Source organism: Panthera tigris, chromosome D2 (assembly GCF_018350195.1).
Source record: "Panthera tigris isolate Pti1 chromosome D2, P.tigris_Pti1_mat1.1, whole genome shotgun sequence".
Classification (NCBI taxonomy): domain Eukaryota; kingdom Metazoa; phylum Chordata; class Mammalia; order Carnivora; family Felidae; genus Panthera; species Panthera tigris.
In genome coordinates, this window is record NC_056670.1 from 2,763,314 (window position 1) to 3,916,746 (window position 1,153,433).

The following is a 1,153,433-nucleotide window of genomic DNA, read 5'->3' on the forward strand; positions in this document are numbered from 1 at the left end:
AGAGAGCCTGAGCTACAATCTAAGTGTTTTTCTAAAATTTAAAGGTGGAGGAAAAGATCCACTAAAAAGATAGTGAAAAGGAACTGCAGAGGCACAAAAGGACACCAGGAGAGCGTGGTTTCTGGCAATCCAAGATACTCTAGTAAGAGAGCATCACAGGTCCCAAAAAGTACTGACAGGGCTAGGGAAGGGGAGAGTGGCAATTGTTAACACATCTAGGAGAAGCAGTGAGCTGTTTGGTAGGTGGTGGAATCCACATTGAAGTGTTAGAACAGTAAATGGGAGGTATGGGCGATCTTCTTGCAAAGAGTTCGATATTTGAGGGAGGAGATAATGATGTAGCTGGGGACAACCAATAGCTTTATTTGATTATTTATTTTTCTGGATCTTTTGGTTTGTTTGCCTTCTAAGCTGATATGGGGAGAAAATTTGAAGATCTGAGAGAGAAACTTCATTTTTCTTGACTGGGTACATACAACTTTTGATATTTGAGATTGTGGTAAGAAAATATTTTATATTTGATGTTGTCATAAAATTTCATCACTCCTGTTAGTGATGTGTCTTAATGTCTGGATCAATTAAGCACATATACTTTAGGGGCACCTGGGTGACTCATGGGTTAAGTGTCTGACTCTTGATTTTGGCTCAGGTCATGATCTCATGGTTCATGGATTCGAACCTCAGGTTGGGCTCTGTGCTGACAAGTGCAGAGCTTGCTTGGGATTCTCTCTCTCTCCCTCTCTCTCACTCTCTGTCTCTCTGCCCACATGCAGTCTCTCTCTTGTCTCTCAAAAATAAATAAGCATTTAAAGAAGATACAACTAATCTTTGGAGAAGGACTTACAATTATGCACCCTCAACAATTTGAAATCTGTTGAAGTGTGTTTATAAATCCTGGATAGGGTTGGAGGTGAAGTTTTAAAAAAAATAAAAAAAATGCTATTCTGAAGAAAACATGCTTTTTAAAACGTTTCTGGAACACATGATCACATTCATTTCTTTCAACGCATATGACAATCAAGTTTAGATTTGACTGAGAGTATTTTAAGCGTACGATTGGATTTTAAAATGTTAATAATGTAGCTTTCACTGAATTATTGCTGAATGCACCATTTCATAAAAATTGGCAACCTAGTGAATGCGACCACAGAACTGCACAGCGAAAGGGACTCAGAAGTGGAATGCTCCATGATGTTAAGTAAATGATATGTATACGTACACCCCAGTCAATGCAGAGGGGTCAGTGCGCGGACTCCTGGACAGCCTATGCTTTCTCCCTCAGAAGATTTTCTCAGATAAAAACATTCCATTTAATTATGTGAAAATGCTATTAGGAAGAAAAAAAAAAATGTCTGAAGAAAATGTTCAGATTTGTTTATCTTGCCGAAGATTGTGTTACACTTCTTCTTTGTATATTTTTCATAGGAGTAGTTGCGACGTATTTCAGACGCTCGTTTAAAAAAAGATTTAGAACAACTAGGAAGACAATTTTATACAAAAGTCGGTTTTCAAACGATGTATAGTGGGACCCTTCTTCTTACATCTTCCTGCAGATCCCTGTTGCTCTTGTCTTCCTTATCACTGTGTGCTTCAAAGTCATTGTCTTCCTAAGAAAGTCCAGGCTCTTCTTAAATTACCCTGAGATTTAAAATACCGTAAAGTTCGAAGATCGCCAACAGCTTGTTTTCGTCAGATCTGTTTGCTGAATAATTGGCCTGTATTTTGGAAAAAAACAAAAACAAAAACACATTTTATTTCGGATTCCGTTAGGTTGCAAATTCAAACCATACTACCACTATCTTACTTCTAAATTCCGTTTCCATCGTGAAAAGAGGAGCCCCCGTGTACACGCTCACAGGAGGACCCCTCGTTGATGCAGGTTGTTAATGGGGCATATTCACTGTCCTTCTGGGGGTGGACCTTGACTATTTTCCTTTACGTTTGCCTTGCTTAGGCTGAAATGTAGATTAGAATATAGTAGGGTCAATTCAAGAGGTTTAGGTACCAACAAAGCTAAAGCAAATTATGTGATTTCTTGGAATACATTTTGATACATGATTCATGTAGTATAAATGTGTGTTTTTTTCCTTCAGGAGGGGGAATTGATTGAATATGGGTTAATAAGTCCCTTCTTATAAGGATCAATGGTGATCATACATATTTTTAACAAGTGTGTGATTTGGAAGTCAAATGTCATGTCTAGGAAGATGTATAAGGTCCATGTATTATAGGTGGACAGCCAAACCATCAAAACACGATGATGCAGAAGGCACACACTCTTTTTTTTTTTAAGAGAGAGAGAGAGAGAGAGAATGAACAAGCAAGAGAAGGGCAGAGACAGAGGGAGGGAGAGAATCTTAAGCAGGCTGCACACTCAGCATAGAGCCTGACCCTGGGATCATGACCTGAGTGGAAGTCAAGATTTGGACACTCAACCAACTGAACCACCCAGGTGTCCCACACACTTCTTAATGTATGTTTTGGATAGTATACCAGTGGGATCTCACACCTCTGGTAAGGAAAGTACCAGAGCCAGGATAACAGGTAGAATTGTTCTTGGGTACACAAAGAAGGAAATTAAAAAAAAAAAAATACTAACAATAATGCTGCTGAGATGAAGAATGAGAATCCGAGACGTATTATGCCTCCGTATTACACATACATCTTCCTGTCTCAGGAGTCCTGAGGGTGACAGTGAAGGAAATCCATGGCTCTGTTTATCATTGATTTTTGAAAATTGACTAGAGCTTCCTGAGCGCTTATTCTGGGGGAGCATCTGGTGACTATTTAAAGCACACAGATAGTTTGAGAAAATATTGAAGAAAGTATTACTTTTCTGTAGAAAGTATATTAGAAGTTTCATCAGATTGAAGCCAAGAGATATCTGCTCCGAATATAAGAATTGTTTCCTCCAAACTGCAAGCACGCGTGGTTAGAGTGAACATACCCTCTAATAGCACAAGTGACTGGATGGAGCTTATTCAGACTTGCTCTAACCATTCCAAGGCGGGGTTCTGGCTTCAGGAACCTGACATCATCCTGACGTCCTTGTCCACCACCCGCCTGTCCTTCCTTTCCCTCCTTCTATGATCCAGACTCATTCTGAGGAATACCTGCTCTCTTCCATGCCTGCCCAAAGCAGCCCCGTTTACTTGCCTGTGGCCGGTTCCCACGCCTTCGCCTGGCCCATCGTTAACACTCAGTATCCAGTGAACACACATTCAGATACAGGGTATGTCTGGATTAAGAGCACGTGAGAGCTTGAACAATGAGATAATAGTATGCTAATCTGCATATAATCAACATGCCTCTACACAGGAGACTGGATTCTCACTCTCATTTTATTGAAATATGTGTGCTCAGCTTCTAATGTTTTATTGACTATGTTGGCACTTAATATGGCGATGCCAAGAGGTACAGTATTTACATACTTTCATTGCTTGCCAGGACATCCCTTCTGAATTTCCCCAGAGCTAACATTCATGGATTCACTCAGGACTATGTGAGAAGTACAGAGAGAATCTGTGATGTCAATAGACTGCATTTTATATTTTCTTTATTTTCACCTATAAGTTTAAGGAGAGCTAAATCTAGGAAGATGTTGCCCACAGAGCATGTTGACAGCGTGATTCAGATTGCAGCCATCTCGGTCAATTCTAGAATCTAACGGCTTGCCTAACATGCTAGAACTGTGGTCTAATACTGAAAAAAAAAGTATTCACACCTTGATGATGTGCAAAGAATATCCCCCAGTGTAATTTATACTCATTTACTATGGCCATTCTTATATTGGTTTTTATCATCTAGATGAGGAAAAAAAAAATACTGTTTCTCAGGCTGTCAGTGTTAGCCTGGCTTTTTAGTGCAATCTGTTTGTTTGGTTTTCAATTATTTGAATTCCCTGTAGAGCTGAATCAACATTCCCTGTAGAGCTGAGTGTAGTTAAAAGTCTGTGTGTCAGGGCGCCTGGGTGGCTCAGTAGGTTAAACGTCCGACTTCAGCTCAGGTCATGATCTCCCAGTCTGGGCGTTCAAGCCCTGCGTCCGGCTCTGTGCTGACAGCTCAGAGCCTGGAGCCTGCTTCTAATTCTGTGTCTCCCCCTCTGTCTGCTCCTCTACCACTCATGCTCTGTCTGTCTCTCTCAAAAACGAAATAAACATTAAACATCTTTTTTAAAGTCTGTATGTCTTGCAAGGTATCCCTGCTTCTATATTTCTACATGTTTCCATTAACTGCAGAATTATCCTGTCATGTCACTTTGAGTCTGGACTGAAACTTGACCTTGTTCCAAAATATGTGACGTGGTAATCTGTTGCTATGGAAATTATGAAGCCCTTTTAAATGAAGCTGTACAACAGTTATAAATTCCTTCACTACAGCAGGATATAGATTTGAAGGAGGAATATACATCTTGGAGAAATGTGGGTAATTGCCAACAAGTAAATTAACTGTCCATAATCCTTTAAGATCCAGGTGCCGGCAGTGGCTCTCAAAGGTGACTGTGGGAGTTCAAAAGAGACTGGCTGGGCTCTTGACTGGCTCCCCGACATTTGCGAGCTCCTTTCAGTCTAGGCCTCCATCACCTCCATCATGGGAGGCAGCTCACTGGCCTTGGCAATGGTGGACTCAGCCTCTGCAGAGTTTTGTTTGGGGAAGCCTGGTAGATGGGCCATAGCTTTGACAGAATGTCAGCTTTCCTTCAGCACCCTGGTCTCTGACTGCTTTCGGGGGAGAGGCAAGAGGCAGGAAAGGGCAGACAGAATGGACTCCCTTACAAATATGGGGGACAAATATGTCTCCCCACGTTCTGCTCTTTGAAATGGATTCACGTTGTGATTACTGAGTCAAAGAGAAACCAGTATAAACCAGAGATTAAAGGAATACAAGACTCAGTTATAGTAAACCTTCGTGATCTGTCTTATTTCATCTAAAAATAATATTTATGCAAATACACCTAACCTTGGATCAGGTATAGAAAGTACCAACTAAAAAAAAATAAATAAAGATAAATAAATAAGTAAAGGTAGCAGCTAATACTTGCTGGGACTAGGGCTCCTGAAGGATATAAAATGTGTGTGAATTTAAAATTATAATCTTAGAATTGTAGATAACTATAAAAGTCAGCATTAAAAAGTCAGCAAAACATCATTCTGAGGATTTCTTCCAATGTCTCCAGTGTTACAGAGTGATGAAAGTGATTTGTAAAACTCTTTTTTCCCTATCACCTAATGAAGAAAACTTTAAATGACCAAAATAATTCCATTATTTCCCATTGAACAGCCTCATACGTGTTTATATATTCATTTATTTTAGACACACACAACCTGTGTTTAGTAATAGGCTTTAGGCTCAAGGAATCTAAGAGGATACGTTGGTAATCTTCTGTGGGATTTTCTATGGAAGGCAGGGAAACAAAACAAATCTAATTGAAGTTTTATTTTTACTTAATATTAAACAAAAAAAAAAGTTCCTTTGGTGCATCAGTAGCTCAGTCAGTTAAGTATCCAACTCTTGATCTTGGCTCAGGTCATGATCTCATGGTTCATGGGTTCGAGCCCCACATCGGGGTCCGTGCTAGGTGTGACGTTGTTACTTAAACAAAATTTGACTTGGGGCACTTGGATGGCTCAGTCGGTTAAGCATCCGAACCCAGCTTAGGTCATGATCTCATGGTTCGTGGGTTTGAGCCCCACGTTGGGCACTCTGATGGCACCACGGATCCTTCTTGGAATTCTCTCTCTCTCACTGTCTCTCTGTATATATATCTAAGTAAATACACTTTAATTAAAAGATTTCCTGAGATGTTATCAAATTATACGAAAATGTAATTCATAGTAGGCACTACATATCCTACAATGTGTGACCCCTAAGTGCCTGTGTTACATGTAGCTTAAGGTAACGTTGAGGTTCTTTTAACGTTTTCTGTTCATTTTTGAAAATATTTTCCTCAACAGCTCTGGTCTTACATATTTCAACTAATTAAGTATCAAAGTGCTTGGATCTTCGTGGGAGTTTTCATATATATGTGTGTGTGTATATATATAATGTATAATATGTATATGTATATGTACATGTATACATACATGTGTACATGTATACATATGAATATGTACATGTATAATATACATATATATATGCACACACATATATATGTATATTTTACTCTGATAAAATAATATATAATTTGATATGTTAATACCTATGATGTTTTCAAAAATATTGAAATTAAGCTTTGATTATTTAGAATCGTTAATTACTTTCTTAAATTACTATTCATGCCTAGATCAATACGATTTTGTGTCTACTTGAATGTATTAAGTGCATTAGAATCAGCCCAGTGAGGTAGGTAGAATTCTGGGGTGGCCCATGATCTCTGCCAGCTGGTGTTATTTACTGCATCATCCCTCTCCTTGAAGTTGGGGGGCCCTGGACCTTCTAACCAATGGGATGTTGCAGGAGGAAGAGAAGGCTTTGTGTCACGAGGACACAGCCTCATGAGCTTCTGCTGGCCCTCAGGAAGTGAGCAGCGACCCTGTACACTAAGGAGAGGGTCGTGTGGCCTGGAACCTGATGGGACCACCTACCAACAGTCAGTAAGAAGTCCAGCCAGGACCCTCAGGCATACAGTCCCAACCACATGACCTGAATGGGCTTGCAAACAGATTATTTTCCTAGTGGAGCCCAGTCAACACCTTGATCACAGCCTTGTGTGGACCCCTGACCCAGACTCGTGACCCATATGAAGTATGAGATAACAAATGTGTGTTGTTTTAAGCAGCTAAATGTGTGGCAAGTTCTTATACAATGATGCAATACTAACAGATCCAGCATTTAGGACTTATAATGGAAAAGAGGTAACATAAGTTGTACTTTTTTTTTCTATTTAAAGAAATGAAACCTTTTTGTAATGGCTACATTTCTCTCCTTAGGGAAAAGTATCCCTAAGGCTAGCACAAAATAGCTTAAAAAATAAGCAGTTGGCATTTAGCAAATGCCAATTTATAAAATATTGTATAACAATTATTATCTATACTTCTTTTTAGTTTTATATTTCAGGTTTCAAAAGATTTTAGATTATATGAAATAGTCAAATAAATTGACCTTATAATGTCTAATCTCATCCAAACTTAAAATCAACTCATATTTGAAAGCCTGTCAGATATCCATGAAGGTAAATATCTTTCTAAACTCCATGCTCTTTAATAATTAAATTTAAAAAAAATAGTGACATAGGTCATCACGTTCACGTATTTTACTTAGTCAAATTGTAGGTGTACATGCAAAACTATGTTTATAAAATTAGTTGTTGCTTTCAGCATTATCCTTGAACTACTATATTATTTCCCAAATTACTCTTCTAAAATAATAAGCTGCCTGTTGGAAACTCAGCACAGCTAAGTATTAATTAGAGATTATGTTGTTCTTATCTCTGAAACTATAAAACAGGGAAGTGCTGGGTGGAAGAAAGGAAGGAGGGAGGGAGGAGGGAGGGAGGGAGGAAGGAAGGAAGAGGGAGGAAAAAAACAAGAAAGGTATTCTTGGCAAAAAAACCAAAAACGTGTTAACAATAGCTCCCTTGAATTCTGACAATAAAGGAGTGTCAGAATCAAAAATAAAGTTGTACAACATGAAATTGTGACAAAGGCTTGTCTGTGTGCATACAGATGACCCCCAGCCCCCAGGTCCCTGGTCGAGGGATTATTGTGTGGTTGTACCCAATAGCTTTGAATCTCAACTCTAAATGACCACTGGCGATAACAAGCCTAGAATGACTTGATCCCAGGCAACTTGGAGAGACACTGCTTGTAATGAGCAAGGCTATTTTGGTAATCCTGCTGAAGCTTTTGTTCACTAAAGCTTTAATCTGGGTTGGAAAAAAAAAACAAAAACCAAAACAAACAAACAAAAAAAGCTTCTCTGCTTCTCTTTACTTTGAACCTCCTGTTGACTCAAGGGCTCAGTCCTTATTCTGGAAGGATGGACAAAATCCTCTTATGTCTTGCTTTCTCAATGAGATAACATTTGAAAAGAATGTGTGAGCTAGTATTAGTTTGCTTAACTTGAATCAGATACTCTGAAACGCTTCCTGCCAGTGAACTGTAGTCTAAAGCCCATACAAAACACTCTGTTTCGTTAGTGTGGTCGTTTACCAGAGCTAGCGAATGGTACGAGCAACATTTCAAATCACTTGAGAACTGGAGACGTGGCTTCGCGTTATAATATAACGTAAGTCTCCTGCGTGCAGGTAGAATATAAACCCACTGTTAAAATAAGTCAAATTCCAGAGGAATTAGCTACAGAAAAAAAAACATCTTCCACCACGATTTGCTTTTCCTTGTTCATGAAATCCCAGCGCAGACAGGGACTGGCCTACGAGTGGAGGAGTTTATGGGGGCCTTCACAGCTGTGCTGGAAAGGAGCTGACGTGTACCTATCCCATGGCCCTGTAAAAGGCACAATTCATTTCTGTGAAAAAAAAAAAATTCTCACAGAATGCTAATATAATTAATTTTATGACTTTATAATAACAAAGTACACATTTTTCACAAATACAAAATACATGTTAGACATATCCAAATGGTTATCTATGGCAGAGGAGGTGAGTGAGGATTACAGGTGGTAAAAGGAATTTAAGAAATAAAAAATCAGGGGTGCCTGGGTGGCTCAGTCAGTTAAATGTTGGCTCTTGGTTTCAACTCAGGTCATGATCTCATGGTTCATCAGTTCAAACCCTGCGTCGGGCTCTGTGCTGACAGCCAAAGCCTGCTTGGGATTCTCTCTCTCTCCCTCTTTCTCTGCCCTTCCCATACACACACTCTCTCTCTCTCCCCCTCTGTCTTTACACCCCCATTGTGTGATCATTCTCTCTCTCTCTCTCTCTCTCTCTCTCTCTCTCTCTCTCTCTCTTCCCCCCCCCTCTCCCCCTCTCCCCCTCTCCCCCCTCCCACTCCCTCTCTCCCTCTGTCTTTACACCCCCATTGTGTGATTGTTCTCTCTCTCTCTCAAAGTAAATAACAAAAGAGAAATAGAAATTAATTAAAAGGAATGTTGGGGGGAATCTATCATGGTTTCTCTGTGACATAACCACCTTATTTCTATACACCATTGTATTGCCAGCCTATGTATACACGTCTCAATGCAGTTTCTAAGAGAGAATGAGTACTATTGGTCTTTGGTTTTAATATTTGATCATTTACTTTATTTCGCCACATTTCTCATGGATTTCACGATTAGTACTTTAAAGGCTGTATGTAATGATCCTTGAAGTTACATAACATAATTTGCATATCCATTCTCCATTGTTACTGACTTTATATTTAATGAATCATTTTTTTTTTAAGTTTATTTAGTTTGATAGACAGTGTGAGCAGGGGAGGGGCAGAGAGAGAGGGCAAGAGAATCCCAAGCAGGCTCTGCAATGTCAGTTGAGAGCCCAACACTGGGCTCGAACTCCCAAACTGTGACATCATGACCTGGCCGAAATCAAGGGTTGGATGCTTAACTGACTGAGCCACCCGGGCGCTCTTTAATGAATCATTTTTCATTGAATAGATAACATTTTTTCATGTTCTAAAATAAATGAAATCCTCATATTCAGTGTTTAAATGTTTTTAAATGTTAAAACTGTTTTCAATATTTAAAATCTTCCTGAAGCATCTAATATAACTAATTTCTTCTTTAATAAAGTAAAGTAAGGGGTGCCTAGGTGGCTCAGTCAGTTAAGCATCACACTTCATTCGGCTCAGGTCATGAACTCGTGGTTCATGGGGCAGTGAATGGCATGGAATTGCCTTTGTGGGGCCAAGAAGGTGCCTCTTCCTTGGATGGATGGAGCCCAAGCCAGAACGTAAGAGCTAAGGAGCTGCACATCGGGCTTTAGCCCCAGATAACCCCTACCCACGTACCTTTGCCATGACCTTGGTTAAAAGTAGTAAAGAAGAGCCTGGGAAGTTAGGTGGCTCAAACCAGGATTCAAACCTCTTTACTCTTAAGGCTCTTCTCTTTCCCCTTGGCCCATGAAAGATGGTCATCACTATATGGTTAACACTTGTTGAGCGCTTCCTATATACTTTGTGTGCACACAGTCTATGCCAGAAAGCTTGTGAAGCAAGACCTTCTAGGTACACTCTGTTTAATTTCACACTAGGAAGTCTCTCACTGTTGTATAAGTGGGGATAATTGGATCTTAGCAGTCAAGGAGCCTTGTGTGGCACCTCTGTGGGGCTTGTGGATGGGATCTATGGCCCGTATGCTCACTGTACCCGGGAAAGTAAGTGCACACAAACTTAGCCTCAGCTACGTACTCCTAAGCCCACATCAGACCTTTCGGTTCTGAGTCTCCCCAAGATTCTGCATTTCAACAATCACCTTGTGACCTTTAGGCAAATAAAAGCTTAGAACACACAACAAAACTGATCAGGGGCCTTCCTTGCCTGAATTTCTATAGGGACTTCTTCTGTCTACATGATAAAAACTCAACTTCAAAGCATTGAATTATAGGAATTGCTTTATCTGGAGTTACCCACATGTGTTGACACTCTCTTGTCTGCACCTGTAACTTCATCATGCAAAACTTTGTGTTAAAATGATAATACTAATACCTAAAGATTACCATATGCATGCAATGTTCCATTATATTATGAATATTTGCCAAATGTCTTCCATTCAAGTATCTTATTAAGCCTGTGAAGGTAGGTATCAGTGCTACTCTAATATACGGAATAAAAATCAGAGTCTCAGAGAGGTTAAGGGATTAGTTCAAGGTCATATCACCATTAGATCTCAGACGATGGCATCCTAGCCTCAACACACTGGCATGTGATGCTGATGTGTCTCCCGAATTGTGGACACATCCACAAAGCCGTGAGCAAGCATGGTGTGTTTGGAGAATGGTAACATAATTAAACAGCTTTGAAAACACCCTGGTTTTTTGCTTACTGTGCAAGGATGCTGACAGAGAGTTAAGTAAGCCAGGTTCCCAGTGGCCACAAGGGTCGGGACCAGAAGCCGCTCCTGGAGCCGATCCCTAGCCCTTCACGCATCCAGCCTCTCTGAGGCATGTTCTTTCTGGATGGCACGTGCCACTCAGTCCCTCCTGGAATCCCCTTTGAATGAGCTACGGATTTCCATGACTGTGCCCCGACCCTGAAGTCCATCCTAAATCACCATCAGACCGTGAGAATGTGTATCTGAAGCAACGGTGTTTTCTTCACTCTGTTTGAATTCTCCTACAAGCCCTAGGAGCCTAGTCCATAATGGCTCTTGTTCCCACCTGTGTCCCTCACGCAGCCCTAATTTTCACAGACATTTGTGTTCTCTGATTGGAGAGCTCTGTCTGGTCTCCTGTGCATCCTGCATTGCTGTTTCTGGCCCTTCGGAATTCTGCGTCCTCCACTCTCCATCTGCCACGAGATATACCTGCCCCTTCAATATTGGTAAGGGAGGGGGCATCTCCTAGTTTGCTACAAAAAGAGTATCTTACAGGATTTAAACCCATGTGCTCTGAGGACATATTAGACATGCCAGGGATTGGTGTAACATTTTTAGGTTACACCTCACTTTTCATGGGAGACACTTGGCTAGAGGCAGTGGGCAGACAGACAGAGATAGATGACACCAGACCCCGCCTTCATGTGACGTAAATCATTAGGGGTGGTGGTAAGATGCACCCAGGGCATCACGTGTCCTCTCTAAACGTCCACCTGCTAAACAATGACCACCTCCCTTCCACCAATTGTTTCCATTTGTAGAATATTGTGCTGATAGAAAAGAATAAAAGGTAGTTCTGCAAGTAAATTAAAATAAGAAACTAAATCCGAAAATATAAACATTTTGTAAGGTAAATTATGGATGTACATACGCATGTATATTGAAACATCATTAGTAATGATCACTTAAATCTAGATTTATTGACAAAAGGAATGCCCGTGGTATTTTGTTAAAAGAAAAAACACGTTAAAATGTGTGTAGGGCAGGATTCAATTTGACTTTATGTGTGTGAGCGAGAGACAGAAGAGATGAAGAGAAGTCAACACCATATTTTTTCCCACTGTCTCAGGATAGTGGATTTTTCAGTGACTTTTTCCCTTTTGGTTATGGCGTGTTTTATTTTTTTTAATTTTATTTGTTTTTAATTTTTTATGTTTATTTTTTAGAGAGAGAGAGACAGACAGAGCATGAGTGGGGAAGGGGCAGAGGGAGACGGGGAGACACAGAATCCGAGGCAGGCTCCAGGCTCTGAGCTGTCAGCACAGAGCCCAACGCGGGGCTCGAACTCATGAGCCGTGACATCATGACCTGAGCTGGAGTTGGATGCTTAACCCACTGGGCCACCCAGGTGCTCCGTTTTTTATTATTATTATTATTTTAAAATGTTTATTTATTTATTTTTGAGACAGAGACAGTGTGAGAGAGAGAGGGGCAGAGAGACAGGGAGACAGAGAATCCCACGTGGACTCCATGCTGGCAGAGCCTGATAATGCCTTGGACTCTTGAGTTGTGAGGTCGTGACCTGAGCCAAAACAAGGAGTCAGATGCTTAACCGACTGAACCACCCAGGTGCCCCTGGTTACTGTATTTTTAAATCAGTTCCCTAAAATTCATCTAAACTCGTCTTGTACTATATACTGCATTTGTTACATGTTATTACATATGTATTCTTCCCAAAATCTAAATATGGCCTTTTAAAGAAAAGACAATCAGCTCTTGTCACCTGTAAGAGTTCAGTTCATAATCATCTAATTCCTCACAGGAGGTGAGGAAGAGGTGAACTTTTCCAGTTATCCTTCTGATGTATCTCAGTTATAATTAAATATCGATAGGAATGAGGCTGACTTCGTCATTAATGAAAACTATATTTAATAATTCATACTGTTCCTGAAAAAATCTGCATAACACCAGCTGCTTTATTTAACCAGCAATATCAATGTATAGGTTATTCCACTTATGTAATTTTCGGTGAAATGATGAAAAAAACCTCAAACTAAATATACACACATTTGTTTAGACATTGTTGACAAAGACATCTTTATTAAAGCATCAATATTTAAACGTTCAAAATATCAGATCTTAACAACTGTGAAATGCATTTGTCCCTAACACTTCCTCACCCCTGGCCCCCAGTCTCCTGTGTCTTGAAGGGTGCAGATGATTCAGTTTGAGTCCTAACTAAAGTAAGAGCCCCCTGGGCTCTGCCCAAGGGCTCTGGGGGGTCATCAGTCATTGAAATGTGGTTTACTTACACATATCTTTCTGCTTTGCGTTCATGACACATTTGGCTGATCTCAGGTGATTTCCATATCCTTCAAGATTTTTTTTTTTTCCTCTCCTCTGGGAAACTGAACTTGAAAGGTAACGTGAATTTTGTATTAAATGAGATGTTACCCTCTGCAAACATATTCATATAAATATAGCAGCACTCTAGAGGCACTGTGTGATACACACACACACACACACACACATATATATATATATATATACACATATACATATACATATATATATGTATATATATATAACCTGCCTGATGTATATATATACATATATATTTTAATAGAATGAATCATAATGATACATAGTCCCCTTATCAACGAGGAAAACACTTGATACACTTCACCTTGTCATCTTTAACCAACCTCAGGACATTTGCTCTGCTAAAACCACTACTATAATAAGTTCCAGTGTTGTGTTCACTTTTAGATTTTTCTTCCACGGGTTTAGGGTGTGCAAGTGAACAAATTCTGATGTGGGCTTGAATGAATTCTAGGCATGGTGAATTCTTTAAGAACTGTGTACCTGATTTAGATAACAGAATAACTGTGTGTGTGTGTGTGTGTGTGTGTGTGTGTGTGTGTGTGTGTGCGCGTTTCCACCAGCTCACATGTCAGTTTTTAAAACTTTGTTGTGAGTATCTCCTGTATCATGTCTTTAAGAAATACGTTGTGACGTTTCTTATAGTGCATTTCTCCGTAATACCCTTCTGTGTCTCATACGTGCTTTTAAAAACCTGAAGGTTGTCTTTTTAGCTGCTATGGAATGTGTGAAGTTTGCACACGCCCAGGATATGCGGGGCTGCGGACAGCTTGATAGAAGAGGGTGGGTTTAAACAGAAAGTGGGGAGGGGGTGGAGGACGACTGACGGACGGAAGGTGGTTGAGGGATTATTCTGACTGGTCAGCAGCATTTTCGCTGAAAGGTAAGCTGCTGAACTTCTTAGTACTGATGAGGCAAAACAGTAAAACCCAGCCTCAGAGACGAGAGCAGGGAATCACAGGCCGAGAGGACACGGCACAATGAAGACGCCAACAGCGAGGATCAGCGGGACAGGGATTTGTCTCGGGGGCGCAGCACCTGCTCCTAACTGGTGCTAGGCGCTCCCCATGGCCGTGGGTCAGCGCTCAGCCCTCCTGGCTGGGCTGCCACAGAGGCTCCCGGCTGATTGCTGCTGCTCCCGTGCGGGTGCCCCCACGTGCTGAGCTAATCGTGACAGATAGAGGGCAGACAGAAGCCCGCTCGCTGCTCCCAGTTAGCTGCTTGTGACAAGTAAGGCGGCCGACGTGCATCTCAGAAAGGGGAGAAGGACAGTATCCTCCTGGGCTAGCACGTCAGGTGCTTTCTTCCCCTTGAACCTCTAGCAACGTTTTGTAGATGCTGCAAGACTGGATGTGAGTGCTTTCCAGAAACAAGGCGTGTAACGTGGGAACAGATCCTTTTGCACCCAGATTATGAACACTGGCTGTTTTGAAAGGGATGTGCAGGACGCAGTCTTGGCGAGAAAACTTGCTGCATGATCTTACGTGGGCTCCCGATGAAACTTTCAACCGGCAAGTAAGTTTTATTTCCCCTCCCTTTTCTTAATGCTTCACATTTAAGGCAGCAGCGGCAGAGTGCAGAGAAAGTTCCAACTCCGCTTCAGGTACAGTGGGTCTCCCGTCATGCTGGTTCAAAGAACAGACGGGTATGATGATGCACAAGTAATTATCTGCTGGAGGGACAGACAGACAGCCATCCGTCTGCTCCTTCTTCCTGATCACGGCAAGTGGCCTTAGACTGTTGCTGAGATGTCAATGCAATATTTAGAAAGACACATGCTTCTGAGTTGTGACTCCGTGCAGTTTGACGGGTTTTAAGAACGCTAATGCTCAGACATGCTCTTTGCTTCTCTCTCCCTGACAAAATGTAGGAGAGAGGGCAACGGTGTGGGCACGCCGTGCTGGGTCTGTGTGTGTGAACGCGTGTGTCATTTCGCTTCGTGCGTGGCAGTTGCCGGAGGTTACAGTCAGTGATACCTCTGCCCCACAACGAACAGTGTGACGGTCTGTGATCTGTTATAATCCGGGCGTCCTGAGGTCTGCACGACAGATGGCCCAGTGTATATGTGCTCCTTTACGGAGGCATCCAGGAGCATTAACCATTTAGAGTTTGAATCCACGGGGACTTTTTCCCCCAAATATGAAATCTGTACGAGGTGTTGCCAACAGCTCTCCTGCCCTGTGGCATGGCCTTTACTTTACACACACGGTTCGGAGCCCAGGTAGCAGGTTCCAGGCCCGTGTGCCGGCACTGGGACGGGTCTGCGGTGCATGTGGTCGCCGGCCTGACCTCACGGAGTCCAGGCGCGCAGGCACGCAGGGGGCCATGGTTCCCTGGGGGGTAACACGACGGCCTCATGTACGGCCCACTCCCAGTCAGAACTCATTTGCTTTCACAGACAGAGCCGACTGTCACATCTCGTAACCAGACACTCAAGGGGCAGTTCTATCAGAGAAGCCAATACTCCTCGAAGAGTTACGTGTTTAAGCACAGGATGCTTCCTGTCACTTTCACAGCAACTTTGAGGCTTTCTGCGTCTGCTCCTGTGAAGTTATTTTTCACTGCGCCGTGGTTTTTCTGTTGAGTTGCTTCAGTTTTGTTTTGCTCTGGTTACGTGTGAGTCCGTGCACTTATCTTTACGTGCGAGTCTTCAGATTTCAGAAACTTGATCCCCTGACTGTGCGCTTCTCCTCTGAAATAAAGGTACAGGGCACCCCGTGTCTGGTTGCACCGAGTGGGGCCGTCCTCCCCTCTCCGCTCCGGCAACGAAGGGCTGAGCAGGGAAGATGAAGCCTCCTGACTTTGTCATGAACGTGACCCCTGAGAGTTAACCCTTAAGGCGTCTGAACAGACCGGGGCTGCATTTGGGAATATTATGGGGTGAAACTTTGAGTACTTTTTATAAGGGGGTTTAAATAAAACCTTCCACTTTCTAAGAGACTTTAGAACTTATATCCACTAATGATACTGTTTGATGTGCTTAGTGGGCGTCTGATCTGTAACGGTACTTTTAAAAGGAACACTGATCATTTCGATTCTAAGCGGAAAAGAATTCAAGTTTAAGTTAAATGCCCTTTACAAGAATTCAAGTTCAAGTTAAATGCCCTTTACAACATTTTCCTTGGCCTCTCCGTGTTTCCCTTTTGCAAAGCCTGCTCGGTGCTTTTTTGTCATCCAAGTTTTATGGGAGACAGGCTGACATACACTGAAGCCATTTGCAAAATTCGCCAGGAGTTTTTGGTGCCCAGCCTCGGTGTGAACTTAAATGCACAAGGCAATTATCATTTTTCTTGTCAAGGGAAATAACTACTTTTCTTTGATCACAAAATGTGTGTCAAGTAAGAGTCTGTTGAGTAATTAATGATGCCTTTCAGTAATCACTTGATCATGTGGGCTTTTACTTTCTGAATAAATAATGAACCTTTACAATAAGAGTAAAGAAGTAAAAGAGAAAAGTAAAATAATTGTAGACACGTGAGTCTTTGTTTAAGGGCAGATGACTGTGCCCCCGTTGTTGTGTGTGTGCAGGTGTGACCGCAGACGGGACCGCAGTAGGTACTTCTGTTCCTAATCACATGGTGTAAAATAATACACAACTCCTCTCGTAAACCACCTTTATCTCAACTTTTCTCTGGCGCAGAAACCCCCTGTATACCTTTACATTTTATTGCAGGCTTAACATTGAAGAACAATGTATGGTTTTAAGTTTTCCTCTGAACCCAAGTCTAGGAATATATTCATATTGGCAGAAACAGTAATGAGTCTGGTTATCATCTCAAAGTTCAATCTTAACTGGGCCTCTTTGCTATGAGCGGGTGGTGTTCACATTCCTTTTGTTGTTTGATTTTTTCCCCCACTTTTTTAGAAAAGGGTCGTCCTTCCCTGTGGGATCATTGGGTCCCTCCATGTGTCTGTGACTTTTGCACAAATGCGTGGGGAAGACCCTATAATTACAATGTTGAAAAACAGTATTACTTGATAGGGTGACTTGCCAAGCTGGTTCTGTTACTCTCGGTGAAAACTTTGCGTGTTGATAAGTTTGCTTTTTTAATAGATGTTTTTATTTGCCATCACTCTGTCATATGACAGAGTTTGGGGATTTGAGACTCTCGACGGCTTGTGGGGCTTCATGCTCTAGTCCCATGCTGGGTGTGTGTGAGGATATATTTGGGGCAACTGTGGGGGCTCGTTAGTGCTCACAGCCAATGTGAAGTCAGAGAAAAGAGCTGCTGTGAGTGATTTATGTCAAGATCATGTTCTGTTGGTAAAGTCTGTAGAAAACCCAAAGGATCAAACCCCTCAGAAACAGAATTCACGTCTTCCATTTAAGTCAAATACAAGGGCCACTTAGATCGCAGTGTGGCAGGAGCAGAGAACACACACGGATACACGCACACAACCATTACATCCTTGCCCACATGGGAGGAGGAGAGAAGGGGACCTTGTGTCTGGGGTGAATGGGATGACCTTGCAGTAGGATCCCCACCTGTGATGTACAGACTGACGTCCGAGATGTATGGGACTGGGGAGATAAATGTGGCTCGGTTTCAGCCTGCAAATCAGAGACACCCCAAGAAGCAAGATGGACACCCCCCATACACACACATACACACGTTGTTAATTATAGAAGGAGCATAGAATCCTCGGCTTCTGGCACACAGTTCTTTTCCTTGGAAGCCCTGACACGTTCCCGAAACATGTTTGCCTCAGTGACCACATCTATAAAGTCAGCCCTTCAAAGTTTTTGTAAGGATAGGCTCAGATAATGAATAAGAAACCCATAAATTGCTAACAATGTAAAGGGCAATTAATTGTTCTAATCTTCTAGCATTTATCCCTCAAGACAATCGCGTGTGTGTGAACAAACAGTAACAGCAGCAGCAGACCGGCTAGCTCAGTGCATGGGAGTTTCTACCTGGGCGCCGTAATGGGTAAATTTCCTTTTATCTCGCAAGTTGTTTAAAGGTTGCACTCAACCTTAAATATCAGAGCATGGCCATTGAAGCTATAAATGTAACAGGCAAAAGCAGTCATTATTTCAAGAAACTCAAGGAAATAAAGCATCTCTTTCCTTTGGACTGGTAAATGGAAAAACTCAAAGCTTTCTTATTGTGCTCCTTGACGGATAAAAAAAAAAAAATGACAGGAGGTGTAACCTTCTTTAGGGCTTTTAGAGTGTAAGCATTCTCAGGCCCTGGCAGATGTGTGGTTCCTATTACTTTGAAAAGTCATTCATTCTCATGGCCAGTGAAAGGGCGGGTTTCAGACAGAAGTCAGCACTGTTTCCTGAGCGGGGAGGGGAGCTGTGTGCACCATGAAGCCTTCATTCACAGGGGGGCCGGCTAATGAATGCCGCCCCTGTTGTCTTCACGGAGGTGTCAGAATGAGCCTTTTCTCATTCTGCATCACTGAATCCTTATGGAAATGCAAATTGTTTATCCAAGGACAGTGACTTTCCTTTTTGCTCCATCATTTAAGGGACTGAGTTCTTCAACTTTGCAGCACGTCACTGGAATCCAGAGAAGCTTCATTAAAACTGGATCAGAGGTTGTTTTTTCTTTAGAGCCTTCAGTCCCTGTCTGAGAGCCAGACAGAGACCCGGAGACGTCACAGTGAGACACTCACAGACATACACACTCAAAGAGAGACCCGGAGGTTGTCCAGTGAAGAATGAGGGGAGTAGGGAGAGTTACAAAAAGAGAGACCAAGAAAGCTAGAGACAAGGAGTGAAAGGTGGGCAGACAGGGAACAGGGACAGAGAGAGACTGAGATCCAACTTGAGGAAGGGGGAGGGGCTAGAGGGACAGAAAAGGAGCAAGGCAGCCTCACAATGAGAGGAGTAGAAGAGGACGGACAGACTGGCAAGAAGCTAAATGGAGTAGAGACCAAAATTCCTAAGACAGAAAGGGAGATTGAGAGAGAGAGAGAAAGATGAAGGAGAGAGAGGCTGGAGGGCAGAGACAGGGCGGGGGGGCAGGGGGAGGAGGAAGAAAGAGGGAGAAGAGGGGAGAGAGAGGGAGGGAGGGAGAGAATCCCAAGCAGGCTCTGTCCTGTCAGCAAAGCCCAGTGCAGGCTCAATTCCATGACCTTGTGACCATGACCTGAGTTGAAATCAGGAGTCGGCCACTTAACCACTTGACCCACTGAGCCACCCAGGCGCCCCTCACATCCTACTTTCTTAAGAACAGGTCTGGTGGCAAGTTTGGTCTTTTTTTTATTTATCGACTTACTTAACATAGGAACAATTTGTACAACAGAGAGGTGTCAGGAACTTGGAAAGAATGAGTGAATGTCTATAGTAAGAAAAGTGGAGCTAGCCTGAGGACCAGAAGTGGAAAATGAAGTCAGGAAAAGGCATACAATGGAGAAGGGAGAAGGATTTTGTAAAAGTGAGAGAAACGTGCACTTTCTTTTCTGAACTCCAAGAAGAGCTGAGAGGAGGACACGTGAAAAAGAATGTGTGTGGCTTATGAACGAGAAGGCACACCACAAAATTCTGAAGTCCTTCCTAGCTATAAGGCAGGTGACGAGAAAATAAAAGTTTCCCAGAAAATGATAGAAGTTTTGAGAATTTCAACTGCAGTCGTCTTCTTTTGCTTGAATTTTTCTTTAGTTCTTGAATTTTTAAGTACTGAGCTCTCTTTGCTAGTTACATTCCTTATACATGCCTATATTTGGAGGAAAGCAATCTAAGAATATATGCAAGAATTGGATTTGAATGCCTTTTCTGTTTTCTTTGATGTGTTGTTGAATTTGTTTGATAACTGAATGAAGAAAAGAATGAATGTTGAGCGTCCACTGCCAGGGTGCCAGGAAGTAACCCTGGAACTTTTAAATAGGTCATCACCTCTGTGAGGTCAACAGTGTAGAGTGTAGAGCAGATTTCCCCTCCCTGGTTAATTTGACTTCTGAATATCTCTGCTTGAGTTTCTGCATCCGAGAGGTGCTGACAGTCTGTTCAACAACCTTACGTTCTGTCTGATGCCGTGCACAGGAAATAGAATGTTCTGTTTTGGACCATTAGTGATCGTTACATTGGTGTGCTAATAATATTTTACAGAAAATATTAGCAAAACTTTTAGGCATTTTTACAATGTTTATGGAGAAATCTCCACTCAGGATAGACTGAGTTCCTGGATAGCATCCATTATATGAATTCTTATTTTGTATTCATAAACCAGGATAAAGAACAGAATAAAATTCAGCAGAGCATCAGATATTAAGGCTTCACTTTATTATAGTCACAAATAATTTTTCCAAATAATGGTAACTTCAGTGGAAGATGTTGTGTGAATGAGATAATACTAAAGCAAAGAGCATCTCTTGTATTTTGGGGGAATAATACGTATTTAGGAAACAGTTGCCATTTGGGTATAGATTACTTCCCCTCTCATTTTTAAGCATGCACACACACACACACACACACACACACACACACATATATATGTAGTCATATATGTATTTATATACATATACATACATCAAAGCAATTCCTTAGAGCTCATGTTTGTTTTAATCAAAGCAGGTGTTCATGGTTAAAAAAAATCAGATTGTGCATATAATTAAATATATACTAGCTCCTGCTTCTCTGAGTCCCCATACACAACTTTGTTCAACTCTTTTTTGAGTGTTTCTTCTTTATTTCTATCTATATTTCTAGATAATAGGCTTAGGATGCTATCTCTTGGTTTATTTATTCAAAGTATTTCCTATTACACTACGAAACATTTGGCTGCTTTATATCACCACCACCTTTTTTATTCCATCCCGTGTTTGAAAGACAATAAGGGAACATAAATTCTAGTTACTCTAATATGCTAATGCTCTACCAACAATGGGCTGTGATTTTATTTTCTGCTTTTTGTTCTTACATCTATAATACATGGCTATTTTTGTGCTTATTATTCTGAATATGTCTCTTTAGTTATCTTTTTGTTTTGCAAGACATTCCACAAATCATGCAGCGCAATAACTTCTCCCAAGTTCTCTGAAACACAGGCCTCTCAGGACCATTGTTCTCCCAACACGGCACCCTCTTTCTGGTCATACTGGAACACAGACTTGCACGGCCTCTGAGTGGGGTGTGAGGTTAGCCTCCCACGGGGACCCCACAGCCATCGGGAATGGGGAAGGGGAAGAGAGGGCCGCTCCACAGTGCTTGGTGGCTGTGGGGCTGGGGGGGGGGCACTGTCTGCAGGTAACATGCTCAGCCTTGCTCTGCTTCCCTAGTTAAGTCTGCTGGCCTCTGGACCGGGGTGGAGGCTCATTGGGTGCACCTCATGGACGACCTCTCTGACAGGTATTTGTGACTCCCAGGAGAGTGAGCAGTTGGTTGGTTGGTTGGTTGGTTGGTTGGTTGGTTGGTTGAGGATTATAAGATGTCAGCTCATGCACTCATGGAGGCTGAGGTCCCAAGACCCACAGGTGAGCCCATAGTGTGCCTTCCAGTCCAGTGTGAGCCAGAAGGTAGGGGAAGACCAGTGTCCCATCCTTTTGTGTTCTGCTGTGCGTGTGAGAGTACAGGACACACAAATCAGACGACCCTGGGAGTGTGGGGCTCAGAGAGGAAGCTGGTGCTGGCTGGGTGCTTGGAAAGGGGTCTGAGGTCTGAGCGTCAGACTCTCGGAATCTTAGAAGAAGGGCCCATGTGTCAAAGGCACAATCTTTGTGCCATCTTTGTGTCACCATCTTTGACAAATGGTTCCAGGACAACAGACACTAGGGAATAAACACTGGTTTCAACAACTAAAGCTCATTAGTGACCACGGCAAACAGTTCAAGGGCTGTTGGGGATTGATGGGCAGTTGGCCTGGGAGTATTTTGGTAACTGTTGTCGTTATCACTTTTGCATTTTTATTGTGATAGTTTGCACTTTCAAGAGCTCCTTTCTTGTTCTCTGTTACTTCATTTGCTTTTTTTTTTTTATTAGCTTATTCTCTTTTTAGAAGTATTGGTTATAGCTTTATATTTTATTTTATTTTATTTTAATTTAATTTTTTTGAGAGAGAGAGCACAAATGAGAGGGGGAGAGAGAGGGAGAAAGAGAGAGACAGAGACAGAGAGAGACAGAGAGAGGGAGAGAGGGAGAGAGAGAGAGAGAGAGAACGAGAGAGAGAGAGAGAGAGAGAGAATGAGAATGAATCCCAAGCAGACTCTGTCAGTGCAGAACCAGACACAGGGCTCGATCCCATGAACTGTGAGATCATGACCTGAGCCAAAATCAAGGTTTGGACACTCAACCAAATGACCCACCCAGGTGCCCCAGCTGTTTATTTATTTAATGGCGTTTCATTTGATCCCCTCTGTAATATTTTCTCTTCCAGCCCCACCTTTTATTCCTGCCTCTCCACTTGTGTTTAAGAATGTATTAGTTGGGATGTGCAGGCCCTGGAAACAAATACGCCCTCACGTGTCCTTGGGCAACATTTATGTTTTGCCTATGTGAGTATCTGCAGGTGTTTTTTATGTCAATAGGATGTTGGGAGTCTGGGGAGTGGTCTTCAACATGTGGCCTCCAAATGTTGTCAGTTTGTCACCCGGACAGCCTTCCGTGGAAAACAAGAAAAATATTCAAGGGAGGGTTTTATGGGTCAAGACTGGATGGAATGGGGCACACATGACTTCTTCCGATATTCCTGTGCCTAGACCTCAGTCACACAAGCACTTGTAAGTACCAGGCAGGTTAAGACAAGTGCTTCTGTACTTTTGAAGTGTGTCCAGAAAGAAGAAGGAAATGAACTTTTATGAATAGTTAGGTGTGTGTGTCACGAAAGGCAAGTCATTGGAACGCTCTTTGGGGGTCCTCTGTTTGCTCAGAGCTTGTGGACAGCTGAGCGCCACTGGGATGTCTCCATGTGGAGAGATGGCCTTGTGTTTCGTGACCCAGAGTCTGGGGGCTCTGTGACAGCATCTTCAGAAAATTAATGTCTAAGCTGTGTGGCAGGGAAGGTTAGGGGAGGATTGCTCAGCCTTGGGGAGGAATCCTGCTAACTGAACCAAGGCCCTCCTTTACGATGTCCAGCTGATAGCACGCCCTCCCCTGTCTGTCCTGCCACTTCCTTTGCTAAGCGCCCCCACATCCAATGTCCTGCAGACCTGACCAGCTTTGTCATAACCACTGTCTCCTCACCATCATCATGTGCTAACTACTTTTTTCTACTCTGCTAAATAAGTTTCTGGTCTTTTGCTTTCAAATTTGTTGAAATCGCCCATTTTCTTTTGCCGTTTCTTTGTCACTGTGGTTTCACATTTCTTTCAGTTTCTGTACTGAGCATGTGGAGGATAACAGATAAGTTCTTTTGATCAATCTGTCTCTTAATATCGCAAACTTACACTTCAAACCCCCTTCAGAAAAAGGGGTTTTGTGGAACGATTGGGTTATACGGGATTACATTTAAACATGGACTCTAAAAATTAAAATGTTCGTTGAATATCTTTTATTGATGACAAGATATCAGAAATACTTCAGTTGCTGTCTGTAAAACGGTGATTATAATCATTGTTTCTTTGGAAATGCTTGATTTTGAACCCATTAAGTGTATGTCAGTTCCTTGTCGGTGAATTATATTTGCATGTATTAAGTCACCTCAAGCCTCTATGTTTTGCTTAACACACACACACACACACACACACACACACACACACACGCATACACACACACAAACACCAGGCTTCATATCATACTTATTTCTACTGCATTGCTATTTATTGTTGAACACAGTTGTTGAAGGCACATTGGGAGGAAGAAATAGCTGTTACACAGCTCATCAGGAAATTCTGTCTCCTGCAGCTTTTCAGAAAGTCACAGCGTAGGAATTTAACAAGGAACAAAACAGAAACAAGATTTTTGGATAAAGTACAGCATTCACACAAAGAGTATGCCTTAGGTTGTGTTTTTTTGGCTATAACACAGTGATTCTTGTAAATGTTATAAAATATCTTGGTTGTCAAATCAATTTTAAGTTATAAATGTTTTTGAAGCCACCCACCATGGTAGAGGTGCTTATTTTTGTCATGGAGTAAAAATCAGCCACAGTTTCTGAGACATTCACTGTCATTTCCTCCTGTTCCATGTAGCTAGAATTCTTCTTGTGCATAGTGATATTCTTTCTTGACAGCCTCGCCTAAGAAATGACCTGGTTTCCAGAGGTCCTTGATTCTACAGAGAATTAGATTTATGAGTTTGAATTCCACCTCAAATCCAGCGACCCACTAAGTGAATTATTGAAGCCATTCCTCTGTTTTGTTGTTGATGTTGTTGTTGTTGTTGTTGTTGTTGTTAGAGAGAGAGAGAGAGAGAGAGAGAGAGAGAGAGAGAGAGAGAGACAGAGCTCCAGTAGGGGGATGGCAGAGAGATGGAGACACAGAATCTGAAGCAGGCTCCAGACTCCCAGCTGTCAGCACAGAGCCTGACATGGAGCTTGAACTCACAAACTCTTGAGATCATGACCTGAGCTGAAGTTGGTAGCTGACCCAGCTGAGCCACCCAGGCCCCCGTTCCTCTGTTTCCATGGCAGGTGGACTCCAGCCCCACTGCTTGACTGGAATGCCCAATATCAGCGTGTCTCCCCCTCCCTGTACCACCTGCTGCCTTCAGGGGACTGCACAATTCAGTATCCTGGCTGTTCCTTGATCTCTGAACTTCTCTCGTCTCTTACTGTTCATGATACACATTTTTCTTTTGATTTATTGTTCCTGTAGTTTGTTTTCTTAATCGTATTCTTCAGGTCAGTTTTCAGGCAGCTTTTCCACTGTGTGTGTCTCAATGTTCATGTGCTCATCTCTGCTTCCCTACTTTCATCCCTTCATTGCCATTGGTTCCCATCTACCCCACCCACCCTTAACGTCCTCAGTGGTCCACAGCTTAAGGTGGTTGCTAAGGTCACACCTCCTGCATCTCCCAGCTTCATTCCAAGGCTCGGGACTGCGAAACCCACCGCATCTTGGATATGGCATGGGTATCTCGGGCTCACCGAGAGTGAGCCAGGTTTGTGAGCTCTCCCCAGCTCGCCCCCCACTCCCCTTCCCTGTATTCCTATTTCAGGGACTGACAACGCCCAGCATCGCATCAACTGGCTCCAAACCTGTGCGCCAGCCTTGAGATGCCCCCTCGCCTTTCTGCTCTTTTTTCATCCAATGTCACAGGTTTCCTGTCAGTTCAGTGAGAACCAAACCCTCCTCCCTCCTCCCCTCAAGGTCCCCATGAGATGCCCAACTTCCCAGCTTTTCTCCCTTCCCCCTCCCATGCTGCTCCTCTCCCTCTCCCTGCCTTTATTTCCTCTACAATGTGTGCACCTTAATTCATTGTGCTTCACTTCACTGCGCTTTGTAGATACTGTGTTTTTCACAGATTGAGGGTTTATGATGGCCGTGCATCAAGTGAGTCTATCTGTACCATTTCTTTTTTCCCAGCAGCACTGGCCCACTTCGCATGTCACATTTTGGTAATTCTCACAATATTTCTGGCTTTTTATTATTATATTTTTTATGGTGATTTGGGATCAGCGTCAGGTCCTTTTGGCTCTGATTTATATGAATTGGTTCATCAGCCCTGTGCAGGGAAGACAAAAAAACATAGACTGGCTCCTTCTATGTCCAAGGCTATCCTCCCGGGTTCCCGGAGCAGTATCACTCCTGGATAATAGAGCTGGAGTGTGCCTGGGTTTGCAAAAGAGAGCACTTGAAAGTAACTGAAGTGGTAAACATTTTAATAGCTTCTTATACTGAACCAAATTTAGTCTTTTATCACTCACATCGACTATCACATAATGATATGTGAATCCTTAGACATGTTCTCTAAAAAGTCTAATGCGAAAATTCAAATATATATACTTTTTAAGGGAAGGACTGCGCCCTATTTCATATGTATGTATCTGTATGGCAGCCACAGATAGCACATGTTCAGAAATATGTTATAGGTTGTGATGCTTCATCACTTGGATTCATGTGACAAGGTTTTTTTTTTCTTTTTCTTTCCATCTTGATTTAGAATATTTTCTGAAAACTTCTAAACCATGGAGTATAATTCTTAAACTGCTTTTAGCATGTTTTGTCTGCAAATTTTTAGATTTATAAGCGATTCAATTAAACAATATGATGTGGTTCACTTTAAAAGGGAGGTCATGTATTACTTTTTATGTCAAATTGATGTTCTGTCTGAAGGTAAGATATTTGCGGCCCCTGGGTGGCTCAGTCAGTTAGGCTTGTGACTCTTGGTTTCTGCTCAGGCCATGACCTCATGGTTCATGAGTTCGAGCCCTGCATCAGGATCTGTGATGACAGCACAGAGCCTGCTTGGGATTCTCTCTCTCCTTCTCTCTCTCTGCTCCTCCCCTGCTCATGCTTTCTCTCTCAAAATAAATAAATAAGCTTTTAAATATTGAAAGTAAGATATTCAAAATCAGAGACTTTAAGGGACAAGTTTTGGATGTTATTCTTCTAGGCTAGACTAGCAAAATCTAGAAAACACAACTTGAGTGATACTACAAGGTCCTATAAATATCTTTATGTAGTTAACCTTGGAAGGAGGTAGGAAAGGTACTTTTATGGGTACAAGCTGTAGCAGAACAAGTGTAGTGATAGGATGATATCAGGTCCTGCTATTCCGTGTTTGGTTTTATCCTCATTGTGTTAAAACAGTAATTGTTTCCTTAGTAAGAGATACTTACTGAGGGGAAGAAAATGCCAAAGGCACACAGTACAGAATAAATGCTAGCCAAGTCTGGTTTCCCATTTCTTTGTATCGACATACATTCAGGAACTTATAACTCATCATATTCTAGAAAACATCCTCCTCATTAGAAATTCTGCTACTATATTTATATTTCTCATATTTATATTCCCAACAGCAGTGACCTATATGGTGCCAACAAAGGTTTATTAAATGAATAAATCAGATTTTCAAGACAGCTCTTCCTTATGACTAATCTATACCTTGTATCTTTGATTTCTATAAACAGCATTATTAAAGACATTTGAAATTTGAATTGTCTGAAGTCCTGGAAAATATTGTTGAGACTATTTTTTTTTAATTTTGGCTTTTGAGTTCTATTATGGAAGATATTTTTACAGAAGCTCTTACTTGAACTAGTGGCAGAGAGTGAATCAGTGTGACAATCAAGTGCCTGTTCTTGGTGATGATACATGTCCTGTGCGATTCGTTCACAAGCTACATTTGGGGATTTAGCGGTGGACTTCCCAAATGATGTGATCTCCTTAAAATACCCACTAACACCGATACACTCATGAGAGGTGGAGGTCATGTTCTCACCAAGTTGCCAGTTTGCTTCATATGTTTTACAATCTGCAAACAGTGAGTGGCAGAGATGGTGACACAGTCCTGTCTCTGACCCCAGAAGGCAGTCATTGTCTTTATGCCCATGCACTTGGAGAAGGAGAAGAGCAGATTACGTCCTACGTGTGGCATGCAGTGTGTTCGTTGAATGAATGTATGGACAAATTGTGTTTTATATTCAATTAAAGTTGGATGTAATATCACATTAGTATTTGGGGATAATACAAATCAATATTAAAAGTATATTTGTTTGGGTCTTACTGAATTAAAAAGACACATAAACGGATGTTTAAGAAGTTCAGTGGGGTGCCTGGGTGGCTCAGTTAGTTAAACGTCCAACTTCAACTCAGCTCGTGATCTTACGGTTCATGGGTCCATACCCTGCAACAGGCTCTGGGCTGACAGCTTGGAGCCTGGAGCCTGCTTCAGATTCTGTGTCTGTATCTCTCTCAACCCTTCCCCTACTTGTGCTCTCATTCTCTCTCTCTCTCTCTCTCTCTCTCTCTCTCTCTCTCTCAAAAATAAATAAACATTAAAAAAATTTTAAAGAAAAGAAGAAGTTCAGTATAAATCATTGGAAAAGTTTGGGGTATTTATTGTTTTGATAGCTTATAGATATTGAACAGATGTGAATGTCCAAGGCAATGTGTTCTTGTTGTGCAGTGATACTTACAAAAGGATCCTCGTTGAAAAGAATTATAGTGATATTTACAAATGCATATACTTTTTTTCAAATCTCCAGAGGATTCTAGCTGAATAGTTTAATCTTCTTTAACCCACAAAAACATGGACAGTCCATTTGAATGAGAAGAATATTATCTAAATTTCTTACTCTTTTATTCCTTTACCTATACGAAATTCACCAAGCCCAGATCACTCTTGGTTGGTGAAAATTCTCAGAGGGAAAACTAGTTTTCAGTACATCCTACTAAGAATTTTTCTGTGGACATGAAAAAACAAAGTATGAATAACATATACCTTTATGCAAATGGAGATATCTGTATTCATTTTGGTCAATTATTATTTTACAGTATCTGTTGGCATTTTGATTATTAGCGTCATCATATGAATATATTGAAGAGAAAATAGGCTTCTCATTTGATTTGTTTTCCCTCAATAATATTTAGTGTAATACATACAAACCTGTAGGTCCTGGTTTCACTTACAATTACTTTGTCTTTATGTATTTAATCAGTATACTATCATTTTCCTGTTTATGTGTATTAATGTGATTGGATAGATAATTGCACTCAATAGTTGGTTCTTTCTGTTTTCAACAAATGTTTGGAGATTCTGGCATGATAATAAGGTGCCATTTTAAGGGACGTGGACACTGAGATGGGACGAGTGATCACATATTAAAAATCAGCATAGAACTCATGTATCAATCACCTATTGCTAAATTAATGCTGTGTAACAAATGACCTCAACACTGGCAGTCATTGCTCATGTACCCAGAAAACTGAAAACGACAGCTTTGCCTTGTCACCTGGGCTCAGTCTCAGCTAAGTGCTGGCTGCTTGTCGGCTGATTTCGACTGACCTTGGTCGAGAACACTGGGGCTACTTGGCTGTGCTTCCCAAGTCTCTAATACTCTAGTCTATCATGGTGTGGTAGCATGCCCATGAAAAAGGCACAAAAGATAGGGCAGGCTCAAATGCCCAAGTGTTTTATAGGCTTTCCATCTATTAAAGCAAGTCACAGGCTGAACTCAGAGTCAGTGTTGGCAAAGTTACCTGCAGAGTTCCCTGACAAAGTGAGAGGATGCAGGGAAAGGTAAACAATAGGATCCATTTGGGCAGCGTAATATATATATATATATATACATATACATATACATATACATATATATATATATATAATATATATAATGTATATAAATATATATATGTATATGTATATAAATATATATATGTGTATATATATACACATACATATATGTAATGTAGATGTATGTATACATATGTATATACATACATACCTACATACATCCACTAATTATCTCCAAATATTCCTGTTAAAAGATTATTAGAAAATTGTTTCAGGGACTTATATAGCACTTCCAATAGTTGAGCGAGGAAGCAGGTAATTGAAAGGTGGTTCATACTTGGGAATGATGTGGATGGCCTGCGAAATCTCTCTGTGAATGGAAGGACCCCAGTGACTGCCAAGGAGAAGCATCATGGCCTGAATAGCCACAAGTAGTAGATTAGGAATTGGGGGTGAGGTGGCCCTGTGGTACTCTAGAGCAGGCATCAGGAACTGGAGGCCATGGGGAGGGTGATGGCATGAGATCCAATTCCAGCAAGGAAAATTAGGGAAATCATTCATGACTCATCACTCATGACTCTGCCTCTAGATTCTGGACCAGAGTGGGAAGTTGATTTCTAGGTCCTAGGAGATAAGTGGTAAGGAAACTAAGGCTATTCCCTGTTGGTGGTGGTGATTTAAGTCTAGAATATTGGCAGACCACACAGGACTCTTTCTTCTCCTCAGGAGAGGAATTGGAAGGAGGGTATGGTAGGTGTTAAGTTTCCAGGTGTTTAAGTTCACATGGGGGACTCCTTCAGGAGTCCATCTGTCCTCATGCTGTTTCCAGCTCAGCTGTTCCTAGGTCCCCAACCACAGGAAGGAAACATCTACTGTTTCCACTTAGGGGAAAAAGGAGAAATAGAAATGGGGGGGGGGTGGAGAGTTAAGGGTAGGATGTATTTTCTAATTTCTGTCTCTGAAGAGATAGATGGAGGTAGCTGTCATCCCTGATGCCTGCATTTTTCTCCAGAGAACAATGCACTTTTTCCCCCCTTTTTCTTGCCTCAGCCTGAGGTTACAAGGGCTAGATTGGAGAGGTTTAAAGATGAGCAGCTGTGTGCCTTTATATTGATTTAAGCTGACCACACGGAGGAATTGTGAGTTTCTGCCTTGACTGGTAAAGGATGTTGGGGGACCAGCACATCAGGAATGTTCCTTCAGACCAACAGGGGCCCAGTTATACCTGTCATGGGCATCCAGGTAGTAATCCTGCAGGGCTTCCCTCACATAGGCTCTCAGGAAGGCTTATGAGGCATCCCCCATCTGGGAGATTATTAAGGGGATAGAAAATGAGGGTAGGGAAGGGGAAGGGGCTTGAAGGAGAGAAACACACTTTTATTCAAGAATTAATTCCGATCGAGGGGCATAGGCAGAGTGAAAAGGAGGGAGGCGTTGCAGGGGTTCCTGTGGTTAGGGAAGATTGAACAGTTATTTTCCCGAGCAGTGAACATTGTAGAATAGCCAATTATTTTTCAAGGGGAATAAGTAGGAAAGACATTTTTATAGTGTGGATCTAGGTTTATATTGTCTTTCCTACTTTTTTTTTTCTTTGTCTGTGCCTTCCTCTGACCTGATGTTTGGTCACATCTGTGTAGCTGAAGGCTTCCTCTGTTCTAAAATGCAGACACACTTCTTTTCTTAGTGTTATCTCAGGGCTTAGGGAAGGTTGACTGGCTCATGCAAAAGGTAGAAACCACAGGTGAGTTTAGCACGAGCTCAAGGGCGATGGGGGGTCAGAGGGAAAAAAATAACATAATATTTCATGTAAAAACTTAATCCTTTCACCTGTTATCAGCTTCTAATTGTTCGCGGCCCAAACCAGCATCATGTAAGGGTATAAAGGAAGTAAAAGTCAGTAACATACTCTGGTATATGATTATACAGGTTTACATGTAGATATCTACTGCTTTTGGCCTCCTATCCATTTTCTCCTTCTGGTAATAACTCCCCCCTTTTTCAGGCAGACAGACGTCTCCTGCCTCCATTCTAATTCATATAGTTCGATTGGTGCTATCCCATCCAACTGTTCTATGTGTGGACACCGGAGCAAGCATGGTGAATCTGAAGCTCAGTGATTGCCCAACACAGGAAATGTGTCCTACTCCCAGCCAAATAGAGCCTCTGTGTATCACACCTGGGCATTTTGCTGTAACTCCCAGGAGAATGCCACTCTGTTTCTCCTGGAACATATGCACACATGTACCTGTGTATATCATGTGTTTTTAAAGTTTATTTATTTGAGAGAGAGAGAGAGAGAGAGAGCACAAGTTGGGGAGAAACAGAGGGAGAGAGGGAGAGAGAAAATCCCAGGCAGGCTCCACGCTCAGCACAGAGCCCCATGCAGGGGCCAATCCCGTGAACTGTGAGATCACAACCTGAGTCAAAATCAAGAGTCAGAGCTTAATGGACTGAGCCACCCAAGCCCCCCATATCATATTAAAAAGCAAACAATGAGGTTATTGACTGTATATATTTATTTAGAAATGTGCCAGGGAAGGGTTACATTTTGGGGTAGGTACAGTGCAACCGAGGCCAGTGTTGTAAATTCCGCATGTTCCCCTGCATTTGCACATTCATTTTACTGTCTTCTCTGCGTAATCCCAGGGACAGCATGGATCTGAGTTCATAGATTTGGCACTCGTTTTATTCTGGGTCTGCTGAGGCTGCTTGTGCTGGCGGGATGGCCGAGTGTGGGTCTGAAAGGGGATCACCGAGAGCTGTAATTGTGGCGTGCAGCATGGGACGCTCTTGGAACAAATTCAAATTGAGAGAATGAGATCTTTGTCCCCAGAGGAAAATGGAGACCTTCCAGGGAGCTGGGCGCCTGAGGCATGTTCCTAGAGTAGACTGTTGGCTTTCCACGAGACTGGGGAGCCCTCTCTGCCTGCACTGGGGAGCCAGCCTGTTGCTCTGCTGGGCCAGCTGAGCCTCTAGAACACCAGGAAGGCTCTGCAGGAAGCAGGAGGCCAAGGGGGAGATGCCCACCTCTTTGCTACTAGTGTTGGTAAATTCCTCTGCAACTACTTTGAAGTACAGGAGATTTGATGGCTTAGTATTTTTTTCATCTTACCCTGTTTGAAATACATTAATTGAATGATGTTCTTTGTTAGTTGGTGGGGAAACAGTGGTGATCCTCTGGAGCTAACATTTCACAAAAGGCTTATGTAGACATTTCTAGCCTAATTTAAAGATGTAGAAACTGAAGCTCACAAAGTTTAAGAAAGTGAAATGCATCGATGGTAAATTGTAGAATCAGGATTAGAACCCACGTACGTCTGCTATACAGCCCATGTTTTTTCCCAGGGTGGTAATGCCAGACCATGGAGTCATCTGGCATTTCAAAACCCACCCTCCACTGATTGTATAATTGCTACTATTGAGTGAGTGTTAATTTCCTTTCAAAGCAGGTGACTCAATTATCTGTTTTATACATAATAGTTCCAAAGACTGGTCAATTCTGTTTTTTTTTTTTTTTAATTTTTTAATGTTCATTTATTTTTGAGAGAGAGAGACAGAGCATGAGCAAGGGAGGGACAGAGAGCAAGGGAGACACCTAATCCAAATGAGGCTCCAGACTCTGAGCTGTCAGCATGGAGCCCAATACGGGGCTCAAACTCACGAACCACGAGATGATGACCTGAGCTGAATTCAGATACCCAACTGACAGAGCCACCCAGGTGCCCCTGGTCAATTCTGTTTTGTAGATTGGTTCCATAACTTTGTCGATTAAAGATTACATTTTCTTGTATAGAACTCCCTTATCTCTGAGACGTACAGGCTTATTTGAATTATTTGCCAGTGTGTTTTGCCTACCCTGTGATAAATCTAAATTTCTTGAAGCTGCACAGTATGTCTTGGTAAGGTTTCTTCTGCCTAAATGTAAACACACAACACCAGCTGTTGAGGTAATTGTAAAAAGGAACCTTGTGTTTGAAACACTTCTACATATGGGTAATATTCTTTCAAAGCGCTGTCTTCCTTCCAGAAGAAAGGATGTGTCCAGAGGAAGCAGATGGAAAAGATAGTGAGCTACAACATTTAAATCCAGTGGGAAGGATAAACATTTAGAGAACTAATATCCCATAGTTCAAATATGGAAAAAAAAATAAAGTGTACTTGAAAAAAGATGACAATTTTTGTTTAGAAGTATCTTCTGGGCTCAAGGATTCATAGTACATTTACTGGAAAAATATATTAGTGTGACTGTTCCGAAAGGATTACTTCATTTCAGTGAATAACTTTTCTTTAGTTGTAAAATACAGCCTCATCTTAATAATAACATTACACACAGAAATAAAGTTACACTAAACGTAAATGCATTTTGAAAATGCATCTATCATTGTCACAAAGGCATTGAAATATGAAAAGGGTAAATCATACTCGGAGAAACATGGTTCCTTCCTGTAGTTGACATCTTAGATGTGTTATTTTTTGTAAGACATGTGCATGTCGTGTAACATACGTTTGACATTTCCCATATGGCCTAGGTCCCAAATATATTGTGCTGTAAACTACTGATGACATTTATTTTAAAAGAGGCTCAGTTAGAAGTGAGAGAGGGAGTAGGATCGGAGGTGACTTTTCTGTACTGCAGCTGCCATTACCCTTTACACAGATAATGAACATTGAGTTCTCTCCTTCTGTATTTCTATTTTGGGGATGTTATGGCAATGCTCTTTTTTACTGAGGTGTTTTCCATTTTGCTGCACTGGCTTTGACTTTTGTTGCCAGTCAAGGGTCTCTGTCTGTTAGTGCCACTGTGATTAATCAGCTACCAATGTCTCCAAAACACTTGGCTCTCATTTGTTAGAAGACAAAATTTCCATTCCGGAATTTTTTTTTGCAAATGACTTCTGATCTGATGAATACAAAAGAGGCCACCTATGTCCAGCTTTATCGAGATACAGTTTATATATGACATTGTATAAGTCTGAGGGGTACAGTGTGTTGATTTGATGCATTGATATATTATGATGTGATTAGCACCACAGCTAATACACCTCCATCCCGTCACATAATTACTGTTTCTTTTTTGTGGTGAGAACATGTAAGTTTTACTCTCTTAACAACTTTCACGCAAAGAATGCATTATTATTAGCTAGAATCGCCTTGCTGCCTGTTAGATTCCCCAGAACTTGTTAATCTTATTATTAGAAGTTGGTAACTTTTGACCGGTGTCTCCCCATTTTCCACACACTGCCAGCCCCTGGCCCACTATGTTCTCTGTTGGTCTGAGTTTAGCATTTTTTAGATTCTGAGTGAGATCATACGGTATCTGGCTTTCTCTGCCTGACTTACTTTACTTAGCATAATGCCCTCAAGATTCATCCAAGTTGTCACAAACAGCAGGATTTCCTTCTTTTTCATGAGGGAAGAAGCATTCCATCATTATTCATTCACCCATGACGGGCATGAAGAGATGCTAGGCCCCCCACGTCCCTTGCAGCATTATTCACAGTAACTACAGTATGGAAAGGACCACATTTTTATTCACATCTCAGATCCTGATGCCTCAAGCCCGTCTCCTTGGCTACAAGTCTATTAGTTTCAAACTTCTGCTGAGGTTTTCTTTCCTTAAAATGTTTCTAAGAATATCTGAGTTATGAGAACAGCTCACCTTTGTCAGATTATGTGGATTATGCAGTAAAATCTGACACTGTTTGTTAACAAAGAATATAAAGAATAATCCACACAAAAAAAGCACCCATCCTCAAAGGAGATATTCTTGGTGTCACATCTCCTTTTGAGGCCAAACAGTTCTCTGGTTCTTCAAGGCTTACAGGTTTTGCATTAGTGGACCTACAGTCCATGGGAGCTCACCATGTCTCAGAAATTTCTATATTTACATGAGGGCTCAGATTGATAACTGTCCGATATGATCAAGCTGTAACCACTGACTTACATTTCTATCTGAAGTATGTTCTCTTTGTTGAAACGGCTTTCCTCCCAGTCTTGCCCAGAAATGACCAACTGCCTCCCTAGAACAAATGTCTAGCGCCTTGAACTGAGGACTTCCTTCTCTCACACGGGTGACGGCGAGCATATTTGAGAGCTACTGTTGGGAAATTGTGCATTTGGTGTTGAGATCAAGCAAAACACAGTAAAGGACTAAATAATTTAGTATTTTTCCAGTGCTTTTTATAAGAATCAGTGCAAATCTTTTTCATACAGCAGATATGCTCTATGAGTTAGGATTTTTTGGTTGCACCAACAGAAACCAACACTGACTAGCCTGTCAGCTCCAGAAGGAACTCGTCTGAGGCTATTAACCCACAGAAAGGAAGAGAAGAAGGCTTCAGAATGAACCTGGCATGTAATGCTGTAGTAAGTCCTCCAGGGTCTAAACAGCAGAGTCACACTGACAGCGTTGACCAATGAAGAAAGTCCATTCAGAATTCAGATTACCAGAAATAAGAGCAGGATCTGCTTGAGCTCTGCTAATTCTCTGTTGTATCCAACTTTGGGCTAAGTGAGGGCAGGCCTCTTGATTTACATTCCAGCCAGAGCATTACGTAGCAGAGGAGAGTCAGGGTGCCCTTATCAACAGAAGGTGGAAGAAATGAGAAAAACATAACCAAAAAAAATTGTCATCTACAGCTAAATTTGCATATGTTTATGACTGAATTTCGGTCCTGGCCGCTACCAACCATGGCGGAGTTGAGATTACAATGGACGTGGCTTTATTCTCCTGGAGTTTGGCTCACCAGACCAGGCTCCGTATTTCGTCACCAGCAGCTTTTGGCTGGAGAATGTGGTGATCCGTTCCTACGTCTGTTCTTACAAACCTGCAGTGACATCTATTTTGTTAGCGTAGTTCTGCTTCAAAGAGCATCAGAATCCTCAGTCCTTCCTGAATTAGAAGTTGTAAATGGGTGGGGGGAGAAGTGTCTTCTCGTGCCAGCACCCTCTAGTCCCGTAAAACCAATGGGGACACTGGGGGCAAGAGGGAGATGAAACCCGTCTACCCTGGGCAGTACCCCTGTCACTGACAATGAACAGCCCTTTACATGCAGCTTTTCATCCTGACGTCTCAACCTAATGTGATCCAGACGATAGCATCTTTGACCTCTTCCTACACTCTGACTCTACATTTGTTCCTTGATTATCAAGGGCTTTTCAGCTTTTTTCAGTAATTAATGTGGAATTCATTCTCACCAATATAGAGTAGAGAAATATGCAGGAGCATTTATTTTAGAATTATATTTAATGAAACCTGAAATAATCAATGTCCCTAGATAGAGCCTCATTTTAAGGAGGATTATGTGTTATTCCAACCAGAAGTAAATGTGTAAACAAAAACCTGACCTCACAACCTCTACAGAAGTGACGAGAACGGAAGCTTCTCGATACTTTGGGCTTCCCTCAGTCCATCGTGCTTTCAGAGAGCGGAAAACTTAATGATACTTACCCGGGGAGATAATAGCTGCTCACCTCCCTGCAAGTATTGATGAGTTTGTGAATGGCATTTAGTAGAGCCACAGTATCCTCAAAATACTTGGCTGGTGTAGTACAAATAGGGAATCTGCAACAAACAGACAAACAAACAAACAACCAAACAAAACACCCGTCCCTCTACCCTAGAAATTCATGCAGGTAAAAGCAAGGGAATTCATCAATAAATCACCCTGAGAGTAAATCCTCAGGCTGAATGGACACATGCAAACACGTGGCACTTGTGTTAGCAATAAGTTTTTTATTTTATTATTTATTATTATTTATTTTGTCCAGTGTCAGTAGCTGGCTGCAAAGTCTGGGGAAGGGAACACACATCTTGGACCTAGCAATTAAGGTGTTGCTAATGACTCCTTCCTTATTTCCCATGTCTTGGCCGGTATCTTCTGATTGCTTCTGCACACAGTATGCACACAGTTAATAACTCTTCTCAGGACTCATTCTTTTGCTAGCTGTACTCTACTGATCTCCTGAACTGACTCCTTATTTCCAGCAGGACTGATTGCAGTAAAGAAAACCTCTAAAACCCCATGCTACTAGCTGACATACTTTGGAAAACTCTTAAGGGGTCCTCATTTCATGCTTGCTATAAATTGCCTGTATTTTCTGTTGGCAAAAAAAAAATCCTTTTTTTTCCTTCATTTTTCCCCTTTTCAATTATTCTTCACATAAGTGCACAGGAGAGTTTCAGAAATCATTTCAAATTAGAAATGGAATGAAAGTTTATGTGGAAATGAGAATAGTAGAGGGAAAAGAGCCCCTTGAAACTGCCAGATGAGGAGTGGCCTTAAACTGGCTGGATGCTGTCAGTGAAGCAACTTGAGGCCTCTCTGAGTCCACGTCACTTTCTCCACGTCTGCTGATGGTGAGGACAGCTCCTTGTGTCCCCGGAATCCTCCTCTAGCCCAGAGGGAGCGACCCTTGTATAGGTCGTCGTGGCTCTTGCTCTAACCCTTCCTTGAAGATGTGCTCCACTTTTGTGATGGATACCTCCAAGAGTGCTCTTTATTTTCATTGAAATATATTTGACACATAACACTGTGTAAGTTTAAGGTGCGTGAACTATTGTGTTGATACATTTATACATTGCAGTATGATTGCCTTATAGTATTATCTAATACCTCTGTCATGCCACATAATTGTTTCTTTTTTTGTGTGTGATAGGAATAATTAAGGTGCAGTCTCTTAGTGAGTTAGATTCTCATAATACAATACTGTCGTCTATGATCACTGTAGTGTATATTAGATCTCCAGCCCTTATTTATCTACTGGTTGTAAGTTCATACCCTTAACCAACATCTCTCCTATGCCCCAATCCCTCGGCCCCTGCTAATTACCACTCTACTCTCTGTTTTCACAAGTTCAGATATTTTTTATATTCATCATATAAGTGATATCGTGTAACATTTGTATTTCTCTGTTTGACTTATTTCACTTAGCATAATGACCTCAAAGTCCATTCATGTTGTCACAAATGACAAGAATTCCTTCCTTCTCACGGCTGAATATTTAATTTTACACACACACACACACACACACACACACACACACACAAACACACAAACGTGGACACACCCCCATATCTTCTTTATCCATTCATCCATTGATAGACAGATTGTTTAATAGACAAACAGACCAATGGAACAGAAGAGAGAGCCCGGAATTAAACCACTTGCGTGTATGGTCAACTAATATTTGACAAGGGAGACAAGAATGCCCAATGGATAAAGGGTAGTCTCTTCAACAAATGGTTTTAAAAAACCGGATAACCCCATACAGAAAAATGAAATTGCACCCCTTCCTTATACCATTCATGAATATTAAGTCTATATGGATCAAAGACTTAAACATGGGACCAGATACCATAAAATACCTGGAAGAAAACACATGGAAGACAGTCCTTGACATTGGTCTTGGCAATGATGTTTTGGATATGACCCCAAATGCTCAAACAGCAAGTAAACAGTCAACAAGTAGAACCACATCAAACTTAAAACTTCTTCGTGGCAAAAGAAACCATCAACAAGATCACACTTTCATTCTGCTAGACTGTCAGCAGCCTTGACCGCCGATGTCTCTCGACTGGAGTCCCAGTTTAGAAACTGCCTCTTCCACTGAAGAGAGCTGCTGTGACCAGGACCACACTGACACCCACCCGAGCTGAGCAACCAGCACCCAGTGACAAGTCCACGGTGGTGTGCTGACGAGGTCGAAGGTGCTACATAAAGATTTCCAACAGTCGCATCAAGGTGAGATGACTCACGGGCTAATTCTGAAACAATTACATGCAAACAGCTGTGGTGAAGTCTGTTTCCATGGCAACCAACCCAAGTCATCCTTCACGGTATCTCCCAAAACAAATCCAGCACATCAACCAGGAATGGATATTTGAAGGAAGTTGAAGCAGAAAGATAGACAAGAGAATGTATGTCATATGCTGTACAACATACAATTAAACATTGTCTTTTTGTTGTTGTTTATTTATTTATTTGGCGGAGGTGGGGGGGGGGGTGGGCAGAGAAAGAGATTCCCAAGCAGGCCACACACTGTCAGCATGGAGCCCAACATGCAGTTCAATCCCATGACCGTGACATCATGACCTGAGTGGAAATCAAGAGTCAGATGCTTAACCAACTGAGCCACCCAGGTGTCCCCAAAATTATCTTAAAATGTATTTATTTCCGCCACTCCCTTATATTTCTTTTCTTCCTAGAAACCTCCTCTTGATATGTGTGTCTCTTACCCTGCTTCCAGTCTCCTTCTGTTGTTGAACTTGGACTCTCTTCTCTTCTTCATGCCCGGCAGTGGCCTCACTTTCCCCCACCTGCAAGATAAATCAGGAACAACTACAAAATACCATAAACCAAGCCTAACACCTAACAAAACCAAGCCTTCTGTTAGGGGAAAATTCTGTTTGTGGGAATATTTTGTGTCCCCCACCCCAAACACTTTTTTTTTTTTCTTGCACTCCCTTTGGTTTGAATTAAACCCTGATGCTCTCATGAACAGTGTCTGTGGGAGGCTGTTTTCTCTCCCATGTGCACTGGACCATCAGTGCTCCCCTTCATGCAGATGCTTTATAAATATCATTAGCAAACCATTGCCCTCATATCTAACTAGAGGCGGGGCTGATGTCTCGGGCCTGCAGATAGGAGCTGCTATTGAATTTTTATTTTTACTGTTTTCATAGCATAGTTTCATTCTCATCCCACAGTAGGTAAATGAACTGTTCTAGATCCCAGATGACTTAGCTGGGTTTGGTCAGTTTTGTCACCAGTTTGACAAATCATTCCTTGAATTAAAATGTCAGTTGATAAATTCATTGTGTTGAGATCCTATAGACTGACACTGCAATAAAACCTCAGTCTATGAAGGCCTTAATCTCACTAGGATAAAAATACAATGATAGTAAAACAGATTATTTCTAGGATTACTATTCTGCCCAAGACTTTGTCGGCTACTTATTATCAAGTTTTTGAGGCATTTGTCTTCCTTGGATCCTCAGTAGGTTAAATGGTGTATTTTTAGGAGACAGTAACCACATCTGTTTATTTCCCACATAATTGGATTATACTTTTGTCCAGCTAAATTGTATTTAGGGTTTCATAACACATCAAGATGACTCAGTCCAGTTGCTTTGAAAAGCACATTATAAAAGTGATGCTTGTGTTTAAGTAAAGCTCAAAGAGAAAAAAAAAAACAGTATTTTTTTTCTTAAGTAGATTATCTTCAAAGCAGGCGAATCTTTAATAAGAAATAAAACTTATATGATAAAAAGGAGTAAATGTCAGAAACTTAAAGTAGTAAGCCCCTAATAATGACTTACCTAAGATTTCAAGAGCTATGGTTTCTAATATTTATTCACTCATTAAACACTGTGCTAAGTTTTGACATTTAAGTTTTGCCTACTAGTGGAATTTAAATGAAAATAATGCTCTCTGAGGCTTAGTAAGTAATACCGTCTGGAATAACTAGCTACTGATGAACTTGAGTATATAGGGTTTGCTAAACATAGGTTTCTTTTAACATTAATTTGTATGTGTGTATAATTATGTATGCCTGTGTGTGTGGGTTTATTCCTGGAGAAAAGTGTATTTACAATGTGTGATGCTTGTTTTTCCTTTGTATTTAGTTCCATGGTATAATAGATTCATATAAGCTCATTCATTCTAGATTTCAATCTGTCAGTTTATAGTAAACCTTGATTGTTTTTACTGCCCTTAATGATTATGACAGTAATGAATTTGCAGCACTATGAAGAATGCCCGTTCATTTAGACTTGACTTTTATGAAGTGGTAAGCAGCAGGTGTTAAGCAACAGATTGCCAGAGAAAAGATTTGGGTCTTAGTCACAAAGCTGACTCAGTAAGAAATCAGCTTATTCTTATTGTATGAGGCCACTAGATTTTTTTTTCCATCCAGATTAATTTGACAGCATTACTTGATATTTTCCTGGTATTTTTGAAAATGATAAAAATAAAAACAACTAGAAGCAATCCAGAACTTTGAAAAATAGTGTCTTTGGGGGGGGGTGAGAAGGACAAATTATTGACTTATTCATAGTCATTTAACATATTTATAGAAAAGCAAGAAGTGCTGGAAACAAGTCCCTGTGTGAAAATATGACAATTTATCTCTGCCACCTCCAAAGCACGCATAGTTAGATTTAACTAGATTTCTCCCTTCCTAACATGACACTGAAAATGAGCCTGCTTCTGCAGACGTGGGTGATGAACGACAACATAGAGCAAGGGGCCCGCAGCCCAGTCTTGGGGCCTGGATGCTCACTGTACCTGCTTTGTGTTTTGTTTCTTGTTTTAACTTTTTTTAATGTTTTATTTTATTTTTGAGAGAGAGAGCACATGCCAGCCGGGGAGGGGCAAAGGGAGATAGGGAGACAGAGGATCCCAAGCAGGTTGTCCTGATTGCAGAGAGCCCAACACGGGGCTTGAACTCAAGAACAGTGAGATCATGACCTGAGCTGAAATCAGGAGTCAGATACTCATCCGGCTGAGCCATCGAGGTGCCCCTCGCTGTACCTGCTTTGTGAAGATGCGAAATTAAGACCTTCTTGCATTTAATTTTTTGACCGCCCACATCACTGATGACCACAATATTAATCATGAGGAAAAAATATAATTGGGAGCACTGGGAATTTGTGTACATTTTTATTGTAATCCATGGCTCATTTTGATCTGGTTTCTCTGAGACAATATGTCTAAATTTATAACTGCATTATATGTTTGGTATTATACAATTATATAAGCTATAGCTACACTACACTAAGTCATCATCATAGCTACAATACAAGGGTTGTTTTAAATTACTTATTCAGGAAGTAAATCTTTAATTATTAGAAAAATGCTGGGGTGCCTGGGCAGCTCAGTTGGTTACGTGTTGGACTCTTGGTTTTGGCTCAGGCCACGATCTCATGGTTCATGAGTTTGAGCCCCATGTTGATCTCTGCCCTGACACTGTGGAGGCTGCTTGGGATTCTCTCTCTCCTTCTCTCTCTCTGTCCCTCCCTTGCATCTTAACATAAATTAATAAAGTTAAAAAAAGAGGCTCAAACTTGGACATTACAAAGATCAAAGCATATGTGAAAATGTGCACTTAATGTCTCTTCCTAAATAAACTTACTTAAGCTTTGGAATACAGCTGAAAGGCTGATAAATTAAAAATGGCAAATTAAATTTATATTCTTTGTGGCAATAAAAACATGTTGGATGTTTCATTGCTCTGAGGTTCTTAAATTTCTATTCCTTTCTATGTTCCTGACATATCTCTTATGAACCAGGGAAGAGAACATGCTATCTGAGTAGACTGATGGGTCACATTTCCTATTAGATGTTTTATATTTAACAGCTGACACTAATCCCACCAAATACTTAGTTTGCAGCATTCAAAACCTCTGTCTTTTGCAGTGTGGTTCTACAGGGAGGATTTTTAGACAGGATTCTGCTTGAATTCACATGGCTACCTTTCGCTTATTAATTTCTATTCAAATGGTGATACAGACCAGTCTACATGTGTAAGTAAATAGAAACTGCATTTTATAAACTTTTTCAGATGGATGTATGAATTTAAATCAGACTTCAACTGGCCTTCCTTATAGTGTGTTTAAATATCAGTCTACCAAATTTGATAATTATGCCTAATTTGTATTGATCAAAATGAATGCCCACCTTCTTGGTGTTGTTTCATGTTGGCAATTTTCTTAAGCTCTAAGCCCTTTTGAGTTCATGGGATTATTGTTGACATACCAGATTTTTTGTAGTATCTGAACCAATTCAAGCCTATTGGTAAAATTCACTTAGCAACTAAGCCCTATTATTTATCACTGAATCCTGATTAATTTAAACCATCAGGTTTTAGAGATTTGTCTTATGACAATAACCCTGAAGAGATCATTCAGGAAAATATATAGTCCAGTGTGTAGCTTAAAGGTATTAGATTAAATGCTGACATAGAAAACATGAGTCAAATATATGCTTTTGTTGTCGTTTTTTGTTTTTTGTTGTTTTTCCAAATTGATCACTTTTACAACATGGTTTCATTTTATTTTATTTTATTTTATTTTATTTTATTTTATTTTATTTTATTTTATTTTATTTTATTTTATTTTATTTTGTTTCTAATGTTTTATTCTTGAGAGAGAGAGAGAGAGCATGAGCGAGGGAGGGGCAGAGAGAGAGAGGGATACAGAATCCGAAGCAGGCTCCAGTCTCTGAGCTGTCAGCACAGAGCCCAACACAGGGCTCGAACCCACAAACCGCAAGATCATGACCTGAGCAGAAGTCAGACACCCAACCGACTGATCCACCCAGGTGCCCTACCACATGGTTTCTTTAAGTCTCCAACAGATTTGACAAGGTTAAATCTCTTGAAAGTAGTAGTTTCTCTTCTCTGTTCTCTTTGCCAACATCTCTAACAGCACTCACAGATGGAAATGGAGCTTCAAATGGCTGACAACTGTGGGGAGAGGAAAGCAATATTCTGGCCGAAGTGGGCAGAACCACGGTGGTTAGATCACCCCTGGGCGGCTGAATTCGGAGTCCACATCTAGGCCATGAGCGGTGGGTCAGTAGTGTGTGAAGCTGTTGTGGTGGGGGGCGAGGGGTGTGGATGGCACTTGAGGATGTCAAGTGTACATCCTACGTACGTTCTGATATTGATACGTGGCATTCCTTCCCACGCTAGACACTTTCCCATAAACCAACTGGTTATCTTAGAACCTGTTTTGTTTTTAAGTCATTAGAAGCTTATAGGAAGACATTTTTTTCAAAGAAAGATGAAACAATCAAATTTCAGGAAGGACCGAATGAGAACAGTCCTAGGGTCTAGAGAGGAGGAACTAAGGAGGTTTTGTTTCAAGTAACTGCTCTTGTGTAAACTAATTCGACTCAATTTTGCTCCTTGTGATAAATTCTTGCAACATAACGCAGTTGGTTACCTTGCTTCCAAAGTCAAGCACTAGGCCGGGGGAGGGTGAGTAGATCATTTTGATTGACAGAAACACCAAGGCTGTGTATATATCAGGGGAGATTTCAAAATTGGGGCACCATTAGCAAAAGGAAGAGACGTCCACGTGAGGCAGGTGACAGCAGTAAATGCACACCTTACACACTCCGTTCCAGGCATCCCTGGACCCAACTGAACACTCAAACGTAAGCCAGACGTATTTTCTGAACAGGATGAGCCTTTTAGTGTCAGCATGTAGTTTTTCTAATAGAGAATAACATCATTCACGAGGACGTTGCTCGGAGGAAGCCCTCAGTATTTGGTAATGAGTGCTAATGAGATTTGATTTTTGTTACTCTGAAATGAAGTGAGCGCTGCCTCTAATTTGATCACTTGTAACCTTACCGGCAAAATCAGATAGAACAATGGAGTGAAGGATGAATGTAATATCTCATGGTATCAAGGTTACAACTTGAAACCGTTAATAGAATCAATCAATCCATTAACAAAGGCTTCTCTAATCTAAATGCAGGCATGTGCGGTCTAGTCACATTGTGCCTTAGAGCAGGCTGTCCAATAGAACTTCCTTCACTGATAGAAACGTTCTGTTTCCGCATCGCCAAATATGATAGCTGCCAGCCACATGTGGGTGTTCAGCTCTTCACATGTGTCTGATGCGACTGAAGAAATTGATTTGAACTTAATTTAATGTTAACTAACAACGTAAAAAGCTACATATGTATATTGATCGTAATGTTGGACCGCAGGGACTTTGAGTGTTGCCTTTCATCTGACAAGCAAACCATTGTAGAGACCCACACAGGAAAAGAAGAAAAAGTGTCTGCTAAGGAATTCAAGGTAGATATTGCCAGAATAAGAGAAAGATGATGTCTATCAGTGTTCTCAGTTGCAAACAATACATTTCACACTAATGAGATCATACAGGAAGAAAATATCAATGAGGGATACAGACGCCACAGTACGCCCGCTGATTCTTGGGCACTCGTGTCACAACTGTTTCCCCAAGGGCGGATGTGTCCACTGTCGCCTTCACCAGAATGAGTTCTCTACGGAAACTGCGTTTTCATGCTTTTTTGTATTGATGTATCCTATGAATATACCACAAGTACGGATCCCAGGTCGCACCATAGCATCCGGCCCATAAGGAAATCGCAGTGATCGAGTTTCTCTGTTCTGGTTAGGGTGCACAGACTGCTGAGGTGAGCCCACAAAGGGTGGGCTGATTCCCCTTATCATGACTGTTCATAAGGGTGAGTAGACATAAGAATGAGAAAACTTCATTATGGCATCAGCCACCATGTTCTGAGAAACATCCCTATAGATGCTACAAGCATCTTTTAACCTAAAAAAGTTCAATTACATATGCTCGGTAAAAAAGAAAAAAAATCTTCCTCTGGGGATTTAAAAAACTGCAATTCAAATTCTGTTGGCAAACGTGCCTGCCATTCTGTTCAGTACGTGTGTGCCCTGTGGACACTGGCGATGTGAATCCACTGCTATCTTTCTCCCTGTTTCCTGTAGCTCTCAATGTGAAGTACTTGCAACTTTGATTACGACCAGTGCTTCAAGGTAGATATTTTCTTATTCTGCTTGGCCCCCCTAGAGGAACAAACTATTCTCAGAAATCTGATCTCTTATAGACAGCAATTTCATTCGTCTTCAAGTCATTTGGTTGATTGAGAGCAATGAGTTCTGTGTAGGCCCTGATGATGCAGATAGTCTGGGGAATTAAAATTAAGGAATGTTTCCATACCACGTCTCCAAGTTTCATCTTTTCCCAGCCAGAGCCCTGCCCTGGCTGTAGCAGAGTATCTCGGTTTCCCGTGTGACCCGCTCTGGAGTTCTGGAGTTTTAAGATTAAATCCTTCTTCTGGCCTTTACCTTTCTTTACTTCTTCTTTACCTGCTACCAGGAGGTGTTAGCCTACAGTGGATAACGAATCACCGTCAGCCTGCTCTTGTGTTTCTCAAAGCACCTGTTGCCTCAGCAAGAACCATTCCATTCCAGTGTTCTTGTATTTCCAGACACTTGGTAGGTGCCGCTTCCCAGGGCTCTTTCATCCACTAGGACCCTGTGTCACGCTACTGCCACCAGTGAAAGCCTGACAGTCACAAGCATCCCTGGTCCCCAGCTCTCGGTAGTGGACACACCCCAGTCACCAGCTCCCTTGTTCCACGCTTCTCTGTAGTGGACACACCCCAGTCACCAGCTCCCTTGTTCCACGCTTCTCTGTAGTGGACACACCCCAGTCACCAGCTCCCTTGTTCCACGCTTCTCTGTAGTGGACACACCCCAGTGACCAGTGACAGGGTCCTCACTGCCTGCTGGGCAGCAGCCAGCCAACTCTACAGTCTCATCTTCGTGTCGATCTGCTCAGGCCATTTGTCTGTCACACCGATAATTACCACTTAGTTTCCTCATAAAGACGACTCTGAAATAGAGGTTATATTGGAGGATGTGTTGTGTATCAGAAAGTGTTTCCCGGACCAGTATTTATACCTGTTGGTCTATTTCTGATGATCTCTGTTTATTTTTGTTATGGAGTCTATTTTCCTCATGCACCTTATTTGTGCATGTGTGTGTGACATAATAATTGTGAAACAATTGTAGAGATAATTTTAAGCTTAGGAAAATGAACTTTAGCTCCAGTGAGGAATTTCATTTGCTTCTGCCAGTCAAGTGAGGACCCTGGCAACCCAGGATCGCATCCATTCAATTTCTGCAACTGATAGCATGAATAGCTCAGCATCAAGCCATATACAAGGATTTATGCATCTGGTTCATTCTACTTTGTGGATGTGTACTTTCTGATTCCTGGTGAAAGTAAAGAGTTTATCAGTTCTTGTTTATCAGGCTATGTACTATAGTTTTTCTTTTTCTCCTTGGACCCACAACAATGGTACATCTCACTTCACCCTCTCAACCTCTCAGTGGTCTTGTGGGATCAGGAAATATCCTCAGGATTAAAACGTCTGAAAATGCTCAGCTCATTTCCCTAGATTTCTGTTGTACTCCTGGTCCTCACATGCTAGTCTGGTAATTCTTTGCTATTTTGATGACTTCACGCCGATTTTTTAAATGTTCTGTCCAGCTTTTCAAATGATTCTTAGAAGATAGGATTATGCAAATTATTTAGTCCACTGTTAGCAGAAGTCCAAGTTGGTGTCTTTCAAAGTGTGTTTACATTGTATCTGACCTTGCAGGCACTAATCTTCAGGATTTTTAGCTGAACATATGTTCTATTTATTAACCTAAACCCTATAATGCCACAGTATAGATGTGAAGAAATGCAACTTCCAATACAGATTACAAATATAGATTATAAATATTAGATTAGAATATAAGAATGCATATTAGAATACTACAATATAGAATATCATATAGACTATTAGAATCTCCATATTAGAACCTATAGATTACAAAGATTCCAAATGTAGATTACGATCAATACCATGCATTACACAACTTGTTCTGGAACATTATATGCACATATGTTTAAGAGTCATCTAATCAGAAAAAAAAATTACATGAAACATACTTCCTTCATGTATGCACAGCAACTGTGATATGGCTGTAGTTTGATTTAGGAAACTACATTATGTTTGAGCTGTTGAAGGAGATTTAGAAGAAGTCAAATCAAATAATAACCAGGGATGGTAAGGAACTATCACTCTAACGTAATGTTTCTCTTGGTAAGAATGTAATATGGTCCCTGTGAATTCAATCCAGGAAATAGTATCAGTGGCATTTTTATCATTGGTGTATAAAGAATAAAAAATGTTTTGCTGACTTAAGGACACGTTTTTGTTTTCAACAAATCTCCCTTGCCTAACTCAAGTTCCACCATTAAAAAGGAATTCAAGTTACAAACCAAAGAAAGCTGCATTTGGCTTGTGAGGCATAGGAAAGAAAAGGCCATGAAAGTAAAATCTTAGAGAATAAGGCAAGGGGGAAAAAAAACAGAAAAGGTGTTCATCTGACTTAACACCACACTGGGTGTTATGGTCCCCATCCTTGAAGACCTCCTAAGTATAGAGACACCTAAAATAAATAGCTTTTTTATGGTGTGATAAATGCTGTGATAGAAAGATATCCAAAACCCCTGAAAAAAATGCTGAAACTTCTTTAACCTGGATATAGGGTGTATAATAAGAAGGTAAAATGTTATAAATGCTTGATAATGATTTGAATAAAAGCAAAAGAAATCTGTTGTTATTCTTTTTCTTCCAACTGGAACATAAACTTGTTTTAGATACTTGATAATTGTTCAATAAATGGATGGGTGGGTTTTTATGCAATTACATGCCATATTTCAGCTACAGTTAAAAATCACAGGTCAGACATAAAAGGCAGTTGGCTGAGGAGCACACTAACGGCTTATATAATAGTTTTCTGAATGTTTTTAACCTAGTTTACTTGGTTCAGTTGAGTTGCTATTTTAAAACAGTTTCCCCAAGACTGCTTAATTAAAGCCTCTTCATTAATCCCTCAAACTCTCTTACGCGCGCGCGCGCGCGCGCACACACACACACACACACACACACACACACGAGAATATCTTCTTTGTAGTTCTCATTAAAATAAAAAAAATTGCAAGGGGATATCACAGTGTGTCATAACTTTTAACTTTAATTTCAACCATGTATAAAAATGATAACATACAGGATAAGTCCAGAGAACAAGGAAATGCAAAGAATTTGTAATTTCGTCTTGTATCACAGATCAGACAACAGCTGAGGACAGCTCCGAGTTCATGAAGTTGACTGTTACAGATAATAAACATGATCATTTATATTGCATGCATATACTTTTTCTTATTTTTTTAAAAAAAATTTCAATATTTATTTTTGAGAGATGGAGAGACACAGATTGCGAGCAGGGGAGGGGCAGAGAAAGAGAGAGAGACACAGAACCAAAGCAGGGGCCAGGCTCTGAGCTGCCAGCACAGAGCCCAATGCGGGACTCGAACTCACGGACCGTGAGATCACGACCTGAGCTGAAGTCAGACGCGTGACCGACTAAGCCACCCAGGCACCCCTACATGCATATGCTTTTAAACCTTAAGAAGCATTTAACATTTTAACCAAAATAACACAAAGAATAAGCATTATATAAAGTTTACTTTGCATACGTACTTAACAGAAATGCATACGTGACTTTTTAAGCAATGATAAAACAATGTGGTTTATGCCCAATTTGAGCAGAATTCTATTAGTTTAGAGATAAAATGGAGTACCTCTTGCCAGTCATACTTGCTGATGCACGCTGCAGATCACACATAGGCTTATGTACTTTGTTCAATCTCCTTTAAAAATAGCAAGGTGATGTCATTCTAATGACTTTGAGACATGGCATTATGGATTATTTCCCTGTGTGATTATGGGATTAACTGCAGTGTGAAGTTTAACTAAGATGTTAGAAATCTCAGTAATATGTGTGGGTACCTGATTTCTATTTACTTTTTTTTTTTTTTTTTAACCGTGGTGTAGAGTTGAGAATTTTCTCATGAAGGCCAAAAGAATTCCCAATGTTCCTATTAAGAGAGAAAGGTTTCCCTGCTTCATATGAATGTCCATCCCAGCACCCTCTCTCCTGGCTGGTGCAGAACTACCACGGGACCCGGGATGGGTGGCCAGAGTGAGGAAGGGAGTGCCAGGCACAAAACTGGACTTGGGCAGCCGGACAAGACGGACTTATGTTGTAAACTCCACTGGTAGAAATACAGGAATGCCGCTCCCGTTCATTGCCAGAATGACAAGAGTTAATATGACCTGAGAACTGAATTATGTACCAGGCACTTACTTTTATTGAGAACTTTTAAGGGACTGAGGTAAGGCAATGTGTTTTTTAAGGCTTTATCATTGTTTCAACTCTGAACAACCCCTATCAGTAGGATGTATTACCCCAAACACATGGATTTGAGTCTTCGAATTGTGTTTTGACCTTTGTAACTGGCTTTGAATCCTCTCAGCTTTCTGAACTCTAAGATGGGGAGATTTATGGATTAAAATATATTAATGGTCATTCACTTGGTAAATACTAACAGCCATTATTGTTGAAGCTATTATGATTATTTTACAAAGGAGAAAACCCAGGCCCAGAGAGGACCAGCAACTTGCCTTAGTTTCCATTGCTATTAAGTGTCAGGGTGGAGGTCTAAACCCAGACCTTTGTCTAGATCCAGAGCCCAACCCAAAGGACCCAAAAACAAAGACCAAGTCTAAAATGAGACTGTCATCAACCGGAGTTAGGGTAAAGAGTGAGAATTGTTTCAGGAACCTAATTGCGTGGGACCATGTGAAAAAGAAGTAAGGATTGTCCTCTGTGTTCAATGCGTTTTCTTTTGAGTTTCTGAAACTTATCCATGTGGGTGTATCAGATTGATTTAAAGGTCAGGAATGAGAATAGATGCTAAAAAATTGACTTTCTTTATATTTGTGGACTTGCATACTATTTGATAGCTAAGAACACTCTGTCTCTTCCCTGTAGAGGTTTTGATATGATGAATAGTTCAGTAGTTTGCCTCCAGTGGTATAAAACCCAATCTTGGAACACAGAAATTTTAATAGGGTACTGCTGGCTTTTCATAGCAATTATTAAGAATTGACACATATTTAATCAAACTTTCAGACATAGACTGCCATGTCTGTTCTTAGCTTATTTTCCACTTGTTCCCCAAAACTAACAGTTCTGCGTGCTAGAGAGGGTCATCCCGCTTCTACTGCTAAGGAAGTACACTCTATATGTCACATTAATAAATCCAATCTACTCTTGTTTGTTTCAAAACATATTTGCTGTGTTTTTAAACATATTGTCAAAATTCTATAAACATACACACGTATTTCTGGAAACATAAAATGCTTCTTTCATTTTGATGATTGAGAGACTCAGGCTCTTGTAGAAAATGATTTCTGACATTTGAGTTTTACCAGATAGCCACTGCAATTCTATTAAAATTAGGATTCTTTGAATTACAGATTCCATACATTGATATTGTGTAACATATGTAAATTAGTGTTTTCCATTTTCTTTTCTATTGCACTTTTTAGGTGCACCTGAAATTATATTTTTGAGGCATAGTTAATGCGGCCTAGTAGTAAGTTGTATGTGATGTTCAATTTATTAAATAAAAATACCAATAGTAATGCTAGAATTATTGCCAATTTGACGTGCCACAAGTTATTTATAAGTTCTACCAGAGGAAAGATGACGTTTGAGGTTTTGAATTTCCCATATGCATGCATGATATTTTCTTCTCATGAATTCCAGTTTAACTTGAATAACCATGTATCATCTCTGCATTCAACTACAACAGAACAGTAAAAACTACTAAAAAATAAAGTGTGGCATTTCAAAAGTGATTCTAGGCAAATTAGTCCTCATTTTATTTAAAAAAAGCCTTTATATTTTTTGGTAGCATGAGAAAATAGAGTCCAAGTATAATCCAGAATATAGCCCTAAAATCGTTTTAAAATAAAAGCCAAATGTAGTCTCTCCATTACGGATGTTGCCTCAGTTAATCTGGGAATGTCTAAGTAGGGTCAAGACCTGGACAGATGCCTTCACAATAGGATTCTTTCCTAATTTATACTTGATACTTGGCAAGATACAGAAACTGTGAGAACTTTAGCATAAAGAAATAAAAATAATAAAATCTTAAAATTAGGTATTTAAAGAAAACATTTTACTCTATTTTTTATTTTAGAGAGAAAGCACACATGAGTCGGAGAGAAGGGCAAAGGGAGAGAGAAAGAGAACCTTAACATGTTCCATGCTGTAAGCCCAGAGCCCAACATGGGGCTCAAACTCATGAACTTGAGCCGAAATCAAGAGTCAGATACTTAACCGACTGAGCCACCCAGGCGCCCAAGAAAATATTTTAAATTATTTGTTTTTAATAGACAATGTGATATTTCACATTGGAAGCTGAGTGAATTATTTTTTAGGATGTTTTAGAATGTACATTCTTTCCAAAACCTTGGCAAGCTATTACTCCATTGGGAATATTTTGTTTCTAATCATTGCTCGTTTCATAAATCACAGCAAATTGCAGTATATGTTCAGTAAGAACCGAAAAGTAAAACTCTATAGTAGATTAATATATAGATAGATTATATGATTTCATCTTTAAAGAAAATTAATTCAAGTATCATACTCCTAATTTATATTTTAATTTAAGTTCATAAAATAATTCTCAGTAATAAAGATTATTTTTAATTTATATAATTTACCCATATATTTAATATATTTCACTTCTCTGAAAATTATATTTTTATGGTTTCCTTTATGTACTCCTTTGGGAGCAATGCAGAATCATACTTAATTATTGAGAAAATAATAGAGTCTACTGGCAAAATTCTCCAGTTTCATTGATGTGATTTTCATCATATGCAGTCAACAATACAAAAGTAATTCAGTTTAAATCAACCTTTAGTGCTCTTTTTTTAAGTTTATTTATTCTGGAAGAGAGAGAACACATGTGTGCACAAGCAGGGAGAACATAAGAGAGAGGGCAGGAGAGAGAATCCCAAGTAGGCATTCACTGGGCCCTATTAGCACAGAGCCCGACTCAGGGCTCAATCCCACGAACCATGAGATCATGACTTGAGTTGAAATCAACGGTTGGATGCTTAACTGACTGAGCCACTCAGTCGACCCTGATTTTCTCTTACCTTAATAGAATTACCAACACAGATGTGTTTGTCCTTAAATTCAGTAGGCAGAAATCATTTGAGGAGACTTACAGTGATATATTTTTAATTGATAAGCAGACAAAGAATACAGAAGAGAAGAGCAGGTTAATGATAGAATGGGTCAGTGTTTGTTCTTTTTTAAAAATTTTTTTAATGTTTATATTTTTGAGTTACAAAGAGTGTACAAGAACGGGAGGGCAGAAAGAGAGGGAGACACAGAATCCAAAGCAAGCTCTGGGCCCCGAGCTGTCAGCACAGAGCCTGACGCAGGGCTCGAACTCACAAACCATGAGATCATGACCTGAGCCGAAGTCGGACTCTCAACTGACTGAGCCACCCAGGCGCCCCAGTCAGTGTTCATTCTTACTTGAATGTTTTTGAAGTTGTCGTGAAGCCCATCACTTTTGGAAGTGTTTGCACTTCCCGAGATCGGAAGCAGCAGTGTGATAGAAAACGTCAGTCCCCACTTCCCCCAAAAGAGCCACACGTTAAACCCCAGGATTTTGCATTTATCACCTCCCATGGAAAAAGGAATTTTGCAGGTGGAATTCTCGTTAGAGACCTCAAGGTAGGGAGCTAATTTTGTCTTGTCTTGGTTTAGTCAAACTAATCACAGGACCCCTTAAAAGAAGAGTGGTCTCTCTGGCGGGAGCTGAGAGAGTTTTGACAGCAGGAGAAGCCAGAGGGATCCCAAGTACCCAGAGGACTGAACATGCCTGCTTTGAGATGGAGGACAGGTGCAGGCAGCGATGGGAAAGAGCCTAGAGAAGGTACGGGTGGTGCCAGTGAAGGCCGGCAAGCGAGCACACTACAGTTTTACAACAAGAAGCTGAGTTCTGTCCGGAACAGCCAGACAGTAGATTCTTCAAGACTTCCTGTCAGGAGCCCTGCTGGCCAACACCTTACTTTCAGCCTTGGGAAACCCAGAGCAGAGAAATCAGCAAATCCAACCCAAACCTCTGACCTCCAGAATTGTGATATAATTAGTAATATGTTTCTTAAGACACTTAGTGTTTGGTAATTTGTTGTAATGGCAATAAAAAATCGGTTACAAGCAACGTCTGCCGATCTCACTAAGATATTTTAAATTTATTTAAATTATTAAATTTAAATTTAATAAATTTATTTAAAATATCCCATTCAATGCTTGGCGCCTGGGTGGCTCAGTTGGTTAGGCGTCCGACTTTGGCTCAGGTCATGATCTCACGGTCTATGAGTTCGAGCCCCGCATCGGGCTCTGTGCTGACAACTCAGAGCCTGGAGCCCATTTCGGATTCTGTGTCTCCCTCTCTCTGACCCTCCCCCATTCATGCTCTGTCTTTCCCTGTTTCAAAAATAAATAAACGTTAAAAAAATAAAAAATAAATAAAATATCCCATTCAGGGGTGCCTGCGTGGCTCAGTCAGTTAAGTGTCTGACTTCATCTGAGGTTATGATCTCACGGATCGTGAGCTCGAGTCCCTAGCCAGGCTCTGTGCTAACAGCTCAGAGTCTGGAGTCTGCTTCGGATTCTGTGTCGCCCTCTCTGTCCCTCTCCTCACTCACTCTCTCTCTCAAAAATAAAAATACTACTACTACTAATAATAATAAATATCCCATTTAGTGGCGCCTGGGTGTCTCAGATCATGATCTCACAGTTTCGTGAGTTTGAGCCTCACTTCAGGCTTTGTGCTGACTGCACAAAACCTGCTTTGGATTCTCTCTCTCCCTCTCTCTCTGCCCCTCCCCTGCACATTCTCTCAGTCTCTCAAAAATAAGTAAACATTAGAAAATTTAAATATCCCATTCAAACAGTTCCAAATAAATACATACTATACCTTATTTCATTTATATGAGATGGAGAACACTTAAGTTATTGAGCAAATGAAGTAAGTTTTCAAAATTTAAACCAAAATTCATAAATATGTTACATGCTCAGTAATCTTTTGTCAGCTCATTTGCACCCATGCTAAGAAATATTGCATTGTAAGTATCATCGATTTTGATGATTTTTAGTCATGCTTCATGTTTTAAATAAAAACATTATCTAAATGGAAGTTATTTAGGTAACTGGTGATTTAGCTTTGTTAATTAAGGTAATCACTGTATTCTTTACATCAATAGAAGTGCACTTTTTATACAAGTAGTATTCTGTTATAATGGAAGAACTCTCAGAAATGATTCTTGATTTCTTGGCAGCTGTTGTATTATCTCTTGGAATTCCTGGAGAAAAATAGGACTTGAGAGCTGAGGCTTTGATTCCATCTTCTTTCTAGTTCATTTGATGGCCTTTTCATGTAAAAGTTTCTTTATCATCAGTAGTGGTAATGAGCTTCTGATTAATGATTTAAACTTACATACATCAAGCAATGTGTTTTGTGTTCTACATTTAAAAATCTAAATAAGACCATGAAGGGAATACCATTATCTTCTCTCTTTTTCCAATTAGAATACTGAAGCCCAGTGAGTTTAACTGCCCAAGTATTCAAGACAAAGTCCATGCTTTTAAGTATTCTATCCCGCTTCCCAGTTAGCCAGTGTGGGGGAGCACTGAATTGCAATATCTTACTGCAACACCATAAACCAATCTGTGATAAATAGTTCCGATTTAGACTTGTTATCCCATTAAAAAACAGCATAATGCCAAACACCCCGGGTTTTGTATACATTCTGTGAAGAAATATTCATTTTCTTAATACAAAACATCTCTATTCAGCATTTGCTGTGTAACAGGTATTAAGTTTGATTATATAACACTGAAAAAATTTTTCTTTTTTTTTTAATTTTTTTTGACGTTTATTTATTTTTGAGACAGAGAGAGACACAGAGCATGAATGGGGGAGGGGCAGAGAGAGAGGGAGACACAGAATCGGAAGCAGGCTCCAGGCTCTGAGCCATCAGCCCAGAGCCCGACGCGGGGCTCGAACTCACGGACCGCGAGATCGTGACCTGAGCTGAAGTGGGACACTTAACCGACTGTGCCACCCAGGCGCCCCTGAAAAAATTTTTCAAAAACAGTCCAAACGAAGTTTACATACAACTCTGGGTCTGATGTGAAGTGATAGACAAATTACCAACTGAAATATGTAGATCATATGATGCAAAGAAAAGCAGAGCAGATAAATGAAATAAGGTGTGGTAAATGGAAATGCTACTTAAAATGCTGAAATCAGGTGAGACTTTTCCAGTGAGGTGACGTTTGAACAGAGGCTTGAAGAAGGTAAGCGGTTAAGCCAGGTGTGTTTCTGGAGTTAGAACTTTCTAGGAAAAGAGAAGAACAAATGCAAAGGTCCTGAGAAAGACATATGCATGGCATGTTGGAGAACATCAAAATTAGCATGATTTGAGGGGCGCCTGGGTGGCTCAGTCGGTTGAGCGTCCGACTTCGGCTCAGGTCATGATCTCGCGGTCCATGAGTTCGAGTCCCGCGTCAGGCTCTGTGCTGACCGCTCAGAGCCTGGAGCCTGTTTCAGATTCTGTGTCTCCCTCTCTCTCTGACCCTCCCCCGTTCATGCTCTGTCTCTCTCTGTCTCAAAAATAAATAAATGTTAAAAAAAATAAAAAAAATAAAAAAATAAAAAAAAAATAGCATGATTTGATTAAAATGAGCCAAGGGGAGAGAAGGATACTAGTTAGTTACAGAGTTTGTGAGGACTAAATCCTGTTATAGTTTGTTGATATGAATTAGAGTTGTGTGAGCTGACTTGCTTATGTAGAATTCCTATAGACACCGTGTTGTCAATGAACTCGGAATGGCAACGGTAGAGGATACCTATGAAGAAGCTAATCTGAAGAGGTGGTCATACAGGGCTTGGACCACGGAGGTGGAGCTGACATCATTACAGAGATGTTCACTGAGATTTAGGAGAGGATCGATGGTGCATCCATCAATGGCTGCAGTGTGAGAATAAGAGGGGTCAGGGATGGCCCCCAGGATTTCAACCTTAGCAAGATAAAAGGTATTGCCCTTGAGTGGAGTGAAGATGGAAGGATCTCGTTTGAGGGGGATCAGGAGGAATTTAGTTTTGGACATCCAATGGCGTCTCTTTTGGACATCCCAATGGAAATGAGGAGTAGAGTATGAGAGAAGTTAGGAGTATGGAATTCAGATGAGAGGGTCAGTTTGGAACTATAACTTCTGCAATTTTTAGATTATAAACAGGGTTTCCAGTCCTAGGACTAGTTGATAATATAAAGAGAGCGGGTACACATAGAGAAGAGTGGTTCTGGGCACTGACCTTTTGTCCCCCACAGTTGAGAGATTGGAGACAGGAGGACACATCAGCAGAGGACACTGAGAAGTTAGGCAGAAGGGAATTCTTAGAGGATGTTGAACCTGGACACACAAGGAAGATTTTTACTTGTAATGAGGAGAGAATAATCAGTCGTGCCCAGCGTTGCTGCTACTTCAGGTAAGACTCGTGGGAGAGTTGGCCATTGGCTTTAGGAATGTGGTTGTGGGCAGTGCTGTTTCAGGAGTGTGGTAGAGGTAGGAGACTGGTTAGAATAGGTTCAGGTGTGAATGAGGACAGACAAAGACCAAAGAGAGCATGGAGGGCTTGTGGGAAAGTTACAGGCAACTGTGGAGGTCGCTGTAAATGACTCCCGCGGGGTTTCCGTGGGCATAAAGACACGGAATGGGTGATGTAGGCTAATGGGTATGACAGGATAGAACTGGAGGGGCTAAGAGAGACAGCTGCTGGGCTGGTACCTTCGAATAGATGAAAGCCGAGTAATTATACCTGGAATAACTTCACATGAAAATCATAAAAGACCAGAGAGTCCCCTATCACTTCTCAACAGTGTTTGCATCCTCAAAATTCAACACAGCAAATGTTTTGATTCATGTTACTCTCAATTTGAGTAACTTTTTGTTTTTCTTAATTAAAGATTAACATGGATTGTTGTTTTGTTTTGTTTTGTTTTGTTTTGTTTGTTTTGCTTGAACAATGAAAGCAAAGTTCTTTCTTTAACTTTGGACAGCCTACTTGTAATGCATGAAAAGTTTTTATCACTGTATGATTCAGTTGTACAAAGGGACATGTTTTTTTTTTCTTGATTAGTAATGTCATAGTTTGCATTAATCACATTGACCCATGCAATAGAAATTTAAACTTAGCTTTTATGCTTGACAAGATGCTAACACTACTGACTTATAAATTAGCTGGTAGTAACTTCTAAAAAGTAGCAAAGCTTGGAATAAATTAAAGCAGAAACAAATCAGAAGAGAATTCCATTCAGTATATGCTAATTCTTTAGTGTAAAAGTGTAGACTATTTCACAGAATGCGGTGCTCTCAAACTGAAACTCTCCCTTTATTTCATATTGAGATAGCTCAATAGACAGGTAAGTAATTCGTAGGTAGGTAGATAGATAATAGGTAGATATATAGATGATAGATGATAGATTGTTAATAGATAGTCATTGGGTAGACCAGTAGATAGATAATAGGTAGGTAGGTAGGTATGTAGGTAGGTAGATACATAGATAGAAAGATAGGTAGATCAGCCAATCAGTACCGCACCACACATTCCTTTTTGGTCTACGTCATCTCTATTTTTCACCTGTTCTTTTTTGCATATTTTTTCTGGCAATGGAAACTGTAACATATTACTCATTGTTATTCTGTGTTTTTTTGTTGTTGTAATTTTTCCGTTATTCCCAGGTATATTGTGTGACTATTTTCCTTGAACTAGGAGATATACAGGGTGTACAGACCATATTTCACACAAAGACACTGCACATACCACTCCAGAGAAAAGGTAATGACTCTTGTGTTACTATTTAGACAATAGAGCATGAAGCACTTAGCATCAAGTTGTATATCCTAAGAGTGAAGATCAGAACTTCCTTGCCATGTGAGACATGGAAAGGAATGTGAGCATGGCCTTCTGTCTTCTTTGAAATTGGCATTTTCCTTGGTGATATTTTTTTCAGTACCGTTACCTTCTGGGAGATTATATTGGATGTGAAGGAAGGAGTCTGTATATTTTTTTAATGTTTATTTATATATTTTGAGAGAGAGTGAGAGAGTGTGTGTGGAGAAGGGACAGAGAGAGAGAGAGAGAGAGAGAGAGAGAGAATCCCAAGAAGGCTCTGAGCTGTTAGCACAGAGCCTGACATGGGGCTCGAGCCCACGAATCATGAGATCATGACCTGAGCTGAAACCAAGAGTCAGACACTTGACTGACTGAGCCACCCAGGCGCCCCAGAAGGAGTCTATACTTTGAAGTCAGCCTGGCTTTGGACAACTTCCTCATCATTTCTGACTACAGTTTCTGTTCTATAATAGAGGATATTAGCACCTTTCTCAGAGGCTTTCATAGTGATTACACAGGCCGATCTACATAAACTAGTTTGCACAGAGAATGGCACATAGTAGGTCATTGGGTAATTTATTCATTCTAATACAAATTATATTCTATTACACTTTGTTCCATCATTGAACAATTCTATTCAGTGCCTACCGTGTGCAAACACAGTTCTCATTAGTGGGGACACAGCAGATAGAAACAAAAAAAAAATCTGTTCTCATGAAGCTTATGTTCTGGTTCTTTTTTCTTTGTATCATTTTGGATTTATCCTTCCATCTGTGATTCTCATCTCCAATCTCTTGTTTCTTTTTAAGTTTTAAAATTCTTTGCCAAACAGGTTTGACAGTGGTTCATGGACATCATTATGCCTTGGGGTGTGTAATAAATTCTGGAGGGACATGGAGGAACACGGCTTGCCAGTGGATTTAATACACTCGGTCCTGCACCTCGTCTCACTACTGAATGTGCTCTTCTCTTCGGCATTGGCCTATTTCAAGACTTCTGTCTCTGGCCCAGAGACACTCAGGGCATCATGTTGGGATCTGTCCGTGCCTGGAACACGGCTAGATACTATGGATATTCACGTTCATAAAATGCTTAGGGACCCCTGAAAGACACAGCATTATTTTCCTTGGTCTTATTTTCCATTCCACTTTGCTTCCCTTGTTATGTAGTGAGCTCAGGACAAGGAGATCTTGTAAAGATTCTCTCTCCTCTTCAGGTTGATGGAAAAATCCCTCTTTTCACTTTTAAAAATCAGGCCTAATAGATCACATTTGTGTGGTTAATAGGCCACTCTCCAGTTTTCCTGGGAAATCTACGTTTCTCTTGAAACTTCTCAACAGGCTAAGTATTATGTATTAACATTTTCACCTGAAGACCACCTAACCCCGTAATTACTCCCACGAGCTCTTTCTGCAGATAGCAATGTAAGTACAGTCCCGTTGAGAACGGGAGGATTTCATAGTTGTATTTCATGAGGGTTTCATGCCCTTATTGCGCTCTGAAATTTCCTACCATCTGTGTTTGTATTGTTTCATGGAATCTGAGCTACGGAACGCGAGTCATATGCTGGCCGTGTACATAGGCCTGACACAGAGGGTCTCAGTGGACAGCACCTGTTGTAGGTACACAGCGATATTGCAGAGCTTTGCGGGCAGAGCCCCGGCGTGTTTTCCTTCGCTATTGTTCTCTGTATTTATCTGCACCAACCACCTGGCGCTCTCCAGCTTTCACAAAAAGCCAGGGTGGGCCCCTCATCAGAACGAGTCTCCCTATTCCCTGAGAGAAATGAAATAATGCCCTCTCACAGATGGTCCACGGCGTGCACCTCAAGTTGAATATCTAATTGTGACAAGTCCTCAAGGATTAGCTGCAAGTTGCTAGAATCAACTTAAATTGTCACACAAACCTATGTTCTAGAAGCACAGAGGAAAAAAAAAAAGAAAAAATATTCTCTCAACATGACCACATTGGCAACTATTCAGTATTGAAAATGTGCACTTGGCAATAGGCAATTTGTTTCATCGCAACATGTCTAAACATGTTGAAGAATATTCTTGTTCCATTACAAAAACACTAGTTTGCCTGCCTGTGCTTTCCTTACTGCTAGTGGCGGTGCTCAAGACTTTCATAAGTGCTTACTCTAAGAACATTTTAACTCCTAGAATGGTTTCATAAAATACATGGGGATTTACAAGGGCTGCTTTTTAAAGCAGACAAACACAAACTTACAGCTAAGACCTCAACAGTGTGGTGTTTGATTTGAAAGTTCAAGGAAGTTTTTGTTTTACTGAATGATCTGTCAGCTATGTCATAATAATCAGAAATATCAACTCTTGCATTTGTGATGTAGGGGAAGAAAATGTTTTCCTGAACCCTCTTTGGGTCCCTGGCTCCGGCTGAGAATTAAACTGGAAAAGACAGATGAACAGGAGAAAAGCATAAACGTGTGCTTAATGTAAGTTGTAGTGACAGGGGATCTTCAGAAGGAAATGAAGATCTAAAGAAACAGACCTGGGTATTTCTATGTGAGGTCTGATGAAGGGTGGATGGCAATGGAAAGATATGATACAGATCTAGGAGTATCGATGCAAGTGTGCCAGATGGGGAGACACTCAGTCTGTTTGCTAGGATTCTTTTCAGTATCCCTTCGTCTTCAGAGATAAGGATGCTCCTGCAACAGACATGACACCCCTCATATGAAGGTTTTATGACCTGTTTCAAGAGAGAAGAGTCAGGGGAGAATACAGTGACCTTCCTCCCTCTGCCATTTTCTCACACTCCTTCACCCTAACATGGTCAGTATGCCCAGGTGCCATATTTTGGGGTAGTATGTCCTGAGCTCCATTTTGATATCTTCATTATCGTCATATAATTACTTGAGAAGCTTAACCTAACTTTTCTTTTAAAAGACTACCCTACTTACAACCATATTCAACCCAGCCTCAACTAAATTTTTTTTTATTTTTATTTTTATTTTTTTTTTAACGTTTATTTATTTTTGGGACAGAGAGAGACAGAGCATGAACGGGGGAGGGGCAGAGAGAGAGGGAGACACAGAACTGGAAGCAGGCTCCAGGCTCTGAGCCATCAGCCCAGAGCCCGACGCGGGGCTCGAACTCACGGACCGCGAGATCGTGACCTGAGCTAAAGTCGGACGCTTAACCGACTGAGCCACCCAGGCGCCCCAACCTCAACTAAATTTTTGTGTTCTTTTTTTTTTTGTTTTTGTTTTTTCTGAAAGTGCAACATTTTTTATCGCCAATATCTCTGCAATATTTTTTCTTGAGCTTAATTTACATGGAAATATCTTTTAAATAAGAATTTTCACTCTAATTAGCATTTTGGTAAGCTAACAACAATGAGGTATAGAAATTTCACTCTGTAATATTCTTTATATGATTATGATTATATATGCTTCTGATGGTATGTTGCAAGTCCCAAGTAGGTAAAATGGGATTCAGGATTACATTGGTTCTCATTTTATGAGTAAGAAGATTGGTCAACTAACCCCAGCGAAAGCCTGCTATCAGTGGTGTGAACATTGTGTTACGTTATATATATATTTTTTTACCACTGCTTGACCTTCTGTTTTCTTTTATCCCTGTCTCTTCCCTAGAATGATCCAATTGCTTACACGTTTCAGTTCTGTGTTAGAGACTTCTCTTGTAATGCTTACATTTTAATTATAGAAAGCAGTTGTTTTTGACTGACCAAAATCCTTCCTTTATTGTTCTGGTAAGAGAACACTGGTTTTAATTTGGAAAACTACTTCTTACCTCTTCTGAGTCCATTGGTTTCAAAACCTGGCTCTATAGTTGCAGACTTGGGTATATTACCAAGGTCATCCTGTTCCCTAATACCTGTGACTGTTTAATATGCCATAAACATGACCCAAGCTAGGAAAAATTAGAATTAATCTTACGATTTTTACTGGAAATGCCTAGAAAGAAGGTTTTTCTTGGGGATAAGGCTGTCGAGAGGAGGGCAGGGAGTTGGGGTGTAAGAGTTTGTAATGATCGTCTTTGCACCATTATGGGAAGCCATCCTGGAAACTAAGGCATCACAGAAGAGGCCAGAAAAACAGAGGCAAACTTCTAATGACATTGTTTGAGGCTTTGAATCTGAGTTCTCTTCCTTTGAATTCCTCTTTGCGTCAATAGCCTCCCTGTATTTTATGAACTATTTTAGCATTGGATGTCTACATGCAAAAAAAGGCATGCTTGTTATTCTATCTTAGAATTCATGGATTTCAACTCAGATTGCCCCCTTCCTTCACCACTTCCATTCTGTCTCAGAAAGAGAACTTCTATTAACAAAGAGATAATAGATACATGAGAATTATGCTCATCAATTTTACCTAACTTTGCATTTTTCTGCCATCTAAACCCAGCATTCAATTCTAAACATCTTAAATTGTTTATGATGTTCACAGTCCTGATAAATAAACACAAAGGATGGATCATTGAATTCAGTAACTTCAAAGACAGAAAATGATCAAGAGTGCCAACATCATCAAACGCTGCTATTAAAACACAGGCCCAGGCAGCAGTCCGTGAATTGCATGGAGACTTCCACATTTACTCTGGGATCAGAGCTCATTTGAATAAGATACTTAGTAGCCACTTTGGCTCTTCTCATTATCCGAAGTGTTAACATGTTAGGTGAGGCACAGGGTGGTATGTGTGTGAGGAGGCTTTCCTTGACGTTATCGACACACAAAGAAAGAAAGAGATGCTCATCTCATCTGTTTTAAAACAGTTTTTCAAAAAGCAATGGTACGCAGAACTTCAAAGAACTAGCAAGATAAACTCACAGAAAAATATGGTCAGTTATTTACTTTGGTGATTTATAAAGGGATATTTTGAGAAAACAGATGAAGGTGCCCTTCCCTTGATAGATTGTAGAGTATTGCTTACTGCTTCTCAAACTGTGATCAAAGTTTTCAAAACTTTGTAAGTATGTAGTCAGGAAACCTCCTGAAAGTAAACATGGGCAAGTAAACATGGAGCATTCTTTAGTGAATACATGCTGCTCTTAAAGCTAAGTATCTGGGGCGCCTGGGTGGCTTGGTCGGTTGGGCGTCCGACTTCGGGTCAGGTCATGATCTCACGGTCCGTGAGTTCGAGCCCCGCGTCGGGCTCTGTGCTGACAGCTCAGAGCCTGGAGCCTGCTTCAGATTCTGTGTCTCCCTCTCTCTCTGCCCCTCCCCCATTCATGCTCTGTCTCTCTCTGTCTCAAAAATAAATAAACGTTAAAAAAAAATTAAATTAAAAAAAAAAAAAAGCTAAGTATCTGTTTTCCTAACTCCTGGGCTTGGTGTGAATTCACTGCCCTTCATCGCCCCACACATGTGAGGCTCAGCCACCCTTGCCCCACGTGCCAAAGGAGGAGTATTTCTTTCTGAAGCACGAGCAGAGGAGAAGGTACTTATCCATCCCTGTGAGGTTGGTTTTGCTTGGGAATAGTAGTGAAAGGATCATTCTAGGATGTAGCTACACAGAGTCACCCATCACTTCAACGGATTCACCCCAAAATAATGTAAGTGTAGGACAGAGGAGACAAACCACACATAAACCTGGTCCCCCCTGGAGTAACCTTTAGGATTTTCCAAAAAATCGGTGGATATATTTTGTGCCACCGTGGTGTGTATTATGGCTCCAATGTGAGTGTGCATCTTAGATAGTATGTTGTCTCTTCATTCATGGAGATAAAACAAAATGTCCCGTCAGGTGACACATGGTGTCCAATTCTGTTCACAGTCATGGCCTTGATATTTTCTAAATGAAGTCCTGGAGAATGGGCTCATGTATGGTTAAGGAATTTATGCAAATAACAAAAGCAAGTATGAAAATGCATATTTTTTAGGATTTGTCTATTTTGTGGAAGGCATTGATCTTTATTCTTCTACTTAACCATTTTCAGGAAACTAATCCATATTAATTACTATTAAATTTTTCATTCATGTTTTGAGGATTGTGTTCTGCTCTACTGCTAAACTGACAGAAAATTTTAAAAACTCGGGTTTTGCAACCTGAAGAAAAATTCAGGTGTTTGTTTGAATTCATGTTTGAGTGCATTCTAACACTTCTGGAAATGATTTGCTTTGAATATCACAGATCATGTTCCTCATTGTAAAGAAAATGATGGTAATATCCTTCAAATGCCTCCTTAAATTATCATATGAAGCGATAATTTTTCCCATTTGTCTATAAGGGTGCTGATAAGCAGAAAGACAGGTGGAGAGAGAGTGAAGGAAGGAAGTAGGTCAGGGGTAGAAGGAGGTGTAGAAGCCAGGCACTGTAAGAACCACCTAGGGGCACAGGTCAGAGACAGGAGAGCAGAGGAGGTCAGTGGGAGACCAGAAATGAGAGGGGAGAGGAAGCAAGACCCAGAGGAATAAAATCATGTGGAGAAACCGTAGAATCAGGAAGGCCTCTGCTGAAGAGAAGACTTACTGAATCTAATATTTACCAGATTAAAAAATTAAATAAATACATACTACTTTGCTGGTAAGAAGAGATGACTCAGAATTCAAGTCAAAAGTCCAATGTCTAGGTTTTTGTTTGGATTTCCCTGGGAATAATCTCATTGAGGCTACTCTTCGATATGAATCAACTGAGTATTCTCATGGATCTGGTTGTGCTTCCTTTAAATAAAGGAGAAAAGTGCCTACAATTTAAGTATAGATGAAAGGTCTACAATAATATATGAAGATACTCAAAATTGAGTGATTTGGCATATATACACACTAAGAAATGTTAATTTGAGAAACAATTACATCTAATGGGCTGTATAGTATATCATTTATAGCTTAAAATTTTTAATTAAGTTCATATCAAAAGCGTATTCATGTTTTTTTTATTTTTAATATATGTCTTCATCAATATTCTACTCAGCTAGTATGTTAGGGCTCCTTTGTAAGAAAAAGAAAACCAGCTCAAATAAGCTTAAGCAGTAATGAATATAGCACAGAGTTCTTCAGGTATGGCTATATCCAGGGACTCAAACGGACTTCTTTTTGGATGTCTGTGTGTGTGTGTGTGTGTGTGTGTGTGTGTGTGTGTGTGTCTGTGCATGCACGTGTGCACACATGTGTCTGTCTCCAATGATGTTAGACTTTTATTCTTAGTCAGGATGTGTCTACTCAGATAGATGTTAACCCTGCTGATGACCGAGTACTTAAACTCATGACTGTATTTACTAAGGAAAGGAGGCCCTCTCTCCTCTGGCATCTATTACTAAACCTTCAAGGAATTGTCCCATCCATGCATCCTATTTAGATTTCTTAGTTGTCTTGGCGGTAGGTGTGATGGTTTGACTACTACAGAGAGGACAAAGGAAGTTGTTCCCAGGGAAAAGTCAATTAAAAAAAAAAGAAAGAAGAAGGTTGCTAGGTTGGGGAAAAACAACAGGTGATATGTGCATCTCAGTTACTGATAGCCTGACATACACATAAGTTTCTAGTAGAAGCAATTTCGGGGGCAGCTGGGTAACTCGGTCAGTTAAGTGTACGACTCTTGATTTTGGCTCAGGTCATTATCTCATGGTTAGTGAGATCTCTCTCTTTCTGTCTCTCTCTCTCTCTCTCTCTCTCTCTCTCTCTCTCTCTCTCTCTCTCTCTGAAAGTAAAAAAATAAAGGTATTTTTTAGATAAAATTTTATATTGCCCCCACCTAATATAACAGCTATCCCACTTCAACTGAAGTTACCTCTACCCAGAAGGACAGCATCCAAAGTTGTGCTTACACTTCTCATGTATCTCCCATGTCATCTAGAAGACATCGCCATCATGTTTAGTAAGACTTAGGGTAATTCTGTCGAATGTGAGTTGCTTATGAAGGCCAATACTTACCAAAGCATTCTTTGTCTTCCAACAACATAAAAAGAAGTCCAAACACATTAAAACACTCCTCCCTCCTATTTATGAATTGTATTTTTTACTAAATTACTTATTAAATTTATTTATTATTTAATTATTATTGGATTTCACAATGCAAGCATGAAAGAATAACTCAGAGACAATTAGTTAAAATGCCCAACATTTACTTATATGTGCATTAAAAAAGTGTCTATGAAGTCTTTTGCCCTGAAAAGACAAAGTCCAAAAATCTTCTCTTGCAGAAAAGTGACTGGTTTGTTTAAGACATCATCAGTTCATCAGATGGGTTGTCCTAGAGTTCTGATCAAGCCCTTTACTGTTCCACGAAATCCATTAAATTGTGTTTTTTTTTAAAGACCCTTTTGGCCCATTAGGCTTAGGTTTTTAGTTGTTGTTTTTTTTTTCTTTTGTTTCCTTTTCCTTTTCCTTTTCCTTTTCCTTTTCCTTTTCCTTTTCCTTTTCCTTTTCCTTCTCCCCTCCCCTCCCCTCCCCTCCCCTCCCCTCCCCTCTCCTCTCCTCTTCTCTCCTCTCCCTTTCTTTTCTTGTCCTCAACCTGTGGCAGAAAAATCAAACTGGATCAGAAAGCCACACAAACGTGGAGCCCAGCACTGCAATCAGGACCCTTCTCTGTATTTACCTATTTAAGGTAAATGACTTTGCTCATCTCCTATTATGTCCCCAACTCTATGTAAGGATGGGTGCTAGTAGGTTATAACATAGCTTTTGTTCCAGCATTCACGCAGTTTATGTGATAGGAAGACTTCAGGTAACACTGAATTAGCATCTACCACATTCTGTTTTCTGCACTGTAATAAATAAACGCTCCCATGCATTTATTATTATGAATATTAGCCATAATAACCCAATCAGGAGAGCACTGCATTATCCTTATGAGCCAACATATATTGATATCTTTAGTTTGTTCTTATTAATCTTATGTAATCAGTTATCTAACTTTACTGGTTTAAACTTAAAAGTATACAGCTGGATCTTTATGTGTGGGGCTATGTTTAGATTGATTCGGAATCCATGCTTATGTTTAATGTGGTGTCGATAAAACCTGTAGTATCTTACCTTATTTACATTCTAAGATCATATATCTTGTTCTTTCCTGGTTTTCCCATTCATATTTCTTTTTCTGAAATGTGTCTGGGATTATAAGTAATTGTATTTTCCAATGATCAGACTTTGCACTAAGGTGTAGTAGATATGACTGGAGCAGGAGCCATAAGCATTTTAGGAATGGAACATATTAATTCAAGTAAATTTATGCTGTATTTTAGTTTGAATAAACTTAATTAATTCCAAGTAAATCCATATAATAGTAAGATGTGTTTTCAAGAAAAGAATTATATTAATCATTTCCTATAGACTTGGTACCCCATGAGAGAATTAAACTAGCATCAACATTGCTTGCTACCTACAGGAAAGCTGAACAAACAAGACAAGTCATGTTACCTTAATATATTTAAAAGATTCTAGCTTGAATCTGAGAAGAACATACATATGTGAATTGGCTATGTCATATTCCATACATATTAATAATCAATTGCTGGGTGAAAAGCAACACACTATTTTGTTACTTCCATCAATGCTTTTTTTTTTCTTTATTTGAAATAAAGCATTTTTAAAAGAACTGAATATCCGTATCGAATGCTTTCTTTGAATTGGAGTCTAAATCAAATTTGCCAACTATAACTTCTTAAAATTTGATAAATTGATAATAGTTCAATGATATGCTATATACTAGTGTCAAGATTTCTCACTTAGAATTTCTTTCTAGTGAAAATCTAATTCTGATTGCCACTAAAAAACTAAGATAAAATCCTCCTTAATTGAAGTTATTTGATGTATATCATAATAAGGAGATATATTGTTTTTGTCTTCCAACACTTAAAATGGATTTAATTTTAATTAAATGTTGAGCATCCTTGGTTCAAATTATATTTGGTTTGATGTGATCTTGTATATTTTTAATATATCTTGCAAGCCATGGAAAGGAAGAGTCCATCCATTCCTTGTCAAACAATAATTAACAAGAATAGCAATAATGCAGCCTTGGCCCAGTGTTTGTTCATCACACCATCTCAGTCCACTGGATTATCACTCTTAAACTGGAGTTTAATAAAGAGTTTGCAATTTTGGGGACACCTTAGTGGCTCAGTCAGTTAAGTGTGCAACTTCGGCTCAGGTCATGATCCCGCAGTTCATGGGTTCGAACTCCGCTTTGGGATCTTTTGCCAGCTCAGAGCCTGGAGCCTGCTTCAGATTCTGTGTCCCAACCCCAGCCCCCCTCTGCCCCTCCCCCGCTTGTGTGTGCTCTCTCTCTCTCAAAAATGAACACTTAAAAAATTTTTAAAAAAGAGACTGCAATCTAAAGATTCTACTTGCATGAAGTTTGACGACCAGTCTTCTCCAAAACCACTAGTCCATTTTCGGGTCTGCCACTCTAGTTAGCAGGAAAGAGCTGGGTAGTAAACTTCTGGGATAACCATATTTAAGGCAGTGAGCCAGCACCCTGTGGGGCCAAGGTCACATTTCTCTGCTCAGGGACATGCTACCAAGTGAGACCATTTTAGCCTCTTAGTCTGAAGTGTATCCGTTCATTGCTTCTTGCCTTTCAGAGAGCTTTTACAAATACTGTGACATTCCATCCTTAAAATAGCACAGTGGGAAGGAAAGGCACATATTCTTAAATTGCGGTTAAAAAGAATTTGAAGACAGAAATTCAGTGACTTGGTAAGATAAGTCGTTGGCGTGAGAATATAATTTGAGTAACTTTTTAAAAAGAATCCACACCTTTTTATTAACCCATACCAACCAGCATCCTCTGGTGCTAGATGTATCTGTATGATATGTACTCTACATATTTAACATACATGATGGGGTATTTATATGTGGGGAACTCCTTCCTTATGTGTATCTCTACTAGGTGATAAATATTAGGCAGTCAGTATATGGCTGCGGAATTAAAAACTAACCATTGAGAATTACAAAGCTTGGTATGTTTATATGATGTATGTTTAAAGTTCTTCCTTCTTTGTCTCTCTACTCAGATGTCTCTGTTACTAACTAATTTGAACCCAAATGGTGGGCTTATTCTGTACAAACCATTGACTTTCCCTCTGTTTTACTTGTTCAGACCATTCACCATCCTTCCCGATACCTTGCCTTGTATGCTGTTGATTACAGGAAAAGAAGGGTGGACGAGTCTGAATGCATGTGAATCCCTCGTGACGGCTGATAAACCAGCAGGACACCAGTGATTTCCTGTCTGTTGGCTACATGACATTTTCACCGCTTACAAATCCTAAAGATACATTGACATTATCTTTTAGGAGCATATAAGACGTCAAAGAATGTAATAGAATTAGCCAGTTGAGTGTATTCGTTCAGGGATTTATATACTCTATGAAGACAGTAAAGCAAAAAGGATTTGTATGACACATGAGAAAGAACAGGTTCATTCCTTGAGATGTTCAAAATGGTATTAGCCCTACACACTTCTGCGACAGCTGTTAGTGTCTGTATTCCTGGCAATACAGATGTAGTTTGTGAAGCAAATTAAAAGTACTAGAAATGTACTTTAGTTTTTATTTATCAGGGTAAAATATTTTGAATAATAGTCTCAGAAGAAAACAAGCTTTTTCTAGGCATTGTTCATTTAGATTTGAAACAGGACGTTGAGACTTATTGGTACATGATATTATTTGCTTTATAGTGCTAAGTAGAAACGTAGTGTTATATCCTCCCTAAAATATTTGGAAAGGCTTGTAAACAAAATGTTTTGTAAGTAAATTATTACTGAAATTATCATTTTTGAAAAGCTTTTGCTTATACCATGAGAGATGATAAAGATAACTGAAGAGTTCTGAATATTTTTCTTCTTGCTTATTAAGAATGAGCATCATTCACCTTTTAGATTGTGAAAATGAGCATTGTAAATATTATATCTAAATCTGCTTCCTTGCTACAATATAGAAAGCTCTAGAAAGGGATTGAAGAGACTGGTGTCAAGGCTGGACTTTGAAATTTGCTAAGTAACAGATGAGTTAAACCATTGAATTCTCTTCGTCCAAGTTCTCTCTAACATAATGTTGCACGAAACTGGTTTTCAAGGTTTGAACTAGGTGCCATGGTGTTACAATGCAGATTTCCAAGCTCTCTTCTTGTGCTGGATTCCCTCATATATTTGAAAATATCAGGGTATTAATGTCCATTATATGTTTAACAGGTGCCATCTGTTCGTGCATATTTTATAAGCAATTTTAAAAGCACACCTGTTTGGGCAGCACTGAGAGATACCAGAACAATCACAGACTTAGAATCATATGAACCTCATTATGAATTCTGGCCTTCCTACCTAGCAGGAAATACATCAGTCATAATGTTAACCACTTTGAGCCTCAAGTTTAAAATTCTTTAGCATAGTAGGGATAATCCTCATCTGGCAAAGTTGTAAAGAATAAACAAACTACTGTGTGTTATGCCTACACATAGAATACTTCCTATTCTGAATGATGCTTTGTAATTAGATACATTACTTTCCCTAATGTAAATATATTTTAACATTAATATTCATAGTTTCAAAAGTTCCTAGCTTAGTATTTAATAGAGACCATATGCCCAGTAAATGTTATTAACTCTCTTGCTATGATTTTAGTGCACTTTTAACCAATATTTATTATAAAGATATACATTTTTTAATGTTTATTTACTTTTGAGAAAAGGAGAGACAGAGCACGAACAGGGGAGGGGCAGAGAGAGAGAGAGAGAGATACAGAATCAGAAGCAGGCTCCAGGCTCTGAGCTTGGCATTGACCGCAGAGCGGGTAATTCTAGGCAAATATTAACCAGATAAAAAACCCACCAATGAAATTGAGAAATTACTCAACTTTTATTGTTGGCGATGATGTTTGAGTTAAGAATTTTGAATTTTAAGTGTCATTCAGTTTGCTGGTGGCAGTTTTCAAACAATCTTTTCTTATGTAAACTGACAAAAATTAGATAGTACCGGCGATGAAATAATATAAGCCTGTAATACTATTTCCACTAAACAACTTTCCTTACATATTTATATTTTATTCTGAATATAGTAGTATGCAATTTGCATTACATACAGAAAAATAAGTTTATTATTGATTTAAAATAACATTAGAAAAATGGTAATTCATAGCAAAGCATGCTTGAATTATCTCCAAAAATATTATTTTCAAATAAATTGAAGTGAAAATTTTTAAAAAAATAATTAAAAAGGAAATAAGACTTTGGGGCACCTGGCTGACTCAGTTAAGTATATGACTCGACCCCAGGGTTGTAAGTTCGGGCCCCATATTGGGTGTAGAGATTACTTTAAAAAAATCTTTAAAGAAAACAAAAACAAACAAAACTTGAAGATGGATTATGCAATGCAGTGAAGTACATTTTTCATTATTTGATTCATCATAGTGGAAATTAGTTCTTTATACACTCAACTCCCAAGTCGTGGCCCTAACTGACCGTATGCATTAAGGAGACAGTTTACTTCTGTTGTTTGACTGGAATGTTTACGGAGGAAAAGCAATGGCTATGGTGATTGGTTTTTTACCCTATCTTTAACTTCTTTTTGGATCCTGATTAATTTACCCAACTGTATTTTAAATCACTCTCAAATAAAGGAAGACCAAAAAAAAAAAAAAAAAGAGATAGAGAGAGAGAGAGAGGGACAGAGGGAGGAAAGAACGGAGAGGATGGGCAGTGTATCTGTCTGGGTAGGAACCTTGATAATGAGGTAGTAATATTTATTGCTAATGAAAGCATTATACACACACACACACACACACACACACCTCCCTTTAATGTGTGAGGAAATCAAGAAGTTAAAAAAAATAATAATAAGATGCTCAAACTAATTAATCAAGGCAGAGGCAAAACCAGGATTCAACCCAGCTCTGTGTTACTCCCAAGCCCATACTCTTAACTCATTTCCTCAAGAAAAAGCCCAGACATGCACCTAGGTTTTTAAACCTCAGACTCAGCTACCACACATTTAATTTTGTCAGTTACATTGACCTTTGTGATCTGTGCTTAAAGGTACAATAAAAGCGAATATTAAGCTGAAACACTTGGAGAGAAGTAACTGGCTGATGTCTGTTCACATTGAAGAAGAATGAATGGGGCCAATTTGAAGAGCCAATTTCAAAAAAAAAAGCATAGGCATTAAAATGAAAAAGAGGAGATCTGGATTTTACAAAAGGAACTGAAATGCTAGTAAAATATTTTTTTTAACTTTTTTATTACGTTTATTTATTTTTGATAGACAGAGAGAGACAAAGCACAAGTCAGGGAGGGGCAGAGAGAGAAAGAGACACAGAATCCAAAGCCGGCTCTGAGCTGTCAGCACAGAGCCTGACGCGGGGCTCGAACTCACAAACCACGAGATCATGACCTGAGCCCAAGTCGGATGCTGAACTGACTGAGCCACCCAGGCACCCCAGTAGTAAAATATTTCAAAAATAAATTATCTTCCTGTAATCAGGGCAAGGAATAGAGTTTTGCTAATATGTTCCTTAGGGTGAACTTTTATCATCATTCAGGATCCAGGAATCAGTGTATTTAAAAACAATGATCTGATCATGTATTTCTTCTTAGTTCTGAAAGTAACAGTTTCTATCAATTATCATCATTAACCATGCGTGTCTATTGTTACAAAAATACTACATTTAACTTAAATGTCTCAAGCAAAAAGTTATTTGAGTAGTTACCTTTGCATATGGAGAGTAAGTTCGGCCTGGAATTAGAAGGTTGTTCACACTGGCTCGTCTAGCTGGACCGTGCTTCCTGGACCACTGTCAGGAGGATGTTAACTCTGTGATCTCAGTCAAGGCACCCTTCCAGACATCAGCATTTGCTGAGCCCTTTTCACCTTTTGGAAAATAATGGGTACAGAATAGTTCCCTTAAGGTACAGTTCTTCAGGAAGAAACACGAACAGCACAGGTTGGAGGGAGAGAGGGAGGAGGAATAATCTACAAACAAACTCATGGCCAGGGGCCTGGGCCCAACGCACCCTCTCTGTCTAACCAGAAATACGTGCATTCAAAGGCATGAGGACAGCGTTTAAGAGCAAAGGGCTTCGTCTAATGAATGTTTTCCAATCCTGTTCTCAAAACATGCAAACACAGAAGATGCTATTTGTTAGGCCACGCTGTGGAAGACGCTTGTGCCTATTTATGTCAGAGGTGTCTACTACAGTGTTTTGGCGACCGAAGGACCTTCCCAAGCGCCGTCACGAATGTCACGAATGGTGCCAGAGTCCATCTGGAACCGTTCTTAGCACACCTTAGAATCAAGGAAACAAATCCTGAAAGGCCTGCTGATTTGTCTTTAATACACTTTTTGAAAATCATGTTTGCCTTTAAACAGGCTTGCCTTTAAACTAAAATACCCTGGGGGTATATGGACTCTTGACCGTGATCCCCTAAAGCTTTATTAAAATAAATAAGTTTGACGCAGACTCAGCAGGATTCTGGGGAGACCAAGGTGAGAGACAAGAGCAGTGACAGTCTTGCCCTTCATAAAGACTGCACGCGGGGTGGGGGAGGGTGGGTGGCCAAGACTCCTGCAAAAGTAAAACCCAACCTACCCCTGAGGACAGGTGTTATAAAGAGGGCCATATGGTTTCATTAGCATAAGAAGAGGGGCTCTTTCTCTTGTTTGAAAAAACAGGTGAAGCTAATTTTTGCAAGCCATCCTATTAATTACGAGCCGTTTGTCTGGACTGGAGGACAGTAGATAAGTCAACCATTAAACAAAATTTACCTTGAGTGATTTTACCTTCCAAAATGGCATAGACTTCTTGGAAGAAAAGGGTTGTTCATGTAGTCTAGATTTACACTGCTCATTCTCTTGGTGGTTGTGTCTGGGAATTTAATGACCAGAACATTACCATGTCCCATGTTCTTTTCACCAAAAATGGAGTCCTCTGTGACATATTGAATTGTTTAGAGATTTTCTAGAAATGCGTGTCAAGGGTGGCATAATTAACTAAAATCTTCTATTTAATTCTATAATTTGTGATTATATTTCATTGCTGGGAATATTTCCCTCTATGTAGCTAAGAATCCCTAGGAACAAAAGTCTAAATAAAGAAGTTTAATGGATTCTTATGGAAAACAAGATAGATTGATTACTTGGTTAACTCACTCATTCTGTAAATCTTTGGGTACCTAAAATGTAGTTGGCATTTCACAAAACTTTGTGTAGGGAAGTGTGCAGATCGAGTTAGCATAGCAGACTGGGACCATTATCCTTAGGAAGACCTGCTTACAAGGTTGAACCCTGGCTGGCATTTAGGAACTTGGATTTCTTGAAAATCCCCATCATTATTAACTAACAAGCATGGCGTACTGTACATGAATTATTTGTACAAACAATGTGGTTTTGGCTAAACAACTGCTTCCCTTCTGAGAGTCTGGAGTTTTCATACATGTTGGGCAGTGAACATTAAGTGCCTAATGAGCTCCTTTGATGGACAGAACTCCACACATTCTTACAACCCACTGCTGGAAGAATTAACTGCATCTCTGTGACTCCAAAGGGAAAGAGGTCTTGGAAGCTTGCACCTGGTTTCCTCTGAACTTTGATGTGCCTTTTCTCTTTGTTGATTTTGCTTTGTATCCTTTCACTGCGATAAATCATAGCTGTGAATATGCCAATATCCTGAGTTCTGTGAATCCTCGTAGTGAATCATCCAACCTGAGTGTGATCTTGGGGACCCATGACACAGGAAACACACACACACACACACACATACCCAGATTGTGATCTCTAGGACTATAATTTTATTTGTACATGAGATACAGAAGCAAAATCTTTTAGATTAGTGGTTCTTAATTAATAGTGACTTTGCCTAAAAGGAGACATTTGGCACCATCTGGAGACACTGCTGGTTATCACAGCTGGGGGAGGAGGAGTCATCCAGTGGGTAGAGAGAGGTTAGGGATGTTGTTGAACATCAGCATCAGCGGATAGGCCATCCACTACTACAAATAATTGTCTGGCAAAGAAAAAAAAAGTCAATAGTTCTTTCTTAAGAAATTCCATGTAAGAGTGCAAGATAACATTCAATCTAATACCCAAAAAAAGAATGTGGAACATAAGTACAAAGGCAGAATGCACAAAGAAAAATTATTTAATCAGAATTGAAGTAGCTCCACCCAAAACTCCTTGGAAGTCCTGGATGCTGAAATGTTGGTATCCCTTCCAGATAGTCTATGTACCTACATGGTCCCCAGTGTCTAATGAATAGATTGTTTTAAATACAGAATTTTTTTTTCAGTAGGAAAAGCACCAGAGAACCTCTCTTGCAAGATATAAATAACTCTTACATACTTTAAATGTAGAGGATGCAAATATTACACATGTATCCTATTGATAACAGGAAATGCATTTGGGACACAGAATTTCAGGTGCTTATGATCTCTGCTGTAATTCTGGCAAACTATATTCCTAGTATTAACAATAAATGGGCAATAAAATGATTACCTTATATTATTCCATCTTTAAATGAATTCTTACATTCTGTAGAAATAATATAAATGATAATGGCAGGGCTATGGGTTTAATAAATAAATAAATGAGAGTCTTTTAAACTTTGTACCCACAAATGGAGGCTATTCTCAATATACTGGTGTGGTGAGTTTAGGGGGAAAAGACAATGAGATAAGCCTTCAGGGACTTCCAGTTCAATAAGAACTTGGTCTTCATTGTTAAGCCGGCAGGTGGATAGTAGGCAAATTGTTGTAGGAGGGAATAGGAATGCATAGGTTCAGCCATGGTTGTTTCCAAGTAGAAGTTGATATATAACATAGATGGACATTTTGGAAGAGAATAAATCAGAGATCCTCTGGGCAATGAAATTGTACCAAATTAACCTTGGGATCCATCCAGGACATGTGAGAGCAATATTATGTAAATGTGGATTTTTGGTGATAGTTCAGGGTAAATAAAGCATTTTCAAGTCAGAAACAGTCATATTACAGAGTTCCTACTTACTGATTGTATGGCATTAGGGAACTTATTTATCTTTTTTTTTTTTTAATTTTTAAAAAAAATTTTTTTTAACATTTTTATTTATTTTTGAGACAGGGAGAGACAGAGCATGAACAGGGGAGGGTCAGAGAGAGGGAGACACAGAATCCGAAACAGGCTCCAGGCTCTGAGCCGTCAGCAAAGAGCCCGACGCAGGGCTCGAACTCACGGACCGTGAGATCATGACCTGAGCCGAAGTCGGCCGCTTAACAGACTGAGCCACCCAGGCGCCCCTATTTATCTTTTTTATATGTTTAAATGAGAGAACAAGCAGGGGAGGGAAAGAAAGAGAGGGAAAGAGAGAATGCCAAGCAGGCTCTGCACTGTCAGCACAGAGCGTGATGTGGGGCTCGATCCCCTGAACCTTGAGATCATAACCTGAGCCAAAACCAGGACTTGGACACTTAACTGACAGAGCCACCCAGATACCCAGTAGGTTATTTATCTTTATTGAGTCTTCTTATCTTGTAAATTTGTGATGTGATTGTGAGGGCTAGATAAGGCATCTTGAGGTCCAGCTTAAAGTAAGTGCTTAATTTCATATTTCGCTGTTGTGTTCTTGTAGTGACTTGTTCCTCCCATGTGATGCACCACAATGAAGGGAAGCATGGATACACTCTCCACTTCCTGGTAAACTTAGTTAGATCATTTGTGTTGGTGGACACATGGGCGGGGGGGCGGTGGGCACATGGGATACAATGACCTATGGACAACAGAAGCTGACAAAGCAGAAAGACATGTGCGGCCACCCCCATCACTCTTGCAGGAAGGCTCTTCACCTGGAATAAGCGATTGCCTCCAAACGGTCAAAAGTAGGAATGAGACACTTGGCCCTAGAATCACTGTTCTCAGTGATTAAGCAGCACATTCCTCCCCATGGCTGCCCATTAAGGGCTCCATGAAATACAGCTAGAATTAGTATAGAGTTCAGGTATAGAGTTCAGGTATAGAGTTCAGGTATAGAGTTCAGGAGTTTACTCTTTGGGGTAAAAGTGCTGAAAGACCACTTTAAAGCCAAAAATATCAAAGAATCTAAAACTTGGCGGCTTGGGGCATGTTTTGAAACGATAAAAAGTAATGACAACATGATAGCAAAAAGTTTAAAGAGGAAGATTTAGTCAATTTGGAGGTATTTCTCTCACTGTCCAGAGACAAGGATATTCTGACTACTATTCCTATCAATTCTATGCCTATTACCCTAAATTCATGCTAGACTACTACAGCTCCAAGAAAATATCCCATAAATATGTCTTTGTTTCTATAATTTCTGGCTCAGTCAACAATATTGTAACTAGTGATTAGACTTTCTAGACATTTAGAGGCTATTAAATGAAACATGCTTATTAAAGAAACGTGCTGTCCGATATCCAGGCCTTCACTGCACAATGATGTTGCTTGTGTATATTAACCAGTTTCTAAGCCAGTGAGTTCTGTTCATGCCCCATCCACCCTTTCCTAACCATAATCAATGTTATATTAGCTGATAAAAACCAAACCAAAACAACAACAGCAAGAACAACAACAGCAACAAAACAATTTCTAGACCTGTCTGCATTGTGAAAACCCCACAAGGTAATAGCACCAGTCTGATTTCAAGTTCAGCGCCACATTTGGTATGTTGTGAAAGCAACCCTTGCAGCCATCATTCATCAACAGACACAAGCCTACTTAGCCGAGGACTCTGCCCTTATGAGAGACGTTATACAGTGGTTGATTCTTATTGTCTGTTCTGTGCAACACTTGTGCTTAGATCACTTTCTTTCCTATTTACGTTCCTTTCACTGTGTATGTATAGGATTAGTTTCTGTTTTACCTTTCCGTGAATAGTGTTTCCTATGGTTACGGACAATCAGCAAGCTAATTTCATCTGAGCTCCAATCACAGGCAATTTATAAAATCTTAGAAGAACACAGGTATGTAGTCAGTAGTAATCAACTTAGCTTTGGTGGGACAATTTATTTTTATATTGTCTGCCTGTCATAAGCCTGGTGAGTTGATTTGAATCATCGAGGTATGATGGCTTTTGAAAGACTTTTGATTTTTCCCCTTCTCATGAAGTACTTATTAACAAAATGGTGGGAAAAGCCTGTATTCAAAAATTAACATAATTCCATATCATGAAGGAAATTTTACTTATGAAATACAGTTAGTGATGGAATTATTATTACTATTATTTTTTTAGGAAGGGGGGCCTTTGCAGTTTGTGGGTAACATTATAAGAGAGACATTTGTAAGAAAAGACAACATGTTTCTAGGGAAGTGTGTAGGATTGTCCTCTCCTATTTCCTCCTTAGAGGAGTGGTGTGTTTTTACCTGGATTGCTGCTTAGACTTCCCACAAATTTGTTACTCAGAACTCTATTTATTATAATATACTATCGGAGTAATAATTATTCCCAGAGAAGGAGGTGTGCATCTTTTTGGAATCCTTGCCATTTCCTCTAATATATAAATTCTGACTTTGATAACATTTTATTAACTACCTCCCATATCCTCTCTGTTTTCTATGCCTTTCTTAATTCACAGCATACATTTCTGTAATATTTTGGTTGTCTATTTGAGTGTCTAACAGATTAAAAGGCAAAGATGCTTTATGACAGTCACATGCTGCAGTCAAATAATATGTTAACTCTGATCATTTATGGCAGCTGCCTCCAGTTCCAGCATGTAGGGATTTTTCCCCCTAAAAAATGTGTTTTCTCTTGTGACTTGGTTTACTTTTGTGCATTGGTTCTATCTTTCTGTTTAACAAATTACCCCACATCTTAGTCACTAAGGCAACAACCCTTTACTGTCTCACAGTCTCTGTAGGTCAGAAGTCCAGGCAGTGCTTCACGGGGCTCTCTGGGTCTGAACACCTCACGAAGCTCAGGGAAGGTGTCAGCGGGGCCACCGTGGTCTGGGGGCTCCCCTGAGGGTGAGTGGACACGCTTCCATTCCTTACTCAAGAGGTCACTGGCAGGATTGTTTCTCCTGGGCTCTTGGGAGGGGTCCTCAGTCCCTTCCTTACTGGCCATCGGCCAGGGGCTTCCCCACTGTCAATACATGGGTCTTTTCCATGAAGCAGGTCACGCCAGAGACAGCAAGTTAGAAGCCAAGACCCTGTGAGCAAGAAAAGCATCACAGTGTTCTGGTATTTGATCTCAGAAGCCATTAATCTCAAGCATGATTCATCTCAAACCCTGTGTCATGGGGAGTGGAAAGGATATGAACATCAGGAGAGGAGCATCACTGAGAGCCCTTTCAGAAATTGCCTGCCCGTGTGCGTGTGTGTGTGGTGTTTTATGAAAATAAAATGCTTCTTTTAAAACAATCTGATTTTACTTTCTTTATCTTTATTTCTCAAATATTTTAGAATGTAACCCATCACCCTCATGATGAAGAGAAATTTCGGGACACATTATGCCACCTCCACTATGTAGGAACGCACACAGAGCACAGCATGTGTTACGTTACGGACATGACTTTTGCCTCTAACGTTGGAAAGGATATGTTCGTGTCTCCCTCTGCTTAGTATCTGAAGGGGTGGTGATTTACAATGACTGGATTAAAGTGTACTTAGAAACCAAATTAAGAACTGTACTGTTGGGTATTAGGATAATCTTTTTAAAGTATGGCTAAGTGGGCCCACGTGCCTTCTCATCGTCTATAGATTTCTTGCCCTATTGTGTCATCTTTTTCTATTTGCATGCACCAAATGTGGCTTTCAAAATAGGAACTTCAGATAAAATACAGGTCTGTAGCAGCATGCCCCTGACAGCCATATAACAACATGTAGGGAAAAGGGTTCACTTGGAAGACAAATCCTAAATAAACTTGTAAGTTCTTTCAGAGTATTTATTACACCTTCTCCTCACGTATCCAGTACTTACGTCTCAGATTTCACTAGTTTAAAAATCACGTTGTCCTCAAACGCCCGAGTAAAAACCATGACCCCGACTTTACTTGCTTAGATGTAAGAATTCAATCGTTTATGAGGTGTTTACAGATTTCCAGGGACGCGTGCCTGCTCCCAAGTCTGTATCGGTTTTTACATGACACCTGCATTTACCATCTGGCTCCAGATCAGAACCTGTAACCACTTTTCTTCAAGGTCCTCATCCTGCACGTCACATCCTGCTGGGTCTCTTGGTGCCCACATGGCTTTTTGTGAAACACTTCAACTGAGTGGGGGACACCTATCCATCCTTTCTGCAAATACAGCGAGCATAGACACAAGTCTTCAATTTTTAACAAAAATTATGCTGAGATTGTAAGATAGTGATGAGAATTTTATCACAAAGACATTTAAAATTCAGTATGTGATATGGCTATTCTCAAAGGACACAAATCCTTACATCTCTGCGGACGTCCTCTACTGCGAAATACATCACCTGTGAAAGAGGTGACTTCTTTAAATACAATCTTGAGATCTTATGGGTTTTTTTATACTTATCGTGCCGTGAACTCATAGGGACTGGGTTCCCGCAGCTCAGGCTCCTCTCTGTGTATTCTCACAAGGTGCACTTCTCTGGGTGGGGCAGGCTGGCGCTTCAGCTGAACCCAAGTACCTTTCTCTTTGGCTTCCTTCTTCCTCTGATCATTTTCCTTCACATGCTTCAGGAAGGCTCTTTGAGGGCTTAATACGCTCAGTATATACATTAATTCTCTCAGCAAGAATCTTACCCTCAACGTGCTTGGCCGATTACACAAATGCCAACAGCATGCTGGGTAACACGGTAGACCCTTTTAGTTTTGCCATGGGGACGTCTGGGGGGCTCTCCTTTATGAACACTGCCCATGCCCTTGATGTCCCCAATATCACCTTTCTTTTGATTCGCATGTATGTGACCAAAGGAACAACTCCATGTTTTCTAAAGGGCATAGAGAACATACAGCGGGTACCTCTCCTCTTTTGCTTTGTGTGGGTCATTTTGGTGAATTATTGGAAGACGGCAGTTCTTGCCAAAAAAAAAAAAAAAGTGAAACAGGTAGACTTCTTAGTAACCTAGGGCTGCCACCCTAAGGAATTATGGAAGTGCCCTTGGTATCACATTAGTTAGAGCCAGGTGTTACCTGTCTGGGATAGTGATTTGGTTATCTCGTGTACTTGGGTTACATAGAACTTTTAGCCACTCTGAAGGCCATGACATAAAGACCTAAGTTAAAAGATGTGGACTTGTTACCATCATTTTAGCCAGGTTATTAATTTTACAAGCATTGTTGTCAGATGTATCTTCTAGAAGCAGTTTGCTTCCTTGCCAATGTTCACCTCCCGGCCCCACTGTAATCCATTCTAACACAGCAGCCCAAGCTACCCTTGGAGTGCCAAACCACATCGTTCTTATGCAAAAAAAAAATTTAAAAAAAGTCAGCGACTCTCCATCTCATTCTGAATAAAAGCCAAATTCATCCAGAGGGTGCCACATGGCCTTACCTCCTCTTAACTCACTGGGATTGTGCCCACTGTAGTTGCCGCTTCTGTTCCTTGGCTCAAACCACAGAATTCTTCATCATTTTCCCAGCACATGTGACGCCCACGCCCCCCTGAGGGTACTCACACTGTCCTCTCTGCTGAGGACTCTCTCCCTGCGGTGTCCCTGAGCTTGGAGCCCTCACCGCACTCCCCGATGAGGCTGGCTCTGGCCAACCTGTTCAGCACTGTCCCCGCCTCCATGGCTGCGTATACACCTTGCCTTCTTTTCCTCTGTACTTGAACACCTTCTGACACACTGCACTTTTTCCCTGATGACTCCACACACTAGGATTTAACCTCCAAGAGGGCAGGACGAAAGGACATGTCTATCTGTTTTGTGTATTACTGTGCGTTGTTTTCTTCATTACTGTGGGTTTTTAAAATTTATTTATTTTGAGAGAGAAAGAGAGAGAGCAGAAATGGAGGAGGGGCAGAGAGAGGGAGACAGAGAGAATCCCAAGCAGGCTCTGCATTGTCAGTGCAGACCCTGACATGGGGCTCAATCTCAAGAACCATGAGATCATGACCTGAGCCGAAATTAAGATTCAGATGCTCAACCGACTGAGCCACCCAGGCACCCCTATTACTGTGTCTTCATACATGATGTGTACTTGATAATATCTGTTAAGTTCATGTTACTTCTTTGCCAATGATCACAGATCTTAGGCAAATCAGTTTCCAAGTTTGGAAAAATCTGAGATGTCATCAAAGTCATTCCTCACTTCACAGATGGAATAAATGAGGCCCAGAGAGAACACACAGCTATTTTCAGGAAAAGTGGAATTAGAAAGCTGCCCTTTTTTTTTTTAACTCTTTAACAAAGGTGGGTACAAGTGATTTACATAACTCCGTACTTAGAGTAGTAGGAGCCTAAAACTCATTCCAGTTTTAAACGTTTAGAAATTACTAACCTATCGTGTTCATTGTGTTTTATTTTACTCTTAATGGAATTGTTCACTTCTCATGTGACATTCTCTCTTACCTTTCCACCCCACTTCCTTGACTCTGCTATTTATTCAGTAATATTGTAATAACTGTGATGTATAAAATAGACTTGCAGTGAATGTTTCCAAGATGGGTTCTAGCATGTGGTTATGGCTTTATGATGTCCGTATACTAAAGCAGAAATGTCTCCCTGCCTCCAGGATGGAGGGCCACAAGACAGCAGGGACTGACTGGGGCTCACCTTAGGGGCTTCGCTCTTGTCACTGATGCATGCGTGCCTTCGGATCACTTAGCACTGTGTCTAGTAGTGGGGGGCGGGGGGGCTGAGTTGCACAGGGAGTTAATGCTCCCTTCGATCAGTGGGAAACAGGAGTTTGCCTATGATTTTTGTCCCCCTGAAAAGAGTTTATTTGGCCTCTTCGATGACAGTCCTTCAAAATCAAGTGAGCGATGGCCCATCACACCTGCAGAGACCTGCTCAGAAACACACTGTAATGTTGTCTCTGCCTCCCTCCCTGCCTCCCTCCCCTATCCTCCCTCCTGTGTCTCAGGGGCTGTACTCCTAACAGAACTATGGGGCTGCCTTTAAGGACCTTGAATGCTGCTAAGAAAATTATGTTCAGACATACGTAATGACCACAAAGTACCATGTGATCTGTCTTATTAAGTACATATAAAGGACACAAGTTCGAGGAAAGAGATCTCTTTAGTTTGAAGAGTGAGAAAGAAAGAGTGAGCAAGCAAGAGCAGGGGAGGGGCAGAGAGAGAGGGAGAACCTCAGGCAGGCTCCACACTGTCAGAGCAGAGCCAGATGCGGGGCTCTATCCCAACAACCCTGGGATCATGCCCGGAGCCAAAACCAAGAGGTGGACATTTGCTTAACTTACTGAGCCACCCAACAGTCCCCCTTTTTATGGACCATTTTTAAAGACAGGGACATAAAAGACATGGGCACTACCATCCACCCCCAACCCCAATGAAAAAAAAAAGGGAAGGGTAAACATGCAGATATGCTGGCACACCTCCTCTGTGACCCAGACAAGCCCTGGTTGAATAGGGAGTGTTCTGCCCCCAGTTTGCTTGATGATGCTTGGTGCTGTTGCCCACACGAGTCCAGACAGATTTGCGTGTAACTCATGCCCTGACCTGTGGCAGCCATCGGTGCACATCAGTAGTTGTCACCGCAAGTGACGGGCAGTCCCCCAGAACCAGGTCCGGCCTCCTGTTCTCCTCTTCACTGTCCTCTCTCATTATGCTTGGTGCTCACGTGGACATTATGCTTGGTGGTCACATTATGCTTGCAGCTCAAGGCTGCAATCAGTGCTCCAACAAAGTGAGGCACAACAACAACAACAACAACAACAACTACAGAATTGAATTATCAAGCTCCTCAGTAAGTTCTTAACTGACTTGGAGTAAAAGACAAGCTGTGGACTAGTTTTTTTGTTTGTTTTGTTTTTTTTTTATGAACAAGGCAGTGCAGTTGTCTTTTAATTACATGCTCCTTACATCAGAGAAATGAGATGCTGAATCTTTAACTTTGAATCAATGAAACTTAAACCCTATCACTTTCTCATAATTCCTGTAGCTCATCACTTTATACTTTACATCTTTATTTATTGTCTCAGAACATGAATGTTCCCTTCAATGTTTTTCAGCCTGGTACCTGCCTTAGCTTTCTACTGCAAATCAGTGTTCTTCATTCATAGGAATTTGTATTAGAAATGGTGAAAACAGATAGAGGTGTCTGGCTGGCTCAGGTGAAGAGCGTGCGACTCTTGATCTCACGGTTGTGAGTTTCAGACCCACGTTGGGTGTAGAGATTATAAATAAACTTAAAAACGAAAGAAATGGTCAAAGTAGTAGTATCCATTATTATTAGCGTCTGTTTTTCAGAATGGCTCATGAACCCCAAGAGTTTTATTTGTAGCTACCAGGAAGATAGATGGCTGGATAGATGGGTTATGGATGGACGGATGCATGGATAGATGGATGGATAGATAGATGGATAGATAGATTATGGATGGACGGATGGATGGATGGATGGATGGATAGATAGATGGATTATGGATGGGTAGATGGATGGATGGATACATGGATTATGTACAGATGGCTGGATAGATGGATGGATAGATAGTATTTTTTGCTTATGTTCCATCTTGCCTCTCTGTCCTATTCAGTAGTTTATTTCAGAAACCATTTTATTTTTTTAGTGTTAATTTTGTTTAGTGACTTTTAATATACTACCTTTTTTGAAATATCTGCTGCATTCTTTCTGTATTTGTTTTTATTTTTTAATATTTATTTTCAGATATAGTTAACAGTGTTATATTAATTTCAGGTTTACAATATCATGATTCAACAATTGTATGCATTACTCAGTGCTCATCATGACAAGTGTACTTAATCCCCATCACCTGTTTCTACCATCCCCCCCCACCTACCTCCACTCTGATAACCATCAGTTTCTTCTCTATAGTTAAGAGTCTGTTTCCTGGTTTCTCTCTCTTTTTTTTCTTTGTCCTGTTTCTTACATTCCACATGAGTGAAATACTATGGTATTTGTCTTTCTCCTACTGACATATTTCACTTAGCATTATATGCTCTAAGTCTTTCCAGGTTGTTGCAAATAACAAAATTTCATTGTTTCATGACTGAGTAATGCAGCTTTAAATATATATATATATATATATATATATATATATATATATATATATATGTATTTATCAATGGACACTTGGGTTGCTTCTATAATTTGATTATTGTAAATAATGCTATTATAATCATAGGGATGAGTGTATCCCTTTTAGTTAGTGTTTTCATATCCTTCAGGTAAATAATCAATAGAGGAATTACTGGATCCTAAGCTAGCTCTATTTTTAATTTTATGAGTAACTTGTATACTGTTTTCCATAGTAGCTGAACCAGTTTTCATTCTCATTAACAGTGCATAAGGGATCCTTTTTCTCACCATCGTCACCAACACTTGGTATGTGTGTTTTTTATTTTAGCCGTTTGATTTAGGTGTGAGGTGGTATCTCATATGGTTTTGATTTGTGTTTCCCTGATGGTGAATGATGCTGAACATCTTTTCATGTGTCTGTTGGCCATCTGGAGGTCTTCTTTGGAAAAATGTCTGTTTATGTCTTCTGCCAATTTTTAATTGGATTACTTGTGTGTGTGTGTGTGTGTGTGTGTGTGTGTGTGTGAGAGAGAGAGAGAGAGAGAGAGAGAGAGCGAGAGAGCGAGAGCGAGAGAGAGAGAGAGAGTTGTATAAGTTCCTTACATTTGTTGGATACTAATCTTTTATTGGATATATCATTTGCAAGTATCTTCTTCCATTCAGTACGTTGCCTTTTAGTTTTATTGATTGTTTCCTTTGCTGCGCAGAAGCTTTTTATTTTGATGTAGTCTCAATAGTTTATTTTTTTATTCCCTTGCCTCAGAAGATATATCTAGGAAAATACTGCTGCAGCTGATGTCAAAGAAGGTACTGTATGTGCTCTCTTCAAGGATTTTCATGGTTTCAGGTCTCACATGTAGGTCCTTCATCCGTTTCGAGTTTATTTTTGTGTATGGTATATGAATGTGGTCCAGTTTTCATTCATTTGCATGTTGCTGTCCAGTTTTCCCAGCATCATTTATTTGTTGAAGAGACTGTCTTTTCCGATTGCACATTCTTGCCTCCTTTGTTGATTAACTGACCACAGAGTTGAGGGTTTATTTCTGGGATCTCTATTCTGTTCTATTGATCTATGTGTCTATTTTTGTACCAGTACCATACTGTTTTGATTACTACATCTTTGTAATATAACTTGAGGTCTGAAATTGTGAAGCCCCCAGTTTGTTTGTTTTTTGTTTTTTTTTTTTCTTTTTCTTTTTCAAGATGTCTTTGGCTATTCTGGGTCTTCTGTAGTTTCATACAAATTTTAGGATTGTTTTTCCAGTAATGTGAAAACTGCCATTGGTACTTAGATAGGAATTGCATTGAATATGTAGATTGCTTTGGGTGATATAGACATTTTAATAATATTTGCTCTTCCTGTTGATGAGCATGAATATCTCCCATTTGTTTGGGTCGTCTTCAGTTTCTTTCATCAATATTTTATAGTTTTCAGAGTCTAAGTCTTTCACCTCCTTAAGTTTACTCCTAGGTATTTTATTATTTGGGGAGCTGTTATAAATGGGATGTTTTCTTAATTTCTCTTTCTGCTGCTTTATTATCAGGGTATAGAAATGGAATGAACTTCTGTACATTGATTTTAAATTCTGTGACCTTACTGGATTCATGTATCAGTTCTAGTAGTTTATTGGTGGAGTATTTAGGGTCCTCTGTCTATCTTATCATGTCATCTGCAAATAGTGAAAGTTTTCCTTCTTCCTGATCAATTTGGATGCATTTTATTTCTTTTTGTTGTCTGATTGCTGTGGCTAGGACTTCCAGTATTAATGATGAATAGCAGTGGTGAGAGTAGACGTCCTTGTTTTGTTCTGATATAAGGGAAAAGCTCTCCGTTTTCCCCCATTGAATATGATGTTAGCTGTATGTTTTTCATAGGTGGCCTTTATTATGTGGAAGTATGTTCCCTCTAACTTATTTGGTTGAGGATTTTTATTAATGAATATATGTTGTACTTTGTCAGATTTTTTTCCCTTCATATATTGAAATGATCATACAGTTTTTATCCTTTTTTATAGCTGAGGTGATGAATCACATTGATTTGCAAATATTGAACAACTTGCTACCCAGAAATAAATTCCACTTGATCATGGTGAATGATTTTTTAAAAAAGTAATATTGGATTAAATTTGCCAGGCTTTTGTTGAGAATTTTTGCATCTATTTTCATGAAGGATATTGGCTTATAGTTCTCTTCTTTTTGTGTCTTTATCTGGTTTTGGAATCAGGGTAATACTGGCCTCAATTTTTTGAAATAGCTAGAGAATTTATTAACTCTTCTTTAAATATTTGATAGAATTCACCTGTGAAGCCATCTTGTCCTGGAGTTTTGTTTTTTGGGTTTTTTCGATTACTGATTTAGTTTCATTGCTGGTTATCAGTCTGTTCAAATTTTTTATTTGTCCATTCTTCAGTTTTGGCAGACTATATATTTCTAGGAACTTATCCATTTTGTCTAGGTTGTCCAGTTTGTTGGCATATAATTTTTCATAATATTTTCTTACACGATTCTGTGCTGTTGGTATTTCTCCTCTTTTGTTTTTGATTTTGTGTATTTGAGTCCCATTCCCCTCTCTTTTCTTTTACTTTTTAAAATTAGTCTGGTTGGAGGTTTATCAATTTTTGTTGATCTTAAAAAAAAACAGTTCCTGGTTTCATTTATCCCTCCTATTATTATTATTAATATTATTTTCTATATCATGTATTTATGCTCTCACCTTTATTATTTTCTTCCTTCTGCTGGGTTTTGTTTGTTACTCTTCTTGTATCTTCTTGAGGTGTAAGGTTAGGTTGTTTGAGATTTTTCTTGCTTCTTCTGATAGACCTGTATTGCTGTAAACTTCCCTCTTAGAACTGTTTTTCCTGCCTCTCAAAGATTTTGGACTGTTGTATTTTTAATTTTGTTTGCTTCCATGTGATTTTTCATTTCTTCTTTGATTTCTTGGTTTACCAATTTATTGTTTAGTAGCCTGTTATTTAACTTCCATGTATTTGTGATCTTTCCATTTTTTAAAAATTTTTTAATTTTGTTTTTGTTTTTGTGGTTGATTTCTGGTTTCATAGTATTGTGGTCAAAATGAAGGTATGATATACCTTCATTCTTTTTGAATTGGTGAGGCCTCTTTAGTGGCCTAATATGTGATCTATTCTGGATAATGTTCCATTTGCACTTGAAAAGAATGTGTATTCTACTGTTTTACAGGAGTGTTATGAATATATTTGTTAAATCCATCTGGTCCAATGTGTCATTCAAACCCACTATTTCCTTATCTGTTTTCTGTTAGGATGATCTGCCCATTGATATAAGTGGGGTATTTAAGTTCCCCTACTATTATTGTATTATATTGATTACTTCCTTTATGTTTGTTAAACAGTGCTTTATGTATTTGGGCACTTCATGTCGGGTGCATAAATATTTACAATTTTTATATCTTGTTGGATCATTCCCTTTATGATTATATAGTGTCCTTCTTTGTTTCTTGTTACTGTCTGTTTTAACGTCCATTTTTTCTGATGTAGGTATCACTGCTACAGCTTTTTTTCTTTTCATTAAAAATGCTTCTCTTCCCTTCATTTTCATTCTGCAGCTGTTGTAGGGTCTGAATTCAGTCTCTTGTAGGTAGAATACAGGTAATTCTTGTTCTTTTATGTATCCCATCACCCTATGTCTTTTGATTGAAGACATTCAAAGTAATTATTGATATGTTTGTACTTGCTGACATTGTGTTATTTGTTTTATGGTTGTTTTTGTAGTTCTCTTCCTTTCTCCTCTTGTTCTCTTCTTTCATGGTTCACTGGCTTTCTTTAGTGATATGTTTGGATTCCTTTCTTTTTATTATTTGCATATCCATTAGTGTCTTTTGTTTTATGGTTACCATTCAGTTTATAAATAACATTTAATGCATATAACAATGTCTATTAAGTTGATGTTCACTTAGATTGAACCCATTCTAAAAGCACTAAATTTTTGCCAGCCCCTCACCGTGTTTTAGTATATGGTGTCATACTTTTACATGCTTTTAGTTTGTGAATTCCTTGACTAATTTTTATTAGAATGTAGTTAATTTTATTGATTTTGTGCTTCCTGCTTTTCTTACTCCTGTCTATGGTCTTTCCCTTCTGCTCAAAGAGTACCTTTTAATATTTCTTGTATGCCTGGTTTAGTGGTCATGGATTTCTTTAACTTTTGTTTGTCTGGGAAACTCTTTATCACTCCTTCTATTATAAATGAAAGCTTTGCTGGATAGAGTATTCTTGGCTGCAGATTATTTTTCCCTTTAAGCACTTTGAATATATCATACCACTCCATTCCGACCTGCAAAGTTCTGCTGGCAAATCTACTGAGAGCCTTATGGGGTCTCCCTTGCATGTAACTGTCTTTTCTTGTCTTGCGGCTTTAAAATGTTTTCTCTTTATCATTACATTTGCCATTTTAATAGCTATGTGTCTTGGTGTGAACCTCCTTGGAGTGATTTTGCTGGGGGCTTTCCTTGAATCTGGATTTCTGTTTTTTTCCCCAGATTTGGGAAAAACTATTTCTTCAAATTCTTTTCCTGGGCCCTTTCTCTCTCTTTTCTAGGGATCCATATAATGTGACTGTTTTAACACTTGATCTTTTCCTCAGTCTATTTTCATTTTTTATCATCACTTTTCTCTCTCATGTTCAGCTGGATTGCTTTCCATTACTCTGTCCTCCCGGTCACTGATCTGTTCTTCTGTTTCCTCTAGTCTACTGTTCATTCCCTCTAGGGTATTTTTTATTTCAGTTGTTGAGTTTTTCATCTCCGAATCATTCATTTCTTATGTTTTCTGTTTGTTGAGGTCTCACTGAGGTACTGTCCTCTTTTATCAAGTTCAATGAGTGCCTTTTTGACCATTACTTTATTTACTTTTTAAATATCTTTTTTTTTTAATTTAACAGAATAGTATACATGTATTATTGGACTTTATGACATGAAAATATGTTATGCAATGAGATATTCTGTCTTACAGTACTACTGTCATATGCACTGAGACCATTGTAACATGCCCATATAAAATCCAGCATAAAAAGTTCTCTTTATTCAACTTCTTTACTCAATTAAAACAAACCATGAATATTTATTTTGTGATTTGAAAACCAAGCTATTTTATGCTTTAAACTTCTGGCAAGTCATTTCTCATGGGGCCTTTCCAAAGCCTTATTTTCAATAATGGCTATCCTTTATTTTTTTGTGGCTGGCTTAAAGAATCTAAAAATACATATTTTAGTAATCTCACATTGTCTGCTATATCGTGGATGCTAGGTCATGGAGTTTTTGTTGTTGTTCTTGTGGTTGTTGTTGTGGTTATTATTGTCCTCATCTTAGCTGTAGAGGGCAAAATGTTATATATTATAAAAAATAGAAGGAACAAAACCTTATTATCCATTTGCAAAATTTTGCAATACCCACTCCCATTCCCAGTGAAAGTTCCTTCTACATCTTTCTCCACAACCAGGATTATAGAGCATCACATCAAGAGAGAAAAGAGCAGGCAGCCAATTTGTAAGGAATCCTGAATAATACACCTATACATTGATGAAGCACAAATTTGTCCCAAATAAGCACTCTTTGCATACACATCTAAATCTAAATAGAATTTTTCATATACACAATGCAGTCTCAATGTTTTAAATTAAAAAAAAATCAAAAATGTAAACAAAAAAATACATTTAAATTTAAATTCATAAATATACCATATTCTGGGGCAATCGCATTAGGATCTTATCCCCCTCTTTCAGAATTCTGACCATTATTTTAAAGGATCTGTCAGGCATATTAATTATCTCCCTTTCCTTTAGGTCTCTTGCTGTGATTTTGTCCTGTTCTTTCATTGGGGTATATTCCTCTGTTTCCTCATTTTGTCCGAGTCTCTGGGTCTGTTTCTGTGTTAGGAGAGTCAGCCGTGTCTCCTGCTCTCGAAAGTCGCAGCCTAACGAAGAAGAGGCTTTGCCGTGCCCCGCGGTGCAATGTCCCCTGTTCCCCAGAACTTGGTGCCACAGTGTGTCTCCTGTGTGCGTTGTGCCCTGTTGTGGCTGGGCCCCTTTCGCCTTCAGTACCATCATCTGCGACGGCTCTTGGTCGGCCGTGGGCAGGGTTTGTTCCCTGTGATGTTAGTGGACTTGTCTGGGGCTTCGTTGGCTTACATGGAGTCAGATCAGGTATTTGAGCTGCAGTGTCTTCTCTTTTTGTTGTCCCCTGCGAAGCTTTTGTTGGTGGGCAGGGCTGCAGTCAGACCAGATGTCTGCCCCAGCCCACTGATGGGGCTGCAGTCAGACTGGTGTGTGTGCCTATCTTCCTCTCTTCTTGAGGCAGCAGTCAGTCCAGAGAGGTGCAGGTGCACTGGAGAACACGGGGGAACTGTGATGGACAAAGTCCGTGCTGGCCTGCGGTGGAGGGGATTTGTAGCCACTGTGGACAAGTCCTGCTGAGGCTGGGTTGGAGGGGCTGGGTCTGCAGGAGGGTGTGGGGGTGGGGCACGTTGTCAGCAAGCTAGGTGTTGAGTGTTCCTGTTGTGGCGGTTCCCTTATATCTAGGCCAGGGGATGGGAGAGGGAGATGGCACCCACCAGCTCCTTTGTTCTTGGAGAAGTCTCCCAACAATCCCTGCCCTTCCAGCACAGGCCCCAAGATTCACAGACAAATTTCCCTACCATATACACAGATTTCTTTCAAACTCCTGCTTCTGTGCCTTATGTCAGCCAGGCTATCTGCTGTGCTATCATCCAGGGCCCAGAGTGCCTAGCGGGGCTCTGCCCCTCTCCCCTCTGTGCCTGGGGAACCTAGTGGGTTCTGTCCCCCCTTCTCCCCTGTGCCCGGGGTACCTAGTGGGGTTCTACCTGCCTCCCCTCTGTGCCCGGGGCACCTTGTGGGGTTCTGCCCCTCTCCCCTCTCACACATCAGGTGTTGTTCCCTCCTGCAGATAGTCCCATGGGTCCGTTTGGCTTCTGATCACATCTCCGCTCTTTTTCTCCTTTTGGATATGGCCTCTTTTGTACATCTAGCTGCAGTGAGTCTATTCTGCTGGTTCTTCAGGTCGTTTTCCAGGTTATTTACACAGAATTAAGTGTCGTCTGGTTGTATCCACGGGGCGAGGTGACCCTAGGATCCTTGTACTCGTCCATCTTCCTCTTTCTCTTAGGATGAGATCACTCAGGCTTTTTCAGTGTGTCTTCTTCATGCACTCACTAGCTGTTTTATTGAGCTAAGCCTTATTTCTTCCACCATGCACAGAAAGCACAGGCTGGTTAAAGGTCCCTTCTGTGCACGCAGCATTTGGTCCAAAACATGCTTCCTCTACCTGACCAGGTTTCAGGGAACAGGTTCTGCTTCAATAACCATTTTAAGAAGGAAAATGGCACGTATAGTTTTATTATAATTATATGTATTTGTTTGCTAGTTTATATTTTTTGTATATTATGTTGAGCCATACAGGTTTTACCCGTAGTCTTTCAGCGTGGGTACACTAATCTCTGAAGCTGATAGTAACTTATTAATGGATAGGAAAGTCAGTTCTATTCAAATGGTTCGTAGAGTCACCTTTTGAGAAGATAATTATTTTATTTTTTTAAGCGTTTTTTTTTTGAGAGAGAGACAGACAGATAGACAGACAGAGTATGAGCAGGGGAGGAGCAGAGAGAGAGAGAGGGAGACACAGAATCCGAAGCAGGGTCCAGACTCTGAGCCTTCAGCACAGACCCTGATGTGGGGCTCAAACCCATAAGTGTGAGATCATGACCTGAGCTGAAGTCAGAGGCTTAACCAACTGAGCCACCCAAGAAGATAATTACTTTAATTTAAATTCAAATCACGGATCGTACTGGGGATAAAATGGTGAACTAAAGCAGATATATGGGCTGTCGTTCTGAGATTCATTGTAGATTCCTGGTATAGTTTTGGTTTGGGGAGACACCTAGAAAAACAAAATGTATGAATTATCAATCTCAATACGTTTTATTAACAAGCATGCGCCTAGTAATTTTTGTTAGCTTAATCATGAAAACGTTTTTAACTTTTTGAGAAGATGCCTTCTCAAAAACTGAATAGAAAAGAATGTACTGCACTAGAGAATGTTAACATATTTTAGACATGAAAGTGTTTGTTTACATCACAGCATAAAAATTGCAAAAAGGTAGAGTTCACTGAACAGAAATTATGGATACATACATAGTCATGGTTTGGGAATGTTAAGAGGACCCCTATGAAGTATGAAGAGCTGTCAAGGGATGGCCTTGAAAGTTGACCCTCTTAGGCAAGGATAACTTCCTCCATCTCATGGCAAGTTAATGGAGCCATATCATAATGAAATGGAATGCTGTTTTTAATGGATTTCTTAGGTTATTTTAGAAGCCAAAAGATCATTTTAATTGTATCTTTTGGAAAAAGTTACTTAGCCAAATATACCTTGCCAAAAGTTATGACTCCTAAGCTGGAATTAGATCACCGTGCTATTAAATTCAATGATTAAGGATTTTTAGAAACCATTTTTGTGAGTCTTACGGAGGATAAAGATTGGCTGCTTTACAGGACATATATGTCTGATGTGCACATACGTGAGCCTACACGTGGGGTACATCGGACACAAGCGACATCTGAGTGTGACTGTAAGCTCTGTTATTTTGTGTACCCATCTTTCTGTTGAGCTCAACAGCACTGGAAAAGCTGCCCTTTGGTTTTTCCTGGAGAAGCTATTTACAGAAACTGGTGATGTTTTCAGGAGACCGTTCACTTCACAGGACACCTGGCACCTTTCTCAAAATGAGATCTCCTTCTCTGATTACTGTGCTGTGTCCCATTTTCAGCTGTCTGGCATGGTTCTTTCTAAGCAGTGTATCTGTGAGGTTGTGAAAGGAAAGATAACCGAGGAATAAGAGGGCAGCTAAGAAGTCAGCGTTTCTCATGCAAAAATTGAAGCTCAGAGAGGTTAAGTAACTTCAGTCAGATCGTCAGCCTCACAGTCTCTATCCGACTTACCATGTGTCAGCTTGCTTCACTGACAGAATTAAGAATCAGACACAGAATTAAGATGAGCTGCTTCATTCTTTTGCAAAACCCAAACACAAAATTTTAGTCCAAAGTTCATCAAAAGTCAAATTGGAGTTTTTACGAAAGGAGTTGTAATCTTTTTGATAAACTTGATATGTTTTTTTTTTCTGAATTTAGGGGAAAACATTTGGTATTTTTTTAGTTAATTTCTCAATCTATAAATAAGATACTTACAGAGTAGAATACACCTAATAGATATATGGCCAAATAAATTAAAAACTTCTTGGAGCTTTATCAAGAAATACTTAAGTGTTTCAAGAAAGAAACATTTAACTGTTTCATAGTAAAGTTTTTAGACGTATTGATAATTTGCATAGACATTGATTATATTCTTGAGTTAAAATATATACGGGCTTCTAAAATCTTCCATTGGCTATAGAATCTGGAAGAGTAAATCAATCCAGATTGTATTTAGACAGTGACTTCTTTAATTTCAAGAAGGGCACAAGAAAGCAGAGAGAAAGGATTAGCATGCCTTAGCAATTCGAGTGATACTTACTGGGCTGCTCTCCACAGTGGAATACACTCGTCCCCCCCGTTGAGTCTTGTTTGCTTACATGCTCGTGTTCCACTTCCGTCCACGATGCAAAGCTGCAGAATGACAACGCTGTGACCGTTACTGAAAACGATTGCGTTGAATTTTTTCTTTGATTAAGTGAAGGCAATGTTAAAGCCTTCCCTTTGCCATTTTGAAATGTTATTCAACTTCATTCAGTTATGAAGGGCTGTGTTAAGCACACAGGCCAAACTGAATGAATTCTATGAAACAAAACCCAAGCAACTGCTCTAATTGTATCCCAGCACACCGAGGGGAAGTTTCAAATGCATCTGCTTTGCTGCTGGTGATTTGTGTTGCCCAGTATATAAGAACCTAAAGAGACCATCTTTTTTTAAACTTTGGGCTAGAAACTACAAGGTATCTTTGTAAGTCTCATCCATGCCACTTTCTTCTGTCACACATCTATCATACGTTTATTTTAAGCCTAGAATGCTAAAATCTCTTTTTCCACACAGTGGAGCTTAAAGTCCATCCAAACTATCCATTTTAAGTAAAATTAAGGGAGCGAATCTTGGTGCAATGTAACTCATAAGATGATTAATTCTGTGTCGTTTCTGCCTAGACCCATATTAATCCCCAACCCAGTTGGTTAACTGCTGCTTATCTCTGTTCTCACCATCTTACTGCATTTCAAAGTACAGCCCCCAGGCCCAGTTCCCAGCGTTACTGTCCAGGACCATAGCAATGCTAAGTCACTGACCCCTCAGTTCTGTCACCCAAATCCCAGTGAGACCTCTCCGGGCCATGGGTCAGGCTCCACCTGTCAACCTCCTTCTCCCTCATTTGAACTGACCTGTGGAGTTCTTTCTCTGCTCCACCGTAAGCATGACATTTTTCTGGGAAACTGTCCTTGAACGTTTTCAAAACATCCCTGCTCATCACAACCCTTGTCCCTAATCATTGTCTCTTGCTTCAGTATTACTTCCTATGTCTCTTCTACTGGCTGGATTGGGATTACAGATCTTTCCTTTGAGCATAAATGCCCAACAAAAGATTCTGGCTCTTTTCCTGTCTTCCTCCTGGCACACAGTGAATTTTCTCTATCTTCTCTAAAGCTCATGTAGCAAATTGAAGACTAATAGGGGAAAAATCACATGATTTCATATCTTGGAAAGGAAAAAAAAACCCCAAATTCTTCTCTCTCAACATTCACATTTAGGAGGCCCTCAGAAGACCCAATTACCTTGACAGCACATAAAAAGGGAATATCTGTAGGTATTTCAAAATTCAACAGTGTGTAACATGTACTTTCATAATCAAGGCCAGAAAAGCCAGCCAATTAAACACCGTACAAGTCTAAACACCATTACTGACAAAAGATCCAGAAATTAAATCGTGAGAAATGATCATCAAAACAGCAGGTATTGTACATGAAAAATGGACACTTTGTTATCAATTTTGGTTGTTTCCATACCTTGAAGGTTAACATTTTATACAGTGAGTAAACTCTTACTGCATAGCTACAGACGTTAGAACTAAGATTAAGAAAATGACATATATTTGGGTTTCAAATGAAGGTTAAACTACATAAGTAACAAATGCATATATTTTTAACTGGGGGGTGTTTTGATATCTCTGGACATTTACATGCAGAGAAAAGTTCGCTATTAGAGGCGATTTTTTTAAGTGTATCATTGGGCTAAATAACAGACTCTGAGGTTTATACCTACTCAAAGTGATTTGGTTCTGTGATTCTCATCCGTGTAATAGATGAGAGGCTTTGTGTCTTCCTTTACTGTACTGCCCTGGAAACGGACTTCTGTGGCTTGTCAAAGGCCACATGAGTTCAAGAAACTCAGGTTGACAATCTATTCCATTTCGATAATGAAGTTCCCTTGTTGCCAAATGTTAAAGGTACAAGTTTGTCAGATTAAATGTCTGAAGGGGAATGTCGCTGGACCTAGTCACACTATCACTATTGAAAAGAAATTGTATCAGGGCCTCCTCAGTGGTGCTTCAGTAATATGTCCCAGTGACTCAGAGTATTAAAGCAAAGGCGTCTTCTTTCTTTACAGTGACAAATGGGTTAATCGGTGGAACTCTTCTGGATTATGGTTCAGGCCTAGTACCTGAATAGCCCGACTGGTGATGAGACACCACCTCTTATCTGTTTAGCAGATACAGTAACTGGCTGGGTCAGGGAGCGAACTTTAAAAGAACCTCGAGGCATTTCTGAGTCGAGCGTTTGTACACTCTCAGATATGCAGGTGATCCGATATTCTGGCTTTCCCAAAGCAGTCCTGGGATGGAAGAGAAAATAAACAGTCGTCTTACTGCTAATCATAGAATTTGAAATGAAAATAATGAGATGGTACATTCAGAAAACTTCTGAAAAATCAGATTATTATGTAAAGAAAAGAAATGAGATTAAAACTTTTCTTCCCCCCCCCCCACCCACATAAGTGAAAGTCTCATTTTGGTCTAAAATAAGTATTTCTTGGGGTACCGGGGTGGCTCAGTCAGTTCAGACTTTGGCTCAGGTCATGATCTCATGGTTTGTGGGTTCGAGCCCCACATCGGGCTCTGTGCTGACAGCTTGGAACCTAGAATCTGCCTCGAATTCTGCGTCTCCCTCTCTCTCTGCCCCTCCCCTGCTTGTGCTCTATGTCTCAAAAATAAGTGAACATTAAAAAATTTTAAAAAAGTAAACTATTTCTTCCAATGCCAATTAGAGAAACACTTCTGCCTCCTGTGCTCTGTGACAACAAGTTATGGCAGGATGGGAAAAGGAGCTAGAAGGAAAGTATAATTCAAAATCTTTCCGACACAAACAAGCTGAACTCTAGTCTGTGGCCATTACAGAGGCTGCTCTTTTCCACAACAGCCCAGAGATAATGAACCTGCTAATACTGCTATTGGAAAGCTCTGAATGACGGGCACTATAGTGTTAGGATTGTTTCACTAAGAAATGCAACTAACCGTGAGAATCAAATCATCACTGTTATTGAATGAGACTAAACTAAACATGATTAAGTTTGAAACTAGCAGCATCTATCACAATACTTTTCCAGTGCTATTTATTGATTTGTCAGTGTTTGTAACCCGTAGAGGCAAGCTCTTGTCACTAGATAACTGATGTTTTGGTTACCGGTTTTATAAAGAATGATCTCATGATCCTCCCCTCAATGGGGGCAGACAGCATCGATTGGAATTAGTACAATCAGAGGAAAAAGGATCACTCAGACTTTTGTTTGATGGGATCAGGCCAATATCTTTGTGAATCCCTACTTTATGCAAGATGCGATTCACATTTAGGGATTGTTAGTAATTGCTAAGACTCCTTGAGCATTTCCGTGGCCAAAGCACACATTAAGGTCTCTTTTCTCATTTAATCCGCACAACAATAAATGGTAGGCACTGTTATTTTGTATCATAATTATTATTAATATTTTCCTTATATCCACTATGCAGAAAGTAAAACAAGGTGAAAGAGATTAAACGCTGCACAGTTTAGAGGAAATGCATATTTAGTTACTAATATATAATAACGCCTGGACTGGGTTCATTTCCCGTTGTCCTCAATCCGTCCAAGAACAAGTGCAGACTGTTGGAACCAAGCACAACGTTCGTTATTTACATAGACAAACAATTATGTAAATAAGCTGTTACTACCACGTGTGATTAAATTTCAGACCCTATGAGGAATTGATTTGCCAAGACCTTCTTTCAGAGATCAAGGAAACAATTTCTAGTTGGAGGGAAGGGTAGCTTACATATGATGCGTCATTTACCTTTTTCCCTCCCTTTGCAATGAAAGAAGTCGGTCAGTGATTGTGCAATCTAAGGCAAAAATCCACAGCCACGTCCTCCTCGTCTTCCCCAAACTGGGCCCATCCCAACATGATGCCCCGCTCATGAGGCAGAAGCGGACAACTCCTCCTGGGAAATGGCGAAAACACACGTTTGCTTCAGACGTTGGGTTCCGTGTCTTCAGCGATGGCTACATTTCTTACCGCTCAGGGCCTGGGGGCAGAGTCGCAAGGCTTCACTTCAAGGACTGAAGGTGACGTCCCACGGGCGCATGCGCACACTGCACACACGCCTCGTTGTGGCCTCTGCCATTGTGAGGTTGTGCCTGCGGAAGGAGGTGTTTGCCCCGGTTTAGGTAGGAGCCTAGCGGGAAGCCCTAGTTGAGAACGAGTGCAGTGGGAGCTGAGAGACCATCTGGACGCCCACATAAAATACTTGTTATGGACAAAGGAAAACAAGAGTGACATTAAAACGAACAGCAGCAAAGTTCACAGAGCAAGCTGGATGTCAGAAAGTAGAGGTGATAAGAATGACCGGCACGTGTATTAATATGGAAAAGAAAATTACTTTTACAACTGAAACCTCTCTCAAAATATTTTAGAACTGTATTTCTTTTAAGTACAGGCTCCCCCTGGGGCACCTGGGTGGCTTAGTTGGTTAAGCATCAGACTTCAGCTCAGGTCATGATGTCACAGTTCATGGGTTCGAGCCCCACAGCAGGCTCTGTGCTCGCAGCTCAGAGCCTGGAGCTTGCTTCAGATTCTGTGTCTCCCTCTCTCTCTGCCCCTTCCCCACTCACACTCTCTCTGTCTCTGTCTCTCTCTCAAAAATAAATAAACATTATTTTTTTAATAAAAGTAAATAAATACAGGCGCTTCCTTACTCCAGTTAAATATTAAAAATGGAAAAGATATACTATCACCATTATTTTATTATCCTAATAAAATTAATTAGGTAGACAATCATTTCTCTGAAATATTACCAAACTACTTGTATTCCAAAGCTAATGACATTGCTATATCATATCTTAATCATTGCCTTCATTTTACATGTTTTAATTTATTTGCAATAAAAAGTTAATCTTTACAGTTTTAATTCATTCTCTGAAGACTTTAGAGGCTGGCACATGATAAACAGATCTTGTTGATACATATACAACTTCTTTCCCAAGATACTCCCTTGTCCAAGGAATTTCCACTCCAAGAATGAAGATCACACATCACAGATTCTGTTCCCCTGTCTGTGAGTCTCTCTCACACGTAAACTTTATTCTAGTTAATCATATAAGTGGGGGGAAAAGGCTATAAATCTGGTTGAAATATAGCCATGAGGGCAATAATCTATTTTTCTGTAGTTAGAGACTCATTGCATGCTCTTTTCAGCATCAAAACTGAAACTTTCTGCACGTTGTACATATTTACAGAAGTGATATTCGTGGCATTTACTAAGTTATATATTATAAAATATCAATGGAAACTACTCTGTTAGACTCAGCCTATGTGCCTTATTCTAACCTGGGCTTGTCTGCTTCACTGGGTGCAAATCGAATAGCAAATAGCAAATAGAAGCCACGTCCGTTTGTTTTAGATCTTATACCCCTGAGTCCACTGTCTGCATTGTTACCAGAGTGATTTATCTACAATATGAAATCGGCCTTATTACCCTGCTATTAAGCATGTCTGTGGCTCCATTGTGATTTTACGTATGACATACAGCATGTCCTTTGTATCATGGTCCCGACCTGCATCCTTGGCCTTATTTTCCAGCTCTCCCCAACCTGATGTTTATGTTAGAATAATATAGAACATCTACGTGTTTTATGATTGCCTACATTTACTCATGTTTCCCCCTTTGCCTGGAGCCTAATCGTTCCTAACATTTACTTATCTAACTCATTACCTACATTTAAGGTTTATGTTAGATACTGTCCTCCAAAAAGACATTCTCAAGCTGGTGGACTGGGCTGAGTTGACATGTGTCACCTCTTTACTTTCTCAAAATTATGTGTTTATGGGTTTCTTTCTTTTTTTGAGACTGCGAATTCCTTGCAGGTAGAGCAAATGTGTTTATTACATTTGCTGTATGGTCATCCCTGAGCATTGTATCCGGCAGACTTAGGTAGTAATGTATATTTGGTGAAATGAAATAGCCAAAATTTTTCATGAAATCAGAATTAGAATTTTGTCTCAAACAGATTTGGGCATTAACAAAATAATCTTGCATTACTTTGAAATAAAGCCCTAAATAAAGGAGTAAGATAGGCTAGATTTCTTCAGTGATCATAAATCTATACCCTGCCCCTTCTTTACTGCTTTCAGGCCATCCATTCAGTAATTCAGTCATTTACTCATTCATTCATTTGTTCATTCATTCATTCCTTCAATCTCCACCTTTTATTTATGTAACTTCTGAGGATGGTGTCTTGGTCTCTCTATTTTTTCAAACTGTAGTCAGGGATTTACTTCCAGTAGAAGCTACACCAGGATGTGATATATTTAAACCCTCCTTCTTCCTTAAGCCAATAAGGGCATGGGCAAGAACATTGGGATCTATAGTTCTAAGATACTGCTGTCTAATGCACTATCTATTTATCCTGGAGGAGGCTACTCTCCCTGGAGTTTGCTTGCAACAAATTTAATCACCTGTCTTACCTAACAAGTTCTCTCCTGCTTTGGGGCTGACCAGGTTCGCCTGCCACTTGAAATAGCTCTTAGGTCAATAGCTTAAGTAGATAGCTCAAGGTCCATTTCCATTCATCACCTACAGAGATCGGCAGTTAGGAGCACACCAAGTAAAGCCACAGGGCTCCATATTTCTTATTATAAACACGTGAAACCCTTTTAGAATTGCTTCAAAGAAGCAGATACAGAGAACATCATGAGCTCAGTTCTATGCTCTTAGCAAGATTGTCTGCTTTCATTTTTCTAAGGTCTCATAATATATCCTCTGATTTTTCATTCCCTAAGATTCAGACCTCAAATACCTGCATGCTCCCTAGGGATGATGAGTAAAAACTAAGGAATGAGGGAACATGACGATAATTACAAAATTTTATATTATCCTCTCCTATCCATCTAAGGTGTTGTCTCTATGGAGATCAGCTCTACCTATCACATATTTCTGCAAGATATCAACACAATCTAAATTCTAATGACTCTACAGCTCCCTCTACACATTACCTGTGTGATGCCTTCATGAGTATGTCCATGGTGTGTTAACTTACTGATTTGTACTCTAAAATGTACACATTTTTGTAAAGGGGGCTGTATTAGAGTTCTTCAGAGAAATAAGCAACAGGATGGTCGGATGGATAGATAGGTAAAAGAGGAAATTTGTTTAAATAATTGACTCAAAGTGTTATGGAGGCCAAGGGGTCCCATCAACTCCTGTTTGCAAGCTGAGGAACCAAGAAAGTCAGTGATATAATTGAGTTTGACTCCAAAGGCCTAAAAATTAAGGGGCCAGAACTGGATGATGCCCACCTAGCACTGATTTCCATAGACTTTACTCAGTTGACTGATGGAAATGCTAATCTGTTCCAGAAACACCCTTACAGATACACCCAGCGAAAAATGTTTTACCAACTGTCTGGGAATCCCTTAGCCCAGTCAAGTGGCCATACAATTAACAATCACCTATGCTGTGATTAAAATATGTAATATTTAAATGGTTTAGAACAGACTTACGGTCCAATGAAACCAATATTATCACTGGTAGTTAGTATGGATTTAAGTTGGCGTGAATGTTTATTCAGGGGATGTGTATAATGAATATAGAAATAGTATTAATAAACTCTACTTCTGTGAATTTGTCTAAAGAAAATGATCATTGCTACACTGATATTTATGACTAAGAATGTACATCACAGAATTACTTGATAGAGATAGTCATTCCTGTCTTAAAAAAAAATGACACAGTTATCCACCTGAGATTTGAAGCCCTAAATCTACAAACCATTATTATATCCCTCCTCTTTCCATTAATCCCACATCCAGTTTAATCCCAGAAAAATTTCCTTGTTGTTTGGTACCTAGTACTAACTTGTTTCCTACTCCATTCTTCCATCATCTCTGGCCTTCCTTGTTTCCACCCAACACTTCCTGATATCCAGGCTTCAAAAGATTGGTCTTAAAAAGATGCATCGTATTATATGCTTCCATGCATACCCACTTTGAGTAAAAGGAGGGACTATCATATAAAGTAGCCTTCTAGATGCTATCTGTCACAGTGTCCTTATTTCCCTTATAGGAATGATTACTTCATGGATTTTTACTTATTTTCTGGTTTGACTTCTATCTCTGCCACAGAATACAGGCTCCATGGGAAAAGAGTAATCTCAGTGCCATAAAACAGAAAGGAAAGATGATAGTGAGTTTGGAACAAATCAGAATGTCCATGCATAGTATAATTAAAGTTTAGATGAAAAATTATATAGGCATAACAAACAAGAATAAAGATGAAAATTGCTTCACACAGAAGAAGATTCAGTGTCTTATTTTCCTCTCTAAACCAAGATGGAAATTTTCCTCTCTAAACCAAGATGGAACAATCTGAGGACTTCACTAAATGTTAGTTGAACGAATAATTAGAAATAACCTATAAAAGTAAACATTCAGGGTCGCCTGTGTGGCTCGGTTGGTTAAGTGTCTGACTTTGGCTCAGGTCATGATCTCACGGTTTGTGAGTTTGAGCCCCACGTCGGGCTCTGTGCTGACAACTTGGAGCCTGGAGCCTGCTTTGGATTCTGTGTCTCCCTCTTTCTCTGCCCCTCCCCTGCTCACACTCTGTCTGTCTGTCTCTCTCTCAAAAATAAATAAGCATTAAAAATTTAAATAAAAATAAAAATATATACAAACTATTCATTAAGGCAAAGCTGATTTTTATATATCCATGTTATTCATTTCTCTTCAACTACATAGTGTCTAATTTACCAGTATTTATTAGGATACATTAAAAATATGAATATATATATATATATAAACTATCCCCTTACATTCAGTATAGGTATGCTGGATAAAATTATGGGAGGATGAGACGTATATGCAGCCATTTCTGTTTCTAAGGCCAACCTGTTCTCATCCTGTCCCTGTCACCCTCCACCTGCTCTGCTCTTGACCACAAGTTAGAGATGTTAGAACTGCTGAGCTCCGGCTTCACAGGTGAGATAGGACGGCAGTTGCCGTTATCATCATAATGCAGTAAAGGTCACTCACCAACCACACGGAACACATGCAGACGTGTTCTTCACAACTCTTGTAACTGCCGGTTACATTCACTTAAAATAGGGCCCTAATCATGAAATTTACAGGGCCACCAGGTCATACACCTTGATGACTTTTATTCAAAAAGGTGGCAGATTTTTCCTTCTGTGACATAGGAAATCATGATTTGAAGAACAAATACGGTACTTTTTTTTTCTTTTACAGGTGACCCGTGTTTCAAAACTGTCAAATGACATTACAAAACCCCTCACCTTTTAAAGGTAGCAACAGTATTGAAACAGATTCTGAAATATCATACGACTATTATATTGTCTGAAGCTTTTTTTTAATGCTTTGTCAAAATGCTATTACCAGTTTAGATATTAGATCTTTATCCTGAGAAACAAATTGTAGGCACGCATACCCTTCCTCACTTCCCAAGAAGAGGATATTACTTTCATGAACACAATCACTTGATTACTATTGATTTTCTTTCATAAATGGGGAAAGGAATTTCCTGTTTAGCTTATTGATCAAGGAGCCCTTTCCTGAGGGTGTGGGAAAATCACCAAAATTATCAAAGGTAACTTCAGTAAGAGTTATACACACATGACACTCGCCGCAGTTGAACGATGACTACTCTCGATGCAAGAGAAAAGGTGGCTCAGTGTTGTGGAAGAAATAATAATAGAAGGTACTAGGGAAATGTCTGCTGTTCTGTGCCAGGCACCGTGTTAAAACATTTATGTGTCTGTGATTTCTGAATTCCCTGTAGCTACTCACAGTAGCCATTATTATCTTCATTTTATAAGTGATAGAATTGAGAATAAAGAATTAGAGGGGTAATGGACCAAAATTATACAGCTTTTGAATGACCTGGAGGTGATTTAAACCAGGTTCTGGCCAGCATCACATTTGAAGATGTTTGCAGTACCCCATGGATGACAAATATCTGATCTCACTCCCTTTCCTCTGGCAGATGCAGCAAATAAATCATAGCTTTTGTTTCTGCTCAGGAACACATTCCCTTAAAATCGTCCTAAACACAGAATCTATATCGCACTGACCAGATTCAACACAAATGATAGAACCTAAGGAAACATCCTGTCAAACGTGCCAAACAGTCTTCTCTAATTTTCCTTGGGTGGTTCCATGTCACTGGATCTATGAGTGATGTTTTAACTGTTTCAGGAAACTCATTTATATATTACTTTATCCCAGCCCTTCAAATATTCTCTTCCTCCCTAGTTCTCAGACTTATTAATTTTTCTTCCAGCCTGTGAAATCAATCTGTGTGGGTGTGATTTCTAGCCAAATGAATGTAAACTCTGTTTCTCTTTAATTCTCTATTTGGATGGCTTTTCCTTTCTGTAGGTGGCTGTGACTGGATTGAATGAAAGGGTGATGATTCCGGATTAACATGGACCTGTTTTTCCTCTTGATTGCTTCATGACTTTTAAACATCACTCTTCCCATATTAAGGCTTTCTTTCTAGATAAGTATTGATTTAGGAGTCTCTCTGCCAAAGATAAGAAGGAGAGGTGCAAAATGCCACTCAATAGAGAAGTTAGCAAGTGGCCTAAATTGTATCTAAGTGTGGTGTGGAATAAGAAGTGACAAATAAATGGAAAAGAATTTCTATGTAAGAACTAAATTTTCCTTCCTTCTTCCCTCCCTCCCTCCCTTCCTCTCTTCCTTCCTTCCTTCATTTTTTGATACATCATGAGAAATTATAAATGGAATGAGCATAAATAAGTGTAAAGATTTCTAGAGAAAATCAAAAGTGTGCAGATATATATAATATATATATAAATATATTATACATATAATATACATATGCATATTTCCATATCCATAGCATTCTATATAGTGGAAAATTAGAAACAATGTAAATGTCTAATATAACATAATTGGTTAAAGTAAATTTCATTCTCAGCAAAGTCACAGGGTATGAAATCAATGCACAGAAATTGATTGCATTTCTATACACCGATAATGAAGCGGCAGAAAGAGCAACCAAGGAATCAATCCCATTTACAATTGCACCAAAACCATAAAATACCTAGGAATAAACCTAACCGAAGAGGCAAAAGAACTGTACCTGCAAACTATAGTAAGTTTATGAAGGAAATTATAGAAGACACAAAGAAATGGAAAACTATTCCATGATCATGGGTTGCAAGAACAAATATTGTTAAAATGTTGATACTACCCAAAGTGACTTACACATTCAATGCAATCCCGACAAAAATAACACCGACATTCTTCACAGAGCTAGAACAAGTAATTCTAGAATTTGTAGGGAACCAGAAAAGACCCTGAAGAGACAAAGTAATGTTACAAAGGAAAACCAAATCTGGAGGCATTACAATTCTGGACTTCAAGCTGTATTACAAAGGTATAGTCATCAAGACTATATATATAAACTTTAAGAAGTCACGTTATGTGAACAAAAAAAGTTTTGGGACACTTGAGTGGCTCAGTTGGTTAAGCATTTGACTTCAGCTCAGGTCATGATCTTGCATTTCCTGAGTTCCAGCCCCACATTGGGCTCTGTGCTGACAGCTCAGAGCCTGGAGCTTCAGATTCTGTGTCTCCCTCTTTCTGCCCCTCCCCTACCCATGCTCTGTCTCTCTGTCTCTGTCTCTCTCTCTCTCTCAAAAGTAAACATTAAAAAGAAAATTTTAAAGCAGATTATTTGGTGTGATGTCATTTTGAAGCCAAAACTATGTATTTTCAAAACTTACAGGAATGTGTAAGTCTCTCCTTATGGATTAACTATGATTAAATAAAAAACAATATTATATCTGGAAAGACCTGGTCAACAACAGTTCACTCTGCATCCTACAAGAAAACTGCTTGACAGGAAAGACACACTCACCAGAGAAAAACATCATCATGACAGTTCACAATGGCACCATTGTGTGTAACTAGCTAAATGTACTTGGGATAGTTACACAAATAAAAATCAAAACAAAATGTGGCACCTGGGTGGCTCAGTGGGTTAATCATCTGACTCTATTTCAGCTGGGGTCACCGTCTCATGGTTCATGAGTTGGAGCCCCACGTGAGCTTGAGATTCTCCCTCTCTCTCTGTCCCTGCCCTGGTCGCACTCTCTCTGTCTTTCTCAAAAATAAATAATATATGAAACACTTAATTTAAAAAAAAACAAAATAAAATCGTAAGAAATGATGGTGCTGAAGTAGAATTTAAAGTAGAAATTTAGTGTCAAAATTAAAGTGCTACAATAGTTATTTATCAGTAATAATCTCTGTTAGGTCAGGAGTGAGTAAGGGAAAAGTTTTAGCTTTCAGCTTCCAATACCATTTTGCTTCTTACTTTTTCTCTGACAACCATAGAAGGTTTAAAATATGTGTGTATAGTATGTGTGTGTGTGTGTATATATATATATGTACACAGTGCTTAACTCTCATACGAAGTGTGTTAATTTTTTTGGAGGGGATTCATTTAAAGTATTGGCTCATTTATTCCACAGGTCTTGTAAACATCAAGATATTTTCTTAAAATTTGAGTGAAAAATTGAATATTATTTTGTCCCATTCACTTTTGATATTGGCCATGTTGAATTTTACACTTAGCACTTAGTATTTGACATCCTTCTATAACACCCTGACATTTATTTGATTGCTCCATATATTCTTTTAAGCAGAATAAACCCTTTTAAAACTGACTATTGTTTTCATTTTCTATTCAGATCACTTTTTATTTGTAGTCTGAAAAGATATCATAATAATATTAGCACAAAACTTAATTTTTATTGAGAGTTTATTATGTGCTAAAATATGTATGCCTGTAATTTCATTTTAACCCTTGAACTGTTACAAGCACCCCCAATTTTATAAGTGAGACATCTCAGAATAGGTAGGTTTATGTAATTCACAAAGGGAAGTCCTGTACTCAAGCCCAGGCCTCACTGAATCTAAATTCACACTCTTCAATATGTTTCTCGGAGGACAAATCTATTTTCTTGCCTCTCTTTTTCAATCTCTCATAGCCATAGACATTTTATCCCATAAATAGTAGAGTCTGGCTGGGCACCTGGGACGCTCATTTGGTTAAGAATCCAATTTTGACTCAATGTTCATGGGTTCGAGCCCCGCGTCAGTCTTTGTACTGACAGCTTAGAGCCTGGAGCCCACTTCAGATTCTGTGTCTCCCTTTCTCTCTGTCCCTCCCTATTCATATTCACGCTTTCTCTCTCTCTCTGTCTCTCTCTCTCTGTCTCTCTCTCTGTCTCTCTTTCAAAAATAAATAAATATTAAAAAATTAGAAAAAAATGTAGAGATGGCTGACAATCACTGAAGTGTGAGAATTGCCCCCAGTAATGATCTTAGCATTACCTCCTGTTCTGGTAGACTTGAGCCCTCCAAGACTTTAATCTGGGAAATTCTTGATCTCAAATATATTCAATTGTCCTCAACCCATCTGTAAATAGTTTTTCTATAAAAAGGTGAGTGGTATAAAAACAGATTTCACTTAACGTTAAGTGACTGGAAAAGTAAAACACTCTCAGAGCTTATTTTTCCTTCAGAAACCAAGTTGGAGAATCAGTAGGCCAACACCTCTCTGAAGTTCCCACTACTGTTTTCTTTCATTTCCCTCCCACTACTATTTTAATTGGATAGGCTCAAAAAAGAGTTTGTACTCAATAGATTAAGAAGCCCGATCTCAGAAAATGCTACCTAGTTAGGATGTGATCATTTGTTTTTCAAAATAGAATGAACTAAAATACAGTGTTCCAAAGTGGAAATCTTCTAGAATTTGAATTGCATATTTCCTATGCATAGCTCATTTACTCATATGAAGCAAGGTATAACTATCAGGAAAGAAACAAGAGAACCTCAATTGTCAAGATTATAATTCTTCCTGAATTATAAGAAATAAGTAGCAATGTCATAGTAAGAATAGCTTTCATTCACTTGAGTACTCACTTTGTGTCTATGTTTATGTTAAGTGTGTGGCATCATTATCTCATTCAATCTTTAGTAGACCAGTTTCATTTTGCTGGTGCTGTACCTGACATTGGAGCTCTTGCCTGATTGGTGAGCTTATTGAGTTCTTCATCAGAGACATTTGGAATTATTCTGTTTTAATTTTAAAAGTAGCGTAGGCGTATGACATAGCTTACAAATTATGGAACGTATATTTCGACATCTTATGTCGCTGAAATCGGAAACTTTAACCATTTCTTATCTGTGAGCTATTTTCTATGCATGAGCTGACTCCAAAAAGGTTAATCAGAGAATAAATCGACTGTTTAACCCAATTAGATTTCATCTACAAAGCACCTGACTTGAGAGGAAATCAAAACTTAAATGCCAGAGAAGTTATTTTGATTTTCAGAGTTTAAGCCATAGGAAATAATTTGATTCTCTGAATTTTAGTAGAATTAAAATCCTACTGGAAACAAGTGCATGCTGTTAAAAAGCAGCGATGAGTTTCACAGAAAGATTGAATTTTTCATTGCTTTTTACTTCATATATGTACATATTGTCTTCACCTGTAGGTATGTACATATACACCCACACACACAGACACACACAAACACACAGAGTGATTATATTTATTTGGATTCGTAAGAGGATGCACGGGTAATAATTAGAAATATATTCCTTTACAAGTGGCATTTTCTGTGAGCTTGATCTAAATGAAGAAAGTAGTCTACAATTTCAGTTCAATGTATGCAGATGAATGTAATAAAGCTAAAAAAACACTATGAATCATGCTTTAAAATTATATATTGTTATTTCCCTCATAGCCGCAAGTAATTTGGGAATAAAAGTTATTGGAGACATTTTAAATTATCAGCTCTGAAATATAGATATAATTAAATGTTACCTTGACTTTCATATAAATTTTCAACAATACCCCTCTTTTCCTGTAAAATGACTGAAGAATTACCTTTATGCACTTAACACGTGAGGGACAAGCAATTTCTAGTCTTTAAATTTAGTGGGTTCTCCGTTTCCCACCCCCTCAAAAAAGTTTACAAAATCAGTAAAGCTACATTTCCGAGTGGCTTTACCCCATAGGTAGAAAGCCTAAAGAGGCCATGGAGAACCTCTCCAGGCTCTCACACTGTTTATCTAAGTGTCATGAAAGAATTTTAGGCAGGGTGTAAAGAATGTTCCTTTTCAGAAATCCAGTTTCTTTGAAGAATGACGTTCATGTGTTCAGGGTCTGTAAAATACAGAAATGCAGATGATCGCGTCGTTGAAAAGTATTGTCAATCCCCCGTGCTCCCTTTCCTACCAGATGGGCACTCCCTGGCTCCTGCCACAGAAGGCTTTCACAATTAATAAGTTAATGCGAAAGATCATTATGGACTCAGGATTTGTCACTCATGAGGTTTACAAAAGTTTAATCTGAGGCTGTGGTAGGGAAGGGGGATTATAGAACACAGTGGGTTCCCTGCTAAAGATTTTTCCAGTTGAAGAGTTCCATCAGGAGAATTTCATGCTCTGAAAGTTTCTAGTGGCCATGAACTCTACCAACCCAATCAAAAAAGCCACACAGCAAGGAAGCATACAGGAGATCACCACCCATTGACTTCTTTTCATGAACAGGATTGTTTGGAGACTACTCCCAAACACAGATAAAATAAAGCATCAAAAACAAGGAGTGTGGTGTTTCCAGAGACATAGCTACACATCTAGACACTGAAGTGACTCCTCTTTCAAAAGAGAAGCAACAGTTTGTGGGTTCTTATATCTGAAAGTCTATTAAAAATCCTTTGTTCATAAAAACTGATTAGCAGAACAGACTTTCCCCTTTCCTTCTGCTGTGCACTGTTATGAATCTGCAGCCCGAGGTAATGACTTATTTTGTTTTTTCATTGCCGTCATACCCTATTACCATCTCTTCTGGGACTATTTGCAAACCATGAGCATAGACCCCACCTCACCTGTTCAGAGCAACTCCTCTTCCTCATGGGAGAAACTTGAGGGAAACGCCTGGCATGTTCCTCACTGACCACCCCATCATCAGATTCTATCAAGGGTAGTATCTTAACATACCTGTTGCAGTATTTGATTTTCTGGAGAAATTGAGGTCATAAGCAAAGCTTCAAACACTATAAGTGATTTTAAAGTTAGTCAATGATGTTAACAGACCTGGAGAACTCTAGCTGGTCGATGGTGACGATGGCAATGACGACTATGATGAAGATTAATGGTTTAGATGAGACTTCCAATAGCTGAAAAAAGGAGAAATCTACTACTCTGGCCAAGTACCTGAGATCTTTGGTATTAGACCCCACCACCATCTCCCCATGCTGTTCCCCTAGGACTCCAGCTATGTGTGTGTGCACGCATGCACACACATGGGTGCACGTGCACACACACACACACACACACACCTTTCAGTACCATGAATGGACTGTTTCATGACTGGCTTTGACCAGGCATTTGAGTTTAACTGTGTATTAGCTATGAATTACCCCAAATTTAGCAGCCTGAAGACACACACCCATATTCTTCCAATATCCCATGGCTAAGAATCCTGGGAGTGGCCTCACTGGCTGGTTCTGGCTCAGGGTTTTGAACAGAGCTGCAGTCAAGCTGTTGTGAAGCGAAGTCGCTGGGCTGAGCTCTGCTTCCAGGCTCGCACAGGTGACTGTTGGAAGCTGCACAAAATCTGCTTCCAGGCTCCTTCACCAGTGTAGGGTGGGCCTCCATTCCTTGCCCCTTGGGATTTCGCACCAGGCTGCCTCACGACATGGCAGCTGGTTTGGAACAGTTGACAAAGTAAATCTAGTGTTTTGAGAAATTTCCTCATAACTGTGCTTTCTGTTGCATCTATCTGGCCTCAGCCTACTCTTCCAGCTGGCTCACACCCAAGGATCCTGAAGTCCAGTGAAACATACACTGTTTCCTGATCATACTGTGTCCTTTATACATTCGTGGTTTTGCCTGGCCTACAACCTGTGCCAGAAATGTTCTTGTCCATCTTATGGTCCCTCACTCATCCTCCAAGAATATGCTCCAATACCACATATTCCACGCAAGCTCGCCTACTGCCCTACCCCGTCCAGGAAGAATGTGTTTACCTTTCCTCCCAGGCCCAGGGTCTTGGTAGCTATTTGTATTCTAACACATACTCTATTGTATTATTATCTGCCTGTTTGTTTAGAGAAGGACAGCTCTAAGGCAAAATTATATCTTCACTGCTGTCTGCTCTGTGCCCACGGAAACTAGTATTTGTGGGACACCTGGATAGCTCAGTCACTTAAGCTGCTGACTTCGGCTCCAGTCAGGATTTCGCAGTTTGTGAGTTCAAGCCCATGTCAGGCTCTGTGCTGACAGCTCGGAGCCTGGAGCCTGCTTTGGATTCTGTGTCTCCCTCTCCCTCTGCCCCTGCCTGGCTCATGCTCTCTCTGTCTCTCTCAAAAATAAATAAACATTAAAAAAAGGAAGTAGTGTTTGATGTTTGTCTTTTGGGATGGACATTATTATTTAATGTTTTTGTTTAATAAATGGATGAATGCTAGTAAAAATGTCAAAATTTTCCAAATATATTTATCCCCTCAGTATTTTCTTCCTCCCTTAATTGCTGGCTTATGGAATGTGCTTTCTGTGTCTTATAAGTTAATAAGGAAAGGAGTTAGAAGCAAAAAAAATTGTCTCCTAGTGTATATGAACACTCATGAGTTAATGACAAATGATTGGTTTAGAGACTAACAGTTTCTATGAACACTTTACATAATACTTAGACTCTTCGCTTCTGGGAATTTTGCCATTACCATATCTAAAAAACACTGTTTTGTATTTAGATGTTTTAAATGAATAATACAACATTTCCCATATGTATTGGTGGAATTGCTTGTATTATCATCAATTAGGTCAAATACTTAGGCATGAGCTATTTTATACCCATGTAAATCTAATATACATGTAGGTAAAGAAATATAAATAGTAATATAGCAAGAATTCTACTTTTAAGATTGTGGAAATCTTGTCTCTACAACCTAGAAAAGACAAACCAACAACAACAAAAGCCCATAAATGTGAATAGAAGGGAAGAAAGATATTTTGGAAACATTACTGAGGAAGCAGGAACTCAACCTGGTAGATATAAAAATACAGAATTACTCTTTGAGCCCCGGAATTTTTAAGCAGCTGAGATGCCTTTACCAAATCATGTAATGTAAAAACAAACAAACAAACACCCATTAATTTTATTGTGCTTTCATGCATGCTCTCAATACAAACAGTGACTGGACGAGTCTAGACTTCCTCACTCACGGTGGCCATGTATGAATGCGAGCCTTGGTTCTTTTTTCTGTGGAGAGACAACGTGCCGCTGCTGTCCGACTTTCCTCATGAATTTTTCTTATTGAAAAAGTGATCGCCTTTCGTCATTGATTTAGAGGGGCTGCTTTTGGGGTTTAACTTCGGTGCGGTTTCTTAAGTTGGAATAGAAACTTTAATAAGGGCCATGGCTGACCTCTGCATCATCACTAACGAGTGACTCTAATCTCACACGCCTGCATTTTCTAAGATGAGGTTGTGGGGGGGGGGGGGGTAAAGGGAGCAAACTGGTGCAAGCGTGCCTGTCTGAGTGCATGCATGCTGACACATCCAGGGACATCTCCGTGTCATGCTCACAAGTGTGCACCTTTCACACTAGCCACCTTGCCCCTCTGCTCTAAAACTTCGGATTCCGAATCGCCAAGTTCATGCCATTAGTCTGCTTGTGTGAAGGCGATGAAATTGCATTAAATATTTTATTCAGTGTTTAGCTGGAGTCAGCACTGAATGACCGTGTGTGCTGGTGACCACGTTTCAGCTGGGCAGCAGCCTCTTGGGTGACGTGAGCAGCCCCGCTCTCCAGAAGCCAAACTGAGCCGTAGAGAAGTAGGCAGGTTGCCCAAGCCTACCGGACTGATGAATGCAGCTCTGAGGCTCAAGCCTAAGGTTTAGGACTTCAAAGTCTGTCCTTCCCATTATTTTCCTCTTTCCCCATTTATCCTCATTCTTGAAACCATGTCTTTGCTGGGCTGACAGTTTTCTCCTCTCAATTTAATTGAAATCTCAGAGGTGGATTTAAAATCTAATATCCACACTACTGTATCTAATCACTTTCTGATTTTCATCTTCCATTGGATGGCTGTTGACTTCCAGACAAAGCTGGCACTCATAGGCCTTCGAATTCACAACCTGTCCCCACTCTTGTCCTGAGCCTCATAGGATCCCAACCTGTGCTGCTACCCGTGGATAAACCGTGGATACGTCCTCACCTCAGTATGCATGGTCTTTCACAACAAGGTACCTTTGATTATTCATTTCACTTGGCCTGCGAATTTGTTCTCTTCTCTACACGTATCTTCTGGTCCTTAAAGCCCACTGTAACTATCGTAAATATCGTTTGATTTGATTTTCTTAGAAAAAAATTAACCATCTCTCCCCCCTTTCCTGTAGCACTCTATTTATAGAGCTTGTAGAATATTAATTTCAATATGGTAAGAAGAGCACTATGATAGAGATAAATCACACTGAGTGGTGAGGAGAAAGGAAAAATCAACTCTTGATCATTTGAGTTATGTAGACTGTGAGTTCACTGAAGGCAGCCTGTAATTAGATTTTATCATGCAATTAGATTTTTATCATTGAGACATGGTGAGTGTTACGTATACTTTTCTTAAATAGTCTCTTTGAAAAAAAATGTTAATCACTTATCTTTATCAGTGTTTTAGTATTGGATTTCATGTACTTATATATTCCTTCAATTGTCTAATGTGTTCAAGCCCAGTCTGCCTAATAGGAAGATGGCAAATTCCTAGAGGGGAGACATCCAAAAGATTCACACTGAATTAAATAATAATGTGAAACTAAATAAACTACCTTTACCTCAAAGTTAGTTTCCTGAATTAAAGTTTTTATCATTTCTGTATAAAAATAGTACTCTGTTAAGTGGTCATCGCCCAGTCTACTTGGAATAGGATTTGAATGTGTTAATATTTTGAGAATTTTTTTTCCAAGATGGTACATGAGGTGGATGAGTATCACAGAGTTGAGACAACAAGTTGAAATAGTTCTCATTGAAATTTACAGTGGCGATCATTAATTATATGGGTCTCATTAGTTATGTGGTAATCAAGAATAAGGCAGAGAAATCAGCCAGTAATCCTCACCATTTGAGGGCTTGCATAGTTGCTTACCATAGTTTATAACAATGTTAACAACCTGAATAGAGTCCTGGGAGTCTGTATATGCTTTTTATTCATTTGTTTTTTAAAATAATGTAAACCTAGGTAAATTCTCTTCTTTTATGAACTGTATCTAAAACTGACAGATTTCAGGGCGCCTGGGTGGCTCAGTCGGCTGAGCGTCCGACTTTGGCTCAGGTCGTGATCTCGCAGCTTGTGAGTTCAAGCCCCGTGTCAGACTCTGTGCGGACAGCTCAGAGCCTGGAGCCTGCTTCCCGCTTCCCATTCTGTGTCTCCCTCACTCTCTCAACCTAACCCACTCACATTCTGTCTCTGTCTCTCTCAAAAATAGATAAACATTAAAAAAATAACAATAAATTAATTAATTAATTAAATGGACAGATTTTAACCTTTTTAAAAATCACTTAAAATGGTTTAAAATGACTCCCAAGGTGGGCTTAGGCTTTTTATTTTCCTTGGTATACATTTATAAGAACTATTATTTTCAATAACTTAGAATTTTTATTGTTTAACTTTGGCTGAAATTTAACTTAAGACTTTTCTTGCCATCTAACTTCTAATGAGAGCCATTCGTAATTCAAAGTAACTGATTATATAATTATATTGTCCAATATTTAAACATAAAGTGAACTATGTGAACTATTGTAGGAAAACTCTTCCAAACTATAAAAAACTGTGCAACTAATTCATCACATCATGATACATATCACAAAGGTTAATATGACTCAAATTCTAAAAGTAAATTAAATATTATAAATATTAGACTGAATGTAATATTACAGAGTTTGAAAGACTATAGCAACGTAAAAAAATGCTTATGTGAATCAATTTTTTTTTTAATTTATTTATTTATTGGGGCGCCTGGGTGGCTCAGTCGGTTAAGCGTCCGACTTCAGCTCAGGTCACGATCTCGCGGTCTGCGGGTTCGAGCCCCGCGTCGGGCTCTGGGCTGATGGCTCAGAGCCTGGAGCCTGCTTCTGATTCTGTGTCTCCCTCTCTCTCTGCCCCTCCCCCATTCATGCTCTGTCTCTCTCTGTCTCAAAAATAAATAAACGTTAAAAAAAATTTTTTTTAATTATTTATTTATTTTGAGAGAGAGTGCAGAATGAGCAGGGGGAGGGGCAGAGAGAGAGGGAAAGAGAGAGAATCCCAAGCAGGGCCCACACTGTCAGCACAGAGCCTGATATAGGGCTCAAACTCATGAACTGTGAGATCATGACCTGAGCTGGAAGCAAAAGTAGGAAGCTTAACATACTGAGCCACCCAGGCACCCCAAATTTCTAAAAGCAAAAAAAAAAGTTATTTTTGATCCTATGAAGACATATTTTTGCTAAAAAAAATTGTTGAAAATTCCCTATTAGTGTTTCCTTAAAAATAACAATTTAGTACCTGGGTGGCTCAGTGGATTAAGCATCTGACTCTTGATTTTGATTCAGGTCATGATCCCAGGGACGCACGGGATGGAGCCCCACATCGTGCTCCACATTGGGTGTGGATCCTGCTTGGGATTCTCCCTCTCTCCCTCTCTCTCTGCTCCTCTTTGCCACTTATGCTCTCTCTGTTTCTAAAATAATTTTTAAAAAATTAAGTGAAAGAAAAACAAAAACAAAACAATAACTTAAAGCAAAACTCATTACATTAAACTTTTCAATAATATCCCCCAAAACCTGCCAAACTATTAAAGAGTCTTTAAACTTTTTCTTTCCAATAAATCAATCCTTATATATATAACAAGAGTCCCACTGGTACTAGACAGTTTTAATTTTCCAAAATATATCATCCCTGGGTGACTATTAAAGTTAGATACCCTGTTCTCTTGGATTTAGATTTCCATACAAAACTTAGAAAAGGATGGATGATAAATGGAGAAAAAAATATGCATATATAATATTATATAAATATATAATCAAGTAAGATTTATATATTTTTGCGTATTACGTATAATTTAGCTTGTGGATATGAAATATATGTATGTACACACACATATATACACACTTGTTCTTGGCAGCTTATTTGGAAACGGACTGAAGGGTAGGAGGCCAGGGTGCACTTTGAAAGTAGACGCCGTACAAGCTCAGGAATAGATTGGGGATAAAGAGGGTGAACTGATACAGGGAAGAGGTGGCTGCGGGGAGATGGGGAGACAGAGGAGCAAGTGAGACCTGAGTGCACATCCCCAGAATGACGAGCAAAGCAGACCAGTTGTGGACAGCAGACACCTTACTTAGCTTTTGCAATCCGCTGTGTTGTTTCCTGTTGAACAATGTAACATTAACGTATTTTTTTACCAGAAGAGTTATATTCTGTAAATGTAAGTATGAGAACACGATGAGAGAATTGCTGAATTGTTCATTCAGATACCTCTTACAGAGATGAGATGCCTTTTTTGTTTTCTATTTCTCTGTTCACATGTATACTGCCACACCATTGTCTTACATAATTCTATGTTCTATGGGCGACTACTGTGAACATTATTTGATTTGGAGATAAGATATAAATTATTGTTGCCGTTGGACTTTCTATGAAGAAAGTATAAACTTGGAAGATTTAAATATCCAGGTGATATTGGCATGAATGCTTTCCCGATGCCCTGAGGTATTTCCTACACATAGAAAATAAAACTTGAGGGGCGCCTGGGTGGCTCAGTCAGTCAGTTAAGTGTCTGACTCTCAGTTTCAGCTCAGGTCATGATTTCGTGGTTTTGTGAGTTCGAGCCCCGTGTCAGGCTCTGTGCTGACACTGCGGAGCCTGCTTGGGATTCTCTCTCTGCCCCTCCCTCCCTCACACTGTCTCTGTCTCTCTCAAAATAAATAAATAAATAAAAACTTGAAAAAAAATTAGAAAATAAAACTTGACACATCTTTATTACAATTCATTTTAATAAGTTTGACATATTCAAAAGCTACCCTTTTCTTTACATATCTCCATGTGTACAAATGAAAAAATAAAATCGGCTTATTTTACTATCATGGCTAGGTGTTAAATGGCTTCTGTTCAGAGGATATATACCTGCGATTGGTTTGTGAAAGAGGTTTTGCTTTAACTGATTAGTGCCTGGCTTTTGTTATAGTTTCAGCTTGTGTCTATAAGAGAAAAATTAAAGGAAATTATTTTTGTGATTTCAAGTAGAATGCCTCATAGTGTTATATAAAACTATCATGAAAATATATATTTGTATATATTTTATCAAATAGGGCATATAACTGTGTTAGATTTTCTTTTAGGAAAATGTAAAACTTTTAAGATTCCATATAAACATTTAGGTTTTATTAAACTGAACTTATTTTAGCATATCTTTGAAAATCTTTCCATTGTAGTGTATAAATGATTCTTTAAATAGATACATATAATATATTCTATTAATACTATAGAATGTCATTCACTTATATGTTATCTATCATCTTTCTTCTTTCATTCATTCATTCATTCATTCATTCATACATTCCTTATTGTTGTACATTATGGTTATTTCCAGTCTCTTGGTATTACAAGTGATACCTCAGTGAATATCCTCATACCTCATACAAAGTTATTTGGAGATTTTTGTGAGTATATCTTTAGGAAAACAAAGAATTATAGCTTAATATATGATAGATATCACAAAATTACTTTAGGGAGAAGTTGTAGCATTTACATTTATATTAGCAGTGTACGAGACAGTGTCTGTTTCCCCACACTTTATCTAATGTCAGTTACCAAGTTCGATCTTTGGCGATCTGATACATTAGAAATGGTATCTTCGGGTTTTATTATGCATTTTGCTCATTAATACTAGGATGTGTGTGTATGCATGTGTATATAGATAGGTAGGAAAATAGTGTGTGTGTGTGTGTGTGTGTGTGTGTGTGTGTGTGTGTGTGTGTGTGTGTACTAGGGGAGTATTAACAAATCATCCCCAAATCACAATGACTTAAAACTGAAAACTTTGTTTCTAACACATATAAGGTCTTCCCTGTATCCTGTATCCACCATATCTCTACTCCCTTCTAGTGATTCAGGAAATCAGAGTGGATTTGATCTCAAAGTTTAATATAAGACTTCTCCCATGATTCACACCCATGGGAAGGGAACAGCTATGTGGTGGAGTTGGGACTTTTTGTTTCCTCTGTACAGAAATAACATAGATCACCTCCTCGCATGGTCCCAAACGGTTTACATGTCCTGACAAATGTAGGAGTCAAAGTATATCATTTTCACAGGAAGGAAGGGAAAATGCATATTCGTGAATATTGATATTTTCTACCACATTAAATTTCTTTTACTGAGAAAATGCAATCAAATGTATTTTGGTAACAGGCCCATGGAGAAATAAAATTCCTCTCATAAAACACTGACTTGTCAAGCAACACGTCCAAAGACCAATTGACGTTTGTGGTCATGGTGTTTGCATGGTTGGCATTACAGTTAGATAATGTAACTCCTGGGGAATGTCTGTATCCCCTACTTGTAGCCACCATAACGCAGCTGGAGTAAATCTTACAATGCCTTCGACTGAGCATCATTCACATCAGAGGCAAATTCAGCCAATGTACGTTTTTCTCTATACAAATTTATATTTGGAAATGGTGTTGCATATTTTGTGCTTTGATTATATCTGTTCTAACTGGAAAGATAATGATATGGTTACTAGATTTTTCTTTCTGTGATAATTCTGAAAATGGTTAACTTTGTCAGTCTTAGATACCAGACTTGCCTACTGTGAGGACATCCAGTAAAAAACAGTTTATTCACATTTTGAAAAAGCAGATTTGTCATCAAGAAAAAGTTTTATAGACCAGAGATTTATAAACTTCATGAGTAATGAATACTTTTTGGTAAGTTACTGAGAAAATATGGAGATATTTCTCTATCTCACGCGTAAGTCCATTTATAAGAAACGTTGTACACAAAGTATTTTATTATACTTTGAAACTGGGGACTTATTTTACTCAAACAGAATATGAAGTTGTATTGCAATATATTATGTACTTTCAGTTGTTTTTTTTTTTTTTTGAAAACACTCATGTCTGTTTACTGAAAATAAATACATTTAAGCTCTACATATTTTTAATTTTTTTAAGTTTATTCATTTTTGAGAGGGGGCAGAGGAGCAGACACACACACACACACAGAACCCAAAGCAGGCTCCAGGCTCTGAACTTTCAGCACAGAGCCCAACGTGGGACTTGAACCCATGAGCTATCACGTCACGGCCTGAGCCAGAAACAGATTCTTAACCAGCTGAGCCACCCAGGTGTCTCCAAGCTCCACGTATTTTTGTCCTTGCTTTCTAATTTTATTTTATTTATTTTATTTTATTTTATTTTATTTTATTTTTTAATTTACATCCAAGTTAGTTAACATATAGTGCAACAATGATTTCAGGAGTAGATTCCTTAATGTCGCTTACGCATTTAGCCCATCCCCCCTCCCACAACCCCTCCAACAACCCTCTGTTTGTTCTCATATTTAGGAGTCTCTTATGTTTTGCCCCATTCCCTGTTTCTGTATTATTTTTGCTTCCCTTCCCTTATGTTCATCTGTTTCGTATCGTAAATTCCTTATATGCATGAGGTCATATGATATTTGTCTTTCTTTAATTTCTCTTAGCATAATACCCTCCAGTTCCATCCACATAGTTGCAAATGGCAAGATTTCATTCTTTTTTATTGCTAAGTAATACTCCATTGTATATACATACCACATCTTCTTTATCCATTCATCCATCAATGGACATTTGGGCTCTTTCCATACTTTGGCTATTGTGGATAGCGCTGCTATAAACATTGGAGTGCATGTGCCCCTTCAAAACAGCACACCTATATCCTTCGAATAAATACCTAGTAGTGCAATTGCTAGCTCACAGGGTAATTTTTTGAGGAATCTCCATATTATTTTCCAGAGTGGCTGCACCAGTTTTCATTCCCACCTGTAGTGCAAAAGAGATCCTCTTTCTCCATATCCTCACCAGCATCTTTTGTTGCCTGAGTTGTTAATGTTAGCCATTCTGATAGGTGTGAAGTGATATCTCATGGTGGTTTTGATTTGTATTTCCCTGATGATGAGCGATGTTGAGCATTTTTTCATGTGTTGGTTGGCCATCTGGATATCTTCTTTGGAGAAGTGTCAATTCATGCGTTTCACCCATTTCTTCACTGGATTATTTGTTTTTTGGGTGTTGACTTTGGTAAGTTCTTTATAGATGTTGGGTACTAACCCTTTATCTGATATGTTGTTCGCAAATATCTTCTCCCATTCTGTTGGTTGCCTTTTAGTTTTGCTTATTGTTTCCTTCACTGTGCAGAAGCTTTTTGTGTTGATGAGGTCCCAATAGTTCATTTTTGCTTTTGTTTCCCTTGCCTCCAAAGACATGTTGAGTAAGAAGTTTCTGCAGCCAAGATCAGAGAGGTTTTTGCCTGCTTTCTCTTTGAGGATTTTGATGGCTTCCTGTCTTACATTTAGGTCTTTCATCCATTTAGAGTTTATTTTTGTGTGTGGTGTAAGAAAGTTGTCCAGGTTAATTCTTCTGCATGTCGCTGTCCAGTTTTCCCAGCACCATTTGCTGAAGAGACTGTCTTTTTTTCCATTGGATATTCTTTCCTGCCTTGTCAAAGATTAGTTGGCCATATGTTTGTGGGTCCATTTATGGGTTCTCTATTCTGTTCCATTGATCTGAGTGTATGTTTTTGTGCCAGTACCATACTGTCTTGATGATTACAGCTTTGTAATGAATCTTGAAGTTCAGGATTGTGATGCCTCCAGCTTTGGTTTTCTTTTTCAAGATTGCTTTGTCTATTTGGGGACTTTTCAGCTTCCATTCAAATATTAGGATTGTTTGTTCTAGTTCTGTGAAAAATACTGGTGTTATATTGATAGGGATTGCACTGAATATGTAAATTGCTTTGGATAGTATTGACATTTTAACAATATTTGTTCTTCCTATCCAGAAGCATGGAATGTTTTTCCATTTTTTTGTGTGTCTTATTCAATTTCTTTCATAAGCTTTCTGTAGTTTTCAGAGTGTAGATTTTTCACCTCTTTTGTTAGATTTATTCCTAGGTGTTTTATGATTTTTGGTGCAGTTGTAAATGGGATCGATTCCTTGATTTCTCTTTCTGTTTCTTCATTATTGGTGTATAGGAATGCAACCGATTTCAGTGCATTGATTTTATATCCTGCAACTTTGCTGTATTTATAGATCAGTTCTAGCAGTTTTTTGATGGAATCTATTGGGTTTTCCATATAGAGTATCATATCAACTGTAAAGAGTGAAAGTTTGACTTCCTCCTGGCTGATTTAGATGCCTTTTATTTCTTTGTGTTCTCTCATTGCTGAAGCTAAGACTTACAATACTATGTCGAATAACAGTGGCAATTGTGGACATCCCTGCCTTGTTCCTGACCTTATGGGGAAAGCTCTCCGTTTTTCCCCATTGAGGAAATTAGCAGTGGGACTTTTGTATATGGCTTTTAAGATCTTGAGGTATGATTCTCCTATCCCTACTTTCTTGAGGGTTTTTATCATGCTGTATTTTGTCAAATGCTTTTTCTGCATCGGTTGACAGGATCATATGGTTCTTGTCCTTTCTTTTATTGATGTGATGTATCACATTGATCGTTTTTGCAGATATTGAACCAGCCCTGCATCCCAGGTATAAATCCCAGGTCATAGTGAATAATTTTTTTAATGTATTGTTGGATCCTGTTGGCTGGTATCTTGTTGAGGATTTTTGCATGTTCCCATGTTCATCAGGGAAATCGGTCTGTAGTTCTCCTTTTCAGTGGGGTCTTTGTCTGGTTTTGGAATTAAGGTAATACTGGCTTTATAGAAAGTTTGGAAGCTTTCCTTCCTTCTCTATTTTTTGGAAAAGCTTTAAGAGAATAGGTGTTAACTCTTCTTTAAATGTTTGGTAGAATTCCCCTGGAAAGCCATCTGGCCCTGGGCTCTTGTTTTTTGGGATATTTTTGATTACTAGCTTCATTTGTTTACTGGTTGTGGGTCTCTTCAAATTTTCTATTTCTTCCTGTTTCAGTTTTGGTAGTGTATGTGTTTCTAGGAATTTGTCCATTTCTTCCAAATTGCCCATTTTATTGGTGAATAATTGCTTGTTATATTCTCTTATTATTGTTTGTATATCTGCTTTGTTGCTTGTGATCTCTCCTCTTTCATTCTTGATTTTCTTTATTTGGGTCCTTTCCTTTTGCTGTTTGAGCAAACTGGCCAGGGGTTTATCAATTTTGTTAATTATTTCAAAGAACCAGCTTCTGATTTCATTGATCTGTTCTACTTTTTTTGTTTGTTTGTTTTTGTTTTTGTTTGTTTAAATAGCATTGATTTCTGCTGTAATCTTTATTATTTCCTATCTTCTGCTGGTTTTGAGTTGTATTTGCTGTTCTTTTCCCAGCTCTTCAAGGTGTAAGGTTAGGTTGTGTATCTCAGACCTTTCTTCCTTCTTTAGGAAGGCCTGGAATGCCATATACTTCCCTCTTATGACCACCTTAGCTGCATCCCAGAGGTTTTGGGCTGTGGTATTATCATTTTCATTGGCTTCCAAGTACTTATTAATTTTCTCTTTTACTTCTTGGTTAGCCCATTCATTCTTTAGTAGGATGGTCTTTAGTCTCCAAGTATTTATTTTCTTTCCACATTTTTTCTTGTGGTTGATATAGTTTCATAGCATTGTGGTCTGAAAATATGCAGGGTATGATCTCAATCTGTTTGTACTTGTTCAGGGCTTACTTGTGTCCCAGTATGTGATCTATTCTGGAGAATGTTCCAAGTGCACTGGAGAAGAATGTGTATTATGCTGCTTTAAGACGAAATGTTCTGAATGTATCTGTTAAGTCCATCTGGTCCAGTGTGTCATTCAAAGCCATTGTTTCATTGTTGATTTTCTGTTTAGATGATCTGTCCATTGTTGTAAGTGGGGTGTTGAAGTCCCCTACTATTATGGTATTATTATCAATGAGTTTCTTTATGTTTGTGATTAATTCATTTATATATTTGGTAGCTGTCACATTTGGAGCATAAATGTTTACAACTGTTAGATCTTCTTGGTGGATCGACCCCTTAATTATGATATAATGCCCTTCTTCATCTCTTGTTACAGTCTTTATTTTAAAGTCTAGATTGTCTGATATAAGTATGGCTACTCTGGCTCTCTTTGTTGACCATTAGCATGATAGATGGTTCTCCATCCCCTTACTTTCAATCTGAAGGTGTCCTTAGGTCTGAAGTGGGTCTCTTGCAAACAGTATATAGATGGATATAGTTTTCTTACCCTTTCTGTAACCCTATGTCTTTTGATTCGAGCATTTAGCACATTGACGTTTAGAGTGAGTACTGAAAGTTATGAGTTTATTGCCATTATGTTGCCTCTAGAATTTGAGTTTTTGGTGATGTTCTGTGGCCTTTTCTAGTCTTTGTTCCTTTCGGTCTTTTTTTTTTCCTTTCTTTCTCTTTCTTTCTTTCTTTCTTTCTTTCTTTCTTTCTTTCATTTTTTTCTCCCCTCAGAGAGTCCCCCTTAAAATTTCTTGCGGGGCTGGATTAGTTGTCACAAACTGCTTTAATTTTCATTTGTCTGGGAAACTTTTTATCTCTCCCCCTATTTTAAATGACAGCTTTTCTGGATAAAGAATTCTTGGCTTCATATTTTTCAGATTCAGCACATTGAATATATCCTTCCACTCCTTTCTGGCCTCCCAAGTTTCTGTGGATAGGTCTGCTGCAAACATGTTTTCTCTTCCCTTGTAGGTTAAGGACTTTTTTTTCCCCTTGCTGCTTTCATGATTCTTTCCTTTTCTGAATATTTTGTGAATTTGACTATGGTATGCCTTGCTGATGTTTGTTTTTTGTTGAATCTAATGTGAGTCCTCTGTGCTTCCTGGATTTTGATGTCTCTGACTTTCCCTGAGTTAGGAAAGCTTTCCACTATGATTTGCTCACATAAACCTTCTGTCCCTTTTTCTCTCTTCATCTTCTGGAACCCCTATAACTGTGATGTTGTTCCTTTTTCATGAGCCACTGAGTTATCTGATTCTTAAGTCATACTCTTTTGCCTTAGTTTCCCTCTTTTTTTTCTGCTTCTTTGGTCTCCATAAATTTGTTCTCTATATTGCTGATTCGGTATTCTGCTTTATCCATCCTTGCTGCCATGGCAACTATTCAAAATTGCAGCTCAGTTATAGAATTTTTATTTCACCCTGACTAGCTTTTACTTCTTGTATCTCCACAGAAAGGGATTCTAATCTATTTTCAACCCCAGCTAGTATTCTTATTATTGTGATTCTAAATTCTGGTTCATACATCTTGCTTGTTTCTAGGTTCATTATGTCCCTGACTGTTATTTCTTCCTGTTCTTTCTTTTGGGGTGAATTCTTTTGTTTTGCCATTTTGATAGAAGGAAAGGAATTAATAAGGTAAAAAATTAAAATTAAAAAAAAGCTACACACACAACACAAGTAAAGGATGCTAGATATTAGGTGTGTTTTGGTCTCGTTGTTGAAAGGAGATTGATAGATTAGAGAAAAAAAGGAAAGATAAGAAAAAGGAAAAAAAAAGAAGGAAAACATTTGAAAATTTGAATAAATGAATGCAATAAAATAGAATAAAGTGAAACAATGTAAGTAAAATAGAATTCAAAAAATTTACAAAATAAAAAATAAAGTAGAAAAAATTCAAGAAAAATATTTTTCATAAAAATGGAAAATTAATTTTTTTTCTCTTTCTATATTCATGAATAGGAAAAGAATAAGACAAGAAACTGAATACATGGACCAGCATACAGATTGAAATATGATTGAAATTATATCGTTTTCCCCTAAAAGTCACTGTGAAGCAATTTATAGTCTGTAAACTAAGCAGGCAGAGAGACTTGTGGTGTTCCTGAAGAGTGAGGTTGGCCCAGTTGGACGGGGCTTAGTGTAATGGCTCTGTTCTCCACTAGATGGCGCTGCTTAGCTTACTGGGTTGGATTGTTATGGCGCTTATAGGTGTGTATTCGCATGTGCAGGAGGGGTTAAAATAGCATCTCCCTGCTACCCAGTCTCTACTATTGGAGCTCTGTTCTCCCTGATCAGCAATCATGCACCTCCTTTGTGTACGGCTTCCATCTACTCCCTGCTTTCACACTGTCCGTGACCAAGCCATCAGGTTGTCAGATGGCATCTCCCACCTGAGTTTTATCTCAGATGTAGTTGTGTTTCCCGACTCCTTATTTCTGAGGGACTGTGGCTTTGTCCCACTCAGACCTTCTGGGGGAGGGTCTCACTGAGCAATGGCCGGGTGCCACTGCACCCAGGAATGTTCACAGGACTGTGCTGCTGCCAATGCCCAGAGACTACAGCTGGGTGCCAGCCGGCCCCAGAAAAAGTTTGCATGATCATGTAGCAGCAATGTTTCAGGGATTATGGAAAATCACAACATGCATCTGGCACCAGGCTTCAGCCCCAGCAACTTGTTCCAGCACCAGCAAATGTGATGGTTCTCCAGGGTCCACTGGGACTTTGCCTTTGGGGGAGCCGCACAGCCTCTATCCGCTGTCCTCCCAACAGGGGAAATGCCTCTCCCTGTGTGGCCCAAGGACCCCTTGGACTTCTGCCTCTGCTCCTGGGGATTTGCCCTTCCCACCAGAGCACTGCCAGGTATCAAGCTGTGGAGTTTCAGACTCTGCACCCCCTGTGTATAGAGTCTTAATGGAATTTAAACCCTCTCCTTTCTCCTTTCTCCGTTTTTTGTTCAGGTCCTGCGGCTGTTTCCACTCTTCCACTTTCTCTCCATCTGCTTTGGGGGTGGAGATGCTTTGCCCCTACTATCCCCCTGTCTCCATCCTCTCTCCACATGCAAAAATAGCTCCCTGCCCTTCGCGGCTTCTGTCTCCCCCAGTTCACCTCTTCCCACCATGTATCTGCCAAGTTCTATGGTTAGGTTGTGCAGATTGTTGTGTTACTCCTCAAATCAGTTTTCTAGGTGTGCAAGATGGTTTAATGTTCATCTGGCTGCATTTCAGGGACGAGAGATGCAAAAGAACCTTCCATGTTGTTTTGCCATCTTGGCCCCTCCCAAGCTCCACATATTTTTAAAAAGGAAATTTTGATTCTGATTAAAAATTATTTGCAATCAAATTACTTTTTTAAAAACGAAAATTTGAAATTTAGTTTTGTGTTTGGCATGACAGGTGCTCACACTCATGCATTTGTGATACCCCAGTTTTTATGATTCCTCTTTTAAATGACAACACTGGACTGAAATCATGGATTAATGAAAGTTTGTGCAACATAAGAAATCCAAACTCCTGTAACTGTCTCCGCCAAAAGACTTTTTTTTTTTTTTTTTTGGTCAGAAAGCAGAATTCTCCAGTTGCATGTTTGGCACGTTATTTTCTTTGTTTGGTAAAGACTAAATAAGGAATACCATTCCTGCCCTGTTCCCCAGCATTATTGTTTTTTTGCATCTTAAAATCTGTCATCTGACCAGAAAACAACTAAGTAGATTATTTCAGAGATATTGATAAGGTCTTTCACTGAGCCCTAATCTGTAGAACTTCTTTCTCCAGAATTGGAGCATTTAATAGTTTCTCTTAAATGTGGCTTCTTTGTTCATACATATCAAAAACGTTCAAATTTTTATATACTCACTTGCTTGAACAAATATTCAGACAGCCATAAGTCAGGTCATTAACTGAATCATTCCTATAAAATCCTTCCTACAGAGGGCTTCTCTGCGTTGTCTTCCAGTCTGTCAATTAATTTTAAATAAGTTCTTGAAATTTAGTCACTTACTTTAAAACACCCTCCAGAAACATCCACTAACAACTGGATGGCAGAGAGGAACATTATCAGCTCTCTTTTCCTGTTTAAGTCTCTTGACAAGGTGGAGGTTCAGAATCCTGTCACTGAGTTTCACGTGAGTAGGAAAGGACTTCCCATTCCTTCACAAGCGGTTGGTAGAGCCCACGAGGTCAGCCGAAAACAACATTGGACAGTAATAGGCGATTTGTTTTTTCACCAAAGAAGCAACACCAAATGAACTTCCCTACAGAGTGGATCTTTGACTATACAGAGGCTTCTGCCAAAACTTTGTGCCTTCTGTTAATGTGTGGCTCAGTATAGATACTTTCTGCCTATTTGATAATGTGTTAACTATTTTTCAAAATTTCCAAATGAAGATTTCCAGGGCCTTCTTTGCTGAACTGATTGAAAAGAATCATACATTTATTTTTATGAATACTGAAAGGAGTCACCATTAACTGTTCCTCCAAGCCAGGCTTCAAAATGTTGTATGAGATACCCGTAGTCTTGGAGCAGAGGTCATCTTTTCTTTGCCTCTTGAAAGCTGCCGACTAGCATGGGTATTTCCTGGTGTGCCACTGGATCCGTATATTTCCATTATTTAGATTTGTTTGATGACGTTTCACAGTTAAACGTTAGATTTAGGGAAAATCCAAATTTTAGTATGTTTACAACATTTTCAAAACAATACATTTTAATAAAAAATCTGCAGTGCCTAATTTATTTTCAGGATGGGCATATGATGTATTCTCTCTCTTTGATTGATCTCATCCCTGTGCTCCTAAGGAACTACCTGTGCATGAACTATATATTTATACCATCATATTTGACATACGAGAGCCCATTTTTTGGTCCTATGTGTCCATTTCACATTTTCTAACTTATGTGAGGTCTGTTATAAACAAACAGGTCTGTTATAAACAATCTATGATAAATGCATAGATTTCTAGTGGTAGGATAGGTTTCTTTAATTACTATCAGTAGGAAGACAGTATATTCGTTATAACACAAAACAGTCAGAACGTTAAAGCACAAAATAGCACCTGATATTCCTGTTAGAAATGAAATCTTAAAAAAATGGAAATGAAATTTTAGTTTAACGCTGTAATATGACGTTTCTTTTTTTATTAGAACAATTTTTAGAATATTCAAATAACATACATTGCTAATATATCCGGGGCAAATACTATATTGGTTTCTTAGAGCTGCCGTACACATTTCCATGATCTCAGAGGCTCAAAACAGCAGAGGTGTGTTTTCTCACAGTTCCGGGAGGTTGGAAAGCTGAAAAGGTGCCTCAGGGCCACGTCCCCTCTGAAGCCTCCAGGGGAGAGTCCGCCTTTGCGTCTTCCAGCTTCTGGTGCCAGGGGTTCCTGGGCTTATGGCTGTGACCCTCCAGTCTCTGCCTCTGTCTTCACAGGGCCTTCTCCACGCTTCTGTGTGCCCTGTGCTTTCACCTCTTCTAGAGTGTATAGCATTGGACTAGGGACAACATAGTCATTCCAGGATAGCTTCATCTCAAGATTTGTAATTTAATTAAATCTACAGAGATCCTTTTCCAAAATAATGTCATGTTCACATATTTTATGGGTTAGTACCTGGGCATATCTTTTTGGAGGGTCATTATTCATCTCAACACCAATATTAAAAAACTGGATCTGGAGGCACCTGTATGGCTCAGTCAGGGAAGCAACCATGCTTGGTTTCATCTGAGATCATGATCTCATAGTTTGTAGGATTGAGCCCCACATCAGGCTCTGTGCTGACAGGATGAAGCCTGCATGTGATTCTCTCTCTCTGCCCCTCCCTCCCTCCCTCTCTCTCCCTCTCTTTCTCTCTCTCTCTCTCTCTCTCTCTCTCTCTCTCTCTCTCGCAAAATAAATAAACTTAAAAAAACAAACAAACAAAACTGTGGATCCCAGCTAAAGAGCCCATGATGTAGAGGAAAAACCTATTGCCTAGAATACGATAGTAATTAAAGTTTTGACTTGGTTTTATGCTTAAATGTTACTCACAATTTACGCTTTCGTAAATAGCAATTTATATTTTAAATCATCCAAATATTATGTAGCCTTCTAAAGCTTATCTTGGGTGTAAGTTCCCTAAGAAATATTAGTTCTCTTCCAGATATAAATGGTCTTCTTATGAACTGAAAAGTCCTATACGTTTTTGTTTTTATGGACACTTAAAACTCTGTCTTGTGCTGTGGTGTGCTCAATACCTCTTCTAGACTGTTTTTCTAATTATCACCTTAAAACTTCACAAAGGAAAAACTGACGCTTTGAGAGACTCAAAACTTTCCCAAAGTGATGTAGCGGGTAACGGGCAGAGTCAGGATTGCAACTCAGATTAGTCAGACACTCATCTCAAGCTTTTAATCATCACGTATGCTGTACCTGAGTCACGTTGGTCATCACAGCACTGTGAAAACACGCACACAGACACAGATTTGAAGACCTCACTTCCAGACGTGCATCTCATGTCCAGTGTGTGATCTTGGTGAGGCCACCTGGCCTCTCAGTCTTGGCTCCTGCCTTGTTCACAAGGAGATGAAAACTCTTATTCTTATAAATCTGATATGGAGATTTGAAGATGACATTTATTTAATGTGCCCAATAAAAGATCTTAAAATAAAATACAGATGCTGAACTATTGTAGTAGCATCTGAAACTTGACGATAGGATTAGTTTTGAATCCTTCCCAAAACCTTGTCTGTGGGAAGTGTGTAATAAATGTGTACGGTATAAATAGACAATTCTCAAATTATTAGGTAGCCTGTGCTGCTGACTAGGAGCCACAATTCCTGTCAGTCTTCAAAGAGCCTAGTGCTAGTGAAAATGCTTACCCAACTGTTTTGAATAATCTCCACCTTTGAAAATATTTATTGAGGACTCCTTTATGATATTTAAAATATTTTCTCTAGTAGGAAAATTTTAAAGTAATTTAGTTTACAGTAAATTGTGTGTAAATATGAACAAAAAAAATCACTACCATTTTGCCTACTCTAATCCTGCATCACAATAGCTGACAGTGGCTAGAAAAAAAGAAGAAGAAAGAAACAAATAAGTAAGTGAACTTCAGGTGGCCTGGCATCCTCATGTAGTAACTATCCTACATTTTCCCCATTAATTCATGCTCTTATTTTCCAAAGGAGTGCTTCATACCTTCCTTTTTCTCAAACCTCCAAAACCCTTTCTCATCCCCAGACTTCTGCGCGCCCTGGGCATTGTGTCTAGAAATAATGAATGAACTGTGCATGTCTGCCAGAACTCACTCCCGTTGACCAAGCTCAGGTCTGCTGTCCTGCAGTCCTGCAGTCCTGCCCACCCTCTCCTCTGCTCCTGCCGTGCCTGCAGTCCCCTCTCCTGTGGATTATTCCCATCCGTGATTCCCCATTCTTAACCACACAGGCATGTACCCACAGACACAACTCCTAGACGAATCATCTCTTCTTGGCCCCATATTTTGCTACTCTCTTGTACAGCCAAAAAATATCAAAGAATCATCTAAACTCTATATTTCTTGAAAATCTCTAGGATAGCTTCTCTTCCCACTGCTGTCTTGAAGCCGCTTCTGTTCAGGACACCAGTGGCCTCTGTTTTGCCTCATACTCAATGGTCACTTCTCTGTCCTTATCTTTTTTGTCAGTTGCAAAACTGACACTTCACACTTTCACATCCTCTCCATTTTGGAAACCTCTTGTTCACTGGGCTCCAGAGAGTCCTTCTCATTCCTTCTCAGTTGCTTTAGCTGGACAGCCTCCCTTTTTCTGACCACAATGTATTTGCAAGTCTCCTTTCTTCTCCCTTTATACTCACCTCGTAGTTTGTATCGGTTGCACGATTACTCCATGAATGCCAACTTTGTATGTCACCCAACTTCCAAACTCATTGGTATCGGTTGGGCGGACATCTTTACTTGGTCTAATAGACATGTCACCCTTTAACTTTCTAAGCCAGACTCTTGTTATCTACTGTAATTCTGCTCTTCTGCCCAATAACACACCCAAGGAAATGGCACCCTCACTCAGCAAGCCCTCTGAGTTGGTTGCTTCTTTTATCTCATCAGTTTCTGGCTCCCTCTCAATTGTGCTGTAGTTAAACAGGACTCTTTGCTGTTTCTCAACCATGCCTGGCATCCTCCTAACTGAGAGCCTTTGGAGCGTGTGTTCCTGCTTCCCAGTGACTGGTCTTCTTCTCTGTTCAGGTCTCAGTTCAAATGTCACTTTGTCAAAGAGTCTTCCCTCATCACATACTATATAACGAGCAACAGTCTCTCTGCTCCGACCCTCACATCGGTCTTCAAGCATGAACACTGCCTGTGTTATGTTTGTGCTTTTGTCTTTTCTTACAAAAATCCAAGCTCCATAAAGGCCTCGTTAAATAACTTTTCAAACAAGGTGAAAAGGTTAAAAAAAGACAAATATGTCTGGCCATTGTATTTTTAATACTTATGGAGAAAGGCATCTCAGCATGAAATGGCAAGTATATACTTCAGGTTTGTTTTTAAGTTGTAGGATTTCACTCTAGAAGAGAGGAAAAATAACCTCAGACACTGACCCTGAAGAGCACCCTGAAGAGGATCTCTACAGACACGCTGCTGAATTATTGATCTTTTATTTCTGTTTGGTTTGGGGCCTCTCTTTATTTTCATCCATCTCCTACCACTACATTTGCCACACGATGTGGGAGAAAGAGAGAACTCATCACTATTATCCTGGGGGAGGAAACCTAACTTGCTTTCACAGACGAGCAGAATCTGTAAAGTGAATATATTTACTCAAAGCTCAGTTATATATGTTTGGATTAGATATATTTTTATCTAGGCAGTTTCACATATATATACACACATATAGATAAGTTAATAATCTACACAAGTAAACACAAATATCTTATAAAAATGTTCTTTTTAATTTTTATGTATTCATTTTGAGAGAGAGAGAGAGAGAGAGAGAGAGGTAGAGACAGAGAGGGAGAGAGAGAATCCCAAACAGCTCCACACTGTCAGTGTAGAGCCCTATGTGGGGCTTGAACTCATGACCATGACATCATGACCTGAGCCGAAGTCAGGAGTGAGACGCTTATCCTACTGAGGCACCCAGGCACCCATAAAAATGTTCTTAATCCATAAACTATGAGATAACCCTAAGAATTATATCCCAAATTCAGAAGTTTACAAGTCCCTACTTTGTTTTTTACGAAGCTAAGGTAGCAATAATATTTTTTTAAAATAACCAATAGGGATTCATTGCAATTTCCAGTAGTATTTTACTCCAGTAAAGAAATTTAAATAAAACTTTTCTTACCAGACTCAGTATTTTCATTCTTATTAGTTTCCTTTGTTGGTTCTGTAAACAGATCTCTATTACCAGACTCCCACCTCCTCTGTAATTACTGTTGCTTAAGAAAGCTCCATTCAGAATGAGATTTTAAGAAAATTATAGACATCGGCCACACTTAAAGGTGTTTAATATGACAGGGTAGCTTTTGCTCTGCATGTATTGCTTGGCTGTTAGAGGATAGTGCATGATACAATTTTAATTCTAACTCAAAGAATTAAAAACAGTGTACTTCTCATGTGTTGTCAAGAAAAATGATTTTGGAGGCTAATCTGTGTACACAGTATCTCCCAGTTTAATTAGCAATGCCTCATGGAACAGTGTATGTTGCTAATGCTTTTCTCTGTGTGAAGTCTGTTTTGGTAAGCATTATTAGGTATAAATGCCCTTTTTCTCTCCAATACAGTAATCTGCAGGGAAAATCTCTTAGATTGTAAGAGCAAATTCTACTCTATCATATGTATTTGTATCATATGTTTTGAAACTCACATTTGTGACAGAAGTGGTATGCAGATGTTTCTGGAATCCCAACTATATCATCAGGATTTTATTGCTCTACTCAATTCTTTGTTGCTATTATTTTCTACTATATCTGGACATTATTTTACTTTTAAAAAGTTATGTTTTCTCCAAATATAATACTGTATATCCCTTCTCTTTTCATGTTTATGGTTCCATAGATGATAACCTTATGGGTTCTGATAATAGTCAAACTAATTTAGTAAGGCTTCCTTTTAATTCATTTTATTGAAGAAGAAAAAAGAAATCTGGGGAACAAGTCCTGTGATCACAATAATTTACTTCTTTTTTTTTTTCTTAATGGATGGTGAAACAAAATGTACGAGCTTAGAATCAAATATAGACTCTCCCTGGAAGTTGAAATGCCAGTCGTAGTGATGCACACAAAAAGATAAACAGCAAATACTAAAAGCTGATTTAAAAGATTGTCTAGAACCACATGGACAGACCAAGAGGGTGCTATGCTAAGTGAAATAAACCAGACACAAAAAGATAAATACCATAGGATTTCCCTCCTATGTGGAGTCTAAAAAACAAAACAAATGAACAAACAACAACAACAAATACAAATAGACCCACAGATACAGAGAACACACTGGTAGTTGCCAGAGGGAAGGCAATGGGGTGGGGGAATGGCTAACATAGGTAAAGGGCTCATGCCTTGAGGCTCATACTTTCAGTCATGGATAAGTCATGGGGTTGAAGAATACAGTATAAGGAATATAGTCAATTATATTATAATAGCTCTTTGTATGGTGACAGGTGGCAGCTACACTTGCTGTGAGCATTTTGTAAAGTATATAATTGTCCATTCACTATGTTGTACACCAGAAACTAATACAGTAATCTATTTCAGCTATAGTGCAATAAAAAATGTTAAAAAAGAAAATTATTTAGAATTATCTTTGAGCCTAAAAAGAATATTAAAAACAATGGTAAATATCATTAATATGAGTTTAACCTAGAATTTGGTATGATTTTTAAAATGGGTCATTTAATTATACAATGTAGAACATAAATCAGTACTTGAGGTAATAGTTAAATTTGCAATGGTGATAAGTTTGCCCTAAAGGTGTACTTACTTTGGTAAGGTAGATGTGCATCTAAGAACACTTCTGTGACTATATGTGTATGTATGTGTATGTATATGTGTGTGTGTGTGTATGTATGTGTATATATATATATATATATATATATATATATATATATATATGGTATGTGTGTATTACTTTTTAAGATGACTACACAACACTTCTGAAAACTTCTTTTGAAAAAATGTTGAGAACAGCACTACTAAAGTTTCCTCCAAGGAGACCTGTGCGTCTTGGCCCATCATCTTTACAGCTATTGCTTTTATTACTGAGGTAGATTTTCCCAGGCAGAAAGACACTCTAAACTGTTAAAATTCTGAAAGACTGGATACAAAAACAGGTTTTGTGGGACATGATGACATCGCCACATTCCTAAATGCACACAGAAAGCTATGGTTATGTAGCAAGCGGTCCAGGGCAGACTCTGAAACCTGAGCTTTCAAACTGCTGCCCAGTGGCCTGTGCAGCACAGTTACTTTTGTGTTTTCTTGTTGTTGTTGTTGTTGTTGTTGTTTTGTTTTGTTTTTGTTTTGTTTTGTTTTGTTTTTTTGGCCAATACCGTATGTTAAAAGTAGTTTAATTTCAATAATTTAGTATTGTATAATTCACTTTAAAGTCTACCTGTTCTGCTTTATCTAAAAAATCAGATATCTAAGACCAAAAAAGGGGTCTGTCCTTCCACAAAGAACCCAGTATCCGTTTAAACTCAGCAGACTTTCCAGTTCACCATTTTCTCTCTGCAAACTTCACTTATTCACAGTATCTTCTTGATCCTGATCGTCTTATTCATTTGTCATCCTATCTTTAAACAAGTGTGGCTGCTTCCACTTGATAGTGCATGCAGTCTACTACACATACTTGGCACGGGCACATCTTCTCGTTCCCACTTCTCTCTTCTACAGCTTAACACAGGTTTTCATCCCACCACAGATATATCTGATTATCTTATCATCTTCATACATCCACTGTTTACAAGCTATTAGCAAAATATGCTTCTGCAGTGTATGGCGGATCGGTGGGGATAGACAGAGGGATGGGATTTGTTTATTTGATCCCTCCTTTGATGCTATCATTATTAAAAGTATTTGCAACTTCAAAATTATCCATACTATCTGATTCCATTGTTGCCCATGGTACAATATCAATGAGTTTCCCATCTTAAGACATCTCCTTCTTTTCATCCACAAAAGATTCCTGATTCTCATTTATTCACCCATCTCTGAAACTGGAAAGTGGGGGGGGGGGGGTTCTAGCCATCAATTTGCATGAAAGTTAGCACTCTTTAGAGATATTTTTCTAAGAGGAATATCTTACTGATCATGTGAAATAGGAGACTTTTTACAGTTTTGAAAGTTACACTGCATATTTTATGAGCAGTAGTTAAAAACTTGAACCTTTGAACTCTAGCAATAATTTTAAGGGGAAAAGCATTATTTTATAAAGTGATTGTTTAATTGGACAAGAATGCTGATTAAGAAAGAAAAAAGCTCCAACTTACATTTCCATACGTACTTTGAGCCTTTTTTGTTTTCTGAAAATTCTTAAAGGAGATACTTATTTTTATCAGTTCCTATTACTTTTTCTATTTCAACAAAAAATATTAAAATAGCATTATGTGGTTTATGTTCACTTATTTTTAGTGACTTTTCTATGAAGATTCGTAGTTTTCTTTTTTTAAATGTTTATTTTAGAGACAGAGAGAGACAGAGCATGAGTGGGGAAGGGATGGAGAGAGGAGACACAGAATCTGAAACAGGCTCCAGGCTCTGAGCTATCAGCACAAAGTCTGATGCGGGGTCAAACTCACAAACTGTGAGATCATGACCTGAGCCAAAGTCAGACACTTAACCAACCTAGCCACTCAAGCACCCCAGAAGATCCATATTAACAAATAATAATAATGTTTATTTTTTGAGAGAGAGAGTGACAGAGCACTAGAGGGAAGGGTAGAGAGAGAGGAAACACAGAATCCAAAGCAGGCTCCAGGCTCTGAGCTGTCAGCACAGAGACCTATCGAGAGCTTGAACTCAAGGACGAAGAGATCATGGCCTGAGTTTAAGTCCAATGCTTATCCTTAACCTGTGAGCTGTCCAGGTGCCCCTCTATGAAGACCCATATTAAAAATAGACATTACTATAGGTTAAAGAGGGCCCTGCTAATATCAAGGTGCTCAGACATATCGGGGCTTGTTCATTTTAATATTCTTAAAGCATAACCTGTGTGAGTAAGAGGAAATCATCTAAACTGTGTTTCCCCCTCAAACATAAAGAATGTATTCACCATACTGAGTTACTATTGATAGGGTGGAATTTTACAATTATAATACTGGCTGTCTCTTGTAAGGAATGCTCTGAGACCAGCTAATGGCCTTGTTTTGTGGTTGTGTCTTGCAAATATCCAGCAATTCTGCTAATATGTGTTTATATACGTATGTGTTCAATTGGAGGACATACCTGGAATAACAGTAGCATTCGACAGGATTTAGACACCTGTCACTCATTGTTCCTCCATCCATTACTTCTACATATTTCTACCGAGTGAATCTGCATATCATCTTCATGCATCTGCTTTTTTTTTTTAATGTTTATTTATTTATTTTTGAGAGACAGAGAGACAGAGAGCACAAGTGAGGGAGGGGCAGAGAGAGAGGGAAACACAGAATCCGAAGCAGCCTCCAGGGTCTGAGCTGTCAGCCCAGAGCCTGATGTGGGGCTCCAACTCATGAACCGTGAGATCATGGCCTGAGCTGAAGTCAGACGCTTCGCCAACTGAATCACCCTGGTGCCCCACATCTTCCTTTTAAAATATGTCAACAGTGGGGCGCCTGGGTGGCTCAGTCAGTTAAGCATCTGACTTTGGCTCAGGTCATGATGTCACAGTTCTGAGTCTGAGCCCCATGTCAGGCTGTGTGCTGACAGCTCAGAGCCTGGAGCCTGCTTTAGATTCTGTCTCCTTCTTTCTCTGTCCCTCCCCTGCTCAGTCTCACTTTCAAAAATGAGTAAACATTAAAACGTTTTTAAGAAATTTAAAAACATTGAAAAATAAAACATGTCAATAGGTCACTATGACTATATACAATACACAAAAATAAACAAAAAACTTTTTAGACTAGATTTTTCTGGTCCCATATAATTTGATTTGTAATATATTCTTTCAGGTTGTCACCTGCTAATCCACTATGTTAGCTCTATCCTAGGTAATTATTTTTTATCCTTTTCCTCTATTTTTTAATCTTATTTCTCCTACCTCAGTGCTTTTGCCCCCTTCCTTTTTCTCATCTGGATCTTGTTTGACTTCAAGGCCCTGAGGAAGTTCCACTATATTCATGAAATAATTCATTTTTGATACTCTACTTGTCAGGGACACTCCATCCACACTCCTGTTGAAGAACCACCTTACTCCTTTTTTATTCCACACACTATTATTTACTATGTTTTAACTTATATATATTTTATTCTCCAACCTAGTAATTATTAAATGGGTGCTAATAAAAAAAAAACTACAGTGTCTTAATGACCATTAAAGAATTTACAATATATTGATGTCATAATTTAATTTGTATTCAGCACAATAGTTAAATATTTAAAACTTTACATTCTCAGTTTAATGCTTTGATTTGCAAATGTCCAAATATTAAAGGTATTTTAAACCTTATATCTCTTGACAGCCCTTCCAAGGCACATATAAATTATATAAATTTAGATATAAAATGGTATCATGATTATTTTTCTAGTCTCTAGCAAAATTATTGCTTGCCAGAACTTCTGTATGATCAAATAAAACTTGGCATTACATTAGAATTATAGTCTCTTTGGGAAAGATCATAATGACCTTGATGGATTTTTTAGCATAAATGAAGGACTTACAGTTGCTTTTCTAAGTCAAATTATTCATCTTCACACTTTTGGCAGTCGAGTAGATTGAACACTTCCATAATCATATGGATTTATAAGATAAAAGGCTTAAAATAATTGCATCGAAATAAAGCATAAAATATTTCTTTAAAAAACACTTATTTATGTGTCTTTCCCTGTTAGACGTTATTTGAATTTTACTATTTTAAGATGACTTTTTTTTAGTTTTTAAATTTATTTTGATAAAGAGAATGCAAGCAGAGGAGTGGCATAGAGAGAGGGCGATAGAGAATCCCAAGCAGGCTCTGTGCTATCCACCTGGAGCCTAATGTGGGGCTCGATCTCAAGAACCATGAGATCATGACCTAAGCTTAGTTGACTGAGCTGACCAAGTGCCCCTAAGATGGTATTCCTGCAGATACTTTAGGGATAAATTTCACTGGTAATTTATTAGTATAAAGAAGAAAAGCACAAAGTGAAATTAAACAGAACAATCTACCATTTGTCAAATTAGGAAAGTGTGTCTAACAATTTTAGTGATAGTACTATCATACTCAAAATGTTTACCGTTGGCCGTATTTTCATCACATCAAACATACAGATTTAGTTCTTAACAGAATTTTCCAGTTTAAAGTTACGATACATGAGGTTGTTCTAATTCAGTTTGCCGAGGACCTTACCTAAAATATTATACAAAGACAGTACAGAGAACTATGTACAGTTTGTAGCTTTTGTACCTTCACTGACAATAATAAGCAACTTTATGATCCCTGGTCAGCATGTACATAATGTGAACTATAAATAAGGCCTAGAAAAGGTCCTGATTCTCTAAGTCCCTTATGATATAAAGAGGGTCGTTGGAAGATGAATTTAATTTTGTGTGTGTTTACTTATATCTCACTTAGAAAATTAGTTGAGTCACAAATTTTCTAATCTAATCAAGTTAAATAAAAGTTACTGATAAATTTTATAAAGTATATATTGAAACTACACAGTACACAAAATATTTTATTGACTGGGAATCCAGTCTCTTCTCACTCTAGGATCTAATATATATATATCTGAATAGTCAAGTAAATGTCCTAAAGGATGTTTTCTATTTTCACCAACTATATGTAATGAAAAATTATGTGCTTTATTGATCGATCACCCCTGGTGTTAATACATGCAGGCTTAGAAGGACGAATGAAAAATTTAAAGACTACGATTTGACATTTCATTTAACACTTGCAAGTATTTTTTTAAATTAAAAGTGTTACGAATCTTTCATTCTCAATCTGTCACTTATGTAAAAGTTTCTTATTTAAAACCATTATTTCCTACCAAATCTTAGCGATGGCAAAAAGTCAATAAAATAATATGAATAGATTCTAGGGCAGTTTTTTTTTTTCAATTAAGGAAACAGGAAGAAGAAAGGGATTTATCAGGAAAAATGAAGTTTGTCTGTAATTGATCATATCTAAAATAATTACGATCTCATCAGTTTGTGTTTAAATTCCATTTGTTTTCAACCTATAATTTATAATATAGAATGCAGTTTTCTATATATAGGGAATTATTTTAATTTTGTAATTTCTGATTTTAGTACAAAGTTACATTTAGTAATCCAATTTTCAATCTTATCTAAATAAAATATTAGCTCTTTGTTTCTTAAAAACAAATTGGGTGCTCAGTCAAGTTTCCATAGCCCAGAACACAGTATTAATTTGCATGTATTATTTGTATAGCTTTTTAATTATGGCATATAGCAACACTGTGCAACTCTAGCACCGATAAACATATTTGTTCGTTCTCCCTTTCTTCTATTCCTATAAATTTGTATGCTCATGATAATTGTTATTATGGTACTCAAAATACAATTAAATATATATTTTACTCTAAAAGGATTTTTACCCTGAAAAGATTGAAAGTTAAGGGAATACTATTTGAAAATATAGTTATATCATTCTGGTTAGTTCATCTTTTTTTAAGAGAGAGAGAGAGAGAATGCAAGTCGGAAAGGGAGGGGCAGAGGGAGAGAAAGGAGAGAGAGAACCACAAGCAGTCTCCATGTTCAGCGAGGAGCCCGATCATGACCTGAGCTGAAATCAAGAGTCCGAAGCGTAACGGACTGAGCCACTCAGGTGCCCCGTTGGAGCGCCTGGGTGGCGCAGTCGGTTAAGCGTCTGACTTCAGCTCAGATCATGATCTCGTGTGGTTCACTGGTTCCAGCCCCACATTGAGCTCTGTGCTCACAGCTCAGAGCCTGGAGCCTGCTTCGGATTCTGTGTGTCCCTTTCTCTCTGCCCCTCTCCCACTTGTGCTCTCTCTCTGTCTCTCTCTCTCAAAAAGTAAACGCTAAAAAAAAATTTTTAACAAACTTTTTTCATTTTTATTTACTTTTAATTTTTTAAGTTTATTTTTGATAGAGAGGGAGAGAGAGAAAGTGAGTGTGGGCTGGGGAGGGGCAGAAAGAGAGAAGGAGAAACAGAACCTCAAGCAGGCTCCTTACTGTCAGTGCAGAGCCCAGTGTGGGGCTCTGTTGTACCAACTGTGAGATCGTGACCTGAGCCGAAACCTAGAGTCAGACGCTTAACCAACTGAGCCACCCAGGTGCCCCTTTAAACAAACTTCTTACAAGAATTTACTTCAAGACCCAAGAAAATAGATAAAAGTAGTTAGAATTCACTATTTTTGGCCTCTTATTCTTTAGCGTTATTATCTCAGGAAGTGGTTCTGAAGCACAGGAAAACCCTTTTGTATGTGAGATTTCCATGAATACCCGGCCCAAAGCAACACTTGGAGAAACGCTGAGTGGTGGTGGCTTCAGACAGTGTTCCCCTTGGTGTGGTCTCACTCACCCTGCGGCCACTGGACTCTGTGGCCCAGCTCTGTTTTGGGGCATCATCTCCATTCCTGCCCTCAAGTCCTATGCCTGCTGATCCTCATTCTCCTCTCTGGGGTCGCTTAGGGAAGTACCCCTACAAAGCTGACTTAGATTGTTGACAGAATTCACTCCTTTGTACTTGTGTGACTGAGGGCTGTGGTCTGCAGGCCACCCTTAGACACAAGAGGACACCCATGGTTCCAGGTGTGTGTCCCTCTCCACAGGGACATGAGTATTTACAACATGAATATTTGTATCTTCAATCTCAAATGGAAAGTATCTCTTGAAGACTGGGTCTTCTTTTTTTTCTTGTTTTTTTTTTAAGATTTTATTTATTTATTTTGAGAGAGAGAGAGAGAGAACAAGTAAGCAGTGGGGGAGGGCACAGAGAGAGAGAGAGAGAGAATATGTCAAGCAGGCTTCGTGCTGTCAGCTCAGAGCCTGACATAAGGCTCAAACTCACAAACTGTGAGATCATGACCTGAGCCAAAACCAAGAGTTAGATGCTTAACCGACTGAGCTACCCAGGCACCCAGACTGGGTCTTCTTTCTGTAATAGGAATGAATCCGGGGGTTGACATCTTACTACCTTTACCATTAACTAAATACCATTAGTTACAAACAAGTCACAGATCTCCTGCGCCCTCTGTGGTGGGGGGCGGGGAGAATCTCACAAGTGCCTGATTCATAGTGGGGCACTCAGGGTGTGAGACTCAGGGTTCACACGCTGTTAGACTGAAAACTGCACACAGACCTTTTCTCATGCATTTATTAATTCATTTATTTTCTCTCATACTCCTGTGGTCTCTGCATCTTAGAAAATTCACTGCCCAGAATCAGCACCCAATAAACACACAGTAAATGTTTAAGCTAAATGCTCTTTAATATTCTTCTTCTTTTTATATTGATCACATTTTCATCTGTTTTCTTATGGAAAAATAAAATGGATTTTATCATCCTCACTTAATATTTTTAATTTTTTTTTCAGAGAGAGAGAGAGAGAGAGAGAGAGAGAGAGAGAGCGTGAGCGGGAGAAGGGCAGAGGGGGAGAGAGACTCTAAAGCAGCCTCAGCATCCAGCATGGAGCCTGATGTGGGGCTTGATCTTCCGAACCGTGAGATCATGTCCTGAGCCAGAATCAAGACTCAGACACTTAACTGCTTAACTGTTTGAGCCACCCAGGCATCCCCTATTGTCCCAATTTTAAACTGAGTCTTACAGTTTTCATTGTTTTATCATTCATAGGGCAAAGAAAGGGTAGTGCTAGGAAGGTATCATGAGTCTCTCTCATCTCAAAGCCTGGACTTTTTCTCATAGTACCTCAAAAAGTCACCGACATTTTCACACTTTCAGTTTTAATCTCTCTTGGATGACTTTATACTTTGATTTTTGTTTACCCCTAAGAAGATAATAATTGATATTAGCTTGATTTTGGGGTGTTTAACCTGCATCAAACAAAAATACCAGCCATAATCTGTTTCCTGTGGCAGTGAATGACATTACCCAGAACTCCTCTTTAAATTTTCTTTTAAAATCATGCAGGCACTTACCTGAGCTTTAAAACTTGGTTTTAAATGTACTTGGTTATATTTGTTAAGTTAAACACCCTATAGATGAATTAAAGCTTGGGCTTGTCCCATTTCAGAACGCTTGCTGGCTCCTTTCAATGTAAGTGTTTTTCCTGTTATTTTTCTCAGAAATTGTGGGATAAGAATATCCTTATATCCAAGACTAGTATTTAGATGATAGTTGATAAAACATAGATTAAATGGAAATCACTTTACATTGGGAATTAAATTTAATATTTCCATAATTTGGAATCATTTTACTGAAGTGCTTTGAAATGACTACTAAGCAAAAACATATGCAATAAGGTGCTGGCTCAATAGCAAAGGCATCATAGGAAGCTAATGTCGTTTATTTCTGCAGTAGAGGCAGTGTTTCTGACATCGCTCTAAATATATAGTAAATTTGTATTGAGTAAATGCATGTGTAAACACTAGGAATACCCAGTATAATAGCAATAGTGAATATAAGTATTGAAGTCCGCTCTCTTTTAAAATTTTTACTTACGTTACCGAATATGGCTAGAGTATTAACATATGCTTTGCACATACCACTGATTAAATTGAGTATTGGCTTTTCTAGGTGGATTTTTTTCAATTTGCTTTTAATGTTTGTTTATTTTTGAGAGAGAGGGAGAGAGAGAGAGCGAGAGAGAGAGAGAGAGGGAGAGCACGTGCGAGGGTGGGGCACAGGGCGAGGGAGACACAGAATCTGAAGCAGGCTCCAGGTTCCAAGCTGTCAGCACAGAGCCCCATGCGGGGCTTGGCCCACAAACCGTGAGATCATGACATGAGCAGAAGTCGGACACTAAACTGACTGACCCACCCAGGCGCCCATAGGTGGATACAATTTTTAAGTGGAAATTAAATAGACTAACTATATTTGTCAGTAATTTGTTTCTATTTTTTATTGAAGCATAATTCACACACAATGTTATATTAGTTTCGGGTGTACTTTGTATTGATCGAACAGTTCTATACATGACTCAGTCAATGCTCACCACGATAAGTGTAGTCCTCGTCTGTCGCCATTCATTATTTCAATATTATTGACTGTATTCCCCATACTGTACTTTCAACCTCCTTGACTTATTTATTTTATTACTGGAAGTTTCTACTTCTTAAAATTTTTATCTATTTTGCCCATCTATCTACCCACCTCCCGTCTGGCAACGAACAGTTTGTTCACTGTATTTAAGAGTCTGCTTTGTTTTTTAGATTTCATATATAAGTGAAATCATAAGGACATTTATCGTTCTTTATTTCACTTAGCATAACATACTCTATGTGCATTCATGTTGTCACAAATGGCAAGCTCTCATTGTTTTATATAGCTTTGTAATACTTTGTTGTATATATACATACCTTTTTCGTCTGTTCATCTATCGGTGGGCACTTGAGCAGTTCCATATATTGTTTATTGTAAATAATGCTGCAGTAGGCATAGGGGTGCACGTATCGTTTTGAATTAGTGGTTTTGTTTTCTTTGGGTAAATATCCAGTCATGGACGTATTGTGGTTCTATTTTTCTAGTTTTTAAGGAATCTCCATATTATTTTCTGCAGTGGTTGCACAAATTTACATTGCCACCATCAGTGCATGAGGGTCGCCTTCTCTACACATCCTCATCTACAGTTGTTACTTGTCGACTTTTTCATTTTAGCCCTCTGAGTAGTGTGAAGCGATATTCCTTTGTGGCTCTGATATGCATATATATATATATATATATATATATATATATATATATATATATATATGTATATATATATGTGTGTGTGTGTGTGTGTGTATTTGGTGTTGTTTTTTGTGAGTTTTTTTTTAACATTTTGGATATTAACCCTTTATCAGATATATCATTTCCAACTATCTTCTCCCACTCATTAGGTTGCCTTTTAGTTTTGTTGATTGTTTCCTTCACTGTACAAAAGTTTTGTTTTTCTTCAATGTAGTCCCAATAGTTTATTTTTGCTTTTGTTTCCCTTGCCTCAGGACACATATCTAGAAAAATGTTCCTAAGGGTGATGTCCAAGCTACGACCGACTATGTTTTCTTTTAGGAGTTTTATTATTTCATGTCTCACATTTAAGTCTTTCATCCATTTTGAGTTTATTTTTGTTATGGTGTAAGATTGGAATCACAAAAGACCCTGAATAGCTAAAATAATCTTGAGAAAAAAGAACAAAGGGAGAGGTATCACAATCCCAGATTTTAAGACATACTTCAGTGATATAGTAATCAAAACATTATGGTACTGACATAGAAATAGACATATAGATCAACAGAACAGGATAAAGATAGAAGTAATTTGTTTTCTTGATAAGGAATATTACCCCAAAAAACAACCAATGTCATTTTTTTTAAATATAGATCTTTATGATCGAAACTAACATTTAAAAAAGGATAGACCCCTACAGACATGTTAAGGTACTGATTGAAATTTCCACAATTCCAGCAAAATTTGTAGAAGAAAAATTTCTAAATTTGGACTCTCCTTATATACATCATGTAGTTTCAGGTAAGGTAGTTTGAGTTAAACCAGTCTCACTTAATGCTTACAACTATTGAGTACATATTTAAAATGTTTAAAACTGAGATGCAACACATTGTCTATAAACAATTGCAGCGATGACAAGATTAGCTCTCATGGATTTATTTTCTTCCCCATTTTGAAATTATTTTTATCAACTTTATTTTATTCCACCATAGTGACAACGCATGTACGCATGTACACACATACACACTCACAGAGAAACAAATACACATATAAAAAATAAACATTTTTTTTTTAGTTTTTATATAATTCCGGTTGGTTAACATATAGTATAATATTGTTTCAGGTGGACAATATACTCAACACTTCCATACATTGCCCTGTGCTAATCATGACAAGTGCACTCCTTAATCCCCATACCCCCCTACCCCCCACCCCCGGTGACCATCAATTTGTTCTCTATAGTTAAGAGTCTGTTTCTTGGTTTGTGCTCTCTCTCTTTCTCTCTCTCTCTCTCTTTCTTTCTCTTTCTCTTTTCGCCTTTGATCGTTTGTTTTGTTTCTTAAATTCCACATATGAGTGAAATCTTACGGCATTTGTTTTTCTCAGACTGACTTCTCTTAGCGTAATACACTCTAGCTCCAATCACATTGTTGCAAATGGCAAGACTTGATCCTTTTTGATGGCTGAGTAATATACCATATCTTCTTTAGCCAGTCTTCAGTTAGTTGATGCACACTTGAGCTCTCTCCATAGTTTGGCTATTGTTAATAGTGCTGCTGTAAACATTGGGGTACATGTATCCCTTCAAATTAGTATTTTTATGTCCTTTGGATAAATACCTAGTAGTGCAATTGCTGGATAGTAGGGCAGCTTTATTTTTAGCTTTTTGAGGAACCTCGATACTAAATAAACGTACATTTGCAAATAGAGAGCCAAGGTGCACTCAGACATGGTGGGGTATCAACAAGCTATAGAGTCTAGCAAAGGTCAGGTAAGCCTGGTCTGTCTGGGCCAGGCTGAAGGGCTGGCTTAGATTATAATGCCCAGTGAAAACAAAGTTGTTTTCCTACCTTTACGTAGAATTGGCTACAGGCTGGCTATTTCTTTCCTTGAAACAATTCAACCTTTGACTAAAAAAAGTAATAATAATAAATGAAAGATAATATCAATGTTTAGGTAGCTAGCTATATGTAGTATAAATTTAATGGTTTTATTTATTTTTGAAGGTGAGAGAGACAGAGCATAAGCGGGGGAGGAGCGGAGAGAGAGGGAGACACAGAATTCGAAGCAGGCTCCAGGCTCTAAGCTGTCAGCACAGACGCGGGGCTCCAACTCACGAACCGTGAAATCGTGACTTGAGCCGAAGTCAGACACTTAACCGACTGAGCCACCCAGGAGCCCCCTGTAGTATAAATTTAAATAAAACATAAGTGTATCCCTTTCTATAGATATTATGTTTAAACTATAATGTAAATTTACATAAATATATTTATTATATATAAATACATAAAATGTAATATATTTTATAATCTACATGCAAAATATGTAATTATATTTTCTGTATTATATAGGTATATTTTATAAATAAAATATATGGAGATATTTAATATAAAGTTATCTATAAACATAAATACTTTATAGGTATTTAATATAAATGTATACATAATTTGTAATAAGGGAAAACATACAACATGATCTAAAAAGAAGGAAATATGAAAGAATCTTTAAAAGTTTATGTTTTTTGAAGTTTATGTTACAAAGAAAAAAGAGAAATGAAGGATGATTCATCACGTCATGCTTAGGGGTGATAAGTGTTCTCTGTAGCGATGCAAACATTCTTGGTGTTTCCCGCCATGGTGAGATAGAAGGAAGGTTTCCAACCAGTCAGCTGAGGAAATTCCTATTTGGTGTGGGGAGATGTAGTGACTTTGGAAAACCTTGTGTTTTCAATTTGATAGTTGAGGTTGCTTTGAAAGGAAATTTGCTCTTTTTCCTGAAGTGGAGAGGATATGTTTCTTGCAAGGAATGTGGACCCATGACAGGCTATTTTTATAGCGCCATCTAAATGTCAGGGATAGAAGTTCCATAGCCTCAGTGAGCAGACTGTGAAGGACGGGTGCACGCAGACAGCCCCCACTGCACCGAGAGAGACCCCAGCTTCCTGACGCAGCATCAATGTGGGATTCTTCATGGGAGTATTGGCAGGACGCTCCAAACTTCGATATATCAAGGAAAACTTCTGGTGTTTTTTTTTTTTTTTTCTTTTCTCTTTTTTTCTTTTTTTCTTTTTTCAGATAGCAGTCAGGGGCAGAGACTTAAAAAGAAGTATATAGTTGATGTTTTCAAAAATTTACCAGCAGGAAGACTGCTGTGACGTGTGCCGTGTGGCACCACGACCAACCTGGACACAGGGAGCAGGGATAAAACCCACAGGGCAGAGCTTTGTGTGTTTACAGTGTCTGGATTTATACTTGAAAGTGAAAGGCGGTGAAAGACCTTTATTCTTCTTCCAAGGGATGAACAGCAGTCTGTCCTCAGGACACTAGATACGGTGGAGGATGCTTTCGCTTGGGGCTATGGGAAGAGCTGTGCTGTCCTTGTAAAGTTCTCCTTCTGTTCTAGTATCAGGAAGCATATCGGTTGCTTCGTACAATGTTACTTCATTTTCTGAAGGAGAATTAAGTGTCTAGTGACCGCATAAAATTTTGGAACTGCAAGCTGGTATTTTCGTGTCTCTTATTACCTTTTAGCAAGTTGTATAACATGTTTGTGTTTATTGTTTGGTCTAGCTTCACGTTCCTAGAATGTAAGATAAATGAGAGTAGAGATATGAGTGGACTTTCTTTATTGCTATTTTCTAGCTGCCTTTAAGAGTGAGTGATACCTCATAGATCCTGCATAAATTTTGTTGAATAAATGAATTTCTGAGAACATTGGGTGCCAGAGAAATAAATATGAGGTTTAAGTGGCTGTGAATCTGAATGATCTGAAAGTCAAAATGGATATATTATATGTTGAATAATTGTGGTAAAATATTCTTAAGCCTTTGGGAAATATACTGTAAATTTCATGAAACTCAGCCACTTACATGTAAAATTATAACCTAATTGGAAAGCTTCCATTTTCCCCAGTATGTCTGACGATAGCATGCTATTTCCAAATCACTATAGGGAACACATGTCTTTATTAGGTGTCCCCAAGTGTGGACCTTACCAACCAATGTATCTCTTGAAAGACAAGTACAGTGAATTTATTTGTAGGTCTGCTCCATTCCTTTTTAGAAAAGGGCATGTTCTAGATTGCTAGAGAACAACATTACTGGCCAAGGAGATTTGGAGGAAAGATTTGCACCCAGAGAACATGGCAGAGTTTGATATGGGACTTATCACAGAAGTCCGACACCACATTGGAGGTCTTGTTTGGGATGTGTTTCACTCACCTGTCATTTAACAAGATGTGGGGTTCCATCTCCTATAAGAATTTCGCCTGCAATTCTACAGCCTGTACAACTAGCAATGAAAATGTTATTTTGATGAAAATGTTTGATCTGTTCCAACTTCCTTGATGACAGAAGAGCCTGCCGGCTGACCGGCACACTAAGGTTATTAACCATGGGGTCCTTACTCTCTTGTGTGTAGAAACATAGCCTCTTTCAGGGAGGTATCTTCTCATGATAACTTCCTTTAGAAACCAAGATTTTCTTATTAAGTCAATACGTGCACTCTGTTTTAGGGTATCAGGATGACATGATGAGTCATACCATTCTTTCAGGTTGCAATCAGTGTTGAGCCCATTGGAATGATTAAAACTGCCTTGGAAATGATGAAGATATAAACTGAGTAGTAAAAACAAATCAGAGAAGTTCCTATCTTTTTCATTATTCGAAACAACATACTCTCCCAAGTATTCTTATTACTGCAGGAAGTAAGTACTCTGCCCATTGTAAATGAATTTTTATACAAGGTTTCCCTGTGACATTTTCAAAAGTATAGGTACAGTTCTCTAATAACAATATGCAGGATTGCAGATCCAGACATTCTACTTCTAGAGATATCATAATGCAGTGACTTTAATAATTTTACAATTATGAGCCATCTGGCGGTTTTCATTTTGAAGGTTGTTAAATGAAACCAAATAGTTTGAGTCAGAAGCAAAAGAAAAAATAAGGGGCACCTGGGTGGCTGAGTTAGTCAAGCCTCCGACTTCAGCTCAGGTCGTGATCTCATGGTTGGTAGGTTAGAGCCCCGTGTCAGGCTCTGTGCTGACAGCTCAGAGCCTGGAGCCTTCTTGGGATTCTGTGTCTCCTTCTCCCTCTGCTCCTCCCCCACTTGTGTTCTGTCTCTCTCTGGCTCTCTCTCTCTCAAAAATGAATAAATATTAAAACAATTCAGAAGCAAAGGAGAATGGCATATTAGTGAGCACATAAAAAACTAAGCCAGTAAGAGGGTAGTCAAGTTGATTGATTAAAGATTCTTGAAGGAACACAGCTTTGCTCTTTGTCATTTTGCAAGATAGTATTGCTTTTTCTTTAAGTTTTGTTGTTTGTGTTTTGCTTTTTGCTTTTTGTTTTTGGATCAGTATTCTTTATTTTCTGTCTGTATATGCATATATATATATATATATATATATTGTAATTTTATGTACCATTTTCTGTTTCTTAATGTTACCACATTTCTTAGGGAAAAAAAAAATTAAAGCTAGTATTTGAATAAATCTTAGTGGAGCCACATCCAGGTTTGGGAACAGGCCTTCAGATCCCGTGAAACCTTCCGGGCCATGTGTTCTGCTTAGAATTGTCTAGTCCTTTTCTGTAATGCATGGACAGACCTTTCAGACTCACCACCTGTCCCACCTCTTTCGCCACTCACCAGTCTGTAACCTTAAGCCAGTGAATGTGACCTTTCCTCCAAGACTGGAGATAATCTAACACCTACCCTAGATGCTGTGCTAAAGACAGATTGAGACAATATGTTTAAGCACTTGGAAGACTCCATAGAGGCTGAGTCAGAATTACTCAGATTAAGCTCACTCTGTCAGAGGCACTGAGCCGTTCACAGGGTGCCTGGGTGGCTCAGTCAGTTGAGGGTCTGACTTCGGCTCAGGTCATGATCTCACAGTTCATGGGTTAGAGACCCACGTCAGGTTCTGTGCTGACAGCTCGGAGCCTGGAGCCTGCTTCGGATCCTCTGTCCCCACCTCTCTCTGTCTGCCCTCGCCCTGCTTGCTGTCTCTTTCAAAAATGAACAAATAAACACTTTAAAAACATCCTATAGCCGTTCACTTAATCCTCAAAACAAACGTACAAAGTAGATATCATTTTGTCTTCATGTTAATGATGAGGCGAGTAAGATAGAGATGCTTTCTCATTTGCTCAAAATCATGTAATCGGTGAGTTTAAGAACTTGCATTTACGAAGAACCCACTGCTGTTTCGTGTGCTAGCGTTGGCCAGTCGTAAGCATGAACTGTTGTGATATCTAATATCAGGCTCTCCTGGGGGCTCCCTAGGCCTGGCATTTACAAAAGTAGAGGCTGAGTCTGTTGCCAGTAAGGGGGAAAAATGTGTGAGAGCCAGGTAATAAGAAAGTGCCTCTTTTTGTCTGTCTGTTGTAGGTAAGGAAACAGAATAACTTCCTTTCTAAAATGTGCATGTTCCAGTGCAGTGACCTTTGAAATTTAAGCACTACGCATCCTATGAGTAAAAGAGAAAAAAACGGGCTTGAACTTTTCATACAAGTTTAAAGTAAATTATGTATATCTATATATGTTATTGTGCAAATAAACTATAACACACACAAATAAAACAGAAACAGATGAAATAAACTGCATGTAAAGGCAGAATTAAAGTATTTCCTTGGCACATTCTGATGAACCTTACTGCTAGTCATCTAGGGGAGAGAATCCTGGACAGGTCTGGTTGACTGAAGGCCCTTGGGGTACAGGGTAGCCGGCCAGAAGCACCTAGTTTTGAAGGTTGAGCAATTATCTAGACGACTGGGCAATCCCTCATGGAAATTTGGATTTCTACAATATTCTGGAAACTCGGAAGGCCTGGCAACACTGTACCAGCTGACCTCTGCAGGCAAACCCTGAGACTCCCAGTTTATTACAGCCTCACCGTCCCTGGTGTCCCTTTAGCCTAATTCACTCTCTGCTTTGGTCTTCTTGTCCCCCATAGGCATCTGAATGTAACGCTTTTGAATCAGAGAGACAGGGTTCCTATCCCTGTTCTTCCCTGATCTATACCCAGAGTCACTTTGAACAAGCCCGCATCAATGATTTTTTTCAATTTACACGGAAGCTTAGCACATCATTCTTTCAATAAGTTTTTTTTTTTTTTTTTGGTGTGCTCACTGGCCACTAATATTTCACCTGGTGTCTTTACTTCCTGGAGATTGCAAAGAAAAGCAAAGGGATTGAAATGAAATTCATCCAAATGCTTTGGAAGACAGATGTGGTAGAAATGGATGGTGTTCCCTTGTCTTACTTGGCACAGTCAGTCCCTTGCTCTGCCAGGAAGCAATTAGAATTGTAATAATGCGTTTTTCTATTTAATTATATAAGACAAATGCCCATTGAAATGTTCACGTAGGATACTAACAACTAGTCTGCCAGCTGAAATCATCATGAAACAACGTACACGCTATCACTGACCTATGCTATGGCTACGATAAATGTAATAACTTCATAGTTGATTCACTCATAGGGTCTCCATTTTTAAAAGGGCGATGTCATCAGTATGTTAACTTCTCAACTTCCTTGCTTACAGAGTAACAGAAAATATTTCTTTCCTTAGAGATCACTTGCGTGTAAATTCATGTGGGTAAAGAGTTGCCGGGCATTGAGCGGGTGTGTTATTTGTTAGTGGATGGTGTGACACAGGTGATTACCTACGAAGTCATTGAGGCTTTTCTGTACTGTCACAGTCGTGTGTATAAATCCTATAATAGACTAATGAACGTGTCACCTGTTTCCTTCCCCTTCCTGTGATTTCAGATCAGCCTTGAGCAGAATTTGACCGAAGATGTTACAACGGTTTTACCTCTGGAAATGCTTAGCTTCGGGGATCATCCTGGGAGCGCTGTCTGCAGTCTGCTTCGGCCAGTACGATGATGGTAAGTCTGCTCTTAGTCTGACTTTGAGAGTTAGCCAGGGTTTCTGTAATTAAGTGGAAAAGGGAGCACAGCACAGAAATGAATAATGCTAATGTGTAGTTCGTTGTTAGAGGTTAGTAGCTGTTTGCAATAATTTACCTTAATTAAAATAGTTCTGCAAAAGTGGCATCCGATGTACTTCGTTTCTTAACAAGGATTGCAGTGTGGTGGAAAATCCAGAGCGAGGCCTCCGTTTGAACACTTACTAATTATCCCTGAGCAAATGTGTAATTGCTGTGGAAAACAACAACATTAGATGCTATTTACTAACCCTTGAATTGACACAATTAATGGACTCCGATAAAATTTAAGACTGTAAAGTGTACCAAAATCTCCTGTGAGGAAAGATCTCTCTGAAGGAGTCAAAAGTAGGTGCTCTAAGTGATTTTACTGTTAGCACTTTCATTGGGTATGGCATTATTTCATCCACCGCTATTTAATTTGGAAAGAGGAAAACAGCGTAAAAGACTTGACGTTAGAGTTTGTGAGTTCCTTCCTAATACTCAGCCAGTCACTTTAGAAAGAGATGTTGGTCATCAAGGTCCCTCAGGGGACCATTTAACACGTTCCATGTGCAGAACCTGAAATGTGCATGTCTCAGATATTTTAATAGTGGGGAGATCTGTGTTTGGATACCTCATAATGAAAATTAGGATATGTATAATACTTTAATAGATGGAAGAAATGGACAAATTCCTCCACTCTAGGAAGCTGAGTTTGGTTTTCTTTTTCCTTTTCATTGTTTTTACTTGATATTGTTTAGCATTCAGGGTCCACAGGCACCAGCCGCCTCTTCCCCCCTGCCGCTCTGTTATGTGGCCACACTGAGTAGCGGCAAAGAATGGCATTATTAGTATTTTTATGCTTTGCTTGGCTAAACTGAATGATCTGAAGATAGATGAACTGATTTGACTTTATCTCAAACAGTATTCAAATTGTACGTGTATTACGGCATTCTTAGTCATTCATGGTTAGAAAAATATGACTCTTTTCAGACTTGGAGAATAATTTTCAAGAACAATTATTTTCGTAAATCAATAGCCTGATTCCTTGAAAAGTTTTGCTAATTGGTCACCATTTACTTTAAGTGTGCCTGAACCCAGTGTTTCTGTTGTTGCCATTTATTGCGATGGTAAATCTCCATTTGAAAGAAAATTTAAATGTTGAGATAAATAAATAATGTAACAGCTACTTTGAAGCAATAGATAGATAGATAGATAGATAGATAGATAGATAGATAGACAGACAGACATGAATGAACCTTGGAAGAGCATGACTTTCTATTAAAAGGAAGTATTTTAAATTTGCCCTGGGGAATAAGTGACAAATGAGTGTATTGATAGTTCTTGGCACCATAAGGCTTTCTATTTTTATTCATATTTGGCCTTCACACTGAGCAGGGGAGGGTTCACCATCATTGCTGACATTAGACATTTGCAAGCCCTGTACTTTTAAGCAATGTTAATTTAGGTTATCAGAGGAAATGACTCCATGTTTAGCCCATAATGCCGTAGATCGGTTTCCTTAATAAGCTCATTATAGCTCTTGCTCTTTCTAAATGTGCTCACATAGCCTCCAAAATAAGATTACCAGGTAACTGCTGGCCCAGGTGGTCTCCCGTCTGGAGCAGGGAGCTTCACACCTGCCACGTGGCAGGGCCAGGGTGCTGCCGGGCTGTGGAGGGGTGGCCCCCTGCAGCCCTAGAGACCTGCTCAGCCCTCCTCCTTGAGGTAACTGACTCATTGTCAGCAAGGCTGCAGGGGTTTGACCTTGGCAGAGACATATGCTCTGTAGTGTTTTGTGGAGACCTCTTCACCTTATGTGCATTCTAGCATCCCTTCCAAACTGGCCTCCTCCAGGGAGCCCCCGTGGTCCTACCACATCCAGGGGTACCTGAGCAACCCCCCACCCAGGTCTTTACTTCTCTCTGAACTTCCGCAATTAGGGTCTCTTGGCAATCACTTTTATCCAGTTGTTCAGTTATGTGTGACTGAAAATGGTTCTTATAGTTGCTGTTTTTTTTTATTTTTAAATCTATATGAAATCGTGAGCCCATGCTGTGAAGGAATGAATCAGAACTCGGCAGTGTATGACTATCACACGAAATAACCCTAAACTGGAATATGCCATGAGAATCTCTTGAAGCGATTTTTTTTTAAATCCAAATGCTGGGGGATGGGGGTATGTAGGATCAGATGGAAGGAAGAAGATGGTGAGGTCATAAACATGCTGACAGCCTGTGAGAAATTAAAACTGGAAAGAACTCTTTGCCACAGCTGATGATCTGCTGGTTGGATTAGCCCATTGTGAGAGTTGGCGACTGACTGCATACATGGCTTGGAGCTTCAGATAGAGAAAAATAAAGGAGAAAAAAAAATGTAAACTACTTTGAAGCTATTAGGATAACAGTCTATTAGGATAAATGTCTAGATTTTTCTTGTATGAAATAATAGAACTCTTCTGGCTTGTATTTAAGAACAGTCTCCGACGCTTTTCTGCATATTTCCTTACTTAGCCATAAGGGAATTATCCTGAAATAAAGTATTCTAGGATTAGCCAAATGTGTGGAACTGCTTGTAAGGAAAATATATTATCTAATTATTATTTAAAATACTTTAAACAAAGTTTTTAGTTGAAAACTTTGGCAAAGTTTTGAGACTTTTCATATTCTCCTTTCAAATGGCTGAGAGAAGTTTTTAAGGTCAGTAATAAAATTTGTAGATGGCCTGTTCCATAAGGGATATTTCATTTGGTTGATGACTACATCTAAGCAAGCATTAATAACATAAGTAGGATTGATTGTATTATATTAAATTTTAAAAGTAAGATTTTAGCTGATAGAAAATAAAAGAACATGATCCATTTTTAGTTGATGGTCTCTTTCTACCCTTAAGACAGCGTTGGGATTGCTATTTTAGCTGTATTGTAATTCATTACCAGTAGTGACCAATTTATTTGACTGGGAACATGTGTCCTGATCCCCACTGACTTTGGGGGTGCTGGGGTGGAGGAACCACCGAGGAGCAGAGGAAGCAGGGCCATCTGGTAAGCGGTGTGCACTGTGGGGAAACAGATACACGAACGATGTCCCCCGTTCTAACACACAGGGACATCAGTAAGGCAACTTGTGCACAGGCTTGGTTTGTTTTGTTTTGATTTCTTTCGAGTTCATGAAGGAATCATGAAAGGGAAAGAGAGAGAGCCAGAATGGGAAAATGACATATGGGTAGTGAATATGTTTTTTTTTTTATTATTTCCTCTGTATTTTCAAATTGTCCATATTAAGTATGTACTATTGCCATAATCAGATAGGAAAACAACTTAAAAAAACTATATACTGTAACATCATGGCTAAATTTGAACCAAAGTGTTAGAGGAGTTTTAGAAGTGTGTGTGTGTGTGTGTGTGTGTGTGTGTGTGTGTGTGTGTGTGTGTATGTCTGTGGGAGAGGAGAGGAGGGGAGGGGAGGGGAGGGGAGGGGAGGAGAGGGGAGGAGAGGGGAGGAGAGGAGAGGGAGATTCTCTAAGTGTGATCGCACTGTGAAAGCCAGCTGGACTTTATTAAAGAAAAGGTTCATTCCCCCTGGCTGTGCAAGCATTCGGCCTGGAGGCCAAGCATCCTCTGTTCTGACTTTGAGCTATTACACCGATTCACACGTGTGTGTGAGTGAGGGGAACCACTGTGTAGCACAAGCAGAACAACTACATGAAGGGGCTCTGTTTAAAAGCCCGTCACGAGCTGGACCCGTTCCCTTATAAATGGCAATAACTCTTGAAACTCAGTTTTGAAGTGTAGCATAGCACCTGGTATATGGCTCATGGCCAATAAACTGTTTACCTTTATTGCCATGGTTACTTCTCATCACTTAGAAATAATTATACTTCTATTTTTATAAACGTACATATTTGTTTATAAAGAAGTACTTTGTATCCCTGTGCTTGTATGTGTGTTTTCTTATGTCCCCCCAAATTTACCAGATACCTTGAAGACTTTGTTAAATGACACTTTCTCCTGAAAAGTGTTACTGATTGCATTACCTCCCTGGAGAGCTGACTGATTGCCCTGAAACTGTAGGTGAAGTTTGAGGAACATTTCCAGCTTCATTTTCATGCTTGCTGTTAGGTAATCCATGCAAGGTCAGCGAAGGGCAGACCGTCACTCAACGAAGACTGTAACTGTCTGACGTCTGATGCTAAAGCCTGGAAACTTCTTTTTTATCGGTGCGTCCAGAGGTCATGAAGCAGTGTGACCCTGGCTTATGCTAATTAACCTGAGAAGAGAATGGGCCACCAATGACATTGCTGATAATGGAATTATAAGGAGATTCTAACTATCCAGTGAGCTGAGCTGAAACCCTTGGGTTTCCAAGCAGGATGTATCCCCACTTGGGGTGCCTTGAGGAGAGGTGGTTAAATAAATTTCATGGCTCTGCGACAGGAGTAACATGGTTTTAATGGTTCGTATTCCCAGACTTTTCTAGACTGTCATGTAGGGCAATGCTATAGCACTCTGTCTACCTCATGTGTTCCTCTGCTTTCTATTCATGGGACTCTCATCATCTCCCCAGGATCATGCTGGAAACGTTTCCAAACTCCTGTGTCCTTTGAGTTTGCTGTTGCTAAGTGGAATGCCCATTATCTCTTCTTAACAACCTTATCTTTCTGGAAGTGGTACAAGGCAACAGTTTCCCTTGTCTCTTTCAGTTATAATCAAATTAAACTCAAGGTGATTACTGAAGACTCTAAGTAATTTTCAGTGAACTGGGTGGTCTGAAACATCATCCTTCACTTAAATATGATTTCTTTTTTTAGATTTTTTTTGTAATGTTAATTTATTTTTGAGAGACAGAGAGAAACAAAGCATGAGTGGGGGAGGGTCAGAGAGAGAAGGAGACACAGAATCCGAAGCAGGCTCCAGGCTCTGAGTCGTCAGCACAGAGCCCAATGTGGGGCTCGAACCCATGAACCGTGAGGTCACGACCTGAGCCAAAGTCAGCGCTCAACCAATTGAGCCACCCAGGCGCCCCTAAATATGATGTCGTTCATAGAGAGAAATTGAGCAAATATATTTGTACACCCATGCGCATATACTCATACGCACACACCTACACACATAGCACACAGATGTCACTTTAGACAAAAATGAAACCATTAAAGCATATATTGTGATGCAAGTTTTTGCCTGAACATGTTGTGAACATCTCTTTCCGGTCTGCCCTTTAATTTCTTCCTCTTACAGAGACTATTTACATTATGAGATGAAAGCTTAGCTGTGTCCTTTCTTGATGTTGTACCCACACTGCATTTCTTGTCTCCTCTTTTCTGAAGATGAGTGATCATGTGGGTCCTTGTTAAACACGCCCCCCCATGGAACTAGTTTTAAACATTTGGAAATACACACCTTTTTAGGTTGTTTGTTTCAGCAACAGTTTTCTAGTCAACAGGTTCAGAAATACAAACTCAGTGCCTTCTCTGAGCTCTGACCTTGTGTCTAGAAGGATTACTTCTGTGGCTTTTGTGTATTCTAGTAATCGGCTCACTTAAAGTCCATCTGTGTATGTATTCTGGATGGCCAGAGAGCTGAAGAGCCAGGAAAAAAACCTCTGACAAACAGAAGACCAATTGTTGTACTTAGAAGATTCTCTTTTTGCTTGCCTACGTGCATGCTCTCTCTCTCTGTCTCTCTCTCTCTCTCTCTCTCTCAATCTCTGTCTCTCTCTCTCTCTCTCTGTCTGTCTCTCTCTCTCTCTCTCTCTCTCACACACACACACACACACACACGTTATTTCCAATATAACTTGGATTAACTAAGTATGGATACTTCAGACACCCCGTTTGTCCAGTCTAGATGGGAAAAGAAGTGAAGGGTCTAATTCAGTGTTCAAACGATGCTGACAAAATTCACGGTACCTGGCCAGGTGCATGCTTCCCTCTGTGGTTCTAACCACCTGAAAATGTTCAACCCACTGAGAAATAGAATACTCATCTCCTAATGGTGTGAAAAGGCAGAACTCATTTTATATATCCGCAATGGAAACTGAGATTGAGCAAAAATGTCATCATAGTCTTGCCGGGCTCCCAATCATCGGCGACTCACACAGCTCGTGACAGAATGGTTCTGTTCGTTGGGTCTTTTCCTGTGGCGTCTCTATGCCTGTTACCACCACTTCCGCCCCAATTCCCTTAAGCTCCTCAATTAGCTTTTTCTCACAACTCTACTAAAACTGTACCCTCTAAAGCCTCCAATGACTACTTTCTTGGACAGATCCTATCATTTTCTAGCATTTCAGCAAGTGGCACTATTGATCTACCTTTCTTGCAGCTTGGTTTTTCTCAAGGATTCTGACTTTTTATGATTGTCTATATATCAGACTTCTCCATCTTCCTGATGAATATTCTACCTCTTCCTTTTTGAAATTGAAATTGCCCCACTCTTGTTTATTTCCATAAGGAGCTATATTTTTTAAGAAACAAATTTTGATATTTTTTGATAGTTTGGTCATTTTCTGCCCCAATTTCCCTCCCATGGTGTGTTCCTCTCACTGCATACCATCTATGCACACCGTCACTTTTCCTGCAGTCCACACATTCAGATTCACTTATTTAGTTAACATTTTATTTAAATTTTCTTCTTTAACATTTATTTATTATTGAGAGACAGAGAGACACAGAGCATGAGCAGTGGAGGGGTAGAGAGAGAGGGAGACACAGAATCCGAAGTAGGCTCCAGGCTCTGAGCTGTCAGCACAGAGCCCGCCGTGGGGCTCAAACCCACAAATTGTGAGATCATGACCTGAGCCGAAGTCGGTCTCTTACCCAACTGAGCCACCCAGGCACCCCTTAGCTAACATTTTATTGCATATCAACTCTAGGAAAGACACTAGGGCATCAAAACTGAGACAGTCTCTTCATCTAACAATGACAGAGATACTCAATACACTGTGAAGTATATCATAATAGAATTGTGTGCAGTGTTTTGGGAGAACACAAATGGAAAATCTAAAAGATTTGGAGTAGGTACAGTAAGAAACTGTTTGCAGGACAAAACCTGAGTTTTCAAGTGAAGGAACTTAAGGAACATATGGACTTCCAGAAAAACCGTGTAGAACACTGAGTTGGAGTTCTGGTTTCAGATGTATACACGTATCTCCACAAAACACCAAGGATTGTGCATGCTGTTCTCTGGCCTCATTCAGGAAATGTTAGGTATTAAAGTATCTGAAGGCAACAAAATAGCACGTGCTCGTTTGTGATCATGAGCTGTCCAAGCCTCATTTATAAGTTCATCCCCTTCATGGAACCCCAGCAAACCACATCCCTCTGTCTGTTTTTGTTTCAATGTGTGTGTTGTGTGTGTGAGAGAGAGACACACGGAGAGAGAGAGACAAATAGAGACAGAGACAGAGAAGAGAGAGACATCCCTGGAAGCAATTTCTCGAGTGTTTGCAGTGCTCAGTTTTTGTAATTGATTGTATCTAATGCCTTCTCATAAACTATAAACAAGTGTCCCTACATATCATATATGCATCATTCCTACATGATCAGCAAGTTCTTCTAAATCAGGAGTCATACTGTTACTCTATCTGTAAACAGCATCTCTTAATAATAGCCACTAACATTTATTTACCATCTACTAACCAAGCCCTCCATAGACATATTATTATTTAATTTTCACAGGAGCTCCATGAAGTCCTGGAGATGATATTAATCACCACATACCATTTCACTACAATTTCACCTCCTTCCTAGACCAGAAAACCATAGCGGCACAGAGAGGCGGAGTTGGTCTCCCCAGGTGCCATACCTGGAAGGTGACAAAGCCAAAACCAGACCTGTTATCTGAGCTCCACGTGCAAAAACCACCTGCTGGGCATCAAAATCTAGTCTTCCTCTCCTGACTTTATTCAAATTATCTTTGTTCCTTGGTAGTAACCCATTCATTGTTATTTGGTGTTGCTACTAATGACACTTAATCAAAATTAAATGTGGAGAAGTTAGTCAAAGGGTAGAAACTTCCAGTTATAGAAGAATAAGTTCTGGGGCGATGATAGTTAATAATACTGCACTGTGTTCTTAAAATTTGCTGAAAGAGTAGATATTGGGTGGTCTCACCACAGCAAAGTACACACAAGCATGCACACATACATACATACACAGCAAAGTAAATACATAAATACATAAGTAAGACAACTATGCAGGATGAAATTGTGTTAATTTGGTTGACTATAGTTATCATTTTGCAATGCTTAAGTATCAAGGCATAGCACTCTATACCTTAAATATGTACAGTTGTTGTAAATTATAGCTCAGTCAAGCTGGAAAATGTCTGTCTTCCCCCTTTATATTCTAACACATCATATGATGTTTGTTTTATGTTTAGATTATAAATTGCTGAAGACAGAGACTGTCTCATTTGTTTTCCTCAGCCCTTGATGGAATGACCCAATTAGTGGTTATTGAAATAAGTAAGCATTGAATTAAAAAAAAATTGAGAGATGAAGTACCTCTTTTGACAAAATAGGGCACGCCAGTGAGGTTTGAGAATACTGACTGAGTTCAAACCACAGTTGAGAAATGCACTTGGTGAGGGTTTGATGTCTATGGCGGGGCTTGCATTGACAGGGGGACACAATCACTGAACACCCGTGTACCGAGATGCTGCACGGAGCTACTCTTTTGCATCGTGTTGGGAAAATGGCTTAGGTGAGCTATAACTACACACAGATACGTCGTGTTTTAGAGATTCCGCTGGCATTTATCCCATCGTGGCGTGCCATTTAGAAAAGTCTGTGGAAACGTCAGACCGAACCCATCTTTCCTCAGGTGTGCTTCCTGCCTTTTTTTATCTGATCATCAGCTGCCGTTCTGGGCATTTGTTCACGAGGTTGGCGGCTCACACAGTGGTGTTTATTCCTAGATCAGTAGCCCCGTTCTCACCACTAATCTTTCCTCCTCGTGGAAGCCTCGACACCGCCCCTCAGGGCCACTCAATTAGACTGTTCAGCGAGGACTGTCCAACTACTCTGAGTTTATTAAGTGTCTCTAGTGAACAGTCGGAATACTGATGAGAGCTGTTCAGACTGAGCCTGAGACCTTGTGTGAAGAGGGAGTGCCAGCCCCCTCGTCCAAAGTGTGTGGCTCCATCCCAGGTGTGGCCGTAGCTGGTCCAGTGGGTCTGTGGGATGCACTTCCGGTAATGTCTCTACAGGGAAAGGAACGCAGCCCTTCAAGGAAACGTCAGCAGTGCACTGTGTCCTTTATTTCCCTTCATTCATTCATCTCTTCAGGTGTAACAAGCATGTGCAGCGCCTGTTACGTGCACAGCAGTTTTCTGATAATTGTAGCTGTGTGGTTTCTGTGTGCCAGCCACCCAACACACGCTACGCACTCTCCTCTGCTCACACTGCATATTTATTTACCCATAATCCGCATAAATGTGTGTGTATGTATACATCTTTCTGAATAGGAGGGCAGTGCTATGGGAAAACAATCTCTGGGAAGAGCCAGATTTCTAGGACAGCAGGAAGCAAACAGGAGTGTTCAGCTGAGTATATATTCTCTTGTTTAATTTATTTAACCTTCACTAAAGTCCCATGGGATAAATTCTCTTATTAGTCCTGTTTCCCAGATGTGAAAATTGAGGCTTTAAAGATACCAAGCTGTCTTGGTTCAGAGTGCCACGATCGTCCTTCAGGCAGCCTGGCTTATGCTGCCACAGTCGTAACTACTATATTTCATGGTTTTAGTACAGAGGGTTAGAGGACTCATGGAAGTTAAACAGTGTGGACCCTGATCCTTCTTGGATCCTTGGAGAATGATGGAGCCATGATCAACCCCTGTTGTCCATTTAGTCAACATATATGTATAACATCTATCATGTGCCAGCTTCTTGCTAAGTTCTGGGGATACAAATATCAATAAGGTACATTTCTGACCTCGCGAATGCTACAGCCTAGTTCGTATGAAACATCCGTGCAAGGGACAAACAGATTACACATATTAATCAATATACTGTACATTGTGAAGGCTGGAGTTAAAAGGATGACAGGGTGCCTGGGTGGCTCAGTCAGTTAAGTGTCTGCCTCTTGATTTCGGCCCAGGTCATGATCTCACCATTTGTGAGTTTGAGCCCCGTATGAGGCTCTACACTGACCTCACATAGCCTGCTTGGGATTCTTTATGTCCTCTCTCTCTGCCTCTCCCCAGCTCATGCTCTCTATCTCTAACTGTCTCTGTCTGTCTCTGTCTTTCTGTCTCTCTGTCTCAAAATAATAAACTTAAAAATAAACGGATGGCATTCTTACAAGTGTGTTCCAAGTCTGTGCTAGCTGTAGCTAGCCCTAGAAAGATTTTAGGATGAGATAGTTTAAGTTACTTGGAAACTGAGTGACGGGATGCATTAGATCCAAACCTGCTATATTAAGCATTCATGTGTGCAAAGCCAAGGGGAACATGGGAGGATTAACAGATGATACCCATTGGTGGTGTGTGGATATGGAAGATTATCGGTGGCACAGTAGTTGAAGCATGAGCTTTGGAGTCACATAGACCTTCTTCAGATCCTGGCACAATCAATGGATGAATTTTGATGAGTTATGTAATCTCACTAAGACTCAGATCTCCATTCGTTAAACAAGGGTAATAGCAGCTCTGATTAGATTGCTGTTAGGATTAACTGATGTGCACGAAAACTGCTTTCTATGCTTCCTAGCATATCGGCAATGATTAATACATGCGTTTTAGTATATTATAATAATTATTACTATTTTCAAATTAAAAGTAAGGTCAACTCAATGTTTCCTCATCATTACTCAGTATTTATTTAGGTTCCCTTGGCCTGAAGACATTTACACACACACACACTCACCTGCTACATCTTAAATGGACCGTACCTTTCTTAGAGCAATCAGTTGCCTTCTGCATCCTTTTTTTCTGGGAACCATAATTCTCTGCATGATTTTCTGCTCATCGAGCCTGGCATTTCTGAGCTGCACTTGTTAAGGCGTCTGGTGTAGAGTAGAAACTCGGTAACCACTTGGTTGTCTGTACCCTTTCCACATTTTTCTTTCATGTTCTTTACCTCCTTCACCTCTTTGTCAGTTTTGATTAGTTCCTTTTACATGCAGGACTTTCCTTTAGTTCCTTCCTACTACCCTTTCTTCACTCAGGCAGACGTTTCTCTTATCACTTTCTTCGCATTTTTTCCTCACAGTTCATGCAACCCTCTCTCGCTTCCTTATTTCTTCTTTTTCCTGTTTCTTTGTCTTGTCTCTCTGTTTCTCTCTCTCTCTCTCTCTCGTACACAGCACCTGGTCTACTCTTGTCACCTTCCTCTCTTTAGATCATTTAAATCCTAGAAAGTACAACAAGCATTTTCCTGGCTCCAGTCACTCCAAGCTTTTAACCGTTTGGTCAACATTAAAAAAGGCAATCTTAACTGGACTTTTAATCTCATTTGTTACAGAAAGGAATTAGGATAGCATTTTAGAAAAAAAATTCCCAGAGTACACGTACACTTCAAAACCTCTAAAGCTTCCTTCTGTTATCAGTTGAGCACTTCAGAGGAGATGCCGTCTGATTTCCTTCCCCCAAGATAATGAAGTTTGAAAACATTTTCAATTTAATCTCTAAATTTGTAAGATTTAAACCCAAACTAGGACCGTTGCCAAATAGCACCTGTTAAATTATCAGTTCCATGGGAGTTCATTTAAATATGGAAAGTGAGATATATTCTCAGGAAAAAACAGAACCTAGAAGGACAGCTGCCCAGTGACCTGAGGCCACTGGACCAGAGCCAGTGCAGGCGGCCTTCATCGGTCACGGGCGCTCCCTGCCTCCATCAGACCTGACACGAGCAGGCCCTTTTTTTCAAACCATTTAATGTGGCTTTGGGAGCAGACATCCACAAATGTGACATCTGAAGACAGGCGTGATGTATTTCTGTGTGTTGTATGATACCAGCCGCTCCATTCCATAGCATAAACAAAAAATACACAGACTAACGTACCTATTAAAAATCATATGAAAATCAGCTTCCATGTACTGCAACTTCTTGAAGAGTTTTCCAAGTTCAGTGCTCATGCTGATGTTAAAAGACAGTATTATGCAAACAGCCTTGCCCAGAAACTCTTTAATTCTGGATTTTCCACCAGCCCCATCCCTTCACTAGAGATTACTGGAAGGAACAACTGACCAGTGATGGGACTGCTAATAAGAATAACTAGAAACTTCTAATGAAGCAGTTTAAAAACAGAAGAGATTCAACCATGTCCCCCAACATAGGGAAGTGTCAAATGGCAATATTCCTTGTTGACCTTGGACAATGCCCTCCAGTAGGAAATGCTGCAATTTAAGATTGCTGACATGTTTTGGTAGAGCAAATAAGTAATGAATAGATTGTTAAAAAAAAAAAAAAAAACCAGTGACTTACACTATAAAAAAACATATTCAGTAAGCGTTGGATACAATTGAATCTCATTCAGAGTTTTATGCTTATGGGATTCATATGGCCATATTTAACTTTTTTTGGCTCAGTTCAAGTTTAATAGAAACAACAAAAGATGGCAAGGGAAGCCCGCTCCTGGACACAGCAGTTGGCTTGCCCCACGGCACAGCTCAGGCCATTCTGTCCAGAGGAAGAAAGGCTGGTGTCCCCAGTCCCTGCGGGAAGGGCCTGTCCTGTCCCATTCCACATCTGCACCTAAAGTTTTGTGTTTTAAGTATGACAATTGTACAAAACAGATTTTGTTTTCATGGCTGCCTACCGCAGCCAGGCCCTAAAATGGCTCTGTGCTCACTTCTGCCTAGAGAATTATTCCTTGCTCTTCTGGATATCAGGCTTGATGGAGTCACGGCCAGGCTTCCAGCCAGCTGGGCACACTTCCTGTGCCTGGCAGTAAGCTGGAAGGCCTGAACTAGTCTGAGAGTCTCATCCACAGAGCAGCCAACAGGCAGGTCATTCACAGTCATCTGCCCAAAGGCAGTTCCATCATCAGTGATAGAGGCCCCTGCATGAGATGCCCTCATCAGCCTTTAAGACTCCACTCTCCTGAGTGATGGTTCACTTGGGGTCTGATACCAGGGGAACAATGATGGGTCCCAGTGCTCTTTGTTTCTCGGGTGTGTTTATCCATGCCAGGTGACAGAAATGGGAGCCTGCAGGAGAACTTGGCAGTTGACTTTTTAAAATTCTCCTGCCCTGGATCACCTGGGTGGCTCAGTCGGTTAAGCATCCAACTTCAGCTCAGGTCATGATCTCACAGTTCATGAGTTCGGGCCCCATGTCAGGCTCTGTCCTTACAGCTCAGAGCCTGGAGCCTGCTTTGGATTCTGTGTCTCCCTCTCTCTCTGCCCCTCCCCTGCTCATACTCTGTCTCTCTCTACCTCTCAATAAAAGGAATAAACATTATTTTTTTTTAAGTTCTCCTGCCCTGTCACTGAGAGCAGTGATCTCCATCGGGCACACAAAGGTTAGGTCAAGAGCGTAGAAGGGTACAGTATATTTTCCTTTGTAGTCAAGGGGGCTGATGTCTGAACTGGCCATCTGGAATAATGGTCATGGCTTTGATGTTGGGGGGCAGGATGCTTAATTTCAGCCTTTCCTAAAGACATCTTGCTGTCAGCAGCTCTGAGAGATAACACGGCAAAAAGCAGTCTGGAAGAAGACCCCTACACCCATTTTTAAATACATTTTTGAATCTATACCAAATTACAAAGACATATTGCTCTAAGAGGGAACAGAAAGCCTGTACATATGAATGAATGAATGAATGAATGAATGAATGAATATTTCACTTCCTTTAATGAAGGATATGTAGGAGCAAGTGAATTTTGAAAGTATGCACAAAGAGAAAATTGTATTCTAACTTCGGAAATTCTCAAAATAGGCTCTTCTCAATATGCTGTATGTATGACAAGTTTGGCAACACTTTTATTTCAATACATTAGCCAATTATACTGATGGATTGGATTGTAGAATTTCATTGTATAAAACTAGAAAAAAGGAAATAACTTTACTGGTACTTCTGAAATACATTTCTTAAGTATTTTTTGAAATTTCTTTCAGGTTTGAGGTTTGGAAATCATTTTAAAAAGTATGATATAAAGTTATTTGAAGAGATGCTCTTAAAGTAAATTAAAAAAAAACTTATGTTAGAATAGGTTTATCAAACTTTATCATCAGTCTTCCTCCTTCACTTTGGAAGATAAACAGATACTTACAAGGGATAAACATAGGTCAAAGTCACTTTAGTAAAGACTGATACTTTTTATAGAAAATATATTTCAGGTATTTATTGGCAAATATGCACTTTTTCCTTTTTTCCTTAGTTTCAATGGATTTTCTTTAAAATATACAGAAATAAGAACATGTGAAATGAAATGAACTGCTACCTCTAAACTGAGCCATTATGATTATTCTGGTTTAGGACATAATCGTTATTGCTTCAGAGAAATGAATTTTTCTATGAATCACTTCATCTCTGTTAGTGAATATTTTTTAAGAATTCATTAAATATCTGTTAGTGAATATGTAATATATATCTTGTGCTAATTACTTTCACTATTCTTTCATTTAATTATTTATTCACTCAACACAGTTTTATAGGATTGCTACTCTGTGCCAGGTTCTGTGGAGAGCACTGGGACAAAGAGTTTATTCCAGATGGAGAGAATAATATCCCCATCCCGATGGAGAGAGTAAGGCCCCATGATCAGAAGTAAGCATGGTGTGGCTAAGAGTCTGAATGAAGGCCTGTGTAAATCAGATGCTAATGAAACTGAGGAAATATGCAGGGACCAAGGTTGTTGATAGTCAAAGTGATAATAATTTTAGTTTTAATTGTAAGTGAAGCCATTGGAGTTTTAAAAGCAGGAGTGCAAGAAAATATGTGACAATAAAATCCCATTTGTTCTAAGACAGATCACTAGATACAGTGAAAAAATGGATTCCCGTAAAGATTGATGCAGAAGACTCACACAGGCAAGATACACACCTGTGACATAGTCTAACCAGGAGATGGTATGGAGGAGGAGGGTTGGGTCGAGAAGGAAACCGGATCTAGAGACTGGTGGAGAGATTAATACAAACACACACAATGCACACACATACACATACACATACACATGTGATGTGTGATTTATTAAAACCAAGAGTGAGGGGAGTGAGGGGAGGCAAAGATGTACGGAAGTATTCCCAGAGCTGGTCCATTCACTGAGATGGAAGCCCTAAAATGACCACAGATAGAGGAGCGATCATGAGTTTAGTTGTGGGTACGTTGAGTTTGAAAGAGCAAGTAGTTAATTTAGAATGGCGTTAAAATTTTGCAAAAGTAATAATAAGTAATCCTCAATGCTTTGCTCTGATTTTTCTTAAAAAATCACCAATGGGGTAGGAAATTATCAATTCTTACAATTATTCTTTGTTTTTTGTTGAAAGAAATATATATTTAATTTTGATTCCTCTCTGGATCCTTGTGTACAATTCAATGAATTGTTTTTCTTTATAAGAATGTCTAATATACAATTGGTAAGGTAACAATTGTATATTGGATATTCCTACAAAGAATAATAAACATAATTTTTCTCTCAAGAAAGAAAAAGACATTGATATTTTGTGTTTAATTTGTTAAAATAATCATATAAAGCCAAAATGATAAAGAAATAAACGAACATCAATCTAGCATTCTGGAATGCAGGATTTTTCTCTAAAAGTTTAGAGTTTGTAGGCCTTTTGTTTCCCTTTTAATATTATAAAATGAGTAAATTTAGAGCCCGCTTCAAGAAACACCTTTTAACTCTTAACCGGTTGACCAAATAAGATTTTAAGAATAACATCAAAGAAAATATGTATACTTTCTCATGGACTCAGTTTTTGAAGTTATGTTTGTCTGAATAAATCATATTATAAACTATGGAAATTGACAATAATTTTATGGGTGATGGGTATTGAAGAGGGCATCTTTTGGGATGAGCACTGGGTGTTGTATGGAAACCAGTTTGACAATAAATTTCATATATTAAAGATTTAAAAAATAAAATAACATAGCTAAAAAAATTTAAAAAATAAATAAAAAATTCAAAAAAAGAAGAGAATTTTAAATTTTGTTGTAGCCCCTTTATGTAATACAAAAATTGAATTTGTAATTAATTAAAAAATACATATATATGTAAATTTTTTAAAGACTGTAAGTAAAATGGTCATGAATTATTTTCCATACCCATTGTAATTCAATATGAAAACATCAAAAATTACTATTTTGAAAGATTAAATGTAATACTCCCTAACAGTTTTTGTCCTCCTCAGGAGACAGGAGGGGTAAAGGACAGGGTTTTTGGTGTAGGGATACAAGTGTGAAGAAGGGAAGCGAGGCACCCTCCTAATCCCATTAGCCATCTCATTTTTCTCTTTTTCTCTGTTGTTTTGTCTGGGTAAATTTTTACCTGAGAACTTTAGGATGTTAATTATCATTAAATGCCCTTACTGAATGTAACTAAATATACTCTAGATATATTAACAATGTGCAGAGATTCCTGGGACAGATTTCTTTCCCCATAGTACAAATTTGAATTTTGAAAAAAACAATCGTATTTGTAAGTCTGTCAATTATTTCGTAGACCATATCCTTCTTTTCAAAACATACTCATTAGATTGCAATCAAAATAGAGTAAAATACATAGTTTCTCCCTGAATTTAGTACCCCATCCTAAGTGTCATAAATGCCTGTCTAAAACATATGGTCATAAAAGCTGAAAAGAATTCTTTTTTTCACAAAAGATCCCGAGTCCCCAGAGTTTAAGGAACTCTACTGTGTTATGAGAGGTACAAAATGTGACACAAGTGGGGGAATGAAGTAGTCTCCCCACTTCTGTGAGGAACTAGAATGACGTCAGAATATTAAGAATTTCTGTGCATAAGGTATCGCTTTGATCCTTGAAGAGTTTGCAAATTTGGGAACACCGAGACAAAATCTTAATATGGACATTGGTGACCCACTGTGCTTCCAATCACAGCATTGAGGTGATGCCTTCAAGTGACTTTGAGAGCAGAGATTCATACACGAGTCCACTTATATAAGACCATATTGCCAAAGGGATATCCAAAAATGACAGGGCTAAGATTTGAGAAGACAGAAACTTCAGCTATTCCACTAACAAGCTGGATGACCTTGAGAACATCACTTCCCCTATCTGGGACATAGTTTCCTCACCTGTTACATGAAGAGCTTAATTTAATGTAACCCTTTGGTAGGAGATTCTTAAAATAATCTAGTAAAATTGACCTGGACATTGTCCATGTAGAAGGTCCTCATGCTTCAAATGTTCAATAAAATAAAATATATCCTCTTCTGTCCATGGTACTGAATAGATGAGCTAACTATGTCCTGAAACTTGATTGTTTCAGTACCATAGTTATTGAATTCATGACACACACCAGACAATTCATTATCCCCTTGGGATAAACAAAACAATAGCTTTCCAAAGATTCCACATCCTAATTCACAGAACCTAGGAATATATTACATTACATGGCTAAGGGCAAATAAGATTTCAGATAAAACTAAGTTAGCTAATCACCTGACTTTCAAATAAAGAGATTATCATGGATTGTCCAGAGGACCCAATGTGATCATCAGGCTTCTTAAAAGTGAAAAACTGAAGCCATTTAATTCTGAGTGGGAGAGGAACGTGAGTGTGGAGGAAGTGACAGTGATGTGCTAGGAGAAGAGATTATCTGGCTGTTATTACCTTTAAAGATGGAGAAAAGACCATGAGCCAAGAGAAGTGGACAGCTTCTGGAAGCTAGGAAAGGCAAGAAAATGGATTCTGCTGTAGACCCCAGGAGAAGAACACATCCCTGTCCACACCTTTATCTTATGCCAGTGAGACTTGTGTCTCACGGAACTGTTGTTCTGAGCTACATAGTCAGTGGTGGTTTGTTACATCAGCCGTAGAAAAGTAACACATCCCTTAAAGATTTTATAGCATAGTTAGGGACGCAGACAAGAAACCTCATAAAGCTGTCAAAGTGGCATTCACAGAACTTTATGGGAAAACAAAATTGCTAACAAAACCATTCTGGAGTTAGCCTTGTTAAATTGTTTTTCTTAAAGAACAGTTGTAAGTTGTGCCTTGAACAGGACTAGGGTAAGCAGAGGCAGAGATTTGTGATAGAGGGAAGAGAACTGAACTCAAACAGAGGCAGTAGCAGATGCTATGACATGAAGGTGTGAAGGATGTTCGTATACCTGGAAGAATCACAGCTTACTGAAATCTGTTTACTTCTGTTTTACCACCGTATGTCAGTATTGCCACAGTTTTCCTTTACATGATTTCAGGTAAAACAACCAAATCTCAGCCCCGTTCCTAGGATTAGGAAGCAATAGGACTATACTTGCAGACTTCGTTTCTTATTCATAGTTATAAAATTAAAGCTTTTAAACTATCATATTGCATAGACTTGGGCCTCTTTGTATCTTTCTGCCATTCCAGTTATTAATTCTAGAAAGAGGAAAAGTGCTACCAGGCTGTGACCTGGTGCCCTTTCCACGGTCCTCCCATCCCTTGTGCTCATGTCACTTCTTTCTGTTCTACACATTTCAGAGACTTGATCTAAAGTCTTAAAGCACATTGAATTTTTCACACATGTGGCTTCTTGAAAATATATTTGCTTAAGATAGCTTCATGGTTTGTCAATGCATGACGTTTATAAATTTCAGATCAGAGGGAAGATGTGATACCTCCAAATTCAACGCAATTTACTTGCATAGTATGCAGAGAACAGACACCACGGTCCATAGCAAGGTCTGCTTACAGGGTTGGCCCTTGTCTGGCATCTGCAAGAGAGATTGCATCCTGGAGCAGAGAGGAGGGGGTAGGGCACCACAGAGGTGCAGGTGCGTGGTATTGGTATTATTGCTTGGGCAAGTAGGCAAGGGTCATTACGTCATATCAGTACGTACTTTTTAAGAAGAGCCCTGTTCATCTGGTAATGATTAGAGGGTATAATAAATTGCTTATGATTAGTCTAGTAAAGTATATTTAATATGTAATTAAAATGCTAACAATGGAAGAAAAGGCTTTGGAAACATTAGTATTTAATTCTGAGAATTACTGGATGAATGCTTTTTTAAATGTTTAGATTTTATTTATTTTTCTTAATGTTTTGTAACATTTATTCATTCTTTGAGAGACAGAGACAGAGCATGAGTGGGGGAGGTGCAGACAGAGAAGGAGGCACAGAATCTGAAAAGCAGGCTCCAGGCTCTGAGCTGTCAGCACAGAGCCCATGTGGGGCTTGAACTCACAAACTGTGAGATCATGACCTGAGCTAAAGTCTGACACCTACCCTACTGAGCCACCCAGGTGCCCCTGGACTCATGATTTTATACTGGTTAACTGTACTTCATCTCTCTAAGCTTTAGTTTCCTTCCTTCACAAATGCTGATCCTGAGTCTCTCGTAATGGTTTTGTGAGACAGGTTAGCCCTTAGACCAAGTAGCAAACATTTCTGGTTCTCCGAATAGGCATGTTACAGGATGGTACTTCTGCACGTGTTCTGCTCTTCTTTTTGTTTTCTTTGGTGATGTGCAGCCATGATATCTGTGATTACAGCAGTGAAATTACACAAATCAACTCTGAAAGAAAAGTTTGAGATCCAGCTACAATTCGCCACATTTCCTTCCATATGCTGAGTGTGCCATCATTCGCTTTGGCTCATCTGGTCTTCTGAGCAACTTTGATCACAGAACCATTTGCACATGGAGAATGAGAGAAAGCGTATACGCTCTTTGTTGTTTTATTTCTGTTTGTTCGTTACCACAGCATATCTTTGCCCATCCTAACTGGTCAAATTTTTACTAAATGAAATAAAATAATGCAGCACACCCAGCAATAATGCTTAATGTATTATATGTGATTCGCAAGTAATAGCATTATGTGTTCCACTTATGTACCAGAGCTCGAACAGAATACCACAATGAATGGGTCAAGTTTAATAAGCAAAAGTGTAGCGAATTTATCAGTACATGGAGAGGCACACTCACCTGACTGATAGAACAGGAGGCATTAAATACAAATTCTGTCACCACCATTTTTTTGCCTGGAGGTGTTTTTTTACTTGAATTGTTAGAGCAAAGATCAACTAAATAACTATGTGTTTTACATCAATTTCTTAATGACTGTTTTTACACCAGCTTTGCCTGACCATGAGTCAGGAAAACAAGTTTCAGATGATTTCTTTCTTTATACAATGAGATTATTCTTACAAATTTCAAAAAGAAACAATACTCTGGGGTGCCTGGGTGGCTCAGTCGGTTAAGCGTCCGACTTCAGCTCAGGTCACGATCTCGCGGTCCGTGAGTTTGAGCCCCGCGTCGGGCTCTGGGCTGATGGCTCAGAGCCTGGAGCCTGCTTCCGATCCTGTGTCTCCCTCTCTCTCTGTCCCTCCCCTGTTCATGCTCTGTCTCTCTCTGTCTCAAAAATAAATAAACGTTAAAAAAAAAAAATTAAAAAGAAACAATACTCAATGGTATGCTACGTAGGCAGACTTATATATGTGAATATTGTTTTAGGAAAGAAAAATATAGACATAAAATTCTGGTGAATGATAACATCTGGCCATGAGAGTTCAATGGTGAGCTCATGATTAGAAATCTTTATCTGACTAAAGATGCTGCTTACACTTAGGAATCTACTTAAAAACAAAAAGAATCTCCATTTGGGCTTGTTATCCAAAGTAGTCATGGCCAGTATTGTATGGCATTTTAAAAGTATAGAGTATAATAAACTGTAGTTTTAGAATTGTAAAGAAGCCTAATTATGTGTCTTTTAAAGTTCACTGAAGTTCAAATGTTTGTTTTGGCGGACCCACAGCCAAAGCAGTTGGAAGACAGTATATATGCACAGGCATCTTTAAAATTAACTGTTTTAATTACCAAAGTTAAAAGAAACATATAAATTTTCTTCTTAGTCTCTTTTCCTGCAGTTTACTTGCTTTCCCTTATCTTCATCCTTTTTAAGGAAGATTTACAGAGCCCTGATTCATACACCAAGAACACAACTGGCACTTAGATTAACAAATTAATAATGCTGCACATTTTCACATAAAAATGTGTAATTTTGGATAAAATGCAGTAAGTCCAGAGATTTATACAACCTTCAAGAATTAAAATAAGTAGAATATTCTTCATTTTCCATAGCTATAATCAATGAAATATTTTGAAATTTTAATAATTTTTAAATGTTTTTATTGGCTGTATTTCCAGACCATATAAAGAGCATTCTTAAGAATACAAAACTGTGTAAATATCTTGTAATGTCCAATATGAAAAGTTCCTTTCCTTTGAAATGCAGTACTGTGTTTGTCCTTGATATGAATACCGCGAGTATACGATACAAGTATAGGGGCGTGAGGAGCCTCGTGAATTGAGCGTAGACATTTGGCTGTGGACACAGGGAACTGAAAGTATAGAACGTGTCTGAGGAACAGCTCAGACGAGGAGACACAGGCATGGCTGGCGTGTGGGTGTCTTGGATATCAGGGGATGCGTGGCCTCAGGGGGGAGTTCTACCTGCCTCATTTGTCAGTTTCCATAAAATCTCTCTGTGTGCCTACACTCTTTTTAGGACTTAGAGTCCGTTTTTATGACCTGCATGTTTGTCGTGGGGACATCTCTCCACAGTGAGCGTATCCATCAGGTTAGAGACATAACTGGTATATAGACCCTGTGGAGATCACAGGGAGCCCTGCTGCCCTCACGGGGTCCTTACTTGTGTGCTGTGCCACCTCATTGTTCCCTTCCGCAGCTGCCCCCTTCTCACAGGGTCCAGGCAGCTTCCACTACAGGTTGCTCTGTGCTCTGTCCAGCCTCCTTGGATGCACACGTGACCCACCCGGTACACCACCTCCCTCCTCTGCTCCAGCCAGACAAACCATGTGGCAGACACCCAACCTTCTTTGCTCTTGGGCAACACCACTCCCTATTTTTTTACAGAACAAATCTACGAAGCTTCAGTATCCTGGAAATCTCATTACTGAATGATTAGATCAACTTCCGAAAAGAGTCAGAATTTTAGAGGGAAGAGTTCAAGTTCTATCTAAAATGCAGTATTCTTTGCCTCTCACAAAACAATACTGCTAAACACAAAGGCATTCAGGAGAAGGTACTTAGGGGACCTCTGTCCACTTCTTCCACGGCTCTCTGACCTTCGGGTTGACCCATACTCCCTTGTTCAGGTTACTCTGTTTAAACAAAATATCACGTAACTCCCGTGACCAAAACTCAGGTTTTTCTCTAGTAACCAGAGATTCTCACTGAGTTCTAATTTAATTTGAGCAAGTGAGAATATACCTTCCGTTCCCTGCTTCCATTTTATATCCCCAAAGCCTACTCAGTACCTCCCCCTATTGCCCTATAAACTATGCAAAACTCCCCCCGCCAAAACTGGGAAGAATACAACTCCCAGTCCTTTTGAGGCAGAACCTAGGTCTGATTTTACAGTCTATGGCATATTTTTTGATTTGGAAACTTAAGGTAAGTGATTTCATAAACCTGTGTCTACTCTCCTTTTGATCCAGTCTTTGGGGAAGTATGCATTCTTATAATTTCCCTCAGGATAGAAAATTCAAGAAGAAGGATGCTGGTGCCCTTCATCCTCAAACCACATTTTGGATCTCTTCCCTTCAATGTAGGGTTGTTGCATTTCTTCCTTTATATCCTTTTAAATTATTTCTATGGAGCTTTTAGAAATATTTAATTAAAGGTAACACAAAGAAATATTCACTAACATTTTATTAAAAACCAAAATATCTCCGCTTCGGCCTGATTAAGACGGGTTTTTAAGGTGATTCACATTTTAACTCACGAGGACATCCGCATGCAGTTTAGGGTTGTAGAGAACAGAGGCTTGGTGTTAAGAGCCCGAGATACGGCATTGTTTCTTTCTCACTGAAAATTAAAAAAAAAAAAAAATGAGTTGACATTTTCCCCCAGTAATGTTAAACCAAACTAATAATAAAATAACACACATCCAATTAGAGAATAACTGAGGAAGAAATTACAATTAATGATTTATTTTTTTAAATACTGATATATTTTTAACCTGCGCCTTCAGGGGAGATGAGAAGTAAGATTAATCGGAGAGTTCATGTCAAATGGATCTGTATGTGTGCAAGCTGTTTTCTATTTATCACTTAAAGCCCTGCGTTTAAGGGTTGGTGTGACTAGTGCCCTTTTCCTGGGATCAGAAATAGCCATTTCCCTGAGATCGGTTGTCCGCAGCTCGTACCTAATGCTGTGATAGATGCGAGAAAACCAGTAACAATCGTGTGACAGCCACTGGCAAGTGACTAGCAAAAATGGATGTAATTTTATATCGCTCATGGCTTGAATTTCCCCCATTATATAATGGATGTGCCTTTGTAATTATTTTAGGATGTTAAAATTCAGCTGCACTGAATATAGTTTAAGTAGCTATTGACCATATAATTTTTCTGTGATTCGATGCACACGCACATAATGGGTAATTACAGTACTATAGTGCATTGTATTTGTAGTTGTTTTCCCAGAACAGGTGAGATGACCCTATTTATTCACCCTAGTGAGTTTCACCCTCTTGAAGTCAAAATAAATTATAATATATGATAGAAAATTGAAGAACTATAATGCAAATTGAAGGAATACAACCAAAAGTCCACTGAAAGATTTTGTGTTTTGAGTGGATGTCAGATTATTTTCAGCCTATTTTTGACCATTTGCTTGTCTGCTGAGTATCTAGTCTAACTTCTCAAGTTAAATAATCATCACTGCCACCACATTCCTCTATTTATTCACTCTCTACTTAATTGCTTAAGCCAGATTTTGAGAAGTACCTTGGATTTGCTTTTGCCATCTTTCTCATATATGGATACCCACCCTCTTTATCAGCTCTGGTGGTTCTGTTAGTTATTTATTGCATCAGTGCCTTCCTTCATGCCTCACTCTTTTATCAGTTAAGATGCCCATGCTCTGTTATTCTGAGAAGTAGAGCGGTCTCCTGGATGGCCTCACTGTCTCATCAAACTTTCACGGCTTTCTTAGAGTACTCTTTCTGAAAAATAAACACTAAAAAGGTAATTTAAAAACAGTCAAATCTATTAGCCTGGCCTATAAAGTGTTCCCCGTTCAAACTTACCTACTCAGCTTTTACCTGATTATCATACAGGCCACACAAGAGTTACTCAAACAGAACATGCATTTTACGCCTTGATGTCTTTCCTAGAGTTTGTCCAGCATCTTATTCATCTGTGAAGAACCAGCTTGGGTGACTTTCCCTAGAAGTTTTCCTTTCTCTCCATCCCTTGGAGAGTTACTCATTCTCTGCTCCATCCATCGAGTATGCCTTGCAACTAACATGATGTTTATCACACTGGACAACTCATCCTTTTTTCCAGCTGGACCATCCAAATCTTGAAGGCAAGAGCTGGGTCACATTTATCTTTATATGTGGCTATTTTATATGAAGCTCACTCTGCAACCTAGTTTCCTTTTAAGGATTACTTACTTAGCCTGTTGGCTTGGCTGTCAACCCTCTAGTAAAGACTTCTTGCATCCTTTTGAGTTAATATCTCTGTGGTTGGTGTCGTGAAATTACTTGCTTTATGTACCTGTCCTCTATAGCTGACCCTTCAACATGGATTCCATTCTGTTTACTGCTGTGTGCTCTTGGACATGACTGTTTCGGCTGTTTCTTTTTCTTGAGCCTTTCAATGTTTGGTCTGGGCAACATGGCCACTAAGTCCATTTTTACTCCTATAAAAAATTCAGCCTGAGTCTCTTCACATTGCTAGATGAATAAATTACACATCCACATGTATACCAATAAAGATGTGTTGAATACGTTAATGGCTAGATGAAAATATGTGTGTGTTTAAAAATATCTTAATGCCTGAATATTTTTCTTAATTCTAGAAGCAATGTCATTCTTCCCCATTTACAAAACTATTCCTCTTACAGTATGTAAACAAGAAAAACAAATCATTTAAACTCTGAGTTTATATTTTCGCTCATTCCTTTGAGAGGAAACTGCACAGATATCAAATCCCTAGTTTTATTTTTTAGACATGCTTTATGACATTCCAAACATTGAGTACAGATAACAAACAATAATAATTAATCAAAGTTGATTTCAATTGCCTGAAGCATTATCTGTGAGGAAAACAGCATAGCAAATGTTCTCATAAAAATGTATTGCTAATGTGTCACTGAAATACAATAAAACAAAAGATTAAGGATTTCCCCTCACATACTGTGTTTCAACCTCTTATGTTGGCTGATTCCTTTGCCATATTTTGGAAGTTTCTTTTCCCTACAAATGATAGTTGATGTTTATAGCATTCTAGACTTTCTACGTTTCCATCTAACTCTTCATCCCTTCTCCTTTTGTGTGACCATTGTCAGCATGAGAGGGAAAAATACTCAAATACACAGGCTGACTTCCATGAAAAATTACGGATAATAAAACCCCTCAGTGTGCTGTCATCAAAGCAATTTTGTAAAGTACTGGGCCTCTAAAGGAGAAATTAATGTATCTAACCAGCAGTACGCTGGGGAGGTGGCAAAAAAATGAGCCATCTTGGTCTTGCCAATGAAAGGTTCTCTTTGCTCTGTTCCAACATGCTGGCCACCAGCTTCCTGTCAGGAAGCACCATGGCCTTAGAGATGCATCTGATTTCCTGTAGAGCAACCCATGCTCTTTATCCCCATCAGAAGCAAAGGGCGGACTCCCACATCTGTGGCCTCTGGAGTTGTTTACTCTTGCCAAGTGGTTTGTTTGTGAAATTCTGAGTGGAACTATCACCTATTCAATGTGAAACATTGCCAGGAAGGGACCAAGTAGGTTAAAAAGGAGGACATTTGTTTACCTACAGACCACCGATGTCATTGTGCACTAGAAACGTGCACTGCCTTCCAAGCAAAACTCTTTCATCTCTGCCTTTCCATTCACAACCCCCTCCAAAGGATGTGCCTAAATTCCATTAATCTGTGAAAATACATGTCTTCCAGTTACATTAAGGAAAGCCAAATAACTTGGCAAGTAGGATGCGTGAACGTGGCAGGTAATAATTTTAATTTATGATTCTGAATAGATTTCAAAATTTTTGAAAGGAAACACACACACACACACACACACCCCTGGGTAATATGCCTTTATAATTTTTCAAATGTAGGAAAGGCAACAGTAAATGAGAATAAAATTGGTATCATCAGATGAACACTTTACAAGGTTAGTTGTTGAAAATATTACAACAATCATTGAGGAACCATGGACTCTTCACAAACTTTACATTTTAACAATACTTGAATTGCCAGATATGTGCTTTGAATCCTCCTAATTATCCATTGATATGTCAGCTCATTCATAGGTACTTATGTATCTTCTGTATTCTGCCAGATTATGTACTCAGGAAAATTACAATAATAAGATGTATGAATGAACACAAATTACTTTTGTCTGGGGTTTTTACTAGACTCTTCATATCTAGTAACCATCATTCTAATTAACACTTTATAAACACCCGAGGCTTATGCAGACTGAGTGATACAAGCTCCTTAGTTGAGACAGTCAATGTGCAAATGAAGGTGCATCTTATTCCAAAGCCCTTGGGTTTTCTTCCACAAACCACAACAAGCACTGTTCTCTGCTTGTTCTACTCACTTGCCTTCCCTCCTCTCTATTTCCTTCCTTTTTTCCTGTCCCTTACACTCTTTTGGCTTTTAATCTTTGATTTTTCATTTGTGTCTCCTTTCATAACTATGGGTGGTAAACAAAACCAAAAAAACTAAAATTAGACTCACAGTCACATAATAATATTCCCTGTGAATATCATTTTTACCACATCAGATGTAACAAATTCTAGATGATTTTAAAATTCTATTTCGGCTTTAAAATATTGTCTCCTTCGATAGCCATTCAATGACAATTTGGAATCCATTTGAGTTTTACGAGTAAAGTTCAGCAAAGCAAAATATTTATATTTGAATTAAATGTCCTAATTATGAATTTTTAAGTATCGCTTTTCTTCATGGAAAATAAGGATCTTTTAGCTTGTAACAGACTTCCTGTTTTTAAGATTCTCTTTTGCATTTATAAACATTTTCTACATTATTTTAGTTAAAGGGGCATAATTTTCCCTCTGCTTATCTCATGTGATTTGTATTCCTTGTAAAACATCAGTATAAGGGCAAGGTATTTTTTTCCAAGATGGTGTAAAAGAGAGTTAAAATATACAAATGCAAATATTTCCCTAAAGTTATACATGAGATAACTTGTATAAATGAGGCACAATGGGCATATATGGGGTTTCCAGTCTCAAAACCTGTGCAGGGTCAAGGGTCAGCATATAGCCAGGACTTACTTTTCACTGCAGTGGCTGGTGTTTCACTCAGATGTGTGGATCTGAAACAGCCATGTTGGGGGCAGCTGTGTGGGACAGCCATGTTGGGGTCAGATGTGTGGGTCTGAAACATTCATGTCAGGGTCAGATGTGTGGGATCTGAAACAGCCATGTTGGGGGCAGCTGTGTGGGTCTGAAACAGCCATGTTGGGGGCAGCTATGTGGGTCTGAAACAGCCATGTCAGGGGCAGATGCATGGGTCTGAAACAGCCATGTGGGGGTCAGATGTGTGGGGTCTGAAACACCCATGTTGGGAAGAAGTCAACATAAGAAGAGACCGGTTTGCCTAGAATAGACTAATGGAAAGGCAGGCAGGGAAAGTAAAATAATTGGACCAAACTGTGAATAATTTGGCTGGTAAGATTGGACTTTATTCTGAGATAATGGGAATCAAGTAGGCCTTCAGTGGAAGCACTAACCTGAAAAGAGGTGTGATGCGTGAAGAAAATGCATCTGAGAGGGGTGAGCCAGGTGGGTCAGGCCTTGGGAGACTGCCAATAAGGAAACCATTGGAGGGAAACCCCAGGAAAGAGGTTCTGGGAGGCACGGGTGGAGACAGGGATGGAGAGAAGCTTCCAGACTCTAAAAGTATTATAGAGAAAACAGCCATGAGCTCCACTCATGGCCCCGCAGTGGGGAAGGAGGAAAGGAACTCAGGTCACACTGCAACTGGACAGTAGGATTTGGAGTCAGGTGCAAAGGTCAGAAGCCGTCTTACAGGACATAAGTTCAATGCATTAGGATAAGTGACACCAAACCAGTCACAGGTCCTTGTTGCTCAGGACCTGCGGGACATGAAGGTTAGCGTCTTGCCAACGATGATGGTATCTTTCTAAGTCAGGGGCATCAGTAAGATCTCTCTGGGACTTAGTTCCCCTGGAGCCACAGACTACCCTTCAGAGGCAGAAAAGCTGGGGACAGGGGGCACTAAGTGCCTCTGACCACCCCTCACACATGCACACACACATGCACGTGTGCCCACGCTCACTGCCCACAGCACCTTACGCCCTGATGGCCTTCAGGCAATGTGAAAACAGGACCTGCTTTTCCCTCCCCGGGCAGCAGGGGACGCTACCACCAACCCCTTTTCCAGTTCCCTGCCCCATGGCTGCCCCCACATCAAGTCCAACACCCTGAGGGACATCCCTTCCTTCTCTTTCTCCACCGACCTCCCCACCCCCGCTACATTTAGCATGCATTAAATTTTCTGTGTGGGTCTTCATCTCCCTGAAGGGTTGACTCCCCTGTCCTGTAAGATGGGTCCTTCCAGCCAAAGGTGTGTGAGATTGCTCAGAGCAGCTTGGGATCTGAGTGCAGAAGAGAGAAGGTGAAAGCGAAAACAATGTTGAAACGCCTGACTCTTGAAAGAAAAAAATATATACATATTCTTTAAGAAAAATGGATGGGGCCTGAGTATTCACATGCAGAGGAAATAGAAGGTGTTGAATACCTTCCAGTGTCTGGCTTTAGGTGGATGAGAGAATTCAGAAAAATGTACTGTTTGCACGTATCTTCTTGATTTTCTCCTACAAAGTATACCTTTTTTTTAATTTTTTTAACGTTTATTTATTTTTGAGACAGAGAGAGACAGAGCATGAATGGGGGTGGGTCAGAGAGAAGGAGACACAGAATCCGAAACAGGCTCCAGGCTCCGAGCTGTCAGCACAGAGCCTGATGCGGGGCTCGAACTCACGGACCGCGAGATCATGACCTGAGCCGAAGTCGGCCGCTTAACCGACTGAGCCACCCAGGTGCCCCCAAAGTAAACTTTTCTTACAAAATAATCTTGGAGAGGTGTGTAGATACCAGCATATTTAATACATTGAACCATTTAATATGCACTAGGGGATGCATTTTATTACTAATAATAATTATTGCTGTTAGCCTAAGGTTTGGAAAGTCACTAACCAATAGATGTTCATGTACTTGAAGTAATACATTAATGTATTTTAAGATAAGTGTTGCTTTTGTTACATAAATAATTGCAATCAGCTTTTATGAGTGAATCAGATTTGTGTTTACAGAGTTTATAAAGTGAAGTACAACTGTATCATTTAAAATAAATAATAATTTTCTTTACATTCACAGTAAACCTTAGGGAACATGTTTAAATCTACTATTTTGATTTTTTTCAAAGAAAGGGTGAATTTTCTCTTTTTTGAATATTCAGAGATTAGACATTTTTATTCTTTTACAATAAAATTAATACTAGATTTTTTTTAAGGAGAGCATGGTGGAATGTTTAATGAACAGGTTTTTAGTAGAGGAAAATAATAGAAACATCATATGGATAGTATTTCTGTCAGTATGGCAATGGCATTAATATGGACTGCCTCTTTTTCCTTTGGAAACAATTCTACTCAAAATATAAGCAACCCTACAAGGTATGTAGGAAACATATAGAGATGCAGATAATACAGTTTTACAATTTTAAAAGCTATTCTGTTATGACTGTTGTAGTTAAATACTAATAAGAACAATTTCTGACTCAATTTTTCATGGGCATTTATTGTAAAATGTGGTTTTCAGCTTTCCCAAGAAAGCAGACTATACTGGCATTCAAAGATTTCCATGTGCTGATACAGACTTTTTACTGACGGTGATCTGGCATAGTTAGTATCCTTGACCTTTACAGAAGCATAAAAAGAATCAATTTTACACTGCCACCTATATAATTTGTTTTACATGCCAATTTTCCCCGAAACTTTATTTGGGCTCAGTTTCATTTATCAGACTAGAAATAACAGTATCATTTTATCATCTAATATCTGCCTACTAGAATAAATTCATTGTATTGGATCTTTCCCATATGACATGTGATTATGAAGTAATCAGATGGTTTTTTTATCACACTTTTTCAGGGTAACTTTCCATACCCTCTAATTATATCATCGGTTCGCAGTATGATTCTCTCCACAGTTATTTCCAAATCTATGCATGTGGAGAATGATTTCCTGGAGCAGGAGTCTGTAAAGACCAGAGAGTAAATAATTCAGGCTTTGTGGGCCAGATGGCCTTCTTGAAGTTTCTTCACTCTGCACTTGTAGCCCGGAAACTATCAACAGATGTAAACGGATAGACAAGGCTGTGAACAGCGAAAGTAGAATTTTGTGTAATTTTCACATGCCAAGAAATATGATGCTTCCTTTGATATTCTCCCCAGCGATTTAAAAATATAAAAACGGTGGTGCCTGGGTGGCTCAGTGGGTTAAGCATCCCACTCTTGATTTCAGCTCAGGTCATGATCTCATGGTTTGTGGGTTGGAGCTCCACTTCAGGCTCTGCACTGACAGTATGGAGCCTGCTTGGGATTCTCTCTCTCTCTCTCTCTCTCTCTCTCTCTCTCTCTCTCTGCCTCTCTGCCCCTCCCCTATGTGTGTGTTCTCTCTCTCTCTCAAAAATAAATACATCAACTTAAAAAAATGTAAAAACTGTTCTTATTTTATTGTCCATGCACAAACCAGGGAATGGACTGGATTCATCCAGGAGGCTGTAGTCTGCAGTGTCCTCAGTCACACAATCAGCAAACCTCGCTCCTAGAAGCCCGGTCACAGCTTTAGAAAGGTACACATTTAGAAATGGAGAGGGGGACACGTGTGAAGCAGAGGAATATCATAAACTTGGTCCACACAGCAAGGGATCCAAGAAGGAGAGCGTAACTGTGACAGTCTTGAAAATTAAAGGTGGTAATCTGCTTGACAAGGGGTTGTGATGTAATGGCACAAGCTAGATACTTGCTTTGAAGTCAGTTTTGCAAAGGAGGCATGCTAATGTACGTAGCTCTTGTGTTTGTTTAGGGTCCCATTGGTGGGACCTCTGCCCAGCACCCCTGCAGCGATCTGTTCTCCACTCCCAGCACTTACTTAAACATGAGCGAGCCATGAGTACACACGATAGTGTACTTTCATGCACACAAACTACGGCAGAAAGTGTGCTTCTCAGCAATTAGCAATTTTACTATGTGCAGTAATTGTGTTAAATTCCTCAACCTTCAACACTTATCTCAATGCCACTGAGAAACCATTGGTTTCTCTCTCATTTCCTCTGTGATCCCAATCAATGAATCATCAACCTTCCTTTCCTTAAGTTATTTAAGAGATTTTGTTTCTTATTAATGGATGTTAATTAACAGTCTGCTTTGCAAGAGAGTTGAGGACTTCTTATTAGATATCTTTTGAAATCTGTAGATTCTGGGGAGGCAGGGCCTGTCTTAGGATCCTCATTAGTTTCTCCAGGAGAAGGTTTTGTTTTTAATTGTTGTCACTGGAGCATTTTCTTTTTCATAACTGAATTAAAACTATAAAATGAAACGTGAAAAATATCCAGGCTCTTATCTATTATTGGAGATTTGTGCTCAGCTTTCTTTTCTCCATTTAAAGGGAACATTTCATTAAAAATAGTAATAATTAACAGCCTGAACCAAAAATGTTTAAGTCTCTCCTTAAAAATTTCACATGAAATGTTTCTTTTGAAAATTTTTTAGTGTTTCTATTTTTGAGAGAGAGAGAAAGAGAAAGAGAGAGAGAAGGAGGGAGCGAGGGGGAGGGGCAGAGAGAGAAGGAGACACAGAATCTGAAGCAGACTCCAGGCTCCCAGCTATCAGCACAGAGCCCAATGAGGGGCTCAAACCCATGAACCATGAGATCATGACCTGAGCCAAAGTTGGGTGCTTAACTGACTGAGTCACTTAGGTGCCCTTAAAAATGTTTCTTTTTAAGGAACATTTCCACCTGAAACGTTGGTATCTTCCTGGAGTACCCTTTAATTTACAGTTATGGTTTGTTTTTTCACATAGAATAACATTATTGATAGCCCCATGTAAAGCAACCTCCGTGTATCTTCATGTACAATTCTTTATAGTGAGGTTACCTTGACATCAAAGATCTAGGTCTTTTGAATTTTTTTAAACACATGTTTTTGGGGTACCTGGTGGCTCAGTCAGTTAAGCACCCAACTTCAGCTCAGGTCATGATCTCACGGTTCATGGGTTCAAACCCTGCATCAGGCTCTCGGCTGTCAGCATAGAGCCTGGTTGTGACTCTCTGTCCGCTCTCTCTGCCCTTCCCCTGCTCACTCTCTTACTTTCTCTCTCTCAATAATAAATAAAATAAAAAATTTAAAAGTAAAAAATAAAACACATGCTTTTATAATATTTCCACATAACCCCTTTTCCCCAATTTTTAATTTAAATTCCAGTTAGTTAACATATACGGTAACATTTGTTTCAGAAGTAGAATTCAGTGATTCACCACCTGCATGGAACATCCAGTGCTCATCCCAACAAGTGCCCTCCTTAATGCCCATCCCGCATCTAGCCTATTCCCCATCCACCTCCCTCCATCACCCTCGGTTGTCCATCTTTCAGAGTCTCTTATGGATTGCTTCCTGCTTTCTTTTTTCTTCCCCTTCCCATATGTTCACCTGTTTTGTTTCCTACCTTCCACATATGAGTGAAAACATATGGTATTTGTCTTTCTCTGACTGACTTCGCTTAGCATCGTACACTTATTTTAACTGTAGAAATCGGTCCCATGTAGCAAGTCATGATTCCACACAGCCCACATCTGAATGCATGCATACACATGTGCAAGTGGATGGCATGTATTGTTATTAGGATACATACGTGCTCACATACAGGGGTGGCCAATGAAATGCCACTAAACGGTGATCATCCTAATCATAGTGCTGCATTTGTTGAGTTCTTACTGTTTGCCAGACATTATGGCAGCACCCCACTTGCATTTTCTTATTTGGTGCTCCCAACAATCTTGTTGATAAAAACGACTTCATAAACATTGCTTAATTCTTCATTGTTATTTAGAATGAGTTTATTTGAAATATTTCCCCGTGTCTCCCTCACAATATACGTCCTAGCATCAGGCTGGCCGGCCATGCGTATTGGAACATCGGAACTGCGCATTCAGCATAGGAAGATGCTGAACTTAATGGAGATATTGTTATAGCCTGGATATCACTTTAGGAAGAATGTTTATGTTCATGGACCCAGACAGAGGCCCATGCTGTTATATTGATAAATACATGTCAACCTCAAATACTCATGTATTGTGTTCATATAACTAGCCAATAGCAAAACTAGATATCAAAATATATGTTACCTCTTTTCATAGCATGCTACAATGATAGGGATTTAGAACATATTTTTACTGGGAAATTGCTCATAATGTAGATGAACTTCTTAACTGTTCAGTCTCTCCTGAAAATTAAAAATGAGATTTGGGCTGGAAGCTCACATTTTAGATGCTTATTGCGATGACCTCTAGCCTTTCCTCTAGCTCCTCCTCATCCTCTTCTTTCTCTTGATATTTTTTTAAATTGTATTTTTACTTTATTTCTATCTTATTTTTATTTATGTTTTTATTATTAAAGTATAGCTGATGTACAATGTTCTATTAGTTTCAGGTGTACAACATGACAAGTGTAGGTACCCTCTGTCATCGTACAGCATCATTACGATATTATTAACTATATTCCCTATGCTGTACTTTTTATCCCCATGTCTTATTTACTTCATAACTAGAAGCTTCTACCACTTAATCTCCTTCACCTATTTCACCCAACCCCTACCCACTTGCCTTTAGCAACCACCAGTTTGTTCTCTGTATTCATGAGTCTGTTTCTGTTTTGTTTGTTCATTTGTTTTCATTGTGAAGACATATATGTGAAGACATGATACTTGTATGTCTTCTTTGTATGACTTCTTTGATTTAACAAAATCGCCTCTAGATCCATCCATGTTGTCACAAATGGCAAGATTTCATTCTTTTTTATGGCTTAGTAATATTCCATCATATATATGTGTACCATATCTTCTTACCTATTAATCTACCAAAGGACACTTGGACAATTCCAATATTTTAACTATTGTAAATAACACTGCAATAAAATAGGGGTACATGTGTATTTTAAATTAGTGTTATCATTTTCTTTGGGTAACTACCCAGTAGTGGGATTATACTATATTTTTGAATTTTTTTGAGGAACCCCATACTGTTTTCCACAGTGGCTGCATCAGTTTGCTTTCCCACCATCAGTACACAGGGCTTCATTTTTCTCCACATCCTCATCAACACTTGTTTCTTGTGTTGTTGATTTAGCCATTCTGATAGGTGTGAGGTGGCATCTCATTATACTTTTGCTTTGCACTGCCGTGAAAATGAGTGATGTTGAGTATTTTTTCGTGTCTGTTGGTCATCTGGATATCTTCCTTGGAGAAATATCTTTTCATGCCTTCTGCCTATTTTTAATCAGATTATTTGTATTTTTGATATTGAGTTGTGTTCTTTATATATTTTGGGTATTAACCCCCCTTGGTTATATCATTTGCAAATATCCTCTCCCATTCAGTAAGTCTATTTCCCATTGCATATTCTTACCACCTTTGTCATAGATTAATTGACCATAAAAGTGAGGATTTAGTTCTGGACTCTCTGTTCTGTTCCACTGATTTTTATGTCTTTTTTTTGTGCCAGAGTCACACATTTTGATTACTACAACTTTGTAGTACATCTTGAAATCTGGGTTTGTGGTACCTCCAGTTTTGTTCTTCTTTCTCAAGATTGCTTTGGTTCTTTGGGGTATTTTGTGGTTCCATTCAAATTGTAGGATTATTTGTTCTAGTTCTATAAGAAAATGCCATGATTTTCCCTGCTATTCTACTCTCTGCTTTCTTTTTATATTATTTCTGTTTCATTATGAATAGGAATGGCAAGTTACATTGTATACTTCATTGCTTATAAGTGATATAGATTTATAATCTCTCATTTCCTCACTTAGATTAAGTCCAGGTGCCATGTCACAAAGTTTTTTAGGTATATGGACCTCATTTTCCACATGTATAATGAAGTGTAGATTCTCTTCATCTTATATTAATATAATTTCTTTCTAAGTAAGATTATTTCTAAAACACAAATTTACTCTTATTCAATGGCAGGCCACATAATTAAGAAATTGCTAAATATGTCATCTTGAGGATCTAAAATTTAATCCATGAGTTTTTCAGTGGCAATCACAGCACTAGAAATAATCTTAATAGTCTCAGCCCATTAATGGATTTAAACAAATGCCCACGTTTTAAAAGTTGCAATGAAATTGAATTTGCATGATGATTACCAACTAGGCTTTCCCATTATGCTGGTTTTTAACTACGGGTCTAGAAATTCTATTTCACAAAGAAATGAAATAGTTTGAAATTACCAATTTTATTAATAAAAACAGACATCCAATAGACATTAGATGTAAGCCTGAAGACTGTAATGCAATAGAAGGTAGACTTCGTGAATCTGAACACACCTTGAGCTCATGCAATTAAACTTGAAACAAATACAGATCTCTTGGGTCCCATTCCTGTAGATTCTTGTAAGTCTGCATGGGGCTCAGAATCTCTAATTAAGCAAGTGCCCTTGGTGGCCGGTCTGTGGCCATTCTGTTTTTGAGAGACAGAGAGATAGAGTGTGAACTGAGGAGGGGCAGAAAGAGAGAGAGAAAGAGGGAGACACAGAATCTGAAGCAGGCACCAGGCTCTGAGCTGTCAGTGTTTGAGAAGCTGTGAATCGAGTGGTATAATTCCAAACAGTGACTGTTCTTAAAATTATTTGGTACCTATTTAAAACTCCAGGTTTCTGTGTCAGGTCAAAAGTATTCGGTTTTATAAGTCTGCAGTGGTATCGATGAACATGTATGTTAACAAATGCAGGTGACTCCCAATACCAGAAATCCATACACCCACTCGGCAAAATCAGGACACACTTGGACCAACTTTATTCAAACAATCCCAAACACATTAAACATGTTAAATTGTAAAGCCTCCCCAAGAAGGAGCATCTGTGACTTCACTCCTTTGAAGGTCTGTCATCTATTCAGCAATGTTTTCTTTGTTATTGACCTGGTTGCAGAGAAAATGTAACGAATGTTGCTCTTCCTGTTTTCTTTCTGTGCTTTCTGTGCTTTCTCTGCAGTTTCCAGAGATCTTTTTATTTTTTTCATAATTCTCTCTCTCTTTTTTAAAAAAAAAAATTATGTTTATTTATTTTTGAGAGAGAGAGACAGAGTGCTAGCAGGGGAGGGGCAGAAAGAGAGAGAGACACAGAATCCGAAGCAGGCTCCAGGCTCTGAGCTGTCAGCACAGACCCCAAAGTGGGGCTAGAACCCAAGAACCGCAAGATAATGACCTGAGCCGAAGTTGATGCTTAAGGCGTCACCCACTGAGCCAGCCAGGCACCCCTCGTGATTGTCTTTTGTACTATAATTTCTTTAATTCAGGGTCAAGTACTGGAAGCCTGAAAGTTGATTTCACCCACAGACATAGTTTTGGGATTTTTTTTTTATGTTTTTAAATTTTTTGCCTACTCAGGTTTTGTGTTTAAATTGAACCAACCATTAAAGCCTCTGTGTGCACACAGGTACACATTCACACACATACACAGATTCTGGATTTATGTCCTCTCTTTAAAACTCTGAGATACTTTGGTAATGCTGAGCCTGCATGATTGTATGGCAGTAATTTCTGAGTGGAAGCCACCTGCTTTAAGCACGGTGTGATAGCTCTGGTTTACCGGTGTTGCTGTCGCTACTCCTTGTAATTTCCCTGTCACTCAGACCACATATCCGTGGCCATTTCTCACTGGAAATATTTTTTTTATTATTATTTTTGAGAAGTTTCTTTCTGCATTCACATTTCTATAAAAAATCATAGACCATAAAATTGGACAGAAAAGGCTGCATATTTCAAGGATATGTGAGGGAGATCATTTTTTTTATGAAAGTAACAATATTTTATGTGTTTATTTTATAGACCTGAAATGCTTCCCTCATCTTGTTACATGCTGGCCCCTGAGTTTCCAAGTTTTGGTTTCTGTATTTTCTCTTGCACCCGCATGCTGGTCTGTGATGGTTTTTGTGCAGATGGACACCGTGCCTTACCCGCCTGTGTGTACCAAGCACCAGGCTAACCATTAGCATATGGCTTACAAGAGATGCATATATGTGTTTCATGGATTAATACCACTGTTTCTTTTTTATTATTTTTAATTTTTTTTATTTTTGAGAGAGAGAGAGAGAGACAGAGAACAAGCAGGGGAGAGGCAGAGAGAGAGGAAGACACAGAACCCAAAGCAGGCTCCAGGCTCCGAGCTGCCGGCACAGAGCCCAATGCAGGGCTTGAACTCACAAACTGCGAGATCATGACCTGAGCCAAAGTTGGTGGCTCAACCGAGCCACCCAGGTGCCCCAATACCACTGTTTCTTAAACTTTCTACTAACACTATACATTGTATAAGCCCAATTGTTTTATAATTTTTGTGGCCTTATTTCCCAACCTGTCGGCTTATCTTTTAAATGTTTTACTCCTCCTACTTCTTGCCCCATCCCATAATCTGCATGAATTTGTCTTTACTTCAAGGAACACATATGAAAAAGTCTGTCGAGCATCCTTCCACATGGGGCAATGTATCAAGCACAGAAGAATGATCTTTTGGCCGCCATCCAAAATCATCCACCTCCCGTTTTCTACTTTGTGTACTCAGTTCATGTCACCTTACCACTTCCCTGGTGCATGTTTATTCTCACCTGACTCATATTCTCTAATCACTCACCTGATGTGTGCTTACTGTTTATGTCACATCCACCTTCTTGTGTGCTTTTATCTGACTCTTCAGGAGGCATGGTGAATACCTAGCAAACATGGTGGGAAAGCATAAATACATACCCGAGCACCCCATAAAATCACAAACACACAAATTAAAATCTGAGCCCGAGTGAGCAGTAGCAGAAACCGTCACTGTTTGCTGAGTACCTATGATACGTTCGGCACTAGACCAAGACGTCTCTGCACAACTTCTCCTCGGTCCTCCCTACAGCTCTTCACCGTGATCATTGCTTCTTCACTGAGGAGCGGACACGGGTTCGGGATGGGGTGGGAGTGGGCAGCACCCGGAACAGAACTGCAGACTCTGACCCCGAATCTTTGCCCTGCCCCATGCTGTGCAGGGAGACCTGGACGCCCGGTGGAGCCTCCTGGGCTCCTGGTGGACAGGTGTGCAGGCAGTCCGGAGAGCGCAGTTGAGGAACGAGGAGGGCACCCTGACAGGATGTTGATTTCACTGCCAGAACACTTCCTCAGCGTTTATTCTATTTAAAGCTTTAGTATTTGGGTCCAATAGGGCAAGCCAAATTGTAATATAAAATCTTCATTTTGTGATTATGTTAATCATGAAAGTTAGTCAAAGTCTAAATGGTTTAAAACTTCCAAAAAGACACAGTTCTGACTTTCGAAACTCTTATGATTTCATTTACATTCCTTCAAAGAGTAGGGCGTGTGGGTGGCTCAGTCGGTTGAGCATCTGACTTCAGTTTGGGTCATAATCTAATGTTCATGGGTTCAAGCCCCACATCGGGCTCTGCGCTGACAGCTCAGAGCCTAGAGCCTGAGTCTTCAGATTCTGTGTCTCCCTTTCTCTCTCTGCCCTTCCCCTGCTCACACTGTCTCTCTCTCAAAAATAAGTAAACTTTAGGGGCTCGGGTGGCTCAGTTGGTTAAGCCTCTGACTTCAGCTCAGGTCATGATCTCACAGTTCATGAGTTTGAGGCCCGCCCTGGGCTCTGGACTGACAGCTCAGAGCTTGGAGCCTGCTTTGGATTTTGTGTCTCCCTCTCCCTCTGCCCCTCTGTGTCTCTCTCCTTCAAAAATAAACATTAAAAGAAAAAATTAAAAAAAAATAGCACAGATTTGGTAACAACAGAGAAATACTCGAATCATCCAACAGATGGTAAATCTCAGGCTCTCTTTTGACCTCACAGCCCCTCCAGGCTAGTGACGGCTCAGTGTTTTTAGGGTCTCATTTGGGGTATTTCAAGAACCATTTCCTGTTACACTGGTATTTAATTATAATCACATACTCACAAGCATAATATATGTGTGTGTGTGTGTGTGTGTGTGTGTGTTGCTTATTAATTCCCTTGATAATGGCCTTTTACCCCTTTGTCTTTATATGTCAGTAGAGTAGTTATCTTTATTAAGAAACAGTCCTCTTTACTGAGAAAAAAGTAAATAAGCTGATAACTCTGGTGAAAAGTTGGTGGGAAATAATTTTGAAGTTGAATGTGGTCTTGGATCGCCTTAACCTCCCCCATTGTAGAGCTAATCTATGCAACAGTCATGGAAGTTCACCCAAGGCTGAGGAGCTCCTAAACTCACCAATAAATCTAGATTGCTCATTAGGTTATTATTTTTTTGCAGGATAGTTTCCAATAATTAGTCAATACATTTCCTCTTCTGTCTTTTTGGGTACATGATTAGAGTAAAAGTCCTGCTGATCTCCTCTTTTTAATCCTAGATATAGTCTATTAATCTGCTGAAATATTAAAATTATCACAAATGTGCTTAATTAGATGTCTTCTCAGATTATTTCAGAAACCATGATACACACCGACTCTTGGCAAAAGTATTCCACATTGCTCCCAGCCTCAGTTACCTTGTGTGTGTGGAGTGTGTGTGTGTGTGTGTGTGTGTGTGTGTGTGTGTGTGTGTATGTAACAGAGAGAAAGAAGTAGAGACAGAGACAGAGAAAGGGAGGGAGGGAAGGAGGCTGAAATCCTGAAATTGTGATGTCACATGCTTCCCTGTTACTTATGCCACAGAGTGAATCACATGTGCAGTGACCTCATCATTATCCCACAAATACAGACTCTCTCCAGAACAATGAATGGCCTTTTTCTCGCCTTGTTCACACTCCACACATAGTTGAAACTTTGCCTTTACAAGGTGGTAACATTTCTTTTCCTTGAACTGAGTGTGCTTTAGGTACATAGTAATGCCATGTTCACCTAAAACAAGCAATACAAAATATAAACATTTGTTTAGACATAAATCAGTATTTTATCTAATCATCTCTGTTTCTTTAGTTTCCCACATATTGTGACTGTGTTAAATTAAAATGTAAAAGTATGCTGTGCTTCTTACATGGTTAAAGTGTAATTAAATGCAAACATACACTCTTTTTTTTTCAAAGGGTAGTATTTGTCATGCAACTGAGAAACCTATGAGAAGCTAAAAAAGATGTAAATAGATTCATTTGATGTGTAAGGACCCGCTGCTGTTCTAGAGGAAGCAATTAAGCACAAGAAAATAAATATTCAGCTGACTTTTTTAATGGCTAAGGGCAACTAAATCCTTCACACAGAAATCTAGTAATATTGCATAGAATAAGTATTCTAGTTAAAGAATCAATAGCTGTATATTCCTTGCTGACTTATTTATTTTATTTGTATGGCCAGCATTCTTGTAGGTATTAGGGATAGGGCAGTGAATCGCACAAAATCTCCTACCCCCTTCTGGTGTACAAAGAGCTGGAGTTTCACTGATTATTGTATAATACGATTGTCCACTCATGTCCTTGCCTCTGAGGGCCAGAAAATTAATGTTAAAAAGAAGTATTGAAAACATAAATATTAAGATGGACATTACAAAGTAAAACTAATAGTAATAAGAAACTTGCTTGGAACTCAACCGAATGCATTCAAATTAGCTTTTCTGCTGTATAAATTAATACTTTATATCCCATATCAGTACAGCTTTTGCCCAACTGTTGGGTCACACAAGACAGTGTCTTTCCAAAGTGAGTTGTGTTTACCTCATACAAGTAAGTCAGAGGGAAAGCTTTTAGGAAAAAAAAAAAGAACCATAAATTAGAGTTTGCTTTTTGTTTTCCAAATTTTAAAATTATGGTTTTCTCTAAAGGTTGCTAGTTTTACTATCTGTAAGAGAGTATCATTTGTCCTCCCAACCCAACGTGATCTAAAATTATTCTAAGTAAATAAAAATTAGTCATTTACTTGATGGAAGAACAATTCTTAGAAGTTTAAAAATGCAGGGGCGCCTGGGTGGCTGAGTCAGTTGAATATCCGACTCTGGGTTTTGACTCAGATCATGATCCCAGGGTCAAGGGATCAAGCCCTGTGTCAGACAAATTGTCTCTCTCTCTCTCCCTCTGCCCCTCTTCCCAGCATGTACACTCTCTCTCACTCTCTCTTAAATAAAAAAAAAAAAGAAGTTTAACAATGCAAAGAGAAAAGTAGATCTTCTGTTGGTTATAGTTTTGTGCTAGTGAATAGCTAAATTTAAGTACATTTTCATGCCACTGTCTGTAGTACCAAATTATACATATATGTTTATTTTGAGAGAGACAGAGAGAGAGAGAGAGAGAGAGAGAGAGAGAGAGAGAAAGTCCACATACATGTGGGGGAGGGGCAGAGAGAGAGAATCCCAAGCTCCACACTCAGTGCAAACCCTGATTTGTGGCTTGAACTCAAGACCAGGAGACCATGACCCCAGCTGACATCAAGAGCAAGCTGTTTTATAAGGCTTTGGAAATATGTCTCGTATTTCATTACACACAGAAGGCCTTCACAAGATAGGCATTTTTTGTTAAGTCTAAGATAACTAATTGTATTACGTTGTTCATTTTATTTCATTTTTTGCCTCTTCTATTTTGAAGATTATATAATTCTTCCTATTCTCCCAACCCGCTAGAACCACTGTATAGAAATAGCCAAAGCATTTTAAGACTTTTTTGAAGACAAAAACCTTAAGACCGTAAGAAAAGAAATTTAATAAATGATGATGGAACCATTTTCATGAATTTAGTTTTTGTGTTTGTTTCTGTGGTTGTTTAAATGCTTTGAAGAGTAGAATACTATACAAGAGGGATAACTAAGAAAGGGGGGTATCAATCGGTCATATAATTTATTCTTTTGTCCTCTTTCTTCTTATTTTTTTTCTTCTTACTGGAGAGAGTTCTAAGTACAAAAAGAGTAGGTATATGGCTAAACTAGGAAGACTGATGTCACACGTCAGATGTGAAATGTCGGTCAGATGCCCATTTACTAGGCTATTCGCCCATCTGGGTTGGGTGTGGTTGGGACTCCCCCAAGGTGCTTGCTACCATGCAGAGTCACTAAAGCTTGATTTGGTCGCCCCCTGACACTGCTCCTTGTGTCCCAGATGTCTGGCTGCCTTCTGCGTCCTGTCACTGTGCAAATAGACCCTTGAACTCTCTCCCTTGGACATGCCCTTCCTGGAAGCCGTGATCCCAGCCTGCAGACTCAGCTGCTGATTACACTCTTTAGGCAAAACAATGCTCGCGAGGGAGGAATAAGCCTAAATATCTAATGGGAATTTTTCTTGTAAAGACGACTTTAAAAGCACATGCTAACAGACTCTAAAGGCATCAGAGAAGGTGCTTCTGAGGACAGGTGCTTGGTTACTCTTGCCCTCACCCTCATTTCCTCCACTGTAGGTATCGAAGTTAGAAAAAAGCATAAAAACATCAACATTCCTGATCTAGAATATCATCATGTTTTTGCTGATGTTTGCAAAGAGTCCCCACAGTGCCTAAACACACGGAAAATGGTACAGAGAATTACCAGCTTTCAAAATGGGGATTGCAAATACTCAAAATCAAAACTTTAAAGCCTCAGCGGAGAGAAACAATGTGACGTTGTGTTTGTTTCCTTTTTTTTTTAAACGTTTTTTATTTATTTTTGAGAGAGAGGGAGAGACAGAGCATGAACAGGGAGGGTCAGAGAGAGGGAGACACAGAATCTGAAACAGGCTCCAGGCTCTGAGCTGTCAGCACAGAGCCCAACGTGGGGCTCGAACTCACGGACCGAGAGATCATGACCTGAGCTGAAGTCGGCCGCTTAACCGACTGAGCCACCCAGGGGCCTCTGTTTCCTTTTTTTTTAAGTTTATTTATTTGGAGGGAGAGAGAAAGAGTGCATGTGGGCAGAGCAGGGGTAGAGAGAGAGAATCCCAAGCAAGTTCCACACTGTCAGCACAGAGCCTGGTGCAGGGCGTGAACCCACAAACCGTGAGATCAGGACCTGAGCCAAGATTAAGAGTCGGATGCTTAACCAACTGAGCAACCAGGTGACTCTGTTTCCTTTTGGTTTTTGTGCACTGTACTTCACATTGGTCACTATGTCTATATCAGTTATTACTTATCCCCTTTGGATGTTTTGACAAAATTATGTTTACAAAGATTTCCAGAAGTCATGCACCTGTATTGTTCTGTCCTGGAGCAGAGTTGCCATTTAAAGAAGCAAACAGCAGAGACAAGATATAGAAACAACATGAAACAGAACAAAAAGAAAAACAGACAAAAAGTCATGTCCCTTACATGTACTTCTCAAGTAATACAACATCTTGTCCGAGAAGATACCTTTCTGTTTCTTTGTCATTCACCAGCTCTCTTCAATCCAGCTCTCCTTCCCAAAGCCTCCCCAGGTCCCAAGCCTTAGGGTCTCTCCTTCTTCAGTTACTCCCTTTTTCTTATCATTACCGTTATTTTATTTTCTTTAATGTTTATTTATTTGTGGGCGAAGGGGCAGAGAGAGAGGAAGAGAGAGAATCCCAAGCAGGTTCTGCCCTGTCATCATAGACCATAACCTGAGTCAAAGTCAGATGCTCAACTGACTGAACCACCTTGGTGCCTCGATCATTGTTCTTCTGGGAAAAGTCCAAGAAGAACCAGTGTAGCACAACATAACTCTAGGCAGAGGTCAAAGTAATGGAAAGATTGAGTCGGCTAAGTGGGAATGTTTTACCAGACAGGGCAAGGAAAGCCCGGGGAGAAGGGGAAGGGCTCTTGGCCACAGGGGCTAAAACTGAGCGCTGGACTAATGTAGTTAACAGTATATACTTTGGGATCAACACAGACCTGGTTCTGAATCATGCTGTGCCAGATACTAGCTTTGTGACTTTGCACAAGTTAGCTTCTTGAACTTAATTTTCTTTAAATTGTAAAATGGCTGAAATGTACCTATGTCATGGGATTAGTATATGGGTAGAAGGAGATGATCTCTGTAAAATGTTCACATGGTGCCTTGTACTAAACAGCATAAGAAAGTATTTTTGAGATGCCACGTGTTTTAAAAACAAGTTCAAGAAGTAAAATCTTAGGATAAACAAGCCAGTAGTTTTTAAGGCCTAAGAGCTAATACATAGCTATGCTGAAGAGATTCTTTGAGAGAATCAGGATCTGCCCTAAGAGCCCTTTCACCTTGCACGGCTGTGCTCTGACCAAGCTTTACACATTCCCTAGAAGGAGGAGGAGTGACCTGTGGCCGTGAAGGTTATGGTCATAACAAAACCAATGGAGTGAGATAAACATAAATGCAATAGCTGATAATTCCCTATAGTGATTTTACCCAATACACGTCAATATCACAGATGGAACTATCAAGAAATGCAAAGGAAGATAAAGTTTTTTAAACAATATTTAATTTTTTTAATGTTTTTATTTATCTTTGAAAGGGAGAGACAGAGACAGAGCACAAGGTGGGGAGGAGAAGAGAGAGAGGGAGACACAGAATCAGAAGCATTGGGTCCAGGCTCTGAGCTGTCAACACAGAGCCCAAAGTGAGGCCTTGAACTCACGGACCGTGAGAACATTACCTGAGCCAAAGTCAGACGCTTAAGTGACTGAGCCACCCAGGCACCCCTGAAACAATATTTAAAGAAATTATTTTAATGTCATAAGTATATGAAAATAATAGAACTACATAAGAAGTGTTAAGCCAAATTTAGCTATCTAATTCGTTATAAAAAGCTCTGTCTTTGCACACATTTTCCCTAGGGAGCAAATGGAGTTATTTACTTTCTATAAACATTTAGTATTCTTCAAAGTGTCTTTCATACAAAAATGTTAAAGTAATCAGGGTGGGGGAGGTGGTTAAGAAAGCAAATTGCTTTATCCCCGCACATATAACTATGTGATTTATATAATAAACACAAGCACAGTAGCAGTATATTTTCTAGATGTTAATAGCCTGAAATTTCTTTTAGTGGTAGCATTAATCAGTCAAGGATGGGTTATTTTATGGCCTTTAATGGCCTTTGTTGATAGATGGAGATTTTGTTTACAGATTATTCTTCATTGGACGGCCATACATTGCAAGCCATGATTCTTAAGTGATGTCCTCAAAATACAAATTGCACTGCTGAGAATCTGTTCTCAGTGAAATTAAATTAGATAGATGCATTCTTTATGAAGCATAGGTAATGGGGCCGTATGCTGAAAACGCCTTTTCCTGAGACATCCACGTGGAATGTCTTAAACATACCATTTTTCCATAAGAAAGATTTCTCTGCTCGTGTGCAAGTTTATGAGCCTACTTGTCGTTGCAGAGTAATTTATGGAGAATACATAACATTTGAAGTTTACTTTATGATGTTTGACTGTTATAATGAATATCTGCCTTCGGGTCACACATTACCCACAATTTTCCCTTTTAAAAAATGAACAAAAACAGTGCCAATTTATATTTTCCAAATGTTTTAATAATGTTGACTATACGGAGAGTGCAGGGGAAGGAGTTTTAGTAATTTCCACAGTCAATGTTTTGTTTCACAGAGAGTAATTGTTTATTGTCCCTCTGAGGGCAGCACAATTCACACGCTTGTAATACATCATCATCATTGTGTATCTTGGTTTGAATAATGTTTTGCTCACGTAAGTCTTACAGATTGAGTAAAAACCTCAACGTTTGGGTATGATGATATTACTTTAAAATACATTTTTATTTCCCCAAAATATTGACTTTTAAAATCTCTGCCTAGGGATTCAATGTGGGTTTTTGTTCACGTTGTGATTGAAATGTATAACTCAAGAAACAAAATGGCTGTTTAACTGAACTGATAAAGAAGTCAGCCTTTCATTGAATTCCATGTAGAGCTTGGATTTCTAAGAGAATTTAAGTGCCTGGCTTCCTAATCTGACCAGATGATATCATTTTATCTGTGGTCTCTTCTCTCATTTTGAGTGAAGTTTTACGGAGAGAGCCCCTCAATCATGTTTCCATTTTTGGCGAGAGAAAAACGTTTCCAGGTAAAGTTTTCACTTCGAAACTTCTGATCATTTGGCAGGTCTTTTCACAGAAACCAAAATGGGGCAGCGTGGACGTGGTGTTGGGTGGTGGCCTTCCCGTCACCTGAATACTGGCTTTGGGAGAAGGGTTCTTTGCCCTAGACAGTGTAAACTTTTCCAAGTTGCCATTGACTTACTGAGGTTGTCTCCTATTAACTCTAATATATAAAGATGGTATAAATGTGAAAATCCCCATTACTCTCCGGTCCATAGTAGTTCCTGACTGAATGGAGAGCTTTTATGTAAAAGCAATTGTAACGCGAAAGATCAGCGTTATTTTTACTCCGAACCTGAGACTGGAATAAAAGTTGCAGGCGCACAAGTTGGCAAAATGTGCAAAAGGTGAACGTATGCCAGGAAGTGAGGGGGTCCCCGTGAGCAGGGTCGTGCACTTCCTGTGGGCTTTCCCACTCTTACCCTGTTCTCTCCTACCTCTTCCATATTTAATAATTTCACACACTGTTGTGGATGTGGTAGGGGCAGGGGGACAGGGAGAATCAGGAAACTGGCCCCCACTTAGATGTTGTACACAAAAATTCTGTAATTAAATCCTGTAATCATCTCATGACTAGATCGACCCTATTGTGTCATATTTTTTTTTTGATGTATATAAAAATGTCTTAATTTCCTAAATGCAAACATTTAAAGCAACTTATTTCACAAATATTTTTCAGCATGATTTTCATTTTTAATTAATTAATTAATTAACTAATATATTTCATGTTTGTTTATTTTTGAGACAGAGACAGAGCGTGAGCAGGGGAGGGGAGGGGAAGAGAGAGAGGGAGACACAGAATCTGAAACAGGCTCCAGGCTCTGAGCTATGAGCACAGAGCCCGATGTGGGGCTCAAACCCATGAACCGTGAGATCATGACCTGAGCCGAAGTCAGATGCTTAACCGACTGAGCCACCCAGGTGCCCCATTATTTTCATTTTTAAAAATTGCATTAAATCTAAAAATATAAATAGCCCAAATGGCTGAAGACTCAATTACTATCTCAATACATATCTCCTTTCTCTTACCCACATTGGTATAATCTCTCTCTCTTTTCTGTTTAACACTGCCTTTTTATAGATTTGCAACCAACTGCCATTTGCCCTTAGGACAAGGACACTCAAGAATTGTGAAATAAGAGCTTAAGAACAGTCAGACTGTAACAGAAAGCAGGGCATTTTAAGGATTTCCTCACACATCTCTGTTCCTATATCATCCTTCCCTTAGAAATTCTGGTGTTCTCTTGGTTTCTCATGTGACTCTGCCTTGAGTTCAGACCACCCTTTCGACAACCTACTGGTGGTCTCTGCTCTGTGAATAGAAGGAAGTCACCTGGCTTCTCTGCTTGCCTCATTTCCTGTCCCTTCTCCCTAGTTAGGTTCATGGTTGCTGATTCTGTTTGAGGGGCTTCCTCATTTTCCTCTCTCCAATGTAAACTCTGGCCTTCCCCCATCGTCTTGCACCTGACCCATCGCTTCCTTGTCTAAGGCAGCACACAAGTAAAAAATCTTTTTGTCTTCCATTTCCTTCTGTCCTCTTGATAGCAAGCAAGATGCCGATGAGGAAGTGTCTCTAGGCTCCTGTAGTGCCGACCAAGAGAGCTGTACTTACCCCTGTAGATGTCAGAATTGAAGAAGATTCTTGTCCTGCATGAAGGGTCTCTGGGGGTTGCTTTTAGAGTTATCAGTTTGTCTTCCTCTGTCTCCCCATCCACAATGGGCATTCTCTGGGGGCGGGAAATGGGAATCACAGCCATCACACCTGAGCCCACCTTCTGCAGGTGAGTGAGGCTATGTCAAGAATACATCCCCAAGGAAACATGAGCTGCAACATTGAACAATGACATTTCTTTCTATGCTTTTGTGTATTTAATTCTAACTTCCACATTGATAACCTGAGTCACTTTTGACACTATTCATCGTCCTTCCTATCCATAGAAGACAATATCTATGCACTGTTGTGTATACTGTGTCTTCCCCACTCTGTTCACAAATGTAAAATGCCGCCATGAGGGTAGAATCTCCTTAGGAGAGGAGAGATAAGGCCAAAGCTCTCTGGTTTGGACATGTGTTGTCGCCACACATCCTGGGGAGCATCCGCTGTCAGATGTAAGTTGGGTTCTTATGAGGCTGGGTTATGTTGGGTGTAGTTGGGACTGACTGAGACATACTGATGCCATTTTTTAATGCGGATAGAATGACAAGTTTAAAATGTTGCTTTCAGGAGCTCCTGGGTGGCTCAGCTGGTTAAGCATCAGACTTGATTTTGGCTCGGGTCGTGATCTCATGATTTGTGAGTTCAAGCCCCGCATCTGGCTCTGGGCTGACAGTGTAGAGCCTGCTTGGGATTCTCTCTGTCCCTCTCCCTCTGCCCCTCCCTTGCTCTCTCTCTTTCTCACTATCAAAATAAATAAATAAACTTTTTAAATCAATCAGTCAATAAATGTTGCTTTCAGATGAATGACGACTGGAGAAACTATTTGTTTATTCATATTTTTGAAGGGAATATATAAAATGCCATGGCATTTTAAAATAAGTCAATTTTCTCAAATACTTAATATAGAAAAGCTTTAAGTGACATTAAGTTTTTCATTTTTTGTCATACTTTGGGTTTTAATTTGTACATCAGATTTTGCTATATTGGGTGCATGTGCATGATGTAATTTGTATAAAAAATATTCTCTAGTGGTGCCTGGGTGGCTGAGTCAGTTAAGTGTCCAGCCTCAGCTCAGGTCATGATCTCGTGGTTCCAGAGTTCAAGCCCTGCATCGGGCTCTGTCCTGACAGTTCAGAGCCTGGACCCTGCTTTGGATTCTGGGTCTCCCTCTCTCTCTTCTCCTTCCCCACTCATACTCTGCCTCTCTCTGTCACTCTCTCTCTCTCTTTCTCAAAAATAAGCATTAAAAATAAATATTATCTAGCCATATCACTTATCTGTTGTTACTGTAGTAAATTACCTCACATTTAGTGGCTCAAAACAATTCCAATGTGTTGTGTTAGTGTTCTGTCAGTCACAGTTAGATACGTTTCAGGGGCTAAAATGACATGTTAGCAAGGCTGTGTTCCATTCTGGAGGTTCTAAGGGAGAATCTATTTTCTTGGCTTTTCCAGCTTCTAGGGGCCACCACATCCCTTGGCCCCAGGCCCCCTTCCTCCATTTCCAAAACCAGCCATGTCGGATTTTCCTGGCTATTTTTTCTACAATCACACCTTCCTCTTTGACCACAGCCAAGAAAGGCTTACTACAAAGACTCATGTGATTAACCGCCCACCCCCTTGACATTCAGGACATTCTCCCTATCTCAACACTTTTAACTTAATCACACCCGCAAAACAAGGTAACACTTCCATGTAAGGTAGCATATTCACTGGTTCTGGAGATTAAGGCATGGACACTTGGGGGTGGGGGGGCATTATTTTGACTGCACAATAATTACTGGATTCTACAGGTTTTAGACAGCTGCCTTGTAACTGGCTGCTAGGGCTGAAATAGAGAAGAATCCAATATGTAGGTATGTATATGGAAATATATATATATACATTTCCCTCTATGTCATTAAATATTTACCAACGATGTATACCTATAAATACTGTTCTCTCTGAGTTTTTAGCTATTTTCCCAAATGTAGTAAGAGAAAGATTTTTGTATTTTGTTCCTGTTGTTTTTTAGTTTAGTTTTTTGTTTTGTTTTTTTTTAGTTAATGTTTGTTTATTTGAGAGAGAGAGAGAGAGAGAGAGAGAGCACGAGGGGAGGAGAGGCAGAGAGAGAAGGAGACACAGAATCCAGGCTCTGAGCTGTCAGCACAGAGCCTGTCGCAGGTCTCGAACTCACGGACTGCGAGACCATGACCTGAGCCGAAGTCAGACACTTAACCGACTGAGCCACCCAGGTGCCCCTAGTTTTTTTTTTGTTTTTTAACACTAGGTTGCCACATGATAATGTACATCTGTACAGAGTGCAAAGTGTTTTCATGCAAATTAACTCATCAGACTCTTACAACAATCCCTTGGGATAGAAAAAGCAAGTTTTTTTTGTGTTTTGTCTGCTTTTAACAAATTTGGATCCTTAACAGATTAGTAAGTATAACTTAGAGTTGTACAGCAACTAATATTGTGGTACCTTTAACTGTTATCCATATAGCATATCTAATTAACTTTCTTGGGAAAGACAATTCTTCAAAGAAGACATTTGGCTGCCACAAGTGTTTAAACCATTTCCATAATGTTGGTCCTGAACATTTGCAAAACCCTGTACTCCAAATAGTACTTTATCTATCATAGATAATAAATGATAGAACCCAGGAAATTACCAGAGTCATCCAAAACACCTAATTTAAGCAGGAGGTAATTTTTGGATCAATATAGCAGATCTAATGGACACCGAGACATGATGGAATCAGCCCAAGTTGGAGTCAGGCAGTTGAATTTCAGCTTTGGGCTCTATCACTTCTTATTAAGTGATTTTGGGCAAGTCAGGTACATTCTTTTCACTTGAAATTTTCTGTCAATAAGATGACTCTAATAGTATTTGGTGGTCGTGTGGGTACGGAATGGCATAAGGCAAGGCGTTCAGTTTAAAAAAGATTGTTTGCCCTAAATTGTAGAAGTTATTAACATCATGCTTAGTAACACTTAATGACTTTTCATCTAGAAATAATTAAGCAACCCAAGCAGCCCTTGCTGTTTTCGGACTCTTCTTAATTTCCTGTAAGACGTAAGTACCAGCAACGGAGATGTTATCAACACTGAAGGCAAGGTGTTGTAATACTGGCTTGAAGGATGTGAAGCAGTTACCACGTTTGTGAAGCAGTTACATATCTTGGGGAAGGGTGTTCTAGGGAGAGAGAACGGCAGAATTTGATGTGCTGGGAGAAAAGCAGATATGGCACAGCTCCAATTGGATGAGGGAGGGTGGATTGCTGTGAAGTGAGAAGAGAGAGAGAAGGTAGGGTCTTTGCAGTAGTAGGGGTATCAGATCCTGGTCTACTTCAAACATCCCTTAGAAGAGTTATTTATTGATTACTTGGGCTTGGGATGTATCAGGGATTAAAACAAAGATTCTATTACTTTCACAAACTCTCAAAATGTATTTGAAAGTATCCCCAGGTTGGCAGCATCAGTGTTTTCTCTCACCAGTGAGTGGCCATTCTCCATTTTTCTCCAGAGTATGGCACACACTGATTTTTCCCAACATAACTGTATGTTGCCTTACAGATCCCCATACTTTCAACCTCTGTGTTATGGAAAATGTCTGTGTTCAGTATACACGGTAATGGGAAATATGTATCTTAAAGTATAATTACAGGGGTGCCTGAGTGGCTCAGTTGGTTAAGTGTCCGACTTTGGCTCAGCTCATGATCTCGTGGTTTGTGAGTTCGAACCCCACGTTGGGCTCTGTGCTGACGGCTTGGAGTCTGGAGCCTGCTTCAGATTCTGTGTCTCTGTTCTAAGCCTCCCCCGTTCACAGTCTGTCTCTCTCTGTGTCAAAAATAAATAAACATTTAGAAAAGTAAGGTATGATTATAATAAGAACATTGGTAAGATGGCTTTAATTGTGTACATGAACAATACAGCCCTACCTTGCACATTTTAGGAATTTTTACATTGACTAATCAATACATGAATTCATTATTTTTACTGACAATGATTACATGACCATTGGGGAAGCCTTTCCCATGAATGTTTTGAGCAAGATGATGGAGAAACATGTATAGTAAAAAAAAATTATCTTAAAATTAATTTAGTACTGTTCTTTCTTTAATAACATTTTCCTACTGATACTAAACTGGGTGTCTTCACTGTAAACAATCAAATATAAATGAATCCTGGCAATCCTTGCTGTGCAAGGGACCACAAAAAAATGACAATGTAAGTGAAAACCATGTCATATAATCACACTCGATGGGAAGAATTATGATTATTCCATGATCTTTAAAATTTTTTGTAGAAATATTTTTAAACAGTTTACTATAATTTATAGATTCATCTGGAGAGTTTAAAAATAGTAAAAATAATATTTATTGAGCCCACTGTAGTTTAATTGACAATTAAAAATTTTAAATCAGCTTTTTTTTTTTTTCTGACTCTCAACTCAGACTTTGCTTCCAGCTCTACTGTTCATGTTATCCTTTTTCATTTCTCAGCAATGCTTTCATGTTTGCTGTCCAGTCCTCTCTTTTGATTTCATTCAAATTAAGAATTGAGGTTTTTGTAAAAAACATATTAAGAGCAATCTGGATGGTGCCTACTTTCTTCTCATCTTACAGACTATTATCTAGAGAGCATCTTGTCTGTGCCTTGACAAATTGTCATAATTATAAGTTTGGAACATCCTAAGCTTCCGAAACTTGTGTTTGTGCTTTAACGTTATGAAGTATCTCTGTGAGTTTCTTTAATATAAAGCTTTTGGTTTTGTTTGCTGGGGTTTTTTTTACAGACACTTGCTTCTCTTATGCTGATTGGTAAGTCCGTCTTTGCTATGTGGCTTTGGCTGCAAGCCGTGGGTCCCTAGAACGGTGGCAGTGTCTGTGTCCCCATACTCAGCTGTTTCTCCTGTGGCCACATTTTCATTCAGTTCAGACTTCACTTGCTTTGTTTTTGCTTTCGTTTGTGAGTCTTCGCTCTACTTTCCTCTGTGTCCTCCATCTGGCCATTTCAATCATCTATGTCTGGGCATTATCTTATTTTAATTTTTTTTAAGTTTATTTTTGAGAGAGGGAGAGAGTGTAAGCAGGGGAGGGACAGAGAAAGAGAGGGAGACACAGAATCTGATGACTCAGGCTCCAGGTTCTGAACTGTCAGAGCAGAGCCAGACGCGGGGCTCGGGCCCACGAACTGGGAGATCATGACCTGAGCCCAAGTTGGACGCTTAACTGACTGAGTCTACGTCCCCTGTCTGGACACTATCATTTGGACTTGTCACTGGAGAACAAGGAGGTCGCATGACTGCACATTTCCCTATCTGTGTATGAACTGAGCAGTGGACCTGCGTTGATCAATCGTGGGAGGACTTTGTAAGAAATGGCATGATTGGTCACTGATCGTAGGTACATCTCTTGTTTACTTGAGATTTTGGGCTAAAGAACAGGAGCAAGTGTCGTACTTCATGTAATTATTCACAGTTAAAATGCCATGGTAACTGAAATTTGAACTTTGTCGTTAGGGAACTGGTGTCATCATGCTGTTATAAGAAAACATCATAGAGTGGTGGTTTAAACAACCAAATTTATTTTTTCACAGTTCTAGAAACTGCAAGTCCCAATGATGGGGTTTTGGGTTGCATGTGGCTGCGTTTTCACATAGCCCTTTCTCCGTGCTTTCCCAGGAGAGACAGGGAAAGGAAGCAAGCTCTCTAGGTTTCTTACATGGGACACTAATCTCATCATGAGGATCCCAGTGTCATGGTTTCATCTACACCTAAAGGCATAGGGGCCTCCTCTCCATGTATGACCGCATTGGGAGCTATAGCTTCAACGTGGACTGTTGAGGGGACACAATTCAGTGCGTGTCTCAGCGCGTAACAGAGCTTTGTGCCTGTAGGGGCTGTGTCACCTAAGTGCTGCTGGTAGCTAGGAGTCCGTCCGGGCCGTGCAGCCAGATCCCGTTTAGATCCAAACCATAGCGTTGGCTACTTACCGGCTTCAGGAGGAAACAACGTTTACGAGCACAGTTTCCACACCTGTGACATGGGATGAACTATGGTCTAGAAGACTGTTGAAAAGGTGAAGTCATGCGATGAATGCAGAGCAAGCCCTTGAGAGGCGCAGAGTAAATATCCAGTACGCGTTACTTATTTGGAGTTTTCTTTCTGCTCCAGCAGACCCGAGCCCCTTGAGGTCAGGGACCAGCGCGTCCTCCTTACTCAGCACGAGGCCCTGAACACAGTAGGCACTCAGTCAGGCTATTCTAAATGAATGAGACTCCGTTTCTCCACTGTTAGGACAATGCCATCAATAGATAGAATCTGTGTGGCTCATTTTCTTTCCCATACCTTGCCAAAATTTAGTTTCGGGAAAATGTCCAGATTGAATCTACTCCATCCCCTCCCCACGTAATGGAATGGCAAAGGCTGACCCTTTTTAAGTGACAATTATGTGACCTGTGTGAGCATAATAAATACTGTAAAACTGGGTCTAATTTTCCTGAAAATTAGCCTTAAAGGAAAAACTGGGAGCACTTTGATTTCCGACTTGAGTTAGCTATCAGTTTTATTAATCCTCCTCCCCGCTCTTGGGACAAGGCTGTGTTTGCACAAATCTACTGGGGTTTTCTACATATCACCCGATTAACTCACTTGTGCCTTCGAGGCAGAGATGAAGTGGCTATTTTTCAAGTCTCAAGTGCTCTGCCCACAGGAAAGCAATATTATTTTTTCACCGAATGAGCTTTAGCGCACGAACAATTAACAGGACATAATTGAATGGAGCTAATCAGCAATAAGCAAGAGCTTGCCCCCGGGAGCCTGTGGAAGTTGGCTGCAGCTGTTATCTGGCGTGTTATCTGTTAAGGTGGCCGTGCTAACGGGGGCAAAGGACTGACTAGTAATTGTACCGCGTTGGTTCCCTCAGGTTTTAAAATTGCTTTTTAAAAATACGTATTGCTGGGAGAACCTGCTTTTTAAAAATACGTATTGCTGAAAATAGGAGCATGAAGCCATTGGTTAACCTACAACTGTCAGATTATTAAAGAAGGCAAGTAAAAAACATTAGTTTCTTTTCTCTATCTAGTTATTAACATCTGCTCCGAGGGCGAGCTTTAATTACTGCAAGAAAACCTCCCTTATCCTAAGGTAGGGGGTCAGCCACTTAATGAAGTATAGCTTGATTAGAACTTTCGTTCAAAACTTTAATAAAGGCTGAGTTTTACAGTATTCAGCTCCCAGAGAAACTTGAGATGTCTGCCCCTCTGAGTTGGAAAATGATAATTCATAGGAAATTGCTATATTGGGAGTACCAAAATCAAGAGCTGGAAAACCTCACTGGATTTATGTCCCAATTAAAGTAGTTCAGCCCGCAGTTGGGGTGTGCACTGGGTGGCTTATTTAAACCAAGCCTGTAGGGCGGCCAACGTCTGTGGGTCATTTCCAGCTTTTAAGAGACTTTGAGAACCTCTGTATCTAGAGTTCCAGAAACGTGGCTGTCTTCAACCAGGCTTTATATTACAGTGTATTCACATATTGTTCTGGGGATATTTGTATGTGTACAATTTGGTATGTTTTATATTCTCACACTGTAAATATATATTTGCTAATTAGATTTTCACAGAATCGAAGCAAACCTACTGTTTGTTCAGTGCCTTCTTGTATTTGTAACTGCTTCCTACATTCCTTTCTTCCCTTGTCTTTTTCTGTTTGTTTTATTGCTTGAAAATAGCCATTTTTTTTTTCCTTTAGATGTCTAGACTACCATTGCTAATAGACATCTGGCCAAGTTCCTTTTATTTGCAGCCATGGTTTTAAAGTATTTCCACTCACCACCCAAGGGTGTCGGTGTCTACCAGCACAGCCAAATCCCCACATAGGCAGGGAGACAGTACATGAGAAGTTAGAGGCTGGACTGGGGACGGGAATACAGAGAAGGCCATGTAAGAAGAATACCACAGGAAAAGAGACACGAAATCAGGAAGAATAAAGAGAATGCATACAAATTGCTGACGCAGAAGAAAACAGTTAAATGATACAAGAAAAAAAAATACTAAAGGGCCTTACTAGAGATAACCTGTTTCCCATGAAAAAAGAGTGGGTAGGGGCGCCTGGGTGGCGCAGTCGGTTAAGCGTCCGACTTCAGCCAGGTCACGATCTCACGGTCCGTGAGTTCGAGCCCCGCGTCAGGCTCTGGGCTGATGGCTCAGAGCCTGGAGCCTGTTTCCGATTCTGTGTCTCCCTCTCTCTCTGTCCCTCCCCCGTTCATGCTCTGTCTCTCTCTGTCCCAAAAATAAATAAACGTTGAAAAAAAAAAAATTTAAAAAAAAAAAAAAAAAGAAAAAAGAGTGGGTAATTTTATCAATAGTGTAGAATTTTTAAGACTTCATATAGCTCACTTTTGAGAAAATGCCATAAAGAGTGTTGGCAATTTTTGGAGGGCAGTTGGGTGGCTCAGTCGGTTAAGCCTCTGCCTTCGGCTCAGGCCATGAATGATCTCACGGTTTGTGGGTTTGAGCCCCGCCTCGGGCTCTGTGCTGACAGCTCGGAGCCTGGAGCCTGCTTCAGATTCTGTGTCTCCCTCTCTCTGTCCCTTCTCTGCTTGTGCTCTATCTCACTCTCTCTCAAAAACAAATAAACATTAAAAAAAATTAAGAGTGTGATCTTTTTAACACAAGCGATTCTCTTTCTAAAGCATTTCTTCTGCAGTCATAAATGAGGTGATTGACCTATTCGCAATTAAAAGTAGAAGCCTTTTTTTTCTATTCTCAAAGTTCTTTATCTTTATGGTTAGTTGTATATATTTTTATATCTTAAATGAAGTCACATATGGTATACTAATACCTTATAATCAAATATCTTCCTATTGACCTTTTAGTTCAGTCTTAAATTGATAAATAGGTGCTTACATTTAGGCAATACTTGTCTACCATTTTCACTTCAAGTGTAGTTGTAGCTAAGTAGATTCACCTTTGAAGAGATCTTGTGCAGGTGTTGAATATACCTTGGGGAGTGTCTATTTTCACACATCTCCACTGTGATAGCAGAAAATAAAATCAAGTTCTTTCCCTTTCAGACTTGTAGATGAGGTTGATAATTGAAGCAAGTAATGTAGTTGATTAGCACAGGAACTTTTTCAGGTAATTTTTGAGGGCTTATGATCTCATGTACCACAAGTTCAAATTTCTGTATGTTCGGATACTATTACATCCACAGTTCTACATTTCCCTTTACTATCTTTAGGTCAAAGAATGAAGTAGTGATCGATTGCAATATCCCTTGTGAGTATGAAACTCTCCCCATGCTCATTTTAGTATTACCTACATGCCCAACCCACACTCTAGGTCTGAAGTATCTTTAATTTTTACCTGACTGTGAAAAGGTAACATAAAGACAGCATTCCAATTAGTATAATGAAATGGAGGAAAAATGCAATTATCCAAGTAGCAAGGAAAAAGTAAATGAAAGAAAGTTTAGAGAACATTTGAATTTTTTAGTTACTGGGTACAGTACTCTGTGTGTTATGTTCATCGGGTCAAGCATGTTAAGTATCACATGGATCAAATATTACATATCGGAGGATTTGGTCTGTTTGACCTATCAAAAGCACGACTTCATTTATATACATTTTAAAAAAGCAAAATTAGCCCACGTATTGTCTAGAAATGCATACAGCATTAGGTGGCATAAGTAACGAACAGGATGAAATTCAGGATAGCGCAAGAAACAGTAGGTGAAAGATTCTGAGGTACCAGCAATGTTATTTTTCTTAAGTGCCATCAGATGTACATTTTTAAATTTGGTATTTGTTATATAAACAGCAAATAGAAATACATACTGTTTTGTGTTCATACTTTTTTCCTGACAAGAAAAAGCATGATTAAAAGAGTGTATGTGATTATGACAAGAAAAGTAATGTCCTAATTGTGACCTGACAACATACAGTTCCCTGTTGGGTTCTAGGTTTACTACTGAATCATTTTCCACCTGACGTCACTGAAGCCACACCTTTACCAATCACAGATTCGGTGAAATAATCAGATGATCAGACAATTTTTCTGCAAGTGAATAATGTTATTTTATATGATCATAAAGATACGCCTTTAAGTAGTAAGCATTCCCCTTTTCTTTTTAAAGGTAGAAAACAGAACATTTATAGTTTCAAAAGAAAACCCTTCAAAACAAAACAAGACAAAAAACAAAACAAAACAAAACAAAACACTAACTGGGGCCCCTAGGTGGCTCAGTTGTAACTGAGTTGGTTAAACACCCACTCTTGGTTTCAGCTCAGGTCATGATCTCACAGTTCATGAGTTTTAGCCCCGTGTGGGGGCTCTTTGCTGACAGTGCAGACCCTGCTTGGCATTCTCTCTCTCCCTCCCTCCCCCTCTCCCCCTCTCCCCCTCTCTCTCTGCCCTTCCCCCATTTGCACTCTCTCTCTGTCTCAAAATATAAATAAATAAATTTTAAAACATTAAGAAAAATTTAAAAAACACTAATGGTATAGTGAATTCTTATTTTAAAATATTTATATTTAAAAATAAAATTATTGGAAAATATCCTAGGTAATCAAGAAAATACCCTATGCAATAAACACATATTATTGTGTATTTTTTAGTGGTTAATGGTCCATCAAGTATTTTACATGTGTACATATGTATGTGTTAATCCCAAGAACAATACAGTATATCTTGTATTATATAGAAAAGTATTTTTTAAATGGTTTTATTTATTTTTTATTTATTTTTTTAAGGTTTTATTTATTTTTGAGACAGAGAGCATGAACAGGGGAGGGTGAGAGAGAGAGGGAGACACAGAATCCGAAACAGGCTCCAGGCTCTGAGCTGTCAGCACAGAGCCTGATGCGGGGCTCGAACTCACAGACTGCGAGATCATGACCTGAGCCGAAGTCATGAACCGACTGAGCCACCCAGGCACCCCTAGAAAAGTATTTTAATCCTTATTACACAGGTGACAAAACTGAGACATGAATGCCCTGTATTACACTCCACATAAATGGCATAATTTAAATGTAAGCAAGTATTTCTGATTTCAAATATGTCAGTTTTTCAAATGCCATGATAAAATCTAAGTATCAAGTAATCTTTGAATAACAGAATAAATGTTCACTAAACTTATCTCCTTATATCTAGAATGAAGATCCAATTCTTTAAGAGAATATAGAAATAACATTTTAAATTGCATAATGTTTTTAATATCCCTAAATAAACCCCACTTATTTAATTCCAGCTATCACAAAACACTAGTTATCCTAAAACACAGACACTAGATTTCACAATGCTGTCCTGGGGTCCAGTTTTTATAAGGGATATATTTTTTCTTAAAAAAAAAAACATTTTATGCCTTTATAGTTTCAAATAGACCTTGCTGTGCCTTTTGGAGAAATTTCTATTGTTTCAGTTGTGATTGTTTTAATCTGACAGCTCTAGACAGAATGCTTTTTGGTATTAAACTATGGGCCTTTTGATATCACCTTTTCAAAGGTTTATTTCCCTCTAGGATGACTTATGTGAGCAACCTAGGGACATTGTGGTCTTGTGGAGTTTGCTTTAGCTACTTGTTCATTTTATTAACTCTCAATTTCAAAACAGTGGAGAAAATGGGGGGAAAGGGTCAAATTATGGCAATAGAGATGATGCCAAACTGTTTCAGTCTCAAGACAAGAGTATAAGCTCCGTATGGGGCACCTGGGTGGCTCAGTTGGTTAAGCATCCGACTTCGGCTCAGATCATGATCTCACGGTCTGTGAGTTCGAGCCCTGCGTCGGGCTCTGTGCTGACTGCTCAGAGCCTGGAGCCTGTTTCAAATACTGTGTCTCCCTCTCTCTCTGACCCTCCCGCATTCATGCTCTGTCTCTCTCTGTCTCAAAAATAAATAAACGTTAAAAAAAAAATTTAAAAAGCCAGTATCTTCCCCTAGAATTTTATCCATATGGACTGGAATAGTAGACACTCAAATAAATATGTGTTGAGTGAATGAATAAATATATAAACTGGATTATATTACTCCTGAAAATGCATTTGACTCTAGATTTTTAAGAATATATGAAGGTTAGTGACCTCATGAAGACATTGTATTTAAGAGGCATTCTCCAGGTAGTTTTTTTTTTTTTTAATTTTTTTAATGCTTATTTATTATCGAGAGACATAGAGCATGAGCAGGGGAGGGGCAGAGAGAGGGAGGGAGGCACAGAATCTGAAGCAGGCTCCAGGCTCTGAGCTGTCAGCACAGAGCCCGATGCGGGGCTCGAACTCACGAACCGCGAGATCATGACCTAAGCCAAAGTCGGACGCTTAACCGACTGAGCCACCCAGGTACCCCTCCAGGTAGTTTTTTTAATACTCATTCTCCCGAGTCAGACATCAAAACATGGATTCAAGCTCCAAGAGACGAGTCCAGGTGAGAACAAAATTGTGGGAATTGGGAGAAACCAGTGCAGTTCTCACATTTCGTAACGTGTCTTTAATTGTTAGAACCATTGCTTTTGTCTTCTGAGGCCCACACAAACATGGGAAAGATCCAATCAGTCCTCTTAAATAGTTCAAAAATTACTCTTTGACAACTCTCTTTGTGTAGAGTTGGTAGCTAAAAATAAAATAAAGGAAAACCATTTAACATCTGTGTTTCAAGTGTGTTCTGTTTGTATCATGACCAGTGCTCTATAAATGTCACTTTCCCCTCTTCCGTTCTATTCTAGTGTTCTTTATGATTCACCATCTGTGCATCAGGTATGAGGAAGATCTTGGGTGACTGCCCTTTAGTATTATTAAAATAAGCAAGTAAGTAAGTATAGAGCGGCTGATAAAGTTCTCAGTGCGTTTTGCTCTAAATATTGCTTAGTATTTTTATACTAACAAAACGGGGAAAAGTGGAAAAGTGTCACTTTGATATAAGCCAAAAGTCCCTGGGTGCCTGTGCTGAAATGAGTTAGAATAGACACTAGGGACTCTATTGTTTCTGTTCTATATTTTTCAAATAGATCAGCAATCCTGTGTGTGTGTGCGTGTGCATGTGTGTATGTGGGGGGGGGATGATTTAGGAATATATGGAATGATTAGGCTATAAGAGCAGTCAACACTTCTTAAAAGTGCAGAACAGCAGTGAAGTCTATTCTGTAAACTCCTGTGTATCAGCAGGGCCAGCCTTAGGAGTGGGCAGCTCCAATATGATGAACTATGTGGGAGTCCATGTGCAACCCCTCAGCTTCCGATAGTTGTACCTTTGGCACATTGTTGTTCAACATTAACACTTTATTTCTTAAGGTCTTGTTGTTTCTTAAAGGTCATCTGATAAGATGGAAACTTCTCTAAACCTTATAACTAGAGTTTTCAATCTAGGTTGCTTAGTCTTTCATCCATGCCTTCATTCATTCATCTACCCACTCATATGTGAAGGCGTTCGTTGGTCTCCAGGTGAGTGGTGAATTTGATCCATAGGTCAGGTCCCAGCTGAGTTTCCTGTGTTATGAAACCTTTCATAGTTCCCGCTTTCCAATCTCAATCCCCCCTGAGTAACCAGTCACTTCCTACACTTTTCTTAATGAGTTAGGTTTAATTTAAGTTTCCCAACTGTCCACACTCTATTAAATTATTGGTTCACTTATCTCCCTCCAGTAGAATTTGCGCTCTTTAGGACCATGCTATTGTCTATCTAGATCCTTCTATTCAATCAGTGTAGTGTCTCACACCCAGTGTTGTTGAGCATTTGTGTCATTGATAAAATAAATGTATGAATAAGTAATAAAATAAGAGTGATAGGGTATCTACTTTGACGGCAATGTTTTTGGAGACAGATATATAGCATAAATAAATCTATTATATAGCAGGACATTTGTGCCACAAAAAGCTCTTTACTACAAGTGATCCCCAACTTACGAAGTTTGACTTATGAGTTTTCAACTTTACAAAGGTGCAAAAGCGATATGCATTCAGTACAAACCATACTTTGGATTTTGAATTTGGTAATTTCCTGGGCTAGTGATATGCCACAGGACACTCTCTGGTGATACTGGGTCTGCAGCTCCCAGTCAGCCACACGATTATTTTTTATTTTTTTATTTTTTTGCCACACGATTATTAAGGGCAACAACCAATGCACACAACTATTCTGTTTTTCACTTTCAATTGATTGATGTATTCAATCAATTACATAAGACATTCAACATTTTATTATAAAATAGGCTTTGTGTTAAATGATTTTGCCCAACTGTAGGCTAGTGTATTGTTCTGACCATGTTTAAAGTAGGCTAACCTAAGCTGTGATATTTGATAGGTTAGATATATTAAATGCACTTTGGCTCAATAATTTCAACTCAGGATGAGTTTATTAGGACATAATCCCATTGTAAATTGAGGAAAATCTGTACTTTCAACCCAAGAAATGGTTCAGAGACAGGTTTTCTCCAGCGTTATAATTCTGATGACTAGAGTTTTCATAAGTACTACATCAAATATAAAATGTAGCTCTTTAAGATTAAAAATGTTTTACTTTACACATATGTATTTCTTTCTTGGGATTGAGTTTGTTGGCTACTTATTTGAAAAGCTTGTAGTTACATAGTTGGAAAGCAAAACGTAAAATAGTTAAAATTTCAAATCATTATAAAGATTTGTTTCATCTTTGATAGGCTCTTTGGTCAACAGAGAATCACATTGATATTTTCCAAAATTGGAATGGAATTTATTACGCAAGTAGATTATTACCATTAAACTTTTGACAGTAATTGAAGTTCTCACCTAAGTATTTCCAAATCATTTATGCAATTCTAATTTTGTAGAGAAGAGGGAAGGTTAAGTAGAATTTTAAGAATGGTTTATTTAGGTTAAGTTCTTATAGAAGAGTTTAGCTGTTCCTCATTAGCCTTCAGCAGCAGAAGGAGCTACACAATTATCTTATATATCTTTTTATTTCTGACCAGAAAGCTGACACCAGCTTACCAGTTCTGAAGACAGAATAAAGTAGTTTCTTGACTTAAACATACTATGTTTACGATTATTTTTTTTTTACTTTGAGTTTATATTTAAATTCCAGTTAGTTAACATACAGTGTTATATTAGTTTCAGGTGCACAATATAATGATTCAACACTCCCATACAATACCCAGTACTCACACAACAAGTGTACTCCTTAATCCCCATCACTTATTTAACCCATCCCCCACCCCCACCTCCCCTCTGGTAACCATCAGTTTGTTTTCAGTAGTTAAGAGTCTGTTTTTTGGTTTGCCCCTCTCTCTCTTCCCCCCCCTTTACTTATTTGTTTTGTTTTTAAATTCCACATATGAGTGAAATCACATGGTATTTGTCTTTCTCTAACTGACTTATTTCATCTAGCGTAATACTCTCTAGCTCCATCTATGTCATTGCATATGGCTGGATTTCATTTTTAACGTCTGAGTAATATTCCATTATATGTAAGTATATATATGTATATGTATGTATACATATACACATACATATACATATATACTAAGTATATGTATACACACACATACACATACCACATCTTCTTTATCCATTCATAAGTCGATAGACACTTGGGCTGTTTTCATAGTTTGGCTATTGTAGATAATGCTTCAGTAAGCATCGGGGTGCATGTATCTCTTTAAATAGTATTTTTGTATCCTTTGGGTAAGTATCCAGTAGTGCAATTATTGGGTCATAGGGTGGTTCTATTTTTAACTTTTGAGGAATCCCCATACTGTTTTTCACGGTGGCTACACCAGTGTGCATTTCCACCAACAGTGCATGAGGGTTCTTTTTTTCTCCATATCCTCGCCAACACTTGCTTCCTGAGTTGTTCATGTAAGCCATTCTGAAAGGTGTGAGGTTTCGGTTTGTATTTCCCTGATGATGAATGATGTTGAGCATCTTTTAATGTGTCCGTTGGCCATCTGGATGTCTCTTTGGGAAAATATCTATTCATGTTTACTATCATCATTTTTAACCATAGGGGTTATTTATTAAATCTTAGGGGCCTATTCATAAAAAATATTTGCTGAAACCGGCTCTTTACCATTTCCTATAAGGTAAATACTTCTGGAAGAGTTCCTTTAAATTAAAATATAGAATGTTTAATTCAAACTCCAAATATCAGAATACTGTAGAGATTAGCTTCTTTACCAACCGTGATGCTCTCACATTGATAGAAATGGTTGATGGCACCACTTTAATCAGAATAAGGGGTGATTTGTATGCCCATGGCCAGTGGCTCTCAATGTTTGTGGGGCAAAAAAACTGCCTTATAGAGATTTTTCCAGAAACACATGTTTGAGTTTACTTCAGTGACTCAGAAAGCACTTCAGAAAGTGTAAGAAGTATACAAATAAATATTTTTAATTGTTTTTAATGTTTATTTATTTTTGAGAGAGACAGAGACAGGATGAGAGTGAGTTAGGAGCAGAGAGAGAGAGGGAGACACAGAATCCGAAGCAGGCTCCAGGCTCTGAGCTGTCAGCACAGAGCCCGACATGGGGCTTGAACTCACGAGCTGTGAGATCATGACCTGAGCTGAACTTGGACGCTCAACCAACTGAGCCACCCAGGTGCCCCACGAATAAATACTTTTTAAAGGCTCTACAGGTAATTCTAATATGCATGAAGGTTGGGAACTATCGTGATCACATATAAAATATTGCAAAATGTCCATAAATCTACAAAGTAATCAGTGAATCAGTGTTCTATAATTTCAGTTTATATTAATTTGATTTGGCTTAATTTCTCTAATAATGCCATGCTCTTGAGGAGGACTCATTGGGGCTCTGGGTAAACTGCTAGAATAGTCATAGAAGAAGAGTTGTTCTGGAAGCCAGAAGCTAAAGGATCCACCAGTGGAGCTCCTCTGAGTGAGGATGGGGCCTGGCGGAGAGGGCCTCCAGCCAAGACTGAGCCAGGACCCATGTGTGTCATCTGACCTGAAGGTTGGTTCCTGCAAGGGCTGTAACCTGTAACTGGATCCTGATGAAAGATCAGTATAGGAATGGCTGACCTTGAACTTCATCTCTATAAAGATGACAGTTCTTAGTTTTCATAGATTAATGATATGTGATCAGTTAAACTCAACATTATTATTTTTCTCTGCATTCTCTCCAGCACAGTGTTTTAAGATCAGAGGTTACCTGAAGGCACTCTCTGAGCACGGAGTTTCTGACAAGAGAACTGTTGACGTTTGTATATTAACTTGCCTTCACATTAATCTTAAAAGCAACGAAGTCTTGGAACAGGGTGGGCCAAGGAAGACAAGTTGAGAACATTATTTCTTTTTGTCTTCAGACCCTCCAGGTTCCCTTTCTTTGTCTCCTTCTGTCCTGGCTGCATTTCAGTCTCCCAGGTTTTCAAGCATCAATCCAGACTTTTTTTTTTTCATCTTTGTGTCTGAATTTCCTGGAGGAAAATAATGTAATCAACTCTACTAGACTGCACACTCCTCAGCAGATATACTGATGCATGTTTTGCTAAATTCTTAACATAGTGTAGATGCTCAAAAATATTACTTGCAAGAATGGATGAATTCTTTAAAGTGTAAGTTCTTCATTATGCTAAATATTTTATGTGCATAATGCCTTAGGTCAAAGGGTTATAATTCAAGGTTTTGATTTGAGAGGCTGAATTGGGTAAGGAGAGAGGTATAAGATAGGGTAATCACTTTGATCATTAACAGAACCATTAACAGAACATAACACTATGATGTGTTACCACACCATATTTTTTGAGAGTGATGTGGACCATAATGTGTTGATCAGTTTCTAAAGTTCTGTATTTTTAGGATCTGGATGCAATTTTGCAATATTTAACATCTTCTAAGATTGATGGAATCTGGTTGAATTCCCTCCACTTGAAAAATCATAGGAAAAGTACTGTTGTAACCTACAATTCACTTTGTAATTCTTCTCTTTGATAACTTCATGACATTAACAAAGATTATCTCTCACACAAATGTAAGATATAGTCCAAGAAAGCCTTGTTCTGAAGCATGGCAGTGGGAGGTCTATTAATCTTCCTTTTCATTTTCAACAAGTTGTCTTTAGGTGATTATTATCATTCGTAGGACATAATCTCACTTTTGTCAGAAGATGCCACCAATCCAGTATTTCCATACTATCTCAATATTTATTTCTTCAAGTTCTGGTTTTCAGTAGAGGAGTCTAAATATCCAATTCTGATTTTTCTAAGCAGTGAACCATTTTGTATCCAAGCCATATGTTTTAGTAGTTCTAGTTCATAAGAGAGGTGATAGAATGACTTCTGTTTCAAACAATTATTAAGCATCAAATAGCTACTAGCAATGCATCCTTCATTATAGTGTACTTATGTTCATGACACTACTTATGTAATATATTTCTAATAAATAATATGCAGAAGAACTAGCAGAACATATTATATTTTATAACAAATTTTATACAAAAAAATGTTCTTGGCTCTCTCTCTCTCTCTCTCTCTCTCTCAAAATAAACAAGTACATTTAAAAAAAAATAAAAGTTCTGAACCATTTATGAAAAGAAAAAATTATAAAATAAGTAATAAGCAAAAGACAAACCATTAGCTATACAAAGAGCAAAACAAGAGAGAGAAGGTGCAAATAAATAAAATCAGAAATAAAAAAGGAGACATTACAACTGATTACACAGAAATACTAAGAATCATGAGAATCTACTGTGAACAATTACATACCAACACATTAGGTAACCTAGAAGAAATGGACCAATTCCTAGAAACATACAGTCTAAGAATGAATTACCAAGGAAAAGAAAATCTGAAGAGACCATTAATAAGTAAGGAGATTGCATCAGTAGTCAAAAACGTCCCAAGAAAGAAGGGTCCAAGACAAGATAGGTTCACTGATAAATTCTACCGAACATTTAAAGAATAATTAATACCAATCCTTCTCAAACCTTTCCCAAGAAATAGAAGATGAGGGAGCACTTTCAAACTCATTTTAGAAGGCCAACATTATCTTGAAACAAAAGCCAGACAAGGACACCATAACAAAACTACAGGCTACATGATGAACATAGGTGCAAAAATTCTCAGAAATGTATCAGCAAACAAAATTCAATAGTACATTAAAAGGATATTTGGCCAAGATCAAATGAGATTTATTTCTGAGATGCAAGAATGGTTCAATATACACAAACCAAAGAATATGATATGTCACATTCACAAAATGAAGGGTGAAAATCACATGATCATCTTAGTAGATGCAGAAGCAGTATTTGACAAAATTGAACATTCTTTCATGATAAAAATTCAACAAAGTAAGTATAGATACAATATAGCTTAACATAATAAGGGCTATAGCTAACATCTAACTCAGGAATAAAGCAAGGGTGTCTATTCTCACCACTGTTATTCAACATAATACTGGAAGTCCTAGCCCAAACAATTAGGTAAGAAACAGTTGCTATCATAAAAATCAATTAAGAAAACAATCCCACTTACAGTTGCATCAAATATTGTTAAAATGTCTACACCACTCGAAGAGATCTACAGATTCAGTGCAATCCCTATCAAAATTCCAATGGCACTTTTTCACAGACACAGAGAAAAACAATCCTAAAATCTGTATTGAACCACAAAAGACCTCAGATAACCAAAGCAATCTTGAGAAAGAAGAACAAAGTTGTAGGAATCACATGTCCTGATTTCAAACTATATTAGAAAGCTGCATTGATCAAAATAATATGATGTTGGCATGACATAGACACTTAAACGAATAGAACATAATTGAGAGCCCAAAAAATATACTCATGCATATATAATCACATAATTTTGGGAAAACTGGGCATCCACCTGCAAAGAATAAAACATCACCCCTATCTTACACCATACATAAAAATCAACTCAAAATAGGTTAAATAATTAATACCTGGAACTGTAAAATTCCTAGATGAAAAATGTAGGTGGTAAGCTCCTTGTCACCAGACTTGTCAATGTTTGGGTTTTTGTTGTTGTTGTTGTTGTTGTTGTTGTTGTTGTTGTTTGGGATTTGACATCAAGAACAAAGGTAAAACATGGTAGCTGTAGTTGATAATACTGCATTGCATACTTGAATTTGCTAAGAGAATAGATTTGTGTTTATACCAAAAAAAGAAAAGAGATTAAAAGGTAGCCGTGTGGGGTGATGGATGTTGATGGATAATGGGAGTCCTTTCAACAAGGTTTACATATATCAAATCATCACATTATATGCTGTAAACGTATAATTTTATCAGTCAGTTATAACTCAGTTAAGTTCAAAAAAGGAAAACAGTGAGGCAAAATGTATTTATATAACTTGGAAATCGACCATGGGCTAAGACACTGAACCGGCCCTCCAGAAATCCTGCTGGGACTTTGCTGACCACTCAACACTGTGCCCTCACCAGCACACCTGGAAAGCTGGTGTCGTAGAGAGTAGGTGGGATACAAAACCATAGGTCATGGCTCCAGGGCCAGTCTTCTGTGACACTGGCCGTTCTCCTGAGAAAGGCTCTGAGCTCCACGCTAAAACTCTCGTTGTTTCTTACTACAATGTGGTCTTCGGTTCACTTTTGCATTTCTTTTCATTTGTTTTTCTTTTCGACTTAGGAATTATCAGTAGACCTAAACACACTTGAGAGTAAACACAATCAACCAAGGCATTCCAGGCGTTAGGAAAAAAGAGAAGCATCCGGACTGTTCAGGTATAGATGGAAAAGATGTCTATCTCTAAGACACATGGTGAAATCCTATTATCACAAGCGTGAGCACAACACAATTTCTTCATATTTTGTACTTTGAATTATGGCTAAGTATTGAAGCCAGTTATTTTCAGCTATAATACTTGTTTTTGATAATTTGGTCAATATTTAGGAATTAGTTATAATGAGATTTGATATAGTATGTCAGCCAAAAATTTGGTTAGAAAGAAATGAAATAACAAAACAGAGCAATTGAGATTATTTTAATGAAGAAATTATTTACCTGTATAGGTAAGGACCTATTTACTGGTAGGGATAGAATTTAGAGACCCCTACAAAGGATGATGTCACATGAAGCTACATTAGCAGGTCACTCTTTCCATCCTTGGATCCAGAGTAAGGTTTGATTACCAGAATCTGGAGTCAGAGAATGCTCTAAAGGGAAGGTCACATGATAGATGTGTGACCTAGATATTGACCTATGCTATAACGAAGTATCTGTAATTGTTCACAGTGTTTGGACATGCCTTTGTAATCAGCTTTACAGAAATTCACCATGAGGCGTAGAGAGTTAGAAACTGTTTTTTAGCAAATGGCTCAAAAATCAGAATTTACCGTCAGGGAAAAGGGACCAACGGAAATCATCCAAATTGCATGCTTTGTTAGAGACTGAATACTGCATGTTTATGAGCCCTAAATTGGTGTTACCTAAATTTAGGTTTTTCCTTCTAAATCTGTGTGTCTCTGTTTGATGATGAAAGAGAGGTGGAAGAAACATAGCCTTGTAGATTCAGCTTGAGCACTCATATTAAACATCTTTCAGTAAAAATCATGAAAAAAATCAAGAAAAAAAAGCAGAGATGGGATATTTTTTAAACTACACTAGTGCTGCAATTTCTTCAATTTGGAGTATGTGGGTCAGAATTTCTTTTGGGAGGAGATTTAGCAAGCATGTGGGTCAAGGTCCTCATTTATCCACTCTTCCTAAAATTGGGGGTAAGTTTAAATATACACATATATATGCATATATTTATATACCGATATATACATATATAAATATAAACATAATAAGGGCTGTGTGTGTGTGTATTTCTAGCAGTTGCAGGGCATAGTATAATTTAAAGAAAACATGAAGAAACAAAACACTGATATATAAATAGAGCCAAGAAGAACATGAGGTTATAATTATAATCTTTGATTCACAGTAGGTTTCAATAAAAACTTAAAACTTGAAAAAACATATGTGATTTCCTCAAGGATAAAAATTAGCGCCAGGCTTGAGTTTCTCCCTGCCTCTTTTAATTTTGTTGGATCTAATCCCATACACAGGAAACACAGGAGTTGCAATAAAAAAGCGAGTATTTCTTTTTCTCTTTTACTTCCCTGCTTATCTGTTTGAATTCATCTTTTCTTCGCTATGCATTTTGAGAATGCTTCCCGCAGGCCAGGGAGTAAAACTCATTAATTTATTAAGTAGTAAAGGAACTAGAACTCTCTGTAATAATACTTGAATCAGCAGCATAATAGATTCCATTTGGATGTGCAGACTAAGATCATTGTCATTATCATCAAAACACATTTGGTATGTTTCCAAAGGCAGAATGCTTGACCTCCAGGAGTCTCCCTCTCGTCACATTTAAAGAGAACTTGACAAAGTGAAGTATTTGCACAAGGCATGACCTTCCTTTTATATTTCTCTCTTTTTGCATCCCTTTCAAATTATTTTGTTTGGAAATTTCTGAAAATAGCAAAATGAATCATTTCATCTACTCTACAGAGATTGGGATTAATGCTATTCCTCTGTTTCTAGAAGGTAAACTATGAAATAGAGTCTGCTTTTTGAGATTCTCCCAGTATTTGATGTTATTAACAATATTATTAGTTGGAATTAATAGCTGTTAAACTATAAATGCTAAAGAAGCAATATTTGGCTTGTTTTTAAGTTTATTTATTTGTTGAGAGAGAGAGAGAGCAGAAAAGAGTCAGAGAGAGAGGGAGAGAGAGAATCCCATGCAGCTTCCACACTTGTGGGGCTCTAACTCATGAATCCTGAGATCATGACCTGAGCTGAAATCAAGAGTTGGACATTCAATGAACTAAGCCATCCAGGTGCCCCTTGGCTTGTTTTTTTAAACTGCTTTATTTTAACGTAATAGTTAATAAATAATTGTTAACAAATGAATAAATGTATTACTCCTTCCCATATGGCAGACATGACATTGTCTCATTTAATTCTTGCAGTAAACCTGAAGGGCATTATTAAGCTTTAATTGTTGATGAACAAAAAGAGAGGTTTTAGGAGTGGAGGTAACTTGTCCAAAATCCCCAACTAATAACTTTCAGAAAGCACTTAAGACCAGCTCTATGTCATTCCAAACCCTCTGTCCTTAACCACTGTACTTCAGCTCACACCCTGTTGTTGTTGTTGTTGTTGTTGTTGTTGTTGTTGTTGTTGTTGTTTGGCTAAGTCCTGCCATCATTCATTCTGGAGATTTTCAATCTTTGATTTTTAAAATCGGTACCTCAGTTGAGAATATAAGAATGTCTGTCTGAGCTGATAGAACAGCAACTTTTGAAGCAGAACTAGGAGAATGTGAAACGCATGAAGTGGGTATTTAGTGGGTATTTAGCTGTACCCTCTCCTTTGTCCAGACCCTGCCCCCACCATGTCACACCTAGCTCATCACGAATCCTGCTTGTCATGCAAAAGCTAATTTTTCAGATCTTCCACTATTTCCTCAATATTTTTTTTTAGTTCAATCTAGCTCACTAAGCCTGTAGTGCTAATGGGTAATATGTTGCCTTTCCAGGTGTCATAATTGTGTTTTAATGAGGGTATCATGGAGCTAGCATATTAATCCTTCGCATCACTTGTAATGATGACATTTATCAGACACTGACATATTTAACAGAAAACCCATTGTACTTACAGTAATCATGCTTTCCCTCAGGAAAGCGTTTCTTTGCAGCTTTTCAAATTATGGTTGTCTCCTAAAACCGCCCGCATCCCAGAGCCAGGAGGTCAACCTCGTATCCTTCTCCTCTACCCACTTACTAAAATCCTTGGTTTTTCAGCCCCATGTCTTCATCTCTTGTTACCTGCACCTGCCAACTTCCAAGTAGTGTTGCCTCATTCGAAGTTCTAGTTCAAAGGTCATTTTCTCTACCTCAGATTCTCCCATAATCCTGGCGCCTTTACCATCTACACGGATAAGGAGAACATTAGGCTATGAGTTCCTTGATTTTCTTCCAGCACCCTCTATTGCACCATAGGTAGGCACCTACAGTCCACAGTCAAACCTTCAAACCATGGTTGGGATTAGGGTTAGATCAGTGAGGCCCTCACTGTGGGCAAAAATTAAAGGGATGCCAATGAAACTCAATAATCAAGATAAATTATATTTCAATGCAGTATGTCAAAATTTTTAAAGTGATATAAGAATTCTACAACTAATAGTTTATCAAAATACTGAATAAAGTCAGGATCAGTAAATTGAAGTTAATAGTTATTTAAGATCTTGGTCAAGAGAAATTGTCAAACCTAGCAAATGAGGTAGGCAAAGGACCAGATTTTGAAAATAGTATTGATGAAAGCCATGGAAGTAAAATTATAATATATTCTCACTCTGGAGTAGAATAATATTTTAACTAAAAAGTAATATTGTGTATTTGAATACTCTGCACTTTTTCATTATTTTTTCAATAATGAAACTGCATGGGCATGAGCTGGAGAGGGACAGAGAGAGAGGAAGAGAGAGAATCCCAAGGAGGTTCTGCGCTCTCAGCATAGAACGAGACACAGGGCTTAATCTCATGAACCATGAGATCATGACCTCAGCCCAAATCAAGAGTCTGATGTTCAGCTGAGTCACCCAGGCACCCCATACTTTTTCAACAGTTCTGCTGTCCTCAAAAAAATAGCCATGAAATAGCACATGAAAACACATATATGGCAGCACGCTTTTATTTCTTTGCCTCCGATGTGGTTGCACAAGGTGCTACTTGTTGCTGCTTGATATTGCCCCATGATGACTATGGATTTCCATCTCTCACACCATTGCCCACTCCTGGGAGAGCGGGGTACCCACATAAGTGTAAAGAAACCCTTGTCGGATGGTCAGAGGTTCTGTTGCTCGTGAGAGATTATCCTCACTGGGCCCGCATCTATAGCCATTAGTGTGGTGAGTTAGTACTCCTGAGGCCAACAACTACAAGAAATTTTATAATAAGATTTTTATGTACACTAATGTCTTGGGCCAGAAACTCTAAAAGAATCTTGTGTGTGGTAATTTACGTCATAGCATGGCTCTCTCCTTACCTTTTTTTAAAGATTTCTCATTTCAGTGATGCCAGGATCTCAGTGGTTCCCAGTGAGTAGAAATTATTGCAAAGTGACCTATTGCCCAAGTGTTGGCTTCTAACTTAGTCTGGAAAGCCCCCAAACCCAAATCTGTAATTTCTTTTGTAAAAACTCCATTAAGAATTTATTTTGGCACAGTCATCTACTTCCAACTTCCCTAAGATCTGCTTTCTGGCATGGAACACTAAAGTAAATTAACTAAAAAATAATTATCCTTGTGTGCTATTGATTGTAATTTTTTGGAAAAATAAACACCTCTGTTCTTTCACAAATATTCAAGACATGTTAATTTTAGGGAGTTTTGTGACAGAAAGTTTTCCTATGAAAATTGATAATTAAAAAAAATTCTACAACCATCAAGCAAGAGTGGATAAAAATGAGATTAAAAAACACAGGAAATAAAATGGCTTCTGCTGAATATTGCTGCATAGGTTTCCTTCACAATGTACTTTTTAGTTTATTTCTTGGCATTTGCATATATATATACATGTTTATATATATGGAAATATTTATAAATAGGTGATAGGTACCTATATAGATAGGTGATAGGCATCTTGTTGTGATGAGCACAGCGTATTGTATATAAGTGATGAATCACTGAATTCTACTCCTGAAACCAAATGTGTACTATATGCTAACTCTCTCTCTCTCTCTCTCTCTCTCTCTCTCTCTCTCATATATATGTTTAAATTGTTATTTGAATTCTAAACCAAATGTGTACTGTATGTGAACTAACTAGAATTCAAATATTTAAATATATATTTAAAATATTATTTGAATTCTAGTTAGTTCACATACAGTACACATTTGGTTTCAGGAGTAGAATTCAATGATACATCACTTGTATGCAACAACCCATGCTCATCACAACAAGATGCCTATCACCTATATAACCCATGCCCCCCACCTCCCCTCCATCAACCCTCAGTTTGTTCTCTGTAAAGAGTCTCTTGTGCTTTCCTTCCCTCTCTCTTTTCTGCCCTTCCCACAAGGTCATCTGTTTCGTTTCTTAAATTTCATGTGAATGAGATCATATGGTATTTGTTGTTCTCGGACTTATTTCACTGAGCATTATACCCTGTAGCTTCATCCACATCATTGCAAACGGCAAGATTTTATTCTTTTTGATGGTTGAGTGATAGTCCAGTGTGTGTGTGTGTGTGTGTGTGTGTGTGTGCGCGCATGTGTGCATATCACACATCTTTATTAATTCATCGCTTGATGGATACTTGGGCTCTATCCATAGTTTAGCTATTGTTGATAATGCTGCTATAAACATCTGGGTGTGTGTATCCCTTCAAATCTGTGTTTTTGTATCCTTTGGATAAATACCTGGTAGAAATCCAGCAATTTCTGGATAATAGGGTAATTCTGTTTTTAATGTTTTGAGGAACCTCCATGCCGTTGTCCACAGTGGCCCCACAAGTTTGCATTCCCAACAACAGTGTATAAGTGTTCCCCTTTCTCCACATCCTCACCAATACCTGTTGTTTCCTAAATTGTTAGTTTTAACCATTCTGACAGGTGTGAGGTCGTATCTCAGCATGGTTTTGATTTGTATTTCCCTGACTATGAGTGATGTTGAGCATCTTTTCATGTATCTGTTAACCATCTGGATGTCTTCTTTGGAAAAGTGTCTATTCATGTGTTCTGCCCATTTATTCACTGGATTATTTGTGATTTAGGTATTGAATTTGTAAGTTCTTTATAAACTTTATTTCCTAACCTTTTATCGGGTATGTCATTTGCAGATATGTTCTTCCATTCCATAGGCTTATTTTTAAGTTCATTGATTGTTTTCTTCACTGTGCAGAAACTTTTTATCTTGATGAAGTCCCAATAGTTCATTTTTGCTTTCGTTTCCCTTACCTTCAGTGATGTATCTATAAAGAAGTTCCTACAACTGATGTCAAAGAAGTTATCACCCATGTTATCCTTTAGGATTTTGATGGTTTCCTGACTCACTTTTAGGTCTTTTGAATTTATTTTTGTGGGCGGTGTAAGAAAGTCATCCAGTCTCATTCTTCTGCAAATTTCTGTCCAGTTTTCCTAGCACCATTTGTTGAAGACACTGTGTTTTTTCCATTGGATATTCTTTCCTGCTTTGTTGAAGATTAGTTGACCATATAGTTGTGGGTCCATTTCTGGGTATTCTATTGTGTTCCATTGATCCCTGTGTCTGTTTTTCTGGCAGTAACATACTGTCTTAATCACTACAGCTTTGTAATATAGCTTCAGATCTGGAATCCTGATGCCTCCTGTTTTGTTTTTCTTTTTCAGGATTGCTTTGGGTATTCAGGGTCTTTTGTGGTTCCATACAAATTGTAGTATTGTTTTTTCCAGTTCTGTGAAGAATGCTGGCAGTATTTTCATAGGGATTTCATTGAATGTATAGATTACTTTGGGTAGTATAGACATTTTAACAATATTTGTTCTTCTAATCCATAATCATGGAATGTTTTCCCATTTCTTTGTGTCCTCTTCCATTACTTAAATAAGTCTTCTATAGTTTTCAGAGCACAGATCTTTTACCTCTTTAGTTAGATTTATTCCTAGGTATCTTACTGTTTAAGGTGAAATTATAAATGGGATAAATTCTCTGATTTCTTTTCCACTGCTTCATTATTGGTATATAGAAAGGCAACAGATCTCTGCACATTGATTTTATATCCCACAGCTTCACTGAATTCATGTGTCAGTTCTAGCAATTTTTTGGTGTGAATGTTTGACTTCTTCCTTGCCCATTTGGATGCCTTTTGTTTCTTTTTGTTGTCTGATTGCTGAGGCTAAGACTTCCAGTTCTATGTTAAATTGTAATGATGAGAGTGGACATCCTTGTCTTGTTCCTGACAGGGTGGAGGCTCTTACTTTTTCCCCACTGGAAATGATGTTAACTGTGAGTCTTTCATATATGGCTTTATGATGTTAAGGTATGTTTTTTGAGGGTTTTTATCAAGAATGGATGCTGTATTTTGTCAAATGCTTTTTCTGTGTCTATTGAGAAGATCATATGGTTCTTATCCTTTTATTTTTTTTATTTTTTTTTTATTTTTTTTAATATTCATTTATTTTTGAGAGATGGAGAGATCAAGAGAAAGAGCAGGGAAGGGGCAGAGGGAGAGGGGAGAGAGAATCCCAAGCAGGCATCATGCTGTGAGCACAGAGCCTGATGCAGGGCTTGAACTCATGAACTGAGATCATGACCTGAGCCAAAATCAAGAATTGGATGCTTAACCAACTGAGCCCCCAGGTGCCCTTATCCTTTCTTTCATTAATGTGGTGTATCACATTTATTCTCTTAAAAATATTGAACCACCTTGCAAGCCAGGATTAAATTTCACTTGATTATGGTTAGTAATTCTTTTAATGTACTTTTTGATTAGATTTTCTAGTATCTTGTTGGGAACTTTTGTATCCATGTTCATCAGGGATATTGGCCTATAATTCTCCTTTTTAGGGGGGTTTTCATCTGTGTCTAGTTTTGGAATCAAGATAATGCTCATTTAATAGAATGAGTGTGGAAGTTTTCTTTCCATATCTGTTTTTTGGAAGACTTTGAGAAGAATAGGTATTAACTCTTTTTTAAATATCTGCTAGAATTCCCCTGGGAAGCTATGTGACCCAAGACTCTTGTTAGTTGGGATATTTTTGATTACTGATTCCATTTCTTTGCTGGTTATGAGTATGTTCAAATTTTATATTTCTTCCTGTTTTAGTTTTGGTAGTTTGTATGTTTCTAGGAATTTGTCCATTTCTTTTAGATTGACCATTTTTTGGCATATTTTTTTCATATTGTCTTATAATTGTGTGCATTTTTGTGGTATTGGTTGTGATCTCTCCTATTTCATTTGTGATTTTATTTATTTGGTTCCTTTCTCTTTTCTTTCTGATAAATATAGCTAGGAGTTTATCAATTTTGTTATTTCTTTCATAGAACCAGCTTAGTTTCTTTGATCTGTTCTACTGAGATTTCTTTTCTATATTGTTTATTTTTGCTCTAATCTTTATTATTTCTTTTCTTCTGCTGGCTTTAGGATTTATTTGCTATTCTTTTTCTAGTTCCTTTAAGCGTAAAGTTAGGTTGTATATTTGACACCTTTCTTGCTTCTTCAGGCAGGCTTGTATTGCAGTATACTTCCCTCCTAGGACTGCCTTTGCTGCATCATATAATTATTTTAATGTAAAAACTTTGAGACATACCAAATTATTCAACTGTACTTAAGCATGTGTGTGTGTGTACACACACACTATAAATATATAATTATTATATATAAGTATGTCTATGTAATTTACAATTATATATACATATTATAATTGTTATAATTATAATTGTATAAATATATAATATAACAATATATATATGTTTCAGGATAAAACATGTTAAAATTAATTGTTTTCTGTAAACATCATGACTGTTTCAAAATTTAAAAAAAGCTATTTAAAATTACATTCTAGCAATCTGGTTTTAAAGATTATTCTTTGAAACCCAGATTTCAAATCTGACTAACACATGAAGAAAAAATAAATTATGTATTAAAAATATAAAATTACAATAGGCAAATTATTTTAAATGGTTCATGAAATTTACTAAGATATTAATCTTACACTAATGGCAGTTATATAATTTAATATGATAATGATAAGATTAAAAAGTCCCATTTGCTGTTATAGATCTTTTGAATTAAAAAATAAAATAGTAAAATTTTTAAACGAGTACTGATAGAGAATATATATGGAATATAAACATAACACACTATCAAACTAAATTCCATCTGTATGAGTTTATACAACAGACAAAAGAAAGTACAGCAATAGATCAGACTAGAGACGTGCCTCCATTGGGAGGGGAGGTATTGACCAGAGAGCATGAGGGAACCTCCTGGGATGGCGGATGTGCTTTGCATCTTCCCAGCGGAATTAGTTCCACAGGGTGCACATTTGTCCGAACTGTAAACCATAATACTTAAAATCAATGTACTTTACTGTTGGTTAACACTATCATAATAAAAATAAGTAAACAAAACATACTTTTAGCTGTTTTACTGATTGCTTTAAGGTTTAAAATGTCTACCTTTTGAATATGCTAGTATGTCAGGTAGTGATATGTAGTATTAAATTTAAAGAGGAGGGTAACATGTCATCTGTGAAGAGTGAAGTATTGACTTCTTTCTTGCCAATTTGGAGATGACTGTTATTTCTTTGCGTCGTCTGATTGCTGAGGCCAGGACTTCCAGTACTATGCTGAGTAAAAGTGGTAAGAGTGGACATCCCTTCTTGTACAAGATCATAGAGGGAAAACTCTTGGTCTTTCCACGTTGAGGAAGATATTAGCTGTAGGTCTTTCATATATGGTCTTTATGATGTTGAGGTATGATACTCTATATAGAAACCCAAAAGACTCCACCAAAAAATTGCTAGAACTGATATATGAAATCAGTAAAGTCACAAGATACAAAATTAATGTACAGGAATCAGTTGCTTTTCTTTTCACCAATAATGAAGCAACAAAAAGATAAATGAAGGAATTGATTCCATTTACAATTGCACCAAAAACCATAAGATACTTAGGAGTAAACCTAAGAAAAGAGGTAAAATATCTGTGCTCTGAAAGTATAAAAGACTTATGGAAGAAGTTGAAGATGACACAAAGAAATGAAAGAACATCCCACGCTCATGGATTAGAAGAACAAATATTGTTAAAATGTGCATACTATCAAAAGCAATCTACACATTTAATGTAACCCCTATCCAATACCACCAACATTCTTTTTTTTTTTTTTAGTTTTTTTAACGTTTATTTATTTTTGAGACAGAGACAGAGCATGAACGGGGGAGGGTCAGAGAGAGAGGGAGGTACAGAAGCCGAAGTAGGCTCCAGGCTCCGAGCTGTCAGCACAGAGCCCAACATGGGGCTTGAACTCACAGACCGTGAGATCGTGACCTGAGCTGAAGTCGGATGCTCAACCCACTGAGCCACCCAGGTGCCCCACCACCAACATTCTTTACAGAGCTAGAACAAATAATCCTAAAATTTGTATGGAATCAAAAAGGCCCTGAATAGGCAAGACAATCTTGAAAAAGAAAAAGCTGGAGGCATCACAATTCTAGACTTCAAGTTATACTACAAAGGTGTTGTGATAAAGACAGTATGTTACTGCCATAAAAACAGACACATAGACCAATAAACAGAACATAAAACCCAGAAATGGACCCAAAATTATCTGGTCAACTAATACTCAACAAAGCAGGAAAGAATATCGAAGGGAAAAATACATTCTCTTCAATAAATGGGGCTGGGGAAACTGAACAGCAACATGCAAAAGAATGAAACTAGACCACTTTCTTATACCATACACGAAAATAAATTCAAATGGATAAGACCTAGATGTGAGACAAAATCTTAGAGGAGGACACAGACAATAACTTCTTTGGCATTGCCTGTAACAACTTCTTACTAGACACGTCACCAGAGGCAAGGGAAACAAAAGCAAAAATGAACTATCTGGACTTCCTCAAGGTAAAAGTTTCTGCACAGGGAAAGTAGCGATCAACACAACTAAAAGGCAACCTTTACAATGGCAGAAGATATTTGCAAACGACATATCTGATAAAGAGTTTGTATCTAAAATCTATAAAAACCTTATCAAAGTCAACATCCAAGAAATGAATAATTCAGTTAAGAAATGGACAGAAGACACAAATAGACACTTTTCTAGAGAAGACATCCAGATGACAAACAGACACATGAAAAGATGCTCAACATCACTCATCATCAGGGAAATATAAATCTAAACCACAATGAAATACTACCTCACACTTGTCAGACTGGCTAAAATTAACAACTCAGGCAACATAGATGTTGGATGTTGGGGGGAATGCAAATCTGTGGGGCCATTGTGGAAAACGGTATGGAGGTTCCTCAAAAAGTTATAAGTAGAACTATCCTATGAACAGCAATCACACTACTAGGTATTTGCCCAAAGGATACAAAATACAGATTCGAAGGGGAACATACACACTGATGTTTATAGCAGCACTGTGAACAATAACTAAACTGTGGAAACAACCCAAATGTCCACTAACTGATGAATAGTTATAGAAGATACACACACACACACACACACACTGGAATATTACTCAGCTATAAAAAAGAATGAAATCTTGACATATGCAAGTATGGGTATGGATAGAGCTAGAGACTCTCCTGCTAACAAAATAAGTCACTTGGAGAGAGATAAATACCATGTGATTTCACGCATATATGGAATTTAAGAAATAAAAAAATGAGAAAATTAAAAAGAAAAGAGAGGGGCAAACCAAGAGATAGACTCTTACCTATGGAGAACAATAGAAGGTTGGTGGAGGGAGGTGGCTGGGAGATGAGCTAGATGGGTGGTGGGTACTAAGTAGAGGACGTGTTGTGATGAGCGCTGCGTGTTCTGTGTAAGTGATGGATCATTAAATTCTACCCCAGAAACTACTATTACACTGTATGTTAACTAACTGGAATTTATTTTTTTTATTTTTTTTTAAATTTTTTTTTAACGTTTATTTATTTTTGAGACAGAGAGAGACAGAGCATGAACGGGGGAGGGTCAGAGAGAGGGAGACACAGAATCGGAAACAGGCTCCAGGCTCCGAGCTGTCAGCACAGAGCCCGACGCGGGGCTTGAACTCACTGACCATAAGATCATGACCTGAGCTGAAGTCGGCCGCTTAACCGACTGAGCCACCCAGGCGCCCCTAACTGGAATTTAAGAAACAAAACAGACGGACATAGGGGAAAGGAAGGAAAAATAACATAAAAACAGAGAGGGAGGAAAACCATAAGACTCCTAAATACAGAGAACAACCTGAGGGTTACTAGAGGGGGGATGGGCTAGATGGGTGATGGGCATTAAGGAGGGCACTTGCTGGGATGAGCACTGGGTGTTATATGTAAGTGATGAATCATGGGAATGTTCCGGATACTAATATTATACTGTATGTTAACTAACTAGAATTTAAATAAAAGCTTGAAATTACAAAGAAAGAAGAGAGGAAGGTAAGACCTGACAGTGTGGATGGTGGGCTATTTTAGCCAAGGTGGCAGAATAGACTTTTTAAAGAAAGTGACACTAGAACAGAGACAGGAAGCGAATGAAGCCCTGAGACATTCAGGCATCTGGAAGGAACACTTTTCAGACGAAAGAAATACCAGGAGCCAGACTAAGATGGGAGAGTTTGAACTGTGCTGAAATTACTAGCAAAATGACTGTAGCCCAGGGGGGGAGAGAGAGGGAGAGAGAGAAGAGTTAAGTTTTGAAAATATGCTTTTAAATGTAACACAGCATCTTGTGAATCAAAGTGTAGGAATTGGTCATCTCCCTGTGAGATATAATTTAGCTTTTGAAGTGCATGTGTGTGTTCAGATACATGTATGTCACAGAGATGATTTTAACAGCAGAGAGCCTGTCACAGGAGTTTCCTCAGATGCTGGAAACCATGCAGGATTCAGGCATCTGTGTTACAGGAAGGAGCACCATGGGAGAGCCTTCCACAATAGGACTTCACAGCTCTCACCCCTCCGCTGACTGCCCCTCGACATCTTCATACGATTACTTCCATTCCTAACCCGCTTTGGCCTCCTTATCATCTCCTCTAGAAAAACAAAATAACTTAACTACTCAAAATATGTATCATATATATTATATATAAATATATATATAAATAAAATTTAAAAAGTATATATATTATATACAGTATAAAAATCATTTTTGGAATAATTAGAAAATTCTGCAGATGGTAAAATAATCAGTTTCAACATTATAATGCTTGATTATAGAGCATAGAGTCCTTGAAAATAGATACAAAAGATTATGCTACTCCATTGTAGGGATTTTTTAGCCTTGCCTTTTGAAAAGATAAATTATCATTTGCTTTTATAACAATAAAAATATGATCACTTAATAATGGTGTAGATGAATTAAAAGCATTGATAAAAAATGCGACGTGAGTATTGTACAATTAAATTTAATTATATTTTTCCATAAGTACTATTTTTATTAAAAACAATTATGCCAAAAATTACATGGTCTTTATTCAAAATTTCATAAACCGTGTTATTTATGCACAAGAAATACTATAGAGATTTCTGCTGCATGAGCCTATTGAGGTGTAATTTACATAAATAAAATGCAAGAAATTAAGTATTCAATTTCATGAGTTTTGGCACTTGCATACACCTGTGTAAATACGGCCTCAAACAAGGAATAAAACATTTTCATCATTCCAGAAAGTACCATCGTGCCCCTTCCCAATCAGTGTTCTCTTCCACTGTGGTTATCATCGGAATCATTCGGAAATCTCAGGCGCATCCTTCCTTGACCTTCAGTTTCTGTTAAACAGTTTTTTGACCTGTAGAGTCAGGGCTGTAACAGGAGAAAGACAGGCTGAAGCCGTTTTCTAGGCCAGGCCTGGGGAACAGAAGCACCCAGGTGGGGAGGAAGGCAGGGGCAGAGCTGATCCACAGGTCTAGAAATGGAATTTTTGTCTGCATTCTGAGATGTGACTGGGCTGGCATGGTATCACTCTAGCCAAACCCACTCCACACCTACTGGCGTGACAAGTCAGTTGCTGCTTACAATAAGAAATATAACTGACAGAGGGCTGGGACATTGGAATCCATTAGCCAATGTGTTTTCTCCCTGTACGGACATAGAAATAGGAAGCCAGAATCAACTCAAACACTGCAATTAGAATCAGAGTAAGTGAACTGAGTTTCATGCTGACAATGGCTTGGGTTCATCAAATTCTCTAGCCTAATGCATCCACTTGTGTTACAGGAATAGACATCTCCAGTATTTTTGTTCAGAATATTCTTTTTCTTTGACAGTGCTGAAGACAGGGAGGGAATGACATTTTTTTCTCTGAAATTTGTGTAGTGTTTTTCCAAGTATGTGGCATTTCCGTTAATATCCACATTTTTGAAAATATAATATATATTAATAAGTGGCATGTGTAATAATATGGAAATAAACAAAGATTGTACAGTGTTTTCTTTCTACTTGGTTCTATGCCGAGGGATTCCCGCATGTTGTTTTAACTCATTTTTCATGGCAACCCAAAATAGAAGTATATTCCCATTTTATCTGTGAGGTAACTAATGAGATATTTGCCAATCCTACTCTGAGATGTACTGAATATTCATTTACTAGGTTATATTGACATCTGGACTTCTTACTAAATAAGTAAATAAAAGGAATAGCCATCTAATTTCACATTGGATGTCACAGCCTCAGTATGCAAATGAAACTGGTAAATATAGGTGATAAATTGGATTATAGTTGCGATTTTTTTAAATTAATTATTACAGGGTAAAGTTTGCTATCATTTTAGGGAGAACAATTTGCTTAAAATAGGCTCTATGTGTTACACTAAAGGTAAATCTAGAAATAGCTTTCGAAAGATTGTCATCTGCTTTTTTAACATGGCACAGTTTTAATACAATTTTGTTAATGTAAAGATTATGCCAATTTTACTCTAATTATTATTTAGCCAGACTTCTGAGTCCAACTCTTTTTCCTTAACTTGGGTGTTTTAGTTCTTCCAGATAAAAATGTGTAATTCAATTTTAATCTCTATTAGGAATCTTTTCTTACATAAAATCATTTGGAATGAATAGATCAAAATTAGCAAGCTTTAAGATTTTGATGGTAATGTTGCCAGATTCAGTAGCCTGTGGAAAAATAATAAATCTATAAAAATTACTCTGTCTTATGTTATGATTCAACATTAATTAATTTGGAATTTAGGCAATACCACACTTGTTCTCTCTGCCATTTATTCTGTGTGTTCTTGAGAACAAGCCAATGAAGCCGCTCTTGCGGTTTTTCATTTGTTTTGCTTTGCTTTTATTTGTAATATTTTATTTTATTTTCCTATAAAGCAACCAGCCAAATATTTGCTTTCCTTCCACCTTGGCCATATAAGAAGTGATGCTATACCTCTAATTTCTCAGGGTGACGGTTGTGTTTTAAAGTGTTTTGTTTCAGTGGAGCTGTGTTGATTTTTGTTGCTTCGGTAGCCACAACCAGAACAGGAGGTGGCTCCTGGCTGTCACCTGAGCAAACCCCAAACTGGAGCCCCGGTATGGCAGGTACCCTCCCTTGCTGGAGCAAAAATGCCTCTGTCTTTTCAAAGGCATTGCTAATTGAGCTGCATTCCACTAATGGAATGACACCTGCCTATAGGTGTTTCCAGAGAACTTTTGTCTGAGACTTTGTCCACACTATTTAATTAACCTGCTACTCTTTTGCCAACTCGGGAGAACACTTGGGCCCCAGCAGGCAGCCTAATGGCTGGCTGGCCTAACTATTTTCTTTGGCTGAAAAAGTAACACAGGACTTGGAGTGAATTTCCTTCTGGATCTGCTGCCATCAGCGCCACCTGGCCGGCCGCCATGCCGCTGCTGTTACCTGTGTTGTAATTGCGTTCAACTGCAAACCCAGCAGGAGAAAAGTGGTGCCATGCTGGTGGAGCCTAGGCCAGAGGACTGTGGGACCAGAGCCTTAAGCTCACAGCAGATGGAGACTCAGGCTGGACTTCAGTGACTTTCTAAGTCCACTGAGACCTAAGTCATTAATCTTTTTTCTCTGATACAGCAAGGAAGGAAAGGAAGGAAGGAAGGAAGGAAGGAAGGAAGGAAGGAAGGAAGGAAGGAAGGAAGGAAGGAAAGAAAAGAATGGACGGGGGGAGGGAGGGAGGGAGGGATGGAGGAAGGAAGGAAGGAAGGGAGGAAGGAAGGAAGGAAGGGAGGAAGGAAGGGAGGAAGAATGGAAGGAAGGAAGGGAGAGAGGAAGGAAGAATGGAAGGAAGGAAGGAAGGAAGGAAGGAAGGAAGGAAGGAAGGAAGGAAGGAATGGACGGGGGGAGGGAGGGAGGGAGGGAGGGATGGAGGAAGGAAGGAAGGAAGGAAGGAAGGAAGGGAGAGAGGAAGGAAGAATGGAAGGAAGGAAGGAAGGAAGGAAGGAAGGAAGGAAAGAATGGACGGGGGGAGGGAGGGAGGGAGGGATGGAGGAAGGAAGGAAGGAAGGAAGGAAGGAAGGAAGAATAGAAGGAAGGAAGGGAGAGAGGAAGGAAGAATGGAAGGAAGGAAGGAAGGAAGGAAGGAAGGAAGAAAGAAAGAAAGAAAGAAAGAAAGAAAGAAAGAAAGAAAGAAAGAAAAAGAAAGAAAGAAAATATAATTCTGTATTGTTTCTTAAAAGCCCACATCCAACAGGCTTTAGGGTCCCAGGTATCACTTTTTGGCAATTCACATAGACGAGTTCATACAACTGGTAAGTAGACCTGACCTACTAGAACTGGAAAGGCCCTTGTATTTTTTTTTTATCCTGAAATCACTCAGTTACTTTCTCATATGTACAGAGGAAGTATATATATCATACATATGGTGTGTATACACACACGCACACACACACACACACATATACATACTTGCATATATTACATATATTTTCTCTGGATTATATATTTGTAGACATATTTTGAGCTCCATGTAGGTATTTAGATTTAAGTTATACGTAGCTGTATATATTACACGTATGTGTGCATGTGTGTGTCTCCTCATACTCACCTTTAAATAATCTTTCCTAGAATTTGATAGGTAAGAGATAGGCTGGTCTCATGGCATGCTGTTGCCCACCCTGAGAGACGCTTTGTGAAAGTATCACCTTCATTATGCACAATGCTGTATTTTGCTTTCTCATTTCTTGACACACAACATTGAATTCCTGCATTTCATTCTAATGCATTTCACCGAATCCTTACAACTTGTATAAGATTTGATAAGATGATATAACCCCTACACAGTGCAATTAGAAATCACATCGGATAGATGTTTTAAAAAATCAGTGAGTTGATACTGTTGTTTTTTGAGGGAGGGGGGCATCCCTGACCACTTAGCTAAAGTCGTCCTTCCCGCCAGATGTTTTAGTTTACTTGTTAAAGTTTTAATATTCTGCTTATCACTGACCCTACTTGCTTTTGACCCTTGGTCATTATTAGATCGCATGTCTACAATTAACTTTTTTTTTTAAGGGAGGAAGAGAGAGAGCCAGTGTGTGTGCATGCACAAGCAGAGGAGAGGCAGAGAGAGAGGGAGACAGAGGATCTGAAGCAGGCTCTGCACCCACAGCAGCAAGCCTGATGCTAGGCTCGAACACATAACCATCAGATCATGACCTGAGCAGAAGTTGGTCGCTTAATGATTGAGCCACCTAGGTGCCCCTAAAATGAACATTTTATAATATGTGTTTTCAAGTTATAAGCCTTCACTTGGAAAATCAATGCCTTTGTTTTTTTTTTTTTCCCAAATGCAAATGATGACATTAAAATCATATCAGAAATACTAATGGGCGCCAGGGTGGCTCCATCAGTTAAGTGTCCAACTCTTGATTTTGGCTCAGGCCATGATCTCATGGTTCGTGGGTTCCAGCCCCGTGTCGGGCTTTGTGCTGACAACATAGAGTCTGCTTGGGATTCTCTCTCTCCCTCTCTCTGTCCTCCCCCACTCACATGCTTCCTCCCAAAATAAATAAGCAAACATTTAAAACTAAACTAAAAAAATAAAATCACATTATAAATAGTGAAATGAACTTCCTGGTAACTTGATGTCATGAGCGTCCTACATTTGTGTGCATTGTTTCTGAAATGACAGTTCCCCATGGTGAGCGGCTAAAACAGGCATGCTGGAATTTTAGTTAACATTTTTGTAAGTGTTTTTTTTTTAATATTTTTATTGAAAGATAGAGTGCAAGTGGAGGAGAGGCAGAGAGAGAGGGAGACACAGAATCTAAAGCAGGCTCCAGGTTCTGAACTGTCAGCACAGAGCCCGACATGGGCTTGAACTCATGAACCACAAGATCATGACCTGAGCTGAATGTAGTTGGATGCTTAAATGACTGAGCCACCAGATGCCCCATAGTTAACATCTTTAAGCATTTTAATTTCGTCTTTCATAAATCTTGGCTGGTGGTGGGTTATTTATGTTTATCTTCTTACTTTTGACTATTTAAGTTCATTTACTGTGCTTGCATTGTTGGTGAAGGAGAAAGCAATTCCAGCAGTAGCTTGTCAGAAATCACTGTGCAGAGGGTAAAGGGTTCATTTCCCATCACACTTATTAGTTGGCAGGGACAGAGCTAAGCCATCCAGTGTCTTGCGTGGAAGCTCATGTGAGTCAATTTTTAAAAATACAACATCCCTGGATTACTTGGGGGTTAAAAGAGAGAGGGATGTTTTTACTGGTATCATAACATGTAAATTTTTAAGTAAGTATGCAGGGTATATTTTTTCCAGAAATCAGAGCAAGTTTTCTTTATAGTAGGAAAGAGTAAAAAATTATAAAACAAATAGATGTTTTTTATTTAAACTGTTAGGAGAATATAGGTGATAAGATCACACATGAAATGTGAAAAATTAAATACATGTATGCTTTTAGGAGGACAATCTGGAAGATTTTAAGAAAATTCATACCAGTATAGTATTGGATGTAAAGAACCAAGGGGTGCCTGGGTGGCTCAGTTGATTAAGCGTCAGACTTTGGCTCAGGTCATGATCTCACTGTTTGTGTGTTCGAGCCCCATGTAGGGCTCTATTCTCACAGCTCAGAGCCTGGAGCCTACTTTGAATTCTGTGTGTCTCTCTCTCTGCCCCTCTCCTTCATGAGCTCTCTCTTTCTCTCTCAAAATTAAATAAACATTAAAAAAAAAGAACTCAATTCTAGGATTCTTGCACATGATCACAGAATATAACATATAAAAAGTATTCCTTGCAGCATTGTTTTGGTGAAAAATTGGAAACAACCTACTTATCCATCAATAGGGAAATAGTTCAATATTGTGCAGTGACTTTACATATCTGTGTACTTTGTAAAGTGTCATTCAAAACACTCAGGAACACCCGCTTTTGAAATCCCTATCTAAGCCAAGAAGTAGGAAAAAAAACACATTAATCATACTTAAGAATTTAGAGAGGAATTATCATGATAATTAGATTGTTTTCTGATGTGTATTAATCCTCAGGTCACCGTGTGCCAACAAATACTTCATGACAGACATTAGGACATTTGCAAAGGAAGGAGAGCAGAGGCCCAGAGAAAGTCACTTCCACAACAGGGTTAGTGATGACTTAGCCCAAATTCTTAAAGCTCCAGGAGACCCATTTCAACTTCTAGCTCAAGTGCAGTAATGCTCTGCTTTAAAGGCAACAACATATCATGTCACATACATGGATTTCTGTTTTTAAATAGACATTATGACATAAACAGTAACATGCATACAGCATTGCATAGAGTAAGAAAAATTTACTTATGGAATTAATTTAAATTGTTTTAACAGCATTGAAGGAGAGAGTAAACACCTTTTTTTAAAATGTTTATTTTTGAGAGAGAGACAGAGACAGAGCATAAGGGGGGAGGGGCAGAGAGAGAGGGAGACACAGAATTTGAAAGCAGGCTCCAGGCTCTGAGCTGTCAGCACAGAGCCCAATGCAAGGCTTGAACCCACAAAGTGTGGGATCAAGACCTGAGCTGAAGTGAGACACTTAACCAGCTGAGCCCCTTTATGGTAGCCATTCTAACAGATTGTGATTTTGATTTGCATTTCCCTAATAATTAGTGACATTGAGCAACTTCTTATATACCTGTTAGCTGTATCAGTATCTGTTTTGTAAAAATGTTTATTCAGGATATTTGCCAATTTTTAAATTGATTTTGCTTTGCTTTTGAGTTGTGTTCTTCAGATATTTTAAAACTTTTTTTAAAGTTTATTTATTTATTTTGAGACAGAGAGAGCACGAGCTGTGGAGGGCAGAGAGAGAGGGAGACACAGAATCCGAAGCAGGCTCCAGGCTCTGAGCCGTCAGTACAGAGCCTGACATAGGGCTCGAACCCACGAACTGTGAGATCATGACCTGAGCTGAAGTCAGATGCTCACCTGACTGAGCCACCCAGTGCCCCCCGTCCTCCTTTTTTTTTTTTTTTTTTTTGTTTACTTTTAAGACAAATTAAATTGTTGAGTGAAATTTACCTTACTGCAGCAGGGACATAATTCTCATTTAAGCCAATCATCTCTGAAGTCAGAACCAAATTCTGTCTAAAGCATGCTTGTTTTGTTTCCAAGAAAAAGATCATCATTAAAATATGTACATAGAAAGTGGTATTTCTCACTGGTGGTCTTGGAGGACATTCATTGTTAGACCAACTGACATTCGTTTTGTCCCTGAGGGCTTTTGGAGGAAACAAAAAATTAGTCTTCTATTTCATTCTCTAAAGGGGATGCGGAAAATGTGGTCTCAGTAATTCATCTTCATAGTGCTAATTAGACCACATCCACAAACACACACGCAGTGCCTTGCACTTGGCATTTTAAGAGCTACGACCTGTTCTTACTTAAGATGCATCTTTGAATTTCTGTGAAATATTTTGAAAACCTGACCTCTGCAAATGGTTTCATTTACACAGAGGTCGTTGGTCCCCCAGAACTCAATAACAAGATTAATAGCTGTTTTTAAGAGAGAACAGACTAGGGGCTTTAAATACATTATACTTTGGCCTCACGGCAGCCATTGTCAAATAATGAGGACCATCACTAAGCACTTACGATGTGTGAGGTCCTGTGCTAAGCTCTATCCTTGTTATAGAATTTATGTGTTTTAATGTTTGTTTATTTTCGAGAGAGAGTGGGGGAGGGGCAGAGAGCGAGGGACAGAGTATCAAAGTGAACTCACAGTGACAGTGGAGAGCCCCATGTGGGCTAGAACTCAGAAAATACAAGATCATGACCTGAGCCGAAATCCAACACTTAACCCACTGAGCCACCCAGTCCCCAATCCTTGTTGTAGAATTTAAATCTCACATGTGATCTGTGTCATAGGTTGCCAAACTTAAAAGAAAAAAGAAATGGACTGAATAAGCAGGTGAATAAAGTCTATGTAAAATAGCACATGAAAAAATAATCAGAAAGAACAGAACAATGTGGGGTTTTTGGAAAAATATACAAAGGAGACAAAACACTGTAGTTTTAGTGAATGAAATACGTATAGATTTTTTTCACATTTTCCCACAACAGTAAATGATGGAGAAATACCATAATGCTAGCAGTGAAAACCATAGAAATAATAATAGCAGTGACTATGTTTACTCCGAGGCAAATACCGTACTAAGATAATCTCAATTTTTTGCAAGCTCCTCCTATAGGAGTAAACACTCCTCTGACAAAAGTCTGCCGATATCTCAGAAAGAAAAGTCCGAAGGGAGACACAGAGGAGTCTTTGAGGATGGGGCTCAGTGATTCAAGGCAGGGAACTCCCTGGGATTTGGTGAATTTCATGATACGATATTGAAGTGATGGATATATGGTCATGGGGTTTGATAAGTGAACCATTGTTCGATAAGTAAGTTCTTATTCAGATGAGCAGAAGTCTGTCTCTAAAACAATTAATCTTTGGAAACTTCCTGAGGCAGAGAGTACCTTGTTGAATTATGATCTTATCTTCCCATGAAAAAGGGTTTTGAGGGAGACACAGAATCCGAAGCAGACTCCAGGCTCCGAGCTGTCAGCACAGAGCCCGACACGGTGCTCAAACTCATGGACGGCGAGATCATGACCTGAGCCGAAGTCGGACACTCAACCGACTGAGCCACCCAGGCGCCCCGATTTTTTATTTCTTTTATCTCTATTTTAGTACCATAAAAGACTCTAGAAAAAACTGTAAGAATAGAAGTAGAACATTCTTCTAAAATGCTTCATGTTCCCACCTGAGAGGCTGATATTATTTCTAGGGCTGCTCTGTTTGGTGAGCATCTTCTGCCCAATATTAGGAAATTCTCATACGATGGGATCTGTGTGCTTACTGGTATTTTCCATTGCCCCTCACAAAATCTGAGGCATGGCATGGTTTCAGGACAGAAGAAAACTAGTCAGAATTATACATGGACTTTTTAATGAGATTTTACCTTTATGATACCTACCTTCTTAAGAAATTCATTAAGCCGTTGATAACTTCTATTTTCTGCTGAGGTCCAAAGCCCTGTTGTTTCCACAGCATTGCAAAATCGTGGACTATCCCAAAGAGATGCCTGTACCCTCTCTCAGTATTTGCTAATTGACAAGCTCAGGTTAGTGGAATATATTCTGCCACCTGGGTGATTTTATCCCTGACTGTTCAACACAGAGTCGAGTTTGGACAGACGTAGACAATCATGGAATTATGGAATTTCTCTTTTTGAACGGAAGAGAGTGGCAGGATTTTCAACATCACAGGGACGACTCGAAAGGGGAGCACTTGTGAAAGTTCAGTAGCAAGTGTTTAACTCTCTTGATCTGAAAGGGCCAATAGGAAAACAGAATGTGGGTTTGGAATGATAAAACACATAACCTCAGGTGGCAGGGCAATCAAAATAATACAGGGTTTGTTGAGCACGGAAAAGTAAGAGTGAATGTTTTATTCATGGTCCCAAAGTCCTGCACCAATGGGGACCCCAGTGCCTTAGATTTCTTGGATGCGGGCAGATTGTTGGCAGGATCAACACAAGGTATTTTTAATTGTTTCTCTATTAGGCTCGCTTATAGGTTACTTTTTGACAAACACTTAACATAAACAGTACATCAGCTTAGTGACTTGCCACTAAGTGACTTCCATTCCCAAATGATCACCATAAGACTCGTTACTATCTGTCCCTAAAGGCATTACAATATTATTGGCCTTATTCCCTGTGCCACACTTCACATCCCCACGACTTACGTGTTTTATAGCCACAAGTTTGCACCTCCTAATCTCGTTCACTCATTCCACCTGTTCACCTGTCCATCTCCTGGCGGGCAGCCACCTGATTGTTCCCTGTATATAAGAGTCTGTTTGGGGTTTTTGGTTGTTATTTGTGTGTTTGTTCATTTATTTTGTTTTCGAGATTCTGCATAGGAGTGAAATCGTATGCTATTTGTCATTCTCTATCTGACTTATTTCTGAACATCATACACCCTAGGTTCATCCATAACCCTGGCCTTTGTCCTCCTTTTGTTTTGGGGATTAGTGGTCAAGTTTTGGGATTAGATGGGTCATTCAGAATGTGGTGGGTTCTTCTTCAATTATTCTGCCAATGTCAGTAGCTTGTCTTGCCACAAATACCCAAAGCCTTCTGGAGAAACTCAATTTGGGTTTTGTTTAGTGAGAAGGCTACTGGAAGCCATTGTCCAAATGGGGTCCAATCTGATTGTAAACAGATAACCTTAAGGGAACTCAGAGAAAGGTCCTCCTGAAAAACTTTTTTAATGTTTACTTATTTTGGGGGCGCCTGGGTGGCTCAGTCGGTTAAGCGTCCAACTTCGGCTCAGGTCACAATCTCACCGTCTGTGAGTTCGAGCCCCGCATCGGGCTCTGTGCTGACCGCTCAGAGTCTGGAGCCTGTTTCCGATTCTGTGTCTCCCTCTCTCTGACCTTCCCCCGTTCATGCTCTGTCTCTGTCTCAAAAATAAATAAACGTTAAAAAAAAATTAATGTTTACTTATTTTGGAGAGAGAGAGAGACAGAGCGTGAGCGGGGAAGGGCACAGAGAGAGGGAGACACAGAATCTGAAGCAGGCTCCAGGCTCTGTCAGCACAGAGCCTGACGCGGGGCTAGAACTCACTAACTGTAAGATCATGACCTCAGCCGAAGTCTGACGCTAAACAGACTGAGCCACCTGGGTGCCTCTGGAAAGCTTGTAAATGGGCAATTCCAGGAGCACCTGGGTGGCTCAGGCGCTTAAGCTTCTGACTCCTGATTTCAACACAGGTCATGATCTTGCAGTTTATGAGTTTGAGCCCCATATCTGGTTCTGAGCTGGCATCGTGGAGCCTGTTTGGGATTCTCTGTCTGTCTGTCTCTCTCTCTCCTTCCCTCCCTCCCTCCCTCCCCTTGTCCTGCTCATAGGCACTCTCCCTCAAAATAAATAAATAAACCTAAAAAAATAATTGGGTAATTCCATTTTCATACTACATCTGTACTCATTGAATGAATAGGTATGCGGTCCCAAGGGAGGAAGTCATGTTAACGGTCTGAGGGTAAAAGGGGGAGCGTCTGTGGGGTTTGCAGGTGTCCATCCCGAAGCCCCCTGTTGACTCTGAGGGAGACAGTGGACAAGTGCATCAGGGCTTGAGGGTTAAATCACTGTGCTGGAGTCAGTGAAAACCTTCAAGACTGTCAACATTTGGAGAAATCTGTCCTTTCAATTTTAAGGATACAATGGTAAATCAGGTACATAATTGCCACTCGGGCCAGCACTGACTTCTCTGATTACATCCTTTTTGTTTGTTTTCCTTTATTTTCACAGTTAGTGTAGAATAATTGTCAGTCTTAAATATCCTTTCTGCTCACAGAATCTCCAGTGTCTTTATTAAGGAGGCTTCCTCCTCTGGTGCTTGATGAATTGGGCGGACAGGTCTAGTGGTTTTAACTGTAAGGCTATTTATTCTGAGTCAAATTCTGCTGTTGTTTCAAGCGTTCTTCACAGCATTCAGCGAGGGACTGGAGCTCCGTCTGTCCGGGGGCCGTTCCCACTCCAGAACCCCCTGTGTTTTGCACACCCTCGCCGTGGCTTCCATTTCCTCACAGAAAGCAGGCAGAGAGTCTGGGTTCCTCTGTCAAGATCTACTCCCAACTATTTTCTGAGGATGTTAGAGAATCTATGCTTCACATTTCTAGTGGACTCGCCTTTTCTGTTTTAGGACTGGATGAAAGTCTTATTTATTTTCACAGGAAAAACTTAGGGGTACACACACTTTAAAATAGTTTCTTTACTATAGGCAGAATTCCTATATAGTTCTGGTTTTCTATAAAATGTAGGGTCTCTCAGTCACCCTGGAATTGTCCTGACTGCATTTTTAACACCTAATTTTCTTACTGACTTAGGAAACATTTATGTAAATCTGGCAGCCTTAGAGTACACGTTGCTAGAACAATTCTAAATTCCTCTGTCAATTTCTCTGACTCCTGTCTTGATTTTGAAAAGTCTTGCCCAGTGATTCTTAGTTCACATGTAGATGAAAGCTAAAATTAACCTGTCAGAGGCTTGGCCAAAGCTGACAGGGATTTGATGTTCATGAATCTCAGACTGGCCACATGGTAAGAGAAGCAGGTCAAGAAAGGGGGTAAAGGAGATGATGAGGAACAAAGAATGGGGGAGATGATGAGCAGGGAAGAGGACTTTGAGTTCAAGTTGTGATCGGGGTTTTAGCTCCTTTCTTTCCAATGACCACTTCCCAAATTTGCATTTTTGTTCTTATAAAAAATTTGCAGAGTGGCCCCTCTGATTTTAGTAAAATTATGCCTTTTGAAAGATAGTCACATGAATTAGATTTATAATGTAAATATGTGAGAGAAACAAGAGTCCAATGGCCAAAGGCAAAATGTTAGATCTGGAATGAGACAAAACCATGAGAATCTGGCAACAAATTGTTGAAAATGTTGATTTCTCACATTGTTCCTGGGACCCCCAAGTTAATGGTTGGCTTTTTTAAAATCCCCAATCCATTTCTCCTTACCTTCCCCTATGTTCATCTGTTGAGTTTCTCAAATTCCACATATGAGTGAAATTGTATGGTATCTTATCTTTCTCAGGCTGACTTATTTTGCTTAGAATAATACCCTCCATTTCCACCCACATTGTTGCAAATGGCAAGATTTCATTCTTTTTTGTTGCTGAGTAGTATTCCATTGTGTGTGTGTGTGTGTGTGTGTGTGTGTGTGTGTGTGTGTGTGTGTACATCTTCCTTATGTATTCATCAGTCAATAGACATTTGGGCTCTATCCATAATTTGGCTACTGTTGACAGTGCTACTGGAAGGGGGGATGAGGGGTGTGGGTTAAATGGGTGATGGTCATTAAGGAGGGCACTTTTAGGGATGAGCACTAGATGTCATATGTAAGTGATGAATCACTGGGTTCTACCTCTGAAGCCAAGACTACGCTGCATGTTATCTAACTTGAATAATAATAATTTAAAAAATCCATAATCTAATAACCTGAGATTATTAATGAACAGAAACTTTTCACAGTAAATTTCATATACAACCAAATTGTCACAGACTAAACAAGATAAGACTCAGGAACATTCACATAAGGTTTTGAAAAGTGACCCCACGCAAATTTTGTCCTAAGGATACCAGCCTGGGAAAGAAATTTCTGAACTTGTCTGCTGTGGATCTGGATCTGAGAACCAGTTTATCAGTATAAATTTCTGGCCTTTTTCCTAGAAACTTCCTCTTAATAGATGCATATAAATGATGAGGATAGAAGGAGGCAATAAGTAATATTGATAATAAGGCAGATCTCTATCAAGCATTAAAATTTTCAAACCTGACCAGATTATACAAGAGACCCTAAATAGATCTTATGTCATAGTAGACCAAATAAAATTAGCATTTGGTGAATTGATGAAAACAAATGAAAGTTCAAATTCAGTATCAATATTATACTCCACAATCAATTGAAGATACTTCCCCAAGAATCCCCCGGTAGAGCATGGTGTTTCCAAGTCAAGGGTGTTGGGCCATAGTAGAGAGGTGATCTGAAATGGATCATAGTGATGCTTCCAGGGTGTCAATCTCAAAATATCACCAGATAATCTGTTGGCAATGAATACCTATCCATTTATTAGATAGGCATTCATTTATTAGGCAATGAATACCTATTCAAATTTATTAGAACATATAGTAATCAGAGAGAACATCATCTTGAAAGAATTTTACCAGTGTCTCAGAAGGGTAAGGAAGAGTGGGATATTTTTAAAACTTTGGAGTCTGGACTGAAATTACTCTACACAGATTGTTCAAGGCAAGGAACTAATTGAGATTGGGAAAAGTTCATATGATATTTTGGGATTGATGGGCATTGTGAAGTCAATATTTTGAACCAATAAACTATTGTTTGGTCAAATGAGCAGACTATTACCTACAATAAATTGATCTGTAGGAATTTAATGGCAAAATAAATGACCGTGAAGTTATATATTGATTTACAAATAAATAGGTGGCTAAAGATTTCTTGACAACATCTAAGTCATTGTCATGCACTCTTACCTGAGAAATGTTGACATAACTGATCAGCTGGTCTCAGTTCTCACTATCCTATGTGATAGATATGAATAGTTAATACTTACCTGGCACTTCTGTGCCAGATATTGTCCCTCCTGCTTTACAATGACATCACTTAATCTTTGCTGCAATTCTATGAGGTAAATGTTCTTATTGTCTCCTTTGTACAGTAAGGAAGCTGAAACCCAGGAAGTATGAGTAACTTTCCCCAAACCCTGGCAAGACTGAGCCATCAGCTATGATTCAAACCCAAGCAAACTAGTACTAGAGGCTGTGTTCTTAATTATTGTATTTTAATTCCTTTAATATATTAATGCCAGTTGAGTTTTAGCAACAATAGAGAGCTGACAATGTTATTAAAGGGGTTCATCTATAAGACAGCATTAAGCATACACATCAGACAGGCCCTCGGTGTCTCATAGTGTCATTTACAATTGGGATAACAATGTCTGGAGAAAATTAGCATCAGTGTAGAAGGTGATCTACGAATAAATTGCAATTCCAATCTAAATTCTTGAGCTATTTTCTCTGGAACTTGACAACCTGATCCTTGAATTGATTAGATGGGTGGGGGTGGGGGGAAATCAAGGTTCATCAAGAAATTCCTAAGGAATAAGAATTAGATGGGCGTATTTTTTCTACCAGTCATGGATGCTCATTTTTAAAGCTGTAATAAATCAATGTGTTATTAGTGTAGGGAGAGACCAAAGAAATCAAAGAAACCAAATGAGAGGTGTAAAAACTTATCCACACATGTACCATGGATAAATAGAAATATAAACAGGGTGGCATTTGCAGATTAATTGGGATGTTGATTAAATCTTTCATAAGTTTTTCTAAGATAATCAATTTTTCACATAGAAATTGAAAAATGTTCTTCAGGATTTATTAAATTATTACAACAAACAGTTGCAAAAATATTAATGTCTTAGATGTGAAAGACACAAATACAACACTGAAGAAATTTCAGAAAAATATCCTGATGTCCTTATGACCAAGGTTTTCTTAAGTCAGCCACATAAATAAAAAATGTATGATGATGTTACATTAAAAATAAGAATCTTTTTAAAGTTTATTTATTTTGAGAGACAGATAGAAAGCACAAGTGGGGGAAAGGCAGAGAGAGAGAAGGAGGGGGCGAGAGAGAATCCTAAGCAGGCTCTGCACTAACAGTGTAGAGTGTGACATAGGACTCGACCCAGGAACCATGAGATCATGACCTGAAAAAAAAAAAATTAAGAATCTTGTTGAAAGACCCAAAAGAATATGGTAATATATTCCATAAACTGGTAAAATATATTTCCTTTCCTCTTGCTTTCTTTCTTTCTTTCTTTCAATTTTTAAAAATTTATTTATTTAAATTTAAGTTCTTTAACATACCACATAGTATTGGTCTCAGGGGTAGAATTTAGTGATTCATCACTTACATACAACACCCAGTGCTCATCACAACAGGTGCCCTCCTTAATGCCCATCCCCCATCTAGCCCATCCCCCACCCACCTCCCCTCCTGCAACCTTCAGTTTGTTTTCTGTATTGAAGAGTCACTTATGGTTTGTTTGCCTCCCTCTGTTTGTTTGTTTTTTTTAATATATGAAATTTATTGTCAAATTGGTTTCCATACAACACCCAGTGCTCATCCCAAAAGGTGCCCTCCTCAATACCCATCACCCACCCTACCCTCCCTCCCACCCCCCATCAACCCCCAGTTTGTTCTCAGTTTTTAACAGTCTCTTATGCTTTGGCTCTCTCCCACTCTAACCTCTTTTTTTTTTTTTTTCCTTCCCCTCCCCCATGGGCTTCTGTTACGTTTCTCAGGATCCACATAAGAGTGAAACCATATGGTATCTGTCTTTCTCTGTATGGCTTATTTCACTTAGCATCACACTCTCCAGTTCCATCCACGTTGCTACAAAAGGCCCTATTTCATTTTTTCTCATTGCCACATAGTACTCCATTGTGTATAAAAACCACAATTTCTTTATCCATTCATCAGTGGATGGGCATTTAGGCTCTTTCCATAATTTGGCTATTGTTGAGAGTGCTGCTATAAACATTGGGGTACAAGTGCCCCTATGCATCAGTACTCCTGTATCCCTTGGATAAATTCCTAGCAGTGCTATTGCTGGGTCATAGGGTAGGTCTATTTTTACTTTTCTGAGGAACCTCCACACTGCTTTCCAGAGCGGCTGCACCAATTTGCATTCCCACCAACAGTGCAAGAGGGTTCCCGTTTCTCCACATCCTCTCCAGCATCTATAGTCTCCTGATGTGTTCATTTTGGCCACTCTGACTGGTGTGAGGTGATATCTGAGTGTGGTTTTGATTTGTATTTCCCTGATGAGGAGCGACATTGAGCATCTTTTCATGTGCCTGTTGGCCATCCGGATGTCTTCTTTAGAGAAGTGTCTATTCATGTCTTCTGCCCATTTCTTCACTGGGTTATTTGTTTTTCGGGTGTGGAGTTTGGTGAGCTCTTTATAGATTTTGGACCTCCCTCTGTTTTTATGTTATGAATTTGAAATTACTTCGTAAATTTAAGTATGTACCATACTTATGACTCAGCACTTCTGTTCTTAAAAATGTGCCTAAAAATATTCCTCTAATTACTGACCAAGGGAAATATGCCATAGTGTACTTTGTTCCTAACACACTTTGTTCATCACACACACGCGCACGCGCGCGCACACACACACACACACACAGACTCACACAGAATCTCGTCACAACAATACCACCAATAGGAGAACGGGAACCTGGGTGTAGTCTGGTTATATGATAGACTAGTCTAGAGCATCGAGCCCATAAAGGTACATGTGTCAGTCTTGATTAATCTCAACAGATAACATTGCCGAGAAAGAGACAAGTCGCAGCATATATGCAATGTGATTCTATTACACGAAGCACAAAGACCTGCACAATCCTACCACAGGGCACACAGAAGATTTATGATGTGCTACTAATCTTTTAGGTCTTCTTGGGGGTGGTCAGGGCTTAAATATTCATTTTATTATAATACTATTGATTCTTAAACTCTGCAAATATATTAGGTGCCCTTTTTTGTGTATCTGAAATGCTTGACATTTTTAAAAAAGAAAAACAAAGCAATAGTAAACAAAGAACGGTGACAGAAGATGGATGGCAAGACGGCTTGCTGTGTAAATAAAACATTTTGCTTGCGAAACATAAAGTAGTGTTAAATGTCATGTTAAGCTGCCTGCTCGACTATTTTGTTTTTTGGAGGCTTTTTTTGAAAATATTATTACCTTGCTTTATTCCTACTGTCCATTAAGTGGAAGAAAAATAGGGTAGCAGTGGAGGAAGGAGAGCCGACGTGTTTTGAACACAGCTGAGCGCCAACAAATACTGAGTGCCTGATGGCTCTTCCCTGGTGTATAACTTGCTTTTGATCTGAACGTGATCCCCCTGCCCAAAGCTTTCCCACAACATCACGGCAGCATCGTGGAGCTGTGGACTTGAGCTCAGCTGCCCAAGCTAACTAGAAGTCATTGACCCTTTGAGATTTTCTGTGGCAGGCTGCCATTGGTACCCTGTGCCAAATTGCAGTTTGAATTGATGGGGATCATGCTGAGCCGAAGGAGGGATCAAGGAGTATGTGTTACCCACAGACTCATAAGATGGCAGCTTCTGGAAGTCTTCAATCTGGCCAGGTGACAGGAAGGCATTTCGTATGACCTTAGCAGATTGTAAGCCTAAATGTGTTCTAATAAAACAGATTTCACTGCATTGCAACATTCTATATTTTATATGGTTTATAGGGTTATTTATTTTACTTGGAATCTTTGTGATAGTCTCTATATGCACTTTTCTAGATAAGTGAATGTCTTTCTTTTATATTCCAAATGGCATTTAGCTCAGGTTTTCTAATGAATTCAATGCATGAACAATTTAGGATAATTTTTTTAATGTTTATTTATTTTTGAGACAGAGAGAGACAGAGCATGAACGGGGGAGGGTCAGAGAGAGGGAGACACAGAATCTGAAACAGGCTCCAGGCTCTGAGCTGTCAGCACAGAGCCCGACGCGGGGCTCGAACTCACGGACCGCGATCGTGACCTTAGCCGAAGTCGGCCGCTTAACCGACTGAGCCACCCAGGTGCCCCAATTTAGGATTTTTTAAAGCAATTGGAAAACACCAGTAACAATGAATACGATAATAATGAGTATTTACTAGAATTTTATTGAAAGATTTTACATAAATCCACTTAAAATAAGGTCAGAATTTCTTCAATAACATGAATATACTTTTTGATGGCTGATTTCAAGTTGTCAGATTTTATAGTGCAAACAACAGAATCCAAATAGCCTGATTCATCTGGAGAGGATGAACATGTGTCAGGATCAGGACGTGGAAGGATCAGAAAACCAGGCTTGGTTGCTCCAGAGACAAGGTCAAGGAAGCCAGAGAAACACTCAAGTGCACCCGGAACTTGTAGTGGAATCCGCACTCCCTAGTACCTGGGAGACCGGGGCTGCACACGGGTTTCCAGATTTCTCAGCTCCCTAGAAGAAGCACACGCCTCTCACATCGTGTTGATCTGAGCTCCTGGCTCATTAGACCCTCTCTTTTATCCACGTGCCATCGTCATGACTCCATCCTCTTTGGCAGGTTACGAGGCAACCGACGCCTACCTGCAAACAAATGTGACAAGTGCAGCTTCAAGCTTCACAGCCTCCGTGATAGAAACATCCGAGCTGGACAGGGGGTTGGAATGGGGGACCTGTCTGTGGTATCGGCCACACCTGGAGAGTCCACCCGAATCCTAACCACTTAACACAATTGTTTAATGTTTTACTATCATGGGTGCTTTTAGCAGTGGTTTCTACTTGTCTGATTGTCTCTGTGTCAGTATATTCCCCAGAGTAACATCCCCTGTCAAAGGACACTTTTCTTAACAATCTTGCCATTTTTTTCTTTCCTTTTTTTTTGGAAGTCTGTAGCTCCCCCTAAATCATCTACTCATCTGTATTTCCTTACTTTCTAGCCAACCCTCGCTCTTATGCTTTTAATATTTTTTTAACTATTTGACTGAACAAAACTATCACTTTATTTTAATTAGGGCTTGTTTTTATTATAAGCCCCGTGGATGTAAATCTTTCTAAAATATATTGTATACTTTTCTATTATTGATAGAGTTGGCATAAATTAAATATTATGAAGATGATTTAATGTCATTAACAGAAGTATTAATTAGGAGAATGTGCCAGGAAGCTGTACTTGAGCTATTTCAGTGCAGAACATAAGAAGAACATTATTTGCTTCAGACAATTATGCCTTGGGAGTTCTTGTATATACTCTTAATTATTTTTACTCTCTCTGCCCTTGCTCTCCCATTGAAATTATGACTTCCTCTATGCACTTCTGTTTTCTCATACATTCTCTACATTTATTTGTATTTTTAATCCATTTTGGATTAAGAAAGAAGAAAATACATCTTATTATAAGAGTATGGAGGGCATCTGGGTGACTCAGTCGGTTAAGCATCTGATTCTTGATTGCTGCTCAGGTCATGGTCTCACTGTTCATGGGTTCGAGCCCCAGGTTGGGCTCTGAGATGATGGTGCAGAGCCTGCGTGGGATTCTCTCTCTCCCTCTTTCTCTGCACTTCTCCTGCTCCCCCTCCCCCTCTGTCTCTGAAAATAAATAAATAAACATTTAAAAAAAAGAGTATGGAAAAGTAGGTTTGATTCTGTGTGAAAGTCCAGAGCTTTCTCTACTAGAGTGTCAAGTTCATGACCTTTAGTGTATAGATATTTGGGATCTTGGGGAGATAATAATCTTATTTTCTGGTTCTTGACTCAGACTGTGGTCATTGAATCAAAAACAATGAAAAATAAAAGACCTCTTGATGATAGAGGGACCAAAATGAATGGGGGAAAATCTGACAACGGATTAACAGGTCCATTGCCATATTCAAATGAACTAATTTGAAGAGAGAAATAACAAAGTCCCCTTAATGTAACAGAAATTCTGACTTGTATTATTATTTGTAGTTGTTTGTAGTTTTGCACACTTATAGAAAATTGTGGTGTGTCGGGGCACCTGGGTGGCTCAGTCAGTAGAGCATGCAACTCTTGATGTTGGGCTTGTGGGTGGGAGCCCCATGTTGGGTGTAGAGATTACTTAAAATCTTTGGGGTGACTGGGTGGCTCAGTCGGTTAAGTGTCCATCTTTGGCTTAGGTCATGATCTCACGGTTCACGAGTTTGAACCCCATGTTGGGCTCTGTGCTGACAGCTCAGAGCCTGGAGCCTGCTTCCTATTCTGTGTCTCCCTCTCTCTCTGCCCCTCCCCTGTTCATGCTCTGTCTCTCTCTGTCTCAAAAATAAATAAACGTTAAAAAAAAATTTTAAAAAGAAAGAAAATTGTGGTGTGTGTACCGTTAGACATGCTAGGGAAGGAGGGCTGATTGCAAAATAAGAAACCATGTAGCTTAGAAAGCAACCAGGCAAACAGTTATAACTATAACGTCTTCTCTGGACTCACTCTTGGCAAAATGTGTGATGTGAGCAAACACAGAGAAATAAAATATGGAGTCCTGCCCTTGAGAAGGTCCCTTAAATCGCAGCAGATCTGTGGGGTGCCTGAGTGGCTCAGTCGGTTGAGTGTCTGACTTCAGCTCAGGTCACGATCTCACAGCTTGTGAGTTCGAGCCCCGAGTCGGGCTCTGTGCTGACAGCTCAGAGCCTGGAGCCTGCTTCGGATTCTGTGTCTCCCTCTCTCTCTGCCCCTCCCCTACTTGTGCTCTGTCTCTCTCTCTGTCTCTCAGAAATAAATAAATGTAAAAAAAAATTTTTTTTAATCGCAGCAGACCTTCTAAACTACAGGCCTCTGTACAGAGGAGTGTCTAAAAATGAACTTGTGAGTGGTAACCTCTATGGGACACAAAGCTTCCTTAGTCATGTGTTGTACATGTGGATAGCAAGCTGTCAAAAATGTCATCTCTAAGTGCCAAGGGTGGTAAAATAGTTATCATCAATATTTTGTTATTTTCAGCTTTTGAGAACTCTAAAGAAAACTTTCAAGCCAAAAAAATTAGTTTATCAATAATATGATTTTACTCTTTTGACCACATTTAAAATTATTGTCCTAGCTGACTTTTCTTGAAAGAATTCATTGGAAACAAACATTTGCATGTTTTAACCTACGGCCTCAGTGCCTTCTGCCAAATTTACCAGCAGAAGTTTTCTCTCTGCCCAAGAAATGTCAGATTGTATTACTGCCCTGACTCATTTTTGATGTCAATCTGCAAGGTTTATGATTCGGAAAGGGATTATTTGTTAAGTGAAAGAATATCATGTTAAGAGTCATTGACACAGGAGACATTATCCCTCTGACACTTGATATTCATTGTGAAACAATGGAGAGACCATAGATTCATTTGGAGCTTGTGGTTTTCAGCTTTCTTCTGGAAGGACTTCTGGCTGTATGGCCTTAAGCACATCATGCTGCCAGGTGGAATTGTACCTGGGGCAGCACCCTGATCGTGAGATGAGACACACAGAGAAGAAGGACTTGGGTGTTTGGCGGGGGTGGGGGGGTGTTATTTTTTTAGATTCTTCTGTTACTCTCAGCTTCAGCCCCTCACCCATCCCACTCTCAAGACTTGCTCTTTGATAATGGCTCCTCAGATCCAACTTTCTCCCTGGCACTTAGAAATGGGAAAATAAAGCAAAGGAAAAGCATTTCTGAATTTCCCATAATTTATATATTCAAGTATATAAACAGTGTACAGCACACAGTGAAGACACACACTTTCCCCTGCCTCCTCTCACACCTCTCACGCTTCATGCATCCAGACAGTCACATCCTAGGTGATGAGACAGAAAGTTCAATATTCAATATTGTCACACTCTTCTGGGGGTACAGAAATATCAGCTCATATTATTTCACGTAAGTAGCAAACTTATTCCAACACAATGGATCTTGTAACTCTGGTGGATCAGCTTTCTGTTGAAGTATTTCTACACCTGGAAAATATACATCAGGCTCCCAGACCACACTGGTGCCAGCTGGCCCTCCTGACACCTGGCGGGCCTCCAGCAGCCTCCACAAAACGGGTTTCCTAGCTTACCCTGGTGTTTTCCATTTCCTGTGGCACCACACTCTCCATCAGCTCCTGCACACCTAGGCACAAGGTAGGCACGTGCAAAGATCAGGCTGACTTTTACAGACCCGGACTTTTAACGCACCCCAATGCCAGGCCAGCCTCCATGGACCTAGAATCCAGACCCAGCTCCTGCAGACCAGGCTGCCAGGGTAGAACCAACTGGCTGGCCATCCCTCACAGACTATGCTCCAGACTCATCTTGGCACCAGCCTGGCCCCATTGCCCCAGCCCTCAGGCCAGCCCTCATGAATCCAGATGCCTGGCTTATCCCAGTACTGGACTGGACCCTGGGCACTCAGATGCTGTGCCCCCACCAGTAGTAACTCGTACCTGTGAACCCAGGTTCGAGCTCATGTTCACAGACCCAGGCATCAGGCTGGTCCCCTTGTACCAAAGAAGCAGGCCTGCCCACCTCCTGACACAGGCACACATCTGCCCACCCAAGGACTCCCAACGGCAAGCCTGCCCACAGATTCCACCAGAAGCTCTGGATGGGCTTTGCCCGCCAAAGCCAGTCTGTAAAGACTACAAGAGGTATCTACTTCCTCATATGCACAGACGCTAATGCAAGGCCATAAGGATCATGAATAATCAAGGATATTCTGATACTCTAATGTGGCGGTGGGCTAATTACTTAACTAGTATAAAGGTCAAAGGACAAAGGCATTAAAAATAACTATAGCTGGGGTGCCTGGGTGGCTCAGTCGGTTGGGCGGCCGACTTCCACTCAGGTCATGATCTCGCAGTCCGTGAGTTCAAGCCCCACGTCGGGCTCTGTGCTGACAGCTCAGAGCCTGGAGCCTGTTTCAGATTCTGTGTCGCCCTGTCTCTGACCCTCCCCTGTTCATGCTCTGTCTCTCCCTGTCTCAAAAATAAATAAAACGTTAAGAAAAAAAATAATAACTACAGCTACAATAATCAGTTATGGATACACAATATAAAAGAGGTAAGTTGTGATGCCATGAAATGCAAATTATGGGGGGGGGGTCATACTAAAAGTGTAGAATTACTGCATGCAATTCCAGATAAGCTGTTATCACATTAAATAGACTGATATAACTGTGAGATGTTTTATGTAAGCCTCATGGTAACTAAAAAGTAAAAACTTTCACTAGATATACAAGAGAGAAGAGAATCAAAGCATATCAAATGGAAGAATTACTAGAAAGAAAGCAAAAGAGGATGAAGGGAACAAGGGAGCGAGAAAACAATCAGATGCAACTATTAAGTCCAAATGTATCAATAATTACTTTAAAGGAAAATGGATTCAATTCTCCAATCAAAAGACAATGACTGAGTGGTTTGAAAAACAAGATCCTTCTGTTTGTGAAAGACCCAGTTTAGTTTCAAGGACATATATAGACTCAAAGAAAAGGGATGGAAAAGGATATTCCATGCAAATGGAGACCAAAAGAGAGCGTGAGTAGCTATACTTACATCAAACAAAATACACTTTAAGTCAAAAACTGTAATAGGGACAAAAAGGGTCAATATATGATGAAGAAAGGGGTAAATTCAACAAGAAGTTACAGCAATTATATATGCACCCAGTATCAGAGGATCTGAATATGTTAACCAAACATAAAAAGATCTGAAGGAGACTATAGACAACAGTACAATAATAGAGGGGACTTCAATATTCCACTTTCAACAACGGACAGATCATCCAGACAGAACATCCATAAAGAAACACTGGACTTGAATTATACCTTACATTAAATGGAGTTAACAGACAAAAACAGCACATTCCATCCAACAGCAATAGAACACACAGTCTTCTTATTTGTGCAATGAACATTCTCCAAGATTGGCCATTTGTGAGGTCACAGAACAGACTTTAGCAAATGTACGATTTAAATCATACCAAGTATTTTTTTCTGACCATGGTGGTATAAAACTAGAAATCGATAACAAAAGGAAAACCAAAAAGCTCACAAATGTGGGAAAATTAAACACATACCTGAACAACAATAGGTCAAAAAATAAATCAAAAGAAAAAATTTTAATCTAAAAATAAGTGGGTTGCCTGGGTGGCTCAGTCAGTTGAGCGTCCGACTTCGGCTCAGGTCATGATCTCATGGTTCGTGGGTTCGAGCCCCGCATCGGGCTCTGTGCTGACAGCTAGAGCCTGAAGCCTGCTTCGGATTCTGTGTCTCCCTCTCTCTCTGCCCCTCTCTGACTCGTGCTCTATCTCCCTCTGTCTCAAATATAAATAAACATTAAAAAAAATTTTTTAAATAAAAATAAGTGAAAACAGGTACACAATATACGAAAATTTATCAAATACAGCAAAAGTAGTGCTAATGGGAAGACTGTAGCAAAAGCCATAAACAAACAACAAAAAACTGCTTACATTAAGGAAAAAAGATCACAAGTAAAAAACCTAACTATGCACTTTAAGGGACTAGAAAAGAACAAACTAAGCACGAAGCTAGCACAAAGAAGGAAATAACAAAGATCGGAGCAGAAATAATGGACATCGAAAACAGAAAGGGTCAATGAAACTAAGGGCTGTTTCTTTGAAAAGTTAAGCAAAACTGTCAAACAGTTTGCTAGACTAAGAAAATAGAAGATTTAAGTAAATAAAATCATAAATGAATGAGTTCACATTACAACACCACAGAAATACAAAGGGTCATGGATTACTGTGAACAGTTGTACACAAACCTACAAATTGGATAAACTAGGAGAAATGGATAAATTCCTAGAGACATACAGCCTACTAAGATCAAATCATGAAGAAATAAAAATTTAGAACATATCGGGGCACCTGGGTGGCTCAGTAGGTTAAGTGTCTGACTCTTGATTTTGCCTCAGGTGATGATCTCACAGTCATGGGAATGAGCCCCAACATTGGGCTCTGTGCTGACAGTGTGCAGCTTGCTTGGGATTCTCTCTCCCTCTCTCCATGCCCCTCCCCCCCACACCTGCACATGAATACACCCTCTCTGTCTCTCTCCCAACCCTCTCAAAAATAAATAACAAATAAATATTAAGACATCAAATGGTTATCTCAGTAGATGCTGAGAAAACAATTAATAAAATTCAGTATTTATTCATGATAAAAATCTCAACAAATTGGGTATACAAGAATGTATTTCAATACAATAAAAGCCATATACAGCAAGCCCACAGCTGACATCATGGTCACTAGTGAAAAGCTGAAAGCATTTACTCAAAGATCAGGATCAAGACAAGGTGCCCTCTCTCACCATTTTTATTCAACATAGTACTGGAAATCCTACTCAGAGCAGTTAGGCAAGAACAATAAATAAAAGATGTTCAAATCAAAAAGGTAGAAGAAAAAATTTATTTTCAGGTGATAAGATCTTATACAAGAAAAGCCTAAAGACTCCACCAAGAAACTTTTCGAATAAACAAATTTAGTACACTGTAGGATACAACATCAACATAGCAAAATCAGTTGTGTTTCTATACACTGTCAATGGACTATATTAAAAATAAATAAAGAGAGGCATCTGGGTGGCTCAGTCTATTAAGCATCCAATTCTTGATCTCAGCTCAGGTCTTGATCTCAGGGTCATGGTTCAAGCCCTGGGTTGGGCTCTGCACTGGGCATGAAGCGTACTTAGAAAAGAAAAAAAGAAAACAAAACAAAACAAAACTATCTCATTTATAATACCATCAAAAATAAAACTCTCAGGAATAAATTTAAGCAAGGAGGTAAAAGACCTGTACACTGATAACTATAACATATTGACGAAAGAAATTGAAAAAGCTACAAATAAATGGAAATATATCCCATGTTCATAGATTACAAGAATCAATATTATTAAAATGTCCATACTACCCAGAGCCATTTATATATTCAGTGCAATCCCTATAAAAAATTCCAATAGCCCTTTTCTCAGAAATAGAAAAAAGACATCCTAAAATTTGTTTGGAAACCCAAAAGACCCTGAATAGACACAGCGATTCTGAGAAAGAGCAAAGCTGGAGCCACTATCTAACCTGATTTCAATCTTTGTTACAAAGCTACAATAATAACAACCATATGGTAGTGGCATAAAAAAACAGACATACGGTCCAACGGTTCAGTTTGAGAGCCCAGAAATAGACCAACATAATTTATATTTGACAACAGAGCCAAGAATACTAATGGGAAAAGAATAGTTTTTTCAGTAAGTGGTGTTTGGAAAACAATAATCACCTGTGAAAGAATACAACTGGATCCCTGCATTATACAACCCATAGAAATTAGCTTAAGATGAATGAAAGACTTTAATGTAAGACCTGAAACTGTAAAACTGTTGAGAAGAAAACATAAGGAAAAGTTCTTGACCTGGGTCTTGGCAATGATTTTTTAAATATGACACCAATCAAGAGTCAGTGAAGTGTCTGTCTCTTGATTTCAGCTCAGGTCTTGACCTCACTGTCGTGAAATAAAGCCTTGCATTGGGCTCCGTGCTGAGTGTGGAGCCTGATTAAGATTCTGTGTCTCTCCTTCTGCCCCTCCCCCACTCAGTGCACCTGCCCTACTGTTTACTGTCTCTCACTCTCCCTCAAAAACAAACAAACAGAACTCCTAGGAACAGAGTAGAATGTAGTTGGTGGGAGCTGGAGTGTTTGGAAAATGAGACATTGGTCAAAGGATGCCATCTTTCAGCCCAAAGGTGACTAATTTCTGAGGCTCTGATGGACAACATGGTGAGTGCAGTTAACAATACAGGATTATATGCTGAAAGCTGTTAAGAGTGTAAAGCTTAATGTTATTATCACACACACAAAAGGAAGCGATGTAGCGGTATGGAGGTGTTAACTGACCTTAGTCTGGCAATCATTGCACAGTCTGTATGTTTATCAAATCACATTGTACACCTTAAAGTTACACATGTTGTATGTCAAAATATCTCATGAAAGCTGGGGGAAAAAAAAAGAAAACAGATGTGAATTTCCTAGGATATAGTGTTTCAGGGTGTAAGTAATTAAATGATTAATATTTTGTCTCCATGATTTAATCCACAGTTTGCCTTTTTACTGAGAGTTTAGGTGTTCATAATTACCTTGTGGCAGGAATAGGACTTAAATAGGCAAAGCAGGCTGTAAACAAAGACTTATGAACAATCTCTCTGAAAATGCAGTTTTAGACAGTGATGTTGACATGCAGCTTTAATCCTTTGACCTTGTTGAGTATCTTAGTAAGAATCATGAATGAGAATTTCCTCTGAGCTACCTCATGAATAATTAGTAAATAAAACAAATTAGCTTTCAGAAACAACATAGATCTAAAATCTTTAACCGCTTTTTGTAAAGTATTTTTGAATAATTTTGTGTTCCTCATTGACACAAAGACTTACGACTTCTTTTCTCCTTTGTATTTCAATTGTAAAACCTAAGGCCAAAGTGGATAATATGGCAACACAGGCTACCCATCAGAAAATGCCTTTTAGGAAGATTCTGGAATAACAGCAAAATCCTGCAAAGAACTCTTAGAAGGGATACATGATTTATTGTATATGACATTATTAGAAAAGACTTTTTATTTTAGTTGTAAGCATTCCTCAGACAATTTTTAAATGGAGAAACTTTGCATGATTTAGCATCACTATATTTCCTTAGCAATCTGTGGACATATAATTAAATGTACTGTTACTGTACCAGCATGTTAAATGCACCTCAAAAATACATATCATAAGTCTATTTTGATCTGCTAATATAATACAGCTTTCTTGTGAATGTTCAAAAAGGTAAGAAAGGGCTACTTACATAAGTTAAAATATGCAAAAATCATCGCTTTAAAAATGTGGAGATATACACATTTTGTATGTTGTTTTCTCATTTGGATAGAACAGAATTTACTTGCAGGAAATTCTAAAACACCTCTGTGTGCCAGGAACTCTTCTCTAACACAGCTTCTGTTTACCAATAATACAACTGGCCTATAGAGAATTTAAGTAATGTTTAAAGGTGCCAAAAGCTAGCAAGTGGTAAAACGTGGCCAGTGTTGAACCCTAACTGTCTCCCAAGGCCATGTCCATAACCATAATACTGGCTGCCGCTTCTCATGTCAGTGTTATACGTTACACCTTGGGCCAAGAATGATTCTATACATCCCAAAGTCCCCAAATGTAGTCATGGTTGCCTGCTGGAAGGTTGCACAAATAAGGAAAAACTGTCACCATCAACGGAAGAAAAACCCAAATAGCTTCTAACTCATGTAGTATAAACTAGATGTAAGGAAGTCACATTTGGGTGCAAAGACTAACATGTTTGGCAATACATTTACATGAAATTATAAAATAATCAAGTATAGTCATATTTCAAGTGAACAAAAATAACTTTAAAATATTCACTTGATCTTCTGATCAGACTTCCCCTGACAATTTATTTTCTGCCCTGCCTTTGTTGTACAGCCCCTGACTTATCTTTATTTCAATTATTTAGACCATTTAATTTCTTATTAAGAATGTGTTTGCCTCTCTCACCAAGTGTCATCCATGCACAAGGCTACTGTTGTTGATAGACCAATTAGAATGAAGTGAATAGTTTCGGAAGAAAACAGTGGCTGAGAGAGCCCTGGTCTCTCTAGTAAATTGTCCTAATGGAAGCAGTGATGGAGAGCGATACTCCTTAATGACATCAGTAGGCATTACCAGACCATGTTGTTGGAACGTCTTAACCAAATTATATCATCCAATTAATAATGACACTAAGGCATCATAAAATATGTGTTGCTTCCCCCACGGTCAAATTTGAATCCCTAAGTGGTAATGCTGGCAGAGTAATCATAAGAACATATCCTATTCTTGAGCTGGAAATGATGTACTTACTCACTATGCCCTGGAGTTTAATCCATTCATTTTGCTTTTCGTCAGTCATGGCCAAGTCCATGTCTTTGTTGACTATAGTTTTAGATAATACACCTTAAAGTGTGGTTCCACTGATCTTATAACTCAACGTCTAACTCCTTTTCTTTTGGATGAGAGAATCAAAATGCAAAGCAAGAAGTTTCTGTCTTCTGACGCCACTCCTATGTGTATTTTCCTGGAAATTAATGTTTCAAAGATCAACAGAAAAGATGAGGGTAGTCCCTGTGCTGCTACTTGTGACAAGCGAATTGAAGCTAAAATATTTGTGTACAATGAAATTTAAGCAGAGCACAGCACCCCTTTGAATGAGAGGCCAGATTGCTAGGAACTAAGCAACTGATAAAGTGTGTGTGTGTGTGTGTGTGTGTGTGTGTGTGTGTGTGCGCGCGCGCACACACACACACACACACACACAAATGCAAGCTTCTAAATGAGAGAGTCCAGACAAACTGATAGCAGAGGGATGTTGAGAAGAATAGGGATTTCAGGAAATCTGAAACTTGTTCTTGACCTTTCTGCTTGATCATTTGGCCACCATTGCATCTGAGGACCACAGTGGGACCCATGGGTAACTGTGAGCATCCCTTTACTTTCTTAGGCTGGGGTTCAAAGATCCTAGTTGTGTCTAGTAAATTTAATACAGGACAGTGTGTCTACATTGATATGTAGAATAAGAATTGTAGCATATTTTTGTCCCTACAACCACGAGAGACATTTCATGTGACTACTTTTATCCTTAATGAGAATGTACTTTATGATCACATGCAAAGATAAGATCAGCCCTCACTGAATATGTAGGGGAAGCCAAGAGATTCTCTATTGTCTTTTGATCATAGGAAAAAAAAATAGGAATAACTTTATAAATATATTGCTTCCAAAATAATGATACTGTAAAAATGAAAGTTGTATCTATTCTGCCTGTACATTTTATAAGGGAGCATTCTTAGAAATTACCATATATTATTTTATTCATAGTAAATCTATGAGGTAGTTGTACTTACTATTATTCCTATTTGTATAAACTAAGGTACAAGAGGTTAATACTCTGTTGAACATTCTATTACTATTAAAGGCAAAAGTTAGGATTTGAATGGAGGTTTTCTGATATGTCCTTATTATACTAAGAATAAATTCTATTATTATCTGAAATCACTCCCCCAAAAGATTTCAAATGACTAGTATAAAGAATTTGATGGGCTATTTCTTTTATCTATTTTTCATGAAGAAGGTTAGTCCATAGTTCCACCAATATGTTAAATGAAGATTGTAACATGTCAAATGCTCTGCTGGGGGATAGAATAATTCCCTGATAATCATAGACAGCTGGTAAAGAAATACCTGCATAAAGATTCTAAGGTGACACAAAAGTATTTGTGACTTTTGATGTCGTAAAAGATTTGGTATCTGAAGTCTTTGAGTTTTATTTCTTCAAGTGCATTTTGACCACGTCATGAAAGACCTTGGAACACATCTTGCTCTTAGGATATTGTTGTGATCTTGCTCCATGATTTTTTGCCATGTAAAATTCTAACAGAAATTACAGTCAGTTGGAGGAAAGGGAAAGTCTTCTCCTCCCTTCTCTTTACGCCCCTTTCTCTGGTATTCTCAACCCTCCATGGTCTTCTGTTACTACCCCCACAGAATCTCAAAGTGCTGTGTAATTCCTCTCTTACCTTCTTTACTCAATGGTAGATTATTCAAGTGTAGGGGGGGAAATTCATTTTCCTCTTCCTCCCTAAGTCCTTGACTGAGACACCTTGTAATAAAATATACAAATTAACAGGAGAAAAACAAAATTACTCACAAAGATATGAGACTAAAAGGCAGCCAGGCAGTTGAGGCTTATATACACACCATCCTGGCCTAAGGAAATGGACAGGGGTCGGGGCTTCAAAGGGTAAGAAGGCAATTCATAAGAAGATGTGAAGAGGAAATTTTTGGTAAACAAATGTTTGCCTTGACATGCAGATAAGTCTCTCCAATGAAAAAGGTATCTCTGGTAATAACTCTCTTGCTGGCATAGGCCCCCTTTCTAATTTCTTTACACTATAAAAAGGAAGGTTAAAAAAAGCTTTTCCTGAATCCACTGGGTCTCTATTGCCTTCACCTCTGGATGCCCAAGTGGCATATTTTGAGTAGCACATCCTCTCCCCTCACACTTCTGGTGAGGTAGCCTTAATGATCCTGTCTTTAGACCATTAGTTTGTTGTTCATTTCTTCCGCATTACTTGTTTATGAGAATATTTCAAATATTAAATAAAGAAGGGGGACGGGGCACCTGGGTGGCTCAGTCGATTAAGCTTCCGACTCCGGCTCAGGTCATGATCTCACAGTTTGTGAGTTCAAGCCCCACATCGGGCTCACTGCTGTAAGCAAGGAGCCTGCTTGGGATCCTCTGTCCCCCTCTTCCTGCCTCTCCCCCTTTCGTGCTCTCTCTCAAAAATAAATAAACATTTAAGAAAAATAAAAAAGATTCAGTTATAGAGTTTTATTTTTTTTAATTTTTATAAATTTGATTGAAGCCATAAATTTCTGCATTCAGTAAATAACTGCTGAGAATCAATTATGTTCTAGAAAATTTGTCCTTGGGACACAACCCTGAGGAATAGAAGTAAGATCTGTAAGTGAGTCATCATATATTCATAAACTGGTTCTCGAAGGCAGAGCGATGGGAGTATATACATCAGAGAAGCTCAGGGTCAGGCATGGTTTCTTTGAGAAACTAAAGAATATACCAGAATCTAAAAGATATACAAGTAAATGATGGGCTGAGAGTAAAGATGAGAAATAAGAAATACTGTAATATGTAAGGGTCTTGAGGTAGCTCATGGTGGAACATAGAATGATTAAGGAAAAGAAAAACATTTGTCTGGAATGCTGAGAGCAAGTGAGAACTCGGAAACAGACAAGACAGGAAAGAAAGGAGGGGGGGCATATCACATAGGACCTTGGAAGCCATGTATTTTGGTTTTCATTCTAAAATCATGCAGAAGGTAGTAGGTCATAAAAAGTTTTAACCTGAAAGCAATGACAGATCATGAAAAGGTAAGTCAGTTGCTACTTATAAAAAGATCACTGTGGATACAGAGAAAATTAAAGAGTGGGGCAAGAGTGTCCATAGGGAAAGTAGTTAGGAAAATGTATTTGATGAGTAAGAGATCGGATCAGTGTGGTGACACTGGAGACTGAAAGCAGCAGGTAGATATGAAAAGTTTTTCTGTAGGAATTAAATTCAAGGCTCATTGATGGGTTCAGTCTAGGCGCCTGAGGGAAATGGGAAGGCTCACAGGTGACCCTCTGCTTTCTGGTTTATGCAGCTTGGTGCACAGTTGTGCTATTCGCTGAAATAACGCGGGCGGGAAATGCCAGGTGTGGGCTCAGGGGAGCAGTACATTTAAGGCACCTGTGAAATTGCAAGTGTAGGTGTTGGTTGGGCAGCAGGGCCCAGACTCAGAAGAGAGGTCTACAGGAAACACAATATGCAAGGTATCGACATGGCCAAGGCAATTACAATATTAATATATGCAAAAAGCCAAGTCAATAGGCTTGAAATTTTATTGAAAACACAATGTTTGGCCTTAAAATAACATTTTGAGCATAGGCTGCAGTGGGAATGGGGTTTTCCTGGCTGTTCTCACTCCCTGTGAGGAATGAGCGTGTGTAGACAAGTTTGGATTATTGCCTTTCTGTGGCCCATCAGATGCACGCTCTGAGCTCCAGGCTGCAATAAGAATAGCATATCACACGTGTAGTGCCTTTGAAACCAAGTCATTGCATATTTTTCTAATACTTCCTTTTGGGATTTATCTATTATTTAGTTAGTTTTAGTTTTTAAAAAATATTTATTATTTTTGAGAGAGAGAGCACGTGCAAACAGGGGAGAGGGGCAGAGGGAGAGAAAGAGAATTCCAAGTAGGCTGTGCACTGTCAGCACAGAGTCGGATGTGGGGCTCGATCCCATGAACTGTAAGATCATGAGCTGAGCCCAAATCAAGAGTTAGACACTTAACTAACTGAGCCACTCAGGCACCCCTATTATATATTTTTTTTAATTTGAATTCTGTTTAGTTAACATAGTGCAATACTGGTTTCAGGAGTAGAATTCAGTGTTTCATCACTTACACACAACCCCCAGTGCTCATCCTAACAAGTGCCCTCCTTAATGCCCATCACCCATTTAGCCCATCCCCCACCCCCTCCGTCTGTCAACCTTTCATTTGTTCTCCATCCTTAAGAGTCTCTTGTGGTCTGTTTCCCTCTCTTCTTCCCCAACCCTACATGTTCATCTGTTTTGTTTAAATTCCTCATATGACTGAAATCATATGGTATTTGTCTCTGACTGACTTGTTTCACTTAGTATAATACATTCTAGCCTTATCCTTCTCTTTGCATTTTAAATCCAACTTGTTGCATGAGATTATTTAAAAATATATGGCTTATTTTTAGCTTGATGACAAATTTGCAGGAATAAATCACACTGAGCATTCAGGCATTTGTATTCATATCCTGCACTTTACAATAAATTGGATATGGGAATCAGGTAGGGGCCTAAGAGGTTAGAAATTTGAGGCATGAAAAACAATGAATTTGTGACTTAACCAGGACAGTCAAGGATGAAATTAAATAGATTAGGGAAGTCCATTTCCAAAGTAGAACGTCATCAGCTAACCTGCCTTTCATGTGGTGGACAAATTATCCATGGACCATAGAGAACACTATCATTCAGCCCCCAAAATGCTTTCTAGTCTTCATTTTGATCTCCATTTTGATATTTTGAGTAGAAAGTACATTACTGGGCATTCCACCCAGATCACTTTCTTTTCAAGACAATTCTGAATATACTTCAATATTGAAAATATTTTTGTGCATTTCAAAACTAATCAGTTATGCTTTCATGAATGCATGATTCCAAAACAAATATTTTAGCTGTTGTTAACAATGCTATTAATGTATTCTTTTTAGAAACCTACGAGTCTCTCTTCATTAATATTGCGGTCTAAAAATGTTAAATTACTTTTGGTTTGATCTCAAATAAAGCACTTTTTAGACATGAGAACATCTTACTGGGGGAGGGGTGGAGCCTGCTGGAAAAGAAAGCTTAGGGAAAGTCTCCTAATGGGGACTGACAGGGAGGAACCACAGCTGGGCCTCTATGCCTGGGCTGTTTGTGCTGCTGGGGACATAGTGAGAACACAGATTTCTCGGCAGCTCTCATGTTCAATGGGAGGTGGTAGCTGGCCAGAGTGTAGTTCAGAAAAAATCAACACACGTTCTTTTAGGACCAGGTCTTAAGAGAGAGTACTAAGAGTACTAAGGTTTGAATATTATAAATACGATGGTTTCTAAGATGAATGTGATACAACTTTGGTCTGAAGGAGTTCTTGTGAGAAACACACACTGATTTTTTTCAGTGGGGTAATTTATCCAGTGGAATATAGTGTGCACTGAAGGACTATAGAGAAGAGGCATTTAATCTAACCAGCAATGAGGAAGATCTTCTAGTGAGGTGATGCCTTGCCAGGTTTTCTAAAGAGAAATAGAGGTCAACCAGGGGAAGAAGAGGACAAAGGGCATTTGAGCAGATGGCAGAGAAAACACGAATTTGGGTGGTTGTGACTAGAGAATGGACTGAGGGTAGAGAGGGTAAGGCATTTAGGTAGGGTTGGGGATGGGGAGTCGCATTTGGCTTAGCTGAGTAGAGAAAGTGTATCCATACATATAATGGTAGCCGCCTGACGAAGGAATAGTCTTGAAAAGTAACTACTCTGTAAAAGACAAACAGAAGAGATGTTTGGTAATCCAAGAACTGTGCCTGGTAAGAATTGGTCAGGTTTCCTTTATTCTCTTCTCCACAGATCACCTCCTCCTTCTTGTGTATCTCCTATCCACTTACGTTGTCCATGAACTTATTAAGGAATTGACTCCACAAATACCACATTGTACTACACCTGTGTAGTAGGTTATGCGTCTTTGTTCTAGCTGGTCTCTAACCTTTTTCACCTGAGACCCTAGAAGAAAGGAGCTGTTAATTTTATATTCCCATGTTCACAGTAATTCATCTACAGATTTGACTAACCAAATGAATAATGTTTGAATACATACAAGAATACAATACCAGATGAACAAAATATTATGAGAACATGAGGTGGGAGATAAATTCTGACTGGGGGTGTGGACAAGTTCTCATAAAACAGGAGAAATCTTGTGCCATCAAGAAAGAGAAAAAGAAAGAAAGGAAAAAAAGGGAAAGAGAGGAAGGGAGGGAGGGAGGGAGGGAGGGAGAGAGAGAGAGAGAGAGAGAGAAAGAAGAAAGAAAGAAAGAAAGAAAGAAAGAAAGAAAGAAAGAAAGAAAGAAAGAAAGAAAGAAAGAAAGAAGCGGAAATATTCTGGACAGAAGAGAGGCAGAAATGAATTCAGGTAGCAGAACTTCCCTCAAAATACAGAATAGGTCCCAGCAAGAGTAAAGGGGTCTGATATGGCTGATGGGCACAGGGCTTAATTCTAAGTGAACCATGTTGAGACTTGACATCTTTTGAAACATTATCCTAAAGCATTTCTGTTTGAGAATCTTTCAATGGTATCATAAGAATTTTTTTTTCTTTACTCCAAAGGAAACATGTAAGGTTTTGTGCAGAGATGTGCTATTATGTTACCTTTGATTTGGGTGCATGAAAGTAATTCTGATGGGAAGAATGGATGAACACAGAGTGAGAACAAAGCTTCTGGGAAGTGGTGAGGTAACCATTGCAAGAGTAGGGGTGACAAACAGTGAGCACTTGTCTTATGTTGGGGTGGAGAAGTGTAGTGGACATGAGATATTTTAGACCTAACAATGGTGTGACTTCAAACCCCTTCAATATTGACAAGGATGGAAAGAAAAATACTGGAAATCTCCGAGATATTGAGATTCACGTGAGAGAGCACGTACCTTACAATATAGAGTAGTGCTTGCCAAAGGTTCTATTGTTCATGTATATGCACATAATACATAGAATTTGAGTGAATGAATGAATGCATGAATGAATGAAAAACCTTGAAATCTACCCAATGACACACGTGCTTGGATGACATTAAGCAAATGTGATTTATGCTGCAGTCACAGGAGTGTGCCATGGATATTTAACTGCATAACACAGCCTCATCAGGCCTACTGAGTACCTCCTAAAAGTGTGGTTTACACCCCAGAAGTGGACATTTGACATCTTGCTGGCAAAGCTTTCCTATTTTAATGGTCATTCATATTGTAGCTCATGACACTATTTTTATGTTCCTTATCCTTAGATTCTTAAAAAGATACTAGTAGCGTTTGAAATAACAAATTAGTCATCTCTACTGATTGACAGGCACTAATCTTAACATTCATTCAACATAGGGATACTAGACTGTTCATAATTAATTTGTATGTACCTTTTCATAGGAAACCTATAAATGTACTTTATGTTTTTTCAACTCTATCCATAATAGTAATTTTTCAATATGCTAATGACATATTATCAAGTTAATGTGTTAATGTTATATTAGGATTAAAAAATCTGATACCAGGATTTTATGTATATCTTTTCTGGAAGTTATTATGTGATGTATCTGTTATTATGTAGTGCTATTTATATCTTTCAATCCACACTAAATATGTACATCTATTCTTTCTTCCTTTCTTTCTTCCATTTTTCTGCTCTGCTTCCATTGATGACTCTATACTTTTGACTCCAGACTGGCAATATGAGGGTAAGATGACAAAAATAAAAATGCCAAACAACCTCATGAACATTGCTTGTCTGTCTTTGTTTTATTCTCTTTAGAACATTATTAAAATTCTATTCACTCCCTTTAATTAGACCCTTTATCACAATTAAAGTCCAATTATGTTTGTTTCTGTTGTGAAGCTTTAATTACAATTTATCCTTGTTAATCATTCCTTTATGTTATTTCTTTGGGTTAAATTACCATCCCATTATCTCTGTCCTGAAGGACTTCTGCTCTCCAGTGGTCTCTGCTGGTGTTTTCTCCATAAGATTTGAGTAGTTTGGTGGTGCACAAAGTGAACGTGTTATGATGTTGTAAGGGGTCTCTGTGGCTGTTCTGAAAAAAAAATTAATATAAAATATTAAAAGTAATGATGCATATCAATTTGATTGTGGGATTTTTCTTTTTAAATATCAATATATATCCCAGTGAATTTGATCTCAAGGTTAATGCTCATGCAATTGTTACTTCTTACGTATGGTTGTTTTCTCTCCTTAGATTGCAAACTAGCTAGGGGAGGACCGCCAGCCACCATAGTTGCCATTGATGAAGAAAGCCGGAACGGTGAGTGAGCTTCATGTTTTGCAAATGACCTGTCCAAGAGGGATTTCTTCCCCTTTCAACCCTAGATTTGTTACATGTGGAAGTACTAAATGAAGTTAACCCAAATCTACAAATAGTGCTCCCCTAATTTCTTCTCTGTATGAGTTTAAATTGGGCCACACGCGCAAAATGCTTTACCTGGATCAAGAGACACTTCCGTGACTGGAAAGGTTGCATAGTCTTGACTGTAAAGGAGTCACTGCACCCAGTCAGTCCCAAGAGTGAATCCAGATATGGCTGGGGTCTTTCTTTGTCACTAGGTAGAGTTGACTGTCACCCACACAAACATCTAGCCACCTAAATAAGACACATTGCATCCCTCCAAAAGAGGTCTACCGAAAGGTAAGCCTTCCCCTGGCAGCTTACGCTGGTGGGAATCTGGTAAGGATTACCCTTATAGCCCACTAGACATGGTGATATAGGAATGGTTATCGGGAGAACTGAAAATCCTTGGGAAGAGAGAACCTGACGAAGGTTCTGAGAGCAGAGGAAGAAGCTTGACTGTTCGCTCAGTTGGTCTGCCATCATTAAGTAATAGGGAATCCATACTAAGTTCTTCAAAAAGTACTTTTCCTTATCAAAACCAAAAATAAATACAGCTGGTGCTTTGTTCTGCAACGCTCTCTTAGCCTTTTAAACTTCAGTGTGTTTACAGATTCTTTTCTGTTAGGTTGCAGTAAAACGGTATCTCTCAAGTCTTGGTTTCTATTTCAAACTAGTGTAAGTGTGAGAATGTGCTAGGAGGCTCAGTTTGACTACTAATTATGTGATGGACCTTCCATGGGGCTTGTTCGCTTTGTACTTTGTGTCTATTGGAAGCAGTCTGTTTTCCAGTTCAATAAATAAATAAATAAATAAATAAATATTCATATATATACACACACACATATAAAGGAGTTATGTCAATTGGCTTATTACAGAATGACATTTTTCCTGGAATTTAACCCTACATATATTCTGAAAATTCTATAACATATGCAATACCTTCATTGTGCTGTATTAGAAGCATTCCTTTAGAGGTGCCTGGGTGGCTCAGTTGATTGAGCATCTGACTTGATTTCTGTTCAAGTCATGATCTCCTGGCTCATAGGATGAACCCTGCATTGGGCTCTGCACTGACACCACAGAGCCTTCTTGGGATTCTCTCTTCCTCTCTCTCCATCTCTCTCTCTCTCTCTCTCTCTCTCTCTCTCTGTCTCAAAATAAATAAATAAACATTAAGATAAAACATTCCCTTATCCCTTTGAAGAGTTGGCATAATTTTTTTTTCTTCTTTTTCCATATCCTTTGGAATCATCCAAAAATGTCCACAGCATTGCTGGTCTCCATTTAAACAAACTTAATTACCTATACTAAATTTTAGCAACACTTAAAAATACCACAAAAATTTGGATGTTTTCATTATTTTTAAATGTCCAGTATATATTGAGCATGAAAGCATATGAAGTTAATGAGTTATTATGATATATTTGAATAAACTGGAAGTAAATCTTAGATGTGTTTATAGAAAATAAAAAATACATGAAAACACTATATCAGGAAAATTTTCTTTTGCCTGTGTAGAAAATTATGGTAATGATACAATTATGTATCATTAACTATTTTCCAAATACAAATCTGTAATATTTCAAAATCAAATCCGTATTTTCTAAATATTCTCCAAGGAAAACAGTTGGCCTTTTAAACCAGAGACCAAAAAGAAAAAACCTGATAGGAGACCACTCTCTATTTTCGTTTCCCTGTTGTTCACAATTAACTTGAACTTACAAGCTGAGTTGAACTAAAACACTTAATTTTACTAAATAATTTCGTTTTAACACGTGATCCTTTACAGAGATTATTTGCCAAACAGGTGATTATAGACAGTAATGATGGTGCTATTTTACCACCCCCCTGTGTGGACTAGATCCCACTTTCAAAGGATCAGGAACTCTGGGAAGCCCTTGCCACAGAGTGCTGTGTACTGCATGTGGTAGACGTTCAATATTTGTGTTCTAGAAGAATGTGACATGATTCAGCGTAGTAACGTTGTGTTCTTTAATTGGCATATTTTGTAGAAACTGCCAACTACTCAGAATGCTGCCAAAGTTACTTGAGTGTCATCACAAGCAATATAAATACTTGTCTGGAGACTAAATGTTTGCATTTTTGTTTTACATTAAACTTCTAAAAATATGATCAAGTGAACCTCTGCCAGAGATTATAATGCGGTATGCTGTCATCTTGTCTTGAATGTCTGAAGGAAGCAGCGTATGAAAGCGTGTCCCATATTTTTCTTCAGTCTATCTAAGGAACTTCCAGTAAGACAGTTAATTCTGACCCTGCTGTTAACCTCTTTTAATTTCTCTTCCCCACCAGTTTTTAATTGGTTGTAATAAAACCTGGGGATATTTGATTTTACCGGTTTCATAAACACTCATTTTAAAGAACAAATCCTTTCTTAAGTCAAACTGGTAAGTCTATCGTGTGTCAGCTTGCCTGTGGTTTACTTTATTAATGACTACAGGTAAATAATATCTATTGCTAAAGACCTCTTCCCACTGAAGTATAGCTTTTAGTAGCTTACTTTTCTTTTTAAGTCTATACTTAATGTTCTTATGTAAGTCGTTGAGGTCCATATATAGAAATGTCCGTTATTTGTCACATGCACCTGCATCTTTCACAACTTTTATACTGCATGGGATGGGACTATTTCCTCGTTGTGAATACGTGTTATAATTGCATTTTCACAAACGTGTATGTTTGAAAGATAAAAACTGTAATAGGTAAAGATCCATAAGCTTCTTTGTAACCCTGGGCTCTGTCAGATTCTTCCCCTCTTTGATCATTGTTCTCAACAGAATATTGATAACAGATGCTTCATATAACTCTCGACCTGAACCAGGATAACTATAGAAAAACAGAAGTTATGCTTTAAGGACACAATGTCAACACATAAATGGACATGTGCTGGCCCCTGACAACCATGAGAAAAGCCTTGAGGTGGTGGGTATGGCATGTTTAATGTGCAGTTACATTTAGAAGGGAGAATGCATATGGAGAAACAGACTTAGGACATATTCTCTTATTTAATAAAATAAGAATATCTACAAATTCTTTCTGGAAAACTTTTGTCCCCACAAAAGCCTACACATGGATGTTTATAGCAACTTTATCTCTAATTTCTTTTTTTTTTTTAACGTTTATTTATTTTTGAGACAGAGAGAGACAGAGCATGAACGGGGGAGGGTCAGAGAGAGAGGGAGACACAGACTCTGAAACAGGCTCCAGGCTCTGAGCCGTCAGCACAGAGCCCGACGCGGGGCTCGAACTCACGGACTGAGAGATCGTGACCTGAGCCGAAGTCGGACGCTTAACCGACTGAGCCACCCAGGCGCCCCTTTTTAAATTTTTTTTTAATGTATAATTTCTAAAACTTGGAAGCAAACAAGATGTCCTTCAGTAAGTGAGTGGATAAACTGTGCTACATTCAGACAAATGTAGGGATAAAAATAAAGAGCTGATGAGCCAAGAAAAGCATGGAAAAACCTATTCTTGTTTTTTTTTTTTTAATTCCAGTATAATTAACCAATTATATTAGTTTCAGGTGGATAATGTACCAATTTAGCTGTGCTATACATTACCCAGTACTTATCAAAATAAGTGTGTTCTTAATACCCATCACCTCTTTCACCCATTTCCCCACCCACCTCCCCTCCAGTAACTATTGGTTTGTTCTCTGTAGTTAAGAGTCTGTTTTTTTGGCTTATTTTGTTTGTTTGTTTGGGCAGTATAGACATTTTAACATTTTTTTTTCCCATTCTATGAACATGGAACATATTTCCATTTGTTTGTGTTGTCCTCAGTTTCTTTCATCAGTGTTTTACAGTTTCAGAGTATAGGTCTTTCATCTCCTTGGATAAGTTTATCCCTAGATATTTTATTATTTTTGATGCAATTGTAAATGGGATTGTTTTCTTACTTCCTCTTTCTACTACTTCATTATTAGGGTATAGAAATGTAATGGACTTTTGTATGTTGATTTGGCATCCCACAACTTTACTGAATTCACTTATCAGTTCTTGATTTTTGGTGGAGTCTTTAGTGTTTTCTATAAATATTATCATGTCATATACAAATAGCGAAAGTTTTTTTTTTTCCTTCCTTACCAATTTTAATGCCTTTTATTCCTTTTTCTTGCCTGATTGTTATGGCTAGGACTTCTAGTACTATGTTGAAAAAAAGTGGTGAGAGTGGGCATCCTTGTTTTGTTCCTGATCTTAGAGGGAAAGCTTTCAGTTTTCACCACTGAGTATTATGTTAGCTGTAGGTTATCCAATTGTTGGTATATATTTTTTTTCATAATATTCTCAAAGTCCTTTGTATTTCTATGATGTCAGTTATGTCTCCTTTTTCATTTCTGATTTTGTTTATTTGAGCTCTCTCTCTCTCTCTCTCTCTCTCTCTCTCTTAATGAGTCTGGCTAAAGGTTTATTAATTTTGTTATTTTCAAAGAACCAGGTCCTGGTTTGATTGATCTGTTCTATTGTTGTTTTGTTTGATAGTTTGTTTAGTTTCGATTTTGTTTATTTTTGCTTTAATCCTTACTATTTCCTTCCTTCTACTGGTTTGAGTTTCATTCATCCTTGTTTTTTTAGTTCCTTTATGTGTAAGGTTAGGCTGTTATTTGAAATTGATTTTGCTTCTTGAGGTGGACACATATTGCTCTAAATTTTCCTCTTGAGTAGCTTTTGCTGCATCCCAAATATTTCAGACCATTATGTTTTCATTTCCTCTGTCTCCCTGTATTTTTTTTAATTTTCTCCTTGATTTCTCGGTTGACCCATTCATTGTTAAATAGCATGTTATTTAACCTCTATGTATTTGTGTTCTTTCCAAATTTTTTCTATAGTTGATTTCTAGTTTCATATTGTTTTAGTCAGAAAAGATGCATAATATGACTTTGATCTTTTTGAATTTGTTGAGCCTTGTTTTGTGGCCTAACATGTGGTATATTCTGGATAATTTTCCATGTGCACTTGAAAAGAATGTGTAGGATGGAGTGTTCTGAATATATTTGTTAGATCCGTCTAATCCAATATGTCATTCAAAGAGACTGTTTCAAAAAAGGAAGGAAGGAAGGAAGGAAGGAAGGAAGGAAGGAAGGAAGGAAGGAAGATAGATAGAAAAAAGATACTGTTTCTTTGTTGAGTTTCTGTTTGGATGATCTACCCATTGGTCTCTTATTGGGAGCATAAATGTTTATAATTGTTATCCCTTCTTGTTGGATTGTTTTCTTTATGATTATTTAGTGTTCTTCCTTGTCTCTTGTTATAGTCTATGTTTTAAAGTTTATTTGTAGACATGGAGAGATCCTAAATACACATACCTAAGTGAAAGAAGCCAATCTGAAAAGTCTACATATGTATTATTCCAACTGGAAATACAAAAGTATGGAGACATTCTTGAAAAGGCAAAATTACAGAGAAAATACAAAGTTCAGTAGAGTCTGAGGGTGAGTGGGAGAGAGATAAATAAGCATTACACAGAGGATATTTTTTGGTGGAAAATACTCTATATGATATTCTAATGATGGATTTATGTCATCATACATTTGTTCAAACCCATAGAATGTATAAAACCAAGAGTGAACCCTAAGGTAAACTATAGACTTTGGATCATTATGATGTGTCACTGTAAGCTTATCCTTAATTTCTAAAAAAGTACCATTCTGATGAGTGATTTTGATAATGGAGTAGGCTATGTGTGTGAGAGGATATGGTGTATACAGGAAATCTCTGTATGTCCCTTTCATTTTTTGTTGTAAATAACATGGCTCTAAAGACGTCTTTAAAAATCTTTCTGGAAATATGTTCTAGGTTCAACGGACTCTTAGCTGTTTGTGGCACTGAGTCTGTACTGGAAGGAAGGAGGAGGAGCAGTTATACCAGAACCATTGACAGTCTGTCCTCAAGTGCCAGCTGTTGTACAGGAACTGTGGCATGGCTTCCAGACAGGTTTTAGTACATCCAGTTTGGGCTTATCCTTAGGAACTGGACAGATCCATAGGCACAACTGAGGCAAGGGGACCAGAAAATGGTTTTAAGTGATGGTTAAATCATGTAACACTGTGATTGTACAAAAAATGGAAAGATTCAGAGGCAAAGGGGTTTTAAGTGAGGGATTAAAGCCCATCCTAAAGGCCCTTTATAGATTTAAAGTCAAAAAGATATTGTGAGCTGAGAGCAAATTTGAGAAATGAAGAGTGATGCTGAACGTATAGTTTGAAAGCAGCCGCCAACAAAGGATGCCACAGCTGACTCAATGGGGAGTTCCCTTTTCACTCTCAGGGAGCATTCGAGAGTCAGGGTATGAGTGAGGTTGAGGATTACAAACCCCTACCTGCTTCCTGAAAGGGAGAGGAGGCCACAGAAAGAAGCGGTGACTTCAGTTGGTCACCGCTTCCCCAGAGTGGCTCTGGTCCAAGTATGCAGTTAGGGTAGAGGAGGAAGGGGTGTAGAAGTTGGTCCTTTACTTGAGACAGTCATGGTATTGAGGGGTATTTAGGAGTTCCTCAGTGTTCTTTTCCTCCCATTGTCAAAACCACTAGGCTTAGAGGAGGATATTACATTTTTTGTTGATGTTTCTCTTTCCCTGTAGTTGCCAATTGCATGCACTTTAGTTTGTCAGAAGGAGTTAGTCAAACTCTGCTCTGCACACCTCCAAAGGTTTTCAAGGGGAATCACACACATTCCCAGGGAGACAAAAGAAAACAAAACAAAAGCAAAACCTTGCTTACACTCATAGACACAAAATCTTCAAATAACCAACAGTGTTTTAATGAACATTCCCAAAGTATAAACAATGTGTGATGTGATAAAAATCTTTGGCATCCAGATGTTCATTCAAATGTTTTGCCCATTTTTAATTTATTCTCCTTCATTCCCCAAAGAGAAAAGAGTCCACACTGGCTGAAGGTTTTTACAATCTGAGGGGAAGAAGGGTTGACTCTGTAGAGTAGCACATGATAGATGAGTTGAACCACAGATGTGAGACTGCAGGTATTCAGGACAGAGGAAACTAAGGAACCAACATGGCCGGTGTCAGGTAGCCTGGATGACTGTGTTCTATTCAGGTAAAGTGAGAGACTCCCAAGAAGTGGTGGCTGCTGGACGTGCATAGTAGATGCAGAATGTTTCAGTAATAAGTTGTCACAGACAGAGTCCTTGGCTCTTGTAAATAGTTGAAGAAATGGTGTTAAAGATTGAATTTCTTATCTGGGCCTGTCCCTGGGCCATGCTTCTTGCAATGTGTCAAAACTAGGACACTGGCTTAAGATGTCCCTGGATTTAACTCTCTGTCTCTCTGTGCCTATCTCTCCTTCTATCAGTTCTATGATAAATAATTCTTTTGGTTATTTCAAATAAGCGTAACGACTGAGAGTTGCCAACATAATTTATATATTAAATAAAATCTGAATTCCAAGATACCTTCTGAGATATTAAGCTTTTGGAAGTTGTATGGAGCTTTACTCATGAAAACAAGGGGAGGGAAAATCAAGTGAATATGTCTTAGGAGAGGGTTAGTTCTCAACAGCTACTTTCTGCAGGCGCTTTAATTCTGTCTCTGTTTTGCACTGTTGTCTCATTGCTAGTGGAAACAGTGTCTCTTTCGTTGAAGTCTTAATTGCTAAATCCAAATTGAAAACAAATGAAAACAAACAAAATGCAGCAGACTCTCTACTATACGCTATGAAACACAGCAAGTGTAGCAATAATAGAAGCTCAAAAATTAGGGGAAATTAATGGGTGACGGCACAAGCTTATAAAATACTAAAATAAGACTAACGTTTTGTATGGGTTCATGTAAGATCATCAGTGCTGACATCAAACAATTGTCTTCAGCCTTGTATGGCGGTTTTTGTGTCTTCTGGATAAATAGGAAAAATATTTTCTTTTCTGTAATTTATAACATCCTAACTTGATTCTTAACTGACAAAAAACTTACATATTTTTATAAGACATTAGTGGTCTTCGGGCTAGATTGCTTCTGGATGTTGCATAGGACCGAAAGCATGATCACAGATTCCTTTATTGTCATTTTATTGCTTATTTCACCCAGTCTTCAACGAGTCATTCTGAGTTGTTTCCGGTGAGAAAAGAACATAGAGATGAGGAAAGAGGTTTTTTTTCCATAAATTATAAAGGAGTTAAATTAAGCTATCCAAAATCCATTTGCCAATATCAGACCTAAGTTGATGTAAAAAAAAAATCGTGTTCAATTCCTCATGTATTTTAATCCTCTAATTGCCCCTATAAGACAACTGTCATAAGAGAAAACAATTTGGCTCTGTTCATTACTGGTGAAGCTATATATGCAATGAGGCATTCTGCTTCTTTTCATTTGTGCCAAAGAATCATTTTCTAAAAGGTCAGCAGCTGCAAACCTTCTGAATATATAACTGAAATGATAAGTAAATAGGAAAGTTTCTAAGCATTAAGGAAATAGGTTGTTACTTATCTCAAGTTATCTAGAATTTTATTGACATTAAATCATATATTATGTTTCATTTATGATTTTTTTTTGCTTGTCTGTTGACTGAATAGCACCCAATATGCAGTGGGTTTGCCAGAGGCTGGAGTAACGGAAGGATCATAAAACAGGAGGCAGGGGAAATGCACAAAGCAGACAGAAGTCAGAAAGGCCAGCAAGCTAGGGCACTTTAAGATAAGGAAAACAAGTCTGTGAAACTTAGTAGCCCCTCATTTACTGTTTAAATTTCAAAATGCTAATGCTATTACCAATGATGAAAAGATTAAAGAGTAGAAAATGACCCCTGGTCTCCAAGAAAATGAAAGGCATATTTAAGAAAAAAACGTTCTATCCTAATTGTATTTTTCCCGTTGCTTAAATCCTTCATGTTAATCACATATCTAATAGGAATAATCTGAATTACGTAGAATTAAATCGTGTCACACACATAGACTTCCACACAATGCTGTTATTGTACTCACCCTTTTTTCTATAGATGGCATCTAAATCATAAGTCTTTAGGGCAAATGGTGGGAACTGGTATTGATTTTATTTGCAATAAAATACTGTTGGAACGTGGGCCATGGGCCACATGGGCAGTAAGCAGTATTAGGAGGGAAGGCCTATGAATGTTCTTTCCACTTGTAAACATGAAGGAAAGAAGATACTCCATATTTTTTGTCAGAATAATAGGAAAATCTGTATATTAAAGATGTCATTCTAATTTAAATTTTGATTTCTTTTATGAACTGAACAAAGCATATCTGTGTGCCTCATGTGGCCTGCAGGCCACCAATATTTTGACTTCTAATTTGGGTAACAAAGACCAGAGAAACGAGTTAGCCTGATGTAAAAGACAGATGGTTCCACACGGGAGAAGCCACGTCCAGAGGATGAGGCTTTGGTTGGAAGGAAGCAGGAGACCTTGGCTTTGAGCTTTCTCTGCATATCCACAGCACTCTTTACCTGTAGCTCATTCAATGTTTGAGTTTCATTGGGGAGTGAGTCCCTGGTGGGAATTATTTAGGATAGAAGAGACAGCAAGGTTTAATTACTGGTTTTAGAATCAAGCTCCTGGGGGTATTCTCTGCCCAGAACCTTTTTAAGAAATGTCTACATCTGATTTCTCCTGTGCCTTATGACAAATATTGGCCCCTAGGTTACTGATCCTCATCACTGGGACAGCAGGCCTATGGGTTTTCCCCTCTGTGAGGACACAGAAATCTGAAGTCGGTCAGTCTAGTCACTTCTGAATAGAGGAGAGTAGTACACATTTTAAAGGTTATGCAACAGTAACCTGGATGATATGAAATGTTTCTTGGACTTAAAATAACTCCTATAGCAGTTTTCAAAACAAATGTTCAAATGCCCTGTATTTCTAATTGGAATTGTTGATGTAATTCAATTAAATACGCTTGCACATGTGCTTTATGGATTAATGAACGTGAAATAGGTGGTTGCCCTACACCTATAGCTACTTCATAAAACCGTGAGGGATATACTGGAGCTAGCGTTTATTTCCTGTCTGTACCAGAGGATGCAGCACAAGCAAATAGTGCATACTTACTCCTTAGAACAAATAAAAAAATGAATCTCTTAACTGTACTCCGTCATGAAAGATTTGGGGAATCGTCACAGCTATGCACCATTACAACACATTCAGCTTGGCTAAAATACAAAGGGCTTTATTAAACAGAATGTGGAGATATGCTGGGCCGCCTGGGTGGCTCAGTGGGTTGAGCATCCAACTCTGGCTCGGGTCATGATCTCACAGCTGGTGAGTGCGAGCCCCATGTCTGGCTGTGTGCTGACAGCTGGGAGCCTGGAGCCTGGAGCCTGGAGCCTGCTTTGGATTCCGTGTCTCCCTCTCTCTCTGTCCCTAAGCCACTCGCATTCTGTCTCTGTCTCTCTCTCTCTCTCTCTCTCTCAAAAATAAATAAATAAATAATAAATATAAATAAATAAATAATAAATAAATAAACAAAATTAAAAGAAAAAAGAATGTGGAGATATGCTACCATGTTTAAGATGCTTTCTCTTTAATCTACTCAGAGTACTTGCCATTGTGATTTGTTTTGTTTTGGTTTTGTTTTGTTTTGTTTTGTTTTGTTTTGTTTTGTTTTGTTTTGTACCAGCTCATCATTATTTTCTAGCCTTCACATTTTGCCACACAGTAATTCTTACTTCTTAAGTCTCCAGTGCTGGCTCCTTAGCCCTAACACTCCTTCTTAACTCTGCACACTCTGGAAACAAGGCTCTTTCCAGAAATCTTCTTTTCCCTGCTCTTCTTTATGCTGGTCTTCTTGTGTGTTTGCTTTTCCTTTTGAAAATTTACAAATCTACAAAACAGTTGTTTAAACTTTTCCATTTGTATGTAGTTGAGAGGGTTGCTTCTGAAAATGGTTTTGAGTAGGAAAGGAACAGTGCTTACCAGTCAGGGTGTGCAAGAAAAGTTCTCTCCCCAAGTGTCTCTACCGAGTTCATTTACTGTTCTTCAGAGTATTTATTTAGCCATGTGAGAGCTCTTATCATAAACGGCCAGACCAAAGGTTATAAATGAATTCAAAACAATTTGAAAACAAAATGAATAATTTAGAAGCTACCCTTGAGACTTTGTCTGTAAACTTAGAAGCAGCCTGTTGAAGATGTTTGTAGTGAAGAAGCTTTATGCAACACTGTTGTAAACAAAGATGTGCTTTCTTTCTTCTTTTTTTGTTTTTTTTTTTTGTTTTGTTTTTTTTATTTCTAATGACCAGTTTATATCTCTACTACGTTTACTCGCTGTGTCAGGTAGTGATTATTAAAATGAATGTTTAATTCCTAATATTTGAAAATTCTTTTGACACCTTCAGTCTTGATGTCTCTAAAATGAGGCCCAATGCCGAACAGGCTATTGTCACTTAACCCCAATCCGTTATGTGTTCCAGAAGAGAAGTGATTATTTCAGCTTGATTTCAGTCTGTTTCAAAATGCCAGCTAAGTCCCACAAAATATCATTTTTCTCCATCATTTTCACTCTTTACCCAATGCTACTCTGGCTTTTTTTTCCAGTGGAAGCAAAACAATTAAAATGATATCTGACTTTGAGGAAAGTAAATATCAGCAATTTGAAATTGAATAAAGAGATTATTTTTATCTTCCCACATAGTCCCAGTTTAGCTGCTCACATGATGCATTTCTAGATTGGAAATCCCTATTTTGTATATTAAAACATCTTTTCATTGTCAACAAATGAGACATTGATAAGAAACTAAACTAAACATCCTTGTAACTGTTTTTTTTTTGTTTGTTTGTTTGTTTGTTTGTTTGTTTTTTTAAGAAACCTCAGATATTACCTTTTGGGCTTTAGTTTTATAAAAGCGTAATGCTAAAATTAACATTTTTGAAGTGTTGTGTTGTATCTTGAGTATCAATAAGAATTGAGCGTTCTTTCCCCTGGTATGTCTGTTTTTAACTTAAATTTTAATTTTTAACTTATTGACCATTAGTCAAAATTAAGTCTCTAGGAAAATGTAGCTTCTTAATTCTGTGCCACAGTCATTCAGGAATCACACAAACATCCCTGGAATATGTGAGAGAAATTTCTTCTGTGAGTCTTATTACATGGGGTAAGGCATACAGTTGTATTTCTATTAACCCAGTGGTGGAGAGACCAGCAGAATGCCCTGTAAATATACAGAATTCAGTTAGACTATAAATATAAATCCATGCTCTAGGGGAAAGACAGGATGGAAGGGGAACATGTAAGCCTGTGGCTCATATTTTTCTGCCCACAACTGATGCAACCTTTTATCTTAAAACGGGGAGTATTAGGATCATTTATAGTAGATTGCAAGTTTCCCGAGAACAAAGACTGTATCTGCTTTGATTCATTGCTGTGATGCCAGAACGTAGCGAAATGCCCGCAGGCATTTAAAAAAAAAAACAACCTACTTTCTTTGACAGAGTGAATCATTAACATGAATCCCACAAACACCCGCTATCATTAGAGTTAAATGGCACTCACCTGTCTGTTTCGGATAGTTTGGAGCATTTTCATCATTAAGATTTTTCAACATAATCGACCATTAATCACAATTCACTGTGCACATAGAAGGAAACTGTGTCCTTTTTAATTTTAAATGTTCTTTTTTGCCTGCATGACCGTGTCTACAATGAGACAAATTTCTTTTGTATTTATAAAATAGTTTTGACATTAATCAAAAATAAGTGAATGCTAATATGTATAAAATGAGGAACCTCATCCATCAGTGCAACAAGTTACAGAAACCACCCCCCAGGACTGAGGAATCAGTAGAGCCAGAACCTCACCCACCAGTGCAGGCAACAAGATATAGACAAATCCCCCTAGGGCTGAGGAGCCAGTGGACCAGAAAATGCCTAGTCCCTCTCCCTGTTGTCAGGCAAAAAAATGGGTGAGTTCAGTCCTGGGCAGGCAGTCATGCATGAGATAGAATCTGCAGAAGCCTAGCCTTCCCAATGGCTGACTCCAGCATAGCATTAGAGAAAAAAGGCAAGAAGGAAGGAAGGAAGGAAGGGAGAAAGGAAGGGAGGAAGGAAGGAGTTAAGGAAGGAAGGAAGGGAAGGAGGAAGGAGTTAAGGAAGGTATGAATGGAAAGAAGGAGGGAGGGAGGGAGAGAGGGAGGGAGAGAAAAAATTGATCATAGCAGAGGCAGTAAGAGAAATGTCCCTGGTCCACCCCTCCTCCCAGGAGACCTGGGAAGAGGCTGGCTTGGCCAGTGGAGGTGATCTCTCCCACAGAGGGAAAAGGAAAGCAGTGAGTAACAGTCAGGCTACTCCAGCTGGGTGTTTGGTTGGGGGAAGCCCACCCGTCCCCACCAGCTCCTGGGGCTCTGCAAACTGGGGGAGGGAGGATGCTGAGAAGCAGATAAGCATGCCAGATGGTGGTAACAGGATTGTGCAGAAAGTCCACCCACAAGCCTCTGGGAGTTCCACTCCCAGAGTTCTTTCTGCTGGGTCTGCAGGCACTCCAAACCCATGCTAAACCTGCATCCCCCACTCTGCCATTTGTTCCTTGTATGTGCTCCCAGGCACACCCAGGAACAGGAGCCCCAGCAAACAGGGAGCTTAAAGAAAGCAGGCCTGGGGCCAAGGTTGGCAGACCAGGGACAAACTGCAAACTTGAGCTATAGCTCCACCTTCTGGATTCCAAAGAGAGATCTCTAATAACAAGTTGGGTGACCTGGAAAAATCAAATAGAGGTCTCTAGTAGCCAGCTGGGTGACCTGGAAAAACCAAGGAGAGGTCTTTAGTAGTCAGCTAGGTGACCTGGAAAAACCAGAGAGGTCTCTAATAACCAGCTGGGTGAACTGGAGGAACCAAGGAGAGGTCTCTAATGTCAGCTGGGTGAACGGGGAGAACCGGAGACAGAAAAGCTCACAAACTGCCTACAAGAGCAAACAAGAAGAGTAGAGAAGCTACACTTTCTCAAGGACAGAAACCAAAACAAAACAAATCTGCCATAATAACACCACCGTAAGATCTAACAATGCGTGTGCTGAAGGCTAAGGGCAAAGAGTTAAAGAGGTGTCAGCTACTCCAGATAGGAAAGCAAGCATGCATAACAACAAGCAATATGAAAAATCAAGGTGACATGACCTCACAGAAAGAACATAATAAGTCTCCAGCCACCAAGTTCAAAGGCAGAGAATATTTCAATCTAACTGATAAAGAATGTAAAGTAGTGATTTTGAAGAAACTTGGGAAGTTACAAGAAAAACTATGAGAGATAATTCAATGAAATTGGGAATAAAATATGTGAATAAAAAAAAGGACCAAATAGAAATCCTAACCTGAAGAGCCAATGACCGAGATCAGGTGAGGCAGCATCAGTAACTGGGCAGACCAACTAGAAGGAAGAATGAGTGACTTGGAGGATAGGAGTTTTGAAATGACACATGAGAAAAAAGGGAAATACAATTTTGAAAGAGCAAAAAGAGTCTATCAGAACCACCAAAACCCAGAGAATGGCAAATATTAGAATAATCAGGACTCCAGGAAGAGAAAAGGAAGACAAAAGGACAGTCTCTTTAAGGAAATAACAGCTGAGAACTTGCCAAACCTGGGGAAAGATTTGGACATACAAGGCCATGTAGCTGCTGGAACACTTTATTATCTCATGTGAAAGACTGTCTCCAAAACACGCTGTACTGAAATTGTCAAAATACAATGATGGAGACAGGGAAAGGCAGCCAGGAAAAAAGTGTATAGGACACCCAGAGGAACCCTGTTAGGCCATCAACAGATTACTCCGCAGAAACTACAGGCCAGGAGAGAGTCGAATGGTGCCTTCAAAGTGTTGGGAAACAAAAACAAAAAGAAAACACCGCCAGCCAAGATACTTTATGCTGCATAGTTGTCCTTCAGGTACGAAAGAGAGATAAAGACCTCCCCAAACCAACAGAAGCGGAGGGAATTCGCCACCACAGGAATCGCCTTGCAAGAAATGTGGAAAGAATTCTTCAGGCTGAAATGAAAAGATGCTAATCCATGACACAAAAACATCTGAAAGTATACAACACAGACAAAATGGTGAAAAATATACAGTGAGACCTGGAAAAACTCTATTTTAGGATAGAGTATTAACCACTCATTTGTGGTAGAAAGGTTAAAGGAAAAGTAGTAAAAATAATTATAGATACTATAAATTGTTGAAGAAATTACCCAACATAAAAAGAGATAATTTGTGATGTCTGTAATATAATAGGGAGGAGTAGGAGGCTAGATCCTTTATTGGTGATCAAAGGGAAGTTGCTCTCAGCCTAAAATGGACTGTATTATCTATAAGATGTTTTATGTAAATTCTGCTGTAACTACAAAGCAGAAACCTGGAGTAGATCTACAAAAAGGAACAGGGAAGCAGGGCACATCTCAACAGAAAATAATCAATCTACAAAGACATGCAAAAACAGAGGGAAAAAGAAACATTGGAAATACAAAACATCCATATAGAACAATTAATAAGATGGCATTAGTAAGTCCTTTATGTATCAATAATTACTAAATGAAATGGGTCGAATGCACCAGTCAAAGGCACAGAGTGGCTGGATGGATAAAATGCAATATCCAACATAGACTCAAAATGAAGTAATGGAAAAAGACATTCCTTACAAGTAGAAACCAAAAGAAAGCAAGGTAGCTACTACCTATATTGTGCAAAATGTAGACTTCCAGCCAAAGCTGATAAAAGAGCCAAGGGAGGTCAGTATGTAATGATAAATAGATCAATCCATTAAGAAGATATAACAGTCATAAATATATATGCACCCAACACTGGAGCACCTAATATATTAAGTAAATACTAACAAATATGAAGGGAGAAATAGACAACAATACACTAGTAGTAGGGTATTTCAACACTCCACTTTCAACAATAGATAGATCATCCAGACAGAAAATCAACAAGGAAACGATGGACTTGAACCATACGTTAGACCCCATGGACCAAACACATGTCTTTAGAACATGCCTTTCAATAGTAGCAGAAGACACATTCTCGTCACGTGCATATAGAACATTCTCAAGGAAAAATCATATGATAGGACACAAAGTATGTCTCTACAAATGTAAGAGGGTCAGAATCATACCAGTATCCTTTCCTACCATAATGGGATGAAACTAACAATCAACCACATGAGGAAAGCTAGAAAACATGTACAAGTATATGGAGACTAAACAACACACTCCTAATCAATCAATAGGTCAAAGAAAAAATCAAAAAGGAAATCCAAGAATACCTCAAAAAAAAAAAAAAAAGAAAGAAAAAGGAAATATAATGTATCTAAACCTACAGGACACTGCAAAAGCAGTTCTGAGAGGGAACTTTACAGTGAAAAATACATATAGAATTCAGAAAGATCACAAAAGACTAACTCTATACCTCAAGGAATTAGGAAAAAGAACAAATTAAGCCCAACAGAAGCCTAAGCAGAAGGAAGGGAATGAAGAGCAGAGGGAAAATAAATACTATAGAAAAAAAATCACCAACCCTAAGTGCTGTTTAATTTTGATTTTTTTTAACAAAAATTTTTAACATTTATTTAATTTTTAAGAGACAGACACAGCATCTGAAGCAGGCTCCAGGCTCCAAGCTGTCAGCCCAGAGTCCGATGCAGGGCTCGAACCCATGAACTGTGAGATCATGACCTGAGCTGAAGTCAGAGGCTCAACCAACTGAGCTACCCAGGCCACCCCCCCCCCACCTTAAGTGCTGGTTTTTTGGAAAGGTAAATGAAATTCACAAAATTTTAATGAGACTAAGGACAAAAGAGAGACAATTCAAATAAATAAAATCAGAAATGCAAGAGGATATGTAACTGGCAGCACAGAAATACAAGCAATCATAAGGGACTGTTATGAACAATTATACAACAACAAATAGATAACCTAGAAGAAATGGATAATTTTCTAGACTCAGACATTCTACCAACAGAATCAAGAAAATAAAAAGTCTGAACAGAAAGATAACAAGAAGGAGATTAAATTAGTAATCAAAAACTTGCCAAAGCAGAAAACCCTAGGACCTGGTGGATTTACTGGAGAATTCTACCAAACATTTAAAGAAGAATTAACACCAATCCTTCTCAAGCTTCTAAAAAATTAAAGAGAGGGGACACTTGCAAACTCATTCTATGAGGCCAATATTACCCTAATATCAAAGCCAGACAGTGGCACCACAAGAAAAGAAAACTGTAGACCAATATCCCTGATGGCCATAGATGCAAAAAATGTCAACAAAACATTAAACTGAATTGAAGAACTCAGTGAAAATAGTACACACCATAGCCAAGTGGGATTTGTCCCTGGGACACAAAGATGGTTCAACATATGGAAATCAATAAATGTGATACACCACATTGATAGAAGGAAAGATAAACATCAGATGGTCATCTCAATAGATGCACAAAAAATTTTTGATAAATACATCTTTTCATGATAAAAAAAAAAACTCTCAACGGAGCAGGTATAGAAGGAACATACCTCAATATAATAATGTCCATATGCCACAAACCCACAACTAACATTATACTTAATAGAAAAAAAAAAAAAAACTGGAAAGCCTTCATCTAAGATCAAGAATAAGAAAAGATTTCCCATTGTTACCACTATTATTCAACATAGCATCGGAAGTTGTATCTAGAGCAATCAAGCAAAAAAAGCAAACCAAAACAAGATAAAATAAAAGGCAATCAAAACAGGAAAGAAAATCGTCATTATTTGTCAGTGACACAATTTTATATATTCAATATGCCCTCCAATTAAAAAAATGGATCTAGTAAATGAATTCAGTAAAGTTGTATGATGTAAAATAAATCCACAGAATTCAGGTGTATTTCTCTACATTAACAAGAAATCTTAAAAGGAAATAAAGGACACTGTCCCACTCATAATATCATCAAAAACAGTAACGTATCTGAAAGAAATGTATCCAAAGAAGTGACGAATCTTCACAAGGCCAACAATACCATTCTAGAAGAAATGAAAGAAGAGACAAACGAATGGAAGTGTATCCTGTGTTTGTGGATTAGAAAAATTAATATTGTTAACATGTCCATGCTACCCAAAGCCATTTGTAGATTCCATGTAATCCCTATCAAAATTGCAAGGGCATTTTTCACAGAATTAGAAAAATAATCTGAAAACTTGTAGGGAGCCACAAGAACACCCAAATAGCCAAAGCAGTCATAAGAAAGAAGAATAAAACCAGAGGTATCACACTTCCTGATTTCAAACTACATTGCAAAGCTATAGTAATTAAACCAGTATGACATTGGTATAAAGATATTCACATAGATCATTGAAACAGCCTGGGATTATACCTTCCCATATATGGCCAACTAATATTTGATAAGGGAGCCAAAAACATCCAATAGGGAAAGTGGTGTTGGGAAAACAAGTGGTGTTGGTAAAAGTGAAGAGTTACCTGCAAAAAGAAGAAAAAAGGAATTGGAGCCCTGTCTTACACTGCACACAAAAATTAACTTGAAATTGATCAAAAGCAAAATATAAGACCTGAAGCCTTAAAACTCCCAGGAGTAAACATAGGGAAGAAGTTCCTCTAATGCCACGCCCATTGGTCTTGGCAATGTTCTTTTATTTGTTTGTTTGTTGTTTTGTTTTTGTTTTTGTTTTTTGGATATGACATCAACAGCACCGAAACAAAACAAACATCAGAACAAAAGGCACTACATCAAACTTAAAAGATTCTGCACAGCAAAAGAAACAGTCAAAAAAATGATTAGGCAACCTACTGAGTGGGAGAAAGTATTTGTAAACCAGGTCTTGGATGAAGTGTTCATATCTAAATTTATAAAGAACTCTTACAACTCAATAAGCAAAAAACAAACAATCTGATTTAAAAAATGGGTGGAGGGCCTTAACAGACATTTCTCCAAAGAGGACATCCAGATGGCCAACAGGCACTTGAAAAGATGTTCAGCATCACTCATCATCAGGGAAATACAAATCGAAACTGCAAGGAGATACCAACTCATACCTGTCAGAATGGCCAGAATCAAGAAGAGGCAAGCGTTGGTGAGGATGTATGAAAGAAATTTTCTACACTCTTGGTGGGATTATAAAGTGGTTCAGCTAATATGGAGAACAGTATGGAGGTTCCTCAAAGAATTAAAAATAGAACTACCATGTTTTCCAGCGATCTGACTTCTAGGCATATAACCAACGGAAATGAAAACAGGTCACTGAACATGTATGCACTCTCATGTATTTTGGCATATTATTCGTGATAGCCAAGAAATGCAAACAATCTAAGTGTCTCAATGGATGAGTGAAGAAACATGTGGTGTGTATATACAATTGAATATTATCCAGCCATGAGAAAAAAAGAAAATCCCGCCATCTGCAATAACATGGCTGGAACCTGAGGACATTATGCCAAATGAGATAAGTCAGAGAAAGAGAAATAGTATATGATAATCACTTACAGGCAGAACCTTAAACACAATGAACTTGAACAAACAGTAAAATGGTAGTTACCAGGAGCTGAGGGTGTGGTAATGGGAGAGATGTGGTTTAATGGCACAAACTTGCAACTTGCAGATAAATAAGTCCCAAAGATCTAATGCACCTTGCAGTTATTATAGATAACTGTATTATAAACATTACACTTGTGAAGACACTAGATTTTCACTGTACCCACCACTGGTAGGGGAAAAAAAAATTCTTTAACTCAGATACAGTAGGGTTTTTTTTTTTTTTTTCCAACGTTTTTGTTTTTTTTTTTTTCCAACGTTTTTGTTTTTTTTTTTTTTCCAACGTTTTTGTTTTTTTTTTTTTTTAATTTTAGTTTTTTGGGACAGAGAGAGACAGAGCATGAACGGGGGAGGGGCAGAGAGAGAGGGAGACACAGAATCGGAAACAGGCTCCAGGCTCCGAGCCATCAGCCCAGAGCCTGACGCGGGGCTCGAACTCACGGACCGCGAGATCGTGACCTGGCTGAAGTCGGACGCTTAACCGACTGCGCCACCCAGGCGCCCCAGATACAGTAGGGTTTTAATTCCAGGTGTTCCATTTGCTATTTGCGTAGTTTGGGGAAATTGTTTCATCTTTCTGGTAATTTTCCCAATTATATAATTGGAGATAGAATATTTATTGTGGAGAACTGTAATGAAGATTAGGTGAACTAATGCCCATATTGCTTCCAGTAGACAGTAGGTGCTCAGTAAATGGAAGCGACTCCAATCAGCACCACGACTTCCACTACTAAGACCACCAGTATTCATCTAGACTGAGTGTTTGTGTCTTGAGTAGCCTAGAAGTTGTAACATGACTACCTGAGTTTTCCTGAGGAACCAGGAACCCACACAGGGGAGGTGACTTTAAAGGTCGAAATAAAAATTAGTTGGGGATTAATCTGGTGTTCAAACACCAGACTCTAGGGGCACATTATCACATTCCAATGGACTCTTGCTCATTAGTTCACTTGCCTTCTTGGAGAAATTTCTTTGTGCCTCAAAATCCTTATCTGTAAAATGGGAACAATTACATATCCACCTCAAGAAGCTGATGTGAGGAATCATATGAGTAAAATGCATGCAAACTTGTTATATACTTTGTAAAACCTAAAGAACACCTAATAAATATAGCTCTCAGTATTGTCAGCTTCTCATTTCTCGGTTCCATGTACCTTTGTCAGAGCAATGCTCATGAAATAAAATTATATTAAGAAAAATGTAAAAGTATTAAATGCATGTAAGATATATGTGTAGGGGCACCTGGGTGACTCAGTCAGTTAAGCATCTGATTCTAAATTTTGGCTCAGTTCATGATCTCACGGTTTGTGGGATCGAACCCCATCTTGGGCTCTGGACTGACAATATGGAGCCTGCTTGGGATTCTCTCTCTCCTTCTCTGTGCTTCTCCCCTGCTCAAGCTCTCTCTCTCTCTCTCAAAATAAATAAACATTTAAAAAAAGGATATATGTGTATCTATTACATATGTATATACACACACATATAGAATATATTATCTCTATATAGATTTATCCATGTCTAGATATGTCTCCCCATATATTCTTTGTGTATGTATGCATATATATGTGTATATATATAAATATATGATATATAAATATATACCTCATATATAAATATATATTATATATAAATACATATGTATATGATGTATAAATATACATATAAATATAAATATATATGTATGATACTCTGCAGAAATAACGGCGTTTTACTATTTTTACTTAAACGGAAGTCTGCAAAATGAAAAAGCAAGAGACTTACCACAAAAGCACACTGGGATACCCAAACAATGTGAGATTATTAAAGTACACTGCAAGTATAAAGTGCAAAACAAATGCTTCCAATAATACTCTGAAATGTTCTCGTAAGGAACAACTGGTATTTTTCTTTATACATGCTTCAGGAGCAACAATAGTTTATTAGCCTTGTAATTATTAGAGGGACCCTAAAGCATGCATTAGAATTATGGCCTTGCAAAGAAAATGCCTTTGGGTGTTTGGAAATAACCATTGCTTTGCTCTATTTTTTTTTTAAAGATCAGTTAATAGGAGAACAAACTGAGGGTTGATGGGGAGTGGGAGGGAGGGGGGGGGATATAGGTATTGAGGAGGGAACCTTTTGGGATGAGCCCTGGGTGTTGTATGGAAACCGATTTGACAATAAATTTCATATATTGAAAAAAAAATCAGTTAATAAAAAAAAACATGTTTTGGACTTTAAAAATCTCTCTACTGAATTTATGTCTACATATTTATTTGTTTCCAAGTGTTGTGATATCCTGGCACCTGTACACAGTCATTAGAATAAAAACAGGAACTTCTATGTACTTGTTTGTTCATTAAAAAAAATATATATCCTGCTACCCCTGGAAAGTATTGCTTCAGAATACTGATGAGTTAACGAGTGACTATATATTTTATATTCACTTTATTCACATGCAAAATTTTTTTCTAGTCCAGGTTTTGCAAGCAGTTCAGTATCAACTCATTTAGTCAATTGAAAAATATCTCGGGTGTCTCTACTTTATTATTCTGCTAGACAATCGTGTTAATCTTCAAGCTGTAAACTTTAGGGCAGATAAATTGTCATTTATTATAGTGTTTCCAGGTATATGTTAGAAATTTCTTTCTAGGCATAAGGTCAAAGATTTCATACATTTTGAGATATATTATTATGTTTTTAAGACCCAAATATCAGTACTTTCTCACATAAATTTCCGTGTAACATAGAAATAATTTGATTTCCACTTAATATCTGAAAAAACAGCTCCTTTCAAAATTTTGAATTTTAGAAACCCAATGTAATCGGTCCCTTTGAATTACCCATGAAAGCACTAACTTTATAGAAATTATTTTAAGCCATTTTGCATATTTCCAATATTCTTTACTGGGATTGAAGGAAAAAAATATCTATGTCTTATATCCCACTCTTCTCTCCAAAATCAAAGTTGCTCGATGTGATTCTCTGAATTTATCCTGCAAACATCTCAGGTTTAGTAGGTGCTGATTTCTTGAATATTTAAAAGAACTCATTTGACCCATGAGTTGTGCATTTGAAATAGCAAATAATAGGATGGATGGTGTAGATGGAAAATGTCTAATGAGATGAGCTATAAGCTCATCTTTAGTGTCTGAAATTCTTCCAAACAGCATGTCCAAATATGCTTTTTCACTATCTGCTATTATCATGAGGCAATGATCATGTGCAATCGTATTACTACCACAGGAGAAGGAAGAAGTCCCATATTTCTGAGAATATTAGTTGTAGTATGGTTAGGTCTACTTCCACAATTTAATTTTGTCCATCCTTAAAAATAATTTCAAACTACAAATTGGCATTCTGCTTTGAGGATGCATAAAAACTGTTTGCTGTTATTTGAAGTACATTTGTATGGTCAAACGAGACAGTACTTGGAGGGGGTGATGTATTGACATGCATTGAAAATCTGTCTGGGTCCTGTGTTAGGATTTGAAGGTTATTTTTGGGTAGATGGGTGTTGTATCTTTGGACCAAGGGAAACACCCCTTCCTTCTTTTCACTTTTGTCTAAAGACGTATATATGAGGAACTACACGACTTTGGGATATTTGTATAGTTTCTGTGATAAAGGGCATATGACCATGGATAAGGGGCGGGGGGGGAGGTAAGAAGGGTTTTCTTGGAGTAACCCATTTAAGAATGTGGCTACACCTTCTCAATCTGCCAGTACGGGTTATCACTTACAACTCCATGATGTTAAGACAATAGCCAAAAGGAGTGGTAGCAATTTAGGAAAACAGCAAGAGATAAAAATAGGTCTTTTTATTTTAAAAGCATCTTCATTCCTGGGGTCCCACAATTCACCAAGCAGCTTGCTCTGGCTCTTTCTTTGGAATTCCCAGGTTAGCTCCCCTATTCGGAGTAAGTGTCCACAGTGTAAGTAACAGTCTATTAACATCATAAATCAGTTCCTCGTAAGTTATTTTCCCCAGCCTGATTTATTTATTGATGGTGAGGTTCTTGAGTTAATGTTCTTCTAGATCAAACATCATGGAGTGCAGAGATGATGGTAACTGCTTTTCCAACCTTCAAGCCCTCTCTCCTCCCTGCAAACTAAAACTTGGATTCCGAGAACCCTGTGTAGAAATTGATCAATGTGATGGGGATACACATATAGAACCAAGACCTGCCCTTTGCTCTTTTTGGGTGAGCATCAGAAATGCTAAGTTTCCATAATGATGTAGTACTCGTTTAACGTGTACCAAGCACAGTGTTAACAGCTGGGGGTGGGGAGGTGAATGAAGACATCAAATCACCCCCTCAATAGCCTATACTTTAGTTGGGAAAGTAACAATGGAGACAATATAAGACATTAGGATAAGAATCTACAAGGCACAGAATCAATACAGAGGCAAAATTGACTAATGTCTGGTAGAGAGAAGGAGGAGTAAAGGGACATTTGGGAAGAGGGTAATAGCAATACCAGAGCAGGACTAGGAAGAATTTATAGCATTTTTTTCTGAGACAAAAATATTGAGTGGGAAGGGAAGGTGTCGTAGGCAAATTCTCATGGAATAGCATACTATTTGGAGAACCTGGCAGGATTGCCTGGCTCTGTGGTGTTTTATCTCACTTCCTGGGGCACATGCTAAATATTAAATTGCTGGGTCCCATCCCAGAACTATAGAATTTGAATATCTGAATGTGAGACCCAAAGATGTGCATTTGTAAAAGCTCCCTGAATGACAGTGTGCATTTTATTATTTAGTTAGTTAGTTAAGTTTATTTATTTATTTAGAGAGAGGGGGAGAGTGTGTATGAGCAGGGGAGGGGCTGAGAGAGAGGGAGAGAGAGAATCCCAAGCAAACTCTGTTTTGTCAGCATGGAGCCCAACATGGGGCTCTACCTAACCAATCATGGGATTGTGACCTGAGCCGACATCAAGAGTCAGATACTCAATCAACTGAGCCTCCCAGGCGCCCCTCCACTCTTCTCTCCTTTTTTTTCCTTAACATTTATTTATTTTTGTGAGACAGACAGAGGCAGAGAGTGAGTGGTGCAGGGGCAGAGAGGGAGGGAGACACAGAATCTAAAGCAGGCTCCAGGCTCTGAGCTGTCTGCACAGAGTCCGACATGGGGCTCGAACCCACGAACAGTGAGATCATGACCTGAGCTGACTGAGGCCACCCAGATGTCCCTAAAATTCTTGTTAATGTTTATTTTTGAGAGAGAGAGAGAGAGAGAGAGAGAGAGAGAGAGAGAGAAAGAAAGAGAGAGAGAGAATGAGCAGGGTAAGGGCATAGAGAGGGGGAGACACAGATATGAAACAGGCTCCAAGCTCTGAGCTGTCAGCACAGAGCCCAGCAAGGGGCTTCAACCCACAAGCTGCGAGATATGACTTGAGCTGACATCATGAGTCGGATGGTCAATCCACTGAGCCCCCCCCCCCCAGTGGCCCACGAGTGTGCATTTTAAAGTCAGGTTTGGTTATGTGAGTGGCCCAAGACAAAGGTGAGGAGACAAGAATGGACCAGTCCTCACCAGGTGCCACAGTGGGAGTGTAGGGGTGGGTGGGATGGGCCACCTTGCACTTATGAGGACAATTCTAGAGACCGTGGATTGGCCTCTGGAGGCTGAGGGACGGGAGGCAGTGTTGACACAGGGGGTAAAGACACAGCTGGGCTCCACTGGCGACAGTGAGAATGGATTGATGGGAACAGACGTGCTGGCTCGTGAATATAATATGGGGTCAACTGTGAGTGCCACATAAGACACCAACTGTAGTTTTGCCAGCCAGGTGGTTTAAGAGCACACACCCTGTACAACGAGCAGCATTTGTGTGAGTCTTGAGGGAAGAGTTTCAGAGAGTGTCAGAGATCTCTCGGTTCAGTCTCGCCTCAGTACAGCCATCTGAGCCAAGCGTATTCCAAGCACTAACTTTCTAGATGCTTAAAAATTCTCTCCACGCTGTTTCTCTCCTTGCCTATTTCTGGCTGAAATATTCCACCTAATTTCCCTGGATCATCATGGGGCCCGCACAGCACCTGCCCTGGTGTCTCATACTGTGCAAGCCACGGCTGTCTCCGGCTCCGGGATGGCTGTAACATGAACTGTGTTCTCTCCCCGTTGTCTCCTGGCTCATTTCCTTGCCTGGGATTCACTTTCGCTCTGCTCTGCAGATTAGGGTTCAGAAACCGTCATTGTCTCCCAAGAGTGCCATCCACATTTCACGCATACCTGTTGCCAAATTGATTCTAACCACAAGCATCTAAACAAACAAGGTTTTATAGGAAGCTTAGAAAAAATCATTTTACATATATCATGCAGGGGGCAAAAGCATAAACCCATGAAAGAGGGAATCGCTGCTCACGACAAATGCTTATTGCATACTTCTTCTGAGCTACACATTGTTATATAAACTAGAGACAGTAACATGCTTGATTTGAAGAGATTTACAGTCTCATTGAAGAGGCTGAATATGTGAATGTTAAAAAGATAAATAACATTTAAGAAACAGGAAAGACCTCTTGACATACAGAAAGATTGGATTCAAGCTCAATTCAACAGCTTACTATAACTTTAAAGAAAGCGTTTAGCTTCCCTTCCATTATTGATAAAAATGAGGAAATGATATCTGTCTTTATGGGTTACTCTACTGCCAAATACAAAATGAAGTCATTCATTCATTCAAGAAGTATTTAAGGGAGAAACACTGTCTCGTACATGCTATTAGGCAATAGAGACACAGTGTGGAACAAGAAAACCCAGATTCCCACTCTCTGAGAGCTTATATTTTAGTGAATAAGATGAGAAAAAAATGCATAAATAAATAGATGGTAAAATACCAAAGAGAGAGGTGGCCAATGCTAAGACCCGAAGAGAAAGAGTGGCCTGTTTAAGGAACAGGTAGGAGGCCCAAATGTGGACACTGTGATCCAGGTAAGAAATGTAACAAGACAAGCTGGAAAGAAAAGGTGAGCAGGGGACAGTTAATATCAGCTCACGTTGCTTACATTCTTTCTACCAGAGAACTTATTAACCACCTTCATATAGGAATAACCTTAATACAAGCACCCTATAATGCAGACAAAGCTATCATCCTCAATTTACAAGCAAGGGAATGGTGTCTTGCTCTAGACTACATGCCTGGGGGACCCAAGATTTGAAGTTAAACATTTTGATTCCAAACCTGATATTGTTAACCAAAGGCAGGAGTAGTTAAATAAAAAAGATAAAGGGGAAGGAGGAGGAAAAACAAAAAACAACAACAATTAAAATCGTACATTAAGAAAAGCAATCTAGCATTGCATTATATACTCTAGTTTATGCAAAATTATATATGGACATGTATGCATGCAGAAATTGGAAACTATAAGCATTTGCTGACCATGGCGTGACCATATTTTAGGATAGGAAGTCATAGACTAATATAGAATGACTTTGTTTAGTTAAAAAGCAAAACAGATCGTATTTTTTAAATTTGTTGTTGAAGTACAATTGCCATTCAATTCATAATAGTTTCAGGTATACAACAAGTTGATTAGACAATTCTATACGTTGCTCAGTGCTCAACACCAACAGCGTGGTCACCATCTGTCACCATACGGCGTGATTATGATGTTACTGGCTATATTCCCCATGCTGTATTTTTCATCTCAGTGACTTAGTCATTTTGTGAGTGGGAGTTTGTACCTGTTTCCCCCATTCCCCCAACCATCTCTGCTCTGGCAACCACCACTTTGTCCTTCATATTTAGAAGTCTGTGTTTTCATTTGTTTGCTCATTTTTTATATATCAGATTGTGCTTATATATTTGACTATGCAGCGTCTAATCATGGAGAAACAAGCACATCAACCTTACTAACATTGGCTATTTCTAGAGAAGGAGTTGAAAAGCACCATATTAAGAAAGAAGTTGAAAACAGAAACGTAGAGAAGGGGAAAGCAAAGTATAAAACACAAGTGGCCTTTCTTCTCATCTGGCATTGGCTATGTTTATCACATATACGGTAGGTCAAAACACGGAAAGCGAGAAAGAAAGGCAGGGACATAAGGAGTTTGGCATCAGGCTGGACTGTGAGACTTTTTTCAAGGTTGTTGGTTAAACACTGTGCAAAGCAGTTATCACTTTGGAAGGAGTGATGTGGCGTTTACTTTATTAGTTGTGGATTGTTAACAGAACGCTCTTGGTTTGCAGAGATAGTTTTAATCTGTCCTGAACATCCTTCCGTTTGCAGCTCTTCACTACTCTCAAATATGTTTCATCCCTAAGCCCTTCGATAGCCAGTGCACAAGTCTTCCATTATAACCGTGCTTTGATTTTCCCCTGTGCCAAATGGAAGCCTCTTTTTGAGAGGGAGCATCATCTTATCCCAGATTCCCTCCCTTTGTAAGTGACAGTAAATGATTTAGGGGTGAATTGCTTTAAGCGTTCCTTGCTAATATGTTTATTACTGAACATTACTGCAAGCAAAATAATACTTTAATCCAATTTGCACTTTTAAGATAACCATTGATGATTAGTTTAGAAAATAAATGGGAGTCGGGGCAGAGGAGGTGAAGTTATGGATAAAAGGACAGTGACCATGAGTTGATCCTCATGAAGATAAATAGGACCATGCATTTGCTGCTTTTGTACATGTTTGTGTATGTTTAAAATTTTCTGCATTTAAAAAGAGAAAGGAAGAGACCGAAAGATTGAGAGACTGAAGTAAACTCTTATAAATTTTAAGTTTCCATCATCATGGTAGTCAGCGCTGAGCTTAGTAGAGATGTTGGAGAAAAGATGAAAAGAACTATTATTTGTATTTAAATATGTTTTTTAGTTTAAGTGCAGTTGACACACAATGTGACGTTAGTTTCAGGTGAACAACAGTGATTCACCTTCTCTATAGTCATTCTGTGCTCACCACCAGTGTGGCGACCGTCTGTCACCATGTAACACTATTATAGCACCACTCACCCTATTCCCTGTGCTGTGCCTTTCAACCCCATGACTCACTCATCCCATAACTGGAAGCCTGTCTCTCCCTCTCCTCTCACCCCTTCTGCCCATCCCCCTCACCACCATCCCCTGGCCACAGCAACCATCAGTTTGTTCACCGTGTTTATGCATCCGTTTCTGAAAAGCTGAAGACAATTATTAGAGTGTCCCTTGGTGTTTTCATAACACATGAAAAGACAGCCTCCAGGAACAGTGACTTGATGAAGTGAAGAGTTACCTTTTTACAGGTGAAAACATTCTGGAGATGGGTAGCTCAGGGCTGGTGCATTGTCCCCATGATGTCGCAAATGTCCAATCTTCCCTTCCTCTTTCTGCTATGCTGTCCTTAATGTGTGACCTTTGCCTGAGTGCTCACAAGGCAGTGGCTGTATCTGGAAGTCCCACAACATCTTCCGGGCACCGTGAGGAAGAAGGAAGTAGCAAAATGGGGAAAATAGTACCTGTGAAATAAAACCACCACTCACCTTAGCCAACTTCCTCTCCAGGTGTTTTGTCCAGAATCGTGTCAGGTGGGACCTCAGCTGCAAGGGAATCTGGGAAATTTAATTTTCAGCTGGGAACACTGTCCCTCCCCAGAAAAATTATATAGACACCAGAAAGGTATGTGGAGATACCAAGGAGGATGACACTGACCGCCAGTCCACCCTTTCCACTCTTTATGCAACATCTTTAGGTAAAACTTCTTCCCAAAAATAGAGAACCATCCTCCCCTCTCACCTCCTCTGTCAGAGACAATGACCTGAGATCTAATATATTTTTTTTATATTTTACTCAAAGCCCAGATGAGCACTGGGTGGTGTATGGAAACCAATTTGACAATACATTTCATATTAAAAAAATAAAAGCCAAGAATTTTACTCTTATCTGAGACAGAATCCTATTATTAAGATTTCTGCAAAAAAAAAAAATTGTTAACACGGGGATAGTCACAGATTGCTTACTAAGAGGAGAGCCCATTCAAGGGAGTGCGTGGAAGAAAAATCTGATTTGTAAAGGACCAAGTCGGAGGCTATTGAAAATCCAGATGAGGCATGGTTAGGTAATGTGAAACTGAGCCACAAGAGTGGCATGTTAAATAAAAGCTTTGGACATAGACTCACTAGATACAATAAACACCAACTAGGAGGACACAGTAGCAGAGGTGGTTAACCAGAAAGAAATCAAAGGCGATGCCAAGGTTTCAATGAGTGATGAGTAGAAAAAAGGAAAATTCCCCATTTGTCTTTTCTACAACTTTTATTAACTCTGTGGAAGGTACAGAGATTATAATTTGCAAATTTTCCCCGGGAAATAATAATATACTCTCATACTTCTCAATGCCACTCTTCAATTTACAAAGTATGTTAATGATAATAATAAATACCATTTGCTGAGTGCCCATTATGGGCCAAACTTCCGTGCAGACCATTTCAGCATTATCCCATTTAATCAGGAAAAGAATCTAATAAGAAAGGAAATAGATTCCCTTCCTAGAGATGCAGAATCTCGCTTAGAAAAGATCACACAGCTGGGATTGAAACTCCCATTTGCATTGCTACAAAGGATATGTCCTTTCTCCACTCCACTGCCTTGCATACGTTATCATTCATATACATTTGCATATTTGCATTTTTGCAGATGAGCTTTTAAACATAGAAGCATCTTTGCATTTTCATGTGGATGGAGGGAGTACATGGGAAGAGAAATCCCCTTCTAGAGATCTCTGACCACTGTTAGCACTTTTCCTGCTGACTCTCATTCCGTCTGTGTTGGCACAAAGGGAATTTCTACGGATGACATTAACATTCTGGAAAGTTTAAGACTTCAGATACAAACATTTCCAGGATTGCCAGAGGAAGTAGGCCCCTGGGAAGAGTAACAACAAGTGGCTGATGGAGGTAAAAGCCATTGGGCCGCAGACTCTGTGAAAGTCAAAGTTTGTGGACTACACGATGCACAGGCTTTAGGAATGAGGGCCTCCAGAAGTAGACCATGGATTCAGCACCCCCAGGACAACCCGTTTCACTTCTCAACCTTCCTTGCCCATGCTTCTCCTTGGTTGTAGCCCTCGGTCTCTTTCAAACAGAAAATAAACCTGCACTTAGTAAGGAGAGATGTTATTCCAAAAGATTTTTGCAAGGAAAAGGAACTTTTGCCATAGGGAGAATGCTCTGACGGTAAGATCTGCAAGCCTCACAAGGGTTGGGTTAAAAACAAAAAAATGTCAGATTTTTACCTGAATGGTAGTGTTGGCAATGGCATGAAAGAAAGACATGGCTGGAGAGTAGATCAGAGCAAGTTTTACCTGACACTTGCTTCTTCTCAGGTGGCAGATGGGTCAGAGTTCAGGGGTCTAGAAGAAGGAGAAAAATGTAAGTTTGGTTAACAAGCACTTTGCTCGGATTGATCAGTGGGGCTACCATAGCTAGTCATGTATGAGGTGGAGATTATGAATTGGGAGGGTCTGCGTCTGGCCTGCGCATGGATGAATGAGGGAGGTGTCCATGGGTCTTAGACAAGGCATAGGGAAGGGTACACGGGTCTTTGTAGTTCACTGTTCCCTTGGAATGCAAGGATAGAGGAGTTTCTTAACTGTCACGATTTTCCAGGATCAAGGATTCAGGTGAAGTTCATCATCGCCATCCATCCCAGACAAGTCTTCTCTTTTCGGTTCTTCTCCCCAGACACACTTTTAAAGTTAGCTTCAGAGGGAAAAACAGACCTATCCATTCTCTTCTAATGTAGAAAATTCTGGGCAGGGATTCCAGGCGCCATATGCCTTAACTCTGCTGGGTGAAGACAGGGTGCGAGCGTGTAGAAGGCCGATTCCATGTGGTCGGGTGGGAGTTGAGGTGCCACGATTCCACCCTTACAGGATGTCTTTCCTGACGATATGCTGACCCGAGCTAGTCACATGATCAATTATTCTGGGCAACTAAAGAGAGTCGCTACCATGCGAGTAATGGAGAGTACCATGAGAGTAATCCACCATGCCTTGTTTCTGGATGAGCATTTTGTAAATTTTATTTTGACACATGTACAGCTGGGAAATGATTTACCGAGGCCCGGAGACTCATAGTATTGCCACAACAGCTGAGTGTCTTTGATACTTGGATGCCTCCGCACATGGCTCCACTGGGAGTAGTAGAGGTCTTTGAATCTCTTCTTCAGTGCACTTAGAGATGAATGTCTGCTCCTGTTGACACATCTTGCCTCTTCCATTATTCAAGGGACGCTGCGTGATGCTGACATTGTAAGCTAGTCCTGGAAATAGGGTTCAGCTTGAGGTCTTATATTGCACTTAAGATATCCAGCTTTGCTGTTATTGTAGCCACCCTGCTCCTACTGGGAAACAGAAAAAGTTGTTATCAAAGAACTAGAACACCAGACGTTACAGAGTAAGAGATGCTTATAGAGTAAGAAATGGCATAACACTAAATTTGGTTTATCAGGGCATGTGTAATAGAAGCTTAGAGTATATTATGTACTCTTATAACCTTTTTTTCAAACATGAAAAATTAGATTCTGATTTGGTTACAAGAGATTTCTCAGTGAGATCTGTCCATCCTTCATTTTGCAGAGAAATTCATAATGAGCAGATAAGAACACTTTAAAAAATATACATTCCTAAGAGTAAGAGCAAAAACCAGAATTTTGGATTTTTAGAGAAGGTTATAAAAATTATACCAGGGTCACTTTGATTTTTACAGGTGAACCTAATCGCATTAACTGAACTGGATTTTCAAGTTTCATTATTTTCAAATGAGTATTTGGAGACTCAGAGTCTTTAAAAAGATTTTTTTTAAAGCAAAATTGGTTCTAAAGTACTAAAAACCAATCACTAACAGAACATTGCTTTTGAATAGTCTCTGCATTACTCTTTCAACTAAAAAGTAAAAATAAAAATATTATACTCAGTTTCAACTCCAAGAAATTATCATACTGCTTTCCATATTTTTCCCTAGAAGTATTAAAAGGATGTGATAGCTTTCTTAACCTCTTAAGCGTGTATTACTTTATAAGCATATACTCCATAAGTATAACACATGAGGGATTAGTTGATATTAGCTTAGTTATTTTTTTTAACTATGTGGATTGTTGAAGAAAGAACTAAGACCTTGAAAAAAATGTTTAAATCCTGAATTTACCAGTGGCCAAGTGTGTGAATTAGCACCAATTTTTAGGTGCTTGTTTTTTTGAGCCACCATGTAGAGATAATACTTGTCCAGTAAATTCTGTTAAGAATTTTCAAAGATATAAAAAGCCTCGCATGGTAGTTTAATAGTTGCATAGTAACTATTAAAATTCAATCTTCGGATTTGAACTTGTCCTAAAAAGTACTTTTTTTTCCTGATGACTTTGAAATGATCTCTCTATCTCTCTCTTTTTTTTTTAATGTTTATTTATTTTTGAGACAGAGACAGACAGAGTATGAATGGGGGAGGGGCAGAGAGAGAGGGAGACACAGAATCTGAAGCAGGCTCAAGGCTCTGAGCTAGCAGCACAGAGCCTAACGCAGGGCTCAAACTCACGGAGTGTGAGATCAGACCTGAGCCAAAGTCGGATGCTTAACCCACTGAGCCACCTAGGTGCCCCTGAAGTGATCTCTTGACTGCTAGCATGTTGGGATGCGATTGTGGCCAGTTGACTTTTGCCCTAAGTAGGGGGTACCTAGTAGGTAGGTACCTCCAGAGGGGAGATTGCTCACAGCTGTCTACTTTTATATGTGCTTCCTAAAGCCCACAGTTTAGTGAAGAACACACTGTTGTCTCTAAGGAAATATGTCTGGTCGGGATGGGCAAAAATAAGCCACCCACATGTTCTGCCGAAGCCCAACCATGCTTCCCTGGTTGTATTTAGGAAAAAATGTCATCTTTGGAGCCTCTGGGTAAAACATTCTCTCCCGATTTTATGTCATCACAACTAAATTTGTTTGGTAAAGCCTGAATATGAGTCAATTGGCAAAGAGTTGTTTGTATGAAATCTTCAGTAAGTGTTGTCACTATTTCCACCTCTGCTACTTTTTCAGTTCTTTTGTGGAGATGTGTAGACTTACTCTCATTCAGACTTTCTGAGTCAGCACATCTGGCCCACATCTGCTTTTCAAACCCTATTGCTATCTCTGCTATGCAGCAAGATATTACAGCTCTAGTCTTTACATCTTCAATGTAAAGTTGAAGACACGTATACCTACTGCTAAAGTTTTCATAGGAAGAAGTAGAAAGTAGACACATAAGTATAAAGATGCCCAGGAATTGGTAGTTTCACGTGAATAGTTAAGTCTGTTTATCTGGTTCCTGATTCCTCAACATTTCTCCTTAATTAAATATAAATAGTACTAACATGACAGAATAGCTGAGATGTAATCCTAATGCTCCCCCATTTTCAATTTCCTTTGTAGGATAAGATTTATAATATAGTTAATTTTTATCTCATGCCAGTTATTGAACTAAACATTTTATATAGATTACCTGGGATGTTAGTCTCCTCATCAGATGCCTAAGGAGAGTGAAGCTGTCAGGTTAAGGATTGCTGAGAAATGGCCAAAGTTCTCATTCAGAAACATGGGGCAGAAGGATACCAGCCCAGTGCCACCCAATTCCAACATCGTGATGTCCCTTGTCTAACCTTCTCATCCTCTTCAGGAGCCAAATGAACAATTCCAGCAGTTAGTTTCTGTGTTCCTTCTATCTGCTTTCTAGCATTCTTCTTCCCTATTCTTTCCAGTGAGGCCCTGAAACTGTCTTTTGTTGAAGGTCTCATTTCCAGCCCATTCCATATAACAGAGTTTTTAGGCCAGCATGAAAAGAAAGCAAAGCTCAGCTCTTGGGGACAGAATGAAACAGCAGGGGTGCATTTACTACAGGACAACACATATCCGAATGGAGGATAAAGCAAACTTCTGTTAAGTACAATCTGTAACTATTCATAAGAATTTGTCGGGGCACCTGGGTGGCTCAGTCGGTTCAGCATCCAACTTTGGCTCAGGTCATGGTCTCGCGGTTTGTGAGTTCGAGCCCTGTTGGGCTCTGTGCTGACAGTTTAGAGCCTGGAGCCCGCCTCAGATTCTGTGTCTCCCTCTCTCTCTTTGCCCTCCTCTACTGGTGCTCTGTCTCTCTCTCCTTCAAAAATAAATAAACATTAAAAAAAAAAAAGGTTTACAAGCTTCCTTAATATTTTCAGTCTTAACAGACCAACCAAAACTGACCCAATCTTGGCACAATTTATCAAATTCTTCTGCTTTTTTTCCCACGAGATTTATATTTTTCAGAAATTATAATACAATTGTTATTATTATTATTATTATTATTATTTATTATTATTATTTGAGAGAGAGTGAGGGGGGGGGTGAGGGGTAGAGGGAGAGAGAGAAAATCTCAAGCACGGTCCATGCCCAATGCTGAGGCCAACCCAGGGCTCGATCCCCCGACCCTGGGATCATGACCTGAGCCAAAATCAAGAGTCGGATGCTCAATCAACTGAGCTAACTGGGCGCCTCCAGAACTTACAATGTAATTAAGTTATCCTTCCACAAACTTTATATTAGTTAAAGTTTTATCATTCATGATTCTCTATCACATCCTGAAAACATCACTTTAGAATAAAACTTTCTTTTACTTTTAATAAACAAAAGCACATTTTCTTTCTTTGCATATACAGTTCTTCTTGTCTGCCACTACTGAACATAATATATTCTCAATCACCCATATTAACGTGATGTTTGGTAACTGTCTTCTACCTTGGAGAGTTAAATGAGATTAGGTCTGTCTGATACAGCCATAAAGCTAACAAATACTAATAATATCGTGCCCCACAGCCATGCATATCCTCTTCACAACTTTTTAATAAGACAAACATGAAGACATGTGCAAAACTGTCCCAAAGACATAACTATATAATATATAAAAATAAAAATGAAAGAAATAGGTATGAAATCCATATTTTAGTATTCTGCCTTAGTTAAAAAATATAAGTATCCAAAGATAATTGATTTAATATTGGTTCAAAATTACATTCTATTAGTATAAAAATGTTTGTCAGAAATCTAATCAATCTAATTGAACACATACTTTATTTTTTTTTTAATAATTCTAGGTGGCAGAATGTTATCTCAATCTATTCATTAAAGAATATGGTAAAAAGTGTAGGAATTTCATGTTAACTAATATTTTAAGGAGAAAAATACAAATCTTATTTTAAAATAAAATATAATGTATAATTCTATTCTGCATTCCTTTAAAATCAGGGAAAATAGGTGCTTTAAAAACCCAAATTATCATAAGAATTTAATTTGTCCAAGGACTCTTTGATTATGTGACTTTGGTTTATCTGAGGAAATGCCTGTCAGATAATATTTTCAGTAATGAAGCTTTCTATATGTACGTACAATTTTGTTGTTATTTTCCAAAAAAAGGCTAGCGCCTTAAAGAGTTAGAAGTTCAGTTTCTTTATTTTCCGGATTCAATCAACAAAACTATATTATGTATTTATACTTCTAGCACCTCCTGGCAACTTTTAACCATGACTTTATATCAGGGGATGGGGCCTCTGATTAATATGTGGGATCCTTTCACAAACTTGGCCAGTCAATTGCCTTTGAAAATCATTGATACACATAATATCCTTTGTAGTCATTTTGGCTGAAGACACGGTTGACCGAAGACATTACTTCATGGGAACTTAACCCTTATAAAGGGAATAAAGTAAAAGTTGTTGTTGCAGTGACTTCTAAGACCTTTAAAATGCTCTAACTTGTAATATAAACTACTTTAAGATATGTCTTAGCGTCATGGAACAGAAAATCCCAAAATGCTAATAACTTAAGAATGGCAGTTTGGCTGTCTAGGTACAGGGGGCACACATCTGTGTCTGCAGCCCTCAGTCCTTTCTAACTCAGGCTTCTCCTACTTTACTGCCCTTCCCTTGCTGAGGTCTGATTCTCCTCGTGGTGGCCTACCAAGGCTGCTGGAGCCCCAGCCACTAGACCCACATTCCAGGAAAGAGAAGGAGAGAAATGGCAAAGCCCCATGCTCCAAAGTCACCTTCTGCAAGCTTTACACAATGTGGTGCTTACATGTAAGTCATTAAAAATCAATATCAAGATCACAAAAAGCTGAAGCAGGGAATGGATGGGTTTATGGTCCTTTTGATTAAAAATAACATTTTTTACTGGTAAAGAACAGGGAAAATGGATACTTGGTGGCAACTAGTAACCTCTACCGCATAAAATTATCTAAGTTTAACATCATGGATGTAAATCAATTACTTAATTGTTCATTTTAAGTTGAATTACAAAGTAGAAACATCACATCAAAAAGCAAATTCTTTTAATTATTTTAAGAACATATAATGACAAATAATCATAGATTCCAGGTATTAGTACTCTAGCATGGTTCTCTTTGATATTTATAGACATAATTCTAAACCTTTCCAGGGTAAAAAAAAAAAAAAGCACTCACTCTTGAAGGAAACCCATTTGTATCACAGTTGAGTGTTTGCGGTGACCGCCTGGGCTGTTTGCAGTATCCCCTCAGCTTGATCCGATTCTGGATGTCCACCAAAGACCTGACCTGGCTGTTGACTGGGTTCTTCTCTGTAACACTGATGGGAGTCATTGAGCCCTGTTTATGGTTCCAATGTGAACAGGGCTTCTCATTCTGTATTGTCCATTCAAACCACTGCCTACCTGCCTGGTCTGACCATTCAAGGTCAACATAGAGATCGATAACTTTACCCAGAGTCGATTGTATTAAATGTCTTCCCTTATAACCATTACAGATCTCTTCTTCCCGGGGCTTTGTCTTTGCCCCAAGCTTTATGCCTTTCCACTTTAAGGCTTTATAGCATCATTCTACTTTTAGAGCTTTAAAAATTATCTCAAGCTTCTGGTGTCCAAGGACACGCCTCAAGAATCTGTGTTTGCCAAATTTATGGGCAGTCTTGTCTCAGAACTGAATGTGAATTGCACACACCCATATGGATGTTCCTGCTGAGAACTGGACTTTTGAAAAATAAATGGCTAAAAAACTGAAACAGTAATTCTATCTGTTCTGTTCACTCCAGGCTGAAGTTCTCCAGCTTGCTTCTTGTCGTGAATATATCACAGGTGATTCTTGGCGACTGGCTAGCGTCTAGCTTCATGAAAAATAGAAAAATACAAGTGGACAGAACTGGCTTGTTGTTTTGATTTTTCATGGGACAGAGACAAAGTTCTTCCTAGAAAGAGACAAATATGAGATGCAGCAAGCAGTATACAATTTTGCTTTTTTCCCCCTAAATATTACATATAAATGACTTTACTCACTTCTTCAATATTCAACTTCGGCTCTATTTCAGTATACTGCTTATGAGAAGAAGAGACAGTCACTTGCTTTACAGAGGAGCTAGACTCTCATAGAACACATTTTGCAAACTCTGAATCCATTTTCAGGTAATAGGGTCTTTTATACCCTAGGATGATGAAGAAAGATTTCTGGCATACAGAAATATGGAAGAATTTTATTACTTAAAACAATTCTATCATTCAGAAAGTTCTGAGTAGCACTCTTGGCAGAAATTGTTTCTGTTTGATTCTAAAATGGATATTCCAAACAAAATTTATGAGAGGGAAAAAAAAAGTCTTCTTGTGTGGAATCTCACCATCTCATCCCAATATCAGCCTCATTGGATGACTATGACATTCAGGGGTCTCTTTACAGGAGGAAACTTGCTTTCCCTGTTGTGACTTGTGTATGTAAGATATTTGGCTGAGAATTAATATTTATACACATTATTATTATTATTATTTTCTTATTACTATTACTATCATCACTCTGATTATCCACATACAATTATGCAGTGTATTTAAATTTATTTTTATATTTATTTTTATTTGTTTTTATTTTTGAGCTGGGGAGGGGCCGAAAGAGAGAGGATCCTAACAGGCTCCACATCCAGAATAGGTCCCGATTTGGGGTTCAGTCCCACAACCCTGGGATCATGATCTGAGCTGAAAACAAGAGTCAGTTGCTCAACCAACAAAGCCACGCAGGCACCCCTGTGCAGTGTTTTAAGGGATGTTCAAAAAAGCTGAACAGTCACGTTCACTGTGAATCAAGTTAACACTATCAGTTAAGACTTTTTTGGAACTTCGAGACTGTTGCATTACGCAGGAGTACACGCTTTGTCTTTGTTTTTCATTGTTTTTTTTTTTTTTTTCTAAATGTCTACATTGTCACGTAATTTCTGGCTATGAGTCTGTTATACTCTTTTTTTTTTTAATTTATCTGAAGATTAAAAGAAAACCTTCCTTCCCTGCCTGAGGATCTGGAATTCATCTAACTTCATACTTCCTGCCTCAGTCCATTAGTGAGACTTGTATGTCTCTCATGGCTCCCATTCTCACTTCTGTTCCGCACCTGCCCGACTGCTACTTCTGGTGGCCTTCCCACCTGAGATATCCCAGCTTTCCTTGGAAGGTTCTTCCAGGGCATGTGAACAGTATTAAAAAAAAAAAAAAAGAGGGGTGTCTGTAAAAGCTGCAGCTGGGGCCCCTACCCAGAAAAGTGGAAGCACTAACTGGCGAATTCCATTATGAATGCATTAAAGGTTGAAAAGCACTATTCGGTGTTTGAGTGGGTCCCATGAGAGTACGAGAGGAAAAGCAATCTCCTTGCTTCTTGCTCAAAAAAGGATCCTTCAGTTCCTCTCTACACAGGTACAGCCAAACAATTTGCAAAAATGGCACTTATTATGCTCTGTTCACATGGTAGAGATTTTTTTTTTCTCCCTCTGTCTCTGAAAAAAAAAAAAAAATCATTACTGCCTTCCTGTTCAGTTCTAGGGGCTGGTAGAGTATGGTCCATTGCAACAGCAAAATTGTGATTTTGGATTGTATAAGCTATTTTTCCTCCTTAAAGGAGCAGGGGAGACCTTTCTGAAGATTAGAGAGAATGTTAAGCAACAACAACAAGAATCTACAACCAGGTTTTGGACAGAAGGCAGGGGTGGGGGGTTCAGGAGGGGGGGGGGGTCACCCAAGACTGAGTGTGGTAGATCAGAAGGGGCACAAGGATTGCACATAAGTCAGAGTTGAAATTTTGTACCAATTACGCTGCTTACTCGATACATCACTGAATGATCAGATGTAAATTTTCTTAACTTTCAAAACGCATTCATAATAGTTATGTGATATGACGAGGGGTAATCTGGAAAATATTTTTAGAGCACCTGGCATAAAACCATAAGACAAAAACTAAACCAACAAATGGCTAATTCCCTTCCACACAGTTTGGGAATTAGAAGGGTTACTCTCAAAATTAAATTAATTAATTAATTAATTAATTAAATAAAAAGTAGAGAAAATGATGGAAAAACTTGAGAGAACCAAGGTGTGGAATTCATTTCTTTGTGTTTTCTGTTTACTCTCTTTGTTGGTATCAGCTTCCCTGAAGCCCTACCTTCTTCCAGTGCATGGGGCCTTTTGCCTGAGGAGATGTCCTTCCTCCCCTGTGATGTCCCCTACTGGGACTCTTCATTCCTGTGCCCTCTGCTAATTTAAGAAACTAAGTCACAAAATGATGAAAGGCATTATTTGCTGACCCAACCTGATGGAAGCTTCAGAAAAGAAATTTCATAAATCCCGGCCAATGGAAAGACAACTAAAATTTCATACCCACTCCTCTCCCTACAGAGAAGACTTTCTCAGAATTCCACAAGTGTAACTTGTCCACTGTCCACACATGACCTCTGGGTTGCGACTCTCCCCGCGTTCCCATTCCCGATTCTCGTGGCCCCCGATGGATCCTGTGGAGAATGCCCTCCAACGCTGTTTCTCCCCACACCTCTGTGTTCCTGTTGGCCATTTCTCTGACGCAAGAATCAAGAATTGTGTATTATGATCCTCATATTTTTTTTTTTCCTTCCACTAACTGTTTCTCTCACATGTAGGAATTTAGAGGGTGATACTGGAGGAAACAGGATCATTTTTCATCAGAATTCTCTTTCTCATTTTGGCACCCTGATGTCTTTTGTTAATCTGCCTGCCTTCCTACCTCGAACCTCTGCCATGCCTGTTTCTGACAGCTGATAAATATGTCGCCGCTTATCATCATTCTGATACCGGCATCTGCCTCGCAATTCATCGTCTGCCATTTTTTGTGCAGTCACCCGGTCAGCCAGTATCCGAGTTGTATTCTCTGGCCCATATGCTACCTCTCTGATTCTGGCCCACAAATGATTGGAGAACCGGGTGAGCATGTGACGTTCTACCACAATCTCATGTTGTCCCACGTAAACCCAGACCTTCTGCCTATAGATACCCTTGGTGTTCATTTCTTTTAAATGCCCTGCTGATGGACTCACCATTTTGCTTCTGCTTTATCAAGAAGTGTGGACGTGGCCATAAAGCATGGGAAGTACCTCAAAGAAGAACCATTTGGATCTTCTTCATACTAGCTGTGAAATCTCAGGCAAGTTATTTAACCTCCCTGAGCTTTTCTTCTCTCATCTTTGAAACATGAGTAATAACACAGCTTTCTTGTTATTGCCTCACAACACGTAGTGGATGTTTAACAGATTTATGTCCCCAGGGTCCATGGTAGGGGAGGAAACATAATTTTACCTCCACCTTTTTGAGTTTTTGGCTGCAATCCCTATCATAAAAAGGCAGATTCATAAGAGAAAAGCAGGTAGAAGTTTCTTAGCATGTATGTCTCATGTGTTTATGGGAGTTACTCAGAGAAAAATGAGTAACTCTCCAGCGCGACTTGGAATTCAGACTTAAATGACATCTTAATAGGGAAGGGCAGAAGGGATGTAGCCTCTCAGGGGAGAGTAAATGTGCTTTAGGGAAGATGAACAGACTCTTGGAAGAAGAGATGGCAGAAAGTTTGGGTGTGGTGTCATCTTCTGATGTCTACTCCTATAATAAGAGTTCCTCTTCTTTGGTGATAAAACTCCTAGGGAGGGGATTCATGACAGTTGAGTTCCTTGGAGGACCTGTCTTTAGGAGGTAGATAAGTGGAGCTCAGAGAAAACCTCTGTCTGCCTGTGATGTTTTTCAAGTGCCTACAGCTCAAGATAATCAATAGGCCACCAAAGTGGCCTATTAGGGGGTGCCATGCCTGAACTGCCACATATTCTGACATTCCATATGATTGCTACCCTTCAGTGCCTTCACCTCCCTACCCACTCCTTTCTTCCTCTCTCCTCCACCCTGTATACTCATTTCTAATTTCTGTGTGATGGGCGAGTTGTGAATGGGAGAAATCTAATGTCTGTTGACTGTCCTTAGGGGAGACAATTTCATGTCTAAATCCCCTACAGGTGTTTCATTTAATCCTTTTATTTCGAATCCCAACCTCACCCACATTGCCTGCTGAAGTGCCTGGTGCTTTCTGTGCCTGAGACCTTTCTGAGAAATGGGGGGTACAAATTGTGTTGCTTCTTCTTGACTCTGCCCTGCTAGGTACTTTGGCTTCCATTCTTTTTGCTCTGCTACATCCTCTAAACACTTGTTATTATCTGCCAGTCTTCATTAACTTTGTTGGCATCTCTCCATCATGACTCTCTCCTTCCAAATGCCTTTTTTCGTAGAGATTAGATCTTTTTTATTCCTTTAGGTAGGGCTTCTGGAAGGAGTCCTGGTGAGTTCACATCTGTACCTCATGGTATCTGGAACTCCAAGGAGATAGTCCATTAGGATCCTTCATCTAAAACTATAATGAATTGCACTCTGTGATTTTAGTGTGGCCTGTATTTTCGTAAGCTTTATTCACATTTAACATATATATTAGATGTTGATTATATAACATTGCCCATGCCCACTGAAAATGTGCTATTGCTTTGGGAGTCAACAGAGTTTTTCTTCTGTTTGTTTATTGAAATGGCTTTAAGTATGCATTTGTACCTAATTTCAGAAAATAATTATGTTATAAATTTGTTTTAATTTTTTTAATGCATAAATGTAGAAAAGCTGGGGATGAAAGGTAAATTTATACTCTGTACATTTCTACCAAACTGAAATTTCCTTTGTGCTCCAGAATATATGTGGGGTCTCAACACTGGTTATTGGAATTGTGTAATGTTGATTTTTTTCCTAGTGGGTGGTTTGTATTCTTATTATAACTTTGGAGTCTTAGAGGATATTAAATGGCATGTGTTACTACAGGGATGCCAGTGGGGTGTATTGAATAAATACACTCTCTGCTTATCTACTCATAATAAGCTTGGAGAAGTATCCCTTTTTATGAGAAATTATGCTAATTTTAAGGACACTCGTAATTTAATTGGGGTATCAATTCTTACCTCTTCCTGCATTCATTTCTCTAAAATATAACATCCGTTTATATGATGTATTTGATATTGCACCCCCTTTTTCAACATTATTTTGTTCCTGAAGAGAGTTTCAGCTTTGAATGCAACTCTTCTGGGAACGCTTTCTTGTTAACTTAAAAAACATATAGAGTTAGACTTCCAACCAAAAATGCCAAAAAAATTTAAGTTTAACTTTTTTTTAATTTAACTTTTTTTTTTCTTTAGTAAGCATTAGAAGTTCAAATGATTGCCACAACAGACATGGCTAATGTTCAAAACTCAACAGACGTGGCTGTATTTCCAAACATCAATGTATTCCTAGTGAGCCATACTCTAGAAAAGAGCTGTTTTTCTGAGAAAGTCTTTGTTTCTTCAGTGCAGTGATGATCTTTCTGATACCTTATGACATTTGGTCCTAACTAGGATGGTTCATCTTTCCTCTGAATGTACGTTTGCCTGTGCATTAATATTAAATTCCAACTGAAGGAACTTTGTTTTAAATTTTTTTTTAATGTGTATTATTGAGAGAGAGAGAGAGACAGAGCATGAATGGGGGAGAGGCAGAGAGGAAGACACAGAATCTGAAGCAGGCTCCAGGCTTAGAGTTGTCAGCACAGAGCCAGACACGGGGGTCGAACACATGAGCCATAAGATCATGACCTGAGCCAAAGTTGTACACTTAACTGACTGAGCCACCAAAGTGCCTCTGAAGGAACTTTTAATATACATACTATAGACTGACTTGCTTTGGACATTGAAATCTAAGAACTCTCTGAAAGTGCCATTACTCACTTAACAAAGCTTGTTTAAAAATTAACAACTATTGATCAATAAAAACAAGAGAGAAGTAGCATAATTTACTTTTTTCATAATGTCTTAAAAATCATATTTGTATTTGTTCATTGTAGAAAAGATGGGAAACAAAGAATAAAATTGCATACAGTCTCATCATCTAGAAATTAGCAATGTTAACATAAGAACCTTTATCTTTCCAGATAAAACAATCATTGGAAATGTGGCAGCTCCTAGAATAGGCTCTGGATTATTGAGCATCCAGTAAAAAGAAGCTATTATTGCAAGTTGTGATTTTTGGTACAAAAATTTACAAAATCATAATAATATTATGATGTGTATAATTGCTAGTATTATTTTCATTTTAAATAGATTTTAAATATTTGTCAATTAAAATCTTATGGTATACTTAAATAGGACTGGTATTACTTTATATGAAGAATATAGTTAGCTGAGGCAAATCACTATTATTGATGGCTAATTTTCATATAATTTGAAATTACTTGCCAGTAAAGCCAAATTTAGTATGTAATGAATATATGTTAGAGAAAAATATATGATAGAAGAATTTTATGCAACAAAATGTTTCTTCAAAAAATATTTAGGCCAGGAGTGCCTGGGTGGCTTAGTTGGTTGAGTATCCGACTTCAGCTCAGGTCATGATCTCACAGCTTGTGAGTTCGAGCCCCATGTCGGGCTCTGTGCTGACGGCTCAGAGCCTGGAGCCTGCTTTGGATTCTGTGTCTCCCTCTCTCTCTTCCCCTAACCCACTTGCATTCTGTCTCTGTCTCTCTCAAAAAAATAAATAAACATTAAAAAAATATTTTAAAAAAATATTTAGGCCAGACCACCTGGGGGGCTCATTTGGTTAAGCATCCGGCTTCAGCTTATTTCGTGATCTCATGGCTCATGGGTTCAAGCCCCGCATTGGGCTCTATGCTGACAGCTCAGAGCCTGGAGCTCTGTGTCTCCCTCTCTCACACACTCTCTCTCTAAAAAATACATAATCATTAAAAAAATTATTTAGGCCAACGTTAACTCAGGTTAAGCATAAACCACGTGACTGCTTTATTCTATTTGTACATAAGGTAATCAAGTATTTAATGAATGGGTAAGAATCCTTACAGTTCCTTTAAATTCAAAAATTCTGTGATACTAAAATCTGAGTTTAATATCAAATTATAGAATCAGAGATTATTAGAGTAGGAAAGAACATAGACATTTATTTGCAAAGAATGTTGGTCTCCAAATATAGACAACATAGGGCTCTCATACCTCTATCCAATTTTTACATTCTAGTAGAAAAAAAGTTGAAAACCACAGTTTCAACCACAGTTAAAAATGGCTACATTTTCAAGAAATATACATTTCCTCATAAACATCCAATATATATTATATATGTTTGGGGAAAATGCTTGTCTTTAGAATAATTATAATTATCTGATTTTTTTTTTTATCTTTGAGAGACAGAGCACTAGTTGGGGAGGGGCAGAGATAGAGGGAGACACAGAATCCGAAGCAGGCTCCAGGGTCTGAGCTGTCAGCACAGAGCCCGACATGGGGCTAAAACTCACACATGGCGAGATCATGACATGAGCCAAAGTTGGACACAACTGACAGCCACCCAGGCACCCTTATAATTATTTGATTTTAATTTTATGTTTTAATCTATTAAGTTGCTGAACATTTTTTTCTTTTTTTTTCTTTTCTTTTTTTTTTTTTTTTTTTGGTCTCAGAAAAGTTTAGGAAAGATGACATTCCTTTTTCCTCTACTCAGTTGCTATAACTGTTGAAATACAACCAAACATATTCACTCTCCATGTGCATTCATGTTAAGTCTTTGTCTATGGGAAAGTTGGGCATATTTGGCAAGCGTAACATGTTTTATTTGGGGATACAACTTCTTTCTCCTTTTTGTATATTTTGAAGAGAATCTATTTGGATTTTAACTGGTAAATAACACTTTGATTTTGATTCGGGGTCTTTGATTTAGGAAAGATGATGAGTCCTCTCTTGGAATGATACGTCAGAATCTCGCAAGACCGCTTTTGGTTTTGTTCAAGTCAACTATTGCCATCGAACCTGTTTGGCACTCATAAGCTGTCCACTGAGGTTTTAGGTATACATAAGCCTGTTGAATATTTAGTAGTCCCAGAGGTCCAATCTTGCATCCTACTTTGTCCACTGGCATAGACTAAAATAAAAATCACTCAGTGCTACATAAGGATTTAATTATGCAGTTAATTTAAAATTTGCTGTTATTAATGCTTATTAGCATCTTTTATTATAGTCTACTAATGGCTGGTCAAGATGGCTTTGTGTGTTGTAGCCCAACTGTGCTCCTAGTAGAAAGTAGTGAAATGAGTGACCTAGTCAGTGCACGTCAAGAAGAACCACCCAGCAGAACCTAGGAAACACACATAATGCTGACAAAAAAAAAAAAAAAAAAAAAAAAAAAAAAAAATCAATCATTGTTTTAAGCCAAAATAATAATAATTAATAATAATAAAGATAGCATCATGTTACCCGATCACTGTTCCATCAGCTAGCGTGCAAATCTACCGTGCTTTACGACACTATGTGGACTTCCTAATTTTGCTCCCAGGGTTTATTTTAATAATGACTTTTATTCTGACAACTAAGTGAGTACTTCACAGTTACAGTTTGAACCTAAGAATGTCACACACACTGTCTTAGTTTAGGATGTCAGAACATAAATACCATAGGCTGGGTGCTTTAAACCACAAACGTTTATTTCTCATGGTTGTGGAGGATGGGAAGTCCAAGATCAAGGCACCAGCAAATCTGGTGTCTTGTGAAAATCTGCTTCCTGGATTGCAGACAGCTACCTTCTCACAGTATGTTCATATGGCCAAGAGAGAGACCGTTGCTGAATATCTCTTCTTATAATCTCACTGATCCCTGTCCTTATGAGAGGCAGATAGTGAGGGCTCTACTTTCATGACTCAATTACCCCACCTCCAAATACCAAATAATTGGGAATTAAGACTTCACTGCACCTAAACCAGACCACTTAGAACAGAATCTCAAGAGGGTTGTTGGTATTGATTATTCAAGTTGTAGTGGATGAGGTAGTGAAGTGTGGATAGAAGGTGTAACACAACATCATTTATTCCCACAGTTGTAAGAAAATGCTTACTAAGTGTTTAAGTAATGGAAAGGGTTTTCTTTTTTCTTTATTTCTTCTTTTTTTCTCCCTCAGATTCTCCGCTCTGTTGGGGATAGGTGAGGTATATTTTCTGTCCATGAAGAGAAGTCAGGAAAATTTTAGTGAAGCAATTGCACAGTTACGTGTCAAAGGGCATGAGCAGTGGGAGGGCAAGTAGATAGAACCACTAGTTTTACCAAAAATACATGGTTTAGATTTATTTTCATTTTTGCTTTCTTGCCTTCTATGGGGAGAGGGAATTATTTCACTTTTTCGTGTAACAAATAGGAGTTATTACTGTAGAAAAAATTCCTTCTGGAACAATCCAAACTAAATGCAGGTTTTTAGTGGATTATATAATGTGTCACACACAATTTAGGGGATTAACGAAGTGTGTGTCATCATCACTGGGTGAATTGGGGAAACCAGTTAATGAATTGTTTGTCATCATTCACTGGGTGAATTGGGGCGCCCTGCGGCCTTTACCCAGCCCATCCCAAAGGAGTCCCAGAAGGTTCTTGGTCTTTCTTGTCAACAGAAAGAATTCAAGGACAGATATGCAGCACAGTGGACAGGTGACACAAGTGGGCAAGTGTATTTAAGCCCAAAGTACATTTTAAGGATATGGGAGGTGGAGAGAGAGAGAGAGAGAGAGAGAGAGAGCGAGCGAGAGAGAGAACTCGCACACAATGTGTGCCCTGGGGGTTGAGTTTCTTTTATTGACAGCTATTAACTAGGGGGTGAAATATTTATTACTTGGTGCTGGAAGCAGGGTTTTACACCTCTTCTTTCTTATTTAGTCAGTGGTTTCCAGCCATGGCACCCGTCATCTAGGGCCTATCTGGTTTGATCCGCTGCCAGGTCAGGCCCCTGGACTTGCCAATAGCTGGCCATGCCTCCTCCTTGCTGACCTCCAGGCTTCCTGTTACAGCCTAACTAGCTGCCTCTAAAATCGTTAGAAACATTACATTGAGTTATTTAGTCAATAAATTATACATGCACCTTTAATTTCCAATCACAATCATAATGTCTTTTTCTTAGGTTGCTGCCCAAACCAGATCAGCAACGCTACGAAGGCCCTAACAAGATAAAGAAGCACCTCTATGAATAGTTTTCAGATAGAATTTCATTAGGTCCGAACTAGTAATTTCACTAAATTAAAACGGATCTTAAAAATCTCACAGTCCAAAAAACATTTTAGAGGACGATATTGCTTTAGAAGAAATTTCTCTTTGATTGAAATTTTAATAAGAAATCCAAGTAGCATACAACTTGTTTTCAAAATTTATTACCAAATCTAGATTTACATGTTGCTGTCTTTCTGTTCATGTCACTGACACCATTTCCCTTCTCTCCCCCTCCCCCTTTTCTTATAGTCTTTCCTCAGGTAGAGCATATCGTGCTAATTTTGTGAGACTGGATTCCAGTATGACAACCATAACTCTGAATTTATATTGCATCTGTTATTTCTATTTTGCCTCTAGACTTGACTGCTATCCCAAGCAACACAATATGTTACCATTTAATTTTAAAAGCCATTTGCACAGCTTTTTTTCTTTGCCTTTTTCTTTATTTCTTCCCTTTTATTATTTATTATTTTTTTTGGCAATAGTTATATTAACGGAGCTTCTAGAATACGTCTGTTGAAGACATCGGCAAAAAGGGAAAATGATGCTACCGATGAGAATTTAATTCTTCAATTATTTTTAAATTGCTTGTTAGTTTCACTCTTGGAGAGAAAGGGGTGAAATGGTAGAAAGCAAGGCTGAGACAAAGCAGCACTTCTGCTAGTGACTTAATGTGCACTCCCCAAATTAGGCAAATGGTTATTTTTATGTTAAATATGTGCTTTATGTCACTTCCTGTAGCAGCTGAAATTCCTTTTCTTATCAAGATTTGGCTTAAAGCAATGAGATAGCTCTCTACATTTTACATTTGGCAATATACACTTTTAACATCTTTCTTTACTTTAAAAAATACAGTGTAAATAACAGATTGGATTTGGGTGCTCCTGGCTCTCATTACAGCTTTTGGGCATGTAACTTTTGGGATTTATTAGTTTACTGGTTTCCAAGGTTGTTTTCCTTAGGACATGTTTAAATGATTTCCTCTCTACAAAGTCTGTACTTTAAAATTTTTATTTTACTTTTTTGGAAACATTTGCAAATCTATGTATGTCTGCCAACCACATGTCTCATCAAAATGGCGCCTCACTGTCAACAGAGAAGCTGGGTGTTTTTGGTAGTCTATGTAGCTTTAGGAGAGAGGTGGGTAACGGTTAGTAAATACATGGTCAATATCTTTAGGCTTTTGTAAAACACTAGAAATATTGGGGTAACAAATTGTTTTGGCCCTTTGTATTTGACCCCATCTAAAATCTGTTATAGCAATAAAAGTACAGAAATCTATAAAACTGGGGCGCCTGGGTGGCTCAGTCGGTTAAGCCTCTGACTTTTGATTTCAACTCAGATCACGACCTCGTGGTTCATGAGATCGAGTCCCACACTGGGCTCTGTGAGGACCGTGCCAAACCTACTTGAGATTCCATCTCTCTCTGTCTCTGCCCCCCCCCAACTTAACAAATAATAAATAAATCTATGAAACTGTACTTTGATATTCAAAATTAGTCTCAGAATTAGTCTCAGGCTTTCAGGATGATTTGATTGCATAACAGTGGACCACACAAATGTAATATACATTTAGGAATTGGATGATAAATTGGAGATGAGGGAGAAGAGTCAAAGTTACAGGTCCAGCACCACATTCGTAGATGCCACAGCCCAGCAGACAAGCACAGATGACCCCTGAAAGAACTTGGATGGTGGAAAAGTGTCGGGACCCCCTCCAAGAAAGAAGGGGATTGTCTTGATCCCTTAGATGAGCTACCTGTTTCTGAACACAGGGATTGAGGAACTGGAGACACAGTCAAATGCCTGTGTTCTTTCAAGGAGGCACGAGGGGCCATCAGGCGTGTGTGGTAAGGACTCATTTTGCCTGGTTGGAAATCAGGTTCTGCTTCTCATTGTCCTGGACCAGGTAGCTAGGTCAGAAATGACATCCTCCTCAGGGTGTTGTGACAAGAACATACAGTACACGATGAATGAAAGTGGTAAAGAATTTAGCGCAGACCCAGGAAGTTCCCTCGAAAGGTCACCCCCGTGCATGCACACGCTGCACGAGGCCTTGGGAAGGTTGTCTGTCAGCTTCCATGCAGACGGATCAGTGTGAGATTACTACCGCTTTTGAAAAGATACCCATGACATTCCCTGACAATAATAATCATGTTCACCTGAAGCTGGGTACACACATTTCACAGACATGAGTTGTTTCTTAGAAGTTTCTCCTCTGAAGCAATGCAGAAATGATAATGAACTACACTGATTTCTGTCTTTGCCAATTGACTTACATTTTGTTTATCTGAGTAAGTCAGTATTCTTTGTAAATAAGATACATTTCAAAAAAAAACTGTATAATTGCCGTGATGTTTAAATGTGTCTGTAGGTCCAAAACAGTGAAATGCAAATGAATTGAGATTTACTGAATATGTAGTATGTGCCAAACACCTTGCTCATTGCTCTCCATGCATTATCTGTTAACATATGTATGGATCTTGCAGGTAGGATTGTTATAGAATTTTCAAGATAAAGGTATTATTTAAAGGAGTGCCTGGGTGGCTCAGTCAGTTGAACATCCAACTTGGGCTCAGGTCATGATCTCACAGTTCCTGGGTTTGATCCCTGTGTTGGGCTCTGTACTGACAGTTCAAAGCCTGGACCCAGGTTTGGATCCTGTGTCTCTGTCTCTCTCTGCCCCTCCCCCACTCATTCTCCCCCCCCCCCACCCCCTCCCCGCTTTCTCTCAAAAAAAAAATTACATTTTTTAAAAAAAGATACTATTTAAGGATATTAAATAAGGGGTGCCTGAGTAGCCCAGTTTGTTAAGCATCTGACTCTTGATTTTGGTTCATGTCATGACCTCATGGTCATGCTATTGAGTTCCACATTGGGCTCCGTGCTGAGCACAGAGCCTTCTTGGGATTCTGTGTTTCCCTCTCTCTCTGCCCTTACTCTTGCTTTCTCTCTCTCTGTCTCAAAAATAAATAAATAAACATAAAGAAAAGGATATTAAATAAATTGTTCAAACGTATATAGTTAAAACACTGACAGAATGAGATGGTAATTTTCCATATATTATCGTGCTTTAAATGAAGTTTAGGTTCCAATGAAAAGAAACATTGAATAACGTAATAATTGTTGCAAGTTCCATGTAGTACAATAATCATTGGCATTAATTATTATTGAAATATTAAATGAGTACATCCGGTGATTCCGAGCTAACTCAATTGCTGCAACACAGCTTAAATCTTCATGGTAAAACCTAACGATTATACCAAATTTTTGAAAAATAAAGTACGGTAAAAGCCATTGCCTTCCTTTTATAAATACTCCAATCTAAGGCAACTAATATACTTCTAAAGGACATTGCAGGGGAATCATTTCTAGGCTAGTTAATGTATTGAAAATACACCAGCATAAGCTTAATTTTATACCATCTTCCATTTAAAACAGGTTGACTATATCTGTAAAAAGGCATTACACTTTATTTTTCGACTTTTAAAGAATTTAGTTCACTGGTAAAGAAACTGAGGACTCAGCATTAACGGTCCTGCAATTTATTCATAATGAAGTATGCCAGAGTTTCAGTCATCTGTCATTTGTAGTTTGATGGTGTTCATGGTTTGTTTTGTTTTATTAACAAATGACATTTTTCCGGAGTATGGAAGAAATATCTGTAGATAACATTTGTCTTTTTAGCAATACGTTTGTCTTAGAATGTTCTGCCTTCTTGCCTGCCTTTAGACCCGTGTCTCTTCTTCGGCAGCCTGTCCTGAGAACATGTTATGTGCTCAGCCCTGCTTGTGGGTAACGGTGTGCGAGCTGGTTCGATTGTAAGAGCGTAGTGACCAGACGAACACCTGAGCTAGTACTTTCTTAGGGGTGACTCGGTGACCTGGGGGAAGCTCGCCTGAGGGTCTTTCACAGAGTATTCAGCTCCAGAAACCCTGCCTCTTCCTGATCCTGACACTTCATGTTTTTGGATCCAATTTTTCCTTATCTGTGAAACAGATTGATTTGAGATTTTTTTTTCCTCACTTCTAAGAATCTAACTTTTGATCTCTCTCTAAACATTTTTTTTATTCCCAAGTTTTCATGTATTTGAGAAATCGGGACACCATCGAAGTGAATCTGTTCAGCAGATGTCTCTTGTTCATTTTTCATAAGCAATACAAGTGGCATATTCGTTGTTGCCAAATTCCTTGCAGTTTGAACACAGAAATGAAAGTTCTGTTTCTCTATATTTGTGTTTATGATAAATTTACTTTGGCAAGAATTTTTCTTTAGGTTTTAATTGTTTGAAAGGCTTATGTGCTTAATCTATCGTCTTGCTAGGTTGTAAATCATTGTGACTAGTTAATTATTTGATCAACTTCACAATTATGCTTATGAGGACTTTTTACATAATGAAATGTATAACACCTTGGAAAATCTAATAGAATTTTGGATAATTATACCCATACGCACAGAAAATAATTAGTTTGAATTCTGTGTTTATAAATTTCCTATAAATTTAGAGACCTAGTTTTACATTTTTATCCAAGGTTTATATACGCATTCCTTATTTATTTGGAGGTGATAAAATGCTGAACTAACGACAAAATATTTACAGATCCCCTTTTGATTGATTGTTACATTATTTTCTTTAATACCTCAATGATCCAAAGTCCTCTAGTATATTGAGGAAGAATGTACTATTTTAATGTTGAATATGCAGACATATATTTAAACACTTATTTTGCCAGGCACATTAGTGAGAAATGAAGGGTTAGCAACAAAATAGACGTAAAACTTGCATCTAAGTAATATTGTTTTGGGGGAAAAAGGAGAGAGAGAGTCCACTCTCTTCTCCAATGGAATGACCATTACGGCTCTCTCCAGCACTTTTCATCATTGCTTCAGGCAACGTTGCTAAGGCCTGAACATTTCTGAATCATCTTTCTTCCCAAGGACATCTCTGTGTATGCCTCACTTGGCAATATTTCGCTTGACTTGGTCCCAAATAGCTCCTTAAGAAGACATTTTTGCTCACTATCATTTTATTGTCTTAGAAACCACCCCCCCAAGAGGAATCTGTAACATACACCTGGACAAATTTCATTCCATATTCACCACATACGTTTTCCTTTAGCTCTTCTTAAACTAGTGCTTCTTAACGTTTTCTAGCTCTTGACCGCTGTTCTGGCCATCACTTGTACCAGCCTGTAAAGTCCTGTGTGAGAAGCAGGGCGGCGTCTCACCCCAATGCACCTGTCCTGTGGGCCCCAGTGAAACACCGCACACAATTGCACTGTGGTCTGCGTGTGTATTTCCCCACCAGCAGTTCACATCCCTCTGAAAGTGGTGGTGGGTAGTGACGTCAGAGCTTATCGTGAACATTACTGTTTTAAAACTGTGCCAGTAACTCCTACATCCTCCCATTTATATGACACAGTTCACCATCTGGTTTTTATTTTTCCATGCCTCCGACCACGTGCCACCCTGAGAATGCCTCTCTGCTTTTTTCACTCTCCACCTCATCCTCCAAGACTGTGGTCAGTGTGGTCTGGAAGCTTCTCATAACCCACGTCTTTCCTGACTACAGTCCACCATTCCCACTGCTGTCCCCGATCTGCACATTTTTTAACTTTTATTTTTCTGGTTTTCTTTCTGTCGTGTCCTGTCTCTAGATTGTAAAGTTCTTTTGGGTTCTGATGCCTAGAACATAATAATAAGTAATGCATTTCTTATGTCTAATGCATGGGGCTTTTTGTTTATTTACTTCTAACACGGTGGCTTTCTGACTAGGGCTTATGAAGTGAAAAAACATGTGGCCTATAACACCTTGGAGACCTTCTTTACTGTCACTAGAATGGCAGGTATTAAAGGTGACCAAAATCAGGGGAAAGACCTTATAAACTGAATACAAAGTGACTGATCTGACTAGGTTTCCCATCACAATATTTTTTTAATGATATTTGTAACAGCAACCAACAACCAAAACCTTTTTTTTTTTTTTTTTTTTTTGAGACAAATAGCTGGCAAGCAGGGGACAGGTGCAGAGGGAGAGAGAGAGAATCTATAGCAGGCACCTTGCTCAGCACAGAGCCCAGTGTGGGTCTTGATCCCACCACCTTGGGGTCATGACCTGAGCTGAAATCAAGAGAAGGAGCTCAACTGACTGAGCCACCCAGGTGCCTCACAAATACCTTTTTTTTTTTTTTTTTTTTTTTTGCTGATTTTCAGAGTTGTGCAGTTTGGAGAAAGTACGTTTATACAGTCCTGAATTTAGCATTTTAGAAAATTAGTAGAATATTTTTGCAACAGGGAAATATGTAGTCTGTCTTAAAATTCATTTCAGATTTGTAAAAAACATTTCATATTTCAATAATTTTAGATATCATTTTAATAAGATTTGTATAAGACAAATATAAGGCCACACTTGTGTTAGACCTCACTCAAATCCTACTAGTTGTCCCACCTTCTCCTATTTGTATTTTATTTCAACGTTTATTTACTTATTTAGAGAGAGAGAGAGTTGGGGCGCCTGGGTGGCTCGGTCGGTTAAGCGTCCGACTTCGGCTCAGGCCATGATCTCACGGTCCGTGGGTTCGAGCCCCGCATCGGGCTCTGTGTTGACAGCTCAGAGCCTGGAGCCTGTTTCACATTCTGTGTCTCCCTCTCTCTCTGCCCCTCCCCTGTTCATGCTCTGTCTCTCTCTGTCTCAAAAATAAATAAACGTTAAAAAAAATTAAAAAAAGAGAGAGAGAGAGTGCTTGGGCAGGGGAGAAGGGCAGAGAGAGAGAGAGGAGGCGGGGAGAGAATCCCAAGTAGACTCCACCCTCAGCACGGAGCCTGACAGGAGGCTTCGTCCCACAAACTGAGATCATGACCTGAGCTGAAATCAAGAGTCAGCACTCAACCGACTGAGCCCCCCAGTGGCCCCTTCCCTCTGTCTTTGTATTGGAAAGTGATGACTATAATTTTTCTAGCAATGATGAAAAACTAATTATCTTCTCATAAATCAGATTGTCCTAATTAAGCTGTGTTTTGTTTTCAACATAATTACTTTTTTTTTGGAAAAAAAGATACGTTTAAAAATGTATTCAACATTGTTTTAAAAATGCTTTACAGCGTTTATCAAAATGCATTTTTTTAATTTATGAAATTAAGTCTTCTGAATTGCTGATTTCCGGAAATAGTGGGTTCCGCGTGATGCAGTTTCACGGGTTAATTATCGACAGGTCTTTTATCATGCCTCCTTTTTAAAATCATTAATATGTAGGAAACCACATTGTATAGCAAACAAAAGTATTTAAAAAGATAAATTTTTAAATGCCAGCTTATGCTCACTTCAGTCCGTCAGCCATTTGTTAAATGCCTGTTATGTGCCAAGAGTATAAAATATATTTCAAATAATTTCAGAAAAGTAAAAAGTAGATTTGAATAGCTGCTGGCATAAAAGGATTTGGTACAAGGCATCATATGAGTAATTGCTAAATAACAGTATAGTCAATAACTGCTACAGCAATTAAAAGAAAGAAGTATGGATTCAGATTTGGAGAGCCTTGGAAGTGTTTTTGGAAGAAATGGAATATAAAGGGAAGGGAAGGGTATTGCAGAGAAAAGTAACAGTGTCATTGGCGTCAAGAGGACAGAGACAAGGAAAGGTAAAATTAGGGCAAAACTAGAATTCATCCTGTAAGTCAGGACATACTAGTCTATAAACTTTGCATGGTAACCGCAACCCCAATGCCTGACCTTAGACCTCCCTCCTTCACTTAATTTACTGAAGCATCTTCTTTTAACTGTTCACTTTCTGTCTTCCTGGCAAGCACTGCTCTTTTTTTTTTTTTTTTTTTTAATGCAATCAGGTCACTCCTATTTAAAATAGACCAATAAACAGATAGTAGGTAGGTAGGTAGGTAGGTAGATAGATAGATAGATAGATAGATAGATAGATAGTAGATAGATAAGTAGATGATGGATAAGTAGATAGATAAGTATATAGGTAAGTAGATAATTAGATGATAGATAAGTAGATAATTAGATAGGTAGATAAGTATATAGATAAGTAGATAGATGATAGATAAGTAGATAGATAATTAGACAGATGATAGATGATACATAGAGTAGACAGATGCTGGAGAGATGCATAGATATTCAACCTTGGGAATGAGGTCAAGTAGAAAGGGACAACACCGTCTCAGTGTCATACTGGACACTGTTGATGAGGCCTATGTGAGGATTATTGAACCATAGATGTACCTGAGTTTGATTTTACCATTTGCTGTTTGATAAGAGCCCAGACACTGTTAAGGTGCATGTTTACATGAAGATTTCTGTCCAGTAGGGACCATAACCCCACAGCTCACGGCTGCACCGCCTGAAAGTGACTAGAACATTGCACTTCGCTCATAAATCTTACTCAAGCATGGTTTCCTTAGAATGCATGTAAATACCCAGTTCTTCTAAGTGCTTTTCAAAGCAGATAACCAGATTTATCATCTTATAAGTTCCATTAATAAATTAATATTGTTGACACATTTATATTTATAGAAGCACCTTGTTTTGAAATCTTTGAAAACTTCATAGTCTTCAGTATTGAAATCTCCCCTCCAGTGACAGTCATCCTCCCCCCCCCCCCCACCAATGGCACCTTTGTCTTTTATTCAGATTTGCAGGGCTCCTGTAGGGAGAGATTAAGTTTCAACCACACTGAGACACAACTACGATAGCTTTAGGGCTGTGCCCAGTTTTTTCCATAGCTTCCAGAAACTGCTCCCATTCTCTGGACTGATCCTGGTGCACCGGGGCCATCCACAGCTCAGCAGAAGGACCACTGTACCCAGCATTAAGGCTGTCCTTCCCCAACCACTAAGGCTGCCTGTCCAGAACCTTCCTCCACACGGGCTCTGACTTCCCTTACACCCAAACACCGTTCCCTCCGTAGAGCTAGTGCCTTCCCATCTTCAGGCCTGTGGTCACACATACTTTTCTGTCTGAAATGTCCTTTGCCTCCGGAGTACCTGTGTTTATTTTCCAAGACAGAGTTCAAGTGTCACTTTATATATGAAGCCTTCTTTCTCTGGCTCTCTTTGCGCCTTGTCAGCACTTGGCCATAAGACAACGGCACACATTTAATGAGGTGCTCCATGGGGTGGGCGTTGTGAAAACCTTTTGAGAATAAAAAGTCAAATAAAACATAATCCCTGCCCTTGTGGATCGTACAGTGTGGCAAAAAGCTAGCAGCCTGGTGAGAGTGTGTGCTCTGCATTCACAACACTCAGTTTTTATTAAAAGCGTATATTTACTTGGCTTTCCACTGGAAGACAGTAAGTTCTTCCCGGCAAGGATGTGGCACAAAATTATAAAATAGTTCCTAGACCCTGAAGACCCTGAAGTCAGTCCAACTGACTGTGTGTCCTTGTTCAAATACTTACTCTCACTAGGTCTCCATTTTCTCATTGATAACCAGTAGCTATTGGTTTTCGTTTTACCATTATTAGCATGGTTGGTGCAAAATAATTATTGTTAATTGCTGGGCTCAGATTGTAAGTGATGCTTAATGTCACATTATGTATTTTAAAATTTACCCTACAATAAAAATTGAATTCATTTTACAAAGCATAGAAAGAATATTGGTAATCAAAGCAGCATTTTAAGACATCTCTACATTAATATGGATGGATCAATAATAATTAATAATTAATAATAATTGATGCACTCAACTTAGAACTTTTAATCTATACAAAACTTTATTTACATAGAATAGTTTCCTTATATAAGCTTCTTGAATGGGTGAGCAGAGTTGAGCATAAGCTTCGGCTAATTTCAGAGCATGGATATGGCCAGACTGATCTTTTAACCAATTTGTTTTCCTTTAATGTCCAGCCTGTGTAGAAACTGCTCTTATTAAACTACTTAGAATATTGTTTTATGTTTAATACAAGTTTTAAGATGTTTTAAAAAGTTTTGGTGCTTTATTTAAAAATCAACACATTACAGGAAGCCTGGTGGCTCAGTCGGTTGAGCGTCTGACTTTGGCTCAGGTCATGGTCCAAGGTTCTCGGGTTCCAGCCCCGTTCCCGGCTCTGTGCTAACAGCACGGAGCCTGGAGCCTGCTTCGGATTCTACGTCTCCCTCTCTCTCTGCCCCTCCCCCGCTCATGCTCGCTCTCTCTCTCTCTCTCTCTGTCTCTCTGAAAAGTAAATAAACATTAAAAAAAATTTAAAAATCAACACATTATAAGCTGAAGGGTAAGAATGTGAAAATATGTGTCAGCCAAAGAGCTGAGCTGTGACACCATCAAGGTTTGCGAACAGGAGCTGAAGAATCGGGGTGTGAGGAGTTTTTGTGAGAGATTTGTGTTCAGCTGGCACCAGACTGGTGTCGTTCATGCAAAATAAACACTGCAAACAGATGTCCGGTGTGCACTTGTGGCTTGGAAAAGTCGGCACTCACAGAATATGTATGTCCTCTTCCAGAGATTGGGATATAAATGTTAAATACAGTGGTTCAACTCCTTAAAAACCAATTTCGCAGAACAAACTAATGCTTGCCAACGATGCCAAGAATTATAACACATTCAGAGATTCTCAGATTCAGGAAGTTAACTACTGGCTGTACTAACTTACTCTGAGAGGCTTGGAGAAATGGATACAAGGCCTAATAACTTGACCTCCCCGCCAAGTTGAGATTATTTAGTGTCTGTGTTAACAGAGACCCCAACTCAGGTGACGTGCTTATATACCAAGCACGTTATCGGAGACAAGCTAAACTTGACTAATTGTTTTTTATCACTTTCCAGTCAGTATTCTTAGAGCTTTCCGTCTGCCAAATTTCTGAATTCTTACAAAAGCCCCACGAGGAAGGTTTTGTGTCATCACTGGTTTCATGTTACACATGAGGAAACAGATGCTCAGACAGCTGAAAAACTCGTTCAAGTTCTTAGTCGTTATTTAAGATCCGCACCCAGTGAATCTAACTCCAGGGCTCCCTACCTATGTGACGCGTCAAAATCGTTGTTGTTAACACGCGCTCCCGTGCGTGCTTGGAAAATCCTCTCTCTGGGGCGCCTGGGTGGCTCAGTCGGTTGAATATTGACTCTGATTTCGGCTGAGGTCGTGATCTCGTGGTTCGTGGGATTGCGCCCGACGTCGGGTTCTGTGCTGACAGTGCTGAGCCTGCTTGGGATTCTCTCTCCCCCTCTCTCTGCCCCTCCTGACTCACAGACTCACACTTTCCCTCTCAAAATAAATAAATAAACTTAAAAAAAAAACAAAAACAAAAACAAAACCTCACACAGCTGAATATTCTGAGCATAGGCTCATAAACCTGAGAGATGATCTAATCTCAAGGTGTTAGAACTTGGCAGTTAAATGTCACATGAGAAACCCGCTTGAATGTTTTCAGCAGCAGTGCTAAGATTTTGTAAAAGTCTTTCTGGCTAATCCATGCAAAAAGCCTGCTATTGGTGAATACGTGTGATCGGCTTTACATGAGGATAAACTGTTGCAGATAAATGTGTTTCTGAGCTTAATTATGTTGCACCCAGTGCTGAAATAACCCAAATGTGTACTCCTTCTTTGTCGAAGAAGAATTACCAGAAGATACCACCAGGCATTACATAGTATGTATGTATGTATTTATTCATTTAGGGCAGCATTTAAAAACACAATGAAAAAAAAAAATCTGCCGCTGCCGAAATTCATAACTGAGGACGAATGCCAGGGGCCATTATGTGTCACTCTTATAATGGGTGGCATTAAGTAGCAATCCTGTATTATGACATTATTTAACTAATAAGTTAATAATTTATACAAAGGGATCATTTTGGCACCTCATGTCTCTTTGTCCGGCGGTGTTATAACCGGTGCTGATTCAAAGTACATTTCTTCTATGATTTCACTTCACCCTTTTTCATAGAAATATGTGTTTCAGTGAGTGTGGCTAGTTGCGTTTGATTGGAAGTGTGCATAAAACTCTCTAACACCCCCCTTGAACTTCTCAAGTGCAGTTCAACCCTATTTGTTCGAAGTTCACACCTTCCTCCATCACCCCTGCCCACCCACAAAAAGGGACTTTCCTCCCGTGTCCCCGTCTCCCCCTCTGGATGCATCATGGCATCCTGTCTATTACACCTACTTTGTGTCTCTCAGCACTTTCTACTTTTCTCTTCCGATGCAGCCAGAATCCAAGTGCCATCGTTTGATTAACAACAGACCTGGCATGTGGCTGGTGTTTAGTACGTTTATTAAACAAATGAATGAATAAATTTAGTCAGGAAACCACAATTTCCATACAGTTCAGTATGGAATCATGAATGCCTTATCAGGCTTCCTCCTACCCTATTTTATTTCGGTTTTAGTTCAACTGACGGCACGCTCAAAACTGAGATCAGGCTGTGTTAATCCACTTTTGCTCTTCCCCAAGCCTTTCTTTGAGAAAGGAAGGGCAGTTGAGTGCTTTCTATGTTTTTTTGAAGGACTTCAATGCAGGCTTTCAGTATCCATGTGAAATAATGGAAAATGAAGGTGGCTGAGCCTAGTGGCAATGAAAAGTAGTAAAATGTCAGAAAATATGAACAGCAAGATTTGCCACAATTAAGATATGCCAGATTTTAGGCAAGGATAACACAAAACGCTGGGTGAAGAAACCACTAGAATAGAAACGGAGCCCTAAATCTGGTTCTAAACTTCTTGGGGGACTTCAGTGAGGTCTAGTTTCCTGTTCTTTTTTTTTCCTTTTTGAAGTATCGTTGCCACCATGTGACACTAGTTTCGGGTGTACAACATAGTGAGTCAACACGTCTTTCCAGTTACGCTGTGCTCATCACACCGTGGCTGCCGTCCGTCAGCACACATCACTGTCATAGCAACACTGACTGTTTTCCCTGTGCTGAGCCTTTCATCCCCGGGATTCCTTCCATACCCGGACACCTGTGTCTCCCTCTCCCCTCCACCCATTTTGTCCATCCCCCCAACCCCCTTCTTCTCTGGCAACTATCAGGGTGTCCTGTTTATGGGTCTGTTTCTGCTTTTATAATTAATTTGCTTGCTTACGTTTTGTGTGTGTGTGTTGTGTTTTGTTCTTAAGGTTCCACATATAAGTGAAATCAGAGGGCATTTATCTTTGCCTTATTTCTCTTAGCATTACGCCCTCTAGGTCCCTCCATGCCGTTGCAAATGACGTCTCATTCTTTTTTGTGCCTGCATACTGTTCCATTGAATGTATGTGCGTGTACATATGTCCCATCTTCTTTATCCATTTGCCTACCAGTGGACACTTAGGATGCTTTCATGTCTTTGCCATTGTAAATAATGCTGCAGTAAACAGAAGGGTGCATATATCTTTTCTTTTCAAATGAGCGGTCGGTTTCCTTTTCTTTGGGTAAATACCCAGGAGCGGCATTACTGGATTGTATGGTAGCCCTATTTTTAATTTTGGGGAGACCCCCCCCTATTGGTTCCCATAGTTGCTGCCCCAGTTTACATTCCCAGCAACAGTGCATGAGGGAGAGCTTCAGCTTCTCGATCTGGTCCTCGGTGTGAAATCCTGCAATACTAGAATCCTACCATTACTTACAAAAGAATTATTCCTGCATAGGAATAAGTCTGTTATATTTCTTTCCCTTGTACTTATGCTGTCCCACACTCTTTGTAGCCGGTAATGATCCTCATGAAATACTGGCTACCTCTCAGCCTCATTTCTAAGATCTTTACACATACCAAATCGTACAAACCTAAGGAGGCATGTGTGCTGTGAATTTGTCCTTGAGTAAATTAACCAGAAAAGTTAAGTAAGTTGTCCAAGGTCGGCTCATAGCATATGGCCCTGGGATTCAAAGGGAGGAATCTTGGCTCTAGAATGTGTTGTCCCAACCACTGGGCAACACTCCCTGTCGAATTCAGGAACTGAGGTATGTCTTGAAGGAAGTCAGAGGGAGGCCTGTCATCAAAGACTGTGTGCTGCATAAGAATAAATAATTAAAGCCAAGAGATAATCCACGATAAAAGATGTTTGTGTAAAGTGTTAGGTAACAAGGAGAGAAGATTGACTCTGCACGCATCGGAGAGTGTGTTATCAAAGAGATGACATTTGAAGCACCTGTCTAATGCTGAGTACACCTGACAGGTGGAGAAAAAGTCACGAGGAGGCAAGTTGCTGAGAAGGCATATGGAAATGGCTAGGTTTTCAGGTGGAGTTCATAGTATAAGAAGAAGAAAATTTGTGTTGAATTAGAGTCTGAAAGGCTGTAAATGTCAGGACAGGTATTTAATCTTCAGGCCAACGGTGATGTGGAATTGTTAAATTTTTAAGCACTACCATCACACATTTGGAATTTTTAAAGATGGTAACTAAATTTTATGGTAGCGCAGAAGGTAGTGATTGTCCGGGACTAAGGGCTGCTATTGACCCCGTCTTCATGCCCAATTCTGGTTGGTGAGAAACAGAGTTACAGAGTAAGCAGTAAAATGTTGTTGTGCAAAAGTAAAGAACAGAATCTACAACTCTAATAAGAGACAAGCATATGGGAAGGCGCATCCTTCAAATAATAGAGGTACATAAAACACACATGAGAAGCTCACGTACCATTGTCAGACTCAAGTCTCATTTGGCGGTAGCGATTACAGGCATGCCTTCACGAGAACACTGTGTTTTAGTTCCATTCAGGGCCTGTTGATATACGGTAACATCCTGCATACAGCCCAGACTTTTTGCCTTGAGGCGGGAATATTGCATTATGCTCATACATAAAACAGTGCTGAATGCATAGTAGAAACTCAGCACATAGGTTTTATAGACTTCGTAAAGTGAGAACTTTTGTATTACATTCTTCCCCGTAGCACACACTTTTGTGTTCATACTTGTCATTTTGATACTATTTCATTTTATGCCCTTACAACTATGATTTATCATTAAATTTTAAGTATAGTTTTTAAATATTGTGTAGCAATTTTGTATAGCTTTTATGCCTAGAATTTTTCCGTGGAAACACATTGCAAATTAGCTTTTATTTACCAGAAGAAAAACATAAAGTGTTCGAGAAACCAGTTTTCTCTAAACATGAGCTGAGAGCGACAGCATGTGGTGCCACCACTGGGGAATCATCTGATAACATTCCAACCGTCAGGCAGGAAATTTTGAAAGGGGGAATACCGGAGTGGGGTCCGAAGGCTAAGGAGAGCTTAGTGGCTTAGCATGTGTTCCTCTCCTTTTGAAAAGAAAAGAGGACACAAAAGTTAGCTGAAAAACAGAGTATCCGGAGGTAACTGAAAGGAGAAAATGTCAAACGTCCTTAGCTGTCATCCATTATACTACATAATGGGTTTCGGTTTTCCTAATATTACTCATTGTTTAGATCTTTCTGTTTGTCAGAAAAACGGCACAGACATCTGTGGAGAAGGCTGCTCATTTTCCTGTCACTTTGATGGTTGGAGTCGAAATCAGTCACCTGTAGTAGATCATTGTGTACCACGCACAATATCGTTGTCTGTGTTAGCTGCTGGATTGTGAGTCTTTGCAAGGCTGATTTACACTTCATTATTCTTCCCTTGACCTGAATTGCATCCTTAAGAAATAAAAGTTGAAAAGATATGGACAAAAATTGTCAAAATACAGTAAAATATTTTCATACTAATGAAATGTAGTCAAGATACCCTTGGAAGGTGTTGCTTGAAAGAGTCAGAGGACAAAAAAATAAAAGGTAAATGTATTGGAAAAGCTCTTTTTGCACACAGATTGTGTTTGTTTCATTTTCTTTTTGGAAAGCAAGAGGGTTTCATTTCAATATAAACATGTACCTTTTTTTCCTGGAAATGACAGGCTAAGAATAAAACACCGTGATGAACCTATACGTACATGTATGTCTATGCATCTACATACTTTTAAAAAGAATTCAAAGGAGAAACCTATACACGTATCCCTTAAATCTTGGCTTAATTAAATTCTGAATATATTAAATATGATATGATACCTTCATGAAATATTTTAAGATGTTACCATGTACTATTTTCTCATCTGCAATTTAGGCTTTAGAATTGGAGAATTCAATGTTCTAAACACAAATTTACATTTTTCATATGCAGACAAAAATACCTACTAAAAATAAAAAACCTAGTTTTCAATAATGTTGAATACAGAAGTAAACAGTGTGTGCATCAATGTAAAATCCTACATTTTATATAAATTATAATAAAATGAGTAAGTTCAAGCAGAAAATACCCCATAATGTTTGGAAGCTATATATTTAGTAGTATGCTATTTTTGAAAAAGTTTTTTGGGTACCTGCATGGCTCTGTTGGTTAAGTATCTGAATGATGATTTGGCCCAGGTCATAATCTCACAGTTCGTGGGATCAAGCCCCACGTGGGATTCTGTGCTGCCTGCATGTAGCCTGTCTAGGATTCTCTTTCTCTCTCATTCTCTCTCTGCCCCTCCCCTACTCATGCTCGTTGTCTCTCTCTCTCAAAATAAACAAACATTAAAAAAAGAAAATAAAAAGTTTTTATTTAATTGTCCCTGAAGACTTTTTATCGTCTATAAATATAAAGCAATACCATTATTTTACATAATAAAGAATGAGTATTATTCTGTTTGGTCATTGTATTTGGCCTTATTGTTTGGGATTCCTCTTGAAAATTTTAGTAATTCGAAAATGAAATGTGTGTATGTATTTGTATTTACAAGACTGTTAAATATGTTTATACATATACATATATATGATTACATTTTTATAAATATATATATATACATATGCGTATATATATGTGTATATATGTGTATTTTTTTATTTAAAAAATGTGTATATATATACACATACATATGTACATCTATATATGTATATATATGAGCTCCTGAAGACCAGTGGTTAGGAAAGAACAACACCATCTATATGAATTTTCTAGAGCTGCCATAACAAATCACCATAAAACTGGTACCTTAAACAACAGACATTTCATTCTCTTCCAGTTCTCTGGGTGGGAGGTCTGGAATCAATCCATCAGCGGGGCCAGGCTCCCTCTGAGGGCTCTAGGGAAGGAACCTTCTTACTTGTTCTGAACACTGATGTTGCCTGCTTGCCACTGCATCTGTGCGGTCCCTGACCCCATTCTTCCCCGGCCTTCTTCCCTGTGTGTCTCTGTGTCTGAATTTCCCTGTCCTTTCCCTTATGAAAACACTGGCCATAAGATTTAGGGCCCAGCCTGCTCCAGTGTAACTGCCTCCTAACTAATTACATCTGCAAAACCCTACTTTCAGGAAAAGTCACATTCCGAGGTTCTAGATGGACACGAATTTGGGGGAACACATTCAAGCTGGCATACCACTGACTGTGCGTGTGTGGTACCTGCCGTTGTTCAATCATGACTCCAAACAGCCAGGCCCAGTCTCCAGCCTTGTTTCTTTCCTTATTTCTTTTTCTCCTCCTCCTCCTCCTCCTCCTCTTCCTCCTCCTCCTCCTCCTCCTCCTCCTTCATTTATTTTTGAGAGAGAGACAGAGCATGAACAGGGGAGGGGCAGAGAGAGAGCAAGACAAAGAATCTGAAGCAGGCTCCAGGCTCTGAGCTGTCAGCACAGAGCCCAACGCGGGGCTTGAACTCACGAGCCATGAGATTATGACCTGAGCCAAAGCTGGATGCTTAACTGACTAAGTCACCCAGGTGCCCCTCTTCCCTTATTTCTATGTTGAGTTTCAAGAAAATAATTGAACACTTGAAAAATTATGGCCCCTTCATATCCTCATTGCCTGTGTAAACAAGAGCTTTGAGCAGATTCCAGGAAAAATCCATTTAACTGTCTGAAGGATTTCTGTGAATGAACCTTAGAGTAGAGATAAAAAAAGTGAAGGAAAAGGTAGGAAGTGCAGGAAATTTGGGCAATTCACTTATTTCTAGTAATTTCTTGATCATGCAGTCTTAGGAGTATATATAAATTCTTTAAAATATAGCTGGTTAATGGAGTGCCTGGATGGCTCAGTTGGTTAAGCATCCAACTCTTGATTTTGGCTCAGGTCATGATCTCACGATTTGTGGGTTTGGGCCCCTCGCCAGGCTCTGTGCTGATAGCATAGAGTCTGCTTGGGATTATCTCTCTCCCTCTCTGTGTGCCCCTCCCCTGCTTGTGCTCTCTCTCTCTCTCTCAAAATAAGTAAATAAAACATGAAAAATACAAAAAAAAACTATTTATTAAAAAAAATTAATGTTTTTTTTGAGAGAGAGAGAGTGTGAGCAGGGGAATGGCAGAGAGAGAGGGAGACAGAATCGGAAGCAGGCTCCAGGCTCTGAGCTCTCAGCACAGATCCCGATGTGGGGCTTGAACCCATGAACCATGAGACCAGACCCGAGCCGAAGTTGGATGCTCAACTGACTGAGCCACCCAGGAGCCCCCCTGAAAAAATACAAAAAAAAAAAAAAGTAAAAAATAAAATATAGCTAGTTAATCCATTTATTACGGTAAAATATGAGACAAATTCTATCAATTGTCATGAAAGAAATAGAGAAAACCAATATCTAGGTGGTAGAATTTGCTAAATCTAAGAAGACAAAGGTAAATGTAAAATTCTGCATGTAAACTCAACATGCACATTTTGATGTGTGTCAAACATCAACATTTTGATGATTCAAATACAGGACGGAGGAGAAGCATTTTATAGGGACACACGTGAGACTCATGTTTTCTTTGGCTGAAAGGTAACAAGAATCAGCAGTATGTGTCCATGTGTCATATATATACATATATGTATGTTTGTACAGCATGCATATATTTTGGTTATTCTAAAGTAAGAATAGGGGTGCCTGGGTGGCTCAGTCGATTGGGCGTCCGGCTTCGGCTCAGGTCATGATCTCGCAGTTCCTGAGTTTGAGCCCCGTGTGGGGCTCTGTGCTGACAGCTCAGAGCCTGGAGCCTGCTTAGGATTCTGTCTCTCCCTCTCTCTCTTCCCCTCCACTGCTCACACTCTGTCTCTCTGTCTCTTGAAAATAAATAAACATTTTTTTTTTCTAAAATTAAAAAAAAAAAATAAGTAAGAATAGAAGAATATCAGGCCTGACTTTGTCTTTCTGTCAAGTCAGAATATGCTTTAAAACTGGGTGTCAAAAATTAAACGGTGAGGTTTTGAGGGAAAAAATGGTATATATGTATCCTGTATTATGAGGGATATTAGTAAGATGACTTCTACATAATTTAGATCTCTTGAAATTAAGCAATCTAATGATCACTTGAAGGAAGTAAGGGTATCTGTATCTAGTCTGGACAGGAAAATTCTTCCAGGTGTATGCAATAGTTAATTTTAAATACTAGGAAGACTGCCATGGATTACACTGAATGGACTTGCTCTAGGCCAGTGAACGAGTGGCAGAGTCGGGTTCCAACTAGATATATGTGAAGGGGAACGTTTCTGTTGAAATCATTCACAAGGTCTACTGGAGATTTTAAAACTAAACGAATTTAAAGATATATTAGATATATCTTTCTAAGATCTACAGCTCAGTGATATATTTGTATTTGTATCAGAACTTCAGAGTAGGACTAACTACTCAACTATTAAACAATGGTGAGGATGGGTCCCAGATCTACAGATGGAAAAGCTATTCAAACTTTGAGCATTTTTACCACCCCCACCAGTTTTATTTAAAGTCAATTTAATAGAGTTACCTCGTTCCCAACCTACTGGGGAAAGTGGCAAAATAATGTCTGGTTTAACTTTCCAAAACACAGATGTTAATCGTATAAATAAAACTCCAAATCATTTGACCAGAATCCATAAAACAGAAACATCTGTTGTTCAGACTCATCCAAGCTATACCTTATTCTGTATTCTGTATTTATAAGCCACAAAAAGATAATGCACACTGGTTGTTGAAGTCTATAGACTTTCATGCATTATTTATAAAGTCAGTAAAAATTTCAACTATTTACATAATAATTGATGTTAGCAGTAAGAGTATGAGGTTATAAATAGTTCCCAAGTGCCAATAAATGCCGATGGTGGAGATAAATAGAAAAAGGTGATTTTTATCACAGCTGATTTAATGCTGTTTTTCTTTTATATTTCTACAAAGCCAGTGGGATCTTGGCAATGGAAAGATAAATAGGAACACATTTTACAGTGTTAGAAATAATGTTTAAATTTTATTTGTGTATGTGAGCATTGTGAGGATGATGTGTATAAGACTTCTAGGTTTTTGAGGTATTAGGTAAATTTCACTATCTTTTGAATAATTTAAGTTTATTGGCAAGATTTAGTATATTCACTCAAGGAGAACTTCACATTGGATTGCTCATCCTGCTTCATTGGTTAGTAAAGCCAGCTGACAACTTTGAAATGCATCTTTGAGGCAAACCCAAGATGTATTGCTATTGTTTTTTTTTAATTTTTTCTAATGTTTATTTATTTTTTGAGAGAGAGATAGAGCATGAGTGGGGGGGAGGGGCAGAGAGAGAGGGAGACACAGAATCTGAAACAGGCTCCAGGCTCTGAGCTGTCAGCACAGAGCCCGACGCGGGGCTCGAACTCACGGACCGCGAGATCGTGACCTGAGCCGATGTCGTATGCTTAACCGACTGAGCCATCCAGGCACCCCTACTTTTTAATTGTATTGCATCAAGTAGGTTCAAGAGGCATTTTTTTATAGAGAATTATTAAAACAAAAGTGATTAAATTTGTGGGTGATTTAAGTTTATTTTGTTTTTCTTTGAATGTGGAGGTGATAGAAATAAACATAAACTGCATAGGATTTATGTTGTATTAAAACTAATTATAGTAAGGTCCCTTTGATGGATATCTCCATAGATCTGAGCCAAGTTATTCTTTGTTACCTTTATTCATAACTTTGTGAGTTGGTTTTATTTACCTGTAAGTGTCCTTAGGATACTTCGTAGCTCATTGTCTAGTAGCTTATTGTCTAAATGACTTCATTTAGAAGACAACTCCTATACCTTAAAACAAACAAAACAAAAGGAAAAAAGAGTAATTTTAAAATAACACTTTTATGTCCTAGTACCTTTTTACTACGTGTCCTCACCTTCAGTGCCTCCTTAGAGTGACACACTTCCTGACTGGAAGCCCAAGGAAGTTTTTCAGTAGAGAAAGGGACAGTCATCTGCTGCTTTGAATTTGCCTCTAAAAATGGAATATTTGTCCCTAGAGGTTTTCTTCTCTTTTTTCCACGTGATTTCTTCGCATCGTGTTATCTTTAGCCCCTATTCAAGTCTTGGGAGGATCCAGGCTTTTCAGTACTCTCCACACCAAGGAAATAGCATGTCTCCTTTGTTAGAAGCCACAATAGATCAAATAGGTGATACACTTGTGTGGATTCTACATATTTACCAAGAAAAAACAAGAAATATTTGTGTGACAGTAAGGGAATATTACCCTAGGTTTGTGTGTGTGTGTGTGTGTGTGTGTGTGTGTGTGTGTGTGTACGAGTGTTTCATTTATTTGCTGGATGCTGGGCACCCCCACCTGCCGTCCCAGGCCTAGAAATTGATGGGTGTCAAGATCAGTGACTCAAAGGAAACAATAGATTTGAAGTAAACTTGTTATTCACATTTCCTTACATAATGAACATCAAAAGGAATCTTTAATGAAGAAGGTTCAGGTTCAGTGAACGGGACGCATCAAAGGGTGTGCTGTTGTTGCTTTAAAGTAGTTAAGGGGTTGGGCCCAATGGAGCCCCCCTCCTCTCCCTTTCCCAGCAAAGGGCTGGGGTGTGTGTGGCCTGGTCTTCCCCTTCGTACTAAAGGAAGGAGATTCCTGAGTTTTCTTATTGCTTGCCTAGATGCGAGGCAAGGGGAAAGGGGGCAGGATGGCTTGAACATTGTTGACAGTCAACATCAACAATGAAAGAAGACCATCTCAGGGTGAGAAAGGAGAAAGATGAGGTCTCTAGAGGATTGATCACTCCATACTGTGCCAGAGGGACTAAGCATCATTCACTGAGCAGTTCAAGAAGGAAAGAAATTGGTTTGGTTAACTGACAGCATAAGTGTTACCTGTAAGACATCTTCCATGCTTTCCGAGAAGAAAGTTGGGGGCATAAAAAGATTGTTAGTACCTTACTTGTTTTTGAAGATTGGAGAGGATTGCAGTCAGCATTATAGTTTTAACAATAAATTCTATTGCTAATTGTTTGTTGTTGTTGTTTTATTTAGGAATTCCTGATTCTCTACCATAAGAACCTATGTTTTAAGTTTTCCATTAATTTTTTTCTTAATTTTGGACAGTAGGAAGGGCTGGAGGTGACTCCATTATCCACTCTAAAACTTATCTGTACCCCCAACCCCCAAATTTAAAAATTGAGTGTTTGATTCCTGACAGGCAAATGATTCTATGATATTGGCAACCCTTCAAATTGCTTGAGACAGTAATAAAAAGATCAACCATCTAAGATATGATTAATGGGCACTGCAGATCTTGGCCTCTTCTTCTCTTCCCTACTCTGATCACCTTTCTCTGGACATGTCACCAAAACTTAGTCTATAGGTGAGACAAGGTGTTTCAGAACATTGGTACCTGTTCCAGTTCCAGAACTGAGGTTAAGCTGAGGAGGCAGATGCCAGTCTAACAAGGAGAAATAACAAGCTGTCTGTTTTAAATATGCACGGTTTCCACGTGGCCCAATTATCACAAGTAATGGGCAAGACAGTATTCTTTGAAGGTTAGATAAATTCTGTGTATTTTGGAGAGGATATACTTTTAACATTACCAAACTGAATAAGTTCTATTTTTCTCAGGGAGAAAGATTTTATACCCAATTCAATGTTATAATTAGTTACTATATTTGGAATATCTCTAGGGAAAATTGAGTAATGTACTTTCTTGAAGTTTTAACTTAAGAATATATCTTTCCCCATCAGATGATGAGTGCAAAATTGTTTTTGTTTTTATAGTGTTTTTTGTCAAATCAAAATTCATTCAAAACTTCATGTAAAATATTTGTTTACTAACTTTTACTAATTTATTTGATGAAATCTGAAGAACCAGAAGTTCAAACCTAAAATACTTTGGCAATATTATCTGTATTTTTAATGATAAAATTAATTAATACTTATATTCCAAATCTGTTTCCTAGACTGTTACTACCATATGCCCCTTTATAGGCTGTCATACTTCTAATTTATTCAGATGGCAAACGATTGTCAAATGAGTTTGGATGGTCTCAGCTCTATAAAAAAGTTGATGGGAAGAACCACAAACCTAGGAATAAAGGAATAAAGGAAATAGTGAATAAAGGAATAGTGGAATAAAGGAAATAGTGAACAAAGAAGAGAAAAAAGTTAAATGAGTTTCAAGTATTCAAAACAGTGATATCTTTTGAAGGATCTTGAAAGTTGGCAAAGGTAAAATTTAGAAGATGAATCTGGTTTTATAAATATTGATCGTGAGACACAACAACGAGTTCAGGATATGACAGAATGTAAAATGGAATGTAAAATATATACTGGAATGGAATGGAAGGGGAATATCAGTTTGGAAAGTAGATTTGGAGAGTATTGACATGTATTCCTAGTCAGGCCCTTAATAACCAACAATTTATGTAGAATAAAAATGTAGCAGCTGAAAACTGGTATCTTTACCTTGTACAGTATATATCTGATGCTTTATGTAATCACTCTGTTTGTGGAAGTCTTGGACCTAAGATGAATTGGAGAAAAACAAATGAAGGCTTTTCATTTAATCCAGGGCAGAAGGCACTGTCTTTGTCATGGGTCCCAAGGTAAGAGAGAATTCCAAAAAAGGGAAGGATCACTGGATGATGTACAATAGGAAGGCATACGTAGTAGAAGTCATTGTCTAGAAAAGCACTGAATGTGGAATGCAACTTCCCACTGATAAAGACAGACATGGAGGAGAGATGTGAAATACGTTGGATGGAGGTGAGAAGCACAGTGAAAGGCTTTTAGGAAAATGCCTGAGAAAGAAAATAAGGTTAGAGGAAATCATCAGAGAAGTTAAATAATGCCTGGGGTTTAAGACTTGGGTGAAGGAAGAATATGGCAAAGTCCCTAGGAACAGGAAAAGTGAGAGCATACAGACATTCAGAAACGTTTAGCGGTTTAATTTCACAGGAAAACCGAAGGTATTTGTTACAGAATGTGTTTATAAGGAAAACCCAAGAGGGAGAGACGCGTTAGCTTTACTCCACTTCAATAATCCCAATTATTGGATTGGGAATGAGATATTTTGCTGGCAGAATTAATGACAATATTTTCCTGAGTGTGATCGATACTAAAGTATGTGGACACCACCACTGCCCCTTCTACTCCCTTTAGGATACAGTTTGTGCAATGACAAGCCCACAGATAGAAACCTATGGCCACTCCCAAGGCACCGGGCGTTACAGAGCGTTGTGCTGTGCTCAGGCTCATGATTCGACTCCCCGTTTTTATTCTGAACAGAAATTTCCTCCTGTGTCCTTCAAAGAGAAATCTACTTCCCTGTATGACTTGGCATATGAAGAAAGGGTGAGAGAAAATATAAAAGATGGGGAAGCTTCAACTTGGACTCTCACATCGTGTATGAAGAAAAAATAAAGACAAGCAAAAAAGAGAAAGCAAAGAAAAGAGAAAAAAGGGAAAGAAAGAAAGAAAGAAAGAAAGAGAAAGAAAGAGAAAGAAAGAAAGAAAGAAAGAAAGAAAGAAAGAAAGAAAGAAAGAAAGAAAGAAAGAAAAGGAAGTGAAGGGGAAGGGGAGGAAAGGAAAGGAAACCCACAAAAGAAACAATTGACAATTGTCAAATGAAAGGCCAAAGTCCTTGACTCTGATTGACTCGAAGATAAATACCAGAGGGGCTCGTGAGATGTGAAAAGATGGACAGGGTACAGAATGGACAACTGACAGCTGAGGAAAGGAGAAACGTCTGGAAGTGGCAGGGGAGAATTCTTCCCTTGTCATCAGGAGAAAGAAAGCTGGATACCTTTTGTCAGAGTAAATAGGGAGTTCTGTGGCTGCATTAAGACACACATGTGACTTCATCAAGAACACTTCTTGCATGTGGCGAAACATGGAAGACCCTGCTGATGAAAACACATGAGGAGCTAAACCCACTGCCTGAGTGTAGGAAAGAAAATGGAATCGTCCTATGAAGTGTCAGCCCCTGCACTTTTCCAAGGCCTTCGTGTCATCCCTGGCCCATTGTGAGCTCACCATCATATCAAATGAATAAAAGATTATAGGTGATTAAGGGAAGAGTAGATACATGACTTAGATAAGTGGCCAAAAATTTAACAATGTGAAAAAATAAATTAATTAAAATTTAACGATACGACAAGCTTCTGCGCCCAGCGTGAGAGAGTCTGTGTTAGCTTTGAGGGACAGAGTTTGGTCAGGGTGTCAGGTGTTTGCCAGGGAGACATAGCATGAAAAGGAACTAGTCAGATTTCAGAAAAATGTGGGCAGTGTGATACCAGTTGGAGAATAAAATACCCCTATCTGAAGGAATATGAATGGAAATGCCTAGAAAATGGTCTCTTAGGAAGTACATTAAGTTAGTACTGCTTTTTATTGGGTTCTTGGTGAGGGAGACGGATCGTCTGTGTGCGCATCTGTGAAGACCTGAAGGCAGGTGGCTTCTGGGAGGTATGACTCCTGAGTCCTACTGGTGCCATGCTGTTCCGGGGGTGGGAGGGGCCGTGCTGAAGGCGGGAAGGCAGCCCTTTCCCATTGTGTCTTCTGCTCTTGATTTTTATTTTTCGCTTTTACAACAGGAATTCATTCAGGTATATCTTTTAGGAGTGACAATGATACTGAGAGAAAGAACGATCAGGGAAATATTTCCCTGCTTTCTGCACTGAGGTATGTGCACAGTTTGAATTAGTTGTAGGGAAATGTAAAGATTTTCTTCACAGTATGCTTTTGTTTCAAGGCAGGAGACCCATGAGGACTTTGTGCATATGTTCAAGGAGAAGGTTTATAAGATGTGCATGTGTATGTGGCACACACAAGCCACTTCTGTCTGGAGAGGTGGTCAGGACACAACAGAGCAGTGACAGAGTTTAGAGTCCGTGGAAGACACTCCTGAACGGGGGGGGGGGGGGGGGGGGGGGGGGGGGGGGGAGACAGGCAAGAGGCAATGGTGAACTGATGGATAAGAGCGGCCAGGAAAATTAGGACTCTGAATAAACACTTGAACAGAAATAAACAAGAAGGTAATCCAGTGGAGTATTGAAATAAAAGTCAAGGAATCACTAGAGAGCCATAGCCCTATAATAAAATCAACAGATTTGGTAAGAAAATTAGCAACAGGAGAGAAAGGAGTATCTTATGGAAAGAGAAACAGCTTTGTGGTCAAACAGAAGGAAGTTGAATTCTTGAGTTCTCCACTAATAAGAGCTGGTTTATCTCCCTCTTTGAATCTTAGCTGCCTCTTCCATAAAAGGGGGTTTAATAATGATTATTTTGTAAAGGGTTTTTGCTGTGTTATTAATGCACCTGTGTGAGTTACATGGCTAGTGTATGTCAGTGTATCATACATTTCCTGGCACATAGATGCCATTAAATATTAGTTCTGTATTTTGCTCCACTATCGAGTCTAAAGAAATCCCATTTTCCAAGGGATTTTGGAAGAAAGTCACCTTAGAGCTAAAATGGCAGGCAAGATTATGTCAGAAAAATATCCCAGTCTAGGTATTAAGTGTAGGGATTTGGAGACTTAACTAAAGATTGGAAGGTCTAATGGGTGCAAAGAAAAAAAATGCTCCTATTTTAATGAAAACCAGAAGTTGAAGAATCTTAGGGAAGTTGCCACCAAGGAGTTCAGGTGCCTGTCAAGCCCAAACTAGGACGATGCTGTAAACCTCTCCACTATGACTTGCATATCTCACTGTAGAGCCTCTCTCTGGCCTGATCTCACCTGGAATCAGTGGCCAAGCAATCCTAGAAAATTTCTTGGCACGTTTCTCCCTGAAACTTCAAAGGGTGACATAGAAGTTAGAGGCAATGAGTTGGTAACAAGCAATTCGGTGCAGGTGGAGAGTAGATCCTCACTGTACGTTCATTGGTGGAGAAAGAGCCAGCAAACCGGGATGCCCCTTTCTTCCTAGGACTTGGGTGGAAGTTAATTAATTGTGTGACTCTTTCCTTAATGCCTCATCTCTTGCTAGACCTTTAAGCACCATGGGGACAAACACTAGGTTTGTGTTTTTCATTATTGTTTAGACCTCCACCACTTCAGTTAATCAAAAAACAAAAAGAAGATTCTGGTTTCCTTTTTTCTTTTCTTTTTTTTAATTTTTAGAGAGAAAGAAAGAGTGTGTGCATGTGGGGAAGAGGGAGAGAGAGAGAGAGAGAGAGAGAGAGAATCTTAAGCAGGCTCTGGACCTCTGGACTCAGGACTTGATCCCACAGCCCTGGGAACTTGACCTGAGCCAAAATCAAGAGTAAGCCGCTTAACCAACTGAGGCCCTGCAGGTGCCCCATATTTTGTTTTTTGCAAATGGAACCATCTGCAGACATAAAACTCCATTCTGAAGGAAGAAAGCTCTTTACATAATTATGCAGAAACTCCCTACTCCAGAATTGGGTTTTTGCTGTTCCTTTCCATAAACAAATTATTTTTAAATTATTTTTAATAAAAAATAAAAGAATAGTACCCCCCAAAAGTGACCTGTAGCTTCTATCCATCATATAACCAAGCCTTTCTGAACTGTTGAATGCATTAACTTTCTCTAAGATTTCAAAGATCCCAAGTCCAACATAGTCAAAGCTCAAGATCAAAGAACCCGGATTCCCCCTCACCCTAGCCCTGACTTCCATACCCCACCAAATACCACACCCCAAGAGTGTCTGCTAGAGTAATTTACCTACAGATGTGGCCATGAGGTAGGAGATAACCTTGAGATATGCATGTAGGAGAATATAGTACCCCATCCAGGGCAAGTCCTCTTTACTTATTCTTAGTTAGATATTTTTACTGTCCTGAAATATCATTATTTTAATAAATGTTCAGAGGTAGATGAGTATCTCTTAGGTATTCATCATAGCGCGATGCTGTTAATTCCCTTGATAGTGAGGGGAGGTGGAGAGAAAGGAAAGTTTCTCTCTCGAATCCATTCTGTGTTCTTTTAAGCAACACTGAACTTCTACTTGAAGCTTATTTCTTTAATTGATAAATCTGCTTCTGCTACTGTTTCCCTAGGTCTCCCTGTCTCTCAGCCACTGTTGCTTCTTATGTCTTATCGCCATAACAGTATGTGCAGTGATTTTACGTCACTGAAATATCCTGGAAACGCAGTAAATACAGATCGTGAGCAGACAAGTGTTGTCAAATTTGCGAAGACACAGGACTCTACAGTTACTAATTCTCAATCAGCAAACATTCATTGATCCTAGACCTTTTACTTAGTTTAGCTCACTGAATTCTGTATGTTAACACCTCACGGACTTACTTAAACAGTGCCCTAAGGGCTCACCCACAGCTGTTTCTCACAGAAGCCAGAATCAGCTAGAAGGTTCAAAATCACTGACTCTGGCAGCCCATCCAGAGGCCAGAAGAGCTGACTCACGGATATTCTCACTGTAGGTAAAGGACATGTTGGGTTTAATAATAGGTCTCATGCCTTTAGTTTCTTAAAAACAGTGCTGCTATTCTCCTGGTTAAGATGAATCTTAATCGTGAGTTGGGATCTAGTAGAAGAAGTATGCAATAACAATGCCTTCGGTGTCCTTTGCCCTGCTGAATCAATTCATTAGTGAGAAAATTTGAATTATTGCACATTAATATCTTTTGCCAGCCCTCATGCCTGAATGAGTCTTGGGAACACAGGGCAGTGAAAGGAGATTGAGGGTGTAGCCCTTCCTTAGAATATGATCAGACAATTGTGCATTGTTAAATGATCAATTGATACTTCAGAATGTTTCCAGTAAACTTGCAGCACATTTCATGAAATGCATGCTTAATTCTGCGGTCACAGCTACGAGAGCTGGAATGCTTCTTAATAGCACGCTCTTTGTACAAGTAATAAAAGAAAGCCTAGAAGAAGCAGGTAGCATACCTAAGGCCACTTGGAGAACGGATGTCACAACTGGAAATGCGGCAATGGTCTTGCACTTCTGATCCCTCTGCATTTTTGTTTTATTGGTTTTCAACATAAACTTCCTTTTATTCTTTTTCTTCTTATATAGAACAATGTTATGACCCGGTCTTTATTTTTTGAAAGTGTGATTTTTTTATGACTTATTGAATAGATTCATAAACAAAAAGTATGGAAAATGATAAGTGGGGATCATAAATATTTATCAAAGTGGGAGTTTTTATCATCGATAACCTATATAAAGGGGATTTAGTGAGGAGGCATGATGCAAGAAGAATATCTTAAATGTTCAATTCCATCTTAAGAATTTGATTCTCTCAATTAAAGAAGGTATATAAAATCTGATACCCCACTAGAGAGCTACATGCTCACAAAATACATCTAGAGTCCTTTAGAATAGCCTAATTAGTCAACTAGAAGGCAAAGAAGTTTTACAGCATTTGAAGTGAGAAAGGATAAGTGACTTAGTATTCAATTTACTTCAAAACAGCATAATAAAGTTTAAGGAGGTATTCCTGAAGCTCTTAATTTTTAAGCATAGAAAAACTTGACCTAGTTTCTTAATGATATTTTACCTCCTCTCTGAAAGCCACCTGCAAATAGCTTATTTGCATAGAGATAAAACACAAGGGCCTTCAACTTTTTTTTTACTTATTACTGGGGTAACAAACCTCCGTTCATAGAGTACAGCATCGTTTTTGTTATAAATGAAGAATCAGCTACTGATCTATATGCTTTGAATAAACAGTAGGCATTCAATTGCCAGCATCCATTCTTTAAAAAAAAAAGATAGTTTTTTTTCCCCACCCAGTCAAATCACCCTTTCCTTTCATCTTTCATAACAACCAAGACTTTACAAAGATACCAGGTTTTATGGTGCAGGGTGGAAAACATTTATTAGATAATTTAAGGACAAATCTATTTGTAGTTCATATACTAAATTTTTCCTAATGTCCAATTATCCATGAAAGTTAAAATGGTTACTACAGGCAGAATATCTTCACAGTAAAAAAAAAAATGTTGCATTTACATCAAAAAGTAATTTCTGCTCCTTTTTTGAGAGACTTATAGCAAAGTTGTTAATTTTATGAAGAATGTAGAGTCAACCTGAGTGAAATCCTAATGGCTTTCTGCTGGGCAGAGAAAATGGGGGCAATTGAAACACAAGAGCTAAAGAGTATGGCATTTTAAAAGTAGATTTAATTGAAAAATAAAGACATGACAGATTCCATAAAGTTCAGAGTCCAAAATTAGCATTTCCCCCCTCTGATTCCCAGCGGACCCCTCTCCTCCTTCTCTTAAACCTTCACAGTGGTTGTCTGCAAAAGGTGTTATTAGTCACAAAGTTATTACAGGGACATGTGTATCAGTGCAGCTTCATGAAAACTCACGAGGGCAGGGATAAGCGAATCTTTCTGTAATGGAATGAATAGGAGTGCCGCATGAAAATACTGCACCAGATGGGATACGACCACAAAATACAGCAAGACTGTTCTCATGACTTGTTTTCTTTATTAATAGATCCTGATGCTATGATAGCCTTCTTTTTAACAGCCACATCGAGCTGTTGAGGCCCATTGCATTTGTATATCAGTAAAACATATTTCCGTTCATTTTTCTTTTTGGCTTCTTCGAGTTCTCATTTCATTCTTCAACTTCTTCACTTTTATTCAGGTCCTTGTTTCAAACTGAAATCATGTTGGATTTTTATGTGTGTTTGTTATTGTCTGTCACACCCAGCTTACTGAGATCTGTAGGTTATACTAACTCCTTTTATAATTGATCTACTTTTTTTCTATCTGTGATGGATAATTTTCATAGGAGCTAGATTGAATGTTTTCTCATGTCTTAGAGTTTTTGTGCAATCCCAGTACATGATGGTTACTTCCAGATTCCAAAGAATGGACAGTCTGTGCAGGATTTAATAATAAGTGGCCTGATAAACTCTGACTCCTCAACCTTCAGTGACCTCAATCAGCTATGCTCTGACGTGGAGAGAGCACTAGACGTTTGGGGAGGAATCCTGCAGAAAGGGAGTCATCCGCCTGAGTGAGAGCGCTTGCAGACTAAACTTATTTTCCACGCCGTGGCCAGGTTCAGAGTTCAGAGAAATTGGAGCCAGTTTCAAGGACAGAATGAGTAGCACTCTCCTGTTGCACTGCCCACACTTACAGGTGCCCTGTGCTACAGTGGGACCAGCACGGTGACAGAGTTGTAGGAAAGTCTGGTGTGTGTCCTCAAGAGTTTGAAGGTGAAGCCGAACGTGGCCAGACCAGTCCTGGTGCCTGCCTCTTGCCTTCAACATCCTGAAGCGGTTTTGTGATGGCAGCATGAGGAAGGGACAGGGTGTCCTATGGCACATTCACATTTTGGATGAGGGCATATCTCACAAGGCCAAGTAGGTGCCACAGAAGATGTAAGGCACTTGTGCCCTCAGCCTGTATCTCCGCAAAGGCAGTTGCTAGAAGTCGGCAGAAGAACAAATTGTCCATGTTAGACCATCTCCAGGTGGGGGTGGAATCCCCAATAACTCACAAATGCACTCTCTGACAGAGGCAGTGTCTGGTGGTCCTCTCAGGAGACCAAAGAGTAGATTAGTTAAGGAACATTCTGCTCATTTCTTTTAATTCTTCATGCCCTAAATGTCCTGCTGCAAACCTGGGGAAGCCATAAACAGGAGGGAGAAGGTTTTGATTCACATTCAACTAGACCTTTTAGAACGTGAAAAATAAGTCACATTTACCACAGTTAAATGTGTTTCTAGAACTTAAAAATTTGTCAGAGGGTCTCTTGAAAATTCCTAGGTAGCTGGAGATTGGCTGGAGTTAACAAGGAGTGGGAAAGGGGGTGGCAGGGGCTGTGTTTGCAGGAGGAAATGGGAGGGGGAAAACCTTGGAGTTCAGACCCACCCATACACCTGCTGTATAGGAATTATGCAGACCTTGAAGAGAGCCACTTTCTTCTGTAGTTGTGTTTCTTTCTCACATATCTCAAAATTTTGTCAAATATCTGTTGTCAGGTTCCTAAGTGGCTCAGTCAGTTAAGCATCCGACTTCAGCTCAGGTCCTGATATCCCATTTGTGGGTTTGAACCCCATGTCAGGCTCTGTGGCTGACAGCTCGGAGCCTGGAGCCTGCTTTGGATTCTGTGTCTCCATCTCTCTCTGACCCCCCCCCCAACTCACAATCTGTTTCTCTCTCAAAACTAAATACATGTTAAAATTATTTTTAAAAATCGTTGTCAGCATTATTTGAATGTTGTTTATCTTGTTTCTCATATAGTAGGGATAATTTGTCTCTCACTCTATATATATATATACATACACATATATGTATACACATATATATATACATACATACACATATATTTACACATAGTTATATTTACTTATGTAATATTTATTTATTTGGTCCAGTATATATAGTAAAAGTACACCCTGAGTTTCCTTCCAATATATGACAAACAATGAGGATCTAAATTCATAAGGTATGTGCTTTTTAATGAAAGTTCTAAGATAGTTAAAGGGTAATGAGAAACCTACAGAATACAGTACCCTCAACCATCGATTGAACATGACTTTTATTGCATTCATCTATCCAGGCTATAATAAATCTCCATTTTTCTCAAACATGCTGTTTATTTTCAGGAGCAGATTGTTCTGTCTGACGTGTGTGTGTGTGTGTGTGTGTGTGTGTGCGTGCGTGCGCGCGTGCGCGCATTTGTGTTTTGCTGCTGTTAAATTTTTATGGTTTATATAGTTGAACACTGCTTTGGGAGAGTTTCTTCTGTAGAATTCAGGGAATAGATATAGAACTAGTTGACTGTCATTTCCAAATTAGTTATAGAGAGAACACAATAATTTTTAAATAAAAGAAATTAAAATTTGCTTCTATGCTAAATATGAACATATGTGGTTCACAAGGAGGTCCAAACAATACTAAAAAAGGAGACGTGTTTATTCTCTGTAGCTTATTTGTTCTCCTTCCCCCTGTTGCTGTTTGTCAACTAACCCAGGAATTTTCCTGAAAGGATTATGAAACAGGTACGTAGATGTGCAGGGAAATGTTAGGCCCCTAGAGCAGAAGACTAATGGGCTGAAAAATGGAAATCAGTACTGGAGAAGGAGAGTTAGGTTGTTGGGAGGCACACGAGAGAAAACAAGGCAGGGGAGGACGCTTTCTGTGGTTGTTGTTCAGCAAGATAACACGGAGACAGTGCTGTCCCCAAAATCGAGATAATAAACCCATACCTTTTCCAGTGCTCACTGTCTGTTCCCTGAGTTTGCTAAAGAAAAAAAAAAAAAAAATAAGAAAAAGATGAATCCATAAAACCTCATTCCTTATTCCATCTCCTTACTCTCAGTGACCTTAAGGCATTTTACTTTTTTTTATTCTCTGTGTTTCTTTATCTAGTAAGTGGGAAGGCGTTACTTCTGAGCAGACTGACCAAGTGCTTAGAAACCTATAACTGACATAACGTATGCAGGAATTTGCAAGTTAAAAATCGTTGTGTATAGCCTTGTCCCTTCCATTTTCACTCGCCCCATACCCTTCCTCCGCCAGCCCCCTGGCCCCGGAGCCTTGTTTCAGACCCATCAGAGAGCGTCTGCTGAGGCCAGACCAGGTGGCACACATACAGCGCAGCGAGCTTGAATGTGTAAGATGTGCTGGGGTAGAACACCCGCGGATCAAACTCAGAAGAAAATGGAGAGAACCAGTGAGAGTTGTCCTTTGCATATGAGTTTTCACAACAGTAACAAGTATAAAAAACAAACAAACAAACAAAAACCCTCAAAGGCTTGTTTGCTTTAGATTTGAGAACATACGGCCTATTGACTAATTCTATGCAGAATCCCATGGTCTTAATTTCCCCTTGAACGGCCATTTTATAAACCAAGCAGCACATTTTAATCGCCCCATGGTCTCCTAGCTGCATCCACGTACCTGGCCTGCCAAGCCCAGCGTAACCCCTCTCCTCTACAAGACAGGTGGGAGTCAGATCGGGAATCAGAGCTTACATCCAGATAATAAATAAGTGCATAGACCTTATTTGCATCCTTTATGAACGGGGGTGGTATTTTTCACTCACTAGTCAATGTATTAGTGTGAGTTCCTTTTATAATGAAGTGGTAAATTTCTTAGCTGAGATTACACAATATTGGAATAATTATTAAGGAGTGCATTGTAATAAAAAGTGTCTTTTACCAGGTTTGAAATAAACTATTTTTAACTGACTCATATTAAAAATATAGATCCACCAAATATTCCTAATCGGGCCCAGAGACAAATAATTATGAAAATACATAGCAATTATGTGAAGTCTAGTTAACTATATTTCCCAATCTAGTCTTAAATTTTTCTAAGAAGAAGGCATTTCAGCACTAGGGTCAGATTAGCACCAGGTTCCTTTCTTCAAGGGGAGTGTGTAGAAAGACATGGCGTTGAAAACAGAAGAAAGTGTAACACAAAGAAAGCATTTATATTGTGTATAAAGCATCTTTTTTTGATATTTTGACGATGGGTTTTTCCCCTGTGCTCTATTCTGACAGTCACTATTTCAGGTGCTTCAGATCTGCATTTCTATCACCCTCTTGACACCTCAAGACTCAAAATATCCTAATTGGTCAAGTTAAGGAAGAACCCAAAGATGAAATGTTTCAGATATTAAGATATCAGTTATAAAGCCCGTTTTTAAAAAAAAAAGAATACGTAATTAAAACAGCTTTGATAAATAGTTTTTACCTTCTCAAGACTACTCTTTTGGTAGAGACTTATTTTAATCTCCATGTTGACAAGAATTCTGATGCCCTATTCAGACTCAGACCCCATCAGACGTTCTTGACACAGTCTTTGTTTACTTTCTGTGGCTCTCTGTTTCGGTTTACTGACGTGAAAATGAAATGACCGGTAGATCCCTGTTTCAGTGTTGACTGGGTTAGTACATGTAAGGTGCTGAGAAGCGTGTCAGTATACAGTTACAGACATGGTGAGTAGCATCTGTTAGTAGTGATGCCCTCTTGTCACTTTGGGACAATAAAACCTACATCTGTGCAAAGATCATTTTATAAATGGGACTCAATCTTCACATTAGTTTTGACCATTCAAACCGTTTCAGCTCACAATTTCTTCACACCCAAAACTCCTGTGACACCAAATTAGACATGATTTTCAGTAGGCATACAGTTACGTCTAATAAGCTCCAAGACATTATGAGTAAGGATTATGAGTAACTTATTCCGTGAATGTTCTGCAAAATGAGCAAACATTTCTAACAAATTTTAACTTGATAAACTAGCGATGTCTTCCAATATGAGTAGTACATGATGCCCAATGTCACATGATCACAGCTAAGCCAATGGTTCTTGAAACTCGCTTTGATATAAAGTACTTTGGATTTCAAGCATGTTTCTGAAATGCATTATGCTCGCAAACCAAGGTTTTACTGTAAGTGGTTTCAGATAGGTGTCCACATAAATAGCTACTCAGGATAAGGGGGAAATGTTGCATATTTGGTAAATAATGGATTTTATTTAGCATCTATTTAGTTAGAGTGATTTTTCCTCCCTTGTCCTCTGAAGAAACCATTTAAGAAGTTGAGGCAGCTAATAATATACCCAGTTGCCGGATATATTGCCAAATTTTGGAGTTTATTGTTTCGGTGTTTGTTTTTCGATGTCAGGCATTTTGAAAATCGTTTTTAGTTCAAGGCAAAAGACAGAAAGCTAGTTTTGTGAACTAGGGAGGGGTTTGCTGAAAGCACATGGCCACGTTTATGAAGGCAGTGCTTTGTGTTTGTAGCCTTCCTCCCCACCTGATGCAGGGGATGGTGTGTGTGTCCACAACACGACCTGCAACTGATTTTGTCCAGCACATGGCTGGATGCTCTTGGGTTGATGTTTGCCGATTTGAGTTCTTCTCTTTTAGAAATCCCCATATCCTTTGCTGTGGGTGCCTGTCCACTCTGCAGGGTATGCATAGCAGTGTACCCTCGATGCCCCGGTGGGAGGGAAGGGATCTTGTTCCAAACAAAGATTATGCATTTTTGTGATGGATAGAAAAATGCATGAATTTTCCCAGGAACAACAAAATTCCTTTTTAGGGATTCCCTCCTCAATTTAGGACCCATGCTTACTAGCCAGAGGGGAGAAGAGAGGCCTTGTTAAAATTTTCCGTGTCTTAAGTCAAGACGTTATGGGTTTTAACAATATTGTTCTCTGGTCCACTGTTAATAACCATTCTCTGTGGATCAAGTGGTAATCCATTTCTTCTAGTGCAAACCAGGGTTGGGGAGGGGGGTCTCAGTAGACACAGAGGTGTGCATTTTAATATCTTCAATTATTAGACTACCATACTTTGTGTTTTTTCCACAAATGATAAGCAATTTTGAACTCAGGCTTGTAATAGATTATCTATTTCATCATAAAGACATACGTGGTAAATACCATTAATGGTATCCAAAGCTTAATAAGTACTTAATAAATATATTTCTTTTATGTTTTGGAAGCAAAATGTATATGAGCTTTCCCTTTTTCCTTACAGCATATTTGGTGTGTAGGTTAAAGAAAGGCAGAAGTAGCATAAAAGGTGAAAACATATATAAATATCAGTTAAATAAACTTCCTGTGTGTGTTTAAAATTTTAATGAGTTCTTTAAGAATTTCCAGATCTATAATGGCCCTTGGACTGTAACTTCTCAAATCATTTCTTATTGGTATATATGCCTTAACTCTTTAATATTTCAGAGAACCATGCTGTTAAGTTCTATGTTTTTTTAATGTTTTCTTTTCTTTAGAATACTTATTTTGTTCATTAATAAATTGTGTTTTCTGAGTAGTAAACCAAATATATAGAAAGGTCACTGCTTTGGCTTCCATTATAATATCTAACTTCGTTATAAGCCAGGCTGACTTTACTCTTTTCAGTTAAGTTTGCAAAATAATAATAATAATAATAATAATAATAATAATTCAGTCAACAACCGTCATTAAATCAGGATGTGTGTTCTTTCTGGTTAGTGTTCTAGTTCATTCTTATGACCGACTTGCCTTTCCTTCACTGTATCTGCTGTGCCGAATTCTAATACCCTCTTTCTGCTTTGTGTCTGTTTGTAGCTTCTAGGTTGCCTCAGGTTAGAAAATCAGAAAAATGAACTTGGGAGAGCTGCATGATACACAGGGTTAATGAGACCAGAGTAGAGGTCTGAAATAAAGAATGCTCTAGGCTTTCAGTAGGTATTTCCTTTTATTTATTTATTTATTTTTACTTTATTGCCAAACTTTATTATTTATTTTTTTTAATTTAACTTCCAATTAGTTAACATGCAGTGTCTTAGTAAATTCCGGTGTAGAATATAGTGATTCAACACTTCCCTCCATCACCCCTTGCTCACCATGGCAAGTGTGCTCGTGAATCCCCATCACCTGTTTCACACATCCCCCCACTTCCTCTCTGGTGAACATTAGTGAAGAGTCCATTTCTTGGTTTCTCTCTCTCTCTCTCTCTCTCTCTCTCTCTCTCTTGTTTTTCCCTTTGCTCATTTGTTTCTTAAATTCCTCATGAGTGAAATCATGTTATTTGTCTTTCTCTGACTTATTTCTCTTATCATACTCTCCAGCTCCATCCATGTTCTTGCAAATGGCAGGATTTCAACAATCTTTCTTTTTTTTTTTTCAAATTTTTTTTTGTCAACGTTTTTTATTTATTTTTGGGACAGAGAGAGACAGAGCATGAACGGGGGAGGGGCAGAGAGAGAGGGAGACACAGAATCGGAAACAGGCTCCAGGCTCCGAGCCATCAGCCCAGAGCCTGACGCGGGGCTCGAACCCACGGACCGCGAGATCGTGACCTGGCTGAAGTCGGACACTTAACCGACTGCGCCACCCAGGTACCCCTCAACAATCTTTCTTGACCACCTACCTTGGTATCTGTCCTCTGTAGCTTCTGTACAGTTCGGGAAACATGGCAGCTACTCACAATACTGACCAGCCCCAGAGGTGCCAGGAGACTGAACTTAATCTAGGTCGTGTGGTGAAGCTTCCTTGCAGAAGGAACATTTTAGCTGAGATCAAACAAATAAATAAAATTAGCTAGAAGAAGAACAGTGGGGAAAGCAAATCGCAGGCAGATGGCATCATAGATAAAGGCTTCACAGTATGTAGCAATCTGTTAAGAAGGTGGGTGCGGCTGGGCCATGGGGGGCCAAGAGACATATGGTGTGAGACAGAGCTGGAGAAATAGGAAAGGAGTGACATGAATTACTCAAGAATTTATAGTCCATGGTAAAGATTTTATATTTAATACTAAAATCGTCAAGGAATCTTAAAGAGTTCTCAAAAGGCATATAAATTTTAAAAAGGAGAGGGTCAGGGGCACCTGCATGGCTCAGTTGGTTAAGCAACAGACTCTTGATTACAGCTCAGCTCATGATCTCACAGTTTGTGAGTTCAAGCCCCACGTCAGCCTCCTACCTGACCGCATTAGCGCAGAGCCTACTTTGGATTCTCTATCTCCCTCCCTCTCTCTGCCCCTCCCCTGCTCTCTCTCTGTCAAAATAAATAGACTTTTTTTTAAAAGGAGAGGGGCAGCAAATAAATACATATATTGTTTCTCCCTGGTCCCTCTCCTAGATCCAGTGCTTGTATTGAGGGTAGTTTTAATTGTTCACATCAATTTTGTCCTAATAAAAATCAGATGTGTTCTCAAGAGCCCTGTCCACAGCCACAGCATCCCAAGCAATACCAATTTATTGCAGTGGTTAACAGGAAGAAATGTGTTTTCTGTCTTTGACCTAAAAGAGTGAAACGTGACAAAATTGTGGCATGTGTGTGTGTGTGTGTGTGTGTGTGCACGCGTGAGAGACAGAGACAGAGAGAGAGAGGAGAGGAGCGATCCTTTTCACCTGTTGTTGACTCCAGAACTTTTTTCTAGAGACAGAAGTTGTCAGAGGCTGATCGTAGATAAGTAAGACAGTCCGGTACACGTTTGTCAGGTGCACGTGTGTGTGTGTAAAATCGCACACTGCACTGTCTTTATTAGTTTATTTCTTACTCCATTTTTAAGAAAGGAGAAATAAAATAAGAAAGGAGAAATAAAATTTGATGAGTAAAGCTTACAGCATCAGTGTTTGTGTTATAAGGTATAATGAAAGCTATTTAAAACAGCACAATAGATATTAGTCAATATAAATAAATGTATAAAAATATTTTCATGTGAATTGTCTTGAAAGATACTCCCATCTTACACTGAATTCCTTTGAAATCATCTCTGAGATAATATGTGCAAATGTTTACTGGAATGCTCTTGGAATACGCACCTGTAAAGAAGTGAGGCAGGCAGAGCAGGGCAGAAGGGATGCTCACCAGCAATGCGGATGCGACCTCAATGAGGCTGCTAGGTTTAGAAAAACAAAAACGAAACAAACAAACAGGATGTCTAGTTGAATTAGCATTTTAGATACACAATTCAGAATATTTAGTGTGAGTAATTCCCAAATACTCCATGGGGCATACTTACATTTAGAAGTTATTGGGGCGCCTGGGTGGCTCAACTGGTTAAGTGTCTGACTCTTGATTTTGGCTCAGGTCATGATCTCACAGTTCATGGGATCTGGCCCCATGTCGGGCTCTGTACTGACAGCCTGGAGCCTGCTGGGGATTCTCTCTCCCTCTCTCTCTGCCCCAGCCCCAGGCACTCTCTCAAAAATAAATGAATTAATGAAATAAAATAACATAATAAAATAAAAAAAAGTTCTTTGTTGTTTACCTGAAATTCAAATTCACCTGGGAATGCTGTGTTTTATCTGGGAGCCCTACCCTGAGTCCTCAGCCACTCCTACTGGACGCCCATCAGATTTGTCCCAAATCCAGATGAAAGGGGTATGCATTTGTTTGTATTCCTACATTAGCAGGTCTGGGCCAATGGCCAACCTCCTGAAACCTTGGGCAGATTAGTTCCTCTTAGGTGCCTCAGGACACTTCTTAGTGAAGAGTACAGATGTGAACAGTGGACAGCTTGTATGTGCTAAGCTCATGAAATGGGTGTGTTCACATGAAGAGCGTGTTTGGGTGGTCAATCACATTATCTACCGAAGTAACCGCTCTTATGTCAGTGTCCACAGTGGTGGGGAGGTCATGTTTCCATCTTGGCTTTGTTTGCTTGTTTTGTGGTTTCGAGTTTATTCTTTAAACAGTCAATTTTCCAGTTTTCTGTCTGTTACAGAGAATTGAGGAATTGTAGGTACAAATGGCTATTACAGTATAGAAGGAGGAAAATTTATGCTGATTTGCTTGGCGGATTTCCTCTCTTTAGCTTTTACCAAGGCAGAAAAAAATAACGAAAATGTATGTATACGTTTATATAGTTTTGGTCTATTGGATTTCTTGGTGAAAGTAAAAGACACTATAACTACTGCTTGTTTTATCATGAAAGAGAAAAGAGAAATATAAAATTCAGTATTTGTGGCACAAAAATAATTTTAAATGACCCTAGACTGTTTGTTACATAAGTGACTTAATTTGACATCCCCCTAGAAGTAAGAGAGGACAAGTCTGAAAAAGATACAAAGAGTAGCGTACTTAAGAAAAACAAAACGAAAACAACAGGTGATAACCATGGGCTGCACTGGACCGTCCATAAAGTGAACACCCAGGTTTGATGAGATATTAGAGCAACAGATCTCTAATTTTATAAAAATACTAGTTTTTGTAAAACCTTATTTATTCTTATATGGCTATTAAATTTAAAAGATGGAACTTTCTACAATTTTCTATTTAGTCAAATATTAGATTAAGGAAAGCACGTTGCACAAGCTCAACAAAGGTGGCTTTTGCTGTTTCTTATATTGTCATTACAGTCATGTGGAAAAACTACTACTTTAAACACTCTGTAATCTCTGACTGTGTCTTATCAAGTTAAAGTATCTGAAAGCAGCTGTGTTTTGATACTGAACATAAAAGAATTGCCCTAAAGCAGGAAAAGCGAATTCAAAGTCAGCATCCTCCAGGCCCACCAGACCGATGATACAGAAGACCATGGGATTATGGTGAAGACCCAATGTGAAGATATTCTAATTTAATTATAAAAATAAGAATCTACTTCAAGAGTTGCCAAACTTGAGTCAAGACAAGCGGGAGACCATCGGAGACCTGTATTCATTACCGGTTTGGAGATGTGGCATGTAAAACGTGGTTAAAGCCATCACAAGATGTGGAGATGTCCTAGATAGCATTTCCTTGCAAGAGACAGGAACTCACTGAAGTTTGCCTTAATAAAGCAGGGGTCAACCGAGAGGATGAAAGAATTTCTTGGACTCCTAGAAAATGGAGAATGATTAGATGGGTGCCCACTCCTCCCTATTTCTGAGTCTGCATGTTTCTGGTCTCTGTCCATCTGTCCACATGTCCTGTCTGAGGCTTGACCCCTGTGTGGGGATCTTAGGAGTGAGTCCCCTTAAGTTGGTCCGTGGCTTTGGGTTGCTGTGATACCGCTTCTGGTCCCATGCTGGTGGATCCTGGTTTAAATGCCTACAATTAACACACTAGATTATCCCATCTCCTGAGTCAAATTGTTGAGAAAAAGTCCGCTCGCTCTGCTTCCCTTTGCATCCGGCTTCCATTCCTATCTTATCATCAGAGCTGTCACCAGGGAGCAAGTTCCCGTGAAACAAACCGGACCTGCTCTAAGTCACGTGCTGCATCACAATGGTGATTAAGACATTTAAAGGCTCCATGTGCTGGAAAGATTACGACATCCGCTCATTATGTAATTCAAAACCAAAATATTTTGCAACTATAAATCACTCCCTTGCTGAAGCTAAATAGCTAATTCCTGTCTCAAAGTCCTGGATAAGACCGTGAAAGTTGGGCCTCTTTAACTTCCTGTATGTCTGTACATCTAGGGCCCTACATGTGGAAGCGTATCCCAGCCTGCTCAGAGGAGGCCCACATAGGCCAGTCACTTGTTCAGGCCTAATTTCATTCTATCTCTCAACCTCCATCAAACTTCCTAAAGAGAGGCCATCCGTGTCCTGACAGAGAACACAGATCGTAGGTGTGTCCTTCCCTAATGGTAAGGTGGGAATAGCTTCCTTGAGCAGAGAAGATCCAAGTATAAACTGAGCACCTACTCCACTCTGTTCTCTTCAGACTGAGCCTCCAACGGGCTCAGACTGCATGACTGCCTCACTAGGGCCAAAGTCACCATATACGGTCCATGCCTTTCCTAGCTGCCTTCATCCAGACTCTCTTTCTATTTCCCCGCCAACATTTATCTACTTCTTCCCACTCTGCCTTTTCTCTCCTCCTACCTCCTGATGTCGGCAAGTTAAATTAAAGTCAGATCCCCAATTCATTCCAAGGGAACGATGGGTGGGAGTAAGGGGATAGTATTAGGTAAATGTGCAACTGTGCTGTCCTACTTTTCCCCTTCCTTAGCTGGGAATCGTCAGCTCACCTAGTAACCAACGGAAATGTATACAGTTTCTCCTGGTGATCTGATGGCAGGGTGGCCCCTGGCCTGTGTGACTCCAATCCTGAACTTGCAGATGTTGCCTGCTGAATCAGACACTACAAAAGAATGTTGACCTGCTGTTACAGAAGCTGGAAGAGTCACAGGCCACCACCTTAGAAAATATGCAGAGAAGAAACCTCGGGCTTAGAGGGAAAATGGCTGTAGGGAGATGTGAGGCCAAACAGAGAAGACTCATGGAGTACAACAGGATCGAGAAGGAGGAAGTTAGGCAGATGGGATCTGTGTCCCTAAGTTTCCTGGGGTTCTCAATTTCTCCATGCTACCGTTTAATGAAAATCCCCACTGTTTGTGGACATAGAAGGCAGACGATAACCTCTTTGATTTATAGACCATGAGCGCATGTGCAGATGCACAGAACGTGAAGTGTCTGTTGCTCTGACTGGCAGAGGCAAGATAAGTCTGGAAGGTAAGGCTATGCTCCTCCAGTGACACTAGTCAAATCCAGCCAGAGGGTTTGATGTGATCTTCGAGTGGTTACTATAAATCTCCATCTCTCAGCCAGGGGGCAGTTTGACTTTCTAGGGGATATTTGGCAAAGTCTGGAGGCATTCGTGATGGTCGGAAATCAGGAGGAGGGCATATTAGCATCTAGAGGCCAGAGGTGTGCTTAACATCCTGCAATGCAAACAGCCCCCTCGTAATGAAGAAGTCTCCTGGCCCCAAATGCCAATAATGCCACTGCTGGTGAGCCATGCTCTAAATTGTCTCTACTTCCTTAACCGGTAATGTGTGTGACGTGACGCGTGTAATCGACAGTAAACAGTATTTTACTGGACGTTTACCAGGTGTCCTTCTGAGAACGTCACATGCACTAGCTCAGTGCATGCTCGCGACGGTATAAATTAGGTCACACTGTCATGCTCATGTTACAGACGTGCAGATTGAGACACAGAAGAGGCAACATGCTGAGGAGGACATAGCCCGTGATGGACCTGTGGGTCGTGCCAGGCAGCCTGGCTCCGGAATCCTGCTCTTAGCCAGTCTGGTGACAGGAGTCGCATTCTGCGTGCTGTCTCCCTTCACTTCTCTCCACGCTCTTGCAACCATAAGAGAAATACGTCTACAAATCTGGAGCTACGGAAGAACTCATGATTCTAGGCGCTTCTCAGAAAAGAGGAGCTTTATGCAGTGTGCAGGGCCCCACCACAGGTGCGCTAGGCTTTATCTGCAAAGCTAAGTTTTGTGGGGTTTTTAGTGAAAAGATAACTCATTCGTTGGTCATTCCCAAATCTGTGTTAACTCAGATTTATGAATAATCAGATTTTTTAAAGTTTATTCATTAATTTTGAGAGAGAACGAGTGAGAGAGTGAGCAGGGGAGGGGCAGAAAGAGAGGGGGCCCCTGAATAGTAAAATTAAAAAAGAAAATATAGGAGTGTTTGTGTGGTTCAGTAGGTTGAACATCTGACTCTTGACTTCAGCTCAGGTCATGATCTCACATTTCATGAGTTTGATCCCCACGTTGAGCTCTGTGCTGACAGCACAGAGCCTGCTTGGAATTCTCTCTCTCTCTGTCAATCTCTCTCGCTCTCTCTCTGTCCCCCTTCTCTCTCTCTCTCTCTCTCTCTCTCTCTCTCTGTGTCTCTGTCTTTCTCTCTCTCTCTCTCTCTCAAAATAAATCAACTTAAACAAAAAGAAAATATAGCCTCTAGCTCAAATCATTAAAGCTTTAATTGCTTAGGTCAAAGGTATAAGTAGGTGTGTTTATAAGACATTTTACACTAAGAGCCTAACATGTTACTCCTTTGTACTTTATTGGAATATATGCTCACTATTTTTATTTTATAACATCCATGTGAAAGTTCAATAGTAAATGGAATTTATTTTATATACTCTAGTGTTTTAATATACACTAATGCCTAAATGATAATAGTAGCTATTTTTTGTATTATAATTTTCAGAGGCAAACTCTAGTCAGAATCCAAATATTGATTTCATGTTATTGAAAAGCTACAGAGACTTTTTAAAAAATATTTCACTTATGGTTTCATCCAATTGAAATCGTCTCATATTTTAGGTTATCATTTTTGGAATAGCATTCTGAATTTTTTAAGTAAAAACAAGAACATTATTTTTTTTCATGCGATGCTGGTGTTCAATGCTTCAGTGATAATTCCTACAGATGTAATATTTAATAATAGACAACACCATTATTCAGTGAGGCTCTAACTGCAATGGCAGAAAGTTAACTACAGGGTACAGTAATAATGCAGCATGAGAAGCAAGGTGCTTCACATTTTATGACGTTCCACGTCCAGAGCAGAAGCCCATTAAATCCCAGGCCTACCCACGGTCATATCTACGCCATTCTGTATTGGCACACTTGTGTCCCACTGGCGATATGTGAGCAGTGTCCATTTGAAAATATTTATGCACGGGGGCCCCTGGGTGGCTCATTCAGTTAACCGCACGACTCTCGATTTCGGCTCAGATCATGATCTCACCATTCATGGGTTCAAGCCCCACATCTGGTTCTGTGTTGATGGCACAGAACCTCCTTGGGGTTTTCTGTCTTCCTCTCTCTGCCCCTTCTCTGTTATGCGTACTCTCTCTTGCTCTCTCTCTCTCTCTCTCGTGCACACACTCTTAAAAATAAATAAAAAACCTTAAAAAAATATTTTTGTGTATAATCTCTATTAGGAAAAGTGCACTGGTTTCTGCCGGTGCTGAGCATGTTAGGAAAGCCAGTGCACTCTTCTGAGATGGGCCTCCACCCTCCACCTGCCGTGGCCGCTGGGATGCAGGCCAGCGTCGTTCCCTGCTGATGGGCACGTGGTGCTCTCTTACTGCCTCTCTCAGCTCGCATGCCTACTCCTTTGCTTCTGTCCTCCACACGCAGGCAGAGTGGGCTCTGCAGGACCCAAGTCTGGCCCCTGCACCCCTCTCCTGTGCTGGGTCACTCAGGAGCTCATTCACTCACTCAGGACGCCCATTCCTCCAACCCCATCACTTCAACTCTACTGGTTCACTCTTCTCCAGCAAAATGGCCTCTTTTTTGCTGTTCCTCAAATGTCTTGGGCTACTTCTTTTCTTAGGACTTTTTTTGTGAGTTCAAAGTTTCTTTGTTTTTGTTGGTGCGGTTTGGCTTCTTTTACTTAATTCAAGTTAGTTAACATATAGTGTAATAATAGTTTCAGGAGTAGAACCCAGTGATTCATCACTTACGTGTAACACCCAGTGTTCATCCCAACAAGTGCCCTCCTTAATGCCCATCACCCAGTTAGTGTATCCCACACCTCTCTGCCAGCAACCCTCAGTTTTTTCTCTCTCTGCATTTAAGAGTCTCTATGGTTTGTCTCCCTCTCTGTTTTTACCTTATTTTTCCTTCCCTTCCCCTATATTCATCTGTTGTGTTTCTTAAATTCCACACATGAATGAAATCATATATTTCATTCTCTAACTTGGCATACCAACCCTCCAGTTCTATCCACATAGTTACAAATGGCAAGATTTCATTCTTTTTGATTGCCGAGTAACACTCCATTGTATATGTATACCACATCTTTATCCATTCATCCATCAATGGACATTTGGTCTCTTCATACTTTGGCTATTAACGATAGTGCTGCTATAAACATTGGGGTGCATGTGCCCCTTCAAAACAGCATACCCGTGTCCTTTGGATAAATACCTAATAGTGCAGTTTCTGGATAGTAGGGTAGATCTGTTTTGAGGAACCTGCATACTCTTTTCCAGAGTGGCTGCACCAGTTTGCATTCCCACCAGCAGTATTTTTATACTAGCTCTGCCCTCTGCCAGAAGCATTCTTCCTCCAGATCTCCTGGCCAAGCCCCCCGGAGGCTGCAGCTTACGTGAAATCCCTTTGGTATCTCTCAGAGAGTAGACATTCCATGACAGGAGGCTGTTTTATGAAGAACACTTTTTTTTTTTTTAGTTTTGTATTTTTCAGAAATAAAGTGTTATGATGGGCAACCTATTAAGTAAATAAAACATGACAGGAATGCTGTACCTGTCTTAATTTTACACCTTTTCTGCAAATAGCATTCTGTATACCCATCACCTATTGTTTGCTAGAAACTTCTCAAGATTTCCATCTCAGCAATATGCATATTGAGTTTATGCCTTCTGATGACAGTCTATTCAATGCCTTTTATTTTCTAACTCAAGGTGGTTTACTTGCACCTGTCATTCCCTTAGATTCCTAGAGAAATAACTTCAAAGAGCCAGATTCTTCGTACCTCCTGAACACACCTTTGCTCTTTCCCTCCCAACAGCTGCAGGAGGGCTCTTTTGCATTTACTCTACCTCACATTCCTTTTCCTCTTCCAGGGCTTTGTGGTAAAAACTTCACTTCTGCTCTGCCATCTGCTTTTACTATTTTTTTTCTTTATTCATCCCCCAATTGCCACTTCTACTGATTATCCCCAGCAGGATAAAGCATTTTTAGTCAAATTCTACTTAAAGGGAATGGATGGTTGGGGACAGATAACTGTACAGTGTTGGGTAGTATTTATTGGAAGGCAAATTCATTGAATTAGAAGAGAGAAACATACTACTGAACAGAATATCTGGAATCAGGAATTTGGCAAGGTATTTGGGGTAACACTTTTATAATGTAGAACAGGAATTTGTACTTAAATTTTTGAACTCTCAGGGTTGAGTTGAGCAAAGTAAACAGAGTTTGACCAAGTAAAACAATGGGTCTAGGGTCCACTGGGTGGCTCAGTCAGTTAAGCATCCAACTCTTGATTTTGGCTCGGGTCATAATCTCAGGGTTTATGGGTTCGATCCCCACATCAGACTCTGCACTGAAAGCACAGAAACTGCTTGGAATCCACTCTCTCTTTCTGCCCCTCACACTCTCTTTCTCTCGCTCTCAAAAAATAAATAAATTTAACAAAAAAAACAATGAGTCTAGTTAAGAGAGTTCTGGCATCAGTCCTGTTTGCCCCATGTAAGGGCCCAGAAGCAGAAAAAAAAAGCGAATGAGGGAATTAGAAGTGGAGTAGCACTTACAGTTGTTGACTTTATACTGGGGAGACATGGAGAAGAGTTTGGGAGACATCTGTGTGCTGAACAAAGTCTGCTTTATGAAAAGGTTGGAGTTGGACTTCAGTTGTGAATGTGTGTGTGTATGTGTGTGTGTGTGTGTGTGTGTGTACTGACACAGAGGTACACTCATGTGTATATTGTGTTTGAGTATGTACATACATCCACATGAAAGTACATGCATGCATAGTGTATGTATGTGTATGTGTACCCACGGAGTAGTACATGTGTGCATATTATGTGTGTACATAAACCCACACGGAAATACATGCATGCATGTTATATGTCTGTGTACATGTGCCCACACAGTAGTACACGTGTGCATATTATGTGTGTACACACACCCACATGAAGCACACATGTTTGAGTATGTACATGTACCTACGTGGATGCACGTGCATGCATATTATATGTATGTGTACATGCACCCACACAGAAGCACATACATGTGTGTGTATTACATGTGTGTTATATATGTCTAGAGTTCTAGATCCAGGTAAAGTGCCTTGATAAATGTAGGTTTTCCAATAATAGGCTCCAGTAATACTTACATTGTAGACTTCTGCATTTGAGTGCATTAGAGACTGGGTAACCTGGGACCCAGAAGGAACTCATCTTGGACAAACAGGTAACCGACCATGACACTTACTTTCGTTCTTTGGTTACCAGCCTCCCTCTGTTCTGAGCTCCTGTCTCCTTTACCAGCCACGTGCCTTCATCCCCAAACCTACTCTTCTGCTTACCTCCTGAGAGCTTTTCTTCATGTGCTTCCATCATGCTCCCAGGTCACTATTAAAGGTGAATAAACAAAGGTTTGGGCCCCGAAGAGTTGAATGGCCAGTGTGGTGTACCCGCCTACTATCCCTCACTGAAGTACAAGTGGAAAACCAACCTCAGATTTTGCCCCACATTGCTACAAGCCAATGGAGCCAACTCCCTTATTGCCGTTAGCTGAAGTAGAAGTCAGAGAGCAAGACAAATAATCGAGTCAAAGTAATGAGGGTAAACTGAGGATATGACCATGATGGACTCAATATTGGTCTCTCTGGTGAGTCTTATCCATTCAGCTAAGCTTCTGGTGTGACTGCTGTGTGACAGGCATGCTCTCAGATGCTGGGAATCCAGAAGTGAATAAGACACAGTTCTTGTAATCAACACACCTACCGCCTAGTGTTGTATGAAGAGTATTAGTAGTTATCCAGAAATGCTCTGGCCATTATGGCAGCAACAGCCAGCACTTACCAGGTGTTATTCCAGACACAGTTCAGGAGACAGACCTGTAGCTATGATATGATTTCCAGTGTATAAATCTGGACACCATGGGTAGAGGGTTTAAGTAGCCTTCCCAGGATCACATTATTAGTGAATGATAGGGCTGTGAGTCAAAGCCAGCAGTCTGATGCTAGATCTTAAAGGCTCAGTACTTTCCAAAATATGATCTACAGCTTGGTCTTCTTATTGGCTTTTAAAAGATCAGTGATACTACAGTTGCCCCTTGTATCTCTTTCAGTTTTGATTGTGTGACTAAAATGATTCTGCACGTACACTGGAAACTGGTGTTTCAAATCTGCCAGAAGAGAAAGCCTAGTTCATCAGTTTGTAAGTGTAATGGGCCCTGTATGTATTGGAATACAGGCGTGCCTGTGGTTAAATATTCTATTGTTAATGCCCCACTACCTATGCAGACAGCATGGATCAACCTGGATCATGCACTGTATGATGAAACCAGGAGATTTTCCTTTGAGTAACTTCCAGAGTTTTCCATAGTGCACACACATCCACACACACACGTGCTCTTAGACCCTGTATACCATTTCTCTGTAAGTTCTACCACGTGTATGTAGAGCAGCACTACTCTGGCTCTTTCTGTAATTGAAGCCTGCAGGGCCCAGCAAATCAGACCCTCGCTTCTACAACGCCAGCTCCGCCAGACTCATTATTTTCTCTCTTTGGCTCACAGTGGGGCTGTCACTTCTGAAAGTCTCTGTTGCCTTTGCATTTCTAATAGAATCCTCACTAAAATTTACATTTTAGCCTCACTTGCAGGAGCCTACCTTCAGGGTTTGAAGTCAAGGTAATCATATTATTGTATCTTCAGGAGGCTTCCTGCTTCCGTTTTCCTCAGAAATTGTGTAGATGGTGAGTTTCTTCAAAAAGTGAACAGACTATGTGGAAATAGATAAAACAGGACTCTGAGTAATTTATTCCAAAAGAAAGGTGTTTCTGTGCAATTATTTACATAAATGCTAGCATTTCAAAAGCTTTTATAATACGTACAAGAATTATTAAATGCATCGAATATTCCCAGCTAAGTATTTTCTTTGAACACATGATTGCCTTTGAACGCTAGCTCCCAGAGCTGCACAGTCAAGCAAAGCCTAAAAGAGATAAATGAAAAGTCATGGCCAAATTCAAAGCCATGATCATTCTGCATCCCGACTTGCTTTGTTAAGAAAGGTAAGTCAGGGAGCTGTGATGTGCTTTAAGCAATCAAATGGAAAGACGAGACCAATTTTCCCCTCAGGATTGCGCACATATAGGCAAACATACCTGGATATGCAGGTAGAGATCTCTTCTTCACACCCATTCCTTCCCAGGCTTTCAGAGGCAGCACACTTTACGCCCTTATTATTAACCCATCCCTCTTCTCTTCCCTGCTCAACAGTGGAGATTGTGTCTACGTTCTATTTTGATAGATGCCTTTATGCGGGATGGTTATAGTTGTGGGATTCCCACAGGCGTGTGTGAAACTGGGTAGGAGATGGGCGATGGTTTCAGGAAGACTAAAAAAGCAGTCGAACATGTTGTAAGTGGTGGTAGCCATAAATACTATCAGAGTATTTCGAGTGTGAGGCTGCTAATGTCCCCAGCGGGGGCCAGCTACTCCTGAAATCGGGTACTTCGCCAGGATTACTGACTCTGTTCCGTATCACATGTTCCTTGGGAGAGAGCTTACACCTCTTGTCGCTTATATCCGACAGAAAGATTTTGTATGAAATCTGTCATGTTGGTCCTTCCAGGGACCTTGGTTAGGAAAAAGCAGAAGTCATTCTGGCTACGTGAAACAGAAGGGGCTTGTTGAGTGATATAAATAGCTCACATATTGGAAGGGCAGAAGAGGCCAACTCTGTTTTGACCTTTCAGAAGCAAGTTACAAAATTACAGCATAACAGGACTGCCGTAGGAACTTCCGCCTTGACGATTCGAAATCCTGAAGTCAGAAGGCTGCCTCCACAGTTGCTAACTGCACAAGCGCACATTTCTGCTGTGATCCAGACCTGCAGACACACGTGCCTGTCACCTGCTTTTCCTCTTATAATCCCTTCTGAACAATGTCTCGTGCAAGAAGCGTCTTGTCAGAGTAGCCTCACCACGCTCAGAATCCGAGCTCCAACTCAGTCTTTTAAGTACGGTTTTTAGCTTCTCAGCGTATGCATTTCAGGAACATGCGAGAGAAGGCAGCTGGAATAAGGACCAGGTGAGCTTAGCCACAGCGTCAGCTCTAGCTGTCACTGGCTGGCCTCTGTCTCTTCTACGTGATGTAAGTAGAGCCCAGGTGACATGCAACAGTGTGTTAGCCTTTGTGGAAATAACAGACTTCCTTTTCAAAACCACCTGGACTGTGATATTCATTAGGCAAATTATTAATGTGGAATGCATAACCTTTGTTGTTACATCCATGATACCAGCACATACTTTAAAGAAATGGTGTGGGGCGCCTGGGTGGCTCAGTTGGTTGGGCGTTCGACTTCAGCTCAGGTCACGATCTCGCGGTCTGCGAGTTCGAGCCCCGCGTCGGGCTCTGGGCTGATGGCTCAGAGCCTGGAGCCTGCTTCTGATTCTGTGTCTCCCTCTCTCTCTGCCCCTCCCCCGTTCATGCTCTGTCTCTCTGTCTCAAAAATAAATAAACGTTAAAAAAAAATTTAATATAAAAAAAATAAAGAAATGGTATGATCTCTTTGTCACTCTATATGTAGACATTATTCAATGCTCATCTCTATGGTAGTACTCTTTTAATGTTTATTTCCTTATTTTGAAAGAGCATGCAAGCAGGGGAGGGGCAGAGAGAGAGGGAGGGAGAAAATCCCAAGCAGGCTCCGCGCTGTCAGCAGGGAGCCTGACGCAGGGCTGGATCTAGCAAACATGAGATCACGAACGGAGCGGAAATCAAGAGTCAGACACTTAACTCTGATGGAGCCACCCAGGAGGTCCTATGATAATACTTTTAAGAGAGGAAATATCGCTGTTGTGGAAGAATATCATCACCTTGTAAACATCACTAAAACCTCTACATGGTGCATGTCCATATGTAAAGAAAACAAGCGTGCACGAGTTAGTTTTAGCATAGTTAGTTATGTTCTTAAATATACTGAGAGGTGCTGCTCAGAATTATCATTCAGGAAGTAAGCTTTCTGTTTTCTTTGCCCCTTGGCTCCTTTTCTTCTGTAGACAGCAATCAATTACAATACAATACAATACAATACAATACAATACAATACAATACAATACAATACAATAATGAAATTTCAAAAACTTGGACGCTAATTTAAGGGCTCAGGAAAGAAAAATATAATCCTGGATCACTCGTTACCATCAGTGACTCAAGTGGATAACTGTAGTCTTATTTTTCTGTAAGGTAAATCACCTTTGTAAATCTTTTTAGTAAGGTGAGAAGTTGGAAAGACCCAGCGTTCTAGAAAAACGATGTAACAAAATACTTTTCACTCAAGGAGTCTTACAACCCTGAATAGTGTCTATGCAATGTGAATCAAATGCCGTGACGAACCCCCATCAGCTCATTACCTGGCTTCGACAGTGACCAAAGTTCTGCTATTTTTTTGAACTGTATCTTCACCTTTTTCCCACCTCCCATGTGATTATTATGATAATGGCGATTCGAACTTAGATTTACTACACTGAAATGCACAAGGGTTAATTACACAATTTTGACCCTTATATACAGCTGTAACTGTAACTACAGCATGATTAAGATCTAGAACATCTGTGTTCCTCTCAGGAGTTCCCACCAGCCCTTTGCTGTCATCCCCACACCCCTCCCCAGGTAACCACTGATTCCCTTTCAATCACTATAGATTAATTTTGCCTCTTTCACAATTTCATATCATTGGATATCAATCACTTCATACGGTTATTAGCCACTCACACGTCTTCCTTCATGAAATCTCTTTCAAATCTTTGGCCCGTTTACAAAGTTCTTTTCATATTGTTTGGTTGTATCTTTATTCCAGATACAAGTTTTTTGTTAGATACAAGTTTTGCAATTATTTCCTTCCAGTGTATGGTTTATGTAGAGATGTCATTTGAAAAACAAAATTGTAAATTTTGAGAAAAGTCTAAATTTTTTTTTAATGATTGTTGCTAACGTGTCCTGCCTTAAAATTGTTGTCTCGATTCAGGCTATGAAGACACTTTCCTCTGTTTTCCTCTAAATGCCTTGTAGTTTTGACTTTTACACTTAGACCTTGATCCTTCTTACATGAATTTTTGTGTTCAGCAGGAGGTAGAGATTGAGGTTAAATTTTGTTTTTCTTACGGATACCCTGCTGCTCCAGCCATTCTCTGAAAAGATTGTCTTTGCTCCACTAAATAAATTCCTTTGAAGTATTGTTGGAAAGGCAACTGAGGGTCTTCTTCTTGGCTCTGTTCCAGGCATTGCCAAACTATGACTCATGGCCTCAAACTAACAGCAGTGGATACATATTTAAAGTGTTATCAAAAAAAAAAAAAAGAAGAAGAAGAAGAAGAAGCAGTAACAGATATCTCATATTTTAGGCCCACAGAGCCTAAAATATTTAATATTTGGCCCTTCACAAATTTGGACAATCCTTGATCTAGCCTGTTCAAGTGATTTGTTTGTCTACCCTTTGCCAATCTCTCCTTATTTCTGTCCCTTTATGGTCCTTATTAAAGTCAGATACTGCAAGGCCTCTAGTTTTAGTCGTCCTTGCCGAGACTGTTTTGTCTACTCTAGGTCATTTGTGTCCTCATGAAGATTTTTAAGTCAGATTATTAATTTCTGTAAAAATTTGGCTGAGATTATAATTGAGATTTCATTGAATCTATAAATACATGGGTTAAATTGCCATCTTAAGAATACTGGTTTTTCCAAACTATGAACACGGCATATCTCCCTTTTGCGTAGATTTTCATTACTTTATTTCAGCCACATTTGGGTGTTCCCAGGGCTGAGGTTGTACCGTTCTTTTGTTAAATGTGCTCCTAGGTTTCCTGTGCTTTGCATGACATTGTCAGTGACATCTTTTTAGATGTTAATTTTCTATTTTTTCTGTTTATAAGATTTTCCTCATCATCTATGTTTGAGCATTTACCTTGTGACCTGAGACCACGTGCAGCTTCCTTATAAGTTCTAGTAGTTACTTTGATGATTTTGGAAGATTTGGCACATACGCAATCATGCTGCTATAAACAGGAGCCATTTGTTCCTCATTAGATCCAATGTCTTCTGTTCTCTGCCTGTTGGCACTGGGAGTGGGAAGACAAGGCTGGAGGCTGTTGTCACCTTGCAGGTGTTAGCTGTGGCTTTGTTTTGATTTTTACATGTTGTTCATCAGATTGAGGAAGTTACCTTCCTCCTAGGTGCCGAATTTTTTAATAGTGACAGGTGTCTAATTTTGATAAATGAATATTCTGTGTTGTTTGAGATTTTTTTTCTCCTCCATTCTGTTAATAGGTTTTGATTTATTTTAGTTCTTAAACGAACCTTCCGTTCCCAGTGTAAAAACCATGCAATGTATACCGTCCATCATGTGTATTGGAATCATGTGTTTCATCAAGGTCACATGCTCCCACACAGAACTCAGAAGTGCCCATGTTTACTTACAGGACCACTATCAGGAGAGCCTGTGTCACACCAATGTCCCCGATAGGCAGGGACAGAGGTGTAAGTGGGATCTTCAAGTACGCTGGACCCCCAGCACTTGTGGGTAAGAAGGGACTCAGGCTGAACTGAAGCGTGTCACTTGCAAAATTCAGTCAGCAAATATGTATCAAGCACCTATACTGCACAAGGCTTTACGCAAGGACGCAATTAGGAAATAAATTGATGGCTGGCTACATGATCATTGACAACGGTCCATACCTAAAAACTCAATGTTGCATTCTGAAATAAATTTGTTGTATCCTATGCATTTTCCTCTTCTCCTCTTCTTTCATTATCAGCCAATATCCAAATAACATTGTTAGTTTTTTAACCCCTTTAACCACATAACTTGTTTTTTCATCCTATAATTGTGGTATAAAATATAACTTTCTGTTCAGGGCAGTGTTATTTCAAATATCATTCTATCACCATGTATTGAACTAAATCACCTATAATTTGTTGTAATTTGGCAACAGCAGATAAAAGACATTCATTTTTTTAATGTTTATTTATTTTTAGAGAGAGAGAGACAGAGCGTGCCTGTGGGTCTGTGTAGGGAAGGGGCAGAGGGAGAGAGAGAACACCAAGCAGGCTCTGCGGTATCAGCACAGAGTGTGATGCGGGATTCACACCCATGAAACGTGAGACCACGACCTGAGCTGAAATCAAGTGTCAGATGCTTAATGGACTGAGCCACCCAGGCACCCCACCATTTTCCTTAAAAAAAAAAAAACCAAACATGCACTTGTCTTAAGTTTTAAAAAGTTACTGAATTTTAGTCTGCATAAGAAATGCACAATACTTGGTAACTTTTCATGAAATGTACAAAACTTCATAGTCACTGCCAATTTCAGGAAGTACTGAATACCCTGTACACATTCCTTCCAAGATGCTTACTCTTGCCTTCACAAGTAACCAGCCTCTTGATTTCTTGAGCTCTAAGATTATGTTTCACTCTACATTCATTTCTTTGCTGTCTAAATCCCCCTGCATGATTATAAAAATGAATGTATCCGTTCTATTAAGGATGGCTGTGTCCAGTTTGGGACAAATATAAATAATGCTGCTATGAACATTCTTGTATGTGAATTTGGCTGTACATGACACTCATTTGGGTTGGGTACATATACCTGGCAATGTAATACATGTGTCACCAGATTTGCCTGTGTTCAACTCTAGGACTTAATGCCGAATTGTTTCTCATAATAATTTTACAAATTTGCACTTTCATTAGTGTTATATAAGCAGACCATTCCTGTCAGTACTTGCTATAAGTAGCCTTTTTAATGTTGTTCATTTTCCTGGTGTTTGAATTATATGATTATGAATTTAGTTTGCATTTTTCTGATTTAAAAGATGAGCAGACTGTCTTTCCATATATTTATCGACCTTGTAATATCTTCCTGTGGGATATGTCTATTAAGATCTTTTTCCCATTTTGTTAACTTCGTGGGTTTTTTTTTCTTTCATTCTTTCATTTTTCTTATTGAATATTAATTCTTTATATGCTCTGGACACCAGACTTTCTCAGTTATGGATCATTCCATACACTGGTTTGGTATTTTTATTTTCGTAATGCAGCCTTTTGATGACATTATCAACCTTTGATAAATTCTTAATTTTATTGCAGTACATTTTTTCTATTCTTTTCTTTGGTTTAGTGGGTTTTGTTTTATGCTCAGGAAGCTCTCAACCTCTCCAAAGATCTTGAAAATATTTGCTTATCATCTAGAGGTGTTCTTTTTTATCTTTCACATTTATGTTTATAATCTGTTCTGTGCTTTTGTGAGGTAGTAGTCAGATTTCATTTATTTTAAATACCCAGGTTGAAGTGGCTCAGCATTGCAAATCCCTTATGAGTGAGTCTCTATCTAAACTCTATTTTGTTCTCATTTACCATTTGCCAACCCCTGCCCCCAAGCCGTGCAGTCTCAATTGCTGTAGCTTTAGAATCCACATTGATACTTAGCAAGGCAGATTTCCAATGTAGTTGGCTTCCCTCAAGCTGATCTTAGACATACTTGGCACCTTGAGATTTTATACAAATTTTTTTTTTAATTTTTTAAATGTTTATTTATGAGACAGAGAGAGACAGAGCATGAGTGGGGGAGGGGCAGAGAGCGAGGGAGACACAGAATCCAAAGCAGGCTCCAGGCTCTGAGCCGTCAGCACAGAGCCCGATGGGGGGCTAGAACCCACAAACCGTTAGATCATGACCTGAGCCAAAGTCGGTCGCTCAAACGACTGAGCCACGCAGGCACCCCTACACAAATCTTAGATTACACTCTTTAATTTCTTCACAATTACTGGGATATTTGTGGGTAATATGTTGAATGTATTGATTAATTTTAGAAAATTTTAACATTTTTCAGGGTTTCAATCCATTCATATGGCATATCTCTCCATTTCTTAGATTCATTTAATCTCTCTCATTCATGTTTTATTTATTCATTTATGGGTATTAAACATATTCTTTGTATAGATTCTTAGGTATTTGGTGTTTTATTGCTATTAAGAGCAGCCTCCGTTTTAGCATCTTATTTTTTTCTTGGTTGTTAGAATAGGAAGTTATCTTTTTTTAACAAGCTACTTCTATATTTTGGTTCTATAAATCTTGTTTGAACACTGAAAACATAATTAAGTTAAAATGCCTTTTTTTAACTGAAGATACCATGACTTCCTTATTTTTCTTGCCACAAATCTCTCATTTTTTTCTGAAGCTCATATGCAACGTTTCTTTGTGAGGAGTTGTTTCAAGTCTTCATTGTTCCGAAATGCTAACACTGACACAGAAAAATCTTCAGGGGGAGTGGCCATCAGAGTTCGTTATTTTCTTTTTTTTTTTAAGTTATTTTCATGCAAAGCAAGGTTTTAGCGTAGAATACAGGGGAAAGGATCTATGAAAACTAGGACATACCTCTCCATCTCTCCAAGAATTAAAAGAACTGTACTGTTTTCCTTCTATATTTCACAAATGTGACTAAATATATTTAACTTATTTATTTAGTGAGTCAGGTACACATGTCCTACATTGAAAATCAATGACTACTTGTAAGCAAGAAATTCTCATTAACACTGGTTCTCTGTGTATAGCCATTACATTCACCATAAACTGTATGAAAAATATATGATCTCTATAAAAACCAGTGAAGGAATTCAACTCACTTTTATTTGCATGAAACATTCTCTCTCTCTCTCTCTCTTTTCAGTGACTGTTTGCTGGCAGATACCTGGAGGAAAAATGGACTCTGAGTTCATTTTGTTTGTTTTCATCTAGTCTTTGTCATGGAAATGACACTTTGATGTTGAATAAATAATTTTTAATTAATTTTCACAGTGCAAGAATAACGAATTCTATTAGATTCATACTGCAGCCTTAGTAAGGGTACTGAAGAGTACATAGTATTCAGAATATTAATTTATGATGCATATTCATAGCCTAATTGCACATTGACCAAACATTTGACTTAACTGAGGATGACTTATATGCTGCTTATATTCCCATCAGATATGACATGATGGGAATATAAGCATCTTATAACTATCAACTGATGGTGAATTTGTAGTGAAATAATTAGGGGTAGCAAAATGAAACTCATGTAAACAAAAAAGATAGCAGAAGGGGCTATATTCATATCTGTTAGCGGAACAAGAATGTATTGTCCAAAATTTTCATCAGAAAGCTATCTGGTAGGAAAAAAGCACATTTATTGTCAAATTAGGGTTCATATTGCCTCATATTTATTGCCTACTGGATTGGAGAATTGATAGTTTTTATTTTATTTTATTTTTTTATTGTGTTAATATACCTACTTTTTTTTCAACATATGAAATTTATTGTCAAATTAGTTTCCATACAACACCCAGTGCTCATCCCAAAAGGTGCCCTCCCCAATACCCATCACCGACCCTCCCCTCCCTCCCACCCCCCATCAAACCTCAGTTTGTTCTCAGTTTTTCAGAGTCTCTCATGCTTTGGCTCTCTCCCACTGTAACCTCTTTTTTTTTTTTTTTCGTCCCCTCCCCCATGGGTTTCTGTCAAGTTTCTCAGGATCCACATAAGAGTGAAACCATATGGTATCTGTCTTTCTCTGTATGGCTTATTTCACTTAGCATCACACTCTCCAGTTCCATCCACGTTGCTACAAAGGGCCATATTTCGTTCTTTCTCATTGCTCTGTAGTACTCCATTGTGTATATAAACCACAATTTCTTTATCCATTCATCAGCTGATGGACATTTAGGCCTTTCCGTAATTTGGCTATTGTTGAGAGTGCCGCTATAAACATTGGGGTAAAAGTGCCCCTATGCATCAGTACTCCTGTATCCCTTGGGTAAATTCCTAGCAGTGCTATTGCTGGGTCATAGGGTAGGTCTATTTTTAGTTTTCTGAGGAACCTCCACACTGTTTTCCAGAGCGGCTGCACCAATTTGCATTCCCACCAACAGTGCAAGAGGGTTCCCGTTTCTCCACATCCTCACCAGCATCTGTAGTCTCCTGATTTGTTCATTTTGGCGACTCTGACTGGCGTGAAGTGATATCTGAGTGTGGTTTTGATTTGTATTTCCCGGATGGGGAGCGACGTTGCGCATCTTTTCATCTGCTTGTTGTCCACCCGGATGTCTTCTTTAAAGAAGTGTCTATTCATGTTTTCTGCCCATTTCTTCACTGGGTTATTTGGTTTTTGGGTGTGGAGTTTAGTGAGCTCTTTATAGATTTTGGATAATAGCCCTTTGTCCAATATGTCATTTGCAAATATCTTTTCCCATTCCGTTGGTTGCCTTTTAGTTTTGTTGATTGTTTCCTTTGCTGTGCAGAAGCTTTTTATCTTCATAAGTTCCCAGTAATTCATTTTTGCTTTTAATTCCCTTGCCTTTGGGGATGTGTTGAGTAAGAGATTGCTATGGCTGAGGTCAGAGAGGTCTTTTCCTGCTTTCTCCTCTAGGGTTTTGATGGTTTCTTGTCTCACATTCAGGTCCTTTATCCATTTTGAGTTTATTTTTGTGAATGGTGTGAGAAAGTGGTCTAGTTTCAACCTTCTGCATGTTGCTGTCCAGTTCTCCCAGCACCATTTGTTAAAGAGACTGTCTTTTTTCCATTGGATGTTCTTTCCTGCTTTGTCAAAGATTAGTTGGCCATACTTTTGTGGGTCTAGTTCTGGGGTTTCTATTCTATTCCATTGGTCTACGTGTCTGTTTTCGTGCCAATACCATGCTGTCTTGATGATGACAGCTTTGTAGTAGAGGCTAAAGTCTGGGATTGTGATGCCTCCTGCTTTGGCCGTCTTCTTCAAAAGTACTTTGGCTACTCGGGGCCTTTTGTGGTTCCATATGAATTTTAGGATTGCTTGTTCTTGTTTTGAGAAGAAGGCTGGTGCAATTTTGATTGAATGTGTAGATAGCTTTGGGTAGTATTGACATTTTGACAATATTTATTCTTCCAATCCATGAGCAGGGAATGTCTTTCCATTTCTTTATATCTTCTTCAATTACCTTCATAAGCTTTCTATAGTTTTTGGCATACAGATCTTTTACATCTTTGGTTAGATTTATTCCTAGGTATTTTATGCTTCTTGGTGCAATTGTGAATGGGATCAGTTTCTTTATTTGTCTTTCTATTGCTTCATTGTTAGTGTATAAGAATGCAACTGATTTCTGTACATGGATTTTGTATCCTGCAACCTTGCTAAATTCATGTATCAGTTCTAGTAGGCTTTTGGTGAAGTCTATCGGATTTTCCATGTATAGTATCATGTCATCTGAAAAAAGTGAAAGCTTAACTTCATCTTTGCCAATGTTGATGCCTTTGATTTCCTTTTGTTGTCTGATTGCTGATGCTAGAACTTCCAACACTAAGTTAAACAACAGCAGTGAGAGTGGACATCCCTGTCGTGTTCCTGATCTCAGAGAAAAAGCTCTCAGTTTTTCCCCATTGAGGATGATGTTAGCTGTGGGTTTTCATAAATGGCTTTTATGATGTTTAAGTATGTTCCTTCTATCCCGACTTTGTCAAGGGTTTTTATTAAGAAAGGGTGCTGAATTTTGTCAAAGGCCTTTTCTGCATCGATTGACAGGATCATATGGTTCTTATCTTTTCTTTTATTAATGTGATGTATCATGTTGATTAATTTGCGAATGTTGAACCAGCCCTGCATCCCAGGAATGAATCCCTCTTGATCATGGTGAATAATTCTTTTTATGTGCTGTTGAATTCTATTTGCTAGTATCTTATTGAGAATGTTTGCATCCATATTCATCAGGGATATTGGCCTGTAGTTATCTTTTTTTAATGGGTCTCTGTCTGGTTTGGGAATCAGTAATACTGGCTTCATAGAATGAGTCTGGAAGTTTTCCTTCCCTCTCTATTTCTTGGAATAGCTTGAGAAGGATAGGTATTATCTCTGCTTTAAATGTCTGGTAGAACTCCCCTGGGAAGCCATCTGGTCCTGGACTCTTATTTGTTGGGAGATTTTTGATAACCGATTCAATTTCTTCGCTGGTTATGGGTCTGTTCAAGCTTTCGATTTCCTCCTGATTGAGTTTTGGAAGAGTGTGGGTGTTTAGGAATTTGTCCATTTCTTCCAAGTTGTCCAATTTGTTGGCATATAATTTTTCATAGTATTCCCTGATAATTGTTTATATCTCTGAGCGATGGGTTGTAATAATTCCATTTTCATTCATGATTTTATCTCTTTGGGTCATCTCCCTTTTCTTTTTGAGAAGCCTGGCTAGAGGTTTATCAATTTTGTTTCTTTTTTCAAAAAACCAACTCTTGGTTTCGTTGATCTGCTCTACAGTTTTTTTAGATTCTATATTGTTTATTTCTGCTCTGATCTTTGTTATTTCTCTTCTTCTGCTGGGTTTAGGCTGCCTTTGCTGTTCTGCTTCTATTTCCTTTAGGTGTGCTGTTAGATTTTGTATTTAGGATTTTTCTTGTTTCTTGAGATAGGCCTGGATTGCAATGTATTTTCCTCTCAGGACTGCCTTCACTGCATCCCAAAGTGTTTGGATTGTTGTATTTTCATTTTCGTTTGTTTCCATATATTTTTTAATTTCTTCTCTAATTGCCTGGTTGACCCACTCATTCTTTAGTAGGGTGTTCTTTAACCTCCATGCTTTTGGAGGTTTTCCAGACTTTTTCCTGTGGTTGCTTTCAAGCTTCATAGCATTGTGGTCTGAAAGTATGCATGGTATGATTTCAATTCTTGTATACTTATGAAGGGCTGTTTTGTGACCCAGTATGTGATCTATCTTGGAGAATGTTCCATGTGCACTCGAGAAGAAAGTATATTCTGTTGCTTTGGGATGCAGAGTTCTAAACAGACCTGTCAAGTCCATCTGATCCAATGTATCATTCAGGGCCCTTGTTTCTTTATTGACCGTGTGTCTAGATGATCTATCCATTTCTGTAAGTGGAGTGTTAAAGTCCCCTGCAATTACCACATTCTTGTCAATAAGGTTGCTTATGTTTATGAGTAATTGTTTTATATATTTGGGGGCTCCCGTATTCGGCGCATAGACATTTATAACTGTTAGCTCTTCCTGATGGATAGACCCTGTAATTATTATATAATGCCCTTCTTCATCTCTTGTTACAGCCTTTAATTTAAAGTCTAGTTTGTCTGATATAAGTATGGCTACTCCAGCTTTCTTTTGGCTTCCAGTAGCATGATAAATAGTTCTCCATCCCCTCACTCTCAATCTAAAGGTGTCCTCAGGTCTAAAATGAGTCTCTTGTAGACAGCAAATAGATGGGTCTTGTTTTTTTATCCATTCTGATACCCTATGTCTTTTGGTTGGCGCATTTAATCCATTTACATTCAGTGTTATTATAGAAAGATACGGGTTTAGAGTCATTGTGATGTCTGTATGTTTTATGCTTGTAGTGATGTCTCTGGTGCTTTGTCTCACAGGATCCCCCTTAGGATCTCTTGTAGGGCTGATTTAGTGGTGACAAATTCCTTCAGTTTTTGTTTGTTTGGGAAGACCTTTATCTCTCCTTCTATTCTAAATGACAGCTTTGCTGGATAAAGGATTCTCGGCTGCATATTTTTTCTGCTCATCACATTGAAGATCTCCTGCCAATCCTTTCTGGCCTGCCAAGTTTCAAAAGAGAGATCAGTCACGAGTCTTATAGGCCTCCCTTTATATGTTAGGGCATGTTTATCCCTTGCTGCTTTCAGAATTTTCTCTTTATCCTTGTATTTTGCCAGTTTCACTATGATATGTCGTGCAGAAGATCGATTCAAGTTACGTCTGAAGGGAGTTCTCTGTGCCTCTTGGATTTCAGTGCCTTTTTCCTTCCCCAGTTCAGGGAAGTTCTCAGCTATTATTTCTTCAAGTACACCTTCAGCACCTTTCCCTCTCTCTTCCTCCTCTGGAATACCAATTATGGATAGATTATTTATTTTCAGTGTATCACTTAGTTCTCTAATTTTCCCCTCATACTCCTGGATTTTTTTATCTCTCTTTTTCTCAGCTTCCTCTTTTTCCATAATTTTATCTTCTAGTTCACCGATTCTCTCCTCTGCCTCTTCAATCCAAGCCGTGGTTGTTTCCATTTTATTTTGCATCTCGTTTAAAGCATTTTTCAGCTCCTCCTGACTATTTCTTAGTCCCTTGATCTCTGTAGCAAGAGATTCTCTGCTGTCCTCTATACTTTTTTCAAGCCCTGCGATTAATTTTATGACTATTATTCTAAATTCACTTTCTGTTATATTATTTAAATCCTTTTTGATCAGTTCATTAGCTGTTATTATTGCCTGGAGATTCTTTTGAGGGGAATTCTTCTGTTTGGTCATTTTGGATAGTCCCTGGAGTGGTGCGGACCTGCAGGGCACTTCCCCTGTGCTGTGGTGTATAACTGGAGTTGGTGGGCAGGGCCACAGTCCGACCTGATGTCTGCCCCCAGCCCACCGCTGGGGCCACAGTCAGACTGGTGTGTGCCTTCTCTTCCCCTCCCTAGGGGCGGGATTCACTGTGGGGTTTCGTGGCCCATCTGGGCTACTTGCACACTGCCAGGCTTGTGGTGCTGGGGATCTGGCGTATTAGCTGGGGTGGGTAGGCAAGGTGCACGGGGGCAGGAGGGGCAGGCTTAGCTCACTTCTCCTTAGGTGATCCACTTCAGGAGGAGCCCTGTGGCAGCGGGCGAGAGTCAGACCCACTGCCGGAGGGGTGGCTCTGCAGCGTTGGGTGTTTGCGCAGAGCAAGCAAGTTCCCTGGCAGGAACTGGTTCCCTTTGGGATTTTGGCTGGGGGATGGGCGAGGGAGATGGCGCTGGCGAGCGCCTTTGTTCCCCAACAAACTGAGCTCTGTCCTCCGGGGGCTCAGCAACTCTCCCTCCCTTTGTCCTCCAGCTCTCCCATTCTCCAAGCAGAGCTGTTAGCTTATAACCTTCCAGATGTCAAGTCCCGCTTGCTGTCAGAACACACTTCATCTGGCCCCTCCACTTTTGCAAGCCACACTCGGGGGCTCTGCTTGGCCGGCAGGCCGCCCCTTTGCCCAGGCTCCCTCCCGCCAGTCCGTGGAGCGCGCACCGCCTCGCCGCCCTTCCTCCCCTCTTCCGGGGGCCTCTCATCTGCGCTTGGCTCCGGAGACTCCGTTCTGCTAATCCTCTGGCGGTTTTCTGGGTTATTTAGGCAGGTGTAGGTGGAATCTAAGTGATCAGCAGGATGCGCAGTGAGCCCAGCGTCCTCCTACGCCGCCATCTTCCGAAAACCTGAATTGATAGTTTTTAATAGTTACTATATTCACATTCCTTTCTTCAGATCATTTTGCTAACACTATTCTTTAATAAAACCAATACTCCTACCTGAAATACACTAAACATACAATACTTGCAAGGTTTAATGGAAATCAACTGTATTATTTCCCCCCAAGAATATCACTTTTGGGGGCCTGATTCTTCCTCGTTGCCTTGGATTCTGGGGTTTGACAATTTTGCTGTCTCTTTACTTTATTCTTCTCTACCTGTTCCTCCAAGTTGCTAAGACTTTCACCTCTCGAGATTTGACTCTGGGAGAGGTAGGAAAGGGACGAGGAACGAATGGTCCTATTGCCATACTACCTTGGGCTGGTTTTGCCTACCATTGAGAATCATTCTGGGAACCCTTCGGGTAGCTTCTTTGGAGGCTCCCAACAGTGGATAATTCCTGGATCAAACAGGTGGTGCATTCTGAGTCTAGCTGCCTACTGTCACTATTGCTGTGGGTTGGGCTGTGCAGCCCAGCATCTCACTCTTCTTGGTGGCTCTCTAGGGCTGGACCTAAGATCATTTTATTCTTATTCTCTGGGTGGCCTACATCTGTGACAGGCAGTACACACTTTAGACCTATCTTTAGTTGGAATGCCCAGTTACCCCCCCCCAACTGCAGCCCTGTAATATCTTGAAAAAGACCTTCATCAAGACCTTCCCCCTAAACTTTAAAATTTCAGCCTCTAGTCAGACACCAGCCAACAAATTTCGCTAAACCCCATGAACTCAGTTCTCAGAGATCTCCCTCAGCTCCCTCTCATCAAGATTGTGGAAGACACAGTCTGGTGCCTCGCTCTTGGCAGGTGGGACCCACCACACATTAATGTCCTACTCCATTCCAGTCCTTATTTCTAGCTCTCAGAACTTCCTGTCATCAAAGTACTCTTGGCTTTTTCTAAAAGTACCCCATTTGAATGACTTTTGTCATTGTCATTTTATACCTAAACTATAATATATTGGCTACCATTGTTGGCAAAATTATATGGTGCATAAAACTGATAGATATGGGAATCTCAGTCATTGTTTGTGAGCATCCTTGGGGTTACTTCTTGACTGATGAGAGTTTACACTGAGATGCAGAGGCATGGAGCTGTGTTTTCTGATGTATGGTACATAACTCTACCTCAGGAGGATGGCGTAAATCATTTACAGATTTATTTTTAAATACTTTAATGGTACTTCTGTGTTGAAGTTGTAATGAAAACCAGAACAAAAAAAATTTTTAAATCATAAACACTAAAAAAATACAAATCATATGCACTCTTTCTGTTTTTAGGAATACACTTAAAAATTAATTTTGATTTCTTTCTATGTGTGAAATCTGGATATTGAAGTGAAAATAAAGCAAATTATTCGGGAATAAGTCTGACATGGAAACAATCACTTAAAGCATCTTACCATCTAATTTCTGCCTGAACTAAGACTTAAAAATTATTTCTAGTGAGAATTGCATAAGACATTTTCAGTAGTAACAAACACTCATACCCATGACCTGCTGACACATTCAGATTGACTTAGTAAAACCTGATTCAGCTGAGTATTTGAAATACAAGGGGCAACAGATCATTGAACAGGTCACCATGAAGCCTGCCTTTAACTTTCAAGAACCTAGAGGAATTTGTACCATTACTTTCAAACAGATAATCCTAATTTTGAAAGTTCTAAAATACTTGCCATGATAACTCAGACTTCTGTTTTGCACAAGTATCTTTAGGCCAGTCTGCAAGAATATTTTTTTAACTGTAGGCACGTTATCACATCCAGTACATTTAGAAAAACTCTTTAATACGAAAACTTTTATTGTGACTTTCTATACCTTTGATATGTAGTGCCAGGTTTGATGGGTATAATGTTTGTAAACACATATATTTGAATTTTAGTTTACTTTTGTGATGATTCTGCGTTTTTAGAATATGTGAATAGGGGCACCTGGGTGGTTCAGTCGGTTAAGCGTCCGACTTCGGCTCAGGTCACGATCTCGCGGTCCGTGGGTTCGAACCCCGCGTCAGGCTCTGGGCAGATGGCTCAGAGCCTGGAGCCTGTTTCCGATTCTGTGTCTCCCTCTCTCTCTGCCCCTCCCCCGTTCATGCTCTGTCTCTCTCTGTCTCAAAAATAAATAAACATTAAAAAAAAATTAAAAAAAAAAAGAATATGTGAATAGGTTCCAAAATGGAACCTGATTCCAAAACAAGTTTTGACTCATTACGGTTATGTCAGAGAAAACTTGTACTGTATGGAGTTAAACAGTCAAGGAAGACTTTATTCAAGATGGTTGCAATAGAGGACAGAAACTGAACTCATCAGTTTTGAAACAAAGGACAAGAGAGTTTTTATTCTGGGGTAAACACTAGTAGAAAAGTACCCAAGAATGGGGAGGCTGGCCCATGTGATTAGGCCTTCTGTGTTTGCTAATCGTTGCTCTGGGGAGCTCGGTTCCTCTTTTCCCATGGGACTGGGGGACAGGGCACTGTCTTGCTTGCTGGTTATACTTTAAGAGGATGGCTATGAGAGAGACATCCCTGGGTTGTAAACCCAGCAAGACGCTGGAGAAAACTTACATCTCAAAGAGGCAGAGGGGGAATTTACACTGGAAGTTTTTTAAAGGAAGTGCTCTGTTGGAAGGGAAGTCAGACCCTGGAGTCAGGAGGACACCTGTCTAGAGTAGAGTCCACCTGAGTGAACAGGAATTTTAAGTCCATGTTGATCAGTTCGACTTTTCATTGTGATTCAAAAGCAGTTATGGAGGAATTCAAAGATACGCAGTATTGTAGAATAAAATTACCTAAAATACACTTAAAAATACTGAGACAAGGAATAGTGTGTAGATTCTTTTTCAACTTTTATTTTTAGGAGTATTTTTCACTGTGGGGATATTTGGGAAGAACATACTAGAAAAGAAGTGCGTCATATCCATACTTGTTTTCAAATTCTCTTTTACTTAAAATCGTATTTTGAGCTGTGAACTTCACCTTTCCACCAGTCTGAGTACTCCTTAATGCTTATATTTTATTAGGATATATCTGTGCTCCACATGAAAAATATCTCAAGATATGTCTCTGCTTTCCTACTTTGCATTTGCACATTAATTTCCAGAATTTAAAAAGTGGCATTTCCCCCATATTTCATGTGAACTGCTAACAGGAAAGTGATTTTAAGAATGATAATGAAAAAAGAAAAAAAAAAAAAACAGCGCTGAAAAGAGAATGAATGTGAACTCTGTGTTAATACCATGATTCTCTCAGCAGGAAAATACTACATAGGCATATTGGTTCAGTAGGAACCTTTTTTATAAATGACTTCTCTCAACACATGCACACAGCACACACAGACACACACGTGCACCCACACATACACACGCATGTATGTGCACCTGCTCACACACACACATGCATGCACATGTACACTTTCATATAATCCATCTACAATCAGATGTTGAGTATTTATATGCCGAAAGGTATTAAATGCCCTTATGGGACTTAATAAATCATTTCATTAGCACAATTAAGTACTTTGAAAGTGGGATATTCATATATTGTTACAAGATAGAAAAACATAATGTAAGGCAGTATATTTTGTATAACCATATTTTCATATGTATCTACATGGGTATGTAATATTCACAAAGAAGGTAAAAGCAGTTTTTCCCTTTTTATTTATGTGTTTTGTCTAAGAAGTCTACATATCAGGTAATATAACATGTACTATAGTATAATATGTTGGACCAAGAATGTGAAGATGAATGTAATTCATGTAATTTATGGAAGTAATTCTGTCTTAATGCCAGATTTTGTTTTTAAATGGGCTATAATTAAGGCAAAAGTATTACATATATTTTTAACTTTCTTTATAATCTGTTCAAATTTTATTGTGCGTGACAACTATTCTAATTGTAGATTTATAGTGTATTTGGGTTTGAGACTTGCTTATCCACATATTCATTTCCTTTATTTTTCATCACTCTTTTACTTACTTGTCCTCCTTCCCCTCTCCCATCCCCCTTCTCCTTCCCTCCCTTCCTCCTCTCCCTCCCTCCCTTCTCCCCCTCCCTCCCTTCTCCCTTCCTCCCTCCTATCCTCCTCCCCCCTCCCCTTCCCCCTCCATTTCTCCCTCTCCTTCCCTCATCCTCACATCCCTTCTTTCCTTTTTCCATCCCAGAACATGTTTTGAGCCACACTGTATGAGTGTAATGCTAGGTGGCATGGCCAATACAAAACATTTCAGAACAGCTTTGTGCATCACAATTGGGCAACCAGGAAGTTGAAATGACGTGTGCATTAATAGCTACAGGTTTGTGTATATTAAGAGCATTAGGAATTGTGTTACAGTGTCTATTTGTGTTTTCTCTACAAAGAAGTGAGGGGGATTTTTATACTGAGAATATGAGGTAAAGCTTGATGAAGAAAGGGACACTGTGTGGATCAAAATAGTAGATACGATATTTTTAGAGACAGGACACTGTAGATTATATTTCAAAAATAACATGAAGGCCCTCCAGTTTCATTTATGAAGTTTGTGAATGGGAATATATGTGAAAGAAATGAAGCTTGAGAACTAAGCCGAAGATGGGTGATCTGAGTGATGTATTCTCCTGTACCTCTTTCCCCTAGAATTCACCAACAAATCTGGTATTCTTTTTCTGTATTCCATTTTGCGTACTCCCTACCGTTTCCCTAGCTTTCATGGTGCCTATTAAGTTTCCAGAACATCTCTCCCAGCAAATAATGTGTTACGTGCTAAGAACTTGATAGTACCTCCTGGTGATATGTCTATTTCACTAGAGATATTGCTGAGAAAGAAACTGTCAACCACCCAACACAGTAGCCCCAGTGACAGGTGTTGTAATTTCTCTAGTATAACAATCAGGGAGACTGTTAAATTGCCCTATTCAACAAGCTTACAAGTCCTCTGCTTTTACTTAGAAATTGACCAGACCTCATAGCTCTAGTTTGATTAGAGCAGAGTTTGCCCACAGCTTGCATGTGGTGAGGCTGACTTTATGTAGATTTAAAATATACAGACTTGCAGAGTGTCTGAATCTAAATTCAAGTGGAAAGGAGCCACTCATCTTAAATCAATTAAAATTCTCTCAGAACTTAACAATTATGTTAAGAATTTCAGTCACATTGATGACAAACTATTGTGATGCACTTTTCTTAGGCACACTCTGGCTGGATGCGAAGCTTTCTCATTTTGCAACAATGCAAGTTCTTTGACAGGCATCTCATTACGTTTTATAAGGAAACAGGAATAAGATAAATGACTTAGAATGCTGCGTCATTATTTTTTGTATTAAAAAAGTCAATTTGTCAATTTGGGAAACGTAGGAGATTACAAAAGCAGAGGAGAGTTAATATATTTATAAAATGGTTAGGTTCGTAGAGGAAAAAACGTTATCCTCGTTTTTAGCCTACTGCCGTTTCTTCTTCTACGCAGTAAGACAACAGTTCTGCCTTGTCAAAACTTTTAAGAGTGAGATTAGCAACATATCCATGAACAATCACTATTATATTGAGGAAGTGAGGACTCTATTCATGTCTTTTCAAGTCCTTCTCAATCCCAATACCATCATGCTGGCATTCACGTCTCAGAATCCTTTGTGTCATGAAAACAAATTTTGTGCTCAGATTGCTGCCCTTCTCAGCATTCACTCTCGCTGGGGGCGCCCCCATCTTTCCCCCTCTTCCCTCCCCCACCATGTGCATGTGCGTTTGTATATATGTCAGTGGTGATGGGTGATTTCCCATAATGCATTCTGCTTAGTACATTGGATGTTCAGGTATAGGTTTAAGGCTTCGACAGAAGGAAATTACCACTATTAACATAAGAATTTTTATTGTTGGATGAGGGTCTTAGCTTGAAGGTAAAGAAGAGGTTTAAAAATGGAATGGTGTGTAATCAAACCCCTGGGGTCCAGAGATGGCAGTGGTAGCAATGAGGTTCATCCATGTCTCAAATGTTAAGAGGAGACATGAGATGAGAAAAATATGTAGAATTTAAGAGGAGTAGAAGAGTGATTATCATTGAATATCCCCAGAGAAAATGAGAGAGAAGCACTTAGCATGTACAATTAGTTCTGAACATCTGTTACATGATCTTCTAGTCTTTTGTTGCTATATCGGAATCATTGTTCAAGCAAAACATGCTTAGCCTGAGGGTAAGGAACATAAATTATTGTATAATGTGAATAGTCTTGAGTAGCATCTTTTACTTACTATCTCTTGAATCCTGTGTATCCCTCCTATAAATAAAGCTAATGAAGAAATGAAAATGGGGCTTAGTATATGCTTCAGTCATTCACTGTGTTGATTTTCTCCTCATATGATTACTGGTAGACATATAGCATTGTGTAAACGAACTTCCAAACAAAATTAGCTGAATATACTTAATTGGACAACCTTTAGTTTACTGTACATTACAAAAAGTGGTACTTTTGTAATTATTTTATAAATATTGAAATATTTCCTCGGGATTATATAAACATGGATATGCCTGAGTTACGCGGAGTCTGGTGAGAGAATACAAGAGTGTCACATGGCATAACTTAGTGCCAGAATGAACAGCATAAGCTACCGTCTTGAGCGCAGTTAACCCCTCCTACGTCATCATTCCCTACGCCATGCTATGACTTCGGTGCCATCACACACCTCTGTGCGTATGCACGTCTGTTTCCTGTCCCCCGGAACAAGTTTCTACAAAAACGGCAAACCTGAGCTCTGTATTTAAACTACGGCTGGGGCGCCTGGCTAGCTCAGGTTGGGTGTCCATGATCTTGTGGTTTGTGAATTCAAGCCCCACATCCGGCTCTGTGCTGACAGCTCGGAGCCTAGAGCCTGCTTCCGATTCTGTGTCTCCCTTTCTCTCTGCCCCTCTCCTGCTCATGCTCTTTCTCTGTCTCTGTCTCTCTCTCTCTCAAAAAATGAATAAACATTAAAAAAAATTTTAACTGAAGCCACATGAAATGGAACCCCCTTTTCCTTCTGGGACTCAAGTTCATAATTCTAGGACAGAGCTCTCTGATTGCTAACCCTGTGCCAGATTCCCAGGGGATTCATGAAGCTCAGACAGCTGTAAAGACATGGGAGAAAAGCATTCCTCACTCTTAAATTTATCCTATTGTTACACTCTACATTTCAAACAGAAGAGGCTGTTTGTGCATATAAATAGGTTTCTAATAATACATGTGAGTGGACGTATGCACATGTTCATTTTTCTAAAAACTTACATGATTTTTCCCCATACTTGGCTCTCTTTGTTATACACACGCACTTGCATACACACACACACACACACACACACACACACACGGCTTCGGATGCACACGAGCAGGGATTTGTATTCAGTCTGAACCCAGAGTACAAGTACTGTCTCACAGAGAGAGATGAAAACTTTCAGTAACCATCTCAGTGTAAGCAGAGCTTATGGTGAGGAAGATTGCTAACAGAAACCTGGGCGCATACGACACACGCCATGTGGCGCTAAGTAAGAATTCTTTTTTTTTTTAATTTTTTTTTAAATGCTTATTTATTTTTGAGAGAGAATGAGACAGAGTGTAAGCCGGGGAGGGTCAGTGAGAGAGGGAGACACAGAATCGGAAGCAGGCTCCAGGCTCTGAACTGTCAGCCCAGAGCCCGACAAGGGGCTCAAATTCACTAAGAGTGAGATCATGACCTGAGCTGAAGTCGGACGCCCACCCAACTGAGCCACCCAGGTGCCCCACTAAGTAAGAATTCTTAGAGCAGGTGAGAAAATAAGATGGCTTTGACCCATTTCAGTATTTGAGAAGCTCTTTTTTTTATTTTTTATTTTTTATGTTTATTGATTTTTGACAGAGAGAGCATGAGCAGGGGAGGGGCAGAGAGAGAGGGAGACACAGCATCCAAAGCAGGCTCCAGGCTCTGAGCTGTCAGCACAGAGCCAGACGCAGGGCTTGAACCCATGAACCATGAGATCATGACCTGAGTCAAAGTTGGATGCCTAACTGACTGAGCCACCCAGGCACCCCTTGAGAAGCTCTTTTAATTGTCTTGTACTGACCATAATTTTGCTTGTTGAAACGGCAGGCTATGTATCAGGTCCAATAGCCACAACACCAAGAAAAGAAAAGCAAGGACAACAACGGCCAAACAAGAAGAAATAATGTATAAGCCTATTTGCATCCCTGCATCTATATCACGCTTGTTCTGCTGGTTAACTTTTAAATGCATAAAATATTATAACACAAATGAACATTGAGGAAGAAGAAGAAAATAAAGATGGTGATAAGATAGAGTGAAAGTTGAGGCTAAGAGAATGCATATTATGATAACACATTAACCTGTTAGTGATGAGACAGGCTTCTACATCTAAGCTCTCTGATAGCCAGTCAAAAATAAATATTTCCAGACACAAATCTCAAAATGCCTATGCGTTGGAAAGAAATCCATTACTTAAGAAAACTATAATTCCCAATGGATCGTAAAGGAGTCAGCCCAAGAGGAAAAACAAAACCTGCTATAGGGAACAGGAAAATATCACTTAGTATGGTTTGTTGTATGGTATGTATGAGGACGTGTCTTGTAGAAGGAAGGTCCAGGTAGAGGGCCCAGGACAAGGGTGCTAAGCTGGGAGACTGCTTCATGTATTGGACAAATATCTTCTAGGCAAATGGCTGAAGAGACAAAGTTAAGCCAGGGATTTTAGAACAATATAAGGATTTGGCTTTTATTTTCAAGGGCATTGGGAGCCACTAGGGAGTTTTAAGCTGACTTATGTTTTCTGTTGTGTTGAGAATGGTCTGAAACAGAACAACGTCTAAAAGAGGAAGATCACGGAATTTACTGCAATACTCTAGGCAAGAGATGTTGACACAGACCAAGTTGGTAACAATAAAATGAGTAGAAAAAATCAAATCTGGATATATTTTATATATAATTATTTTCTCACAAACTGGATGTGGGGCATGAGGGACAGTGAATCAACAATGACTAAGAATGATTCTACCTGGAAAGCCTGGAAAGAAGGAGTGTCCTTTGACTGATGTGAGAAAGACAACAAGAGGAAGAGACATAGAAATGTACAGAAAGATCCAAAGCTCATTTTGGTCAGATCTCCACTGGATTGGCTTAGTAGACATCTGAGTGGAGGGGGCAGTTAGGATGTGTAGCTTGGTCCAGGAATGACACTTGGGCCTGAGATTTACATTTGGGAGTCCTGAGTCAAGGGTATGGATAGCCTTGAATGAGAACATCAGAAAGAAAGAAGGTATAGAAAGAACAAGGATGAATGAGAGGGGCCAACAGTGATGTGGAAGTGAGTCTGAAGAGTGTGGTGTTCCAAAAGGTAGGTGACAAGGTGATATGAAGGATAACGTGATTGTGTGAAATGTTGCTGGTAAACAAAGTTGAAGGTTGATGGCTGGTTACTGAATTCAACAACACGGAGGCCACTGTATCCAAGACAAGAGGTGTTCTCGGGGGGCAGTGTCAGGGGTTATGTTCAGAAGCATGTTGTGGAAGAGAGTGTGGGAGCTATTCTTTTGAGGAGTTATTCTGTGGATTGAAAATTCTCCAGTCCCTAACGCAACCATGTCATGTGATGAGCACGTCATTTTGAATGTGCTTTCGTTAGATTAATGCCGTTGTCATTAGCTATGAGAGCAAGGGAATTTTACGGGGCCATGTAGTCATGCGGTGGAGGGATTCACCTAGAGATAAGAGGAAATACTTCCTAAGGTGAAGTGTATGGCACACGTGGTCAGCAAACTGAATCCATCCAAAGAAGGTTACACCTAACTTATTCTCGAGAAAGGAGAGCCCACTGCCCTACTTGGGAGTAGATCCAACACTCAACCAAATGGGAATCCTCAATGCCATTCACTGGAGACCATAGAGACTTCTTTGGTGGTAGCCTAGGAGTTCTCTTCTAATTAAAAAAAAAGTAGATAGCGGGATTGTTAAATGGAATATTGTACATTCTTCTAGAAACAGCCCAGTGAGGTTTTTTTTTTTAATATTTATGGCATGTTCGAGAAAAATGCTGTAAGATTATATAATCTTACAAGTACTGTCAGTAGGATCTAAGTTTGTGAGCATAACTTGTATTGCTCACAACAGAATCTTGTTCTTTATGAACTCTAAATACATTTGTTTTTCTTAAGCATGAGTTTAAAAAGGTGTTTGCAGTTCTGATAGGAGGGTAGATTGAGATGGAAGCAAAGCATATATAATGCAAATTAGACAAATCAGAAATGATTTTACATGAACACGTGGAGAAAACTACAATAAATAATGTCAGACACCCCAGCTCTATGATGCCTCATACTACATGGTCCTTACTGTCGTAAGCCTATCACTCAACTTTTATTTCACAAATTCCCTCTTAATTCTACCTGAATCTATGTTCCCTAATTAACTGCTCTCAGATCCTTTCAACAAGATACATTCAGGAAAGATGACCTTGCTCTGAGGAGATAAGTATGCAGACACAGACGTTTGCCCTTCACGCCCAGTGTCCACCTGCATGCTGTGATGTGGGTCACATCTAAAGGCTCCTGAGCCCTCTGACTTTCTATTGGTTTCCCCCAAAGGGCAAAGTAAAAAGAAACTGTGGAAAGAGTGAGGAGTCAGTGCCAGGTGGATCTTCTCTTAGCTCCCCAGGCTGGTGCCTTCTTCTCTAAGTGTGGCTTTTACATTCTCCTTTTGGGAGTCTGTTTTATTTTGTTTTGTTTTTTGTTTTGTTTTGTTTTGTTTTCTGGTAACTTTCTCTTTTGCGTATATCTTGTGTTTTCAGTGTATGACATTACACCTTGTAGTTTCCTATACCCTGCACACACCTCTGTCAAGCATTCCTTCACTAAATCCATATTAGTTTAACCCAACCCGAGGGTGTTCTTTTCTGCCAGTATGCCAACTAATACAGCAATTGGTGCTTGAATTCCCCCCTCCAAGAGAAAAGAAACTTGAAATGAGGCTCTTGGATTGCATTGTGCATATATTTGGGAAGTCAGGGATCATCTCCATTCCTGGAGTTGGGAACTGCAAACAGCAGATGGCTAATCCGTGCCAACGATGGCATGACAATTATTCAAATTAGCACCTGTAATAGCCTGAGATGAAGTGCAGGTGTAGAGTCTTGAGCAATCGAATGGCTGAAGCCTGTAATCACTATGGAAACAGTAGTAATTATAGTTACATTCGGTTTTTCTGGACAACTGGAGAATATATACATCGGGAAAATGTCAACTTAGCAGCTATGAAATACCATAAGAATACGTGTGGAGAACCAGAAAGTCTTCATGGCAGCTTTGAAGGAGCCTTACGCCGTTTTGTAATTGTACGTGTTTTGCAGACAGAGGTCCACCTCAATTCTATACATGTTCAAGTCTCTTAAGCCAACAAATGGCACTGAATAGGAATGAGAGAGTTGTTGAGGTGGGAAAATAACAAAGCTGAGAATATTGAATCTCCGAATTCCTCGGGCCCCTTTGGTCAGTAAAGTTTCTCATTCTCTCTCTGTCTCTGTCTCTCTGTCTCATCCCCAGAAAATCAACCCTCCTCTCTTCTTAACAGCCTTACAATGGCTGTACTTAGTTTCTTCAGAGGCCGATGGTGAGTCTTCTCAGGATCTACCCAGCCCTCATCACCTCTAGGCCCCTAAGAAGTGTTAGTTGCAGACAGCTCAAACAGAAAAATAAGACCAGCTCAAAACAAAGTAGCCTATACACCAAAGTAGGTACAGGGCATTGTCAGGCCCTATTGGCAGGGAGCTAGAGAGCATCTATGGGAGTGAATTCTAAAGGTACGAGATAACAGAAAGTGAAATGGAAGACTTGCCAGGACTGACTTATTTTTTATGAGTGCACTCACCCTGGATTCAGGGTGTAGTATGCTGTCTAGCACACTGACAAGTGGTGTTAATAGTCTGCTAGATCGGATAATAGAAGCCAGGTCTCAACGGTAGCTTATACATGATGAGGTCAAAATATTGAAACTGTCCCAGCATGTTACAAACAGAGGTTCTAAATCATTAGCAAACACCAGAATCACATGGGTGACCCTCAAAACACAGATTCCTGAATCCTACTCTTCAGATTTAGATTATGCTAGTGTGGGGTGAAGGCATACATATATGTTTCTAAAAAGTTCCCACGTGAAGCTGACTGTCTGGAGACCACACTTTGCAAGTCATTGTGATGCAGCTTAGTTACTGACAGTGGGATATGCAAGCAAACAGCGTTAGCATCAACAAGACTGTATGTAGTATAAATACTAAATATATCTTCTAAACCAGAATTTGTGATTCCAACAAGATCCTTGGAAGATTCATACCAATGTTGAGAACCACTGCTTTAGAGGAGTGTAAAGGCTCTGGGTGGTGGAAAATTAAAATGGACTTATTTTTATGCGTGACCTGATAAGATAGCATAGACTCATACCCTTCGAGGGTCCCCAGAGGACATACACTGCAACAAGGCTTGACAAATATATTATCACAGGGAGTCCCCAGCCTCCTGGGAGAGCTCTACAGACTGATCTCTGTAGATTAGGGATGGCAGCAAAGGTGCTGTCGTGGAAGGTGGTTTTCTGACCTCAGCAGGAATAAAGAAGCGACTCGATGAGCAGAATGACCACAGTGACGGGAATTGAATTATATACAGGTTCAATGAGGTGGCCTCTCTAAGGCTGGCCTGGTTCCTTCTATTACTAATTGTTCAATGTGCCAGCCACAGGGACTACATCTGAGTCACTAATATGGTGCCATTCCCCAGGGGAGCTAGCTGGATGTCTGTGGACATAGACCCTCTTTTATCGTGGAGAAGACCACACATTGTTCAGCATGGATTTTGCATTACCTGCCTGTGGTGCTTCTGCCTGAATCTCCACCCATATGCACAGACAATGCCTTTTCCAATGTCTTTCCCATTTTATGGTGGCAATACAACCTTATTTCCAGCCAGGGGATTCATCTTAAAGCAAGAGAGCATAGCAAGCAACTCACATCCACGGGATAATTCAATGGTGTTATCACCACGTTCCATCACCCAGAAGCAGCTGCCTGCACAGGATGAGGATACACTGCTGAAGTCATAGATTTGGGTTAGCTAGGAGAGGATATTCTGTGAGCTTTTATTGTTCTCCTATGGTGTGTGGTCATGCCTTAAAAAGTAGAGGTCAGCACGTTTTTGCTCTCTGCCGTGAGACCTTGGGCTGGGTGGAATTTGAGTTTCTCTCACCCGGGGATGGATGTGTCCGTCAGGAAACTTAGTCATGGCTCAGAGAATTGGAAGCTCAGAGTGTCCCCTGGCCGTTGGTGAACGGTGAACCTCTGGTGCTGGTGAACCTCTTGCGGGAGCAGGTGTTTTCTGTACAGGCTGGGGGTGATTCGTCTCGGTGCCCTCAGGCAAGTGCAGTACGGACAAGCGAGGAAAAAGGACCAGTATAAACCCCAGAGGTTTACCAAGATGCCCCCTAGCCGTACCTTGCCCCAATGCCCTGTCAGTGGAGAACTACAGTAGGCCATTAAAACAAGACCACCACGGACACAGGTACTGCACGAATGGAGGTTTGTGACCTCCTACCAGGTAAACCCCACTCAGCCGAGGTAAGGAGAGGACGGAGTGAATGGGGGAAGAAGGCAGCTGTGTAACAACCTGGGCCTCCCGGCCAGTTCCTAGACGGGGATTCTGGCAGCTGTGTTCTACCTTATTTTACCCTCGCCTTGCCCCTTCCTGTGCCCCCTTACGTGAAGACCACGAGAGCGGCTGACCTTCAGGGACTGGGTGTAATGACACGGTAGCCTATTGGCTTCTCATTTCCTCTTAGGAAGAACCCACATTTTCGCTTCCAGGTTCTCTTTGTCCATCCACCCTGTGCCGTGCTCTGATGCGGCAGAGGAAGCTATGGGAGGCCTGTGCTGGGCTGCCAAGTTCCTCACTGTTCTGACATGCGAAGTGTGAGCCGTGCAGGACCTGTGACCCCGCTGTTACAAACTTACAGCAATTTGCTGTGACAGCTGAGTGTGACAATGGACTCGTGGTCCCCACGAATGGACCAGTGGGAGGTCTCTGTGCTATCTTATGCAGTGTGGCCGTGTCGCAGCGTGTGATGATTTGAGATTAATTTTCCAACTATAACCGAAAATTATCCCAGATTTGGAGAAAACACATTTTGCCGCCTAAGTGTATAATCGTGTACATGATTATTGAAAGCTTTTCTTGACTAACACATTAACATATTAGATTTACTCAACATGAGATTTATCGTAACTTCAGTAAGTTGATGACGAATATGATTTATTGGACTTCTTTGTCACGAAAAGACACTTTTCTGAATAGGACCGTAAGAGTTAACCGAAGGATGGTGATGAAAATTATCTTGAAGAAATAAAGACCAGAATAGTTCGTGTTGGTTTTCCTTACAAGGATGACCCCGCATATCCCACGTACAAGTTTGACAAACAGCAGACGAGGAATTAGAAAACCCATGTAGTTTACCGAGCTGAGGTGTGACAGAAGGCACTGTTTAAGCAATTTGCAAGAACGAAGTGATAACCAAAGAATACAATTTAGGTAGTCAGCACTATAGAATCTATTTTAATTTCAAAACTTGTGGTTTATTAGCTTTGCTAGGACAGTCCATCCATGATCAGCTTTATTCTTGTTTACTTTTGTTTCTTATTTGAGAGAGGAGGAGAGAGAGAGTGCAGGGAGGAAGGCGCAGACAGAGAGGAGAAAGAGATTCCCAAGCAGGCTCTGCACTGTCAGGGATCATGACCTGAGCCGAGATCAAGAGTCAGACTTTGCACAGACTGAGCCACCCAGGGCCTCTCCTATTGTCTATCTGAACTGTCTCGTTGAAGGTACTAAGGAAACATCCACTCTCAGATCCCAGGGACTCTTCTCTTCCCACTTCACCAAACCACGGGGTCTGTGACAGGTGTGGCAGTGAGGAGAGCCCCCTCCCTACTCCTCGTAGACAAGAGCTTGCACAACCAGGATCCAGGGAGTCCTTATGGCCCTCAGCCTGGCACATGGGGCTTGGCCGGCTTTCTTCCAAACAGACTTGTTAACTTCAGCCACCCCAGGAAGCTTGGTTTAAATTTATGCTGTGTGCGATCCTCACTACGGTACAGCACGAGGATCCAGATAAATCCTGGTGAACCTACTCCTTTGTGAAATAAAGCAATTCTGGGGCACCTGGGAGGCTTGGTTGGTTGAGCCTTTGGCTCAGGTCACGATCTCGCAGTCCGTGAGTTCGAGCCCCGCATCGGGCTCTGTGCTGATAGCTCGGAGCCTGGAGCCTGCTTAGGATTCTCTCTCTCTCTCTCTCTCTCTCTCTCTCTCTCTGTGCCCCTCCCCCACTCATGCTCCATGTCTCTCTCTCTCACAGATAAACATTAAAAAAAAGAAAGTAATTTTAAGTTATGAATTAATTCTTTCACTCTTTGATTTTTAACATCATGAGGGATGTTTTATTTTTAATTGAAGAGTCCTTTTCCTATGCAAAGGAGACTATTCGTAGTTTCTTGGGTGTTAAGTAACACTAGGTTATTAAGAAATGCAAATGCAAAATAATAGTTTTCTTGTAGTCTTAATTAAGCTTGTACAACTTCAAATTTTATTTGTGGTGCTAGTAAACTAAATACAGAAGGTGGACACTTTCAAGTGAATCTCTGGTTAATATTGGATCATGTTCAACAGGCTTCCTCTCCCTTAAATAAGAAAGTGCCAAGTAACAGATTGTGTGTGTGCTGTTTCGGGGTTTTAAAACAGCTTCTGCAGTGAATAAAATGCTTTTCTCCAAAATTCATCATGGAAACCGAGCAGATAAAATAACCTTTTAAAAATATCTGAAAGAAGTTCAGTTAATTTGATTTATTTAATTTTAAAAAAGGAAATTATCTACAGTATGGAAAAGTGATAAGACTTAGTAAGTTTACTTCATTAGTCTTTAGTAGTTATAAAGACTATGAAATTAAATGTGTTTAGTTTGATCACCTTCTCATGTGATGCACCTATCTTCCTACACCTGTTACAGATTTTTTTTTTACTGTCATTAGGATCATGTTGAGAAAAGTACTTTAAGAAGTAGTCTTTTCTAGAAATATATTGTCATTTGAGTGCATTTGTGGCTCTCTAAGAATAAAAATAGAGCTTATTTACTTTCTATGCAGAGACATTGTGACAAAGAATGACAGAATTTACTGTCTTAATATGTGTCTTCTTTTCTATAAAAAAGCAAAATTTTTCTTGATCACAAAATGGGCTAAACATGTCCTCCAATGAATTGGTTGCTTCCAGGGGCGAATTACCTATTGAAGTAAAAGAGTCTCCTGTGACGTCTTTCTAAATGAAATTTAGTATAGTTGTAGGACGCTCGTCTTTCATTCTTTATGCCAATTCCTCATACAAGAAGCTCACTTATTGTTGATGGCATGTTCCTTTGAATGATTTTGGAGGTAAGAAAACAGATTCAACTTTAGAGTTATGACCACTCAGGAGTCTCCCAGAGGTACTAGAAAACAATGTCCTTATTGCACAAATTCCTCTACATAGTAAAATATTTTAAATATTCCACATTACATCTGAGGTTAGAAATGGGAGAACACTGTGATAGGACCTGTCTTACTGCCTAGAATACAAATCCCTTTTGAAACAACCAGAAACCCAGAAAATATAGAAAAATAAGTGAAGTTGGAAAGTAGATTCATTGTTTCATTACTACCATTAATTCTGCCCCCATTTATTTTACCATCTCCTTTCTCTTATGTAACTCTTTCTGTGATTCCATATTAAATGAGGTGCTTTTGCATTGATTGATTGATTGATTGCATAGGTTTTACCTCCTGCGGGGAGCCCAATCAGGGCTTGAATTCATGACCCTGAGGTCAAGACCTGAGCTGAGATCAGGAGTCAAACACTCAAAGGACTGAGCCACCAATGCGCCCCTATTTAATTTTTAACAAGGGGGATGTCTGCACATGAGAAAACTGCTTGGGTCTTCACTAAAATTTATTCAAGTGGTACATTTCAAATAAAATCATATTTGACCTTAGACTCAACTTATAAATTATATCATTCTTGTAATAAACATAGGAAGCTAGGAAAAACAGAGAAAACACCTTCATTTGTTTTTTGATCAAACTTCTATTAATTCAAAAGTTTAACAAACTTAATTCTTCTCTACCAAGAATTGTACGTGTCATCTATAATAATTGAACTCTTGCAAACACTTTAAATTATATTACAAATTCAAATAAACTCTTCAAATACCTAAAGGGGTTGACAGACATCCTAAATACAGTTGTTCCTAGATGGCTAAGTCACACTTCCAATCTGATTGATCACATTGAGAAATGTACTGAATGCCGTTCTCTAAAATACTGAAGTCCTGTTTAAAAGCTCTATCTCGGGCACCTGGGTGGCTCAGTCGGTTAAGCATCAGACTCTCTCTCTCTCTCAAAAAAAAAGTTCCATCTCATCTCTTTTAATTTTTTATTATTAACTTGATTTACTTTTTATTTTTTAAAATTTACATCCAAATTAGCATATGCAGCAGTAGATTCCTTAGTGCCACTTACCCATTCAGACCATCCCCCCTCCCACAACCCCTCCCATAACGCTCAGTTTGTTCACCATATTTCTGAGTCTCTTCTGTTTTGTCCTCTCCCTGTTATTATATTATTTTTGTTTCCCTTCCCTTATGTTCATCTGTTTTGTCTCTTAAAGTCCTCATAGGAGTGAAGTCATATGATGTTTGTCTTTCTCTGACTAATTTCACTTAGCATAATACCCTCCAGTTCCATCCACGTACTTGAAAATGGCAAGATTTCATTCTTTTTGATTGCCAAGTAATACTCCATTGTGTGTGTGTGTGTGTGTGTGTGTGTGTGTGTGTGTGTGTACACATATATATAGCACATCTTCTCTATCCATTCATCCATCGATGGACATTTGGGCTCTTTCCATACTTTGGCTATTGTTGATAGTGCTGCTATAAGTATTGGGGTGCATGTGTCCCTTTAAAACAGCATCCCTGTATCCCTTGCATAAATGCCTAGTAGTGCAATTGCTGAGTCGTAGGGGAGTTCTATTTTTAGTTTTTTTGAGGACCCTCCATACTGGTTTCCAGAGTGGCTGCACCAGCTTGCATTCCCACCAACAATGCAAAAGAGATCCTCTTTCTCAGCATCCTCGCCAACATCTGTTGTTGCCTGAGTTGTTAATGTGAGCCATTCTGACAGGTGTGAGGTGGTATCTCATTGTGGTTTTGATTTGTATTTCCCAGATGATGAGTGATGCTGAGCATTTTTTCATGTGTCAGTTGGCCATCTGGATGTCTTCTTTGAAGAAGTGTCTATTCGTGTCTTTTGCCCAAGTCTTCACTGGATTATTTGTTTTTTGGGTGTTGAGTTTGATAAGTTCTTTATAGATTTTGGATACTAACCCTTTATCTGATAATGTCATTTGCAAATATCTTCTCCCATTCCGTTGGTTGCCTTTTAGTTTTGCTGATTGTTTCCTTCGCTATGCAGAAGCTTTTTATTATGATGAGGTCCCCATAGTTCATTTTTGTTTTTGTTTCCCTTGCCTCCGGAGACATGTTGAGTAAGAAGTTGCTGCGGCCAAGATCAAAGAGGTTTTTGCCTGCTGTCTCCTCGAGGATTTTGATGGCTTCCTGTCTTACATTTAGGTCTTTCATCCATTTTGAGTTTATTTTTGTGTCTGGTGTAAGAAAGTGGTCCAGGTTCCTTCTTCTGCATGTCGCTGTCCAGTTTTCCCAGCAACACTTGCTGAAGAGACTGTCTTTATTCCATTGGATATTCTTTCCTGCTTTGTCAAAGATTAGTTGGCCATACATTTGTGAGTCCATTTCTGGATTCTCTATTCTGTTCCATTGATTTGAGTGTCTGTTCTTGTGCCAGTACCATACTGTCTTCATGATGACAGCTTTGTAGTATAGCTTGAAGTCTGGGATTGTGATGCCTCCTGCTTTGCTTTTCTTTTTCAAGATTACTTTGGCTATTTGGGGTCTTTTCTGGTTCCATACAAATTTTAGGACTATTTGTTCTAGCTCTGTGCAGAATGCTGGTGTTATTTTGATAGGGATTGCATTGAATATGTACATTGCTTTGGGTAGTATTGACATTTTAACAATATTTGTCCTTCCTATCCAGGAACATGGAATCTTTTTCCATTTTTTTTGTGTGTCTTCTTCAATTTTTTTCATAAGCCTTCTATAGTTTTCAGTGTATAGATTTTTCACCTTTTGGTTAGATTTATTCCTAGGTATTTTATGGTTTTTGGTGCAACTGTAAATGGGATCGATTCCTTGATTTCTCTTCCTGTTGCTTCATTGTTGATGTATAGGAATGCAACCGATTTTTGTGCGTTGATTTTATATCCTGCAACTTTGCCGAATTCATGAATCAATTCTAGCAGGTTTTGGGTGGAATCTTTTGGGTTTTCCATATACAGTATCATGTCATATGCGAAGAAAGTTTGACCTCCTCCTGGCCGATTCGGATGCCTTATATTTCTTTCTGTTGTCTGATTGCAGAGGCTAAGACTTCCAATACTATCTTGAATAATGGTGGCGAGAATGGACATCCCTGTCTCGTTCCTGACCTCGGGGGAAAGCTCTCATTTTTTTCCCCATTGAGGATGATATTAGCGTTGGGTCGTTCATATATGGCTTTTATGATCTCGAGGTATGCTCCTTCTATCCCTACTTTCTTGAGGGATTTTATCAAGAAAGGGTGCTGTATTTTGTCAAATGCTTTCTCTGCATCTATTGAGAGGATCATATGGTTTTTGTCCTTTCTTTTATTGATGTGATGAATCACGTTAATTGTTTTCTGAATATTGAAACAGCCCCGCATCCCAGGTATAAATCCCAGGTCATGGTGAATACTTTTTTTAATGTGTTGTTGGATCCGGTTGGCTAATATCTTGTTGAGGATTTTTGCATCCATGTTCATCAGGGAAATTGGTCTATAGTTCTCCTTTTTAGTGGGGTCTCTATCTGGTTTTGGAATCAAGGTAATGCTGGCTTCATAGAAACAGTTTGGAAGTTTTCCTTCTGTTTCTATTTTTTGGAACACCTTCAAGAGAATAGATGTTAACCCTTCCTTATATGTTTGGTAGAATTCCCCTGGAAAGCCATCTGGCCCTGGACTCTTGTTTTTTGGCAGATTACTAATTTTTGATTACTAATTTTGATTACTAATTACTAATTTTTGATTACTAATTCAAGTTCCCTACTGGTTATGGGTCTGTTTCTTCCTGTTTCAGTTTTGGTAGTGTGTATGTTTTAGGAATTTCTCCATTTTTTCAAGATTGCCCATTTTATTGGCATATAATTGCTCATACTATTCTCTTATTATTGTTTTTATTTCTGCTGTGTTGGTTGTGATGTCTCCTCTTTCATTGTTGACTTTATTTATTAGGGTCCTTTCCTTTTTCTTTTTGATCAAACTGCCTAGTGATTTATCAATTTTGTTAATTCTTTCAAAGAACCAGCTTCTGGTTTCATTGATCTAGTGGGGTTTTTTTGTTGTTTTTTTTTTGTTTTGTTTTGTTTGTTTTGTTTTGTTTTGTTTTGGTTTCGATAGCATTAATTTCTGCTCTAATCTTTGTTATTTCCTGTATTCTGCTGGTTTTGGGTTTTATTTGGTGTTCTTTTTCCAGCTCCTTAAGGCATAAAGTTAAGATTTCTGCTATGATTTGCTCACATCATCCTTCTATCCCTATTTCTCTCTCTTCCTCTTCTGGGACCCTTATGATTCTGATGTTGTTCCTTTTTAATGAGTCACTGATTTCTCCAATTCTTAACTTGTGCTCTTTTGCCTTAATCTCCCTCTTTTTTTCTGCTTCGTTATTCTCTACATATTTGTCCTCTATATTGCTGATTATCTGTTCTGCCTCATTCATCCATGCCGCCGCTGCATCCATCTGTAATTGCAGCTCAGTTACAATATTTTTAATTTCATTCTATTTTTTATTTTTATCTCTGCAGAAATGGATTCTAATCTATTTTCGACTCCAGCTAGTATTCTTATTATCATGATTCTAAATTCTTGTTCAGACATCTTGCTTGTATCTGTGTTGGTCAAATCGCTGGCTGTTGTTTCTTTGTGCTCTTTCTTTTGGGGTGAATTCCTTTGTTTTATCCTTTTGAAGGGAGAAAGGAGAAAAATTAAAATTAAAAAATATTAAAATTAAAAAATATTAAAATTAAAAAATTAAACACACACACACATACACACACACACACAAAACTAATAAATGATGCTAGATCCTAAGTGTGTTTTGGTCTGGGTGTTGAAAGTGGTTTGACAGATAAGAGGGAAAAAAAGAGGGGGGGGAATCGTTTGGGAATTTGAAAAAAAAGAATACACTGAAGTAGACTAAAATGAGATGATAGGAGTAAAATAGAATTTAAAAAATTTACAAAAAAGTACAGAATATAGTAGAACAATTAAAGAAAAATATTTTTATAAAAATTAAAAATAAAAATGAAATTTTTTCTCTTTCTGTATTCAAGAAACAGAAAAGAAGCAAAAAAGAGAAAAAAGAAAAAAAGTCGTTTGAAAATTTGAAAAAGTTATTACACTATAGTAGACTAAGATAAAATGGTGAAAGTAAAATCGAATTTGAAAAAATTTACATAAAAGCAAAAAATATAGTAAAAAGTTTTAAAGAAAAATATTTTTAAAAGAAACAAAGTAAAAATGAAGTTTTTCTTTTTCTGCATTCAAGAAAAAGAAACAAAAAAGAAAGAAAAAGAAAAGGAAATCGTTTGAAAATTTGAAAAGGTGAATACACTGATGTAGACTAAAATCAAATGATGGAAGACAGAATTTGAAAAAATTTACACAAAAGTAAAAAATATATATATACTATATATAGTATATATATAGTATATGTATAGTAAAAAATATATACATAAAAAATATATATAAATATGTAAAATATATATAATATAAATATATAAAAATATATATAGTAAAAATTTTTTAAGTTATTTTTAATAAAACGTGAAAATATTTTTTTTTATTTCTGTATTCAAGAAAAAGAAAAGAAGTGAAAAAGAGGAAAAAAAAGACAATTTAAGAGATGGACCTGCTATAAGATTGAAATAGGACTGACATCACTTCGTCTTCCCCCAGAAGTCAGTCTCTGAAGCGCTTTATAGTCCATTAACTAAGTAGGCGGTGAGACTTGTGTTCTTGAGGAGGGAGGTTGGCCCAGTTGGGCGGGGCTCAGTGTAACGGCTCCGCCCTCCACCAGATGGCGCTGCTCGCCTTCTGGGGTGGAGTGTTGCGGCGCTCTTGGGTGCGTATGCGCATGCGCGGCAGAGGTGCAAATGGCGTCAGCCACCTACCCGGTCTGTTCTCCCGGGTCAGCAATCGCTCACCCGTCTCCTGTCCTCCGTCTTCAGCTCTCGGACACTCCCCGCTTTCTCACTGTCCGTGACCAGGCCCCGGGCAGTACCTCTCTCCCGAGTTCTGTCTCAGACGCGGCTGTTTTCCTGGCCCCTTACTTCTGAAGGACCGCGGCTTTGGCCCGTTCCGCCCTCTGCGGGAGGGTCTCACCCAGCAATGGCCGAATGAACAATGGCCGAATGAGCAATGGCCGAGTGTCGGCCGCACCCAGGAACGCTTGCGGGACCCTGCTGCTGCCGGTGCCCGAGACTGCGGCCGGGTGCCAGCCCGCCCCAGAAAAAGTTCGTGAGATGGTGTAGCAGGTGCTTTTCAGGGATGATGGAAACTCACAACACGCATCTGGCACCAGGCTTCAGCCTTAAGGACCTTGTCCCAGCCCCAGCGAATGTGGCCGTTTTCTGGGGTCTGCCGGGACCAGGGGGCTTCAACAGTCTCCAGGAAATGTCCTTCCAGCAGTGGAACCGCTTTTCCCCGTGTGGCCAGAGAACCTCCCGGACCCCACCCTGCTCCTGGGGATTCGCCCTTCCCATCAGAGCACCGCCAGGTAGGGAGCTGCGGAGTTGCAGCCTTTGCGTCCCCCTTGTTTACAGTCTTAATGGAATTGAAACCCTCTCCTTTCTCCTTTCTGCCTTTTTGTTTAGTCCCTGCAGCTGTTTCCAATTTTCCACTTTCTCTCCAGCTGCTTTTGGGGAGGGGTGCTTTTCCCGTATTCTCACACCCCCCCCCCAGTCTCCCTCCTCTCTCCTCCTGCAAAAGTGGCTCCTTGTATGCCGTGGGGTTCTCTCTCCCCAGGTTCACCTCTCAGCACCGTGTACCTGCTGAGTTCTGTGGTTCAGGTTGTGCAGATTGTTGTGTTAATCCTCCAGTCAGTTTTCTAGGTGTGTAGGATGGTTTAGTGTTGGTCTGGCTGGATTTCATGGGCGCGAGACACAAAAAACTTCCATGCTGTTCAGTCATCTTGGCTCCTCCTCTCATCTCTTTTATGTTTTTAAATCAGCTAAGACTGGTGAAAACTTCCTGCAGCTGCAGTTTCAAAGGAGAAAGCACATGCACATCCTCAAGTGATGTTTTGGCAAAAAAAAAATTAAAAAAAGTGGTATCCTTATCTTGCTGGAGATTTGATTTATTGTTGGAGAGTTGGAGAACAATCCAGGATTCAGGGTTTCTAAATGATTGTAATGGAGACCAGGATAAAATATTGATCCTCTTGAAGAACATCTTAGCTTATATCTTTTTAAAGCACTCAATCTCTAATACACATTTTAAAAGAGTATCTTCAGTGATTTTTGTTTCTCTAACTTCAACCAAATAGATTTTTTTGTGAGCAAGTGCTTGATGAGTCCATGGTTTTTCCAATGGTGGGTGGGACTAGAGATGTGGCTCACGTTTAAACTACCTTTTTATAATCATCACACTTAAAAATTGTATAGTCTGTCTCTTCAACTGCATCAACTTGTTGTTCTGAAAGTAACAAGATCTTGCAGAATTCTAAGAGTATGAACCTTTATCACTTCAGTATGTCCATGAATTGAGTACGTTGTAATTTACTTAGTCTATGTTTTACCATTTGGCCCAGCTGATAGCGTAAGCAGATGTTGGTGAGCATTTTGACCTCAGTAGTATGACTTCTGGGCTTGTTCTCTTGTTCACTTTTATTTTTGCTGGGAAGAAATGGCTTTTGCTTCGTGACACATTCTCCGTGATAAGTGAATGAACTGTTGCCCCCTCCTACCCTTTTATTTTATGTTCTGCATCTGCATGGTTTTCTTCTTGTTTTCTCCTGGCTTTTATGTATATTCTGTGCTTCTTTAATCGCAGTTGTAAAAAAAAAAAAGTGATATTTTATTTTAAAACATCGTGGCTAATATTTCCAATTAGCCACAAAACAAAATGAAACAAAATGAATAAGTCCTTTCACATGCTTTAGTCTATATAAACTCCCAGTGGCAACAGGGTGAACAGTATTATTCATTGAGTAACAATGTGCCTTTGCTTACATACATTATTCCTCATGATAATATATATTCATTAATGTGTATTAATTATACATTAGTATATACCATGGCTGTTCCAAGGGACTCTGGGTTAGTGTGTTCACTTTTTTTTTTTAAGCTTATTTATTTATTTTGAGAGAGCAAGAGTGCAGGAGTGGGGGAGGGACAGAGAGAGAAGGAGGGAGGGGATCCCAAACAGGCTTCATGCCGTCAGTGCAGAGCCCAACTCAGGGCTCAAACTCACGAACTGCGAGATCATGACCTGAGCTGAAATCGAGAGTTGGATGCCCAAGCAACCGAGACACCCAGGTGCCCCCAGTGTGTCACTTATTAAACTAATAAACTAATTTAACTAATAAACTAAATATTAGTTTAATAAATAAACAAATAAATAAATAATAATAAATAATTAATAAATAAATGATAAATAATAAATAAATAATAAATAAACTAAATAAACTAAAATTAGTTTAATTAATAAACTAATTAAACTAATGCTCCCAGTCTCAGTGGGTGATTTATTGGGCTATCCCTTAATGCCAGCTATTTATTCTCTTTGATGAGTGGTAAGCTATAAGGTCAAAGGCTATATCTATACCTATGTATAATCTGGAAAAACTAGTTCTAGGGTCAGTTCATTGATTGCATGGTACCATGCTCCCTATATTTTACTTTAGAATTATTTCCATTTTGACCCTTTACGTTTTGTCAAGAAAATAAAAGGGTACAGAATTCCACATAATCCATCTATGCCCTGACAGGATCTCTGTGTGGGTTTCCCATGATCCCAAAACAAAATTTCCAAGGTTTTTATCATTTCATATTTTTTTTTAAAGTTTACATGTTTCCAGTGTGATAGCAAGGCATAGAGAAAGGAGATCTAAATTGTGAACTAATAAAGCTGGAAAACTGGGGTTCAGTCCTGGGTATGTGTTTATGAGCTACACCGCCTCGGTCAGGGCATTTTCAGGGCTTGGGATAAAGACGTGGAGAAACCAGAAGGTCAGCTTCATTTTATTCATGAAAAATTATGATGAAATGGCAGGGTCTCTTTTGTTTCTAAAATTCTATGATTCTTTCTGTCTTTCTTTCTTTCTTTCTTTCTTTCTTTCTTTCTTTCTTTCTTTCAATTCATTTACTTAACATACAGTGTAGTATTGGTCTCAGGAGGGGAACCCAGGGGGTGGATGGTAGGATAGGTTAAAATTCTGTGATTCTATTTTTAGTTGTATAAGTGATGTATAAACAAAATAAACCTGCCTAACATACCTTCTACACCAATATGTATAATACATATGTATTTGCTTAATACTTTATTCACACCAGAATACAGATACTAGCAATTGTCTAGAGGGCCAGGTATTCATATTAATTTCTAAGGAAAGAGTGAAAGATAGAAGGAAAAAAAACCTATCTCATTCCTGAAGTTTTATAATTGTATGTCCGTGCCATGCTTGTGGGATCACTATTGACCATTATGAAATAGGAATCACATGTAAGTAAAAGGTCTCGTCCCTCAAGTAATGTGAGTGAAGTGCACTTGAACAAAGCTGCCCATTTGGCAATGGTTTGTTCTTTTGAGGTGAATAAAATATAAATTAAAAGACCAAGGTCACTTTGCAAAGCAGTGTACTTGTAATTTTGTAAGTTTAACCGCTGTTGACTTGATTGGTATCATTTTCAATCTTTAGCATATATTGTGTGTGGTTAATATATCCTTAATATACAAATCCTAGCCCAATCAAAATCTATGTTTTGTATGAAGTTGTTGAATACTCATGTGTTTCTTTCCCTGAAGGAGTTTACCAAGTAGCTATCTATCTATAAGAACATATTCTTAGCTGAAATGTATACTTTATAGAACCGTAAACTGAGAAGTGTGAAAAAAATCAAAGTAGACAGACTACTTCCAGGAAAGTCCTAGAAAGTCTTGACAAAGAAGCAGATATGAGCATGAGAAGAACCTCCCTTAGCCTGTGAATCTTGTAATCTAGATTTTACTCAATAACAACTATATCATGGGCATGCTTACTGGTTAACCTCACTGAAAAACTATAGATAGCTACATTTTCATTTTCTTCTTTTCCTTTTTTTTTTTTTTTTTTGAGAGAGAGAGAGAGAGAGAGAGAGAGAGAGAGAGAGAGAGAGAATCCCAAGCAGGCTTTATGCTGTCAGTGCAGAGCCTGACCCAGGGCTTGAACCCACAAACCATGAGATCATGACCTCAACTGAAATAAGAGTCAGATGCTTAACCAGCTGAGCCACCCAGGTGCCCCATTTTCAAATTTGTTTTGATCAAATAATACACATTTGGTAGCTTTGTTTATGTTTTCATTTGCAGGGAGTAACATGCAATGGATTCTTCCAGGTAGATCATGTAGCTGAGCATTCTTCCAATTGGCTTAAACTGGGCAAAGATTGTTGCAAGAGATTTTATGCAACCCATATTGGTTGTATATCTTGAATAATTAATTGTTTCATAGCAACAAGTGGTTTCTGTGCACAGAGTGATTTTCTTTTTTTTAATGTTTGGAATGAACCCAAACAGGCTATTACTCTGTCTCCCTGTAGAACTTACTTTTTCAGCTTCATTGAATTAGGTTAATTAGAAAGGCAATGGACCCCCTCCCACTGCCACCCCCGTGGCATTTTTAGAGAGTAATTCACTTGTGTTATAACTGCCTATTTAAAGAAGCAAATGACTTTCACAGGAAAAACATTAACTATCCAAATTTTATTTATGCTATATAAAGTATAGATAAATATATGTAGTTAATCTAAATATAGATATAATATATAATGCACTATAAAATGATATATAGTGATATAAAATAATATAATATTAATATTATATATTTAATATGTATAGTTACATATAATATATAATACAATATGAATAATGTAATATAAAATAATATAAAATGATATATAATATACAAAATCAGATAATAATGTAAATATATATGAATATAATATAAATATATATTTTGTTACTATAATACAGGTGTTTTCGATTTTAGTTCCTATCAAATTAAACATGTTCTGGGGATAGGAAAATAGTGTTCAGTCTGAAGATCACTATTAGTATGAATTTGTGAAGTAAGACCTTTTTTTGCCATCAAATCTAATCTGAGTTCCTATGAGAAAAAATCAGAATTGTCTGCAGTTAGGAAGTGGAAAGAGTGGGTACCACCCCCTCAAAATAGTAGGCCCAAACACATTGCCCATCAGTTGGATCAAGAGGTTCTGTCTACACTTTTATCTACAGAAAGGATTCTCTTTCTACCTTCTAACTTCCCAGAATAATTATTTGGGACTCAAATCTTCAGAGTCCATAAAAATTCTTCCAGACTGCCGCCATGTCTGTGTGTTGACCAAACATGATAATCCTAGCTTTGTGAAATGAACAGTAGACTTGGTTAGTAAAGAACACTGGGACGTAAAATAAATCACTTTGCTTTAGCTTCGGGTCATTTCTCTTTCAAAATGGTGTTAATGGCATCAACAGCAGTAACCATAATTACAAATGCTCAAGTCCTTCTTCTGTATGAGGGATAGCAATCAGTGCTTTGCCTGTATTATCCGGTTCAGTCATCCAGGAACCCAATAGGCTCTTCTTTGATACACTTACATTATGCACATCAGTAAGTAGTGAATGGCATTGGTATAACAAGGAAATTGTATTGATGCATAAGTTACTTTATAATATGTTTATGTTTTGAAATATTCTGGACAAGCTTTTTCCATACTTAAGAAGAAAGACTTGTGAGAAGATCTTAAGAACAAAGCTGAAAATCTGCAGTCCCTTTATTTAGTACAAGTAGAACCTGAATTAGCATCTACACCTGATAGATATGTCTGCTTGGAGAAGTTATAGATATAGATGAAGTGACTGCAGAGTTATTTTTTTCTGAATTAGAATAATAGATTCATGAAGAAAGCTAAACACCCAACCAAGTTTCTACTTTGGATGAAAAAGGTCTCTACCTAGTAGCAAATCACCCTCAATACTTACTTTTTGAAGGAAGGAACACAGACCCCAGGGTTTAAGTTTGGCAAACATAGGCCATGATGTTTTGTGAAAATACCATTAAGTATTTAACTGTTCTAGTGTTTTTATTGATTTTCGACTACTTTGGTTTCTGTTAGTGCTCTGGATACAAGAATACGTGTGTCTTTCAGTTACGTACGTACAGCATTATAGAACTATCTGTCCTGCTTTCGTCCTGATTTTATAAAAAGAGAAATTGAAGGTGAGTGGGGTTAAGTAATCCAGCCACCTTCACACAGTTGGCAAGTGGTGGACCCAGGACTGGATTCTGTCACTTCCAGGGAAGGCTCTCTTAACTTCTGTGACATGAATATCAAACTAAGTTTAATTCCTTTTTCCTGATTGCAACTGTTTATTATTATTATTATTATTATTATTATTATTATTATTATTATTGCAAAAGGAAAATTTCACAGAAGAGGAGCCTGTCTTGGGTCCTAACATATTCTTCAAGACAGATCTCTTCAGGTTAACACCTGTTGATCAATGGATCCCTCTACTTTGATGCAGTATGTCTCATCACCTGTAATAATAGCCTTTGTTCTGGTCTGCTCTCTGGTAATAGAGCCATCCAGCTTCCTTAATCAGTGCTGCATTATGTATCCTACCCTTTTCTTTGTCATGTATCTGTGTCTTTATATTCCAGATGGAGTCAGGGGTAGGAATAGATTTTCAGCATCACACAGGAGGGGTTAAAAGGAAGGTTTTACTGGAAAAGGTGGAAGCTTGCAGAACAAGAGAGGAGGCAAAGTTACCATGCTCTCCCCAAATGCCCAGATTTCCTGCCAGACAGCTGTTGGCCAGCCTTGTCTCAGTACCCAGATGCCCAGGCTCACACCCTGACCTGTGGCAAGTGTAGTCCCCACCACCAGGTTGCAGACAGACCCTCCATAACCCTGGGCCACAAGTCCCCTGCTCTACTGGGAGGAGGTAGAAGACGAGGCTCTCTGGGAAAACCAGAAGGAATACCTACATTCTTCTTCTTCCTCCTCCTCCCCTCTCCCACCCCTCCTCCTCCTCCTCCTCCTCCTTCCTGATTTATGCATTCATTTTTTCTTTTCTTTCTCTCCCTCCTCCTTCTTCTGCTTCCTGCTTCCTGCTTCCTGCTTCTTCTTTCTTTCTTCCCCTTCCTCCTCGTCCTCGTCCTCGTCCTCGTCCTCGTCCTCATCCTCATCCTCATCCTCATCCTCATCCTCATCCTCATCCTCATCCTGGTCCTCGTCCTCCTCCTCCTTCTTTTGAAAAATATTGCCCTTTGTGTCATGCCTCCTTCAGCCATGCTCCATTCTCTCTGGTTCTCCAAACTTTTGCTGCAAGGTAACATGGCTTGTGAAAGTATTGAGAGATTTTGGCAACATGAAGGCATATTCTGGTGAAAGAGAAGCTCTTCTTCTGTCGCCATACCAGCACTAGGACCAGTTACTGATGAGTCCCAGTCACCAAAACCACAGAGCTGACAAGGAAGCAAGAAAACAGTTAGATTTTCTCCATGAAAATTTAAAAAAAAAAATTAAATAAAGTATAAGTCCAGATACGTTGTTTTAGTTTCACTGTGTGAATTGTCATTAACATAATGATTACACCTTCCTCTGGTTACAACCCATTTGGACCGTAAAGGGGAGCTCACTGCCCCATCCTTCCATGTGTCCCCATGGTGTGTCCCCGTGCCTTCAGACACTGCTGCCCCTGCAGTGATGCATGGGTGAGTCAAGGCATAAACCTCCTGTTAGTTCACCTGCTATTGTACATTCCTTTGTTTATTTATTTTTATTTATCTAAACCCAAGTTAGTTCACATACAGTGTAGTATTAGTTTCAGGAGTAGGGGCGCCTGGGTGGCTCGGTTGGTTATGTGTCCGCCTTCAGCTCAGGTCATGATCTCACAGTTTGTGGATTCAAGCTCTGTGTTGGGCTCTGTGCTGACAGCTCAGAGCCTGGAGCCTGCTTTGGATTCTGTGTCTCCCTCTGTCTCTGCCCCTCCCCCACTCATTCATTCATTCATTCATTCTCTCTCTCTCAAAAATAAAGATTTAAAACAATTAATTAAAAATGGAGTAGAACCCAGTGATTCATCACTTACATGTAACACCCAGTGTTCATCCCAAAAAGTGCCCTCCTTAATACCCATCACCCATTTGGCCCATCCCTCACCCACCTGCCCTCCAGCAACCCTGTTTGTTGTCTGTATTTGAGTCTCTTATGACTTGCCTCCCTCCCTGTTTTTATATTATTTTTACTTCCCTTCCCCTATGTTCATCTGTTTTGTATCTTAAATTCCACATATGTATGAAATCATATGATATTTGTCTTTCTATGACTGACTGATTTCACTTAGCGTAATACACTCTAGTTCCATCCACGTTTTTGCAAATGCCAAGATTACATTCTTTTTGATTGCCTAGTAATACTCCATTGTATCTCTTATGGTTTGCCTCCCTCTCTATTTTTATTTTATTTAAACAGAAAATAGAATCCCATTGACTTCCCTAATATTGAAAGTACTTACCACATAATTTTTAAGGGTTAGTTATATGAATTATTTGTAAATAAGTGTGTACTTGAGCCTTGAACATATTACTAGGTCAGAAAATGCCATCATTGGGACCCCTGGGTGGCTCAATCATTTGAGTGTCTGACTCTTGATTTCCGCTCAGGTCATGATCTCACAGTTCATGGATTCGAGCCCCTTGTAGTACTCTAGGCTGACAGCATAAAGCCTACTTGGGATTTTCTCCCTCCCTCTCTCTCTGCCCCTCCACCCCTAGCACTCTTTTCTTTTGCTCAAGATAAATAAACTTAAAAAAAAGAAAAGAAAATGCCATCATTGTCAGACTGTACTTTTGGATGTATTATCTATAGCTAGTCATTTGCCATTTCAAAAAAAAAAAAAATAGAAGAATCACTTTCACTCAATTTTTATATCTATGTGTACTAGTATGTGGAAAAAGTAGAAGGAAATAATCTTCACTTAGACATGCATTTGTGTGTGTGTGTTTAATCATTATTCAGATTTATTGTTACAGAAGAACAATTGTTCCTTTCAACATTCCCTAGGCAGGTAAAACTGACTGATAATAATGTTATAAAGAAATATTACAGCTATTACTATTGTTATTATTACTATTACTATTACTATTAATTTGCTGAGAAAATCTTCCAAAGAGACCCCCCCCTTTATTTGTAACTATACAATGATATAACATTTGGGCCTTAAGAAAATGCAGCTGTCACATTTTGCATTATTATTCAAGCTAGATTTATATTTATGGATTATCTATATATTATTGTGTGTTATCCTGAGGCAATGGGTTCTGTAGATATTCCATTTATTCTAATGTTTTTCAGGGGGTACATTTTTATTTGCATAGCCACATCTTTTCTAGATGCCATAATTTTAATAAAATGGATGGGCTGAAAATGATTGCCCTAAGCTATAGTGCACTATTCTTTGGCAAAGGGATTGTTGGTGTGTGTGTGGGCAGGGGGGTGCGGAATGGGATTTGAATTGCATCAGTGCTGTTTGCATCCAACTTGTAAAATGCATGGAATCTTTAACAAAATAGGGAAGGTTGGAGATGTCCTGTCTTTTCAACTCATCCAACAAATGTCCACAATTTAGCCTGCCGAAAGGATAATAAGAAAGCAAGCATCACAATGCCACATTGGACTAGCATGTTGTTCTGGTCAAGCACCCCAGACGAGTCTTAAAGAAGAATGGACTCAGTCATGGGTCTGCACACTACTTTTGACTTTCACATTGAGATTTATGTTTTATGGATTTGCTCTAAGATGAAAGAAGAAAGAAGCAGTTCTCACCATGGGAGACCCTGCTACTTCTTTATCTCTTCCTTTTCTTCCTCTCTCTTATTTTCAGGACATCTCTTTTCATATCGGAAGTCTTACTGAGTGAACTGAAGTATCAGCCTCTGTTACTTCAGGATCTCCTTTTGTTCAGGGTGAAACCCAGTGATGGCTCCTGTGAGAAGCGATGGACAGGGAGGGGAGCAGGTTTAAGTTGTCCAAAGGGAAACAAGAAATAGATGATGAAACTCACCAAGTGGCTGAATCTCTGCCTGCCACCCTCATCTCCAGATAAACATCATTTATAAATAGTGGAATAAAGGTGATTTTCACCCTTTTGAAACAGGACGTCTTCTGTATCATGCCAGATGTTACGTTGGATGTTTTTTGCTTTAAAACAGACTTGCCGGTCAGCTGGCATTTAAGCGTATGATCTTGTTAAAGATGCTGTACAAGTAGGATATGTCTTCAAATAACTGTCTCTGGCCCGCAGGTACGATTCTGGTGGATAACATGCTGATCAAAGGGACTGCGGGAGGACCAGACCCCACCATCGAACTTTCCTTAAAGGACAATGTGGATTACTGGGTGTTGCTGGACCCCGTCAAGCAAATGCTCTTTCTGAACAGCACGGGCAGAGTTCTGGATAGAGACGTTAGTGACTCTTTTTTCCTTTTGTCCCTGTGTTACAACCTTACTATAGTTTTCATCACTGCATGTGTTTGTTGAGGATGATCTTGGACTTTCTTTATATGATTTGAGATTCTTTTCTGTGCTTATCAACAAAAACATTTGTTTAACTCCTTGAAGGAAGAATAAGAAGGGGAGGGGCCATCTGTGTCTGGGAGAATGATTGTATTTCCCTCTGACCCCCAGGAACGCGTGGAGGGTAGATGTTCACACTAAGGAGTGGTGACTTTGGAAGAGCAGGGGAGGCAGAGCGAGGGCCCACGCCAGAGTGTGGGTGTGCAGCAGGTGTTGCTTGAGGATGCAGAGTGAGAGGAAGAGCACAGGGTCTGCCGTCACTAGGAGTGAGCACGGGGTGAGGGGTGGGTTTGTGGCCGTGCGCGTGTAGGGCTGGGGAAAAAGCAAAAGAAGGTGAGCGTGAGTTTCCTGGCGATGTGCCAGTCCAGCTGTGACCTAAGCAGTAAGGCAGCCTGTCCTACGTATTGTGTCATGAAGAATAGCTCAGCTACCAAAGCTGCTGAATGTGTCATTTCCGAAAAAGTGGGAAGACTTGGGTAGATTTATGTAGGCTTCTAAGTGTTGAGTGCAGAGATGAGTGTGCGTGTGCGTGCATGTGGCCGGGCGTGCACGACAGTAATTGTGCAGGACCTTGGGAGTACATCTAAACGTGTGTACTCCCAAAGTTCCAGGTCATGAAATCCAAATGTCAGACCCTCAGCGTAATGAACCTGAATCATCTCCCTGCATCACTCAGATTTATGATCTGCTCTACAGTACGGTGTGTGGAGTGGATGACCCCTGACGTAGTTCATGTCTAAAATTCGGAGTCTCTTAGAGCTTTGCGGTCAGGGGGTGGGTGGGAGGGTATAGGACAGGATGGGTTGTCTTTGTCCACTTGGGGGCCCCACACGCAGCTGACTGAGCAGATGTGAAGCACCGGTGGCAGTGGACAGTATGAGTGACACTGTCAGGCTCAACATGGGGGAAAAAGTCAGCCTGGATGCTGCCCCCGGTCCCCCACCACCCCCTACTGACTGCTGTTTATACCCCACACTTTGCAATTTTGGCCGGGCGGCTATGAGAGTATAAAATGGAATGGGAACCATTATTATCTATTATTGTAGCTTAATTTACGTCCTAAGTCATAACTTTTGTGACAGTAGTGTGGATAATGGCACCCAGGCTGCACCAGTGCCCCCAACTGCGACCATACAGGCTCCCTTTCCTGGCCTTCATTAGGGGCATTCACATCCATGTCACATGGATTTCATTATGTAACCTGTTAGGAGAATTATAGAATACTCATCTAGATCACTGTTATTTTATAATGTTTCCTTTTCTTAAAATCACCTACTACCTAAGTATAGTAATTTACTAGTTTACTGGCAAATTACTTTCTTTTTGACACCATTTTTTTCATGTGATATTAAAAGCACAAGTTCTAGAGTGAATGAGTAGAGACAAAGGATATACTTCAGTATAAATAAATGGTGTTCTGTGTCTCCAACGTAAAACATTATTTAATTACTTACTAAAGATTGCCTTTACCTTCAGAAAAAAGTACCTGCTTCCCTAGTATTATTTTTTATTTCTAATAAGGGCAGCATTTATTGGACATTGGCTCAACTGAAACAGTACCGTGGGAATACACTTAAAATTGTTTGACTTAAAAGTAATAATTGCAAAAAATGTGAATGAATACAGTTTATGTGTTCATCTGGGCTGATTTTTGGTTTATTTATTTATTTTTGAGGGACAGAGCAAGCAAGAGAGAGAGAGAGAGAGAGAGAGAGAGAGAGGGAAACACAAGCAGGGGAGGGGCAGAGAGAGAGAATCCCAAACAGGATCTATACTCTCAGCACACAGCCCAATGTGGGGCTCAATCCCATGAACTGTGAGATCATTACCTGAGCTAAAATCAGGATTCAGATGCTTAACCAAATGAGCCACCCAAGTGCCCCAGGCTATTTTTATTTTTTAAACACAATAATAAAGCTAATTTCCACCTACTTAAAATGTTCTTTGGACTAGGAATGGTATGGTCAAGTTAAACTTGCCAAGGTATTTCCTAAATTAAAGTGTTGTCAGTGGATACTTACCTGAATTATCTAAAGATGCAGATTAGAACATCTAAAGAATATTAAGTGTGAAATGAATATTGCAGAGGAACATCTATAAACGAAAAGCAAAACATATGCTCACGTAGGTGCGACATATTAGCAACTTGGCAAACAAATTCATTGAAATAATGGGAAGAAATAAGTAAAAGACATGATGATAGTACATATGAGGTCAAGGTTAGGTTCACTAAATACAGTATGTACTTTCAATGTAGTATTTTTTAGAGTTTGCTGATTACAGATGCTTTACAGAATCTTTGGATTTTAGAGGCGGAAGGACTCTTAAAGTTTTGCTAATTCAATTTTTTGCCCATAATCTGTGCAGTAGATTTAGACCCAGTGAGTCTTTAACATTTAGCACTTGCCTGTGGTGAAATGAGAATAATAAAACAATGGGGTGATTTTGTTTCTTTATTTTTGTCTCCAAAGCTAAGTGTGTTCATTTTATTCTGATATCATGCCCTCTTTGCATTTTTTATTTTCTGTGGACCTTGTAGATTATAGATGGCTTTTGCTTTAAAAAAAATTAACGTTTATTTATTTTTGAGAGAGAGAGAGACAGAGCATGAGCAGGGTAGGGGCAGAGAGAGAGAGAGAGAGAGAGAGAGAGAGAGCCAGTGAGCAGAATTGGAAGCAGGCTCCAAGCTCCAAGCTGTCACCACAGAGCCCGACGTGGGACTCAAACCTACTGACTGTGAGATCATGACCTAAGCCGGAGTCGGATGCTTAATCAACTGAGCCACCCAGGTGCCCCTATGGCTTTTGCTTTTTGAAAGTGTTTCTTAAAGAAAGAAAAGATTATCTATCTCATGTTAGCTTTCCATGGTTTTTGCTGGCTTGTTCTTTTCTGGTATGTTGTTGTTGTATATTTTACTCGCCTGCTGCTCTAGTGTGCTGTGTTTAGGTGAAGAGAGTCTAAGTCCATGCAGCTAATTAACTAGTTCGCCATGCTGCCCAACAATTGGTCTTTGGTGTCAGGTAATTCTTCTTGGATAAATGTGTGAGATGGATTTAAGCGAAGCATCAGAAGTCTAAGTGTAAACATAGTAAAAAGAGAAATGTGGAAGAAGTAAGAAGTGTAAGAATAAGAGTAACAGTGTGTAGTGTCAACCTGCTGGCTAGTAATGGGGGCCATCGAGTTAAAGAGTGACCATGAAAGGGGAAAAGAATAGTTTGATATAAAAAAAAAAAACCCTGCCAAATCTTTATAATATATCAGAAATGAATTGTGTCATTAAGAAATATTTTCTTGGGCACCCATGTGTCTCAGCTGGTTAAACAACAGACTTCATCTCAGGTTATGACTCACGGTTTATGAGTAAAGCCCCACATCAGGCTCTGTGCTAGTAGCTTTGAATCCTCTCCCCCCACCCCCCAAAATAAATAAATAAACTTAAAAAACAAAAAGAACTATTTCCTTGGAGGCTCACTGTATTGCTGGTTACTAAGTTTTGATGAGCCAAGGAAATAATGATAGGCTGAAATGAATCTTTCATTGGTGGATTTGTTATTAAGTCTTCATTTTGGGGAGATAGAGCACTTAGGATTACCATCAAATCTATGGACTCATTTCTCAAGAAAAAGCTTATTTGCACATGAATAAATTGCCACCAAATTCAAGAGTTTCACTAACTACCAAGGTTACCTAGACCCCAGGTTATAGGTTTTGCCTTGGGAAAGCATCTTCCTACTTTTCTTACTCTTAAATTGTTAAGAGGGTTTTACATCTCAAAATCAGTAATTGTAAACAGAAGCAAGAAAAGGAGTTGTTGGCTGTACTTTCATATCTATACTTTCATATAGCAGCCCACTAGAGTAACTGGCTGTGGTCCTAATGCTTTCCTGAGCCATTAGATGCCTGCCACGTTTTCCATAATAGAAAGTGATCTCCATGTGACTCAGAAAAAATAAATCTCAGTATAAGCTCTTGCTTCAATGCAGCTTACTATGTCCTATATTAATCTTTGAATTTTTTAAATTCTTGTGAATTGCTCTCTCTGACGCCATGACACTTTTACGGCTTTATTCATCAAAGTCTAAAGGTGTTTATTCTGAAAATTCTTAACCCAGCGCCCATCTGTTTTATGTGAAGCACAGACTATTGCTGCTAGTAAAGGAGTGTGGTAAACCCATGTTTTCAGTCCAAATCCAATCACAACTGGAAATTTTAATTTTATTTAACAGTAAAATAATATCAGCTTATGGCACACATATCAGAAAATAAAAATCATATGTGCAAACATTATTTTCCATCTAAGGAAAATATTTAATATTTATCCTGCTGTATATTATTTCAAACATATATATGTGTTGGCATGTGTCTTCATAGTATCACACTGGGTATGATGTTTCAGCCTTTTTTAATGTGATTTGTAATATACTTCCTTTCATGTGAATGAATGTATATATAATCATTTTTACTGGCTGCATAGTGTTTCATTGGATGAATAAATCGAGATTCTTTTTCAAAACAGTCTCCTATTTTGGACATCAAGTTGGAAGTTATTGATGATTTTCTTTTCTTGCCGTATCTTTGTCCAGTTTTGATATCAGGGTAATGCTGGCCACATAAAATGAGTTTAAAAGAATTCCCCCTTCTATCTTGGAAGAGTTTGAGATGGATTGGTCTCCATTTGTCTTTGAATGCTTGGTAGGATAGAGCAGAAAAGCCATCTGGTCCTGGACTTTTATTTGTTGGGAGGGTTTTGATGACTGATTCTATTTCCATGCTAGTAATCATTCTGTTCAGATTTTCTATTTCCTCATTATTCAGTCCTGTTAGATGGTATATTTCTAGGAGTTTGTCCATTTCTTCCAGTCTGCCCAATTTGTTGAGACATAATTATTCATAGTAGTCTCTTCTGATCCTTTGAGATATCAGATGTAATGTCTTCTTGTTTCTATTTTTTTTAATATACGAAATTCATTGTCAAATTGGTTTCCATACAACACCCAGTGCTCATCCCAAAAGATGCCCTCTTCAATACCTATCACCCACCCTCCCCTCCCTCTCCCCCATCAACCCTCAGTGTGTTCTCAGTTTTTAACAGTCTCTTATGCTTTAGCTCTCTCCCACTCCAACTTCTTTTTTTTCCTTCCCCTCCCCCATGGGTTTCTGTTAAGTTTCATACATATCTTTCTCTGTATGGCTTATTTCACTTAGCATAACACTCTCCAGTTCCATCCATGTTGCTACAAAAGGCCATATTTCATTCTTTCTCATTGCCACGTAGTACTCCATTGTGTATATAAACCACAATTTCTTAAAATTATTTTAATGTTTGGGGCGCCTGGGTGGCGCAGTCGGTTAGGCGTCCGACTTCAGCCAGGTCACGATCTCGCGGTCCGTGAGTTCGAGCCCCGCGTCAGGCTCTGGGCTGATGGCTCGGAGCCTGGAGCCTGTTTCCGATTCTGTGTCTCCCTCTCTCTCTGCCCCTCCCCCGTTCATGCTCTGTCTCTCTCTGTCCCAAAAATAAAAAAACGTTGAAAAAAAAATTTTTTTTTTAAATTATTTTAATGTTTTATTTTATTTTTGAGACAGGGAGAGACAGAACATAAACAGGGGAGGGTCAGAGAGAGGGAGACACAGAATCTGAAACAGGCTCCAGGCTCTGAGCTGTCAGCACAGAGCCCGATGTGGGGCTCGAACCCACGGATCGCGAGATCATGACCTGAGCCGAAGTCAGCCGCTTAACCGACTGAACCTCCCAGGCGCCCCAAACCACAATTTCTTTATCCATTCATCAGTTGATGGACATTTAGGCTCTTTCCATAATTTGGCTATTGTTGAGAGTGCTGCTATAAACATTGGGGTAAAAGTGCCCCTATGCATCAGCACTCCTGTATCCCTTGGGTAAATTCCCAGCAGTGCTATTGCTGGGTCATAGGGTAGATCTATTTTTAATTTTTGAAGAACCTACACACTGTTCTCTAGAGCAGCTGCACCAGTTTGCATTCCCACCAACAGTGCAAGAGGGTTCCCGTTTCTCCACATCCCTGCCAGCATCTATAGTCTCCTGATTTATTCATTTTGGCCACTCTGACTGGCATGAGGTGATATCTGAGTGTGGTTTTGATTTGTATTTCCCTGATGAGGAGCGACGTTGAGCATCTTTTCATGTGCCTGTTGGCCCTCCGGATGTCTTCTTTAGAGAAGTGTCTATTCATGTTTTCTGCCCATTTCTTCACTGGGTTATTTGTTTTTTGGGTGTAGAGTTTGGTGAGCTCTTTATAGATTTTGGATACCAGCCCTTTGTCCGATATGTCATTTGGAAATATCTTTTCCCATTCCGTTGGTTGCCTTTTAGTTTTGTTGATTGTTTCCTTTGCTGTGCAGAAGCTTTTTATCTTCATGAGTTCCCAATAGTTCATTTTTGCTTTTAATTCCCTTGTCTTCGGGGATGTGTCAAGTAAGAGATTGCTACGGCTGAGGTCAGAGAGCTCTTTTCCTGTTTTCTCCTCTAGGGTTTTGATGGTTTCTTGTCTCACATTCAGGTCCTTTATCCATTTTCAGTTTATTTTTGTGAATGGTGTGAAAAAGTAGTCTAGTTCCAACCTTCTGCATGTTGCTGTCCAGTTCTCCCAGCACCATTTGTTAAAGAGACTGTCTTTTTTCCATTGGATGTTCTTTCCTGCTTTGTCAAAGATTAGTTGGCCATACTTTTGTGGGTCTAGTTCTGGGGTTTCTATTCTATTCCATTGGTCTACGTGTCTGTTTTTGTGCCAATACCATGCTCTCTTGATGATGACAGCTTTGTAGTAGAGGCTAAAGTCTGGGATTGTGATGCCTCCTGCTTTGGCCGTCTTCTTCAAAAGTACTTTGGCTATTCGGGGCCTTTTGTGTTTCCATATGAATTTTAGGATTGCTTGTTCTAGTTTCGAAAGAATGCAGGTGCAATTTTGATTGGGATTGCATTGAATGTGTAGATAGCTTTGGATAGTAATGACATTTTGACAATATTTATTCTTCCAACCCATGAGCATGGAATGTTTTTCCGTTTCTTTTTATCTTCTTCAATTTCCTTCATAAGCTTTCTATAGTTTTCAGCATTCAGATCTTTTACATCTTTGGTTAGATTTATTCCTAGGTATTTTATGCTTCTTGGTGCAATTATGAATGGGATCAGTTTCTTTATTTGTCTCTGTTGCTTCATTGTTAGTGTATAGGAATGCAACTGATTTCTGTACAATGATTTTGTATCCTGCAACTTTGCCGAATTCATGTATCAGTTCTAGCAGACTTTTGGTGGAGTCTATGGGATTTTCCATGTATAGTATCATGTCATCTGCAAAAAGCGAAAGCTTAACTTCATCTTTGCCAATTTTGATGCCTTTGATTTCCTTTTGTTGTCTGATTGCTGATGCTAGAATTTCCCACACTATGTTAAACAACAGCAGTGAGAGTGGACATCCCTGTCGTGTTCCTGATCTCAGGGAAAAAGCTCTCAGTTTTTCCCCATTGAGGATGATGTTAGCTGTGGGGTTTCATAAATGGATTTTATGATGTTTAAGTATGTTCCTTCTATCCCGACTTTCTCAAGGGTTTTCATTAAGAAAGGATGGTGAATTTTGTCAAATGCTTTTTCTGCATCGACTGACAGGATCATATGGTTCTGTTCTTTTCTTTTATTAATGTGATGTATCACGTTGATCGATTTGTGAATGTTGAACCAGTCCTGCAGCCCAGGAATGAATCCCACTTGATCATGGTGAATAATTCTTTTTATATGCTGTTGAATTTGATTTGCTAGTATCTTATTGAGAATGTTTGCATCCATATTCATCAGGGATATTGGCCTGTAGTTCTCTTTTTTTACTGGGTCTCTGTCTGGTTTAGGAATCAGAGTAATACTGGCTTCATAGAATGAGTCTGGAAGTTTTCCTTCGCTTTCTATTTTTTGGAATAGCTTGAGAAGGATAGGTATTATCTCTGCTTTAAACGTCTGGTAGAACTCCCCTGGGAAGCCATCTGGTCCTGAACTCTTATTTGTCGGGAGGTTTTTGATAACTGATTCAATTTCTTCGCTGGTTACGGGTCTGCTCAAGCTTTCTATTTCCTCCTGATTGAGTTTTGGAAGTGTGTGGGTGTTTAGGAATTTGTCCATTTCTTCTAGGTTGTCCAGTTTGTTGGCATATAATTTTTCATAGTACTCCCTGATAATTGCTTGTATCTCTGAAGGATTGGTTGTATTCATTCCATTTTCATTCATGATTTTATCTCTTTGGGTCATCTCCCTTTTCTTTTTGAGAAGCCTGGCTAAAGGTTTATCAATTTTGTTTATTTTTTCAAAAAACCAACTCTTGGTTTCATTGATCTGCTCTACAGTTTTTTTAGATTCTGTATTGTTTATTTCTGGTCTGATCTTTGTTATTTCTCTTCTTCTGCTGGTTTAGGGTGTCTTTGCTGTTCTGCTTCTATTTCCCTTAGGTGTGCTGTTAGATTTTGTATTTGGGATTTTTCTTGTTTCTTGATATAGGCCTGGATTGCAATTTATTTTCCTCTCAGGACTGCCTTCACTGCATCCCAAAGCATTTGGATTATTGTATTTTCATTTTCGTTTGTTTCCATATATTTTTTAAATTCTTCTCTAATTGTCTGGTTGACGCATTCATTCTTTAGTAGGGTGTTCTTTAACCTCCATGCCTTTGGAGGTTTTCCAGACTTTTTCCTGTGGTTGCTTTCAAGCTTCATAGCATTGTGGTCTGAAAGTATGCATGGTATGATCTCAATTTTTGTATACTTATGAAGGGCTGTTTTGTGACCCAATATATGATCTATCTTGGACAATGTTCCATGTGCACTCGAGGAGAAAGTATATTCTGTTGCTTTGGGATGCAGAGTTCTAAATAGATCTGTCAAGTCCATCTGATCCAATGTATCATTCAGGGCCCTTGTTTCTTTATTGACCGTGTGTCTAGATGATCTATCCATTTCTGTAAGTGGGGTGTTAAAGTCCCCTGCAATTACCACGTTCTTATCAATAAGGTTGCTTATGTTTGTGAGTAATTGTTGTATATATTTGGGGACTCCCATATTCAGCGCATAGACATTTATAATTGTTAGCTTTTCCTGATGGATAGACCCTGTAATTATTATATAATGCCCTTCTTCATCTCTTGTTACAGCCTTTAATTTAAAGTCTAGATGTCTGATAAAAGTATGGCTACTCCAGCTTTCTTATGACTTCCAGTGGCATGATAAATAGTTCTTCATCCCCTCACATTCAATCTATAGGTGTCCTCAGGTCTAAAATGAGTCTCTTGTAGACAGCAAATAGATGGGTCTTGTTTTTTTTTTTATCCATTCTGATACCCTATGTCTTTTGGTTGGAGCATTTAGTCCATTTACATTCAGTGTTATAGAAAGATATGGGTTTAGAGTCATTGTGATATCTGTAGGTTTCATGCTTGTAGCAATGTCTCTGGTACTTTGTCTCACAGGATTCCCCTTAGGATCTCTTGTAGGGCTGGTTTAGTGGTGATGAATTCCTTCAGTTTTTGTTTGTGTGGGAAGACCTTTATCTCTCCTTCTATTCTAAATGACAGCTTTGCTGGATAAAGGATTCTCGGCTGCATATTTTTTCTGCTCATCACATTGAAGATCTCCTGCCAATCCTTTCTGGCCTGCCAAGTTTCAAAAGAGAGATCTGTCACGAGTCTTATCGGTCTCCCTTTATATGTTAGAGCATGTTTATCCCTAGCTGCTTTCAGAATTTTCTCTTGTTTCTAATTGTGTTTATTTGAATCCTCTTTTTTGTTTTTGTTTTTTTTTTTTCCCCATTGGTGAGTCCAGCTCAAAGTGGCTCAATTTTGTTACTCTTTTCGAAGAAAGCTGTTAGTTTGGTTGTTCTTTTCTGTTGTCTTTTAGTCTCTATTTCATTTATTTCCAATCTGAAATTTGTTATTTTCTCTCTTCTACTAACTTTGGATTTCATTTGCTCTTCTTTTTCTAGTTCATTTAGATGTAAAGTGAGATTATTTATTTGAGATTTTTCTTATCTTTTGATGTAGGCATTTATGAACTTCACTTTTAGCACTGCTTTTGCTGTATCTTGTCAGTTTTGGTACATTGTATTTCTACTTTCAATTGTCTCAAGGTATTTTTTTTTATTTCTCTTTTCATTTTTTTTCTTTGGTCCACTGGGTTTTAAGTTGCATGTAGTTTAATCTCCACTGTATATGAATTTTCTAGTTTTCTTCTTATAATTGATTTCTAGTTTTATACCATTGTGGTTGGAAAGGACACGATACAATTTCAATATTCCTATATTTATTAATGCTCATTTTATGGCTTACCGTGTGATCTATCTTGGAGAAAGTTCCCTGTGCACTTGAGAAGAAGTATATTCAGTTGCTCTTGAATAGAAGATTCTGTATGTGTCTAAGTCCATCTGGTCTAATGGGTCGTTCAAGGCCGATGTTTCCTTAATGATTCTCTGTCTGAATGATCTATGCATCGATGTTAAGTGGGGCATTAAAGTCCCCTACCATTATTGTATTGCTGTCTATTTTTCCCTTTATGTCTGTTAATATTTACTTTATAAATTTAGGTGCTCTTATGTTGTGTGCATAAATGTTTACAAATGTCATATCCTCGTGTTGGACTGACCTCATTATCATTATTAATGTCTTTCTCTGTCTCTTATTACAGTCTGTGTTTTGAAGTCTTTTTTTCTTTTTTCTGATATAATACAGCTTATCCTGCATCTGATTAGTTTCCTGATGTGCAGTTACTTAGATTGTTGCCAAAAGTCTTTGTGTTGTTTATTTCGTGAGTATAATGAATCATCACAAAAAATGTAGGGATGCTCTGAATAGCAAAACAGAGCCCACAATCAGGGGTTGACCCTACTAACAATGCCAAAGCTCCATATTATGGTCACTAGGGTAGAATTCATTTTAGTGTTTCTTAGGGGAAAGTTGCTCTGGAAATTTTTTATTAGTGGGATTTTTTTCCATGGAGCTTTTCAAATACAATGATGCTTGTCTAAGTGTCTTAGCCCATCCGGGCTGCTGTAAAAAATGCCAAAGGCTGGGTGCCTTATAAACAGCAGAAACTTCTTTCTCACAGTTCCAGAGGCTGAATGTGTGAAACCAGGTGCCAGCACAGTCAGGCACAGGTCCTCTCCAGGTTGCAGACTTCTTTTATTCTTACATTGTGGAAAAGGACAAGGACTCTGTCTTAGGCCTCTGTTAGAAGGGTGTTAATCTCATCACCTAGTCACCTGATTCATGTTGTTAAAGGGGGAATAAGAAGTAGATGATGAAACTCACCAAGTATTAGAATTTCTGTCTTTTACCTTCACCCCCTCCCTAAAATATATTTTATGAGTAGCATAATAAAGGTGTGTTTACCATTGTTAAATTATGCCTAAAGTTGAATAAATTCTGCATTGAGACTTACTTTCTTTTTTCTTTTTCTTTTTTTTTAATTTTTTTTTTAACATTTATTTATTTTTGAGACAGAGACAGAGCATGAACGGGGGAGGGTCAGAGAGAGGGAGACACAGAATCCGAAACAGGCTCCAGGCTGTCAGCACAGAGCCCGACGTGGGGCTCGAACCCACGGACCACAAGATCGTGACCTGAGCTGAAGTCGGCCGCTCAACCGACTGAGCCACCCAGGTGCCCCGAGACATACTTTCAAGTGAGCCAAAGACCCCACCTCCTAATACCATCACATTGATCATTAGTATTGCCACATGTGAATTTGGGAGGGCCAGAACATACAAACTCTTGCATAGGAATATTCTTATTTTATTCAAAATTCTTTGTCTTATAAGGAAGGCACAAAAATGCCTTCAAATTAGCTGAAGTTGATTGGTGAAAAATATTAAGAATATCAACATCATAGGTGCACCTGGGTGGCTTAGTTAGGTGCCGGACTCAACTCAGGTATTGATGTCAGGGATGTGGGTTCAAGCCCTGCTTTGGGTTTGTTGTTGGGCATGAAACCTACTAAAAAGAAAAAAAAAAAAAGGAATATCAACATCACAGAAATGAGAAATAATTTGATTTTTTTTTGTGTTGTATTGAATATTGTAAATTTGCCAGGGACAGAGGAAACTATTTGTTCTTGGACCACATGATCTGTACATTTCTTTGTGTATGTGCTGTGTTTCCTTCTTCCTACAGTTCAGAGTCCTCTGTGTATTTCTAATTCTCTCACCCCATTTCTTTGGTTGTATGTGGCTTTTTCTCTTACCAGCGTCCGCTCTGTTGCACCAGGCCCTGTACACTTTTAATGGAAAATGACCACAGTTACTGTGTTTTATCTAATTGATGAGAGAGAGCATCTAAATCCTCACAGGCTTGACTCAGTTACAGCCGGGGGAGCCAGGCGCGGCCACACGGTACATCCTTCTTCCACCTGTTCCTTCTGCGGTAGTGAGGGGAAAGTGTGTGTTCCAGAGAAGGAATTCTAAAACATGTCTTCTGTGCTTTGTTCAATGAGGCCATAAACTATCTCTTAATGGAAACATTTGGGCAGTTATGGCCACCTAGAACTAAAAGAAAATTTAATAGGAATAGATGCACATTTTTAAGATTGAATGCTAAAAAAAATAAGCTAATAAACAAATGATCCCTACAAAAATTTCCAAGGATAAAAATAATCTTTAAAACTTCTCCAGCATCCAATGTTTGCATTTAATTAGAAAACTTGTATATGACATTGTATATGACTTTTGACAATTTTTAAGCTTTGTCCATAGGTCTTTCCCTCATGGTCATTATTTTTTATTCCCTATTTTTATTTCAGTTTACTAAAGTTACCTCGATTTTCTTCATGAAAAAGAGAGACAGAGAAGGAGAAGGTGTAAAATGAAGAGTCACGAATGATAAAATAACCAAAACATGTTGTCTGGCATGAAAATTAGGTCTCAGTAATGAAGGAGCATCACAGTCAAAATGATGGTCTCACTTGGCCAATATTACCTGGTCACTGTTGGGCATAATTGTCATAATGACATCAATGACTAAACAGTAATAGAAAGAAAAATAGGATTGTGGCATGGTCTTATTATACTTATCTCAAAACTCTGGAAAAACTTTCATAGCTTGACCAGAGAGAAATCGTGTTTGTGGAAATCCCCAACATCTTACCTTCTCCTCTTTCAGACTCTAAGTTCACAGCTGTACAGAGGGCATGGACTCTCATGCCTGTGCCTGAGCCAATGTCCCCGTGACTACCAAGCTGCCCGCTTTCACTTCCACGGAGTCGTCCTGATGGCTCGCACTTGGACTTTGGGACAGTCTCCTAATAGTCCTCTCAGCATATGTCAAGACTCAACCTGTTTTACATTCAAACACAGTTCTGACCTTGTCAACAGATGACTTTTCATTGCTATTATGCCTTCCCTGATATTCTTTTATCTCTGTGATTAGAATCTACCTTTAGCCTTGGCCATCAGTTGAATGTTATCTACTACCAAGACACGCCTTACATGCCACTCCCTACGTAAAATATTCCTTTAAAAAAATTTTATTGTATATTTTTTAATTGGGAGAGAGAGAGAGAGAGAGAACAAGTGGGGCAGGAGCAGAGAGAGAAATTTCCAACTAGGTTCCCTGCTCAGCACAGAGCCCAATGCAGGGATCAATCTCATGAACTATGAGATCATGACCTGAGCCAAAATCAAGAGTCAGGTGCTTAACCAACTGAGCCACCCAGGCACCCCCTACATATCATAGTTCTTAATGTTACACTGTTATGAAATTTCTTGCTCTAAACTCTAAAGTCTTCAAAACTCTTTGACTTGCCATTGTATTTAAGTTCATCTCACATCAATTTTATGGGATTTGCTTACCTCACATCATATTAATCCTAACTCACATTGAACTTTGAATTTAATAAATACAAGTCAATAAACTGAATGCCCTTAATAGTTGATTATAAAAAATTTATCGGGGCGCCTGGGTGGCTCAGTCGGTTGAGCGTCCGACTTCGGCTCAGGTCATGGTCTTGTGGTCTGTGAGTTCAAGCCCTGTGTCAGGCTCTGTGCTGACAGCTCAGAGTCTGGAGCCTGCTTCAGATTCTGTGTCTCCCTCTCTCTCTTCTCCTCTCCCACTCATGCTCTGTTTCTCTCTCTCTCTCTGTCAAAAATAAATAAACATTTAAAAAATTTAAAAAAATTATCTTAATATTACATTATACCTAATTATAGTTTCAAATTGGTAATTTCTTCCTTAGTCAACTTATGTCAATATACCATTTATTATGATTATGGAAGTTTAATTTGTGAGGGGAAACTCATAACTCCAGCCAGCCATTTCCTTTAAGTCTTTTCATTATTTAAAAATAATTCAAAAACATACTGTGTCTTATTTCCTTTCACTGTCTTATAGTTATTTGTGAAATAATGAAGATTTTTCACTTTCTGAAAGTAGTGAGTACATAGGAAGAAAAAGCATGACAAAATCCATTCATTCCTGTGAGGATTGAGGTTGGCCTTTGCTTTAGGAGAAATAAAATCAATTCTTTTATACAGGTTTGCTAAAAACATGTTTTCTTATTAAATCAGTGAGCCCTCCAAATAACATGGTTTCTGGAGAAAACTCAATTCCCCTTGGATGTAAGATGTTTGCTACAATCAACAATGTTCACATCAATAAATTTCTTACAAAAATGACTTTGCATGTTAAATCCTAAGTTATTGTCTGAACACCTCATAATAAAATTTTAAATTTTTGTCTTTTTCAAATCACAAAATTCATACATATTTGTTGGTAATTTTTCCCTTCTTACTTTCTACCCTCAACCTTACTCTTCAAAGCTAACCTCCATCAACTGTTGGTATGTATCATTCCCAAACCTTATTTATGCGTATCAAAACTTATACTCGATATACACTAATGTATAAAAATGTGCAACTATGCCCTCAGGTATCATGTTAAACATTCATTTTCAAACTGGGAGAATAGTTGGCATGTCTAGGTATAATACGAATGGTAGTTGTTTTGAATAATTAGCCCAAAACAATTTCTACACAGGTTTTTTTTTTTTCTTCGTTATGAAGCAATTGAAGAGAATTAGGGAAGGTAAAATTGGCTGAACAGTTGTGAAAGATAAACCAAAATTTCCCTAACAGATTCCTAAGCCTTTTGTGGTCCCCAAACTCTCACTGACTTGTAGAGCTGCACTTGCTATATTTATGACCTTCTTATGCGGCAGAATAGAATCTATTCCAAGGCAAGATTACAACGTGTGTTATATATGAGCCGCAGGGAATTCTGGCCTTCAGCACGATCCATTATGGTTGGAATTTATTGCAAGCTAAGGTCTATCCATGCTGCTCACAGTTGCAAGGGAGCTAGAGTCGAGAGTGACAAGAGTTCCGAGTGACCTGGTTACATCTAATTTATGGGCACTTCACGGGACCAAGTAGGGGCTCAGTGCACAGTGCATTTGATTCCCTACCTGCAGAGATTGTGACCTCTCTGTCCAGTGCTAGCACTCACTACAGCATTAGAAGCTGAGAGGAAATGGGTTTGTAGGGCTCTTTTGTAATATTCAGAAGATAAATAACTTTAGAAGAACGTAATTCGCCCAAATGTCTTCCGAGAGATGCCAAGTACAAACACAGTACAAGTATTTGGTTTCCTTTGGTTGTCTTTGTGGCTTTTCCTCTTTTGCTGCTATTGTTGTTTTTACTTTACAATTGAAATACACAGGACTTGGCTCAAAAATCTATTGAAGAAAACACTTTAAAACTGATAGTAAAAAGGGAGAGACCTAATCTTTTTAAGTGATCTTTTTGCCTCGAGGTTCCTTATTTTCAATGATGTCTTGCTTGTCAGATGGTCCCTTCTATTCTGCACTGCCTTGCATTAACACAAAACCTCTACTTATATTGAAAAGAAATGCTTTGTGGTATTTTTTTATTCATTGTTGTTATTTCTTCTCTCTGAGACTACAGTGAATAAGCTTATATATCTTTTCAAAACAACCATTTAGGTGTGGGGTGCATCTTGAGTGTTTTAGATTAAATATCCTCAGATTGTATCACACGTTCTCAAGGTGTTCAGACTTTACATCCTATTTGCCCATAAAATAGTGCTAACTAGAGTCTGGCCATCTCTGCATCTGATATTACTAACGAATATGAAGTTTGTACCAAGGCTCCATTGTCCGTTGACAGCATTGATGCGAAAACTCATCTCTCACTCATCGAGATTTCACAATGATATTTTTGCATTAATGTGTGTAGCCATTTATTATACTTGGTTAATACCAATAAGGTGATTTAAATTTATTATAAAAATATATCATTGTGTAACCTATTATTCTGTCTTACTAAAATGATTTTGAATGTTGTCTTTTGTCATTAAATGTATGCTATATCCTTCGGAGCTTTGTGGCATTCACAGATTTTTTTACACATGACCTTAATGTCTTCATTTATGTCAGTAATTAAAAGTGGAATGAGGTATATATCAGAACACTGAGTTATATGGCACTCACCAGATAACCTCCCTGCGTATGTTAATGATTCTTCAATTGATTCTTTCTGGGTACATTTATTCAGTCTGGTACAAACAGATTAAAATGCTTTTTTTCCTTTTACACTGCGTGTAAAAATATCTCAAGATTAAATAATGTTTGCTTCAGTTTAGATACGGTTTCTACAGTATTCTTCTCACTTAGAAATGTGGCATGTGGGGTGCCTGGGTGTCTCAGTCAGTTAAGTACCCGACTTCAGCTCAGGTCATGATATCACAGTCCATGAGTTTGAGCCCCACATCGGGCTCTGTGCTGACAGGTCAGAGCCTGGAGCCTGTTTCAGATTCTGTGTCTCCCCCTCTCTCTGCCCCTCCCCCATTCATGCTCTGTCTCTCTGTCTCAAAAATAAATAAATGTTAAAAAAAATTTTTTTAAATGTGGCATGTGACATTTTTTGAACCTATGCTCACTTCCAGTAAGTGATGCTATAACTTTAAATTGGTTTCAATCCAAATATTTAATAATTTACTTCATAATCCAAAATTATAGTTTATATTTTAAAAATTCCATGTTTTTTGCTTTCTTGGGTATTTAGCTTTTTTTTATAATTAAAAAGATAATTGGGGCACCTGGGTGGCTCAGTTGGTTAAGCATACAGCTTCGACTCAGGTCATGATCTCATGGTTCGTGGGTTTGAGCCCTGCATCGGGCTCTGTGCTGACAGCTCAGAGCCTGGGGCCTGTTTCAGATTCTTTGTCTCCCTCTCTCTCTCTGCCCCTCGCTCGCTCATGCTCTGTCTCTCTCTTTCTCTGTCTCAAAAATAAATAAAACATTTAAAAAAATTTTACATCTGCTAGCTGTGCCTAGGGCAGGGTAACCTCATATGATACTCAGAATGATCCTATCCTATCGGTCTTTAATTTTATCTCTGTTTTTAGAAATGAGCAATCAAAGCACTGAGAGGTTTTGTACGGAGCGTGCGGCTAGTAGGTCTCTGTTACTGGCCGGAAGTCACGTAGTCTGACGTGGGGAGTCCACACCATTATCTACTCCAGGCACAGTACTGGTTACTGGGCGGAGAGCTTCAGTCATGACAAAACGCCACACCAGGCTTTTTGGAGCTGCCAGTGCAGTGAAGGGGGACCAACAGAACTAAACGTATAAAATATGTCATATGCCAAGTGGTGGGTGAGAAACGTAGTACAGAAAATAAGTAGTGCGGGGAGAAGTTGAAAGGGGAGAGCAGGCTGGAAGACGACGTGTCAGAATATGTCATTCTGATAAAATGATGTATTTTGTGCGACAGCTTTGTAGGCTCAAAAAAGGCTTGAAAAGCACAAAGAAATATTTTGTAGTGTTAAATGCTTTGACTCGAGGGTCAAACAGATGTACGTCTGCGCCCGACTTCTGAAAGGTCTTGGCCATGTGACCTGAGTAATAAGTGCCCTTTGGATGACACTTTTCCCCTTCAGGAATTTATCATTAAAAATAGGGGCAAGTTGGCACATATTTATGCGTAGAATATTTATTGAAGTATGGTTTATAATGGGAAAAGTGGACAACATAGAGCATCTTGTTGTAAGTTTCTACTAAGACAATTATGCTATCAACTATATGAAATCATATAATATAGCATCACAGTAGATACCTAATTACTGTAGTCAATCTGTATTTACAAATTTGGGATGCTATTCGTGTGTGTGTGTGTGTGTGTGTGTGTGTGTGTGTGTATGTGTGTGTGTATAACAGGAGTATATTTGTATTTGGAGAGAGATTAGCAAAATAAACACTTAAATGTATAGAATGAGTAAATATGGTTGGTGGATTATGAATGGATTCTCTTCTTTTGATTATATTTTAATTTTTATCAGATATGAACACATAATATTTTAGCAAAAGTGTAAATGAGCACAAATGTTACACAACGCCTTTTGCCCGAGGATTTTATCATGAACACATTGTTTTTATAAATCACAAGCTCATGTAATGAATGATATTTTAACTTTTGGACAGAATTCGTTTTACCCCCTCTGTCTTGTGACTGTGCTCTCCACTCGTCCTCCCATGCTGAACATGCATCCCGAGGTCCTGTACTTTGAGACACAAAATGGAGAAGCAAAATAATCATGGTTGTCCTCTCTTGTCCTTAAACAGGGCAAAATGGATCAATTTTCATAAATTATCTTTATTGTAAAATGAAGAAGCATAGAAAGTTTTATGAAACAGGGGCACCTGGGTGGCTCAGTCGGTTAAGCGTCAGACTTCAACTCATGTCATGATCTCACATGTGAGTTCCAGCCCCAGGACAGGCTCTGTGCTTTACAGCTCAGAGTCTGGAGCCTGCTTCGGATCCTCTGTGCCACCCCACCCCCACCACCCCAGCTACTCTCTCTGCACCTCCCTTTCTCTTAGTCTCTCTCACAAACATAAACATTAAAATTTTGTTATGAAACAAATGTGCTTTGGCCATCATGAGATGCTTCAGTTTCAACTGCTTTTCTTAAAAAAGGATGCAATTAGGGGCACTTGTACCCCAATGTTTATAGCAGCACTCTCAACAATAGCCAAATTGTGGAAAGAGCCTAAATGTCCATCAACTGATGAATGGATAAAGAAATTGTGGTTTATATACACAATGGAATACTACGTGGCAATGAGAAAGAATGAAATATGGCCTTTTGTAGCAACGCGGATGGAACTGGAGAGTGTGATGCTAAGTGAAATAAGCCATACAGAGAAAGACAGATACCATATGGTTTCACTCTTATGTGGATCTTGAGAAACTTAACAGAAACCCATGGGGGAGGGGAAGGAAAAAAAAAAAAAAGAGGTTAGAGTGGGAGAGAGCCAAAACATAAGAGACTGTTAAAAACTGAGAACAAACTGAGGGTTGATGGAGGGTGGGAGGGAGGGGAGGGTGGGTGATGGGTATTGAGGAGGGCACCTTTTGGGACCAGCACTGGGTGTTGTATGGAAGCCAATTTGACAGTAAATTTCATATATTGAAAAAAACAATAAAAAATAAATAAATAAAAAAAAATAAAAAAGGATGCAATTTCTGCGTTGCAGCCCCCGGTGAACATACACTCGATCGTGGTGCAGGTACAGTGTGTCAACAAGAAGGTGGGCACCGTCATCTACCATGAGGTTCGCATCGTGGTGAGGGACCGCAACGACAACTCTCCCACGTTCAAGCACGACAGCTACTACGCCACGGTGAATGAGGTCAGTGCCCTCTGCGCGTAGGTCGCTGTGTACTGTGGATGCTTTCAAATGATGCTTACAGCAGGCTTAACTGTTCAGAAATTGAAAACAAAGAAACAAAAAGACATTTTACAGAATAGTGCTTCGGAGGAAATAAGATCTGGGTGACTTTCTAGTAAGATTCCAGGGATTCATTTTGCTGCAAAAAAATTTTGATTTGTGTGTAATAATGACCGAAATATTGGTATTTTTGATCATCGTGGACAATTTAATGCCAGAATCCACGTATATACTTATTAAGGGTTAACAGGAGATATTTATTATCATTATAACTTGTTGGATTCTTTGTTTTCCATTATCTCTAAGGTGGGAGCAGGAATTAAATCCTGGAAGAAAATATCTATTCAAGATTCTTTTAATTTAAAGTTATTTCCTTAATTTTAAAAGTTCTGGCATATTCAAATATTTAAATATAAATAACTGCTCAATTCTTATGCTGATTAAGTAATTTTTAAAAATTTTAAGTATTACTGCTTTTATTACAACATGATTTTTGGTTGTTTTTTTTCTTTTGTTTTCCCTTTGAGCCAAAATCCATGGGCCAAGAAGCCCTTTTATGTTTTTTTAAAAAGTGATGGTTACTCTGTTAATTTTTTGTTACTCCACTATGAAAATATTTCTAAAATATCTAATATCATCTATTATAGATGCTTTAGACGCATAAAAAAAATGAACCATATTTAAAAAAAATAATTTTAGGGGCGCCTGGATGGCTCAGTCGGTTAAGAGTCCGACTTCAGCTCAGGTCACGATCTCACGGTCTGTGAGTTTGAGCCCCGCGTCGGGCTCTGGGCTGATGGCTCAGAGCCTGGAGCCCATTTCAGATTCTGTGTCTCCCTCTCTCTCTGCCCCTCCCCCGTTCATGCTCTGTCTCTTTCTGTCTCAAAAATAAATAAACGTTAAAAAAATAAAATAAAATAAAATAAATAATTTTAATGTTTATTTATTTTTGAGAGAGAGAGTATGAGCAGGGGAGGGACAGAGAGAGAGGGACACAGAATCCAAAGCTGGCTCCAGGCTCTGACCTGTCAGCACAGAGCCTAATGTGAGGCTCGAAATCACAGACCATGAGATCATGACCTGAGCCGGAGTCAGACGCTTAACCGACTGAACCATCCAGGCGCCCCTGAACCACATTTTTAATAGTCCATATACTAGCAGATTATTTTTACTTCCCAGATTTTGTTTTAACCTCAAAAGCTATGTACCTACTTTATAGGAGGAAATGTGTAATTTGGGCGTTAAGCACAGCAGTGGGCCTTTAACCTCTACGTGCTTGTTTTTTGAAATTATTTAAAATGTATCTTAATTATCTCAATATTGTTGTATTCATAAAAAATTGAGGAAATTATGTGTCTTATAATGTGAGACTTTGTAGGTGGAGTTAGTAAAAAAGAAAAAAGCCCTGAACTGCCCTTTTAAGGTTAACAGGACAATTTTGCTGGTCAGTCGGTGTTAACATTTTACTCTTATTTAACTGGTTCTTGCTAAAACAAACAAATGTTAATTAGTGTAATTAACTGTTTTACATGATCAATTATTTTAGCATCTGAAGTACACTCTTTGACTGAGATTTTGCTTTGAGTGCTGCCTTCATTTGTGAATAAACTGGTATCAGATAGATTATCTCAGACAGCAGATCTAATCGCAAAATCCACTCATGCACCATATTTCACTGTTCCTGGAGCTGCGGCTTTGCTTCATTTTTTGTGAAGAAATTTGCAATGTTCAGCTTGCATTTCAGAGTGCCTTGTGTGATTTGACTGCTTCCACACCCCTCCAACCTGCTCAGCGCCTTGCTGAAAAAATAACCTTTTCAAGTACTATTTTAATCTTATTATTCCCCTATTCAGAAATTGTGTAAAATCTCTCATTATTTTCTGAACAAAGGTCATGTGTCTCCACCGGCTGACTTTCAAGACATTCTGTAATCTGACCTATTTTCTGCGTATTCTTAGCATTAGGTTGTGAATGCATCGCCATCCAGGTTAATTTCTGCGCAACTCACAAACTTTTCTTTTTCCAGGGCTTTGCCTACACCGTTCATTGTACTTATAACAGGATCCTCCAATTTTTATCCATCTTTTAAAGTTTAACTCAAGACCTATTACCCATTTCCTATTTCCATAGTCATCCCTGATCACTCCAGTACACCCCTGTGCTGTCTCCCTAACTCTAATTTTTTTTTAATGTTTATTTATTTCTGAGACAGAGACAGAGCATGAGCGGGGAAGGGGCAGAGAGAGAGGGAGACACAGAATCCAAAGCAGGCTCCAGGCTCTGAGCTGTCAGCACAGAGCCTGATGCGGGGCTCGAACTCACAGACTGTGAAATCATGACCTGAGCTGAAATTGGTCGTTCAACCGACTGAGACACCCAGGCGCCCCTGTCTCCATAACTCTAAACTTCTACAGCATCTGGATAAACGTTGGTTGGAGTGATAAAAATTTACAGAAAAGTTAAACCTTTCTCCTTTTAAAAAATATTTTTAAGTTTATTTATGTTTGAGAGACACAGAGACCATGTGAGTGGGGGAGGGGCAGAGAGAGAAAGGGAGAGAGAGAGAATCCCAAGCAGGCTCCACGCTGTAAGCACAGAGCCCGAGGTGGGGCTCAATCTCACAACCATGAGATCATGATCTGAGCCGAAACCAAGAGTTGGACCCTTAACAAACTGAGTCACCCAGGCGCCCCAATAAGTTAAACCTTTTATCTTAAATGTTATTTGGAGAAGCCCGGGTTTCCTTGCAAAGCTGCCATTTGTGGTTCTTCTCACTCATTTCCCTAAAGTCTGCTGAGGCAGTCCCACCTCTGCGATACTTTTGCCATACCTTCTGTGGTTGGATTCTGAGGCCATGTGTAGTTGATGGCCACGTTCCCCTGTTTATATGTGTTTTCTTGGAAAAAAACAAAATTTTCTTTAAAACGCAAAACATAATCACAAGGAAAAAAATGAAATTTAGCTATTTTTTTTCATCCTTCATTTATTTGAGTGGATCTTCTACAGTTCTCAGTATAATTTGCTTGGATACACACACACACACACTGTGCAGTTATATGTACATATATTACATATGTATGTACGTGTGTATATATGTTCACTCATTTATGTCATATAAATCTCTCATAGTCTCCTTCAACTACAACACTGCCTGTGAAATTAAGTTAAATTACATTGCACTGAATAGATTTTACTGTGCGCCAGATTGCAAGACATTTTCCATGTGATTTCTCCTTTTAGTACGAGACATACAGTTAATGCATTTAAGACTAGGAGGATCTAAATGTTTCTCAAAAAAATTAAAAATCGTTCACAGTTTAATAGATTGTTGATGTCAAAATATTTTACACTTCATTAAAATCCGAAAGACAGGTATAAAGTCATTATCACAGATTCATGAATGAAGTTTCCAGAATTAAAGTCCCGATGACTCACTCTCATTTGCCGTGAGAACAGACGTCTGTAGCAAGAATTGGCTGTGTTACACGGTGAACTGGTCACAACCTTGGGAGTAAAACCCAAGTCCTTGGTCCAATCATTTCTTCCCTAGTTATTAATAGACATCCTATGTGCGAAATTATCACCACTCTCATGTAACTGATTTTAAAAATAAATATCAGGGATTATACTTATGGTATTATAATATTATAATCACAAACAGTACCTTAAAAGATGCATTAAATGTCAGTCTTTTTTTACTCTTTGTAAACATATTCTTCTATGTGTGTCAAGAATTTACTAAAATATTAATGTCTGTATCTAAATACCAAGCAAGGACTGTTACAAGTTTATAATTCCTTGTTTGTGAGCAGGACATCAGATGTTGCAAGTATTTTTCTCTCTCTGAGTAATTGGAGACTCAGTTAATTTTGGACAATCATAATATCACTAAGTAATTAGTCTAGTGGGTTTGAAGAAGAGATTGCACAGTCTAATTGTTGCTGATCGTCCTTAAGCGATTTTTGAAGATAAATATTTTCTGGCGTGATCTCTTTAATAACATATGCATTGCACCCTCAAAAATTTCTTTTGACATTAAAAGCAAAGAAGGGCAAGTCAAGGCAGACATTTGAGCCACGAAGAATTAATCTCCAAATTATATAGAGATTATATTTGTCGTGATCTTTAATGATCTCTTCACAGATGGTGCACTTTTTAAATCAATATTAATTTGTTCTTTCCATCACCTTACATATCATCTTAAATGTACTTTGCTGCTCTGACATGATATGTTTTATTAGACATAATTTGTTGGCAGTTTCTGGAGGAATGTTTCCTTGCATATCTCTTGCATAGATAGATGGTTTACAGTCTCTTGAAAGGAAGGAGGGTAGGTAGAAAAAGGGAGAGGGAGGGAGAGAAGGAATTTAAATTTTGTTATTTTAAGCCTGTAACCTTAAGTTCAGATGGCTCTGCAGCTTTCCAGTTAGATAGCTTGAATTTTCTTTTACTTTCCTTTGAAAATGTACTTACTGCAAAATGTTTTGTAATTCATAATAGATGAAAAGATGTGCGTGATTCCATTGTATTATGTAGGGCACTTTATTGCAGTGATATTTTCTATCCTTTTACTTACACTGAGACTAATTGTAATCTTACAGCTTCAGAAGGGAAAGGACTCAGTTCTGATGTCACCTGTGCTTTCTAGAAAATGTGTCTTTCTTCATACTTCACTAGTCTGTGTTGTTGAGATTAATTATGCTTTACTATTTTATCATTTCATTTCATTTAGTTAGATTATTCACTTAGATTCAAATATCAATAACTGAAGTATTTGATTCTAACAGTGACATTAATAAATAAAATGTATTCTCTTTATTATATTCTTTCCATATTTATTGTAAAGATTTAATCCTATATTCATTCCTTAAAACATTTTTTACTACTGAGTCTCTTATGGTTTCTAAAATAATTTGCTTAAACAGATACAGAAAATATTTGTTTTACCGTGTTTCTGTTCCACTAAATACCTTAGGAGTAGGGATCCCATTTTTAATAAATTTAAAACTGACATCTTTTCTGCACATATTACTTTTAAAATATAAGTTATCTGTGTGGTAAAATTGCCTTATGTTGGGACAATAGGGATTGAGTTAGAGTTCTAGAACTATGGGTGATTTTTAAAATCTGATGATTTCTGAAGTGTTCATAATGAGGTAATGTTTTGCCTATAATATGTACAAATTCTTAAGACTGGCATTTAATATAAAATATTCTGTTAAAGTGGTGACTTTAAATTGAAAGATCTGCTTCATTGTTTCTTATCACTGTTAATGATACCCTGACGGCCTTTTGAGATTCGTATTTTTAGGTAAACTACAGTTTACAGGTAACATTTGCCCTACCACTGTGTGCTTCTGAATGGACCATGCAGTTTCGGTGTCCATAAGTAAAGTTGTATTACAATGCAACCATGCCCATTCATCATATACTGTTGTGTGCTGTGAACAGACCTGAGTAGTTGTGTGACCGTTTGGTGTCCTGGGGAGTCAGAAGCTGTACCAGGTGATTGACCACACAAAAATAAACTTTATTTGCAGCCAATAAGGATCACAGGGAGTAGTTTCCAAAGCCATGAGTTCCCATGAATCCCCATGAGTGGGTGAGTTCCTTTTATGTAGGGTTAGAACAAACATTTAGACAGGGGAGCCTCGTCACCATCCATAGAGATGGCAGGCAGCCACGCGTGTGCCTTAAGGAAACCTGCGTGGGTGGTGGGTATTAAGAAAAAACAAAACAAATGCCAAACAGTAGCTATATTTGTGCATATGCAATTTTCAGGAAGAGAAATTACAGCTTTTATCACATTTCACAGGGATCCATACACTAGTGAGGGCTAGTGACCACTAGCCCAAGGTAGTTTGCAAAGTAAGGAGACAAGCCAAAGAAAGGCGATTCAGCTGAAAAACAGACCAGAGAGGTAGCAAGAGAATAAAGGGGCATTGTCCCCAAAGGAAAGTGCACTGAATTTACAAATCCAAGTCCTACTTGGGTAAATTAGTAACAGTACAAATCAGACGGTGTTAAATTAAGCAGTGCATTGAAGTGCATTGAAAATAAGGACAGAGGGTTAGTGGCTATGAAATGCATTTCAAGATGCTGGCTGGAAGGGAAAGGGGCACAGGTCAGTAGTGAGTTTAAGAGTAGAAGACACTTTAGTGTGTTTATAAGATAGTCCCACACACCAAATATTGTATTAAATTTACATTCGCGATATATAATAATCGGTAAAATAGTTTTATAAAATGGACCAGTAAGTCCCCACACTGAAGGACGCTAAGACTGGCAATTGCTTACTTCCACCTGCCATTCTAAACTCCACTTCCTGGAATAAGTAGTTGCTGGAACTGGCGATGAAGTCTTAGGCTCCAGGGAAATCCTTGCCAGGAGAATTGGAGTGGAACTTTTTCTAACCCAACAGACCTACCAGAATACACAAACCGGGTGTCAGCTTCAGGATTCATGAGGGGAGAGGCTGAATGCTAGGTGTCCTGACCTAAGTCTGTGCATCAAATTTTGAGGTAAACATCGGCTCCATAAGTTTGCCTAGTCTTTATACCCGCTCCCCCAACTGCAAAGATTCAGGCTAAGGTGGACAGTTGAACTCAAATGTTTCTCCTCTTAAATTTATGAGATTTAAGAAGGCCAAGAAGGAGACTGTCCTCCATACACTTTACGCAGCCCATGGGATCAAAAAAACAATTTTGTTTTTTACCCATAATCATATTGTGAACTCTGTTTTTATCCAAAGATCATAACTGGTAAATGAAAATGGCGAATGATACTAATAATAGTGGACAGGTGATATTTATTGAGCACTTACATTATCGCAGACCTGTAAATGTGATACTGTTTGACCCTTCCAATAATACATTTTACAGAAAAGAAATTCAGTTTAGAGAACTTAGGTAATTCGTCCATAGTCGAGTGTCTTGGATTTGGCGCTCATAAGGTTGAAAAGCAGGTCTCTCTCTCTCTCTCTCTCTCTCTCTCTCTCTCAAACACAGACACCTTACAATACCATGTTCCATTGGGAAACCCTAAAAAACAAGCTTGTGCTGGAATAGCATTAAAAGACTGTGTTCGTGCAAAGGAATGCAGCTGACTGAACAATGCAGGGCTTAGGGGCACCAGACTCCCCCACCGCCCAACCCCATGCAGTCAAAAATCCATAACTTTTGATACTCCAAAAACTTAACTACTAGTAGCCTCCTGTTGACTAGAAGCCCACTAATAATATAAACAGTCAGTTAACACACATTGTATGTGTTACATGTGTTCTATGTTGTATTCGTCCAGTAAAGTAAGTTAGAGAAAGGAAAATATTAATAAAAAATGATGAGGAAGATGCAATGTGTTTGCAGTACTGGACTGGAAAAAATCTGCAGGTCAGTGGACCCATGAGGTTCAGACTGATGTTGTGCAAGGGCCGGCTGCACTTTCCACCACTGACACCAGCAGCCACTGTCCACAAGGTACCATCCTGCCATTATAGCCACATAGTTTTGTGATCGAAAGATGTACTTTGGGGCTCCTGGGTGGCTCAGTCGGTTGAGCGTCCGACTTCGGCTCAGGTGATGATCTCGTGGTTGGTGAGTTTGAGCCCCGTGCTGGGCTCTGTGCTGACAGCTCAGAGCCTGGAGCCTGCTTCGGATTCTGTGTCTCCCCCTCTCTGTGCCCCTCCCATGCTCATGCTCTGTCTCTCTCTGTCTCTCAATAATAAATAAACCTTAAAATTTTTTTTTTTAAAAATATATAATATGAATAGCTAATTTATGAAATTTGTTGATAAAAATAAAATTGCTTTTTATATAAAATTTATATTTTTTATATATTTTATATAAAATTCCTTTTCTCTTATGAAAATATCTAAACATATATTGTCTGTGCAATTAAGGGACAACACAAAAAAAAATACAAAATTTACATTTCTTCCCTCATTCCTGTTGTTTAAACGACTTCAGCAGGTTTCTACAACATTGCCTTGTGGTTCTTGTCACCTGGGTACAGAGATAGCACCGTGCGCTTACTTGGGAAGCTTTACTGCACAGAGATAGTTCTGCACGGTTATTCGGGGAGGTTTGAAGTCACATAATCTTCATTATTTCCAGTCACACAAAACACTGACATCTTCTGCTTCTGATTGAGATAGACTAGGTAGTCAGGCCCAGTTATTCCCTTTAAGATATAACTAGAAGAATTAGAAAATCTAAATAAACAAGCAAATGAACAAATAAGTAAACAAAATGAAACTGAATAATTGAGTAAATATATATATACTTGAAGTCATCAAAGAACTAATAAGGAAAAATAAAGATGAAAACTTGAGTATATATGACTAAATCTAAATATTCACTGAGTAAAATAATAATGCTTTCTTTTTTTTTTTTAATTTTTTTAATGTTTATTTATTTTTGAGACAGAGACAGAGCATGAGGGGGGGAGGGACAGAGAGAGAGGGAGACACAGAATCGGAAGCAGGCTCCAGGCTCTGAGCCATCAGCCCAGAGCCTGACGCGGGGCTCAAACTCACGAACCGTGAGATCGTGACCTGAGCTGAAGTCGGACGCTCAACCGACTGAGCCACCCAGGTGCCCCAATAATGCTTTCTTTTGAAGTGATATATATATATATATCAAATAGATGAAATTATTTATATATATATATATATATATATATATATATATATATATGACTTATAGAACACTTCAGTTATAAACCAGGACTGACAAATGTATTTTAAGGTCTTTATTGCCTAGAAAATGAGTAAAATAATGAAGAGTATGCGTATTAATCAAAGTAAGGCAAAGGGGCAATTGAAAAGGAGTACAGAATGGACAGGATAAAATATATACAGGAAGAGTAGATTTAAATGATCCTGTTCAAAGATTGCATCAAAAGTAAAGGAGAAAATGCTCAAAATGAAAAGAGTTTTCAAACTAAATTCAAAAATAAAGCCAAATGAAGGCAGTTGACACGAAACCCAGTTAAATATAAGGATTCAGAAATCTAAAATATAGAAATTTGAAGTAGATACACCATGTAGTCAGTTTTTATGTAATAGGTGTTGTAGCTATACTATTACCAGACAAAATGGACTTTGTGGGAAAAGACATTGGTAGAGAATAAAAGGAACTTTCCCTCATGATAAAGATTCAAATTGCCAGAAAGTTAGAATAATTATGTATTCAATTGCACTTAATAACATGACCTCAGAAATAATAAAGTGTTGAAAGAATTAAAGGTAAAATGGAAAAATCCATGATCCTAGAGTGATATTTTAAAACCTGTGGGAGGTAGGATGATAGTGCCCCAAGATGACCATGTCCTAATCCCTGGCAAAAGAACTTTGCAGATATGATTAAGGTTATGGAAGTTAATCGGGGGATTATCCCGGATTATCCTGCAGAGTCCAGTCTAGTCATGTGAGCACTGAAAAGAATAGAACTTTCTCTGGCTGGAGTCTGAGAGTCCAGGACAGAGAAAGCAAGAAATATGAAGAAGGGAGGGAGATCAAAATGAATAAAGAGTGAGAAACAGTCAACCCACCATCGCTGGCTTTGAGGATGAATGGATCCATGAGCTGGATATACCTTCTACGGACAGAGACACACGACACACTAAGAGCTAGCAGGGAATCAGGTCCCTCCTCTCTACACTGGCAAAAATAACTCAGTCCAGCCAATAACCTGAATGAGCTTGGAAGTGAATTCAAAGGAATCCAGCCCTGGGGATACTTGGTTTTAGTTTGGTGAGACTGTCTCACTTCTGACCAATCAAACTATGAGATAATTAAGGTATACAAAATAATTTATATAAAAATAATTTAAGGCACTAAATGTATAACAACTTTTTATGGAAGCAATAGACAATATAAAACCTCTTTTATTGACTGACAAATAAGGGATAAAATAGGTAGGACAAAACAGGTGGAGGATTTGAATAATGAAATTAGCAAATTTGACCTGGTGGATTTTTATGGAAGGGACACTGAATCTGACAACTGTAGAATTCATCCCTTTCAAGGACGTGGAACACTTAAGAACTTACCAAACACTAAGCTATAAAGGAAGTGTCAACATATTCCAAATGGCTGAAATTACACAGAGTCCATTTTCTAATCATGGTACAATTGAGCTTAAAATTAATAAAAACAACAGAAACAATATAGAAATTCCCCACATTATATAGAAAACTACATAAAAACCTCTCATTAGTCACTAATGGTGAATATATGTAAAACCAACAGTATTTACGTACAAACGATTGCAGTTAAAAATGAGTTTCCTAAGTTTGCTGGGGCCAAGGTCAATATTTTTTAAAGAGATTTTTTATACATAAGCAATAAGCATAATGGATTTAAACAGGAATACCTTGTTCATAGTAACTACCAAAATGGAGATCCAATTGTAACTATTTTAAACTAAATTCAGTTGTTTTTTTTAAATTTTCTTTAAAGTTTATTTTTAGAGAGTACATGGGTGAGGGGCTTAGGGAGAGAGAGAGAGAAAGAGAGAGAGAATCCCAAGCAGGCTTCATGCTCAGTGCAGAACTCAACTTGTGGCTCAATCCCAGAACTGTGGGATCATGACCTGAGGGGAAATCAAGAGTTGGTCACTCAGTCACTCAACCAACTAAGCCACCCAGGCACCCAGTGGTAAAGTTTTTAAAGAAACAAATAAAAGCTTTCTGGAATATTGTGGTAAATTACGTAGGTTGACGTTTCAGTGATGACAATAAAAGAAACACACTTTTTTTCTTTAACTTGATAAATATGAACTATGAGAATTGTAGTTATTTTTACAAACTCTTGGGGAAACTGGATTTATGTGAATTACCACTCTTTTTATATAACTATAGGGGGAAATTCTGTGTTTATTTAGATATGACTATTATACCACTTTAGAATCTGTACCCTACTTTTCACCCAGAGACACTGAAGTCCTATTTATGAAGTGATATTAATGATTCCTCTTTGACCAAATATCCTTTCCTTTCTCTGCAAAATTTTTCTACAGGCGCAGGTTTGTGAGGCTCGATGCCGACGGTCTCAGGAGCATCAGAGTCAATTTAATAAATCTGTGTTTGATCAAGTTCTCTAAGCTATTAATAATAAGAAACTTTAAGGAATGTTTCATTAATCTAAATTTAAAATGGAGTTTGTAATTTAGGAAGGTGAGGGTTTGGAGTTGAAATAACCTTGGGTTTAGCGAACAATCAAGTTATTTCGTGATTATTGACGTTACTAGTACATTGTAAGTCGTGTCCTGATTAACAGCTTAAACGTCTATAAAGTTTAGGTTTATAACAATTCTAGTATTTTTCTTTACTTTTTTATTATTAGGCATACTCATTACAAAATAACTTCACACCAGAGTGCCTGGGTGGCTCAGTCACTTAAGCGTCAGCTTCCGACTTCGGCTCAGGTCATGGTCTCATGGTTTGTGGATTTGAGCCCCGTGTCGGGCTCTGTGCGGACAGCTCAGAGCCTGGAGCCTGCTTCAGATTCTGTGTCTCCCTCTCTCTCTGCCCCTCCTTCTCTCTCTCTCTCTCTCTCTCTCTCTCTCTCTATCTCATAAATAAATAAACATTAGACAAACTTAAAGAAATAACTTCACACCAGATAAATCTTAAATTTATTCTTATCCAGGTTTTGTTCACAGAAAGATTTCTACATAGATCTCCTTGCCACTCTGGTGACATCATTTCTCCTGATATTGAATGGAATAAGGAAGATGACAGTGATAATGGTAGATTGATTCTACCCTACTACCAGATAATTCATGACAATTGTCATTAAGTACATGTATTAATGGTAAATATTTTCCATGAAGTGTGTCATTTAAGACTTACCTGCACCCTCACATAGATGTACATTATGTGAGTGCTGCAGAAATTGCAGAACTAGAGAGCTATTTATTCATTTGCACAGAACCTCACTGCTAATGGCTGGTGGCTCTAAGCCAGAGACAGAGGCAACCTTACTCCTAACCCAAGCGCTTGATCACCCCACTGTACAAATGCATCAAGGAAGAGAAGGACAAATTTAGCAGATACATATGAAGAAAACTCCATGCAGTTTTGAAAATTTATATCCCTTCACCATGGCTTAAAATAAGGTTGTCAGGGGGCGCATAGGTGGCTCAGTTGGTTAAGTCCGACTTCAGCTCAGGTCACGATCTCACAGCTCATGAATTCAAGCCCCTCGTCGAGCTCTGTGCTGACAGCTCAGAGCCTGGAGCCTGCTTCGGATTCTCTGTCTCCCTCTCTCTCTGCCCCTCTCCTGCTCATGCTCTGTCTCTCTCTGTCTGTCTCTCTCTCTCAAAATAAATAAGTAAATAGACAAACATTAAAAGATTTTTTTAAATTTTTTTTAAATAAGGTTTTCAGGAGCACCTGGGTGGCTCAGTCGGTTCATAGTCTGACTCTTGATTTCGGCTCAGGTCATGATCTTACAGTGGGTGCAATGGAGCCCTGCATCAGGCTCTGTGCTGACAGCACACAGCCTGCTTGGGATTCTCTCTCTCTCCCCCCCTCTCTCTCTGCCCCTCCCCCACTTGCAAGCACGCTTTCTCACTTTCAAAATAAATACATAAAACTTAAAATAATAAAAAAAAAATAAGGTTTTCAGAAAGACTGAGGAGTATGTAAGACCAGTAATACAAACAGTATTAGTACTAATTTGAAAAACAGTTACCCTTACTTGTTGGGTCTAAATTATTGTTCTGGTTCATAGTTCAGTAAAAGAATGATGTGCTAACAGAATGTTAGAGAGAATGGGGCACCATGTTTTGAATTGTCAAACTGAGGTGGTGATTTCAGGAAGGGGCTGTGCTTCTTATCTGTGTGATCACAGAAAATTGAATAATTTCCAATAGGTTTGGTTTCCTGGATGGAAGAGATAATAGTGTATTTGGGATAGTTTACTGAAGACGAAAGGATACGGAGGAGGTAAGGCCAAGCCTCCAATTCTGGAGATGCTCTGTGAATTCATGGAATGGTCGGAAGGGTGTGATGGCCAACTACTTCGTTAGATCCTGCACTCCCCACATTCGTGAGGTCATGCTTCCCCAAATTTAATTTTCAATGTAAAATACACATGATTATTTTCACTATGAAACATTTCTTTTTTTTTAAAATGTTTTATTTATTTTTGAGAGAGCACGAGTGAGGGAGGAGCAGAGAGAGAGGGAGACACAGAATCCGAAGCAGGCTCCGGGCTCCGAGCTGACAGCGGGGCTCTGAGCCCGATGGGGGGCTCAAACTCACAAACTGTTGAGATCATGACCTGAGCCAAAGCTGGACACTCAACCAACTGAGCCACCCAGGCACCCCTGAAACATTTCTTTTTTGCTGAAATGTTTTATTAAATTTATTTTTATTTTTACCACATTTTTAGGTTAATAACTATATAGCTTATACCCTTTACTTTTAGATTTTGTTTTGTTTTGATTTGTTTTAGAGAGAGAATGCATGTGAGTGGAGGAGGGGCAGACAGAGAGGGAGAGAGAGAATCTTAAGCAGGCTCCATGCTCAGCAGGGAGCCAGACTTGGGACTCAATCCCACAACCCTGGGATCATGACCTAACCTGAAATCAAGAGTCAAAAACTCTGGGTACCTGTGTGGCTCAGTTGGTTAAGTGTCTGACTTCTGCTCAGGTCATGATCTCATGGTCCGTGAGTTCGAGCCCTGCATCAGGCTCTGTGCTGACAGCTCAGAGCCTGGAGCCTACTTCTGATTCTGTGTCCCCCTCTCTCTCTGCCCCTCCCCCATTCATGCTCTGTCTCTCTCTGTCTCTCAAAAATGAATAAATGTTAAAAAAATTAAAAATAAAAGAATCAAAAACTCAACCAACTGACCCACCAAGGCCCCTTATACTTATTCCTTATACTTATCTTATACCTTATACTTATTCTAATTATGTCGCTACTACTCATATTTCTTAAACTATGGGGAAAATAATAGACTAATTAAAAAAATGAGAAAGACTGAATCCCATGTAACACTGAGACTAATAAATACAGTTTTAAAATTTATCTTATTCACTTTCCTTATGATATGGTTTTCAACTTCAAATCAACAAAGATTCTCTCTTTCACTTTGTTTAAATTTTGTGAGATTAATAACCTTGAAAACTCCCTTTAATGCATTATGGCAGGGACACTAAAATACCTTATTTATGACTAATAACTATAAAATATAAAGTAGGTTGAGGGATGGTGATGGCATAACATCAGATTTGGACTGTAAGAAAAGGAGATATATATATATATATATATACACACACACACACACACACACATATATGTCATTTATGTATTATATATATATTATATATTTTATATAATATATATGTCCTATATATATATATGTGTATATATATATATATATATCCTTTTTATATATATATATGAAACTTTTTCTATAGAATGCCTGTATATTCATGAAGAATTATAAAAAGTGACATGATGACCAACATACCAAGATGACCATCTTGCCCAACTACATGTATAATAGTTTACATACCATAGAAGGTATTTCATATTAGCTGGTATCATATGCTGGTTAATTAGGATTTTTATTTTATTTTATATTAAATGCCATTACACATTTTTCTTCTGACATTGTATAGTACTTTTCTTCAACAATACCTGTTAAGTTAATGTGCTCATTAATTTTTTTTTAATTGGTTTCGGGGCACCTGGGTGGCTCAGTTGGTTAATTAAGCTCCTGACTTGGGCTGAGGTCATGTAGTCACAGTTTGAGGCTTCGAGCCCCGTGTCGGGCTCTGTGCTGACAGCTCAGTGCCTGGAGTCTGCTTGGGATTCTGTGTCTCCCTCTCTCTCTGCCCCTTTGCTGCATCACACTCTGTCTCTGTCTGTCTTAAAAATAAATGAACAGCAAAAAAAAATTGCTTTCTAAATGTTTTAAAGATTAAGTTAATGATTAAAAACATTTTAATGTTCATACCTATCAGAAACTAGCAGCTGAATTCGGACAAATTAAACCATAGAAAAGTATGAGAATCTCTTGCTCTCTCTTTTGTTTCTTCTTTCACCTTCAGGTGTACCTTATTTAATGTTTTGGCTGAGAATTGTTCCAAATATATACTTTATGAATATAAAAATTAAATGTAAAGGAACACAGCTTTATTATTTTAAAAATATTTTTCATATAATAAATGATATACTCAAGTCTTGGATTTTGTTATGAAAGTGCCTATGGATATGGTCTGTTTTACGATCATATTTTCTATTATTTATTTAAACAATATCAGAACTTTTTACACCTAAATAACATTTTAATAGAAGTAATGGAGTGCCCACATCACCAACATCCAATTTCCTGTATTGTTAACAGCTTTTATTAGTATCGGACATCTTTAACAACAGTGAAATACAATTATTAACTAAAATCCATATTTATTTGGATGTCGTTAGTTTTTACCTAATGTCCTTATTGTAGTTCCAGGTTTCTAGGATGTCATATTATTTTATTTTAGGCATCATATCTCTTTTAGTCTTCTCTAGACTTTGGTACTTTTATTGTTTTTGATGACCTTGACGGTTTTGAGGAGTACCAATCAGATACTTTCTTTCTAGTAGTTAGATGATTGATAGATAGATAGATAGATAGATAGATGATAGATAGGTGATAGATGATAGATAATAGATGCATGTGTCTATATATTGCTTATGTGTATATATGCCATATAGTCATATGCATAATATATATTGTATATCATATATAGGTCTATAGACCCTTTTTAATTTTTGCTTATTTTCCCAATAAAATCCTCTATAGGTCAAAAACCTTACCTAAGATCAAACGTTGCATTTCGTTACATGGCTTTGAGGTCTCCATCTCAGCTCCTTAGTATTCCCTTGCCGTTAATGACTTTAATTGTCAAGAGTAGGGCAGTTTATAGACTATTTCTCAATTTGCATTTACGTGATACCTCTTCATGATTATAAATTTTGTTCAGAAATACCACAAAGATAATAGGTGTTTTTCATAGGACATAACAAAAGAGACACACACCATCAATGTGTCCTGTTACTGATAAGGGTGGCTTCTTCAGACATTTGCCTAACATTTTTATTAGTGATTTGTGAAACACTGATTTGCTGAAAAACCGTTGATGAAATGCACATCACTGTGGTCGGGTACTGCTACTTCTCTTTGCCCCTTGAGCATTTGTTGAGTGCTTCTTTAGGCATTATGCAATAAACTAGCAATGAAGGTTTGATTATGAGTGAAAAGGTGAGTATACTGAAATGATAATTTGGGAATTTATGAAATAATCTGCTTGCTGAGAATGTACCTGTTTTCAATGGCAATCATAATATGAGTTCTCTGAAATGCAGACACTAGCTTCGTTGAATTCTTTGTCTTTCCATAAGATATCTCAAGACTATTTTTCCTTAGGGCCAAACATAATTTATCTTTGATGAAATACATAACCTAAATTGCATCATTTCAGATTATCTGTGTGTTGAGTTCTGGTATGTGCCACATTGTGTTTATTTCCTCTTTCATTTCTCCTTTACTCCAAAGTTTATTAATAGCAGATTATGAAATTTCTGAAATAATGTATTTCACAGTGCCTGGGAATTTATACTCTGAAGTCAGACAGTCTGTGTTGTGGTCCTGATCTACCAAGCAGTAGAATTATGACATCAAGAAGAAGTTCTTTGGGGCGCCTGGGTGGCTCAGCTGGTTAAGCGTCCAACTTCACTCAGGTCATGATCTCACAGTACGTGAGTCCGAGCCCCGCCTCGGGCTCTGTGCTGACAGCTCGGAGCCTGGAGCCTGTTTCAGATTCTGTCTCTCTCTCTCTCTCTCTGCCCCTCACCTGCTCACACTCTCTCAAGCATAAATAAACATTAAAATTTTTTTTTACATAAAAAGAAAGAAGTTCTTTGCCTGTGATTCCTCAACTATAAAATAAGTATAACAACAAAAAATAATGTTACAAAGTTGTTTAAAGGACGAAAAGAGATAATACTTTTGAAATACTTAGTATAGGTTCTGGCCATCGTTTCTTGTGGTTCACTTTGCCTTGGAACTATGCTTCAAACAAAGTTATGTATTTGAAAATCAAGATGTCTTGACAAATGAAATGCAAAATGTAAATCTGTAAACTGGCAGTAATTAGTAGAACAACACTGACAAAGCCAGATTTTTCTCACAATGGTGAAATGACATCAACTCTGAATGTATTCCATTTGGGCGGTCACTGTCCTGATCAAATTCCTAGTCTTGTGCTCTTCTTTCACATTTCATCATGGCAGCATCCTCTGCTTCCATTAATACATGTATTTTTAGACACCTATTCTTATCAGTCATTTTACTGGATCTAAGAGCACAGATGGTGTCCTTGAGGAAGCATAAGAGTGAGATTTTGTCTGTATTTAAGAATTTTTACCACATTTTATATATGTATTCCTTATATTTTCTGGATATAACGTGATTTTTAAAATTTATATATTTTATATATTGGAAAATACCATATATACATACACACACACACACACACATATGACATGTATATAAAATATATATGAAACGCTCATGTATTGGAAACTTGATAAATATCTTCAACTATTCAAGGAATAAAAAAAAAATGACTGGACCTTCAGAGCCATGCCCGTGCATAGAATTTCTTTGAATAGACAGCACTGGCATGTAATTCACAGCACACAAAAGCTCCCAGAGAAGAAGACTAAGCCTCAGTTCCTTTCACTGGTCCCCGTTTTCCTCCTCCAGGGAATTAGGCACATTCTCTCTGGGAAAAGGAAGACAAGCAATAAAAGAAAAAAGAGAAGGAGAATAAGGGACAGGAAAGAATCACATAAAATATATATTCTCTACTTTAAACATGGAAATGGGTTTCAGCTGTTTTAAAGGATTCAAGTATCCAGCTATTCAAGAAATTTCAAATTTAGCAAGGTCATACATATACATGTACATTCTCTCTGTGTGTTTGTATGTATAGATAAACATGCATAAATTCAATTTAAGCTTACTTGCTTAAATTTGCTTTAGTTTTTAGTGAAGATGAATAGAGTTAATTATCACTCTAATAATAAATCCTCTTACTTTGAAGATACTTATCTACATGAATTTGCCTTTAATGATTTCTTCAGAGGAAGCACTTTTCAATAGTAATTATGTGGCTTTCATGACCAAAATAGGGAATCCAGATTCTACACACAGGTGCGAAAACAATATGATGTTAAAGGGAACATGAAGAACATACATAATGTTTTTCTAACTCTTTTTTCTTTGCAAGGTAACTTCCACTGAATTTGAATGCAGGAATGTGTGTTATTTGCAGTTCTGGAAAGTTTTAAGATACACTTCACATAGACCTTTGATTTGGATAAATGTTTGAATAAGACAAATATTCTATTAATGAGTTAATATAACACCAACGCAATTGTCACAGAAACAGTGATTATAATAAGCTTTCGATACATAAGCAGAGACTCAGAGACTATGTGATTTAATCATCCTAAGAAAAGGCTGAAGTCCTCAACAATGTGAAGCCGTGTACAAATTCATTACTACACTCCGTTTGTACAGGCTCTCTTGGTTTTTAAATAGATCGCTGCTCTAAAGCATTACTTCCAAGGCAGGGTGACTTTCAAGAAAGATCATACAATTATTTTATCTGAGGAGGAAGTTAAAGGAAGAATAACAACCAAAGAATGAATGGCTTCTAATTTGGAGAGATGACAGTGATGGAAGAGAATCTTCAGACCATCCAAGTGTAATTGAGGAGACCCTGAAAATCCGTGCAGGCACAAGAAGATAGCAGCTCATCATTTTAAAATAGGTCCATTTTCAAGGACCACATAAATGAGAGAGCAGGGATTTCTAACACCGTGCAAACACTACAGCTTATCTTCAAAGGATCATGAAGTATGATCAAAGCACCGGAAGACTGTCCGGACCCCGGTGCAGATAAGTCAACGCCCATTCAGAGTGCTGAGGCGGGTACCGCCCTGGGTGCATTAGAACATGGAGGCCGACCCTCACCTCTGCAAAATCAACCTGCTGTACCTCAGGGACAGAACTTGGTATTTTCACTGGTACTAATTTTAGCCAGTTTGGTGGGCATTGAGTCATGTTCCATTGGTGTTTTAATTAGGATTTCCTGATGCCTAATGAAAGTCTGCACTTTTTATGTGTTTATTGGCCACAAGCTTACGCTCTTTTTTGTGGATTTTCTATTCAAGTGTCTGTCATTTGCTTGTTGTATTGTAGAAGTTCTTTATATGTTCCGAACATAATTTCCTTGCTGCATATACATACTGAAAGGATCTCCACCACTTTTTTCTTTATATTTTTACTTTCTTATTAGTGGTAATAGATAGGGGTTCTTATTTTTAATGTAGTACAATTTATCCATATTTTTCATGGTTTTTTTCATATTTCTTATTTAATATTTGCCGATTGTAATATCTCGAAGATAGGATCTTGTTTTCTAAACTGTATCTTATAATTTGCAAGTTTTATTTCAATTTTTGATTTAAATTCTGGTTATTTGACATACATGGCAAAATTGGTTTCAGGTGTAGAGTTCAGTGGCTCCTCACTCTTGTGATTTGTATTTTTATAGATACGATCGGCACATGATATAGTAATCTCAGACGTACAGTGAAATGATTTGGTGTACGTGCATATTTGAAATGATCACCACAATAGGTCTAGGCAACAGTCATCACACATAGACTTAGACTTTTTCTGTGTGTGGTGAGAACTTTGTAGATCTACTTGCTCAGCAAGTTTCACACATGTAACACCGTGTTGTTCACTAGTCATCACTCTGTGCACTGCACTCCCGGGCTTACCTCTCTTAAGGCTCGAGCTTTGCACCTTCTGTACCTTTTGACTGCCTTCATCCAGGGGGTGTGAAAACACACACACCACATTCATACCTCTGGCAACCACCAGTCTGCTCTCTGTACCTATGAATTCATTGTGTGTATGTGTGTGTGTGTTGTTTTTTTTTTTTTTGAGGATTCTTGTTTATTTGTTTTTTTTAGATTCCACATATAAGTGAGATTATATGGTGCTTTCTTCTACTTATTTCATTTAATGTAATTCCCCCAAAGTCCATCTGTGTTGTGCAAATGGCAAGGTTTCCTTCTTTTCTACGGCTGAGTGATTCTCTCTTACATATATACGTAGATACAGTTATAGTCATAGGTGTAGATATAGATAGATACAGATATGCACATATGCATACCTATATACATGCACACACATACTTTACTATAATATGTATCATAAAAGATGCATGTTACTCCATTGTGTGAGTACATTTGTATATCATATTTTTGTATCCATTTATCTACCAATGGACACTTAGGTTTTCCTGTGTCTTAGCTGTTGTAAATATTGCTGCAATGAGCATGGAGTTGCATTTATCTTTGAGTTAGTGCTTTCATTACTTTTGGATAAATACCCCAAAGTAGTATTACTGGATCATAGGGTAATTCTATCTCTAATATTTTTAGAAACCTCCTTACTATTTTCTACAGTGGCTGCACAAATTTATCTTCCTATCCACAGTGCATAAGGCCACCTGGAACTTAGATTTGTGGTTTTGGTGTGTTTATTTTAAGTAGGCTTCACTCCTAGCACAGAGCCCAATGCGGGGCTTGAACTCACGACCCTGAGACATAACCCGGCTAAAATCAAAAGTGGGACACTCAACCTACTGAGCCACTGACATGTTCCAGAATTTTGTATTATGTAGGCTGTGAAGTATGAATTGGTATCATTTTTTTTCCATATGTATCTTTTTTTTTTTTAAGATTTAATTTTATTATTTATTTATTGAGACAGAGAGAGTGCAAGTGGGGAGGTGGGGGGAGAGAATCTTAAGCAGGCTCCACACTAAGTGTGGAGCCTGGGATCATGACCTGAACTGAAATGAAGAGTGGGAAGCTCAACCAACTGAGCCACCCAGCGCTCCCCCCCCCATATGGATTTCTAATTAACATAGCACCATTTATTGAAGGGATCATTGAATTCACAACCACTGTTGTCTTTTTCCATGAATCAGGTAACTACCTAGAGGGATTGTTTTTGGACGTGATATACTGCCCTCTGGTATATTTGTTTACTCTCAAGCCAATACCACAGTATCTCAGTTTCTGAGATTTGTATTAAAGTCTAGAAACTGGGTATTGTTAGTCTTCCAACTTAGTTCTCCTCCTCCTCCTCCTCCTGCTCCTCTTCTTCCTCCGTCTCCTCCCTCTTCCTCTGTTTTTTTTTTTCTTTCAAGTAGACTTCACACCCAGCGTGGAGCCCAACGCTTGGTTTGAACTCACAACCCGGAGATCAAGACCTGAGCTGAGATTAAGAGTTAGATGATTAACTGACTGAGCCACCCAGGCTCCCCCAAACTTAGTTCTTCTTTAAGACAACTTAAAATTTTAGAATCAAATTTCCACATCTATTGATAAATTTGTAAAGGACTGACAACTTTACCTTATTGCTAAGACAAATTTATTGACACAGCATATCTTTCCATTGATTTAATTTTTTATTAAACAATGAAAATACAGATCTAAAATGTTCCTCATAAGAGCTTTAATCCAATTTTGACATTCATAGGCAGGAAACAGTTTCAGAAGAATGGGGATCATGGAGCTAAGTGGACACAGATGATACCCAATCCTGCCTCAGCTTCTGGTAGATTGAGACTTTTAGTCACGCTGCTAATACATTACTAGTGTTGCTTGTCATGTACGGCCAATCTTCATTACCACTGATTCTGTAATTGCAACTTTGCCTAGTTGCTCAAATTTATTTATGAGTCCAAATTCAATAATGCCCAAACTTCTGTGGTCATTCACAAACGTGCACAAAGGGATGAAGAATTAGGATCACCCCCTGTGGACACTTCTAACTAAAGCCAAACAAGGTAACACTGTGCCCATTGTTTCACCTCTCACTATAAACAAGTATCCTTTTTTGTGGTCTAACTAGTGCCACATTGTTTACACCTGTGTACCCTCTGTTGGTGACTTTGCTGTTTAAGATGGCCCCCGAGTGTAGCGCTTCCATGCCGTGTAGCAATCCTAGGCCAAGAAGGCAGTAATGTACCTTCTGGAAAGAATATGTGTGTTAGACAAGTTTTATTCAGGCATCAGTTATGGTGCTGCTGGCTGTAAGCTAAGTGGTAGTGACTCAAACATACATATTAAATAAGGCGTCTTTAAACAGTAGCACACATGAAGCAAGGTTATATATAGATTGGTTGATGAAAGTGTTGTGACCAGAGCCTTGCAGGAAGCTAAACTTGTGTCCCTCCCCACCCCCCCCCAGGGGTGTAATAACCCTGTATTCTCTCTAGAAGCAATGGCTCAGTATTTGTTAATTCAGTGTTCACAGTGACTTTATAGAATAAGATTACCATGGGTAATGAGAATCAGTTTTATTTACATGAAACCATGAATGCAATGCTTCTGTGGGGAAATACTGCAAATAAGATTGCATGTGAGGACAAATCTCTCTTTGGAGCACTGTTCATAATGTTTAGGTTAGCTTCACTACCATGGATCATGAGATACACAGACGGTTAACTGAGAACTGTTCATTTTTTATTTTCACATTCTAATTTATCTTATGCATCTTCTTGAAATACTGAATTTTCTTGCTTTGATTTTCTTTAACTTTTACATTTGCACGTATCTGTGCATTTTCTGTATTTCCCAGTAGCTGTACAATCATCTGTGGGAAAAGATATGAACTAAATAAGTAAGTGATGCCCTCAGGCAGCTGCCCAAGCCAATGATCATCCCATGCATAGAATGCCCTTCAGAAAACCAAATGTATATTTCTGAGACTTGCTGAAATGTTAACACAGAACATGCCCATCTGCATGGCAGATGTGCCCTGAAAACCGTTAATAATAATGTATAGGGCAATGTAGTTTTGTAATAAACAGCCTGTCATGTTTCAACCGCTACATCATATTCAGAAATTTACAAAGCACCACTGTGTGGTTTGACATTTATGAAGTGTGTGTGTGTGTGTGTGTGTGTGTGTGTGTGTGCGCGGATATATGCTTTCTTCTACTGGGTATAGATATAATGAACAAAATCTGTGCTGAAAACTTATAGTGTTTAAAACCATGTCGCGTGTCCCAACTCCCTTTTGCTTGTTAGCAGCTAGTGAACCCTCTCACTGGAACCTCTTCATCTCTCCAGACCTTGCTTGTTAGCACAGAATGCCATGCCTTCTTTTTTCTTAGCTGTTTTTCTTATGTTAGCTTTCAACATTCCTAACACTTGCCTGTATCTGAACAGGCCAACCATGTGAGCAGTAGACCACAGATACAAGTGTGCAGGCTGCATTTTACCCCTGTGTGTCTGCGGGGGAAATTTGGAAATGAGGAGAAGATGTGCCAACATCTTTGGCCTGGACATACAAGTATGGAAGAGAACAGAACTCACCAGTCAACGCAAATGCTGAATGAATGACGTGGCATACTTCTGAGTCCTTTGCTCTCCACAAGTAAATACCACATTTTCAAAGTTGGAGTGAAAGTCTTTCTGATCCTTACTGAAATTGTAAACACAGACAGCACCCGAACCAAATGTGGTGCAGAAATCTGCTGCTGTTATAATAATGCTTTCCATTCCATTTCCAAGGCGCTAATTCTCCTTTTAAGAAGAGCTTATGTGGCTCAGTAGGTTGAAGAGCCAACTGTTGATTTTGGCTCAGGTCATGATCCCTGGGTCACGGGATCGAGCCCCACATCGAGATTCATGCTGAGCCTGGAGTCTGCTTGGGATATTCTCTCTCTCTCTCTCTCTCTCTCTCTCTCTCTCTCTCTCTCTTTCTCTCTCTTTCTCTCTCTCTCTCTCTCTCTCTCTCTCTCTCTCTCTCTCTCTGCCCTGCTTCTGTGCACGTGCATGCTCTATCTCAAAAACAGAAGAGCTTATGTAAGTAATGAATCACTAAATTCCACTCCTGAAACCAATATTACATTATGTGCTAGATAACTAGAATTTAAATAAAAAAAATTAAGTAATATGTCAAGAAACATGAATAGCAATACATTATATTGAGAAAAAATGAAAATAAATAAATAAAATGAGCTTAAAATTCTATTTAGATAGAGGTCATTCGTAACTTTGATATCATTATGGCAATGGTAAGATTGATTCTCTATGTATACAACTAGGCAACTGTTTCTCTTTTATTTTCCATCCAAACACATAAACTAGTAGAATTTATTGTATAATCATATTTCAAGGAATTATATATAATTATATATAATTTCAAGGAATTATAAAAGTATATATGGTCACATAAATTCTATTGGGGCCAGGTATGTGCAGCACCCCAAAATAATCTTAAGTCCTAAAACGAGCATGATTGAAATTAAATTACTTTTTCGACCAACCTTAAATTACCACCATAAACAAATGCATGGTAAGTCCTTTTACATGTAGTCTAACAACCATCTTTGTTGGACTTTGTCACTGAATGTATTTTTATAAAGGCAACCAAGAAAATAACGTGGGGTTTATTTCGAATGACTAGCTATTAAAAATTATACCTCCTTATAAATTTTTATTTTTATATTTTAAATTTTATGTATTTAGTTTTGCATGAGAGAGAGTGAGCAGGAGAGGGGCAGAGGGAGGGAGAGAGACAGAATCCCAAGTAGGATCTATGCTCAGCATGAAACCTGACACGGAGCTAGATTCCAGGACCCCCTGGGATCATAACCTGAGCCAAAATCAAGAGTTGGACGCTCAACCAACTGAGCCACAAGAAGCCCAGTGATGTTTCCATCTAAAGGAAACATGTTGGGGCGCCTGGGTGGCGCAGTCGGTTAAGCGTCCGACTTCAGCCAGGTCACGATCTCGCGGTCCGTGAGTTCGAGCCCCGCGTCAGGCTCTGGGCTGATGGCTCGGAGCCTGGAGCCTGTTTCCGATTCTGTGTCTCCCTCTCTCTCTGCCCCTCCCCCGTTCATGCTCTGTCTCCCTCTGTCCCAAAAATAAATAAAAAACGTTGAAAAAAAATTAAAAAAAAAATAAATAAAGGAAACATGTTAGTGAGGAAGAGGAAAAATATTAATTGGTCGTAGTACATTAAGGCACCATAGCAATTTTGTGTTGCCTTTTTTGAGTCTCAAAAACATTTGGATAGCTGGAGAAAAATACAGATCTTTTCACGGTTAGGGTCTTTGAAGTAACATCCTTCAAGTCATCCATTCCAAACAAATACTATATAGAATATTTATTTCTAGAAACTCAATCTTGAAAAGTCTGGGTAATAGATAATGTTGAGATTTAGAGAATATTATGCTTTATTTTCTCCTTGACTAAAAATAGTTCTTTTCATATAAAACTGCCATCCCATCACTTACACGAATCATCAGGGAGGTTTCATTTGCATCTTGGATTCTGAGATTCCAATGTGAGCTTAGGTGTTTTTGTTTTTGCTTTTTTTTTTACGTGGATAGATAATACTTCAAACTTTACATCTAGTCAACTTGAATTTCTATTATTAAACCAGCATGGAGAAAACTGTCAACCTGTCTACATAATGTAAAATTTCCAAAAGAAAATAATGTCACTGTATAGTAAAAATGCACTGAATGTTAGATAACTTGTTACATTATCAGGTGAGAGAGTCCTAAGGTTTTTCTCTTGTCTGTTTTACTTTTTTGTTTGTTTTACTTCTAAATAACTTTGATGTGGTGCTGTGGGTTGAAGTCACCATGTTTCATAATGTACAGGTGACTAATTAACTGATTGTGTTCAAACTTCTTCCTTCAGTTTAAAAACACTGGGGCACCTGGCTGGCACAGTCAGTTAAGTGTCTGAGTCTTGGGTTCAGCTCAGGACATGATCTCACAGTCTGTGGGTTTGAGCCCCGCATCAGGCTCTGTGCTAACATCAGGGAGCCTGCTTGGGATTCTCTGTCTCCCTCTCTTTCTGCCCCTCTCCTGCTTGTGTCCTCTCTCTCTCTCTCTCTCTCTCTCTCTCTCTCTCTCTCACACACACACACACACACACACACAAAATAAATAAATAACATAAAAAAACATGTTAAAAAATAAAAACTAATTGGTTTTAGTAATAGTGAATTGGTATAAGCAGTCAGTGTTCTGGCACGTTGTCCTCAGTGCGTACTGACTGGGCTGGCAGGGCTGATGACACACGAAGGCTGTGATTGTTCCAGAACATACTCGCTGTGTAGCTCTCGCTCCCCGGCCACCAGCCCACTCGCTGGTGTGAGGGTCTCCAACATCGGGCATGTGGGCCCAGTTCCTTGACCTCCTGTTCCTTCCCCTCAGTAGGGATGCTGTGCCCGTGGCTTCGGGACATGAGGGACCCTGTCTACCATGAGTATATTCTGTTTGGCCCCTCTAATTCATAGTTCAATTCTCTAGAATCTATTGCTGACCTTAGGACCAAGACATTTCGTATAAAATGAGAATATTAGAAGACCATATTCCATGATGGCAAGAATTTGTTGGGGCTGAGTTGCAGCTACCAGTTCACAGAATGTATGTGCCTCTCCGTTCACCCCCAAGGCCATCAGGCTTCTCTCATTTCCGTGACCTGTGGATCCCCATACAGATTTGGATCCGTACCCACTGAAAACAGAAATAAATGAGTTAACTCCCTTTTTTTTTCTCAATCTCTGATACAATTTCTCCATGAAAGAATCCCATTGAACAACTACCAAGACATATCTAAAAATAAAAATACAAAAAAGTAAAAGCCTCTGCTCTGTAGAGGCAAAGAGGTCTGTTTATTGACAAAATTCATTTACACATTATTTCAGTGCGGTGATGAAGGACATAAAGTAATAAATGAAAGCACAACAAGAAGGTCTCCTAACTCAGATGCCCATCAGAGAATGCTCTGTTGGGTGCAGCCTAGGAGTGGGTGATACCTAATTAAGTCGAAATGTAAGTAATGAGTAGGATTCCAGCGAAAACCTGAGGACTGGAAGGTCTGGACATAGGAATGCACTCCCTGTACTGAGGTACCCCACAGGTCATGGAAAATGACAGCGAATCCCTGGGTTTCATCCAACATGAAAATACACGGCCGTGTTGCCAACACCCTGCAAGGACAGAAGAAGCCGTCAGCCCCCTCCCTCCTCTGATGGGCCAGGCACCACTGTCCCCAGCCTCTCGTCCTCAGATTTCCACAGGCGTGTTGTTTCATTGGTGTCTCTGAACGGGTTTTTGATTTTAATGTAAAGTCGCTAACTCTTTCGTACAATTTAAATTCCAGCTTGTCGATAACTTAATGCATCGAGGTTTTTTATTTAAGGAGGAACGGCAGATACATTTTCTCCACAGGGCCTAAGATGTTAATGGTGATAGATTGGTCCACAAGTGCTCCCGCTGAATGAGGGCCTTTTATTTTCCACCCAAAGCAGGGACCGTGATGATGGAAATTGCAGCCTTTGCGAGAACTCCCATGTAAGGTTTGCAAGTGTTGTCTTGAAACGCTTCAGGTCTCTGGCGGTGGACAGCTGCCTCCTGTATTCCTTTGTGTGACAAGAGGCTGGGTGGGTGCTGGGACACTTCTGCTGTGCCCTGGATGAATGAGAAGTGACCGTGTCTTTCTCGTTTTACTTTCAGCTCACTCCGGTTGGCACCACAATATTTACAGGGTTTTCAGGAGACAATGGAGCTACAGACATAGATGATGGACCAAACGGGCAGATAGAATACGTCATCCAGTACAATCCGGAGGACCCGGTATGTGAGCCCCCACCTGCAGTGTGGACTCTCTGAGGGGTGTTTACTGCAGCTGGTACTTACCGTATCGTCACAACCCTTACCTCCTCCAGCCACCTTAGTGTCCTCCCGCTGTTACCAGCCATCCCAGAATTACAGTCTTGTAACTATTTGTGGTATACTTCTAAAACTTTTAAGAAGGTTTTGGTGGGCTTGGGAAATAACAATTTAGAAATATTTATAGGTGTAACATTCCATTGTCACCTCATTTCCATTTTGTGTGCGGACTCCTAAGCATCGTAAATAAACCACCAGGGATGACGTCACCAGTGTGATGCGTGTGCTTTGTGGCTCTTACAAAGTGACATCACTGCCCCTTCTCCACCAGTGAAGCCTCAGGAAGACAAGGGACAAAGCTGTTTTTTTTAATACTTATTTTTGAGAGAGAGAGAGAGAGAGAGAAGGACAGAATGTGAGCCAGACACACTGGCTTTTTTATGCTTATTTATTTTTTAGAGAGGGAGGTGCAGAGTGTGAGTGGGGGAGGAGCAGAGAGAAAGAGGAAGAGAGAGAGTCTGAAGCAGGTTCCAGGCTCTGAGCTGTCAGCACAGCGCCCGATGTGGGGCTGGAACTCACAAACCGCGAGATCATCACCTAAGCTGAAGTCGGACGCTTAACCGACTGAGCCACCCAGGTGCCCCAAGTTTGTCTTTTTAAAGATTAATTATTTATGTTTTTATTAGACCGTGGGATTTCTGCACCATGTCTCCCATGGGATTGTGAGAGTGTTTCCCCCAATATGGTACGTGAGAGAGCACGCTGATAAAGGCAGAGTTGTTCTGTGGCGACCTGAGCCTGGGCTGGCATGACCGCCCTCTGTCTTCCTCCTCCTCTCAGCCCAGACGGGTTGTCAGGGCACCGTGGCTGCCCCACAGCACTTCTGAAGTGAACTTTCTCAGTGAATACTTCTCCTTTATGTTTAATATTGGGAAAATGAAAGGTGTTGAAGTTAATGTTCTGTCTTTACTTTTAAATTATGGTTTTGGCATATAAGCTTTAAACAAACATGAAAACAAACAAAAACATTGAGCTTGTAGAGACCAAGAATGGCCAACAGGACTTACCTGCCAAATCTACCCTCAGAACTCTGAGTCGTGAAAGCACAGTCTCATTTTCTTTTCTTTCCTTTTTTTTTTCCTCAAGTTAGTTAACTTACGACACCCAGTGCTCATCCCAACAAGTTCCTTCCTTAATGCCCATCCTCCCCACCCAACAGCCCCCTCCCCGCATCAACCTCAGTTTGTTCTCTGTATTTAAGGGTCTGTTATTGGTTTGCCTCCCAGGCTGTGTGTTATTTTTCCTTCCTTTCCCCAGTGTTCATCTGCTGTGTTTCTTAAATTCCACCTGAGTGAAATCATGATATCTGTCTTTCTCTGACTTGTTTCTCTCAGCATAGCCCCCTCCAGCTGTATCCTTCTGGAAGCTCAGTTGGTGGGTAAGAGGGAGCTGGGCTCGAAGGTGGGTGGCTGGCCAGTTCTGCTTGGTGCCTCTAAGCCCTGGAGTCAGGACCGGGTTGAGGTCAGCATGGGCTCCACCCTGTCTCCACTGCATCCTGATAAAATGGTTTAGTCCTCATGCTAAACTTTTGAAAACAGTTGGGGAACAAAAATGGAGAACAGAAAATCCCCTGGGCATAGCAGGGTCTAAGAAGGGACTGGATGGTTTTTGTGTGTTCGTCTCACCCCCTGACATGTATGTCTCTACGTGTTTGAAGGCAGAGGCAATGAGACAGAGAAGTGGGGAAGTAATGAGAATGCGAAAGGGAAGGACAGTAAGTAGGAAGGTCTGCTCAAAAAATCGAGTGGAAAAGATCAAAGAAGGAACTGAGGAAAAAAGGACAAGAGAAACGCTTTCCCTTAACAGTAGGGACAGGCAGCTGACTTCACGCCCCATGTTGGAACTGTTTGTCTTTCTTACTATTTAGGTTTTTGAAAGAATTAATCGTATGTGCGTGTCGTGTTTCTAGCTTACATTTTACGAAGGCTGTTTCCTAACTTGTATTCTTCAAGCTGTAAAAATGGAACAGCCAGGCCATGGATTTTAGGGAAAGGATTATCACACTGCATTAAAAACAAACCTACCCTGGGGCGTCTGGGTGGCTCAGGTGGTTAAGCGTCCAAGTTCAGCTCAGGCCATGATCTCACGGTTCGTGGGTTCAAGCCCCACGTTGGGCTCTGTGCTGGCAGCTCAGAGCCTGGAGGCTGCTTCAGATTCCATGTCTCCCTCTCTCTCTGCCCTTCCCCCACTCACACTCTGTCTCTCTCTTTTTCAAAAATAAATAAACGTTAAAAAAAAAAAAAAACTATCCAAGGTTTAGAAATAATGTGAGACAAAAAATCCATTACTTAGGAGCCGTCTTTTAGAAGTTTCGTGAGGCCGAAACTCCTTGTTACCCGTGCAGTAATTCCTTCTGCAGTCTTCCCCCCTTTCAGAGATTTGTGAGCTCACCGTCAAACATAATATGTACCTTTTACTACCTGTAGTTTGGGTAAGCCCATCAGCCACATGCAGTGTCCAAATTACAGAATGAGAAGAATGTACTTGAGCCAGCTAGCACTACTGTGGAATAAATAAAGACATCCTCTGGCCATGGGCCTAATTCAGTGAGACAAAAGAATCAGACACCACACGAGCACTTACCTTAATGTTATCGGGGGGAGAAAGCATTGACCCAGCCATATCCTTACAGAGATAACCCACCTTTAAACTTCACACCGTAATATTCCAATACTGATTTCTCCATTTCAGAACAACAAATATATTTGTATTACAAATATATTTAACCTGAAAACATGGCACCTCTGGCTTTTGTAGCCACAGTCATGATTTCTTTCATGTTAGTCCCACAGGGAATGGGAATGGTAAAAGTGTAGACTGGTTTGTTCTAATTAAAACTCTCAGGGTTTTCATTTGTCTGTCTTCCAACTGACGCTATGTTAATCACTGGCAGAAATCACAAATTAATGACCTGGAGTTTCGTTCAATTCACAAACATTTTGTTTGGCCACATTTTAATTTAAATACTTTTTCAGCCAATATCTAAAAACCATGAAATTTCACATTCAAATCTAGATTTCCCTTCTCTCTGAAGAAATAGAAATATGACAGCAGGGGTTCTGGTTTCCAAATGAATCTGTCCAATGTGTCAAGTGGTCTATTTCTTTTTTCTTCATTTCCAGCTAGTATAATCCTCAGGCCTAAATTTTCTACATTTTTATTTTTATTTTTTTATTTTTATTTTTTTTAATGTTTATTTGTTTGTTTTGTTTTGTTTTGTTTTGTTTGTTTTTTTGAGAGAGAGAGAGATAGAGAGCAAGCAGGGGAGGGACAGAGAGGGAGGGAGACAGAATCCCAAGCAGGCTCCGTGCTGTCAGCACAGGGCCCGATGTGGGGCTTGAACCCATGAACCATGAGATCGTGACCTGAGCTGAAATGAAGAGCTGGATGCTTAACCAACTGAGCCACCCAGGCGCCCCAATAATTTTAGAGTTTACATTTCTTTGCTAAGATTTCTCTTGTTTTCCCTCGTGGTGAGCATTTTTTTATATCTCTGAGCACAGACATGGTTAAAATAGCTGCTTTAAAATCTGTGTCTACTTGTCCTGACATTGGCCTTTCCTGACTTTCTCCCTCTTTTGAAAAGGGATCACATTTCCCAGTTCATCATTGGTCAAGTTGTTTTGAGCCCTCTCCTGGACATTGTGAATGTGATGTTCTGAAGAGACTTTTAATTCTATCATATTCCTCTGAAAAGATTTTTTTGTGTGTTTTTAATCTACCAGAGAACATGGTTGGACTTAAGTTAAAAAACTCTTGGGGGTAGCTCAAATCTCAATTTAGTATACATTTTTCCTTAGTCCATCTATTATAGTCTTCCTCATGCAGGTGTGGTATGGAGTTCACCTACAGACCTGAACACCCTTTCTAAGTGGGATTTTGTCCTCTCCCTTCCTGGCTTTCTCCTTTCTGATCGCCCCTCCCCTCCCCTTCCATCAGCTTTGATTGTTCCAAAATCTATTCCCTGATTCTTCAGGCCAGATAGACTTTCTGTGAGAGTTGTAACTGGCCCTCAAGCTACTAACTACCATAAAGCAGCAAACTCACCCATGTTATCTCTTCTTTCAAGTGTGTGGCATCTCCCAGAGTGTGTCTGCTTTGGTTATCTCTTGAGGGGTATCTGGTATCCTTTGCCTTTTGTGTTTTTCCCAGAGTTTATAGGTGTTGTCTGTGGAAAGGCTGAGTCAAGTAGGAGATAATCAACCATATAGAAACAGAACAATTAATGCCCAATAAGTTCCTTTCTTCAGTATACATTTAGAAGACAAGGGCACATACTTGTTTTTGCTTCTGAACCATTCTGGCCTTCCCGAATATCAGGCAACAATGATATAATCATTTCAAAGTTTTAATAACAATGGAAGAATGTGCCTCCATTTCCTTGATGGTTGTGGATCTTTAGTGACGAGTTATCAGCTCGTTTGCCGCTGGCACCAGGTTTTTCTTTTTTTTTTTTTAATGTTTTTAATGTTTGTTTATTTTTTAGAGAGATAGAGACATAATGCGAGTGGGTTAGGGACAGAGAGAAAAGGAGACACGGAATCTGAAGCAGGCTCCAGGCTCCGAGCTGTCAGCACAGAGCCCAATGCGGGGCTCGAACTCACGAGCTGTGAGATCATGACCTGAGCCAAAGTCGGATGCTCAACCGACTGAGCCACCCAGGCGCCCCTACCGCTGGCACCAGTTTATAACCAGAAACACTGGAATTCCAAATCTGTGTCGAGCTGTTTTCTCTTTAAGAAAGGGAGAATTGGAGGAATTGTTGAAAACCAAGGGGACATGTGTTGTCCATTTGTCTCTGTATTTTAAAAAAGAGGATGATTCTAACACAAGAACATGTTTGAGTATATCCTCATGTCTGTGTGTTCCTAAATATTAGAGAAATAACAAACATAATATCACTTGAAATTATTACGTTGAAGACTCAGCAATCATAGCAGATATCAGTTGCCATTACTATATGTCACCAGTGATCCCTTAGGTGAGTCTTGGGGATTAGCATAGTGTGTTAGTTATCTACTACTGTGTCACAAACCATCACAAACTTAGTGTCTTAAAACAACACACACTGATGTTTGCACAGTTTCTGTGCCTTAGGAGTCTAGGCTCAGCTTAGCTGGGCTCTCTGCTTAGGCTCTCACAAGGTTGCAGTCTAGGTGTTGAGCATGTTGGTTCTCCGGTGGAGGTTCAACTAAGGAAGGACCTCTTTCCAAGTGAACTCAGGCTGCCGTCAGAAATTGTTTCTCTGTGGTTGTAAGACACAGGCCCTTGGCGTCTTGCTTGCTGTTGGCTAGAAGCTTCTCCCAGCTCTGAGAGACCACACTTAGTTTTTTGGCTGTTTACCCCGTGACTTCTGCAAGGAGAGTGTCTAGACCATGTCTCTTGGCAACATGGAGTCTTATATGTCATAATGCGGCCATAAGAGTGACAGCTCATCACCTAAGCTGTACCCTGATGATTACAAGCAGGTCACAGATCCTGTCCACACTCAAGGTGGAGGGTTACACAAAGGTGCGGATGCCCATCAGGAAGTGGGGAGAGAGAGGGCTCCCATAGGGATCTGTCTGCCACACCTACTGTTACGTCATCATCTTTGAATGTCCTATAAACATCTACTTTGGAAAGTCTCTTTTTGTTTGTTTGTTTGTTTGTTTTTCACAAATCTACACAAAATAGAGGAGATAAAGGTTCTATTTTGGCTATAATGCAGGGTAAATTGAAGATGGTCACCTGCCTTGTTAACATCTTTCTTTTTTCAATGTTTTTATTTTATTTTTGAGACAGAGACAGAGTGTGAGTGTGGGCGGGGCAGAGAAAGAGGAAGACACAGATTCTGAAGCAGGCTTCAGGCCCTGAGCTGGCAGCACAGAGCCCAGCATGGGGCTTGAACTTGTGAACCATGAGATCATGACCTCAGCTGAAGTGGGTCGCCTAAATGACTCAGCCACTCAGACGCCCCTACATCTTTCTTAACCTACCTATATTTTCTTTATGATGTGAATGAACATTTATACTACATGTGAAATAAAGAAGAATCAGGCATTTTTACTAGCCAAAATCATAAAATCGTAATTACCAACATTGCAAACTCTTTTAACCCATGAGCAAAATCAGAGTAGTTAACATTGAGCTTTCTTCTCTCTTGTTTCTTTTCATTTTTCTTCTCTTGTGCCATCATTGTCATTGAATTTTATCTAAAATAAATAAGGAATTGGGGCACCTAGGTGGCTCAGTAGGTCGAGTGTCCAACTCTTGATTTTGGCTCAGGTCATAATCTCACGGTTCGTGGGGTCGAGCCCCACATCAGGCTCCGCACTAGCACGGAGTGTGCTTGGGTCTCTGTCTCTCTCTCTTCCTCTTCCCCTTTCCCCACTTTCTCTCCCTCTCTCTCAAATAAAAAAAATATAAAAATACAACACAATATAACAAATAAGGAACAAATTTAGGGATTAATAGCTGCTCAGCTGATTAACCAAATTCAAAGCAAAAGCATTTGTGCTCGTTTCCAAAATGTTCTTGTTCTTCCTCTCCTTGGAGATGTGCCAGGAACGCGCTTTCTTTTGGTTGGAAGAATGATGTGTTTTGGTTAATGATGCGCGAGCTAACAGAACCACGTACAGGTCACCATCCTCCTCCTCCATTTCTTCCCTGACAACAACGTTGAAAAGGGATATTATGTAGAGATCACAAATTGCGATGCTTGGGGCTCTTGGGTGATAAAACAAATGGTGGTAATAGAGAAGATGTTTAGATACTTGCACTTTGGTTGAGAAGTGTCCCAGGGTAACCCTAAAAATACATTAAAAACTCACAGGTGACGAGTTTCCGGGTCGTTATCAAATGACTCTGGTAAAACCCATTCATCAACATGGAAAGTTTTTAGACACGATAGCAGTATTAAATCGGAAGCTTACAGGCAACATTCAATTTTCAGGTGATAAACCTACTATCTGTAACTTTCTGGGAGACTCAGCTGCAATACTGCATTCTCTAATTCATCTTCTATTCAAATGAGTTGATTCTGTCTCTCTCCCTGTTGGCAGACATCCAATGACACCTTTGAAATCCCCCTCATGTTGACCGGGAATGTGGTGTTGAGGAAGAGGCTCAACTATGAAGACAAGACTCGGTACTTTGTCATCATCCAAGCTAATGTGAGTATTCATTCCCCCTCGCTTCCCTCCTGGGAGCTTAGGAATAAAGAACTCTCCCAAAATGTGTCAGTGCTCGCGGAGTGCCCGCTGGAATTTATGGCCTCAACGGGGTAGGCTGCCCACAGCACAATTGATATGTTCTGTTCTTCTAGATGGAGAATGGGGCGGAATGGAACAGGAGGAGTGTTTCTACCCACTGTTCCCTTCACTCTGAGTCACATTCCCACCCTTCGGTAATTTGGCTTTAGTTCGCCCTGAAGTGTTTCTCAAATTGTGACACAGAATGTGACACAGAGTGTGACCTGCAGGAGAATCCCCTCGGTGCGTACTAAACATGTAGGTTCCCGGGCTCTGCCTCAGACCCTGTGTGCAAACATCTCACAGGATGGAAGTGGAATACCTGAATGTTTTACTCCCTGGGGGATCGCCAAGTATGCCGAAGAAAGAGAAGAAGCGTCCAGTTGGTATTCTTTTCCCCCTTGGCTGTCATTTCTTGAACACCTGCTCACTAGATGTCAGCTCCTGGGACTGTAACCAGCATGTATGTACAGCAGGAAGGGACAAGCTGAAAACCAGTTGCTTATAGAACGTGGACTTTTATTGTTATCTTAATAAAGCCCCAGCTGTGTGTGGATCAGGTGCTGGTTTGACACCTCAGGTATATCACCGAGGACCGGGTTTCTTCTGCCCTCACACTGGGCCCCTTTCCTGACACTTGGCCGTTTTCCCAGCGTCCTGTTCGTCAGCTGCTAGTGACTACCACAGCCTTAAGCACCACGGCTGCATTTCAGGTCTGACTGCCAGCAGGTGGAAAGGGGGTGAAACCAGGACTCTTCTTGTTTGCTGATCATCCTTCAACTGTGAGGAAACTCCTGCCCAGAGCCCTCTCCCTTCTAACTTCCCTCTGCAGCCTGGGATCACAGAGTCAGCCTAGAGAAAGGAGGCTGAGGAAGCCTTATGTAGCAAAAGGGGTGAGGTAGCCAACTCTAGATTACACCAAGTTCTGTGCATCTCCTGGTGCTGGACACACTGATAACGTGGGGAAGTGGGTGGAGAGGAGGCAGAGGGGGACCGGGAGGGGGAGGGGGAGGAGGAGGAGGAGGAGGAGGAGGAGGAAAAGGAGGAGGAGAAAGGGGGGGAGGAGGAGAGGAGGAGGAGGAGGAGGAGAGGAATTTGTTAACAAGAAGAATAGAGCTAGTATTTCAGCAAAATTCTGACAGGGCTGGCTACAGATAGCTTCCAATATTGAAAAAGTCCACACAAGTGACAAGATCATGTTACAAATAGGTTATTAGACTCTGAAGCCAGCCTGTGCCTTAAAGGATTCCTAAGCAATGTCATTCTACTCCTATAGCAGAGCATGAAGACCACTCAGAGTGGAAAAAAGAAAGCATCCTCCATCAGCTGTTATGAACAAGTTTATATGTGATAAGGTGTCACTAAATGGCCATTTTTTAGCTAGAGATATTTTGCCAGAAAGGAGGGGAAAGTTTGTCTGTGTATAATTATAATTAAATATATAATATATATTTACATTAATGTTATTTTATATATTTATTATATATAAATATATTTGCTTATATAAAAGTATATTTATTTATATATATGAATTTAATTTGCCTATTTTATATAGTAGGTAAATAGTAGATATATATAGATAGAGATCTAATTTTTGAAGCCAGATTTCTAAATTTTCGTTCAAAATTCTCAAGTCAGTATCTTGGTGTCCACGGTTAGAGATTAGAGTGCAAACAGCAGATATAGGAGAAACCAATATCTACTGGGGGGGGGTCCTCTCAGAGCTCCTCAAAACCCTGAAATCTTTTTTTTTTTTTTTTTAATTTTTTTTTTCAACGTTTTTTATTTATTTTTGGGACAGAGAGAGACAGAGCATGAACGGGGGAGGGGCAGAGAGAGAGGGAGACACAGAATCGGAAACAGGCTCCAGGCTCCGAGCCATCAGCCCAGAGCCCGACGCGGGGCTCGAACTCACGGACCGCGAGATCGTGACCTGGCTGAAGTCGGACGCTTAACCGACTGCGCCACCCAGGCCCCCCTGAAATCTTTTTTTTTAAATAGTTTTTCTACACAGTGAAAATGAGAAGAAAAAAAACACAGCTTCTCTTGTTTGACTCTGAATCTCTAATAAAATTTAAGGAAAAATAAGATTGCTGTGGAATGTATCAGTTTTTCTTGTGCTATTTAAAATGAGCTATTTTTTAAAAAGAAGTTCAAGTAAAGTGAGCTATTTTTTTAAAGAAGTTCAAGCAAAAACATTTGAATCGATGTTTAATTTAAAATATTTTTGAAGGCTCCTGGAACAATTTGTATGCAATTTGCTAGACTGCCCACAACTGAGAGAGAGAGAGAGAGTGTGGTAAGTGGTTAGCATTTCAGGGATAAACTTATGAAATACGAGGATATGCGTGAATCAGCAAGAGGGAGGATTAGAACTGGAAATAAGTGAAAGAAAAGGTTAATTTATCTGTAACAGTTTTTATTATAAATTTAAATCCTACACTATAAAATGGGAATATTAAATATAGGAGATTATAAGCTTCTTGGTGTTTTTAAAAGCTGTCAGAGCTATATCCTTTTAATAGTTTTATTTATTTACTTATTTTTAAATGTTTATTTATTTTGAGAGAGCAAGTGGGAGAGGGGTAACGAGAGAGGGAGAGAGAATCTCAAGTGGTCTCCGCATTGTCAGCACAGAGCCGGACATGGGGCTCAACCTCAGGAACCATGAGATCGTAACCTGAGCTGAAGTCAAGAATCAGTTGCTTAACCGACTGAGCCACCCAGGCGCCCCCCCCCCCCAGAATAGATAATTTAAAAATGGAATCACTATGGGAAAATTATATATGCATGTGTGTGTATAGGAATATACTTTTAATCTTGGTAAACACTGCCATATTGTTTTCCAAAATATTACAGCACATCACTTTCCTACAAGATAAAGAATGGCACATTGCCTCTGCTTTCTAGATAAAATAATTTACTAAAAAAAGTGTATTGTAGGAGCTGAAAAGCTGACTCCTACTTGCTTGAGGACTGATGGTGAGCTCCCTTCCCTACTCCAAGTTCAGTGACCTCACCTTTGTGGCCACGGTGGCCACTGTGAGTATGGACAGTGACCAGTGCTACTAATCAGGACTTCTCGTCCCAGAGATGGTCGTTCAATGTTTACTGCTTTGTGAATACCCACGTCTGTGTCAGGGAGCAAGAATCAAGGTCCTTCTGGCCAGACCAAGTATCAAATTGACATGAGACAGATTAACAGGAGGAAATCAACATTAATAGGCATATGTATGGGAATACACATAGACATTCCAAACACAGGCACAATCAGAAATATATGTCCTTCTGAACTAAGGAGAAGGGGGCAGGGGTCTAGGATTTTACAAGAAGACAGTGCAGTTCATAGGGTGATAAGAAAAGCAGATGTTTGCTAATTGGCTGTTCTACATACAGAGGACTCACTCAGGTAAAATTTATCTCCAATAATTCATATTCTGTGAAATACCCCAAATGAGATTTTTCTGTGTGGCTAAGAGAGGGACAAAAGTATCTCCTGAGACACAGGGTCTCAGGGGCTTTGTGTTCACAATAACTCACATGTCAAAGTGGCACATTCTGGGAGGGGCCACTCTGGAACCCTTTCATCTATATAATTTACACTTTTATATTTATATAGGATCATGAAGTCCACAGACTGTTACATGTTTCTAGTTACATTTTTATATCCTTTGGTGGTTTTTTATTATCATTTTGTCAATGCTACGTAAACTGTCGTACAATGTAGATCACGTACATTCAAAATCTACATTTTTCTCTTGGAGTCCTAAAGACAGTTGAAATATGAACAGTTTTGATTTTAAAGTAGGTGGTATGTAAGTGGATGGACGAGTGCTTTGACCTGGCTTTGCTTATGGTACAAAGATTTGATTGATGTACAAAGGAAACTATTCTAATTTCATGTAATTAGGAAGTTTCTTTTTATCCCTGTGGACATATTAGAATTCTTTTTTTTTTAATTTTTTAAATTTGTTTTTTAGAGAGAGAGAGACAGAGCGTGAGTGGCGTAGGGGCAGAGAGAGGGAGACACAGAATCTGAAACAGGCTCCAGGCTCTGAGCTGTCAGCACAGAGCCCATTGTGGGGCTCGAACCCACAAACTGCGAGATCATGACCTGAGCCGAAGTCAGATGCTCAACCGACTGAGCCACCCAAGTGCACCACATGTTGGGATTCTCAAATAAGCTGGAAGAGTTTTGGTTAACAAAATTAAGAAAACTTGCCACTTGTTTACGTGAGGAATATTTGCAACATTATTAACCATGGTTTAAGTATGAATGGGCAATGAGAGAATGATTAATTCTAGAAAACAGAAGGAAAAGAAATCTAGAAAAGAAAGTTCAGAGATTGTACAAAGATCCCTAGATTTTCTTACTGTTGAAGTTTCCAATATAGTCTGTACCACAAACTCCAATTTTGTTATGTTACCCTAAATCACAAACAAATCGAACTTATCTCCTTATACATGGATATTGTTCCAAAGCAAGCTCTCCTTTGTATTACTGTTATCCTGAAGGAAATACTGAGGACTCTTCCATACTCCGGAGCCCTTAATTAGTTGTCAGAAAAAAAAGTTTACATTTAATTTAGAATCATAGCCAGGGTAGGGATGCCAGGGTGGCTCAGTTGGTTAAGCATTTGACTCTGATTTTGGCTCAGGTCATGATCCCAGGGTTGTGCGATGGAGCCCCACATTGGGCTCTGTGCTGAATGTGGAGCCTGCTTGGGATTCTGTCTCTCTCCTTCTGCACTTCCCACTCTCTCTCTCTCTCTCTCTAAAATAAATAAAATTAAATAAAAATTAAAATAAAATAAAATCATAGAGTAATTCTAAATCATCTTACCAATAACAGGAAGAATTTCATATTTTCTGAAATATCAAAAATCTAGAGAAGGAACGCTTAGTTGTCTTTCATAACAAGATATTCTAATTCATAAGAATGCCACTTCTTTCTTACTCTGTCTTTTCTCCCAATGTATGAGTATTCAGATCAGTGTGTAAGCATTGTAATTATATGGGCTTGTATGTAAAACAATCACTTCATATACTTCTGGATGTCAATTTCTGTAAACAACTTTTCAGCAGTAGCTCCCACTCTGACCTTCCCTCACCTGTCCTTCCTACTGCTTGTGGAGTAAGTGCTGAATTTTACACCAGTTGTTCTGAGCTCCGCCCATTCTTGGGCGTACTCTGGGGAATAGGCGTGAAAGAGGGAGATGGTGATGGCACCTGATGGCTGACACAGATTTATACAGTGCCCAGTGGTCAGGGTGTGTAAGCATGTGGAGATGCAAAGTGTCATGCTATTCTGTCTACCAGTGTGCATAAAAATTAAGGAAAATCATTAAATGTCTCAGTCCAAAAAAAAAAAAAAAAAAACACACTTTCCAGGAAAAAAAAATCACTTCTAAAATGGTTTAGACCCACACAATCTTGTTGCTTCTTTATTTTTTTTTTTCCATTTTGAATAAAACAATGTAATGGAATCAAGTTACTCTAGGATAAGTTTCGTGTTTCCAGTCAGGGATCGTCCATCTGTCATTGGTGAGCAGAGCAGGGCAAACACCCCCATGGTCCTAGGTGAAGAGTCAGGGTCAGAAGATTCAGGGCAAACCTAATTATGTTGCATTTTTTTTCTTTCCCTACTGCAAATAGCTGATAAAGTAATGAAAGAGTCTGTAATATATGTATCTATGAGTGAGTCTGGGAGGTGCTTGCTGCTAGCCAGTGTGTGTGTGTGTGTGTGTGTGTGTGTGTGTGTGTGTGTGTGTGTGTGCACGCGCGCGCGTGCGCGTGTGTGTTTTAGCTACAAAGCACTTGAATACTGAGTATGTAAATGTTGGAAGTCTATGCCAAGTCTTCTATGGCAGCGGCTCAAAAACAAACCAAAACATCAGCATGTCTGTTCCGTACTCATTTCTTTTTTTTAGTTTTTTGAAAAAAAAATAATGTTTATTTTTGAGAGAGAGAGAGAGAGAGAGAGAGAGAGAGCTCACACAAACAGGGGAGGGGCAGAGAGAGTGGGAGACACAGAATCTGGAGCAGGCTGCAGGCTCTGAGCTGTCAGCACAGAGCCCGACGCGGGGCTTGAACTCATGAGCTGTGAGATCATGTATGACCTCAGGCGCAGTCAGATGCTTAACAGACTGAGCCACCCAGGTGCCCCTAAAAGCTGTTTTTTTTTTTATGTTTATTTATTTTGAGAGAGAATGAATGAATGAATGAATGAACGAACATGAACAGGGGAGGGGCAGAGAGAGAAGAGAGAGGGAATCCCAAGTAGGCTCGGTGCTATCAGCACAGAACCCGATGCAGGGCTCTGTCTCATGAGCTGTGAGATCATGATGTGAGCCGTACTCACGAGTTGGACACTTGGCCAACTGAGCCCCCCAGGTGCCCCAGCGAAGGCTGTTTTTAATGAGGACTACCCCACTGGAGAAACCAACTGAGCCACCCAGGCGCCCCTGTTCCATCCTCATTTTAGAACTGAGATTCACAGAATTTCTTAGTATTTGCTGCAGTCCACATCATCCCTAGCTCCTCCCTGACAATATTTAACTGGATACACTTGTAAATAGAGAGCAGGTACTGAGTGAATCACAAATTAGCATTCATCTCCGCTGATCAAAGAACAGTGGACAATGAAACTATTTTCTAGAAAGAAAGCCTTTTGATTAGGATAAAGGGGTGGGACCTTACTTCTCATCAGACGCAGGAGTTTTATTTCCTTAACACCGTCAGTTTAAATATTTGCAATTTTATAAAACTGTGCTTTGTAAAAAGTGTGGACTGTGATGATGAATCCGTTATCTCTGAGCTATTTATAAAAGTCAGTATCTCTGAAGTTCTAAGCACATATCTCTTTTTTGAAGAAATAAATTAGTTCTTCCTAGCAATATGTTGATGAAAATTTCTACTTACTTAGTAAATACTTCATTCAAAGACAGTGGGTGTCTTGGCTACAGCAGCCATCGTGTTACAATGTGGTTCTCAAGGTTTGTAGCTTGTGTTGCCGTCATATGGGACCAGTGGATTGAGAATTTGAATGCACATGCTGAGGATTCAGGGACCAAGTCAGTGCTGCTTTCCTGTTCAGCCCAGACAGAATATTCCAGCTAGGTCAGATTCCACACACTGCTGAATATTCCTTATGACCTTCTTGATTCTGTGTTGAATATACATAGGCTTTTAAATTACTGGATTTTGGCTTTTACACTGGATTATTCTTCATATCACCTGCACTTCCTTGTAAGCTGAACTCAGTTGTTAAGTAGTGACCTATTTGTATGGCAGCTAATTAAATGTTTCATGGACGTTAATGTTTAATGTTAGCAAGTGTGTAAGTGATATGTGAAATAATAATGCACACTGAGAAAATACAAATTAAACAGTCATACTTGAATAAATAAAATAGATATATTTTATTTATATCTTATATCTTACATCTTATATATTATATATTATATATATCTTATATATAATGTATATTATGTATTATGTATTTATATATTATATATTATATAATATATATTTTATATTATATATATTATATACGTATCTTATATATATCTTATATATATATCTTATATATATCTTATATATATATCATATATACCTTATATATATCTATCTTATATATATCTTATATCTATATTATATTTATATAAGATATATATATCTTATATCTTATATATATATATATATATATATTATAGAATAATTAAAATAGATATATTCTTGGGATGCCTGGGTGGCCCCTTTGGTTCGGCGTCCGACTTCAGCTTCAGGTCATGATCTCACCGCTTGTGAGTTCAAGCCCCGCGTCGGGCTCTGTGCTGACAGCGCAGAGCCTGGAGCCTGCTTCCAATTCTGTATCTCCCTCTCTCTCTCTCTCTTCCCTTCTCCCACTCATTGCTCTCTTTCTCTCAAAAACATAAGTAAACATTAAAAAAAAATTTTTTTAAAGATATATTCTTGCTTGACAGTTACAGTCATAGTTTTTAAGCTAATGAAGTATCTTTTTAAAAAATGTTTAAAAATGTAAAATACCTTACTTTTGTAAAGGAAATAAGAAATGAGGAATGAAAATGGGAGTAAAGAAGGAAGGAATTTGGCAGGGCGGGGAGGGGGTGGTTAGTTTTTAATATGTTTTGGATTCTCACATAGGAATGAATGGAAATACAGACTTCAGAAAATCACATAAAATATTTATGCAAATAATTATGTTTTATTTATGCCACTCCCAATTTAGAATGTTATTTCTTTTATCTAGAATAATCTTCAGCAGTAGCATTTTACTAGAAAGAGCGAAAGTTTCTTTTCATTTTGGTTTTTATCTCAATTTCCAGGGGCTGTGTTTTAGATGAATTTTTAAGGTCAAATTTGGTTCTAAACTGGGAGAAGAACATCACAGATTAAAGCCTTCCATGGGCTCACAAGTGCACAGTGAGCTGGAGACCTACTTTCATATTCATACCCCTCACATTATATAATATATATTAATGACAAATCCTGCAGAATATCCGCATGCGTAGAGGGACTGTGGGTATCTGTCAGTGCTATCTCTGTGTGTAGACATGGAGAGGAGCAGAATTTGTCACCACAGAATATGCCTCACTGGCATAAGGATTATGGTTTCAAAACAGCAGACAACAGGGAAGCTCTGAAAACTAAGTAGGCAGTTTATGCCTACACGGGACTCTCCACCTGCAAGGGTGTCCCTCCCGCTCCAGGAAGAGGAGAATGGCTAAATCCAGAGAAGCTTCTGTCAGAGGGAAAGGCTTGTTTTACTGTGCCTTGCCTGAAACCCAGTTCTCCCCACTCTCCATCCCCAACGTCTTCTTTTGTCCTTTGCTGAAGCCTGGGTTTAAGGTGACAGTTTGGGCCATTTTGGGGAGTTGCCCAGTTTTCCTGGATGTATGTGTGGGTACATATCATTAAAGCATTTTGTTTGTTTGTTTTCCTGCTAATCTGTTTTCTCTTGTGTGGGGTCTCAGCCAAGAAGCTACAAGGGTGGAGGGAATTTTTTTTTCTTCCCTGACAGTAGCTTCTTTACTATTTTTCCTCCCAGTAAAAAGTTCATATTTTATAAATCAACACTTTGTAAACAGTATCTTTTCCCAATATTATAACCAAACCAACGTGAGCTGCTCCTTGGTGCATCAGAAACTGTACCTGATGAGTTGCCACACAAAGAAAACTTTATTTGAAGCAAACAAGGAGATCATGGGGAATGACTTCCAAAGCCCTGGCTCTCTGGGGAGGGAATGGGTTCCTTTGTTTAGGGTTAGGAGGGATATTTAGATAGGGGAGCCTCGTCATCATCTGTAGATGCAGACATAGGGTCGTGCGTATGTCCTAGGGAAACCTGCCTGCACACACGCTGTGTGTTATGTAATGAGACTTGTGCTCCTCCTTGGGCGGAGATTTTAGTATTGCAGTGAGTAGAGATAGTTGTCAGTCTTTCTAGAGGTCACACCGTGGACCATTGGCTCAGGTGTGAGTAAGGGGTTGAGCTCAAACTGGTCAACATGATCTGGGCTGGTTGGAGGTCTTGTCAGGACAGTCGCTCGCTTGCTCACTTGAGGGAAGGTTTTGCTTTCCATGCTTTCCATGCTGAGTTAAGAGATAAGCTGGAGAGAGGAGCTCAAGGGAAAATGTGAGATAAAGGTCAGTGAATGCAAGCAGATGGGCAGTCAAGGTCAGATCTTGGGGTCTAGCTGGTAAAATATGACATAAAAACCTAAATTATATATTTTGGTAATCATACATACACCCACTCTTATGCACTTGTACTCCATTTTAAGGAGTCTTAATGACCCAAAGAGGTAGAGAATAGTTAGATTTGTTGCTGACAGATTGAAAGAAAGAGTTTGATAAACACTCAACTGTATCTACCATTGACTTGGGGATGACATATAAGGGGTAAGGTTGTGTGGCATTTAAGTGCAGAAATACTGCTTATGGGATATTCAGATATTTTTCCACATCCATATCACATGAAATGTTATCTAATATTTTTTATCAGCTTTGATTGATTTGGCATTTTGAAAAACTTTATCCTAAGCAACCATAATTTTTAAAATGTCAGATTTGATGAGCCAGTTGTGTTTTTTAAAATTTGCAAGAAATATATGAATTTATGCCAAATTAATATTTTCAACAAAATAGTGATTGCCAGAGGGGAGATGGCTGTGGGAGGGCAAAACGGGTGAAGGGGAAAGGGAGATACAGGCTTCTAGGTATGGAATGAATAGTTCATGGGGATGAAAGGCACAGCACAGGGAATACAGTGATTCTGAAATAACGTTGTGTGCTGACCAATCATAGCTCCAGGTGTGGGGGGCATGGCATAAAATTGTACTTTGCATCACTATGTTGTACACCTGAAACTAATGTGACATTGTGTGGCAACTGTACTTTAATAATAATTTTTTCCGTATGTACTCAAAACTCATACATTTACAGTATAGTATTTAATTTTTTTTTTAATATTTATTTTTGAGAGAGACAGAAAGACAAAGAACGAGTGAGGGAGGGACAGAGAGAGAGGGAGACACAGAATCCGAAGCAAGCTCCAGATGCTGGGCTCAAACCCATGAACCATGAGATCATGACCTGAGCTGAAGTCAGAAGCTTAACTGACTGAGCCGCCCAGGTGCCCTAAAGTGTTAAGTTTTAAAGCTAATTTGTGGAGCACCAAAATTATCTCATATGCCATTTTCTGCTCCTACTGTACTTTCAACTATACTGAATATAATAAACAGACAAGGAAAATTTACAATTAAAGAAGGACTTCTTAAAAATCTCTATCCCCTATACATTCAACCAATCATAATTATTAGTATAACCTTGTAGTGATTAATCTTGATTGTATTTATCCCTTTTTTGAGAAGGAAAACCTGTCCTCTGCTTTCTTAGATTTACTAACTGGTGACCTGCAGATTACAGGTCCAGTGTCTTCCTTGTGTCCTCCTGATAAACACTCTTTAGATAAATATAATTAATATGAATTTCTAGTGAAATCACTTCCACTCCTTAACATGGGCTTCACATAGCGATTTCTTCCCAAAGAAATGAAAAAGGAAACAAGAAAGAATAACTTTACAATGGGGAACCATGATGAACAGAAGCTCAACCAGGTGATCAAGGTTAGCCTAAATCATGAGTCGTGTTAATAATAATATACTCTTGATATAATGTGATGAAATGATGCTGGACCTCTCTGGTCTTCCTCCCCAAAATGTACCACCCCAGCCTGATCTTGAAAAAAACATCAAGTCCCCATTGAGGAATATGCTCCAAAGTGCCTGACTCGTTCTCAACATTGTCAAGGAGATGAGAGACAAGGGAAATTGGAGAAATTTTCATAACCAAAAGGAGCCTGAGGGGACATGATGGCAAAATATAAGTGGAGTCCTGGATGGGATCCAGAAAACGGACATTAGATAGAAACTAGGGAGATCTCAGAAATATGGATTATAGCTAATAACAATGTATTGTCACAGCAAGAAAAGCAACAATGACAACACGGGGCCAGTTTAAGTGAGTAGACAAGATCTTAGTCAAGGCTGTTTCATAATGAAGAGACCAGAATGCGTTCTGAACTCAAGTCGGATGAAAGAAGGGATAGAGCATTGTTAAGATCTGAGATAGGAATTCTCTTCACAAGAATTTCTCTTTCTTTTTCTTTTTGTTTTCTGTACATGTAGGAGATGGTAGATGCTAACTAAACCTATTGTAAAATCATTTCACATATATGCAAGTCAAATGTTGTGCATCTTAAACTCACGCAGTGCTATATGTCAGTGGTGTCTTGGTAAAATAGGGGAAAACAAAACAAAAATCCCTGTTCTCATTGTTCCATAACATAGTGGAAAAAAGAGAACATTGAATAGATAGTTCCCATTATTGCTACAAGGGTACCCTTCGTAGAAGCTGTGGTTTTAGAATCCCAAAGAATAAAGAACAAAATAAGACAGTTATAACCTGGAAGCTTGGAAAACTAGGTTATTTCAATGACAACATCATCCTACCAGAAGACAAGCAATGCTGGTCTCAAAATAATTTATAATAGAAAAGCTTATGTGAATCATTAAACAGCATTTCTCCATTAAGAGTATAGCACATCTGGTGGGGTTTTTTTCTCTTTTTTCTCCCTTCATTTTACTCTTTCTTTGTTTCTTTTTTTCTTTCCTTCCTTCTTTCTTTCTTTCTTTCTTTCTTTTTTTTTTTTTTTGTTCAGGATGTGGGTTTTTTGTTTTCATTTTTGTTGTTGTTTGTTTTTGGAAGTAACCAAAATTCATCTAAAATGTATCTAGATTGCTTGAAATATCATCAAAAGAGAGAGAGAGTGAGCGAGCGGGTGCATGTGCGTGCACCAGGCTGGGCTTGTGGTGGAGGAATCAATAGCCAAGGGTTTTCGCTAATCGGTCTTCCCAAAGGAGAAGTGAAATGGCTTAATTTCTTAAGGATGGGAGATATTTTCACAATGTGGCGCAAGCCTCGTGTGGAGGGTAGGCTCCTATCCTCCCACGGAGACAGGGATGTGGGGGCTCTGTCTTCTTCAGTGATTACTTTCCGAAGGGACAGCTCCCAGGTCCTTGGATGAGGGTGCTGGATTGTAAAACTGGCAGAGGTTTGAGCTGGGAGAAGATTGCCCTCTCAAAGGGCTAAGAAAGTATTGCAGCTGCAAGTTTTCTAAAGTAAATGCTCTAAGAGAGGCCAGGTGCCTACGATCAGGAAGAATTCTGTGTCCAGTCTAGTCAAGCTGATGGGAACGTGAAGTCCATCTTGTTTTTTTGTTTTTCTTCTCTGTTTTCCTCTCTCCCAGGACCGGGCACAAAATCTGAATGAGCGGCGAACCACCACCACCACCCTCACGGTGGATATTCTGGACGGAGACGACTTGGGTCCGATGTTTCTTCCTTGTGTCCTTGTGCCGAACACTCGTGACTGTCGCCCGCTCACCTACCAAGCTGCCATACCTGAGCTCAGAACTCCGGTAAATATACTCCCATTCTTTCCCCTTCACTTGCACCTCTTTGACCTCAGTGAGACCCCATTCAAATATTTTGCAAACATGTCAGTGGAGAATAGCAAACTGCACGGTGCGGGGGTTGAAAGTATTTATGTCTAAAACCATTTTCAGAGAGTATGGCAGAGTTTGGTCACCACACATTATGGCATCATTTACAAAGTCAAAAGTGTGTCGCAAAGCAACCACCCATTTGACACTGATTGTTTTATTTTATTCTTTCCACCTATAGATCATAATAGAGTTCAGTTGCCAACATGTTCTAGGAAACTCTAAGAAATAATTTCAGTATTTCCTTAAATTTATAAGTCCTAAGTCAGAAGACATACAGGTCAATAGAGTACTTTTCAGCCTCTTAAGAGTTGTAAAATCTTATTGAAGATTGTGCTTGGTTCTTTGGAGGTGGAAGCTAATGAATTCTGAATGCACATTTCTATTCTTAAAGATGTGTTTTAAAGAAGCAGAAAGGTAAGGCATGAATACTTATCTTCTACACTTGATTCTACATCTGTTTTTTTTTAATATTCTAATAGAGCTGTAAGTTGCTGTCAGCTTGGTATTCACACCTTGGGCCTGGGTAATAAATATTTATACCTAAGAATAAAAGTTATAAGGCAAATATATATCCTACTTACACTAAAATATCAATTTCTCCCTTAAAAATAAAAAAATAATAATAATAATTCTCCTTAAAAGGAGCCAAATTCTTAGGAGATTAGTATCTTTTCTTGACTAATGTCTTTGCTGTTCTTCTGTTAAACATTCAGCTTTTTCTGTGTTGGAATGTGTCTCAGGATGTCAGACTTTGTTGGGAGGTATTTGAGGTGTTTTTTTTTCCCTCTCAAACACATAAGAACTGTGGTTTGGGGAATCCTCTCTGTTTTTGAGATTTTGAAAGAATAAAAAAAGAAATTCCTTCTCCTGAGTGTAAATCATGTTGCATTCTGTGCGCTTCTAAGGATCATTATCCAATGTTGCATCTCTGAGCCTTACTTTGAGATCTAGTAGATCTTAAATGGTTGAGATTTACTCCTGTGTCTTCCAGCATAAGTAACTAGTGGTCCAGTTGGCTTGTGTGAAGCAAAGAAGCTGGGGGGGGGGGGGGGAAGAAATGTTGTGATGTGCATTTCATGAAGAAAATAATGTAAATTTTCAGCTAAATGGAGTAATTTCAAAGACAAAAAGGCTAATGTAGAACTTGTCGGGACAAATAGTTGTAGATGACCTAAGGTTATATGTCATGGTGTGATTTTGTTGACTATACCAGCAAGAAGACTATTAATGAGAGTGAACATTATTTTTTGAAAGCTTAATTGAAATTATGAGGAAAATATTTTCAGTATTAATTTATCTTTGAGTTGATTTATGTAGCTATCATACCAATGAGGTCACAAGAGAAGGGGCATAGAGACACAGTGACTAAAATTGGTGGCTCAGCATGATGACTGTTTAACAGTATTTGATGTATTGTTGGTGTTTGGGAAGCAGAGGGCATTGGTTTTATAAAGCACCTCTGAGCACCCTTCCTGTCTCTTCCAGATAGCAGACTAAGCATCTCTGTCATTCCTATGCAGTTTCACGGTAGGGACAAGGCCATGCTCTAGATTTGGGGGAATAAAAATAAATTATAATAGTGACTAGCGGTTATAGAGATTGTTCAGATTGTCGTGAACTGTGCTAAACTCTACGGGAATATTAACTGAAATCCTGGTGGGTAGCTACCACTATTATGGTCACTTGGCACATGAGATGTCTGAGATAAAGGGTTTACATAACTTTCATGGTCTTACAACTAATAAGTAAAAACTGTCTTCTTGTTTTTTTTTTCAAAAAAATTTAATGTTTTCTTTTTGAGAGCCTGGTAGGGGCAGAGAGAGAGGAAGACACAGAATCTGAAGCAGGTTCCAGGCTCTGAGCTGTCAGCACAGAGCCTGATGCAGGGCTCGAAATCACGGACTGCAAGATCATGACTTGAGCTGAAGTGGGACGCTTAACCGTCTGAGCCACCCAGGCACCCGAAAAGCTGTTTTCTTTTAAAGTCATGTATCTTGAATTAAATACTATGCTATAAAATCCAGAATGATCAAGCTTTATGCTTCATCATCCTTTTTAACAGATTGACCCATTGTTTAACATTCTGTGAAATGGAGAATTTTAATTTTACAAATTTCAGTAGTTAGGGCAAATATTTGTTTAATGAGGGGCATATTTTTATTGCCACATAGGAAAATTAAACATATTTACTTGCAAAATTAGGCGCTTGATCTGATTATCAATCACTGCATGAAACTACCACCAAGATTCGCATGTCTTCACATTACAATTTTTAAATTTGCTCATGAAAGCTGCAGTTTTGCCAGACTTGAGGGACCATCCCATCTGTGCTCCATCAACTGGGACACCTTGCCTGAGGCCTGGGTACCACTTTCAGAATGCTTAACTTAGCAAGTCGACTCTGACTGTTGGCCGGAGCTCAGCTGGGGCTGTGAGCTGGAGGCTTCATTCCGCCTCCACACGGGGCCCTCGTGGGCTGTTTGGGCTCCCTCACAGCAAGGCACTGGGTTCTAAGAAGGGGCTTCCCAGGGGAATTGGGCAGAACTTTCATGAACTGGACTCCTAATTTGCACTGACCCCTCTGTGTCATTAAACCTGTGCCACTTTCAGGGACTAACAGTATGTACCAGCTCCCGAAGGGAGGAGGGTGGAAGAAACATTGTAAGAACATCTGGGGAAGGAAATCTTGTCGTGATGACGGCTGGAAAGTAAGATCTGCCATGGAGCCGCCATCCGGGTTTCTTGTGCTGTTCCACCTGCCGCTTGGGGTCCCCTCTGCTTCACTAGGGTTAAGAGCTGAAGCTAGGTTTTGAGTTGCACATTCACATTGCTGTCTTTATGTCTGTCTTTTTATTTTTTTTACTCCTTTTTAAAAACTTCCCTTTACATATTTGGCTAAATTTTCTGGCAATTTCAATAAATAAAATCTTGCTATTTAGAGCAAGAGAACTAACCATTTATATCAACTAAACAAGACATGATGACTGTAATTATATACTTGCTGATCCTTTTCTCAACAAATTCTTCAAATTTTGAAAGCTTTGACACCTGTTCACCTTCTGCGTTGATGTGAAATTTTCCACCAATTACCTCACTGGTATTCTTGACTTGAAAAGCCATTCTTAGCTCTGCCACAGTGCATGCAGAATTTATCAGCTCAGAAAAACTTTACAACATGGTCTGGCACAGTGTTTAACTCATGAACCAGGATATAATAAAAGTCTACTGTTCAGTGAAATGCAAATAATCATGTTTAAATATAAACTTATTTAATAAATATTTCATATGTTTTTCTTTAACAGAAAACTGTCTTCAGTAAAAGTTAGTGTCTTCACTAACACCAAACTTAATATTATATTGAATATGTAAATATATATACCTGATGTCTCTGGATACTAATGCAATTTGCAGCCCTGTGCTAATAGTCATTCATTTATTAATTTGATGAATATCTAGTGGTCCCTAATATATACTCAACTCTGTGCTAATTGAGGAGATGACAACAGGGAGGAGATGAAAACTTTCCAGTATTGTGTAAATTTGTTCTCACTTTTTTTTAAAGTCTATGTATTTATTGAGAGAGAGAGAGAGAGAGAGAGAGAGAGAGAGAGTGTGTGTGTGTGTGTGTGTGTGTGTGTGTGTGTGTGTGTGTAAGTGGGGAAGGGGCAGAAAGAGAGAGAGGAGAGAGAAAATCCCAAGCAGGTTCAGCACTGTCAGCGCAGAGCACAATGTGGGGCTTGAACTCACAAATCATGAGATCATAACCTGAGCCAAAACCAAAGTCTGTCAGTTAAACAACTGAGCTACCCAGGCGCCCTTATTCTCACTTTATGACTCTATTGAGTTGTTATTCTGCCTATCTAGTTGAAGTTTCTTAGTGTTACAGAACAATTCTGTAGAATTTGGAGAGTATAGAATCCCCAGCTCTATTTTCCTTACTTTCTGTTGAAGTGCAAAGATACCGTGGATCCGTACACAGTTTTGTTTTGGTTTTTATTTCCTTTCTGAATTGAAAGGTTAACATACTGTTTGGTTGACTGGTTGGTATTTTGCTGGGTAACCTGTCCCTAGAGAGAAGCACTGTAGTATTAATATGGTAATATTGACATATTATCTATGTGAATACTAGATGTAATCAATTCATTACACTTTTTTAAATTTACTGTTTATTTACTATGCCGCGTAGTGTCCTGTGTTTCAGCTCTAGTGACTGGCCAGGTGTGATCATCTGGTAGCTAGGAGCCGTGCTTGAATGAGTTTTTCCCGTCCCTGTTGGGTTGGGTGGCGGGAATATGTGGCCTCGAGCACCTGCACCACTGTGATCTGTCTTAGCGAACGCTGGTGTTCACCTAACTGTCCAGAGCAGCTCCTGTCCTGATTTCATAGCGCTCTCCCCTTCCAGGGAAGCTTTCCCAGTATTACAGGAGTGGTGGCCATCTTCAGGAAATTATACAACACTTATAATTTCCTCCAGACTCGTGCTTGTTACAATCCAGGAACTTCCCCTTTTCACCTTTTATGAAACTACTGGTTGTTCTGCCCTGGGTTTCTTCTCCTATGTCTTTGATGGCCCTGGGTTTCTCCTCCTATGTCTTTGATGGTCCTGGGTTTCTCCTCCTATGTCTTTGATGGTCCTGGGTTTCTCCTCCTATGTCTTTGATGGCCCTGGGTTTCTCCTCCTATGTCTTTGATGGTCCTGGGTTTCTCCTCCTATGTCTTTGATGGTCCTGGGTTTCTCCTCCTATGTCTTTGATGGCCCTGGGTTTCTTCTCCTATGTCTTTGATGGCCCTGGGTTTCTCCTCCTATGTCTTTGATGGTCCTGGGTTTCTCCTCCTATGTCTTTGATGGCCCTGGGTTTCTCCTCCTATGTCTTTGATGGCCCTGGGTTTCTCCTCCTATGTCTTTGATGGCCCTGGGTTTCTCCTCCTATGTCTTTGATGGTCCTGGGTTTCTCCTCCTATGTCTTTGATGGCCCTGGGTTTCTCCTCCTATGTCTTTGATGGCCCTGGGTTTCTCCTCCTATGTCTTTGATGGTCCTGGGTTTCTCCTCCTATGTCTTTGATGGTCCTGGGTTTCTCCTCCTATGTCTTTGATGGCCCTGGGTTTCTCCTCCTATGTCTTTGATGGTCCTGGGTTTCTCCTCCTATGTCTTTGATGGTCCTGGGTTTCTCCTCCTATGTCTTTGATGGCCCTGGGTTTCTCCTCCTATGTCTTTGATGGCCCTGGGTTTCTTCTCCTATGTCTTTGATGGCCCTGGGTTTCTCCTCCTATGTCTTTGATGGTCCTGGGTTTCTCCTCCTATGTCTTTGATGGCCCTGGGTTTCTCCTCCTATGTCTTTGATGGTCCTGGGTTTCTCCTCCTATGTCTTTGATGGTCCTGGGTTTCTCCTCCTATGTCTTTGATGGCCCTGGGTTTCTTCTCCTATGTCTTTGATGGTCCTGGGTTTCTCCTCCTATGTCTTTGATGGCCCTGGGTTTCTCCTCCTATGTCTTTGATGGCCCTGGGTTTCTCCTCCTATGTCTTTGATGGCCCTGGGTTTCTCCTCCTATGTCTTTGATGGTCCTGGCTTTCTCCTCCTGTGTCTTTGATGGTCCTGGGTTTCTCCTCCTATGTCTTTGATGGCCCTGGGTTTCTCCTCCTATGTCTTTGATGGTCCTGGGTTTCTTCTCCTATGTCTTTGATGGTCCTGGGTTTCTTCTCCAATGTCTTTGATGGTCCCGAGTTTTTCCTCCTATGTCTTTGATGGCTTGCCCCCTCTACCCCCCAATTAGATGTCTCTCCTTGAATTTTCATTTACTTATTTGTTTAATTTATTATTTTTTCTTTGCTTATTCTTAAATCTTAGGGATTTTCCAGATTTCTGTCCTTCGAAACAAAATTTTTTTCACTATAATTTTCATTAGGATTCATCAAGCCGATACCAGTGGGTTCTATTTTTCTCCAAATAGGGATGATCAGAATGTTTTCTGACTTGAACTCTTCCTAGACCTCCAAGCTTACATTTCTCACTCTTTCTTGATATTTTCTACCTGTATTTTTCACAGATGCCTCCTTATCCTTTCTAATGCATGCATCCCTCTCTTGGGTCACATCCTGTTACCCTTGAAGACATCATGGATTTGGACCTTGATTTCAATGACCCCTATCCCAAACTCCAGCAGTTTACAAAGAAACGTTTGGTCCTGTCTCTGAGACGTTGCTCACATATGTGTGATGCCTGCTTCCACTGCCAAAATACTCGTTTAAAGACCTACTCTCAACTCTGGACCCTCGATCATCATCTCACTGAAGGCAGTTATGTTTTTGAAATACATTCCAATCTGATCTTTCACTGTTTAAAATAAAAAGCTTCAATATTCCCATCATATACCAGATAAGCTCCAAAGCTCTCCGCATGTCACTAAAAGTAATTTTATGTCTATTTCCAGTCTCATCTCTTATAACATGCATAGTACAACCTATCTAGTGCACGGAGCTTTGCGTCTACACCTGAACTTCTCTGACAACCACCCTCCCTTCTCTTCACTTAGTTCCCTGTACTAAGCTTGTATTTGTTGTTCAAGGTTCATCTCAGTTCATCCAAACTGATGGGCTCGCAGATTTAAGTTTTTCCATGTCCCCATGTATTCCTGTTGGAAGTGCCACACTTAGTCGTTTGTCTGTTCCTCTCCCTAGACGGTGTGCTCTTCAGTTTTCTATTTTTCGTTATCCCCTACTGTGTCATGTATCCGCTTCATGTAGTAAATGTTCAGTAAATATTGAATTGTATTAAACCGTGAGTTAAAATTTCAAGAAATACATTCCATGCACTAGGGTACTGGGTATAACAATACGATCAAGCATGGCTCCTCCCTTCTCACTCACAATGCGTGTTTTTATCACAAATAGGTACATGTAAAGAACATGTATGTATCTTCTATATATGTAGATGATATATAACTTGGATGCATGATCATTTATTATACGTATATATTACCCAAATATTAGTCATGGTAACATATAAGTTTTTAATACACTTGCAGTGCTTCCAAATGCAAATAGAATGGTAAGCACTGCCCTACTTGGTCATTATCTAGTCAAGCATTACCTCCAAATAGGGGTCTAACAGGTACTCTAGATGAAGTATGCAGATTTCCCCGCTGTCATCCAGAGTTCCAGTTTATAATTGTTGTCCCCAGACGTTCGTAAAAATGCCTCCTTTTCCTTTCAGTAATGTTCCAAATATTAAATTTTATCTTCTCTCAGTCTTTAGGCAACATATTTTCAAAATGTGTTCTATGGGGCTCTTGTTAAGGCAGCCCACTGGTGGATTAAGAAAGAAACAATTGGCACCTGCCAAAGCACCGATACCCTTCCAATGCGAACATTGTCAAATTGTCGAGTAGGTTGAAGGGGAAAGCGATAATTCACACATCTAGACTGAACCTACTGCATCACCGACCATTGTTTCCTTTTGCCAGTAGTCACACCCAGGCCCACAGAGGAGGGAAGAAGTTCAAGATTGAAGGTGGGGAAACACGAGTTAAACACCGGACAAATGAACCAACAAAAGCTAGAGTTTAGCAAATATCGTGTAGAGTAAGACATAGTATCGTGGTGATTCTTCTGAAGGTGGTGTCTGAAATTGGATGTGAGCAAAGGAATCCTTTGCTCTTTCCATCACTGGCCAAAATTTACATTGAATAGCCTCAACTATTACTGTATCTCCACTTATAAGACAGCGTGAAGATATTTTCCAATGTTTGGAACAATTAAAGAATGAAAAACAATAGGAGGAACCGAGTTTGTGAATATCAGTTACAGGGAAAAAGTCACTATTCTTCTCAGTAGTAAAGTAGAAGTCTGACTAGTCTTGATGAACAACTTGTTCAGATACTTTTTTTTCCAAATAGCACTTTAACATCAGAGATGTGTTTCCTATTATATCTGTTGATATAAAGACAATAGACAGCGTCCTTCAACTTGGACTTGATGTCTATAACTTTGTGAATGTCTATTCTGGAACTTTATGATGGGAAGTTCCACACAGGTGTTCACTGTCACAATGTAGGGCAGTTTGTGAGAACTTGAAGTCCAGCTTGAACCTTGGGTGATGTTGCAAATGTTCCTTAAGGTCTCTAAAGTTCAGTTTGAGTTTGTCCTCTCTAAAACGGGGATAAGAAAATCCAATATGTGGTATTTCACGAGGGCTGTAAAGGAAGACTTGTACAGTCCACTTAACTTGTTCCTAGCAAACAGTGCACATTTGGTAATACTGGCTATTGATACTGTTATCATTGCCCCTGGAGTTCCTTCACCTGGATGGGTCTTTACTCAGAGACTCATGGGAGGAAGTAGCTAATTCACACTAGTTGTTAAATGTCTAACTATTTTTAATTGAAATTCCAGGTTTAAAAATTGATTTGTGTATGTTCCAACTGTGCTATTCATAATTAATTCAGTATGGTCCTTTAAAAATAATTCAGTACCTTTATTGAGAAGAAGAGTAGAGTTGTTTTTGGTTTTTATTTTAAATAAACTGATTTGGCACAGTCACCACTTGTGCCGAATTAATTATGCAATACATTATTGCTTTGGGAAGAGGCAGCAGCTGATGCAAAATGCCACAAGGTAATACTGTGAGCCAAAAATATATCAATGGATCAAATTGTAAACGTGCTTCTGGGAAACAAGGACCCTGTTCTGTCTTTCTTTTTTTTGTAAACACAAAAACAATGGATTTCAATAAAGTTTTTCAAATTGTCCCACAAAAACCTTCAGTTCTACAGACTTGCCTCTGGGGCTTCTACTGCTATGAAAGATAGGAATTGCACTGCATACAGTATTCAGAATTGTGCTTTCATTCCACTTCCTCATTTAGATATTGTTTCATTATTTTAATTTAAAAAGGATTGGTTGTTCATTGTAAATTACGAGGAAAAAATTTTTTGTAATTATCCACATTAAACGTTGGAACCCCTTCATCCTCGAGGTCCGATCTGCAGAATGACCATCAGTAATCTGATTCATGTCTTTTCAAATATCTGGACCCTGCTTGAGGCAATTAGAGTTTGTGGGTTGTTTCCCCCCCCCCCAAGCAAAACAGATTACTCTGGCCCAGGTAAAAGCGAAGTGTTGGATGTTTTCTGGGGCCTCCAAGAATCGACTAATGACTTGATTAAAGGGATTCATAATGGAGATTGGAAAGCACAAGACATGACTATGTGTTAGGGCAGAGGGGCAGGGTCATATGGTCTGGGTGTGACTAGGGGACAGGATTTACTTCTGTGACCCCTACTCAGGTGCACAGCACCTGCTTGACCTAGCTTGAACGACATGCTTGCTCTTTGTCTAGAAGGGATAGATCCTGTGATGGTTACTTCTTTATGTTAACTTGGCTAGGCTATGGGACCCAGATATTTGTTGAAACATGTCTGGGTGTTACTTAGAAGGTATTTTTTTTACATCAGATTAACATTTAAATCAGTAAATTCTGAGTAAAATAGGTTATCCTGTATAATACAGGTGGGCCTCATCCAATCAGTTGAAGGCCTTAAGATAATAGATTGACTTTCCCCAAAGAAGAGGGAATTTTTCCAGCAGATTGTCTTTGGACTCAAACTGTAATGTCTGTTCCCTGGATCTTCACCCTCCTGACATGCCCAGCAGATTTTTGACTTCTCAGCTTCCACAGTTGTGGCATGAGCCCATTCCTTAAAATCAATCTCTGCCAATCTCCCTCTCTGTAAATAGATACATAAATAGGTAGACATATGTGCCTGTATCATCGAGAGAGAGAGAGAGAGGGAGAGAGAGCGAGAGAGAGCGAATCATGTACTCAAAATCCCATTCTGTTCTGTTTCTCTGGACAACCCTAATACAGAGTCCCTGATGAAACTGTCTAATGGGCAAAGGTAGTTTCTCTGAGACAGATATTCTTAAGAAAGGAGTAATAGATCCTGAGTAGCTGAAAGCCCAAATAAATGTAGGGTAAATATGTAATCAAGCCATCACAAATTCTTGCCTAGAGCCCTACTGCACTTGGCCGTCAGGTCTGCCTAAAATCTATTCGGAATAAAGACATCAGAGCATGTCACTTTGAGCCTGCCTCGACACGATGATAGCCTCTCATTAAATGATTGTATCTAAGTGTCTTCTGATAAAACTTTATGTGGCCTGCCAGTCCTTTGTGACTGACTGTGTAGACTAAATGCTCGTGTCCCCAGAATTCACAGGAGGGAACCTAATCACCAATGTGATGGCAGTCAGAGGTGGGGCTTTTGGGAGGTGCCTGGGTCAAGAGGGCAGAGCCCCCATGGATGTGAGGAGTCCCCTTATACAAGAGACCACTCCTTCCACTCAGGATGGAGGACACAGGGAGAAGGTGGCCATCTGTGGACCAGGAATTGGGCCCTCACCAGATACTGACCAGGCAGATGCCTTGTTCTTGGGCCCCCAGCCTCCAGAATCATGAGAAATGCCTTTTTATGAGCCATCTAGTCTGTGGTACATACTCTGTTACAGCAGCTCAAATACATGGACACTGACCTCTCTTCCCCCTGCCTCCTGGCCCTCTCTCTGTCCTTTATCATGTCACACTCTTTCAGGTGAGGGCATGGACCCTCCTCTGCCTCTTTCTGGACTCTTCTCTGCTGATATTTTCCTGTGTTTGGTCTTTTAGTTATTTGGTTTCAGCTCAAATGTTACCTCCTCAGAGAAGCCCTCCAGGACCACACAGTGCAAAGTTATCTTGCCTTTCCATGGATTTGGTAATATATGACCTCGTTTTATTTTCTGCAGATCCGTGTGCTGTGTGGAAATGTTTTGTACATTTATTTGCTTCGTGGATTAGTGTCTGTCTGGTTACTTGGAATTCTGCATACACCATGAACAGGATCTTACCTATCCTCTTTGCTCTCTTATCCCAGACTCCTGGAACAGTGCCTCAAATGTAGGATACTCAGCAAATATTTACTTTTTGGAGTAAATTGAAATTTTCATTTTCTTGAAGATATATGTTACTTTAGAAATAACTGCAGAAAAATAATGGCTGCTTACTATGTCTTTATGCGAATGCATCTAAATTTATTTATCTGTTTTATGTTTGGAATTTTATGTACAGTATTACTTGAAAAAAAAAGTTTAAAAAACACCTACATAAAAGTTATTCTCCAAGGCATCTGAGTGACTCAGTTGTTGGTTAAGTATCAGACTCTTGATCTCAGCTCAGATCTTGATCTCATGGTCGTCAGTTCAAGCCCTGCGTTGGGCTCCACACTGGGCACGGAGCCTGCTTTTTAAAAAAGTTATTCTGTAACAAATATATTTATATCTGATATGTTTTCTTACGAGCAAAATCAACTTTATGTCACATATCCCGTTGTTTACTTCCTCTTGATAAAAATGAATAATGAAGGACATGATCATGCATTTCAATAGTTTTAACTGTCTTGAGGTGTATGTGTGGCCATAAGACAGTAATAAAACAGGCAGTTCAACCCAGGTCACCACAAAATAATTAAGTAAATAATACCAGGAAAAGTGATAAATGCAGCCTATAAGACTGTTCACATATGGCTTTATTTCTTTAGATACCTCAAGGGACACCTGGGTGGCTCAGTCTATTGAGCATCTGATTCTTGATTTTGGCTCAGGTCATGATCTTACGGTTCTTGAGTTTGACCCCCGCATCAGGCTCTAAGCTGAGAGCAGAACCTACTTAGGATTCAGTCTCTTTCTTTCTCCGCCTCTCCCCCATGCATATTCATTCATTCATTCTCTTGCTTGCTCGCTCCCCTAAAATAAATAAGTAAACATTTAAAAAAATAAAAATAGAAATCTCAAGTATGTGGAGCTGGCTTCTTGGTAGAACTTTTTCTGGAAGCATATTATTTCTCTGCTGCAAAAGCCCTAAAGCAGTTTGATTTGTAGGCAGCCTGCCAGTAATCCCTCTGATTTGCAATTTATTTACCAACATTGTCCACAGAGGTACTCAAAAAAGGGAAATAAATGGACCATAGGCACCCCCCCCCTGATTTATTTCCTCCCCAGGTGGCATTAGATCATGGTGCCTTCACGACCTTCGGAGGACATCTCCTAGAGGCCATTGCCACCTCCCGTTCCCCCTCCCACTTCTGCCTCCTCCAGCCCATCCTTCACCTGACAGTCAGGGCAGTCGTTGAAAAGCATCAATCAGCTCAAGTCACCTTTGTGCTTCAAATACTCCCGTGGCTTCTTATTCTGGTGGGAATACAATCCCAGTGGCAGAATATGGCTTCCGAGGCCACCCGTGATTTAACCCCCAGCTATTTGTCGTTCTGCTGGCTCTCTTGTCCTGTTCCTTGGGACTTCTGAGTTTCCTCTCCCGTCCAGCCTTTGCTGTTCACGCCATTATAAAACACTTCTCTCAGACCCTCCAGTGCTTGGCACATTCTCATCCATCAAATCCAGCTTGCAGCCAAAGCAGCATGTCCTCAAAGGGACCTTTCCTGACATCCCTCCCCACTATGGATTTTCTCTAAACAGCACATTCATATGGATTAATAGGAGGGGTTTGTGTGTTTCCCGTTGTTAGAGAAAGGTGAATAAAATTCATAAGAGCTCTGTTGGGTTTTCAGTGAGAGTTTGTTGAAGCTTACAGCTGTTTTGTGGCAATGTTGGTGATTTAAGGTGAGACAGCGGTCCAGGTTAGTAAATAATACACAGGATAGCTGTTTTCATCTTAATGAAATTGAAAACAAACACTGAATGTCAAGATAATGAAAGAATAATTATTATAGGTACTGTAGACATTTTCACTGATAATGTCAAAGACTTTTAATAAATGCCCAAAGAACTTGAAATCCCCTATCAGTAAAATCTTGGCAGACAACTTATCTGAAGATACTTGGAATAAAAAAACAAAACCAAAAAAACTCCACTCATTCCTGAAAAAATTATTCTTAAGGTGACATTTTCACATGAGAGAAAAAGGAGGAAATGTGGAATGATTTAAGTATGTCTCTGCCAAGAAGTGTCTCTTTAATTTGATTTGAGGGTCATATAAAAGTGTTTGCATTCATCAGCATGGCATGCGTGCATTGTGTTCAAGAGTTATTTTAAACATTATTTCCTACTCGGAATGCTTATTTCTCAGTCTGGTTGCTTTGATATGAAGTGTCATAAATAAGGAACTTTTCGGTTGGTACACTTAAGTTATAAATATTTTCTGTGTTTGGAAGCAATTTTATACCACATAATGTTTAAAGAGAGTACGTACCAGATTGATAACTCACATTGTGCCCTTATAAATTATGCTTAGTTGTATAAAGCGTGTGTGATAAATTATGCTTAGTTGTATAAAGCGTGTGTGATGTGACTTTCAGCTGTGATACTCTACATTTTGAGTTCTCGTTGTTTTCACTAGGAAAGAGAAATGCATTATTACTATGTGAAGAAATCTGCAGAGGAATTTAGGCACACATACTTATTAGGGACAAAAGAGAACAAAGGGAATTATCTGCCTTCAAGATAATTGTGCTTCCAACATTGGTTTAAAGTTATTTGTTTGGAACGTGGGAAAGTTTCCCTTAGAAACAATGTTATTAATGGTTTTTAGTGAAACCTTCTAGAACAGAAAAAGGCTGTGTGTGTGTGTGTGTGTGTGTGTGTGTGTGTGGTGTAGACACATATAGAGGTGATTTTCTTTGGGTCAAGAAAACAGAGAGAGGGACTCATATTGGAGGAATAGCAGTGAGTTCCCCAGAAGAAGGGCTCTGAGTGGTAGTTGCCCAGATGCCACACTGTGCACCTGCTGGTTGGTGGACGCAACTCTGAGTCAAGGGTTGTATTGTTTCTTTTTTTTTTCTTTTTTTTAACGTTTATTTTTGAGACAGAGAGAGACAGAGCATGAATGGGGGAGGGTCAGAGAGAGGGAGACACAGAATCCGAAACGGGCTCCAGGCTCTGAGCTGTCAGCACAGAGCCCGATGCGGGGCCCAAACCCACGGACCGCGAGATCATGACCTGAGCCGAAGTCGGACGCTCAACCGACTGAGCCACCCAGGCGCCCCATGGGTTGTATTGTTTCTTAAAGCAGCTTCTGTCTGAAGCCTTGATGCTCGCCATGGAAACACTACATAGAAGATAACACAAATTCATCATTCAAGGTGTCTTTTTCTTTTTTTTCTTATTACTTCTATGGAAGTTGGTTACATTTAAACAGGGTGGAAACGTTTAATTTGCTTGTTTGTTTTTTTTTTTTTTTTAAGTGGAATAAGTTTTTAATAGTGTCCCAAATTGTGGCCTGAGGTTCCAGTAAGAGCCAACCAGCTAAATGCCTACTAAATGTTAGGTGTGTTATATAAACTATCTGATCACCACACAGGAATCATTAAAACTAAGACTCTAAAGTAATACAATGGAAGTACACATCATCCGTGCTTGATACATGCTGCATTTCCTCTGGAGACAACCATACTTAATAGCGAAGGATCCCACACAAGTTACAGACCTGGTGTTGGCAGTCTTGAAGTAACACAGTACCACACTTCATGGAAGTGGACAAGCAGGAATCAGGAATCATGTATCTGAACCAGTAAATATCATCTTGAAACAAACCACAAAAATAATTACTTGTAAGGTCAAACTGCCAGTTGTCACCATCTGAGCAGTTAAAGGTAGTCCTATCGCTAAGACAAGCAGTGTGTTGCATTGATATATGAGGACATTCAAAGACATCGTTTTTATATTTTAGCTGAAGAGTAATACTTTGGGCGCTAAAAAGACCACCAAAACCACAATGTGGTTAGTATACTGGCCATTGCAGCATTCCTGTGTTGAGTTAAAAGGGTATATAAGAAAAAATGAAGAAAGATCAGGAAAAAAAAATTCCCGTGAAAATATTCAGTCCTTTTAGATACATCAGATTACCATGGAGCATCCCCTGGGTGTCCTCTTCAGGACGGAACTACTGAAATCCCCCTTCCCCACTGCCCCTTCACCAGGGCCACAAATGCTGTGGAAAATGCTGAGTTCCTCTGGAGGAATTGTCTTTGTTCAAAGAGAGCCGCTCCACCCAATCTCGTGCCCCATTCCTGGATCACCTCGTCCAGTGCCTTGTCAGTGAGACTGGGCAAGGTGCAGATACCCAGTCATCTGGCCCGAATGTGTGAACCCTTTGGAAAGTATTCCCTTGAGATCTCTGGTTTGTCGTATCTACCTGGATGGTAATATGTTTCAACTCCTACCTCTTGTCAATATGGCTTCCTCCATCCACTCCCTTACAGGTTTATTCCCCTATAAATCATCTACGTACAAATCCATCTGAATCTGTTCCCGAGGAAATCATTCGGAGACAGTAGACTGTGTTTATGTTGGTCCCTAAAGAAATACTTGAGTTAGTTTATTTTGTACAAAGGAATGACAGAAGACTCATATTCTGAGCGCAATTAGCATTTTACCTGGATCGTAGGACTCATGTGATGAGTTTGTTAACATGCATGGCCAACCACCAAAGCTGACCTAGGCCTTCAAGGCTTCCACCTTAGGGAACTTGGATTCAGGATGTCCAGGATGGGATCTAAGAATCTGTATTTGTTAATACAGAAAATTTCAAATGTATACACAAACAGAGAGAGTAGTAACATGAACCGCCGTGAAGTCATTACTCAGTTATCAACTCACCGGCATTCTCGGTTCAACTTTGTCTCCTCTCACCCTTCTCTCCCCTGTTGTTTGAAGCACATCTCTGATATCACATCATTGTATCTGAATATGTTGCAATGTGCATCTTGAAGTGATAAGTCAAACCACAATGCCATCATCACTAATAAAAGAAGTTACAGTTAGGAATTTATATTTTAAATTGTGTCAGAATAATACAAGTGATCTAGAAACGCTAAGATCCAATGGGCTAATTAAAGATTTGGTGTGTAATTCTTGGATGACTAGCGTAACAGAGGGTGTGTGTGTGTTGTTTTCAAGTGAGCATCTTTGAATTATGCCAAGTGTGTGCTTGGTCATGTCCTGAAACCATCAATTATGCAGGGTGACTCTTGGTGATTATACCTCTAATCAGTGGAATTCTATCTTTGACCATCTTGATGAGTTTTGCTTCAATAAGTTTAATATGTACAATAACAGTCTTCAGATTTTCCTGGAGAAGTTTAGGATAGGTTAGTCAGTCAGTTCCAACCCTTCTATTTGTTATTAGAGCTTCTGTCAGCAACTCTTATGCTCTACAATAATGGAATGTTCTTCAACTTCTTTACGTTTGAGAAAAAGTCTTTCTCTCTCTCTTTTTCTCAAGCACATATCACCATCATCATGATCATCATCATCATCATGAACTATTCAAAAATGCATAACATGAACAATAGTTCTGTTTCCAGCTCTCCCCCCCCCCATTATGTGAAGAAACATCCAGAGGGATGAATTCTAAGGACAATTTTTAATCGTAGGCATTTTAGCCAGTGTCCAGAGTCCATCTTTAGCCAGAACAGATGGTATGTATGTCTACTCCAACTATGAATGTGGAGAGAACTTTAATTATCTTAAATAGAATTGAATCTGAGTTTCTATCCATGTGGTGTTTAGATTCAGACTGAACTAATATCTGTTAATGAAAGTAATGTCATGCAAATTAGTGGTATTAATCTTGTCAGACTGGCATGAATACAAAAACAGCAGAAAGACCTGTAAACATCTCTTTTCATCCCCAGTCCTTGAAGCATCATGTGATGACTAGTCTCATAATAAGCAACATAGGAAAAATGAATTTTGTCTAAAAGAAGTTAAATAGACACCCATAGGTTAAATTGGATTCCTGACTCCTGAAGACCCCTAAGGAGGGAAAGATCACTAGTCAACTAGAAGGGATCCAGGCTCACCAAATTAACAAAGTAAGTTTAAATATTGGAATTCAGCTTTGTAGAAAAATAAATGAGCAGCACTGTGTGGAACTTCAGTACTTCTAATATATTCTCATGTTCCACAGAGCAAGCACATAAACAAAACAGTAGAATTGGTACATGTCATAAAAAATCCTGATACATAGCTAGAGGGAAGCAAAATTGTTTTCAGATGGCGAGGACACGCTTTGGGGGCAATTGTAGTTAATGCATAGATGGTTTTATAGCTCATTAAAACTTGAAGACAAGTTTTGAGATTCAGTAAATTTTACCAAAAGTATAATCAAATTTTGAAAATGCACTATGCTTAAGAACAACAACAAAAGGTTTGGAAGTGTTAGAGATCTGAAGCACAAATCAAATGAAATATTTAATGTGTAACATGTCAGTCTGCATCAAGCCTCACACTGTCGTGTTCTTCTCCACCTTAGCTATGTTCTGAAAGAAGATAGAAGGAAAACCAACGGTTTACGAACCATACAGAAAGAGAATGAGAAAATATAATGATAGAAGTTCACCTCTAAAATCCGTTTTACCCCCTCTCATACCAAGAATAGTCATGTATTCCAGAGGACTGACAGCACAGCTTTCTACTATAAAATAGTTAAGCTATTCAAATTTTTATTGTGTTTATCCCATCACTGTTTGATGGATCTACAGATGCCATTGAAAGACAGTATTTTGAAAGGCTACCATAAATTATCTTTGCTAGTATCTAAACCCTGACTCTTGGGGGGGGGGTGGGAAACATGGGCCTAGGAGCTAAGAGATATATTCTTTACAGATAATTCCCTTCTCAAATGAATTCCAAATAGGGAGAACAGGGCCCAGCAAGTACTATGTTCCCAAGAAATATTCATTGAACAATATTTGCTGTTTAAATTTTGAGTAACATTTGTCGACAGCACTTTGTTTCCCACAAAAACTTTGTAAGCAACAGAGGAACCTGTTTTATTTGTAAGATTTTGATGAATGCTCTGTGTTGTTTGCTTTATTTGTCCTTTGCCTTGAGCCTATTGGTTAGACTAAAATATTGAGATGGTAGAAATCCAGAAAACTGGATCTGTTGGACACTCTACACCTGATTAACTGTCTACTTTCCCTTTCAAGGCAAAGGGGTTTTAGATGATGCTGGGTATCACGAGCGTTTTGGCGGGATGAGGCTTTGAACATGCTGTAACTGTGCATCATCTTGTACTGGTGGCCATCTCCACCGCAGTGTCCGCTCTGTGAGTGCCCCAGAGGCAGCTGACCCCAGGGAGGGACCACGTCTGAAAACTCAGTTTTGCTTTTCCCGTGAACAGTTGAACCTTCAAGTTAGTGTGGGCTTTTATGAAGGCTAAATAAGCTGGGTATCAAAGAGATACCTGTGGGACAGGGCAGTGGATTCCTTGAGTTATTTTTTTCTATCTTGCTTAGCTCCTTAGAGTATCACTTTGTTAGTGTGTCCACAGCACACTGGGGATGAATCCTAAGATGCGCCATGAAATACCTAGTTGTAAGAATAAGGGCTTGAGTGTGGATACCCTTCTGGAAAACTTGAAGAGCCAGACTCTGACGTTCATAAGTGTAATTAAAATAAGGGGTAGCTTCTTTAAAACAATATTTTTATTTTTTTCTCTAATTTAAGAGGAACAATGATTTGACAGGTATTCACACACAGACACACATACCTACAGGCATTCCCCCCTAAAGCTTTGATTTACTGGCCTTATTCTCTGTTTCATTTGAATCCATTTTACCAAAGATCATGAGAAACCCTTTATTATAGCTTTAATTTCGGCATTTCTTTACTTAATCCAGGCATTTCCCCAATTCTCCTGGGGGCATCCAGTGAGGTGCATGTCCTAATCTATTTCATTTCACTGAAAATGGAAGCTTAGTTTTGCTTTTGATACAATATTGCAGTATGTAGTTTTTTGTTAGTATTTTTCATTTCTTCTTTTAGTCAATATTCTTGATTATTATAATGAACATACGAAGAAATAATTATTTGTCTTTATTGCTGTTACTGCGAAATACCAACGTGTATAACCATTTCTGAGAATAATCTTAAGATCTCAGTGTTCTCATGAGACTTGACCTCTGAGTCTCCTCTGACCTATACTCAGCTCATTTTCATATGAGTGCCCATACCTGTAGTTTCCACACAGTCTTACAGGAAACTGCCTGTGTTAAATAGTAAGTGTGGTTGGGGCACCTGAGTGGCTCAGTCAGTTAAGTGGCTGACTTCAGCTCAGGTCGTGATCTCACAGTTCACGGGTGCTAACCCCATGTCGGGCTCTGTGCTGACAGCTCAGAGCCTGGAGCCTGCTTCGGATTCTGTGTCTCCTGCTCTCTCTCTGCCCCTCCCCCGCTCATGGTCTGTCTCTGTCTCTCAAAAATGAATTTTAAAAAAAATTTTAAAATTTCAATGTAAGTGTGGTGAATTACAAGAAGGGCTAGAAGTTCAGGTTAATTGTATTTCCTAAGCATTATAAGAGGAGGTATAAGAGTAAAAAGATAAGGGTGAAACAGGAATTAGATATACTCCCAATTCTCCTCAACAAACAGGACACTGCAAATAGTCCACCTTGACTGAAATGTCCTCAGACAGTGATGGAATAAAGTTGCAACCTTCCAAAATACTGTATAACCATTACCCCAGGTTTTCTACTCCATCATCCTCTGCTGGCTATGCGTAGCATCCCTATATTTTGGGAGCCCTTCACACAGGTTTTAATGGGAAAGACTAAACTTTCTCTTTTTAAGATTTGGTTTTATTTTTACTAATCTCTATGCCCAATGTGGGGCTCGAACTCATGACCCTGAGATCAAGAGTCACATGCTCCACTGACTGAGCCAGCTGTACCCCCCCCTCCCAACCCCCACACACTACACTTTCTTTTGCTGCATTTTTCCCTTTGGGAAGTCTGCCTCTTCTAACTTTATCCAATGGATCTATCCTTTCATCTGTCTTTCAATATATTGATCATGACTTTTTCTTCACAACCTCACATGAAAATCCTCATTTGCATTCTTCTCCCCCCCCCCGCCACTGACCATTGGTTACCCATAAAATCATAAACTTAAACATGATACAACTTATTAAAATATCTCAAGTCTTTCAATACTTTCATCTACAATGTAATCATTTGAATCTGTCTTTGGTAAAGAGTTAATTCAGACTTCCAGCCTCATTTTTAGTAGTGTCCAAAAAATGCAGAGCTCGTGACGCGCATAGTAAAGTATTTATTTTCACCAGAAGCTTCATTACTTGAATTTTCCAGTGATTTTTAAAATTTAACATGCATTGGAATGACTCGGAGAGCCTAAGGAAACAGTGATTGTTGGCGTTACCCTTAGAGTTTCTGATTCAGTAGGATTGAGGTGAAGCGTGAGAATCTGCAGGTTTCTCGGTGATGCTGAGAACCACTGGCCTTGGAATCAATGACTGGTTATAATTTATATCATTGATAAAAGAAACAGATAGAAGAGTTATCCTGAAGTTCTAACAAAGGTTTTCAGTAGCAGATCAAAGAGCACTGAGCTGGCCCAGCAAGTCGAATGTTACCGTTGGCTCCGGAAATTAAACTGTTATTGAAGACTCTGGTTTTAACACATTTAGGTAAGTGAATGATAGTCTATTTTGATGGACACAGGCAGATGTTATTGCTTTTATTACCTTGACAAGAGAATATTTTTGATGAGTTACTAGATATTTTATTTAATGCCTGCAATATTACTTTAACTTAAGGGCTTGATAGTTATCTGCAATTACATAATAGTTATGCTGTGTTGGCATGGGTAAGAGTTACAGTTTAATTATAGAGTACCTTCCTTCTAGATTTATTAATCTTTTTTATAGATGATAGTGCTAAAATTATCCTTCCTGGCATGCAGTTACCTTGACACCTGTTACAGCTAAATAGGATTTAAAAATGCTACACTGAGGAATATTATAAAATAAATTGTAAAACAAAAGGTCAACTTCTCCTACAGGCGGATTCGGCTCCATTGTGCAAACTGAATACATTCAGTTATGACTTACATTGTTATTGACCACATGGAGTTCATTCTCAGAGAATATTCCCAAGATAATTTTACTTTAAAATAGTGTTTCAGATGTTGAACGGAGGATGGTAATATAATCAATACTTATGTTTTTATTTAATTAAGTTTTGCCCAAAATGAAGAGCATGAACTAAGTTTCGGAAGCAAATAGAATTGTTGCCTTATTTATAAACATTTTCTATTATGCTTTCATACACTTTTAGTCATGATTGGAGGTGGTGTTCTTTAATTGTGGGTTTTTCTGGCATTTTTATTTCTGTATTTTTTTCCACTGTGGAAAATATGAAAGTAGATGTTGTAGCTAATTTGTTTAAAAATGTTACAGAGTTGTTGCTAATACAAGAAATTTAGCCCATGCTCTCCAAATTGAGAGCAATCTGTGTAGGTAGGTTCAAAACTTTATCTTATTGAAAACAAGGCCGTGTTCCTTCATATAATTGTGTTTTGGGAAGCTTGCCATATTGGCAAGGTAAAAATTTGCATGAGGCAGCCCATGGTTTATAAACATACATTTTTTTTAAGGTTAGAAAGCAACTAACCTTGTTTTAAGCAAAGGCATTTAAAAATATTTTTAAATAGTTTACTTAACTTTTCGGGTTGTATTACGATTCAGTTAAGCAAAACCTTGTATTTGTATAAACAAAATAATTACAACACCTGCCATGATTACTTTTATTTTTGTTACATCTATCGGCCAGCAAAAATTGAGACACAGGACAAGGACTGGATTTAAGGTGTCAATATGAAAGATCCCCTTCCAGCAGGAGCGTCTACAAAAACAGGTGATGACAATCCTTTGAGGCGGACAGGGAATGATCAATAGGGCTGAGTACTTTATAGGGTACAAACAGATGAGAAGTTAAAAAGGAATGTAGGAAGAAAGAACCCATCCATGTGAAGATAATATATGCCCACTGAGAGTGAAAATTTCTGCGCGAAGACAGCAGGTTGAGACGTAAACCACCAGAAGTGGAGTGGATGAAACCATTATCATAGGTCACTCATTCCAACATTTAGTAATAAAAGAAACAAGATTGAGACATCGGGGGTCGAGAGTTGGGATGGTGGGTGAGAAATCACAAGTCGGTGAAGGCAGTAAGAATGACGGAGAGAAGGGTGTGTGGAGTACAGACTGTATAACTCCCTAAGGATAGAGGTGCCCAGTTGTGGTTAGAGGCACAGTTTAGAAAAGGTCTTTTATTCCACTGAGCTGCTGTACAGGTAAAGAAAAGCTAGAAATGTGACTAATTGATTTCTAATCATCATATAGTAACCGCATGAATTGGTGATCTTCATTCATTCCTAAAATGCAAAGGTATTTAGAAGGAGATCAAGTAGAGGGTTATATTAATCCTGTGACCTTCTCGATGACCTTGATTTTATTATTTTGAATATTGCTCTCTGTAATCTGCAGAGTTCCTTATCATAATTAAAAGGTAGGGGAATGGGAACTTTGAACACATTTTCACCATAAATAGGTGAGGTGATGGCTTAATGACAACAGTGATCTTACATTAATACCATTTTAATGGGATATGTCTTCCAGCTATGTCAAAACAAGTTTGATGAGCTAATAATTTCTAGAAAAGACTCAAAGCACCATAGAAAGCTTAATGTCCTGCATTTCTTTTTTCTCCCCCACCCCGCTTTGATAAATCAGATGTCTACCATATGCAGTCACCTGATAACTGTGTTTAAATAAATGTCACTATAAACAAGTGATGCATAAAAAGGTTAAAATTATAAAGATGTGAGTTCCAGGTAATTAATTTTTATATATTTGAGACTGCTCTAAGAAGGGCAGTGATAATTAAAAGAAACTACTGCTAACTGTAATGGGAAAGTGAGTGAGATTTGAGAAGGCAGCCAGTATCACACCTTCTTTAAGAAATAAATTATATCTCGCAACGCTAACAGTGTGCCATATCTTCTACCATATTGGGGCAGCAAATTACTAAAACGTTGACTTAAAGTAGTAAAATGGTTTTCTTGCTATCTAAAACTGATACCAATCAATACCCTTCTCCTCTCTAGAGCCCTCCCACAAATGGAGTCCTTTTTTTTTTTTTTTTGAAGTTGTGAGTTTCCAACGGTATTTAGTTATTAACATACCATAAAGCTATATATTTGCTCTATTGGGGGACTTGACAGATAATTTGAAGTAAATCTTTTTAAGAACATATTTAGAAGTTGGAGTCATCTTCATATCGATATATACTTCTTAATTTTGTTGGGCAAGTAAGGAATGACTTTACCAACAGAATATGCTTCTATGTTACGGAATTTAAAGCTGAAATCCTAATATTTTGCCCACAAAAAAATCTTCCCAGCTTAGCACATCCAACTATTTTTAACATCCATTTATTTATTATTTATGCTTATATTTGTCATTTAGTTAATATTTGAATATAAACATTCATATGAATATTAATTTGTTATTTTTGTTCATCTTGCCATCTTCTAACACTCAGCAGAGAAATAATAGGAATATAGTTGAGCAGGAGGTTTACAACCAAGGTCTAAATTGTGTCCTACTGTGTGTATAACACATAAAGATATAATTCTAGAGATATAACAAGCAAGTGCAGGAAACTATGGATGAGGTAGGTTGAAATAGGTCTCAGACTAAGAATTTAGTGCAAATTTTTTAAAGTAGGAAAGAGATCTTGGAACATTCTGGGCAAATACAATGACATGAGAAAATGAACATAGATGGAAGTTAATTCACTCTATTTTTTTAAAGTTTATTTGTTTATTTTAGAGGGAAAGAGAGAATCCTAAGCAGGCTCCACACTCAGTACAGAGCCTAACATGGGGACTGAACCCAAAACTATGAGATCATGATCTGAGTCGAAACCAAGAGTCAGTCGCTTAACCCACTAAGCCACCCAGGCGCCTCCATTCACTCTAAAATGTATGAAGTCAGGATGTCACCAGTGTCGTCAGCCATATGTAGATATGGAATCACACCCAAAATATAGTGCTGTAGGAGACAAAGTGTCTCAATTCCCTGTCACCCAGCATCTCTTCAGAGACCCCCAGGATCATGATGTCTCAATTACAGGTCTTACTTAAGTCAAATTACTCCATTTTACTTTCCCCCTGCCCCTAATCTCCAAGGACCATAATCTCTTGGGCTGCTAATGTACCATCATGTTGACAGGGAAGTATGAGGGGAGAAGAGCTAATTTATCCCTTTCTATACCTAAAGAGACTCTTTAAACAGTCACCACAATATAGATTATTCAAGCCTAAATTTTCTACACGGTGTTATTAGAGGTTCATGAATAATGAGAGAATTACAACATGTGAGAGAATTTTGCAGTACGAGGGATCACTGCAGGGTTCACTGACTAAGAAATCACTAAAAATTATTTCACAGATCAGACAGGTCACAATTACTAGAGATTCGGGATGAATATAGGCTAAGTCCCAATTTCTAATATGATATTTTATATAATGTAATAATAATAGAGCCAATATTATAGGGTTGTTGTAGAGCTAAAATGGTGTAATATATAAAACATTCAAATCAAAGATTCATCCGTAACAAGTTCTTTATTAGTAGTAGTTTTTATTTCATTATTTTTAAGTCATTTTATCCTTATTACCATCTGAGTACCTCATCGTCTATATGCTAACAATACTCACGTTTTTTAGTTCGAACCTCTCCCCTGAACCCCAAACTTATATACCCAACTCTCTATTTGATATTTCCAGCTAGATGTCTAATGAGCATCTCAAATTCAAGGAGTCTACATTTTCCTCAGTCTGAGATAACAGACATTCTGCCTTTCCAATTCTTCAGGCCATAAATTTTGGTGTTATCTTGGGTTCCTCTATATTCCCCTCACTGCGCAGTTGTTTTTCTGAAATCTGCACAACCCCACCTCCAAACCTGACCTACCCACGTCCAAACCCATAATCTCACCTGCAGTATCTCAGTAGCCTTGTCGCTGGGCTCCCTGTCTGCCACACTGCCTCCGTTTTATTTTCAAACAGGCACCAGTGCGATCCTGCAAAACCCAAATCAACTATGTCACACCTCAGTTCAAAATTTTTCAGTGGTCCCCCATCTCATTAGAGAAGCCTCATGTTTTTTGTTTTTTGTTTTTTTTTCAAATGACTAGTGTTTTGCCCGCTTCCTTTCTGACGTATAGTCCATCATGGAATCTTGTCGAATAAATTTAACATTACCAAAGATACTGCTATGGTTCGATTTTATAAATCTCCCCCTTAAGTTGCTGGGTGAAATATGGGACTCCCACTTAAATGTGAATTTCGGATAAACAACAATTTTTTTTTCCTTTAGTATAAGCATGCACAATTATTCAGTATAATATTGATTGCATGGGGCGTCCACTAAACGCTATTTGCTGTTTATCTGAAATTCACATTTAACTGCATCTGCTGCATGATTATTCGCTAGATGTGACAATCCTACCTGGAACGTCGAGTTTATTAGGAATTTTAACTGCCTGCCATTCCTGCCGGTGGAAGTCTCACCAGATACTTGGCTGCCGCAGGACATGGGCCATCATACTTCCAGCCTCAGAAACAGTTCCTTTGTCCCTGACAAATGACCACTCAGGCAATGCCACCTATTTGGGGATGTGTGGTGGGAATTAGAGTATCAGTCAGGATACGTGAGGTTCTACTGTGCAAAGAAAGCTTGTAAATGTCAGTGGCTGAAAACAAGCCTCATTTTACTCCTGCTGCATCCAGTCACAGAGGAGGCAGGAAGCATTTCTCTGTGTTGTGCTCACTGAAGACCTGGGAGGGGAGGGAGGGCCCCTCTGTGCTTCCACGCTTTCCGCAGCAGGAAGAAAAAAACAAACAACTCTGCTCAATGCCAACCAGATCTTAAACTTGTGACTCACATAATTTTAAGAGAATAATCATAGCGACACATGGAGCCATCACCCTCTCTACCCAGTCCTGTTTTTTACTTTCAGTGATGAGAGAGAAGAATTTATACTTCTACTGTTTGTCCACAGAACCACAAAAATATAGTGATATTTATTTTGTTGGTTGGTATAGAAGATATAGTTAACACGTCTCCTGAAACTTGTTCTCTTTACTCAGCCTTATGTTTTTGCAGCTTATCGGCTTATGGTTTTCCACTGTAGGAAGAGTTTGCAATCTTTTGTCCTTTATTCGGGATCATTTAAAGCTTTTCTAATCTTCCACTGCATCGAGAAATGTTGCGATATACATTCTTCTGTAGATTCTGTTGTGCAAGAGTTTTTCTAAGGTAGACACTTAGTTGTGGAATTTCTTAGTCCGAGAGCATGTACATCTTCAGACGTGTTACATGCCGTCAGTTAGTGTCCTGTTTGCTGTCTAGTCTTTTACTGACACTATACCATCTGGTACTCAGGATTTTTAATTATTGCTGACTTGATGGAAATAAACTGTATTGTATTGGCATCTTAATTCGTATTGCTCTGATAATCTGCCAGTTGAACACTTTCATAAACTCCCTTTTGCAATCTGGACACAAAATCTTTGCTAGTCGGGGCACCTGGGTGGCTCAGTCAGTTAAGCGTCTGACTCTTGGTTTCAGCTCCGGTCATGATCTCACGGTTTCATGAGTTCAACCAGCTGTGCTGGCAGCTAGAAGCCTGCTTGGGATTCTCTGTATCCCTCTCTTTCTCTCTCTGCCCTTCCCCCACTCATGCTCTCTCTGTCTCTCTCAAAAATAAAGAAATAAACTCAAAAATGTTTTAAATAAAAAAGTGAATAATAACGTTTGCTAGTTAAATATGGTAGCATCTCTTACCACCTCTCTCTGCTTCCTTTTCACTTTGACGTTATTTCATGTAAGGAAGTTTTAAATTGGACATCATCAAAAGTAGCAGGTGTTTTGTTCTTAAGGCTTTTACTTTTTTCTGTCTTAACAAGTGTTCTTTATTCATCTATCCTAAAGATAGATCCCTACATTATTTTATACACACCTTAAAGTTTTACTTTTTGGTTATGGTTTTATTTTATTTTTTTTTATTTAAAAAAAAAATTTAACATTTATTTATTTTTGAGACAGAGAGAGACAGAGCATGAACAGGGGAGGGTCAGAGAGAGGGAGACACAGAATCGGAAACAGGCTCCAGGCTCTGAGCTGTCAGCACAAAGCCCGACGCGGGGCTCGAACTCACAGCCCTCACGGACCGCGAGATCATGACCTGAGCTGAAGTCGGCCGCTTAACCAACTGAGCCACCCAGGCGCCCCTGGTTATGGTTTTATTTTAAGTCCATCGGGAATTTATTTTTGTGTGCCATGTGAAGTAATGGTCTGTCTGACTTCACTCTTTCCATATAGTCAGTTGTCTCAACTACTTTATATTTTCTCATTTCTTTTCTGATCTATATGCCACTTCGATCATAACACGAGTTTCCTTACATGGTTCTGTCTGTTTTGGAGCTTTCAAAAATTTTCACTGGCCTTTTCTTAATGCTGTGTCACATCCAGCATGTGAGACACCCTGGCTGTTATTCTTCTTCCAAACACTTGGATTTTTAATCCATGTTAATTTTTAGGATAAGCCTGAGAAATTCTTAAGATTTAGTATTGCAATGACCACATTTTAACATTGAGGGAAAATGATTCTTTATGAGGAAACATGCCCCATCCGTGCACTAATTTACATGTGCTTATATTCTCTTGTTTACTGCATGAAGCGTATTCATGATGCCTAGAGACACAGCATATCACCGTGGATGTGAGTTTGTATGCTAGACCAAGACTGTTGTATCTGAATCCCACTTGGGCCACTTGCTAACTTGAACCTCATGCAACTCAATTTCTCTCTGTGTTTCAGTTTCCTGAAAGAAATAATGTGCCATTTACCCCATAGGGTCTCAGGGAACATTAAATGAATTAACATTTATGAAACACTTCAGCCACATACTGAGTACCATGTATGTGCACTTAGTTTTTAATCTTTAAAAATTTGTTTTATTGAGATATAATTGACAAATAAAATTGTGTATATGTATGTGTACGTTTCAAGTGGACATAATAATTATATGTATATATTATTACCAGTGACATTACCACTGATTATTACTAGTGAATATATAGTGAAATGTTTACCGGAATCAAGTTAATTAACACGTCTATTGCCTCACACACTTACCTTTGAGAGAGTGGTAAGAATCCTTACTACCTACTCTCTTAGCAAATTCAAGAATACAGGAAAATATTATTAACTAAAATCTCCATGCTATACATTAGGTCCTCAGAATGTATTTATGATAACAGAGAGCTTGTTCTGTAGGACGACGCTCCCCTATGCCCTCCACCTCCCCAGCCTTGGGCCTCACTATCTATTAACTGTTTCTAGGAGGTTTTGTTTTGTTTCATTTTTTGCGTCCACATGTAAGTGATCCCATGTGTCTCTTTCTCTGTTTGGCTTACTTCACTTAACATACTGCCCTCACATCTCAGCTATGAAATTTCACAAATGGCAGCATTTCCTTATTTTTTAAAGCTGAGAAAGTATATTGTATATATGCACACTCCATCTGTCTTACCTTTTCTTTTTCTACTCCTCTGTCAACACACATGACAGGCACTTAGACCCATTTCTATATCTTGGTTATTGTGAATATGGAAGTCCAGAGATCTCTTTGAGATCCTGATTTCACTCCTTTGGATACGTACCCAGAAGTGGGATTACCAGAACATAAGGTAATTCTATTTTTAATTTTTTAAGGGATTCCATACAGTTTACTTTCCTACAACCATACACAAAGGTGCCCTTTTCTCTGTATACTCACAAACATTTATTGTCTCATGTCTTTTAGATAATAGCCATCCTCACATATGTGAGATGATATCTCATTGTGGTTTTGATTGACATTTGCCTGATTCATGATACTGAGCAACTTTTCATGTAGCTGATGACATTTCTATATCTTTTTGTTCATTTTTTAATCAATTTTTTTTGCTGTTGAGTTATAACATTTCATTGTATATTTTAGGTATTAATCTCTTCTCAGATATATGATTTGGAATTGTTTTGTCCCATTCAGCAGGTTGGTTGCCTTTTCATTTTGCTGATGTTTTCCTTTGTTGTGCAGACTTTTGGTTTGACATAGTCCCACTAATCTATTTTTGCCTTTGTCGTCATATCCAAAATCCATCGTGAAGACCCTCGTGAGGGGTTTACCTCCCATGTTTTCCTCTAGGAGTTTTACAGTTTCAGATCTGACATTTAAGTTTTAATGCATTTGAGTTCATTTTGTGAGGGATGTAAGAAAATAGTCCAGTTTCATTCTTTTTTTTTCTTAATTTTTTATTTTTTTTTATTATTTTTTTAAATTTTTTTTTTTAACGTTTATTTATTTTTGGGACAGAGAGAGACAGAGCATGAACGGGGGAGGGGCAGAGAGAGAGGGAGACACAGAATCGGAAACAGGCTCCAGGCTCTGAGCCATCAGCCCAGAGCCCAACTCGGGGCTCGAACTCACGGACCGCGAGATCGTGACCTGAGCTGAGGTCGGACGCTTAACCGACTGAGCCACCCAGGCGCCCCTTTTCTTAATTTTTTAAATGTTTATTTATTTTTGAGAGAGAGAGAGAGAGAGAGAGAGAGAGAGAGAGAGAGAGAACACATGAGCGGGGGAAGGGAGGAGAGACAGGGAGACACAGAATCTGAGGCCGGCTCCAGGCCCCAAGCCATCAGCACAGTGCCCATCGCAAGACTCGAACCCATGAACTGCGAGATCATGACCTGAGCCAAAGTTGGACACTTTTAACCGACTATGCCAGGTGCTCCTAGTTTCATTCTTTTGCATGTGGCTGTCCGGTTTTACCAACACCACTTATTGATGAGACTGCCCTCTCCCCAGTGTATGTTCCAGGGTTCCCTTGTTGAGGATTAATTGACTGTGTACATGTGGGCTTATTGGGGGGTTTTCTCCTGTTCCGTTAGTCTAATGTCTGTTTTGTACTAACACCATTCTGTTCTCATTACTACAGTTTTGTATAATAGTTTAGAATCAGGAAGTGCAATGACTCTGTTTCCTTTGTTCTCAAGATTGCTTTGGCTTTTTAGGGTCTTTTGTAGTTCCCTAAGAATTTTAGAAATTATTTGTTTCTATTTCTGTGAAAAGTGACATTCAAATTTGGATAGGGATTGCGTGAATATATAGATGGCTACAGGTAGTATGAATATTTTAACAATGTTATTTTTTCCAATCCAAGAACACAGGATATCTTTCCATCTGTTTCTTTCTTCTTCAACTTCTTTCACTGTTGTTTTATAGTTCTCAGTATAGATGTCTGTCACCTCCTTGGTTAAACCTAACCTAAATATCTTATTCTTTTTGATGCCATTGTAAATAGGATTGTTTTATTCAATCTCTTTCAGATAGTTGGTTGTTAAAGTATAGGGATGCAATTGATTTTTGTATGTTGATTTTGTATTCTGCAACTTACTGAATTCATTTATTAGTTCTGTCTTTTGGTGGAGTCTCTAGGATTTTCTACATATAAGATCATGTCATCTGTAAGTAGAGACAGGTTTTGCTTTTTCCTTTATGATTTAAATAATTTTTATTCCTTTATCTAGACTAATAGCTCTGGTTAGGATTTTTAATGCTATGTTAAAAACTAGGAGCAAGAATGAACATTTTTCTTTTGCCCTGATCTTGAAGGAAAAATTTTATAATTTATTCACTGCCAATTATGATGTTAGCTATGGGCTTGTCAGGCGTGGCTGTTATTATGTTAAGGTACATGTCTTCCATACCAAATGGGTTTCAGTTTTTACCATCAATGGATGCTGAGTTTTATCAACAATCAGAAAAGATACAGTTATGAGTTCGAGTCTTCTTAAATTTACTGAGACTTGTTTTATGACCTAACATACAATATGTCCTGGAGAGTATTCCATAAGTGTGGAAGTTGAGAAGAACGTGTATTCTGCTGCAGGTGGATGGAATGGTCAGTATATGTCCGTGACATCCATTTAGTCAAAAATGTCGTTCAAGCCCAATAACTCATATTGATTTTCTCTCTGGATGATATATCCATTGTTGAGAGTAGAGTACTGAAATCTCATGCTATTAATGTATTGTTGTCTGTCTCCACCTTCAGATCTGTTAGTATTTGCTTAATATGTTTCAGTGTTCCAATATTGAGTACATATGTATTTATAATAGTTACCTTCTCTTGATGAATTGATCACTTTATCATTATGTAATGACCTTTGTTGTTACCTTTTTGACTTAAAGCCTATTGAGTCTGATATAAGTGTAGCTTACCCCTGCTTTCTTTAGTTTCCATGTGTATGGTACATCTTTTTCTGTCTCTTCACTTTTAGCCCATGTGTGTCCATAAAGCTGACGCAAGTCTGCTGTAGACATATATAGTTGGGTCTCCTTTCTTTGTTTGTTTTGTTTTGTTTTAATCCATTCAGCCACTCTATGTCTTTCAATTGGAAAATTTAGTCCATTTACATTTAACATAATTATTGATAGGTAAGGATTTTATTATTGCCATATTGTTCATTGTTTTTAGCTGCTTTGTAGTTCCTTTGTTTCTTTATTTCTATCTTTTTGTGTGTTATTTGATGATTTTCCATAATGATATGCTTTGATTCCTTTCTCCTTATTTTTTTGTGTATGTACTATCTTTTAGGTTTTTACATAGGGGTACTTGGGTGGCTCAGGCACTTAAGCATCTGACTCTTGATATCAGCTGTATTTCTTTGAGATCAGTTTTTTTGAAAATTCTTCTAAGAATAATTTTTGGTGTTCTTTGGTCATGGTTTATTTTCTTGAATTGTCTTGCACCACAGACTGGCTGTAAAGTTGAGGTCCAGAGCACATGCTTTGTTCATAGGGACCACAGGGTCGGGATCTGCAGTGAAGGCCCATGTGAAATAAACACAACTCTGTGGCCTGCGGCATGCACAGGACAGTGGGGGCAGGCAGCCCTGATCTCCAGGCAGTGCCACAGCATCTCCTTCTGAGGGAAGGGCAGCAGTGACTCCTTTTCCAGGGATCTTCAACAGTGTTGGCTATTGATTACCTCAGTGGCAAAATCTGTTGTTGTCCTCTGCCAAGCAGGCCACTAAGTTCATGCTTCAGAACACCATGAGGAGTCAGACCTTGCCCGTTGGTGCAGCTGTTGACGTCCTCAGCAGCAAAGGCTGTCAGTGTAGACCACTGGGACCAAGGTGGTACCCACCATATAGCTGGTACTGACAACCCCCCCTTCATCTTTGTTCTTTCTGCCACTGACGTCTCAACTAAACCTGTTTCCCCACCCACACTTCCCTTGGGTTTATGCTCTGGGTTTTGCTGCACTGTGTTGCTGGAGGCTTCTTACTGGACCCTTGAACTCCCCAGAGTTATTTTTGCTCATGGATAGCTATCTAACAGTTGTTTGTGTGAGGAATGAAGGCCAGTATCCCCTGCTGTGCCATCCTGCCGATGTCACCTTGAGCATTTCACAGGACGTTTTTATCCAACTTGCTGATGTCTGTCCGACCATAATCATTTGTAGCTTCTCTTGTAATCTCTATGTAGACAACTTGATTGCCTACAAATAATGTCATTTTCTATTTTCTTTTTGGTGCAGATGTCTTTTACTTCTTTATATGATTTGCACTCTTGAAACTATACTGTTTGTTGAAAAGCCATGCTGCTAGTCATCTTTGCCTTCTTGTTATTTTAAAGGAAGTGTCTCTAGGATTTAATTTTTAAGATGACATATATACTATAGGTTTTACAAATACTTTACTTTTGTTATTTGTTTTATTTATTAGAGAGAGAGTGTGTGAGCAGGGGAGAAATGTAGAGGTAGAGAGAGAATCTTAAGCAGGCTCTAAGCTCAGTGCAGAGCCCAATGTGAGGCTCAATTCCATGACCCTGGGATCATGACCTGAACTGAAATCAAGAGTCAGACACTTAACTAACTGAGTCACCCAAGCACCCCAGTTTTATAAATATGTACTTTACAGGCAATTATGAAAGCTCTATTTATTTCTAATTTGTTAATAATTTTTATCGTGAATGAATAATAAATGTTTGAAAGATTTTCCTCATTTATTGAGACTGTTTAGGGGTTCAATCCCTTCCCGTGAAGATGATGAAATGCATTAATAGACTGTGGAATATTAACACACGACTCACTCTGAGGATAAAAAGTATGTGTTTGTGGGGCGCCTAGGTGGCTCAGTCAGTTAAGCGTCTGACTTCAGCTCAGGTCATGATCTCACAGCTTTTGAGTTGGAGCCCTGCACTTGGCTCTGTGCTGACAGTTCAGAGCCTGGAGCCTGCTTCAGATTCAGTGTCTCCCTGTCTCTCTGCCCCTCTCCTGCTTGCTCATGCTCGCTCTCTCTTTCTCTCTCTCTCTCAAAAATAAATAAAACATTAAAAAAATTTTTAATGTCTTTGTGCTGATTTTCTACACACACACACACACACACACACACACACACACACACACACACACAGTATTTCACTGGGTTTCTAATGCCTTACTTGACATTTTGTACTTAAGAACTGAAGTGAAATTGACTTATAATTTGTTTTACTGTCTACTTTAGGTTTAGAATCATGGGTATGTATGCTCATATTCAGAATATAGTGTTTGCTTCTTATTATGTCCCAGACCCTGTTCTCGGTTCTGGTAGCCTGAGGGGGTTTGGGAAAAATTGAGGGAAATAATAGAACACTACATGGGTGGTCTTGTTAGTCTTCATTGAGAATGGGACATTGGAACAGATAGTAGAGAGGAAGAGAAAAGTTGTTTCAGAGGAAATGGCCAGCATGAAGCTCTGAGTCGGGATTGTAGCTGATCTATCCTAAAATTGCAAGCAGTTAAATCTGAGAGTTCTTGCATGAAATGTGGTTTATGTTCTCCTGTCAAACTATCTGTGCCTCTTCTTTTGGAAGACCATTTGTTGACTAGCTAGCTAGCTAACTATTGGATCATTCATTCATTCGGTTGATGAAATATGTATGTTAATTTTTTTCTTTTAAAATCCTCCTGAGTCATGTTTATTCTATTATGTTTTTGTAAAAAAAAAAAAGTATCTTTTATCTATTTATTCAAAAGTAGGTTGATAAAGTATTCTTATGCCTTTTGTTTTTAATCTCTGCTACACCTAGACTAATGACCCTCTTTTTATCCACTGTTTTACATCCTGCTCTCTATCTTTCTGTCCTTTTTCTTTTTTCTTAGTAATCAATTTGGCTACATGCATGTCTATTTAATTTGTGTTTTTAGAGAGCCACATTTTTTAAATTTACTATTTCATTTTTCTCTTTCATTTATTTCTACTTCAAAATTATCTCTCTTTACTTTGTGTATTTCCTATACAATTTCACTTTTTGCTTTATTCAATAGATTCTTCCTTCTTTTTATGTGGCATTTGCACTGTCATTCTGTTCTAACTATAACATGATTTCCATTGGAATTTTTCATTGAACTGCAATTATATACAAGGGTCTATTTGAGTTAACAAATATGACATTATCTGGCTCTCTCTTATGAGTTTTTAAGTGTCTTACATTTGGATCATAGAATATGGTCAGTGTGAAATAGTTTGATTAACCTGTGAACTTTTTTGTTAAACTCATTAACAACACAGTCTGATGATCAATTCGTTAGCCAAGATATTTTCTCTTATATGTTAAATTTGTCCCCTTTCTGGTCAATATTCTCAAAAATAACTTTCAAGAACACTTTTGTTATCACTTTATGGAAATTTAAAAGTATTAAGTGAATTTCTATCTAGTTCTATTACACTGTTTAGTATGATTTTATGAGTGGCATATAAACTGAAATTAGTAATTGCTTCCTTTGAATATAGAGGTTTCCTATTTGCCCCAAGCTAGCCAAGAGAAGAGTCTGGTGTAATTTAGGATGCATAATTGTAAGAAAAATCATGCTATCTATCTGTCCCACTTGAGAAAACCTATCTTACTTTTAAAAACTGCATTCATTTACTGCAATATCAAATTATTTTAATTTTAGGTTATATTCCCTGTGGGTATCAATATTGTGTTTACTTGATCATATCCTTTAGGATGTAATCAAGTTAATGAAACACTGCCCCCCTCTTCTGTAAAATATTCTCTCTCACATGGTATCCATTGGCAATATGAATAACTGGAATTGTACCAGTGAATACTCAAAAGTAGGCACATGCATAGTGAGTACTCAAAAGTATTGTCAGTATAATTTCCAAAAAAAGATACTGTGTGTCTTTAATTGCTTTTTGCCAGTTTTTTTTATAGGAGTCCGCAATCGAATTGCATACATATGAGGATTCATGTTAAAATATTCAAAAAAATATTTCTCTCAACATTAATCCATAAATTATATTCTAAGAATTAAAAGGATTACCTTTTAAAAATATTTTTTATATTCACAACTTCCCATTGACTTTACTTTCAGAATGTTCTCTTGCTCTTAGGTTACCATATCTAATAGAAAACATTTTAATTTCAATATCAATTGCAGAATATTAATTTAGACCATAAATAGCTGCATATATACAGTGGTGAAAGAATATTTTTCCACTGTTGTTGAAACAGTGAGAACCCTGAATGATTTGATAGCTATATAATTAATCAAATAATAGGCTACCTAATTGAATCTGAGTTAGCTATAAATAGAAAATATATCTGTGGATAGCTGTAAACAAAATTAAAATTATATCCTCTGTGTCCCTGGAGCCCTAAATGCTATGAAAATCAGCAGGCATGAATTTAAATGATGATTCACATTTCTTTGCTCCTGGGTAGGGGGTCTGGTAGCAGGTTTTCTTTCTTCCATGGGAATAAGTGTAGTGCAATCCAGCTCTAAAGTTGATAATCACATTAGGTGGTGGGCACCTGCCAGAGCCAGAGCAAAAGATTTTATTTCTGTTAGCCAATGCCCCGATAATATTCTAAGACCAAATAGATAGATAGAGATAGAGATAGAGACATATAATTTAAAGTTTTCCTCAGTTTCTCTCTCTAATTAAGTTTTATAAATATAAAAATGATGTATGGTTGAACTCTTACATGATGTAAGAGCAAACAATGAATATGAGAATCATTACTTTATTCATCTGTATTTCATATATTTCTTCTATAGGTAAAGAAAGGAACCTTTAGAAAATACTTGCTAATAAGTCCAGTACCTGACTAAAAATAAAATCTTGTGCTCATGGAAAATCATGCAGTACTTGTGGTGGGGAGAAGGGAATCTGATTAATATCTGGTATTTATATGTAAGAAAACCATGTATTGGGGCACCTGGGTGGCTCAGTCAGTTAAACGTACAACTTTGGCTCAGGTCATGATCTCGCGGTTCTTGGGTTCAAGCCCCGCATCGGGCTCTGTGCTGACAGCTCAGAGCCTGGAGCCTACTTCGGATTCTGTGTCTCCCTCCATCTCTGCCCCTAACCCCCTCACACTCCATCTCTCTCTGTCTCTCAAAAATAAATCGCAAAAATAAATTTAAAAAAAGAGAAAACCATGCGTTAATGTGAATGAAATATAAAGTTACATTTTTTATTAAATAAAAAGGCAGACCACAGCTACAGTTGTAAGAGAAGGTCAAATTAAAATCAGTTGCCTATTATCTTCTCAGTGCCTCACTTTTTAGAAAAAAAAAAAGAGCTGTTTGCAAGGGATTCACTCGTAAATATTTTCCATTCTCATTTCTCTTTATAATATGATGGACATTTTGGATATGTATAATAATTTACAAGCAAATAAAATACCCAGCCAATTCATATACTCATTGACAGTATGAGTAATTGGAACAAAAGCATGTATAATAGCATTATCAATAAGTTATCAATGTAAAGGAAAGGAAATTTTATCAAATTGTAGATGTACTCTTTCTTTAGTAACTAATATTTAAATGATGTTTCTTTTAGGATCATCTGTTAAAATTTAGGGATAACTGGAAAATAATTTATATTCAACTTGACTGTTAAAGTTCATAGAAAAGACTGAGGATTCAAATAAAATCTTAGTAAAGGAAATTTACTAATCCAAAGGTAATATTAGTAAAAGAAGAAATGTAGACAGAAGTTGTAGATAATCACTATTAGGGACATGCACTCAGCTTCAGTGTAAATTTAGAGTAATGTGCTATGGCCCAAACTGTGTCCTCCCAAAATTTATACACTAAAGTGCTAAGTGTTAATGCGATTGTACTGGAGTTAGGGCCCCTTGGAAGGTGACTAGGTTTAGATGGTGAGCCCCTCTTATGTTAAATGCTTTTTCTCTGCCACATTTGGACACAGTGAGAAGGCAGTTGTCCACCAGCCAGGAAGATGGCCTTCACCACAGACATCTGACATATTAGGTGTTTATTTTTGTTGTTATTTTCTGACTTCCCCCATAAAATTCATTACAATGGATGGGGCACCTGGGTGGCTCAGTCGGTTAAGCGTCTGACTTTGGCTTAGGTTATGATCTCATGATTCATGGGTTAGAGCCCCGTGTCGGGCTCTATGCTGACAGCTCAGAGCCTGGAGCTGGCTTCAGAGTCTCTCTCTCTTCCTGCCTCTCTGCTCCTCCCCCACTCACACTCTGCACCTCACTCTCTAAAAAATAAATAATCATAAAAAAGATTTTTTAAGCCACAATGAAGATATCCTGATTGAAGTTTTGGGGGAAGAAATAGTGCCTTTATAGCTTCATTCCCCCACAGATCCCTATCCTCTTCCAAAGAATTCTTAGGGCTACTCAGAAAATAGTTGGCCCAATTTGGGAAGTGTTTATCTTGAAACAGTAAGAATGTTCAAAATTTTGAATGTGTTCATTTAATCAAGAGACAATAACCAAAAATCTACTGTGTTCTAGGCAACATGTTGGTTGCTGTATTGGATATGATGATGGAGATAACCCTCCCCCAAAGGAATAAACATCTAGCAGGGAATGTAATGTAAGACCAAAGTTAAAGGACTATCCAATAAGCCAGTTTATTTTATTACCACATGGTACAAGGTAATAAAAGAATTCAAAGACAAATAGAATGAACACCTCTGAGATAAAATGTACCACGGTTCACTTCAGGTGACATATTTTTAAATTATAGGCACTATCCTGGGCATAATCATAATCACAATTATCTACAAATTTATTATACAAATCATTAAACTCTATACAGAACAATTTGAAGTTTTTAGTATATTTATGGGCTTTTTTTCCATACGATCAAGTGGTTATCCAGAAATAGTTAACTGTAGTTTCCCTATTCCTGGAAAAGAGAAACCCAATATTTATAGGTAACACCACAGTTAAGAGGAAAGAAAACTAAAGAAATTGAAATAGACTGCTTTTGTGAAGAAACAAGGAAGTGTCAAAGAGAAAAATTTTAAGGCTCTTTAATCGCAATCATCATATTGTAACAAATGGGACTGTCAATCGAATCCCTCACTTTAGCCTGAATTTCACGTGAGACTATACCTGCGTACCGAGTGAAGAATCATATTTCATAACGTATTGCACTGGGCTTTCACAGTTTCTCCATTGGAGACTTTTCTGAATAGCTTGTCAGATACAGAAAAAGCAACTTAATAAGCACTATGATCAAATGCCTATGTAATTCATTTCACCTATTTTTTTTTCAATTTCAGTGCCCATGATATCATTCCCAGAATAAAGTGTATCATTTCCTCTTCCTTCTGATTCATTAAACTGTATTCGTCATTCTTTACAAAGTTGTTTTTGTACACCTCACCACTGTCAACTTGACGAAAAGGTCAGTTATGTTTTCAGTAAAAACACATGCTCTTTAATAGTATTATTTCCTTGTTTTTAATTTTTGAGCATTTTTTAGTGTTTATTTATTTTTAGGAGGGAGGGACAGAGAGAGAGAGGGAGACACAGAATCTGAAGCAGGCTCCAGGCTCTGAGCTGTCAGCACAGAGCCGAACATGCGTGGGCCTCAAACTCACAAACCGTGAAATGATGACCTAAGCTGAAGTCGGATGTTTAACCGACTGAGCCATCCAGGCGCCCCAATTTTTTCTGAAAAAAATACAGATTGGCTGGTTTTCTGTCAGTTTCTCATTTATCTCCCTTTGCTGAAAGTTGTGCATGTATGGCCTGACAAGAACTTGAACTACTGAAGTTCGTTTCTTACCCGTTGTCCAAATTACATTTCTGTTGTTGCTTTGCCATGATCGCAATATTCGATATTGAGAGATGTCATTGCACTCGGTAGTGTCACAAGAATTCCTGAGAGATACTCAGAGTTTCGTGCAGGATATGTTTCGAGGATTTTTGGAAATAGAGACAGTGTCAGTTACTAGTTTGCATCTAAGGCAGATAGGAGATGAAAGTGTCTGCCATCTAAGGCAGGCAAGGACATGCTCTTCCAATAAATGAATGAATGAATGAATGAATGAATAAGTAAATAAGTAAGTATGTACGTAAGTACATAAGTCCTAGACAGTCTTCCCTTGAAGATTTTTGGAAACCCCTATTCATCAAGGAACAGCTAAAATCAATGAAGACTTTCTTGAGTACAAGTCACAGTTATCGGGGTTCCTAACTCTTTCAGTCAATAAAACATATGTGATGAGAAGCTGGGGCATACGTTACAGATTCTTCTTGAATCCTGGCATCCGGCCCAGACTCCAGCAAATGGTTACTGAGTGAGTAAAATCAGGGGCGGAGTCACTAGAGTCTACACTCCATCTCTTGCACACAGTCTCTCATACTATCTTCCACTCTGTCCCCAGTGCAACGTGGGAAGCCATAAAGAGAAAACGGGAGCGCTTTGTGCCTCCACCAGCCTAAGTCACTAAGTAAGACCTTAAACTTTGAGTGAGAGATAAGCATGTGTTACACCGGGCCACAGAAATCGCAATACTCATCTTGAATAGCAGTGAACACGCACTTGCTCGTGCAGGGTACTTAGTACATTTGTAGGTAAGAGCGAAGGTAAGAGGGCAGTAGTACTAACTCCCCATAGCACATACATCTCCTTCCACCTTGACCAGGTTGGCAGTGCTGAAAAGACACGAGTCAGCGGTCTTCCTGGCTCACGCCTCATCAGGGTGCAACCTGTTCTCACAGCCCGCATCCCCGGGGGGATGAATGCGGGAGCTGTCCTCAGGCCAGCACCCAGCATTCTGATGGGCAAACACCATGCTCAAGGCGACAACACACAATTCCGTTTCTGAGGCCTTGACCATGCAAGTTTCCATCGTCCTCTCTTGTCTACAAAAGAAGAATCACCTTTTCACCAATTGCTTTTCTACCCAAGGATGCTAACTAAAGACCAGGGTCAGGAGAAGGGGAAAAGGTGTTTAACTGCCACTGGCATGGAGGTTCTTAAGGGCAGAGTGGGTAAATGACTTTGATTTGTTTGATAAATGACTTTAATTTAACTAGGGAGGAAATTTAAATACTTGGATCTTTCTTCTTGGTGGAAACTATTTCAACACCATGTTATCCTTCTTTTGTTCTCATTAATTTTACATGTTATAATAATAAGGAAGGAAATAAAATCTATGAGGAAGGAAACAAAAATTCCTTGACATCCTACCACACAGTAATGATCATTTTTATTCATTTATGTATTTATGTAGATAAAATTAGATAATTTCCCACATACTCATTCCTGCTGTTTTATTTATGGAAATCATTTTTGTGCATGTTTTCTCTTTTTGCTTTCTTCCTCTTTATTTGTCTCAGACTGATGGATATGGACTCTAACATCTGATTCTTAACACTCGTGTAGTAAAATGTGTAATACGTATGTTTCTGTTCCTTAAGAAAAAAAATTATACTGGGGCACCTGGGTGGCTCAGTCAGTTGGGCATCCGACTTTGGCTCAGATCATGATGTCACAGCTTGTGAGTTTGAGCCCCGCATCGGGCTCTGTACTGACAGCTCAGAGCCTGGAGCCTGCTTCGTATTCTGTGTCTCCCTGTGTCTCTACTTCTCCCCTGCTCACGCTCTGTCTCTCTCTCCTTCAAAAATAAATAAACATTAAAAAAAAAAAAAGAATAGAATCATTATATATACAGTTTTAAGTACCTTGCCTTTCTTTTTAAGAAATACCTGTAGGAAATCCCTACAGGTGCTTGTAGGAAATCCCTACAGGTGCTTGGATAAAGATCTGATACATCATTTTACTGCTTACATCCGTTATATCCAAAAATATAATGAATCTGAGCATTTAAAAAATATTTATAGGTCACATGATTTATTCATCTATGATTTATCTATTCATAATTTGTTTCCATTTTTCCACTTGGTCATTTCATTTTTTTATCTATATAAAGGAGTATTGTTATTATTAGGTTTATATTAGTATTATTATAAGTTTTAGGCTTTATTCTGGTAAATAATAATATTTTCCCATAATATGTAAGTTATTTGTTGATTGTATTATATATTTTTCATACAAACGTTTCCATTTTTTATAATTGAAATTTTATATCTTTTTAAATACCTATTGGTTACCTATTTTATCCATTGGCTACAGAAAAGATCTCACATATTTTATATTTTGTATATAGTGATCTATATTTTCTTCTAAAATTTTATATATATATATTTTCTAAATAGTTTCCTAATGTTGTCAATTCTTTGCTCTAAAAGTCTAAGACCACAAAAATAGTCAATATTTAGATAAAAAGAATGCTCATAAATAAAGTACCTGTTAGAAGGTTAACTGTCAAAACAAACAGTAGACATTGTAGGTGATGAAACCTAAAGCTATTTAAAAACATAAGAACATAAGAATCCACACAGAGATGCCCACAAGAACCATTATTAAGATGTTTTAGAAGTTAATGTGAATTTACTAAGATTAAAAAATGAATCTATTTTTTTGTGTGATAAAAGACAAATTTTGGCAATGATTGATGGCAAATCTGAATACCCATAAGATTCTCTTAAATTAAATAAAAACTACTAAAATTAATAGTAATGCAGTGAATTTAATTTGATAAACCTTAACTGTATATAAATTAAACATGAAAAAATGTTAATAGGCTTCCTACTGTATTTTGTAGGAATGGACATGATGTAAATCATAATAGTGACAAAACTATAATAAACTTTAACATTTAATTAAATTTTATTAAATTTTAATGCAGTATATAGTAATCTGGTATTCATTGTGTTTAAAATTTTATTTTATTCTTCAGTATTTGTTTAAAAGCTTATTATGATTTTATATTACTTATAAATATTATTGCTGTCATTGTGTAAGTAAATGACTCAAAACGAATTACTTTTGTTCTTCCTTCCTTCTAGTATCATGAAATTAACAACCTTGCTCCTGAGACTATCACAGAAAGTCTATCTTAATTCTTACAATTCTTTGGAACTTTTTTTTTTCGGCTAGATTGAGTTCATACTTATAGTTCTTTTATTTTTTAGGTTTATTTATTTGTTTTTAGAGAGAAAAATTGCAAGCGGGGAAGGAGCAGAGGGAGAGAATAAGAATCCCAAGCAGGCTCCACACTAAGCAGGGGCTGGAGTCCACAAACTGTGAGGTCATGACCTGAGCCAAAGTTAGAAGCTCAACCAACTAAGCCACCCAGGCACCCCAATATTTATATTTCTTTTATTTTTTATTATTATTTTTTATTTGAAAGAGACAGTGTGAGTGATGAAGGGGCAGAGAGAGAGAGAGAGAGAGAGAGAGGGAGAGGAGAGAGAGAATCCCAAGCAGGCTCCACACTGTCAACACAGAGCCCAACCCGGGCCTTGATTTCATGAACTGTGAGATCATGACCTGAGCCAAAATCAAGAGTCGGAAGCTTAACCGACTGAATCACCCAGGCGCCCCTGTATTTATATTTCTTGTGCAAATAATCATCATCTCCTTTTCCTTGATCTTCTGTGGAACATTTCTAAAGCTTATTTGGGTTACATTCATTGCCACTTGGCCCAAGGATTTCTGAAAGTGGTAGAGATACAATAATAGAACATGGAAAATGAGTTTTTATTTTCTTTCTTTAAGTTTCTTTTAAAGTTTATTTATTTATTTTGAGAGAGAGAGCGCGCGCGAGCAGGAGGGGGCAGAGAGAGAGGGAGACACAGAATCCCAAGCAGGCTGCACACTGCCAGTGCAGAGCCCAGTGTGGGGCTGGAACTCAGAAACAGTGAGATCACTACCTGAGCCAAGATCAAAAGTCAGGCACTGAACTGACTGAGCCCCCCAGGGGCCCCGGAAAAAGTGTTTGTAACAAACTTGAGTCCTGTCCCACAGCCTCCTGTATGTTGCAGGAAACCCCAGAGAGGAATCCATCTATAGCGACACCCACATTCTTTCCCCTGGAGTTTAGTGGAACAGCACATCCCATCCGTGGAAGGAGTCATAGGAATTACAATAAAAAGCGCTGCCCATGCTGGCTGCATGCCATGTGCCTCTCCTTCCTTCCTGCCTCACCCCTTCCCGTCTCCTGTCTCCACCTCACCTGGATTGTTGGGATGACCACACTCCCCATGTGGCTCAGGGGAGATGGGTCCCACTCACTGCATGCCTACCTGGGTTGGCCTCCCAGGTGCTGTCCATGGTAACCCCTTCCCTCTCTTTGCCACCACCAGGAGCAAGGGGCACCCTGCCCCTGAGCCCATCAGGGCCCCTGGGGACACAGCACAGATAACCTGCCAGGGGCCAGTGGGAGAATCACTGCACTGGAAAGAGCGCCAACATCAAAAGTAATTTTCTTTCCAAGGCAGTGGCCTATTTAGTCAAGGCCTATTAAAGGCAGTGCAATTTGTTATTTTCTAAAAGTGAAACTTTTAGCCCTTGTGTGGCATTCCATTATGGTGGAGATTACTTTTAAAGTAATTCTAGGTCACCGTGTCCTCAAATGCAGAAATTCTGTAATTTTTCAAGAAGCTTTTCGATAATGCATACATTTTATAAGATTGAAAGTGAATGAGAAAATTTTAAAGGATACAAAGCAAAAGAAAAAAGCATTTTAATTTGCTCGTATTAGCATACGTTTCTTATTTTGAGTAGAAATATGACACACAAGTGCTAAAGGGAAATTAAATAGGTTTTTAAAAATGTTTTGTGTCAAGACTTTGTGGTGTGAGCTGTATTAAAATTAGTGTCTAAAAAATTTGCTAAATAAGATTTTTGGAGAAATATGGCTATTACAGTAGTTGAAAAATATGTTCCCTTCCAATTGGGGGATGTTTGTTATATTGGTTATTATTTTTTGTGTTTACTTTGTATCAAATTGTTTTATTTTTATTAGAAAAAAGTTAAATGCAGAAACAAGTGTTTCAAAAAAATTAAGGAGATGCCTGTGTTGTTCAGCATTATGCACCCAAGTTGTTTTCACATAGAGAACTCAGATTAAGCGTCAGCCCCACTGCGCTCCTGGCTGTGCCCTTAATCCAGGGTTATGATGTGATTCTGTTGGCCCTTCAGCAGCCATTTATACTTAAGGTTAGTTTGGGAATTTGCCTCAGTTGAAACTATCACTCCATCCAGTTTGATGGAAGAAATAGTAAAGGTTTAGGTTCATAGTCTCTCTATTCTATGTGGATTATTATTAAAATAATATTCACTATGCTTTCCCTTATAGCTATCATTCCTTAGTGAATTTCATCTTCCAGCAAAAATAATATATCTTCCCTTCCTTGACTGTCCATATTTTCTTACTCTGTCAGCAAAACAAATAAATTCTGTTTTCAAACAAGAACAAGACATCAATCTAATTCACTCTTTGACCTTCATGTTCCCCTTGCCTGTACAGGATTTGCTGTATCTAAGCAACCCCATCTCTACTTTTCCAGCACTGGCAGAATGGCTCTGGAATATTGGGTAAAAATCAGAGCACAGAAAGATGTCCCCAAAAACGAAAAGAATCACTGAAAGACTTGGAATGTAGCAATTTACCAATTATCTTTTACATGTGAAACACCTGAGATTCTTTTCATCTCCAGGCCCTTCTAATACAGAAGAGGTGACATCTGATAGGTGCGTTCTGGGCCTGCCACGTGCATGGACTGATGCATGTAGAGGCTGTCCTTAACCACCTTTGAATTGCTTATCTGTACATATAACACAGAAAAACATGGATTTCTTCCATGTTATGTCACTTTGGCAAGTATGTTGTATGATTTATTTTAAATCAGTGGCTAAATATATTCGTGTGACATCTAATTCTGGTGCCATTGATTTATTAGAATATGCTGAAAGTGTATGCACATGCCCTCTACCTGTATACGTATAAACCCACACGTTTTCTTATTTTAGCAGATAGATCTGGGATGCTTCCCCCAAGCTAAATACCAACAGATATTAATCCCATTGTAACAGTAGCACATTTCCTCTTTTAGTCCTCACTAGGCTTACTTTGCCCAATTAAGAGTAGTTCTGTATTTCTGAAAAATAAAAGAGGGTAGTATTTCCACAAGTTCTGTCTTCATTAGGGAGCCTTATGTCACCACTGGATTTGTGCTTTTCATGTCATTTAACCTTTCTGTTAAAAAAAATCGTAATTCTCTTTCTGTTACATTGCTTCCGTGAGTCTCAAATGAAATAAAATATATGATAGGCTGTAAAACTCTTCAGAAATGAGAAGTATGTTGACAGGACTAGGGTTTACACTTAGCACCCTACCCTCTGCCCTCTTAATAATTAGTAGAAAGTGCCATTGGGATGTGCCTTTAATTATTAGCTCTATATTAATATTAATTGATTTTGTCTTACAGTTATATTTTAACTCCTTGACAAAGGAAATCTTTTTTTACTGTTTCATCACTCAAAAAAAGAATCATTCCATCACTTATAGATGTATCTATACATCTAATTGATAGATAGATAGATGTATCTATCACAATGAGAGGGGAGAGAGAATAAAAGGGAATAAGAGAATAAAAAAGACTTTTATTGCAGGGCAATATTTTGGATGGTAGAGATACAGAGATTGTGATCATGTACCTGTAAGGAACTTACATTTTAGTACAGAGAGAACATTGAACGTTAAATGAATAAGGAAATAAGGCTATAAAACTTATATATAAGTGTATATAAACTTATATATAAGTGTATATAAACACTGCTATATACCGTGGAGAACACGGTATATATATATATATATATATATATATATATATATATATGTATAAAAACTTATATATAAGTGTATATAAACACTGCTATATACCGTGGAGAACATGACAAATAGTGATATGATGAGTGGGAATGAATGAAGGAGTTTTCATAGGTAGAGCAGTCAGGGAGGGCTTCTCTGAGGCTTTGAAACCTGACTTGTGAGGTAGAAAGCTAAATAGATAGCAGATGTAAAAACCCTGGGAGTGGAACTGTTTGAGTTAGTTTAATAAGGAAAAGTAAAACTTGTGGAAAACTCCTGTGTAACTTACTGCTTCAGGAGACATCTTTGTCTCCATGTTTCCCTTCCCTGTGCTTCGATGGGTGGCTGGGTGCTCCGTTCTCCTGCTTTGTGTGCACTGCTCAGGTTGATCACATCTGTCAGGGGCCACTAAGAGAAACAGAGCCCATGGCACCTAGTTACACAGAGGGGATTTGATGCAGGGAGCCGGGCAGCAGAGGCACAGAAGAGGGGTGGGTGACTCAGGAACAGCCATAGCAGGAAGCATCCCATAGGAGCCCTTTTCCCTCCATGCTTATTTTGGAATTCTGCAGCTGTCTGCTGCACATCTCTCTAGGCACATACTGAGGGACACACAAAAATGAACAAGATGTAGACCTTATGTTCAAGGATCTGAGGGTCTAGTATGAGAATATGCGTGTACAAGTGGGGGCACCCGGGTGGCTCAGTGGGTTAAGCATCCGACTCTTGATTTCAGTTCAGGTCATGACCTCACAGTTCAAGAGATCGAGCCCCCTGTCGGGCTCTGCAGTGACAGCACAGAGCCTGCTTGGGATTCTCTCTCTCTCTCTCTCTCTCTCTCTCTCTCTCTCTCTCTCTCACACACACACACTCTGCCTCCTCCCCCGTGCTCTCTCTCTCTCAAAATAAATAAATAAAATTTTAAAAAATCCAACTACAGGTGATCAGAAACAAGCAATACCAGTTCTGTGAGTATTCAGAGGAAGGAAAGATCAACTCTAGTTGGAGGGTCAGGAAGAACCTCAAGAAGGAGGTGCCATTTGAGCAGATCCTTGAACTTTTTGGATATTAGGAGGTCACAGAGGGCACAGCGGGGACCAAGAGGTGGACGGAGGGAGTGAGGTGGGTTACAGTCAGTCGTAAACATTTTTGGGTTTGGCTGCAAGAGTATGCAAATGGAAGCAATGGCAAATATGTACGGAAAGGGAGTAGGCTGGAGCCACCTTTTGGAAACCTTTTGCAGACCAAGCTTCAGAATATAGACTTCAGGCACTGGACCTTGGTTTGGCAAACTATAGCCCAGAGGCCAAGTCTGGACTTGGCCTGGGAGGGAAGGGAGTGTGCTACAGATGAGCATTTGCAACCTGCTTGATGATAGAGAACCACTAGGATTGAACCCCAGTTAAGTGAAATCTTATCTTCCCTGAGAAAAGATTTCCACTCTCCTCATTAACATATCTGTATTACCAAAAAAGAAAAAAAATCATTATTATATATTGATTTTTTTTTGTCAATAAACATTTTTGGAGAAAAAGAAAAAATAAAGAATGCCAGAGATGCCTGAGTCTGCTGGGGAGGAACATGGACATGGGAGGGTGCAGTTGGACAGCGGGGTACCCAAGGGCCCAGACTGCTCCTCAGGGTGCACGTTTCCTGAGGCTTGTAATGGGTTTCTCAGCAGTGCTCTTGTGAAGGGGTGCCTGGGTGGCTCATTCGGTTGAGAGTCTGACTCTTGGTTTTGGCTCAGGTCGTGATCCCAGGGTCTTGGGATCCAGCCCTGCGTCGGGCTCCATGCTGAGTGTGGAGCCTGCCTGGGGTTCTCGTCTCTCCCTCTGCCCCTCTCCCCTCTGCTCTCTATAGCTCTCTATCTCAAATAAATAAAATTTAAAAAAAAGAAAGAAAGAAAAGAAAAACACTGATGTTGTGAAAATTAAAGAGAACCCGGCACAGCCAGAATATCAGTAAGTGTGATTCCATTTCTTTTCACTTTCTTTCAATAAGTAGTTGTGGGTTGAACAACCAATCTCAAATATTTTGTAAGTAAATAAAGCTGACCATCCATTCCTCATCACGTAAAACAAAAATATTTAGGAGTTTCCTTGTTCTTTACTGATCCCTGTGGAATAGTTCAAACTCTTTTTCCATTGAGATCTGCACTTTTTCCCTCTTTTTCATTCCCAACCTTCTACCAGTTTACTTCAGTTGAAAAGCAGCATGTACACTTTCGTTAAGTTGTGGGTCTGTGTGTCTTCTGATGCCTTTCTAGTAGTTTGAATACTTTGAGTTGGAATTTGAGGAATAAACAGCAACAGGATCCCGAAAGTAGGCTTACCATTATTAAGTTTTGATATTCGGAAACATTACATCATAAGACAATCATGGTTTCCAACAATGAGAGTAAATACAGGGGCACCTGGGTGGCTCAGTCAGTTAAGCGTCGACTTCAGCTCAGGTCATGATCTCGTAGTTCAAGTGCTGTAGTGCTGACAGCTCAGAGCCTGGAGCCTGCTTCAGATTCTGTGTCTCCCTCTCCTCTCCTCTCCTCTCCTCTCCTCTCCTCTCCTCTCCTCTCCTCTCTCTCCCTCTCTCTCTCTCTCTCTCTCTCTCTCTCTCTCTCTCTCTCAAAAATAAATAAACATGAAAAGAATAGATAGAACTTCTACAGGAGTCCTCAGGGACAAGAGCTGCAAAAGCGTGTGAGTTCCAGTGTGGTGTGAATTGTTGTTCATAAGGTTTTAAGGAGGTGGCTTGCACAAACCACACCCCAAGGGACTTTGCGCAGGGTCAGGATTTGGGACAGATTGTCAGAAACGGTTAGAAGGGGGCACGTGGTTTGCATAAATCTTTACACAAGAATTTCCTGAGCTGTGTTTCCAGAGGCAGATTACCTAGAGCTACCCTCACCTATTACTATCAAATTTGCTTTGTGGAGTCAGGCCTGTCAAGTGTGATTCCTGTACCCACACTTTGAAAATTGTCAACATGGTGGCAAATCAGCACATTCTGTGTGGAAGACATCCTTGCTACCAGCACGGGAACAAGGGAAGGAAAAAACGATTTCACTGAAGCTCTGAAGACAAGTTGGGAAGCTTGGCAGATGGTTCCAGAGACCCTGTGAGCAAGATCAGCAATGCTATTTGAAAAAGACCTAGGAAGCATCCATCAGAGCCCTGCAGGCACCTGTATCCAGCTACTGAGGTCTCCCCTGTTGTGGTTTAAGTAGCCTCTGTTGTGAGGACAAAGTAGCTGAAAACCAGCCTGGGTCATACTTCTTCAAACAGTAAAACCAAGGGTTTCAGTCTGTGTTTCCACAAAAAGAGCCCAGACTTTCCAGGGTCCTTCAGGGCGCTGGGCATGTAAATGTCGCTGGTTTCATTTTGGGAAGTTCATATTTTGTTTGCGATTCAGAAGCAAGAAGCTAGCCGCAGGAACGGGATGAGAGCGCATGGGAACCAGACCTCGTGTTTATTCTGTTCTGTGACCTGAGGCGGACACAGTCCGTGAAGAGAAACAGGATGGCTACACCTGTCATGCAACGAGCCTTTCTCTTTCTCGCCTCATATTGTCAGGAAATCCCCGTAGCGTGAGCTCTATAAAGAATTAGGAGCTCCTTGTACTCGTGTCTCCTGGTGTGTATTTCCGTGTCAGTGGCCTTTTATAGATTTCCTGTTTGTCAAGAGGAGGCTGGTGTAATCTTTACAAATTCTTCTCCTTGCTGATTAAGTCGTGAAGGATAACTCTGGGTGAGAGTCCTGTTGGAAACAAGAGGATGTTTCTTTTGCTTTATTCACCTTTCATTAACTGGAAACAGATCAAGAGTTGAAGGCATGTTGTGTTCCAAATGAACATCCAATAGGGTAAGTTCAGTTTCTTCAATGCCTAGGATATAATACGTACGATGAAACTGGCCATCTAAAATTACTTATTTATATTCCCCATCTTATTAATCTCAGGAATGTTTCTGCAAAGAAAAATGGCAGTGTGGATATAATTGCTGCTGGTATACTTTTCCTAGAGCTGATACACAAATGGGTTTTATGTTTAAAATTTTCCACAATATCAGATTAAATAAAACTGGAAAATGCCACTAATATCTTTTTTTAGCTAATATTACATATCTGTATGGTCTATTAAATTAAAAATACCATAGTTGATATCTACAAAGGTTAAAAAAAAATTTTTTTTAAGGGCACCTGGATGGCTCAGTTGTTTAAGTGTCCAGCTTTAGCTCAGGTCATGATCTCGTGGTTCCTGAGTTCGGGCCCCGCAGCTGACAGCTAGGAACCTGGAGCTTGCTTCAGATTCTGTGTCTCCTTCTCTCACTGCGCTCTCTCTCTCTCTCTCTCTCTCTTTCGCTCTCTCTCAAAAGTAAATGAACATTAATTTTTTCAAAAATGTATTATAAGAAACAAGTTATTTATTAAAAAAAGTTTGTTTCAAATACAACTCAGTAAAGAATGCAATACAATGTGACCAAAGAGAAGAAAGTAAAACTAAGGAGATTAAAGACAGAAAAAAGAGGACTAAAGATGCAGGAATGAAGAAGGCATCATTAATAATGAATAACTGTTAATACTTAGCACTTGCTAGGAGCTATGTGATAAGGATTAAACTTTTCTTCAGTTAATTACCAACCCGCTCAGGGAAAAAACTAGAACTCCTTTATTTACTTTACGGACCAGCAGAGGGTGAAGCTCACAGAAGTTAGAGAACTTGAGAGGCAGGACCCTGTGTGGTCCTCGTGGACACATGAATACTGCCCCTGCCATGCACCTGTCTCCTGGGGTACCTTCCAGGAGCCCAAAGGTCCATGGGGGATAAGACAGTAACCATCAGATGGCCAAATAGAAGTATAACTAATTGGTGTTGACAAAGGCATTGGGTAAAGTGGCCAAATGCAGTAACAAAGATACCATAGAATGAATGAGAATAAATCTTCGAAATTTTATAAAACACCTAGGTTTGCAGATTGAAAATGTTCAAACCATGAAACACAGTGAAGGTAAGGAGACCAATACTTAGAAAAGGCTGGTATGCTATGTTTACTTCAAGATAAAAGCAAATTTTGGGGCGCCTGGGTGGCTCCATCGGTTAAGTGTCTGACTTCACTCAGATCACGGTCTCCTTATTGGTAGGTTCAAGTCCCGCATCAGGCTCTGTGCTGACAGTTCAGAGCCTGGAGCCTGCTTCTGATTCTGTGTCTCCCTCTTTCTCTGTCTCTCCCCTACTCACTCTCTGTCCCTCAAAGATGAATAAATGTTAAAAAATTAAAATAAAAGATAAAAGCAAATTTCTATTGGATAGTAAAAAAAATTAACAAAGAAAGAAAATATTAGTTATAATTCAGAAATCTGCTCCAAGAGAGACAATAGAGGAAATTTTATTTATTTATTTTTAATTTTTTTTAACGTTTGTTCATTTTTGAGAGGCAAAGCATGAGCAGGCAGGGAGCAGAGAGAGAGAGGGAGACACAGAACCTGTGTCTGTCAGCACAGAGCCCGATGCGGACTCAAACTCACGAACTGCGAGATCATGACCTGAGCTGAAGTCAGACTCTGAACTGACTGAGCCACCCAGGAGCCCCTATGGAAGAAACTTTATGAAGGGAGAATATAAAATTCAGTCATATTTTCATTCAAGTGTGAAACAACTGCCATTCTCACAGCTGCAAGGACTCACAGGTTCTTACTGAAAAAATACTCAGCGACTTATGTCACTTGACTGTTGAATAAAAATAAAGAATTTAGAAAGAAGTAAACCATGATATAAATGTTTAGGTGTGAACATCAAAACCAGTAAAACAAAGTAAAGTCTATAACCCAACAAAACTTTAATCTAAGTATGTTAATTTCTCGCTCGCTGTCTCTGTCTGTCTGTCTGTCTCTCTCTCTATATATATATACAATATACAGAGAATATATGTAATATAATATAATATATAATAAAACATGACATAATATATATAATACATATGTAACTGAATGCAGGAATATAAAATAATTCTTAAAGGAAATGTAAAATACAAATAATAGGTGGTTTCAGTTCTCAAATTTTATTAACAAGGGCAGCAGTTGGCTGTGTGTGTGTGTGTGGCGGGGTGGGGAGGGCGTTTAGGACCTGGAGGAAGAATTGTCGCAAATTAGATACGACAAATGCAATGACATGGTATTTTCTTGTTTGGAATGCCATCATATTCATTTTCGACCAGTTTTTTTGCTGGTTTTCTGTAAACCCAGATTATTTGGATTCAGTTCCTAATTTTAAGTCATTGTACGTCCTTTCCATGCCTGCTTTCCACACACTCACATTCCTGAACTTCACAGGTCTTATAGGATAGAGCTGGTCTGAATTGCTATTTTAAGTCTTTGTGGTGATAGACAAATTAATACTATTAAAACAGTGTAATAGAATATGATAGAAACAGGATTATTTGGTTTTGGGAAGGGATTGAATTTTCTGCTGATGTCCATTTAAGACGGAGAAGGGCGAAAGCAAAGAAAGTGTACAAATAGTTTTACTTTGCTCACAAAAAAGGAAAAAATAGTTAAAATTCCAGCCACATTTTGATGACTATTAAGTCCTTAGTATACAACTTTCTTGATAGACTGAAACATTAAATTTAAATGTTGGAAACATAATACCTGAGACTAAATGGAATTCAGCATTTAGAGAACCTTCAGATGGTGAAAGACTAAGCAGAAATCAAACAGAGAAAGAGGGATAAATTTGAATACATAAAAATGCCAAGTTTCTAGATGTCAAACACAAGTAACATTAAAAGGCAAACAACACACTAAAAAAATTGTAAGACTACTAACAAAGTGTTGATTTCTGCTCTATGCACATATGCCATGGAAATAAAATTTTAAAATATCAAAATTAAAAAAGATAGGCAAAGTAAATGAACAGAAGAATCAGCAATAGATATATCACATAAATTATGCTAGCAACCAAAGAAATGTAAAATTAAACCTTACACATATTTAGCAATACTCTAGGCATATATCACCCTCAGCATTCACAAATATGTGCTGTTATAAATACTGAGGAGGAAATAAACCATCACAGTCTGTCTCTCACACTTTCTCTTCTGGAAAGCCATCTGGCAATTTGCACAAAGGAGTTCAACATGTTCTCGTTCCTTGATCCAGAAATTCTGCATCCAGGAATCTAACGCATGGATAGAATTAAAGACACAGAATGGATAACAAATCCGATATAAGCAACTCAAGTGTACAACACTAAAGCCCAATTTATAACCCTAGTGGAGGTTGCATATTGTTGCCAGTTGTGTTTTTGAAGCATATTTATTGGCTTAGAACTATGATTATGAAGTAGTGAGAGGTAAAATAGCAAAATTCGTACATGCAAAGTGGTGAAATATCATGTACGTAAATAGATGATAGATACGTGGGTGACAAATACTGATGGAAAATACCTCACCATGTTGGCAGTGGGCTATCACTGGGTTGTTTGGTTTAAAATACTTTTTCTTTGTATTTGTTTTTTTTTAACTTTATTTATTATTTTTTAATATGAAATTTATTGTTAAATTGTTTTCCATACAACACCAGTGCTCATCCCAACAAGTTTCTTCCTTAACGCCCCTTACCCATTTAGCCCACCCCCCCACAACCCCTCCCGTAACCCTCAGTTTGTTCTCTATATTTAAGAGTCCCTAATGTTTTGTTCCCCTCCCTGATTTTATATTACTTTTGCTTCCCTTCCCTTCCTACAATCTGTTTTGTACCTTAAAGTCCTTGTATGAGTGAAGTCATATGATATTTGTCTTCCTCTGACTGACTAATTTTGCTTAGCATGATACCCTCCAGTTCCATCCACATAGTTGCAAATAGCAAGATTTTATTATTTTTGATTGCCGAGTAATACTCCATTGTATGTATACCACATCTTCTTTATCCATTCATCCATTGATGGGCATTTGGGCTCTTTCCATACTTTGGCTATTGTCGATAGCACTGCTATAAACATTGGGGTGCATGCGCCCCTTTGAAAGAGCACACCTGTATCCCTTGGGTAAAAACCTAGTAGTCCAATTGTTGAGTTGTAGGATAGTTCTATTTTTAATTTTTTGAGGAACCTCCATACTATTTTCCAGAGAGGCTACACCAGTTTGCATTCCCACCAGCAGTGGAAAAGAGATCCTCTTTCTCCGTATCCTTGCCAACATCTGTTGTTGCTTGAGTTGTTAATTTTAGCCATTCTGACTGGTGTGAGGTGGTATCTCATTTTGGTTTTAATTTGTGTTTTTTGATCATGAGTGATGTTTAGCATTTTTTCAGGTGTCTATTAACCATCTGGATGTCTTCTTTGGAAAAGTGTCTATTCCTGTCCTTTGCCCATTTCTTCATTGGATTATTTGGTTTTTAGGTGTTGAGTTTGATAAGTTCTTTATAGATTTTGGATACTAACCCTTTATGTGATCTGTCATTTGCAAATATCTTCTCCCATTCTGTTGGTTGCCTTTTAGTTTTGCTGATTGTTCCTTTGCTGTAGAGAAGCTTTTTACCTTGATGAGGTCCCAGTAGTTCATTTTTGCTTTTGTTTCCCTTGCCTCTGGAGACGTGTTGAGTAAGAAGTTGCTGCAGCTGAGGTCGAAGAGGTTTTTGCCTGTTTTCTCCTCTAGGATTTTGATGGCTTCCTGTCTTATGTTTAGGTCTTTCATCCATTTTGGGTTTTTGTATGGTGTAGAAAGTGGTCCAGGTTCATTCTTCTCCATGTCGCTGTCCGGTTTTCCCAGCACCACTTGCTGAAGAGACTGTCTTTATTCCATTGGATATTCTTTCCTTCTTTGTCAAATATTAGTTGGCCATACATTTGTGAGTCCATTTCTGGGTACATGCAAAAATCCTCAACAGGATGTTAGCCAACCAGATCCACCAACGTAATAAAAGAATTGTTCACCCCGAGCAAGTGAGATTTATACCTGGGCTGCAGGGCTGGTTCAGTATCTGCAAAACAATTAACATGATTCATCACATCAATAAAAGAAAGGACAAGAACCATATGATCCTCTCAATAGAGGCAGAGAAAACATTTGACAAAATACAGCATCCTTTCTTTTTTTTTTTTTTGATGTCTATTACACTTATCTTTATTTTTTTTATTATTATTTTTTTAATATATGAAATTTATTGTCAAATTGGTTTCCATACAACACCCAGTGCTCATCCCAAAAGGTGCCCTCCTCAATACCCATCACCCACCCCCCATCAACCCTCAGTTTGTTCTCAGTTTTTAACAGTCTCTTATGCTTTGGCTCTCTCCCACTCTAACCTCTTTTTTTTTTTTTTCCTTCCCCTCCCCCATGGGTTTCTGTTATGTTTCTCAGGATCCACATAAGAGTGAAACCATATGGTATCTGTCTTTCTCTGTATGGCTTATTTCACTTAGCATCACACTCTCCAGTTCCATCCACGTTGCTACAAAAGGCCATATTTCATTCTTTCTCATTGCCACGTAGTATTCCATTGTGTATATAAACCACAATTTCTTTATCCATTCATCAGTTGATGGACATTTAGGCTCTTTCCATAATTTGGCTATTGTTGAGAGTGTACAGCATCCTTTCTTGATAAAAACTCTCAAGTAGGGATAGAAGGATCATACCTCAAGATCATAAAAGCCATATATGAAAGACCCACCGCTAACATCATCCTCAATGGAGAAAAACTGAGAACTTTCCCTGTAAGGTCAGGAACACTACAGGGATGTCCACTCTTGCCACTGTTATTCAGCATAGAATTGGAAGTCCTATCTTCAGCAATCAGATAACACAAAGGAAAAAAGGTATCCAAGCTAGCAAGGAGGAAGTCAAACTTTCACTCTTCACAGATGACATGATCCTATATACAGAAAATCCAAAAAATTGCACCAAAAAACCTACTAGAACTGATCCATGAATTCAGCAAAGTTGCAAGATATCAAATCAGTGCACAGAAATTGGTTGCATTTGTATACACCAATAATGAAGCAACAGAAAGAGAAATCAGGGAATTGATCCCATTTACAATTCCACCAAAACCCATAAAATACCTAGGCATAAACCTAACCAAAGAGGTGAAAAAATGTATACACTGAAAACTATAGAGTACTTTAAAAAATTTTTTTAATGTTTATTTATTTTTGAGAGAGAGAACATGAGCAGGGAAGGGGCAGAGAGAGAGGGAGACACAGAATCCGAAGCAAGTTCCAGGTTCCGAGCTGTCAGTACAGAGCCCAGTGTGGGGCTTGATCTCATGGCCAGCGAGATCATGACCTGAGCCAAAGAGTCATGCAACCAACTTAGCCACCCAGGTGCCCCCGAAAACTGTAGAAATCTTACAAAAGAAATTGAAGAAGACACAAAAAAATGGAAAAAGATTCCATGCTCCTGGATAGGAAGAACAAATATTGTTAAAATGTTGATACTACCCAAAACAATCTACATATTCAATGGAATCCCTATCAAAATAACACCAGCATTCTTCACAGAGCTAGAACAAACAATCCTAAAATTTGTATGGAACCAAAAAAGACCCCGAATAGCCAATGCAATCCTGAAAAAGAAAATCAAAGTAGGAGGCATCACAATCCTGAACTTCAAGCTATACTGCAAAGCTGGAATCATCAAGACAGTATGGTACTGGCATAAAAACAGACACTTAGATCAATGGAACAGAACAGAGAACCCAGAAATAGACCCACAAATGTTTTTATTTGTATTTGTACTTAACAGTATACTCCAAGATGATTTTTTTCTTTATCAGAAAGACAAGAAAATAATTTTTTGCTATGTATCTACAGATGTCTTCCATGGCCAATGTGAAAATTGTGGAATTTTATGTGAAATTTTTATGTAATAATAATGAAAATTAAGCTATACTGTTTTTATGGCACTTTAATGGCTCACCCCAAAATATTCCTAGATTATCTGTCAATCTGTCATATATTTATCTATCTACCTATTGATTGTGGGTTCTTCTAACTCCCTTATCCAGCCTCCATCAGATGCAACCATATCCTGCCTTTCCACGAGTCTCACCTCTGCTACATGGGTCAAAATTTACTTTCTTCAAGCTATGCATACTTGAATTTCTCTGATTCTTGGTATTTTGAATATCTCACTCGGAATAGTTTAACATGTGAGTTTTCTGTCCGAGCTCTCTCTTAATATTTATCAATAGATGTCTTTATTAAAAGAATTCTAAATGAACCTGTGTACCTGTACTTTGAGTCCCTGTGACTGAGCGCTTCTCCATAAGAACTTCTTAATAAATTAGGGAATTATCGCAGACTTTCTGTAATCAAAGTGTAGGGAATGAGTTTATAAATTGGATGTAAAACTAATGCAGCTGAGTATATTCACTGAAAAGAATTTCACTGAAGCTTCTGTTTAATAAAGTGAAATGTTCATTTTAAGTGAATATTCAACTCTGTGATACACCATCTTAAAGTTATGTTTAAGTCTAATCATTAGATAATTTTCTTTGCAGCTTTTAGATCTAAATCTTGGTCTAAAATCAAATAGTAATGATAGGCCCCCTTCATTCCCTCAAACATTTGATCAGGTATGCAATTCTAAATAAAACCTTCAAAATTCATGTCAGTGTCACGTTTCAAGAAAAATATGCAAGATATGGTAAAATTAGCTTCCAGCTAGAAATGAAAGAAATCCCATCACTCTCTCTCTCTCTCTCTGCTTACAACTTGAAGCCAATTTTAATGCTAATATAATACAATTAAAATAATAAAGTAATCTTAATACTACGATCTATAATGACTTCCATTACTAAGCATGGCCCTTACTGTTTTATTCATTTATATACTGTCTTTCATGAATCCCTGTACCAATTAATGAAATGTAGATATTATTAACTTCACTATGAAAATTATGATTAAAATGCTGAGGGATTAAACAACTTCTCAAGAGGTGATATTGCAACTTATTTGGCAAGATTGGAATGTTTTACTTAGGATACAGGAGCTCGTCACTCAGTCTCCTGGAATGTTTTAGAGACTGTTTATTACACCAAAGGCCATCGCTGTGAAGCACTTTGAGCCGACATCTGTGTATTCTGAGAATTCTTGTGGCCACCTTACTCTTCCCTTTAGGTGGGTGTAGTATTCTTTGTGAATGAAAGATGCTCATACAGCCTCAGTATGTGTATTTGGATGTCTTACAGGAGCCCAGAGAGCAAGGCTAGGTCAATGAGGCTCGTGAATACCCTGAATAATACAGAACTGAGAAGTCTCTTATTCAACAGTTCTTAGTGCCTGTGTAACACATGTATTTCTGGTGCTGTCGATACAACCGATCTCTGTTCTCAAGAAAGTTCTAGGCAAGGAAACTCAGACACATGGTTCTAGTGAGTGTTAGATAAATTTTAATAAGGAAGAGTGCAATATTCTCTGTATAGAAATGCATAAGGGAAATTATCAGGTATACCTCAGGTCAAAATATGTGGATGGGTAGAGGAAATAGACAAGTATAAAGGGAAAGAAAAATGGGGAACTGGGAGAATGAGAAACTTTTCTTCAGCAAGACAACATTAATAGGGTCTAAATAAAAGCCATAGAGTAGGATATAATATTTATTGAACAGTAAGCTGATAAAGACTTACACTGTGATATATGGAGAGCTCTTATGAACCAGTAAGGCAAAGTAGGAGAACGGACAAAAGACATGAAACAACACTTCACAAATGTCCAACATTCTAAAACAGTTCAAATCACTGTGAGGTAACGATGCGTACCTACCGAATGGCTAAACTTACAACTGTCAGCAGAGCAGTGGACCACTCACAATAGAACGTGAGCTCACACAACAAGTTTAGAAGACTTAAAACGGCAGGGACCTAGCCCATATATGCGTGTCTGACAATTATATTCTTATATTTCACACAAACGCCTTCATGTGTAAGAACACACGCAGAAGGACATAGTGCTGTTTGTCACGGCATGCCCTGGAAACAACCCAAACGCCATCACCAGTGTGAAAAGGAAACAAAGTTGGGGGTGTCTGTCTAATGGAACACAGTACATCCATTAAAACGAGAGTGCAGGGACTACACTTGATGTACCTAACTCCCACATGCATGCCGACCAGGTAAGACATAATAATACTTGAACAAAGTCAGTAATTAAATGACATTGTATAGTTCTATTTGAAATTAATCTATGATAATAGAAAGCAGGCCATCTTTAGAGTGGAAGGAGCAGGAGCGATTGATAGAAAATATGGAGAATAGAGGGCTTCTGAAATATTGACGATATTCTAGTTCTTAATGTCATGGCATTTAGAATTAAATACGACTTGGTGATAGTTCATCAGGTTATGGATTTATGGTTTATAAAAGTCTGTCATATATAGCCCTTCCATACAAAGTTTAGTTTTTGAAAGCAAGTTGTATTTTGTTGCAACAAATAATCCTTGTAAACACATCCCTGAGCATACGTTTCATTATTTATGTAAAATAAATTGCTCAAAATGAACTACTGGGACCTTATGAAGATAAAAAGCTTCTGCACAGCAAAGGAAACAACCAACAAAACTAAAAGGCAACCAACGGAATGGGAAAAGATATTTGCAAATGACATATCGGACAAAGGGATAGTATCCAAAATCTATAAAGAGCTCACCAAACTCCACACCTGAAAAACAAATAACCCAGTGAAGAAATGGGCAGAAAACATGAATAGACACTTATCTAAAGAAGACATCCAGATGGCCAACAGGCACATGAAAAGATGCTCAACGTCGCTCCTCATCAGGGAAATACAAATCAAAACCACACTCATATATTACCTCACGCCAGTCAGAGTGGCCAAATGAACAAATCAGGAGACTCTAGATGCTGGAGAGGATGTGGAGAAACGGGAACCCTCTTGCACCGTTGGTGGGAATGCAAATTGGTGCAGCCACTCTGGAAAACAGTGTGGAGATTCCTCAGAAAATTAAAAATAGACCTACCCTATGACCCAGCAATAGCACTGCTAGGAATTTACCCAAGGGATACAGGAGTACTGATGCATAGGGGCACTTTTACCCCAATGTTTATAGCAGCACTCTCAACAATAGCCAAATTATGGAAAGAGCCTAAATGTCCATCAACTGATGAATGGATAAAAAAATTGTGGTTTATATGCACAATGGAATACTACGTGGCAATGAGAAAGAATGAAATATGGCCTTTTGTAGCAACGTGGATGGAACTGGAGAGTGTGATGCTAAGTGAAATAAGCCATACAGAGAAAGACAGATGCCATATGGTTTCACTCTTATGTGGATCCTGAGAAACTTAACAGAAACCCATGGGGGACGGGAAGGAAAAAAAAAAAAGATTAGAGTGGAAGAGAGCCAAAGCATAAGAGACTCTTAAAAAACTGAGAACAAACTGAGGGTTGATGGGGGGTGGGAGGGAGGGGAGGGTGGGTGATGGGTATTGAGGAGGGCACCTTTTGGGATGAGCACTGGGTGTTGTATGGAAGCCAATTTGACAATAAACTTCATATATTGAAAAAAGATAAATAAAAAAATAAAGACAATATCACAAAAATAAATAAATAAAATAAATTTCTTTAACTAATTCAAAAAAAATAATAAATTTCTCAAACTACATTTATTAGGTCTAAGCAAATAAACAAATATCAAAGGCAAAGGCTCAAAGAAATGTTTTGTAAACAAGGTAGGTATTAGAACTATAGATCAAATATGCAATTGCAAGGATGGTCAGATGCACTTTTGGAATACAGCAGCCCATCACAGGATATATGACAAAAAATCTATCTCAAAAACTTTTTCAGAGATACTTTAGAATAAAACAAAAGTATACAATTGAAGAACAGTGTCTTTAATCTTCTGTGCTTGCCAATACATTTATTTATTATGTGTATAAATAGTTACAGATATATCTATACATAGACTACAATAGCAGCATTCTGACTGAAACTTGCTTTCTCATTCTGGTGTTGAAGATGTAGAAGGTGGAGCGCCTGGGTGGCTTGGTCGGTTAAGCGTCCGACTTCGGCTCAGGTCATGATCTCACGGTCCGTGAGTTCGAGCCCCGCGTCGGGCTCTGTGCTGACAGCTCCGAGCCTGGAGCCTGCTTCCGATTCTGTGCCTCCCTCTCTCTCTGACCCTCCCCCATTCATGCTCTGTCTCTCTGTCTCAAAAATAAATAAACGTTAAAAAAAAAAATTAAAAAAAAAAAAGATGTAGAAGGAGTAACTAACCCTCACGTACCTCAACAGTCCAATCGCCTCTTGTTATTTTCTCAAAAAGAATTCAGTAGTTGAACCTGAAAGCATTGTCTTAGATATACTGAAAAGACAAGGCACCCCTCCAGAAGAGCTAATTGGATACGAAGCTTATGTCCCTGGGGGAATAATCTTGGGTTTTATAATCATAGAATTATGCAGCATTTCTACTGGAGACAATCTTTTCGTTATTGTTTAATAGTTTCTATGATTATCTTCACGACATGAATCTCTTTATATGGAATCACCATCACTAAAGATGTCAGGGAATTTAACTCGGGGGACTCAAAGCAGTGAAATGTGAATCCACTCTTCTGTGCACTTTTAACATGTGCGCATCAGCACAAACAGAATTCAGGAGATGGGACTTCTTCTCAAAGATAGGAGTTCTTCTCAAAGACAAAGAAGGCTGCCTTCTCTGCAGAGAAGACAGATTTGCTTTAGGGGCAAGGTGCCCAAGAGCTTTGCAGTGTTTGGATGCCTTTTTTATGTGTCTCCTGGAATTCAACTTGATGAAGCAAATATGTTGCAAACAGTTCCTCACTAGGCTAGGCGGTGGGTTATTAGATATTTTGTGTGCACCTGCCAACAGAGCCTTCTGTGAAGACTAATTGAGCAATTACTGCAATTATATGGTCATAAGGGAACCTTGTAATCCTGTCCTTAAGGATACCCAAGCATAATTAGGCCATGGGTGAATTTCCAAGTTCTTCAGCATAATTCTTCTTCTCTAATCCAGTGGTAAAATTAGAAGCTAAGAGAAATAAGGGGGCGGGAGAGGAACGGAGCAGTAGTTACTGTCTGCTTGAAGAGGATGGTTCTTCAAAAGAAATGCGTCTCCTAGTTTTTCCCCTTTTCTAAGGCCTGGGGAGCCTGCTCTGGCAGTGGTCACCTCGGGCCGGTTTCCTTCAGGTCTGGATCCGTGTGGTGATCTGCTACCAGGCTGGAAAATTCAGTACAATACAAATTGACATCAATGTATTTAGTAAGTAGATATTAATTTGCCAAATATTATAAATGATTGCATGTTTTTTTCCCCCATAAAATTCTTTTTTTTCTAAGGAATAGTTTCTCGCTGGCATTTCCTTGGTTAGTTGTATGTCCTTCCAATGGCTGGCTATCTCCCATACAGAGATTTTTGGTGATGGAGAAGTTCAAAACTTGATGCATCTTATTATGTTGTTTCTTCTAATGAGTCCATGTTACATTTTCCAACTCTGGCTTAAATGCTACTTATCTTTATAAAAAATTGCATTACATATTGTAACAGTAGCATTCTACACAAAACACAGTATCCTTTAATGTTACATATTACCAGTGTTAGAAATTCTCAAGATTCAAACACCCCAATCTACTTGGGAGGTAATCTTAGGAATCATAGCTGAGAATTCATCCTTTTCACCTTTAAACGTAGATTTTCTAAAAAAAAAAAACAAAAAAACAAAAAAACAAAAAAACAAACCTCATGAACAGTAGCCTAAGAAAAAATTTTTCTTAAGTCGCTAGTCTTTGTAAGAAAAGACAGAAATCAGTCCTAAGAAGTTATATAAGACAACTGTACTCCCAAATTTCCAGAAACTCATTGAAGCCTTCACCAAGAGGGTTTATTTATTGTATTCTCACTAGTACAATTTGCTAATTTATAATATTAAAAATAGTACAGAGTATGGAAACTACACAGTGAAACAGGACTGAACGGCTTTAAATACATTTCATCCCACCTCCCCTCTTCACTTCTAGGCCCACTCTCCCGAGACAGCCACATGCTGGTATTTCTAGTTTCAATTCTTCTGATTCTAGATGTCACGTAATTATAAACGGAGCACTTGTTTCTTTTTATTTCTTCAGTTCTCACCATACATTTATTAATAACCAACTATGAACGATGAGGAATTTAATTAGAACCTTTCCCTCCCTTTTGGTTTTGTTTATTGTGTTATTTTTAGTTTTTTTCCCCTGTTGTTCATATGATTTTTAAAAATATGACTGAAACTCCATTTCTCATCCCAGCAACTTGTACAGGAAGAGGATTTTAAACTATGTGTCTCATTACCCAAACTAAAACTGTATATGTGTTGGTCACTGAGCAGAGAAAGGTGTCAGCAGAGAAACCCAATGTGATCTGGTCATGTTTAGCACTCTCCCAGAAGACCTCAGGTGCAGTTTTTTTTTTTTCTTGTTTTGTTTTTTGTTTTTTGTGTGTTTTTTTTTCTTTTAATTCTAGGTAAGTTTTTTCAAAAAGCAGGAGTCTAGGATCCCTTAGTATATTTCTCTGGCCATGGGAAGGAAGACAGGACTGCAAAACATCCTGAGAGTTGAATTCCCTTCGCAAGATCTGCATGCTACTGTACTTTTGGAAGACCCACCACAGATTTATTAGTTGAACCAGAACTGCAGTAGCTTGGCTGCATGCTGACTTTGGCTAACGCCATCAGGCTGCTTTGACAAATGTCTAGGATGACCTATCAGCCCTCCACTCCTGTGTTCAAACATACAGACTTGAAGAGCTTTGGATGCTTTCAGTGTCAGGAGAAGTACAGGGTTACAGAGGAAGGAAATTGTCTGTTGGGCAGGTGTGTGTGTGTGTGTGTGTGTGTGTGTGTGTGTGTGTGTGTGGTGTGTGGTGTGTGTGAGAGAGAAGTGACGCAATGATAGAGTGAAATGGAGAACGAGGGACAGAAATAGGGAACAAGGGAAAGAGTTGAGGAAGACTGTTGTATTGTGATGTGTTGTATTGTGCGGAAAGAACAACAACCAAAAGAACAGTAGTCATCCTGATTTAATGGAGTGATTTTGATATTGGTTTGACATTTTCATGGATCTGAAGACACATGAAAAAGGTGAATACAGTATTGCAAAGTTATCCCTACCAGGAGCTCTTTGTTTTTAGGAAGATATTAAAAACGTTTAGGCTATGGAGAGCCTATTAGAGATTTTTAAGTCTGCAGAACCCCCAAGATGTATGTGAACTCCAAATATTTGCTCAATGATTACCTTTAATTATTTCAACTTCAAAAATTTAACATGTTTTAGCAATATACTTGTGTTTAATATAACTTACCATAACTTAATCACAATTAAGTATTCCACATTACAGTTTCATATTCTTGCATTTCTTTTCAGCAGGCCACTACTCTACATTTCTGCTGAGATTAGAAAGTACTGATTTCATATAAAAGTACATGATACGTTTCAAGGTTCTCTCATTTGAGAAGATATAATATAAAATAACGTTGCAGTGACTCCTTAGACTGTGAAGTCAGATATTGAAATAGACATTATTTCCCTTTAAAATTACTATTATGTTTGGACTGAGGGCTTGCAGAGACTTAAGGCAGTATTTCTCAAACTGTGTTCTAAGGCAATGTAAGAGTTCAAGGAGATGTTAATGGATGATTCTAGAAAATGTGCAAATAACACCCCCTTCTTAGATGGCCATTATGCAAATTAGCACAAAAGTCTCCGAAAAGACCTGCAGGAAAGTGGATTCACTTTTTGAAAGTTTCTTCCATATCCTGTGTCGCAAGCTTATCTGTGAAGAGTGCACGTTTGTTTTTTCAGCATATTTGTTACAAATAATGATTGATCATTCAGTACAGGGGCCAAGAAACTCTGTCCTACATACCATTCGTCTTTGTAAATAAAGCTTTATTGCAGCATAGTCATACCCACTTGGTTGATTTTGTGTTACAGTGTCAGAGTTGAGAAGCTGACACGGAGACTCTCTGTCCAGCGAAGCCTAAATATATTTATTATCTGGTCCTGTACAGAAAACTGCTTACCGGTCCTGATAGTGGAACAGAATACCACTGGACATCACATTGGCAAACACTGGCTTAGAGAAATATATTATGATTTTAAACAGAGTCCTCTTGCATATAATTATAAATTAAATTTATATGCATGTACGTACATGCATAATATATAATCAATTTCACTATATGACATTTGCAGTGATGGGGCTTTGATTTCTATTCAGTTAAAGCATTGATTTTTAAAATTTTGTTTTTAATGTAATTAAGTGATTACATTTTTAAATGTAATTTTTTTAATTTTTTAAATTTTAAATGTAATTAAAAAGTAATTTTTAAAATATGAGTTAGGAAGAAAAAGAATGTAAATATTCTTACAAATCTTGTCTACAGACAGATAAAATTGTATTTGATAGCCTCATACTTCTGATTTAATTATCTAGGGAAGATGCAAATTCATTGATCTCTTTCTTCCTCGTCTTCCTCTTAGGAGAAAACCCTGATATAGTGTAATTACTATGACTTTTCATTCTGACCCTGAGGACACATTGTTCCCTCTTTGAATTCAAAATTAACTAGTCTAATGTGTTAAATTTCAAATCTCGAAAGCTGAGTTTAACTACTAGTTCAGGTATTGCCTAGCTGTCCAGACTGTAATGTCTAATATCTGAGTGTCAGTTCTCCATGAGGCGTTAAGAATAAAGTGAGACTAAACGCTCCCATTTTTTTTTTCCAGGAAGAACTGAACCCCATCGTGGTTACCCCGCCCATCCAAGCTGTTGACCAGGACCGGAACATTCAGCCACCAGCAGATAGACCAGGCATCCTCTATTCCATCCTTGTTGGTTCGTATCTGGTAACATTTTACACTCTCACTCATCGTTGTAGAATCATGCATAAATAGTTGTATCTAATCAAAGGAAACACCTTTAATAACAAAGATGGCCTTCTTAGAAGTTATTATTTTTATGTAAAAATAAATTCAGAAATAATAATTTTGGGGGTGCCTGGGTGGCTCAGCAGGTTAAGCAGACGACCCTTATTTTCTGCTCAGGTCGTGATCTCACTGTTGTGAGGCTGAGCCCAGCCTGCGTTGGGCTCCACGCTCAGAGTGGAGTCTGCTTAAGATTTTGTCTCTCCCTGGGGCACCTGGGTGGCTCGGTCGGTTAAGCGTCTGACTTTGGCTCAGGTCATGATCTCACGGTCCATGAGTTCAAGCCCCGCGTCGGGCTCTGTGCTGACAGCTCAGAGCCTGGAGCCTGTTTCAGATTCTGTGTCTCCCTTTCTCTCTGCTCCTCCCCTGTTCATGCTCTGTCTCTCTCTGTCTCAAAAATAAATAACGTTAAAAAAAAAAAAAAAGATTTTTCTCTCCCTCTCCCTGTCCCCAGCTTGTGCTCTCTGGCACTCTCTCACAAAACAAAACGAAACAAAACAAAACAAAACAAAACCACATCTTTCCCCTCAGAATTAGCTTTAGTGAGATGTGTTAAACAAAAAATGGAAAAATTCCATTAAGGAAGTGAAACAACTTTAAAAAAATAGGATATTAATCTACATATTGGTAACTTTGTCTGTGTTCCGGCACAAAGAATTCTCTAAGAAAAATTTGAAAAAAATCCATTGAAAATGTACAGTTTGCTCTACTAGTATTTTATCATTGGTTGAAGACAATTATGTAATTCTGAGACAAACTGAATGAATTAAATAAGGGCTTTTGTCACCATATGGGAGAAGGATCACGAGTACCCAAAGGGTCACAACACATTATACCCTTGGCTGATTTTTCCTTGAAAAGTTTCACAGGAGCTCTTCTGGCTCATCCTTGTACATGGACTGGTAATTGCACCGAAGCAAAAATGATGAGAATGTGATTATGCCACTCTTCCCAAATTGCTTTTGCTAAAACATGGATGTTGCTGCTTTTCATGGTTTAGAGTATCTAGAGAGACAGATGCATGGAGACCATACCTCTCTTAGTGAGAAAGGGGTTGCTCTTGAAATGGGCTTCAGAATGACTGTTCAGTGGAATTCAGCACTACTCTCAACTCCTGAGCCTTTAGTCTGTGTGTATGTGCACATACATAACAATACAGCAGCCTACAAGACACCAGACAGATTGCCAAATATGATCCTATATCCTACTTAGAAATGCTGTCTGTAAAGAAAATAAAGCAGTTCTGTTTCAAGCCTTTGGTGTGTAGAACTGTGCACATATCATAACCCCATGGTAGAGATGAGATCATTACATTTTTAAAAAGTCCTTATGAACATAAGCGTCAGTCTTTGAAGTCTGTAAGGGCCTGGAGCATAGATCAAAAGAAATAACCATTGTTCATTTCATCAACTGGAGGTTTGATCATATGTCAGTCACTGTGGTACATGCTATAGATGCAAAGGTGAGAGGTAAAAGTTCTAGGTTAGGGAGGGGTAGAGAAAATTACGTAGAAAGTTATTTCAACAGAAGGGTCAGGGTTCCCAGGTAGAACACAGGAGAGAAATTACCTAGAAAGATGAGACAGCATGTGTAAAGTCCAAAGGATGAACTTGAAAGCCAGTGTTGGAGAAGCCTGCTTCCCATGGTGGGATGAAATCCAGTGGTGTTCATGAGTTTCTTTCACTCTTAGAAATTATATTTATTTTTTCTTTTGATAAATGAGCACCTACTCTGTGGAGGGAGACAGATTCCTCACTTCGTGGAGCTGGTGTTCTGGCAGAAGCAATGGCAACAAGCAAGAAACGCATTATGTGTTTATTGTAGAAGAGAGAAGGCGGTCAGCACTGTGGGGAAAATGGAGCACAGAGAGGTGTTGTAGTATAAACTGCAGCATTCGATAGGATGATCAGGGCACACCTCACTGAACAGATGAGATTTGAGCAAAGTCTCACAGAAGCTGTGAGTAGGTAACAACAGTTACCCCTGTTGATGTCTGGAAGAATAGGCGGAGATAAAAAACTGGAGCTTGCCTGCTGGGTTTCAGAAGCATCGAGGAGACCAGGAGCGTTGGAGATGAGTGAGTGAGAGGAAGTAGAAAGAGGAGGTGAGACACAGAGGGGTCAGAACTTACAGAGTCTAGTATGCTGCTGATCGACTTTGTCATTTACTCTGAGCGAATGGAGAAGCCAAGGTAGTAATGAGAGCAGAATGATGCATTGGCAGCCTGTATCACCAACCACCAATGTAGGATGATGGATGGTCCTAAACAATAGACACAACCTCTAGCACTGTCTTTGTTTTTACAAATAAGTTAAATAAAATGATGTCATTTATAGCATTTGCACTTCTAGAGGACGGGGCCTTGTACTGATAGTTTGAACTATATTCAAATCCTGACTGTAACACTTATTAATCATATAATGCTAGGTGAGTTACTCATCTCTCTGCTTCGGATGGCTCCTCTTTAAAATGGAGGTTAGGGGCCCCTGGGTGGCTGAGTCGGTTAAGCGGCCGACTTTGGCTCAGGTCACGATCTCGGGGTTCACGAGTTCGAGCCCCTCTGTTAGCACAGAGCCTGGAGCCTGCTTCAGATTCTGTGTGTTCCTCTCTCTCTCTCTCTCTGCCCCTCCCCTGATCGCACTCTGTCTGTGTCTCCAAAAATAAACAAACATTAAATAAATAAATAATAAATAAATAAAATGGAGTTATTAAAAACAGACCTTCTATAAAAAGGTTTTGAAAATTTGATTCAATATAGGTAAATGTGTAATAATGCCTGGGAAAAAGCTAGTGCTCAATAATGTTAATTCATGTCACCATTACCATTAGGAAGAAAAATCACATTTCCTAAGTTAGACAAGACTGGTAAGAACAGAAGCACACACACACAGAGAAACGTACACAACAGGATTTCCATGGCTCTGATTTTCCTTACTTGGCAAGACCTCTTCATTTTCCTTAAGTCCCCCCCGCCCAGTAGTTCTGAGTGCAGGTCCCTCAGAGCTAGTTTTCTCAGCCTTCATGTGGACAGCTCCCCACTGCTCTCACACATTCTTGGCGGTCTACTTACTAAATGGGAGGAAGTGCATGTTCAGGTGTGCAGAAGGGCCATCCAAGGACTGTTGCCAGTTCCTTCACTGGTCCTACCGTAACTATCGTCAATGGTGGAATTACTCTTCTACCACTGATCATCCCCAACAACCTCACCCTGTGTCACCTCAATTCACTATTTCCTAGAGGTGTCCATTGGCTTTCTTCACAGAAAAATGATACCATTCTACCTGTGAAGGATGGGATTAGCAGGGATACTCTGAGTGAAAGATATTCAGAGTGTAAGCGATTGAAAACTCAAAAAAAAAAAAATCCCTCAAAATTGACTCCTGCCTTAAAATGGAAATTCCTTTATCCCAAAATGGGATGACTTTTGGAGGGAATAAGTAAAACTCTGATAGTCAGCCTAACTGATGCCCCTTCTGTGTTTTACTATTAGGACGATGAAATTTAGGTTTAAGTTGGAGCATTCACTAAAGGACAACAACAACAAAAATGACAATAAAATCTCAAATGATTAAGTGCAAAATAGAATTTTATGGTAAACTAAAATTTTCCATAAAACTGACATAAATTTATATGAACTGAATTTTTGGGGGGTACTTACCATTTCACAAACACTGAATTATATATTTAAGAAAGTCCTTGTTACATTCAGTATAATAAAATCACAGTACAAGTAATATTAGATTAATATTTTAATAATTTAAGGACTTATTCCAGGTGAAGTCATTGAAAATAATCAAGGAAAGACTTGTGAAAATTTTCCCTTCCCTAAACGCTGTGACAAACTAGTATAAACAAAAGTGAAATCATAATTTTGGATCATTAATTGCTGAATTAACCAAGTCTTACAGCAACCCAGGGAACATTTATTCAAGAAAAACAGCTGACTCTTGGTTGTGTTTTTTTTTAGCTTAGTGGAATTTTTCATTTGCCTGAGTCACATTGCCTGCTAGTTAGTTCAGGAGTAGCATTAAATACACCAACCTTGGAACACCTGGGTGACTCAGTCGTGTCTGACTCTTGATTTCAGCTCAGGTCATGATCTCATGGTTCATGAGTTCGAGCCCCATGTCAGGCTCTGTGCTGACAGTGCAGAGCCTGCTTGGGATTCTCTCTACCCCTTTCTCTCTGCTCCTTCCCTGCTCACACACACACACATGCTGTCTCTCTTTTCCAAAATAAATAAGTAAACTTAATAAAAATAACAACCTGCATTCCCAAAGTATCTTGACAGTCTCTTGAAAAACAGAACAAAACTGGAGCTCTTCCAAAGCCTCATTTCCAAAGAAACATCATGTGACCTGGCTGGTGGGTTCCCAGAAGAACCCATATAAAAGGCTAACTCACATTTCACCCAGCACAAAACGTCTTGTTTGAGGGATGGTTAGGGAGCAGTGGGGAAGGAGTTTCTCAAAAACAATTACAGGCAAGTGTTTTAACTTTGTTGCTGCCTGAAGCGATAGACAAAAATTGGAACACGCAATTGGCTAACCAGTAAGCTTAAAAAGAAAGTTAGGAATGATGTCCACAGGGTTTGCAAAAACTTTGACATATTTGTAGGAATCTTGGAAGGACAACAGTAAGAATAGTAGCGTGTGAATTTTCAGAAAACACCTGAGAAAGTCTTAAGTTTTCATATCTGGCTTACCTTGAGTTTCTGCCAAAGCAGAAAGAAAAGACTAGGGCGGAGCTCTAAACAGCAGAATTAAGGACTAACTGTGATCTAACTTCAGCCAAGTGCTCCCAAACAAAGACTAGGATACTTATTGTTTCCAAGTATGTAAAAAATCTCTGCCCCATCATTAACTAAACACTAAACTGAGTACAGGATTCAGTGGCCCCACGTGACAAAGCAGGCATATTTTAGAGGTATCAGTTCAGAAAGCATTACTTGGAAAAACAAATGAGCAGCATCTTCAGCAGACGCTGGGGAGGGAAGAAATCTGATGTTCAGTGTTGTCACATAATACTGTTTGAAATGACCAGCTTTTAAGAGAACCTGGGACACTGGAATGAAACAGGGAAGAATGGCTGATACACAGGGAAAATAAATCAACAAAAGTGTTTCTGAGAGATTCTAGGCATTAGACTTAACAAGACTTTCAGTTGGGTGTTTCAAAGATGTTCAAAGAGCTAAAGATGATCATGTGCAAGGCTCTAACGAGACAAAGAAGGGCATTTCCATGACCGTCCCCACATCGTCATTAACAAAGATATGATAGAATATGTGTTTATGTCTAATAATGTAAGAAGGTCTCCTAACTTTTAGTTTATAATAGCAGCTTGTAATATTAGTGTTTTGTAACACTGGATGCTCATACCAGAGCATCTACTGTATGACAAATAATATGTATTAAATACAACATGTAGATAAGCATTACATACTAAAATGTAAATATAAAAATATGATTAATAGCTACTTTTGCTTATTATTCAAAGTCAGTGTGGTCATTATGATAATATTATGTATATTCTGGCAATTAAAGAGTTGGTATAACACATTGGTGAATAATGGAGACACCACATGCACCTGGGTGGCTCAGTCAGTTGAGCCTTCGATTTCTGCTCAGGTCATGATCTCGCAGTTTGTGGGTTCCAGCCCCGTGTCAGGCTCTGTGCTGAAAGGTCAGAGCCTGGAACCTGCTTCGGATTCTGTGTCTCCCTCTCTCTGCCCCAACTCCCGCTCACACTCTGTCTCCCTCTCTCTCTGCCCCAACCCAGCTCGTGCTCTGTCTCTTTCTCAAAATAAATAAACATCTAAAAAAATTTTTTTAAATAAATAAAAGAAGAATGGCAATACCAGGGGCTTCTGGGTGGTGCAGTTGGTTAAACATCTGACTCTTGGCTTCGGATGAAGTCATGATCTCACATGAGTTTGTGAGTTTGAGCTCATGTTCTCTCTCTCTCTCTCTCTCTCTCTCTCTCTCTCTCTCTCTCTCTCTGTCTCTCTCTCTCTGTCTCTCAACAATAAATAAATGTTAAAAAAATTTTAATAAAAAAAAGAAGAGGGAAAATACTGGGCGGCCTACGTGGCTCAGTCGGTTAAGAATCAGATTCTTGATTTTCTGCTCAGGTCATCATCTTATTGTTCATGAGATTGAGCCCCGCATCAGGATCCTTGCTGACAGCATGGAGCCTGCTTGGGATTCTCCCTCTCCCTCTCCCTCTCCCTCTCCCTCTCCCTCTCCCTCTCCCTCTCCCTCTCCCTCTCCCTCTCCCTCTCCCTCTCTTTCCCTCCCTCCCCCTCCCTCCCTCCCTCCCTCCCTCCCTCCCCCTCCCCCTCCCTCCCTCCCCTTGTCTCCCTTCCCCTGTGCCATTCTCTCCCTCTCTCTCTCTCTCTCTCCCCCACCCTCCCTGCCCCTGTGCCATTCTCACTCTCTCTCTCAAAATACATAAGTAAACATTTAAAAAACAAGAGGGAAAATAGACTCTGCTTCTTGGTGGGAAGCTCAGAATTTGTAGCTGTCTCTAATCTACTTCAGGTCATGTGTGTGTATGTTAGATTAAGATAGTGAATAGTTGTATTGAACAAGTTTTTCATTCCTTGCCCCATGAGTTAAAAATAGTTGAGTAAGCCCTGTAATGTTTAAACATTGTGCGTGCATTACCATTAGTTCAAACTTCAATGCTCACCAGTTGCATAGAGTACTGATTACTATTAATTACATTGGATGTAAGTCCGCATTTCAAGTAATTCTACAAATTGTTTAAAAATGTCAGGCTGGGGGTGCCTAGATGGCTCAGTTGGTTAAGCTTCCGATTCTTGATTTCGGTTCAGGTCATGAACTCGTGGTTTTGTAAGTTCGAACCCTGTGTCAGGTTCTAGACTGACGGTGCAGAGTCTGCTTGGGACTCTCTCTCTCTCTTCCTCTCTCTATGCCCCTTCTGTGCTCATGCCCACCCTCTTTCTCTAAAAATAAATAAACATTAAAAAAAATTGTCAGGCTGGGTTGATGTGCTTGGGTCTTGAGGATGTGACCTAATAGCATGATTCATTTAGTCCTTGTACTAGGAGCATGGGAGTGAGCATCCTGTCCCTTCGTGGTGTTCACTTTTGCATACATCATTAGTGTTCTTTTCCATGTGAGGTTCACTTGAAGAAATAGTTCTCAGCTATTTATTCATTTTTATATTCGTTTGGTGAAAAATGAACTCTACAAAACACAGGTCACTTTAGCCAGATATGAACCCAAGCCCACTGCCATGTGCTGAAGGCAGACAGGGGACAGTGCTTCTGTCCCCCTGTATACACTGCATAGTCCCCATGCCTCCCTCAAGACTCCTTGCCTGTGTCCCTATACACATGCCAAGAGCAGCAAGTGTCATCTTGAACAGTAAATATTTGTTAAGCATATTTTTGTATTGTTTTTGGACAAAAGAAATGTGAAATTAAAGTTTTGATATGGGTGGTGGTTATATAGGTCTATACAATTCTCCAAAAACATTGAAGCTTATCTGTGCATTTAATTGTAGGTAAATTGCACCACTAAATAACACCTTGGGCATCACTGCAGTAAACAATATATTAAATTTTGTCTAGATAATTGGGAGATTAAAGTGGCATTTTAGCATGTTACCTTAGTTATTATAAACGCATGGAATGTCAGAAGATTGAGGAAGCTATCAGAGCAGTACATGAATGAGAGGGCAAGGCTTTAGGTGAGGAAGCAGAGTAGGACCACAGAAAAACACAGGAGGAGAGAATGGTGAGGACACAGGCAAGGAAGAATCACATGGGCAACACATGAAGAGTCATAAGAGGAATTTGGAGATTGGAACCTGCATAGTCAGAAAAGTGGTGGTATTATCAGCAAAAACTCAGTTCATGGTTTTTATACTTGTTTCAGGTTTAAATAAAGGTATGGGCATTTCATACACCGTAACGCGGTTGTTCTCAAACTTTAGAGATTTTCAGAGGTGCATATTTCTGACCTTGCTTTTCAGGGATTCTCATTCAACAAAACAGGATGGGATCTTAGCTTTTCCCATGCAAGTGGACCAAGATCTACATTCTCAGAAGCACTGCCATAAAAATGCATCAGGAAAATAACCCAGGAAAATCTTTGTAGTATTTTCCTAAATTGAGAAATTGGATACTAATGGAGTAACTTTGATTTTTTTGAAAGACAAGTAAAGGCAGATTTGAGGTTTTATGTTCTTTGGTGGGGGATGGATTACAGAATTTTTGGCAGTGTTTTAGAACAGAAAAGAAGAGTGTATTATTCATTAGAAATAGCTCAACAAAGAGATTGCAAAGAGGATGGATAGACCTGAAGAGATCTGGAAGACATGAGAGTAGGACAAGGAGAGTTTACTGTTCTCAGAACAATCAAAGATGCACATGAAAAGTGGGACAGCTATAAGGCAAAATGATAAATTTAAAACTAACAGTAGCGAATGGCAAGAAATTAGAGGCGATATCTATCATCTGGGCACCAACCTAGGAATAATGTGATAAGAAAAAGAAATGTGCTTTGAAGGCATAGATAAAAATATGGTTGAAATTATTGACAACATTTTAGTTATATAACCAGGGCAGCAGGTGCATTGAATACCAAGAGAATGGAATTTTAATACACTTAACCCCAAGATTAAAATCAAGACACAAACTAAATAGAGAAAACTCAGAGCTTTGGAGAGATTTTGAAAAAAAAAGGACCTTTTTAAAGTAATTTTTATTTACGTTGATAATGGGAAAAGAGCAATCTCCTCATTATTGTTGTTGTTGTCATTTCAATGTGAGTGGAGCTGACACAGGCTGTTGCATTAGTTTCAGGTGTACGACATAGTGATCTGACACGTCTGCACGTCACCGTCTCCCAAGTGTTGCTACCATCTGTCGCTGTTACCGTGTCATTGACCGTGTTCCTTATGCTCTGATTCTAATTCCCATGGCTTACTCACTCCATTACTGAAGGCTGTATTTCCCTTCCCCTTCACCCATGTTGTCCATCCCCTACCCACCTTCCCTCTGGTAACCATCAGTTCTCTGTATTTATAGGTCTGATTGTGCTTTGAGTTTGTTTTGCTCATTTATTTTTAGATTCCGCTTGTGAGTGGAATCATATGGTGTTTGTGTTTCTCAGCCTGATTTACTTATCATAAGACCCTCTAAGTTCATCCACGTTGCCTCAAATGGCAGGAACTCATCCCTTTTTATGGCTGTGAAATATTCCATTGTATGTATGTGTACATATGTGTATATAAATAATATATACCTTAATTTCTTCATCTATTGATGGACACTTAGGTTGCTTCCCTGTCTTGGCTATGTCTTGGCTATTGTAAATGATGCTGAAATAAACATACAGGTGCATATATCTTTTCAAGGTCCTATTTTCCTTTTCCCTGATTAAATACTCTCATGTGGTAGCTCCATTTTTAATTTTTTGAGGAATCTCCACACTGTTTTCCACAGTGTTTACACCAGTGTGCATTGCCACCAACAATGCACAAGGGTTCCTTTTTCTCCACATATTCACTTGTTTCTTGTGTTTTCATTTTAGCCATTACTTTATGTGTGAGGTCATATATCATGGTGGTTTTGATTTTCATTTCCCTAATGATGAGTGATATTGAGCATCTTTTCATGTGTCTGGTGGCCATCTCGATGTCTTCTTTGAAGAAACGTTTGTTCATGTCTTCTGCCCATTTTTAATTGGATTATTTGTGTTTGTTGCTATTGACTTTTATAAGTTCTTTATATATTTTGGATACTAATCCTTCATCAGATATGTCATTTGCAAATATCCTCTCACAGTCAGTAGGCTGCCTTTTTGTTTTGTTGATTGTTTGCTTTGCTGTGTAGAAACTTTTTATTTTGATGTAATCCCAACAGTTTATTTTTGCTTTTGTTTCCTGGGCCTTAGGAGACATATGTAAGAAAAATGTTGTGATGGCTAATTCCAGAGAAATTATTGCTATGTTCTCTTCAGAACTTTTATGGGTTCAGGACACATGTGTAGATCTTTAATCCAATTTGAGGTTTTTTGTGTGTAATGTGTTAGAAAGTCACCCAGTTTCATTCTTTTACATGTAGTTGCCCAGTTTTCCCAGTACCATTATTGAAAAGACTGTCTCTTTCCCATTGCATATTCTTGCCTATTTTGTCAAAGATTAATTGACCTTATAAATTGTGGGCTTATTGCTGGACTCTCTATTCTGTTCTGTTTACCTATGTGTCTGTTTTTTTGCCAGTACTGTACTGTGTTCATTACTACAGTTTTTTTGTGATATATCTTGAAATCTGCAATTTTGATACCTCCAGCTTTGTTTTTATCAGGATTGGTTTGATCACTTCGGGTCTTCTATGGTTCCATACAAATTTGAGTATTATTTGTTCTAGTTTTGTAAAAAATGTTGTTGGGGTTTTGATGTGGATTGCATTGAATCTGTAAATTGCTTTGGGTGATATGGACATTTTGACAATATTACTTCTTCCAAACCATGAGCATGGATGATCTTTTCATTTGTTTGTATCATCTTTAATTCCTTCCTTCCTTGTTTTCCTTCCTTCCTTCCTTGTTTTCCTTCCTTCCTCCCTTCCTTCCTTCCTTTCAAAAGAAATTGAAGATGTGAAACCTATAACGTGAAATTTTATGGTTTTCAGAGTACAAGTCTTTCACCTCTTTGGTTAAGTGTATTCCTGCATATTTTATTATTTTTGATCTGATTGTAAGGTTTTCTTTTAAATTTTCTCTTTCTGCAACTTTGTTATTACTGTATAGAAATGCTACAGATCTCTGAGTATTGATTTTGAATCCCACCACTTTACTAAATATGCTTATTACTTCTAGTAGTGTTTTTGGTGGAGTCCTAAGGTATTATATGTATAGTATGCCATATGCAAATAGTGACAGTTTAATTTCTTTACTGACATGGATGCTTCTTATTTCTTTTTCTTGTTTAATTGCTGTGACTAAGGCTTCCTGTACTATATTGAATAAAAGTGGTGAGAGTGGACATCCTTGTCTTATTCCTGACCTTAGAGGGAAAGCTCTCAGTTTTTCACCATTGAGTATGATGTGAGCTGTGGGTTTTTCTTATATGGCCTGTATTATGTTAGGTATGTTCCCTCTAACCCCATTTTATTGAGAGTTTTTGTCATGAATGGATCTTAACTCTTGTCAAATTCTTTTTCTGCATCTACTGAGATAATCATGATTTTATCCTTCATTTTGTTGGTGTGTTTTATGATGTTGATTGATTTATGAATATTGAACCATCCTTGCATCCCAGGAATAAACCCAACCAAATCATGGTGAATGATCTTTTCAATGTACTATTGTATGTGATTTGCAAATAGTTTGTTGGAGATTTTTATATCTGTGTTCATTAGGGATATTAGCCTGTAGTTATCTTTTTTTGTGGTCTCTTTAATTTTTGGTACTGGGTAATACTGGCCTCATAGAGTGTATTTGGAAGATTTTCTCCCTCTTCTATTTTTGGAATAGTTTGAGAATAATAGGTATTAACTCTTCGTTAAATGCTTTTTAGAATTAATTTGTTATTCCGTTTAGTCCTGGACTTCTATTTTTTGGTAGTCTTTGATTACTAACTCAATTTTGTTTCTTGTAATCTGTCCAGATTTTGTATCAGCCTAGTTCAATTTTGGAAGATTATATGTTTCTAGGAATTTTTCCATTTCTTCTGGGTGGTCCAGTTTGTTGGCATGTAGTTTTTCCTAGTATTCTATCATAAGCCTTTGTATTTCTGTGGTGTCAACGATCATTTGTGTGTGTGTGTGTGTGTGTGTGTGTGTGTGTGTGTGTGTGTGTCCTTTCTATGTATTTCTTGATGAGTCTGGCTAAAGTTTTGTCAATTTTTTTTATCTGTCCAAAGAACAAGCTCCTGGTTCCATAGATTGTTCTACTGTTTTCTTGGTTTCTACTCATTTATTTCTGCTCTGATGTTTACTATTTACTTTATAGTCACCTTGGGCTTTGTTTATTCTTTTTCCAGTTTCTCTAGGCATAAGGTTAGATGTTTATTTGTATTTTTTATTATTTCTTGAAGTAGGCCCATGTTGCTGTAAACTTCTCTCCTACAACTGCTTTCATTGCATCTCAGAAATTTGGGACCATTGAGTTTTCATTTTCATTTGCTTCCATGTATTTTTTTTTTTATTCATGGACTGCTTCATTGACCCTTTGGCTGTTTAGTATCATGTTGTTTAGTCTGCACATGTTCATGTTTTTTTCCAATTTTTTTTATGATTTATTTCTAGTTTTATAACATTGTGCTTAGAAAAGATGCATGGTGTGATTTCAAGCTTCTTAAATTTATTGAGATTTATCTTATGACCTAATGTGTGATCTGTTCTGGATAATGTTCCTTCTTTGTGCATTTGAAAAGAATGTGCATTCTGTTGTTTCTGGATAGAATGTTCTGTTTACATCTGTTATGTCAATCTGGTCCATTGTATCATTAAAAGACATTGTTTTCTTGTTTTTCTGTCTGGATGATCTATGCAGTAATGTAAGTGAAGTGTTAGAGTTGCCTACTATCATTTTATTACTATCAATTTATCTCTTAATGTCCATTAATATCTGCTTTATGTATTTAAATGTTCCAGTGTTGAGTGTGTAGATATTTACAATTGTATTTTTTTCTTGAATTGATCCCTTTATAATTAAGTAGTGTCCTTATTTGTCTTTTATGACAGTCTTTCTTTTAAAGTCTATTTTGTTTGATATAAGTATTACTATCCTGGATTTTTTCCACTTCCATATTTGCATGGTGAATATTTTTCTGTCTCCTCACTTTCAGGCTGTATTTATCTAGGTCTGAGGTCTGTCTCTTGTTGTCAGCATATAGATGGGTCTTCTTTGTTTGTGTTATCCATTCTGTCACCCTGTGTCTTTTGATTTTTGAATTGAACATTTAGACAATTTACATTTAAAGTAATTATTAATAGGTATGTACTTATCAACAGTTAAAAAATTTGTTTTCTGGTTTTTGTTTTTGTTTTGTTTTTTGTTTCTGTTTTTTAGTTTGTAATTCTTCTTTGTTCCTTTCTTCTCTTGCTCTTTTTGCGGTCAGTGAGTATCTGTAGTGATTCTTTGCCTTTCTCTTTATTTTTTGTTTTCTATACAGGTTTGGGGTTTGTGGTTTCAGTGAGGTTCATATGTAAGATCCTAAGTAAATAGCAGTCCATATTAGTTTGGTCATTCAAGTTCAAACATTCTGAAAAGAAAAGAAAAAAAAAGAAAAGAGAAAAAATCATCTTTCTTTTTCCCCTTCTATTTTTTTTACTCCATTCTCTCCATGTTATATATATATATATATATGTTCTCATATTTTAAATCTTTTTATTCATATTGTTTAATGTCTAATTGTGGTCATATCTTTTCCACTTAAATGAGTGGTCTTAACATTTTGTATTAGGCTGATTTAGTGGTGATAAACTCCTGTATAATTTATTTGTCTAGGAAACTCTATCTCTCTTTCAAATCTGAATGATAATCTTGTTGGGTAAAGTATGCTTAGTTGTAGGTTTTTGTTTTTTGTGGTTTTTTTTTTTTTTTCTTTCTTTCAGCACTCTGAATATATCATGCCACTGCTTTCTGGCTTACAAACTTTCTACTAAAAACTCAGCTAATAACCTTATAGGTTTTCCCTTCTAGGTAATTTTTTGTTTCTCTCTCACTGTTTTTAAGATTCTCTCTTTATTGTTTACCTTTGACATTTTATTATGTGCTATGGTGTAGAGTTCTTGGGTTCATCTTGTTTGGAATTCCCTGTGCTTCTTGGACTTAGATGTCTATTTCCCTCCCTAGGTTATGGAGTTTTTTCAATTATTATTCAAATAAAGATTCTACACCTTTCTCTTGTTCTTTTTTTTCTGAGATCCCTGTAATATAAATGTTTGTTTACTTTATGTTGTCCAAGAGGTCTCTTAATCTGTCCTCATTTAAAAAAACAAAAAAACAAAAAACTCTTTTCTCTTTTTGTTGTTTTGCTTGTGTGCTTTTCATTACCCTGTCTTCCAGATGGCTGACACATTCTTCTGCATCCTCTCATCTACTATTGATTCCCTATAGTGTGTGTGTGTGTGTGTGTGTTATTTTAGACATTGTATTCTTCAACTCTGATTATTTCATTTTAATATTTTCTGTCTCTTTACTGAAGATCTCACTGAGTTCTTCCATTCTTTTCTGCACCCCAGTGAGTTTCATTATGATCATTACTTGAAATTCTTTATCAGGTATATTGCTTATCTCTGTTTCATTTAGGTTTTTTTGTTTGTTTTTGCTTTTGTTTTATTTTGTTTTAGTTTTTTCTTGTTATTTTTTTTTTGAAGCATATTATTCTGTCTCTTCATTTTGTTTGACTTTCTGTTTGTGTTTCTATGGATTGGGAAAAAGTTAATTGTCCTAAAGTTGAACAACTGGTCTTGTGTACAGTGTTCCCTATCCAGACCATGTATGCTTGGTGAATTTTAATGGTTGGTTGGAGCTGTGGCTATAAATGCTAGTTACACTTTTAAACCATGGCTTTTTACAAAAAGAATAAATGGGAAGAAAAGATAATAATAAAAGAAAAGAAAAAGATTAAAAATGAGGAAAAAAGAAGAAAAGAGAGAAGGAAGAAGAAATAAAAAAAGAGTAAAACCAAAATAAAGCAAGACAATTTTAAAAAGTAAAAACAAAAAGTAAAAAAAAAACATATAATAATAATACAATAAATATTAAACAACAAACAAAACCCATAAACCACAGCTTGTTTTCTGTGTTCAGCACTACAGGGTGCCTGGTGTCGATTTATGGACACTAGGCACCCTGAGGACTCAAGCTCACTGTTGAGCTGAATTCTGCTCCTGTCTGGGCTTTTAAATTGAGGGGGAAAGAATTTTTCTTCAGTTCCCTGACTCTCTTACACCAGTGTTTTTTTGTTCTGTGTCCCAGCATGCAAGGAGCTGGTGTGGGCTTGCAAATCCTAGGCTTGCTGCAGTTGCCAACTTTCTGTGACAGTCTGACTTTCCAGTTATGGCATCAGCACCCACTAATTATGGCATCTGAACCCCTCCCGTATAGCTTCCAGACCCTGTTCTGGTCTGGGCTTCTAAGGGGGAGGGGGAGAGAGCATTTTCAGAGCTCCCTTTTAAACCCTGGCTTTGTTTTCTGTGCCCCAGTATGACCAGGATTGTTGTGAGCTTGTAGACCCTGGGTTCACTGAAGTCACAAGCTCACTGAGATGACTGGACCCACCTGTCATGGGGTCTGGACTCTGCTCCTGTTTAGGCTTTTAAGGTGGGGTGGGAATGTGAACCAGGGACTATCATTCTCTAGTCCCTCTGACCTGGAGAGCATTCTAGGGTTCCTCTGCTGCTTTCCGGAGTTCTCATGTTGTGTCTTCTACATGCTAGTTGCTCTTTTAAACCACTGCTTTATTTCTGTGCCCAAAGACAGAAGGTTCTGTTCCTGGTCCCTCAGTACTGTCCCTCTCCACTGCCGTTGGCAGCAGTGGGGGAGGGGAGTCCCTTCCTTACTGTGTCTCCGTCTCTCTTGCTTTTCTCTTGCTGTTCTCTCTCTCTGGTTGTTCAGTAGCTGTTCAGTCAACCCTCAGTTCTTCTTCAGGAGCAACTGTTCTCTTAATAAGTGTAATTCAGTGTGCTCCATGGAGGAGGTGAGTTCAGGGTCTTCCCATATCACCATCTTGAACTGGAACCAAGAAGCAACTTTTGTAAATGAATTAAGTATAGCTTTGCTAAGTGGAATGAATATCACATCTTCTAAATGAGAAAATTAAGTGAATCTATAGGGTCCTTGAACTTAGACATGCACTTCTGTTCTTGGAAACATTTTTATACATCAATAATAGCCTGGCTTTTGTAAGATACTCAACATTCAGGGGTCACTTGAAAGTTTTCATTGAAAATCATCTGGATATAAGTTGTATATCATAATTGCTTTTGCTCTACCAAAGGAGAGGTTATAATGTTATTCAGCAGTAACATTTGACTGGGACCGATTATAAATTCCTACATGGCCACGATATAAAAACTTGGGAAATAGGCATAAATTTCCTTAAATTTCTATGGCAATCCAATTTTCTTTGATAAGAATTTAGTTTTTAACACAGGGTGATAGAGTTAAGACATCACATTACTATTCATTTCATTGCTGGCAAAATGCTCCCATAACCATCTTAGACTAACAACGCTAACATGAACAATATTACTACTACAGACTCTTTGTTTTTGTTTCTGTTTTTATAATTTCAGTTGTTGTAGAGCTACATTATACTGTGAACAAGACATTAAGGTACTATCTTTGAAAGTTGTCTGGAATGGTCGTTTTCTATTTGTATTTATTTCACCAAATGAATAAACACTTAGATTTTTTTTTACATTGATTTATTTATTTTTTTTTTTAACGTTTTTTTATTTATTTTTGAGACAGAGAGAGACAGAGCATGAACGGGGGAGGGTCACAGAGAGAAGGAGACACAGAATCTGAAACAGGCTCCAGGCTCTGAGCTGTCAGCACAGAGCCCGACACGGGGCTTGAACCCACGGACCGTGAGATCATGACCTGAGCCGAAGTCGGACGCTCAACCGACTGAGCCACCCAGGCGCCCCTACATTGATTTATTTTTGAGAAACAGAGTGAGACAAAGCGTGAGCGGGGAAGGGGCAGAGAGAGAAGGAGACACAGAATCTGAAGCAGGTTCCAGGCTCTGAGCAAGCGGTCAGCATAGAGCCTGATGCGGGGCTCGAACTCACAAACTGTGAGATCATGACCTGAGCCGAAGTCGGACGTTCAACCGACTGAGCCACCCAGGTGCCCCAAACACTTAGATTTTTAAATTTAATATTTATTTTTGTGATGTCCTTGTATTCAATGTCTTATAATGATATATAATATTCATATGGCTCTAAAATTTAAAAAAAAAAACAGTGGTGTAGCTCGTTTAATCTAGCTTCATTGCCTATTCCCTCAAAACATTCGCTCTTTCTCTCATACATAACACTTTTTTAATGTTATATTTTATCATTTTTCCTAACATCCATATATACACATTTATGTGTATATATTTCCTTTTATTTGTATGTGTGTATACTCCTCTTTCTTAAAAGTTAGTGTATATATGCACTTTTCTCCAAGTTGTTTTGTCACTTTCTATAACTAAAGATAATTCTATAGTAATAGGTAAAGATATTTATCATTAATTTTTACATTTCAATTATTATCTGCTTGAGGATGTATCATCATTTACTCAACCAGACCACTCTTGATGTATATTTAAATGGTGACTACTTATTATGAAAATGCAAAAATTTCCTTGAAGTGGGATTTCTGGGTCAAAAATAGATGCTACTATGACTTTCTTCAATTTTTTAATTGTCGTTAAATATACATAACATACAGTTTCCCATCTTAACCATTTATAGGTATACAGTTTAGTGATATTACTTACATTTATAAGGATGTGTCTGCAACTCTTTTCATTTTATAAAACTGAAACTTTATACACATTAAACATCAATTCCCTATTCTCTTCTTCCCCATGACCCCCGGAATACACAATTCTACCTATTGTCTCTGTGATTGTGACGAAGTAACTTATATAAGTAGAATCATGTGGTATTTATCTTTTTTATGATGAGCTTATTTCATCTATCATAATGCCCTCAAGCTCTAGCATATGTCAGCCTTTCACTATCCGTTTGTGTCTTGACATCTAAACTGAGTCTGTTGTAGACAACACATAGTTGGATCATGCTTCTTTCTCAATCCATTTGGTCAATCTCTGTCTTTGACTGTAGAGTTTAATTAATTAACATTTAAAGTCATTACTGCTAAGGAGGGACTTCTGTCATTTTGATTTTTTTTTTTCCATAGTCTTAAAGTTTTCTCATTTTCATTTGCTTCAGCACTGTCTTCTTTTGTGTTTAGTTGATTTTTTGTAGTGTTTAAATTCTATTTTTTTTTAATTTTCTTTTGTGTGTATTCTATAACTGTTTTCTTTGTCTTCATCATGTGAATTATATTTAAATCCAAAGGCCATAGCACTCTAAGTTAAATTTATGCCAGCTTAAATTTAACAATATATAAAATTCTGGGGCACCTGGGTGACTCAGTCAGTTGAGTGTCTGACTCTTGATTTTGGCTCAGGTCCTGATCCCAGGTACAGGGGATCAAGCCCTGCAGTGGGCATTGCACTGAGCATGGAGTCTGCTTGGGACTCTCTCTTCTTCTGCCCCTCTCCCCTGCTCCTGAACTCTCTCTCTCTCTAAGAGAAATTAAAAAAAAAATGCAAAACTCTGATCTTTTCCAGTTAAATCCTCACCTTTTTAGTCTGTGTAACAAAATTACATGTTTGTATATTGTGTGCCTGAAAACATAAAGTAATAATTCTTTTAATTTTCTTAGTCTCTTAAATTATGTAGAAATCACAAATTAGAGTTACAGACTTTGGTACTATAATACGAGCTTTTGTGATTGCCCATACATTGACCTTTGCGAGATCTTTGTTTCCCCGACTGCTGGACATTATTGCCTGGTGCCTGCCCATTGTAACCTGCAGGATTCCCTTGACACTTCTTGCAGGGCTGGCTGGATTAGTAGTAATGAACTCTCTCAGCTTTTATCTGGCAAGTCTTAATTTCTCTGCCACTTTAGAGGACAGTTTTCCCAGGTATAGAATTCTTTTTTGACATTTTTTTTTCTTTTAGTACTAGGAATAAATAGGGTCACTGTCTTCTGGCCACGAAAGTTTCTTTTTTTTTTTTTTAACGTTTATTCATTTTTCAGACAGAGAGAGACAGAGCATGAACAGGGGAGGAGCAGAGAGAGAGGGAGACACAGAATCTGAAACAGGCTCCAGGCTCTGAGCTGTCAGCACAGAGCCTGATGCAGGGCTCAAACTCACGGACCATGAGATCATGACCTGAGCCGAAGTCGGACGCTCAACCAACCAAGCCACCCAGGCGCCCCGCCACCAAAGTTTCTAATAAGAAAGAGGCTGATGATCTTATTGAGGATCCTTTGTATGTGAGGAGTAATTTCTCTCTAGCTGTTTTCAAGATTCTCTTCTTGTCTTTGTCTTTTGTGTTTGATTATGAAGTGTCTTGGTGTGAGTCTCTTTACATTTATCTTAATAAATTTCATTGAGCTCTTTGGATGTATATCTCTATCTCTATCTTTCATCAGACTTTGGCAGTTTTCAGCCATTATTTTTTCAAACATTCTTTTTCTTTTCTCCTTCTGAGACTCCCACAATGTGTATGTTGGTCTTGTTAATAGTGCTCTATTGGTCAATTAGGCACTGTTCCCTTTTATTTAATCATGTTTTTTTTTTCTTTTTCTGTTACTCAGCATCAATAATTTCCATTGCCCTAGCTTCAAGTTTATTGATTCTTTCTTCTGCCTGCTCAAATTTGCATTTCAACCTCTCTAGTAAACTTTTTATTTCAGTTCTAGAATTTCTTATAGTTTCCTGTAGTTTCTTTCCAGGTTATTTGTCTCTTTTCCGTTTTATTAATACATAAGTTTCTTGACTTTCTCTACATCGATTTTTATTTCTTTGGGCATCTTTAAGGCAGCTGTTTTAACATCTTTATCTAGTAACTCATCAATCAGGTGTTTTTCAGGGCCAATTTCTATTCATTTTTTTCCCTTTGAATGGGCCATACTTTTCTGTTTTTATGTATATCCTGTGTCATTGTTATTGTTGCTGTTGTTGTTGTATATACCCTGTGTTGTGGTTGTTGTTGCTGAAAACTGGACATTTGAATCTAATAATGTGGTAATTCTGGAAATCAGAAGTTTTCACCTTCCCAGAATTTACTGGTTTTTATATCTATTTTTGTTTAATTGTGTTTGTGTGTGTATACATATACATATACATATACATATACATATACATATACATACACATGCACATACACGTATACGCGTGTGTATGTATATACATGTATATATGTTTTCTTTATTGTAGTCTGTCTCTGCGCTCAGGACTAGTCTGAGGTGTAAACCTAAGGTCTTCTCAAGTAGTTTCTGAGCTATGACTTCCCCTGGGTATGCACGTTGACTTGCTAATTTCCCTCCATGTGTAGTTGCTTTTAATGCCTGGCTTCCAAAGGGAAAAGGGGAGAAAAAAGAATAGGGTAAAAAGGTTGCTAGCCCTTTGAGTTCCCTGGAAATTTCCTCAGTCTAAGTGGAGTGGCTTACAGCAAGAAGGGTAGGTGTGACAATAGTCACCTGCATCTCTGTGATTAGAAACAGCAGTCACTGATGAGGGCACAGATCTCTGATATTTAGAGGACATGGTCCTTTTTGCCCATAATTACTCCCAGCAGCAGTGTGCAAGCTGCTACAGGAATATGTGCCCAGCTCCCTGCCAAGTGGCAGAGGGGTGGGAGATGTGTAACTGCTACTGTGCTAAGAGTTGTAATTGATGGAAATTAATCATATTTTACTGTCCAAACCTTACTCCAGAAGTTGGAACACTGAAATAAACTCCAGAGTTCTAAAATAGCTGTGTCAGAAAGATCTTGCCAATTCTTGTTTACATGAAGATAGATTCCTGATATCATCTTCTCAGAATTCCCCAATACTCACATCGTTCTCATATACTATGCCAGATTTTCCATCATAAGTTTGTAACACTCTTTTAATAATACCAGGAATGTCTGGAAGTACATTTTTTCTCACAGGCTCACCAATAGAGTGGAGTGTCCACTTGGGACCATTGCTAATCTAACAAGTAACAAATGGAATTTCGTTGTGGTTTTCATTTGAATTTTTCTTCTTGTGTATAAAGGTGAGCATCTTTGTGTATGATGAAGAGTCATTTACCTTTCTCTTTCTGTGAACTCTTTTTATTCTCAGTGTTTTGTGTGTGTGTTTTTTTTTTTTTTAATGTACAGATGATGTTTTTCCTTCCTAATTTGTAAATCTACATATGTTAGGGATTTGAACATTTTGCATCTGTTGTTAATTGCAAATATTTTCCCTAGCTTGTCACTTGTGGCTTTACTTTGTTTATTGTGTCTTGCCAAGCCATTTTGTAATGTCATCAAATTTATCTCTTTATTCCCTTATTGCTTCTTGATTTTGAGCCATAGTTAGGAGAGATATGCTCACTCTCACATTATAGTAGAATTCATCTGTTGTTTCATCTATTACTAGCACTTGTATTGTTTTATTGTTTATTATATATGAATATCCTCTCTATTTGAGATTTACGCTAGTATAAAGAATGGATGCAATTTGATCATTTTCTGTATGGCTCTTCTATTTGATAAATGATAGTATTCAAAAATCCATTTTCCCCTACTGTTTGGAGATGATTCCTTTATCATCTGCTAAATTGTCATGTGCAATTTTGACTATTTCTGGATTTTCAAGTCTATTGTACCGGCAAACTTTTTTATTTCCTCTCACATAATGCCCCAGGAGAGTTTCTCTTCTTGTCTCAGTGTTGAAGCAAAGAAGTAATAGAAATTAACCCATTTTTTGATATGTCTGACTTCTCGCACCCTGGATTTGAATTCAAGCTCTATCTTACATTGTCCCTTTGATCTTGTACACATTATTTAATATCTCAAAGTTCTCAAGTCCTTCTCTGTAAAATGGGAATGATTTACAGACTTATTGATGATAATTTACATAAAGCATTTAGCACAAAGTAAGCTTTAATAATTGGAAGCCATAGTTATTTTATTCTTACAGTTACTGTTTTGCCAAATGCATAATATATTCCATAGTTACATGATATGACTTCTACTGTTTCTTCACTTTGAGACAAAGAATATCATGTTAAACAAAGGAAGATAATGAAATTGAAGAAAATTTCTGCAGGAAGAAATGTGCTTCAATTCACTATAATGCCTGTATTTAAGAAATATCCTCTGTAGGCATTAAGAGTATCATCAATGTATTTTGATTTAATATGATTGATGTAATTGGCTGGATTCTTGCCTTTAGAAAAATATTTTACCAGCTGGAACAGAATATGTTCATTTTAATTTTCAAGCAGCTTGATATTTGGTACAAATTACTAGTCTTTGTTTATTACAAGATATGGTAGAAGACCATGCAGACCATAATTAAGATTTATGCACCATTAAAACACAATTTTATAATTCAAAATTTGCTCTCCCTACACTTAGTATCTCTTTTCATGTGATGAAGTTTCAAGTTAATTAAAGAGCTCTCCTAATAAAATATATTTAGAAAACCATCCAAACAAGAAATATTTTCCATCTTTCTTACTCATAAGCTAATTAATTACATACTACATTTGTGTCTCCTTTCCCTAGACTGCATAATTTTGAAACTTAATTTAATAATTAAATTGTGATTTTGTTCCTCGGTTGATGAAGAAAAACAGATATAGCACACACACATATTACCTCTTGTTCTCAATTAATACTGAAATCTCACTGTCTTTCAGGGACTCCGGAGGATTACCCACGATTTTTCCATATGCATCCTAGGACGGCAGAACTTAGCCTCCTGGAGCCCGTAAACAGAGATTTTCACCAGAAATTTGATTTGGTTATTAAGGTAAATTAAATTAATTTTTTATTACCTTGTGTTTCTAAACTGCTAATCAAAGAAACCAATAGCAGCTACTGTAGGCTCTTTTATGTTATAAAACATAAAATTAATCTGACAGCAGTTAGCCAATGTTTTTGTTAAAAAAATTGAACTGTGGCAGTTCTATTGTGTTGTGTTCTTTTAAAATATCTGTTTATATTATGATGAGATTCAAATACTGAGCATTTTTATATGTAATAAATGTCCTGGTCAAATGTATATACTACTACATAATATAACTTTGTTACACTTCTAGGGTTTAATTTTTCTTGCCAAAAAAACTAATTTTTGACCACAAAACTTTCACTAGTAACTATATTTTAAATGTGCATGCATTCATATATTTATTTATTTTAATAATGTATTATTTTAAAACTATTGTTGCTCTTTCTAACATAAAAACAAAAGATCTTGCCTTTCCATAAATTCTTTTAATATATGTCTCATTATTTTCTTTATTTTGAAAAATGATCCCAGACTGGAAAAATTATCAAAGCGAGGGGAATGCACTTGGCATTACAACAACAGTTTAATAATATTTACTGTATTGTAATAAAATCATTTAAAAGGTACTGTGGAAATCCAGATGATCTGCCAGTTAATTCTGATAGACTTTGCTGGGAAGGTAATATTTGAGCTGGACAGGGAAGGAATAATGGTAATTTATGGAGGGCACTCTAATTAATAGAACAGACACAGGCAAGAACATGGGATAAATCTAAACAATGGGTATTATATGACTTTCTCATATCTACACACAAAGAACCATAACTATAGAAATGAATCCCTAGGATATTTGTTTTTTAATTTAAAAGTGTTAAAAGGAAGTAAGATGGGGAAACTTACTGAGCAAGTACATTGTACAAGTTAAGTTCATTTTTCATTGAATTAGAGCCACAACCTTAGTCGTATGCTCACTGGTACAAATGTGTAACTAAGCTCAGGTAAGGTGAGTGATTGACTCACAGTTAACCTCACTAAAAAGCAGCATCTAAGTGAGGGCCATACTCTTTCACTCCACCCAGATGCCGTTGCTTAGGAATGGTTGTGTGGCTTAAATATGTGTCACCGCAACTGCAGACAATCATACGTAGACAAACAGTTAATGTTAGCTCAAATTAGGATGTATTTTGTGAGCACTGATCCTGTTGTGCATTGCCAGATCCTGAGATTAGTTGGTTGTCTTCTGTCCTTGAAGAACTTGTAGTCTATGAAGGCAAAGAGTTATATAGGCTGATAAATCAAATATAACACATCAGCCTGCTAATAGGAGGACCACTAAAACGTGCTGGGAAAGCACAGAATACGGAGATATCAATTAATCTGGGGACTCAGAGAAGATGTTCTGCAGATTATGCCAAGCTCAGTGTTGCTTCATAGGAAGAGTTCGGCCAATGGGTAGAAGTTCCTTATGTTTGAACATAAGGAAGAGCAGAAGTGAAAACGAGGAGGCATGATGTAAGCGGCTATGAGTGGTTAATGGGGAAACGAGGTATAGAGGCAGAACTTGGAGGAGTCTCATGTAAGACTATTTCCTTGGATTTTGTTTAGTAGGACTTGGGACTCATTCCACAAAGACAGACTCCTTTTACCATTTGTGTAAAATGGCCACGCATGAGATTTATCTTCTTGCACTGACTATTTTAATTATCATGGAACTATATAAAACTCAAAAATATGTTTCCATTGTCTACCGGCGATCTGCTTATACTCCTGTGGTGCTCCTCTCTGTGGGAGGTGAGAAACCCGATGAAGCAGTGTTTCCAAACCGCCTCATTTCAAACCTGAAATCCGTGATTTTCCTTTATTACAAGGTTAGTTGTCCTGGCATACCCAGGTATGGTGAAACTCAGCCCATCAATCACAGAGACCAAAATCAATTAGAACAGGCCATAGATAATTTTTTATGGTTTAATAACACTATATATTATTAATGGAAGTTTTTACAGACATTATTAGATTCAAATTACTGTGTTTTGTGTGCAGTCAAGGGGATAATAAGCAAAGGTATCAATCTATAAGAATAATAATGTGCCACCTGCTTAAATAATAGCTGAATATTGTGGCTTTGTAGAGGGATCCATTGAAATGCTACAATCTGGCAGTTCTCTCTAGTAGGTCTTTCAGCTTCTTCCCTTTTTCTTATTTTAATAATGCTTCATTTTTCATTGGCCATAAAAGTTTTTATTGGATTTGATCCCAATTTCTGTTTTGGAAGCTAAGTAAAAATAAAACAAAATGAAGCATTTTCTCCTAGACTTTGAGAATTCTGCTTTAAAAAGATACATGCACATTTCACAGCTGGTAAGTGTCATGGTTAAGAGATTTATCATCTTTATTTCATTCGGCTCAGCCAGTGATTCATTCAGCATCCTACAAAAATGGAAAGGTGAGACTAGGAAGAGAAAATGGAGTAGTTCACCAGCTTTAAGATATTACAGGATTGGAACTTGTCCAGTTAAAAGAGGAAAGGGCATTCCATTTCTAGACGCTATTCCAAATCTAAAATAAATGTCATCACTTAAGCATTTTTAAAATGAAGCACACATTTTGAATAAGAATCACACATTTGGTTGGCTCAGGATGGTTCATATTCATGCCTGTTGTCTTTGTGTAATTATTCATAATATCTCTTTCACTTTCGAAACCATCCCAGTTTGGATGAAAAGTTACGTGATCACCATAGTTACGAAGCAAAAAGCAACTATGAGATAGAAATACAAAAGCATATTTTAGATTCTGGGTGATCATGAATTAGTTCATGCATGAAGTCTCATTAACAAAGCCCAGAAAATTCTCTTTTGTTATTTTAAGTGTAGTATTAAAAAAAAAAAACAAAACTATTAGTACATATGTTGGTGCTCCAGATATCTAATACAAACATCTAATGGATAAATTATTAACAATTCACTGCCTGGCAGTTGCTGAAACATTTTGCTTTTTATCTAAAAAGGAATTTGCTTTTTATCTAAATCCCATGGGTTCAAACAAGGCTCACAGACAGGATTGTATTATGGTCTGTCCGATTTTTACGTTTTCCCACTGGCTTGCTTCTCCCGTCTAGCACGCTGACCTGTATTCCTTGTCCATCCACACCCTGAGCCTATCAACCGGAGCCCTCATTAGTCTACCTGCACGCTTTCCGTCTGGCCATCCCGGAGCACTAGCAGTACTCTCCAGTCGCCCTGTTCTCTCTGCCTCCGGGCATTTGTAGACGCCCCCTTGCCTCCTGAATCATCCTATCCTTTCTCATGGGAGGCTGGTTCACACCAAGGCACCAGTAATTAGCATCAGTGGGCTTCACTTCCTCTGGAAAGGCGTGGCCACCAGTTGGAGGCTTCTTCTTACATCCCTGCTTGTCCCTATGGTGGCTCTGATCACTCTACATTCAGTTTTTCTGTTTATTTTCTCTTGACCTCTGCAGTAGTGCAGATTGTAATATATGTCTTCACACTGTGGCCCAAGACCCTACCCCATCCGTGTATACTGCATACAAGGTACTCGATGAATTGTCGTGTTAGTTTTCTCCCTGGCACAAGAAAACTTGTAAAGCTGCTAGATTTATGTACCTACATTGTCACTATATTTACATACATACTTTTTTTTATGAAATTTATTGTCAAATTGGTTTCCATTCAACACCCAGTGCTCATCCCAAAAGGTGCCCTCCTCAATACCCATCACCCCCCCTCCCCTCCCTTCCACCCCCCATCAACCCTCAGTTTATTCTCAGTTTTTAAGGGTCTCTTAAGTGTCGGCTCCTTCCCTCTCTAACCTCTTTTTTTTCCTTTCCCTCCCCCATGGTCTTCTGTTAAGTTTCTCAGGATCCACAGTACATGCATACTTTTGAAAGTGTATGCGTTCAGTACAACTTTATCTTGTGTCTATTGCCAGAAAAAAAGTTGCAATTAACTTTTCAAATAAATTCAATCACTTGGGGGTGAGGGGGAGGGCTAGACCTATGTTAAGGCAGAGTTTAAAGCTATTTATGACTATATTAAAAAAAGAAAAAAACCTCCTCCTAAGGAAAAGATATATATTGACACAAAAAATGAGCCACAGAATTGAAACTGGCGAGCTTAAATATTAGTGCTGATGTGACAGTTATCCTGGGGAGTTACTTTGCTCCAGTCATGTGACAAAACAGTGCATCTAGGAAGGACTGAGGCTCAAGAGAACAGCTACGTGGCACATGGGTTTCTGATGCCACAGATCGTTGGGCTCTATCTGAACGGGGATACTCATTACGCTCTACTTCACAGAGATTCAGTGGAAAACTCAGGCTCGCTTGTTTTTAAGGCATCTGGCATTTGCTGGTTTTCAGTTTGCCACGTCTTTTCTGAGCCCTTAAGAGGTGCCTGACATTTTGCTTGGTGGTGAAGAGACAGAAATGTGTGGATGCTTTGCCTCAAGGAAACCGCAGGTATGGAAACGACGATTTTAGACTGACCTCCCTTCTGAGGTCTGCATCAATGTTTGCAATTACCGGCTGGATAACTAGTCCCAGGGCAATGCAAGAGTGTCGTGTTGAGAATGCAGCACACTCAGCACCTGTGGAAACGTGAAGCCTTCTATTCCTGCTTTTCTCTTGGCTCACCGCCACCGCAGTCGGCCGGGCACCCCATCTAGGAGATGCCAGCTCCCCAGACACCTGTCCTGCGGTCCACGTCCAGTCACCATTGGGTCTTCTCCACGTAGCTCTGGGGTTTCTCCTGCCTGTCTCCCCAGCCCCTGTGCCTATGGCAGTTCTCCGGCGCCCACCATCAAGGCCACCCTCTCACGCAGGTAGTCTCTCCAACCTCAGCTGCTTCTCCTACCCCGGCCCTGCACGTTCCCAACAGAATGTTGCTAAAACAGAAATAGGTCAAGTCACTCCATGTTGCCTTCAGGACACTGGATCATTTACCCACCACACGTATTTTCCATGGAGAACTTTGCTGATTCGAAAGATCGCAGGTGTCAAAAGCAGACAGGCGGAGCTGAGGGCCACAGACATCAGTCATCACGTCTCAGAATAAGAAGGGTGGCATCTCCCGTGAAAACGGAACTGTCAAAATCAGTTACGTCTGCTGAGGAGATAGTGAAGTATAAGTTACTGTTCTTTCTGCTGCCACATGAGTCTTGTCAGACTCTCAGAAAAAGGAGAAATAAAGAGGGGCAAAGAAAGGCGTGCATACTCCCTTTAGGGAAGATTGACTAGGAGTCTCCAGTGAGCCGGGGTTAGGACCGAAAACCTCGGACCTGATGTTTCCATCCACAGGAAGCAAGACAAATGCTATGGGGGAAATACTCGAGCTGAGTGTGCTCTCCCTGTCCTAACAGATCCCTGCTCACAGACAAAGCACAGACATGCCCCACATCTCAGTTTGGCAGGTCAGTAGACAATAAACTGTGTCTGCCCTAGTAGCAGAATCACTAAGGTGAGGAAGTTGGAGTCCATTAAGAGTGAAAGTTCTTTATATATTTTAGAGAAGTTATCCCACAAAAATGTCAAGGATTAGTTCTTATTAGTAATGAAATAGCAAACGCTGCATGGATTTCTTAATGACTGATACTTTTGGAAATTCATCAACACGTTTGATACATGCTCATCTTTAATTTTAGGTTCCTTTTTTAATTTAATTAATTAATTTTTAAATTTATATTCAAGTTAACATATAGAATAGTCTAGCCTTCAGGTCTAGAACCCAGTAATTAATCACTTACATGAACACCCAGTGCTCATCCTGAAAAGTGTCTTCTTAATGCCCATCACCCATTTAGCCCATCCTCCACCCACTTCCCTTACATCAATTCTCAGTTTGTGCTCTGTATTTAAGAGTCTCTTATGGTTTGCCTTCCTCTCTGTTTTTATCTTATTTTTGCTTCCCTTCCCCTATGTTCATCTGTTTGGTATTTTAAATTCCACATATGAGTGAAATCATATGACACTCGTCTTTCTCTGACTTATTTCACTTAGTATAATACATGCTAGTTCCATCCATGTCATTGCAAATGGCAAGATTTTATTCTTTTTTGATGGCTGAGTAGTATTCCATCTTCTTTATCTATTCATCTGTCAGTGGACATTTGGGCTCTTTCCATACTTTGGCTATTGTGGATAGAGCTGCTATAAACATTGGGGTTCATGTGCCTTTGAATCAGCATTTTTGTATCCTTTGGATAAATACCTAGTAGTGTAATTGCTGGGTCAAACAGTAGTTCTCTTTTTAATTTTCTGAGGAAACTTCATACTATTTTCCAGAGTGGCTTCACCAGTTTGCATTTCCACCAACAGTGCAAGAGGGTTCCTCTTTCTCCACATCCTCACCAATATCTGTTGTTTCCTGAGTTGTTAATTTTAGCTACTTTGACAGGTGTGAGGTGGTATCTCAATGCAGTTTTGATTTGTATTTCCCTGATGATGAGCGATGTTGGCATCTTTTCATGTGTCTGTTAGCCAACTGGGTACCTTATTTGGAAAAGTGTCTTTTCGTGTACTCTGCACATTTCTTTTTTTTTTAATTTATTTTTGTTTTACATTTTATTTATTTTTGATAGAGACAGAACACAAGTCAGGGAGGGGCAGAGCGAGAGGGAGACACAGGATCCAAGCAGGCTCCAGGCTCCGAGCTGTCAGCACAGAGCCCGACGTGGGGCTCGGACTCAGGAACCATGAGATCATGACCTGAGCCGAAGTCGGACGCTCAACCGACTGAGCCACCCAGGAGCCCCAACTCTGCACATTTCTTAACAAACCCAACACACACAAAACAAATTTTATGTTCCTTCTTAAAAATTTGCACAGTAAAGATCAACACATAAAACATTATTTTTGTTTCCTCAAAAGAACACTGTATACTTGTACATCCTTCTGGTTGTCCCCAATTCTAAAAAATTCTAAGCGTGAGCCTGAATTATTTAGTAATATGACAATTATGGAAATTAATAAAAGGAAAGAACATATTGTGCCCTCAGAGCAGAAATACAGCATAGCATTTGAATACAGTGTCTATCGAAATGTGCAAGCTGCCGACAGAAACACGGAGGTGATAGTTTATTTGGCCTCCTTCCTTCCTCACAAGGTGACGTGCAGGTGCTTGGAAGAGGAAAAACAACTTATCCATTCTCATCAAGGTGCCTTGATTTCGGCAAGTCCCCCTTGTCTGCAAAGGTCATTGTATGAGTACGGCAGCAAGTGAAAATACTGTAAAATGTTCTAATGAAGCTGCTTTCTGAGTGGTCCTTGCCATACCTCCCCAGTACGTGCGTCTACGTACATCTGCAGCCATTCCCAGGGGATCTTCATAAGCTCCTCTCCCCATGGAAAACTTTAGACATACTCTCAACCTTGTGAGTTCAGTAGGTCTACTCACTATTTTTTCTCAAGAGTCACCAGGTACAGGGGCACCTGAGTGGCTCAGTTGGTTAAGCATCTGACTCTTGGTTGCAGCTCAGGTCATGGTCTCACAGTTTGTGGGTTTGAGCCCCACGCCGGGCTCTGTGCTGGCGGTGTGGAGCCTGCTTGGGATTCTCTCTCCCTCTCTCTCTCTGTCCCTTCCCAGCTCATGTTCGCTCTCTCTCCCTCCCTCTCTCAAAATAAATAAATAAGCCTTTTCTTTAAAAAAGAATAACCTGGTATATAGGTGAAACACTAAACTCCCGCTCTCCCTATTTTCCAGGCTCTGAAAAATAACCCACTTGGGGATCAGTTTTTTGGGCTATTGATGGGTTTTTGTGAAATTCAGATATTCCAAGATGAACTTTTCCAGTTGACCAGTTCACATAAGACACTTCAGCTGTTGGGAGAAAACCCAGTCGGAACAGGATCAGAACCCTGCATGGGCCTCTGCTGACTGGGGAGGCAGATGGCATGGCAAAATGAGGGAGATAAAACAGTCAGGAGCATTCCAGAAAAAGTTACTACTTTATCACTATCATAATTCTGTCTCTGGCTGGCCGTGCTATTTATAGCCAAGATGATTCCTATGTTCAAAGCACCAGCCAATGAGTCTGACATATCTGTGATTAGCAGGGGTTCCTGAGCTCGTGTCTTCCCTAAAGTGACTGATTTTTTCCTTCTTTAAATCATTCAAAATTGGTTTAGTCACTCTGGTGCCGGTTTGTATCTCAGACACGAAGAAAGATTTTTATTATTGAAAGATATACAGGAACTTTGCAGATTCATTGCAATAAATTATAAACAGAATGGGCATATTCTTCAAGTGAAGATACAATATACTTCACTTTCTTAAAAATATTCCTTTGGTGGGAAGTGTGTCCAAATTATTGTGTTGTCATATTATGAACTTTTGCCGCGTGTGCATTGTCTATCTTCTGTCTAGTGAAGATATTTTTCTTGTTGGTCAAACAGAAAGTGTATTTATTTCCAGCCAAGGATGTATTTCTTTGCTACACTTATGACATTACAGACAAACCAGTATATGTGTGTAATAAAAAAGCGGTGTTTTACATTTTATCTGGTAAATCATTATATGGCTTTTTAAGTCCTCAGATATTTTTTAGTGACTTATAAATCCACTTGCTGTCAAACTCTTTGGACATCCTTTGATTCCTTAGAGTATTAAAGTTTAAATAAAGAATGTCTGTAAATTTAAGGCACTATGATTTTATAAGAAGGGTCAAAAAGCAATGAGATACACTTATTTCAATTATTAATTAGTTGCTAATATTAATATCATCTTTGACCTGGGCAACACAGGCTTGCCACATCTCCCTAAGACATTTCAAAAGAAGAGTGCACGTTCACAGAAAGGAGATGTAACCTACTGTCAGTAGAGCTTTGGCCCCAACACCCTGTAGGACTCTAGTGAGCTGAGCTGGACCCTAAGGAGAACTCCCTCACACAAGCAAGGTCCCCCCCACTATTCATGTCCATCCGTTCCATCCAGTTGAAATACAAAACTTTGCTTAAAGCCGACAAAGGAACAGTTACTTGCCCGTGAGGCCAGAGCAGAGTTGGGCTGAGGCCACCCTTAGTGTCACAGCTTCCTGGGAACCTGAGTGAGAGAAGACAAGGTACACGGACCTAACTGATCTGCGGGGGGGCTAGCAGCTGGACAGGACCATATGATGTGTTTGTTTCTGAAGGGCAGATTTCAGGGCTCCCCCAGCTCAGTCAAGATGCCCCTGTGTTTCTCAGGGCACCAAAGTGTGAGAACCAACCGTATATTAACGTCATTTGGAGCCCAGTAAGCCAGGGTAACATTAAAATAATAATAAGGAAACAGACAAATAAATGCAAATGAGAAAGTCTGACTGAGCCCCAGGAATCTGCCTTAACCATAACCTCACGTGATACTGAGGCATCAGAACCAGGGCTCAGGAAACACAGTGTTTGAGAAGCACTGAATGGAAAAGTACAAAAGGCAGAGCCTACTTCTGGAGCCCGCCTTTAACGAAACCATGTACTAGAAGAGGCAAGCGTCTGTAATGCTTAAATAGCTTTGCAGTGTTGGTTGTCGAAGCCCCTTCCTGGATCAGCCTTTATTAAACTGTACCATGTGCTCTGGAGTGGCCGTAAGTTAGTTGACTACCTTGCTATAAACTAGTGGCCATAAACTAGTTTACTAGTGGTGGGAGGAGGGGAAACCTATGTGCATGTTTTGGGAGAGCAAGTTGATGGTAGTTCTTTAGTAACATTTTTATTGAAAAGTGTGTATCTCGATGAGTTTTCACAAATAGGAGCATCCATATGTACGGAAAAAAGGGTATTACAAACACCCCAGATGCCTCACCACCCTCTCCTGGTCACTGCCCCTCACACACCTGAGAACACCCACTGTATGCCTGTAACAGCATAAATTACTTTTGTCTGTTTTAAACTGTTTTTATAATTGTGTTAAAGTATCATATTTTTTGTCAGAATCATAGTAGTGCTATGCCCCATTCTTTTTGTTTGTTTGTTTGTTTGTTACTATGGCTAACTTCAGAGGTATCTGTTCCACAATGATTCACTTTGCCCTTGAAAAAGAATTCAATAACAACATGTTGTCTTTCTACAGGGAAATGTTTAGACTTTTGTAAGCACTGGCTTTCAAATAAAAGTCCAAGGAATTCATGCTTGAATCTCAAGGCAGGCGTGTCTAAATGCCTCGCTCTTTGAACGTTGAAAACGAATAGCATTGTTAGTGCTAATAAATAAATTATTTGGTTGGAGTAAATGTATTTTAGCAATCTAAATCGATTAGGAAAAAAAGTGTTAATGAATGCAATTCCTAATCAAAGAGAGAAAGTGGAAGCATAAATTTAGCCCTCCAGCGAAATTCTCCAAAGCAAGTGCTCTTCTGGTCTGTTTGAAAGTTGCATTTAGGGTGGGCTAAGGGATAGGGGTCTGTGAAGCCCCAGTGGCTGGGGGGGGGGAGGGGGTCAGGTTCGCAGTGTCAGCCTCCTGCAGGTGTAAAGAAGTAGCCTGTGTTCAGCTGGGAGACAGGGGTGTGAGGAGTGGCATCCTTTGTGCCCCGAAGGCTCTACTCTGGAGGAAGGTGGGTCCAGGAGGGGCACACAGCAGGCCTAGTCAGAAGGGTGCCAGAATGGAGGCCTCGCATGAGGGAGCATGATGAGATGAGATCCTGTAGGCCCAGGAGAAGTAAAAGTCGATGAAGGGCTTTGGTCGGGGAAGTGACCCAATCCAGGGGAGGCCGGGTGGCTCTGTCGGTTGAGCATTGACTCTTGATTTCAGCTCATGATCTTATAGTTGCTGAGATCAAATCCTATGTCAGGTTCTGCACTGACAGCGTGGATTCTGCTTGGGATTCTCTCTCTCTCCCTCTCCCCCCCCCCTTTGCTCTCCCATGTGTGCTCTCTCTCTCTCTCTCTCTCAAAATAAATAAATAAACATTTAAAAAAAGAAGAGGTGACCCAATCTGGCTATTCTTTAACAAAAGTGCTGGCCTCCCTTATGGGGTGTGGGCTCCTGATGAGGGGGAAGCTGACAGGTTAAATAATTAGGTAACAGATGATGATAGTGGCATCATCGTGGAGAAGGTGAAGGAGGTGAGGAGTGGTTAGGTCCTGCTTACATTTGGAAGTTCACAGTCAATAAAATATGCTCATGGATTAGCTGTGAGGGGCAAAAGAAGCAAGGTGGGTCCAGGGTCTGAGTATCCTGGCCGAACAGCTGGAAGAAGGGACCGCCAGGAGTCGTGAACACCCCCCAAGCAGCGGGCTTGTGAATTGAGACCCCCCCCCCACCTTTGGCACAGGTTACAGGGGAAATGTTCTTCAGGCCCCAGGCACAGATGTGCGGTGGCCATGTACACAGGGGCTCACGTGGCAGGTGAGGGCAGGGCTGAGCTGGAGTGAGGACGTTGCTGACATTTCTACGGCCATGACATTCGCAGGGACCCACCAGCACCTGAGTGTGAGGATGAATAGGAGATGGCCAAGCCCTCTGGGGCTGGGAGAGACCAGCAAAGGACAATGGGGAGAGGTCAGGGGTACTACGAGAGGAAACCAAGACAGAGTGTCGTGTTGAAAGGCTATTGAACAGTGTTTTCAATGCTGAAGACAGGTTCGGGGGTAAGGACAGTGTAGGAGTGTAGGAGTCCTGATGGCTTGGGCAACTGACCCTGCCAGGGGCCCCGCTCAGCAAAACCTGTGAGGAGTGAGGTCCTCACAAGTGAACGTGTGCAAAGTAGGCTCCCTAGGCCCTCGAGTGGTAAGTCCTGTCTAGCAGAAAACAATTTCTTTCTTCTTCCCTAGAATGTATGTAAACATCTTGATAATCTCTCCCATTTTCCCGTTCTGCCCTCAATTGTTCTATCTCCTTGAGAGGGTTCCTATCAGAGATGGTGGGATTTGTTCACGTGCTTGCTCCCCTCCGACAGGAAAAGTTATCCTGCTTCCTTAGTCCCCAGGTGCAGGCAGCTATGCCATTATCAGCACTTGCTTGTTTTAATACCGAAGATCAAGTGGTTTGTCTCTTTCAGTGTTCTGCCCGCCAAAGTAGCTGAATAGTGCATTTTATTTTATTTTTTTTATACTTCTGCTTTCTTATCTTTTAGTTTCATTACTGAAAATGGGACTCATGCCCAGAAATTCTCCCAAAAAAACCTGGCTTTTAAATATAATATTTAACTGGTAACTACAGACTCTGTAGATATAAATACAGTTACCTAATGGGGCTAAGTGACTTTTGAAAATACCACCTTCTTGGGGCGCCTGGGTGGCCCAGTTGGTTAGGCATCCAACTTCAGCTAAGGTCATGATCTCACGGTTCGGGAGTTCGAACCCTGCGTCAGGGTCTGTGCTGACAGCTCAGGGCCTGGAGCCTGCTTCTGATTCTTTGTCTCCATCTCTCTCTGACCCTCCCCTGCTCATGCTCTGTCTCTCTCTCTCAAAATAAATAAAGATTAAAACAAATTTTAAAAAAAAAAGAAGAAGAACTGTTAAAATACCACCTTCTTTCACCTGACCTGCTTTTTGCACTTTTCTTCTCATTGATGAGTGGTTACCAGGGATCAGAACAAGTCAGATTTTTGAGAATTCCTATTTATATTGTACAGAAGAAGGAAGGATTGGATGACAGGTTTGATGCATGGTGTCACTGAAGAGTAAAGTGTAATGGTATTAATTTGTGTTAAGTGCCATATTTTAACTCTAATTAATCTGGAGTATCTACGTTATTAATATTCTTTCCTGCCACTAATTTCTCCCATCAGTCTTACATTGGAATGTTCATTTGCATCCTCTGAATTGGAGAAAGGTGGTGAATTTCCCTGAGTAGCCTCTCATAAATCAGGAGACTGGAGTTTTTGATGCTTTCCTGCCTGGTATTTACATGTGATGTGGCCTTGAACTTAAAACTAACCTTTTTACTTCTCCATCAACACAAATGTATATGTTCTCACATTTAGAGAGGGGTATACAAAGTAGGATAGAGGTTAGGAATGTGGACTTTGGAGACAGATGCCTGGTTAGCACACCTGACACAATATATGGCAGCAATCCAAAAATATCAGCCATATTAACAACAAACTAATGTGAGGGTTAAAACGGGGCTTTTGCATGTTATTTTTAAAGACATGCAGAATTTGATTGTGCCCAGAGATCTAATTTGAGTTTCATTTCCTTTTCATTGGACCACTTTGTTTTCATCATGCAAATAATACATGTTCTTCCTGGCGTCACAGCTGGCAGTAAAAAATAACAACCTATGAGCTGAATGTAAGACATAAGCTTCTTTCACTATTATAAAATTAGGCTTTTTGTCTTCCCCTCACCATCCATAAATTGTGTGTTTGTGCGTGTTTATCGTGGGGGAGGGAATACATTATAGAGTTTGTGACTTTTCGCAGCACTGCTGGCATGCCCAGGATGTGGCATCATGGCTTTTGGAATAATTAGCTGCAAAATAAAGGGAGAGAGAAAGGTCCTGCTCACAATGACTTGCGTCTATGAACTGTTCCCGCTTTAATCAGATCACAGTTGCTGGGTCGGAAGCCCGTAAGGACCAATTAGTTTTGTCCGGTGTAAAAGTGATGTTTTCTAGTCAGAGTCTGTCCCTCTCACCCTGATTGGCTGTGTCCAAAAAGCCTGCTGTGTGTCACAGAGGGAACTCCTGAAGAGCATCTGTGGCTCAGCGCAAATTAATGACAGCTGCTGGACACAGAAAGAGCAGTCCATACTGATGGAGGGCGGGGGGGGGGGGGGGGGGTTTGGCGCATAGGCGTATGTGTGAGAAGAATGCGTAAGTCCAGAAAAGGCTGTGCATTATTTCAAGATTGTGGTTCCCCGTGCGGATCAGGGCTCATTGAACCTTTTGTCCCATGGACCACTTTGGCAATATGTTCCCCAATGAAAATATAAATGCGTACAATAAATGACATAGCATTATAAAGGAAATCTAATGTATTGAAATAGAATTCTCAAAATATTAAAAAGAAGAAAAATACATAGTTTTTATCAGTGCTTTAAATAACCTAATTTTACAGTGGGTTTATTAATTACCACGATTTCAAATTAGTAATTAGCATAAATGATGTTTCAAAATAGTTCAATATTAATAATAATATGAAGTGAAAAAATATTGTGAGTTTTCTTGGTTCAAAGTCACCAGTCCTCCCAGACTGGTAACTGTGATTTGTTACTCACCCTCTTCATTGATGAAAATACTAAATTATGATCAGAAGAAAGTGTACAATTATCTTCTAGAAGCTCGAGTTTCTGCCCCAGATTGAAAAATCAGAGATACCTATCTGAACCACTTGTAAATTTTCATGGCTAAAATGGTACTATTTCATCCAGGAAAGCACTTGAGTGTTTAATATAAAATATTTAACCTTCAGTTGGAGTTGATTTCAAAACACAACTATTGCAAAAGTGGGGAAAACTTATCAGTAAAAATTTATGACAGAAAATTTGAATCTATTTCAATAAATACATTCTATTGAATTGTGTCAAGGTTTTTCTTGACATTTGGAGGAAATTTTCTAGGAGTCAGTTGTGATGAAATCTTCCCTGAAATAACTTCTGGATTGCTATACAATAAGGTACATTTTCTAAAAGAAAGACAAAAACAAAACCCAGAAAGTCAAGGGCTGGTGTTTCCCCCATTCACAACATGACCACGTACTCATGAAAAGAAAATCTATTGGAAATACAAATTGTCATCAATTTTTTTAACTGAAGAGGAGAAAAGACAAGAAAACAAACATATTTCTAGTACATGAGTCTTAATTATATTTTAATAACATATGTCTAATTAAATAATATTTGGAATTCTATAGCTATTTAAAAATACTTACTTGAAATCATCTCTGTCCGTTATATGATGTCTTTGAGGACTTTCCATGGGCAAAAATGTAGCCTTAATCTATTAACTTTATATAGAAATATGAATTATTTGGGGATTTGATCATTAGTGTGGAATGAGAAGACAAATAGGAAAATAAAGTAAATATAATACTTTAGGTTATGAATTTTTTTCTCTTTTACTTAAATATTTTATTAGCAGTTTACCAAATGCCTTTGCTTCTCAATTTTCTGTCTACCTGTTTTTAAGCACAATTTTCTCTCCTAACAATATATAATGCAGATACAATAATTCTTTATTAGTGTTTTTGTTTGTTTTTGTTTTGTTTTGTTTTTAATATATACTGAGTTTGAGGACAGGAGACCAAAAAGTTGATGAGCTGTCTCTGGACTTTCTTGTCCTCGTCGACTCGTTCTAAGGGCCCCAGTCCCTTGACTTGAAAGCATTTCTTCTTTCTGTAATGACTCCAGATCAAAAAAGAACCCTCCTATATGATGTGAAAAGCAACATGCCAAAAGCATCCAATAACATAGAATTTTTTAACTTCTCAAAAAATTACTTTCTAGGCTGAACAAGACAATGGCCACCCTCTGCCAGCCTTTGCCAGTCTACATATTGAAATACTGGATGAAAACAACCAGAGTCCCTACTTCACTATGCCCAGTTATCAAGGCTACATTCTGGAATCTGCCCCAGTGGGAGCCACTATCTCCGACAGTCTGAATTTGACCACCCCTCTTAGAATTGTGGCTCTGGACAAGGACATAGAGGATGTAAGTTCAACCTTCATTTTGCTCTTGTTTTCTTAACACATCTCTTATTGTCTTTATGTCAACAGGAAATTTTACGAGGACATAGTTACATGAGCCATAGAATAGAGAACCAAGTCTGTATAAATAAGAGTCTCAGAAACGAGGATCTTAGTGTTGTAATCTAATTTCACATCAAGAATACTGTGAAAAAGAGTATGTTTGAATTCAGTGACTGTTTTTTTGTTTGTTTGTTTGTTTGTTTGTTTGTTTTTCAGTTTACAGATCCTGGGTATAAGGATGAAAAGGAATGTTTCATTTATAGTTTGCTAAACCACAGGACAATCTTTTTTTTTTTTTTTAATTAATATGGGTTGAAAACTGTTTCTATAATTGCTGATAGGGGAACATAATCGCATTACAGAATAAATATTAGAAAAAAAAAAACAAAAACATGAAGGCAGCCCTGTGGTATGGTTTAAGGAACTTTTCCGATGCTATGTTATTAGGCAAAAACACATTTGGAGGCAGCTGACCGGCTCACACTGCCACCGGTGGCCGTGTTGATGTCAAGGCTCCATCCGCCATGCATGCCAGTGCCCTGTGGTGGACATGCCACTGGCCACACGGGTGGTTGGCCGTCCAGGCTGGGCGGGTCAGAGTTCTTGACCTCTGTACCCCCACTTGTACTGAGAAGTGGGCAGCCAATCTATACCAGGCCAGTCAGAGCTTTTCCAGGAAAGGAAAATCAAGGAACCAGGGCGGGGAGTCTTTGGCATCACGTATTAAAGAAATGGAAACGGATCTGAAGCCACAGTGGCCGCGTTAGCTGACATCATGGAGGAAGCCTGTCACCACAGAGAGGAAATGAGTCCTGACAAAGTCACACACAAGGGAGTGGTGTTGGGTCCTGTTGTCTTGGGTTAGAAGATGCCCAGGCCTGTACTGATCTCTGATTTTTCTTCCTTTCGTTCTGTGGTTCTGTGACCTGCCACAGTATTTCCCCATGCATCTTTTTTATTTTTTTGAAAACATACTTTCAGTTTGAATTCTGCCCCTTCCAAAGGGAGAAAGACCTGACTCAGCCATTTCTCCCTCTTCAACAGAGCTGTTCATAAATGTCCTGCAGCCACGCTGTCCCCGATGGCAGCCACCAGCCACACGTGCCTGTGGAGCCCTGGAAACAGGACTACACTGACAACTTAATTTAATGTTTTGTTTAATTTAACTAACTTAAACCTAAGTAGTCACCTGCCACTACTTGGGCAGCACAGCCGTAGAGTGTTCCCCAAAATCTCATTACAAGGAAGCTTCATCATCCGTCTAGTAAATGAAGAGGGAACTTTCAGATTTTTTGTCCCCTCTTTCTGGAAAAAGTTTCTAACACTTCGCAGAGGCTGTGACAACTCTGTGTGCACTCCGCTTCTTTCCAGATGCCTTTCTACCTCCTGATACTTTCTCTCTCCCCTCATCCCAACCTTCCTGTGCTGCTTAGTCTCTCCTCTTTGGTCTCATCACGTTTTAACAATAACTGTCAGGGAGTTCTTAGTACCGGCCAGACAATCTAGTAAATACTTTATCTTGCGTTAATTCCCTTAAATCTCACAGCAAACATAAAAGATGCAATATCCCATATTGCAGAAGGGGAAGTTGAAGCTATTTTAAATTGATTTCTATGATCACAGACTTAGTAAATGGTGGAGTTGGTCCTTGAGCCAAGGTCTATGGGAAGCAAAGTCCTTGATTTTAAGCACCAAACTAGAAAGCCCATGTCTACTTGATAAAGCATGACTATAGTCTGACAATCATGACAGCTGATAAATGCTACAGACATTCTTCCAGAAAAGTGCATATGCAAACACCATTTCCCATCCCGATGTAGGGGGTTAGGGATCCCCTGAATGTCTTCATCTAGTGAGTCCTCACTAGAAAATTCAGAGTTACCTTAATAAGTTTTATATAGGCTAAGCTACTATATTTTGTAGGCCTGGTGATGTCCCATAGATTTTGGAATGGATTTTATTTCATTTTTAAATTGGAATGCGTAATCATATGTTAAGCAGAGACTAGTCATTTTGGAAAATTATAATAGTGTAAGTCATACCTTCATGAACACATCAGTTAGCAAAATCTGAATCCTGAAAGAAAATGCAGCTGAGAGTTTTTCCATAATTGCAAAATGTATGTGTTTGTATTTACTTGATGTATTTATATTATTGAATAGTTGCATGCTAAACTTGCTTGGGTACATTCTTACTTTCCTGGATTGCCATTTACTTTAACATTATAAATGTGAAAATGCATTCTAAGAGACTTTGTAAAGGATGATGAGACTTACAGGGTATTGGTGAGATGGAGGTGGGGGAGCTCCTAGGTGTAAAATGTCTGGGAAACACTACTTGACATTCTACTCATAGAGTTGACCATCCCACTTAGCCTATTAAATGCTCTGTGCATTTCCAGGGCTGGGGGAGGAGTTTGGGGCAGGAGGCTGTCGTTCTTAAGAGTTTGTTCTTTGGAGTTACCCCCCAGCCCCGGCTTGTGTGACCCTTGGTCCTACTCTGTGATAGTTGAATGACTCTGTGGGCCTCGTTTTCATGAGTCGCCTCTTTTCATTCAATCACCTGTGATGCAAACAGGTATGTGACAGGATGCCGTGGCCTGTCCTTCCCTTGGGGTTGGCAGGAAGGGCAGGGAGAGGACAGTTCCCTTAAATGCTGCCATGCACTTAGAGAAAGGCACCTTTAATATGTCTTGTAAAAACGTCAAGTAATTAAACAATGTGTATCTTGCCATTAGTTTTTTAGGCCCATCCTCTTTCCAAAATTAACTACAGTGAGTGCCATTGGGTACCTAGAAAGTGAGCAAGTATCTCTACTCTCCTAGTGATGAAGGTTTCTAAAATACTAAATATAGCTTCTATGTATCTGTAATGTAAACAAGCCCATAGAATGTCAACATAGTTTAATCCAGTTTCCTATACCATGTGAAATATTCTCTTAAAACCCACTCCTCAGGCACTGATATAACCCCTCATCATGCCCCTCAGTCTTGAAACCCAAGAGTCTTTGGTTTTTGTTTCCTCACTGCAGCTGAAAATCTTCATATTCTCCCTGTTTTATCCTCTGGATATTTCATGACTGTCTTTATGTCTCATTGGAATTACCTTCTGATGTCCTTGCCCTCCTATTTTTTCTTACTCGGGTGTCTCTTACCCAGCCACTAAGAGTGATCTAGTTAAGAGGTCAGATCAGTCTACATCACAGTTCTGCCTCACATGCTTTTGAGATCAGTTTTCCCGCAGAAGAGAATGGCTGGCTGTTATCTCATGCCTGAACATTCATACGGCCTCATTTCCTGAAACTTCCTCCTCACCTGTTACATTTAGCAATGGCTTGTAGTTTCCTGCGTAGCTTCTTGTCTCATTACCTTTTTTGTGACATTTTCCATGCTTTGAAATATTTTCTCTTTCATCACCCAAGCTGGTTTGGACAACTTCCACTCAGTGTTGAGAGTTCTGCGTGGGCATCCCTCACTCACATCATGTCCAGACTCCGCTTCCTCTCACCTGAGTGGGGTGTCTCTCTCATGCTATCCTTGCGACATTGTAGGCACCTTGCACTCTCTTTGAATATAAACTGAGAACAGGGCTTAGATCTCAGTCATTCTTGTATCTTCAGGATCTAACACAGTTCCCAGAACTTAGTAGTTTCTACTAATTGTTGAATGAACTTGTACATTCAGGCATGAGTAGAGGAATGAGGATATCTAACATATGATCAAAATTCTAGTGCTCTTGATTTAACTGTTTCACGATATGGCCCGTTCCAGGGTTGGACAACCACTTCCTAGAAAACTCTTCATCCTATTGAGTTGAAACGAGCCTTCTCATAATTCATCTTGTATTCCATATAACTTCCATTTTCCAGCACTGAGAATAAATCCATGAGATAGTCTGTAATAGGTTTCAAGATGGATTGATGTCCTTTGGAATCACCTCTTTCCCCCAACCCCCCCAGGCCAAGGACTCTTTATTTTAAAAGCAAAATATGTTCACTACTAGATGATTTAAAGATTTGTGTTAACAAAAAGAAACCTCAAGGCCCTTTCAAGGCAAGAATTTTACTGCCTGATAAATTCTCGCTGTTTTTGAGTGCCAGAATAATGCAATTACTCAGTGTATGGGCAAAGGATTTAAGAATAACGACAGAAACACATCACCGCCTTCAGGTGTTACCAAAAGAAATGGAGAAGAACGGTTAGGCATGGAAAGAGAAGTCATCACAGCAGGAGTTAGTTTCCTGAGTAGCTTCAAGAATAGGAGAACAGACTTGGATTGTCCAAAAATCAGCGTCTTCCTTCAGTTCAGTAGAAAGGAAGAGTTTTAAGAAATAGTAGTGGGGATCAGTGAGTGGAGTTATCAGCAGTGTAGATTTTGGGGTAGAAGGAATATTAACGGTCACAGTGAAACTAAAAAAAAAGAGTAAACAAAAATATTTGTGTCAGTGTTCCTTTTCTATTGATGTATAAATGTCCACATAAAGGTACATATGTCATATAGAGAGGTAATAGGAGTCACATTCCGGGTTTTTTTTCTTTTTTTTTTAAGTGCTCTTACATCATACTGTCAAAATAGCCCAGCAGGTAGATAGGGCAAGACACGCCCAAGGTATTTAAGACGATGTCTGAAACCACCATGTTTTCAGTAAGCAGAACTACTAAGAGATGATGATTGGATTCCGGTTATAAAAAGTAAGTAAATAATGGGGAATAGTAATCAACCAAGGGTACCCATTTGGCTCGTAGGAAGGCAGCAAGTCATTTAGAATTCCATGTGGGTTCACGTCCTGCATAAAGCGTTACTGTTTTCAGAATAAAGGTGTCCTTAAAACTTAATGCAATATGGTCTTAAAGGTCCACGGTCCTGGTATGCTTTATACATATCATTATGCTGTCGTATGTATGTTATGTCAGAATATTAAGAAAAAAATACACCTTGAAAAAAGTTATTAGTTTAAATGAGCTAGAAAACGTTGTTGCTGTTGTTTATTTGTTTTTTAATAGAGTATACTTATAAGCCATATGTATGTCTGTGGTCATTTATGCTTACATGTTTCTATTTAATGTTTAATTTGCATATAGGTTCCTCCAGGGGGAGTTCCTGTAGGTACTAGGCATTCATTTTGTGTTTGCTCTTTTGTGAATTGCTGTGGTTCATTTCCTAGTTCTCTTTCTTTTCCGTAAAACAAGTAGACACTTCCTTCAGTATCCGTTATAAAGACATCTACAACGACTTTATATATGTCTGTGTAGATGTTAATTTAATTTTATGTTCATATTATTGGTTATAGTAGAATGAATTGTATGGAATCCAAATTTCACGTGAACTTTAGCAAAGATTGTTCAATTTTTTAATGTTTTTCAGTTTATGACAAACATTAGTAATTCATCATCGTATTTCTGAAAGACTCTAAGCTTGGGATTGAACTCTTTTGAACAAGGTTGTCTGAAGACAACTACTGTTGACCAGTTCACATTGGCAGATGAGATTCATTTCTGTCATTTCCCCTTATGCTTCATAATTTACCTAAGTATGCATATGTATATATGTGCACATATACATACATTTTTGTGTTGTATGTGTATATATATATGAGGATGCATATAAACGTGTGTGTGTGTGTGTGTGTGTGTGTGTGAAAGAGAGAGATACAGTATTCTGGTTCTCATTGGAAACCCCAAATTGGCTTCAAATCCAGTTGATTGTTATATTTGAATGGATTTCTTCTATATGATAAGATTTTTTTTTATATGATAAGATTTTAAATTTTACATTCACATGTTGTTTACCTTTCATTTGTATATGTCCTTACTTTTGTCTTCAATTTTTCTGTGCTGTGAGTGAATATCAGAGTTTATTTTACCCTCCCGGAGAATAATACACAAACTAATGAAATGACACACTTATCGTGTATAGTTACTATATACTTCAGATAATATAATATTACCTTATGTCAGAGGGAAAATGAAAATTTATTAATCAGCCTTCTGTGTATATACTGATTTTAAAAAAACTAATGTGTATTTTAAACAAATTTTTAAACACAAGGGCTGCATTAGAAGTACTGACCCTGTAAGAATAAGAAGTCAGATGGAGTGCCTGGGTGGCTCAGTGCGTTAAGCATCCGACCTCAGCTCAGGTCATGATCTCACATTTCATGGGTTCAAGCCCCATGTCAGGCTCCGAGCTGTTAGCACAGAGCCTGTTTGGATTCTGTGTCCCCCTCTCTCTCTGTCCCTCCCCTCTCATGCTCTGTCTCTCTCAAAAATAAATGAACATTAAAAAAATAAATAAGAGCATTTTCTGTCCATTTTACACTCATCATATACCACACCCAAAACTAGTATTAGCCTTAAAAATAAGTCCTAGGTATTAAGCTTTGAGTAGTAATTGGCTACATATTTCCAAATCTGCCTTCTTCAATTCTTGGCCTCAAAGAAATATCCAGGTGTTCACCATTAGCATCTAAGTACCCTGTACATAGATTTTGAAAGTTACTATGGTAAGTATCCGTAAACTTCACAAGTTATAATTTAGCCAGAGATTAACTGAGCAGGAAAGATTGGCATGAGCTATAAGATGACATTGACAATGATAGCTTTATGTGTTATATTATCTTTTTCACAAAAAAAACCAATCCACAGGTCTGGAAAGTCGTATTTTAGTCTCTAGCTAGTTGCAACGGGACTTGAAGTGAAGACCAGCAAATTATCAAAAAGTCTTTAATGTTTCTCATTATCAAACGTAAGAGTCTGTTTCTGAAGTCCTGGCGGGTGTGTCATCTTGAAACAGGAAGCATTTGACATTGAGGGTCTCGTGGCTTTCATAAACCGGGAGAACGAACGGCGTGGTCAGTGGCACGACCGGGTGGTGCGGTGTCGCGTGTGTGTACCGTGGCACACGGCCCAGCGCTCACCGCAGTCCTGCACCATCACCACATCTGACATAACAAAGAAAATGCTCACAGCATGTGGTGAGTCTCTGAAGGAATTATACCCAACAAATTTACCAACAGAGACTCCAGGGGGAAGGAAGAAAGAAATTGGGAGAACATTAGTTATGAGGAAGGTAGAGAAGGACTGAGGGATCTGAACAAAGGGAAAGAAGCAAATATTTGCTCTATTAGGTCACAGGGCAGAGCTTGCTCAGCTCGAATTACTGGCCAAGTAGAGGTTTGAGTATAGGATGCTGCATTCCTCAACATCACTGTTGGGACACTTGGAGAACAGGAAAAAATACATGAATTTAACAGCCTAGTGATTTTACCCTGGTTGGTAATTGCTGTTAATTGAAACTGCCTTTTAACTTTCTCGATCACTTAAAAATAACCATCAAATTTTATTGAAATTGACTTTAAAGTACACACACAGTAAGAAGGAACCTCAAAATATGGCTTAAAATATGTTGAATTTATATGCATTTTATCATCTATTTTTTAAAATAATTTGACTTTTTATTAACTAATATGTTTGATTAATCAACCCCCCCCCACCACCACCTGCTAGCCATGCTGAGCATATGGGGTCATGATGCTGACACGGAAACTGAGGTTCCTGTTTGAAAGTATCCATGTAAAGCCTCTGACTTTTCACGGCTCTGAACAATTTTGATTATTTTATAATAAAGAGACCAATAGAAATTATTGTCTATCGTATTCATTTTTTTATTTTTCTAGGATCAATAAATGTAGCATACTGGACTTCTATCAAAATCTTCCATAGAAGACTTTCAGGAAGCTGCAATGACATAGCTAAGTGATATCTCAAATATCTAAGGAGATATCACAAATACAGAACTGTGTGAGGTTCAAATGAAACCATTCATTTCAAAGTTATTCAGAATATGTACATACAGAAGCTTTAACAAGATGTATAGATTTCAGCATCTGTGGGTTGCATCAGGACCACCTTTTAATATAGCAGTACAGATATCAACTTTCTCAATTTCACATAAAAATGTTTAAAATGTGAGTGCTAATTTTTTAAGTCAAATTTAACATGTCTTTAACAATTTTGAAGTCTATACTCTGCCCTCAGCCCCCGATTTCAGACGTAGAAAAGGAATCTATGATATTAAATTGCATTTCACACTACGCTATGCATACCATGTGTTGGGCTTTTTTTTGAATATAGTTGACACACAGAGCTACATTAGTTTCAGGTGCACAACACAGGGATTTGACTTCTGTCTGCATTATGTCATGCCCACCACACGAGTACCCGCCACCTGTCACCGCATGATGACACTGTTAAGGTACCACTGACTATATTCCCTGTGTGGTGGCGTTCATCCCCACGACTTATTCCTTCCATAACTGGATGCCTGTATCTCCCAATCTCCCTTTTCCGTCACTGCATAATTTTTAAAGTTGCCCAAATCTATAAAAATGCCTCGCCTCCCTGCGTATCTCTGTTGCTGTTGTTGTCATAGCCTTATCAGAAGCCGTCCGTCCCAAATACCCTCTTTCCTTTGATGCACTTGCCCTCGGACTCCACTATGCAGACACCAATGCACACCTCCCCACTCCGTGTCCTTGTTCTTTCTTGAAAATGCAGAGATGGATGTCTTCTCATTCAGGGACGTCAATAGACTGTGAAGGGTTTCCACTGCTTAGTGAATGTTCTCTGTTTTGAACTTTTGCAATCGCTTCTCTATGTACATATCATGTTTCTGGGCTCTTTTATCAGACACACGCACCCAACTCATACACCTTCAATCTGATTATCAGAAATTTTTAAATTAAAATGAACATTATGTTTCCCCTTGGAGAATCTTTACAGCATTAAAATAAGAAAGAACGAGCATGATATTTATAGGTAATGAATTATACATAACCAATCTTATTTCTATTTTACATTAAACATGAGAACAGAATAGAAATATGCATGTGGGTGCTTTGTTACCACAAATCAAGTAGTTGTACAAACCTACAGCTAAACTTTGGGGCTCCAATTTTCTTCTCTTGCATTTACTTCTTATTCCTTGAGCTCAGTGAAGTTCTGGAGAATATTGATATCATAAACCAATAAGAACATATTCAATTGGATTGTTATCTATCTTATTTATTTCTTTTTTTGCATTAATTATACTTACAGTTATTCCACTATGTTGTTTTCCACAAAGTGAGTCATTGTCTTTGCATAATTCAGCTCAGTGATGAGTAAATGTCTAGTAAACCCTATCTTTTCTTTGGAAATTCTTTTGACACTCATGGATGGTTTTGTAACAGATTTGTCAAATTAATTTACAGTTCATGAACTAATAGCTGCATTGTTTATTCAACTTTTGTTTGTTTTCTCAAAGACGAAAGACCCAGAGCTTCACCTTTTTCTCAACGATTACACCTCAGTCTTCACCGTCACACAGACCGGTATCACTCGCTACCTCACCCTACTTCAACCAGTGGACCGGGAAGAGCAGCAAACTTATACTTTTTCGGTAAAAAGATTTATTATTTATGTGTGTTCATGTACGTGTAACGGAAAGTGATGTCTGTTTAAAACTGGAGAGGTCCGTGGGGCGCCTGGGTGGCTCAGTCAGTTAAGCGTCCTACTTCAGCTCAGGTCACGATCTTGTGGTCCGTGAGTTCGAGCCCCGCGTCGGGCTCTGGGCTGATGGCTCAGAGCCTGGAGACTGTTTCAGGTTCTGTGTCTCCCTCTCTCTCTGCCCCTCCCCCGTTCATGCTCTGTCCCTCTCTGTCTCAAAAATAAATAAACGTTAAAACTGAAGAGGTCTGTGACTTAAGAGGGGAAAAATGCAGTATTTTCAAGTAACTGAGAATTGAGACTATCAGTAATAAAATTCTTTACATGTGTTTCTCTTTTTTCTGTTTATAAGTTTGTACAGCTATGTTATCATTATTTACCAAAAAAAAAGGAAAATAATTTTCAAGACGAAAACAGGAAAATGAGACTTTCATTCTTCACCATGCACTTATAATTGACTTAAATTGAGATAGTATAAACTAGAATCCACAAGTAAAGAATTATTTCCTAACCCTTACTTTATTTTAATTTATTTTATGGTTTTTGTTATTACATTTTATATTTTGACATAGGGTTAGGCCAGTGGTTCTCCACTGGGATGATCCCTGCACCCCCAAGCCCTGTCCCACCCCCATCCCCCCACCCCCCCCACCCCCCCCGCCGAGCCCTGGGAACATTTGGCAATGTCTGCAAGACAGTTTTGGTCATCACTACTGGATCTACTGGCATCAGGTAGGTAGACCCCAAGGATGCCGATATGCATCTTGTAACACACAGGACAGCCTTCCCTCTCTCCAACAGGGAATTATCTGATGGAGGGAGCCTAGTTCAGGTTAGTTAAGAAAAAAAAATGGTGAGGGGAGATTATTAAAGCTGTATATATATAATAGAATATACACATTCTGTATTCTATGTTCTATATATTCTATGTATTCTGTATTCTGTTACACAAACACATACATGATTTGTGGGGGTGAGAGGTGGATATAGATAAAAAGAAAATTGTATTATCCAAATTTATGAGCCATATTTTATTCAGATATAAGAGGAAAATGAGCCAATGGAAAGGATTTAGGACCTACAGAAGACTCCTTTCTGGAGACCCTTCTTTACACAGCAAAGCCACAGCTTCCAGAAACCCTCAGTGACATTGCGGACTTAGGCACAGAGTGGATTTCAGAAGTCATTCAGAACAAAAATGGTGGTGTGGCAGTGCGGACTTTGTTTGTCAGACCTTCCTAAAATGTTAACGATGTAATTAACATAGCACTATTAAGTAACATCAATAAGTCCTTTAAAATTGCCATTTTGTAAATTACCGGAAAAAGACATCGCATCCCTAGGGCGCCTACTTTCTTGAGTTATCAATATAAGCATGTTGGCTCTAAAAGCATCTATGGAATTATATATAAAATATGTAAAATGGAAGAATATTTTCCTATTAATTTTTAAAAATTAAATAGTAGTTAACGCCTAAGAACCAATGTTACTGGCCCACTCCAAGCTTCTCGATAACACTTTACATATCTGCTTATTTACATGTGCTTGGAATTGAATACATTAAAAATAAAACAGAATCCTTTGTAATTGCTTCTTAGTGCATTAAAGCACGTTGCTTATGTGCATTATTATGTTTGTTATTTCTATCAACAAAACATTTTGGCACCCTTTTAAAACTGAAATTATATATGAGAAATGCCTTAAATCATAGGACTGAATTCAGTACTGCTTATGTTTGCATGACTTATCTGTTACGTGTGTTTTTCATCCCCAAAGATAACAGCATTTGATGGTGTGCAAGAAAGCGAGCCAGTTATTGTCAATATCCGGGTGATGGATGCAAATGATAACACTCCAACCTTCCCTGAAATATCCTATGATGTCTATGTTTATACAGACATGAGCCCCGGGGACAGCGTCATACAGGTAACTACCCATATGGTACAAGGCACTATGCAAAATGGTTGTTTCCATGGGCATTGTATAATGTGACGCTTCAGAAATTGCTTAAGAAATGAAAACGAGGGGCGTCTGGGTGGCCTAGCTGGTTACCATCTGACTCTTGATCTCAGCTCAGGTCATGATCTCACAGTTTGTGAGTTCAAGCCATACATCAGGCTTTGTGCTGACAGTGCAGAGCCTGCTTGGGATTCTGTCTCTCCTTCTGTCTGACCCTAGCCTGCTTGTGTTCTTTCTCTCTCTTTCTCAAAATAAATAAACTTTAAAAAAAAAAAAAAAAGGAAATGAAAATGAACTTCAGGCTCATTATATGGCATAATCTAGCTTAAAAAGCTTGAGACTTATGTTTACTTGTCACATAAAAATGTATTTATATTGATTTTAAAGGAGAATTAACTAGTTATTAGATGTAAACGCAGCTATTTGGTCAGTTTATACTTGATTTTTAAGAGTTTAATACACTGAATACGCTTAATATAGTAGTATTTTTAATATGTTGATGTTTTCAAGTATTAGATGTATAGTTGAAAATTTCAAATTGTTTGGAACTTTTGTAAGTATGGGTTAATTTTCCCGTGGCGATAAAGGCAGAGGACTACGTTAATAAGTTGGTGGATGACATTGTCAGACGGTGGTTACCTGGACATAACGTGGAATCATCACAACAGAGAAAATTTGGATTTCATAGTAAATGCTATCTTTGAAAATACAGAAATCGGCAAAATCTTTCTCCTTGACTTGTCTTATTTTTATTATTAACTGCATACTTACTGCATTTAAATTAATTATAAGTTATCTCAAACTATGTTTTTTTTTTTTTTTGTATTCTGTGCATAAGTCATAAAGAAGTAATCATATTCTTCCTCGAGGGTTTTTAGGATAGTTGAGTCTAGTACTTTCCAAATTGGCTGTACTGCGGAATTATCTAGGGAGATGTTTAGAAACACAGACAACCAAGATGTCACTTTACCTTTCTGGGATCTGAGGTTCTATGAGCAATACTGAGGTTATTGATATTAAAATAATAAACCCGAGGGGTTCAGTGTCCAGACACATAAAGACCACTGATGTAGATTGTCCTCAATATCTGAGACTCAGATTCAATAATTTTAAGTTACTTTCAGGCCAGGAAGGCCATGATTCTTTATACGTTTTAGAACATTTGAATGACTCCAAATTGTTACTAAATGACATATTGTATGTTATATAAGTATGTCATAATGATATGTAATAACGTATATATAATGCATACTAAATATGCACCAGTATAGTATATAATTAATGCACATAACTCAATTTACTTGTCTACATGTCTTAGAATATAGCATATATAAATAGTTCAGAATAGTAGAGCATCAGCCTAAAGACCCTGACGGCCAAACCTAAGCCTTCACGTACGCCTCCCGATTCTGCCAGCTCCGCGTTTGCCTTCTTTTCCTTTGCACGTGCTTTGCTCCTGAACCACCAGCTGCACCTAACCGAAAGCACGTGGCTTCCTCTTTCTCACTTCCTCCAGTTAGCCGCTTCCCTTCCATGTACAGCTTGATGAGCCTTCTTGTCCTTCACATTATTTCCCTTCTGAGGACGCATGCCTTGGCGGTGTTCATCCTTCCTTGATGGTCCCTACTCTTGCACCCCACCTGGACACAGTGCTGTGCAGCCACGCTTCTGTGATCCACTGCTGTGACACAAAACACTCATCACACCTCGTCCCACATCATCACTCCTCATCGGTGTGAGACATTAGGGAAGAAACGGTTCACGTTCTTCTCAGTGCTTCTGCACACTGTTTTCTGTCAACCAAGAGTACTCTTCTTAACCCAGATTTTGCAAGGCTGGCTCACTTTCTTCGTACAGAACTCTGCCCAAAATGTCACCTCCTCAGAGAAAACTTCCCTCGAGGCTTAGTGCTCACCCCCTTCCAGCTCACACACTCTCTGTGACTCCCCTTCTCAAATGATCCTATTTTCTTCTCTCTTGCCCTCACCCCACGCTGAAGACCCCAAGAGGTCAGTGTCTTTTTTTTATCACCGTGCTGCCTCAACACGCAAGACCTTTCACCCATGCGGTACCTAGTCATCCAAAGGATGAATTGTTACCAAATTCACATGGCGCTGTTGTTAACATAGTCTAGAAATAATTCCGTGCTATCTCTCGTTTATTGATTGGATTAAGATATACTTTCTTGGGTGATAAAAGGGATGACATTATAGCATGGACAGTGGAAATTCACATGTACACACTTCCATGCGTGGATACCCCCTGCTGTATATGGCAGTGGAGAAAAGGCCACAGTACATTTTATTCCTATCTTGCTTATGGCATGTGTCATGGTGACGAAATCCACCCTTTCAACCGTTTGTCTTGAGGGCAGAACTCTCAAGACAATTAAAAATTAGTTTATAGCATCCACATCAATAGTGCCTCACATATCACAGGTGCTCAATAGAGTTGATGCTTAATATGTTTATTCCAGGATGACAGAAGGGAGACCTGTGGACAAGCAGAATGAATGGGAAGGTATAAACATATTGGCCTCTGTTTCTAGTTGATTGGTGGACCCCAAGAACTACATTTGTCTTTACCGAGGCACTTATATGGGCAGCAACATTACAGTGTATACAGATAAAGGAATGACACTCGTTGTCATGTTATTATTTAATTAGACCTGATTCTTATCTCTATAATAACATAATTGGAAGTAAAAGTAAGTTTATACATAAAAAATAAAAAAATTAAAAAAAAGCCAGCAGGGAGCTGGAAAGTGTAACTGAGAAAATGATAGCAATTATGTGGTGGAACTATATCTCAAAAAATGTCTGCCTTGGGGGATCAAAAGCTGATTTCTGGCATTTGCTGGCTGAAACAGTTAATTTCCCTTATGTATCTCTTTATAAAATAGATCTTTCTTTGCCTTTAAAGATTCATATTTTATATAACTTCCTGAACCATGCAGATTATGAAGATAGAGTGTCATTTGTGTTTATATGGCTCTATCTTTAAAAGTTACTTAAGCACCAAGAGATAAAGACTTATAATTAGTATTTTAAATGTTATTCCTGGCATGTGGTAAAAGAGTGGCATGGCTATAAAACATCCTTCAAGGGCCTGGAAATAGAAGGAAATCGATTTCCTATTGAGAGAAAAATGTGTAAACAAAGCAAAATGATTTAGAACTGGGACCTGTCCCTGCCTCATAAGAATGACAAAATAAATTCTGTGCTGCACCCACCCAGCCCTTGCCAGCCCTGTCTTTCCGCACTGACCCAGCACGATATCACCTCATTTACTTTTAGTTACTATTCTGGTGTCAGAAAGAATAAGAACATTAGAAGCAAAGATGACAGTGAATAGAGACTGTCCAGCAGAGAGCTCCTCGGATAACAGATTTTAAGTACATTTTATTTATTTTTATTTTTTTTGTTAACTTGTTTTATTTATTTATTTATTCAATTTACATCCAAATTAGTTAGCATATAGCGCAACAATCATTTCAGGAGTAGATTCCTTAGTGCCCCTTACCCATTTAGCTCATCCCCCCCCCCACAACCCCTCCCATAACCCTCAGTTTGTTGTCCATATTTATGAGTCTCTTCTGTTTTGTCCCCCTCCCTGTTTTTATATTATTTTTGTTTCCCTTCCCTTATGTTCATCTGTTTTGTCTCTTAAGGTCCTCATAGGAGTGAAGTCATATGATTTTTGTCTTTCTCTGACTGATTAATTTCACTTGGCATAATACCCGCTGTGGAAAATAGTATGAAGGTTCCTCAAAAAACTAAAACTGGAACTACCCTACGACCCAGCAATTGCACTACTAGGATACTACTGGGTATCCACGGGATACTATCGGGTGTGCTGTTTCGAAGGGACACATGCACCCCCATGTTTATAGCAGCGCTATATCAATAGCCTAAGTATGGAAAGAGCCCAAATGTCCATTGATGGATGAATGGATAAAGAAGATGGGGTATATATACACAATGGAGTATTAGTCGGCAATCAAAAAGAATAAAATCTTGCCATCTGCAACTACGTGGATGGAACTGGAGGGTGTTATGCTAAGTATATTTTAACCAGGACGTTCCGAATCTATTATTTTCAATGTGGCCCCGAGACTGCCTTGGCCTGAGGAAGTACATTCTCGATTATTCCAGCACCTTCTTGGTGGAAACATCCTTGACTGCGAGAAGCAGATAGGTTAGGCATAAAGGTGTGAGTAATCAGGTCCTTATAAATTGGTCCTCTGACTTTATATCTCTGATACCTGAGTATTGAAACAGGAACAGCGTGATTCTCATGTGTATGGGTCCTGAGCACCCCGCCCCTGCCCCGCCAGGGCAGTGCTGTCACAAAACACCATCTGTACCTTCCATACCTGGAAATGAGGTGCAATCAGAGTACTAGCATATCTCGTGTTGAGGGGGAAGTTGGGGGCATGAGTGAGAATGATTTTTGGCCTGAAAGAGCTTTTTGTAGGCCATCAGTGAAACTCTGCAGGTTTGACACCAACGAATATCATGCTGTGTTGTCTTAGGTCTCATTTCACACATTGCTGGTTTTCTCGAAAAACCAACTGCTGTGTATTGAAGATACAGATCTTGGTATGTAATTTTAATATTTTGAAGATGTAGATTTTCATATCAGTAGTTAAGTCTAGTCCATACTCTATGGATGCTGTTCTTAAAATTGTACAACTTTCATTGGTGTTCTTGATCCTTAATGAATATAGAGATATTCCTGAGCAGCCTTTAAAAATATCAGTCAGGGGGCACCTGGGTGGCTCAGTCGGTTGAGTGACCGACTTCGGCTCAGGTCATGATCTTGCAGTCTGTGAGTTCGAGCCCCACATTGGGCTCTGTGCTGACGGCTCAGAGCCTGGAGCCTGCCTCAGATTCTGTGTCTCCCTCTCCCTGCCCCTTCCCCGCTCATCCTCTGTCTCTCTCTGTCTCAAAAATGAATAAAAGTTAAAAAAAAATTTTTTTAAATATCAGGCAGTTAAGGGTCTGACTTCGGCTCAGGTCATGATCTTATGGTTTATGAAGTCAAGCCCCACATTTGCTGACAACTCAGAGCCTGGAACCTGCTTTGGGTTCTGTGCCTCCCTCTTTCTCTGCTCCTCCCCCACCCCTCTCTCAAGAAATAAACATTATTTTTTTTTTAATATTGATGCCTAGACTTCACCCTGAGGTATTTTTGTATATGTGATGTGCCAATCACAGTAGAGCCACTGTGAGAGATTTGATTTAACAAAACAAAGCAGCTCTAATATGCAGCCAGTTTTGAGAAAACCCATCTTGAGCCCTCCCAGTGTTTCACACGTGTGAAAATTGGAATCCCTAATGTATCAAGATAGAGTCTTATGTGGTGCTGAGTCCTTGGATCCTTACCCCCATCTTTCCATTTTTCTCATTCTTCAGTTCCCATTTTCTTCTGTCCTGCTTCTTACTCATCCCCCCCCCTTTTCCTCACCTTCACCCGTGCTCTACTAATAATTCCATTTCTCTCCATTTCCCTCCACTACAGCCATGTCCCCTCTGTACTGACGCCATCCTGTTGGTCTGTCACTGTTCCTGAGTCTCCCCATGTGCTGGTCTCCATGCCCTTCCCAGGTCCAGCCTCACACTGCCTTCCCACCCTGACCCATCCAGGCACTTGGATTGATTGATGCATTTGCAGAACTGATTAACTTATTTCCTTATAATTATTCATTGTTATTATTTTCTTTCACTGACGTGGTACCATGAGAAGTATACAAAATGCAAGCCATGTGAGTCCATCTTTAATTGTCAAATACAAGAGCACTTCTCCTTCCTCCATCGGGGCAAAGCTCTCATCTGTACCGTTTCATAGAAAACCTCCCTGGTGACTGAGGTACTTTGTCGCTGGCTCCCTGTTCACTTCTCATTCTTTAAATATTAACATTCTCCAGAAATCAACGTGCAGTTTTCTTTCTGTGTCCTGTATTCCCATGTTGTTAGTCATTAGCGCTATGCGTACTCACACCTCCCAAAGTTAAATGCCCCGTGGCCACCTGAACATCAAGCTGGTGTTCAAGTATCTGTTGCACGTGGTAATGCAGGCTTTTGACAGGCACTTCAGATTGGACACACTCCGAGATAAATGAGCTAATCCATCATCTTTCATCTAATACAGAAACACAGACTCACACACACGCATCCTGTCTTCTTAGGCAGCTGCTACATTGGGACGGGCCCCGTGAGCCTAAGATCATACAGGCCTTAGCAGCAACCTCAGATTTCTGTCTTGTATCCCCTCCTTCACCTACACGGATCCAGATGTCCAGGTTCTGGAATTGCTCTTTCAAAATGGATCTGCCATGACTTCCCTTTCTGTGTCTATGCCCTGTGGTGAATTAGGCTACTACAGGGGACTCTGACCCCCCTCCCACAGGTGGTTGTTCCAAAACACGAGGCAGGACAGGTCCTCATCCGAGGAAGGGCCCAATCTCTACACATGTCGTCTAGCACATCTCTGTCACACCTCAAATATGTTCGTCTTCTCCTGGCACATCCCTCCATGTAATTGACTTTGACATCATATAGAGGGTTTTATTTTGTTCGTTTTGTTTAACTTCAGCATGAAATATCCCTTCCCATTCTGTGGTTACCGACATCTCTGAAATTTCAAGGTTTGAACGAAATTATATCTTGCACAGTTCAAATGTTACTTTTTAGAGGGTTTTTTTTTTTCCTTTTTAATTTTGTTAATGTTTATTCATTTTTGAGAGACAGCGAGACAGAGCACAAGCTGGGTAGGGGCAGAGAGAGAGGGAGACACAGAAACTGAAGCAGACCCCAGGCTCCGAGCTGTCAGCACAGAGCCCAATGTGGGTCTCGAACCCACAAACCGCGAGATCGTGACCTGAGCCTAAATTGGATGCTTAACCGATGGAGCCACCCAGGTGTCCCTCAAATGTTATTTTTTAAATAAAGCCTTCGTTTCTCTAGCAAGTCAGAATGAATTGTTCCTTTCAGCATACTCCCACACAACCATCTGGCAACTGTTATCTGGCTCACATTTTACCGCACCTTGCAGTAAGCTTAGCGCCTACATGCCTGTCCCCCTGCTGAACTGTAAATTCCTTTAGGACAGGAACTCTTCTTGATGTCTAACCACCACTGGTCAGCACATCACTTCCTCATGGTAGGGCTTCGCCAGATAGCCATGGAATGTATTCCCCCAAAGCTTTCTCAGTCCGTTTAGAAAAAGCCTCATTCTACAAATACATTTTGTTTCGCTTCAGAATTCCCTCTGCCATTCAGAGTGTTATCCCCCAGGGCCCTCTCTCTAAGTCCACAGTTTCAGCCAGGCTACGCGTTTATTGTGCTTCATATAGAAAACACTCCAGTGGGGTGCGTGGGTGGCTCAGTTGGTTGGGTGTCTGACGGCAAGCGGTTCATGAGTTCAAGCCCTCGAGATCCCTGGCGACAGTGCCCAACCGGCTTCGGATTCTCTATAAAACCCCCCTCCCTGCCCCTCTCCTGCTTGCTCTCTCTCTCTCTCAGAAATAAATAAACATTGAAAAATATATATTTTAGGAAGCACTCTGCACTGAAGATGTTGCTGATACATTTAACTTAGGCTGTGTCACAGGTCACTGCATATTAGAGCTTGAAACTACTTTGAAAATATTTCTTGTTCATATCCTCATTCAATAAAGAATTTGAGTCGATACACTGATACATGATTGGTCCAAATTCACAATGTTTATAAGTGACAGAGTTGATACCGAATCCAATTTAAAGACAAGAGATTCTGGAGCCCAACTAGCTGTGTCCCCACTTCGGATCCTTATGTGTCTCCATACAAAGAGCTTAGTCATCTCTGCTTTCATTTTCTAACCTGAAAAAGGTGATAATTATAGTATCAGCTTCACAAAGGTGTTCCGAGCTTTAATTAGTTATATAAACTACTGCTACATGTGTACTTGAAAATATGTCTCATATAAATGTTATCTAGTTATTATTATTATTGAATTATTCTCATGGAATATATAAAACATTTATGATTATTAATAACCTTTACTGCCTTATCTGTATATATCCTTCTCTGTTATGGGTACTAGTTAGTACTATGTGGAGGAACATACACACTACACATAAAATTATATATTAAAATGATTTTTCATAATTTCCAACAGTATAAAGAAAATTAGGATAAACCCATGTCATATATCAATGCCTTTTGACAATTTACTTTATGTCAAATAATGACATTGTTCTCTGTGGTGAATGTGTGTGTTGTGTGAGTGTGTGTTTGGGTTTGTGATATCATGACTAACGTCTGAGGGGTATATTTATTCAAAATCTTGGTGGAATTTAGTATTTCAGCAAATACCTGATAGATTTGATGAGGAAAACTTACAAAAATGTAAGCATATTTTTACATTTGTAAAAAAAATTTCATTTATTTTTGGTATTTGAAACAATTTAAATTTTTTAAATTTATCTTTAACATTTATTTTTGAGAGACAGAGACAGAACACAAGCAGGAGAAGGGCAGAAAGAGAGGGAGACACAGAATCCAAAGCAGGCTCCAGGCTCTGAGCTGTCAGAACAGAGTCTGACGCGAGGCTCGAACTCACGGACCGTGAGATCATGACCTGAGCCGAAGTCGGACCCTTAACTGACTGAGCCACCCAGGTGTCCCTGAAACAATTTAATTTTAATGAAGACCATACAATTTCTTACCCAAGCCCACTTGCATTAGAATGAGAATATATGCCTAAAATCACAACTCTTAATTTATATGGGTTAGTTGCCCATGTTGAATTCGAAACCTCATTACGCGATCTGTATTTTGTTCATGTGGATGAGATTTCGCACCTGTGAAAAAGCAACACCTTCCCTTTAGTTGCTCAGGTTTGAAAGCGGAGTCATTCCTGCCACATTATTTACTCCCTCCTCTCTGTCGGTTACCAAGTCCTACTGGTTCCTCCTTATGTACGAGCCAAATGCACCTGCTCGAGTCTTTTCCCACAGCCTCCATCCTCCCGAGAGCTGCCTTCATCATTCATGCTGACCAGGCGGGCCCTTCTTTGGGCTTCATTCTATCTTCTGTCTCCCCTTCTCCATTTGGCAGCCACAGGACTCTTGCAAACCTGGAAGCATATCAATCATTGCCATGCTGATGCCTCTGGGGATTTCCCACAACTCTAGGAATAGAGGTCAGTCACTGTCTCACATGACCAGTCTGCTGATTACTCTCCAGTTTGATTCTTACCAACTACTTTTCTCTTGTTCTTTGAATGCTTCTACTTCTATGCGTATGCCGGTCATCATTAAGATCTCAGTTTAAGTGTCTCTTCCTCAAAGAAGCCTTCTAGGACTCCCTTCCTAAATTATGCTCCCTCTGTTATCCCAGAGCATCCTGATTCTTCCTTCATAGCATATTTCAGAATTTCTTATTATAATGTTAATTATCTGTTTCTCACATTAATAGTTAATAAGCTCAAATGCAGCGTAGACTTGGTTAGTTTCTCTCTCTGTCTTGTTTCACTAGAATTTGTATATGACATCTGGCCCAACACCTGGTACATAGTAAACCTTTTATGCATTTTTATTTAATGAACAAATGGATAAAGGGATTAATGGATGCAGGTAAAATAAGTGTTCTTTAATTTATTGTATGGCTGTTGGGAAATTATCTATATTTCAGGTTAAAGTGATTTAAAAACTAATCAACTGAACTTCAGATGTATTTGCATTCTTGAATAGCATCCTAGAATGTAGTACTTTCTAGCTTGATTAGTCAGAAGAATTTTTCCAATGAAAGCTCTTGAGAGGCTAAACAATCTGACAGAAAACATGTCATGAGAAAGTAATCACATATGCTTTTAGAGAAGCAAAGGGGAATAATTAACACACTTACTGGAAAATCATTCATTGTGTTGAGTATCATAAGGAGAAAAGGAACCACTAAGATTTAATTTCTGACCTTCAGTCATAGGGAAAAAGGGAATATAATATTTTTTGTTTTATCATGATGATAAATATGGCTCAGATAATCCAGTTGAACATTATGAAATGTTTTAACATGTAAATGGCTCTTAAGACCCCAAGAGTTATGTTGTGTAGAGTAAGCTTTCCCATTTGATAAACTTGGGGGAAATATTAATGAAATCAATACAGTGATCACCAACATCTGCATTTTTAACTTGTATATGTAAAAATTAATTCTTGCATTTGGCTTTTATATTATTTTTCAATCATCATCCCCCTTCCCTGATATATATAGAAACCCAGATTTTCAAAGAAAATCTATTTGTAAAGGCAATTAAGTTAATTTACTTTTATATTTATATAGCATGTTTTGGATTGTCACAGTGAAAGCTGTCCGTGGTGAATTTCAATAAGTAATGCTTAAATGCTTGCATCTTTATAAAGCTTTTTGTTTAATTGTATGTGATTGCTTTTAATATCATCTACATTGTACATTTTGAATTCTGACAATATTATTTCTCATCATTACAGTTCTACATATTTCTGGTTTACTAGGTAATTGATTTGAAACTTAGAAACTAGAAGAAACAAAAATGTTTAATATATATATATTTTTTCTTTATACCAAAGTATGTTAGCTTTTTTTTCCAGCTATTGTTTCAAACAAAGAATAAAGGTATCTTCTCCCCTCAACTCCCTCTTGCAGTAAATTATGCTACAATGTCAAAGCATAATCATTTGAGTATAAGAAAAATACTTGCATATTGAGACATTTCAAAGATAGGGAATCTTAGGAAAAAGCCAATATTTCAAATAGAGCAGAGGAGATTTCTTGGAAGCATAGTAAACTTCCTCATTCAGTTTGGCAAATAAAACAAGCAAAAATACCATTGAACAAGCCCTAATATACATGCATGTTACAAACACATGTTAAATATGTATTTTCTTAGACAAATTATAATTTAATTTATATAGATTTTTATGTGCCTGGTGCTAACCTAGATGCTCTGGAAAAGGATGAAGAAAGTGCTAACCCCTGAGGAGTTCCATATATATTGTAAGAGGTCATCTCCATTCACAGTGGAGTTACCAGAAAATATCTCAAACCAGGGCTCCAGGGAGCTCAGTCGGCGAAGCGTCCGACTTCGGCTCAGATCATGATCTCGTGGTTCATGAGTTCAAGCCCCGCATCGGGCTCTGTGCTGAGAGCTCAGAACCTAGAGCCTGCTTCGGATTCTGTGTCTCCCTCTCTCTCTGTCCCTCCCCCGCTCATGCTCTGTCTCCCTCTCTCAAAAATAAACATAAAAAAAAATTTTAAGAAAATATCTCAAACCATTATTGAATTTCTTTTAAGTTTATTTATTTATCTTGTGAGAGAGACAGAGAAAGAGAGGGAGGGAATCCCAAGCAGGCTTTGCACTGTCAGCACAGAGCCCAATATGGGGCTCAAACCCATGAACCATGAGATCATGACCTGAGCCGAAATCAAGAGACAGACACTGAACCAAGTCAGCCACCCAGGCCCCACAAACCACTATTGAATTTTCTATATTACATGGAAAAGAATAAGAATATTATGAGTGTCCTTTAGAACATGAGTGGGGAGGATGGTCTGTTAGGGCCTGAGCAGCTGGGAGGGCTTCATTGCATGAACCTATGAGGACAGTCAGTGCACACAGGCAGGGAAGGGGGTGTGAGGTTATTGGAGATGGATGCGTACAACCAAAGGTAAGGGAGATACCACTCCGAATGCCGGTGGAGAGGAGAGGAACTGAATGGTAAAAGTTTTGCCTTTCTTTCACTAAGCCAAGTATGCACTGCTTTATTCCCCAAGCCCCTGTCTTTATAGGCATTTCTGCCTATAGGCAATTCAGCAATTGTAGACAGTGGAAGATTTATTAAAGAAGTATTTTAGACAGGGTCCTTCAATTGATGAGTTAAGGCATGGGCTATGGCAACTTATGGAAGCCAACTTTGAGGAAATCTGTATTCGAGGTAATGAGGTAGGAACTGAGCATGAGAGAACGTACAAGCTTGAAAGCATCGAAGGTCTACAGTTCACAGTCTCAGAGTTTGAGTAATGAGATTCAGTGAGCCTCTACACAAGGATTATGAAGTTGCCACAGAAAGGGAGCGAGCCCTCCAAATTCTCAGGCAATATAAAGAAACACTTTTTTTTTTTTTTTTTAATTTTTTTTTTTTTCAACGTTTTTTATTTATTTTTGGGACAGAGAGAGAGACAGAGCATGAACGGGGGAGGGGCAGAGAGAGAGGGAGACACAGAATCGGAAACAGGCTCCAGGCTCCGAGCCATCAGCCCAGAGCCTGACGCGGGGCTCGAACTCACGGACCGTGAGATCGTGACCTGGCTGAAGTCGGACGCTCAACCGACTGCGCCACCCAGGCGCCCCAAGAAACACTTTTAAAAGTCTTACTGTTGCAGCTTTATTCTTGGGCTTTTTATCGGGGATAGGAACACCAAGAGAGTAACCATCTCCAGTAACAACCCTTTTAATGGTCCCTAAAATATTAATGATCATGGTGGTGTTAATGATGTTCATACCTCCTCCTGAATTATACACCGGAAAGATACCTTTGCTAAACACCCACTCAACTGACCTGACTGCCATCTTAGATTAGTCTGGGACATGCCCAACAGAAGAGGGCTGACTAGTAGCCCCATATGTTTTTTAGCTTCAAAGTTCACATTAAGGCTGCAGAGAGCATAATCTGGAGATGCCTAGATTACATTGCCCAGTTTGCTTGACCAGAGTCAATGGTCTTAGGTTCAGACTGACTGCCAACCTTGAGATCCAATAGGCCTCTTCTAGCTCCAAGTTTATTTAGCTTCAGGTTAGGATACAGGGCAGTTAACAATGTAATTTGTATGACAATAGCCTAGTGGAAGTTTTGTGTCTGAATGCAGTTTCTAATGTCTTCTAAATCATCGACACTCAGGATATTTTACCCCCTTGATACATATACGTGAGGCATTCTCCTAAAATTTTTGTTGTAGCAACTTCTATAATACCTAGTAAATAAAAGCAGACTTCCTAGAACACTGGTAAGCACGAGAATATCTTTTATCCAGTAAGGAGTTAGAATTCCCTCTGCAAAATACATTTCCGACTGTATCTTTCCCTAAGTAGATTATCTAATATTTCTTCAACATTTTAAAGATTAGTTATTTCCTTCATCCTTTTTTACTTACACCTTTTCGTAAGTGTTAACGGTGATATTCAAGTCTGTATGAAATTTTTTCAAACATAAATTAACATAAATTAAATTCTTTCTCCAACAAATCTCTCTCCACGGTTATTACCTAGCTGGTGAGTTTTAGGTTGCCTTCCCAAATAATCTTTCTATCCAGGAGATCAATATCCACTCAAGTTTCATTTTGATCTGACTGCATAAGTGAACCAGAAATCCTTTATTATATCATAGAGCTGAGGCCAAGAGGTTAAACGTTTAACACAGCACACTTCAATTAATATTGCTATGTTTTCTCCACTTTCCAAAAAAATCAGGTTTTTCTCACATATCATGCATTTTTCAATACCAGAGTAGGCAGTAGAGACTATCTCTCAGGAAACTCTGAGTTTCATCTGGTCTGGCATCATAACCATACACCATCCCCCAGGTACAAGTTTTCACAGACATAAGCTTCTGGGCATGATCTTAGCGTACCAGGCATTTGTCTGTCGTGAGACAATACCGTGTTGACCCCGAATCTGTCCAAACCACACAGAAGGTACCCTGGAGAGCTACATTTCCAAGTGATCCCAGGTGGGTCTTATACGTTGGCTTCATACAAAAGCCAAATGCAGTGGCCTTCTCTAGCATCAGCCACAACTCAATATCACATCTGAGAGGAGCCTTTGACAGGGTTATATTCTTGCTCTGAAGTGTTCTCTCAGAGAAAAGTATAAAGATATGCTTCCTTTAAATCTTTGTTTATTCTCATTCCATATTCCACATTTTTACCTGGTTTACCTTTTATTACTTTTCTTAACACAGGCTCAGCATTCCAGAGTGGGATTTGCTGATTGTGTTCTACCTTTGTTCCCTAAGGCTGATGTTTCCTTGCCTTCCAGAACTTTCCCTTCTGTCCATTCTCAGGAAGAAGGGGTAGGTTTGCAAAAGTGTCATGGAATAACATGGAGCTGAAGACAATTACCTGAGAGTAGAGGAGGTCATAGTGGTTTCAAAGATAGAAACACCTGTTTATGAAATACAACCAAGACCTAAACTTTGAAATGTGCGTTGGAAGAAGAAAGAAAGGAGAAAAGTGAATCAAATCACAAGACAAGGAATGAATAATTAGAATGGTTCTGGTCGGCCTGAATGATATCCTGTCAATGCATTAGAAAGGCAAAATGGGTAAGGACGGGTAAAGAGTCTACATTCCTTCGTAATTTTGGAGAGCATCCTTGAGCATAATTTACATGTCCTAATACACATTCATCATCAGGGTGATTTTCTAGTAAATTTAGACACTTATGTAACAGTGACCACAATCCAGGTCCAAACATTGTCATCACCCAGAATGGCTCCTTGTGCCTGCTTGCAGTTAATTCTCCCCCCAGCCCTGACTCTGGGACCCTAGTTCTGCTTTTTATCTCTAAAAAAATGTGCCTTATCTAAAAATCTCAAAAATATGGAATTGTACAACATGCGGTAATCTTTTTGGGGGGAGGAGAGGTGGTGTCTTTCATTTAGCATGACTCAATAGTATATTTAGTAGCAGCACTGTGACTTTATTTAGCCATCTATGCTGTAGCGTGACTCAGTACTGTAGTTCTCTTTCTTGGAATTTCTCAATAGTATTCCATTGTATAAAAACACCAGGTTTTATTAATCTGTTCAGCAACTGATGAACATTTGAACTGTTCCAGTTTTGGAGAATATGAATAACGTAGCTATGAATTCTCTGTAGGCCTTCCTATGGACACACACTTTTTTATTTCTACTGGGTGTATACGTAGATACCTGGAGTAGACTTGCTCAGTCATGTAAGAGATACGCACTTACCTTTTCAAGAAACTGCCAAACCCCTTTCCAAAGCGACTGTACCATTTTACATGTCCACATCATCACTGACACTTGGTATCGTTAGTCTTTATTAAGCCCACCGTAGCAGGTATCTTGCCATATCTCATTGTGGTTTTAATTTTCATTTCCTGAAGGAGTCTTGATTTTGAGATCTTTTCATGTGCCTGTTAGTGATTTTTCTATTTTTGATATAATGTCTATTCAAATCATCTGCCCATTTTCTTATTTGTACTGCTTATCTTCTTCATATTGACTTGTAATTCTTCTTTGTAAGTTATGACCACAAGTCCATTATCCGATATATGATTACCACATACTTTCTCAAAGTCTGTGTTGTGTCTCCCATATTCTTAGCAGTGGTTTTAAAAGATCAAAGCTTTTAATTTTGAGAGAGTTTAATTTATTATTTTTTTTCTTTTTTGTGTATCATGCTTTTGATGTCATTTTTGAGAAGGTTTTGCCAAGTAAGTTCATGAACATTTTCTCTTATCATCTGTGAGGCTCATACTTTTAGCTTTTATGTTGTACAAGTGATCCATTTTAAATGCTGTAACATAAAGGTTTCAGTTCACCTCTATTTTTTTAATCTTCTGCATAGAAATATCTAATTGTCTCACCATGTAAAAACTATCTTTTCATCCTTGCATTACCATGGTATCTTTGTTGGGAATCAGTTAGCCATAAATGGAAGAGGTTATTTCTGAACTTCTGTTCCATTAATCTATATGTTTACTTTATTCCTAAACCACATTGTCTTGATTATTGAAGGTTGATAATATATTTTGAAATCATATAGTATAAGTCTTTTTAAATTATTTATCTTTTCTAAAATTCCTGTGGCTATTCTGGGTCCCTTATATTTCCATAGAAATTTTAGGATTAACTTGACAAATTCTACAAAACAAAGCCTGATAAGGATATTGGTAGAGGTTATAGTGAATTTATAAATCAAATAAATTGTGGAGAATTTCCATCTTAACAGTATTGAATCTCTCAATCTATGAACATGGACTCTCTTTCCATATACTTTTACATTTATCTCAGCAATGTTGTAGATTTTGGTGTGTACATTTTGCACATACTTTGCTAAATTTATTCATAGTTATTTTGTCATCTTTGAAGCCATCATGGATGGAAATATTTTATTTTGGGATTGCTCACCACAAATGCAAAAAAAGAAAGAAAATGCAACAGATTTTGTTTAGCTTTGGTAGTCATTTGCTAGCTTTCATGGTTTCTTGTAGATTACTTAGCATTTTCTACATAGATAACCGTATCTTCTTCAAATAAGTATGGTTTTACTTCATCCTACCAATCCGATGCTTTTTATTGTTTTTGTTCTTTTACATACTTTATTGCACTGCCTGGGACCTCCAGTACAATGTTGAATAGAAGTGGTGAGAGCATCCTTTTTATGTTCCTGATCTTAGGGGAAAGCCTTGAGCCCTTATCTTTAAGTATAATGCCAGCTTTTGGTGGCTTTGTAGATAGTTTTTGTCACGTTGAAGAAGTTTCCTTCTATTTCTAGTTTGTTGAATCACCTTTTTCATAAATGGACAGTTTTACCAATTGCTTTGTCTGTATTTATTGAGATTATCATGTGGTTCCATCCTTTGTTTCATCAATATGATGTATTATATAAATGATTGAATGTCTTTATTTTGCCTTCAATTTGAAGGATTGTCTCACCAGATATATTATACTTGGTTGACAGAGGGTGGTTGTTTTTCATCCCAACCCTTTGAATATGTCATTCCTATGCTTACTGACCTCTATTATTTGTAATGAGAAGTCAGCCGTGAATGACACACTGTTTCCTTTTATGAAATGAGTCCTTATTTTTTTTCTGCTCTTAAGATATTCTTTGTGTTTCAGCAATTTGGGTGTGATGTGTCTAGGTGCACTAGTGTTCTATTTGTATCTATTATTCAGATCCATGGACCTCTTAGTTCTTGACAAAAACTCTCTTCCTGAGCAAAGTTTAGTTCAGCTATGGTGAACCTTTTCAATTAGGCCTCATGGTTGGGCCTTGTCTTTGGTCGGCCCAGCCCAGTTTCAGCAAGAATCCCATTCCCCTCGTTATAGACAGCCCCTAACCTCAGTATCCGATCAAATCCCTCATCGCCTACCCTGGTATCTGATCACCCTCGCCTGCCTTCTGCAAAAATCCTGCTAAGTTGTTTTAACAAAAATCCCCCTACACTTGATGTCTTCCGTTAATAATTTTCCATCCACTCTGGTCAATAGCTGGAAGTCCTCAGCTGCCTTTACCGCAGCTGGAGTTGAGCTGAGCCCTCCTTCTCCCCTACGCTGATAGTCCTGACACATATCACAAAGGGCCTGGACGATGCCTTCCTGACCATGTTAGCAAGTGTCAGAATAATTTTTTGTTTAACAATCTCTAGATTTATTTTTTAATTACCACGTTTGTTTTAACTTACATTGTAGTACTTCTGGATCTTGATATGAACTATGAAGTGTTTTTGTTTTCTTTTAATAACATATACAGACTTCATCTGCTGAACCTGTCTCTGTTAGGTTTGTGGCTCCTAACGTCTGTGCATGATTTTTGCTTTGATTCTTATTTTCAATTTTTAGCTGGCTTTTTAGGAGTTGTTCTTGTTTCTCTATATCTTAATGCCAGCCAGTGATTTCCACTGAGGTTTGCACAAACACCTTTACCGGTTGATCTGAGCATAGGTTGGGCCGAGCACAGAACGTTCAGGCCGTGCTCAGGATGTCCTGTAGGCATGGAGATTCCCCAAACCTTCCTGTGTCTCCTGTCTGCATGCCAGTAGTTTCAGACATGAACAGAGCCTGTATAGCCCTTCTATTGGGCTCTCATTATCTGTATTTTCTGCTAAATTTCTGGCTTGGTCCCAGCTTACTTCAGCTGAGACACCCCCAACTCCACAACTCCTATGGGCAGAGCTGAGAAGATTCCTCACTCATTTCCCACTGTGCTTCAGTCTTTTTTTTTTTTTTTTTTAATATAATTTATTGTCAAACTGGTTTGTTCTTGGGTCTTTTAACTCCACACCAAATTCTGTCTATCTTCTCTTAAAGCAGATCTGCTGCTTTTCATGGCCAGCCCCGCTTTTATAAACCTTCTGTGCCAAACCTTCTGTACTTGAGGGATGTGGGGGGTAGAGTGATACCCAAGCACAAAGGCCACTGACCCCTGCTTTCCTTCCCTAATGTCACAACAGTTTTTCATGAATAATTTCTCTCAATTTCTCTACTTCAGTGAATTTGTAGAGCCCTAAGTGGTGTTTTTGATAATTTTGCTTAGATTGTTACTTTTTGGGAAAGGGATTATCCAGCCTCCTCCTACCGCAAGAGCCAGAAGTCCTGCCTCCTAGATGCCCCTTTGAAAGAGCAGTTTCAGTCAGGAGTAGTGATGGGGCCACGTGTATTGTATAAAGGAAGGAATAGAATTTTGAAAATAGGGATTCCTGTGATGAATTGGAGAGAAACACATGAATTAAATAACATAAAGGCATTGTATTAACAGGAAGAAAGCACTTTTCTTTCTACTGAAATAATTTCAGTGAGTATTTTCATGAATCAATTACAAGTCGTGATTGTAATTTATGTTTATCAGAGGAAAATTCCATATATTTTTATATCACTTCTATGCAAATGTATTCATTTTATAAGACCCTACATTTCATACTAGGCATCGTCTATGTGTCTAATAAGAACTGTAAGATAACAGATGTGCTGGGGCACTGAGTCCTTGTTCTGCTGAATTAAATAATCAAAGGGGATTATTTCAGTAATCCCTTACTGTCTGAAGAGAATTGGAAAATCACAAATTGTTTAGCAGAAGCGTAATTCTGCAACATATTACACAAGCCTTCAAGAACCGCAGTTGTGATATTTTCACAAATAGACCAAGAGAGAAACAGAAGAATAACCTACATTAAATGCAAAATACAAAATTAAAGGAATCCGGCATGACATACTGGGAAACAGAAGTGAATGTCGGGTGGCCCAATGCGGTCTTGTCTGCCTTGGCTAAAACTCAAACTAGACCAGCCCCAGACACTATCTGAGGTTCTTGAAATGACATAGAGTGCCTTTCACAGTGAGTATTTCCTAAGGAAGTCCTCACCGCAGCACCATTCCTGTAGACTCTCCAGGTGAAATGCATTGGAAGCTGGAATACCAAGAAATTCCTTATTAATAGATTATCTCCCTTAATAATAAAAAGCACTAGATTGAAACGGATATTCAGGTGGTGAGGGTCCCAGAGTGAACACTTTGCATCATCAGGCAGCAGAAGGCTAGGGGAGAGCTGGAGCCCGTGCGCCCCACAGACAAGTACGGCCACATTCTTCATTATCGGACCGGGGTCTGTGCTGTTGACCACAACTTTTCCTCCTTCAAATTTATTTTGTTCTCTAAGTCAGGTGTGCACGTTTTGATCCATTTTTTGGAGATAAGCACAGTTGTAATTTTTGTCATAAATAAGAACCATTCAATGGATTCACTGCTATTCTCTGTAAACTTCTGACCCACTATGATGGCACTCTCTCTGGATTTTCCTACCATATGGATCAGATCTCAAATACCAGTAAATCCTTTCAGTATTCAGTTGTCACACACTGATTCAAGTTCATCACTTGCCTCTACATGTCGCCCTTCTTCGTCACGTGTTACTCTTTCTCCAGGACATCACATTCAGGGTCCCCAAGACCCTTATCCACTGCCCTTTCCTCAGGGTCCTCGCACATGCCCTTCCCTTTTCCAATGACTGTGTGTAATCCATCTTCTTCAATCATGTGCCCATCTTTCACTCCCAACTTCCACGTGACCCATGCCAATGGGCTTTCACACCTCCCCTGTAGCTCAATCATTGTTTATGTTCATTTCTAGTAGTACTTGCCACAACATGTCAGTATAGATGCCCTAGTTTTATTAATAATTTTCTTCTGTTGGAGTGCCTGGGTGGCTCAATCGGTTAAGCGTCTGACTTCAGCTCAGGTCATGATCTCACAGCTTGTGAGTTCGAGCCCCGCATCACTCTCTGTGCTGACAGCTCGGAGCCTGGAGCCTGCTTCCGATTCTGTGTCTCCCTCTCTCTCTCTGCTCCTGCCCTGCTCATGCTCTGTCTCACTCAAAAATAAAAATAAAAAACTTAAAAACAAAATAAATAAATAACTTTCTTCTGCTGATGGTTAATTCCAAAAATAAGGAGAAGAAAGGAGGGGAAAGGAGGAGAAGAAAGAGGAAGAGGAGGGGAGGAGGGGAGGGGGAGGAGAGGAGGGGAGGGGAAAGAAAGAGGCAGAGGAAGGGGAGGAGGATAAGGAGGGGGAGGAGGGGGAGAAGGGAGGAAGAGAAGGAAGACAGGGAATAGGAGGAAAAAAGAGGAGGAGGAAAGAGGAAGGAGAAGAAGGAGAGCCCATTTTTTATTGACCACCTTTAACTTACCGCCAGCTCCTAGCACAGCACAGTGCTTAGGACCATTGTATGTTTTCATTAATTATTTAGAAATGAATGTTTTTCTCAAGATTATTATTTTCCCTAAATTAAGTTCAGGAATTAATTCTGCTTTTATGATTATCACCAAGTGATCTCAGTTGGCTTACTTCTATAACTCTTGTGGAAGGATACAGAATTTTCCAGACTCTTCTAAACTCGGCTTTACATGTTTTCACATGCCATCAATCCAAAATTCACTTTGCAAATTGAACTTCATTTTAAAAAGAACTAAACATGAGTATTTATGACCTTACCTTGGACTAAATATCTACAAAACTTACACACACGTCTCGAGTTTTTTGTCTGCCTGGTTTGAATAGTTAACATGAGTAATAACAGGAGGAAGAAAGACATTCTAAGAAGCATACATTTTTATAAATTCTTAATTAATTTAGATAATTTGCTTTGTTTGAAAAAGAATTGCTTTACTACAGGGAAACATATACTTGTTGTTATTTATCTGTGTGTACCTATTTTTTTATTATTTTTTAAATAGCTAATCATGATTTCTACACAAGGGCAACTCTTCGACTTGCGTAGCGTGACCCTTGACCGTTGTCGTGAATAATCACACATTAGATCAAAGATGGTTGATGTATTAATGACCACATGGCACCACACAGCAAAACCTCAAAGTACAAGACCCCTGAAGAATAGTCACAAAGGAAGCCAAGGAGAGTAACTAGTCATAACATTTTTTTCCTATAATATTTGGTTTTTTTAGGGTTGAACTGACATAATTTCAAAGTAAACTCGCTTTTTCTTTTTTTTTTTAAGTACATTTTTGGTTCATATATCCTAAAAGTTCAGTGGTGAATTTGCCTCAGGTGTAAGTAGAAAGAGTGTCATCACTGCTATTTTCTCCCTGTTTCCTGGCATCATCTTCTTCTCATGGACCTCAGTCTTGGAAAGACCCAATGCAGACACAAACATGAGGAAAATGTCAGATATGAATTGACCAGTAGGGTCCTCAAGAAATGCAGAGCTACCCTCTCCTGTGGTTCCAGGAGTCACCCTGAGTATGCAGCCTGGATAACTTGCCAGTTGTGAAACCAAGCAGTGTCCAGGCCAGAATCTCACCCCGATTGCCGGAGCTAAGACCAGCCCCAGCCAAGCGTGGGCTGCGAGGCAGTGAGCAGCTCTCCGAGGAAAGCGAGTGGCTTTTAGTGGAAGCAAGGTCCAGGATGCCAAGGAGGCAAAAACGTCAACTGCTCGACATACTTGGTCATGGTCACTTTAGCCACCATGCACGTAAAAATACCGTGTTCACACTTTACTATAGCTTAAGTCTGATGATTCTCTCTGTATGAACTATGACTTTTGTTTAATCCTTTCTTCTTTTGTGAGACTCCTATTTAAGTTTTTGTTCAGTTTATGACCCAACATTCTTTATATTTGTCTTTTTACATAAAGCCATATTTTTTTCCATTTCTCAGGCACAAGAAAGAGATTGAAGAGAGAGATAAACCACAGCCAGACCTAGACAGGAATAGCAGGGACAGATCAGAATGTTGTATTTATTTATGCATCTTTATCTTTATTTCTTGTGGCAGCGAGGGGTGGCTCGGGCTGTCTGGAGCACGCACATATAGGAATAGCAAGGAGGAGGCGGTTAGGGTCCTCCTAACGGGTGGGGGTTAGGGTCACACTTCATGAAGAGGACTGTAGCACACTGCAGAAAAGAGCTATAGACACACGACACGCAAGGTCTCACCATCTCAGTATCATAACGTTTCAGTAAAACGGTTACAAATCATAGATTTTATTTTAGTTTGTGGTAACTTGCAAGCGACACTTTGGCCTCTCCGTGTAAGTCAGCCCCTCCTCCACTCTCTTTGACTTAACAGGCAGATTTCCCTCTGCTTTGGGAATACCTTCAACACCTTCATCTCAGAGATCACCGATTGCAGTCCTTGGGGCGTGATTGAATGAAATCCCCACCACAGTGGAGTTGCTGAGCTCTTATGCAGGGGAAATTACCATTTTTTGGATATTCAGTCACTGTGTCCATTCCCTTTTCAAATCTTGGACCACCAATAATTTCTTCCCAATAGTTTTGTTTGATGTGTGGGGACTCACTTATGTAGACTCTTAGCCCACTGTGTTAAGATTTAGTTCTAAAAGACTGGAAAGGAGTATCAAGCTGTATACGTCACTTACATGTGGAACTGATTTGGGGCTTCTTTGTTAAAGTCTCTGCTTCCGGATGGTTTCTGTGGAGCTAGTGATATTCCCTGAATATATCAGCTCCTCCGTGGTTGGCTGGCTATGCACTTTGGGGACTGTTTTTCTCATCTGTGCGTGGCCGTCCTATTTGCTATTTATAGCACCTCCCAGACGGGTGCCTTCCTCAGTTTAATTATTATCCAGTTTATCCTCCTTTCTGACATCATTCATGAAAATGTTAAATAAGACCGGCCACAATACCTACGTCCCCCCAGCACGCCCCTCAACACTTCTTAACTTGATGCCTTGCCATTAATCATTAAATTCCTTTAGCCAATTTAAGTCCCAGGAAGAGTGTTAATATTGAATCCAGTTTGAGCTAAATTTTAATTAAGATTTCCTGAGACATTATGTTAGGTGATTTACTATAATCAAAAGTGATATCTCCTCTGCTCCTCCACTCACTAGTTTTCTAATGTTACCCACATATGAAAGAGAATTGAGTTGGTCTGGCTTGAATAGTTCTCCATAAATATACATCACTCATCTGCTCTGTTTCTGCAAATAGTTTCCTTCTCCCTTGCCTTTAGGCCCATGTCAGTCATCTCCCATAAGTCCAGAATGATTTTATAAAATGCTTTTCCTTCTGGCAGCCACATCTGTCCACCCCCAAATCTCAGCTAACTGAATGCCAACCTCTCAAATTCCCTTCTTTCCTCTCAATTATTTTTGTAGCTGCTGTTTCTATGCACATTATCATTCTAAATGCAGTTGATAATGACAAAAGGAACATAGTATGCATAGCATTTCCCCTTAGGCATGATGGCGTGTGTAAAGTACTTTGTTTACGTTTTATTAGGATGGGGAACATGGAATTTGGGCATTAATTAACACAGCGTTCTTAAAACTGAATTCAAGTGAAAATTAGGGGCTAGAAATTGATATAAAATTGTCACAAATTTTTTTCTATAATTTTTTTTTTTTAACGTTTATTTATTTTTGAGAGACAGAGCACTAGCAGGTTAGGGGCAGAGAGAAAGGGAGACAGAATCCAAAGCAGGCTCCAGGCTCCAAGCTGTCAGCACAGAGCCCGATGCAGGGCTCAAACCCATGAAATGTGAGATCATGACCTGAGCCAAAGTTGGACATTTAGCTGACTGAGCCACCCAGGCGCCCCTCTATAGTTTTATTTATTACAATTATATATTTTTTTTCTTTATTCAACAGGAACCTTTCTTTAAGTTTAAAGTTACTTTTTTTTAAGTTTATTTATTTATTTTGAGAGACAGAATAGTGAACATGCATAAGGAAGGGGCAGAGAGATGGGGACGGAAAATCCCAAGTAGACTCCAAGCTATCAGTGTAGAGCCTGACATGGGGCTTGATCTCATGAACCATGAGATTGTGACTTCATCAAGAAACTTTTGTTGTTTTCCCCATATGTGTAAACTATATGAGGTCAGCTTTCTTATCTCCATCCATCAGTTTTGGAATGATGAAGACAAAAAATTCTGTGTATGTTTGTAAAATGCATAAGATTTCCCAGTAGAATCTATTTTTTCTCCATGCCCCCATCCCCACTGGGTAAATTTATATTTATCAGCAAGTCAAAGAGGCTTATTTAGCACATTAGGTTATTCTTACCTTAATTTTGCTTTATTAAATTAAATTATTAACTGTTTTCACACATAATAACCCAAAACTAACTTGTATGCAGTAGTTTTAACAAATGTCTATAACCACATGCGAATTAGCCTTACAAATGCTCGTGTGGTGTTATTTCAGGGCCTCTGAATTCAATCCCTTTTCTCAAAAAAATCTTTCTTGGGCTTGACAGTCTAATTTTTAATAAGATTTTCTACAATCGCAGAGGCATTTCTGTGATTTTGCAAAAGTAATACCCTAGGCCTTTGCAGTCTTGCATAAATCGGTGCAAATAAGATTTAAAGACCTTTCCTTAAACTAAATGTAAATAAAGAGGGTACAAGGACAAGAGACTTTCTGAGACAGAAGGAAAGCCTTATGGATGTAAAAATCAAGAGCAAAGGGAAGAAAGGGAGTAATGAAGGCCAACTTCACCCACGTCATTTTCTCCAGTGTCACCGGGCAGTAATATGTGTTTATGTGTCCAGAACAGGAGGGAAGGTAGAGGAAAAAAATTAAATTTCCCATAGTGATATTAGATTTTCTGTTAGAGCTTTCCTCTTACTTCCTTTAGTAAATTAAAATAAAGATACTCTTCGAGATCCAAAACTTTTATCACTTTCATAAGAAAAAAAAAATCCTTCTTGCCGTGATGGCTTCGGAATCCAAGCACTATAACATTGGCTCAAGACAACAAGAGTGAATGTGCCAAGAGATCTTTCTTTACCTACTTTTATTTTTAATGTTACTTTCTTTGTTTCTTTGGGGGTTTTGTTTTGTTTGGGTTTTATTACAATAAACATTTTTTTAAATTTAAATTTTGGCTAGTTAACATGCAATGCAATATTGGTTTCGGCATAATTCAGTGATTCATCACTTACTTACAACATCCAGTGCTCATCCTAACAAGTGCCGTCCTTAGTACCCATTCCCCACCTAGCCCATTTGCCATCTACGTCCCTCTGTCAACCCATAGTTTTTTCTCTACCAATAAGGGTCTCTTGTGGTTTGTTTCCCTCTCATTTCTGTTTCTGCCCTTACTTCCCATATGTTCATCTGTTTTGTTTCTTAAATTCTACGTATGAATGAGATCCTATATTTGTCTTTCTCGATTAACTTATTTCACCAGGAATAGTATACTTCATCCATAGGTCCATCCACACTGTTGCAAATGACAAGACTTCATTCTTTGTGATCACTGAGTAATACTCCATTATATATATATTACCACATCTTCTTTGTCCATTCTTTAGTCAGTGGACATTTGCACTTTTTCCACAGTTTGGCTATCGTTAATAGTGCTACTATAAACTTTGGGATACAGGTGCCCCTTCAAATCAGCATTTTTGCATCCTTTGGTTAAATACCTAGTAGTACAATTGCTGGGTAATGGGGTAGTTCTATTTTTAAGTTTTTGAGGGACCTCCATACTGTTTTCCAGAGTGCCTGCACCAGTTTGCATTCCCACCAACAGTGCAAAAGGGTTCCCCTTTCTCCACATCCTCACCAACTTCTGTTGTTTCCGGAGTTGTTAATTTTAGCCATTCCGACACGTGTGAAGTGGTATCTCATTGTGGTTTTGATTTGTATTTCCCTGATGATAAGTGATGTCGAGCATCTTTTCTTGTGTCTGTTAGCCATCTGGATATCTTCTTTGCAAAAGTGTCTGTTCATGTACTCTGCCCATTTCTTCACTGGATTATTTGTACTTTGGATGTTGAGTTTGATAAGTTCTTTATAGATTTTGGATACTAACCCTTCATCTGATATGTTGTTTGAAATTATCTTCTCCTACTTTGAAAGCAAGCTCCTTTTGTTGGGGGAGTGGAATGACATGGTGGTGGAAAGTTAGTTGAGCCCCGAAGACTGATGTTGTGATTTCCCATTCCAGCTCACCGCGGTGGATGCAGATGAAGGGTCCAACGGGGAGATTACCTACGAAATCCTAGCTGGGGCTCAGGGAGACTTCACCATCAACCGAACCACGGGGCTCATCACCATCGCTCAGGGGGTGGCGCTGACAGTGGGGCGCACCTATGCGCTCACAGTCCAGGCTGCAGACAACGCGCCTCCTGCAGAGAGAAGGTAATTCGGAGTGCAGGCAGTTGGCCTTCCGGGTGCCCGGTTACTCACTGGTACATCAGGGAAGCACAGCAAGCATTCGGTTACTCTACAGACCTCTACATTAGACCAGACAATGACAGGGACAGGATTCTCAGGAACTGCATGTTCTTATGTGGTTATGTTGTGGGGAAAGGACGATAAAGACAAGATTCAGCCACAAAATAAGTAACCGTGATTTCACAGATGTGAGGGAGGCAGGTGTCTGCTCTTGGGTGGAAGTGGGGACTGGGAAATATCAGAAGCATGTAGCAAATCTATTGCTGAAAGGCAAGGTTGATGACAGTACGAGGTCACAGACATAGCAGTGACGTGAAATGTCTGGGGTTTGAAACCACCTCTCAACCTCTGAGTAACTATTCAAATATATACATGTGGACATATATATACACATATATATTCTATCTGTATATATACAAATTCTGTACATGCATATATATATGCATGTATACAAGTATGTGTTCTCTATATATTCTATCTATAGGTTTATTATATAACTGATCATTTACCTGTAAAATATATCTATATGTATTCCATATATACATATACAAATATATAGATACATAGATGGTGTGAGAGAGTAAAAAGCAAAAGACTATTATAACTGCATTTATCTAGTCCCCCACCTGAGATACCTTTTTTATTAATTCCTTGCTCATTTCCGATTTCCAGTAAGCATTTAAAAATATATATAGATGGATGAATAGTAATTCATTCCTATACCTGCTGGGTTATTTCCCTGCTCACCACATATTCTGGGGTTCTTTCAATATGAATACTGAATAATTTCTTCAAAACTATTTTCACAGCTACATAATATTCTTCCATATGTATATAATACTGTGTTAGAAACCCACTATAGATGGAATTTTCAATTCCAGTTACTCTTTTACTGACAATGAAGAAATAAATGACACAGAGCCTGTGTCATCTTGAATGTGTGCTGATATATTAGTGCAGTAAATTCTCATTTACCAAACGGCATATACAATTGTAAGTTTTAGTGATAATGCCAAATGCATTCCATGGGGCTCATGATTTACAGTTCTAACTGTCAGGTCTGAGAGTGCATAAGTCTGCGGTCTCCCCAGCTATATGTCCTATCCAACGTGGATTTTTGCCAATCTTATAGATAAAAATAACATCTATTTTTTTAATCCATGTCCTCATGAGTAAGTTTGAGTATGTTTCCTATGCTTACATACAAGCCCATTCTGTTACTTTTTCTGTAAAGTCTGTGTTCATCATCGTTGTCCGTCTTTCTATTGATATGCCAACCCCAGGTTACAATTATTTGCTATCCTCTATTAATGACTTTATAAATTCATGCTGTACGTTTCAATCATTGTTGCATTTGGAATTTATCCCAGGGTACCATAGGAGGTGGCAATCAGCAATTATAGTTTTAGACTATTCTGCCATTGTCTACATGCAGTATGTTAGATAGTTCACCTTTTCCCGCCAATTTGAGATGTTGCATTTATTATATCATACACTTTCTCATTTATTTGGAGTTCACATGAAACTTTCTCTTCTATCCCATTAGTTCTTTTCATGAGCTAATGTCACAGTTTTAATTGTTAATCTTTATTTTTGTTGTTGTTGTTAATGTTTATTTCTGAGAGAAAAAGAGACAGAGCATGAGTGGGGGAGGGGCAAAGAGAGAGGGAGACACAGAATCCGAAGCAGGCTCCAGGCTCTGAGCGGTCAGCACAGAGCTCACCGTGGGGTTTGAACCCAGGAACCACGAGATCATGACCTAAGGCAAAGTCAGAGGCTTAACCCACTGAGCCACCCGGATGCCCCAACTGTTAATGTTTTAAACTGTGCTTCATAATATGGTGCTGCTAACTTATCTCAGTGATGTTTTTCCCTAAAAGTGTCCTGGTTACTCTTTCTGTTAATGTTTTGACTATATGTAAGCTTGTTACATGAAGTTTTTAAACTACATTTTTATTAGAAACACATTCAACTTATAAATTAATTAGAGTAAAAATGAGTGTTTTTGATGTCGAGTATTTCTGTCCAAGAGCTTTCTGTTTCTGTATCTGTCCTTGCTTTTGTGTCCTGTAGGAGTTTTTATTTTTTAAATATTTTCTTTATATGAACCCTGTGCCTTTCTTTGTTGGTCTGTTTCCATATCTTTTGTTGTTATTATACATAACAATATACAGTGATGTTATATATGTGAATTTTATTAATTTTAACCCACTTTTTTAATTTAATTCTCTTATATTTTTGTAGTTTTCCAGTCAATTCTCTAGTGTTATCCAGGAATGTATTTTATAAACAGTAAAAATTGTGTGTCCTTCTTTCCATTTTTTTCCCTTTCATTTGCTAATTGTCTCAATAAAAATGCTTATCTTGTTTTTAACTCACGTGGAAACATCTCCCAGATTCCCCATTATATTAGTTTATGTTTAAAAAAATTTTTTAATTATGTGAAGAAAGTTTTTATTCCCATTTTTTTGGCTTTTTAAAATAAGAAATAATATCCATCATCTATGAAGACAGTAATGACTGTTGTCTTCAGCTAATCGTATAATGATTGATCTTAATATAGTTCCTGAATAAGTCTGTTTTACATTCTTGGTACGAATCTCACTGATGTTTTAATCTTGAATTAAACTGCTGGATTATGTTTATTTTATTTAGTGAAAGGAGTCTGTGCTTCTTTTTTTGAGAAATTTTTATGAAGATTTGATGTAGTTGTTCTGATACCTCATAAAAGAAGCAAACAAAAACCACCAAGAAATGCAAGGAAGAAATAACAAGTGTGATGGCAAGTGCAAATAAGTGCTAAACATCTCTAAAACCAGCAAATAAATCCAATTTGCTTCTGTGAGAAAAAGAAGTAAAAACTAAAAACATAATTACATGGAAAAAGCACCAGCTCACTTAGTCAAAAAAGGGAGAAAGTCCAATAATGGCTTCTAAGGAAACATACAGAAACAGGAAACGAAAGGAATTGTAAGAGACAACTTTGCTTTAATATACGCAAAATTTGAAAACATGAATGAAATGGGTCATGTTTCCAGAAGATACGGTTTATCATTATGGATCCCAAAGAGGAAGAAATCAAAGAGATCCACCTCATAGAGGAAATAGAGGAAGTTTTCAAAGAGCCACGCCCGGAAACTGTGTCAGGGCCAGGCAGTTTCCCAAGAGGACTGTAACACGACCAGTAACAGGGAGTCATTCCGCTTTGGCCACCCCTCCCCAGAGCACCCCCCCATGCCCCCACACCCACTGGGCATGTCTCTTGCCTGTCACGGTGGAGATGCGGTAGGGCGCTCCCTGCTCCTCACGGATGTCTGTGCCCTGTTCCTCCTCTCCCTCTTGTCCTCCCGTTGAGTCTCATATCTCTACTCCCCCTCCTTGCTCCAGTCACCTGTAGATGACAGGCCCCTTGACATCAGTTCCTCTTCTCTCTAACTTCATCTCCCACCATCATGTACAGACGTGCAGGGAACCTCCACAGGAATTTCGTTCGCAGCTGTATAACATTCACTGCCACAGTACCTGCGTCAAAACTTCTCAGGGTCTCATGGCCAGGCTTGCAGCTGCTGTGTTCAAACACCCCGGAGCCATCCTCAGTGCCTCCTTTCTCTCAGACCCCAAGTACGATCTGAACTGTACCCTAGAAACAGGTTCAGAAACCGACAATTCCCTGCTCTCCTTATCGGCATCCCGGTCCAGGCCCGCTGTTGTGCCCCAGTGTGGCCCCAGGGGTCCAAACCTCTTCTAAACTTCTGCAGTGCACCTTGAGTCCCTCCTCTGTGAGGGGGCCCGAGTGATCCTAGCAACATGGGAAGCACACTTTCAGGCTCTCCTGGGGTCTCACATCTGACTCAAAGGCAATGACAAAATCTATAAAGGCCAATGGAGCCCAGCAGTTTCCAGCTACCACCAGCTGCAGGACACTACGTAGGGTCACCTCTTCATAATAATGTCATGTCCTGCTCCCCCGGCTTCTCTTAGTCCACTCCAGCCCTCATGCCATGTCCCCTTGTCCCTGAGGCCGGCAGCTGCCTTCAGACCTTCAGCCTTGACTTTCCTCTCTCAGCCTGGATGGCTCTTCCTCCCATTTGTCCACAGATCATTTCCTTCTGACCCCTACCCCTTCTTTCTGAATCTTTTCCAACAAACTATTTACAACTGCAACAGCCTCTCCATGCTTCCACGCCCTTTATATCTACTGTACTTGTCACCATGGGACAAGCTATTGTGTGCCTTCGTTTAGGATATGACGTCTCTTGTGTGCCCAGCCTCCTCTCCACTGCAATTTTAGTTCACAAGGACAAGAATTGCTCTCATTTGGTTGTCTCTTGTGTCTGCAGAAGCCAAAACAATTCCTGGAATGCCCTAGGTTATTAAAAATATATATATATTTTTGTTCTTTTCCAAATTCTTAAACATTTTTCTGTTTATTTTAACAATGGCATGAGAAAATGAGACCATGTAATACAAAACTCAAATAATTTAAAGAGCCCCCAAGACGAGGAGACAGATTTGAAATTATTCTGCCTTCTTTCATAGTATGCACCAATTCTATCTAATTTTGTTGCTAATAGGTTTTTAAAAATTTTAAAAAGCATTTTAAATTATGACTTTCTGTTCAGTCCAAACAACTATTTGTTACACAAGTGCCATCTATTGTGTCTTGGAAGTGCAAAAATAAACATGATACTGTCCTTTGCAGGAAAAAAAAAATTCAGTAAAGGGTGAAAAGTAAAACTAGAAATAATTAAATTCAGTTCAGCATGGTAAATCTGCGCTTGACCCAGTTTCTCTGGTTTCTAGGGCATTGAGGAGGGCACTTGTTATAATGAGGGAGTACTTAGAAGGTCTCCCAAGCAGACTAGTTTCAGAGATTGAGTAAAGGTTGACCAGGTGAAAAAAGTATGTCACATTATTTGCACAGCCTGGAAGGTCTGAAATAGTTTAATAATTATGGGTAATTACCAGTCTAGTCAGTGTTGCCAGTGCATAAACTGTGGTTCCAGAAGGGACAGGAGAGTTAAGGGTCATTTCATGGAAAATCTAATTTGTTGTTTTCTTTTAAGAAGCTTGGACTTATTATCCAGTCTGTGGAGGGTACTCGTGGAAGGACTTTAAATTAGAAGTCGAGTAAGACAAGTTGGGTTTCTGGAAAATCCCTCTGGTGTCCCTGTGGGAGATGGATTTGAGAAGAACAAAACTGACAGCAGAGAAATGACAGAGAACTCTACCACTGTCCCAATCCAGAGGCAATGTTTTGCTAATGGCTTGAACTGGGAATGTTTGGAAAAATGGACAGATAGAATCATCATAAAAATGTTTAAAAATCTCCTAGGATTTTGTCTAAGGTGACAGGGTGGTGGTATCAAGTTGGCGTGCATGGTTTGGGTGAAGGAGATGAGCTCAGTTTGGGGCACGTTTAGGTGGATTTGGCCATAGTGCATATAACCCAAAAGGAAATAGATGTATACGTCTGAATGTGAGAAAATAGTTAAGGGCTGTTCCTTGAGAAGAAACACATAGAATACTTTGGTATATTGAATAGTTACAGAACCTGAAGTAAGAGAACAAGTTTGAGTGAATTTAAAGAATAGCTTTACTGGGGTGCTTGGTTGGCTCACTTGGTTGGGCGTCCGACTTCGGCTCAAGTCATGATCTCACAGTTTGTGAGTTGGAGCCCCGCAGCGGGCTCTGTGCTGACAGCTCAGAGCCCGGAGCCTGCTTCAGATTCTATGTTTTTCTCTCTCTCTGCCCCTCCCCTGCTTGCATTCTCTCTCTGTCTCTCTGTCTTTCTCAGAAAGAGAGAAAGAAAGAGAGAAAGAAAGGAAAAGAAAGAAAGAAAGAAAGAAAGAAAGAGAAAGAAAGAAAGAAAAAGAAAAAAAAGAAAAGCTGTATTCATACATACTGGTTTATTCTAAAGAGGATTTAGGGTGATTGATGCTATTTAATTAGCATACAATAGATACCATGCAGTCTACTCTCTGTACATAAGCTCTGATCTTAACATCAGCACTGTGACTTTTGTACTACTTGATTTATTTTTGCAGACCAGAAATCTGAAGCCGAAGGAGGATAATAGGCTTGGCTAAATGGTCCCTTGGCCACACTCCCACCCACCCCAAAACAAATTGTAGAACCTTCACCTGAACTGGGACTATTGGATTCTAAGACTTTCTCTTCCACTCTGTTCCATATCCATGACCATTTATGATGATTATCCTGGAGGAAAACAAAACTAAACTAAACTAAACTAAAATTGCTTACTGTCAATGCTAATTTTAAGAATAAAGGTACCTTTTGTTTTTATCATTTAAACTTTTATTAAAATCCCTTAATAGTCATCAATTCGTTTTATGACTTTTTATTTTCCTTGAGGATAGCCCTGTACTATATAGATCTGGTCAAATCTATATATGCTTCTACATTATGAGTGATGACTTTATAATGACCTTATAATTTAATGAGTGAGACTTTATAATCCACTTCTTACTCAGCTCCCATTGGCAAGTCCTATCACTGATTTGCTTCGATAAGCTCTTGTCTGCAATAAGAGGATTTCACTTGAGTAAAATTGTATTCCACTTCAGGAACCAAGATGCCATCCTCAGAATCTGAATTCACAGATCTTTTCAGCCACACTAAACATATAGTTGACCTGGCCTCATTGTTTTCCTTAGAGACAATGGTTTGGGCATTGAAAGATCACCTTATAATGTTTGGTCAAAGATCAAGTGGAACCTACAGAGAATAAAATCTGTATACATCCTTTCTACCTGCTGGGATAATGTCATGTTCCCTGTAGGATACTGACATTTGCTATTTTCTGCAGGAAAATTAATCCTTCAAATTGACTTGAAGGGATGAACTGAAGAGTTGTGAGGTTTTGCTTTCAGAGTTTCCTTTGAAAGGAAGATGCTATTTGAAAATTATCACCATGAATGTATGGACGGGGGATGTATTTCACAAATGGACCCACCAGCAACAGTGGTATTAAACCTATTTAAATAACAACACAAAAAAACAATGGTGATTTTCCATTTTATTCTTTTCTTGGATTGGCAATCTTAATTTGTAAATTTAAATAACAAAATAAGGCCCATTGAATTAACTATTCATGTATTTATTATTCTAGTTCAGTGAACTTGCTAAAAATTCTGAGTATAAGGAGCAGTAGTCTATAATTTTTGTTCTGTTTTCTTGTAGTCTTTCATAAGCATAAAAGGACAGATAAAAACCAACGGATTTAAAAAGTAACCACATTCTGAGATAGTATTTAGTTTATTGGTGTATGTAGGTCTTATACTTATTGAATTAAATTAACTTACTATTTATTTAATCTTACCATGAATAAAGTATTACTATTAGGTATTTATAAAGACAGAGAATAAAGGACAGTCCTATCCCCAAATACCTTATAATACAATTATGAAAAAGTGATCGGCACATGGCAGGGAATACTTTTTTGATTCCCAATTTTTTTTTCCCACGGAATCCAAGGCTATCCCTAAATAACAAAAGGTTAATAAAATCATTTTTTTCAATTGCTAATTTCATTTTTTAAATAGCTTAATATATTTAGCATTAATAAAAGATGATGGGAATATTCGTGTTAACAAAAATTTACTGAGTTCTCACAGTTTTTAGCCTCTTGGGAAGGCAAGGCGTGTAAGACGAGGTGTCTGCCCTCAGAGTGTGCATATGGAGGCAGTAAGTGTGGACATACAGTAGTGGGTAGTTACATGTGCTTAACTTGGACAGGAAGGGTAATACGATATCCAAATAGAAGGCACAATAAAAAAGACACAGAGACATGATGAAGAATGGCATGTGTGGGAACATGTGTTACTTGGCCCATGTGAGCATGTCACTAACCCGCTTACAGTCTATCAGCCAATGCCCACTGTTGTCGAGATGAACTTTAAATCAAATCAGTATAGCACAGGAGTCCCTGAATGATCTGGGCTCTCTCTACCTCTCAGGTCTTAATGCCTACCATTTCCCTATTTATACCCTTCTTTTTACTAGCACAAAACTTACACTTTTCTATTTTATTGCCCTGTGAATATGCACAGTGAATATGCATTTTCCCCTGTCTGGAATGTTCTGTGGTCTTTAAACCTAAGTACATCTTGTGTCTTCAAACTCTGTCTCTGTAACTTCCCCTGAGAAGTGTCTCATACTTATGCTGTTGGTTTTACATCTGAAACCTTTGCTCCTATAGATTCCCATATGCGCCTTCCAAACTAGTAAAACGGAACCTGCACACATTGATCTGTAAATACAGCTTCTCCAGCACAATGTTGGTGGGAGACAGAGGAAAAAGGAAGGCAATTTCTGTTTTAAGTCTACTAGGGAAAGCAATATACACACCTTCACCTTAGAAGCAAGGTGGAAATGTAGAGTTACAAACACCCTGTAGCAGACGGTGACACATTCATTTGAAAATTACAATACAGATTCTACAGCCCACACTCCAGCAACATCATCTCATTACGACTGAGTACTAGTGCCCCATCAAAACAAACTGACTTTTTCCCCTTTTTAAATATTTCTGAAAAGTTAAAGCCCCTTAAATCTATCTTCCCAACCTCTTCTTCATTCGTATTCTATTTTGGTCTTACCAAAAAAATTCTAAGAAGTTTCATCCATAGTATAGTTAAAATTAATTGTGATGTCATATCCTAAGCCCAAGATTTGAAACAATCTATGATTTCTTGTAAGATAACATCCTTCATTACAAATTTCTTCAACCGAGAATGTCTTATACTCACACACAGAAACACCCACATTAGATAAGTAAACTATCTCCAATTTACTGCCCAAATTTGTTCTTGTAGGATGTGGGGGCAAAGTGCAAACAGATTTGGAATTTAGAAGCCTTGCCTTATAGTTTATGTGCGGTTCCTAATTAACTTTTTAACCTTGATTCAGTCACTTAATCTTTCTGATTTTCTAATCCTCTTTTGTAAAACGAGAAGAGTTAAATTAGATGGTTACTAGGGTCTTTTAAAATCGTTAAGATCACCTGCGAAAATACATCAGCTCCTGTGTTCTACTTTGACCTTCATTACCAAATGAGAAAGAGAAAGCTTTATGATTTTCATTTTTTTAGGAATAGGGATTCATCTTCATCATACCAGTTGTATTATGAAAGTGAAATTTGTATTATATAACTGTTTGATATTATGCATTTAAGACTAGCTATAAAACGTTAATATAAAATGTTCACATAAAACGTTATTATTTATCTAGTGACTATCCTGTTTTATTGTATGCTCAACTGATGCTGTTGAATAACTACTATTTATTGCAACGTTAGTGGTATCATTTTATTGGGAGCACTGTTGGTGTTTCGTGTTAGGAAAGCTAACTCCGACACAATGCTGACATCAGGGATAAAAAGGAGACAGCACAGTAGAAGGCAGTAACCCTCAGGAAGGCTGCTGCTTGTTTACACGGGTTGTAGGAAGTGCCAGGAAGTTTAAGATGAAAAACGCTAGACTTTGAAACATGATCTTTCTCGAATAATTCCAAGAACCAAGTGCAGGGGTAGGGGGCAGAAACGTATGTAATTAGCAATTTCAGCATTTGATTTATTGTGGAAAGGAACAGAGGAACCTAAGGAGTGAGGCTGGAGGAAGGAGAAGCTTGTGTTGAATCAGGCTGTGCTCCATGGTTGCTCTGCCTTGGGGTACAGCGCTTTGTGATTGTTTGTTTTGCATTTCAAAGTTGTCTTCTCTGTAGCAGACACACCAGCCTCATTGGGTGTAGAGGTCCTGAGTGTGGTACTGTGGATATAAACAGTTTAGCCCCGCAATGGGAAGGCAGTCGAGGGGGAAGAGTAAGAAAACACACCAAGTATAATCAGCTTAGTGTAAATCATACTTTCTTCACTGGAAAGAGCCTCACATTCTGGGAGACTTCATAAAGTATTCCACACCAGTAAGCTGAAGCTGCAAAAAATGTCAAAAGCAGGAAAGGCCTAACTTCTTGAAAGAAAACTTTGAATTTGGAGTACAAGTGTGTTCTAGGTCAAAAAAAGTGTTGATCAGTGAGGGACTCTCTTACCTCCAGCGTTACTGAGGTGAGCCTCAGGTCAGTTTATAGAGGAGCCCTGAGGCTACAAGAGCTTCCGGGGCAGTGGTCTTCAAAATCAAGTGTGTGTGTGAGAATATTGTATATCCATAGAAAATGTAGACTCTTCAAAATCAGAAGATTCTAATCCAGTAAGTCCAAACCCTGACACCATCGCAACCCACTTTTGGGAGGCAACCCTGGTATCATGCCCATAGGTATTTAGCCTAAAAAGGTGAAAAAGATGCAATTAAAATGTCTGATATATTAAGGCGCCTGGGTGGCTCAGTCGGTTAGGCATCCAATTCTTGATTTTGGCTCAAGTCATGATCTCCCAGTTCATGAGATTGAGCCCCGCGTCAGACTCTGCACTGGCAGCGTGAGCCTGCTTGGGATTTATATTCTCTCTCTGTCTCTGTCTCTGTCTCTGTCTCTGTCTCTCTCTCTCCACTTGCCCTGCTCTGTCTCATTCTCTCTCTCTCAAAATAAATAAACTTAAAAAAAAACAAACATAAAATATCTGAAATATTCAAAGAGAATTCAATAAGGTATATGCAAATTTATTTACTCCATTCCATAGAAAAAGACTCCTTATTTTGAACAGTTATCAGTAATAATGGATAAATATGCTTTCAAATGTGCATACATATACATATATATACACAACATACATACACATGCACACACACTCACAAATATATAACCTTGTTTACCTCTTATGCTAACCTTACATGTTATCGTCATTCTCATTTTTTAGATGAAAGTGGTAAAACAGATGTAATTTGCCTAACATCCCACAGCAGTAGCTTCCAAATTCTGACTCAGGAATGTGTGTTATAAATCCCGTGCTCAATGTCACTCAGCCAGCGTTATTGCCAATATGGTACAGGGCGTATGTTATAAGACTTCTTATGTGTAGACAATGTGCTGGCCAGAAAAAGGAACAGATTTTTTTTTTAGTTTATTTATTTATTTTGAGAGAGAGCCAGGGGGGTTGGGGGACAGACAAAGAGGGAGAGAGAAAATCCCAAGCAGGCTTTGCGCTATTAGCCAGAGATCATGACCTGAGCTAAAGTCAACAGCCCATCCCTCAACCGATTTTGAGGCACCTCAAGGAACAGATTTATAAATGTTGAAATAACTTGATGAATAACAGACACTAAGAGAAGCCAGGATGGCGAGGGGAGCATCAGGCAGAGTCTGTGTCTCGTGGCCTCTGTGGGAGCCAGTTCACCACCTGGAGGTACTAGGTCTGCTTCAAAATGGTGGTTCCTTTGTTCCTACAGTATGGGAAGCGGGGCTCCGCAGTGCACGTTAAATTTGGTAACTTCTGGATATTTTTCTTCCTACCGTGTTTTCTTTTCAATCTAGCCATGAGATTAATACCTATAAATATATAAGTAACGTTTCATTAACCATTTTAACCTACTGTAAACATCTTAGTCTTGAAGTCCAGTTGAAAAGAAAAATCAATTAGAATTTTCTTGAAAAGAAAATCAATTAGAATTTGATTAATTTTATTGACAAATTTTTAACAATAAAGCGATAAACCCAGAGGCAAGAATGAATACAGATACTCTGATTATAAATTTTAAAAATACTAATTATAAAAGAGATTTTAACTTAAAATGAGATTATTTCAGAACAATATTTTGATAAATGTTAAGTGTGATTTTTTTTTAATTCACTGCAGCTTTTTAGAGGTGTTTAATATTCTGTAGGTATCTCATCTGTGGAGAGCATGTTCAGAAGCAATTTGGACATAGGCATATTATAAGATGATTAGCTGAAACAAGTTTTCAATGCCTCTGATCTACAGTTCTCTGCAAAGCTTTTCAAAAGGTAGACTGGGGCGCCTGAATGGCTCAGTCGGTTAAGCGTCCGACTTTGGCTCAGGTCATGATCTCGCGGTCCGTGAGTTCGAGCCCTGCATCAGGCTCTGTGCTGACAGCTCAGAGCCTAGAGCCTGTTTCCGATTCTGTCTCTCCCTCTCTCTCTCTGACCCTCTCCCGTTCATACTCTGTCTCTGTCTCAAAAATAAATAAACGTTAAAAAAAATTTTTTTTAAAAGGTAAACTAAAAATAGTCTAAAAATAGACTAAAAATAGGTACAATAATCTCTGAAAACCGTTTTGGTGACGATGTGTTCTAATTGAAACAACTAATATAATGAACTTTGGACTGCTTTAAGAAAATTCTAGTGCCCATATAGCAATGACAACAAATGTGTTTTTAGTAAAAAGTGGTGATTTTGTTAAAATAAGTTTAAAGCGCACAGTGTAGGTAGTGGCTGTATGTTCCTCATGGCAGAAGGCTAACTTCGTGGTCAGACGTCAGTGGTGACATATTATTCCAGATGGACCACTGACTCTCTCACTAACATAATTTTAGCCAGTGTCACTTCGGTATAAACTTGGAATATCTGGCTCCTTTGGCTTTTGTTGCACAAAGAAATTGCAGAGTTTAGACATGTCAAAAAAGTTGATTATGGCAGCACTAATATTTTTGTCTTTACAGTAATAGAATATCCTCTTGTCCTTCAGAAAAAATTCCTATCAATGTTAGGCTTCAATTAAACCTAATTTCTAGCCATTCAGAATGTAGTCTTCAAAGAAGACCCAAACCCACCTTTAGTTTTGTCTGCGGCTGTTTGGCAGAACGATTACTTTATGAGCCTGACTCTTGACGTGCATTTGCATGAAGCCACTGATGTCAGCAAGAAAACTAATAAAACACACCGCATATTTTGTTTTGTGTATTGTTTTAATCAATACTCCCTCTGCTGGTTTAATAGGAAGAGAGCCCCAAGGACAGCTCATTTTACCAGATATTTATAGAATGCTTTTTGCTATTAGAAAGACATTAAAAAGTAAAGTCAGGAGTCGAGGCTCCTGTGAATTTATTAGCTTTATTTGTATAGCTATTCCTTTTTAATTCACACTGTTAATCTACGTAGGAAAAATCGGTACCCCGGGGCATTTCTTTTTTCCAAGATAATTTCACGGAAACATGATGTGGTGGTGGTAGCTTTGATTTTTCCATCCTTCCGTTCTGAATTATTTTGTCATTTTCTCTAGAAATTCAAAGCGTCCTCTCCTGTAAGCCCAACAACGGAACGCCGAGTGCAGTCTGTCGTTCAAGGTGATGTAGACTTGTACCCATCTCGCTGTGTTCTCGTTCTCTGCAGGCACTCCATCTGCACCGTGTACATTGAAGTGCTTCCTCCAAATAATCAGAGCCCTCCCCGCTTCCCACAGTTGATGTACAGCCTTGAAATCAGTGAAGCCATGAGGATTGGTGCTGTTTTATTAAATCTCCAGGTATGCTTCTTAGTAGATGCGTCAAGTTCTATGGGGACAATCTCGAAGGCTAGTAGGTCCGTATTTGGGCGTGGAGGGAAATTCACATGGCTGCCGCCAACACTCTAGTGAAGGAAAATTCCATCTGGAAAAGAGCGTAGAGGTCATACGGACGGAGGGTTTCCTCAGCTAATCTATTCTATTGATTGCCACCGCTGAAGGACTAACACGAGCTGGCACGGATTAGCGGCAATCGTTACAAGAAAGAATGAAGGGATTGAAAACATGCACTTGAACATTTTGTACTTTGCACGCAAAGAGTCTGCAGCCGACTATTATTTTCTGTCTCGGAGTCCTGTACCCCAGCAGGATTTATTTTTGCTGCAGTGCTGTATGGAGAAAATAGCTTTGGGTTCGCTGGCAGACGGTAGGCACTCTAATTCCAAGGCAGACAACTTCGCTCCGTGGCCAGGGGCAAACCTTGTGATTTCTGGGCCTCGTTTGTTCATTTAGATGAAGGGAGGAGGTTTAGCTGATATTCCCATTTGTAGCTCCAGATTCATGGGCGTGTGAGTTACTTGCAGGATTACTGCTTGCTTTTCACTATTTATACATTCCTGACTGAAGCACATTTGGCCGGGAAAGGCTGCCTCTTCAACTTAACCTGCAGCTGCAATTCGGGCCGCCTGTGGTGTTGCTAATGGCCACTTGCTGCACAAATCCTAGCGTGACACCTCACTTCACCTGTGGATGTCTGCAGCACAGGGAACGTACCTTCTCCTGGGGTAACATGGGAATGGCCGACATGGCTGACCAGAGAGTTCAGGAAGCTGGCTTGACAGTTAGGAGAGAGTTACCGGGATGCTGGAGGGAAATCCCAGCATCTATCTGTACCACCAAATGAGGTGATATCTCCAGTATTTATTTTGTCACTTTTCCCCAGGTAACTAGAGAGAATTTGCTTTTGTCGTTCATTTACTATTAAAACACGTGGGGAATAAAATTATGTGACGGTAGACATATTAGCAACAAGGACATTTGGAGTATTTTAAGGGAATAAAAGAAAGAAGGGAACCACATAGTCTCTTTAGGAGGGAGAAAACAGCCAGTTAAATCATGAACATTAAAAAAATAGGAAGACTAAATAGGAAGACAAGTGCATTTAATGGAATGATGAAAATCTTTTCTAGATAGACAGACAGATGGACAGATGGACATTTATTTGTGTAAACAAGAAGAAAAAATAAATAAATCCTAGATTTGTCAGATTCAGGCTAAGAAATTTTACATGTTTTACATTTAAATAATCCTTCAGAATGTGCCTTTGTATGATTTAACTTTCTATGAGGTAACATAATCTTACTTATGAGATGGTCTAGGTCTCATTTCAAACAAATCCCAGAAAGGTCCGGGAACAGTATTATAGAAGAATAACTCTAACTGTGAGTGAAAAATGAAAAGGAGTTGGTCTTTTTTATATCTCAAGTTTCTCTACTGCAAAAGCTGAGAAAATGCTTGAAATGACATTTCTATTCACCCTTTCTGCTTCTGGTAGGAGCAAAAAAAAAGGGTGCCAATTGCAGTGCTGTCGCTGGGGGAAGGAACGCGGGTGTCCTCATCATGGCATTTTTCATAAGCCACCAGCCATTCACTTTTGCTCATGATCAACTGAGATTGAATTTAAACTGGGGACCTAAAAGCTGAAAAGCTTCCGCCAAATTACTCTTCCAGAGACTTCTAATAACAACGCACCAGAAGTACCTCCGGCTCTGTCCTCATCTTTTTCCCACGCGGCACTGCCCACTGCCGCTGACTCACTGCTCAATTTAGAAAGACAGATTTGTGGAGAAATATATTTTTGAAGGTAACAGCAGCCTGGCTTCCGAATAATCTGTTCTGGCTGAGATCAAAGTGGTTTCTTCTGAGGAAACAATCCTTGTTTCTCCCCTTCCCCTTCCCCTTTTAAGTATTTTCCTTTTATCTGTCTAAAAGCTGCTGGGGAGGCAGTGATTTTCCTTGGGTTATGAAGGCTGTCCTGACTGGCTGCCGCATCGAGGGTGTTCAGTGGAGAAAGCGACCCAGAACTCTGCTTTCCCAAATTCCTGTGCCGAGGACGGTCAGCATTAGCTGGCATTTTTTTTTTTCTCCCAGAGTTGGTCAGATCTTTCACCAAAGCATGATTGTGCATCACCCTGACTCACCAGTGAGTCCTCTTAGAATTCCTAGATTGTGCCCTGGGATCATGGGACCATGGGAGCCCCCCGTGCACAGCTGTCCCCACTCTGTTCCGTCACGTCCGTCACTAGCCTGAAATCAGCCATGGTGGGTGCATTTATGCCACAGAAATTACGGGTGCCGCAAATCAGTACCTCTCACTGCATCCACGGCTGGTTGTTAATCCTTCCCAGCACACCACTGGATGTGGAGCTTAAATCAGGAGGATGAAGTAACTTCGTCAGCCTTCTGCATCTTTGTCCCTCTGAGATGTTGACATCCGCTCACACCATCACCATCACCCTTATGCTCGTATAACGATACTCATAGGTAACACGTATGCGGCACTTAATGAGATACGACTGAAGTTCTTCACTTACCGGTCTTTACGGAAAGCTAGGTTATATTCCACACACTCTCAGACTCAAAATTTCAACAATTTGCTACTAAGAAGGGTTATTTCTCCCACTGTGCGTCCGCCACGGGTCCATTCCTGCTCCATTCTCCACCATTTTCTCCCGACTTTGCAATGAAGGGACTGCCTCTATCTAGGGCAGTGGTATTCTTCTGACAGAGTGAAGGGACAGACACAATAAACCACAATTTGGATCCTAATGCTTCTCCCAGAAGTGACGCCTGACCCTTCAGCCTGCGGCTCATCCATCACACTCAGGCACAGGCTTCTCCTGGGCCCCTCATCCCAGGGATGCATCATCCCCCGATGGGAGGCATGAGAGAACCACCTGGCTACTCTGATGTTGAGAGCTATGAGGTCTGGTTCATCGCTTGCCTTCCAAGTTATCGCAGGCAACCATTTTGCTAAATGCGTTATCTCTGCCGACCATGGTTTCCCATCCTGATAGCCCCCAGTAACAGTTTTCTCACCAGCTTCCCATCTCTTGGAACCATACTATCTGTTTTCTGGGTGCACACTCCACTTTTAAGTATCAGGCTGGGATCAGTTAGGATAACTAGGATTCTGTTGCCAGGCTCCATGTTCAGTGCCATCAGAAGTTGACATAGACTGTGCTGTATTCAGTCTTTGCTCCACAACCCAGCTGATGAGGTGGCCTCTGTCTAGAACAATAGATCTCTTGAGGTCAGTGTTTGCTGGGGAAACAACAACGAAATAAAACCCAGTTCTTTGTTGTTACCTACACGTGCTGCACATGATACCTACCATATTTATTTTCCCCATTGGCCAAAGCAATTCACACAGTTCCTCCTGAGTTAAGAGGTCCAGAAAGTATAATCTTCATGTAGCAGATGGCCTCAAGGGTTGCATGGCAAACATTGAGGTCAGTGGAGCTGAGATGTCTTACCTCCCCTAAGAAAGGGACTGCCAATACTCCCAAAATATTTACTTTGAACATTAAAATGTATAAATTGATTAACTTTCATATAAATAAAATAACAATGTTAACACACATTTGTTTCCCCATTTGATTCTTAAAAAAGCCCAAAGCAATTGGAGCTATTATCATTGTCATTTTATAAATGGGGAAACTGAGTCACAAAAATAAAAAAGATGATTTTTTTTCCATGCTCATCATGCTTAAAAGTTGTACACAAAGGACAAAACCTACACAGTCTGGTTAAACACACGTGTTTACCCATACTGCTCCTGTGCCTGTACTGCTTCCTTATACTTGAAGTATCTGCAAACCCTCCGTTTTCTGTTCTTTCTCCTGCTCACGTGCTGGGAGGCAAGGTACTGCTTCCTCGCTGAGGCCACTTTCTAGCTTGGCTGGTAACCACTGTTCCACATTCAAAAGTCTCCTCCACCTGTTAAACACCTTCCGCCACCCCTGACTGCAGAACCCTGCCTGTTCCACTTCTAGACCAAGGGAAAAATACATATTTCCTTTACACACAGCTTATTGATAAACATGCTTTTTAGAAATAGCTGACTAGTTCATATGTCACGTAGTCCATTCTTACAGATCGAAGGTTCAAAGTTAGTTGTCAGAACACCAAATCCTGCATCACGTCCATTGTTTCTAATAACAAAGACATCAATAAAAAAAAAATCACTTGGTTCGGTAGAATTAGATAAAGCAGAGTGTTTACCAAGTTCTCATCTTTCAAATTTTTGCCTCTATTATAATATTTCTCAGTTATTTATTTGATTTTATTTCTAATTTTCCATGTATGCATTGGGATACATTGTTGAAAGTCAACTACTTTAACCTGCTGAAAAACAGTTCTGTGTCCTCAGCTTTAAGTATAATGCATCATTGCATTCGGTTGTTACCCTGGCCTAGTGCGTAGGCAGATTTTGTCTTTATGATCTGGCAAATGAGGAAGTGGAAACTCAGAAATAGCAGGGTTTGGGAGCCAGAGTAGTTTTGGGGGTTTGTTTGTATCTTCCCCCCTTTGGCTCCTAAATGAGGACCCTGTCTACTACTATATCTACTAAAATAATATAGGATATTATTTTAGTTTAGGCTGTAGAAAAACTATTAAATTTCATTTTTCCTATTTTGGGGGGAGTGTTGTTTTTTTTTTATATTACATTAGTTTTGTGATTTCCAAAGGTTAATTTTATGATGCTTATGAGGGCAAAATATTTGAAAGGTTTAGGGCAAGGCAACGATTTATTACGTGGCCTCACAAAGAAGCAGTTAAGGGAAATGTTAACAATTTCCACTCTGACATAGAGATTATAGATAGAATAAGATTCTAACCTGGATACAGCATGGTTACGTAAAAAATTAGCAAAATTCCCAGATCCTACCTCAAAGAATTCCTTGTTCTTAGTAGAGTCCTCTCCAAGATGCCAAGTAAGAGAGATCCTGTATGGTTTTGGAGACCTTTACCATAGAAATAGGTGAGAATGGATGTTTTTGGTGCTCCAGTGTTTGATTTGTCCAGTGTCTCCCCGAGCCCAAGACTGAGAGGAGAAAATCCAAGAGGAAGTAGGGGAGATTGGCATCCAGTTCTTTAACTGAATGGCTGCTGGGACTTATGTCCGTGCAACTACACAAGGGGGAAGATACTAGAAAGAGATGTCATGGTGGAGCGGGCAGTTGGCAGGAAGGCCTGGACTGCTCCCCTGAAGACTTTGCCCATGCTGTCGGTAGGATGGACCCTGCCCGTTACCATAGACCTCAGAGTTGAGGCCGGTGAGTGTAGACAAAAATGAAGGGAACCACAGCTTGTAGAGAAGAGAGACATGCACGCACCCGGACGTACAAGAGGCCACCGACTGAGCATTAGGCACAGGATTCAGCAGACGTCACAAGGCACCATCAATCCTGAGGACGCCACTTGGGATCGAGCCCTATCAGAGGGAGTCTCCTGGTGCCAGTCTCTCCCGCGCTAATTCTCAGGTGACCTCAGCACAATCCCTTTAAGAAATGTGTTTTCCCCTCCGTGTCCTCTCTATACCAGCATTAGAAGGGAGCAAGATGGATATGAGCGAGAAAATCACACACACACACACACACACACACACACACACACACACACACACACACACCACATCCCTAGAAACGAAATTGGTTTTAAAATAAAAAGGTGTCATATTAGTAAGAGAGAGTTTTACTAAGTGACAGTTGTAGACTTTTCAGCTGAGACACAGTGGAAGAAGCCCACTGGACAGGAGAGAGGTGGAAGCGATAACACAGCAGCTCCATAGCAGCCTGGAAGAATTGAAGCCATTTACCTACTCTCCAGGAGATTCCTTATACAAAGGAGGCATAAGATAATGCAGAGTTGAACTCTTGTACTTAAAGCGGAAACACCCAGGAAGGAAAAATTTCGGAGAGTGCGTGGAGGTGTTTGGCTCTGGCCCTGCCTCACTTCCGAATACCTACGCTTGCCTGCATTGCGTATTGAGCCAAGTGAAAATGAGCATTATTCTCAGGGCTCTGACTCTGTTTCTAACATGGGTCATTCACGATGGGGCACTTAGTTTCTTTCGCACTTCTACAAATAGTCAAAATATCCAGTCATCAGCTGTAAGTTCGTGCCTGACTGCAAAGAACAAATCTTAGTTATAAACAAGTTTTGAATCAAATGATCCATTCACTTATTGCTGATGAGGTCATCCCAAAGGAAAGTTCAAGTACATTTTGCAAATGTTAAGAAACACGTAAATGGGAATGGAAAAAAAGTATACTCCTCCTTGCACATGATACATTCCTTGAGAAATGAAGAATTGGGGCTGGGGGAAAGTAAGTGCTGGCAAATGTCCCTTGTCTTTGCCCATGCTATCTATTTTTGCTGGCACACCTCTATTTTATTGACATGTGGACTTATTTCTGAAAATGAGTGGTAGTGGAAACAATAATTTGCAGTGTTGATTTTTTTTTTTAACACATGAAGAATGGGTATAGTAGGGCATAGGTTAAGAAACTACAGCCTGTGGGCAAAGCGACCTGTTTGTATGGCCGTAAACTGAGAATGGGTCTTAGGTTTTCAAAGGTTTGTTTATATAATATAAACAACAACAACAAAAAACAAAGAACAACCCTCCAACGTACAATGGTGCCCACCATTATACTTAAATAAAGTTTAAAGGCACTGCTAAAAGAGATAAGGCATAATCTCCTTATCTGTAAAGATAAGATAATACGTATCTTTATAGACCTAAGACCTAGGGCTATAAAGTTGAATAAGTGTATTGAATTTAATTATTTAATCTGCATCAGAATATCTGAGATGGGTCTCACATTAGTTAGCTAGAAATAGAAGCAACATCAGTTGTCAGGATAACTTGTGTGTATATAAATACTTAGGTCAATATATATTAGTTAAATAAAATAATGGAGACTAACTTATCCATTGGTGCATAATAGAAAGCATAATTTTAAAAGCTTGGCAAACGAGAGAGATTATTGTCTTTGGGTTAGGGAAGCTGAGGTTAAGTGAGATAGCATATAAATGGCTTAGCTCAATGCCAGAAATAAAAAGAGAAAGTGCTTAGCTCATGGTAGTTATTTTTTTTTCCTATTCATTACCATTCTTGCTTTTCTGTTAACTCGTGCTATGATATGGGGTTTTAAAGTGTGCAAGAAGGTGCCAGGCATTTGGAAGAATGAGTAGGAATAGTGGAGTGTCAAGGAACACGGGACAATGGATACATTGCCAAGAATGAATTCACCTGCTTTATGACTTTACTGGTTCTTACATGATCACTTTCAAGTTAGAGAACAAAGTGACACTTTGGAAGCCCAAGAGATAGGTGGTTAAGAGATCAGTATTAATAAAAATATCATCGGGGTTCCTAGGTGGCTCAGTCGGTTGAGCGTCCGACTTCGGCTTAGGGCATGATCTCACGGTTTGTGGGTTCGAGCCCCACATCAGGGTCTGTGCTGAAGGCTCGGAGTCTGGAGCCTGCTTCGGATTCTGTGTTTCCCTCTCTCTTTCTCTGCCCCTTCCCTGCTTGTGCGCGCGCGCGCTCTCTCTCTCTCTCTCTCTCTCTCTCAAAAACATTAAGAAAATATTTTTAATTAAAAAAATAAAAATATCATCATATCTGATTTTAATTGCTGCTATTAACCAGGAACCACGCTCAGCATTTGGAAGCTTCCCTGGCTTTTATACATTTAACTAAGTGCAGTAGAGCCCTGCTGTGGAATGGGGCTTCCAAGTCCAGCCACACAGCCTGCGAGTCGGTGCACTAACTGTGCTCCTCTCTGCCTTTCCTGGGGCCTGAAGTTCACTCCGTGCCCTCTGCTTTGCTGGATCTTGCAATCACTTCGATAGCAGTGTAGATCTGCCCACAAAGCTAATGCTTCTTTTCTTTTTGAGAGCTGCTTGATCACAGTTGATTTTATTTTCTTGTGGTTGCTTCTTGCCTCGTTCCAAGACTGAAGAAAACTATTGCCCAGAGAATGACGACCGATACTGGGAAAACTTCAGGTAGCCTCTGCTTTAAACTTGCATCTTGAGCTGACTGGCTCCTGCGGTTTGAGCCCCCTTTCCTTGTCCTGGCTCCTCTTGCCAGAAGCCGCAATGGGACAGCGGACAGCTCAGACGCAAATCGCAGGAGGAAACAGGAAGCAGTGAGAAGCAGCCCAAGAAGTCAGACTTGGCACGTCTGGTTACCTGAGGAAAAACATACATTTTTCTAAGGAAACTGCCTAGGGAATGAGTGTCAGGAGGTCTGGGTCAGCCTGCTGCACGCAGCTCCTTTTCATCGTCATCCATTCTTCTCCTTTTTAATAGTTCCAAAAAGTTGTAGAATTTAAAGTGTGTGCCTCAAGGAATTATTAATTTTAGTCCTGAAGAAAAATGCCTACCGTCTTGATTTGATACAGAATTGATCCATTTCCAGAACAGTTTGAAAGAAATGCGGGCCATTGTATAGCATGCCCTCTGCACTAACAGGTCCTGTCGGAGGTGCTAATTCGTTTCTCTGACGTCTTTCAAATGTTCGAGAAGGTTTGGGGGTTCTTTCCTCTCCTTCTTTTCTGATGAATATTTCTTGTATAATGGGATAGTTTTTTTTTTTTTCCCCTGAAGATGATAACAGTTTATGATTCATGGATGTTTCGCCGCTGGTGCCGGTACAGCGTGTGTGAATCATAAACTCCGTGCCGCAGAATCTGTGATGTCATTTATATTATGGGGATCACTTTGGATATGTCACTTGCTCTTCTGTCATCAAAGAAGCTATTCTTTCTGCAATCCGTTTCTTGAATGTGTTACTGCAAAGATTAACACCGCAGATTATATGAGAAGATGGCTGGTTTTCCTTCAGCTTCATAATGTATGACTTGTCTATTCAGTAGGTTTCTCTGAGTTTGATAAGTGTGAGAAATGAAAGTCTCATTTGTGTTCTTTATTTTCATTTCAAGTAGGGGGAGATACATTTTCTCGTCTTTCCTTCCGCTAGATTTCAGATGGCTCTTTCATCATCAGTGGTATCTGAAATGAATAATCTCACTGTGGGCGCCTGCAGAGAAGTGGAAACACATTGAACACGGATACTGGCCATCTGCTTCCAAAGTATAATTTATACTTTGTGTTAAGAATAGATAGATAGATGGATGAATAGACAGATACATGTTAGAGTAGAGAGATGTCTCACAATGCCAAGCATCTCCTTTTTGCAAAAATGATATCTTATCTGTAGTGCTCATTTTTCTCCTTTAAAGCAGATGTTCTGATATGTCTAAGTTTCCAAGGGAAAAAAAAAAGTTCAATCCCCTTGACAGTATGGGATGTACATTATGTGAAATGATTTTTCATCTACAAGCATATAAATTTGTCAAAAATGAGAAAACACATTTTTAACTGTGTTCTTTATTCATATATGTGTGTTCCTCTTCCCAAACAGTTATTTGGCCTCTGTAAATCTTCCATAGACAGCAATATGCTCACAGGCATAAAGCCAGACAAGTGTGGCGAGGGTGGGGAAAGGAGAAATCTAGGTCTGAGGCATTTAAAACAGCTAGCTCCTAAATTATTTTTTTTCATGACCTTCTTCCTCAAGAAGGAAATAAAAAATGATCCAAAAAAAATGTGAGCTGTTGCCCCAGAAGAGTCGTAAGCTATCCATGTTACCTCATACCTTGCATATCTCTTATGTACATACACACGCACTGTCACATTGAAGTGTATATTTAAGCGGAGCTAGACTTTACTTCTGCTCAGATTTACGCTCTCACAAGTAGTAGGACGTATAGGAAATGGGTGAAAATTATTTTCTTTCTCTTTCAAAGAAGACAGCCCATTTAGGAAACTTGATGTGGTAGGAGAGATAAAGCCACATTCTCAAATGCTCTTAAAAATAATTACGGGCCTAAAAATAAGTTTAATAAGGTAAAATGGTGTTTTCTGATATCACCGAGCGTGAAACGGAAGTGCTGTGGCCCACTGTGCAGAGGGACGCAGATCAGGATTTGCGGTGCAGACGCAACGCAGAGGCAGCGATGCTCTGGCAGGAGAAGAGCTTTATCGTGGCCCCCCTCCTGCCCCATGTTTTCATCAAACCCTTGGAAGAAGACTTTTACAGCCTCTGGTCACCACTCTACCCATATCTCTGCACCTGTATTCATGTATTTTGTTTTGACTTCTGAGATGAAACATTAGCACTCCTTGTGTCTATGTAAACTGTTCACCCGCATACTTGATCAGTCCTTCTGAAAGCCTCTGTAATGAAGGATGCATCTAAGTGAATTACTAGAAAAATGAAATACAAGACAAAAAATACAAGCCCATTTTTTTTTTACTATTGGATTTGACAGATAAAAAAAAATAACTGTCAAATCATGTTTTTTTTTCCTAAACTACTCTAAGTTCTACTCCAGAGGAATTACTCTAAATTTCTTACATCATGATCCATAGTAACCACAATGCAGAATTGGCACTGTGACCTTGGACCACACTTTGAATGGCACTCAGGGACTGGCTATGTAGTTTGCAAGGCCCAGTGCAAAATGAAAATGCAGCCCCTATTAAGTGTGAGTGCTGTGCACCGACCCAGAAGCTCTTTCCTACACTCTGCCCACTCTGGCCTACTCATCAAGGACGTTGCTCCAGAATCACCCTTTTACCGCCCTGCAGCAGGAACAGTTCTGGCCCCATCTGGTAGTTTCCATGGACATGAAAGTCTACGGTGGCGCCTCCCAATTAGAGACAAGCAAACAACACGAAACGCCCTTGATCTCATAACCCGCTCTAGCTATTTATCTATTTCTGTGCTTTCCTTCGTTGTGGAAACTACTCAAATCCAATATCCATGCTGGCTTGAAGAAGGCCTTGGTCATTGTCTCTGCTGTTCTGTCTTGACCGCATTACAGACAGGATTTCAAACACACCAATCACTGATGCGGCTCTTTTTGTCCTAGTGCTTATTGCCAAATCCATTTCCCATCTTACTGCCCATCAGCAAGGTGGGGTAGAGCCGATAATCCCCTCCTTAATTAGAAACTTACTCCAGCACACTGGCGTTCCGGGGTTTTCCCCATCCTCCCCAGCCGCTCTCAACTCAGTCTGCTCTGACGTTCCTCTTCATTGCCCTGACTCTTAAAAGTTGGAATGCCCCAGTGCTCAGGCTCCTCTCCTCTCCTTACACTCGGTCCTGACATCAGTTCACCTGGTCTCATGGATTGAGCTTGTGACATGCTCATACCTGCAGTTCCTGTCTCCACCCGTGCCAGACTGTAGGGTCAGTATATTTTTGGATATGGAATAGGCGTCCCTCTTTGGTGGAGTTTCCAGAGAAACAGACTTTGAGATGAAGAGTCAGCTGCAGATGTTCACCAAGGGATGTTTTTGAAATCAACTCCTGTGGAAAGAAGAGGAACGTAAGCAGCATTAAGTTGAAGGTGAAGTGGAACTTCAGCTGACCCCACAGAAAGCTCTCGAGCTGAAAGAGCCCATTAGAGTTAGGAGGTTGGCGGGGTGGGGTAGCCCCTCGACACACCTGTGTGCGTGACTTGGGTGCAGGCTGCCTCAGAGCCCAGCTCGGCCATGGCAAGGTGGCTCTCGTCAGATGCTCTCAAAGAGGACCGGCAGTGCAGGCTCTCAACAGGCAACGTTTCCAACACATCGGGAAATAATTTCTTTATATGCTTGAAGGGGAATTTGGGAGGTATATTATAGTGTTATCACATGAACGTGATAAAAAGCATCTTATCCCGCAAGATCATGACCGGAGCCGAAGTCAGATGCTCAACTGACTGAGCCACCCAGGCGCCCCATCCTTCTGATAAAAGATCTTTCAACAAAGGTTTCTGAGTATAGTATGAAAGTGATGATTTTCATTTACTTCATGCCAGAGGTCTATTGTAGGATTCAAAGAAAAGTTTACAATTTTTAAATCTGCTCCATGAAAAGCTTTTGGTGTTTTGGTGCTTGTTTGTTTTTCTTTTTAATTGACCAGAGTTAAACCATTCTGCTCTCCCTAAAAGTTAGATTTTTAAAAAAAAACAGATTAATTTGAGATCTGTGTTTGAATGTGGAATAACATTTGGCTGAGCAAGTCTTTGATAGCTGCCGGTATTTTAATAGCAGTAATCAGTATTACCTTTAGTAACTTGGCAATAAACGATTCTGTGCGCGGTTTTCTAAACAAACCTCACAGTTTATTGCATGCCTCGAAGCTGCCTCTTGCTCTGCACTCTGTCAAGTATTGATGATTAAAGCTTGAGTATGCGAACGCAGTTATCTCCCTGAGATTTTGATAAATGAGACAAGAACAGAAACAGTGTTCCTGAGGTATACTCAGTAAACAGCCACTAGGTATCAGCTATGTAGGGAGAAAGACCAGGAGACCCAGCTGGGGCTGAGCAGTGCCTGTGGTCTTGCTACACTTAGCTGTCTGGAATTAGCAGATTCGGAGCAAAGTAAACATGTTTTTTAGGTAAAAAGAGATAAAGAATATTTGCTTTGGAATAGTTACTTCAGAAAATTGAGGAATTCAATTACATGTCTCTTGTTCTAGTTGTGAATACTTTTTTCTTTTACATGGATTCACGAAATCCTGTAGCAGTGTGGAAAAGAAAAGGAAGGAAAAAAGTCTTGATTTCTTTGATCCTCAGTCACGTACTCGCCTCGCTCCATACACACAAAAACAGATTTTTTTTTTCTTTAAAGAAGCTCCAGATTAAGAAAACATATGTTTCAAAGACAGACGCAGAATTATCTGGCAATAAAAATTAACTGAGCTTTGCAACAGTTGTTCCCCACTACCTACCCCCAAATGAAACAAGATAATTTTGATTTCGATAAACAAATGATTACAAAGAACAGTAAGGCTTGATTGCAACCACAGTTCTAATTTAATCAGTGCGAGTGGGGTGATGTGAATCAGAAGTCGCCTTTGTGAGTCAAGAAGAAAAACTCAAAAGATTAATGCCAAAAATAGCCAGCTGAAAAGACCCGCTGTTCACATTCCTCTTTCCTTGTTTGATTTTAGTTTTTACAATGAATATGTGTATATTAATAGGTGCAATCATATCGTGCATGCTATTTCTTCTTTATGCAGCTTTCTTTTCTATTTTCTGTTTTTGCTTCACTTCCCACTTATCTGTCCCCTTCCCTCCACCAAACCTGCCAGCCCTTCATCATGAGGGAACTCCTGTTCACCAGGTGCTGTGCATCTTCCTGGATTTTTCCTATCCTGGTCCTATATGATTGTGTAAGGCACAGAAGTGTGTGTGTGTGTGTGTGTGTGTGTGTGTGTGTGTGTGTGTGTGTGTGTTTATATATGAGCACAGAAAGGACGTACACACATGATATACATATAGATGTTTTCACTATTGTCATCATACACATACATTTATGGTAATTTTTCTTGGAGATGATATAAAACTTGACAACCGTTCAAAAACATTGGAAAATAAGTTACCAGCACCATGTGCCATCGCCAAGTACAATTTCTAATTCTTGTGAAGAGTTTAGTCTCCTATTAACCACCACGCACCTGCAGCTGTTGGAATTCGGAAATAACTTTGATACGTCACCACAGTCTTGCCCTGTGACTCCATTCAACTTTTGTGGGTTACACTTATAATATCCTTCAGAGCAAAACAACCCATCACATGGGACCTTTACCTATCATGCCTTGTTGTTCTCCTCAATCTGCAACAATACTCCGTTGATACTTTTGAAGACTACAGGTTGCTTATTTTGTACGTTTTTCTTCTATTTGGTTCACTGGTGTTTCTCAACGATGGGTTATGTATATTTCGGCAAGAATATCCCGGAAGTGATGCTGCATTAACCTCATTGCGTCCTGTCACATTACATGTGTCCCATTTCAGGGAATATTACTGTCGACAACCTGATCTAAGTTGCATCAGCCTTCAAGTGTGTTAATGACTTACCTTGAGATTACGTGAACATTCTTCCCTCGTTTATTTTCACTCATTTTTAACATCTTGATGTTCTTTGAATTATTGTTATGATTGTTGCCAAGTGCTGATTTTCTAATGTCATCATCTCTTCGACATTTGTTAGTTGGCACTCTGCTAAAAGGAAAGCTATCTTATTCATCTTAGTTAATTATAATCCATTACAGTCATTATTTATTCTGAGGTTCAGATTGTCCCAGAATTAGTCTTGGCGAGCCCATTCAGGCAGGCTCTTGTGTCCTTTTAGCACGCCCCGTCGTGTTTGGAGCACCTGGCTACTTTCTAGCTCAGCAAGGTGGTCCAGATTCATCTTATACTTTCCTTATCCCAGCCCTGGGTCTAACCATTTCTTGACAAAGTTCTGATTTCTTTAAGTGGGGATGGAATTTAGAAACCAAGTTGGGGCACCTGGGTGGCTCTGTGCTGAAGGCTCAGAGCCTGGGGTCTGCTTCAGATTCTGTGTCTCCCTCTCTCTCTCTGTCACTCATCCACTCATGCACCACCCGTCCCCTCTCTCTGTCAAAAATAAATAAACATTAAAAAAAAAAAAAAAGATCTGAGGGCACAGAATGTTCTCCGCTATCAGATATCTCTGCTTGCAGTCCTCCTCAATGACCAAAGCTCGGCAATATATGGATGTTAATATATGTGTATGCACACATGTACTCAAGTACACATATGTCCACGTGCCAGTACATAGGCGTGTACAATATATACACATACGCTTATTTGCATCTGTATTAATGTTACACCTCCATATTTTTCTGCACACGTACATACATATGCATATTGCATGCAATATTGTATGTATACATTTTTATATATTGTGAAATAGCATATATATAAAACCATTAGTTCATACTAATAACTGTCACAATGAGAAAACTGGCCCTTATTATCTTCAGTAAATTTACTTACTGGAGGTAACCAGCCTCCTGTTTCTGACCTCCATACTGATGTCCTCTTCACCCCACTCATATTCTAATGCCACTTACATGACCTCCCCTCCTCTTCTCCTGCAGGCATGTGCCCCACATCCTGCGTGGGCTCTGGTGGGCTGGGCAGGACGATGCAAACACCTTCCCACCCGAGTCCAAACATCAGCACCTCTCACTACCAGGTGCCACCACCTTACACTGAATGGTGGCTTCTTCATGCCACCTGCGCCGTGACATCCCACTGTAGATTGTCCAGCCCCTTCCCACGCAGACGGCATCATCACCTCCTAGCACAACACCCCCACGGCAGCCCAGGCAATGCCCTCATCATCCTGTTGGAGCTTTGCAGCCACACCACGCCACAGCTCCCTCCCACAGAAGCCCAGCTTATTTGCCCCGGGTTCTACCATTAATTCCAGGCATTGCGAGTGCCTTCCTTCACCCTGCTTGGGTTTGGATGCCCTGTGACAAGCCGCCAACACCCACCAGGCTCCTTCTGCCTCCCCACATCAGTCAGTTCCAACAGTGTTTTGGAATTTTCAAATTGCAGTGTTTCTGCTGCTCTCATTAAAGTTATTCCTAAGGATTTTGTTTTTTAATTTTATGAAGTGGCATTGTTTTCTTCGTATCATTTTTGATTGTTTGTCACAATATATAGAAATACTATGGATGTTTTTATATTGGTCTCATATCCTTCGTCCTTTCTGAACTCGTTTGTTATTAGTCTCATAGTTTTTGAGTGGATTCTTCAGTATTTTCTTTTTTTAATGTTTTTAAGTTTATTTATTTTGAGAGAGACAGAGTGAGTGGGTGAAGGGAAGGGGGGAGAGAGAGAGGAAGGGGGGGAGAGAGAGAGAGAGAGAGAGAGAGATTCATTCCAAGCAGGCTCTGTGCTGCCAGCACAGAGCCTGATGCGGGGCTTGAACCCACGAAAACATGAGATCATGGCCTGAGCCAAAACCAAGAGTCAGACACTTACCTCGTGAGTGAACCCCCCAGGTGCCCTAGGATTTTCTGTTTAAAAGGTATCATCTGCCAAATGGAGGTGATTGTACTTCCTCCCTTCCAAGATGACTTGTATGTTTTTTTTCTTGCCTAATTACCCTGGCTACAACTTTCAGTAGAATGTGGTAATAGTTTTTAGTATAAATCTTTGTTTTATTCCTGATCCTGGGGAAAACCGTTAGTCTTTCAACATCACTACAGTGCTAGTTAGGAGTTTTGTGTGATTGTCCTTTGTCAGTGTGAGGAAGTTCCCTTAAATGCCTTGTTTATTAAGCATTTCTATCACAATAGAGTATTGCATTTTGTCAAATGCTTTTTCTGATTTTTCTGAGATGATACTTTTTTTGGAAAAAATGTATCTGTTTATTACATTAATTGATTTTCTTCCGTTAAAAAGCAACTTTGCATACCTGTGACTAATCACATTTGGTCTTTGAGTATAATAATTGCTATATATTGCTGAATTTGAGTTGCTAGTATTTTGTTAAGGATTTTTACTTCCATATTTATAAGATAGACTGATCTATAGAATTCTTTTCTTGAGTTACCTCTGTCTGGTTTTGGTAAGAGGGTAATACAAGCCTCCTAAAATTAGTGAGTGTTTCCTCTTGTTTTACATTTTAAAAGAGATTGGGAAGGTGCTGTCAGTTCTTTACATATTTGGTAGAATTCACTAGTAAACCCATTTGGGCCTTTTCTTTTTCTTTCTTTCTTTTCTTTTTTATTTTATTTTTTTTTTTTTTACATTTATTTATTTTTAAGAAACAGAGAGAGATAGAGCACAAGCAGGGGAGGGGGGACAGAGAGAGACAGGGAGACACAGAATCTGAAGCAGGCTCCAGGCTCTGAGCTGTCAGCACAGAGCGCAACATGAGGCTCAAACCCATGAACCGTGAGATCATGACCTGAGCCAAAATTGGACACTCAACCGACTGAGCCACCCAGGTGCCCCTGGGCCTTTCTTTTTATGGAAGTTTTTTTTTGTTGTTTTGTTTTTAAGATTGCTAATTTAATCTTTTTTATTCATTATATGTCTATCCAGCTTTTCTTTATCATCTTGAGTCAGTTTTGGTAGTTTGTGTATTTATTCATTTTATCTAGTTTATTTAACATGTTGGGTTACAGTTTTTCATCCCATTTTTTCTAAAATCTGCTTCATTGCTGTGAAGCCAGTAGTGATGTTTCCTCTTTTGTTTCTGATTTTAGTAATTTGAATCTCTTTTTTTTTCTTTATCTGACTAGAATTTTGTTGATTTTGTTGATCTTTTCAAAATACCAACTTTTGACTTCATTGATTTTTTTTCTAATGCTTTTCTATTTTTATTTTATTAATTTCCACTTTAATTTTTATTTTTTTTTACTTCTGCTTACTTTAGGTTTATTTTACTCATACTTTTCCATTGTCCTAAGGTGCAAATTTATTGCCTTGAGAACTTACCCCTTTTTAGACATAGATGCTTACAGCGATTAATGTTTTTCCAAGAGCTGCCTTATACTACTGCATAAGTTTTAGTGTGGATTTTTGTAATTTTTTTTAAAATTTATTCATTTTGAAGTGTTTTCTAATTCCCTTTCTATGATCTTCTGAGTACATGTTTAATTTCCGCATGGTTGTCAAACTTTAGACTGTATGTTATTGGTTTCTAATTTTATTCCATTGTGGACACAGTAAAAACAGTAGACCATAGGCACTGGGTTTCTGAAACATGGGGTGACAGGGGATCAGAAGGAATGATGTTGGCCTGTCCCTCCTGGGCAGATACCATAGGCGGAGACTGGAGCTGTGGGAGAGGAGTCCTGTGATCCTGCATGCACCTGCTAAGAGGGGAGCTTCCGTCATGCTGTGCTGGCTGAGACTTGGAGGGAAAAACAACTTGTAGCTCAAATTCCACAGACTGTTCCTCTTCTAACTGAGGTTTCATAGTTTTTTTTTAGAAAACATTTCTCCTATTACTGTGTGTTCGTAGTACAACTTCCAGAGACTTTTAACTTTTTAAATATTTTTTAGTAGTCATGGTTGTTTTTGTGGGAGATCCACAGAGCTCCTCACGCAGCCATTCCTGAAGTATTGCCCTTGTGTGCTCTGTTCCTGTTAATTTTTGAATGGATGTATCATCTGCAAAAAGTATTAATAATCTTTACATGCAAGGTCTGTTTATTGGCTTAGAATAATTTGTATTGGGTATTATTTGTAGTGAATTATGGATATCACTGAATTTGTCCTTTTTAGCTCCAAGTATCAAGGACTTTTTTCCCCATCGTTTCTGTATGCTCACCCTGACCCCAGCCCATCCCTCCCCTTCCAAGAGTAATTTATTAATTAACCAAGGTCACATTTTCTGATGCATTCTGATCAAACATTCTGATACATATGTGGTTAGGAGGAATGTGTATGTTTTAGGTTTAAATTTTATGTCTTGCTGATATTGGTAACATATCATGTGTGCTACATGGTCCAGCCTTCCATGGAGTGAGTTCTATTGATGACCGAAGGATACTCTCTTTAAAAACACTTTGCAGGGGCGCCTGGGTGGCTCAGTCGGTTAAGTGGCTGACTGCGGCTCAGGTCATGATCTCACAGTCCATGAGTTCGAGCCCCGCGTCAGGCTCTGTACTGACAGCTCAGAGCCTGGAGCCTGTTTCGGATTCTGTGTCTCCCTCTCTCTGACCCTCCCCCCTTCATGCTCTGTCTCTCTCTGTCTCAAAAATAAATAAGCACTAAAAAAAAAATAAACTAAAAAAAATTTAAAAAAATAAAAACACTTTACAGATTTTTTTCCTAAATCTGTATGATGCATTTTTAGTCTTGCTATTAACATCAATAGTAAGTGTATATTAAGTGTATGCTATGCACTGGATAGATACGAACTATTTTACCACTGTGTAATCATCATACCAACTCTGAACTGGATGCCATTCTATTTCAGCATCGTACAGGCAGTCCTGGAGACATAAACAGGTTTAGCAATTCACATAGCTAATAAGTGACAGATTTCATCCTTACTGTTTTTTGTTTTTTTGTGTTTTTTTTTTTTGCTGTAAAACTCAAGATTTTTAGCTACCAAATTAAATTAATTTCCTTAGATAATACTTTCTGTCTGAATAGAATTCTAGAGTTTTCTAAACATCTATTTCCTCATCTGATTCTACATTCACTACATAGACTTCCCATTTCAACTGTTGTTTATCCATTTTTGTGGTTGCAAATGTCACTTCAGAGGCAGAGCCCAGTTCAGGTAGTTAAAAGTGACATAATTGAGACTAGGTCCTCAATCTTATGATTACTAGCTCTAGGTTATTTTTTAATGTTTATTTATTTATTGTTGAGAGAAAGAGAGACAGAGAGCGCTAGCAGGGAGGGGCAGAGAGAGAGGGAGGGAGAGAATGCCAAGCAGGCTCCACACTGTCAGCGCAGAACCTGTCTTGGGAACAGCCTCACGAACCATGAGATCTTGGCCTGAGCCCAAATCAAGAGTCGGATGCTTAACCAACTGAGCCACCCAAGCACACTTCTGGGTTATTTTTTATAATTATAGGCTTAACCAAAGCATACTGAACATTATTTAACTCTTTCTCAGTATTAATATCACAAATGATCAGAATTTTCTCAAAGGTAGAGACTATAATGCATAACATATAATTCCTGATTCCTAACATTAAATATGTTCTCTATAATGGTTGCCCAATACATTTTTGGCTTAATGAACTCAGTATAATGTGATTACTAGTTTCTAAATTAGATTCTATATTTATATCAACAGATGTTATTGTGGTACATGCAGCTTAATGGGTCTCTATGCTTCTTGATACCTATGCTCTTTGTAAAGTAGATTTTTCTGCCCCTTTCCCTCAGTACCGTCAGAGCATGAGCTATATACTTCATTCAGTTGGACTGGCTGTATTAACTCCACTATTTTGAAAATCTGGTTTTAATGTGCTGAAGTCTGGGAGCTACAGTATGTAGGCTGTGGGGAAGGCTTGAGAAATCCTTGAACTAGTGTGCAAGAGTTCAAGTGTAGGCTTTTTTTGTCTTCAGATCTCCACAGGCCTGGAAACACACCACACACACACAGACACACACACAGACACACACACACACATACACACACACACACACATATACTTCAATTTATTTAAAACTGAACAAGAGTCATTTTGTTTAGCTATTTTAGCATTAAAACTGTTGTTTCCTATTTGTATTTATTCATTTTATTAGCAAGTGTTGAGTGTTGAGAACTGGCCAGAACTAAATATTGTTCCACAATAATTAGACTATCTTTAGAAATTATCAGTAGCCGCCAAGAGGCGGCTAGTAAGTAAGAGAGGGCTAGTGTTCACTGTCACAACATGCTACTGCTTAGAAAATTATGTCTCAAGCCAAATACTCTTACACACAAACTTGTATATCAGCAAGCAAGATATTCCTTTCATGTGCCTGACAAGATTTTACGCTTAAGTTCACTTTAGACAAACTGAACAGTATTTTAGAGAGAGCTTGGTTAATGTTCTATTTAGTTTCAGACAACAAGAAACTGAGTCATTAGATTGAACCCATGCTCTAGTGGAATCAACTTTTGGGGAGCATTCCAAATGACAAAGGACTCCCTGGGTTCTTACACTTTGTTCATATAATCTACCTATCTTCAATTATTACTTATTTATAGCATTTATTAATGTAATAAGCAAATCTTCTGGGGTTATAGATAAAGATAACTGAAACGTTGATTGGCCCCAATGAAATGCTTGCTGTAGAATAAAACTAACACAGACATACACACACACACACACACACACACACACACACACACCCCTATATGTTACCCCTCTCTCTTCTGATTCAAGTTTGGAAGACATTGAGACAAAACAACATGAAGTATGTAAATGAAAATTAAAGCACACTTTTTACTGTAAATATAGTTGATCAATGTACAAAACAAAATTGGATCACTGTACTTCCTTCATTCCATTAAATTTACCCTCTCAGCCACAGGAAATGCAAAGGCAAGCCCAAACTGTAAATAATAGTAACACTATAGTAACAAAGCAGACAAGTGACCTGCTCATACATTCTAGTACGAAAGAGAAACATTAACAAAATATATAAGTGGGTTATATAGAATGTTAGAAGGTGAGAAATGCTATGTGGAAACGTACATGGAGAAAAATGGAGAGGGATATATGGGGGATGACAATTTGATCAGTGACGATTTTGCTAAGGTGACATTAGCAAAGAACTGAAGAAGGTGAAAAGATGAACCATACAGATGGGGGAGGAGTGCTTCAGGTACATGTGGATAGGTCCTGAAGTTCAGGCCCACCTGGTGTGTTTGAGGAATAGTAAAGGTACTAATGGGACCAGAATGAAGCAAGAGAGGAGGAAACCCATAGAAAGGAAGTCACCCAGTGATGGAGGAGGCATGGAGATAGCTGCTCTCAGTGAAATCAGGTATTAATGGAAGAATTTGAATAGAGCACTGACACGAATAAACTTAAAATTGAAAAGGATCATATGGATTCTGTAATGAAAATGGCCTGCAGTGAGGCATGAGAAATTGTGCAAATTAGTTAGGGTGCTATTTCCATCTAGTCCAGACTAGACCTGTTGTGACATTTCTGGAAATGGTGATAGGTGTTTTTTTCTCATTATATTTTGTGGGTATAAACATCAGAAGATTTGTTAGTGATTAGGTGTGGGAGAGAAGAATGACTACTAAGATACAGCCCGAGCAACAGGCAAGAGCAGATTTTCATTAGCCAGAGTGAAAAGAGGAACAATTCCATATTGGACATATTAAATGTGAAATGTCTTTTGACATCTAATTAAAGCTATCGAGTCGGCAGTTGGGTATGGGTTTAGGGAAGAAGCCTGGATTAGAAGTATACGTTTGGGGTCTTGAGCATTTAAGTACTACTTAGAACTTGGAGGTTGGATAGGTTATTAAGGGAGTCAACGCGGAAGACATCCAAAGACTGATTTGGAAATGCTGAGGTGGTGACAAGTACCAGGAATGGGGACCCAGAGGAGCACATGTCCTGAAGCTGACTTTGGGGGAAAAAAGCATATCAAGGACAAGGGAGAGATCAGTTCTGTCTAACGCTGCTCAGAAGTCCAGTTAAAAACAAGCAAACAAAACAAAGAACAGAAACAAAGACTGTGAACCAATGAGTGGTTTTACTATTGTGGAATTTACTGGAGGTGTTGAAAAGAGCAGTTTCAGTGCAGAGGTTGCTGGAGGGTTGGAAACATGATGGAGATGGTCTCGGGAGTGAATGAAAAGACAACAATTGAGAAAAAGTAGAATGCAAAACTCTGTCCCCAAATTTTTCCCTAAATAGGGGTCCAGATGGCACATTATCACTAGTAGGAAGAAAGACAAGAGTGGATGGGTATGGCAAGGTATGTCTAAGAAATCTGGGAAATTGTAGATGGTAACTTCAATGGTCCCAGTGGGACAGTGATCAGGGCCACCAGCTGAGAATAAAGATGCAGTAGGATGGCTGGAGACCTGAGGAGAGAGTCTCAGGCATGTAGGAAAGTGAGTAAAGTAGAGAAATATACTTTAATAGCTGGACAGAATTGCAGGTCTTAAGGCGTGCTCAGGTATCACAGAGACATTCTACGTTAGCTGCACATCCGACTTTCAGATACATCATGTTTGCATTTTCCTACTACTTACATTTTTCTAGAAAATAAAATCAATTGGCTTTTTTTTACACAAATGAACTTCTTTCAAAAAGGAGGTTTTACGAGGATCACAAATGACAAAACAAGACTTCTTGACATTAAAAAGTCTTCATTGTTCATCGAAATAGATTCCTAAACATTAACATTTTGTGAAAGGGCCAGCAGTTTAAAGCCAGGAGGGCACACATACACATTTTTGGAAACGCCGCTGCCCTGAATTGAAAACCTCCGTTCTCGCTCTCAGTTTAATAACATAAATCAGAACTCGTTTGCCTAAGTGAGAAAAGAAAAGATCATCTAAATCCGTTGATTTTTATCTATCTTAGAATCCCTCAGGGCAGGTGGTTTGTCTTAATGTCCTGTGAAATGTGCAGAATCATTCTGTGCACATAAAGTGCACTCTACCAGATGGTACTTGATGGCTGTATTCCTCTTTAACATGAACGAATATTAGTTTAGAGAAGATTTGTTTTCTTTTTCAAAATTCCTTTTTTTCCAATGCCTAAGCACAGCGCTTATTGAGACAAATACTTTTGCGCCCCTGTTGGTGCTTCTGAAAAATGGGGGAGCTGAATTACATGCAGTGAGCTGTCTGGGTGAGCAGTTAGAAACAGCAGTGGCCTTGGTCTTTAAAGATATTCTTTGTCCTGCAAGCACAAATTAAAGGAAAATTAGCTTTGCCGTAGTTCACCATGTTGTCAAACATCTATCAGAAAACCAGTGACTGAATTCCATGATGTGCTAGCTATCCAAAGTGAGCATCGCTCAATCATGTAACCAAGGATATTTAACCTCGGGTTGTTTACGTGAGGCCACACAAAACATGAGCTGGTTTTCCATTTGCTTACCATTCCTTAAATTCATGAGGCATGTCCCCATGTCACTGCCTTTTCCTTGGCCGTGCCCTCTGCCAGAATTCCCTTCCCCACATGACTTGCTGTCTCCCCTTTCACAAGCGTCTGCCAACTTTTCACATTTTCCTGATGACCCGTACATGATGGCAAGCCTGCCTCCTCCCCTCCCTGTATGTCCTTCCCCAAATATTTTATATTACAGCTGCACTTACACAGATCTGAAAGCTGTATATTTTCATTAATTATTCTGCTTGGTCTCTGGCGCCCCCCCCTTACAGTACAAGCGGCACGAAGGAAGAATCCTTGTCTGTGTGGCTCCCGGAATTTTGTCTCATTGGAGCCTCAGTGCTTATTCACACAGCACAGACGGTTAATGAATATTTGGTGCATCAATGAGTGAATACTGTATGCGTTATTCTTGTTAGCTTCCTCTTATAGTCGGGCGTCCTGTCTGAGCGGAGGTGGCTCCAGGGCTGTGAATGAGGGGGTGGTTCTGGAACCTTCCCAGTTCATGCTGGGATAACCCCCCAGGGAGATGACCGCTCCCCCCCAGACCTTGCGTGAGAGGCTTACATTGGACTCGGCTCATCGAAAATAAAGGCATAGAAAATGTATGTGTACAAAGGATGAGAAATTCCCTTCTGTTCTATATGTCTAGTGTCTTAAGTGACACTAACCTCTCCCTTAAAAAAAAATTAAGTGTAAGTGTATTTATTTATTTTGAGAGAAAGAGAGAGCAGGAAAGGGGAAGAGAAGGAGAGAGAGGGAGGGAGGGAATCCCAAGCAGGCTCCACACTGTCAGTGCACAGCCAGGTGTGGGGCTCGATCCCATGAACCATGAGATCATGACCTGAGCCAAAATCAAGAGTCAGAGGTTTACCCGACTGAGCCACCCAGGCGCCCATGCCCTCTCTATTTTTCAGATGAAATGGTAACTATTAATTTCCATGTTAAAAAAAAAAAAAACAGATGTATCTTCCAATGAAGTAAGTTATAGGGAACTCTAATTGGAGTGGTAACAAAGCCCTTGGTCTTTCTCTTTCACCTACATGGTTACTGTGAGGTTTAAATGAGATGATGCATGCAAAGAACGTTCCCAGCACAAAGTAAGGAGTCAATCAATGTTAACTTAAGGATTCGCTGTTCAAAACCATATTTGAATTTCTGCCCATCATTCAGAGACAGCTGGCTAGACTCACATATAGAAAAAAAAAAAAGGACTATGTATAAAATGTTTTCAGAAAGGTATTTTAGGTCATAAATATGCATATGGTCAAATCTTATTACAAAGATCATTGCTTTTTCTGACTTTTCCATGTTTACCTTTTATGTCTTATTTCTTCCTTTAAAGCATGTCTTTCCCTAAATACTGACAGAAGGAGACACAGAGTATTTACACAAGTGCCGACACTTATAGTGGTTAGATTTCAGAGCTCTCGTCCAGATAACACCCTTCCCCCTTCCTTCCTTGACTGAGAAATTATAAATCCTCCCTAATTACTACACCACTGGCCACGGGTCCTAAAACAACCACAGAGGATTGGCTATAAGAATAAAAGAAACAAAACAATCAGATAAGGATTTCCTTCCAAATCCTGGGTCTTCAAGCTTTCTAGTGTGGGCACAACCTCATATAAGAATGAGGTAGTTGGGGGCACCTGGGTGGCTCAGCCGGTTAAGCTTCTGACTCTTGGTTTCAGCTCAGGTCATGAATGGTCTCATGGTTTGTGAGATCAAGTCCTGCATCCATGGAGCCTGCGAGGGATTCTCTCTCTCCCTCTCTGTGCCCCTCCCCTGCTCGTGCTCTCTCCCTCTCTCAAAATAAATAAAGAAACTTAAAAAAATTAAGTAGAAAAGAAGAATGAAGTAGGTGAGGTGCCTGGGTAGTTCAGTCGGTTGGGCATCCGACTCTTTATCTCAGCTCAGGTCTTGATCTCAGCTCAGGTCTTGATCTGAGTTCAGGCCTTGTGTTGCGCTCCATGCAAGGCATGGAACTTACTTAAAAATAAACCAACCAACAAACAAATCTTTTTAAAAAGTATGACATACGCAAAGTACCGGCTCTCACATTTCTTAAAGTCTCAGGCATTTAAAGGGCCAAACAAAACTGGAAGAAATATTTCAAGGTACCTCGGGAATTGAAAGTAATTAATGTGGATGAAAAAATGGGAAGCTCTTTAGGAATTTCTCTTTGTTATTATTTTGGTAACATAACAATATAATGACTTACATAAATACAATGATGCAACATTCACCATGCTCTCATCCCACAGCAATAATGTTAAGTGTTAGGGTAGACCTGATACATTAGAAGAAAGGCTAACATTAATCTGAACTTAACTGTATCCACACAAATCTATCTTGTTTCAGAATCCATTACTTCTGGCTCATTGAAAATACAAACAATAAATTGTCTCTCAGGAAACAACAACCACATGCCAATGAACAAATAAAAAGAAATTGATTATATCTATAACTATATGACAGGTAAAAATGACTGAGGAGCACCTGGGTGGCTCAGTCAGTTGAGAGTCTGACTTTGACTCAGGTCATGATCTCCCAGTTCACGGGTTCGAGCCCTATGTAGGGCTCTGTACTGACAGCTCAGAGCCTGGGACCTGCTTCTGTGTCTCCCTCTCTCTGTGCCCCTCCCCTAATTGCACTCTGTCTCTCTCTGTTTCTCAAAATGAATGAACATTAAATTTTTTTTTAAATGACTGATTGAAAGAGAAAAACAACAGAAAAAGTTCAGTGTGCACTTTTTAGTGGTAAAATGCAGTCTCTTAATGATGTAGGCAGCCCAGGTCTGAGGACACTGAGTGGGTCTCACAGGACCAGCCAGCCAGGAGGGTCCCTGACGTGCATAGGACAGAAGTGAAACATGAGCCAGCAGGAGGTGAGGGCACACTTTATTGAAGGTCCAGAGAGACCAGGTACGTACGGATAGAATGTCGGGGAGACTCGGAAAGGAAAGGAGAGAGAGTCTCCTCTTTGTTTAGAATCTGGGGTTTTTACTGAGGATCGTGGTCTGATGTACACTTCCCCTAACCAGTCAGACCAAGAAAAAACGTCCAGGTGTCCTCCATAGCTGACTTATTCCCTGAAGCCAAGAGTCTCGGCGTTGAGGTGTCTAACATTTCTCGGCGTTGAGAAATTCTAACAGAATTTCTAGGGTTCTGAAATTTCCCTAGCATGGCCTCAATCAGCCGTTCTTGTCCAATCACTCCTTAGATGTTTCTGTTATACTGGAAGACTCCAAAGAAATCATTAACTCCTTGTGCCTTGCAAGGATATAGTACAAGACGTGAATAAGGTGAGGGTCGGTCTTAGTCAGAAAGGAAGCTGGAAAATGAGTAAAAAGCAGATTTTTATGGACTCCTTTGGTCTCCCTGTCTCACCAATATAGCATAATTCTGTGTTTCTTCAAAAGTTGACTGTGTCATTATTTGTAGTTCTGTTTTATCTTTTTTGGCTAATACTTGCCTGGCAAAGAACAAGAAATGATGAAAATATGAAGCATCTGCGATCAATTCCATTGAGCCTGTTTAAAAACGATATTTTTTTTCTTGCTCTCTACTCTCAGATTTCTATTATAATTAATTTTAGATTTTAAATTAAAAGTTTAGATTTAGACATATATGGAATGTTTCAAAGATATTACCCTAGGTAGTTTATTATTTCATTGTATCTTACTATTTTATTCCATTGTGTTTTATTGTGTATCTGTAATAATGTAATAGTGTTACTCAAAAGAAATAAAACGTAGGTCTGAAAAAAGTGATCACTTTGCTTAATTTGGGGCGCCTGGGTGGCTCAGTCGGTTAAGCGTCCGACTTCGGCTGACGTCATGATCTCTCGGTTTGTGAGTTCGACTCCTGTGCTGGGCTCTGTGCTGACCGCTCAGAGCCTGGAGCCTGCTTCCGATTCTGTGTCTCCCTCTCTCTCTGCCCCTCCCCCGTTCATGCTGTGTCTCTCTCTGTCTCAAAAATAAATAAACGTTAAAAAATTTTTTTAAAAAAATAAAATAAAATTTGACTGCAGGGAGGGTACAAGGGAAACATCAGGGCCACCAGGAAGATGGTCATTATTGGGATCCATGAAGAAGACAGTAGTGGGGAAGGGGATCAGATACAGATTTACACTGCAGACAGTTTGGGGATGGACCCAGTGGGATTTGCTGATGGGGTGCACTGGAGAGTAGGAATGAGCAATTAAAGTCAAGATATGAGACCTGAGCAAGAAGGGGGGTGGGGGTTGCAGTCGCCACGATCACTGAGATAACTAAGACTGAGAACAGTAGGCTGTTGTTTTCTTGAGGGCAGAGGAGGGAGAGAGAGAGAGCAGGATTTGGGGTTTTGAACATTTTAAATTGGGGATGATTGTCACTCATCCAACTGGGTGTTCAGGTGGGCAGGGGATATGCCTGAAATGCTGAGGAAAGGCTGGGGTTAGGGATATATACTCAAAGTCCAAAGCTATAGGTTTTGTCTTCTCTGAATTGAGTGAAGGTGGGGAAAAAGAAAAAAAAAAAAAAGTAACAGTTTTTGGAAACTTTCAACGCACCAGATGTTAGTCTGTGTGCCCAGACATAAATCATTTCAGTTAAACCTCCCAATAGTGATTAACGTTTGTATTGTTCTAGTTCTCATTTACAAATGAAGAAATTGAAAAATAATCACATATTTAGTCAGTGGAGCCAGTTTTGAATTCGGGCTTTTGGCTTCAAGTTCGAGATTCTTAACCACAAAGCTTCCTGACTCAATATATTCTCAGCAGAAAAAGGAATTTCTCTGCACTGCAAACATTTATGCAGAGTGTAGCGATACTCTCGGGTAAAATTAAATACACAGACCTTAGGAAAGTCATTACTATATTTCCACGCCAGGTAGGATTACGTATGTGTGAAGAAAATACTATTCTTACTCACTACTTTCACATGAGATAAAATGACAGGATGCTGAGGTCAGATATGAAATTCTGTATTTTACCTCCTGCCATCAGCTCATTGTTTATTCTTTAAGAGTCTCATGGATATCCTGTAATGTTGGTTTCAAGCTTCTATATTATACTGTACTGACTAGGAGGGCATCAATCACTTGATAATTTAGTCGTGTTTTCTCTCTGAAGGCAACTGATCGAGAGGGAGACCCAATAACATATGCCATTGAGAATGGAGATCCCCAGCGAGTTTTTAATCTTTCAGAAACGTAAGTTAAAAATGATTTCAAAATTTATTTAAAAAAAAAAAGCATTAAACAATGTATTGGTACCAAGGGAACAGACTTCTAATCAGAGACTTTCAGCTGTTTGTAGTTTTATTTTACTTTTTGTTCCCCGTGAATGTTAATGAGGTCTGGGGGTGGGGGATAATTCTGAATTCAGAAATATTACCCAGGAGACTATTTATTTTAAACATTTTTACTAGGTAAAATCCACTGAGGTGGAAACATTTTATTTGTAGGCTGGGATTAATTAGATCCCTTTAAAGTTGTCAGTTACTCATAATAACAAGGGCATTTCTACAAAGAGTAACGTGGCGCTAAATTGTTCATTCAAAGAGAATTGTGTAAGACAAAGCATAAATTCCAAGTTAAAGTACCACCAAAATCCATCCTTCAGTTTTTGAGTAAAGTACATATAGTCTTAAACAGCTCACACAAAATATTGAGTGTCCCTGCCATGCCTCCTGGGGTCTTATCAGTGTGGCTGTACCCAGCTCTCTGAGCACAGCAGAGACATGTTAGTCATCACCAGGAGAAAGTCAGGAGGAACACTGAACCCTTGAGAGATCACTGGCTTCCTTCTGCAAGATCACAGTAGGCTTGCTTCTGTCCCACATGGCTGGTCATTAAAGAGTCATGTTCGCTACCTCTCTGGTTCTTTCTGTGCGGCCCTGAGTTGCTTTACTCCCTAAAAGTATGGAAGCCTAAAGTTGGCCCATGGTTATAAAGTGAACATTTTGACAAATGACCCAGGCATTGCTTCAGTCTCACAAACATGTGGTACATAAGGCCAACTCAAGGGAGCCATGTGTGGTCACTGGTCTTGGGAAAAGCACCTACAATGTCAAGTCGACTAGGATGTTCCAACTGTGAGTTAGTACACAGTTAGAAACAGTATTGCTCAGACTTTTAGATTTCACACATGAGTAAACTTCCATTTAAAAAATGGAAAGACTTAACTATTTTGAATTTTATCCAATAGGTATGTACAGATCTCAAGTAGCTAAAGTTTACAATCATCCTGAAATGAATAAAACTTTTTCAAGGGACATTTTTCACTGTAATCAAGACTGTGTGGTACTTGTATTAAAATACAGGTACAGATCACTAGAATAAAGGTAAGGGTCTAGAATTAACCCCTAACATTTATGGCCAATCGGTTCCCTCCACCCAAAAAAAAAGTCCAAAACAATCCCATCAGGAAAGAATAATCTTTTCAATAAATCAAGTTTGGGGCAACATACAAAAGAATGAAGTTTTATCTTTATCTTCATGCCATTTGCAAAGATTAACTCAACTGGATTATAGACCTGAATATTAGAGATAAAAAAATTTGTATAACTGTTAGAAGAAAATACAGTAAATCTGTAGGCAATGTTTTTTTTAGATATGACACTAACATACAAGTGATTAAATGTCAAGATGAATAAGTTGGACTTCAACAAAATTTGGAAAATACATAATTTAGAGGACACTATCAAGAAAGTGAAGACCACACTCAGCCTGAGAGAAAATATTTTCTTTAAATCTTTATTCATTTTTGAGAGAGAGAGAGAGAGAGAGAGAAAGCAGGGGAGGTCAGAGAGAGGGGGGACAGAGGATCCAAAGAAGGCTCTGAGCTGTCAGCACAGAGCCTGATGTGGGGCTTGAACCCATGAACCATGAAATCGACCTGAGCGGAAGTCAGATGCTTAACTCACTGAGCCACCCACATTCCCCTTAAATAAAGCAGATAATAAAGGACATACGTATAGAGAGAGTATATAAAGAACCATTACAACTCAAAAGTAAACAAAGAAATAACCCAAATAAAAATGGACAGGAATTTGAATAGACATTTCTCCAAAGAAGCTACATGAATGGCCAGTAAGCACATGGAAATTCAGTCACGATCAATTATCATTAGGGGAATGCAGGTGAAAATCACAAGGCACTGCTTCTCACCTCCTTTGAGTGTCTATACTGACAAAGAAAGGAGGTGGCTGAGGACTTGGAGATTTGAGTCCTCATATATTCCTGGAGGGGTAGTAAAATAAGTGTGTACTTTGGAAAACAATGTGTCGTCTTCTTTTTAAAAAATTTTTTTTTTATGTTTATTGATTTTTGAGACAGAGAGAGACAGAGCATGAACAGGGGAGGGGCAGAGAGAGGGAGACACAGAATCCGAAACAGGCTCCAGGCCCCAAGCCGTCAGCACAGGGCCTGACGCGGGGCTTGAACTCACGGACCTTGAGATCATGACCCGAGCCGAAGTCAGACGCTCAACCGACTGAGCCACCCAGGTGCCCCACAATGTGTCGTCTTCTAATGTTACACACAGAGTCACCATATAACCCAGTAATTCTACCCGTATCTGCTCAAGAAATGAAAACATACATCCACATAAAAAGTTGCACAAATATATGCACAACAGAATTATTTACAAGAGCAGAATGTGGAAGCAACTCAAATGTCCATGTACGGATGAATGGATGAACAAAATGTACATCCATACACCGGAATCCTTTGTCAATAAAGGAGAACATAGTGCTGACACCCACTACAACATGGATGAGCCTTGAAAACATTATACTGAGTGGAAAAAGTTGTTCACAAAGGACCACACATAGTATAATTCCACTTTTACGAAATGTCCAGAATAGGCCAATCTCTAGGGACAAAAACAGGACACTAGTGGTTGCCTAGGGCTGGGGGTGGGAGAGAATAGGGAGTCACTGACAGTGGACCATGCTAACAGTGAAGAACGCATTCTAAAGTTGATTGTCCTGATGGTCAGACGGCTCTGCAAATAACTAAAATTCATGGAATTGTACCATGAAATGGTACGAATTTGATCACATGTGAATTACATATGAATAAAACAAAAATTCATGGAATTGTACCCTGTGAATGGGTGAATTTGATTACCTGTGAATTACACGTTCCTAATGCTGTTTTTTTTTTTTTTAACGTTTATTTATTTTTGAGACAGAGAGAGACAGAGCATGAACGGGGGAGGGGCAGAGAGAGAGAGGGAGACACAGAATCGGAAGCAGGCTCCAGGCTCTGAGCCATCAGCCCAGAGCCCGACGCGGGGCTCGAACTCACGGACCGCGAGATCGTGACCTGAGCTGAAGTTGGACGCTTAACCGACTGAGCCACCCAGGCGCCCCTTTAATGCTGTTTTTAAAAAAGACAAGAATGAACCTTTCACCTGCCCTCATGAGCAGGAAGCCCAGGCCTTACTGTCTGTTAAGGATTTCCATGCCTGTGTTTACCTGCTTCTCCCTTGAGGCTGAAGGATTTCCAGCTGCTAGCTGTGACATCTGATGAGCCACCAACTTTACCAAAGCAATTCTCCACCCAAGCTGCTCCCATAGCAAGGGTTTCTCTGCTTCTTCTCTCATCTCAGCTTTTGTGTGACCTAACTAGGTCACAGAGGTTCTTCAAGGTGTGAAAGATGTCAGGGCAGCCTCCTCCTTGTCTAAATTGACCACAGTTCTTGATACTTGGCCCCCACCTCAACTCAGACAGCCATCTTCTTAAATGCAAGATGCTTCTGGGACAGCCTGTGTCCAGAACATCCCTGTGATGACGGCACGGTCTCCTTTGATGATCATTCTTGATTCAGAGTCCACGACGCTGGGTTTGTTGCTTTCTACCTAGGGTCATTTTATTTCAGCCACCTCAGAGCTGTTGCTGTCATTATATTTGCAGGCTGCCCTCGACCATTACCAATATATTTCAATATTCAATGAATATATTAATTGAATATATTCGTTACCAATATATTCCCCATTTGAAATGTGGGAAAATTGAAATTTTAATCCCTTCCCTCTCTGAAATTTCTGGGCTAATTGTGAAAATGAGTGCCACTGGTTCTGTGTAAGTTTTAAGGATTCAAATACTTCAGGTACTCTTTTAGCAAGTAATAGAAAATAGGGGCACCTGGGTAGCTCAGTCGGTTAAGCATCTGACTCTTGGTTTCAGCTCAGCTCATAATCTCACAGCTCTTGAGTTCGAGCCCCGCTACTGGTGCAGAACCTGCTTGAGATTCTTTCTCCTTCTCTCCCTCTCTCTCTCCTCCTCCCCTCCCTCTTTCTCTCAAAATAAGTAAAATAAACCTAAAAAAAAACTAATAGGAAAGAAATAATGGTCTACCTTAGGAGACACTATAAGTTATACAGTTAATGTTTCCAGTTACATTTTCCTTCTTCAAACAAAAAAAAAAGTATATATTCATGTTTACTTTAAATATTATATTATTTTGTGCTATGATACAAATTTTAGCAATAATCATTATTACAATCCCATTAACTTACTTTTTTCTATTGAAATAAAAATATGCCAAAGGTTTTTGTAAATCTTTAAAAACATCAGTAGTGATAAATAATCACTTCAATGCTAATATAGATCTACAGAATGTTGCACTGTTATATACATATTAATGTATTGGATTAGTCATTTAGCCATGAAAGGAACACACTCTTTAAAGGAAATAACTTGTTCTTCAAAATCACAGCCATCTTTCATGAAAATCATTCCATGCCATGCATTAAATGACCAGATCTGTGTGGTTCTGTAACGTACTGAATTATTTTAACAACTTCTCATGGTGTCTTGTCACTAGTTGCACATGATACAGCAAATATTTATTCACCAAACATTGACAGAGAAGTAAACATTTAAACAAAATATATTTAAAAACTTCCTTTATAGTACGATGGCCAAATATCTAAGTTACTATTGCAGGACGGTGAGGAATTCCTATAGACAGAATTGTAAAGAGCATATGAGTTTAATGCAAAAGTTAAAAAGCTAAACAGAAGACCCTCAAAGAGTTATATCTGCCCGTGGTTAGAATTTTATTTGAAAATTCTTTTACCTTCACTGCCATTGTGCTCATTTTCTACATGACTACATTCATTTTGATACCAAGTTTAAGGCTTGATTATACTTTTCACATCAGTGTGAACTTTATGATTTCCCTGAAGATTAAATAACATATAACAAAGTGATATGCATTTGCTTTTCTGTCAACCCTACTTTCAAAATACGTATTCAGACGAACTGCTTCTCACGCCTTTCACCCCCCCTTTGCCCCTGCCACAGTCTGCTTCCCTCAACCGCAGCCCACACCTGCCTCCTCCTGTCAGTCTGCCTTTGTTAACCACTAATCACTATTTAACACGAACACCATGTCCAACGTGCAGCAACCACACACTTGCGGGTACACTCTATCCTCTCTCCGTGTTATTTCAGGTACACTCTGTCCTCTCTGCATGTCATTTCAGGTACACTCTGTCCTCTCTCGATGTCATTATTTCAGGTACACTCTGTCCTCTCTAGATGTCATCGTGAAGCCTGAAACATGATGCCCGCAGGCAACATGATAAATCTCTGAATGACACAGATACTTGTGAGTGTAAACAATATTAAATCACAGCCAGTAGAATGTACTGAAAACGCTTAAAGGAAGCGTACAGTAGGAGCATGGAATCTGTGAGATCATTTTTCTCAGCCCATGACGCGGCTACTCTACAGTGTTTCCTCATCAACAGGGCAGTTGGAGAAATGGTAACTTGGAGATGCAGGTTCTCAATGCAGACTGGTTTGTTTGGAAGAAGATACCCTCCACGACATTTTATTTGCATTGTGTAAACAAGTTTGGAACTCCATCATTATGGTTAGGCAAACCAACTCATGTCTTACAGAGCTTGATTTTGTCCAGCACGACTCATTTCAGAAACATAGCCTTCACGTTTGCTGAGGGGATTCTGTGCGATATAATTAATACAGTTGAAGTGAAATTCACATGGCATAATACGAACCATGTCAAAGTGAACGATTCAGAGGCATTTAGCAGACTTACCACATTGCACAACTACCCCTTGTATCTTGTTCTGGAATATCTTTATTACTCCAAAATAAGTACGTGGCTGCCGACCCCCCTTGTATCTTGTTCTGGAATATCTTTATTATTCCAAAAGGAGACCCGACCCATTATGTAAGCGGCTGCCCCCTATCCGTCCCTCCGTTTACCCCTGGCAACCAGCAATTTATGTTCTGTCTCTACGGATTTATCTATTGTCCATATTTCCTATAAATGGAATAATACATGTGAATGTTGTGTCTGGCTTTTTTCGCTTAGCCTAAGGTTTTGCAGTTCAGCCACGTTGAAGCATGGGTCAGGACTTCATTCCTTTCTATACCTGTGTAGTATCTCATGGAGTGCGTGTGCCCTCTTTTCATCCATTCATAATTGGATGGCCATTTGGACAGTTTTTCTAGGTCTTGGCTGTTGTGAATACTGTCACTATGAGCACATATGTACATGTATTTAAGAATCTGTTTTCAGTTCTCCTGAGTATATTCCTGGAATTGCAATTGCAGGGTCATACTGTCATTTTATGTTTACTTTTTGAGGAACTGCCAGACTGTTTCCCACAGTGACTGGACCATTTTACATTCCCACCAGCAATGTGCTAGCATTCCGACTGATTCCTTTCTATCTTTCTCAACATGTTATTTTCCCATTTGTTTTGTTAATGGTATGCATCCTAGTGAGTGTGAAATGGGAGTTCATTGCAGTTTTGGTTTAGTTCCCTGCTGATTCATGATGTTGAGTATCCTTCCATGTGCTTTTTGCTCACTTGTGTATCTTTGTTGGAGAAATGTCTGTTCAAGTCCTTTGCCTAATTTTTTTTAATGTTTATTTATTTTTGAGACGGAGACAGAGTGTGAGTGGGGGAGGGGCACAGAGAGAGGGAGGCACAGAATCCGAAGCAGCTTCCAGGCTCCGAGCTGTCGACGGAGTCACCCAGGCGCCCCTCTTTGCCTAATTTTTAATTGAGTTGTTTGTATTTTTGTTGTTGAGTTTTAAGAATCCTTTATCCGTTTGCTGAGCCAGACTCTTATCAGATATAGGATTTGCAAATCTTTTCTCCCATTTTGTATATTTCTTCCACTCTATTGGTGATGTCCTTTGATGCCAAAAATTCTTAATTTTGGTGAAGTCCAATATACCTATTTTTTTTTTCTGTTGCTGCTCAGGCTTTTAGTGTCATATTTAAGAATCTATTGTCAAATCCAAGATCATGAAGATTTATCTCCAAGTTTTTGTCTAAGAGTTTCATGGTTTCAGTACTTATATTAGATTTTTCATTCGTTTTGAGTTAACTTCCATCTATGGTGTAATAAGACAGTCCAAGGTCATTCTTTCACGTGTCGATCTCCACTTGCCCTGGCACCATTTGTTTAAGAGACGAATCTTTCCCTGTTGAATAATCTTCATGCTTGTTGAAAACCAACTGGCTGCAGATGCATGGGTTTATCTCTGGACTCTCAGTGCTACCCCACTCCCCAGTATATGTGGGTGCTTCTCAATGTCCTGGTTTCCCAAGAAACTCTCTGCCCACCTTTTCTTCCAGGCCTCCAGCACTCTATTGTACACCTCAGCTGTAATCTTTTGCCTCAGGTGACTGCAGGGTGCTCCCCGCCTTACAGTGTTTTCTAGAAAAACCCACTGCTTTTCTGCCTCTAGTAAGTTCTGGGTTAGACGAAATAAAGGCAAGAACCATGCATCATTCCTTCAGGCATCCCCCAGACCTACAAACACAATTCTTGGTGGATAAGGGTAGCACTGGGGATGCTGGCTTCCATCTTCAAGACCACTGATGTCACCCCTGTGTGATACATTTTCAGTCATGCAAAATTTATGTAGCACTATTATTGTTTTAACATAAACGGTTCTTACATACTTTTAATATATGAACGTACAAGATTTACTGCATTCCTAGATGCAGCCCAGTGTATTTGAACTATAGTTCCAGCCAGCTGGTAGGAACACTCGCCCTTGCCAATTGTTTCAGGAATTTCAGGAAAGCATGCTTATGTGTATCCATCAGCTAGTCCTTCAGCTATAAATACCAAAAGATACTACTTATCCTTTCTCTCCTTCTCTGTCTCCCAAATATCCTGCCCAACTGCCTACTGCACTGGGCACAAGGCACACATTGTATTGAGCAAGGAGCTATCTTTGTAACAATTACCAGACCATTAAAAATTAGCTGTTTAATTATAATATGGCTGTAAATGGGAATACTATATAAATTTCTAGAGATTTTCTAATTTAATGTACAAGGAAGAACATAGATATTAGAACCTGAAACCAAGGGGAAAAACAGAAAGCAATAACTCAGTTTTCTTTTTTCTTTCATTGTCCTATGGCTAGGGCTTTCAGATTTTCTGTTTAAGTTGCTTGTGAGTAAGTCTCAGAAGCAATAATGTCTTACTTTTGTCTTGAAGTCATTTTAGAATGAGATTATCTAAACCATCTGAGGTGTGGGAAGTTAATCCAAAAGCCATTGTTATGAACAACTCTGGGTTGTCAGTTCTTTTGACAAAACATTTAAAAATGTACCACTAATGGGGCGCCTGGGTGGCTCAGTCTTTTAAGCGGCCGACTTCGGCTCAGGTCACGATCTCGCGGTCCGTGAGTTCAAGCCCCGCGTCGGGCTCTGTGCTGACAGCTCAGAGCCTGGAGCCTGTTTCAGATTCTGTGTCTCCCTCTCTCTCTGCCCCTCCCCTGTTCATGCTCTGTCTCTCTCTGTCTCAAAAATAAATAAACGTTAAAAAAATTTTTTTTTAAATAAAAATGTACCACTAGTAAACTTTGTTTTCTGTAGTTATACCATATGCTAGAACTTTTTAAAGTCCATTCTATCAACAACAATAATATAAAGCAAATAGAGTAACCGTGACTCTGACTTTGATTCATTGGTGTTAACTCTTTTTACCCAACTACCATGTATGATGTGAATTGCTTAAATTCCGCTGTAACAATAAAAGCACTTGTGTCAAAATGTGAAAGCCTTCTATCAGTCAGAAACAAATTATGTTTTTATGCTTGAATAAATATTTTAATGCTTTATTATATTAATATAACCTCTCCTCCACAATAGATACTCGGTAGGCCTTTATTAAAATGTCACATATCAGATGTCAGATTGTAAAATCTGAGATAAAAATTTGGGGATTTGTTTTGGAGAGGACTAGAAGTAACCAAACTGTTATAAGACAAATTACATTGGAGAAGAAAGTATTAACTATTTGGACACATTGATTTTAAACAGTGAAAGGGTAAGAAGTAGTATTAAAATATTTTAATTATGAGAATTTGTCCAAAGGCTGTTCATCTCCCATTATATATAATAAATAAAATAAAGAAATATCTAAATTTCAAAAGAATAACAAAATGATACAGTTGTTAGTATATCCAACAACTTCTGTTTTTTTATAAATTATAAAATGGGAGAGTGAATGCTCATAAAATTATGTTTCCTTAAAAAGAATATAAAATATTGCGGTCTGAATCCTCTTTGGAAAATAGTGTAATGTATCTAAATCTGATTACTATGGAGAATAAAAATAAATATTACAAAAATAATCCTAATACCCATGAAAGTTTTAACATTTTACTGTATATTTTCTAATTTTCTACAATGAGCCTCCATTGTTTTGAAACTGGGAAAGAAAAAAAAATAAATGTTAATCACTAGGGTTTGTCAAAGATAGAATTTGGATATTTGCATTTCCAGTATGGGCACATACATGAGGATGAACAAGAATGATGCTATGTATTAGTTCTAACAAACTATTCCTTGATTCAAAGGGTTATGAAACTACTAACGAGTAATGCAGCCTTTTACCTTTGAAATAATCATAAACAAGATAGATATCTTTCTTCCCAAAATGAATTAAGAGTAGTTTTATTTTTCTCTTGGAGGCTGGAGAATCAGCTCAGTTATCTCATTCAGTTTGGGAGTTTTTCATTGTCACTAACAAGCTCATCAGCCTTAAAGGGTTTTTTTTAATCATCAACATGAATCCTAGAATCAGGCATCTTAAATATTGAGGCTACATTTGCTGAAGGGGCAAAACCTGTCAAGAGTAGTTCCCATGGGAGGAAGACTCCCTGTGACATAAGATCTTTGTGTGTCTTATCTGTTTGTTTGTTTTCTCTGTCACTAGTACTGGGATTCTAACCTTAGGGAAAGCCCTGGACAGGGAGAGCACGGATCGCTACATTCTGATCGTCACTGCTTCCGATGGCAGGCCGGACGGGGTGAGTACTTGGCCTGGGGACCGATGGGTTGTAAGCACAGTGCAGGAGAAACCGAGAGACTTGTAGTCTGATACTCCGAAACAATGTGTCACCATCCTGAGTCCGGGAATAATCTCTTTCACGAGGAGCAGCTCCTTAAATTACTTGGGGAAGTGGCTTTGTCTCCAATGCACTCTTTTTTTTTTTTTTTTTTTTTTTTTTTAATTTTTTTTTTTTCAACGTTTTTTATTTATTTTTTTTGGGACAGAGAGAGACAGAGCATGAACGGGGGAGGGGCAGAGAGAGAGGGAGACACAGAATCGGAAACAGGCTCCAGGCTCCGAGCCATCAGACCAGAGCCTGACGCGGGGCTCGAACTCACGGACCGCGAGATCGTGACCTGGCTGAAGTCGGACGCTTAACCGACTGCGCCACCCAGGCGCCCCTCCAATGCACTCTTTTAATAGATGAACCTATACTCTGAATCTCTTAGGAACAGAATAGATATTTGTGATTGACATTCTTACCCAACTCGTGGGGAAATTGAAGTCTAACAGCCTAGAATGCAGTCCATGGACAGCATCACCTGCCCTGCGCCCCAAAATGTGTCCTGGCTGTTTTACCCTATCGCAACCTGTTCCCTTTAATGTCAGTTTTTGGTGGGGGTGGCGGGCTGCAGATAAATGTCTTGAAGCACTTAGGAAACCAAGTTGACTGATTCCACAGGTCATTTGTAAGCAGCACTCAGGGTCCTGACTAACCCTTGGTGATGGAAGTGCTTTACATGGCCCATAATTCCAGACAGGATAAATTTTGTTTAGTCCTTCTGGAGTGTTTTAAAATCATTTGACTGTATTCTTTAAACCACCTTGCTTACAACCAAAACTGTTCTAATTTTTAAACACTGTAACATTTCAATTGTTGGTAACAGGTCATTAGACTTTTTTCAACATTTCTATGACACGGAGTAGTTTTCTGTTTAGTGAGATGCTTACAGGCAACTCAGCACGTTATAGGCCAATTCAGTACCGTTCTCTGGAAATAATTTCAGATTCAGGTTGGGAGCATAGGTGAGGCTCACCCAATTACAATAGCAGCATAGCTCCACCTGACTTGAAATTAATTGATTGATCTGTATGGTAGGTTGATTGGGGGCGTATGATGCTCTCCTCACACTTATTTGAAGAGGATTGCTCAGAAAATTAATCAATGCATCTGCCAATAATAAGCCATTTGCCATTTCTCAAACATTAGGTAGAACAGTTATGTGTAGAAAATAAAATAGAGTAAAACCTTGGTTTGCGTGCATAATTCGTTCTGAAAACATGCTTGTAATCCAAAGCACTCGTCTATCAAAGCAAATTTCAAGAACCATTGGCTCAATTGTGATTATGTGACATTCAGCATCACGTACCACTCAAGTATTACAAGATGTCGCTCATTTATCAAGTTACAATTTGTTAGAAATGTTTGCCCATCTTGGGGAACGCCCGCAGAACAAGTTATTCACATTCCAAGGTTTTGCTGTATACAGGACAGTCTGAGTAAATAGTGTGGCCAGGACAAAGTACTTAGCTGTGTGAAGAAAAATAAAACTGAGATTAAGTTTTAATCCTTGATTAAGGATTAATCAAGGTGTCCTTGATTAAGAGTGTGCCTGGGTTAGAGCTACATGAAGAAGGCAGTGGGAGTCTCAAGAAGAAAACAAGTGAAGGCTTTGCTGTATGGTGGAAGACTAATTGCTAACTTGGCCAGGAAATAATGGAGGGAGGATCCTGAAGAATTACTCAGCATGGAGGAAGGGGTGTCATTAGATTGAAGTAAAATAAACAAGGAGCACTCAGGTCAGCTATTAGAATAGAAAAAAAGAAAACACAGCTTTGGGATGCATCACGTTACAAATCAGATGTTAAAGGCAGTGATATTAGCTAGGAACCTTTTAAAAATCATTCCTTAGACAAGAGAACAGATAGAAAATAAGTAGTATATTAAGATATCTGGTATAGTGTCAATCCACTGATTATGGGTTTGTCCACATCAAAAACAGAGTATCAATTATGGGTTAAATATAGTGGTTTAATTTCTTCTAGAGCATTTTTCTTTCTTTTTTTTAAAATTTTTTTCAATGTTTATTTATTTTTGAAGGAAAGGGAGAGAGAGCATGAGCGGGCGAGGGGCAGAGAGAGAGAGAGACACAGAATTAGAAGCAGGTTCCAGGCTCTGAGCTGTCAGCACAGCTGACACAAACCACGAGATCATGTTCTGAGCTGAAGTCGGAAGCTCAACCGACTGGAGCCACCCAGGCATCCGGAGAGCATTTTTTTTTTTTTTTCTGGTTACTTGTGTATTTCAGACCCCTTGGACAGGTCATTTAGCATTTCCAGCTCCCCCACATTTTCATTCTTATCATCAATAAGGTCTCATTCAGCTTTAAAATTATGATCCTTTTAAGTGAAGGTGTTTTATTTTCAAAAGTTTGTATTGAGAGTACCAGTAGAGAAAGGAATTAAAAAAAAAAAAAGCTTCTTTAGTTAATTCCATTATTTATATAATGTTAGGGATGGACTTACAAGTGGGTACATATAGTGGGTTCCTGAAGAAGAAAGTGATTACATAATCACAACTGTCTCACACTTTGATAGCATTCTTCTTATCTGTACATTTAAACTTACTCCTTTGTAGAGTTATGGTAAAACTAACCATTCAACCTTAATGGTTATGGTTTTCAAGAAAGATATTTAATGGGCAGTGACCCCGGGTGGATGGACTCTTCTTAAATCAAAATGATTACCAGCAATTTGTGTGAAACAGATTGCGAAGATATAATTTGATTTCATCATAAAAAAACCACCTCCCTGCCACCTTCAAAATGTGGTTAGGGGAGAAGAGAGCTAATATTCTAGTGGTCATTGCTGATGTGTTGTAGACACAGTTGAGGAAACTTTATTTGATGTTCTTGTATTTTTTTTCTCCTTTTCTAAATGTAACTTTGTCAAGAGTAGTTAAAAAAAAATCTATACGTGTAAGTTACATATCTCATTATTATAAATAGACTTCTTTAGCTATATGACTACAGATAAGCTCATACTTTCTGGATTTTAGTAGTTATCTACAGTTACTTGGAATTACTTACAAATCTGTGAAGTTGAAAATTCCTTAATGAAGCTTCTACCATATTTTATTCCAATATTTTCACATTTTAGGTGAAATAGACTTTGAAAATTTTATATATAGTACACATTTTTAAGCAGTTGTGTTTTACCTAATTTATAATAATAACATATAGGATAGCTCCCAAATGCATTTTTTGGAAGGAATATACACTCAATTTCTTTTCAGAAGCTTCTTTTTCACATTTATTTATTTATTTCACATTTATTTTACTTATAAACTAAATTTCACATTTCACATTTATTTATTTCACATTTATTTTACTTATAAAGTAAACTAAATCCAAACAATCTGAGCTAAAAATACATTTTTTGGGAAAATTTTATTGGAAAATATGGGCAACTTTATTATGCTTATGGATACAATTTGATCAACAGAGAGGGAGAATTTTTCCTCGACTCTTTTATGGTCCCTGGCTGGGTCTGAAAATTAAACTGACAAAGTCAGACTAACAGGAAAAAGCGCATTTATTTAAGTTTTACATGACATGGCAACCCCCATAAGGAAACGAAGACCCAAAGAATTAGTGAAATCTACTTGCTATAATAGTGGGTTAAAGGATCAGAGGCAGGTGCAGAAAAGCAACTAAACTACGTGGAGAGGCTGAAGGGAGCTATGAATTATTTTAACAAGGTCAGCCTACATAGAATTCTCTCCATCTCAATTTCTTGCTCTTGTTGGGCATAAAAATGTTACCTTCCTTCTCAAACAGGGAATACATCTTTCACGTAGCAATTTAATATCCTGCTTTTAAGAAAAAGAAAGAAGGACTGAGCGTTTTTCCTGTATTTGTTGTTCTTCAAGTACCTTTATCTCAAAAGTCAATACACCGGAGTGGCATATTTTGGGGTGATGTCCTCTGAACTCCTTCAACGGTCAGTGGTAGCAATAGCCTGTAGGAATAGGCTTGTAAGTACGGGGAAGCCCAAACAGCAGGGGCTTAAACAAATCAGGGTTTGTCTCAAATATAAAGAAGCGTTGAGGTGGGCAGGAAATGGTTGGCGCGGGGGCTCCACAGTGGCATCAGGGTGCCCTCTGCCTCATTTCTGCTCTGCACTTAATAGTGTTTGCTTGCATCTTCATTCCTGGTACCTAATGGTCTTATGGTGGCTGATGGAACTCCGGGCACCTACTCTCCATTGCAAGGAGCAGAGGGTAAAGATGCCCTCTTTTCTCATGGAGCTGGAGCTTTTCCAGGGACCACACCTAGCATACTGCTTCTTATCTTATTATCCATACTGGGCTGAAAGACAGCTAGCTAGGGAGTAGGGCTTGTGGATTACAGATGTCCTTAAACCAAAAACACGGCAAAATACATACATATGCAAATCACAGTGAAAGATGTAAACATGCAAATTGTGGGCAGGATTTCCTCTTTTGTTGTTGTTTCTTTAAAACAAATGTATCAGTTGTCCATTTCCAATAGGCTGATTCTTATTCAAAACCCAAAGTTGTTCTGTGGGTGTGGATATTTCTGACCAGATCCCATGAGTTCAGCAATCTTGTTTGCTATATCTGTAGAATGTTCTAGAATGCCTAGCTTGACTTACTCAGTTATGGCTTTTACAGTGAATGTCGGTGATGTTTTACAATTTCAGATTGGCAATAGGCTTAGCATCTATGCTTGGGCCTTGAACTAGTATTATTCCCTGAAAGTCTTTTAAACATGACGATATAAATTAGCAATTAGAATCTAGAAGGTGAACAATTAACTGTTTAATCAAACTATGGGGGAAAAAAGAAAGGAAAAATATATATGCAAGAAGACTTGTGTGGGAAATTCAAATAACTGAATTTTAATATAGTTGGTTTAATAAAATTGTAGAACGAAATAATTCTGCCTATGTATATGTGTGTCTACAATAAATATATATCCTGATATATCCTGGTGTTATTTGAGAAAACAAAACCGCAGTGGGTTTGTGTGTATAATTTTGTAAAGAGATGTGACCATGTAATTTTAAAAGAGAATGAGCTACTTGTTCATTCTCTTTAAAAAGCGTAGATTCGTATTTCTTGGTTTGGGGGAACAAAATACTGATATTTTAGTGTTTTCTGAAGGAAATATTCCAGAAATTTGATATTTTTTTCATTGTGAGATAATCTATGATATTCTTCTAGTTTCTATTATGTTTCTATTATATGTGATATATTAACATGTATTATTACAATATGTTACATATACTATAAAGTATGTACTCTCCTCATGCAGTGCTCAGATGTGCAACAGAGTTGAAAGCTCCTGTATTTTTTACACCTAATCCAATCTTCATGAGCCCACTCTGCTACCTAGATTGTAATGTGTATCTGGGCTGGGTCAGGTCCCACTTGCTTAAAACAACATCCCAGTGTCTTAGGTTTTAAATACTCTTCTAGGTGAACACTCACCAATGCAGCTGCTGATTGTCTCCTCCTCTCTTCCCGGCCCTCACCCTAAAATTGTACAGGGGCAGGTGTGATTACTAGTTCTTGGTGTGGGGAGGGGGGCACCCAGCTTGAATGCCTCCATCTATGCTGGCGTCTGTTTATATGGTGCGTGTGTGTCTGTTTTGGCCTCTCAACTGCGGGCTTTTTAATTTGATCCAGTTCCCTAATGACCCTTTGGGTGTCTGGTGCATCCATTGCCACATAGAGCTGACATGAATTGACGTGAATTGACATGACCACCGAGGTCCTCCGCCTTCACCCCAGGCCTTGCTCAGGTAGTGATCTCTCAGCATCTGCAATTCCTGAGCACACAAAGAAACCCCGATTCTCTCTCTGGCCACCTGTCCTCGCCACTGCTGCATATTCACCACGAGGTGCTGTTAGATGTGACTGCCGTGGAGATTCTCTGGAGGCTTCCATATTCCACGCGAGTCAGCCATTGTTTCTCCCCAAGTTCTCTTACTTTCTCAGCACCTATCACCACGTTCCCTAAGTGCTGTTCCAGTGCCTCATGGATGTAGACGTGGCCCAGAGTGGTGGAGGACAAGGGGTGGAGAGGAGGACCTTTGCATCCGATCTCCTTGTCCTCTCTGTGTCTCCCCTTCTGCTCCCATAATCCAGATAGGAAGGCACCCCCTTTTCCTGCTTTTCTGGGAGACATTTATACTCTTTCATTCTCAGAAGGGGAAAAAGCCTCCCACGTCAGCCTCACTGCTAGGAAGGTCGCCCTCGGTCATCGGAGACACTCTATAATCTGGGTCAGCCTGATGATCTGAACATCAAGGCTTGCCTCTTGATGTCGTAGCCACAGGATGATTTGTAGCTATGAATAAAAATGTTTTGGATTAATACTGCCTAAAAAGAATGCTCATTGCAGAGTATATATCTTCTCCTGTCCTATTGACCGAAAACAAAAATGGTCAGATCCTAGACGCATCCTCATTATTTCCATTTTTACTGAAAGGAATTAAATGTACTAATAAAAGTTATTTTGAACATGCATGTCCATAGAAACTTGTAAAGGGTGCGTGTGTGTATGTGTGTGTGTGTGTGTGTGTGTGTGTCTATGGATACATTTCTACATTGACAAAAAGAAAAAGGCAGCTACATCATTCCATTTTCTAGTTCTCAATTATATAGTATATAATGCACATTCTTCTGTCAGTTTATGAGTATATAGTTTCATTTAGGCCCATGTCAGTAGAAATCATCATAATTATATCTTCTGTAACTGGAGAATGAATATATTTTGAACACCCTAAATATCTTCTAGTTAAACCAAGTTTTCAATAATTTAAGAAATTAGCTTGATAGATTCAATAAAGTCCATAATGTAAAATCGAGGAAGATTACAAAACATTTTTTAAAAAAAGTTCTCATGAATAATAAAAAATGGTTTGTGTAGATGAACATACATATGTTTGTATTTTTTGTTTGTTTGTTTTTGACTTTGACTTTACATCTCACGTGTTTTATACTATTCCAAACCAAATATACCATATCAGTGTCTTTATTTCAGGGCCATACAGTTTCTGAAAATAAATGTGTATCCACATTGTCTCTTACAACAACCTGCTTGCATTGTTGAGAATTTAATATGTGCTGTAAGGATTTATCCATGATGTAAAACAAAATAAAAATCTGTGACACATTATAATTAAAATAAGTAATGACCCCAAAAGTGATAATTTGGTGGAATGTAGTATTTAACTGCAACTATTTCCAGCTGGTGTAGTGAAATTAGAAGTCGGTACAACTTTTGAGAAAATAGGCAGTAAGACAGATCTCCTTAATGCAAAGCAGGTAGCTTTGCACTGATCAAGCTTGTTAGTTTGGTATCTGATCTTTTTTATTTAATTGGAATAATATAAATTGATTTTCAGATTAATTGGGAACATGTGTTAGCTAACATAGTGTTCTTTTTATCTACTTTACCTAAAATGACCTGAGCTGATTTCCTAAGTATTTCATCTTAACCAACTGAAAATCTGTGCTTGGTAAGATACATAAACACCCTGTAGGGCACAGAACCATGTTGAAGTACGATTGCCATCTTTCTGAACCAACCAAAAAATGTACATGATTGTGCTTTACAACTAACGAATCTACTCTTTCAGTAGATATAAATGAACAGAATCAGTAGGTCTAAGGTGTCACCTGGGCATTTTTAATGATTAACCAAGTGATTCTGATGTAAATGGTTTTCAGACTACACTTCAAGAAATACATAAGCTAGGAATTATTCTATGTGCATTTTTACTTAATTCTGTAAAGAGAGACATGGATTCTCCTCATGTCATACACAGTTACTAAGATATGGAGAAATACATCTACACGGTCCGTAAATTTCAGTCCCTTTAGCACAAAATGGCGGACTTGTTTAACTTTCCAGATTACTTGGTGATCCAGCTGTCTTCTGCATTACTCAACTGCAATCCGTAGTCTTTGAGCACCAGAACAGTCTGAAAACATCATACACCACAGTGTCAAGAATGGGGATTTGAAAGAATAGGATGGAAATCCATTTAGAAGATTGACAAGGAAATACAGATAGACTGGTATAAAGAGGGTCAGACAATTTGAAGGAAAGTCAGCAGACTCTAGTGTGGCTGCTCTTAGGTTTTGACTCCACGCTGTCACTTTTAATGTCCTGTTCACCCTCAGGCAAATTGGGAACTACTACTATAAAAACATCCTTTTACTGGTTTTATCTCTTACACAACTTTGAGAGAAATAACATTTGTTAAGCTGTTTTTTGTTACAAAAGCAAGGTAGCCTTGTTGGAGAAAATTTGGAAAATATATAAAAATTAAAAGAAGCAAATTAAATTTTCTGTTTGTCATTGAATCAGATCCTATTTGGCTTTATAGAGACCCACATATATCTACATACAAGTGTGAGCTTGTGCTCGTGCATCTTTTAAATTAAGTAGTTTCATGGAGATACGCACACAGAAGAATGCTCAAACCTCACTTGTGCAGCTTAACGAATTTTCACATAGTGAACACATTTATGTAATCAACACTTAGAGCAAGAAACAGAAATTAATTGGCCCCCAAAAGCCCAGCCTTATGGCTGTGGCATTCCCAGCCCACCTTCTTCACAGACATGACCCTATTCTGACTTCTCTCACAGTGGAGACATTTGCCAATCTTTGAAATGTATACCCTGGGAGTCATATGGTGTGTAGTGCTTTGTGTCTCGTTTCTTACACTTTGCCTTATGTTCATGAAGATCATCTGTGTGGTTACTTGATACAGTGATTTGTTCATTCTCAGTACTGTATATTCTTCTGTACACAGAAAGCAATCTATATAAGCATCTTTATGCGTGGGCATTTAGGTTGTTTCCTCATTTTGACTAGACAACACTCTTCTGGTCATCCTTGGCATGCCTTTAAATAAAAATTTTACTGGACTTTTACATATAAAAACATGTACAAATCATACTGAATGGTTGTATGAATTTTCACAGAATAAACCCACCAAACGTAGCCAGCACACAAATAGAGAAAGAACCCATTATGGATACCCAAGAATTCCCTGCTATGCATGGTAAATTTAATGACTCCTAGATATTGCATGTGAAAAAATAATAAATCTTGGGGTAAAGTCATATTGCTCAAAAGAGGATATACTTTTGCCTCTGTTATAATAGGAGAAAACCACCCTAATTCAATCAGTCTGAAAGTTGGGTTTTAGTCACAGTGAGGCATGGTCTAGACCCCATGAAGAATTATTAAGAGAGTGTAGAACTTCAGTTATCCCAACGGGAAGGAGGGGACATTTCCCAGGTCCTTGCCTCCTTGGTGGCTAAGGAATGCAGTGTTTGACCCCTCGGTCCCTGATGGCTGTCTCCTCAGCCACTCCCTCTGAACCTCATATTTCTGCTCAGCATGTCAGCAACCTTTCACCGCACATCATTTGCAAGTAGGACAAACTGTGTTGGTATCTTTTAAAACAAAATTTGGGTAATTATTTTCTCCTGCTTTTCTTCTACTACTTTTTATTTACATCTTGTCACATAGTGTCGTAGCATAACAGATTTTTCAAGTTTCAGCTGAGAACTCTTTCTTTCTCTGATTCTGGCCCCAGGCTTCTGTGATCTACCCCACACTGTGACAGAGCTGGGGGCAGGGCATTTGTTCTCAGGCTTTGATTAGAGAGAACCATTTCCTGCTTGGCTCACATCTGATGTTCCTTGATTGTGCAAGTCGTTGACCTACATAATAGACTCTGGTTGCAACAGGCCAAGGACGTACATTTTCACCAGGTAGCACATACTACTGGTAGATGTGCCTGCTTACCTTTTTCTTGGGCTGTATGATCCCAAGGTAATCACTTCACTCATGGTATATGATGCTCAGACTCTTGGTTTATATGTGAACCCCGAAAATGATGACTATAGTATTTTCTGATAGCACTTACCTGAAAATACCCACTTGATGCACTGTGCTCTTTTATAATGTACAAGTTTTATTTTCTAAATAGTGAAAAATGTAAGTGATCAAGGCTACGGAAATGTTACATTTCAGAGAAAAGGAGGTACGCGTGTATATAAACAAAAGTTTACCACCCGTAAAATGTGAACAAGATAAAGGCAAAATCACTTCCTAAAAGTAAGCCTCCAGGAAATACTTGACATTTTCAAGAAGATGTTTGCCCTTTAATGTCATCATTTGCTTTTTCCATGTGGGTTTTTGAGGTGCTTGAAAATTGCAAGCTTCCTCCTTTTTTTTCTTCTTTTTCCTTTTTTGGAAAGCTAGGGAGTAGGAATAGTAATGAGATGCTCTTCAGCTAGACAAATGCCAAGATGGCCAATTAGCTGACATCAAAACAAAAATAACTCTTTTCACATGGAATCTTTTTTGTTGTTTCTTTTAAGACCTCAACTGCCACGGTAAATGTGTTAGTGACAGATGTCAATGACAACGCCCCAGTGTTCGATCCCTATCTGCCTCGAAATCTGTCCGTGGTCGAAGAAGAAGCCAATGCGTTTGTGGGTCAAGTAAGGGTAAGTGGCGTGTATATATCAAGTGCATTTTTTAAGTGAATACGTTTCATATATTTTAATTTCAAAAAGACATTCAGCTAATGCAGGGTACAGTGGGCCATTAGAAGTGTTGAAAGTGACCAGTGAGATCACTTGGGTATGAGGCGAAACACCAGTAAAGTGCCTTCATTCTCAATCACAGTGCTGCATACTCTTCCAGATTTTTTTCCCCGTAAATCACATTGTGTCCATTTGGCTTTACCTCGTTAAGCTTGTTGATTTACATTTTAGGACCATCAGGGGTTTTAAATGTTGATTAATTTAAAATATTCTTTTCTTACTTAATATATATTTTTATTTTCTGGAATTATACTAAGATATTTGTAGAGAAATATGTGATAGCTCTACCATTAACTATGAATTTGTAGGTGCATCCCTCAAAATACAGATGTTTGGAGGTAAATTCATCTGGTTGTGTAAACATGCCCTCAGCATTCTCTGGGTACCTGTATTTCACACACAACTTTTGTCCAACGTGTTCTCCTTCTTGACTCATTTATTAGCCAGTTTTTATTAGCCAGTTTCTGTAGTTCCTTTGATGCATAATCCCATTTTTCTTATAGCAGGGGCAGTGTTTCCTCAGCTGGGCCATACTTGGTCTTGAACTTGGTAAAGGGTCTAGAAGCCATAAGCTGAGGGCACATTTTGAGGATGACACCCCTATTGTGAAGCATCTACCTGAGATGAGGCATCTGTGTGGGCCACAGGCAAGGGAAAAACCCTTCTCTCTGAAGGAGTGGGGCATCCCAGTGTGCGAGTCCAGACTTTGGGATCGTACCCTTTCCCTGTTAATGCCGCGAGCCATGAACAGGAGGTTTTCTGGTGCTTTGAAGCAAGCCTTCTCTACCAGACAGCTGCACTTCCAGTCAGACATAGGGTCTGGCATCCAGTCCAGTTTCCTCTCTGGCTGCAGAAGAGGAGGGCTTCTTTAAACAATGTCACAAAGACCCTCTGCCTTCCACACCAAGCCCTGGGGGGTTTCGCTAAACAGTTGGAGCTCATCAGTGTTTTCCCTTAGAGCTTTGATGATAACTTACAACAACTTCACAGCCATTATCGTCATCATTGTCAGACTCTCTCTCAAATCCTGCGGAGGTCACATAAGGCATACGTTCCCTTGTGCTTTTATGCCACCCCAGCTCGCCGCAGGGGAGAGGTTTGTAATTGTGCCGTGACAGTGCGCCCGGGAGTCTTGATGTCATGTAGCCAGCAAGCCATCAACTCCAGAACCCTGAATAATAATACCTCTGGCGTCAAAACTCTCACCGTGAACTCGGCCAGAAAAGACCTGTAGACAAAAGATCGAGGAGTTCAAGTGACACTAACAGGAAAGTGAGGAAGTGATGCAGGGAAAAGACAGGTACCAGTGCAGGGCTGGCTACTGCACAGGTCCTCGTGAGGAAAACTGGAGCTCAATCCCAACAACAAATCTAGGAAATCATATGGCCCGGAGTTATCAATCCTGAGAAGCGAGGGAACTGGCAAATTCATGCACGAGACCCTGACAGTTCTCGGTCACTGATGCTTTGGAGGGCATTTTCAGTACTTCTTGCCTCCAGTGCAAACAAGCGGCCAGCTCTCTGCAGCTCAGATACAGGAGTATTCAGTCAAACTGCACACACCAGCAGGTAGAAGTTGGCCAAAGAGTATGCCTGCTCTGAGGGCCACGGGTGGGGCACTAGAAGTTTCTATAACACCAAGCAGACAAGATGATAAAATCTGAGCGGCATGTGCAGAAAACACAGAAAAGGAGGCAGTGCTGGCATTTACTCATGAAGGATGAGTATTGACGAGAAGAAAATTGGGAGGGGTTGGAAGCTGTCTGGCAGGTAATTGCATGAATAAAAGCACAGACACAGAGCACTGACATGTCACATTACAGGAAATTAGATGTGCCACATCGTAAAGATTTCTCTGTGCGTGTTGGAGAAGGTGGTGGGGGGACCCCTGCAGGGCGTGACGGATGGCGTCATTAGATTTTTATAAAGCTTACTCCTGGGTCGATTGTAATGGGAGATTCTAAATTCAGAAAGCTGTATTTAGTCACATCTACCAATTATTCAGAAAGAATAAACAGGTACTGAAATCACTTAGGAAAATTATCTTTTCCATTTCTCATACTTTACTTAACATTGGAGAGTAAAGCCCATATGGAATATATAATTAATCATAAGTAAGTAGGCATTAATATAATGATTAATTTTTCATTATTTTTATTTTTCCTTCCTCTTTATTTTCATCACTTTCCCTAGTGATTCTTCATCTTTGAAGGGATTATAGCATTAAGTTTGTTTCTTGTCTCCTACTTCTAAAATTCAACAAGGAATGGTCTTTGTAATGTATTTTGGCATTAAAAATTGAAGTAAAAATCCTGGCACTCATAATTTGATAAAGCAGTAATTGTCATGGACTTTAGGCAATAACGTCTTTTCACAAAAACCTAAAATGGCTGAAACTAAAAAGGAACATGAAAATGTGCAAAGCAGGTGCATCTACTGATTCCTCCCAGTCCCACAGAAGTTGTAACATCCATAGGATGGGATTTTCATGCATCCTAACAGTCTCCTGTTGCTACCTAATGAGAATTTTATGATACATTAATTGCACTAAATGACTCCTGCCCTGCTTATAGAATTTAATTCTAGTTGTCACCAGAACTCTATGAAGACACACTTAAAACCAAAATACATATGATTATTTATTGTACTGAATTTGAGTTACCGACTCCAGAGTTTTTGTTCTAATGATGTGGTGGTGTGTTAATCCACTGTTTGCATTCCAGTGCTAAAGGCACTTTTTATTTACTTTTTAATGTACTAAGGCAGTGTCGTAGTAACTAAACTTTATTAAATAGGGAATACTTCTGAAGCAATATTTTTGGATCGTGCAACGCAAAGTTTCATCAGCATGTTAAAAAATAAACTCCCAACCTGTAACGTTTTAACGGAGAGCTCACTATATGCCAGCACCATATACCGTACTTAACTTTGAAAACTATTTCCATATTCCCAGGGCACTTGTAGCAGTGGCATTGTTGGGGAGAAGAGAATGTGTGCAGAGTGAAACCTAGGAAACACAGTGAGAACACACTCTGTGTCTATGTCAAGTGTCAAAGTGTCATCCTGGTGATTTACTGAAGGACGAGGAACGCCACAAAGGAATAAGTAGCTGTGTCAGTGTCCGTGGGAAAATGTATTCATCTGCAGTATCTGGACAAATTAGTGAGATTCTAGGTTGGAACAAACAAGGCAAAGAAAGATACCAGGTGGAGATGACCCAGGACAGAGCTGGCCTGAAGAGGCAATTTGAGAACAAGTCAACAGTCTGACAATAATGGAAGATTTGTTGAGAGGAGTTCTGGAAAAGTGATTAGGAACATGTTGAGTTCTGATGGGGAAGACCAGGGGGGCTGCTAGAGAGACTCGGTGTGTCGGCGTAAAGTCTTGTTTAGTGTTTAGTGCCCTGCACGGCATGTCACGGGGGGAGCATGTAGGGGGATCTGCGTGCATATTCTGATGGTGGACCACAAGCGTGCCAACAGGGCATCCCTGGTGAGGTGTTGGGTGTAAGAGGCCTCACACCAGCCACGGACAAAATCCCTGCCCATTCCAGATCCCAGGGTATGCAGAGAAGCAGCAGAAGACACATGCTTGTATGTGAGAGAGACACAGAGAGAGATTGTATATTAGAGAGGATCTCATAGATAATATATATATATATATACATATATATATATATATATATATATATATATACACACACACACACATATGTGTATATAGAAATACTTAGGTATGTAGGTATTGTTAAATAAGGTCAATAGTTGAGGGTAAAGAGGCTGGGTCTACTGTTGAGATTATGTCATTTCTTTTTTTTTTTTTTTTTTTTTTAAGTTCAGTAAACTGCTTAGATGTGTTTCCCAGACCCTATTTATCGCTAAATCAGAAGGACCCCCAGGAAAGGTTCACCCTGATGTGTGAGAGTCAGGCGGCCAAGTTTGGTCCCACCACACACCCTGGGTCTACAGACGTGGGCCCTCAATGCCATGGATGCCATTTTCATTGATCTGCTCAAAGAAGGTCTGACAGATGGACCCCCGAGTCTGGGTGAGGAGTGCAGAGGAGGTAAAGGGGAGACCTGTTTCAGTAAACATGGTCTTCACTGCTGGGTCACCCAAAGGACCTCTTTGTACTTGTCTGACAGAGTTTAGCCTGAGGGAGGAGAAGCTGTTTTCACTTTGGGACACATGCCCAGGAGGCACTTTGTGGAGATTTGGGGGGAGTGGGAGGTGAGGCCCGGGAGGCCTTGGAGGCTCGTCCAGCTGCCTGCCCTCGGACAGCAGCTCGTGGAGAGGTTCCTCAGGGGCCACAGTTCTGCTGAAACTTGTTCTGTTTTTCAGAATAGCCTTGGGCATGAAAGCCCACACAGCAGCAGTGAAGGCACACTTGGAAACCACACTGTCTGTTACGTTTAAAGCAGGTTCTTAGCAGTGTAGATGATACAGAGGGAGCCACTTCCTGGCAAACCTCTAATCGGTGCCTTGCAGAAATTCTCACGCTGCATGGACTTCTTTAGCTCTAAGTGACAACAATAGAGGCCCTGAGTCAACAGAATGTTCTTCCAGTTCTAAAACAAAACTGGCTGTATTTGTTTAAGCTGAAACATAAATGCAGTCCCAGTGTGAGGTCTGCACGCTAAGTCCCAGCTACGGGAAAGTGCTAGCAGTTCAGTTTAAACCCTGAAAGCAATTTTAAAGTCATTAGTGCACGTCAGTGTTTAGAAGGGGAGGGCAGGTGTTCACTTTAAAAAGAAATTGGTGGGGTGTCTGGGTGGCTCAGTCGGTTGAGCGTCCTACTTCAGCTCGGGTCATGATCTCACAGTTCATCAGTTCAAGCCCCGTGTTGGGCTCTGTGCTGACAGCCCAGGGCCTGGAGCCTGTTTCAGATTCTGCATCTCCCTCTCTCTCTGCCCCTCTGCTGCTCGTGCTCTCTCTCTCTCTCTCAAGAATAAATAAACATTAAAAATTAAAAAAAAAAAAAGAAATTGGTGTTTCCTCCAAATACACAATTTAATATGAAGCAAAGTAAATCTGAACCTCACTGCTGTGTCTCTGATGAATGTCCTTGTTGTCTCTCTGTGTGGGGCTCTAAAAATGAAATGAAGGTGGGGAGCTTTATGGTGTTTTATTTATTTTTTGTAGCTCACTCTGACATTCAACAGTGCCTAAAACTATAATACTTCTTTTTTAAGTGGGCCACAAGTGGGGGATTTTATGGGTTCTCTTGTCAAGTCAAACTATATAAGGCAAATACTATACTCACTCAACTAAAGAAAGAAGCCTGCACAATTTGAAAAATTGGTGACCTGTATTTTAATGCTATTACCTAAAAATATTTATAATGGAGATTTATCTGTTGCCCGTGAATATTTTTTTTTATTTTTTAATGTTTATTTTTTTTTAAGTTTACTTATTTATTTTGAGAGAAAGAGAGAGAAGATGAGCAGGGGAGGGGCAGAGAGAGAGGGAACTTGAGCAGGGGTGGGGGATGGGCACACAGAGAGGGAGAGAGAGAATCCCAAGCAGGCTCCGCTCTGTCAGCACAGAGTCTGACACGAGATTCAATTCCAGGAACCATGAGATCATGACCTGAGCTGGACGCTCAACCGACTGAGCCACCCAGATGCCCCTAAATATTTTTGAAACTCAATCTTTCAGATTCAATTAGCAATTCATAAATGAATTAGAAAATTTTGTGCTTATATTTTTGCACTGTTTACTTGAGACCTGTCCTTGGATCAGCTTTTAGTCTTTCTATCAGCTGTTATAATAAATACATGTGCGTGTGCCTGCGTGTGTGTGTAAACATTCATAGGTGTGTATAGCCCCAGAAGTACAATGCATGATATCCACCCCCAACCTGAGGGTCACCTCCATATTGCCAAATGTCATCTTTATCTGGATAACTTCACTGGTACATTTGAAGCCGATCTCTCTTCCCTTTTTCAGACCCTACTAACTATCTGCTCTCGGTTTCCATGTTGAAGCACACCTGATTCCTCCTGCCTTTCCCTGGCTTCATTTGCTTCCTAAACCTTTTATTTTAATATGTATAAGTCCCTTTTTTCTAGCTTCATTGAGGTATAATTGGTATTCAAAATGCAGCACATGACTCATGTATACAATTTGATGTGTTTGAGTTTGGATATATGAATGCATTCTGGTTACCATGGCCACAATTGAGGCAACGGACATGCTGGTCACCTCCAAAACTAACTTTGGATCTTGTGCGTGTCTTCTAAGTTGGCTTTCCACTTCTACACATTCATTCTGGGACATTCCCTGCACCTTGTACCCCACAGCTTCTAGAACATTTAGATGCTCATGTCTTCCATAGCTCTACCCCTTAGCGTTTCTGCTCCTTTAAGCTATGGCTTCAAATAAACCTATATCTGTAAAACTAACCCACCTGAGTGTCTTAGAGACGCCTCATATCCAACATGACTAACACCGAACGCTTGTCTTCATGTTCCCTAGACAGGGCTTCCTCTCTGGAATTCTCCATCTCAACCTGTGTGTCTCCTCTTTCTTCCTCACTGTCCACATCTGGTCCCTCGCCAGTCCCGATAATTCTCTGTTTCTCACCTGAACTAATATCACAACCTCTTTCTTTTTAAAAACACAGAATTTAGCTTATTTTTCTATCCTTAAAGGCCACACTACATTTAAAAAAATATCTTCATAGTTTCTTGACCTTATTGCTGTTTTTTTCACTTAATTGATTATCCTGACGGTAGTCTTTGATACCTCCTAGTTATCCTTAGTGCACCTGCTGGACCGCTGTCTCTAACCACCAGTTCAGCCACAGGAAGCACCTCTCAATGCAGAAAACAAGGTGTACCTCCCGCTGCTACTTATCCAGCTTTCCCTGCATCAATGCTCACCTGCTTGCAGTTACTAATCATTATTCTCAGTAACTCCCCCAGGTCTCTGCCTCTGCTCACGCACCCACCTTGATTTCTTCCTTCTCCATTCTTTATTTAGAGAACTCATCTTTGAAAATCTGGTCAAATGTAGTCTCTTCCAGAAAAACTTACCTAAACTTTTCCATGTCCTAAATGATCCGTCCTCATGGCCCCATTTATACTACGCACAACGTTTTGATAGTGCTTACCAAAGTATATGGAACTGATCTATTTATCCCAATTTCTTGGAAGCACAGACTGTGTCATATTGATCTGAGAGAACTGATACTCAGCCCAATATTTGGTTCTTAGAAGATGCTGAATTAAACTAGACCTAATCAGGGCACCTGGGTGGCTCAGTCGGTTAAGCCTCTGACTTCAGCTCAGGTCATGATCTCACGTCCGTGAGTTCGAGCCCCGCGTCGGGCTCTGTGCTGACCGCTCAGAGCCTGGAGCCTGTTTCGGATTCTGTGTCTCCCTCTCTCTCTGACCCTCCCCCATTCATGCTCTGTCTCTCTCTGTCTAAAAAATAAATAAACGTTAAAAAAAATTAAAAAAAAATAAACTAGACCTAATGGATTAAAATGGTCTAAAAGTACATTTTTTTCGATGAAGATTGAGATATGTTGTAGAAAGACAAGAGGTATAATATATGTCAACATCTGCAAGTACATATTTGGCTTACCACACACACATATGCATAAACAAACAAAGACAATGTTTTGATATTGGGTATCTATCTACTTTTAGAATTTTTTTATTCTTGAGAGAGACAGAGACAGAGCGTGAGCAGGGTAGGGGCAGAGGGAGAGAGGGACACAGAATCTGAAGCAGGCTCCAGGCTCTGAGCTGTCAGCACAGAGCCCGACATGGGGCTTGAACCCAAGAACCGTGAGATCATGACCTGAGACGAAGTTGGACGCCCAACTGACTGAGCCACCCAGGATCCCCAACTTTTAGAATTTTTTTAAACATAGTTCATGTAGTATAGAACATAGGGGGTTAATTTAAAAAGCAATGTTAATGTCGAGAACATGTGAAATTTCTAATCAGCCTAGAGCAAAATCTTTACCACCAGGAGACAGGGAAACAATAGGTTCAAGGAGATTACTTAGAGGAACAATGTAAGAGATATGCTCCCAGCCTGTTTGGTCATGTGTTTGGAATTGTATTTTCTACTCACCCGTTTACCATATATACTCTATTTAAATTATTTAATATTTGTCTAAGAAGAAATACTATTTTTGCCTCACAAACCCTTGCTCCATTCATCTTGCTGTGCCTTTTAATGCCACATTACTTATTTATGAGATCCAACTTTATACAAATTGCACTTCTGTTTTATAGACTGATGAAAATTCATGGCCTGTTCACTTTGGTTGGGTTCGGTTATCCTTTCGTGCAAATGTTACAGCCCACTACAACTGCTTACACCGACTTTACTGCCTGAGGAGGACGCTTGCCAATCAACTTCTGGTTTTACAGGAGGGATCCCAACTGTTTCTGAAGCTTTTCATTAAGACCAAATCTCATCCTTTAAACTTTAAGAAAGATGTGTAATATATAGAAAGGGATTGAAAGATACATGCACAATTTATTATAAGGTACACATGCGTGCAAGTAAGCCCAGGCACGTAATCCTCACTAGGAGAGCCCCCTGCCTGCTTCTTCCCACTTTCCCCCACCTTCTATTAACCCCTGTGATTAGTTTCTTGATTTCTATTGTAGACTGACCAACTCACTAAGCTCCCATAAACAAGATAGTCTAGTTACATCTTTTTTAAATTGTCTATAAATAGAATTATAGAGTATGTGTGCCTTCGTAACTGCCTTCTTTTATTCACCTTATCTTTTCAAGAGTCAACTTTCTGCCCATTGAGTCATGTATTTTATTTCCAATGTGCGGTTATGCCACAGTTCATATTCACGTTCATACTATCGGCGAGTGCTGGAGTGGTTTCCAGTTTGAGGCTATTATAACCAATGCTGTTGTGAATACTTTCATATAATGTTTCCTGTGCACATGTGCCTGAATTTCTGTTATGAATATGAGTATATTTAACTTTATTGAAAATCCCAAATTGTTTTCCATACTGACTCTGACGGTTCTCCGAGTTAGTGATTGTCCCCGTCTACATTTTTGGTGTGTCAGTCTTTCTGATCTGAGCCAATTTGGTGTGATTTTAGTGGTCTCACACTGGAATCTTTAGAAGCATTTTCCTGAAGAGATTGGATATGTTTTCAAAAATATTTACTTGCTATTTTGAATTTTTTCCCCAAAGTACTTTTTTAAATCTGGTATCCATGAATATATTGGATTGCTATTGATTTTCTTCTTGAGTGTCCTTTTCTTTTGTGAGGATTCTTTATATGTTCATGACTTACTGTTTATTCCATATATTTCAAACATCTCAAACTCTAGATCTTGCATTGCACTTTCTTTTTTTTTTTTATGTTTATTTATTTGTTTGGGGAGGGAGCGATAGAGAGAGAATGAATGAATGAATGAATCCCAAGCAGGCTCTGCACTGTCAGCGCATAACACAATGTGGGCTCGATCTCATGAATCATGAGATCATGACCTGAGCTGGAATCAAGAGTCTATTGCTTAGCCGACTGAGCCACCCACACGCCCCATGTATTTCACTTTCTTAAAAGTGTCTTTCGATACATAGAGTTTTTAATTTTAAAACTTCCAACTTTATCCATCATTTTTATTGGATTTTTTTTTTGCTATTCTTGGGTCATTAACATATTTTTCTATATTACAAAAAGTTTGTTTTGTTGTTTGTGTTAGGTCTATCATCTGAAGTTGATCTTTGTGTATGATGTGACATACATACCTACTTTCATTTTCTTTTATATAAATACCCGTTTATTTAGTAGGCACGTCTTTTCCCTCTATTTTCTTCTAGAAGTGTTAACAGTTTCAGGTCTTCTAAGTCTTTAATACATTTTGAGGTGATCTTTGTGTATGGTGTAATATAAGTATTCAATTTCTTTCTTTTGCATGTGGACATCCAGTTTTCCCAACACCATTTGTGGAAGACACTACCTTTTATCCCTTGAATATTCTTGGTTCTTTTGTAGAAGATCAAGTAACTGTATAGGCATGGATTTATTTATGGGCTCTCTATTCTGTAACATTGATCTATTTACCTGTTTTTGTAGCTTTACAATATATTTTGAAATCAGGAACTGTGATACCTCCATTTTGGTTCTTTTTTCTCAAGATTTCTTTGGCTATTCTGTGTCTTTGTGGTTCCATATAAATTTTAAGACTGTTTCTCACCTTATGTAAAAAAATGCCAGGGGGATGTTGGTAGAGATTTCATAGAATCTCTAATTGCTTTGGGCAATATGGACATTTTAACAATATTAAATCTTCCAATTCATTAACATGGGATGGCTTTCCATTTATTTATGTCTTCTTTATTTTCTTTTTCATCAATGTTCATCTGTTTCATCAATGTTTGTCTTTTTCATCAACATTTCATCTACCATGAGAGACAAAAATTGTCAGGATAGAATGATAAAAGGTTCAATTCATTAGAAAGATAATACTAGTTATGATTATATATGCATGAAGATCAGAGCATCTAAATATATAAGCAAACACTGACAGATCCAAAGTGAAAATTACTATAATAGTAGGAGACTTCAGTGTCTACTTTTAATTATAGATAGAACATTGGGGCACCTGGGTGGCTCAGTCAGTTGAGCATCCGACTTCAGCTCAGGTCATGATCTCACAGCTCATGAGTTTGAGCCCCACATCGGGCTCTGTGCTGACACTCGGAGCCTGGAGCCTGCTTCAGATTCTGTATCTCCCTCTCTCTCTGTCCCTAACCCACTTGCATTCTGTTTCTGTCTCTCTCAAAAATAAATAAACATTTTAAAAAAATTAAATTATAGATAGAACATATAGACAGAAAATCAATAAGGAAATAGCATACTTGAGCAACATTGTAAACCAACTGGCCCTAACAGATATAGACAGAATATTCCACCCAAGAAGAACATAATATATCTACTTCTTGAATGAGACATAGCAAATTCTCCAGGGTAGATCACATGTGAGGATACAAAACAAGTCTTAACAAATTTAAGAATATTGAAATTATACCAAGTACTTTTTTCAACAATGGTGGAATAAAACTAGAAATCAAAAACAGAAAAAAAAAAACTGGAAAATTCACACATACCTAGAAATCAAACAGTAATTTTTGAAGAGTCAACGGGTCAAAGAAGAAAGCAAACAGGAATGTAGAAAGTATCTCAAGACAAATGAAAACAAAAGCACAACATATCCAAACTTAATGAGTGTATCAAAAGCAGTACCAAGAGGTAAGTTTATAGCCATAAATGTCTACATTAAAAAAGAAGAAAGATCTCAAATATACAACATAACTCTACACCTTAAAGAAATTAGAAAAGGAAATACAAACTAAGCCCCAATTAAGCAGAAGGAAATAAATAATAAAGATTAGATTAGAAATAAATCAAACAGAATAGAATAACTGTAGGGAAAAAAATCAATGCAACTAGGAGTGGTTTTATTTGAAAGATAAATATTGACAAACCTTTATCTAAATTAAGAAAAGAAGAAAACTCAAGGTCAGAGATGAAGAAATATGACAGCTGATGCCACAAAAATACAATAGGTCATGAGACTACTATGAAAAATTATAATCCAACAAATTGGATTTGAAGAAATGGAAAAACTCCTAGAACCATACCTACCCAGACTAGATCATGAAGAAAACGAAAACCTGAAAAGTCTAATAATGAAGAAAAAGTAATCAGCGATCAGAAATCTCCTGTCAAATAAAAGCCCAAAATCAGATGGCTTCACTGGCAAATTCTGCCAAACATTTAAGGAAGTAGTAACACCATTCCTTCTTAAACTGTTCCCAGAAGTTTCGAGAAGCTCATTTCATGAGGCCAGCATTGTCCTTATACCAAAGCCTGTTAAAGACATTACAAGAAAGAAAACTATAGGCCAATATCCGTAATGAACATAGATGCAAAAATCCTCGACTGAATTCATCACACTGAATTCATCACCACATTAAAAGGGTCATAAACCATGATACCATGATCAAGTCCCTGAGATATAACGGATGGCTCAACAGACACATCAATTAATGTGATACATGATACAAACAGATGAAGGATTAAAGTTACATTAATCATCTCAATACATGCAGAAAAAGCATTTGATAAAATTCAACACCTTCTTATGATAAAAACTCTCAACAAACCAGGTTCAGAAGGAATGTACCTCAATTTCATTAAGGCCATCAATGAAAAGCTCACTGCTAACATTGTCCTCAACAGTAAAAAGCAGAAAGCTCTGCTCCAAGATCAGGAACAAGGCAGGGAGGCCCCCTCTCACCACTTCTATTCGACTTCGTACTGGAAGTTCTAGCCAGAAGTGGTAGTGCAACAAGTTCTAGTGCCACGAAGCCTCAATTTGCAAGGGCAGGAATCATATATACCCTAGGTAGGTCATTCAGGATGATGGTGATAGAGGCCACTCATACCTCAAACCCTGATTCTCACTCTCACCTATTTTCCCTGTCAAGAAAAGTACCATCTAATGGCCATGGCTTTCTTAGCGCTTTAAAAGGTCATCCCCAAAGTTGCCCTTAGCTGTTTCTTTACGAAGCCATTCCAATATCCTACCGGGCCAGCATGGTTGGATGGTACAGTATGTTAGGGCCAACAGATCCTGTAGTTTCGTGCACATAATTATACCTCCTTTGCCATAAAACAAGCCCCTTAGATGATGTTGTGTGTAATCTCATGGACAATAAATGAGGTATTTAATGTTCTTATGAATATTGGTTAAATCCCTGCTCCACCCTAGACTATGCATTAACCACAATAAAGATCATAGTAAATATGAGTCTTCAGGTCATCTACTTTGGGTGGTTTCTGATTATATATATCAAGAATTACCCTCGTTGGCTGCCCTCCTATCCTACCGTTAGGAGCGCCATGATAGGTTGGCCAGCCCCACAGATTCCTGCCCTTCGCAGCCATTTACTTGCCATTCCATCCTTGCAAAATCCTAGGAAACATTTCATTCGTCTGCCTTTGATGTTTGAGCATTGTCACCTGGATTCAGAACCCAGAATCCAGAACTCTGCCATTCACATTGACACTAAGGAACACAGTTCCATAGTGTCAGGGTAAGTACCTCTCTGTGGCCCAGAGAGGAGAACCAACCCCTGAGTATCCTGATAATGCCAATGCACCCCATGGTGCACCCTTCTGTATTGTTTCAAAGAAGAGATGTTATTGAGGCCTTTCTGGAGAACAAAGTTAGCCAGTGACTTCTCAGATCTCACACAATAAATCCATATTAAAATGCCCTTAGCTTTGGGTCTCTGACCCCTTCCTCAAGTCTCTAAGGCAGTTCTAGAATTTATACCTTGGTGATTATAAGCCATCGTTTTTTCTGGAGGTTCAGGGAGTAACCAGGAGTGAATTAGGATCAGCTACAGATTCCCCTGCCACCATCTTAAGTACCTCAGATAGCAGTGAACTCTCTTGTTATTCAGACCTGTAATTTGCTCCCTTCACCCCAACCAGTACAAGAAGGATTCATTCTCAGGTCTAGTCCCCTGGATCCTGCCAGTAGTTGTTAACCATATCCTGATGTTCTTTTTGGTGGATTATCTTTTGCTTCCCATAGCAGGGACAATTAGCCATGCTCCAACTCGACCTTAGTTATTGATGCAGAAGCAATGAAAGTAGATAGTTATAGATCGCGAGGAGGGTGGACATTATCTTGTGAGATGTCTGCTTTATGTGGGATCATTTTATTATCTCCTGATGAGGTGACACTTCTGTCCTCTGGCAATAAAGAGATGGTGAATGTCTCTTTCAGAATACCCAGAGGATTAAGATGTTCAAGGTTTTGAAGTGCTTCCAGCCACACGTGCTCAGCTCAGCTCTCTTTCCCTATCAATACTTTGAGTTGACATTAGATGTGTCAGGGCTGTGAATGCATCTTTCTTTGTAAGTAGGTCTTGAGCACTATTGTGAGTACAGGCCATCCTCAGCCACAGGTCCGAGGCTTCTGTTAACGCTCCAACAGAGGTCGTCAGCTTTTACCTCATGCTCTGAGTTGATTTGGGTGGTTCTGAGCTTCATTTTCTTTTTCTAAAGATTTCTATTCCACTTAAAAACCAATCAACTCAACAATTCTTATAAATACCTAGAGACTGATAAACCTCAAACTGCATTAGCCAGCGCCTCACCTTTCCCTATAGACCATTCAGGGGAGGGTCATACATGAACCATAAATCACCCTCAACTTCCATGCAGTAGGAAAAGAGTCCATGTCAAAATCTCATATTGAGTATCTGCTTTCTAGGGTCACTTCTAATCCTTGGATGATCAAGTCCTTCTGAAACACGTTCCAAAAGCAAGCACTTCTCACTTATCCTTACCCACAATCATTTCTCCCCTAGATTAAATTAGTAGTTTTGTTCCTTGTTGACCTGGATCACTCCTCCTCTCCTATAGTCAATTTCCCTAGAAATTGCAAAGTTATATTTCAATGCAAATTAGACCCCAGAACAAAAGTTGTAGTTTTAAATGTAAATTAAACCTCACCCGTGCGCTGCTCAAATCTTTCGGTGAATTCCCATTATAAATGAAATCCACATTCCTTCCCATGGCTTACCTGTCTCCGCATGACTGGCGCCCCCCTCTCTCTGATGCATTATCTGTCGCCCCACATCAGCCACACTGGGCTTGTTACAGTTATTGAACACAGCCACTCCCGCCTGCCTACAAATAGACTCTACTTGTCATACCTCTGACTAAAACTCTCTGACTCTCCATGTGATTCATATCCTCATTCAGATTTCAGTGATCCTCACTGGAGAATTTATCAGTTTTTTAAGTTCCTGTATTACATGTTGGACTACCCACACTGTCTGAAGTGTCTGAAGGAAGGGATTTGTAGTATTGTTTTTTTTCTTTTCTACTACTAAGCATTTATTCTCTGCATTAAAAGGAAACAGTTCACCAACTTCTTGCTAAGTGAATTTCTGGTTCACTCTATGTCATTCCGTCTTTTTTTTTTTTTTAACGTTTATTTTTGAGACAGAGAGAGACAGAGCATGAACAGGGGAGGGGCAGAGAGAGAGGGAGACACAGAATCTGGAACAGGCTCCAGGCTCTGAGCCATCAGCACAGAGCCCGACGCGGGGCTCGAACTCATGGACCGTGAGATCGTGACCTGAGCCGAAGTCGGACACTTAACCGACCAAGCCACCCAGGCGCCCCAATCCGTCTTTTTCAAAAAACTCCACTGGTTAAGCAAATCTTGCCTTGCTTTGAGAAAAGATAATGCAAGATTTTGTTTCCTTCTTTTATTGACTTCATACCGCAGAAGAGCGTTATCAACTGGGGGCTCTGTTTTGTAACAAATAGATTTCAGATAGACTTGAAAGGTACACAAATAGGAATTTCTGAACATAGATGATATACTTTCTGCGGATAATGCGTATATGTAAATATATTTTTCATATGTCTCTGGAGTCTCTAGGCCTTGATATATACATATGCTCCTTGAGTAGAGCATAAGATTTGTGGTTGGAGTTGGCCTCTTCGAGGAAGTTGTATTCTCACAAGGCTGATTCTGTCCCTAACTTCCTGCTTCAGTGAATACTCTGTTTTATATCTTGAATTTGTATCTGTAAAATTTAATCTTGGCAGCAATCAGTGTTGCTGTAATAATGCTGTGTAACAAACAACATCAAATCTTCAGGACACACAACAGTGAATATTCACTTTTCTCACTCTCGGGTCTGGAGGTTGGTGGTGTTAGTAGGGTTGGTAGGGTTGGTATGGGTGGTAGGGTTGGTGGGGTTGGTGGTGGTTGGTGGGGCTGGTAGTCTTAGTGGTGGTGGTTGGTTTGGTAGTGTTGGTGGGGCTGGTAGTCTTAGTGGTGGTGGTTGGTTTGGTAGGGTTGGTGGGGCTGGTAGTCTTAGTGGTGGTGGTTGGTTTGGTAGTGTTGGTGGGGCTGGTAGTCTTAGTGGTGGTGGTTGGTTTGGTAGTGTTGGTGGGGCTGGTAGTCTTAGTGGTGGTGGTTGGTTTGGTAGGGTTGGTGGGGCTGGTAGTCTTAGTGCTGGTGGTTGGTTTGGTAGTGTTGGTAGGGCTGGTAGTCTTAGTGGTGGTGGTTGGTTTGGTAGGGTTGGTGGGGCTGGTAGTCTTAGTGGTGGTGGTTGGTTTGGTAGGGTTGGTAGGGCTGGTAGGCTTGGTATGGGTGGTAGGGTTGGTAGGGTTGGTGGGGATTTGTAGTGTTGGTAGTGTTAGTAGTGTTGATATGTTTGGTAGGTGTAGGTGGGGTGGTAGGTTTGGTGGGGGTTGGAGGGTTAGTAGGTTTGGTAGGGCTGGTATTGTTGGAGGGTTGGTATCAAACATCAGCCTGGTTGGTTGATCTCACTGTTCCCCTGACAGATGTGGTTTGGGCTCTTGCTCAGGTTTAGACATGCTGTGCAAATGTCTTGTTCTTCTCCGGCACTACCTTGAATATGTTTCCTTATGAAGAGTGAGAATGCAACAGGCCACACCTAGTCACACATGAACATATAACCCACATGTACGTGTAACATGTCTCCTTTAATGGGAGTTACTGCAGTGTCACTTGGAAAAGGAATGGGGTGAAAACTTCAGTAACAGGGAGAAAGTGGATAGCAGAGCAATAATTCTCCTTACCATAATCCCTTTTGATTTCCACGAAAATCTGTTACAGAGATGTTTCCTCAGAGATTCTATTTTACTAGGCCTGTTAGAGGAAGTGGGAGCATTCAGGAAACGCAAATAGCTTTTTATTGTTCAACAGTGTGCTTCAAATTCTGTTGAGTATCTGAGCTCTGGTCATTTTCCACTCTTGTCTCAACCTGCATCGCACAGAGCACTCACGAAGCCAGTCTTTCTGGCTTTTCTCCACCTCCTCTTCTTCCTGCCTCAAAGGGAAGAAAAAACTTTTCTTTCAGCTGCACAACAGTTTAATAATTATCTTTTGACTAGGCTCTTGCAACCATCATTTTTAACCCAAAGAATAGCAGATCAATGTATTTTCCTCTCAGGGAAAAGTATATTTCTTGAGAGTCGTTTTTGTAGAAAGTATTAGAAATGATTTTACAAAATTGTCCATATACTAGTTTTGAATTGTTGAATGTAATTTAAACCCCTTCTTTAATTATGCAAGAGAAGAAAATCTACATATTTAAAGTATATTGCTGCAAAATATTCACAAAAATGCTATTCCTTTAAATCGCCTTGGTTTTTTTTCTACCCTCACCATCTATTTCCATTGTGAAACACAATTGTCAAAAAATTTAAAATATGAATGTGATGAATAAATGAATATTTGTTAGTACCTTTTTGTTCTTATAGTATGATGTGGGGAAATCACACCAGTACTATTACCTAATCTATAGATAAGGTACCAGAAATCAGAAAAGTTATGTGTCTTGACCATTTTCACAGATTTATTTATTGATTCAACTACCAGTTCAACTTGGATGTTTCTGCTACCAAAGCCAATTATATTTTTCTACCACACTGAACTGTCTTTGTTGAAAACCTTCAATCTCATCCTATCCACTTGCAAAGTAAAGAGAAAATTTTATGGGCAAGGATGTGAAAAAACTCTTAAAAAGTAAAAAAAAACAATAATAATAAATAAATAAACTGATTTAAAGCCAAATAAACATGTATGTGGTTGTATTAAATTTAGTTTTATATCTATTTTATTTATTTATTTATTTATTTTCTTAATGTTTTTATTTATTTTTGAGACAGAGAGAGACAGAGCATGAGCAGGGAAGGGGCAGAGAGAGAGGGAGACACAGAATCGGAAGCAGGCTCCAGGCTCTGAGCCATCAGCACAGAGCCCGATGCGGGGCTCGAACTCACAGACTGTGAGATCATGACCTGAGCCGAAGTCGGACGCTCAACCGACTGAGCCACCCAGGCACCCCAGTTTTATATCTATTTTTAATTGCACCTATGTATTGATCATATTTTACTCTGATCCTTTTGGAGAAAAAGTCCCACTTACTTTTGTGATGTTTCCTAGCAGCTAATGAGGAAATAAAGCAGCCTTAATAAGTCCATTCATAATAGCATATTTTACTCAAACAAGTGTACACATTTATATTTATCTGTCATATTTTTCATAAACAACTGTTGCTCATGCAGTACAATTTTAATCTATCCAAAGTCACTCTTGTTCCCTGAACAAATCTTCTATTCGGTCTATATCATCATTAGCTTGCTATAAAATAAATATAGCAACTAAAATAAATTATAAAAATAAAATCTTAAAGTTGGAAAGCAACATTCAAATACCTTTTCCAGAATAATCTTTTAATTTTAAGAGTTAGGAAAGTCCGTCAGAAAGGACAGATATTGTATGTGGATTGTGGGAAACTTAACAGAACACCATGGGGGAGAGGGAGGGAAAAACAGTTACAAACAGAGAGGGAGGGAGGCAAACCATAAGAGACTCTTAAATACAGAGAACAAACTGAGGGCTGATGGGGCAGGGGTGCGGCGGGGGAGAGGGGAAAATGGGTGATGGGCATTGAGGAGGGCACTTGTTGGGATGAGCACTGGGTGTTGTATATAAGCCAATTTGACAATAAATTATCTTTTTAAAACATTTTAAATGGAAAGAATTGGGAGAAGGAGGACCCAAGGCCAAAGAATGAGAGCTCAAACTAAGATCCTTCATTTCTTAGGATGCAAGAGCTACATCTTGACCTACGTCACAGGGCCCTACCCACCTTTCCAGTGCCCCTTAAGAATCTTCCCTTAGATCTGCACACTGCACTGTGTGTTATCTACATCATGTCTGATCCTGTGAACCCAGTCATATGACATTGCATTACAATGATACCATTTATTTTTTATGCTTGAGTCATAATATGTTATTGTAGTGATGAAACTGATTTAGATACAAAGGAAAGTCTGATTTTGTTTGTGTGTTTTATTTCTACCAATATTCTCTCATTTAACTTTTGTTTGTTTTTTAAATATTTATTTATGGCTTATAGAGACAGAGAACTGAGTGGGGAGGGGCAGAGAGAGAATCGCCAGCAGATCTCTGCACTGTCCTCAGCTCAGAGCCCAACGTGGGGCTCGATCTCACAAATCCTGAGATCACAACCTGAGCTGAAATCAAGAATCAGACATACAACTGACCGAGCCACCCAGGCATCCCTACTCATTTAATTTTTAAAAGAAAAATAATTAATAAATTAATTAATTATTTTTTTTGCAAAAACTCTCTAACCTGATATTTATGAGTAATACAAAGAAATTTTTACAAAAGTTTTTAAAATACAAATTACCATAAAGTATCTAAGGAAGTTTATTTTTAAAAAACAGAACTTATGTACAATGAACAAATTCACCAAATCGTTCAAGAGATAATAGTTTAGATGTTCATACTGTCAAGCAGGCTGTGGGTTCTTTGTGCAACTCACTCTTTTTTTCAGCCTTAGTAAGACATGAATAACAAATAAAATTGTAAGATATTTAAAGTATACAATGTTATATATATGTATACATATATTAAGTGATATATACATCACTTTTCAAAATGTATACATTTTGAAAGGATTCCCCCAAATGATGTGTAGCTCACTTTTGATATTTAATAAGACACATGAAGTGGGGGGGGGGGGTGGGGGGCACCTGGGTAGCTCAGTCAATTAAGTGTCCGACTTCAGCTCAGGTCATGATCTCATGAGTTTGTCAGTTTGAGCCCCATGTTGTGCTCTGTGCTGACAGCTCAGAGCCTGGAGCCTGTTTCAGATTCTCTGTCTCCCTCTGTCTCTGCCTCTCCCCTGCTCACACTCTCTGTCTCTGTCTCTCTCTCAAAAATAAATAAACACTAAAAAATTTTTTTAAAAAGACACATGAAGGGCAAATTTTTTTATTATTTTTGATAAAAGTATTTTTTTATCAAAGTACTTTCTATAGAAAGTATCAAAATACTTTCTATAAAAGTATTTATAGAATGGCATCTGATAATAATGTTATTGAGCTCATTAGGTTCATTCCACAGTAATTTAAATTTTATAAGAAATTCAAAATAGTCACTAGTGAGCTCCCAGGATATTAAGGACAAAATGCCATATCACGTAGCCCAACAATCTTCAAATTTATGTCCCTTTAGAGAAGAATTTACTCTTCTTCTTCCAAAGCCCAGAATTGACTGTGATGTTTACCACCTGGCTATTATTTTTGTACCTAAAACTATGCATTAGGGTGTTATCCACTTCTCTTTCTTTGACTTCCCTTATCATTTAGTTATATAGTCAAGAGTCCATGGGAAATAAAAGAAACATAATAAATAGGAAAAAATAGTACAGGTAAGGGATACCAGCAGAATCGTGGGATTACTAAAAGCATATTTAGAGAAATGCATCAACACCAGATACTTCTTACCATTTCATTGTAGATAAAAATTAAACACAGAATAATAACGTGCAATTACCCAAAATTGGTTATTTATGAAGTACTTCACTCTCATTTAATTGAGTTATTCATTGAGTGTCTTGGTGCTAAACACTTCCCGCTTTGCAGGACTTTATCTTGAATAGTGCTTACTGCTGGTAGGAGGAATGGGGGAGGCACAGAGGGGAAGACTTGGCTGAAGAGGGGTAGATAGGAAATTAAAATAGAAATGAAACAAAACCAGCATCTTTAAGGGATATCTGCACTGCCATGTTCAGTGAAGCATTATTCATAATATCCAAGGTACGCAAACAACATTAGATGTTCATTGACCCATGAATGGAGAAAAAAAATGGTGGTATTTGTGTACAAAGACATATTATCAGCCTTAAAAACGGACAAAATCCTGACGTTTGTTAACAATGTGGATGAACTTGGAGGACATTACACTACACAAAATAAACCACACAGACGAATATGGCATGATTTCACACGTATATAGAATCTAAAAAAGTCGAACTCATGGAGGTAGAGAGTAGAATCATGTTCGCCTGGGCACTGGAGGTTGGGGGAATGGGGAGATGTTGGTCAAAGGATGCAAATTTTCAGTTAGAAGATGAGTGAGTTCCAGAGATCTCATGCTCAGAATGGTAACTGCAATTGATAATAACGCAGAATACTGGAAAACAATAGAAATGATAGAAATGCCAGAATGAGCAGTTTTCCTTTGTCCTTTCAAATCAATTTTTTATTTAAAAGATTCCAAAAAAGACAAGAATACCTACCTTCCCCTCTGAAGTCTCGAATTATTTGAGCCTAATTTCCTCTAAGTAATGGGATGTGTATTTCAGGTGGAACTATGCACACCTAGAAAACATCAATTAAGGGTAGTCTTGGTCCAGAAGATGCTGAAAGTCAATGTTAGAGCATTGAAAGGACATAATAAGAAATGAAGAGATTAATGAATTAACACAGTTCAACACAGTATAATTGGTCACATAAATTTAGTTGACTGTTCTTTATTTTAACGTTTATTTATTTTTGAGACGGAGAGACAGAGCATGAATGGTGGAGGGTCAGAGAGAGAGAGGGGGACACAGAATCTGAAACAGGCTCCAGGCTCTGAGCTGTCAGCGCAGAGCCCGTCGCGGGGCTTGAACTCCTGGACCGCGAGATCATGACCTGAGCCGAAATCGGACGCCCAACCAACTGAGCCACCCAGGTGCCCCTTAGTTGACTGTTCTAAGCAAGTTTACTTTTCTGGTTTTTCTCTTTGTCACTCAGTTGGAAATCACACCTCCCATGAGTGCAAGGGTAATTTACAAGTGCATAAAACCTCTCACAGACTTAACATCGACACTTGGTGCTTCCCATTTTTACTCTAAAGAAATATTATAGATAAAAATATCCAGAGAAAATATTCTAGAACAATAACATCCTAACTTCCGCAACTTTCTTTTCTTCTTGTATTTGGCTTCCTGTCAGCCAAATTCCTTTTGAAATAAGAAGCAAAAAGAGTATCTTGGACTTTGTTAGGATTTATTGGATATAAACACATGGCAATGGATGAGTGCCAAATGGGTTTTTGAGAGACTGTCTAGATTCCACAGACATCTGTGGGCATTCAGCTGTATTTGTTATAATACATTTATTGCAAAACATTTTTAGGGGCATCTGGGTGGCTCAGACAGTTAAGCATCCGACTTCAGCTTAGTCCCATAGTTCGTGGGTTTGAGCCCCACATCGGGCTCTGTTGGGACAGCTCAGAGCCTGGAACCTGCTTCAGAATCTGTCTGTCTGTCTGTCTGTCTGTCTCTCTCTCTCTCCCCCCACCCCACTTGCACTCCGTCTCTCTCAAAAATAAACATTTTAAAAAGTTTAAGAATATCACCATCATTAACTAATATATATTGATTACAACATGCCAGATACTGGTCCAAGCGCTTTCTCTGGGCTACCTTATTCAATACTTGCAAAATCTGATGCAGCAGGTGCTAATATTATCTCTATACCTGTAGACTCCAAGAGGTGAATCATTTCCCACAATCGGGTAACTGGCAGGTGGCAGAATCAGTTGCATCAAGCTGTGAAACCCTCAAGAGCTTGTATTTATCTTAATTGGAGGCAACCTAAAATACTGGATAAGAGCACTTTGCATTCGACAGTCTACCTATATCGAATTCTACCTATATCACTTAGCAACTCTGGGGCTTGGGGCAAACAGTCTAATCTACCTGAAACTAAGTTTCCTTGTCTACAAAATGGAAAGCGTAGGTCTAGTTTGTAGGGTCACCAAGGCTTGAAGCAGAGAATCTGCAGTCCCCCAACCGTAATCAGAACGCTGAGAGCTGGTGCGATCGTAGTAAGGGCAGCATCAGTGCGTTTTGTACACTCGGATTATGAGACCTAACGTGAGATTATTTCAATCTTGATCCAGCCGTCCGTGGCATGAACCATTTTGCTAGGCTCAGTATCATCCATACGTTTCAAAAGCACATCGTTCATGCCTTCATAAAAGTGGCTGGCAGTGTTGTACCCATCACTGATGACCTAAGAAGCCTGCTGCTTACCCTCAGAGTCTTGTCTGGTTTGAGGTTCACTGTGCTGTCATCTGGGAAACATTTTTTCTTGTGTCTTAACCACTGAAATGCTGTACAGCACACATTTAACACTGAATATGTGGGATAAATGAATGAATGAAACCATGTATGATGGAATCCAATCAAATTCACACATAATTATTTTGTATTTTTATGCACCGATATATTCTGTCTGATATAGGAGTGGGAAAAATAACACTGCTCAAAAAAATTAAATTAATATTTACTGGGATGGAAACCAAGTTGTACACTAAAGCATAAATGGGAACAAAGTACGTTCTCTACCCTTTTAGGGTTTACATTAGATAGCAAATAATTGCTATTATTTACAAGGGCAAATAATTATGTGCGATGTGAAGTGAAAATGCAGAGACCAGTGTGTGCAAAGTGCTGTGCATCACAGAAAAGTAATCTGTTTCAGTTCTCAGCATTTAAATGATCCTATAAATGCATGTTTAAATTTATGTCTGTTCATTTCATTTGATAAAAATAACATTGTTCTGTGTCTTCACAAAACCATATTTCAGAGAAGTACTCCATTGAGAAAATGTTCATTGTTTATAATGTGCTTCCTTGAAGAGTGAAAAGAGTTCCCTGGTCTCCATCCTTCCAGTGTTTTTTTTTGTTTGTTTTCTGTTTGTTTGTTTTTTTAAGTTTATTTATTTTATGAGAGAGAGAGCAAGACAGAACGAGCGGGGAAGGGCAGAGAGAGAGAGAGGGACAGAGAGAGAATCCCATGCAGGCTTCGCCCTGCCAGCACAGAGCCCAATGCAAGGCTCAAACCCACGAACCCTGAGATCATGACCTGAGCCAAAATCAAAAGTCAGATGCTCAACCGCCTGAGCCACCCAGGCACCCTTTTCCCTTTGGTGTTTATTCTTCCTGCCATATACTCAAACCTAAGCTTCCCGATTTCAAACCACGTTTAGTATTAAAGTGTGCACCTTTACCTCAAAGCCTCTTAAAATAGATTTCTTGCTTATTTTGATACATATGAAATGCCAAAAGGCCTAGTTAAAAGTGATCTGCAACAACAGAATATTGCTTAAGTTTTAGAGCAAATAACTGCATCCAAATCTCCATATATTGGCACACTCAGTTCTTAGGAACTCTGCCGTTGTAACTGGGTAGACGTATGTGGATCACTGACAATTTTATGTAGAATTCAAAATCCAGATTTGAGATGTGACCATCAGTCTAAGGGTCATGTTTTTCCATTATCTCTCTGAGCCTTGTCATACATGCTGACAGGCCATGCTTTTATAAAGTATCTACTCATATAAAATCAACTAAGACAAGGAATAAGAGTATCTTGGGTTATTTTAGATCCAATTGTTTTCTTTTTGACCCAGATGAAGATTGATTTTAGTTTATATCTGAGACTAGTGTTCACGATCTTATCAGTTAAGCAAAGTTTATATATTTTTTTCATGCTTATATCAGTTTTCAGTGAAATCACTTTTAGGTAATCTGAGCTGATTTGCATGAGCAGTAGGATTTAAGGCATGTATGGAATGGTATTGTGCACTCTTTAGTATATTAATTATTATATAGATTAGCATGGCGTGATAATATAGATTAGTGTGGGATGAGAATGAACAGAGAGCAGGAGAGAGTGAGGATGATGAAAACTGATATACTAGGAAAAAACAAAGTGTTATAGTGGAAAATTTGGGTTGGAGTTTCTGTTCCATTACTTAATAGCTATACAAATTACTAACTTATTTAATTTCTTACAAAATCAATTTTCTGTAAAATGAAGGTGATCCTAATAACTTTCTTACAGGTTTGATGTGATGATTGAGATAATGAACACAAAAGCAGCTTTTAAACTGGAAGGTAGAATACAAGTATCTAAATTACTACGTACATGTGCATTCATCTACATAATTATGTCTAATTGGCATGTAGCACTTCCTTAATATCTGCATTCAATATCCAACTTTATTCACAGGACACATTTAGTAACAATTCAGCAAAGATTTGACATAATACTTTGTATTTTAGTTTTATTGTTTAAATAAGTAACCTTTGGCATCTTTGCTTTGCATCTTTACTTATTTACTTAAATAAGTAAATTTGGCATCTTTGAGAGTAATTAAGTAACCAGTAGTGGGTAACATATCTTATGCTTCTGTGTATTTAACACCAAGCATGGCATTTGTCAAATACTATATATTTAATACATGTTGGTAAAATGAATGATTAAGGTAACAGTTCTAATATTAAGAACAAAGAGTAATATAACAATTTTAACCCCCATAAATTGGGTTAAGGGTTGTCTTTCAGAAAGATTAATTGCAAACAAGGATTTGTGGCAGGGAATGTTTATAGAGCACTTAAAAACCTAAATTATTTTCCCACTTTACTGTCATGGCATCTCTGATAGAAGTAAGTGAGAGTTAACTGTAACATAACTAATGAGTAACACAACTGGGAGTAAAAAGGTGAACTTTTCAGGCCAAAAGTTTGGTATTCTTTTAAATGCACTATTCTAAGATAAAAATCCAGGGGGTACAAGACTCTCCTGATCAGAATATCATTGCTCACCCAGCACCAGGACAACATTCACAAGTGTATCTGAGTGTAGGCTACATAATATTTTGCTCTGCCTCCTTTGGAAGAGTTTGTCTCATTATAAAGGAGGAAATGATAGCATGTTATCAGTACGTTTTTCTGTGTAATACAGGTTGGATCAATATCTTTTCTAGTTTAGTTGGATGGCTGTGATCCTCTTTATATGTCATTTATCCATTCCTTGAATGAATATTTATGAAGTGTCCATTATGTATGGAGCACAATGCCAGGACCAATGGAAGGGTGTCTGTCCCCATGGACCTCACAGGCCAGTGAAGTGTGAGATGTTATGGATATAAACACACCATTGGATACAAAAGTAAAAGTTGTTGTGAGCCCACTGAGGGAGGATAGACATACTCCGAATGTGTATAATTGGGACCCTCCTCTACATAGAGTGTCCTATATACTGAGAGCACCTGTGAAGGGAGCTGGTTAGCTCAGATCTGAAGGATCAGTAGATTACTGAGAAGACCACTCCAAATAGAAGAAAATGCAAACACTAAAACAGGGGGAGAAAAAGAAATTTTAGCATGACTGAATAAATAACTCATAAATAGCTCATTAAGGCAAGAGTACAGCAATGGAGATAATGTATGTTGCCCTTTTCTCCCAGAAGCCTGGGATGTGAATGGATTGCAGTAAGATGACAGACATTATAGGAACTGATTATTCTTTTAATTTTGTTTTTTGTTTGTTTTTTGTAATGATAAACTCTTCATCAGATTTGAAGGCTGATGGGGATAGACTCAGGAAATAGTGATGTGGAAGATTCTGAAAAGAGACACAACACAGTCCCCAGGGCATAGCCCCTTGAAATGTCAGACAGAACTGAATAACTTGGTGAGGGTTCTTCTCAGTTTCAGCAAGAGGAGGGTGGTGACGACAGGGGCAGATGTTGGATGATTTATTGATGTATTTTGAAATGATTACCTCCAGCTCTCAGCATTGTCAGTGAAAGCATATAGCCCTGAGTACACTGCATACTGGATGTCGCAGGATTTCACAGTATGACGTGCATTGACTTTGCTAAAAGTGGTGTTTTTTTTTTTTGTTTTTGTTTTTGTTTTTTTTTTGGGGGGGGGCAGTCCTGGTATCACCTCCAATGAGCTGGCAGCAGGGTAAGGATGAATGTGAGGAGATCGCCAGCAATGTTCTGCAAAGGGAGGTTTTTATCTTTCAAACTGAATCCATGAAAGTCCCGAGATGCTGTATAATAATAATTTTCAAGGTGTGGGTTTCTGTGATATGACTCTTCATTTCCAAAATTAAAATAAGTCTTTCAGAGTGAATTCTGAATTGTTTCCAGGTCCTCTTAATGTCTTTCTCTGGGGTCCGATCTAAATTAAGGTGGAATAATTCATAATGATATGCTACATTAACAGCCCCCCTCTTTAAGAAAGTTCATAAATAAATGGCATAGTTATGTCCTAAATTCAAATTCAAGTTCTCTCATTGGCTAGCTGTAGACACCTGAACACATTTCTTAGCTTTTCTGCAATCTTCTTGTTTGTAAAATGTGATCACTAGTAACTGTCTTGCTGGGTGTTTGTAAGGATTAAAAACATAGAAAAGATGTAAAATTCACCATAGCTAGGATGTTCACTATTATGTGAAAATTAGATTCAAAAATAAAATATGAGTTACGTCTCTGGCAGTGGGGATAGGTGTAGACCATTATTAGCTTAGGTCAGAGCCATCAAGCCATAAGGCTTTTGTAACTTTGAGGCCATACTGTAGTTCTGTAGATGAGTATTTCATTTGAATACAATGAATGAGTGATATTGTAATGATTCTAGCCGTGTGTGTGTGTGTGCACACGTGTGTGTGTGTGTGTGTGTGTGGATTCATTATATCCCGTTAAACAAGGAGTCTGTAATCTAATAAAAAGGCAATACAGAAAGAGGCTCATACTGGATGTAGAGATGCACCATCCAGTGCCCCTTCCAGGAAGGATGGAATGTTGTATCTTCTGGGAGTGATGGAGGCAGACATCTTTCCGCAGCCAGCTGCTTCAAGGATTACCTCAGCTGCAGAGAGCTGCCTTGCCCAAAGTCACACCCTTCTCAGTGTAGCCCACATCCTGACCGGTGGCCACATGTAAAGACCTGGCCATTGGGCCATTGAGAGTGACCCCAACAGGCAATTCTAATCCCAGACCTCTTCTGCACTTGGCCAGCTCTGTCACTGGCCCTGCAGACTAGTTGGATTTCTCCCTCAATTCAATCCCGCTTTCTTCCTCTGATCTTTACATGCATTGATCATGAAGGTAACCCCAGTAAACCACTTGCAACTAATTTACGTCTCGGTGCTTCATAGGGAACACAATGTGTAGACAATGATCCTTATATAAACGTTTTTCCTCAAGTCATATAAGAATCAAAGACGGGAGGCTCTCTCTCTCTCTCTTTTTTTTTTAATCTGGATTCAGACTACAAAATAAATAAATAAAAACAGGCAATATTTCTTTGGCTTGTTTTCTCACTATTTAGTTTATGATGTCTCAGAAGTATTAGTTCATTGGGATTCTGAAACCTGGGCTGGAAATATTCCCTGTGGGTGTCATAATTCACCGTGTGGATATATAGCGAATACAGTCTCTTTTTCACTGTCTCATTCCCTCTATCTGAACATTTTTATGAGGAGCTCCTGTGAGCCTACAGTCTTCTCTAATGTTTTTATGACTCCTCAGTATCCGACTCATCCAAGTCCGCACAGACAGATTTCTGTCAAAAGCGATCAGTCTTTATGAAAGTAGCAAGAGTAATGCTTCCTCTGTGCAAACCAAATCAAAGTGGTTCAGACTTGTCATGTTGGACGGTACCTTCAGTCTCCATTTAGATTCTTCAGGCTCCACGTTTGAAATAAGTCAATAACTTTCTGCTTTATTATCTGCAAAGATTCTTGGTAGACAGGTTATAGAGTTTCAGCTTTACAGAACAGTACACTTTATTTTAACTTCCAATTTTTATCTATTTTTTATGCCAGACGTCAGTGCTTTTGTGTCACTTAATTATAGTGACTAGATCATGGTTTTTAAATTGAGTCTTTTTTTTATGTTTGTTTTTGAAAGAAAGAGTGTGAGTGGGGGAGAGGCAGAGAGAGAGGGAGACACAGAATCTGAAGCAGGCTTCAGGCTCTGAGCTGTCAGCACAGAGCCTGGCACAGGGCTCGAACCCACAAACTACGAGATCATGACCTGAGTCAAATTCGGACACTCAACCGAGACACCCAGGCACCCTATGACTAGACCATTGTTTGCCATCAACATAATTTCACCAAATAAATCCCATTATTCTCAGGAAAATTTTCTGCCTGAACAAGTGATCTTAAGCTGTTCTTATTGAGAATATGTTAACAATAAAAGAATGCATGTCCAAAAATTTTCCCCTATTTTTAAAATCTTCACTTGGGCATATATTCTCTCATTTGACCAAAAAAACAAACAAAACCCAAGAATGTTGAGTAAATATCTTAGTCATTTATACATTTGTAACTTTAAAAAATCTATAAATATTTCTAATATTAAAGTGAACTCCAATACCAGTTTACACCCAAACTAAAGGAAATCACAATTTGCACAATGCGCACTGGGGGGGTAATCATTCTAAAATAGTTCCGGACTGTTTCTACCATGAGGAGCTTCCAGGGCTGTGCTCCGAAGGTGACAATGGAAGGAAGGTGGCTGGGAAAGGAAGGCACGGCAGAATGTGAATTCAGCATTTCTCCTCCAAAAGGCAGTTCTCCACTTTGCACATCTTTACTCGTTCATCTGCACATTAACAAGAGTAAGTAAGAAAAGATGGGTTATTCCTTCTAGCTCATTCTTACTCTAAGTGAATGTGATAGACAAGACTGTAGAAAATGCAGTCTTCGGTTACTTCCACTCATTCTTGGAGAAGGAATGAACATAAGATATATATTTCTCACTCTGCCAGTTTGGTGACATCCCAGCTTCGGGAAATGAAGCGTCACTGAAATTGCTAAATTGTAGGACTCACCCAAATAATGACAGATGATAAAATAAGGCCACAGGATCAGAACCTAGATCGGGTTCTACTCCAGTGATATTCTCAGGGGAGGTGACTATGATACGATGGTGACAAATGTATATGAAATGGAGAAAGCCCTTTTCATTTAACAGTTGTTCTTTAGGAATGTGTGCTTATACCTAGTAAAAGGCATTTTCAGAGTACTTGGGGATTAGGCGATATTTTTCTCTCATTAGATGGGTATCATATTGGCCACAGGCATTTTTATTTCTTTTGCCTTCACTATGCATCTGATAATATAATACTTGAATATTCTGCAGAAAATGCAAGTATGGAGAATTTCACAGAGAATCCAACCTAGCTGCAACGTTGGTTTTTTTCCCCCAGTTTCCTGTTCTGATTTTCTTCCAGCACTGATCCAAGCGGATCGTACGCTAACAAGAGAAAACTCTGTGACAGACAGAAGGGCAGCACTTAGGGGAGAGATTATTCTTGGCTCTTTGGGGAAATGCACAGGCATCTTTACATTTAATACAAAAGAATGCCATATAAAAATAAAATTGAAACTTGGGATTCATGGACAGGATCACAAAGACATCTGAGAAGCAAACTATTACATCCTCAATAAGCATAGAGGAAATTATTTAACATGCTTTTCAAAAAGGAAAGGAAAACAATACTTTGTGTCAGAACTTGACAGACAAGACAAACACAAACAAAAACAGAAATGCCTGGGCCAAGCAGGTTATTATATGAAATGCGATCCATGGTGGTGGTATTTTTCTCTTATGTCCTTACTCAGGAAGCAGTATCTACTGACCTCAACTCCAGAGATGCCCTAAAAGATTTATGCTACATACCAGTTTAGGGAAATGTCTTAGAAAGTGATGCCATTGTGATGGGCACTCAAAGAACAATACTCGCATGAAAATGTTTATTGATGCTATTTTAGGAATTTACAGAGGCCTTTCTCTTGATTAGAGCATTCATTCTCAACAGGGGTACAGCACCCCCAAAATGCCAAAAGTCAGTTCTCGAGACACACACACAGAAAGTACTCTTGTTACGAATAGGAGACAGATGCATCTATGACACAAACAGATAGCCAGTGAGATCTCGTGGAGGGGCAGTTGGGCCCTTGGTGAGGGTGTGCAGAGTGAGTCTCAGGAGCCCCGGCTGTGGGAGGTTGGTCGGGAAGTCGAGGAAGGACTCCTGATGGAATCAAGAGGTTTGGTAGAGCACATCTCAGGGTAGGGCCCGGAACATGTTTGTCCACAGAGAGATGAAGCTGATGGGGGAATAAAAGTAGGAGGCTGAGGAGACAAAATCTAATCCCATTATATACATTTCCACCATCACACAAGATGGTGGAATACACCCCAGAATTACCAGATGCATAGAAATAGGGGTAAATACGAAATCATGGGCTGAGTCCCCGAGGTTTCCCTGTCCCACTCCAGGACAATAGGGAATATTCGAGAAAGGTTAAATACCCTGTACAGAAGGAAACAGAATGGCCTCTCCCCTTCAAGGTCTTCCAGCTGGGGTAAGAGTTGAATGTACATAAGACATTTTAACAGGAGAAAAAAGCAATGTTTTATTACATGTGCAGAGGCCCAATAATGAAATGACCAAAGTGGGCAGTTTGTATGCTTTTTGCATGAAGAGACAATAAATTCGTGAAGAATGGACAGGATGAGGACAATGGGTGTTTGGGAGCTTTAATTAGTAGGGAATCCTAAGCAAATTTAGGCTGAGGTAGCAGATTAGTTTTAAAAAAGGAACAAGGCTTGTTTTACAGCTTTCTTGGCTTTAAAGTTCATATTGCTAGTGATAAGGATGTCTGTTTAATTCTAGTATGGGGGGTATTTTTCATATGGGAGATTTGCTCCTGCATTCATGGGGACAGAGGAGGGTCTAAGGGCCCTTGCACCCTATTTCTTAGGTAACTATTATTTAAAGTAATCAATATGCCCAAGTGGCCCATCTGGGGTGGCGTGCCCTTGGCCTCTACAACCTTGCTATAGAAATACAGAAAGACATTAATGAATATGAAACATGAGTTTGTGTACCTGTTGTTTGAAAATGAACCAGACGAGGGGTGCCTGGGTGGCTCAGTCTGTCGAGCGCCTGACTTCGACTCAGGTCATGATATCACATTTTGTTGAGTTCGAGCCCCGCGTTGGACTCTGGGCTGACAGCTCGGAGCCTGCAGCCTGCTTCAGATTCTGTGTCTTCCTCTCTCTCTGCCCCTCCCCTGCTCATACTCTGCCTCTCTCTGCTGTCTCTCAAAAATAAATAAATGTTAAAAAAAAAAAAAATGAACCAGATGAAAACTCTTTTCCCTAAGAGTCCTAATCCCTGGGTGTTTACCATTTTGTGACAAATGAACATTTAGAATTTTCCGTACAGGGCTACATGCTTCTTCCTAATGCTTACTTTTTATTCACCTGGAGTTAATTTACATTCCATTACTAAGAGAACTTTAGGCTATGCTGTAACTCCCTGAACTGGCTTGCTTACTTCAACACTCTGGTCATTTGCAGTAAATACCACCCAACTTGAGAAAGACGGTTTATTTCCATTTGCTTCGTTATCTGTCTTTCTTACTTCTCCTCCTCATTGCATCCGTGCCCCAGGTCCACACCACTCACACCTTCCCCTGCTAGAGTCCAGAGTCCTTTCCCTTATGGTGCCTCCCATTCTCCCGTCACGGAACAGGTGGGTGAGTGATGACTTTGACGCCTAGTGTTTGATCGCACAACATTCATCAATAAAAAACAGAAAGTGGTTTGGGCCAAATGCAAAAGGGGTCAGAAGGTTGGGTGGAAAGGCTTCCCAGGAAGAGTTTGAGTGAGGCTGGAGGTGGGTTTTGAAGAATTAGATAGGATTCAAAAGCAGAAAATGATCAGGGAAAGTGAGAGAGGCTGGTGTGTGTTTCAAGGACGATGTGTTACTGTTTGCAGGTTTCTGCTCTCCCACACAGTGTGAGCATGCCATCCCCCCCTCCCCAGCATGGCATCAACCGTGGTCATACGAGGCTAGTCTTAACCAATGGAGAGGGAGCATTGATGGTGTGTTCCCCTTCCCAGCGGAGCACAGGGAGACATCCGGCTTGATTATCTGGTCTCTTATCTTTCCCTTGGTCTCAGGAGGGGCGTGTTCCCATAGAGGCTGCTCCTTCAGCCTCCTTCCCAGACTGGAGACAATCGGGACAGAGGTGTGGGGTGTTTAGGACCGATGCTGCATGAGAAATAAGCATCAATGGTGGCACACCGCTGAGTGTCAGAATTGTTTGAAAGCTGACTGATAGAATAAATAAACCAGGTTGACTAAAACGAGTTGATATCAAAGGGTGAGCTGTGGGAGATCAGTGCAGAAAGGTTAGAACAAGACCCTGAGTATTCAGGTGAAATATGATATATTCTGTAACCGGTCATAATTGCTTTGACTCTTGGTAGATTCAACAAAACACTGAAGGAAGGCACATGTTGCTTGATAAAAAGAAGTCCTCTATTCAACACTTATTCAGCTAATATTCATTGACCACTTACGAAGAATAAGCGTTCGAAGGGCAGCTACGATCAACCGTTTCTCATGTCCTCAGATTGTGTCATGTGTAGTGTAGGAGATAATCAGGGAATTGCGTTATGTCCTAGAGCTAAATAGACACAGAATGGCAGGCGATCTCAGTGGAAGACCCCTGTCTTGACTTGGGGGACCAGGGAAGACATCCCAGATCCCTTAAATTGAGGTGTGCTCTGTGCTGGAATGGAAAGAATTTAAAAACACTAAAAAAGACATCGGTTTGGAGAAAAATATGGGCAGCTGTCAAACCTTTTATGTGGGAAAATACTATTTACTGATTTCTCTGGGTAGAATTTATCTTTTCAGATTTGGAAGGATGGCCTGTAGTAATAGCAAGTAAGAAAATGTTCAGTGTGAAATAATGCTTCAAGCCCTTTCAGCTCTTTCCATAATGATTTTAAAGCCTCACAACTTATGAGAAGGTTATGACCATTCACCCATTGAGGTGTGCATTTGTTTCCCAATCTGTGGTGAAATTACTTTCGAATTGTCAAATGCCACTGAAAGTTACCATTTTTTTCTCTTCTACTTTCCAATGGAATGTCTTTTTGATTTTCTCAAACATGCAACTGACTTTTCTCAGGCCAGACATAGCAAAACATTTCTCAGTATGTATCCATAAAATCATCAGACACATTTCTTCATAGAAATTCCTTTATCATGTGTCAATACAACCTTAATTTATGCATCAAAGGCCTTCAATGTTCACCATTGTTTCTTATAATATCTAAAGTGCCCTTTCTTTTCTGCTATTTGTCATGTAAGTTTTCTTCTATTTGTGTTTATTACACTAAAAACACTGTGTTGACAGGCTTGATGATCTTTCATGTATGAATTATTTGATCACTACAGACAACAAGTTATCAGGAAAAAAATGTTGAGAACAACAATGTTAATAGAATAATAGACTCAGTGTACCAAATTAAACATGATCCTAAGGAAAATGAAATGTATAAATGAGCCAAATAACAATAGACTGATTTATTTTACCCAAAAATATTCTGTAAGAACTTTAGGACGGAATTGAGCTTTTTTCAAAATACAGTTTCTAAGTAGATAATGAAAAACCCCTAACAATAAACACATTATTTTTCGTTGATTACTTATACGGCCCTAAGCATGCTGCAAGTGTGTTCAATTCTCATGAGAGACAGTGAGATAAATATTCATCATCATCACAATCTTTTTAAAATATTTTTCATGTTTATTTATTTATTTTGAGAGAGAGACAGAGAGTGCATGAGCTTGGGAGGGGCAGAGAGAGAGGGAGAGAGAATCCCGAGCAAGCTCCACGCTGTCAGCACAGAGTCACATGTGGACCCTGAACCCCTGAACTGTGAGGTCATGATCTGAGCCAAAATCAAGAGTCAGATGCTTAACCACCTGAGCCCCCTAGGTGCCACCGCCTCCTCCTCCTCCCCTTCCTCCTCCTCACCATCATTTCACGGATGAAGGATGGGAGCTGAGAGTGACCGTCTCCCCCAAAGCCATGGGTGGATATGGGGAAGCTTTGGCTTCTAAACTAGAGCTAAAGCCTGTAAGAAATCACATGTTTACATATGCGTTTTCTAGATTCCTAGGCATTAAGTATTAAATATCAAATATTCAAGTATTTACTAGTTGATGAAAAACACTTTCACTCCGGTATGTTTTTGGTGATTTGAGGTCACACACACTTGCTGCTCTCTGGCCAGGCGGTCTCTGCCACGGCTCAGTGAGGAACGTAAGGCATCTGTGGAGAGAGGAAAAATTTGCTGGCACCTTTACTCACTCACTCCCTTCTCTCCTTACACACTCATAATCACAGACCTTGATATCACTCAGCTTCTTTAAAGAAATAAAGACAGCCACTATTTTATGTATTTTGAAGTTACTAGACAATTGTAAAAATGTATTTCCGTTAGTAATGTCATGAAGGGTACATTGCCCAACTGCTCCTTCCGACCTCCCCGCTCACAGCTTCTGTTCCCCACGTGTAGGTGAGATGCACAGACTCTCAAGTTGCTGTAAAAGGCAAGCAAAAAGTAGAACTCAGCTATGTCCGGCCTTCGCACCGAGCTAACCAGGTGCCGCGTGGGGGTTCACACCTGTCTGATAGCTGCAGTTTCTCTCTGTCCTCAGAATTCTTCTTATGTGTTTGATTTTTGTGGGAAGAAACAGAAATCATCTTATATCTAAACATTAATTGGGGTGGGTATGATTGTAAAACATACTCTAAATCAGAATTAAGCACTGAAAGAACTCACATGTAATCTCTCCAGAGACTTCTCAATGGAAGAGGTTGTAGATATCGGACTGTTCCCCAAGGCTTTGTCTCAGTAGCTTCCACCCATCTAAAAGGCAGGTCTCTATAGAGTTGGTAGGCCCCCCATGTAAGTATCCCACGAATGGCTTCTACTTCTATTGATGTGAAATAATGCATGGTTGGCCACTCTAAAAAGATAATGGCGGGGGGGGGGGGAATGGGATGAATATAATGTGTAAGAAATACATTCTCCAGCTCCTTTTTTAAGTAGTATGCTATAAAATGGCGTTCAACAGTCAATAAGTTTTATTTCAATAAATGCCCTTATACATCATCTGATTTCTTTCTTACAGAATTACTTGGTTGCCGTTAATATACTCTAACTTCAATTCTAATGATTAAGGATTTTCCAGAATTTTTTCTAGTAAATATTCAAAGTTTTTTCCAGTGAGGTCTTTATTTGACCTCAGACTATCAGCCAATTTCTCAACAATAGGCATTCACAAAGTAGCCGCAAATCAGACCCCATAGGAAGGTGTATATTACAAAATGCGTTAGCCGTGGACAGATGATTATAAAGTTGCAGCTATTCCTGTTTATCGCTTTGATGTAGTACAAGGAAGAAGAGATGTGTGATTTTTCTTATTAACAATTTTAATTAACTTTTAATTGATTTCTGGGAAGATAAATGGTTTCATTATAGCATCACACACTGAGCTCCTTGGCTAGATATTAAACATCAGTGCAAACTTCCTGACAAACTGCTGATAATAAGGGATTTTATGTTCGGTTATCTTGTCTAACATCTACATACTCATCTGTAATAGTAAATAAATGGAACCACCTTGCTTTGCCAGCCCATGTCACCTAACTTAAAGGACCTTTTTTATGCTCCTCTATTAATTAGGAGATGGAAAAGGAAGGAAATAGCATTTTGCAAACATTCCAGTTCCTTTGTCTCTATTAGGTGTGAGTCGGTTTCCGTAACATTTTTGGAGTATTTTCCTAAAGAATATTACAGCCTTTTATTCCCTGAGCATCAAATGCACATCCTTTCTTGGAATCTGGGCACTCAGGGAATTAAGTTGTGGTGAACTGGGTCAAAACGTGTGTGTGTGTGCGCGCGCGTGTGTGTGTGTGTGTGCGTGCACACGTGCATGCAGGAGGGCACACTTGACGTTGAACATTTTAGTCAAATTTCATACTTCAGCTGGCTTCGAACTTTGAAACCCTATTATGAGGATGCCCTCCCTAACATTTATTTTTGACCCACCTGTTGGATAGGTGTTTGGTATTTCCTCTCCAGAAATCATCTCACTTTAGGATACAGATGGCTATATTTTGGAAAAATCCGATACATGGAGGGTCGTGAGACAGGTTTCTTCTGAAAGGACCCATGGTTTTGGGAAAAGAGTGTAAACCAAAAGTGATACAAAGAGGCTTTTGTTGACCATGGAATTCTGATTCCTGACATGACCTCCAAATGCTGGGCATTTTCCTAGAGGTGGTACAACCAGAACCCCGGGATTTGAATAATGGATGAATGTTTGGAGTTTCAGAAGTGAATGAGGGATCATTGTGGCAAGCCTTGAAGAAAATGTCAAAAAGTATATACTGAGTCCTAGGGAAAGGTGGAGACTTGATTTGACCTGTGTGTAGAGCTTGTACAGGAGAGTGAAGAGTGAGACGAGGCTGAAAATGTGGGTTGGAGTAAACCATGCACAGGCGTCTTGACTGCTCTCCAGAGTTTGCTCAACATGTTGAATAGAGAGAGGCTACCTCTCTATTGCTTGGTGTTTCTAAATCTGGTGCCTTAGGTATATCCTTCCAGAGCGTCACTTTGTTCACTTAAAACAGTGATGACATGGGAGGAATTACGAAGTCATAAAACATATTACCTTCTCTTTCGTCTCAGTTTCCCAAATCTGTTTATTTGAACACAGACTTCCCCTCTGTCTTTGCCTCCTCTTACTTTTCCCCCTTAAAATCCATTCTAACATGCCATGAGTGTAGCATAAGGAAAACTCACACCCAGAGTTCCTTTATCAAAGCCAGGCCTGCAACCTGATATTTCATTCTCTCCCCTTGGCCTTTTCTATCAATTTCAGCCATTTGGAAAAGCCTCCCATTGGCCTGCTGAAAGCATATATGTATATACATATATATGTATATATATGTATATATAGACGTGTGTGTATATATATGTATACATATATATACGTATATATATGTGTGTATACATATATATATATATATATATACGTATATATATATAGAAAACATAAATATATATATACGTATATATATATTTTTTTATGTTTTCTCTACCATTTATTATTTTACTATAGACCATTTTAAGAATCTCAACATGGCTGAGAGTATGCATCATCATGATAGACATTTTTTAATTTTTTTTAATGTTTTTATTTATTTTTGAGACAGAGAGAGACAGAGCATGAACAGGGGAGGGGCAGAGAGAGACAGGGAGACACAGAATCTGAAGCAGGCTCCAGGCTCTGAGCGGTCAGCACAGAGCCCGACGCGGGGCTCGAACTCACAGACTGTGAGATCATGACCTGAGCCGAAGTCAGACGCTCAACCGACTAAGCCACCCAGGAGCCCCATACATGTTTTTTTTAAGTAGGGCTTCATGCCCGGCATGGAGCCCAACATAAGGCTTGAACTCATGACCCTGAGATCAAGACCTGAGCTGAGATCAAGAGTCGGACGCTTCACTGACTGAGCCACCCAGGCGCCCCACAATAGGCATTTTCAAGTGCGTCCTGGAGAATAAAAAGTCCATGCAAAGAAATATTGCATGAAAAGCACCGTGGACACATTATTAAAAGGAGGCCTTATTCTTGGCATTGCTCAGTGAGCTGTAGCAGTAGTTAACAAATGGTGTGCCCCTCAAGATACTAGTAAGTATTCTGCTAAACAAACAGTAGTGTGAAAGGGTCTGTGATGAAATTCCTTTGGAAACTGCTGTTAACACTTGGCGGGGTTTGAAGTTATCAACGACTAACCCTCTACTTCTAAACTCACCTACACAGGTCTTCTACGGATGAGACTGGAATTGTAGGCGTCCGTCGGGGAAGAGCTTGCATAGCTAAACAAGCAAACCATAGAGTATCTTTATAAATAGATCCTAAATGAGACAGTTATCCAATTCTTCCTGCCACATTCTCCACTCTCAAGTGAGAGAGGAGACAGAGCCAGGGCCATGGTCTTGCTAACCTGTCCTTCCTCTCAACAAGATGAAGCATGGGGGAGGAGGTTCCCATTCAACAATCCTAAATAAAGAAGACCTTTTAATCCAGCGCTTCTGTGAGCTGATGTGCGTTAGGAAGTTCCCAAGGGAAAACATGGCTAATGTAGCAGTTTGGGGAATGCAGCAGGCATGATTAGGAGGTTCTTTCTGAAATGCAAGTTTGCTTTTATATCCCAGTCTCTTGTCAGGGTGAGTGTCCTCACGATCCTCTAGACCAGCTCTTTGCATCATCAAGATGATGTTGTTATCATCAAAAGGTGAGGTCTTTCTCAGGTCACTTGTAGGTACTGCGTCTGCATTGTTCCGATATTAATTGCTGGGTTAAATCTGTAATAATGTCAATTTACTTAAATTTACATGTATCTTAGTCAATGGAACAGAAAAATGGCATTGCAACTAGTTTAGAGAGAATCATTCCAAAGCTATAGTCTATCTTACTCATGTTATAATGACGATCTGTGCCACGTTTGTGAATTTTATTTCTGACATGCATTGCGGTAGGAAATGAGATTCAAACTGTTCTCCCACTTCACATATTTTATTTTATTTTATAGTTGAGAGATCTGGGACCTAGGGAGAAAAAGTAACATACCAAAGTTAATGACATCAAAAAATAAGCTGGAAACACTGAAACCAATCAGCATTTCCACAATATAGCAGTCTCTCCTTATATAACAGTCATTTGCCACCTCAGCCTCCATAACCCCCTTGTCATTCTGCAAAATTCTATAAGTACAAAGGTATCCACTTGTTATCATGTGCTTGTTTACGTCGTGATAAAACACTACTATGGTCTTCTAAAAAATTCTGTTTTTCAGCATAGACCTGGAATCAGTGGTTTCACCAAGGTGATCAGAGTCCTCGATGCAGTTCTTATAATTCCACAGTTTTTGGTTTCAAATTCTTACCCACAATTGCAGAGGATAATAAAGCAAAAATCAAAGTAAACCCGAACAATAGATGTACAGTGAATAAAATACTCTAAGAAACCTTCCAACTACTACATAGAAGTGTGAATACACCCACTTATGTGTGCTAGTCTATAGCATTCATTTATGAAATGTGCCAGATGCTGTACTAGGAATTGAGCGTTCAGTGAAACCAGAATAGCCCAGACCATACTCTTATGGCTTACCTTGTGAAAAAGGAGAGAAGTTCTTACACAAGTAAGCACGCTGATAAAGAGATAAATTTAAATTATCCAAAGTGGCATAACCGACAGGTACTCGGAGCTCTTGGCCTGTGTGACGGGAGAGTCTAATCTAATCAAAGCAGAAGACTGCTTTGAGCGAGTGGTATTTACACTGACACGTGAAAGATGAGTGTGAGGAGGTGGTAGCCGGGTAGTGACAGCAGAAGCCGAGGTGGCAGAAGTTTCTGGAGAGGTTTGGGGGTTGGAGGGAACACAGTGAAAGCATTTTACCGAACCTCTTGCCCGTGGATGGTGAATTTGAATACTGCCCAAAGCACTGGAAATCATTGAAGGATGTTAAGCAGAGGACTGATGTCATTATTTCCCCTCTATAAAAGGTCTCTCTGAAGGGATGTAACTAAAAGAAAAGAATTAAGAGGTAATTTAGCTGGGGCACCTGGGTGGCTCAGTTAGTTAAGCTTCCAGCTCTTGATTTGGGCTCAGGTCATGATCTCACGGTTCGTGAGTTCCAGCCTATGCTGACGGCTCAGAGCCTGGAGGCTGCTTTGGATTCTGTGTCTCCCTCGCCCTTGCCTGCCTCTCTCTCTCTCTCTCTTAAAAATAAATAATAAAAAAAAAAAGAGAAGTAATTTAGTAATCTAAGTTGTAGTCAGTGGTGGCTAGGACCAAGGTAATTAGGAGTGAGATAGTATATGTGGGTGAAAGCAACACATTATAGACAGACAGGGATTATTTTGTAAATGACACTAGGTCTTGGACCTTGGTACTTAATATACCATGTATCACAGCCTGCAACTGAGCCTCATACGTAGTTTTAAACTTGCCTTCTCAAATTGTTGCATGAATGAATAATTGATAAGATAAATGAAGGAGATATCATAAATATCTACTTTCTTTCTTATATAACCTAGTATGTTAGTAGGAGGACCATTTACTGAATGGCGATTGTTGGAGGTGAACAAGATTTGGAAACAGAAGAAATCGAGAGTTCAGTCAGGAACATGTTAAGCTTCTGATTCTATGCTAGACAGAATAATGGCCCCCAAATATGTCCCACATATGAATATGTTACCCTGCATGGCAAAAGGAACCTTGTAGATGTGATGAAGGTTAAGGATTTCAAGATAGGAAGATTTTTCTGGATTGTCCAGGTGGGTCATAATGTAATTGTGAAAACCCTTCAAACTGGAAGAGGATGTCAGGAGAGTGGGTCAGAAGGTTGAGATGGAAGAAGAAGGAGGAGAGAGTCAAAAGTGAGAGGGACTTGACTCTCCATTGTTGGCTTTGAAGACGGAGGAGATGTGCCATGAGCCAAGGAATGTGAGTAGACTCTAAGCTGGGAATTGTCCTCACATGACAATGGAAAACTAGGTGGGGAAGCTCAATCCTACAACTCAAGCAACTGAATTCTGTCAACACCTCCAACGAGGAAAGGGAGCTTCCCCGACAGCCTCCAGAAAGGAGCACAGCCCTTCCTGTGCCTTGATTTTAGCCTGATGAGACCCGTGTTGAACTTCTGAAATACAAAGCTATATAAAATTATAAACTTGTGTTTTGTAAACTACTCAATTTGTGGTCATTTGTTATAGCAGCCACAGAAAACTAACACAGATATGCATGAGGCATTCTGGGAGGTATCAGCCAAGCAGCCCAATGGATATAAAGCAATACATACACACACCCAATACACATACACACACACACACACACACACACACACACACACACACACAGAGCCACTTTACTCAAATTGAATCATTCTATAACACATCTTCCCTTATATGGATGAATAAAAACATATTTTGAACAGGGATCATTTAAAGTACTGGTTATATAAACAATTGCTTTTGTGATCTTAAGAATTCCCACAGACAGGGATGCCTGGGTGGCTCAGTCATTGAAGCACCCGACTCTTGATTTCAGCTCAGGTCATGATCTCAGTTTGTGAGGTCGAGCCCCACACCAGGCTCTGCACTGATAGTGCAGAGCCTGCTTGGGATTCTCTCTTCCCTCTCTGTCTGCCTCTCCACTGCTCTCTCTCTCTTCCAAATAAATAAACTTAAAAAAAAATTCCCACAGATAGCAAAATGTCACTGAAATTTCCACAAATGTTGGTGCTAATAAATAAGACCTATTTATATTATATTACTGGATTACATTTTTCTATTTACTTACGCAGTGATTTCAGACAAAAAAATAAGTGCTTTTCCCCCAAAGGGGGATTAGTGTTGTCATTTAGTTTTTCCTCTAAGTGACGAGCTTGACTAATTTGTCAATAATTTGTATGGCAAGTTCTAGGCACACAGTAAAAGTAGAAGAACATGTGTCTATGGAAACTCTTCAGGTCGTTCATGGTGTTTCTTCCTCTCTGGGCATTCCTGCAATCCCTCCTCCGTCTGTTCTCTGGTTTAGCCTCGAGAGGTAATGACCTCCCAGGGGAATTTTTATTTGATGAGTCAAATGGACAAATCCTGCTGTGATGTCAAGTTACAAACATGGCTTTCACATCTTGGACTTCGCCATTTCAGACAAGACAGAAGCGTTCTGCAATGCCCCCAACACGCTTTGCTAGGGTTTGTAAAAGTGGAGGTACCTCTGCATGTGTACTGTTAAAGCACATCCTGCTGCATTCAGGCTTTCTGGACTATAAATGATTATTTGTGTCCCTAGCTCCTAATGCAGTCGAGTGTCTTGTCTTCCTTCCTTTCCTTAGCAACAGTTTGGGGCACAATTACATAGCATCTCATGGCTTCTAATATTTACTCCAGTTTCTTTGGAAAAAAGTAACACGAGGGCACCTGTGTAGCTCAGTCGCTTAAGCGTCCAACTTCAGCTCAGGTCATGATCTCACTGTTCGTGGGTTTGAGCCCCATGTCGGACTCTGTGCTGATAGCTCAGAGCCTGAAGCCAGCTTCGGATTCTGTGTCTCCCTCTCTGTCTGCCTCTCCCTCACTCACGCTGTGTCTCTCTCTGTCTCAAAAATAAATATTTTTAAAAATTTTAAAAATTTAAAAAAAAGAAAAACAATAACAACTATTTAACACAAAATGCACAGTAGCTGATAGTGACTGTTAAAATTTATATCACAATTGAGTTTGGATAAGATTATTTCTCATAACACTCTATTAGAAGAATGTTTACTCAAAATTCACACATTTTATTTGATGCAAAGTGATTTTTATGTGACTTAAAATTTTTGGTTACTATGTTACTATCATATCAATAATTCTCAATTACCATTTGGAGATTGTATTGTAATTTCAAAGAAGAGTCCTTTGCAGGTGCTTTACAGTTACTACACTTATACTCCCATTTGGATTTGGGGGCAGATTTAATTTTAAATCTTAGTTTCATGTGTTCATTTGTTCTAACCTTCATTAATCCCACAGGTATTTATTAAGTAGTTTTATACGTGAGACATTGTACTAAGAACTGGGGCCCTGTACATTGATTTCTTATGTAACTCTAAGCAAGATCATTAAATTCCATAAGCCACAGTCTTCTCATTTGCAAAATGGTACCAATTATATTTATTCATAAGAACATGGTGAGGATTGGGGCACCTGGGTGGCTCAGTCAGTTAAGCGTCCGACTTTGGCTCAGGTCATGATCTCATGGTTCGTGGGTTCGAGCCCCACGTTGGGTTCTGTGCTGACCGCTCAGAGCCTGGATGGAGCCTGTTTCAGATTCTCTGTCTCCTTCTCTCTCTGCCCCTCCCCTGTTCATGCTCTGTCTCTGTCACAAAAATAAATAAATATTGGGGTGCCTGGGTGGCTCAGTCGGTTAAGCGTCCGACTTCAGCTCAGGTCATGATCTCACGGTCCGTGAGTTCGAGCCCCGCGTCGGGCTCTGGGCTGATGGCTCAGAGCCTGGAGCCTGCTTCTGATTCTGTGTCTCCCTCTCTCTCTGCCCCTCCCCCATTCATGCTCTGTCTCTCTCTGTCTCAAAAATAAATAAACGTTAAAAAAAATTTTTTTTTAAAATAAATATTAAAAAAAATTAAAAGAACACGGTGAGGATTAAATGAGATCATGTACATAGTGCTTGAAAAAAATATATATGAAAATTAATATATAAACTGCTTGAACAAAAAGTAATGTAGCATCTTAAGTTGTCATCTAGTAGGTTATGTTAAATTAATTAAAAACTAGACATGTGTTTCTTATTTTTGAATTCAAAATCATTAAAGAAATGGTGGTCCAGGAAAAATTCAGTATTATTGTAATATGAGTTTTCTGTCATAACATAATGTTGTTATTGCTAATGATACTATCAACATGTTCTGGTCATTTTGAATGAAGAAAAATTAGTGAAACTATAGTATATTTCTTTTCATGTTATAGACTTTTACATTACATCATCATTATTTTTTTAATTTTCTCCTTAGAGAGAATATTCAGTTAAAAATACGCCATAACGTATCAAATACCCCTTCTAGCAAGGCAGCGTAACAAAGTATAATGTGAAAAAATCATGACAAACACACTATGTGAATTCCTTTGTTTTTAATTTCTATGCAGGCAACAGACCCTGATGCGGGAATAAATGGCCAGGTGCACTACAGTCTGGGCAACTTCAATAATCTCTTTCGCATCACATCTAACGGGAGTATTTACACAGCAGTGAAGCTTAACCGAGAGGTCAGGGACTACTATGAACTTGTCGTTGTGGCAACCGATGGGGCGGTTCACCCGCGTCACTCAACTCTGACGCTGGCCATCAAAGTGTTGGATATTGATGATAACAGTCCCGTGTTCACTAACTCAACATATACTGTCATCGTAGAAGAGAACCTGCCAGCCGGGACCACCTTCCTTCAGATAGAGGTGGGTGGAAGACGCATTAATTTCATGAATTCCACATTTTAATATTTCCATTAGTGTCAGGTTGCAGATTTAGCAAATAAAAAATCAACACACCAAGTTGAATTCCAATTTCAGATAAACAGTGAGTAAATGTTTAATATAAGTGCCTCTCAGATATTACATATTGTATTTTATCTAACAACCTTACTTCAGGGATATACCAAAAATTAAGAGGAGAAAAGATACATTTGTAAGAAATCAAATAACATTTGTTAATAATTTTTTTAATTTATAAAATTAATTTTACATATTTATTGTAAAAATTGACAACACAATAGTCTATAAAGAAGAAGTTAATAATCTCCCACTTTGTACATCCAGGATACCCAGGATTAAATTTTTATATGTATTCTGTGACATTTATCTTTGTACTCCCACAATATCAAATAAATATTTTTATATTTACATACGTGCAAATAAGCATGTGTGTGTATGCATATATCCATATATATATATATATATATATATATATATATTCAAATAAGTGTTTCCATGTATGTATATATGCAAATATGTACATATGCAGCCATATGCATATATATCTATGTATGTGTATATTCAAATAAATATTTTCATATATAAATATATGCAGATATGCATGCATGAGAGTGTATGCATATATACCTATGTATGTATATGTAATCAAATAAATATTTTCATATTTACATATATGCAAATATGCATGCATGCCAGTGTGTGCATATGTACGGGTGCATGTATATATTCAAATAAGTATTGTCACATTTTCATATATGCAAATATGCATGTATGCCAGCATATCATGTATACCTATATATATTCACAAAATATTTTCATATTTACATGTGTAGAGATTTGCCATATATTTTACAAAAGGGGATATTGCTGAACCCATTGTTTTTACTCTCAGTGCTCTTCAGAAGTCTAACTGTCCTGTTTAACAGTGTCCCCACATCCAAGCCTGTTTTTTCAGTCCTCAGCTACAATACTACCAGAAACTCTGGACATTCTGATTCAGTACATTCATTTGGCCCAGAAATCATAAGCAACTGCCCCTTTAATTCTGACACAGACGGTCTACGAAGTATATTTTGGGGGGTGGAAAAAAATCTAGTCCTTCCTTGACCTGCCATCCACAACTTGAATGTTGTTAGCATGGATTTCAAGAACTTGCAGTTTTTTCATAATTCAACTCAATAAATATTTAGGCCAAAACATTAATCAATCTGAAAAAGGCAGGTGCCAACCAGGGAAAGGGCCCTATTTCTCCATTTATTCTTCTGTTCATCTATTCATTTATTCATCCATTTATTCATCAAGCGTATTTTCACTGTATATTGCATGCATTTATCCTCTGCTGCACTTGAGCGATTCCAGTGTGGATAAGACAGATTTCATGCCTTCCTGGGGTTTTCAGCTGGGTGTGGCAAACAGACAAGCCAACCCTAATTGCAGTAGAGGTTCTCAATGCAAGGGGCTTAAGAAATCACAGAGAGTTTAGAAATCTAGTCTTGAGACTTAGATAGTTGCTTCCTACATTGTGAATGGAGAAGCAAGTCAGTTTTTCAAGCAGCAGAAGAGAGATTCAAAGCGTTGGAACAAATCTCTTGAAATCCTGGGGGGGAGGAGAGAGAGAGATGCTAGAAAAATGTATGGCTCCTTCTTCCAGTTTTCAGGAGATTGGGGTTAACCCAAACTGGAATGGGAAACAAGAAGGATTTTAGTTAGGAAAATGACACCATAAAATGTGTGCTTTCCTCGTATCTTCTAGTCGTGGTGTCAGTAACTGACCGGGGGGCCAAGACATAAGTTCCCATGGCAGGTGCGAGCATGGCTGTGTGCACCTTCCGTCACACCTTGTCTCCCCTCTCCCCCCCTCGCCCCATCCCATTGCCTCCATCAGAGCCCATAAGTTCCCATGGCAGGTGCGAGCATGGCTGTGTGCACCTTCCGTCACACCTTGTCTCCCCTCTCCCCCCCTCGCCCCATCCCATTGCCTCCATCAGAGCCCATAAGTTCCCATAGCAGGTGCGAGCATGGCTGTGTGCACCTTCTGTCACACCTCATCTCACCACTCCCCCCTCGCCCCATCCCATTGCCTCCACCAGAACCCTCTGCCTTCTGTGCTAGTCCTGCAGGACCCACAGCTGGCACACACCATTCCCAGTTCTGAACACCTTTTAGCCGCCATGTCCCTGTGTGACTTCTATTTTAGTATTTGTTTGTTTGCTTGTTTTTTCCCCCGGAGACATTAACCTGCAGGGCAGGATTTGTGTCTTGACTCATCTCGTGCTTTCGTGCATAATAACTACTCAATAAATGTTAATTAAATGGAGTATAATAGGGATCTTTAGAAATGTACTATAGGATCTTTGTAAGGACCAATTAGTACTTCTATTTTCTTAGTTTCCTTATACTCCTTTAATACTCTATTATGTGTGTGAAAAACACTCAATAAAAATTAATCCTTATTTAAAATATTATTTTTCAAGGTTATGCAATTAGCAGGAAATAATAATAATTTATGACTATATTCATCTCTTCACTGTGCTACGATTCTTTTCGTTAGTGATTTTCCAGGTTAAATAAATGTAGTAGTTAAGATAAAAAGATGATAAAGAGTCATGGGACTCTGTCTCCCTGTCTCTGTTTGTCTCTCTTTCTCTCCTTCCTCTTTTTGATAAGTTACTTAACAAAAAAGCTTTTCTTTAAAACACGTCTTTTGAGGCGCCTGGGTGGCTCAGTCGGTTGAGTCTCCGACTTCGGCTCAGGTCACGATCTCACGGTCTGTGAGTTCGAGCCCCGCGTCAGGCTCTGGGCTGATGGCTCAGAGCCTGGAGCCTGCTTCCGATTCTGTGTCTCCCTCTCTCTCTGTCCCTCCCCCGTTCATGCTCTGTCTCTCTCTGTCTCCAGGATAAATAAACATTAAAAAAAAAAAATTAAAAAAAAAAAAAAATAAATAAATAAATAAATAAAACACGTCTTTTGATCATCATGTAATTCGTGTTGTTGTAGGTACTGACACATGACCTCCATCAGGCTTGTCGTCCTCTGGTTTGGGAGCACTGCCGATATGACCGTCTTTCTGCTTCACTTGTTACAGGCCAAAGATGTTGACCTCGGAGCAAATGTGTCTTATCGGATCAGAAGCCCAGAAGTCAAGCACTTTTTTGCACTACATCCGTTTACAGGAGAACTGTCCCTCTTAAGGAGTTTGGACTATGAGTCATTTCCAGACCAGGAAGCAAGCATCACTTTTCTCGTGGAGGCCTTCGATATTTATGGAACGATGCCACCGGGCATTGCTACTGTCACAGTGATAGTGAAGGTAGGGAACACAGGTGACTCCTGGTTGCCTACTCCATTCTCTCTACGGAGTCTGTAGCACACCTGAGTGTCTGGGGCAACGGTTCCTAACAGCACGGTAGTACCAGACCCAGAGCAGAGGTCATCCCTGTGAAAGACCTGAGGAAAAGCCGCCTTGTTTACAGTGTAGAAGATACATTTGCATGAAACTCTAAATAAGAATTTTAACACTGGCTGCCTGAATGTCCCCTTAGTTCTGGATTCTCAATCTAGTTACAGTCTCTCCAGACTACAATTCAGTCCAAAGTTGACAACACCAGGAATAATCACTTCATCCAAATCCTCCAATTTAAAAGTTCTAAGAAGAAAAAGGGTACTGAAAAAGTAGGAGTTCGAAGGCCCAAGAACTAATTAGTTTAGTTCATAAGCCAAGATTCTGGAACAAAATCAGGCTGGGGATCAGCTGGAACTGGGGTCAGGATGTGGCTCAGCCATGTTCAGGGTCTGAGACACTGAGGACTTTGTTAGCTGTTCCAGATTTCTCATCCCATCCATCGTAGCAATCTGTGCCAGGTGCCTGCTTGAGAGAGCCTGGTATCTTGTCTTTGGGGATTCTAGTGATTTCTAAGGCAACACCTCTAGAAAAAGACAGGAGGAGGGATTTGTCAGTTCTCAATTGTTAGTGTATGTGAAGGTCACCTGAGCCGTGGGCTCCACTGTCAGATTCCTCTGCTCCTTCCCAAAGGAGCACTTTTCCCAGGGGAAAGCATCACAGACGCTTTTCTGCAGATGGATGTTCGCTTCCAGTGAGAGAAACTTAGGTTCTGAGGATGATTCCAGTTCTATCCATAGAGGGCTGTACGTATACAAGGTTACAGAGAACACAAGTCATAAGTACGTAAGGTCATAGGCAACTTTTCTATATGTTCATTTTTTTTTGTTTGTTTTGGGGTTTTTTTGTTTGGTTTTTACTATGCACATTTTTGTAGGGTACTGCCATGTGTAAATGGTAGAGTAAGAAATATTCCCTTTTCTTGAATTTTTGTTTGATTGTTTAACCAATAACGAATCTATACTACTGGTTTTCTTAGGCAATAAATTACTGATATGAAAACATAGAAGATTGTTAAAGAGTGTGCCAAAATATAATTAGCATGACCTTATTTACCATGTAGGTAATTGCTGTAATGTTCTTGGCTGTAAGAATCTTTGGGTCTTGGTTTTGTCTTTTTGTTGCTGGGTGGATAATCTTGCGATCAGAGAGAGACACAAAAATTATTCCACTGTTCCTTCTTTACACTTGACCTAGCTTATCTGCTGGAGCACACGTGATATTTCTTCCCTGGGGTCCTGCTGTCTCTTCTAAACTACACTGGGAAGGGGACACGTGTCCCTTCCACTCGCAGATGCCTGGAAGCTCTCTGGAGAATTTTATTAAGGTTTGAATTCCTTCCTTCTCAGGCATCCACAATGGGTTTTTGCCTACTTCTTCCACTTTGCATCTCTCTAGCCTAAGAAAGTTATTTTATTTAGCCTAAGAAATTTAGAGATCTGTTTACAAAAGCACTTTAGGACCATGGCAGTGTTTTGGTTACAAAGATGTGTCAATAAGCCCAGAAACGAAGACCAACATGAGCCTGACCTAAGTGAACTAACCATGTGGCAGAAAGACTGAACCAGGTGAAAAGTTGGGGCCATGTTACCCCACTTGCCTGCCTCTGCGGTTTGGTGGAATTGACCAGTAAAAACATTTAAAATAGCAAAATGGCCACTTACTGGCTGTTTTGAATCAAAAAGGAAGAAAAGACTTGCTGCTCATGACCATCTCCCCTGATGGGATGGCCTGCTCTCAAGATGGGTGTGGTTCATAATGGAGAGTTCTTTTTTTTTTTTTTTTTAATGTTTATTTATTTTTGAGAGACATAGTACAAGCAGGGAAGGGGCAGATGCAGAATCTGAAGCAGACTCCAGGCTCTGAGCTGTCAGCACAGAGCCTGATGCAGGGCTCGCACTCATGAACTGTGAGATCATGGCCTGAGCCCAAGTCGGGCTGAGCCCCACAGGTGCCCCAATAATGGAGAGTTCTAAACCATCACAGACTCTGACCTGCCTGTTTTGCATTCAGCTTGGATTGATTTGCTTGGATTTTTTTTTTTTTTTTGATAGAAGTCATTGGAATCAAATGGGGTCCAAACATACCATCTAATCAAGCAAGATGTGTTCTAAGTAAGTCTCATTCTCTGTCTGGGACTGGCATCTCTAAACACGCATCTCAAGCTGCCTGACCACTCCTTTGTTTTAACACTTGGGTGTCATTTCTGGCTTCCACATCGGCTTTCACATCGGAAAGGTTTTGCTCATCGATGGACTCGCTCCTTCAGAAATAGGAGAGCGTCGACCTAATTTTTGTTGTCTCAATTGCCTTATCTTAGAGAGGTCAAACATTTTCATGGTCAGGCCTTCCTCACCTATACAAAATTATTTCTGATTTATCATACTTTAAATTTTTTTTTTAACGTTTATTTATTTATTTTTGAGACAGAGAGAGACAGAGCATGAATGGGGGAGGGTCAGAGAGAGGGAGACACAGAATCTGAAACAGGCTCCGGGCTCTGAGCTGTCAGCACAGGGGCCCGATGCGGGGCTCGAACTCACGGACCGCGAGATCGTGACCTGAGCCGAAGCCGGCACTCAACCGACTGAGCCACCCAGGCGCCCTGATTTATCATACTTTAAAAACAAAACTTAACCAACCAGTATTCAATTGTAGACATTTTCAATGCCACTTTCTTCTTTCAAGGTGATGCAAGCATAATAACATTTGCAGAACGTTTCCCCAAATGCAGGCTGACACTCGCCTATCTTTCTTCTGGTCACTCAGGTCTCAGATGATCACAAAAAGCTTTAAAACTCTATTGAGTAATATTGCGGCCCATAGGAAAATATCATGCTTGTCTGTTTTGAAGGGAAGAATGGAGTACAATTCTCACTTCTCCACAAATGTAGGTCTTTACGAAGCATACAGATTTTTTGTGATTGTTTTTTTACTTGCAGTGTGACAAGCTCTTTTGCCGGTGACATAATTGCGTAGTATTTGCTAAGAGATATTGCTACCCAAAACAGTCACCACAGGGAAAGCATCATGAAGATCTCTCTTTGAAAATGAGAAGAAACATAATTTTCTTTTGTAATGAAGAAGAAGGGGGAAAAAAGATCCAACGCTTAATATCTACTCCATCAAACTTACTTAAAATTGGAGTGAGGATGGGAAAATTGAAGCGATGCTTGGAAGGAAAGTTATGTCCGTAGTAGAAAAAAAAGTAGAATTTTATCACAGATACCTGCAGAGTGCTTTCTGAGCGATCCAGAACAAAACCAATGGTGATCATACAATTAATATGTATTTTTGTTGCAAAGTTTTTGTAGGACACTGATACATACAACCTTCTTCATTGTATCTTGATTGAATATAACTGAAAAATGGACTACATAGTAGTTAAATTAGATGAGGTGAGTAAAACTCTGAAAAATAAAACTAAAATTCTATACAGTTTAAAGTGAAAAACCCAGAGAAAAATATACCCTTACAAATGGAGTTGTGCTATCATACAGAAAGTACACACAAAGAAAAGGTCTGTCTTCTATAATGAGCCAAAAGATGAAGACCAGTCAGAAAAGTGGGCGTAGGTGATTTGGCTCTGTGATGCTGGGCATCCCTGAAAGGCCTATGGAGGCTCGTCTAGGACGAACGATGACATAAGTCCTCTGCTGATTATAACTCAGCTAGCATGACTGCAGGGGGAGGGCAGGGGGAGGCGGTCCTTCTGTGGGGGCAGGAGACTTGGCTCTCCAGTGTGTTTGCCTGTGTTGCAGATGCAGGTGTGGGAGGAGGGCAGGGGAACTGGAAGGGCCAGACGTGAAGTAACATCCACAAGGACCAAGGCTTCTGGGGGAATGCAGTGAGCCCTGGAAGATGGGGCTAACATTTTCATCTTTCAGAGGTGTTTCTTCTCCAGGAGGAAGATAGATGTCCCTGTCCCCGTAGAATCATAGGGAAGGGATTGCTTTTCCAGATGGAAACTCAATGCCTGTTACAAAGGGGCACTTGTCACACCACAGACCCCTGACGGCTGGTGATGTGCCGCTGATGCTCCATGGTCATGGCACTGGTAGAGTCCTAGTTTTCATCCTCTCAGACGAGTCGCGCTTTAACAGACCGGGAGATGGTCCAGAACTCAAACAAATGAGAACCTTGGCACAGTTCAGGATTTATAGCATCCTCCTTCCCCTTCTCTGGAGGGAGACAGTTGAATAAAGGATGATTTCAATGAACCAGCTAGGGGGAGTATGGCCATGCTAATCCAGCGATCATTATTTTTTTTTTTACCACTGCTGACCTTTCCCTTAGGGTTGGTTGAACTGGAGAAAATACTTGTTTTGGACTATGGCCTTCGGATATTTTCCTTTATTCCACTCTGCATTATCATATTCTTATTAGTGTGTTCTTTCTAAGATACTCACTGCCAAGTTTAAAGAATGTGGCTATATCAGGAAGAGCATGCCATGGGGCTGAGCCAGATGGTTTTTTAAAGTATCTGTTATTCTAGAGTTTTAAGACTCGGATGTAACGTACTTCCTCTGAATAAGCAAACCAGAGGAAACAAATAAAAAGGTGCTTGTCCAGACTTAACAATAGTTTCTCACAAGTAGAAGTGATTCCTATTTCTGTGGGTCCCCTGTCATGGCTCCCCAGATACTACCCAGTGATTTGTGGGAGTCCCAGGGAGGTGCCTTCCTTGTGTACACAATTATGTTCTCTTACTCCTCAGTGATTCTTTCATTCTCCTTTTTACCGGAAGTCTCCAAATCTGAACTGCCTCTCTGTGGGGCAGTAGATGCTGATAAGCCTGTTGATAGCAGTTACCGCTATGATCTCCCCCTGTGTCTGGCCACCCTCGCAGTGGCTACTGTCTCCATCCTGATGAGTTGGCTACCACAGACTTGTGGGCACTCTCAATGCATCAGAATTCTCAACAGATTCTCTGAAACCTCTCATTCACCAAAGTCATAGAGTGTTCCAAACAGAGTGTGCGCCTTTAATATTTCGCTGTCTTTGGGATCTCTCAGGATGTATTTCCTAGAGCATGAGCTGCTCGAGATGGTAATGGGTCTCATATACAAAGAATTTCATAGGCAAATGGATTTGGGAAATACTGCTGTGCACAGAAGTAAACAGAGGTCTCCACGATAGACCTTCATGTGGGTCTTCATAATGTGAACATCAAGAAAATAAAAAGTAATTTCCCACATTTTCCATAGCTGATTATGGAATTTTTTGTTTGCTTGTTTGTTTATAAAGCTTCTGATAGGATTAACTTTCCAAAAAACGAAATCTGGGGACAAATTTATTGGGTGTTAATGAAAATAACTCTAGGGTTAAATATTGAGGAAGTTGTTTTTTTAAGTGTACAAATTCAACTCATACAAGTCTCGCTCTCTTTTTTTTTTTTTTACCAACAAACAAAAACAAACTTTATAAATAATTATAAAAATTATATTCAGGGAAATAGATTAGCATTTTGCCATGTTTAGAAGCTTAGCAGGCTGCCAAGATAACAGTAGAGTTATTGTATTATAAGAAATTTTAAACTGTAAAATACTTTTGAAGAGATCTTTAAAAAGTTGTATGTAGATTTTTTTGTAATGAAAATCCTACCCAAATCGTCTTACATATATATAATCTTCTGACAACTTGACCCACTCCCTTTCTCCTCTCCTCCAAATCTCAGAATGACTCTTCCAGAGTCTGGAAAGCCAGCACAAAGTCATGGGTCTGTCCTTCAGCTAGATCACCATGAGCAACCTGACCTCTCTAAGCCTGGGTTTCTTTATATATAGAACAGAAATGCCAATAGCTAACATATTTTAGACAAATGAGATGAGTAATTTAACAGACCTGGCATGATGCCTGACTCACAGTAATTGTTGTGCATACACGTAATTGTTGTGCACATCAGAGACAGAGAAAGCCTGGACGGGGCGTTACAGTCAGAGGGGATCTGCTCAAAGATTTGAGCTCAGGATATACACATACATATTCTTCCAATTGCCCTGAGCCTGCTGGCTTGGAAAACAACTCAAAACGTCATCAGCTCCCTGCTCCCTACATTACCATTCCCAAACTGGGAGGCCAGATGGCAATGGGGTTACAGTTTGAAGCTGTGGGTTCATCAGCCTTGCCCAGGGCTGTGCTCCCCTCCTGGAGCCATCCATCTAGAAGGAAGGTTCCACCTGCCGGGGCGTGAGGGAGGGAGCATTTGCTAAAGTAGCAGGCGCATCCTGGGTTCAGTTCAACGCCTCACTGCCTACTTTCGTCACATCCTTGTACTTCCTTTCTCATAACAATCATGACACTCAGCAGTATCCTTTCATCTTTCCTGTCTGCTCCTACCTGGCAGCTCAGTGCCAGCAGGTCCTGCTCCTGTCTTGGTGGCAGTATGGTCCCCAACAAGGAAAGTAATGCCTAACACCCAGGGGGGCTCCGTCAGTATTTGTGACACTGAGCACCACTGCATCTGCATCAGGGTATGCAGCCCCCCAAGAATCCCGAATAGCCACATACTCAGAAATAAAACCAGAACGAAAACCAACTTAGGCCTCTAGGACAGAAACTGCCAGGACAAGTTTTGGCCCAAAAATAGAGGAAAAAATGATGTATATTTACGATTTGTGTTTAGGAGAAGCCCCTGCAAAACAGGACAGAACAACACAAGATAGTTTGGCTGGAAATGGGTTCTCTGCGCAGAACCACAAGAGAAGGGAGGGAAGTCACGGAAGGCAGCTAAGCCCAGAAACAGCAAACACAAGGTGTCTGGCCGTGGACAACAGACCCAGAAGGGGCAGAGGACAAGTTAACCGTGTCTTGTGCCAAGAAAGACAGGCGTCAGCTTCCTGAGCTCCACGACTTTTAGGAGGGGCAGGCAGCAAACGGTTGTAGGTGCACAGTGCTGAGCCAGGCAGGGCTGCGGCAGCAGGGAGGGGAGCCCTTCCAGTGGCTGGCCTGGCCCGTCCCTGTCCCTTGTGGGGCCTGCGGGAGGAGCTGAGGCTGACATCTGGCATCTGCTATCTTTTCATCCTTTTCAAAAAGATGGTCGAGGGCACCTGGGTGGCTCAATCCGTTGAGCATCCAACTTTGGCTCAGGTCATGATCTCACGGTTCATGAGTTCAAGCGCCACCTTGGACTCTGTGCTGACAGTACAGAGCATGCTTGGGATTCTCTCTCTCTCTCTCTCTCTCTCTCTCTCTCTCTCTCTCTCTCCCTCCCTCCCTCTCTCTCTGCCCCTCCCCTGCTCATGTTCTCTCTCTTTATCAAAAAAAAAAAAAAAAAACGAAAACAAAAAAACAAATAACTTTGAGAAAAATAAAATTTAAAAAAATAAAAAGATGATTGGAATATATACATTTAGTACTCTTCTATCTGGAAAAATCTCTTACGGAGAACAGTTCTTACCCATGATTCCAGAAAATCAAGACTTTTTTTGTCATCTCTTTCTTTACTTTTTCGTAGCAAACCCGTCATTAATTTGCACTCTCCCAACAAGTTCCTGTTTTCCTGGGATGCTCATTTAAAAAGATTCCTTAATCTATGCTGTGGTCCGCCAAAGTGTAAAGGGTTTCTGTGATTATTTTAGGCTTTCATTTAGAAAATAAATAAATGGAACTCATATTTTCTTCTTTCTAGCTCGCTTCAGGTGCAGTTTTATTTGTTTGGTATATGGAAACAAATTATAAACTGACTAGTGCATTTTTTTTTCCTAAGAAGGTCATAGAGTTGTTCTCGATGAGAACCGTGTCAACATTCAGAATACTCTCTAAAAACATGAGCAGTAATTTCCTCCAGACCCACAAGAACTGTAACCCCAGAGCGCACACTATTCCGGGTCTTAAAACTGTTAACAAGAAGACAGAAGGAAGGTCTGCTTCTTTTTTTGCCAATACTACCCTCTAGTGGAAAATGGGCAAGAGAAAAGAGGTTGTCTTTGAAGAGTGGAACTTGTCCTTAATTTGCTGCATAACAGAGTATTTGCACAGAAGCAGATTTATGTACATTCTGCGTCAGACATCCCTGGAGCATAAATATAATGAACTATTGATTAGGCTTGTTGGCATTGCACTTCAATAAATTTTCTCATCTGAAATAATGCATTGTGCAAGAACGTCTTAGCTACAATAGAAGATTGTAACCCCAAAATGTGTACAGTGTGCTATAAAAAGAAATGCTGCTATAGTAGCCGTATTGATTTCTTGCTCACCCTGTCAAAGGCCAGCAAACTGAACTAGGAGAGGAGCCCGTCTGTTAAAGGCCTTCGGTTTATTTACCGCCTTAGGTTTGTGCCTCATCAGTTTGAGGCCAGGTTATAAAAAAATATCCACTCGCCTTCAGAGCTGAATCTAGTGAATACTTTTCCAGAAAAAAAGGAAGGGGGGGGGTGGTCACTGTACTCAGTGTTGTTAGCAGCTATATGACATAACTGGAAAATCATATCCCTCTTTTTTCCCCCTGAAGAATCAAATTATCCGAAAGCATCTTGTACCATTAAGGTTTGAAGTGTCCTTTGAGATGAAAAAAAAAGAAGACAATTTATAGGAACATATTGAATTCATGTCACTCAGTAAATGTGACTCCCAGTGGGTTTGGGAACTCATGGAAAAAAATACTGGTGTTGGGCTCCTTCTGACCTCCAGGAGTTACAACTAAGGGTTGCAGAAGGATTCATTTCCACCCCGTTAGTTCAAGATGCACTTGTTAAATTAATTGGAACTCTTGAAGAGAGCAGGGGAAAGTGTGCAAGCAAATGTTTTACATATTTACCCCCCCTGCCTAGAAACTCAAGATCAATACCCACACCACCCTCATTACCAAGACTGAGTGCTCTCAGACTTACGTTCTTGTTCAGATTCTAAAGGTCATAATTTATAAAGGAAGCCTTTTGTTGTTGTTGTCCATGGACAGTTATGGATACTATCTGTGAAGCAGAGGAAATGATATTTTTACTTTTGCTTACTGTTGAAAATCTCTTATCCCTTATTAAAGTCTGCACGTTTTTCATATTTGCAACTCAGAAGTCAACTCTACTGTGAACAGAAAAACAAGGCTCCGTTTGATTGTAAAAGATAATTATCCCGACCTCTTTGCAAAGAGAGGTGTTTATAATCAGTTAATTAGTGAGTTTCCAATTTACATTGTGCAGGGAAATTGTTGTATCACAGCAGATACGAGAGACTATGTATGACAATTTTCTTCCTTCGTTTTTAACAGCAAGTGAGAAGAAGATGACTTGGGGAGTAAGATAATTAACAAATTGAGCTTTAGGTTCAACTGTGTCTCACCCAAAGCACCCAGAACAACGCAGGGTGTAATTATTCTAAAATAAGTAAATTTAAGAAATACAAATCATCCATCTTAGTAGGCATTATTTTTGAAGAAAAAATGATATGCAGTCCTCCATAAAAGATAACATGGGGAGGAAACAAAAGGGTCAGCTCTCAAGGGACCACACTTAGTAATTTGGCTGTGCAAAATAAGTAGATTAATTTAGGCAAAGTCACTACCTAGCCACAGAATCAGTCTTTACCTGTCCAATGGCAGTTCGGTAACGTGAAGTCAGGGCCGTTAGTTTTGTGCATCACCACAGTATCCCCAGTGCCTAGCCTTGAGTCGTAAAAGTGGAGGAACTTGATAAATTTTGTTTAATGAGTGACCCTGCATGAATAAGAATGTACTCATATCACCGAATTGTAGACAGAAAAAGGACAGCTAGAAATTAATTTGAAAAAACCTTCAGGAAATGACCATTGCTTTCTGTGTATAGGGACATCTAATTCTATGTGCCGTTCTTATAGGGTACTACAGGGAAAACATTCCTTAATCCTCTTACTTCAGTAAAAATGGAAGACCACATCCAAGGCAATCTCACAGTTTGTATTTCAGAGATGTGCTCATCGTATCATTTTGCTAAGTATATAAGGAATTTTCAGTTGCAATAGACACATTAAAGACTTATGTTTTTTTAAAGGAGCAACCACAAAACCAACAAAAATGTCACCTGTTCCAGAGAATGGCACTTTGTATCAAATTTGCCTGTCCTTGTTTTCAAAGTTCAAAATCACCTCATACCACTGGAAGTATCTTTGGCTGACATTTCGAGCATTATCCCCGTCTCCAGAAGGCAGAATTTCAGACTGCTTGCCCGAGTCAAATGGCCTTCAGCTGATACCCCCGCCCATTAATATTGTACAGGAGCTCTGCCAGGTTCCTTTGGGGCACCGTTGTGTGGGAACAGTAATGGAATTGAGAAGGTGGAAGGTTGACAGTGGCTAATGGATTGCGTGATAGGAAGAGACGGGACCAGTCTAGTAACTGTGTCCCTAACCTGGTTTCAGGGGAGGCTTTAAACCCTTCATTGTGTTTTACAGGATATGAATGATTATCCTCCAGTATTTAGTAAACGAATCTACAAAGGGATGGTGGCTCCGGATGCTGTCAAGGGCACGCCTATCACCACGGTTTATGCTGAAGACGCAGACCCTCCTGTAAGTAGAAGACGTTAATTAATACTCTGAGCTGTAGTGAAGAAAACCTTGCACGCTCACAAATGACGCAGGTTCTGGGACAGCATTAAAGTTGAGCTCCACCCTGTTCTCAGGCATTTTGCGTGCTCTCGCCTGTTGCACCCACAGGTACACACCATATTGCAAATGATTATTGTGGAACACAGACAGTTGCGCGTATGCTTTTTGTTTTTCTGGAGTTCAAAATTTATGATTCACCAGTTTAGCACTAGTAATAATTATATGTGGAAAGAATTCTCTGGGTTTGGAATCAGCATCATTAGGGTTCTGTATTTACAACAGTGGAAGCTAAGTTCAGTTGGGTTCGATCCCAATGTATTTTCCATGTTATTCATATATGACTGTGCTGGTAACAAACTCTAGATCAACAGGTGACACAATACTTATATTGAATGTGTTAATTTGAGTAAAATTGAAATATCAATATTTCTTTTAGAACATACCTAATACCTTCTTTTTTATCTAGAATTTTACCTCTTTTGAGATATCCCAAATTGCCTTCCGAAATAGAGGGTTTTCAATGAAAACCTTATTATAGCAGAAGTGAGGTACATGTTCCTTGATGTTATCATTTGACTGTCTTAAAAGTAGCATATAGAAATAATAGTACCTACATAAAAATGCTTTCTATAAACAGTTTGAGTGCTCTATAAAAATTAATTACTTATTCTCATAATAGCCAAATGATGAAGACTTTAAATCTTTTACTTCGAGTGAGCTACCACTATTAGTCAGTGGCTGATATATTCTAGAAAAATAATAGAAATATCTAATAAGCCATTATAGAAAAGTAAGAAAATAGAAGAAGACCGGAATTATATAAGTGATTTAGAAGTTCTGCTTTATATTGCTTATATAAATACTATTTGTATAATGGTATTTATTTAAGAAAAGGTGAATGGCAATCATAACATTTTTCAGCTTCAACTGTGACAGGCCATATAAAGTCTTTTGCGACTATAAGGTCTTGAAAGATAATAATGTTAACATGAAAGCAATGACCTTTCACTCAGAAGCTCCTTTTCTTGAGTGTGTTAAAATGTCTTTGAAACTGATTTACTGCATTTTGGGAAATATGGTAGGCGAAATTTCATAGATGTGAGCACACCAGTACAGATGCTGAGTGTGACATCGGTTCTTTTTCTGCTTTTCACGTAAACTTTCAGAGGCAGAAAATACTTGGAAATTAGGAATACACGTTCAATTCTATTCAAGACTTGTGTTTAGAGCATCAAGCCTAGACTGATTATTGTGCTAACCAGTTTTTGCTCTCCTGACCTGACAGTCGTACAGGAAGAACATGACTGCATATAGAAATTATAACATGCTGTACTAAATGAGTATAAAAAGCACAGCATCTTAAAATGCTCATATTTCTAATTCATATTAGCACACAATTTAAGGCAGTGTTATGATTAATGGTATTAAGATGAAGACTAATGTAGTTGTACTCATCACCTCAGTGGGACAGACCTCACCATCTTAGCATGGACGACAAAATCCTCATTTCACCATGGGGACCTGCCACCGTGGTCCCTGGTTTGACATTCAGGTCACCCCACTGATGTCACAGAAGTTGTCTTGGTCTGTTATCTGTTCTGTAAATAAATGCCATCACTTATCTAAGCTATCCAGAGAGAAGGCCCTGTTTTTTGCACCCGGAAGCTCTTTCATGGAAACAGCAGGCTCAGGTCCCATACTTCTTCTAAGAATGTCTTAGATTTGCATCCCCAGTAGTACCTCTTAACATTTTATACCTAATGCTGGCTTGTCAGTAGGTGAGAGGCAGATGCCAGTCATTCAGTTGAGATACTGAGCATATTTATTTCAGTTAGTGAATATGTATTTTATTAGACTCAGGCTTTTTTATTAAGGTCTTTATTTTAATTTCAGTATATTTAACATCTGGAGTTATGTTAGTTTCAGGTGTAAAATATAGTGATTCTACACTTCCATACATTATTCAGGGCTCATCACAACAAGTACCCTCCTTAACCCCCATCCCCTGTTACCCCCATCCCCCCAATGTCCTCTCTGGTGACCATCAGTGTGTTCTCTAGAGTTAAAAATCTGTTTTGGGTTTCTCTCTCTCTTTCTCTCTCTCCTGTATTTTTCCTTTGTTCATTTGTTTTGTTTCTTAAGTTTCACATATGAGTAAAATCATATGGTACTTGTCTTTTTCTGACTTATTTTGCTTAGCTGAATACTCTCTAGCTCCAACCATGTCATGGCAAATGACAAGATGTCATTCTTTTTTTTTTTAATTTTTTTTAACGTTTATTTATTTTTGAGACAGAGAGAGACAGAGCATGAATGGGGGAGGGGCAGAGAGAGGGAGACACAGAATCTGAAACAGGCTCCAGGCTCTGAGCTGTCAGCACAGAGCCCGATGTGGGGCTCGAACTCACGGACCACGAGATCATGACCAGAGCCGAAGTCGGCCGCTTAACCTACTGAGCCACCCAGGCGCCCCGATGTCATTCTTTTTTATGGCTGAGTAATATTCCATTGTGTATACACACACACACACACACACACACACACACACACACACACACTACATCTTCTTTACCCATTCATCTATTGATAGACACTTGTGATCTTTCCATAATTGGGCTATTAAAAAATAATGCTGCAATAAACATAGTTACATGTATCCCTTTGAATTAATGTTTTTGTATTTGGGAGGTCAATACCCAATAGTGTGATTACTGGATGATATGGTAGTTCTATTTTTAACCTTTTAGGAATCTCCATACTGTTTTCCTCAGTGGCTGCACCAGTTTGCAGTCCCACCAACAGTGCACAATGGTTCCTTTTTCTCCACATCCTCGTCAGCACCTGTTGTTTCTTGTGTTGTTGATTTTAGCCATTCTGACAGGTTATCAGACTCCGTGCTGATCCTTGACCCACCAACCATCTTTGGCCTACCCAGCATTCATCACTGAGTTTCCCCATCATTGCTGCAAAGCAGATCCCTTAAACTAGCCTGGTCACCATTGGGCTGCACCAGCACCAACCAGAAATAAAGGCTTAATTCCGTGAAAAATCTCAGAAGATAAATATTATACTGCGCAATTTTCAAAAATAGTATAATTGGTTTTTCTTTTTATTATTTTACGTTGGTGCCATAAGTACAGAATAAATATTTTTTGGATGAGCTTGTTAAGCAATTTCCACTTGGTTTCTATCATAAACATTTACTGATTAGAAGATACCATTCAGGGCTCCATGTATAAGTATCTATGGAGACACGTGTGGATATATAATGGTCTCCTTTCCAAACTAGGAGCTGAAGTCTTTGAGGACGGGAATCAAACCTTAAATCCAGTTTGCATTCCTGTGTCCAACTCAATGCTTGAAACTTAGTGGTCTGTTAGGAAACGTTTGTTAAATAATTGAATAAATGAAAAAATTCACAGTTATTTCTGTGTTCTTCAGAACCGACAATGTGTGACAGGTATTCAGGAAATGAGTTATTTGTGATCTTGGGGACCCGTGTGCATAGCCACAAGCCCCAGTCTGGCCGTCTGAGGGCTGTGAGGTTAAGGCGGGTGCCGTGTGCAATGCCAGGCACCACTTCTATACTGGGCATTGCTACAACTCAGAGGTAATCATTTTCACCTCGAGAGGCTGGCCACCTCTTCTTCAAGCCACCATATGTCTTCTGAATGAAGTAAGAACCACCGTTTTCACCTAGAAAATAGCAACAACAAAATCCTTTGAGGTTTCAGATGGAGAAACCGGGTAAGGTCTTAGAGCCAGAGAGAGCATTGCTGCTGAATATCGTATAAGAATTATAAAATGCATATTGTGCAGAAGTAGAGTGCTCTAGAGGGAAGGTTGCTTTTTGTTTTTTGTTTTTTCCCACTGAATTAAAGCTGTTAGGGCTTTATTTTCTGCCGTGTTTTTGTGACAGCTTTGGCATTATGTAGTTCACCAGAGATATGAGTAGGGAATGACTGATCATTTTGGATATTAAAAATTGCTAACCTTTTCTTTGTGCTCACCAGAGACTTCTCACTCCAGACTTTGACAAAACAAAACTGCAAGTGTAATTTCCATTTGCATATTTTATTCTTTCCGAAGCTGCAAGCCAGACCCTGGGACACAGGGGTTCTCTTTGCAGGCAGGGCGAGTGCCTGACGGAGTAATGTCCCTTGCGAGCATGTGGACGCAGAAAAGTTGGCATAAATAAATGAAGTTTACATTATTACTATTTCCAAGAAAGCGTGAGGAGCCCACAGAGGATTTTTTTTTCCTCATTGTGATAGTACTCTTTCCACTTCATGCATTTCAGGAATTTATTAGATTCCTTTTTAAAGTAAAGTAGTGATTGGGAACGTGTTCAATATTAGCAACTGTGACCAACTTTCTTATTTGCTTATACTGGTGTGAGAATTACTGAGATGTCGAAGACTTCTTTTTCCGAATTTGGATATTCACTTGGGAAATAAATATGCTCCATAAGAGAAATCTTGGAAGTTCTCAATAGTAATTGGCTTTAAAAATCAGTTGAGTGTTCTCACTATGTTTTTTTTTGGTCAGAAATAATTTTGGTGCGCCTGGGTGGCTCAGTCAGTTAAGCATCCGACTTCAGCTCAGGTCATGAACTTACGGTTTGTGAGTTCGAGCCTCATGTCGACCTCTGTGCTGACATTGCAGAGCCTGCTTGGGATTCTCTCTCTCCCTCTCTCTCACTGCCCCCATCCCCCGTGCTCGCTTGCTCTCCCTCTCTCTCAAAATACATAAATAAGCTTAAAAAAAAGAAAGAATTTTTTAAAGGGCCAATAATTGCAAGTGTAGGGTAATTTTTCCCTCTGCTGAGATTTTGAGAGTTTTCCTGGCCATTCAGAGTTCAGACACCCTGCCTGGGGAACTATTTTTAAAGTGTTTTCACAGGTGGCTTTAACATCCTTCCCAATCATTCAAGTGCCGTTGGTCTCTAGAGAGTAAAAAAAGATGGCCGGGTTTTCTTTTCTGCGATGCATACTTTGTGTTTTATTGAATTGACAAGATGTCACCAAATAATGCCAAGTAATGGTGGTTATCTTCTCAAACTGTTTACTCCTTGGGTCTCACAGTAGAACCAAAGTAACACTTACCTCTATCCATGATTGCCCTGTGGGCAAAAGTTAAAACCATTCAAGGCTAGGAGTTTGAGATTATATTTTTGCCTCTCCGTATAACACGGTGTTCAGTATTATTTTCCATTGATGTCTCTACAGATCTGTTTTTCCTCACTCACCACATCCTGGCTTATGTTGTTATGTTATACTGACTTAGATTATTGCCAGCATTTTAAATTAGCAAAGACTCTGTCAAAGCTCAGTGCCTACCAACCACATTGGCTGACCCTCGAGCATGTGGGGGAGTGCACACAGCTCACTGGTTTTTTCCCTTCACATCAAAGCTGTCAGGGAATAGTTATCAAAAGCTGTTTTTGCAAAGCATGTCAGCTTGTGAAAATTGAGATGATGTAGCCTCAACCTGTGTCTCTCTGGTCTCGAATACTTAATTAGAAAGAAAACACACAGAGAGACAGTTGGGACTTGATCTCTAAAATGACAATGAGCTATAATTAGATTTGAGAGTGTAAATGAGTACAAAAGGGAAGGTTTTATGAGAAAGTTTATACATGATTAATGTCTGGAAAAGGCTTATCTAATGTTTTAAGAATCTGTGTCATTTTCTTTCTGTGGCTTATTGATTCCTTTCAAGAACAATTACGTTGTTAGCATTACTTGAGATCGATATTAGATTTAACTGTTTCAGATGTAAATATTGCTCTTCTAATTAAAACCTGCCATCTTTCTAGGACTAAAGGGGCATTTTTCTTTTGTTGTAAATGGCAGCATCTGTGAAGCTTAGGGGGTGTTTTGGCCTTTAAATATGTGTCACCCAGTGATACAGCATTGTTTACACCATTTTTCTTTTATGAGAATAAACCTCATGGGGTCAGGATCCCAGCATGCATCAGCAAGAGGTTTCCAAGGGAATTGACTGAAATATAGCAGGGCTTCTACGGCATTCCTATAGGCCTCCGTCGTGGCTTAAATCATGTGTTTTATTGTAAAGTTCTGGCCAGCGGAAATGGGAAGAGATCCTCTGGAAGAGTATCTTGGCTTCACATGATCTGGGTTTGTGATGTTGACACCCTCAAAGCTAAGCCACACACTGGCATGGAGTCTCTACAGTATCTCTTTGAGTTCCTGATTTCAATTCTTCTGGGTGTGCACCTATAAATAGGATCGCAGCGTCGTAAGGTAGTTCTCTTTTTAATTTTTTGAGGGACCACCATACTGTTTTCCGTAGTGGCTGCACTGGTTTACGATCCTACCAATAACGTACGAGGGTTCACATTAGCTCTCTGGTGACATTTGTTCTCTATTGGATTGTTTTGATAGTAGCGATCCTAACATGTGTGAGGTGATGTCTCATTGTGGTTTTGATTGGCATTTCCATAACGATGAGTGATGTTGAGCATCTTGTCATGTGTCTGTGAATGTCTTCTTTGGAGACATCTGTATGTCTTCTTTGGAGAAATCTTTATTCAAGTTCCTTGCCCATTTTTTTTAACCAGATTATTTATTTGGTTGTCATTGTTGTTCTAGAGACCTGCCGTACAACATTGAACTTATAGTCATCACTACTGTATTGTACACTTAAAAATATTTTTAAAAAGTAGATCTCATATTAAGTGTTCTTACCACAATATAAGTAAATAAGTAAGTAAAGAAAGAAAGAAAGAAAGAAAGAAAGTAAGTACTGGGACGCCTGGGTGGCTCAGTCCTTTAAGCATCCAAATCTTGATTTTGGCTCAGGTCATGATTTCACAGTTCATGAAATCAAGCCCCACATTGGGCTCTGCTCTGACCATGAAGCTTCCTTGGGATCCTTTCTCTCTCCCTCTCTCTCCGTCCCTCCTCCACTTGCTCTCTCCCAAAATAAATAAATAGCATTAAAAAAAACAGTACTTATGTGGTACCTGAGTGGCTCAGTTCATTAACTGTCTGACTCTTGCATTCAGTTCAGGTCATGATCTCACTATTTGTGAGACTATTTGTGTGACTCGGAGCCCCGAGTCAGGGTCTGTGCTGACAGCATGGAGCCTGCTGGGGGCGGGGGGGTGGGGGGGAGGGAGGTGTCCTCTGCCCCTCCCCCACTCATGTGCACACTCTCTCTCTGTCAAAATAAATAAACAAATTTTTAAAAAGAATAACAAAATGGTACTTACTCTGTTGGATTGGTATGAGGATTATATGATAGCATTTGTGGGGAACAGTTGGTGCCATACAGTGAATATTCAGCAAATATTATCTGCCATTGTTGTTGTCTTTCCCTGGTCTTTTTCAGCCTTTGCATCTCTGATACTTGCCTTCTGTATTTACTGTTTATATTCTGCTACCTTCTCTCATTTCTTTTCACCTGCACTCCGGGAAAGCCTGTAAAGGTCACAGGTCGGGTCAACCGAGCATGGGTCGGGGGATGCGTAAGGTACGGGGCAGCGGAGAAGGAGCGGGCCTCTGTGACAACTTCTTCCCAGCCTGATCTCTTCTGGGGGTCTTTTTGCAGAGCATGTGCCTGAGGTGAGCCCTCTGAACTCAGGGTTCTGTTTGAGCAGGCCACTCTTCCGGGCGCATGCGATGGCGTGTCTGGCTTTAAACCTGGCTCTCCCAGCATGATAATGGAGGGCCCTCACCCCCGTTCTCTCCCCTGCTCCAAGAAGACTTGCCACAGAGTCAGAGAATCCCAAAGCATTCAGGGGAACCTCAGGATCAGGAATTTCAGCCACACGGGGGACTAGCACTTCAGAGAGATTCCCATACAGCCGTGGTCATTATTAAGTGTGATGTATCTTCAGAACTTCTAGCACAGCAGGATTTTATGAGCACACAGCACCGAGAATGAAATGTGAGAACATAATACTCAGTGAAAGTAGTAAGAAAAAGAAAATAATGCCATTATATAAAGGCTTTTTTTAACAAAAAGCAAAACCGCACACAGTATGCAACAATTAGGTCTTCCCCCAAAAATGCTGCAGAGTAAACAGTACCAAATTGTTACTAATTCATTATATCAAAGATTTATATTCTTACTCGTAGATCTCCAACGCAGCTAGGGGTTGGCCGACCTTGCTCTCCGGCTGAAGGTTGGCCTCAAATCTGTCCCACGTGAGTCTTCTTTCAGGGATCTTTGCCGAAGCTAGCCTGCCCTGTTCACAGTGACGATGAAACCACAAGGGAATTTGCCCAACTGACATGGCCACAGGTCAGGCCACTGGCTGTGTGTCTGTCTTGCGTCCATTGACCAAAGCAAGTCCCACAGCCCAACCCAGAATCAATGGGCCTGGAAGTGGAGGAAAAAGGAGTGGATATTTACTGAACAATAGTACGATGTACCACAACTGTTCAGTTAAGGTTCTCTTTAAATTCATTAAAGTGGTTGAGGAAGATTGTAGTAGTAAGGTATGAGGATAAAAGATGTAAAGAAATGCTAAGTGGAGGCACCTGGGTGGTTTAGTCGGTTGAGCATCTGACTCTTTGTTTGGGCTCAGGTCACGATCCCACAGGTTCTTAAGATGGAGCCCCATGTCAGGCTCTGTGCTGACCGTGCAGAGCCTGCTTGGGATTCTTTCTCTCTTTTTCTCAAAATAAATAAATATTAAACAAAAAAAAAAATGAGAAGCAAATATGCCTATTGATCCACTGATGGCAATGTTTCATAAACTGTGGATTATATTTAACTTAAATCTCTATCCTTATGTTCCAAATGAAATAGAAATTCTTTAATATTTATTACACGTGTGTATCCATTGTTAATTAAGAGTACTGCGTTAGGTATTAAAGATTAAAACGGTCATGTTTCCTAGCCTAAGAATTTCAAATTCAGAGAGTTAGAAATCAAGTAAATAGAAATGACAGACCATAAATCTCTGAAAAGTAAATCCTTATAGTGCTATGAAATTAGAAGGGAGCCTGATTTTGTATGGAAAGCCAAGGAAGTTTCTGGAAAAAGTGGCTGAAAGTTGAAGTCTGGAAGAGAAAGAGGCATTTCCACTGGAAGGTGACGTGACAGAATTAGGCCCTAAAGTCAGAGGGAGAAAAATAATGATCAAAAACCAAAAGAAAATACTTTTGTCAGGAGTCTGGAGCAGTAAACCCAAGTCAGACTCTGTGGGTTCGGCTAGACCATGAAGACAGTGCCAAGATTTCTTGCCTCATCCTAAGAAAAGTAGGATTTTCAAACAGAGGGGACAGGATCACTAGTTATTAGCTCCCGTTCAGATTCGTCCCTACTTTTAAGTTCCTTTGTTTTTATGAGTTGGCTTCTGTGAGGAAAGCTGAATGTGTGCCGTTTTATAAATTTTAAAATGTATCTGAGTGAAAACATTTGACAAGGAATGTGTTATTTATTTGATGTCTGTAGGGGATTGAGTTATGTTTACCTTTGAAAAACATGTTTTCCCGAAGATTCAGAGGTAAATAACTACTGCTCAGTGTCTTCAGTAGTTATGTTAATGCCGCATCCGTAGAAACTGAACTGTGTGCACCACCTGACCTCTATCAGGTCATGACATCTGGCACAAGGAAGTTGGCTGTGCAAGTGTGGACTCACTATGTCGTCAACATGTTGCAGTCACTACAGGTGTGAAAGGGAGGCGAGGGGAGAAGGAGGGAAAAACCACACTTGGAGAGTTTCCCAGGGTCTTTCAAGGATACCTTAGCGTTCGGTCAGATCCACTAAAAAAACCATTATGATTGCCAAACATGACCCAAACCCCTTTACAGTAGTCCCTAATGCCAAATCACACTTGGGAGGTTTTGAGAATTATACCATTACAAAATACATCATATTAGATGCTTTCAAAGATATGGGGAAAAAGAAGTTTGGAAACCACATCAGGGGGAAGAATCTTGGTATACTTGAAAACAAATTACTTCATGTTTGTGTGTGATGGTAATAACAGGTTTAGTATTCCCTGATTTAATGTGATTCCCATTATTACGAAGAAAATTATGTGGGTCTGAATAAGTAATTTCTTGATAATTATGTATATAAGAAAAATTACTGAATCAGGATATCCCCTGGTATTAAGAACTTAATTATTTTGGCCCGTTATAGTCTCATTGAAATTCCCTATGTTTGCAACTTTGGGACATCTTTCATACAGACCTGCAGTTACCTTCTGTAGTAATTAATTATATTTTTATCATCATTAAGTGAAAACATATTGTGTTTAATGCTCACTATAAGAATGTAAGTCATAAGTAAAAATGAACTGAGTAATAAAGAAGGTAATTGAAATCTCAGGGTTCTATTTTCTTGAGATAAATTTACATTTACTCTGCCACATTAGTTAGACCCACTCTGTCATATATAAATGTTTTTTGATGTAAAAAAATCTAATGTCAACACCATCATGACAGGATTTTTTTTTGGTGGGGGGGCTGTCATGTTCCCATCATCTAGGGAAAAAATGCCCGGTTCAGGTTGTCACTGTGTCACCATATTGCTCTGTATGTGCTGAATAAATGGCTATGCCAGTAGTAGCTCATACTAATATTTACTGAGCCTTTCACAGTCAAATTTAGTAGATACAAGGACATCACAAAGCGGAAATGCCTTTCACATTTTGGAATCCCCACTCGATTTAAATAAGTCACATACTACCTCAAATCATATTTGGAAAGGAGCCTAGTACATGAACAAACAAATCAATTAATTCATTTGTTAATAGATGTCATTAAGTCATGTCCTTCCTGAGGGCAATTAGGGTTGGCACACAGCCGAGTCCTTCAAAGCTATTGACGAATGTCACTAGGGGTTGGCATCTGTGTTTAACCAGGAAAAATGATACTGTACTGCCCTTACTTGACTTCTTTCAACCTCATTTCCATGTAAGAATAACAAGACCATTTCGCTGGCTTGGTGTTTGGGTTTAATGAAGAATGAAAGCGCTTAGCCAATGTCAGGCACAGAGATGTTAGTTGATGTTTCGTTCTCCTCGTCCTTGCTTTCAGGCAGATGGGAAAGATGGCGAACTTCACCTCTGGTTTGGTACAGTGCTGACATAGTCATCATTTGTACACCTGAGGATGTCAGTGCCTGGACTTGTAAAGTAATTCTGCTGTCATCTGTGTCATTGGCCAATTTGAGAGGAAAATTTTCACGAAAACACGTGCTAACTGGGTCTCTCCACCCCCCCACCCCAAATAAATATGTACATACTTCAAGAAAGTTTTTTTTTTAACCGAAAATTAGCAAGGTCTTTTGTTTAAATTGATATCTTTAATTTATGTCACTTCATAATGATACATGTCTACTTTTATCCCCTTGAGTGGAAGATAAAGTATCCACAATCTTGACACACACCTTACATTTTAGCTTGTCACTTTCGTACCCAAACAATGCACCAGATCAGACTTGACCAGTAACACAGTCACTACGATCTATGTAGCAGGGGACGTGTTCAAGGCACATCTTGATGTGTAAATGCCTGCGCAGTGAGGTGAAATTCACTTAACAAATTATTTTTGACTTCTTAATGGAAAGGCAAAAAATCATCTGCTCAAGTGGAACTCACCCTCAAGGGACAGAGATATGTGCAAACCCATAGTCTAGTAAATATGTAACATAATTCAGACAAGGGTACATAGTCTAAAAAAACAGAGAGTAAGGATTGACAAATAGAGAGGAAGGGTTGACTCAAGGGGCTTATGAAAGGGTGTGGGTGGAGGATGGGCCATCTGAAACTTGGATGTTGGGAGGAACCACTCACACAGGAGTGATGTAGCAGAGTGAACAACAGAAGAATGTGGAGGTAGGTGCGACCTCGGTGTTGTATGAGGTCGATCTTGTCGAATTACTTTTGATGGTCATCAGGAAGGTAGGGATATGAGATGAACTCCATCTCCTCCACTCAGTTCTCCTTCTAATACCCTCAGGACTCAGCTGTGTCTACTCAGTAGACGTGTTGAATGAGTGAATCCCACGTATAATGAATTCATCCCTTTGCTATAAACATGAGCAAGGTGATAGGTATTAGGGAATAGATAATTTATAAAATTTTCAATTGCTGATATTTTATATAATTTTTAAATTTAAATTGACATCAGTTTTAATTTCAGTGGTCTGTGTGGTGTCAACTCGAAGTTTTCATCACCCATTGAATGATTAAGCTCCCACTAATATCAGGGTTCTTTTTTTGAACATTTTGTTTAGGGAAATATATCGCTCTAAAGGAGGATGTGTCACTTACTTGAAAATTCAGGGAAAAAATATCTCAAATCCTTGTGGTGAATGGAAGTGACATTAAGAGGGGTTGCTATACCAGCACCTCATTAGTCTTTCAAAATCACGGTTGTCTGAAGTCATGCATGCTCCAATAGACAGACGAGGTCAGCTGGATTTATAGAAATTGCTGTCACAGTAAGTGAGGAGGCTTCAAAAATGCTGACTGTTATGCTTCACACATGTCCTCAGTTTCCATAAAATTTTAACAAGGGACTCATTGTATTTACCCTTCAAAAGACTCCAAGAGTCATAATGATAAGAAACTCTATTTTTGCCCCACTTCCTGCTGAAAAGAGAATCTTTGCAAACAATTTTACCACTTTCCTATTAAATTAATGTTTGTCTTGGCTAATTTATTTCATTTGTTTTGATAATGCCTGTTTGTGGTGGATCGGTTAATAGATCAAAATTCCCAAATTGCTTAGTCTTCTTTTTTTTTAATGTTTTTAACATTTATTCATTTTTGAGAGACGGAGACAGATCACGAGCAGGAGAGGGGCAGAGAGAGAGAAGGAGACACAGAATCTGAAGCAGGCTCCAGGCTCTGAGCTTTCAGCACAGAGTCCGACGCGGGGCTTGAACTCACGAACTGTGAGATCGTGACCTGAGGCAAAGTCGAACGCTTAACGTACATATCATGAGATTACCCATGAAATTTCCATAAATCATGTTGGATCAAAGTTTACCTTATAGTCCCCTATTTGAAATTCTACATTGCCTGAAATGTCAAAATACATTTTACCTCATGATATTAAAATATCTGTTCTAAGGAAGAGATATTATAGTTTAGTGAGTTAACTAAAGGACAAAACTAAATGGTTTCCACTATGTGGATATCTAAAGTATTCGTCTTCTTTGGTGGTGACCTAAAACCATATATAATTTGGTTTTTTGTTTTAATTTTGAACCCAGAGTTTGAATACATTTCTAAACAACTATGATAAGTAAGGGCGTGAAGACAGAAAGACAAGAAAATAATTCCTCAGATGATACAAACGCAATTAGAACTATCCTAACAAAAGGAGGCTGGGGGTAAAATATTGGTCTTCATAAATGAAGGAGAGACTCTGCTCCATCTCACAGAGGCCAAAATGAGCTTGGCTTTTGGCAAATGTTTTGCTGAGGAAGAGCCTTTCTAACTGTCTCAGTCCTCAAATGCCACCTTGGGTCTTAACAGCATGTATGAGCTAACTTTGGCCAAAATCTTTTAAAATTTATCTGAATGCTATGGTTCAGTGGTGGTAGTGTCTAAAGATGGCTGGGGGGCCTGGGTGGCTCAGTTGGTTAAGTGTCCGACTGTGGCTCAGGTCATGATCTCACGGCTCTTGGGATTGAGCCCCGCATCAGGCTCTGTGCTGACAGCTCAGAGCCTGGAGCCTGCTTCGATTCTGTGTCTCTCTCCCTCTCTGCCCCTGACCCATTCACACTCTGTGTCTCTTTCTCTATCAAAAATAAATAAACATTGAAAATATTTTTTAAAAGAATAAATAAAGACAGGGAACTAAGTGGTAGCCCCCAAGGTTTCTTTGGTTCTAAGCAAAGACCGATCAATTTGTTTTATCAGAGTGCAGGGCCAAGAAGTCATTTGCTTATCATTTATAAATTAAACTGTAGCCTAGTTTTAATGTAGTATGATGTTTAAGAAAATAATTTTTGCGAACTACTTGTAGTGTTAGTGACTTTATTATAATTTGAAAATGTTATAGAAAAAGAATCTATTGCCATAGTCATAAAATTTTAAATATTTACTTTTTTATAAAAAGATAGATCTTCCTTCTATGGATGGTCCAAAAAACTCTCTTAATAAACATACAAATGCATATACAGAGAGATATAGTATAATATACATACTAGCTTATCCTGAAGTAGAGTGATAAATATTTTCATCTCAGTTTTAAGTATTTTTTACAGGTTGGCTTACCAAACATTTGGCTTGGTTTACTTGGTTTACTTAAAAAAAGAATTGTATTCAATGTATTCAACTGGGAGAAATATCAACATATTGGGAATACATGAGTGTAAACCAAAGTCCCTCAATTTCTGGCACAATTTAAATTTTTAAAACATTGTAAATTAATATTTATCTAAATTGCCAAATATTTGGGTTTTTAATGTTAATATTTAAATTTATATTTACCTAAATGATATATTAATGTGTACATAATGTACTTATTAAAATATATAACTTATTAAAAAAAAGAAAATATATATATATAATAACTTATAAAGTCAATGGACTATTTCATTGTATTTTTAAAAATACAGTTGAGTGAATTTAGAATACTCTGATCATATCTATTAAATTGTAATGGAATCAGTACTGAAGGATTTTAAAAAATAAGAGTGATAAATATTAAGTAATAAAGCTTATAATAGTCCTTTTTTTTAGCGTGGTTGAATATGTGGATTTTATGATGACATTGTTTTCCAGGTTAATTTTACTTTTAATGACTTTTAATGACTTTTAATTTTATTATTAATTTTACTTTTTATGACTTCTTGAGAAACATGCCATTGACCTGATTCATGTCATAAATGGCCCAGGGACAGTGTTAGGCATGTTGAGGCTGTCCCCAAAGCCAATTGCCTTTTCCTATCATATAGCCTGATTATTTAAGTATAAAGCAACACTTTTTTAAAGATTTTGGAAAGAAAAAAAAAAAAGGAGAAAGGGAGGAAAGAAAGGGAAGAAAGGAAGAAAATAGAGAAAAAGTATGTTGGTGGGAGAAAAGAGGGAGCAGGGAGGGAAAGAAAATGAAAAGCCTTTTGAATATATTCAAAGGAAAAATCCAAATAATTTTAGGTATTTAGTTATTGTTGCATGTGATATCAAATAAAATGTGGTGCCTTGATACAATGTGATAGAGGGAAAAATTAAAATGTCTCTGGTGGGCTGATGATGCCATAGGAAAGCCACATTCTGTTTATGTGTGGTAAAATCATAGAACAAAAAGTTCATTGACATAGCTAACATATAACATTTATTTTCATATACATACAAATTTATTTGTAATGATTCTCTAGGAAGGGCCTGGTGTTCTGGATAGCAAAATAGTTTAGGCATGTGAGAGACAGCATTCCATAAAACCAGAACTTTTTCTCTTTTTATTTGATCAGTTAAAGCTGTACTTCAGGATGGACCATGAATGTGCCGGCTTTCGTCAAGAGCGTGTGTGGTGTATAATGAACATACTTAAAGCTTCTTGGTCACTAATCCTGTGATTGCCCTCAGAATTTTGGTTATACTACGGACAGAATGGGTGCCGAATCTAACAGAAACCCTGAAATTTCATTGCTGAAACAGTTTGTGCTGTCATCTTGCTCTTTCTTCATTCATTCCTCACGGGATATGTGTTCCGGAACTTCCCTGGGTGGAGCCCTAAGGCAGGATTTACAAGGGCTTCTAATTCTAGAGCATTTTTCCCAAGTAACTTTGCTCAATTGTATCGCTATTCATTTTCATGTCAAAGTGTTCCTGTCGGATAGCATAGATGAATGTTAAGTTGGGTTAATGTGTAAGAACCTATGTTTTAGTATGAGCTGTGTTTCATCTGAGTAATAACACTGCAATGTACTATCTGAGGAAATTCTGGAAACTAGATAACTCTTAAAGACTTGATTTTCTTTTTGTAAAATATGGTTACCACTCATGCCAACTCCTGAATTTCTTGTAAGCATAAACATGAGAATGCATGAAATGAACATTCTCTGATAATGTAGTAAAGTGCACAAATGAACAGCTGACAACTCCTGTCATTATCATTATTTTTTTTTTTTAATTTGAGTATATTTGACACACAATGTCCTATTAGTTTCAGATGTACAGCATAGTAGTTAAACAACTCAAGACAGGGGCACCTGGGTGGCTCAGTCAGTTAAGCGTCCAATTTCGGCTCAGGTCATGATCTCACGGTCCGTGAGTTCGAGCCCCGTGTCGGGCTCTGTGCTGACAGCTCAGAGCCCGGAGCCTGCTTTGGATTCTGTGTCTCCCTGTGTCTCTGACCCTCCCCCCATTCATGCTCTGTCTTTCTCTGTCTCAAAAATAAATAAACATTAAAAAAATTTTTTTAATAAATAAATAAATAAATAAAAATAAACAACTCAAGACATTATCTGTGCTTACAAGTGTACTTACTCTTTGTCACCGCACATCACTATCACAGTACCATTGGCCGTATTCCCTGTGCTGTGCCATTCATCCCTGTGACTTATTTATTCTATAATAGAAGCTTGTACCTCCCTGTCCCCTTCACCCATTTTTCCTACCTCCCCTCTGGCAACCATCTATTTATTCTCTGTGTTTATGGGTCTGATTCTGCTTTTTGTTTGTTTATTCATCTGTTTTGTTTTTGAGATTCCACATGTCAGTGAATCATATGGTGTTTGTCTTTCTTATTCTGACTTATTTCACTTAGGTTCAGCCATGTTGTCACAGATGGCAAGATCTCATCCTCTGCTATGGATGAACACTATTCCAGGATACATATGTAGCATGTATATAAATACAAATACAAATATAAATATAATACAAATATAAATATAAAGCATACATATATTCTACCAATTGATGGGCACTTGAACTGCATCCATATCTTAGCTATTGTAAATAATGCTTCAGTAAACATAGGGGTGTGTATATCTTTTTGAATTAGTGTTTTTGTATTCTTTGGTAATTCCAGTAGTGGAATTACTGGATCATAGGGTAATTTTACTTTTAATTTTTTTAATGTTTATTTATTTATTTTGAGAGGGGGGTGCAGAGAAGGACAGAGAAAGAGAGAATCCTAAGCAGGCTCTGAGCTGCGTGCCCAGAGCCCAATGTGGAGCTCTGTCCCTCGAACTCTGAGATGGTGACTTGAGCCTAAACCAAGACTTGGACACTTAATCGATGGAGTCACCCGGGCACCCCTGTAATTCTCTTTTCAATTATTTGAGGAACCTCCATACTGTCTTCTTGAGGGGCTCTACCAGTTCCATTCCCACCAACAGTATACGAGGGTCCCTTTTTCTCCATATTCTCACCAACACTTTTTGTTTCTTGTGTTTTTTGTTTTATTCTGACATGTGAGAGGTGATACCTCATTGTAGTTTTTATTTGCACTTCTGTGCTGATGAGTGATGTTGAACATATTTTCATGTGTCTTTTGTCCATCTGTGTGTCTTTGGAAAGTGTTTTTTCATGTCTTCTGCATATTTTTAGCTGGATTATTTGGTTTTTTGGCCTTAAGGTGTTTAACTTCTTTATATATTTTGGATACTAACCCTTTATCAGTTATGTATTTGCAGATGTCTTCTCCCATTCATTAGGTTATCTTTGAATTTTGTTGATTGTTTGCTTTGCTGTGCAGAGATTTTTATTTTGATATAGTCCCAGTAGTTCATTTTTGCTTTTGTTTCCCTTGCCTGAGGAGACATAGTTGGAAAAATGTTGCTGTAATGAATGTCAGAGAAATTAACTACCTGTGTTCTCGTCTAGGATTTTTATGGTTTCAGGTTTCACATTTAAGTCTTTAATATATTTTGAATGTATTTTTATGAAGGGCATAAGAAAGAAGTCTGGTTTCATTCATTTTCATGTTGTTTCTAGTTTTCCCAATATAATTTGTTGAAAACACTGTCTTTTCCCATTGCATACTCTTGCCTCCTTTGTTTAAGTTTAACTGATCATATAATTATGGGTTTATTTCGGGTTCTGTTTGGTTCCATTCATCTGTTTGTCTGTTTTTGTGGCAGTACGGTCATGCTTTAATTACTTTATGTAGTATATTTTGAAAGCTGGGATTGTACTACCTCCAGTTTTGTTTTTCTTTTTCAAGATAATTTTGGCTCTTTGGGGTCTTTTCTGGTTCTATACAAATTTTATGATTGTTTGTTCTAGTTCTGTGAAAATATTCGTGGTATTTACATAGAGATTACATGGAATTTTTTGATTGTTGGGTAGTATGGACCTTTTAACAATGTTTTATTTTCCCAATCCTTGAGCATAGAATACCTTTCCATTTATTTGTGTTTTCTTCAGTTTCTTTCATTGGTATTTTATAGATTTTGAAATAAGGTCTTTCACTTCTTCGGTTAAGTTTATTCCTAGGTATTTTATGACTTTTGGTGCAATTGTAAATAGGATTGTTTTCTTAATCTCTTTTTATGCTACTTCATTATTAATATATAAAAATGCAATGGATTTCTGAATATTGGTTTTGTATCCTGAGATCTTACTGAATTAATTTATCAGTTCTAGTAGTTTCTTTTTGTTGTTGTTGTTTTTTGTTTTGTTTGTTTTTGCTAGACTCTTTAGGATTCCATATATAGTATCATGTTGTCTGCAAATAATGGAAGTTTTACTTCTTCCTTACCAATTTGGATAACTCTTATTTCTTTTTCTTGTCTGATTGCCGTAGCTAGGATATCTAGTACTATGTTGAATAAAAGTGGTGAGAGTGAGCATCCTTGTCTTGTTCCTGACCTTAGTAGGGGAAAAACTCTCGGTTTATAGTTTACATTTTTATATCTCAGAGATGGTTTATATTTATATATTTTAAGATAATTCAAATAGAATAGAAGGAGAAGGTCAATTAAGGGTCCACTGCAGGAAACAAATTGATAGAGAAGACGAAAATGACCTATATTAAGCATGCTTTCATTGAGCTATTGGCAGGACTTGAGGGCAGTTCAGTTGTGGAGTCTGAAAGAATGAGAAGGGTCAATGCCTTCCCTAGGCTTTCAGAGAGACCAACTTGGTAAAAGGGTGGGGCCATTGACCTAGAGTGGATTACGTATATGTCTGGGAGAGGAAATCAATATGCTGGTTTGGGATATGTTGAGTTAAAAATAGAACATCTAAGTTGACTATTATATATATTACTTGGGAGTTTAAAGAATGAGCATAGCCAGAATTTAACTTTGGGAGTTATTAACAAATAGAAGTTGTTTAAAGGACTGGAAGAGATTGTAGAGTCTAAAAATAGAGGTAGAGAAGGTAGACATGCCCGTGACTGAAGCTTGGGAATGTTTTCATCCTAGGAATTTAGTGGTTCACATAGCATCTGTTTGGGTTTGAGGTCAAATCTACCACATGCCAGCTCTGTGTTCAAATTGTTTACTTCACCTCAAGGGCTGGCTTAAGCACTGAAAAGATTATACTGACACACCAGTGTCACTTACTATAATTCAAAAAAAGACCAACCTAAACCCTAATGTAAGTGAGGATGTCCAACAATCTTGACTATTTTTATTACAGTCTAAAAGTTTTATCAAATCTTAATTTATTTTTCTAAAAATTATTTAACTATCCCGACTTATCTTGGTCTATAACTGGGACAAGTCAGCATCCTTTAACTCCCCATAAGCCTCAAGTTCATTAACTGAAAATTTAAAAAAATGGGTGGTAGAATATATATGTGTCATCTTTACTATGCTTCTTGCAATAGTAACCATTCAACAAAGGTTAGGCATCATTATTTTACTATTATTACTATCACCATCATTAGTAATGATATCCTAAAGGATTGTTAGTTACGAGGATTAATTTATCTATGACAAAACCTAGGTGTTAAACAGCACAGAGCAGATGGTACTTTCTGTCTCCTCCCCGTCCGTACCTATCCTTCCACTTTACAAGTCTTCCAGATCTTCTGCATTTCATCATGCTCTGAGTGTCAGAGTTCAGAAAAGCACAATGAAAGAACATAATTTAGAATTGTCTTAGAAGTTAAACTGTTAAGCACACATGGTGTTTCGGTCGGGTGAGATTCCTACAATTAAAGGAAAGCGGAAGAGAAGACGCTCAAGGCAGCCAGTAGTTTATTGTTTCACATAAATCGTTTTCAGTAACAGGTGGAGAGGCTGTGGCATTTCACACGTGGAAGTGTGATGGTTTAATATGATCTTTTGCTTCTAAAACGCCATGCATTTTATAGATCAGTTTTTCATATCGATACTCTTTGTTTTCATTTTGTGAAGAGTAAATTCATAATATATAATTTCATTCTAGGGATTACCTGCAAGTCGTGTGAGGTACAGAGTAGATGATGTCCAGTTTCCTTATCCTGCTAGTATTTTTGACGTAGAAGAAGATTCTGGAAGAGTAATAACTCGAGTCAATCTTAATGAAGAACCTACGACAATTTTTAAGGTCAGTGCAGTGTTTCCCTTACATGGTCTGTTTGATATTTAACTTCTGAGAGTTCAGTTTAACAGATGGCTGTACAAAATAATTTAAATTACAAAATAATATATTTTTTAACCACATAGATATTTAGAGAATCAGATAAGCAAAAGAAAAAAGAACACTTGATATTTCACATCTTGGAGATAACTAGAATTTACCATTTTAATATCTATCCTTATGATGACACTCCATGCAAATGCAAGTGCACACATAACGTGTTTTCAAATAATACGATCAAATAAAGGACACCTGGGTGGCTTAACCTCAGTCTGTTAAGCATCTGACTTTTGGTTTCTGCTCAGGTCACGATCTCATAGTTCATGGGATCAAGAATTGCATTGGGCTCTGGGCTGACAGCTCAGAGCCTGCTTGGGATTCTCTCTCTCTCCCTCTCTCGGCCACTCCCCCACCTTGCTCACACATGCACACACCCTCTCTCTCAAAATAAGTAAATAAACTTAACAAAATGAATAAATAAATAAAATAACATGATCCTATTATTCATACTGCTTTTTTAACTTCATAATATATTGCCCATGCCAATAAATACTGGTAGTGGTATTATTTTAATAGTTATATGATGTTCTATTGTATGAATCCACTATTATTATTTTGTCTAATACTTTGTTGTTGGATAATTAGGCTGTTTCTAATTTTTTGTCATGATAAAATTTGCTGTTGTGAACCTCTTTGTGCAATAACTTTTGCTGCTGACCCAATTTCTTTCCCTTAAGTACCGAGACGCAGAATTGTTGGGTCAAGTTTACGTACCCATGATAAGTTATACTTCCAGAAAATTTGAAATAGTGCTACCCTTCACTATTACCATAAATAATCTATTTTATTAAATGAGCATTTCCCTTTTCTGTAATTACTTAGAATACTTTTTTCATTGTTAATAAAGCTTCTGACCCTGCAATGAGGAAATGCCCTCATCGGTTAACCTTGTGGGTGTCATGGGTACCATGCCTCACATAATCCTACCACTGTTGGGAGAAATTGTTCCATTTGTAAAATATTAACCCAAGGCTAAATCACGGGCTGCAGGATGATCCTTAGTTATGGCTTCATGGTCTAGGTTGAACTGGTTTAGATTAGTAGCTGTAGCTTCCAAAATTATACACATTCTGGACAAACACATAGTTTTAAAAATATTTAACATTTCTTAAATAGAAGAATTATTCTTGACATAATATATGTTATCAAAAAATCAATTATAAATTATAGTAATAAATATTATATAGTTGTTCCATCTTGAAATGAAAGCGTTTCTGCATTTTGCATCATTGGAACTGTTTCTACTATGCAGTGTGGACTTGGTTGTCTATATTTTTAAGAGAGTGTATATCTAAGGGTATTAAACTGGAAAGATTTCCAGTTTTATCCTCCAGAGTGAAGTATTTCTGCCCTATAATCTTGCAGACAATTAATTCCCTGGAAAAATGAATTTCTTTTTTTAAGCAAGCTAATTAGCTTTTTGCTATCGATGTGACTGAATTTAACACTTTTTAAATAAGTGTTGGTGCTTATAATGGCACATGTTTTACTGTAGGCAGCAGTGGGGTTGTGTAAGAGAAATCAGTTTAATCATTGGAGAGATGTCGCATTGTCTACCTGTTTTTACTGGTAGTGTTTTATCATAGAGTTAGTAACTCCGCTTCTTTGAGTTTTCTTGTCTAGGAAATGAACATAAAACATCTACATGGTGGGACTGGTGTAAAGATTAAGTGAGAATATATGTAACATATCCTAGTACAGTGGTTGTGACCTGGCAGACAGTGAGGACATGATCACTGCGCCTCCTCTGGGGCCAGGCAGTCCAAAGATTAAAATGATGCCTTCTTTTCTTCTCGTTAATAATCTTTAACATGAATTTTTATTACTTTTTAAGTTGGTGGTCGTCGCTTTTGATGATGGTGAGCCTGTGATGTCCAGCAGTGCCACGGTGAAGATTCTGGTCTTACATCCTGGAGAAATCCCACGCTTCACACAAGAGGAATATAGGTATTGATTTCCATCAGTTTTTGTGATATGTAAAGTTTTTTTGTTCTGCTTCGTTATGGCCTCTCAAAACTGCTGCGATAAGAATTGATCAATGAATGGTCCTTCCCATTCTAGTTTAAGTTTTTCTAAATTAACATAATATTACCCTTATTTTAAAAGTTGATATTTAGTTGACATGACGGTTTAGTCTATAAAAATACCAGCTTTCGTAATGCTTTGATGAATAATGGATGCTTTAAAAATAATTAACACAGTCCTTGAAAAATACATTATATTTTGGGGTTTAAACTGCAACTATTTAATGATCTCCATGGCGAGAAGTAGGCATTTAGTTTCATGTTATTGCCAGAGACATAATTTGACATCTGTCTGAAATGATATTTCTCACATAACCAGTGAAAGAGAGAGGGAGAGAATGTATGTGTGTGTTTATGTGTATAATACATATTGCATATTATAATATAGAATTAGCATATATACTGTCTTAAGTCAGGATGCCATAATAAAATGCCACAGAAAGAAGGGCTCAAACAAATTTATTTCTCACTGTTCTAGAGGCTGATGGTCAAACTCTGGTGAGAGCTCTCTTCCTGGCTCACATAGAGGAAAGTGAGAGAAAGCAAGCTAATCTCTGGTATTCGTAAGGGTGCTAATCCCAAGATTAGGGCCCCACCCTCTTGTTTCTAAAGGGCTTACCTTCAAATACTATGCCATTGAGGGTTAAGGCTTTTTAGGAGGAGAGTCCACAGTATGTGTGGATGGATGGCTAGATAGATAGATTAAGATAGATAGAAAGATAGATAGATAGATAGATACATAGATATTCTTAGGAAGTGAAGAATTGAAAAAAATAATAAAACTAAATTTACTAGATTTTATGTTTGCACATTACTGTAAGATTTATAATGCTTTCCTGACAATAGAGTACAACTTTCTTTCATGATACAGTTTAGTAGTTTGCTCTATTTAGAGACAAAGTTAACATTACATAATGATGCTAATTAGGACTCAAGAAGAAGGAAGACTTCATATAATAGAATACTTTATCAGTTTCTAAAATTTGTATTATTATTGCTTTGATTTATTACTTTCATAATTTCTAAGAACTACGTGAGAATTGTGAGTTAGAGCAAGGGCTGAGATACTGGAAGGCAGATGACACGTCTGGGAACATTTACCATGCTGGCCAAGTAGTGTTTTGCTTTATAAAAAGTTGCCTTTGCAATATTCAAGCAATAAATTAAAGTATATAATTTTACCAGAAAACTCTACATAACATATATGTAAATCACTGAGATGGAAAATATATTTAAAACTTGGGGCTCCTAGGTGGCTCAGTCGGTTAAGCATCTGACTTCAGCTCAGGTCATGACCTCACAGTTTGTGGGTTTGAGCCCCACGTCGGGCTCTGTGTTGTCAGCTCATAGCCTGGAGCCTGCTTCGGATGCCGTGTCTCCCTCTCTCTCTGCCCCTCCCCCAATTATGCACACACGCACGCACTCTCTCAAAAATAAATAACCATTAAAACTATTTTTTAAAAAAACTGTATTTAAACTGTTAAGCATTCTTGGTCAGTCTGTTTGAAACACCATTTTCTTCCTTATGTCCATCCTTACCAATTCCCCTTTTCTTTTGTTGTCATGGTAACCTGTGAACTCCAGTTCTTTGCCAAGGTGCATGTGGTTTTCTGCTTCTAGAGCCCTTCCTTGAACGTGTTTATTGTGGTCATGTCAAGAACCCAAATGAATGTGAACTCACTTGCGTTTCTCCCCAACTTACCTAGATTCAACGTTCATAAAAAATGTACTTACTATTTGGGATGGGTCCAAAAATCCTTCAGAGTTTCAGCCGAGCAAAATCCCAACCTGTGTTCTCCCAAAGTTCTCCTCCCATCTAGTCCATCCTTGGAACCCCAAAGAAGGCCGGAGTGATGATGCCTAATGCTGTCCTTTCGAATAGGCTCTGTAAATGGATCCCCCTTCTCTGGGTTTTCCTCTGCTGCTCATTCCTCTTAATAGCAGTATGCCTCCAGACTTCGGGAGCACATTGCTTGTTAACTCTGTTAGCCAAACATTGGGGCATGAATGTCAAGGTCGTAGGTCTCATCAGGGCATTGTTCATTTAGCTTTCTTTTTTTAAGTACCCTTATTCATGCCACTTTTTAAGAATAAAAATGTTTTGTTCAGTGAATAATTTACCATTCCTTACCTTCTTGGCATACAACTACTAACTGCAAATAGATTCTATTAATAAAGTTGTTAACTTAGAGAAGAAAAAACCCACCAATTACTTGGTGCTAAAACTAAGAGGAGTGACATGAGCTTACAGGGAAGAATTTTTGCCCTTTCTGAAGAACATTTCTAACATTTGCAAATAGTGCCCTTGACTGTCCCAATTCGTGAGTTCCTCTGACACAAAAGGGAGGTTTGGTAATCTTGTTGTATCCTACAGTTTATGAAGAAAGTCCTAAGAATCGATGTAATTGCCATAATGGATTCAGTAGGACTAGGGCACTGAATGGGATTGTTTTCTTTTTTTTATCGGACACTTAGAAACCTTGGATAAGAAAAAAGTTGTATCAACCATTGGCAGAAGACACTACGTTTTGAATAAGACCAATAATTGAATTTAAATGTTTAAGTAACTTTGCATATGAGTTAAAATGTAGAATGAACTATTAAAAAAAAAAAAAAAAAGACCTAGGGCTGATCTTCATCAGTTCTCTCTCTGTGCTCTTGATTGCAAGTATATAGTGAGTCTGGATCCCTCCCAGTCTTTCCTTCTTCCTCCTGGGCACACAGCTAGACTCCACTTCCCTGCCTAGCTTGCTAAATTGAGCTGTAGGACTGAGTTCTGGCAAATAAAATGTGGAAAAGTATGGTCTGCACTGTTTCCTGGCCTTACTTAACCTTTTCCCCACATGGACAGTGAAATGGAGAAAACACCCGGAGACGCTTGGGAGCCATGTGTTGACAACTTTGAAATATAACAAGAAAGGAGCCTAGGCCTTTGAGTCACAGATAGGAAGAGGAATACTGAACTAGGAATGACATATGTTTACATATATTACATATGACTTTTTTTCGAAATCATTTATAGCCTTGGCCAGAAGCACATAACTCCCAGAGATGCTAAACAATGTTATTAGACCTTTACTATCGGTATGATCCCTTGTGTTGGAATTGAATGGTGGAAGAGTATTTCACTTTGGCATAAAGATTATTTTGAACTAAAATCACTTAAAAAGTACCAGCTGCAGGAAGGACATTCTAATCTCCCTTTTACCTCCTAAACACAGGACCTATAAACTCTGATGTGAAGGATGCCCTCCCTGTACCAGCAGGAAAAATGTTCTTTAATGAGGAGTCAAAGCCAAGAGAGCTGATACAGACAGGACTTGTTAGAATAATTCACATCGCCCTCCGGGCTCCTTCTAGAGTTTAATTTTCCGCAATGACCTCCCCCTGTTCATCCTAATACAAAAGTATGTTGGCGTTGCCATTTCTCTGGATCTTCATTGCCTCATGAGGGCTCTCCTGTCACTTAAAACTTATATAAATGTGTACGTTCGCTCCTACTAAAGTGACTTATGTGTGTTTCATACTTAGACCCAGCCAGAAAACCCTACAAAGATAGAGGTAAAATCCTACTTCCATTACAGAATTGGTCCTGGTGGAAAAACTTTTTCATGTGATCCAATTTGGGGGGACATAAAAGGATAAGCAAGATTTGTGTCCCTGGTGGGGTGTGGGGAAAGCATGAGCACGGGTTGCAAAGGGAAAGCGGTGATCAGAGATGAGTAGCTTTGCCAGCTGAGATACTCGCCGTGTTTACATGTCCTGCATGTTTTCAGTCCCGTATTGGCTCTTGAATTGTTTGGGAATAACTAGTTTCAACAGATGTCTAGGGTGAAGAAAGGTTCTAAAGATAAAATATTCATTCATTTTAGAATATTGAACTCCATTCTTTTTGTTAAATTATTTTAATGTTTATTTTTAAGAGAGAGAGAGAGAGAGAAAGAGACAGTGAGTGGGAGAGAGGCAGAGAGAGACGGAGACACAGAATCCGAAGCAGGCTCCAGGCTCTGAGCTGTCAGCACAGCCTGATGCCAGGCTCGAACCCAGGAACCATGAGATCATGACCTGAGCTGAAGTCAGAAGCTTAACTGACTGAGCCACCCAGGTGCCCCTTGAACTCGATTCTTAAACTGACCCTCTCCCCTAATCCAGTTATCTTGTTTTTGTAACGCTCAGTCATTAAATCTTGGATAATAAGATTAGTTGGGGTAGGTTAGAGGGCTGTGAAAAGAAACCCTTAAATTACAACAACTTAAACAACAACAACAAAAATGTGCTTAGGCTCACATGACCATCTAAAGTGAGTGTTTCAGGTTGGCGGTCACTCTTCATGCAGTTCTTTCGCACAGTCATCAGGGACCTGGGCCAATTTAGGATCTTCCATCCCTAACACCGTTTCAGAATTACTCCAGTCATTGCCATTTCTGTCCCTGGAAAGGGAAAGGGGGCAGAAGTCCACATCCAGATATTTCCTGAACCAAGCGAGGTACGGCTTGCAAATTTCACCTCAGCTCATGTTCTATCTCAGAAATCCAGGCAAATGTCCACAGCTAGCTCAGAAAGGGCAGACAACTTCTGTCCCTTGCTGGACACACGTACCTCAGTCCCACCTCTCTTACTGAGGGAAAAAGGAATATAGTGTTGGTGGAGAATTAGCACATTGAATGTGTAATTTTAGACAAGTTACAGATTTTTATTGCTATATCATCTTGATATGACTTGTTTTGCATTAAAAACATGTAAGATTGGGAACGTGAACCCATCATGGAATGGTACAGAGACATTTTTATTCCTCCATGTGTATTGGTAAAATAGATCACGTTTTTCTTAAAGCACAAAAGAATGCATACTATTTTTTGTTTGAATTCAAAGAAAATCTCAGATGGACATTTTGGAATGTTTTAAATTATTTCTAGTGATTTCAGCACATCCAATGTTAATAGCACATATCCCAAACCAAACCTTTCTGGACTTCAAAGTGAAGTTTGGTTGTCTGATTACAGTTAATTACTCTCTCCCTGTTCCTGAGAACTGTAATAGTCCTGATCACAAGGAAAAAGAAAGCATTATGGCAGAGTGTAAGTGAGAGTCACGAACTGTAAACTCCCTTTGTAGAGACTATCAAAGAGATTTGAGAGGAGGCATTTACTATTTGCTGAAACATTTCCCAATGTAGCAGTTCTACATCGACAGAGACACAAAATCCATTATTCTTTTTATGGCATTCAAAACATTTAAATATCCAGTTACTGGTAATTGCCTCCTTGCAGGAGTGCAAAAATAGACCTATTGTTACCTCTTCTAAAATTGTACAAGGAGGAACCAACAAATAACAAACATCATAGTAAATACTTTGGTATTTACCAAAGGAAAAGCTTCCTGGACTGCCTGCTAAGTTTCTGATAGCAGATAATTAGCAGGTTAGCTAACCAACGTACAAGTAGCAATATAACTAAATGTCAGCCCACCCCCCTTTCTCTTGTGTCTGTGTTCCCGATTCCTATTTAAAAACTTCTTCACTTTCTGCTAATGGTTCTCTGAAAACGAAATAATGAAGTTTGTAAAGTTTTTCAAAGATTCTACAAAGACCACCCCGTATTAAGGGAAATAATTTAGCCTGTCGAGACTAGAAGAGAAAATTCTCACATTCTTTTCTTGTGTACGGTGTATATAATACTGGGATGTTTTATATGTGCTGAGAAAATATTTAATTTTGTTTTTTCCTCAAATCCTGTGAACTGAAGTTATTCCCTAATGGGCTGCCTTCAAGTAATTTTTAAGGGTAGGAGACATCTCATAATGAGAAAGCAATTTGCCCCATACAGATATGTGTGTGCTTTTATAATGGCCAGATTTACAGCACTTCTTTTTTTTTTTTTAATTTTTTAATGTTTATTTATTTTTGAAGGAGAGAGAGACAGAGTGTGAGTGGGAGAGGGGCAGAGAGAGAGGGAGAGGGACATAGAATCCGAAGGAGGCTCCAGGCTCTGAGCTGTCAGCACAGAGCCCGACGCGGGGCTCGAACCCACAAACCGCAAGATCATGACCTGAGCTGAAGTCGGACGCTTAACCGACTGAGCCACCCAGGCGCCCCTACAGCAGTTCTTAAGCCAACTATGCACTTATTTCTGTTTGGTCCCTATACGGTTATAGTACTTGAAACAGACTTACTTTGTTCACTCCATGGCCTTTTCCATGTCTCCTTGGGTCACTTAATTAGGTGAAATGGAGAATCAAAACATCATTTGCTTCTTCTCTTTGTCATTGAATAAACACTTATATTTTCCAGAAAACACTGAATTCTTCTCAAAATTTTAAAAAGCATGGACCTCTTCAGGCTGTATAACATTTATTTCCAAAATTATAAACACGCATTCATATTATTAGGGGCAAACACACAGCCAAAAATTTCAACATTGTAACAGATTTCCATTTCATGGGTCATTTCTGTTTTATGTGGTTCTTCCAGGTCATCTTTTTGACAAACAAGGAGACGCCAGAAGCCAGAAATTTCGGTCTCTTAGAGTTCGTACCTCAAGTTATCATTTTTTATTCCTTCTTTTCCCTTTCCTTGAAACAAATTCCTCTTTCCTTGAAACAATTTTTTTTTAAACCTTTATTTATTTTTGAGAGAGAGACAGAGTGTGAGTAGGGAAGGAGCAGAGAGAGAAGGACACACGGAATCCAAAGCAGGCTCCAGGCCCTGAGTTGTCAGCACAGAGCCCGACACGGGGCTTGAACCCACAAACTGTGAGATCATGACCTGAGCCAAAGTCTGACGCTCAACCAACTGAGCCACCCAGGTGCCCCAAAACAAATTTCTTAAAGAGTCTGTGGCACCTCTTAACCCTTTGTTGTTAAAACTCCTCTCTCTAAAATTACAAAAAAAAAAAAAAAAAAAAAAGGGGGCGCCTGGGTGGCTCAGTCGGTTAAGCGGTCGACTTCGGCTCAGGTCATGATCTCGCGGTTTGTGAGTTCGAGCCCCGCATCGGGCTCTGTGCTAACAGCTCGGAGCCTAGAGCCTGTTTCCGATTCTGTGTCTCCCTCTCTCTGACCCTCCCCCGTTCATGCTCTGTCTCTCTCTGTGTCAAAAATAAATAAACGTTAAAAAAAAAATTATAAAAAAAAAAAAAAACTCCTCTCTCTTGTCCAAAGTATCTCCAGATGGCTTCATTTTTTTTTTTGCAATGCATTAAATGCAAATACTAGCCCCTACCTTACATAAATAGTCATTAGTTTTGAGTTATTACTATTCAAGTGATTGTCTCTATATCCTATGCAATATCGTTTCTTAATTTAAACCATTCTCCACAGATTGATTCTCATTGGAAGCAGAGAGAAATAGGTTAATCTTAATGAAAATTCTGTTTTTGAGGGCACGGCAGTAATGGGCAAAACTGCCCATAGGGATCACGTAGGCAGCCTGATAATTTAATAATTGCTTTTTCTGATATCCTTGCCACAAAGTTGTGAGGAACTCACCCTTTCAATCTTCACGTAATTGTGGATATTGGGAAGGTATTCCCTGTGGGGAGATTATTGTTATTGTATTTGTTCCTTTAATTTTGTTCTATGCATTTCTCTCTGAGCCTTCATCAGTTTTAGCATCTGCTTCCTCTTTCAAGTAGTATGACTGTGTAGGGGAAGAAAATTAATTTTCCCTCTCCCCTTCCTAGTTCTTGACTGAGATTCCTGTAACAAAAGACAGATTAACAAAAGAAAAACAAGGAGAAGTCTGTTAACATGCATACTTCATGTACACATGAGAGACACCCAGGAAAGATAAGTAACACAAACAGGTGGCTTTAAACTTCAGGATCAAATACCATCTTAACAGGGGACGGGGAGGGGGGTAAAGGCCTCTCAGGGAAGAGTAACTGATGTTTAGGAAAGAGGGGTGGGCCCTGAAAGAATCGATTGCTGGTGTGTCCATCTTCACATGTGCTCTCCTGTGGCAACTCCATTTCCCTGGTCAGTGAAACTCCTGGGGAGGGGATCCATGACATTTGAGCTCCTGTTGGAGGATCTGTCTTTAGGCAGATAAGTGTAGCTCAGAGAAAAGCATCTCCTCGTATTTGCTATCATTTGAGTGCCTACAGCTCAAAATAATCCATAGGACAAAGTGGCATATTTTGGGGTGGCATGTCCTCTTGCCCTTTGTCTGAAACTGAGCTAAACTCCTCATTTAAGACAGGTGACCAATAATGCCCTCCTATCAATTATTAGCAGGTATCTTGACAGGGATCATTCTTATTGGGAGAAAGAATTCTGTATACTTGGCAACGTCTGCCATTAATGTGATAAAAAAAAATTATATTAACCATGTGGTTGCTGACCTGAAATAAATGTCAATTACAGTTTCTTATACTAGTTTGGTGTATCTTACAACATATGACAAACTCTTCCTCCTCGTTATAATATTTACATAATGGCTAATTATAACCCTTAAGATTTTCTTTTTTGTCTCTACAAAAATCAATTTATAGTAAATCTATTCAATTTATTCTTCTTTATTTTAATATTTCTATATATTAATACTTATTGTATTATATATTAAGACTCTTTATTAAACATTTTTTTAAATGTCTTTACTTTCCCTAGAATTGGATTTCTAAATGTCCATGGATATTTTAAATTTAATTTATATCTTCTGAAATACTAATACTCCCTCTTAAACTTTAGTGCCGTGATCTCCTGTGTTACTTTTGGTCCATCCCCTAGCAATTAAACATCCAGATGAGACTTAACAGGTTCTTTAGGGAAAATACTTTTGTGAGAGAAATGAGCAGAGAGCAGAGTAAACCTAGGGAACCTTCAAACCACATTCATTCTGACCTCGAGGGAAGAAGACAGAAATTTGTGTAGAACATCCTAGGCTGGTGTGCCACTGAAGTGGCCACTGTGTCATTTCAATACGTTCTGCATGATGATCAGGGATCCCTCAAACGATAGTCACAAGTTGGAGAAGTCCATTGTCTCCTAGGAAGGGACCCACCTTAGCATCTCCGCTTTTCTGAATCACAATCAGGAAGGGGCACCTAGGAAGCGTGGCCTGCACGTAAACACAGCCATGGACTTCAGGGCACAGCAATGGAACCTCGGTCAAGGGCGCCTCCTGTAACTGGAGACCTGTTGGGGCACTCTCATTGCTGCCACGTGGCCATATCTGATAAGAGGGTTTAGTCAATTATCTACTTGGCTCTTCAGGAAAATAGTCATAGTGTCATAGTCAGAAAGTACATTTTATGTTATCTTTTCATTTAATCCAGACAGAAGCATCAAAATCCTCATAGTAGTTCAAACACATATTACTTAAGAATAGATTGACTCCTATAGGTCAAGTGAGTTAGCATTCGAAGAATATTTGACCTTCATCCCAGGATGATGGACTAAACACACAGGGACTCACTTGTCCTCGGTTCTAGAGGTAAATATCATGGAAAGGTCAGCACGTCTGGAATAGATCATGGAGTCCAAATGTGAATATTGATTTTGAATGAAAAATGCAGTACCTTATACAATTTATCAAAAATTTTACCAAAGACAATTATTTACAAATTTTCCAAACAAATATGCTACAATATAGACATACCTTTGGTATTTATTTAAAATGGAAGTGTATCAACATTGATTATTAAACTTTGTGTGATTTAATGCCACATTTATATTCATTTTTAAGGATTCCTGTGTTTTAAAATGTAATTTCCATAAAAACAGAAATTCAAAATTTATATTTGCATGTATACCAAAGAGAAGAGGCAAATGTTCCTAAGGTATTTTTATTAACCTCTTGAAAAAGTTGATATTTGCTAACTCTTAGAAAAATATTGAGTCATATTTAATTTCCAGTGTTCTTCACATTTAATATATTAACTCCAAAATAAGAATATTATGCATATAAATATCTTGACATCTTTCAAAAATTCAAATACCTTGAATAAAGAAAATAATCTTTTTGGTTTCCCTCATAAGGTAAAAGATTGATACTCTGCTGGTCAATTTGAATTAATCTTATAATAAATGGCAATGCAAAAATCTCATACCATTTATATTTAAAATAAGTTTCTCAAAAGGCTTTATATTAAAGAATAAAAAGAGTAGATTTTATGAAGAACTAAAAAGGATTAACAGTCTACCTCCTGACATGCAAAAACAGAGAAAAAGTGTAATTTAAAATCCAGAAATCCGTTTTTATATGCTGTGAAAAATGAAAACAATGTTATCACAATGCCAAGGAAATGGTGAGCTGCTCTGGTGACCATCCCATTAGTCAAGAGAATTAAAGTTACCTTACATTGAGGAGTGTTGCCATTATTCTCGTATAAACCTCACAGGTTTGGACATGGGACTTTGAGAAAAGATTTTTAATCAATAAGTACAATAGTTTGGGAAGAACTTTTGATCTTGGTTCCAAAAACTAAAGAAGAAAAAAACAATCTGAAAACTCTTACTATCATATAAAATAAATGCAGAGGGCCTTACTTGTTTGCTAGGGTTGTTTACTATTTTAATTTAGATTTATTGTCCAATATGAGAGTTGACTTTACCTGAAGATAACATTTCCTGTGCTTTTATGGCACTACTAAAATCTTGCCTCAAAGGTAATAGATTTTGCCTTGTTAACTACTGAAAAGAGTAGCTCCAGCGGTCTTCATTACTGCTTTCATAGGCTCCCTGTGTATCCGCATGGAATTTAATTCTCCTTCATTCTTCAAGGTTATAGTAGAGTCTGACATTTGCTCACACGGCAGAGTGAAACCAGCCCACCAGCAACAAAGGACGCAGGTTTGAGCAGTTCTTTCTAGATCCACTGACAGGGCGTCCGGATGGCTCAGTAGGTTGAGCGACTGACTCTTGGTTTCAGTTCGGGTCATGATCGCAGTTCATGAGTTCAAGCCCCGCATTGGGCTCCATACTGACAGTGCGGAACCTGCTTGGGGTTTTCTCACTTCCCCTTTCTCTATCCCTCCCCCACTTCTAAATCAATCAATCAATCAATCAATCTTCAAAAAATTAAATCCACTATTTAGAGGAGTGCCTGGGTGGTTCAGTTGGTTTAGAATCTGATTCTTGATCTTGGCTCAGGGTCATGATCCTGGGGTCATGGGATTGAGCCCCACATCGACCCCACAAGTTCCACATTGAGTCCAGAGCCTGCTTCAGATTCTTTCTCTCTCTCTCTCTGGTGCCCCCCAACCTCTATAATAAATAACTAAATAATCAATCAACCAATCCACTGTTTATTTTTATTTTTTTTTGAAATTTATTGTCAAATTGGTTTCCATACAATACCCAGTGCTCATCCCAAAAGGTGCCCTCCTCAATACCCATCACCCACGCTCCCACCCCCCATCAACCCTCAGTTTGTTCTCAGTTTTCAAGAGTCTCTTATGCTTTGGCTCTCTCCCACTCTAACCTCTTTTTTTTCTTCTTCTTCCTCTCCTCCATGGGTTTCTGTTATGTTTCTCAGGCTCCACCTAAGAGTGAAACCATATGGTATCTGTCTTTCTCTGTATGGTTTTATTCACTTAGCATAACACTCTCCAGTTCCATCCACGTTGCTACAAAGGGCCATATTTCATTCTTTCTCATTGCCACGTAGTACTCCATTGTGTATATAAACCACAATTTCTTTATCCATTCATCAGTTGATGGACATTTAGGCTCTTTCCATAATTTGGCTATTGTTTCAATCCACTGTTTACAATTGAAAACAAGTTTTCAGATACAAAGAGTGTTGTCATAGATTCCATTCTTCTCTCATTGCATTACATCTGTGGGAACTTTTTAGTTCAAGTGCAACATATACTAGGGCACATTATTTTTATTTTATTAATAATTAATGCAAACTTTATGAGGCAAAATGATACAACAATGCCAAGGTTTGAATCATGGCTGCTGGATGGCAGGTGTTGGTTGAACTTGGTGAAGTTACTGAAGCTCCCTGAGGCCAGCTTTCCTAGAGATATAAATATTGTATAAGTATTTATATGTGAGACAAAGAGCTTTGTGAAGAACCTAGTACAGAGCACATGCTTAAAAAAATAGCTGTGATATTATTCTTTAACAGGCTTGTCCCAGGTGTTGGCCATGCAAAGATTTTTAAGATGTAGGCATCGTTCTCAAGGAGTTTATACACAGTGAGGGGCAGCTGGGTGGCTCAGTCAGTAGAGCATCGAACTTCAGCTCTGGTCATGATCTCCCATTCTGGGAGTTCGAGCCCTGCTTAGGGCTCTGTGCTGTCCTAACAGCTCAGAGCCTGGAGCCTGCTTCAGATTCTGTGTCTCCCTCTCTCTCTGCCTTCCCACCCCTCTCTCTATCAAAACATAAACATTTTTAAAAAATGAGTTTATACACAGCGAGAATAGAAGCAACACTGGTTATGTACGTGTTATTGGTGCCCTGCCAGTACACAAGTACAGACTTATGCCAAAAAGTAAAAGTAAAAAAAATGAAGTGTAAGTAATTGTCTCCAGCAACACACACACACACACACACACACACACACACACACACAACACAAAAGTGCACTAATTTTCTCAGTAAAAAATGAAACAAACACAAAACCTTGGTCTTTTGCTGGGAATACAAGAGGCAGAACTCATGTGAGCTGTTACAGTCCTACATTTTCAGATAAGCTCCCATTTGGACATCCTGGAACAGCCACCCCAGTGATGAGGAACTCACTCCTTTGGAACAAAACAATGACCATAGCAATCAGGTTAAAACTGCAAACTGACACGTGACATCTACGAACGGAACGTGGCCCCATGGGCACTTCCAACAGAGCACACAGGGGCAAGCCACAAAGGACGTGAGAGAAGATTTCCCTGCAAATGGCAGACATGTGAATAAGTGGGAAGCAGTGATGGGCTCAGGAACTGGGAGGAAATAAGAAGTTCTCACTGGACAGGAGGAGGACACATTCCAGGAATTGGGGGAAGGTCAGTACTGTTGAAGAAGAGACAGTGAGCGACAGGGCTGTGACATGACACGGAAATCCGTGACATTTCATTCCCGGAGCACTGGGAAACTGCTGAACCTTGGTGAGCACCTCGGACTAAAGGTGATGAGGGTAGATGGGAGCTTTAAAAAGAAACTTGACCGCTGTGGACGTCAGCCGGGAAGGGGTCTGAGTGCACCAGTGTGGACTTAGTCAAAAGAAAGCCGCGGGATCACACGCAAAGGACAATGGCAGCTCGGGCCACATCTGGACAGTCGCGAGGGACAGACATAGGTGAGACCTACATGAAAATCTCCCAGATAAAGCAGCGGTGAGGTACAGCCCTAAAGAATGAAGCAGGACTGTGCCAGGAAGAGAGCAGTGTGCAGTCAGGTCCAGAAGGAGGGAAGCTGGAGACTTTCCTAAAATCGAGATCTGACATAGAGCGTCAGGATGGATCTTGGGGAGGGACTGCGTGGAGGGGAGCAGATGTGAAGGCTCTTAGGAGCCCCACTACCGACCTTGTTCGTTATCACGGAGATTCCAAGGACGCTGACTGATGTGAAGCAAGAGATACAAGCAGAGGTGTTTCATGGAAGATCACCCCGCTTCCCCACTCCGTCAGGAAAGTAGATTTTTGCACGACTGAAATGTTGATTTGCAATCATGGCATTTTTATCACCAATTTATAATGGCAAAGTCGCGCATCTCCAAGGTGCTCTGGAGCTCAGTGGCTGTGCCCTTTTGCCTCATCTTCTCATCCTGTGTTGTTTCCGGTCAGCTTTTCACACGGGGTTCTAGGCCAGTAAACAGCATGTTTTTTTAAATTATTTTTTTACATTTATTTATGTTTGGGAGACAGAGTGAGACAGAGCACGAACAGGGGAGGGACACAGAATCGAAAGCAGGTTCCAGCCTCTGATCTGTCAGCACAGAGCCCGACGCGGGGCTCGAACCCACAAACTGTGAGATCATAACCTGAGCCAAAGTTGGACACTCAACTGACTGAACCGCCCAGGCACCCCTAAACAGCATATTTAAGAGGAAAGCACACACATACACACACACCAAGAGACTGACAGGGAGAGATAGTCCAGGCGATTGCAAACAAGGGAAAGCAGGAGTTACTACACTAATGGCAAAATACGTGGACTCCAAAGTGGAAAGAAGTAAACCTGAGTACGTATGTGCTTCATCTCACTGGGTAGAATGTAGATTTAAGTGAGAGAGCTACGTTTCCCCCTTAACTGTATCCCTATGGTGTCTAATGCAGTGAAGATCATATGATTTATTCCCCAAAGTAGGACACTAATGAGAGTAAAGGGGGACACCCTATAATAATTTAAACCAGGGCAATGGGCACGACTGGGGGCTGTCACAGGTAAATGAATCATAGGGTCATTGCTACCTATAAATACAGTACTGTGCTCAAGCTAGGTGTCCTATAAATGCTTGATGACTCCTGGATTGGTATTTGTGACCAGAATTTTGTTTTTCCTATGTGCCTCCATCACCTGTTACTGCATAACCCTCACAATTTGGAGTGATTGCCACCCAAGTCCAGATCCTACCCTGTGGAAGTCAGGACCTCTATTTCCCTTCATGATGATGTTTCAAACTCAGGTCCTTGAGGGAAACAGTTCTGGCTTTTTAAAAGATTTACATCTCAGAGAGGCAGAGAAATCATTTACAACTGCGAGTTTTCCAAAGCAGAAGCCAGTAATATAAAATACGTGTTGTTGTTTTTTTTTACTTTATCCATTCATCCACCAGTGGGCACACAGGCCGTCTCCATGTCTTGGCTGTGATAAGCAAACTGCTATGATAAGCCATATTGTTGCAGTAAATATGGGAGTGCAAATAACTCTCCAAAATAGTGATTTCTTTTCTTTTGTGTGTGTACCCCAGATGTGGCATTGCCGTAATTCTGTTTTTCTTTTCTCCCTCTCTTTCTCTTTTTTTTTTTTTTTTTTGAAAACAAGAAGAAATGCACTCCTTTATTTTGAAACATCAAGTGGCATAGTTTAAGCTCTGAGAACTATGTAGGAAGGTGAGGGCAGGTGTAGTGAGTTACTGCAGCAAATCCTCGTAAGTGTCCTATAGCAGAAGCATTGATGTGACTGTCTCTTTACGATTGAAAGGAGGCCATCCGAGTATTTTTCAGGAGATCTAAAGGTGAAAAAAGTGGGAATCATACTTGAATCTGTGGCCAAACCAAGTAATTTTTGATCTTCAGTCCAAAATCTTTACTTTTAAAAAGATTCAGACATACGCTTTTTTTAAATTGTCATTTAAATTGTAATAAGTTAACATATAGGGTAATACTGTTTTCAGGAGTCGAATTCAGTGATTCATCACTCTCATGTATCTGCTGTTCATTTTTTGAGGAACCTCCACGCTGTTTTCCAGAGCGGCTACAGCAGTTTGCATTCCCACCAACAGTGCACAAGGGGTCCCCTTTCTCCACATCCTCACCAACACCTGCTGTTTCTCTTGTGTTGTTGATTTCAGCCATTCTGACAGGTGTGAAGTGATATCTCATCATGGTTATGATGTGCATTTCCCTGACGAGTGATGTCGAGCATCTTTTCATATACCTGTTGGTCGTTAGTATATCTTCTTTGGAGAAAAGTCTATTCATTTGCCCATTTTTAGATTAGATTATTCTTTTTTGATGTTGAGATGTAGAAGTTATTTATGTATTTTGAATATTAACTCCTTATGGATATATCGTTTGCAAGTATTCGCACCCATTTAATAAGTTGTCTTAGGTGCTTCGTTAGTGACTTCTTTTGCTGGAAAGTATTTAAGTTTTATTTTCTATTGTTCCTGTCTGTAAGACAAGCTTGTATATCATTATAATGTTTATGCTAAACTTTCAGATGTATAACCCATAAAATAGTGTATTAATAAAGCTATAATTTATGGAGTACTTACGATGTGCTAGGTTTAAGGAAAGCTTTTTGTACATGTGGCTTAGTACACAATTTTCTAAGTAAGTAATGTCCCCACTTTACAGGTAAAGAAATAAGAACAGGAAAGGTAAGAATTTTTCCAGGGTCCCATAGGTAGTAAGTATGAGGGCCAGAATTTTATAAATGATATTCCTTGGTCTGACCCCATGGACCTACTAAATCAGAATCTTTAAACATCCAGAAGATCTGAAAATTTTACTATTTTTTTAAATGTGTATTTATTTTTGAGAGAGACAGAGTGTGAGCAGAGGAAGGGCAGAGAAAGAAGGAGACAGAATCCGAAGCAGGCTCCAGGCTCTGAGCTGTCAGCCCTGAGCCCGATGTGGGGCTTGAACCCACCAATTGTGAGATCATGACCTGAGCTGAAGTCAGACCCTTAACAGACTGAGCCACCCAGGCGCCTTGAAGATCTGAAAATTTAATAAGTTCTTCAGCTAATTCTTATAAAATTTGGGAACCAGTGACTAAGAGAAATTAGAAAAGGTCTGTTAATGAGAACAATAAGTGAAACCAAGGAAGACACACATCTGAGACTGCAGGTTTGGATTTCAGATAGTTTTCTGGACTTGAGGAATTGATTACTATTCAGGGTTTAGGTTTGCTTGTCTTCAACATGGAGACACTTCATGGATCTGAAAAGAACCCAAACTCTTAAAAAGCAAGTACGCTTTGGAAAAGATGTAAAAAAAAAAAAACAAAAAAACAAAAAGCAGTTTCTAACCACTTGGTTCTTTACTAATCTTCTTTTCTATAACCCACCGTAAAAGTACTGGGAAAGCTGCCATTTCTCTCCTGGTTCATGTTCTTTTAAAACCACTTGTCTTGGTTAAATATTTAAAATCAGATCAGCCTGATGCAGTTACTCCAAGGTTACAAATAATAGAAGTTCCAGTGGATTTTTTTTCCTTCCTATTTTCATTAAATTCCCTTATAGTAGATATAAAAACAGTTCCTTAATTGACACTGATTTGCAAATATATTGAGTTCAGACATGTCAAAATAAATTAGATTTGTCTCTCAGTAGAAAGAAAGCAATAGAGCGAGATTGAATCCCAGTGAAATTTTATAGCATCTATTTACACACACTTTTATATCCTAAACTGCACAGCATTTAAAATAATTAGGAGCTTTATGTAACACATATAACATTTACTTTTACTGTTACTTCTTGAGCCCGACAATAAAAGTAGATTTTAAATTATAGAATAATTGTTTCATCTATATTTATACTGTAAAAACTGGGTCTGCCACTGAAAACTGCAAAATCTGTAATTATGTAGGCATTATTCAGATGATTCAGATATGTTAAAATGTATTTAATTGAGAGAGATTTATTGTCATCTATATTTTCAAATAACCAATTTGAAACATTAAACAGATATCTATGAATTAATTTATGCATCCATAAGAAAATTATAAGTATTTTGCATATAAATTATGTATCAGTTAATTTTCTGCATTCCACTTCATCTGCAAAGATTGATTTCTAAACGATAAGTTTGGAGTTATTTTGATCAATTTTCTTCTTACTCAAAAGCAGCTGTTCGTTGTACATTCTTACAGTCTAATGTGACTGAGCAATAAAAATATAAAGCCCCCAAACGACACAGGGGAAGCTCAAGTACATATTGTGAAGGAAAGAAGCTGGTCCAAAAAAGATTATGTACTGTATGAGTCTGGCTATATGACAGTCTGGAAAAGGCAAAAGTATATAGACAGTCGGGGCACCTGGGTGGCTCCGTCGGTTAAGCGTCGGTTGGCTCAGGTCGTGATCTCACAGTTTGTGGCTTCAAGCCCCGCATCGGGCTCTGTGCTGACAACTCAGTGCCTGGACCCCGCTTTGGATTCTGTGTCTCCCTCTCTCTCTGCCCCTCCCTTGCTTGCACTCTGTCTCTCTCAAAAATAAAGATTAAAAAAAAATTTTTTAGTACAAAATATTATGTAAGCAGTAAAAATAGAATGGCACTGGGGCACCTGGATGGCTCAGTAGGTTGAGCATCTGACTTCGGTTCAGGTCGTGATCTCATGGTTCATGAGTTCAAGCCCTGAGTTGGGAGCCTACTTCAGATTCTGCGTGTGTATCTCTCTGTCTCTTCCCCTCCGCATCTCGTGCTCTGTCTCTCTCTCAAAAATAAACATTAAAGTACACAGACAGTATAAAGATCAGTGGTTTCCAGAGGTTCAGGCAGAAGGAGGGATGAATAACTGAAGAAAAGGAGAAATTGACATCACCAAAACTATTGTGTATGATATTGTAGTGATGGCTATGTGACACTATAAATCAGTCTAAACCCATAGAAGTATACAAGGCAAGAACAACCTCATGTCAACAAAAGGCTTTGGTTGATAATTATGTATCAGTACAGGCTCATCAGTTTTAACAAATGAGCCACACTAATGCAGGGTGTTAATAATATGGACAACTAGGGGTGGGAGTGCATATAGAATCTCTATACTTTCTGTTTAATTTTGCAGGAAATCTAAAACCACTCTGGGGGCACCTGGTGGCTCAGTCTGTTAAGCATCCACTTCTTGATCAGGTCGTGATCTCACAGTTTGTGGATTTGAGCCCTGTGTTGGGCTCTGTGCTGACAGTGTGGAACCTGCTTGGGATTCTCTGTCTCTCTCACTCTCCCTCTCTGTCTCTCTCTCAAAATAAATAAATAAACTTAGAAAAAAAATTCAATTATAAAAAAAGAAAACTGCTGTAAAAAAAAACCAAAAAACAAAAAAAGTGTGGTGTCAAAAAGTATTCAGCCGTTTTACATGTAAAATTTAGGGGAGGCAAGGAGAATACGAATAGTGAGATTAATGACCGAACCACATGTAAATTTGATATCTCTCACACCTGAGCTTCTTAAATTGAAATATCATTTAGGCTTTGTTTAAGAGCTAGTTTAGGTGATGTTGGAGTTGTATTCAGAATCTGGAGGTTTTATTTAAAATGCCCAAGAAAGCCCGAAGTGTTGGCCTCGGGGGATAAATCGCAGCCAGGCTCCATGGGGGGTGTGGCGGTACCCATGGGCATCCAACCCCGCTGGGATCCACCACTGTGGAAGAGTCTCTGGAGGTCCTTCCTGGAGGTGTTTTAAAGGGATGAAACCAGTGTCTCCAGTGTTCACGGCCCATATCTGTTAAAGATAGAACCACTGTCTTTACAGTGCTCTTATCTGTATCTCCTGGGGGGGACAGAGACCCAGCTTGACTGAAGATGTCTAGGAAGGGTCCCCAGGACCTGAGCTACCCAGGCGCCCCTGAATTTTTTTTTAACGTTTATTTATTTTTGATAGAGAGAAAGACAGAGCATGAGTGGGGGAGGGGCAGAGAGAGAGGGAGACACAGAATCCAAAGCAGGCTCCAGGCTCTGAGCTGTCAGCACAGAGCCCAACACGGGGCTTGAAATCACAGACCGCAAGATCATGACCTGAGCTGAAGTCGGATGCTCAACCGACTGAGCCACCCAGGCGTCCCGAAATGTTGTTTTTAAAGTTTGAAATGAATGGTGGCATTTTTCTAACGTTAAAGCTGAAGGTACATTAGCTGCAGACTTTATATTTCTGTACTTTATAAGAATCAGACAAGAAATTAATTATGGGAAGTATGAAACTTAGCTCTCAGCTCATGAGTAGTAACAAGTTAGACAAGCAAACAATTTAAGCAATGTTACTTCCACGAGAGGAAATTCAGTTTATGAAGGTCACCCCAGAATATGGCCGATGTGTGTTTTCTTACGTCAACATTTTCTTATGTCAGAATTTCTTATGTCAACATTTTCTTATGTCAACATTAAGATCTTCATACTTTGACAACTCATTGCTCCTAACATTCAAGCCACGTGTGTCCATTATTCTTGCACGTGGCCTTAGCTTTATAAACGTGATGAGTGAAAACAACACATATATCGTCTTGAAGTTTTTGAAGGTCAAAAGTAGGTTGCCTGTGTTCTGTTTTCATAGTTGCACCCAGGCTTGAATCGAGGTGGTGGCCAGGAGTACTGTCTCCTGTGAGGCTTGACTAGAGAAAGGGCTGCTTCTGAACTCATGTGGTTGGTGGTGGAATTCAGTTGAGAGGGATGTTGGGCCGAGGGCCTCAGTTCCTTGCTGAGCGGTGGCAACATCACTCTCAGTTCCCTGTCCCCTTCATCCAATCCAGCAAGGGAGGGAGTCAGAGCCTACAATCTACATTCTTATGTAATGGAATCACTGGGGTGACAACTCATTTTCTTTGCCTTGTTCTGTTGATTCACATCCAGCCACAGCCTGACTGTCGGGTGAGACAAGAACCATACACAAAGGAAGGAATACCAGGGGGAGCGATCGTTGAGGTCCATTTTGGAGACGATCGTGTTTCCATGACTCTCTGATTTTAGTCCTTTCCAGGTGTTTGACCTCACACACACCATGGTCAATCACTAAGCAATGGGACAAACAGCAAATCATTTTAAAGTCTCCTTTATCATCTGAAATATCCTACGAAAGTGTCATACAAAAGCCCCATCAAAACCAGCCTTTGGGTCGCTTTGGTAAATATCTCCTTTTTGTCTCCATTCAAATTACCAGAGGCATCTTTATCTCACTAAACTGACACTGTGCCCACATGTACATAAATTGCTCATAGAATGTAATTGTGTTATCCCAGATATCTTATTTTACAAGTATCTGCCTCGGCAAATGTCTCCTTTTCTAACCTAAACAACTTCCTTTTTAATTAGTGGGAACATTTTTGGTTGGAGATGATAGAAATCCTAGATAAAAGACAATGTGTTTCAGCGGCTGAAATGATGAACTCACCTCATGTTAAGTATAGCAGCATTTAGAATACTAGTCCAAGGGATCTATTTCCAGCCTGTGGTTATTTCATTTGTGCTGGTATCATGATCAACAAGAACCTTCTCACAGGGTAACATCAAAAAACATGAAAATTCTTGCAAACATTTTTTTCTAGCACTTAAAATAAAATTTATGGGCAAGACTGCCATTGGTTTTACAGGAGACATGAACACTGAGCAAAGGAGAAAAAGTACCCTCAGTGGCCAGAGGTGGATAATGAGTCTATCCATACACCCTGGGGCCTGGGGAGACCTTACCCCAACCACGTATACTGGGTATGGAGGAGGTGTTGTTGTCCAAAGTGACATTTGGATACTGTAACAAAAGAAGGCGAGAACAAAATACATGTGTACATACATACTTTATCATTTTCATTAAAAGTTATATAGGTTAGTGTTTATTTAGCCAAAAAAAAAACATAGGTCTTGAACGTATACTGAATATATATGGTCCCCCATTAAGGGTTAAAGCATCTGTAAAGGAGATCACTTTATTTACATTTAGGTCACGTAACTGAGCATATGGACTAAAGGGGCAAAGAGCTCAGCAATCTGGACATGTTTATAAAGGGTGGGATAGAATTAATTTTCCGGAATGTTATTATAGTTCAGGATTTGTTATCAAAGAGCTCAGTGACAGCACAGGGTAACCACACAGTGTAATCCAGATGAGAAGAATTGAGAGCATGGAGAAAAAAATAAGCAGTGATATTAGAAGAGTAAGTATCCTAAGAAAAAGTCATGTGGAAGAAATGACAGCAGGGTTCATCTTGTCAGCTGGAGGAAAGAAAGATGAGGAAGGTTACAGAAGTTGCATTGGCTAGACCACAGAAAGATTCAGAGATGCTGTCCAAACCTCTCGGTTGCCAATTTTTTTTTTTTAATCTGTTGGATCTGGGTAGTATAAATACCTGTGTTTTATAAAAGCGAGATTATTTTCATTAACTTACGATTAAAGCTAGGATAGCCTAGTTAGAGTAACCGATATTGTAAAATAAAATGGAGAATTTGAGAATCAGTTGTGTTGTTGGAAATGTAGATTGGAAATTAAGTGAATAATCCCAACACTGAGGGCATCACATGGCTGCAGTTGAGTGAAATAAGCGAGTTCAAGAGAAAGGTGAGTTTTGTGACACCATCCGTTCAAATACTCTTAGAACCGTTAGAACTTCCCGGTCGAGCAAGAATAAGGGCTAGAAAGAGTCATCTGGAAGCTATTTGCTTAAGTTTGCTAACGTCAACAACACAAGAGCAACATTACACTTTAGCAAGTTGAGGGAGCAGATCAGAACCGCTTGCTTTCAGTTCAGAAGGTACCGTAGAGAAACAAGTAGAGAGAATTTTGTAGGATGTTTGGCAGATAATAAAATAGTATCTGAAATTAAATTTTATCCCAAATTAAAAATAATGCAGGTGACATGGCATTCGTAACCGAGATCATTTGCATCATTTTGAACCCAGTTTCTTAGGGCTGGCGTCTCAATGTGGGACTACCGTGAAAACTTCAGAAAATGTATTATTCAAATAAACGCACAGACACACTTAAACTAACACATTGTATTATTGAATTCCAAACTCTGTCTTGACAAATGGACTGTAAAAAATGAATCATCTTCTAAAACCTGCAGACCCCCTCCAGTGAGCGAACTTGCTGCCAGAGGCACAACAGTTGGTGTCATTTCTGCAGCGGCCATCAATCAGAGTATCGTGTACTCCATTGTCTCAGGAAACGAAGAGGGTGAGTGGATCCTCAGTCTCTGTTTTCGCCATAAACTAACAAACTGGGCTCTGAGATTCATTTTGGATTGAATTACTACTTACCCCATTTTTCTAATAAAATCCTCTCCAACTTAAAAGTAATTGGTATATTTGGGGTGCCTTGGGGGGGGGCTCAGTCGGTTAAACGTCTGACTACGGCTCAGGTCATGATCTCGCAGTTCGTGCGTTCAAGCCCCGCTTTGGGCTCAGAGCCTGGAGCCTGCTTTGGATTCTGTGCCTCTCTCTCTCTCTCTCTCTGTCTCTCTCTTTCTCTTTCTTCCCCTCCCCCGCTTGTGCTTCCTGTTGTCTACCTGTTGTCCTGTTTTTCTCTTTTGATAAACTGGACGGCCAGGCATGTCGTAAGCGGTCAGGAAAGAGTCAATATACATGTAGTAAGTACATAAAGATTCAATATTAAATATTTATATGAATGAATATAAATAAATGCCGTTAAGCAATTTTCAAGGAAATTCTAAGTGTTTCAATGACCAACCATTAACTAGAAATTGCTCTCCCTGCAGCCAATGCTCACATCTTACTTTTCTTGCTGCCTTTCTTCTTTGTTCCCACTGTGCTGTTATGCCCCCTCCCTAAATATCACCAAAGTCTAATGCCCCCTAGGATGTGGAGGACCATCCAAATCTACTGTGACTGATTGAGTGTGCAGTGCTTCCCAAATGTAATTGACTGATGAGACATTGATTTCCAGGAGAATCTCAAAGTAACTGGAAAATCAGGGTATTCACGTAGGGATGCACTGATGATAATCTAAAGTTTGTGAAAGCCTCCTGTCACTTTCACGTATTACGTATTACATTTATTTATTTTTGAAAAACAGAGTGTGAGTGAGGGAGGCTCAGAGAGAGAGGGAGACACAGAATCAGAAGCAAGTTCCAGGCTCTGAGCTGTCAGCACAGAGCCCGATGCAGGGCTCGAACCCATGTACCGTGAGATCATGACCTGAGCCCAAGGCAGAGGTTTAACCGACAGAGCCACCCAGGCACCCCTCACACATTACTCTTGTTACAAGAAGTGATTTAGGGGCACCTGGGTGGCTCAGTTGGTTAAGCATCCGGCACTTGATTTCAATTCAGGTCATAATGTCACAGTTCATGAGATCGAGCCCTGCACTAGGCTCCGTGCTGACAGCATGGGGCCTGCCTGAGAGTTTCTCTCTCTCTCTCTCTCTCTCTCTCTCTCTCTCTCTCTCTCTCTCTCTCTCCACCCCTCCCCCACTCACTTTCTCAAAAATACACTTTAAAAAAAAAGAAGTGCTTTTAAAATCACAGGGCTTTTAAAGCGACTTTTTAATTTTCCTCTTATAGTGTGAAGGAAATGATCAAGAAGCTGTGTTTTAACTGCAGGTCTGTTTGGAATCCACAACATCACGGGTGTTATCTATGTCAATGCCCCTCTGGATTATGAGACAAGAACGAGCTATGTGCTTCGCGTCCAGGCTGATTCCCTGGAAGTGGTCCTCGCCAATCTCCGAGTTCCTTCGAAAAGTGAGTCATGTTACTTCGGCACTTTTAAGAATTTTGGGGTGCTTCTGCTCATTTCCTAATGAAATACACATGTCTGAAAGTTATCAGGGGAGAGCTTGGGAGACCATCAGCACTTAGGGCTGACTCCACATCCACTTCAGCCACTGAGGCAGGACGGTACAAGGAGCGATTTCGTACTCCTGAAATATCAAGGCAATAACATGCCATCTCCAGATTTTGTATACGCTATTGTTAGAATAACCTTTATTCTCAGTCTCACTGTAAGACTGGTAAACTCTCTGGAATGTACTGTTAACGGGAGGGGATTGTTCAACATTCTCTGAATTGTGTGGCTTCTTGTACTTACGGATTTTCTTAAGTGCAGAGGAAAATGTGGAAAATGCATCTTCAAACAGTGACTAACATATATTGTAAATTATGCATGGCGTGATATTTAACTCACGTCCATTTCTAGGAGATGAAAATTATTATTCCTATTTTACGAAGACAAGATAAGAAAAGGTTAAGCGACTTTTCTAAAAATGACACTGCAGGTAAATGAAAACCTGGAGATTGAAGCTCACATCTTTTCACTCCAAAATCTTTCTCCCGCACCTGTCTGTGGGATGCACAGGAGAGCAAGTAAAGCCAATTTGTGAAGGGACCCAGCAGAGGTTCTGGGAGATGTTACTAATAACGAGAGAAAGGCTGGTCTTTTCCATCCACACAGGTACTACTCCTTTGCACTTCAGGGAGTTCATCTTTTTATAATCACACCAACTTTTTTTAACAGTATAGAAGACCAGAGAAAAATCTAATCTAACCATTGGTAGAACAGAGGCCCAGAGAGAGGGTGAAATGGGACTCTGAAACAGTGACCTTTGGCTCCAGGTCCTTCCCGTGCTGGTGCTCCTTCAATCAGCATCTGTAGGCTCTTTCCATAATTTGGCTATTGTTGAAAGTGCTGCTGTAAACACTGGGGTATGAGTGCCCCTATGCATCAGCACTCCTGTATCCCTTGGGTAAATTACGGAAAGAGCCTAAATGTCCATCAACTGATGAATGGATAAAGAAATTGTGGTTTATATACACAATGGAATACTACTTGGCAATGGGAAAGAATGAAATATGGCCTTTTGTAGCAATGTGGATGGAACTGGAGAGTGTTATTCTAAGTGAAATAAGTCAGTCAGAGAAAGACAGATACTGTATGTTTTCACTCTTATGTGGATCCTGAGAAACTTAACAGAAGACCATGGGGGAGGGGAAGGGAAAAAAAAGAGAGGGAGGGAGACAAACCATAAGAGACTCTTAAAAACTGAGAATAAACTGAGGATTGATGGGGGGTGGAAGGGAGGGGAAGGTGGGTGATGGGCATTGAGGAGGGCACCTGTTGGGATGAGCACTGGGTGTTGTATGGAAACCAGTTTGACAATAAATTTCATATTAAAAAAAAAGGAAAAATAAATCAACCTCTGTAGAAGGGGGAGCAGGGAAAAGGAAGAGTGAGTGAGAGGCCCCAGCAGGATGCAGGTGCCAGAGGGAGAGAGCTCCAGGCAGTGTGAGAAAGGAGACCAGGCCATGTGCCCTCCAATCTCCTCTTCCAGGTCAGTAGTGGATGGTCATGACAATAATGACTCCTGATCTAGGTAGAGAGCTGCACCTTGCTCGTAAAGGTACAACCAAGTCATTTGAAAAAAAAATCAGATTATACAGGGTGTACCTTTGGAATTAAAGAAATTAAGTTGTGTTCAGTGATTATTCATCACTTGCATAATCAAATTGTTTAAAAATAGCAGGCCAGGGGCACTTGGGTGGCTCAGTCGGTTAAGCATCCGACCAGCTCAGGTCATGATCTCACTATTTGTGAGTTTGAGCCCCTCATGGGGCTCTGTGCTGAACTCAGAGCCTGGAGCCTGCTTCGGATTCTGTGTCTCCCTCTCTCTTTCTGACCCTCCCCTGCTTACAGTCTGTCTCTCTCTCTTTCAAAAATAAACACTAAAAAAATTTTAAATAGCAGACCAGTTTCTTCAGTTTTTAAAATCTTTAAGCTGCAGGCAATTATATTTTTATAAAATATAGAGGAAGCTTCAAATTGTCAACTGAATTGTCTGAACCAGGAGTCAAAAAGAGTGGTTCTAAATTATATAATGTAAACTACATTCTTGCAACTAAGAAAAATATGAAAGCTATTTGAAAACTGTATTTGCCATCTTTATTTGAAAAAAAAAAAAGAAACAGATTTAGAAAGAAAAACCTAAATATATAGGTCGTCGAACTTGGCAGTTTTCAAGAAACAGCTCCAAATTCTCGGAATAAAGACAAAGCGATAACTTTTATGTGAGTGTGTTACAACTAGTTCTCGTTACTTTAATGTAAACCTAAGGCTAATAAAAATTTAGCTAATGTACCCATTAGTGTTCTTACACGTGCCCAAGTTTGCCTGTAGAACTGAGACCAGTTATCAGGTTCCTGAATTAGCCTCTCAGAAGTGAATGAAGTCTAAAAGCTAAATGTTGGTTTGTTTAATGCCTGATGCTTTTAATACTGTTACTAACATTTCGTGACTGACCTCTGCCTCGTGAGTCTGTAATACAAACTCGTATATTTAAATCACTGTTTCACTTATTAATGACTCTTAATGGCCTATAATCAACCTCTAGTTCATTAGCTATGCAAAAATAAGAACATTATGTAAATTAGGTTAATTAATTAATGGTCTAAAGGTTTATCCCTGCTTTAGAAGTAGCTGTCCCGTGGTCTTCAGCCATATGTCATATGAATAAAGTAATAAAGAAGGGAGATTTGATTCATTAAAGAAGTATTTTATCATAATTCCTTTACCAAGAATTTATTAATGAAATCATTTGCAAAGTAAGTTTTATGACTATGCTGTAACTGAACTTAATATTTAAATGCAATTTCATATTTAAAGTAGGACCATTTCAGAACTCATTTCATAATTTTGACCCTAGGAATATTGGAAACATGCTAATCTTTTACTGCAGACATTTCAAACATACATAAAATTCCAGAGAGGATTATAATGACTCTCCAAGTGGCGACTACCCAAGTTCATTACCAAGTCCCCAGAAATGCTCTCACCCACTCCCTCCCTTATTATATTGAAGCAGGTCAGACACACAATATTTCATCCACAAAATATCTCAATATGTGTCTCTTAAAAATAAGGACCCAAAACTTAATCATAATACCATTATTACTCTCCCAAAATTAATAAAAGTCCCTCCATATCATTGAATATCCAGTCAATATTCATATTAAAGAATTACTCATATCAGAATCCTAATGTATTAGATCCATCTATTATGATTGGTTGAAAAGGGTTTTAAGTGTCTCTGTTAAAATATAGGCTTCACCACCACCACCTGATTTGACTCCCTCTGATGTTTATTTGTTCAAGATTTCGGGGGCGCCTGGGCAGCTCGGTGAGTTGAGTGTCAGACTTCAGCTCAGGTCATGATCTCATGGCTCGTGAGTTAGAGCCCCATGTCAGGCTCTGCTCTGACAGCAGGGATCCTGCTTGGGATTCTGTCTCTCTCCCAATCTCTCTGCCCTCCTTGGCTCATGCTGTCTCTCTATCAAAATAAATAAACATTCAAAGGAAAAGAAACCAGATTTCTGAAGAGTGGGTTTCAACTATTGAATCTTTAAGGGGCCACTTCAGATCTTGTTCTGTCTCCTTTATTTCCTGTAAAATGGTAGTGAGAGCTAGAGGCCCTGTTTGATTAACTGTTTTCTGGGTTTTTTGGGTTTTTTTTTTTTTTGTTTTTTTGTTTTTTTTTTGGTTTTTAACAAATGAATTGTAGGCAATATTCACTGCTTCCTTAAAGAGGCACAGCAGTCCCTGTGACTCTCCTGATGGTTACAACCCTGATAGTCATTTCCTATCCATTCCTTCCTTCCATTTCTTCTGCATTTATTAGCCAGATATTTCCATAAAGAGAAACTTCTCCATATCAAATATTTAATCACCCCAACATCCTCCTCCTGTAGGAAAGACAGGGAAAAAAAATGTTTGATTCTTCCCTTTTATTTCTTGGTTTTCAAAATAATGCACTGATTCACTCTCCTACTCCAAATGTGACCGCTGCAATAACAAATGTTTTGGGTTTTATGGGCCATATGGTCTCTGTTGAACTACTCAGTTCTGTTGCAGCTTGAAAGAAGGAGAGACAGTATGTAAACAAAATGGCGGCTGTACTCCAACAAAATTCTACCTGTCCAACCAGGCTGTGGCTGGACTTGACCTTTGTTGTAACTCTTACTTTTACTTTACATAATCCACTTGGCCTCCCCCTCTTCTGTCTGTGTATCTCCTCCTGTGAGCAATGCTTCTGTTTCATCCACTTCCTTTTCCCACATCTCTAATCTGAAGAAATACTGTTTTATCCCTGTTAATAAGATAATCAGTCATTGAACTGTCTACAGTTTATCCTGTAATAGACTCCTCAGAGTAGGATTATAAGAACGGCATTTCCTATATCTTTGTGCATTAATGACAGTTTATCTATGGACCTGGAAATTGAATGTAATTTGATTAGATATAAAAGCCTCAAATCATATTCTTTTCATTGGTCTTAAATATTTCACTCCGGATTTTTCTTCCATGGAGTATTACTGTCAAAAAGAATAATGACAAACTTTTTTTTTCCCAAGTGAGTGTTTGTCTTATTTCTGAATTTCCAAGGAATTTACTCTTTTTCTTTAAAGTTCAGTAGTTTTATTGGAATGTGTCTTGCAATTGGCTATTTTGAGTCATTTTCTACATATATACATAGCATATGCATTCAACTCTTATTTCAGAAAACATTTCAATTCTAATTTTTAAAATATTTTTGTTTCACTAACTCGGTTTTCATCATAGGAGACCCCTACTATATAAATGATGAATATTCTCCTATCTTTTATATCCCTTTATCTCATATCTCATTAATATCTCTCTTAATTACATTTAAATATTTTTAAGATTTTAATTTGAGTTTTTCTAAAGTCTGATACACATTTTCCTTTCACGGTTTCTGTTTTTTCCTAAATAATTTTAGTTTGTTTCAACATACTACAGTACAGCTTGAATATTTTTTCAAATGCCTTGATGTTTTAAAAGCTATTATTTTGCTCACTGTTCTTTTTTTCCTTGTGGGCTTTAAACATAGCCTTTTTCAAGTTTTCATGTTTAAGTGAAATTAGATTCTCCATACTTTTAAAAGAGGTAAATGGGCTAAGATAGCTTTGCTAGCCCTAGAATATTATTTCAGATATTTTCACAAAGTGATAAAGAAAACATTATCCTTCTACTTTTAGAAATATGCTTGCCTTTTCTGTTTGTTTGTTTTTTTTTAATGTTGATTATTTTTGAGACAGGGAGTGTAAGCCAGGGAGTGGCAGAGGATCCGAAGTGGGCACCAAGCTGTCAGCACGGAGCCCAATTTGGGGCTCCAACTCTCCACCATGAGATCGTGAGCTGAGCCCAAGAAGTTGGAGGTGTAACCGACTGAGCCGCCCAGGCCCCCTTAGACATCTGCTTGCTTTTAACTGCATTCCCACATTCACTGAAGAAACTTTCTCTCTCTTTTTTTCCCCTCTTTTGCCCTCATTGTCGCCGCCCTGCTCAGTTTCTATTTTGCTCTCAGTGTTTTCTCCTTTCTCGTCAGCGTGGAGGCTGCCCCTTTGCTTTTATGTTGCTGTAGTCACCTTTCCATTTCACTGGCTCCCACGACGGCAGAAATGTTTGGCCTTCCCTCCACCTCCTTAAAAACAGGTGCCGTTTTCACACTTGCTGGTAAGGCAGAGAACTTGATAATGCGGAGAGCTGTTTTCTCTGCTCATCTTCTGTGGTTTGGAGCTTAGCTTGTTGCCATATTTAGCTGGGGATATTATCTGTTTTTGGTGTGATTGCTAGGATATTACTCTAATTACATAAACGTGAAGGTGAGGAGACTTGGTGTCGGAGGACTCCCACAAAAACAACTCTCCATGTTAATAATTTAGTTCCATGGCTGTTGATACAGAGACTCCTGGGTCACAACGTTAGGACCTCAGTGCTCAGGATGAAAGTACCAGCTGGAAGATCAGCATAGAGGTCGGCATACAGTGCGGGTCCCAGAGCTCCAGACCCCACAGGCAGGTGCAAGGCCAGGGAAGAGGGCACTGGGTGGAGGGCATGGCGGGGAAGCAACAGGAGCTCGGAGATGCAGCCACTTTTATAGCAAACAACAGCGGTCTTCCTAGAAAGGGGGACCAGGGAAATTGCTGGACCATGCAACGCGTGTCTGCAAGACAGCATCTCACTTCTCAGAATTGCCAACCGCATAAAGAGTTCTGTGCCCCGGTGGGGGAAAAAGCCCAGGGCATCACAGTGTTGGCACAATCAGCATGACACATGGAGGCTGAAGATCCTACCCCCCCCCCCCCGCCCCGCCCCGCCGCCCAGGGAATTCTGTCCCCAGGACTTGACCATCCAAATCCCGATCTCTTTTTAATGAGGCATGATTCAGGAGGATTGAAATATTACATTTCACCTTAATCATCTTCTTCAGATCCCTAAATGCACATTTTAATCCAAGGATATTTGAAATGATTGTTGAATCAGTGGAATTGTTTCACGGTCGATGGATTTTGGAGAATGAGAGCTCTGGGACCCTCTGCAGCTTTCATACTGTGCTAGCTGATACCCAGTTTAGGATTCGGTTTTTACTCACATGCTTTAGATTTCCCATATAGGGCTTCTAGATATATTTTCCTTTTCTTTTTTTTTTTTTTTTTTTTAATTTTTTTTTCAACGTTTTTTATTTATTTTTGGGACAGAGAGAGACAGAGCATGAACGGGGGAGGGGCAGAGAGAGAGGGAGACACAGAATCGGAAACAGGCTCCAGGCTCCGAGCCATCAGCCCAGAGCCTGACGCGGGGCTCGAACTCACAGACCGCGAGATCGTGACCTGGCTGAAGTCGGACGCTTAACCGACTGCGCCACCCAGGCGCCCCTATATTTTCCTTTTCTTAACTGCTTTTATCATTAAACCCCACTAATTATACTGGGAAGTTGTAATACATATATGATCAAATGAATGATGTATAGAAGAATCCAAATTAACAGAAAGCATTTTTAAAGAGCAAATTTTCCAAGAATAGAAAAATAAACATGAAAAGAAAGGGTCTAGTTCATTAGCTTACTGCTAAAGTAAAAGTAGGTGACACAAATTGTATCCCAATAAGCCACACATATGATAGGTTCCTCTCTTTTTCCCACAACTTCCTATTTAACAAACTGTGGGATTAACGTATCACTGACTAGTCTAGGACGTAGAGAGAATTGTTTGTCTTTGAGGGCTAGGCCATCCCACTGCCTTGATGGTGATTATTAGTATTTATAATATGCCAGGCATTATAATAGGGTTTTAGGGCACAGAGATATTGAAATGAAGTTGCTATTTCCAAAATCCTTTTTCCCATTGCCAGACAGACCATGCACCATGCACCATGCAATGACTACACTATTAGGGATCCAGTGGCTGCTGGGGATCCCAGCACAACATAGCACAAAAGAATGAACAGCTAATGTGTGGGATAATCGAGAAGTCTTTTCAGAGGGATTGATCTGTGAGCTGTATCCTAAAGAATGAGCAGAAGAGATTTGAAAGGATACCTCCAAACACTACTAGTGAGCATGTATTAGAAATGATGACGGAGCGCCTGGGTGGCTCAGCTGGTTGAGCGTAGGACTCTTGGTTTCTGATCGTCTCATGAGCTCACAGTCCAGGAGATCAAGCCCCGCCTTGGGCTCTGTGCCCACAGCGTGGAGCCTGCTTGGGCTCCCTCTCTCGATGCCCCTCCGGTGCTTGTGCTCTTGCTTCCTCTCTGTCTCTCAAAATAAATAAACTTAAGGAAGAAGAAATAAAGAAATGAAAAGAAGATAACTCTTAAATTGGAAGTTTGGAAAACAGTACCAAGATAGGGGCGCCTGGGTGGCTCAGTCAGTTGAGCATCCGACTTTGGCTCAGGTCATGATCTCATGGTCCGTGAGTTCAAGCCCTGCATCGGGCTCTGCGCTGACAGCTCAGAGCCTGGATCCTGCTTTGCATTCTGTGTCTCCTTCTGTCTGCCCCCCTCTCCTCTGAAAAATAAATATAGCATTATTTTTTTTTTTTTAAGTACCAAGATACAATTGACCTAAAATGACCAAGAGACGTGCAGGAAATAGATACAGATTGTCAAAGATATGTAAGATAAAAACAAACAGATCAGTAGTTTACCACTCTATAAACCCTTACTCCCAAGGAGAATAAAAATGATCAAGTGAATGGGGAGTTAGAAAGGACTTTATCTGAAATATTCCTTTGGGGGAAAAAGGTTGTAAAATTTTGTTTGTGTGCCGTTCCCAATACATCCATCCCCAGAAAAGGGGATGTGAGAGTAGGAAGTCTTCGATCTCAAGTGTATAACGTTAGTGACGAGGAAGAACACATGAGTCCATGTCCCAGAGCTGTCAGCGAGGGACTGGAGTGCCGATAGCTGTGAGGACAGCTGGCAGGGTAGAGCTGTGGCCACATGAGGACGAGCCTGTGCTTGTGGGATGACGCAGGCAGAGAACCGGTGAATGTGGTCCAGATCTGGGACACCGACGAACGCTAGCTTTTGTCGAAGTACAGAACAATCACCTGGACGACGGCAAAAAGCAAAAAGCAGAATGTGGAAATGGACTGCCGCCTCCGTCTAAAGGGACAAGACAGAGCCAACTGAAATGCATGTCCCAAGCCCGGGTGCTTGCAGAGGGCACGCCCGTGCTCAGAGCGCCCCGCCACCACGTCTGCTTGAAACACAGGTCCGGCCCCAGGGGGTCTGACCATCTCACAACAGCAGTGTTGAAGTGGGAACCTTCCTGCCTCCCTTACCAACCTTTCCTCCTCAGCCACCAGGGCCGGAGTGTTATGACACAGCAGCCAGAGAACAGTGACGAGGCTGATTAGTAAGGAAAAAAGAAGTCTCTTGGGGCACCTGGGCGGCTCAGTGGGATGAGCACCTGACTTTTGATTTCAGCTCAGGTCGGATCTCACGGTTTGTGAGTTCGAGACCTGCGTCAGGTTTAGCACTGTCAGTGCAGAGCCTGCTTGGAATTCTCTCCCTCTCTCTCTGTCCCTCCACTTCTCTCTCTCTCTGTCTCTCTCTCTCTCTCTTTCTCTCTCTCTAACTAAATAAATACATAAGCTTAAAAACATAATAATTTTAAAAAGTCTCTTACAACCTCTTCCCCAAAGGCAGGAGACTCTCCAGGATCATATCTCAACTGGGGAGGAAGAAAATTTTACCTTTAAATTAAATTTGAAGTATTGATTAATTTATTGAACTAGGTTACTTTTTTTAATGTTTATTTATTTTTGAGAGATGGAGACAGAGCCTGAGCAGGGAAGGGGCAGAGAGAGAGGGAGACACAGAATCTGAAGCAGGCTCTAGGCTCCAAGCTGTCAGCACAGAGACTGATGTGGGGCTCGAACTCATGAACCATGAGATCATGACCTGAGCGAAGTCAGATGCTTAACCGACTGAGCCACCCAGGTGCCCCTGAACTAGATTATTTTTAACTTAACCATGATTATAGTACTTTCTTTTTTTTTATTTTATTTTTTATTTTTTTTTAATTTACATCCAAATTAGTTAGCATATAGTGCAACAATGACTTCAGGAATGGATTCCTTAGTGCCCCTTACCCATTTATCCCATCCCTCCTCCCACAACCCCTCCTGTATAATACTTTCTGTTAATTAAAAATGTTTGCTTTTTTTTAGTATCAGGAGTAGCCTGAGCTTTTGTTCAGCTACAGGAAAAAGGCTGCCCCAAAATCAGTAGGATGAAAGGAAGAGCAGAAAAGACAAAATAGACTTTTATAGTTGTATTCTTTATGTCCATGTGAAGCGTACCATTTCGCCATGGCTGGAGAACAGAATATAGTTTAAACATTTTTTAAATTGTTTTTGAACGTTTATTTATTTTTGAGAGACACAGAGTACAAGCAGGGGAGGGGTAGAGAGAGAGGGAGACACAGAATCCGAAGGAGGCTCCAGGCTCTGAGCTGTCAGCACAGAGCCCGATGCGGGGCTCGAACTCATGGAGTGTGAGATCAGACCTGAGCCAAAGTCAGACGCTTGACCGCCTGAACCACCCAGATGCCCTTAAGCATTTTTAATGAATTTAAACTACTGGAGGATAGGGATTTTTGTCTGATTATTGCAACATTCCAGGAGCCTAAAGGCATAGCAGAAAAATATAGTCAGTAAAGTTTTACCCAGTAAATGAGCAAGTCTGGAAAAAGAAGGCTGGATTATGAAGGGATTTGGCTATGAGGCTAATGGTATGCACCCATACAACCCACCCATTATCCCCATTTAGTTCTCTTCTGCTGGCCCCATTCTCTCAGGTCTCCATATTTTCCTGCTTGCCTCTCGTATTGAGCATTATTTTTGTTCAAATAAGTGTCTTCATTTCGTGAAAGAAAGACAATCATGAAGGTATTCATGTTTTTCATGTTATTTCAAAATTCTGAGCCCCCTTTTGTGCCTACGTTCTCCGTCTCCGCAGACCAGCTCGGTCTCTCCTGTCTTTTCAGGATGGAACGTCACTGTTCCCAGAGAGACCCCGAGGGTCCTGCGTCCAGAACACATTCCACGGACACTTATGTCAGTATTCCTGCCACTGAGTCATCGCCATGTGTTTATCCTGATGTAGAGAAAGAACTCTAATATGCACCTTTATAACTAGCTCCTAGCTGGATAGTTTGATTTGTGGGATTCCACAACTGAAATGCAATTTTTCTTTTATGGTAAAGTTATAATTATCTTTAAGTGTGGAAGGAAAAAAAAAAGCAGCTTTTTATAAATGTAGCCTTGTGTTGTGATTCAATAGCTGGCCTTTCAATCAGGAATAAATGACAGGACAATTAAGATAAACCTTAAATGGGTGATAAAACAACTCAAATGCTATTGATTTCATTTTATAGTTTTGCTTCAGGGTACATGCTTGTAATACATTTCATTTCCTTGGCTTTTCTGGTTCTAAACAGAAGGTCTGTGACAAGTAATGCTAATGACTCTTTACCCGTGATTGACCGACTCACAAAGCATTCCTCATGCAAGTTGGGTGACAACATCGTAGCATCTCACACGTTATTTTCAGTCCTGAAATCCCAGATATGTTCCAGGTCTTATACTTGTTCAACAAATATATAACCATGAGTTTAGAAACTATATTCATATACTTTACTAATTTCAAACTTGGAGATTACATTATGAAAACTAATACCGTTATATCCTTTATTGTATTTTTGTCGCTAACATTCTAGGTATCTTCTATAAACACACAGTTAAAACAATTACATTCTAATGAAACAAAGCTTTATCTGTCCAAGAAAACAACTGAATAGTGCAAAATATCTTTGCTTGGAAAAACAATTTTAAAAATTCTTATTAAATTTTATTAATACATTTTGGAAACCAAGTGCATTCACACAATATTCTTCCATTGACCCCAAAAGTTATTTGTTGAACCCATGACAAAGATTGTTATCAACCCTTCTAAATAGAGTGCAGATTATAATACATGTTTCTTCACATGTATTATGAAGAAAAAGTCCTGTTTCATGAGGAAATCATTTTATATCCCTTCCATGGTCAAATAAAACTAAAATACTTAAAAGGGTCTAGGAATGAATAAAATTGTTCTCCTTAACTTATACCTAAGATTAAGCCCCAGGGCCTAAAGACAGGTGATACAATTTCTTTATTCTTGGGGACTTCTATTTAATTAATATAGTTAATAATTTAATTTTTTCCTTGCCCTTTCAAGCAGAATTTAAATTGAGTTTTGAATGGAGCCCATTTAGTGATTCACAAATATTTTTGCAAACTTGAATTCTGTTTCTGAGAGCAACAATCATTCCATTAATAATAAAGCCCCAAACTATGCAATAGAAACTCTATACCTTTTGCTTCAAAAAACTCCCGTTTCAATAGAGGCAAACTAAGCTCCAGCAAATGCTCATGAAACTATGCACAGCAGAAGTGAGATCTGTTAAATCGTAGATATTACAGAAGTAGCAGCATTTCCAGAAATGGAAAACAGAAACAACTCTCTGGATAACATAAGTATAAAATTTATCTTGCCTATTACAAGTACAGGGGAAATTATCAGAATTTTTGTGTTGAATACCTTGATTCCTCATATTGTTGATGAGTATATCCATTGGCCCTCTACCCGCTGTTGTTACACGACCAAGGTCCGCTATTCTCTGTAGAGTAAGGCAGCACAAGTCTTTTTCCTATTTTGCTAAAGATTTGGATAGCTATTACATCATTGTATTTATTTTTATCCCTTATAACAAATAGAAAGTGAACATTCTTTTCTCTTACTGACATGTTCTACTTTGACCAGTCTTAACAAGCTGACAAACTTACTGACAGGTTATTTTTAGAAAGAAAAACAGTTGCCCACTAACTAGACAAAAATAAATTTCAGCATTATGTTTAAGTAGTAAAAAGTATGGGGGAAAGTGCCATGCAGAAGGAATATAAGGAGGGTGAATTTTCAGAAGTTTTCATTGTCTCTCCTTGAAGGGGTTCTCCATACTGCTTAGCATTTCCTAGGTCACTGCATTCTTAATTTCCATATTGACTGAGTTCTTCCCCCTTTCTCTCAAGGAATTGCTACACCTTGTGGTTTTCGGTTACACCGTTCCCTGGTCCAAAATGTACTTCTGTCATTGTTTTCTGGACCTAATCATTTTACAAGGCTCATTTTACAGCTCTTCTCATGTTTTACCTTTCCTTAATCACCCAGGGCCCCTATCAAGTGAGGAACAAATACATCCGGCCTGTCAGTTTTCAAAGACAAGGATGTGATATCCTGGTGCCTCAGTTTCCATCACAGAGACAACTCCGAGAATATAAAGTTTGAGATGGATCCTAGATAAAGTTTGAGAAGGATCCTAAAGGAGACAATAGTATGGATGACAGTCTGGAGGAGATCAATTTCAGGGGAAAATAGTGAATACTTTTTTGTGCAATGGAGAATTTGCCTGGTTAACTATATTTGATGCCATGTGCTAACATTTTCTATCGGAAAAACCACTCTTGTGTTTTCTATTGCTCTACTCAACTTTGCCTTGTTGACATCTATTATTTATATTAACAGTAACATTGTACTTAACTCTTAGATCTTGTTATGACTGACTTTGGCCAACATTTATGTCATTCTTACATGGAATAACTAATAGAGCCATAATATTATTATTATTCTCAGTGATTGTGACTTGTTAAGCATATGAAGTGACAATAGAATATTAGATATATGGCAAAATAACAGAATCTAGTGCATTCCAAAATAAAAGCTGTGAATTCATACACAGTATGGGCTACAGAATACTATGCTATTTTTATCCTGAAATCAGGTGTCACTTACCTTCGATTACATGACATGGATTGGTAAGTTTTTGTGGTTCCTCTTGTAATTATATTATTCTTTGACTGACACTAGTGTCCATAATTAGAATTACGTAGTCAAGGTAATTTATATTAAAGACATAAAAACTTGGCCTATAATTCTTATTTCATTATACAGGAAAGATGTGTACCTTATTTTTAAGAATGATATCCTAATTTGTGCTAATAGACACATCAAGAGATATGTAAGAACAAAGGAAGCCAAGAAATTATATATGTGGGTGTGGGGGGGGGAGTGTGTGGGTATAGTTATATACCTAAATATGATATACACTTTCACAGTTTATATATATATATACATATATATATATATACATATATATATACATATATATATACATATATATATGTATATATATATATCATTATATAAATATACATACACACACACACACATATATATATATTTTCAAACACACTAATACATTTTAAGTTCTTGTTTTACTTACAGCAGCTATGATCCTTTTGTTTTCTGAAACACATCTAATATGATTAGGTTTCCTGTCACCTGGCCCCAGAAATATCTAATGTTAGAGGGATCATGATAAAACCGTACATTAAACAACTATGTTGAGTACTTGAAAGGCATAAGCATTTTTTCTAAATGCTGTAAGGGGATAAGTGCCTATAAAGGGAGATCATGGTCTTCAAAGGGTCTCCCTTCCCGTGGAGAAACCATGTTGTGCAAGTATAAAAACACGTAGTAGCACCAAGAAAGTATGTGGCCAATTGATGTGAGAGAGGCATAGACATCCATGGTTTGAGTTTAAACAGAATAAATCACTGTGGTAGACTAAATCATTTATAGATTAAGCTGGGAAATGAAAGATTTAGCTAAAGCAATACCTGGTTTTGTCTGCTAATCCATTCTGTTAGGGTAAGTGGAGAAAAGGAAGGACAGAGGACTGAGAGAGGAAATTGGAAGGAAAAGCTGGGGGAAGGGATTTACAAGGTGAGTCCAGAGGACAGTGACCAGCATAGTGGTAGCAGAGAGTTAATGAGAAGAGAAATGGGAAGCAGAAAAGTATAGGAAAAATCAGAAAGCCGTGTTCAAAATATGCACAGTCCAGGAGTACCTGGGGCGGGGTGGGGGGGACGCTCAGTCATTTAAGCCTCTGACTTTGGCTCAGGCCATGATCTCTCAGTTCGTGAGTTCAAGCCCCTCGTTGGGCTCTGTGCTGACAGCTCAGAGCCTGGAACCTGCTTTGGATTCTGTGTCTCCCTCTCTCTCTGCCCCTCCCCAGCTCATGTTCTGTCTCTCTCTCTGTCTCTCAAAAATGAATAGTTAAAAAAAAATTAAAGGTACATGTATAAATATACAGAAGAAGATTTATTATAAGGGGTTGGCTCACATGATCTTGGAGACTGAGAAGCCCCATGATCACCTGTGTGAAGGCTGGAGGCCTAGGAGAGCTGGTGGTGTGGTTCCAGTCCAAACCCAAAGGCCCGAGAACCAACAGAGCTAATGATAAAGGTGTAACCTGCGGTGTGAGTCTGGAGGTCTAAGGACCAGGAGAACCAATGTCTGAAGAAGAAGGATGACCCAGCTCAAGCATAGAGCAACTTCATCCTTCCTCCATCTTTTTCTACTGTTCAGCCTCAGCAGATTGGATCATGTCCACCCGCACTGGGGAGGGTGATCTTCTGTACCTGGTCTGCTGGTTCAAATCTCAAAACATCCTCACAGATGCACTCAGAAAGAATGTGTTACCAGCTATCTGGGCTTCTCTTAGTTTAGTCAAGTTTGACACATAAAATTAACGCTCACCAGTCAGCGAGTTGGGGAAAATGTAGGGCATATGTAAGAGAGAAGTTGATAGAGGGCGCCTGGGTGGCTCAGTTGGTTGGGCATCCAACTTCAGCTCAGGTCATGATCTCACAGTCTGTGCGTTCCAGCCCCATGTCGGTCTCTGTGCTGACAGCTCAAAGCCTGGAGCCTGCTTCAGATTCTGTGTCTCCCTCTCTCTCTGCCCCTCCCCTGCTAATGCCCTGTCTCTCTCTGTCTCAAAAATAAATAAAAACATACAAAAATTTCTTTAATAAAAAAAAAGAGAGAAGTTGATAGGACTTGATGACTGACCATAAATAGAAAGAAAAAAATCAAGGATCATCTTATATTTTTGATCCTGGGCAACATAAATTATATCTAGAAAGTAGTTGGAAATAAGAAACTGAACTTCTGAAGGATGTTCAAGACTTGGCTTATAGATTTTGGAAGATGTCATATAGAATGGGTTGCTTAGGCCAAGGGATTATTATGCCAAGGATCACTGGCATCACATGGTATAAATGTTAATGAGGTTTAACTGGGAAAATCAGGCAGAAAGGGATCAAAGAGAAAAAGCATCTGTCTAGCTTCTGTAACCCTCAGAAAGAACTTTAGTCCGCACATACTTGAACACACCATAAAAGGAGCTAAAATCAGTGGACTCATAATGGTTTGGTTCTCCATATTTAAAGAGAACTTAAAAAATGAGGATAAGGAAAAATTCATTGACCACTTTACAGTGGAGCTTCCTGGTCAAGGAAATAAGCCTTAACACAAGGGGGCTGATGAAGCCAACCAGCCTGTACCAGGGAGAGGCAGTCAGGATCCATTAAACCATCCCAGAGCCAATGACCTTGTTACTTATTAATCTGCCAGAAGAGGAGAACTGATGAGCCCTCAGGGCCCTCTGACCTTGTCTCTGTGAGGGACAGGCAGGAGATAAGAGCAGCAAAAGACTAAATTTGAGGGAAGCCCTTCATTTAGTGAATGAGAGAAAAGAACAGCCAATTGAAGAGGCCGAGAAAAGAGGAGTAAAATTTGTGTAATAATGGCCTGTTATGCAAAGGACAGAAGGATGGTAAAAACATCAAACTTCACAGATATTCAAGAAAATTTGAAGGTGAAGAAATTATGATGGATGACACTTAGCTGACCCATGCAGACACTGTGGTTCATGTCAAATAAATAGAGAAGGCTTGTTCATGGAAGAAGACAGGGAAATCATAGTAGATAAAGGATTTCTTGGTTTTATCAGCACAATAGACACAATTCATGTATTCAACAGTCCCTGATTTTATTAATTTTATATATTTATGAGCATGCCTTTCAGTTTAATTTATGTATTATGTGTATTAAAAAGCCAATGCTGAGAATGTAAGGTTTCAGAGATAAAAAGCTTAAATATAATCTGTCTTTCTTCTTCATCATACTCAAAATGCAAGTCTAGTAGTCCATTTTCTTACAAAGCTAATTCATTCTTTATCCCCAGGAACTTTTGTAAGTTCAGTTAATCAATCTTGTCCCTTCTCAGTCTTCATATCTTATACCTAATTAGTCCCATACATAACATATTAAAAATAATTATAGACAAACAATTCAAAGGAAATCATTATTTTCAATGTTGTCACTTTTAATTTTTAAAGTCTGTTCCAGTTAGTAATTTACAACATATGCTTGCTTCAAGATTCTGTAATAGATATTCCTATATGTATGTTTTATTAAAATGCACAAGTCAGTTAGATACTCTAACCTGTCCAGGAGCTTAATTACACTTATGAAAGATTCATATTAGCTGATATTCCATAAATGCTGAGATCTGCATGAAACTAAAACATCAGAGGCAAAGAGGAATTCTGTAAAAAATATTTATTAAGGAAAATGTTATAACTCATAATTTATCAATGAAACCATTCAAAATCCAGATTACTTCGGGGTGCCTGGGTGGTTCAGTCAGTTGAGTGTCTGACTTTGGCTCAGATCACGATTTCATCATCAGTTTGTGAGTTTGATCCCCCAGTCAGGCTCTCTGCTGTCAGCCCAGAGCCCGCTTCAGATCCTCTGTCCTTCCCCTCTTGTGGACTCTCTCTTTTTCTCAAAAATAAATAAATGCACAAAAAATAGCCTTAACAGAACAGCAGACAAAAGACAGATTCCTAAAAATCTAGAAGAATGAATTGTTTAAGGTCCCTAACTTTGTTATCAGACAGGCCTGAGTTCCATACACATGTCTGATCTTTACTAATATCTTTAAGCTTTAGAATCTTCAACACAATATCAGAATAAATATGTCTATTCCTTCTAAGCTGTTCGAGAATTTTAAACAAAATGATGTCTACAAAGTACTTAATTTATTAGAACATGGGAAACACCCGGTGGAAAAATCCATAGCAATTATTATCTCTATTGTTTTTATTATTGTCACTAGCTATGATATGTTTGAGTGACACTTAAACATTAGTAATAGCATGCTGAAAGTGCTTCGTCTTCTTTTATAGATCATTGTATATAGAGATTCCACATTTCTCTGTAAGTTCTCCATGTAACCAGTGGTTGTAGGTTGTGACATATTAGAAATGTAGTCAGGCCATCTTTTGGCATTTTTAGATTTGAATACTCTTATCTTGATAGATAAATTGATAATGTATGTACAAAAAACTAAAACTGTCAACATTTTCCCAAAAAGACTGGTGGAATTAATGCCTTTTGGTAACTTCAAAGAAAAGATCCAAACGTTTTGTTTAGGTAGGAAGTTATAGTCCCCATTCTCTGAGGTAGACTAAGTTTTTCCCACCAAATGTACCTGGGATGCTTCTTTGGTTAGAAGCAACAGGGACCTCCTCTGACTGACTTATATTAAAAGGAACTTACCAGAAGAGTACTTGGTGGCTTGCATAATCATTGGAGAATCTGGATAGGATCCAAGGAAGGACAAAATACAAGATACGCTTTGGCAATTTTGGTCAGAAACTCAGAGCACTGCTTTTTTGGACACCTTGGATCACGAACCTTCAAGCAAATGGCAGTCAGCTCAAAGGAAAGAATCTGATGAATCTGGGTTGAGACAGGTAACTTTGAACATGGGTAGGGTGCAGAGCACTGAACAAGGCACAAGGCATATGGAGCTATAGTAACTCGAGGGCAAAAAGATGGAGTTCTACGTCTAAAATAAGGGAGGAAGGGATGTTGAGCAGATATATATATATATATATTTAAAAAAATCTACTTTTTCAAATATCAATTTAGGACCAAAATGAGGTTGAGTGAGATGCTTAGGTAGGCAGTGTGGGAACAGTCACATATTATTTGAAAGTTATAGCGCTAGATTTCACTTTCTGTCATAATGAAAATCTAATTTTCATTTTTACTGGGACTGATGCTTGAAAGTTTAAGTAGCTGATTACTTGAACTTTTGATAGTTTACAAGTTTATGTTGCTTCAAAACATTATGTTTTCCTCTTAGAAGTTTTGGAAGAGATTAAAGATAATGCTTGCATTTAATGACATATTGCAGGAACTGTGAACCCCTATTTGACAAGTGTTCATTAAGTACTTTCTAAGGACTAAAATTAGCTTGTTCGTTGCACTAAATAGTTGTTGTTAAATTGCTTCTAAAATTTCTGCGACATCCTGATTATTAATATGTTGTGTACCAGATGACTAATGAGTGAAGCCAAGATCTACGGATAAAGAGTAATTAGATTATGTTTTGCAAGGTCACCTTCCTCTTTGCTCTTTTGTTAAGTGTTCACAAGTAAATCACAAATGCCTGGGGAAATACCATCTCAGAGACAAACAAGCAAACAAGTAAACAAATTCATTTTATTTTAGGGGGAAAATAGATGCTTGATCAGCATCTGCCAGAGCCTGTCGGTGCAGAAAGAGTAGAGGTGCACACAGTTTCTCTACAGGGTCCTCAGATAGAAGACATGCCATTTGGGGAAGGGCACACAAAGGAACCAATGAAGTTTATTTCAAGACTTTTCATCTCTGTGAACATTATGCTGTTCATAATTTGTTTTCCCTTTCCCCTTTCAACATATCGAACCTTAACTTTCTCTTAATTATAAAAGTGTTATCATGCCATAAAATGAGGGAAAATATATAAAGAAGAAAATAATCTATGATGCTACACTTCTGAATCTTTATAAATTTGCATATTTTCTCTCAGTCATTTTTCTTGTAGTTACACACACACACACACACACACACACACACACAGAAATTTTGATCATGCATTCTCTGTTTAGAATCTCTAGCTTTGTATTGCCACTTAGTGTTACATCAAAAATATTTTCATGTCATTAAATACTCTTCAAGAAACACCATTTTAATGGTTGTTTAATATTATTCCATATGGACATACCATGATTTATTTACCTCTTTCCATGTTACTGAACATCTAGTTTATTTTGCAAGTGGCATTTGGAAGAAGTCATTGCTCTTTTTTTTTTTTAATTTTTAAATTTTTTATTTATTTTTGAGAGAGAGACAGAGTGCAAGCAGGGCGGTGGGGGGCAGAGAGAGAGGTAGACACAGAATCCGAAGCAGGCTCCAGGCTCTGAGCTATCAGCACAGAGCCCGGCGCAGGGCTCAAACCCACAAACTGTAAGATCATGACCTGAGCCGAAGTCAGACACTTAACTGACGAAGCCACCCAGGTGCCCCAGAAGTCATTGCTCTTAACCTGAGATCCTTAGAACCTAGGACTGTCCTAAAATTAAAAATCATTAGTCAGATTCCCAAGAGTCCTTTTTATGGAGACACGGTCCATCATTTCCTCCCAAATTTTCGAAACTTTATTTATACCAGAGGAGGATAAATCTAGCTGTAAGTTATAGCAGCAAATGCTATACATTGGAAGTCTTTATTTTTCTTTCTAAATGACTTATACCAATGAAGTAAATTTGCTAGTATCCTAACAGGTGCTATGTATCCTAACACACCTCTCCTGTGTGTTTCTCGTTCACTCTCTTGCTACCTGCACACATGCAACACCTCTGACATCAGGCATGTGGGCTCACCGCTCTGGAGACTCTCTGCAGCACCAGCTGGATGTCCTATAGTTCAGTTACATTCTCACACCCACCAGCCTTGGTGTAGACCCCACAGACCCCACAAGTGAAGCTCGGTCCCACAAGACTGCCTCCCACTTGAGATGCCAACTGAAAATAGCAGGTCCTGGGGTGCCCGGGTGGCTCGGTCGGTTAAGATCCCAACTCCCGATTTCAGCTCAGGTCATGACCTCGCAGTTTGTGAGATCGAGCCCTGCATGGGCTCTGCACTGACAACATGGAGCCTGCTTGGGATTCTCTCTCTCCCCCTCTCTCTGCCCCTCCCTCACTTGTGCTTTCTCTCTCTCTCTCTCTCTCTCTCTCTCTCAAATAAATAAATAAACATTAAAAAAAAATAAAATAGTAGGTCCTCAGGTTACCCACAACTTCTGTCAGGCTTGGTTACGAACAGGAGGTTCCCATGATTCCCCATTGTTTCAATCAGTCACTGTAACAGCTCACAGAACTCAGGGAAACAGGTAGGTTTACAATAAAGCACATGATAAAGGACGCACGTGAAGGGGCAGATGAAGAGATACAGAGGGCGGGGTCTGAAAGGGTCTCAGTGCAAGGGCTTCTGTCCCCATGGCGTTCAGGTACACCACCCACCGGGAAGGTAGCTGTACCCACCACCTGGAAGCTCTCCAAACCGCAGATTATGGGGATTTTATGGAGACTTCGTCGCGTAAAAGGCATGATCAGCTATTAATTCCATTTCCAGCCCCATTGCCCTCCCCAGACAATGGGCAGTGAGCCTGCAGCTTCCAAGCTTCTAATCAGGGCTTGGTCTTCCTCGTGACCAACACCATCCTGAAGCTCACCAAGACTTACCTCATTGGAAAAGAAGACATTACTCTCATCCAGGAATCCCAAGGGATTTAGCAGCTCAGTGTCAGATGCTCCTATCACTCAGGAACTAGGTCTTAGACCTTCTTTGTCAGGAAATGGGGTCAAAGACTAAGTGTTAGGACAAAACATTGTCATAGCACCCCTATTTACAAGAGGTTTTAGGAGCTCAGTGTAAGCAGCCAGGGTCAGCAGATAATATATATATATTTCTTACTGTTTCTCATATACTAATCCAAATGTGTACATGTACAGTATATATATATACGTGTTCATGCATACTTCTTTAGAATGTACCCAGCATGTAAATGTTTTGAAAATAGCAGGTATGCCAAAACACTTGGCAATTTTTATGGCCAACTCTATTGCTTTACATTTTAGGGTGATGGTGAGTACCTACTTGTCCATTATAACATTTAGTCACCAGAATAATCCTCTTGTCTTTCAACAGGTTACAGGTGAGAAGGCAGGGCTTTTTTCCTTGTCCGAATTCAGTCAAAAAGTACTCAAGGATGTGGAAAGGGGGTTTCTCATTTTGAATTCATGGTGTTCCTTGCCCAGTGCTCTCATGAAGAAGGGATAAAGGATATTTTCAGAAAGGACAAATAGAAACACTTGCACTGAGAAGATTTAATTTTAGCCCAGACTGTGCACATAGTCCTCTATTTCCCTGCCCCATTGTACCACTATTATCTCAGCCATGGGACAGATATAAAAAGTTGGGAAACCCTCAAAATTCCCTAGTAAAATGTTAGTTCTTCCTGTGGTTTTAGGCGTAAACTTACAAATACCTAATACCTAAATATTAATGTAGAATATGCTAGACTGTCCTCGCTTCCCATAAGTCACAAACTTTAGAGAGGTTTAAGGATTACACTGGATTTTTTAAATTTTCCAAACTGAAGGGAGGCCATAAAGTGAAATGGTTAAGAATACATGTTATCAGAAGTTTGGGTCTGAATCTTCTGACCCTTCTTCTGGTTGTACAATCTTGGACACATTGTTTGATCTCCCCAAGCCCCATTATCTGTATCAATAAAATGTGGATAATCAGTAAGTGTTATTATGGGATAAATGGAAGTAATGCACAGAAAAGCATTTGGCTGGGGAAATCTCAGCTTTTAAGTGGTGAGCATTATCACTGCATTAGCGGAACAAAATACCACAGATGAGGTGGTTTAGAAGTGTATTTTCTCACAGTTCTGGAGGCTAGAGGTCCAAGATCGAGGAGACATCAGGGTTGGTTTCTGGTGATGACTTTCTTCCTGGCTCATACATGGCCACCTTCTCTCTGTATCCTCACATGGGGGTGGGGCAACACAGAGCTAGACAGAGACAGAGAGGGACCTCTCCGGTCTCTGCTTCTAAGGTCACTAATCCTTTTGGATCAGGGTCCTACCCTATGACCTCATTTAACTTGAATGATCTCCATAGTGGCCCTCTGTCTAAATACAGCCACATCAAGGGTTTGTGCCTTAACATACGAGTGTAGGGAAGATACAATTCAGCCCATAGCAACTGTTCATGACCACTGTCAGTAATGCCATTTGTAAATGAGAAAGAGTTACAGATATTCCTGTGTTTGTATTCTCACAGAATTTTGCTTTTCCTAAATTTATCATTTGTGAGCATCCCAAAACCTTCCTCTTTCACGAATATGGTGCCTTTCCTAAAAGTATACTTTTTTTTTATTTTTTATTTTTTTTAATTTACATCCAAATTAGTTAGTATATAGTGAAGCAATGATATAAGTAGATTCCTGAATGCCCCTTACCCATTTAGCCCATCCCCCCTCCCACAACCCCACCAGCAACCCTCTGTTTGTTCTCCATATTTAGGAGTCTCTTTTGCTTTGTCCCCCTCCCTGTTTTTATATTATTTCTGTTTCCCTTCCCTTATGTTCATCTGTTTTGTCTTTTAAAGTCCTCATAGGAGTGAAGTCATATGATTTTTGTCTTTCTCTGACTAATTTCACTTAGCATAATACCCTCCAGTTCCATCCACGTAGTTGCAAATGGCAAGATTTCATTCTTTTTGACTGCTGAGTAATACTCCATTGTGTGTGTGTGTGTGTGTGTGTGTGTGTGTGTGTGTGTGTGTGTGTATACCACATTTTCTTTATCCATTCATCCATTGATGGACATTTGGGCTCTTTCCATACTTTGGCTATTGTTGATAGTGCTGCTATAAACATGGAGGTGCGTGTGTCCCTTCGAAACAGCACACCTGTATTCCGTGGCTAAATGCCTAGTAGTGCAACTGCTGGGTCGTAGGGGAGTTCTGTTTTTAGTTTTTTGAGGAACCTCCATACTGTTTTCCAGAGTGGCTGTACCAGCTTGCATCGCCACCAACAATGCAAAAGAGATCCTCTTTCTCCACATCCTCGCCAACATCTGCTGTTGCCTGAGTTGTTAATGTGAGCCATTCTGACAGGTGTGAGGTGGTATCTAATTGTGGTTTTTATGTGTATTTACCTGATGATGAATGATATTGAGCATCTTTTCATGTGTCGGTTGGCTATCTAGATGTCTTCTTTGGAGAAGTGTCTCTTCATGTCTTTGGCCCATTTCTTCACTGGATTATTTGTTTTTTGGGTGTTGAGTTTGATAAGTTCTTTGTAGATTTTGGATACTAACCCTTTATCTGATAATGTGATCTGCAAATATCTTCTCCATTCTGTCTGTTGACTTTTAGTTTTGCTGATTGTTTCCTTTGCTGTGCAGAAGCTTTTTATTTGGATGAAGTCCCCGTAGTTCATTTTTGCTTTTGTTTCTGTTGCCTCCAGAGATGTGTTCAATAAGAAATTGCTGCGGGCAAGATCAAAGAGGTTTTTGCCTGCTTTCTTTTCGAGGATTTTGATGGCTTCCTGTCTTACATTGAGGTCTTTCATCCACTTTGAGTTTATTTTTGTGTGTGGTGTAAGAAAGCGGTCCAGGTTCATTCTTCTGCATGTCGCTGTGTAGTTTTCCCAGCACCACTTGCTGAAAAGACTGTCTTTATTCAATGGGATATTCTTTCCTGCTTTGTCAAAGATTAGTTGCCCATATGTTTGTGGGTCCATTTCTGGGTTCTCTATTCCATTGATCTGAGTGTCTGTTCTTGTGCCAGTACCATACTGTCTTGATGATTACAGCTTTGCAGTGTAGCTTGAAGTCTGGGATTGTGATGCCTCCTGCTTTGGTTTTCTTTTTCAAGATCGCTTTGGTTATTCGGGGTCTTTTCTGGTTCCATACAAATTTTAGGATTGTTTGTTCTAGGTCTGTGAAAAATGCTGGTGTTATTTTGATAGGGATTATGTTGAATACGTAGATTGCTTTGGGTAGTATCGGCATTTTAATAATATTTGTTCTTCCTATCCAGGAGCATGGAATCTTTTTCCATTTCTTTGTGTCTTAAAGTTTACATTTTTTAACAACAGCACTAACATACTTTCTGTAGGCAGAATACTCCCTCCACCAAGAGATGTCCATGTCCTCAATCCCAGAGTCTGTGAATACATTACCTTGCATGGTAAGGGGTCCCCAGAAGTTTTGTAAACTAAGGATTTGAGATGGATGGCTTACCCTGGATTATCTGAGTGGGCTCAATGTAATCACAGGGGTCCTTATAGGTAAAAGGAGGCAGGACAGCCAGGGTGAGGGAAATGCAGATTGAGAAGGACTCCAGGGGCCACTGAGGCCCTTGAAGATGCAAAGGGACCAAGGCCACGGAGCGCAGGCCGTCAGCTTGGTGAAGCTGGAAAAGGCAAGAAAACAGATTTGTCTCCAGAGCCCCCAGAAAGAAAGGAATGCGGACCTGCCCACGTCTTCATTCTAGCCCAGGAAAACGCACTCTGACCTACACAACCGTAACATACGTTTGTATTATGTGAGCCACTGATTTATAGAAACAACAGGAAACTAATACAACATCCACATTTCCTTTTCATTAAAGGGTAGAGGCTGCTGTCTCTGCTTCTACACACTTTAACATGTTATTTTATTATTTGTTTAAATGTCTATTTATTTTGAGAGAGAGAGAGAGAGATAGAGAGTGTTGGGGGGCAGAGAGAGAGGGAGAGAGGGAATCCCAAGTAGGCTCCAGAACAGAGCCTGATGTGGGGCTCGAACTCGCGAACCGTGAGATCGTGACCTGAGCCGAGATCAAGAGCCAGATGCTTAACCAACTGAGCCCCCCAGGTGCCCCTAACATTATTATTTCAAATGCTGTTTTTTCTCCTCCTTCAGCAATACCATAGTCATTTTTATCTTCTTCAAATAGTTTCTCATTACTCTACGAGTGAGAACCAAATATAGAAGACATGACTGTGATAGTGTGCCCTTTGACGTAGGCTGATCCTTTTATTCAGAAATCTTTTATTTCATTTCTACTATTTGCTAGCCTGTATTCTAGAAACTTGGGGGAAATTATCTCTAGTCTCGAAAGGGTAGTTACCTGGTTTCTGTTGGAGATTTTATTCTTGTTATGGAGAGAGACCTGGGTATGAATTTCAGCCATGCTTAGATAGAAAGTCTGGCTCTTCCTTATAGTAGTTGAGTTATTCTCTTTAAGTCTTCGTTTCTTTATCTGAAAAGCAGAAATGACAGTATCTATTTCATGGATCATTTAAAAGGTTTTAAAAAAGATAGTGGAAACAAAGCAGCTAGTACAAGAGACCAATGCAGAGAAACTATCCTAAAGAGAGTAATGCCTCTCTTCCATTAAAACACAGCAAACCATAGTTGGCTTATTACATTTCTTCTTGATGGATTCTTCTTTACCTGTTTAGATGCAGCTCCTTTATGGTCTCAAGAAAGAAGAGTGTAATGTTTCTTTCCAGTTGTGTGTGTCTGTGTGTGGGTGTAGGATCATGTATGACAATTCAATATTGCCTATGTAACATTAGTCATTAAGTCAATGTACCTTTTAACATGCTTAGGAAATGGCATTTCCAAGACATGATCTTTTGCTTTTTGGGCTCATTTTTGTTTGTTTTTTTCTGTATTTAGATATTTTAACAAATTTATCAATCATTGCTTCTATTGAAATAAAACAGCTTTAGCCTTAAAGTATACTTTTTAACTGTATGTAAAATAAAAAAGACAGGGGTCATTTAATAGTATAGTCAAACATAATTATTTTTTTTCTCAGCTCTGGTACTGCATTTTAAGCTAAAAAGATCCCTATAGGCTCTTAATATCAGCAGAATGTTTTTACATCAAATATTGTATGGTGTGTCTATTTTTCTCAAAGAATCTTTGCTTTTTTAAATTAGTTCTGTAAATTTGTAGTCTTGTCATATAACCAAAAGTATGGATATCTAATAAGACAGTTTGCTCTTTAATACTGTAATTTGTAGTATTGTCATGTAAACAAAAGTATGGATATTTAATAAGACAGTTTTACCATATTTCCAATGTTGTTTCATTACTACTTAAATTCTTCTATTGGCAGGAAAAATGTGTATTTCCCAGTACATTATTTGATAGTCCCTATGTGATATACCATATGAAAACAATTTTCTTTTGTAATCTAGGGCTAGGAAACTTTATTTTTAAATTCTGTGGCATTGATATTCTTCCTCCTTTTGATGGTAATAACAATGTTACTAATACTTTCCCGCTTCTACCTTGAGAGTTCCAGAAGCTCTGAGTCCTGTTTGAAGTAGTGAAGTCACCACGTAATCAATATTTTACACATATTTGCCCATCATATGTAGTTCACTATGTGTAATTACTGCCGTGTTATTGATGAGAAACTTTAGCTCGAGGGTGCCTGGGTGGCCAGGCAGTTAAGCGTCCAACTTTGGCTCAGGTCATGATCTCATGGTTCCTGGGTTCGAGCCCCGCGTCCAGCTCTAGGCTGACAGCTCAGAGCCTGGAGCCTGCTTCTGATTCTCTGTCTCCCTCTCTCTCTGCCCCTCCCCTGCTCACCCCCCCCCCCTCAAAAATAAATAAACATTAAAAAAAAAGAAAATTAAAAAAAGAAACTTTAGCTCAGAAAAGATACCTAACCTGTGTAAGGTCACAGGGCGTACATGGGTTATTACTGGGAATTTGACCCAGATCCTACCTCCACAGCTTGTGCTTAAACTTTTACTTGACCATTTCACAACTACAGCATTTTTGTTGGTCTTTAAAGGTCCTGTCTTAAGCTACTTTGTGGAGAGAGTTGGTGTTTAATAGACACAAATGAATTAAAATAGTGTTTATTCTGTTTAATATGGGCCGAAAGAGACCAAGCTAAAGGTCATAATCATTGCCTTGCAAAGCCTCTAAATGTATCAGTTTGCTGTCACAAGATTAACACAAAATGCTGGCAGTCCCAGTGAAAAGAAACAATATTGCATTCTTAGCTTCTATTGTCCCAGTTACTCTTTACAGAGAAACTTGAGTTCATTAAATGTTCCTAATGGGAATATGTGTTAATATGGATACAAAGCCAAACTTCAGCTGATGTGGAGAAGATTATTCTTCTGATTATTTCCCCATCACCATTGTGGTAAAAGTGCCAATGTCATCATTTCCTTGGCTAAAAGACTTAGTTAAAAACAAGGATATGCTATAGTAATCTGAGGGGCAGCTTTCAAAGCCAATAGTTACATGCCGTCATTTCCCTAATTCAGTTACCTTTCAGCACACATGCACACAAAATGTATGTTTTAGATACAAGCAATTAAAAACATTCAAAGGCTAATTAAATCAACACCAAAGCTAAATTAGAAAACTATTAAAAGAACCTCAAAAGATTCATTCTCTCTTGCTGTCTAGCTACAGAAAATAAACTGTACATGTAAGTACAATTCTTGCAGAGCAAAAAGCTAAGAAATAAAAAACAGGTTTTTTTTTAATTATAACATACTTAATAATTTATTTTTCAAAAGAGCATGTGAATATATTGTATTCCTCTGAATTCCATCTAATGAAGAAACTATAGCATATTTCTTCCAAGCCTTTTTAAAATCAAAGCCTACCTTTTTTTTTTAACTGAATAACTATCTATAAACCCTTTAGTAAGATCAGATTAAGTTCTTATGTCAGATTATCTTTTTGCTCTTAAACAGTACTTTATGGAAAGAACCAATCATTTATCTGGCATATAAACTAAGGTAGAGGAACACAGAGGAAATTAACAATAGTATAAATACTATGAATCTCCAAAGTCATTCCAAATAGTTTTTAGAATTATGAAATGATCTCAGAGTCACTATTTTCCTCATATCAATATTTTTTTTTAAAAAATCTGTTACCTTTAAGAGAAGTATTCTTGATCTTAACAGGAACATGCATTTGTTTGGTACCATGGTTTTTAAAGGCTTAAACTATATTATCTTGTTTAATTTATGGGGATAAAATAGAGTGGATTATTTTATTTTATTTTATTTTATTTTATTTTATTTTATTTTATTTTTATTTAGGGGGTGTGAGGGTTTGGTAACAATTTCAGTCTGAATCAACATTTATTGAACACCTACTGTGTAGAAATCACAGTGCCTCTAAAGAATTAATTTATCAGTAAAGCATGTATGAAAATAATATCAATAGAAAAACAGCATGAAAAGGTATGTGTTTGTGTGTGTTTTCATGAGGAACTAATCATTTTTTTGGCATCAGCAAAGGAACAAAGTAGACCTGGTATTTCAAATATTTTGAAAGTTCTCTGCGTAGAATCATTGGAGAATATATGTCATTTACCGTCATTATGATACGTTTCAAAAACTCTATTTAATACATTAGACCATGAAGAATATATAAAAATAAGAAAAACACAATGATTGCTTTCAAGGTTTTAGAGTCAAGTGTATGTTTTCTAATCAGACTAAGCTCCTGTAATCCTAAGTATGACAGTAATTATTTCTTTGATGTATTTATCGGTAGTAATTAGAGATGTGATTGGAGTTTGGAACATTCAGGTGGAGGCCGTGTCAAAAGCAGAGGCCAGCGGGCACTGACAGGAGGGCAGGTGACCGGGATTGAACCCCTGACTTTAAAGAGCGCGGTCAGACTGGGCATGACCAATGTAGGATCAAATCCTTTCAGCCCATTTTGTTTGGAGTCCCACCTTACAGACATGTTCCTGCAGGCAGACTCAGGGCAAGGAGTTCTTATACGTCTACACAGTCTCTGCATTCTATCTTCACTCCTCTAATCTCTCCGTCTTTTGTTTTAACATCGGGTTTTTCAGCCTCATCACTATCCAGTTTGGACTTGATAACCGTTGCTGTGGGCGCCTGTCCTGTTCATCATGGGGTGTTTCTCGGCATCCCTGGCCTCTACTCTTTTCCAGCAGCAGGTCCCCTATCTCCCCACTCTCTGCAATTTTTACCACCAAAAATGTCTCCAGATGGGCAGAGGCAATCTTAGTCAAGAACTACTGCTTCAACTCCTTGGACCATTATTCAGAAAATCCTTTTTGAGAACCCGATGCAATGTAGGCAATAGATTCATTGTGTGGAAGGAAGAAACAGATTGATGTGGAGACACCAGGGGCTTCCTGTGTGAACTAACAGCACAGAATTAATTATTGAAAGTCAAGGGAAGAAGGAAAACAATCCAAACTAAATTTGATCTTGAAAAGCATGGAGTCAAGTTGAAGTTAATAGTGTTTCGAACACCACTTAGTCTTCTGAATGCCTTGCACTTCGTGGCGGAGGTCTGAAGGAACAGAAGGCTATGTGAGGAGATTCTGGGCTGACCCATACTTTCTTGTCTGAGCTTTACCATTAAGTGGCTCTGTCTTCTTCTCTGTCTTCAAACTTGTGAATCTCAAGGAGGTGTCTTCCATTCCCTCACCTGAGGCATCACTTCTGGAACTTCTTGGCTCACTGAAGGCAAAGGTGGTGCCCATAGAACAGGTTCTCTCCTACAAAATGAGAGAAAAAGAATGTCAGTGGGTGAAAGGAAATGAGGCACTACGCCCCCAGGTGCATAGGAAGATTATAATGTCTTTAAGTAAAACCCTTGCCAAATAAATCCACCATCCAGCTTGTAATTTCCTCCATCCCTGTGGGTCCCCTCCCAGTGCTTGTGTGGCCTCACCCAGAAGGGGGCTGAGGGGGTATTGGGACATCCGCCCTCGAAGTTGTGCCTCCCACACTATCTTCTTACCCATTTTGTCAATGCCGCTTTCCTTTTATCCTTCCGTAGTTGTCTTTTTCTGTTATGTGCTTCCTAACTGTCCTAAATAAACAATACAGTATACACACACACACACACACACACACACACACACACGCAAACACACACACAATTCTGCAAATACTCAAAAAAGACAAAAAACGGATTTCCTTAACGGAATTTAAATTAGAGCTGCTTCCAAATTTCTGCCTTTGAAGTAATGAAAACCTAACTTTGGTAGAAGACCATGACAGAGCTCTGAGTCCTTATACACGTGCCATGAAAGTGTGCAAGCCAAGGAATCCTGTGGTATCAGGTGCACTGTGTGTCCGTGGATCAGAAAGTCGAAGTGAACGTTATCCTGGTGATTAAACCATATGGGTGTCATCCATTTATTGTGTGACTTCCCAGTATTTATTTTATGTTGTTGGATTAGACATATCGCAATTCTTTTCCAGCTTTTGTCAGGTATAATTGGCAAATAAAGTTATTAAAGGATGTACAGCATGGTGATTTGATATGCGTATATATTGTGAAGTGACTGACCACAATCAAGTTACCAAGTACATCACCTTACGTGGTCGTAGTTACCATCCGTTAATTCACGTGTGTGTTTGCTGACAACATGGAAAACCTACTCTCCGCGGACCCCAAGTGTCCAAGGCAGTGACCAACTAGTCACCATGGTGTCCCCCGGAGCCTCAGAACTTCATCGTCCTGTAACTGCAAGTCAGTCCCTTTGACCAGGGCCTCCCCATCACCCCTGCCCCTCCCCCAAGTCTGCTGTTGCCACGAGTTCTACTGTTTCTGCATGTAAGTGAGATCGTACAGGACTTGTCCTTCTTTGTCTGACTTATTCCATTTAACAAAATGCCCTACAGGCTCATCCATGTGTCCCTCACTTCATTTTCTACCTCAGGATTCTCTTGGGATTCTCTCTCTCTCTCTCTCTCTCTCTCGGATTCTCTCTCTCTCTCGGGATTCTCTTTGTTCTCTCTCTCTCTCTCTCTCTCCCTCTCTCTCCGCCCCTCCCCTGCTCATGCTAGCTCTCACACTCCCTCTTGCTGTAAAATAAAAAATAATAAAAATTAAAATGAAAAATATTTTCAAATATGTTCCCATAGATGTACAGAATAATTATTTGTACTATTAATCACACTTTGGTGCTGCTTTTTTTCCCATTTCAATAAAATTGTGACTGCACAAAACTGCAGTGTATGAAATGCAATAAGGTTGTAGTGGTTATTATAAAGTTATTGGGTATAAAAATAGAAAGATGAGATTTACATGGAACCCATCAGCATTATACACTGAGTGTATATAAAATATATACAATATTTTCTCTCCACTTCTTTTTCCGGCAGATGAGTTAGAAATTGTGCAGTTCAGTAGCACAGATTTACGATCCAATTCCAATGCAGTTTTATTAAACTGCAGGGTTGTTAGGCAAATATTTTTAAAAATCAAGGCAAGAAACTAACACACACCATATTGAAAGAAGTTAGACCCAAGAAGAGCAACCAAAAACAATTTTTTATTAAAACAATAAAAAACAACAAAAACTCAAAATTAGGTATGTTACATATATGTATGTTTTATTATTATTATTATTATTATTATTATTATTATCCTTATTGTTATGTAAAGATGTCCAAACCTGGCAGAGGAAAACTACATGAAAAATTTAAATAGATAATTCAGTCCTGTGATTATTCTTTCATAATCATGCTTCCCCTTCTCCTATAATTACATGGAAATACAATCAATTTATTTTATGGTTTATTTAAAGCGCTGATGGGGCACCTGGTTGGCCCAGTCAGTTGAGCATCTGACTTCGGCTCAGGTCATGATCTCACGGTTGGTGAGTTCGAGCGCTGCATGGGGCTCTGTGCTGACAGCTCAGAGCCTGGAACCTGCTTTGGATTCTGTGTCTCCCTCTCTCTCTGCCCCTGCCCTGCTCACTCTCTGTCTCTCTCTGTCTCTCAAAAATGAATAAACATTAAAAATTTTTTTTAAAAAAGAAAAGAAACACCAAATGAAATATGGTTAATTTCTGTATCAGTCTCATAACAAATATGGACTTAATTAAGCACAATTGATACTGAATCGTGATATCTTATGTAGTAATGATGTTTGTGAGATAAGTATTTTATAATAGGAAACCTTGAAAAACTTTAGTCCAGATGTTAAAGTGGGATAAATTATGTTACAGAAAATTAACACTCATTGAATATCAATAGTGTAAGTAGGTATTTAGCTAGATATTTCTACGCATATTAATTTTAGAGAATTTTAATGGCTGCTAAACTGATATCTTAAAGAATTATTTTACTGCAGTCTCTCTGGAATTTGTAAAGTGTATACATGTGATATTTGTATTAGCATATACGTGTCGCTTTAAATTACAACACTGAGCTTCCCATGATTTCCCAATACCTAAGGAACTATGAGGGTTCTAAAAGATTTGGTAAAGCACAAATTATCCCTGATGACATCATTCATTTGCATCTGGGTCTCAACCTTCCGTCATCATCTTGTAAAGTGTCAGAAGGGAAGCAGAGAAGCTTCAGAGTGGAAGTTTATTCCTTTACAATGAGCTTAAAATCAACCTTTACTTTCTCAAGTACTGCAAATAGGGACTGTAACTAATGTGGTCATTAATCAAGAACATAAAAATTTTAAAGGTGATATTGTAGATTAGGATTCCTTTTGTTTAAAAAAAAAAAAAAACAAAAAAAAAAAAACGTTAAATCCAGTGCTGTTATCTCCTTGGATTCCAGAGATAAAAATGGTCAGCTGGGAAGATGAAAGTGTTTTTCATATTGGCGAACTCGGGTGGCAGCCGGCCAGGGTGCAGTTAGGAACCCTGGCTCTGCAGGACGGGCACAGGGACTCTGCCATTAGCCCTGCCCCCTGCTGACCCCCTTCTCTGTTGACCTGGCCCCTGTTGATTCTGACTCTTCCAGTTCGGGAATGGTGAGAAAGTAAGAGGCAAACTAAATGGGTAGCAGCAGGGTAGGGTTAAAAACTTGGGGGTGATAAGTCTCTTGTCTCTCTGAACTTTTTCAGGGCAAGCAAGAAAGCAGCCTGTTTCTAAGTTTTCGCTAAGACAGTGAAGGTTATCCATTCATTTATTTAATCCACACAGATCTATTGTTCACCCGCGATGTGCTCACCGTGCTAGTAGGTCAGTGTTAATTGGTTATAGTTGGGATACAATAACGCAACACAATTAGCATAGCCCTGATAAATAATCTGTAGCTCAATCGCCTTATATTTGATCTTAATTGGAATGCGTGAGAAAAGATCACACAGGTACTACATCAGAATACTTCTACAAAGTGGATCTCCCTTTTCTGCAAAGTGGTTACCCACTCATTCCCCATTTTCTCTGCTTTGTGAGTTATTTTTCTACACCGGATTTTAGTAAAGAGTCATTTGTGGATTAGTAACAGGTGCTACATTTCTCATTAAAGGGGTGATGATTGAAGGGGTGAGATTCTAACATTTGATACAGAAATGTGTCCTTTATGGCATATTTACTATGGCAGACATTATACACCCAGTGGATATGAGTCACGCAGCAGTCTTCTCTCCAGCTACATCTTTTCAGTGGATGAATGGTCGCTTGTGGCCATGATTAAACTTGTTTTCTATTTGTGGACATAATCCCTTCACCCAACCATTGATTACTTTCTTTTTTTGTTGTTGTTTTGTTTGGGTTTGTTTTAAACTTAGTTTTTATTTGAAACCGAATTTCACATAATTGACTTCTGTGCTTACCTGAAATTTTTGCTTTTTAAAATTTAGTTTCACACCATCAACAATATAAAGCAACTTTGCTCAGATTAAGATATAACTTTTGAAAATTAGTGGACCAGTTGTAATTTTTCCACGATTGTTCTCTTATTTAATGGTGCGTTACAGTTGTCTTTAGAATTCTCATGTTGAATAACCATAAATAGAGTGAGCATTCACTTGCAGACATACATGAGTTCAGTAAATTATTGTGTGAATCTGTGTTAGGATTTGAACTGATCTTAGGTTTAAAGTTTTGTTGCCATTTCGTTTTCCTTCATTTCTTTAGTTTAGAGGTCAAAGGTCATACCAAAAACACTGAAGCTTCTGGGTGTCATAACTTTCTGGGCTTGAGACCATGGAGTTTCCAGAACCATTTAGATTGAAGAGAATTAGCTAGAAAGCACTGTTTCACCTTTGAAAGTGACAACTGTATAATTCCAGAGTCATTATGGAAGCAGGACAAATTTCCTAAGGGTGAACAAGCACAGGTGAACATCTTTGTGAGGAAATTCTTATGACTGTTAACCCCCAGGTTAGAGGGCAACATTGGTTCAAAGATTGTAGAACAATGAAAAAGAGAGAAAATGTGATCATTATTTAAAATACTTTGGAAAGTATATTTTTCATGGGTATTCAATTTGAAAAGATGAATGAGTTAAAATGAGCACAAGAGAGGCTTGTATGGATAGAGCTATTTCAAACTGGTTTCATAAAAAGAATAACATTCTTATTCACACAATTTAATTTGTGTAGAAGAAAGGAAAACCCCTAGAGCAGACATTTGAGGATTGTCTGACCATCATCCACCCAGTCTCTTCTGAGAACTTCTTAATTTTTTATCTGATGAACTCAGATAAAACCTGAGACATAGTGATCAAGGAGTGGTTATTGAAACCAGAGCAGTCTTTAATGTTTTCAAACTGGAAAATGGTGTGTGGGGGGGTGGGGAGTTATTTGGTATTACGTGATTTTTTTTTAACTTGGTTTTTTTTTTTTTTTTTGAATTTACATCCAAATAAGTTAGCATACAGTGCAATAATGATTTCAGAAGTAGATTCCCTAGTGCCCCTTACCCATTTAGCCCATCCCCCCTCCCACAACCCCTCCAGGAACCTTCAGTTTGTTCTCCATATCTATTAGTCTCTTCTGTTTTGTCCCCCTCCCTGTTTTTGTGTTACTTTTGTTTTCCTTCCCTGATGTTCATCTGTTTTGTCTCTTAAAGTCCTCATATGAGTGAAGTCATAGGATTTTTGTCTTCCTCTGACTAATTTCACTTAACACCCTCTAGTTCCATCCACGTAGTTGCAAATGGCAAGATTTCATTCTTTTTTGATTACCAAGTAATACTCCATTGTATATACATATACCACATCTTCTTTGTCCATTCATCCATTGATGGACATTTGGGCTCTTTCCATACTTTGGCTATTGTTGATAGTCTCCTTTGCTGTGCAGAAGCTTTTTATTTTGATGAGGTCCCCGTAGTTCATTTTTGCTTTTGTTTCCCTTGCCTCCAGAGACGTGTTGAGTAAGAAGTTGCTGCAGCCAAAATCAAAGAGGTTTTTGCCTGCTTTCTCAAGGATTTTGATGACTCCGTGTCTTACATTTAGGTCTTTCATCCATTTTTTAGTTTATTTTTGTGTATGGTGCAAGAAAGTGGTCCAGGTTCATTTTTTGCCTGTCACTGTCCAGTTTTCCCAGTATCACTTGCTGAAGAGACTGTCTTTATTCCACTGAATATTCTTTCCTGCTTTGCCCATACGTTTGTGGGTCCATTTCTGGGTTCTCTATTCTGTTCCATTGATCTCAGTGTCTGTCTTGTGCCAGTACCATACTGTCTTGATGATTACAGCTTTGTAGTATAGCTTGAAGTCCGGGATTGTGATACCTCCTGCTTTAGTTTTCTTTTTAAAGATTGCTTTGGCTACTCGGGGTATTTCTGGTTCCATACAAATTTTAGAATTGTTTGTTCTAGCTCTGTGAAGAAGGCTGGTGTTGTTTTGATAGGGATTGCATTGAATATGTAGATTGCTTTGGATAGTATTGACATTTTAACATTATTTGTTCTTCCTATCCAGGAACATGGAATCTTTTTCCATTTATTTTTTGTGTGTCTTCTTCAATTTCTTTCACAAGCTTTCTGTAGTTTTCAGTCTATAGATTTTTCACCCCTTTGGTTATATTTATTCCTAGGTATTTTATGGTTTTTGGTGCAGTTGTAAATGGGATCGATTCCTTGATATCTCTTTCTGTTGCTTCATTGTTGGTGTGTAGGACTGCAACCGATTTCTGTGCATTGCTTTTATATCCTGCAACTTTGCTGAATTCATGAATCAGCTTTAGCAGTTTTTTGGTAGAATCTGTAGGGTTTCCCACATAGAGTATCATGTCATCTGCAAAGAGTGGAAGTTTGACCTCCTCCTGGCCTATTTGGATGCCTTTTATTTCTTTGTGCTGTCTGATTGCAGAGGCTAAGACTTCCAATAGTGTGTTGAGTAACAGTGGTGAGAGTGGACATCCCTGTCTTGTTCCTGACCTTAGGAGGAAAGCTCTCAGTTTTTCCCCATTGAGGATGATATTAACGTTGGGTTGTTCATATATGGCTTTTATGATCTCGAGGTATGCTCCTTCTATCCCTACGTTCTTGAGAGTTTTTATCAAGAAAGGATGCTGTATTTTGTCAAATGCTTTCTCTGCCTCTATTGAGAGGATCATATGGTTCTTGTCCTTTCTTTTATTGGTGTGATGAATCACGTTAATTGTTTTGTGGATATTGAACCAGCCCTGCATCCCAGGTATAAATCCCACTTGGTCGGGGTGAATAATTTTTTTAATGTATTGTTGGTTCTGGTTGGCTAATATCTTGTTGAGGATTTTTGCCTCCATGTTCATCAGGGAAGTCGGTCTATAGTTCTCCTTTTTAGTGGTCTCTGTCTGGTTTTGGAATCAAGGTAATGCTGGCTCCATAGAAAGAGTTTGGAAGTTTTCCTTCCATTTCTGTTTTTTGGAACACCTTCAAGAGAATAGGTGTTAACTCTTCCTTAAATGTTTGGTAGAATTCCCCTGGAAATGCATCTGGCCCTGGACTTGTTTGTTGGCAGATTTTTGATGACTAATTCGAGTTCCTTACTGGTTATGGGTCTGTTCAAATTTTCTATTTCTTCCTGTTTCAGTTTTGGTAGTGTGTATGTTTCTAGGAATTTGTCCATTTCTTCCAGATTGCCCATTTTATTGGCATACAATTGCTCATAATATTCTCTTATTATTGTTTTTATTTCTGCTGTGTTGGTTGTGACCTCTCCTCTTTCATTCTTGATTTTGTTTATTTGGGTCCATCCCTCTTTCTTTTTGATCAAACTGGCTAGCGGTTTATCAATTTTGTTAATTCTTTCAAACAACCAGCTTCTGGTTTCATTGATCTGTTCTACTGTTTTTGTTTTTGTGTGTGTTTTTTGTTTTTTGTTTTTTTTGGTTTTGATAGCATTAATTTCTGCTCCAATCTTTATTATTTCCTGACTTCTGCTGGTTTGGGGTTTTATTTGCTGTTCTTTTTCCAGCTCCTTAATGCGTAAGGTTAGGTTGTGTATCTGAGATCTTTCTTCCTTCATTAGGAAGGCCTGGATTGCTATATAGTTTCCCCTTATGACCACCTTTGCTGTGTCCGAGGTTTTCAGTTGTGGTGTTATCATTTTCATTGACTTCCATCTACTTTTTAATTTCCTCCTTAACTGCTTGGTTAGCCCATTCATTCTTTAGTAGGATGTTCTTTAGTCTCCAAGTATTTGTTTCCTTTCCAAATTCTTTCTTGTGGTTGATTTTGAGTTTCATAGCATTGTGGTCTAAAAATATGCACAGTATGATCTTGATCTTTCGTACTTACTTAGGGCTGATTTTTGTCCCAGTATATCGTCTATTCTGGAGAACGTTCCATGTGCACTGGAGAAGAATATATATTCTGCTCTTAGGGTGAAATGTTCTGAATATATCTGTTAAGTCCATCTGGGCCAGTGTGTCATTCAAAGCCATTGTTTCCTTGTTGATTTTTTGATTAGATGATCTGTCCATTGCTGTGATTGGGGTATTGAATTCTCCTACTATTATGGTATTACTATCGATGAGTTTCTTTATGTTTGTGATTGATTTATATATTTGGGTGCCCCCACAGTTGGCATATAAATGTTTACAATTGTTAGGTCTTCTTGGTGGATAGACCGCTTGATTATGATATAATGCCCTTCTGCATCTTTTGATACACTCTTTATTTTAAAGTCTAGATTGTCTGATATAAGTATGGCTACTCTGGCTTTCTTTTGTTGACCATTAGCATGATAGATGATTCTCCATCCCCTTATTTTCTTTTTTTATTTAACTTTATTTTTTATTTTTTAAAATTTACATCCAAATTAGTATATAGTGAAGCACTGATTTCAGTAGATTCCTTAATGCCCCTTACCCATTTAGCCCATCCCCCCTCCCACAACGCCTCTCCATCCCCTTATTTTCAATCTGATGGTGTCTTTAGGTCTAAAGTGGGTCTTTTGTAAACAGCATATAGATGGATCTTGTTTTCTTATCCATTCTCTTATCCTATGTCTTTTGATTGGAGCATTGAGTCCACTGATGATTAGAGTGAGTACTGAAAGATATGAATTACTGCCATTATGATGCTTGTAGGAGTTTCTGGTGGTGTTTTCTGGTCCTTTCTAATCTTTGTTGCTTTTGGTATTTATGTATATATATATATTTTTTTCATCTTTTCTCCCCTCAGAAAGTCCCCCTTAAAATTTTTTGCAGGGCTAGTTTCAAACTCCTTTAATTTTTGTTTGCCTGGGAAACTTTTTATCTCTCCCTCTATATTGAATGATAGCCTTGCTGGATAAAGAATTCTTGGCTGCATATTTTTCTGATTCAGCACATTGAATATATCCTGCCACTTCTTTCTGGCCTGCCAAGTTTCTGTGGATAGGTCTGCTGCAAACCTGATCTGTCTTCCCTTGCCGGTTAGGGACTACTTTTCCCTTGCTGCTTTCATGATTCTCTCCTTGCCTGAGTATTTTGTGAATTTGACTATGGTACGCCTTGTTGATGGTCATTTTTTTGTTGAATCTAATGGGGGTCCTCTGTGCTTCCTGGATTTTGATGTCTGTGTCTTTCCCCAGGTTAGGAAAGCTTTCTGCTGTGATTTGCTCACATAACCCTTCTACCCTTATTTCTCTCCCTCCCTCTTCTGGGACCCCTACTGTGGGAGGCCGGGCCCCAGTGCTGGGCTGAGACCGGGTCGAGCAACGGCTCCCTGTTGACTCAGCCAACCCGGTGGTTCCCTCTCCCATTCCCCCACTTTCATGGGCATACGAAAGCCTTGTCAAGGCTGAGAAAGTTAATTCCTGAAGCCTGTGGTCTGTGGGTGTTGGCAGTAATGTTACCTCCCCTTTTTCTACCCCGGGTCAAATAGAAACAAACATTGGAACTGTGTTTTGCTAGCAGTCTTATCAACAAGGTCTTGCTGTGACCCGTTTAGAAAATTCACAAGGTACACAGAACTAAATGTTTTGGTTGGCAGCGATCATGTGAAACCTGTTTATTCTTAGAATGGCCTGACCCATAAGAGTCTTGATATAAAAGATTGTGTACAGCAACAATAAAGCCGTCACTTGGGCCATCAGCCCAGGGGACCCTCCTGTTCCCAAACTGTCTTCTCGTCTCTCTTTTTTTTCTTACCTTCCCCTACCCTCAGGACCCTGATCTCGGTGTTTGTTGCGCCGGTCGCAACACCCTATGATTCTCATGTTGTTCCATTTAATGAGTCACTGATTCTCTAATTCTTAAATCATGCTCTTTTGACTTAATCTCCTTCTTTTTCTCTGCTTCCTCATTCTCTGTAAGTTTGTCCTCTATATCGCTGATTCTCTGTTCTGCCTCATCCATCCTTGCCGCCGCAGCATCCATCCGTGATTACAGCTCAGTTATAGTATTTTTAATTTCATTCTGGGTATTTTTTACCTCTTTTATCTCCACAGAATGGGATTCTAATCTATTTTCAACTTGAGCTAGTATTTTTATTATCGTGATTCTAAATTCTGGTTCAGACATGTTGCTTGTATCTGTGTTGGTTAAATCTCTGGTTGTCGTTTCTTGATACTCTTTCTTTTGGGGTGAATTCTTTCGTTTTGTCATTTTGAAAGGAGAAAAGGAGTTAATGAGGTAGAAAAATTAAAACTTAAAAAAAAAACACACACACAAAAATCTAACAAATGATGCTAGATCCTAGGTGTGTTTTGGTCTGGGTGTTAAAAGTCTTTTGACAGATTAGAGAAAAAAAAGGGAGAAAAAAAGGAAATGGTTTGAGAATTTGAAAAAATGAATACACTGAAGTAGACTAAAATGAGATGATGGGAGTAAAATAGAATTTGAAAAATTTACATAAAAGTAAAGAATATAGTAGAAAAAATTAAAATATTTTTAATAAAAATTAAAAATAAAAATGAATTTTTTCTCTTTCTGTATTCAAGAAAAAGAAAAGAAGCAAAAAAGACAAAAAAGAGAAATAGAGCAAAGAAATTGTTTGAAAATTTGAAAAAGTGAATACACGGTAGTAGACTAAAATAAAATGAAAGTAAAATGGAATTTGAAAAAATTTACATAAAATCAAAAAATACAGTAAAAAAATTTCACGAAAAATATTTTTAATAGAAATTGAAAGTAAAAATGAAGTGTTTCTCTTTCTGCATTCAAGAAAAAGAAAAGAAAAAGAGAAAAAAGAAAAAGAAAAAAGGAAATCGTTTGAAAATTTGAAAAGGTGAACACACTGACGTAGACTAAAATAAAATGATGGAAGTAAAATAGAATTTGAAAAAACTTACACAAAATTAAAAAATATAGTAATAAAAATTAAAGAAAAATATTTAATAAAAATTAAAAATAAGAATGAAATATTCTGTATTCAAGAAAAAGTGTAAAAGAGAAAAAAAAGAAAGAAAATTGAATAGATGGACCTGCTAACAGATTGAAATAGGACTCAAATGACTTCGTTTTCCCCTAGAAGTCAGACTCTGAAGCGCTTTATAGTCCCTAAACTAAGTAGGTGGTGAGACTTGTGTTCAAGGAGGGAGGTTGGCCCAGTTGGGCGGGGCTCAGTGTAACGGCTCCGTCCTCCACCAGATGGCGCTGCTCGCCTTCTGGGGTGGAGTGTTGCGGCGCTCTTGGGTGCTTATGCGCGTGCGCGGCAGAGGTGCAAATGGCGTCAGCCACCTACCCGGTCTGTTCTCCCGGGTCAGCAATCACGCACCTGTCCTCCGTCTTCAGCTCTCGGCCACGCCCCGCTTTCTCACTGTCCGTGACCAGGCCCCGGGCAGTACCTCTCTCCCGAGTTCTGTCTCAGACGCGGCTGTTTTCCTGGCCCCTTACTTCTGAAGGACCGCGGCTTTGACCCCTTCCGCCCTCTGCGGGAGGGTCTCACCCAGCAATGGCCGAATGAGCAATGGCCGAATGAGCAATGGCCGAGTGTCGGCCGCACCCAGGAACGCTTGCGGGACCCTGCTGCTGCCGGTGCCCGAGACTGCGGCCGGGTGCCAGCCCGCCCCAGAAAAAGTTCGTGAGACGGTGTAGCAAGTGCTTTTCAGGGATGATGGAAACTCACAACACGCATCTGGCACCAGGCTTCACCCTTAACGAGGGTGCTTGTTCCAGCCCCAGCGAATGTGGCCGTTTTCTGGGGTCTGCCGGGACCAGGGGGCTTCAACCGTCTCCACCAAGCGTCCTTCCAGCAGTGGAACCGCTTTTCCCCGTGTGGCCCGAGAATCTCCCGGACCCCACTCTGCTCCTGGGGATTCGCCCTTCCCATCAGAGCACCGCCAGGTAGGGAGCTGCGGAGTTGCAGCCTTTGCGTTACCCTTGTTTCCAGTCTTAATGGAATTGAAACCGTCTCCTTTCTACCCTTTTAGTGTAGTCCCTGCGGCTGTTTCCAATTTTGCACTTTCTCTCCAGCTGCTTTTGTGGAGGGGTGCTTTTATCGTATTCTCCCCGACCCCCACCCTCCCACCTCTCTCTGCCCTCAAAAGCTGTTCCCTACCTTTCGCGGCTTCTCGCTCCCCAAATTCATCTGTCCGCACAGCGTACCTGCTGACTTCTTTGGTTCAGGTTGTGCAGATTGTTGTGTTAATCCTCCAGTTAGTTTTCTAGGTGTGCAGGATGGTTAGTGTTGGTCTGGCTGGATTTCATGGACGTGAGACACACAAAAAACTTCCATGCTGTTCCCCCCTCTTGGCTCCCCTCCTCAACTATTGGTTACTTTCAGCCCTAAAATTAAAAAAAATATATATATTGTACATTATTAAACTGAGAGACTATCGTTGCTAGTTTTGCACTTAAGAATAAAAAAATATTGTTTTAGTTTATGTCAGTTTATATTATTTCATAAGGTGTTTATAAATTTATGTCACTTTGGTGTCATTGGTAGTGTATGTGAAGTGTTTCTGAACATGAACAGTTGAATTGTTTCATTGAAATTAGTAGAACACAATACTTTAGTGCCTATTAAATCAAGTAAAATGAATTGCCAAGACATTGTAATTAAAAGAAATAGCAGCAACTTCACATTATTATGCCGGAAGCAACATTTTCAGTGTCCTCTGTGTACCTCGGGGTATTAGACTTGCCTTTTGGGAATGACTTTCTGATATAAGCCATTTCCATTGTTTCAGTCAAAAAAAAAATACAGTAAGTATTTACTCCAGTGAAATTTTTTTCTAGTAAATAGCCACCAATTAAAAATATATTATTTCTTATCCTCCAGGCAATACGGCTAAAGTGTATATTGAAATTCAGGATGAAAATGATCATCCCCCAGTGTTTCAGAAAAAATTCTACATTGGAGGTGTGTCTGAAGATGCAAGAATGTTTACTTCTGTGCTCAGAGTTAAGGTAGGAGGACTTTTATTAACACACAGAGCTCAGGTAAAGAGCTCAGATTACAGGTAAACTGTAACCACGCAGTTTGCATTAACTGAGTAAGTACTCAGTATTCATGTGGTTTAAAAAAAAGTCTGAAACTCGGAGATACATGAGTTTAAGTAGCCAAACTAAATACAGATTAATTATGAGGCTCATACTATGGAACTTTTATGTTTTATTTTTACTACAAAAACAGGAAAAATTACTTATGATAATTTACACTGAGGGGCACCTGGGTGTCTCAGTCAGTTGAGCGAGTGATGTCGGCTCAGGCCATGATCTTGAGTTCATGAGTTCAAGCCCCACATGGGGCTCTGTGCTGACAGCTCTGAGCCTGGAGCCTGCTTCTGATTCTCTGTCTCCCTCTCTCTCTGCCCTCCCCCACTCATGCTCTGTCTCTGTCTCAGAAAGAAATACATTAAAATTTCTTTTTTAATTTACACTGAAAAAGATATTAAATCAGTAAAATGTATGTCTCCTAGTAGATTTTTATGCCTCCATACAGGCATTCAATAGGTTTAATTCAGGATAGCCCCAAAGATTGCAGAATGGAGTTTCTAGTGGCAAATATAAAATTGCCATTTCCTAGTAGAAGAAATAATAACGTATGGTTGCCTGGATGGCTCAGTTGGTTGAGTGTCTGACTTCAGCTCAGGTCATGGATCTTGCACTTTGTGGGTTTGAGCCCTGTGTCGGGCTCTGTGCTGACAGTTCAGAGCCTGGAGCCTGCTTCGGATTCTGTCTCCCTCTCTCTCTCTCTGTCGCTGCCCTGCTCGGGGTCTCTCTCTTTCAAAAATAAATAAACCTCAAAAAAAATTTTTAAAAAGAAGAAATAATTTAATAAATTATTTTTTCTGCAATATTATTTTAAAATTTAAAATCATAGTTAAACACAGGACTACTAATTTTACACTTTACTAAAAGTTAAAGAAAACTCAGATATGTCAGAAAAAATAGCAAATCTACTTTGAATTTTTAAAAAGCTCAATATCCAAGATTAACGTTGATAATTTTTTCACTTTTCTCCACTTAGTTATCATCAAAGATGTTGAAAGATTTTGTAAATGGCCAGCAGTACATAAAGTTGTACTAATTTTATTACTGAAAACTAAATTGATAGATACTGTATTACACAGGGAGAAAAGTTTGTAGGCTAGTGCATTTTAGATGCTTAATTATAGTTATTTTCCTGAAAGTATTTTAGGAATATATTTTTAAAAACTATTAATGTGCACACAGAAAACCTAAATTTTCCTGAGCAAATCCCACTCATGATCAGTTGCGTTTTTCTTTGTGTACCAGAACCATATGATTAGAACTCTTCTTACATATGGTTTTTCCATGTTCTGCACACCAAGTATGAAGGAGGAAAAGTCAACCAAGCAAATGCGCACATGTATTGTGCCTGCGAAATAGCTCCTTCATACACTGACCCCTGATGGGAATCACCACTTATAACTCAAAGTGGTCCACGAAAGGGTTGTTCTCATCATGTCTAAACCACATTATGATTTGCAAGTACAAAGCAACTCCAAAGAGTTTATTTTTATTGTATTTTACACTTTAGTTCCAAGAACTGTTGACTGATTCTGTTCACTTAGTCAATATTTTTTGAGTACTTATGTCCTTATGTAATGTCCTAGAAATTGACATACAGCAGTTCAAAAAACAATCAAACAAATAAAATCAAAGTTAACACCTTAGTAATATGGAAAAACTGGTGTAAGAAACAAATGATTGATAAAATCAGTAGCTATTTAATAGCTTAATTATAGTCATGTGGTCATGTGGTCAAGGGCATGACTTGCGTATTTCTAGGTAAGATACATTCTGCTCATTATGCTGTCAGGTCCCTAAAGCTAGATGGACTGAGAGGTCAGCATGGCTGGAAGGCTGGTTGGAGAGGAGATTGGAAACATAGCCCAGGACTAGAATATGGGGGTTCTCCTAGATGTGTTAGAAAGGAAGTCTTTGAACTGTTTTGTTCAGAGGCATGACATAATCCAGTATAAAAGGATTATCCTGGATGTTGGGCAGGTTGGAGTGGGGATGGTTAGCAGTGTTTTCAAACAAGAGTAGACAGGCCAACACATGACTTTCCAGGAGAGACTTGAAAGTGGACTGAACCACAGTGGTAGGCTGGGGCAGTGGTCACAAGGGAGTCAAAAACAGCCAAAAGGCTTTGCTGATGGATTATGTGTGGGGCATTAGAGGAAATCAAGATTGGTCCTGAGGTTTAGTTCCTAACAGGTCCCCATCCCTCCCCCATGTACTGTGGTATCAGAAATCAAGAATTCATCTTTAACTCTCATCTTTTTAGAGATTTTATGATGGGGGGAGGGGCTTGTTTAATATGGCAAGGCTGTTGCAGATGCAGAGAGAGAGAGAAGGAAGAGAGAGAGGGAGAGAGAGGGAGGTAAAGGGAAATGGAAAGAGGAAGGGGAGGGAGAAAAGGAGGGGGGCAGAAGGGGAGAAAGGGGAAGAGAGAGAGAAGGAGGGACAGGGACTTTAACACTGTATTGACGCAGATACGTGCTGTGATAATCAAGCCATCTAGGAAAGCACAAATTGCCCTGTGGACTCAGAGGAGGAGACATTTCACTTGGTGAAAGAGCTGAGTGCTCCCTGGAGGATGAAGAATTTGAGTGGCCCCCAAGGGTGGTTACATTTTCTCAAAGTGAAGCTTAAATGGGGCGGAGAGTCTCAGCAGAGGAAGCACAGGGAGCCAAACCCCAAAAGGAGAATGCGCTCCCTGGAACAGTGATTGGAGGCAGGAGCTCGGGAGGTGGTGGGAGTGATAAATCTTAGCTGGTGGACACTTCCCAGAGCTGCCTTTAGCCTTGACGCCTGGAATCTTCTCCTTTCCCAATTTAATCAGAGTGGGAGTGAGCTAAGCACTTCTTTTCAATTCACAAGTAGAGCAGCAAAAATCTTACTGGAAACAGCAAGATTCTGGGTCTGCCAGGCTCCGGGGTTTGATGGAGAGACCACTTAGCAAACAGGGAAGCAGCCCACGACTGGGAAGGAGGCTTTCACACCACTGTCTGTGAAGCAGGGGGCAGCAATACTGCATCTACTCTTCGTGCAAGTTTATTTCCTTTAGTTCATCGGGAAATGCATAATAATGCATTTTCAATTTTAAAAAATTGTGTATTATAGGAAGGGAAAGAGGAGACATTGTAGAATTGGCTAAGTAAGATGAGACTTTAAAATGTACTGGTAAATCAGGATGCCTTTGGCTCAGTCATTTGAGCATCTCACTTGGGCTCAGGTCATGATCTCACGGTCCGTGAGTTTGAGTCCCGCGTCGGGCTCTGTGCTGACTGCTTGGAGCCTGGAGCCTGCTTCGGATTCTGTGTCTCCCCCTCTCTCTGCCTTTCCCCTGTTTATTCTCTCTCTCTGTCTCTCTCTGTCTCTCTCTGTCTCAAAAATAAACAAACATTAACAAAAATTTTAGGGACGTCTGGGTGGCTCAGTTGGTTAAGTGTCCGACTTCAGCTCAGGTCATGAACTCACAGGTCATGGGTTCCAGCCCTGCGCTGGGCTCTGTGCTGACAGCTCAGAGCCTGGAGCCCACTTTGGAGTCTGTTTCTCCCCTCTCTCTGCCCCTCTCCCATTCATGCTCGCTCTCTCTCTCTCTCTCTCTCTCTCTCAAAAATAAATAAACATTTAAAAAAATAAAATATACTGGTAAATTGAATATACTTACTAGCTTAAAACACGGATAGTGGATTAAGGGTGTTACTAACACATGCTAAGGTAAAGGCAATACAATGAGAACATTATTGAAACAATTTGTGCTATATAAGTGATAATAAAAGAAAGCTGTGTATATATGCTCTGAAGTGGCATATCTAATATGCTTACAGACTGGTTCAAAGTTCACTTTTTTTAAGAAAATCTGTATTGTATTCCTGGTGTGTGGAAAATACAGAGGCGAGCAAAACAGACTCCCTTCTGCCCTTACAGAGTTAACATTCCAGTAACTAGACCGAAAAAGTAAATAAATAAGGCTTTATTTGGTCCCTGGCTCAAGAAGTTTGAATGTTCATGTCATGGTAAAGTACTTCCTAGATTGTGTCAAAAGGACACAGAACAAAAGTATTAGTTTGGGAGTATCCACCACATTTACTCTGGTTTGACGTCGATATCTCTGTCACAACTGATTCTACCAAATTGATTTCCATTGGTCACAAGCGATCGTTATTCTAATTTCAGGGAGAGGGAGAAGGAAATCAATAGTAATTTCTCTCTTCAGTCTTTAATACAAGAATTAGCATCAGTTAAAAGTATCACCTTTAGTTTATACCCAGAAGAACTGAAAGTAAGGAGGCAAGCTGGTTCCCTATTGTTCCTAGCATTATTATTATTATTCATAATAGCTAAGAGGTGGGAGCAATCTATGTATCCATTGGCAGGCGGAACGATGGGCATAATGAGGTACAAACAGTGGAATTTTATTCAGTCTTACAAAAGAAGGATATGTTGACATATGCTACATCATGGATAAACCCTGAAGACCATACGCCAAGTGAAATACGCAAGAAACAAACAGGCAAAGGTATACCTGCACTATGTGGGGTTCCCAGAATCATCCCATTCGTCGGGGTGGGGGGAGGGCAGCAGAGAGAGGGGAGTGGGGTAATTAGTGCTCAGTGGTTTCAGAGGTCCAATTTGGGAAGAAGAAAAAGCGCTACACAGGAACAGTGGTAACAGTCGCACAATAATGTAAATGGGCTCAAGGTAACTGATTTAGACGCTGAACAAATGGTTAGAATGGTGAATTTAATGATGGATATTTTAGCACAAGTAAAAGAAAAATCCCAAAGGAAAGGGGGCATCTCCAGTGTTGGCAGAATATGAAAACTGTTCCCTTTGAAACCATTATTCTCCTGTGGTATGCATCCCAGGTTGATGTGCATGTGAATCTTAGACTGGGAACCAAAGATGTGTGGTAGTCTACTAATCTGAATTGATTATGTAACTATGGGTCTTAACATTTTATTCTCCTACACATCATCACTGCTATCAGTCCTGGCTGCAGCCCTGTGGAAGTGACACTCCCACCTGCAGGGCTATGCGTCACAATGTCTAGCACCTTCTCTGTTGCAAAAGTCCCATGTTTGGGGCAAGGGTGTTCGTTGAATATCACTTACTGAAATGTCCTCTAGTAATAAAAAATGACTGATACATTTGCTTACATCAGACTAACACACCACTATGACGGAGATGCTATAATGATTTTTAAAAAAGCAATTAGCTACAAGCAAATATTTTGCTACATATATATTTTTAAGTCAAATAAACAGTGTCCAGAATATAGAAAAAAAACTGTTCAAAAGCAACTATTCAGCCAATAAAAGCAAGGTTGAAAAAAATTCATGAGTATTTCCCATATGACTCGTAATATCCCGTGTGAGGTCAGTAAGATTAAGCTGGACTTTTGAACACTAACTTTTTTGTTCCTGTTTGTACTTTGGGAAGTGTTAATCTATGAGTCCTCCTTATTAATAACAATAACTGCCATCTGTTTCTCTTTATTATTTTTCTGAGAACTGTAAAAAAAAAAATCTTTACATATTTTAGCCAGTAGAATTTATTTCAATAATAACAAGCATGCCCAAAAACTGGGTGGCTCAGTCGGTTAAGTGTCCGAGTTCGGCTCAGGTCAATTATTTCGCGGTTCGTGAGTTCAAGCCCCACATCAGGCTCCATGCCTACAGCTCAGAGCCTGGAGCCTGCTTCGGATTCTGTGCCTCCCTCGCTCTCTCTGCCCCTTCCCCACTCATTCGTGTTCCCTCTCTCTCTCTCTTTGTCTCTCAAAAATAAAACATTAAAAAATAAACAAATACAAACAAACAATACAAACAAAGATATAAAACTCCTACCTGTATGGTAGGTGCAATTATTCTTTATTGTATTGTTGGGGAAAACGGCAATTAGTGAGGTCTAGTAACTTTCCAAGAACCACTGAGCCCGCAGCAGCCAGTGAAGGCAGGATTCACTTGGGTTGACCTTTTTTCAGGACTTTCCTTGTGCCCTGCACACCACATGCTTCCCCTGGAAAGCGAGGAGTGGAATGTGGCAGAAATACAACGTTGGCAGAAATAACAGAGCATAGGAAGTTTCTATGAAAAATCAGGAGGCAATTAACACGACAACTAATTGCTCTTGGCATTGAGATGACCTCTGTGAATTACAAGTCCCTCTGTGAAAGGAACACATCAGCTCTCGTTTTAGAAACACCTCTCAATTTATTAACTAATTTTTCCAGTTTACCACATGTCATCTTAACGGCAACCCAGAGCCCGATTTAATGCAAATACAAGGGGAGGTTAAATATGATTTACAAAAAAAACTCTCTGCATTATGAGGATATTTTCCAGAAGTTCGTGCCATAAGGATTAGGCTTTCTGTCTACGAACTGAAGTTCAGAAAAACTCAGTGTCAGAAAAATTGAATTAAAATGTTGACTTGATGTCTACTGAGTGTCGAAAAGACTATGAACATTGCATCTTTGAGTTGTTAAAGAAGGCAGATTTAAGAAAGTTGTGGACTAAAAGAAAATACTATTTTGAAACAGCATCAAAAGAGAAACGGTCCTCACTGTCAATCCCTAATTCTCTATTACATTTTTCTAAATAAGCATGAGACGTGGCAAGAATACGTAGCGGAGTGATGCTGTTGAGGGACAAAGGCCAAGAGCACGTCTGAAGGATGCAGATTTCCTCAGCGGCCTGGCGTGTAGAAGTGTTCAAGGTTAGCAGTACAGGAGCGATAATATTTGCTTGGAGCTGGGCCGGGGCTTCTGAGGGCTCCTGGTCCCCAGCCCTGTGCCTGCTCACACGGGTCTGAGGAAAAACAATTCCAGCACATTCGTGAGGGTTTAGTGTGAGTCCCCAGGGCAGCATCTTTTACTAGGGCCAGAGTCGGGCCTGGCTCACGTCCAGAATGGTACAAAAAGCTATCCTGTATCTCACGTTTCCACGATACTCGGAAGTTAACTCGTTCATTCCCTGGGAAACCCCATGGGATTCCTTTATTAATCTCAATTTACGGAAGAGGACACACAGGCACAGGAGTGATCTGCAACCTGCCCAAGGTGGTCAGAGAGTCAGTATGAGGCCAGGATGCACAGCCAGACATGCTCTCCTGCGTCCTACATGGAACAGTAGTGGGCTGGGAGTCCAATCACTTGGATTGAGTCCCAGAAATTAAGTCTCTGTGGGGCCTCACACTTGATCTCAGGCCAGTCTCCTCTTATGCAAATGTTGCTTTAGCACTAGGTGCCTTTTAAAATCTTTAACCACTTCTGGGGCCCCGGGGTGGCTCAGTCAGTTAAGCATCCGACTTTGGCTCAGGTCATGATCTTGCAGTCTGTGGGTTTGAGCCCCATGTCAGGCTCTGAGCTGTCAGCACGGAGCCTGGAGCCTGCTTCAGATTCTATGCCCCTTCCCTGCCTGCGCTCTCTCTCTCTTTCGCTCTCTCTCAAAAATAAGTAAACATTAATGCCCTAGGAAAATAATGGCATGGGGGGGAAATGCCCAGTACCCTGAGAGAACTACATTTTAAAGGAAAAATGGTTGGATTCCTGAAATCCAAAGCATCAGCTGTGTCTCACAGTTTTTGTGGTTTATTTCCCTTGAAGTTAGTGGATCCTTTTATGACAATTTTCTCCCTACTCGCTCTGTACAATGGAGATGTAAACAAGAGGTCTACATGAAGGCCTCAGAAAGCAAGATTTTGATTCCCCTTTGCCAACTCTGGGAGACACAGCTTTATGCAGACACTTAGTGCTTCCAGACAGGGGTGTTAGGAGATCATACTAACCGACATGCATCTGACCTGGAATGGTTTGTACCTTGAACAAAGTACAAGCACATAGGTGCCTGAGGGCCGTGGCCCTATAACTGAGTTACTATGTATCTAATTTAGAACTCAGACACATCATATTGTAATTATGTATCTATGCGCCTGTTTTCTCTCCTGTAACTCAAATGTCATGCTTCCCCACAAATTTAATGACCTTATAGATATACGGTGCCTACCACCTCAAACTGATGCTTGTCCAAATTTTGTTTTTACATCAAGCCATGTCTTTTAGCCCACTAAACCAAGGCATTCCATGAAATATGTGAACAAATGATCAGTTTTCAGATAAGTAGAAAGAGTCTTTCTGTTAAACTTCCTTGGGTTTGATTACAACACCGAGATTTACATGACCCCTCGCTTCCCTGGGAATGTTCCTTCTGTCAAAATTGGGAGCTTGGATTTGATAATATCTTTATGAATCTCATGCTTCAATCATAGTTTTCCATTTAACTCCAGTGGGGAAACCAAATGTCAAGAAAATTGCATTTTCCTCACAACTGGCGTACTTCTGTTATATGGTCTTGGATTATGTTGTAGTTAATGATGTTTTCCTTTTGGTTTGTCTGCTGGAGACTGAAAGTCAAGCACCGGATTCATCTTGAGCAACTTTAAAATGTGAATGCCATGGACAGGGGGTGTGCTTTCTCTCTGGTTTCCTTGAGATACTCTGGCTCTTACTCTCTGTTATCCTTCCCTTTAACTGTGTTTATGTTACTGTATCTTACGGAGTTTGGGAATCCTGTGGGGTCTGTGCAAACAAAGGATCGCTGAATACTCGGTTTCTAAGAGTCCAAGCCTTCCCTTTTCCCTTGTAAAAGTTGACACGTTAAGTGTCATGGCCAGTTTCTGATACATCACATACGTCCTTATATAAAATTATAGTTCTGTTGCTATTAGAATAAATGTACAAGACCAAGACTTTCCTTTGCCACAAATGGAGTGTCCAGATAAAATGATTTTCACATGTAAGTTTTACTCTCTCTTCTTCTCTATACAGGTCAGTCTTTCTATTATGACTGAAGGGAGATCTAAAATCTTCTCAATCACATAGTAGTAACTTAATTTACACTTGTTGGTTTGAATATAACTTAAGTTATATGAAGATAATTAGGATAATTAAGAATTGTCTTGATTTTCATTGTTTAAAATTGAAAGGGAACTATTTTTTCCAAGCTATAAAGTATCTGAAGAATGAGGAAAGTTTGAGTCTTTAAAACTAGGTAAAAAGCTTTTTATTCAGGGAAAGTTTTTTGTTTTTGTTTTTGTTTTTTTTAAGGAAAGAAATTTCCTTAAAAGTAGAGAGTCTGGGGAATTTTTATGGGTCTTAAGCCTTTGGACATGATACATGAAAGGGAAGTGCTTTACTCAGTGAATGGCCAAATCATTTTGCCTTTCCTAAATTCATTGGTGGGTCATATGTTTCAAAGTCTGATCACACTCTCCTGGGATTTGAAATGTATTTAATGCCTACATGTCTTTCAGATGTTTAAATGCATAACAATCCAGGGTGTGGATTTGGAATATTGTCTTTTGAGTCAAGCTCACATTTTCCTGTAGGAGAGTTTGTATGTCGTGGAACAGTGATGATCGCGTGTGTGTGCTCCTGTATTATGTTTCGAGGACCATATCTTCCATCTGCTAGGAGGGTTGACACTCAGCTTAAAAATCTCAGAATCCTTGTGAAAGAGAGGACTGCACTGCAAAACACAATTGCAAAGATAATGGAGGCAATAAGAATTACTTTTGTCTGAAAATGTCCTGTGATTTCTTAAACCTTAAACATTTAACCTTGTGCTATAATGACCCCACAAAGAAGACCTAAAATACCAATCTAAGCAAAAATGATTGGCGCCTGGGTGGCTCAGTCAGTTAAGCGTCCAATCTCGGCTCAGGTCATGATCTCACAGTTCGTGAGTTCCAGCCCCGCGTTGGGCTCTCGGCTGGCAGCTCAGAGCCTGGAGCCTGCTTCAGATTCTGTGTCTCCCTCTTTCTCTGCCCCTCCCATGCTCATGGTCTATCTCTTTCTCTCTCTCTCTCTCTCTCTCTCAAAAATAAACATTTTTTTAAAAAACAATAAGAAATGATAAACCATCTTTTAAAAAACTTTATTCATATCTCTAAATACATCTTAATTTTGAATTGCCTATTAATATTGCCAGTAAGAAGAGTAAAATATTAGATTTGTCTAATATGTATTATGAAGAAAACATAGGTCTAAATAAGTCATAAAAAATGGATGACTGTCCCTAGTAGTTTTAATGAATTTTCATTAATGAAAACCAGCAGACCTGAAGCAGGATTATGTGCGTAAAGAGAACATAATTCACTTTGGTCCGTTCATTATACATCTGAGAAGTGCCAAAGGATTTCTACTTTTTTTTCAAAAACAGGCACAGAAATGTCTGATTTCACAAAATTGCATTTTCATGCATAGATATAATTAAACTTTACACTAGAAGTTCCTGTCAAGTAGATCCTGAAACTTTATGTAGTAGCTACACTAGTTTTTGTAAACATACCTATTTTTTTTTTAATTTTTTTTTTTTAACGTTTATTTATTTTTGAGACAGAGAGAGAGACAGAGCATGAACAGGGGAGGGGCAGAGAGAGAGAGGGAGACACAGAATCGGAAGCAGGCTCCAGGCTCTGAGCCATCAGCCCAGAGCCCGACGCGGGGCTCCAACTCACGGACCGCGAGATCGTGACCTGAGCCGAAGTCGGACGCTCAACCGACTGAGCCACCCAGGCGCCCCATGGCTTCCATTCTTAACATGGTCAGAGCTCCCACATATATATATCTATGTCTCCCTCTCTCTGACCCTCCCCCGTTCATGCTCTGTCTCTCTCTGTCTCAAAAATAAATAAAGGTTAAAAAAAAAAAATTAAAAGACAGAGTCAATGAGGTTCACAGTAATTTGAAAGACTTTATTACCACCCAAAGCCAAGGACCCCCATTTATGTTACAAACTAGTATCAAAGATCTCCGATCCAGAGCGTAGAAAGAACCCCAGCAAAATGATGATTCAAAACAAAACAAAATGAAACACCCAAGATTAAAAAGACAGGAATAAGATTGGAATGAGCCCTGCATAAAGAAAATATAGAAATTGGCAAAAATATATATATATATATAAAGAGGCATTCGATTTTATTAACTACTAGGGGATTACAGAATAAACCACAGGAGGCCACCACATGTTCATCAGAATGGCTACACTAAGACAGATGAAACCAAATTTTGCAACAGCTGGAGTTCACAGGGGTTGCTGATGGGATGTAAATTAGTGCAGCTTTCAGGGGAACGTTTGACGTTGTCTATTAAGTGTGAGCATATATGTAACCCCTGACTCAGAACTTCCACTCCTAAGTTTTGACCCAGAGAAATGCACACATTTGCTCGTAAAAGATATTTACAAGTTCACTTTTTGTAGGTAGTCCATTATTGTAATTTCTAACAGTTGAAAACAACATGAATACCGAACAACTTACATGCATTAAATGTAGTATATTTGTACAACGGAATTCTATAAAGCAATGAAAACAAATAAACTCTGGCAACAACACAGATGGATCCTAGAAATTTACTGTGACGGGACGCCTGGGTGGCTCAGTCGGTTAAACGTCCAGCTCTTGATTTCCACTCAGGTCATGATCTTGTGGTTCAGGAGATCAAGCCCTGCATCGGGCTCCATGCTGACAGTGGGAGACCTGCTTGGGATTCTCTCTCTCCCTCTCTCTCTGCTCTTCCCCTGCTCTGTCTCTGTCAAAAGAATAAATAAACTTAAAAAAAAAAGATATATAATCTGAGCAAATGAATTCAGACAAAAAAAAATTTCCTAAGCCCATTTATATAAAGTTCAAAAACTGGAATAACTAATCCATTCAGAATGGTTATTTTTTGGAGGAATGCTGATAATGCTGGCTACATCTAGATGCTGGCTACATCTAGGGATATAACTGGAAAAATAAAAATAATTTTTTAAAAAATGTTAAAAAGCTCTAAAATCATAAAAACAAAGAGAAGATGTTCACTTAAATTTCTGGTAATTTTAAGCTATTCCTCTTGGAAGATATAGTAAAATACTTCTGACAAAAGTGGAGGGGATTATACTTTTCTTGTTACTCTACTGTTCAGTTAATAATTTAAAAAAATTTTTTTAATGCTTGTTGAAATAATGCCATCTAGTTTTCTAATGGATTCTAGTACAAAAGCCTGTTTTGGCACACTGTGTTATTTGTGGCAGTGGCTCAGAAATGCCAGTAGTTGAGTACAGTAGGTTAGATGTGGAAGGTGTGGTTGGTGGATGCACGTTAGTATGAACGGGTTCCAGAATCCAGAATTATAAGCCAAAAAGATGAGGTTTGGACCTGACAGTTGTGTAATCCTGTAAATAGGGCAGAAACAGGTGGAAAAGCCCCTGTCCCTGAAGACGCATGGGCACAGGCAGAGGTCCTGATGATGCTGTTTTATGACGAGGACACATGAATGCAAGCTGGGTCGGAGGCCTAGATGAAAGGAATGAGGTGGGAGCCACAGAAGAGCCAGGGGGAGGAAGGAGTTAGCCTCTCAGCAAGGGAGCAGTCCACCTTCCTGACCGAGAGCCCTGGTGAGACTCTAGAACCCACCGCAGGTGAGTCACATCTGAGCAGGGCAAGGCCAGGTGAGACGCAGACCATCACTTTGGAGACACAGGCTCTGTGTGGGTTTCCCGTGTCAGGTTAGAGCTAAAATCTAAGCGTGGGCTGAGACTAAACGTGCAAAAAAGAACACAGAAACAGGTACATCTGCAGGCAGGAAATGAGTGCTGGGTCCTACTCTTTCTGTGCGACAGGAATTAGTAAGGGAATTAGAGAACTTTTGATTTAAGTCAATATTGATTAAAGTATAATCCGATGTTACGAATATGCTGGATCCCCAGAGCATGAAAAAGAAGGTTAATGAATACGAAACATAAAGGCCGTAAAAGTAAAGTTTTAATATTTAAATCTATATCCCTTTTCCAAAAGCGTCATGAAGAAGACAAACTTGGATTGTTACCTTTCAATCACTACTGGGCTGCTTAACCTTGAGCAGAGTTGTGAATTTTTGTAAGCATCAGGTCTGCAAGTTATAACAGGGCGGTATAACACATTTCTCATGACTATAAATGAAAAAACTGCGTATCAAGCACTGAGTACAGCACCTACCCCAGACATACCTCTCAGTAAACGTCCATTGTCACTGTGAATTATTTTATCTGACTAGGTTCTTTCTACCTATAAAATAACTGTGGTCTCCATGCTCCAAGTTCCGTATGCAAGGTGCATAGAAGTTATCAAAACAATTCTATGGAACACTGAGGTATTTGATCGTTGCCCTTGAAAGTAAACAGTGGGTCTCCCTTTCTAGAACTCACCTTAGTATCAGTGCAGAATACTAATTTTTCTTCTTATCTGAGTGATAGAATAAGAAATAATTATTGGGGCACCTGGGTGGCTGAGTTTGGGTAAGCGTCCTACTCTTGGTTTCCGCTCAGGTCATGATCTCATGGTTCATGGAATCGAGATTGAGTGGGGCTCTGGACTGACAGGGCAGAGCCTGCTTGGGCTTCTCCCTCCCTCTCTCTGTCCCCTCACTCTCTCTCTCTGTCAAAATAAACAAACATTAAAAGAATAACCATAAAAGCTGAACAGTAATATAAAAACAGTTTCTTCCATTATGTAATGACTGGGTACATTCAATCTTTGAAATACACTAAGATATGATTGCATTGAGACATAATCCGTGTAACTTCTTCAACTTGCATTTTGTTGAACTATATCCCCTTTTCTTATTTCCCCGTCCCCTCACCCACCTCCCTTCTGGCAACCACCAGCCTGTTCTCTGCATTCAGAGTCTGGTTTTTTTTGTTGTTGATCCTTCTTTGTTTGTTCATGTGTTTTGTTTCTTCAGTTCCACGTATGAGTGAAATCATATGGTATTTGTCTCTCTCTGAATGACTTATTTCACTTAGTATTATACCCCCTAGGCCCATCCAAATTGTTGCAAATGGAAGATTTCAATCTTTTTTGTGGCTTAATAATACTCCATTTTCTGTATACATACTACCTCTTCTTTTTTTTTTTACACTTTTATTTAAATTCCACTGCAGTTAATATACCGTTTAATATTAGTTTCAGGTGTACAACATAGTGATTCCACACATCTATACATGACTGTGCTCATCACAATTGCCCTCCTTCATCCCATCACCTACTGGACCTGTTCTCCCACCCACCTATCCTCTGGTGACCATCAGTGTGTTCTGTGTAGTTAAGGATCTGTTTTTTGGTTTGCCTATATCTATCTATCTATCTATCTATCTATCTATCTATCTACCTATCTTTCTTTATCTTTCTTTCTTTCTTTCTTTTAATCTCTTTGTTCCTTCTTAAAAAAAATTTTTTTTTAACGTTTATTTATTTTTGAGACAGAGAGAGACAAAGCATGAATGGGGGAGGGTCAGAGAGAGGGAGATACAGAATCTGAAACAGGCTCCAGGCTCTGAGCTGTCAGCACAGAGCCTGACACGGGGCTCTAACTCACGGACCGCGAGATCATGACCTGAGCCGAAGCCGGCTGCTTAACCGACTGAGCCACCCAGGCGCCCCTCTTTGTTCCTTAAATTCCACATATGAGTGAAACCATATGGTATTTGTCTTTCCCTGATTTATTTCACTTAGCAAAATACTCTCTAACTAAATCCATGTCATGGCAAATGGCAAGATTTCATTCCTGTTACATGGCTGAGTAATATTCCATTAGATATATAAACCACATCTTTATACATTCATCAGTCGATGGACACTTGGGCTGCTTCCTTTGTTTTGCTATTGTAGACAATGCTGTAATAGACATTCGGATGCGTGTATCCCTTCAAATTAGTGTTTTTGCATTCTTTTGGTAAATAGCTAGTAGTGCTCTTGCTGGGTCGTAGCGTAGTTCTGTTTTTAAGGAACCTCCATACTGTTTTCCATGTGGCTGTACCAGTTTGCATTCCCACCAACAGTGCATGAGGGTTCCTTTTTGCCCACATCCTCACCAACACTTGTTTCTTGTGTTTTTTGTTTTAGCCATTCTGATAAGTGGGAGATGATACCTCATTGCAGTCTTGATTTGTATCTCCCTGATGATAAGTGATGTTGAGCATCTTTTCCTGTGTCTGGCGGCCATATGGATGCTTCTTTGGAAAAATGTATATTTCTGTCTTCTGCCCATTTTTAATTGGATTATGTTTTTTGCATGTTGTGTTTTATAAGTTCTTTATATATACCTTTTCTTTATCCATTCATCTATTGATGGACACTCGGGTTGCTTCCATATCTTGACTTTTGTAAATAATGCTGTAATAGACATGGAAGTGAACACATCTTTTAGAATTAGTGTTTTGTTTTCCTTGGGTAAATACCCAGTACTGGAATTACTGGATCATACAGCAGTTCTATTTTTAATTTTTTGAGGAGCCTCCATACCGTTTTCCATGGTGGCTATGCCAATTTACGTTCCCATGGAGGAACATGAAGGTTCCTTTTTCTCCACATCTTTGTCAATACTTGTTATTTCTTGTCTTTTTGGTTCTAACCAGTTTGACAAATGTAGGGTGATATCTCATTGTGAATTTGATTTTCATTTCCCTGATGATCAGTGATGTGGAATATCTTTTCATGTGTCTGTTGGCCATCTGTGTCTTCTTTGGGAAAATGTCGGTTCAGGTCCTCTGCTTATTTTTAATTGGATTCTTTATTTTTTGGTGTTGAGTGGTATAAGTCCTTTGTATATTGTGGATAGTAGCCACTTATTGGATGTGTCATTTGCAAACATCTCCTATTCTGTAGGTTGCATTTTTGTTTTGTTGATGGTTCCCTTTGTTGTGCAGAAGCTTTTTATTTTGATGTTGTGCCAATAGTCTAATTTTGCTTTTGTTTCCCTTGTCTTGGGAGACATCTAGAAAAATATTTCTATGCCTGATGTCAAAGAAATCATGGCCTATGTTGTTTTCTTCTAGGAACTTTATGGTTTCAGATCTCACATTTGGGTCTTTAATTCATTTTCAGTTCAGTTTTGTTGATGATGTAAGAAAATGGTCCTGATTCTACTGCATATTGCTGTCCAGTTTTCCCAGCACCAACTGGTTGAAAACATTGTCTTTTCTCTGTTACATATTCTTGCCTCCTTTGTCATAGATTATTTGACCATATAATCGTGGGTTTATTGCTGGGCTCTCTTTTCTGTTCCATTGATTTATGTGCCTATTTTTGTGCAAGTACCATACTGTTTTGATTACTACGGCTTTGTAGGGTATATTGAAATCTAGGATTGTGATACCCTAAAGATGCTACAAAAGAGCCATTAGTGCTGAAAAATGAATTCACAAAAAAGTTGTAGGGCCCAAAATTAATATACAGAATTGCATTTACATAAACTAATAATAAAGTATCAGAAAAAGAAATTAAGAAAATAATCCCATTTACAGTTGCACCAAAAAGAATAAAATACCTAACTAAGAATAAACTTAACCAGGAGGTGAAAGGCTGTATCCAAAAAGTATAAAATATTGATGAAAGAAATTGAAGATGACACAAACAGAAATAGTTTTCATTCTCGTGGATTTGAAAACCTAATATTGTTGAAATGTCCATATTACCCAAAGCACTCTACATGTTCAGTTCAGTCCCTGTCAAAAAACCAGCAGCATTTGTCACAGACCTAGAATAAATAATTCTAAAGTCTGTATGGAACCACAAAAGATCCTGAATAGACAAAGCAATCTTGAGAAAGATAAACTTACATATTTTGAATGACATAGTTCTTTTATATCAGCAGTGATCAGTTTCATATTTATGAGGCATATTTGTATGTTTTATTTATTTTTAAAAAAATTTAATGTTTATTTTTGAAAGAGAGAGAGAGAGAGAGCAAGTAGGGGAGAGGCAGAGAGAGAGGGAGACACAGAATCCAAAACAGGCTCCGAGCTGTCAGCACAGAGCCCAACAGGGGGCTCATGAACCATGAGATCCTGACCTGAACCAAAGTTGGATGCTTTACTGACTGAGTCACCCAGGTGCCCCCCATATTTTTATGTTTTAAATGAGTAGTATTACCTTAATGCTGCGCTATGAAGTATTTTTCTACATATATTTGTCAGTAATTATCGATGGCTTGGTGTTACCCTTTTAGGAAATCATAGCAACTTTAAGAAAAAAATAATGTCTACATATGTAGATGTAAGGTTCTGAATAGCAAACCCTAACAGCACAGCTAAGAGAAATTTCAGCCTTCAGTTAGTACCCATATCAACTTATACAGAGAACAGGTTTAAAAAGAATATTTTTTGGGGGGGGGGGCGCCTACGTGGCTCAGTCATGAACTCAGGTGGTTTAAGCCACCGACTCTTGGTTTTGGCTCAGGTCATGACCTCAGAGATCATGAGTTCGAGCCCCACGTTGGGCTCTGTGCTGAGTGTGGAACCTGCTTGAGATTCTCTCTCTCTCTCTCTCTCTCTCTCTCTCTCTCTCTCTGCCTCTCCCCCACTCACACTGTCTCTGTCTCTCTCAAAATAAACTTTTAAGAAAGAATATTTTTTTAAAAGGGCATATTGGAGTTTTGGTCCTTGTCACACCATACCAGATCAAAACATAAAATTGGGTGAGGTGTTTGTCTAGTAACCACATGCGAAGTAACCGCTTGAGCTAAAGCCGACCCTGAGGTTTTTGTCTAGGAACTAATTAATGTCTGGGAAGTGGGGAAAAAAATCTTGAAATTCTCTTAAAATATAAAAATAATTTAAAAAGTCAACAAAATTTCTTAAACTGTTTCAGAAACAAGGTACTAACGCCATGTAAAAATAGTCACAAACTGGAAATGATTAGCAGTTCAGGAATGTTTAATAGATTTCTTAAATTCCCCTTTGTAGATAGATATGGTCAAAAATACCATTTTTCAAAGAAAAATATGAATAGAAAGTTCTGAACTGCAGAAAATTTATCTTTCGAGATTATACAATGAATTATCTGTTAAAAAGTTGAAAAATGAAGAGTCCTTTCTCTGGCTTTAATGAATCACAGCATGACGAATAGTCTTTTCTGGCACCTCCTGAGCATGTTAATGTTATGTTGCGTTAATAGTCTTTGTGAAAATTAGGAATAACTAATGACGGAAGGAAAGGAACATGATGAAAATGTGTACGCTCCCCTACGTTTATTAGGGTCTTATTAGCACTAAATGCAATTAAAGCACTGAATTCTTTTTTCACATGTCATTTCATGGAGCAGGATCCCTGGGGTAGGATAGAAACGATGCTTCTTTTTGCCAGGCTTTGTGTTCCGCTTGGTCCTGAAAGAGGGATGCCAAGAGAAAGCTACTTGTCTTAATTTAATTTCTTACTGAGTCTGATGAATATCTTCACAGATGGAGGGAAAAAAAGAGAGAAATGTAACTTGCAATTTTTTTTTTTTTCCAACGTTTTTTTATTTATTTTTGGGACAGAGAGAGACAGAGCATGAACGGGGGAGGGGCAGAGAGAGAGGGAGACACAGAATCGGAAACAGGCTCCAGGCTCCGAGCCATCAGCCCAGAGCCGGACGCGGGGCTCAAACTCACGGACCGCGAGATCGTGACCTGGCTGAAGTCGGACGCTTAACCGACTGCGCCACCCAGGCGCCCCAGTAACTTGCAATTTTTAATAAAATCTGTTGGTTAGGTTACAGGTGCGCGCTCGCTCTCTCTCGCGCGCTCGCTCGCTCTCTCTCTCTCTCTCTCTCTCTGTCTCTCTCTCTCTCTCTCTCTCTCTGAAACCAGGATCTGGAGATAACCTTCAGTCCAACACATACTTCCCTCCATCCAGTTCACTGGCAAATCTCTCACGGGCCTCGGAGTCAAACATTCCAGGATCCACTCACCAGCTGTGTGATTTGGGGTCATTTGCGGAGTTTTACTGTCACACCCACAGCTCAGGAACAGCATCTACAGAATGGCTTTGTTCTTTATACCTACCAGAGTTAAGAAAAGTAAATGATCCCCTGTTTATAAGGTCCTTAGCCAATGCAGAACACTTTGTACACCCTTATCTCTTAGGCTTTGCCAGATCTTGTTTGAGTATAATCTTTTATTCATTACAGTTCTTCAGTGCTAACACTCAATCCGCATCGAGTAAGTTCCAATCATTGTCAATGCCAGTTCTTAATTGGCTGAAGAACTATTTAGATTACCGGAGGTTGGCCAAAGGCAAGTAGGCTAAAGACAGATGGGCCAATGCTATTTCTCCGCCAAAACAAAGCAAACAGAAACTAACAATTTTATCAAAGATGAATGTTATCTAGTAACTCTTTGTTTCTTCTTTTTTTTAATCTGTATGTAGTTGACCCACAATGTGACATTCATTTCAGGAGTACAACACAGTGATTCAACTTCTGTGTAAATTGTGCTACACTCAACACAAGGGTGGCTACCATTTGTCACCACACAGCACTATTACAGCATCACTGACTGTATTCCCTGGGCTGTGCCTTTTATTTCCATGAGTGATTCATTCCATAACTAGAAGCCTGTACTCCCTTCCGCTTCATCCTTCTTGCTCATCCCCTCAGTCCTCTCCCCACTGGCAACCATCAGTTTGCTGTCTGTATAGGTCTGATTTTGTCTTCCGTTTGTTGGTTTATTCATTTGTTTTGTTTTTTAGATTCCACATATGAGTGAAGTCCTGTGGTATTTGTCTTTTTCAGTTTGACTTACTTCACTTAGCATAACACCCTCTGGGTCCATCCATGCAAATGCCAAATCTCATCCCTTTATTATGGCTGTGTAATAGTCTGGTGTATACATACCACATCTTTCTAATCCATCTGTCTATCAACATCCACATGGTCAACAGACACATGAAAAAATACTCCACATCACTCCTCATCAGGAAAATGCAAATCAAAACCACAATGAGATACCACCTCAAGCCAGTCGGAGTGGCTAAAATCAAACGCATGAGAAACAGCAGGTGTTGGCAAGGATGTGAAGAAGAAGGAAGCCTCTCACACCATCAGTGGGAGTGCAACCTGGTGCAGCCACTGTAGAAAACAGTATGGAGGTTCCTCAGATATTAAAAATAGAACTGCCGGAGCGCCTGGGTGGCTTGGTCGGTTAAGCTTCCGACTTCGGCTCAGGTCATGATCTCACGGTCCGTGAGTTCGAGCCCCACGTCGGGCTCTGTGCTGACAGCTTAGAGCCTGGAGCCTGTTTCGGATTCTGTGTCTCCCTCTCTCTCTGCTCCTCCCCTGTTCATGCTCTGTCTCTCTCTGTCTCAAAAAAATAAATAAATGTTAAAAAAAATTAAAAATAAATAAAAATAAAAATAGAACTGCCTTGTGATCCACAAATTCCACTACTGAGTATTTACACAAAGAAAACATAAGCACCAATTCAAAAATATATAGGCACCCTTTTGTTTATTGCAGCATTATTTACAATAACTAAGGTATAGGGGCAACCTAGTAACTATCTTTTGAGCCTTGACAATATTGGTACAATTTATAGATTTTATATAGCCCTTAAAAATATGCTTATTTTTAAAAAGTATTACTTATTAAAATTTTTAAAAATGCCACTCTTCCTATTATGTGCTGTTTGAAATAGAAATAGGCTGTTTTTGTTTAAGATTAAAAAAAATCCATATAGGGGCGCCTGGGTGGCTCAGTCGGTTAAGCGGCCGACTTCGGCTCAGGTCATGATCTCTCAGTCCGTGAGTTCAAGCCCCGGGTCGGGCTCTGTGCTGACAGCTCAGAGCCTGGAGCCTGTTTCGGATTCTGTGTCTCCCTCTCGCTGACCCTCCCCTGTTCATGCTCTGTCTCTCTCTGTCTCAAAAATAAATAAAAACGTTAAAAAAAAAATTAAAAAAAAAATCCATATAACTGGCTAACGACTGAAAATAATAGGTTATAAAAGCCATACAGATCATCTGATCCTGGTTACAGGAAGCATATCTATATATAGGAAATATAAAAGGACATATATAAACATATTAATAATGGCTATAAATGGATACAATGTAGAGTTTTTAGTATTCCTTTGCTAATATACATTTTCTGATATTTCTGTAATAAACAAGAAGTAATCAAGTATTTATATATTAGACACATTATAAAAGACAGTTGGACATTTAAGTGGCTAAAATTTTTCATCTTTACAAATAACACAGAGCAAGAATAATAATATGAAGTGGCACCTGGGTGGCTCAGTTGGTTGAGCGTCCATCTTGGACTCAGGTCATGATCTCACAGTTCATGGGTTTGAGCCCCGCATCAGGCTCTTTGCTGACAGCTCAGAGCCTGGAGCCTGCTTCAGATTCTGTGTTTCCCTCTCTCTCTGCCTCTCCCCTGCTCATTCTCTGTCTGTCCCTCTCTCTCAAAAATAAATAAACATTTAAAAAAAGTTTTAAGGGGCTCCTGGGTGGCTCAGTCGGTTAAGCGTCTGACTTCGGCTTAGGTCATGATCTCACAGTCCATGAGTTCGAGCCCCACGTCGGGCTCTGTGCTGATAGCTCAGAGCTTGGAGCCTGCTTCGGATTCTGTGTTTCCCTCTCTCTCTGCCCCTCCCCTGCTCATGCTCTGTCTCTCTCTGTCTCTCAATAATAAATAAACGTTAAAAAAATTTAAAAAATAAAAATTAAATAAATAAATAAATAAAAATAAAAAAGTTTTAAAAAGATTAATTTGATTTAGGAGTCAAAAAAGAAAGAAAGAAACTAATTTAGGAATTTTTAAAAAGGAAAACAGGGTGAAAAAAGCATTTAAATAATTTTGCCAAAGTAGATTCATAACTTATTACAATCTCATCCATGCTTCTCAAAAGCTAAAAATATTTTTTAAAGTTAGCAATTGAGAATACTAATATTTTAGCCTAGTATCTCAAGGTGGAATTGTAATGTTGGCCACTCTGCTTTGTAGTATATTGTTTGGGGGCCAATTCTTTTTAGAATTTCATCCAACGAAAAATAATAGTAATAGGAATTTTACTTTTGTGTTACAGCTGTTTCTTCTTATCAAACTTGTTAGATGTTAGACAAAATATACATTGTTATAAAACTGAAAAAATATGTCTGTGCATACATGTTTACATGTATGTGTGTCATATATCCATGTGTATGTATGTGTATATATATACACACATACATAGAGACAGAGAGATGGTTTCTGAAATACCACCAATTTAAATGAAGGACATTGCAGAAAGCAAGTTTTTTTGTTGTTGTTGAATGTGTTGTTTACATTAAAATGTTGCGATGTATATATATTCAAGGAGGCAGATTTTATTTTCCCATGTGTAAATAGCACCATTCCAATCTGTCAGTATGGGCCTCTGTATAATTAGTGTCACGTTAATGGTCCTAAAGGCTTTTCTGCTGCTAATCATTAATTTCATCATAGTACTTTATATTCACTATATTTTTGAAAGTTCTCCATTTATTTTCCAAAGTAAAAGGTTTATAAATTGAATTCCATTTTCCTTTGACATACTCTTTAAAAAGCAATGATAAAGGTTTTGCTTTTTGTAGTAAAGCTTTTTGTGTGTGCTTATTGTTTCTGTCTTAAATGGGCAAACGTTGTCAGAGGGAACACACAGAAGATGCCACATTCGTATTTAATTTGCAAATGCCTTGCTATCAGGATCCTCCGATTCCCTCTTAAACTTAATAATTGAAGAATAAATAGGCTTCTTATACATTATTCATATCCTAAACCTTTTTGCAATGATGAAAATGCCATTCTTTATCTCGTAAATTAATTGTGCTTTAAAACTGTAAAAATATAAATGAGGATGTTTAAGTGACAGGATACTCAAATCTTTTCATGAAGCAAGGTGGTCCAAATTTTTGAACACATGAAGGACAAACTTTCTTAAATAATTTAATGATGGGAACAAAAATAAGCTTAAAAGAAAGTTTGTGTTCAAGAGGATTTAAAAAAAATGTTATATATCCTCTTTAAATTTTAATTTTCATTTTTGAAGGATATTTTAGTGGCCAATCTGAAAACCAAGTCACAAAAAATATAAAAGAATAAGAAAATCAAGTGTAATAGATATGCATAAATAGTATAACATGCCAAGGTAAATGCTATAGTAAAAAATACATAAAATTTAGTAGTTAGGAACATGCAGGTGGAAACAGCAGTGCCCCTAAGGGAGTTGGGACAGACTTGAGAAAGTTATCATTTAAGGTGAGACTTGGCTTTATTGTTCAATATTATATATATTCAGTATGTGTAGGTGTGTGTGTGGGCGTGCTCACACATATACCATAATATAGTCCAGGAGGGAGCACCATTTGGCCTAGCAGACAAAAGACACTTCTTAAAAATTTTTTAACGTCTATTTATTTTTGAGAGAGAAAGAGAGAGAGCATGAGTGGGGAAGGGGCAGAAAGACAGAGAGACACAGAATCTGAACTAGGCTCTGAGCTGTCAGCACAGAGCCTGATGTGGGGCTCAAACTCACCAACCTTGAGATCATGATCTGAGCCAAAGTTGGATGCTCAACCAACTGAGCCACCCAGGCACCCCAATAAGAGACATTTTAAATTAGAAGAAACTGAGTAAAGAGTTGGAATCATAGAAGAACACAGATTGTTCAGGAAAAAAAAAAAATAGGTAGTATGATTTGGGGGAAATTCAAGTAGAGGTACCTGTAGGGCAGGAAGTTGGAATGGTGCACTGGGATCAGACTAAGAATATTTCGTGTGCGTGTCATAATGCCCCTCTTGTGGCAGGTGGGGGCTCTTGACCGTCTTTCTGCCATGGCTGGAGTGAAAACTCAGTCGTGAGGGCCTGCTTGGGCAGCATCTGCTTGGTAGATAGTCTGTGAACTGAGGGGTATTATTGCAGATCTCCAACGCGGAAGGCTTGGGACAGACAGGAAGTCGGGAGGCCTGGGGCCAGATGATGGATGCTGAGATCTGTGGCCCAGTTCATGTCTGGGTGGGGTGCCCTTGCCAGGTGGGCAGACGACGGCGGGAGGGACCAGCACAGCAGCTAGAAGAGGGACAGGAGCCGGAGAGATGAGAAGGTGGAACTATATTGGCCTTGGATTGATCTAATGTAATGTAATTAACAAAGAACACAGGTGAGAAATAAGGAGGATCATTTAATTGCTTTCAATGCTGAAGGATTGGAATTCATAACTGCAGAATCATAGCAACAGTACAAACTTCTCAGACATTCCTATAATAAGTGAGCTTTCACCAAAAACCTTTAACATTCTGGTATTCAGAATCAACATCAAAAACTCGTTTTCCTCTCTCAGAGAGTTCAAATTGTACATGTTTTCCGTTATTACTGTGTGTTGAATGGAACACAATTTCTTTCTTTTCCACCTGGATGAAAAGGTAGAGCAAATATTTCAGAGTCCATTTCAAAGCTTCATTGGAGAATATATGATCAGTCATGAGAATAGCAATAATGAAGAAAAGAACAAAGCAAGTATTTTTTGAGGTAGTATTTCTTTTCTGAAGATTTTACAAAGAAAATAAAATTAAACTTAAAAAAAAGTTTCAATGATCACATAAATGCAAGTCTTTCCGATGTTTAAATCTCATGCCTCCTGTAATAAAACATGGTTCAGTGTATAACTTTAAAAATGATAAAAGGAAGATTTTGCTGTTCTCCAGTCTCTTTCTTTAATTTTTCAAATAGGAATTATCATGTGCTATTGGGCACCACTTTTTAAGAGTAAGCTTTGATAAATTCTAGCTATAATGAAATAACAGTAAAACTCCTGAAAAGGTTTTTGTCATTCAAATTGTGTTGCCTGTGTCTACCTTACATTATTAAATTGTTGTTTCTACAGTAAGTTTTATTTTACTCACTAGAATATCTCTGAATTATATTAGACTTTTACTTACGTATACAAATAGTAGATACATTGGAATTAGGAAGTATTGGACTGTACCCACCTTTTTGACATCCAAACACAAAACTAAACAAAACAAAAAACCAGACATTAAGCTTTCTTATTTGAAATGTCTATGCCCTCTCTTTTTCTGCCTTTTATTTTTTTGCATAAGTCTTGAATAGCCTTATAAATAGACCTCTCTACCTGACATTTTCCTTTCCTCATTCATATTTTATCATATGTTGGACATATGTATTGTCTTAAGAGCTTTAAAATGAAGGTTTCTTTGTAGTTCCTGAAAATACAAGAGCCAAGTTAAAGTAGTTTAAGAAGCCAAGGATCTGTTCTTTTTGCCCCTTACAAACACAGCTTGACATGCTGACATTAGTAGGTGGAAATGTGGGATTTGAGAGTTTTTGCCCTGACATTCTAAAATACTTTCACTCTATTACAGGGAGAGTGAGCCTTCAGTGCTGTTAAATGTTAAAATGGGGTCTAATTGAAAAACTGAAGTTTAAAATTAGCATTATTGGACTTTAATGGGCTTTGGAAGTTCTTAGGACATCACTAATTATTCCACTAATATTTCCACATCCATAGTATTCATTTAGGCAACAGAGGGGAACAGTTATTTAGGCTGCTAGAAAATTAATGGGCTCACCTACACCCCTATATGATAGAGGCAATTATTTGGTGATTTTCTCTTAATGTTGGGCACCTGTGTGCATTAAAATTTCCAGATGAGGTCTTAGAAATTCATAAGTGGTTTCCTGTGTCTTAGCTTTCATTTAGAAATATAATTACAACAGGTATAATTATAATATTCATTTCTGATTTTCATTCTTTTAAAACAACTTTAGACATAACTTTCCTGATTTTACTCACTAACAGAAACTCCCAAAAGTCTGTGAATCAAATCTTCCAAGGTTACCTCTTTCAGATAATAAAGACTGTGCCCGGAGCCCAGTGTACATTTTTTATTATAAAGAAGCTGATAGAAAAAGTCAAGTGGCATCGATTCTGTAGCAAATTTGATTCAGTTACAATTTTCACGATGAGCCAGCTTTAATTTTTAGGTGTTAATTTAACCAAGTTTGTTAGATGTGTCCTTACTACTAGCTAAAAATCAACTTGTAATTTTTACTTATATTTTCCCCTTTCTTAGAATATCTTTAGGAATTTTCCCCATTTTTTAAAGAAACAATGCAGGTTATATTCACAAAGGTTAATTTATTTAAAAAATAGTACTTATCTCTTTTGTTTTATTCATGCTTAAGTTCTCCAATGACATCTCAGGCAAATAGTGAAACTCGTTCTTCTCAGCCACACATGAACGCATCGGGACTAACTTCTAATATTGTTAACATTTTTATTTATGTATCTTTAAACATTTTTTAAGTTTATTTATTTAGAATGTGACAGAGAGCATGAGTGGGGGAGGAGAAGAGAGAGAGAGAATCTCTAGCAGACTCGCACTGTCAGCGCAGAGCCCGATGCAGGGCTTGAACTCGCAAACCATGAGATCATGACCTGAGCTGAAACCAAGAGTTGACCGCTTACCAAACTGAGCCACGCAGGCGCCCCCTTGTTAACATTTTTAAAAATCAGTTCCTTCTCCAACCCCCCAGCAAAAGCCAGAAAGGTAAATTTCTATATGAAAATAAATTTTCTAAATTAAAATGAATTTTGACTTATGTTTCCACTTTCCTCCTTTTAGCATTGATGTATTATACATTAGAGTATATTCTATCCCCTGTGATTAACCTGGTTTGTTAAGTAGAAGATTGAATTATTTTTATTCTAACTGCAGAAATGATAGATTCTTACCCTCTATTGCTTTATTTTGTATTTCCCTTGTCCTGTTTTGTTTTGTTTTCTATATTTTTATCTCATTTCTTTTCCTTCCCTGTGTATCCTTTGTGCATTTGAGATGTTACATACTCTATTTTATTTAATAAATGGGACGCCTGGGTGGCTCAGTCAGTTAGGCGTCAGACTTTGGCTCAGGTCATGATCTCGCAGTCTGTGAGTTCGAGCCCTGCGTTGAGCTCTGTACTGGCAGCTCAGACCCTGGAGCCTGTTTCAGATTCTGTGTCTCCCTCTCTCTCTGCCCCTCCCCCGTTCGTGCTCTGTCTCTGTCTCAAAAATAAATAAACGTTAAAAAAATTATTTAACAAGTGTTACCTTAGAAATTTTAACATACATGTACCTAAAAATACCAATGTACCCTCCACCCTGAATATTATTTAGAATATTCAGACATTTAAAGTAAGTCCTTACCATTGAAATTTATATGTTATTGTTTTGGGATATCTTAGTCTGTTTTTTTGGCCACACAGAAGAATATAATCATGCATTGTAGAGCCCATGCTCAAGTAGAGTGATTTAAACATTTAATACTTTATTTGCTTTTTCATATCTTCCTATATCTTAGACTTTCCACTGGAATCATTTCATTTAAGGGACACCATGTAGAACTTTCCATCGGTACCTTTCCACGCCACCCTGTGATTGTCTCAAAAAGTGTTTATTTCCTTCTTGTTTTTGAAAGACATTTTTGCTAGGGCTAGAATTCCAAGTGTGCAGCTATTTTCTCTGGGCACTTTGAAGAGATTTCCCTCCTTCCACTCAACCACCATTCTTCTACTCCTGAGACCCTTCTATGACTCCCCCTTCTGTTGGGGGTAGGCTGCCACGCATTCTGCAGTTTCTACAAGATGTGGAGGGCACTTTGTGTTTGTCCTGTTGGTACTTTATTGGGCTTCTTAAATCTGTTGACAGCTGGTTTTTTTGTTTTGTTGTTGTTGTTGTTGTTTTTATCAATTCTGGAAAATTCTGTTTTTCTTGAACCTCTGATTAGACATTTGCTAAACTTTATCACTAAATGCTATGGCTCAAATTTGCTTTTAGGTTTATGTGTCTTTTTGTCCTGTAAGGCATTCTGGGTCATTTCTTCTATCCTACCATTCAGTTCACTAATTCTCTCATCAACTCTGCCTACACTGCTAATAGCTTCATCTCTAAGTTTTTCATTTCAATTACTATTTCTTCATTTCTACAAGATACTTTTTATTTATGTGCAGCTATTCTCATTCCCCCTCCTATTTTTAAGATGTCTATTTACTGAAACATACTGAACACATCTGCTTTGTATTCTGTGCCTGCTAATTCCCTCCGCGGGTATGATTTTGCTTTATTTATTTATTATTTTTATTTAAGTTTATTTTTTGAGAGAAACAGAGAACAATCAGGAGAGGGGCAGAGAGAGAGGGAGACATGGAATCTGAAGCAGGCTCCAGGCTCTGAACTGTCAGCACAGAGCCCAATGCAGGGCTCGAACCCACAAACCTCGAGATCATGACCTGAGCCAGAGTCAGAGGCTTAACCAACTGAGCCACCAAACAGCCCTGATTTTGCTTTTTCTTCAACTAACTCTTCTTTATGGAATTTTGTTCCTTCTTCATTTTTAGGATTATTTTACTCTAACTTTTTTTTTTTATCTTTCTTGCAACTTACTTGTTAGGATTATTTAAGGCATAGGTTGGAGGTGGTTGTTTTGAAAATGCACTTTCTTCTGGAAAGAGGCTAGGCCACTATCAGTGACAGATCACTTTTCTTACATTCTCAGTTGTGGTTTTTCTGTTTATTCAGGTAGAGTCTAGGACCACTGGGTTTACGAGTTCAGAATATTATGATTTCTCCTTGAATTGAGCACATTGGTAGTGTATGAAGAAGGCTACAGACCCAATGAGGTCTTGTGTTGGTTGGATTGATTCTCAAGGAAGGTTTTTCCCCACTGCAATCAACATCAAAGCTTAAGCCTGGAGATTTTCTTAGCAGTTTGGGATGGTGGTGGCAGTGGTGGCTGGAAAGGAGAGATGAATTTCTCAATCGTCCTTAAGGTGAGAATTTAGCATCCTGGGAAGGGTAGTCTTAGACTCACTTCCGTGAGTGAGCATTGGGTATTGTTTCCTATTCTCTGAGCCAATCACAGCCGCAAGAATTTTAAGCTCACCTAGATCAGCAAAAAGCCCTCTATGTGGAACCACACTCAGCACTAATAAGAGTTTTGTATTTCTGCCTTCACTTAGTTTGTGGCCTGCATATGTATTATTTTCTTTCTGTGTCCCTAACATGTCTAGGAAGAGTTCTTGTCATCTTTTATCTAGCACTTACTGTTGTGTTCACTGGGGTCTCAGTCCTGGTACTTAGTGTGACAGATTGAGCCTAGTGGTTTCCATATAGGTTTTAGAGTGAGGCCTCCCCAGGTTTGCTATCGATTGTCATTGTGATTATGAGAAAGTAACTACTCTCTGTGTGCCTTCCTTCCTTTATCTATAAAATAATAACAATAAAATTTACTCAACAGGAGGGGTGCCTGGGTGGCTCAGTTAAGCGTCCACCTTTTGATTTTGGCTCAGGTCATGATCTCATGGTTTGTGGGTTCAAGCCCTACATCAGGCTCTGCATTGACAGTGTGGAGCTTGCTTGGGATTCTCTCTCTCCCTCTCTGTCTGCCCCTGCCCTGCTTATGCTCACATGCAGTGTGCTCTCTCTCTGAAAATAAGTAAACTTTCAAAAAAAAGGAGAGCAAAGTACAGGTATCTTGAAAAAATTGATTAATGGATTATTTTAAGGAAGTTACAATCTCATGATAACATGTCTGGAGTAATAAGCTTAATTTTGTGCATATTCATTGGTAAATATCATGATATGAAAAATGTTAAAATTTTTAATATTATAAAATATTAAGTTATGATAGTTATACTACACTTGGCTATCTTTATATATGTATATATATGTGTGTATATATATATACACATGTACATATTTATCTTGAAATAATGTTTGTTGATCAATGGTTTTTTTTTTCATTTTATGAATAAGGAAAACTGAAACTCTGAGTGATTTTTTTTCAAAATCACACCTGACATTTGAGTCCTTATCTCTCTAAAACACAACCTACACATGCGTGCGCACACACACACACACACACAGCATAAAAGTAAATTTAAAATTATCAAACATAGAAAGCAAATAGTTATTGTAGTACACTCTGCTGAAACTCTCACTTTTCACATCTGAAACCAGATTTAAAATTGTGTTCTTATTTTTTTTATCAGTATTTTTGGTGTAATTTAGTATATAAATATATCATGTCTTCTCATTGATATCATGAAGGAATATTTGGTTGTTAATTATGTGTAATTCCCATGTACCTACACAACATTGATCAGTCACATCTTATAGACAGGTTTCAGTCTTAAATCATGTGTTTGTTGAAAATTAAATACGCTCAAAATTGAACTTGAAAATACTTTAAATTACTTCTAAGTGTGGTACTAATTGGAATTTTTATCATTCACTGTCTAACTGGCTAGTATTCAACTAGATGTACTTGGGAGAAAGGAGGGAGATTTGAAAGAATATTGATGACCCTGGGAAGCCATCATCAATGCCTGTTTTCTGAAATGAGGTCTTTGAGATTCCAAAAAGGATTAAGACCATGCAAAGAAATAGAAATGCAAAGTGAAGTCATTACTGACAACATTAATATGACAGTAGTAATTTTATACTTTTGGGAAAATATCCAGTAAACGTGATTCTTAAAAACCCTGTATCTCATTTTTTGATAATTTGCTCCAAATGTACTGTGAAAAAATCATAAAAGAAATTAGATATTTCTAAGTTGTAATTGTTAATTTCATACCCAGACTTTTGCATTAAATGATTATTTGCTTCAGGAATGGTACTGATACCAGATGGGCCAAGGCTCTGAAAGGGAGGGTCTCAGGACACTTGCCATGTGGGTTCTTGGCTTTGTCTGTGAAATAATTCAAGAGCAAGACATTTAGAAATAAGAAAGGAGCTGCTTCACAAAGTATTGGTCTCCCTCCCAGATGGGGAAGAAGACCCCCTTTGTCTCTACTGAAAGGCTTTAGAAACCATATAAGGAGGGGGTAGCTAACCATATAGGGAGGGGGTAGCTCTTTAACTTTGGGTTTATTACTTACATTGGGCCATTTGTTTTTCCACTGTCTTAGGGTTGTGGAGTTAACCACAGGGAGCAGTCTTAAGAATGCCCAGCCTTTGTGGCTTTTATTGCCAGAGGGCATGGGGCTGGTAGTCTTCCAAGAGTTGGATCTTGTGAATCTTTATGTTCAGGGTCAGCCTAAAACCAATATGGCTTCACTTTAGTCAACTTGTCTCCCAAGCCTCCCTTCCCTCCTGCCTCAGTGTGTTTGAAAAAGCACCTTAACCTGTTAACCTATCTACTTTGTGGTTATCTTAATTTAGTAACTTAGAAATACTAGAAAGTGAAATTACTTGTTTGTTGAAATTGGACGTTAATCAGTAAGAACTGTACAAAGAAACTGAATGTACCGAGCAATCACAATGATTTTACTGTAACTACCTTTTCTTTCCTAAATATAATTGTGTTGTGCTACAGGGTTCATTTAAAATTACAAAGGTTTGTTTGACTGAGAAAGACAAGTAGCATAAAATTTCACTCATTCGTGGAATCTAAAACAAACAAACAAAACCAAGTAAACAAACAAACATAAAGCAGAATCAGACCTATAAATACAAAGAACACACTGATGGTTGCTGGTGGAGGGGTGGAGGGGATGGACAAAAGGGGAGAAGGGGGGGAGGGGAAGGTACAGGCTTCCAGTTACAGAATGGATAAGTTACAGGGATGAAAGGCACAGCATAAGGAATGTCATCAATGATACTGCAATAGAGTTATATGGTGACAGATGGTAGCTACACTTGGGGTAAGCACAGCATGACATACAGAGGTGTTGAATCACGCGAAACTAATGTGACACTGTGTGTCAAGTTCAAATTACAAAAATTTTTAAATTAAAAAGAAAAAAAGCACAGGACTAGATGTTAGCTGTAAATACTTGGGAGCATGGGAAATGTGGTGAATTGGACTTAGATTCTAGAGTCGGAATGATCAGAATTCAAATCCTGAAGCACAGAAAGAGCTAAGTGGATTAGGTATATAACTATTGAGTCTCGTGTTCTTCATAGGTAAAATAGGGGATAATAATACCTATCTCATGGTGTTAGAGGGAAGATGAAATAAAATGATTTAAAATGCCTATAACAATTTAAAAATATAAGGGTTTAGAATCTTAGAACACAAAATTGAGTAAAAGAATTCAGATAGAAGAGGGAACATATAGTGTGATCCCATCAACATAACATTTTAAAATAGGCGCAACTACTGAATGGTGTTAGAAATAAGGCCGGTGGGTTCCCTAGGGAGTAGGTGTTGTTCGAGGATATAGAGAACATTCTGGGGTGCGGTAATGTTTTCTTTCTTGAAGCAGGTGCTAGTCACGTGGATGTGCATCGTTTGCAATTTTTTTGAGCTGTATACTTACGATTTGTGCATTTTTGTACATGTTTTTAATACTTCACTGTCATTTGCATTAACAGTAAAAAATTTATTTCAGTGGAAACATCCATGCTAATTATAAGTTAAAGGATAATACTCAACCAAATCTTTGACCTATTTGTCATTGGTCCCAAGTTTGCTCATCGTATGCCAAAGAAATGTCTTTGATTACTTGATTCAGACTCTGATTTTAATTTTAGTTGGGAATGGGCTTTTTTATTTTTTATGTTCTACTTTATTAAATGAATAAAACGCCTGAGTTCAAAGCTTAAAAAGAAACACTTTGATAACTATTTTTTCTTTGTTCTTCTTCCCCTTTTAGTGATAATGTGATCTAATGTTGAAATCTAATTACTGTCCCTCTAATGCCAAAACTCAGCTCCACCATCATGTGAAACATAGACCATCTACAGAGATGAGTTGGTGCTGGAGCTCAGCTCATCTGACTTCTTAGAAAGTCATTTTGACAAAATTCAAGAAATCTCTTACCCTGAAGGAAAATATCTCTTTGTTTGCTTACTTTAAGTTACCTTGTTTAATAGAAAGGTAGAGCTATCCTCAAATGTTTCCAATGGTTGAGCACATGTATAGAGAATTTGAAGATGGAGATCCAAGCCCATGGTAACCTTCAACATGCATTCACTATTATTGTCATTCTTTATATCCCAACTTCACCACCTACTATGTAGCCTTTGGCCATATCACTTTAATTAGAATTAAAATTTCAGTTTCTTAGTCACATAAGCCTCATTTCAAGCGTTCAGTGGTCATATGTGGCTAGTGGCTGCTGTGTTAGAACACATTTAGTGCATTTCCGTCACCACAGAAAGTTTCACTAGACAGCATTAATTTATATAATTGGCATAATACATTTCTCAGAGTTTGTATTTAAAAAGATGATGCTTTGTAGAATCCTTAGCATTGTAACGACATCGAAAATGCTTGATACATGACACTTAATAATGTTTTTTAGTAAAAATAACTAGATAATGAAAATAATGAATAATAACAATATAAAAGTTATATATCTAGTATCATGAAGCAGGTGTACGTAACCTTGTATAAATTCACTAAGACTCTCCTATCCATTATTCCTCCTCCAAATATTTCACTACGAAATAATTCTCAAATTTGTGTTCTGAAACATCTCTGAAGTAGAAGCTATAGAGCCAGACTAATATATTACCCTCAAAGCTTCATTACAAAAGACATCTAAACAACTATTTACCTTTTTAAATTCTAAATATTAAGAAACCTTAACATGTAGATCATTAGTACCTACAACTAGGAACAAATCTGATTAATCAGGATATTGAGCGATTAAAAAGGAACAATTAGTATTCTAACCTTCTCTAATTATGACATGGCATTAACTAATTAGGATCTTTATATATCTCTAGACTTATTGTTGAAAAAGTTTTGAACTTTTATTCTTCTTGTCATCTGAGAGATTTTAGTGCATTATTTTATTTTTTCCCCTTTCGGAAATGGGTTAGATGAAAAGCACTATCACAAGCTATGCCTATTACACAAGACAATGGCTAGGTAAACAATCACTCCCATCCTTAAACCAATTTGGATCCCAGCCCAGAGTGGAATGCATCAGACATGCCAATCAAAACACTTGATTCACTGACTGGACCCGGTTAGTGTCTGTGTCCTTGGAATTCACCCTTGGGTAGTCATTATCATTCATCCCTGTGGACACAAAGGCTGATAATCTACAGGATGATATCCAGAACAATAGACAGTTAAGAGGGTTGTGTTGTGTTATTATCACAAAAGAACATCAGTCTTACAAACAGAAATAAGCCCTTTAATACAGGCTATTTTTTTCCTGCTTATTTATACCCTGTGTTTTGTTTTGTTTTGTTTTCCCCTCCTAGGCTACTGACAAAGATACTGGCAATTATAGTGCCATGGCATACCGACTCATCATTCCACCAATTAAAGAGGGAAAAGAAGGATTTGTGGTAGAAACATACACCGGGCTCATCAAAACCGCTATGCTTTTCCACAACATGAGAAGGTCCTACTTCAAATTCCAAGTCATCGCAACTGACAACTATGGGCAGGAGCTAAGTGGCAAGGCAGATGTGCTGGTAAGTAGGTGAAAGTTGAGATTAGGGGACCGGAGTGCAGTTACCCCATTGTCAGTGCTTTCAACTAATAGAATTTTTTTTATTTAAGTTTTATTTACTTACTTTGAGAGAGAAAGAGAGAGAACGAGCAGGGAAGGAGAGGAGAGAGAGGGAGCAAGAGAATCCCAAGCAGGCTGTGCACTGTCGGCACAGAGCCCCACATTGGGCTCGAACCATGAGATCGTGACCTGAGCCTAAGAATCGGGCGCTTAACTGAATGAGTCACCCAGGTGCCCCAACTCATAGACCTTTTAAGTTTAATCCAAATAGGTTTTCTAAAACCTAAATTAATTTTCATCCAGGTTGTTGATAAGGCTGTGCATTTTTTTCACACTTGGGAACTACATCATGATATGTTTTTATATATGATTGTGACAGCAATTCCAAAGTATCGGATTACTATTTGGTCTTCAGATCTCATTTTTACTATAGAGTTGGCTGGAGCTCCTTAAAATTTTTTAAATACTTCACAGAGTTGTGCTGGAGAAATTAAAATGTATGAAATTTGTATTAATGCTTAAATTCCTTTTAGACCTTTTGTAATTAAGAAAATAAAAGGAAATTTTTTGAAGCAAATTCCTGCTCCAATAGATGTAATTTCCTTATTTGACCCAAATCCCTAATGATAGCCATCGATGATTCTTGACTAAGTTATATTTGGCTCAGTCAAGAACATTGCTTTCCTCTGCTTCTTCTTAGGCTGGACACCATCTCAGTGGTAGAGCATACCCAAGGGTGGTTTGATATTACTGCTTATTCAAGGTGTTCAATACCCGTGTTTCTGACTTGTGGAATTTCCACCAACCTGGTGGTGTGGACTAGTTGGATTTTTCTATGATTACAAGTTGTAATTATTACTGGAAATGCTTCTCACATAAAGGCATCATCAACTATAATTTTTCTTTTGCCATTTGCATCTTATTAAATCTTCATTTTCACCGTTCCATGTAATTCTCTAAACTAGTTTAACCTTCTCAGATACGCAGACAGCAGGATCAATGTTTTTCTTCTACATAGGTACTCATGAAGACCAACCACCTTGACTATGATGGCTATGAAGTTCGAACATCCCCATTTAGAACAGTGCAGTGGTGGTAAACAAAGGCCAATCTAAGTCTGGAAGATTTGACATAGAAGATACTAACGTTGACACTGATTTTTGATAAAATTAAGATCTGCAAACCTAATATAAAATAATGTTGCTATTTCCCTTCCTGTTAAAGGGCTGCACACTGTGATGGTGTAAGATTAGCCACTAGGGTAATTACGCTAAGTATTTATAATTAAAATACTACTTTGTGGCACCTGGGGGGTTCAGTCGATTGAGCGTCCAACTCCTTATCTTATGATCCCAGAGTCGTGGGGTCGAGCCCCGCATCAGGCTCCACACTGAGCATGGACCCCCTTAGGATTCTCTCTCTTCCTCTCCATGCCCCTCCCCCTCCTAAAATAAAAAAATACTACAATCACATAAATAAAATATAACTATGTAGATTATATTTGTAATATGTACATAAGCTATGCGAAGTTTATGGGTTTCTTATTTTGACTCTATAAACTATTGTGTGGAAATTAAAAAGTATACCTTTAAAACTACCGTGTGTGTGTGTGTGTGTGTGTGTGTGTGTATGTGTATGTGTGTGTGTGTGTGGAAAACTTCCTAGCAAAACAACATTTATGATAAGTCTGAAATACTGTCAGGCAAGAGAAGGGAATGTGGAGAGAAAGGGAGAAATGAGGCTTTGATGGAGAGGGAACGGCCTGGGCCAGAACCGAGAAGGAAGACAAGTTGTGACAGCCTGAGTCCCGGAGAGATAGTACTCAGCCCAGAGCAGCGAGTGAGCAGAGTGCATGAGAGCCGAGAGCCAGGCTGGGCATGGCAGTAGGTGGCTCATGTGGTGGTCGTCGGCCATGTTAACAAACTGGAACTTTTTCTTAAAAGTAGTGGGAAAGCATTGGAAAATTTTTAGCAGGAGTGAGTGAAGGTAAGATTTTTAATTCAGAAGAAACCTTCTTGCTTATTGGGACTCTGTTCTCCCAAGAGGACACTCCTCACGCTGCTGGCTTCTGTTTGAATCCTTTTCTGTTTCTGTTTGCCGCACTTCAGACCACGCACTGGCCGAGGGGGACCTCTGAGCGTGACGTGGCTACTTCTAGACCTTCTCTCTTCTTGAGATCCAGCCTTGGTTCTCCCCGTCTGAGCCTGTCACTCACTCTCCCTCACATTGTTGCTGTGATCTCCCAAACCTTGGGTCTCCCCCCACCCCCAACACACTCAGTGAGTTAAGTTTCTGGTTACTGTCACCATTTCCAGCAATCCCATTGTCCTGATTTTTGGCGGTTTCACGCACGCAAATGATTCCTCCAGTATCCTGAGTTTACAACCTCTTGGCTGCCTCTACTCCGGTGCTTTTGCCCTCCACCCTATCGCATCCACTAGAAACCAGCTATTTCTGCCATTACCAGTGAATGCCTCCCCTCTATAACCTCCATGTCAAACCTCCCACTCTTCGAAAGTACTACTGAACATACCCAGCTAACACCAGCACTCCGTGGCTCCTCCAGGACCTTCAGTCCACTTAGCCTCCCTCCACCCTCATGGTTTCTCTCTGCTGCACACTAGCTTTATAGTACAACACTGACCACCATAAGCCCTCCGTCACATAGGGATTCAACTTCCTTGCCCTTTCTCCCGACATCATACTCATTTGGCAAAACATAAGTCTAAATAATTCCAACATTCTCCTCTCTCCAGACCTATAGTCATGCTGAGTATGTCTCCAGAAACATACACGGTTGTAGAGTCTTACTTTAAATTAATGATAAAAGCCCCCACGTGAGCACCACACTGTGCTTCCTGGTCCCTCCACGCGTCTCTCCTGCAAGAGTCCCTATTGTGCAGTCCTCCAGTGTCTTCTCGACCTCACTGTTGTCTGGGTAATGGACATTCTGTTTCACTGAAAGATAAAATTAAGGCATTAGAAGACGACTGCTACAATCTGCACCACGAATCCTACTGATCTACGAGAATTTATACCAGTGTATGCTCTGTCTTCTTCCCTGCTCACTTAGACAAGTTCTTTATGCTCCTGTCATTACTTCTACCTGTACGACAGGCCCAATCCGCACCCGCCAGCTCTGGGACATCGTTTCAGCCGCTCTTCTGTTTCTTTTATGCAAGAGCCATATCAATCTCCCCTTTATTGGATTATTCCCATAAACATGCTGGTTTTCCATCTTCCAAACTGATGTTAAAAACCCTCTTGACCTACATCTCCTTCCAAATACCACTTCATTTCTATGTTTCTCTTTCCAGAAAAAGTCACTGCTGGGCTGGGCTCTAGGTTTTTGCTGTGGAATCTCTCTTGAACCGTCTCTAATTATAACTCTGCTCCAAGCCCTCATCCAGAACTTCCATGTTACTAAATCCATTGGTAATGTCAGTCGTCATCGTATTTGAACCATCAGCAATACTCGACTGGTTATTACCTTTATGAGGCTTCTGGGCCACATTATACTGTGGTCATCTCTTACCTCACTGTTCGTCCCTTCTCAGTCTCCTTTCTGGTTCATTTTCTTCTCCTGACCTTTTAATATTGATGTTTCTTCTGGGTCAGACATTAATTCTCTTTTCTGTCTATTCTCACTCCGTAAACTCATTCAGTCACCAGAACTTTAAAATGTCATCTATATATTAAAGAACATCACATTTACGTTTTGGCCCCAAAGATCATTTCTGAACAGCAAATTCATAGATCTGTGTGCACACTGGAAAGTTGGGTGAAGATGCCTATTTAATGTTTCCTGAACTGAGTTCCTCTTCTTCATCACATCTCTTCACTCTGTCATCCCTCCCTCCCCGTCTCCTCAGTTTTACTCGATGACCAGATCATCTTTGTGTTCCTTAGGCTAAAAAGCTCTTGATTCCTTTCTCTCCTAAGGCACACAATGAATCCCTCAGTAAATACTGTGGGATTCATAAATGTTATGTATATATGTGTGTGTGTGACGAACATATATATGTATATGTGTGTGTGTGTGTATGCATATGTGTGTGTGTGTGTGTGTGTGTATATATATATATATATATATATATATATATATATAAATGTATATGTCATCTACACATTTTTCAACCCTTCTCCTATTGGAGCCTGGTTGAAACCACCCTCCTATTTCACCTGTGTCATCTCACAAACTCAGTAACTTGCCCCCATGCTTCCTCTCTTCCCCTACTCAAGTCTGGTGTTAATATAGCAGCCAAAGTGATCCCTTACAAGGTAATTCAGGTCCTCTTGTTTCTCTGCTCAAAAGCTTTTCCTATCACCCAGGTCTTTCAGAGAAATTCCTGGGTCATTACAGAAGACTATGAGGCCCTGGATAATCTGGCCTTCATTGACATCATTTTCTATTCTCCATTGAAGTCCTTCAGACCCAGTAATATTGGCCAACTTGCTGTTCCCCAAATAGGCATACATGCCCTCACTTTTGTGATTTTGCAGTGCTTCTGTCTAGAATGTTCTTTCCCCCAAAGTGTTCAGAACTAGCTCCCTCATCTCCTCCAAATATTTGCAAGGATGTATTTCACACTGGAGCCTCCTCAGACCATCCAGCTCAGAATTGCAGCCAACTGTGTAACATCACACCTCTTAATTGTTTTCTCTTTACAGTGGATTTATATTCATGTTCGTATTTCCACCCAGAAACTGCATGAGGATAGCTTTTTGTTGTTTTTAATTAACTATTTTATTCCCTGATGTATCTCAAGTGCCCAGAATAATTCCTGACATACAGAGGGTACCCAGTGCCCATTCGACGGGTGAATCACCTCTGTCTTACAGTGTAAATTGGCAGTTATCAAAGTGTGGTCCATGGAGTGCCGAGAACCCCCCCCCAATCATTTTGGGGTTTGGTGGAGTCAAAACCTTTTTCATGAGACTGCTAGGGCATTGTTTGACTTTTTTACTGTATTGCATCTGCCCCACTATTTTCACTGTATCCTTCATAGTCATACATAAACAGGAAAAAAAAAAAAAAAAGCTTGAAGAGTGTCCTTACTCGTAAGCAGTAAAACTGATTAATTTTAACAAACCTCCACTCTTGACTAAATACCTTTTCAATATGTTGTGTAATGAAATGGGAAGTATGCTTCGAACACTTCTGTTGTTTAAGGACGTAGAGGGCAGTCTGAAGGAGAACTATTATGTAAGCTGAATTGGCTGGGTTTTTGTTTTTTTACGCAATAGCTTTTGCTTTGAAAAAATAACTTGAGATAAAATAGGCTTATTCAGACTTGAATATTTGGTAGACATTTACACAAAAATGAATGAAGTGAGACGGTCAGTTCAAGGAAAACAACGGACAGTATTTGTGGCTACTGATAGCATCAAAGCTTCCAAGCGCAAAGTAGAATATTGGAAAGCTTGGGGGCGCCTGGGTGGCTCAGTCGGTAAGCATCTGACTTCAGCTCAGGTCATGATCTCGTGGTTTGTGGGATCGTGCCTCATGTCTGCGCTCACAGCGCAGAGACTGCTTGGGATTCTCTCTCCCTCTCTCTGCCCTTCCCACCCCACTCTTGCGCACTCTCTTGCTCTCAAAATAAATGAATACACTTAAAAAAATGAAAGTAAATAAAAGTAAAATAAATTTTAAAGATAAAAAGAATATTGGAAAGCTTGTAGTCAGTCACCAGTGTGAGCCTGACAGCTTCCCATTATTAAAGACCATGAGATCAGTGGTCATTTTAAGGAATGTGACATTTTTCTTGATATTGTATTATGTAGTGTTTCAATATTTGAAGAATCTGTGTTACTCAATGAACCGGCATTTTCCAAATGACCAATGCATGATATTAAAGCATCATTTGTGGGTAAAGATCCATTGAAAGTGGAAGATAGATAAATGTGTTTTAATGTAACTAAACCCGATTTTCAATTTCACACTCAGACTAGCACTTGACTTTTGGTGTTGTATCAAAGACTATACAAAGCTGTCTAAAAAAGATTATTAAGCTGCCTCTTCCTTTTCAAGAAAAATGAGATGGCACCAGAGACCAGTCAGGAGAGACAGTGACCAGCAAGAGAAGGTGAGGGTTTCTAGAGCTTTGCTGTCCAGTGTGTTAGTCACTTGTCCTCTGTGGCTACTGAGCACTTGAAATGTGGCCGTGTCACATTGAGACGTACAGTAAGTACGCATACAGTACACACTGGGCTTCAAAGACTTAGTATAAAAAATGTAAAATGTCTCAATAAGTTGTTTTGTATTGGTTGTGTGTTGGGATGATAATCTATTAACACACTGGGTGAAGTGTATTATTAAATGGCTTTCACTATTTGTTTAATCTTTCTATCGTGGGGACCAGAAACTTTTAAATTACATATCTGCATGTATGTGTGGCTTACATTAATTTTTTTATTGGCCACTACTATCTGAAGTACCTGGGCACAAATAGATAAAAAAAGGAAAGCTAAGAAGTTCATTAGGAAGAATTAGAAGAACTTAGAAATAATACGTACACTGTCAACCTCTGATTTTAGAATGTGTGCTTCACAAATGTTACTTTTTCTTCTTTTGACTCTTTCTTGTAATTTTAATCCATTACAGAGATTGAACCCAACAATAATAGAAATATGTTTTTAAAAAGTCTTTATAAGCAGAATTTTATAAGCAGAATTGCTTCAAAAATGACCTGTTTATTTCTGGAAATATTTGCCTAACCACTGCACTGGGAAAGTAACATAAATAAGATCTAGGATTGGTAAACATTTAAATACCTTTGTTGTACATGATACACAAAGCCAGTATTCAGGGATGTAACAAACCCAGCATCTGCTGAAGCAGACATGAAGGCTGTCTAATGATCCCATGGAATGAATTATTCTAACTACTCACATCTCAGCTTCTTAGTCACACTGGATGAATGCTTTCCCGAGATTTGTAAAACCTGTGTTTTCCATTATCCTGAGTGTTCTTAAATAACCCGATTAGAAAAACAAACGTGCCTTCCTTCATGCTTTAGACAATCACCAACCAACAAAAAAAACCCACACAAACCAACAAGAGTAGAAGTCACTTAGGGCTCTGTTACTTCTAAGTAAGCAATGATAGTCTACCCATCTCCACCTGCCCAACATCCAATGGCGGTTGTCTAACTAAAGATACTTATTCCTAAATGAAACATGGGGAGCCACTGGGTCTATGCATAGTAGGAAAGAAATGGTTATAAAAATGCTCGTTAGTTCTCAACGGGCTCTGGTTCTCCTCCCTGCAGGTCTCTGTGGTCAACCAGCTGGACATGCAGGTGATCGTTTCGAACGTGCCCCCGACTCTGGTGGAGAAAAAGATAGAAGACCTTACAGAGTAATGGATTTTTGCTTACTTATATGTCTATATTCATATAGCTATATTTTTATTGCACTAGGTCATTTTAATCACTACAGTGTTCAGATTAAACCCATAAAACACCATCTTAATAATTCAGTGTACCCTTTTCCTGAAATGGAGAGCTTCACTTAAAATACGTGGAGATTCTGAGAGTGCCTTCAAAGAGGTATGGAAATTAGATGTGAGATGATGCTGTTATTCAGGATGCTTTGACCGATGCATCAACATAACCTCAAAACGCTGCAGAGAAGAAAGGAATCTTAAGAGTCATTATTAGAGTATATATCTTGATTTTTTTGTAGCCCCATGATTCAGAAAACTCATTGAGTCATCAATCCAGTGAGCCCAGGGAATGTTATTTCTCAAAGTGATGGCTCTAGATGGCCAAGTCTTATTCTTTCAAAAACCAAGGAGACTAATTTTAGACAATATTAGAAAATATGCCACATTGTGCCTTTTGAACAGTGTATACCTAACATGTCATTGTTGAATCAGACAAAGTTGGGACTATTTATGAAGCCACAGTTCTCTGATACTCTGAATGCTATCAAAGATTACTAAATGTCTTTACTAGTTCACTCTGAGCCAGCCAACCTAGCCTGCCATCATTTCATAATTTTTAGATGGACACTCATTTGTTAATTCTGCATCTTCCCTTGAGTTCAGGTTGACAGGTACCAATTTCTCACTGCTTCTCTCTAGCAAAATATCTTTCACTTCCAAGTTGCCAGAAGAAGCTTCAGATATCAGATGGCGAAACTTTTAGTAATTATGTGTCGTATACAATAAGAAAAGCTTAATGAATGCCTGAGTATTTCTTCTGTAATAAAAGCATGCACTCTGTAACAATTATCTCTTACTACGCCACAAACTTAACCTTCGAGCGCCATGTACAATGTCCTGTGGAGAAGAGGATTCTCAATATTTATGCTTGGAATATCAATCATTCAGTGTCTGGGTTACCGCTACAGAAGGGGTTTATGTACACTTAACCTCTTGTCAAAATAATAGCTGATTTACACCTGAAAAAAAATCTAGAATCACGCCTGTCTCTTAGCTGCTTTAATGTTATCTATGGAAGCAGACTTTCTCCGATTGTACCGTCAAAATATGGTACAACCATCTTCAACCTCTAACCCTTCATTCTGCTTTCTTTGTCTTCAAAGCATTAACTAATATTTTCACTCTACGTCAATTTCCCACCGAAGTATAAGTTCCATGAGGATAGGATGCTGTCCTGTATTTTCATTGCTGTCATTCAAGTTATGTAGTAGGCACCCTATCCATTTTATTGAATGGAAATTTTATACAAGCTAAATCATGATTCCCCTTTCTCATATCAAGACAAAATTTATGAAAACTGAAGAAATGGCAATGTAGAAGTATGATTTCATAGCAGTTTTATGATTTTTCCCCCTCTTAAGTGGAAAGGAAGACCTGAATGAGAAAGAACAGGCAGCTTTCTAGTCTTGAAAGAAATATATCCCTGTGAAAGGAGCTTAGACTTCGTGTCACATATCAGTTTTGGAACACGATCAAGATGCCTTGGTCTTCCCCAGTCGGCCTTACCATGTCTTATCATTTGTTCACAAAAGCTGGTGAAGCTTATATCGTGGGATTGTTGTGAAGAACTCAATAATATAAGCCATGTAGGGCAGTGAGAATTGTGAATATTCAGTAAATAACAGATATTCTAACACCGAGGTTAGTGAGCCAGTCTGGAGTGTGAAGATAGAGATGCCAGTTTTTTCCAGAGGGTAGTTTAGTGTGGAGCTCAGATTACGGGTTCAACCTGACCAGTTTGAAACCTAGGGTAACTGTGTGACCTTCAGGCAAGAGATTTAGCACTTAGGGCCACACTTCCTCGTCTAGAAAATTGGAACAAGGATGTCAATCCTGTGTTGTGTTTGATAAAATTAAAGGTACATTTAGGCAGTATAGCATCATTTGTCAGCAGTTGTGTGGTTGAATCATTCAGGGCCACAAAATCAAGATCTAGACTCTCATAGTGAATGTTGGGATTTCTTTCTTCTATGCAGTGTTCGCTGGTTATGATGATGAATCAGAGTGCTCTGGATAACAGGATGGTATAGCAGGCACATGCCTAATTCCTTAGTGTCAATTTTTAAAAATCTGTGTTAATTTAGAGATTCTTAAGCACAAAAATTTCTGATCCCTTTAAAAAAATAGACTATTTGTTTAGAGCACTTTTACATTCACAGCGAAACTAGGCAGAAGATGCACAGCGGATTCCCAAGTGCCCACCACTCACAGCTTCCCTCACTGTCAACATCGTGCCTCAGAATTAGTGGCGCCTTTGTAGCAAACCGACATGGACACGTCGTAAACGCCCTAAACTCATAGTGCACGTGAGGTTTCCTCTTGCCGGTGTGCACACTGTGGGTTTGAACTCATGGCTAACGGCCGTTACCTATCACTGTGTCCCGTACAGTGTGTCACTGTACGGGACACAGAATAGATCCACTGCTGTCAACGTCCTGTGTCTCCACCTCTTCATCCCTCCTTTCCTCTCTTCCCCTGGCAACTACCGCTCTTCTTACTGTCTCTCTGGTTTTGCCTGGTCCGGAATGTCTTATGGTTGGAATCCTGTGGTCTGTAGTCTTTTTTGATTCCTTTTTGAAAGCTGCTGGTAGTCCTGATAAGGACTGTTAGATCTGATTCAGCCTGATGAAGCACCAAACACCCTTTAGTGTCCAGGGGAGGAATAAAAATACACAGTAACTGAGGTAGACAACAGAAGGACAGCTTGTTCAATAAAACAAGAATTTATTGTTCCAGTGACCAGACTAACCAGCACGTTGTTTCCTATAGACGTTCTTAGATGGCAAGTCACATTACCATCAAAGATATTTTCTTTTTATTTCTTTTTTTTAATGTTTATTTATTTTTGATAGAGAGACAGAGCATGAGTAGGGGAAGGGCAGAGAGAGGGAGACACAGAATCCGAAGCAGGCTCCAAGCTCAGAGCTGTCAACACAGAGCCCAATGCAGGGTTGTGAACTCACAAACCAGGAGATCATGACCTGAGTCGAAGTTGGACACTTGACCAACTGAGCCACCCAGGTGCCCCCATCAAAGACATTTTCTATAGTCCCCATATCTTTATCCGTAAGAAGGAAACTTAAATTCCATATGATCATCACTTTTTTTTTTCTTCCTTTAGACAGACCCATAAATGAGGCCAGATCATAATCCATAGTTCTCTTGGCAAGTGTGAAATCAGTACAAACCGGGAGGGTTGATAAAATAAAAATTTGATGACCTAATACAATCATTTCATGATGGGGAAGATTTTGCAAAGGGGGTCAGTATCCTTTGATGGCCAAGAACACAAAGCCTGGAAAACAGAATGCTCCTTGTAAATGAGCGTTGCTATAGTGATGGTAATGATTATTCCCCATGCCCCTGGCATAAATGGCTCTACTGAACACTTTCAGGTTTTGTTTTGTTTTGTTTTTTTACTACCTTTGTTATTCGGGTTTAGGGAATTTATGGGAGACCAACGCTCCTTTGTAATGAAACATGTTTCTTTTAAATTGTATTAACTTATTCAGCAAATTCCAGTGAGAATCTGTGGCTGCAGGTGGCCCTTTCATGTCTATGTTCTCAAGTACTTTAGGTTAAATTTAGGATTTATCTCTTTGTGGGCTCTGACTTAACAAATGCTTGAGGTTAAGGGGTGGGACAGGGCTGTAAGGATGAGGATGGGGAAACCGGGCTATGACCAGCAAAGGACTGGCGGTAGTGTGTGAAGAGGAAGCTGGGAAATGTTGGGGTCCGTGTCTCCTTTCTCCATCCACTTCATCATGAAGCCCAAATGAATAGAAGAAGGTTGGGATTCTAAAATTTAAATCTTTAAGAATCTGCAGAAATGGCATTTTTTGAAGCGTATGCATCAAGGAGTTTCAGAAATACTGTGTTCCAGCATGAATTGGAATTGAAAATTAAGGTCACAGAGTTGCTCAAACACTTCTCTTACTTTCTAAATACGATATGAAAATTCAGCGACCGTAGACTTTATTGAAGTAGTTATTGATTTGGCGTAGGAGAGCCCATCTCCATGAAATATTGATACTGCATCTGAAATGTGTCTGTGTCACTAATTTATGGCTCCTTGAATTAAGGTTACAAAACATACTTCAGAAATCTAGCCGAGACACACATTTCTAGGATGAGAATTATGAAATCTCTTGGGAAGAGAATCTATGAAACAGTAAACAGTAAATGCTCACACTTATATTTTCTTAAATCAGTGTAATAAAGACTGGTGTTGAGGGGAAAGGTCAAATGGAAAGGCAGATCAATAAACACATTAGCTTTGATCATTTTTACCCTCTCCTTGCTTTTGAGGTCCAGACACTCTAAAGGGACAGATATTCCTATTATAAATATTAATGTTAATAGACTAATACATTTGAAAGAGATTTTTGTAATGTTTATACTGTTACTTAAATTTTGGTTTTTACTACATTATTTCTTTCCATTATAATTTTTTTTTAATTTTTTTAACATTTACTTATTTTTGAGATAGAGACAGAGCATGAATGGGGGAGGGTCAGAGAGAGAGGGAGACACAGAATCTGAAACAGTCTCCAGGGTCTGAGCTGTCAGCACAGAGCCCGACACGGGGCTCGAACTCACTGACCATGAGATCATGACCTGAGCTTAAGTCGGACATTTAACCGACTGAGCCACCCAGGCACCCCTTTCCATTATACTTTTTTAAGTGTTAACAGTAATTTCAAATTTAAAAACAATAATTTTAAATCAATGGTTTTAATAACAATACTTATGTAAGTAAAATTCTATTTCCAAAAACAGATAGTAGCCTGAATTTAGTTAGCCAATATGCTTTAACTTGCAAATTCCTAATTTGGAGTGTTACACTCTCTGGATAGAAAAAAAAAAAAATGCTTATTTATTCTATTCAGATTCCTATAAGAAAACACTTCAGAGAAAATCTCATGTAAAATTCCTAAATGATATATTAACTCCCCCCCTCCCCCACCCTCACCCAGGAAGTTGATTCTTCTTGAAGGGACCCTAGGCTCAAGCCCCACCCACCAGTGACTAGGTGACAGGTCTCTGGCCAATTAAACTCTCTAAGTCCTAATATCCATATGCAATGCTGGAAATCTATTAATTAAATAAAAAGTAGTTACCGGTTGTTAAGTACTGGAAGCGTGAGTATACTAAGCAAAGTCTGTGCTCCATGGAGCTTCCATTCTATGGGGGGGAAAACAGCAAATAGAATAATAATAAATTCATATATAATATGTAACAATATGAAATTATGGAAGAAAGGTCCTGTCTCACATAGGATGATGGAGGAAAGCCTTGTGATAAGCCGAAATCAGAGCAGAAAGGAATTAAGGGAGACAGCCAGGTGATTACCATGATGTGTGGGGGTGGGGGCCGTTTTCCCAGAGAGAGGACACTGCTGATGCGAAAACCCAGATGGAGGAGACTGTTGTCATCTCAAGATAGGAAGTGAGTTCTATGGGATATCATGGGCCACTTGAAGGATTTAACATTTTACCCTGTGGAAGATACAAAGTCCATAGAACTGTTAGTCTGATATCATAGCCATGAGGCATATGAGTGCTTAACATGTGGTCAGTCCAAATGGAAGGTGCTCTAAGTATAAAATATACACCAGATTTAAAAATATTGGTAGCCCCCCGCCCAATAAAAGGACAATATCATTAATACTTTTAGATGGATTATACACTGAAATGGTATTTTTGGGGTGTATTGAGTGAAATAAATATATTAAAATTAATGTCACCATTTTTATTGTTAATCTTTTAATGTGGGTACTAAAAAATTTGAATTTGCATGTGATTTGCATTATATTTCTTTTGGCCAGTGTTACCTGTAAGGATTTGGACAGAGAAATAATGTTCTGGCTTAAGTTTTTAAATATTGTTGAGTGGGAGACAAAGTGAGGAGCTATGAGTCCAGGGAGAGATCTCCGGGGCTTGGACTGTTGTTAAGGTAGCTGCAGGAGAGATGTTTAGATGAAGGGTATATTTTGAAGATGCAGTCTATAAAATTTGTAAAATTCCTTGGTTTGGGGTCTTAGCAAATGGAAAAAATAAAAGTTTCTTTACCTGGCCACCGAAGACTTTGATAAAACGATATGTGGGAAGGTCACAGTATTCTCTTCTTGGAGACAGTCGACTTTATTTAGCAAGATTTGGTTCCCCACAATAAATGATGCCAGTTCCTTTTCTCGTCTTCATCCTGCTGATTTCTCAACTCAGTGATAAAGTGAAACTCCATTATCTACCTCCTCTCACCATGGGCGCTTCCCTAGCCCTGCAATAAGGTTATTTTCTTTTGTCTTATTTATTCCTCATGAACTGAGTGTATTATATACGTCAGGTATGGTATTATCGTATAAAACCAGTTGCAAGCTGTTTCAAAAATATGTCCAGCTGGAACATATGGAATGTTATTATATCTGAGAGATTCTTCAGTTGTGTAGTCTTTCTTATTTGCTGTATTTTAAATTAAATTGTTGTAAGTATCGGCAATCACAAGCCGATTTTAAGTATACTTAGCACAAAGATGTGGTCAAAGTTGAAGAGCTTATCAACAGAGAATGATCATAAGTGATCTAATTTTTATCACAATGAAGCACAGACAGTTCAATGTACAACTTTTGGAGACAACATTTTCCGAATTAGTCATGTAATAGCTATAAAATAAATTGAAGCTGATCATAAAAATAAAACACAAACTCAACATAAAATGTTGAGCTACTTTTTACTATTTAAGGTACAATTCATGATTCTTTAGAACACATAAATATGCTTTGGTTTTAGTCAGTCTTGGTGATTCGTTGTTTCAACACAAAGGAAATTTATCTGCTATTTTTTTCAGAAATACTCAGTTTGGGGCTTCATTTTGGTAGAGAAGGAGAAGTCATCTCTTTTTGCAAGAAAAATACTTATTTTCAACTTACTGTGTTGATAATTCTTTACAGAATGGAAGTTGGCCCAGAATGCAATGAGGCTTTGATAGCATACTATCTGATGTTGTTATTCATACATATTGTAGTAGTATGTTTAATGCTTAATTCCTTGAAATGTGGGAAAGTATAGACATTTGAATTCCATTTCTATACAAATGTAGAATTTGTATTGCATGGTAATACAGCAAAGTTTTAAATTATCCCAGTGTCAGTATCGAGCTGAATCATAGTTACAAAGAGGGGTGCTTCAGTACTCTCATTTCTGGGGTCCTATTTGTGAGGGTCAAAATGTCCCATTTTGTATGAATTCTTAGTTTTCATTTGAAGATATGCTATCATAGCAGAAAATGAATATATTATTTACACTAAGGATTAAACTTCTGTCCAAATGGATCAAATTCATGGTACTTAGTATTTTGTTTCTGATAATATGTTTCTGATGTGTTAGGGTAAATTTTTATTTTTTTATTTCATGTTATATGCATTCTCCACATTCATATTACACTTGACTCTCGAACAACATAGGGTTCAGGGGTGCTGTACAGGTGAAAATCCACATATGACTTTTGAACCTCCAAAATTTTAATAATACTCTACTGTTGACTGGAAGCTTTACCAATAACACAGTCAATGAACACATATTGTGTGTGTTACACATATCATATGCTACATTCTAACAATAAAGTCAGAGAAAAGAAAATGATAGTAAGAAAATCATGAAGGAGAGAAATACATTTGTAGTGCTGTACTGTAAAAGCTCCGTGTATATACGTGGAACCATGCTGCTCAGTGTTATATATGGGTCGACTATATACTTTCCTACATGCACAGTTAACCAAAAACAAATGACTTGTCAACTAGACTTCACTTTTTCTTAAGATACCATCATATAGTAATTCAGTAAAACATTATGTATGCTGATGTCTTGCTTTCAATAGATTTGTTTCATATTTTAATGGTCACAATACCCATCATTCACTAACACATTTTAGAATCTTTTAATATTTTTTAAAGTTTATTTATTTTTGAGACAATGCCAGAGAAGAAGCGCAAGCAGCGGAGGGGTATATAGAGGGAGACATAGAATCCGAAGCAGGCTCTAGGCTCTGGAGCCTGACGCGGGGTTTGAACTCACGAACCGTGAGATCATGACTTGAGCTGAAGTCGGACGCTTAACTGACTGAGCCACCCACGTGCCCCATTTCAGAATCTTTATAGTCAAAACTATACTAGTTTCTGTTGGAAGAAACAAAAAGTACTAAAGGAAAATAAATGGTGTTTCTCAGTTAATACTTACCACCTGACACTTGTCATATAGAAAATTTAAATATATTATTTGTGCCATGTCCCCATCTTCCTCAGCAACATGGACATACAAGTACTTTTGTCTCTCTTTTATCTTTTTTCTGCTTTTTCATTGACACTCAAACCTTTGGAGATGATGAAAAGGAAGCCAAAACAAACAAAATGCTTCCTATAATTCCATGGGGGATGTTTGGATTTTGTTTGTAAAGCGTTTGAAATATTTGAGCTATAGCTGTTTTTTTCAAGAAGAGATAAGTAGACTCTTCCTTAGCTGAAAATCTGTTTTCATGGAAGATCGATTTAAAATGCTATTTTTTGAGATTCGGAGCAGATAGAGACATTTTCTTTATTGCCTTTGTTTGCTCTGTGAGAAAAGTGGAAGCGTTAAAAAATAAAGTTGTATTGAAGGAGGTTTCCTGTTTAAGAGAATAGAAAGCTTGAAGCATAGGGTTTAGATTGAGGGGGAAATCAGTTTAATCCATAAGAGACCATTGTAATGAAGGTGCCAGTATATTGTCTAATATTCTTGTTTTAACTTAAGATCTGTGCTATATTACATATAGCATTTATACATATAGCACAGATCATATGTATATGTATATATATAAAGAATTTGAATACTTATTAACATAAGTATTAAAGTTAATAAAAGAAAAGTTATATAAAAGTTAATAAAAGAAAAGGTTAATTTATACAGGTATATTCCATCCTGTGATTTGAGAGAAAGTGGCTATTCATACTCCAAAGGTGAAATCCATTAACAAAAACAGTGAAGAAAGGTATTTTCCAGCTTCCTATTGAACTTAGCTTTTGATCAAAAAAAAAAAAAAATCATTGGGAGCATAGTTGGGAAATTAGAGAAGCAGAAACAAGTCGAGTATTATAATCTCTGTTTTACTTTTCCCAAATATCACACCACTGAGTTCCATTCATGTTTCAGAGCCTTTGCTCGCAAAATAGAACATAACTGGAAAATGGATGCAGGGTACAGATTGTTACATATGATATGTCTCCATTAAAATGTGAATCACGGTTGCTTCTAAAGGTCTTCAAAATATATAGTGGGTACTTTTTCCTTTAAAAATTCTTCTTTCTATCATAGTCTTTTTTTTTTCCTGAAAGTTTTCTTTTTTAATTTTATTTTTTGAATTTACATCCAAATTAGTTAGCATATAGTACAACAATGATTTCAGGATGAGATACCTTAATGCCCCTTACCCATTTAGCCCATCCCCCCTCCTACAACCCCTCCTGTAACTTTCAGTTTGTCCTCCATATTTAAGAGTCTCTTCTGTTTTGTCCCCCCTCCCTGTTTTTATATTGTTTTTGCTTCCCTTCCCTTATGGTCATCTGTTCTGTGTCTTGAAGTCCTCATATGAGTGAAGTCATATGATACTTGTCTTTCTCTAATTTCACTTAGCATAATACACTCTAGTTCCATCCATGTAGTTGCAAATGGCAAGATTTCATTCTTTTTGATTGCCGAGTGATACTCCATTGTGTGTGTATGTATGTATATATATATATATATATATATACACACACCACATCTTCTGTATCCATTCATCCATCCATGGACATTTGGGCTCTTTCCATACTTTGGCTATTGTTGATAGCGCTGCTATAAACATGGGAGTGCATGTGTCCCTTCGAAACACTGCACCTGTATCCCGTGAATAAATGCCTAGTAGTGCAATTGCTGGGTCATTGGAGGAGTTCTGTTTTTAGTTTTTTGAGGAACCTCCATACTGTTTTCCAGAGTGGCTGTACCAGCTTGCATTGCCACCAACAATGCAAAAGAGATCCTCTTTCTCCGCATCCTCGCCAACGTCTGTTGTTGCCTGAGTTGTTAATGTGAGCCATTCTGACAGGTGTGAGGTGGTATCTCATTGTGGTTTTGATTTGTATTTCCCAGGTGATGAGCAGTGTTGAGCATTTTTTCATGTGTCAGTTGGCCATCTGGATGTTTTCTTTGGAGAAGTGTCTCTTCATGTCTTTTTCCCATTTCTTCACTGGATTATCATTTTTTTGGGGGTGGGTGTTGAGTTTGATAAGTTCTTTATAGATTTTGGATACTAAACCTTTCTCTGATCTGTGATTTGCAAATATCTTCTCCCATTCTGTCAGTTGCCTTTTAATTTTGCTGATTGTTTCCTTTGCTGTGCAGAAGCTTTTTATTTTGATGAGGTCCCCATAGTTCATTTTTGCTTTTGTTTCCCTTGCCTCTGGAGACATGTTGAGTAAGAAGTTGCTGCGGCTAAGGTCAAAGGGGTTTTGGCTGCTTTCTCCTTGAGGATTTTGATGGCTTCCTGTCTTCCTTTTAGGTCTTTCATCAATTTTGAGTTTATTTCTGTGTATGATGTAGAAAGTGGTCCAGGTTCATTCTTCTGCATGTCGCTGTCCAGTTTTCCCAGGACCACTTGCTGAAGAGACTGTCTTTATTCCATTGGATATTCTTTCCTGCTTTGTCGAAGATTAGTTGGCCATACGTTTGTGGGTCCATTTCTGGGTTCTCTTTTCTGTCCCCTTGATCCGAGTGTCTGTTTTTGTGCCATCATAGTCTTTTAAGTTTTATGGTGCAGAAGTTTTGCCAAATACAACAGCTTATTATTTTTTAAAATCAGTCCCACCCAGTGGTGGGAGGTGAATAGAGCATTTTATTGTGCAGCCCCTCAACTCGGAGACCCGACCAGCAAGAGCCCACACCTCTGTTCTCTTAGCTACATGTATGGTTCTCCTCCTAACTTCCTCCAGCTCATGCACAATTTACCTCTGACTTTGCTGTTGCTTTTTTTAACATAAATACATTCAGCTACAAGCGTATGTAAGAAAATCCCATTTGTATCAGCAGCAACACAAATGGTATTTTAGATACTTTCTTTTCTATCGAAACTGTATGAGATGCCACATTAAATTATTTTTTCAATGTTCCACCTTTGCAAAGAGAAGTTGAGGCACAATGATTCATACAACAACACAAGGTAGGGGCATCTGGGTGTCTCAGGTTAATAAGCATCTGACTTCGGCTCAGGTCATGATCTCACAGTTTGTGGGTTCCCCCGCATCGGGCTCTGTACTGACAGCTCAGAGCCTGGAGCCTGCTTCACATTCTGTGTCTCCCTCTCTCTCTCTCTCTCTCTGCCCCTCCTCTGCTCGTGCTCTGTCTCTGTCTCTCTTTCAAAAATAAGCATTAATTTTTTTTAAAAAAAGGTAAAGTACGTGTCATATGAGTCATAAAAATAAAGCAAGCAGAATAGAAAGAAATGGAGGGAGTTGAGTAAGATGAGCAGAGAGAGGCCGTGACCATGCCCTGCAGATTGGTAGAGTGCTCCCAAACTTGATTTTCATCATTTTAGGGTCAAAGTGAAAGAGGCAAACCAAGGAACAGACCAAAAGGAACAGAATCAGTTAAAAATTGGCGAGGCGGGGGGGGGGGGGGGGGGGCGGGACTTGCGGTGGGAAGACAGAACCATTTCTGAGTCAAATGCCAGAAGAGAAGGGGATGTTTCCATCCTGTGGAACATCACAGAATGTACAAAGTGTGATGTATGAAGTGGTCTGTGGTTCTCAGCACAGCACCTGGGACGTGCTGTGGGTGGGGTCTCTAAGGTCTGTATTAACAGAGGACATAGTGCAGGGTATCAGGAAAGCCTGTGCTGTATCCCTGTGGGCATCCACAGTCCTATGGGTTCCTTTCAGCCAGGCTTTTGAAGAAACATCCACAAGTACCTGGGGTGGGGCTTGCAATCACTAACTGTGAGGGGCTTCTGTGACAACCACGACAAATAACTAATCTTTGTGCTGCTCTTTTTTATTTGTTGGGGGTTGTACACTTACTGGGCGCTAATTAACTTCTCACAGAGCCCTTTGGGGTAGGTCTGACTGCTTTCCCCTTGCACCAGTGAGTCCCCTGCAACATTGGAAGTTGAATACTTTCCACAGAGAGACACAGATAGCAAGTGGGAGAGGTTTAATCCGAATCTCCATGTAGGGGCCAGGGGCAGGCTGGGTCCCTAACCACTCCCTCTTTGCAGTGCTTCTTAAAAAGGAGGGAAACCTAATTACACATGCAACCCATCCTCTCCTGGGAGTGGGCCACTAACTCACAGAGAAACTTCCATCAAAGGGTAATTTTAGCACGGCTCCTGCACACAGAGGGACGTCAATAGGATGGCTGCTGATCTTGGTGAAAAAAAATGAAAGCTAAATCCATAAGTAAACAGGTACCTACGTCAGCTATAAAACTTTTTCCTTAAGCCTCCGCGCTTAACTTTTTATAATGCAATGTCTGGCTGAGCTCACGGAAGAGGTGCATATAGGTAAATGGATACAGTGATGCTGTAAATTAAAATTTAGGGGCATCCGCCAAAATGGTTTGAGAATAAACTACTTAAGTGAGCCAGCTCTTTATTGGTACCTTCAGTTTCTGATTAAAAAAAAAATACTATTTACACAAGATTTCAGTTAAATATGCCTTTGAACATTTATTGTAAAATTTATTCAACATTTATTGTAAAAAAGCTATTTAGATAAACTACTTATAAACTAGTTTAAATTTATTTCTTATTTTTTTAATGTTTATTTATTTTTGAGAAAGACAGACAGTGCAAGCAGGGGAGGGGCAGAGAGAGAAGGAGACACAGAATCCCAAGCAGGCTCCAGGCTCCTAGCCGTCAGCACAGATCCCGATGCCTGGCTCGAACTCACGAACCGTGAGATCATGACCTGAGCCGAAGTCTGAAGCTTAACCGACTGAGCCACCCAAACACCCCAAACTAGTTTAAATTTAAATTAATTAACATGTGGTAACAAAGTAAAAATATTTATATGCATGTATTTTCATATAAACTTTTATGTGTAGAAAACATAACACATACATACAAATACACATATATAACATGTAAATATATATTCTTGTATAAATATATGCATATATATCCACCTATGTATATTTATATACATATAAAATGTATGTGTCAATTAATTTTACTTTAGTTTCTGAAACATTGTCTAAAGATTACATAGTGACATATTACTAAATAATTATGAGTACATTACAAATCTTTTAAGCTAAATTAGAAGAATGAACCCTAAATAAACATTTAATTTCTGGTTAATGATTATAATTATTATACTAATTCGTTTGCACTGTATTTGCTTGTTAGAAGATCAAGCACCATGGTTTCTCTTAAGAAAGTTTTTTCATAATCAAATACTAATCATATATATATATATACACACATATATATATATATACACACACATATATATATATATACACATATATATATATATATATACACATATATATATATATATTTTTTTTTGAAATCGATATATTCCTCCCAAGAATATAGATTCATGGTGCATGTAAATGACTGAATTTTTTCCAGAATACAAATTCTTATCAAACTCTACAATGAGCAGCCTTGCAACTTAAAGCAGAATGCAAAATACACGGCCAGTAGAATTGCAAAGAGTCTAGCGGGACTGATGAGACAAGGACCAGGAAGATCAGGCAGATGTTGCTACCGTGAAAGAATTAGAAAATGAGTCGTGCTTTAGCGCAGCTGGACCTTAAAGGGGAATGTGCTTAATACTAGTTCTAACGTGCCAGCAATCGACTGAGGCTCCCTTGAGTGCAGGGAACTTTATTGGAAGCTGTGGGCAGGAACACAGGCTGGGGAATAGTCCGGAACACAGGCAGGTGCAGGAGCCTGGGAACAGGAAGTGGAGGAGTGAACAGGTGGGTACGCAGTTTCAGTCTGATGAGCAGGGAGCACCTCACGTGAGTGGGTCCCAGCCGTCTTAAACTCTTGTGTCTTTGACTCAAGGACCAAACTCCAGGGAGAAAATGGCCTGGCCTGGGTCACCTGTGGTCTCCTTTGGCCTGGGATGAGGCAGGACAGGACCAGTGATTAAAGTCAGCCGTGTCTGCGGGAGACAAGGCTAATTCCTCCTTTGAAATCAGGGTGTTTGGAGGGAGAGAATATGAATGCTTTGTAACCAAAACCCAACGAAGTCTACACGGGTCCTGTAGGTATGAACGCCTTTTTTTCAATGCCTTCTTTTCACGTATCTCAACGGACTAAACCCAGTTCTTGTGGTGTGGCTAGCGCAGTCCCAGGCACGTAATTTTATCCACCAGGGAAATGAATGACAAAAGGGGGACAGTGGCTTCCATGTGCCAGAGTAGACGGCACACGGATGACAGTTCATTGCCAGCATGGGTGGCGGTGGGGGGCTAGATCAGCCTTGCTTGTTATTATTTGTGATTTTTAGCGGCAGAGACAAACATTAGAGCTTATTATTTTATAGTTCGTTTGGACCGTTTTTAAATTCTAATTAAGTAGTGCTGATGAGAATTCACACGTCTTAACTGACAGAAAAGCAGCTAATGCAATTGGAAATTTGGGGCCTCACGGCTGCTTCACAGCAGGCATCGGGGATCAAGGAAAGGGGATAATGAATAATCATTTGCTCCATGTACAGTTTGCTAAAAAGTCTTTACATCTCGCCTGGTTAGGCTGCGAATACACCCTCATTTTGTAAGACCACACAGGAACAGGAGAAGCGGTCTCCTTCAGCTGTCTACGATGTGTCTAATAAAAGCAAATCTGGGTTTAGAAGAAAAAACTTGGTTTGTAAGGATTATTTGTTGGAAGGCAGGAGAGAGGAATTGACGTGCCAGGGAGAAGAACCATTGTAATAGGGGAACTGTCTGACCAAGAGGTCCCATAGCTCTTGGGGATTAGGCAGAAAAAGCCTTTTTTTTTTTTTTTTTTTTTTTTTCTTTCCATAAGGAGTAGAGAGAATGAGAGGAGGGAAGGGGCCTTTAGGAGGCTTATACACTGTCACAGTTTAAGGGCGGGTCAAAATTCAGAGACTTGAAAAAGGACACAAATTTAACCAATGTTTGGGTAACAAAAACTTCTCCTTTTCCTTCCTGTTCCCCTTTCCCTTCTTCTCCTTCTTCCTCTCCTCCTCCTCCTCCTCCTCCTCCTCCTCCTCCTCCTTTCCTCCTTTCCTCCTTCTCCTCCTTCTCCTCCTTCTCCTCCTTCTCCTCCTTCTCCTCCTTCTCCTCCTTCTCCTCCTTCTCCTCCTTCTCCTTCTCTTCTCCTCCTCCTCTTCTCCTCCTCCTCCTCCTCCTCCTTGATCAGTGGGGACAAAACAGTCCAGCTAACCATGTATGAGACAAAGTATGGGAATTTGGAGGATCTGTGCCTGGCTTCCCCGTGGCTTAGAGAAGGATGATTCTTTGCAATAAGCAGTTTCCTGGAACACAACTGGCTGGCGGACTTCTTGCTCTTTTCTGGGAGCAAAGATCTTGGGTAAAATCCAGCACTGTTATGTGTAAAAGGGGGATACTGTCTGACCCCTAATCTTCTATTTTCAGGAACATAATTAGCCAACATGCTTTACTAGGTATTTCTTTGTTCTGTGTCCATGTGGTATTACTTCTTTAGAGGTCCCAAATAGCATGCACTTTATGGCAGGTATTAAACCACTCAGCAGTTATGACATTATAAAATATAAGCCCCATCCCCATCCTAATGTAAAGCAGAACCCTGGATTTATTTTTCTAAAATTTAATATTAGATACATTTCTAAAACACTCCTTCTATAAAGCCAAGGGAGGGGGAGGAGGGCAGGTGAATGAAAATCAGGGAAGGAAATCAGAGCACTATTAGCATAAAGTTTTATTTGAAAATGCCAGGCATGGAAGTATCCCAAGGACCTTGGGGAGGGAGGACAGAATGTTCTATAGGACTTTAACAGTAGAGGATTGGCTAAGGTTCAGCTGGTTTTGAGAACAGAATTGCTCTTGGGGCAAGCAGCCAAGGTTTGAGTAGTCTGGGTGATTGAGAGGCGGGCGGGGAGCAGGTACCGACCCAATGCATACATCAGAGGTCCCCCTGCAGGGGGGAAATACTCAGCCCTTCTGGCTCTTTCACAGATATTGTACTCAATAAATACTTCCCTATTACTGTTTTTATTTTTGCAGCTTAATGCATTTTTCTCTACAATATACACCTGAGGTATCATCAAACAGTTTCATCAGAGGTGGCTCAGTGTGTTGAGCCTCTGACTCTTGATTTCAGCTCAGGTCTAGGGTCATCGGATCAAGTCCCGTGTCAGAGAGATTCTCTCTCTCTCTCTCTGCTCCTCTCCCCAGTTCACACACACACACACACACACACACACACACTCTCTCTCTCTCTCTCTCTCTCTCAAATAAAATTAAAACTGAGGTACCTTGGTGGCTCAGTCGGTTGAGCGTCCGACTTCGGCTCAGGTTGTGATCTCACGGTCTGTGGGTTCAAGCCCTGCGTCGGGCTCTGTGCTGACAGCTCAGAGCCTGGAGCCTGCTTCAGATCCTGTGTCTCCCTCTCTCTCTGTCCCTCCCCCACTCTCACTTTGTCTCACTCTGTCTCTCAAAAATAAGTAAATGTAAAAATAAAAAAAAAATTGTAAATAAAACAAAATCAAAAAACGTCATCAAATAGTACCCAGTGGTCATGCATACACTCCACTTTCTTTTTTTTTTTAAGCATTTTTTTTTTCAACTTTTTAAATTTATTTTTGGGACAGAGAGAGAGAGCATGAACGGGGGAGGGGCAGAGAGAGAGGGAGACACAGAATCGGAAACAGGCTCCGGGCTCCGAGCCATCAGCCCAGAGCCTGATGCGGGGCTCGAACTCACGGACCGCAAGATCGTGACCTGGCTGAAGTCGGACGCTTAACCGACTGTGCCACCCAGGCGCCCCTACACTCCACTTTCATGAGACGTCAGCCAGCTTTAATGAAATACTGTATCACAGTGTGGTTATGCCACAGCCACCATGAAAACTTCTCCTCAGACACAAAGTACTGGACTTCATAAAGAAACAATTCAGAAGGTTCAAGGTAATTGAGAAGACACAGAGAAGGGATCTGTGCTCTATGTTCAATACAAAAGGCAAGAGAAAGAAGCAGCCAGAACTCTGAGAAGATGTCGCCCTCTTTTGAGAGCCACCTGTGTGTAGGTACACGCTTGGAGGGAGATAAGGGAGCATCAGAAATTGGTCTCTGAGCTTCAGGATCTCCTTTGTGCTTTTCTTCAAACAATCATCTATAAAAGTTGGCCTGCTTCACAATGAACAACCACAAAAAGCCAACTCTTACCTGGGTCAACTAGATAATTACTATTTGTCCAGTTAAGCATTGCATGTATCGATCTATTTTAGAGGATTTATGCCTCTTGTACTTTTCATCAGGCATATTAATAGTATATATGTTAATACCTGATGATGTGAACCATTCATGACTAACATCAGAGATTACTCAGTCTTCTTTTCCTCCAAACTGTTGAGTAGCCTGAGCATTTGAGAAGTTCTTCATCCCCTTAAAGCCTTTCCTAACCTGTTTCCCTGATTCTACTCTTGGCTCCCACTGCAGCCTGTTGGTAACAAAGCCGCCAGTGTTCTCCTCTTAACCACAGTCACCCGTATGACGTCCGTGTTAAAACTCCAGCAGTGGGTTTACTGAGAACAAAATCCTCAAAAGTCCCTGTGTGACCTGCCCCAGCCCTCTCTGTTCCAGCCACACCACAGGTCTACATCTGGACTTTCCCCCTGGGCCGTTAGCAACTTCCTCTTCCTGGGCCGTTAGCGACTTCCTCTTCCTGGGCCGTTAGCGACTTCCTCTTCCTGGGCCGTTGGCGACTTCCTCTTCCTGGGCCGTTAGCAGCTTCCTCTTCCTGGGCCGTTAGCGACTTCCTCTTCCTGGGCCGTTAGCAGCTTCCTCTTCCTGGGCCGTTAGCAGCTTCCTCTTCCTGGGCCGTTAGCGACTTCCTCTTCCTGGGCCGTTAGCAGCTTCCTCTTCCTGGGCCGTTAGCAGCTTCCTCTTCCTGGGCCGTTAGCAGCTTCCTCTTCCTGGGATGCTCCTGCTCACCAGGTCCACGTTGCTGTCTCCTCAGGGTCTGCTCACACATCAGTTTCTCAGGGACGTGCTTCCTGAACATTCCTGCCAATTTTATTATTCTATTATCTTGTCTATCTTGCTCAGTTAGAATGTAAGTTCCGTGATGCCACAGACGTTGGTTTTGTTCACTGATGTGAATTCCAAAGCTCTAGAACAGTGCTTGGCCCATGGTGTACATTCAGTTAATATTTGCGTTCCGTGAATTAATGAAAATAAATGGATGAGTGAATGAAAATTTCCCACTTACCTAAGTTTTCCAAAAATTTATTAGACAACTGTGACTCTAACTTAATTTTCTGTTTTTTTAAACTCTGAAAAGAAAGACTTTATAAAGATATTTTAAAAGAATTTGGGGAAGAAGAGCTAGGGAGCTAAAAAAGTTTTTTTTTTTTTTTTTAAATGACTGTATTGTTTTATTATGCCCATTACAAGAAATTCAAGCAACATATTACAAAGACGAAAGTTTTCATGGACTTTTTATGGCAAACTCAAAATCATACCATTGGGACCTAAGCATTATTAATATTATTTAAATATCAATGCAGACATCTCCCTTGATATAGGGAGATATCCTTGACACAGAGTTTACAGATTAACAATGTTGTAGACCTCTCTGTGTCACTGTGTACAAGTGCGTATCTGTATACTGGTAGTGTGCAAATACTTTAAGCTGATAGGCTGGAGACACATGCTTGGTTGTAATGAGTTTACATGTAGTAAACTCTCATGATATTTGATTCCAAAATGTATGTATGACTTGCCTTGACATATTAATAATTTAGGCCAAAACATAAACATAAAGGCAATTTAAACGTTGGTATAAATTTATATGAGTCAGTTCACAGTGACTAAAGAGCTATATTTAAAAAATCATGAAGTCAACAAAGCTTTAGGAAATAACCACATACCTATGCACATCTGAAGATCAAAGGGCTGAAGAACTATTCATTGTTATAATTTATGTGTATATGTAATGTAATATATGTTCGTATGTAGTTAGCAGAAATGCTTAGGTATGTGGACATAGACAACAAGTGGAGGGACAGATTTTTACAAAATATTGTTTAAAATTTGTTAAATTTCATTTAACGTACATTTATCAGAAAAAGGTACGGAAGAAACTGCAGTGTAGACACCTTTTTCTTTACATGAGAGACTTCATTCCAAAAGGTCTCTAAAGTTGTAAGAGAATAATGTTCAGGGAGAAGAATTTGTTGTAAGTCTTAAAACACATAATTCATTTTTAGGTTTCCTTGATGTATGATTCCCTGATAAGATAAAGGAATTAGTACAGATATACTTCATTCCACATTAATATTTCATTCCACAGTTTTAGTACTCACGTACGACTCTGCAACATTCCCCAGAAATATAGAAAAAGGCACAAGTTCAATAGCCACGTTTCTTCATTGTACAAAAACACAGTTTATGCATATACAAATGATTTCCTTGGAACATGTTTAGTCAATGTGTGAATGCACTAGAGCAGTTATAAGTCATTAAAGTGAAGTATCGGGACTGATAGCCATCTTCTGCAATACATTTCACAATGTACTCATCTTTGTTTTTTGATCGGTGAACTAATATTGCTAGCGAAAAATCGCTAATCATTCCATAAATTTGTTAAATGTCTCGAACGAATTAGGGGCAGGGAAGAAGCTTATTAATGCAAACCTTTAAGCCAAATTAATACTAAGCAGCATCATAGTTTCTGGAACAGTGACTAAGTGCTCCAAATCGTGCCGCGATTTGACTACAAGCGTTAGTGCATTTACTGCACACAACCACCCCATGTGGCAGATTTCCTCATTTTGTGATTCCCCTGTGATGGCTTCCTGTGGGCCAAGGTTTTGCAGTTCATAAGTAAAGGAGCTGGAAACTGAATCCAAACGTCCGTGCTCTTTGCCACTGTGCCATTACCAATCCGTACCTGTATCAGCCGTCAAGAGTGTAAGTGGGTGCACTCCAAAGCCTTTCTTTTTTGTTGTTGGTTTTTCTTTTGTTTTGTTTGTTTTTTGTTTTGTTTCTGTTTTTGTTACGGGAGCGTAAGTCTCTAAGGAAAAGAATCCTAAGACACAGTCTGAACACTGTTCCACATCTGTGTCCTCGTGCAGACACCCTCCTCAGGTAGTGGGGAGAATGCATTCTTCTCTTTATTCTTCAGCAAAGATCTCATCAGAAAAGATACTGGAAGGCAGCCAGACCAGTGGGTGTGAGCTGGCAGAAAAGGAAGAGAATGAATCGGACTTTTAATAAGAGAGACTCCGCCTACGCGGGTCCGTACACATTGGGAAGCAAACCAACAAAGCGTTTTGCTGTGTTTCCTGGTGCGCACACCGCACACCTGTGCTCCCGGGCACAGCCTTTGGCCTGGGTTCAGCATCAGTGCTTGTTATGTTGACAAGGGCACACCCAGCACGTACCCGACCCTTAAGGCAACATTTTTTTTTTATTTCTTTAAATTTTTTTTTCACTCTCTTAAATTTAAATTCAAGTTAGTTAACATACAGTATAGTCTCAGCTTCAGGAGTTGAACCCAGTGATTCATCTCTTACATGATACTCAGCACTCATCCCAACAAGTGCCCTCCTTAGTACCCATCACCCATTTAGCCCATCCCCCACCCAACCCCCCTCTATCAACCCTCAGTTCGTTCTCTGTGTTTAAGAGTCTCTTACGGGGGCACCTGGGTGGCTCAATTGGTTGAGCCTCCGACTTCGGCTCAGGTTATGATCTCATGGTTCATGAGTTCGAGCCTCACATGGGACTTTGTGCTGACAGGTCAGAGCCTGGAGCCTGCTTCAGATTCTGTGTCTCCCTCTCTCTCTGCCTCTCCCCTGCTCATGTTCGCTCACTCACTCTCTCTCAAAAATAAACGAACGCTAAAAAAAATTTTGAGAGTCTCTTAATGGTTTGCCTCCCTCTCTGATTTTATATTATTTTTCCTTCCCTTCCCTTCCCTTATGTTCATGTGTTGGAAAGGGCCTCACAACGTGGACTCCAAACAGAGCTTTGAATCTATAGATAAATTCAAAAACATTTGCCGTGTGTAGTTATTAAGATCAATTCATTTGCATTTGAATGCCTATAAATATTTAATAAGATACATTCTGATGTTAATCTCAAGAATTAACAATATAAAGTTTTTAATAAGGAAAAGATATTAAGGAAATTACCATTTGTGGCAATACAGACTTGTACTTCCGATTAAAATGAAATTGTGCAAATTGTATTTTCTAGAAAATTACCTACAGGTTAACATTATTTCTGTCTTTTCTATTGAATGTTACTGAGTCCATACCAAATGATAGATCTTTCTGCTGTTTGTATTCACCTAAGTAGCTTCTGAGCCTGGCATGCATTTTTTTTTTTTTTTCCTAACCTGATAAACCTCCCATAGCAAAGCATCTATACGTTCTTCCACTGCTGCAAGGTTCTAAGAGTCGTGATGCCCTGGAGGAAACAGATAGCCTGGTCTGGGACCCTGGTATACAGCTATGCACCTTGGGTCACAGAATCTGGTGGAAGGTATAATTTATAACACCAACTACGTGAACTCAAGAGTTCTAACCACCCCCCCCCCCATCCCTGGCTCCTATAAAGCACAGACAGCTTGACTTGTACATCATAGTGGGCAATTCCCATGAGACCTGTAAAGCTCAAATGGTATCGTAAATTCAAAGAGTCTAGAATTCAACGGGACATGGTCGATGACCTTTCTACCTTATTCAGCTTCTAGCATCATTGGGACTTAAATGCTGACAAAATATACAGAATTTTTTTTCAAGCGTTCACATTCAGTAAACATTAGCAAAAACCAGGCTGTCATCATTTTTCACTTTCTAAATGTCATTTCAAGTTGAGAGTGAATGCCATGTTTGTACTTTGATGTATAGGATTTTGGATCGGTATGTTCAGGAGCAAATTCCTGGTGCCAAAGTGGTGGTGGAGTCCATCGGTGCTCGCAGGCATGGGGATGCCTTTTCGCTAGAAGATTACACCAAATGTGACCTGACTGTCTATGCGATCGACCCCCAAACCAACAGAGCCATCGACAGAAATGAGCTTTTTAAGTAAGTCCTCTTGTTGTCTGTAACAGCTCTCCGTTGGCAATATCAAAGGCCGTAAGTATTTAAAGTTTAAAACCCACTAAATTGTTACTGCAAGTGAAGTGTAAGCAGAAAATCAGAGACGATACCTAGGGTATGCATGCCGAGATGTTTTGGGGCCCAGGTGTGGGGCAGCGACTTCGGAGGTCGGAAGGTCCATTGTGCTTAGAAGCAAGGTGCAGTTCATCAGATGGTCTCAGAGGAGCTCCTCCATTGCTGCCAAGCCCAGCGGTCAAAGGGGGAGTGCACAGATTCCTTCTTCCAGCGGCAGTGTGCCCATGACAATGTCACTAGGCATGAAGTTTAAGAATAAATATAGCTGTCCTCAAGGACTTATTGACTCAGCAAAAATTACTATTTTTTTTTCCCTTGACCCCTTCCACCTCAGTCCATACTTCCCATCTATTTATTTATTTCATCCTGGTGAATGTGAATTTTGAGGTCTGAATCCTAAAAACAAAGAAAATGCAGAATTTTAAACAAAACGCTGCTACGTGTTGTCCCTTGGAAATGATTTTAGGACAGCTTACAACTTTGTTGTTTTGTTGTTCTATTAGTTTCAGCTTTGCTCTAGTGACACCTAGCGCCCAACAGATTCTTGGAATGTAATTCTTATTTAAAGTAAGACACATTTTTAGTTAAACAATATATATTGATATATAACCATACGTACCTACGCTAAATATTTATTGGTATCTGTGCATATGCGTACCCAAATACATAATTCCAAAACTTAGTTTGCCTGCGTATACTAAGAGCAACAAATAAATTTAGGCGTATACTAATTTACACGTACATATATCTCTATGTGGCTGCACTTATGTATTTAGCAAATATCTATTTACCCGTTTTTTTTTTTTTTTTAATTTTTTTTTTTTAACGTTTATTTTTGAGACAGAGAGAGACAGAGCATGAATGGGGGAGGGTCAGAGAGAGAGGGAGACACAGAATCTGAAACAGGCTCCAGGCTCCGAGCAGTCAGCCCAGAGCCCGACGCGGGGCTCGAACTCACATACCGCGAGATCGTGACCTGAGCCGAAGTTGGACGCTTAACCGACTGAGCCACCCAGGCGCCCCTATTTACCCGTTTATTAAAACCCATTCATTCTGAATTTAGTCTTACTTTAAATCTGTTCTTCAACAAAATTTCACTGCTGCTATTTTAGAAATAATGACATAGTGATTTGTATCAACTTAATTTTTAAAAGAGCCGTGGTTATTAAGTATGTTATTCATCAGTTTATATTTAATAGATATTTGGGCCGTATGCAAGATAGCATGTTAATCACGGTGGAGAATAGGGATGACTAAAGCAGTGGCTTCTTCTCAAGTTCTAGAATCAACATCCGAATGAAGTACCATTTAGATCCGCCAAGCCAGTTTTTGCATATTTCATTAATTTTAAAGTTTATTTAGAAATATGCTTTAAAGTTACATATATTCTATCAATTGCCATTATTAACACTTATTTAAATCCACCTGTGCTGTGTTTTTATATACATTGGTTTAAATTTTAAATATGATGATAGATTGTTTGAATTTAGGGTGTTTTTCCTAACTATAAAAACATTTGTATTCTTTAGGCAGTTAGCCCAGCCTTAAGAAAGAGTAAAGTAAATGATCCTGATCATTTGAATTGCACATGTAAATATTTTAGAGGTAAACAGTTTGGAAACTGAAGCCAATTGGGTTTCAACTGAAACAAGTTTTCCCAAACCTAGATTATATTGTAAAGAGTAAAGATAGAAACTCAACTGAATAACAATTATAACTGGAAGGAAGGGGAGAATAGAGAATAACTATAAATCAAAATTTGTATATTAAACAGAGAACTGAACAGCCAGGAAGTATTAAAATTTTCCCTTAGCAATAAATAAACTTAACAAAAGGTGGGGGGGGGGTGGCACCTGCGTGCCTCAGTTGGTTAAGCTGCTGATTTCAGCTCAGGCCATGATCTCATGGTTTCTGAGTTTGAGCCCCACATCAGGCTCTGTGATGATGGTGTGGAGCCTCCTGGGGATTCTCTCTCCTTCTCCACCTCCCCTACTCGCTCACTCGCTCTCTCTCTCAAAATAAAAAATAAAATAAATAAAATAAAATAAAACAAAATAAAATTTTAGCAGCTTGAGCTGGGAGCTGGGACACTATAATAAGTTGAATATGTTATTAATTATTATTAATATAATAACCTAAACCCTACAGTTGTTCCTTGAAATATTTTATAGTGAAATTATATAGATGTAGTCCATAATCCAAGGCTCATAATGCACTGATATTATTCTCTATCCTGTAGTTACAAAAGCTATTGAAAATTTAGTTTTTTAACATTGAAAAAATATACTAGAACATTAAGATTAGTGCCTGATGCCCAGTCCAATGGAAAAAGGATTATTATTTCAACTTTCCCTTACCCAAAAATCTAAGCTTTTGAAGATGTTGGAATTCTCAGGCGAAGAATCAGAAATAAATAAATATATAAATAAGGTATTTCCTCCAAGGAGTCCACTTTGATTTTTAAAAATTGATATAACTAGGGATCCCTGGGGGGCTCAGTCGGTTAAGCATCCAATTCTTGATTTCAGCTCAGGGCATGATCTCAGGGTTCTTGGGTTTGAGACCCACCTCTGGCTCTGCACTGACAGTGTGGAGCCTGCTTGGGATTCTCTTTCTATCTTTCTCTCTCTCTCTCTCTCTCTCTCTCTCTGTCTCTGTCTCTGTATCTGTCTCTCTCTCCCTCTCCTCCCCTCCTCCTTCTCTCTCTCAAATAAATAAAACAAAAAATGAAAGAAAATTGATTAGCTATATCACAACTTTTTTTAAAAGCTTATAAATGTATAGAGGAGACTGGAATCCCCATAACGACATGCTAATTATTTTGTTTTATAAGGTTATGAGTATTTAGATTTTTTTTTATTTTTGGTTATCTGAATTATTTAGATTTTTTCAGTAAATACATACTATTTTTATCCTGCTTTTATTCATCTTGTGGTTCTCTGAACTTCTTGTATCTGCTTTTTTTTAATGTAGTTTCTATTTCTGGAATATCCTTAGACATCTTTTCACATATTTCTTACAGCCCATTCTCTATCCTCATTCCAGGATTCCAATTAAAATTCATTTTTTCTCTGAGGTTTTGGATGCTCTGTTCTTGTTCTTCCTCTCCTCTCTCTCTCTCCATCTTTCCTGTTTGTGTTTTACTTTGGATAATTGCTGCTGCCTTGTTTTCAAGTTCACCGATTCATCTGTGTTAGCCTGCTGATGTGCTCATTAAAGGAATTCTTCATCTTTATATCCTTGTTTTCTTTCAAGTCTTCCATTTCCATTTGGTTCTTTGTTTACAGTTTCTACCACTTTATGGAACTTCCTATCACTTCAAGCATGTTTTTTGACTTTCCAATGGATTCTGTAAAGCACTACGCAGGGCTGTACCAAAGTCTGTCTGATGTCCCAGCATCTGGGTTGTCTCTGGTCTGGCTCCATGGCTTCATCTTCAGCAGACCCCGTGAACCCGTGCCGCTGGGGGCTTCTCTGCATTCTCTTAACCCTCCCAACCCGACAGACTGCCCTTGCTCACGGCCTGGTCCCACTCTCACGGTGGAGATGTGGCCACATGGCCCGGGGCTCTGGGTTCTCCTTGTCCAGCCTGCGTGCCCGGGACGTGGGCTGGGCTCTCTCGGCTCTTCTCTTCCCCCTCCCCGTGGCAGCCACATACTGTGCCATATTTGTGGTGTGTCTTGGGGACAGGACAGTTCCCTGCCTCTCCCAACCAGTAGGCGACCTCTCTGTGCCCAAGAGAGCTCCTGTTCCTCACCGTGGGAGATGGTATTTTGCTTATACCTCTTCCCCAGAAGTAGCGGTCCTTAGCTTGAGCCCTAGGGATTGGAATACTTCCTCCCCTCTTTCTGTGGCTTAAGGCTCTTGCTCTGCATGAGATAGGGGTCTGGAGAACTGTGCGTATCCAGCCTTAGCCGACTGCTTCCTCTGCCCCCGCACAGGAAGGGGATCTCTCTCCTGTCTCCAGCCTTGTCCCCAGTTTATCTGACAGAGGTCCTTGGAAATAGTCTGCAAGTGAGTTCAAGGTAGGCCCCGCTTGTGTTCAAGGGTCTCTAGCCTTACATGTTGGTACGTACATTGCTTCAAAAAATTCATTAAAATTTTAGCCCATTTATTTGATTTGCTCTTTTGGCAGCTTCCTTTTCCGTGTTCTGCAAAGGGTGAAATAATCGTCTCATCTCCCTGTGGAGGAAATTGTCACTTTTTGGAATTTGTTATGGTTTTAGTATCACCTGGCTTTTTGTCATGAGGGTGGGAGTCACATTCTCTTACAGCTTTTGGCATCCTTGGCAGAAACAGGCCATATTATTTTAAAATAGAACTTAATTAAATATTTGTTTATAAAAGCAAATACAATTTTAGCTCATGCCCCTTTTTATACAGCCAGCCTCTTTTAACATTAGTCTGCCCAGATGGTAAATGAGAAATGCAGAAGAAGGTAGAAAAACCCTGAATACTCTACAAACTGAATTTAAAATATAGTGTATAGGGGCACTTGGGTGGCAGTTGGTTGAGTGTCTGACTCTTGCTTGGTTTGAGCTCAGGTCATGATCTCACAGTTTATGAATTTGAGCCCCACGTTGGGCTCTGTGCTGACACCGCAGAGCCTGCTTAGAATTCTCTCTCTCCCTCTCTCTTTGTCTGCCCCTTCCCCACTCACACACACTCTCTTTCTCTTTCAAAATAAATAACCTTAAAAAATAAAAATAAATAAAATACAGTGTACAAAAATCACATTTATACTTTAAAATAGAACCTGACTACCAAACTCTAAAGCTTCTTCCAAATTCCTAAGACCAGGGAAAACAACATAAAAATTAAGAACACTGAAAATTTAAATAATGGAAAACCAATTATCAGACTCTAGCTTACTATAAAATATGAAGGAATACAAGTTAGTCCATAATTTGGAACTATATAAAGGAAATAGCGGTCTACCCATGGTTTGCTTTATTCAGCCAGACAACCTTATCCAAGTGGAATGGGTGTGGGCATATGTGTTAAGCATCACTCACTCTGCATACCTGGTTCAGAGACCCAGACTGTGTACCCACCAGGGAAAGAGGTATCTGCCCCTCCACCATTTAGGTTTGGGGTTTTGTGAAGTTCAGAGTGTGTTCTGTTCAGCGTCCCCTTTGTTTCTGCATTTATGTGTGCATCGCAATACCCTTTCCACAAAGGTAAAATGCAAGGTAGACCAGTGGTTCCACACCATACTTTGATGGCCGAATCCCACCACAGGGGTCAACAGAGGTGGGGGCATGCCTGCACATGCCCCGTCAGCAGAGTGACCCGGAAGACATGGGATTGGTTTACGAATTGATCTCATCTCGGGAAAACAGAGCAGAGCTGACAGATACATCTCCTCTCTAAGATAAGTAAGCGGCAGGCAAAATAGGGTCAGTAATAAATACTGGAAAACAAAATAAAAGAAATAATGTCCCGATGACTCAAATGTAGAGTTTAACTCTGCAAAGATTCTCGTATGGAAAGCACTGGCAAACAATGGAACATTTTTAATAGAAAGCAGGACCTTATGGGACAGTGAAATGGTATGCGTGTTGCACAGGCCTTGAATCCTTCCCTGTTTCTGGTGAAAGAAGCCCACAGGGGAAGAGTGAGAACTGACTGTCCACCACTGTGGTGCCCTTGAACGTGCCCCCCCTCAGGATGCGGTTCCTGGGCTCACACCGATGGGGTGTGGTCAGCACACAGTCCAGGGGAGGCCAGTTAGAGTCCTTCTTCTGGGATTGGCATGGAAGCTGGCTTTGTCCCGACATCAGAAAAAGTATAAAACAAAGCCCCAGGAGTAGCTCAGTCGGTTGAGGGTCCGACTCTTGATTTCAGCTCAGGTCATGATCTCACAGTTTGTGAGTTTGAGCCCCATACTGGGCTCTGCACTGATGGCACAGAGCCTGTGAGATTCTCTCTCTCCCTCCCTCTCTCTCTCTCTCTCCCCCTCTCTCTCTCTCTCTCCCCCTCTCTCTCTCCCCCTCTCTCTCTCTCTCTCCCCTTCCCCTGCTCTCTCTCTCCCTATCTCTCTACACCCTCCTGCTCTTTCTCTAAACAAACAAACATAAAAAAAAGTATTCTCTACCATCTTGAGATTAGCACTTTTTAAACAAGCATATTAAGGAAAAGAAAATAAAAGATAAATTATAAAAGAGATCAAAATATATTTAGAGGACAATTGAGCTACAATCTGAAAATAGTATCTCTGAGGTAAAATATTGTACTAGTTATCACAGAAATAAGAGCTAAAAAAGTAATTAAAAGACTTCATTACTTTACCAGAAAAAATCAATGCACATGTCATCATGAGTCACTAAAAAGTATCAGAATATGTTTTAAAACCATTGAAACAAAAATAAAAGTGACTGAATTACAAAGGCACAAAAATTAGATAAGCCTTCCACATGCCATATGCGTGATAAAATGCCAAAAGGTAATGGAATCAAATCCACCATCGTTTAAGGAAAAAAAAATGTTACGATTCATGTATTTTTACCTAGGCAAACTGTTTTGCATGTAGAAAGCAAAAAGAAAGATATTTTAGACTAGGGACAGGTTCAAAAGCAATCAACTCTTCTAGTAAACAATTATGACATTTACCTAAGTTGGAACATAAACCAAAATAAATATCTAAATAACAGAGCTCTTGTAGTGTCAAAAAACTAAAGTATCTTCCCTCAGGTTATTGCAATGTCAATTGCAGGAACCCAGTAGAAGTGCGGTCTGTCTAGTGGGTTCCACATGATATAGGTGAAACCGTCCCTAACTCTAACGATCTTTCTCTACTTCTGATCCTTCCCAGTTTCTAATGTTTTCTTGTAACTTAACTCTTAATCTGCACTTTATCTGGAACTTCTTACTTTATCTGGTAAACAATTCAAAAAAAATATTGTACCATTCTATTCTAGCACTTAGAACAACGGTTAAACCTTTATTATATATTTTTTAACATGCCTAAAAATTACCTAGGAAAATTGCTATAAAAGTATATTTTATATCTACAAAAGCTTATCTGTCTTGTGTTACAGGATGGAAACTTGAGTAAAAACATGTGCAGCTTTAAAACTAAGCTTGAGGGGTGCCTGGGTGGCTCAGTCGGTTAAGCGGCCGACTTCGGCTCAGGTCATGATCTCACAGTCCGTGAGTTCGAGCCCCGTGTCGGCCTCTGTGCTGACTGCTCAAAGCCTGGAGCCTGTTTCCGATTCTGTGTCTCCCTCTCTCTCTGACCCTCCCCCGTTCATGCTCTGTCTCTCTCTGTCTCAAAAATAAATAAGCATTAAAAAAAATTTTTTTTAAATAAATAAATAAAACTAAGCTTGAGTTATCTGGGCCATTGGTTTTCTTAAACGGGAAGACTAATAAACTACCCAGTGGAATTCACATCTGACATCAGGCATCTATTGTTTCTACAGGGAAGGTATAAATGCTGTGCACTAGATATAAGGTCTGAATGATTACTTGGAAAATTAAAATCAAAAGTGTCAAAGGGATAAAAATAGACTGTAAAATACACAATCATGACATGCTTTGTTACCATCTGATGGTGAAATTTGGGGCCGTTTTTATTTTTTTCTTTTCCATTTCTTTATGTTTTCTACATTTTGAACATAAGTGTGGTGGTTATCTTATGAAATATATTTCTAAAATGATAGTTTTCATTTCATATATGCTGTCTAATTATGAGTATATAAAAATATTTCTTGGGGCACCTGGGTGGCTCAGTCAGTTAAGCTTCCAACTCTTGATTTTGGCTCAGGTTGTGATCTCAGGGTCATGAGATCAAGCCCCACGTCAGGCTCTGTGCTGACAGTGTGGAGCCTGCTTGGGATTCTCTCTCTCTTTGCCCCTCCCCTGCTTCTGCACTCCCTCTCTCTCAATAAGTAAATAAACTTAAAAAACTAAAAATATTTATAGAAAGAAATTAGATTTGGATATACCAAAATGTGAGCAGCGTTTGCATTGTGGGCCTGTGCCTAATTTTGCTTTTGGAACTGTTTTGTGTTTTCCAACTTTCTATAGTAAGATATCTGACCTTTATGCATAAACGTCTTTAAAAATACAAAAATGAGAATACCTAGGACCTGGTATGGCTTTGTGGTGTTAGGAACGCAATTGTTACATTAATATTGTGGGATTTATAAGGGATTATGCAAATGTTCCCAAAGAATTTCGAAAAAAAAAAAAACTATTATCTGCTAATTACAACATAAAATACATAACAAAATCGTTCAATCCAGTAAAATTAAGTAACACTTATCCCTTGATTGTCCCCTCCAGCCCAATGGAATGGCCATAGCTGGAGCTGTATTACTCATAGGAAGGGTTTGCAAGAACTGTTGGCTTCAGTTGGCTAATTCTTGTCATCCTGGCTGATTTGCTGTCTGCATCATTCCTACAGTCTCTCTCTCTAGGCAGGAAACACCTTTCAATTTGTTCACCTTTTGCCCATAAAAAGCTTTTTGATTTGGGATTTGAGAAGGTCGACATACAAGACAAATGTAGATTTTGGAGACCGAAGACTTGGTGTCTCAGATCAATTGCCGTAACTGTGTAGCTATATGGCCTGCAGTGAATTAGTATTAAGATGTTCTGTTCTACAGGATTATTCTGAGGACCCAGGCAGACAAAATGCAGGAATATAATTATAAACTATGCTATATGTAACTCAGAATATTTTTTCACCTGAATAGCTGAATAATGTCAGTAATTTCAACATAGTGATAGTAAGCTCACTGAGGTTGATAATTACTTTTCTCAAGTCTGTGAGCATATGAAGTAAGGGTCATCGTTATTAATATCTTTGATATGTGTATATAGCTGTGTAGTTACAGTTCCTCATTGCTCTTGCTTTTTGTATATTTTTTATTCCTAACACTGATTCAGCTTGTGTTTCAATTAAAGAAATTTTTAAAAGATATTACAAAATTATCTTTTCTGTTAACATCATTGATTTTACTATTTATCTGACAATCAGATTTTTGGATGGCAAACTGCTTGATATCAATAAAGACTTTCAGCCGTATTACGGCGAAGGAGGACGTATTCTGGAGATCCGGACCCCGGAGGCAGTGACCAGCATTAAAAAGCGAGGAGAGAGCCTAGGCTACACAGAGGGGGCCCTGCTTGCACTCGCCTTCATCATCATCCTCTGCTGTATCCCTGCCATCTTGGTAGTTCTGGTCAGCTACAGACAGTAAGTATTCCCACTTCTAAACACGGCCTGATCGAAAAGCCATCCCTGGCAACGTGGCTTTGTAGTCGTAAAACAGTAATGATGCCACCATTTAGGGCATTGCCGCATCCTTCTGGCACCAAGCGGCCTTCCTTTAAGGCGGAACGAAACAAACTTCCAGCGTTTTCGCCCGATTCCTCAATGCTGCCATGTTCCTAACATGCTCTCATCCGTTAGGAATTTAGGGTAGCTCCTGTGGCTTTGTTCGTGCCCCTCATCAGGTGCAGAGCCTTGCGAGAGAATACAGCGGTGTCCTGGGGGAGGTGTCCTATGCAGCAGAATGCCATATCCAGATTCCCCGGTCTCTGAGGAAGGTCTGCAACCTGTCCACACTGTCATGACAAGTTTTAGTCCGTGTTGCAACACTGACATCTGTGGAAGTGATCGAAGCGTTGGCAAAACCATTTCAAAATCATAGTATGCCACGTGTAATTCTCCATGGGGTTTCTTCCTTCCCGGATAGCCCTGCCAGATCCTACAGTGTAACATATGACAGGATATTTTGGCTGCACAGGCCTTACTCATTTCTTGTTCCTACAGGCAAATACATTCACTTAAAATACCTATCTTTGGGGCGCCTGGGTGGCTCAGTCGGTTGAGCGTCCGACTTCGGCTCAGGCCATGATCTCTCGATCTGTGAGTTCGAGCCCCGCGTCAGGCTCTGTGCTGACAGCTCAGAGCCTGGAGCCTGCTTCACATTCTGTGTCTCCGTCTCTCTCTGTGCCTCCCCCGCTCATGCTCTGTCTCTCTCTCTCAGTCAAAAGTAAATAAAACATTTTTAAAAAATTAAAAATAAAATACCTATCTTTTACTCTGTCCCTTCAAAGTAGTGAAGTAATTCTAGCTGATTTAAGCATCTGTATTTGAAGTCCTCTATTAAGCTATTCTTTATTTCACACCAGGTACAGGGAACTTTTGTGATAGAAGTCCAGGCATTTCAGGTATATCCCTATTGACAGTGATGGGTAACGGAAGTTGTGGAATAGGTTGAGAAGAGAGGTAGCCCTAAGGGTGCCATAAAATGAAAATAAATAAGACGGGGATCATAAGTCATATAAATTACTTGACATAACAAAGGGTAAGACAGAATGGTGGAGCTGCTCTTCATCATGTAAAATACCTGCAGGGAAAGCACTAAAATAGTGCTTATATATTCTTAACGTGTTATCTTTGTTCTCTAACACTGAGAATTTTCTTTCAGATTAAGTAAGGTTAGGTAATTGCAACCTAAAAGTTGAAAAGTGTGCTCTGCATGAAGATGCCATAGGGATATTCTGTCATCACCAAAGCCATGTGAAGTTGCAAACAGAACTTTCAGGTTGACCTACTGGAGTCTGATGTATCCTTAACAAATGCACCAATTCTAAAGGCTAGAAAGAAACTTAATAATGGACAAATGGTTTTGAATTACTAAGCCATCAACTCAATATTAATTTTCATGTTGGAGCGAACCTGTGTTACAGTTATTCTGTTTCATTGCACTGTTTCCCAGAGGAATCCTGCTCGCAATAAAATCGGAGAGAAAACTTGTATCTGGCACACAACACAGTGCTCAAAACTGAAGCATCCTGGATGTTATAATTTAACAAACCACTAAGATGCTTGGCATTTAAACGTTTCATAGATGCATTATTTAATTTTTTTTGGTTCAGTAATGAGTTCTATACTCTACGAATTGATTGTAGTCACTGCTTTTTGTAGACCGATGGAATTAAACAAGATGAGTTGTGCACCATGTGTCAGTGTAAAATTCTCACATTTAAAACTCTAGCTTTTGTACTTTCATATTCTGCTTGTACATAGGACTGGAATGGATGGCTCTTCTTTCCTATTAACATTCTTTTTTTTTTTTAATTCACTGTACATGGAAAACTAAGAAGCAAATGTGAAAAAAGTATCATGGATTCATTATCCAGGAACGTCACCTTCCAGTTCCAGGCTCAGCTTCAAAGTGAAGCCCACGGTATAATCAGCCCACTGCCTGCCTTCGTCTCTTTAATATTCTTCAGGCACAGGATGCCAAGAAGCCAATTATAAAGATCAGATCACCTTTAATAACCCATTTCTCTATCAGAGTTCAAATTCATGTATCCATGTTTTAAGCCAGCTTTTTTTTTGAAATCCCATTTAGTTCATTTCTTTGTTTTCTTGTAAAAAAATGTTTTCACAGCTTGTAGGACAGTGACAGCAACAATAAAGTGTTCCCCCATTTTTACTTTCTGAACTGAAACACTTAGTTTCCCTACTGTGTCAATAGGTCTGTGTCGTTATGAGTTTCACCAGTAAATTATTCAGAATTTGGAATAAATCAGATGTTAAAATATTATGAATGCAGTATTTCTAATGTAGCTTTCTCTTTTTTTTTTCTAATTGCTTTTCAAAACAGGTTTAAAGTGTAAGTATAATTAATATCTTGCATATGATTTTACGTAATATGAAAAGGAAAGGCCTGGATTCTGCTGATAAAGTAGTCGGCCTGCTCAGAACCATGGATCACCGGTCTGTCTTGTGTTTGCAGAAGGTGTATACTTTGGTTCAAATTCCCATGTGCTTTTGTATGTAAGGAATCAGTCTTGGTTTTGACATGGGATAGGAGGGAGGAAATGTGAAAAAGGCAGTTGACTCTGACGGTTCCCACTCTGAGATTTGGGTTTTGAGGAAGGAACTAAGAGTTGGGTGTCCAGGACATTCAATAAGCGTGGCTGCAACTCCAAGGCAAGAATCCCAGGCCTCCCAGGAGTCCAAAGGAGACAAAAGCCAGCCACGTCTCTCTCCCAAAGGGGCACCGTAAACTAATGTCAAACATGTTTCAAATCATTTAAAATGAAATAACTTTTCTTGAACTAGATGGAAGATGAATAATAAAGAAAAATTATGCATCTTCAACGTGCCTCACCTGAGGAAGGAGACCTACTCCATGGCCCCCAATTATTAAATCACATTTTTATAGATAGCTTGACTCCTACCTTTCATATTCCTATTTCACATAATATGCAAATATTTCTACTCAATTCCAGCCATTATTTCAGGGTAGATATTTTAAAGGGGAAGAAGATACAGGAAAACGATACTCTGTGGGGATGCTGCTGTAATCACACCGGTTTATAAGTCCTAGTATTTGTGTTAACGATTTTTTTAAGTGGGTTCTTCTGAGAAGTGTATGATTTCTAAAATGGTTTTCCACAACATCCCTGCCTTCTCAAAGACGCCAAGCCGAGTGCACCAAGACAGCGCGAATCCAGTCGGCATTACCCGCAGCCAAGCCTGCCGCACCTGCGCCCGCACCTGTGGCCGCGCCCCCGCCGCCCCCGCCGCCCCCGGGGCGCACCTGTATGAGGAGCTGGGAGACAGCACCATGTAAGTAGGCCAGGGCGCTGCTCTGCCAGACAGGTGGGCCTGATGGATGCTGGGTGGTGAGTATTTCATTTCCACCTGATGCGGAAACACGGTTTGCAGCCTACTTTATTTACTACTTTGAATGGGAAAAAAAGAAAACAAATTGTTAAGACGAGAACCTAAGAAAAGTTGAATTGAAAAGTCATAACCAAAACGCAAACAAACAAACAAAATAACATTTTTAAACAATGAGTAGAGAAAGAAGTACTTGGCTGGAGGAGAGACATCTGTAGATGACTAGCTTGAATCATATAATCTCTAAACCTTCACAGTTATGCACTTTTTTTCCTCCAAAATTCAAAACACATTCTGAAAAAAAATGTTTTTCTCATAAAAAATAAAGAAAAGGTAAAGCACAATCATAAAAGAGTAATTCTTGATTTAGTATGCAAAGGCAACTCTTATTTGGTAATTTAAAACCAATGGTTTGTTCTAAAATCATAGACTCCTTACAGAGACTGTCTCGGGATGTCATAGGATGGGGTAATTAAAATCTGAGCGAAAATCTGAAACCCAAATAAAGAATCAAATATTAAATATCCAACCCCTTAAAGAATATGCTTTTTATTATATTCCCCTCAAAAGAGACTGCTGTGATAGCTTAATACTTCTCCTGTGTTATTTGGAACCTCTAAGCAATATTAACTCATACACATTTGAAAGACTTTTAAAGTATTGTGAAAAGACTTCACAGATGTTTCCAGATTGGTGCTACCTTCATAACCAGATTCCTTTCTGACTTATTTAACTTGCCTATGTTTTAAAAATAAAGAGGAACTATTTCTGGACATGAAATGCAAAACAACCAAGGATATTATAAAATTTTGGATCTGACTAAATTAAATCCAAGACACCTTTTATTAACTAGAATTTGGCAGAGTTGAGGGACTAAAACACATTATTCTACTCTGTTACATTTGTAGCATTTACTAGTAGGAATAAAGCAAGCCTCAAAAATTAAGAAATTTACCTTTTAATGGGAAAGCCAGTTTTAAACACATGTATCGATAATTTTGTCATATTACCACTATTTTTATGAATATAATTTATTGTCAAATTGGCTTACATACAATACCCAGTGCTCATCCCGACATGCGCAAGGTGATGTTAAGAAGTTTCAAAAATGTTAAAACTGATTTTAATGTTGTATATTTGAATGCTAAAATTGAATTTAATGCTTGACAGCTTAGTATTTGACATTCTATTTCTAAACTAACAATATAATACAGGATTCATGCTTTAAATATAGTTTTAACTTTTTAATAAGCTGAAAATGATGGTATCTTTTTGAATTACTGGTGAATGTAGGAATTGAGCCAATACGATTTGATTCTCTTTATATTAACCACCTCTCTCCAGCAAAAAAATATTCAGAAACTAAGAAAGACTTATGTGTTAAGTTTTATTTTCTCTGAAATTACTGAGGGATATATATTCATTTTTATTTAGCAAAAGTAAGCATACTGTAACATCATCTGGAATCAATATAGTGTGGTGGTGATCATTTTCAAATAGCAACAGTTAAGGACTACTTCTGTTTGAAAAACTGTGATAGACTAAGTAGACAGTTTTGCAATTATAATATGTATTTAATGAGGGATCCTGAGTTCTGCACATTGAATTATCTTTAACAAATGTTTGACCTATCTCTTAAAAAACTTTATACAAGGATTCAAACCTTATGTTACTAAAAAATGGACTAGCTCCAGAGGAATTATTATCAAATTTAAAAGAAAAAAATCAAAGGTCATTTTGAAAAAAAATCTTCATGAACTAGTTGATAACTTCGTACGGATTCAACAACCGCTGTGATAGTCATCATAGCATTATATGTTTACTTTCTTCCAAACCCTAGTTCTATCTTCTCTATAAATCGGCGCGGACTGATTTTTTAGTTAGGACATAGAAACTATTCTTAGAGTCTCATTTAAAATTTCTGTTTGGGGGCCGAAATCAGCCGTGTGTAATGAAGGTGAATCTTGCCTATGCACGGGAAATGGATGGCTAGCTACTTTCTGTGATGAGACCACTGGATAAGTGCCATATGATTTTATCTAAACTATTAGCACATATCATTTGTATGAGTAAATACACGGAAAATATAAAAACGTGTGTTTTCTTTTCTGGATATACATATTAAATGTTTAAAGCAAGTTCCTGTTAGTATTTTCATAATCACCTCCAATTAACTATAGTTCAAACTCTTTTTTTTCTGTCCCATGTTTTCTCTTTCCCACCTGTGGATACATAGGCATAAGTAAGTAAATAATATCATTCTAATACAAGGCATTAGGGTAAAAAGATACAATAGAATAGATTAACTGCTGTTTTACTCTAAATTTAAGTAACCGTCATCTTCTATTTTGGAGTCATCGGCTTTTAAAAAGAAAGTCCCATCTTCCATATCTCATTCCCTTTTGGTATCTTGAAATGGCGTGAACTTAAAACAAGTGTTTCACTGACAGTACCTGTGCCTCTCAAGGCAAAGTATTGAAATTCTTAAAATGCTTAAATTTAAAGATATTAAAATATCTTGAAAATATTTAAAGATACCTCTCCATCAAAAGTGATGTAGTATCATTCTTTCCAGGAAAAATTAAACAAGAACAAATCTATAAAAAATTGCCAAATAATATGTCAAGTCCATTTTTTGAAAAAGAATGACTTGGCAAGATCAGAAGTAAGTGTTTGTTGTCGGTTTAATCCACATTATCTGTCCTTCCTTTATTATTCAAGGGGGCCTGACACCCCACATCCACGTGTAGTTTGTATCTTAGTGAAATGATTCAGTAACAACTCTGGCTTTATATAGCATTTTATTGCCTTATCTGTCATTCTTACCAGCGCGGCTACTTAATTTTTATTCACAGTGTTTCCTTTTATTTCATTCCTGTGTGGCTAGAGATTAAATAATAACAAAAGTCAACGTTACTCTGTTTGGGCTTGAGAGCAAGACCCAATGAGAGACTATTGGGAAGCACCCAGCCTTGCCGGGAGGTGGGGGGACGTACCGATGCTTTCCTTAGAGACCCTTGCTCACGTCCCCTCACCTACTCAATTGCATTTGTCACTCGCAGCCCGTCACTCAGTGTCAGTGTCTGAGCACATCTTGCAGGGATATCGAAACTGTTATTTTACCATAAAGCTTTCCTTAAAGTCGGTCTTGACCAAAATTGGATGCAGATCATATTCAAACTAAATACCACTAACCCCTCTTATGGTGATGTTGATAGCGTTTTAAAACTGATGAAGCTTAAAATGGAAATCGAAGAAAGTAATCTCTGTCAAGGTTCTGGCATCAATTCCATTTCTCAATTGTGATTTTGAGCCCTGTGAGAGAAATTTCTCCCGTCTGTCCTTGGAGAATAGAGAAATCCTTTCTGCATTCTCTGGTCAGCTGCATCGCAGGTACGAGAGTACTTTTAGCTCCAGGACAGAATTACTGAGATGAGAGATAATGACCCCGAATCAGATACAGCGAAGGATCCTTTCCCCAAAACCATCAGCTCTGAGCACCCTAAAGCAAAGCAAAGGATGTAGAACCATTCGCCAAAACCCTGGTTTGCAATTTGGAGGATCGTGATTTCTACATAAGAGAACTGTTATGGGGTGCCTGGATGACTCGGTCGGTGAAGCCTCCAACTCTTGACTTCACCTCAGGTCAGGGTCTCACAGCTCCCAAGTTCCAGCCCCATGCTGGGCTCTGTGCAGAGCCTGCTTGGGACTCTGTCTCTCTCCCTCTTTCTCTGCCCCATCCCTCTTGCCCTCTATCTCCCTTTCAAAATAAATAAAATTAAACTTTATTTAAAAAGAGAGAGAGAGAGAACTGGGATGTCTGGCTCTGGATACTTCGCTGTATCAGAGTAATCAGGGAAAAAAAAATCAGTCTACAGATTGACACAGTTTTTAAAAATGAAAATTTCTCCTGCCACTCACAGCTCTCAGGCTTTTCCTGCCCTGCCTTTCTGAGACCAAGGGCACGAAAGTAATTAGTAGATTAGTGTTGCTAATCAGTAGATTAGTGTTACTTGGCCTCTTGTGTCTTGAAGTAGTGACGAGAACCATAAAGACATCTTTCTCGTGAAAGTTATGTCACAACCTGTTTCCTTACATTTCATTATGTTCTTTTCTTTCAAGTCTTTTCCTTCTCTGCCATTTCCAACAAAGCAGGGGAAATAAATCAGTCTCAGAAGACAGGAAAAATCAACACAGTGGGATGCCCTTTTCTTCCAGCACTGTTCGGGCTCACAGAGAGGCTCGTGTAGACGGACCACTTAACGACCAGCCCGCGTCGGCAAGAACGTTCCCACTGGTATCTGATGAGGACGCCTTGAGTACCCACGGTGCTCTTTATAAGGAAACCGTACATCCAAGACCAACAAATTCAGACTTTTTGCTAAGAACAGATTGCATAGACTCACTTTTACCCAGAACAAAAGGCAGGAGTGAGTCCCTGAGGGGCCCGAGAGAAATGTTTCAGAGGATGTGGAATCGGCCAGTCTGCTTCCCTCAGAGACCGGTGCGGGAACTTCCCAAGAGACCAGAGACCACGGATCTGCAGCACTGGCCGAGCAACGGGCGGGAAGGTAGAAAGGAAAGCCCTGGAACCTGTCCAAACCAAAGAGGTAGCGGGAGGCCCCTGCCGAGAGCCGGGGAAACGCAGGCGGCAGAGAGAGAGGAAGTGAGGCCAGGTGATTCAGTGCCTGTGTTCGGAACAGAACACGTGGCATCTCCATCTTCAGACTCTTCCTGTGTCTCTCCTTCACCTCGCTCCTCCTCCTCCGCTTTGCCAACCGTGTCAAGAACTGTGGAGCTCCGGTCAGAGCCTCATGCCGCCATTTCTCCGGCTGACTGTTCCTTGGAACTTTCTCCTTCGACGCCTGGCATTTTGCATTCTCCAGTCTTTAGGAGGGAGGCACCCGCGTGTATGCTGCCTGTCGAAGCCGAAAGGAACATTTTCGAAATTCTTCCCGCACCACCCCGTCTCTCTCCTCCTCCAACTCCTGTTGCTTTCTCCTATCTTCCTCCTTCCCATCCTCCTCCTCCACTTCTTCCGCTGCCCGGCCCCCCTTCCCCTCCCTCTGCTGCTCCTTCACTCCCTCTCCCCTCCCCTCCTTCCCTCCCTCCGCCATGCCCCCCTCTTCCTTCTCCACTGTCTCTTCCCCCTTCGGTTCCGGCCACCAGGTGTGTCCGTACACCAGCTGTTAAAGGTACTGTCGGTGTAACACCAGCGGAGGAAAGGACGTCCTCTGGGACACAGCTGCCAGCACCCACCACGGAGTGCAAGGCGGATCCCCGAAGGGAACCAAAAGGCATCCTCAAGCATGTTAAAAACGTAGCGGACCTTGAAAAGTCAGTAGCTAACATGTACAGTCAAATAGAAAAAAACTTCCCACCAATGCACAACTCAGGCCTTGAAACTAGTTGCCCTGCAGAGACAGAAAATGTGGAAATGACCTCTGGACAAAACCAGGGGAATTTGCACAGGATTGGCGAGGGAACTGAAAACCGACCTCACAGCGAATCTACTTCCCTGTAATGTTGCTCTTCGTGTTTTAACCGGACAACTCTCTTGTTGACCGTAATCTTCGAGTGGAGGCAAATGGGAACGTTAGAGAAGATTCCGTTCTTTTACCCAAAACTCCGTGCAGTGCTGTTTTTTCCCTCATTTTTTACTTTTAAAGATTATTAACCTCATCGTTTCTAACTCATATTATAGATTTACCTTAATTTTCTTAACTACGAAGTAGCATTATTTGTCTACGTTTGTTTTAAAAAGTAAGTAATTTCAGTCTGTTTTTCAGTGGGAATATGTGGGCAAGAAAGTTAGATATCCAACTTAAACCAGTGGTTTGTTAACATGTTAATACAGTAACGTCTACATTTGCTCCCTGATCATAGTTTTATTTGAGTGCTCCAGAAAAAAAAAAAAAAAAAGCAAACTGTTAAAATAAGCTAAAAAAATGATATCATAGGTTCTGTTTCTTCCTTGAAGCCTATGTATTTGGTAAGATTAAATACTACCAAAGTAAAAATGTTATGTATCTAGAAATGTAGGAGTTGACAGACATTATGGTGTTCCAAAATAAATCCCAGGTGCTATGAGATGTAGTCATCTGTTTTCTTACCTGAACAGTCTTCAGTCTGGCTTGCTTTGATCTTACTAGTATGCTTATACAGTTGAAAAATCTTTTATGTTTTCAGTTACTGTCTTAGTCTACTTATTTCTCATGATGCTTTCTCTTCCCCTCTTTATAATGAAAATAAATCTTGAGCTGTTGGCTTTTATAAGACATTTCATTGTTCCCACAGATGTTGACAGGGACCTTCGGTTTTGCTTGTCCACATGATGTTATCATCTTGTCATTATAATTTTATCATAAGATTCTCTTTCAAAGAAAATATTTATCTCAGTTTAATAAAGAAATTCTAATTCGCTTCACCAAAATAAAGTTAACTAAATGTCTACAGAGGTTTATCTAGTATGAATTTAGTTGCTATTTGATGGATGAAAATTCTAAATGTTTTTATTAAGTTTATCAATAATATAAAACGTTTGCCTACCTTAATTTTAGAACAACATTATTGGCTTCATTTCTAGTTACCTTTAATTACTCTAGATAAAACATCCAAACTTATTTGTATAAATAAGATATAAAAATTTTAAATAGAAATCAAGAAAGAATATGTCTGGTGGAGTGTCATCAGTTTTATATAGGCTTTTACTCTTTGTTTTAAGTGAAGAAGATAAAAATTTATCCTCGGAAAAAAACAAAAAACAAAAACACATTATGTTGTAGTCTTTCTCAGAACTCAACTTGGAAAATTCTTAAAGACCTCAGCTGAGCTAAGTGCTATCTTCCTATCTCTTTAATGAAAACTACACTTGACCAGCAAGTAATTATTCTGTTTTCCCACCTAACCCATGGAATAAATTTTATTTACTGGAAATCCCCACTTTGAATACAAGCATAATTATTTGATTTACTCTGCAGTTTTAATATTGTAGAAGATAAAAGTTTGCACAGGAAAACAAAACATGGTTTCAAAATGTAGGCCAAAATCTTGCCGGCTGATCTCCATTGTAGATACCTAATATAGGCCCGTATAATGCATCATTTCAAAGATTTTGTTCAGCTCTTATATTATGTGACATTTCTTCAAGAATTTGGTCTGTCATCCTTAATTAACAGTATCAGATTTTTTGAAAAATCTATAAATCGAATTATTTTCATTAGCTCCTTTGCTTCAGATTCTTTTCATCCAAATCAAGAGTGATTTCCTTCTTGGGGTTTTTGAACCTGATTTTTTTCTGTCTTTCACTGAAACATTTCAGTTGGAATTTTTGTTGGCAGCTGGTCATATGCATTGGAAGTTGTGCTATTTGGCGGACTCTGACAAGGTATTATTCATAATTGTGTAAGCTTTCATTTGAGTGTGTGTGTTTTTTAAGCTATTTGTATCAACTTCTTGGATATGAGAAATTTTTAATATACCCTCTAAATAATTATAAAGAAATATTATGAAAACTCCAAATAACAGTTTTATGTAGGTATGTGCAGCCTCACTGAGTTGTCACACTGTCCTTTTCTGTATCATTTTTATAGTATTTGTTTAGTCTAAACATTTTATTAGTATATTACACTTTTCAAATGAAACATCCATTCCCATGTTTTATATTTAATAGTTTTTATTTCACGTTCTATTTAGAGATCCCTGGATTCATTGTAAAAGTCCGTTCGAATGCCTTCTGCATGAGACCTATAAATATTCTTTGAGTTCGTAGGCCAAAATATTATTTCCCTTCTCAACCCATAAGCCCCCACAACCTGCCAATGAACCTCCAGAATCATAATACATTATTTGTCTTCTGCATTTATTATGTTCCAATTGTGCATAAGAAATTATTAGATGCCTTGATAAAAGATATAAGTAAGTTACCATATGTTTTCCTTATTAAATGCATACAAATGGTATACAATGATAATTAACACACATGGAATACCATATGCATAAAAATGCATCAGTATTATGTGACTTGTCTTGTAAGAGTCAACAGAAAGTCACATTAATTGAAAGCATACAGACAATTATACATACTGATTCTGTTCTGTACTTTTTCTAAGTCACTTTCTGCCTTTGAGCTGAGACAAACAATCCAAATAACTACGTGAAAGACAACAAAAAGATTAATGGAAACAGTGTAGTTCATCTATTGGTATTTTATTCTCCACACGTAGGAAAAAGACTGCTACTGAAAAAAAACAAACACCAAAAAAAGGCAGCATAAAAATCCTGGAGATCAAAGTCCAGCTTTCGTTGGACATTTATATCATGTATATGACTCAATTCTCATTACTAAAACCTAAGTATGAGCTTTCTCTGTCTCTGAAAGATATAAATTCAGTAAACTTCTAAATGCTTTAGAAGGATTATAATTTGCATAACTATTGGAAGAATCATAGAAGCAAAACTCACTGAAGGTCCATTTCAGATAATAAATTGCGACAGGATTAACTAAGCATTATATTACCATTATTACCAACCATTTCAATCAGCAATGCCTTAACCACTTAAGATTTGTTCAGATAAGTAGACTTCTTTTGTAAAGGCCTTGTAATATTTTAAAGAAATTTTCTACAGATATTGTTTTGTTGGACTTTAAAGTTATGAGTGCCTCTTCGTAGCAGTTACTAGCTTTGTATACTCGGTCTTTCGCACCATACTATACATATAACACTTTAGATCAACTGTTTAGTGAATGAGAAATAAAAAATCTTTATAATTAAAGACATTCAATACTGAAAGCATTCTATATATATATATATTTTTCCCCTCTCAACTATACTCAAACCTTTCCCCAACTTGTCATCCATGAACTTTACAAACCCTTACGTAATATCGAATGTTTGGCTCTTATACCTCTGACAATAGTCAGCTCTTATATTATATCTGATAATGTCCTTGACCCTTAAAGGCTAGTCAGTATTTTGCATTCATTACTTTTAGAATAAATTGATGCAAACAGACAAAAAAAAACCTTTCAAATGTTTGGAAGAATATATTGTAGTCATTGAGGCAATTTTTTCATTCTGTACCAGTATGCTTTTCATGTATAAAACAACCTTTTCCCCAAATGAGCATCTTATATACATTAAAACTTGTCTAGGATGCAGATGATGTAGAATACTTTTGATCCACTTGACAATAACAGAGTCAAAGTGTGTTATTATACACCACTGGGATATAATAGACTGTGTATGGTTGAGTATCATATGGCATGTGGGTCTTGGCTGGTCACTGTTTTTAGTAATGCAGGCATGAAACTTCGATCCTCCTGTCCTGATACTGCCACAAATTGTATTTCTCACCGAGACAATTTTTAGTAAAAATTACCTTCTCAGTGTCCCTCACATTTTTAAAAACACCCTTATCTATAATTTTATTTAATCTGAAACTCTAAGTTGTTTAATACTGATTTCTTTGTTTCTGCCTTGCAGGAGAGGGTATGCATCAGAGGTAAGGGCTTTATGGTATTGATATTATATCAAGCCTACTAGGAAAATATTTGCATTATAGGAAAGCCTGGTTTACATTCTTTCATAGCCAGGGTATTCTCCTTTATTTCAACGAAACTTATAAATGTGCTGTGCTATTTATTCTCTTGTGTACCTGTTACCGTTTTGTTTGGGGGTTTTAAGTGGGTGAACAAATACCAAGTGCTCACCTTTTCAAGGATAAATCATATTTTGCCTGAATTGCTGTTACTTGATATTGTCCAATATTCCACCAAATTTATTTCTTGGAGGCTATAAACCTAACGTAGCCACCTAGGATTCCTTAACTTTTATCCTTTTTACCAGTCCAAGGCTCCTTCCCAACATATTCGAGCTAAGATCGTAAAGAGTTGTGAAAGGTCAGACTGAGAAATCTCTGGTTTTGCATCGTGTTCGTTTGAGTCTGAGTCTGTGGAGACGATAGCGGGTGTTCTGGCCAGTGGCATCTGGCCGGCCGCTCGGAGAGTCGTACTGCCTATGAGGCCACCGAGAACCCAGCAGAGTTTAGCAGACAGCTTCCCAGTCAAGATGGTGAAATGAGTGTGCACCCTGATTGGCCAGTAGTGTAGAAATGCACAAATCCTAACGTGTTTGGAGATCAAGACAAGTGAATTTAAGAATAATTGGTTTTCGGGGACAATTATAACAGCTAACAGACCGGATAGGATATCTCTAGCTCCAACTTCCTGCTTCCTTGAGTGAATGCCTTAACTAGACCAGCTCGCTCACAGCCGTGTCGTGGAAACTGTAGCCCTTCAATCTCATAGCTGTCCTGCTGGTCCTTTCAAACGTCTGCTTCACTGCTGGAACTTCTCCCGGAACTTCTGTGCCCACATTCCCAGTGCTTACTGTAAGATTCATGTTGTGTAGCTACACCCCCCCACCCCTCAAAGAGTGGGTAAGCCACAGTTTGATAAATTATCGTGAAACGGACCAATAGAGACCTGGTTTCCTTTCAGTAAGTATGGGTGAGGTTGGGAGGCAGTAAGAAGTGATCCCCACGAAATCAGAGGAAGGACGATGTCCCTAATCACAAAGAACCTCCGAAAGTGTGCTTAATGCCTGAATGTAAGCAACTCGTGTTTTGGTAAAAAGAAAAATGGGGAGCATTTCTTAAATATTGATGTTGAGTATATTACAACTGTATCATGATTTTGTGTGCTCTCCTCTTCTCACTAATCAACCTGATTGCATTTAATGTGATTGGGGAGAAAAAAAAGAGGGGCAATTTAAAACAAGGTTAGACATGTTCAAAAGGATTCTGTGGCACTTACAGTGCTTTTAAAATCATAAGTAACTATATTAAGTTTGTACTAAAAAGTTATTTATAAGTTTCTTATTAAGGTGATTTGAAGTTAATCAAACAATGATGAGATTTGTTTTGCAAATCCCTATTATTTTATGTTCTAACATAAATAGTCAAAATATCGGTTGCTACCACATGAATGATCAATCATAATCCCAAGGTAACCAGTTTTAAGCTGTGGCCCTCTTTTTTCTCTCTTTTCAATCACGATCTTCCTTTTCCACCCGAAGTCTTTTCTAAACCTTGTTCTATTTTAACTTCCTTTGGCAGCAACAGCAACTGCTGAGGCCTTCTCTTCTTAAACCAGAGGTATCAGTTTTCTTTTCTTTTCAACCTCGCTGAGCCTTCGGAATTAAGGCCCGTTCTACCTGTAGGCAGACTGGGTGACTGCCAACACGATTGTACAAGACAGGACAGGAGGTGGTTAAACATTAACACAAATAAGTAGGCGAGAAAATCACTCCTCTACCTGCTTGCCGGAGGTTGGGGGGGGGGGGCTGAAATTCTGAACCCTTAGCTCCGTTCTCTAGGAGTTAGACAAGGAAGCCCTTGGCTCCTGTTGAAAACAAGCTCTCATTGAAAGAGACAGATCACGAACCTGATGATTCTCTTGTCTCAGTGAATCTAGATGCATCAGAACCCTTCCTGGGACCAGTCAGGGTTTGAGGAAAGAGCTCTGGCCTCTGTACTGAAATAAGGAAAAGTAGAAATTGGGTTGTGATTGCCACTCTTAAATCATTTCATGGGATTCAAACATGATGCCTTTGGACACATGTCTATTTCAAAATGCCTAGGACATTTTCTGCTGCCATGAGAAAAAGATAATCAGAATTTTAAAATTAATGCACATAATTAATACTTGTATGCACTATGAACGATCTAAATTTTTTAAAATAATGTTTATTTTAAATGTATCTTTCTTTTGGCATAGTTGGCTGCCAAAGTGCGATCCAAGTGGTTAAGTGGTTAGAATTGACTCTCTAAAATTTGGAGGTTGAGTGGCAGGAATATTCAACTTTTGTAAACTTTTAGCTAAAATTTCTAGGAAGACATTCCCATAGACTACTGAATCAGATAACTCGGACTTAAGATCCACATGGCAATTACTCGATGCAAAACCATAGTCAAGACATGCTCCTTCCGTTTCATCGTCCCCAAAATCTCGGCAGTAATATTGAATATACAAGCTCCTACCTCAGCCACCGGAGCACGGTAGGAAGAAACTCAGCAAATGGTAGTAATACTGTTGCTTTTGTTTGCATTAGTATACACGTTTACACTTTGTCAGTAATTTGCTAAAATAATTCTGTCTTGTCTGTGTGGTCAGAAAAAATGTGAGGCAACAGGGACCGCATGGGGCAGTGGAAAGAGTTGATAGCCCCAGTCTGTTCAGGCCAGTTAGGGAGCCTGATGGTTGCTATGCCTTCCTTCATGTATTTATGTGTCTGTGTATCTATGTACGTATCTATGTATCTATCTATGTACCTATTATCTATAATATATCTATTATCTATCATGTATCTACCTATCATCTGTCTACCTACCTATCATCTATCTCTGCATAGTTGATGCTCTGCCCTTCAGTAACTGATGGTATAAGAATCTAAAAGGAACCCTTCAGATGATTCCCTTCTACCAGCTTCTGTCTTTTCCCACCTAGCTCAGACAACACAGTGACTGATTGAATCCAGGATTAAGTTTCCTGGATTCCTTTCCAATTGCTTCTATCCTTCTGTGATATTTTTTAAGTCATCTGATAACAGGTATATATCCTATTCTCCCTTTAGGAGAATAAAAGTGTGTGTCTGTAAAGGAAATTATTTGATTCTAACTCTGAAAATCTGAAATTCACTCAGTTGCATTATGTTTCCATAAATATTTGTTTTTCATTATTGCCAAAAGTTATCAAAATTCAAAATGACTTTGGTTTTTAATTGTTGTAACGACACATAACTTGAGATCTTCCCTCTTAAATTTTACATGGATAACACAGTGCGGTTGACTATAATAACACAGTGTTGCATAAAGGATCTTTAGAACTTTCCATCCTGCTTCACTGAAACTTTATACCAGTTGAAAGCGGTTCCACATTTCTCCCTCCCCCACCCCGTGGCCATATCATTCTAGATTGACAATTTTAGACACCTTGTTCAATGGGATCATGCAGTATTTATCCTTCTGTGACTGGCTTATTTAACTTAGCATAACGTTCTCAAGGTTCATCCATGTTGCTGCATATAACAGCAACCCCTTCTTTTATAAGGCTGAGTGATATTCGCTGTATTTATGTACTACATTTTCTTTATCCATTCTTCCACTGATGAACATTTAGGTTTCAACTTCAAAATCTGTTGGTCTTTTCTCAGTCTCCATATGCATGACACTAAACATGCATTGGCCAAAGAGTTTAAAAGCGTTAGTTCTGAAATCAGTTTGCTTCATTTAAACCAGTATAATTGTGTTGGGTTTTAGATGTGTCAAAAGTCCAAGCCTACCAATATGAAAAATATAGGTAGAGAGATTTATATTTAAAGTGTTTAGTTTGAATAACTTAAATTTAGACTTTGACTGTGTCCCAATTGTTATTGACCTCATTTCCTACTACCATTTTCTGTAATGAGCACTTTTTGTTGAAATATAACTACAGACATAAAAGTAAGCAAGTGATACTGCACAGCAGGAAAAATTTTTACAAAATGCACACCCCCTACTAGCCTGTCCATACCAACACCCGCATATTATTTCTCCTTTCCGCCAATGACTCAGCTGGCTTGTTTTTTTCCTAAGTATGTTAGGTAAAAAAATAATATAAAATAAAAATTAAAATATATATATATATATATATATATATATATATATATATATATAAAATTTCAGCTTTAAGTATATTTGACAAAATCATAAGAAATTTAAAGTTTACATTGTTGTGATTGGCTATTTGGTGAGAACCGTTATCTTTTTTACCAAATTTCAATTACATAGTTATCAACTGCAGTCACCATGCTATACATTCAATCCTCAGACCATTCTCATCTTGTAGTTAAAATCTGTACCCTTTTCCCAACTTCTCCCCACTTCCCCCAGCCCCTGACAACCACTTTGCTAATCTTTGTCTTTAGGAGTTTGCCTTTTTATTTATTTTTATATATTTTTGTACTCCATGTATGAATGATACCATCCAGTATGTGTGTTTTTGTGTCTGGCTTGCTTTCCTTAATGTAACACTCTCAGCTGCCACCCGTGGCCGGACTTTCTTTTAAAATGTACGCTTGTGTGCACGGTGGCAAGACAGTAACCAGTGAGGTTTATCCAAGGTACTCTTACCACGGATTGGAAATTTTTCACTGGCTTCTAACACACATATCTGTTTGTCTGTGTTTCAAGCTTATGTAAATAGGAGTATATAGAATTGTGTGTTTCTTTTGCCCATCACTCTGTTTGGGCGGTTCATCTCTGTGACTGCGTGAGGTAGGTGTGTGTATCTCATGGACTTGTGCTCTGGTTCTGGTTTTTGGCTTTTACAAGTGATGTATTTTGGTGCACATTTATACTCATTTATGTTCAGCATATAAACTGAACTGTACTGAATTTCTGTCAAAGGATATGCATATATTTGACTTTAGTATTACTGCCAAACATTTTCCAAAGGATTTGGCACATTTGTAATCTCTCCAGAAGTATGTGAGACTTCCGGCTACCCCATGTCACTGCCAAAACATGTGACTGCTGACCTTGTTGTTTGCTTGTTTTAGCCATTCTTGTGGGTAGACTGAATTAGGTGTTTTGGTTTTCTTTTTCAATTTATTCTTATTTATTTCGAGAGAGAGCAAGTGGAGAAAGGGCAGGGAGAGAGGAAAAGAGAATCCCAAGCAGGCCCCTCACTGTCAGCCCAGAGCCCAACTCAGGGCTCAATCTCATGGGCTGTGAGATCACGACCTGAGCAGAAATCAAGCATCGGATACTTAACCGATGGAGCCACCCAGGTGCACTGTAGAATTAGCAGGTTTGAAAATGTAAACATCCCTGAGCGGTCTCACACATTAATGTTGTGTTGAATTAATGTATAAATGATCATCATCATATCCTTTAATAAAAATAAATGTAATGAATAGAAGTGCTCCGGGTACTATGAAGCTGTTCTTAGGAAATGAAAAAATGCTAAAGACAACATTATAATTCCTTCAGGCTAAAGTCTGTTAATAAAACAAGTTAAAATACAGTGAAGTATTTTCTACTGGTAGTTTGTAAAGTTACCCAGGAACAAGTGATATGCTCATCTGTAATCTTTAATAGATTCACCTAATAGATCTAATAGACTCACCATTAGAAAAAAATGTATTTTTTTTACCCCCTCCATTCTAATGACATAACTTTCATGTCAAATAGTTGGAGCCAGAAAAAAATGTTGAATATGTTTAACTAACATTTGAAATTAAAGTTTGTTGGCAGGAGTGTTCTGAGAGTCATGGGGATTCTAGGTCTGGAAATCTAAATTCATATGATATGAAATGTGATGAGAATTTATTTTCAAATGCAATTTCTCTTTTTGAACAATAGGAGTTATCCATGGAGTCTGGAATTGATCCTGGCCAGGAATTTGGACAAGATTATTACAGTTATGAGCATGGGTACATCTTCAGATTTTTTTTTATCCAGTATCAATATTTTTATGAAAAATGAGTTATTAGATATTACTAGCATTTGTGTTGCAAATGTGATTTCATCCATTTCATCCTTGAAAATGAATTATGTATCTACTTTTAGTTTCAATCAGGTTTTATCCATTTTTTTAACATTCACTTCTGGTTTGATGTTCTATGCTGATATTGACCACAACTCTAATGAAGCAGTAAAATGATTCAAACTTATTTAAATGAGGAATAGAATTCAAACATATTTGCTCAATTCCTGAATTCACCATTTATTTCATAGGGTATGTTTAATATTTGATGTAACTAGTCAGCCTCAAGACTTGCCCAAGAGAAATTAGGAAGAAAACATACTTTAGAACCCAGTAATAAGCATTTCAAGCCACCCTACACACGTTAACTGCTTTCCCAAAACACAGAAAGAAAATGTAAATACCATTCCAGATCATGTCTGAAGCAGGTCTTTGCTGTAACTATAGAGACATTATGTTGTGAACAAGCTATTAGTTTTACAAAGAACCTATTTCATGTTCTAAATTCTTCAACTCATTAAGGAACGATATGCTGTTCCCTTCACACTAGCCTCTCCCCTAACCTGAATCTGAAATAACCTGGTTCTTTTTGCTGTTATTCCAGGGCACTGTCATGGCAAAATCCATTGGCCATCAGGTTGTAGTTCTTGCTCTATGTTTTAGTAACTAGTTGATAAGGAGCATGATAGGTGGTGCTGTAAATAGATGTCTGTTGATTGAGTGATGAAGACAAAGAAGAACACTGAGATCAGTCAAGGTTACACGGACCACACAGAAACGTGTTGAAAGTTGTAAGTTTCTGTTACAGGTATGAGATGCCTCAGTATGGAAGCCGTCGCCGTCTCTTACCGCCAGCTGGACCAGAGGAGTATGGTGAGGTGGTTGGTGAAGCCGAGGAAGAATATGAGGAGGAAGAGGTAATGTGATGTTTAACCCTATTTGAATAGCAGACTACAAAATATTTCAAAAATCAGAACTCCCATTCGCTTAGTACATGTTTTTCATGGAAATTTCATTATGTGGACCATTTCATCACCTTGTTTATAGAAGGAAATTCATTACTGTGTATGTTTAACTTATTTCCTATGATAAAATGTTAAACACCTGGAATAAAGCCACAATGAAGTTTATATCTTCTAAAATCCTAAATGTGACTCCATAAAAATAACATTATAATCAAATACATAAAAAGTATTTTGCAAAACAATGGTCACTTTGGTTCCCACATTATCCAGCATATCTAAAAATCATGAAAACAGTATAGTTATCAAACGGAAGGAAAGCATTACCACCAATATTTTTAATGGAATTCTATCACTTACGTTTTAATTAACAGGAGTCATTTATATACTTGTCTATAATATTTACTTGAAACATTTATCCAAAATAAGAACAAAAACAAATGTTGCTAAGGTTTTCCCTGTTCAAAATTAAGAAAATAGTCAAATTTCACATACACCAGTCAGATAAAGTATTTAATACTTTATTTACATAATTTCCTGATTATTTAAAATTTTGTTTAAGAAAACACAAAGTGTTTAATCAATGTGTAGGGATGGGAGAGAGAAGAGTTAACGATTACTTCTTTCTCTTTTGATCTAAGACGCAAAATAAACTCTGAATAAGAAAAAGAAATGTGAAAGCGTTAGATTCTGGTAATACAAAGTACAAGCCAAAATAAAATACTTTTTTGTGATCACTCTGTGCCTGGATGCGGTGGGGTGAACGGTGGAGAGCCGCCCGCTCATTCTCTTCAACTAGTTACAACCTGCAGGTTCGTCCCTGCCCAACTTGTGCGGGACAAGGTCACCCGGTAACCGTCCCCCAGCTGACACTTGAATTGCATTTTCGTGATTTTCAGGAAAAGGCAGAGAAAATTAAAAAACCTAAAGTTGAAGTCAGAGAGCCTAGTGAGGAGGAGGAAGTGGTCGTCACCATCGAGAAGCCACCGCTGGCCGAGCCTCCCGGCACCACGTGGGAGAGGGCCAGGATATTCCCCATGATCTTCAGGAAAGTTAGAGGGCTGGCCGAGAGGAGGGGCGTCGTGGACCTCGAGAGTGAAGAGTGGCAGCGACGCCTTGAGGAAGCGGACAAGGATTATCTGAAGCTCACCCTGGACCGAGATGAGGCCACAGAGAGCACGGTGGAGTCAGAGGAAGAATCCTCGAGCGACTACACAGAGTACAGCGAAGAGGAGTCGGAGTTCAGCGAGTCGGAGACGCCCTCGGAGGGGGAGTCTGAGTCGGAGACGCCCTCGGAGGGGGAGGAGGAGGAGAGCTCTACCCCTGAATCCGAAGAGTCGGAGTCCACAGAGTCAGAAGGAGAGAAGGCCAGGAAGAACATCTTTCTTGCCAGAAGAAGGCCGGTTGTCGAGGAGGTCAAGGAGGTCAAAGGCAGGAAACGGGAGCCCCCCGAAGAGCCCGAGGAGGAGCCCAGGGAGGAGGGGGAGGAGGAGGAGGAGGGCGGGCCAGCAGGAGGGGAGAGCGAGCTGGCCTCCGTGGACGAGCCGGCAGACCTGGAGGTCACCGAGGAGGGGAGCGCAGAGGCGGCCCCGGGGGAAGAGGGCTCGGCCAGCGAGGAGGAGTCCGAGCCGGCCAGTAGTGTTAGCAGCAGCAGCGAGAGCCAGTCTGGAGGGCCCTGGGGCTTCCAGGTGCCAGAGCAGGACAGCAGCAGGGACGCGCGCCGGGACAGGCGTCCGGGAGGCTCCGAGGGCTACGACACGGCCCTCTGAGAGCAGGACAGGTGGGAGTGTGCGGTGCTCCTTGCTCTGTGTGCTGTGCCCTCTGTGTGCTCTCCGGGGTGACGCCTGCAGGGAGGTCGTGGGCCTCCTCTCTGTGTGACCTGACACTGGCATGCCCGAAAAGGGCAGCCCGCGCTGTCCACGTGTATGTGTGCGTTAGAGGGTGTCAGGGGACACGGACTCCCCTCTCTTCTGGGTCGTGGAAGACAAGCGACCAATCCATATTTAATACTTCCTAGTGGGGCTCCTGGGAATGCATCTGGCATCACGGCTCACCAGGGACGCCCGGCCTGGCCGCGTGGCTCCGTGAATCCATACGGGGGTTTCGGCTCAACAGCAGACCGTAAAATCAGGACACAACTTGCAACAGTGACAGCTCTAAAAGTCCACTTTTGTCGATGTGTACATTTCGAGTGGCCAAAAGTATTCTATAAAATACCACCCAGGGGCGTAAATGTCCGACTCTTGATTTCAGCTCAGGTCATGATCTCACGGTTCGCCAGGCTGAGCCCCACGTCAGGCTCTGTGCTGACAGCGCAGAGCCTGCCTGGGATTCTCTCTCTGCCCTTCTCCCGCTTGCATGTGCGCTCTCTCTTTCTCGCCCTCTCTCAAAACAAGTAAACTTAAAAAAAAATCCCACACATGTTCAAACACGTTTGTAGCTGGTGCTTGGAAATACTAGAAGCTAAATGAAATTAAGTTTAAAAATGAAGTGTATACCATTTCTTTTTCATCGTGGGTAGGGGTTAAAGATTTAGGAAAAAAGGAATTGAATTTTCACCAAACATTCTTCTGGGTAAGTAAACATAATAACTTTGAAAGATATACCTGGAAATCCAAAAAGTGTGGCTTACTTACTGCAACGTGTTGGTGGTTCACATATTCCGAAAACGTGGAACTATTTAGTACTGGCTAGCCTTCACTCCTTGTCGTTTCTGACGTGGACTGGTAAAAGAAAGATGTAGAAACGTCCATGTGTTCCAGCTGCTTACTAGAGGAGAGTTCACAATAATTTGTTTACCGTTTTGTGTATTACTGGGTAAATTATTCAGGATGGGAAGATATTTTCTTTCAAGTTAACATACATCTAAGTGGAATCTACAGAACATATATATTAAATATATTTAAATGAAGTATCCAGAACACTAGGATGCTTCTCATTTGGCTAACAGAGGATTAATTAGGAATTAGAATAATGCAGGTTTAAAAAATATCTTTAAGATTTGGGGACAAGAAGGATTTTACGAACAGGCTATACTAATGCTGTGCCTGCCTTCTAACCTGACCTCCCCGAAATGTGTAGCCACTGTCCAACAGTGGATGAGATCCTCACTCTGATATAAATAATACGCCTGTTTTTCACAGAGAGCAGTAACTTGATCTACAAGAACACAAGTGCACCTGCAAAGTCAGCTCCTTAAGGGAGCCCCACTTGACTCTGAGAAGGGATGCCCTACCAGCCGTGGGCTGGGCCGTGAATGGACAGTAGTTTCTTCCTACCTCTCTCCAGTCCTTTACCTCCGACAGCTTTGCATCACGGGTGTTGAATTTCACAGGCCTTGTAACCTTTGCCCCTCTGATTCCTGTGACAGTGACTCTTTGTCTTTTCTCCCGGCAGTGGGCCAGGAGACGGATGATCAAGCTGGTCGTGGACCGCGAGTATGAGGCCAGCTCCACTGGAGAAGACAGCGCCCCAGAGTGTCAGAGGAACCGTGTGCACCCTCGCGGCCCGCACAGCAACATCAATGGCAACATCTATATCGCACAGAACGGTTCCGTGCTGCGAACCCGCCGGGCCTGCCTCGCTGATACCTTAAAAGCCACTTCCCCCGTGCGCCTGGGGAGGCACTTTAAGAAACTCGACAAGTTGGCAGTGACACAGGAGGAGAATGTCCCCCTGAACACGTTGTCCAAGGGCCCGTTTTCCACCGAGAAGATGAACACAAGGCCCACTCTTGTCACGTTCGCCCCTTGCCCCGTGGGGACCGACAGCTCGGCAGGGAGGCCGCTGGGCCCCAGGCTGAAAAGCACAGTTGAACAGGAGGCCGACAGTAAGAACGTCAGGGACCCTCTGGAAGTCCACAGCGACCACACGCACTCAGACGACGAGGAGCTCTGGATGGGCCCCTGGAACAGCCTGCATATACCAATGACAAAACTGTGACTGGGGTTTTCTAAGAAGTTACTTTGATTTTTACTTCAGTTTTTAATAAACTGTGCTTTTTATTGCCGCTGACAAAACGACGTATGGGATTTATATCATGCACACAAGCGAAGACTTTGGAAAATATGCTTTAAACTTTAAAAAAAAAAAGACAAATTTGCACTCACATTTGTATCGGTGAATTGTTCTTCCGGGAAAATCTTTTTTGGACAGACTCTCAATTCAGTAAATAACATCTCACTTAAATGCATCACTTAGCTGTTTTGTTGGGTCTTGAATTTTTTTTTTCATTATAATAAACAAGAAATAATTTACTAAGTCATCATTTATATTTTGTTGATTAACATAGATGACTCTTCATCTCCACCTTCACAGAACTTTTTTTGGTACATGTGAATTTTCTTTTCATTAAAAAATGGGAAAAAAATTTATATTAGAGGATTTTACAGGTAATGGGTTTATACAGCTGCTGTCTACACCATACTGATTTTTTAAAAGAATAGAATTACAAAGTGATAGCAAATGTGGGAATCTTCCGTAAATTATTAGGAATCATGAACCTCTTTTCCTTATTGTCCGATATAAAGTTTTTCAAAATTTTACATATGTATCTGTTGACCTTTTAAGGAACACTCGAGGTCCTATCTCTTTTATAAATATCATCTGCGGTTTTCCCTCACTCCCAACCCCTTTGCACACACACTTTATGAATACTGTATCCACACCAAACATAGTATAATTGAGTTTCGCCATCTGAAGTGAAATAATTATTTGGAATTCTCCAAATAAATTCTCCACAGAAATCTCCCCCTCATCAAAAGCTTACTGAGGTGGAAAAAGATCAAATAGGAAGAATGCATCTAAAACCACAATTTCAATATGGAAGACGTAGAAAGATCAGAGAAGTCTATTTCAATATGGAAGACGTAGTAAGATCAGAGAAGTCTCACATTAATGTCATTGGACATGAACGTTTTATAAAGGAATTTGGCAGGGTCAAGAATTTAGGTAACATGTAAAATGCCTAGGAAGGGTATAAATCTATGGCTTCAAGTCTATTATGGTATTTCACTTCTCCAGCTCCAGTTTCTTTATAGACTATTTTAAGAATGGTAATATCTATGTGCATAAAGTGCAGAACAGATAAAGAAAAAAATGCCCAGGTAATCATTATCAAAGAACACAGTCAAGATTTCTCACCACTAAACAAAGCACAGCGTTTCACCATTCACAGAAAGGAAAACCAAGTATCCTTTCCAAAACAAAAAAAATCTCAGAAACTTGCCTTGTGTGCTGCACACTCTCCAGATGTTAAAAGGATGACACTATAATTGAAGAGAATTCAGAATTTTACTGAATAGGACTTCGTCGGATATAGCTATAGTTCACCTCAAATTTTGCACAGTATTGACCAAGTTCGGATTTCAATAAAATTCTCTCATGCATGCTTATTATATGGTTGAAAGAGATTGAATAATGCACTATTATTAATTCCTCTCTCACGTTTCATACTTTAAAAATAGCTGATTATGTTTCCTTATTTCCAAAGTGAATGAATTGTATGTAACATAAATTTGCCAACTTATATAAGTAGTATGTTTTAATTTCAGGTTTCAAAAAGTACTTGAGAGCAAATGCAGGAACATCTCATTTCTCTGACATTATTGGAAATCGATGCCTTCTATACCCTTGCCAGAAAACTACCAGTATTAACTGGAAAGAAATATGACATTCTAACATTAGCTTCTTAGAAATTTAGAATCTTGCTCCCGCCCCCAGGTCTACTAAACAAACATCCACATTCTCACAAGACCCCAAGCTGGTTTGTATGAATATTAAATTTTGAGAAACAATTATCTACACATTGAACTCCAGGTCTTACTTGTTGAAACACTAAAGCCAGTGTTTTTAGTATAACATATTTTGGATAGAAGTTAGAGTAAGCATATTATATTTTCCTATTTGCTCAGAGATCACTAAATATAATTTATTTTCCTGATTTTTGAGGATCATCTGACCTAACATCCCATGATATTCTCTCTGCAAAGAGCTTTATCTGATTTTGTTTTTCTCCTTCTCCAATTTCAGGCTGTGATATTTAATGAATTTTGTCACTGAGCCTCTCTAAAATTTTTTCTCCAGTTTATTTCTAATTTCCTGGTGAGAAAGCTTGTGTCTCCATTTGTTTTGCTTGTTAGTGAAAAATCATAAAGCCTGAGACAGGGATCAGGTATGCAGATTCAAATGAAAGTTTGGAGATTCTCAGATGCTTTGGGGCATCGCTACTGGTTTCTGAGCATGGTTCGAGAAATCCGAAATTGGAAGAAGACTAATGTCCTGATAATATGAGATGTCATTGCACTTTACGATTCAAGTTTTATAAAGAAATGGCAAAATATCACAAGGTACTTAGCAGATGGACATTTTTCAGCAACTTCAAGTTGATCATTTCAATAAAACCACTCATGAAGTTAACCTGTCCCTAAGTGAATGCAGTTAGTATGAAGATAAGCAGTCTTTACACAGAGCAACCAAATCAAACATTTGGTTGGTGTATTTTGAGGTCAGGTATACACGGCGGCAAGAACGTTAACACTAAATACATAAATCTGGAATGATTGAATAGTTACTTTGATAGGACTGTCACTGTTCTGGAAAACTGACTCAGGATTAAAATCGTGGAATCCAGGGGAGATGTCCAAGTAGTTTAAACGTAAGAATACTTGATATAAAGGATGTTTCTATGTAAATGCTTATAAAGAAATCAATGGTTATTTTTTCCTAGATAGGCAAAGCAATTGTTTGTTGTTGTTCTTAGCACCAGCTTTCAGTCAGGAAGAAGAACCCGCTAATCCTAGCTGGTTAAGATGAGAACAAGCTTATAGGACTGGAATTGCACTAAACCTGCGGACTTGGGAAGGTCGCATGGGTGTGAAGGCAGGGGAAGAAGAATGAAGGTCGACATTTGTGACTCAATGGCCATCAGATGGGGGACACTAACCTCCTGGCACAGCCTTCTTCTTTTCATTAATTACAGACTGAGAGTTGTTACAGAATCACAACTGTAGGTTGGCCAAAAGCACGCTTTTAAGTCCAGAAAAAAAGTCTGCCTTGAATTTTACATGTGATATGTCATTTGTGTTATGAGACCACATTGTTTTTAGACCACATGGTTAACGGGGAAGTTGAAACATGTTGTTTATCCTAAGTGTGTCTTCCAAGTCCAATATGGTAGCCACTATTAAACCACCATTAATTGCATATGTGTATGATAAAGCCGGGGCGGGGGCGGGGGGGGGGAATATTGATGCTTGAGGGAAGACATTTTCTTTCTCTTATTTCATGAGTCTTGCTTTTTCTCTTGTTCTGCTTCACTTTCTGTAGTCTATACGGTAAGTGGAGCTTAAGTACACCACATCCACTAATTAGGAAAATAGGCAGAATGTGCTAATAATCTATTCTCAGGGCAGATGCCCACTGGTGCCTGTAATAACACAGCAATAGGCTGAGAGATATGTTCAAAATAATACTGAGAACCTCGATTTTTATTGATAGTTTCTCCCTCTTCTCAAGTGATAATGTGAATTCCTTTGTTCTACTTTTTTCTCTTTTGTTTTTGCATTTGTAGACCTTGATCTTTATAAAAATCCTTACTTTTTATATTGTTTTTTTTTTTCACTGCAATCTACTTTAAATTTATGGTAAGTTAAGCACATGTACGGAAGGTTTGACCTTTGTCTATAGTTTGGGAAATTATCAACACAGTCACTACTTTCCCAATTTCTTTATCCAAACACCTGTTTTTCCTTAACAAATATTATGTTCCTGTATGAAGAATCTGAATTAGAAATTTTCAGTTAAAATGCATTGTTACTCACTACACAATGTCTCAAAAATAAATTTCCATTTGAAAAATATGTTTCTCATTATTCTGTCAGGTGGGGATAAAAATCAGTAACTAGTTTCCCATTTACATGCTCAGTATTTCAGTTTGAAAATACAAAGAAAAGCCTTCCCTGCAGACTCTTATCTTTGAACTAATTGGAAACAGGAAGTCTCATCCTTTTTTACACATTTCAGTCATTTACACATATCACCAAGTTCTAAGAATGATGGACACTATTCCCTAAAATACTTCCTATTTAAAAAATTATAATTACTAAACACATATGTTCACTTATAATCAGTTATATTCATAGAACTACTAACCAGAGTAAATATATCAAAAAGCATACTCGATATGAAGTTACATTGTGTCTTTTAACATGATTGAGTCTTGACGTTTCAGAGATTTATAATTTGTATGCTTGAGTCATTATCTACCCATTCATCCACTGCTCTGGCTGTAGGAATTATTTCCCTGTCCACATACAGCTTAATTTCACTTTATAATGTAGCTGATGATGTAATAATTTCAATCACCTTTTATCTCAATCAAGATTGGCAAGAATAAATTTTCTAAAACAATCATTACGAAGACGGAGAGAATTCTTGGTCTGTTGCCATTGTGGCATTCATGTCATGGAACAGAATTTTATTTATCTCTGTATTTCCAGGGCCCACACACACCTTATATAAACAACAGCTGTTGAGAAAAGTATAGTATTTTTTTAATGTTTATTTATTTTGAAAGAAGGAGAGAAAGAGAGAGAGAGAGAGGGAGAGTGCATAAGTGGGCAGAGAGGGAGAGAGAATCCCAAGCAGGCTCCATGCTGTCAGTGCAGAGCCTGATGTGGAGTTTGAACCCACAAACTGTGAGATCATGACCTGAGATGAAATCAAGAGTTAGATGCTTAACCGAATGAACCACCCAGGCACCCCCCAAAAATATCGTATTCAACAGAATGAATTAATTTTAGCCCCATCACTGTATAACTTTGGGCATGGCATTTTACAATTTATCCTATTAGAAAATGGCCATAATAACATCCACCGCAATTAAGAGATAAAATCAGATATTTAATCTGCACATATTTTGCCGCTCTATAGTATTCTATGTAAAGAATAAAAGATTAGTAAACTTCCTTTGCATTCTTCTTCATAAATGGGTCTTCTAACATGTTCATAGCTAAATGCCAGTGTAAGTTTGATTGATCTATTCCACACTGTAGATATTCTAAATTATTAGCAAGTATGTTCCTTGCCCATGGTACTGAAAAAGGTATAGGTTTTCAAAGAGAAAAGAAGCGTATGGGAAGTTTTTCCCTCTGCCTTGGGCATATATACATACGTATCTTATATGTATATTTAATTTTATGTGTATATATATCTTTAACTTATTGTGTGTGTATATACGTCTGTATATGTATTTAAAGCACCTGTCCAAACAGCACTGTGCAGTGGGTGCACTACAGGAAGACTGTTTGGTGACTTCACAGGTGTATGAGGGACCACAGAGAAGTCTTGTCTAAAATCTGCTTCATTCTAACCTACTTACCTTAAATGCATCTTTTATATACAGTAATCACCGAATTAACAATGGTTCTTTTCAATTTGTTGTGAAAGAGATTAGATTTTTATCAAATCTGGCCATGTCACCTTAATCTCAACATCAAGATTTACATAAATGAGTGTATAAAACAAAGACGCTTTGGAAATGTCAGTATCTGTGACTCTGTGTCCCTTTACTATTTCTCTCTTCCGTCTCCTATAAAGAATACTGATTTCTTAAACCCTCTAAAAATATCATTCATAGAACTATGAGAGAAAATGAAATTTTACCTGTCTTTTAGATACATAAATAGATGATAGATGGACAGATAGATAGATATACATACATATATATAGATATAGATGGTATATAGATAAATATAGATGGTATATGTGTGTATATGTATGTATGTGTGTGTGTGTGTATATATATATATATATATATACACACACAATTTAAACATGTGGAGATATATCTCCACATATTTATATATATATATATCTCCACATATTTGAATTGTTACTTTAGTTGCATAGATATATTTAAATTCATATAAATTAAACAATATATTATCCAATGGTGCCTGGATGGCTCAGTCAGTTAAGCATCCTACTTCAGCTCAGCTCATGATCTCATGGTTCATGGGTTTGAGACTCGCATCAGGCTCTGCGCTGAGAGCTCAGAGCCTGGAGCCTACTTGGGACTCTGTGTCCCCCTTTCTCTCTGCCCCTCCCCCATTCATGTTCTCTCTCTCTCTCTCTCTCTCTCTCTCTCTCAAATAAATGAATAAACATTAAAAAAAAACCACAATATATTATCCAAATACTACTTTTATTGACTCTCACATGTCATATAATCTTATTTATACTATTAAATTCATCATCAATATCAGTCAGTATGTGTTTTTTCCAGAACTACAGGTATTCATTCATATAATATTAAGACTGTTCTTTTCTGCGAGGGAGTGAGAAGGTGAGATTAAAAATGTATACTCCTGGGGCACCTGGGTGGCTCAGCCGGTTAAGCATCCGACTTCGGCTCAGGTCATGATCTCACGATCCGTGAGTTCGAGCCCCGCGTTGGGCTCTGTGCTGACAGCTCAGAGCCTGGAGCCCGTTTCAGATTCTGTGTCTCCCTCTCTCTCTGACCCTCCTCCGTTCATGCTCTGTCTCTTTCTCAAAAATAAATAAACGTTAAAAAAAATTTAAAAAAAATGTATACTCCTGATACAACAAATATTTGCCAATTAAAAGTAAAGTATATATACAGTATGGCTTTTCAAATTAACTTTTAAAAGCTTATTTATGCTAGCAAGTATAATGGAGATATCATAACCTGTATAACTTGCTTGCTGAGCAATAAATATAGGCTAGAAACAAGTATCTAAATAATATTATTAGGTTTATAGCTGGTCCTTGCTACCGAGAGGCAAATTTGCCCAAAGAACCATCGATCTTGGTAAAATCAAAAACTGAAATAATTTGGTTCCTAAGCTATGAACACATCATTATCTGGTCGTTTCCCAATGTTTACCTCTGAGGTTGCTTAAGAATACATTTTGGTTCCAGTCTTTCTTTTGTTACTATATTATGTTGGTCACATCCCAAACTCTCTGATTCAGTCACCATATCTAAGAAATGAGTTTGGATCTAAGCGTCCCAGGGCCATTTTGAGTAGAAGCTGAAATCATGGGAGCACATTACCTGGAAACAAGCCAGCCTTAGGAGCATAGCTGGGCTTTCCAGAATCAGCAGCCGTACCCATGTCCCACTTGTTCTCTCCTTCCATCCCACTTGAGAACAAAAGGACCTCACGGTGATTTTTAAAAGTGCTTAGACTACAAGAGGTGAAATCAGGTTGAAAGAACCAGGCAAAGGGAAATAAAGATAAGGGAAGAGTAAATACAGTGGTTACATGAGCACCCAGACTTATGTGTCCCACAGTCCCATACATTAATGATTCCGGCCACAAATTGAGCCCTAATCTCCCATAGCCATCAGGCCAAAAAAGAAAGTAGAATTAGTTACAAGATTCATAGTGTGCATAAAGTTAAGAAACAATTATTGGAGAGAAGTCAGCTTTGCTCATTGCCAAGACCTGAGAGAAATCCTTCCTAAGGGTCTTTAGTAAAACTACACTATATGATATATTGACTTCGCTGTAGGCATTCAGACCTCTCACACAGCTCGCAAACATCAGCCTTTCTTCCAGGGGATCTTCAGTGTTTAAGTCACTGACTGTCACTCTGTTATCAGTGTTTCTTACAATGATTGCTGGAAGGGTAGATTGCCAGAATATTTCCTACTTTCACTAGCATTCTTTCTTACCAACAGATTTATATTAATCCCACTTTAATTAAGTCATTAATTAAAGGCTGGGTTGTAAAGGTCTGCAATTTTCACAGCTCTGTGGCAGTGCTATTCGCTGATGATGGCATATGTAAATGTAGACCTATTTCTCTAATTCCTCAGAATATAGACTTTTTCCACCCTTGAAGCTCAAGCCTGAATTTAGGGATTTTTTTTTTCTTTAAATGAAACTAGCTGTTATGAGCAGGTAAAAACATAAGGAATATGCTATCACCTTAATTGCTGGACTCATTTAGCCTAATTATGTCCCGTATATTAGCATTTCATATGCCTATATTTGGACAAGGATAGGTGCAATCAGTGTTATTTACAGCAATGTCCTGGTAAACCAGCTCTCCAGAAAAAAATAAATAAATAAACAAATACAAATAAAACAGAGCAAAATGGCCTGTTGTGTTTTCAGTTTTCTGTGTTAGGACTTTGAGTAGAATCATCTCCTAATGGCTAAATAACCAGCTTCCCAAGTTCTTGCACTTAACATTAGACTCATAGCCCAGTATGGACTAGGTCCACATGTTTTGTATTAATAATTTTTTTGTTAATTCTTTATTTTGAGAGAGAGAGAGAGAGAGAGAGTGTGAGCAGGGGAGGGGCAGAGAGACTGGGACAGAGAGAATCCCAAGGAGGCTCTGTGCTATCACTGCAGAGTCAGACATGGGGACTTGATTCTCATGAATCTTGAGATTATGACATGAGCCAAAATCAAGAGCAGGATGCTTGGTGTCCATGAAATACAGCCAGACCAACGTGAAACCATCTTACACAACAAGAAATCTGACTGGAGGATTAGCACAACAATCTGCACAACCTGAACCAAAGAAGTCAGAAGGTACGCAGCAAGGAGAGGTGAATTTGGGGAGCAAGAAGCCGCGAAAGGTGGGGAACCACTTTTGAGGGCGGAGAGAGGTGGGAGACTGGGGGTCGGGGAGAATACGAAAAAGGCACCCCTCCACAAAAACAGCTGGAGAGAAAGTGGAAAATCGGAAACAGCTGCAGGGACTAAACTAAAAAGGGGAAAAGGAGAAAGGAGAGGGTTTCAATTCCATTAAGACTGGAAACAAGGGGGACGCAAAGGCTGCAACTCCGCAGCTCCCTACCTGGCGGTGCTCTGATGGGAAGGGCGAATCCCCAGGAGCAGGGTGGGGTCCGGGAGGTTCTCGGGCCACACGGGGAAAAGCGGTTCCACTGCTGGAAGGACATTTCTCGGAGACGGTTGAAGCCCCCTGGTCCCGGCAGACCCCAGAAAACGGCCACATTCGCTGGGGCTGGAACAAGCACCCTCGTTAAGGGTGAAGCCTGGTGCCAGATGCGTGTTGTGAGTTTCCATCATCCCTGAAAAGCACCTGCTACACCATCTCACGAACTTTTTCTGGGGCGGGCTGGCACCCGGCCGCAGTCTCGGGCACCGGCAGCAGCAGGGTCCCGCAAGCGTTCCTGGGTGCGGCCGACACTCGGCCATTGCTCATTCGGCCATTGCTGGGTGAGACCCTCCGGCAGAGGGCGGAACGGGTCAAAGCCACGGTCCTTCAGAAGTAAGGGGCCAGGAAAACAGCCGCGTCTGAGACAGAACTCGGGAGAGAGGTACTGCCCGGGGCCTGGTCACGGACAGTGAGAAAGCGGGGCATGGCCGAGAGCTGAAGACGGAGGACAGGAGACGGGTGAGCGATTGCTGACCCAGGAGAACAGACCGGGTAGGTGGCTGACGCCATTTGCACCTCTGCCGCGCATGCGCATACGCACCCAAGAGCGCCGCAACACTCCACCCCAGAAGGCGAGCAGCGCCATCTGGTGGAGGACGGAGCCGTTACACTGAGCCCCGCCCAACTGGGCCAACCTCCCTCCTCAAGAACACAAGTCTCACCGCCTACTTAGTTAATGGACTATAAAGCGCTTCAGAGACTGACTTCTGGGGGAAAACAAAGTCATGTCAGTCCTATTTCAATCTGTTAGCAGGTCCATCTATTCAATTTTCTTTCTTTTTTTTCTCTTTTTCAGCTCTTTCCTTTTTCTTGAATACAGAAACAGAAAAAAATTCATTTTTATTTTCAATTTTTATTAAAAATAATTTTTTTAATATTTTTTACTTTTGTGTAAATTTTTTCAAATTCTATCTTACTTCCATCATTTGATTTTAGTCTATGTCAGTGTATTCACTTTTTCAAATTTTCCCATGATTTCCTTTTTTTTCTTTTTTCATTTTCGTTTCTTTTTCTTGAATGTAAAAGAAACTTCATTTTTACTTTCAATTTCTATCAAAAATATTTTCCTTTAATTTCTTACTATATTTTTTGCAAGTACGTAAATTTTTTCAAATTCTATTTTATTTCCATTATTTTATTTTAGTCTACTACAGTGTATTCACTTTTTCAAATTTTCAAACAACTTCCTTTTTTCCCTCTTCTTTCTCTTTTTCGTTTCTTTTTCTTGAATACGGAAAGAGAAAAAAATCATTTTTATTCTTAATTTTTATTAAAAAATGTTTCTTTAATTTTTTCTACTATATTCTTTACTTCTGTGTAAATTTTTTCAAATTCTACTTTACTCACATCATCTCCTTTTAGTCTAATTCAGTGTATTCATTTTTTTCAAATTCTCAAATAATTCCCTTTCCCCCTGCCCCTTTTTTCTCTAATCTGTCAAAAGATTTTCAACACCCAGACCAAAACACGCCTAGGATCTAGCATCATTTATTACATTTGCGTGTGTGTGTGTGCATGTAATTTTTTAATTTTAATATTTTTTAAATTTTAAGGTTTTTTAATTTCAATTTTTCTACCTCATTGACTCCTCTTATCCCTTCAAAATGACAAAATGAAGGAATTCACCCCAAAAGAAAGAGCACAAAGCAACGGCAGCCAGGGATTTAACCAACACAGATACAAGCAAGATGTCTGAACCAGAATTTAGAATCACGATAATAAGAATACTAGCTGGAGTCAAAAATAAATTAGAATCCCTTTCTGCGGAGATAAAAGAAGCAAAAACTAGTCAGGATGAAATAAAAAATGCTATAACTGAGGCACAATCACGGATGGATGCCTCAGCGGCAAAGATGGATGAGGCACGACAGAGAATCAGAGATATAGAGCACAAACTTACCGAGAATAACGAAGCAGAAAAAAAGAGGGAGATTAAGGCAAAAGAGCATGAGTTAAGAATTAGACAATCAGTGACTCATTAAAAAGGCACAACATGAGAATCATAGGGGTCCCAGAAGAAGGAGAGAGAAATAGGGGTAGAAGGGTTATGTGAGCAAATCATAGCACAAAACTTTCCTAACCTAGGGAAAGACACAGACATCAAAATCCAGGAAGCACAGAGGACCCCCCATTAGATTCAACAAAAACCGACCATCAACAAGGCGTATCACAGTCAAATTCACAAAATACTCAGGCAAGGAGAGAATCATGAAAGCAGCAAGGGAAAAATAGTCCCTAACCGACAAGGGAAGACAGATCAGGTTTGCAGCAGACCTATCCACAGAAATGTGGCAGGCCAGAAAGAAGTGGCAGGATATATTCAATGTGCTGAATCAGAAGAATATGCAGCCAAGAAATCCTTATCCAGCAAGGCTGTCATTCAAAATAGAAAGAGAGATAAAAAGTTTCCCAGACCAACAAAAATTAAAGAAGTTTGTCACCACTAAACCAGCCCTGCAAGACATTTTAATGGGGACTCTCTGAGGGGAGAAAAGATCAGGGAAAAAAATGTATATACCCACACACTCACGCACATACACACACATACACACACACACACACACACATATATATGTATACACACACACTCATACACACACACACACACACACACGCACACACACATATATGTGCATACATACCAAAAGCAACAAAGATTAGAAAGGACCAGAGAACACCACCAGAAAATCCAACTCTACAAGCATCATTATGGCAATAAATTCATATCTTTCAGTACTCACTCTAAACCTCAAAGGACTCAATGCTCCAATCAAAAGACATAGGGTAACAGAATGGATAAGAAAACAAGATCCATCTATATGCTGTTTACAAGAGACCCACTTTAGACCTAAATACACCTTCAGATTGAAAATAAGGGGATGGAGAACCATCTATCATGCTAAAGGTCAACAAAGAAAGCCAGAGTAGCCATACTTATATCAGACAATCTAGACTTTAAAATAAAGTCTAGATCAAGAGATGCCGAAGGGCATTATATCATAAGCAAGGGGTCTATAAACCAAGAAGACCTAAATATTGTAAGCATGTATGCGCCAAATGTGGGGACACCCAAATATATAAATCAATTAATCACAAACATAAAGAAACTCATCAATAGAAATACCATAATAGTAGGAGATTCAACACCCCACTCACGGCAATGGACAGATCATCTAATCAAAAAATCAACAAGGAAACAATGGCTTTGAATGACACACTGGCCCAGATGGACTTAACAGATATATTCAGAACATTTCACCCTAAAGCAGCAGAATACACATTCTTCTCCAGTGCACATGGAACGTTCTCCAGAATAGACCATATACTGGGACACAAATCAGTCCTAAGTAAGTACAAAAAGTCGAGATCAGGGGCGCCTGGGTGGCTCAGTCAGTTAAGCGGCTGACTTCGGCTCAGGTCATGATCTCACGGTCTGTGAGTTCGAGCCCCGTGTCATGCTCTGTGCTGACAGCTCAGAGCCTGGAGTCTGTTTCAGATTCTGTGTCTCCCTCTCTCTCTGCCCCTCCCCTGTTCACACTCTGTCTCTCTCTGTCTCAAAAATAAATAAACGTTAAAAAAAAAAATTAAAAAAAAAAACAACAACAAAAAGTCGAGATCATACCGTGCATATTTTCAGACCACAACGCTATGAAACTCGAAATCAACCACAAGAAACAATTTGGAAAGGAAACAAATACTTGGAGACTGAAGAACATCCTACTAAAGAATGAATGGGCTAACCAAGCAGTTAAAGAGGAAGTTAAAAAGGATATGGAAGTCAATGAAAATGATAGCACCATAACCCAAAACCTCTGCGACACAGGAAAGGCAGTCTTAAGAGGAAAGTATCCAGCAATCCAGGCCTTCCTAAAGAAGGAAGAAAGATCTTAGATATACAACATAACCTTATGCCTTAAGGAGCTGGAAAAAGAACAGCAAATAAAATCCCAAACCAGCAGAAGTCAGGAAATAATAAAGATTGCATCAGAAATTAATGATATCGAAACCAAAAAAACAAAAACAAAAACAAACAAACAAACAAACAAACGAAAAAAAACAGTAGAACAGATCAGTGAAACCAGAAACCGGTTCTTTGAAAGAATTAACAAAATTGATAAACCACTAGTCAGTCTGATCAAAAAGAAAAAGGAATGGACCCAAATAAACAAAATCAAGAATGAAAGAGGAGAGGTCACAACCAACATAGCAGAAATAAAAACAATAATAAGAGAATTTTATGAGCAATTGTATGCCAATAAAATGGGCAATCTGGAAGAAATGGACAAATTCCTAGAAACATACACACTACCAAAACTGAAACAGGAAGAAATAGAAAATTTGAACAGACCCATAACCAGTAAGGAACTCGAATTAGTCATCAAAAATCTGCCAACAAACAAGAGTCCAGGGCCAGATGCATTTCCAGGGGAATTCTACCAAACATTTAAGGAAGAGTTAACACCTATTCTCTTGAAGGTGTTCCAAAAAATAGAAACGGAAAGAAAACCTCCAAACTCGTTCTATGAAGTCAGCATTACCTTGATTCCAAAACCAGACAGAGACCCCACTAAAAAGGAGAACTACAAACCGACTTCCCTGATGAACATGGAGGCAAAAATCCTCAACAAGATATTAGCCAACCGGAACCAACAATACATTAAAAAAATTATTCACCCCGACCAAGTGGGATTTATACCTGGGATGCAGGGCTGGTTCAATATCCACAAAACAATTAACGTGATTCATCACACCAATAAAAGAAAGGACAAGAACCATATGATCCTCTCAATAGAGGCAGAGAAAGCATTTGACAAAATACAGCATCCTTTCTTGATAAAAACTCTCAAGAACGTAGGGATAGAAGGAGCATACCTCGAGATCATAAAAGCCATATATGAACAACCCAACGTTAATATCATCCTCAATGGGGAAAAACTGAGAGCTTTCCCCCTAAGGTCAGGAACAAGACAGGGATGTCCACTCTCACCACTGTTATTAAACATACTACTGGAAGTCTTAGCCTTTGCAATCAGACAACACAAGAAATAAAAGGCATCCAAATAGGCCAGGAGGAGGTCAAACTTTCACTCTTCACAGGTGACATGATACTCTATACGGAAAACCCAAAAGATTCCACCAAAAAACTGCTAGAATTGACTCATGAATTCAGCAAAGTTACAGGATATAAAAGGAATGCACAGAAATCGGTTGCAATCCTATACACCAACAATGAAGCAACAGAAAGAGATATCAAGGAATCGATCCCATTTACAGTTGCACCAAAAACCATAAAATACCTAGGAATAAATCTAACCAAAGAGGTGAAAAATCTATACACTGAAAACTACAGAAAGCTTATGAAAGAAATTGAAGAAGACAGAAAGAAATGGAAAAAGATTTCATGCTCCAGGGTAGGAAGAACAAATAATGTTAAAATGTCAATACTACCCAAAGCAATCTACATATTTAATGCAATCCCTATCAAAATATCACCAGCATTCTGCACAGAGATAGAACAAATAGTCCTAAAATTTGTATGGAACCAGAAAAGACCCCGAATAGTCAAAGCAATCTTGAAAAAGAAAACCAAAGCAAGAGGCATCACAATCCCAGACTTCAAGCTATATTACAAAGCTGTCATCATCAAGACAGTATGGTACTGGCACAAGAACAGACGCTCAGATAAATGGAACAGAATAGAGAACCCAGAAATGGACCCACAACGTACTGGCAACTAGTCTTTGACAAAGCAGGAAAAAATATCGAATGGAATAAAGACAGTCTCTTCAGCAAGTGGTGCTGGGAAAACTGGACAGCGACATGCAGAAATGAACCTGGACCACTTTCTCACACCAGACACAAAAATAAACTCAAAATGGATGAAAGAGCTAAATATAAGACAGGAAGCCATCAAAATCCTCGAGGAGAAAGCAGGCAAAAACCTCTTTGATCTTGCCCGCAGCAACTTCTTACCCAACACGTCTTCAGAGGCAAGGGAAACAAAAGCAAAAATGAACTATGGGGACCTCATCAAAATAAAAGCTTCTGCACAGCAAAGGAAACAATCAGCAAAACTAAAAGGCAACGGACAGAATGGGAGAAGATATTTGCAAACAACATATCAGATAGAGGGTTAGTATCCAAAGTCTACAAAGAACTTATCAAACTCAACACCCAAAAAACAAATAATCCAGTGAAGAAATGGGCCAAAGACATCAATAGACACGTCTCCAAAGAAGACATCCAGATGGCTAACAGACACATGAAAAAATGCTCAACACCACTCATCATCAGGTAAATACACATCAAAACCACACTGAGATACCACCTCCCACCTGTCAGAATGGCTCACATTAACAACTCAGGCAACAACAGATGTTGGCGAGGATGCGGAGAAAGAGGATCTCTTTTGCATTGTTGGTGGGAATGCAAGCTGGTGCAGCCACTCTGGAAAACAGTATGGAGGGTCCTCAAAAAACCAAAAATAGTACTCCCTTATGACCCAGCAATTGCACTAGTGGGCATTTATCCAAGGGATACAGGTGTGCTGTTTTGAAGCACATGCACCCCCTTGTGTCTTGACACAGGCACCCCCATGTTTATAGCAGCACTATCAACAATAACCAAAGTATGGAAAGAGCCCAAATGTCCATCGACGGAAGAATGGATAAAGAATAAGTGGAGTATATATACAATAGAGTATTACTCGGCAATCAAAAAAATGAAATCTTGCCATGTGCAACTGTGTGGATGGAACTGGGACATTATACTACGTGAAATCATTCAGTCAGAGAAAGACAAAAATCATATGACTTCACTCCTATGAGGACTTTAAGAGACAAAACAGATGAACATAAGGGAAAGGAAACAAAAATAATATAAAAACAGGGAGGGGGACAAAACAGAAGAGACTCATAAATATGGAGAACAATCTGAGGGTTACTGGAGGGGTTGTGGGAGGGGGGATGGGCTAAATGGGTAAGGGGCGCTAAGGGATCTGCTCCTGAAATCATTGTTGCACTTTATGCTAATTTTGATATGAATTTAAGAAAATAAAAAATAAAACAAGTTAAAAAAAAAATAGGATGCTTAACCACCCAGGCGCCCCTGTGCTGGGGTACTTATTAAGAGCACATAGGGAGGAGCCAAGATGGCGGCACAGCATGGAAGGTTTTTGGGTGTCCGGCGTCCACGAAATCCAGCGAGACCAAAGCTCAACCATCCTGCACACCTAAAAAACTGACTGGAGGATTAACACAACGATTTGCACAACCTGAACCACACAAGTCAGCAGGTACTCGGCGCAGGAGGTACCGAGAGGTGAACTGGGCAGAGAGAACCCGGCGGCGCTCAGGGAGCCTCTTTTGCAGGCGGAGAGACGAGGGAGACTGGGGGGGATCGGGGAGAATATGAAAAAAGCACCCCTCCTCAAAAGCAGCTGGAGAGAAAGTGGAAAATCGGAAACGGCCGCAGGCACTAAACGAAAAAGGGAGAAAGGAGAAAGGAGAGGGTTTCAATTCCATTAAGACTGTAAACAAGGGGGACGCACAGGCTGCAACTCCGCAGCTCCCTACCTGGCGGTGCTCTGACGGGAAGGGCGAATCCCCAGGAGCAGGGTGGGGTCCGGGAGGTTCTCTGGCCACACGGGGAAAAGCGGTTCCACTGCTGGAAGGACACTTGGTGGAGACGGTTGAAGCCCCCTGGTCCCGGCAGACCCCAGAAAACGGCCACATTCGCTGGGGCTGGGACAAGGTCCTTAAGGCTGAAGCCTGGTGCCAGATGCGTGTTGTGAGTTTCCATCATCCCTGAAAAGCACTTGCTACACCATCTCACCAACTTTTTCTGGGGCGGGCTGGCACCCGGCCGCAGTCTCGGGCACCGGCAGCAGCAGGGTCCCGCAAGCGTTCCTGGGTGCGGCCGACACTCGGCCATTGCTCATTCGGCCATTGCTCATTCGGCCATTGCTGGGTGAGACCCTCCCGCAGAGGGCGGAACGGGTCAAAGCCGCGGTCCTTCAGAAGTAAGGGGCCGGGGAAAACAGCCGCGTCTGAGACAATTCGGGAGAGAAGTGCTGCCCGGGGCCTGGTCACGGAGGGTGAAAAAGCGGGGCGTGGCCAAGAGCTGAAGACGGAGGACAGGAGACGGGTGAGCGATTGCTGACCCAGGAGAACAGACCGGGTAGGTGGCTGACGCCATTTGCACCTCTGCCGCGCATGCGCATACGCACCCAAGAGCGCCGCAACACTCCACCCCAGAAGGCGAGCAGCGCCATCTGGTGGAGGACGGAGCCGTTACACTGAGCCCCGCCCAACTGGGCCAACCTCCCTCCTTGAACACAAGTCTCACCACCTACTTAGTTTAGGGACTATAAAGCGCTTCAGAGTCTGACTTCTAGGGGAAAACGAAGTCATTTGAGTCCTATTTCAATATGTTAGCAGGTCCATCTATTCAATTTTCTTTTTTTTTCTCTTTTTCAGCTCTTTCCTTTTTCTTGAATAGAGAAACAGAAAAAATTCATTTTTATTTTCAATTTTTATTAAAATATTTTTTTAATATTTTTTACTTTTGTGTAAATTTTTTCAAATTCTATCTTACTTCCATCATTTGATTTTAGTCTATGTCAGTGTATTCACTTTTCCAAATTTTCAAATGATTTCTTTTTTCTTTTCTTTTTCTTGAATGTAAAAGAGAGAAACTTCATTTTTACTTTCAATTTCTATTAAAAATATTTTCCTTTAGTTGTTTACTATATTTTTTCCTTGTATGTAAATTTTTTCAAATTCTATTTTACTTCCATTATTTTATTTTAGTCTGCTACAGTGTATTCACTTTTTCAAATGTTCAATTTCCTTTTTTTCCCTCTTCTTTCTCTTTTCAATCTGTTAGCAGGTCCATCTATTCAATTTTCTTTTTTTTTCTCTTTTTCAGCTCTTTTCTTTTTCTTGAATACAGAAATAGAAAAAAATTCATTTTTATTTTCAATTTTTATTAAAAATAATTTTAATTTTTTTACTATATTTTTTACTTTTGTGTAATTTTTTCAAATTTTATCTTACTTCCATCATTTTATTTTAGTCTATGTCAGTGTATTCACTTTTTCAAATTTTCAAATGATGTCTTTTTTTTCTCTTTTTTCTTTTTTTCATTTCTTTTCTTTTTCTTGAAGGCAGAAAGAGACAAACTTCATTTTTACTTTCAATTTCTATTAAAAATATTTTCCTTTATTTTTTGCTTGTACATACATTTTTTCAAATTCTATTTTACTTCCATCATTTTATTTAAGTCTACTACAGTGTATTCATTTTTTCAAATTTTCAAACAATTTCCTTTTTTTTCTTTTGTCTCTTTTTTGTTTCTTTCCTTTTTCTTGAATACAGAAAGAGAAAAAATCATTTTTATTCTTAACTCCTATTAAAAAATCTTTCTTTAATTTTTTTCTACTATATTCTTTACTTCTGTGTAAATTTTTTCAAATTCTATTTTACTCACATCATCTCCTTTTAGTCTAATTCAGTGTATGCATTATTTCAAGTTCTCAAACGATTTCCTTTCTTCCCCCCATTTTTTTTTCTCTAATCTGTCCAAAGACTTTCAACACCCAGACCAAAACACACCTAGGATCTAGCATCATTTATTAGATTTGTGTGCGTGTGTGTGTGTGCGTGTAATTTTTTAATTTTAATATTTTTTAAATTTTACGGTTTTTTAATTTCAATTTTTCTACCTCATTAACTCCTCTTCTCCCTTCAAAATGACAAAACGAAGTAATTCACCCCAAAAGAAAGAGCACAAAGCAACGGCAGCCAGGGATTTAACCAACACAGATACAAGCAAGATGTCTGAACCAGAATTTAGAATCACGATAATAAGAATACTAGCTGGAGTCAAAAATAAATTAGAATCCCTTTCTGCGGAGATAAAAGAAGCAAAAACTAGTCAGGATGAAATAAAAAATGCTATAACTGAGGCACAATCACGGATGGATGCCTCAGCGGCAAAGATGGATGAGGCACGACAGAGAATCAGAGATATAGAGCACAAACTTACCGAGAATAACGAAGCAGAAAAAAAGAGGGAGATTAAGGCAAAAGAGCATGAGTTAAGAATTAGACAATCAGTGACTCATTAAAAAGGCACAACATGAGAATCATAGGGGTCCCAGAAGAGGGAGAGAGAGAAATAGGGGTAGAAGGGTTATGTGAGCAAATCATAGCACAAAACTTTCCTAACCTAGGGAAAGACACAGATATCAAAATCCAGGAAGCACAGAGGACCCCCATTAGATTCAACAAAAACCGACCATCAACAAGGCATATCATGGTCAAATTCACAAAATACTCAGGCAAGGAGAGAATCATGAAAGCAGCAAGGGAAAAAAAGTCCCTAACCGACAAGGGAAGACAGATCAAGTTTGCAGCAGACCTATCCACAGAATCTTGGCAGGCCAGAAAGGAGTGGCGGGATATATTCAAGGTACTGAATCAGAAAAATATGCAGCCAAGAAATCTTTATCCAGCAAGGCTGTCATTCAAAATGGAAGAGAGAAAAAAAGTTTCCCAGGCAAACAAAAATTAAAGGAGTTTGTGACCACTAAATCAGCCCTGCAAGAAATTTTAAGGGGGACTCTCTGAGGGGAGAAAAGAGTGTAAAAAAAAAAATACATATATATAAAGACTTGGGCTTTCATCTCATTGTTATCTCTTTCTGTGAGAGGTGCAGAGAAATCAGGAGGAAAGCAAAGGGTCACCGGCCTTGGGGATTGGTGTCAGGACATGTCTAGGATGCGGTGTCCCATAAGATCTAAGTAACAGTGACAGTGTACATCTAGAGTCTGTAGCTCAGCGGAGTAAGAAGGACCCGATGTAGAAAATTCAGAAGACATCCAACTAAATACAGTTTTTAAACTGTGGGATTAGATGAAAACAGAGCACAGGGTAGGTCAAGAGAAGAAGAGAAAATGCGTGAGAATATAGCTTTGGGCAATCTAGCCTGGGGTACTGATGTCACTGTACCTACCACATCAGTTATATCAGATTTTTAACTCCTTCTTGGGGCTGTATATGGGATGTCTCCATTAATAACATTTTTTAGGGTATAACACTACTTCTCTAGCCCAGTCTGTTACAGACACAACACCACAGACCTTGAAACTCATCTGCATCATGTTTCTGGTTCTGGACCTTTTGCAATCTGACAGTGATGCCCTCCTTCTCACAAAGGAGTCGACGAATTGGATGGATGTTCTGTGTTCCCTGCCACTCACACACATCTGGAGTTGTTGCACATATTGGGATGGCAACCTCAAAAATCAACTCAAAACTATTTCTATCTCCCTCACCTCCACCGGCTCCACATACCTCGGTAACACGGTTTCGTCACCAAATATGGCCGTCTTTCCCAAAGGATCATCTCTTCTTGGCGGCTTTCTGAACAATAAACAGAAGTGGAGGGGGGCTACAGAAACCTACTTTAAAGTTTGGGACTTTGCCTTGAAAAGTCTTGGACTTGTTTTCTATTACTTGTAAAAGTAACCACAGCCCAGCGTGGTTTTACACCCTTTGGGTGGAAAGATGACCAAAGGGGCCAGAAGGATTCAAATGTAATAATGATTCAGACATCGGGAGTAAAGCACTTGGTTCCTCTTGCGCAACTACGAGGTGATCACAGAAGAGGTGAAATTACTGGCACTAGAATGGGCCACAGCAATGCTGGCATATGGTGGAGGGGAAGCATTGCCCCGAGTTCCTGGGACCTGACCCTAGGAGTTACAAGGGACCTGGCATGAACACCTCTGCCTAAAGCAAACCTCATCTGCATCTGGAATTCTGGCCTGCTGCTGGATTTGCCAACCCTTCCTGGTGCCATGAAACAGGAAAATGCACACGGACATGACGGGTCCTATGATTTTCATACTCACCCTTTGGGCACAGGGGTAGGTCGTTGATGAAGGAAACCCGCCAAGATGCAGGGGCATTCCTCAAAGTTGCTCACTGCAAACATAACCCTGAGAAACAGCCCTGAGGACAGAGCCATCAGACTTGCTTTCCCCCATGTCCCCCATAGGGCCTTTTTGTGCCAGACCCAGGTGTTTCCAAAGAGACACCTCCCTGTGTGAACGGCTTTCTGCAGAACCCAAGAAGGCAGAATTATAGCAAGTTACAGATTGTGGATTTCTATTCCATTTTGCCAATGTGCCATCACAGGCTTCTCTGCCATTAGCGAGCCAAGTTCATGCCTTCTCCAACACGATGTGGATCTCAGGTCTGGAGGAGAGGGGTCTCCCTTCCTCTGAGGAGGAAAAGCCTGAGGGCGTATTTGAATTTTCATATTCCTGTTTCTTTATGTTAAGTGTGGTGAACACTTGATGTCCTTTATTTTGGCCAATTGCCTGAATAAAAAAATAAAAGAAGGCCAGTTGTTTATAATTTTACTCATCGTAATTATCTTGCACAGACTAAAAGGTGCTAACAGGTGCCCTAAGGAACAGTTTTGGAAATGAACTTATTTAATATTCTAATTAATGATCTGCAAGAGAGAAGAACAAGGCCTTTAATGAACTATCAAGCATGACTAATTTGAAAGGTACTAAAGACACCATCAGAGCAGATAAATTATAAAAAGTTACTTAGGAAAGCATGAGAAACTGAAACAAATTCATATTATGCACAAAAGAACTCCAGTCAGTCTAAAGGAAATGAAAATAATGTTCCAGTACTAGCAAAGGGACAATAAGATTAGGAAAGAACTTGCCGGACCTGACAGGAAGCGATCTGATTCAACACTAATATTTTTATGTTTTGGAGTTTGTGGATTTAAGTGTTCGCAACAGCAAATGATTTTTTTTTTTTTTTTATGAAGACTTGACCCCCTCCTCCCTCATAACAAAATAGAAATGAATGTATGTTTATTCTTTTACTGGGTCTCCTGGTTTATTTGGCAAGCCTGTCACCCCTCTGGCCATCAGCAGGGTCTGAGAATTCTAGTTCTCTGGACCCTCCAAAGTTTGATTTTATCAAACGTTTAAAGTTTTGTCAGTCTTGTAGGAGATAAAAACATCTCATGGTTTTAAATTACATTTCCCTCTGGGTGCCTGGGTGGCTCAGTTGGTTGAGTGTCTGACTTTGGCTCAGGTCATGATCTCGTGGTCCATGAGTTCAAGCCCCACATCCACTCTGTGCTGACAGCTCAGAGCCTGGAGCCCGCTTCAGATTCTGTGTCTCCCTCTCTCTCTCTGTCCCTCATCCGCTCATGCATCACCCGTCCCCTCTCTCTGTCAAAAATAAATAAAGATTTAAAAAAGAAAGCATTTCACTTGTAAAAAATAATAAAAATAGGGGCTCAGTCGGTTGAGCACCGGCTTCAGCTCAGGTCACGATCTCACGGTCCGTGAGTTCGAGCCCCGCGTCGGGCTCTGTGCTGACAGCTCAGAGCCTGGAGCCTGTTTCAGATTCTGTGTCTCCCTCTCTCTCTGACCCTCCCCCATTCATGCTCTGTCTCTGTCTCAAAAATAAATAAATGTTAAAAAATAATAATAATAAAAATAAATAAATAAATTACATTTCCCTTTTTATTAATGAGATTGAGTGTTTTTTTTCATTTTCTCATTGGGCATTTACATTCGTTCATCTATGGCATCCCTCCCTGTGTACTTCACTCGTTTTTATGTTAGGTTTCTTCTTTGTATTTCCAAAAATAAATTTTGTATGTAAAGAATATTATGGGCGGCTCAGTCAGCTGAGTATCTTACTCTTGATTTCAGCTCAATTCACGATCCTAGGGTCATGGGATAGAGCCCCATGTCAGGCTCTGCATTGAGTGTGGAGCCTTCTTGAGGTTCTCTCTGCCTCTCTCTCTCTGTCTCTCTCTCTCTCCCCCTCTGCCCCTCCCCCCTGCTCTTGCCCTATCTCTCTAAAAGTGAAATAATAGAAATTAAAAAGAAAACTTTACAAAAAGAATGTTAAATATTTGTCATGTGTGTTGTAAATACCATTTCTGATATATATTGTGTCTTTTGAGTTTGCTTATGGATTCTCATCACACAATATAAAATATCTAATTGTTAAATATATTTACTTCCTCTTACATCTTTTCAACTTTCTTGCTACAGAAAGTTTCACCATGCTTAAATCAAACAGAATTGTCCTAAACTTTATTCTAATCCCAAAAATTAGACTATTAATACACCTATTTTTTTTTTTTTTTTGTACAGGTGTGTTTGTAGCAGTGGGGGACACAAAAATAATTCACTGTGGCCAAAAGGGAAGAATATCAACTATTGTCGGAGACAACAGTTACAGGCTCTGCTTTAGCTACATGACTTTGGGGGATATGTTTAATTTCCTGGGATCTTAGTTTCTTTCTTTCTTTCTTTCTTTTTTTTTTTTTTAAAGAGATTAGGTCTATATTCTTTTTAAAAAAATGTTTAATGTTTATTTATTTTTGAGAGAGAGAGCTGTGGAGGGATAAAAAGAGAGGGATAAAGATAAAGATAATGAAGCAGGCTCTAGGCTCTGAGCTGTCAACACAGAGCCAGATGCAGGGCTCCAACTCACTAACTGTGAGAACATGACTTGAGCCGAAGTCAGATGCTTAACCGACTGAGCCCCCCAGGCGCCCCAAGAGATTAGGTCTATATTGTGCCCAACAGAGTGATCTCTAGGATACGTATAAGGTGCTCCGGGAATGTGTTTATTATGGAAGCCCTATCTATTAAATAATTCAAATCACCCTCATCAGCCTGTTACCACTTTGTGTACCTTGATCTCATGAGATCCTTCAAAGGGAATGAGGTGCTGGGGAAATCTGCTATGGTTGTGAATCCCAGAGCTCTTTGGGGCATCTGGTCACTCCCATTGATGGGGAGGATAGAGGATCAGAATGTTCCCTGAAAAGGACAAATAGAGTCCCTGCCCATCTGGGTCCTGATTCAAGCTCAAGGTTTCCTGCTGGAAAGGCAGAGCCTGATTGACAATTAACAAAACAAAACAAAAACGCCAGTTATCCTTTTAAAACAGAGTCGATCTCATTAAATATTTATTCACCCTAATGATAAATTTGTAAAACAGTTTCTAATCCCTATTAGTGAGACTAGTGGGTCATATTGATGGATCAATGTTTACTTGAGAGATGCTCCAGTTAGTGGCCCACAGTAAGTTATTATCAATGACACAGAAGGTATTCAAAATGCATTGCATTGCAAATTTGAAGTAATTTCATCACATATATTTATTTTTTTATTTATTTTTTTTAACGTTTATTTATTTTTGAGACAGAGAGAGACAGAGCATGAACGGGGGAGGGGCAGAGAGAGAGGGAGACACAGAATCGGAAGCAGGCTCCAGGCTCTGAGCCATCAGCCCAGAGCCCGACGTGGGGCTCGAACTCACAGACCGTGAGATCGTGACCTGAGCTGAAGTCGGACGCTCAACCGACTGAGCCACCCAGGCGCCCCATCATCACATATATTTAATAGTTGACATTATGGTACTTTATCTTTCTATCAATTCCATACATAGGATACATCACAGAGTGGTCACTACATAAATACGTAGTGGTTACTACGTAACTATGTAGACAGTTACTACGTTCCAGGTCTTGTCTCATTTCCCTTCATTCAATAATTATCCTCTTAAATTAGTAGAAAAACTTGTCTTTTTGTCATGGGTCTGATTCAAGGGTCTGTCATTATTAGTCAGTAAAATTTGGTCAAATGACTGTGAAATGGAGATCATAATGTTTATTTTAAAGACCCTTGGTTTTCCACGCAGTGACATAGTGGCACTTAAGAAGCACATCCCAGGGGCGCCTGGGTGGCTCAGTCGGTTAAGCGGCCGACTTCGGCTCAGGTCATGATCTCACTGTCCGTGAGTTCGAGCCCCGCATCGGGCTCTGTGCTGACAGCTCAGAGCCTGAAGCCTGTTTCAGATTCTGTGTCTCCCTCTCTCTCTGACCCTCCCCTGTTCATGCTCTCTGTCTCAAAAATAAATAAATGTTAAAAAAAAAAAATTAAAAAAAAAAAAAAAGCACATCCCATCTTTAACCCAAAAACGTGGAGGCTGGATTCTGCATACAGACCGTAGAAATAGCCCATCAGTGAATCCACAGGGCCCCACGGTATCTCCAAGGCCCAGCTGGGCATGGGGTATAATTTCTCTTACGATGGGTGGAAGGAAAAGTGTGTCATTTTGCTTTCAGAAGAAAGATCTGTGACACAGTCTGCAGTGTCCGGGAGCCGCAGGACAGCCACAGGGCCGGCCCGTCTGGAGCTGCAGCCTTGGGGCATCCTGACCACGTTGGGTGCGATTTGCAACTACAAAGGGCGAGACGGAGCAGTGTGCACGAGGAAACGTGACTGGAGCTTATGATTTCATGAAATAAATTTGCTTGGTACACCTTGGACGGTTTCAGAAAACTAATCACTAAAGTGAAGGAAAGAAATTCAGTTAAGAGGCTTTTTAAAACTTGACTTTGAAATTCAAACAGGGGCTTCTGGTTAACTTTGAGGGGTCTTCCAATATACTTATCTGCCTGTGTTTTGCTGCCTTGGTTTTGGCAGTCCTGTTCTGTTTCCAAACAAATTATTTGATCTCACATAATCATCGTCTACAACCCACGCCTCCTAGTCACATGGGTTCTTAATAACCACAGTATCTGACTCCTTATTCAAAAATGATTTGAACTTCGAAAATACAAACATTTTAATATTGACTTGGTGCAACTAAGAGCCTTTCCTATAAAAAATTAAGAGACACAATTGCCCTGTTCTGTTTTTCTATCCACCCACTGTTTCGTTTTCAGGGATAGAAATACTATTTATGTCGTCTTTCATACGTATGTTTTTAAGAGTGTTTTCACCTTCACCAATCACAAGTCCAAAATCCACTCAACTGGAATAACGTCCTTATTCATCACCTGGGGTCCATCGCATAGGCGGTGCCGATGGACAGATTTATAGGTAAAGTGCCAGAAATACGCCGGGTGCTTGATGAAGGGCTGCGCTTTCTTGGCTGAGAACAATTCAACTGAACACATATTTTATTAAAAATAAGCAATCGACTTTTGAATGATCTGCCTCTCACACAGAGAATCACACTAACTCTGAGCTGTATGCTCTGTTGTCATGGCCAGAATAAATTCATGGCTGATGATGAGCTCGCTTGTAACAGAAAATGCCATCACTTTAAAGGCTTCACATTTCCTTAAAAACATGCACTCAAGTATCTGGTGGAGAAAAGGTGTGCCTCTGACAGTGGCTCCCATACCTGCCTCACTTACGGTGTCAGGGTCTTAGAATACAAGACAGGGGCTGAGATTCCAGGAAATGTCGGAAGTATAGTAGCTTATTTACAAATGCATTATCTCAATTCTTCCAACAAATCGTCTACCACAAAATGTTACAGCACTTAATCCCATGAGGCCCCTCTGCCGATGACCCCTTCCACTTACATCTGGTCTCCACTCAGGAGCACTTGCCTCCCATAATCACCCATGCAGCACAGAGTTCCCCGCTTTGGGAACATGCTAGCACAGTACCTTCCTTCATTGGTCCCGCCTGCTGCTCAAGGAGTCCTCTGGGTCCTGACTTTTCCTTCCTCTCTGGCCCTCAGATTCTACAGTTTCAAGGTTAACTGTGGCTTTTGTTCCACAACCTAAGTCACCACCAGTAACCACAGCTATCCCTTCCCGACACCGACTGAACTGCCAGCCATGGTGTGTTCACTTATACAACCGCTACAGCAACCCGATGAAAATGCAGTCTTACTTATTTCCATTTGACCAATTAGTTAGAAGAATGAGTTAAAAGGGGCACATGGAGATGGCATATTTTACTCAATGTGACATATCTTTGAAGTGGTGAAGCAAGGATTGGGGAGCAGGTGGTCTGATTCCAGAATCTGAGTTGAACCACTTCGTTGATAGAGAAAATGGCCCTAGGCCCCTATAACAAGAATTATTATAATAGGAATTATCATATGAGAATAAGAACTTAGTTCATGGGAGAAGCAGTAGCTCAGGCCCTCTGTCCTGGCAGATGAAGTCCAGCTCTGAGAGGAGATCTCAGCTGGGGGTCCGTGATCACATAGACCCGGTCCTATACCGCTTGGTCATCTGTAAGTGACACTCTTGTGCTCATGAGATATACCATGCAAAATAAATTTTAGATTTAGTAAGAATACACATAAATTTTGGGACACCTGGGTTGGCTCGGTCACTGAGCATCTGACTCTTGATTTCATCTCAGGTCATGATCCCAGGATTGTGGGATCAAGCCCCACATCGATCCCCATGCTCAGCAGGGGGGCTGCCTAAGAGTTTCTCTCTCTCCTTCTGCCCCACTCCCACTCATCGGGCTCCCTCTCTCTCCCAAAAATAAATAAATTAAATAAATACACATAAGTAAATAAAAATAATACACACAAATATAGTCTATGTAAAATTTTTATCATACCTACTTCAAAAAATCTGAGTCTCTTAATTGACCTCAATTGATAAGCTTATTCATTGATTCTTCCATCAGTTAAGACTAATGTATTTTAAATTGCCATTACCATTTTAAAATAATAATATTTGTCATTATATTAAAGTTTTAGATGAATAATGGTTTGTACCAGTTCTTTATCCTCCTTGTATTACCTTTAACATCTTTCTGTGCTCTTGTTTTTCTCCCTAATGCTGCAAGAATTAAAGTCTCATGAGGAGATTTGCAAACCTCTTCCAAATACTACTGTGGTTGCATGAAGCCTTTTAGCTAATATGCACGTCAGCAATGAGCACCTCTAGCTCACTAATGGACACCCTGGTCCAGGGATTTCCCTGCATAACTTCACTAAGAGTGGCTGGAAAAAGAACAGATCCCTTTGAATATATTAGTTCTGCCCACACTGACCCAGTGAAGTGTTAATAAGTAATTGCCCGCTTTTGTCTTTTATCCCTTTGCATTTGGACACTAACACACCATCAGCTGACTTGTTAGGTATGTATATCTTTCCACACACTGTCGAGCAGGACTATGGCCATTGGCATACACATCTTCCGTGAAGCAGTTTTGCAAATTGTTTTGTGACAACTGGGATTCACAGTGTTAGATTTGCATTCACATAGAAAGTGGCAGGAATAAACCCAGGGAAGGAAAAATGGTAACTACCAGACCCTGTGAACTCAGAGCTTGGATGCCACCTGTGGACCGAATGGTAAGCTAACCTGGATCTTTTTGGTTTCAACCTGGACAGCTAGGCTAAAATCATCAGCAAATTTGAAGACCCACAGTAAATATTTATTTGTCTATTATACACAAGTCTCTCCATTATATAATGAGAATTTTAAAAAATATATACAATCGTTATACGTCCCTCTTTGTCTCTCCTTTGGGAACATCTTTGGCTGTCCACTGGTATAGAAAGAAGGCAGGAAACACAACCATATCACCCCTACAGCGGGGGTATCTACATCTAGGTTGAGCATTTTTTGCCATTTACAGGTGTCTCTGTATCGATACTTCTCACCTCGCTGGAGGCCACATGAAAATATTTTGTCACTCTTTATCATGGAGGAGCTGGGAGATTGCTCTCTTCCCTCATTGTCAATGGTGATACAAGTCTCCTTCCTGCCCTTCTGCCCTTACTTCAGTTTTATAGTAGGCTGTTCATCATAAAAGGACATTAAAGCATATGGGGGGGGGGGGCAATGATGAGGATATTTGTATATGTTTCTACCTTACAGCAAAGGGTACTTTTTCCCCTGCCTCTTACATGTTCTTCTAAGGGTCACCTCTGCTTGGTAGCTTTCTCTGACTCAGAGAAACAGAACTGTATTCCCTTACGAGTCTGTTAGACTATATATATCATCTTATTTTATAATAGACTATATATCATCTTATTTTATAATTAGTCATTTATGTATTGTTTTCTGCCGCCAGACTGAGAGCTTTTCCAGGGGATGAATTATGCCATGGTCACCTTGCGTGTACACTGGGATCTGACAATATTTCATTGAAAGAATGACTGAATTAATGAGAAATTCATTACAAAATTTAGGAAAGTATTTTGACAGAGTCTTTTGTATTCTTCATATAATATTTCTGGTCATTTGAGATCAGTGTTTACATAGCATCTATATAATTCTGTGAGTGAAATAAAATACTATAAACCACTTTATTTCAGGATGCGATTTAGTGGTCAACTATTATTCCATCTGTTTTAAATACTTTTCACTTAGGAAAAAAAAAGCATTTTTATAAAACCTCTGGACAAGAAAACCCACACTGATAAATATTTTACATTTTTCATGAAAACTCTATATGTGGAGTTATTAAATGTACAATGGAACTGAAGTCTGTCCTTCTCCAATATTAAAACGTCAGTCAGATGTCGCAAGATAAAGTACCGAACCCTCAGCAAACGATGTGAAGTTGAGAGATGAAATCCAGTCTTTTTGTGCACCTTCCTCATTTAAAAGGGTTGGAGAGGGTTCAGCATGGGAAGAGCCAGAAGCTTTTATTTTCCGCTTAGAGGAAGTAGCAGGAGATGAAACTAAGATAGACAGGGAGCTCCACAATCAGTCAAGATTAAACCAATTTAAAGGATATGAAGAAAGAAATGTCTTTACAGTTTTCAAAGGTTTTCCATGCCTGAGGATCTTCCTATCTAAGGCCATATAATTCCAATCCCATTTGGGTTGTCTGTTGTTCATATTGGAATGTCACATGGGGACATTCAAATACAGCTTCCAGTACTCAGTACTCTTTTCTTAACCAAATGTATTTCCTTCTAATGCCCAAATAATAAGGAATGGAAGGAATTTGGATAAGGGTAACAGAACATGAACTGCTAAATGTGAGAATAGGCTGGCCCGGGCACAGAAGTGGGCACTTGGGTACAAGAGAGAGAAAATGCACCAGGGAACAGAAGAGTATATCAAGAAAGCAGTCGGTGGACTGGCAAAACCAATTTTGACTAATATGGTGATGGGGCCTTGGATATGGTGCAAAATGAGGTGAACACTGAGCTCAATGCTCAGAGCTTCTCAAGTAATGGTCACAGGACTTTTACATTAAAAATGGATTCCTGTCAAAAAACAAAACAAAACAAAACCAAAAAATGCATATTCCAGGCTCCTCTCAAAGTTGCTCAAAGTAAAATGTCATGTAAAAATGTCATGAGGGGCGCCTGGGTGGCTCAGTCGGTTGAGCGTCCAACTTTGGATCAGGTCATGATCTCGCGGTCCGTGAGTTCGAGCCCCACGTCGGGCTCTGTGCTGACAGCTCAGAGCCTGGAGCCTGTTTCAGATTCTGTGTCTCCCTCTCTCTCTGACCCTCCCCCATTCATGCTCTGTCTCTCTCTGTCTCAAAAATAAAAAAAACGTTAAAAAAAATTTTTTTTAAATGTCATGAATGCTACACACTTATCTTGCAGATTACTCACAGAATTAATGTATATTAGGACCTAATTAAAGAAGAGAAGAATCATCAAATGTGAACTACAAGGAAAAGTAAGTAAAATCACCTTTTTAGTTTACAAATAAGGAAACACACAGGAGCATTAAAGACACCTGTTGAATATCCTTTTTTAAAAAATTATTCAAAATGCATTGTTTTAGGATGCACAGTAAATACTACAACTATAGAGATGCTGTATATACCATTGTGCCTTCTGACCGTCACCGCCTAAGAGCAGAGACGGTGACCCACACTCTACAGGCTCCGATGACACCACCAGGCACCTCCTGCAGGTCCCATTATCATTGTCTTTTATTATCTTTTTGATGTCTGCAGAATCTCTAATGTTCTTTACTATTCCCGACTGTGGCTGTTTTTGCAAATTTTTTTTTTAATTGGTCTTACCAGGGGCTTATCAATGTCACTAGTCTTTCCAAAGAATCAATTTATGACATCAATTTTTACATTTATTTCCATTATATTAAATTATCTTAATTATTACTATTAATTTATCTAAATTATTATTAGATATGTTATCTAAATTATAATTGTAAATTTATATTATTTTGTTATTAGGTTTCTTTATTCCAATTATTTTATTTTAATAGGATGTTGATTATAAATTCTTAGAAGGATGCTTAGGGCATAGTTTTTATCCTTTTTTCGATAAATGAATTTAAATAATAAATTTCCCTCAAAATAATAGGTTTCTATACAATCTTTAACTTTGTCATTATTTTCATTATCATTCAGTTTAAAATCTAATCTAATTGTTATTCAGATTTATTCTTTAATCTCCAGGTTATCTAGAAGTGAACTGCTTCTCTAAAAACATGAGATGTTTTAAAAATGTTTTTGATGTTGTTGATGTTTCCCTTAATTCTATTTTGATCAAAGAACATAAGTCAGTTTATTTCCATCCCTTACCATTTTTTGAGACATTCTTTATTGCCCAGGAAATACAGTTTTTAAAATTTACTCTGTGTCCCAGAAAATGATATTCTCTGAAGTTGTTGGGTGAAGCATCATGTCAATCAGAGCTGCTTCATTTTCAAGTCAGAGCTTCTCGATGCCATAGATTATTTACCTGCCTGGTTGTTCTTTCAGTTATAAGAGAAATACATTATTTTCCGTCAAAATTTTTAAATTTATCCCAGCCCTGTCAATTTCTTGCTTTATGTAACAGGACATGTATGCACTCACATAAAAAATGTTATAATTTATGGGTGGATTAATGTTTTTATCAATATTAACATTAATGTTAATTATTAAATATTATTAAATATTAATGTTAATATAAAATTATTAATATTAGTTATCAATATTAAGTGCCTCTGTCAAATAATGTTTTGCCTTAAATTGCTAATAATGTAGCGATATCAGGTTTTTTTAGGTTAGTGGTTTCATCATATTATATCTGCATAATCTATGCTGTCAACCACACCGTATCATTATATTTTAGGTCTTCCTCTTAGAATCTAGATATAGGTGACTTTTTTGTTGTTGATTTTGTTCATTTGTTTTGTTTTTTTATTTTAGAGAGAGAGCAGGAGCAGGGGAGAGGGGCAGAGAGACAGAGACAGAATCTTAAGCAGGCTCCGCGCTCAGCTTACAGCCAGACATGGGGCTGGACCCCAGGAACCATGAGATCATGACCTGCGCTGAAATCAAGAGTCTCATGCTCAACCAACTGAGCCACCCAGGGACTCCAAGGTGGCCTTTTAAAAATCCAGTCTGACAAGGGGCACCATCAGTATAGATCCTGCTTGGGATTCTCTGTCTCCACTCCACTCGTGCTAGTATGTTCATGCGCTCTCTCTCTCTCTCTCTCTCTCTCTCAAAGTTAAATAAATTTAAAAAACAATCCAGTCGACAATAATTTTATTGTGTAAGACTTAGTCTACCTAATAAAAATTTTGATGAATGTATCCTGAAATATTCTTTTTTACTACTTTCTTCTTATTTTTTTTCTGGTCCTATTTTTTTTCTCTTCTTTAAGATTAATTATTGTATTTAATAATTCCATTTCCATCCTCTATTGGCTAATCCATTACAATGCTGCTTTTTCCTGGTTATACCAAAGACTTCAGTACGTGTTTCCTGAATACCTTTCTCATTCCCCAGGAGACGTGATGACTGTAGAATGTCTTAACTCCTTTTCTAGACTCCCAAAAAACATATTATAGATGTCATGTGTATGTTTATGTATAAGCCTGTTATGTATGTTTATGTGCCTATACACACCATTTGCTGTTTTATGCAATGTGTACATATCCAATGCTATGGTTCTATAGGTACAACTTTTCGTTTAAACGCATTGACACATTTACCGTTTCAACTAGTTTTTATTCTTTTCTGCAGCAGCAATGATCTGAGATCATTTTATTTCTGCCAGAAGAATACTCTTTGGTATTTTGTTAAAAGCTCTGTTGAAGAGTAGGAGTTTTTTGTTGTTGTTGTTGTTGTTGTTGTTTTTTGTCTTTAAGCTTCATTTTACTTTCAGATTTTGACAGATCACGTCAGTAGGGATATGACTCTTGGTTGCTGTGTTCCCCAAGACCACTATCTCGCTTACAGATGAGTAGCAGTCATGAGACTCAGCATAAGGGGTACTCGTGACTGAAAGTTATCCCCAGGGCCCGGCAAGGATATGCAGCTCCGTCATGAGGGCACAATACGAACACAGAGCGTAAAGGAATCCACGTGCAGAGTTCCTCATACTCTTTCCCTTCTGAGGAATCACACAGAGCACACTCTCCCCTAGCCACAAAACTGCCACAAGATGCGTGTGATTTTGTGTGCAGGGAAGCCTGTAAGAGACCCCACATCGGATGTTGTGATCAGGGCTGGTTACACGGACACCTGCTGTGTAGCACACACCAAAGTTCTAGAATCCCAGGAAAGCAGGTGCTTCACATAAACCATAATGTTTTCATAACAAGTCTAGGCATGCTGAACATCCTTTTCACTTAACTGATTCCTGGAACACCCTAAAAAACACATTGTGAGATGTCACCAAGGACAACATTAGAAGTAGGTCTTTCTAAACATAGCACTCTTTTTTCTTTTTTTGAAAAAAAATTTTAATGTTTGTTTATTTTTGAGAGAGAGATTGACAGAGGACAAGCAAGGGAAGTACAGAGAGAGAGGGAGACACAGAATCTGAACCAGAATCAAGGTTCTGAGCTGTCAGCACAGAGCCTGACATGGGGCTTGAACCCAAAAATTGCAAGATCATGACCTGAGCCAAAGTCACATGCTCAACCAACTGAGCCGCCCAGACGCCTCTAAACATAGCACTCTCAAATTTGGTAAGTTTCTCTGCACAGTTGGTAATTAGTTTGTAAGTCCTCTGCAGATATGATTCCCAGGACTTCTCCTTACTGTTGTTACCAGTTATAAGCCAGAAGGTAGCATTATTGATACAGTTTTTAAAAAACAATATACGTTCTATTTCTAGTTAAGATTTGTCTCCAAGATTGATCACAATGTGCTTAGATTTGGTTTCTTCTAACATTTATCCTGCTTTGCTGCTTAAAGGCAGTGCTTTAAATCCATGGCTGGGTATCTGCCATAAATTTTAGAAAATTTTCAGGCATATCTCTTCGTACATTTGCCCTTTTTAATTTCTCTTCTGCCCCTAAGATTCCAATCATTTCTATGTGTGACGTTTATGCCCTATTTCATATACAGTAGCCAGTCCAAATGAAGACGTGTTGTTGCCAACAGCTCAGAAACCCTCTGAACACTGCTCACATCATTGTCTATGTCTCAAAGGTAACCCAGTCCTGACTTTTACATTGGTTTATTTGAATCGTTTTTCAATACCTTTTTAAAGTACTGAAATTGCATCAACAACCACATTAACTTCTTTCCGTTTGAATCAATAAGTCAAAATAGTGATATTAACAATGAAAATAATACTAATTTAGTCATTGCTTTTAGATGAGGATTCGCTTTCTATATCCCTCCCCTGTACCTCTATGTGCACCTCCTTCTGGGATGCAAGCTATACCCGCGAAATAAATAAAACAGAGAGTATTTAGCAGAAAATGTGCTTAACTATTTATGTTAAGCAGTGGCATGAACTACTAGAAATGTGTTATCTGTGTACAGCTGATCCTATCATCCCTCTGCTGAAAATCTTTTGATGGCTCGTCAATAGTCTTAGGCTTAAGTCTGAACTTCTTACACTTTTACTCACAAGACTCGTCTATGCTGCCTGAATAATCCAGCTACTGCTTCCATACTGAGTGTGGACTCTCTGTTCCCATATCTTGCAACCATGTCTCAAGCTTATTAAAAGGCTCCAAATTCCTTATTCATGGTCTTACACTTTTCATCTAGATCTCTGAAAGTTTGAATATTCTTTTTTGTTATTGTTCCGTTTGCCAAAATATATTATTTGAATTTTACACTGAATTTTAATTTTATCTCTTTGAAAAACACCATTAATTTTTCCCATATAGGGGAATGAAATATTTCTGAGCACTACTCATTCTATCTATAGTGATATTTATTTTATGATAAAAATGTCTGTATCATATTCCTCAATAAAGGAAAAGATTTTATTATTAAAATAACTATCTCATTGTTAGATAGTGAGACATATTTATGAGCACAAAGCAAATTCTATTTAATCAATGAGTTCTTATAACACCTCTAGCCAAGAGTAGTTTTTTAAATATATTAAAACTTTAAAGAGCTTAATTGTTTTGTAATTTAGCCAATAGCTTTGTAATTTATTCTCTTTCATTGTCTATGATCTATCCATATCAAAATAACATACTGGGAAATCCATTGAATCCTTTTTCAAATTATCTGGCCCATGAGACCCTGATTCTTACATAGATTCCACACCCTCCCCCCCGCCCCACTGAGTCTTATGAATGAAATTACATTATAGATCAACAGAAACCATTCTTTAATGATATTTCAAGAAAAAAAAAATCTCCTTCCATTTATCCTTCCTACTTGGCTACAGAATCTATGAGATCTTAATGATTCCACTGCAAATAAGATGTAGAATTTATCCTTGAATGGAAGGGCCAACCAACATTTCCAATAATCTATTGGGCATTTTATGGAAACAAGAGGAAGAATCTACAGTAACTGGAAAGATACACTGAAGCAGTTTGATTTTTGAAATTTCTGTTTTCCTTTCTTTCATTACATTCTCACCAAATTATAATAATCACAAAGAATACATTAAACACATTCTAATGGAACTACAGAGTCTGCTGATTAAATAGGCTAATCATGCAGAGATTTAAGGGCGTGTTGTGAATAAATATGTTTAAAATCACATTAGTATCACTAGCGTAATTTCACTCAAAGTTTTATAAAAAATGTAAACACTTCATAGTTCCAATTCCCATAACCAACTACATTAGCTGAGATTGCATTCTGTGGGGAGATATCTTTATGTCTGCATCTGAGGAATAATTCTACATGTATTCAAGAGACAATTCCCTTTCACAAGAGGTATAAATAGTAGGCTTCCTGCTGGTGAACGATGATCTTTAGTTTGTTTTGATGCCTCACTATTAAGTGAAGAAAATGATGAGATTATAGTTCATATTTAAAGTGTATGGGGAAAAGCATCATAGTTGTTGCCGAAATACACCATCCATCGTAGTCAGGAAGTACAATGCTGGCAGATTTTTTGACGCAACAAGCTGGTAGCTCGTTATTTGGGGATGCACATTTTTAGTTTTAGGAAACTCTTGAATGTATTGGCATGAGAAAGCTGAAGGGAAATAGAACTATCATGAGCAATTCCAAATTAAATTCAAATTATGTTTTTAAAACAGTTTTACTTGGCACAAATGAATAAACATAAGTTAATATACATAAATTTACAGAAGTGTGAATGTGTGTGTGTATATGTACATATATGTATAATATATATTATATATATGTGTGTGTGTGTGTGTGTGTGTATAAGGCAAGTAACATGCCTTAGTCCTCATCTTTACTGCTCCCCTGCTTTGCAGACTTTAAACAGTCTTCTTTCCCTTTCTCTTCCACTACCACTAGTTACTGGAGTAAGTAGGCTCTAAGTTCTAGTATAATCCTCATTTCCTCTCCCAAAAGTTTGGTCACTAACTCTATCATAAAGGTCTATCTCTCTACATTCATAGCACTCTTTACTTACTTTTATTCATTTATTCATCATCACCAAATATATTCTTGAATACCTACTGTGTGCTAGGATACTGGGCAGTGGGGAAACAGCATGGATAAGACTTATCTTTTGCAATGAAACTTGCATTCTGTTGAGAATATTGCAGTGAAAAGTATTACAGAGAAAGTCACAGTAATATCACTTGCATCTATGTGTCCATCCATTTGTCTTCTTTAGATCATGAGCTTTTTTAAAAGTAGTTTCTCTGGGGGCACCTGGGTGGCTCATTCGGTTGAATGTCTGACTTTGGCTCAGGTCATATCTCATGGTTCATGGGCCAAGCCCCATGTCAGGCTCTGTGCTGACAGCTCGGACCCTGGAGCCTGCTTCAGATTCTGTGTCTCCCTCTCTCTCTCTCCCCTCCCCCACTCATTCTCTCTCTCTCTGTCTCTCTCTCTCTCTCAAAAATAAATTAACTTAAAAAAATAGAAGTAGTTTCTCTATTTTACTGGCAGTTGTACTATCTTTTTCCTATTGGCATCTAGCGGGATCATACAGTAATTTCTCACTAATCACTTGTTGCATTTTACTGACAAAGGCAGCCTAGGTATTTAAAGATTTTAATGGGTTCGTATAACAAAATTATAGACACCAGTTATTAAGAGTACATTTCCACATAAGTATGATGCTTTTACTGATAGGTAACTACCTAGTCATGATGTTGAGCCAGAACCTACCAACAGGACTATGACAATTGGAATTAGTTCTCCAAAAATATCTAATACTTTCTTAGAAAGTATAATGAAAAACACAAACTGTATGGAGAGTTTGTTTGTAAAGAGATGTATGTGACATCACCTTACAATGTGCCATCAGATTTTCACACGAGTACCATTCAGTAGGGAGAAGACCGGAGGACGAAAGCAAACAAGCGAACAAGTGACTTCGCTTCTTGGGAGCCAGGCTTTCATTTCAATTAAACAAGCATTCAATACCACACACCAGTTATCTCAGCGTGGGAACAGTTACAAGGACAAACGCTATGAATTTTTATGTTTATTTATTTTTGAGAGCGAGGGGGAAGGGGCAGAGAGAGAGGAGACACAGAATCCGAAGCAGGCTCCAGGCTCTGAGCTGTCAACACAGAGCCTGGCTCAAACCCAGGAATCGCGAGATCATGACCTGAGCCGAAGTTGGTCGCTTAACCAACTGAGCACCCCCAGTGTCCCTGATTTCATGTTTTCTTACTGTCGTGTGTTGGGGTTGTTTATGGGTCGATATGAGATGAGCACCCAGAGATCCACAGCAATGTGGCCCCAGAACCACGCCATTGGCGAGGTGGAGAACGAGGTATGTAGCATTATTAAACAACCCTTTGATTAGTTGGTCCTTGATAATGTACATAGTGGCCATTTACTCGTCCATCCACAGGATCTAGGGCATATGAGATGGGCCTTTTAAGGTTCTGTGTTTTCCTCAAAACTCTGTCTTTGGTCTTAGCTATTTTTAAGACACATTTTACCAACGTGTGTGATCAATTTTATTTAATATATCTCTTATAACATCTTTTGGATTTGCTTCTTCTCTTATTTAAGTTTTCTCCAAGATTGTTTGTAATGGAAGTTTGTGCAGCAAGCCTTCTGAAGTCTTGTATGCCTGAGTGTATCATTAATAAGGCCGTATATTTGAGTAACAATTAGTCTGAATATAAAATTCTAGGTTCTGAGCTTCTTTTCTTTAAACTGTTGAAAATTCTAGCTCAGCCTTATCTACCTCTGAACTTTTCAACTGCCTCTGATACCCAACACTTCAGGAACCATTTGGCATCATTAGGGGAGACACCCCAAGGGAACAGGCATCACAGAAACAAAAATTGGGTCTTCAAATATAAGTTGACTCCATTGTCATTTGCAATCCAGTGTCATCATAATAAGAATACTATTCTTATTTCCTTGGATGTGATATGCTTTTTCTCTCTATAAATAGATTATGCTCTTTTTCTTAAGCTGAAAATTTCAGGTTAAATTAATTAAAGAAATTTATTAAACAAATTTAAATTTATTAAAAGAAAATTAATTTTCTTTTTAATTTAGGGAGATTTCTCTTTATTTTTTCAGTAACTATTTCCTACTATTTATACTTACTTCTCTTTCTTAAATCTTATCATTCTAAGTTTTAGTACTTTTACCTTTAACTTCCCTCTTTCTTTTATATTTCCTATATATTTGTCCTTTCTTCCATCTAGGAAATGACCTTAATCTCTTAATCTGAACTTCTATTAGTAAAACAACTTTTTAATTAGCTGTATCCATTATTCCATTTTTCTCAACAATCCTGTCTTTTTGAAAATGTTTCACTTATTATATTTTTTATACCTAATATTCCTGCTTGGTTAAAGATTAGCAGTATAAAGCAAGAATAAGAAAACAAAAATAACCATTTTACAACATGTTTCACACTCTTGGATATCAGTTCACATGTTGTCAACAATTCAAAAATAGCTGTCATTTTCAAGGTCATTTTTTTTTAATTTTTTTAATGTTTACTTTTTTTTTTTTTTTTTGAAAGAGAGAGAGCTCCAGCAGGGGAGGGGCAGTGAGAGGGTGATAGAGGGTCCAAAGCAGGCTCTGCACTGACAGCAGCACGCCTGACATGGGGCTTGAACTCACGAACCATGAGATCATGACCTGAGCCAAAGTCGGACATTTAAGCAGCTGAGACACCCAGGTGCCCCTTCATGGTCATCTTTAATAGTGACTCTACTTTGATAATCCCTATACTGTGAGGAGTCATGTCTTATGAGCTAGAATCCTCAGTCCAAAACAGCACCCATTCCATTACTAGGAATTAACACTTTTTTTTTCTGGATTTTTATAGACTAGAAGATTCTCCAAGGAAAACATTAAGTTTAGTTTGTTTACATTGTGCTAATTCTGCACATATAATTTATTTTTTTCAACAAGACCATCGTGCCACCAACTCTAAGGAATTTCCTTTCTGTTTTTCTAGAATTTTAACAACGAACCAAACCTTTGAAAATACTATGTTGTGATACAAATGTTTCTAAAATATGGTAGAGATCACATCCTCTTTGAATTATGTAATTTTTCATTCAAGTAAAATATCATTCAGCATGCTTTCTAATGTTTTGTGTATAAAACTAATGACCTATATTTGGAGTTACTATTTCCTTGACTCATTTAATCCTCAATCCATTAAAACATGCTTCTTCCCTAGCACTGTAACGACGTTTTCCTTTAGGTGCTAAAAAAATGTCTTATTTGTTGAAATAGCCTGTGTATGATTTCACTCTAATGTCTCATTGAATACAGAAACTAAAAGTCTTCAAAATTGTGTCCCTATAATCCCAATTTTTTGTAAAATGATGTTCTTTTTCTTAAAGATGTCCTATCTTTTTAAGATATCATCAGAACGTTTCCTGGTGCCTTCATGGCTCAGACGGTTAGGTTAAGCGTCTGACTTCAGCTCAGGTCACGATCATGTGATTCATGAGTTCAAGCCCCACATCCGGCTCTGTGCTGTCAGTGCAGAGCCTGCTTCTTTGCATCCCCTGTCTTCCTCTCTCTCCGTCCCTTCCCGACTTGTGCTGTCTCTATCAATGATAAATAAACATTAAAAAAATATAAAATATTCCAAAAGACGTAATTTATAGCATAATGTATATACAGATAACTATGAAGCACTGTTACATCTTTCATATATATATTTATTATCTCATGGAACCTAAAGAATGTAGTGATTTGAAACCTACCATCATCCACTCCAAAATACTCACAGGCGCCTGTGTTGCTCAGTGAGTTAAGCATCCGACTTAGGCTCAGGTCATGATCTCGGGATTTGTGAGTTTGTGAGCTCACATCAGCTTCCCCTACTGTCACCACAAGGCCAGCTTCCAATCCTCTGTCCCCCTCTCCCTCCCTCCCCCGATCATGCTCACTGTCACTCTCTCTCAAAAGTAAATAAACATTAAAGAAATTAAAAGCCAAAACAAAATATTCAAGCAAGTTGTACTTTCATATGTAGTAATTACAGTTATTTTTTCTCTGACCTCGTATATTGATAATATATACATATAATATTATGTTTGCCCCACAGAATTTTATCATAATACTATTTGGAAAATATTGAAATATATGAGTACATCCAGTTGTTTTGAAAGTCTGAAATATTTGAAAAAATGCTTAAAAATTTTTTATTAATCACCTCATTTGCTGCCACCAAATTATGTATATGTTTTAAATAGAATTTTTTTCCTGTGACTACAGTCCTACTGTTAAAAGTCCCAGTCCATCACTTAATTCCATTTTAGTAATAATTTCAATTATGACTAATGTACAATTGATAAAAAACAAAAACATATTGCCAATTTTGATAAAAACGTTATCAGAAACATGTCTTTCGAGGACACATTAAGTTACGGACACTTTCATAATTTGCAGGGGGGAGACATTTGTGAGATGAATGAATAGACCACGGACTAAATAAATGAATGAAAATGGACTTTCCAGAGTTGTTTTTTCTTCCCCCCATGAGCATTACCTCTTTTAATTAGTATTTCCACAGAAAGTCCTTCAGCTTTAACTTTCCTTTGAATCTCAACAAATACAGTTTTCCCAATGAAGGAATCATTTAGATAAAATTGACAGCAAAGGAGAATCTCCCTGTTAGAACCGAATACTTGGGGAGAATATACAGAATTTTATGTTGCCAGAAAATAATGACTCTTATTTCCTGAAAAGTTTAGCAGTTCAGGCAGTATGATACACACTTTACATATGCTATTCCACTAACTCTTGCCACACCCTAGAGGATAAATTATCACACGGTATTTTGTGTAGGAGAACAGAGAAACGGGATGGGACTTACCCGGATCAGCAGAGCCACTCAGATGAGAATCTTCTCCAGGGGACCCATCTGCCTTCCCGCGAAACCACATGCAGCTTTGGGACACGTGTATGAGGTGGCTACTTGGCTTTGGGTTTGGGCTAAGTGAATACAGATAATTAGATACATTACATGTTTGTGGGGCACCTGGGTGGCTCAATAGGTTAAGCATCTGACTCTTGGTTTCAGCTCAGGTCATGATCTCATGGTTCAGGGAATCGAGTCTTGTGTAGGGCTCTGCCCTGACATCAAGAAGCCTGCTTGGGATTCTGTCTATCTCTGCCCTTCCCTTGCTCATGTGCTCTCTCTGTCTCTCAAAGTAAATAAATAAACATTTTTAAAAGTTTGTAATTTCCCTCTCTTATGAAGAAGATCATTTCTCGTAGGTGTCCATATTGCTAAAGAAAATATGAGCATCATTTGTAGACTTTCACTTTTTCTTATTATCAAATATCTCATCAAATCACCTTATAAGAAATACCTGTATGTAATTTCAAACTCCAATTATAACAATTTACTTCCATTTCTGCCTTAACTTTTTACAGTTTTAGTTGAAATAGTTACATGGTTTAATGTATTTCTTTCCTAATGATTACATTCAGTGGTGTCTTTGGTGTGAAGGAAACTATTCATATATGATTGAAAGCCTACCATGGTACAATCAAAGACTAAGACCATATGTCTGGAAGCGCTGGGTTCCTCATGTCTTAAAGATGCTTAAATACTTTCCAGTCTGTTCATATCATTTTTCATGATAGCATCAAATTTTTCTTGCATACATTGTGATTATTATTTGTTGAAGGTACATGCTGATATCTTTGGAACTTAAAGAGGAAACAATCATAATGACACAATCGGGATGTGAAAATTTAGTCTGTGTTTAATCCAGTGAGGCGTGTATGATCTGTGTGGGAACAAATAAATACTGAATGTATGTTATGTGCTACCAGGTGTTGAAGAAGATGTTATGCCACAGGAGCCCAGGGGAAGGGCAGCCCCACAGCGGCATCGGCACAGGAAGGAAAAGCGTTAGACTTAAGGGGGTGAGAAGAAGGCGGCCAGCATCCCAGAAAGGAGGGAAAACAGAAGTGTTCGAGTATCAGGAAAAAAATGACAATCTCAGAATTTCATCCTGTCCCGACAAGGATAGTGCAAAACGTATCAGAGGAGGCAAGATTGAATGCAGGGTATTATAATCACCTAGCCGGAGAGGGAAGTACTGAGAGTCTGAGCATGTATTTGGTTTTCTAAAGAATGATTTACCAATAAATGTGCTAAGAGCTTTCTGAGCCCCAGCTGAAGGCTGCGCCTGGAGAGACAACTGTTCTCTGGCTTGTGTTGACAAGGAGGAATATCGTTAATTAGAAAAATATAAGAGAAGCAGACTGTAGCGTGGAAGCCCTGAGAACATGGGGGAATGTTTTAAATGCTCCTCTGAGATGCCAACTAACAGCCATCAAGACGTAGGTCATGAGAACACTCTCCACATTCACTTGCAGCCTAGACCTCCTCCTGGTGAACACTGCACATCTTCATACCCACATCACTTAGAGTCAGGCATAAAACAGGGACGGCAGAATTCATGGAGTTGAGTTGGATTAAAACAGGATGTTACCCCGGATGCCTGGGTGGCTCCATCGGTTAAGTGTCTGACTCTTGATTTCAGCTCAGGTCATGATCTCAGTCTTGTGAGATTAGGCTCCACGCCAGGCTCTGTACTGGGCTGGGAACTTGCTTAAGAGTTTCTCTCCCTCTACTGCTCATGCTTGTGCTCTCTCTCTCTAAAAAAACAAAAACAAAAACAGGATGTTACCCAAAAGAGAGTATCTTGTAGTGAGGAGGTAGATATAGTTAAGTACCTATAAAGTGTATAAATATGCACATGCAATGCTGTGGAGCAAAACACAGGGGGCAAATGACAGCAAGACGCATTTCTGGAAGTCTCAGGAACAGGGTGGATTTTCATCTGCTTCTGAAAAAATGACTAAGGTAGAGTATGGGAGTGTGTGGGAGGACTATCCCAGGGTTAGGTTGTGGAGGACATACCCTTTAGTGATGTAATCTATTAACATGAATGCATGAGGCAAAAATAAATATTCCATTAAAAATAAACTAAATAGGGGTGCCTGGGTGGCTCAGTTGGTTAACTGCCCAACTTCAGCTCAGATCATGATCTCGCGGTTATGAGTTCAAGTCCTGTGTCAGGCTCTGTGCTGACAGCTCAGAGCCTGGATCCTGCTTTGATTCTGTGTCTCCCTCTCTCTCTGCCCCTCCCCCGCTCATGCTCTGTCTCTCTCTCTCTCAAACATGAAAAAAACATTAAAAAAAAATACACTAGATACATCTTTCATATTTTGTTATATTCATTTATATGGCAATTCATATGAAAAATTATGAAATAGATATCACGTTGTATATATAAATTATGTATGTTATACATTATATAGTATATATAAATTACATGTTATATATTATTATATACTGTTTATATATATATAAATTATGTATGTTATATGGTATAATATATGTCATCTATTTCCTATTCTATTCTACACATTACATATACAGTCTCATAATCACAAAAAAAAGGAATAGAATGAACAGCAAACTCTATTTCAATAAGCAATATTGTATATTAAGGAATTTAGCTTGTTGGCACCATTCTGAGTAGGTTAAAATGAATAAATGACTGGAGATCTTGTGTAACTGATATTTATTTTGTCTTTATCCCAGTTAGAAATAATGAAGACAAGGACTAAGTAGAAAATGTGAAATAAATAACTGATAGTAATTATTTAAAGTATTAAAGCCAGAAGATATAACACCAAAGGGGCTTTGCAGACCCCAAAATAATTAGTTAGGGGCAACAAACTACCTGAATTTAAATTGCTCATGTATTTTGCTTCTATAGACATGAGGACAGACTTTATAGTTGAGCCAGATAGGAAATTAGAAATGAGATTTAAATCGAAATGATACACTAAACCAAGTCTCAAAGCAGTAAGGAATTAGCTGAACCCTCACATATGAAGAAAGAAGAGAACCAGGCACCATTGACTCTACTGGTTATGGTTTATTTCTTCTTTTTTCTTAGCACCCTCTCCTTCCCTTTTTTTTCTTTTTTTCCTTTTTTTCTGTTGTTCCTACCTCCCTTTTTCTTTGCCCACAGCAACTCTGTAAAAGAGACTTCGTGAGAATTCTGTTCAATCTGAACATTTTCTTAAAATGATTCAAGCCTTTAGTTAGCAAGTCAATGGGTAGATCAATTATGCATGTCTCATTTGTCAAGTGGCAGGTTTTGGCTTTGACTTTCTTAATATTTACCATATTTCACCTAATGAATTTGTGTTCTCAGAATGAAGTTCCTCATGAAGTTAGAAGCTGGCTTGTAACTGAACACTATACTCTGATAAGTTTTGGTTGTAAAATATCACTTTGCAGGTAAACTCATATAAAACTAAGCTTGAGTCTTTCCTAAAGCTTATGACCAATAAATGCTTATACCTACCGGATTTAGTGGTACAATTATTGTAAAGTAAGTGGTTGTTGTGCATGCAGTTAGAAAATTCCAGCCATTAAGACCACACTGTCAACATCAAACGGTTGAGAGGTCTTTTAGGAACATTACGAGTAAAGTAACCAACCACCCAATCAAACAACCAAAAAATAAGATTAGTGTTCCAATAAAAACTTTACCTAATGTATTAGAGTGGTCTAGGGAGCCCAATGAAACACACCTAAATGTATTCATGATAAAGAGAAAGCTGCCTTATAGTTGGGGCTGAAAGAGGAGGGAAGGTTTTTTATTGTTGCTTGCACACCTGTCTCTAGAGGAAACTACAAATGTTTGGGATATATTCTGCTTTGTGTCACTAACTTGTCTGACACAGCAAGTCAACTTCTGAAGACAGATGCTCTAAAAAGCTCCTAGTGTCTGTGTCAGGTTATTTATTGCAGGAGCTAATTTTAACAAATCTCTCCATAAAATGAAAGGATGGAAGGGAGGATGGAAGGGAGGGAGGGAGGAAAGCAAAAAGAAGGAAAAAGGAAAAGAATAAATGGGGAAAAAAAGATTACAGCTTCAATATCCACAATTTGGTGAAAGAATTGATTTGAGGGTCTGTAATTTGATTCCAACAAAAAAGAGAAATCACAGAGGCCTGTTACCTGTATGACAGCATTTTACGAAGAATAGGAAAGAAAACCCGCTTGTGTTCTATGTGTGTTTTTTGAGCCTGGGGGGGTAAGATGTGAAACAGAGAGTCCAGGCTAACATTAGCCGATGGCAGAAAGGGACTTGCTGTACCAAATTTAAAACTTAATAGGTATTACCAAAATTTCATTTTCTTAGTGAACTGTTTGCCTTTTTCTTGCCAATTTGTAGGAGTCATTGTTGGTTACAGGTATGTTGTTGATCAGAATTCTTAATTTTAAGCAACGCGGGGTGACTCAGGCTGAGTTAAGCAGAAAAGGAGTTTCTGTAAAGTACTGGGGAGATCAGGGGATAAAGGGGAAGGCTGAAGATCCAATTTGAAAAATGAATAATACTTCTCCGTCATGTGATGGTGTAGTAGAATTGTTACCTGTAAGGGAAATATAGCTGCCCACAGAATAGGGGAGGTAGCTGTTTTGTTTCATTTCCAAGCGTATGGTCAAATTTTAATTACTGAAACTTTAGAGCAGAGACTGCTTGTCAGGGTAGACCAGTTTGCTCTTCTTCCTCACAAGGCCCTTGCTCTCTGTTAGAATGTATTCTTTCCTTAAATTTTTGAATTGGTTTCCCGCCCCCAGCCCAAACCTGCTAAAATTCCACTGAAATTCCACTGAGGAGAATTAATCTCTTTATCTTCTCAAATTGTCCACTTTATTCATTTGGCATATCTCTCCATTTATTGAGATTATTTTCACATTCACATAGTATCTAAAAAATGTTCTCCATAATTATACTTGTATATTTGCTTCAGTTAATTCCTGAGTATTTTTGTTTGTTTTTGTTTGTTTATTTATTTTAGAGACAGTGAGAGATAATGAGTGGGGGAGAGGGGCAGAGGGAGAGAAAGAGAAGCCCAAGGGGGCTCCACACTCAGAGAGGAGCCCGACTCGGGGCTCGATCACACAAGCCTGGGCTCGTGACCTGAGCCAAAATCAAGAGTCCGACGCTCAACCAAGTGAGCCACCCAGATGCCCCAATTCCCAGGTATTTTAAAGTTTTTGTTGCTGGTGTGGATTATAAATCTTTTCCATTCCATTTTCTGAAAGATTTTCCATGGTGTAGAGGAACTTCCCAGACTAACAGATTTTGCATTTTCCATTGTTACTGAAATTTTTAAATAGTTCTAACAGATTTTTGGTCTTTCAGGGTATTCCATATGGATTGCGATATCGTCTTGAAACAACTACGCCATCATATCCCCCTTTCCAAGTGGTGATCCTTTTTTCTATCTTTTTCTTATTGTTTCGGGCATCTCTTAGGTAATATAGTGAACAACAGCATAGATAATTGGTGTCCTTATCTTGATCTTTCTCTTAAGGAAACTCTTTCTAAGGATTCTCCCCACTTAAAATGATGTTTATTGTAGTTTTATATTAGCTAGTGATGAACTATGTGCTGCAGACTGAATGTGTCCCCCCCAGAAATTCATATCTCAAAATCCTAATGGTATTTGGACGTAGTTACATCAGGAGGGGGGAGCCCTGGAGAATGGGATTAGTGCCCTTAAGAAAGCAACTCCAGAGAACTCCCCCTACAGTCCTCTCCTCCTGAGAGAGTCCAGGGAAAAGAACCCGGCGGCGGACACCTTGATGTTGGACTTTGCAGCCTGCAGAACTTCACGATATGGTGAGAGCTGAAGCACTGTTGTTTACAAGCCACCTGGTCTCTGGTTCTGCTGTATAGACTGTGCCATTATCCCAGTGACAGCATAGAAGGAAGGAAGAATCATGCAAATTCTCTTACATTCTTATTTTTCTAAGTTTAATAAAAAGTAAATATAAAGCTATAGGCAGTATCTTTCTTAATTTATTACACTGACTCCAAAGTAAACATGAAAGTTTTGGCGGTGTTTTTCTTAATTTATTTCACTTATATTGTTTTACTACTTTAGTTAAATAATTAAGTGAATTATAATAATATAATATATAATACAATAAATATAATATATAATGAATAAATAATAATACTATATAATAAATAATATAATAATATATATTACACACATACATATACACAGATATATACATATATTATAATGTATGCATAGTGTAATATGTATATGTAAATATATGTATTTAACATGCACACTTGATGGCTAACCATGGTTTTGCATAAGAGTTTTGTCCCTGTATTTACAAATAAATTAACCTGCAAATTCATCCTCCTATCTTGATCTCATTTGTTATCAAAGTCACACAAATCCTAAGATATATTTATCTAGAGGGGCGCCTGGGTGGCTCAGTAGGTTAAGCCTCTGACTTCGGCTCAGGTCATGATCTCTCAGTTGACGAGTTCAAGCCCTGTGCTGTCAGGCTCAGAGCCTGGAACCTGCTTCTGATTCTGTGTCTCCCTCTCTCTCTGACCCTCCCCAACTCATCCTCTGTCTCTCTCTCTCTTTCTCAAAAATAAATACACATTTTTAAAAAAAAATTTTAAAAAGAGAGAGATGTGACTGGAATTCCAATCTTGTCAGATTTTTGCAGAACTTTTGTTCTCCATGATTTTCGAATTACGTCTTTCAAATTACATCTGGATGCTTTGCAAGTCCAGCCAAGAATGTGACACTCAGTGAGGAAGCTCTGTTCCGCATTTAATGGACAACACGTGACTGTTTACTTAGGACAGGGAATGAGAAGCTCTTCAATAAAAGCAACATAGATTGTGGGAAAGAAGATATCCCTATGCTCCAAAGTTTGATAGAGATTGAAGCCGGCCCGTTCCTTGTTGCCTATTGGAAATTTGCAAGCCAGACCAATTGAAATAAACACATTTCAGCATAGGAGGAGGCTGAAAATGCACTTGAGATTTAACAGCATCTGTTCCACTGCCCGCAAACTTTAACTTCTCACCTCCATGGTCACCTGGCAAAGCGTGCTCCACTGCATGGTCATATGTGGACAATGGGGAGCGTCCACACAGGTTTCCTTAACTTAGGGTCCTCTTAGCCGAAGGCGATGACATCAGATATGAGTGAAGGGGTTGACCTGTAAGCTCGCCAGTCACTGTGTGATGGGCAAGGGAAGAGCTGGGTGGCTTCTCTGCAGATACAAAAATAATCAGGTCACTACTGCAAAGAAGTGTTTGGAATGGTGTTTCAAGAAACGAAGCTAAAAATAATGTTCTTGCCCTATTTACAGCAACTCTTCTCCTCCCCACGTCGACATCTTGGAATCATTTTGTTCTAATTCCTTTATCTACTAGTAACTAAAGAGGATTAAGATAATCATTACCTCGGGGCGCCTGGGTGGCTCATTCGGTTAAGCATCCAACTTCGGCTCAAGTCATGATCTCACAGTCGGTGAGTTTAAGCCCCGCATCGGGCTCTGTGCTGACAGCTCCGAGCCTGGAGCCTGTTTCAGATTCTGTGTCTCCCTCTCTCTGACCCTCCCCCGTTCATGCTCTGTCTCCCTCTGTCTCAAAAATAAACGTTAAAAAAAAAAAAGTTTAAAAAAAAAAAAAAAAGATAATCATTACCTCTCCAGCCAATGAGACAAAAGTTATCAGACAAAAAAACCCAATTTAAATGGAGGTTAATTAGTCATTTAGGTGAGTACAGTGGGTTTCTCTGTCTCTTTCTGTCTCTCCCTCCCTCCCTCTCTCAGAGAATTATTTAATTTAGTGTTCAGAGAGTTCTTTGGATCCAAGTTACACTGCTAAGATCAATGTTAGAAAATGTTAAAGAAACAGATAAAAAATGGGCAGCAGAAAGTTTTCAGCATCAGTGAATTTTATTGAACAAAAAAGAGAATCTCAAAGGTAATGATTCTCAAACTTTTATAATGGATCCAAACTATGTCTGATAATTTTCTGGCAAACTAAGATAATCTCAAAGGACTCCATGGGTTTAGAAAATGTCAAAGTAATGAGAATTTAAATGAGATGGCCCAGTTATTTGCAATTAAATTATACAACAGTTATAATTTTAAGACTATAAGCTCCAAAATGCTATCAAGTAGCTTTATGAATTATAGAAGAAGAAAGAGGATAAAACACTACATAGGAGCTGAAACTGATTATTTCTTATCTTACTGTCTTTGTTAGACACAGACAGCATATGCTCGTTATAATATTTAATGCGTAATGCTGAGCTGTCATAATCCCAGCTTCTGACTTTCCACAAAGCTGTTTATCTCATTAGAAATCTAAACTCCAGTTGTTGTACTGTGGGACTCAGGGCAAGAGAAGCAGTCTGGTGTGTATTAATTGAAGCTTGTGGTGTGAGACTCAGCCTGCAGATTAAGTGTATTACAGAGAAACTATCTCTAAGGACATGAGACTTGTCACTTCTGTGGCCAAAGTTAGCACATTTGGGAGGCTAACGTGATCTAGGGGGCGATGATATTTTAGCGTTTCCTTTTACTCTGACCTATGTGATGAAAGATCCAAGAATTTCCTCTCTCTTGCACGGAAAGCCTAAATGTACTGCAAACATGGCACGGGAAAGAGTATGGGCTTTATATTCAGAGTCCTAGTTTCTTTCTTTCACGAATCTTTCTCTTTCATATTTGTTCTTTTCATCTAGAGTTTAACAGACAGGTGTTGAGCTCGCCCTGTGTGCCAGGTTCTGTGTGAAGGGACAGCTGAGGGTCTGTGAACAATGAAACAGCTGCTCTGTGTCTCAGAGTCTTCCTTCTATGCTGTCACTGGGATAATGGCACAGTCTATACAGCAGAACCAGAGACCAGGTGGCTTGTAAACAACAGCGCTTCAGCTCTCACCATCTCACGAAGCTCTGCAGGCTGCAAAGTCCAACATCAAGGTGCCCGCCGCCGGGTTCTTTTCCCTGGACTCTCTCAGGAGGAGAGGACTGTAGGGGGAGCTCTCTGGAGTTGCTTTCTTAAGGGCGCTAATCCCATTCTCCAGGGCTCCCCCCCCCCGATGTAACTACCTCCAAATACCATTAGGATTTTGAGATATGAATTTCTGGGGGGGACACATTCAGTCTGCAGCACATAGTTCATCAGCCCCGTCACATTTTGCAGAATAAGGGGCATCTGGGTGGCTTAGTCGGTTAGGTGTCTGACTAAGGTCATGATCTCAGGTCATGATCTCGAAGTTCATGAGTTCGAGCCCTGCATTGGGCTCTGTGCTGACAGCTCAGAGCCTGGAGACTGCTTCAGATTCTGTGTCTCCCTCTCTCTCTCCCCCTCACCCCGCTCTCTCTCTGTGTCACTCAAAAATGAATAAATGTGAAAAAAATTAAAAATGAAAACAAATTTGCAGAATAAGTGAGATGATGGGTGTGAAATAGATACAAGGCAGAAACCACTGAATAAATAACACCCTTGCCCTTCTGCCATTTTCTCTTAGCTTGAGAGCATCTCATGCACCCCTGCACAGGGCTTGCACCTGCTACCTCTGTGCTGCTTCTCCCTCTTCACAGGCGAGCTTCCTGAAGGCAGCTGGGGCTCACCTGCTACTCCTTAAACCGTAAGCTACACTTCACTAAAACCATTCTCTCTTCCTGTTACAACACCCTTTCTGTAAGACCCAGTTCCCGCTTCCTGCCCTAATAATTCTCTCCACATTCACTCGGTCCTTGACCCGCTCTGAAGCCGCATCCTGGCAACATCACAGTGTGCACTTGGGATGCTGCACTGGCGCACATGGACGTCGGAGTCTGGAGCTTAGGAAAACTTTCCACGCCCTCTTGATTCCACTTCTACTTTGTTTTTTGGGTTTTGTTTTTTTTTTTGGTAACAAACTTCTGTTTTTGAAAAATAGCATATATATGCAGAGAAGTGGAACAATCATAGCATAGAGCTGGATGGAGCTCCAAAGTGAACACAAGAGTGTGGCTACAACGTAGAAACGAAGAGAGTATTGCAGTGATTGCAGAATTCCTCTTTGTTCACCTCCCATGTCCCCTCCTTCCCCCCAAAGGTAACCATTATCATGTCTTCTAGCACTTTGGATTAATTTGCCTGTTTTTAAGTTTGTGTCATAAGGGCCATGGGGCACTTCCTCTTTTGCAACTCCAAGCAAAGGTGAGAGAATAGTAGAACAACATTTGCTCAGTTACCTGAGATCTTATTTCACTCACTTTTTAAGCCTTTTTGTCTTAACCCCTCCATTATGAGTTGCCTTTTTGGATAATCAAAGAATCTTTTCTTGGAATTGTATAGGGGACTTACTCTTCATTTTATTTGGCCTTTTCTAGACAATACTTCCTTTTTTAACGTAAAACCTTGCAGTAAAATCTTGCGGTCATAAAATCACATTTTTCTCCTTTTTTTGGTCTTGAAAACATTTTTCTTTAAATATTTTTAATGTTTCTTTTTGACGGAGACAGAGTGCAAGCGAGGGAGGGGCAGAGAGAGAGGGAGACACAGAATCTGAAGCAGGCTCCAGGCTGAGCGGTCAGCACAAAGCCCACCCCACGGCTCGAACCTGTGAACCGTGAAATCATGGCCTGAGCCGAAATCGGACTCTTAACCAACTGAGCCACCCAGGTGCCCCGACTTGAGTTTTCTCCTTTTGTAAACAGATGACCTTGAGGATGGATTCAAGAATAACATTTTCCATTCTGTTTTGTTTTTTTTTTTTTAGTGGAACAGAGTTAGTCTCATTTTTCTTACTTTTTTCATGTTAATCTCATCAGATAAACTTAAGTGTGTGTGTTTTAATAATAAACAAATGCAGATATACTTTATTGGCAATCCATAATGAGTAATGTATTTGTCTATCAGGGTAAACTGTAGAGGCAGGGGTACTGACTTCAATTTTTTTGAGTCATTAAGGGCTTGATTTATAAATTTGGACTCTGAGATTTCTAATTAATAGGACATAGAATTTTTCAAATTTGCTTTACTCTATCAAAAGGATTTATATAGTGTCCAAGAAGGATTAAAGTTATATTTCAATGTTGAGCACTGAAATTTAAACCTATTATTTAAAATGTCTTTTTTGGGAGGTGGGGCGCCTGGGTGACTCAGTGGGTTGAAAATCTGACTCTGGATTTAGGGTCAGGTCATGACCTCATGTTTCGTGAGTTAGAGAACCGCGTTGGGCTCTGCACTGACAGTGTGGGGTCTGCTTGGGATTCTCTCTCTCTCTCTCTCTCAAAATAAATAAGCATTTTTAAAAAGCCTTTTTTAATTTAAAATAGGTAAAAGTGGAGGAAATCTCTGACTGAATTTGGGACTTGAGTGTTCCAGAGCTCAGCTGGGTTACACCACTTATCCTTGAATTCCGTCCATGACCCCCACAAAGCAGTCAGTAAACAACTCTTTCTCATCACTAAAACGGAATGGCAATTTGGAATGGATCCTGCCCATGTTCCGAACTTCCTCGGAAAGACGACTGCACTGGTGATCCAGACCCACTCCTCAACAGCTGAATAGGAGTCAGAGGTCACCTCCCTCCATCGGAAGCAATGCCTTTGCGGTCAGCAGCCAATGAGCATCCCTCAGATGGGATTTCAGGATGAAGCCCATGCCAATAACGTGCACTAGACCAGGAAAGTCCGTGCTGGTGACCTTACTGGGCCACGCGTAGCAGAGGCTGCTAAAACAGAAGATTTAAAGGAGAGGTGAGAAAAACAACGTTGCACTAGGATGAGACAAAGGAAGAAAGCAATTGGGCATAAGAGAAAGTTATTTCAAAACCAGACTGCGGCAGCTCCTGAGAGATGGGTGTTTGCTCTCGAGCTGGCAGGGCTAAGTGGTGATGTTCACCGTGCTATTCAAAGTCCGAAACTGTCCTCGAGATACTCAGAACCAGTTTTCACAGTATTTAGCAGTGTGTAAATTGCTGGCTTTCACATCCTTTAACAGGTTACAAACCTGACTGTGCGTGGCCAGTGGGGCTGCCCAGGTCCTGTTGGGAACTTTCGCCTGATGTCTCTTAAAACCAAGAATCTGTGCACAGGACCTGCTGTTTCACAAACCACAGACCAAGTGCGTCTTTGTGACTGAAAACCTCGGAAGTCTCTCCTAGGAGCCCTCGGCCCAGAAGTGCACCTCTCCTTTCTGTATCCTGCTCCGCCAATCCTTTATGTTTATTAACAGGTCCCAGGAATGTGTTTGGTGGAGTCTGGCTGTCTTTCTAGTGACCTGAACGTGTGTAAGCGTGAGATGCTGCCTTGAATCACAAGAGTGTCATCGTCATCACGGCCAGTTTCACTGCTTGTCCTTGGCATCTGTTTCCAAACAACAAATCTAGCCTCTACATGATTGGAGTGCCCTTCTATTACTGCAACTGAAGGCTTTCCTAGAGCAGAAACAATTAAAAAAAAAAAAAAAAAAAAAGTGCTTTTGAGCAAGGCCACGGTCGGTGATACCCAGGCAAGAGACAAAGGTGAAACACGTGAAAAATTTTGTATTTACTCTCTGGGCGATTTTAACATCTGCAGAAGGTTCCTGCGGGAGACAGGGAGCTGTGATCACGACCTTGGAAACCAACTCTGTGCCGGGATGACCTGATCAGGGAAGCGGAGGAAAACGTCAGAGTGGAGGGCTGGAGGGGTGGGCCCCAGAGTCTTTGACGGTAACGCTGGAGTCGGAAGTACTGTCCAAGTTCACCGGAGCAAAGGTCCTCTCCCTTCCTTTAGAGAAGACTCCGGCCTTGGGGACACGGAGCGTGACGTGAGAAAATCAGGAGGTGTGTGGAGTATCCCATTTCGCAGAGGAGCGTTACTGTTGTGTCAGACCTTCCCGAACGATAACCCCAGCTTGCGCCGAGAAAAGCACAGAGGAAGCACGAGCTGCCTGCACAGCTGGTGGGAAGCTCCCTGCTCTGACGGTGACCACGGCACAACTGTGCCCCCCTCGTGGTCTCTGCTATCTGGGACAGATGCGCTGTGACAAAGCACCTCTGTGTCTGCCTTCTGTGGACATGTCTTTTCTGGAGAGAGTTTGCATTTTTGACTAACTGAACAGCACACAGCTAGCTCAGTGGTATGTTTGTGCGTGGCCAGAAACTGATAAAGAATTTGCAGGATTGTGGCCGCGATGAAACAAAGGCTTCAGGAAGCCTTATTTAAAAGCTCCTGTCCCATCAGACACCTTGCATCTGCTGTTTTCTTCTTTTCCAGCACTTCTCTGTGCCAGTTCGTGTCCCCTGCATTGATGTTATTTAGCGCTGGTAGAGGATAGGCAGAGCGGAACAAGAAGAATGTTTTAATAAAGGACATATTTGTGTACTTGAGTGCCTTTTCTGGTTGTTTTGAAATGCCTTATTTATTTTTCACCTTTCTTGCCTAGAAAGGTTGCTGTATCGCTAAGGGAATACATATTTTGTTTTGTTTCAAAGTTAGATGCTCACAGGCTGAAGGGCGATGTGTGTGGGTCCGTTTTGGCAACCCTGCAGCGGCAGGAAAGACAGACAACAGTGTCCTCAGTGTATGTCCACTGCCGTCCTACACCCGCTCAGGGACTCGGCCCCAGCCCCCTTGCCTGGCTCTGTCACCACGCCAGGCTCCCTCTCCAGAGCTCTCGAGAAGAGCTCTCTCATCGACTGGGTTTGCAATGTTGTAAATGGCATCCAAATACAGCTGGGTGTTCTGTGACTTTCCTGTCAACAATTAGCTGATCTTTATAAAGTAATTAATCACAATGCACTCCTGGAAAAACATCTCAACTACCATTAGCGTCTAACGCCTCTTCCCGAGTAACATGTGTATCTTCATATTTGCAATTTTAGATCATGCTCTCAGGGTTTATGATCAATCCAACTTATGAGTGTTAGAATGAACTATTCAAGGTAGTAAGAGAAAGAAAATATGCTAAGAATAGACAGATTCCATGTAGGTAACTCCTTTATGAGCTCCTATGTTACTACGGTTTCATAAACTTTAAGTGAGATCTAGACTTTCTGCTCCCAAAATATTAGGATAAGTTAAAAAAGGAAAAGAAGAAACAAGAATTGCATGAGTAATTCATCCCCGTGAAGGAAGGTGACAGACGTGAAAAAGTGTGTTCAATAATAGGCCTCCGCTGTTTCTGAGGAGAGGCAACTGTCATTCATATTGTTACTTCTTTTCTCAGCGAGTGCCATGAAAAAACAAAATTCTACAGAGTAAATGTTAAAGATCTTACCGGCTTTATTCAATGATTCATGAATCAGGCAGCATTCCGTCTCACCCACAAAAAGGAGCTCCGAGTTGCTGCACAAAGTAAAAGACTCTCATAGGCAGAAGGGAGTAGGGACAGGAAGTTACATCAGCCAAGAGTGGATTCTGTGGCAAGGTCACTTTCCCCCAGGGGATGGCAGGGATCCATCAGGCAGATGACCTCCCTCCCGGCGACCAGGTGACTCCTGACTGAATGGTTTAAGACTCCATTTCTGGGAGAGGCTGATACTGTAAATTAAATCTTGTTTTGGTGACCTGGGTCTTGGCATAAGTGGCTCAATTTGGGGCCTGTTGTCTTGATTTTAACAATGTTTGAAGACACTCTCTTTGCCTTTGGTTTTCAGCAATTTGACTCTGAACTATATCTAGGAGTGGTTTCTCTTTAAATCATTTTATTTGGCTTTTGCTCTGGTACTTGACTATGTAGCTGATATTTTCAAAAAAATCTGGAAGTTTTATGACAATTGTTTCTTCAAAATCTCTTGATTTATTCTTTCTTTTCTCATCTGCTGAACACCGAGCTCCTGTACATTAGACCTTATGATACTATTCAGTTGTCTTTTTTTAAAAAATGTTTATTTTTGAAAGAGAGAGAGAGAGAGTGCGTGAGCACGAGTGGGGTAGTGGCAGAGAGAGAATGAGACACAGAATCTGAATCAGGCTTCAGGCTCTGAGCTGTCAGCACAGAGCCCAACACGGGGCCCAAACCCACGAACCATGAGATCATGACCTGAGCCAAAGTCGGATGTTTAACTGACTGAGCCACCCAGGCTCCCCGATACTTTCAGTTTTTAACTTCTTCCTACGTGCTTCATCTTGCATGTTTTCTCTTAAAGTGTCTTACAGTTGGCCAATCTCTCTGTCATAGATTTGCTCTTCAGATCATCAGATGCATTTGGATGCCAGATATTGTGTTGTATATTTCAGTATAGGTTTTCCATTTTTTTTCAGTTTTTATTTTACTTTCTAATCTTCCTCGTATATTTTTTATTATGTCTATATTTTCCTGTAGGCTTTTTATAAACTTTATTTTGAAAGAGAGAGAGAGTGTGTGGGAGGAGCAGAGAGAGAGAGAGAGAGAGAGAGAGAGAGAGAGAATCTCAAGCAGGCTCCGCACTTTCAGTGCAGAGCCTGATGCAGGGCTCAATATCATGAACCATGATTTCATGACCTGAGCTGAAATTGATGTCAGAGGCTTAGCTGACTGAGCCATGCAGGTGCCCCTCCTGTAAGCTCTTAAGCATAGTTTTATAATTAATTTATGCCAAATCCAAAAAGGTTTTTTTTTTTTTCTTTCTATTGTAAGGGTTAAATTGTAGTGTAAGGCTAACTTGTAGCCTTAAGAAACAACAGCTTTGTTTTAACACTACAGGTTAAGAGATAACAGCCTTATCAATCAAGGGAACAAAAGTTCAAGGAAAATCAACTGGATTAGTGTTTGATTGGATTGGGGCAAGGGCATGTCTGAACTGTTTCCACCCCCATCTGGGAACTACTCCTTTGTTCTGTTCCCAGGTGATGATAAGACGATGTGATCGGCTATAAAAACTCTGTACCTGGCCGTTATCTATGTAGCTATTTTAATCGTATGCAGAACACTGGGGATGATACCTTGTAGAGATTCTGTAATCTATTTTCTTTCTGAAACCTGTTGCGTTTTTTTATTAGCAGGTACTGAAATGACTGTTGGATCACCACAAAGTCATAGAGGCTTTGAGTCTAACTTTTCTGGGCAGTGTCTAAACATACCCTTAAGTTCTTTGGTACATCTCCCACGGACAGATGTGGCCCATGCCCTCCTCCTTGGAGTCTGGGTAGGATTTTGATTTGCTTGTATTGGAAAGGAAGTGACAGAACTGATTCTGGTAGACTTCTGAGGCCAGGTCACAAGAACTGATTGCGTGTCTCCCTGGTTTTCTGGGACGCTCACCGTTAAGACTTGGGCCTGGTAGGTCAGAAAGGCAGGTCAGTTTCCATCCATTCATTAGAATACTTGACCTCTCCAGCTATGATGTCAGGAATCCAGCAACCCTGAGCTCCTCTCTGCTCGAAGGAATCCCAGGGCACGTGGAAAGGCCACAAATAAATGTTCTAGCCCAAACCCCAGCTCAGCTCCAGCAAAGCTGGCAGCAACCGCCAGATATGAAGAGAGACACCCTCAGTTAATCGCAGCAGAGTTGCTTGGATAATGGGGTAAATGCATGGGGTAATTTTTCTCAATGTTGATGTCTCTCCATAAGATCTGCTCCGTTTCACATGTGCACGGGCATATTGTGTCTCGGTCCCACAGCTGTGTCTGCCTGTTGTGTGTTTTGTCGTGGGAGCGTGAGAAATGGTATCTCAGTGTCGTTCAACTCCACGACTTTTTGTGATGCCTGATCTAATGCATTTATTTTTTGATAAGCTGCCTGATTGTGTTTTTTGTCCAGTTTTGTTGGGGGTTTTGGGTTTTTGGGTTTAGGGAGGTTTTTTTGTTTGTTTGTTTGTTTTTGGCTTTTTATTCTTTAGTTAGAAGCCACTGTTCTGTAACATAAGTTGTAAATATTTACTGTTTTTTTTTTGAGTAATAGTACTCTGCTATGATCTATATTTTTTTGCAATGAAAATATTTTAAAGTTTTTAAAGCAATCGTATACATAAATCATTAACATTACTGTTCCTGCAATTCCAGTTATAACTAGACTATGTTTTTCTTCTATCATGTTATATAGGTATTTTATGTTTAATATTAATATTTGCATGGAGTCATTCTCTTACGTTTAAAATTCTGATTTATTTGGAATTGAAATAGAGTATAGCGTAAATGAGTGAAATAATTGTATTTCTTTCCAGATGGCTATCCAGGTGTTTTAACACTAGTTTTTAAGCTTTTTCTTTTCCCCACTGTTAAGAATTGATGTAAAGATTTTCATCTTTGCTCTTATTAAGAATTGCGTCTGTTACTTGATGTTTTAAAGGTCCAAACATTTATAATGTAAACATAATTTTTTTGTTCCTAAGCAGCAATTTATCTTTTAATTTTGAAATAAATTTATTGATTTTTTTCAATCCATTGTCATTCTCAATTTATGGGTTTTTTTTTTTCCTTCCTGTCAATATTTCTACCTTCAACAGATGTCACATCCTAATACTTTCCTATCAGATCATGTCTCTCCTTTTGGTTTAAACTTCTACAGATTTTTGGGGCACCTGTGTGGCTCAGTCAGGTCAGGTCATGATCTCACAGTTTGTGAGTTCAAGCCCCTGCCTCAGGCTCCGTGCTGGCAGATCAGAGCCTGAAGCCTGCTTCGCATTCTGTGTCTCGTTCTCTCTCTGCCCCTCCCTGACTTGTGCTCTCTCAGAAATAAATAAATGTAAAAATAAATAAAAATAAATAAAAAATAAGCGTCTATAGATTTTTTCTAGAACCTCACTCAAGGACGTCCTTCTGTACCTTTCATAGAATAAAGGTTAGCAAGTCTGATGGTCTTGTCTTAAAACCAGTGTCAGGCCCAGAAAGTACATGAGGTTTCCAAAGCGCTAACCTATCCATGAGTTGCTGACCCAATGATGTTCATACTGATTAACCACAGCTTGGCACGTGTGTAGTTGGTGCCCACAGAATGTGACCGGGTGCACTCCTGCTTCCTTTTCCATTCCGGTCACTATCTGTTCTGTTACTCACTTTCTTCTTTGAGCACTAAATGTTAAACAAAAATTAGGAGGCAATATGGTATTATTGTAAGATAATGTAAATAATTTGCTATTTAAAGAACTCATGTTTTGTAAACAATCACCTCTACATTAGAATAAACAACCTGGGAGCTCATGCTTTCTCCAGTCCTGGGCAGTTGAGATGAGCTGGTGTCACCGGACGAAGCCAGATCACAGGAGACAGTTTTCTCCACTAACATGGCTCCGTTGCTATGAAAGCCTCCTGGATAAGGAATGAAGGCTGTGCAATGTCACTTCCTGGGCTGGAACCCCCTTGGTCACATAGAAAGCCTGCGTCCTGCGTCCCTATACTCAGATGATAGGTACCTAAAGAATACGGGGGTGAGGGTCCTTCTGCTGCAGTGCGTGACCACATGCCCAGCTCTGCCTGTGCCAGCTTACTGCCAGAGGAATAACAATGGGGAGCAAGGAATCCTGTGCTTTCAGATACATCCTTGTTTATAAGTTGTTTCTGTAACTTGACAAATGTCGAAAGTGCACCTTGCACTCTGCACATTGTACAACACTGTAATGAATTATGGTCATATTTTATAAAACATTTAAAGAGTAATTTTCTGACATAGTTATATTATGAGAAGAGGTTTTTGTTTGTTTTTTTAGAGAGAGTGCAAGAGCAGGGCAGAGGGATAGAAGAGAGAGAGAGACAGAGAGAGAGACAGAGAAAGAGAGAATGAATCTCAATCAGGCTTCACATTCAGCACAGAGCCAGACACGGGGCTCGAACCCAGACCCTGGGACCATGACCTGAGCTGAAATCAAAAGTCCGACACTCAACCGACTGAGCCACCCAGGTACCCCGAGAAGTCTGTTTTCTTATAAATAAATAATAAATAATAGCTAACTAACTAAATAACTATATGAAATGGTCATATAACTAAATGAAATAGTTTCTTTGCATTTCAGATTATACTTATTAAAAGATAGCTGGAAAATGCCCTCAAATGACCTCTGGTCTTTGTATCGGTGACTTTCAAATAGATTGTTAGATGTACCACCTTGGCTATTAAAACAAAACGGTGTCCTCCTCTGACTTATGGAAATAACTTAGTTATATTATTCCTGCATCTGGAACATCTCTGTCCAGTTCAGGAAGGAAAGTCAATCAAGTGAATTGAATCTGAAATAAAAATGATACATGGTGCTTTCTACTGAAATACTCACAATGTCAGACATCTAATGAGCAACACACGCTAACAGAAACTCTTACCTATTTAGGGTAAGCCCCAAAGCACCCGAAAGGCTTGGGTGTGGAATATAGATCCTGGTTCCACTTTGTTTCTGGAAGACCTTTGGTAAATCACTTTCAGAGTGTTTACAGAGTTTATTTTATTCATTTTTATTTTACTTTCACTCTTTTGAATGTGTGCAGGTAAGATCTACTCTGAGGGTGTTTATAACAAGTATATGAAATAGTAGGTACCTTACTAGTGACACAATATTTGGCACGCTAAAAGTGCTCAATTAGAGTTAATTTTTAAATTTTTATTGATAATTGCTAAGACAAAATTATGATTATATTTGTGCTTCCATAAACTGTCTATACAAAAGGTACAACTCTACTTGATGTAAAAAGAGTACTTTGCTAGTTATATATGGGTTTTAACTAGTTTCGTTCTGGTTGCAAAGCAGATATCCCATTTTATTGTATGACTTAAAAAGTCAGTTATGACTGACATTCATATTGCTGATAAGCTACTGAAAAAACACATCAAGGAAGTAAAAATACTTCAAATGATGCAGTTACAACAGAATCTTTTGGGAATTCTTCTGACTGAAGCTGTCAGGAAATTAAGCATTAAAAATAATAGCAGTACATACGACCCAACAATTGTACTACTATGTATTTACCCAAAGGATATACAAATACAGAGTCAAAGGGGCACACGCACCCCAATGTTAATAGCAACATTATCTATAATAGCCAAATTATGGAAAGAGCCCAAATGTCCATTGACTGATGAATGGATAGAGATGTGATGTGGTACATATGTGAAATGGAATATTACTCAGCCATCAAAAGGAATGAAACATTGCCATTTACAACAACGTGGATGGAACTAGAGTGTATTATGCTAAACAAAATAAGTCAGTCAGACAAGGACAAATACCATGTGATTTCACTCACATGTGGAATTTAAGAAACAGATGAACACAGGCAAAGGGGAAAAAAAGAGAGGAAAGGAAACCATAAGAGATTCTTAACAATAGAGAACGAATTGAGGATTGATAGAGGGCAGATGGGTGGGGGATGGGCTAAATGGGTGATGGGCATTAAGGAGGGCACTTGTTGTGATGAGCACTGGGTGTTAATGTAAGTGATAAAGCACTAAATTCTATACCTGAAACCAATATTACATTTTATGTTAACTAGAATTTAAATAAAAAATTTGGAAAAATACAATAAAATAAAAATAATGAAAAAAAAAGTAATAGGAGCCACTGTAGAATCAATAGTTCTTGCTTTTAGTGAAATCACACCTAAAGTAAACATCCCTAAAATGTAAGGATCTCAAAATTTTTGTTGTTATTAAGAAATTTGTTTTTTACTTTTTACAAACTTTTTTATATTGTAAAGCTCATTATGATGTTTAACCAGTTATTTGTAAAAAAAGAAACAACCACCAAAACCATACTTTACAGATACCAACGTTGTACCAAATGAAGTCATAGCTACCGTATTATACACATTCAATGAGTTGTGTTCAAGAAAGTACCCTTTATTCTTTTTTTGGTAAAAAGAGGCCTGTCTAGAAATGGATTATCCAGAAAAAAATATTTGAGGACAGATAAATTAATCACTAGTGAGACTTGGTCAAAGCATCTTCCCAGAGATGTAACAGTAAGATTTGTGTAATTTTGCTGACACCTGTGCACAATTGTAAATTAAGCAATCACGTGCTAGTGTGCTTGACAATGTCTAGCCATCCATCCTCATCAGATTTTGGAATAAAAACATGCTTTCTCCTCTCAAACTAAATATTTTCTGTTTTACAACAGTAGATTTAAAATATTTGTTTTAAGTTATCCTCTTGGGATGAAAAATTTGCTAATATTTTTTAATGCAGAAAATATCCTGCCTTCTCTCCCTCTCTCTCTCCCTCCCCCCTCCCTCTCCTCTTCCCTTTCTTTTCTCTCTGCCTTCAATCTTGATGTCTTGCAACTCATGATTAAAGAACTCCTGGCTTCCCTCCTAGCAATCTACATTTTTGCCTGAAGTGCTCAACTTTTTGAAACTCCAGAATATTATTCCATGCTAGAAAGTTGCATAGGTAGTTGGAATTGAGATTTATTGCAGTACTTTGCATGTAGAAGATGGTTTTAAATTTGGTAGTGATTGTGTGACTATACCCAGAAGTTATTTGTGAATTACTTAAAATGTAAAGAAAATAGGCCGCCTAATCAATAGATGTCACAAACACCAACAACAACAACAACAACAAAACCTCATTTAATAAGTATAAAATATATTTGGAAATAAATCCAAATAAATATACTCCTGGAGGCTTGCAATAAATACTTGTTAATTGTTTCTCTCCCTCTCTCTCTCTCTCTCTCTCTCTATATATATATATATATATAATTTTGTTTTTGAAAAGAAAATATACTTAAATTAGTGTTTACCAGTCATTGTCCCCAATAATAAGAAAGGATAAATCGAAAAGACAATGATATACAGTGATAAATATAAAGGAAAATAAAAACAAAAACTTTTAAAAATGAAAAGTACTTTGCAAACTAATTTTCAAAACTCTTAAGTTTAAGACAAAATAAATTAGGACACTGTATTAGTTTTTGCCTTTCATGTTAGTGTTTTGTATTATCTATAATAAAAAATAATATTGTTTGGAATTAACGTTTTGAAGTGTCTTAGCATTTTTGAGTTATACTTTTAAGAATCTACCTCGGTAGGGCGCCTGGATGGCTCAGTCGGTTAAGCATCCAACTTCGGCTCAGGTCAGGACCTCATGGTTTGTGCGTTCGAGCTCTGTGCTGACAGCTCAGAGCCTGGAGCCCATTTCGGATTCTGTGTCTCCCTCTCTCTCTGCCCCTCACCACACTCTGTCTCTTTTTCTTTCAAAAATACATAAACATTAAAAAAAACCTTTTTTTAATCTACCTCGGTAAAGATTTTTTTAGATACCATCAAACCAGAAAGTTTATTTTCTGATTTCACATGTACACAGACTATATCCCAAGATCTCTCAGATGTCCCGCCAGCATCTGAGAACACCAAGCTAATTGTGTTGATACCCCCATTTCTATACACAGCACAACACCGTAGGGTATTGTATTTTTTAAATTGTTTTATTTATTCTTGAGATTGAGAGAGCAAGAGAGTGCACACGAGTGGGAGAGGGGCAGAAAAAGGAGACAGAATCTGAAGTAGGCTCCAGCCTCTGAGCTATCAACACAGAGCCCAACGTGGGGCTTGAACCCACAAACCATAAGATCGTGACTTGAGCAAGAGTCAGATGCTCAACTGACTGAGCCACCTAGGTGCCCGGAGGGGGTATTGTTTTTGGTTTTCATTTCCTTGGTTTGTTTGCAATAAATGGATCAGTCCTGAAATATTTAACTCAAATTGCACTGAAATGTTCATTACAAAAGATATATTTGGCTCACAGAACAGTAACTGCTAGTGTTTTACAGTAGATCTCATTGTAAAATACACTATAATGGTTCTACGTGCTGTGTACTTGGGTCTGTCCTAAAAGCTGATAATTTAATTCACCAGCTTTTTAATTTTTGTGCTTACAGAATGCTATCATTCTGTGAGTTGAACAGTTGTATTTTACTACAAACAATAATTAAGTCATGATTTGCCCAATTCTAAAACAATTAAGTTTATAAACATGTTTATCTATTACTGGTTTTTCCTCTATATTTTAAAAACAGTCCTTGTTTTATTACTGATAAGCCCGATTAGAAACTATTACCAGCAGGAATCTGATTAAGATCACGTTTTTAATTAATTTATTTTTAGTGTAGTCCATTGGTATTTGGCAATGTTCCTGAAAGGAAAAAAGAAGTCTTGACTTCCATAGATTTTGTCACATGACTAAAAATATTATAGTGATGATAACAACGGTATTGGTTTTGAATGTCAAGAAAGTAATAGTAGCTGTAGTAAGAAGAAAATATCACAAGTAACACTAGAATTCAGGAGAATGTGTACAAAAAGAATTCACAGCAAGACAGCAATATCAGGAACGGGAATCTAAAGAATGTTTCTACTTTTACAAATGCAAAACCAAAGGGCACCTAGACTGTAGTTGGAGGCTGAACAAAATGAGCGTACCACACAACTGAGACTAGAGTAGATGAAGGTGTAAACCTCTCATGATATTTTGGCAACAAGACCTCCATTTGGTTGTTGTTGCTATTGTTGTTCTTGTTGTTGTTAAGACATTTTAATGAGGGAGAAAAATCCCCAATTTTGAAAAACACTAACTCAGAGGCCATGTATGGTCCAAGAGGATCCAGCCTCCAGGCAGGTAAGGGAAAATTAAGGAGATGTTTGCTCCATAGTGAAAACCAGGCAAGTACAAGGAGGAACGGGAGTTATATAAACGAAGGTCAAGTGAGCCAGAAGGTTGAAAGAGCATCTGAATTCTGCTGAGCCCTGTTCCCTCCATTATTTCATGTCAGATCGATGTAGGTAAGAAATCACAATGTTGTACATCCACATTGTCTTGTCTGTTATGCTTTGGGGCATCACTGTCTGAAAAGCACCACAGCCTGAGAAGGGCTAAGTGCTCTGTCTCCTCATTCCTTTGAGAGTTGGCCTATCTTCACATCTACCAAGATGGCCACCTGCTACTGAGACTACCTGCCTGTTTGTTTCTGTTCAAAGAGGAGTGAAAACAACAAAAATAATAAAGGTACCTTAATATCACAGGTCCCAATCCCTTATCGAAAAATTGGACCAGATGTGATTGGGGATTCAGCGATCTTCAGATTTTAGGAAAGTGTTATGTGTAATACATTACATATAATATTTATATATAAAATATTACATACAATACAGCATATGGTGAGTTGACTGCTAAGTCTAGGACAGACTCCAGAACTGAATACATTAATATTTCTATAGAATGTATAGGGATATTTATAGAATAAATATATATCATGTCCTTCTTAGAGATGCCTGGACATATAATATATATTATATTAGTGTTGTGTCATTTCATGTCAGATTTTGATGTCAAGTATGTCTTTCTAAGCTTTTACTTTTTACTTTAAATTTTCTAGATTTTACAAGTTGAAAAAAAAAGGAATGTTGGTCTTATAATATCATTGTATTAATATATTTATCATTAAACCTCAAAACTACTGAGTGAGTTAGTTATGATTCTTCCCTTTTGAAGATGTGGGAATAACACTGAGAGTTTACAAAACTTGCCCATAGGCTATAGCTGATAAACAATGTGGGAGAGAAACTGAAAATGAGCTGTAAAGCATCCCTTTGAGAGCGAGATTTACACAGACAAGGATGATGGAGGTAGTCGCTAGCTGGATAAATCACTCTGTGCACTTTTACAGAGACACTTCCAAAATCATTTGTTGCCCTGATTCAACAGTTTCAGACCTACCAAGGCTCCCTACTTACTGGCTTCCAATACCTTCCTATTCTGGAAAGACTGTATTAAATTTTCTAAAATGCACTGCTTACAAATGTTATCCTGGAATAATTGCAATTTTTTTCTACTCTAAAAACTTACCTTCACAATATATGCAGTGCTCCAACCAGAGTCCATCAATATCAATAGATATGATTACACTGTATCAACCTCTCCATTTTCTGTCTTCATGTTATACTCTTCGACTACCTGGAAGGTTAAACAAAACCAAACTTTGAACTCTCTCTAATCCCACCCTCTCCAAACCTAAATGCTCATTGAGGATCCTGTATTTCAGTAAACAATACTCCAATTTTTTCCATTGCTGGCTCCAGAAACTGAGACATTCTTTAAAAGGCCACCCGTGAGAGATTTTGTTTAAAAGAGAAGCATGATGGTACCACGCCCTTTTTCAAAACTGACAGTCTGCATTTCAGTCAGAGAGGATGGCAGAGTTCTTACTACGGTATATACAGTGAACTTCACATCTCGGTGCTTGGCTACTTTTCTGGCTGATAGGTCATGGTGAAGGCGATGTTCTGAGGCTCATTAGGCTAGGTCATATGAAGCCTTACCACATCTTCCTGAGTCTCTTCTGGTGTTTCCAGTTGGAACCAAGCTTCCATACTAGGAGAAGACCAGACCACATAAGTCGGTTACAGGGGGGCCCAGCTCACGGCCACATCAACTGGCCGCCATGGGATTGAGCCAGCACAGACATGCAGCCCACTCAGTCGTTCAGATGTCAGCTCCTGTGAAATATGACAGCAGTCACACTTGATACCCGAGTAAGACCTACCAAGTTATACTCAGTCAACCCACAGAATGAAGAGACACAATAATAAACTTTTGTTTTGTGCCAATATGTTGTCAAGTGTTTTGTTGTGTAGCAATAGATAGAAAAAAATACCCTTCGCCAAAGATTCAGATCACACAGTATTTTTCCTTCCTCATAGTTATTTAAATATGTTCAGGGAATAATCACTTATAATTTTTTTTTTTTTTTTTTTACTTGTGTGCAGACTTCTGTGAATTCTGTTAGTCAGGCGGGGAAAAAAAAAAAAAAAGTACAATGTGCCAGTTTGCAGACATATCCTCATTTTGAAGTATCCGGGCTTGCCCCCAAGCAAGTTTTTTGAGCCAGGAGCCACCTGCTCAGGGACATCCCACCAGTCAAAGTTACAGATGATGAGACACCGCGTGGCTTGAATCTGAGACTCTCCAAAGGCTTCATGTTAAACACATGAGGTTTTCCAATGTAAAAATCCACTTCTTACAAGCATTATATACCCTTATGTTAAGGCAAAGAGCTGTGGTCCTGGAGATTGGTCCTGGACTGGCTTCACGTCCATAAAGTTAGAAAAAACTGAAATAAAAGCGTATTTCAGAGACGTCAAGCAAGAAATCATACATGGAACATCGGTGGGAATGGTGGATTAAGAGCTTCTAAATTGTTGCCTCCCCATAAGAACAGTGAAAAAACTGGAAAAAATGGAAAAACTGGAGAAATAAAATTTTTTGAAACTCTGAAAATAACCTAAAGCTTGTAATGATCAGAGAGAAGTTTATTCATTAAAACAGTTGAATCTTGGTGAAAACATTACAAGTGACCCTATTTCCATCCCCTTCTCTGAGCTCTGTGGTAACCCTAAAAAACAATGGCTGCTTAATCATGGTGACAAACAGCCGGCTAGTGGCCCCTGGGGGTGGAAGAGGTTTGGAGTTCCTGAAAAGCATTAGTTTCAGAGAACGGTCATTTCTTGGCCTGTCTGGCAGGTGCCTGCAAATCTTCCTCGTATGGCTTATCCTCACTTGACTTAACTGGGAGATCAGCACAAACAGCCTGTTCTCAGAGGGCGTTTTCAAAAACAGTAGGCAGCAACTGTCTAATGTTGCAGCTGCCTGTGGCAACACTTGGGGGAGGGGCCAAAAAAAAAAGGTCGAAGGTGAACTTTGGGACTGAGGGATCCATTAGGGTTTGGAGAAGCTCCAGCATATTCCAGGGAATCTAGAAGGCCACACACATGTATAGGCCTGTGCACGTGCCCAAGGCTGTCTACATTCCCAAGGAAGGAGTGAGAGCGTCCCAAGCTGCCACTTCTGGTTGACCCCGAGGCTCTAGGCAGGCAGGAAGTGAAGACTGAAGCAGAAATGTCAACCACCGGCCAGAGCATCTCAGGTGTGTCACAACACACATTCCCACACACAACAAAGAATGGGAAACCTATTGGTTCCAGGATTTAAAGGAAAATGTGATGAACTGGACTATATCATAATTAAAACTTCTGCCCCTAAGAGACTCTTAAAGCCACAGACTGAGAAAAAATTTGCACATCATATATATGATAAAGGACTTGTATCTAGAATATGTAAAAAAAAAATCAAAACTCAATAAGAAAAAAAATCTAATAATAAACACTAAACAATTTGAACACTTTATCAAAGAAGACATATGGATGTCAAGAAAGCACTGAAGAATAAAGAAAGTGTGGGCCCTCCACATGATGGCATGCCACCAGGCAGCAGAAAGGAATGAACTATTAATGTTAATGCAGCAACATGAGTAAATCTCGAATGTGTTGTGCTATGATGGAGACAGAGTCGAGGTGAATATATTATAGAATGCCACTGGTAGAACATTCTTGCAAAGGCAAAGGTGTAGCAACAGAAAACAAATAAGTGGTTGCTAACGCGGGAAACAGAGGGAGGTGGACTTCAAAGGGCCGAGGAAACATTTTGTTTCTTGAATAACACTGGCCAAAACTCACTGACCTGTGAAGTTAAAAAAGATGAATTTTATTGTCTTTATATTATACCATAATAAAAAAATAGAAGGAAGAAACCCCCACTATCAACTACATGTAAATAAATACCAAACAACATCACTGGCGCGGTAGAAGGAAGGTGGAAAATGTTTGCATTCGGTGTTTGTACCCTAATATTGAAAGAGACAATTTTAGTATTTAGTAGAGTAAATTCAAAAATTCTAATTTGGTTTTTACTTATCAGTGGGTACATCCCAACAGACATAGATAATTTTAATAGGTGGTTTCACGTGTTCCCTGAAGGAACATCTGTTTTTCTGGAAGGCAGTACGTTCCAAAGTCAGCCAAATTAAATAGACTATTACCCGTTTGAATCATTATTACAGCAGTGAATGAGAATACCTAACCACATTTTCCACAGCAAGGACAATGATTGTTTTGCTAGATAATTTTTAAATTTATTCCTTCTGCTAGTATTGGAACTCTTCATTATGTTTTCTTTCTAAGTGGTTATATTTTCCTAAGTGCTCAGAGCTTAGAGTTTAGTGGTACTTCAACCCACATAGATCATTCTTCAGGTTCAAGAGCCACCGACATGAATATGTATAATTTTTACACCTCAATTACCCATTTCGAAGTAAAGACTGTTTATATTCTTTTTACGTTGTTATCATCCAAATGCAAACCCTTTCATCTCTTGTCATGACATGAGCACGAGGGAGGGCCCTGTCCTTCAAATAGAAAAATGGACACGGACTATTTGTCATTTCCCTGGGAAGAAGACCGTGTTGTTTTACCATGTCTTTACTTCTGCTGTGGTTTATCTATTCCCCTTCTCCCCAGCTTAATTACTTAATTTGTGGCTTAATAATAGCATCAGATTAAGAGATCATTTGGTGGTGCCTGTGTGCGCCACTACGTGGGGTTGTGACAGCAGATTAGTTCCTTTCTCGGCTATCTGTGGGGACGTCCAAGATAACACAAAACAATTTAAAGCACGTGCCAGCACTTAAGCAATCTCTTTACAGGATTATGTTACTTAATGCACACAGAATTTCATTGAACAATACACCGTTATTATCCACAATTTAGCAATATGGAAAATGAGACGGAGAGATTAAGGATTTTGCCCAAGGTCAGGCAGCTGGGAAGAGGCTGTGAAAATAAACCTTCTATCTTACTTCTTTTAAGAGAAACGTAAACAAAATGACAGCACTTCCCCTTTGATCAAGGAAAATACAAAATCAGGAATGTCAAGTGGGTCTCACATTCACTGTTCTTGGGGCACATACACAGACACAGACACATAGGAGGGGCAGGAGAAAATGTTGGAGGTGAGGGCTGTGTTTATTACATTGAGTGTGTGAGCATGCATCATCGCACCTGTATGCATATCTCCAAACTCACAATTGTACATATTAAATACATGGAAGTTTTTTCTATATCAATTATTCCTCAGTAAATCGGTTTAAAAATATATATATATAGATATCCCTTTAAGCATGCAATCAGCTTTCATTAAACAGACACTGTAAAACAAGTCAGGTGGGCCTATAAAAGCTTGGTTTTTCAGGCTTTAGGTTGTAAAGCATTTCTCTGCTGACAAGAGAAGATAGAGGTCATAAAATGTTCAAGACTCAGGTTGCTTAACAACGAATTCACCTGGTAACTGATCCGGACGGACAAGAAAGTGAAACTAAAATGTGTTTCTCTGTGGTCACATATGGCAAATTTTATTACATTTTTTTTTACCATTGAGTTAAAAAAAAAAGAAGAATATTTCTTATCAATATTTTACTAAGAGAGTTGCAGCTTCAATATTACCACGAATATATGAAATTAAGAACATAATTTGAGTTGTTTTGTTAGTTCGGGCCACTATAGTGAAAATGCCATGGACTGGGTGGCTTAAGAAGAGAAATATATTTCTCATAGTTCTGGAGCCTGGAAAGTTCAAGATCAGGTGCAGACCAATGCGATTTTTTTTTTTAACTTTTTTTAATGTTTATTTATTTTTGACAGAGAGACAGAGCATGAGCGGAGGAAGGGCAGAGAGAGAGGGAGACACAGAATCGGAAATGGGCTCCAGGCTCTGAGCCACCAGCACAGAGCCTGACGCGGGGCTCAAACCCACGAACCGTGAGATCGTGACCTGAGTCGAAGTCGGACGCCCAACCAACTGAGCCACCCAGGCGCCCCAGACTAATGTAATTTTTGATAAAGCCCCTTTTTCTGGTTTGCAGATGGATTCCTCTTTGCTGTATCCTCACAAACCGGTGAGAGATCATCTCTCTCTGTCTCTGTCTCTGTGTCTCTTTCTCGTAAGGATGCTAATCCCATTCATGAGGGCTCCAGAGGCCCTGCCTCCAAACACCATCAAAAAGGGGATTAGTGCCCCATTTAATACATGGATTTTGGGAGAGACACGGACATCCACAGAATCATCAGAATGGTTTTCATACAGTGGTCGTCTATACCATTTTTTAACAACGGGCAAATGATTTCTTCCATCCTTTATTTTTTCAAACATGTAGAAAGAATATCTATTTTTTTCTCAGAAAACCATTTTTGTTGTATGCCTCTTGCAAGAGTTTCAAAAAGATATTTATAAATTGTTAAAAAATATTTAAGTTCTCTGATAGTTTCTAAACCCAAATGCATGTGAAAAGTCAATTGCCAAATAGCTAAGAGTTTGATTATGAATCTTCCTGTCTCGGGACCCATGATCTTAACCAGGAAGCACTTCCTGTATGCCTCCTTTGCTTCCTGGTTTTGGTGGTGGATTAGTAACATCCCGCACTGACTGGTTCACGCTCTGTGCCCTGGGGACAATGCGCGTCCTTTCTTGAAGCTGGTTAAGGTTGGGGACTTCAACTTTTCAGAGAGAAGTACACAATCTTTGTCAGATATTCTTGCTCTTAACACAACCAGTAAAACCACAGATTTGTCACATGTTTGAAAATGTCCCTAATATTTAGTGATAGCTAAGCACAAAGTGTGAGTGACCTAGATTGTCAAATTAAAGCAACATTTTTATATATCAAAACTCTTAGCAAAAATCTAGTTACAAATCATTGGGAATTATCTTGGCATGAAGTGGAGAATTTCTTTATATTCTCCCATTATTAACTATTTGCTGAAAATACCACTGTTTTGTAAGTGTATTTGATTAAATGTAAATTATCTCCTGGTTAGAATTTAAATCTCAACGGTAGTGGAATAGTCATTAAGGTACTAATTTTGAGTCTAGCATTTAGCATGAAATCCTTTGTTATAATCTATTTTAAGCTGCTTTTATACATAATTCACAGATTTGCATCTGCAGCGTTTTGCCTTGTAAGTGCCTACTGTATTCAGCTGCAAGTCCTACTGTGTACGTAGCTCTGTGAGCCCTTGACTGTAAGTTAAGGAGACTTGCAATTTAAAGGAAAAATATGACTTTTCTCTTTTTGGGCATTTACTTTAAATTACAATGTTGCTTGAGACAAAAGAAATGGATGAAAGAATGACTTTTTAAAATATATTCCAGGGCGCCTGGGTGACTCAGTAGGTTAAGCATCTGACTCTTGGTTTTGGCTCAGGTCATGATCTCACGGTTTGTGGCTTTGAGCCCCGCGTTGGGTGCAGAGCCTGCTTGGGGTTCTCTCCTCTCTCTCTCTCTCTCTCTGCCCCTCCCCTACCTCTCTTTCTCAAAATAAATAAAGAAGCATTTAAAAAAATTTTAAACTAAATAAAATAAAATATATTCTCATCAAATAAGTACAAAATATGAGAAGACAAACATTTCCATATACATAAACCCTGCACTGCAAAAAAAAACACAAAAAAACAAAAAACAAAAAAACAAAATTAGGGACTCCTGGCTGGCTCAGTCAGTGGAGCATGCAACTAGATCTTAAGGGTCCTGAGTTCGAGCCTCACGCTGGGTGTGGGGGCTTCTTAAAAGAAAAAAAAAATTGTTTTAAATAACCAGACAAACAAAAATAAAGGTTTTGAAGCAGGTAATTGAATTAACTTTTCTCAAAAAAATTAGGATTTTTATTATGGGGAATGCATGTATTTACAGTTATTACTATTGGTTAGGTAAATAAGTTACTATTTTTTCTAAAGATACACACAGCACTTTATGCTAATTGAAACATTCAGTCATCTCAAATGCCTTCAAAATATTTTTTTAGTTCCTTAATAACAACTGAAGTAAATACTTATGGCATGGATTAACCATTGGAAAACTGATTGTAACACAGTATTCAGATAGGTCCTTTAATATTTTATAGAATGCATAACACATTTAACAACAGACTTCATTCAGTTTAACTAAAATCTCATTAACTTTTTGCTAATAGTTTGGTGCCAAGCACTAATACAATAGAAAAACTCATGACAAATGTACTCATAAAACTCTCATATTCAAGAGTGAGTAATTTCTTATTCTGCTTAATTTTTTCTGTGCCAGATTTTACTTTTTATTACTCAACAGTGGAAAACCTTCAAGCCTAACTGATGATATTGTAATGTTCAGAATCTACTTGGTACCTACATTCCCCATTTTAATCACCTGTCTCTCAGAATCATGTTACTATCCACGTCAGTTACAAGAGGAACCTCACCCCTCACCCTCTGAATCTTCCTGCCACATAAATATGTTAATAAGGTGAGTTGGTGTTAAGGTCTTTTACAGAACTTACTCTCAACTCTGGTGCTCCAATTCACCGAGGCAATTATACTGTGGATCCACTATTTGGTTAAACAAACAGACAAAATCACTTTTCACATTATAAAAAACCCTATACAGCATTATTCATTATAATAAGCATTGAGTTTATTTTCAGATATGATTATGTTTAAAGGCTGTTTATATTATGATTCTTCTGTCATTATCGACCTCACACAGGTCTGGTTTGGATGTTGCCTCTGGTGGCTGCATCACCCCCACACATACCCCTCACCGTCTGTTGGCCCCACACGGACTTTTTGAACTCTAAGGTGCTTGAATACAGATGGGGAATCAATACAAAGAGATGATACCCAGCTCCAGAAAACTCCATTAAGCAAATAAATATGCTGCTAGAATCTTTTCTTTCTGTGTCTGAAGCAACTATGTGTTTTAAGAAAGTCTTTTAAAATAAGCACACACTTGGGGCGCACCTGGGTGGCTCAGTTGGTTAAGTGTCTGACTCTTGATTTCAGTTCAGGTCATGATCTCGTGGTCATGAGATTGAGCCCCATGTCGGATTCTGTGCTCATAGCTCAGAGCCTGCTTGGGATCCTCTCTATCTCTTCCTCTCTCTCTGCCTATCCCCCCTCTCTCCCTGAAAATAAAAATAAACAAACAAACAAACTTAAAAAAATAAGAAATATACTATGGTATATTTGTTAATATTAATGAACTATTATATATACATTGTTAACTCCACAGTTTATTAGGATTTCCTTAGTTTTTACCTAATGTACTTTATCTCTTCCAGGATCCCACCCAGGATAATACTGTGTCATTCATTGCCTTTTCTTCCTAGGTTCCTCTTGGCTATGATAGTTTCTCAAACTTGCCTTGTTAGTGGTAACCTTGACCTTTCGAATGCCCCTCAGGTGTATTATAGGACTTTCTTCTACGTGAGTCTATCTAATGTTTCTGCATAATTAACTTGAACTTACAGATTATGAGAGGAAGTTCACAGAGGCGAAGGACCATCACAGCGTATCAAGGGTACACACTGTCTGTGATTTATGACCAGTGGTGGTGTCCTTGCTAACCTAGGGAAGAAGCATTTGTCACGTCTCTCTGTAGCAAAATGATCTTTCTTTCCCTCTTTGCACTTTTCTATCTTTGAGAAGTCCCAGGCTAAACTCGGAGTTACAAGCACTGTCAGAATAGGAGTTGTTTTTCCATCATCGCCCTACAGTAGCATCAATTTGGACAGCCAGCCACAGACAAGAGCACTTTGGTGGGAGTCTGAGACCAGCAGAGAAGTTCCTGCACACCACGGGAGACATAAATTCCTAAATATACACATGGAAGAGAGTAAGGAGTCACCTTATCCAAGACAACCCCTCCGCCAGTGCTGCTTAGCTCAGGAACATGAGAGGACCCGTCAGCCCATGATTCCTCCAGCAGGAAAAGGGGAGCATAATGAATGAGGATCCAGCCTCCCCAGCTGTGCAAGATGCCGGCCTGTGCAGCTAAATTCTTTCTGATCTCACCCAGAACACTGAGGTGGCAGGCCAGGCCGCAAGGAGAGGGATACTGAGGTGGCGGGCCAGGCCGCAAGGAGAGAGACGGCTGAGAACAGGGACAAGAGGTGGGAATCAGGGCTCAGAAATCAAGAAAGGCCCACAGATCCTATTAACTTCTTTGTGCATGCCATGTGGGGGCCTGCCCCTGAGCCAGCTCGATGCCTCACCACAGACCCCACAAATGCCCCACAGGTGTCCCTGATGCTCCAGTCGCCTCACTCCCCTGGCTTCTGTGGCTGGCCCCCTGCCCACGCCACTGCGGGTGGCCAGTGTGAGCATTTGCTGATAGTTGGCAAGCACGTACAGACAAATGGCTCGAGGCTGCAGGATGGGGAGAAGACACACGAATTTGAGCACTGCAGGGCACCACCCTCGGGAAAACAAGATGGAGCCTCCTAGCCTCTGCCCTGGCTTTGCAAGATTGGGAGGCATGCTTAAGAATTACCCCCACCCCAACTTCCACACACTCACGGAAGAGCACCAGAGGCGTGGCGTAGACAAATCCGTAGAAGTCTGAGAGAGCCTCAGAGTCCCAAGCAGGCTGACTGTTGAATGTATTTCTCCCCCTAAATCAGTCAATAAAGACTGAAGGAAGTGACTGGTTCTTCAAAGGTGAAGAAAACAATGCAAGACTTCAAGAAACATAAAAAGTCAAGGAAAGGAACATAATAATTGCCCAGTAACCAGCACCAAAGAAATGGAGACGTACAAAAGGCTTGACAACGAACTCAAAATAAGTTGGGAAGGGGATGCATTTCACAATCTTATGATTAATTATCCATCTTTTACTGGGGCTGGGCCATCGGGCTGTGATCTCACAAGCCAGTTGTGTCAAACGCTGCTTGGGGATGAGTCAGATAAAGCACGAATGTTGACCATGGGTTTTGGGAACGTACGAGCTGTTGGAAACCTTGATAAGAGCCATTTCAATTGAATGGTAGAGACAGTAGCCTGGTTAGAGTGAACTCAAGAGAAAAGCTACAAGCAAACAATGTTGAGGACAGTGATTACAGAGCATTTTTTCTTCGGGGAGTTTAGATCTGAAACGTTACGGAAAAATAGGGCATTTGCTGGCCGTGTCCTGGAGCAGGGGTCAATGGAGAATTAAAGAACAATTAAATATGAGATATTACCACATATTTGTGTGACAGAAAGGATGAATTAAAGGGGAATTATCACAATTTAGGAAATGAGGGCAAATTTTTGGAAAAACGGCATCCCAAATCGGTGAGAATGGATGGCTTCCTACATGCAGGCTTTATAATCTGGACATGGACAGTTCATGATTATATTAGTAAGGGAGATAACATATATGGACCCAGATAGAGAAAACAGGTAAGTGTGAAAACAGGAGCCCGCGGTAATAGTCTTATGATTTTCTTCTCATATACCAGTGCACTTGAAGGAAGGTCATGTGCTTATACCACAGGCAACAATGGATGTCCTTGTGGAAAACGCATCTCTGCCTGCTTACTGGATTTATTATGTTGAAGTAGGAAGAGTAAACAGGTGTATCACCATAAGGATAATTTAATTCCTCTCAGCCTTAACCAGAAGACATCACATTCTCTATTACCCCGAGTCAAGACAATTACGTCAATGAACAGAACAGTGAACTGTGGGTTCGCACTGAAAGGCCTTTGCAACTCTGCTGACCTTAGTTATATACGGCTTCTCTCGCTGCCTCTTCCTGCACTTTGGCGCCCTCCCACACATATCTGTGCCCTCGGGTGAGGCTTGGGACTATTTTCTGAAAACCAAGGCATACAAGATTTATTCAAAAGATCTGTATTTCTAAATGCTACTTTTGGTAAAGGGCAAACCAGGCATCTCGGCAAGTATTCATTATGCTATTTCAACAAACATTTGCTATTTTTGGTGCATATGTTCACCTTTTACACATCAATTTATTACTGCATTCTCCAAACAGTGGCCAACTAATAAGCTGCTTAGAAAAGCGACCTCCCTGGGGCGCCTGGGTGGCTCAGTCGGTTGAGCGTCTGACTTCGGCTCAGGTCATGATCTCACCGTTTGTGGGTTCAAGCCCTGCATCGGGCTCTGTGCTGACAGCTCAGACCCTGGAGCCTGCTTTGGATTCTGTCTCCCTTTCTCTCTGCCCCTTCCCTGTTCATATTCTCTCTCTCAAAAGTGAATAAACATTAAAAAGGTAAAAAGCAATGTCCCATCTATTCACCACATAAGCTCTTTCCCCTTTGGTGTTTTGTCTGTAGTGTCTGACAAACTGCGTGATGAAGATTCTAGAACAGGTTAAGGATGTGTTCATTCCCCCCAAAATATCCAGACAGATATTGACACTCATTAACAGGCCTATAAAGTTTCACATGATGCTGTTTCTATCAGTAACCTCTGTGAAATATTTCCTAGCTAGAGCTGATTCCAGTACAAAGTTTTATTCCAGATTTTACTACTATTTCTCATCTTTTCTCCCTTCGGACCAGAAATCAAAACCCAGCTGATTCCACACAACTACTTACTTCCTCTTCTGTTCACGGCTGGGAGGCGACTACCATCAGCATACATTAGACCATCTTCCTCTGGAACCTAGTATACACTTCTTGTCTGTACTATCTGACACTTAGTAAGAGGCTGTCTTGAAATAGGTGTGTCAAAGCGGCTTTCTTTCTTTTTTAATTAGATAGTACGTTCCTTGCATACAGGAATATTTTTATATCCCTCACAGAGTCCCTCACACTTGAAAGAACATGGTAGAAACAATATACATTTGAATTTGGAATCAATGAAACACATCAGTGTTGTGTTGGGTGTGTGTGTGTGTGTGTGTGTGTGTGTGTGGTTCTGAAATTAAATATAATTTTCTCAGAGAAATTTGTGTGCTACGTTGGCTTAGTGTCTTCCTTTATATAGTTTCATCAGACTCTTAGCTAAGTCCCTAGTATTATTTGTGACCATTGCAAGTGAATGATTACTTCTCCTTTATCTGTCTTTACTCTTTACCTCTGTTAGTCTGCAACCACCACGACGATTATAAGAACTGAACGGTTTTAGTTCCAGGGACACAATATACACTCAACAAATAATTATTGGATTAAAAATGTAAGTGGAAGATTGATAAGTTGATGGCGCTATCATAGATTGATCCAAATTTTTGGTGCAAACTTTTTTATTTCTTTTTTTAATACAGACTGTGGATATATAAAGTATTCTGTTAAAAAGTTAGGTGGGTTAGGTCTCCCCATACCACTTCAGTATCATTATGTAATTCATTTGGGTTCATTTGTTTTTGATTACATAGGGTTGTAGGTTTTCTTCTTTTATTTTAGTATTTACATTTGGAGAATATTAATGTGCTTCTAAAACCAAACTACCAAACCAAAATGTAAACCAGGCATATATCACTCTCAGCCCTGTATCTTTCTTGGCTCCTGCTCCCCTTGAACTCCTTGCCAGGAACCAATTTCATTTTCTTTCATCTTTCCTGTTTCTTTTTGCAAAGGTGAGCAATACGCTCCCACACAAACATAGAGTATATCATATGCTGTTACGCACTTTGCTTTTTTAACAAGGTGCAAATTTTTAATTTTTTTTAATGTTTATTTATTTTTGAGACAGAGAGAGACAGAGCATGAACAGGGGAGGGGCAGAGAGAGAGGGAGACACAGAATCTGAAACAGGCTCCAGGCTCTGAGCTGTCAGCACAGAGCCCGACGCGGGGCTCGAACCCACGGACCGTGAGATCATGACCTGAGCCGAAGTCGGACGCTTAACCGACCAAGCCACCCAGGCACCCCACAAGGTGCAAACTTTTAATATTTGTGTTGCCTATGTTCAGTTTGAATAAAGAGCCTTTCATATTTTGTCTATCATCGATTTGAACGTTGTCTTATTTCGTCATTTGACTAGATGCACAAACTGTCAAACTGAAAGGAACCACCGTAAAATACTTCAGTGATTTTGATGAGAGCACTGGTGATGGAGGAGGAAGAGCCTATCAGAAGAGAAATAAGAGATGTACCGCCAGCCAAGTTGTCTGAGGCAGAGAAAACCCACACACCTCAGATTTATGGAAACAGACAATGTGGTTTTTATAAGATAGGCAAGAGTAAAAAGGGAGCATCAAAGGACATTTTCTGGGACTGATGTTTATGAAATATTTCAACTAAAACCATTCAAAAGATTTGTTTTTGAACATGATGCTGCACCTCACTTTTTGAGAGGCTGTGAATGTCCCCGAAGGAGACAGAATCAAAGCTGTCAGATGACAGTCACACACGATCCATCACAACCCACGTACTTTCCGAGCGGGGCTGACACAGGGCACTGAAATGACTCCTCCAAGGGCACGTGGGTGGCGGATGACGGAGGCTGAGCTTGAACAAAACGCTCACGACCTGTGCACCAGGCTTTCCTCCGGGACATCTCCAAGTGTCGTTATAACCAAACTACAACTGGATGTCACTTTCAGTTTCCGGAACCATGTGCTTCATTGTGGTAGATCCTTAAAATCGCCAGGAAGTCACTTCCACTTGACGCGATGATGCATTTCATGCACGCGGGCAGGCGACAACTGAAAATGATGGATCCTGGTGACACAGAGGGGGTGGCAGAGCTGTTCCCCGCTGGTGGCAGTAACAGGGACGTGGACGGCACCCAGTGTCACACGGTGTTTTCGTCTGTTCCACTCCATTCCTCTTCTGAGAATTCCACCCAGATTTCGTTTTGAGAGCCCACCTTTTAGCTGTCACATGCCACCGCAGGCTTGTGGGAAGTGCTTGATGGAAACCAGAATTCTAGGGCACTAGCTGCTGCCTCGTGCTCTTGAAACAACCTGCGAGGTAGTTACTGTTATCTTGTCGTTGTTTGTCCATTTTGCTGTAGGAGGGTTAGAGATTTGAAACACTTTGCTATGTCGCCGCTCGTGAGTCATCGCACAGGTGTGAAATCCAGGTACTTAGAGTAAGACTTACTCGCACCACAAAAATTGAACACACAAGAAGACTCGGTTCAAGACCAGGTCAGCGGGACGGAGAGACTGAACTCCACCCCAGTGAAACAAAGAGCGGAAAGGTTTTCAGCACAGAGTGAGCCAGAGGGAAGGGACTGAAACTTTTGTGGGGGCTGGGGATTGACTGTCAGGATATACTCAGCACACGGAGTTATTCTTGAGTTTGCAAATATTTTTGTGTGATTTCTCGTGCCTGTTTGTTAGATGTTATTTACTGAAGGTGGGCGCCTAGGCTCCCTCAGAGAAGGAGGATAAAGGTATTATCTCCTCCAGTGCTCGCATTTCAAAGACACAGTCCACAGGTCTTTGAGAAAGACATTTCTTGGGCTGTAAAACTGGCCAGAGGCGGGGAGACTCACATGCTTCTGAAGGGATCGTTCCAAGTTGTCTTAGTAAATGTTCTAAAAAGGCAGGGGGCGGGGACGATGACAGGAACAACAGTGTCTCAAATGTAGGGACACTGAAGGGAATGAGAAGGCCATCCAGGTCAGGGCACAGCACACACCGAAGCCTGTGCTGTTCCCCAGACCAGCGTGTTCCCACTGCTGGTGGTCCTCCTTGTGGTAAAAGCCACGTCTCCGCTGTGCGTGGAAAGTGAGTTAGAGGAAGCAGTGTTTGTGGGACACGTGGGAAGGCAAGCAGGTAGCTTTAACTCTCCAAGGCATGGAAAGTCTTAAAACTCCTCTCTGAGAGGAAGACCGGTTTATATTTATTTTTAAAAGGGATCCCACATAGGTATAAAATATTTGTGTGCTATTTTAAGAAGACACAAAACCATCTTTTAAGCAACCCTAGGACACAGGGCTGAGAACTCCTGTTCTAAATAGCTGTTAGTTGAGAGAATCCTCACTGAACCTCAAAAGAGTGGTTTTCAAATTTAAATACACACTGGATTCATCAGGGAGCTCTCAGAACAACTGGTGCTTTGTTCCCATAAGCAGGGATTCTGATGTAACAGGTCCAGGATGCAGCCTGAGCACAGAGCAAGGTAAAATCTCTCCACAGGATTCTAAGGCACAGCCAAAGTTGAGAACCACTGTCAAAAAGGGATAACCTCCGGAATTCTAGAAAAACGTTACTTAGTAAGAGAAAGAATGAGGAACATTTGCTGTTATGCAGAAACAGTTGGCAAAATCAATTTATCCCTGAAAAGTATAGTAACTTGTGTGCTTTTTTTTATTCCCCTGTGCCTCCACTCTTGAAAAGAAGCAATTTGACCAACAGGCAAGCAATGTGTTTGACCCAACCTTTTACCAGTTCACGTGGACCTCCTGCCTCTCACTTTTAGTCACCACACAATTTCTTATGACTCGCGAGTGGTAGGACTTTTTTGTACCACTTGGTCCATGATGATTATTTTTTACAAAATGAATGAAGATCGTTATTTTCTCAGTATAAAGAACTGACTGTCCCTAAGGACAGGTATTCAGTATTATGCAATAATCCAGAAAATTGGGTTGCAATTTTATATCTGCCTTTCATTACACAAAACTTCAATTGTTTTAATGTTTATTTATTTTTGAGAGAGAGACAGAGAAAGAGAAAGACAGAGCACAAGCGGGGAAGGAGCAGAGACAGAGGGAGACACAGAATCTGAAGCAGGCTCCAGGCTCCGAGCTGTCAGCACAGAGCCCGCAGTGGGGCTCAAACCCATGAACTGTGAGATCATGATCTGAGACGAAGTCAGACGCTTAACTCACTGAGCCATCCAGCCAGGCTCATTCACTAGACAAAACTTTAGATGACAAGATTTTCCCATCCTTAAATTTCTTAGAAATATCACAGCAGAATGAACATTCTCAAAGACTACTCTGTATATCACATTTCTAGAATACACTAATTTTTAGTTCAGGATTAAATGATGGTATTTAATTGAAGACTCTAGCTGTATGCAAGTTTAGAGGAGATTTCTTACGGCATTCTTCCTAAGGAGCCAATTAAATATCAGCCAATTAAAAAAATAATATTTTATGTATGTCTTTTTGTGATCAGATCTTATATAGTTAATATTTTAATACCAGCCAAACTTTTCTTTTGAAGGAGACTAGATTTGCATTTAAATGAAAGTCAAGCCTGTCGCCCCAACCCAAACATGAGGCCATTTTGTTCAAGGCTCAGCAGAAATTCCACTTTGGTGAGAAACTCCCTTAACTCTGGCTCTGCGTTCCCACATGTGCCTCTGCTGTTCTGCAGGTGAGTGCCTGGGGTTAAAAATCTTAGCTTTTAGAACATGTTTTGATACTTTTATTAACTGTGCTATGCACAGAAAACAAAAACCACATTTTTTAACTTGATTGTGTAGTTCTCCTTTTCCCAGTTTCATGAATATACTTCTTTTATCACTTTGCGTTAGACATGAAGAGCCTCCATCTGGCACAACCTTCGTTCCCGAGTTCTGTCACAAAAACGTGTACCTTCACAGCCCTGAAGCTGTGTAAGCTATAAGGCTGTGTAATGAATCTCAGTGCATATTCTGTGTGGGAAAAACATCACTGGTGGAACACGGCTGAGGCCTGAGGCCAAACTTGGAATTTTTACTTCTTCTGACCTTCACAGAAGAACAACTTGCAGCCAAGACTGCCCTGATTGTTTTTGCTTTTGCTTATTTATTTTTATTTTTGTATTAAATATAATTTATTGTCAAATTGGTTTCCATACAACACCCAGTGCTCATCCCAACAGGTGCCCTCAATGCCCATCACCCACTTTCCCCTCTCCCCAACCCCCCATCAACCCTCAGTTTGTTCTCAGTATTTAAGGGTCTCTTATGGTTTGCCTCCCTCCCTCTCTAACTTTTTTTTTTCCCCTTCACCTCCCTCATGGTCTTGCTTTTGGGCAACAGGGAGTGGGTATGCAGGAGGCTGGGGTGGGGTTTGGGGGTGGGGAGGGAGACAAGGAGAGAGACAATGCTGGAAGTCTGGTTGTTGATAGGAACCAAGGACCATCTGAGCTTTTACAGGTGTTCGAGGAAGCTGAGTTCTCTGCCACTGAGGCCCAACATCCATGAAGACCAGTAGGGCAAGTCTAATGGGTGGCAGGATGTTACCAAATTGGCTCTTCCTTTTCCCTTACAGCTAAGAGAAAGACTAAGAGTGTTCAATCCTCTGCCCTGATCCCATGGACATGCACAGGGCTATTAAACACAATACATTAGCCCCTTTAGAATTATGATATTACAAGAGAAATATTTATGGATGACCTCGGGGCGCCTGGATGGCTCAGTCAGTTTAGCATCTGAATCTTTATTTCGGCTCATGTCACGATCTCATGGTTCCTGAGTTTGAGCCCCGTGTTGGGCTGTGCACTGACAGTGCAGATCCTGTTTAGGATTCTCTCTCTCCCTCTCTCTCTCTGCCCCTCCCTTGTCCTCTCTCTCAAAATAAATACGCTTAAAAAACAACAACAACAACAAAGAAAAAGACTGTATTAAGCAATTATTTTTTTTGAGTAGGCTCCACACCTGTTATGAGGCCAGAAACTTCTACCCCGAGATCAAGACCTGAGCTGAGATCAAGTCAGATGCTTAACCCACTGAGCCACCCAGGCGTCCCAGCAATTATTTTAAATACAAATAACAAATCCTATTATCAAGCTCATGAGGGAGAGATTATACTCAAATATGGTGTGGATTAAATTTTCTACAGTAAAATGACAACCTTGTAAAAATAATAATGTTATTAAAAGCCAGGAAATAGAAAAATGGAGAAAAGACTGTTTATAAGCAATGTGATATAGGGAAATTAATGTGATTTTTTAAAACTTCAGATCCTGTCCTGGAATGACAGTCTTTTTAAGCATAATCCTTCCTGAAATAAAATGTTAGATGTTACCAAGAAGGTAATTAAGCCAGGAAAAAGAAATAAAGGATTAGAGAAACATCAGCTCACCCAGAATTTAACATACTAAGTCTTATCTCTCCTACTGGGCTCTGATTTACATGTGAAATCTGATGTGATAGTCCTTAGAACCCCTGAGAATTTTAATTCCATACAATTAAGTGCCCAGGTTAATTGCCTTATCTGTGAGTATATTAAAAGTTAATAAGGGGACACTTATTTTGCTTATCATGTGAATGATTTTTCAAAAATATTAATTCTATCAGAACTTTTACTTCCCAGTTTAGAGTCTAAGGCCCCCATGAAAGAGTCTTTGGGCCACCCAATCTCATCGAATTTCTCTTCCCAAGTTCACAGGGTCTTATTACGTACCTGACTGCCATTCCACAGGACCAGGTTTCTTGAGGAAACTGTTCAGGGCCACACTCACCACTGAATTCTCAACATTGAGCACAATACCTGCTACAAAATACTTTCGAATCACTGTGATATAAATAGGCTGTCCCACATTATAAAGTATAATAGCTGTTGTGTTATATATTGCACTTCCTTTTCCTGCCATTAAGAGCAAATCAACTCTTAAAAACAAATGTAAACAATCAATCAATATAAAACTTGATAAAGAAAATAGTAAGCATTTGATTAAGGGTAGTTAACTTTTATTAACTCGACATTCCTAGAAAAACCTCTATCTGAAGAACACAAGATGGCCTCTTTCTTATCTTACACTCATCATTACCATCACTACTATAATACCCAGGACCAAAATTAAACTACAATAAAACTTCATCATTATATCTGCACGAATTTCTGAACAAACTATTTTTTAATTAGATTTATCTTAATAAAGAAACAGGTGATTTTAAAATAATGACAATTCATTTCATAAATCAGAGAGAAAGACAGTGTTTGTTTTAGGCTGGGTTTTCAGCACTTGAGACACAAGTTTATTGTCGAGAAATCGATTTGGGAATTTGACACCAGGAAACATAAGTGAGACCAGCAGAGCGAAGCAGCCAACACAGGGACGTGTTGTTAAGTTGGCCATGGCCAGAGCTGATATGTGGATTGATTTGAAGGGCCTCCGTAACTGGCTTATGAGAAGTATCTCAGAATTATCTGCTCAAGGGAAAGAAGAAGCATACGTTTATCAACTGATCCCTATTCCCCATTGGTCCAGGTATGTCCCTCAGGGCATTAATTGTCCAAGGATTCCAGCTTCTTCACAAGTGACTCCTGAACACATTCCTAGAGGCAAATACCAGCTGGGACTTGGAAGGAGCTTCTGGCCAGGAGTGGATCATTCCTGCTCCAAATTGGTCTAATTCTGTATGAGCTAGTTACCAGAACAGCTTGGGGTATAAGGTGAGGCCATGAGGATTTTTTTTTTCTTCTTCTTCTTCATTGTTTTTTAGAGAGAGAGAGAGAGAGAGGAAAGAGAGCATGAGCAGGCAGAGGGAGAGAGAAAAATCTCAAGCAGGCTCCAAGCTCAGTGAGGAGCCTGATGCAGGGCTTGATCCCAAGATCCTGGGATCATAAACTTGAGCCAAATTCAAGAGTCAGATGCTCAAGGGACTGAGCCACCCAGGTACCCTGAGGCCACAAGGATTTTAAGTGACATGTAAGTGATAACTATTACAAACAGATTTTAATACAAGGCTGTTTTTTGTTTGTTTATTGTTTTCTTTCTGTATTAAATTTTCTGATTACTAGAAACCATTAATTATTTTAATTTCCGCTTATATTTCCTGCTTGTTTCTCTTAGCAAGCTATATTTCCAATCTTGCCTCTTCTATGATTTTTAATGTTTTGTTTTATTGTTGCCAATATTGAAGTTACCTCTTTCCCATGGCAAGGGCCATATTATTATTTGCTGCTCATATCTCTTTCCTTAAAAACAATCTAGTTGACTAGAGGCCTCTTGAGAGATGCTTTGGCACAATTAAAAAACAATTATAATAGCCAAAACTTGTACTCTTTGCAGATGACATGGTACTCTACGTGGAAAACCCAACACAGTCCACAAAAAGACTGCTGGAACTGATACATGAATTCAGCGAAGTCGCAGGATATAAAATCAATGTATAGAAATTGGTTGCATTTCTATACACCAATAATAAACAGAAAGAGATATCAAGGAATCAATCATATTTACAACTGCGTCAAAACCCATAACATATCTAGAAATAAACCTAACCAAAGAGGTAAAAGATCTGTATGCTGAAAACAATAGACTTATGAAAGAAATTGAAGAAGACACAAAGAAATGGAAAACATTCCATGCTAATGGATTGGAAGAAAAAATGCTGTTAAAATGTCAATGCTATCCAAAGCAATCTACACATTCAATGTAATCCCAATCAAAATAGCACCAGCATTCATCACAGAGCTAGAACTAACAATCCTAAAATTTGTATGGAATCACAAAAGACCCCAAATAGCCAAAGGAATGTTGGAAAAGAAAACTAAAGCAGGAGGCATCACAATCGTGGACTTTAGCCTATATTACAAAGCTGTAATCATCAAGACAGTATGGTATTGGCACAAAAACAGACACACAGATCAATGGCATAGAATAGAGAACTCAGAATTAGACCCACAAATATTTGGCCAACTAATCCTTGACAAAGCAGGAAAGAGTATCCATTGTAATGAAGATAGTCTCTTCGGCAAATGGTGCTGGGAGAACTGGACAGCAACATGCAGAACAATGAAAATGGACCACTTTTTCACACCATACACACAAAAAAATTCAAAATAGATGAAAGACCTAAATGTGAGATAGGAAACCACCAAAATCAAGAGAAAACAGACAACAATTTCTTTGACCTAGGCCACAGCAACTTCTTATTTGACATGTCTCCAGAGGCCAGGGAAATAGAAGCAAAAATGAACCATTGACACCTCATCAAGATAAAAAGCTTCTGCACAGTGAAGGGAACAATCAACAAAACTAAAAGGCAACTGACGGAATGGGAAGAAGATATTTGCAAAGGACATATCAGATAAAGGGTTAGTACTCAAAATCTATAAAGAACTTATCAAACTTGGGGCACCTGGGTGGCTCAGTCGGTTAAGTGTCCGACTTCAGCTCAGGTCATGATCTCGCAGTCCATGAGTTTGAGGCCCGCGTCAGGCTCTGTGCTGACAGCTCAGAGCCTGGAGCCTGTTTCAGATTCTGTGTCTCCCTCTTTCTCTTTCCTCCCCTACTCATGCTCTGTCTCTCTCTTCTCAAAAATAAATGTTAAAAAAAAAATTTTTATAAAGAACTAATCAAACTCAACACACAGAAACGAGTGAAGAAATGGACAGAAGACATGAATAGACACTGTTCCAAAGAAGACAACCAGATGCAAACAGACACATGAAAAGATGGTAAACATCGTTCATCCTCAGGGAAATACAAATCAAAACCACAATGAGATACGACCTCATACCTCTCACAACAGCTAAAATGAACAACTCAGGAAACAACAGATGTTGGCAAAGCTGTGGAGAAAGGAGGAACCCTCTTGCACTGCTGGTGGGAATGCAAACTGGTTCAGCCACTCTGGGAAACAGTGTGGAGTTTCCTCAAAAAATTGCAAATAGAACTACCCTATGGCCCAGCAATTGCACTACTAGGCATTTATCCAAAGGATACAAAATGATGATTTGAAGGGGAACATGCACCCCAATGTTTATAGCAATGCTATCAACAAAAGCCAAAGTATAGAAAGAATCCAAATGTCTCTTAACTGCTAAATGGATAAAGAAGATAGTGTGTGTGTGTGTGTGTGTGTGTGTGTGTCTGTGTGTGTCTAATGGAATACTACTCAGCAATGAAAAAGAATAACATCTTGACATTTGCAACAATTTGGAACTAGAGTGTATTATGCTAAGCAAAACAAATCAGTCAGAGAAAGACAGATATCATATGATTTCACTCATGTGGAATTTAAGAAAGAAAACAGGATCATAGGGGAAGGGAAGGAAAAAATAAGATAAAAACAGAGGGGGGCAAACCATAAGAAACTCTTAAATACAGAGAGTAAACTGAGGGTTGCTGGGGGGGGTGGGTTAAATGGGTGGTGGGCATTAAGGAGGGTACCTGCTGGGATGAACACTGGGTATCATATGTAAGTGATGAATCACTGGGTTCTTCTCCTGAAGCCAAGACTACACTGTTAACTAACTTGAATATAAAAATAATAGTAATTATTATACTAGCAAATTTAGAGACCTATGTAAGGCAAAAAAATAAATAAAATATAACACAACTTTTCTTGAAGAATATGTCTAAATGAATTTGACAAGACTCAAAATTGCTTTTATCCTGATGTAAAAATCGTAAGTAGTTCAGTGCATTGATGAAAATGACTGTTTATCTCTTAACCTTCAATGCAAGGCTTTTTTCCCTTAATCTTTTTGGAAAGGATGTTGAAAGGAAATGACCTAAAGCCTACATTTCGGTTATACTGGTGTTACCTTGTCAATTGTAGTGCATTAAAGGTATCCCTCAAAAAATATGTCCAAGTCTTAATATCAGACAAAGGGCTAGTATCCAAAATCTATAAAGAGCTCACCAAACTCCACACCCAAAAAACAAATAATCCAGTGAAGAAATGGGCAGAAAACATGAATAGACACTTCTCTAAAGAAGACATCCGGATGGCCAACAGGCACATGAAAAGATGCTCAACGTCGCTCCTCATCAGGGAAATACAAATCAAAACCACACTCAGATATCACCTCATGCCAGTCAGAGTGGCCAAAATGAACAAATCAGGAGGCTATAGATGCTGGAGAGGATGTGGAGAAACGGGAACCCTCTTGCACTGTTGGTGGGAATGCAAATTGGTGCAGCCACTCTGGAAAACAGTGTGGAGGTTCCTCAAAAAATTAAAAATAGACCTACCCTATGACCCAGCAATAGCTAGGAATTTACCCAAGGGATACAGGAGTACTGATGCATAGGGGCACTCATATCCCAATGTTTATAGCAGCACTCTCAACAATAGCCAAATTATGGAAAGAGCCTAAATATCCATCAACTGATGAATGAATAAAGAAGTTGTGGTTTATATACACAATGGAGTACTACGTGGCAATGAGAAAGAATGAAATAGGGCCCTTTGTAGCAACATGGATGGAACTGGAGAGTGTGATGCTAAGTGAAATAAGCCATACAGAGAAAGACAGATACCGTATGGTTTCACTCTTATGTGGATCCTGAGAAACTTAACAGAAACCCATGGGAGAGGGGAAGGAAAAAAAAAAAAAAAAAGAGGTTAGAGTGGGAGAGAGCCAAAGCATAAGAGACTCTTAAAAACTGAGAACAAACTGAGGGTTGATGGGGGGTGGGAGGGAGGGGAGGGTGGGTGATGGGTCTTGAGGAGGGCACCTTTTGGGATGAGCACTGGGTGTTGTATGGAAACCAATTTGACAATAAACTTCATATATTGAAAAAAAAACATATGTCCAAGTCCTAAACCCCAGTACCTGTAAACTTGAGCTTATTTGGAAAAAGAGTTTTTGCAGGTGTGATTAAGTTAAGGCTCTCAAGATGAGATCATCCTGGATTAATCGGCTGGGTCCTGAATCCAATGACAAGCGTCCTTATAGGAAGAGGAGAGACACAGGTGGAAGAGAGGACATAGGGAAGGTCCCGTGAGGGTGGGCAGACACTGGCATCACAGGAGTACCAGTGTGGGTGCCAGAAGCTAGGGGATGGGTGTAGAGCAGGTGTCTCTCAGAGTTCCAGAAGGCCCTGCCTCGCTCACACACGGATTTCAAACTGCTGCTCTCAAACCTGAAAGATCACATGTCTGTTGTTTTAAGCCACCGTCTGTAATTTGACACAGAAGCCCCAGGAATCCAATGCATTAATGGAGAGAAAATGGGTCATATGTGTTCCAAAAATAATTTCAATTCAAAATAATGCAATAACTCAATGCATTAACAATTTTCCCTTTCAATATACACTAAAGCAGATGTATCTTCAGAATAAATCTGAATGGGGAGGTCTGAACACTTACCTGGATTTTTTAGTACAATTTGATGAATGACAAAATTGATGCCTGAGGTGGTAAAGAAGATACTCATTCGGAAAGGAATTATTTTAGTTTGCCCAGAAAGATGACCGTCAGCATTTAACGAAAGGACTTGGTTGCCTTGTTTGGAGCAGAACACAGCGTGCTTGTGCGAATGGCTGGGTCACGTGATACCGAACTCGAGAACTACTTGGCAGGAGTGCCTAATACCTCTGTGTCGAGAGCATTTGATCCTGCCAAGGTGTGACAAAGTAACAGAGTGTCTTCATACCTGTACTATTGATTTTCAAGATATCAGCATTAATCGACTCACCACCCTTATTGACTGCCACCCCTTTGGTCTTCTGGAGAATGGAGCTGTAATGCAGAGAACACAGTGACTTATGTGCACCACAGGTCTAAAAAATCGCAGGAGGTGGGTATCAGTTGCTGTGAACGCAGTCAGCCAGTGTGAGTATTTAAGAAATGCTGTGCCCTTGGCGAAAGACAGTTCATTTAAGTTTCAATTAACATTTCTACGTTTGTAGCTGTTATCTCAGGTCCTCAGGGCCCATGTGCTCATTAAACCCACTGAAGAGTTGTACAAATCTCTTATCCCGGAATATATTTAATTCGTGAGGTTGAACAGTCACACAGAGAAGTTACCCATGGTTAATGTACTTAAAACAATCATACTACAGGTTAACTCTTTTTCTGGGTTCCTTTAAACCCTACCACTTATATCAGCTCTCTATAGTTAGCCCTCACAGCTAAGAGCCCAAAATGATTTTTATATTCTCTGATTATCAGTGATAATCTTCCACATTTCATGGGTTCAGAAAGAACTTATTTATATTCAGCTATTTGCATGTGACTGTCCTTTACACATGTTCTATTGAGAGGTTGTGCGCCGTGATCTGGTTTCCTAACAGAGGCCACAGGCAAAGCCCACCTGTCACATGCTTGGTTGATGATGCCATAAGTGTGAGGGTGAGCTGGGGTCATTGGCTTTGATTCTGCACCCTCACCCCCCACCCCCCACCCCATGCACCTAGACAGGGCTCACGTCACCTGGGAACAACTGAGAGAGAATCTCTCTCTAATTTGTATCAGTGACTTGATGCTATCTCAGAAGAAAAATGCTATAGACCAGGATACTCTAGCGTGGGCACAAATTGTGGGGGTAATTGCGCTTAGGAGCGCCAAATCATTAACTATGAAGCTGCCGTACCTCGTCAGTGCTTTATGAAGTTATTAAAGATTTCACAGAATTTCAGTAGGAATGAAGACAATTTATATACTTCGATTGTTGAATGTTATTTCTTTATCATGAATTTATGTAGCTATATTGTGACATTGACTTACTGGTTGATGTGTGAGAGTTCAAGTGCTATTTATCAGTATAAATGATTGTTTTAATGTTTATTTATTTTGAGAGAGAGAAAGAGAGAGAGCGAGAGAGAGGCACAGAGAGAGAGAGAGAGAGAAAGAGAGAACCCCAAACAGGCTCCTCTCTGTCAACGCAAAGCCCGATGCAGGGCTCAAACTCATGAACCTTGAGATCACGACACGACCTGAGTGGAAATCAAAAATCAGACGCTTAACTGACTGAGCCACCCAGGTGCCCCAGTTCAATGATTTTGAACAACTGTCAACGTTTGGCTTTGGAATCAAGGAGTCCAAGCTTCAAATCCTCCCTTGAGACTTGTCACCCATGCAAGGGTAAAGAAACTGCCTCAGTTCTTTGTCTCCAGAGGATAAACACACCCCCTCTGTCACCGTGTGTCTGCAAGGATTACATTAGATAATCAGTGTAGATGCTTAGGCTCCAGCCACACACATGGCCCATATCCGGTCAACAGTGCTCATGATGGAAATGTTGCTTTGCACTTTCATTTTTGGTACTTGGAAATCAGAAGGTGAAAAGGTTTAGCTTCATTTCAGCCAGAAAAAAAAACCACATTTTCAAAATCTCCTTCTGTCTCCGCCGCGCATCAAGCAGGCTTTCCTCCCAGCTCCTTGGCACCGGTCATTCCCTCTGCCCAGACGTGTGCATGGCTGACTGCTCTGTGTCCTTCCGCTCTGTGCTGGGTCCTCACATCTGCAGAGAGGTCTGTCCTGACAAGCCTGTTTAAGAACCTGTGCCCTCCACCTGCGCATACGTCCGCAAGCCCAGCATACAGGAAGAGACGTCTCTCTTATTCATGGGAAATATCCGTAAGCAGTGGGATACGCTTTTGTCTGCAGGTTTGTCCTCAGCATCTAGAACAGTGCATTTCACGTGGTGGATACAGCTTCTGTTAAATGAATAAATACATTCCAAACCCATCATCCTTTCCTTCCACACCGCTATTTGATATGCGTTTTGTGGCCATGGGAGAAGTCAGCATGACTAACTGAACACCCTGGGAAGGCGATGTGGTGTAATGGCAGCAACCCTGGGCCCAGAGTTAGAAGTCCTAAGAGCGAATTCCAGCTATTCTACTTAGTGCTGTGAGACTGTGGACAAGCCTCAGTTTCCCCATTTATACGGATGGTCAAGCCTGAGACATTCTGAAGGTTAAGTGGGATAAAGTGCTTAAAAACAACGATTCTGGTGCCTAGCATGTTTAGAAGCTTTACAATGAAAAATGAATATATGGATAAATGATATAAAGGATTTAAAAAAAAATTGGTGTGCTTGTCTTTGCAATAACGTGATGGAGCATGTATTATTTTTTTTTTAATTTTTTAAAGTTTTTTTTTAATGTTTATTTATTTTAGAGAGACAGAGAGAGAGCACGAGTGGGAGAGGGGCAGAGAGAGAGGGAGACACAGAATCTGAAGCAGGCTCCAGGCTCTGAGCTGTCAGCACAGAGCCCGACGCGGGGCTCAGACTCACGGACCGCGAGATCACGACCTGAGCCTAAGTCAGACACATAACTGGCTGAGCCACCCAGGCGCCCCTGGAACATGTATTATTTTATCCTCACTTAAAGATGAGGAAGCTGGGGTTTGCCGAAGTTTAGTAACTAAAGATATCATTAAACGTTTTCATTTAAATTTATAATCCTGTAAAGTAGGTAGTTCTATGTGGATACATTAGCACTTATTTTTGTAATCATTCATTTATTTACTTATTCATTCAGCAATGTCTTTTTTAATTGAATGTTTGCTTTTTAAAAATTTTTTCCCTGTGCTCAATAGTGGATTAATCAATGCATCAAATGAAATGTAACACAGATTTAAGTTGAGGAATTATTTCACATTTCAGTGTCCTTGAAGGTTGGGCTGGGGACAATATGGCATCTGATGGTTTCCTTGACACTGTCCTTTTTGTCCAGACCACAATAGAGAAGGTGAATTATTAGGGAAAAAACTGTGACTGAACTGAAGTCCTTGGATAAGTGTCCTTGGATACAAGTCCAAAGCAGAAGTTACTGCCAAATTAACCTGTTCCGACAAGAATGGCTAATTGACAATTTGAGCAGTAACTGGATGAAAGATTCAGATGGATGGCAAACTAGCCGGAATACCTTCCCCTCCCAAAGATTTGATTTAGAATCTGACCCAGGTATTTAGTGCTGACTCATCAAATGAGCGCTAGAGAAAGTTCTTTTGAAATAAGTACCAGTGTATTAGGAACAGCCTTGGAAGCTTGGAGATTATCTTCTGACAAAATTGATCAGGCATTTGCTGGATTCTAACCTAGATCCATGCTCGAAATAGACTCATCTCTTTGCCTTTTATGTATTTATTTAAAAAATTTTTTTAACGTTTATTTATTTTTGAGACAGAGAGAGACAGAGCATGAACGGGGGAGGGGCAGAGAGAGAGGGAGACACCGAATTGGAAGCAGGCTCCAGGCTCTGAGCCATCAGCCCGGAGCCCGATGCGGGGCTCGAACTCACAGACCGCGAGATCATGACCTGAGCTGAAGTCCGACGCTTAACTGACTGAGCCACCCAGGCACCCTTCTCTTTGCCTTTTAAACACCAGGAAGGGTGAGGACCTCCGGGAGTTGGGATAAGTTGGGATAAGAATCACTTCCCCAGAACTGGAAAGCCCATCACTGAAGAAGCTGCATATGGTTACCTCTGATTTAAAAAGTAGGCACAAGGGGCACCTGTGTGGCTTGGTCGGTTAAGTGACCAACTCTCTTTCGGCTCAGGTCGTAATCTCACGGTTCCCGAGTTCAAGCCCTACGTCGGGCTCTGAGCTGACAGGGCAGGTCCTGCTTAGGATTCTTTCTTCCTCTCTCTCTGCCCCTCCCCTGCTCTCTCTTCCCTCACTCTCTCAAAATAAATAAATAAACTTAAAAAAAAGGGGGGGGCCTGAAAATTAAATGGGCCAGTCTCTGTAACAGCTGAGATGTGATAACAGAAGACAATCCTTTACTAACATGACACAATGAAATCAGAAGACTCTTTAGACCGTGACCCAGTAGTTACAGAGCCCACTATGCCATAAGGTTCACGGGGGGATTAATCCCGTGTCCCTGGCCTTCTGACACTATCTCAATACCCTCTGAATTACACACCATGCTCCTGTCTTGTTGGGATATTACATTTGCTTTAGAAACCAAAATCTGTTTACTACATAACTTATACTTGGCTTTTCACACCCAATAACTGCCTATGTCTTTGAGACAAAATTTCATATAAAACTTGTCTTAGGGATTCCTTCCTAAGCCTGAATTAAAAGTCCCATGACACCACTGTCAGCAGGCCTGGAGTCTCATTGCGATACGACACGCAGGAAGCGTTAGCCCACACTTAAGGAGGACAGTCCATTCTGCCCGCCTTCTGTTTTGAGGGAGGCTCTGATTCGGGAAGACAGCTCACCAGCGTTGGCTGGTTTTGCTCACGTCGGATGGTGAGGTTTGCCTCCAGCCCATGTACGTGCCACGTGGCACAAACTGAACTCAGCCTCGTGGCTACCCTCCTGCTTGACCTGCCACTGGGACCTCTGGTTTACTTCTCCGTAACAAGGGGCCCTGACCCTATTCTAAGTTACACCACCAACTTTGGCTTGAACTTCTCTGGTGACCCCCTCATAGTCCTCCTGCTTTTCCTCACAGGCCCATATAACCTGTTTATTCTCTTTTATACAGAAATATCCCTGTCAAGGGGACATGAGGTCTAGTTTATCCCTGGAGCACATGAATTACACGAACAAGTCAGAAATAAATTGGAAATTTTAGAGGGTATCTAGAGGGAATCCAGTGTTTTCCCATTGTGCTTAGAATGACCAGCTACTCACCTCTCTGTCTCAATGTCCTAATATTTTCTTCCTTGGTTGACATTCAACAGACATACTAGCTTCTTTCTGGTTCTTCCTGGAATGGACCAAACTGATACCTGCCTCAGGGCCTTTGCCCTTGCTGATATGCTTTGTGGGACGGTTTCTCACTTGAGGCACTACAATGCTGAATTCCTTTTTTTCATACCCATTTAAAAATCCCCTCTTCAGAAAAATCTTCTTGAATATATAAACACCATGTGTAAATCCCATTGTAAATTTTTGTTTTCAGTATATATTTTATCACTATTTAAAATTATGTTGTTTAGTTATTTTACTTATTTTATGTGCTTATATTATGTTGCGTGGCACTAGAAAGAAGTTCTGAAAGAACAGGAATTTGTCATGTTCACAACTATGTCTTCTTCTGGATTCATGACAGGAAAGCAATAAAAATGTGCTGAATGATTAAATGAATATTATTTTTAGGCATAAAATGCCAAAACCAGAGTAGTTTTTCATGTATTAAATTATATCTATGTAAAGTGCAGAAGGTGTATCACATTCTTCACAACATGCCAGAGAATGGTCATTCAGATGTTTCCATAAGCAGTGGCCTCCAAAGTCTAGGAGTCATGCACCACTTTCAATTCTGAGTGTCCTAGTATATTTAAAAATGTAGCAATGGAGGGGAGCCTGGGTGGCTCAGTCAGGTAAGCATCTGACTCTTGATTTCAGCTCAGGTCATGATCTCACGGTTCGTGAGATCAAGCCCCACGTCAGGCTCTGGGCTGACAGTGCAGAGTGTGCTTGGGATTCCCTCGTTCTCCCCTTCTCTCTCTGCCCCTCCCCTGCTTGCTCTCTCTCTTTCTCTCAAAAAATAAATGAACTACAAAAAAATTCAGCAGCAGAGAATGGTGGCAATAAAATGTGTGCTATATATGCTATATTAAGGAATTAAAAAATGACACAAAAAATGTTTATAGTGACATCATTTGGAAATAATGTACAAACTTTAAGATTAGTTGTTAAAATGGGCTCAGGATCAAATAGCCTTCCTCGATTTCCTTGTTGTGATGATAGTAAAACCCAATGTGCAAGGCATAATAGAAATCAATAATTTGGAGGAATTTATTTATACTAAAAGAAGGGAATCAAGAGAGGTTCTCTCAATAATAGTAAAACCTTGCCATAAATCAGAGATGTCCAAAGACAGGGTTTGCATGAGGAAGAACGAATTTCCAGACTTCTGAGGCATTCGAACCAAATTCGACTGCTCTGTGTTACAGATATAATGGTAGGAATAAAAGCAGGGATGTGTGATTGACTAGGATGACTTTTAAATTTACTTCTTGGAGGGAGAGTGTATGAATCTAAAATTAGCTTACCTCTTGAACAAATGTCAAATTTACCACGTAATTTTTAGCACGTTAACATTTGCTTAACGTCAAACTTTCTACATATATGACCCCTTGCTACTATTAGTGGGTTGATTTCAAATTTTGTGTTTGCTGTTTCTGAGGCTAGCACTTCTGGGACTTTATTATTTAGTATTTTTAAAAGTAGCATCTTTCAAGTTTGCAGTTTATCTCCATGGGAACATTTCGCACATTGTCAATCGCTCTAGTTTGGTTTCTACTCTTAATGAAAACCAGAGCGTTTGGAATTTTTTTATTCATATTTCATTTTTTAGAGCAGCTTAAGGTTCACATCAAATCTGAAGACAAGGTATAGACATTTCCTGGATGCTTCCTGCTCCCCATTATCAGCACCCCCCACGAGAGGTCACATTGTTCCAGTTGAAGGACCTACGTGGACACGTCCTAATCAGCCAAAGTCCATCATGTGTATCCAAGTTCGTTTTGATGTTGTACATCCTATGGGCTTGGGCGTAGGGAACATTATATATTACACATCATACAGGATCGTGTATACTGACATGTACTCATCAACTGTCATGCAGGGGGGCTTCCATGCTCTCAGAATCCTCTGTGCTTTGCCTGTTCATCCCTCCCTCCCCCTTAATTCCTGGTGACTCCTCATCTTTTACCATCTCCACAGTTTTGCCTTTTCCAGGATGTCATACAGTCAGAATCTCACTATCTGTAGTCTTTCAAATCAGCTTCTTTCCTTAGCAATGTGAATTTGTTTCCTCCATATCTTTTCATCAGTTTATAGCTCATTTCCTTTTGGGGCTGATTAGAACGCCACTGTCTGGATGCACCTGTTTATTCATCCATCCACCCACTGAAGGATCTCTTGATTGCTTCCAAGTTCCAAGTTTTGGCAAGCAGAGGAAGACAGGACCTTTGTCAAGGAACTACATCATAAAAAGGGACCAGAGCAAGTGGAGTAGTTCATTTGGAAAGTCGTTAAGATCAAAGTGGAAAGCAGAATTCTAAACAGAAAAATGAGAGCACAGCACTTCAAAGTTTCATTGTTGTTGGTATTCAAAGGGAGAAATTCGTGGCTGAATGTCCCAGGCAAATTATGTGCTTATCTCCTTTGAAATAAAATGTTTTTCATGGCAGAGAAGGGAATTAAATAATCTCATTTTCTCCCCAAAAGGAGAAATGACTGGCAGGCCCCTGATTGTTTTTTAGTTTGCATTTTAACGCATAAAGAACCAAAAGTCTCTCTTTTCAGAACTTTTCCCCATTGGACTTCTCTTTTCTTTATGAGACATCCACGTTTCCCCCTAGAGATTACACTTTCTTGGTGATATTTCATGATCACCTCCAGTTTCTGGTTCCATATGTCTACCTCTGGAGAGGAATCCATGCCATTGTGTTGAGAAGAATTTCTAGCTAGACTTGCACCCTGATTTTTTTGTTAGTTTGTTTACACTGACTTGAACCACACTTTATTTTCATTCTAGCAGCTCTTGGGTATAAACGAGTATTTTTCTACCACGGCAAAGAGGAGCAGCCATTTAGGGGAGGAGATTCTGGGTAAAGAAGAAGATGGTCTTCTCCCCCAAAAGACTGCTTCCTTCAGAGGGCGGGGCGGGGGGCAGGAGAGGGTGGGTTGCCTTGAGCTTTAAGCTGATTTCATCATGAGATCTGACCCCTTCCTCTCAATATTATGCCAACTACTTGAACAAGGATCTCCAGCTGCTCTGCAAGCATGATGGGGCCTCGGTGCAGGGGTTTGGGATCAGAATCCCCACCGTTACCTATTAGCTTTGTCTTTGGGGCAAGTTATGAAATTGCTCTGTGTTGATACATTTTTCTTCTGTAGAATGGAATTAATAATAACACCTGCCTCTTAGGAAAGGAGTTAATACATATTTCTTGGTCCATAAACATTCAATAAAGGTTAGCAGTCATTATCATGTTGAAGAAGGTCCTTTTGTATTTCACTTGCCCGCGCAAGACCATCACTTTCCTAGGAGTGGCACCTGGCTCTGTGCAGCCTTCCTCAGTGGCTACAGTTCATTCATCTCGTTTCACCTCATTCCCGTGAGTGGCCCTTCAGCTCCAGCCAGCAGGTGTCTCACTGACCTCCATTCATCAGCAAGCCCTGCTTTTCAGAATGCCTTTCTTCTCGATTCCCCTCTCCTTCCCCCAGCGTGTGCCTCTGCCCTTGGGACCCCCTTATGCAGAACTCAGTTCTCAAGAAAGAATCTCCTGATTCCGGAAAATTATTCAGGCCCTCTCAGCCTCTGAACTGCATCTATTTATGCAGAATGGGATACATGTATTAATATGTATTAATCCTCTTTTCTTCTAATTATGTTCTCAAAAGAAATTTTCATGTTATTGAGAGAAAATTCTTTCTATCATTACCTCCCATTCAACCGAAGAGGCTTTTCCCGACATTAAAAACACAGAGTGCAGATGGGTGACTAACGGAGTCCTCCTTTAAAAGAACTTAGCATCGCATGTAGAGAATTATATCCGGTTTTTACATATTACGATGGATTTTAGAAACCTCAGTCTTCTCCTACAGCATCCTTAAATGTCTTCTTCTGGTAACCATGCACATAAGTCACTGAACTTGAAGTTCACAAGATTATATGTTTGGTTTTGCAGGTAAGGAGAAAAGCCACAGAGAGTGCACCTGTCTTAACCCTATGGTGGCTTGTCCCATAAGAAATACTTTGCTCTCCACCAAGTCAACTTTTTGCTGTCATCCATTAATTTCCACCTTAAAAATAAGGGGACACCAGGTCAGAAATTACCATGAATAAAACATGGTCCTGGTTAACTGTTTTTATTGTGACTGGTACTTCCATGGGGTGCTGGTAAATATTAATTTTATTACAGGAAAGTGCTATGATAAAAATCACCCTCTTGGTGCATCCTGAATGGCTTTCCAGGTCAAACCCAACTCCCCTGATGTCTCATCCCAGTTGTAAACAGAGGTGCACCCAATCTCCAGTGTAGCCCTAAAACTGTGAAGCTTGTCCCTCAGGTATTTATAAGAGCACTGGAGGCTAAAGAGGCTAGATTATTCATATCTATCAGTCCAGCCCCAGAGAACAGGAAAAGCTGTCACAACAAAAGGTGGTCAGCTCTACCTTATTAATTTCATGTACATGAAATCAGAGCTGTTACAGAAAATGTTACGAATTATTGACCTGCTCATCATGAAGTCAGACATTAAACATTGCTGATATAACTAATCATGTGTCAGCGCTTGGCTTTGGTGGCTTTGAAACCCCTCAGTGGAACATGAGAGGGAAGTGTTTGGGTCTGAATAGATGACTTTAAAAACACACACTGGTGACTGCCTACAGCTAGCAAGTATGGGACAAGGTACTTGAGATACAAGGTGTGATGGCCTTCTAAGATGTAGTCTAGGAGACAGACAGTTAAAGGACAACTATCGAGGAAATAAGGGTTCTGATAATGATTAAGATGTGATGCTTAGAAAGCCTAGAAGACACACATTTAGCTCAGTTTCAGAAATCCAGTTCCAGATGGTTGCAGAAAGACTTTGCTCTGTTAACCGGAGGCAATCTCTTGCCACTGCTACTACTGATCTTGCGCCTGAATTCATCATTTCTCAACGGCAACGAGAACCATGCCGGAAGATTGCTAGATGATGTTGAATTAGTTCTTCATGACAGAGGACGCGGGCCAGCCCCACCTCACACACTCCCGTTGCCATGGTTTCCAAACCCAATGCTCCCCCTATCAGAGCAGCAGGACCCTGTTCTATTCATCATCGTTTAGCCAGGCCAGCCACAGTGCCTGTCTCGGATCTCGGATCCCTCTCGCTCCCGACAGCAGAGGAACGTAATGTAAGGGATTAGAAAACACCACCTGCTCAGAGTTTAATACAACGGAAACAATACGTCAGTGCTGTTTGGAATGGGAATTCATTAGTTTAAGCTCAGCATGTCACGTAGTGTCGCTGGCTATGAAAAGTGTGAGTTCTTGGGTGCATGCGGTGAAATACCGTGTGACAGATACTTGCTTTCTCTTTGGCCATTTCCCTCTGAAGACTGTCAAGGATGCAGTGTGACTGATGAGGCCACTGGAGGCCCCTCCACATAGCTCAACACTCACTGCAAAGAGCACAAGAGTAACAGTGGTTGTTTTGAAAGTAACAGTTTATCAATAAAACGCATCAGACGGCCCTAAAAGGGGCCAGACAAATGGTTCAGTTCTGACCTACACCTGCCCTAGTGTAAATGAGAGAAAACATAGTTTTTTAGCTCAGAACCCCAGAAACTTTCCATTCAGTTCTCCAAGTAAACGGGAGGAACACGAATCATTTGGAGTTGCCTTAATTTTTGCACAAAATCAATTCAAGGGGGACGTTAAACTGCAGAGACAGAGGAAGCACTCAGAGTAACCACTAGCACATCAAAGTCTTATCTGCTTCTTCCTGCTTCTTCCATATTCCAGCAGGCCTTACTCCTCCTCACTTAAAATTCCTCACTTTTAGGCAGTGTTTAATCTCTCTTCCAGATTTCCACTTCAGTTGCTCAAGTGGTAGTTAATGCCATAAAGTTGTCTTAGCAGTCCAGTATTTTATTAGAAGATATAATAGAAATTTGGCCTTACTCAAATTTTGAAGGCATATATACGTTTATTGTTTTTAGGAACATGGGTCCAATGCCACCAAGACCTAAACTATAGAGTCCATGAATCGGTAATCTGCTTATTGTCTTTTGATTATTAGGACCCAGGATGTAGCAAGGAAGCTGGAGTAAGGTTTCTGAGTTTGGAAAAACTGGGTCGGGCTCTATTCTCCCCCAGTTGATAGAGGAAGGAATCACCATTGGTGATGATGAACTGATGACAAAATCCTAAGAGTAACAATCTATTTGAACAGAGTCAGACGCAGTATCAACTACTTTGTATGCTTCACGGTGTAACTCTGAGTCAGACGCAATATCAACTACTTTGTATGCTTCACGGTGTAACCCTCACAGTGATTTTATGAATCAGATGTCTGTGGTAGGCAGAACGTTAGGATGGCCCCCATGATCCCAAGCCCCTGCCGGTTGTGCTCTGAATAATCCCCTCCCCGAGTGTGAGCCGGGCTTGTGGATATGAAAGAACACTGCTCCCGGGATTACATGACTTTATACAGCACGTGGGATTCTGTGGAAATACAGAATATTCCCAATCAGTTGGCTCTGAGTTTATCAGAAAGGATCTGAGATCACACTGGGTGGGCCTGGTCCAAGTAGGTGAGCCATTAAGAGTAAAAGACATTCGAAGCATGGGAGACTCTATGTGGCCCGGAAAGAGCAAGTGCCCTGTTGTAGGGGACTGTGGTGTCATCCAGGAACTCATGCAGGTGCCTGTTGTCAGCAGGGGGGCCGGAGGGCAGGGATCTGGTGGGGAACTGCAGAGGACTAAGTTCCGGATGACAGCAGTGATCCTGGAGGAGGCCTGCCAACCTCGGCTGAAACGGAAGCCCTAGGCCCTAGTAGACGCCCTGATTTTCACCAGTGGGTCCCCAACTAGATGCCCCAGCCCCAGCCCCTTCTGAACACAGAGACTGTGTGATGATAAGTCAGTGCAGTTTTAAAGGGCTCTTGCACTCTTAAAAACTGAGAATAAACTGAGGGTTGATGGGGGATGGGAGGGAGGGGAAAGTGGGTGATGGTCATTGAGGACAGCACCTTTTGGGATAAGCACTGGGCATTGTATGGAAACCAATTTGACGATAAATTTCACATTAAAAAAAAGCGGGGGGGGGGCCTTGCTGGGAAAAGTCGCTACAGAGCAACAGAAAACTAACGAAAACTTGGCACCTTATGTTTCCTCCTGTCTTTTAAGTAAGGACACTGCCACCTTGAGCCATTCAATAGGCACCCATTTCATAGGTGCTCACGGGACCGACTCTGCTTCCCCTGAACCTGCAGGCCACCGCTGGGGATGCAAGTCCAATAGAAGCACAAGTCCATGGGCTGGGCGCAGGGACAGACACCCACGACTGGCAACAAGACAGACACAGAGGCCCGGAGCCGGGTCCACACTGGACAGCCACGGGGTGGTGAGCCCAAAGCCCAACAGCGCTGCAGACACCTGCGGCCTTGTGGGGAGCCGGGGGTGGGGGGTGGGAATTTGCGGATTCCCGACTGTGCACCTGCCACCGTGGGGGGATCAGCACCTGCGGATTTGCAGGGAGGGACGGGGACACCTGCAGATTTGTGACTGTACTTGCGGATTTGAGAGTGTGCACCTGTGGCCTTGTGGGGGCGCACCTGGGGCCCTTCACCCGTGCTCTTGGGGACTTGAGGACGTGCACCCATGGCCTTGTGGGGGCGCGCTGTGGCCAAACAAATCAGCCTCCACTGTAATAGTGGGGGTTGTAAGCAAAAGAAAGAATCGCCCCAGAGTTTAAAGCATCTTTTATTCTATTCAAGAGAATAGAGAATTGTGGCTCAGAATGAATCAAAACAAGAATAAGAGAAATGAGGCGAGCTTTAGAAAAAGAGTTAATGGTTTGGGAATTTGAGAACAATGGTTAAGTACTGGAGCGGCACTTGTGGGGAATGCGAGACATTCACAGGTAAATACACAAAACTACCTTACATAGATTGAACAGTCATGTTTTATGTACGGTGAGAATGCTTAAGTCTCTCGCAGCAACTCTCAAGGATGCAGTATTACTAACTCCTGTCACCAGGCTGCCCACCTGATCCCCAGAATTTATTCGACCTCTCCAAGTGTGTGCCCTGTGGCCAGGATCTCCCGCTTTCCCTCAGCAGGTTAGCACACGCATGCAGCTTTCTCCCAAAATGTTTAGTAGGGAAAGGAGCAGGAAAGATGGGGAGGAAGCAGTGAGATGGGTTAGTTGGATGCTGAGTGACTAGGGAAAAAATGGAGGTCCTGAGGAACTGGGTTCTGACCAGTTCAAATGGAAAGGTTTCTAAATGTTTATGTACTTATTTTGAGAGAGAGAGAGAGAGAGAGAGAGAGAGAGAGAGAGAAAGCAAGCACGGGGGAGGGGCCGAGAGAGAGCAGAGAGAGAGAATCCCAAGCAGGCCCCACACTGTCAGCAGAGAGCCACGTCCCGGCTCAAATCCTGGAACCATGAAGTCATGACCTGAGCCGAAATCAAGAGTCGGACACTTAACCGACCAATCCAACCTCAAATGGAAATTTCCTAAGGGAGGAATAAACAGGGAGTTAAGGTACTGATCCACTCATGTTTGGTGTTCTTTCCACTAAAAAAGAGTACTCCCACCACGAACGTGTTCCTTTTGGGGACTGTGTGGGAAAGTTCATCACTCCTCCTTATTCTTTTACAAACTCAGCAAGTAATCAACTGCAGAGGGGGCCTCAAATCCATGTTTCTGTCTCACTGCCCCCCCATCATAACAGGATTTATGTAAAACTATTAAAATTTACTCACAAGACCAGTCAGCATAGCATGTATTTCCCACAGAGACAGAAGAGGAAAACTTCTGAAGTTCCATAGCAATAAATAGCTCTTGGAGTTGTGGCTAAAACCGCCCCTGGATGACCTCACCGGGCCCTCAGTACAGAAATGTAGGGAAGATGTAGATGATGTATCGGTATGGGCTCAACGTGCCACATTATATGACTCACTCAGGGCAACATTACCTCACCACCTTACAGTTAACAAGAATCCTTGTGTCCTTGGCAGGCTGATAGCCTCTTACACAGTGACTTAGAGTGACCTATAGAAAATAGAGCCTCGAACTGCTCTTAGAGACTCATAGATTGTTTCCTGCAGAGGAAGAATATAGAGAGCATAAAGAAGAAAAATAAAATAATTAGAATGAGGGATGCCTGGGTGGCTCAGTCGGTTAAGCGCCTGACTTCGTCTCAGGTCATGATCTCACGGTTCGTGGGTTCGAGCCCCACATTGGGCTCTGTGCCGACAGCTCGGAGCCTAGAGCCTGCCTCGGATTCTGTGTCTCCCTCTCTCTCTGCCCCTCCCCTGCTCATGTTCTGTCTCTCTCTCAAAAATAAAAAAATACTAAAAAAAAAAAAAAAAAGAACCTTTAAAAAATAATTAGAATAAAATAAAAACCCATTGAGAAAGGACTAGTATGGAGTCTGGACAATTATGTAATTGGCTGTCATCAACTTGATCACCAAGCCCTGTCCTCAAACATAAACTGGCATTGATTTAGAGCAGGTGAAAACATGACTTTGACATGCTATTTGAGATTACTGCTTATCCCATATTTGGGATCTCACCAACACCATGCTACTTCTGAAGATAATGGGAGCTATGCCAAACTTGTAATGAACTAACCAACCAACCAACAGAACTTTGGCACTGTAGTCCTAGCTGAAATAACTTTGATTTTTAAAGGAAAACTACAAAATTATTTGGTGAAAATAATTTTGCAGGTTATATTCCAAAACTATGACCGAAAGAAAGCTCAGAAAATGAAGAGGACGATAGTGTGAATATAATAGTTGCAAGAATTAATTTCCATAGCAAAGTCATTCCAGAAGCAAAGAGGGTTTCATGTGCTACAGCACTGTGATAATGACACAGCATACCTAGACTACAGTATTCAGCTGTTAGAACACTTTTAAGAAGACAGTCTGTCAATTCAGCAATTTCAATCAGAAAGAGGAAGAAACTCTACATTTGTGTGAAATCATTGAAAACAGAAAAATTTAGGCATTACTGTGGGGACAGAAATATGATCGTATTCTTTAATAGAAAAAAATATAAGCGTATTAAGGTTTAAGAGAAACAAAATAAATACAGATGAGTTATTGACACTAGTGTTTAGAAGAAATGATATAATAAAATAACTTTCTACCCAAACTGCCCAGACATGGGAATAGTTGACAAAGATGGTAATAAGCAAATCATCCCCAAGGTTGTACGGGCATAAACTTACCCATCACTTCCCAGGGATGCGGTGGCAGAATCCAAGCATCAAATGGGAGACTGTATTTGAGCAGGTGGCAATTGGGTGGTTTGAGGACTAAATGCAGCCCTGTGATTTCTTTGTTTGGCTGTAAGATATTATTCAAAAAGAAACAAATTTGTTTCCATACAAAATTTAGAGGATTTGGCATGAAAATCTTAATTTCTTGCATATCTTAGAATATCTCTTGGCACTTGTGCATCAGAAAATTTAGCAAAATTGGACTCTGTTATTTGTGGCAACAATAAATAAGAGGCAGGAGTTACTGTCCCCTTTAGATTTTCTTGTCTCCATTTAACCACAGGCAGAAGTGGTTAATTCCCTCCATTCCCAACACTAACTACTAATTGCCATTTCTCATCTTATCTGAGCTGCTGTTCTACTTTCTCCCCCTTAATTACCTTCATGGCTCTACAGGCATTCTGCTTTTCTATCTTTGGACTAGATAAAGTAAGATGCCTTCTAACCTGGAATTTTTTGAGCTCTTTATTCTGATTCGATAATAGAAACTTCCAGGTCCTTACCAGTTCATTTAAGCCAGTGCACATCTAGGAAAATGATGTTACTAATAAAAAGTTAACTGAGTGAACAGTTCACCCAAGAGCACATAGCTAGTTAGTGACAGCTCTCAAAATAGGGCCCTTGACTCTTGATTCCCTGTCTATTAGGAATTATAAACTGTTAATCAGACACCCAGAAACCTAGATAGATTTTGGTAAATCACATTTTTCTGTAATCCAGTTCCAAATAGCCTACCTACTTTTTAAAAATTTTTAATTACAGATATATTTATATTTATATTTATATTTATATTTATATTTATATTTATATTTATATTTATATTTATATTTATATTTATATTTATATTTATATTTATTTATATTTATATTTAAATAAAATGACCCATTATCATGTAGGTACAACCTTTGAAAGGTATAAGACTGTCTAAAGCAGAAATTCTCCAATACCATTTATGATTGTGTCATTCAAGTAAAGAGTTATTAATATAAATGTATTAAAAATATAAGCAACCAAAACCATATTGGAACATATATTATCTAATTCTATTATTTAGAAGGGAAAAATATAAATCCATGCACAATGTCTACTGAGTTCACACTTCTTATCTGACACTGCACTAAGGCTTCTCAGATGTAGTATCTATTTTAATCATCACATATTATTAATTAGATAACTTTATTATCCCTGTTTTGCAATCAGAGACCTACAAATGTTATGGTCACAAGTTAGTCAGAGCCAAGCAGTCTAATTCTAAAACCTATGGGCTAAAACTGTCTACGGTTTTGTCATTGGACAAACCTCTTTCTCTCTCACGTGTCTTTAGTATGATCTATTGTGTGGAAGTGGTGGTGGGTCCATAGGACCATGACTGGGCACACCATTGTTTATGATCTGTATGCATGTGAAGGGAAGGGGGAGTCGCAGGTCGGTATATTCAGAGCCTAGGAAGCGATGGTACCAATCACGGATGTCCATGTCTTTGAAGTAAGTTAGGACTTGGTTACACATTGGTCCCATCCTGTGGTGGCATTTCAGAATTATTTAGCTATTATATGATCATTTGATATTCTGATGTTAGAACTCACCTAGTGTGGTCATTCGAAATTCCCATAAAATCTGTCAGAAACATTTTTCCATTGTCTCGTATGTGTTCAGAAAGGATTGGGAGAGGACATTTGTTTCTAGCCATGATGGACTACAGAGAGAGACACAGTCCCTGCCTTGCCCTAGTGGTTCAGAGGTTAATTAGGGCAATCCACCCCACAGTGAGAAAGCTAAGAAAATGAAATCGTCAGTGCAAATTCAGAAGAAGAAAATTTTTTATAGTAACATAAACCACCTAGTCCTGAACTTAATTGCTAGTTTATTTGACCTAAAATAGAAGAGTTATGGATGGATAAACTATAGTAATAAAAAAAGAAAACTAATTACAGAAAAAGATACTGCTCGTGGTGAGTGTTTCCAAAAGCCATTACTTTTAACACATATAAAGGCTGTGAATAAGCTTACGTGGAAAATTAAAGGCTTGAACAAGGGGAGGCTGTGTGTGTGTGTGTGTGTGTGTGTGTGTGTGTGAACACACTTGTGTGTGGGAGTGTGTGTGCTGTTGTATCTTGGTGGTGTCAATCAGCTAAAAACAAAACTTATTCAAATAACACAATGATACTGTCCCCAGTAGGCAAAGGCATTTAAAAGGCAAAGGCATTTAAAAGACAAAGTGAAAAGGCATTCAAATATGTCTTAACAGAAATACTGAAAATAAATTCATGTAATTGTATTCAAAGTGACAATACCTTTGTGCCTTGCAGGACTGGAAAAGTAATTAAAGGGAAGTTATTCTCAGAGCTAGAAAGGCTTTAAAGTGTCATCATCAGGGCCGTGTTGATGTTGCTCAATGAATCCTTGACCACTGCTTCCATTTTGGACACTGCTGAACAGAGACATTTTCTCCATTAATATTGCTCCCAATTCTTCTGGGTGTTGATTCAATTCACAGCTCTGCTCTGTCCAAGTCAGAAACCAACACTCAGGAAATAGGTTCAGTCCTTATGGATCATAGATGATGTTATCTACATGGGAGAACCTGGTTTAGGAAAAAGAAAGAAAAAAGGATTGAGTTCATTCTGCCATAGTTTTATTCATCTGATGGCTTTCACTTTGTTTCCTTCATTTGATCTGAAGACATACAAACTAAGAGGAAAGCTCTGGATTTTCCCACATATCCTCACAGAGCTTTGTTAGCCCAAAACCTCCCAAAGTCAATGACTAATCCAACATGAACTTTCTCTACTGAAATTTATGACCACATAAAAGTCTTACTGGCATAGAGTGGTGTTTTACACACAGGCTCTGGGGCCAGAGTTTGAATTACGGTTTTTCCAGCAGTTGACCTTTCCGATATTTGACCTTTCAATGCTGTACTTTCCCCATCTAAATACGGGAAAAGTAAGAGACTTCCCTTTGTTATGGGCTAATATGCATAAAGTCTTAATGGAGGAAACACAAAAGAGAAGTGTGCTGTATTAAACTAAGCTTAGGCATTCAGCTCGACTGTAGGAGAAGGAGGCTGGCTGGCAGGCGATGGGATGCCCTTCTGACTGCCTCCCAGAAGCCTCCTGTCAGGTCAGCAGCAGGCAGGATGCCAGTCGGCTTAATATCTCCATTAATTACGTGTGGCACCTTCAACAATGAGATGCCAGCAAGGGAGGGGAACGTTTCACACGTTTATGGTTCCCCTGCCTCTGAAACAGGCTGTCTGCAAGCATACAATGATCCATAGGTGATCATCCATAGGTGAGCTCAGGAGTGAGCCCCAATGACTCCCGCTAGTGGTTTCTTAGACTTATCAGCTGTGGACCATAAGACACATCAGGTTTCCACATCACCCTTTACACATACATCTCAAAAATGTATCTTTTTTTTTTTTTAAGCAATGTAATATCTTAAAAACATTTCAATGCACAGACTCCTATTTTCTTTCTTAAATGGGCAAAAGGAAAAGAGAAACAGCCAGTACCCTTTTGTCAGTGAGTAATTTAGTCATTTCAATGCTGTGACTTTTATTTACGAAAGAGATAAGAGATTCTTTCTGTTCCAGATGCGATCATGAAACATCTCTGAGTTATAAAATTTCACCTTCGGTTTCCTAGAAATGAACTCCCTTGTGAAAATGAGGGACATCACTTGTGTGTCCTACTCATTTTCAATTCGAATATCTTCAGGATTTCATGTTTAAAGGAACAGACTTTAAAAAGTCAAACGCTATGATTGGTTTGATAATACATTTTCCTAGCTCTGCCTGATTTTATGAACTGATCATACAAGATTACTCATTTAAAAAATTATATTCCAGAGAGCACTACTTTTCATGGTGAGAAACGCCTAGTTCTACAAAAATCTGATCTGAGACTCTCTTTTGTCGGGTAAAATAGGAATATGGCTGTGTTTAGACATCTGAATCCCTTTGTGTCATTGGCTCTCTTAGGTTTTGAACTCAGTCTTTAACACAGAGTACGGGCTATAAAGCTGCTCTTGCTGTGCTGAAGGTAGTCGACACGAGGCAGTCATGACTGCCGGCTAGCTTGTGTCCAACAAAATGCTGTCTGCAATGTAGACTCAGTATCAGTGAGATAATGTCTGCCCCATTAATTTTAAACAACGACTCTTTTCACTTGGCTACTTAAAACTTGAATCCATTAATGACTGCTGTTTGCCAAATGTGTATTTATCAGAATCAGAAGAGGTGAGAAAGTGTTCGTTCGTCCACTGACAAACGATGGCACAGATGGTTCCAGATATTTAAAGTGAAGCCAGTTGACTTCAATAGTGCCTGAGACACATCTCTGCCCTAGACACTCAGCATCTAGTGGTTGACAGAGACAGGGAAATAGGCGATTACAACCCAGTGTAGCATGTTTTACCATACATTTCAGTAAAGCATGTACACAAAAGGGGCCATAGGAGTCAGAAACCTTTTCCGATTCAGGAGAGTCACTACCACAACTGGAAAAAGAACATAAAATGCATACTGCATTGAAAGGGAGCCGTGTTCTCATCCACCACCTTGTAACGTAGGTATTTGTGTCTATGGTAGTCATTGCGTTTCCAAGAGGAGAAAACTATGTGCCAGCAGAGTGCAGAGTAAATCCAGGACTCCTGAACTGCCTCCATGAATGCTTCCTTTTGGAAATAGTGAAATTCGTAGGAATGGAAAATTTTATTAACACCTTTTACTCATTTTCTTATTTTATTATATATTTATTGACAAGTAGACAAAAACTTCTCAAAATTTATATGAAAACTATCCACTAAATATCTAAAGATAGATATGGGAAAATTAATCAAATGACGTCTTGCAGAAGAAAACTTATTTCCCTCGAGTTGTTATAAAATTCCTTGATGATGCTGGAAGTTACAACCATTTTAATAGAAACTCTGTGTGGAGTGCTTGTTGACAAATCATTCTATCTTTGGTAGGAGTACAGAGAAACGTAGTTCCATAGCTAGGCAAATTCTATGGTATTTTATGGTGTTATAAGATTTACTATAACCTGAAATGATATATTGTATATCTTCTAAAAATCGTTCCCTTAGTGATTTAGTGGAAAAACACTTTCCCCTTCATCTGTGCTACTGTAAGAGAGTGACTCATTATTGTGACAAGTGGACCCATCAGAGCTACCTGCAGGCCAGGCTGCCTAGATTAGTAATGACCTGGGAAATAAATTGGCCGTTCGAGAACGTTCTACTCAGCTGGAGGAGAGGTGGTGACATCACAGGGTCATTCTAGCCTGTAACTGCTGCTCAGAGTAACAGGCCTGAATCCCAAGGGCTTGTTGAGCTATGTCAGCACCACACCCTTACCTCCCAAACTGATTTACAGGCTAAGGGCAAGCCCAGTGTACAGGTGTCTGAAAAATAACACCTTGGTGTCCTTTATCATAGGAGAATAGCTTTAAGCAGAACATATGATTAAGATGATTAGTGATTGGCCTCTGGAGTCAGCCAGATCTGGATCCAAATCACAACACTGTCATTTATTAGATTTGTGACCCTCAGAAATCTCCTGTATTGTTCGAAGCTTTGATTTTCTTAGCCCCCAAAATGAGGTTACAATCATTTACATCTCAGAGAGGGTGGTGAGTTTGCATTTACTCCTCACTGAACAGCTATGTATTCATAGTTAACCTGTGTCAGGCATGCTCATGCGCAGATCCTTCCATCCTTAGGTTGCATTTTGGTTTATGGTGATAGCCAATACACAAGTGAATACAAAATACATAGACTGTGACATCTGCTGTGCGTATATTATGTGTGCTATGATATGACAGAGTGTAAGTGAAAGAGGCTAGGTTATAAAGAATCACCATGGAAAGGTACTCTGAGAAGGTGACATTTGAATGAAAAAGAGAATGTCTTTTGTGTGAAAAGCTTGGAGATCTCATAAAGCCAAGGGAACAGCAAAGAAAAAGTCCCTGTGCCAGGGAAAACCTTAGAACATTCAAGGACAGACTTTAGGGTAAGAGGAAAATGACCAAAGCAAACAAGAGTGAAGAATTAGGCAGAGGCTCGGGGAGAGATGGTGGGATTCCATTTAAGAAAAATAAAGATATGAACATGATCTGATGGGCATTTTCAAAAGACCACTCCTACTGCCTGAAGAGGAAGGAGTCCAGCCTGGAGGCAGAGAAACCGGAAGCGGTGAAGGCAGCAGGTAAGAAATACTGGGATCTGAATTAGGGGGACAGCCACCAAGATGGAAGAAGTCATTGGATTCAAGATCTATTCTGGAAATTTGAGTCCACAGGATCTAACAGTAAATTGCACAGAGGAGACAAGGGAACATACACATGCCATCCAGTCTGACCCGCAGGGCACTGGCCTGAGCAGTAAGATCATACTGGTGCACAGATCTCAGACGCAGGGAGGTGGGGGGGGATGCACGCAGTTACAAGTGACAGCTGGGCATCCCAGGGTTACTGTCAGGCAGGCGGCTCCAGGACACGCCCAGAGTTTGAGAGTGATCAGGGGTGATTGGAGCGAAATGGCACGGATCCCACAGAATGCGTGGCTCAGGGCTTGGCATGTACTGTGGCCTTAGTGACTGAATGCTTCTATAAAATGGGGACTGTTTCCAAAGTGAGCTCTACAGAAAAATTTCTATTCGGGAATTTTCTAAATTGGGCCTTTGAATGACGAACAGCAGACAGAGGATGCCGTTTCTACCTCTTACATGCAAATGCTATTTAATTTCCACAAGGGCAACAGAAAGAGTGATGATTACATGCTGCCCTCACAGCCTGGCTTCAGTTAAAGAATCTCTGTGAGTCCAACAGCATGTTCGTGTGACAAGGACGGCGGGAGACAAGCCCACATAGGTGTCCGATGTGGACACTGTTGTCAGATTGAAACTCCAGGTCTGTTGCCTGCTTTGCTCTGGCACTATGAAGTAGCTCCAAACCCCTCTCAGCCCCAGGTTCCACGTCTGCGAAATGCAGATAATTGCAGCCATGGCAGGGGCTTTGCGGGGATTAATTAAACACGGCAATGGAATCAGATAGCATACGAGGACCTGATAAATTTTCATAAGTGTAAAAGGGCAACCAATAGCCTTTGCAATACGTTATTATGAAAAAGACTGTCAAGGAAAATCACAGAATTAACAGAAGAGTATTTTAAGAAATTAAAGTGTTAGAAAATAAAACCCTGATGATTTCACCACACATACCTTGGCCTTAAAAAAGGACAGGCATCTTATTACAGAGATCTGGCGTAAGGTCTGGGAGAGACTTCTTAGCAATATGTAGTTCCCAAAATAAGCAATAGCTTCACCGAGGAGTTACCATAATGGGGAGCACATTCGAACTTATGCATTATTCACGTTTTTTTCTGAATCTGAACTAAGCGATGAAAAATAATGAAAGGGAGAAGCTTGTAATAGATTTTTGTAAAGCTGGTACAGGCTTGTGTTAAACTGACACACGTCTGTTACAGGAGACCTCCTGTGAGCATTACGATTCTGTCCATTTCTTCTGGTAAAGAGGTAACAGACTCTCCTACTTTGGAGACTGATTTCCCTACTACCTTAATTATTTCCTTTAGGGAAAAAAAAGGCACAAAATCCATCCAACGGGACTCAACAGCTTTCATATATTCTTTGCTGATTTAATTGGCTGAAATTTACATAAGCTGTGAGTGCGTTCTCTGAAACCCAGGTTCCATTTCTGCGAAGGATTTAAATTCAGGATCCGATGTGGTGTAGGGTGTTTTGTATCTAAAAATCTCTGTTGCCGATGCTGCTCCTCTGGGCACCGACAGGACTGAAAATCTCTAGGTGACCTCCATCCCTTGCTTCCCGTTTCCAATCAGAGGTTGCTGACAGCCTCTCTTGCAATCGGTAGCTGAGCCCAGTCACCCCACGAGCTTTGTCTCCTTTGGTCTGTTTCTGTGAGGCCCCCATCTTATTCTCCTTCAGAGCTTCACTTACGACCCACTTTGCCTTGCCAGGATCTGAGGGCAAGACAGATTCATTTCTCAACAAATTTCCCAGACCTGGAAGAATAAAATTCTTATGGACTATGGTCTTATTATTCTTATGGACTATGGTCTTATTACTGCACAGATTAAAGAGAAGAGGATTTGGTACATGTGCTGAAGAGGAAAAGCAAAATCTCTGTCTAGAAAGAGAGGAGGGGCGCCTGGGTGGCTCAGGTGGTTAAGCATCTGACTTTGGCTCAGGTCATGATCTTGCACTTTGTGAGTTCAAGCCCCGTGCCGGGCTCTGTGCTGACAGCTCAGAGCCTGGAGCCTGTTTCAGATTCTGTGTCTCCCTCTCTCTCTGCCCCTCCCCTACTCACACTCTACTCTCTCTCTCAAAAATAAACATTAAAAAAATTTTTAGAAAGAGAGGAGAGAAAATGTAGTATGTGTCTCTTTTGACCCTATAATCTCACTTCCACGAATCTATTCTAAAGCTCTACCTCCGACCCTAGGAAAATGCATGTGCATTGGAGCCTCAGTTGTAATTGCAAAACATTAGAAACAATCTCCGTGCTCATACCTGGAAAATAAATGGACACATCCAAAATTAGAGTACTAAGCTAATGTAAAAAACAAAAGCAACAAAAGAATGCTGTAGATCTCTGTGAACTTCTGTGGAATGGTTTCCCTGTGATATTGTTAAATATAGAAAGCAAAATATGATCAATTATCATAATGTTCTATCTTTATTGTGAAAAGGAGAAATACAAAATAAAAACAAATACACAAGTGTCTGCTCATTTGAGCAAAGGAAATGGAGAAAAAATAAACCAACAGATACTGAGTCTGATCAGTTACTGGGCATGAGTAAGAAAGTGGTGGAAAGAATAAAAATGCGATGAAAAGTCTCTCGATTCTTTCTGGTACAGTACTGACTCTGGAATCATGGCAATGTTTCACGTACTCTAAAATTAAATAAATAAAGTCAACGAACATAACAGGAAACTTAAAGCTGTGTATTAATAGACACAAATAAATATAAACATATCAAACTAGGAGAGTGAAGGAAGTGCTAACCTAGGTAACTTTTAAAGCACAGTTTGGACCAATCTCCTCAGGCTAAAGACAAACATAATTTTAATCAAATATTGATTAATTAATTTTAATCAATTTTAAAATTGATTTTAAAATTCAATTAAAATTTTAAATAAATTTTAATTGAAAATTAAAAATTTAAGTAGTTCTTTTTTTTGCCCTCAAATATGTATTAGCAATCCTAAAACTAGTTTTGTATATCTGAGGACTGAATAAATAAGTAAATACACTGTGGATAATGACAGCCAGGTTTCTCCTATCAGAGAGTTACAAGTATGGAAAGGAAAAGAAAGCATAGAATCAATGCCGCCATGTTGGATTGGAATTAAAGGTGTCAGTGTGAACTCACAAGAAGACAGATAGATAAACAGGTAGGTAGGTATGTAGACAGATGATCGGATAGACAGACAGACAGACAGACAGACAGTTGATAGTGTGGGGACGTGTATCTATAGATGAGGGTGTATGCTGTAAATGTATGTGCTCTATGTGTCAGCTCTGCCCATTCAGAGGAATTGGAAGCAATAAAAACCTAGCAGCAATGGCGACACATGCTCTCATACCTTGATTTCTAAATACCATTCTTTCCTAAATGGAGCAAAGGCTCCTTTGGAGAAATGACTAACTCCAAGTCTGGGACTCACAAGAATAAAACTACTTTATTTTCCTAGGAGTGACATTCCATGCACAAGTAGGAATATCTGAATAAGATTTGTGTCTTGGATTAGAGATCAGAAAATTATGACCCTTGAACCAAGCCATCCTGCCACCTGTTTTTGAAAATGAATTATATCGAACACAGCCATGGGCTTTTAATTACATGTTTTCTCTGACTGCTTTTGAAATATGACAGCTTAGATAAGTCATTGCAGGAAAGATCTGCAGAGTCTAAAATAACTACTATCTGACCCTTAACAGAATAAGTTTGCCATCCCCAGGATTATATAATGGTATAGAATCAATATTAAGTTCCTGATCTGGTAATTGTACTGTGATTACATAAAATAATTTCTTATTTTTAGGAAATATACATGGAAACTTTGGGGAATAAAGGAGTATCCTATCTTCAATTATTCTTCAACAGTTTAGAAAAACATTATCATGATAAATTACATATATCTCAATAGATAAATGATGACAGATAGATAGATCGATAGATATAGATATCATGACTGACAGAGAAAGGGGAATGAATCAGCTTTTGTGGTAAAAGCTGTAATTAAATATTAGCAGTTGGTGAATCTGGATCATGAGTATCTAGTTATTTTTGTACTAGTTTTGCAAATTTTTACAGTTCTGAAACTATGTCAAAAATATTAAAGGAAAGTGAAGGGGGAAGCACCTGGCTGCCCTCTTGGCTATGCCCTGTTTTCTCCAAACGCCCCTCCCACTGGGTTCTAATTCTGTCTCTTTTGTGGATCTCTTGTCCTTACACTGCCCCTTGTATCATTTGTAATTCCAGTGTTGGAAGAGGCCAACATGCCTTAAGGTAATTAAATAAATGTTCTAGAGTTCTCCTTTCTCAGATTCTGTAGGAAATCTAACAATGTCCATAAGATTTCTCCACATTCTCATGACAGGGGAAGACTCTCATTATCCCTTCTAAATACACCAGCTTCCAGGGAGCTGGGAATCCCATTTCACTCATACCACTAACCTTTCCTGTAAATGTCTTTATTCCTCTACTCTTTACCAACCCACATATGAAATTCAGCCTCCTTTCCCAGGACACCTTACACACACACACACACACACACACACACACACACACACACACCCCTACAAGTGCCCGGTGAGAGGATGTAAAATGAGGATAAGGCACCCATCATCTACAAGGGTTCTTTGTGATCACACTGTGGGTATTCAGATATCGCACGGCTTGTATTTCTCCCTACACTATACTCCAGATCCCTGCTCACCCCCCATACCCTTCGGTCCTCTCTCCCACAACTTTACTTCCTCCTATCTTATTTTAAAGAGCCATGCAACTCTATATTCTGAAGTCTAGATCCACATTTGGATTTCCAAAAAGTCATTCACGTCTCTGCTGAAAAGACATCTTGGTTCTGGATGGAGTCTCACCTTTCAGCATAAAATTATAGGAATCCATTCTTTTTATTCCGTATAGATAAGAGCTATATGGCATTTATTGACTTATAAACAAATATTTATTACACACACTTCTACTTCAGAAAAAGCCCTGGGACTTGTAAATCTCAGAGCTCATCTTGAAATACTAGACACTGAAGCTGCCCATCGGGCCACACTGGTCTGCTACAAGTGAGTACAGCGGCAAGAGCCTGGACTCTCTGCAAGACCACCTGCCTTTGGAGGTTCACCCCGAGGCAAGTAGTAACCCTAGCCATGCATGTGCCTTCTTTCCTGCCAGTGTTTAATGACAATTACAATGGCACTTACTGCAGAGTCATTCACACTTGTGGCCACAGCAATTTGAGGATCTGGAAACCTGGAGACAAAGGGGCCACCAAGAAGCAACTATTGAACTAAATAACGCTCCATGAAAATTACATAATACTGTGCAGTCATTACATGATTGACATACACTAGTTTGTGGTCTCAGAAAAGTATGATTAAAGAGAAGAATTTTGTGTATGTATATTATACCTAATGCGTATTTAACATTTGATCTGTATTAAATATATGCGTACTTAAATCCGGGAAGAACTACCAAAAGTCTGATTACCTACTTAAGGAACTGGGTAGAAAGGCTCTCACTTTTTATTTTGTAATTTTTATACTGTTCAGGTTTTCTCCCCACATAAAATGGCATTATTGTTGACATGACCAAAGGATATACAGGCAGCGAAATTATGGGTAATTTTTATTTTATTAGTAGTTTACTATGTAATAAAAAATCCAATATATGTTCCAGTTATATATTATGAAAGGGGATAAATTATTAATAGCACCAATGCCAGCCAGTGGCTATAAATTGAAAGATGTCCTTGTGAGTTTTTGACATTTATAGGAATCAATGAAAATGAATATGATTATATTGACAAAAAGCAAACAAAAAATAAGAAAACACATATGCATGCGATTAAATTATTTTACATAGTTATCAGTGTAGAATACATGTTTTCTGCCTCTTAACTCCTGTTATTTTTGTTGCTGTACTGCTATCGCAGACCCACAGTCACAGCTCCCATCAGTGATTTAAATATGGGTAAAAAAAAGGGGCGCCTGGGTGGCTCAGTCGGTTGAGCGTCCGACTTCAGCTCAGGTCATGATCTTGCAGTTCGTGGGTTCAAGCCCTGCGTCGGGCTCTGTGCTGACAGCTCAGAGCCTGGAGCCTGCTTCAGATTCTGTGTCTCCCTCTCTCTCTTCCCCTCTGCTACTCACACTCTGTCTTTCTCTCTCTCTCAAAAATAAACAAACATTTAAAAAAAATTTTAAATCTGGGTAAATAGGGCACAACATTGGACAAGGGTGAGAAAATAAGCTCATTTAACATGGTAATGATTTCAAGAAAGTGGTGATCTTTGAAATATTTCTAAAGAAAATGCCAGGAGACTATTGATTCAGGAAAGGAAAGGCACATTTGAACTCCTCTCCTCCTATGTTGACTAAAATACTAAATCTGGATAATCTGACCTGAGAGCAGAGTTAAGTGAGTTCTGAATATTTTTAGAAGAGACTGATTCTTACTTCTGTCCCATCCAGGACTCAAAGGCTGCAGAGACAACCATCAAGATAAAAGTATGCTTCCCCTTTGGGACCCTGCCATGTTGACTGTGAGAAAAATCAGTAATAAATGTGGTCAAGTTTACAGCAGTGTTTTAAAGTGGACATTCCTTAAGGTGATGAACTGGGAATTCAGCTCTGTTCCGGAATGAAGTCCTTCGGTAAGAAATGGACTGTTTGTGCAGTAGCAGGTGTCTATACTAATAGAACGATTTTGGTTTTAATTAGCAGCATTTCCCTGCAAAATAATTACATATGTTGTTTACTCAACTTTTTTTTAAGAGCCATTAACGCTTTTGTAATCTCCTTTCTTCCCAGACGACACTCTAAAAGGCTTTAAAAACTTGTGTTTTCATTATGAAGGGAATACAAAATAGGTACTATGCTGATGGCAAAGTTTTGTCTCCCACAGATATTTCATCCAGAGATTCAAATAAACATGTTCACAGCCTTACATGCAACATTCACTTTGAGTTTTTACAAACTTTATCGGGCTTTTTATTGCAAAGTATTGAAGCTTAAAATCTGCAGAAAAAAATTGTTTAGAGATACCCTAAAATGGATATTTCCTAAAGGAAATTTCTACAGGTGCCATTAGCTCTCATGGTTGCCACGATGGAAGAATAAGGGGTGGTGCATGCCTCAGCGTGCACAGCTGGAAGCTAGACTGAGTGTTCCCTTCTGGACCAAGTATGGTTGATAGAGTTCAAGGCTCTCATAAGGTAACACCCAGAATAGAAATATGTCTGGAAAAGATTCTTGGGAGTCTGCTATAGGGTCACCCTTTGACCTCAAGATCTTCTATGTGTTTGTCAAGTTCATAGAGACTCAAAAGTAGCAAACTACAGGTCAGAATCAACTTGATTTCCTTGTTTGAAGATTGGGCTATCTGTGGACATCTCGTGGAATTGGGTAAAAAAGATTGTGTTTCCTAGTGAGGCTGCATGTCAGAAAATCAACTCATTGCATCCTTCTAAAGACATAGCCTAAGAGGGTCTATGGTTATAAGCCTGTAATATCTTATTTTAATATGCACAACTTAACTTCTGAGGATCTCATATCTCAGGGCTTCTGATTTTTCTCTTCTGTAGTGGAATCGTTAAATCACAGAAGCTGCGTTAATATGCTCATGTTACAAGATAGCAGTCATTATGAAAGGAAGGAAGATGTTTAGTTAGATTTAATTAGGAGATTGAGCAGAGATCATCTATATTATACGCTCCCACCTACTAATGGGATGACACCACATTAGATACATAGAGCAGTTCAAAACTGGAAGAAAAAACTTGAGAACAATATGCCATTAATTTATTTTTGACGAAAAAGGTAGTGGGAAAAACCTCTCAGACTGCATGGGGCAAGACACAAATGTGACCGACCATTGACAGGAAATGTCATAGTTGACTAGGTCAGGGTGTCTTTCTCTCAATAAAAAGACCCTTGATCTGTCGAAGTCAGGTATTCAAAGGCCACAGCCTCACAGCCATCAAACAGATACTGAGTCCAAGCCTAGTTTCAACGTATGTACCAACCTAGCAGTAAGCAGCGTGTACACATTCAAAGACTCACCACATGAGAAGGAAGAAGCCATCCCTGCTTTCTCAAGAGCTGAACGGAAAGCACAGTTTAAAAGAGAATTCTTGGAGTGCCTGGGGGGCTCAGTCAGTTGAGCGTCCGACTTCGGCTCAGGTCATGATCGCGGTCTGTGAGTGTGAGTTCAAGCCCTACGTCGGGCTCCGTGCTGACAGCTCAGAGCCTGGAGTCTGTTTTGGATTCTGTGTCTCCCTCTCTCTCTGCCCCTCCCCTGCTCATGTTTTGTCTCTCTGTCAAAAATAAAATAAACATTAAAAAAATTTTTTTAAGAGAATTCTCCAGTGTAGATAAGTCGAGAGGGTAGATCCTACTGTAGCTGTGATTGTTTTCCTCAAGAGGCTTCCCCATGTTGCACCTGCACACATTTTCTTTATGATCAAGCATAAAATTACTCTTTACAGTTTAGCATCAATAGTAATTGAAGCAAACGCGTGAAACGAGTCTGGAAGGGTGCTGGACAGCGGCTGCTTCACTGCTCCATGAAAGAGATGATAAACACTTTAGATAAAAACCCGTGCCCACTTCCCCTATAAGCACTCTTTCCGCCCAGACTAAAGACGGCAGTGTGTGCTGTTCCATAGACTCCTCTTCCTCTTCCTGGAGGGAAGGAGCTTCTTCACCCTGTCAGGAATATGGTGTTGCTGATTAAATGTATCTAGTGTGTTTAATTTGGGAAGTCCTGTCAACATGTACAAAATTGAGGCCAGGTTTTAAATCCGTGAAAATGGCAGCAAAGGAAACAACCAACAAAACTAAAAGGCAACCAACGGAATGGGAAAAGATATCTGCAAATGACATATTGGACAAAGGGCTGGTATCCAAAATCTATAAAGAGCTCACCAAACTCCACACCCGAGAAACAAATAATCCAGTGAAGAAATGGGCAGAAAACATGAAGAGACACTTCTCTAAAGAAGACATCCGGATGGCCAACAAGCACATGAAAAGATGTTCAACGTCACTCCTTATCAGGGAAATACAAATCAAAACCACACTCAGATATCACGCCAGATACTCACGCCAGTCAGAGTGGCCAAAATGAACAAATCAGGGGACTATAGATGCTGGAGAGGATGTGGAGAAACGGGAACCCTCTTGCACTGTTGGTGGGAATGCAAATTGGTGCAGCCGCTCTGGAAAGCAGTGTGGAGGTTCCTCAGAAAATTAAAAATAGACCTACCCTATGACCTAGCAATAGCACTGCTAGGAATTTACCCAAGGGATACAGAAGTACTGATACATAGGGGCACTTGTACCCCAATGTTTATAGCAGCACTCTCAACAATAGCCAAATTATGGAAAGAGCCTAAATGTTCATCCACTGATGAATGGATAAAGAAATTGTGGTTTATATACACAATGGAGTACTACGCGGCAATGAGAAAGAATGAAATATGTCCCTTTGTAGCAACGTGGATGGAACTGGAGAGTGTGATGCTAAATGAAATAAGCCATACAGAGAAAGACAGATGCCATATGGTTTCACTCTTATGTGGATCCTGAGAAACGTAACAGAAACCCATGGGGGAGGGGAAGGAAAAAAAAAAAAAGAGGTTAGAGTGGGAGAGAGCCAAAGCATAAGAGACTGTTAAGAACTGAGAACAAACTGAGGGTTGATGGGGGGTGGGAGGGAGGGGAGGGTGGGTGATGGATATTGAGGAGGGCACCTTTTGGGATGAGCACTGGGTGTTGTATGGAAACCAATTTGACAATAAATTTCATATACTAAAAAAAATAAATAAATAAATCCGTGAAAATGGGTCTCGAAGGCAAGAAATTACCTGGAATGGCCTCTCATATTTCTAACGCTTCTTTAAGTGATGCATTTTTTTAATGAAGAATAATGAATGGTTTGCACACCAAAGTAAGATATCCTAGATTAAATTTATAGGAAATGTCAGCAATTTCATTTAGACAGTTGATAAAGAGACTCTACCATTTAACGTGCACAGGTCTTCAAAAGGCTCAGGAGACCTGGTCTCCAGCTTTCCTGTGATCTTAGTCAAGGGTGTGGGTCGCAGTTCAATCATTTAAAACAGTAAGAATAAGAAAAAGAACATCTGCTTGTAATTATGGTTTGAGATTTCTGAACGGCGTGCAAAGATCCAGATCATCCAAGGTTTTCCCACCTCTTTTGGTAGAAAGTGTTTACCCAAGAAGCGAGGGGGTAATTAAGGCACCATTTAGCAAGGGGATCCAGCTGTACTTGGATCCCCAAGAGTTTGCTAGATGGAGAATGGGAACCAGAAATTCAAAGCTCGCTTCTTTGTATCTGACATAATGGATAGTCAAAAAAGTTTCATGTGATTTGTATGCAAACCTCAGCTGAATCTATAATGCCTGTCTAAATAGAAAGAGAAATTTTCTTCTGTTAAAATCACAGATAAAATATGGATGCATGTATAATTATAAGTCTTGTAGCTTTAGAATTCTAGAGAGAAGAACTAACACTGAATTGGGTCCCCCTAAGAGGAATAAGTTGAGAATGTGACAATTACCTAGTGAATCCTGGCTGCAGGCAGCCAACCTTGATAATTAAAGCTGGAGTTTAGGCTTAATATGTGTCTCTTATTTAGACATGCTGTAACATATCCTGAAATGGTGATTTATCTTGTCAATAACGACATGTCCAAACTGCAGTGTTTCCTGGTACATAATGGATATTGAATACATTTGATGCATAACCAAAATTTCAGCGTTAAAACAAGTTTAGATAATACTGTAATATTTGATTCAGTTAATGCATATATAGCCCACTGGGTTATGCCACCTTTTAGTCTAATTAAATATAGTCTTGCTGTGCTCTATTCTCACAAGAAATCATGAAAAAATTAATAAAGTTATGTGTGGTCACACAGTCTTTCCATTTATATTTCATTTTATCATAAGATCATTTCTATTGTTGTTTTGGCTGCAAAAACTAAGCTGGATTTTCTTAAGTAGCACAGTTAATTGGTTTGAGACTCCCTGGTCAGTATATTTATTTGAGCTGCAAACATTTTTTTTCTTAAGAAGGAAAAAAAAAAAAAGAAAACTCTGACTTGAGAGAAGCTATAATTAAAACAGATAACCAGGCAAAAAAAAAAAAAAAAAAAAAAAAAAAAGGTAAGGGAAATATAAATAAGACATTAGTTTCACAACCAAATATAATTACTCCTGTTTTTGTTGAAAAAATGGTTCTCTTATAATGGGATCTATAAAATTTTCTACAGATTCTTTTCAAAAAGAATTCTAAAATGCAATTTATTTTAAAAAGGCAAATTCCATGGGATCAGTAAAGGGTTTTATCTCTACAGGTTTTATCAGTCAGTGCTTCTGGAGTAAACTCTAATACTCTCCTACTTTTTAGAAGAATACAAACAAGGAAGCTCAGTCTGAATGGTTTGTGAAAGTTTGGGTTTCTGAAACATTTATAACACGTCTTAGAAGAAGTACAAACAATTCAGTCTTAGGAAAACACAGGCTATTTTCCAGAGTAAAAATATATTTGGAAAGGAGCCCTTCAAAGTCCAAATCTACCAATAATCATTACGTGCTGGCTACATGTTACCTAGATGACAGGACGGTACTAAATCATTATCTAAATGAGCAAGTTTGGACACATGTGGTAAGCTTTTTCTTCAAAGTTACAAATGCGAGGGGCGCCTGGGTGGCTCAGTGGGTTGGACATCCAACTTCGACTCAGGTTATGATCTCATGGTTCATGAGTTCAAGCCCCACGTCGGGCTCTGTGCTGACAGCTTGGAGCCTCAGGCCTGCTTTGGATTCTATGTCTCCCGCTCTCTCTGCCCCTCTCCCACTCATGCTCTCTCTCTCAAAAGTAAATAGTAAAGCAATTAAAAAAAAAAAAGAAAAGAAAAGCATAGCAATATGCAGAGGTTTACATACCCTCCCTCCCCTGGGGTACTGATGGGTATCATATCTGAAATAAATAATCTCTCAGTTTACTCCTTTACATGGAGGTTTAGATAAGGAGTTAGAGTGGAAGTGGAAGAATTTGTTTTTTTTCTAGAAGCCAGAGGTTTCATCTCATTTTGCCAGAGGAGGAGGAACAGAGGGATTGGTTTCTTTCACTGAGTCTTTCATGGTTGTTGTTTGGCATAATGAAGGAAAGGGGATGAAGTGACAAATGAAGAGGTATGAAGAGAAGAGAGATACTAGAGCCAGTAGGCTGGTGGTTCTCTGGCTACTTCTCTTCATCTCCAGGACTCCATCAATCCTCACAGTGTCTTGAGTACCGCCCGGGACTGGGCCAGGCCTCCCCGATTCCATTTGCCAAAAGAGGACACCAGAGGGCTTAAGCTGCCTGGAGGACAGTGCTGGATAGTGTGGGGGCAGGTCCCCTAAATTCTTGCCATTTTTGCCATTCATTCCAGTGTGCAACAAATTGGAAGCAGGTAGAAAAGCAGGAGGAAAATGGGGGAGAGGTCAGTTGTTATTTTTAAATTAGTCTTAACTAATCCCAAATAGCAACTGAAAAGAAATCAAATTTACAGCCCCTTCTCCAGCATTTTACTTTCAAAATGGAGATTTGGGGAAGTCCGGCCAACACAGTCAAGTTTAGCTTTTTCCATATTTGTACAAAATCATTCCTACTCTGTGCACAACTATGTAATTTTCCTTTCGTTTAACATAATAGCATTAAACATAATTCAATGCAGAGAGATTGATATAGATACTTTGCTATTCTTTGTTTATGCATACTACCACCTGATAAGTACAGGATAGTCTTTTAACTATGTAAACTTTTTTTTTTTTTTTAAGTGTTTCTCTATTGGGGCACCTGGGTGGCTCAGTTGGTTGAGCCTGTGACTTCGGCTCAGGTCATGATCTCATGGTTTGTGGGTTAGAGCCCCGCATCAGGCTCTGTGCTGACAGCTCAGAGCCTGGAGTCTGCTTCAGATTCCTTCTCCCTCTCTGTCTGCTCCTCCCCTGCTCGCACTCTGTCTCTCTCTTTTTCAAAAATAAATAAACACTAAAAAAATCTGTTAAGTGTTTTTCTATTACAAATAATGGTACAGCACTCAAGCTGGTCAAATACATCTTTGAGTGCCTGTCCAGTTTCCTAAGATTATGTCCTGAGAATCACCAGACCCAAGAATGTGAACGTGACTAATATAAACACCTGTGTTGTTTATTGCAGAAAAAATGAAAAGAAAGAAAGGAAGGAAGGAAGGAAGGAAGGAAGGAAGGAAGGAAGGAAGAAAGAAAGGAAAATGACCCTTGGAAAGCTTACTAGTTTTTATTTTACCAGGGATCTAACTTAACATATTATTTCACGAGGTTTCACTATCACTGGGTTTTATTTGTCACATTTTTATTTTATCTATTATTTTGTGAATTATCTGTTCACACCATGGGCCAAAATTCTATTGTAAATGGTTAATTTTTATATTTTTATTTGATGCCACATTTTATGTACTTTTAATCACTTTCCTCTTATCTGTGAAAAATATAACCAGTTCCTTTAAAATATTAGTCTTCTGCACGATGTAACCTTGTGATAAGCACAGAGCAAGTACAAAACGAATTACATGAAAGTGTCTGGAAAGTATGCTATTTCAAGTGGTGTTATTGTGTTTACAGGAACAGGAGGATCCGAGTGTAAAACACACCCCCCATTCATAATCCATTGTCTCATCTGACATCAGGGGTAGAAGGTATTGTAAGTACAGAAGCTTGGAATCGGAGAGACCGTTCTATGAACTACCCTCTTTACTGATCAAAATGATGCAATGCCTGTCCTGTCTCTATACAGACACATACACGATTTCTTATCTCTTATAGTTTACATCTTAGATGTCTTACTTTTCTGCCTCCACTTCTGTAATTACATGTTTTCTCATCCTTGTGAGGTGTTGAGACACTGTGAGGTTTGTACGTGTGCACGAGGGGTGAGGCTGGAGGGAGCTCTACATTTATAGGACAGCATTCAAATAAAAGTCTGCCTGTGCAGCTAGAAATAGCTTACACAGTAACAGACCTGTTTTATAATGTAACCAAAATAAATAATTTTGGCAAAAACATCTTTGACCTTTTTCATGGATACCATGGTTGTTTTTTTTAATAATAATAATATTATTATTATTTTTGAAGAAAACTCTACCCTCAATGTGGGGCTTGAACTCACGACCCTGAGATCAAGAGTTGTATGCTTGGGGCACCTGGGTCGCTTAGTCGATTAAGTGTCTGACTCTTGGTTTCAGCTAGGGTCATGAGTTTGTGAGTTCTAGTGCCACATCAGGCTCTGTGCTGACAGTGCGGAGCCTGCTTGGGATTCTCTCTCCCTCTATCTTTGCCCCTCCCCTGCTCACTCTGTCTCTCAAAAATAAATAAATAAACTTGAAACAACAAAAAGAAAGAGTCGCATGCTTTACCAACTGAGCCAGCTAGGCTAGGCATCCCGGTATTAAGTTTTAATTTTGATGCCAGTATAGTTACTACATGGTGTAACATTAGTCTCAATTGTATAATATAGTGATTCAACACTTCCATACCTCACCCGGCGCTCATCACAACAGGTGCACTCCTCATCCCCATCACCTATTTCACCCGTCCCTCCACCCACCTCCCCTCTGGTGACCATCAGCGTGTTTTCTGCAGTTAAGAGTCCGTTTCTTGGTTTGTTTCTCTCTTTCTTTTCATTTCCTTTGCTCATTTGTTTTTTAAACCACATATGATGAAATCATATGATATTTGTCTTTCTCTGACTGACTTATTTCACTGAGCAAAATGAAATCTTGCAAAAGGCAAAATTTCATTCTTTCTTATGGCTGAAAATATTTCATTGTCTATCTATCACCTATCTCACATCTTCTTTATCCATTCATTAATCATTGAACACTTGGGCTGCTTCCATAATTTGGCTATTGTAGATAATGCCAATATAAACATAGGGGTGCATGAGTCCTCTTGAATTAGTGTTTCTGTAACACTATCGTTTGGGTCAGGCCAAGCAGAAGCCTGGGTGCTGGTTGGGGTGGAGCCTACTTAGTTACTGACTTCATTTTCAATAGGTCTGTGTTTGTTACCTTGGTTTCCCAATTTTAACAAAACTGGAACCATGATTACTTTGTATGGACACAGAGTAATGCAGGGGTAAATCAGGGGTTCATTATTATATGATTAAAACAAAAGCTAGAATTGAATTAAACCTACCCAAACCAAACTTGGGCTTAACTCACCAAGCAAGTTCTGTCCCTCAAAAACCAAATTTAAAAAAAAATGGCACACAGATATTTCCTTTAATACTCTTAAAAGAAAACTATTCTTTAAGACATTGACTGTCTTTATGTGTGTGTGTGTGGGTGTGTGTGGGTGTATAAAATGTGTGTGTACATGTACTTTTATTCTACTATGCTGATATTATGAGATTCTTTCCAGATTACCATTTTCTGTGTGAGAAGGTATGATATAAATCAGTCCCCTGTGCTGAGCGAGAGTGGCTTGGAACACCTTGGTGGGTCTGGAGAGGTTGGCCTCTGCCTCTGTAATTAATGTATTTCAACTGGCGGGTAGAGAGCCCAGATCCATAACAGGAAACCAATGCCCCAGGAAAATGTTTTGTATACAAATGCCACTGAATTTAATTGGAAGAGGCTTTGTTTTAGAAATCAGTGTTCCAGAAGAAGCCAAATTAAATCGACACTTATTCTGGATTGCCCTGGAGAAAGCTTTAGAATTTAGGCAAAAAGAACCAAAGAAGCAACTTGTTTAGAGAGAAGGCATCAGATGTGTCTTTAGTTATATGCAAATGCCGTTACAAGCCTGGATGAAAATATAAACTATCTGAATTTCATGGTAAAGTTACGACAAGTAATGTGAGCAGTATGAAGACAGAGGTCTACCATGAGTAAACCAAGCCCTCACCTTCTAATATATTTACACACAGAGATAGGAGCTCTTCCCTTTTCAAATAGTCAGAAATAGTCAAGCAGTCCTAATTTCTCTGGATAAACACCATCATTTCTTTCTTTCTTTTTTTTTTTTTTTATTTTTGGGGGGGGGAGTGTGCGCACGATCATCAGGGGAGGGGCAGATTGAGAGAGAGAGAGAGAGACACGGGACTTCATCTCCTGAACCGTGAGATCATGACCTGAGCCAAAACCAAGAGTCGGATGCTTCACTGACTAAACCACCCAGGCACCCCAATGCCATTGTTTCTTATTCAAAATTTCTTTCCAGCTCCAAAGCTGTATCCAAACATAACTGGGAGACAAGTTTGCATCGATGCCTCATGGCTCAGCTTCAGCGCACCAACCACATGGCACTATACAAATGTATGGATTTCCTAACTTTGGTAGAGACACTGTTTCATCTCATGCTCACGGGCAACGTGGCTACAGCGCTAGAGGTCCTCTACTTGCTGTGTGCGGATCTTCAGATCTCAGTTTCTCTCCGAAGTTTCCCTGTTCCTAAGAGACTAATCTACTCCTCCCCTCTCTGCTCTTTTGATTACGTTAGTGTATAATATCATAATTGTACTCTCTTCACTAACAAGTATCAAGTTAGAAGTTAGAAGCTTCTTGTATCAAGTTAGAAGCTTCTCTCTTCTTTATCTAAATATTACATACAGTAACATGGAAGTTATTTTAAAAAGTGTTGGTTAACCATACCATACTACAGCACGATGAGCACAGGTAGACCAGAATAAAATGGGAAATGGGGAACATGAATTCCCACAAAATCAATAAAGGGAAGGATTCCCTTTATCAAAGGAGAAGGAATATCCCATGAGGGCAAATATATTGGGGGAAAGGATATGTTAAATATACTTCAGGGCACAGGGAGAAAGGTGATTGAAATAATATCCTACAGAACCAGAATCTAGAGAATTCTAGATCTCTAGCAAAGAGAACACCTCTACAAAAACACAGCTTTACCCTCTCCTGCATCCTCCATACTCGACAAAGCATCTGTCATTGACAAACTCAAGACCACAGCCATATAATCAAAGGGTCTTGGAAAATATAATTATGGCTTTTCATCTTGGTGAAGTGGGGAACACAGAAGGCAGTGGCACTGATGTGGGTTGACAACTGACAATCGTGGACAACTCTTTTGTCTCAAATCAGATGTGTTTGAAAAATTTCATAAATAGGGCAAGAGCGAAAAGAAACAAACTAGAAAATAAGCTGAGATGAACAGGATTTATACCACCTGAAATAGCTGAGAAATTATTATGTATATGAAGTAATGTAAACTTTATAGAAGTAGTTAATGCTTGGAGGAACAAACAGAAACAATTGGAAAATAGAGTTCAAAGAGAGCATTGAAGACATAAGTAAAATCTGACAAAAAAGGAAGGGAAAGAGAATTCAGTTGTATGTAGGATAAATACTGTAATCAACCTAAAATCACATTGTGAAGCATTTAGGTCTTTAACAGGGATAGACTGCATTGAATTTAAAGAGGTGTTGTTTGTGTTCAATTAGACTGAGTTTGGAGAATTTCATTTAGGGAGGACCATGGAGTGAAGAAGTTTTCCTTTCATACAATGTAGAAAGATGTTAATCTGTGATTACAGATATGTTAGAAAACACACACACGGGGGCACCCATGTGGCTCAGTCAGTTGAGTGTCTGACTCTTGATTTCCACTCAGGTCATGATCCCAGGGTTTTGGGATCGAGACCCACATTGGGGTCTGTGCTGATAGCATGGGACCTGCTTGGGATTCATATTCATTCTCTCTCTCTCTCTTCCCTTCCCCACTTGTGCTCTCTCTCTTAAAAAAAAAAAAAGAAAACAACAAAAAAAAAGAAAACACACACACACACACACACACACACACACTCTCAAACAGTGAACTTCTCAACGTACATATCCCCAAACTCAAAGTCAAGGAGAAATAGTTAAAGATACAAAAATTCCTGCATAAAACAAGGTGAGAATATGGAAGGCATTTTTTTTTTCAGGATAAAAAGTAGGAATAGAAATAACCATAAGTTAATCTTAACAAAATCCCAAATCATTCATATATACATATATATATACACACACATATACATATATATACACACATGCGCACATATATACACATATGCACGTATGCATATATATACACATATATACACATATGTATGTATATACACATGTATGTATATATACATATATACACATGTGTATGTATACACATATATACACATATGTGTGTATATACACATATATATACACACATGTGTGTACACACACACACACACACACACACACACTGCTTATTCACTGCTAAGCTGTCAACCCTTAGTGCATGAGAATATGCTTCTAGGAGAGAAGTTGCCCACAGGACCCTGGCAGGTGCAAGGGAGGTGTGGGTGGTTGGTAGGCAACAGATGACCTCTTAGGACTTCAGAGAGCTAAAAAACAATTTGAGGGGAGACAAGGAGTCCACCGTGGGGATGCCAGTCAAACATGTGTCAGGGACATCCTGTAAGAAGACACACAGAACCCAGAACAGCTCACATGGGGAGAGGGCTCTGGGCTGGATGGCCTGCTGCCCTAGGGAGACCTGAGCATCTGGACACCAATGGGGCCCATGGAAAAATGGCAGAAGCACCATGAGAGTCTCTATTTTACAGAAAGAAAACAGAGAAAGGTCCTGTGGATCCACAGGGGCGCCCTGATATGCACGGCACATGGGGACAGCTGTTTTCCCTCCTAGATCTGTTTTTAATGAAGGTCTTCATTTTGTTCTACCAAACTGAGTCATCGAATTTAGTGCACTTTGCTCTGCTGTTAATATCATTTTTAAACATGATTTTCTCTGGATCCACACGTTTGTTTTACAATTTCCCAATTCAAATCATTTGGATTGGTATTCCTCAAACAGCTACATGTCTTTTTCCAATTTTTACTTGTTAATAGACACTGTAAAAAAACAAATGAGTTAACAAAACAATAGCAGTTGAAGAGTTAGTCTCAAGTCGTCTTAAAGGGACAAGCTCTTGTTATCCTCACGTTTTAATATAACTTTATAATATTACTTTATTTCTTTGGTATTGTTCTTACAGCTTCTTCCCTGAGTCCCTTGTTAGCGTTTATATAAGAACACTCGAATTGCTTGCCTTCAGAATGGATCTTACTTACTTCTCTCCTCTGTGGGAAAAACATTGCCCGTATTTCTGTCCACATAGTTTTATGCATCAGCCATTATCAAGTTTAAGGTAATTCTCATTTCCTGAGCTGTATCTAAATCATCTGAGTGAGGGCCCTATTCTCCACTATATCTTCTCCTGACTTAGACTCTCATGACTCAGAAGTTGACTTGGAACACAAAATTTAGACCATTCAGGAAAACCTTAAAAGACGAGAGTTTTTCTCTGTGTGTACAGAGCAGAGTGACCAGATCACAGCAGAGAGACATTAGCAATCTTGGGTAGGCATCTTAGTGCTTGGCTTTCCTGGGCTATGCTGTTCTCTATACATCTCTGTGACTCTTGTCGACAGGCAGAATGTAGTTTGCTATGTGAACACTTTCACACGAATACTCTGTGCAGGTATTAGGTGCAGGCAGGAGATCGGCTTAGGGCTGTGTCTGTATGCGAGTAAGTCGTGTTTAATTAAAGTCGCATGAGGTGCAAAGAGATAAATTAGCTAAAGTATCATTTTAATAATCTGATAAATCTAAAATTACACACACAGCAGGTTGAGGGGATTTACAAAGATCATCAAAGATTTTATATATCATGTAGTTGTTGGTTTACTATGGATGCAGCTGGATTAAAATATTATGTTTCATGTTTATTTGAGAAGAAAACAGTCTAATCTTAAAATTTAAGCTCGATGTGAGTTCTGAGAAATTTGTTTTAGGAAAAATCTCTACAGGAATTTGAGGATATTCTTGTTCTTTATCCAGATGTGTGTTAACTGTTAACACTGTCGGTCTAAATACTGCATTCACGTCAATGCTTCTGTTTGTGAGAAACATCTAAAGTGCAGTCATTAAAACTGGCTGCATAATGTTTCTAATGTTAATATCTCAAAAAGATGTAGAATATCTATTATTCATTATTGAATTATATTCATTTATTTATTATGGTCACAACTATACTAGGCAATCGGCAACATATTTTAAATACTTTTTTAATTCATAAGAATGAACAATTCAATACACACACACACACACATACACACACACACACATATATAGTTTATACTGCATTTTTCCCCCTAAGAATTGTCTGTAAGAATTAGGGAAAATGCAATAATTTGCATTTTTTCCCTAAGAATTGTCTGTTTACGTGATGGGTGGTAGGGTGTTTCTTATTAATCTATATGAGTTTTCACATGTGTAGCCATTACCTGTGATATTGGTCCAAAGAAATTTCTCAGTCTTATATTTGCTTTAATAGTTATGTTGATATTAGTTATCTTCCTGGTTTACATTGGCAAGTCCTTTTCATGTTAAGAGGTTTTCCCCTCCCTAAATCAGTCTTATTCTCTTTTTTTTCCACTTTTTAAAATACTTTATTTTTATATGTTTAAAATTTTTCCATATATGCAATTAAGAACATAATTTATTTATAGTATTTACAAACTGCCACTTTTTTACAAGACCATTTGTAGAAACATTGACATCATAACCTTAGATTTGTAGATTTTGCATCTTAATACAAGAGGAAGAAAATCGTTTGTTCCATTTATTATTCTTCTTGTTTTGAAAACAATACATCTTGATATTCTGTGAAAGTTTATACATGTTATCTACTTTCCTTTGCGTATTATTCTTTTAGCATTTTAATTTTTTTTTATTATTATTTTAGAGAGAGAGAATGTGTGCACGCACAGGGAAGGGGGCAGAGAGAGAGAGCGAGAATCTTCAGAGGGATCCACACTCAGTGAGGAGCCCTACACCCGGCTCAATCCTATGATCCTGCGATCACGACCTGAGTCGAAATCAAGAGTCAGCCGCTCACCCAACTGTGTGAGCACACAGGTGTCCCTATTCTTTAGTTTTAATGCTAGAAGTGAAACAATGCTTTTAACTTATTCCTCTGTAAAGGTGCAGGACCATAACATACTTGTAAGTTGTTAGCTGGGTTTTTGGGTTTACATCAAGATTATTCACAACTATGTCATGGAAATAAAAATATTAAAAGGTAAATACTGAGAATCCCTACTCTTTTTGGCTTCTGCATGGGTAGTCTTCCACGCTTCTGATTGCAGTGATTTATAGGCGACTGGACTGGGAGGTGTGTGAGATACCAACAGCAGAAAAGACCAGTGAATAGCTGGGTGCAAGGAAGATCAGAGGGGAGGAGGGCAGAGAGAATTGAGGGAGCTGAAGTGGGAATGAGATGAGAAAATAGTTCAGAAATTTTCCGCTGTGGTGTTTGTTACGATCTACGCCTTGTGGCCTCTGCAAAGATTTGCATGTGGTGGAGGGAGTTCCTGGCTTGGCTCCCACCAAAGACATAATTGAGGAGGCTGCTGGCTACATCCCTAGCAAGTTTAGTAGCTGAGAGGCTGTGCAGAATTCCATCATGTTAATAAGCTCTTGTCTTTATTGTCCGACTTTCAGGTTTATCTTGTAAGTCACGGCACCATAAACACAGTTATGAATAAAGTTTTTCTCTTATTTTAGGTGTTCCCCTTACAATAAATGTTCATATCGATAACTGAATAATCAGGAAGATTAGCAGTTTTTCCCGTATTTCCCAACTGCTAGTCTAAACAGTTTATACTTTATGTTATTAATGACTCCCCAGAAGAATTACTATTTACAGTTCCAAGATAGATGAGTACAAGAATTTCAGTAAAATATAGAACAGCAGATAAATATTGTTAGTACAAGTAAGCAAACAGTATTGTTATCATTTTACCTTTTGATTTATTTAATGAGCATTTTATTTTTCTTTTATCTTGTGTCTTCATTTAGTTGTGGCTCCTCTTGTAGAGACATTTAAGGTCATATGCTGATTTAATTTATTTGTATTTTAATCACAGAATGTGAAATAAAAATATAGGGTAACAATATTTCTCTATTATAATTCCTACAAGAATTTTACATGAATTTAGTCTTCTTTGTACTACTTTAGTCATGTCTAATTCTGTCATTCACATTAAAATAATAACTAATTTGATTATCGATGAATCTATTGTTTATTTCCCTTGACTATTTTTTCTTTCAAGTATGTAAAATTCCATAAAATATTAGTTTTAGAAAGACAGGCATATCTACCTTTATCTTAAAGAAAAGCCAGCTCTGTACTTCCGGGTATAAATTAAACTCAAGTGTGGTTCCACAGGAACACCCATGTGCCCCCCGGGGAAGCATTAGAACCATGTGCTACTGTGAAGTTCCCTTTGTGCCCTTGTGACAACCATACCCAATAATAGTTTGATTTTTCTCCGTTCCACTGAGTGGCTTATTTACCGAGAGGAGGAGAAAGAAATGGAGATTGCAGTCAAAAAATCACTATGGACATTAGAAAAGGTAGGAAGAGGGAAAATATGGTTCCTTAAGGAGTGAAACAGAAAAACGAGAGTAAATGGCTCTAAACAACATCTAGAGGTTTTTGTTTGGTTTGTTTGTTTGTTTCATGGTGGTCAGTCTTTCCAGAGTGACAGATCTGTCTACATGTATGGGGGTTTGGGGCCATAACTGTATTCCTCCCACAGCACATCAAAATTGGGAATGGAGCTAGCTCTTCCCCTCTCTCTGGAAGGAAATCCCAAGGAACTTCCTCTTGGGATTGGGTTCAGACTCACCACCTGTTATTTGTGTGTTTTAAGAATGTTTTGTTTGCTTCTTGTCTGGCTTTTAACACCATCTACGTCGACTTTATACTAAGAGCACATCAATTCTGACGTGAGCAACTTAATATATCGTTTCTGGTGCCTTGGGAAAGCTTTCTCCCCTGGGGTATAGCAAATGACATTGTACATCACTAAGGGAGGCGATAGCTTTCTGGAGATTTAATGTTATCAAAATTTCATATTGTAACTGACTTTACGGACTATCTTATGAGCAATTATAGGCTTTGTTTCTGTTTCCCTCAACTTTTTTCTCTTGTTAAATTAACCTCTCGCTAGTTTTCAGCATCATATTTCACCTCATTTTATTTTGTAGAAGTTATTTACATGTCTATCAACATCTTTGGTGGACCCTAATGGAATTTTTCTGATACTTCTGGGACCACATAAAAGTCATCTAATTTTTTATGATTATCTCTATGGCTAAAGTAATCTCCATGCCTAGAAATCATATCAACCAGGTCATATTCTATAATAAGCTTTCTTACTTTTTCAATTCTTCCAACATAAATCCATAGTCAGATGGATGTGTAGCAATTTCACACTGCCCCAACTTTAATCAATCCATTCCAAGGCTAGTGACGGATGGATGGTGAAGTTTAATGGTACCCTTTACTCCCCCAGTAAGTGGTAGATGAAACAGTGACAGGCCTTAGGAGTAGAAAGCATTGGTTTCTTCTTGTCTGTTTCCAATCTGGTGAACTTTCCCACACACAGAGCTCAAATTCATTCTCTTGAGAGAGGTTTTCCTAAAGATAGATACACTGGGTTTAAACCTATGATCCCATGAAAACACTGCACACGTATGCATGTGCACACACATACACACATGCAAACACAAATTTTTAAAATTTTATTTTGAAACTGATATTTCAAGTTCCATGTGGGAATACTTTTAGAATGGATATGCCCATCCGCTTAAGTGTTCCTGTCCCACTGTCAAAAATGATCTATTGCTACACAAACCTTTCAGATCATCGAGTCTTGGCTCTGCATGTTGAACCTACGACAAAACCCCAGAATTCTAATCCCGCCTGTCAGTCACTTTGGTGGTGTCTTGAGCCAAGTCATTAGCTGTCTTTGTATTGCTTGGAAACATAGACATTTCCACTTTGACAAGTAATGACTCTGCCACTTACTACCAGGATGACTTAGCAGTATGGAATGTTTCTAAGCCTCAGCATCTGCCTATCCCTGTTAAGTGGGGAGAGAGATACTGTGAAACAATTAAACATGGAGGCCATTAGATGGAGGTGGCAGTAATGTTGTAGCGGCCGACATAAGCTAACAAAGTCTAATCCTATCAATGCTTCAGGGTCACAGAAGTAAAACTTTGTGGGGACCAAGCACAACTAGCCAACTGGGCTTTAAGTTACAGCCAATCAGTAATGTCCTTGCTTTGCTTCTGCCTTTTCTCTATAAAAGTCTCTCCCCAGCTCCTAACCACTTCTGCTGTGGCATTGCCTGATTCACATCCATTTTTGTTCAAATAAACTCTAAAACTTTTTTATGCTTCAGTATATCTTTCTTTTTTTAAGTTTATTTATTTATTTTGGGAGGCAGGGAGGCAAGGAAGGAGGGGAGAGGGAGAGGGAGAGGGAGAGGGAGAGGGAGAGGGAGAGGGAGAGGGAGAGGGAGAGGGAGAGGGAGAGAGAGAGAGAGAGAGAGAGAGAGAGAGAGAGAATATGAATATGAATGAATCCCAAGCAGGCTCCCAGATGTGAGCGCAGACCCCAAAGCAGGGCTTGAACCCATGAACGGTGAGCCCATGACCTGAGCTGAGATCAAGAGTTGGACGCTTAACTGACTGAGCCACTCAGGCACCCCATCTTTCAACAGTTCACATCCTGAACATTTTCCAGACAGTGTGGCACCTAAGTGTAAGAGCGTGACACAAAATGGGCATCTGATAAATGGCAACGCCTATAACATAACACCAATAACATATAACACACACAGACTTTAAAATACAAAAATATTTCACAAGGTAAGGTGGGTCTGTTCACAAGGGCAAAATTTAGTGGTGATGTTTAGAATAATATCTAAAAATGCTTAAAGCTCAAATATACCCTCACACCTGTAAGACAGCTCTAACAGAATATAATTGATTTTTATTGTAATTTAGTCCAGTTTCTCTGTTTCTAAAATAAACCCTTACTATCTTCTAATGTCAACTTTGGGAGGCAATCTGAAATCATTTTATTTAAAATACAGTCAAGGAGGCTGACTCATCCTGATCTCTTCTGATTTTTTCTAGACGGATGTCCCTGTCAGCTTTGATGGTAGATGGGGGCCCCGCTTCGGAGAGTAATATTTCTTACTTTGTGTAATTCACTCTGCCTGACTCTCGGGCTCTTGTCCATGGTTCTGCTGGATGAAAATCAATGCGATCATCACATGGTGTCGCTATGAGGGTATCTGATTTATTTTTTTCTGCATTTATTCCTAACAACGGATTACAAATGATTTATACTTTCTAATTATGTCAACACTCACTGCTGGATGTATTGAAGTATTTTCATCAACTGCATGGTTGCCTTTGTTTTCATAGTCAATATTCTTTCCTGAGGAGACTATCAGGCCTTCAATGTGTTTGCCACACACTGCATGCTTTAAAATTAGTAGCTAAAACTTTCTACAAGATCACGATGTGCTTAACCTAATACCAAAGCAAAAACAAAAAACAAAACAAACAAACCATGGAAATGGAAATGCTCATGGTCTTCACAATAAAATGAGTTTCCTTAAGTAAATTTGAAAACTATTTTTAGGTTAATGCTTTAATTGTTATAATAAATAGTAATAGTGTTAAATTGTGGAGAAATCTCATTAATTCTAGAGTTTAAAAAAATAATTAGCCATACTAAAATCTAAAACGCATGACATGATTCACACATTATTGTTTTAATTTTTTAAGATTTTTTTAAAAACGTATTTATTTTTGAGAGAGGGGGGTGGGTGTGAGAGAGTGCACAAGCAGGGGAGGGACAGAGAGAGAGCAGGAGAGAGAGAATCCCAAGCAGGCTCTGTGCTGTCATCACGGAGCCTGATGTGGGGCTCAATCTCATCAACCATGAGATCATGACCTGAGCTGAAATAAAGAGTCAGATGCTTCAGGACACCTGGGTGGCTCAGCCGGTTGAGGGTCCAACTTCGCCTCAGGTCATGATCTCATGGCTCCTGAGTTCGGGACCCACATCAGGCTCTGTGCCAATGGTGTAGAGTCCACTTTGGATCTTCTGTCCCCATCTCTCTCTGCCCCTTCCCTGCTGTGCTGTCTCTCTCAAAAATAAATAAATCTTAAAAAAACAAAAACAAAAAAAGAGCCAAATGCTCAATGGATTGAGCCACCAAAGGTGCCATTGCTTTAAATTTTTAGGGTACTGTTGAAATTCTATGTCGGCACAGGCACACTTTAAAACTTTCTGTTAACATAGAAAGACTTATCTGAAAGTTATTTATTTATTTATTTATTTATTTATTTATTAATGTCTTGTCACTTTATGGGTTTACTAGTTCTTTTACAGACAGGCAACTTTGATAGAACGCCAGTTTTGGTTGTGAGAGAGAAAAGCAGAACAGGTATAAAATGTTATGAAGTAATGAGATTTCATGAAACCACTATGCTTGATACAGAGCTCAGTAAAGTTCTTTTGTTTAGACTATTAACAGTACCTAGAATTTGAATAGCATTTTATTTATTTCTTTATTTAATTTTTTTTTTTTAACGTTTATTTATTTTTGAGACAGAGACAGAGCATGAATGGGGGAGGGTCAGAGAGAGAGGGAGACACAGAATCGGAAGCAGGCTCCAGGCTCTGAGCCATCAGCCCAGAGCCCGACGCGGGGCTCGAACTCACGGACCGTGAGATCGTGACCTGAGCCGAAGTCGGACGCTCAACCGACTGAGCCACCCAGGCGCCCCTGAATAGCATTTTAAACAGTACCATGAAGACATCTGTGTTCATAATATAAAACCCCATAAAAGTGTCAAGGAAGAGATTTTCATCCGTAATATGAGAAAAAATATAAGGGATAAAATGAGTGATTTTCTGACACTCTCTTTCATAATCCCTGTGTAGCAAATGAGTCCTGGGGGCAGAAAAAAGGGAGAATTTTTAGCCAATATTTGAGAGCATTTTAAATTTGATTCTTCAAGTACCAATGGAGTTGTCTTTGGTTACTCTGGGAGTGCTCTGTTTTTTAACATACCTGTAGTATTTCCTGTTAATTATATTCATTCTCCGCACATTGAATTGTACTGTTTGCTTTTTTAGGGAGATGTAATGTTTTGATTTAGATTTCAAATTGTTGGAGTAACCGTATAATGATTTTCACAAGGACTCTCAATAAATGTTTGTTGTTGTTTATATTTCTTCAATACAGTCTCATAAATTCACTAATCTCTCAAATATTTTATATAAGTGGGGAATTCAAAACTATTTTGCCTTCATTTGTGTTGAGAAATTTGATATTAGTAAATTTTAATGTAGTAGGACCAGAACAAGTATGAAGTACCCTCACATTAACGATGTGGTGGGGTTGCAAGAATTATATTATACAGGATCCTTATATACAATCTGGTAGAATTAAGGTAGTTTCTCTCGCAAAACTCACTAATAATTAAATTAATTCAGAGTACAGCAATAATTAATTTTCATCTCCCTGTCTGAATGTCAGTGATTAAATGTGTTACTAACTCTCAAAAATGTTAAAAGTAAATGAAAAATTTTATTTACTATGGGACCCAAATATTTAACCTAATAATTATAGTTCTGAGACTTTATCATAAATAGAAAATCTCAAAAAGAGTCTATAAGTCTCTTTATTGCAAGCATTCTCTTATAACGGTAAAACAAATTGTCAATTGGGAATATGATAGATGGATTTCTAGCAACTATCCTAAAGAAAAAGGTAGCAAGACAGAAGTAGGAGCCTTTGAGACATTGTGGAGCCAATTTTCCTTTTACTGAGAACACTATATTACACGTAAGCTACTATTATTTTGGTTTTCTGACCTGAAACAAATTCCTTTGAATATGGAGAATTTAAGAAACAATGGAGGTAGTAAGAATTCCTTTAGAAATAGTCGGTTGTTGGGGCACCTGGGTGGCTCAGTCGGTTAAGCAACCAACCAGCTCTTGATGTCAGCTCGTCTTGATCTAAGGGTTGTGAGTTTAAGCCCCACATTGGGCTCTGTGCTGAGCATGAAGCCTACCTTAAATTAAATTAAATTAAATTAAATGGAAAGAAAAGAAAAGAAAAAGAACTAGTTATTTTCTGACATCTGAGGCAATTCCCTGGATGACATTACCATAAAGACTAATGGTAAAAATTAAGATATGATTAACATCCTCTGACCTTTGAGAATTTTCACATGATATATAGCTATGCATTTATATAAGAATTTCACATTTTATTTTTATAATAGATTCCTGGAAATGAAACTGTACCATATATTAACATTAATTAGTGGAGAAAATGGTTTTCCAAAAGAGCTAAGGTTATCTCATGATCTTCCATCATAAGTATGAAGGACGGTGCAGTGTTCAGTTGACATATCTCGTAAAAACAGACAAATGATGTCAAAGGACTGTGCAATGGAACTTCTAGTCAGATATTTTAGGCAACAGCCAAATAAGGTCTTTGTAACAGGAACTTTTACGGCGATTTTTTTTTTTTTTTTTTTTTGGTCTCTGTTCTAGAAGTGTGTGCCATGGTACATTTATCTGCCATCCTTCAACACGTTTGAAATTGAAAACATGCATAAAGAGGGGCGCCTGAGTGGCTCAGTCAGCTGGGCATCCACCTTCAGCTTAGGTCATGATCTCACAGTTAGTGGGTTCGAGCCCCATGTCGGGCTCTACGCTGACAGCTCAGAGCCTGGAGCCTGCTTCGGTTTCTGTGTCTCCCTCTCTCTCTGCCCCTCCCCTGCTCGCTCTCTCAAAAATAAATACAAACATTTAAAAAAAGAAAGAAAACATGCAGAAAGAGTCAGCGTAACGGCAAAGTGTAAATTATAAAAAGGTATCATTGCCAAGTACCTGCCAAGTGCAAGTCTTGTAATAGATGCCTTGGAATAGATGTCATTACTAAATTTATAATGAATTTATGCTGTGCTATATTTTCAGGGTGTGTGTGGCGGTGTGTCTGGTCTTCCATGAACGAGGCTAAAATGCTTCCACAGTCTCTAGCTAATAAACAGATAACAACACAGACTTACCTTCAAGGGGCTCCCAGCCACCTTAGAAGAACTCTTACTCAATTCCCCCCATTGCTTCAAGGGACTGAGTCACAATCCAGGGCAAAATGGTACACCACCAAGGAGGAGATATTGTAAAATCTGAAGACCCTCATGGTGTCTAGGTATCCAAGGTTGGGAATTTTAAATAATTTCAAAAATTGACACGTATTGTATGTATTCCTCTATTCTCTCGCCCCATTCGTGGCATCTTTAGCCAACGAGTGGAGCTCATTCTACAGAGAAGACTAAACACTTAATAGTTCCTCTCTCCCTCCTTCCCACATTTACACACATATGCACATAAACCCACCTTAATACTCCCCCTCAAATAAAAATATAATTTTAATAACCTCAACACAATTTAAAAATTAGAGACACCCTATGCACAGAAAGAGTGGTGCCCAGATTCTTTCCTTGATTTGAGAAAACCTTCAGTCTCTACCTGAAGACAGCTACCATCAAGGTATGGGGGCAAATATTCTCATTCTCTCTCTCTCTCTCTCTCTCTCCAGCCTTCCCTCCAGCCACTCTCTCTCCCTCCTTGCTCCTTCCTGTATATTTGGAGATACAGTATGACCAGGAGTCACAGGTCCTGGGTGGATTAAAGAATATAATCCAGTTTGGTCCACTAGACGGAACTACTGGTCTTTGAGGTCAAAGTCCCGGCAAGGACAGAGAGGTGCCATGCTTCCCCTGCTGCGGTTCTATGCACATACCCTCTCGGGAGCTGTGTGGGAAACAATGATGGATCAGGGACAGAATCTGGTTTTCCGCGGTTCACTGGCCAGAATGCCATTATGAAATTTCTTCTAATGTATGTTCATATTGGCTTCCTATTTCATCATATCTATTTGATTAGAGCCCATATCGATTTGATTCAGAATCCATCATTCATCTGCACACTGCCCTGGTCTCCATCCTCGGAGTCCAGACAGCCTTGAAATGCCTCTTCTATTTTCTAGACAAAATCTGCTCTTGGATAGGGCCTCTAGTCCTAAGGCCCATGGACCTAACTGCAAATAGCAAGTGGGATTTGGGATGTTACTTTCAAAATTTCACATATTTCTATGTTAATTTAGGGGAAGTAGGGATAGAATAAAAAGGTTTTATCAAATTTTAAGAACATGTGGTGCCTGTGGCTTAGTCAGATGAGTGTCTGATTCCTGATTTCCGCTCAGGTCATGATCGCATGGTTGTTGGTGAGAGCCCACACTGGGCTCTGTGCTGACAGCATGGACCCTTAGGACTCTCTCTCTCCCTCTCTCTGCCCTTTCCCCTATCATACTCTTTCTCTCTCTCTAAAATTAAGTAAATAAACTTAAAAAACTTAAAGCATGTCATATTTCTCTATCCTGTATTTTAAAAATATTGTCCGATAAAATATATAATTACAGTAATAATGATAGTGACAATATAATATACTAATAATCACTGCCATTTATTGAGGTAGTGTGGTGAGTGCTTTACGTAAAGTCTCATTTGATTCTTACAATCAAATGAGCCAGAAGTAGGATTAACGGTCCCCGTTTTAACGAGGAAGAATCTGAAGACGAGAAAAGTGAAGGAACCCTCGTAAAGTATTATGTTAAGCAGAGGTGGTGCTGATTGTACCCAGGCCTGTTTGACCCCAGTACCCATATTCCTGACGTATTACACCCACAGTGATGTCCTGGGCAAAACGACTTGCAAAGCTGAATGTAAGCCCTTTTTCAGGATGGGTGATAATAGTGAGCAGGGAACATGTGTATACTGTGTGCTAAGGAAAAACGTTTCTATAGTTTATCAGTGAATGGGGGAGAGAGTCCCTTCTTAAATCAGAAAACTTTTTCTCGGGGCACCTGGGGTGGGGGCAGGGGGCAGTCAGTTAAGCCTCTGACTCTTGATTTCGGCTCAGGGCATGATCTCACGGTTCGTGACTTCCAGCCCTGCCTCAGGCTCTGTGCTGACAGAGTGGAGCCTGCTTGGGATTCTCTCTCTCTGTCCCTCCTGCACTCCCACTCTCCAAAAATAAATAAATAAACATTAAAAACAAAACAAACAAACAAAAAAGACCTGTTTTTCTCAAACTTCCCCCTTTAAATGATAGCAAATACATGATGTGGCCAAACGTCACTGTGATTCCAGATTAAATTAGGGTCTTATTCTTTTCATAATTGGAAAAAAATAAAATATTTTAAAACAAAGCATTAGATTAGATTACATAGCAGTGAAAATGTACACGCTAAAGACGGAGCTCTTGAATTGTCCTGTGTCCTGAAGTTCATGCAAGCAGATCAGCATCACCGGCCACATTTTCCATGCTGAGAGTTCACTGCAGACGTCAGTGGACCAGGACTTGTAAGAGCCAGGATGGAAGTCAGGGCCGGCCGCATGTGGTGTGGTATTGCGTGTGTCAACACAACGCTTCAGGCCCCAACAATGATAGCACTGCTTCTGACTCTTACCTCTCCAATATAAGGTCATCTGGCTCAGTTTAATGCTCCTTGTTGCCATAGTCATAGACAATATGAAACGTATTGTCAGGCCGTTACATTCTGTGCTGTGTGCGTATCTAAATTATCACTCAATGCAGCACCAGATTTGCAAGGAATTCAGTTTCTGCTGCTTCTTGGATTGAACAGAAGCCTACATTAAATGTGCATAATTTCCCTCTTAAATTATCTTAATTTCCTTCTCAACTGTAATAATATGCATGCAAGCATACTTCACATATTTAGCCTGATAAATGCCTTCCAAGTTAGTACTGACTGCCCGTGACATTTTTTATCTCTGTCTAGGCTCAGCTTATTATGTAATAGCATTATTACATAATTAAAAGTTTTAATATTATTTCCCCATATGAATTACGAAACCTAGTATAGTTAACAATCTGTTTCCAGTCAAAAGGATATAAAACTAGCAAAGTACTCACTTAAATCTGTGCTGAGGTTGCAAAACGTCATGTATAAATTTGGTCACTTTAATGGAGAAACTGTTGTATCAAAGATCAAATAAAATACTATAGTGTTTTGGGGCGCCTGGGTGGCTCAGTCGGTTGAGCGTCCAACTTCAGCTCAGGTCATGATCTCACGGTTCGTGGGTTCGAGCCCCGCGTCGGGCTCTGGGCTGATGGCTCAGAGTCTGGAGCCTGCTTTGATTCTGTGTCTCCCTCTCTGTCTGCCCCTCCCCCGTTCATGCTCTGTCTCTCTCTGTCTCAAAAATAAATAAACATTAAAAAAAAAAATTAAAAAAAAATACTATAGTGTTTTATTCTGGAGTGCCTAAACAGTCATCGACTATGGAAACAACCATTATAACAGAATATTATGGATTTATTTTCCAACGGCGGAAAGAATCTTAGAGATTTCAAGAAACATAGCAGTTGTGCGCAGCAGTCCTACGGAGGCTGAACATTAAATTTGCTGGAAAATGGTAACATCTGAAAGCTGGCCTCTTGCTCTCATTTCTGAGCTATGTCCTGTGGTTGGGAAGCTAGTACAGTTTTTAAAACCTGTGTTTGCATAAGTGGGTGGCCTCTGTGTGCTACTATCTGCTCCGTTCATTCCTGTAATACATGCCTATTACTCATCTTTCCATGGGGCTATGAGAGACGCTGTAGGGCACGCCCTGTGGTATATTCTGGGAAAGCCAGACATCATGGGATTGACTTTTAATACCATAAAGTAGAAGGGAAAAAGTAAGTTGAATAACTACTGTTGAGTGGTAGATAAATGACAAAAACGTGTTGACTATTTCTGTATGTAAATACGTGGCTTTTTTTTTTTTTTTACTTTTAGCTCTTAAAGGCTAATCTTTAACCACTGGTTTTAGGAAACAAACCCAGAAGTAAACAACATGAACAAATTTCCTACTTAGGGAGACAGCATTTATTAAGGACCTTTTGTCAGACCGGGTACAGGCAGTCATAGAAGCAGCTTAAGCTTTAAGATCTGTCTGCCGTCTGCCTCTGTGACAGAGGGAGTTTCATTTCTGACTTGACTCTACCAACCCCACAAACATCCTATTCAACCTGCTTAAAATACTGAGCTTTTAGTACATCCATTTAGTACATCCATTATTTGAAATATCTCACATCAACCTTATAAAAAGAGCGAAAGTACCTAGCTGGGGTCATAGATAGTGAAGGTAGGACATGAAATGACATTGGGAAAGGGAGTTTGTCCTTAAGTGAGGGTCAGGACAAGATCCAGTTCAGGGAGACTGGATTATAAAAGGAAGCATGATCATAAAGACAAATGAAGTGCCTTTTACTAGAGAATCGAATCGACTTGAGCCTTGGGGCTATTAATGTATCATTTATTTCAGTCGCAGAGGGGAGAAAATTAGTAGAGAAAAAGGATGTTAAAATATTCATAGCCAAATTTCCAGTGAATCATTATCAAGTCTTTCATTTTGGATGAGAGTTCATCTTACATATGGGACATTATATAGTTTGCATTTAAATCCATTCAACTAGATATAAAGACTTCCTTAAGACAACTTCTCTCTCTGATACTGAAGTAAACTAATGAGTCCTTTGACTTATACTTTCCTTAAAATAGATATGTCTTTCCTGAGAAGTGCATTTCCTAAACACTATATATACTCTTCATTTGGAAATTGAAGCAAAATTGAAATCTGAATTTGAAGAAAGGAACTCTGTAACAGATACATAATAAACAAATAAATTATGTGTTTGATAGAAAAGTTCCACCAATGCATATAAATAAAAATTACATTTATATTATTTTTATCAACATTCCATGCATTATATATTTTTTATTATATATAAATACATATTTTTAAATGTTTATTTATTTTTAGAGAAAGGGAGGGACAAAGAGAGAGAGACAGAGAATCCCAAGCAGGCTCTGTGCTGTCAGTGTGGAGCCCAACATGGGGCTCAATGTCATGACCATCAGATCATGACCTGAGCCAAAATCAAGAGTTGGATACCTAACCGACTGAGCCCCCCAGGTGCCCCTATTTTGTATATTTTTAATAACAGTATATTACATATAAAATTATTTTAAATAAAATATTAACTGTTCTTTTAGGGCTAACTACTTTCAGAGAGAGAGAATTTCTCCCACAAACCTGTTACTTTTTTTTTTTTATGGGATAATTTTAGTCACAGTTTGCTGAATGATTATATAGATGTGAGCATTTTGAAAATCAATGGTTTTTTTTTTTTTAATTTTTAATGTTTATTTTTATTTTACTTTTGAGAGAGAGAGAGCGAGCGAGCGAATGCACAAGTGGGGGTGGGGCAGAGAGATAGAGGGAAACACAGAATCCGAAGAAGGCTCCAGGCTCCTAGCTGTCAGCACAGAGCCTGATGCAGGGCTCGAACCCCTGAACTGTGAGGTCATGACCTGCCAAAGTTGGATGCTTAACTAACTGAGCCACCCAGTCGCCCCTAAATCAATGGTTCTTGACCACGGATTATTTTGTGCCCTGGGAGATATTTGGTAATGTCTAGAGATGGTTTCCGTTGCCACAACAACGGAGAGAAATGGTACTGCATCCAGTGAGCAGAAGCCACCTCTGAATATCCCACATGCACAGGACAGCCCGCTGTAGCACAGAGCTCTTGAGCCCCCTGCACCCATAGTGCCAGAACTGAGAGACCATGATGCACATGCGTCCTTGGACTTCCCATTTGGTCTCCCAAACCCTTCAAGTCCTGCATAATTTCTTTACTGTAATACCATGGAATAATTAAAACACTCAAGTCATTCGGTATGTGTGTTTCTAAGTAAAACATTCTCCATCCTGTGTGGCTGTCTTTGCCTAAGTGAAAAATAGTTTCATATTATGAATATCCAGAAATTATATTAAAATAGTTGAGTGTAAGTAGGTTTGGTGCTTACTAACATGTATTTTCAGTTTCAAGCCCCAGTTCCAAAGAACCCCTTCCTGGGTCTAGCATCCTAATGAATCCTGAAAGGACCCCAAAACAGGGCTACATCCATAATGATGGTCAGTGTCCCCTGACAGGTTTGAGCAAAAAACTACTCTATGAATTAAAGCTCAGGAAAGTTTTTTTGTTTTTTTGTTTTTTTTTTGATAAATTTGCTATCTGGAGCAAATTCATGTAAATATGAAGACACTCTCAAATTCTAATCCTTATTGTTTGCTAAAAACAACGTTTCAATGTTTAAAGCCACTCTATTTGGGTTTTTTTTTTTTTATTTGTTTATTTTGAGAGAGACAAAGACAGCACCAGTGGGGTAGAGGCAGAGAGAGAGGGAGAGAGAGAATCGCAAGCAGGCTCCACACTGCCAGCACCAAGCCTGATGCGGGCCTCAAACCCACTGGGAGATCATGACCTGAGCCAAAAGTAAGAGGCAGGTGCTTAACCGACTGAGCCACCCAGGCGCCCCTATATTTTCTGGTTTTAATCTGCCATGAAGGCTGATTAAAAGGTAAAATCCAGTCAATGTGCATGTATGCATACGTGTTAGGTTTCCCCCAGTGTGGAAGAGCGGGGCGGGTGGGGGTCTGCAATCAGACTGCTTGACTTGACCCTTGCGCGCTCACTCAGGTTGTGCACACTTGGCAGACACACGTGCATCCCGAAACGGGTACGTAGCTCCATTCACCCTGAGTGCTAATGTAGCATCCTCTTAAGGCCGTCTAGCAGACAGTTAGCTCCCAGTAAGTGGTGACCACTGAGGCAGGGGACGGCTCTGTGTTCCCGGCTCTGATGGACACCGCCTGGTGTCAGGGAACAAGCGCGCTCCGGAAGCCCCCACTGTCCTGGAAGGGGGTGCTGTGGATCAGGGCACTGGCTCCTTAGGAACTCACAGACACGAGGTTGGCATAGCATTTCTAGGCCGTTTCTACTGCCTCCTAGCTGGTGTCATTGTGACATAATCCCACTCAGCAAAGTCAACCAAAACTAAGACACTTAGCGTTGTTTAGGTCAAAAGAGTAAAAATTAAGAGTTCCTAGTATAGAACGCCAGCACGAGATTACAGTTTTTCACAATGACATATATTCTCACAGACAATCGTACATAATTTAAAAGAAAATTATCGTTCGGAAATTCACACGGAGAGAGCATTCGATTGCAGGAGATTTAATCAAAGGCGGGTTTCCTTAAAGCAAAATCATCTTTATATTATAAATAATACAATAAAATGCATTTAAATGCTGGCTATAACTTTGTCATTTTACTTTGGAGCCTGGATATAAGGTGTCAGGTCAGAGCTAACGCACGAATATATGGGCTCCAGGATTTTAGTAGAGCCCTGGAAAAAGCCAGACCACAGGGTAAAAAAAAAAAAAAAAAAAAAAAGATGTGGGAGAGGAAAAAAATCTGATGGCATAACAGGAATCTGGTGCAAAATAAACTCAGCCAAGAAGCCTAGAATTCCAAAGGACTTAGTTGTCCTAATTCCAGTGTGAAATTGCTTCACGAACTCCCTCTGTCTTGGATGCTGGTTTGCACATCTCTTCAGGGCAAGAGAGAGCCGGGGGGGGGGGGGGGGGGGGGGGGCGGGGGGGGGGGGCGGGGGGGTAAAACACACTCTACTTCTCAAGGAGAGACTCTGATGAGGTGACCCCCAGGGTGGGCTGAGCTCTGGCAAAGAAAAGGAAAGCGATATTCTCCATCAACAATCAAGCAGGGCACAAGGAGGGCCACACAGAGTCCCAGAAACTGGCCTTGGCTTTATGAGAGATGCACGCCCCTGCCTCCACTCCCAAGCCTGCTCTTCCCCACAAAACATGCTTTTGAGAAAGCCTCAGAGGGAGGCTTGGTGGTCATGGCTGTTTATCAATGGAGCTTAGAGACCATGTGCTAAATGACTTTGTCTAGATATAGTTAGAGCTTAATGGATATGTCTATCGAAATATGTATAGACACATGTGCATATACACACACATGTCGTGCATTCACATGAATGCTAAATGCTCTCCTGATGATGCTTATGGCAAGTAGATTCAGAAAAATGTAATGTAGCATTCACATTTTTCCAGAAGGTAAAGCATAGAGAAGTTTGCTTTTGTGACACATGTTTACCCTCAAATGCCTAACATTAAGTGTTGTTATCATTGCTAGGATGGCATGTTCCTAGCTCAAGAAATATAAGTGATAGTCTGTTTCAACTTGATGTTTTCCTCAGTAGTAGAGAACTTTGAGACTTTATGATCTAAAAGAATAAATGAAGAGTTGCCTGGAAGGGAGAGAGAGCATCGTTCTTGATTGTGTATGACTCAGTTCTAACCGCTGTCACTTTCTTAGACAGGGTCTACACAGCTCCTCTTAGGGAAGACAGCATCTTCCCTCAATGCGAATTTGGCTTCATTGTCTATTTTCTGGCTGGCTGCTGAAAAAGCAGCAGGAATCATTTTAAGTGGTACATTATACGGATGTCCTTCTTGAACTAAGGAAAACAGAATGGAATGAGTCGATATGAGGTATGTTTACTTTGTGAGCATTATTATTTCAATAAAAAATGTGATAGATGATTTCAGTCAATTGTTAAAATGCCAGAAGAACTTTGGTAAAAGTTATTTTTATCTCTTGTTTCAAGAAAGGGCATGGAAGTCCAGCATGATTATTACACTAACATATTAATTAAGTAGAACAATTAGTAAATCTGTTTTTCCACGTAATTTAATTACATGCATAACTGAAATTCACAATTTGAGTGCCAATTCCTTCTCTAAGCACTAATATGAGAGTTGTTTTAGGCCACTTAAAAAAATGCACGGATCTTATTTTAGAGTTTTGTTTTGATAATTCAGTACAATCCTATTATGAGGTTACTATTTACAACTGCAATTCTTTAATAAATATATTTCTACTGAATTATTTAAGATGATTTACACCCACAAATTGTACATTTTTTTTTCTGTTTGTTTTCTCCTATCTCTTCCCTCAGTTGGGATTTTCGATCAGAAAATTTCCTGACGTGGATGTCAGATATACTCTTTTTGAGACAATTTTCAGCATGGATCAAAACTGTCTCTAGTACTAAAAGATGTAGAATTCTTTTGCTACTGAAATACCCATCATGCCGTGAGTATTAACATTGTAAGTTCAGGGTAGGAGGACACTGAACTCACCTTGTCCTGCTGATCACTTAGATTCCACCCACATCTGCCTAAATAACCCAGAAAACTGCCAGAAGACTAGCAGAATGGACGCTCTGGAGCCAAGTGCAGACAAGAGGCCCACAATGGAGGATCCACCCCAGCTAATATGCCCTTGGCCAGATCCCGTCGAAGGAGCACCATAAGCCTGGCAGTGTGCAAGCAGCCCAGACAGGGGCCACACCACTCCACAGTGAGTCCTGCCCCTGGGACAGGGGAAGATAAGGTACACACAGTCTGACTGTGGCCCCAGCAGTGGGCTGGGGACAGACATCGGGTCTGACTGTGGCCCTGCCCACCAACACAAGTTACTCTAGACAGCACAGGGGAAGTGCCATGAAATTTGGAACTACCACAGGGACTACTCAAAAGGACTAAACGGAAGAATTCTCCTCAAAAGAAACTCTAGGAAGTAGTGACAGCTAACGAATTGATCAAAAACAATTTAAGCAATATAATAGAAAAAGAATTTAGAATAATAGTCATAAAATTAATCGCTGGGGTTGAAAAAAGCATAGAGGACAACAGAGAATCTATTGCTACAGAGATCGAGGGATTAAAAAATAGCCATGAGGAACTAAAAAATGCTATAAATGAGGTGCAAAATAACATGGAGGTGGCCATGGCACAAATTGAAGAGGCAGAGGAGAGAATAGGTGAATTAGAAGATAAAATTATGGAAAAAGAGGAAGCTGAGAAAAAGAGAAAGAAAAAAATCCAAGAGTATGAGGGGAGAATTAGAGAACTAAGTGATGCAATCAAACAGAACAATATCCGTATCACAGGAATTCCAGAAGAGGAAGAGAGAGAGAAAGGGGCTGAAGGTGTACTTGAATAAATCATAGCTGAGAACTACCCTGATCTGGGGAAGGAAAAAGGCATTTAAATCAAAGAGGCACAGAGAACTCCCTCCAGACATAACTTGAATTGATCTTCTGCACGACATATCATAGTGAAACTGGCAAAATACAGGTTAAAGAGAAAATTCTGAAAGCAGATATGGATAAACAGGCTCTAACTTACAAAGGGAGACCCATAAGACTAGTGGCAGACCTATCTACTGAAACTTGGCAGGCCAGAAAGGAATGGCAGGAAATCTTCAACGTGATGGACACAAAAAATATGCAGCCGAGAATCCTTTACCTAGCAAGTCTGTCATTCAGAATAGAAGGAGAGATAAAAGTTTTCCCAAACAAACAAAAAACTGAAGGAATTAATCACCACTAAACCAGCCCTACAAGAGATCCTAAGGGGGACTCTGTGAGTGAAATGTTGCAAGGACCACAAAGGACCAGAGACATCACTAGAAGCATGAAACCTACACACATCACAATGACTCTAAATCCATCTTTCTATAACACTGAATGTAAATGGACTAAATGCACCAACCAAAAGACATAGGGTATCAGAAAGGATAAAAAAACAAGACCCATCTATTTTCTGTCTATAAAAGACTCATTTTAGACCTGAGGACACCTTCAGATTGAAAGTGAGAGGATGGGGAACCATCTATCATGCTACTGGAAGTCAAAAGAAAGCTGGAGTAGCCATACTTATATCAGACAAATTAGACTTTAAATTAAAGGTTGTACCAAGAGATGAAGAAGGGCATTATATAAAAATTACAGGGTCTATCCATCAAGAAGAGCTAACAATTCTAAATGTCTATGCACCAAATACAGAAGCCCCCAAATATATAAAACAATTAATCACAAACATAAGCAAACTTAATGATAAGAATGTGGTGATTGCAGGGGACTTTAATACCCCACTTACAACAATGGATAGATCATGTAGACACAGGATCAATAAAGAAACAAGGGCCCTGAATGACACATTGGATCAGGTGGACTTGACAGATATATTTAAACTCTGCATCCCAAAGCAACAGAATATACTTTCTTCTAGAGTGCACAAGGAACATTCTCCAAGACAGACCACATACCAGGTCACACAACAGCCCTTCATAAGTATAAAAGAATTAAGATCATACCATGCACACCTTCAGACTACAATGCTTGAAACTTGAAATCAACCACAGGATAAAGTCTGGAAAACCTCCAAAAGCATGGAGGTTAAAGAACACACTATTAAGGAATGAATGGGTCAACCAGACAATTAGAGAAGAAAATAAATAATATATGGAAACAAAAGAAAATTAAAAGACAACAATCCAAACGCTTTGGGATGCAGTGAAGGCAGTCCTGAAAGGAAAATACATTGCAATCCAGGCCTATCTCAAGAAACAAGAAAAATCCCAAATACAAAATCTAACAGCACACCTAAAGGAAATAGAAGCAGAACAGCAAAGACACCCCAAACCCAGCAGAAGAGAAATGATAAAGATCAGAGTAGAAATAAACAATATAGAGTCTAAAAAATCTGTAGAGCAGATCAATGAAACCGAGAGTTGGGTTTTTGAAAAAATAAACAAAATTGGTAAACCTCTAGCCAGGCTTCTCAAAAATAAAAGAGAGAGGACACAAATGGATAAAACCATGAATAAAAATGGAATTATTACAATCAATCCCTCAGAAATAACAAGGAATTCTCAGGGAATACTATGAAAAATTATATGCCAACAAACTGGACAACCTGGAAGAAATGGACAAATTCCTAAGCACCCACACACTTCCAAAACCCCAACAGGAAGAAATTCAAAACTTGAACAGACCCACAACCAGCGAGGAAATTGAATCAGTTATCAAAAATCTCCCAACAAATAAGAGTCCAGGACCAGATGGCTTCCCTGGGGAGTTCTACCAGACGTTTAAAGCAGAAATAATACCTATCCTTCTCAAGCTATTCCAAAAAATAGAAAGGGAAGGAAAACTTCCAGACTCATTCTATGAAGCCAGTATTACTCTGATTCCTAAAACAGACAGAGACCCAGTAAAAAAAGAGAACTACAGGCCAATATCCCTGATGAATATGAATGCAAAAATTCTCAATAAGATACTAGCAAATCGAATTCAACAGCATATAGAAAGAATTATTCACCATGATCAAGTGGGATTCATTCCTGGGCTGCAGGGGTGGTTCAACATTGGCAAATCAATCAACGTGATACATCACATTAATAAAAGAAAAGATAAGAACCATACGAACCTGTCAATCAATGCAGAAAAAGCATTTGACAAAATTCAGCATCCTTTCTTAATAAAAACCTTCGAGAAAGTCAGGATAGAAGGAACATACTTAAACATCATAAAAGCCATTTATGAAAAGCCCACAGCTAACATCATCTCAATGGGGAAAAACTGAGAGCTTTCTCCCTGAGATCAAGAACATGACAGGGATGTCCACTCTCACCGCTATTGTTTAACATAGTGTGGGAAGTTCTAGCATCAGCAATCAGACAACAAAAGGAAATGAAAGGCATCAAAATTGGCAAAGATGAAGCTAAGCTTTCACTTTTTGCAGATGACATGATATTGTACATGGAAAATCCAAGAGACTCCACCAAAAGTCTGCTAGAACTGATACATGAATTTAGCAAAGTTGCAGGATACAAAATCAATGTACAGAAATCAGTTGCATTCTTATACACTAATAATGAACCAACAGAAAGAAAAATAAAGAAACTGATCCCATTCACGATTGCACCAAGAAGCATAAAATACCTAGGGATAAATCTAACCAAAGATGTACAAGATCTGTATGCTGAAAACTATAGAAAGCTTATGAAGGAAATTGAAGAAGACATAAAGAAATGGAACAACATTCCGTGCTCATGAATTGGAAGAATATTGTGAAAATGTCAATACTACCCAAAGGTATCCACACATTCAATGCAATCCCAATCAAAATTGCACCAGCATTCTTCTCGAAGCTAGAATAAGCAATCTTAAAATTCATATGGAACCACAAAAGGCCCCGAATAGCCAAAGTAATTTTGAAGAAGAAGACCAAGCAGGAGGCATCACAATCCCAGACTTTAGCCTCTACTACAAAGCTGTCATCATCAAGACGGCATGGTATTGGCACAAAAAAAGACACATAGACCAATAGAATAGAATAGAAACCCCAAAACTAGACCCACAAACGTATGGCCAACTAATCTTTGACAAAGCAGGAAAGAACATCCAATGGAAAAAGGACAGTCTCTTTAACAAATGGTGCTGGGAGAACTGGACAGCAACATGCAGAAGGTGGAAACTAGACCACTTTCTCACACCATTCACAAAAATAAACTCAAAATGGATAAAGGACCTGAATGTGAGACAGGAAACCATCAAAACCCTAGAGGAGAAAGCAGGAAAAAAACCTCTCTGACCTCAGCTGTAGCAATCTCTTACTCGACACATCCCCAAAGGCAAGGGAATTAAAAGAAAAAATGAATTACTGGGACCTTATGAAGATAAAAACCTTCTGCACAGCAAAGGAAACAACCAACAAAACTAAAAGGCAACCAACGGAATGGGAAAAGATATTTGCAAATGACATATAGGACAAAGGGCTAGTATCCAAAATCTATAAAGAGCTCACCAAACTCCACACCCGAAAAACAAATAACCCAGTGAAGAAATGGGCAGAAAACATGAATAGACACTTCTCTAAAGAAGACATCCGGATGGCCAACAGGCACATGAAAAGATGCTCAACGTCGCTCCTTATGAGGGAAATCCAAATCAAAACCACACTCAGATATCACCTCACGCCAGTCAGAGTGGCCAAAATGAACAAATCAGGAGACTATAGATGCTGGCGGGGATGTGGAGAAACGGGAACCCTCTTGCACTGTTGGTGGGAATGCAAATTGGTACAGCCACTCTGGAAAGCAGTGTGGAGGTTCCTCAGAAAATTAAAAATAGACCTACCCTATGACCCAGCAATAGCACTGCTAGGAATTTACCCAAGGGATACAGGAGTACTGATGCATAGGGGCACTTGTACCCCAATGTTTATAGCAGCACCCTCAACAATAGCCAAATTATGGAAAGAGCCTAAATGTCCATCAACTGATGAATGGATAAAGAAATTGTGGTTTATATACACGATGGAATACTACATGGCAATGAGAAAGAATGAAATATGGCCTTTTGTAGCAACGTGGATGGAACTGGAGAGTGTGATGCTAAGTGAAATAAGCCATACAGAGAAAGACAGATACCATATGGTTTCACTCTTATGTGGATCCTGAGAAACTTAACAGAAACCCATGGGGGAGGGGAAGGAAAAAAAGAAAGGATGTTAGAGTGGGAGAGAGCCAAAGCATAAGAGACTCTTAAAAAACTGAGAACAAACTGAGGGTTGATGGGGGGTGGGAGGGAGGGGAGGGTGGGTGATGGGTATTGAGGAGGGCACCTTTTGGGATGAGCACTGGGTGTTGTATGGAAACCAATTTGACAATAAATTTCATATATTAAAAAAAAACTAACAGATTGATAACAAAAATAACAGGTCACTTGTTACAGCTCTAGAAATATTTGAGTCCCTCTTAGGGATAAAACACTGAACAGACAAAAAAACTCTATCTTATGGGGCTTGCATTCTAGTAATCGTTACACAACACATAAGTAAATGTGAGAATCATATAAGCGATATAAAAATCAATTGATCAGAGTAAAGGAATTCTCTGTCAGATCAGGGTAGAATTATCAAGAGCCATGCAGAGAATTACTATAAGGTGCATCATAAGTAGTAAACCTGTCTAAGAAAGTGTTATAACAGCTCAGATTTGAATGACAAAAGGGAGACATCTATTTGCAGATCGTGGGGAGGAGCACCAGAAGCAAGAAGAATGTTTGTACAGAGTCTATAAGGCAGAAAGTACTGGCATGTCTGAGATGAGAGAAGAAAAACCTAATGTTCCTGGTGCCTACAGACCACTGAGTCACAGGTGCTTCGGTCTAAGAGGAGGCGTGGGCCAGATTTTGCAAGGCTATGCCAATGTGGGTGAGGACGGTGCGTAGACAAGGGTACGGTGAGATTTATATTTATAATCATAGAGAATATTCATCTCTGAAATCCGTACCTGCTAAATGCATTCCATATTTCTGAGTTTAACCATCTGCATTTGTAAGTTCGTGTGTGTTTCTAATAACATAACTGAAAGAAGGGGTGCCAAGTTCACGCTGGCATTTGCTTTCCCCGAGTTTTTCATAGGCTTGGTCGGTTTCTTTGGCTTGGTGTCCCGCGTGAAGTGTTAAGAGTGTGCCCAGCTGAGCTGTTACACACAGGCCAGTCAAGGTGCATAAACATAAACGCAGGGACATCATATATGTGATGAGACAATCTAGATGCAGTGTATCTCAGAAGGAGGAAAACACAAAAACAGAGAGCACGCAGGTTATGAAAATATCAAAGCATCATGCCAAATAGTTGATGAAGACTCAGTGCAGTAATTTGGTGTGTTTGGGATGGAACTGTTTTTTCTTTTTTTTTTTTTTTTCCTTAGGGAGAGAAGGAGACAAAGTGTGAGAACGGGAGGGGCAGAGAGAGAGGGAGACACAGGGTCTGAAGCAGGCTCCAGGCTCTGAGCTGTCAGCACAAAGCCTGACACAGGGCCTGAACCCACAAACCATGAGATCATGACCTGAGCAGAAGTCAGCCGCTTAACTGACTGAGCCACCCAGGTGCCCCGGAACTGTTTTTATATATAAGCATTTCACTCAATTTATTTCTGTGATAACTGTTTATAATTTTTATAACTCTTATTTTACCAGAGAAGAATAAATAAATAAATTCAGTCAATGTTGCATTCTCATCCATTTCCTGTGTTTGTAACTAAGATCCAAGGGGACGGTGGGTAAACCACGTCCCAAGGAGCAAGGGGAACTGAAGCATCTTCAGAGATATCTGAGCACATGCTCACACTCATGTTTGTTCTCTAGGCTGGACTTCAAGCATTAGTCCGTACAGACTGACACTGGGTCCCACCAACAGCCCCCTCTGAATCCATCGCTCTCCTCCTACTCGCATGTCCAGCCCAGGAGCCCACAGTTACTCCCGATGTGGGTAAGTCAGCCTCCCTTGAGGTACAGTACTCAAGTTAGCACACAGGGCTGACACCAATTTGGCGCCGATAAAGAGGTGTGCGAGAAAAAAACAAGGGTCTAAGGGCACCTGGGTGGCTCAGACGGTTGAGCATCCAACTTTGGCTCAGGTCATGCTCTCACAGTTCATGAGTTTGAGCCCCACATCGGGCTCTATGCTGTCAGCTCAGAGCCCACTTCAGATCCTCTGCACCCCCTCTCTCTGCACCTTCCTCACTTGAATGCTCGCCCCTCCAAAAAAAAAAACAAAAACAAAAAACAAAAAAAACCAAAAAAACAAGGGCCTAAAAGTCACATACAATATGAGAAAAAAAATCAAAAACTTATTTAAAAAATGTGCTTGACACACCAATCTGTATGATGGCAAAATGAAATCCTAGATTAGGGCATAACATGGGAAAGATTTGCCTTAAAAGAAGCCCATTTGCAGAGAATTAAAGTACTTACTTGCATGTGTCATTTAAATGCATGGCAAACTTCACCCATAAAATACTGCAAATACACAAGTATTCTTTATGCATAGGAAGTTTAATTATAAGGAAGGGAAAATACTGAAATGCATCAAAGCCTCAGGATAAAGAATCACCAAAGATAATTACTAAATTAAAAAAAATTGAAATTGAAAATTAAAATTTTATTTATTTCAAGGTAGAGGAAAATAAATCCTTTTGTTTCCTGTTTGCCACTCATTCCGGTGTAATATATTATAGAACTTTGAAAGAAACCTTATCAAAGGTAATTTTAGTTTGGTTCACCTCCAGTAGCAGTAAAATTTTGAGAAGAAAGCTAGGTATGTATTTGTTAGAAGGAGAATTTACTTTTATATCTAGAAGGCTGCAAGTTTTATAGGCTCCTTTTTAAAGAACATTTGACTATAAAGATTTCTCATTAGAGGAGAATGTTCCCATTTGATATTTTACTCTCTTTAAGCTTGTGCTGTACAACAAGCCAGTATTAAAAGACTTTTTATATAATCTAGTTGGCTGTGTGTCTTTAATTTTATAAAAAATACTTCAAATCAGTAAGGAGCTAATCAAATAAATATATATATATATACATATATATGAAATATATGAAGCTTCCTGTTAGAATAGTTGATAATAACACAAATATTATTTAAAAGGTCAACAAGTACTTTAAAACTGTGGAGTCAAATATAGAGAAATTGATCTCATGTAATTATATGTATTTTGCAAATAGCATTCTCCTTTTATCACTATATTAAAAGCCACATTTCTCTACGCAGACCTTCTTGTACTATCTTGAAATTCTTCTACACATGAAATTGTCCTCAGCATTAAAGTCTATTAAATCATTAAAAAGTCCTTTCTAGCTAGATACTATAATTCCTTTACACATGACTCTGTTCCTCAAAGGGAATGCAGGGGACAAATCTAATAAAAGACTGAATTCAAGACGTCAGAGCAACTCCATGTAAAGATGTCAGTTCTTGCCAACTTGAGCAACAGATTCAATGCAATTCCAGTCAAAATCCGTGTTATTTTGTGAACATCAACAGTGGGATTCTAAAGGCCAAAGAGCCAGAACAGCCAACACAACATTAAAGAAGAACCATGTCGGAGGAATGACGCTGCCTCATTTCAAGACTTCCTATGAAGCCACAGAAATCAAAGCGGTGTGGTACTGGGGAAAGAATAGAAAATAGATGAATGGAACAGAGTAGAGAGCCAGAGACAGACACACACATAGAGTCAACTCTCTCTCTCTCTCTCTCTCTCTCTCTCTCTCTCTCTCTCTCTCTCACACACACACACACACACACACACACACACACAAATATAGAATGGATCACAAGCCTCAACATAGAATCCAAAACCATAAAACTCCTAGAAGGTTGACATAGGAGAAAATCTAGGAGACCTTGGGCTTGGCAATGTCCTTTTAGATACAACACCAAAGGTATAATCCATGAAACAAAGATGATTATTAGATTTTGTTACAATTAAAAACTTCTGCCTTGTGAAAGACACTGTTAAGAGGATGGCAATATAAGCCAAAGACTTGGAGAAAATCTTTGCAAGAAACTTAACTGATGAAAGCACTTTTGTCCAAAATATACAAAGAAGTCTTAAAACTCAACAATAAGAAAACAATTTCATTTAAAAATGGGCAAAAGGTGTGAGTAGCCACCTCATCAAAGAAGCTAGAAACATGGCAAGTAAGCATGTGAAAAAAACGCTTTATATCATGTCTTTAAGGAATGATGAATTAAACCCCAGATGAGATATCCCTGCACACCTATTAAAGTGGCCAACATCCAAAACACTGTGGGCACCAAATTCTGTGGAACATGTGAAGCAACAGTAACCCTCATTCACTCATGGTGAGAAGGCAGAATGGTTACAGCCACTTTTTAAGACAGGTTGACAATTTCTTGCAAAACTAAATATACTCTTATCGTAAGATTCAGCAGCCACGCTCCTTGGTATTTATTCTGTTGAGCTGAAAACTTATGTCCACACAAAAATATGAACACAGTTTATAGCAGCATGATTCATAATTGTGAAAATCTGGAAGCCACCAAGATGTCCTTTGACATGTGAATGAATAAATAAATTGACCTACATCCGTACAACATAATACTGCTTAGCCATTAAAAGACATGGAGGAAACATAAATGCATATTGCGAAAGGGGGGGAAAGCCAATCTGAAAAAGCTATATAGTGTATTAGTTCCATTATATGAAATTGTGTACAAGGCAAAACTATGAACACTGTAAAAAGAGCAGTGGTTGCCAGGGGGTTCGGGGAAGGAAGGAGGGATGAACCACCACCCTATGTTAAGGGTGGGGAAACTACTCTGTGTGATGGCAGAATGGTGGACAAACATCGTTGTACACCTGTCAAAGCCTACAGAAATGCAAAGCGCCAAGAGTGAGCCCTAACATGGACGACTGACTTAATTAATGATAACCTATCAATATTGGTTCATCAATTACAAAACAAATGCATCACACTAATGCAGTATGTTCCTAACAGGGAAAACTCTGTGAGGAAGTAGAGGAAGTAACATGAAATCTCTATACTTTCTGTTAAATGTTGCCGTAAACCTAAGACTGCTCTAAAGTCCACTCGTTTATATATAAGTTTGTACAGAGGTAGCAGGCTGAGAGAGGACATTGGACGCTGCCTGGATTTAGAGCTGGCTTTGACTTTTAGTGGAAAAATGCTCAGCAGCAAGTACAGAAGAGAAATGATGAACGAATTCCCTGTGTCTTTTTGAAAGTAAAAATAGACAAAAATAAATAAATAAGGAAAGAAAGAAACAAAACACAGGACGAAAGAAACAGATGACTCCTATCCTTAGAGATTTAATTTAAAAGACACTTCACATCTTAAAGTTAAAGACACAACCATTTTGTTCTGCAGTCAAATCAAATGCCATTTTAATTGCTTTTTCATTTATCCATTTTTTCATTCTAATGATATTTATTGAACATCTACTAAGTGCTAAATGTTTTAGATACTGTGTGTTACTCACTGAGTATGCTACAGCTGCCCTCAAAAGGGTGATACTGCAGACTTCAGACAACTAATCACACAATAACAATAGACTCTGCAAACATTATGGATGAGAAATAACAAGGTGCTAAGAAGGTGCCAGAAAATGAATAATGGAGGGGTACCAGTCCAAAATTGGGGTGGGGGAAAAGACATGGGGAGAAAGCAATAGAGTTAGCAAAGAAGACAAGAGGGACAGGGAGAAAAGATCCTTAGCATAAGAAACAGCTGTACCCCAAGCTCTTCCTAGAGGTGAGAAAGAAGCTTATTTCAGGAAATTAAAAAAAAAAAGTTGGTTGAAACATAGATTTGGGGGTGAGAGAGATGGAAAATGTTGATGAGTTGAGCAGGTTTGGACTTGAACAAATAACTCTGTTTCAGCATGGAAACTGGATTGTATAAGGGCAAGATCACTGAAGAAGCTGTTGGGTGTTTTCTGCAGGAGAAAATGGCGGCCTAAATATGGTAGAGTGGTGCTGGTGGAAAGTAGTGTACTGAGGAACAAGTTATGTGTTCCAGAACTTCGTGGTCAGTGGGAGGTGGGCAGTTAGGAAGAGGGGTCAAGAAAACATGGCTCCAGGTTTCCTTCCCGGTACAAATGGGTGGGTGGGTGGCAGTGCCCCTCACACAAAATACATCAAGACTGAATTATGTAGGTAGAAGCAAGTAAGGTCATTGTTTTCAAGAGTTGTTTTCTTTTTAAATGTAAGTCTGAGAGTAAATTTATATCTGAGTTGAGAGTATAGATTTGAGAGTTATGAAATGGCAAATACAGTTGTGAAGCTGGAGGGAATTATGAGATTCCCTTTGAGACAGAGTAAGTGGTCTAAGAATTGAAAGAATTTCCAGGGATTTCAAAGTTTTCCAAACAGGAATGACTCTTCTGGAGTGTTGACTGGAAACGTTTTCAGCGACACAAAGATATAAAAACAAACAGATGCATATGCAAAAGCAAACCAAAGGCTTCAGGCGATCCTGATTTAATCATAAAGATATTCAAGCTTATCTTTATGGTGAAACATACATTCATTCTCTCTCAAAACACTTACAATTACAAAGTCTTTAAAAAAGTGAGTTTGGTTAGGTAAAAAGTATTTTTCAAATTGATAGTTACATCACAAATTGGCAGTTATATATACATTGGTAGCTATTACATCCGTAATACCCTTTGATATACCTGGAAATTTTAAATTATCCAAATTTAAATGTTTTACATCTCAGAGATTCTTTCAAAACCCCAAATGAATTCTTAAAAGAAATAAACACAGTGGAAACAAAGGCTGTTTGAGAAAATGACTGTATAATTTTCTATCCCAAAGCTCTTTATCTGAAGACACTGAAGCTTAGTCATGATTGTAGAACTGTTTTTCACAAGATTACATCCTTAACCTTGTAACTAAAACAGATTAAATTGTAGCAGGTTCTCTTCGGCTCTAGTCCGTGACAGAGGGCTGGATTTACGATGCACTGGTTTCCCTTCCTCCTACAAGCTTTGTCACAGGAATTAGATGTTGGAATTTTATGGCCTCATATGTCCCCTAAAAGATAACACTTAACTGTATAACTTTGACCTTTTCCATGTTCCATAATTTTACTGAATGACGGTTCTGATTCTTCCCTTTACAAGGTGGCTCAGCAGCCAATGACAAGACCGAAAGTCACAAAGAACGCCATTTGTAATTGATAAGTGGCCAAAGACAGGCAGCCCAGTCCCGTATCTCTCATAACAGTCTTGGTCTTCTCAGGTTGGTTTCTCATCTTGAAACAGTCATTACAAGGAAGACAAAACAAATCTCGAAAGTAATACATGAGAAAACTGACGCCATGAGGAGGTATGATTATCTCTCTCAATTCACAGAAGAGTTCCTGGGCGAGATAATTAACTTAACCTGTGGGTCACTTAACGAAGCAGGAATATGGGGCACCTGGGTGGCTCAGTGGGTTAAGCATCTGACCTTGACTCAGGTCATGAACTGGCAGTTCATGAGCTCAAGCCATGCATCAGGCTCTGTGCTGACAGCTCAGAGCCTGGAGCCTATTTCAGATTGTGTCTCCCTCTCTCTCTCTCTCTCTGCCCCTCCCTAGCTCATCCCCCGCCCCTCTCAAAAATAAATAAACATTAAAAAATAGAGTCGTAGGGGAGCCTGGGTAGCTCAGTCGGTTGAGCATCTGACCTTGGCTCAGGTCATGATCTCACAGTTCATGAGTTCAAGCCCTGCGTCAGGCTCTGTGCTGACAGCTCAGAGCCTGGAGCCTGTTTCAGATTCTGTGTCTCCCTCTCTCTCTCTCTCTGCCCCTCCCTAGCTCATTCTCTCTCTCTCTCTCTGCCTCTCTCCCACTCATACGGTCTCTCTCTCTCTCAAAAATAAACATTAAAAAAAAAAAAAAAAAAAGAAGCAGGAATAACTCCCTCTCGGTTCCCACACATTTGTGGCACCATCAGTGACTACTTAAATAAACAGGTAAGCCCTGTCACCAGTACCAGGCCAGCGGCTACGGACATAAAGTCTTAGACGACGTAGCCCTGCTGTCTCAGTGTCTGAAGATAGGAGGAGAAACCGAATTGCCCTCTTCAGTGACAGGTTTCCTGATGAAGATGTACACCCTGGATTCCCAAGAGCTGTGGGATTATGCACTTTGTGTGATGGCTGCAAACCATCCAGGCAACAGAAAGCCACCTGCTTCGGTTGTTTGGGGCGTTCAGCTGCTCAGGGTGAAGGAGGGGCCCAGGTGAGACCCAAAGGGGCCTTTCAGCCCTTAGATTCCTTGATTCATCGCTGTCAGGATACTCCATGGCCCCATAGCTACTTGTGTTTGTTTGATTGTTCTGGAATAAAAATGAGTCAGAACGTACACTTGCATTCCAGATAAATCTATGGGCAAAAGCCAAAATACACAATACTCTACTCCACATTGTTAAAGAAAGAATCGGCAAAAGCCATTTTGATGCTGAGAATAACACACGTTATTAAAAGATTTAGGTTGAGAGGAAAAGTGATTTGAAATTGAATAGCGCTGAGAGTCATCTGCTTTGAAAACCGCTCAAGAAGGAGTTGAAAATAGATATAAAAATCTTAGAAAGTTTTAGCTGGTCTGATTCTCTATAAGTAAAGGATTCAACCAAGTCATTTTGACTTCAATGGTTTCCTCAATGAATCTGTAAGTTGCAAAGTAGAGGCAAAGTTACTTTTTTTTTTTTTTAGCCAAAACTGCATACATGGAATGAATCAGAACAATACATTCAGTTTCAAAGATTCAAAATTGAACAGAAATATTTCATATCTAGTCTTTGTTGTTCTCTAATCATAAAGAAAAAAAAATCAGAGAAACTAGATGAATAAAATATGTGAAGACTTCAAATAAAATTTAACATCCCTCTTTCCCTCATATCAAAATGGAAAATTTATCTTATCTTTATAAGTTGCTTTATCTTATGCACTTGTTGCTTTGCCTCATAGGATAAATGCATAAAATCTTCAGATTTCAGTTGTCAGTTTACTATGTCTCTTAATAGGTTCTAATTAGATCTTTGTTTAAAATTAATAGATGAAGAAAAATAAGAAAACTTTACTCAGAAAACAAATAATTATCCAAATTCATTTAAATGCTCTTTTGTGCACCATATCTTTTCTTCTCCCCTAAAACTGTCACTTTCCAAAGTTCACAGCTCAGAATTTCATAGGAAGGAGAACCTCCTTGATTCACCCGGATGCAAACTTATGCCTGTCGGACCCATTTCTTTCAGGTGCTTGTTTTCTACTCTATCTTCTGTAACTGAAGTGTACCAGCCTTACATTTTCCCCTTGAGTTAGAATCAAACTCGTTGATTTATAAATCAGACTTTAAGACTCAAGTCTCTATTACTCTGTCTCTTAATAGATGATAGATAGATAGATAGATAGATAGATAGATAGATAATAGGCAGACAGATATGGATAGATCGGTAGATATGATAGGTAGGTAGGTAGGTAGATAGATGGGTAGATAGATAGGCAGATACATGACAGATGACATATGATAGATAGATAAATAGATAGACAGATAGATAGATAGATAGATAGATATGGGGATTAATATACTATTTTCTTCTAGTTAGTAAGTGCCTCTCCTCTAATCTCATACTACTAGATTTTGTCTGAGAATTGCTTAAAACAATACAAGCATGACATTTTCCAATTATTAGAAAAATAATTAGGGGCGCCTGGGTGGCTCAGTTGGTTAAGCATCCAACTTCGGCTCAGGTCATGATCTCACAGTCCGTGAGTTCGAGCCCCGCATCGGGCTCTGTGCTGACAGCTCAGAGCCTGGAGCCCATTTCAGATTCTGTGTCTCCCTCTCTCTCTGCCCCTCCCCTGTTCATGCTCTGTTTCTCTCTGTCTCAAAAATAAATAAATGTTAAAAAATTAAAAAATAATAATTAAACATCTCCCATTTTACTGAGCACAAAATAAAATTAGGCTAAATATAAATGTGTCAAATCATAGATGCTATGAACACACTTCTGTTTTCTCCACCTGGAATATCCTTTCCTCTTCTTATCCTGCCCCATAGTCCAATATCCTTCAGGTATCAACTGAAGTATCATCTCGCTCATACAGTCTTCCTCACTCCTGGGTGCAGTTAGCTGATGCAGCAAAATCCCAGCACAAAGTAATGTTTCCCTTGTGGCATTTATCCCTGTCAGTTGTCATTGCACATGTAATCATCACTTCTTTGGCAATAGCCTGGGTGCGGGAAGGGAGTCTATGTACCTTGATTAATGTATACTCAGGGTCTTGCATCGTGCTTTGTGAAATAAATATTTTCTTTTAAAAGATGAGCAAGTGAATAAACATGAAGACTACTATCAGTCTGGTGAAACAATCAGAGCTTCTGTTTTATACCAATGAAAAAAATATCTGCTTACTTAACCACCCTGACACATTTAACAAACATTTACAAGACACGAACTGGAAACTACTGGGTTTTTAGCACTCTGGGTAAATGACTTCAACAGGATGGGCTGTCATTGAAGGTTTAATCATTGTGAACAGAAACTGCTAGTTCAGAAAAGCTTTCAAGTAGTTTGATTTATGTTTTTAAGTTTTTGTTGCTCAGGGCTTCCTAGAGTTACAAGAACTGAATCTTGAAATAATTACTTTTTTTAAATGATTCTTGAGAACTCTAACGTTTTAAATAATTTTATCAACTCCTCTGAGAAATAATTCCTGGATTCCACAAAAATGGGCATTCACATGGCATTTTGCTTACAATTTCAGAGCATTAACAGAACTCTTTATTCTGTGTTCTGTAATGAGTCTAGTCTGGCCATTTAGAAAGGTGAGAAGAATCATCAACCGAGGACATTTTCAGCTTGAATCATAGAACCAAATATCATAGTTCCATACCTGGACCCTTTTAGAACAATCCCTGGTGAGGACTCTAAAGTCAACCATTTCCCGAGGTGGCTCAGCCGGGTAAGCATCCGACTTCAACTCAGGTTGTGGCCTCACAGCTCTTGGGCTGGAGCCCGGCTTTGGGCTCTGTGCTGACAGCTTGGAGCCTGGAGCCTGCTTCAGATTCTATGTCTCCCTGCCTCTCACTCCCTGTCTCCCCTGCTTGCTCACTCACTCTCTCTCTCAAAAATAAACATTTAAAAAAATAAAAATAAAGTAAACCATTTCCCTAGTTAATTGACCATCAAAGTTATAACAGAAACCATTTCTGTACTGTGTCTATAAGAACATTCTCATGCAAATTACAAATTGTGTCTGCAAGCTTAGAAAAAAAGATGCTAATGGTAACTGGTTTACTGGCAAAACCCAATTAGCTGGCACCAGACCAACCCCTGCCTTTGACAGCTGGCTTCCACCGAAACTCAGATGAAAACTGTTGAGAAGAGGAGTGTATCTATATTCAGGACAAACTTTTCGAAATCCTCAAATAAGACTTCATTTTTATATTTCCCAGGATTTGTCCTCTGAGACAAATATGCTCTTAGGAGAGAATGTCGATATGATGGCAATACTTCAACTTTAGGAATTACCCATAGATGCCTAATAATCCTCATCTACTGGGATATTTATGAGTTAACAGTGTTAAGATACATGTCCACGTTGACTCAGTAGCTACAGGACAATGAACTCTACAAGTTTACCTGCTTTGGCACAGTGGCATTAAACTCCTTAGATTTTCTACTCCTCTCCTTACACTTCACAATTTCTCATTTCAAGTTCTGCCCCACAAATATAACACACTGTGATTCTGTAATTAGCAAAGCGACCAAACACTTGCAAAGTCATCCAGTGACATGGGAACTTGGTACTGCTAACTCCTTTATTGAGGGCCATTATGGGCAAAAAAGGATGAATCACTACCCTGAGTCCCTGAAGACAGAACTGAAAACAGCTGAAGAAGAACTCTCTTTTGATACACATACTTTTTCTGATAATATTACCCCTAGTTTGTATTTTATTGTATAAACCTGTTGAGGTTTCAAAATGATCAACACAGAAAAAGATCTAGTAGGCTAGGGACACCTGGGTGTCTCACTCAGGTCATGATCACTCAGGTCATGTGAGTTCGAGCCCCACATCGGGCTCTGTGCTGACAGCTCGGAGCCTGGAGCCTGCTTCAGATTATGTGTCTCCCTCTCTCTCTGCCCCTCCCTTGCTCATGCTCTATCTTTCTCTCTGTCTCTCTCAAGACTGAATAAATATTTTTTTTTAATTTTAAAAAGAGGGATGGGGGAGGAGCCAAGATGGGGGAACAGCATGGAAGATTTTGTGTGTCTCTCATCCATGAAATACAGCCAGACCAACACACAACCATCCTGCACACCTAGAAAACTGACTGGAGGATTAACACAACAATTTGCACAACCTGAACCACAGAACTCAGCAGGTACGCGGCACAGCAGGTACTGACAGGTGAACTGGGCAGAGAGGACCCGGCAGCTCGCAGGGAGCCTCTTTTGCAGGTGGAGAGACGAGGGAGACTGGGGGGTCAGGGAGAATACGAAAAAAGCACCCCTCCACAAAAGCAGCTGGAGAGAAAGTGGAAAATCGGAAACAGCCACAGGACTGAACTAAAAAGGGAGAAAGGAGAAAGGAGAGGGTTTCAATTCCATTAAGACTGTAAACAAGGGGAACGCAAAGGCTGCAACTCCGCAGCTCCCTACCTGGCGGTGCTCTGATGGGAAGGGCGAATCCCCAGGAGCAGGGTGGGGTCCGGGAGGTTCTCGGGCCATACGGGGAAAAGCGGTTCCACTGCTGGAAGGACATTTCCTGGAGACTGTTGAAGCCCCCTGGTCCCGGCAGACCCCAGAAAACGGCCACATTCGCTGGGGCTGGGACAAGGTCCTTAAGGCTGAAGCCTGGTGCCAGATGCGTGTTGTGAGTTTCCATCATCCCTGAAAAGCACCTGCTACACCATCTCACGAACTTTTTCTGGGGCGGGCTGGCACCCGGCCGCAGTCTCGGGCACCGGCAGCAGCAGGGTCCCGCAAGCGTTCCTGGGTGCGGCCGACACTCGGCCATTGCTCATTCGGCCATTGCTGGGTGAGACCCTCCCGCAGAGGGCAGAACGGGTCAAAGCCGCGGTCCTTCAGAAGTAAGGGGCCGGGGAAAACAGCCGCGTCTGAGACAGAACTCGGGAGAGAAGTGCTGCCCGGGGCCTGGGCACGGACAGTGAGAAAGCGGGGCGTGGCCGAGAGCTGAAGACGGAGAACAGACCGGGTGGGCGGCTGACGCCATTTGCACCTCTGCCGCGCATGCGCATACGCACTCCACCCCAGAAGGCGAGCAGCACCATCTAGTGGAGGACGGAGCCGTTACACTGAGCCCCGCCCAACTGGGCCAACCTCCCTCCTTGAACACAAGTCTCACCGCCTACTTAGTTTATGGACTATAAAGCGCTTCAGAGTCTGACTTCTGGGGGAAAACAAAGTCATGTCAGTCCTATTTCAATCTGTTAGCAGGTCCATCTATTCAATTTTCTTTTTTTTCTCTTTTTCAGCTCTTTCCTTTTTCTTGAATACAGAAACAGAAAAAATTCATTTTTATTTTCAATTTTTATTAAATATTTTTTATAATTTTTTTACTATATTCTTTCCTTTTGTGTAAATTTTTTCAAACTCTATTTTACTTCCATCATTTGATTTTAGTCTACTTCAGTGTATTCACTTTTTAAATTTTTCAAACAATTTCCTTTTTTTACTCTTTTCTTTTTTGTTTCTTTTCTTTTTCTTGAATTCAGAAAGAGAAAAAATTTGTTTTTATTCTTAATTTTTATTAAAAAATCTTTTTCTTTATTTTTTCTACTATATTCTTTACTTTTGTGAAAATATTTTCAAATTCTATTTTACTCCCATCATCTCATTTTAGTCTACTCAGTGTATTCATTTTTTCAAATTCTCAAATGATTTCCTTTCCCCCCCTTTTTTTCTCTAATCTGTCAAACAACTTTCAACACCCAGACCAAAACACACCTAGGATCTAGCATCATTTATTAGATTTGTGTGTGTGTGTGGGGGGGGGGTAATGTGTTTAATTTATTTTAATTTTGATATTTTTAAAATTTTAATGTTTTTTAATTTTAATTTTTCTACCTTATTAATTCCTTTCCTCCCTTCAAAATGACAAAACGAAGGAATTCACTGAAAAAAAAAAAAAACATGAAGAAACGACAGCCAGGGATTTAACCAACACAGATACAAGCAAGCTGTCTGAACCAGAATTTAGAATCATGATAATAAGAATACTAGCTGGAGTTGAAAATAGATTAGAATCCCTTTCTGTGGAGATAAAGGAAGTAAAAACTAGTCAGGATGAAATAAAAAATGCTATAACTGAGGCACAATCACGGATGGATGCCTCAGGGGCAAGGATGGATGAGGCAGAACAGAGATTCAGAGATATAGAAGACAAACTTACCGAGAATAACGAAGCAGAAAAAAAGAGGGAGATTAAGGCAAAAGAGCATGAGTTAAGAATTAGACAATCAGTGACTCATTAAAAAGGCACAACATGAGAATCATAGGGGTCCCAGAAGAGGGAGAGAGAGAAATAGGGGTAGAAGGGTTATGTGAGCAAATCATAGCACAAAACTTTCCTAACCTAGGGAAAGACACAGACATCAAAATCCAGGAAGCACAGAGGACCCCCATTAGATTCAACAAAACCGACCATCAACAAGGCATATCAGAGTCAAATTCACAAAATACTCAGACAAGGAGAGAATCATGAAAGCAGCAAGGGGAAAAGAGTCCCTAACCGACAAGGGAAGACAGATCAGGTTTGCAGCAGACCTATCCACAGAATCTTGGCAGGCCAGAAAGGAGTGGCAGGATATATTCAGTGTGCTGAATCAGAAAAATAGGCAGCCAAGAATTCTTTATCCAGCAAGGCTGTCATTCAAAATAGAAGGAGAGATGAAAAGTTTCCCAGACAAACAAAAATTAAAGGAGTTTGTAACCACTAAACCAGCCCTGCAAGAAATTTTAAGGGGGACTCTCTGAGGGGAGATGCCGGAGGCCGAGCTCTCCAACCAGCCCGACGGCAGGGCCCGGGTGGTGGACGGATGGGGACTGCACGGCGGCCCACCGACAGTGAAGCTTCTCGTTCTCCTGCTTTTATGTAATTTGGCCTTAGCGTTGGTCGGGGCAGCCCCCCTACCAATGAAAGTACCTGGGGATTTGTCAGTTGGGGGATTGCCCACGACAGGCGCTCCGGGAAAAGACCTTCGGGGAAAGAAAAGAGATTCTGCAGGGAAATTATGTGGCCCTACCTCCAGCCCTTGCCACCCCCTATAAAGACTCCTCTACATAAAGGAAGGATAGCTCCATATATTTCCCAGCCAAGGAGGGGGACAAATGGATTCAAAATCCCAACTCCAGTAACAGAGGAATGTATCTATAGATACAAGTTATTCCAACCCCTAGGCCCACTTGGCCCCCAGGAGGCATTCCAGATGATAACTGGACCTGGTGGGTTAAGGTACAGAATGGTTCATTAGTTCCTAGGTATACATTGTCTTTCTCAGAACGCATAAGGCATGGGTTCCCAGGGTCCTCCTGGCTCCCTCCCAGCACCCCAGACCAAAGTGAATACTTCTCTTCCTTGTACCACAAATGGCACAAAGGAACAATTTAGAAGTCATGTCCTTGTAAAACATTCCACTTGAGGTGTTGAGAGCTAGATGACCTTGAAAGGGCAGGGGGAATGTTACAAGAAAATAACTGTTTGGGTGATTACACAAAGGAACATTTTTAGAATTAGGTAATGCCGAGAAACATAGATAAGGCACACTGAAAGGAATTTGCTAACAAATATAATACTATTCTTGCTACAATAAAGCGGCCAGTCTAACACACTGCTGTTGTCTGTGTCCATTTGTTTTTATGTTTTTTGCCAATGCCGTTCATCCTTCAGGAACCCCTGGACCTGCTGGGGCTGGACCCTGGCAAGGAGAAAAGATGAGGAAAAAAAAAAAAATATATATATATATATATATATATATGAATAAATAAATAAATAAATAAATAAATACCAAAAGCAACAAAGCTTAGAAAGGACCAGAGAACACCATCAGAAACTCCCAACTCTACAAGCATCATTATGGCAATAAATTCATATCTTTCAGTACTCACTCTAAACCTCAATGGACTCACTGCTCCAATCAAAAGACACAGGGTAACAGAACGGATAAGAAAACAAGATCCATCTGGGGCTGTTTACAAGAGACCCACTTTAGACCTAAAGACACCTTCAGATTGAAAATAAAGGGATGGCCAACCATCTATCATGCCATTAGGCATGTCAACCATTAGGTTGACAAAATAAAGCCAGAGTAGCCATACTTATATCAGACAATCTAGACTTTAAAATAAAGACCATATCAAGAGATGCTGAAGGGCATTATATCATAAGCAAGGGGTCTATAGACCAAGAAGACCTCACAACTGTAAACATTTATGCGCCAAATGTGGTGGCACCCAAATATATAAATCAATTAATCACAAACATAAAGAAACTCATTGATAGTAATACCAGAATAGTAGGAGACTTCAACACCCCACTCAACAACAATGGACAGATCATCTAATCAAAAAATCAACAAGGAAACAATGGCTTTGAATGACAAACTGGCCCAGATGAAATTAACAGATATATTCAGAACATTTCACCCTAAAGCAGCAGAATATACATTCTTCTCCAGCGCACATAGAACGTTCTCCAGAATAGACCATATACTGGGACACAAATCAGCCCTAAGTACAAAAAGGTCGAGATCATACCGTGCATATTTTCAGACCAAAATGCTATGAAACTCGAAATCAACCACAAGAAACAATTTGGAAAGGTAACAAATACTTGGAGACTGAAGAACATCCTACTAAAGAATGAATGGGCTAACCAAGCAGTTAAAGAGGAAATTAAAAAGTAGATGGAAATCAATGAAAATGATAACGCAGCAAAGGCGGTAATAAGAGGAAAGTAGATAGCAATCCAGGCCTTCCTAAAGAAGGAAGAAAGATCTGAGGTACACAACCTAACCTTACGCCTTAAGGAGCTGGAAAAAAAACAGCAAATAAAACCCAAAACCAGCAGAAGACAGGAAATAATAAAGATTAGAGCATAAATTAATGCTATCGAAACCAAAAAAACAGTAGAACAGATCAGTGAAACCAGAAGCTGGTTCTTTGAAAGAATTAACAAAATTGATAAACCATTAGCCAGTTTGATGAAAAAAAAAAAAAGGGAATGACCCAAATAAACAAAATCAAGAATGAAAGAGGAGAGATCACAACCAACACAGCACAAATAAAAACAATAATAAGAGAATATTATGAGCAATTAAATGCCAATAAAATGGGCAATTTGGGAGAAATGGACAAATTCCTAGAAACATATACACTACCAAAACTGAAACAGGAAGAAATAGAAAATTTGAACAGACCCATAACCAGTAAAGAACTCGAATTAGTCATCAAAAATCTGCCAACAAACAAGAGTCCAGGACCAGATGCATTTCTAGGGGAATTCTACCAAACACTTAAGGAAGAGTTAACACCCATTCTCTTGAAGGTGTTCCAAATAATAGAAATGGAAGGAAAACTTCCAAACTCTTTCTATGAAGCCAGCATTACCTTGATTCCAAAACCAGACAGAGAGCCCACTAAAAAGGAGAACAGACTGACTTCCCTGATGAACATGGAGGCAAAATTCTTCAACAAGACATTAGCCAACTGGATCCAACAATACATTAAAAAAATTATTCACCACGACCAAGCGGGATTTACACCTGGGATGCAGGCCTGGTTCAACATCCGCAAAACAATTAACGTGATTCATCACATCAATAAAAGAAAGGACAAGAACCATAGGATCCTCTCAATAGATGCAGAGAAAGCATTTGACAAAATGCAGCAACCTTTCTTGATAAAAACCCTCAGGAAAGTAGGGATAGAAGGAGCATACCTCGAGATCGCAAAAGCCATATATGAACAACCCATTGCTAATACCATCCTCAATGGGGAAAAACTGAGAGCTTTCCCCCTAAGGTCAGGAACAAGACAGGGATGTCCACTCTCACCACTGTTATTGAACATACCATTGGAAGTCTTAGCCTCTGCAATCAGACAACACAAAGAAATAAAAGGCATCCAAATCGGCCAGGAGGAGATCAAACTTTCCCTCTTCACAGATGACATGATACTCTATATGGAAAACCCAAAAGATTCCACCAAAAAACTGCTAGAGTTGATTCATGAATTCAGCAAAGTTTCAGGATATAAAATCAACACACAGAAATCAGTTGCATTCCTATACACCAACAATGAAGCAACAGAAAGAGAAATCAAGGAATCGATCCCATTTACAGTTGCACAAAAAAACATAAAATACCTGGGAATAAATCTAACCAAAGAGGTGAAAAATCTATACAATGAAAACTATAGAAAGTTTATGAAAGAAATTGAAGAAGACACAAAAAAATGGAAAAAGATTCCATGCTCCTAGATAGGAAGAACAAATATTGTTAAAATGTCAATACTACCCAAAGCAATCTACATATTCAATGCAATCCCTATCAAAATAACACCAGCATTCTGCACAGAGATAGAACAAATAGTCCTAAAATTTGTATGGAGCCAGGAAAGACCCCAAATAGCCAAAGCAATCTTGAAAAAGAAAACCAAAGCAGGAGGCATCACAATCCCAGACTTCAAGCTATACTACAAAGCTGTAATCATCAAGACACCATGGTCCTGGCACAAAAACAGGCACTCAGATCAATGGAACAAAATAAAGAACCCAGAAATGGACCCACAAACGTATGGCCAACTAATCTTTGACAAAGCAGGAAAGAATATCCAATGGAATAAAGACAGTCTCCTCAGCAAGTGGTGCTGGGAAAACTGGACAGCGACATGCAGAAATGAACCTGGACCACTTTCTCACACCAGACACAAAAATAAACTCAAATTGGATGAAAGAGCTAAATGTAAGACAGGAAGCCATCAAAATCCTCGAGGAGAAAGCAGGCAAAACCTCTTTGATCTTGGCCGCAGCAACTTCTTACCCAACACATCTCCAGAGGCAAGGGAAACAAAAGCAAAAATGAACTATGGGGACCTCATCAAAATAAAAGCTTCTGCAGAGCAAAGGGCACAATCAGCAAAACTAAAAGGCAACCAACGGAATGGGAGAAGATATTTGCAAATGACATTATCAGATAAAGGGTTAGTATCCAAAATCTATAAAGAACTTATCAAACTCAACACCCAAAAAACAAATAATCCAGTGAAGCAATGGGCCAAAGACATGAATAGACACGTCTCCAAAGAAGACATCCAGATGGCTAACAGACACAAGAAAAAATGCTCAACATCATTCATCATCAGGTAAATACAAATCAAAACCACAATGAGATACCACCTTACACCTGTCAGAATGGCTCACATTAACAACTCAGGCAATAACAGACGTTGGCAAGGATGTGGAGAAAGAGGATCTCTTTGGCATTGTTGGTGGGAATGCAAGCTGGTGCAGCCACTCTGGAAACCAGTATGCAGGGTCCTCAAATAACACTAAATAGAACTCCCCTATAACCCAGAAATTGCACTACTAGGCATTTATCCAAGGGATACAGGTGTGCTGTTTTGAAGGGACACATGTACCCCCATGTTTATAGCAGCACTATCAACAATAGCCAAAGTATGGGAAGAGCCCAAATGTCCATCAATAGAGGAATGGACAAAGAAGATGTGGTGTGTATGTGTATATATATATATATATATATATATATATATATATATATATATGGGAGTATTACTCAGCAATCAAAAAGAATGAAATCTTGCCATCTGCAACTACGTGGATGGAACTGGAGGGTATTATGCTAAGTGAAATTAGTCAGAGGAAGACAAAAATCATATGATTTCACTCATATGAGGACTTTAAGAGACAAAACAGATGAACATAAGGGGAGGGAGATAAAAATAATATAAAAACAGGGAAGGGGACAAAGCAGAAGAGATTCATAAATATGGAGAACAAACTGAGGGTTGCTGGAGGGGTTGTGGGAGGGGGGATAGGTTAAATGGGTAAGGGGTACTAAGGAATCTACTCCTGAAATCACTGCTGCACTATATGCCAACTAATTTGGATGTAAATTAAAAAAAATAAATACATAAAATTTCAAAAAATTTAAAAATGATCTAGCAGGCTAAAATGTTGTTCCCTGAACACATGAATAATTTTGCATCCCTGATAATCAATACGTAATAATCACATTAGCACATATCGAGAGGAGAAGGTGAGTTCTGCTTCGGGCAGAAGTAAAGAAGGAGGGAATCTGGTCACCGCACTCAGTGTGATGGTTATTCTCTTGTGTCCAGAGAATTAGGGTCTGGATCCATACTTGAACTTGCCCATGAGGCAAAATGAAAACTATATGATCGACAAATGGAAACTCATCATGTTAGAAGACAAACTAGTTACTATCTCTTATGCAAGCATGCCCTCTGGTATTCTTTTACCACTTAAAAAGTACTCTTTCTGAATAGTGTTATCTGATTCCATCATATTTCTGGTAATACTTCAACAACCCTACAAATTGGCATACCAGGAACTTGTGCGATGACAGTCCCTTATTCATTCTGGGTTTTCACAAGCTTCTCCTACTGGCTCCATGGCTTTATGGATACCCTGAATGTTCTCTCTTACCCCTATTGACACTTAACACCTCAATTTAAGAAGTACAGGATAAACTGAATCCCAGTTATTCTACAGAGAAATAAGGTGAGCCATTGACATGTGAACTCACTTATTCAACAACTACACCATCTAACTGGAAACAGAGTTCATCTGCTATTGATTATTCTCCACCCCCACCCCCCCAGGAACAAATTAAGAGCCTTAGAATCTTTCATTTTTGTAGTATGGGCAGTAGGAAATAGGGAGTGGCAACAAAGAACTAGAAACTACAAGAGCTGATTTATTATAAGTCAGTTAAAATACAGTACTTCCCCTTATCCGTGACCCCCAGTGGATGCCTGACGTCACAGACAGGACCGAATCCTGCATATACTATATTTTTTCCTATACATACATGCCTATGATAAAGTTTATAAATTAGGCACAATAAGAAGTTAACAGCAATAATCCATAATAAAGTGGAATAATTATAACCATATACTGTAATAAAAGTTGCACGAGTGTGGTCTCACTAGCTCTCTGCCTAAATATGTCATTGTGCTATACTCATCCTTCTCTTGATGATGTGAGTTGATAAAACGTCTCCGTAATGAGGTGAAGAGAGGTGAATGACTAGGCAGCAGGATGTAGTGTTAGTCCCTAATATCCTTCTGAGGATACATCCGAAGGAGGGCCATCTGCTTCGGATCTTGGTTGACCATTTGGCCGCAGGTAACTGAAACCATAGAAAGTGAAACAGCAGATAGGAGGGCACTACCACACGTAAAAACCTGTCTTGGCGGTATCTTCTGCCATATCAGCACATTGCCAATAGATGTCAGATATTGTCAGATGACTGCACAATGATTTATAGCCATTTCTGGATGTTTTGTGAATTTTATTACTCAGTGATGCTTTCTTCAGGATCTTAAAGACATTTTATTCTTTATTATCTGATTTATGTTTGGTGGTAATAGCATCAATGTTAAGAAGATTAGCTAATAGCTGTTTTGGAAGCACTTTTTTTTTCTTCTATCTTCTATTTCATCTGTTTAAAAAAACACTTTCTAGATAGATTATTTATAAGTTGTGGACCTCCTGAAATTGCTGGGTAAAATACTTTATGAAGCGCTTTGTTCTTTCTCACACTCTTTTTAATAACCAGAGTACTTGATTTTGCATGTCTGGTTTTATTTGGTGCATGTCCCAAATGTCTCCTGGGACATATTTATCCTAAGAGAAATTACTTACTGTTTATCAGAAATCCTGTATTTTTAACCTATGTTAACAATCTTATGTTGACTTCCTTTGGTCCTAAATATATTCATGATTAAACCTGCTCTTCAAGAACATTTTTTAATGTGAAATTATGACTCTCATATAGATACAAAAATATAGACACGATTTTTAGTCTATTATTTTCTACTAATTTTGTATAGCAATAAAAGCATTGACTAAGAAGTCTTGAACAAAGGGCAATGATCATGTTGGATTTTCTCTTATATCTCCTTGCAGTATTGATCTGCTAACCTACTACCTACTCTTGAATTACAAATTTAATCTCTTTAGTAATTATAAGACTATTCACAATATCTATTTCATGTGGTTGACTTTCATTACTTTGTGCATTTCAAAGACAGTCTATTTCACGTAAACTGTTGTATTCACATGCATAGAGTTTTTTTTTACAGCATTAACATTTATCATTGGTGATAAATCAGTTACATTCCTGATATTTGTGTCCTCTCTCCTTTTATCTTAGTCTTGCTAGAAGAATATCAATTTTATTGCTTTTAAACGACTCATCTTTTTGTTTCATTGATTTTCTTGATTGTTTCCTGTTTTCATTTTTTTTTCATTTTTACTCCTATCTGTATTTCCTTCTGCCAGCTTTCCTTGGCTTTATTTTGTTCTTTTTCTAGTTTCTTAAGCTCAAATATTTGCTTTTGATTGTTTTCCTTCTCTAATATAAGGATTTAATTCAATGAATTACCTGCTAATTACTGCTTTAGCTGTATCCCACAAAATTTGATATGCCATAATTTCATTTTTGTGCAGTTAAAATATTTTCAAGAGGTGCCTGGGTGGCTCAGTCAGTTAAGCATTCTGATTCTTGATTTCGAGCACAACATTGGGCTCATGAGTTCGAGCACAACATTGGGCTCTGCGCTGACAGTGCGGAGCCTGCTTGGGATCCTCTCTCTCTCTCTCTCTCTCTCTCTCTTCCCCTTCCCTCTCTCTCTCTCTCGGAATAAATAAATAAACTTAAAAAATATTTTCTAATGTGAGACTTTGTCTTCAACCAGTGTATTATGTAGATGTGTGCAGTTTAATTTTACAGTGCTCGGAGATCTTCTGTTATTTATTTCTAATTTATTTCCATCATAGTCAGAGAGCATACTTTATATAATTTCAATTATTCTACATTTTTCAAGGTTTGTTTTATGGCCTAGGATATCACCTACCTTGATAAATGTTCCAGGAACTCTTGAAGAGAGTATTTAGCTGTTGGTGTGTGTAGGGTTCTGTAAATGTCTAATAGATCCAGTTGGTTGATAGTGTTTTAAGTTCTTGTGTATCCCTGCCCCTGCCTGTCTATTAGTTCTATTAAAGTCTCTAACTAAAACTGTGGATTATTCTATCGCTGCTTTTATTACTGTTTTTAAAATGCATTTTGCAGCTCTGTTTATATATGATGTTTATTTATGATTGTTATGTCTCCCTGGAAAACCAACCCATTTATCACAATGTAATATGACTTTTTATACCTGAAAATTTTCTTTGTTCTGCAGTCTAATTTGTATGTTATTAACACCCCAGCTCTTTGATTACAGTTCAGATGGCGTATTTACCCCCATTCTTCTACGTGTAGACTAATTATTTCATTATACATAAAGTAAGTTTCTTGTAGACTACACATAGTTGGGTATTACTTTATTATCCAATCTAAGAGTGTTGTCTGTTTTTTAACTAGCATGAGCAGATAATTTGCATTGAAAGTGATTATTTATACGTTTGGATTTAGGTCCACCAGTGTTCTTTATGATCTGTCTATTCCATTATTTTAAAAATTAGTTTATTTCCCTTTCCAGCTTTCTTTTGAGGTACTGAAGTATATTTTTTTAGTATTCCATACTGATGAGCCTATTGTGGTTTGGTTATACCTCTTTGGACACCCATAGCTGAGCTTAAGAAAGAAAGTCATGGTCTCAAGCTTCAGGCCAGCCTTTGCCAGACTGGCTACTGTGGTGCTTCCCTGAAATTTCTATGTCTCAGCCATCTTCCTATCCCAGGTTTTAGCTTGTCCATTTAACCACCTGTTCACAGCCTGATCTCATTTTATATGGGGGTCACCAGTACAAGTGCACCAGCTAATGGAGCCCATGTTGAACTGTACCATAGAACCAGAAGTGCAACACTTTAAAAAAAATTAATGTTTACTGACTTTTGAGAGAGAGACAGAGAGAGCATGCACAAGCAGGGGAGGGGCAGAGAGAGGGAGGCAGAGCATCCCAAGCCGGGTCCAGACTGACACAGAGAGCCTGATGTGGGGCTTAGTCTCATGAACTGTGAGATCATGACCTAAACTGAAGTCAGACGGTTAACCAACTGAACCACTCAGGCCCCCTGGAAGTACAGCACTTCCGTGCCCCCTGGTAAACCTCCACAGTTTAGTTAGGAGCAGACTTCACAGGAAGAAAGTGACCCACTGGTCAGTTGTGGCCAACATGAAAAATAAGCCAAAAGATTACTGAAAGCCAGTGTTAATGAGTGAGATACACTGCTCAGCAAAAAAACAAGGTTACTGGAGAGCTAAGGAAGAATCTTAGAATGGAAATATCTAAAGAGGGTTTAGATATTTATAAGAAGCTGACCATTTGACATAATGCTAAGAGAGCTCAAAGCCTCATAACATGTTTAAACGTAACTATTTTTAATTAAAAATATATGATGAAATATGTGATAAGTATAAAACATAATCCTAAGAACCAAAGGCTGGGCCCCATTTTCCAGAATTTTCTGAGAGCCTATAATTATTACTGTTTTGTTGTTGCTGGGAATCCTCCTGATGATAGAGAATTTATCATCTGCATGAACAGTAAATTGGGAAATGTTTGAAATCATGTCAAGAAATTAAAGAACTTCATGGTGTGATTTTAGGTGATCAAAGAGTAAGGACAGCTTTTAGAGAAACCAAATAAAATATTCACTCTAAGGAAGTGTTTCTGCTTCAGCAAACACTAAAGGGGCTTGAAAAAAATTCTAGTGGAAAATCTCTAAATCAATTTTGGAACAAAGAAGACAGTATAAAAATAACTGAAAGGTGGAGTTCGATGGAAATATTAGAAGTTCTATGGAGGATCATTAAACTCTCAGGGGGAAAAGAGTCACACACAAAGCTAACCCAAGGGCAGTAATTCAAGTACGTCACTGCAATCCAAGAAGGAGACTTAACCTCCACCAGCTTTAGGAAACCAGAGCTGTTCCCCAAGAAACAGATTCCAGAAGTGAATTTGGAGAGAAAGAGAAGAAAATATTAGAAGTTATAATAGAATAATACAACATTCAAGAACCAGAAAAAAAATTACCAAAAACAAAACAAACCAGTCAAAGCCTCATGAAACTCCCTATACTTACAAAGACAGTCCCCAGCTCCATAATTACTTCTCGTGCTTTGGAAAGAACTCTTTTTGAACTGAGACATCAGCTGCCAACCTGGAGATACATACGAAGACAAATAAACCAAAACACGGGTCTGCTTCAAGGGCAAGCTCCTAGAAGGTATGTTTATCAAATATTTTCAGAAACAGGAACTCTAAGGCAAGGGGGCTTCACTTTTTGCCACCATCACTGAAAATACATCTCTGTATTTTATTTTTTCTTTCTTCTTAATGAGAAACATGAGTCTGTGTTTACAACAACTGGCCTCCATCTGGGCCAGCAAGAGATCCAGCTCGGGTTTGGAACCTGGGGCCCCTCCAGCATCCCCTTTACTCTGAAATGTGGTGGGTATTACACTGATGCCCCAAACCTCAGACCTTGCACCTATGTCCGTTATGGACTGTCCACAGGAGAATGGCACTATCCATCTGATTAATGTGGACAACCCCTCGACTACAGGATCTCGTGACCCCTGAGCCCTCTTCCACTTCTGATTGTGGCTAGGCACTGTCTTTTTTTTTTTTTTTTTTAATTTTGATGTTTATTTATTTTTGAGAGAGAGAGACAGAGTGCAAGCAGGGGAGGGGCAGAGAGAGAGAGAGAGAATGGGAGACACAGAATCCAAAGCGGGCTCCAGGCTCCGAGCTGTCAGCACAGAGCCCGACGCGGGGCTCGAACTCACAAACCGTGAGATCATGACCTGAGCCGAAGTCGGCCGCCCAACCGACTGAGCCACCCAGGTGCTCCAGCTGGGTACTGTCTTTAAGGGTCCTCACCGAGGCCTTCACCTTGACGAACGGGCTTGCCTTCTAATCTTCAGGGTATAGACATAGACACACACCTTAGAAATTCAACTCTGAAATTCACTATTTTGGTGAAAAAGGAAGTATTCATCACCCACGAAGACCACTCTAAGCTTTGGAATCCTATAGATTTAGCTACCTTTTACAAGGTAGCTACCTTTTATATTGCTCAGCTCATCAAGATAGAGAATGATTTAAAAATTAAAATAAATATACCTTCTAATATGTGCTATATTTGTATTCTAGATTTAAATTTTCTATTGCCTTAAAAATAATTTCAAACTAGACATTTCACTCGGGTATTGAAGCTATTTCTTTGAACATTAAATAAGGCAACATACATAGTCTCTGGCACATTTGGCGAAAGATATTTTGCGTTAACATCTTTTGCGCTTTGATTTGTTATGCATACTTCAGATTAGCAGGTATCACCTGATTTTCCAGCCAACAAATGGTCTCAACTGTTGCGTTTACTATAGATAAACTGCCTTCTGCACTTCCCTTAAAAGTGCATTATGATAAATAAAAGGTAGTTGTCTTCTGAACTATAATCATTTGCTGCTAAAAGTTGGTGTACAAAGCCTCAAATGGCGAAATGGCAGACATAAAGAGCAAATGATCCCTTAATCACCTCATTGTAAATGTTTACAAGAAAGAGCATCACAGGCCTGAAATGTGAACTTCGTGTTCCCTTTACTGCAATCCCTTGCAAAATTATCGTTAAATGCTTTGCTAAACTGCCCCATTTACAACACATGTTCTTATATTACTGCCATTTCTTAGTTTGATGGAGCTATACATCCTGGGATATGGGCTGAAACAGAGCCTACCCATGTGACTACAGCAATATGACCAAGCTGTCAAATAATTTGTATCCTAACCATTACAACATTGAAGGGAATGTGCTTGTTTTAGCTTTTCTGAGTCAGGCCACCAAGTAAGAAAATGGCAACTTTGAAAATAAGCTTTGAGGTCCTTAAGGGGATAGACAATATTGTCTGTTGTACACGTTCATGTTAGAATAAATAACTAAAAGCAAGACCATCCAAAAAACGTGATAGGTGTTCAAGTTTAACTTACATCTCTATCAAATGTAATTCCAAATTCTGCCTGAGGACATGTGCATATGTTACCCTCTGTGACTCTCCTCCGTCATCTTTCCTCAGATGTAATTTACACAGTATCATCAGAGAGGAACAGATCAAAAGGACTTGTGGATATAATATCTCAACACCAGTAAAATTCGGCACACTTACTATGGAAAGGAATTGTTTTTATTTAACCTAGACATAAACCTATTTACCTATTTTCTTTAGTGGTATTTTTTTTCAAGCTTTCAAAATTTTCTGTAAACTTTTCAAATAAAAGCAAGTCTGTTGACACTGTTTCCTCCATATAAAGGTATTGATTTGAATACCATTCTCTGTTTTGACTTAGTGACATTTCCAGGGTATTTTATCTCTACAAAGCATCACTTAAACATTTGCTATGAACATTTGCCACGTTCTTTTCCGGTTTGAGGTAACTCTAGTGTTGTGGACTGTCTACAAAGAGGAAAATATATATCTATACTTGATTAAATCTGAACATAGTCTAAACACACCTAAACTCACTGCAGAGGAAATGGTTGATAAGAATGAGTGTCAGGATAGGCTCTGGAAAACATAAATCTCCCAGGATTCACGAAGAAAGGAATTTTGCACCAGGAATCCCGGGATTTAAATCTGTTGAAAGGGAGGCACCTGGGTGGCTCAGTTGGCTGAGCGTCCTGCTTTAGCTCAGGTCACGATCTCACGGCTTGTGAGTCCGAGCCCCGCATCGGGCTCTGTGCTGACAACTCAGAGCCTGGAGCCTGCTTCGGATTCTGTGTCTCCCTCTCTCTCTCTGTTCATCCCCTGCTTGTTCTGTCTTTCTCTCTCTGTCTCTCTCTCTCAAAAAATAAATAAAAACATTAAAAAAATTGTTTCAAGCTGTTGGAAGGTAAGGCTGAAGGAGTAATACTTGGGGAAGCCACCTCCAGCTTGCCTCCTTCAGGCACCAACGGCCAGAGCTCCCTGCAGCCCCTAGGAGGTAGTTACCACCCAAATCACTGGCCACTGAAAAACAACACACCCGCCAAACTCTCACTTGTCCCCTGGGTGGCGGGAGGAGAACTCTTCTGTTGGTCTTCACCTTCCCAGTCTCTCTTTTCCCTTGGCACACTCTCCTTCCCAGATTCGGCCCCTTCAGTACAGGGACATTTTTAAAGCCAGTGGGGGAATCCAACAATTAGAAACAGCTTGGGTAACATCTATCAAGTTCCTTACTCAAAGCCGACAAATAGCAAGGAATGAAAATGGTAGCATAATGGTGACTTCGTGTCCTCACATCTCCGTTGGGTCCAAAACCAAAAAACATAAAACAAAACAAAACAACAACAACAACAAAAACCCACAACAACTCAAACTGATTTTTCTTTTTTTTTTTGCCTGTTCAGCTAATTCTCGTTATAAGGGTAGGCGTTACAGTTTGCTGAAACTATATATAATTATCATTATCTGTGTGGAATCAGCAGTCAACAAGCTCATTTTTGACTCAGGTTGCATTAGTTCATTTGATGTGCATGTTTCCTACAGGGCGTCTTCATTTATCTGTTCTTTCTCCTTCCCTGCCAGAATTAAGCAGATGTTTTTCTGTATGATATCTGTTCAATGGACGCTTATACAATTGCTTTCCAAACTAGTGTTATGGCCCTTCCAGAGAGGGATAGAGGGACCAGACATAAAATGTCTATCATCCCAGGATGACTTCAGGTAGGCTGGGTCCGAATAGAGATAAATGGGATATTTTTGAGAAAACCTAAACAATTTAAGTATATTCACAATTGTATCTCCATTAAAAGTGACTTTTTTCTCTGTGTTTAGTTTAAGCGGGAATTACTTCAGCTCTTTATTTTTCTTTGCAGAAAATATCTTCATGTCTGCAGCCAGAAAGAAGAAAATTCACACCCATTTTTTAATGCAACTTTTAGAGATAAATCCTTTGCTCCTTACTCCAAACATCAGTGGTGCTGCAGTGAATTCAGTAGTGCTCATGTTTTTAAGAAGCTCTATTGAGGAAATAGTCAAAAAGTTAATAATAGGGAGTCTGGTATAAAAATGGAAAGTGGTCTGAACCATACCTCACGTTGACCAGTCTACCTTGCTGTTCTATGTTATGTCACATCGTTATTTATTTTACCTTTCTAAGGAGTTCAGAATTTTTTGTACAGATGATAGATTTGGGGCAGGTAGATAGATTTTGGGTATGCCAAGAATGACAACTCAACTTTTGCAAAAGAGAGGTTCATCTATATCTTCCTGTCCAGATCAGTTATAATAATTACTGATGTAAATACGAGGGGATTTAGCCTTAAAAAAAAAAAAAAAAAAAAAAAAGAACAAAAATATAAAACAGAACACAATAACTCTGCAAAGAGTTCCATGAATTGAGAGAGAGTCTGAACTGGCAATGTAGCTACAGAGGTCTTGACAGGAATATGTTTAAATCGTGCTCATCATTGGAATTTTCTGGAAAATAAATGACTGCCTATTAATGACCAAGTCGAAGACAAACAAGGTTTGGGAGTAATTACAAGTTTTGCTCTTAGAAGTAGAGCTTAAGTTTTAGTTATACATGAAAATCAGGCAAAACAGAGAAAAACTTCTGGCTGAACTAGAAATTACTTTGTTAATTACCACACAGCTATTTAACATGAATCAATATGACAGATCAATAAATGCACCAGAAAACAAAGAAATTATTTGTCTTTTGCTATTTTAATCCACCCCATGTAAAACAATCTGCAAATGCGTTACTGTTTGGCGAGTTAAAAATCCATAGGGGTGTTAATCACTCAGAGGAAGGGTTTTCCATATTCAATTTGTGAGCAACCCAGAGCATCTCTCGAACTGTTACCTTATGACCACCTGGACCCAAATCATCTGTATGGATTGTTTATTGTGTTGATGTCTGGGTCCTTTCCCAAATGTATTGAATTAGAATTTGGGGGTTTCAACTGAAATCTTGCAATTATAGCAGACTTCTCTGCTTCTTATCACACTGAGGTTAGAGCATTACTGGTTTTTATACGATAGGAAATTTCTGTCTCTCAACTTCAGGCATATTTTTAAACTGGAAGATTCACTGCAGAAGTGTTAATAAAGGACAAGTTTCAAATAGAAGAAAAAATTCTACAAATTAGAGATACCCTACGTATATATACTTAGAACAAGGAGAAGTTGCACGTACTCGTTCAGCAAGAAATATTTGTTAACCAGGCATTGAGTGGCGGTGTTCTAGAAACTGGTGCCCAGCGTTTTAAAAAAGGACAAGAATGTACACCCTTATGAAGCTCACAGGAAAAAGTCAGATAATAAAACACAGCGAACCTAAAAGTATGTTAAAAGAAAATTAAAGGGGCGCCTGGGTGGCTCAGTTGGTTAAGCTTCCAACTTCAGCTCAGGTCATGATCTCAGTTTGTGAGTTTAAGCCCCGCGTCGGGCTCTGTGGTGACAGCTCAGAGCCTGGAGCCTGCTTTGGATTCTGTGTCTCCCTCTCTCTCTGCCCTTCCCTCACTCACACACTCTCTCTTTCTCTCTCTCTCAAAAGTAAATAAACATTTAAAAATTTATTTTAAAAAGACAATTAGAATGGAAAAGAAAGAAAATAGAAATGGGTAAGAGGGACCAAGACTGCCAGGGAGAAGTTGTCGAAGAGTTTTAAACAGCCTTTCAACAAAGATTTGAAGGAAGTGAGGGAATTGGTTATGTGAACATTCTAAGTAAACGAAATAATCTGTACAAAGACCTCAAGGGTTACATCTTTGCTGACAATCACATTTTCTTTAATATCATTCATTTCACCAAAGAAAAATAATTTCTCCTATTGACCAAAGACCCCTGTGAGGCTTGCTGTATGTAACATGTCTTCACTGTGGATTTCTTCCTAGAGGATTTCAAATACCAACTAAATGTTAAATATCCTTCCCTAGGGATTGATTAAGGTTGACTTACATACTCTGGTTATAGTAAAATATAAAGTAAATGGTAGAAAATATAGAAGATACCACCTTAGGGATTCATTGATGGGAATATGCAGGTGTGATTGTCCAATGTGAATTCTTTTTTTTTTTTTTAAATGTTTATTTATTTTTGAGAGACAGAGAGAGACAGGTTGTGAGCAGGGCAGGGGCAGAGAGAGAGGGAGACACAGAATCGGAAGCAGGCTCCAGGCTCTGAGCTGTCAGCACAGAGCCCGACGCGGGTTTTATTTGTACAGCTATCTTAGAATCCTAGTATTATTCATTTAGAGAGTTAAGAGGAAATTAGACATAAATTGTCTAGTTATAAGATCAGCTAATGATGATTTAAGCCATCTCAGGAATGGGGGTTGGCTGAGACTTGCAGAGAAACATCATCCTCTCCAATCCTTCCTTTCTTTCCAAAGATGCTGATCTTAAGAATGTTTCTACTTGGGGCGTCTGGTGGATCAGTTGGTTAAGTGTCTAACTCTTGATTTCAGCTCAGGTCATGACCATATGGTGTGTGAGTTCGAGCCCTGCATCGGGCTCTGTGCTGACAGCACTGAGTTTGCTTGGGATTCTCTCTTCCTCTCTCTCTGCCCCTCCACTGCGTGCTCTCTCTCTCTCTCTCTCTCTCTCTCTCAAAATAAAATTTTAAAAAAAGAGAATTTTTAAAAAAAGAACGTATCTACTAGACCTTCTGCATGCTAATCTCCCCTTCAGTGTTTCCCAGGGATCCAAACAGACCAGAGCAAGGGAGTAGTTCCTTTCCAAGAAAACTTTCCACCAAACAAGCTCTATGACCAGATATTTTATGGGACCCCAGGGGAATGGTGTAGATTTGGAGCAGTACTTTATTGAAATACATTTTTCATTCCATTTTGATTTCCAGTGTGTTGTTTTTTTTTAATATGTTAAACTGGCTGAATTGGCTGCCTAATGCAACTTCGACTTTTTGGCGCACTGAAGACGGTCTCTGCTTCTCAGTTTTGCAAATTCCAGACACTCTGACTTTTCATATCTATATAGATATATAGATATATATAGATATATATCAGTCATCCTGAAAAAAGAGAGTTTTGAAATAAATCTTTCCTGTAGTTGTAGAGAGATTTGGAAATGATGATATTCACATCTCCTATCCCCAAAACAATATTCAGACATTGCAAATCCAATCTCGTTTACTTTTCTTTTTACCTGGAATTTCCATCATATAACAAGTTGAGCCTTTGGGAAGATATTGAAATTATTTCTTGCTTCTGAATTTACTTTTAGCTCTAAAAAATATCCCCTGTGTCTGATCTTTCCTAATTCTTAACCACTTATTCCCATCATTACATACATCAGGAAGAAGAATTTTTTCTCGCCCATTTTGAGAATTTTGTGATAAGAAGATATAGAATTGGATTTTAATGGCTCAGCATAAGCAGAAGGCAAAGGCACAAGCTTCTGATCTTCTAACATAAGGGTTAATTACGTGGAGCCTGATGGCCAGATGTCCTCTCTTCCCCTTCGGCACAGATCAAGGATAAGGAGGTTTCAGTTCAACGCTGGAGATTCAGAAAGCACACCCCCAAAGCCTCCAAGCAGTCAGGCTCTTCTCAGAGACTACATTTACAACTCACAAAAAGAGAGCAATGAACACTTTGCTGCTAATCCTCATTGAGGAGATTCAGATTCTACATTCACCATGAGACAAAATATAAAAGAGCTGATGTTTAGGAAAATGTGTTCCATAAAATGGTTACTGGGAATTTCTGAATATAATTCATGATACATTATATTGGTCCCAGTTTTAATGAATCATGTATTTATTGTGTCCCTATATATTTAATTTTACGCTAGGGAAATGAATAGGGACAACACAGCCTCTTAAATTTTCTTCCGCACTGTAATGTTCCATTTCGGGGCCCACTGAAAAATCAAAACATGGACCCCAAATACTCTTCTGCAGGTAAAACCAACATAACTACTGTTCAGAGTTCATCCAGAGTATCGCCAGTTCTGACTACATATTTATTGTAAACTGTGATGATCAAAATATATAATACCTAAAGAGCAAGAATCAATGATGTATAATGAGCTTATGCAAATTAGTACCATATGCCCAATAGAAAAATTGGTACAAACAAGAACAGAAACAGAAACATGTAAATTACCTGACAAGCTGGTAAATTCCTAGGTAATATAAAAAAAAATACCCTAACCTTTATGAATACAAAATGTGTGCTAATGAAAAGAACATTATTGTTTTGTAGTTATCAATCTGATAAAGTTTAAACATTAACATAAACTGAATGTGGCATGGAATAGGATATTATTTAGCTTTAAAAGGAAGGAAATCCTGTCAGATTCTGCACTATGTGTGAACCTTAAAAGACATTTATACTAAGACAAGCCAGGCACAAAGAAGACAAATACTATATGATTCCACTTATTGGAGGTATCTAAAGTGGACACATTTCTAGAAAGGTAAATTGCGATGGTTGCCAAGGGCTGGGATAAGGGGGAGATGGGCAGTTATTTAATGGGTTCAGAATTTCAGCTTTACACAATGAAAAAGTTACGGAGATATGCTGTACAACGATGATACACGTGACATTACTGAACTATATGCTTAAGAATGGTCAAGATGTTATACTTTATATGATGTGTTTTTGCAATTAGAGGTGTTTTGTTTTTTTTTTATAAAATGCACACACACAAATTATTAAAGTTATCTAATGGAAGTGAGGATGTGGGAACATAGATATTTTCTTTCCTTTTAGGTGCATTACTTGATATAATATTTTAAATTTTCAATTTGGTAACATTTATCATTTAAAATTTGTATCCTAGGGGCCCCTGGGTGGCTCAGTCAGTTAAGCGTCTGACTTGAGCTCACTGCTCATGGGTTCAAGCCCCATGTCTGGCTCTGTGCTGACAGTTCAGAGCCTGGAGCCTTCTTGGGATTCTGTGTCTCTGCCCTTCCCCCACTCGCACTATGTCTGTCTGTCTCTCTCTCTCAAAATTAATAAACATTAAATAATTTAGTGTATTTTATCTGTGTCTTAACATAATCCTCGTGTGAATAATACTCATATTAACATTGGAGAAGAGATGCTTTAGACAAGGGACAGGGAATGTTGCTGGCCAAACAGAGCCTGCTACACTCTAAAACATGATAGCTAGGGATTAGTAGAAGGGAGAGTATATGAAGGGCTTCACAATTTATTTTCTGTATTTGCATTTCAATGGCCATGTCATATTTGTCATATACAGGCTTTTGTTTTAAAAGCACAAGAAATTACTATCTTGCCACCTTTGTGTTCATCTTGATCCCTGATGATGGATTAACCTGTAGTCTATCTGGATATGCAAGGTTTTAGCTCCTGAAGATAATCTCATTTAATCTCTCTGTGTTCATTTAGATAATACTGTTCTGGAAAAACAATGTTCTCACTTAATGATATTGGGCGAATACTACACAGAATTATGAAAAGCACTGGCAAAAATGGGAGAAAATTATTCCAATTAGAGAAAGTAAATTTGCTTCTGTGACCACTTTGAAAGAATATGAACATCTTGTCAATTCAATTTCTTCATCGTTAATTGGAAGTATATATAGGTGTGTGTGTGTGTGTGTGTGTGTGTGTGTGTGTATATATATATATATATATATATATATATACATACTTGTTTACCTATAATTCATGGAGGTTTTGAATACTCAATGGAATCATACTCTCCCAAAGATGAATTTTGTGAAGATAGTTGCCAGGTTTTGCTATAGATTTTTTATGTTATAATAGCATTTGAACGAGCAGGCTTACTCTGGTGGTAGTATCGTGTTTGAAGGCCTACCATATTTAAATACTAATTTTCACAACCAAATTAAAAATGAGCACCTTTCCTAAACCCGCTGTGAACCAACGTTAAGACAAAACAGTATTAGAGCGCCCCCTGCTGACACACAGCAGCCACAGCTAATACTCCTATGAACTACCATCTTACATGACCAAGCCATTAAACTTCGAGATTATTCCTTGAATAATTAGAATACTTACGTACTTTAATTTTTCTAAATCCTTCTTTTTTACTCTGCAATATACAATTGGTTCGTTTTGTAAAACATTAAATAAAGGCTTTTTCTTGAAACTGTTTACAAAAAAAAAGTAGACTGCTACTTGTAGCGCTTGAAATTTTTTAAGGTGAATTTTTCTTTTTTCTGAGAAGAATGCTTGAGAATATTTACCATCAATTGGAACCCTAAAATTTTAGCCCTGAAGGAGATCTGGGATTTCAACTCTTTTAAAATGGAATCCCCCAGTGAAAAATCAGAGAAGAAAGCATTTGCTAGAGTTCCGACAGCCAGATTGTATCAGATCCTGAGTTAGGACCCGGGGTTGATGTCCAACCCATTGGTTGATCCATTACTTATTAGAATAACTTAGTGGAGTATGTTGAACAAAGGGTTGTTTTTTCTCCAGCATTTAAAGATCGTCAAAGAGCAAAGGAAAATTGATATAAAGATTATAAAGTTTATTCATATAACAAACACACCTCATTCATTAAGTTCATATACTGGGGGTATTTTTTTTTTAATGTTTATTTATTTTTGAGAGAGAGACAGAGTGGGAGTTGGGGAGGGGCAGAGAGAGACACACACACAGAATCCGAAGCAGGCTCCAGGCTCCAAGCTGTCAGCACAGAGCCCGATGTGGGGCTCGAACCCACAAACCATTAGATCATCACCTGGGCTGAAGTCGGAAACTTAACCAACTGAGCCACCTAGGCTCATAAATATTTTTTATTTTTATTTATTTTTTTTTTAATTTTTTTAACGTTTATTTATTTTTGAGACAGAGAGAGACAGAGCATGAACAGGGGAGGAGCAGAGAGAGAGGGAGACGCAGAATCTGAAACAGGCTCCAGGCTCTGAGCTGTCAGCACAGAGCCCGACGCGGGGCTCGAACTCATGGACCGTGAGATCATGACCTGAGCCAAAGTCGGACGCTTAACCAACCAAGCCACCCAGGCGCCCCTATTTTATTTTATTTTTTTATTTTTTTAATTTATTATATATTTTACTGCTTTGGCTTTTGTTTGGTCTGGCTGAATATTTTACTTACCTGCCTGGCTATTTTTGTAAGTAGTTAACTCCATCTGAAAGGCCATGTGGAAAAAGCCATAATCAACTAAATTTAGAAAATTCAAACTCTAAGAACCATTCTGTTTCATTTTTCTACTTCCCTGACAATTTTCTACAAAATTCAGTTTCAAGAGAGAATAGCCATGAATTTCTACAATAATTTTAGTTGTACATGCTGACTTCTGAAAAACATCTTATAGAAAAACAAACAAAAGTGATTTGCTACAGGGCATAAGGACCAACACAATTCTTTCCTGATACATTTTAAATGTCTCACCAATTCTAGGCAGTAATAAGCTGGTAAAACTCACTACAGGAAGATAATAAAAATTTTTCAGAGTTTTCAAATCTTTCTTTCTTTTGTACTGCAGTAACTTAAGATCATCAAGAAAGACTCATTTTAGGGTATATACATGCGTATGTGAACAGTCAACAATCATTTCATTGTAAATGTATTTTCCTCACCTCAGGTTCTATAACAACAAAAAACAGTAAACTTTACACATAAATGTTTTAAGTTCATCATATCAGGGTCTGTGGAAGGCTTCCTTTATTTTTTTAATGCTTATTTATTTATTATTTTGAAAGAGGAAAAGAGAGTACAAACAGGGGAGGGACAGAGAGAGAGGGAGACAGAATCCCAAGCAGGCTCTGCACCATCAGCACAGAGCCCCACGCGGGTCTTGATCCCAGGAACCGAGAGATCATGACCTGAGCTGATCCTGTCGCTTAACTGACTGAGCCACCAGATGCCCCGAAAGGCTCCCTTTATAACGGCAGGTTTTTAGCCAGCATGTGGTACTGTAAAATCTGTACATCCGCATTGCGTTTCACTAGCAGTGTCAAGGAAACACAAGGAAAGATTTCTAGACAAAACGTGCACTTGAAGAGTGTGATTGGAAGACGAAGCTGACAGTATATGGGGAAGCAGTGATTCACGAACAACAGAATTATTTTATATCGTCCACTAGCAAAGAAAAGAAACTGAAGACCCTGAAATGAATTCACGTATAGTCCTTGGTTTGCTGGGAAAACACTAGCTCGGAAACCATTAGGAAAATACAGTCATCATATCTTTAATTCAATATTAAATAATGGAACGGAAACTTATAAAAAGAGGTGGTAGTTTTTTGTTCAAAAGAATCAGTTCTACTAAAGCAGTTTGATACAAAAAGAGACTTGAAGAAGCCACTTCTTAAAGAAAAAAGAGAGAGAGAGAGAGAGCAGAAAGCTGTTGAAAACATGCAGAAATTATCCCTAACCAAATCTGTCAAGTTATTAGTATAGAGAAAATAAAAATAAAGGAATTGCATTATGCTCTGTGGGGAAAAAAATAACTAAAAATAAAGCCAAGGAAATACAGCTAGAGCATTTTTTAAAGATTAAACTCAATTTGAAACATTAACCACACGCGTTTCTCTTGCAAGCGTGGCTTTCCCAGGGCTAAGACCCTAGTCTGTTGATGAACTCGGGACATGTAAGCCAAGACCATTCAAGCGGGCTGGCACATTATCTTAAGCTTCACTTGTAAATGAGAATCTCTTGAGCCAGGACATGACTTGGTTAATTTCCCTGAACAGGGCCTTTGTTTGAACATACTGATGAGAAGGTGATCTAGTGAAAGAAGACATTTATAAAAGGCTGTTTTGCCAGTGTTCCCCAAGTAATAAGGAGATCAAAGTGCTACAAATCTCATTGGGAATTCTATTCACTGGACACTGCTTTTATAATTTAATCATCTTGTCCTCAAGAGAAGGGTCAAGTGAGTTTCTGAAGATTTGGTACTTAGCTAAAGGTGTAAACATGTTAAAATCTGTTTTTTCCTTTAAATGATTAAATCTCCACTTTCAGTTCCAGGAGGTCCTTGTTTCTGATATGATCAAGACCAGTAACTTTTTAGTTAATTAAAAAGTACGTTAATCTAGAAAATCACAACTCATTATGCATAAATATTTTAAATGTTTTAAGTTTAAATACACACACATACACACACACACACCTCCTTTGATGTACATCCCAGGCCATTGTACGGCTGGAAGTTCCCAGCTGGAGTGCTACATGACTTTACAGTAACTAGAGTCAGTCACCAATTATGAATTAGTTTTCAAAAGTGCAGTGAGAAGTTAAAGATCATTCCAAAGTAATCTGAGGGCAGAATCATCTAGACCTTCATTTCTCCTTGTCTCTATTTCCGCAATATATTTTTCAACAAAGTCATGTATATCTGATTCAACAAAATTGATTTATTTTTGGCATTTATCTTTATTGAGTCCACACAAAGCACTGTATTGTGAAAACAGCCCTCTTTCCGATGTTATGTGTACCTGGTGGGGTTTTTTATAAATTTTTTTAAGTTTATTTATTTTGAGACAGAGGGAGTAGAGGCAGAGAAAGAGAGAGGGAGAGAGGGAGAACCCCAAGCAGGCTCCACACTGTCAGTGCAGAGCCTGATGTGGGGCTCGAACTCACGAAGTCCGAGATCGTGACCTGAGCGGAAATCAAGAGTTGGATGCTTAACTGACTGAGCCACCCGGGTGCCTGATCTATGTGCTTGGTTTGCACAACACTAAATTAAAGTGTATAATTCCAAATAGCTTGTAAAACTGGCTTAGTGACTAGGAGAGTTTGAATATTTATCAGTAAATATTTGCTTCCTCCTGTGGGCAGAGAACGATCCCATGTCTCATTGATGTTGGCCTTGTCTAGGTGACTTGATTTGGTCAATGGGATGTTCATGGATTTGCCTTCAGCACAGGCTTGAAATCGACTTGCTCTCTTGCCTTTCTGTCATCACAGTGAGAATGACACCCCGTGTCACTGCCAGAAGAAGGAGAAACACAGTGAGGAGAGCCACACCGGCTGACACACAGATGTGTCAACAATGCAAGAAATGCTACTGCTGTAATGCCTCTGAGTTTTGAGGTGTTTGTCATGCACCGATGTATGAACACTACAGAAACACACTCAAATGACTTTGGGAAAGCATCAATTCAGCTCGTTAAAGCAGGTGGAGGTGGGCTAATAGGATCATACAAAGTGTAAGCAGGTCATGGAACCAAAAAATAAAAATTGGGAGGAATCACGTTTCTGTTTGTCCCAGAACTTTGTCGACTGGCTTGTGCCACTCTCCCTCATAATCAGAAATAATGTGGCCAATGGTGTTTACCGCCAGTGTTGAGTCTAAGGCCACTGCTGCACACACACTGTTATTTCGCAGTTAAGAAAGATCACCCCTTGATTTTTTTTATTGTTGTTAAAGCTATTATTAGCAAAGCCTGTGACTGAAGTTGCCTTCTCAAGATCCTAGTGGGCTCAAAATCTTTGTAGGAAAGAACAACCATGTTTTGGAGCCTGATCTGCTAACGGTCTCGTCCCATGACTGTCGTAGGTGTCCTTCCGTTGGTCTAGAGCCACGCACCCCGGGTTAGAGCGCCAAATCCCTCGGTCCTTAGGTGGCAACTCCACGACGCAGAGCAGAGGACCTCTTCGCTGCAGAGGACCACTCCCCATAACTGAGACATACGGACGCATGCCGGGCCACCTGGGGCACTCGGGGCTCCTTCAGCCTGCTCTGCTCCACACTCAGCGAGCCTGATCCATCACTGGCACTTTTCCCAGCCGGCGGCCTCAGGGACCCCTGGGAGGAGGGAATACACCTGTTCTGTAGCTCAACCACAAGGCGGTCCTTCTCCGCAGAGCTGCACTGATGGACCCCTTCCCTGGGATGAATGCTTTTACGAGCCCCCCACACCTTTTCCTCACTCATTCATGCATTATTTACAGAGTGCCATCTACAGACCGGGCATTACTCGAGAGTCTGGAAAGCTGCTGTAAGCACAACATGACGAACCCCCTGGCTTCAAGAACATAGATTCTCATCCAAACATAAAATGCAGTAACAATTTTCACCTATCAAATTAGCAGATAATAGATTTCTAATCTACACTTACTATTAAAATTACTATATTTATTTTCCTTCACTGAAGGAAAGAGTGGGGAAGAATGTGCTATTATACTTTACAGCTGGATGAAAGCTGGTAAGACTTTACAGAAAGCCAAGAGAAAATTTTTAATGACAAAAAAATGAAAAAATTTAATGAAAGGCTTTAGAAATGTCTAAGTCTACTCAGAGTATTCTAAGGAAAATAATTATGAGTGGGCACAGTTATTTAAATAAAACATGTTTATTTCAATTATTTAGGTATAAACGGGAAGAGAAATTCAACACCTAAAGATAATGATTTTGGTTAAATACATTTTGTAATATTCTTAAAATGGAAAAATATGAAGTTATTGAAATTACAAATTTTACTGACATAAGAACTTTTGCATACTATTAACTTTAAATATTTATTTTGAGAACATGTGTGTATGAGTGGGGGAGGGACAGACAGAGAGGAGAGAGAGAATCCCAAGCAGACTTCATGCTTAGCTGACCCAGGGCTGGATCCCACACACCATGAGATCGTGACCTGAGCCGAAACTAAGAGTTGGAAGCTTAACTGACCGAGCCACCCAGCCACCCCTTATACCATTAACTTTAGAAATTATACACACACACTATACTATTGTTTCTTTTTCTGGGAAATCTCCATGGAAGTCACAGATGTGTGAAGGAAGACATGAATTCAGATATCGTGGAATATTATTTTAGCCCTGAGACAACAGAGCCTATCAATAAAAAGTCAGGTTTTTTCTAGACTTCACATAAGATGATATTAAAAACTGACATATATTTTGCTTTTTCCGTGAATAAATATTAGAAAGCTATAACTATATGTTAATTGTGATCAAATATTAACATGCTTTCATAAGCTTATGATTCATATTAAAGTAATATATTCTGGCAGTTACAGCTTTTATTTTGTGGAAATTAAAAACCATTTTGAAAGAATAACATTTAGAGAAAAACTGGAAGTCTTCCTGGTTTTTTGCCTCAAATTTAAATGCTCAATATTTAACGAAAGACAAATGGCTTTCAGAAGCTCCACCAAGCATCTTATTAGAACTCTTCAACAATTAATCTATTATCTGTAATGTCATCCTATTTTTTTTCCACTTTATTAAGAGTATTTCAACAACCCAGTAAACAACAGTGCCCACTTTTGCCTCAAATCAGGAATTTTTGCTCAGGCAACTTATATTTTGTTTGCTTACAAATACAGCCATCCTTTTCCATGAGGTGGTAGGTGGGGTCCTCATAGTAATTGGCAGCTGTGTTTTCTGATGGAAGCACTACAGCCCTATGTTTGGGCAGAATATCTTACCAGTTTTTGACGGACTTAAGTAGAAATATGCAATGAGCTTTCTGTGAGAACACCCAGACTGCCTTCGTGGCCAAAATCTATTGTCACAGAACCTTCCATGAGGCTCCTTCATCCCCTGGCGTTCTCAGTAAGCACATTCACTGAAACAAAGCCAAACAAAATACGCAACCAAAGCCCCAGGAGTCTTCGGAGGAAGAAAATTAAGTCTTCAATTTCGGTTTCAAAGAAGTGCTAATTAGCTAAATAAAGTCACTGAGATCTGAGTTTTAATTCCACCTCCAAATCCCCAACACTTTATCTGGATGTGTTACTCTGCTCCATGGTGAAGCTTTTGTAGTTATTTTCCTGTTTTGTTTTGTTTTGTTTTGTTTTTAACCAATTTAGTCTACTATCAATATAAATCTAGTGTCTCTTAAATTTGATTAAAATTCAATTTGCAACCAGTACCTATTCAAACAGCCATCTCTTCTGTAGATTTTAATGATGCTGAGTTAAATGTCAAGAGCTCTGCTCTTTTGTTTCCATTGATTTGCCTATCGATTGCTAATCCTAAGATCTGCCATGCTGTCCCCCCATTTTATCTAATGCCCACCCATTATGCAAAAACTAAGACTTAATAACCATTGTCATGTGACCTTTTACTTGCCTTAAGACTCAAAATCAACTTGTTATTATAAGTTGTTCATTCATTTACGTAATTACAACAAATGTCACTAGTTCAGGCTTTATCCAAAATCTAAATTATGTAACTGCTGAACTACAACTGGTGAGTCCATAGTCTATCGCCAACTCTGCCCCCCAACACTCTTACACACCCCCATGCCCCCCACCAGGCTACCACTCTTGCCAAATCCCTTCTCTGCACTCTTGTCAGTAAGTATGGGTCTGTATGGTCGGCTGGTTCCTTGAAAGCATTTACTTTACTTACATTGAAGGACACAATATCACATGGAGGGGTAACACCATTTTCACCACATGAGTCCAGAACTATCTCTTCTATTGACAACACAATGTCTTCATGCCTGATTTCTTTTTTTTTTTTTTTTTTTTTTGGTCTGAGGTCAAACCTTTCCCAGACAACCTCTCAGCCTTTCTTTCAAGCTAAAACTGCATTAGTTACACAGTCTATTTCTCCACCTCTGATGTCACCGAATCAGCGTTTTCCCGTTTTCACATTAACACATGGAAGAGAATGTATTCTCCTGAGTCTCACAAAATCCAACAGTGGTCAAGATGTCTTATGGGCTCCCAAAGGTCAAAATCCTTTCCACAATTGGCCAGGTTCTATCGTGTTCTTTCTGGCATATTTCACTTCTGTGATGCAACTACATCAACATTCCTGGTCTTCTCTTTCCACTTATTTCTTTCAAACTGGGAAGATTCTTCCTCTTATCTTCCTCTTTATCTTATTCACCAGAGCAATTCAGCCTAGCCCTTAAAATATTCCCAAACCTTTTGTGCACTAGATTCCACTCTTGTCTTCAACTTCTTAGCAAATAAAATTGTTACTTACATTGCTATGTGAGTATATCCACATGCTCCTATTATATATATTGACATATAATGCATATAACATAATTCAGGTTTTACCATAGCTCATCCTTGATGACCTAGAAAAACTTCTTCGCCCTACGAATGCTCACTTCCTTACATCGATAAACATTTGCTAATAATAATTTTATTATTTATAATAATCTACAGGTTGGCTGATCACATCAATACTTGTTTTTCCCTCTAACTCCTGTTCTAAATTTCCAAGACCTTGACATAAAAGAAAAGGACACTGTATTCAAGAAGTATCTGCCCTGTATGCCCCAAAACAGCAAAAGCTTTAATTCTGAAGGATGGAGTCATAATAATGTGTTTGTGGAAGTTTGAGATATTTCAGAAACATGGTAAATTACAGTATAATAGGGCTCAGTGTTACATTTAGCATCTAAAATCACACAAATTTAATTCAAAATAGCTGTTTTACAAAAGAATCTTGAAAAATGCATCTAAATTCAGGCAGTTTTCCACATAAATGCAGACCGACAAAAAGTCACCTTTACTCTTTTCAAATTTTATTATACAGAGAGAGAGAGAGAGAGAATGTGAGCAGGGCAGAGGGGCAGAGAGAGAGAGAGATAGAGAGAATCTTAAGCAGGCTCCATACTCAACACAGAGTCTGAAGTGGGGCTCGATCCCACAACCCTGGGATCATGACCTGAGCTGAAATCAAGATTCACATGCTCAACTGACTAAGACACCCAGGTGCCCCAAAAGTCAGATTTTCATAAAGAATATTTCTTAGCCCAACTCAGTTAATCATTGCTCTCAATTACCTGGATTTCTCTGCAATAAATTCTGAAGAAAATAAATCACAGAAAATCAGAGGGCATATTAACAACCCATAAACTATATTACATGCAATTGAAGACAAGGGTTTTTCTTGTTTATGTTTATTTATATTTGAGACAGAGAGAGAGAGAGAGAGAGAGAGAGAGACAGAGAGAGAGAGAGAGAGAGAGAGAGAGAGAGGGAAAGAATGCACACAAGTGGGGGAGGGGCAGGGAGAGAGGGAGACACAGAATCAGAAGCAGGCTCCAGGCTCTGAGCTGTCAGCACAGAGCCTGACGCAGGGCTCGAGCTCATGAACTGCGAGATCACAACCTGAGCTGAAGCCAGACACTTAACTGACTGAGCCACCCAGGTGTCCTTGAAGACAAGACTTTTCAGCTTTTTTTTTCTTTCATATAGTTTTGGCTTACAGAGTGCTTTCAAAAACAGGAAGTTTCACCTGACGATCCAGATTTCTGGTATCAACTGGAAAAATCCAAAGATGAGACCATACACTCCTATATGTCAACAATCAGTTTAAGTGAACTGCTGCCATATTCGACAGGTCACACGCATGCCACGTCCCCGTGGTCCTCGCTGCTCCCACACCGAGATTCAGCGTCATTTGCCATTTTGAAGTACTAACTCCTGGTCTCCCTCTCGACTGCGACTTGTTTTCTGAAGTCTTGGGCGTTGCCTAGTCTATTTGGAACCGGACACACTCAACTGCAAACTCCGAGGTCTTTTCCACCTCTGGCAATAATTGCAAAGTCTTTCATCATTAAAAATATGCTAAATTATCTTAATTGCAGTTGACCGACATCTTTTGAAATGGATTTGTAACAATGTAGAAAAACTGCTGAAAGCTATTCAGAAATTTCAATTAATGCATTTGCTGCAATCAAAATTAGAGTAAATCAATCTCTTTATTTTAGAATGAACTGAGTAGTATAAATGTTGATCATTGTGGGAAGCACTGAAGTCTCATATACACAAATATATTTTTGTATTTGTTCATCAAAACCAATGCAACTATATATGCTAATCAGATAGAAAAAGATACATTGACTCTAACTGGAGTACTCAGATACATCTTTAGCAATGAAGAGGTTAGCAGATTCGAACATGGGATCATATGTGTCTATGCATGAGAAACCTCTCACGTCATCTCCTTCGGGATCCACACCCTCTAGGGCATGAATCATTATAGATCACAAATGGGTGTTTCAACACAAAGAAGGGGGGAGTCTTGCCGGTCTTAGAATTCTGCATGCCACAGGAATATTCACAATTAATTTATGTTACAATACAGTGATGACCATAAATCCTATTAAGATGAACGTATTTCCCTGTCTTTTTGTCAAAAAACTCCCAAATAAGATATGAATGATTGCTCTCAAATATAACTTGCTCATTGCCTCTTTGCAAACACTCCTCCTGTTGTGCACGTTTGCTTTCCATATTTTCACTACCTACACTAGTTTTCTTATCTTTTCCCAAAATCATGTTTCCAATCTGCCTTATATTCTAAATCTGCCTTTTGGTATAATGGATTATACCAAATATAATCCATTTGGATTTGGATTCCATATGTACAATCAGTGGATTTTTAGTACCCATGTGTGATGACACCAGCTTTGTTTACTTGGAGGTGTTTGGGCTGTCAACAGTCACTTGCTTTGCTCTACGACAAAACATGGTAGCTGAATTCCCAGACACGTGGTCTATTATTAGGCGACTCCAGAATACGTCTGAGAACAGTTTGTGAGTTGTGTTTCCTTTTGCCTCTCCACCGTAAGCTACCAAGTTGGAGAGTGTAAAGAACATACAAATATTGAGTGCTTGCGGATTTTTAAAGAAATTAGTGAATGCTAGATATTCCCTTAGAAAGGCAGAATGGTTAAGTGAAAGAGTGTGCATCTTGGGGTCACTACTGACTAATGGGGACCCTAACTGAGACATATTCTATGTCTGTGAATCTTGGCTCCCTTCCAGTGGAATAGCAAAGAAATATAATTCACTGCCTTGTTACCATAATTCCATAACAACCGTGAATTTGAAGACACTTGTTTTATGAAATGATGTTAAACATTCTACAAAATAAACATTTCACAAAATAATCTACAACAGTGTACTCCTGCGTCTTTGGGAGGATATTTCATTGTTTATCTCTCATATATTATCTGCTTTTCTTCTGGGAAGCATTGGATTTCTCAAGGTTCATTTCTGAATTAGAATCAAGCTGGTGGCTGGCATTTACCGAGAACATGGCATCCATTGATTAGAATGAGTATCAGAGAGTGCCGAGCAGAGAAAATCTATTTCTTATGCTGGCTTCACGTTCTGGCAATTTGGGGCACCAATGGATGATCTCTTAGTTCCTCTCAGAGAATACAATTTATAATCCTTATCTGTTGAAGTGTTACAAGGATTAGTTTTTGTAAAACATTTTTAAAATCCCAGTGTAAAGCTATTTTATGAGTATCAAAAAATCATCGTACAAGCTTAATTTCCAATTTCACAGAAAAGGATATGCATGGGCTCTTTATTATTAAATAAATATGCGGGATGATCCAGCTTTAGTGTGATTGTAACAGCCTACTGGTTGTTGTAAATTTCATCCTCACAATGTTTATTGAAGGAGACTTTCATACTGCAAAGTGCACACACAGAACTGGGAGAATAAAGCTAGGGTTTGAACCAGAGAGCTCAAGGCAGTGATCTGCAAAGTAATAAAGAAGAATTTCCCTGAGAAATTACAAGCAGGTCCCTTTTTCCCAAACTTAAGCTTTAAAAGTATAGTTACCCTGTATCACAAATCTATCTACTATTGAGACTCAAATAAAATTTCAAACGTATATATACACCTGCACCCTCACTCCCTGGCATCCACACACATTAATTCCCTCTTTTGTGTGATAGGTAAATACGAATCATTTTAGGTGGAAAACAGAATTCAGAAAGAGTGTGTGGACCAAATTGAAAGATGACGTTTCAGATGTACTGAAAAGAATTTTATTTATGAAAACCAAGAACTGATTTAAAATAAATTATAAAGATAAAAGCTGTAGAAACATTAGACCAGAAAGGAATTTCATTATGAAGCACTACCTGCTTCATAGTTGGTGTTTGGGAACAAAAACTAAATTCTATGTGAGGATATTAGGAACGTAAGAAACATCAATATATGTGGAAATCTATGTAATTTTATATTGCATAGAACAAATTAAAAAATAAGACACTGGAAGGCATACAATGGACTGCTGTAAACGCAAATTCTCACCGCCCCCCCCCATCCCGCCATTTTGAGCATGGTGATCATAAAAATAACTGATTGAAAGTTAATGAGTACTCAAGCATTGTTGGATCATGAACTTAATCTCAATGATGACCCTATCAAAAAGCTTATGTCCTCAGACAAGAACAAGGTGGAAAACAGGCAGCATAATTAAAACCCCTCAGAAATGGGGAGGTAAATATGATGAATAGGGAACTGAGAATCCCTGGGTATCCGCTCAGGGTCATACCCACCCAAATCTCAGCAATCTCAGACCATCCCTTTAATCTTTTTGCCTCAGGTTCTTCCTGGTAAAGCGGACATGGTAATTTCTGTATTACTGAGTTGGCAGGCACCATTGCTGTGCGGTAAGGCAATGAATAATAGGTGTTACTTTGTAAGTTAACAAACACATTGTATACCTGGAATACAAACCAGGCTATTAAAGTCTGAGTGGCGATCAAAACAATGACTGTAAGAAAGAGTGAGAGGTTAGATTCAGAATTCCCAAGGCCTTGTGATCACTTTAGAAAATGACAAGAGAGGATCTGGGACTTAGGAAAAATGTGGTTGATCCTGTTGACCAGCATGTCCAGTCCCCTGTCTCAAACCTCTTAAATTCCATTCCATCCAAATCAGAATTTCCATGTTTCTCGACTGACCCTTCTCTTCTCTCAAAGATGAGGTATTTCTTATTTAACCAACTGTTGAATAGCTTCTTTTGGAAAAATCTAGTGAAGAACTCCAATAACTGTTTGCACTTCAAGTAAGGTATTCCACCAGGTTTTAAGCTGCTTCCGGGAGGAAAAACTCCCACTAATTTTTAAAAATAGATCTTATATTTTGGAGAAGTTTCACATTCACAGCAAAACTGAGTGGCAACAACAGAGATGCCCATGTAGCCCTTGCTCTCATGCACACACAGCCTCTGCTCCCATTACATGTGACTTCCTGCCCCTGAGTGTGGGCTGCCCATAGTGATTACTTCCCAAAGAGGACAGTGTGGGAGTACATTGTGATGGACAACCATGACAAAACTGTAGCAGGTGACCAAGGTCAGTATCGACAGTGAAAGCCAGGTGGCCATTCCACATCCTTGAGAGGACATGATGAGAATGTCACTTTACCCCAGCAGCTTCCCTCCCAGAAAAAAAGCAAACCCAGCGTACTGGTGGGGAAAAGATCAGACAAATCCAAACGAAGGGACAGTGTACAAAACATCTGACCAGTGCGCCTCAAAACTATTAGGCTCATCACAAGCAAAAATGACTTGGGAATTGTCACAGCCGAAAGAAACCTAACAGGACAGGAGGACTAAATGTCACATGGTACTCTGGGTGGGGCACTAAACCATTAAAAGGACATTATATCATTAGATAAAAATAGTAAGAGTATAGAATTTAGTTAACATTAACGTGTCAGTACTGGTTCGTTAGTACTAATGTAAGATGTTACTAATTTAACTTATTAGTAATATGGTAAATTCTATATGGAATTCATGGAACACTACTATCTTTTTAAATTTTCTATAACTTTAAATTTAAAGTTATTCTAAAATTTAAAAGCTTATTGAAACATTGGTAGAAACTGAGATAGAATTATGTTTCCAAGGAAAATAAGAAAATGATGTACTATTTCTAAATGCTAATAAAGATCTCAAGCATTTATTTTTTTAAGTTCAATTGGAAGTATCAAACTGCTATGTCATGTGTGGTCTTTTATGTTTATTTAAAAGAAAAATGGAGGTGGCTGGGTGGCTCAGTCGATTGAATGTCCAACTTCGACTCAGGTCATGATCTCACAGTTCATGAGTTTGACCTCATATCAGCTCTCTGCTATCAGCACAGAGCCTGCCTGGGATTCTCTCTCTCCCTCTCTCTCTGCCCCTCTCCTGCTATGCTCTCTCTCTCAAAAAAAATATTTAAAAAAATAAGTAAAAGAAATAAAAATGTAGCTGTTTTGCTTTATGATGTTGATCACTGAAAATTACAATTTTACAAATTATTCAAGTTTGTGATACAAAGTTTTCATAGTATTCCCTGATAATTGCTTGTATCTCTGAGGGATTGGTTGTAATAATTCCATTTTCATTCATGATTTTATCTATCTGGGTCATCTCCCTTTTCTTTTTGAGAAGCCTGGCTAGAGGTTTATCAATTTTGTTTATTTTTTCAAAAAACCAACTCTTGGTTTCGTTGATCTGCTCTACAGTTTTTTTAGATTCTATATTGTTTATTTCTGCTCTGATCTTTATTATTTCTCTTCTGCTGGAGTTAGGCTGTCTTTGCTGTTCTGCTTCTATTTCCTTTAGGTGTGCTGTTAGATTTTGTATTTGGGATTTTTCTTGTTTCTTGAGATAGGCCTGGATTGCAATGTATTTTCCTCTCAGGACTGCCTTCGCTGCATCCCAAAGCGTTTGGATTATTGTATTTTCATTTTCATTTGTTTCCATATATTTTTTTAATTTCTTCTCTAATTGTCTGGTTGACCCATTCATTCTTTAGTAGAGTGTTCTTTAAGCTCCATGCTTTTGGAGGTTTTCCAGACTTTTTCCTGTGGTTGATTTCAAGCTTCATAGCATTGTGGTCTGAAAGTATGAATGGTATGATCTCAATTCTTGTATACTTATGAAGGGCTGTTTTGTGACCCACTATGTGATCTATCTTGGAGAATGTTCCATGTGCACTCAAGAAGAAAGTATATTCTGTTGCTTTGGGATGCAGAGTTCTAAATAGATTTGTCAAGTCCATCTGATCCAATGTATCATTCAGGGCCCTTGTTTCTTTATTGACCATGTGTCTAGATGATCTATCCATTTCTGTAAGTGGAGGTTAAAGTCCCCTGCAATTACCACATTCTTATCAATAAGGTTGCTTATGTTTGTGAGTAATTGTTTTATATATTTGGGGGCTCCCGTATTCGGTGCATAGACATTTATAATTTTTAGCTCTTCCTGATGGATAGACCCTGTAATTATTATATAATGCCCTTCTTCATCTCTTGTTACAGCCTTTAATTTAAAGTCCAGTTTGTCTGATAGAAGTATGGCTACTCCAGCTTTCTTTTGACTTCCAATGGCATGATAAATAGTTCTCCATCCCCTCACTTTCAATCCGAAGGTGTCCTCAGGTCTAAAATGAGTCTCTTGTAGACAGAAAATAGATGGGTCTTGTTTTTTTATCCATTCTGATACCCTATGTCTTTTGGTTGGAGCATTTAGTCCATTTACATTCAGTGTTATAGAAAGATATGGGTTTAGAGTCATGGTGATGTCTGTAGGTTTCATGCTTGCAGCGATGTCTCTGGTACTTTGTCTCACAGGATCCCCCTTAGGATCTCTTGTAGGGCTGGTTTAGTGGTGACGAATTCTTTCAGTTTTTGTTTGTTTGGAAAGACCTTTATCTCTCCTTCTATTCTAAATGACAGACTTGCTGGATAAAGGATTCTCGGCTGCATATTTTTTTCTGTTCATCACATTGAAGATCTCCTGCCATTCCTTTCTGGCCTGCCAAGTTTCAGTAGAGAGATCGGTCACAAGTCTTATAGGTCTCCCTTTATATGTTAGAGCACGTTTATCCCTAGCTGCTTTCAGAATTTTCTCTTTATCCTTGCATTTTGCCAGTTTCACTATGATATGTCATGCAGAAGATCGATTCAAGTTACGTCTGAAGGGAGTTCTCTGTGCCTCTTGGATTTCAATGCCTTTTTCCTTCCCCAGATCCGGGAAGTTCTCAGCTATTATTTCTTCAAGTACACCTTCAGAACCTTTCCCTCTCTCTTCCTCCTCCTCTTCCATGGGCCTCTTGTCTGCGCCTGGCTCTGGAGACTCCGTTCTGCTAGTCTTCTGGTGGTTTTCTGGGTTATTTAGGCAGGTGTAGGTGGAATCTAAGTGATCAGCAGGACGCGCGGTGAGCCCAGCGTCCTCCTACGCCGCCATCTTCCCCCAATCTGTTGTGATACAAAGTTTTAAATGCTGTCTGGAACTTAGCACAGGATCCATCTGGTTTTTGAAAACATTTCGGGAGTTTCTGGAGCAAATATATTTTGAATAATCTTTATAGACAGTAAAGATGCCAACATTTCAGAATCATCTAAGACTTGAAGAGGGTTTGTGACTCTGATAAAACATTTCAAGAAGATAATTTTCTTATTCTTGGAACAAGGGAAACAACCTTCTTCTGAATTTGACAGAAGCATTTCCCCTTCAACCATATTTAAACATGATCGAGTTAATTATACTCTTCATCGCATATTTTGTACAGCAACAAATGGTGTGATTTACAATCTGACCTTTTTGTTTTAAGCAATACTTTTTTCTGTGTCTAGAGCAATATTCAGCATCAAAGACGTCACATAGCATGAAATACTCAGCAAAAAAGGAAGCATCATTAGTGACATATGGAGAAATGTAAAAAAAAAGAAGGTGTTAAGCCATTTCATCAACTAAAGTGTCTATGGAAAAGAGGTATGTGCTTCTAAACTTTTGAAATGACAAGCTTCTCAAGTGTTTGCAGTGTCCCAGTCGCTTGAACTGAATGGGCACTTTGGAATCACTCCTGCATTTTGTAGGTGGGTAAATTGAGATTTAGTAAGACAGTCACTTCCCAGGCTCACAAGGAGTTAAGCTGGGTAAAAGTCCAGATCTGTCACTGGCAGCTGCCCTCAGCACCCAGAGGCCACAAGTTCCTTGACATCCTGCCTCCCCTTTCCCCAAGCAGCACAGAGAGTCCCAAGGGGAGGGGATTACATAAAAGCATGGGCATCAGGAGGTGGGCATCATGGGGGGGGGGCAGGGTCACACCCATAAGGTCTGTTCTCCAGAGCTTCCAATAGATAGAATTGGGGAAGTGTCTGCTTTTTATTCAAGTCACTTAATTTTTTTTTTAAACATTGCCTTTTGTGGATAAGAAAACTATCCTGGTTTAGTAGAAATGCCAGGCTATTTGACCAGTAATATCCAGAGCCAAGCCTCTGAACCCAGTTCTCAAATTTCAAATACCTTTGTGAAAATTTTACTTTACCAATTCGTTTGTGATACTTTGAGAATATGAGCACCCTTTGGTACTGTTATGAGCATTTAAAAATGTGTAGTATATGTCTTAATACTTGATATATTCATATAAATGATGAGATAAACAAGAGCAAGGCTCTAAGAAAGAAAAGAACAATAAAAGTTGAAGATGGGTGCTCTGGGGTCTGACCAAGATGGCCTTAATGATCCCGTGAGCTGGACAAAACCATAGGCTTCTTCCTGACTCTAGGACACTGACCTCCCTTTTCTAAGAACATTTACTTTAGACAACTTGTCATTGTAAATTCTTCTCTGCCTTTTGGGACGCAAATCTTTTTAAAAGACTCTTGCCACTTTTGCAATCCAGGCATGTCCGTCTCAAGGACTTAGAGGAGTCATCTCTCTGAAATGTCCTCATCAAGGAAGATAGGGTCCCCACCCCCAGCTCCTGCGGGAGGGTGGGAGTCTAACTGCATCAGGTTCCTAGCTCCAATTTGTGACACTACCTCCTCTCAAGAAGAAAAAGTTTTCTCTTACTTAGGCCAAAACCAGTCAGCAAACACAGAAAGTCTACAATCTCCCTTTCACTCCAGTTTGTAAAAACCCCTGTCTTATGCTCCAGTGGAGTTGAATTTAGACTTGGTTCTGGACTCTTTCTGTGCTACAGTAGTCTCGAATAAACTCTTCCTTGTCTGTTTAAATGTGTCCAGTGCATGGGTACCCGGGTGGCTCAGTCAGTTAAGTATCCGACTTCGGCTCAGGTCATGATCTCAGGGTTGTGAGTTGAGCTCCGCATCAGGCTCTGTGCTGATAGCTCAGAGCCTGGAAACTGCTTGGGATTCTGTGTCTCCCTCTCTCTTTGCCCCTCCTCTGCTCGTGCTCTGTCTCTCTCTGTCACTCAAAAATAAATAAAAGTGTTAAAAATATAAAAAAGATTTTGTCCAGTGCAATTTCTGCTTTGACAAGTGAAATCTCCATTCCTAATGCTACATTTGGAAATGCTTTAGGAAGTTTTGGACTCAAGTCCTCAATTTGCTAATTTAACAAAATTTTGCCAGTGTTAACCAGCAGAGAATGACCTTTGAATGCTGGTTTTGCTTTGCTTTGATCAAATTTAAGTCTAAATGCACTTCTCCCACTGGTCTTAGAAGTAATTTTCCCTACACTTGAATCAAAACAAGCAGGTGACGGTTTCCTAGGTTTACCACCATTGTGGCCTTCTTTTTTGCCAATGAGAAAGCTTTAATCTAGCACTAAGCTTTGCCTTACTAAGAACTCACTGTCCCCTCCTTCACTGGAATGGAGATGAAGTATCCAGAAGACAAAATCCCTCTTTGTATTCCATTGTATTCTTTTTCAAGCTAATGCAAAAGAGCTGAAAATGACATCAATAAAGATGTAAATGCCTACAAGAGAACAGAGTGTGTTTACTGGGCGTCTACTTTGCAATTCTGGGCAAGCTTTAATTGTGTATACCAGCATGAAGCATGCAAAATAATCAGTCAGAGGAGGAAATTATGGTGCCACTATACCAATAGTAATTTTTTTTTTGTATTGGAATATGCCTAAACAATGGGTCCTGATGTGGTAAGTGTGTCCCCAAGACGCCAAGAATTCTTCTATGGAGGGAAGGTTTGAGACTGCTTTAATTAAGGTCAATATAGAGCCCCCTGGGTGTAGAGCTCTGACAGTCTTGATGATCAGGCCCCATGTTCACACTCAGCTGATTTGAGTGGGGATTCTAGGCGTGAGGGAATATGTTTGCCACACCCTAAATGCACAGCACTGCTACTTCCCAGACACACTCTTGGAAGTTTTTATGCCCAACCTTTTATCTTTCTTCTTGTACACCTGCAGGGGATTTTGTGACTTTATGCTGGTAGTATATTCCAGTCTTTCCATTTGACTTTTTTAATTAAAGACAAATGTAGGCAGGAACTGTTCTCTATAGTTATTTGTGGATATGCTTCAATTTCTTTCTTAATGTCTCTTTCAGCTCTCCAGATCTTTCTTTATTTTTCATCTTTTTACAAGGGTGACATTCACATATTTTGTGATTGTTCTTTCTCCCCTACATGTGTCTCTTCTATAAACTCACTTGAGCTAAAGCCAAGGTATGGTTTGCAAAGTACGTGAGATTTTTCAGGACATTTTCAATTTGGCTCTCTCTAGGGGCCAAGCACATTGCGAATGAGTGAAACAGTTTTAGTTTAAGATAAATGATGTCTTTTTTTTTTTTTTGCATATTAAATTCTAAAAATAGTCTTCACTTGGAACAAAACAAAGAGTGTGGTTACCAAGCTTCCCTGGGATATGAAGCCTCTAAGTGTAAATTTTATTTTCCTGCTTGTGAGAGGGATTTTGTCATAAGACATATTTTTCTTCCATAAAAAGTAGTTGTTCAGGAAAAATGACGACGGTCAACTGACATTTGCCATCACTGCTGGGAAGGTACTAAGGAACGCTGACTAACGTTCTGAACTGATGGGTACGTTGCCCTTTTTCAAGGGGGTGGTGTTTACTCATTAAGCATCTTTTTGCTTCCTGGGAATACAGACCCAGTGATGCCAAGCTGTCTGCTATTTCAAGATAAAAAAAAATATGAATTTTTAAAAAACGTGAATGATCCAGAGGTTAAAAATACTTCCCACACTTGCTTTAAGACACTTTAAAGATCAAGCAATATACGTATCTGCATCATATAAAGCCTTTGGGGCAACAATTTTCGGTCTTCGCTGTTGAAAACAAATTACATGAGACAAATCGTCACACCAGCAGGCAGTTCCCCTGTGTTTAACAAACAAGCGTCCGGTGTTGTGGTGAGCACAACCGTGGAGCCCACGACTCACCAGGGTGCACAGCTCACCAACCACAACCCTTCAGCGTTTAGCGCTCTAATATGATGAGCTACATGTGAAGTGGCAACTTCGGAGACTCGTGTCCATCGCAAAGCCGTAGGTGAAAATAGTGAGTTCTTTGCAACCAGTGTGCCGCCTCTTGCCAATCTGCCATCTTCCAGGGCGTTTCCTGGGCATGAACACAGAAGATGATGTGCAAAATCACAACGTCTCCGACTTCACTGAGAGTTAAACTCGAGTAAGTAAATTTAATCAGATGATGTGAAGGCATTGTTTCTTCTAGGTCTTGTGTGCAAAAAAGATTGTGTTAAAAAGACAATTGTCTCCACACAAGAGTGAATGGCTCCGTCTAAAACATATTTTAAATCATACATATTTTAAACAACTTGTTGGCTTACAACATACATCAAAAAGGGAACAATTATAATCGTACATCTTGACCACATCTCTATCTGACCAGCTCCCAGATTACTGGCAGCACAGAACCCTTCACTCCCTCCACCAAGAGTTACCATTATCTTGACTTGCACACTATATACGTTGCTTTTGATTGCTATAAAAATGGAGGAAGACTGTAATCATTTTGAATCATTTTGGATGATTCCAATCATTTGGATGATGTGAAGGGAACCATCACCTACTTGTGTACAGCTCCATTTATTCAACATTATGCTTGTGTGTTTCATCCATACTGTTGGTTGTAGCTGTAACTTGTTCATTCTCATTGCAGCATAGCACTCCGTTGTGGAAACGTGGAAGTGTGTATCCGCTAGCGGTCTATCTTTCTTTTAAAATTACGGTTCTCAGAATGCATTCATCCATGGCTGGCCTTTCTAAAAGCAAAATTATCAAGAAGATAAAACTGAAACCAGAATGAACATTTATTTACCGTTTCAACTTTTTATTCATAAAAAATACCTGAGTGAGAGTTTATAAGGCATTTTTCTAGAGCCCAGGAACACAGTAGTCCACAAATTCTTGTCCATGCTATAAGCAGAACACTTAAACCAATTCAAGTGCTGTAAGAATTACTATTTTTATATAGACGTCAAAAAAAGAAATCATCACATACTTCTCAAAACTGACCCCTATGAGTGTTATAAAAATAGGATCCTGAATTAAATGAACTAGTGTCTTCTCCAGTGTGAAATCCCTTTATTTTTATCATTTGAGTTTCTGATAGTCCCCAAGTAATTAGTTTACTGGGAAAGACAGAGTAGAGAAAAGGTTAAGAAGGTATTGGCTGGAGGACTGCATTGATTTCCCATGAACAAATTGCTTGTGATGGTTTGTGATGATGAATTATGTTCTCTTCAGACAAGAAGGCCTCCTATTCCTTTACTTTCACTTGAACTGGTTACATCGGCACTGCTTTCAGATCCCTGCACTGATTACTGGATGCCTTTCAGCCTGTCTCTGGCTCAGAGCTCAAGCTGTATATGAGAAAAGACAATGCATTCAGAGTGAACGTAGTAAGTACAGAGTGAATTTGAGCGGCTTTTGTCTTTGTCACACTGAAGAGCACAGTCAGTCACAGGTTTTCCCCAGTCATTAGAAGTAATTAGTCTTAGCATAGCAACTAGTGACTTTAAGGCCTATATTTAAAGGAGAAAAAGAGCAGCAACATGAAGAATTCTTAAAAATAGAATCATACTCATGCTAATGTAGATCCAGTTAGTAAAAATCACACTCATCTGGGATTAGCCATCATATCTTGCTTATGAGTAGTGTTGTGTTGTCCTCTCTTTGATGGCTTATTTATTTTATTATTTTTAATACTTTTTTATGTTCATTTTTTTATTTTGAGAGAGAGAGACAAAGAGCATAAGCAGGGGAAGGGCAGAGACAAAGGGAGAGAGAATCCCAACCAGGCTCTGTGCTGTCAGTGCAGAGCCTGATGCAGGGCTCGATCCCACAAACTGCCAGATCATGAGACAAAATCAAGAGTGGGACACTCAACCAATTGAGCCCCTATAAAGACTTTTTTTTTTATATCTTTTCAACGTTTATTTATCTTTGAGAGATAGAGATAGAGTGTGAGCGGGGTAGGGGCAGATAGAGAGGGAGGCACAGAATCCAAAGTGGGCTCCAGGCTCCGAGCTGTCAGCACAGGGCCTGATGCGGGGCTCGAATTCATGAGCCACGAGATCATGACCCAAGCTGAAGTCAGATGCTTAACCGACTGAGCCACCCAGACGCCCCAAAGACTTTATTTTTAAGGAGAACTTTAGGTTCACAGCAAAATTGAAAGGAGAGATTTCCCATGTACTCCTTCCCATAAACTCTCCATTACAGTCGCAATTGGTTAAAAATGAGCCTTCATTGACACGTCATACTTATCCAAAGGCTATACCTTAGGGTTCATCCTTGGTATTATACATTCTTTGAGTTCGGACAAATATTTCTGTCTATCATTATAATATAATATAAAGTATTTTCACTGCTCTAAAATCCTCTGTGTTACACCTATTCATCCCTCTTGCCCACCCTCCAATTCCTAGCATCTACTGATCCTTTTAATGTCTCTATCGTTTTGTCTTTTTGTCTTTTCCAAAACGCTGTATGATTGGAATCATACAGTATATAGACTTTTTATAATGGTTTCATTCATAGTAATATGCATTTAAGTTTCCTTCATGTCATTTCATGGCTTCATAGCTCATTTTTTAAGAGATGAATAATATCCCACTGTATGAATGTTCCATAATATATTTATCCAATAAGAGGGAAACTCAGTAGAACTATTGCTGGTCTTATAGGATGGAGGGACAAAATATCAGAGACTTCAGTGAGTTAAAATTTGAGTACCCTAGAAGGATAGAGAGCTGAGCTCAACTTGTCATTGAACTTGTCCTACTAATATTTGCACAAATTCTGAGACGGACATGGGACATGCAGAAACTGAAAAGAATAGATTATAAAGTAAAATAGACCTAAGAAAATAGAAGGATTTACAAGACTTTATATTTTAAATGTTTTTAATTTATTTGTTTTAGAGACAGAGCATGAGTGGGGGAGGGGCAGAGAGAGGGAGACACAGAATCCCAAGCAGGCTCCAGGCTCCAAGCTGTCAGCACAGAGCCCAACTCAGGCTTTAACTTGAGGGGCTTGAACCCATGATCCCTGACATCATGGCCTGAGCTGAAGTCGTACGCTTAACCAATTGAGCCACCCCGGTGCCCCAAGACTTTATAGTTTAAAGATGGACATTATTTCCAAATTTATCTATAGATACATTCGAATTCAAATACATTAGCTTTCATTTATAAATAAAAAAACAGGTAAGATGTAATGTGTGTAACTGTGAATACAGAGACTGGGTTCAACAAACTTATAGAAGAACTTATAGATATTACTGATGTAAGATCAATATTGAGATATATTTTAAACCTACATTAATTAAGAAAATATACTATTGGTGCAAACACAAATAGATCAGTGGAGTAGAACAGAGTCGAAACATATCCACAATGCACAAAGGTGGCAGTGCATAAGAGTGAGAAATTATGGTCTTTTTAATAGATGGCATTGGGTCAGTTGTACATCTATGTGGGGGGGGGGGGTGTTTGTGAATCTCTACCTTACACTATATACAAAACTGAATTCTTCATGTATTATAAATCCAAATGGAAATGGAAAAAATGAAAATTCTTCAGAGGAAAAAACAGGAAAATGTGGTCATAATCTCAGGGATAGGTGAAGATTTCCTAAGCAAGACATAAATAAAGTGTACTAAGTATAAAGGAAAATGGTGATAAATTAGACTATATTTAATTAACACTTCTGTTGATCAAAAGACACAAAGTGGGAACAAACAAGCCACAGAATGGAACATGGCATTTTAGCTATATTTTGAAATTTCAATACACAGTTTGAATATGTAATAATGAGTATGAAACCATTTTTACATGTCACAATATGATGAATCTCAACACAATGTTGACTGAAACTACCCAAAGTCACTACAGTACCATGCATATGATTCCACTTATATAAAGCTTGAAAACATGTGACATTAGGTTATAGTTAGAAGCCTGAACAGAAATTACTTTTGGAAGTGACTACAAGGAAAATAAGAGGGCTTCTGGGAAATGATAGAATTCTTTTTTTTTTTTTTAAGTTTGTTAATTTATTTCGAGAGAGAGACCATGCATAAGTGTGGGAGGGGCAGAGAGAGAATCCCAATGCTGGGCTTAATCCCATGAACTGTGAGATCATGACCTGAGCTAAAATCAAGAGTAGGATGCTTAACTGACTGAGCCACACAGGTGCCCCAAGATTCTACTTCTTGATTCGATGCTTGTTGCAGCAATCTGTCCACTCTGAAAATTCATGTATCTATGCATGCATGATTTGGGATACAGTGCACAGATATGTAAATACATGTGTATATATATTTGTGTATGTACGTCTATCATCTGTAAATATCTATATATCTCTACCTATCATCTATTTATCTATCAATCTATCTGTTATACCTCAATATGTGTTTTAAAGTGTGGTGTTGGGGTAGAAAAATGGCTATTAATTCATGTTTTCAACACACAAATATAATGAGCAACCACTTTGTCTCTAGTGCCAGGTTCTATGTTAGATGTTCAACAATGATTGGGTGACACTATAAAAAAATCTTCCACCAGTATTTTCTACTAAGAGATGAGCACAAATGATTGTTTATTTGATATAATATACCTACATATGTATATTAAATGATGGTAAAAATACGGACAGTCCCATTGTTTTCTGCCAGCTACATGTGTTTTTGAAGCATAAAGCCAAACAGAGACTTTTCCCTGTCATGTAGTTATATCTCCATTAAAAAAAAATCCATGTTACAGAAACTTTTTGTTACTCAAATAACTCAAAATCATAAAGTCTAATAGCTTTTTAATTAAAGACTTTTTGGAGGAAGGTAGTGAATTAGCATCTAAATATTACAAATATTTTCATAGGAACATTACATTTCTCTACTAAACGTTTACTTTTGTGGAGACATTCACTATTTTTTTGCATCAGGTAACCTTGTGCTTTGGTTGACCCTAAGCCTAAGATGAGCTCTCCCTGTTGATCAGAATCCCCAATCTCCCCAAAGACAAGCGGTGCATGGAAAAGCACCATGGAAGTACTACAATCCATAGTCAGAATGGTTTAGTTGGGATGCATACAGTGCAGAAAAGAGACTTGGTATATTCATATAACCCTAGTTTATTTTAGTAATTCCATCATTCATATTCTCTGGGTGTGGTGATTGGCTAAAAATATAAACTAGGTATCAAAATGTGCAATCAACATACAATGAGTTTGTTTCAAGTATTCCATTTTCACAGAAATGAACAACTCAAAGCAAAATAAGTTAATACACCATCAGTAGTCAAGTGTTGCTAGAGAACCTTGAAAACATGCATGCAAAGTTTATTTAACACAAACACAACAAAACATTTCCAACAAATGATCTGTCTTGCTTTATTTATTCAGAGCCCTGGAACTGCCTTCCACTGTAATTTGTATTGGCACTTTAAACTTTTAAATGATTTTCAAATACGATAACTAGCTACTAGATAGAATGCCTCCAGAAAATTCTTTCTTTCTTATTTGTTTACCTCTTTCATCTTTCTACATTGGAATTACGGGCCAATGCTCATTTTGGACAGGAAGGCTGTGTGTGTTTCAAGCGTATGGCAATTTTTAAATGAGTGTGTCAATAGAAAATAAGAAGTTGGCAGTATGCATTCTATTTCTCTTTAATTTTGAACAATAGTATTTTTATTTAAGATAATTCTTACATAATGTTGAAAATATTTGGCAGAAGATAAATACAATTTTGCAAAGGAAAATAAGCATTTTACTCAATGCATTCTCCTTTCTCTCTTTAGTGGAGGTGAGATAAACTCTTCCGCTGGAAGATGTCTTCAATTTCCATCAGGAAATGCTAATTCCACTTTCATCTTAATGACTTGGCAAAGTGAAATAGTGTCACTCCCTGCTATCTGCTGGCAACTCTTAACTACAAGTTCTGCACTGGTTAATACTAATCAAAATCTTAGGTCATAGAGAAATGTACGGATTATCCACATGATATGAAATCCATCGTTCTCTATAGTTTGATTTGGATCCTTGCATTATGCCAGATCATGATGCCCAAGTTCAGAAAAAAATTATTTACCTTGCCTGTTCATGGGATTTATGAAATTGTGCTGTTATTATATAAAAGATATGTGTTGAAGAGTTCATGGCAAATGACCTTTTGATTTTGGTGAACGGATTTATGACTAGAATGTCATTCTTATGCTTCTTAATTATATTCCATCCTATAAGAAATAAAAAAAAATCATATTTTAGTTCATGGTAAAAGTAAGTTTTGCTTCTGCTGAGCAAGTTTTATTTTCATTTATTTATTTCAGTGTTTGTTTTACACTGTGGATCTTGTAAATCAATGTGTTTTTCTTTTTTCTAGGGTAGCTAGGAAATACAAAGCCCAATTCTGACCTATAGATGGTGAAAGCTACAGGATCTCCTGACATGTGCCTTGGGGGCTAAATGTTATTACTAGTTGCACCTGATATTCCCATCTATGTTCTCTTTGTGTCTCTCACCTCACCTGAAAATACATTTTTTTTGTATCTTGTTTTTGTTTTCTTTTTTAAAACTTGCAAAATTTTTTAAATACAAAAGAAGTTAAAAAATAAACGTATAGATTTATTTCAACTCTCTCACCTTTTTAAAAATAAACCAATCAATAAAAATACCTGATTCTAGTAATTTCATATCCCATCTGGAAGAGTTTTAAATGATTCACTTACTGTTGCTTGAACTTTGTTCTTATAGAAACATGTAGAACTGTGGCAATCACAAAAGTGATGTAAGAGAGCACTGATATAACCCAGAAAAGGCAGTTTTCCGTACTTTTGAGCTGTAACCTCTTTGTTAGTATAAATTGAGTACAGTATAAGGCAATGAGTATGCAGTGAAGAGATTACCCCAGATAGATTACTGTTCATATGTTCTAGTCAAATGTGTTGTAATGCACTATTACTCATTTACTTAATGCAGCACTGTCATATAAAAATATATTGTTAGCCATAGATATAATTTTAAGTGTTCTAGTAGCTGCATTAAAACAAGTAAGTAGAAACAGATAAAATTATTTTAAATAAAATTTTTCTTTAATACCATACATCCAGGGACATCTGGGTGGCTCAGTCGGTTAGATGTCTTGACTTCAACTCAGGTCATGATCTCACAGTTAGTGAGTTCGAGCCCCAGGTCAGGCTCTGTGCTGACGGCTCAGAGCCTGGAGCCTGCCTTGGATTCTGTGTCTCCCTCGCTCTCTGCCCCTCCCCCATTCACGTGCCTGCATGCTCCCTCTTTCTCTCTCCCTCTCTCAAAAAAAAATAAACATCAAAAAATTAATACCATACATCCAAAATATTAT

At 39.2% G+C, this 1,153,433-nt stretch overlaps 1 protein-coding gene and 2 pseudogenes across 1 annotated transcript; 1 reads left to right on the forward strand and 2 right to left on the reverse strand.

Moving 5' to 3' along the window:
• Nucleotides 1-81,220: 81,220 nt before the first annotated feature.
• LOC102968837 lies at nucleotides 81,221-81,701 on the reverse strand (annotated as a pseudogene).
• Nucleotides 81,702-100,428: 18,727 nt separating this feature from the next.
• Nucleotides 100,429-933,822, forward strand: PCDH15 (protocadherin related 15). The gene is given in 34 exon segments (XM_042960326.1): nucleotides 100,429-100,483; nucleotides 153,121-153,239; nucleotides 272,634-272,699; nucleotides 417,556-417,716; nucleotides 437,379-437,534; nucleotides 465,218-465,337; nucleotides 472,477-472,587; nucleotides 485,498-485,668; nucleotides 551,477-551,585; nucleotides 574,136-574,248; nucleotides 589,603-589,809; nucleotides 599,150-599,284; nucleotides 601,108-601,257; nucleotides 627,493-627,686; nucleotides 640,984-641,116; nucleotides 669,729-669,808; nucleotides 679,835-679,928; nucleotides 690,390-690,518; nucleotides 734,964-735,269; nucleotides 738,391-738,615; nucleotides 749,071-749,187; nucleotides 769,514-769,654; nucleotides 771,582-771,694; nucleotides 794,146-794,255; nucleotides 795,640-795,780; nucleotides 838,621-838,748; nucleotides 872,839-873,054; nucleotides 880,364-880,452; nucleotides 902,641-902,817; nucleotides 911,894-912,112; nucleotides 915,357-915,469; nucleotides 915,472-915,508; nucleotides 931,900-932,008; nucleotides 932,953-933,822. Coding segments are annotated over 33 exon segments (5,331 nt in total). The 5' UTR covers nucleotides 100,429-100,483; nucleotides 153,121-153,148.
• LOC102963826 lies at nucleotides 166,071-166,888 on the reverse strand (annotated as a pseudogene).
• Nucleotides 933,823-1,153,433: the final 219,611 nt, after the last annotated feature.